The sequence below is a fragment of the Anomaloglossus baeobatrachus genome, chromosome 2 (genome assembly GCF_048569485.1).
Source record: "Anomaloglossus baeobatrachus isolate aAnoBae1 chromosome 2, aAnoBae1.hap1, whole genome shotgun sequence".
NCBI classification, from domain to species: domain Eukaryota; kingdom Metazoa; phylum Chordata; class Amphibia; order Anura; family Aromobatidae; genus Anomaloglossus; species Anomaloglossus baeobatrachus.
Genome location: NC_134354.1, coordinates 457009161 through 458096306, shown reverse-complemented (window position 1 = coordinate 458096306; position 1087146 = coordinate 457009161). Strand labels below are relative to the sequence as shown.

Sequence of the window (1087146 nt, the reverse complement as noted above, 5' to 3'; positions counted from 1 at the left end):
GGAGCGCTGTGTGTCTGTAGCGTTGTGTGTGTGTTGCGCGGTTTGTATGTGTGTGGTGTGTTTTGGGGGGAGGTATGTTTTGTGCAATGTGTGTGTTGTGCGGTATGTGCGTATATTTGTGTGTGCCGCGGTGTTTGTGTGTTGGGTGTTGTGTGTGTGCAGTGTTGTCTGTGTGTGTGGGTGTCTGTGTAGGGCAGTTGTTTGTGGTTCCCAGTGTGTGTGTGTGTGTGTGGTGTGTTGTGCAGTGCGCGCGCGCGTGTGTGTGTGTGTGTGTGCATCAGCCTCTCTTCTCTCAGCCTACCTCTCCCAGCCTCCCTCCTCCCAGCCTCCCTCAGCATCAGCCTCCCTCTCCCAGCCTCCCCAAGCATCAGCCTCCACCAGCATCAGCCTCTCTCCTTCCAGCCTCCCCCAGCATCAGCCTCCGCCAGCATCAGCCTCTCTCCTTCCAGCCTCCTCCAGCATCAGCCTCCCTCTCCCAGCCTTCCCCAGGATCAGCCTCTCTCCTCCAAGCATCCGTCCTCCCAGCCTTCCCCAGCATCAGCTTTCCACTCCCAGCCTCCCTCAGCATCAGCCTTCCCCAGCATCAGCCTCTCTCCTCCCAGCCTCAGCCTCTCTCCTTCCAGCCTCCCCCAGCATCAGCCTCTCTCCTTCCAGCTTCCCTCAGCATCAGCCTCCCCTTCCCAGCCTTCCCGAGGATCAGCCTCTCTCCTCCCAGCCTCCTTCCTCCCAGCCTCCCCCTCCCAGCCTCCCTCAGCATCAGCCTTCCGCTCCCAGTCTCCCCCAGCATCAGCCTCCCCAAGCATCAGCCTCCACCAGCATCAGCCTCTCTCCTTCCAGCCTCCCCCAGCATCAGCCTCCCCTTCCCAGCCTTCCCCAGGATCAGCCTCTCTCCTCCCAGCCTCCTTCCTCCCAGCCTCCTTCCTCCCAGCCTCCTTCCTCCCAGCCTCCCCCTCCCAGCCTCCCTCAGCATCAGCCTTCCGCTCCCAGTCTCCTTCAGCATCAGCCTCCCCAAGCATCAGCCTCCACCAGCATCAGCCTCTTTCCTTCCAGCCTCCCCCAGCATCAGCCTCTCTCCTTCCAGCCTCCATCAGCATCAGCCTCCCGTTGCCAGCCTTCCCCAGGATCATACTCTCTCCTCCCAGCCTCCTTCCTCCCAGCCTCCCTCAGCATCAGCCTTCCCCTCCCAGTCTCCCCCAGCATCAGCCTCCCCAAGCATCAGCCTCCACCAGCATTAGCCTCTCTCCTTCCAGCCTCCCCCAGCATCAGCCTCCCCAAGCATCAGCCTCCACCAGCATCAGCCTCCCTCGTCCCAGCCTCCCCCAGCATCAGCCTCCCCCTCCCAGCCTCCCCCAGCATCAGCCTCTCTCCTCCCAGCCTTCCCCATGATCAGCCTCTCTGCTCCCAGCCTCCTCCAGCACGCCGTGCTCCTCTGCCGACACTCACACACCCGATCGCATCCACTCACACACACCCGATCGCATCCACTCACACACACCCGATCGCATCCACTCACACACACCCGATCGCATCCACTCACACACACCCGATCGCATCCACTCACACACACAGACACTGCCGATATCGCACATACGCGCTGATACTCACAACATCCGGAGATACCACATGCCTCTGGCCATGTGATCCTCCGTCAGGTCCTGGAAGATCACAACAGCACAGTATCGAGGCCGAGAAGCAAGCGATATCGCCGGATGCTGTGAGTGTGTGGATGCGATGTGAGGTGTGTGTGAGGTGTGTGTGAGGTGTGTGTGAGGTGTGTGTGTGTGAGAGTGAGTGTGATCTGATGTGTGTGTATGTTTGTGTGTGTGCTGTTATGTGTGTGCGTGTGGATCTTCCGCTGCAGCAGGACCTTGATGCGCTTGTAACCATGCGAGCATGGTTACCAACGTATCCACACCACTCCTGTGCGAGCGGGGGCCGGGGGAGGGGTGGGGGTGGAGGGGGAGTACAGTACTCACCTCCGTGACAGCCGTGTCAATTCGGGGAATGCGCGAGGGGGGGAGGGGGGGGAGTACAGTACTCACCTCCGTGACAGCCGTGTCAGTTCGGGGAATGCGCGGGGGAGGGGGTGGGGCCAGAGCTAGCGTGCATTGCGTGAGGGGGGCGGGGCGTGGCGTGGCCGAATTGCCAATGCCTGCAGGGTGCCGGGGCGAGAGGCCAATCTGTGGGGGGGGCGGAGCCTGGGCGAGCGGCTGGCCAATCCGTGTGGGGGCGCAGCCTGGGCGAGCGGCCAATCGGTGTGGGGGGCGAGGCCATGGCGAGCCCAGCGGCCAATCAGCTTTGTGTCACCGAAAGGACACAATTTTGGAGCATGACAGACAGACAGATAGACAGACAGACAGACAGACAGACAGACAGACAGAATAAGGCAATTATATATATATATATATATATATATATATATATATATATATATATATATATATATATATATATAAAAAATGCATGTTTGTATATATTACAATATATGGTATGGTATGCATATAATGAGCTTATTAGACACAGTGTGATTTATTGCCTGAAGTCTATAAATTGATGCATGACTAATAAATTGAGCGGCAGGATGGATTCTACATCCCCTTTAAATGTTTCCAGTGTACTCGCAATGCAATCACAACGTCCTCTGAGACACTGTGTCCCAGCGGTTAGCAGATTACTCAGATGGACTGTGATATGAAGGTGCTGCTGAAGCCAGACGCTTTGTCAAGTTTAGCTTCCAGCTTGGCAGCATCTTTGACAGTTTCATCAGCTTTTTGGAGGAGAAAACCTTGGCCAAGTTTATCACACTCATTTTCTCACGTCTACATCCATCAGCAAAGTTGGCTAACAGAAGCCATGTTGACTAACTATAACAATGTATACTTTTTTTCTTTCCGTATTTTCATGAGCATAGTTGCTACCTGTCTTGTTACTATGCGTTCTGTGCAAACCACAATAATAAGCTAGTAAGTCTATTATAAGTATGTTGAAATGTGAGAAGCCACACAATAGAAATATATCTAATATTTACGCTCATATTCTTTTGTATGTTTAGCATCTCAGAAACTGAAGTGTTTTTACTTAAATGAACGATAATATTGTATTTTGAATTGTGGAAAATTGTGGGTTTTCTGTCCATATTATCTTTTGTAATATCGATGTTTATGGGACTGAAGAACAGTAAAGTGCTGCAGTAACTTACTAGATAAAATAACCAGGTCCAATTACATTACAGTCAATAAATCAGAGTTACTTAGGTAAATTGACTTTGTCCCAAGCATAATAAGATATTTAGTGCTGGACTGTTCCCAGGAGCTGGAAATTTAACATGAATGCTTGATAGATTGCGCATTTTAGGATAGGGAGTGTTAATTGAAGTCTGGCAAATTGTACTTTTGCCACAGATTCTAGACATTTTAAACACATTTTGTGTTCAAATCATTTGGGTATAGCCATTGTAAATATTACCTAAATATATTATTATTATTATCAACAATAATAATACAAATAATAATTGGACATTAGTGATGGGCGAACCTATAGATATCAGGAATGGCAAGTCAAACCGGATTTAAAAAAAAAAAAAAACTAGTACCGGACCGGAGTAAATTTTGGATATTTGGCCAGACGCCGATCCCCATATAAGTCTATGGGGACCAGAATCAGGCGCTTTAAAATGGTGATAGAAGGGATAGGGGGTATTAGAGCAGGTGTGTTATACTTACCAGTCTCCTGCACGGTGGTAACACTACTTACGGGGCTGCTCATTAACCTCATGCATACGCACTGCTTTCCGGGCCCACCAGTAGTCTTAACGTCTATATCTGGTTGCAGTCAGACCGCGACCCCACCCTGTGTGACAGCATATTTGAATTCTTGCAATCATACACATTGTCTGTATATCTATAATGGGGTAAAAATAAATAAATAAAAAAAATGAGCACAGGAACTCCTCATATTATGATACCCAGCAGAGGTAAAGCATATGGCTACAGTTTGCAGCCCCCAGCCATGTGCTTATATTGGTGCTCAGTATTGTAGTATTCAGTCACTAATAAAAACCACAATACTAATACCACAATAATATTACCATTAGTGAAATTATACACAGGAGCTTTGTATACAGTATATAGTGTAAGTGTACAGGTAATACCATTACTAACCAGTGACATCTCTAGGTGAAGTCATTCAATTTCACTTTTCCTCTTCATACTTCTAGAGTACATTCCCCACTTTTCCCCCTATTTGCACACGATATGAGATGACGAAAAAAGGCAACAATATCCTACCCTCCACAGTAATAAGAGCTCTCCCTCATTGAAAACAGTATCCTCAAAAGTAAAATAAATCACATCAGTAATAATGTCCCTTAATTGGCCCCTACAGTAATTATGTCCCTCAACTGGCACCAAAAATTATGTATGTTCCTCAATCTGGTCCCAATATGATAATTATGCCCCCCATCCTAGCCTCTTTCAGAATTATGTCACTGACACTCGGGATACAGGATAGTGGAGCTGACACTCGGGGTACAGGCTAATAACGCTAACACTTGGGGTACAGGATAATGACACTGACACTCAGGGTGGAGGATAATAACACTGACACTCGTGGTACAGGATAATGAAGCTAATACTCATGGTATAGGCTAATAACACTGACACTCGGTGTACAGGATAATAACACTAACATTCAGGGTACAGGATAATAACACTGACACTCGGGGTACAGAATAATAACACAGATACTTCGGGTACAGGATAATAACACTGACACTCAGGGTAGAGGATAATGACACTGAGACTCAGTGTACAGGATAGTGGAGCTGACACTTGGGGTACAAGATACAATATAGTGAAGATGACACTCGGGGTATATTCTAATAACACTGACACTCATGGTACTGGATAATAACACACACTCAGTGTAGAGGATAATAACACTGACACTCAGGGTACAGGATAATGACACTGACACTCGGGATATAGGACAATGACCCTGACACTTGGGGTACAGGATAATAACACTGACACTCGTGGTACAGGATAATAACACTGACACTCATGTACAGGATAATAACACTGAGACTCGGGGTACAGGATAATGACACTAACACTTATGGTACAGGATAATGACACTGACACTTATGTACAGGATAATAACACTGAGACTCGGGGTACAGGATAATGACACTAACACTTATGGTACAGGATAATGACACTGACACTCGTGGTACAGGATAATAACACTGACACTCATGTACAGGATAATAACACTGAGACTCGGGGTACAGGATAATGACACTAACACTCATGTACAGGATAATAACACTGAGACTCATGTACAGGATAATAACACTGACACTCATGTACAGGATAATAACACTGACACTCATGTACAGGATAATAACACTGAGACTCGGGGTACAGGATAATGACACTAACACTTATGGTACAGGATAATGACACTGACACTTATGTACAGGATAATAACACTGAGACTCGGGGTACAGGATAATGACACTAACACTTATGGTACAGGATAATGACACTGACACTTATGGTACAGGATAATAACACTGACACTCGTGGTACAGGATAATAACACTGACACTCATGTACAGGATAATAACACTGAGACTCGCGGTACAGGATAATGACACTAACACTCATGTACAGGATAATAACACTGAGACTTATGTACAGGATAATAACACTGAGACTCGGGGTACAGGATAATGACACTAACACTTATGGTACAGGATAATGACACTGACACTTATGTACAGGATAATAACACTGAGACTCGGGGTACAGGATAATGACACTAACACTTATGGTACAGGATAATGACACTGACACTTATGTACAGGATAATAACACTGAGACTCGGGGTACAGGATAATGACACTAACACTTATGGTACAGGATAATGACACTGACACTTATGGTACAGGATAATAACACTGACACTCGTGGTACAGGATAATAACACTGACACTCATGTACAGGATAATAACACTGAGACTCGGGGTACAGGATAATGACACTAACACTTATGGTACAGGATAATGACACTGACACTTATGGTACAGGATAATAACACTGACACTCGTGGTACAGGATAATAACACTGACACTCATGTACAGGATAATAACACTGAGACTCGGGGTACAGGATAATGACACTAACACTTATGGTACAGGATAATGACACTGACACTTATGTACAGGATAATAACACTGAGACTCGGGGTACAGGATAATGACACTAACACTTATGGTACAGGATAATGACACTGACACTTATGGTACAGGATAATAACACAGATACTTAGGGTAGAGGATAATAACACTGACACTCAGAGTAGAGGATAATAACACTTACACTTGGGGTACAGGATAATAACACTGACACTCAGGATGCAGTATAATAACGCTGATACTCGGGATACAGAATAGTGTAGCTGACACTCTGGGTTCAGAATAATGTCACTGATACTCGGAATACAAGATTGGGGAGCTGACACTCGGGGTATAGGCTATTAACACTGACACTCGGGGTAGAGGATAATAACCCTGACACTTGGGGTACAGATAATAACATTGACACTCGGGGTACAGGATAGTAACACCCAAGGTAGAGGATAATTACATTGACACTCGGGGTACAGAAAAGGGACACTGACACTCGGGATAAAGGATAGTCGAGCTGACACTCAGGGTACAGGATAGTGAAGCTAACAGTCAGGGTACAGGATAGTCTTTCTGACACTCGGGATAGCGGATAGTGACATTGGCACTCGGGATGCAGGATAATGACACTGACGCAGGGTACAGGATACTAACACTGAAACTTGGGATACAGGATAGTGGCACTGGCACTGAGGGTACAGGATAGTGTTGCTGACAGTCGGGGTAGAGGATAGTGGCACTGATAAGGTGTTTTCACCAATGATACCTTTAATGCACACTACCATAATTATGCATCTCAGTTATGGTGTGGATACAGAAGATGTTCAGGAGGCTCATGTACCTCCGTATTTTACAGTCGACGCTCCACTATAACAAGGATAACGACTAACAGGTATTTCCATATAGCTGTAGAGTGGGCCCCTAGTGTCAAGTCCCCCTGTGGGCCAAAGACACTCCAGTCCAACGCTAGTGGGACCATATTATCACTTCCAGAACTTCTTGCTCTTTTTCACATTGAAAATTGTTAATAATGACATATGCTGTGTGTTTATGATGTTGTCCTGCTATAGAGTACATTTTTGAGCCACTGAGATGCTCCCCTGATGGTATTGCATGATGGATAATTATTTTGTTAAATGGTGAGACTAAATTATAAACATTTGAATTTTTGAAGCATTCTTATTTTGCAGCATTTTCTTCAACCCTGTGTAGAATGTTTTTACACTACTGTAGTTCGATTTCAGGCACAGTGAATACTGACGTAATGTCACACGGAGTTTTGCACAGACACAGAGCAGTTGACCAGGAGGCATGAAACAACTAATCCTGTAGTGATAATATCCTGCTGATAAAACACATTTTTTAAACTTTATCACTCAGCCTTTTAAATGATTGATTGCTCTCAGTGAGAGAAACAAAAATATATATTCTTGTAATTGTGATACCTTTTAATGGCTAATTAAAATAAAATAAAATGGTGTTACAAAGCAAGCTTTCGAGACTCCTTAGGTCTCTTCTTCAGGCATGGTATGTCAAAATATCTGAAAGAAACACAAATATATACACAAACAGAGCAGAGGGATGGCAAAATAAAAGGACATTGAAATATACAAAAACTGAGCTTAGAGAGTGAATCCTTAATTAGCTTTGATTAGTGGTGTGAAAGTTTTAGTGTCTCTACCATGCCTGATGAAGAAACCTAAGGAGTCTCGAAAGCTTGTTTTGTAACACCATTTTATTTTATTTTAGTTAGCCATTAAAAGATATCATAACTACAAGAATATATATTTTTGTTTTTCACACTGAGAGCAATCAATCATTTTTCAACTGGTTAACATGGTACCAAAACTTTTTTCTTTCAGCCTTTTAAGTGACACATTTCTGTAATCAGGGTCTTAAGGATGCTTTACATGCTGCGACATCGCTAACGATATATCCTTGGGGTCACATCGTTAGTGACGCACATCCGGTGTCGTTAGCGACATCGCAGCGTGTGACACCAAGGAGCGACGATCATCAAAATCAGCAAAAACGTCAAAAATCGTTGACACGTCGCTCCTTTTCATAATATCGTTGGTGGTGCATTCCACTGGTCGTTCGTCGTTCCTGCGGCGTCACACATCGCTATGTGTGACGCCGCAGGAACGACGAACATCTCCTTACCTGCGTCCACTGGCAATGAGGAAGGAAAGAGGTGGGCAGCATGTTCCAGCCACTCATCTCCGTCCCTCCTCTGCTATTGGGCGGCTGCTTAGTGACGCCGCAGTGACGTCACTATGACGCCGAACGCACCTCCCCTTTGAAGGAGGAATTGTTCGGCGGTCACAGCGACGTTGCTGAAAAGGTATGTGCGTGTGACGCTGCCATAGCGATATTGTTCGCTATGGCAGCGATCACCAAATGTCACACGAACGACAGGGGGCGGGTGCTATCGCGCACGACATCGCTAGCGTGTAAAGCACCCTTTAGTCCCTACATCAGGGTGCTTTCAGAGTACATATTAAAATCCTGTTGACAGATTCCCCTTACTCATGTGCCCCACACTGTGATTAGTTCACTTCTTGTGAAACACATGCTGCTGCAAAGGTTATTGTCTATCCTGAGCCTTTGCTGCAGATTGGAACAGTATTTATGGCTCTCTCGCATCCTGCTTACAGTATGAGATGATTAAAATACCTATGCCTTCTAAAAACATGGACTGGTCAAGCTTCATTGAGTGATGCCTGGGCAGGCCATTATGGCATGTAGCTACCAAAGCTATTGTCTGCCGACTGTCACTATCACAATTTGTTATTCTTCGTTAATAAAGCAGATTAAAATTGCCATGTGTAAAAATAGAAAAATACTGGTGTAATGTGTGGTCAATTAGGGACTGGTAGGAATTTCTGCACATGTCTACGACAGATTGTCTTTATTCCAATATTTTAATTTTAGCTTGTTGTTTATTTTTCATTCAAAAGTTTACTGACATGTTTTATGGAAACAAAAGAAGAAAATGACAGACGTTAATTCATACATATATCACAAGATAGTTACCAACATTGCGGTGATGCAAACCCTCTTCCTGGGATATCCCTACATTTACTGTTTCTAATCTGCACAGTCCTGGTAAATCTGGGACTGTTGGCAAGTATGTGACATCTCACTCCTCAATCAGACAGCCTGGAGCAATGGAGCCCCTGTAGGAAGTCAATACCCCCTTACAATGCAAATCCCTTAAAACAAAGTTGTCCATTTGTTTTTATAATTGCTTCTGTTTTTGCATATGTCTCCATCATGGCAATTATCTAAATGAGCTTATTACCTGTAAATGACAGTTTATTTACCTATCCATTTTATTGAAATGTTGGGTAAAAACTATTAAATTGAGCACATATCAAGATGTACTGCGTAGGCCACAGCCAACTTTACTCACAACCCTGTAAATGAAATATGAGACACGAGTACAGTTTGGGAAATTGGCGACAGAGATTCCATATCTTTGTCTGCCAAAGTGTATAATTGGGTCAGATGGCTAATTCTAAAATGTCAGTCAGCCTCCAACATTTGTTTGTCAGAGCTATATACAATCCTGATGACAATACCGGTTAGCTGTTGGGTGCTTCTGAATTATGCAATATTGCACAGCTTTATATTATTCACACATCCCAAGCTTTGTTTTGCAGTGCCCTTCCATTGTCAAAGACATATAAATCTGCTCTAGGTGAGATAAATGAGGCATGCACATTATGGCTGTATGACTGCTTCATTCTTTTTTTCATTTTAGCACTTTAGTTTTAGAAGTTTTACCAAAACAGGTGCACGTTTTTGTCCATGTTAGAAGCTGAAAGCCAAAATTCCAAAAAATTCTGTACACAATGAATTATGTAAATGATAGAGCTAGTAATAATTTTTGATTATCCATGCTGCGTAACAAAACGCGTGATCAAAAAATTTGTACCCCCAGTTATATCCACTTTGTTGCTTAGTGGTATAATTTAAAGGGAACCAATCACCAGAATTTTCGTATGTAACCTAAAGCCAGTGCTATACTGGCACTATCAGACTAAGTCTATACATACCTTTAGTTGTGTCACGCTCCCGGGGTCCCGGCAACTCTTCTTACACACTGATCCAGTCTCGGTGTCGTGACACCGCTCCGTACCCACTGATCCAGTCACGGTGTCACGACACCGCTCCCTACCCAGTGATCCGGTCTCAGCGTCACAACGCCGCTCCATACCCACTGGTCCGGTCCACGTGCTCACCGATCGCGGACGCTGCTCCCGCTCATGCTCCCCTGCGTCCCTTGTGCTCCCTACTCGGTGGACCCTCCGGCCTCCTGTATTTGCCTCTGGCTCCCAGGCTTCATGCATGTGTATTAGGGCGGGGCTGCGCTCACTCACCTTGTCTTATAGGGCCAGCATTCCTTGAACAGGATATGGCTGATACAGGTGCAAGGTATATAAGACTTCCCTTTCCAGGTCGGCGGTGCCTGATCAACGTGTTTCCATAGCTAGGTGTTCAGGTCCCGCTGTACCTTATCTTCTGTTTAACACTGTCTCTTCCGCAGAGTCCGTCTGTCGCCCCAACCTGGTCCTGACTGCTGATTCCCCAGGAAGTCTCCCGGTGACTGTCTGCTGAGAATCCCGCCATCTTCCATTAGCCTGAACCCGTCACCGATCCCCGATGTCACCTGGTAACATCAGCCTGCACATCTCACTGGACCCGGACCCCGTCTGCTGTTCCTACCCGGCACCTGAATCTGGTTCCAGTCATCCATCCTGCCTACGGTGCCCGTTGGACTCAAAGACATTTCTGTACAGATCCCTGAAGGACTCTTATCCCGTACCCCCAGCTACCGTCCCTCTAGGCCCTCTGGTGGGGTGATCAAACAGTCCCTGTATAGGGGTTAGCTCCGGGTTGCCCCACTGGGGTAGTCCGGTGCACGGCCCAGTGAATCCACCTCCAGGACATTACAAGAGGTCAACTCGGATGTATAGGTTTTTAAATCCAAGAAAGTAAAGTTTAAAAAATCATCAGCTTCTTGAGTGACAGCAGCTGAGGATCAAATAATAGCAGGGGAGGGTATTTATAGTTATCCCCTCCCCCTGTTAGAATTAGCATACGTATTATACCATTGATTTAAATTTTGACTTGCAGGATATGTGACCCATGTGACCAGAATGGGCGGGGCCTTACCCCACAGAAAAATGTTGCTTCCTGGTGTCAGCTTTGTTAGCTGAGGCCCTGCCCTTTCTGCTCAAATGGCTATGACCTCAGCACAGGTCCTGCAAGTCAAAATTTAAATCGATGGTATAATACTTATGCTAATTATAACATAGGCAGGGGATAACTATGAATACACCCCCCAGATATTATCTGATCTTCAGCTGCTGTCATTCAAGAAGCTGGTGATTTTATAAACTTTACTTTTTGGATTTCAAAATCTAAACATCCAAGCTGACACCTAAAAGTATATATAGAATCAGCCTGATAGTGCCAGTATAGATACTATAGATCTTGATACTACAATGAGCATTTTGTGAGTTTATCTATAGAATAAAATACCCTACAAGCCCAAGTGTATCTAATCTCCATCAGTCAAGTGCCACATATGATCATGTCACATATGATATTATAATGTTTTTGCTGTAGTTTTAAAAAGTACAGCAAAAAGAGAGTAGTAGGAGCCAGGTAGCTTAAAGCACCACTCCAGCGGGGAAGGGAAGTTTCACTACTGGAGTGGTTCTTTAAACCTAGGGCCCCTGCTCGTAGTCTTATACTTCCCCTCCGGCGTTTTCAGAATTTTTCGGCTTTGCTCCTGTCTTGCATTGCCATCTTGTGCCTGTAACTTCTGACTGGCCAGAAGTTAGAAGTTACCTAACAAGTGCTGAACACAAGTCTGTGAGAGCCAGAACAAGAACAGGATGAGTCTCCCATAGAGTTGCACTGATTTGTGACCTCCATGATACACTGGAGTTGCTGGCAGGTCACACGTTGCCAGAGACTGACAGGAGCAATGCTGAAAACATGAATATGTCAGAGGGTGAGCTTATCGACTCGGTTCCATTTGTGTATATCTTCCAATGCGAGAGCATCGGAAGTGATACGCTAATGATCCTCTGCTACAAGTGTGAGCCAAGGGTCATGCGGCTGTGATCCAATCTTGCGATCGGATCACAACTGCAGAAAAGAGGAAGGGAGCACTTTCTCCCTCTCCTCCACGGACTGTCTCTGCGTATATCGCACTGCGGTTGGATGACATGCGAGTGCAGTGCGATATTTCACAATCACCCATAGACTTGTGTGGGGGTATGTGAGCCGAGACTCGCTGTCAAATGCAGCATGCTACGATTCATTCTGTATGCCACTATGGTATGAGAAATCAATCACAGATGGACACTGTCCCATAGTTTTGCACTGGTGCGCATGTAATCCGATGTTTTATTGGATTGCACTTGTTTGTGCAAAACATAAGTGGAACTGAGGCCTAAGACGGGGGGCAGGAGACCTAGATTTAGAGCACCATTCCAGTAAAAACATGGTAAAACATTTAAAACCACCAGGTACCATACATCACCACCCTCCACCCACAAGTCCGTTAACCCACCCAAAACCCTCTCACGTTGGCCGCGCCTTCAGCCACTTCTGGCAGGATGTAGAGGCGGCTTTCATGGGCTGGTGGTCTTCAGGGTGTACCTGGCCTGGTGAAGCCGCGCCTTCAGCCACTTCTGGCAGGATCCAGAGGCGGCCTCCACTGTTGGTGCTGACCAGGTACCCTCTTTGTGGTGGAGAGCCAGGCCCCATAAACAGGCATGCTCTCTGGTTGCAGGTAAGCCAAGGTTCTATATACGGACGTGCTCCCTGGTTGCAGACGAGCCAAGCCCCTAAACAGGCTGACTCTAGTGGTGGTGGTGCCCTCTGGTGTAACTATTTACACTGCGAGAGTTTGTGGCTATAGCCAGTTCATAGCCTTAAGGTTCATTTCTCACATTAGTTTATGTGGGCACATACTTAAACTTTAAAACGTTGCAAAACTGGTCAAAACTATAACTTGCTGTACTTTACTTGAACTTTATGCAGACTCCTCCTCACCAGGGCTTGGGCCTGTAGGGCTGCGGCACCTGCTGTTTCCTTGACCTTTTTCTTCATCTGTGGTAGTCTCGTCAGTAGGTCCTTGGTCTTTTCTTTCTTTATCGCTGTCTTTCCTCTCTTCTTCTTTAGGACATGGTGCTACATCTAGCGCATACCAGCCTCTTTCGCCTTGATGCATGGTAAACTGCACTGTGTCTCCCATTCTCAGGTTTCTTCCAGGATGTCCTCTGGGCAAGTGGGCTCTGACGTCTCTTCTATTGACGAAGATACCTTCCTTCATACCAGGTGCAACGATGAATCCGTATCCTGACTTTAGGCTAAAGTCTTCCACAATTCCTCTACAAAGGGGTCCTCTGACCTGTGCTTTGGCTCTTCTTAGGGACCGTTTTTCTTCTAAGTCTCGGGCCATGACTTCTCTCTGCTCTGGGGATGGCGGTGCAGGGAAAAACTGGGTTCTGCTACGGCGCCGTGTCTTGCGGGCTGGATTCTGCGAGGTACAGCTTACAAGCTCCCAGGTGAGGCTTTTGGGCAGATCTTCTTCAGCGGACGGTGTTAGGTCTTCCTCGTCCCAGCGGGAATACGGCAGCATTTCTGGCTCGGGGTATGGATCCACTGCTGGTGGCTCCTGAGTCAGCTCCTCAGCTTCCTGGCCTCCCCTCCCCCTTAGTGCTTCTGAGCACTCCTTTGGTGGCAGTGCTGGGGATGGACTTTCTTCAGCAGGCCCAGGCGGGGGACTCTTTGGCGTAGTTGCTGCAGGGGTTGCCGGAATCCTCTTGGGGGTGTGCGGAGGGAGCATGTACTGATCCACCATCTCCTGTGGGAACTTGGCCTCCATGTCAGCCTTCAGCTGCCAGTATGCAGGGTCCTCACCTACCAGGGACTCCCTTGCAGGGACTTCCTTGGACTGGGGAGCGGTGTCTGCTCTGGCCTTGCAGGCCGGGGTAAATGGTGATGCAATCTTATCTTGGCGGGCCGCGCCTGGTATGGCGGCGGCCTGGTCTTGGCGGTCCGCGCCTGGCATGGCGGCGGCCTGGATGGGCGTTTCTGGCGCAGCTTGGATCGGCGTCGCAGCTGCGATGGGGTCTTTGCAGGCTGGGCTGGGCGTCGCTGCAGCGATCTGGGCTTCGCGGGCCGCACCTGACGGGGCTGCGGCCTGGTTCAGCACCTCACTTGCGGCGCGGACGAGCGTTGCGGCTGCGGTAGGGTCTCTGCGGGCCGGGCCTAGCATGGCGGCGGCCTGGGTCAGCGTCACACCCGCGGCATGGATGAGGGTCGCGGTGGCAGCCGGATCTTTGCGGACCAGACTGGGCGTTGCTGCAGGGACCGGGTCTTGGTGGGCCGAGCAGGGCATCGCTGCGGCGGCCTGAGCTTGGCGGGCTGCACCTGGCGTGGCTGCGGCCGGCTTCAGCGTCGCCGCGCCGGACGCCTCTTCAGGGGCCGCGGACGTGGCAGCAGGGGCCGGGGCACTCGCGCTGGCAGGGGCATCACTGGACTCACCCATCGGTGGCAGCATCGGGGTCTGAGTCGTCACCGCCCGGTCTGGCACTCGGCGCGCGGCTCTCCCCTCATAGGCCTGAACCGCCGCGGTCATCCACAGAAACTCCGTCCGTCCCTCTCTGATCAGCCTTCCGACCCTGGCCTCCAGTTGATCGCAGAACTCGGCGAGCTCCCGACACCACCAGGCAGCGGAGCCTGGCTCTGGGTCTCTGCATTCAGACGCCATTTTCTCTAGCAACAAGCTGCTGGCTTCTTTTCCGTTCCGCCGTCTCTGGACGCTTCCGCTCTCTTCACAAGCGAGGTCAGGACTCTGCAGGGGATCTCTGGGTAGCCACACCTCTTCGTGGGCGGTAACTTCTCCCAGCGCGGGCTGCTGTTGTTTTTCAGCGCGCTTTTCATGGTGGCAATATGGCGACGCTTCCAATTTTCCAAGCGGACCGCCCAGGCACATGGTCACCTGTCTGAACAGGTCTAGTCCTTATCCTGTTCGTGACGCCAGATGTGAAGCCCCAAGAACGCTGTGTCGGTGCATTACCTTCAGGGACTCCACTCTGCTGGATCCTGTCACGGGTAGGAAATCTTCTATTTGTCGTGACGCCACTCTCAGTATTGCGGTCAGTGGGGACCGCCACTGCAGGTTGAGGGACGCCTGGGGCTGATGGTGAGTGCAGTTAGTTGGAATAGCCTCCTGAGAGTGAGGCAAGCCCCAGGGCCCTGTGTAGGTGCGTAGTACCACAAGGCGCAGAATAACTCCACACAAGCAGGATGTCTTTCAGGGGTTTTACTCACTTCAGATGGCAGGGTGAGTAACCCGGGCGTAGCTGGGATGAACCAGGCGGGAACCAGGTATCCTTCAGGCTGACTTCTGATGGTGACTACCAACTCGCCTTCCTTAGCCCTTGGTGGTTTGGGGTAACCCCGACTTTTAGTCCCTATGGGGGTCACCCAGGGAAGTTGCTGAAGCCTCTCTCCCCTTCGTTTGCCGTTTGCTTGTTGCCTGGGCCAGATCACTCCAGCTGCTTGCCTCCTGTGAACTATGGGCCCTAACTGTGGCTACGTGGCTGCGGCTTTTAGGTGTTGTGGTGTGGGCTTTGAGGGCCCCACACCGGCAGGTTTAGCAAGGAAAGGTGGATCTATCCCCGCTCCGGGATCTGCCGCCCGTTTGGGCCTGGTACTCCCTAGCAGTCTCCTTACTTCCCACTCTGTGCTCTCTCTCTAGCTGGAGATGGGTTTCGGGTAGCACTCCTAGGTGACCGTTCTCCCCCGTCGGTAGCCACTGCGCGGACGCTGTCAGACTGCAACAGCTCCAGGGGAAGGGGTCAGCTCCTCTCGGAGCTCCCTGGACTCTGCACTGAACCGGCTCACTGCTCCTCCTCTCCTGTTCTTGCCTACGCCACCTAGCAACCAGACTCTCTTACCACACCCCTTGAGAGGAGATGGAGGCTTTTGGCCCCCTCCACTATTCCAGTGAAGGTGAAGGCTTTTCCCCCTCCTGGGATCCCCAGGGGTCCTCTCATAGGTACATGTGTGAGACCTGATCACTATGCGCCTGTGTAGTCACACCTCGGTCAGCCTTCTGGATTACCTGTATTGTACTGTCCCCAGCATGGGTGCAGTACTCAGTGGTGCCTGACCAGGTCAGGGGCGCCACATATGAAATAAAAAAAAGATTATATGGTGCTTTTAAGGAGTTGTCCGCTACTTGACCAAATCCTTCTTAAATGCTATATTTCCCTTAGTAATATATAACAAACGTGCACTCATCTCTTGTTGTTGTTGATAGTGGAGAGCCTCAGCAAATGGATGCTGCAACCACAATAAGGTTATGTTCACATGACCATATTGTTGGTCCCAGCGCTGTTTGTGGAAACAACTGACAGCACTCAACCAATGTTATTCATTATGCTCTTGTTCAGATGAATTTTTCTTTAAACCAATCAAGTGTCCACGTGAAAAAAAATCACGTGGACTCACGCATTCAAGTCTATGGGTGCAGAAACTGTATTTGGTCTAACAAATTTGAATAACTACTGATGTATAAAAACAGATAACATGCAATTTCCATACAGATGACAATTCAGATAAAATTGTTTTCTGGATAAAAATCGTATGATTTTAAAACCTCATTCACACATCCATATTTAAACATTGTGATGGAGATACTCACTCAGCTTGCTTCTTAAGGTAGCAACAGGTACACTTTTCATTTAAAAGTCCAAACCGGTTTAATCATAACACATATAAACCACTCTTAAAAGCCTTCCTTTGGCCTCACAGGGCACAGACACTGTATATAGTCCAGTAGGTATGTACCAACACAGAAACTTTTCACAGGAGGATTTCTTACCTGCACACGCTGGCCATGTGTCAAACAGACACCATTTTTACAATCATGAGACACACTCATGGGCAGGGTTATGTAGATAGCAAGACCCACCCATCTCTCCAGCTATCTTTAAACCTGGCCCTTTGAATGTCTTAATAAAACTCATGGGACTACAGGTATCAGCATAGACATTCCAGGTTTACATCCCAGAGGAAAAACCACCTATGGGATACATACCCTCTGCCTTGTTACAACATGTACATGAAAAATGGTACCGTGTCGATTAGTGTCTTGCATCAGTGTGTATATTTTTAGCATCTGGATGTCATCAGTGTTTTCCACAAATAGATAAGAAAATTACAAAGCGTCCCCTATGTTTTCAATGTTAAACATGGACAGCATGAGCATAGCATATGGATGTGTGCTGTGCCTGTTTTTCATGGACCCATAGACTTGTATTGGCCCTTGTCATCCATGCTGCCAGAAAAAAAGGACGCATGTCCTTATGTTTTGCAGAGAAACATGGTCCGTGTGAAAATTTTGACATGTGAATAGAGCCTTAGATTATAATGGGAAAATGTGGTATCTTAGAAAAAAACTAATAAAACACATACGTGCCACAAGGACATTTGAATGAGGCATAACGGAGAGCAGTTAGCGAGGCATAATGCAATCCTTGTAATATCTATTTAAGTTCTCCAGCCATTTCTTCTTATATGCTCGAAAATATATACATTGTGAGATTTAGTCTCTGATTTGTTTACAAAGAAATTCACAATGGGGAAATTGCATGCAATTTTACATCAAATAATCTTGCTGTCACTTCAGAGAGCTTTCATAACACTTTTCACATTACATATTTCTTTACTTTTCAACCTTGAGCCATCATTACATTTTGTAGTCGCCAAACTTAACTACAGATACAAAGATGAACCACAAGAATAGAAGCACTAACAGGTGCGAGGCATGTAGAAACACAGTGATGTAAAAATCAGTGTCCTCAAAGGCCCACAATGGCTGTAATTCAAATGGGTAAAAATACAGAGAGCTTATATTATTGTGCAAAATTTCTTATACTGCATATGAATAGAATATGGCAGGCGGTCTGCGTCAGAGTTGAGTTTACCAGATTAGCATGGCCCATCTGAAATTTGTAGGGGGAAATTGTATTATTTTTTTTTCTGTTAAAACTGCAAAAAAAAGGTAAAAGCATTGATCACAACTGAAATTACTAAAAATTCATATACCATTTGCAAATTGTTGAAGTGCTAGTTATTTTATCGATATCATTCGAAACAGTGTTATATTATGGGCCAATGCAGATGTGCGATTTTCATCTCATGCAGAGTCGGCAATATTCTAATCACATGCACCCATACAAGTCTATAAGTGCGTGTGAAACATTGGACAGATTGGCTCATTCTTCTTCTGACCCTTGAGGAAGCCACATCCAGTTGTGATACGCGTGAGTCAACACCCCATGTATGCATTGATCCTTGTATTTTACACCTTCTAGCCCTCTTTGTCTCCCAGCAAGTTGTATTATACGATCGTAGGTAGCATGTTTATATACAGTCGTATGAAAATGTTTGGGCACCCCTATTAATGTTAACCTTTTTTCTTTATAACAAAGTGGGTTTTTGCAACAGCTATTTCAGTTTTATATATCTAATAACTGATGGACTCAGTAATATTTCTGGATTGAAATGAGGTTTATTGTACTAACAGAAAATGTGCAGTCCGCATTTAAACAAAGTTTGACCAGTGCAAAAGTATGGGCACCTCAACATAAAAGTGACATTAATATTTTGTAGATCCTCCTTTTGCAAAAATAACAGCCTCTAGTCGCTTCCTGTAGCTTTTAATGAGTTTTTGGATCCTGGATGAAGGTATATTTGACCATTCCTGTTTACAAAACAATTCCAGTTCAGTTAAGTTTGATGGTCGCTGAGCATGGACAGCCCGCTTCAAATCAAACCAGAGATTTTCAATGACATTCAGGTCTGGGGACTGGGATGGCCATTCCAAAACATTGTAATTGTTCCTCTGCATGAATGTCTGAGTAGATTTGGAGCGGTGTTTTGGATCCTTGTCTTGCTGAAATATCCATCCCCTGCGTAACTTCAACTTCGTCATTGATTCTTGCACATTATTGTCAAGAATCTGCTGATACTGAGTTGAATCCATGCGACCCTCAACTGTAACAAGATTCCCGGTGCCGGCATAGGCCACACAGCCCCAAAGCATGATGGAACCTCCACCAAATTTTACTGTGGGTAGCAAGTGCTTTTCTTGGAATGCCATGTTTTTTTTACTCCATGCATAACGCCTTTTTGTATGACCAAACAACTCAATCTTTGTTTCATCAGTGCACACTGCACAAGACCTTCTTCCAAAATGTAACTGGCTTGTCCAAATGTGCTTTTGCATACCTCAGGCGACTCTGTTTGTGGCGTGCTTGCAGAAACAGCTTTTTTCGCATCACTCTCCCATACAGCTTCTCCTTGTGCAACGTGCGCTGTATTATTGACCGATGCACATTGACACCATCTGCAGCAAGATGAAGCTGCAGGTCTTTGGAGGTGGTCTGTGGATTGTCCTTGACTGTTCTCACCATTCTTCTTCTGCTTTTCTGATATTTTTCTTGGCCTGCCACTTCTGGGCTTAACAAGAACTTTACCTATGTTCTTCCATTTCCTTACTATATTCCTCACAGTGGAAACTGACAGTTTAAATCTCTGAGACAACTTTTTGTATCCTTCCCCTGAACAACTATGTTGAATAATCTTTGTTTTCAGATCATTTGAGAGTTGTTTTGAGGAGCCCATGATGCCACTCTTCATAGGAGATTCAAAAAGGAGAACAACTTGCAAGTGGCCACCTTAAATACCTTTTCTCATGATTGGATACACCTGCCTATGAAGTTCAAAGTTCAATGAGGTTACAAAACCAATTTAGTGCTTTAGTAAGTCAGTAAAAAGTAGTTAGGAGTGCTCAAATAAAAAAATTGATAATGGTGGCCATACTTTTGCACCGGTCAAATTTTGTTTAAATGCGGATTGCACATTTTCTGTTAGTACAATAAACCTCATTTAAATCCAGAAATATTACTCAATCCATCAGTTATTAGATATATGAAACTGAAATAGCTGTTGCAAAAACCCAAATTGTTATAAAGAAAAAAGGTTAACATTAATAGGGGTGCCCAAACTTTTTCATATGACTGTACCTTTTTAGGATAGCTCTGATTTGGATGTGGTCCATATGTATTTAGTGTTGTACCTGTTTTGCTATATTTTCCCTTATTATAGGGACTTTTTTGCTATCATTTAGCTGGGCTTAGGAATTGGGGTCTAGATGGTGGTGCCAGATATGGCAATGTTATTTTATTAGCACTAGAGTTGAGCGCGGTTCGTGGTTCGTGGTTCTCCAGTTCTAGGCTCGAGTGATTTTGGGGCATGTTCTAGATCGAACTAGAACTCGAGCTTTTTGCAAAAGCTCGATAGTTCTAGAAACGTTCGAGAACGGTTCTAGCAGCCAAAAAACAGCTAAATCATAGCTTGGTTTCTGCTGTAATAGTGTAAGTCACTCTGTGAATCAAACTATTATCACATTTCAGTGTATAGTGTGCGGGAACAGCGCCTTCAGATCACTCCTGTTTGTATAATGGCGCCATTTTTTTTTTTTTTTTCTTGTCTTCCTTCCCTAAGCGCGCGCGTCTTGTGGGGCGGGCCAGCATGTCAGCCAATCACAGACACACACACAGCTAAGTGGACTTTGAGCCAGAGAAGCAACGGCATGTGTGATAGGATCTGCATGTCACATGTCCCTGCATTATAAAACCGGACATTTTCTTCACGGACGCCATTATCTGCCTTCTGCGTCTTTGGTGTCAGACATCACTGTCGCAGCTCCGTCTTGAGTCCTATCGCTGATACAGCTGTATGCGCTGCATACACAGCGTTAGACAGCATAGGGAGAGCACTTTATAGCAGTCCTTTTAAGGGCTCAAACCGGCAGGGTCAGAGTTAAGGTGACAGGTCCTGAAAACAGCGCCAGCGTCTGTGCAGCCAAGGTCAGGGATTTCCTCCCGGAATATCACCATTAGGAGGGAATAGAAAGGCAGGCTTCCATTCCTCTACCCAGAGCACCACAATCCTGCCACTGTACCCTCTTGTCCTCTGCACACTCCAACTCATAACTAAGCCATTATACTAGCAAACACTCAGTGTACCTAGTGGCATCCTATCTGTGGCTATTGGACTTTGCTATAGTCCCACTAGTGCAAAGACATTTGCAGAGCACGTCTGCCTGCATTGCACACTACAACTAATTATAAGTAAGCCATTATACTAGCAAACACTCAGTGTACCTAGTGGCATCCTATACGTGGCTATTGGACTTTGCTATAGTCCCACTAGTGCCAAGACATTTGCAGAGCGCATCTGCCTGCGTTGCACACTCCAACTAATTATAACTAAGCCATTATACTAGCAAACACTCAGTGTACCTAGTGGCATCCTATACGTGGCTATTGGACTTTGCTATAGTCCCACTAGTGCCAAGACATTTGCAGAGCGCATCTGCCTGCGTTGCACACTCCAACTAATTATAACTAAGCCATTATACTAGCAAACACTCAGTGTACCTAGTGGCATCCTATACGTGGCTATTGGACTTTGCTATAGTCCCACTAGTGCCAAGACATTTGCAGAGCGCATCTGCCTGCGTTGCACACTCCAACTAATTATAACTAAGCCATTATACTAGCAAACACTCAGTGTACCTAGTGGCATCCTATACGTGGCTATTGGACTTTGCTATAGTCCCACTAGTGCCAAGACATTTGCAGAGCGCATCTGCCTGCGTTGCACACTCCAACTAATTATAACTAAGCCATTATACTAGCAAACACTTAGTGTACCTAGTGGCATCCTATACGTGGCTATTGGACTTTGCTATAGTCCCACTAGTGCCAAGACATTTGCAGAGCGCATCTGCCTGCGTTGCACACTCCAACTAATTATAACTAAGCCATTATACTAGCACACACTCAGTGTACCTAGTGGCATCCTATACGTGGCTATTGGACTTTGCTATAGTCCCACTAGTGCCAAGACATTTGCAGAGCGCATCTGCCTGCGTTGCACACTCCAACTAATTATAACTAAGCCATTATACTAGCAAACACTTAGTGTACCTAGTGGCATCCTATACGTGGCTATTGGACTTTGCTATAGTCCCACTAGTGCCAAGACATTTGCAGAGCGCATCTGCCTGCGTTGCACACTCCAACTAATTATAACTAAGCCATTATACTAGCACACACTCAGTGTACCTAGTGGCATCCTATACGTGGCTATTGGACTTTGCTATAGTCCCACTAGTGCCAAGACATTTGCAGAGCGCATCTGCCTGCGTTGCACACTCCAACTAATTATAACTAAGCCATTATACTAGCAAACACTTAGTGTACCTAGTGGCATCCTATACGTGGCTATTGGACTTTGCTATAGTCCCACTAGTGCCAAGACATTTGCAGAGCGCATCTGCCTGCGTTGCACACTCCAACTAATTATAACTAAGCCATTATAGTAGCACACACTCAGTGTACCTAGTGGCATCCTATACGTGGCTATTGGACTTTGCTATAGTCCCACTAGTGCCAAGACATTTGCAGAGCGCATCTGCCTGCGTTGCACACTCCAACTAATTATAACTAAGCCATTATACTAGCAAACACTTAGTGTACCTAGTGGCATCCTATACGTGGCTATTGGACTTTGCTATAGTCCCACTAGTGCCAAGACATTTGCAGAGCGCATCTGCCTGCGTTGCACACTCCAACTAATTATAACTAAGCCATTATACTAGCACACACTCAGTGTACCTAGTGGCATCCTATACGTGGCTATTGGACTTTGCTATAGTCCCACTAGTGCCAAGACATTTGCAGAGCGCATCTGCCTGCGTTGCACACTCCAACTAATTATAACTAAGCCATTATACTAGCAAACACTTAGTGTACCTAGTGACATCCTATACGTGGCTATTGGACTTTGCTATAGTCCCACTAGTGCCAAGACATTTGCAGAGCGCATCTGCCTGCGTTGCACACTCCAACTAATTATAACTAAGCCATTATACTAGCAAACACTTAGTGTACCTAGTGGCATCCTATACGTGGCTATTGGACTTTGCTATAGTCCCACTAGTGCCAAGACATTTGCAGAGCGCATCTGCCTGCGTTGCACACTCCAACTAATTATAACTAAGCCATTATACTAGCACACACTCAGTGTACCTAGTGGCATCCTATACGTGGCTACTGGACTTTGCTATAGTCCCACTAGTGCCAAGACATTTGCAGAGCGCATCTGCCTGCGTTGCACACTCCAACTAATTATAACTAAGCCATTATACTAGCAAACACTTAGTGTACCTAGTGGCATCCTATACGTGGCTATTGGACTTTGCTATAGTCCCACTAGTGCCAAGACATTTGCAGAGCGCATCTGCCTGCGTTGCACACTCCAACTAATTATAACTAAGCCATTATACTAGCAAACACTTAGTGTACCTAGTGGCATCCTATACGTGGCTATTGGACTTTGCTATAGTCCCACTAGTGCCAAGACATTTGCAGAGCGCATCTGCCTGCGTTGCACACTCCAACTAATTATATCTAAGCCATTATACTAGCACACACTCAGTGTACCTAGTGGCATCCTATACGTGGCTATTGGACTTTGCTATAGTCCCACTAGTGCCAAGACATTTGCAGAGCGCATCTGCCTGCGTTGCACACTCCAACTAATTATAACTAAGCCATTATACTAGCAAACACTTAGTGTACCTAGTGGCATCCTATACGTGGCTATTGGACTTTGCTATAGTCCCACTAGTGCCAAGACATTTGCAGAGCGCATCTGCCTGCGTTGCACACTCCAACTAATTATAACTAAGCCATTATACTAGCACACACTCAGTGTACCTAGTGGCATCCTATACGTGGCTATTGGACTTTGCTATAGTCCCACTAGTGCCAAGACATTTGCAGAGCGCATCTGCCTGCGTTGCACACTCCAACTAATTATAACTAAGCCATTATACTAGCACACACTCAGTGTACCTAGTGGCATCCTATACGTGGCTATTGGACTTTGCTATAGTCCCACTAGTGCCAAGACATTTGCAGAGCGCATCTGCCTGCGTTGCACACTCCAACTAATTATAACTAAGCCATTATACTAGCACACACTCAGTGTACCTAGTGGCATCCTATACGTGGCTATTGGACTTTGCTATAGTCCCACTAGTGCCAAGACATTTGCAGAGCGCATCTGCCTGCGTTGCACACTCCAACTAATTATAACTAAGCCATTATACTAGCAAACACTTAGTGTACCTAGTGGCATCCTATACGTGGCTATTGGACTTTGCTATAGTCCCACTAGTGCCAAGACATTTGCAGAGCGCATCTGCCTGCGTTGCACACTCCAACTAATTATAACTAAGCCATTATACTAGCACACACTCAGTGTACCTAGTGGCATCCTATACGTGGCTATTGGACTTTGCTATAGTCCCACTAGTGCCAAGACATTTGCAGAGCGCATCTGCCTGCGTTGCACACTCCAACTAATTATAACTAAGCCATTATACTAGCAAACACTTAGTGTACCTAGTGGCATCCTATACGTGGCTATTGGACTTTGCTATAGTCCCACTAGTGCCAAGACATTTGCAGAGCGCATCTGCCTGCGTTGCACACTCCAACTAATTATAACTAAGCCATTATACTAGCAAACACTTAGTGTACCTAGTGGCATCCTATACGTGGCTATTGGACTTTGCTATAGTCCCACTAGTGCCAAGACATTTGCAGAGCGCATCTGCCTGCGTTGCACACTCCAACTAATCATAACTAAGCCATTATACTAGCACACACTCAGTGTACCTAGTGGCATCCTATACGTGGCTATTGGACTTTGCTATAGTCCCACTAGTGCCAAGACATTTGCAGAGCGCATCTGCCTGCGTTGCACACTCCAACTAATTATAACTAAGCCATTATACTAGCAAACACTTAGTGTACCTAGTGGCATCCTATACGTGGCTATTGGACTTTGCTATAGTCCCACTAGTGCCAAGACATTTGCAGAGCGCATCTGCCTGCGTTGCACACTCCAACTAATTATAACTAAGCCATTATACTAGCACACACTCAGTGTACCTAGTGGCATCCTATACGTGGCTATTGGACTTTGCTATAGTCCCACTAGTGCCAAGACATTTGCAGAGCGCATCTGCCTGCGTTGCACACTCCAACTAATTATAACTAAGCCATTATACTAGCACACACTCAGTGTACCTAGTGGCATCCTATACGTGGCTATTGGACTTTGCTATAGTCCCACTAGTGCCAAGACATTTGCAGAGCGCATCTGCCTGCGTTGCACACTCCAACTAATTATAACTAAGCCATTATACTAGCAAACACTCAGTGTACCTAGTGGCATCCTATACGTGGCTATTGGACTTTGCTTTAGTCCCACTAGTGCCAAGACATTTGCAGCACGTCTGCCTGCGTTGCACACTCCAACTAATTATAACTAAGTTACATTGTCAGGGATATTTATTCTTTATTATTCTGCTGTTAATAAAGCTAGACCACCACTGCAATCTTCACCACCTCTCAATTTTTACTACCACATTTTCAGTCCACAATCTTGTCGCAATCAACATGAGTGGCAAAATGACAGATGCTGGTGGAAAGGGGAAGAGGCGTGGTGGAAAAGGCAAAAAAGGTTTTGTCAGTGGGGAAGGTGGCAAAGCTCCATTATCATCTGCTGCAGATAGACCATCTACTAGCAAAAGTAAGATGTCTACTACTTATTGTGGACAATCCGATGTGCTCCCTTTTTTACGGACACGAACAAGAGGAACAAAGGTAGATGATGGGCAAAAAAGGAAAATGCTTGAATGGATCTCAAGTGGTCCAACAAGTGCCCTCTCAGCCACTTCAAGTACCGCATCCAAAAAACACCAGTCCTCTGAGTTGTCATCCCAATCACACTTGATTTCTCCCAGCTCTGAAGTCTCCATCAGCCCTGCACAGTATGGTGGAACTGAGATGGCTGAGTCTGCAGAGCTGTTCAGTCACACTTCAGCCTGGGAATCAGAGGTCTGCTCCCAAGCTACAGTGAGTACAGAACAGGAAATGGTCTGCAGTGATGCCCAGAACCTTTGTGACTCTGATTCAGGCCGTGAGGACCAAGTTTCTGAGCATAATGTTGACCCTTTGTCACAAACTGTAACACCTGTGGTTATAGACAATGAGGAACATACTGATGAAGATGAGACGCAGATACCCGATTGGGATGACAACTTAAATATTCGGTCAGGGCAAGAAGAGGCTCGGTCTGAGGGGGAGGGGAGTGCAAACACAACAATTATGATGACGTTCTAGATCCCACCTACTGTCAACCCCCAGTCAGGCACTCGAGGAGGTCAACAGAGGCGGTGGAGGAGGATGCAACCGACGACGAAGTTACCTTGCGCCTTCCTGGACAGAGTCGGAGCACTGGTAGCACGTCTACAACTGCATCCTCAGCCACCACTCTGCCTATGAGCATTATTCGGGGTGGATCAACAGGTCGCATGGCCTCTAAGCCTTGCCTAGCCTGGTCCTTTTTTCACATCGAAAAAGATCGCCCAACTCATGTGATATGTAACATTTGTCATGATTCTGTTAGTAGAGGTCAAAACCTCAGCAGTTTGACAACTTCTTCCATGAATCGTCACATGACTAAATATCATAAGTCCCGGTGGGAAGCTCACCGTGCTGCAATGCGGCCTAGCGGAGCGAACCATCCACCGCCCGCCCCTTCCAGTGCATCCGCGCGCTCTTCATCTTCTAGGACTGTGGGGACAGCTGTCACACCTGTTTTTCCACGCAAAACTTCCACCACTGTAACCGCAACAGGCAGTTTGCTTGTAAGGTCGTCAGTTGGTTTGGAAGGGGAAACAAGTGAGTGTGTACAGCTCTCTCAGACATCGATAGCACCAACGTTGGATGAAGGCAACATCATGTCTCCGCCTGCACTTTCCTCACAAACCTGCATTTTTCCAGGGACACCCTACTCAACACCGTCTACACACAGCAGCCAGATCTCTGTCCCTCAGATGTGGTCAAATAAAAGGCCACTTCCTCCGACCCATGACAAAGCTAAGAGGTTGACTCTATCCCTCTGTAAGCTGTTGGCTACCGAAATGCTGCCTTTCCGCCTAGTGGACACACAGGATTTTAGAGACCTTATGTCTGTCGCTGTGCCCCAGTACCAGATGCCTAGTCATCACTACTTCTCTAAGAAAGGTGTGCCCGCGCTACACCAGCATGTCGCACACAACATCACCGCTTCCTTGAGAAACTCTGTGTGTGAACGGGTGCATTTCACCACCGATACTTGGACCAGTAAGCATGGACAGGGACGTTACATGTCGCTGACTGGGCACTGGGTAACTATGGTGATAGATGGTGAAGGGTCTGCTGCACAAGTCTTGCCGTCCCCACGACTTGTGTGTCAATCCTCTGTCTGTCCAAGTTCCGCCACTGCTTCTGCATCCTCCACCTCATCTGGGTCCTCCACCTCCGCCCCAAGCCTGCCTGGTCAGGCCACTAGCGTTCTCACTGCGCAGAAGGAATCACGCACCCCTCATTACTATGCTGGCAGCAGAGCGCAACGGCATCAGGCGGTCTTTAGCTTGACATGTCTTGGTAATAAGAGTCACACAGCTGAGGAGTTGTGGTCAGCTCTGCGGTCCGAGTTTAATAAATGGTTGTCTCCACTCAACCTGCAGCCTGGTAAGGCCGTGTGCGACAATGCTGCAAACCTGGGTGCGGCCCTTCGCCTGGGCAAGGTGACACACGTACCTTGTATGGCTCACGTGTTGAACCTTGTCGTGCAGCAATTTTTAACACACTATCCCGGCCTAGATGGCCTTCTGAACAGGGCACGAAAACTGTCTGCTCACTTCCGCCGTTCAAGCGCCGCAGCTGAGCGACTTGCATCGCTCCAGAAGTCTTTCGGCCTGCCGGTTCATCGCCTGAAATGCGATGTGGCGACACGCTGGAATTCAACTCTCCACATGTTACAGCGACTGTGGCAGCACCGCAGAGCCCTGGTGCAATACGTCATGACGTATAGCCTGGGCCAACGAGATGCAGAGGTGGGGCAGATCACCCTGATGGAGTGTCTCAGATCAAGGACCTATGCACCCTTCTGCACAGTTTCGACATGGCGACGAATATGTTTAGCGCTGACAATGCCATTATCAGCATGACGATTCCAGTCATTTACATGCTGGAGCACCCGCTAAACACTATTCGGAGTCAGGGGGTGGGACAACATGAAGGGGAGGAACTACAGGAGGATTCATATGCGCAAGGGACAACAACATCACCAAGGTCCAGACGTTCATCATCACCAATGCAGCAGGCATGGGACCAAGGGGGACAGGGATCGACAAGGGCGCATAGTAGCAGGCGAAATGTTGAGCAAGGTGCAGGAGAACATGAAGAAATGGAGGACGAACTGTCCATGGACATGGAAGACTCAGCGGATGAGGGAGACCTTGGTCAAATTTCAGTTGAAAGAGGTTGGGGTCAGATGTCAGAGGAAGAAAGAACGGGTAGCACCTCTATGCCACAAACACAGCGTGGACTTGGTCCGCATGGCTGCGCAAGACACATGAGTGCCTTTTTGTTGCACTACCTCCAACATGACAGTCGTATTGTCAAAATTAGAAGTGATGATGACTACTGGATTGCCACACTATTAGATCCCCGGTACAAGTCCAAATTTTGTGACATAATTCCAGCCATAGAAAGGGACGCACGTATGCAGGAGTATCAGCAGAAGCTGTTACTAGATCTTAGCTCGGCTTTTCCACCAAACAACCGTGCAGGTGCAGGGAGTGAATCTCCCAGTTGTAACTTGACAAACATGGGACGGTCTCGTCATCTTCAACAGTCTACCCGTACCAGTAGGACCGTATCTGGTGCCGGTAACAGCAATTTTATGGAATCTTTTCATAATTTTTTTAGACCCTCTTTTGCAAGGCCACCAGAGACAACAAGTCTGACACATAGTCAACGGCTGGAGAGGATGATACAGGAGTATCTCCAAATGAACATCGATGCCATGACTGTGCAACTGGAGCCTTGCTCCTTTTGGGCTTCAAACCTAGAAAAATGGCCAGAGCTCGCAACTTACGCCTTGGAGATTTTGTCGTGTCCAGCTGCCAGCGTTGTCTCTGAACGTGTATTCAGTGCTGCTGGGTGTGTGCTGACAGATAAGCGCACGCGTCTGTCCAGTGACAATGTGGACAGACTGACGTTCATCAAAATGAACAAGTCATGGATCCAGAAGGAATTTACTACCCCTGTGTCATCCTGGGGAGAGTAAATGCTTGTTGATTTGGAATGTGCTTGATGCAAATCAAAACATCCTGTTTGCAACTAGGGCACAAGTGCTGCCACTGAATGGGTGGGTGTGTGGGGCCCAATTTTTGGAAAAAAAGGAGACTCCGCTTGGAGTAACCCTTGCTTACATTGTTTTTAAAAGAAGCCAAGATGAACAGAGCTGGGATCAGGAAAGACTTTGCTACCTACCCCGGTGTCATCCTGGGGACGGATAAGAATGACGTATTTTTGAATGTGCTTGATGCAAATCTAGCTGTGAAGTGTACAACTGGGGCACAACTGCTGCCACTGAATGGGTGGGTGTGTGGGGCCCAATTTTTGGAAAAAAAGGGAGACTCCGCTTGGAGTAACCCTTGCTTGATGTGTTTTTAAAAGAAGCCAAGATGAACAGAGCTGGGATCAGGAAAGACTTTGCTACCTACCCCGGTGTCATCCTGGGGACGGATAAGAATGACGTATTTTTGAATGTGCTTGATGCAAATCTAGCTGTGAAGTGTACAACTGGGGCACAACTGCTGCCACTGAATGGGTGGGTGTGTGGGGCCCAATTTTTGGAAAAAAAGGGAGACTCCGCTTGGAGTAACCCTTGCTTGATGTGTTTTTAAAAGAAGCCAAGATGAACAGAGCTGGGATCAGGAAAGACTTTGCTACCTACCCCGGTGTCATCCAGGGGACGGATAAGAATGGCGTATTTTTGAATGTGCTTGATGCAAATGTAGCTGTGAAGTGTACAACTAGGGCACAACTGCTGCCACTGAAGGGGTGGGTGTGTGTGGGGCCCAATTTTTGGAAAAAAGGGAGACTCCGCTTGGAGTAACCCTTGCTTACATTGTTTTTAAAAGAAGCCAAGATGAACAGAGCTGGGATCAGGAAAGACTTTGCTACCTACCCCGGTGTCATCCTGGGGACGGATAAGAATGGCGTATTTTTGAATGTGCTTGATGCAAATGTAGCTGTGAAGTGTACAACTAGGGCACAACTGCTGCCACTGAAGGGGTGGGTGTGTGGGGGGCCCAATTTTTGGAAAAAAGGGAGACTCCGCTTGGAGTAACCCTTGATTGCTGTGTTTTTTATAAATGATCCAAGCTGCACAGAGCTGGGATCAGGAAAGACTTAGCTACCTACCCTGGTGTCATCCTGGGGACGGTTAATTATGGCGTATTTTTGAATGTGCTTGATGCAAATCTAGCTGTGAAGTGTGCAACTGGGGCACAAGTGCTACCACTGAAGGGGTGGGTGTGTGTGTGGCCCAATTTTTGGAAAAAAGGGAGACTCCGCTTGGAGTCACCTTGCGGTGTTTTACATGATTTTAGAAGGGCGTGCCATGCCTATATCTGTGTGTCCTCCTCTTTTTCCTTGTCCAGCTGTTTTGTTTTCGCATGAGTATATGTCCTTGTCACTTTCCAATGTGTTTGAGTTGTTTGTCACCTTTAGGACACCTTTGAGGGTGTTTTCTAGGTGTTTTTCTGTGTTTGTGATTGCCTGCCATTGTTTCCTATGCAGTTCGAGTTCGGTTCGTCGAACGTTCGACGAACCGAACTCGAACGGGAGGTCCGTTCGGCGAACCAACCTCGAGCCGAACCGCGACCGGTTCGCTCATCTCTAATTAGCACTATACAGCTTCTATTTGAAGCATCCATTGAGCACGGCTTTTACATCAATAGCTGTGTGTTACAACATATTACTTTTGGTGTATTTCTTTGTATTGTGAACAAGGATCTCTGTACTAGTACCCCATCATGGGTTCAGACATGGGGTGTTTTGTGATAGTCCATTCAACTTTTTAATTGTTTTTAATCACTTTCTTGTGTGTTAATTTTGTGTATCATAAACTTTTTGTACCAATAAAATGTATTTATATTTTATTCTGTCCACTGGTTGATCCCGTTTGTACAGCAATTCTTTCGCCTCAATTTTGACAAATTTCTCTGTTGCTGGTGGAGATCCCAGTACGGGAAAGGTGGAGCTGCGTGATGTTAGTGAAATCGGGTGAAGCTCTGATGTCATTGCTGCAGACTCCTGTGTCCTGGCACTGACCTCGGAGGTTGATCTGAGTTCATAACAGCACACAGAGACAGGGCCGCGGGATGACAATGAAGTCGGGTGCAGTTCATTCGAGTTCATTCTCATTGCCTGGCTCTGTCTGTGTCTGCTGTCAGCAGGCATGTAGCAGAGCTGAATTGCCGGGGAACCGCACTGACAAAAATGCATCCAAAACGCATGTAAAATGCATGCAAAATGCATCCAAAATACATGCGTTTTGGATGCATTATTTTTGTCAACATGCAGCATCAAGTCTGCCAGAGGGTGCATGTATTTCTGCACTGGCCAGGACGCAACGTGCGCATGAGCCCTAAGTGACACTGGTCAGAAATGAAAAAAATGGCCCGGTCATGAAGGTGAAAACAAGGCTTGGGTGTAAAGGGGTTAACGTTATAACGAGACAAAAAAACAAAAAGCAAGAAATGTGTTTTTTGGTCACTACTACTAAAAAGCAATTAATAAGAAGACACCAAAAAGTCAAATATAGACAAAAGTGGTATAAATAAATCTGTCAGCTCATCATGGCAATAAGACATCCTTACTTAGTTCAAATCCCAGAAAATAAAAAATGTCATGGGTAGCGAACTATAGTGACTAGAGTTGAGCGCGGTTCGCGGTTCGAGGTTCTCCAGTTCGCGGCTCGAGTGATTTTGGGGGCTGTTCTAGATCGAACTAGAACTCGAACTTTTTGCTAAAGCTCGATAGTTCTAGATACGTTCGAGAACGGTTCTAGCAGCAAAAAGACCAGCTAATTCCTAGCTGGCTTTCCGCTGTAATAGTGTAAGTCACTCTGTGACTCACACTATTATGAAATTTCAGTGTATAGTGTGCGGGAACAGCGCATTCAGATCACTGCTGTATGGATAATGGCGATCGCCATTTTTTTTTTTCCTTGTCTTCCTTCCCTAAGCGCGCGCATGTAGTGGGGCGGGCCAGCATGTCAGCCAATCCCAGACACACACACAGCTAAGTGGACTTTTAGCCAGAGAAGCAACGGCATATGTGATAGGATGTCCATGTCACATGTCCCTGCATTATAAAACCGGACATTTTCCTCCAGCACACCATTATCTGCCTTCTGCGTCCTTGGTGTCAGTCATCACTGGCGCAGCTCCTATCACCGATACTGCTGTGTACGCTCCATACACAGCGCTGTACAGCATAGGGATAGCACTTTCTATCAGTCCTTTTAAGGGCTCATACCAGCAGGGTCAGAGCCATAGGTGACAGGTCCGTAAAAACAGAGTTTAACAGCTACACAAGATGACAGCGTCTGTGTAGCTAAGGTCAGGGATTTCCTCGCTGCATTTCCCCATTAGGAGGGATAGAAAGGCAGGCTTCCTTTCCTCTACCCAGATACCCACAACCCTGCCACTGTACCCTCCTGCCCTTTGCACACTCAAACTCATTGTTACTAAGCCATTATACTAGCAAACACTGAGTGAACTTAGTGGCATCCTAAACGTGGCTGTTGGACTTCTGTATTGTCCCAGTAGTGCAAAGATATTTGCAGCACGTCTGCCTGCACTGCACACTCAAACTCATTGTAAGTAAGCCATTATACTAGCAAACACTGAGTGAACTTAGTGGCATCATAAAAGTGGCTATTGGACTTCTGTATTGTCCCACTGGTGCAAAGATATTTGCAGCACGTCTGCCTGCATTGCACACTCAAACTCATTGTTACTAAGCTATTATAGTAGCAAACACTGAGTGAACTTAGTGGCATCCTAAACGTGGCTGTTGGACTTCTGTATTGTCCCAGTAGTGCAAAGATATTTGCAGCACGTCTGCCTGCATTGCACACTCAAACTCATTTTAACTAAGCCATTATACTAGCAAACACTGAGAGTACCTAGTGGCATCCTAAACGTGGCTGTTGGACTTCTGTATTGTCCCAGTAGTGCAAAGATATTTGCAGCACGTCTGCCTGCACTGCACACTCAAACTCATTGTAAGTAAGCCATTATACTAGCAAACACTGAGTGAACTTAGTGGCATCATAAAAGTGGCTATTGGACTTCTGTATTGTCCCACTGGTGCAAAGATATTTGCAGCACGTCTGCCTGCATTGCACACTCAAACTCATTGTTACTAAGCTATTATAGTAGCAAACACTGAGTGAACTTAGTGGCATCCTAAACGTGGCTGTTGGACTTCTGTATTGTCCCAGTAGTGCAAAGATATTTGCAGCACGTCTGCCTGCACTGCACACTCAAACTCATTGTAAGTAAGCCATTATACTAGCAAACACTGAGTGAACTTAGTGGCATCATAAAAGTGGCTATTGGACTTCTGTATTGTCCCACTAGTGCAAAGATATTTGCAGCACGTCTGCCTGCATTGCACACTCAAACTCATTGTTACTAAGCTATTATAGTAGCAAACACTGAGTGAACTTAGTGGCATCCTAAACGTGGCTGTTGGACTTCTGTATTGTCCCAGTAGTGCAAAGATATTTGCAGCACGTCTGCCTGCATTGCACACTCAAACTCATTTTAACTAAGCCATTATACTAGCAAACACTGAGTGAACTTAGTGGCATCCTAAACGTGGCTATTGGACTTCTGTATTGTCCCACTAGTGCAAAAATATTTGCAGCACGTCTGCCTGCATTGCACACTCAAACTCATTGTTACTAAGCCATTATACTAGCAAACACTGAGGAAACTTAGTGGCATCCTAAACGTGGCTATTGGACTTCTGTATAGTCCCACTAGTGCAAAGATATTTGCAGCACGTCTGCCTGCATTGCACACTCAAACTCATTGTTACTAAGCCATTATACTAGCAAACACTGAGGAAACTTAGTGGCATCCTAAACGTGGCTATTGGACTTCTGTATAGTCCCACTAGTGCAAAGATATTTGCAGCACGTCTGCCTGCATTGCACACTCAAACTCATTGTTACTAAGCCATTATACTAGCAATTTATGCTGCCAGTTTAAGGGCCATAGTTGCATTGTCAGGGATAATTATTGTTGTTTATTCTGCTGTTAATAAAGCTAGACCACCGCTGAAATCTACACCACCTCTCAATTTTTACTACCACATTTTAAGTGCACAATCTTGTCGCAATCAACATGAGTGGCAAAATGACAGATGCTGGTGGAAAGGGGAAGAGGCGTGTTGTAAAAGGAAAAAAAGGGTTTGTCCGTGGGGAAGGTGGCAAAGCTCCATTAACATCTGCTGAAGATAGACCATCTACCAGCAAAAGTAAGATGTCTACTACTTACCGTGGACAATCCGATGTGTTCCCTTTTTTACGGACACGAACAACAGGAACAAAGGTAGATGATGGCCAAAAAAGGAAAATGCTTGAATGGATCTCAAGTGGTCCAACAAGTGCCCTCTCAGCCACTTCAAGTACCGCATCCAAAAAACACCAGTCCTCGGAGTTGTCATCCCAATCAAACTTGCTTTCTCCCAGCTCTGAAGTCTCCATCAGCCCTGCACAGTATGGTGGAACTGAGATGGCTGAGTCTGCAGAGCTGTTCAGTCACACTATAGCCTGGGAATCAGAGGTCTGCTCCCAAGCTACAGTGAGTACAGACCAGGAAATGGTCTGCAGTGATGCCCAGAACCTTTGTGACTCTGAATCAGGCCGTGAGGACCAAGTTTCTGAGCATAATGTTGACCCTTTGTCACAAACTGTAACACCTGTGGTTATAGACAATGAGGAACATACTGATGACGATGAGACGCAGATACCAGATTGTGATGACAACTTAAATATTCGGTCAGGGCAAGAAGAGGCTCAGTCTGAGGGTGAGGGGAGTGCAAACACAACAATTGATGATGAAGTTCTAGATCCCACCTACTGTCAACCCACAGTCAGGAACTCGAGGAGGTCAACAGAGGAGGTGGAGGAGGATGCAACCGACGACGAAGTTACCTTGCGCCTTCCTGGACAGAGTCGGAGCACTGGTAGCACGTCTACAACTGCATCATCAGCCACCACTCTGCCTCTGAGCACTGGTCGGGGGGGCTCAGAAGGTCGCATGCCCTCTAAGCCTTGCCTAGCCTGGTCCTTTTTTGACATAGAAAAAGATCGCCCAAATTATGTGATCTGTAAAATTTGTCGTGATTCTGTTAGTAGAGGGCAAAACCTCAGCAGATTGACAACTTCTTCCATGAATCGTCACATGAATAAATATCATATGTCCCAGTGGGAAGCTCACCGTGCTGCAATGCGGCCTAGCGGAGCGAACCATCCACCGCCTGCCCCTTCCAGAGCATCCGCGCGCTCTTCATCTTCTAGGACTGTGGGGACAGCTGTCACACCTGGTTTTCCACGCACAACTTCCACCACTGTAATCGCAACAGGCAGTTTGCTTGGTAGGTCGTCAGTTGGTTTGGAAGGGGAAACAAGTGCGTGTGTACAGTTCTCTCAGACATCGATAGCACCAACGTTGGATGAAGGCAACATCATGTCTCCGCCTGCACTTTCCTCACAAACCTGGATTTTTCCAGGGACACCCTATTCAACACCGTCTACACACAGCAGCCAGATCTCTGTCCCTCAGATGTGGACAAATAAAAGGCCATTTCCTGCGACCCATGACAAAGCTAAGAGGTTGACTTTAACCCTCTGTAAGCTCTTGGCTACCGAAATGCTGCCTTTCCGCCTGGTGGACACACAGGATTTTAGAGACCTTATGTCTGTCGCTGTGCCCCAGTACCAGATGCCCAGTCGCCACTACTTCTCTAAGAAAGGTGTGCCCGCGCTACACCAGCATGTCACACACAACATCACCGCTTCCTTGAGAAACTCTGTGTGTCAACGGGTGCATTTCACCACCGATACTTGGACCAGTAAGCATGGACAGGGACGTTACATGTCGCTGACTGGGCACTGGGTAACTATGGTGATAGATTGTGAAGGGTCTGCTGCACAAGTCTTGCCGTCCCCACAACTTGTGTGTCAATCCTCTGTCTGTCCAAGTTCCGCCACTGCTTCTGCCTCCTCCACCTCATCTGGGTCCTCCACCTCCACCCCAAGCCTGCCTGGTCAGGCCACCAGCGTTCTCACTGCGCAGAAGGAATCACGCACCCCTCATTACTATGCTGGCAGCAGAGCGCAACGGCATCAGGCGGTCTTTAGCTTGACATGTCTTGGAAATAGGAGTCACACAGCGGCTGAGTTGTGGGCAGCTCTGGAGACTGAGTTTAATAAATGGTTGTCTCCACTCAACCTGCAGCCTGGTATGGCCGTGTGCGACAATGCTGCAAACCTGGGTGCGGCCTTTCGCCTGGGCAAGGTGACACACGTGCCTTGTATGGCTCACGTGTTGAACCTTGTTGTCCAGCAATTTTTAACACACTATCCCGGCCTAGATGGCCTTCTGACCAGGGCACGAAAACTGTCTGCTCACTTTTGCCATTCAACCGCCGCAGCTGAGCGACTTGCATCGCTCCAGAAGTCTTTCGGCCTGCCGGTTCATCGCCTGAAATGCGATGTGCCGACACGCTGGAATTCGACTCTCCACATGTTACAGCGACTGTTGCAGCACCGCCGAGCCCTGGTGCAATACGTCATGACGTATAGCCTGGGCCAACGAGATGCAGAGGTGGGGCAGATCACCCTGATGGAGTGGTCTCAGATCAAGGACCTATGCACCCTTCTGCACAGTTTCGACATGGAAACGAATATGTTTAGCGCTGACAATGCCATTATCAGCATGACAATTCCAGTAATTTACATGCTGGAGCACACGCTAAACACTATTCGGAGTCAGGGGGTGGGACAACAGGAAGGGGAGGAACTACAGGAGGATTCATATGCTCAAGACACAACAACATCACCAAGGTCCAGACGTTCATCATCACCAACACGGCAGGCATGGGACCATGGGGGACAGGGATCAACAAGGGCGCATGGTAGCAGGCGAAATGTTGAGGAAGGTGCAGGAGAACATGAAGAAATGGAGGACAAACTGTCCATGGACATGGAAGACTCAGCGGATGAGGGAGACCTTGGTCAAATTTCAGTTGAAAGAGGTTGGGGGGAGATGTCAGAGGAAGAAAGAACGGTTAGCACCTCTATGCCACAAACACAGCGTGGACTTGGTCTGCATGGCTGCGCAAGACAAATGAGTGCTTTCTTGCTGCACTACCTCCAACATGACCCTCGTATTGTCAAAATTAGAAGTGATGATGACTACTGGCTTGCCACACTATTAGATCCCCGGTACAAGTCCAAATTTTGTGACATAATTCCAGCCATAGAAAGGGACGCACGTATGCAGGAGTATCAGCAGAAGCTGTTACTCGATCTTAGCTCGGCTTTTCCACCAAACAACCGTGCAGGTGCAGGGAGGGAATCTCCCAGTTGTAACTTGACAAACATGGGACGGTCTCGTCATCTTCAACAGTCTACCCGTACCAGTAGCACCCTATCTGGTGCTACTGGTAACAGCAATTTTATGGAATCTTTTCATAATTTTTTTAGACCCTCCTTTGAAAGGCCAACAGAGACAACAAGTCTGACACATAGTCAACGGCTGGAGAGGATGATACAGGAGTATCTGCAAATGAACATCGATGCCATGACTTTGCAAATGGAGCCTTGCTCATTTTGGGCTTCAAATCTTGAAAAATGGCCAGAGCTCTCCAGTTACGCCTTGGAGATTTTGTCGTGTCCAGCTGCCAGCGTTGTCTCTGAACGTGTCTTCAGTGCTGCTGGGTGTGTGCTGACAGATGAGCGCACGCGTCTGTCCAGTGACAATGTGGACAGACTAACGTTCATCAAAATAAACAAGTCATGGATCCACAAGGAATTTACTATCCCTGTGTCATCCTGGGGAGAGTAAATGCTTGTGGATTTGGAATGTGCTTGATGCAAATCAAAACATCCTGTTTGCAACTAGGGTCCTGCCACTGATGGGGTGTCTGTGTGGCCCAATTTTTGAAAAAAAGGGATACTCCGCTTGGAGTAACCCTTGCTTACATTGTTTTTAAAAATGATCCAAGATGCACAGCGCTGGGATCAGGAAAGACTTAGCTACCTACCCCGGGGTCATCCTGGGGACGGTTAAGTATGGCGTATTTTTGAATGTGCTTGATGCAAATCTAGCTGTGAAGTGTACAACTAGGGCACAAGTGCTGCCACTGAATGGGTGGGTGTGTGTGGGGCCCAATTTTTGGAAAAAAGGGAGACTCCGCTTGGAGTCACCTTGCGGTGTTTTACATGATTTTAGAAGGGCGTGCCATGCCTATATCTGTGTCTCGTCCTCTTTTTCCTCGTTACGCTCTTTTGTTTTCGCATGAGAATTTGTTCTTGTCACTTTCCCATGTGTTTGTGTTGTGTTGTGAGTTGTTTGTCACCTTTTGGACACCTTTGAGGGTGTTTTCTAGGTGTTTTTATGTGTTTGTGAATGCCTGCCATTGTTTCCTATTCAGTTCGAGCTCGGTTCGTCGAACGTTCGACGAACCGAACTCGAACGGGACCTCCGTTCGGCCAACCGAACTCGAGCCGAACCACGACCGGTTTGCTCATCTCTAATAGTGACATGAACTAAACAAAGTTTTACAAATTTCTGAATTTTTTAATCTCCAGTGGCAGTAACATAAATACTATCGATACAAGCTTGATATTGCCGTAATAGCACTGACTTGGAGATTTTTACCATAGAATGCAGACCATTAAAACAAAATGCAAAATATTATATCAAAATTGCTTTTTTTGTCCGATTTCACCTTACTTATCATTATTGCTCTTGGACGAAGGGGAGTGGAAAAATTGTGACAAATGAAAATTGGCTGCAAAGGAAAGTTTAAAGCATTTAAAGAGTTTGCACGCCCATGATTTTTCACTTACACAAAATATAGTAATAGTCTGTTTAGTATTTTTTATCCTGGTTTAATCAGTGTTTGGTCAGTCTGTCACTTTTTATCATCAGTATTTCATTTGTGACTTTGACATATGGAAAAATAAATAAATACATTGCAACTTTCTCTTACTTTACAATGTTAATTACAGACTGCACATGCCATCCGTGTCCTGTCTGCGAATTTCAAAGACCTTTAGGCTATGTGCGCACTTTGCGTTTTTACCTGCATTTCCGCAGCGTTTTGAACTGCAGCGTTTTAATGCCAAAATGCATGCGTTTTGATTTTCCAGCAATGCCTATGAGAAATAGGGATTTTTTGTGCGCACTTTGCAGTTCAAAACGCTGCGTTTTAATTTGCATAATTTTGTGCAAAAACTTAGTGTTCAAAGAAGCAGCATGTCAATTGTTTTTGCCATTTGGGCTGCGTTTTGCTATCATTAAAGTCAATGAGAAATTTCAAAATGCAACCTTAATCACAATCCTAGCGTTTTACATGCTTTTTGATGCAGTTAACATGCGTTTTGGACTAAATAAACGCATGCGTTTATGACATCAAAATAATGGAATGATATGTTTCTTTACACACAAACATCGTCCGACATTTAAATTAATGAAAATTACTATTTTATTGTTATTTTAGACATAAATATTATCAAACCGCTATAATTATATTAAATATAACTATTTTCGTTATGATTTTAAACATTATATTTGTTTTCATTTTTTTCCTTTTTTTCATAGTATTTGTATGTTTAAACTTTATTTAGTAGTGTCTTTGTAATCAAAACACATCTGACTTTAAGCAATGAAAAAAGCAGGTAAAACACGCTAAAAACGCGGGTAAAACGCGGTAAATGCGCAAGCGTATTTATTGCGTTTTTGTGGTCAAAACCAACTTTGGCAAAAACCATTTCTACCAGAGGATGCGTTTAGAACTGCAACTACCTCGACGCAAAGTGCGCACATAGTGCCTTACACTTGCATGGGTAATTTTGATACATGATTCCCATAAAAAAACGGACATGTATCCATGATTTTTTTTCAGACATACATCCACAAAAGACATTGAATTCTGAACAGCACCACAGACATTAAGGCCATATGCACATATTGAGTATTTGGTGAGTTTTTTACCTCAGTATTTGTAGCCAAAACTAGGAGTAGGTAATAAATGCAGAAGTGGTGATCGTGTTTTTATTATACTTTTCCTCTGGATGTCCCATTCCTGGTTTTGCTTACAGAAACTGAGGTAAAAAACTTACCAAATACTGAGGTAAAAAACTCACCAAATGCTCAATGTGTGCATGTAGCCTTATATATACTGAGGTTTAAAAAAAAAACAAAAAAAAACCTCACCAATTACTCAGTGTACTCAGTGTGTGTACATGGTCTTACAAATAATGAGGTAAAAAACTAACCAATTACTCAGTGTGTGCACGTGGCCTTATATATACTGAGGTAAAAAACTCACCAATTAGTGTGTGCACGTAGCCTTACAAATACTGAAGCTAAAAAAATCACTAAATACTCAATGTGTGCATGTGGTCTCACAAATACTGAGGTAAGAAACTCTCCAAATACTCAATGTGTGCACGTGGCCTTAAAAATACTAAGGTAAAAACTCACCAAACACTCAATGTGTGCACGTGGCCTTACAGATAACTGAGGAAAAAAACTCACCAAATACTCAATGTGTGCAAATGACCTTACAAACACTGAAGTAAAAAACTCACAAAATACCTAACATGTGGACGTGGCCTTACAAATACTGAGGTAAAAACTCTCCAAATACCCAATGTGTGCACATAGCTTTAGGGCTCATGCGCATGTAACTGCTGAATATTCTGCAGCGATCTGACAGCACATGTACGCTTCAAATCGCTACAGAAACACTGCGTAATGAAAGCAGTTTGTTTGTAGAAAAAAAGCCGATTTCCTGTGCTCTGGCTGCTGCCCTCACCATAGACAGAGTGGGAGCTGCATCCATAGCGCACAGAATAATTGACTTGCTCATTTTTTGAACGCATGGATTTGGGTCAATATTTTAGCACCCAAATCGCTGCGTTCATAAAAGCATCATGCGCACGTGTCATGCAGAATCTTCATAGATTGTGCTGGGGACGCAGGACGCATGCATTTACGCTGCAGTGCAATACGCCGCGTAAATGCATGCAATTACGCAACGTGCGCATGAGCCCTTATACTTTTAATCTGAACACTCCTGGTTTTAGCTTACATGTAATGAGGTTAAATATTGACCAAATACTCAACGTGTTCACGTGGCCAAATGGTTAGGGCTCACTCACACATCCTTCTTTTTGCCGGTTTCGCGGATCCGGCGCGCTCCCGTACAGTGAATACAGTACAATGACAGCGCTGTAACTTCCGGGTCACATGCGCCGGTCACATGACAGCACGTGACCGGCGCTTGTTGCGCTGTCATTGTACTGTATTCACTGTACCGGAGCGCACCGGATCCGCGAAACTGGCAAAAAGAAGGATGTGTGAAGCTGGCCTTACATGTTTTGTTGGTAAAAAACACTGATAGAACATGTACATGAATAATGAACATCTGAATGAGGCCTAAGTTAGTAGCACAGAATTTGCCTAATGAAAGGAAATGTTATGTTTGAAGAAGTTAACAGGATAAATGTCGTGCATACTATTCTACAGAAAAGTATTCTTTGGGATCATATTAATAAATATGCAGGCAACCTAGTTAAATGCTGCAGTTCTTTTTATACATCCGAATACTGTATTCATTAAAGTAAATGGATGCAAATAGAAGCTCCAGCAACATGTAACACAACCATTACAAATAATTTTTCAAATAATGTTTGGAATGAACATTTTTGCTTCTATCCTCATTTCTGAATTTGCTTAGCATTCAGTTTTCATTAGCTGTAAATATTATTTTGCGCTAAACATGCAAAAATGCAAAATGCGCCACAGGAGAAATATTTTGTTAATACAGAAATGGTGATTGTTGCTGTTAGCAACGCCTATGACTCAATATAATGAGGTTTAATACACCACAGAAAACAACAATCAGTATATGACTGCGAATGTATGGTTGTCTAATAGCCTCTGCAAGGCCAAGGTTCCTTTATAATAGTGATAATACTAACGCTTTAATGAGGTGTTGATCACAGCGCGGGCTATCTTACATGTCCACTAAACATATATTATGTGCTTCGCCTGTAAGTCCTAAGAAGATGTTTAGAATATGCTGAGATAAACAAGAAATGTTTAATCCCAGTATCATTCAATCATAGAAAATTGCTCATTATTTTCTGGAAATGAAAGCAAGTCTTTATAGAAAAAAAACTACGTTGTTTTATAATGTTATTTAATCTCTATTACAAGTGTACAGTGTGTATGTGACAATATTATACTGACTCTGTGAATCTTCATGATCACTTATAGCTTTATATAGCGAGACATGGTTGTGTATGTAATTTTGTAATATACTTTAATGAAATTCATTGTCCTTTGTCATTAGCTATGTTTAGTTCACAAATGCTTAAGGCAATGGTCCTCATGTACGGAGATGAGGACAATCTATTCCAAAGACAAATGACTTGATCGGTATTCTTGAGCCACAAGAAATGCTAAAAAAACAGTGATAATTGAAGAGGTTTATAGGAAAACATATATTTTAAGATTATTTTCCTCATTATGATTCAAACAACACATTGAACAGTAAATTGAGAGAGTCTAGCCTGTGACATAATTTGAAGATGTGACGCTGTACTATAGGATCTGTTTCCAGGTCCAAAAACCTGCCATAAGCTATTTATGTTATTGATATCTTCTAAATTGCCAGTGGGGACATTTGGGACCCCCAAAAACCACACTCGGGTTGGTGTTAAAGCTACCCCTGCCATACAATGACTATGGCACTTTTTCTGATTTGTTTTTACCACCCAAAAATAGCAGTTATGCATAGCCCTTATGTCTACTATACTCATGTTGATAGAAACCTCAGCACCGAAATAATGATAAAGATGCGGCTGCCCACGACCTGCAGAGACCGCACACCCGTCTCTCCTTCACAATATAGTCCCTGACAGCAGGTCTGTCGCTCATTCATATCCTGTAAATAAAAGCTTATAACCTGACTTTAAATTCATCCATTGGTTTCATAAACTACTCCTTTGAAAGCTGAAACCCTCCCAAATTTGGTTTAGGTTATGAAAATAAAGTTGCTGCAAAGCTGTCAAAGCAAAGTTCTGTCCCTGACAGAACGTCTGTCAGAGACTGTAAATGTCCTTGATCAAGGCCATTGTTCATTAAAACATTGAATCTTTTCTTGCCTGATCAAAATAAAAAAAAATCACTTATTGCATCAAGACACTTTCTTTATCATCATTCTGGTGCTGTGGGTTCTATCTACATTAACCCCTTCATACCCAGGCAATTTTTCATTTCTCATTTTTGTTTTTTCTTCCCCTTCTTCCAAGAGCCATAACTTTTTTATTTTTCTATGTATAGTAAACATGTTTGGTTTTATGTTTACCTAAGTGGTGAAAAAAAATTGAGAAGTTTGTCCCCCAAAAAATTGCGCTTTTGTCACCATTTTCCGAGACCTGTAAAGTCATTTTTCGGGATCTGGGGCTCAGAGATGGCTTATTTTTTGCTTCTTGTGCTGACATCTTTAATTATATAATTTTTGTGTAGACAAGCTGTTTTGATTGCCTGTTATTATAGCATTTTATTGCAATGTTGTGGCGACCAAAAAACATAATTTTAGTGTTTGAAATTTTTTTCTCACCACATCGTGTACCAATAAGATTAACTGATTTTATATTTTGATAGCTCAGGCATTTCTGAATGTGGCAATATCAAATACGTGTATTTTTTTATTTAATTGTTTTATTTTTAATAGGGCAAAAGGGTGGGGTTTTGAACTTTTAGGGTTTTTTTAATTTTTTTATTGATTTTACTACTGCAACATCCGATTGCTTCTGCTGATTGGAGTGATGCTGCAATATCGCTCTGATCAGGAGAAATGATCATCTCCTGTGAGTGGTGGTGCTCTGTCAGCTCTCACAGGAAGTGAGTCACGGTAGTAGCAGGGGTCATTAGCTGACACTGTGCTACCATGACAACACATTGGTGCCCCGTGATCGGGAGTTAAGTCCCTTCTTTAAGAACATACAATTTAAGAGCAGTAGTGCTGATTTTCCCTTTGGTACTGTACTAATGTTTTCATAAGCAGGATTTTTCTTGCCTCTCCTCAGATTTGTGACATCAAAGGTTTCCATTTCACAGGTCCTATAATATTGAGCCAGCCAATAAACTCTAATTTACTGTATTGATTTAATAAAATATGTGAAATGCGTTGTGTTGGCTTTTGATATTCACAACGTAATTTCAGGATATATCATCAGTATTGGATAGATGAGGTTCTGACATTCGACACCCCTGCTGAATGGAACCGGTAGGGTGTAGTTCCTTTCGGTGGGTAGGGGCCATTCCTTAGAAATTTATTCAATAGGAGCATAGCTGTTCTAATCAATAACCATGATCTCATTCTCTCACATTTCCTTCAGTCCATCTGCCCAACTGTCACTGCCTACCTAGCTAAAATATTTATTCTCTCTCCTTCCAGAATCTAGCCCTCCTAAGGAAAAAAAAACATCATAATCCCTTATTTTTTTTTTTTTTTTAAAAATCCCTCTATCAGTGTTGTGCTCCTAACTACAGACCTGTCTCCAATCTCCACTTCATCTTTAAACCTTTGTAACACCTGGTTCACTGTTGTCTACTCCGCTATCTCTCCAATAACTCTCTTCTTGACCCTTTACAATCTGATTTCTGTTCTTTACACTTTAATAAAATTGCCCTTATTAAAATCTCCAACGATTTACTAACATCTACAGTGATAAGCTCCTCCAGCTTTGCACAACCTTGACTCTTAAAGTTGTCTTCATTCTTTCTTACAGAATAACTTTACCTCAGTGGGATTGGAAGGAGATCTTCTGTGAACAGTAATTTTTGAGTCTTGTCACTGATTCTCAATGGAGGTACCATATAAACTTACAGTTTCACTCTTACCACAAAGCTCTCCACAGTTATGCACAACCATACATCTCCTCTCTCATCTCTGTCTATTACCCTAGCTAGGCTCACTGTTCTACAACTGATCTAAAACTTAAATCCTCCATAATCTGAACCTCCAATTTCTATCTCCAAGATTTCTCCTGTACTGTGCCAATTTTATGGACTGCACTACCCCAGGTAATCAGACTAATACTTAGCCTCCAAATTTTTAATTGTGCTCTAAAAATACATCTCTTTAGGCCTGTCATCTTACTTCACTATTCTAACTCTTACATGTTCCTCCTTTCTAAATTTTCCTCAGAATTTAGTCCCCGCTCTGAATCTGTCTCCACATCCTCCTTATACCCAATAATATTTGGTAAAGATATACGCAGACAGATTCTGTCTTGATGACAGGTTCATGTAGGTTTATTTGAAAACCCCTATTAATTATAAAGATGACTTACACAACAAGCACTTAGATAACATATACAACAACCACTTTGTACCTATATTGCCACTATTTCCTTATAGATTGTAAGCTTGAAAAACAGGACCCTCACTCCTCCTGTAACTGTTGATTTTTGTGTTACTCTGTAATGTCTTCATTGTCTGTACCTTTCCCTGCCTAATTAGAGTGAGGAATATATTAGCGCTAGATAAATAAAATTATTATAACACCCACTATGCTGTAGATGGAGCTGTGTTCCAGTTCCATTCACTCTTCACATCAGCCAGTAGTTGAGATGAAATTAACTGATCGGTGAGGGTTTCAGGCATTGAATCCCAACTGATCATGTTTATGACTTAAGCTTCAATCAGATGTCCGATTTTTTGGTTCCAAGTAATATCTGTGGTTTTCACAGATATCACTCGTACTTGTGATAGTCGATGGGGCAATTCATATGTCTGTGATTTCTAGCGGACCTTTCGATCCATGGATAGTTGCAAAGACATGTCTCATTTTCATCTGTGGGTTGGATCAAAAATGGCAATGCAAGTCTTTGGACCCGTGAAAAAAATTGGACGTCACTCGGATGTCATTCTAGAGCGGTCCAATTTTCACAGGTAGAATGGAGAAAGTAGAGCAATTTTTTTTCCCTTCATGTATGAAAAAAACTACTGAAACTCTGCTCAAAGTGTGATTTGAAAAATCTGGCAGTTTTTCTCCTGTGTAGAAAAATCAGATGTCTGATAGAGGCCTTTTCCTAAGGGTACCTTCACACTTAGGGGTGCTTCACACACAGCGAGCTCACTGCCGAGATCGCTGCTGAGTCACGCTTTTTGTGACGCAGCAGTGACCTCATTAGCGATCTCGCTGTGTGTGACACTGAGCAGCGATCTGGCCCCTGCTGCGAGATCGCTGCTCGTTACACACAGCCCTGGTTCGTTTTCTTCAAAGCCGTTCTCCCGCTGTGACACACAGATCGCTGTGTGTGACAGCAAGAGAGCGACAAATGAAGCGAGCAGGGGAGCAGGAGCCGGCGTCTGACAGCTGAGGTAAGCTGTATCCAAGATAAACATCGGGTAACCAAGGTGGTTACCCGATATTTACCTTAGTTACCAGCCTCTGCAGCTCTCACGCTGCCTGTGCTGCCGGCTCCGGCTCTCTGCACATGTAGCTGCTGTACCCATCGGGTTAATTAACCCGATGTGTACAGCAGCTAGGAGAGCAAGGAGCCAGTGCTAAGCAGTGTGCGCGGCTCCCTGCTCTCTGCACATGTAGCTGCATTACACATCGGGTTAATTAACCCGATGTGTACTGTAGCTAGGAGAGCAAGGAGCCAGCGCTCAGTGTGCGCGGCTCCCTGCTCCCTGCTCACACTGGTAACTAATGTAAACATCGGGTAACCATACCCGATGTTTACCTTAGTTACCAGTCTCCGCAGCTTCCAGACGGCGGCTCCGTGCAAGCGCAGCGTCGCTTGCACGTCGCTGCTGGCTGGGGGCTGTTCACTGGTCGCTGGTGAGATCTGCCTGTTTGACAGCTCACCAGCGACCATGTAGCGATGCAGCAGCGATCCTGACCAGGTCAGATCGCTGGTCGGATCGCTGCTGCATCGAAAAGCTGCTGATCTGCAGTTCACCACATTGATCATTACATAGTGCATACAGATCTGCTAATCAGCTCAGTTCAGTGCTTTTGACTGATCATCTCTGGTGCTGAAAACAGCTGATCAAAGGCTAAGATGGGTGTAGAATCCCCACTGATTTGATATTGATTATCTATCCTAAGGATAACACCTCACCATAATAAGCCAGGACAATCCCTTTAATCAAGTAACATTTACACCATCGGGGCTCCACTAATACCATGCCTAGCAAACTGTGTGCAATTTTATGCCATTGACTCCTTCAGGTTAAGTTTAAACAAAAAAAACTATTTATATTTATATACAGTTGAAACTAAAAGTTTACATGCACTATTTAAAAAGACATGTGCATGTTTTTCCTCACTATTTAACATGAATGACATGAAATCAGAATAAACCTTTCCTGTTTTAGGTCAATTATTTGCCAAATGCCAGATTAATGAGAGAGAGATGTTTTAAGGTATTTTTATTACTTTATGCAAATTCAAAAGTTTACATACACTAAAGGCTGCTTTACACGGTACGACCGATTGTGCAATTTCACAATCAATCGTACCCGCCCCCGTCCTTTTTGCGTCACGGGCAAATCGCTGCCCATGGCGCACAAAGTCGGTACCCCCCCGTCACACGTACTTACCTCCTGTCCGACCTCGCTGTGGGCGGCGAACGTCCACTTCCTGGAGTGGGAGGGACGTTTGGCGTCACAGCGTCGTCACACAGCCACCGGCCAATAGAAGCGGAGGGGCGGAGATGAGCGGGATGTAAACATCCCACCCACCTCCTTCCTTCCACATAGCTGGCGAGAGCCGCGGGTTGCAGGTAAGCGATGTTCATTGTTCCCGGGGTGTCACACGGAGCGGCGTGTGCTACCCTGGGAACGATGAACAATTAAATTAAACGATATTATGAAACCTAGCGAGCAGTACACGACTCACGATTTGTGAGCGATACTGCATCGCTAGGAGGTGTCACACAGGCCGGCATCGCTTGCGATGCCGGATGTGTGTCACAAAATCTGTGACCCCGACGATCTATCGCACGATAGATCTTCTGGTGTAAAGCAGCTTTAAGAGTACTATGCCTTTAAACAATATGCGACAGCCCATATGATGATGTCATATCTTTGAAAGCTTCTGATAGGTTTATTGGCAGCATCTGAATTAGTTAGAAACATACCTGTTGATGTTTTCAATGCACACCTTAAATACACTGCTTTGTGTAGCATCATGGGAAAGTCAAAAGATATCAGCCATGATCTCAGGAAGAGAATTGTGGACTTGCACAAGTCTGGTTCATCCTTGTGTACAATTTCCAGACACCTGAAGATGCCTCGTTCATCTGTACAAACAATTATATGCAAGTACAAACAAGAGGGGAATGTCCACCCATCATACCGCTCAGGAAAGAGACAGGTTCTGTATATCAGAGATGAACATGCTTTGGTCAGACATATGCATATCAACCCAAGAACAAAAGCAAAAGACGTTGTGAAGATACTGGTGGAAGCTGGTAAGATTCTGTCATTATCCACAGTGAAACGAGTACTGTATCAACATGGGCTGAAAGGCCAGTCTGCCAGGAAGAAACCATTACTTCAAAATAAACATAAAAAAGCCAGATTAATGTTTGCAAATGCAGACAGGAACAACGCCTTAATTTTTGGAGACCTGTCCTGTGGTCTGTCAAAACTAAAATTGAACATTTTGGCTATAATGACTATCATTACGTTTAAAGGGAAAAGGGAGAAACTTTGAAGTGAAAGAACTTAAAGCTCAGGCAGAAATGGGTCTTCCAAATGGACAATGATCAGAAACATACTTCAAAAATGGTTACAAAGTGGCATAAGAATAACAAAGTCAATGTTATGGAGTGGCCATCACAAAGCCATCACAAAGCCCTCCTATTGAAAATCTATGGGCAAAGCTAAAAAGGCAGGTACGAGCAAGGTGACCTGCAAACATGGCTCAGTTACACCAGTTCTGTCAGGAGGAAAGGGCCCAAATTCCTCCAACTATTGTGAGACGCTTGTGGAAGGATATCAAAAATGTTTGACCCAAGTCATACAGTTTAAGGGCAATGGTACCAAATACTAATGATTAATAACCTCCATTGACTCATCCTCTGTGCCTAGTTATCACCATATATCACTTCTCCTGTACACCTCTAAACTACTGGAACAGCATGTCCATCTTGAACTTTCTCCACCTCATTCCCTCTTTGACCAGTTACCATCTTGCTTCCGACCGAATCATTCAACTGAATCAGCTCTAACTAAAGTACCAATGACCTACAAAGTGCCAAAACCACACAACACTACTCTGTACTCTTCCTCCTGGGCCTTCGTCACAGTGGAACATTCCCTCCTACTACAGATACTCTCATCTCTTGGTATCACAGACTTCCTTAACCAAGATTCTGCAAAATCACTAGGGCATGCCCTCATCATCTCACGTCTTGACTATTGCAATCTTATGTTTTGTGACCTCCCTTCTAATACTCTTGCACACCTCCAATCTATCCTAAACTCTGCTGCGCAACTAATCCATCTGTCTCCCTGCTATTCCTCAGCCTCTTCTCTCTGCCAATCTTTTCACTGGCTTCCCATTGCCCAAAGATTTCAGTTCAAAAACCTATCCATGACATTCAAAGCCATGTCCCAGTCCTAGCCTCTTCCTGTTATGTTGTCCCCATCCTATATTAATGTAGGCCTCTTTTTGGTATTATGTCACCCATCCTGGACTGCTTCATGGTAAAATTTCCCATAATCTGGGCCGTTTACTTTAATAATGTACCCCATTTCGGGCCCCTTCAAGTAATAATGTCCACCATTCTGGGCCCCTTCCAGTAATAATATCTCCTCTCCTGGGCTTCTTCTAGTAGTAATGTTCCCAATTCTGACACTTTTCTCCAATACATTAGAAAAAAAAAAGATTCTTCTTACCTTCCTCTGCTCTCAACACACATAGTGTTCTCTTCCTTAGCCTGTGCACAAGTCAACAGCTGACTTTGGCCTGAACACCATGGGCAGTGCCTGACATTACTGCCTTGTGTCGCCTGTTTGAGGCATGCCAACATCAGTTGACAACCTTTCATTAGCCAGCGGCATGTAGTGCTCTGCAGGGAGCCAGTTCTCTGTACATTTCAGCTGAATGTGCATCCTCATGCAGATCCAGTAATGGTTGCATCCTTTGCAATTGTTAGGATATATGCGCCCACTGCATCTTTGTGGTGACCACAAAAATTCAGGTCTTTGGCCCCCAAAAAATGCACCTGTGGCAAAAACGCATCCAAAAAAATGCATGCATTTTGCTACGTTTCTGCCGCGTGTATGTTATTACATTTTTTAAAGGAGAAACACAATATGATAGAATAAATGACAGCTAAAATCAATAGATAGAAAAAAATAGAAAGAATAGATAGATATATAGATTGAAAGAACATATAGAACAGATAGAAACAAGAACGTATGGAAAAGATAGAAATAAATAACAGAATAGCTCCATAAATACAGTGATAGCTAGCTTGGTCAGCTCTGTTTTAAATTTTTTTTTGGTAAAAAAATGATGTGGTTTCACCTCATTTTTCATATGTGTAACGCCCTGGACTAGTCAGGTTGTCCCAGGTAGTCCCATGCACACACACCCCCTCCCCTTAGAAAGGTGACAGCAGCCAAACTACAAACCTTTGTCACCACCCTCCGGGTTTAATGTTCACACCAGGGGGGCAGAGCCAGGCGGTTGGCTCCGGCCACCAAGGAGTTCACAGGCCCGGAGGCGGGAAAACAGTCTAGATTAGTCTTGACAGAGGAGTGAGGAGAGTCAAGTTCAAGGGCAGACCTGTGCGCAGGCCTGCCAAAGTCTACACTAGGTGTCAGGGTTGGAACCCAGTCACCTCTGGCAAAGAGGCAGACGGTGGTGGCCACCTGCAGGAGCTGGGATTACAGCCGGTGGAACTGTAGGGACCGGGGATGGGCGGTGGCCCGCCAGTATCGAACCGGGGAACCGATTGGAAACTGGAGCACCAGGAGGGGTACTCAGACCCAGTACGAGGCCCAGAAACAACTAGGCTAAGTCGAAGTAACTGATTGAAGACTGGACTTTAGGACCTTTCCCACACAAGACCTGACTGAAGACAACAGCCCAACCATTAGGGTAAAGCCACCGCCAAGGCATAGAGACCCAAGGGGCCAGCGTCTGAAAAAAGGCGGAAACCACCAACCTGTTAAGGGGAAGCTGCAGCCGGCTGCAGGCACCGTTTATCATCTTGTTTGGTTTACCAGAGACTCCAGTGTGTTTTACCATATCACCAGTGCCTTCGGGATGTGCACCGCACCGCACCACACCAGCACACCAGCACACATCCATCCCCTCGCCTCAGCACCTCCCTCGGGCCCCCGGGACCCTCATTCCCCCTACCCACGGAGGGGGTCAACATTAAGCTGCTAAACACCGTCCCCGGGAGCCTAGTCAACAGCAGCGGTGGTGTCCATCCATTCACCACAACCTTTGGGTGGCGTCACAAACTTAAACCCCCTAAAAAACCACCGCGGCTCCGGCCGTGGACCTCCCCACCGAAGTCCCTACATGTAGCGCCAACCCCCTTTCAGAGCGACGTGACCCCCAGGTCCGTGGAAGAGCTCGAGCCACCCACCTACGAGCATGGATCCGAGCGGCTCGGCAGCCGGCCGAGCCCCGGGGCGGTACACATCGACTTTTCTGGCATCACAAACAGGATTGAACCCATCCACTTACATGTGGAAGTGCGCCTTGACGTTATCGTCAGCGGAGACCCCGTTGAAAAATTGCAGAATCCGCCATTTTGTCACCTTCCTGTGTCGCGAAGTTTCCCGCCCAAGCCGTCTTCTCCAGGCAGAAAAGGCGCAACAGTGAAGCCCCGCCCCCTGAGAGCAGAGCCGTGCAGAAAGCAAGTGAAGTGCCCCGAAAAGACCAAGGGAGGCAGGTGAAGATCTTGCCTCATGTGACCGAATGAATAAAGGGCAGGGACTCCAGAACTCTGCCACCCGTCTGGTTCCTGAAAGTGCAAGCCGCAACATGTCCGCCCCGTCCGGAGACCCAGAATGCCCGGAGCCCGCGCCTGGAACAGCGGCGTGGCTGAAGACTCAGATGACACTGCTGTGCTGCCGCAATCGAGCCCAAGTGCGTCTCTTGCTGGAGCAATGGACAGCTGAAATGGAGGAGCTGGCCGCGGTCGCACGGGCGCATGGAGTGGAGACCATTTTAGAGGAGCTGGTAGGTGACCCACGCCCCTATGTCCCTGAGGGACCAGCCGCTGCGGCTGAGGGACCCGGCCTTCCTCCGGCCCCTATATGGCCTTACCCGTTGCCTGTGTCGGCTGCCGCTGCTTTCCCGTTCAGTCCGCTGCCACCGGTATAGGTAGCGGAGTCCGCAGTGCTGCCCTGCGAGGGCCCAGATGCTACAGAGACTGTCGGCCAGCAGGAAGTTGCAATCCCCGCATGGGTTGAAGGAGCGACAGACTTGGATGTACCGGTAGCGACCCCCTGTGTGACAGCTGGCGGCGACCCGCCTGACACCGAGAGGGCGTTGGCCCCGGCTAAGATGGAGATGGGGCCCGGTCTACGAGACCCCGCTACCGGCCGCCTTGAGTCAGATGATAGCGGCTCAGGGGCCGACACGGAGCCGGTATCAGAAGATGAGGCCACTGTTACTGTAGACATGGAGGCTACTTACATCCCGCGGTATGGTTGGAACGGGTACCAGATGGCCCTCTCCCAACTTAATTTAAAATTACAATTTGTCTCGCAAAAAACAAGCCCTGATATGGCAAGATTGATGGAAAAGTGAAAAAGGTACAGCTCTCGGGAGAAGGGGAGCAAACCACCCTCCCCCCCGAAAAGTGGAAAATCGCCCGGGGGTAAAGTTGATATGCTTAGCACATACCTGATTGGTTAGAGTCGGTTTATATGCTCCATGGGTAAATTTATCCATCAGGCTTGATAAAGAACATGGTTTACGTTCAAAACTCCCTGGTTTACCTATCATGATGCTTTCATGCACATTTTTGGGATTTTAATTCAATAAAGTTTTTCCCTTTGAATGCATTACGGAAACTGTATTCTTTTCCTTTTCTTAAAATTTGACTGATATGGATTGCCCAAATAAATCTGTATTGTGACACACATGCAGTTTGTGAGACAATCACAAAAAAAAAATCATCTACATTTCTTCTTGAATGATTTAACATAATTTCCTTCTTCTCAAAAAAGGATTTGTAGATACACACCTAAAAACAGCAGTGGCAAGAGGCTATAGTATTGCTGTGGCATATACAAACCTGAAATCTGACAAAGACAGAGTCACCGGATCATGCTGCACTTTTCATGAATCTGCGACTCTGAACAGTGGTAACGTTACTGATGTCACCGCTCTTCAGAGGCGCCAAGTCTCACACAGCATAGTGTGACATGGGAAGGCCTGTTACCAACGTCTATGATGTGCCAGAATGATGCTCCGTGACTTTGATAGATGGAAGCTCTCTCACTATCCTTATGGCTAAACTGTAAGCGGTAATGTCCTTTCTCTATCCAGAGTCAACACAAAATGGCAGCTGCATTCCCTGTTTCAACTTGTATACAGGCTTTGATGGTCCCTCCTCATTGTCTGTTTGATATTATGTGATGTGATAGCAGCGTGGCAGAATGGAGAAGTTCCACAAGCTGCGCCAGATGCCACAAGATGCAACTTTAGGCTAAAATGGGTACAACCATTATTGAGCATTTCGCTTAACGTGAATAGCAAATGTTTTCAATCCACATCAAATCAATTTGCTCATTTCTAGAAATCTGTAACAATCAGTTATTTGTGACATGCACACAATTTGTGAACCAGTCAAAGATATTTTATCTTTAGCAAAAAAATTGAGTAACTGAAATGCACACGCAGCAGTATTATAACCAGTTACAGCCATTTTTTATCACTCTTTTCCTATCAGTTGAAACTTTGCATTAGCCTCTTTTGTTCACACTTTAATCTTCTTCAATGCAATGCGGTCACACACACTATATATGCAATCTGTTCAGTGTTTATGGCTTTCTTTTCTATATCTATGGCCAAGAAGGGAGCTGTTATTATTATTATTATTATTATTTATTTATAGAGCACCATTGATTCCATGGTGCTGTACATGAGAAGGGGGTTACATACAGAACACATATACAGGTTACAGTAGACAGACTAGTACAGAGGGAAGAGGGCCCTGCCCTTGTGGGCTTACATTCTACAGGATGATGGGGAGGAGACAGTAGGTGAGGCAATGGTGAGGGGGCAGCTCGGTGGTGGTGAGACAGTGGCGTCATTGGAGACTATAGACATTTCTGAAAAGATAAGTTTCAAGTTCCGTTTAAAACTTGGAAGTGTTGCAGATAATCAGCTGTGTTGAAGCAGCGAATTCCTGAGGACAAGTGATACTCAGGAGAAGTCTTGGAGGCAGGTTGGATGAGGAGCGAGTGAGTGAATATGTTATGTCCTCTCCCTATCCAGATTCACCACAAAACAGCTGCTGCATTCTCTGCTTCTGCATTTATATTTTCTATGATAGCCCCCTCTGATATGTTATGCAATGAGATATAATAACTGCAAAACATTATGAGGAAGCCTACCCAAGCACATTCAAGATCATATGAACCTTCTTTGGCTGATGGAAACTTCTTCAATGTGTAAAGTCACATCAATTCCTAACAAGTCAACACAAATTTGCTTTGAATGAAGACAATTTGCTCATCTCTAATGGACAGCTGTTCCTCAATAACGTTTCCTCCAGACCGGTTAAAATGCACAAGAGATAAGATGGTAAAGCAGTCACCCTGAAATCAGTCAGTCGACGATAAGTAAATGCGTAGTGGTGCCCAGTGCCCACTTTTAGTTTCTATTAACTAAAAACCTTTTCTATCTTTGTATAATAGATAAAAGACTAATATAATCGGCTGATATGTAATATAACCATATATTTCTGCATGGATTTCACTCAGACAGTGTTATATGGAGAAAAAGTTATGTAAACAGTCATTTTAAATATAGAGATTTCCACATATACAGTAGCTGAAGTTGGTCTTTAACTGTAGACTGCAATGTTATGGCTTTGTAACTGCTTATTTGTACTGACTAGTAAAGCAGTTTTCCCCTCAGGGTCAAATGTAATTATAAGCTAGTGCATATCTAGCATTGCATTAAAATGAGAAGTGATGAGATTACTGCTAAAAGCGGGGATTGAGTCTTAAATAATAGCTCATTGCTCCTCTTGACAATGCACTCAGCCATCTGCCAAAAGCTTGCATGTATGTCTTAAGTCTTATTGATTCTGACACCTCCGTCTGATACTAATAGAAAGTTATTTTGAGGATCACCAAACTTCCAGAAATTTTAAATTCCCTTTCAAGGTTTTAATATTGTAAAAATCTGGGTAGACTTCATATGAAGTAAAAAAAGCTAACAATGAGCACTGATTCACTTTCCAGTTATTTTTTTTTAATTGTACTACAGTTCATACAGTTTGTATGCTTCTAGTAATTATACACATGACATGTTGTGAGGTCACAACATGAGTTGTCGCTAGGTGCAGAGTAATGATCCCTGAAGTAGTGATCTCCCGGCAGCTGTAAGGTCCAGAAACCTTAAAGGTGCCTTTAAGAGAGCCTTTAACGTTCCTTGAGTTCCAAGCTGCTGGGTCATCTGGAGAGAGACATTTCTGCACCAAATCTGCATCTCTTGGCAGAAAATGTGATGCAATATTGATGTGTTTTTTGCCAGAAAATGCTGATTTGGTGCAAGAATCTGGTGTATAAATTTCTGGAGGAAATATGTATCTCTTGACCTAAAGAACGAGTTTTTCTGCCAGGAGATGACCCGCATTTCGACAGACCGGCAGCGGCTTCAAAGTCAAAGTGCTGCCAGAGAGTGGGTTGCACTTTGGCAGTGCCTTTCACTTTCAGTGTATGTGCACCCATTCAAGACATGATGATGCAGCATGTCTTTTCCTGTGGGTCTGCAAGTGTCCTCCGCAGGAGACCGCAGCTGCCTTTGCCCATGATCAGAGTTTGGGGCACTGAAGTCTTTCGTTCTATTCTCCCTGTGGAGAACACTCGCGTCTGGGCACCATAAATTGACATGCTGCAGCTCTGAGAGCCGCACTGTACCGCATGTTAGTTTATGCTAAGGTGAAAAGAAGCACAGCCTGCATGGGTTTTCTGTAAATCCCATCCACTGTGATTCTACTGTACAATGCAGCGTTTTGGAAACACGTTACATCCAAAACACTGCTATTAATTATTGTGGGCACATACCTCAAATTTGGGTAGAGTTCGGGGTACGACCGTGCCCTATACTGCAGCAGTCACTTTCAAAGTGTGGGAGGAGTGTGGTCCACGGTCATGCCACGCACTTCGCCTATACTTTGAAAATGACAGTGACTGCCGGAGTCTACTGTAGCCAGGGCCGTCATATGCGAGCGAGGGATACAGTCCTGTGCCAGTCCCTGCACACTACAGACAGGCAGGTCAGAGTGTATAGTGGAGTGGGAGTAGAGGTTATACTTGGATGCAGCAGGACGTCCTGGCCGTTAGGGGGCCATTCTGGATCTTGTTCACACCGTGTGATGTTATATTCAACATTATTACAGATGAGTCTACAATGGCTCCAAACTTTAAATGCTTTATTGAACACACTTTTTAAACATTGTTGCATTTTGCTGATAGCAAACCTTATCATTACTACACATATAAATATACAGTATACACTTAATACAAACATGGAGGTCTTCAGGGATTTGCAGGTAAAGGGTACTTTACACGCTGCGATCTTGCTAGTGTGACGCCCTGGACTAGCCAGGTAGTCACAGATATAACACCTTACACACCCCTTCCCCTGGATAGTCACACCAGTCAAACAAAAACCCTTGTTGCCTCCCTCCAGGGTCTGATGTCCACACCAGGTGGGGTGGAGCCAGGCGGTTGGCCCCACCCACCGAGGAGTTCACAGGTCTGGAGGCGGGAAAAGAGACAGATTTGTGTAGACAGTGAAAATGAGGGGGCAGAAACTGTCGGTGTCTGGGTAGGGACCCAGACACAAACAGCAGGGTTGGCAGACGGTGGTGGCCATCTGCAGGAGTTAGTGAATCTCTGCAGAACCGTAGGACCGGGGTCGGGCGGTGGCCCTCCGGTACTGAACCGGGGAGTGGAGTGAAGCTAAGCACACAGGCAGGGCCAACGGACCCCGACTAGGCTTGGAGCCAACAACGGTCAAATCCGAGTGTGACCTGAACCCCAGGGGTTTCCCAACAATCAAGACCCGACAGAAGGCAAAAGTCCACACCGTGAGGATATACAGCCACCTCCATAGGCTAGAGATCCAAGGGCCAGTGCCTGCGGGCAAAACAGGCTCCTTTGGTACCTATACGCCGGGGAGCGGACTACCGGTGGGCAACCACAGGAGTAAGAACATTCTAACAAGGTGCAGGGAAAGACATCCACCATCACACTGTCCGGGGAGAGCACAAACACTGCAGCCGGCTGCGGGACCAGTCCATCTAGCCGTTTGGTTTACCAGAGACTCTGTCATTGACTGCCTGAGTGAGTACACCAGTGCCATCCGGCACCGCACTGCGCTTCCCCTGCAACCCTGCATCCCAGCTATCCAGCCTCCCCATTACACCACCGGGCCCCGGGATCACCAACCCCTACCCATGGAGGGGACAACATCCTAGCTGCTCCCTACCATCGCTCCCGGGATCCCCGTCACCAGCAGCGGTGGTGCCCTTTATCACCACGACCCGTAGGTGGCGTCACGAACTATCTCCCAAAACAAACCACCCCCTTTTCACTCGTGTACGAGGAGCCCTGCTCGAGTCCCCGGGTCCGGCCCAACGCTCGAGCCACCGAGCAGCAGCAGAAGCCCCGGACCCGAGCGTGGCGAGCGTGTCCCCTCCGCCCGTGACACTAGCGAGATCGCTAGCGAGCGTACCTGCCCTCGTCGGTTGTGCGTCATGGGCACATCGTTGCCTGTGGCACACAACATCGCTAGGAACAGTCACACATACTTACCTGCCTAGCGACGTCGCTGTGACCGGCGAACCGCCTCCTTTCTAAGGGGGCGGTTCGTTCGGCGTCATAGTGACGTCACTCAGCGGCTGCCCAATAGAAGCTGAGGGGCGGAGATGAGCGGAATGTAACATCCCGCCCACCTCCTTCCTTCTTCATTGCCGGCGGCCGCAGGTAAGGAGATGTTCCTCATTCCTGCGGTGTCACACATAGCAATGTGTGCTGCCACAGGAATGAGGAACAACCTCGTTACTGAACATACAACGATATTTGGTGTTTCAACGACCTCTCCAAAACCAATGATTTTTACTTTTGCGATCGTTGAAGGTCGCTCGTACGTGTCACATGCAGCGATGCCGCTAACGACGCCGGATGTGCGTCAAAAACACCGTGACCAGGACGATAAATCGTTAGCGATGTTGCAGCGTTTAAAAGTACCCTTGACAGTCCACTTTCCTATATACCTCCCCTCTTTAGTCGTGGTCGCCTTTGGCCAAGCAAAAATCTGCAACACAATAAAATCAGGCAAAAAACATAACATAAAATCTGTATCAACTCTTTTCTTCTCTGCGGTCTCATCGTTTTCTTTCTTCAGGCTGCATCGGAGTAAATCTCCAGAGCAAACAAAGTCTGTGCTCTAAAAAGCAGGCCCATGGGCCAACAGTTACCCTTCCAATTCGAGGTCACAGTCCTTCACCAGATGCCGTAATGAAGACCACCATGTAGTTTTATCCATGTTTCTCACCTGTCACACTGGTGGTGGTACAGTCCTTAAAACTATTCATCCTTAAAGAATAAAACATGTCTTGACCCGGCCGGTACATTAGGTTATCCGTCCACCCTCCCTCCACTCACAATTCACGGAACTGGACACAGTGTCTCAGGGGTTAGGAAAAAATCTATATGGGCAGGGTGTAAATTTGCAAAGTCTAAGGGGGAAAACTTCAAACGGCAGTTTGGAGCACAGTTCTTGGGAGCTGCAATAGGAAAGTGCTTGTTTTAGGTGGTATCCTCCTACAACCCAGCAGAGGTGGAAAACTTGGAGGGGGGAAACAGCACACCAAAAAAGAAAAGCAGGCTTATACATCCACAAGGGCAAAATCTATTGCTCTTTAAAATTTTTACCTCAGGGCCTTTTCCAGCCAACTATTTTGAATCCTCACCAGCACTTGTGTTTTCATTATATGTGTTATTGGTGTTTTTATGACTTGTTCATTTATAAAATTATATATTGATTTTCACTGAGGTAGTTTTTGGACTCTCCCTTCCAACTATAGGTTTATATACCTCATCCAGCCAACGAGGCATTTTGGCCAACCAAGCATCCTTATGGCAGCCCAACTGGCCCAGGTTCCTTCCTTTACAAAGGGCTCTAGAACTAGCCCCTTTTTCAACTTGGCCATCGGTCAACAGGGGTTATCAGTTCAGTTCAGACCATTTTCTTTTTCCAGGCCTTCCATGACCTAGAGGACGGGCGCCTTGGCTATTTCCATGGCTGGTACGAGTATTCATTCTGGCCACAGTCTTCTTGGAGAATGATTGTCCCGGTATAAAATAGTTAATATAATAATAATATGTATTCACTTATATAGCGCTGTTAATTCAACAGCACTTACATACAATGGCAACACTGTCCCCATTGGTGCTCACAATCTAGGTTCCCTATGAGTATGTTTTTTGGACTGTGGGAGGAAACCGGAGTCCCCAGAGGAAACCCATGCAAATACAGAGAAAACATACAAACTCCTTGGAGATGGTGTAATTGGTGGGATTTTAACCCAGGACCCCAGCACTGCAAGGCTGAACTGCTAACAACTGAGCCACCATGCTGTCTAGTTCCCGGTAACAGTTATAGGGTGGCAGGATGCTGGGACACCTAGGATCAGGGGCCACAGGCTCTCCTTGGAGATTGGGCTACAGGGTCCTCTTGGTGATGGGTCTCCCTCCGGCTGACAAACAGGATCCTCCCAAGTTGCCGGCTTTGCTATTCTTCCTCAGTCTTCTCCTCCCACTTCTCGACCTCTTTTCAGTGGTGGAGTGGGTTAACCCCATTGCATACCACCCCTTGAGGCACCACAGGCACATGAATAACACTCTTTTCCCCAAATAAAGGGTACATAGGTGAGCAGAGAGATAATACTGTTTGACCATTGCCTGATTCACATATATATGGTACCCGGTCTTATCTTCAGGTATAAACCCAAAGTCTGATAAAAGTCGATAACCTTGCCTTGGTACAGCCATTTTCAAAGTCGGATCTCTTCAGCTTGGTGTCACGAACCGGGGTACGGGGCTTCCGTGGTAAGGTACAGGTGGTTAACCGGCTAAACCCTATGACAAACCGATAGAGGGACAATACCCTACACGCTCACCTCTACCTATAACCAGAGCGTATGCTACCGGAACACGGGTAGTGTTCCACATTTACCTCCCTATCCATACTGTGTATGCTGTATATATCTACTTCTGGAAAGATACAGGAGAGTACAGAGCCTTTGCTGGTCCTGTGAATAAACCGGTCCAGTCCTTAGTATATTTAGTCCCTTATCTGGTCCTGTCTCTAAACAGGGATCAGTCCTTGATTCATTATTACCCGTATTGAGCTCTGTGAAGCAACAGGATCCTATTACACTTTACTGTAGCTTCTGTGTGAATTAGAACACAGATATTGTATTCACAGGTTCATATCCTGAAGTTGAGTGTTTTCAAACCTGCGCTTGCACTTGTGTGACTTGTAACGCAGGTGACTATTAACTTCCGGGGTTTTGCTGAAAGTCAGTACATCCTTAGGCTATCAGCTGCAGTTTACCACCACAGCACAGTGGACCCTGACCTCTGATATTGGTGTACTCTCACCTCTTACCATATCAGTAGGCCCAACCGTAACACCCGGCCGACTACTCCCAGACAAAAATATCTGCCCTCTACCTCTCCTCCACCACATCTAATGTCTTGGCAGTTTTCAGGGAAAAAGTGCAGATAGAGGGGCAGGGGACTACAACTTAATTGGCTCTAATGGACTGCAGGGTGGGGTAGGAGTTTGGACAGCTGACTCACATGGGCAGGTGGGAGGGCTTCCCTCTCTGATTCCTCTTTCTCCTCCTCCAGCTATCTCCATCAGACTGCCTCACTCAAAGGAGGGAGTTTCAGGGTGGTCCTCAGGATCTTTATCCCTGCCGGCATTCTTGGTAGGGGAATCGGTCCCTGCAGATACCGTCTCTGCTCCTCTCTCATCTGGTCCCAGCGCTGGATCCAGACCTCGCTGCAAAGACGGCCCAGCAATGGTTGGTGCACTGTCCCCCACGTAACATATTTGGGGGATGCGTTTTCCATGTCCGCTGCTCCAGGAGCCCGATGGTTACCTGTGACTCTAGCGGTCATCAGCCTGATTATGTCCTCCAGCTCTACCTCACTTCCAGAGTAACTCATTTTCTCATCTGCACTCAGGTGATCAGGGAAACAAGCTGGTAATTCTTCTGCGTCTGACACCAAAATGGCGTTGGCCCTTATGTGACACTATCTTCCAGCAGGAGTGCTCTGCGCTCTGTTCGCAATGATGGAACAACCAAACACAGACTGCTATACACAGAGGGTGGGTGGGGAAAGCATTGAAAATTCATGAAATTTAATAAGTCGGTCCAGAAGAGAGTCTGACTGCAATGATTGCCATGGCCAATCACAGCAGAAGAGAAAGACAACTGTGCCCCCAATCACGCACAAAATGCTTCCAAAATTTGGAAACAAACTAGGTTCCCCGATCTGAGACCACATCAGAAGGAACCCTGTTAAGCTTCACGATTTCATTGATGAACACCTGAGCCAGGGTCTTGGCATTAGGAAGTTCCGGTAACGCAATAAAATGTGCCATCTTACAGAACCTTCCCATAACTACTAAAACCACAGTCTTTCATGAAGACAAAGTTAGGTCAGTAATGATATCCATGGATAAATTCATCCATGGTCTACTAGGAATAACCAATGGCAGGAGAGTCCCAGACGGACAAGTAGGCGTTACCTTTGAATGTGAGCAAATACTGCAAGCAGACACATAGCCAACCACATCCTGATGCAACCTTAGCAACCAAAAATTATGAGAAAGGAGGTCGGAGGTTGCTTTACTAACTGGATGACCCGTAAGTACAGCATTTTGATGTTTCCCAATTATTTTTCAGCTCAAATTAGGTGGAACGAATCACCTTCCTGAAGGGCAAGAGGCCAGGATGTCCCCTGTGCTTACAACAATTTCCCCTCCAGGTCTGGGCACAAGACTGAGAAGACCACCTCCTTCTGCAAAATGGATACTGGGTTAACATGATCACTACCACGAGGGAAGCTCCGGGATAATGTATCTGCTTTGAAGTTTTTAATCCCTGGATGGTAAGTGACAGTAAATTTAATCCTGGTAAAAAACAAAGACCATCTAGCCTGCTTAAGATTGAGATGTTTGGCAGACTAGAGATATGACAGGTTTTCATTGTCTGTGATAATAGGATGCGCAGTTCCCTCCAGCAAATGATGCTATTCCTTGAAAGCTAACTAAGGGACTCTTTACATGCTACGACATCACTAGCAATTGCTAGCGATGTTGAGCGCAAAAGCACCCGCCCCCGTCGTTGTAACGATATGTGGTGATCGCTGCCGTAGCGAACATTATCACTACGGCAGCGTCACACACACATACCTGCTCTGCAACGTCGCTGTGACCGCTGAACAACCCCTCCCTTAAGGGGGAGGTGCGTTCGGCATCACCACAACGTCACAACGACGTCACGAAGCGGCCGCCCAATCAAAGCGGAGATGAGCGGGACGAACATCCCGCCCACCTCCTTCCTTCCTCATTGCTGGCGGGACGCAGGTAAGGGGAGGTTCCTCGTTCCTGCAGTGTCACACGTACTAATGTGTGCTGCCGCAGAAACGAGGAACAACATCGTTACTGCAGCAGCAACAATAAATGGGAATAGGGGAGCATGTCACCGATTAGCCATTTTGAACATTTTTGCAACTATTCAAAATCGCTAATAGGTGTCACACGCAACGACATCGCTAACGCGGCCGGATGTGTGTCACAAAATCCGTGACCCCAACGAGAACGCTTTAGCGATGTCGTAGCGTGTAAAGTCACCTTTAATCACCAAAAGTTCTCTATTACCAACAGCATAGTTTCCCTCGGCTGAAGACAATTTTTTGGAAAAGAAAGCACATTGATGTCATTTACCAGGAGACGGACCTTGGGAAAACACAGCATGAACCCCCACCTCCTATGCATCAACCTCTATGATAAAAGGCTGTGGAACATTAGTTGAATGAGTATTGGTGGTGTGAAAAAACATCTCTTTAAAGTGAAAAAAGCCTGCTGGGCAGAGTCTGACTATTTAGCGAAATCTGACCCCTTTTTGCCATGTCAGTGAAAGGCTTTACATTTACCGAATAATTCTGAATAACTTTCCGGTAGAAATTGTTAAACGATAGAAAGCACTTTAATGCCTTCAGGTTCTCTGGATGATCCCAGTCAATTACTGTACGGACCATTGCTGCATCCATCCAAAAACCCGAAGAAGAAACAGGCACCCCCAAAAACACATCACAAACCTGCCCACCAAATGGTGAAAAATATCATTCACAAAATGCCAGAAAACGGCGATGGCATTAGTGAAGCCAAATGGCATGACTAGACTCTAGTGCCCCTTAGGGGTATTGAAAGCCTTTTTCCATTCATCTCCTCTGTTTCTAACATGACTATAAGCCTCCTTAAGTCCAACTTGGAGAACCATTTAGCTCTCACAATCTGGTAAATAAATTAGGAATCAGAGGAAGAGAATATGGGTCTCGGACAGTAATGTGATTCAGTTCCCAAAAATCCAAACAAAGGCAGAGACCCCATCTTTTTTCTTAATGAAGAAAAATCCTGCCACCACGAGTGAAGAGGAGGGTCTGATATGTCCCTTCTCCAGACTCTCAGCAGTGTAATCTTTCATGGCTTGTCTCTTTGGGCCAGAAAGTTTATACAGTCTGCATTTAAAGGGAACCAATCATCAGGATTTTCGTGTATAAGCTGCAGCCAGTGCAGTACTGGCACTATCATGCACAGTGTGTACATACCATCAGGGGGCAGCTCGGGTGTTTAGGCAGTGAAATTCATCTTTATAAAGTTTGAAATTTCGTGCACTTTTTGATTGACGTGTGCACCTCTCTGTTAATGTCCAGGAGTGTTATGCAGGAGTTCCCCGCCCCCCCACCAGCCTGTTCCTCCCTCTCTCCTGATGTCCGGGCGGGTTATGCACGTGTTCCCCGCCCCCCCCGCGCCGCCTGTTCCTTCCTCCCTCCCTCCCTCTGGCTGTATGTAAATATCTAATCTTCAGAAACATGGCGCCGGAGTGGGCCTCTGCGCATAGCGCTTATCTCCGGCGCCATGTTTCTGAAACCCTATCACACAGCTTGGTGTTAGAGGGCGGCGCATGCGCCCTCGCTCCTTCAGATCCCGTTGTGACCGCAGGAGCGAGCGCGATCACAACAGGACTGCAGAACAGGTGATCGGAGGACGCGATTACCTGCTGCTCCTGTATCGTGCCGCCCCAGGACACCGGGCCAACACACCAGCCGGTGGGACATCGCTGTGGCGCCGCCCTCTCAGACACCAAGTTGTGTAATGCGGGGGCTTCAGAAACATGGCGCCGGAGATAAGCGCTATGCGCAGAGGCCCACTCCGGCGCCATGTTTCTGAAGATTAGATATTTACATACAGCCAGAGGGAGGGAGGGAGGAACAGGCGGCGCGGGGGGGCGGGGAACACGTGCATAACCCGCCCGGACATCAGGAGAGAGGGAGGAACAGGCTGGTGGGGGGCGGGGAACTCCTGCATAACCCGCCCGGACATTATCTGCAGAGGTGCACACGTCAATCAAAAAGTGCACGAAATTTCAAACTTTATAAAGATGAATTTCACTGCCTAAACACCCGAGCTGCCCCCTGATGGTATGTACACACTGTGCATGATAGTGCCAGTACTGCACTGGCTGCAGCTTATACACGAAAATCCTGATGATTGGTTCACTTTAAGTAGTTTCAATAGTTTTGCTATAGGAAGCAGATTAATGGGACAGTCATATACTTGATGGGGAGGCAAATCCTGACTTTCCCTCTCTGAAAATACATATTCAAAACCAGATAAAAATGCAGGTAAGGACTTCGTAGAGACCGCAGAGACAGAAGTGTTCAGGCAACTATCGAGACAGTATTTTCCCCACTCCACAGTTTCCCTGGATTGACAATCCTCTACAAGATTATGTTTCACCAACAAAGGTAGACGCAGTACAATAGGAGTGGGAAAGTCATCCAGGACATAACAAGAAATTATTTAAAAATGCAACGGTTCTACCCTTAAGACCCTGTTACACTCAACGACATCGCTAACGAGATATCGCTGGAGTCACAGTATTCTTAACGCACATCCGGCCTCATTAGCGATGTCGTTGCATGTGACACATACGAGAGACTGCTAACGATCCAAAATACTCACCAAAACGTTGATTGTTGACACGTCTTTCATTTTCAAAATATCATTGCTCATTGTGTACGCAGGTTGTTCTTCGTTCCTGAGGCAGAACATATCGCTACGTGTGACACCCCAGGAACGACGAACAACAGCGTTCCTGCGTCCTCCGGCAACGAGGCGGGAGTGGCGATCATGTGGCTGCTCTCCGCCCCTCCGCTTCTATTGGTTGCCTGCTGTGTGAAGTCGCTGTGATGCCGCACGAACCGCCCCCTTAAAAAAGAGGTTGTTCGCCGGCCACAGCGACGTCGTTAGGCAGGTAAGTTCGTGTGACACGCACTACTGATTATGTCCCCCATGGACAATGATTTGCCCGTGACGCACAAACGTCTGGGGCAGATGCAATCGCTAGCGACATTGCTAGCGATGTAGCAGCGTGTAAAACGCCCTTTAGTCTTATATCATGTACAATCTGTATAAGGCATCCCTGAGCAAGCGGCGCTGAGTTGATTACATAGATGAAGATGAGATTAATTAACATACTACAGGTAAGCGTATGAATCCTTACAAATTAAGCATCTATCATACTGACTCCAGCTCCATGGTCCACAAGCACATACATTTTCTAAGTCGTGCTCTCCAGCACCACCTCTGCTGTCAAGACAAACTGAAAATTATATGTAGAAGACAAACACATGCCTTGATAGACCACCCCCAGAGGCTCAGCCGAGTCCCAGATGTTCCTTTTTGCTTTGCAACCAATGGGCAGACTGCAATAAAATGACCTTTTCCCCACAAAAAAAACCCAATCCTCTTTTTTTTTTTTTGAAGATCTTAGCGGAAACATGCAAAGTACTGGCTCCCCCTAGCTGCATGGGCTCCTCTAAATCTATGGTTACCTATCAGGTACATGCAGGCATCGGACATGTTTATCTTTACTTTATGAGTAAGCACTAAATACTTTGTAATATTGCTGCTATTACTGCTTGGACCCGCAGGTAATTTTGGGCATAGCACTTTTATCTATCTTCTCTTTACTATTGCTGCATGAGTTCCATAAATAAATATTTAATTATTATGGTATATATATTTATTTAATTTAGGATTTGTGGAATATTCTGCATTGTTTACAACTTTGAGATTATAGTACTACTAATGTGCTATAGGGTTTTTGTCTGTTACTTTATGGTAATATTATCTTTGTATATTTCTGCCCATTCTATTTCATAATTATGTTGTCTCCTGCCATATGTGCTGACCTATTTTTCTGGACTCTTAAGGCTGCTTTACACGAGTCAATCCATTGTGCGATTTATTTGGCAAAGTCTTTTTTTTTTTTTTTGTTTGTATCGCTGATAGGTAGTTGTCCATGTGTCACACGTTGAGTGTTGTCAAACGACCACAAAGCGCTCATCGATATATTGATTGGCCATGGCGGACGTCCAAAAGGCTTCACACATGTTTTCCTTTGGTCAATCTGTCTTTTGTATGGGCGTAATTAGGCAAACTATACAGCCCTCCGTGACATTGTCTGGATTGTTGCACGCCCTGAATTCTTCTGACCTGCTCAATCCAGTTCTGCTAATGTGGTTGATTGGTTACATCCCATATATATAGTTTCTCTTCTGTGTCGGTCTTTGTTGCCTCGTGTGTCCTTAGCATCAATCTTGTTTGTTGTTTGTGGTCTGGTTTATGATGAATTCAGAGTATCTATCTTCCAAAGGTGGGTTAAATTTGTTTTTGTATGGTTTATTTATTGTGTCATTTAGCCGTTCACAATGTATTTTTTTTTTTATTTTTTATTTTTATTTGTGTAGGTTTTATCGTGTATTATGTTTTTTGAAACATAATAATGTTTTTGTTGTTTTTTTTTTTTTTTTTTTTGCTTTTTTGTTCTTTTAAAAAGAAAAACGATTACATGTTTACTATAACAGTGTCAAATAAAATGTTCTCATATATTCATTCTCAGATGACGGCTCATCAAAACGAATTATTTTTGCGTGATTTCATTGAAAAATATCGCACATTAACCTGTGTGAGGCAAATCCTGGGATATGAAGAGGAATTATGACTAGAAGTCATAATTGCTCTCATCACTCCCTGGCAGTGCCCCCCCCCCTTCTTGTTCTCAAATGTCCAGCATCTGTGAAGGTGTCACATCCCACTTACACCTCCAACAGCCATCTCCTCTGATATGGAGATGAGATGATGTGAGGACAATGGACCCAGGATGACTCCCTGCCGTCACCCTGTAACAAGAGTTGTATCTCATTAGCAAGGCTTGGAAGTAGCCAGACAGAACGACTCCAGTAAAAAATGGTTCATATCTCGCAAGCCATATCTCCGATAAATATGGCAACCATAAAAATGGTGTTTGCGCAGGCGGACGATGCTGGCACACCTTTTTTATGGAAGGGGGAGCTTGGGAAATACCCCAGGCGTGATATCAGCCATATGGGAACTCGTAGACAGGTCATGAGTCCCCTCGTTCTGTAGCTAAATTCATAACTGTCACAATGAGAGCATTGGCGTCTGCCTACGACGCTCCCAGGCAAAGTTATGGCCAATATCCCCTTTGCTGGATAATTCTGATCCATGCAGGGGGAGTGGCAGTGCTTCCCTGTGAGGTCACTAAGGTAGGAGGGGACCTGGATCTGCCCAGGTTGATAACCCTACTTCGGCCATTTTCCAGTGTTCTTCTGCTCGGGGGCCTGGTTGGGAAAGACCTGTGAGGGAGTTCCTGGAAACCTGGTCTACAGCGCCCCCCTGTGGCCAGACGCAACAAGGTAACTGCTGGAACTGTGTATGCCTGTTTGTAACCCATGCTTTGATTGTAACTGTACTCTGACATAACTGTATATTCTGTAGATTCCCTATTGTATATATTGTAGTTCTAGTGTGCTTAGGCTGATTAAATTATATAATTAATCTTGGGCTGTTCTGTTATCTCGATCTTGAATCCCACGTCTGTGTGTTCGGCTAATAGTTACCGTAAATCGGTTGGTGGCAGCGAATTGTGCCAAGGATTATTGTGGGGAGGCCAGTGAGATTCGGGGAGATTTTATATATTCCGCCCGCGGAGGTCGGGGGAATATATACCTTACTCTCACCGGGGACCCTCCAATAATCGGCATAAGTAGTATAGCGGCCTCCTTGCTTATGGTCGGGCAATTCCATAATTGGCCTGACTATAAGAGGGGCGCTAGAGAGCGCGTCACGTGCTCTGTCTGTCGGTCGGGAGGTATAAAGGAGGGGTGACACCCACTTGTTACCCCCCGATTGTGACGTACTGGTAGCCAGCGCGGGGGATTTCTGAGTGACCCCCCCGGTGGTTTGTGACATATTGGTGGCAAGCGGTGGGATCGAGATAATAGTGTGTGTGAGTGTGAGACCCATACTCCCAGACACTAAAGACTGCCTGCAGCAGCTGTGGCTGCTGGGGTCTTCAGACTAGCTCAACACTAGAGTGTCAGAGTGCAGATACTGTAAGGTGTGTGGAGGCATCAGGTGTCAGTTCTGTGTCAGTGACCAAAAGTCTGCAAGAATGGCTGATGGCACCAGGAGCAGAGCTATGCAACTGGCCAATGCTAAGGCAGGAGCCGAAGAGAGGGAGGACGGTGCTGTGGACAGCAATGAGGAGGTTGCCCACGAGTCCTCCAGGAGCTCGACGCCAGAAAACAGCTCCGCAGAGGACATTGCACAACCGGGCACTGCTGGACAAGAGGAGGAGCAGCTCACCCAAGGGTCCTCAACGAGCCAGATGCCAGCCCTCCGCTCTGCAATGGACAGTGAATCACCAGGCCCCGCAGCGGGCCGCAGATCACCACGTGCCATTCCACCGAGCCTGGGAGGCTCGGATAGCCTTCTTCAAATGGCTATGGCCCTTCTCCAGGCTGGAGACCAGGAGGGCTACAAGGGACTCCTGGCAGAGCACAGGGCAGAGCGGCAGGCAGCGCGTGATGCTGAGGCTGCGGAGCGGCAAGCAGTGCGTGAGGCTGCGGAGCGGCAAGCAGCGCGTGAAGAGCGAGAGCGAGAGCGACAGGCAGAGCGTGACTACCAGCTGCAGCTAGCTCAGCTCCGGCCCTCATCAGCCACACGTGACCTTCAAGACACCAAACTTCCAAAGGTCCGTGTTGAGGACTTCCCAGTGCTGGAGAAGGATGGAGACTTGGACTCTTTCTTGACTGCTTTTGAACGGACTTGCTTGCAGCACCATCTGGACAAGGACCAGTGGGCCAAATACCTGACCCCCCGTTTAAGGGGTAAGGCCCTGGATGTCCTTGGGGACTTGCCTGCTGAGGCAGATCAGGGCTACGACACCATCAAGCGGGCCCTGATCCAACAGTACAACCTCACTCCAGAGTCCTACCGCAAGAAGTTCCGGAGCCTACAGAAGGGACCAAAGGACTCCTGGGCTGACCACAGGCGGGCACTTGCCCGAGCTGCCGACCACTGGACCCAAGGCCTGCAGCTTTCCACCGGACCGGAGATCCTGGACTTGTTCATCACGGAGCAACTCTTGTGGAACTGCCCTGAGGATCTCCGCCAGTTCATCCGAGACCAGAAGCCAAAGGGGTCCACGGCTACAGCTGCCCTTGCCGATGACTACACCAACAACCGGGCCCCTGAGGCCAGGAGAGCGGCCACCAGCAGCACCTGGAGAGGGGGTAAGATGAATTCTGCGACTGCCCCACCTGCCCCTAGACTGCAGGGGGTGTCCCCCTCAACTCCCCTCTCCAGGCCCGTGGCGGAACCAAGATGGTGCCACCAGTGCAACCTACCTGGACACTTCAAGGCCATGTGCCCTCAGCGTCCCAAGGCCCCGGCTCCGTCCCCGTCCCAAGGGCCGCCCAAGGTGTATTGTGTGGGTGGGGGTGGTGGTAGGTCCCTGGACAGCTTCCAACCTGTCACCGTCGGCCGGTCTGTGACCATAGGACTGCGAGACAGCGCCTCGGAGGTGACTCTGGTGCGGCCTGAGATGGTGTCCCCCCAAGACTTGATCCCTGGAAAAACCCTCGCTGTCTCCGGGATTGGAGGCATTGACCCGGCGCTGCCTGTTGCTGACATTTATGTGGACTGGGGCGCAGGGCGAGGGGTGAGGGAGGTGGGGGTAACTGATCGGATCCCTGCAAACGTGCTACTTGGGACAGATTTGGGGCAAATAACCTCCCAGTTTGGCCCCGCCCCAAAGGCTGAACCTTCAGCCAGTGCTGACGTGCCTCCGGACAATGTTAATGTGTTATCTATGAATGATGTAAGGGAGGAGGGAGTGAACTCTGATATTTCTGCTTGCATAGACACCATAGACACACACTCAGCTGCAGCTGTGACAGGGGAGGGGGTCAGAGAAAGGTGTGACCATGCCTCTACAAGTAACCAGCCTGTGAGCTGGGATCTGTTGCCCTCTGCAGGGATAAGCAGAGAGCAGGGTGCTGCAGGGGGAGGACCAGTGTGTGGGGTGGGGGCTACCACAGCAAATGTGGGGTCCCCAGAGATTTCACAGCAGGGTTCTGTTGCTGCAGAGGGGGAACAGGCAGGTGAGATTGGGGCCGGTCCAGGAGCGGAAGTGCTCCCAGGTAAGATCTCGGTGCAGGGTTCCCCCACAACCGGGGTGTCAGGAAGCCAGGTAGGTCTGCCTGAACCGGCGACTTGGTCAGGAACGGAGGAGGAGCAGGCACGACCCACGGTCGCAGCGGCTGTGGCCGCTGTCACCCGCAGTGGGAGTGCTGGAAGCCAAGGGGCCTCCCGGAGGTCCGATAGCTCTTCCCCTTCTGACCAAGTGGCAGCCGAGTCAGGTGGAGGCCAGGACACAGGTCCCGGGGTACTGACCGAAGATGTGACAGTCTCGTCGATTCTGGCCACATCTGGTCAGGGGTTTCAGGCAGCGTTAGAAGCTGACGACAGCCTGAAAGCTCTAAAGGAGCAGGCGGCACAGCCTCCCTCGGACTCGGACCCGGAGCGAGTGGTCTGGGACCAAGGACGGCTGTACCGGGCCACGGTCCAGCAGGGTTCACCGGAGGCGTGGCCCAGGGACCGACAGTTGGTGGTACCCTATCCGTTCCGGACGGAGTTGTTGCGGATCGCACATGAGATTCCGATGGCCGGACACCTAGGGATCGCTAAGACCAAGGCCAGGTTAAACCAGCATTTCTACTGGCCAAAAATGGGGGCCGATGTGGCTGCCTACTGCCGTTCGTGTGAAACCTGTCAGAGAGTGGGGAAGGCGGGGCCACGCCCCAAAGCCCCACTGGTATCTCTGCCAATCATCGATGAGCCTTTCAGGAGGGTGGCTGTGGATCTGGTCGGCCCGCTGGCCATCCCCAGCAGCTCCGGGAAACGCTTCATACTGACGGTAGTGGACTATGCCACCCGGTACCCAGAAGCAGTGGCCTTGTCGTCCATTCGGGCTGACAAGGTGGCCACCGCATTGCTGGAGATTTTCTCCCGAGTGGGTTTTCCCCAGGAAATGCTCACTGACCGGGGGACCCAATTCATGTCCCAGCTGATGGAGACCCTCTGTAAGCAAGTCCAAGTGCGACATCTGGTGGCCAGCCCGTACCATCCACAGACTAATGGCCTGTGCGAGCGGTTCAATGGCACCTTAAAGCAGATGCTTAAGATGTTGGTCGACTCCCATGGGCGTGACTGGGAGCGGTATCTCCCACACCTGTTATTTGCTTACCGGGAGGTTCCACAGGCCTCAACAGGATTCTCACCGTTTGAGCTCCTGTACGGGCGACGTGTGCGGGGCCCCCTGGCTCTGGTGAAAGAGGCTTGGGAAGGGGATTTGGCCACCCCTGGAGTGTCGGTCATCGAGTATGTCATGCGCTTCCGGGACACAATGCAGGCCTTGACGCAACTGGTACACGACAATATGGCTCAAGCCCAGGCCGATCAGAAGCGTTGGTACGACCAGAACGCTTGTGAGAGGACCTACCAAGTGGGTCAAAAGGTGTGGGTACTGGTCCCCGTACCACAGGACAAGCTTCAGGCAGCCTGGGAAGGCCCATACCTCGTGTACCAGCAGCTCAACCCTGTAACGTACCTGGTCACCCTGGACCCCGCCCGTGGAAGGCGAAAGCCCTTCCATGTGAACATGATGAAGGCACATCATGAGCGGGAGGCATGTGCGCTCCCCGTGTGCAACCTGCCCGAGGAGGGAGAAGCGGAAACCCTCTTGGATATGCTAGCCCAGGTTAGGGCAGGCGGATCCATTGAGGATGTGGAGGTTGGCCACCAGCTCTTGGAGGACCAACGGTCCCAGCTGTGGGCCACCCTCCTCCCCTTCCGGGGGTTGTTTACCAACCAGCCCGGAAGGACTGACTTGGCTGTCCATCACGTGGACACTGGGGATCATCCCCCGATCCGGCGTTCAGCATATCGGGTCTCCCTGGAGGTGCAGCAACACATGCGCCAGGAGATTGACGAGATGCTGGAGCTGGGGGTGATCCAGGCATCCAACAGCGCTTGGGCCTCGCCTGTAGTCCTCGTCCCTAAGAAGGACCGAACCACTCGGTTCTGCGTGGACTACAGGGGGCTCAATGCTGTCACGGTCGCCGATGCGTACCCAATGCCACGCATCGATGACCTGCTCGATCAGTTGGCCGGGGCTCAGTACCTGACCATCATGGACCTGAGCCGGGGATATTGGCAGATCCCCCTGACTCGCAAGGCCAGGGAACGCTCTGCCTTTATTACCCCATTTGGACTGTACGAGTCCACGGTGATGCCATTCGGGATGAGGAATGCCCCTGCCACTTTCCAGCGGATGGTCAACACCCTGCTCAAGGGACTTGAAGGGTACGCGGCCGCGTACCTGGATGACATTGCCGTCTTCAGTCCCACCTGGGAGGACCACCTAGAGCATCTAGCACAGGTGCTCAGGCGGATCCACGGGCAGGTTTGACCATCAAGCCGGGAAAGTGTCAGCTGGCCATGAGCGAGGTCCAGTACCTCGGTCACCGGGTAGGTGGGGGAACGCTGAAGCCCGAGCCTGAGAAAGTGGAGGCCATCGCATCCTGGCCCACCCCCAGGACCAAGAAGCAGGTGATGTCCTTCTTGGGGACCGCTGGGTACTATAGGAGGTTTGTTCCATGCTATAGTAGCCTGGCAAAGCCCTTGACGGACCTCACCAAGAAGAAGCTGCCCTCTGCAGTCGATTGGACAGTGGACTGCGAGACAGCCTTCCGGGCCCTAAAGGACGCCCTGTCCAGCCCGCCCGTGCTACAGGCAGCCGACTTCACGCGGCCGTTTGTAGTACAGACCGACGCCAGTGACTTCGGCCTCGGTGCGGTGCTCAGCCAGGTGGACTCTGCGAGTCAAGAGCACCCAGTCTTGTACCTGAGCAGGAAGCTGTTACCAAGGGAAGTGGCCTATTCTACAATGGAGAAGGAGTGCCTGGCCATAGTGTGGGCCCTGCAGCGTCTGCAACCCTATCTATACGGGCGCCACTTCATCGTGGAGACGGACCACAATCCCCTCAGCTGGTTGCACACCGTCTCTGGGACGAATGGGCGATTGTTGCGATGGAGCCTTGCGCTCCAGCAATACAACTTCACCATTCGCCACAAAAGGGGCCGTGACCACGGTAACGCAGACGGGCTGTCCCGACAAGGAGAGGTCGCGGACGGGCGCACGGGGGAACACCGGAGTGTGCTGCCCCCTAGCGCCCTCAAAAGGGGGGAGGTGTGAGGCAAATCCTGGGATATGAAGAGGAATTATGACTAGAAGTCATAATTGCTCTCATCACTCCCTGGCAGTGCCCCCCCCCCCTTCTTGTTCTCAAATGTCCAGCATCTGTGAAGGTGTCACATCCCACTTACACCTCCAACAGCCATCTCCTCTGATATGGAGATGAGATGATGTGAGGACAATGGACCCAGGATGACTCCCTGCCGTCACCCTGTAACAAGAGTTGTATCTCATTAGCAAGGCTTGGAAGTAGCCAGACAGAACGACTCCAGTAAAAAATGGTTCATATCTCGCAAGCCATATCTCCGATAAATATGGCAACCATAAAAATGGTGTTTGCGCAGGCGGACGATGCTGGCACACCTTTTTTATGGAAGGGGGAGCTTGGGAAATACCCCAGGCGTGATATCAGCCATATGGGAACTCGTAGACAGGTCATGAGTCCCCTCGTTCTGTAGCTAAATTCATAACTGTCACAATGAGAGCATTGGCGTCTGCCTACGACGCTCCCAGGCAAAGTTATGGCCAATATCCCCTTTGCTGGATAATTCTGATCCATGCAGGGGGAGTGGCAGTGCTTCCCTGTGAGGTCACTAAGGTAGGAGGGGACCTGGATCTGCCCAGGTTGATAACCCTACTTCGGCCATTTTCCAGTGTTCTTCTGCTCGGGGGCCTGGTTGGGAAAGACCTGTGAGGGAGTTCCTGGAAACCTGGTCTACAGCGCCCCCCTGTGGCCAGACGCAACAAGGTAACTGCTGGAACTGTGTATGCCTGTTTGTAACCCATGCTTTGATTGTAACTGTACTCTGACATAACTGTATATTCTGTAGATTCCCTATTGTATATATTGTAGTTCTAGTGTGCTTAGGCTGATTAAATTATATAATTAATCTTGGGCTGTTCTGTTATCTCGATCTTGAATCCCACGTCTGTGTGTTCGGCTAATAGTTACCGTAAATCGGTTGGTGGCAGCGAATTGTGCCAAGGATTATTGTGGGGAGGCCAGTGAGATTCGGGGAGATTTTATATATTCCGCCCGCGGAGGTCGGGGGAATATATACCTTACTCTCACCGGGGACCCTTCAATAATCGGCATAAGTAGTATAGCGGCCTCCTTGCTTATGGTCGGGCAATTCCATAATTGGCCTGACTATAAGAGGGGCGCTAGAGAGCGCGTCACGTGCTCTGTCTGTCGGTCGGGAGGTATAAAGGAGGGGTGACACCCACTTGTTACCCCCCGATTGTGACGTACTGGTAGCCAGCGCGGGGGAGTTCTGAGTGACCCCCCCGGTGGTTTGTGACAACCTGTCTTTGGAAAATTAAATCGCCTGAATATAGTAACAAATGCATCAAACAAGCAGCTTATGCGGATCTGATTACTATCTATAAAAAACATTTTCCTAATGAGCCTGTGGATGTAAATCTTATCAAGAAAAAAATACAAGGAATGCGCACTGTATATAAAAAGGAACTCAATAAAGTCGAGGAGTCACGACGTTCAGGGGCTGCGACTGCCGATCTTTATGTCCCACGGCTGTGGTATTTTGATCTACTTGACTTCACAAGAGATCAAGAGATTCCAAGGTCATCAACAAGTATGCTTTCCATTCAGGAGTCACAAAATGGGGCGATTGGCAGCGAACAAACAAACGTAAGAAAAATTAGGACTAATGCACTATAAAACACTGTGCATGACGCCAAGGCTGAATGTTCACACATCATGACTACAGCTCCGTATTTTATAACAGTAATAACCAATCAAAACGCATCTGCTACAACCAATCCGATTAGATTAGGCGTGATTATTTAAAACCACAAATACGCCCTGAACGTTTACTGACGTCACAAACAACTACGAGGATGGCCGATTACACGGTGTCACACTTTGCAATGTGTCGTTCATTAAGACTAAACTGACCGATTTTATGGAATTAAACGATGAGTACACGATGGCCGAATTTCAAACGATTAGGCATCGGTTGGACTCGCAAGGAGCTGTCACATGAGGAGATGTCGTTACGAATGACGGAAGTGCGTCACAAAATCCGTGACCCCAACGATGCATCGCAGAATAGATCGACTCGTGTAAAGCAGCCTTTACTTTCTAGTCACTGTTATACCTTATTATTGAATGTTTGTACTCACATTTTAATTATTTTTAAATAAAATACATTTTTAATATATTATATTCTTTATTTTTCTCCTAATGCTTGACATTAATGTAGTGAGGAGAACCCATATATTTTATAAGTGCCTCATTTCAGAAGCATGAGCTGTACTCAATCTATTGGGTACCAAAGTGTATTGGGCACTACAATGGTGTATTTGCAATTTCCACTGTGCAATTTCCACTGTGTGTTTTTTTTTTTTCTGGATAATGTGCATAGCGTAAAAAATGTCACTACACCTATGAATGAATTCCCAGAGGGGTTTAAATTCTAATAAGGGGTCACTTGTGGGGAATTTTTTACTGTTTACGATCATGAGGGGCTTTTCAAATGGAGTCTGCAAACTATTCTAGAAAAATGTGAGCTCAAAAATCAAATAGTTCTCCTTCCCCCTCAAACCCTGCTGTGTGGCCAATCAGTACCGTCAAGCCCTATGTGGGCTATTGCCACATTCAGCAGAAATTGTCTAACAAATTATGTGGCCTTTGTAGCCATTTCTCCTTGTGAGAATAACAATTCTAGGGCTAAAACCATATTTTAGTGATAAAAATGCAATTATTAGCTCTTCATAAAAGGATGGTATAAAGCTCTTTGACACACCTGTGGTGTCAATATCCTTACTATATCACTAGATCTATTCACTCAGAGGTGCAATTTGTAAAATGTGGTCACTTATAGACGGTTCTGATGGTCTGGCACCTCAGGGCTTTTTTTCCAATGTGACATGACCGTTCCACCAAAAGCTGCATTTCAACACTGTGCTCCTTCCATTCTGAGTTTTGCATTGTGCCTGAAAAGTAGTTTATAACCAGGAGAATTTGTGCAACAAATTATGTTGTCCATAAATCTTTGAGCTAAAAAATTTAGTGGAAAAATGTTAACATTTCTGTAGCCCAATATTACACAAGTCTGTCAATAATCTGTGTGCTTTAAAATGCCCATTACACCCTTAGAAACATTCTTCAAGAGGTGAACTTTCCAAAAGCAGGTCACATGTGGGTAGTTTCTGCTGTTTTTGACACCACACCAACTCCTTAAATGCAATATGGTGCCTGCAGTAATCTATTCCTGCTATATCTGAGCTTGACTGGTGATCCTTTCCTTCCAAGCTCTGCAGTGCACTCAAACAGTAGTTTTCCACCACATGTAGAGTATCAGCATACTGGGAAGAAATTGCACAAGAAATGTATGGTATATTTTCTTTTGTTACACTTGTGAGAATACACAAAATGTGACTAAAGCAATATTTTTGGGGGAAAATATGTTTTTTTTATTTTCATTGTTCAAGCTAGAGGACCAACCCACAGATCAGAAGAGACCATGGATTCATCCATTGAAGTCAGACCTGCCCATCAACAGCAACACCGATCTCCCCATTGGCTAGCACATGAACTGTCCCACTAAATGGGCATATCCGAACTTGTGTATGCCCCTAGCCTATATCAGAGACCGCATGTTCTTCCCTGTTCTGTTCGGTGCCATCTTTACTGTAGTCAAGAAGAGATTTCACATCCGACTGTGTCTGGTGAGATTTCTTTACGCAAGCACTTGATCCACACCAATTAGGCCAGGCAGTAGGCAACTAGTGATCTCTGATTAAGAGTTCACCCTAACAATCACATAAACTGACACAGGTCAGAATTATAAAAATTGGCCTGGTCATGAAGGTGAAAACAGGATGAGTGATGAAGGGGTTAATAATCATCTCAAAGAGCTTGAAAGACAGGAGAAAGAGTACAATTTTACAATTAGAGAAGAAACATGCAGAAACAAAAGGCTTCATGGAGATCCATATTCAAATTGTTTCTCCAGTAAAGGAGACAAACTCTAGCGCAGCGCCACCTATTGGAAGTAGTGATCCTAAAAGTCACAAATGGATTTTTAACAATCCTTTGCAATATGACTCAGGATATATGCCAGATCAGAATCCCAATTTGTAGACACGGTGTTTCGGGGTGCTTGCCCCTCGTCAGTGCAAAGTATGGGGTGTCTGATCTGGCTCATGAGAAAGCTATGTGGGGACCACGGGGAAACACTATTCTCCTTAAGGAGACTTTGCAAGCCAGTCTGGCTGCCAGTAAGGGGACTTATAGCTGCCACGCCCCTCTGGGAAATATTCAAATTGTCTCTCCAGTAAAGGAGACAAACTAGCGCAGCGCCAGAGGAGATCCATATGAAATTTAAATGAGAGACTGAGTCTTCTTTTTGCAGGATAAAGTGAAAGGGAAAGCCCTAGCATCATATGTCTCCTAAAAATGTAACTACCTCTAACAGAGACTGCAACATTCTATATATGTGCAATATGAGCCTAGTAACATCCAGCAATACTGTGTAGGTATTTCCACTCCATTCTGTTGTGTCATTTTTTCCAAGAATGTCTTCTTTTTGCTCATAAAAGTGAATAGGGATGGTTAGGTTTTCTGAGTTTAGGGGTCTTAAGGGAACCTGTAAGGTCCAATATGCACCCAGAACCACAAGCAGTTTTGAATGCATATTGCTAATAACTGTCCTGCCTTACTGTCCCTGTATACACTAGCATAGATAAAGAGATCTTTAGAAAACGTATTTCTAAACATCTTATATTGTATGATAATGAGCGAGGGCACTAGCCCCCTGGGTGTTAGATCCCCTGGCTAGTCAGCTCCATTAGCATGTTAGTACACCCCTGTGGGCGTGCTTGCTATCATGCTAATGAATGTGCAGCGTCAGAGGATGATCTCACTCACCTCTCCGCTGCCATCGCCGCCTGACGCTGGATTTCGGCTCAGTGCACATGACCCCGGAGTTTGGGTCATGCGCACTACTTCAGTTTGAATCCAGGACGCGTACACCCAGCTTTATAATGCGCATGACTGAAACTGACGCTGCACATTCATTAGCATGTTAGCATACTCACAGGGGCATACTAACATGTGAAGGGGCCGATTAGCCAGGGGAACTAACGCCCAGGGGACTGTCCCCGTGCTCATTAGCATACGATAAAAGATTTTTAGAAATACTTTTTCTATAGATCCCTTTATCTATGCTTGTGTATACAGGGACTGTTAGGCAGAGATTAGCAATATGAACCCAGAACTGCTCATGATTCTGGGTGCATATTGGACCTGACAGGTTCCCTTTAAGCCTATTAATCGCTTCTAGCCCAATATTTGTGTCACAGGGATTTTCCAGTATTTTATTACTCCATCTCAGACTTGCTCCTGAGGGATAGTTTAAGGAATGCCCCTTAGTTTCAGGTTCTTTTAGTGACCTCAATTCTCTACATCAAGATATTAAGATCATTTAACTGTCTGTTCCTGCTGTACAGGCAGAGTGTCTAAGGCTACTTTCACACATCCGGTTTGAGCAGTGCGGCTCAATCCGGCGGTGAAACCTATGCAACGGATGCGGCGAAAACACCGCATCCTTTGCATAAGTTTTTACATGCGGCCCGTCTGTTTTTTTCCGGTTGCGGCATGCTACTGAGCGTGCGCAGTGGAAGAAACCACATGCGGCGGCCGGATGCGTTTTTTTCCGCATCGCGCCATTCGGTGTCCATAGGCATGCATTGAAAAATGTGCCGCAGCGGCCGGATGCGGCGCAATGCGTTTTTTTTTTGCCGGAGCAAAAAACGTGCCCAGGAACGTTCCATCCGGTCGCGGCATCAACTAAATCTGCCGCATGCGGCAAAAAATGGACCGAACGCAAGCCCATGTGGCACAATACGGCACTAATGTAAGTCTATGCAAAAAAAACGCAACCGGCGGCAAAAAAAACGGTTGCGGTTTTTCTGCAGAGCGCCGTATTTTGCCACAGAGCAAAAACCAGATGTGTGAAAGTAGCCTTAGAGTTCTGTCATTTTTTCTGAGATGGAAATATTACAATGTTCTTTGTGGTCAGACTTCCCATCCAGGCACTGAACAATATGATGCACCTCATGTATTGCTCTAGAGTGTTTCTCTTCTGTGCTGTCTCAAGGCTCAATCTGGTTAGTAATGCACAAACCATTTCCCACAAGTCAGAAGAAGTCCAAACCACAAAAAGCGGCAAGAAGACAGGAGAGTTAGGGGAGCAATCACAGAGTTCAGAGTATGTTTGTAGAAAATCCATGAAAAGAGCTGGAACATTCTGATTGAGAGAAGTAAACACTAGGGATGCACCCAACATCTGCCGCTGTGAGAGACCCCGAACTGTAAAGATCGGGGATCGCACCGATCACATAGTGATCGTGTACACGAGCCCGATCATGAGTTTTCCTGGGAAGCTCGTGATACAGATCGGGTCCAGGGAATGTAAAGAAAAAAGAACATTATCAAAAAATATTATGATCACACTTAAAGGTCCCGCGACACGTCCTACAGACTCTGTCTCCCGGGGCTTCTGCTTCCGAGTCGATCATCACTGTGCCCTCCCGGTAACCAGAATGACTAAAGGACATCACCAAAGGTCCTGGACGGTAACTGACCTTTGTCACTGTGCAAATGTCGCATCACATCGTATCATGGCGCACAATCTCCCCACAGGAGCGGGTCAGCTGCATCTATTTCCATGCAGCTGAGGTGCTCCTTTCCTGAGAGCATCAGGTGCGGGGTGATGCAATGTGAGACGCAAGTGCAATCATCCCCTTACTGTTATCCTGCTTCTTGCTGTGTACAAAGCGATGTAGCAGAGCAGACATGGCTTTTTGCTTCTCACTATGTATAGACTGTGTCTGTGCACAGTGATGAAGCAGGTTTGACATTGCTGCCCTTGTGGATTACGTCAGACTAAGGATTGTATTTATAATAAAGATGGAGTCTCTAAATGTTTGTTGTTTTATTTCTAATAAAAAAAAAATTCTGTGTTGTGTTTTTTTTTTACTGTTTCCTAGAAATTCATGGTGGCCATGTCTAATTTGGCGTGACACCATGGATTTCGGGCTTAGTACCATCTGAGAATACAAAGCTGGTATTAACCACATCCAGGGCCGCTGGACGAGCCAGGTAAAGCGTCTGGAAATGGCGCTAAGAAACAATGCGCCATTTCCAGGGGCCGCTGCAGGCTGCCGAGAATCCTAGCGCACATAAAGCAGATGGATAAGGTCTGCCACCCACATCTGCCTAGCTTTGCCTTGGCTGGCAATCAAAATACAGAGAATCACATTTTTGTTCTTAAATGTTCTTTATTGTAACAAACTGTATATGGCTACAACCATGCAAAGCCTTTCATGTTTCATTGCTTTCTTGGTTTTTTTTTGGTTTTGTCTCTATTTGGGGGTTTGCCTTGGTCTGCAGCCCTGCTTATTGTATCCGACCTTAATTTTTTAATAAAAAAGAGATTAAACATATTATTATTATTAATAATGATAATAATAATTTATCTATGTATTATCAATAATAATAAATAATAAATAATAAAATGAGACAATTTTTTAGTTATTTCAAATTAATAAAAAAAAAAAAAGTGGGCTCCTGCTGCATTTTCTATTGCTTGCTAAGGCCTAAAACACACTTCCGCAAAAAAAACGTACATGTCTCACGGTCCGTTTTTCGGGTCCGTGTTCCGTTTTTTAGGGGCGTTTCTCCGGTATGTATGGCATCCGTGTGATGGCGTATGCGAGCCGTGTGTGCGTGTAGAATGTCCGTATTGACATAAAATACGTACGTGTGCTGTCCATTTTTAAAGGCCCGCATTCTTACCCAATTAACGTTGTTAATCATTCATCATGAGATCCTGTTGTTGTTGTTTGCTATCAATTGACCTGATAGATTGGTAACAAGTGTTTCAGATTTTGTGATGAAAAACGGACACGGACGATACGTGCTGAACACGTGCTGAATACGTGCTCCACTTCCGCTAGTTACACATCCTGGCCCGCCCCCACAGTCTTTTCTCAGCACTCTGTCGCTGACCGTGGCCTTTTGGGAACTTCCGGTTCCGGCCTGGCAAGGAAGACAAGGGGCGGGGCTTAGACTTTGCGCGCTTTCTCTATGAAAACATCGTTTTGGTGCGAAAAGATGGCTGACAATGACGGAATTGGCAGGAAACTGAAGCTTGACTCACGGTTTTCGGCTTTCAAGGCGCACGTCACCAAGGTAAGTGGGTCCTGCTCGTATCCTGTTCGTGACGTCAGGTTTTTGCGAGGTGTACCGCCCCCGTGCCGGCGGCCAAGCCGCTCGGATCCGGAGCCGCGGTGGCTTGAGGGGTTTCCGGATCAGGGGGGTCCGCGTGGACACTCGAATTAAAAGAAGGGGGGAAGTATGTACAAAGGGATTAGAAAGTTTGTGACGCCACCCACGGTGCGTGGTAATGTGAGGAGCTACCACTGCCGTTGGGGAGCCCGGTGACGATGGTGTAGCAGCAGGATGTTTAACCACTCCGTGGGTAGGGGGTTTGTGTCCAGGAGCCCGTTGGAGAGTTGGTGGTTGGGGTGCCGTTGGGGATAGGGGAAGGGTCTTTCAGTGTACTCACTCAGTCCAGGAATAACAACACCGACAGCTTGTAAACCAGAGTTCTGAGCACCACTGCAGCTTGTAGAGAGCACACTTGGGTCCGTGCCTTGGTGTTGCTGTTAGAATGTGGCCCTTTCCTTGGCACCTTTGTCTCTATTTGGACCCTCAAGTGTGAAACTCTTCAGGTCCCGCTCACCCATATGGCTAACGGAGTGAGCTTGATCTCAGGGTTCACGCGTAGGATTTCTTTGGACTGTATTGGGAAAGTCCTATCCCTTCGGTGCGCTGGGGATGAATCTTGAAGTCTTCACCTCATCGGGTAAATTACCGCAATACGTAAAGCTACTTGCCGGCCTAGGGTCCACGTACCCCGTCGTGCCCTAGCCTCTGCTCGGTGATAGCTCAAGACCGCCGGCTGCCCTCCTTGGTAGTCCATGCCCCTTGACACAATCCCCTGCGACCGGGATTCCAGCTCCTACCAGGCCCAGACCAACGTCTGCCACCTAGTAACTACAGGAACCTTGCTTCAGGCCGGTGACCTCTCCCTCACAGAGAGTCACCTCAGCCTCCTTCTCCTTCCTCTCCTTTTGCTCAACACTGCTCAACTGCCACTTTTCCATTTTCCCCTTACCAACCCCCCAAGTGGGCGGCCCTATTCCCCTCAGGCCTCCCAATGGTGGGTCTGGTGGGCAAAGTATAAAGTGTCCCTAGGATTTTGATTGGCTAAGCTGTTAGCAACACCAAAGAACCAGGCCCCGTAACCAAGGAGGGTGGATACTGTGCAGAAGGGCAGATTGCACAATACCCTGCGACGACCTGATAGGCCAGGGCGTCACATTTACTTTTGTTTAAAAAAAGCAAATCCCTGACATGGCACAAAACTAAAGTAATTTCAAATGGCAACTTTCTGGCTTTAAGAAACACTAAAAAAATCATGAAAACATAATGTGCTAGCCAGTAACGGTTACTTTTCAAAACCAAACAGGGGAAAAAAATATGGAATCACTCAATTATGAGGAAAAAATTATGGAATCATGAAAAACAAACAAACAAAAGAACACTCTAATTCATCACTAGTATTTTGTTGTACCACCTCTGGCTTTTGTAACAGCTTGGAGTCTCTGAGGCATGGACTAAGGGGCACTTTGCACACTACGACATCGCAGGTGCGATGTCGGTGGGGTCAAATTGAAAGTGACGCACATTCGGCGTTGCAGGCGATATCGTAGTGTGTAAATCCTTTATGATACGATTAACGAGCGCAAAAGCATCGTAATCGTATCATTGGTGTAGCCTCGGTCATTTCCATGAATTGGGAAATACCGATGTTACGATGTTGTTCCTCGTTCCTGCGGCAGCACACATCGCTGTGTATGAAGCCGCAGGAGCGAGGAACATCTACCTGCGTCCTGCGGCTCACGCCGGCTATGCGGAAGGACGGAGGTGGGCAGGATGTTTACGTCCCGCTCATCTCCGCCCCTCCGCTTCTATTGGCCGCCTGCCGTGTGACATCGCTATGACGCCGCATGACCCGCCCCCTTAATAAGGAGGTGGTTCGCCGGCCAGAGCGACGTCGCAGGGCAGGTGACTGCATGTGAAGCTGCCATAGCTATAATGTTCGCTACGGCAGCTATCACCATGATATCGCAGCTGCGACGGGGGCGGGGACTATCGCGCACAGCATCGCAGCATCGGCTTGCAATGTCGTAGTGTGCAAAGTGCCCCTTAATGAGTGACAAACAGTACTCTTCATTAATCTGGCTCCAACTTTCTCTGATTGCTGTTGCCAGATCAACTTTGCAGATTGGAGCCTTGTCATGGACCATTTTCTTCAACTTCCACCAAAAATTTTCAATTGCCATTTAAAATGACTTTAGTTTTGTGCCATGTCTGTTATCTGCTTTTTTTTGTATACAAAAGCAAACAACTGAATAAACATCCTCAGAGCCAGGTGATTCCATAATTTTTATTTTGTATAAATACTGATCACTAACTTCTCATAATAAGACGTTAGCTCTTTTACACATTTTTACAAAATTACAATTATAAGATTTTTTCTTTTTTCTTATTGGAAATGGAATCAGGAAATGTCTCATCAGTCAGAGTTGTTGGTTATATAGCCTTGAATACAGCTGTCTTTATCTAACTCCCACACAAAATACCTCTACTTTACTGAGACACAGGAAAACATCAGTGACATTGATCTGCCCCTGACTCTTAAACAATATCAACTAATATTCTTTTTCTTGTACTCATTATTTTCTCTAGATGAGATTCCATTTCGTGACTCTCAGATACAGATTTATGTACAAACCAGGCTTTGACTGGCCATAGGGAAAATGCCAGAAGGGCCGATCCTTGTAGTGGGCCGATGCCTGTAGTGGGCATCAATCTGTAGTCACCGCCGCAGTGTGCAGGCCGGGCAGCATTATTTGCCTTGCGCACACTAGATGAAAGCAGCAGGACCAGGACGCAGCGCGCTGCGCTGTGCCGGCCCTACTGTATGAGCGTGTGCCTGGCATGCACACACTGCTGAGGAGCGCGGCAGTGCGGGGCCGGTGACCGCAGCTCCCTCCTTCCTAATCAAATGTATTTGTGTGGCTCAGACGAAATACATTTGAACAGTGTAACGCTGGGACTGGGCCCTGCCCCCGACGTGCAGCAACGTAATGAGAACAGCACCTTGCTGACGTCATCCCACTGCTGTTGGCGCCACAGAGGTAAGCGCTCCATGGAGGAGCCGAAGATGAAAGGTTTAATTAATGGGAATGAGCGGTGAGGGGCTGAGGGCACATAACTGGGGAACATTTTTGAAGGAACACAGCTTTGCCACAGGCAGAGGGGGAGTACTGTATTCTGAGGGCAAAGTGGGTGTGTGTGGTAATGGGGGGAGCATTGTATTGTGTGTGTGTGTGTGTGTGTGTGTGTGGTGATGGGGGGTGCATTGTATTGTGTGAGTGGGAGGGAGTGATGGGGGGTGCATTGTATTGTGTGTCAGTGTGTGAGTGTGTTTAGGGGGTGATGGGAGGTGCATTGTGCATTGTATTGTGTATGGAGTGGAGGGGTAATGGGGGATGCATTATATTGTGTGTGTGTGTGTAGGGGGTGATGGAGGGTGCATTGAAGTGTGTGTAGACGGTGATGGGGGTGCATTGAATTGTGTGTGTGTGTGTGTGTGTGTTTGTGTGCACGCGCAGGGGCTGATAGGGGGTGCATTGTATTGTGTGTGTGTAGGAAAGGGTGATGGATGTGCATTGTATTATGTATGGGGAGGGTGTAATGGGGGGTGCATTGTATTGTGTGTGTGGAGGGGGTAATGGGGTTGCATTGCATTGTGTGTGAGTGTGTGTGTGTGTGTGTGTGTGTGTGAGTGTGTGTGTGTGTGTGTATACATTGGTCATCAATATTAGTTCAGGGGGATCTGATTTTGTATCCCTGCCCATCAGCTATATAACGAGGCCGCAGCATTATATGGAGTGCAGCATCCTCTTCATTATCTGCGAGACCCAGCTCTGTAGGGAAAATAGTGGCTTTGCCAGGTCCTGCAAATAAGAGCAATAAATAGGACTGAGCTGTAATACTGGATGCAGACGTGACTATGTAGCGCACCATGGGGCAGGTGTTTTAACCTACTCGTTGCCGGGCCAGAGGTGCAGATCCTTTTGCGTCATCACGGGGTGGCCTGGCCCGGTTCTGTTGCCCCGAGGCGTACAGGAAAGAGGATAGGAGGGAGGCAGAGCGGATAGAGGTAGTAGTCGGGGATTAGGAAAGTCTATTAGTATCATGACATCACCTGTGGTACGCGGCCAAGGATGAGGGCCGCTGCTGCAGGGTCTCTCACAGGGGCAGATTTGGGTGCAGCTGGGATGGTGTCGCTCCCCACAGGATTACCCCGGGATGATGGCACAGGGCTACGGCACCGGTAAAAAGAGAGGCAGAGGCAGTGGCTGCGGTTCCAGGTTTTTTACTCACAGGTAGTTCAGGTGCTGCCCCAGAGTACCGATCTCTGCTACGATGGGCTCCAGCCGATCCCAGATCCGTCAGCAGTCACCGCCGGGGCTCGTGAAAGTCTGTTAGTGAAGTGTCCCTCGGTTGCTGTCTGGAACCCGGGCTGAGCCTCCTGCTCCAAGCCACTGGCCCACGAAGAGAGAGGAACGCTAACTCCTGTTGTCAGTGCTAGGTGATATCGCAAGCTGTGCCCAGGAAGGTTCTGTCTAAAGTGTGATGGTTGCGCCTACTTCTACCTCATGTGGTGCTCGCCCCCAGTGGTTATCGATGGCTGGCTTCCCTGTTTGCCCTAGTCCAACCCTCTGTGACTAAGCATCTACTGGTGTTTGTGTGTGTTTTGTGAAGGTACAGGCAGGTTAACCCCCTCCTGACCCGGATTAGATATTACCCCTGAAAAGTGGTGTAATACCCTGTGGTGCCTGAAGCCCAGGGAAGCCACAACTACATGTTATATTGTCATGTTACACAACCTAAAGTGCACAAAGATATCACACATTCACCTCGCAAAAAGTGGGCCTGTGCACCTCCAAATGCCAGGGCTCAATTTTAGTCCCAGTCTGGTATTGGTACAAACACAAGATTGTACCAATCAGGAATGGATGGCTGTGATGGTGGGATATAGTGTACTGTGTATCATGTTTTGTAGGGTCATAGTTTAGGCTTGGTTCACTGTCCATTATTTGTATTGCTTGTGTGTACATTGTATTGTCTGTAGGTAATCACCCCCTGTAGTATTTGTCCCTGGGTGTGGGGTGAGGGGGGCTTTGAATCCACCTAATCTCTTTGCTTACCTGGAGGGATGAGGCAGTCTGTTTGAGAACTTGAAAAGAGAAAAACGAAGATTGATCCTCTGGGCTGAAGGTGAGGCTCCTCAGAGAGACCTGGACATTTATCCCTTACTGGACTATATTCATATTTCTGGATTATTTTTTAACCTCTGTATGGTGGATTATGTTATGGACCATTCGATTTGCTTGGAATAGATGTTCTTTGGATTGTTCCATCATCTCTCGCTCTGTTGATTGTGTGATATGGGAAGAAGGACCACTTCACAACGGCAATCAGCATAAATTAGTGTGATAATTAACAGAATGTCATAACAGAACTTAGTACTCCCCTCCCACACCAAATTTAACCCCTTCACGACCGCGGGCAGTAAAATTACGTCCTATTTTAACGTGACTTAACGACCAGGGACGTAATTTTACGGCCTAAAGTTCATTTGATTGCCGTGGCCATAGCAACGGCTTTCAAATGATGTCCCCTGCTGTTTCTTACAGCAGGGGACCTTTGCTTGACCCCAGGGGGGGCGGCATCGCCACCCCCTATCGACGATCGATGTGATTGGCTGTTCAAATCTGAACCGCCAACCACATCGTTCGCACTAATTTCGGCAAAAATAATGCCCGAATTAGTGCGATACTGTGAGATACAGCTATGAGATGCCGCAGCTGCTGCAGCATATCATAGGTGGACCTCAAACATGCCGCCCCCAGCCCCTGCAGCACTGATTGGAGCGATCGTGCTATGACGCGCAATCGCTCCAATCAGTGTGCAGTGGGACAGTCTGATCTGCAGGTGGCCGCCCTCCCCAGGCCTGTGCTGGCCTGCGAGCCCTCCCCCAACATGTCTGCAGCGTGCAGTGGCTGGTACTTGTGGTACCACGCCACCGCTGCCGCCGCCGCCGTAGCTGAGGTCACTGCTCCTGCTGCACGTGAGTACTGTGCTCACCTTGCAGCCCGTGCGCGCTCCCGTGGTGCCCCTGCGCACTCTCGTGTTAGCCCCTGCCCATGCCCCCCTGCGATCTGCCCCCCCACGACATCCCGATCTGCTCCCCCCCCGACATCTGCTCCCCCCGCGATCTGACTGCCTCCCCCATTATCTCTATTCTGCTTCTGCAGCTCCCTCTCCGGTCTCCCCCTCTGCTCTCCCCCCCTCCTCTGCTCTCACCCCCCCCCCTCTCCCCCGACGTCTTCTTACCTGTCTTCACCGGCCCGATCACATCTGCCTCCATCGCTGGGTCCTTCCTGGGCATTCTGCTGATCTGCCTGCTGCTCCTGTAAAGCTGTCCATCTCTCTGCCATCTGTTCCTCTGCAGCTCTTCTGGTCAGTGATCCTCTGGGTACTGTGAGTATAACTTTTTCTTTTTTTTTCTGTATCCCCTGTCCATTTTTACACCTCATCCTTCCGTGCGTCCCGCTGAGCGCTGATCAGGGATGCAGATAACGTATCTCCATCCCTGCTCAATTTTTGGCGTGACTTTTTTTTTTCCGTATCCCCGACGCTTTTTGTATGGCATCCGTCCGTGCGTCCCGCCAAGCGCTGATCAGGGATGCAGATAACGTATCTGCATCCCTGCTCAATATTTGGCGGGACTTTTTTTTCCATATCCCCGACGCTTTTTGTATCGCATCCGTCCGTGCGTCCCGCCAAGCGCTGATCAGGGATGCAGATAATGTATCTGCATCCCTGCTCAGTTTTTGGCGGGACTTTTTTTTCCGTATCCCCAACGCTTTTTGTATCGCATCCGTCCGTGCGTCCCGCCAAGCGCTGATCAGGGATGCAGATAACGTATCTGCATCCCTGCTCAATTTTTGGCGGGACTTTTTTTCCGTATCCCCGACGCTTTTTGTATCGCATCCGTCCGTACGTCCCGCCAAGCGCTGATCAGGGATGCAGATAGCGTATCTGCATCCCTGCTCAATTTTTGGCGTGACTTTTTTCCGTATCCGCAACGCTTTTTGTATCCCATCCGTCCGTGCGTCCCGCCAAGCGCTAATCAGGGATGCACATAACGAATCGGCATCCCTGCTCAATTTTTGGTGTGACTTTTTTCCGTATCTGCAACGCTTTTTGTATCGCATCCGTCCGTGCGTCCCGCCAAGCGCTGATCAGGGATGCACATAACGTATCTGCATCCCTGCTCAATTTTTGGCGTGACTTTTTTCCTTATCTGCAACGCTTTTTGTATCGCATCCGTCCGTGCGTCCTGCTGAGCGCTGATCAGGGATGCACATAACGGATCTGCATCCATGGTCAATTTTTGGCGTGACTTTTTTTTTTACGTATCCCCGACGCTTTTTGTATCGCATCCGACCGTGCGTCCTGCAGCGGCCGATCAGTGCACTGCGTCTGTGCATTTGAAAAGTCAAATGGCGCTCCTTCTCTTCTGAGCCCCACCATGCGCCCAAACAATTACTTTCCACCACATATGAGGTATCTGCGTACTCAGGAGAAAATGCACAATACATTTTATGGTGCATTTTTTCCTGATAGCCTTGTGAAAAAAAAGCTACCTAGTTTAAGCAACCGTTTTGTGGTAAAAAAAACATTTTTTTCTTTTCATGGCTCAACGCTATAAACTTCTGTGAAGCCCCCAGGTGATCAAAGTGCTCACCAAACATCTAGAAAAATTATTTGAGGGCTCTAGTGTCCAAAATGGGGTCACTTGTGGGGGAACTCCACTGTTTAGGCACCATAGGGGGTCTCCAAACGTGACATGGCGTCCGCTAATGATTCCAACCAATTTTGCTGTCAAATGGTGCTCCTTCTCTTCTGAGCCCCGCCATGCGCCCAAACTATTACTTTCCATCAGATATGAGGTATCTGCGTACTCAGGAGAAAATGCACAATACATTTTATGGTGCATTTTTTCCTGATAGCCTTGTGAAAAAAAAGCTACCTAGTTGAAGCAACTGTTTTGTGGTAAAAAACATTTTTTTCTTTTCACGGCTCAACGCTATAAACTTCTGTGAAGCCCCCAGGTGTTCAAAGTGCTCACCAAACATCTAGAAAAATTATTTGAGGGCTCTAGTGTCCAAAATGGGGTCACTTGTGGGGGAGCTCTATTGTTTAGGCACCTCAGGGGGTCTTCAAAGCCGACATGGCGTCCGCTAACAGGTGCAGCTAATTTTGCACTCAAAAATTCAAATGGCTCTCCTTGCCTTCCGAGCACTGCCGTGTGTCCAAACATTTGATTTCCACCACATATGAGGTATCTGCGTACTCAGGAGAAAATGCACAATACATTTTATTGTGCATTTTTTCCTGTTACCCTTGTGAAAATGAAAATTTTATGGCTGTCGTGGCAGTAACATCACAGGTTCATCGGAGTTCACAATGAACTTTCATGAACCCATGAAGTCACTGTCCCTACACCCGCAGTAGCATGGGTGTCACGGGGGTGTTGTCAGGATGTCTTCTGAGTTCCTTGGATACTCCAATGACGTACTGATGTCACTGCACACACTGCTGAATATTCACCTGTCCCCGACACTGATGTCTCCTGCAATGCTGCTGCTTCCTGGTCCTCGGTGCATTGCATATGCAATGAGCATAATGAGCGGGGATTGGAAACAAGTGACAGCAGTGCCGAAGATAGCAGGGTTGGAGGCAGGTGAGTATAGAAATTAATTTTATTTCAAAGACATGTGATTTCTTTGATATGTGTCACACTGATGTCTCATGGATCACATCAGTGTGCGATCCGTGTGAAACCCATGTTGCTGTAGAAAAAATGGACATGTCTCCATGTGTGTGTTTGGGGACACATGGTCCGTGTGAAAAAGCGGAAGTTTGAGTAACACCACAGAATAACATGGGTATATGTGGCATCCGTGTTAAAAATAGATGCCACACATACCTGAAACATGGACGTCTGAAAAGGGCCTAAAAAGTAATCATGTCCCTCAGAGGGACAAAGTGAAAAAGGAAAAAAATAAATAAATAAAAAATGTTTAACAAGGTCAAATACACACAAAAAGGAGCACATAAAACACAAATACTCGTTTCCCCACTAAAAATGCACGATTTGTGTTAACACTAAAATAAACTGCCCCATTATTTATCCCATGTCATGAAACTGTAAAAAAAATACAAAAACAGACCATAAATGTAGCTTTTTCATCATATCGAGACACAAAAAATGTCATAAAAAGTAATCAAATAGTCATATGTAAAAAAATGGTGTAAATGAAAACCCAAAATCGTCACACAAAACGTAAGCTCTAAAATGGCCAGCATAAACATAAAAAGGTACAGCTCTCAGAATATAGAGATGCCAAAATAAATAATTTTTGTAAATGTTGTTTTTAGTGTGTAAAATTAGCAAAACATAAAAAAAAGCTGTTTCATTACTAAGGTGCCACACAAGAAACATCTCCTGAGGGGTAAAACCAGTGAGCTGTCTCAAGATCTTTGCAACATTATTGTTGCAAAACATACTTATGGTTACAGAAGAGTTTCTAAACTACTGAAGTTTCCAGTAAGCACTGTTGAGGACATAATCTAAAAGTGGAAAGAACATAATTTCACCATGCCGAGTGCGCCCTGCAAGATTTTATACACAGGAGGTGAAAAGAATTTTTGGTAAGAGATGTCTAAGAGTCAAGGGCCACCTGTGGAGAGCTACAGAACTACCTGGAATCACAAGGGACAATTGTTTCAAAGAAAACAAGTAATGCACTCAATCTCCATGCCCTGTATGCACGTTCACCAGCAAGACTCCATTGCTGAGCAAAAAGCATGTTCAAGCATATTGAAAGTTGCTCTACAACATTCAGAAAAGCTTGTAAAATACTGGGAGAATAAAGTCTGGTCAGATAAAAACAAAATTGAACACTTTGGATGTCATAATACACACCATATTTGGAAGCTAAAAGGTACTGCATATCGCCCCAAAAACACTATATCAACAGCAATGTCGGACTGGGGTGTCTGGGGCCCACCAGGGGAATTGACTCCAGGGGCCCACCCTACAGCGATATGCAAATACCTGTTAGCCGTTATCCCCTTATAGTGGAGCGCTGACTGTAAAGCACAGGCGGCTCCTGCACATCTCCTGTGCACACACAATTACTGATGTACAATTACAGTAGTTTGCAATAAGGGGGATGTTTGGTGAAAACATGTTATCACCGATCCACAGGTTAGGTAGGTGATCACTTATTGAATGAATGGATCAGGGGACGAGTCGGACATCAGCTCCACTTTCAAGGGGATAAAAGTTGCACAATCAGTGCAGGTCCCAGCAATCGGTCCCCACAGATGAATAAGCGATCACTTATCCTTAGGCCACATTCACACATTCAGTTTTTGGTTAGTTTGTTACATCAGTATTTTTAAGACAAAACTAGGAGTGGGTTAAAAATGCAGAGGTGTTTCTATTAGACTTTTTCCCTGATTTTACCACTCCAAGTTTTTGCTACAAATACTGATGTAAAATACTTACCAAATACCCAACATGGGCACTTGGCCTTAGAATAGGTGATTACTTAGCATATTTGCTGCAGTGTAATAGTCACAAGACAGGGGGGGGTTAAATATTCAAGTATTTAATCTCTACTGGAAATAATGTTCCCTTTATTGATAGAGAGAAAAAAATGTCCTCCAGACACAACACCATCCACTCTACCAAGACCAATAATACGTATAGATCTGAAAATAAGGAGCGCTGATAGTGTAACACCAAAATGATCAGTGGGGTATACCTGGAAAATATACACTCACCTGGATCAGTTGTGACAGTCACAACCACTAGTGCGCATGAGATAATGGCGTCTGCTGCAGCCCCACGTGGATGAGCATACAAGATAGGGCAGAGAAGGGGTTAATGCTGCGCATCAGCCAAATGAAGACGTATAATGTTGATGAAGATGAGTATTCTTTTATTTCATAGGTCTACGCGTTTCAAGGTGAAATCTCTTCCTCAGGACCAGTGCATCAACAACAACAGGTTGTTGATGCACTGGTCCTGAGGAAGAGGTTTCACCTCGAAACGCGTAGACCTATGAAATAAAAGAATACTCATCTTCATCAACATTATACGTCTTCATTTGGCTGATGCGCAGCATTAACCCCTTCTCTGCCCTATCTTGTAAGACCAATAATACCACATACAAGGGAAAAATACCGCCACACCATGACCAATAACATATTACTACCATATAGTAACTGAATACAACCACATACAAGAGAGAAATACCGCCACACCATAATCAGAGTACATAGTGACCGAATATTACCACATACAAGGGAGAAATACCTCAACACTATGACCAGACCACATAAATGACCAAAGAATGCCACATACAACAGAGAAATACCACCACACTGTAGCCAGACCACATATTACCACCACACAGTGCCCAAATAATGCTAAAATAATGATCATGAATAAAAACCACAATACTAATAACACTCATATTACAATCAGTGCCATTATACACAAGAGCTCTATATATAGTGTCAGTGTACAGGTAATACAGTGATCACCAGTGACATTATACACAGGAGCTCTGTATATAGTTTACAGTGTGTGTGTACATGTAATACACTGACTTACCCATGACGTCTCTAGCTGACGTTATTCATCTTCTCTTTTCCTCTTCATCCGGCACTGACTGCCCTCACTTCTTCCTGTTATGACGCGACAGGAAATAACACAGTCACCTATAGCTGATCACTGCCAGAGCACATTCCTCACTTTTCCCCCAATTTTTTCACCATGGCTGACACAGCACTGCATTGGTGGCACACAGTACTAGGGGCGTACACAGTGGCAGGAGGCTCCCAGCAGAGGGAGGCAGAAGGCTCACAGCAGCAGGAGGTAGGAGGCTCACAGCAGCGGGAGGCAGGAGGCTCACTGAAGGGGTAGGCAAGAGGATCACTGCAGGGGGACGCAGGAGGCTCACAGCAGGGGGAGGCAGGAGGCTCACAGCAGGGGGAGGCAGGAGGCTCACTGAAGGGGTAGACAGGAGGATCACTGCAGGGGGACGTAGGAGGCTCACAGCAGGGGGAGGCAGGAGGCTCACTGCAGGGGAGGCTCACTGCAAAGGGAGGCTCACAACAGAGGGAGGCAGGAGGCTCACTGCAGGGGGAGGCAGGATGCTCACTGCAGGGGGGAGGCAGAAGGCTCACTGCAGTTGGAACTCACTGCAGGGGTAGGGTCACAGCAGGGGGTGGCTCACAGCAGGGAAGGCAGGAGGCTCAAAGCAAAGGGAGGCTCACAGCAAGGGGAGGCTCACTGCAGGGGAGACTCACTGCAAAAGGAGGCAGGAGGCTCACGTCAGGGGGAGGCTCACAGCAGGTGGAGGCTCACAGCTGTGGAGGCTCTCTGCAGGGTGCAGCTCACAGCAGGAGGAGGCTCACAGCAAGGGGAGGCTACCAGAAAGGGGAGGCTCACTGTAGGGGGAGGCTCACAGCATGGGAAGGCAGGATGCTCACAGCAAGATGAGACTCACTGCACGGGGAGGCTCACTGCAGGGGGAGGCTCACTGCAGGGGGAGGCTCACAACAGGGGGAGGCTCACTGCAGGGGGAGGCTCACTGCGGGTGGAGGCCCACAGCAGTGGAGGCTCTCTGCAGGGTGCAGCTCACAGCAGGGGGAGGCTCACTGCAGGTGGAGACTCACAGAATGGGGAGGCTCACTGCAGGGGAGGCTCACAGCAAGAGGGAAGCTCACAGCAAGGGGGAGGCTCACAGTAGGAGGAAGCTCACATCAGGGAAAGGCAGGAGGCTCACAGCAAAGGGAGGCTCACAGCAAGGGAAGGCTCACAGCAAGGGGTGGCTCACAGCAAGGCGAATCTCACTGCAGGGTGAGGCTGGTAGCAAGGGGGAGGCTCAGTGCAGGGGGAGGCAGGAGGCTCACATCAGGGGGAGGCTCACATCAGTGGAAGGCTCACAGCAGTGGAGGCTCTCTGCAGGGGGAAGCTCACTGCATGGGGGCTCACTGCAGGTGGAGGCAGGAGGCTCACATCAGGGGGAGGCTAACATAAGGGGGAGGCTCACAGCAGTGGAGGCTCTCTGCAGGGTGCGGCTCACAGCAGGGGAGGCTCACAGCAAGGGGATGCTCACAGAAAGGGGAGGCTCACTGCAGGGGGAGGCTCACAGCATGGGGAGGCAGAATGCTCACAGTAAGGGGAATCTCACTGCAGGGGGAGGCTCACAGCAGGGGGAGGTTCACAGCAGGGGGTGGCTCACAGCAGGGGGATGCAGGAGGCTCACAGCAAAGGGAGGCTCACAGCAAGGGGAGGCTCACTGCAGAGGAGGCTCACTGCCAAACGAGGCAGGAGGCTCACATCAGGGGGAGGCTCACAGCAGTGGAGGCTCTCTGCAGGGTGCGGCTCACAGCAGGGGAGGCTCACAGCAAGGGGATGCTCACAGAAAGGGGAATCTCACTGCAGGGGGAGGCTCACAGCATGGGGAGGCAGAATGTTCACAGTAAGGGGAATCTCACTGCAGGGGGAGGCTCACAGAAGGGGGAGGCTCACAGCAGGGAGAGGTTCACAGCAGGGGGTGGCTCACAGCAGGGGGAGGCAGGAGGCTCAAAGCAAAGGGAGGCTCACAGCAAAGGGAGGCTCACTGCAGGGGAGGCTCACTGCAAAAGGAGGCATGAGGCTCACATCAGGGGGAGGCTCACAGCATGTGGAGGCTCACAGGTGTGGAGGCTCTCTGCAGGGTGCCGCTCACAGCAGGGGGAGGTTCACAGCAAGGGGAGGCTACCAGAAAGGGGAGGCTCACTGTAGGGGGAGGCTCACAGCATGAGGAGGCAGGATGCTCACAGCAAGATGAGACTCACTGCAGGGGGAGGCTCACTGCAGGGGGAGGCTCACTGCACGGGGAGGCTCACTGCAGGGGGAGGCTCACAGCGGGTGGAGGCTCACAGCAGTGGAGGCTCTCTGCAGGGTGTAGCTCACAGCAGGGGGAGGATCACTGCAGGTGGAGACTCACAGCATGGGGAGGAGGGATGGTCACAGCAAGGGGAATCTCACTGCAGGGGGAGGCTCACAGCAGGGGGAGGCTCACTGCAGGGGAGGCTCACAGCAAGGGGGAAGCTCACAGCAAGAGGGGAGGCTCACTGCAGGGGGAGGCTCACAGTAGGGGGAAGCTCACATCAGGGAAAGGCAGGAGGCTCACAGCAAGGGAAGGCTCACAGCAAGGGGTGGCTCACAGCAAGGGGAATCTCACTGCAGGGCGAGGCTCGTAGCAAGGGAGAGGCTCAGTGCAGGGGGAGGCTCACAGCAGTGGAGGCTCTCTGCAGGGGGAAGCTCACTGTATGGGGGGCTCACTGCAGGTGGAGGCAGGAGGCTCACATCAGGGGGAGGCTCACATCAGGGGGAGACTCACAGCAGTGGAGGCTCTCTGCAGGGTGCGGCTCACAGCAGGGGAAGCTCACAGCAAGGGGATGCTCACAGAAAGGGGAGGCTCACTGCAGGGGGAGGCTCACAGCATGGGGAAGCAGAATGCTCACAGTAAGGGGAATCTCACTGCAGGGGGAGGCTCACTGCAGGGGGAGGCTCACAGCAGGGGGAGGCTCACTACAGGGGGAGGCTCACAGCGGGTGGAGGCTCACAGCAGTTGAGGCTCTGCAGGGTGCAGCTCACAGCAGGGGGAGGCTCACAGCAAGGGGAGGCTCACAGCAAGGAAAGGCTGACTGCAGGTGGAGGCTCACAGCATGGGGAGGAAGGGTGCTCACAGCAAGGGGAATCTCACTGCAGGGGGAGGCTCACAGCAGGGGGAGGATCACTGCAGGGGGAGGCTCACAGCAGTAGAGGCTGTCTTCAGGGTGCGGCTCATAGCAGAGGGAGGCTCACAGCAAGGGGATGCTCACAGAAAGGGGAGGCTCACTGCAGGGGGAGGCTCACAGCATGGGGAGGCAGGATGCTCACAGCAAGGGGAATCTCACTGCAGGGGGAGGCTCACTGTAGGGGGAAGCTCACTGCAGGGGGAGGCTCTCAGAGGGTGGAGGCTCACAGCAGTGGAGGCTCTCTGCAGGGTGAAGCTCACAGCAGGGGGAGGCTCACAGCAAGGGGGCTCACAGCAAGGGGAGGCTCACAGCAAAGGGAGGCTGATTGCAGGTGGAGGCTCATAGCATGGGGAGGAAGGATGCTCACAGCAAGGTGAATCTCACTGCAGGGGGAGGCTCACAGCAGAGGAAGGCTCACTGCAGGGGGAGGCTCACTGCAGGAGGAGGATCACAGCAAGGGGGAGGCTCACAGCAAGGTGGAGGCTCACTGCAGCGGGAGGCTCATAGTAGGGGGAGCTCACAGCAGGGAAAGGCAGGAGGCTCACAGCACGGGGAGACTCACAGCAAAGGAAGGCTCACAGCAAGGGGTGGGTCACAGCAAAGGGAACCTCACTGCAGTGCGAGGCTCGTAGCAAGGGGGAGGCTCAGTGCAGGTGGAGGCAGGAGGCTCACATCAGGGGGAGGCTCACATCAGGGGGAGGCTCACAGCAGTGGAGGCTCTCTGCAGGGTGCAGCTCACAGCAGGGGGAGGCTCACAGCAAGGGGATGCTCACAGAAAGAGGAGGCTCACTGCAGGGGGAGGCTCACAGCATGGGGAGGCAGGATGCTCACTGCAAAGGGAATCTTACTGCAGGGGGAGGCTCACTGCAGGGGGAGGCTCACAGAAGGGGGAGGCTCACTGCAGGGGGAAGCTCACTGTGGGAGGAGGCTCACAGCAGTGGAGGCTTTCTGCAGGGTGCAGCTCACAGCAGGGGGAGGCTCACAGCATGGGGAGGCAGGATGCTCACAGCAAGGGGAATCTCACTGCAGGGGGAGGCTCACTGCAGGGGGAGGCTCACAGCAAGGGGATGCTCACTGCAGGGGGAAGCTCACTGTGGGAGGAGGCTCACAGCAGTGGAGGCTCTCTGCAGGGTGCAGCTCACAGCAAGGGGAGGCTCACAGCAAGGGGAGGCTCACTGCAGGGAGAGGCTCACAGCATGGGGAGGAATGATGCTCACAGCAAGGGGAATCTCACTGCAGGGGGAGGCTCACTGCAGGGGGAGACTCACTGCAGGGGGAGGCTTACAGCAAGGGGGAGGCTCACAGCAAGGGGAGTCTCACAGCAAGGGGAGGCTCACAGCAATGGGAGGCTCACAGCAAGCGGAATCTCACTACAGGGCAAGGCTCGCAGCAAGGGGGGGCTCATTGCAGGGGGAGGCAGGAGGCTCACAGCAGGGGGAGGCTCAAAGCAGGGGGAGGCTCACAGCAGGGGGAGGCTCACAGTAGGGGGAAGCTCACAGCAGGGAAAGGAAGGCAAGCTGGGGGAGGATCACTGCATGGGGGGCTCACAGCAGGGGGAGGCTCACAGCAGGGGGAGGCTCACAGCAGGGGGAGGCTCACAGCAAGGGTATGCTCACTGCAGAGGGAAGCTCACTGTGGGAGGAGGCTCCCAGCAGTGGAGGCTCTCTGCAGGGTGCAGCTCACAGCAAGGGGAGGCTCACAGCAAGGGGAGGCTCACTGCAGGGAGAGGCTCACAGCATGGGGAGGAATGATGCTCACAGCAAGGGGAACCTCACTGCAGGGGGAGGCTCACTGCAGGGGGAGGCTTACAGCAAGGGGGAGGCTCACAGCAAGGGGAGGCTCACAGCAAGGGGAGGCTCACAGCAAGGGGAGGCTCACAGCAATGGGAGGCTCACAGCAAGGGGAATCTCACTACAGGGCAAGGCTCGCAGCAAGGGGGAGGCTCATTGCAGGGGGAGGCAGGAGGCTCACAGCAGGGGGAGGCTCACAGCAGGGGGAGGCTCACAGTAGGGGGAAGCTCACAGCAGGGAAAGGAAGGCAAGCTGGGGGAGGCTCACTGCATGGGGGGCTCACAGCAGGTGGAGGCTCACAGCAGGGGGAGGCTCACAGCAGGGGGAGAATCACAGCAGGGGGAGGATCACTGCAAGGGGAAGCTCACTGCAGGGGGAGGCTCACAGCAAGGGGATGCTCACTGCAGGGGGAAGCTCACTGTGGGAGGAGGCTCACAGTAGTGGAGGCTCTCTGCAGGGTGCAACTCACAGCAAGGGGAGGCTCACAGCAAGGGGAGGCTCTCAGCAGGGAGAGGCTCACAGCATGGGGAGGAATGATGCTCATAGCAAGGGGAATCTCACTGCAGGGGGAGGCTCACTGCAGGGGGAGGATCACTGCAGGGGGAGGCTCACAGCAGTAGAGGCTGTCTGCAGGGTGCGGCTCACAGCAGAGGGAGGCTCACAGCAAGGGGATGCTCACAGAAAGGGGAGGCTCACTGCAGGGGGAGGCTCACAGCATGGGGAGGCAGGATGCTCACAGCAAGGGGAATCTCACTGCAGGGGGAGGCTCACTGTAGGGGGAAGCTCACTGCAGGGGGAGGCTCACAGAGGGTGGAGGCTCACAGCAGTGGAGGCTCTCTGCAGGGTGAAGCTCACAGCAGGGGGAGGCTCACAGCAAGGGGAGGCTCACAGCAAGGGGAGGCTCACAGCAAGGGGAGGCTGATTGCAGGTGGAGGCTCATAGCATGGGGAGGAAGGATGCTCACAGCAAGGTGAATCTCACTGCAGGGGGAGGCTCACAGCAGAGTAAGGCTCACTGCAGGGGGAGGCTCACTGCAGGAGGAGGATCACAGCAAGGGGGAGGCTCACAGCAAGGTGGAGGCTCACTGCAGCGGGAGGCTCATAGTAGGGGGAGCTCACAGCAGGGAAAGGCAGGAGGCTCACAGCACGGGGAGACTCACAGCAAAGAAAGGCTCACAGCAAGGGGTGGGTCACAGCAAAGGGAACCTCACTGCAGTGCGAGGCTCGTAGCAAGGGGAGGCTCAGTGCAGGTGGAGGCAGGAGGCTCACATCAGGGGGAGGCTCACATCAGGGGGAGGCTCACAGCAGTGGAGGCTCTCTGCAGGGTGCAGCTCACAGCAGGGGGAGGCTCACAGCAAGGGGATGCTCACAGAAAGAGGAGGCTCACTGCAGGGGGAGGCTCACAGCATGGGGAGGCAGGATGCTCACTGCAAGGGGAATCTTACTGCAGGGGGAGGCTCACTGCAGGGGGAGGCTCACAGAAGGGGGAGGCTCACTGCAGGGGGAAGCTCACTGTGGGAGGAGGCTCACAACAGTGGAGGCTTTCTGCAGGGTGCAGCTCACAGCAGGGGGAGGCTCACAGCATGGGGAGGCAGGATGCTCACAGCAAGGGGAATCTCACTGCAGGGGGAGGCTCAATGCAGGGGGAGGCTCACAGCAAGGGGATGCTCACTGCAGGGGGAAGGTCACTGTGGGAGGAGGCTCACAGCAGTGGAGGCTCTCTGCAGGGTGCAGCTCACAGCAAGGGGAAGCTCACAGCAAGGGGAGGCTCACTGCAGGGAGAGGCTCACAGCATGGGGAGGAATGATGCTCACAGCAAGGGGAATCTCACTGCAGGGGGAGGCTCACTGCAGGGGGAGACTCACTGCAGGGGGAGGCTTACAGCAAGGGGGAGGCTCACAGCAAGGGGAGGCTCACAGCAAGGGGAGGCTCACAGCAATGGGAGGCTCACAGCAAGGGAAATCTCACTACAGGGCAAGGCTCGCAGCAAGGGGGGGCTCATTGCAGGGGGAGGCAGGAGGCTCACAGCAGGGGGAGGCTCAAAGCAGGGGGAGGCTCACAGCAGGGGGAGGCTCACAGTAGGGGGAAGCTCACAGCAGGGAAAGGAAGGCAAGCTGGGGGAGGCTCACTGCATGGGGGGCTCACAGCAGGTGGAGGCTCACAGCAGGGGGAGCCTCACAGCAGGGGGAGGCTCACAGCAAGGGTATGCTCACTGCAGGGGGAAGCTCACTGTGGGAGGAGGCTCACAGCAGTGGAGGCTCTCTGCAGGATGCAGCTCACAGCAAGGGGAGGCTCACACCAAGGGGAGGCTCACTGCAGGGAGAGGCTCACAGCATGGGGAGGAATGATGCTCACAGCAAGGGGAACCTCACTGCAGGGGGAGGCTCACTGCAGGGGGAGGCTTACAGCAAGGGGGAGGCTCACAGCAAGGGGAGGCTCACAGCAATGGGAGGCTCACAGCAAGGGGAATCTCACTACAGGGCAAGGCTCGCAGCAAGGGGGAGGCTCATTGCAGGGGGAGGCAGGAGGCTCACAGCAGGGGGAGGCTCACAGCAAGGGGAGGCTCACAGTAGGGGGAAGCTCACAGCAGGGAAAGGAAGGCAAGCTGGGGGAGGCTCACTGCATGGGGGGCTCACAGCAGGGGGAGGCTCACAGCAGGGGGAGGCTCACAGCAGGGGGAGAATCACAGCAGGGGGAGAATCACTGCAAGGGGAAGCTCACTGCAGGGGGAGGCTCACAGCAAGGGGATGCTCACTGCAGGGGGAAGCTCACTGTGGGAGGAGGCTCACAGCAGTGGAGGCTCTCTGCAGGGTGCAACTCAGAGCAAGGGGAGGCTCACAGCAGGGAGAGGCTGGAGGCTCACAGCAGGGGGAGGCTCAAAGCAGGGGGAGGCTCACAGCAGGGGGAGGCTCACAGTAGGGGGAAGCTCACAGCAGGGAAAGGAAGGCAAGCTGGGGGAGGCTCACTGCATGGGGGGCTCACAGCAGGGGGAGGCTCACAGCAGGGGGAGGCTCACAGCAGGGGGAGGCTCACAGCAAGGGTATGCTCACTGCAGAGGGAAGCTCACTGTGGGAGGAGGCTCACAGCAGTGGAGGCTCTCTGCAGGGTGCAGCTCACAGCAAGGGGAGGCTCACAGCAAGGGGAGGCTCACTGCAGGGAGAGGCTCACAGCATGGGGAGGAATGATGCTCACAGCAAGGGGAACCTCACTGCAGGGGGAGGCTCACTGCAGGGGGAGGCTTACAGCAAGGGGGAGGCTCACAGCAAGGGGAGGCTCACAGCAAGGGGAGGCTCACAGCAATGGGAGGCTCACAGCAAGGGGAATCTCACTACAGGGCAAGGCTCGCAGCAAGGGGGAGGCTCATTGCAGGGGGAGGCAGGAGGCTCACAGCAGGGGGAGGCTCACAGCAGGGGGAGGCTCACAGTAGGGGGAAGCTCACAGCAGGGAAAGGAAGGCAAGCTGGGGGAGGCTCACTGCATGGGGGGCTCACAGCAGGTGGAGGCTCACAGCAGGGGGAGGCTCACAGCAGGGGGAGGCTCACAGCAGGGGGAGAATCACAGCAGGGGGAGGATCACTGCAAGGGGAAGCTCACTGCAGGGGGAGGCTCACAGCAAGGGGATGCTCACTGCAGGGGGAAGCTCACTGTGGAAGGAGGCTCACAGTAGTGGAGGCTCTCTGCAGGGTGCAACTCACAGCAAGGGGAGGCTCACAGCAAGGGGAGGCTCTCTGCAGGGAGAGGCTCACAGCATGGGGAGGAATGATGCTCATAGGAAGGGGAATCTCACTGCAGGGGGAGGCTCACTGCAGGGGGAGGATCACTGCAGGGGGAGGCTCACAGCAGTAGAGGCTGTCTGCAGGGTGCGGCTCACAGCAGAGGGAGGCTCACAGCAAGGGGATGCTCACAGAAAGGGGAGGCTCACTGCAGGGGGAGGCTCACAGCATGGGGAGGCAGGATGCTCACAGCAAGGGGAATCTCACTGCAGGGGGAGGCTCACTGTAGGGGGAAGCTCACTGCAGGGGGAGGCTCACAGAGGGTGGAGGCTCACAGCAGTGGAGGCTCTCTGCAGGGTGAAGCTCACAGCAGGGGGAGGCTCACAGCAAGGGGAGGCTCACAGCAAGGGGAGGCTCACAGCAAGGGGAGGCTGATTGCAGGTGGAGGCTCATAGCATGGGGAGGAAGGATGCTCACAGCAAGGTGAATCTCACTGCAGGGGGAGGCTCACAGCAGAGTAAGGCTCACTCACTGCAGGGGGAGGCTCACTGCAGGAGGAGGATCACAGCAAGGGGGAGGCTCACAGCAAGGTGGAGGCTCACTGCAGCGGGAGGCTCATAGTAGGGGGAGCTCACAGCAGGGAAAGGCAGGAGGCTCACAGCACGGGGAGACTCACATCAAAGGAAGGCTCACAGCAAGGGGTGGGTCACAGCAAAGGGAACCTCACTGCAGTGCGAGGCTCGTAGCAAGGGGAGGCTCAGTGCAGGTGGAGGCAGGAGGCTCACATCAGGGGGAGGCTCACATCAGGGGGAGGCTCACAGCAGTGGAGGCTCTCTGCAGGGTGCAGCTCACAGCAGGGGGAGGCTCACAGCAAGGGGATGCTCACAGAAAGAGGAGGCTCACTGCAGGGGGAGGCTCACAGCATGGGGAGGCAGGATGCTCACTGCAAGGGGAATCTTACTGCAGGGGGAGGCTCACTGCAGGGGGAGGCTCACTGCAGGGGGAGGCTCACTGCAGGGGGAGGCTCACAGAAGGGGGAGGCTCACTGCAGGGGGAAGCTCACTGTGGGAGGAGGCTCACAGCAGTGGAGGCTTTCTGCAGGGTGCAGCTCACAGCAGGGGGAGGCTCACAGCATGGGGAGGCAGGATGCTCACAGCAAGGGGAATCTCACTGCAGGGGGAGGCTCACTGCAGGGGGAGGCTCACAGCAAGGGGATGCTCACTGCAGGGGGAAGGTCACTGTGGGAGGAGGCTCACAGCAGTGGAGGCTCTCTGCAGGGTGCAGCTCACAGCAAGGGGAGGCTCACAGCAAGGGGAGGCTCACTGCAGGGAGAGGCTCACAGCATGGGGAGGAATGATGCTCACAGCAAGGGGAATCTCACTGCAGGGGGAGGCTCACTGCAGGGGGAGACTCACTGCAGGGGGAGGCTTACAGCAAGGGGGAGGCTCACAGCAAGGGGAGGCTCACAGCAAGGGGAGGCTCACAGCAATGGGAGGCTCACAGCAAGGGAAATCTCACTACAGGGCAAGGCTCGCAGCAAGGGGGGGCTCATTGCAGGGGGAGGCAGGAGGCTCACAGCAGGGGGAGGCTCAAAGCAGGGGGAGGCTCACAGCAGGGGGAGGCTCACAGTAGGGGGAAGCTCACAGCAGGGAAAGGAAGGCAAGCTGGGGGAGGCTCACTGCATGGGGGGCTCACAGCAGGTGGAGGCTCACAGCAGGGGGAGCCTCACAGCAGGGGGAGGCTCACAGCAAGGGTATGCTCACTGCAGGGGGAAGCTCACTGTGGGAGGAGGCTCACAGCAGTGGAGGCTCTCTGCAGGGTGCAGCTCACAGCAAGGGGAGGCTCACAGCAAGGGGAGGCTCACTGCAGGGAGAGGCTCACAGCATGGGGAGGAATGATGCTCACAGCAAGGGGAACCTCACTGCAGGGGGAGGCTCACTGCAGGGGGAGGCTTACAGCAAGGGGGAGGCTCACAGCAAGGGGAGGCTCACAGCAAGGGGAGGCTCACAGCAATGGGAGGCTCACAGCAAGGGGAATCTCACTACAGGGCAAGGCTCGCAGCAAGGGGGAGGCTCATTGCAGGGGGAGGCAGGAGGCTCACAGCAGGGGGAGGCTCACAGCAGGGGGAGGCTCACAGTAGGGGGAAGCTCACAGCAGGGAAAGGAAGGCAAGCTGGGGGAGGCTCACTGCATGGGGGGCTCACAGCAGGGGGAGGCTCACAGCAGGGGGAGGCTCACAGCAGGGGGAGAATCACAGCAGGGGGAGGATCACTGCAAGGGGAAGCTCACTGCAGGGGGAGGCTCACAGCAAGGGGATGCTCACTGCAGGGGGAAGCTCACTGTGGGAGGAGGCTCACAGTAGTGGAGGCTCTCTGCAGGGTGCAACTCACAGCAAGGGGAGGCTCACAGCAAGGGGAGGCTCTCTGCAGGGTGAGGCTCACAGCATGGGGAGGAATGATGCTCATAGCAAGGGGAATCTCACTGCAGGGGGAGGCTCACTGCAGGGGGAGCATCACTGCAGGGGGAGGCTCACAGCAGTAGAGGCTGTCTGCAGGGTGCGGCTCACAGCAGAGGGAGGCTCACAGAAGGGGGAGGCTCACTGCAGGGGGAAGCTCACTGTGGGAGGAGGCTCACAGCAGTGGAGGCTTTCTGCAGGGTGCAGCTCACAGCAGGGGGAGGCTCACAGCATGGGGAGGCAGGATGCTCACAGCAAGGGGAATCTCACTGCAGGGGGAGGCTCACTGCAGGGGGAGGCTCACAGCAAGGGGATGCTCACTGCAGGGGGAAGGTCACTGTGGGAGGAGGCTCACAGCAGTGGAGGCTCTCTGCAGGGTGCAGCTCACAGCAAGGGGAGGCTCACTGCAGGGAGAGGCTCACAGCATGGGGAGGAATGATGCTCACAGCAAGGGGAATCTCACTGCAGGGGGAGGCTCACTGCAGGGGGAGACTCACTGCAGGGGGAGGCTTACAGCAAGGGGGAGGCTCACAGCAAGGGGAGGCTCACAGCAAGGGGAGGCTCACAGCAATGGGAGGCTCACAGCAAGGGAAATCTCACTACAGGGCAAGGCTCGCAGCAAGGGGGGGCTCATTGCAGGGGGAGGCAGGAGGCTCACAGCAGGGGGAGGCTCAAAGCAGGGGGAGGCTCACAGCAGGGGGAGGCTCACAGTAGGGGGAAGCTCACAGCAGGGAAAGGAAGGCAAGCTGGGGGAGGCTCACTGCATGGGGGGCTCACAGCAGGTGGAGGCTCACAGCAGGGGGAGCCTCACAGCAGGGGGAGGCTCACAGCAAGGGTATGCTCACTGCAGGGGGAAGCTCACTGTGGGAGGAGGCTCACAGCAGTGGAGGCTCTCTGCAGGGTGCAGCTCACAGCAAGGGGAGGCTCACAGCAAGGGGAGGCTCACTGCAGGGAGAGGCTCACAGCATGGGGAGGAATGATGCTCACAGCAAGGGGAACCTCACTGCAGGGGGAGGCTCACTGCAGGGGGAGGCTTACAGCAAGGGGGAGGCTCACAGCAAGGGGAGGCTCACAGCAAGGGGAGGCTCACAGCAATGGGAGGCTCACAGCAATGGGAATCTCACTACAGGGCAAGGCTCACAGCAAGGGGGAGGCTCATTGCAGGGGGAGGCAGGAGGCTCACAGCAGGGGGAGGCTCACAGCAGGGGGAGGCTCACAGCAGGGGGAGGCTCACAGTAGGGGGAAGCTCACAGCAGGGAAAGGAAGGCAAGCTGGGGGAGGCTCACTGCATGGGGGGCTCACAGCAGGTGGAGGCTCACAGCAGGGGGAGGCTCACAGCAGGGGGAGAATCACAGCAGGGGGAGAATCACTGCAAGGGGAAGCTCACTGCAGGGGGAGGCTCACAGCAAGGGGATGCTCACTGCAGGGGGAAGCTCACTGTGGGAGGAGGCTCACAGCAGTGGAGGCTCTCTGCAGGGTGCAACTCAGAGCAAGGGGAGGCTCACAGCAAGGGGAGGCTCTCTGCAGGGAGAGGCTGACAGCATGGGGAGGAATGATGCTCATAGCAAGGGGAATCTCACTGCAGGGGGAGGCTCACTGCAGGGGAGGCTTACAGCAAGGGGGAGGCTCACAGCAATGGGAGGCTCACAGCAAGGGGAATCTCACTACAGGGCAAGGCTCGCAGCAAGGGGGAGGCTCATTGCAGGGGGAGGCAGGAGGCTCACAGCACGGGGAGGCTCACTGCAGGGGGAGGCTCACAGCAAGGGGATGCTCACTGCAGGGGGAAGCTCACTGTGGGAGGAGGCTCACAGCAGTGGAGGCTCTCTGCAGGGTGCAGCTCACAGCAAGGGGAGGCTCACAGCAAGGGGAGGCTCACTGCAGGGGGAGAGGCTCACAGCATGGGGAGGAATGATGCTCACAGCAAGGGGAATCTCACTGCAGGGGGAGGCTCACTGCAGGGGGAGGCTTACAGCAAGGGGGAGGCTCACAGCAAGGAGAGGCTCACAGCAAGGGGAGGCTCACAGCAATGGGAGGCTCACAGCAAGGGGAATCTCACTACAGGGCAAGGCTCGCAGCAAGGGGGAGGCTCATTGCAGGGGGAGGCTCACAGCAGGGGGAGGTTCACAGTAGGGGGAAGCTCACAGCAGGGAAAGGAAGGCAAGCTTGGGGAGGCTCACTGCATGGGGGGCTCACAGCAGGGGGAGGCTCACAGCAGGGGGAGGCTCACAGCAGGGGGAGAATCACAGCAGGGGGAGGATCACTGCAAGGGGAAGCTCACTGCAGGGGGAGGCTCACAGCAAGGGGAGACTCACAGCAAGGGGGAGGTTTACAGCAAGAGTAGGTTCACAGTAAGGGGAGGCTCACTGCAAAGGGAGGCTCATAGCAGGGGGAGACTTACTGCAGGGGGAGGCTCACAGCAAGGGGGAGGCTCACAGCAAGAGGGAGGCTGCAGCAAGTGGGAGGCTCACTGCAAGGTGAGGCTCATAGCAAGGGGAGGCTTACAGCAGGGGGAGGCAGGAGGCTCACAGCAGGGGGAGGCTCACAGCAGGGGAGGCTCACAATAGGGGGAAGTTCACTGCAGGGGGAGGCAGAAGCGCTTACCTGGTGCCTGCACGTCCACTGCTTCCGTGCGGCCCCAGTGATGACGGATGTCGGTGCGGTGCTGAGGTGCTCCTCTGGCTCAGTCCTGGCACCACACCGTTTAAATGTATGTGCGCCTAAAGACGTGCGTACATTTGAATATGAGAGGCGCAGTCTGCAGTTCCTGCGCACACCTCATGTTGTGCAGGCCTGAGGACTCCCACACTGCAAGGACCTGTGGTGAGTCACATGACTGTGATGTCACCACAGGTCCTGCTACAACCACGGAAACTGCAGAGATTGCACAGATTATTCTTGTGCGATCACTACAGTTTATAATGAAAAGGCTGAGGGCCCATCAAAGCATGGGGGCCCAGTCTGCCCGCTAAACACCCCTGCCCAGCCCGTGGTAACAAGCCTGTGGTACCTCGCACCATATAAAGCATGGGTGCCCAAGGGAGAGGCTCACTGCAGGGGGAGGCTCACAGCAAGCGGAATCTCACTGCAGGGGAGGCTCACTGCAGGGGGAGACTCACAGCAGGGGGAGGCTCACTTCTGTCCGGAGAAGGCTCACAGCAAGGGGGAAGCACACAGCAATTGGGAGACTCACTGTAGGGGGAGACTCACAGTAGGGGGAAGCTCACAGCAGGGAAAGGCAGGAGGCTCAGAGCAAGGGGAGGCTCGCAGCAAGGGAAGGCTCACAGGAAGGGGAGGCTCACAGCAAGGGAAATCTCACTGCAAGGGGGAAGCACACTACAGATTAAGGCAGGACGCTCACTGCAGGGGGGAGGCAGGAGGCTCACTGCAGGGGGAGGCTCACAGCAGGGGGAGGCTTACAGCAGGGGGACGTTTACAGCAGGGGGAGGCTCACAGCAGGGGGAGGCAGGAGGCTCACAGCAAGGGGAGGCTCACAGCAAGGGGAGGCTCACAGGAAGGGTAGGCTCACAGCAAGGGGAGGCTCACAGCAAGGGGAGGCTCACAGCAAGGGGAGGCTCACTGCAGGGGAAGGCTCACTGCAGAGGGTGGCAAGAGTTGGATTATCATCAGAACTTCATGATCATTATTTTTTTTATTTAATAAATTGGTGGGTGAATGAGGGCATGTGGAGGAGTCTTGATTGAAATAAAGTATTTTTTCCGTCATGTCTTTTTTATCCATTTACTTTGCAGGTTAGTAAGGGGGTATCTGATAGACCCCTATACATAACTAACATCTAGGCTTGATATCAGCTGTCAATTCACAGCTGAAAATCAACGCCATCTACTATTACCTCAATTGCCACTGCACCAGGACAATCGGGAGGGGCCAGGTAAAGCTCCAGAACATTAGCCTCTAATGGACATGCCATTTCTGGATAGTTGCAGGCTGCTTTTTTAGGCTGGAAAGGGCCAAGTAACCATGACCCTTCCTAACCTGATAATACCAGCCCCCAGTGGTCTGCTTTATCTTGGCTGGTAGTCAAAAATAAAGTGAAGCCAAATCCATTTTTTTAATTAGTTATTTAAATAGTGTTAAAAAACGGCTTGGAGTCCTCTCTAATTTTTGATAACCAGCCAAGGTACAGCAGACTGCTTGGGGTTGAAGCCTACAGCTGTCTGTTTTACCTTTTGCTTTCTTCTAAACAATAGTGTAGTAACTCACATCATTTTTTTAATTACTCATGTATTTCTTTCAAGGTGGTGTGCCAGCCAATCACTGCCATGCCAATACTTGAAATGCCCACAGCCTAAAAGCTTGGTGATTGGTTGCTCTACCTTTCAACAAGCTTTATTCAAGTGACAAACCTGAACAGGAACTGGACGTACAGTTAAAAGTTTGTATTAGGGTCCAAGACCTGGACACCCGGTGTTTGGTACAAACCCTGAACTTTACAGATCAGGTTCGTCCATCCCTACATGCAGTGTCTAAAGTCAGTTGGAGACAGTAATGTATTAAAATAAGAATAAACTAGTGGGACATAGACATAATAATAACACTTTACAAAGAATTAGTGTACCTTATCTGGAGTATGCAGTTTTGATCTAGACAATAGTTCATAGAAAGGATTCCCTGGAGTTAAACAAGGTTCAAAGAAGAGTTACAAAACTAATAAGGGTCATGGAGGATTTTGTTTAAGAGGAAAGATTAAAAGAATTACATTTATTTAGATTTGAGAAGAGATATCTAAGGAGGGACATGATTAACTTGTGCGTAAACTGCTGATACAAAAAAGTTGAAAGTTCTTTCATGTAAAACGCACTCAAAGACAAGAGGACATTTCTTCCTTCTGGAGAAAGAAAAAGTTCAGTCTCTAGAGGAGAGAGACTTTCTTTACCATAGGTAATAGACTTCTTCAGTTCAACTTCCTTTATAACTATATAACCTTGTCATTTATATAGCTTGTTACTTACCTATGCCTTGGATTTGAACAGAGTTGAAATATCTTCACAAGTCTTGTACATCCCCATTCTGGAAAAAAGTAAAACTCCAAGGACTTCAATAAATGTGAGAGTTTTTTGTGGTTTATGTAATTTAATGTCCATTTGGGCTCATATATGTTTGAGAGACAACCTGAAGTGTAAGGACAAATCTACCATTCGCTATTATTATTTATCATTTAAATGCAATTACTAGACAGGGAGGAAACCATATTGCGAATCTTAAAAAATGACAATCCTTCTTAATGGGCTTCAATCATGAATTTTACGTTTTGAGGAACATTATGATAACTAAGGCCCTGTGCACACACAGCATTTTCTTGCCACAGTTTTTACTGCAGAAAAGGTGCGGTTTTTGTTCATAATGTTCATGCAGTCCTTCCCCAGCAAATTTTATGGGAAATCCAAAATGCTGTGCACACACTGCATTTTTTTCCCCTTCAGGTTTTGCTGCAGAATTTCTGCAGCAAAAAGAAGTAGCATGTCACTTCTTTTCCGCAGGTACCTGCGGTTTTGCCATTGATAAACCGAAAAGACAAAATCACAGAAAATCCACACCAAAACCGCGGTAAAACCGCATGTGGATTTTGGATGCGTTTTTGCCGCGGGTAAGGAATTCTGCCAGAGGGTGCAGATTTTGCTTAAGAAACACATTTTCCCAGTGTGCACAGATCTATATCTTTGTCCGGAGTCATTTGAACAATTATTGATAATATTTATATATTCACAAATATGGTCCCAATATTTCCTGACTTCACTTCGTTTCCCCAAAGTTTCACCTATATGTCCACGATACATTTTATTTCTAGGTCCCTAGAGTCTAGTAAAAAAATGTATATAAACTGTATGTTTTTTTTTCCAATGGAGTCCTCTGACTGATGGATGTCATCATCACTAAATGCTTACATACTGGCGTATCCGTTTATTAGAGAGAAAAGACGCACAATCTATCCAGATGATTTTTTTTCTTTTTTTACCATGGGATTTTAAGATGACATTTGCCACAGTTCCGTCAATCCGGCAGTGTTCACTTTGCATTATCACAATAATTGATTTAGTTATTTTCCTAAAGAACAGAGATATTTGTCATGATTCCTTTGTAATTTCTTAAAAATAAATGCAGTAAGTATGATCTTTGCAAAATCACAGCGATATGCTATCAGCAATATATGTTGGGAGTTGTAGTTTTGCAATGCTTGGAGTGCTGTAGGTTATTGATCCCTTCAGCATACAGATGCTATTAGACATGGCAATTTCTCTGTATGAGAATAAAATATAAAAACACACAAAGTTAGAAATCAGCGTTAAACAATCTTCCAATAGAATATTTTCATTTCAACAATAATACTGATACATGAAGAATAAAACAAGGCTCATTTCTGTTACGTCTTTGCATGCCCAGTACACAGAAGCTTCTACTCCAGTATATTTAGCAGTGCACAGATAAGCTGCTATATACGGTAGCTGAGCCAGCCTATCAGCAAAGCTCTCGGAGTATATAAGCAAGCTGTAGGTTCAGTCAGTCAGCAGCACATCACACTCAGCTCATCACGCTGTCTGCAACTTTGGTAAGGAATATCCTATTCTTACGGTGTATTCTTCTATGAATACAAAGGGTGACGCGTGTTATTGATGACCTACATGATGACTCCAGTACTATATCGTAGCCCTATTTTCCACCAATTACTCATTTATCCTCTATACTTTTACCTAGAATGGATTTAACCATGTGTTCAAATGAGTGCATACCCATCACACACATTGTCTTCATTAATGATTTGCATTTAACCCTTGTTGTTCTGCCTTTTCTGCAATAACAGTTATTATTATTATTAAGACTTGCTTTACCTTGAGCTGTAATACTGTATCATAAAGTACATTGATAACACGTTCTCCATATATTTATCATATGGGACTAGAATCCTCATGTTTTTATTATTATTATTATTATTATTATTATTTATTTATTTATTTTGTGTCATTCTCTTTTTAACTACTTGATGTATTATATATTCATTGTAACAAACTATCATTTTCTCTTCTTCCTAAGGCCATTACCAAGGATTGGGATTGGACTGAAGTCTTGGATGTTGCAATTATACATTGTTTCAGCAGCTTTTAAAATAATCAAATCAGTAACAGCGTATATGGAGTGCTGTGATTTCCTTAAATAATCTACATGTGACTCCAATCCTATGTCACTCGGCTCATGACATCAGCAGGTGTGAAGTAGGATGACACCCAAAGCCTGAGGGATATTACTGGAGTCAGTGGCCGCAGGTTATTACCGGATCACTCACAAAAACGTGGCCACTTCTGGACCAGAAAGCGGAAATCTATTATGTGGATGATGGGAGTCTTGCCTGGATGTGGTCACTGGGATTATAGTTCTTTCTTTTGATCATTACTTTTTTCTTGGCCACCAGTGGAAATAAAGTTTGTTGGATCCATCTTTGAAAGTTCCAGATCGAGTCTTTTAAAGGAATACATTCATTCTTCTTGTATAAATTTCATAACCCTTCATTACCCACAGTCAAATCTTTCATAAACTATTTTATCAGTGGCTTAATGTGGTTTCGGGAAGGTGACTTCTTTCTGGTTACTCTGGATGATATACCTAACTGACTAACCTCACTAGCGCCTCCTTGTGTATTTGTGCAGGAATAACCAGGCACACCTTTGTCCTGCCCCTGAGGAGCATGTAGGGGAGGTGGTGTGAGTGCATAAAGTGCGCTATGCAAAGCTCAAGGTTATTGATAAGGTAGGATCCTTCTTGTTTTTATGAAAGAAAAGGCCACGACGTATGCTGTGCACTAAATTGCAGTCAATGCCATGTAAAGCTGGTGGCTGCTGATGTCTCTTAATGAACAATGAGCGGATAAAATTATCAAATATAAAAAGAAGCAAGCAGCTAGTTACAACAAGAGAGCTTGCCAGTGGAGCTGGACACTGCTTTTGTGGCTCCCTAGACCAAGGTGCCAGATCCTCACTATGACTGCCAGGAGAAGATGCCCAGGGCTGTTGTGGAGCTTCACTCACTACCAGAGCCACTATAACAACTGTTTCATCTACTGCTGCCTTCTGATTCTCATCACTGCCAAGGGTGAGTGACATCTAGCAGTAACAGTATTCACAAGCATATGCATGGCATGGAACTGTAACCAAAGGGTAGGGAAAGCAGTTGTTTCTAAATGATGGAATATTATAGACATCTTCAATGTCAATGCAGGAAGTTCTTCAGTTATTACTGCACATGTTGCCTGTGCTTGCCTTGCTCCCCTGGATATATACAAGTGTAATGATCATATGGTAAAATGTATTACATGGTACATTGCAAATATGAACCATGTTTTGTGAGCATCCCCTGGCAGTGAGTATCTGCTGTCACCCTGATCTGTCTTGTTGCTGCTTTTTTCTATGTTTTATAGAAGCTGATGGTCTTCAGTGTTGTGTGCTAGTACATAATCTGCTAAAACAAAACATAAGCAACTACCACATGTTCTCTTAATCTTGTGATTCTGGTAAAGGAGGGTGGGGGGTTACATATTACGGCAAAGGAACTGAAGTGGGTTATGAGATGCCACCTACATGCCATTGCTCTTGTATTTGCTTTGCCCGATAAACTCTTGCATTAAAGATTACCTAAAGCATTGCACCATCATGGGGCATCATGTGAAAGATGTAAATGCTCAGTACAAATTCAATAGCTGGGTTTCGATGTAGAGATTGGTGCACTATTGAGCTTTGTCTGTTGCCATCCCCACTGCCTGCTAATGTTGTTTAAGGGAGCGGGGCATGTGTAGCATTGCATACTAATGGAATAGTAAAGAGTTAATGTGATTACAAGGTCCATTTGTTGCATGATTGAAATGCAAAATGCCATACAGCTGGAAGGGTAGGTCAAACACTTGGAGGGATACAAAATATAAAATGTATCCATTTTTATAGATAAAGAACCATTTGTAGTTAAGTCCCTAAAGCAATTATAACGTTGTTCAAAATTTGGCTAGAGAAAGGCAAGTGGGCATGGCATTGTCTGCAAGCAATAACTAGCCCTATGGAAGACTATGGGTAGGATGATCTAAGTGCCAGGATCTGACCAAATACACTCTCAATATTGCTTGTACGCCATACATCTTGTATATTTCTAGCCTTGTTTATTATTACATGTGGATGAATGTCATTCTGTTGCAAGGAGATGTTTCCAGTGTCTAGACAGACCAAGAACTGATTTATGTATGTATATCATCTTGCTGCGTAGAAAATGTCATTGATTTGTGAAAATGGTAATGTTAGTCCTTGCTCGACACAAAAATCAGAGACTTGCATGTTGAGGGGGAATTGACTCCCTAGGGAAAGGCGTCTCTACTGTATGTAATGAGAGGCATTGACATGATCACTTGTCATTTTTGCTGATAAAACAAAAAGTGCAATGAAAGGCCAACAAGTCGACAAGATTTGGGCTTTGGGTTTTAGAATAAGTCTGCTTTTACCATTGCTGGGGAGAGCAGCTGCATTCCCACAGTTTGCTTCAATTGTTCATGTGTTATGCAGGGATCAGCATCCCAGTGCTGTATTCCCATCAATACTGCATTTCTTTACACACTCTTCATTCCATGTTGAATCAATGGTTGTACATGGAGAAAATATTTGTTTAGTATCCTCCATATTACAAGACCATTACTGGCAGATTTAATATTGAAAGGTATTAGTGTTGTGTAGTATTACATCTCCATCCGAGTGATACTTGACTTGTCATTGACGGTTGTATATGATCTCCGTTGTCTATAAGTGACATATGTCACACTGTGGAACATGACTAATTGTCCGACGGTAGTTTCAAACTATTTTATTGGGTTTGTACAAGCAACAGAATTACTATATGGTCCTAAATACTTTAAATTTATTGAATATATCCAGTATATTGTATGAAGTAACCAATCATTGACTTTATACAAAAGAGCAAATCTAGCATGATGACTGAAACACCATTGACGTCATACACGTGAGTGCAAAATATTGCTGGTGTCTATGTATATGCTACTGATAACACAAAGCTGGGCGGGTCATTTACCTGCTCCTTATAGGACACTGAGATGAACAAACCTAGTAGTAGACCTGCATTGGAGCGTTCCTGGATATACATGTGGTCAGCTTATAGACAATTAACGCTAGAATTTCCATTATTACTGTATGTTGAAGGAGATAACGGTCATCTAACACTATCCTAACTGTGTTCTTTGTTAACGCTTGTTGGTGAAATGTAAGGAAAGAGTTCTGAACTCGTTAGACCCCATTCACTGAAGATCAGCCTTTCCTCCTCTGCAATAATATCCTTTGTCAATAGGGAGCATGCAGGAACTATTTCCCTGCTCAGGTCTTATGCTTACATACAAAATATTACATTGTATGTTTCTATGTATATTTTCTTGTCTGTCTATCTATCTATCTATCTATAAGCAATAACAATAAAATTAGAGTTGGCACATATGTAAATAGTTTCCCTAGCTACTTGGTCATAAAAAGTAGAAACATAAAACAGCAGATATTAGCATAGACAATGAGGGGAGCAGAGGTCGAGCATGTGTACCTCTGATCTGTCCAAGACAGGGATCTGTAGAGCCTGGGATCTGTTGTGAAAATCCAGTGGCAAGTTAGGCTATGTGCGCACGCTGAGTATTTGGTGCAGAAATGTTCTGCGCCAAATCTGCATCTTGTTGCAGAAAAATGCACAAAAAACGAGAAGGGCAAAAATGCACAAAGAATTGACATGCTGCAGATTATTTTCTGCACGAAATTTGCGATAAAAAATAAGCAACACGCACACAGCACTTCAGAATTCTCATTGACTTGCTGGCAGAAGGATAGGCATGCAGATTTGTCACAAAACCACCTAAAAACACATAACACCATGTGCACACAGTGCATTTTTTTAAGGTTGCTTTACACACTGCGACATCGCTAGCGATAGCACCCGCCCACGTCGCTCATGCAACATGTGGTGATCGCTGCTGTAGCGAACATTGTCGCTACGGCAGCGTCACACGCACATACCTGCTTAGCGACGTCGCTGGAGACACCGAACAAGCTCTCCTTTGAGGGGGAGGTGCGTTCGGCGTCACAGCGACGTCACACGGCAGCCGTCCAATAGCAGAGGAAGGGCGGAGATGAGCGGCCGGAATATGCCGCCCACCTCCTTCCTTCCTCATTGCCGGTGGACGCAGGTAAGGAGATGTTCGTCGTTCCTGCGGTGTCACACACAGCGATGTGTGATGCCGCAGGAATGAGGAACAACCAGCGGCATGCAACAGCACAAGATTTGGAAAAGGAGTCAACGATCACCGATTTTTGCCGTTTCTTCGATCGTTGAATGTCGCTTCTAGCTGTCACATGCTATGATGTCGCTAACTGTGCCGGATGTGCGTCACAACCACCGTGACCCCGACGATATATCTTTAGCGATGTCGCAGCGTGTAAAGCACCCTTTACTTTCTGTTCAACAGATAGGGGACAACTTAACATGTTGGAAATAACTTTTTAAGTAGCTTTGAAAAGTCTAAAATAGTTTACTGTCTATGGTGGCAATATAGGTCACAACTGAGTCAAGATTTTACAACCTAGTAATTATGGTTGACACGTTTCTTCAACATAATAAGAACTCATGCACACAAGAGAGCCATACGCTGGAGTATAGTTCCATATAACTGAGCAGTATAAATGTGTTATATATTGTGTTTCCATATGGCACTCTATTATAGTCATGTGCCTCTTTATTAAAATTAGAGTCATGCAGAGGTAAAATTTGGCCCTATAAAAGTCTGACTCCCATATTGCTCACTACAGCTAAATATTTAGATGAAACATTAATATATGTGACAGCTGTGCTGACCTGCTTCGTCCACTAGACAGCACCACGCTGTTGTTACAAGTGATGCCTAGTAGCATCAATCCTATTTTATTCCTAAGATTTGTGATTCTGTCCAGTCTGGAAGCTACAGGGTTAACCTGTTGTCTTGATTTCTGTCTGCTGTAAGCACTGGGTGGGACTGTTGAATTTAAACCGCAAAAAGCCAGCTTCCACTGCCAGTCAATAGAGATTCTATCCTGGTTTTGGTCTCTGTCTTGTGTTTTGACATGTTAATTACCGTTCATTGACCTCAGCTTGACATTTGACTACCCAATTGTTTGTTTGTTCTGACATGCTCTCCTGGAACTGACTTGGCTTCCTGACTATCCTTCTTGCCAGCCTGGGCCACTGAACAGCAGCTGACTCTGTGACTCTTAAGCTGGGTTCACACATAGCGACAGCGACAACGATGTCGCTGTTACGTCACCATTTTCTGTGACGTAAGAGCGACCTTGTAAGTCGCTGTTATGATCGCTGCTTAGCTGTCAAACACAGCAGACGCAGCAGCTATCATAATGACACGCGTCGCTATGCTATCAGAGATCAGGGAGCCGCGCACACTGCTTAGCGCTGGCTCCCTGCACTCCTAGCTACAGTACACATCGGGTTAATTACCCGATGTGTACTGCAGCTACATGTGCAGAGAGCAGGGAGCCAGCACTGGCAGCGTGAGAGCGGCAGATGATGGTAACGAAGGTAAATATCGGGTAACCAGGGAAAGGTCTTCCCTTGGTTACCCAATGTTTACCCTGGTTACAGCTTACCGCAGGCTGCCAGACGCCTGCTCCCTGCATTTCGTCGCTCTCTCGCTGTCACACACAGCGATGTGTGCGTCACAGCGGGTGAGCAACAACCAAAAAATGAAGCTGGACATTCAGCAACGACCGGCGACCTCACAGCAGGGGCCAGCTCGTTGCTGGATGTCACGCACAGCGACAGGACGTCGCTGCAACGTCACAGAAAATGGTGACGTAGCAGCGACGTCGTTGTCGCTGTGTGTGACACAACCCTTACCCAGGGACCTCTGTTTAAGATTAGATATCTGTACAGGGGATAAAGGGTGAAGGCCAGGGAAATCACTTGGTTTTGGGAAATGGAGTGGCTTGTGCCAAGTGGGGTCTTAGTAGTCACCTGGCAGCTCAATTATGGCTACTAACAGTGCGTGCTTGACAAAATGGCCATGTTCAGGAGATTTAGATTTATATGCATGTATAGTTTTATTTCATGATCTTACCCAATAATGAACTTTAATGTTTGTCCTGCCAAAAAACATACGGGTAGCAGGAAGGTGTAGAACATAATAAATTTGGTCTACTCTGTAAGAAGCCCTTTACAGGGTAATAATTGAATAGATAGTTGTGTCAAAAAATGGAAGAGGCCTTTTTAGTGTACATATGTATATGTGTACACACAGATACATGTGTACACTGTACACACTTACACATTTACACACTTTTTGCAACAGGTGCACACAAATATACTTATACACACATAGCTGAGAATGACTATTTATTCGACGACCATGATAAACAACTGCAGCGGTACACCAATAAAGCCCCATAGTATAAGGCGATATAGGTAGCTTAAGGGGGAAGAGGTAGAATGATGTGATAGCTGATGTGAACATCGATCAGTCATCTGTCATAAGTAAAAGAGCTTCTGGATTCAATGATTGCTCGGAGGCTCTTCTGAGCAGCTATCAGAGGTAGTGAATAGAAAGGAAGCAGAATTATCTGAGAAAAAGAGATATATTTAGTATTACTTACATACACAGTACTCTCAATCGACCTGAATGCTTTAAAAGCCCAAACCCTGAGATCAGAATGAACAATACGTGTATAAGAATCCAATACTTTGCAACAATTAATGTAAAATAGAGGTCTCATCGCTCTGAAGTCAGCTTCTGTTTGTTAAGCACATGCCAGTGTTTTTCACGCATGCGCAAAATTTTAAAATAATCTTGTGTGGTGCTTTCTGTGGGATGCTACTGACACATCCGGTTTCTACAAGCTGCTCGTATAACTACAGACTGTTGGCAACCCGTTAAGGTATGAAAAACCCACATCAGGGCAGCAGAGGCTCTACAATCATGGGTGAAAGTGTTGGTGCCCTTGAAATTGTTCCAGAAAAGGAATTATTAAAATTATTGCAATTACATGTTTTGTTATAGACATGTTTATTTCCTTTATGTGTATTGGAACAACACAAAAATAAATAAAAAAAAAAAATGGCCAGTCAAAATTGTTGGTACCCTCAACCTAACATTTGGTTATACACCCTTTGGAATAAATAACTGCAATCAATCGATTTCTATAACCATTAACAAGCTTCTTACAGCTCTCAGCTGGAATTTCTGGCCATTCTTCTGTTGCAAACTGCTCCAGATCTCTCAAATTTAAAGATGCCTTTTCCTAACAACAATTTAAAGATTTAGATTTGAGTTAGCTTTGTATCCATTCATTTCTGGGTGCTCCTTGAACTATGTTTGGGGTCATTGTCCTGGTGGAAAACCCATGACCTAGGATGCAAACTCAGTTTAATGACACTAGGCACTACATTGCATTTCAAAATCCTTTGGTAATTCAGATTTCATGATGCCTTGCAAACTGTCACGGCATCCCATGCCAGAGGCAGCAAAACAACCCCAAAACATCTTTGAGCCTCCATCATATTTGACTGTAGGTACTGTGTTCTTTTCTTTGTAGGCCTCATTCCACTTTTGGTAAACAGTACAGTGATGTGCTTTACAATAAAGCTATATCTTGGTCTCATCTGTCCACAAGACTCTTTCCTAAAAGGATTTTGGCTGACACTGATACACCATGAGCCTTTATTTATTTAGAACTTAATTGGGGCTGCTTATACACCATCCAGATATTTTGGGTTATAACCTTTCATCAATGTTTCTGTGTCTTCCATATCCAGGAAGATTAGCCAAAGTGCCATTTATTATAAACGTTTTGATTTATATTGTGCAGCATGGACAAACCAACATCAAGATTTCAGGAGATGAACTTCTAACCTTTAGGCCCCCTTCACACATCAGTGAAAAACACTGACGTTCTTCACTGACATGTAAAACACGCACATGTCCCTCCGTGTTCCGTGATTCACGGCACACGTGGGTTGTCCTTGTGCAATCCGTGATCCGTGATTGCAAATGGACATTACTCACCTGCCTTCGCTCCTGCTGTCCATGGTGCTGAACTCCTTGGCTCTGCAGCGTCTAACCACCGCTCTGTGCAGCTACTTCCGGGTCGGCTGTTCCTGCATTCATGAATATTCATGAGCCGGGCAGGAGCTGCAGAGAGCGGAGGCTGCACAGCGAATCGCTGGAAAGGTAAGTTGAAAATGTTTATTTTATATGTCAGTGTTTTTCTGGTACGTGTTTCACGGATTACACACAGATCACACCATAGTGTGGTCCGTGGGTCATTAGTGATTCCAGAAAAAAAACTGATTTGTCTCCGTCCAGAATCACGGACACGTGTGTATGCTGCACGGAGACACGTTCAGTGAAAAATCACTGATGTGTGAGCAGACGCATTGATTATAATGGGTCTGCGTATGTCAGTGATTCTGGTACGTATAAAAAAAAAGCACATAAGTACCAGAATCACTGACTTGTGAAGGGGGCCTTAGATTGTTGATATTTTTCAACAGTTTTGGTTCTCAAGTCCTTAGGTCCTTTCTCCTCTTTCTGTTCTCCATGCATAGTGTTGCACACAGACACACAATGGAAAGATTGAGTCAACTTCTCCCCTTTTTATCGGATTTCAGGTGTGGTTTTCATATTGCCCACACCTGTTACTTGCCACAACTGAATTTGAATGAATATCACATGATTGAAATAAAGTTGTTTATCCACAATTTTGGAAAATGGGACAACAATTTTGTCCAGACCATTTTGGGAGTTTTGTGTGAAAGTATGTCCAATTTACCTTACTTTTTTTGTGGTGTTCCATTAAACAAAAAGCAAATAACGTGTGTATAGCAAAACTAGTGTAACAACAATAATTTTCAGGGAGAAATTTTTCTTTAGCTGAAACAATTTCAAGGGTAACAACATTTTTGGCCATGACAGTATGTAAGATGAAAGGTTAAATGCATTTGTAAATGTTATAAAACTCCAAGATAACATTTTTTTTCTTTCTTTTATAATTTAATTTATAGTAGATGACTTTACTGTTGTAGAAGCTGTTGTTTCTTGCCACCATTTATTAATGCAAATGTGAGACACCCTAACCCCTCTTCTAAATGTCTGTAGCACCTGTATTTTTGTTTCAAGAGGTGTCAATCATGGTTTTAAGTATCATACATAGAAAAACCTCTAAAAGGAAGACTAATATTCAGACAGTGGGTGGCACCATGGTAAAAGGTCTATAGAAGCAATTTGTGACTGCTTCTGCATGGGACGAAAAGCACCTATATTTCATCACCTACCTCTGTGTAATTGTCAGGTTATTATAACATCAAAATAAAGTGTTTTATACTAATAATTATTAGGGATGATCGAAAACTGCAAATATTCGGCTACGCCCATATTCGCCGAATAGCTTGCCACTATTCGACGATATGTGAATATTCAATGCGAAATGTAAGTCTATGGGAAACCTGAATAGTTGCCGAATAGCAACTATTCGGACTTCCCATAGACTTCCATTGCGCATCAAATATGCACATAGTGGCAAACTATTCGTCAGATATTCGCGAAGCCGAATATTGCAGAATATTTGTGATATTCGATCCTCCCTAATAATTATTACAGACTTGATATTGAAAATATGAACCACATTGCCCGATCGAGGTTGAGTTTTCATACCTTTAGTAATAGCCCCATATACATCTATGCTTACATTCCTGGTCAGGAGACCAGCAATCGGTCTAGGAATTACAGTCCACATGTGCACTGTGAAAAATGGACGTTGAAATTTAGCCGTGTAATTAACTAACATTTTATTGTGTTTCTTTTTTTTTCTTCATCATACACCCCCCCTATAAGTTCCTAGTATTGTGTAGTCTTTCATTAAAATGAGAGAATATTTACAAGACTTGGCACAGCATTGACGTCGCATAACCAGTTGGAGAGCAATATTTTCATCAGTGGTTCATTTCTGTTCCCATTTATCATATTATTTCATTAGAATGCGCAGTTATTCATTTGCTGATAAATGCGTGCACTGCATTAAGGGACATCATTCATTCACTGAATAATATTATATCCCTTACCGTACATATCTAATGTTGTTTTTAGTTACACACTCATTGTTGAGATTTGTTAAAGGGACCTCATGTTAACAAAGTGTAATAATTTTACTAGCAAACATTACACAAGTATCTAAAACCCATATGGGCCATTCATGCAAAGGCTGCCTACTAACATAAACTTAGCCTAGGCAATGAAGACGTGCCAATCCCATCACAGTGGTTCTCATAGGGTGATACTGTAGATCTGACTCCTCATACGAGCAATTAGACTTTTTCAATTTGGTGGTAATTTGCCATTTTTTAAGCAAATAGATATCCATCTGCCTAACCACACTCCCATTAATAGACCCTTTATCGAAGTGTCTAGTGTGGTCCAAAAGACAACTAAATTCTTAAATATATTTGGTGCATGGCATGTCTGGTAGTATACTGTGTATAATTTTCACTAGGAAACATGCCCCATTATTGTGTATAAATTCTTTATATGTATATTCGGCTAATCTTCTACTCAACTGAGTAATTAAAAAAACGTATTTTGTTGTGTTTAATAATGGAAATTAACAACTACAGGATAATATGCGGGATATAGATTAGGAAACATACAAGGTGTACAATGAAAAAAAAGAACCGCGTTTAATTCTGTGGTTTGTACAGGATAACAAAAGAATATGTTAGCCAATGCAGGAGATGCTGATCATCCAAATCAGTCATGAAATGTGCAAATGGGTACTGACATTCAGTAGGAAACTGATACCCCATACTTTTTTTTACTAAGTAAGGTTTTGGGTAAGGTATGTAGTCCTTTAGTCATCCTCCCGCTGGAAAAATATTGTCTCGGCTTCTTTGGGCTTTTCATAATTCTCTCCATCCACTATCACAGGTTCTTTAAAGAAACCCTCCCAGGAAGATTTTTTTTTTTTTTTTTTTACTAAATTTGTGTATGTAATCTAGCATGTATGTGTTAATATGTTCACCAACTGCCACCTTCTCCGGTGATCAGCGCCATTCCGTTTGTCTTCTCAGTGACGTTACTGTTGTTCACGCTATCTAGCTCATTCTATGTGAGCTTGAAATCTCTTTAACAAAATTAGTCTATGAAGCCTCATTCTCACACGTCATAGACTTAATGGTACTTTACACGCTGCGATAACGGTACCGATATCGCTTGTTAGCGTACCCGCTCCCGTCGTTTGTGCGTCACAGGCAAATCACTGCCCGTGGAGCACAACATCGCTTACACCCGTTACACAGACTTACCTTTCCTGTGACTTCGCTCTGGCCGGCGATCTGCCTCCTTTCTAAGGGGGCGGTTCGTGCGGCGTCACAGCGACGTCACATGGCAGCCGTCCAATAGCAGAGGACGGGCGGAGATGAGCGGCCGGAACATGCGGCCCACCTTTTTCCTTCCTCATTGCCGGTGGACGCAGGTAAGGAGATGTTCGTCGATCCTGCGGTGTCACACATAGCGATGTGTGCTACCGCAGGAACGACGAACAACATTGTACCTGCAGCAGCAACGATATTTGGGAAAGGAGTGACGTGTCAACAAGCAATGATTTTTCACGTTTGTGCGCTCGTTGATCATCGCTCCTAGGTGTCACACGCTGTGATGTCGCTAACGGCACCGGATGTGCGTCACAAATGATGTGACCCCGACGATATATCGTTAGAGATGTTGCAGCGTGTAAAGCACCCTTTACTGTCACGCTGTACAAAGGCTAGTAAGACGCAATACAGCGTAATCCCCGCTAGGTGGCAGCAGAGTAGTGAAGGAGAGACAAAGAAACACTGTAACGGAAAGGCAGCTGAAGTATAGCAGAGTAATTTCAGCAATGTTAACAGGCGAATCACCAGGGGGCAAAACAGTAGTCACAGTCAGAGTCTAGCCAGGAAAGTCGAGTCACTGCAAAGGGAGGATCAATATCAAAGTCAGAAAACAGAACCGAGTCAAAGTCAGGAGATCAGGTATGCAGAGGGAAACACAAACAACAGACAGGAGAGGGAAATCAGGGACCAGAACAGGCAGACAAACGGGGGGAGGGTACAAGTCAGGACACAGTAGTAGGGAGGCAGGACAGATCAGGAACACTCACCAGAGCCAGTACACATGCTGCAAGACAGAAATATCACTGGCACTGAGCCATAGGTAGAGAGGCAATATATAGCGTCCTGGGATCCAGGACGAGGCAAGGAAAGTTAACCCCTTACTTGACAAGGCCAGAGCTGGGTGTAACCAGCAGCAGGGAAAAGCCGGCCTGGATCATGACACTTACATTGTGCACACGTTCAGTATTTGGTAAGTATATTACATCAGTATTTGTAAGCCAAATACAGTAGTGGGTAATAAATACAGATGTGGTGCACATGTTTCTATTGTACTTTTTCTCTGATTGTTCCGCTCCTGATTTTTAGCTTACAGATATTGATGTAAAATACTGACCAAATACTGAACGTGTGATTGTGGCCTAAAAGTCACTTTCAGGTCCTGTAGAGCACAGCGTGACCCAGAGAGTCTGCAGAGTGGTGACGTCATTGAGAAGAGGAGCAGTACGGCGCTAGATACTGGAAAAGGTGGAGTTTGGTGAATATATAAATGCACTCGCGCTATAGTACATACACAGATTTGGTAAAAAATATTATTTATAGGAGGACTTCTTTAATTCTATGTTGGACACATTAAGGCACAACACTAGTGCCCCTTGTTTTGAGTATCACTGGACTAGCAGTAAAGGATATTATGGATCACATTTTATTTCTTAAATTTACTTTGGTAAAATGAAACCTGAGTTCTGCTAGTTATGGACAACAAAGACTGTTTAGCGTAAGACACTTTTGGTAAATGATGTACACTACAGAACACAAAAGGAACCTGGGACTTTTTTTTTTACCCACTCTGTGATAGATACAGAATTAGATCTGGTGTCTGCAATAAGTAGATTTGGTTATTAATCTGCTTTTACACTAATATGTTTGTTTTGACATGTAGATACAACATGTTAATTTTCCAACCATTGAAGTGTTAACTGTTTCTTAACAACAACAAAAAAATCCCTCCATATCTCTTAGCAACGTAGACGGTCTACCAGAGGTTACAGCAAACCGGTGCGGTTAGCCTCTGAGATTGTATAAGAATTATTTAGAGTTTGCCAAAGTCTACAGAAAACCAATGTTCTTATTTTTTTGTCTCATTTGTAACCTCGCCTTGCATAGCGTATCTCATTGGAAAATGAGATTATGCTGTGTAAGGCTCTGCCTCATTTATAAACAATTTTTCAATGTCAAAGCTCAATTTCATGCCCCAAGCCCCTTTTTTTTTTTTTTTTTTGTTGCTGTCCATAAACAGAAAATGTATAGTACGGAAGAAATATGTACTCGCGTTAAAATATTAACTGCTGTAGTCTTAATGAAAAAACCCAAACAAAAAAGTAATTGATAAGTCTTTGTCACTATAACTAAAATTGTTATGGGCAAGCTTGTAAGACTTTCAGTGTTTATTTCTTTAACTAGCAAAAAGCAGGTCAGTTGAAATCAGGGTTATAAAGGGGATACATTTCACTGACCTGGCGACCCTTATTCATCGCCCAAGAGTTATATGTACAAAGCTGTATTCACAGTGATTTGTGCCTGAAATAAATATATAAATATATATATATATATATATATATATATATATATATATATATATATATATATATATATATATATACACATTACAGACCAATAGTTTGGACACAACACACATTCTCATTCAAAGAGTTCTTTATTTTCATGACACTAAAAATTGTAGATTCACATTCAAGGCATCAAAATGGAATGAAATATTTAAAAAAGTGTGAAACAACTGAAAATATGTCTTATATTCTAGGTTCTTCAAAGTAGCCGACTTTTGCTTTGATTACTGCTTTGCACTTGTTGGCCCTTTTGCCTTAACTCTGCTGTCCAGCTCACCCCAAGTCATCTCGATTGGGTTCAGGTCTGGTGACTGTGGAGACCAGGTCATCTGGCATAGCACCCCATCACTCTCCTCCTTAGTCAAATAGCCCTTACACAGCCTGGAGGTGTGTTTGGGGTCTTTGTCCTGTTGAAAAATAAATGATAGTCCAACTAAACGCAAACCGGATGGAATAGCACACTGCTGCAAGATGCTGTGGTAGCCATGCTGGTTCTGTATGTCTTCAATTTTGAATAAATCCCCAACAGTGTCACCAGCAAAGCACCTCCACACCATCACACCTCCTCCTCCATGCTTCACGGTGGGAAACAGGCATGTAGAGTTCATCCATTCACCTTTTCTACAAAGACACGGTGGTTGGATCCAAATGTGGACTCATCAGACCAAAGCACAGATTTCCACTGGTCTAATGTCCATTCCTTGTGTTCTTTAGCCCAAACAAGTCTCTTCTGCTTGTTGCCTGTCCTTAGCAGTGGTTTCCTAGCAGCTATTTTACCATGAAGGCCTGCTATACAAAGTTTCCTCTTCATAGTTGTTCTAGAGATGAGAAGGTGTGTCCAAACGTTTGGTCTGTACTATATATATATATATATATATGTATGTGTGTGACAAGGCAACCGGTTATATTGGGAATGACAGGTATGTATCACGGAAGTGGTGCGATCCTGGGATTTCTTTCTGGTACTTGTAGTGCCACAGACATTTTCTATAGTTTTAAATGGGCCAGGATTACGGATGGCTAAGAGATGGGTGGGACTGGCCATCCACATACCCCTGACTATGGGTGTGTCTGACAGGTCTTAATTAGCTTGTTTGGCACATGGAGTCAGAGTGTGTTTTGGAGCAGTGTATGAGAAGCACTGCATGAGGAGCAGCCTCAGGCAGGAAAAGAGGCTGCTATTCTCAGAGAGGTTGGAGCCTCTGGAAGGAACCTGCCTAAGGAAGCGTGGGTTGCATTCAACCATCTAGAACTGAGTGTGTGGAGGCTGAGGGAGCTCCACTCTGACACTCGTAGTGTCCAAACCTGAGCGGGCGGTCCGCTACAAAGACTGACCAGAAATCCATGTCTCCTGGGGAGACAGCCATACCTTCACTATGGACATTTACATGGATTTGAAGCCCACGGTATGTCAAGATGTTTAGTTTACCTTTTCCTTTAAGCCAGGAGAGGCTTCATTGTGTTTTGGAAGTGCAGTTTATGTTGGTTACCAATAAACTGCTGCATTTTGAGAGACTGTGTTGCCTGTGTATGCCTAAGCTACCCTGCACCGCTGCAAGCGAGTAAAACCCCCCCAGGTTGCGAGGTGCAACGTCACAATATACATATATATAGATATATATATATATAGATATATATATATATATATATATATATATATATATATATATATATATATATATATATATGTATGTGCCTTTACTATATTTTTTCACATTTCTGACCACTTTTCTTAAACATCTATGCATTACTTACAGCAGGTAATATAAGTATTGAATGCCTGTCCAATTTCCTTTATAAATACATTTCTAAAGGTGCTATTCACATGAATTTCTCACCAGATGTCGGTAACAACACATCCAAACCACAAAGGCAAAGTAATAAAACCATAGATGACCATACATTTAGTGATGTGTAATAATGAGAAATGATACAGAGAAAAAGTATTGAACAAGCTAAGGCCCGTTTCACACGTCAGTGAAAAACACAGACGTTCTTCACTGACGTGTAAAACATGCACATGTCCCTCCGTGTGCCGTGATTCACGGCACACGTGGGTTGTCTAAGTGCAATCCGGTCTCCGTTCTCCGTGGTCCGTGATTGCACATAGAGATTAACTCACCTGTGCCCGCTCCCGCTCTCCATGGTGCTGAACGCTCCCGCGGTGCAGCATCCGGCCGGCGCTGACCCCCGCATCAGATGCTTCCGGGTCAGCTGTGTCGTGCATTCATGAATATGTATTACAGTAATGAGTCGGCTCAGAAGCAGCAGACAGAACAGGCTGCAGAGAGCGCCGCTGAAGCCGGGTGAGTAAAAATGATTTTTATTTTATATGCACGTTTTTTTCTGGCACGTGTTTCACGGACTGCGTGATCCGTGGGACATCAGTGATGCCAGAAAAAAATGGAAATGTCTCCGTGCGGCAATCACGGACACACGAGTACGCCGCACGGAGACACGTTCAGTGAAAAATCACTGATGTGTGAGCAGACCCATTGATTATAATGGGTCTGTGTATGTCAGTGATTCTGGTACGTAGAAAAAAAAGCACAAAAGTACCAGAATCACTGACGTGTGAAACAGGCCTTACTGAAATGTATTTACCGTATTTTTCGTTTTATAACACGCACTGGATTAAAAAATGCACCCCAAATTTGTAGGGTAAAAAAAAAATATGGGGTCCGTTTATAATCTGGTGTTGTCTTACCAGGGAGGGGGGCCTGCAGAGGAGCGAGGGTCACAGGAGGCAGGGGCGGTACTGGAGTACTGCAAGTAGTATAGAGGGGGGCTCAGATACTCACTGCGGGTGCTGCTCTGTGCAGGGCCGGCGACTCTGCTCTGTGCTGGGCCGGTGTCACTCTGCTCCGTGTGGGGCCGCTGTCACTCTGCTCTGTGCGGGGCCGGCGACTCCGCTCTGCTCTGTGTAGGGCTGCTTTCACTCTGCTCTGTGCAGGGCCGGCGACGCCGCTCTGCTCTGTGCGGGGTCGGTGTCGCTCTGCTCTGTGTGGGGCCGGCAAAGCCGCTCTGCTCTGTGTGGGGCTGGTGATGGAGCTGCCAAGCAGAACGGAGTAGCCGAGCAGGATGGAGCAGTCGTGCACCGAGCAGCCGAGCAGGACACAGCAGCCGTGCACAGAGCAGCCGAGCAGGACGGAGCAGCCGAGCACAGAGCAGTCGAGCAGGACGGAGCTGCCATGCACAGAAAATCCGAGCAAGACGGAGCAGCCGTGCACAGAGCAGAACGGAGCTGCTCCAAACAGAACAGAGCGACGCTGCCCAATGCACAGAACAGCATCGCACAGACTAGCAGCGCTGGCAGCACAGTGCATTGCACGGAGCATCTCCCTGCCTCCATTGACCCCTCTGCACAACCCCCCAGTAAGCTACATTCGGGTTTTAAGACGCACCCCTAATTTTCCTCCCAAAGTTTTGGGAGGAAAAGTGCGTTCTGTCATCCAAAAAATATGGTAATACTTTGTACAGAAGCCTTTGTTGGTGATTATAGCTTCAAGACACCTTCTATATGGAGAAACTAGTCACATGCATTACTCAAGTGTGATTTTGTCCCATTCACCTACACAAACATTCTTCAAATCTTGAAGGTTTTGTAGGCTCCTTCTATGAACTCTGAGCTTTAGTTCCTTCTATAAATATTCTGTAGATTCATTTCAGGTGATTGGCTGATATTCTTGCAGCTTTATTTTTTTCCTCTGAAACCAATTGAGAGTTTCCTTTGCTGTGTGTTTGGGATCATTGTCTTGCTGAAATGTCCACCGTCGTTTCATCTTCATCATCCTTGTGGATGGCAGCAATTTTTTATTAAGAAAGTCCCTGTACATTTGTCCATGCTTCCTTCTATTAATGGAAGTTTGCCAGTGACATATGCTGACAAACAGCCCCACACCATGACTGTTCTCACCTCCAAACTTCACTGTTTTTATGGTGTTTTGGGTGATATGCAGTGCCTTTTGGCCTCCAAACATGGTGTGTTTTATGGAATCCAGAGTTAAATTATAGTCTCATCTGACCAGACTATTTACTCCCAGTATTTCACAGGATTGTCTAAATGATGTTGAGCAAACTTTAAACATGCTTGAACATACTTTTTGTTCAGCAATGGAATTATGCATGGTGAGCGTGCACACAGACTGTGGCAATTGAGTGCATTGCTTATTGTTTTCTTTGAAAGAATTGTACCTGCTGATTCCAGGTCTTTCTGTAGCTCTTCAAAGATGATCCTTGATTCTTGGACAATTCTTCTGATCATTCTTTTCACTCCTGTGTCTGAAATCTTGTTGGCTGCACCTTGTTGTGGCCACCTTATAGTAAAATTTATGTTCTCTCCACTTTTGGATTATGTCCCCAACAGTGCTCACTGGAGCTTTCAGTAGCTTAGATATTATTCTGTATTCAATGCCATTACTATGTTTTGCAACAATAAGGTTGTGAAGGTCTTGAGACAGCTCACTAGTTTTACCCATCATGAGATGTTTCTTGTATGGCACTTTTTGTATTGACACACCCTTTTTATAGGCCATCAGTTGAAGCAGCTGATATTACTTTTCAATAAATGGCATAGTTGCTTTCCTATTATTATTGAATGATTTCAACTGGTGTCATAACTTTCCATGGCTTTTTGTACCTCAATGTGTTCAAGACTTTTTTTCCTGTGTCTTCTAAACTTAATTTATAGACATCCAAGGTATGATTTTTTTTTTCTTTGCCTGTTTGGATTTTGTAGTTTGTTACAGACATTTTGGCGATAAATTAATGTCATTAGCACCTTTTAGAAATATATTTACTTAAAAAAATTTGTGGTGCATTCAATACTTATTTCACCAACAGTATATCAAGAGCTGTTACTTAAAATGAATAGACACCATAGCGTGAATTTGAGAAAGTGTTTTTGATGTGTTTCAAACATTAATTACTTGAACAATCTAAGCCCCATTTCTGCTCTCATCCAGGGTTCTTTTTACTCAACTTCCACATTGGACTCACTCCTGTGTCTAGACCTTTTGACCAGTACTATGTATTAAAAGGGCTCGCTGGATGGGTTAGCTAATAAAAAAAAAAGCCAGTCTCCTTCTGTTTTTGCCATGCCAATTGTACATACATTATATACAATTCAATCTTCGCCAGTTTTGTAACTAGCCCCCTTTTTTGTTTCTGAATCAGCTTTTATGGGTGAATATTATTTTATAGCCTATTCCCATTTTCATTCCCCCATTTGTCCCTCTAAGTACTTAGTTTGTAACATTAGTTATTTTCTAGGTTTTTTTTTTTCAAATGTATTGCCTTTCGTTGAGTTTTTTATTTTTTGAATGTTTTCTTATGATATTCCCTAACATTAAGTATGCCTATCTCTTGTGAGCAAACAGAAGTTACTGTAGCCACATAGCTCCATGTACTTACATTGTGGTTACTCAGAAAGTAAAATCAAAGTCGTTAAAGGAATTTTTGTGCTTGCAGTTCCTGTATTGGATTTGAGCTCAGTAAAACTAGCTTAATAGCCTTGGTTACATCCCAAAATATGCAACTTCCTGAAAAGGAAATGATTGGGAGTTTTATCTTGTTCAATTTCCGTGACAATTGTGGAAATAAGACCGGGATCACACGAGTCTATAAATCGGACCAGTGCAATGAAAAAAAAAAATCTCACATTGCACTCTGACCAATGTTATAACATGGGGCAGTGCCGATCAGCATTTTTTCTTGCTGTATACTGCAATTGGCAGTGTGTCTCAGATCATGCACATCCATACAAGTCAATGGATGTGTGTTAAACTTTGGACTGCACTGATGTCATCCGAGTATAGTCCGATAAATGCAGAGACAAGCAATGGAGAAGATGGAGAAATTAATCACTTCTATGCACCTTCAGAAAGCCATGGACCCCATAGGGGGGAGGGGCGACATGACCAGAGGGAAGGAAGGGAGTGAGGGGGTTAATAAAGTTGAAATAGGGCATTATGGGAGGATATAAGGGGATTGGTGGAAAAGGGTCCCTATAGGGGAGGGGGGGGAGGTATATAAGTAATGGGGAGGGGTCTTACCTCCCCTTTTGACTCCGGACGGCGACAGATTCCCAGGACCAGGACGTCGGCAGCGTGGACGTGGCGGACCCTCAGAAGTGGGATCAGATGATACGAGCGGCGATGGCGGTGCACGGGGCCCAGGCAGTGCAGTCCCACGTCAGGGCTGCCTGGGTTTCCCCGTCGGCACCTGCCCCTCGCTCCCCCTCTAGCCGCGGGCGGCGTTCCAGGCCCCCGTTCAGGTATTCTCCGGGCGCAGGGGGGGGGGCGAGGAGGCCCAGCGAGAGCCCCCCTCGGGACCCTCCGCGGCGGGGCGGGCGGCAGCAGCTTCCAGCGTCTGCCCCGGCCGCCGGGAGAAATCTCCGGCGAGGCCGCGGCGGCCGAGAAAGGGGCGGGGCCAGCCCGGGGCCTTCTTCCGATGTCAGGCCTCGGGCTGGAGTGCAGAGCCCAGCGGCGTCTCCCGGCCGGGAGCGAGCCCGGCGATGGACTGAGGCCAGCGGTGGCCTGGATGGAGGCGGGCCCGGCCTGGGGCCTACTTCCGGTCCCAGGCCTCGGGCTAGATTTGGCAGGCCAGCGGCAGCCCGGGATCCGGGCCGTGCCCAGCGTGGATCGGAGGCACGGAGAGGGGGCGTGTCCGGCCTGGGGCCTGCTGTGGATTCCGGGCACGTCCCGGCGGCTGCTCCTATATAGGTGCGGGCTCAGCGGATGATGGAGGCCAGCTGTACCCCCCCGAGGACAGTGGGGGGGGGCCGGGCGCAGGCAGCCAGCGGGGGGACCGGGTGGGCAGGCGCCACCAGGATACCTGAGAGGCTGCGGAGAGAAGGAGGGACGGCGGGAGCCCTGCTGCGACTGCCAGGTCACTCAGGTCAGCAGCACTGCGTCCGGCGGCCGCGGTCTCCCTCGGGCGGGGGAGGACCCAGCGGGAGGTCCGGTCGGAGGCCCCGGAGGGCAGGAAACGACGGTGGGGAGCCCCCCAAGCCCAGGGAGAGGCTCCTCCAGGAAGAGGATGCGGTTGGCGGCGGCCCAGGGGACAGGACGGTCTTGTGGGCTGTCGCCACACAGTGCCCACGCGGCGGCCCAGGAGGGCGGCTGTGGTGGAGGGGGCGCATCGGCTGCATCCTCTGGGGCTGGGACGGTGGAGGACGACTACAGCAAGGAAGAAGAACGAGCCCTCAGGTCGGGGGGACGAACCAGAGGAGCAGATGGCAGAGGACGTCGCAGTTTCGATTTCTATCTCTGCGTCACGGTCGGGTGAGCTAGCCGTGGATTCGGCATTGCTTGCGGCGCGGGGTGCTGGTGTTGGGGAGGTGGCTGCGGGTACGGCAGCACCAGAGGGGTCAGCTTTACTCAGTCAGTTGCTGGGGGTTTTTGCAGGGTTTAGCGTGAGCGCTGGTGGCGGCGGCCTGGACGGGGTCAGCGGCGGATGGCGCAGCAGCGGCCAACGGCGAGAAGGCGCCGGTGGGGGCGAGTGCAGTTAGCGGAGTAGTGGAGTCCGTGGGCGACAAAACAGGTGAAGGAAAAGGAGGATGAGGTGGTGCGGCTGGATGATAGGGCAAAGAGCGAGGTGTAGGTGTGCTTTGAGGGACCGCTAGGGGCGCACCTCAAAAAAAAAAAAAAAAATTTGGAAAGGAGAGTAGGTGGAGATATTTTCCCTACTACCCCTGGAGAAATTTAACCTAGACAAGGTGAAGCCAAGCGATTCCAAGAAGGAAAAGGAGGAGGAAGAAAAACGCCGTTATAGGCTCATTCCTCGTTCCTTTTCCAATTGGTTGCAGGCGTTCGTAATTTTGGCCAGCGTGATAGGGGAAAAGGAGCCGGAGCATTGCTCGGCTCTGTTTGGCTATACGGATGCAATCGGGGAGGCGTATCGCACGTATGGGGGCTTGGCATGGCTGCGGTATGCTGAGCAGTTTAGGCAGCGGAAGGCGTTGCGGCCCGGCTTGCGGTGGGACCATAAGGACATTTCCTTATGGATGCGTTTAATGGCGGCCCCGAGCCAGCCCTTTCGTGGGGGCGCCGGGGGAACGGGAGCCGGGCCCTCGGGTATCCAGAAAAAGGGATTGTGCTGGCAATTTAACGAAGGCCAGTAGAAATTTGGTGCAGCGGGTAGGTTACATCATGAGTGCTCCGGCTGCGGGGGGGGGGACATAGTTTGTCCAAATGTTTTTAAGAAAGGGAGAGGCAAGGCCAGGGACGGGTCTGGTAAAAGGGAGGACGCCGGTGAAAATAGGGGTGATGGCGCCGTTTTAAGTAGGTATCCGGACGGGGCAGCGGCGTCGCTTTTGTGGTTTGGTTTTGTATGGTTTTCAGATTCCGTCGGCGGTTGAGGCATTGCCTCTGGTTTGTCGTAACTTACGGTCGGCACGGGCCACCCTATGGTTGTGGGTGAGACGTTGGGTAAATAGGCTGAGCTGGGCAGGATGGGGGGCCCATTTGACAGCCCGCCGTGCAGTAATCTGGTGGTGTCCCCGCTGGGGGTGGTGCCAAAGTAGGAGCCGAACAAATTTCGGCTCATTCATCATCTTTCATTTCCGGAGGGGTCGTCGGTGAATGATGGCATCGCGCCGGAGTTGTCGGCGGTGTACTACGCCTCATTTGACGAAGCGCTGGATTTGGTACGGGCGGCGGGACGCGGTGCATTGATTGCAAAGGTGGATGTAGAAGCGGCGTTTCGTTTATTGCCGGTGCATCCGGAGAGTCAGCACCTTCTGGGTTGTGCTGGTGGGGTGGAAAGTTTTATGTTGATCGTTGTTTGCCTATGGGCTGTTCAATTTCTTGTTCGTATTTGGAGGTGTTTAGCTCCTTTGTTGAGTGGGTGGTGCAGGACGTGTCCGGCTTGTCCTCCATTATCCACTATTTGGATGATTTTCTGTGCGTTGGTCCGGCGGGTTCCATGGTGTGCGCTGGTTTGTTGTTTGCCTTGCAGAGAACGGCGGATCGTTTTGGGATCCCTTTGGCGCAAGAAAAACGGAGGGGCCGGCGCCGGTTATGCGGTTCCTGGGGATTGCAATTGACTCTCTGGCTATGGAATGTAGGTTGCCGGAGGACAAGATTGTGGATTTGCGGAGCGCAGTTGCGGCGATGCTGGCAGCAAAAAAAAAAAAAAAAAGTGCGGCTTAAGGTGGTACAGTCTTGGCTCGGGAAGCTGCATTTTGCATGCAGGATTATGCCAATAGGACGTGTTTTCGCCAGGAGGTTGGCGACGGCTACGGCAGGAGTGCGGTCCTAGGGGCATTTTGTGCGGGTCACGCGGGAGATCAAGGAAGATTTCTTCGTTTGGGATGTCTTCTTGAGGCGTTTTACCGGTCGAGCTTTGTGGTTGGAGAAGGCGGTGCCTAAGGGTGCGCTGGAGCTGTATACGGATGCGGCCGGGTCGGCGGGTTTCGGCGCTATTTTTCAGGGACATTGGTGCGTTGGGAGGTGGCCTGAGGAATGGCGGCAGAGTGGCCTGGTAAAAAATCTGGCCCTGCGGGAGTTGTTTCCAATCGTGGGGGCGGTGGTGTTGTGGGGGTCGCAATTTTCGGGACGTAAAGTGTGCTTTCATTGCGATAATCAGGCGGTTGTGCATGCAATAAACAGCTTGTCAGCGAAGTTTGGACTGGTAGTGGCATATCTGCGGCATTTGGTGCTCAAGTGTTTACTGTGGAATATTCATGTGGTTGCAAAACATGTGCCGGGGGTGGATAACGGGGTGGCTGAGGCTTTATCTCGTTTTCAGTTCCACAGGTTTCGGGACTTAAGGCCGGGGGCGGACGAGATCGGAGCGGTGTGTCCAGAGGACTTGGGGAGCCTGGTGAGGCAGTGATTGTGGGCTTGATTAGAAATTTTGTAACCGAGGTGACTTGGTGCCGTTCTGCAAAAGTGTGGGTTGAGTGGCAGGCAGTGCTGGGAGTGATGTTTGGCAACGGGTGAGTGGATTATTTATTGGCGCTCTTGGCATTAGTGAGTGAGGATTTTAAGGCTGGGAGGTCAGCATCGGCTGTGGCGCAGTGGCCTTCTGGTTAAAGGTTAGGGGTGAGCAAGACGTTTCGCGGGATTTCCGCGTGCGGCAGGCCTTGAAGGGTTTTTCAGAAAGGGGTAAAGGTGCGGGACACTAGGCGTCCCATTTCGTTGGACTTGTTACGGCGATTGGTGGATGGTTTGCGGGTTCTTGGTGTCTCAGCATATGAGACGGTGCTGTTTGAAACCGCTTTTGTGTTAGCTTTTCCGGGGTTTTTTGGATTGGGGAGTTGGTGAGCCCGTCTAGGGTTAATGGGGGCGGTTATTGCTATCCGAGGGTGTGTCGGTAGTGGGACAGAGAGTGGAGTGTTGGCTCCGGCGGTCCAAAATGGAACAGATGGGTCGAGGCATGTTGGTAGTGTTGTATGCGGTGCGAGGGGATGAGTTGTGCCCGGTGCAGGTGGTGAGTATGTTTTGTGGATTGCGGGGCGGTCTTCCGGGCCCGCTGTTGTGTCACGAAGACTGGGCTTGGTTGTCTCGTTACCAGTTTGTAGCAGTGCTGAGGAGTTGTCTGCGCTGGGCGGGGGAGCGCCCAGAGGATTACGGGTCTCATTCCTTTAGGATCAGGGCAGCGACGGAGGCTTCTCGTTGGGGCCTTGGAGATTACGTGGTGAGATGGATTGGTCGGTGGGAGTCCTATCGTTTTCGGGGTTATGTGCGCCCACAGTTGTTATCTCATTGAGGTTTCGGTTGGAGTTTTTTGTTTGTGTTGTTGTTGGGGTTGTTGTTCCTTGGGCAATTTGGAATGGTGCTGTTGTTTGTTAAAGTTGTTTCTTTTATCATGGGAGTGTGTCTGATCTGGATTTTGGGGCACTCTGTCGTTTTTCTGGGGGGGCCCGTTGGGCTGACGCTCGTCCAAAATGGTCGGCAGTTGGGTGTGGACGGATCGCTGGCGTCGGTCAAGTGGATTGGAGTGCGTGGCATGGAATGGAGCAGGGTCGTGCCGGAGTTCGAATATTATTGCAGGATGGTCAGACCTCCGAACGTGTTAGTTTTGCACGTGGGGGGGAATGACCTGGGTTCGCGGGCATCCCGCGATCTGATCGGGGACATTAAGATGGACCTCTTGCGTTTATGGACACGGTATCCGGGCTTGATAGTGGTGTGGTCGGATATTGTGGCCAGATTATGGTGGAGGGGGGCCCGGTCGGTGAAAAAAGCTTAACCGTGCCCGGGCTCAAGTGAACAGGGTGGTTGCGCGTTTTGTGCGGAAAAATGGCGGTGTTGTGGTGAGGCACGTGGACCTGGAGTCGCCGAAGTGGCAGTTTAGGAGGAGTGATGGGGTTCACCTTAATGATATTGGTTCCGATTTATGGGCCCTGGGTTTGCATGATGGTGTAGAGCAAGCCTTGGGTGTGTGGCGGGTCCAGGCCACGTAAGGTGTCACGTGTCCTGTCCTGTGGCGGGGGTAGGTCTGGTCCAGAAGCGGTTGTAAGGGATTGGTAGCTGGACGGAGAGGCACTGTCTGGGTATGGTGTCTCCGGGTTCCGGTAAATTGCAGGCACGGGGTTCTGCAAAGTTTGGGGGGTATTAATCCGTGGGGTGATTAATACCTCATCTCTGGGTCGGAGTGTTGCGGCCAGGGATATTGGCGTAGGAATTGGTTTCTGGATCGGGCCTACATAAGGTTTTCATGTTTTGTTTATTATGTGTTACCTATTATTGTGTGTTTGGGGTCGCCCGTTGGACGGCGCCCCCTTATGTTAGTGTGGAGCCCTACAGGTGCGGTGCAGCAGTGTATTACCCTTAGGGACTCCACGGGATGGGACGGTCTGGTCACAGGTAGGGAACCTTCGTTTTGGGATACGTCGTGACGCCACTCTCAGAATTGCGGTCGGTGCGGACCGCCACTGCAGGTTAAGGGATGCCTGGGGCTGATGGTGGGTGCAGTAGGTTGTAGTAGCCTCCTGAGAGTAAGGCAAGCCCCAGGTCCCTGTGTATGTGGGTGGGACCACAGGTCGCAGAATGACTCAAACACAGTCCAAGAAGTCTTTTAACGTGTTTACTCACTGTTTAGAGGTCACGGTGAGATGCCCGGGCGACACTGTGATAACCAGGTGGAACCAGGAATTCCAGGAGGCCGTTCTGAGGGTAGCTGTCCGCTCGCCCTCCTTGCACTCTTTTTGTTTGGGAGGATCCCTTGCTTGAAGCGTGGTAGGACTCCTCCAGGGAAGCTGTTACTACCCTGCTCCCCTCTCTCTGGCCCGTCTGCCGGCAGCGTGGCCTTGGTGGGATGGCTTCTGGCCCTGTCCCCTTATGGGCCTGGTGATTGCTGCTTGGCTCGAGCTCTGTGTAGTAGTGGTGAGGGCATAAAGTACCCCCCACCTGTAGGTTAAGCAGCTCTGGATGATTTGCTGCCTGTACTGGGGATCTGTTTCCCCTTGCGTGCTCGGATACCAGGATCTCCGTACTCGGCCACCCCTCTCTCTGGATGTCTTTCAGGCCGACCCACGGTACCCTTTCTCCCCCGCTTTCAGCTACTGCACTCCTCAGGACCCGTCTGACACGAGAGACCCTCTGCTCCCTTCCACACACTTTCACCTCCAGCTCCAGACCACCCTCACTTCCTCTCTGCCCTGCTTCCTAGCAACCAGCCTCTGAGCACACCCCTTGCTGGGAATTGAAAGTTAACCCCTACTGGCTACCCAAGGGTCCCCTCTAGTGATGTGGGAGACCTGGTCACTATGTGTTTGTGTGTGCACCTCATCCTGGCCTTTGGAAATTACCTGGAAGCATTGTCCCCGCATGGGTGCAATACTCTGTGGTGCCTGACCAGGTCAGGGGCGCCACATTAGTATGTTAATAATAGGTAATAAAGGCTGCTGTGGCCAATTTGTTTAACCAAGTCACATGCAGTCGGTGTGTTATTTTAGGTTAAGTTGGGTATTCTAACCATCACGACCGGAGAATCCTTCCTCAGTGGTCATGATCTCGCATGCAAGAGAATGGGAGCCCAGTGAATGACACTTGGATCACGCTCGCAGTAGACTTTGAGCCGAGTCATTAGTATATTGCATCAGATTCTCTTGCATCTGATGGTATACGCTCATCTAATTCCGGCCATAGATAGAGGCATTGTATAACCTTAACTTGAACTGAGCCTGAGGCTCTATACAAGGTTTACATAGCAAAGCAATATGGCTTCCATACAAGTCAATGGACCTCAGATGACATACAGAGCATTAATTTTTGTAAGATTCATACAGAATCCAACAAATAATGACATTTTGGCATGTAGCCTCAGATGCTGTGCCATGGCGGTATGCCTTTATACAGGAGATATCGCTGTAATATAGTGCCACATAGAGGTGGCATATGGTGTGCTTACAGCTCTGCAGACTGCATACGTAAGGATCCACTTATGCCACTGTAAAAGAGAGAGTAGATGGCTGACAGACCCTCAATATGTTCCTAATGAAATTTAATTGATGAAAAATACTGTAGTAAAGTATTTCTGTAGGTGATATTTGATGAAGCGGTTTAACGCAATGTTATTGCTTGCTATTGTAATGTCATCGGGGTGGGGAAAAGTAAATCTAACATTGCAGGCACAGGATAAAAAAACGAGTTATGCTATGTCTGCATGATGCAGAAAATTTATTAACAACAAAACTGTTCCTTCTGGCAGAAAACCGCACCTTGTGCCAGAAAACGCAGCAAAGAGATGCATGATTTTTCACCACTTTTTTCTCCCTTGCATTTTTTTTAGTGAAATCAATGTCTTGAAGGGCTAAAAAATGCATGGGAGCAAAACGCACAAAGAATTGACATGCTACAGTTTATTTATGTCAACCGAAAACTGCAGGGAAAAAAAAAGTAACCTGAGCTCAGCATTTCTGAATTCTCATAGAATTTGCAAGGAGAAGGAAAGACATGCAGTTTTGGGCAACAAACTGCAGCAAACAAATACAGCAAAAAATGCAGCGTGCGCACACAGCCTTAATATCCTGCCCTGCACTGGAGATTAGTTTTTGTAGGTAAATTACTGCACAGTTAGAGGAAGGCAGACCTAGATTATAAAGGGAAGAAGCAGAACAGAGATAGCAAGATTCCCTAACTGGATCCAGTGGCAGAATAATACGGCGGGAGCATCCTGAACCCTGTGTGGTGAGTGCATTAGAGACAACATACGGCCAGGACCCATAGAGCTGTGGGTTAGTGGGTAACCCTGAGACAAATAAGCAAAGTGCCAATTGGAGAAGAATGGGTTAATTCTGAGCTTCCTGTGATTGTAATATAAAGGGTTCCTGAACCAACCCAGGGTCTGCAGTCTGAATGTAGAACATCTGATTGCTCTAACATCCACACGGAACCCTGGTGGCTGGGGTCACAGTGCTATTCCTTGACCCGTGTGACCCTTTAAACCTCTATGCATACCTCACCACTATGCATACCTTTAGTATTGATGGACTAACCCCCCAAAAAGGTATATTATTTGTGTTGGGCAAATGTAATATAAAATAACTTACCCATTTAATATTTTTTCAAAACTTTACAGATCACAGATTTCACTCACTATCAACTGGACATGAAATTCAGAACATTTCACGGCACTGCAGGACCTTAGTTGTCCATGGTTATAACCACAAGCAACTAACTAAGGCCTTGGTTCCACTTGTCTTTTACATGGACGAGTACAATCTAATAAAACATCAGATTACACCAGTGCAAAACTATGGGGCAGTGTCCATCTGCGACTAATTTCTCATGTTATATCGTCATGTGGAATGAATTGCAGCATGCTGCGTTTGGCAATGAGTCTCAGCTCACACGCACTTATACAAGTCTATGGGAGTGCGTGAAACATCGCACTGCACTCACATGTCATCCGAGTGCAGGGCAATATACGCAGAGACAGGCCACAGAGGAGATGGGGAGAAAGTGCTCCCTCCCTCTTCTCCGCAGTTGAAATGTGATTGCAAGATCACATCACAGTGGCATGACACCCGCAGCAGAGGGTCATTAGCATATCACTTCAGATACTCTCACACCGGAAGCTATGCACAAGTGGAGCTGAAGCCTAACTGTGACTATATGTGGGTTCACAACCATGGATACTTAGGCTATGTGCCCACGGTGCGTTTTTTCATGCTTTTCTGCAGCGTTTTCAACTGCACCTTTTTAGTGCCCAAATGGCTGCGTTTTGATTTCCCAGCAAAGTCTATGGGAAATAGGGTTTTCCTGTGCCCACCATGCAGTTCAAAATGCTGCGTTTAATTTGCATATTTTGTGGCAAAAACCATGCATTTAAAAAAGCAGCATGTCAATTGTTTTTGCCATTTGAGGTGCGTTTAGATAACATAGAAGTCAATGAGAAACAGGGAGTAATCAAGAAACATCAAAATTCCAGCGTTTTACCTGCTTTTTGGGTGCAGAAAACATGCGTTTTGGACTACTAAAACGCATGCTTTTTGCACATCAAAATAATGATTTCATATGTCCCTTTACACACACATAGTCCGACAATTTATTTAAAGAAAATTATCATTGTATTGCTATATTTCCGTGTTTTATTAAATAACAGCTATAATTCTATTAAATCTTGCTATTTTCTTTTTTTTCATACAAATATTTATGTGCCCATTTTTTTTCTCTTTTTTTCATTTGGTTTGACTGTTGTAACTTTATTTATCAGTGTCTTGATGTTCAAAACGCATGTGTCAAAAAGCATTTGAAAAAGCATCTAAAAAGCGCTAAAAACGCATCAAATACGCAACAAATACACATGCGTTTTCAGCGCTAAAGTTCAGCAAAAGGCAACTTTGGCTAATTCAATTAAGGACAAAACGTGCATTTAGAACTGCAAGTAGGGAAAAGCAACGTGGACACATAGCCTTAAGGCCCTGCAATGCCCTGAACATGAGGTAAGCAACATAGTGAATCAGAAGAACTATACTAAATTTTCAATTGGTGGTATTTCATTATTACACCTACTACATATTAGCATAGGATCTTGGAGATGGGAATACACCTTTATCCACTTCCTAAGCTTTTGTGCTGGTGATGTATATGAAGGGTTCGGCTGCCTTGCTAAGTGTATTAGCTAAATTAACTCACTTCTCGGTCAGAACGATTTGTGGTATTAAAAATTAGTGTGTTTTTAGTTTTACATTTTTTTTGGGTGTGGACCAGCTCCGTAGAGAATTGAAAACACAGTGCCACTAATGTCCACATATTGTGTGGTACGGCATCTAATCTCTATTCACTACCAATAAATTCTATATGCAATAACATGGAGCGAATGGTGAATGGGTAGGTATGAAACTATTTCTAAAAGATAATTGCCGTGTTTTTCTGAACCAGTGCGATCACAGCTGGGCGACTTTCTCAGTCAATGGACTCATGGATTACATTACTGTTACTAAATATTCTGCCATATAACGACAATTTGCTTCTACAAAATCCTTTGCGTGGAGACGGGCTTGTAAGAAGCTGGAAAAAAAAGGAAAATGTGGGACTTTTTTTGCTTAATTAAAGAGTACCATGCTAGATTTGTGCAGAGTTCATAGCCGCTGCTTCTAATGATTAGATGCAAGAAGCTGATTATGGTACACGCTGCGTATAGGAAGTAGTAGATTTTTCGTCTGATTCTCTTAAGTTATTCAGTTAATGCAGTTCCTGGCAGGGAACGACCAGGCTCCATGCATAGCAGTGCTGCCTTCAGTCACCAAACGCTTTTCACTTGTGCCGTGTTTTCCTATCACCTTTGACAGTTTATTGCTTGCTTAGAAAATATAAGTAAAATATAGTCAAATGTGTCTGTGAGCCGGGTATAATCTTATTTGTCTTTTTTTTCCCTTTTATATTGCTCCACTCTATTTGGTTTAAAGTTGATCTTTTTATTTGATATCGCCACAGGGTTTAGATGTCACACACAACCATGACACGAGCATATTGGGAACGTTATTTATTAGCATTTTAGAATTTATTTAGCTACAACGCTGACATTGTTCACAAGGCTGTTTTGAATTTAAATAGTAAAGGCAATAAATTGCTGGGATGGATGAATAACTCCAGTCAGGTGGGCATACTAGATGAATAAGAGAGCTTGCAGTGAAGAAATAGTTTACAGCCTATGTAAATGGAACACACTTGATGCCATTGTGGGCAAATGCATCCCCAGTGATAGAAAAGAACAACATCTTAGTGTAGCAGAAACATTATTTACTGCGGTCGAGCCATGGACAGCTCGGTTAATGAAATGTCATGTGTATTGTTGTTGCTGTTTTTTTTCCATTCCCCAGTTTCCATTGGCACTGTTGTGTAAATTCATTTCTGCAATAAAATCCATATGAGAGAATCTAGTAGCATCCAAGGAATGCCTTATGTTGCAAATGGCTGCTCAATTTCCTGCCTCTGCTTTTATATAGGTAGTGATAGTAACTCCTGATTGGTTGAGCTATACTATATGATGCAATTCCAGTAAAGCGTTAAGGGGCTTCTCTGGCTTGTGAAAAAAAAATGTTATTTGGTCATTTTTACAAATCAAATCACAATTTTTTCAAAATTACTGCATCTGGTGAATTTCCTAAAATGCATTTTTACCTTGTTTTCCCAAGAAAAATGTTAGAGCCTCTGCCTTACAAATTAAAGCAGTTAATTGATTTACATGTCTAAGCAAGTGTTTTGTGCTATGTTGATGCATTGTCCTCTAAATGTTTTAGTAGAGTAACAAAGAAGCATATGCTTTTTTTTTTTCACATGAAGAGAGATGCAAAAAGTCATGGAAAGTTATTACAGCAGGTGAAATCTATCAATTAGAAAGCAGCTATGCCATTTATTGAAAAGTATATCAGCTGCTTCAACTGATGGCCTATAAAATAAAGGTGTCTCGTTACCAAGGTGCCACACAAGAAACATCTCATGATGGGTAAAATCAGTGCGCTGTCCCAAGATCTTCGCAAGCTTATTGTTGCAAAACATACTGATGGCATTGGTTACAGAAGAATTTTCTAAGCTACTGAAGGTTCCAGTGATCACTGTTGGGGAGCCATAATCTGACAGTGACTGGAAAGGTAGATCAAACTACTTGCATTTTCATATTGTTTGCTTTTTAGTATTTTTTGTTTTGTTTTTTGAAAAGAAATTCTTATGTTGTGATGTGAATATATTTTACTTTATGTTAGAGAGAGTCTGTCAAAAGGATTTCACCCCATTGTATGTGAAAGTAGGTCTTTAAAAAATAAGTCTTGCAATCCCTTTATATGTCCAGGCTCTCCCTCCACTCCTAAGAAGTCATCATTTGAATTGATATGCAAATTACGTCATAGATCTGAAGTTTCCATCACTCCAGCTCTATTACCCGTCAAGCGCTGCCTCCCCCTGCTTGACTGGTGGGTACATTTTATAATGTCGCACAACATAGAGGCTGAAGAGCCATCAAACTAGACAAGACAGTTCTGGTCTGGAAATAGAGCTGAAGTGCAACAGATCTACAGCCTCATTTATATATCAGCAACCTCTACTCAAAATATTATGTTTTGCAAAGTGTGCACAGTACCAACATTCCAACCTGTACTTTGAAAAATGAGATTTTTGGCAAAAAATTGCAATTTTTTGAGCTACCTCACCACGTCACGGCAAATCTCTTGAGGCAGTCCTACACTAAATTATTTTTATTTAAAGTGTGCCAAACGGCCTCACATATGCACAAATAGGACTGCACAGCACGTACCTGGTGCTTTTCAGTCTCGTCTCCATGACTAATTCATGGTTGTGGGCGGGACAGGCCCAGGCACATGCTGCTTGGAATATATAGCCTGTGGACATGGCTAGATGGCAATGTGTGAACAGCCACCAATAGCCAAAAATCAAGACAGATGGAAAAATAACAATGAAGTGCACTGCAATATGGGGACCAACCAAAAACCTATATAGCATTTAAAAACAGCATAACAGCAACCTCTACTCAAAATATTATGTTTTGCAAAGTGTGCACAGTACCAACATTCCAACCTGTACTTTGAAAAATGAGATTTTTGGCAAAAAATTGCAATTACTACTGTGCACACTTTGCAAAACATAATATTTTGAGTAGAGGTTGCTGTTATGCTGTTTTTAAATGCAATATAGGATTTTGGTTGGTCCCCATATTGCAGTGCACTTCATTGTTATTTTTCCATCTGTCTTGATTTTTGGCTATTGGTGGCTGTTCACACATTGCCATCTAGCCATGTCCACAGGCTATATATTCCAAGCAGCATGTGCCTGGGCCTGTCCCGCCCACAACCATGAATTAGTCATGGAGACGAGACTGAAAAGCACCAGGTACGTGCTGTGCAGTCCTATTTGTGCATATGTGAGACCGTTTGGCACACTTTAAATAAAAATAATTTAGTGTAGGACTGCCTCAAGAGATTTGCCGTGACGTGGTGAGGTAGCTCAAAAAATTGCAATTTTTTGCCAAAAATCTCATTTTTCAAAGTACAGGTTGGAATGTTGGTACTGTGCACACTTTGCAAAACATAATATTTTGAGTAGAGGTTGCTGTTATGCTGTTTTTAAATGCTATATAGGTTTTTCATTTATATATCAATTAATATGATGGTTTTTCTGTAACAGATGAATGTACTGGCCATGTAAAGGTATTGCTGGACTTATCTTTGGAAGAGCTACATGCACATATAATAGTTTGGGGGTAAAATTCTGCTGACATATTCACTTTAAATCAGATGTCCCCAACCTTTCTAACCTTGAGAACCACATTCAGTTCTGAAAGAGGGTCACGAGCCACATCCAGCTCTCACTTCCCTTACAGTAGTAACTCCAAGAGCCTCCAGTGCTGGTATAATGACAGCAAAAGCTTTTCCACAGAAATCACACAGAGGCATTATACAAACATCCAGGGGTTCATACCTTACCTCATTAAGACCTGCTCTTCCATGTGGGGCTACTAGTAAAAGTCGTCATTTAGAGACCTGCTCTTCATAGCTGTTTGTTAGACCTGGTGCTTATGCACAAGGCTGGAAAACAGCCGAGAGCCACACATCATGGGCCCGAGAGCCACATGTAGCTCCCAAGCTACAGGTTGGGGATCCTTTCTTTACATGAATGTTCAATGCATGATTTACCTTTCAGAAGACTATTTTGCTCGTAAGAATCATAGCATTGGAGACCTGCTTATTTTTTTTGCTTCCAACATACAGTACTGACCAAACGTTTTGACACACCTTCTCATCTCTAGAACAACTATTAAGAGGAGACTTTGTGCAGCAGACCTTCATGGTAAAATAGCTGCTAGGAAACCACTGCTAAGGCCAGACAACAAGCAGAAGAGACTTGTTGGGCTAAAGAACACAAGTAATGGACATTAGACCAGTGGAAATCTGTGCTTTAGTCCGATGAGTCCAAATTTGAGATCTTTGGATCCAACCACCGTGTTTTTGTAGAAAAGGTGAACGGATGAACTCTACATGCCTGGATCCCACCGTGAAGCATGGAGGAGGAGGTGTGATGGTGTGGGGGTGCTTTCCTGGTCACATTGTTGGGGACTTATTCAAAATTGAAGGCATACTAAACCAGCATGGGTACCACAGCATCTTGCAGCGGCATGCTAGTCCATCCGGTTTACGTTTAGTTGGACCATCTTTTATTTTTCAACAGGACAATGACCCCAAACACACCTTCAGGCTGTGTAAGGGCTATTTGACTAAGAAGGAGAGTGATGAGGTGCTACGCCAGATGACCTGGCCTCCACAGTCACCAGACCTGAACCCAATCGAGATGGTTTGGGGAGAGCTGGACCACAGAGTGAAGGCAAAAGGGCCAACAAGTGCTAAGCATCTCTGGGAACTCCTTCAAGACTGTTGGAAAACCATTTCCGGTGACTACCTCTTGAAGCTCATGAAGAGAATGGCAAGAGTGTGCAAAGCAGTAATCAAAGCAAAAGGTAGCTACTTTGAAGAACCTAGAATATAAGACATATTTTCAGTTGTTTCACACTTTAAGTATTTCATTCCACATGTGTTAATTCATAGTTTTGATGTCTTCAACGTGAATCTACAAATTGTAGAATCATGAAAATAAAGAAAACTTTTTGAATGAGAAGGTGTGTCCAAACTTTTGGTCTGTACTATATATATATATATATATATATATATATATATCGCCGTTATATGTCACTGTATAGGAAAACAATGGTGAAGATCGCACATTGACACCTATTTGTAACAAAATAAATGTGTATATATATATATATATGTATATATAAATGTTACTGTATGCATATAGATAAAGCACAGCAACCTACACTTATAGTGGACACTTTTTGGCATGTGATGGTTGCATGGGGCCTTATAGATGTGTTTGGCTTTACAGGACCTTTTTGCTAGATTAAGAAAAAATCTGGAGAAATATTTCCATGTTTTTTCCTCTTGTGTGTGGTTGTTAGACATTTCTGTTTTATCTTACTCATCTGCGCACCTAACAGATGCTGTTTGACAACAATTAATAACCTCCATTACAGTGCCTGTAGGGGTTATAACCCAGCTATCCACATAGATGAGCAATTTAACCCTTCAAAACAATAGCTCTTGCCTACAGTATGTTCTAGTCTTTTATCGAATCAGCAACGTCAGAATAAATAATGATCTAATTCCTACACTAAAAAGCAGAGTATTTGTCTGGAATGGAATTGCATAAGTTCAAGGAAACTCAGAATTTTAATGGTTGGGTGATCTTGTGTTAAAGTCTTATCATGACAAGTTTGACAACCCCTTTGTTTGAGGGGTCGGGAGCTGATCTTCGAGGGTGTAGCTACCAAAGCCCCCAATAACCGCTACAATGACTGCTGTAAAGAAACTGTAGTGTTGTAATGATGGCCGTCAATGGAATACAGGGACAGACTACATACAGCACAGCGGAGATGCTGATATAATTAGTGTCACTGCTGTCCCTTACATCGCAAAGCAAAGGAACCCATCTATGATGTATAATGGATAATTCATTGTATAATGGTATAATCTGGAAGTCCACCATAATAATGCCTGGGGTACATGAAAGGAAAAGTAGTATATACTCTGATTAATAGAAAGTGTATGAATTTCTATGTTATATTTGTTTAATTTTTATCACAAATGTAACAATTAAATGTCTACATTTTTAATAATGAATGTACAGTAATCGCATTAATATGAACCCACCCCTGCATCCAGCCATAATTAGCAGCTCCAAGTAACAATGTCAAGGAATATAATGTGAAATACATGCAGAAATATATCTTATTCTGTGGATTACAATAGTGTCACAGTGAGCCCAGCGCTCCTTTCTTCTCCAATACTTTACCTTTATAATCTTAGGATTTTTCCTAATAACGCTGACTATTTCTATTCGAGGCTCAGGAAAAGGATATTTGAAATATTCAGTTCTGAATACATTTTCAGCATGTTATCTACAGCCAAAACACTCAATTATACATTTCCTGTTATCTATCATATTTGGATATCTCTAGTAGAGATTTATTTTTAAATTCAGTCTAATTGAATGAATTTCAATGAACTTTCTTAGTTACGGTGCTTGCTGGCATATTTAATGAGCTGTGTCTTATGGAAATATGTGTCTGGAATCTCAACGAGATATGTGCAAATAGTACTTGCAAATGATTGTATTTACATTAAGAATATATTACTCGATCTCCTTTTGGCTAGACTTTTTACAATGCCATCTCAATGTTCTCATGGATACTTAGAGGGGTGCAGTGTAAAGGGTTTGTATGGCCTTGCAGTCACTGCAGATTTGTGAATCATTACAGTGTGCGCACTTCATGCTGGGATGATTCTAAGGTGCTGGGAGTAGAAGATGTGAGGCCACAGGTATACAATTTGCATGCTTGTGGTAATGTGCCAAAGAGATAGGTGCGGCCTCACTCAATGCAAGTCTATTGAGCGAGTTAGGGTATAGTCTAGTTGGAATGTGGCTGGTATTATGCAAATCACCTACTTGTAGTTACATGACCGCTCAGCGCCAGCACAGGAGAATCCTTAAAGCACGCTGTGCACAAGCTTTGAGGATTCACAAGTCTACAGTCATATAGAATAACTGCAGACTTGACGCCTAAGGCCAGACAACCCTTTTAAAGGGATTGACCACTACTAGGACAACTCCTTCTGATTCCACACGTTTCCCCAGGTAAATAATAAAAGCTACACCCACCTCCCACACTGGCACCCTTCCTGCAGCTCCTATTGCTGGGGCTCATGTGACATTGTGATATCATAGAACCCAAGTCTAATCAGTATCGGCTTGTGTCTCTCCGACTTCAGACACAGGAGCAATTAAGAGGAAGTGAGCACGATCGCAGTGCTCACTTCCTGTTGATTAACTAATTTGGTCCAAAAGTAGGGAGACAGAATCTGACACTGATTGGATGTGGGGCTCGCATGAAGTCTCAACCCTACGGGAGCCCCTGCACCACGAGCCTCACCATTGCTGGAAAGATGCCGTTACGGGAGGTAAGTATAGGTGTTATTATTATACTATCAGGAAACGTGGAATCAGAAGGGGTTGTCCTAGTAGTGGACAGTCCCTTTAAAGATCTTGTAGCAATGTCCCACTTGAATGTCATATGTTATTTAGAGTGCTGCTGTTCACTTATGTGGCTGAATAACCTTTTGAGCTTCTCTCAATGCCAGGACATATGGGTGCTGCTGAAAACTCCCCATTCTCTAAAACTACACTACTGAGTACATGAGTGATGGGAAAAAGAAATGTTTTGGCCCTGGATTCTCAAAGATTACTGGTTGCTGGATTCCTTTCCATAAGCTTATTTTAAAAATGTATACACAAGTGAGAACCAAAAAAAAAGATTTGTAGTCCTTTTGCTACATTCAATGGTTACTACTTTTTATATTGTTGTCTAAGATTTTAACAAAGACCAATGCTTGCTTTTTACTTACAGCATCCCTTGAACTTTTTTTTTTTTTTTTGACTGGGTTTTGACACCTTTATATACATTTCTTTAATCTATAATTTATGAGATGGCTTATAAAATAATGAATAGGAGCAGTGGATAGTGATGGGTTAGCAGAAGATGATGTAAGCCACTATATATATTAATTATTTACAATGCACTGAAAATATTTAAGATCGAACTTTTATTTAGGTAGTATTAAAACACAATGAAATTATATAGGTGCCACTACAGCTTTTTTTACAAAAAAGATCCATAACTGCACACTTGTCAACCCTTGAAGCTCTTCTGGGTAGACACTGCACAAAAAATATTTTTCACAAGGTCATGACCTCTTTTCAGAATATATGAATATATATATATATATATGCATACACACACACACACACACACACACACTTATACATACACTTATATACTCCATAATACCCCCTTTCACGTAAGACATGAACAGAGTGCTGTTTTCTGAAAGGTTTCGGTGGATTCAGGTTGCCTCTTTTGTAAGTCTTCCAAATGCCCTGGGAGAATTGGACTGCAGTGATAATACAGGGGGGTGTATAAGGTCTTATGGGATATATGGAACTTTTAGATCAATTCACCAGGGTTCTGTAAAACAGACAAGACCCAATCACAAGATAATTGATCTTGTAAAGGTTGTTGTCACGGCATGTGACAGTATAAGGAAAGATGGCAAGATTGGGGGGGAACCTTTGCTTACCCTCAAGCTAATGGGGTGCCCTAGGCTTTCGCTCTACCCAGAATTATGCTTGATGGTAGCAATGTCTGATCCACCAGCCTCTCCGTGTCTCCTGTTCTGGCCCTGGTGACTGTCCCCACCACACGCACCACCCAGGGGACAGACCGGAATGGAGATCCCCAAACCCACAGCAACACAAAATAGACAGGGGTATAAACAGAAACACATGCACACTAGAGAGCTACACAAGGGAACTACTAAAGGTACAAAGGGAGGGGAAAGGAGAAAGGAACTATGCAGGGTTCAATCACAATAAACAGCAGCAACAGACAACCAAAGTAGCAACAATCACCTCTCCAGGCCAAGCTCCAGTAAGAACTGAATAACCGGCAGCCCCTTGCAGGAAGCAGAAGGTATTTATCAAGGCCAGAATCAGCAGGCGAGGAAAAACTGACATTAACCCTGATGCTGCCAAAGGAAAAAAAGCATACTTTTAATGTGTAAGGCCTTAGATAATACAAGCGTCCCTGATTCTGTCACTAACCTCACCCATAGGTGACCATGACAGTTATTTTCTTAGCCCTCTTTCTTAGAAACTTGTTTATTTAATGTCCCAGGGGCCAAATGGGATTATTTCTTTTCATTGTACCCTACTGGTATGCAACTGGTCTGTTGTGAGCTTTTACAAACAGCTCTGTCTGTTATGCGGGGCAGGAGCTAGTGATCTGAAAAGCTCAGCCAAGTGTACTTTTTATAGACCTTCTGGTGTTACTAATTAATGGCTAAAGAAACGATAGTGAAGACTAAAGAATTCAGACAAGCAATTAATCTACCCTGAAAATTTCTTCGGAAATTCTGGTCTTCATTTTCATGCAGAATCTTATTTCCTTTAAACATCAGCGGCCGGCTGTTTTATTGACTCTGTGCACTGCTCTGGGATAATGCCATCATTTTTTTTCTGTCACTGCCTTGCAATTATAACCTTGATTCTTACTTTGAAATATTGTTTGATACTTTAATGCTTTTCTTCTGCCTGTTACAGTTTATTGCGGGTATTTACCGTTTTATTGAAATTTACAAATAATATGCTAATGCAATTATTTGATTTTATGGAGGAGCTGTTTGAGTAAACTCTTTGTGTAATGAACATGCAAAATTACAGATGTCTGTCACCGAGTATTTAGCAGTACCATTTTAGTGCAGCATAATGTAGTGACTGAGACCTGGATTCTAGGGCTGTGTTACTAGGCCCCATGATGTAATTTTTATAACATCACTGTTTTCTTTGGTTTAACTCTAATAGTTCTCTTAAAGGGAACCTGTCACCAACTCACCTACGGGTCAGTCCGTAGGTGCCGATCTTGATCCAGTGCCTCCTATCTTCTTGTGTTTGCCATTCTCTTTCCCTTCTTTTTGTGGATGACACTTCCTACGTCATCCACACAGTGTCTTCCATTGTACTCTTGAGCACCTGCATTTCTCTGCCGTTATTAGGGCAGATCAAAGTAATGTAGTGCGTGGACGTTCTTTGACCTTTTTCAGCTATTACAGTAGTTTTCTCTGCTCACGGTAGGGCAGAGAGACGTATGTGTGTGCAAGGGAACAATACAGGACAATCTCTGGATGATGTAGGATGCGTCATCCACAAGAAGCAAGAATAAGAACAGCGATTGCATGTAGAGAGGAAGCTTTGGGTCAAGATCAGCAACGCCCATTGGGCCAGACTGACCCACAGATGAGTAGGTGGCGGGTTCCCTTTAATGATCAGCTCTGTATGATCACACATTCACTAAGTTTAAGAGCACAACTGCTCGAAATGCATCTGTGTCCCTGACTTTTCCTCCCTTTTCTACATTTTTTATACAATTTGGGTGGTTTTTTTAAAGTCTGTACTAAATAAGTGTTTTTACTTACGCAAGTCTGTCAAAAGCTTCATTCCTCTCCTCCATTTTACAAGACAATGTGGCAGCAGTGAAATCTCGTCCTTCCTGACATCAATCTCCAGTATGTCTTTTGCGGGGTGAGCTGGATTTTTTCTTTTTTCTTCTGCATGATCATGCTTGCACGAAAAAAAAAAATAATTACCCTGACCATATTTTATTGTATTTCCCTTAGAAAATTTCACAAATTAAATAAGAAAGTCTATGGGAAGCCTAAAAAGACATACAGTATGGTAGAGCCTGGCATCTTCTGTAGCATTTAAAAATTGTTGCAAAAAACTCCTGTGTTTTCTAATGCAGGTTCCACTTACAAAAAAATTGTCGGGTTTGCCTGAATTTACAAGATGTCGTATGCATACCCAAAAAGACTTTTGAAAATATACAAATTCAAAGAATTTGGTGCAAATAAAGAAAACAAAACTAAATAAACAAGACAATATAAAAAAACAATTAAATGAATTGAGCAATCATTTTTAAAGGTAAGATTTGTTATGAGAATATGCTGCCATTTATTATCACATCTTAGTTATGAGATATATCTACCTTCATATTATCCAAAATAACAGTAGGAATACTATGCCATTTGGCTAATATGAAGCAATAAAATAATGCACTGTAGCTAAGCAATGTACCTCCCCAGAAGAGGAAGCCATGAATTCAGTGGGGGATGCAGTGATGAGCACAGGAGTGGTGAGTATGAGCAAATTTTTTGTTTTCACCACCCTGATGCTCAGGCTGGAATCAGACTAGCATATGGTATCCAATGCGACAGCAACAGATGCGATATGCTAATGACTCCCAGCTCAGGCTGTGCTGCGAGCGTGAGCCGAGTGTCATGCGACTGTGACCCGATCCTGCAATCAGGTCACAGCTTTGAAGCTGAGGACGGGTGCTGCGGAGGAGAGGGAGGGGTTAATCCCCCCCATGTCCTCCATTGTCAGCCTGTGCGTATATCGCACTGCACTGGGATAACATCCGAGTGCAGTCCAATGTATCTCTTGCACTCATTCACTTGAATCTGGATTCGAGAAAACCTGACTAACTGCTCTCCCTCATTGACTAACATAGGTCCAAGTGCAATGCGAGATTTTCTCGCATTGCACTCATCCGATTTTCATGCTCATGTGAGCGTACCCTATTAATGTTTGACATATTGTAAAACCCGTTTAACCTCTGTTTGAGTCTACCTGATCAGCTAGCTGATTTGCTACTTTACCAAGGTCTGCACATGCTCAGATTGCCTTAGGATTGAACTGTGTAATTTTAAACTCCTGAAAAGTTCGGCTTCAATTAAAAGTCTGGTTGATGGGACTAGACATAAAATAGTGAATCTTACAAGTTGGTTTATTAAATTAGGTTACAAATGGTACTTTAAAGCCTAATGGTGAAGACGAATGAATAATGAATCGTTTTCTCGAATATGCTAATTTTTCTGTCTCCTCATATATTTACCTCTTGGCCTGAATTGTAAAGTATCTGTTTCATCAGTTTACTGATTTATACTTAATGGTCAGCTTTAAAACACTGACTTCTTAACGCTTTTGCTCTTTCAACTAATGCTAAACGCAATTAGTTCTAATAACATAGTCGAGTGCAATTACTGGAGTCTTGTGTTAATGGTTATTTTTTTGTTGCAGCTTTTCATGTGGAAATCTATGTAAATTCTTAAATACTTTTATTATTTATGATACTTTATTACCCAATTAAAACTGTAGTTATGATGCCTTCTGCCGCACTCCAAGTCACAGAAGACTGCGCATCAACACCGGCCTATGGAGCCAAATAAAATATACATTGGAATTGGTATTTCTGAATCATTTGTAAATTAATAATTATGTTTTGTGACATGCTTTGTGAATTCACTTATATCTCAGTGATAACTTTATAACAGTACCGCAGGCTGGGATGTATAATATGGTAAGTTCTCAATTCTATGTGCCGTGGAGAACTACATATAAAAAGAAATATATTTAAACACTGAATACTAACATATATTTGAACTTAATCTTATATAATTCTGAAACTATGTTTTTGTTTATTGTACAAGTTAATAAATAACTGAGTATCAAACTGTCATTATAGGTCAAGACCGGGGTTTATTTAAAAAAAAAAATCAAATTGTGCTTACTTCATTGATTAACATACAATATTACTGCAGAGATAAATAAATCAATTTTAAGGAATTTTGAATGTCTATTTTACAGTTAGTAAACAAAATACAACTGCTGTGTTCTTATTTTTTTTCCTACAGAAAAGTGAATTCCTAGGAGAAAATAGTCAGTACGGCTTCCAAGTTACTCGTTACTTAGCGAGTACATCCCATTCACTTACATTGCGCCCGCTACTCGTAACGAATATGCGAGTAGTGGACAATACTCATTAACAGCATAGCAAGTATGGATAGTTAACTACTCGCTCAACACTAGTCCCAAGACATGCTATCAATATATATAATCTGCAGTTATCCTTCTGTATAAGTAGAGTACTAACCAACTAGAGGCACAGATTCAGTGGTGGAGGAGTGATGGCGAGAAAAAGTACTATGCAAAACTTGTGTAGGACCTTAAGGCACCACTGTGTAGCACCTGTAGTATTATGTTTTGGCAGGATGACAATGAGTCCATGTGGATGCAGTTATAGTGGAGTGTAAAAACTTTGGCCCTCATTTTTAAGTCACTCCTCTTGTTCTGTATTTTAACTTTTTTTTCCTACCAAATTGTTCAAAATGTTATAGTTAAAAATAGAGATGAGTGAACCTGAAAAGTAAAATTCGGTGTTTGTACCAAACACTGACTTTATTAAAAAAAATGTTAGTGTTTGGTGTTCGGGTGCTCTACGTATGAAAAAATCTCGAGCGATCATCGTTCTGCTCAAGTGCACTCGTAGCTTGGCCAAGTACAAGCTGATTGCAGTCTCTGAATGGCTCTATCGGGGAGTAATAAGAGCATTATCAGACGTAGCGTGCTCACAAAAAAAAGGAAAAAATCTCGCCCACCCTACGCCGTAAGTGCTCTGCTTATGACTGGCTATATGTGGGCGGAGATCCAAACTGCCCAATTAGTGACTTTAATTGGGATTCAGGTCAAGTCCAAGTCAAAAACCAAACTTTTTCTAAAGTTCAGCTGAATCCTCTGAACCGAATTTCAACGGGTTTGCTCATCTTTTGTCAAAAATCATCTTTTTTTTATCTTTACCCTTTTGCTCATGACTTTTTTTGAGCAAAGGTTAGCACATTTCCCAAAAACAGTGCAAAAACTTTGTGGTGTACATGAAAGGACAAGCAAACATGGAAGAAACTACACAAAACTCAATTAAAAAAAGGTGTAAAATCAATGATAAATTGGCCCCAAAGTACCAATTTCTAGGTAATATGTAGAAACACAAATTGTCTACTTCAGTTATTTCTATTAGGAGGCATCAGCATACCAGCTAGTTGAATTTTTACTTAAAAGGGTAACATTAATGTAAATACAAAATAAATCAGTAACTCTTGCACCAGATTAATATAAAAGTAATCTAATTATGACAGACATGTTCTATGAAGGTAGCAGATTCAGAGCATATGAATAAATCATTCTATATTTGTTTCAAATTTGTATCTTTCCCTCTGTATTACTATGAATCGTTTTTCAATTACTGAATTTTCAATTAGTCATTTTATCCATCTTCTCCAAAAAATATTTATGAAGTAAATGTCTCAAAATTGTATTTTGATATCACTTGCATTCTTCTCATGTCTGGCTTCTAAATCTTTTTTCAATTAATGCTAAATTAACAAATTATAGACTTAGCTCGTTCTTATATCCAACATGAATACAGAAACACTGGAGGGCAGTGGAAGGGGAGTATGTTTAGATATTTTATTTCAAGATTGTAATTTTTGGTAGTCAATTACTAAATTAGAAAGTTTGTATAAAGTGTCGGAAAAGGTCAAATAGAAGGTAAGAAACTTTATATGATTTTCTTTTTTCTTCTTATTTTGTGAAATCCCCTTTTATTTTCTAAAAGTGAACATAACAGTTCATAACAATATGCACACAGAACCACGAGTAGTTCTGGGTGTGCATTGCTAATCCCTGCCTAGCAGTCCCTGTATCTAGTAGCATAGATAAAGAGATCTTTAGAAAAATTATTTCTAAAGATCTTTTATCATATGCTAATGAGGCTGGGGACTAGTCGCAAGGGCATTCCTTCCCTTGGCTAGTCGGCCATCTTAGCATGTATGCATGCCCCTGTGGGTGGGCTAACATGCTTATCAATGTGCAGTGTCAGCGGCATGGTCGCTCTCACCTGTGCTGCCACCGCTAGTTTTTGGCTTAGTGCACATGATCAGAAATCCCAGACTCCAGTCATGCATACTATGAAGACGGGTGTATGCATCCCGGCTTCTAACTGGTGTAGTGTGCATGACCGGAAGTCCGGGGAAATTCTGATCTTACGCATTGAGCTGAAAACCAGCGGTGTTAGCAGAAGTGAGAGCGACTATTCCTCTGACGCTGCACATTCATTAGCATGTTAGCACACCCACAGGGGCATACTAACATTCTAAGGGGGCCGACTAGCCAAAGGAACTAACACCCTTGCGACTAGTCCCTGGCCTCATCAGCATATGATAAAAGATCTTTAGAAATACTTTTTGTAAAGATCTTTTTATCTATGCCAGTGTATCCTGGGACAGTTAGGCAGGGGTTAGCAATATGCACCCAGAACTGCTAGTGGTTCTGGGTGCATATTGCACCTGACAGGTTCACTTTAAGGTATTATTTATTAAAATAGTCCATCAATAAGTCCCTAAAAACCCAAAGTAACAAAAATATTGTAAAACTTTTAAAGGGTAGTCTTCCTACCTTAAAAAGTTCTGCATATCACTAGGACATGCCATAACACTGACCAATATGGCTCCAGTGTTTGGAACTAATATTAGAACAGTTCTAATGAACACAAGTCTCAAAACTTCAATTGTTTGATGCCTTGAATTACTGCTTTGAATGTATTCCTTGTGTTTTACTTTTTTAGATATGAGACTTGTCATTTTCAAATAGAACTTTCTTTTGTAAGCAATTTATTTTACAAGGTGTGAAAATTAAGTTTCAGGTTTTTGTAACATAAATTATGTATGATAAAGGTCTATAAACACAACCTCGTGTATCCATTTGTGAGATACAATGGAGAAAAAGGCCTATACTAGATACTTCAGTGAGCACAGAAAAAAAATAAAAGGCTTGCTGACTGTCAAAGTACAATTCTGTTAATATTCTCTGGAAAAGCAGCAGTTATAAAGGTGACATTCGTAAAACTAATGGGCAATGTAGCAATAACTTTGGTCCTCTTGTTGTCAGTCCCCATTTGCATGATAAGTCCTAAATATATCCCAAACATGAGGAATGACAAAGATCTATTTTAGTAAGAGCAAAAAGGTATTCTCATAGTATAGACCAAATATGTGTGCCTGCATTGCATAGAAAATAGTATTAAAAACACGTTGAACACAAACAGTGGTAATTTCCTTAGTGTAATATCATTTTCAAAAGAAATTACTCTAAAAGGAAAAATATAGTGAAAATTAAAGCAGAAGAAGCTTCAATACTTCATTGAAACATTTTTTTTTTACTGAAAATAGCTTGAAAGAGAAAATGTCACTAATTATAAGAATCATGGCCTCTTCAATAAACACAATATTGGCAATTAAACTAATTGCAGTGAATGACCCTACCAGTTCCTCATTGAGAAATGGGGCCTTCAGGATATGGATGTATCAGAATTCATCTTAACAGAATAAAATTAATCAGAGAATATTAACAAGGAGAGGAAATAATGCAGTAATAAAGAGTAGTAAGTATTAATCTCGCTATATTTGTCACTAGACGATTGTTTTGTTTTGATGAATTCTTAAGGCATTGTAAATTAAGTAGATTTTTCAGTCACTAATGTACCGGAAATATTTGTATAGTATTTGTATTAGGCAGTTTACTGTATCCAACAGAGATGAGCAAAGCTTTTGAAACTTAAATTAGCTAGTTGTATCAAATATTTACCCAAAAATGTAATTCATGGGGAAACTATTTGCTGTAAATTATAATACTGTAAGCCTAGTGATAGGTGGATACCCAGGATCGATGGGCTCAATCATCTTTTAAAGAAAAAAACCTGGTTCGGGCCCAGTGGTTGAGTGTTTTGTTTGGTGGATGGAGACAAGCCACTGGTAGATAATTCTGGTAGCAGCTCTATCATGGAGAGCAAGGGAACACTTGTCGAGAATTTCTGTGTATCAGGGAGAGAGCTGACAGACACACAAACGTTCAGTCGAGAGCAATTAAATGTGTATGGTCAGCTTTAGGTTGTGTTTCAAACCAGTGCTATATTATATTATTCTTTAGAAGACCATTTACGTTGGTTGACTTCCGAAATAGTTGCATCTTGTAACTAGTTCAGTGAAGCGTACCAAACTCAACACGCTAATTAACCTCAAGTATAGCACTTTCGGTCTGTCTCATTGGAAAAGGCAAAATCTGCTCATGCTTTGTGACCAGGCTTCTTTTCCTGTTAATTTGAAGCTTCAAAGAGATGTTGCAGTTATTTGCTGACCCCTATAATTTAGCCTTAAAATTGATCAGTGTGCCAAGACGTAGCAATGGTTGAAATGTATTCAGTGTTATTACCACTCAGTGATAACAGATTTATAAAATCCAGGTCTAGACATGTGAAAGAAGTCAGTCATATAATGTAATGAAGAAAAAAAATCAATTGAATAGAATATACCGCTAATGGTATTATTAAATTGTGTGGGATCCTTGACTTTATGGTCTGTTTTCACCTAGTATTTGGCACAAAACACTTTGATTTAATGAATAGGTTTTAGTTGTAAGTATTTTTCTTTTTAAATTGGTATGGGCTCATTGTTTTTGGAACAAACTGTTCCCGCCACATGCTGTTGAACAAGACTGGATTGGAAAAGGTTATCACACATACCCTAAATGGAGAAACAAACTTTAAAAATGGCAGAGCAGATATTACATGGCTCAGTGCTTTTACTTTATTGTTTCTGTAAATAGGATTGATGCTTTTAAAGGTCGCAGTGTGATTGCACGCTTGTGCTTCTCATCACTGCAGCTTTCCCAACTTTCTGTTTCTTCTTGCTGACAAATTTACAGTGAGTCTGAAATGAATGCTTTTGGATAATTTTTCTTAATAAAACACATTGACTTTGATCAAAGAATTCTTCTTGACAACTTGTTAACGGAAAATGTAAAAAATATGTGATTGCCTTTACATCATATGGATGGAAAACCTGTAAAACCTGGCTTTTATTGTGTGTTCACCTAAGAGACCCAATTATTCACAACCCTACACTGACTGTGGAACCGCTTCCATTTGTACATTATTACCTAAGAGACCTAACTCACTTTCTACATGGTGACACTGAACTGACCCGAAGTACAGCCTGCCTTTAAAAAACGGGAAAACCTAATGGTGTTCTATACAATACTGCCTCCTTACAAGACTATTGTTTAATTGTACATAGTATCAAAACATTAACATTTTGCTCCTTTATTTGTTAAAAATAAATATAATCCTATTAGTACTGTGTAAGTTTCTGTGTTGCATAAGTAGATCTGCTATAAAAAGGGAACTAAACTTCAGTCCTGGAGAGGAAGAACGAGTTTAATGCCTCGCTGCTGCCGAATGAATAAACTGTTGATTATTAAAATATTATTCTTTTATTTCATAGGTCTAGATGTTTCAGGGATCAAGTCCCCTTTTTGAGGACAAAGGAAGAAAATCAACAGTATACCATATTTTTAGGCTTCTAAGACACTTTTCTTCCTAAAAATTTGGAAGAAAATTAGGGGTGCGTTTTAAAATCCGAATATTGCTTTCCGGGGGCGGGGGTCTGTCTGTGTGGCAATCAGGTGCGTTCGGGAGGCCGGGTGCCTGTGCCTGCATGCGGGCGGCCGGGTGCCTGTGGCTGCGTGCGGGCAGCCGGGTGCCTGTCGGTGCCGGCTGTCTCTCTGACCTGGAGGCCAGCTGCCACTCTGTGCGTGCGGGCGGGTGGCTGTGTGGACTACGGTGGCTGTGCAGCAGGTGACCCAGTGTGTCCGTGGTCCCAGTTTCAAACGATGGTGCCGGGAGTCAGCACGTGAGCAGATGGAGCTCTTGAATGAGAGCTCTATCTGCGAACACGTCACTCTGGGAGTCGGCATGTGCACAGATGGAGCCCTTGGATGAGAGCTCCATCTGCGCATGTGCCACTCCAGCCGCCATCATTTGAACCGGGACCACAGACAGACAGAGACACTCACCACACCGGAGTGCTCCACCACTGACCCACCGCCGCTGAAGCCACAAGTGACCCGCCGCCGCTGCCGCCACTGATTCGCCACCGCTGCTGCCACTACTGACCCGCCACTGCTTACACCACTGTGACCTGCCGCCACTGCAGCCACTGACCCACCGCCGCTGCCACCACGGACCCGCCGCAGCTGCCAGCACAACCTCTGCCTCTTGTGACCCCGCTTCACCACCACTGCTGCCTCCCTCCGGTAAGACAATACCGGAGTATAAGACGGACCCCATTTTTATTTTTTTTTTACATTTTTTATCTCTAAATTTGGGGTGCGTCTTATAATCCCATGCATCTTATAAAACAAAAATACGGTATATTATAATAATATAGCTGATTTTCTTCCTTTGTCCTGAAGAAGGGAATTTGATCCTTTAAACGCGTCAACCTATGAACTAAATGAAGAATATTTTAATAAACAGTTTATTCATTTGGCAGCAGCGCGGCATTAAGCCCGTTCTTCCTCTGCAGCACTGAAGTATAACCCACGTGAGGCTGCAGCAGCCACCATTACCTCGCGCCTTCATAGGGGTTATGACTTGCACAACCCCAATAGGTGAGTGTTATGTTGTGCACACTTCACTTTAATACCTGATAAAACCCTATTTTGTGCTCTTTGTATGTAGCTTTATAAAAGGGACTTGGATACTATCTGTGGAAAGATATAGGGACAATGACTGCCAGAATTAAAAGGGTTGTCTGCTATTTGGACAAACCTTTCTCAATCCCTATATTTCCCCCATGTAAAATAATAGCCAATACTGCCTTTTGGTGTGGGTTATGTTCTAGTGACGTCTGTGCCTTATCTCCTGGGACGTTATGTCCTTTGGACGTAACTGACACCCAGGAGAAGTGAGAGCTGTTTCTTCTCTCTGATTCCCACCGGATGTCAGTAAAGTCTGAAAGATATGAGAGTGAAGTGGCCACTGATTGTTTGAAAGCTCACGTGACATAATAATGTCACACGAGACCCATGAAAGCAGGTGCTGACATTGCTGGAATGAAGCCCTCACAGGACATGAGTATAGGCTGTTATTATTTTACATAAGGGAAATATAATTATTGCGAAGAGGTTGCCTAAGTAATGGTTAATCTCCTTTAAGGTCTTTTTGTATATCTTTTTTCTTGTTCCTCATAGATTGCTAGCTAACATGTTGTTTTCAACAGCATGATTGCTTCAAGTGCAAGCAACTGTGAGCTAATATTAGATATACAACTTCCTATTTACTCTTTTGTTTAGCTAGTTTGTGATGATGTCATGTGTCAATTAGCTGCTTTTCTGTGATGCTAGTCACTACTCACAGGCTAGCCATGAAGCTGGGAAGTCAAGAGGTCCGGGGTTAGATTTCAGGAGGGCGACAAAAGCATAGTAAGTTCATGGTTTGAGGTCAAAATTCCAGGCTCAAGATAAAGGGGCTAGTCAAACAGATTGTCAGAAGTGAAGTCAGAGGTTGGGGACCGACAGATGAGACTGAGCACAGGAACAAGGAATGCAGACACCACCAATCTTAAAACAACAACGAGAAGTGATCTGACTACTGCCAGAAAGCTAGATAGCCAGGTAATCACCTGGAGGAAGCCAAGCAGCCCTAGTTCATGATAAAGCTGCAAAACAATCCTCAATTTACATGGGAATGGCTCAGCAAACTCCAATCTCAGATTGGGTAGCATTGCGGTCATTCAGACTCTTGACGGCCCAACCAACTATTGAGCGGTAAGCTGTCACAGCATCCCTATGACACAGTGAGTGGCTGATTTGTGACATTTTCTTTCTTCTATCAATGAACTATAGTTTGCTCCAGATTTTTTTACTTCTCTCAATGAACATTCAGTGAAAAAGGAAGGGAAGTTAGTCTGCATCTCATTACAAGTATGGAAATTGCATAATAGTGATCAAATGATAATCACTAAAACCAGTAAACAAAGCTGAATCCTAATAATATGTACATATACATCATTAGGGTATTAGCTGTTGTAGTGCATATCAAAAAGTTCAAATGAAATGTAGTTACAAAGCCATCTTATATCTGAGTTAAAGACTGTGATACAGCTTTGAGTTGTATTCACAATTTTACAGATTGCTAATGGAATAAGTTAACAAGCTTGTTGACCAACTAACCAACCCTTTAAAGGGTTCATCTGACTTTAGGCTACAAGTCACTCTATGTGAATCCTCATGTAACATGCAGTTGTATTGAGTGAGGCTGCACCCACTAGTCGGCGTGTCCTTGAAGGATTGTCAAGTCTGCAGTTAAACTGTGTAACTGCAGACTTTTCATTCTAGACTAGACAACCCCTTTAATACACAGTAGGGAAAATAAGTATTTGATACACTGATGATTTTGCAAGTTTTCTCCACCTACAAAGAATGGAGTGGTCTGTAATTTTTTTTTATCATAGGTATGCTTCAACTGTGACAGACAGAATCCCCCAAAAAATCCAGAAAATCACATTGTATGATTTTAAAATAAATAATTTGCATAAAATAAATATTTTATTCAATAGAAAAACAGAGCTTAATATTTGGTACAGAAACCTTTTGTTTCCAATTACAGAGGTCAGATGTTTCCTGTAGCTTTTGACCAAGTTTGCACACACTGCAGCAGGGACTTTGACCTAGTCCTCCATATAGATCTTTTCCAGATCATTCAGGTTTCGGAGCTGTAACTGAGCAACATTGAGCTCCAAAGATTTTATATTTTCAGGTCTGAAGACTGGCTAGGCCACTTCAGGACCTTAAAATGCTTCTTACACAGCCACTCCTTATTTGCCCTGGCTGTGTGTTTGGGTAATTGTCATGCTAGAAGACCCAGCCACAACCCATCTTCAATGCTCTTACTGAGGGAAGGAGGTTGTTGGCCAAAATCTCACAATACATGACTCTATCCATCCTCCCTTCAATAGGATGCACTCGTCCTTCCCTTTGCAGAAAAGCACCCCAAAAGTATGATGTTTCCAACCCCATGCTTCACGGTTGGGACGGTGTTCTTGAGGTTGTACTCATCCTCCAGACATGGCAAGGAGAGAGAGCTAACAGACACAAACGTTCAGTCAAGTGCTATTTAATGTGTAAGGCCAGCTTTAGGTTATGTTTTTCAAACCAGTGCTATATTATATTATTCTTTAGAAGATCATTTATGTTGGTTCACTTCCGAAATAGTTGCATTTTGTAACTAGTTCAGTGAAGTGTGCCAAACTCAACACGCTAATTAACCTGAAGTATAGCACTTTTGATCTGTCTCATTGTGGAGAAGTCAAAATCCGCTCATGCTTTGTGACCAAGCTTCTTTTCCTGTTAATTTAAAGCTTCAAAGAGATGTAGCAGTTACTTGCTGACCCCTATAAGTTAGCCTTAAAATTGATCAGTGTGCCAAGACATAGCATCCTCCCTTCAATACAGTGCACTGCTCCCTTTGCAGAAAAGCACCCCAAAAGAATGATGTTTCCAATCCCATGCTTCACAGTTGGGACTGTCTTCTTGGGGTTGTACTCTTCCTTCTTCTTCCTCCAGACACAGCAAGTTGATTTGATACCAAAAAGTTCTATTTTAGTCTCATCTGACCACATGACTTTCTCCCATACCTCCGCTGGATCATCAAGATGGTCGTTGGCGAACTTCAAACGAACCTGGAATCTAAATCTGGCATTATTCCAGTCTCGGTGGGTGCCCGCCAAAAGCGGTGTGCTGCTGGATTGGAGTAAGTAGCTGCCTATTACATTTGTGTGTTTTGCTGGTTATGTGCTATGTGCCATTAATTGTTTGGGGATCCAATAAAGTCTTAATATTGTGATTCCCTCACCCTGTGTTGTCTGAGTAGTGTTCCGCCCACGGTTAAGGAGGTCAGGAATTCAGTTGGGATGAGCCCTGGGCCATGCTGTCTTTCTAAAGGCAGCTGGGCCAGCAGACGAGAGCACTCACTGACCCCCGTGTCTCCACACAGAGTAGGAGGGCTTCTTAAAGAAAAAATAACGGGTCTGTTGGAGCCAGAATTCTTGCTGGTTTGTAGGTGATGAAATACTTATATCATGCAATAAAATTAAATTAATTCTTGCAAATTAACTATTTATATTTCATAAAATGTAATTTTCTGGATTTTTTTGGGATTCTGACTGTCACAGTTGAAGTGTACCTACGATAAAAATTACAGACCTCAGTAGGTGGGAAAACTTCAAAAATCGGTAGTGTATGAAATAATTATTTTCCACACTTTAGGTTGTATATATACCTAAGATAAGGCCAATATCAGATGTCTCCTGGGATGTTTTTCAAGCTTTTTATTGTCAGATTTTAAATTAGAACAACTCAATAGTTTCAGATATTTCAGATGCATCAAAACTAAAGTTTATTGATCTAAATATCATTTCCCAGTTTTTCCCATATTTCTCCCTTGCCTGTTGCCAGTGAATCATGCGTTATCTCTGGTATTCACTTATCTCTATGTAATTAGTATAAAAGCACAATCAAAACATTATACGTTGACTTTTTATGGATACAAGACAAATATCCTGAGGGACACTTAAAACATTGGCTGAAGATTTCCCAGAAAAATGCTTGGGTTCCCCATTGGCTTGCATTAGGTTCATTGTTCATGACGAATACCGAAATAGTACTTAAGGATTTGTTACGAGTAATCCGAACTGAATAGTTCGTTTTCGTTCATCACTACTGATAAGCCATAATAAATATAGTATAAAATGACAAATACTACTCCTTTTTAAACATTCAGGAAAAGTACTGTTCATCACTAATACATTGCTTTGTTAAGCTTTTTGAGTTTCTGCAAGGCTTATACTATGAGGGAAGGTCATAATGAAAGAGTTCTCAATGATTAGAGGTGCTCTTTTCAAGTATTGTGCTAACTAAAAAGCTAACACTGTTTTCAGATATTAGTTGCTCTTTTAAATTTTAGAAATTATTTTTGCGTTGGTTTATGCTTTTAGAGTTTTGTTGAGGTTTACACTTGAAGAAAAGGTTTTATGGAATGTAAAAAAGAGATTGTTTTGGCTGTATTCATTCCATATATTTGAATTTTTCATTTCTTTTCTAAGTAAATATTGAAATTAATTTGTCTGAACATTATGCAGTGCCAGCAGTAGCCATGATATGGAAAGCTGCATCATTGTATATTATCATACCTCAGTTTCAGGAATTGATCCAGCCACCTCTTGCTCCATGGTTGGTTTCCCTTTCTGCTGAGCCACAGCCTGTTTTAGTCTTTTTCCATCTGCTGATGGTTCCTTTGTCTTTTCTTTCCTTTCTTAAGTATGCTTGTATTTCAGGTGTCTCCACTTCCCTATTTAATCTATCCTGTCACATCTTGGGAGGGTCTATTTATCTATTTATATTCACTTTGCACTGGCCTTTTTTACTGGCTATATTTCCAGTTGGATATGTGTGTGGAGTTCTAGCTCTTTAGCTAGGGATTTATCCTGCATGTTGAATCCCAGCTATTTTCCCTACAGAGAATATGTGAGTGATTCTTTTCCCAACACCACTTGGGTTTGGGTGACTGGGAGATTTCTTGTATTCCATTGGTTTCTGTTTTTTTTATTTTCTTCTGTCTGTCCTAGGTTACTATGTGAACACGTTCCTAGTACATCCTCTAGTTATTTGTATTATGCTTTACTGTTCCCGTTTTTGACTAGAAGAAGGGTGCGGTTAAATATACTCGGAGACAGCCAACATTGAGTGGTGGTGCCAGTGTGTATTGTTAGAACGCTAGCCTCGATGGTTAGGCAGGGACAAATGAGGGTCAGATTAGGAATTATCCTAGTCTGAATAGGGACCTGTTGGGTACAGGTGTTGTGTTTCTCCTGTTTTGTTTGTAGCTCGTATGCGTATGTGGGCACAGTCGTAACACATATTGCTACTTAAAAGCCAAATTTATGCATGTGCTTCATTGAATGGATCTAAAGGTGTATATTGCACATACACAATATCTTTCTTTTTATTGGTATCTGTGAGACAAGTATTTTTCTCATCAATTTCCCCAGCTGCAACCTTGTATTACATTCTTACTTCCATGCTGTAATTGTGTGTTGACCTCTATTACCTGCTGTGAGGCAAATCCCGGGATATGAAGATGAATTATGACTCCAGTCATAATCCCTCATCACTCCCTGGCAGTGCCCCCTCCCTTCTTGTTCTCAGTGTTCCACTTACACCTCCATGGCCATGTCCTGTGATATGGAAATTAGGTGGTGTGGGAACAATGGACACAGGATGACTCCCTGCCGTCACCCTGTAGTAGGAGCTGCTAGCTAGTTAGCAAGGCTATGGAAATAGCCAGACAGAACGACTCCAGTAAAAAATGGTTCATATCTCGCAAGCCATATTTCCGATAAATATGGCAACCATAAAAATGGTGTCTCTGCATGCGGACGATGCCGGCACACCCTTTTTATGGGAGCAGGACATTGGGAAATGCCCCAGGCGTGATATCAGCCAATGGGGAACTGGCAGACAGGTCATGAGTCCCCTCGTTCTGTAGCTAAATTCATAGCTGTCACAATGAGAGCGTTGGCGTCCGCCTACGACGCTCCCAGGCAAAGTTATGGCCCATATTCCATGTTGGGATATTGTCCATAACTCAAGCCAGGGGTGGAGCAGTGCTCCCTGTGAGGTCACGAAGGTAGGAGGGGACCTGGATTTGTCCAGGTTGATAACCCTACTTCGGCCTTTTTCCAGTGTTCTTTCGCTGGGGGCACGTGTAGGAAACATCTGTGGGAAGGATCCTAGAAACCTGGGTACAGCGCCCCCCTGTGGCCAGACGCAACAAGGTAACTGCTGGAACTGTGTATACCTGTTTGTAAACCATGCTTTGATTGTAACTGTACTCTGACATATGTATATTCTGTAGATTCCCTATTGTATATATTGTAGTTTCTAGTGTGCTTTAGGCTGATTAAATTATATAATTAATCTTGGGCTGTTCTGTTATCTCGATCTTGAATCCCACGTCTGTGTGTTCGGCTAATAGTTACCGTAAATCGGTTGGTGGCAGCGAATTGTGCCAAGGATTATTGTGGGGAGGCCAGTGAGATTCGGGGAGATTTTATATATTCCGCCCGCGGAGGTCGGGGGAATATATACCTTACTCTCACCGGGGACCCTTCAATAATCGGCATAAGTAGTATAGCGGCCTCCTTGCTTATTGTCGGGCAATTCCATAATTGGCCTGACTATACGAGGGGCGCTAGAGAGCGCGTCACGTGCTCTGTCTGTCGGTCGGGAGGTATAAAGGAGGGGTGACCCCCACTTGTTACCCCCCGATTGTGACGTACTGGTAGCCAGCGCGGGGGATTTCTGAGTGACCCCCCCGGTGGTTTGTGACATATTGGTGGCAAGCGGTGGGATCGAGATAATAGTGTGTGTGAGTGTGAGACCCATACTCCCAGACACTAAAGACTGCCTGCAGCAGCTGTGGCTGCTGGGGTCTTCAGACTAGCTCAACACTAGAGTGTCAGAGTGCAGATACTGTAAGGTGTGTGGAGGCATCAGGTGTCAGTTCTGTGTCAGTGACCAAAAGTCTGCAAGAATGGCTGATGGCACCAGGAGCAGAGCTATGCAACTGGCCAATGCTAAGGCAGGAGCCGAAGAGAGGGAGGACGGTGCTGTGGACAGCAATGAGGAGGTTGCCCACGAGTCCTCCAGGAGCTCGACGCCAGAAAACCGTTCTGCCGAGGACATTGCACAACCTGGCACTGCTGGACAAGATGAGGAGGAGCTCACCCAAGGTTCCTCAACGAGCCAGATGCCAGCCCTCCGCTCTGAAAGGGACAGTGAATCGCCTAGCTCTGCAGCGTGCCGCAGATCACCACGTGCCATTCCACCGAGCCTGGGAGGCTCGGATAGCCTTCTTCAAATGGCTATGGCCCTTCTCCAGGCTGGAGACCAGAAGGGCTACAAGGAACTCCTGGCAGAGCGCAGGGCAGAGCGGCAGGCAGCGCGTGACGCTGAGGCTGCGGAGCGGCACGCAGAGCGTGAGGCTGCGGAGCGAGAGCGGCAGGCAGCGCGTGAAGAGCGAGAGCGAGAGCGACAGGCAGACCGTGACTACCAGCTGCAGCTAGCTCAGCTCCGGCCCTCATCAGCCACACGTGACCTTCGAGACACCAAACTTCCAAAGGTCTGTGTTGAGGACTTCCCAGTGCTGGAGAAGGATGGAGACTTGGACTCTTTCTTGACTGCTTTTGAACGGACTTGCTTGCAGCACCATCTGGACAAGGACCAGTGGGCCAAATACCTGACCCCCCGTTTAAGGGGTAAGGCCCTGGATGTCCTTGGGGACTTGCCTGCTGAGGCAGATCAGGGCTACGACACCATCAAGCGGGCCCTGATCCAACAGTACAACCTCACTCCAGAGTCCTACCGCAAGAAGTTCCGGAGCCTACAGAAGGGACCAAAGGACTCCTGGGCTGACCACCGGCGGGCACTTGCCCGAGCTGCCGACCACTGGACCCAAGGCCTGCAGCTTTCCACCGGACCGGAGATCCTGGACTTGTTCATCACGGAGCAACTCTTGTGGAACTGCCCTGAGGATCTCCGCCAGTTCATCCGAGACCAGAAGCCAAAGGGGTCCACGGCTACAGCTGCCCTGGCCGATGACTACACCAACAATCGGGCTCCGGAAGCCAGGAGAGCAGCCACCAGCAGCACCTGGAGAGGGGGTAAGATGAATTCTGCGACTGCCCCACCTGCCCCTAGACTGCAGGGGGTGTCCCCCTCAACTCCCCTCTCCAGGCCCGTGGCAGAACCAAGACGGTGCCACCAGTGCAACCTACCTGGACACTTCAAGGCCATGTGCCCTCAGCGTCCCAAGGCCCCGGCTCCGTCCCCGTCCCAAGGGCCGCCCAAGGTGTATTGTGTGGGTGGGGGTGGTGGTAGGTCCCTGGACAGCTTCCAACCTGTCACCGTCGGCCGGTCTGTGACCATAGGACTGCGAGACAGCGCCTCGGAGGTGACTCTGGTGCGGCCTGAGATGGTGTCCCCCCAAGACTTGATCCCTGGAAAAACCCTCGCTGACACCGGGATTGGAGGCACTGACCCGGCGCTGCCTGTTGCTGACATTTATGTGGACTGGGGCGCAGGGCGGGGGGTGAGGGAGGTGGGGGTAACTGATCGGATCCCTGCAAACGTGCTACTTGGGACAGATTTGGGGCAGATAACCTCCCAGTTTGGGCCCCAACCAAGGGCTGAACCTTCAGCCAGTACTGACATGCCTCCGGACAATGTTAATGTGTTATCTATGAATGATGTAAGGGAGGAGGGAGTGAACTCTGATATTTCTGCTTGCACAGACACCATAGACACACACACAGCTGCAGCTGTGACAGGGGAGGGGGTCAGAGAAAGGTGTGACAATGCCTCTACAAGTAATCAGCCTGTGAGCTGGGATCTGTTGCCCTCTGCAGGGATAAGCAGAGAGCAGGGTGCTGCAGGGGGAGGACCAGTGTGTGGGGTGGGGGCTACCACAGCAAATGTGGGGTCCCCAGAGATTTCACAGCGGGGTTCTGTTGCTGCAGGAGGGGAACAGGCAGGTGAGATTGGGGCCGGTCCAGGAGCGGAAGTGCTCCCAGGTAAGATCTCGGTGCATGGTTCCCCCACAACCGGGGTGTCAGGAAGCCAGGTCGGTCTGCCTGAACCGGCGACTTGGTCAGGAACGGAGGAGGAGCAGGCACGGCCCACGGTCGCAGCGGCTGTGGCCGCTGTCACCCGCAGTGGGAGTGCTGGAAGCCAAGGGGCCTCCCGGAGGTCCGATAGCTCTTCCCCTTCTGACCAAGTGGCAGCCGAGTCAGGTGGAGGCCAGGACACAGGTCCCGGGGTGCTGACTGAAGATGTGACAGTCTCGTCGATTCTGGCCACATCTAGTCAGGGGTTTCAGGCAGCGTTAGAAGCTGACGACAGCCTGAAAGCTCTTAAGGAGCAGGCGGCACAGCCTCCCTCGGACTCGGACCCGGAGCGAGTGGTCTGGGACCAAGGACGGCTGTACCGGGCCACGGTCCAGCAGGGTTCACCGGAGGCGTGGCCCAGGGACCGACAGTTGGTGGTACCCTATCCGTTCCGGACGGAGTTGTTGCGGATCGCACATGAGATTCCGATGGCCGGACACCTAGGGATCGCTAAGACCAAGGCCAGGTTAAACCAGCATTTCTACTGGCCAAAAATGGGGGCCGATGTGGCTGCCTACTGCCGTTCGTGTGAAACCTGTCAGAGAGTGGGGAAGGCGGGGCCACGCCCCAAAGCCCCACTGGTATCTCTGCCAATCATCGATGAGCCTTTCAGGAGGGTGGCTGTGGATCTGGTCGGCCCGCTGGCCATCCCCAGCAGCTCCGGGAAACGCTTCATACTGACGGTAGTGGACTATGCCACCCGGTACCCAGAAGCAGTGGCCTTGTCGTCCATTCGGGCTGACAAGGTGGCCACCGCATTGCTGGAGATTTTCTCCCGAGTGGGTTTTCCCCAGGAAATGCTCACTGACCGGGGGACCCAATTCATGTCCCAGCTGATGGAGGCCCTCTGTAAGCAAGTCCAGGTGCGACATCTGGTGGCCAGCCCGTACCATCCACAGACTAATGGCCTGTGCGAGCGGTTCAATGGCACCTTAAAGCAGATGCTTAAGATGTTGGTCGACTCCCATGGGCGTGACTGGGAGCGGTATCTCCCACACCTGTTATTTGCTTACCGGGAGGTTCCACAGGCCTCAACAGGATTCTCACCGTTTGAGCTCCTGTACGGGCGACGTGTGCGGGGCCCCCTGGCTCTGGTGAAAGAGGCTTGGGAAGGGGATTTGGCCACCCCTGGAGTGTCGGTTATCGAGTATGTCATGCGCTTCCGGGACAAAATGCAGGCCTTGACGCAACTGGTACACGACAATATGGCTCAAGCCCAGGCCGATCAGAAGCGTTGGTACGACCAGAACGCTTGTGAGAGGACCTACCAAGTGGGTCAAAAGGTGTGGGTACTGGTCCCCGTACCACAGGACAAGCTTCAGGCAGCCTGGGAAGGCCCATACCTCGTGTACCAGCAGCTCAACCCTGTAACGTACCTGGTCACCCTGGACCCTGCCCGTGGAAGGCGGAAGCCCTTCCATGTGAACATGATGAAGGCACATCATGAGCGGGAGGCATGTGCGCTCCCCGTGTGCAACCTGCCCGAGGAGGGAGAAGCGGAAACCCTCTTGGATATGCTAGCCCAGGTTAGGGCAGGCGGATCCATTGAGGATGTGGAGGTTGGCCACCAGCTCTTGGAAGACCAACGGTCCCAGCTGTGGGCCACCCTCCTCCCCTTCCGGGGGTTGTTTACCAACCAGCCCGGAAGGACTGACTTGGCTGTCCATCACGTGGACACTGGGGATCATCCCCCGATCCGGCGTTCAGCATATCGGGTCTCCCTGGAGGTGCAGCAACACATGCGCCAGGAGATTGACGAGATGCTGAAGCTGGGGGTGATCCAGGCATCCAACAGCGCTTGGGCCTCGCCTGTAGTCCTCGTCCCTAAGAAGGACCGAACCACTCGGTTCTGCGTGGACTACAGGGGGCTCAATGCGGTCACGGTCGCCGATGCGTACCTAATGCCACGCATCGATGACCTGCTCGATCAGTTGGCCGGGGCTCAGTACCTGACCATCATGGATCTGAGCCGGGGATATTGGCAGATCCCCCTGACTCGCAAGGCCAGGGAACGCTCTGCCTTTATTACCCCATTTGGACTGTACGAGTCCACGGTGATGCCATTCGGGATGAGGAATGCCCCTGCCACTTTCCAGCGGATGGTCAACACCCTGCTCAAGGGACTTGAAGGGTACGCGGCCGCGTACCTGGATGACATTGCCGTCTTCAGTCCCACCTGGGAGGACCACCTAGAGCATCTAGCACAGGTGCTCAGGCGGATCCACCGGGCAGGTTTGACCATCAAGCCGGGGAAGTGTCAGCTGGCCATGAGCGAGGTCCAGTACCTCGGTCACCGGGTAGGTGGGAGAACACTGAAGCCCGAGCCTGAGAAAGTGGAAGCCATCGCATCCTGGCCCACCCCCAGGACCAAGAAGCAGGTGATGTCCTTCTTGGGGACCGCTGGGTACTATAGGAGGTTTGTTCCATGCTATAGTAGCCTGGCAAAGCCCTTGACGGACCTCACCAAGAAGAAGCTGCCCTCTGCAGTCGATTGGACAATGGACTGCGAGACAGCCTTCCGGGCCCTAAAGGACGCCCTGTCCAGCCCGCCCGTGCTACAGGCAGCCGACTTCACGCGGCCGTTTGTAGTACAGACCGACGCCAGTGACTTCGGCCTCGGTGCGGTGCTCAGCCAGGTGGACTCTGCGAGCCAAGAGCACCCAGTCTTGTACCTGAGCAGGAAGCTGTTACCAAGGGAAGTTGCCTATTCCACGATGGAGAAGGAGTGCCTGGCCATAGTGTGGGCCCTGCAGCGTCTGCAACCCTATCTATACGGGCGCCACTTCATCGTGGAGACGGACCACAATCCCCTCAGCTGGTTGCACACCGTCTCTGGGACGAATGGGCGATTGTTGCGATGGAGCCTTGCGCTCCAGCAATACAACTTCACCATTCGCCACAAAAGGGGCCGTGACCACGGTAACGCAGACGGGCTGTCCCGACAAGGAGAGGTCGCGGACGGGCGCACGGGGGGAACACCGGAGTGTGCTGCCCCCTAGCGCCCTCAAAAGGGGGGAGGTGTGAGGCAAATCCCGGGATATGAAGATGAATTATGACTCCAGTCATAAAACCTCATCACTCCCTGGCAGTGCCCCCTCCCTTCTTGTTCTCAGTGTTCCACTTACACCTCCATGGCCATGTCCTGTGATATGGAAATTAGGTGGTGTGGGAACAATGGACACAGGATGACTCCCTGCCGTCACCCTGTAGTAGGAGCTGCTAGCTAGTTAGCAAGGCTATGGAAATAGCCAGACAGAACGACTCCAGTAAAAAATGGTTCATATCTCGCAAGCCATATTTCCGATAAATATGGCAACCATAAAAATGGTGTCTCTGCATGCGGACGATGCCGGCACACCCTTTTTATGGGAGCAGGACATTGGGAAATGCCCCAGGCGTGATATCAGCCAATGGGGAACTGGCAGACAGGTCATGAGTCCCCTCGTTCTGTAGCTAAATTCATAGCTGTCACAATGAGAGCGTTGGCGTCCGCCTACGACGCTCCCAGGCAAAGTTATGGCCCATATTCCATGTTGGGATATTGTCCATAACTCAAGCCAGGGGTGGAGCAGTGCTCCCTGTGAGGTCACGAAGGTAGGAGGGGACCTGGATTTGTCCAGGTTGATAACCCTACTTCGGCCTTTTTCCAGTGTTCTTTCGCTGGGGGCACGTGTAGGAAACATCTGTGGGAAGGATCCTAGAAACCTGGGTACAGCGTCCCCCTGTGGCCAGACGCAACAAGGTAACTGCTGGAACTGTGTATACCTGTTTGTAAACCATGCTTTGATTGTAACTGTACTCTGACATATGTATATTCTGTAGATTCCCTATTGTATATATTGTAGTTTCTAGTGTGCTTTAGGCTGATTAAATTATATAATTAATCTTGGGCTGTTCTGTTATCTCGATCTTGAATCCCACGTCTGTGTGTTCGGCTAATAGTTACCGTAAATCGGTTGGTGGCAGCGAATTGTGCCAAGGATTATTGTGGGGAGGCCAGTGAGATTCGGGGAGATTTTATATATTCCGCCCGCGGAGGTCGGGGGAATATATACCTTACTCTCACCGGGGACCCTTCAATAATCGGCATAAGTAGTATAGCGGCCTCCTTGCTTATTGTCGGGCAATTCCATAATTGGCCTGACTATAAGAGGGGCGCTAGAGAGCGCGTCACGTGCTCTGTCTGTCGGTCGGGAGGTATAAAGGAGGGGTGACCCCCACTTGTTACCCCCCGATTGTGACGTACTGGTAGCCAGCGCGGGGGATTTCTGAGTGACCCCCCCGGTGGTTTGTGACACCTGCACTTTATCTCTATTAGATAGAAGGTTTCAACTTTTTCAAAATGCGAGTTCCTTTTATCTCTGTTATTTTGGAATCTTGTTTTCCTTGCCACCTACTTAGAAAATATTGTGCAGGTCTTTGTGTTGATATTTTTTCCCCTGCATATCTAAATGTGTTTTAAAAGCGAGAATGGACCATATCACAATCTAATAACCATAGCTCTGCTACATAACATTTAAGTTTTCATGTATCCGTTGTTTCCACCAAGCTGCTCTTCATTCCTTTTAAATACTCAAAAAAAAAACGTAGTATGAGGATAAAAGCTTCTTCAGCTAAATGTTCCATTCAATGTCATAGAATAGGAAGAGCCAGAAGCAAGAGCTTTAAGGGAAGATTGTACTACTCTTAGACCTGGCAAGGAAGAACTGGCTGCTCTCCATAAACCATCCATTACTTTTAGCAATGCAGGAACATAACACAAAGGTGACTCCACAGGAAACGCTCTGCAAGACAGTCCAGGGGGTATATGTAATCCACAAAATTGAAATAACATTTCTGAGCTTGTATTAAATATGTTTCAATTCTTTGTGTTATTTTAAATGCTACTTTTTTTCTTAATTTCCAAGAAATGACTAAACACATACGGTAAGTGGTAGATAATTATGAAATACACATGTGATGATTGTAACACAATTGCCCCACATTCACTCACCATTTACATATAGCTTTACATTGATGGGAATGTTTTCAACTATTATATGAATGAATTGGTGGGCAGTACCGGAAGGGATGTATTACAATCCTATAACTTTAGTGAAATTGTGGCTTTTAAAGTAAAAGCATTTGGTGGATATTATGATTATTGTCAGTCAGCTGAGAAGAACAGAGAATTAAAGGGGGGAGGGGGGATAATTCCTACAGTATAATCAGCATCTTATAGTACATGCATGGAGATGGGAAGATATGCAAAGAGACTTAAGGCCGCTTTACACGCAACAACATTGCTAACGAGATATCGTTGGGGTCATGGAATTTGTGATGCACATCTGGCCTCGTTAGCGACCTCGTTGCGTGTGACACTTACAATCGACCGCTAACGATCCCAAATACCAAATCGTTGATTGTTGACACGTCGTTCATTTTCAAAATATCGTTGCTCTTCTGGCCGCAGGTTGTTTGTTGTTCCTGAGGCAGCACACATCGCTACGTGTGACACCCTGGGAACGACGAACAACAGCGTTCCTGCGTCCTCCGGTAATGAGGTGGGAGTGTCGTTCTTGTGGCTGCTCTCCTTCCCTCCGATTCTATTGGTGGCCTGCTGTGTAACGTCGCTGTGACGCCGCACGAATCGCCACCTTAAAAAAGAGGTTGTTCGCCGGCCACAGCGACGTCGTTAGGAAGGTAAGTTCATGTGACGCTTACCTGCGATATTGTTCGCCACAGGCAGCGATTTGCCCGTGACGCACAAACGATGGGGGCGGGTGCTATTGCTAGCGACATCACTAGCGATGTCGCTGTGTGTAAAGCGGCCTTTAGTCTAAATGATTGTGTAGTGTAATGGTCTATACCCATATCAATAGGTAAAGCAGATTGTACACAAAGATTAAAAACCCCAACTCTACCAGCCTGCTATTGCGGATGGAAGATGATTGATAAAGATTCTCTTGCAGATTCAATGTAATTTAGAACAATTAAATTTGAATATTGTATTGAGATGGCAGTAAGAAGTCATGAGGGTGGAGCCTTTCTCCTAATAGTCACGCTGGTTGGTCGCTTTTCTGTCTTGATGGACATCCTCCAACGGTATATGCTACATGCTCAGTGATAGACGCTGTATGCTTCATCTGTACGTTGCACATGTCCCAAATGCTGCAGAAGGGGATTTATGGTTACTAAAACAAACAATCAAGCCAGGAGAAGGAACCATCAGCCTCACGTATCAGGATGGTGGCTTCATTCCTATTACTTCTTACTGCAATTTGAATGCAGCATTTTTTCCTGTTGTTCTGAATCTACTGGAACATAGACCACTTCTGTCAACTAGACTTCTATTTGCTGGTGGTTTTCATGCAGAAAATACATGAAAACTCTATGGAATAAACTTAAACAGTCAATTAGAGTTTGAAACAAAAAGGAAGAATCCAGCAAAATTAAAAATTAAAACATGACTTTTAATGGAAAAATCTTAAAAACAATATAAAAAAAATCCATGTTGCAGTTTAAGTAGACCAGGTGTACGTCTTCGCATTTCAGGCAAATCTCTTGCCTTAATCATGACCAACCAATCTACACCTGGTTACTGGTCCAGGATTTTCGGGTACCGCAATCTCTCATTACGTCTGGTGAGCTGTTCATTTGTTTCTTTGGTTGTCAATTAGAGTGATGGAGCCTCCAGCAACCTAATAATTACAATCTTTCCTTAGGATAGTTGAAATTTGTGGGCTACACGGTGGCTCAGTGATTACCGTATTTTTCGGACCATAAGACGCACTTTTTTTCCCCCAAATGTTGGGGGAAAGTTGGGGGTGCGTCTTATGGTCTGACTATAGGGCTGCGGCTGGGAATGAGGGTGCTGCGGGTCATCGGGGGCACGAGCAGGCAGCAGCAGCGCCTGCTCGTGACCACGTGTGCCCGCTCATTACATATGCACGCCCATCCTCCCGCCCATCTCTCAGCGCTGAAGCCGGCGCTGACAGGTGGGCGGGAGGACGAGCGGGGACGCGCGGATAGTAAAGAGCCGGCCGCATGGTCACCCCTGGCAACTACAGCCTGGAGTGATCATGTGCGGCTGTATTCACTGCCCCCCGCGCGTCATTACCAGCACGGGGTGCAGTGAATCAGTGCACTCACCCGTCCCCGTGTGTGGAGCCGCCCCCCTGCTTCACGCGATGACTTCCTGTCTGTGCCGGTCAGCTGATCTGTGCTGAGCCGGTCAGCTGATCTGTGCTGAGCCGGTCAGCTGATCGGCACAGACAGGAAGACATCGCATGCTGCAGGGGAACGGCTCCACACACGCAGGTCAGCGTGCCAGAGAGGAAGATATGATCGGTGCTGCAGGGAGTGAGGAAAAGGTGAGTATAAACGTTTATTTTTTTCTCTGTGCTATAGGATACAGGCCATATACCAGGATGGTATATGAGCACGATGGGGGCATATAGCAGGATGGGAGTACCGTATATGAGCAGGAGGGATGGGGGGGGGGTATGTGAACAGGAGGGATGGGGGGGGGGGGGGTATGTGAACAGGCTGGATGGGGGGGGGTATGTGAACAGGCTGGATGGGGGGTATGTGAACAGGCTGGATGGGGGGGGTATGTGAACAGGCTGGATGGGGGGGTATGTGAACAGGCTGGATGGGGGGGTATGTGAACAGGCTGGATGGGGGGGTATGTGAACAGGCTGGATGGGGGGGGTATGTGAACAGGCTGGATGGGGGGGGGTATGTGAACAGGCTTGATGGGGGGGTATGTGAACAGGCTTGATGGGGGGGTATGTGAACAGGCTTGATGGGGGGGTATGTGAACAGGCTGGATGGGGGGGGTATGTGAACAGGCTGGATGGGGGGGGTATGTGAACAGGCTGGATGGGGGGGTATGTGAACAGGCTGGATGGGGGGGTATGTGAACAGGCTGGATGGGGGGGTATGTGAACAGGCTGGATGGGGGGGTATGTGAACAGGCTGGATGGGGGGGGTATGTGAACAGGCTGGATGGGGGGGGTATGTGAACAGGCTGGATGGGGGGGATATGTGAACAGGCTGGATTGGGGGGGGTATGTGAACAGGCTGGATGGGGGTTTATAGCAGGATCATATACAAGGCAGGAGGATCATTACCAGGATGGGGTACCTTAGTAGAGAATTTGGGGACATTACCCCCATAACAGTGTCAGCAGCAGATCCTCGCCCCATAACAGTGTCATGACCACATTTTTTGCTTAAAGTTTTATTTTCCCATTTTCCTCCTCTAAAACCAGGGTGCGTCTTATAGTCCGGTGCGTCTTATAGTCCGAAAAATACGGTAGCACTGTTGCTTTGCAGCACCAAGGGCAACAAGGACAATCCCACCAAGGACAACATCTTCAAGGAGTTTCTATGTTCTCCTCGTGTTTGGATGGGTTTCCTCAGGGTTTTCTGATTTCTTCCCACACTCCAAAGAACATACTGATAGGGAATTTAGATTCTGAGCCACAATGGGGACAGAGATGATGATGTCTGTAGAGCACTGTGGAAATGAATTGTGCTTTATAAGTAATAAGTAAGCTAATTAAATGATTAAAAAAATGTTCTTTGTAGGAGAACTGTTATTCAGATTCAAATTAAAGAATATACTTATTATTAATAATAATAATAATACTATTATTATTATTATTATTATTCCTTTATAAAGTTATGAATCTTTGTAATATACTTCAATCCCTTATTTTGTTTACTTGTATCTTTAACACCAGGCTGAAAGTTCTGGTTCATCTGCCTAGTTCACGCTGTGTTAGCAGTTGATTGTAACTGTAGGTCTAGTAAAGATCTGTATTCCTGTGTGAGCTTTTCTTCTCCCCTTTCCATACTCATACACCATTTAGAAACATTGTGCTAGTCTGAGCATGGGGCGGAGAACAGAGAAGCTCACAGGGGAGTACAGATCTGTGCTTTGCAGTTTAAATCAGCTACTACGATAGTATGAGCTAGGCAGATAACCCAATATGTGTAGAATATGGTGTTAAAGATAGAAGAAAGCAAAATATGATAATCGAGCATGTTACAAAGATTCATTACTTTGCTAAGGCTGCTCAATAATTTTAAAAAAAAGTTTAGTTTTTTTTTTTGTTTTTCATGATGCTACCATTTGATACACTAATGGTAAAACCATTTTCATTAAATAGATGCTTAAATGGAAGAAAAATAGTAAATGTAAACACGTTACACTTTTAAGGAAGGTATAAAATAGGAAGATCATGAATTTTCTTATAGCAATAGAGATGAGTGAATGTATTTGACTGAAATTCAATTGTTCTTGAATTTTCCAAAAATTGTTATTCTCCGTAATATACATGAAGAAAAAAAAAAAAAATATATATATATATATATATATATATATATACAGTACATGACATTTCAGTTCATGACTAAAAATTGTACATTCACAGTGGAGGCATCAAAACTATGAATTAACACATTTGGAATGAAATACTTAACAAAAAAGTGTGAAACAACTGAAAATATGTCTTATATTCTAGGTTCTTCAAAGTAGCCACCTTTTGCTTTGATTACTGCTTTGCACACTCTTGGCATTCTCTTGATGAGCTTCAAGAGGTAGTCACCGGAAATGGTCTTCCAACAGTCTTGAAGGAGTTCCCAGAGATGCTTAGTACTTGTTGGCCCTTTTGTCTTCCCTCTACGGTCCAGCTCACCCCAAACCATCTCGATTATATTAATTTTAGATTTTTTACATCCTATATTTATACTTTGGGACCTGGAGAAACTCTGACCCTAATAAGGAACATTCAAATCACAGAGAATAACTTAGCTGCAAATGCAATTTACTGATAAAATTTGAATTATTTTATGAATATGATTCTCGGCTGATACCCTCATCATTACTAAAAACATTGCGTGATGTTTCTTTCTTTATGGAAGATATATTTTCCACCGATAAGGATATATTGACACTACACAATTTTAAAGGGCTGTTTCTGGAATTTAAAATTCCCCCTACCCATAGGATAGGGAATAATTTAAAGATTGCTGACAGTCCAACCATTGGAAGCTTGAGAGCAAAGCAATCCTAAGAACATGGCTCTGGATGCTGACGACAGAGCCGTGTATGAAGCAAAGGTGTACATTTTCATCTTCTTCGCAATTCATTTTCTATAGGGCTGATATAAAAAATGAAGTCTAATTGAGCACAGGTTGAGCATGCACACCTTTACTTCATTTGTACTTATTTGAAGATGGGGCCTTGAGCAGCCTTCTTCTCAGAAATTAGATCTCAGTTCCTGTTTACTCCTGGCAGTCCCATAGGTCACTCAAACAGTGATAATTAAGGTATCTCTTATTTATGGAGGATAACGTTAAATTCTAGAAATAACTGTTTAGTGTGATTGTCACAGAAAAATAATTGGCTCTTGATTCTCCTAGTCACCCAGACAACAGCCTTTACTACTTGCTCCCGTAATAGCAGATGTTTTCATGAAACAGAACATACTAAGTAAGATGAAATGCAAAATGTAACTGGTCTACAGTTGTCAGGTCAGTCACAATAAGTTACACATTGCATTGTGTGGCTAGCCATAAATGAGAACTGCCATGGATATGAAACTGCCTGTACACCTAAATTCCTCCTTGAGTTGTTTTTTTTTCATTCCAAGCATCCTTTGTTTTTGCTTTCAAGTATGTGACTTAATAAATTGACAACTGGGCAGTCTACAGAGGGACTTGATCCCTTGCTATATAATGTGAGCAATGTCAGTAGCAGGGGGATCCCACAAGATCACACTACCTCCTGATAGAGGTTTTGGTCCAAATTTTACTTTACACATTTTTCCTTCTACTTGTAAAATTGTCATTGCCTAGTGTCATTTTCACCCAAAGATGAGCACCTCAAACACACAACCTTGAGTTTTGGCATAGCTGAAGCCAGTCCTCTGTTCCAAGAAAAAGGCTGCCAAGGAAAACAGGGTAACGGTGGAGAAACCAGGGCACTTTAAGAATTAAAAAAAACTGATCTAGAAAAAATGGGTCAGGAAGGAATTTGGGTATGTTGGCACTTTTTTACATATTTGGGAATGTGACAGGTCTTCAATCGGTTTAACCAAATGCATGTATTATACATCAGTCTGTATATTTTGCATTCTGAGAAGGGATTGCTCACTTTGAAAACAAATATGTTTTTATTCGTAAATTGACAAGTAGGCAATAGGCCATGCATTTAGTATTTTACATTTTCCATTCCTTGGAAGGTATTTGTAACTATCGGTGAATCTAATCACAAAGAATTTAAAAGTTATTCATCATCTAAAAAGTTGACTTCATTCGAAGCAAATTGAAGTGACCTTTGATTTGAAAAATAAAAGCTTTCAAAAGAAACATTTCTTTTCCCTGACTTTTCTTCTAGTAACGCAATGCAGCTTGCTGGAGTATATGCAAAGGGTGAGAAAAGCATTATTTCATTCAGTGAAGGCTTGCAGTGGAGTGCAGAGAGAGACAGAAGAGCTCAAGAGGAGAAAACATGATGCCGCCCGATTTGTCAAGCAGTAAGGCAGAGAATCATCAATATCGTGAATGTTCTGTGATGAAATTCTTCCTCTGCCTTAGGATACAATGCATCCACCATTACTTATATTTTCAGCTACATGGTTTAACCTTTCTCAATCTCCTTCATGAATTAACCCCATCTTACAGTGGAAACGCACAAGCTCTATATACAGTGAATTGGCTAAACAGGTTCATTCATTTTCAAGATAAGCTAGAATGTATGTGCCATGTTTTAAAAGGTGTAGACTTAATGGGCTAGTTCATAGGTCAGCGTAGGGGTAATCAAATTTACAATTCGCCAACGGCAACTAAACCCCTATCATAAAGACTATTAAATAAAACTTAACTTTTAATTCAGATATTAAATAATAAAGCACTAATAGTATTAAAAACGCATAGTATGGGACTATTATTGCTAATAACACAACTTCATTCGTTATCTAATTAATCCTTATGGATGAGACACCTGCCGTGTGTCTATAACATTCACCATCGAGTTCAGTAGCTGTAGTCCCTATACTGGCTGTTTAAAACCTAAGGCTGCTTTCACACTACATTTTTTTAGCATGCGTCCTGAACATTTTTGTAAGGCTACTTTCACACTTGCGTTGAACGGTATCCGTTGCATTGCGTTGTGTAACGGATGCAACGGATGTGTTGCATATAGTGACACAACGGATGCAACGGATGCTGCAAAACAACGCAATTCGTTTTGATTTTTTTTTTTTTTTTTTTCCCGGTTTTACCAGCGGCAGACTATAGTGAACGATCAGCTGATCGTTCCCTGCAGCCGGCCGCTGGGTGATCAGCTGATTGCTCCCAGTAGCCGGCCGCCGGGTGATCAGCTGATCGCTCCCGCCCGCCGGGTGATCAGCTGATCGCTCCCGGCTGCCGGGTGATCAGCTGATCGCTCCCTGCAGCCGGCTGCCGGGTGATCAGCTGATCGCTCCCGGCCGCCGGGTGATCAGCTGATCGCTCCCTGCAGCCGGCCGCCGGGTGATCAGCTGATCGCTGTCACTTGCCGGCGCCCGGGCATGCCGGCGGGCGGGCGCTCAGCTGAGCGCTGTGACTTGCCGGCGGCCGGGCATGCTGGTGGCCGGTCATTCAGCTGAGCGCTGTCGCTTGCCGACGGCCGGGCGCTCAGCTGAACGTTCGGCCACCGCGAGCCAAAATAAAGTTTGATTTAAAAAAAAAAAAAAAAAAAAAAAAAAAAAAGAGCATGCGCAGTGAAATCCAGAGGATTCCGCTGCTCAAAATAACGTTACATGCTGCGTTCCTCCCGCTGGGCGGAAGCAACGGAGCGTCGCCCAGCGGAAGCAACGCAGCTCCTTTTGGTACAATCCGTCAACCATACAAGTCTATGGGAAACAGCGGAATCCGTTAACGGATTCCGCTGTTTCCCAAAAGGGCGGATTGTAACGGAAGGAAAATAACGCAAGTGTGAAAGTACCCTAACACAAAAACAGATCCAGTGCAAATGCGTTTTCATTTCAATGCATTTGCAATGGACTTGCGTCAACATGCGTTCACATGCATTTGCGTGCGTTATAGTGAGGATCCAGCAAGTTGCAGTTTTTTAACTTTTTTCAAAAACGCTACTTGTAGCGTTTTTGAGCTGTGTCCAAATACTGCAAATTGCTGGATCCTGACAAAACTGCTCGCAAACGCATGTGAACGGTGGTATGCTGATAAACAGGATCCTGTTTGGCCAGAAACCAACCTGGCATGATCACAGTCTCTCTCTCTCTCTCTCTCTCTCTCTCTCTCTTTCCTCTCTTCTCTCTCTCCTCTCTTCTCTCTCCTCTTTCCTCTCTCCTTTCCTCTATCCTTTCCTCTCCTCTCTTTGCCTGTCTCCTCTCTTCTCCTCTCTCCTCCTCTCTCATCTCTCCTCTCTCTTCTCTCTCTCCTCTCTTCTCTCTCTCTCTCACCTCTCTGTCTCTCCTCTCTTCTCTCTCCTCTCTTCTCTGCTCTCTCTTCCTTTCTCCACTCTCCTCCTCTCTCCTCTCTCTCTCCTCTCTCTCCTCTCTTTTCCTCTCTCCTCCCTGCCCTCTCTCCTCTCTTCTCTGCTCTCTCCTCCTCTCTCCTCTTCTCTCCTCTCTTCTCTCTCCTCTCTTCTCTCTTCTCCTCTCTCCTCTCTGCTCTCTTCTCTCTCCTCTCCTCTCCTCTCTGCTCTCTCCTCCATTCTCCTCTCTGCTCTCTCCTCTCTTCTCCTCTCTTCTCTCTCCTCTCTTCACCTCTCTGCTCTTTTCTCTCCTCTCTTCTCTGTCCTCCTCTCTCCTCCTTCTCTCTCTCCTCTCTTCTCTCTTCTCTCCTCTCTGCTCTCTTCTCTCTCCTCTCCTCTCTTCTCCTGTCTTCTCCTCTCCTCTGTCCTCCCTCTCCTCTCTTCTCTCTCCTGTCTTCTCTCTTCTCCTCTTTTCTCTCTCCTCTCTTCTCTCTCCTCTCTTTTCCTCTCTTCTCTCTTTCTCTCCTCTACCCTTTCTTCTCCTCTCTTCTCTCCTCTCTTCTCCTCTCTCTCATCTCCTCTGTCCTCCCTCTCCTCTCTCTCCTCTCTTTTCTCTCCTCTCCTCTTTTCCTCTCTTCTCTCTTTTCCACTCTTCTCTCTTCTCTCTCCTCTCTCTTTTGTCCCCAGCGGCATCTGAATTTCCAGTCTGTCACGTTCAGTTCCCCTCACTCCCGATAACATGACTCCAATGCCCGCCCATAAACTTCAAGTGACAGGATCCTGTAAAATAACACTTGCTTTTGCATGCATTTCTCTTTGCAAAAACAGGATCCGCTTTTGCAGCAAAAAAAATTCATGAGGCATGTTAAAAAAACGTAGTGTGAAAGCAGCCTAAGACTCAAGCCTCCCCAACATGTTTCACCTCTACAGGCATCATCAGAGGGAATGAGGCTCAAATGATTCCACCTGTGTGTCCGTGTGAACTACACAAAGACATGTCCATTTGTTTTCCCGAAGAACAGAAGACAAGGGCCAAAACAAGTCTTTGGGTCCATGAAAAACAATAACAGCATGCTGTGAGGGCCTCCGCACATCGGATCATGTACACACAAGTCTAGGGGTGCATGTGAAACATATAACTGCAGTGATGACTTCCTAGTGCAGTCCAATATACACAGAGACAGGCCATGGAGAAGATGGAGAACTTAATCTCTCCATCTTCTCCACACCTGTGATTCTATTCTTGCATACAAGAGATTCAGAGCCCAGTATATTGACACTTCGATCATGCTCAAAGCAGAGTTTGAGCTGAGTGTCATTATCATATCATATCTCGTGCTATACATTAATGTAACCCCGGCCATAGAGTCAGTGTTCTGCACAAAATCGTTGGTCTGATCACAAATAACTAAATAGGATATGATTTTTTTTTTTTTAATTAAGAAAACAAAAAAAAACAAAACAAAACATGAAAATTCTTTTGGCACACAGGGTTTAATTTAATTTCTATTGAGAAGTAACTTTGATATTCCTAATGTTCTTTTGTGAACATTGGAAACAGTTCTTGGAGACCTCAGAGTGTTACATGCATTTTTTCGGACAAATGGTGTACCAACGATTTGAAAATAATAATAAAATAGCTGAATTTAATGAATTCATATTTCAAAAACTTTGATCAACTTTAATAGAAATAAATGCAAGCTTTTGGTACTGTATTTTTATCAGATAGTGCTGGAGCTCTGCACACTCCAGCACACCCTCTATGATGCTCCCCACCTGTAGTCCTATCTACAACAGGAGACCTCTAACGCCAATCTCTAGCGTAAATGGTCTTGTGCCTCAGGCCTCAAAATTATTTCCGAGCTCAGTGATGTAGGAAGACCATGACACTCCTTAGCTGACGTTAAAAAAGTTCTAGTGGTTTAACCAGAATATACGTTGACAGATCAATATATCAAAATGTCTTCACTGCACTTTGGTCTTGTTCTTTCCTATAGTATTGTGAGGAAATCCATTCTACCAGTCAGTATATCCAGCCTACCCAGGTTGCCAACCATAACCTTTCTAATGATCCCAGTGAGTGGCTGCATGTGCTGTAGACCGGACATTACCATTGTAATGTCCACAACGACTTGCAGGGAGCATCGGTGAGGATTGCAGACGTGCCAATAGTTTCACTAGGTAACACATAACAAATCCCAATTTGTATGAAAATGGTTAACTCGTTAATTCAAACTATTGGATTTTTTTTCTTTCATTTTTTTTTTTTAAATGATCAGTTTTTTTTATAACTAAACCGTAACTAGGATAAAAAAAATAATATAAAATGCTAAATTGTAACCTTTTGATATTTGCCAATATTATTTATTCTATACTACACTATAAACAGATTAAAAAAAATATTAAAAACAGCAACAGAGTGTTTGATAGTATAATACCGACTCCCTAAATTTTTAATAAGCTGGAAATATAGCCAATGTACGTCAAATGTCAAGTTCCTCAATAAGATGGATGAAACATTTTTAAGAAATGCATTATAGTAAATCAGTCTGTGGAAAGTTTGCAATTATTCCAAGCAGAAGACAAATCAGCCTCAATTTTTTATTTTTTACAAAAACATTTCACCTCTATGGTTAACAGGCAGCCATTAAACCTCTCAGCTACATCACAGTTCATTCAACCAAACATAGTTTGATGAATTCAATCCCATAACAAAGCAATGGCTCTTTCTACTGGTGTGAAGTCTTTATTGATGCTCAATATTACAGTATAGATTTTGCGTCAGTAGAAAATTAACTTTTAAATTACAAAGAAATAAGTGTATTACCCTTTTCCCTCTTATGCCAATAAAGCCGTTTTCATGGTTTTAGTTAATCATTTTTACTTCTAATCCCATGAATGATAATAGTAATACTGTCAGTTGACACTTATATACTGTATGTTAAATGTTGTCAATGTGACCAATTTTTTATTCACTTGTCCTGTATATGTAATAGGAATATCTGGAAATGGGAATTTTTTTCAGTTGTTTAGTTTAGCAAGATCTAGGAAAGTACCGTATTTTTCAGTTTATACTGTAAGACACATAAGACACACCCCAAATTTAGAGCATAAAAGGGTGAAAAAGAAATGGGGTCCATCTTATAATCTGGTGGTGTCTTACCAGAGGGGGCAGCAGCGGTGGTGGAGCGGGTTCACAGGAGGCGGGGGCGGTGGGTGTCCCAGATGCTGTCCCAGAAACTGGCAGCTGTGCTGGTGCTGGGACAGCTGTGCTGGTGCTGGGGCACTGGGGCTGTGGTAGCGGCTAGGGCTGTGTTGGTGCTGTGGCAGCCGTGCTGGTGTTGGGACAGCTATGCTGCAGCTCGGGCTACGGGCAATGAGTTCTTCAATGAAATGGCGCCCAAAATCAATGCATGCGCAGATTGAGCTTTTGGCTCAGTGGTAAGCCAAGATCTCATCTGCGCAAGTGCCTCCTCCAGGCGCCATATTCTTTAAGTCCACTGCTGGGAGATCAGGGCCAGAGGCAGCACATGTGCAGATGAGATATTGAGCCAAAAGCTCCATCTGCGCACACATTGACTCAAGGGCGCCTTATTTTGAAATCATCACTGCATCTGACGCCGCAGACCATGCACAGCCACCGCAGACCCCGCACAGCCACCGCAACAGCAGCCCAGCCACCACAGCATTCCCCCGGCCTCTTGTGACCCCTCTCCACCACCCCCAGTAAACTACATTTAGATTATAACACACATCCCTCCCTTTCCTCCCAAATTTTTAGAAGGAAGAGTGCGTCTTATAATCGGAAAAATACGGTAAATGATGATTTAACTCAGATCTGACACCAAATTGCTCTATACAAACTGCATGTAATGTTTTCACTTTGAAAAGAATGATTATTATGACTCGTGGAGATGACCATATTTTGGTCCAAATATTATGCGGCAAATATTTGGATCACATTAGGACCAATATTATTCAAGTATGCTGTGCACATGTCCGTTTTTTTTTTTTTTCAGAGGACTGAGTGGGCCGAGGAATGAAATTACAGGATGCACCATTTGCCTCCAAGAATTGGATGGCACTTGGCCATTAAAGTCAGTTAGAAAAATCTGAGCACAATTGGATAACCTCCGATTTTCATGGACTGACAGGATGGAGATGGCGGAGAATTTTTTTCCTCTCTCTACCTCCAAGAAAAACAGAATCCACTCTGAAAAGACTCTGCTCAAACTCTGCTAAAAGACTGATTAGCATAACGCGACCATTTTTTGCTCAGATGGAGAAAATATTGTTGTGTGAACCCCGCCTCATCCTGATAGTAAAAATGACATCTGTCCAAGGGCCTAATTCATCATTATCGTGTACGTCTGTCTTTTGTCTAGTTTTGTGTGTTTTACGTTTTTTTTTGTTTGCACTAAAGTCATTGATCCATTTGCACTATTTATAAAGTCTATTTTATATAGGCTCACCTGTTTTTCTTTTGTTGGCAGAGTCTGATTCAAGATGTTTTTTGCAGGATTCATCAATTGGATTATTGGGTGCAACGGCCCTCAAGTGCCAACCCCTCCCTTTGCTGTATTTTTTAGTATGCCAATATTTTGGCTCTTTTTTTTGCACCATTTTGCGCAACATGCAACATTTGGCGCCAAAACGTTGTAGAAGAGATCAAGAAAAAAATTGCCAGGCTTTGATTTTGCACCAAATTCATGAATCATGTGCACCATTTTGAAGAATATGACACCATAAATGGCAACTAATACCCCACAAATCATGAATCAGGTCCTATGTGAATAGGGAACACATACAAGCTACGTGAAAAAGTTTTTTAGTGGGATTTCAACACAGGACCCCAACGCTGCAACAGAGCAAATGCTAACCACTGAGCCACCGAGCACAGTACTCCTTAAAGATCAAGTGCCCTTTCAGGCAAAAGATGGTCATAGACATAGCATAGCTGTGAATTGAGTAACCATTATTTCTCTCTAATAACACTAAACATATCTGCTTGGCTCTGCTGAAAAAAGCTATGATGTCAGAAGCTTGTTGACACTGACAGCAACATTCAGTAGCAGTTCTGTAGACACTATTTTGTTACCAGACCCTACTTAAAAGGCCACATATGCCAGCAAAAATGTAATACCTATTGTGGATTAACCAGTATGCTCTTAAAGGGAATCTGTCAGCAGGTTTTTTCTATGTAATCTGAAGACAGTATGCTGCCATGGTTATCATAGAGATTTCAGCGATGTGTTTCTTATCACAAAGTATGTTTTTGTTTACTTTCAATGTTAGTTTATGCTTCAGTAACCTCATTATTAGGACTGAGTGAGGAGCGAGTGAGCTCAAGTCCAACTCTGCATCCCTCTGATTATCAGTTTCTGCCTTTAGAAATGTACCTAGAAAATCTGGTGTGGGCGGGGCAGCTTATTAAGTTCTTCGGCGTTGCTAAATCTAAATTTGTGTCAGAACAGCTGCATTCAGTAATCTAAGTGACACATCATTGGATTCAGGATGCCTACATTATGCTGCTCTCAGATGAGGTAACAAAAACCTGCTGACAGATTCCCTTTAATCTAACAGTGAGATCTGTTATTTAACATGACATTTTTGTAAATGGGAATAATGGTGTTTTTGTGTTTCTTCATATTTATATTGGAACTTACTTAAAATGCAAGTCTAAACTGCTAAACTTTGGATACAAAAAATGCAAAAACGTTGATTGCCGTATGATACAATGATCAGAGAAATAAATGTATGAAGAAATAACGAGTCTTTCTGCCAATTGAGAGGTCATGAAATGCTCAGTAGAGATGATGATGTGGCTTCACCAAGACGGAAATGATTGCATTGTTATTAGCACTTTTATAGAAGGCTCCATTTGTTATACAGACTATCTATTATACCGGCTCCTAGGCTGCATTGAATGCCTGATGTATTAATATGGCTGTTTGCAAATTTCTTCCTTACGTGATGAATCAATGCATTATGCATATAAATGCTTAACAAGGTTGGAGGGGTCAAGGTTACCTTACCAACACATGCTCTGTATGATTAAACACAGAAAATCTTACAGAATGCATTATTAATAAATACGTTCATAAGACTGAATTCTATTGTGGCATATAAAATGTGTAAAATATATATAAATTCCAAGTAGAGAGCATGAAAAGAGTAACCAAGGGAAAATTACTTTAGATGTATGAAACAAATGGCCTTGCAATCATGTATTTTTATGAAGTCCTAACATATCTCAACTAGATCTACCAATCAAAGGGTTATCTCCCCCCCCCAAAAAAAAGTCAACCCATCTCTTTTTATATGTATGCAATGAATTCTAATAAGGTTAACACTAGAAGTCCCAGAGAGGGGGTCATTTAACATTTCTACCTTTGGAACCCAGAGACGGGTTGAATAACCTGAAGGATTTTAGCTAACATCCTATAATCACCATCTTTTGTTCTGTAATTAAGGCCATTACAGTCGCACCACAGGAGGTTGTTGTTTTCCATTGAGTTTAGCCATTTAGTTTCTAGTTAGTTCTATTCAGTTTATTGTATGTCATTTGACCCTCTTTCGGGACTTCAGGGGGGAGCTCGAAATTTCTGGGACTTCTAGTGTTAAATGTAAAGTAGATATTACTGATGTTCCTACACTGGTTACTTTTCGTTTGGATCAGGCTTTGTACATGATGGTTGGAACATGAAGAATCTTAGACATTCTACAAAACTGTCCATTCACCAGTGTTCCTAAAGAGCTTTCCTAAAAGTCTATCAGAGAGTATGGGTGGGGTATTACTTACTGACTATGAATGTCCACATCTTTTTTGTCACATATGAAAAACACAAAACACGGTTCCACTTTCTCCAGTACTTGTTTTCAGAGTTGAGCAGAGTGTCATTAGAGTTGGGTCTGAGTTTCATCAGTGCTTCTCGGAAGGAAGAAAAAATGTTCCTCCTTTGGAAAAAAAATGGAGAGCACATGAAAGCCATTTGAGTGCTGTCGGATTTATTTTTCGCTGACCAATAGACTTGAATTGCCGATTTTGATCTGACACTCTGATCAATATCAGACAAGTCTCCCTATTTTTGTACTCATCATTTGGTTGGATGAAAAAATAGACATATGAGTTATCATAGGCACAAGTGCTTTCTGTAAAAAACATGGCTTGAATGTTTGTGAAAAACCAATGTTTGAATTAGCTTTTATTTTTTATATATATTAGAAAAAAAATCAATAAAAAGTAAACTATATTTTCCAATTTACTACTTTACTTTTAAGTGTCTTTTGAAAATCCCCTATACTGCAATACTTTTCCAGTTTGTGATCTTTCCTCATCTGCTTTCTTCCCTGCTATAATGCTACAACTTTCAATGAAACATTGCTGAGCATGTGTGGCCAATTTATAATGATTACTTAATGGAACTGTGGTTGTACATGCTCAGTAATGCTTTATTCACATAGGGGAACTCCAGATCTCATGATCAGTAGGATTAGTGGTAGGGATCACTGACATGAGTGTATACATTGGATGAGTGCTATCTGATGTTTTATTGCATATGACTCTCTCCAATGTTATTGTCTCGGGGTATGAAATGACAGAACCGAGCTCCTAGGCTGTCCTTCAGACTCAAGATCCTGTGCTGTCCCTTATCTCAGAGGCAGGCTTTATGGTAGCCAGGTCTGAGCAACCAGTGTGACCCTGACTCCTGTCTGAGCCCTGATCTTAATCCCCCCTCTCCTCTAACCTTGGGGAGGGCTGGAAACACAGTAAAAAAAAACATAGAAATGACACGGACAAGGGAGAATGAAAACTCGTACACCCTGCACTCAAAGGAACGTGTACAGGGGAATAAGGAAGGAAGTAAACACAGAACAGGGGAACTTACACACCACTCAAAATAGCAACTACAGATCACCATGAACTGTATGACCACTAAAATCGAAATCGCTCGAGCTACACTGAAGCTATTATTGACGCATACCGGAAGAAACCAGTACCTTAAATAGGAAGGAGAAAGCTGCATGTGGCAATTAGCAATCTCCTAGTTCCTGCTCACCAGTCTGCAGAAATTAACTCCTGCAGGGCTGAAAACCAGTCAATCTGAATCAGCCAGTGCCCAACTTTGGATGAACAACTCATGTCAGACTCTGTAGTGTGAACAGAGTCCGAAGCCACCATGCCACCAAATGTGTGCACAGCCAGACGTCACATAACAATTATATTATGGAGTAGTGCAGACCAACGCTTTTTCTGTCAAGTCAATTTAGCATGAGAAAAATATTGCAGCATGCTGTGATTGGCAACGTCTGTTGCATGGCGAGACCCAATTCTAGTCTATGAATGTGTTCCGAAGATCGGACTTCACTTGGCTATCATCTGAGTGCAGACCGATTTACGCTGACACAGACAATAGAGAAGATGGAGAAATTAAGTTCTCCATCTTCTCCTCACCTCTCACCTGTGCTCCCATTTTCCCATTTGAGAGAAACGTATCACAATAAATGACACTCGACTCATGCTCACAGCAGAGTTTGAGCCAAGTGTCACTAGCATATCGAATCTGATGCTCTCGAAAGACAACTTGTAATTGCTTCAGTGATTGTACATTTATAACTGATCCTGTCAATAGGTCAGTTTTGTTGTTTATGGGACAAGTACTAATGACTAAAGACAGCAGTATGGCAACCTTTATGACAACTGTCTTCAATGCCTAGTACAAAAATTGAATTTGGAAATAGCTGTATTAATGATGACAGGAAGGTACCAAAATGAGAAAGTTGTATTTCTTTTTTATTTTTAGGGCAATTTTCTTTAAATCAATGTACAATAGGGCAATTATCGCTTATCTAGCAGAGTGTTACATTTTTGTCTTGCTTCGGTAAAATATCAGTGTGCGTACATGCATCATAGGCTCCGATCTTGGCAATATTCAGAAAGAAAATGAATTGTTAAGCCTAACAGATGGAGATATGCTATAAAATAGCTTTTTATATATATTGTACTATTATCAGTCTCGGCAGGTAATCTTTAGCAGCTGAAAGCTTAATGCCAGTCACAGTAGAGATGGGAACACTTACTATGTGCCCGCTGGTTTGATGATCCAGAGTACTCAAGAAATATCATTGATTCTTGTCCTTTGTAGTTTTAGTCTAGAAATGTAAGTTGCTGTAAAAACCTGGTGCATTCCAATTATCATGGATGGAACAGGGCAATGCTTATTTTTTTAGCTTTTTTAATATTTTTAGTAGAATAAGGGCCAAAATACTACAGACATAATTCACATTTTATCATTATTTTTATGATTATTTCAGTTTTATGCTGATTTATATTGGATGAATAAGCAGACATAGCAGCTGTAGGTATCTTTCTGTTTCAATAAAACCACCTTTTAATAATCTTGACTGCTGATTTGAGAAATCCCGGTCTCATATTTTATATTTTGGACTACACAGCAACACTGATGAAGTGGTGTCTCCTTGTGGGCTACAACTTACTGTGACTGTGACAAACAGTTGCACATGTCTCTAAATGCGTCCGATCTCTTGGCGCTATTCACATCTTTCATGTGACTTACTTGCCAAAGACTTCAATGCAAGGTGTATGTGTGTGTGAAACTTGCATTTGACTTGTCTACAATTTCTCTGTTAGGGCCCTAAAATAGTCCCGCAAGTTGCGCCAATGTTTTTGGTCACATGACGTGTCTAAGTATTGCCGTGTAGCCCCAGTTTTAATGCCATGTTTGACAATGTAATCTAAATGCATTACATAATGTCACTATGAGCAAATATTGTATGTTGTATAGATTATCACATGCACTTAATGGTTAAACTCAACTTTAGAACCCCTTTTTTTACCATGGGTCCATCTACTGAATTCCATATGATCAAATATTCTAAAGAAATTTCATATGGATTATGGTGGACTTTATATATCAATGCCCCTTGTTTTCTAATGCTGGAGTGCACTGTGATTTTGGCTGTGACTCTGTGTAATGCAGGTAAATGGGGTCATGCTGTAACCCCCAAGGTGCTGCTACTGCAACAAGCAAATTGCAAAAAATCTAGCAGTTCTGACTTTTTGTGACTTTCTTAGTACGCTACTTTGCAGGTTATATTATGCTGCAATATAGCAGCTATAGAGTGATTTTAGCTACACAACCTATGCCGGGTTACTTTGCAGGGTGATGTGAAACAGCTTCCATTGTAACCCGCAAGGTAGAGCAACAAACAGTTTAATTGTTTACTATTTTCTTGCGGCAAAGTATTGTGAGGGTTACATGGTGATCCTATTCAACTGCCTTACATTTTGTTGCAGCCAAAATTACCGAAAAGAATCAGTCTCTTAGGCCACAGGCACATGTTGAGTATTTGTTGAAGTTTTTACCTCAGTATATGTAAGGCCATGTGCACACATTGAGTATTTGGTGAGTTTTTTACCTCAGTATTTGCAAGCCAAAACCAGGAGTGGGTAAAAAATGCAGAAGTCGTGTACATTTTCCTATTATACTTTTCCTCCCGCGGTTTTGGTTTATAAATACTGAGGTAAAAAAACTTACCAAATACTCAATGTGTGCACCTGGCCTTACAAATACTGAGGTAAAAAACTCACCAAACACGCAACGTGTGCACGTGGCCTTACAGATACTGAGGTACAAAACTCACTAAATACTCAACGTGTGCACATGGCTTTACAAATGCTGAGGTAAAAACTTACCAAATATGCAACATCTGCACGTGGCCTTAGTCTTAGTATATAAAGTGTTTCCAAAGTATTTTATGGCTCTTCACTGCCTATAGCTGTCACTGTGTATTTAATAATTAGATATTAAGGAATTTGCGTTCCTACTCCACTATTACCCTTCTTCCCTGTGAATGTTGATTCTATAATACAGACTACCTCCTTATTGCACATATGTGAAAATTCCAGGGATTTTTTATCCGAGGCAGAAGCATTACATGATTTAAACTAGTGGTTGCATTTATCTTGTGCATTGATTTCCTTCTAAGCAATAAGGCTTCTAGGCATTCACAAACCTGTAGGTATTGCTATCCCAAGCATCCATATGGTGCTTTGACGAAAATTACCTCATTTTGCCAGAAACAGCTGTCGTTGTGTAGTAGAACTTGAGTTGGCTCATGTAATAAGGAAATTGTGGAATGAAAGCACACATTGCTTGTTTTTTTCCTTTTTATCTTGTTGCTGGTGACTTGGATTAGAGGAGCAGTAGCATGCTGAATTGAACAAAGGGATATTCAATTCCATAATATAATTTTTTTTTCCCCGTTGCTTCCAACCCTCTGTATTACTGATATTGGATCATTATCTAATTGCTTCTTACATAAAATAAAGACAATGGATGTTAATGAAGTTTATTGAAGTGGAGGAACATGTAGCTATCTAGCAGCCACTGTAAGGTTTCTCTTCTATTGTTATGATTGATAACCATTGTTCTTTTTTCTAACCTCCTACATTGTGCTAGCTATACCTATGCACAGTCATATTTTTATTCTACTGAGCATGAGCTCTTCTAATCGGGGTTTAATTGACAAGTGCTTTATGTTTAAATGCTATTTGTTTTATTTTTGCACTGAGAAAGGCACCGATTTGGCCTTGAAATGCGTTGGAACAATAAAGAACCATTTTGGAACACAAAAGGCTTCTTCTTTATCGCAGCGCAGCCCATTCATTGTGATATTATTTTCCTCTTCTAATGCTGAGATAGGCACATTCTGTGTCCCATTGTTGTGTGCCTTGTAAAATTATATACACTTTTTATACTTTTATCTTATTTGTAGTTTCAATAAAAATTGTAATTTTTTAAGGGACATTTTTGTTTGATTCTTTATTCCTTGGGCCCCAGTTACGATTCCAGTCATGGTTCATAATGTATTAGTTTATTTCATATTTTAATTTTTAATTACCGGTATGTATTTTCACAATGTAGCACAAATGGGCTGCTATAATTTTGATAGTTTTTAAATATCAAATAAAAATTGTAAGGTGTTCTGTTAACTTAAAAGGAAGCTCTCATCAGAAAATGATCTATTGTATAAATCAGGTTTCTGTGTTTATTGAACTTTTTTTGCAATTTTTCATTTGTGCATATTACAATCTGAATTAAAAATACAAACTATGCAGCTTTTTCATAGTATAATTTCCAGTTGTTCTATTAAACAACACACAGCCAGAAAGATCAGACTCGAACCCTAACTTTTGTATTGAAACATCTAATGACCCTGTTAAAAGTTAGTGTGAATGGAGGCAGAGCATTGTCAGCCATGACATAACCTATTGTGATTGATGAATCCTGTGTTGCCATTGCTATTCCTCAAATGATAGAAAGTATGAAGTATGAGTCTAAAAAAATTTTAACGGCCAGTGTAAAAAATTTTTTAGAAAATTTATGATGTATCAAATAGTTCAAATACACCCCAAGAGTCTTTATAAAATATCGATGGGGGTCTCAGGACCCAGACTGTCACCCAACTACTTACAATTAAAAGCACAACAACTTACTCGTAGAAAATAGCAAACATTAATGCCCCAATACATCAAAGCTTGTATGCCAAAAAAGGGCTAGAAAAGCTTTGAAAGATCCCAAAACTTTGACGTAACTTGACATTGCTCCAAACTTTTGCAGATTTTCGTGCCAGTTTCTCCCAGCCATGATTAAATGGGTGGAGGAGAGGTAGAACCGGGGGTTGCCACAGCTTGTCTAATTCATGACTTATGTTCCTTACTTCAGAAATATCAATCCAATCCCTGACTAAAAAAAATAGATTCTGGTATATCCCCTTATAAGGTTCATAAGTTATCGTGACAGATGAGTTTTTTTGAGGACTTGTTAGTTTTTTCACCCAACTTGTCATAAATGAAGAAAGCAAACAAATAAAAAGAAACAATACTGTCAAAATGTATTTTTGGCTAGGATGTTCCAACATGAAAAAGTGTCAACGGAAGATTTGTCTAGGGTAGGGTCATGTAACATAGCTGCATACTCCTTTTACTATAGGCCACTGTGAAATTGCCGCCATTGAAGAATTGAGACCAGACCTCTCAAATGAAAATTGGACTTCAAAATTACAAATTCAGTTTTCCAGAATATTTTGATTAATAAAAGTTTAAAAGCATTTGACTCACGCATTTCAGATATTCTACCCACAGCCACACAATGGGTCATAGCAGAACATCAAATGACGGTCTCTAAGTACATGCAGGTATTGTTAGCATTGAAATGATCCGAAAATGAGATATATTATAAAAGTTATTATGCAAGGTAGAAAGCGTGAAAATTGTTCTGGCGATGATTGCAGATGGATGAGGAATATCATGATTGTTAAGAGTTGTCTATATGCATTTCAGAAAGCCGTTTCAGCAGCACGGTGCTTATGGTCTCTTGAGCCGTTCTTCATGTTCCTCTCAGCAGTTTCCCAGCCATAGAGAAAAACGTATGATGTCACAATGAATTGAATTTTCCTTTTCATATTCAATCACTCTGAGATTGTGCTTGTCCTCATGTCTTGATGATGAATTGGAACTGTATTGCAGCATGATGTGATTGCCAATCAGAATATGATTATCCTTTTATTTTTGACTCCTCTCTTATCCAGCACTTAAAGCCACATGTGGCACATTCAGAATCCCTTGTTGACTTGGGAAATATTGTTTTTGTTTATCCAGTTTGTAATGAATTTTGTAGTAAAACACAATTTTCGAAATGTAAATAGTGGGTAAATGTTTTCTTGTATGCTGTTTATGGTACGACATAATATTAATTAATAAAAGGGGTTTCCTGACTACTCATGTTTTCTGCAGTCGGTTGTTAGACTGACTGCAAAACAAAATATCCAGCCTGGGAAAAAGTCAGTTTGATCTTTACTCAATTGTAGTCAATTCCATCTTAACCAGCCTATGAGTACATAAATGCAAGACGAAAAGCCTATGAGTTATTTTCCAGATGTCTTCGAGGGGTTAAGGAGAAAAATCCATTTCAACCTCATAAATGACAACAATATTTGTGCATTCGATTTAAAATCATAAACTGCAGATAATTTATAATCCTTTGTACTTCATGGTACCCTAACAAACTTAAAGGAGTTCTTCGGGCATATTGATGAACTACCCATAGAATAAGACATCAATATAAGATCATGGCAGTCCAAATCCCATTGTTCACACTAGTGAATAGCTCTGTCAACTAAATAAAGGTGCTTATGTCCCTCCATGTGCCGTGATTTTGGCACACGTGTAACCTCTGTGTGCTATCTTTGATAATACAAAGAGCTCGGCACTTATACTCACCTGTCCATGCCGCTGCTTTCTGTGGTGCTGATATCTCCCGCAATGCTGTGTCCGGCCACCACTGTCTCCCCTCTGCTGTTGCTTCCAGGTCGGCTGTGCAGTGAATATGTATAAGCATAATTAGCCAGCCTGGAAACAGCAGAGAGCAGTAGCTGGAGACAGCGTCGCTGGAGATTGGGTGAGTTTAAAAAGCTTTTTTTAAAATTTACGTGATTTTTCTGATACGTTTTTTCATGGATCACACCATAGTGGGGTCCGTGGAACATCAGTGATGCCAGAAAAAAACAGACTTGTCTCCATGCGGAGCACACAGAAACGCATGTGCACTGCACGGAGACATGGTCAGTGAGAAATCACTCATGTGTGCGCAGACCCATTGATTTTAATGCATCTGCATATGTCCATGATTCTGATATGTATAAAGACTGCAACATATGTACCAGAATCACTGATGTGTGAAGGGGGCCTTAAGCAGAGCTACTCTGCTCAGCTTCATTCAGTATTTACCAACTGCAGCTGAAAACTGCCCAAAAAGTCCTATTCTAAACAGTAGGAGCTGATCAGCATTAGCCACTACAAATTGATGGGAGCACCATAGCTCTATTCACTGTTTTCATCCGACCACCATTTGAGTTAATAATTGATTGGTGGAGGTACCAGGTGTGGACCTCCACTGATATGATATTGATACCTTCTTTTTGCAGACCAACAAATGAAAAGTTCTCTGTAGTACTAAAAGTAGAGTATTTTAAAATTGAGAATAAATATTTTTTGTCTCTAGGGATCTACTACATCACACAAGGCTGTTGGTAAAATGCACATCAGATTTTGATCTTTGGTAAATTGATATTACATTTGGGATTATCTATATCAGGTTCAGTTCAAATACCTTTGTGAATTTGAATATGTAGATCATTGACAGTATCTGGGAATTTGTGCTTTTATGCACATAAGGGATATTTTCTCTAAGGGTATGTGCCCACGATCAGGACTCACTGCGTCCTGGACACAGCGGGTCCTGACCTGCGGGACCGCGAGTCTCCTCCACAGGAGAACGCAGGAGACCGCAGCTGTCAGTAGCCACGATCAGGGTTCAGAGCGCTGCAGTCTCTCCATTATGTTCTCTCTACAGAGGACGCATGTAATTCAGCAGCAAACAATTCACATGCTGTGGTCTGGAAACACGCACCCCAGGTCAGTGTTTGCTGTGGAAAATACAAGCACAGTAGGCACGGGATTTCTAGAAATCCCATCCACTATGCTTGTACTGTACACCGCAGCAATTTGGATGGAGCTGAAGCAGGCTGCGTCTAAAATGCTGCAAACACTAATTTTGAGCACCCTAATACTCACGTCCCATTTTCCATCTGTGAGTTCTCCGTCTATATTGCTGTTTATGTGGACATTTTTCTTCAAAATTGCACATTTAAGTGAAGCGATACATGGAAAAATGACAGCACATGGATGGCTTCTGAGTTGTCCTTTTTTATGTAATAATTGGTAGGTGAAGATATGATTTTTTTCTTTGTATATGAGAAAAAATAAATGATAAAACTGACACTCTGGCCAAAATCTAATAAAAATTTGATCCTGCAGACTAATAAAAAAATGGGCTATTTTTTCTCATGTGCAAAAAAATTAACATCTAAATCAAGCTTTGCTCTTCTTGCACACCAACTGTATCATCTTTGTACTGGCTCATAGTCTTTTAATATGTGCAAAGGTAAAATGCAAAATGTGTATAAAATGCAGAGTTCTCCTATGAACATAATTCAACTCCTCTCAATCCCTTTAATGCAAAAACAACTTTAGGCCCCATTTACACACGAAAAACACAGATGTGGCATGAAAAAAAAAACAACTTTGAGTTCCAACCTCTTTTGATAACCAGCAAAGGCATCAGGAAGAGTTGAGGTGAAGCGCCAGAATTGGAGCATCTTTACTGCTTGATCCAGTTCTGTACATGTGCAGCACCCTGGGATATGCTACCCCAGTGATCTGCCTGGGGTGTGGCAGCACTCTACACATGCAAACTTCACATGTACAGAACTGGATCCTAACCTTTATTTGATCTTTGAATTGTTTAAGCCAGGGTGAGGCTGGATCCAGAAAGAGGATGATACTGTGGGGAGCTGAACATATTTTACAGTTTCAGTAGACCCTTCCAGCACCCAGTCCTAGATGTGCACGGTAGTCTGACAAGGAGGGAACAGGTTGTTTTTAAGATGGTAAAGGAGTACCTAGCCAACCGTATCAGCATCCTCCGTGATTCCTCTGTGCCATACATCTATTGGGTATCCAAGCTTGACATGTGGCATAAACTGCCCCTTTACACCTTGGAAGCACTGGCCTGCCCTGCCACTAGTGTTTTGTCAGAGCAGGTTTATAGTGCTGATGGATAATTATTAACAGCTAGGCGCATTCATTTGTCAACTGAAAATGCTGACAGACTGACTCATCAAAATGAACAAGGCCTGGATTGGTCCAGACTTCTCAATCCCAACGGATGACAGCAGTTGTACATAAAGTAAATTCAAATGTTCCTTTTACTTCTGGTGTATTCCCATGCACCTATTCCCACCGAAAAATTGGTATGTGGTTCATGATTTCTTCTTTTTTTTTTTTTTTTGTCCTCCTCCTCCTCATCCATATCAACAGGGTCATAATTTGGTCCACGCTCAAATTTTTTAGATGGTTATCCGGTGGCCCTTGCTCATAAACTTTAGAGAGTCATCAGGTGGTTCTTGCTCCAAATTTTTAGAGGGTCATTAGGTGACCCTCGCTCAAACTTTTTACAGGATCATCAGGCGGCACATGTTCCAAATTTTTAGAGAATCATCAGGCGACCCTCGCTCCAAATCTTTAAAGGGTCATCAAGCAACCCTCAGTCAAAAATCTTTAGAGGGTCATCAGGCAGCCCTCACTCATAATCTTTTGAGGGTTATCAGGCTGCCCTCGTTCCAAATTTTCAGAGGGTCATCTTGCGGCCCTTTCTCCATATTTTAATAGGGTAAAAAGGTGGCCCTTGCTCAAAATTTATAGAGGGTCACCAGGCAGCCCTTGTTCCAAAATTTTAGAGGATCATTAGGCGGCCCTCGCTCCAAATTTTAAGGGGGTCATCAGACAGCCTTGGGTCAAACTTTTTATAGGGTCATCAGGTGGCCCTAGCCCAAAAAGTTTAGCGGGTCATAAGGTGGCCTTCGGAGAAAATATTCAAGGGGGTCTTAAGGCGACGCTCACTCCAAATCTTTAGATGGTTTTGTATATTTTATTGTCAGTCTCTAAAAATGGTGTAATACTCTGACAATATTGTTCCCAGCAGCGACCCAGGAGTCAGAGATGCATGCAGGCATCGTTCCCATGCTGTTCCCATTCCATTTAAGTGCTATTTTCATCAATTTCAGTGATTTTACTGCCCTCCCGTTAGGCTCTAGCTTCTCGAGCCTGTCTGAGCATCCGATATGCTTGAATCGAGTACTGAGCATTTTAGTGCTCTTTCATCAGTACTTGCTATACATGCCTATGTTGTTGGTTTTTTTTTTTTTTTTTTTTACTCCATACAGTTATAGATCAGATTTTCAGTGTTGCTGCAAGATAAACTAACTGCTGCACAAAAATGGTAGTATGATTTGATTCTTCATCTTATGGAGAAAATCTCATCAATATAAGAGTTCAGATTACTTTAGATTATTTAAATCTCTCAGACACACAGTTTTGCAAACCCAATACAATATAATAGTCATGCATATATCATATTAAATTTTCCATTGCTTTGTGCTGGGCAAAACTCATTTCACCTTGCTAAATACACTGTTTGTCTTTACTTAGCACTAAAACCCTAGTGAGAGGAAGATAGAATAATAAGAAAGGTGAAAATTACATGGTTCTTTTCTTTACAAGGTAAAGTACTATTCTTGCGAAATTGTGCTCTGTGAGAACCTCCATTAATCTTAGCTCAGTTAGTTTTGTATGCTGCATTGACTTTCATCATTGATTTGTTTTTAATCATAACTATATTTTTTAAATGTTTAAAATTGCATATAAAATAAAGTGCCTTGAAAAACATTCATGCACCATGCACTTTTCCACATTTTTTCATGTTACATGCACAAACATTCCTGTATTTTATTGGGCTTTAAATGTGATATACCAACACAAAGTAGGAAGTATTTCTGAATTGTAAAGGAATTGATACATGGTATTCTAAATATTTAAAAAATATAAGTCAGTAAATTGTGACGTGTATTTATATACCCCTGAATTAAATCCTGAGTGCGCAATTGCCTCCAGATCTCTCCTATTTAGTAAATTGACTCCACCTGTGTATAATTTATTCTCAGTATAACTACAGCTTTTCTGTGAAGGCCTCAGAGGTTTGTTTGAGAACATTAGGCATCAAATAGCATCATGAAAACCAAGGAACACACCAAACAGGTCAGGGATAAAGTTATGGAAAAGAGAAAAGCAGGGTTAGGGTTTAAAAAAAAAATAGCTCGAGCTCTGAACATCTCATAGAGCAATGTTCACCCATCATCCAAAAATGAAAAGAATATGCTACAACTGCAAATCTCAAAAATGCAGAGTAATGGAAAGCGAAAAACCATTTTTCTTCAATATCTTTTTATAACCTTTTTCCACTAACAACATACTGAGAAATGCAGAAACATAGAACATTATATTCACCACGATCAGGCAACAATTGCTGAACAACTACTATAGAAAATCCTCATGCGTTCCATAACTTTTTTATATTGGTGAATGGTGGCGGTAACAGGAAAAGCTTTAAAGAGAACCAACCACCAGGATTGTGTGACATGAACTAAAGACAGTGCCATACAGGCCCTAAGATGCTGAATCCAGGCATACCTTTTGTAGGAAGTTCCGATGCTTGGGTCCAGAAATATCTTTCATCAAAGTAGCAGAAATGCAGTGCACTTCGATTGGTGCATCGGGGGCAGGCCTTTGTGGGTCAGATCCTCACTGTTAAGTCCTCCTCTGGAATCCTCTTAGCTTGCCCCTTTTCTTTATTTGAATATTGCGCCACGTCGCCATTGCACGTGCACATTGGCACAGTAATTCGATCTTCATTAACATGGCGCTGAAATCTGCGCATGCCCGTATGGTTTTCTCTGGTGCCATTTTATTGAATACACTGTGGTGAAGACTATTAAAGGCATCTGCGCGTGTGCATATTTTTTTATTTTTTTACATCTGCGCATGCTCCAGAATTACTGTGGCAATGCGCATGTGTCACCAACAACAACAATGGTGGCTCGGCGTGATATTCAGATAAAGAAAATGGGGCAAGCCAAGAGGTCACCGAAGGTGGATTAAACACTGAGGACCTGACCCACAAAGGCCCACCTCGTTCCACTCATCAATCAAGGTACAGTGCATTTCTGCAACTTTGATTAAAGCTATTTCTATAACCAAGCATCTTCCTACAACAGGTATGCCTGAATTCAGCATCTTAGTGCTATTTTTGCACTGCCTTTAGTTTATATCACAAAATCCTGGTGGTTGGTCCTCTTTAACACGTAACACAACACGGCATGTTAACGCAACATTTGAGGGACACGTCTTTCTCTCAGGCATCCCAAGAAGTGGGCGTGTTTCTGCACTTCCAATTGTGCTTTTTTATTGGCAGATGTTTTTTTAAAAAGATATTAAAGGAAATAAAAATGTTGTTTTGTGTTTTTCAGCTGTTTTTTAATGTTGTAACTGAAGATTTGGAGATATCTTTGCTTATACACAGTTGTTGCCCCGAGAGTGCAGAGAAAGTCTTCACATAAACCTAAATACAAACCTATCAATACAATTCCAACTAAACTTCGATCCCAAGAAAGGAGATCAATAATTAGGGAAGAAGCCAAGAGGCCCATGGTCACAATGGAAGAGATGCAGAAATCTACAGCTCATGTGGGAGAATCAGTCCATAGGACAAATATTATATGATTGTATATTCTTCTGTACTCCTCAAATCTGGCCTTCATGAAAGAGTGGAAAGAAGATAGATATTTTTGAAAACAACCCATAAGGAGTTTAATTTGCAAAAAGCCACATATGGGGCACAGCTAGCATGTGGAAGAAGATGCTCTGGTCAAATTAGACTAAAGTAAAATTTTTAAGTTAAATGCAAAATGCTCTGTGTGGCATGAAACTAACACTGCACATCACCCTGAATACATCATCCCCACCATCAAACATGGTGGTGTCAGCATCATGCTATGGAGATGCTTTTCTTCAACAAGGATGGGGAAGCTGGTCAGAGTTGGTGGGAAGATGGATAGAGCTAAATACTGGTCAACAATGGAGGAAGACCTACTAGAGGCTACGAAAGACTTGAGACTGTTGTTAATATTCACCTTCTAGCAGGTCCACAACTTTAAACATACTGTGGCAAAACTTGAAAATTGCTGTTCACAAATTCTCTCTATCTAATCTCATGGAGCTAGAGCTAATTTACAAAGAAGAATGTGCAAACATTTCAACCTCTAGATGTGCAAAGTTGGTAAAGACAACCCCAAAAGAGTTGCAGCAGTGATTACAGCAAAATGTGGTGCAACAATGTTTTGACTAAGGGGCTGATTACAATGCACGTCATAATTTTCAGATTTATACTTTCAAAATTTCCTTTACATTTCACAAATAATTGCTACTTAGTATTGGTATATCACATAAATTCCTCCCAAAATACATTTACATTTCTGGGTATGATGCACAGGTTCACAGGTACTGAATATTTTTTCAAGTAACTGTATTTTCTATGCAACTTGATAAATTTGAAAAATAAGGTTATGATTAAAAACAAATTAATGCAGAAAATAATGGATGTACATTCTAAAATATTATGTGACTACTGAACAGATGGAATTTGTATTATAAGATCCTGACTGTACCTCCAAGTGGCCTCGATTTTTGTATTGTGGCAGACAAAAGGTTTTATTTTCCAGAATTGTAGTATGTCAATTTAACAATTTGTATTTACCAAGAATGGGTAAATGTCGTGTTTTGTGCAGAGACAATATAACACATTATTAGAATTACCATGTTTAAGAGGCCTTATGTAAAGGTAAAAAAGTCAACATCCAAGTCTCTGTCAATGCTTATGTGCCATGCATTCTCTGATAAAATAATAAAAATGATGACGTGACTGATGGCAACATTGTCAAACATAACATTATTCCTTCCATCTGTCATCCCAGTAGTTTTGATAAATGTGCAGGAAAGATGGTATCATCAATTACATCTATCGACTTCAGGCTGTCGACAAGAATAAGATTACATATCGGAAGAAACAGAGAAAAGCTAGAGAATGTTCACTAATAAGGTAATACTTCAATAAGCAGCATGGTTATTTCAGGTTTAGGTGGATAAGAAAGGGTTCACCTTCTTGGTGCTGTGCAAAGATAAGCACAATGCTCCTGTAAAGTACATCGGGAACACTTATGTCACCAGAATCCAATGAACATCATTGAGAGATGAAGTAAATAATCTTTATTCAAACAGTAACAAAATTCAACATAATTAACATGGAGGGCACTCTGTGCTCTAGGTAGAAAAATGATACTTGCATTGGGTTATTGTGCGATGTGATAGACATCAGTTTTGCACAAAAGTGGAATCTGGTTTTGAATGTCTTATGGTTAAAAAAAATACATAATGGAAATAAATAGGAAGAATAAAGGCAATGAAAACCTAAATTCAAAATACAGTTAAATAAGCATATAGTCACTATCCGTCACTATCTTGTCAATAAGCTTCAAATTGCTTGTTCTCACCCACAAAGCTCTCCACCGTGCGGCACCCCCCTACATCTCCACCCTCAACTCTGTCTATCACCATACCCGTTCTCTACACTCTACAAACCACTTTCAACTAACATCCACACTAATCCAAGCGTTCCACTCCCGGCTTCAAGACTACTTCCATGCTGCACCAATCTTCTGGAATGCTCTACCCCAAGAAACTATGCCGAACCGCAACTTAACCAGCTTCAGAAGTTCCCTAAAAATACATTTTTAGCGTGGCCTATCAAACTCCCTAATCGAATTTGATTCACACAGTTCTTCCACGACTTCTCAGACCATAACTCTACGACAAATCCACAGCACCCAAAAGCATCTCAAAGGTTGGCTGACTACTGGCTCAGGCAGCCTTTATCTATCCCCCATTTCCTTGAAATGGCTGCACTGTCATTGAAAATAAGCACCTGCACCTTGTCCCCTCCACCACCTCATTGTAGATTGTAAGCTCTCATGAGCAGGATTGTCTTTTTTGCTCTAATTATTGTATTTTCTATAACTGTTACTTGTTTGTATATCAACCTCTGAATTGTAAAGCGCTGTGGAATATGTTGGCGCTATAGAAATAAAGATTATTATTATCATTATTATTATCCATAAGAACTATCGTATAGACTAAGGGGTACTTTGCACGCTGTGACATCGCAGGCCGATGCTGCGATGCCGAGCGCAATAGTACCCGCCCCCGTCGCAGCAGCGATTTCCTTGTGATAGCTGCCGTAGCGAACATTATCGCTAAGGCAGCTTCACATGGACTCACCTGTCCTGCGACCGTCGCTCTGGCCGGCAACCCGCCTCCTTATTAAGGGGGCGGGTCGTGCAGCGTCATAGCGACGTCACACGCCAGGCAGCCAATCGGAGCGGAGGGGCGGAGATAAGTGGGATGTAAACATCCCGCCCATCTCCTTCCTTCCGCATATCCTACGGAAGCCGCAGTGACGTCGGTAGGAGATGTTTCTCGCTCCTGCGGCTTCACACAAAGCGATGTGTGCTGCCGCAGGAGCGAGGAACGACATCGGACTGTCGCGTCAGCATAATCATGGATTACGCCGACGCTGCACCGATGATACGATTACGATGCTTTTGCGCTCATTAATCGTATCATCGAGCCTTTACACACTACGATGTCGCATGCGATGCCGGAAGTGCGTCATTTTCAATTTGACCCCACCGACATCGCACCTGCGATGTCGTAGTGTGCAAAGCCCGCCTTATACTTTTTTGACATTTGAAAATTTGGCTTTGCCTGTCAGTAGCTCATATAGGAATATTGGCTACTGGCTATGTCTTATATGCCTGTACTACCTTTTTATGGTAAATATACCCTAAAAGATTTGAGCTATACAACAAAAATTGAGCAAAGGCATTGATGTTAGCTTGTAAATAGTTTCTATCTAAAGATTATGATTTGTGTATTCAGAAGCAGTGGATGAAGGGAATGTAATAAGTGTTCATGTGGATTCAGTAGTATATATTTTTTCTTCTAATAGTAGTAGTTTAAAAATATTGCTATATATCCGAGCAGCTCCCTTTCTGCAGCTTACAGCACTTTGCTAATAATGAGTACAGGTAAAAACATGATCTCATTCAATGTCATACAAGTCAAGATTACAGCCTCATGCAAAATGAGTTTGGCAACTTGACAGCTCCAGTTAAGCAATTTTATCATATTACACCATTCTCTGTCAATTTGTTTTTTTCCCCCTTCTGTTTGTTGCTGGAAAACGGCTGCTTGGTGCCTTGTACCTGTATTAAAACCCAGTGTGTCTGTATTGAAGTATTGATCTGTGTCAAGATTGCGCAACATCAAAATAAGCTGCTCATGTGCTATGTCTTCTTAATTTATAAAATGAAGTATTTATAAAATGAAAAAAAAAATAACATGCATGCCCATTAAACAAAAACTTAGGAAACATTCTGGGCACATTGTGTTAGGTCTTGTGCAGGACCGGCATATACAGTCCCCCTAATGTCTTGCATCTATAACCCAATACAATATATTAAAGGGAACCTGTCACATGTAAAAACGCTATTAACCTGTGCATGTGCAGTTAATCTGCAGGCTAATAGCATTTTAAACCTGCCTGGTGCCTGCACATTTAACCCCGCTGCCGGGAGGAAAAGAATTTTAATCCTTTAAGCATTCGGGTTTCAGTCACTGGGGATGGATAAGTCACCACTCTGTGTATGGAGAGCAGCGGCTGTATTCGGGCCCCCCGCCCTGACTGACAGAGGCTCAGCAATACAGAATGCTGTCACTCAGTGCGGGTGGTGCACTTATAGCCATCGCTTTCCATACACAGAGCAGTGACTGAACTTGCGTTGGCACCACCTTTTATGACTGAAACGCGAATGCTGCCTGGAAGATTAAAATTAATTTCCTCCTGGTAGCTGGGTTCTATGTGCAGTCACCAATCAGGTGTCAAAAACTATTAACCTGAAGATTAACCCCATATCTGCAGGTTTATAGCATTTTTACTCTTTACAGGTTACTTTTAGTTTAACCTCCAAGTGTCCTTTTAAATTGCATTGTTAAGCCTGCTTTACACCTTACAATTAAGCATACAATATCGTATGTGATGTAACACGCACCCATCGTATGTGCAGCACGTTCAATTTGTTGACCGTGTCGCACAAACGATTAATTGCTGTCACACGTACTTACCTACCATACGACCTCGATGAGGGCGGCAAACATCCACTTCCTGGAGTGGGAGGGACGTTCGGCGTCACAGCGACGTCACACGGCAGCTGGCCAATAGAAGCAGAGGGGCGGAGATGAGCGGGACATAAACATCCCGCCCACTTCCTTCCTTCCGCATAGCTGGCGGGAGCCGCGGGGTGTAGGTAAGCTGCAGTTCATCGTTCCCGGGGTGTCACACACTGCAATGTGTGCTGCCTAGGGATTATTGAACAACCCGACGTTCAATTTTTAGGTTTTGAACGACGTGTATGCGATCAACGTTTATTCGTTCATTCGCAATCGCACGTAGGTTTCACACACTACAATATCACTAACGATGCCGGATGTGCGTCACTTACGACATGACCCCGCCGACACATCATTAGATATATTGTAGCGTGTAAAGCCCGCTTTAGTCTCTGAACAATTTCTGAAAAAAACATTAACAATGCTTTAAAATAATAAATTGCTTACTGATTCCTTCCTACTCCTCTTTCACTGCTCAGGTCTGCCCTACTCTCACTCCCCCAATCTCTGCACTTCATGTTTTGTCTGGAGAGGCATCTGGCCTATGGAGGAATTAATTAGCAGGGGTCACATTTCTATCTTTATAGAACAGAATGTACAGAGACCAATCACTGTTCACAATTGACAAAAACCATGTCTCAGATTTGTCAAGACTTGCATCTAGCACCACAGTCCTGATGACAAATGCTTTGGAGGGAAATGTTCCAACTTCTTTTTTTACTATAACTATTGGAAAAATGTTATATTTCAATCCATTTGGCTGGGAAGGGCTAAATAACCATGGGCTTTCTCAGCCTGATAATACCAGCCCCCAGCTGTCTGCTTTACCTTGGCTAGTTATAAAAAATAGAGGGGACCCCATGCCGCATTTGTAAATTATTTAAAGAAGAAAATTATAAAAAAACAGCAATGGATCTCCTCTATTTTTGATAACCAGCCAAGGTAATGCACACAGCTGAGGGTTAAATAGACAGGAGCCCAAGTGATGCTGCTTGATGTTTTGATTGGGAGAGGGGAAGAAATGTCTTTATAAATAGAGAAAATTCAGGTATATTTCAAAGATTCATAAATTTGCTTATATTATTGAATTATGCAAAGTATTTTGAAACAACGCAATAGAAAAGAGATTGGCCCGATAAGCAATTTTGAAGGTAAAAAAATATTCAAGATTTATTCATAATAAAGCGAAAAACCACAAAATGTGGATAAATGTGTCTTAAGTGTTTCGAGTGTGCACTGCGCAGTGGGCGCGCAAAATGTGTCAGATGGACTTATCAGCGATTTGTAGTTTTTAACTTTGTTATGAATAAATCTTGAATATTATTTTTCTTCAAAATTGCACATTTTGCCAATCTTTTATATATTTCAATATGTCCTCTGGCTCGACAGGTGAAAGGCACAAATTGCACTTTGGCAGAGTTTGTATATAGCAGTAGGGTGAGCGATTTTATTTCCTACTTTATTGAAACAATAGTGAAAATATAAATATTTCCTTTTGAATAAATTTAAGCTGCCTGGATCTATCTCATATGAAGACTGTGGGACTTCTACAACTAACCTTTGATGGCCTAACCGAACCATCAGGCAACCAATATTAACATTCTGAAAAGCCCTTTGACTTGAATTAGTATAGTCAACCAATTAAACACACTATAAACTATCAAGAAATTCACGTACCGTATTTATATATTTGAATTTGAAATAATGGTTCTTACGTAGATATTCATTTTTGCTGAACATTGTAGACTTCAATAGAAATATCATTATTGCTAAATTCAAGCTTTGTAAAATTTGGGCATCAAAAATCACCGCTATAATAGTATACTTTTAGCCATGACTTTGTAGACTTCAAAAGAAATGCTTTTCTCACATGCAGAAATAGAAAGTTGATTGTTTCCCTTTTCAGAATGTATATGGCTTTTCAATAGTATGTTTTCCTGATCTGAAATTATTTCAATTATACATTCTTTTGTCAAGAAATCACTGTTTGACATGCACTTAGAGATTTGATGTGCTCTTTATACACCTCTTGTAGAGCACTATGTGGGCTCCATTTATAGCTATTAATACCAGAATGATACAATGTATGGCACGCACGTTGTTATTATGATGTGTCTAGTCCTGCTCTCCAGAATAGTCATCAAAATGAAAGTAGTAAACTCTTGGAGGATTTATGGCACCTCTTGCCATGGCTTTAGGTAACATCATTCAGAATTTTAAGCCCACCTTACACAATAAATCAATCGACAGCTAACAGCTATTTCACTCAAGTCCTCTATACGCAGGAATGCTCTGCTCAGCCGAGCGCACTCGTGTTCTCTATGTGAGAGCTGCTGCCAGACTGCTCTGGCGGTGACTTATCTTCCAGAGAACAAAGGGATCAGGTCTTGGAAATTCAAAGAGCTGGATCCTTTTTTAACTCATGTACATGAAAATAATAATTTCCTGTGCAGGCTATTAGATAGACTGTGAAGAAAAATGCCCTTGATCTGAACAACTTGATGCCAGAAAACATCACGTAACATTACAGGTGACAACAACCACAAAGAAGAGATTTTGAGTCTGGGGTCCAGTCAATGACTTAACCAAGGCTAATAACTTTTGTGCCGAAAGAGTCACTTTCAAGGTCAGTCACTTTCTTTTGTTAATGCGGCTTTAATTCCAAACTGTATTTCACTTCTGCTGGTAAAGTAGTATGTGACCAGATCAGTCCATCCCCCTTCTCCTATAGAAAAGCAGTGTCCCATGAGAGATGTTATACAATAAGGGTGCGAACCCACAATCAGTTTTCACTGCGTTTTGGATGCAGCATTCTCCAGCTGCTTTCAAAACGCTGTTATGTACAGTACAAGCATAGTGAATGGGATTTACAGAAATCTCGTGCCCACTGTGCTTGATTTTCTGAAGGAAACACTGAACTGTGGGAGAACAGAAGGAAGAGACCGCAAGTTTGCCAAGACCAAATCGTGAGCACGAGCAGCTGTGGTCCCCTGCATTGTCCTGCGGAGGAGACTCGCAGCCCCGCAGGTCAGGACCCGCCATGTCCAGGGTGCAGGGGGTCCTGATCGTGGGCATGTATCCTAAAAGGAGGCTCGTCTGGTCACATGCTCTTCAAGCAGCAGCCATTTTATATATAGAAGTGCTGCAGAATTGGTAAGAAAAGCTTCACTAACAAGAGTAAATAATCCCTTTCAGATCTATTTACATAATTTGAAGCACAACCTAAAGCTGGTGTCACACATAACGACGACGACAACGACGTCGCTGCTACGTCACCATTTTCTGTGACGTTGCAGCGACGTCCCGTCGCTGTCGCTGTGTGTGACATCCAGCAACGACCTGGCCCCTGCTGTGAGGTCGCCGGTCGTTGCTGAATGTCCAGCTTCATTTTTTGGTCGTCACTCTCCCGCTGTGACACACACATCGCTGTGTGTGACAGCGAGAGAGCGACGAAATGAAGCGATCAGGAGCCGGCACTGGCAGCTGCGGTAAGCTGTAACCAGCGTAAACATCGGGTAACCAAGGGAAGACCTTTCCCTGGTTACCCGATGTTTACGCTGGTTACCAGCCTCCGCTCTTGCTGCCAGTGCCGGCTCCTGCACTGTGACATGTGGCTGCAGTATGCATCGGGTAATTAACCCGATGCATACTGTAGCAAGGAGAGCAAGGAGCCAGCGCTAAGCAGTGTGCGCGGCTCCCTGCTCTCTGAACTGTGACATGTAGCTGCAGCACACATCGGGTTAATTAACCCGATGTGTGCTGCAGGAGAGCAAGGAGCCAGCGCTAAGCGCGGCTCCCTGCTCTCTGAACTGTGACATGTAGCTGCAGCACACATCGGGTTAATTAACCCGATGTGTGCTGCAGGAGAGCAAGGAGCCAGCGCTAAGCGCGGCTCCCTGCTCTCTGAACATGTAGCACAGCGACCTTATGATCGCTGCTTCTGCTGTGTTTGACAGCTAAGCAGCGATCATAACAGCGACTTACAAGGTCGCTGTTACGTCACCGAAAATGGTGACGTAACAGCGACGTCGTTGTCGCTGTCGTTTAGTGTGACACCAGCTTAATAGTTGCATTACTTGCATAATCACCTTTACTGACTAACCGGTAAGGAAAGTCATAATTTCAATATCAATGTCTATAAAATAGCAGTTAAAGAAGACCTGTCACCAGCACATGTGGCTAGGTTTTGCTCTTAATTTCTTTTGCTCCCTTGAGTATTCAATTTTTTATCCGCTATACATTTCTAGAAATATAAACCGTTTTAGTAAGTGCAAATTTTATAGCTTTTACCAAGAAGGCGTTACTTAAAGAATAATTATGCCAATCTGCCTAAAGAACCTGCCTAAAGAATCTTGCAAGTCACACCCCTTTGTAAAGAACAGAAAATTAGCACTAATCAAAATGACCTATATCTCTGGAACAGTATGGTGGATTTAAAAGAGACAAATTCCCCCCCAGAACATTCAGAGGAGCAGCTAGAGAAAATGAGAGTAATAACTGGCCACTTTTGACTTGGTGATAGGTCAACTTTGACAGAGCAAGGGCCCATCAGGTCTCAGTTTTGGGTTTCAGCATTGATATTTCCATTGTTTTTTTCTAGAAGAATGGCTATGCTAAATACCTTATATGCTGGGTAAGGCCTCCTTCACACGTCCGTGAAAAACCACGCACGTTGTTCACGGACGTGTCAAAGGTGCGTAATGGCCTCTGTGAGCCGTGTTTATGGCACACATGTATTCTCCGTGTGTTATCCGTGATAACACACGGAGAACGGGAACTTTCTACTGACCTGTCCCTGGCTTCGCTGTCCGTGGTGCTGATCTTCGATCTCCGGTCCTGCCGACCGCTGCTGCTGCTTCCGGCTAGCAGTGGAGTGAATTTACAATGATCATAATGAGCGGCGGTTGGCAGCAAGTGACAGCAGCGGCAGAGACAGGAGGGCAGGAGAAGGTGAGTAAAATTTTTTTATTATTTTCTCAGACACGTGTTTTTTCTCCGGCGCGTGTCACACGGAACACCTCCGTGTGGTCCGTTTGCATTCCATGTGACACCCGTGATGCCGTAGAAAAACGAACATGTCTACGTGTGGAGCACACAGACACACGTATGCTCCACACGTACACACGGTCCATGGCAGAACACGCACGTGAGCGCAGACCCATTGTTTTTATCGGGTCTACGTGTGCCTATGTCTCCAGTACGTGAGGAAACAGACCAAACACGTACCGGAGACACGGACGTGTGAAAGAGGCCTAAGAGTGGCAACAATGGAATTAATTGACTATAATAGTGGCCAGTTGGTTTCCGCATGGTCACGCACGCATTTTACTAGACAAAATGGCATATCATGCTGGTCTATTTTGCCTAGAATTTATGATTTGATTATTATGTTACTATGGCACAGATAATATTAAACACAACATTTACCTCTGATGATTACTTGAGTGACATTTTGGGCCACGTTTTTCCTACATGATTCACCATCCTTCATTCTTTCAGACTTTTGCTTAGTTCTGTTCCTTCATTTCAATCATTGCAGTAGCCATCTCAAGTGAGCTAAGTGAAACCATAACCATTTAAATCATTCTTTCTCTAGCAATGTGTTACAAGGATCAATATGCCGGTACTTCTCTGCTCAAAAACCGTGATTATATTCTTCTCACACTTGTGTGTTTCATTGCTTCATTGTGCTTTACCTCTTCTAGGGTGGTGAGACCTCTAACTGCTAATTTATGGCCATTTTCCAACCTTGTAGTCACATTTATATAATGATAATAATAAATGTGTCAGTAACATATATAAAAATAGCTAGATCATGTGTATTTGTCAGCAGAAATAAGGGAGTGGTATATACATGAAAGAATTTTTACAGCCTTGCTGCATCTATACAATTGCATTTAAAAAAAAGAAACACCATGTTTTGGAAATGGCATTTTCTTCTGTGTTATATCACAATCAGCCTATAGTGCAACACAATGCATTCTACAGTTGGGTCTGCTCTCCTTTTTTTTCTTTTCTATCACTTGCATCAGAGAGACTATATGCAGCACCCTTTACTAATGGACAGAAACAGATGAGGGTCCCTGTGCAAGAACAATAAGTGGGCCCTTTGCAGTCTAATAACTCATCATAATGCACAACTCCACCTGCTTTGGAGGCAGAAATGGGTCCCTTAAACTCTTGAACCCTTTTGTAGCTGCACCACAGATATGTCAGCCCTTCGCTTATTTTATACTTTTGTTGTTTTTATAGGCCATGCTGTTTTGATGAGTATTTTAAGCTAATGTGTGGTACTGAAACTAATTATCAAGTTTGTCACAATGTGACTTTAAAATAGTGAGGGACAGGGGCTCCTATACTGTCCCTCATGCCATGGGACCCTAGTGTGGCGCCCCTGAGGCTTCTGTCGCCACAGAGATATTGCACCTCAGCCAGAGGTGTGATGTCCCATCCTGCGTAAGAATGAGGTCATATGCCGGTCCACAGACTAAACTTGCACACATCAATTGGCAGGCATACACTGGGTCAGGGATAGTGGCAGCAACCCCCATAGATGTATTCATGGGGCCATAAGTCCCATTTCTGGTCCCAATAGTGTGGGTGGGGCCTAGTCAGTGGGTGTGTGGCAGGGGTCAGCAAGTGTGAGTAGACAAGGCAACCAGGAAGTTCTAGTCAGAGAGTCTGTGAGGGGGAGGAGGAGAGGGAGGTAGTTACCTCAGGAGAGTGAAGGAGTAAAGTCTGAGGAGAAAGTGACAGAAAGAAGTTCCTGGTGGAGATCCTGGGGTCTAGTTAGGCCCAGGTGACACCTAGAGAAAGAAAGGATTCCAGGGCCACGGAAGGGCATATTGGCTCGTGGCCTGTTCCACTGGAAGATCGGGTGGAGGGATCTGGCTGCATTCGGGGACGGTCCCCAGACAGAGGGAAGAAAGACAATTCCTCAAAAGTAACACCGAAGGCCAGGGGTGGTTGCAAGCGCCCAGGGCCACAACCCACCACAGATTCCCAGTGAAGGGGACAACTGCGGTTAGCCCCCTTTGTACAGGCCCTGTGGTGGAGGCCAAGACCAGCTCAGCTAAAACAGTCAAGGCTAAGAAGTCAACCAGGAAAGAGACACAAGAGGGGTGCACCGGTATTGACCTCTGAACTACCCGGGATCGGCGGCGGCCCCTGACAGCGGATCCTGGTACGCTGTGGGCAACCGGTCCGCGGCCGAATTGAACTGAACAGTGAGTAAAACATCTGAACTGCAAGCCTGTGTCTGTTCCTTTCTACTGCCCTGTCGGCCCTGCACCTCGTCCACAAACACCATAGACTTTACCAAGCACCAAAAGTTGCCCCGGGGTACCTGCTCTACCTGTGGAGAGCAAGAAACACCTTAGCTGCCATAACATCAGCCCCGGAGGTCCTTTCCAGCAGCTGCGGCTCCATAGCTGCAAATTACCACAGGTGGCGTCACGAATTTTATATAAACTTTAATACTATCATCGCCCCCAATACCGCCACATTAACTGACTCTACCAGGGTCACGGAATTGGGCCCCGCCACCGCTGACTACCCCGGACTAGTCCGATCCGACACCGAGTCACCTAAGGCCCTGGGGTGGGCGAGTCACTAGGCTATCCCCTAATGGTGGGGATGCTTGAGTTTCATGCCTGGCTATACTCCTGACCACCTGATCAGAGCTAATCTGTTCCTTGTCCACTAGGGAAGGAAGGGGCATGAGTGTAATGGAACACAGATTTAGACAGATGGAAAAATGGAAACTCAATCACACTGGAAACTCACAGGAATGAACCGTAAGAAACAAAGAAGAAAAGCAAGAGAAGTAAGGCAGCAACAAAGGGACAACAAGTGTTCACACCACAACTGCTCACAACAATAATGCACAAAGCCACCAGAAAGTTTGTATTAAACCACCTCTCTGGACCAATATAGGCAAGCTAAAGCTGGAATTAATGGAATTGTTCAGCCAGTGTATATAGGAGGGGAGTGAGTATGACTGGCTCTCCCATAGTAGGTGATTAACAAGCAGACCAACAGAGATTAACTCTTGCTAGCCTGCTTATGAACTAATAAGTCTGTGAGTCGACGCCCTATTCTCCCTGTGCTGATCACAGATGTCAGGGTAGTTTGCAGGCAGAGTGCAAGAATCTGGAGCTTACTGATGCCGCTATGACAGTCGAAGATGCTTGCAAAAACCTCTTTGTGACAAAGCTCAAGTAGGATCTATGTAATGTACCCTTTCATTCTTGCATAGCAGAAACGTCAGAATGGCATCTTCAATGGCAGTAGGATACAACAGTCTTTTGTAGAGCGCCTGCAATATCATAGCGCTCCAATGTAACTTCTCCATTAAACAGCATCACAATTTGGAATGTCAGTTTTATTAGATGCTGTAAAAAAAATAAATAAAATCCGACCAAAACATATTTTAAAAGTCGTTGAGAAAGAAAAAAATAATTTACGACAACTTGTTTTTCACATTTACCACCACTCTGTCAGTTTAAATCTCTAGAACCTTCAGTGCAAATCGCCAAAGATTTTATTTTTGACATTCATTTTGAAGTCCTAGCAATAAAGTATTTTATTTTCCTTTATTCTCCATTTATGTAATTTGCTTGCTGGTTTTGCTGGGGATAAGAGCACTTACCTTGTCTCTGTCACTGAATCAGCTGCATAGTGCATATTACAGTCATACACTGGCCACTCCCTGCTGCCAGCAAATGAAGTAGATTAATAGAACAATCTCTGCAAGGGCAGGCAGTTCCCGCAGAGATGCTTCGATTACTTTGTTTTGTTGGCAGCACAGTACAGATAGGCTAGGATCTTCAGTGCAATGTTAATAAGCAGCACAATTGTTTTCCTGAGTAAGATGGACAAAGTCAACAGGGCATCGAACACTAGCCAAGTGCCAGTCTCCGCGGCTCTAGGCATACCTGACGTGTGCCCAAGATTTCATTTTTTTTAAGTCAGTTTCTTCTTCGCATTTTAGTAGATGACAGAAACTGAAGGAATTTTAGGTAGATTTTAAAAGGGATAGATGTGGATTGTAAGATTACATATACGCAGAGGAGAATTTAAGAAGTGTTTTTGATATGTCTTTGAGTTTGGATGAGAGGTGCCAATTTCTGTCCCACTGAGATCTCGCAATCTATGGAACAGTGACATAGGGTGGAGGCTAAAATGCTGACTGTGAGACTGTAATGTGTTTGTGCCAGCAGAGCGCGTGGAGGTGAATGAGAAATGACGGTGTCTCTATCTAAGGATCAGACTTGCTGCTTGCCCCCTCTAGCTCCGAAACAAGAACACATAGCAGAAGACAAACAGCCGTACACTGCTGAGAATCGAGCAACAAGGACTGGGCAATGAGTGTCTCATATCTTGCATCTAGATGGACTGATATGAGAGAATGTGCTGTGACAATGAGCTATAATAGACCCTCTAACCGCAGTGGGTTAGCTACTGGCAGGGCAGTGTGCATGCCAGGCAGATTGATAAGGGAGAGGTGAGACAACTAAATGCATAGCTTAAAATTACATTGCCAGTGCGGTACAAGAGCTTTCATGCATTTAGGCTGAAATCTACCACTACATCTAAATGCACTTTACTATGTCAGCATGTCATGCTGTATTTAAAAAAAAGCATTTTATAGACCCTTTCGGCGAATGAAAACATTTTGTTCATAATGGTTTACTGAGTGTTATCCGCCTACAAAATATTCCTGCCTAGTTTAAATAAAATATAAAAGCCTTGACCTGTCATGAAAACACCATGATGCTTACAAGTGGGTATTCAGCGGTTTTTAAACCATATTCCGACCCTGTTTCCTTATTATTGAGCGACATAGCTAACATACCAAAGTTTAGTAGTCTACTAAAAGGCTTCAATTTAGAAACAAGTCAATCAGTAATACCAGTGTCAAATTGAGAGAGTTAACACCTTGTTAACAAAGGGAAAGGTAATGCCTATTTGTTAATTTATACATAGTGTTCCAGGAGGAAGAAAAAAATGAAGATTTCAGAATTTTAGGAAAAGATTCTCCAGGATTGATATTGTATGGGGACTATAAAGCCTGCTTTACATGGGACGACCGATCGTGCAATTTCACGATCGATCGTACCCGCCCCCGTCGTTTGTGCGTCACGGGCAATTGATTGCCCGTGGCGCACAAAGTCGTGAAACCCCTGTCACACGTGCTTGCCTCCTGTGCGACCTCACTGTGGGCGGCGAACATCCACTTCCTGAAGGGGGTGGGACGTTCGGCGTCACAGCGACGTCACACGGCGGATGGCCAATAGAGGCAGAGGGGTGGAGATGAGCAGGATGTAAACATCCCGCCCACCTCCTTCCTTCTGCATAGCCGGCGGGTGCCGCGGGACGGAGGTAAGCTGCTGTTCATCGTTCCCGGGGTGTCACACGGAGCGGCGTGTGCTACCCGGGAACGATGAGCAACCGGCGCCATTTTAAATAAACGAGATTATTAAACCGAGCGACGAGTACACGACTCACGATTTGTGAGCGATACTGTGTTGCTCGGAAGTGTCACACAGCCCGACGTCGTAAGCGATGCCGGATGTGCGTCAAAAAAAACGTGACCCCGACGATCTATTGCACGATAGATTGTCTCGTGTAAAGCACCCTTAAGAGTTAAGTCCAAAAATAGGTGAGGAAAGATCACAGATGCTCTCTGAAATAAATACCCTTATTTATATTTTTAACACAAATTGAGGTACAGTATATGGATGTCAGAATCAGGACAGACTTGGACATAATCATAAAGATCAAATACAATCCCAGCAGGTTAAAAGGAACCTGTCACCAGATTTGGTGACTATAAGCTGTGGTCACCACCACTGAGCCCTTATATATAGTATTCTAGAATATTGTATATAAGAGCCCAGGCCACTGTGTATATTGTAAAAAATACTTTTATTATACCCACCTAAGGGGCGAATCGGTCCAATGGGTGTCGCTGCTCTCCGGTCCTGCGCCTCCTCCATCTTCTGCCACCTCCATCCTCCTGACCAGCCCCATGCATGATGCATTCACAGTGAGGCCTCCAGTTTGCTCCTGTGCAGACGCACTTTGATCTGAACTGCAACATTTGGTTGGTATGATGAGCTGCCTCATCATTTTCACTCTCTTAGTCTCATCCACTGCCTGTGCCAACTCTGTCCCCCTGCACATCTACCCACTGCTGCTCATCCTCCTCCTCTTTCTTTAAATCCTACATCATGGAATAAAGCCCTTGAGGATATAAAAGAGGCACAGGGAGGTGATGAACATGTTCTGGTTGCTGTTCTTCCTTTCTCCCTTCTTGCACTCTGGTGAGAGTTTATTCCAAGATAAATATGAGAGGTATGACATTGCTGATTCTACACCGATCCTTTCTGACAAATTTGGTCAACTCTTCGAATAACGTTAATAGGTGACACTCATTCGTCACTACTTTATACTGCTCATAGATGCTCCAACAAATACAGCATTGAATTCCATTAGTTTGCAATGTTACAAAGCAGGCAGACCTTGCTGTGTTGGTAAAGCCAGAAAAGTGTGATTAAAACTAGCTGACTTACCTAGCAACAGCTCCAACCTCATCAAACAGTTATATTCCAGAAAGAAGCACTGAACAATTACATTTCCAAAATGGTCCATGGATTGTAAGTTAATTTTCAGACCATAAGGCTGCCAAATGTTTGGGGCATTGTTGCTTAAGACAATTCCCAGGTATAGTTGATTGGGAGCCTGCCAGTGTCAGAGCTGCCGCTTGATGCACAGCAACAACTTGTCTACTGAATGGTTTTTGTTGCCATGGCTTTTTCATCTGTAAAACCATTCGACCGCACATTACGTAGCATGAGCAAAATAAGTGAGGCCTGGCTGTTAGGGATGAGTTTATGCATGTTGGGTAGGATCCATACTGGTGGAGGAGGAGAAATATGACTGCCACCTGTCAAAGTAAACAGACCCAGCTCCTATTAGGGGAGGCTTCACCACCTGACATTGTTGTGGTGCATCGCTGCTACTACAAATATTCATTGACTCATATAATTCATGTATTTTCCGTACTCATATCTGCTGTTCCAGATCTCTACAGTGCAATGCACTTTCGAGGTCAAAGACAAGTCAAGAAAATGGACTATGTTATTTTGTACGTAAGAGCAAAGAGCAGGTACCCTTTTCTACTAGAAATGATAGTAACTGGATATTTTCCAGTGGGGCTGGAAGCACACAGTCACTTTTTGAAAGGCATTTGACTTCACTAGGTTGTACAGCAGTGACTGCACCATCAGTAATTTCACAAGGAGAGAGGTTATTTGACATGCGTGTGAATGACTGGGAGAGTACATCAGTTTCCTCGGCTCACAATCACAGATGGATTTTTTGCAGTGTGGTAAGAAGAAAGAATACAACAAGTAGTAGTGGTGGTTGACAATGATGATAGTACTGATGACACTCACCAGGCAATACATTAGGGTGCAGCCTGGATGACAAAAAAATTACCATTATGAAAAGGGGAGGGAGACAAGTTGTGGCTTTTTTTATCCAGCCTCCTTGCTTTTCCCAAATGAGCATGGGATGTTTTTTCATGTGCTAATGAAGAGTCATAATTCCTAATTTATGTGAGCCAGGATGTACACAGCTTGGCTTCATTTGGCAGAGCCTGCCAAAGCATTGTCTAGTGATAATGTGCAAAAAAACCTTCCAAATACGATATGCCCTCACCTACAACTCTACATCACTGCCAACAGTCCTTTTAGGTGCTATTTAAATTCATCCACCAACAGCATGAGTGGCATAATTTGCTACAGAGCTGACCATAGAGAAAGAAGATTTTTCCTTATTTTAGTCACAAGTCACCACCGCCGAAATTAATGCAGTGAACCCATGTCTGGTTCTTACGTCTTGTCCACCACAGAATCATCATCCCGAATTCAACTGTCAGTTGACTTTGTGTTGGATGTGACATAAGTTTCCACCCCCACCTGATTCCCACCTTGAGAGTGCTAATAGCACTGGCAATGTGCTTAGTATCATAGCTCGCAGAACCAATAACACAGCTTGGCATTAGAATTGCGTCCTCCATCTCCTCCTGCCCCATTTCTTCTCAATACAATGACTGACTATTCAAGTCTTCGAATAAATCAACTGGAAAAAGTTGTTCCTGTACAGTTTCTTCCTTTGTCCCTGGGGTGCTGTGTCTTAAGGAAGTAAGGAGCAGAATAAAAACCAGTGTCACTAATGGAATAGAAATTATACTCTGTACAACATTCAGTGTTACAGTGGCAGAGGAGATGGACTGTGTAGAACACTAACTCAAGCTGATGGTGTTACTGTTACAGGTGTCTTCCTGCTTTGACTGAGATGAGCAATAGGAGATTTATTCCATCCGTTTTTTTTTTACTACTACTGCTGTCACAGTTGCTGTCAGAAGTGCAAGGTGTTCTGGTGCTTGTGGTTCCCATATTTATTACCATGGAATAGATGTTTGTTTTCTCTCATTGAACCATATCCATTGCCAGTACCATGTTTTGAGTTACCTTACAGTTTGGACACAAGTACAATGTAAAAGTTCTTTACCAAAACTTGTTATCACATGTAAACAACCCTGGAAAACCACAGAATCAACCACAATTGCAAAGAAGGTTCAACGATGGCCTAAAAAGCTAATACATCATCTGCCTTCTCTTAATATAGGTCTCTCTAATTTGACAATTTAAATGTGTACCAAAAACAGAGCTTCACTGTTAATTGTCACAATTTATTTTAATAATTTGTATTCAAATATTTCCTTAAAGCCATGTAATTCCATTAGCCCAAAATGGAACATGTAACCATAGATGCCAGGAAGTAGGAACACATCCTCAAAATCCAACAATGGCCCAGAGTATAGTGGTGGGGTGTAACGATTGTCAAATTGGAATCAAGTAGATATGTATTGGTCACTGCTATTTTTTATGAAATGTCGGAAATGCATTTTTGTACATTTTGAATTGTTTGGTTTTTACTTTCAATGAAATAAACAATTGAGATGAAAAAAATATACATGTTTCAATTAGTTGCATAATAATTGCACACTAATAGATGCCCAATTTCCTAAGAAAGACAAAACCTCACATTTATGTTCTGAAATATTCATGTTTCACATTTATTAATCTATTGAATTAACTGAAAGCATTGTAGTAGTTCAATAATAAAGTTAATCATCAAAATTTCAAACTGACTAATAATTGTTCACACAGGTAAATAGTTTTTTGGTACTTTCCTACAAGTAAATCGTTTTGGTACTTCCTACAGGTAAATTGTTTTGGTACTTTCCTACAGGTAAATAGTTATGGTACTTTCCTACAGGGAAATCATTTTGGAACTTTACTATAAGTAAATCGTTTTGGTACTTTCCTACAGGTAAATCGCTTTGGTACTTTTCTACAAGTAAATCATTTTGGGACTTTCCTATTTTTCTTGTGAATTGATAGTCTCCTCATGGCAAACCTAACAGTGCCTTGAGGGGTATAGTGCCGCATGTACAGTGTTTACGCAGGCATTTAAGAGCCAATGTGTATGAAGTATAGGTATTACTAGTGTGCAGGGTGTCCTTTCCTAAAAGAAAATGTAATTTGAAGGTCATAAAGCTTTATAATGAGCTTTTATACAATGAGCACACTACTCTGTGTCGAGCTGGTTTTATAGCAAGTACTTCATATTTTGTTTTGTTTTTCGAGTTTAGTTCCCTGCACAGATGTTTGTTAATGTATCTTCCTGAAGATCCTCATTTCCGTTGAGTTGGTCTCAGCTCTTTCCAGACGTCTTTGTTGATATTTTAGTATTAAGATGCATCCATTCTCCAATCTGTATCTTTTTGGATGAGTCATCCTTTTCTCTTATATCTCATCTGCTTACATTTCCAAACAATATCCTTTTTGATACTATGCACCTAATAAAATTGTAAAACATGTTAATGGAGCTTAATAACAGCCACCTGGAATTAGTTTTACTTATTTATATTCAGCTTTTGTTTATTGCTCCACCTTAAAATGTAAATGATCTTTTATTTTTATTTTCTGTGAAGGCATGATGTACACTTACTTTCCATCTGCTGAGCAAAGTCAGGGAATAGAGTTGTCGCAATGAACATGTTCTCAAGGGTTTAAGGTAATGTGGCCATTAACATGCCATTTTAGACAAGCCAATGGTTGTAAAAGATATGAACAGTTAAATGCACTATTATTGTGTAGCCTAAAAGTTAGAATGACCCAACGATATGGTCAAATGCTCTAACTCATTGTTTGGGAAATTTCTAGCAGGCAACAAAAATAATCGTTGTTTGTTAGTATAGCAAATTAGTAATTCAACCAGAGCCATGTAGGCACAAAGTCATTTCAACAATGTGACTTCTGATTGGTTGATTGGGAGTGGTGCCTATAGCATTCAAATGAAAACTACAGGGATGCTGAAAGGGTGTCATGTAGTACCAAGATATTCGCATGTTTGCATACTTTTCCATACCCACACTACCAATCATCTCCTGTTACTTACATTACCTATGTGAACACAATCAAAGCCATGCCATTAATCAATTATGTAATTGCCTGTTAATTAATTTTTATACAATGGTTGTTACACGTATGTGCTTGTCTGCCAACGTAGTGAGGGCCCTTATGATGATTGTATTCTTGTATATATACCTAAGTATAAGAGACGCAGTTGTTAGGTGTATATGACAAAAATCACTAAGTTCAACTAATTAGTTTCATGACTTGTACATAATATAGGTCTATTTCTAAATTTGTATGTGAAGCTAAAGATTTTGCCTGCAAATTCCTATGCCGCAATGCTAGCTCATTTTTATGACAATGACAAGTGTGGTGTAAATATTTTGTCACGTTTAGACTTTCATTACAATAGTTATCATACGAAGAATTAATTACACTGGTTAGCTTGGGGACATGTTAGTTTTCTAGGGTATGTGTGTCTAAAATTTTCACACCATCTGTAGCTTCTCCAAACTTTAATGCTTTTGTTAATACATTGGTCTTGCCACTTAAAAAATGATGGGGCTTATTAGAAGAGGAGTTGCCCTTTATGGCTCAACAGATTCACTGTAATTTTATTCCAGAAATTGGCAACATTTTTGCAGAAATATACTCTAACTCAAGCTAGATTGGGTTTTGGTTTTGAGCACTTGAATCTGTACACGTAATATAACCCCCAAACCATGACAATACATCTAATAAACAACGCCACCTTACCGTGACTGGAAACCACTATACCATAACTGGATAACACTACCAAATATATGATTCATCTCACAGAATACCCTGCAGCACTTCTTTAGGCCCATGCTCTCTTGGGGGCAGCTCTCCACTATATTACAAAGTATCCCAAATTAAATATCTACATGGCATCGAAAGTCTTCCTCAGTAGAAGTTTTTATTAGTTATGACACATAAAAAAATCTGCAATGTTTTGGCCTCAGACAACTTTTATCAAGCCATATCATATTGATCTCACTTGATAAAGGTCAATTGTGGCTAAAATGATGCAGATTTTTTTATGTTGTAACTAATAAATAAGCAAATTGAGAGACACTCGATGCCTTGGATATCTTTACCACCATATCTATGAGTTATCGCCATACTTAACTGGATATTACCACTGTACCATGACTGGATAATACCTCCATGCCATGGCTAAACAACATGCCAAACTCTTACTGAATAAAAGAAAACTGCAGAAATACCAACATTACCATGAAACTGTAATGGAATGATGCCAACATACTTAGACTGAACTAAGTAGTCTTTGTAATAGTGGTCAGATGCCAAACAGGTGGTCTGCAGAATATCATGCCAGAATAAATTCAGATTAAGTGCAGAATAAATAAATAAATCCTGTCATTTATAAGTAACATCTTCTCTGATTGGAGTCAAAACATTTTTCCTTTTTTCTCCATCTGGTAGAGACTGCCATGATGACTTCTCAGCTACAACTTATCTTTAGCGTCACACCATTACAGGACATCCTCATCCCTTTGAAAGCCCTTTACCTAGTGCCATTTTTTCCAATGCCATCCTGAATTAACCCTCAGTGCCACCACCTAGTGTACTGCAATAAAACAAGGCATGTAGGCACTTATACCACCATTCAAAAGATGCTGATTTTAACATTAACCAGTCTAGTGTTTTTTTCTAAGAAAACCTATCGTATTTTCACTTCAAGCAGACTCCATTCTACCCCCAACAATGCATAGGGACTGTCAAGTGCTAATTATGCCATTGCCATTTATCAAATTATAATGGTAGGTGCCCACGAGCTGTGTTTGCATGCAGCGTGTTTTCACTGTGTCCAAAACGCTGCATTGTACAGTACAAGCACAATGAATGGGATTTCTAGAAATCTGCCCACTGTGCATGTATGGCCCGCAGTGAAAACTGACCTGCGGTGCGACTTTCCGAGACACAAGCATATCTATTCTTTGCTGCTGAGTTGCAAGCGTTCTCCGTAGGGAGAACACAAGCGAAAGACCGCAGCGCACTGAACCCTGATTGTGGCTACGATCAGCTGCGGTCTCCTGCGCTCTCCTGCGGTGGAGACTCGTGGCCCTGCAGGTCAGGACCCGCCATGTCCAGTACAGAGTAGGTCCTGATTGTGGGCACGTACCATAAGAATTTCTTCATACAACCAATTACCGATTACATGTGTTATTTTAGTTCCACTTTATTTCTGTTCTTTTTTTTTCTCAGCTACAGTACTGAATAAATAAAATGTGTAGGGGAAGACCCACTTCCCTGCCTTTGCCGATTTATCAGCCCTGTCCACTTGGATTATTCAGAAAAATCTTTTTCAATAGCAGAAACCACTGACTGAAGCAAGAAATTGCTGATATTTGTTTTAAAAGAGAAGATTTAAGAAAAGAGGAAAATATATTTGTGCTTAGATCTGATACAAGGAAAAGTTCTGGTGTGTTTCTAAAAAGTTTCATAAAGAAGTACCAAGAGTATAATAGAAAAGATATATTACTATCCTGGTCATCAGAGGGTTAATTGATGAATAAACTTATCTGGAAAGGTCATCTACCAACATTTTTGATTACTCTCAGTGTATTTGTAAAGGTGAGAGAAGAACAAACCAACACAATGGACACATGCTGAGAAGCAATTTGATAGCAGTGTTGGAAGAAAATCAATGGCTCCAAATGACAGCAACAGTGAAATAATAAACTATGGCAGAAATGACTTATCATTATTGCTGCATCATCAGTTTTATGCACAGCAGGAATTTACAGTTTGTTTAACTAGCTCTGTCAAATTATGCAACTTGTGAGAGCCATTCACAGAAACCGTTTTCTACCCCTCACTGGAAATGTGCGGGCTCCAGTCAATATGACAAAGCGCTATAGTGAAATAATAGAAAGATTTACAGGTCACTGGTCTGGCTTTTATTTTGGTTCTCTCCGACAGTCGGACTAAGCAAGTGTGAACCTCCTCAGCCTGCACTCAAATGCCAGCATCCTAACAAATGGCAGTCCGGGTGTCTCATGTTCTTACTAAGTACCCGTCAATTAATGACCAGAGATGAGCGGATCCATTACAGTTCAGTTCGGCGGGTTCAGTTGGATTTTAGATACATTTTTGTTTGGGAGCTGAACTTGACCTGATTCCCAATGGAAGTCAGTAATTGGGCAGTTTGGGTCTCCATCCACATACAGACAGCCATAAACAGATCACTTTTGGAGGAGGAAGGGAGGGGATTTTCTTTTTTTTTGTTTGGTGCACACTACATCCAATAACGCTGTTGTTACCCCCAATGCGAGTCCTTCAGTGACTGCAAGTGGCTGAGCAATGAGCGTACCCAAGCACACCGATGCTGACTCAAGTGATTAGCATACATAAAGCACCTGAAAGCTGAACTGGGACACTGAGTTTTCTTTAAAGTCCATGTTCAGTACGAACAACGAACTTTACTGTTTTGGTTTGCTCATCTATATTAATGACGTCACATGAAGCTCAGCTATTGGGCCTCAAGCAACGTAATGATGTGCATCACATTGCATTGTCATGGCATCAGTGCCTAGCAATCACAAGGGGCACCAAGGATGTTGGCATTCCAGTGCCAGCTGAGGAACTGCACACTGCAGTGGTTCAGATCTGATGGATTACCAATGGGAAAGATGAGCAAGGGTCCTGTGAATCTTTTAGATCAACTCTACTGTTGTAACTGTTTTGATTGTTGTTCTAGACATATGGCAATAGTCCTAATTTTGTATGTTTCCCCTCTTGTTGGATCTAAAATACTTGACATTAAACCACTGTCAGACACAGACAGCAGTAAGCTCCGGTGTAAGAACAATATATGGGCCATTTACAGTGCAATAGCTCATCATAATGCACAATTTCACCTGTTTTTGTAGGTGGAAATGGGCTCCCTTACCTCTTGGGCCCCTGGCTGCACCAATGATATGTCTGCCCCTCAATTAAATGGGTTCAAATATCCTATGTACAGTTTGACATGTCATACATAGCATTTGGCAATGCCTACAGCAGTGCATTGGTGGGTGAGGGTAGGATGGCCTCTGCTAGGAAGATGTAGATGGATGTGCCATCTCAATATTTGCTACTTTTATTTTGGGATCTGATTCCCAGCGGAGCTGGAGGATTGCACCTGCATTAGTAGATTGGTACCGCTTGATTTTCTATTATATATATATATTTTGTTATATGCATATATATATATATATATATATATATATATATATATATATATATATATATAAATAAAAACTGTTACACTGCTAAGATCTCTACAGTCACATAGCTAGGATTGCAGCAAGCCATGCAACTGATGTTGGTTCAGGGCTGTACCATGTATCCTTAAAAACACCAAATCCAGGTGCTAAACCTGCAGCTGCATGAAGGACTAAACTTGATAGAGAGTAAATATTGATGGAATACACGTAAGACCAAAGTTTCCTGATAGCGATTGCAGTACCTTGAAGGAGGCAACCTTTTATTCTAGGGCTATGATCGCACAATGTACACCAAAGAGTACACCTAAGGCATATCTACTGCCTCCGTGTCAGCGGCCAAGCCACTCGGATCCGGAACCGCGGTGCCTCGAGGGGTCTGCGGACCCGGGGGGTCATGCGGACACTCGAATTTAAAAGGGGGAATATGTACAGGAGGGTTAGAAATGTGTGACGCCACCCACGGTGCATGTAAGATGGAGTACCACCTCTGCTGTTGGAGTGCCTGGTGGCGGTGGTATGGCAGTGAGGTGTTAACCCCTCCGTGCGTAGGGGGTTTTGCCCTGGGGCCTGGTGGTGGCGGTAGAGGGGTGCCGTTGGGGAGGAAAAGGGTTTCTGCATACTCACTAGTTCAAGAATACTGACACCGACAACTTGTAAACCAGAATTCTGAGCACCGCTGCAGCAGGGAGGGAACACGCGTGGATCCGTGCCCCTTGGTGTTGCTTGTTAGCCTGTGACCTTTTCTGTGGCACTTTCTTCACTATTTGGACCCTGTAGTGTAGAACTAGTCGGGTCCCGCTCACCTGTATGACTAACTGAGTGAGCTTGCTCTCAGGGTTCACGCTTGTGATTTTCTGGACTATGTATTGGGAAAGTCCTATCCCCCTCGTTGCGCTAGTACCCCAATTTTGGAGCGGGTGGAGGATGAATCTTGAAGACTTCACCCTCATCGGGTAAATTACCAGGATGCGTCATGCCCTGGCCCCTCCCCGGAGATGGCTCAAGGGTGCCGGCTGCCCTTTTCGGCAGATCCGTGTCCCTTGACATGATCCCCTGTGACCGGGGTTCCAGCTCCTACCAGGCCCAGACCAACGTCTTCCACCTAGTATTCTACAGGGAGCCCTGCTCCTCACCTCCTCTCTCCTCTACTGCTCCTAACACCTCTGACTCTCCACTACCAACCCCCCAAGTGGGCGGCCCTATTCCCTTCAGGCCCCCAACTGGTGTGTCGGGTGGGTGTGGTACAGAGTGTTCCTAGGGTTTTGACTGCCTCTGCTCTTAGCAACACCGAAGGCCAGGGATCCGTAACCAAGGAGGATGCGGATACTGTGCAAAAGGGCAGATTGCACAATACCCTGTGACGACCTGATAGTCCAGGGCGTCACACATACAGTATAGATGTATAGATTTTATGTAGTGGAAAATTCATAATGGAATTTGAACAAAAAATAAAAGATGATCCTTACGAGTCGCAATTATCCTTTAATATGCATGATAAACTGCATTGCAAATTTGTAGCTAAATTCCTTTCCATGCTGGCTTTAGCCTCTTCATTCATTGATTCAGTGAAGAGTGGGTGCCTGCATTGATTCAGTGAGACCCAATCAGTGAGACATGACAGGCTTTCTTAGCGGAGAAGTCTTCTTCCCTTACACAAGAGATAACCGCAGCGCCGGTAAATGGCTGTGAGTGCAATCACACATGAAATAACGTGCCAATAATGGAGTGAATGTCTGGGGGTAGCAGCTAGAGAAATAGCCTATCTCTTTAATAAGTGTCTTCAAGTATATAAATTCTTGCTGGGGTACATAAATTCAGACATCTCTCATACGAAGATATAAATAGAGATATATCTTTCTAGAACTCAGTGCATCTTATTTTTTGAAGCCACTGGATTTTTATCCGACCTAAATCACCAACAAGAACATATTTCCATGAAGCACACAGGCTCCTCCATAATATATGAGGGGACATACTGCAGTATTACGAAGGCTTGGCTGGGATTCAGACTTTACCGAGGAGGTTACGTGGTCATAGGACTCATGAAAAATGTAAATTCAGACAGTCGTCACATCAAACTGACTGTTTTCATGCTAATTGCAACTTAGCATTTATTTCCGAATTTCACATATGGGAATGAAGTAGCTATTAAGTAGCGGTATACTGTTCCCTGACAGCGTTCCGGCTGCTTGGTAATTTATCAGTGACAGGGGAAAGTGTATACAAATATGAATATAATATTTTTGTAGGAGAAACAATAATCATACATCTGTTATATTTGCTCGTTGTTCCAGTAAAAATGTGCTTCCAGAAATTTCTTTGCATTTCTCTACATCCCCTGGCTTTCGACCAAGTGCTGTATATTTCTTTGTTCTGTAAGTCCTAGCAGAAAGCAAGTGTAGAGCCGGGCTGCTCAAATGATATATGTACAATGGCAAAAGGTGGTTTGAATTCTAATTGCAGCTCCAGGATTTGAGAAGAGTTTTCATGAAAATGCATTTTAGGACAGCGGCATGTGACAATACGTATTGTTAACATTGCTGGTGGAGAAAAATTGCATTAATACCCAGACAACAAATAAGTAATCTTTTTTTTTTTATTATCTGTTAAGTAGTAAGCTCTAAACGAAAAAGGTATTGTCAGTGAAACAAAGTGAGTTTTATAAAAAATGGGGATGGGGCCCAGAGCAACCAGCATGCCAATCTGTGTAGTTTTTAGTATTTGCAGCATGCAGAATACTTTAGGTTTGCCATATTATGCCAATACAAAATTGCTTTATACTGTAGTACGCAAACAATATTTAGTATCACTATAAAACTTCCTTAAAGGGATTTTGTTATCAGTTTTTTACTATGAAATCTAAGGGCAGCATGAGGCAGGAGCTGAGACAGGGATTTCAGGGATGTGTCACTTATTAGGCACTGTGTTGTTTCAATACAATGAGTGTTTTACCAGCAGGAGATTAAGGCTGTGTGCGCACGTCTCTGCGTGTTGCATGCTTTTACACTGCGTTTAGAACTGCAGCGAAAATGCATGCGTCCTGAGTCCCCTGCACAATCTATGAAGATTGGGCATGAGACGTGTGCACGATGCTTTTTTGAACGCAGCGATTTGGGTGCGAAAATTTTGACCCAAATCCATGCGTTCATAAAAGCAGCATGTCAATTATTTGTGCGTTCTGGATGCAGCTCCCACTCTGTCTATGGTGGGGGCAGCAGCCATAGCGCATGAAATCGGCATTTATTCTACTGAAACACTGCCTCCATTATGCAGTGTTTCTGCAGCGATTTGGAAGCGCACATGTGCTGTCAAATCCCTGCAGAAAATTCAGCAGGTACGTGTGAACAAACCCTAACACTGCCGTATTAGCTGTCTGGGGGTATCCTGGTCTAACCCTGGCCCAGCACTGATTAGCAGCTTACTACCGATATACCACAAAAAGAAGAATTAATTTTCCCAAAAAAATTCAGAAAAATTCACATCAAGAAAGGGCAACAATGTTAACCTGCCAAGGCCATAGAATTAAATGCACTCACAAGATACACCAAATCACTTATTAAAGATGTTGGCAACACAGGTGCAAAACACTGATGGAGCAACTACTCACACACTGACACTCCCAAGTAGGGGGTGATTGCTTAGTACTAACCCCTTCACCGCCGGACAATTGTTCAGTTTCATTTCCAAGAGCCGTAACTTTTATATTTTTCCGTCAATCTTGCCATATGAGGGTATCTTTTTTGAGGGACAAGTGGTTAGTTTAAATGAAACCATAAGTTTTACCATATAGTGTACTGGAAAACAGCAAAAAAATTCCAAGTGCAGAAAAATTGCAAATAAAGTACGATTGCATGCTTGTTTTTGAGATATGTTATTCATTGTGTTCCCTATATGGTAAAACTAATGTGTCAGTGTGATGCCTCAGGTCGGTACCAGTTCATAGACACAAAATATGAATAGGTTTACTTTTATCTAAGGGGTTAAAAAAATCAGAAGTTTGCCCAGAAAAAGTGGCATACGATTTGCACCATTTTCCGCAACCCATAGTGTTCTCATTTTTCGGGATCTATGGCTCAGTGACATGTTATTTTTTGCGTCTCAAGCTGACGTTTTTAACTATACCATTTTTGCACAGACGCTACGTTTTGATCACCTGTTACTGCATTTTACACAAATTTTGTGGCGACAAAAAAAACGTAATTTTGGTGTTTGGAATTTTTTTGCCGCTATGCCATTTACCGATCAGATTAATTGATTTTGTATTTTGATGGATTGGGCATTTCTGAACACGGCGATGCCGAATGTGTGTATATTTTTTTTATTTTTTTTAACCCTTTCATTTTCAATGGGGCAAATGGAGGGTGATTTGAACTTTTAATTTTTTTTGTTTTTTTTTAATTTTTTAAAACTTTTTTTTTTTAATTTACTAGTCCCCCTAGGGAACTATAAGGATCAGCAGTCTGATTGCTCATTGTTTTTTTCCTGATCAGAGCAGCACCGCTCAGATCGGGAGAAATGCTCATCTCCTGTAACCTGCAGTACTCGGCTGCTTGTTATAGGACCTAAGTCATGTCAGCTATATGAGTCATCCCATGAGCCTGTGCTAACAAGACAACCATCAGATCCACGTGATCAGGTCATGTGACTTCCTGTGGAGGCCGGTGAGTATGTAATTACCGCGATTGCCATTAAAATGGTGCTGTCACATTTTGACAGTGCCAATTAAGGGGTTAACAAGTATGGATTGATAGTGATTCATAGGCACACATGTCAGCTGTACAAATCAGCTGACATGTGCGCGGATCACCCCCCCGGCTGCCTGCGGCAGCTGGTGGGGATGAGCACTATGACCGCAGGGATGTAATATTACTGCCCGCGGACGATAAGGGGTTAAAATTGACCACATATGGCTCTTATAGGGCGCTGTTCACACATGTAGGTGCACAGTTTCTGGCTTACAGCCTATTGATCACGCCCATACTATTAGACTAGGCGGGCTGCCCAGCATTATATACTGTAAGTGCACCCCACAGAAACAGAGACCCAAGTTTATAAGTCCTACATTAATGGGCCTGGCTGCATCCTGTATATAGATATGATAAGTGCAAGATAATATATATGATATGATATATACAGTATATGAGGTATTAGTTGACCAAAATACAGATGCTCACAACCCAACGTCAAGGGTCCTCATGCTTGCGAGTCCCTACACTAAGCTAAACCACAAAAAGAAATACAATGTACACAGAAAGCTGCTAATCAAGGGTGTGAGCAGGGCTAGCTTTCTGAGCTCATCTACATTCTATATCTAAAAGCTCAGATTATATCACAACTGCTGCACCCAGTAAACTAAGTCATACATCATTGGAATCAGAGTCTCTTCTACTACATTAAGCTGCTCTCAGATGAGGTAGCAAAAACTTACTGACAAAATATATACTTTTCATATGCTATCACAAACACATTTTTTTGTTTTATAAGATGCACTAGACCATAAGATGCAGGAATAATTAAAACTACTAAAAGTTTAAAAACATTTTTACTGTCGGCATCCAATTTGGTACAAAGTAATATATTAAGTTAAATAACATGTTACATTGCCAGCCCCACCAAATTACCGACCACAATGACCACACTATGCAATCACGATACTAGCCAGAGACTCGTCACATTACCAATCACATTGATTCTGATTATATCTGCCAAAAAGTCTTTGTAGGATATAATCTTTCCAGATAGACCCTAAAAAATCTCAATAACCATTTTGCTCTGAGCAAGAACATGTCAATTTAATCAAAGTAACTAATTTAGTGATTGTATATGAAAAAAATCCGAGTCCAGTCACTGATGCACAATGAGCTCACTTTCCTCTTAGCTGATTAGTTATTGGTTTATAGTAACTTTTCCCTTCTCTAATTAAGGTGGGTTTTCACAGGTCTTTCCAATCACAGATTAACAATACCTGACTCAAATACAAAATCGTTTGTGCAAGTAGGCCATCTCAATGGAAGAAATCAGGCGACAAACACATGGAACAATTAGTCACTTTTTATTATTGATGAGCATTACTTTGGTGGTAGATTAGATTTTTAAAACATAATTATGGGACTTGGTAATTATCCTTACAACAACTTTTTGTGCTAAAATGTCATTGCACTATGCAACAATTGGGTCATGTATCCATAGTGTTAGTACAATAGTCATTACCATAATACTGTTATTTATATTGATAATCTGTTCTAAAAACAATGTTGTTAATACATGAACCAGTTTTTTATATTGTTATACCCATGATTCCATTACATACTAATAGCCTAAAGCAAATCCAGCTACACACTGAACTGCTATACTAGGTAAATATTAAATATAGGAAATTTGTAACTGCATTACTGCTATAGAGACTAGGTCCTCCATATATTGTAATGCACTTCATTTTCCTCTATACATTATAATGCACCCCCATAGTCCTCAATATATTAAATTGCACCCCTGTAGTCCTCCATATATTATAATGCACCCCCATAGTCTTCCATATATTAAATTGCATCCCCATAGTCCTCCATATATTATAATGCACCTCCACAGTCTTCCACATGTTATTGCCCCATAATCCTTCATATATTATAATGCACCCCCATTGTCCTATATACGGTATGTTATAATGCACACCCCATAGTCCTCCCAATGTTATAAGTTATAAAGCACCCCCATAGTCATCCATCTAGTATAATGCACCCCCATTGTCCTCCATATATTATATTACATCACCATAGTCTTCCATATATTATAATGCACTCTCCAAAGTACTTCATATATTATAATGTACCCCCATAGTCCTCAATATGTTATATTTCACCCCTATAGCCCTCCATATATTATAATGCACCTCCATGGTCGTCCAAATTGTATAATGCACCCATAATCATTCATATATTATATTGCACCCCCATAGTCTCCATATATTATAATGCACAACAGTGGTACTACTACATATAGTATAATTCACCCCCATAGTCTGCATATATTCTAAGGCACCCTCATAGTCCTCCAAAAAGTATAATTAATCCTCTGCATTCCTCCTTATAATATAAATCACACCCTATAAACCTCCACCAGTGTACTCACTGATTTAAAAAAAAATCCTCACCTCTCTTCTTTTCCCCGCTGCTCCATCGATCTCTTTAGCGTGTGTTCTGCAGCTGTGAACATCTAGGCACAGTGGGCATGCTGTATTGATGCTATCGTGCTGCTGTACTGAGATGTGAGAGCATAGACACAGAGCGAGAAAGATGGAGGAAGGAGAGGAGCACTGCCTCTTTTATCATTGCTTTTAACTGTACCAGTATCACATGCTGATACAGTTGAAAGTGTGATGCTTGGCAGGGAGGGCCCAGTATTGGTTCTGACAGCGGGCCCCCCAAATCACAGGACTCATTGACGGTACACCTCTGCCCTACCTCATATGTAGACACCAGTCTTGTATATGGTGTATGGTGGATGGATTACCTTCTTACAGTAGCCCCCGGAACCTGAAGTTGCATGCTTGGTTTGGGAATTTACTTCAGTATGGGTAAATGATTTTTGTAGTTGAATAGTAAAAATTTGCATATTAGGTCCAACGAGTAGTAACACTTTGAAAGTCACTTCTCCATAGATATTCAAGCCTAACAAAGGCTCTGTTCACATTGGGTTAAAGCTGTCCATCTTATTTGCATGTTGGGGTGTTGGAGGTATTTCCCAACATATCCCGCTTTAGGCATATGTCACCTATAGGTCCTGTTGTAAAAATACAATACTGTATACTGTATACCTTTTTACTGTATACCTCTGCATGGAGAACAGGAGTTCATAATGCTATTACAAGCATTATGTTGGTAAGGCAAAATGCCAACTTTTTCACTTTTTTCAATGTGTTGGTCTAGTTTGGACCTTTTGACTATGTTCGAGCATGTGTGTAAGCAGCTTTCCCAGGACATATCCAAAAGTGTTCATTGTAATAAAACACTCTATGGGTCATGTTTTTCCTATGTTCCATGTCACCCTAATTTTTACTATTTCTGTGACTACCGTGTTTTTAGTGGATTCATGAGCTCCATACGGTTACAGGCTGTTCAGCTAGTCTGTAGCCTTTAACAATACTTGGCATGAGATTAATTCTTCCAATCCACTTATTAACAGGCATGTTGGCTCAGTTAAATGTGCATATTTATTCCTATGGAGGCTGGCTTGGCAAACATTGAGTGAAAAAAAATCATTAAGGGAAATCAAAATAATTCATTTTTGAGGGAAGACAACTTAGTGCCATTTAATATGTGTGGAATGAAATACTTTTGCCTTGTTGTTAAATTGTTGTTAAAGTTTTGCATGCTAAGGGGTACTTTGCACACTACGACATCGCAGGCCGATGCTGCGATGCTGAGCGCGATAGTCCCCGCCCCGTCGCAGCTGCGATATCCTTGTGATAGCTGCCGTAGTGAACATTATCGCTACGGCAGCTTCACATGGACTCACCTGTCCTGGGACGTCGCTCTGGCCTCCTTATTAAGGGATTACGCCGACGCTGCACCGATGATACGATTACGATGCTTTTGCGCTCGTCAATCGTATCATCGAACCTTTACACACTACGATGTCGCATGCGATTCCGGAAGTACGTCATTTTCAATTTGACCCCACCGACATCAGGTGCGATGTCGTAGTGTGCAAAGCCCGCCTTAGTGTTATACTAGTGGTAGTTGCTGGGGAACTTTTTGGGTTCTTGTCCAAATAGCCTTTGTACAGGATCATGTAAGTATACAACATGCATTTGTGTAATGGCGCATAGCTGTCTCTCAAATATTTAGAAATTTAGGAAATGTTAAATTTCCCTACTGTACCCTCACTACTCTAACGACTATACTTTTTTACTTCTTCCTCATTGATGACGCTTCATTTGAGAATCCCAATGCATGGTATCATAGTCAAACGAATCATAATGGGGCAGACTGACGTCACATCCTGGGCGGTGTTGCTCTCCACTTTTTCTGCATGTCGGCTATTCTTCTTATGACGCACCCTCTTTTCTGACAGTGCGCCCTCTTTCCTGCTCATCATTTCTGGTCAGAGCCGGTGAGCGTGTGGACTATCACTGTCCGTAATGCACAGTGGCAAGAATCTACTACGTATACGTTGGAATTGGCAACTGACGCCTGCTCAGTGGAGCATGGGTGACGCAGTGCAAAATGGAAAGAAGGCAGCAGAATCAGGGGACCTTAAAGAATTTTAAAAAGTTTTTAATTTTTTAGAGCAAGTCACAGGTCCTCTTTAAGTACATTGATTTTCATCGTTTTCGATCTATTAGTCATTCTGTATACCTGTTTAAAGTATATTAAAGTCATTATCCATTATTTGGATATATGTTATGAAAATATCCTCTCCACAAAGAAAGAACAGCATCTCTGGTGATTTAAAGGGAACCTGTCAGAACCACGAGCAGTTCTGGGTGCATATTGCTAATCCCTGCCTTACTGTCCCTGTATACACTAGCATAGATAAAGGGATCTTTAGAAAAAATATTTCTAAAGATCTTTTATGATATGCTAATGAGTGCAGGGACTAGTCGCAAGGGCGTTAGTTCCTGCGCTCATTCCGTCCTCTTAGCATGTTAACACACCCACAGGGGCGTGCTAACATGGTATTTGTTGCCCAGTGTCATCAGTGGTGATGTGCGTACTTGTGTCCGCTGTCACCTCTTCAGAACGTGAGGTTTAGAGTCAGTGCACATGATTAGAAGTCCAGGCACTTCCAGTTATGTGCACTATGAGGCCGGGTTTAGGCGTCCCAGCTTCAGAGCGGTCTAGTGAAAATGACCTGAGGTGCCAAAACGTCTGATGATGTGCACTGAACCTAAAGCCAGCGTCTGAAGTGGTGACAACAGTCACAGGTACACGTTCCACTACTGAGGACGTTAGGCAATGGAAATTTAATTGCATGTTAGCAGGATAAGCACAGGAATGAACGTCTTTGCGACTAGTCCTTGCACTCATTAGCATATCATACTTTTTCTAAAGATCTCTTTATCTATGCTACTAGATGCAGGGATTGTTAGGAAGGGATTACTAATATGCAACCAGAACTGCTCCTAGTTCTGGGTGTACATTGCACCTGACAGGTTCCCTTTAAAGGAGCACTCTCTTAAGTCAATATCAGCACTTTTTGACACATAACTTTCTTTATAATTCCATACTAGAATCTCTAATTGAGCAAAGATGTTTTAGAGTTTTTGTCGATCATCACTGCAATGTAGGTGGTCTTTGTCAATTGGTCTAAAAGGAAAGTGCCAAGCCATCATAGGAACACATATTCCATGCAATGCTTCACTGGAAATTAAATATAAAAATAGCCCCTCCAGAGAAGAAAAGAACATGGTCTCTAGTGCCATCTCTTAAGCCTGCTTTACACGTTGCAATTTCGCATACGATATAGTATGCGATTTGCAACGCCCCCATCATATGTGCGGCACGTTCAATTTGTTGAACGTGCCGCACATACGATTAACCCCCGTCACACATACTTACCTTCCATACGACCTCGATGTGGGCAGCGAACGTCCACTTCCTGGAGTGGGAGGGACATTCGGCGTCACATCGACGTCACGCGGCAGCCGGCCAATAGAAGCGGAGGGACAAAGCTGAGCGGGACGTAAACATCCCGCCCACCTCCTTCCTTTCGCATTACCGGCCGGAAACCGCAGGACGTAGGTAAGATCTGTTCATCGTTTCCGGGGTGTCACACACTGCGATATGTGCTACCCCGGGTACGATGAACAATCGGACGTACAATTCATGAGGAATTTACGACGTGTATGCTATGAACGTTTTACCGTTCAATGGCAATCGCACATAGCAGCTACACACTGCAATGTAACTTACAATGCCGGATGTGCGTCACTTACAACGTGACCCCGCCGACACATTGTAAGATATATTGCAACATGTAAAGTGGGCTTTAGACTTAGCAATCCTAGAAGTCAATATTAGAGATGAGCTGATCTATTCAATAACAATCGATAATTTATGAGTTCAATGCCATTAAATATTCAGGTATTTGTTCAATTTGTGATCTGATTAGTGTGAATCATCCAAAACTGAATGGTGAATCATCCACCATTTATATATTGGCACAGATTACATCAGCCAAAGAGGACTTATATGACCTCAGATGTGGCCATGCTGGCTTCCCCATAATGCCCTGTAGCTATCACATCCCATGCCATAGTACAAACAACTATGAGAGCCACTATAAAAGCTGAGGCAGAGAAAACAATAGCCATTTTAGGGTTTACTAGCTCAGCATTAGAAATGGGGAGAGAAAGGGCTAAAACTTTGGACAACTGCTGAAGACAGTGTGGTGTACTACAGCAGGGATGAAGATAGATAATGGGATACTGTAAATAATGGATATATTCAATTGATAGAGGAAGAGAGAAAAGAGAGGTGCCAGCAGCTGCTGTGAATTGATTAATCTATGATATACTCAAAAAGGGCATCTTTCCCTGCTGTCTGTGAATTAGATTTTTTTTCAATTCCTCAAGCACTGCAAAGTAGGAAGATAGTTCAATACCTCCAATCCTATTTTACTACTGGAAAAAAAATATCTAGATATAATGTAGCTGCTAACTTGTGAAACTGACAAGTAATAAGCGACATGCTTTTTCCATTTCTTGAGCATTTCTTTTTGCAAAGTTTTTTTTTTTAAACAAATGCCAAAAATATTCCCAATTGCAACTGTCTACCACTTAAAGTATGCATGCTAAAAAAAAATGTTAATACTAGGGGCTGCTGATAAGTCTTTGGCTTTGTATTCTTTTTTTTGTTTCTATGGTAACGAATGTTACATCACAAGAAAGCCTTTTGTATCTAATATATTTTTTCAAAATGTTGTGTTTGTTGCTTATAGCAACAGTTTTCTACGCATGTGGGAAAACAAAATGGTGGAGTCTAATGTGATATTCACAGCAACTAAGAGCAGAGGAGTGATAAAATTCTTGATTCTGCAAGGAAAGTCCACGAAGGATATTCATGGTGATATATCGCAGACATTGGGGGATCAATGCCCTTCATATTCCACAGTTAAGAACTGGGTTGCCAAATTTAAAATGAGTCACTTCAGCACCAATGATGAAGAACGTACTGGACGACCAAGAGTGGTTGTTGTTCTGGAGATCGTCGATGCTGTGTACAACATCATACTGGAGAATTAACGAATTTCAGCTAAAGCAATAGCAGACATCATGGGGATTTCCTGTGAACGTATTTGTGTCATTATCCATGAACATTTGGACATGAGGAAGCTATCTGCAAAGTGGGTCCACAAATATTTGACATCAGAGAAGCAAGCGAGTAAAAATTTCCCGATCCATTTTTCAGCGTTTTCCAGACTGATAAGAACTTCCTGGATTGACTGATCACTATGGATGAGACCTGGGTTTATTTGTATGACCCTGAAAACCAGGAGCAGTCAAGAGTGGAGGCACAATTGTTCTCCTTGTTCAAAGAGGTTCAGGGTGCAAAAAACAGCCACCAAGGTGATGTTGTCTGTGTTCTAGGATAAGGAGGGTGTGCTGTTAGTGCTCTACCTTCAAACGTGTTCCACCATCAATGCAAAGTATTACATTGAACTTTTAGACCAATTGAAGGCAGCTCTGAAAGCCAAAAGGTGCGGTAAGGTGTCCAAAGTGACCATGGCAAAACTCGTAGAACTGGGCTTCCAGCTAGTTGACTACCCACCTTATTCACCAAATGTAGCTCCCTACAACTATCATCTGTTTGCAAACCTGAAGAAACACCTCAAGGGTACCAAATTCCCTACCATTTCTGATGCCACGGCTGCTACAGATGCCTGGTTTGAGTCACAACCAAAATCTTTCTTTTTCCTAGGCTTACAGAAATTGTAATACCGATCTAAGAAGTGTGTTGACATCAGTGGAGAGTATGTGGAATAAATGTAAAATTTTCATCATCTTATCTTGTTTCTTTCTGGGTTAAGCCAATGACATCAGCAGCCCTTCGTACTAATCCAGTTTTACACCCATACATGTGAACACCGATTCAGTGTCCTATTGTACATGCTGTTTTTGGGGACATTTTCAGTTATGTTTTTTTGGGAAAAGGGGGGGGGGTCAAATTTAGTCAAAGCATAAATAAAAAAATCTCTAAAAAAAAATATGCATTTAATTTTTTGCATAACTGTTTTCATGTTTAATTTGACAACTGTGCCATAAGAAAACTGTGAGCTGTTGCAGGATTTTGCATTTTGGCCATTTGTGTTATGTCCTTTTTAAAAAAATGAATTTAATTTTAACAAAAAAATAGAATACCGAATACCTTATGTTGGCAATAGTGCCTGTAAGAGGCGCTATTGCAGACTGCTGTTCCCCATGCCTGACCCCGGGCACCGTGACCTCGGGGATCTGGTGACGTCATGTCAAGTTCCTGCTCACGTCTCATCATTGCGGCTGGCCGCAGTCTTCCTGAGTCACTGGTCTGTGTTCGGTGTTTCACCACTCGTCACACCCAAGCATGTCTACTGCTTGCAGCGCTGTGCTGTGAGGGAGAAGGGAGGAGGGAGCTGATGGGCTGTGATGAGCAGTGAAACATCGCCCACAGCACATCACTAACAGACACTGCGGCCGGCCGCGGTGTCAGGAACTTGACGTGACGTCACCGGATCCCCGAGGTCACGGAGCCCAGCGGTCAGGCATGGGGAACAGCGTTCTGCAATAGCGCTTCTCACAGGCAGTATTGCCAACATAAGGTATTTGAGAGATATATTGTTTCTCAATATAATATCAATCTTGAAAATAAAAAATATGGGTGAACCACCCTTTTAATACTGTGCTCTTTAGTTACATTAGACTTTTTGGGTTTCACATGTAAATACCTATGTAAATGCATGGTAAAATAAAAAGTTGCAATGAAAATGGACTGGTAGTATTAAAGAAAAAAAGCATTAAAAAAGTATTAAAAAAAATGTAACAGCTAAGAAAGTAGATGCTGCTAGCAGCAGTTCACTACCAACCCAGACTCCAGCTGTCCGTGCAGTAGTAGTGCCCAACGTAGGTCACTATTGCCTTCTTTTACCTCCAACAAGCATAGTTATGAGGGATGAAGAGGAGGATGTAATTGAATATATGGCACTTCACTTATCTCAGTCACAACTGCATGTGAGTAGCCTGATGCAACCCCCTACTGGCTCCTCCGAGTGCCATTCCTTTTACTTTACAGGTCTCTTCCCATGTACACACATGAGAGACACTCATAAAGATCATTGAGCAGGGATGGGAAAACCAGCCAGGGGCCAAGCCTGACTAATTTAATTCTCTACCTATGGTCCCCAGTTAAGCTTTCAAAGTATGTTTTTCTCTGAAACTTTTCAAGACATATCTGAATATATATCTGGCTGTAACATTCTATTTCTGAATGACCAATAAAATGCAGTGCTTTGGCTTTGCAATAGGAAAATAAGCATTAATGTCCTGGTACAAATCTACTAGGAAGTACGGCTTTTCTTGAGTACGCGAAGTGGCATCACCTGCTTTTGCGAAAAAAAGGAAACTGACCAGCTGTGTGAGAAAGACTACTTCTCTTGATTGTCTTTCTGATACCCAGGATGCTTCCTCAAGCAGTACATAGTCATTGTTATCCTCATCATTAGGGATGATCGAATACCTCAAATATTTGGTTTTGCGAATATCCGACGAATAGGTCGCCGCTATGCGAATATTCGATGCTCAATGTAATTCTAAGGGAAGTCCGAATAGTTTCGAATAGTTGTTATTCGGGTTTCCCATAGACTTACATTGCGCATCGAACATTCTTGAATAGTCGAATAGCAGCGACCTATTCGGTAAATATTCGCAAAGCCGAATATTTGAGGTATTCGATCATCCCTACTCATAATCATCATCATCTACTTCTTTTCATCCTCTTCTTTCAGAACTATTATTATCATCCATTGGAAGATGTCAACTCGTTATTTCTTTACAAAAGCAGTCTCAGTCTATGATTATTTTTTTCGTGAGTTACGATTTTGAACATCAACTAGGGTGAATTCCTACAATACAAACCTGTGCAGGATTGGGGCCTTGCCCATAACTGGAAAAATAAAGGACTCCGTTGTCTTTCTTCACGCATCTTAGCAGGTGACCCCTGCTCAAAAATTTCTGGCTCAACAAAATTTACATTACTAAAGATTTATTATTCTGATGATGGCACATCTATTCCATGTTCTTCAGCTATAACATCACACTTTTCCATCATAGTTTCTTCATTCAGTAGAGCCATTTCTTGTCCCTAACTCACAATGTTGGAGAAGGTGGGAAATCAAACCCTGAGTCTCTATTTCTTGAAATGGCTTCAGTGCAGTCCTCAATGACCTCATAATATTGCAAATCCTTTCCTGGAAATTAAAGCCTTAGTACAATTTGCAGTTCATGGTGAACTAATTCATTGAAAATTAATTTTTGGGGGGGAGATTTTGACAAAACTGGGGAATTTAAATTTTGAAAAATTTGATCATCTCTAGTCAACATCAATCCTTTAAAAAGCCATAATATGGCATTGAATAAAAATTCAAGCTAAAATCTCCACTTGAATACAGCTGTCTTGGGGTTTTGTCCCTCATCAGTGCAAGACAGGAAGCCTGGATAGCTTGGTGAGAGACCTTTGACATAAACATATTTGCTATAATTAAACATTTTTTTAATAGCTTATATCCATTGACATGTTTAATTTAAAATTATAACATATTGTTGAAATATAACCTGGGGCACAGACAGCTCTGGGGGCATAGAAAGGCCTGGTGGAGGCTGGAGGCACAGAGAGCTCGGTGGAGTTTGGGGGCACAAAAAGCCCTGGTAGAGGCTGGGGGCACAGAGAGCCCTGGGGGCACAATCAGCACTGGGGGCACAGAGAACCCTGGTGGAGGCTGGGGGCACAGAGAGCCCTGAGCATACAGACAGCACTAAAGGCACAGACAGCGCTAGGGGCACAGAAAGACCTGATGGAGGCTGGGGGCACAGAGAGCCATTGTGGAGGCTGAGGGCACAGAGAGTTCTAGTGGAGGCTTGGGGTACTCAGAGCACTAGGGGCACAGACAGTGCTGGGGGGCACAGAGAGCCCTGGTAGAGACTGGGGGCACAGAGAGCCCTGGGAGTACAAACAGCACTGGGGGCACAGAGAAGCCTGGTGGAGGCTGGGGGCATAGAGAGCCATTGTGGAGGCTGAGGAGACAAAAAGTCCTAGTGGAGGCTGGGGGTACAAAGAGCACTAGGGGCACAGACAGAGCTGGGGGGCACAAAGAACCCTGGTAGAGACTGGGGGCACAGAGAGCCTTGGGGGCACAGACAGCACTGGGGGCACAGAGAGCTATGCGGTAAAAGACAGACCTCGGGGGAGCAGGAGCAGAAACCAGGAGACGCTGCAGCAGCCATTCCTCTTCTGTTGGATGTGAGTCCATCATATGCCTACCCCGCCCACTAAGTATGTCTACACACTGGAACTGGCCTGCATGAGGACATAATCCTCCAGTGCAAGCAACGCAGTGTTCAACACTGAACACTGCTTGCAGGGTTTAAAGTGTCTGCAGCCAGCAAGATGTGGCTGCTGCCCGTGCACTGTGGTGCCTGGGAATCTGACCGAGGGGGTGTAGAAAAGGTCATCGGGGGTTACAAACGCCCGTGGGCCAGAGGTTCCCCATCTCTTTACTAAGAGCTTACCTTGCCATCAGTTATTTAAAACCATCATTGTCTACTTTCAGGGGTTAAAAATATGTCCTGGTCATGTAATGATCCTACATGTGCACGGCTTCTTATAGTACAGTTACCTGAATCCTAGTCGAGTAGATAAGTGTTCATTATCTTCATTTATTGCCAATAAACCATGAGTGAGTGCAAGCAGAGATTTTGCAAGTACAAAATGCAGAAGTCTTTGGAAAAATGGTACATTTTCTCATTAAGCAATTAATAGCTGTTCACTTATATTACCCCTGTAACGATATTCTTCATCTCTGCTCCTCTCTAAGCTTGTAGTAACTATTAAAAGCTATCCAACAAAAGTTGATATAGTATCTCATAACCATTAATTAGGTCCAAATTTGGAACTACTTTGTGGTGACTGTGTTGTAGTCATCTGTTACGATCCACTAATGGTCTATACAGTGTTATGAAGTATATCTTGTGAGCCAGCTATGTTATTCCTCTAGTTCTTTTACTTGTACATAGACATGCACATGCTACTCCTATGATTTGTGTTTCATTGTTTCAGAGTAATGCTGCTTCCAGGAGGTAGAATGGTTTGCCGTGTCACTTCTAATCATGCAACAATTCGGCTATGATTCTCCCAAAGGTTTTACTCTGACAGAAGATCTGGCCTAATACAAGAGCAATTTATTTTCAGCTAGCAGGGAAATAGACTGCACCAACCTGTCAGCTACCATGTCTTTAAAAGATGGCCTAGGTAATATATGCGGTAGGAGAGGAGGGTAGGAAAGAGATATCTTATACATAGACATGTATTATATGATTAGGAGCACTAGTTGAGCCGCACACGTGTTGCTTTTCTGTTCTGGCCAACCAAGCAGAACTAGTATCATTTGTCTCAGTTTGTGAAGTGCCTGTAGTGTTAGTTACCAACATGTTCAGCAGTGATGTCAAGAATTAGTAGTGTTAAAATCGATCAGTTTAATAGCCATCATTGCTCCAGTAATATAAATACAATAATCCCACTATGGTGTAATTCCTTAAATTTTGGATTACAATAATGGTGATATTATGTTATTTGTTCAGTGAATTTGTCTTAATACTTGAAATTGAACTGTTTAATTATGTAGTACTCAGCACCCACTATAGAATTTATCACGCCACTTAGCTGGCAGATAAGAAACAGTTAAGAAGGGGGAGTCTACTTTATATAATGATGTAACGCTAATTGCTAGTTGAGACTAGTTGTGATGTGGCAGCGACAGCAGGATGTGAGAATAGGTGTCCTTTTTTCCCGTAGGCTGATGAGGCACAACTATGTGGAGAAAATATAATACAGTTATGCCTGTTTACTCCTAAAATGGAAGGGATGTCCTGATCCCCAGCTACTCCCAGCTGTGCAGAATTCGGAGAAGCCCAGGTGGGAAGACCCAGGAAGGAAATGAAGCAGATGATGGCCAACCTACATGTAATGAAAAATACTAGCTATTAAGAATTGGAGGCCCACTAGGGTGTAGCAACCCTCTATGGGATGGCTGATATTTGGGAAAATCGAAATTTAGTTTAGTCTTCTAGATAAAAAAAAGTCCTACAGATAGTCCTTGAACATGCTGTATTGCATTATTTGTCTTTCTCCAGTTATGCCTGTTTCTGCTGCTAACTGCTGTTATTGGAACCTGCCTTAAAGTGTAACCTTAGTTTTTATTTTTTATGAGGAGGGAGGAGCTAGAGGCAGAGCTCCTCCTCTCTCTTCTATCTACATAGACTTTCATCAGTAAGGGCGGCGTTACACGCAACGATTTATCGTGCGATCGCATGAGCGATCGCACCCGCCCCCATCCTTTGTGCGTCATGGGCAATTCATTGCCTGTGTCGCACAAAGTCGTTAAACCTCCATCCCACGTACTTACCTCCCTAACGACGTCGCTGTGGGTGGCGAACATCCTCTTCCTGAAGTGGGAGGGATGTTTGCCGTCACAGCGACGTCACACAGCGGCCGCCCAACAGAAGCGGAGGGGCGGAGATGAGTGGGACGTAACATCCCGCCCACCTCCTTCCTTCCTCATTGCCAGCGGGATGCAGGTAAGTTGTGGTTCGTTGTTCCCGGGGTGTCACACATAGGGATGTGTGCTGCCACGGGAATGCCGAACAACCGGCATGCAGAAGGAGGAATGACATTATGGAAATGAACGACGTGTCAACGAGCAACGATAAGGTGAGTATTTTAGCTCGTTAACAGTCGTTCGGAGGTGTCACACGGTACGATATCTCTAACGATGCCGGATGTGCATCACGAATTCCGTGACCCCGATGACATATCGCACGATATATCGTACCGTGTAACACCGCCCCAACAACTGCCATCAAAACAACCTTTACGCTTTAACAAATGTGCCTTTGTGATAATCATATGTGTAATTATCAAGATTTTGTTCCACCATCTGCTGTGATGAAGCTGCTGCTGTAAGTAAAGTTTACTTCTGTCTTACAACACCATTGCTGCCTCTCCTTTTTACGCTCTAAATCACCATCATGGTGTGTGCCACTGACTGTCGAGTTATGAGATAACAGTAAATTCTGGCATCACCCCAAACACATTCATTGCCATGTGACCCCAGCTATATCAGTGTGCCAGGCACCATCCACTACCACTATGGATGATATTAGGGATCCAACCTATGCCAGATATGCTGGGCTGCTGTGCACTGCAAAGGTAGATTTAATATTATGAGTGTCCCTCATCTTGTTACGAAGTGTCTTATATAGTTTTATACCTATTTATTATGTGTTTAAAACAGCGTTTGTTCCTCAAAGGAAAAGAGGTATGGCTTTGTGAAATTATAGTGTAGAATGATGTCCCTACGTGTCTCAAAATCTTTGGCACAAAAAACGGGTGTAAAAGTAAGCCAACCAAGAAGTGGTGTAAAGATGGACAAAATTGTCTAAACACGTGAAAAGTTATCATCCATCATGTGCTATCATCAAACATCCACTATGATAAATTAGGTACACTGTCAGACAACTGTAATATTGTATTATCAACGGCCATGCTGAACTCATTGTCCCTGCCATTGTAAGATTGCAGATGTTACTGTACGTTTATGCAGTCTATATACAGTACTGAATCAGTAAATCTGCCATTGTTCTGTGTGATGTAAAGTTCTATGCAATGTCACATAGTACTTGGCAGTTTTACCTTATAAAAACAAGTTTGTATTTTAAATTTTGACAGTCCTCTGCTTTATTTTCTAAGAAAATTCATTGAGAGAAAAAAGAAAAAAAAAATCAATACCTCAAATTCCTATCTGAAGTGCAGAAAAGTAGAAAAGTAGTAGTAAAGAAAACAATTAATATCATAGAACGTCTGACCACTAACCATTCATATAAGTTTATTAAAGATCAAAAACCTTTCTGTCAGCTTTAACTCTTTTCTGGATTGGCTGATTTTTCTTTTCTGCACTTTAGTTTTTTCCTCCCTTTCTTTTAAGAGCCAAAACTTTTATTTTTCCTTCAATATAGCCGTATAAGAGCCTGATTATTTGGCAGTACAAGCTGTAGTAGTGATTGACATTATTCATTTTAGAATATCATTCACTCAAAAAATAGAAGAAAGTTCCAAGTGGGGTGAAATTCTGAAAAAAAATCAATTTGCGCCTTGGTTTTTCAATGTTTATGCGCTCATTGTGCAGCAACATTCACCTGCCTAAGTAATTCTCCAGGTCAGAACATTTACAGTGAAACCAAATGTGTTCATCTTATTTTATATTTTATTAGAGAAAAAGAATTTGAAAACTTGTAAAAGAAAAAAATTGTTGCTTATGTCACCATTTTCTGAAGACTGTAAGCTTTTTTTTATTTTTCCATCACTGGCGCTGCATGAGGGTTTGTTCTTTGTATGCCAAGCTTTAGTTGTCATTTACCGTATTTTTCGCTTTATAAGACGCACCGATTATAAGACACACGCCAAATTGAAAAAAAAAAAACATTTCTAATCCAGTGGTGTCTTACCTGGGGGGGTGGCAGCGGTGGTGGTGTAGGAGTCACTGCAGGCAGGGGCGGTCGTGGAGCAGGGCGATGCTGTGGGCGGGTGTTCCAGATTCTCGCTGCAGCCACTGTGAGGCAGAGAAAACATCCTGGTACTGTCAGTGGTGCAGGCGTCAAAGAAATGGCGCCCGGAAGCAATGCATGCATAGATTGAATTATCGGCTTAATGACAAGCCAAGATCTCATCTATGCACTTGCCACCTCCAGGCTCCATTTTCCTTCAATCCACTGCTGGGACATCAATGGGCCAGAGGCGGCTCATGCACAGATGAGATCTTGACCCGAGAGATCAATTTGCGCACGCGCCGACTCCAGGCGCCATTGTTTGAAGCCTGCACCGCAGATGTCTTCAGGATGGCTCCTGCCTCACTGCCTGCAGCACAGAGCAGCACTGCCTACTGTACAGAGTAGCACCACCCGCCACAAAGATCAGCGCCTTCCGCACAGCCTGCAGCACACAGCCTGCAGCATCGCCCCTACCTCCTGTCACCATTCTCGAGGACCCGCCGGTAAGCTACTTTCAGATTATAAGATGCATCCCTCATTTTCCTCCCAAAACTTTTGGGAGAAAAAATGCGTCTTATAATCAAAAAAATACGGTACATCATTTTTGGGGTGCATATTTTTAAACTGGGAAAAAGGGGATGATTTTTAATATTTTTGGGTGTTTTTAAAACATTTTTTTCTTTATATTATTAATTTTTCAGTTCCCTTAAAGGAGTTGCCCATTACTTGGAAAACCCCTTCTCATTGCCTATGTGAGCCCCCATAAAAACAACAAAGCCTATACTCACCTCCTATGTCAGAACTCTTGTTCCTGAGGCCGACGTGACATTATTATGACACTCTAGCCCCACAGCCAATCAGTGACATCTTCCTTCTTCCCGCCTTCATATGGTTAAGTATTTAATGGGAAACGAGCGCTGCAGCTGACAGTTCCTGTTAATTACTTAACTGTATGAAGGTGGGAAGAAGCCGCTGATTGGTTGTGGGGCTCGCGTGTTGCAGCAATGTCACTTGGTCCCCGGGAATGTGAGTTCAGATATTTCTGGAACCGCGCTGGAGAAGGGGTTGTCCAATTAGTGGACAACCGCTTTAAGGGACTTTAACCTGCAGTTTCTTGATCACACACTATATAGTACAATAAAACAGTATTACATTTGATAGTATAAATTATGGTCTTCTTTGAAGCTCAACCTATAGCTAATTTTCAGAGGACTAACTAAATGGCAGCGACATGGACCTTCAGACCTTTAGCTGCCATGATAACCCATTCTATGATTACCCATTTACCTTTAAAAAGCTGAACAGCAGCGATTGTAGGTAGCGCCATTTCACTGCTGTAATGGGCAGATGCCAGCCATATATTATATATGAGCCATCGGTTTTGTGCCATTTTAACAGGTTGTAATGGCATGGTAGCCATTGTTTCTAAACAGCATCTCTTATTCTCATCTGTTTTACAAATCGATCTCATGAATTAAAGTATATAGGGATCCATGTTAAAACAAATGACGCACTGAAGACATATTTTATACTTTAGTGTTCCATCCAAGATTCATCCATTTTTAACATTGCTGCATTGCTAAGAATCAATGGATGAAAAAACTGATGAGAAAAAAAATCGGAAGCAACTAGGATGATACTTGAGAAAAAATACCAGGCTGTTTCTGTTGACTGTACACTCATATGGATGTGTGAATGCATCGTTAAGTTAACAACCCTGTAAAACTGATAGGGGAGGCTTTTTCTAAATACTTGTGTTGCCATTTCAGCCTCTGAGTGGTGCTATCGTGGTCCGCTCTTTCCCATTGCATGCCCCCTGGGTTCCGTGATCTCTGGGGTCCAGTGATATCAGATCAACTTCCAGTTGACCTAACATCACCGCGGCTGGCCCCCATCTTCCTGAGTGACTGGGCTGTGGGTGGCATTTCACCGCTCATCACAGTCCAGCATCAAAGTTTATCATCTCGCATGCGCTCTCCTTCACTGCAGAGCACTGCAACCAGGAGCAATGCTAGCCTGTCACTCTGGGCTGTGGTGAGCGGCGAAACACCGCCCACAGCCCAGTCACTCAGGAAGAATGGGGCCATCCAGGGTGATGTCAGGTCAACTGGAATCTGACCTGACATCACCGAATCTCAGAGGTCACAGAGCCCGGGGGGGGGGAGTTACGCGAATATTGGCAACACAAGGTATTTAGAAGAACCCTCCTCTATCAGTTTTATAGAGACATGGTCACTACTGCAGAGTAGTGAACCACGTCTTTAATGCTCGAGCAAATATGAATTGCAATATCTTGCAAACCATGCTAATCTGAAGATCCATGTCTACTTTTTCTAAGTTTAACAAGCATGGTGTAAACAATATTTTTGTTCAATTTTGATGCATGTAACAGTTGTGGCACTTTTTGTAAAATGTATTACATAAAAATGGCTCAAATAGATAGATAAATCCTTCCACAGTTTACTTGCTATAAAGATCCTTGTCAGGACCCTAGGTGAAATGTAAACACCTTCCATCACATTTCCCATGGCTTTGTCGCTATATGTATAAATATATATTTTAGTACCGCAGGGAACTGTTTCTGTAGTTATTTTTTAGTTATTTGTCTGAGCCCGTGTCTGAAAATATACATTGCTTTGGATGGAATTGTACAGGTATTTCGCTTTGATTTGACCATGATTACAGATTACTAAGCTCCAAATATCACCTGTCCACACTTTATAAGTAGCAGGGCTATTTCAGGCATGCATTCATTGTGGTACTTATCTCCTCAGTCTGATAGGCGCTGCTTCTAAGGAGAACATTATCCTTCTCCACTGCAATCCATCATTTAACGTATACAGACAGGTCTAATGCATGGCATTTTAGGCACCAGAGACACTAAATTAAATACAGTGGATATTTTATTTTGCCTTTTTTAGTGGTTTGGATTTATCTTTCACGGTTTGTTAAGAGTTTTTTTTCCTCTCTCTTTCTTTTCTCACTTTGAAATTCTTTAAGAAGAAAAGGAAAACATAGGTATTTCATGTTCAAATCTGTGCGTAAAATCTAGCTGTCACCGCCACCAAACACACATTGAAACCGGCCAAGGGAATAAAGAATTACTTTAAAAAGTTAATGGCTGGGCTCATGTTCTACCTCTGCTACAAGCTCAACGCTTGTTCAGCCTGTTATCTGGTCTGTTGATATTGCAAGAAACTCCCCCAGGAAGAACGAGAAGGTTACTAAATAGATCTTCCACTGGGGGTTAAATAAGTACAGCGGAAAAAAGAATCTTTAGAGTCCTGGAGGGAGAAACGCGAGTGTTCTTTAGCGCTGGTGTTTGTGCTAAAGTAAATAAAAAGATGTTATTTTTGATTGCTGCTTCTGACCGCTCCATCTTATGTTCCTATCTCTAAGTTTCTTCGTTCAGTATCCACTCTAAAGCAATTGTTTAAAATGACTGAGGCCTTATTACAGAGAGATGAAAGATCTTCTGTGGTATCTGAGCAATTCCTTGCTATATAATACATAAAAAAAATCTCCGAGAACAGAAGAAACTCCCCAAGTCTTTTTCTATTAAAGGTTCCTTGTGCTCAAGATTGGATGGTCTTAGTCTTAGTATTTGGGGATGTCAATGAAAGGAGCCACGCATTACTTACTAAGCTATGGAATAAGCAAAACTTCATTAGGTCATGCTCAACAACCAACTTAGCACACATGTACGGCTACTGAAAACTCTGGTAATCAGCCCTGCAATGGCAAATGAGTGGCTTACCAATCATGCAATACAAGATGAATGAGTTAGAATTGATGGAATGAGCACAGCTCTTCCCTTCAACTTATACAAGTGATATTCATTTTTACAATGCCTTAAAGGGAGTCTGTCAGCACAGAATGAATGTTCAAACCAAGCACAGGCGCTCAGTTCAACCTTGGAGAGGCTACACATTTAAGTTCACCTTCCCCCCCACTTGCTTTCCAACTATCTCCACCATTCTATGGCTTTATAAAGTCAGAGCTGTCAATGAAAGAATATTGACTGGTTTGAGATAGGAGGAACATAAATAGGTAGGAAGGTGCTCCTAAATTCATGGCCACGCCATGGTGCCATGAGCACCTAAATTTGTTAGAACAGCCATTCTGTGGTGACAGTCCTTTTTAAACCTTGATAGACCGTAATAGGCAGGGGTTTCCATAATGGGTCAGACTTTATAGATGTTTCCAAACTGAATTTTTTTTAATTTTGTTAGTATCTTATAATGTTGACGTAACAGATTTTAGACTTATTTTAAGGTACCCATACAGTTAAGATAACTTTAGCAAGCATAGTTTCCCCTGACGTTATCAGTGACTGCATTTGTCTGATATTAATCAGATACAGTGCCTTGCGAAAGTATTTGGCTTCCGTGAATTTTTCAATTTTTTTCCCACATTTCAACTCCAAACATAAAGATAAAAAAATTTAAATTTTATGATCAAGAATCAACAACAAGTGGGACACAATTGTGAACGTGAACAATATTTATTGCTTATTTTAAATTTTTGTAAAAAATAAAAAATTGAAAATTTGGGCGTGCAATATTATTCGGCCCCTTTACTTTCAGTGCAGCAAACTCACTCCAGAAGTTCATTGAGGATCTCTGAATGATTCAATGTTGTCCTAAATGACTGATGATGATAAATATGAGCCACCTGTGTGTAATCAAGTCTACGTATAAATGCACTTGTTCTGTGATAGTCTCAGTGTTCTATTTAAAGCACAAAGAGCATCATGAAGACCAAGGAACACAACAAGCAGGTCCATGATACTGTTGTGGAGAAGTTTAAAGCCAGATTTGGTTGCAAAAAGATTTCCAAAATTTTAAACATCCTAAGAACACTGCAAGTGATCATATTAAAATTGAAGAAGTATCATACTACTGCAAATCTACCAAGACCCAGCCATCCCTCAAAGATTTCATGTCAAACAAGGAGAAGACTGATCAGAGATGCTGGCAAGAGTCCCATGATCCCTCTGGATGAACTGAAGAGATCTACAGCTGAGGTGCGAGATTCTGTCCATAGGACAACAATCAGTTGTACACTGCACAAATCTGGCCTTTATGGAAGAGTGGCAAGAAGAAAGCCATTTCTCAAAAATATCTATAAAAAGTGTTTTTTTTAAGTTTGCCACAAGCCACCTGGGAGACACACCAAACATCTGGAAGAAGGTGCTCTGGTCAGATGAAACCAAAATCGAACTTTTTGTGCACAATGCCAAATGATATGTTTGGCATAAAAGCAACACAGCTCATCACCCTGAACACACAATCCCCACTGTCAAATATGGTGGTGGCAGCATCATGTTTTGGCCTGCTTTTCTTCAGCAGGGACAGGGAAGATGGTTAAAATTGATGGGAAGATGGATGGAGCCAAATACAAGACCATTCTTGAAGAAAACCTGTTGGAGTCTGCAAAAGATCTGAGACTGGGATGGAGATTTGTCTTACAACAAGACAATGATCCAAAGCATAAAGCAAAATCTACAATGGACTGGTTCACAAATAAACGTATCCAGGTGTTAGAATGGCCAAGTCAAAGTCCAGACCTGAATCCAATCGAGAATCTGTGGAAAGAGCTGAAAACTGCTGTTCACAAATGCTCTCTATTTAACCTCACTCAGCTCGAGCTGTTTGCAAAGGAAGAATGGGCAAGAATTTCAGTCTCTCGATGTGCAAAACTGATAGACATACCTCAAGCGACTTGCAACTGTAATCACAGCAAAAGGTGGCACTACAAAGTATTAACTTAAAGGGGCTGAATAATATTGCACGCCCCAATATTCAGTTTTTTACTTTTAACAAAAATTTAAAATAAGCAATAAATTTCGTTCACCTTCACAATTGTGTCCCACTTGTTGTTGATGCTATACCATAATATTAAAATTTTTATCTTCATGATTCAGGCCTGAAATGTGGGAAAAGGTTGAAAAATTCAAGAGGGTCGAATACGTTCCCAAGGTACTGTAGGTATGGTGCCTTTGGTTATAGTGTCATTATACAACTACCTGAGTTGGATGATTCAGGTAACAATTGACAATAGTTTTCACATTTAGGACAGCATCTAATGGCTTTGTTATACTAGGACATCTTGGTTGATTAAAGATATTTATTTAGGAAAAGTCTTTTTACACCAGACAAATCCTACTCATTTGATTTAAGAAATCTCACTGGACTATGGTAGTGTAGACAAGACATGCAGAACCATCAGAAGTTGCTATCATATAGCCTCTGGTTTCCATTGTGAATTTTTGACCTGGAAGTGTCTTCTACTTCTGGATGACCAGGGCTGAAGGTTGCACTAGAAATACTTAATCTTGTCAAGCAGACGAAAATGCCTCAACTATCTCATCATAAAGACAATTTCATTAACGGAGGAAACTGCCTGTAAAATGTTAGACTCACATTCTGCATTGTTTGGGATCTGTGTTTCCTTAAACAAATACAGAATTTTAATAAGAGATTAATGATCCCAGTGGAAAATTTAATTTACTCTCGGCAAATTTATTTATTTATATGAGAGTATTTTTTCTCTTCTGACTCTGAAAGCAAAGGAGAAAAACATCAACACAGCTTGTGTCTAAGTGATTGGAGAGAATACTCCCCGCGTGTGGAATCATTGAAACATCCACAACTGAAATGTGATTCCCTGGACTGGAAAGACACATTAAGAATGGAGGTATGGAGGATGATAGCATTGAGTGGGCCATTACATTAACCTGTTCTCAGCTGGGTGTGATGAGCTCTCGGTAGATTACATATCTTATCCTACTGAGAGATGAAGAAAGAAACATTGCCTAATCTGATAATAGTTTTGATCGTTTACTTGTGTTTGTTCTATACTTTGCATGCTAATGAGCTTATATTCCCTTAGAAGTGCTAATGATTTTTTCGCATTTTATGAAATTTATATCCTCTTTTTAGTACATAAGAGAATTGTATTAACAGTTCTCTAAAATTTCTAATTTCAATTGATCAAAATATGACATTTTAAAAATGTGAAACATATGGTTATATAATTTTTTTATTATGGTTTCTGATACACATCTTCTTATCCAATAACTTAAGAACTGAAAACATAAGAATTGTGGGGTAAATTAGACTCGAACCCTTATGCACATTCTAAAGTCAGGCAAAGCCACCAATATCAGTGGTATTGGCCACCCTTCAATGCATACAGGAGCTTTCTGAGTTTCCCCCAAGAAATGATGAGGTGGATGCTTCAAGCCCAAAGTACAGGTGGGCACCCAGGCTAGGAGCATCAGTCCAGCAGGTAGATGAGGCATGTGGGTCTCAGAAGCACTGGAGGCATCAGGCAGGAGACCAGGAAGCAGGTAGCAGAAGCATTGGAGGCCGCAGGCAGAGTGGAGACCAGGAAGCAGATAGGAGACGCACTGGAGGCTGCAGGCAGACAGTATTGAGGAAAACTGGTGTGTTTCTTAGTGTCACTTACATGGGCTTAAGCAGAGGATCATATGAGAGCAAACCGGGCCACTTAAGCTCAGCGGACCGAAGTGAGAAAAGAAAAGCCTGGATCAGGGACAGGTGTGGATTGGGCATGTATAATTTAAATGCTTGATCTTTTCATTCTCCTTAGTTATAAGCCATCACCAGAGAGGTTTTGCAGTCACTTATGCTCTTTTGTTCTTCAGATAGAGTACATGTAACGTTGGTATGCTGAGCATGCATGTGTATGGGAAGGTGGAGAGAATAGCTGTAGGTGCAACAAATATTCAATATTTACACAATACCTACTAAAATCACTAGGCTGTCCATGTAATGCATAGATGAACAAGGTCTCCCAAAGAAAGTACACCTCATTTCCAACATATTTATATTTTAATAGAATTTATGTAAAAGCTTTATTTAAAGTGATCTTTTTTAAAAGATGATGAATGCACATGAATTTAAAATATTGGAGCATCATATTATTGTATTTTATGCTAAGATCATGGAAGGATCCTAGACGTAAAAAAGGACCCATGCAATATATAGACACTTTAATTATTTTGTTTTTTTTTTATTTTTAATAAAACATTTAATACGTGGATACACACAAATCCATAATCTTAATGGTCGACTACCATTCTCCATGGATTATAAACCATTACTCTCACTTTATTCTATGTATTGTGTACTGTTCTCTAGTAAATCTGTGTTTTTTTCATTTGATATTTATTAAAGGAAAGGAAAGTTATCTTAGAGCCCATAGCCTGGCAACTGCAAGTACTTCACTTTTATATAATTAGTCTACAGACCTAATCGCTGTCATCACTTCTTGGAAATATTTGTGGGAATATATATTATAAGAGAGAATCTATTAAGACATTGCTAGCTTCCAAAGCTCCATGCCGTGCAATAATTAAAAGTTACCAACTACTTTGTGTAAGTAGGTTATTGTAATAATGTTTGCCAATTTTTTCAGTTGATGCACAAAAATGCCCCCACAACATGTCATGCAGAGATCATAATTAAGATATTCATAGTAAACGCAGTATCTCTATTCTTCTACCAAAGAACATCCTAAACATATAATATAATTCTTACCTTAGAGAAGGAAATTAACCTAGATAAAGAGGTCACTAAGTAATCAACTGATGGACAATTGTTATCGTTTAAAATTAAGTTGGTCTTCTTTAAATTTTTTAAGTCAAAAGTCAAATTAAAGACCTTTTATTGAAACTATATTCCCATAATGATTGTACATTTCTCCCCAGTATCATTGATGGCTAGTTTGAATGACTAAATGCCAACAAGGACTATTGTGTGTAATTGCTTCACATTAACAATGATCACATGATCATTCATTCAATCAATCATTGTTCACCCATCAAGCTAATTTGAACTAGTGCATATGAGCTACCATGAGAAAAGGATATATTGTTAAAAATACAAAAAAATAAATAGCCAGCTTAGCGGTATTAGTAGATAGAGTGGAATAAGGTTCTGTGTCGATCTGTCCACACGGAGAAGGGTGGGAGCCAACCACTCAATCCAACAAAAAGAAGAGCAAAAAAGCAGAATCCAGTAGATGATAACTACCGTATTTTTCGCTTTATAAGACGCACTTTTGTTCCCCCAAATTTTGGGGGAAAGTAGGGGGTGCGTCTTATAAGCCGAATATACGGGGGTGTGTATATATAATATATATATACACTGCAGGGTCTAGGGGAGGTGGGGGCGCTGCTGGGGGCAGGTGAAGGCTGCGGCAGCAGCGTTTGATCTCCTGCTCCCGCTCATATAATATGCACAGCCGCTGTCCATCTCCGGTGGTTCTGAAATCGCACCGGAGTGATGGGCTGGGGGAGCGGTGCATATTATATGTCTCTGCGCCCCCCTGTGATCGCACATGCCCCCCCTGTGTTAGATATGGCCCCCGTGCTGCTACTCATTCTAAAATAAAAAAGCTTTACTTGCCCCCTCCAGCGTTTCTTCCCGGTGTCCCTGCTTCCACTGTGATCAGGCACGCAGAGATCTCAGTCTGCTGTGCCGATCACATGACCGGCACCGAGAACCAGGAAGTGGAAGAACAGAAGCACGGAGGGAGACAGGAGGGAGATCAGCGCTGGAGGAGGTAAGGAAAGAGTGTTTTATTTTACTATGGGCAGCAGCCTGGGGGCAATATCTAACACAGGGGGACTTGTGTGATCTATATAGGGGCCAAGGGCAGCACTATGGGGGCGATATCTAACACAGGGGGACTTGTGTGATCTATATAGGGGCCATGGTCAGCACCATGGGGGCGATATCTAACACAGGGGGACTTGTGCGATCTATATAGGGGCCATGGGCAGCACTATGGGGGCGATATCTAACACAGGGGGACTTGTGCGATCTATATAGGGGCCATGGGCAGCACTATGGGGGTGATATCTAACACAGGGGGACTTTTGCGATCTATAGGGGCCATGGGCAGCACAGGGGAAAGTGTGCCATCACAAGGGGGCTATATTCAATATAAGGGGGCCATATCCAGATTAAGGGGGGCTAATTTTAGGATGGGGGGCTATGACATATACCCTATATGATTTGTTAGAGGGACACTGGCATTATAAGATGGACCCCATTTAACATTTAAAAAAAAATAATTCTCTTTTCCTTCACCAAATTTGGGGGTGCGTCTTAAAATCAGGTGTGTCTTATAAAGCGAAAAATACGGTATATATTCAGAAAATACCTTCTTCAATAAAAAATAGATACTTTATCACTATTTAAAATCCATAATTCTACTGTGGAGGGCAAGTTTAACAGAGGATAATCACACTGGACTACGCGTTTCAGTGTTTCCTCATGGTCCAATGGAATTATGGTATTTTCTGAATATATACTTATCATCCACTGGATTGTGCTTTTTTGCTCTTTTTTATTGTTAAGATTAGATTTTCATACTTAAAAAGAAATGTGTTTTTCCCTATATCCCAATTTTTACTAAAAGTAAAACAGAAAGTCTGTAATTTTCAGTCTGGCCACTGGGGCTTTTTTACTGTAATGTCCTATTGTAGCATGAAGTCCAAATGCATATATTCCTCAATGAACAGACTCATTATCTTTTATTGTTAAGATTAGATTTTCATACTTAAAAAGAAATGTGTTTTTCCCTATATCCCAATTTTTACTAAAAGTAAAACAGAAAGTCTGTAATTTTCAGTCTGGCCACTGGGGTTTTTTTACTGTAATGTCCTATTGTAGCATGAAGTCCAAATGCATATATTCCTCAATGAACAGACTCATTATCTTTTATTGTTAAGATTAGATTTTCATACTTAAAAAGAAATGTGTTTTTCCCTATATCCCAATTTTTACTAAAAGTAAAACAGAAAGTCTGTAATTTTCAGTCTGGCCACTGGGGCTTTTTTACTGTAATGTCCTATTGTAGCATGAAGTCCAAATGCATATATTCCTCAATGAACAGACTCTGACACCACCTTTTGTAGTGAAGTATGTATTGAGAGCATGCAGAGGTCATTATCAAGGGAGGAAGAGCAAGGTCAGCTGTAACAGCGCCTATTGTGAATGATGGATCATGTGTTATCAGCTGTGTATGGAGGTGTAACCTATCATTGTAACATGGCCTTTGCTGATAATTAATATCCTGTTAACTCTTCTTGAAAGGACAGAAAGTTAGAGTCTTAAATAGCCCCCTTTGCAAGTGTGAAATTTGAAAAAATTACTAATTTTGCTTTTTAATAAAGATCACAATATGAAAAAGAAATCAATCACCTTTTTTAAAAAAAACTTAAATATGTAACTCAAAATCCGGATTTAAATGTTATGCGCACTGAAGTGGACAAATGGAGTATAATAGAAAATAAGGTCTAACTTAAAAGTACTATACCTGACCCTCCCAGTTCTCATACAGAATAGAGGTCCCAGCTGTGCAGTTTTTAAAGGCCTCTCTGCAGACTGAAACAACTGTAACTGCAAGACTCAGATAACCACTTGGCCCTTTGCATCATAATTGCCAATCAAGGATTTCACACAGCGTCGGACTGGCTACCGGAGGAATATCCAGTAATGCCAGGCCTGGATTCAGGTACCTGCATTGCACTCCGGAGCTCTCACCTGAGCTCCGACATGCAGCCGAGACTGTACCGCGAGCGCCCAGTGACTGATTCCCTGGTGCTTGCGGTTCAGTTCATGACAGCTGCAGACAGGCTGGAATGATCTCCGGTGCTCTCACCTGAACTCCGGAGATCAGCCCGGCCTGTCTGCAGCTGACATGAACTGAATCGCAAGCGCCAGGGAATCAATCACTTGGCGCTCGCGGTACAGTCTAGGCTGCACTCTGGAGCTCAGGTGAGAGCTCTGGAGTGCAATGCAGATACCTGAATCCAGGCCTGGCATTACTGGAGATTCCTCCGATAGCCAGTCCGATGCTGGTTTCACATATTTCCTTATGAATCCGGGGGAAGGTGAAGAGTGAAAATAAGGTACAGCAAAAGTAACAATCAGCAGGAGAAACAATTGGTAAAAGGCTGTAATTCTAAGCAGTTTTCACTTCAGAAATATCACCAGGTAACTAGGGGACGCTTTAAATAGTTATACCTGCTGCTTGATAGGGCAGACTGAATAACAGCATTGGAAACACTTTTTGGCAGAAAGACAATGAACACACATACAAAGGGTTCAGAACCAGGACAGCAACCAAACCTAACTGTGGCTCAGTGGAGAGGGAAACGGACCACAGCACAAGCGGCTGCCAGGTCAAAACTGAGGCATGACATTAAACATTCCATCATTTTTTGATGACAGTGTCTTTATATGCAGTTCACTTTTGAGGAACAAACTTTTTGAGGCCAAAATGTGATTCAATTGCCAACAATAAGCTGACCAGGTGGTTTCTAGGTAAAACAGCACATTTTTCATCTTGTTTTATAAAAACAAAGGCACATACTGCTAAAACAACCACATATGCATGTATTGGACTGTTCTTAAGCTGAAAAAGTTTCTGAAACAAATCTGTCACATTAACATATATTGTACTTGAGTCACATGTAAGCACAGACACAGGACATAACACAGCATTATTTATAATAATGAAGTTAGTGGTTTCCCCAGCTGCTCACCACTAAATGAAATCTGCATATTTTACATTTTCCTAGGGATTTGTTATTTTGATTGCTTCTCTTGACAGCCTGCATTATAACACAAAATGGAATCTATGCAAATAAGTGCACTTGTGGTGATTTTTAGACACTAATGCATGTGCAGTTATAAATCACTTATTAAAACTCAGTCATTCTTTATTAAATGTAGTATGCCTTTTACTTTCTCAGTCATTTTAAATTTTTGTCATGCATGTGGTATGTAAAAAGTAAATAGGCTTTAAAATTATTTTTGGAATTTTTATCATTATATTTTATAATTTTTTTAGCTAATATTTATAGATACATTTTGGAATAAAAATGTAAAGACAATGATAAGTAGATTTCCAGTCTTGAGAGATCTCTGCACTCACTCTGATTACAGGTTACCAAACTGTGACAGTGTGCAAAGTACACACTGTCATGATTCCTCTATTTTACCGGCATTAAGGGGTGGTCATGTAATGGGACAGTTATAGAACATTGAAAGAAGCAGATGAGCATCTAGTCAGCAATTGGCTATGGGGTTATGTGACGGCCCCTTTATGATGGTAATAGAGGGGAATTCGCAACACTGTGCCACTTACAGGCTTCATTTTTTTTAATTATTGAGGGCCAGGAAAGAGAGAGACCCTAGAGCATAAGGAAGAGTATTCAATTTTCCTCAAATTACTTTGATAAAAATTAAATTTTCTTGCCAAGTTTGACTGCACTGCCAAACTTGAATCTATGCAGATTCGCTCCTCACTGTTTGTCACTATATTAGAATTGCACTTACACCTCCAAACAAAAATGTATGTAAATGTATACAGTGACATATATATAGTCGTTCTTTGTGACGCGATATACTAAAAGCATCATTTGTTAACAGAATGCGAAGAAGAAAAGACACCAGCAATGATTTTAGAAAAGCAATTGTTGCTATTTGAAGTCCATAATTTTACAGTGAGAAAACCTTTTTACAAGCGAAAAACATTCAAGACAGATGACAATTTTCCCAGGAGTGGACATCTCAGTAGATGTATCCCAAGACTAGACTGTAATGCTCAGTAAAGTTGCAAAAAACAAGAGCAACAGCTCAGACTCTAAAGGCCTCTGTTGACATGTTAAATTTTCAAGTTTATGGCAGTACATGTAGAAAAAGACTGAACAGGTATGGCTTGTTTGGAGGATTGCTGAGAGAAAGCCACTTCTTTCTAAAAAAAAAAGGGGCATTGCTCCACAACTATAGTTTTACTTGTGAATAAACCCCAGGATTTCTGAAAAGGGACAGATGAGAACGTGGTGGAGATTAGAGATGAGCGAACCGGTCGCGGTTCGGCTCGAGGTTGGTTCGCCGAACGGACCTCCCGTTCGAGTTCGGTTCGACGAACCGAACTCGAACTGCATAGGAAACAATGGCAGGCAATCACAAACACAGAAAAACACCTAGAAAACACCCTCAAAGGTGTCCAAAAGGTCACAAACAACTCACAACACATGGGAAAGTGACAAGGACATATACTCATGCGAAAACAAAAGAGCTGGACAAGGAAAAAGAGGAGGACACACAGATATATGAGAATATGCAAGGAAACATGCCATTATTGTGCAACTTGAGCCCTGCTCATTCTTGGCTTCCAATCTTGATAAATTGCCTGAGCTCGCCACGTACGTCTTGGGGATCTTGTCGTGTCCTGCAGCCAGCGTTCTCTCGGAACCTGTCTTCAGTGCTGCTGTGGGTCTGCTGGCAGATAAGCACACGTGTCTGTCCACTGACAATGTGGACATGGCTCTCAGAGGACTTTTCTTCCCCGGGGTCAGCCAGGGGACGGGAAAGGCACGCGTATTTTTGAGAGTGCTTCATGCAAAGCATCTTTTTCTTTTTCAAAAGGGGGCTCAACCGATGCCAGTCAAGTGGGGTGTGTGTGGCCCAGTGAGTGGCAACGAGGGAGACTGTGGTTGGAGTCCCCTCGCTGTGTTTCTAAAAGAACCAAGATGAACAAGTCATGGCTCTCAGAGGACTTTTCTTCCCCGGGGTCAGCCAGGGGACGGGAAAGGCACGCGTATTTTTGAGAGTGCTTCATGCAAAGCATCTTTTTCTTTTTCAAAAGGGGGCTCAACCGATGCCAGTCAAGTGGGGTGTGTGTGGCCCAGTGAGTGGCAACGAGGGAGACTGTGGTTGGAGTCCCCTCGCTGTGTTTCTAAAAGAACCAAGATGAACAAGTCATGGCTCTCAGAGGACTTTTCTTCCCCGGGGTCAGCCAGGGGACGGGAAAGGCACGCGTATTTTTGAGAGTGCTTCATGCAAAGCATCTTTTTCTTTTTCAAAAGGGGGCTCAACCGATGCCAGTCAAGTGGGGTGTGTGTGGCCCAGTGAGTGGCAACGAGGGAGACTGTGGTTGGAGTCCCCTCGCTGTGTTTCTAAAAGAACCAAGATGAACAAGTCATGGCTCTCAGAGGACTTTTCTTCCCCGGGGTCAGCCAGGGGACGGGAAAGGCACGCGTATTTTTGAGAGTGCTTCATGCAAAGCATCTTTTTCTTTTTCAAAAGGGGGCTCAACCGATGCCAGTCAAGTGGGGTGTGTGTGGCCCAGTGAGTGGCAACGAGGGAGACTGTGGTTGGAGTCCCCTCGCTGTGTTTCTAAAAGAACCAAGATGAACAAGTCATGGCTCTCAGAGGACTTTTCTTCCCCGGGGTCAGCCAGGGGACGGGAAAGGCACGCGTATTTTTGAGAGTGCTTCATGCAAAGCATCTTTTTCTTTTTCAAAAGGGGGCTCAACCGATGCCAGTCAAGTGGGGTGTGTGTGGCCCAGTGAGTGGCAACGAGGGAGACTGTGGTTGGAGTCCCCTCGCTGTGTTTCTAAAAGAACCAAGATGAACAAGTCATGGCTCTCAGAGGACTTTTCTTCCCCGGGGTCAGCCAGGGGACGGGAAAGGCACGCGTATTTTTGAGAGTGCTTCATGCAAAGCATCTTTTTCTTTTTCAAAAGGGGGCTCAACCGATGCCAGTCAAGTGGGGTGTGTGTGGCCCAGTGAGTGGCAACGAGGGAGACTGTGGTTGGAGTCCCCTCGCTGTGTTTCTAAAAGAACCAAGATGAACAAGTCATGGCTCTCAGAGGACTTTTCTTCCCCGGGGTCAGCCAGGGGACGGGAAAGGCACGCGTATTTTTGAGAGTGCTTCATGCAAAGCATCTTTTTCTTTTTCAAAAGGGGGCTCAACCGATGCCAGTCAAGTGGGGTGTGTGTGGCCCAGTGAGTGGCAACGAGGGAGACTGTGGTTGGAGTCCCCTCGCTGTGTTTCTAAAAGAACCAAGATGAACAAGTCATGGCTCTCAGAGGACTTTTCTTCCCCGGGGTCAGCCAGGGGACGGGAAAGGCACGCGTATTTTTGAGAGTGCTTCATGCAAAGCATCTTTTTCTTTTTCAAAAGGGGGCTCAACCGATGCCAGTCAAGTGGGGTGTGTGTGGCCCAGTGAGTGGCAACGAGGGAGACTGTGGTTGGAGTCCCCTCGCTGTGTTTCTAAAAGAACCAAGATGAACAAGTCATGGCTCTCAGAGGACTTTTCTTCCCCGGGGTCAGCCAGGGGACGGGAAAGGCACGCGTATTTTTGAGAGTGCTTCATGCAAAGCATCTTTTTCTTTTTCAAAAGGGGGCTCAACCGATGCCAGTCAAGTGGGGTGTGTGTGGCCCAGTGAGTGGCAACGAGGGAGACTGTGGTTGGAGTCCCCTCGCTGTGTTATACATGCTTTTAGAAGGGCATGACATGGCTTGGAGGTTGACTTTCATAAAATGCAAACTGTTGGCTACCAAAATGCTGCCTTTCCAACAACTGTGGTTATAGGCAATGAGGAACATACTGATGAAGATGAGACGCAGATACCCGATTGGGATGACAACTTAAATATTCGGTCAGGGCAAGAAGAAACTCGGTCTGAGGGGGAGGGGAGTGCAAACACAACAATTGATGATGAAGTTCTAGATCCCACCTACTGTCAACCCACAGTCAGACACTCGAGGAGGTCAATAGAGGCGGTGGAGGAGGATGCAACCGACGTCGAAGTAACCTGGCGCCTTCCTGGACACAGTCGGAGCACTGGTAGCACGTCTACAACTGCATCCTCAGCCACCACTCTGCCTCTGAGCATTATTCGGGGTGGATCAACAGGTCGCATGGCCTCTAAGCCTTGCCTAGCCTGGTCCTTTTTTGACATAAAAAAAGATCGGCCAAATTATGTGATCTGTAACATTTGTCATGGTTATCTTAGTAGAGGTCAAAACCTCAGCAGTTTGACAACTTCTTCCATGAATCGTCACATGAATAAATATCATATGGCCTGGTGGGAAGCTCACCGTGCTGCAATGCGGCCTAGTGGAGCCAACCATCCACCGCCTGCCCCTTCCAGGGCATCCGCGCGCTCGTCATCTTCTAGGACTGTGGGGACAGCTGTCACACCTGTTTTTCCACCCACAACTTCCACCACTGTAACCGCAACAGGCAGTTTGCTTGGTAGGTCGTCAGTTGGTTTGGAAGGGGAAACAAGTGAGTGTGTACAGCTCTCTCAGACATCGATAGCACCAACTTTGGATGAAGGCAACATCATGTCTCCGCCTGCACTTTCCTCCCAAAGCTGCATTTTTCCAGGGACACCCTACTCAACACCGTCTACACACAGCAGCCAGATCTCTGTCCCTCAGATGTGGTCAAATAAAAGGCCACTTCCTTCGACCCATGACAAAGCGAAGAGGTTGACTCTATCCCTCTGTAAGCTGTTGGCTACAGAAATGCTGCCTTTCCGCCTAGTGGACACACAGGATTTTAGAGACCTTATATCTGTCGCTGTGCCCCAGTACCAGATGCCTAGTCGCCACTACTTCTCTAAGAAAGGTGTGCCCGCGCTACACCAGCATGTCGCACACAATATCACCGCTTCCTTGAGAAACTCTGTGTGTGAACGGGTGAATTTCAGCACCGATACTTGGACCAGTAAGCATGGACAGGGACGTTACATGTCGCTGACTGGGCACTGGGTAACTATGGTGATAGATGGTGAAGGGTCTGCTGCACAAGTCTTGCCGTCCCCACGACTTGTGTGTCAATCCTCTGTCTGTCCAAGTTCCGCCACTGCTTCTGCATCCTCCACCTCATCTGGGTCCTCCACCTCCGCCCCAAGCCTGCCTGGTCAGGCCACCAGCGTTCTCACTGCGCAGAAGGAATCACGCACCCCTCATTACTATGCTGGCAGCAGAGCGCAACGGCATCAGGCGGTCTTTAGCTTGACATGTCTTGGGAATAAGAGTCACACAGCTGAGGAGTTGTGGTCAGCTCTGCGGTCCGAGTTTAATAAATGGTTGTCTCCACTCAACCTGCAGCCTGGTAAGGCCGTGTGCGACAATGCTGCAAACCTGGGTGCGGCCCTTCGCCTGGGCAAGGTGACACACGTGCCTTGTATGGCTCACATGTTGAACCTTGTTGTCCAGCAATTTTTAACACACTATCCCGGCCTAGATGGCCTTCTGACCAGGGCACGGAAACTGTCTGCAGTGCTCACTTCCGCCGTTCAAGCGCCGCAGCTGAGCGACTTGCATCGCTCCAGAAGTCTTTCGGCCTGCCGGTTCATCGCCTGAAATGCGATGTGGCGACACGCTGGAATTCAACTCTCCACATGTTACAGCGACTGTGGCAGCACCGCAGAGCCCTGGTGCAATACGTCATGACGTATAGCCTGGGCCAACGAGATGCAGAGGTGGGGCAGATCACCCTGATGGAGTGATCTCAGATCACGGACCTATGCACCCTTCTGCACAGTTTCGACATGGCGACGAATATGTTTAGCGCTGACAATGCCATTATCAGCATGACGATTACAGTCATTTACATGCTGGAGCACACGCTAAACACTATTCGGAGTCAGGGGGTGGGACAACAGGAAGGGGAGGAACTACAGGAGGATTCATATGCGCAAGACACAACAACATCACCAAGGTCCAGACGTTCATCATCACCAACGCGGCAGGCATGGGACCATGGGGGACAGGGATCAACAAGGGCGCATGGTAGCAGGCGAGATGTTGAGGAAGGTGCAGGAGGACATGAAGATATGGAGGACGAACTGTCCATGGACATGGAAGACTCAGCTGATGAGGGGGACCTTGGTCAAATTTAAGTTGAAAGAGGTTGGGGGGAGATGACAGAGGAAGAAAGAACGGTTAGCACCTCTATGCCACAAACACAGCGTGGACTTGGTCCGCATGGCTGCGCAAGACACATGAGTGCCTTCTTGTTGCACTACCTCCAACATGACCCTCGTATTGTCAAAATTAGAAGTGATGATGACTACTGGCTTGCCACACTATTAGATCCCCGGGACAAGTCCAAATTTTGTGACATAATTCCACCCATAGAAAGGGACGCACGTATGCAGGAGTATCAGCAGAAGCTGTTACTCGATCTTAGCTCGGCTTTTCCACCAAACAACCGTGCAGGTGAAGGGAGTGATTCTCCCAGTTGTAACTTGACAAACATGGGACGGCCTCGTCATCTTCAACAGTCTACCCGTACCAGTAGGACCGTATCTGGTGCTGGTAACAGCAATTTTATGGAATCTTTTCATAATTTTTTTAGACCCTCCTTTGCAAGGCCACCAGAGACATCAAGTGTGTCACATAGTCAACGGATGGAGAGGATGATACAGGAGTATCTCCAAATGAACATCGATGCAATGACTTTGCAAATGGAGCCTTGCTCCTTTTGTGCTTCAAATCTAGAAAAATGTCAAGAGCTCTCCAGTTACGCCTTGAAGATTTTGTCGTGTCCAGCTGCCAGCGTTGTCTCTGAACGTGTCTTCAGTGCTGCTGGGTGTGTGCTGACAGATAAGCGCACGCGTCTGTCCAGTGACAATGTGGACAGACTGACGTTCATCAAAATGAACAAGTCATGGATCCAGAAGGAATTTACTACCCTGTGTCATCCTGGGGAGAGTAAATGCTTGTGGATTTGGAATGTGCTTGATGCAAATCAAAACATCCTGTTTGCAACTAGGGCACAAGTCCTGCCACTGATGGGGTGTCTGTGTGCCCAATTTGGGGAAAAAAGGTAGACTCCGCTTGGAGTAACCCTTGCTTGCTGTGTTTTTTAAAAATGATACAAGATGAACAGATCTGAAGGCAAGATGAAGGCAACATCATGTCTCCGCCTGCACTTTTCTCACAAACCTGCATTTTTCCAGGGACACCCTACTCAACACCGTCTACAGACAGCAGCCAGATCTCTGTCCCTCAGATGTGGTCAAATAAAAGGCCACTTACTGCGACCCATGACAAAGCTAAGTGGTTGACTCTATCCCTCTGTAAGCTGTTGGCTACCGAAATGCTGCCTTTACGCGTAGTGGACACACAGGATTTTACAGACCTTATGTCTGTCGCTGTGCCCCAGTACCAGATGCCCAATCACCACTGCTTCTCCAAGAAAAGCATGCCCGCGCTACACCAGCATGTCGCACACAACATCACCACTTCCTTGAGAAAATCTGTGTGCGACAGGGTGCATTTCAACACAGATACTTGGACCAGTAAGCATAGACAGGGTCATTACATGTCACTGACTGGGCACTGGCAAACTATGGTGAGAGATGGAGAAGGGTCTGCTGTACAAGTCTTGCCGTCCCCACGAGTTGTTTCAATCCTTGTTCTGTATGTAGAAGTTAATACACTGCTTCTGCCTCTTCAACCTCGTGTGGGTCCTCTACCTTGGCGCAAACCCTGTGTGGTCAGGCCACCCTTCCTTGCAACTGCGCACAAGGACTACCACACACCTCCTTACTATGCTGGCAGCAGAGCTCAATGCCATCAGGCGGTCAAAGTTTTACTTTGAAATGTATGGGAAATGTGAGTCACACCGCTATTACAGAGAATAGTAGTCAGGCAGGGTCAAAACATTAATTGAGGAACAGGAACAGAATGGGACGGCCAGGAAAGAATCAGAAAACAAGCAGAGGTGAAATGCGTATCGGCCAACAAGGTACATAAACAGCAAGCAGGAAAAGTAGTCAGGTAACAAGCACACAAAATCATAAAACTGATCTGGGGGTAAAATTAACCAGAGGTTCATAGCTATGTCTGGCAGTGGTCTGCAGACAGGATGGGCATAAAAAAGGGTGTGGTGTCTTCCCATTGGTTGTAGCTGAATGATGGTATTTCATCTGTGAGATACCCACCAGCTACATTCAGCCAGAGATTCTGCATCTGTCAAGGTAATGCAGCCCAGTGGGTGAGCATAACCTGCGTCCACCTGCGCCGCTGGCATCGACTACTCTCCCATCATCAGCACTATTCATGAAAGGAACACGTTGTCACCTGGCGACCGGAGTACAAATTGACGGAGCGGACTCCGTTGGTGACTTAACAGCCGTGTGCGGCAATGATGCAAACCTGGCTGCGGGCCATCCTCAGGGCAATGTGACACACGTGCCTTTTAGGGCTCACGTGTTGAACCGAATTCGCCAGCAATTTTTAAAACACCATCACGGCCTACATGGCCTTGTGCAGTGGGCACGCTCGCTATGTGCTCACTTCCATCGTGCGCACACAGCAGCTCAACAACTTTCATCACTCCGGAAGTCTTAGGGTCTGGCAGTTAAACGCCGTAAATGCGATGTTTCGACACGCAGGAATTGGAATCTGCACATGTTGCAGCGTGTGTGGCAGCACCGCAGAGCCCTGCTGAAATACGGTAAGACATATAGCCTGGGATAACTTGATCCAGAGGTGGTGCAGATCACGCTGCTGGAGTGGTGTCAGATCAAGGACCTATGCACCCTGCTACACAGTTTTGAAATGTCGACGAAGATGTTTAGCACTGGCAATGTCATTCTCAGCGTGACAATTCTGGTCATCTACATGATGGAGCACACTGTAATTATTATTCGGAGTCAGGTGTTGGGACAAGAGGAAGGGGAGGAAGTACAGGAGGAGTCATATGCGGAAGGGATAACAAGATCTACGAGGTCCAGATGGTCAGCGGCACCTATGCGGCAGTCATGGTGAGGGAGAGGGATTAACAAGGGCGCATAGTATCAGCAAAAAGTGTTGATGAAAGTGCAGGAGCCCATGAAGAAATGGAGGACGAACTGGCGATGGGCATGGAAGACTCAGCAGATGAGTGAGAGCTTGCTCACATTTCGGTTGTGCGAGGTTGGGGGGAGAGGGCAGAGGAAGGATGCACGATTCTCACCTCTCTGCCACCAACACACCAAGGACTTGGTCCTCCTGGATGCACAAGACACATGAGCGCCTTCTTGCTGCACTACCTACATGACCCTCGGATTGTATGAATTTGAACTAATCCTGAATACTGGGTTGCCACACTGTTAGATCCCCGGTACAAGACAAAATTTGGCGAACTAATTCCTGCCATAGAAATAGACGCACGTATACAGGAGTATCTGCAGAATGTGGTACGCAATCTTAGATCTACTTGTCCACTAAACACCAGTGCTGCACAGAGTGAATCTCAACGCTTTGTCATGGATAGGAGGAAATGGTCTTTTACTTGTCCACATCGGAGGGACCGAGGGATGGCTGCTGTGCTGAGATGGCGTTGAGTACGGTGTCCCTGCACAGTTGCACTTTTGGTCATATCCCAAAATGAGTTGAAAAAGGACAGATGCTGTTGGAAAGGGGAACAGGTGTGTTGGAAAGGGGAAAAAAGTTTTGGTCCGTGGATTTGGTGGTTAAGCAACTGTAACATTTGCTGAAGAAACAACATCTGTTACAGTGGGACTGGCAGATTTGGATAAAGTGGTATATAATCTGTGACCGCTATATAACGAAAATTAATAAGAAAAGAAAGAGAAAGGTATATATCCCCATCAGCAGTCAGTGTCCACCGTGCTCCCAGTTGGAAAAGGAGAGGTTGGCAACTTGAAGGTTTGGTGGAGGATACAGAGCTGTGTGGCTATGAAACTAATAGTAGCCTGAACCGAGTTAGACGCCATTCGGATCTGGAGACTGTGAGCCCTGTTAGCGTCACAGGGTCCACATGCCCACCCAGCCCAGGAACTCCCTGTTAACAACACAGGGGCCATTGAGTACGCTGACCGTGTGCGTAGGGGCCACACCTGTGGACAGCAGGCGCATCAGCAGCAGCAGGCCTGTTAATGCCACTGGGCTGCACAAGCAGGACTGTTAGGACAGGAGCTGGTCTTAACCGTTCTGCGTTACCAACTGTGGTGGTGGCCTGCATCCACCACCCGATCCCTGCCTACCTCTGGCCTAAAGCCGCAATGGGTTCAACACATGGAGGTGTGCTCTTTCGGAGCATAATAGAAGACTGCGCAACTCCTTGTTGGCTCCAGCCCCTTTTATAACCTGGGTCCGCCCCAAACCAGGGTGAACCACAATGCACCTCCTGGAGACAAAAGTAGAGTGACACGTCATGAGTGGCATAACTAGCGTCCTATTTGGAAACGCAACTTCAATGATGACCTCATGGCTGCCATGACCCAAACACCTCACCAGTCATCGTCTGAGCATCAATAATGCGGTGACAAGTCATAGGTGTGGGCCTCTGCAAGCCATTTGGGAGGACACCTGATGCCCTGTGGTCTATATGGGACCCCCACATCAGGGCCAGGGCCAAAGAGTTCATTACCGGACCTAGTCTCTGATGCAGGAAGTGCCTGAGCATGCTCAGTAGCATGAAATACAGTCTCTGAAAAAAGACTATCAGCTTTAGCATGGTGTCTATGCCCAAAACAGGACTTATACCCGGCACGGAATGCAAGCACCTGTGCAAAGAGGCTTTTCACACTTAGTGTGGGAGCATGCGCTGTATCCCGAAATGAAAACTTAGCGTCAGGAATGGCACAGTCAGGCTGAGCATACTCACTAGGCGAAACACTGTAATTATGCTGCAGCTGGGGTACATCGGCACACGCATGCGCACTAGCTGCCTCTCCACACTTAGACGTGGAGGGGAAATTTGTCTTGGAGATGCTGTCTATGAACAGAAGGAAAAGCTAAAGGAAGCCTCACTTTCTATCCCTCCGAATTATGAAATGCAGCAATGAATTCCATGAGTTTGCTATAACATTAGCGTAGCAAAATGTGCATGAGGGTGTGATGTAGAGGTGCTAGAAATAGCTTGTCACCAGTGGGGCACTAATGGAATACAACAGCCAGTTCTATGATGCCACAAAATGGCAGTATTTTGTGCTATCATTATAGCTTATTAAAAACAGAGCACGAGGTTGTCATGCAGAGGTGCTGCACATAGATTTGCAGTAGTGGGAATTGACAAAAGTACAATAGCCACGTTTAGGATACAACTAGGTACAGTGAGTGTTTGCTAGTATAATGGCTGAGTTTAAAAAAGTTTGAGTGTGCAATGCAGGCAGACGTCCTGCAAATAACGTTCCAATACTGTGAATTGACAAAAGTACAATAGCCACGTTTAGGATACAACTAGGTACAGTGAGTGTTTGCTAGTATAATGGCTGAGTTTAAAAAAGTTTGAGTGTGCAATGCAGGCAGACGTCCTGCAAATAACGTTCCAATACTGTGAATTGACAAAAGTACAATAGCCACGTTTAGGATACAACTAGGTACAGTGAGTGTTTGCTAGTATAATGGCTGAGTTTAAAAAAGTTTGAGTGTGCAATGCAGGCAGACGTGCTGCAAATAACGTTCCAATACTGTGAATTGACAAAAGTACAATAGCCACGTTTAGGATACAACTAGGTACAGTGAGTGTTTGCTAGTATAATGGCTGAGTTTAAAAAAGTTTGAGTGTGCAAGGCAGGCAGATGTCCTGCAAATAACGTTCCAATACTGTGAATTGACAAAAGTACAATAGCCACGTTTAGGATACAACTAGGTACAGTGAGTGTTTGCTAGTATAATGGCTGAGTTTAAAAAAGTTTGAGTGTGCAATGCAGGCAGACGTCCTGCAAATAACGTTCCAATACTGTGAATTGACAAAAGTACAATAGCCACGTTTAGGATACAACTAGGTACAGTGAGTGTTTGCTAGTATAATGGCTGAGTTTAAAAAAGTTTGAGTGTGCAATGCAGGCAGACGTCCTGCAAATAACGTTCCAATACTGTGAATTGACAAAAGTACAATAGCCACGTTTAGGATACAACTAGGTACAGTGAGTGTTTGCTAGTATAATGGCTGAGTTTAAAAAAGTTTGAGTGTGCAATGCAGGCAGACGTCCTGCAAATAACGTTCCAATACTGTGAATTGACAAAAGTACAATAGCCACGTTTAGGATACAACTAGGTACAGTGAGTGTTTGCTAGTATAATGGCTGAGTTTAAAAAAGTTTGAGTGTGCAAGGCAGGCAGATGTCCTGCAAATAACGTTCCAATACTGTGAATTGACAAAAGTACAATAGCCACGTTTAGGATACAACTAGGTACAGTGAGTGTTTGCTAGTATAATGGCTGAGTTTAAAAAAGTTTGAGTGTGCAATGCAGGCAGACGTGCTGCAAATAACGTTCCAATACTGTGAATTGACAAAAGTACAATAGCCACGTTTAGGATACAACTAGGTACAGTGAGTGTTTGCTAGTATAATGGCTGAGTTTAAAAAAGTTTGAGTGTGCAATGCAGGCAGACGTCCTGCAAATAACGTTCCAATACTGTGAATTGACAAAAGTACAATAGCCACGTTTAGGATACAACTAGGTACAGTGAGTGTTTGCTAGTATAATGGCTGAGTTTAAAAAAGTTTGAGTGTGCAAGGCAGGCAGATGTCCTGCAAATAACGTTCCAATACTGTGAATTGACAAAAGTACAATAGCCACGTTTAGGATACAACTAGGTACAGTGAGTGTTTGCTAGTATAATGGCTGAGTTTAAAAAAGTTTGAGTGTGCAATGCAGGCAGACGTGCTGCAAATAACGTTCCAATACTGTGAATTGACAAAAGTACAATAGCCACGTTTAGGATACAACTAGGTACAGTGAGTGTTTGCTAGTATAATGGCTGAGTTTAAAAAAGTTTGAGTGTGCAATGCAGGCAGACGTCCTGCAAATAACGTTCCAATACTGTGAATTGACAAAAGTACAATAGCCACGTTTAGGATACAACTAGGTACAGTGAGTGTTTGCTAGTATAATGGCTGAGTTTAAAAAAGTTTGAGTGTGCAAGGCAGGCAGATGTCCTGCAAATAACGTTCCAATACTGTGAATTGACAAAAGTACAATAGCCACGTTTAGGATACAACTAGGTACAATGAGTGTTTGCTAGTATAATGGCTGAGTTTAAAAAAGTTTGAGTGTGCAATGCAGGCAGACGTGCTGCAAATAACGTTCCAATACTGTGAATTGACAAAAGTACAATAGCCACGTTTAGGATACAACTAGGTACAGTGAGTGTTTGCTAGTATAATGGCTGAGTTTAAAAAAGTTTGAGTGTGCAATGCAGGCAGACGTCCTGCAAATAACGTTCCAATACTGTGAATTGACAAAAGTACAATAGCCACGTTTAGGATACAACTAGGTACAGTGAGTGTTTGCTAGTATAATGGCTGAGTTTAAAAAAGTTTGAGTGTGCAATGCAGGCAGACGTGCTGCAAATAACGTTCCAATACTGTGAATTGACAAAAGTACAATAGCCACGTTTAGGATACAACTAGGTACAGTGAGTGTTTGCTAGTATAATGGCTGAGTTTAAAAAAGTTTGAGTGTGCAAGGCAGGCAGATGTCCTGCAAATAACGTTCCAATACTGTGAATTGACAAAAGTACAATAGCCACGTTTAGGATACAACTAGGTACAGTGAGTGTTTGCTAGTATAATGGCTGAGTTTAAAAAAGTTTGAGTGTGCAATGCAGGCAGATGTCCTGCAAATAACGTTCCAATACTGTGAATTGACAAAAGTACAATAGCCACGTTTAGGATACAACTAGGTACAGTGAGTGTTTGCTAGTATAATGGCTGAGTTTAAAAAAGTTTGAGTGTGCAATGCAGGCAGACGTCCTGCAAATAACGTTCCAATACTGTGAATTGACAAAAGTCCAATAGCCACGTATAGGATGCCACTAGGTACACTGAGTGTTTGCTAGTATAATGGCTTCGTTATAATTAGTTGGAGTGTGCAACGAAGGCAGATGCGCTCTGCAAATGTCTTGGCACTAGTGGGACTATAGCAAAGTCCAATAGCCACGTATAGGATGCCACTAGGTACACTGAGTGTTTGCTAGTAAAATTGCTTAGTTTAAAAAAGTTGTAGTGTGCAATGCAGGCAGACGTGCTCTGCAAATGTCTTTGCACTAGTGGGACTATAGCAAAGTCCAATAGCCACGTATAGGATGCCACTAGGTACACTGAGTGTTTGCTAGTAAAATTGCTTAGTTTAAAAAAGTTGTAGTGTGCAATGCAGGCAGACGTGCTCTGCAAATGTCTTTGCACTAGTGGGACTATAGCAAAGTCCAATAGCCACGTATAGGATGCCACTAGGTACACTGAGTGTTTGCTAGTAAAATTGCTTAGTTTAAAAAAGTTGTAGTGTGCAATGCAGGCAGACGTGCTCTGCAAATGTCTTTGCACTAGTGGGACTATAGCAAAGTCCAATAGCCACGTATAGGATGCCACTAGGTACACTGAGTGTTTGCTAGTAAAATTGCTTAGTTTAAAAAAGTTGTAGTGTGCAATGCAGGCAGACGTGCTCTGCAAATGTCTTTGCACTAGTGGGACTATAGCAAAGTCCAATAGCCACGTATAGGATGCCACTAGGTACACTGAGTGTTTGCTAGTAAAATTGCTTAGTTTAAAAAAGTTGTAGTGTGCAATGCAGGCAGATGTGCTCTGCTAATGTCTTTGCACTAGTGGGACTATAGCAAAGTCCAATAGCCACGTTTAGGATGCCACTAGGTACACTGAGTGTTTGCTAGTAAAATTGATTAGTTTAAAAAAGTTGTAGTGTGCAATGCAGGCAGACGTGCTCTGCAAATGTCTTTGCACTAGTGGGACTATAGCAAAGTCCAATAGCCACGTATAGGATGCCACTAGGTACACTGAGTGTTTGCTAGTAAAATTGCTTAGTTTAAAAAAGTTGTAGTGTGCAATGCAGGCAGACGTGCTGCAAATAACGTTCCAATACTGTGAATTGACAAAAGTACAATAGCCACGTTTAGGATACAACTAGGTACAGTGAGTGTTTGCTAGTATAATGGCTGAGTTTAAAAAAGTTTGAGTGTGCAATGCAGGCAGACGTCCTGCAAATAACGTTCCAATACTGTGAATTGACAAAAGTACAATAGCCACGTTTAGGATACAACTAGGTACAGTGAGTGTTTGCTAGTATAATGGCTGAGTTTAAAAAAGTTTGAGTGTGCAATGCAGGCAGACGTGCTGCAAATAACGTTCCAATACTGTGAATTGACAAAAGTACAATAGCCACGTTTAGGATACAACTAGGTACAGTGAGTGTTTGCTAGTATAATGGCTGAGTTTAAAAAAGTTTGAGTGTGCAAGGCAGGCAGATGTCCTGCAAATAACGTTCCAATACTGTGAATTGACAAAAGTACAATAGCCACGTTTAGGATACAACTAGGTACAGTGAGTGTTTGCTAGTATAATGGCTGAGTTTAAAAAAGTTTGAGTGTGCAATGCAGGCAGATGTCCTGCAAATAACGTTCCAATACTGTGAATTGACAAAAGTACAATAGCCACGTTTAGGATACAACTAGGTACAGTGAGTGTTTGCTAGTATAATGGCTGAGTTTAAAAAAGTTTGAGTGTGCAATGCAGGCAGACGTCCTGCAAATAACGTTCCAATACTGTGAATTGACAAAAGTCCAATAGCCACGTATAGGATGCCACTAGGTACACTGAGTGTTTGCTAGTATAATGGCTTCGTTATAATTAGTTGGAGTGTGCAACGAAGGCAGATGCGCTCTGCAAATGTCTTGGCACTAGTGGGACTATAGCAAAGTCCAATAGCCACGTATAGGATGCCACTAGGTACACTGAGTGTTTGCTAGTAAAATTGCTTAGTTTAAAAAAGTTGTAGTGTGCAATGCAGGCAGACGTGCTCTGCAAATGTCTTTGCACTAGTGGGACTATAGCAAAGTCCAATAGCCACGTATAGGATGCCACTAGGTACACTGAGTGTTTGCTAGTAAAATTGCTTAGTTTAAAAAAGTTGTAGTGTGCAATGCAGGCAGACGTGCTCTGCAAATGTCTTTGCACTAGTGGGACTATAGCAAAGTCCAATAGCCACGTATAGGATGCCACTAGGTACACTGAGTGTTTGCTAGTAAAATTGCTTAGTTTAAAAAAGTTGTAGTGTGCAATGCAGGCAGACGTGCTCTGCAAATGTCTTTGCACTAGTGGGACTATAGCAAAGTCCAATAGCCACGTATAGGATGCCACTAGGTACACTGAGTGTTTGCTAGTAAAATTGCTTAGTTTAAAAAAGTTGTAGTGTGCAATGCAGGCAGACGTGCTCTGCAAATGTCTTTGCACTAGTGGGACTATAGCAAAGTCCAATAGCCACGTATAGGATGCCACTAGGTACACTGAGTGTTTGCTAGTAAAATTGCTTAGTTTAAAAAAGTTGTAGTGTGCAATGCAGGCAGATGTGCTCTGCTAATGTCTTTGCACTAGTGGGACTATAGCAAAGTCCAATAGCCACGTTTAGGATGCCACTAGGTACACTGAGTGTTTGCTAGTAAAATTGATTAGTTTAAAAAAGTTGTAGTGTGCAATGCAGGCAGACGTGCTCTGCAAATGTCTTTGCACTAGTGGGACTATAGCAAAGTCCAATAGCCACGTATAGGATGCCACTAGGTACACTGAGTGTTTGCTAGTAAAATTGCTTAGTTTAAAAAAGTTGTAGTGTGCAATGCAGGCAGACGTGCTCTGCAAATGTCTTTGCACTAGTGGGACTATAGCAAAGTCCAATAGCCACGTATAGGATGCCACTAGGTACACTGAGTGTTTGCTAGTATAATGGCTTCGTTATAATTAGTTGGAGTGTGCAACGCAGGCAGATGCGCTCTGCAAATGTCTTGGCACTAGTGGGACTATAGCAAAGTCCAATAGCCACGTATAGGATGCCACTAGGTACACTGAGTGTTTGCTAGTAAAATTGCTTAGTTTAAAAAAGTTGTAGTGTGCAATGCAGGCAGACGTGCTCTGCAAATGTCTTTGCACTAGTGGGACTATAGCAAAGTCCAATAGCCACGTATAGGATGCCACTAGGTACACTGAGTGTTTGCTAGTATAATGGCTTCGTTATAATTAGTTGGAGTGTGCAACGCAGGCAGATGCGCTCTGCAAATGTCTTTGCACTAGTGGGACTATAGCAAAGTCCAATAGCCACGTTTAGGATGCCACTAGGTACACTGAGTGTTTGCTAGTATAATGGCTTACTTAGAATGAGTTGGAGTGTGCAGAGGACAAGAGGGTACAGTGGCAGGATTGTGGTGCTCTGGGTAGAGGAATGGAAGCCTGCCTTTCTATTCCCTCCTAATGGTGAAATGCAGGGAGGAAATCCCTGACCTGGGCTACACAGACGCTGTTGCTGTTTGCAGGACCTGTCACTTATGGCTCTCTGACCCTGCCGCTTTGAGCCCTTAAAAGGACTGCTAGAATGTGCTCTCCCTAAGCTGTCTAATGCTGTGTATGCAGTGCATACAGCTGTATCGGCTATAGGACTCAGGAGGACGGAGCTGCGACACTGATGTCTGACACCAAAGACGCAGAAGGCAGATAATGGCGTTCGTGAAGAAAATGTCCGGTTTTATAATGCAGGGACATGTGACATGCAGATCCTATCACACATGCCGTTGCTTCTCTGGCTCAAAGTCCACTTAGGTGTGTGTGTGTCTGTGATTGGCTGACATGCTGGCCCGCCCCACAAGACGCGCGCGCTTAGGGAAGGAAGACAAGAAAAAAAAAAAAAAAAATGGCGATCGCCATTATAGAAACAGCAGTGATCTGAAGGCGCTGTTCACGCACACTATACACTGAAATGTGATAATAGTTTGATTCACAGAGTGACTTACACTATTACAGCAGAAACCAAGCTAGGATTTAGCTGTTTTTTGGCTGCTAGAACCGTTCTCGAACGTTTCTAGAACTATCGAGCTTTTGCAAAAAGCTCGAGTTCTAGTTCGATCTAGAACATGCCCCAAAATCACTCGAGCCGCGAACTGGAGAACCACGAACCACGAACCGCGCTCAACTCTAGTGGAGATGCCTGTGCTAATATGCTGTTTAGGACTTTCTCCAAACTTGGTACTGTGGCATTATGGTTAAATACTTTATAGTAACTGTCAAGCACTGTTGTGAATGGCTTCATGATTTGGCTTTGCAGTCACTGGTTGTAGACACCGTGCAGTCATTGTGTCAATTATGAACTCCTCTGTATACCAAAGAATTCTAGAGTCAAATAATAAGCCACCTATCAAGCAGCTGAAGTTTGACCAAGATGGAGTCATGCAACAGGACAATCATCCCAAGCACACCAGCAAGTTAATCAGAATGCCTGAAAAAGAATGAATTAAGGTGTTGCAATGCCCTAATCAAAGACTATAAGTCAAGCAAAATAAAATTCAAAAATTAGTTGATTGGTTATTGCCATATTCTGGTTTAGAACAGTTGTGGCCTAGTGCTCATCACTGTATGGATCTTTGTACCAAGACTGACTGAGCAAAACACAACTTACTGTTGCAAACACATATTGAAGGCTGGTGGTTTCATAAATGAACTGTTGACAATGCATTCATTGTAAGCTATTCCAGGTGACTACCTAGTGAATATGCAATGAGCATAATGAGCGGGGGTCGGATAAAAGTGACAGTAGTGCTGGAGATATCAGTGGTGGAGACAGGGAAGTATAGAAAATCATTTTATTTCACAGACCCGTGTTTTCTCCGGTACGTGTCACACTGATTTCACACGGAGCATATCAACTTGCGAGCCTTGTGACATTTGTGCTAATGAAGAAAAACGGACATGTCTGCGTTTGGAGCACACGGACACATGTATGGCCCTACACGGACATATGGTTTGCGTGAAAACAGGCACGTGTGCGCAAACCCATTGGTTTTAATGGGTCTACATGTGTCCGTGTCTCCAGTACATGAGAAATCGGGCATCATACGTACCGGAAACATGGACGTGTGAAGGAGGCCTAAGATGGTGTGTAAAGTTACCATCAGAGTAAAAAAGGGGTACCTTAAAGAATCTAAGGTTTGCCAGATTTTCACTGTATATAATGTTTACATATACTGTATAAATATATATATATATATATATATATATATATATATATATATATGCACGCTGTATGTATGTATAGGTATGTATGTATGTAGGTATATATATATATATATATATATATATATCTATAAATACTAGCTGTAGCTCCCAGCGTTGCCCAAGATAGTAACTGTCTCTCTGTTCCTCTCCCAGTCCCTGTCTGTCTCCCTCTGTCTGTCTGTCTCTGTCTCTCTATCTCTTTGTCTCTCTATCTCTTTCTCTGTCTCTCTATCTCTTTCCCTATCTGTCTCTCTATCTCTTTCCTTATCTATCTCTCTATTGCTTTCCCTGTCTGTCTCTCTGTCTCTTTCCCTGCCTGTCTCTTTGTCTGTGTCTGTCTGTGTCTGTCTGTTCTTTGTCTGTCTGTTTCTTTGTCTGTCTGTCTCTTTGTCTGTCTGTCTCTATCTGTCTCCCTCTGTCTCTTTTTGTCTCTGTCTCTTTCCCTGGCTGAATTGTGACATGCCAACATTCCATTTAAGGGGCATGGGTGTGCATTTTTCTGAAGTTCTGGCTGCATTGTGGTTCCCAGCTCCTTTGATTTTAATGGAGGCAGATTTTTTGGAGAGTAACTGTATAGCACAGGGTTAAAATTTCCTCTCAAAACATAGCCTATGACGCTCCCTGAGTCAAATGCCTGTGCAAAATTTTGTGATTGTACATGCGATGGTGCAAATTCTTTTAGCAGACATACACATACATACATACATACATACATACCTACATACATACACTCACCTTTATATTATATATATATATATATATATATATATATATATATATAAAAAAAAGTATGTGTGTTTTCTACATTTTCTACATATGAGCAGGATGTATGGTAATTATAGGTTTCTTCTTATTCTTTTCTGTATGTGCCTTCATTTTATAAAATACAGAAGAAATGTAATACATATGGACAGTTGTGAATACTGAAGATATATGTTAACTACAAGCTAAAACAAAAGAAGAGAAAACCTATACCTCTTCTACCTCCAATAAGTCATCTAATTTGTCACATAAATCACAATTTGACCTTTGGAAAGCCAATCTGTTGTATGCATATTGCTGCATCATGCTTGCCTTGGACAAAGTGATCTTTTCCATTATTCTAATTGGCTTTACATCATAAACTTTTAGCAGAAAAAAAGCACTAGAAAAGAAAGCTTGTTTAGCATTAAACCATTGATTATTGTTATGTACATAAAATTGACATATAGTGTATGTTACATGTGTACATAATACGCTAAATAATTGCAGATGGGTAGTCAGGTAATAAGCCCATCAGTTTTAACTGTTCAACAATGGGAAAGTTTTGTAGCCCACTCTGAAATTCAGTAGTATAGTCGACAGGCAGTATCATAGCAGCAAAGCGGAAATTAGCTGGCAACAACGATTAGAAATGCTGAAATCTTGGAAATGGAATAATAAAAAGAAATATATATCCTACAAGAAACACCACACTTAGGTAGAGAGTTAAAATAAATTATTAAATAGTTTAAAAGTGCGTATTTCATATGGCATATTTTAATACACCATGTTCCAAATTATTATGCAAATGATATTTTTCTCTGATTTTCCTAAATGGTCGGTGCAAATGACAGTCAGTCTAATAAAAGTCATCACCCGTTAGAGTATACATCGAATTTTATTGAAGAAACCTCCCAATGATAACAGTATATTCTTCAAAATTCAAAAAAAACCTCAAAATGCACTGTTCCAAAATATTAGGCACAGTAGAGATTCTAAACATTTTATGTTTTAAAGAACTGAAAATGCTCATTTGTGGAATTTGAGGTCACATTCACTGAAATAAAAAGCTTTTTAAATCCAAAACATCCTAACAGGCCAAGTTACACGTTAACATAGGAGCCCTTCTTTGATATCACTTTCACAATTCTTGCATCCATAGAACTTGTGAGTTTTTGGAGAGTTTCTGTTTAAATTTCTTTGCATGATGTCAGACTAGCCTCCCAGAGCAGCTGTTTTGATGTGACTGCCTCCCACCCTCATAAATCGTTTACTTGATGATACTCAAAAGGTTCTCTATAGGATTGAGGTCAGGGGAAGATGGTGGTCACACCATGAGTTTATCTCTTTTTATGCCCATAGCAGCCAATGACACAGAAGTATTCTTTGCAGCATGAGATGGTGCATTGTCATGCATGAAGATGATTTTTCTTCTGAAGACATGTTTCTGCTTTTTGTACCATTGAATAAAGTTGTCAGTCAGAAACTCTATATACTTTGCAGGGGTAATTTTCACACCTTCAGGAACGCTAAAGGGGCTTACCAGATGTCTCCCCATGATTCCGGCCCAAAACATGATTCATCCACCTCCTTGCTGATGTCGCAGCCTTGTTGGGACATGGTGGCCATCTTCCAACCATCCACTACTCCATCCATCTGGACCATCCATGGTTGCTCGACACTCATCAGTAAACAAGACTTTTTGAAAATTAGTCTTCATGTATGTCTGGGCCCACTGCAACCATTTCTGCTTGTGAGCACTGGTTAGGGGCGGCCGAATAGTAGGTTTATGCACCACAGCAAGCCTTTGAAGTATCCTACACCTTGAGGTTCGAGGGCCTCTAGAGGCACTAGCAGCTTCAAATACCTGTTTGCTGGTTTGTAATGGCTTTTTAACAGCTGCTCTCTTAATCCGATGGACTTGCCAGGCAGAAACCTTCCTCATTGCGCCTTTATCAGCACAAACATGTATGTGCTCTGAATCAGCCACAAATCTTTTCACAGTATGATGATTATGCTTAAGTTTTTGTGAAATATCTAATGTTTTCATTCCTTGTCCAAGGCATTGCATTATTTCATGCTTTTCGGCAGCAGAGAGATCTTTTTTCTTTCCCATATTACTTGAAAACTGTGGCCTCCTTAATATTGTGGAACATCCAGTTTTCCTTTTATTGGGGTCACCCGGCAAACTAATTATCACAGGTATCTGAGATTGATTTCAGTGATCCAAAGAAGCCTTTGACACAATACCACAAATGAAGTTCCAGTTTCATTGAAAAAAAAAGTAATCGCTATGACACTTAAATCCAATCTGCATAATAATTTGGAACATGGTGTATATTCTGTATATACTGTATATATACACACACCAATTTCAGCAAAGTAGTGAGCACAATAATTGGGTTTGAGGAGATACAGTAGGTATTTATAATTAATACTGACATTAACAATCAAATATTCAATATAAGAAAATAAATAGAAAAATAAATGCAAAATTAGATGTCATGCAGATAAATATTAAATGGCCTTAAACAGGTAGGAGAAATTCATATCGATAAAAGTGTAAGAACTTAAATCTCCCAATCTACCCTTGCTGAATAGTGTGAAGGAAAAATTCTAAGAATATGATCCACAATGCATCAAATAGTATTGTCAAAAAAGGATCTTATCATGTTAGGTATATTATACTGTCAAACTGGTGAATAAATAGTTATCAGAGTCAATCACTGAATACCCATGGTCTCCTTCATAAGCATGAGAAAGACACAGATAACGGGTGACAAAAACTGTGGAGGAGTAAATAGAAGTATTACTACAACGACACATGGACACAAATTTATAGTGAATTCTGCATTTTGATTGGCCAAACAGATGACGCCATTTATACATATACAAATCAGAGATGATATGAAATTATATTTTTATTTACTAAATATAAAGTGTTTTCTCAAAGTACTAATTTATATTGTGGTAATAGGACATCCTATAGAGCAGTGTTCTCCAACTCCAGTCCTCAAGGCCCACCAACAGTGCAGGTTTTTGGGATTTCCTTATGCCTGCTTTACACGCTTCAATGAATCTTTCAATCCATCGTCGGGGTCAAGTTGTAAGTGACGCACATCCTGCATCGTTCGTGACGTATTTACGTGTGACACCTACGTGCAATCAAGATTGAACGAAAATACGGTGATCGCATACACGTCGTTTATTCCTCATACATTGGACGTTTTGTTGTATGAACCTAGTGAATTGTAACGTGTGACATCCCTCATTCGATTTTGATGTCTGATGCTATGTGCGCAGGTGTGCGCTCTGCACCGCAGCTTAAAAAAGGTCCGCTTCAGAGCGCAGCTGAAAAGCTGCGTTCTGAAGCGCCTCACAATGTCTGTCATGCACTAATCTCTGTCAGTCGGTCAATATCTCTGTCCCTCACTCTCTGTCCATGTCAGTCTATCCCCCTCTCTCATATACTCACCGATCCCCGATCCCCAGCTCTGCACGGCATTCACACTGCTCCGGCGGCTTTTACTGTTTTGAAAAAGCCGGCCGCCCATTAAACAATCTCGTATTCCCTGCTTTACCCGCCCACCGGCGCCTATGATTGGTTACAGTGAGACACGCCCCCACGCTGAGTGACAGGTGTCACACTGCACCCAATCACAGCAGCCGGTGGGCGTGTCTATACTGTGCAGTGAAATAAATAATTAAATAATTAAAAAAAACGGCGTGCGGTCCCCCCCAATTTTAAAACCAGCCAGATAAAGCCATACGGCTGAAGGCTGGTATTCTCAGGATGGGGAGCTCCACGTTATGGGGAGCCCCCCAGCCTAACAATATCAGCCAACAGCCGCCCAGAATTGCCGCATACATTAGATGCGGCAGTTCTGGGACTGTACCCGGCTCTTCCCGATTTGCCCTGGTGCGTTGGCAAATCGGGGTAATAAGGAGTTATTGGCAGCCCATAGCTGCCAATAAGTCCTAGATTAATCATGTCAGGCGTCTATGAGACACCCTCCATGATTAATCTGTAAATTACAGTAAATAAACACACACACCCGAAAAATCCTTTATTAGAAATAAAAAACACAAACATATACCCTGGTTCACCACTTTAATCAGCCCCAAAAAGCCCTCCTTGTCCGGCGTAATCCAGGATGGTCCAGCGTCGCATCCAGTGCTGCTGCATGGAGGTGACCGGAGCTGCAGCAGACACAGCCGCTCCGGTCACCTCCACACAGCTAATGAAGACAGCCGCGCGATCAGCTGAGCTGTCACTGAGGTTACCCGCTGTCACTGGATCCAGCGGTGGATGCAGCGGTGGCCGCGGGTAACCTCAGTGACAGCTCAGCTGATCGCGCTACTCACCTCAGTTGCTGCGTGGAGGTGAGAGGAGCAGCGGTGAGTAGCGCGATCAGCTGAGCGGTCACTGAGCTTACCCGCGGCCACCGCTGCATCCACCTCTGGATCCAGTGACAGCGGGTAACCTCAGTGACAGCTCAGCTGATCGCGCGGCTGTCTTCATTTGCTGTGTGGAGCTGATAGGAGCGGCGGTGTATTCTGCAGCTCCTGTCACCTTCATGCAGCACAGCTGGACGCGACGCTGGACCATCCTGGAGTACGCCGGACAAGGAGGGCTTTTTGGGGCTGATTAAAGTGGTGAACCAGGGTATATGTTTGTGTTTTTTATTTCTAATAAAGGATTTTTCGGGTGTGTGTGTTTATTTACTGTAATTTACAGATTAATCATGGAGGGTGTCTCATAGACGCCTGACATGATTAATCTAGGACTTATTGGCAGCTATGGGCTGCCAATAACTCCTTATTACCCCGATTTGCCAACCCACCAGGGCAAATCGGAAAGAGCCGGGTACAGTCCCAGAACTGTCGCATATAATGTATGCGGCAATTCTGGGCGGCTGTTGGCTGATATTGTTAGGCTGGGGGGCTCCCCATAACGTGGAGCTCCCCATCCTGAGAATACCAGCCTTCAGCTGTATGGCTTTATCTGGCTGGTTTTAAAATTGGGGGGGACCGCACGCCGTTTTTTTTAATTATTTAATTATTTATTTCACTACACAGTATAGACACGCCCACCGGCTGCTGTGATTGGGTGCAGTGTGACACCTGTCACTCAGCGTGGGGGCGTGTCTCACTGTAACCAATCATAGGCGTCGGTGGGCGGGTAAAGCAGGGAATACGAGATTGTTTAATGGGCGGCCGGCTTTTTCAAAACAGTAAAAGCCGCCGGAGCAGTGTGAATGCCGTGCAGCGCCGGGGATCGGGGATCGGTGAGTATGAGAGAGGGCTGCTCAATTCACTTACTCAGGAGTTTAGCGGTCACCGGTGAGCCCTTCACTGGTGACCGCTAATCAGGACGCGACACAGACAGAGCCGCAGCATGACAATGAAGTCGGGTGAGGTTCACCCGAGTTCATTCTGACAGTGCGGCTCTGTCTGTGTCTGCTGTCATCTGCCATTCAGCTCTGCTACATGGCTGTCTGTGTCTGCTGTCAGTGGCCATGTAGCAGAGCTGAATGGCAGATGACATAGTAAAAACGCATCCCTACACATTACACACGCTTGGCAAGTCAATAAATAAAAAAAAAAAGGGTGTCCAATGCATACGTCACAGAACACATGATCTAAAGGATCGCACACAAAATTGATCAATTTAACATAGACTACTAACGCACGTGTGACAGCAAATGAACGACCTATGTGCAATCTCATTCAATCGCATATGCGACCTGGGCGTGTCACATCGCATACGAGATCGCATACCTAATTGTAAGGTGTAAAGCTGGCTTTAGTATTGCACAGGTGATAATGTAATTACCTGCCCAGGTGCTGGTTCAAACAGCAGTGCAATGTTAAGGAAATCCTGAAAACATGCACTGTTGGTGTGCCTTGAGGACTGGAGTTGGGGAACCCTGCTATAGAGCACTGATTGTTTGTTGAAGGCAATATTATAATAACTTCCATCCATTTTTTTCAACCAATTCTTATGCGGGCGTCACACGGTACAATCTATCATGCGATCGCACGAGCGATCGTACCCGCCCCCGTCGTTTGTGCGTCACAGGCAATTAGTTGCCCGTGGCGCACAAAGTCGTTAAACCGCCGTCACACATACTTACCTGCTGAGCGACCTCGCTGTGGGCGGCGAATATCCACTTCCTGAAGGGGGAGGGACGTTCGGCATCACAGCGACGTCACACAGCGGACGGCCAATAGAAGCGGAGAGGCGGATGTAAAAATCCCGCCCACCTCCTTCCTTCTGCATTGCCGGTGGGAGCCGCGGGACACAGGTATGCTGTGTTCATCGTTCCCGGGGTGTCACACGGAGCGATGTGTGCTGCCCCGGGTACTATGATCATTAAAAATAAACAATTTTTGAAAAATAAGCGACGAGTACTCACGATTTGTGAGCGATTCTGCGTCGCTCGGAGGTGTCACACGAAACGACGTCGCAACCGATGCCGGATGTGCGTCACGAAAACCGTGACCCCGACTATGCATCGCGCGATAGCTCGTCTCGTGTGACGCCCGCATTAGTATTTTATGACATTCTAATGTGAGAATATCCCTTACATATTTGATTTCATTTGGTAGATATGGCTGTCTTCCAATTTGTAGCAACATCTTTTTTAATTTTTCCACTGGAATGTATAGTCCTTCCATTTTAGCTAATAGTGTCGTAAATCATACCACAGTTTAGTTGTTGCCCTGCTTTCTAACTTGTTCTGCACTTCTGTACTAACATTATCACACATATTTTTGAAACAAATTATAAATACCAGCAGAAACCTGTCCAGATAACGGGAGAACATGTAGACCACACATGTTGGCCTTAGGGTGATATAAACTTAGAACCCCAAAACTGCAAGCCAACAGTGCTAACCACTGAGCAACCATCTACTAAACATATTCAAATAACACAAAAAAATCATAGAATTATTGAGAGTTAATGTATGAATTTCTATTTCAAACTCTATGTGCTTGATCCATCGTTATAACCCAAATGTTTGCAATATAAAAATATAATATACATAAGACATATATACCGTGTTTTTCCAAAAATAAGACCTCCCCAAAAATAAGATCTAGAAGGGTTCTCCAGCATTTTTGGATCAAGGCTTTAATCTAAGCCCTACCCCGAAAATAAGCTCTAGTCACAGTTCAATAATGAAGTGTCCGTGCAGCTAAAAAAAGTTAAAGAATACTGCAGGACACTTCAATGTAGACAGCAGACACCCCGGAATCATTCTCACCAGACGCCGAGCACAAGGACCTGCAGTGATCGCACACCTGCACACATCAGATCTCACACCCACACACATCAGATCACACAAAAAATCACCCATCAAATCACAGACACACACTCCCCACATCCAGCGATACCAATTTCATCTAGCCGGCAGAATCCTGAGACGCAGTGCGGTGGAGCCCAAGGACCTGCGGATGGAATGCTTACAGGACCTGTAATGCATTCCACCTTCAAGTCCTCCATGCGTTCCACTGTACTGTGTCCCATCTATCCATATGGCCAGAGGCATTCTGTACCACCGGATGTGGGGAGTGACTAGTGAATGTGTGTGTGCGATCTGATCGGTGATCGTGTGTGTGATCTGATGTGTGTATGTGTGTGTGATCTGATGTGTGTATGTGTGTGTGATCTGATGTGTGTATGAGTGTGTGATCTGATGTGTGTATGAGTGTGTAAGCCAGAAGCAGGGGAGGACAGTGTGCAGCATACTTGCTGGGAGCATCCACTGGAGATCACAGGGAGAACCTAGTAGCCATGCAGATGTCCGGGGTTTCGTAAGTATGAGTCTCCTGGGAAAAGGGGGGTCTACTTTTTTGGGGGGTAAACGTACCCCAACCATGTTTCTCCAAGAATAAGACCTACCCTGAAAGTAATCCCTAGCGCTTTTTTTGAGGCAAAAAAAAGTATAAGACAGTGCCTTATTTTTGGAAAAACACTGTAGCTCTTTTTTGATTCATTATGTCATTTTGATACACATTCAACCAGCTGACTTAAAGATCCAAATTAGTGAAGAGCAAGCACTATCATGCTCGAGTGATTGGTACTTGTGACAAGCAATTGGATGGTCAGATGGGTGCAACTGGTATATTGTGTATAATGGAAGTCAATGGGGAACTTCTGAGAAATCTTTTCGAAATATGCTTGAGTCCTCCATTGACTTTGATTATACTTGGGTACATGACTCGTGCATCCAACTTCTTTTAACGACTACATTGCACCTAAAGCTGGTAGTGCTTACTCATCATCCAAGTCTTCATGACACTAACATCATAATGATGAACTTGTTTTGTGCAATATTAAACTGTTCTCTTTGGGGGTAAAGTTCATTTTTTCAGATATCACAGGCTGAAAATACACACGATTCTTTCTCTCGCTCACTGCAGACATAAACTATTAATTGTAGAAGCTGTGATAAAATAATTATTTCAACAATTAGATAATAGATCAAACACATTTTCACATTTTCCATGCCTAGGGCTTTGCTAAAAATAAGAACCTTGGATTGGTTATCTTTTCTTAAAAAAACTCCTAGATCTTTTACATAGGTGAATACTTGATTTACCTTTACAAATCTTTGATTTAAAGATGCTAGCAGTCTTCATGACACATGGAGGCATCCAAGTTTTATCTCTAAGGCTCCACTGAGAATTACACAGCAGTATAACAGAAAAGCTACAGCTAGAAACAAGTTAATAATGGGTGTTGGATGCATTCTAGATGTCTGGTTTGTTCCTTGAACTATTTCTACAGAAGGCCATATTACAGTTATAGGGATTGAAAACATTTCCAGTAGTGTGTGAAAACTTTGCCAACCTTACAAGATTAGTGTCCTAGTGCTCTTGAATTTCAACAAGTAATAACTTTGAAGTATTTTTGTACAAAACAGAATCATTTGCTATACAGTCTTCTCTGGTCTCTTACATCAAAGTAATTTTCTTATCGAAGATTGTTATAAAAGACCTGATAAGTTTTTGATTACAAGGGCAGAATGATGATACCTGTCTCTTCTTCCTCCCTCCCTCAATGCCACTTTAGAGCCAATAAACTCTGTAAGGTCTTTTTGACACGTCAGTGAAAAACACAGACTTTTCACTGACGTATAAAAAACGCATATGTCCCTCCGTGTGCCATGATTAACAACACACGTGGGTTATCCATCTGCTATCCGTGATCCGAGTCCGTCATCCATGATAGCACATGGATGTATACTCACCTGTCCCCACTCTTGCTGTCCATGGTGCTGAACTCTTCAGCTCTGCTGTGTTTCTAGCCACCGCTGCAGCTACTTTTACTTCCGGGTTGCGGTGTCCTGCATAACTGAACATGCATGCCAGTAATTGGCCGGGCAGGGAGCAGCAGCCAGCAGAGGCCAGAGACAGCGTTGCTGGAGAAGGTGAGTAGAAAATGCTTTTCATTTTCAATGTTTGTGTTTTTCTGGTACGTGTTTCACGAACCACACATTAATGTGGCCCATGGGATATCAGTGATGCCAGAAAAAAATAAGGACATGTCTCCGTGCGGACCACATGGACATGCGTGTACGCCTCACGGAGACACGGTTAGTGAAAAATCACTGATGTGTGGGCAGACCCATTAATGGGTCTCTGTACATCCGTGATTATGGTATGTATAAAAACTAGTACATACGTACCAGAATCACTGACGTGTAAAAGAGGCCTAGCTGACTATGAGTCCTGGGAAATGGGAAAAGTCAATTTTCTCCTATGTGAATTGGACATGCAATATTTGTGCATGTGTGATTCCAGTCTTAAGGGGGCTTTACACATTGCGATATTGCTAAGGAAATATCGTCGGGTTCACGGCGGTTGTGACACACATTCGGCCTCGTTAGCGAGATCGCAGCGTGTGACTCCTCTGAGCGACTGTAAACGATCGCAAAAGAGGGAAACATCAGTGGTCATGGAGAGGTCATTCCAAATGAAATATCGTTTTCTGCCCAGTAGCGATGTGGTTTGCTGTGTGTGACACCGCAGGAGCGACAACCATCACCTTACCTCCGTCCACCGGAAAAGGAGGAAGAAAGGAGGTGGGCGGCATGTTCCGGCCGCTCATCTCCTCCCCTCCTTTTCTATTGGGCGGCGGATCAATGATGCTTCTGTGACGTCGCTGTGACACTGAACGAACCGCCCCCTTAGAAAAAAGGCGGGTCACCGGTCACAGCGACGTCGCAGAGCAGGTATGTGCGTGTGACGCTGCCGTAGCGATAATGTTCGCTACGGCAGCGATCACCACATATCGGCCATACGACGGGGGCAGGTGTATCACGCTGGACATCGCTAGCAATTGCTAGCGATGTCGCAGCGTGTAAAGACAGCTTTAATCTTTTCAAACACTTTAAATAGCTGTTGACCACAGATAGACTCGCACATTTGGTTTGGCCAGGTGTGCATTTGTTTTTAATAGTGAGAGAGGAAATACCACTAGCAATAGCTTATCTTTTGAGAAAAAATATCAAACAATTGAGCATCAATCTAACTTTTTTATCCTTTTTACCTAAAATCAGTGATTGGTAAAAAAATCAAGAAAGCTCCAAAATCATTACCTGTGGTCACCTATTGTGTATGGCCACCTTTATGCTGCCTTGAGAAATTAAAGGGCTTTAAGCAGCTTTACTTCAGTATGGATCTTTTTTATTTAGCTGATTCCCCAATAATTACCTAATCAAAGTGTATCTCTGTATCATGGATTCAAGGGGTAATGTCTCTGCTTGTGCAGTTGAAGGATGGTATGGATGCTGGACTGTGTAGGCTCCATACTCCTCCGCCAGAGGGTGTCAGTGTGTGTGTAGGCCTTTGGGTGGGCTGTGCAACATTTACACTATTTTCTTTTGGGTTGGTGTCCATCACACTGCAGCCAATCCCCAAAATTGACGCAGTAGACAAACACATGACACTGAAGTACTTGGCAAACCAAAACTTGAACAGTTTATTCTTCCCACACTATGACAGACATGGCCTCAATCCTGACAGTACTGCAGTTACTGTTTCTTTGGGGTCCTGCCAGTTGACCTATCCCCTTTATCTTGTAACTAGTCTGCAAGATGCTGAGTACCTGTGTCTCTGTTCTCTCATGCTTTTTCTCACATCTGTCCACTTCTGGGCCCCGATGGCTGTTTAGTCGTGCAACTTCCCTGAGCCTGCCAGGGTGAGACGTATGCTTTGGACCTTTAAGAGGTTACCTCAGGGTTCCCTGACTGGCTCCTGATATGATGGCACATTTTTACTCCTCAAACCCTTCTGCAGAACTTCCTCTCATCAGGCCCACCTCTCTAATCAACCCCCATGGCCATCTGTCACTCTTCACCTATCTTATCCAACATTTAACTCAGCGCTGGTCTTGCCTGACCACTAGGTGGCACTGGCCACTACACGGTCCTGGCTGTGCTACATTGGGGACCCACACTTCAGTAGTCATTTTATCAAATACACTAACATCATACTTGGTACCTAAAACATATTACTTTTACAACATAGACAATCACCATACAATAGTAGGGGGGAGTGCAACTACCTCCTATACAGTGAATCTCTTGGAAATTAAATATGCAAATTGCCTATTAAGAGGTGAAAAGGACTTTAACTCTAGTGCCATCTATTGAAAGCAGCAAACCTAAAAGTTAATATCCACCCTTTATTTAGCTTTGCTACATGACTAAGGATAAGAGACAAACCAGACACTATATTTGCAGACACGTGTCCAGTGAAAAGCAGGTCTAATTTGGATGGATCAGAGGCCTCTGATGGAGTTCTTAGGGGTAATGTCTCTCTTTGTGAAGAGGGACATGCCATAGTGGGGAGTTTTAGATGGTATTCAATGCTCCTCTGGAAACTTAAATACGCAATTTCCTTTTTGTAGACCCAATTGTGCTGGTTAGTAGATAGATGTCCTAAGTGATTGCAGTCCCTCTCAGAAAAAAAAGATTTAATGCAAAAAATGCATCAAATAAAATTAGCATATTTATTATATACACTACAGTTCAAAAGTTTAGGGTCACTTAGATATTTCCTTATTTTTGAAAGAAAAGCACATTTTTTTTCAATGAAGCTAACATAAAATTAAACAGAAATACACTCTATATATTGCTAATGTGGTAAATGACTATTCTAGCTGAAAACATCTGGTTTTTAAAGCAATATCTACACAGCTTTATAGAGGCCCATTTCCAATAACCACCACTCCAGTGTTCTAATGGTACATAGTGTTTGCTAACTGTGTTAGAAGGCTAATGGATGTTTAGAAATCCCTTGTCCAAGTATGTTAGCACAGCTGAATACAGTTTTGCTGATTAGAGAAGCTATAAAACTGACTTTTCTTTGAGCTAGTTGAGAATCTGGACCATTATATTTGTTGGTTCCATTAAACTCTCAAAATGGCCAGAAAAAGAGAACTTTCATGTGAAACTCAGCAGTCTATTCTTGTTTTTAGAAATGAAGGCTATACCATGTGAGAAATTGCCAAGAAACTGAAGATTTCCTACAACAGTGTGTACTACTGCTTTCAGAGGAGAGCACAAACAGGCTCTAACCAGAGTAGAAAGAGAAGTGGGAGGCCCTGCTCCACAACTGAGCAACAAGAGACAAGTACATTAGAGTCTCTAGTTTGAGAAATCGACGCCTCACAGGTCCTCAACTGGCAGCTTCATTAAACAGTACTCACAAAACGCCAGTGTCAATGTCTACAGTGAAGAGGCGACACCAGGATACTTGCCTTCAGGGCACAGTGGCAAAGATAAAGCCATATCTGAGACTGGCTAATAAAAGGAAAATATTAATATGGGTAAAAGAACACAGACATTAGACAGAGGAAGATTGGAAAAAGTGTTATGAACAGAGGAATCGAAGTTTGAGGTGTTTGGATCACAAAGAAGAACATTTGTGAGACGCAGAACAACTAAAAAGATGTTGGAAGAATGCCTTTCGCAATCTGTCAAGCATGGTGGAGGTAATGGGATGGTCTGGGGTTGCTTTGGTGCTGGTAAAGTGGGAGATTTGTACAAGGTAAAAAGGATTTTGAATAAGGAAGGCTATCACTCCATTTTGCAACGCCATGCAATACGCTGTGGACAGCACTTGATTGGAGCCAATTTCATCCTACAACAGGACAATGACCCAAAGCACACCTCCAAATTATGCATGAACTATTTCGGGAAGAAGCAGGCAGCTGGCAATTCTATCTGTAATGGAGTGGCCAGCCCATTCACCAGATCTCAACCCTATTGAGCTGTTGTGGGAGCAGCTTGACAAAAAGTGTCCATCAAGCCAATCCAACTTGTGAAAGGGGCTTCTGGAGGCATGGGTGAAATATCTCCAGATTACCGCAGCAAATTAACAGCTAGAATGCCAAAGGTCTGCAAAGCTGGAATTGCTGCAAAGGGAGCATTCTTTGACGAAAGTAAAGTTTGAAGGAGAAAATTATTATTTCAAGTAAAAATCATTATTTCTAACCTCGTCAATGTCTGGACTATATCTTCTATTCATTATGCAACTCATTTGATAAATAAAAGTATGATTTTTTTTCATGGAAAAAAAATGTCTGGGTGACTCCAAACTTTTGAACGGTAGTGTGTATATATATATATATATATATATATATATATATATATATATATATATATATATGTATGTATGTATGTATGTATATATATATATATATATATATATATATATATATATATATATATATATATATACATATATATATAGATATATATATATATCAATCCTGATGTGTTAAGTAATGTATATATATCTATATATCTATAGATGTATGTATACATTACTTAACACATCGGGATTGATCGGAACAAATCCATACAATATTATTCATTGTTTAAAAAAACAGACAATACAACAAAAACTTGTAAATCAGCAGAATTTCCTGGGTGCTGTTGGAGTGTGTTGATTAAAGGGAACCTGTCACGTGAAAAAATGTTATTAACCTACAGGTATGGGGTTAATCTGCAGGTTAATAGCATACTAAACCTGCCCAGTGCCTGCACCCAGGAAATTCCACTGATTTACAATGGTGTTCACCAAGTTTGTGTTGTATTGTCTGTTTTATTTGACACAAAGAATAGTGTTGTAAGCATTTGTTCCCATCAATCCTGATGAGTTAAATAATGCATATATATACAATAAATCCACTAATTTTGATTGATGTACCTTCTGCATTAAATCTTTTTTTTTTCTGAAAGGGACTGCTATTATTTAGGACATAGTGTTAGGTTCCATTTATATGGTCCGACAGGATGCACTAAATGACCTCCAAATGGTGAATATTTACTGATTTCATTTAGAAGCCTGTTTATGCTGACTGCAGTAAATGTTCCACACTGAACGATCTGTAATACATTGTTCAGTGTGCATATGTTGCTATTGTTTACGACAGCACTAGTTCTTTTAACTAGAGATGAGTGAACCTTCATTCTTGAGGCTCAGGGTTCGAGATCAGAAAATGACGTGAAAAATCTCGTGGTGAATATGATGTTGTGCTCTTGTCTGAGTGATGTGCAGCATTGTCTGCACTGCGGAAAGTGTGGGATCGGCTCAAATTTGACTTACATTCTGCATTCTAAGATGTCTTGTTCATGGAGAATTTTAAAAAACAAAAAAAAAACAAAACTCCCCCCACCTCCAGAAATGTTTTGCTGTGGACTAAAAGCAAAACACTTCTGGAAGTCGGTGGGCGGTGCCTTTTTTTTACATTTATTTGTGAACAAAACATCATAGAACGCAGATTGTAAGTCAAATTTGAACCGATCATACACTTCCCGCAGCACGCACAATGCTGCGCATCACTCAGACATGAGCACAATGCGATACTCACTATGGGGATTTTCACGTCATTTTCTGAGCCCGAACCCGGAGAATCAAGAATGAAGATTTTCTCATCTCTATTGTTAACACAGGACACTGTGCTGCTGAGAATGATCAGTTAGAAATTAGCTTTATAATTTTTTCAGCAGATGTACCAGCATATTTCTTGTTCATCGGGTGATCGGTGGTCTATTTACACTACAAGATTATTGTAAAATTCCTAACAATGCGCGTTCAGTATAGTCTTTCAGGGTAAGCTTATGCTCAGATCTTATATACGTGTACATTCTGAACAGTAATCTAAAGATACATGTGCGCTCTAAATGACAGAATTCGATTTTACATTGTAGATAGTTCACTGCACAGGCTATAAATCCGAAAGCATTTTCAGAACAAACATGTTTAACAGGTGTATTAAATCTGTTGCTCAGTATATAATCTCCTCTTTCAAATAACTAGCATACTGCAGAATGTGGTTTGGCAAGCCGATTTGTTGGCAGTACTAATTCTTTCAGACTTTGGATAAATAGAACAGTAGGGCAATGTTTTTTTACTTTGTTTTCTATGAATAATGTGAAACTTCAAGTTAGCCAATGCTAAAAAAGATCTTACAAGTGTTTCATGCTTTAGCCCTTTTGTTATTATTGTTGTAGCATAATAAATAGGGGGAGTACCCATAGCGCTTACAGATTCTAAGCTAAACTGTACAGGTGGTAGGACAGATGTTTTATTGGATTCTGTTACATCATCTGCAATAAATGATATGTCTGTAAGCCCTTTCTGTCTCCTTCAGCTACGATTTCCTATTAGAATTATTGTAATATAGTAACATATAGGGATGTCTAGCAGTTTCCAGCAAAATATCCTTCTCATTTGCAGAATGATGTAATATAAAATTAGATGTATGGCCTAATATTAGCTTAAAAATTTAATCTTGCCTATTAATTTCTAAATTTTGGCCTCTCCGCTAGAAAAACAGAAGATGATGGATATTACACATAGTGGCAATAGGTTTCATAGCAATTAGAAATAATAATTCTCTAAAAGGCCTTTCATTTGAAACCTTGTGAGACTTGGGGATAAATATACAGATGTTTGAGAATTAGAGTTTATGTATGTGTATGCATGTTGTAGGAAATAAAAGAATAAAGGCATTATTGATATATTCAGTAATGATGAAAATCACATATGATGAAGGACACAAGAATAATTGTCACCAGAAAACCAATACCTTTAGGTAACTTAAAAAAGTGAAGACTTAGATGTTAACTTTTCTGGTTGACCTGGACATTTTTGTGAGATGGTTACAGTTGCATCTTTAATACATTTTTGTATCATATATACTACAGTATTATAACTCATAAGTAAAGCATTGCTGATCTTCTTGTAACATTCATCTTTCTTGTGCAAAGAAAGAACTATATTTCTCAGGCCTTGGGACATTTCTCTGCCATGTGGTGCCATTGACTGTCAAAATAGAAAATAGCGCAATATGAGGAGCACCCGAGATTATTTAGATTTAAGTAGTAATGGAGGCTGCTCACCTGGTTTTGTTGTGCGCCCTCGCACAACCTCGGTGATGAGTGTGTAATTCCTTTAAAAGTGAGGGGCTGTGTTAGCTGCTGCTATCCGATCCTTTGGCTGGATGAAGCTGGAGGATTTACCGCTGATAGCTCCTGGTTCACCGACTCCTTTGATCCTGGAGCTTCAGATCGGCTTTACGTCCTCCCGCTGAGTTAATCAGGGTGTTCTGATAGATTCTATAATCCACAGCAGCTCTTTGCCGGATTCCCTTACGGGAGTGGACAATGTGTATAATGATGATGATAACCGGTCTGGGAGCGCTATAAATGGATCTGAATCTATAGGTTCTTTTGAATGTAAGGCTTTATTGTTAAAATAAAGCTCTTGTTATCACTTCACAACGCGTTTCAGCAAGATCCCCTTGCTTTCCTCCTAGGAGGAAAGCAAGGGGATCTTGCTGAAACGCGTTGTGAAGTGATAACAAGAGCTTTATTCTAACAATAAAGCCTTACATTCAAAAGAACCTATAGATTCAGATCCATTTATAGCGCTCCCAGACCGGTTATCATCATCATTATACACAATGTGGTGCCATTGGTGACATCAAGAAATGGGAAGGGGTTTTCTTTATTAAGTAACATCTGTTTGTAGTCAATTGTCTGATGAACTCCTGTTTAATGAATAGTTATACTTACCTGTGGTTAAATTTCTGGTAATTAGGATAATAATAATAATTGTAGTCTAAACTTCAGCTTTGCTCCTAAGACATTCATTGGGGGGTACTCATTTTTGCAACATAGGAAAATTTTATTTTTGGCTGTGAAAAATATTTTTTTTTATTCAATGGCCCACAATTTTGGAGCATTTTGTGGTATGGTATCTTATAGTGAATGTTGATTCTCAAATGAAACTATAGGTTTTCTGACAAATCTATTAGACTGTAATAATTTATGATGAGCACTGTATATATGGCCGCCAGCTGGCTGCCATTTTACTTTACCATAGAGGATGGTCAAATGTAAAAATAAAATAAAAAAATAATACCAACTAATATCTCATGGCTCACTTCCCAGCCACTTCCACTGTATGCTCTCCCCACCACAGTCCTTGCTGTCTCTTCTAATCGCCACCCCCCCACTGAAAACCCTGGTATCTTTACTGTAGGACGTGTGCCACGGCCTTGAGATGTGACCTTTAGACCAGGTCTTCCAGTTGTGACCATGCCTGGAATGTTCCTATAACTATGAAGAGACATTCCAGGATTAGTCGCAGATGACTATCTAGGTCAGGGTTCCCCAACTCCAGTCCTCGAGGGCCACCAACAGTGTATGTTTTCAGGATTTCCTTAGCATTGCATGGGTGTTGGAATCATCAACTGTGCAGGTGATTATATTATCACATGTGCAATACTAAGGAAATCCTGAAAACATGCACTGTTGGCGGCCCTTGAGGACTGGAATTGGGGACCCATGATCTAGGTTTCATCGCATTTCAGTGGTAAGAACAGACACTGAGGATTGTATGAGGGATTTTGGGTAGTGGAGATGAGTAGTAAAGTGAGTATTATTTGCTTTGTTTCTTTCTACATCACTTGTTTATTATGCTGTGGGCTCTGTCCTGACCCTGGAGCATAAATAGGGGCAATCAAAGCATCGAAAATTCATTCACTGAGAATCTAATTTCCTGTTAAAATCAGGCAAATTTGGCAAATTTGAATCTTGTCAGATTTGCTCCTCTCTAATTATCATGACCATCGTTCCTGTGATTTTAATAGTTCTATGACTTTTCCTTCTTGATATTGCAATTTCCATGTGGAGGAGTGAACATGTGCAAAAGTTTCAGGCAGGTGTGTAAATATACTTCAAAGTAAAAATGCTTTCAACGAATAGTCTATTTTAATCAAAAAAACAAATATTTGGTGTGATCACCGTTTTCTTTCAAAGCATCAATTCTTCTTTCTACACTTGCACACAATTTTTGAAGGAGATTGTTTCAAACATCTTGGATAACTCAGCATTGATCTTCTGTGGATGACCCTTGCATTAAACCTTCTGTGTGTTCATGTGATCCCACGCAGATTCGATGATGATGTGATCAGGGCTCTGTGAGGCCACATAATCACTTCTAGGACTATATTCTTCTGTCACATTACAGATCATAGCAAGACTGAGCTCAGCAACAAGACACAAGGTAGTTATACTATATCAACAAAGCAAGCAATGGGACCCAATTGCACTGATCTACTGTTAGAAGAAGTCTGGCCAGAAGTGGTCTTCATGGAAGATAATGTGACTAAAATGCTCTACGTTTAACGAGAAAACAATGCCAAGTGACTCAACTATGCATGAAAACAGAGAACTGAAGAAAAATTGCAGGTGGTGATCATATATATTTATATTTGACTGTAATAGAAGGTAGTTTATCCACCAAAGGGCTGGAGAGTGGTACAATAATAAGTGTCTACATGCAAGATTAACCATATTGGAGATACTTTGCAAGTTTGAGGCTAAATTTCAGAAAATCTGTTGAGAATTCGGTCAGGATTAAAGCTGTCCTCAGTGCTGACAAATAAAGGGAGATGCTTATTTGTCATCAGGGAGGCGTCTGATTGGCTCCAAATTTATTCTGCAGCAAAACAACGATCCCAAACATACAACCAATGTCACTAAGAGCTACCTTCAGCGTAAAGAAGAACAAGAAGATCTGGAAGTGATGAGCCCTGATCTCAACATCATTGAGTCTGTCTGGGATTATGTAACGCCCCTGAGGCTCTGGTCGCTACAGGGTACTGCGACTGAGTTAAGGAAGTAGTATCTATCTGTCTGGGGTAAGTGACAGGTGGTTTGCCGGTGCTCACACCAGACACATTTCACATGCACTTAGGTGCCTTCTTACATGAAGAGACAGAAGGATTTGGGCAAACGTGTCCACAGAAGATATTTGGTTAGTTCTCTAAGATACTGTATTTGTAACAACCTTCCTTCTGATTTCCTTCAAAAACTGTGTGTAAGTGTACCTAGAAGAAGGGATGTGTTGTATTAAAGGAAAAGGTTTCAAAGGCTGGTCCTACCTAAATATTGAATTGACTAAGTTTTCACTTTTTTTCATTCACTTTACATTTTGTACATTGATAGAAATAAACTAACACTTATGTTTTTTAAATCATTCGAACGTTGCAGCATTTTTCCACATCTGCCTACATTTTTTTCACAGTACTGTCCATATGTAAAAAGGTTCATTATAGGTCTGAATTACAGATTTTTTGTGCAAACATGTGGTGGCACTGTAAGATACCAGACTCTACTAAAATCACTGTTTGTTGGCAGAATGCTGTCATAATACAGCATGCGATCAACCATGCCATGATTTTTTCAAAGATTGATACAATGCAGAGCTATGTCTGAATAGGCTGAACGGAGCCAGGGCAGAGCCATGGGCGTAGTGACCCATGACTCACCTTTGCAGGGCAGCAAGGGGTTAATGTTTTTCTGTAGAAAGAGCGGGCTTTTGCGGGGTCAAGAGTTTAGGGGGGGTGGATCTATAGGGCCAGGGGAGGGGACAGGGTGGGGGCTGTATATATGTCCAGGGAGAAAGGGGGGGGGGCACTACTTCGGCGCGAGGTACCATTAGAGAAGGTCCCCGTGTCACCTCACCTTGTCTCCCCCTGATCTGATGGCATCGGCTGCAGGACTCCTGGAGCAGCTTCGGGCTGCTGCCGGCGGCGCAGATGGAGCAGCGATCAGGACAGCGTTGAGGGAGATCCTGGGAGGTCCGGATGCGGTGTCTGAAGCTGACCCCCCACCGCTCCGGAGTGGGCGCAGGACGAGGGCACCGGAGAGGTTCTCGCCTGATGCTGCTCCTGGTCCTCAGCGGCGCCGTAGGAGCCCCTCCGGGGACCCTCCTCACCACAAGAATCCACCTGCAGCAGCTGGCAGGAGCAGGCGAGGGAGGAATCCTGCTCGGCGTTCAGGACCTGCGGCGGTGGGCGGTCCCTCCAGGGGTCATGTGACCGGCTCAGCTGCCTCTACTGCTTTGAGCTACACCAAAATGGCGGCGGTCCTCCCTGGCGATGCTCCTGTCGGGGGGACTGCTAGACAGCATGGAGATGGAGTTTCTGCGGGGCCTCCGGGGCCGGGAGTGTGGAATACGACTCTGCAAGGAACATCACCGGCCGAACCCAGGATGGATGCAGCTTCCAGGATGACAGCGCGCGCTGGGTTCGAGGATCCTGCCAGGAGTGGGGCATCGCAGCTGCGGAGATCATCGCCAGAGAGGAGGTCGCGGTCCAGGTTCCGCTCCCCTTCGACGCGGAGGAGCGGATCGCCATCAGGGAGGTCAGCGACGGGGAGAAATTCGCCCGCACGGCAGGGGCCTGTGCCATCCCGGTCGAGGTCGCGATCCAGGAGGAGGTCGCCTTCACGGTCGGCATCTGAGGGGAGTCATCCTGCATCTCATTATCCGGTTCGCTCCCGGGTCATCCGACCAAGGTCGAGCGCGGCGGGTTCCCAGGTCCCCCCTGGTCGAGCTGCCGAAGACGTTTCCGTGCTGGTCCATTCTGGAGGAGAGCGTCGTCTGGAGTCAGGATTTTCGGCTGGTGGGTCTCATGTACCGACGCAGCTTGGTGAGTACTCCTCTATGTTGTGTGCGTCCTCACCTAGTTTAGTTTCCCCGGGAGTGAGCAGGGGCCAGGCGCAGGGCGTCATAGGGGGTCTGGGGGTCGCGGGGCCGAGCGCGGCGGGGTTTGATGTCGGTAGTCTGACCAATGTTTTGAAGGGTGTGCGTGATTTGTTGGCGCAGTTGGATAGGACGAGTCAGGGGGCGTCCGGGTCTCCTGTCCCAGCGTGGGTGCCGGATTCTGGGGCGGCAGCATCGGCCGTGGTTGTGGTACCGACGGGAAGCGAAGTGGTTGCTGGGGATAGTGTGGCGGATCCCGGGCAAAAGGAGAAGGATAAGGAGGGAGATAGGATTATTTTGGATGATAGGGCCAGAGGGGAGGTGTACGTTTGTTTTGAGGGCCCCCTGGGGGCGCATTTAAAGAAGGAAGTGAAGGAAAAGATTTGGAAGGATGAATACGTGGAAATTTTTTCCCTCCTTCCTTTGGAGAAGTTTAATTTGGATAAGAAAAAGAAGGATGATAGCAAGAAGGAGGAGGAAGAAAAGCGGAGGTGGCGGCTGATCCCTCAAACGTTTGTTAACTGGTTGCAGGCTTTTGCGATCCTAGCTAGCGTCATTGGCGAAAAGGCGCCGGATAATTGTTCTGGGCTATTCTGCTACATGGATGCTATAGCGGAAGCTCATAGGATTTATGGTGGGCAGACATGGTTGCGGTACGATGAACAATTTAGGCAGCGGAAAGCCGTGCGACCCAGTATCCGTTGGGATCAGAAGGATATTGGTTTATGGTTAAAAGTCATGGCTCCGGCTCGTTATGGTCAGCCCTTTCACGGGGGGGCCGGGTCGGCCGGCCACACTACTGCTGGGGGTGCGGGGACCCAGGCAGGGGGTGTTGGAGCAAAGGCAGGTGTGTGCTGGCAGTTTAACGACAGCCAGTGCAAGTTTGGAACCTCCTGCAAGTTTAAGCATCAGTGCTCAGGTTGTGGAGGGTCCTCCCATGGAGCAGCTCGTTGCTTTAAGAAGGGTAGGCCCAAGGCAGGGGGAGATTTGGGAAAAGGGGGTGAGCCCGGTGAGGCTTCACGAGATGGCCCCTTATCTAGATAGATACCCCAAGCGGGATAAGGCGGTATTGTTGGAGGATGGTTTTCGTGTTGGTTTCAGGATCCCCCCCCTCCTCATGTTGTTCCGTTTCAGTTAAAGAATTTGTTGTCGGCGCGGCGACACCCAGAGGTTGTGGCTAAAAAGCTTTTTGGGGAGGTTGCTTGTGGGCGGATGGCGGGTCCGTTTGCATCCCCCCCCATCCCCAATTTGGTAGTATCTCCGTTAGGGGTCGTCCCAAAGAAGGAGCCGAACAAATTTCGGCTCATTCAGCATTTGTCGTTCCCCAAGGGTTTGTCGGTGAATGATGGTATTGACCCAGACCTCTGTGCGGTGGTTTATACCTCGTTTGACGCAGCCGTCAGCTGGGTTCGGAAATGTGGTCGGGGAGCATTGTTAGCGAAGACGGACATCGAGTCGGCATTCCGCTTGCTGCCGGTGCATCCTGAGAGTATGCGACTGTTGGGTTGTTTTTGGGACGGTTCCTATTTTGTTGATCGTTGCTTACCAATGGGGTGTTCCATTTCTTGCGCTTATTTTGAAGCGTTTAGTTCCTTTTTAGAATGGGCAGTGTGTGATGTGGCGCAGCTCTCGTCGGCGATCCATTATCTTGACGATTTTTTGTTTATCGGCCCCGCTGGGTCGGCAGTGTGTCAGACGTTGTTGGGGACTATGGAGTGGTTGTCTGGCCGGTTCGGGGTCCCCTTGGCTCAGGATAAGACGGAAGGCCCGTGTACTTGTCTGAATTTTTTGGGTATCACTATTGATACTGTGTTGATGGAGTGCAGGCTGCCTGAAGAAAAGATCTCAGCTTTGCGGGCAGAGGTGGGATCGGCTGCGCGTCTTAGAAAAATCCAGTTGAGGGACCTCCAGTCTTTGTTGGGTAAGCTTAATTTTGATTGCCGCATCATGCCCATGGGCCGCGTTTTCTCAAGAAGGTTGGCGTCGGCGACCGCTGGAGTGCGCTCCCCAAGGCATTACATAAGGTTGACTCGGGACCTTAGGGAGGATTTGGCGGTATGGGGCAGTTTTTTAGAGAAGTACAATGGCCGGTCGCTAATGATTGCGGAAGTCTTAGATGATTTTGATTGTGAGCTCTTCACCGATGCCGCGGGGGGTAAGGGCTTTGGAGCTTACTTCGGCGGCAGATGGTGCGTGGGAGAGTGGCCCGCGGCTTGGCATGAAGCAGGGTTTACACGGAATTTGACTTTGTTGGAATTTTTTCCAATTGTGGTGGCGGTGTCCGTTTGGGGAGAGCATTTCAGCAACAGAAAAATTCGTTTTCACTGTGACAATATGTCAGTAGTCATGGCAATTAATAACCTGTCGGGCGCGTCTCCTCCGGTGGTCCGCTTGTTGCGGTACTTTGTGTTGCGGTGCCTTTGTCTTAATGCGTGGGTTGTGGCAGTGCATGTACCGGGGGTTGAGAACGCCATTGCTGATTCCCTTTCTCGCTTGCAGTGGGATCGTTTTTGGAGCCTGGCACCGGAAGCGGAGTCCGCTGGCAGCATCTGGCCGGCGGAGCTCTTGGAATTGGTGTTCGAGAGGCGAGTTCGTTGATCAGAGCATCATTGGCCCCTGGCACGTGGGCTGCGTATGAAGCAGCTTGGATGGAATGGACAAATTGGAGGCAGGAATTTGGGGCGGGGGAGTCTGCCGAGGATTCTGTAGGCGCTTTGCTTTGTTGGATGTGCCGGATGGCTTCCGGTAAGTGGTCTTTTTCCAGGGTTAATCGGTTTATGGCAGGGGTTGCGTTTGGTTGTAAATTGCGGGGGATGGTTGACATAACAAAGAATTTTTTGGTTCGACAAGCTGTGAGGGGCTTGAGGAAGGGGCTTCATAGACTGGACAGTCGGAGGCCGGTGTCATTCCAGCTGCTGGAAGAGCTGGGTGCGCAGCTGGAGCGAGTGTGTGTTTCCTATTTTGAATTGGTTTTGTTTCGGTTGGCGTTTTCCTGGGCTTTCTTCGGAGCTACGAGGATAGGCGAATTGGTGTCCCCAGCGTCATCCCGTGGGGGGGGTGTTTTGGGAGAAGACACAGTTGATTTGGGAGACTCTGTGGAATTTTGGATCCGGCGGTCTAAGACGGATCAACTTGGTCGGGGAAGAAGGGTCACTTTATGGGCATTGGCGGGGGCCTTGATGTGCCCTGTCTCTTGTTTTAAACAGTACTTAGAATTGGGGCCTGGCCGTACGGGCCCGTTGTTGAAGCATCAGGACGGATCGTTTTTGTCCAGGTACCAGTTTGTGGCAGTCTTTCGGAAATGCCTGGAGAGGTTGGGGTTGGAGGCGGACAAGTTTTCAGCCCACTCTTTTCGCATTGGGGCGGCGACGGAGGCAGATAGGTGGGGGCTTCCAGCGGAGACAGTGAAGAGGATAGGCAGGTGGGAGTCGAGGAGGTTCAGGCTGTACGTCCGCCCCCATTTGTTGTAAAAGTCGTGGCTAAGCTGGTGTAGTGGTGTATTTATAAAAAAAAAAAAAAAAATTTGTAATGTTGTTCTCAAGTTAATGGCAGTTCCTGGAGTGTGTCTGACTTGTGGTTGTTGTATCCTCCCCCCCCCCTCTTTTCTGGTTTTGTTTCCTTTTATAGGTGGTGCGCCCCTGGTCTGGATTTTCGGCCATTCATTTGTTTATTGGGGGGCACTGAGAGCTGATGTGCGGCGCAATGGTCGACAGTTGGGTTGGTCCAGAGACGAGGTAATCGTACGTTGGATCGGGGTGAGGGGCATGCGCTGGCGGCAGGTGTTGGTTGATTTTCACCGGTTCGCTCGATTGGATCGCACCCCGGATGTGCTGGTGTTGCACATTGGGGGAAACGATTTAGGGGCCCGCCCCTGTCGGGAGTTGATTCGGGATATACGGTATGACCTGCTCCGCCTTTGGTCAGTTTGTCCTAAGCTGAGGGTGGTTTGGTCGGACATTGTTCCCAGAAAGGTTTGGCGGGGGGCTCGGTCCCTGGAGGGGATCGACAAGACCAGAATAAAGGTCAACAGGGTGGTTGGGAATTTTGTGGCCAGGAATGGAGGAGTTGTGGTTCGGCACAGGGACTTGGAGTCGGGGGAGGGGAATTTTTGGCGATCAGATGGTGTGCACCTGACTGCCGTGGGTATTGATTTGTGGGCCTTGGGCATTCAGGAAGGTGTGGAGCGGGCACTCATTTTGGTGGGGTGACTCGCATTATGAGGTGTCAGGTAATGCTCGTGGTGGCGGTGGCAAGGGGGGTTCTTGGAGTCGGTGGAAATTCGGGGTGGGGGGTGGTACATCGGATAGATGGGGGACCACCCCCCTTTGTTTATTCTGGTATGGTAATTGCCTGGCGGACTTGGGGGGGCTCTCCAGGGGTGGGGTCCCCTGAGAGTCGGTTAGGGACACTGTTTTCCGGCAAAGGTGGTGCCCCCGAGCTTGTAGGCGCGGCTGGGGGCAAAATATGCCGGATGGTCTGGTAACAATATTTGGTGTCCGCCAGGTTTTGGGGCTCCAAGAACCGCCCTTGCATTGGCAAAATGGTTATTTATTATCTGTTATAATGTTTGTTAATAAACCGGGCCGATTTGGCCAATTTATCCAAAGAAGGGTGTTGTGTTTTTATTAGCGGTTGGGAAAAAGGGGGGTTTGGGGTGGGGGATTCTGCTGACAATATGAAGAAAGCCTCTGCAGTAGGGCAGTCAAGGCTGAACGGAGCCAGGGCAGAGCCATGGGCGTAGTGACCCATGACTCACCTTTGCAGGGCAGCAAGGGGTTAATGTTTTTCTGTAGAAAGAGCGGGCTTTTGCGGGGTCAAGAGTTTAGGGGGGGTGGATCTATAGGGCCAGGGGAGGGGACAGGGTGGGGGCTGTATATATGTCCAGGGAGAAAGGGGGGGGGGCACTACTTCGGCGCGAGGTACCATTAGAGAAGGTCCCGCCCTCCCGCCCTATACATATATGTTTAATCTTTGTCGGAGAAGACGGTGGAGTCGAGGTTCATTTAATTTTATATTGGGGTTCGAGTCATTTCGGCGAGCGGTGGCGAGGGGGGTTCTTGGAGTCGGTGGAAATTCGGGGTGGGGGGTGGTACATCGGATAGATGGGGGACCACCCCCCTTTGTTTATTCTGGTATGGTAATTGCCTGGCGGACTTGGGGGGGCTCTCCAGGGGTGGGGTCCCCTGAGAGTCGGTTAGGGACACTGTTTTCCGGCAAAGGTGGTGCCCCCGAGCTTGTAGGCGCGGCTGGGGGCAAAATATGCCGGATGGTCTGGTAACAATATTTGGTGTCCGCCAGGTTTTGGGGCTCCAAGAACCGCCCTTGCATTGGCAAAATGGTTATTTATTATCTGTTATAATGTTTGTTAATAAACCGGGCCGATTTGGCCAATTTATCCAAAGAAGGGTGTTGTGTTTTTATTAGCGGTTGGGAAAAAGGGGGGTTTGGGGTGGGGGATTCTGCTGACAATATGAAGAAAGCCTCTGCAGTAGGGCAGTCATGCCTTTCAAACACTTGAAGATAAACACACTGAATCCATTGACAGCTGTTTACCTTTATCCAGAATAATAGGATCATTCACGTAATTTTGGATATGAACAGGCATTAGTGCTGCTTTTTTAACCAGATCAGTGGCAATAACACTGTATGTGCATCTATCTTTGGTCTGTGAGTGACAAATTATACACTGAGCGCTATGTACTGGAGTAGGAATTATGGCTATTACACTGGTCAGCTGTAAATTCCATGTTACTGTTCTAATGGATGCAATCTTCATATGGCATAAGACTTCTTGAAGGACATAACTTTGTTTTCCTGAGAATAAAGTAGCTTACAGAAAAGGACATAAAAAAATCACAGAAAAAGAAACAGCCATTATCAACACATGGTCAGATTTGTGCAAGGACTTGCAAGTAGGGGGACCCTTGATACTGGTAGTGGGCTTGCGTATTTTGGCCAATATATGGACCAATACTTCATATATTTTCTGCATATATTTTCTGCGTAATGTACAACTTTTTATTGCACTTTCTCCATTTTCATGCATGATGCAACAAGGACCTTTAGTGTTGGTTGGAAGGACTGGGGTGTCTGTCCTGTTGGGGGCACTTACATAGTGTTTGGTAGCACACCTGATCTAATACTATCGGCATTATCAATAGGCTGTAAGCCAGACACTATGCATTACATGTACCCCATGCAAGCCCCATCTGTGTGCGTGCCTAATTCTAGCAGCCATCTCCTCTATGAATTTTTAGGTTGTGAGTGGTTGTTTCATATTGTACCTGTGCTGCCACCACTTTTATCATGGGGGTCTTCTGCATCCTTCTAGTGCAGTGTTTCTCAACTCCAGTCCTCAAGACCCACCAACAGATCATGTTTTCAGGTTTTCCTCAATGTTAGACAGGGAATAATTTCATCACCTGTGCAACATTAAGGAAAACCTGATTGAGGAAAACCTGAAAACATGATCTGTTGGTGGGTCTTGAGGACTGGAGTTGAGAAACACTGTTCTAGTGAAATCTGACCTTGTGTTGGTAATGACTGAGAATTAATTAGTTTTTTGCTAATGTTTTAGTGACAGAATGTTAACTACTCCAAAAAAATGTACATTTTTGGAATTTGGGGCATTGTGGCTGTACATTTTTATGGTTCATATTCTAGAAGCAAGTTGTTACTGGAAATCAACGCAATCTAGGATTCAAATGGTATACGTTTATGTATGACTTAGGCAATATAATTGTAGATAATGGACAATGCACCAAAAAGAAGACATGGTGATTTAGTGAGTGTACAACTGTTAGCAATAGAAAGTCACATGTCTTAGGGCAGGGGTGGGGAACCTTTTTACTGCCGGGGGCCATTTGGAATGTCCTACTAACCTTTGGGGGCTGCCCAAAATTATCAACTTGAAAACTACCCTGTTATATTTGGTCAAACGATTAATTAACTCACCCCTACTGTGGTGGCTGGAGCTGCTTCTCTTTGGTGTGGCTGTGATGTTCGGTGATATTGATCATCTTGGTTCTCAAAGCTGCTTTTCCAGGTTTGTCTCGGTATGGAAATGCTGGGGGCATATACATCACAGGAGATGCTGGGGCGCATAAATTACAGCAGACACTGGGAGTACACATCACAGGAAGGGCTGGGGCATATACATCACTAGGGGGGCATGGACAGCCCTGGCAGTGGCACAGACATGACTGGGGACAAGTACAACACTAGGTGGCAGCACAGACAGAGCACTAGGTGGCATAACAGACAGAGCACTGAGTGGCAGCACAGACAGAGCACTGGGTGGCAGCACAGACAGAGCACTAAGTGGCAGCACAGACAGAGCACTGGGTGGCAGCACAGACAGAGCACTAGGTGGCAGCACAGACAGAGCACTGGGTGGCAGCACAGACAGAGCACTGGGTGGCAGCACAGACAGAGCACTGGGTGGCAGTGTCGCGGGCGGTGGGGCACTGCGCTCATCATGCTCGGGTCCGGCGCTGCTGCTGCTTGGTGGCTCAAGCATTGGGCCGGATCCGGGGACTCGAGCGGCGCTCCTAGCCCGTGAGTGAAAGGGGTGGTTGGTTGGTGTTTGGGATGTCGGTTTGTGACGCCACCCACGGTGTGTGGTGAGGTTGGGGCACCACCGCTGCTCTGTACGGGGATCCCGGGAGCTATGGCAGGGAGCAGCTGAGATGTTTCTCTCCCCTCCGTGGGTAGGGGGGGTTTTGGCAGTCCCGGGGCCCGGAGTTGTTGTCTGTAAGGTGGGTTGCGGGGCTTGGCCAGGTGCAGGGTCGTGGGGCAGCGCAGTGCCAGATGGCATGGTGGTACTTACTCAGCCAGTAACGCACACGGAGTCTCTGGTAAAACAAACGGCTGGATGGACGAGTCCCACAGACGGCTGCGACGGTCACTCCCGGTAGGTTGGCGGTAACTGTCTCTCCCTGCACCGGTATTATGTTCTTGGCCCCAATGGCTTCCCACTGATAGCCCGCTCCCCAGCGGTATGTTGGCTAAGGGAGCCCTTCCTTTGCCCGCAGGCTCTGGCCCTGGAAGCTCTAGCTCTGGCGGTAGCTTTCTCTCCCTCACGGTTTGGACGGTTGCCTTCAGTCGGGTTTTTACTGCTGGGAAACCCTGGAGGTTCCCGTCGCTGACGGATTTGACCGGTTTAACGGCGACTCCAAGCCTGGTTGGGGTCCGTAGGCCCTGCCGGATGGTGCTGGCTTCTCTTCGCTCCCCGATCCGGTACCGGCGGGCCACCGCCCGTCCCCGGTCCTTACGGTTGTGCGTCAATCGGCCTCTCCTGCAGACGGTCACCACCATCTGCCAACCTTGCTGTCAGGTGCCCGGGCCACGTACCAGGACACGGCCAGTCAGTTCCTCCACTACCACTTCCCTGACTCTCACTCTCTACACTCCAAACTGATCTCCTTTCCTTTTTCCGCCTCCAGGACTGTGAACTCCTCGGTGGGAGGAGCCAACCACCTGGTCCCACCCCACCTGGTGTGAACATCAGCCCCTGAAGGGAGGCAACAAGGATTTGTGTGTGCGGCTGATGTGCCTAACCGGGGTGTGGGGTGTGTTGTTGCAGTACCTGTGACGTCCTGGCTTGTCCAGGGCACCACAGCAGAACAGGCAGAGCACTGGATGGCAGCACAGGCAGAGCAGTGGGTGGCAGCACGGACAGAGCACTGGGTGGCAGCACGGACAGAGCACTGGGTGGCAGCATGGACAGAGCAGTGGGTGGCAGCACACTGCACAAGGGGGTACACAGCACTGAGCGGGGGGGCAGCGATGGGTTGAGCACTCACAGTACTGGAGTGGGGGAGGAGTCACACACACAGCACAGCACAGGCCCAGCAGGCCGGTAATCTGCTGCAGTTATTCTGTGACATTATCGCAGCATGCTGCTTACCCCGCCCACCAGAGCACACTAGCACAGGCAGTGGGATTTAAAGGGCCAGCAGCCGGGAAATGTGCGGCTGCCGCCAGAGCACAGCGGTCCCCGGGAATGTGCCCGGGGGCCGCATAAAAAGTCGCCACGAGACGCATACAGCCTGTGGGCCGGAGGTTCCCCACCCCTGTCTTAGGGGTACTTTACACGCTGCGACATTGCTAGCATTTGCTAGCGATGTCGCGAGCGATAGCACCCGCCCCCGTCGTAAATGCGACATTTGGTGATCGCTGCCGTAGTGAACATTATCACTACGGCAGCGTCACACGCACATACCTGTGCAGCGATGTCGCTGTGACGGCCAAACAATCCCTCCCTCAAGGGGGAGGTGCGTTCGGCATCACAGCGACGTCACCACGACGTCACTAAGCGGCCGGCCAATAGAAGCAGAGCGGCGGAGATGAGCGGGACGTAACATCTCGTCCACCTTCTTCCTTCCGCATTGCCGGTGAAGGCAGGTAAGGAGATGTTCGTCGCTCCTGCGGTGTCACACATAGCGATGTGTGCTGCCACAGGAATGACGAACAACATCATAGCGGCAGCAGCAACGATATTAAGGAAATGAGCGACGTGTCAACAAGCAACGATTTTTCACGTTTTTGCGCTCATTGATCGTCGCTCATTTGTGTTACACGCTGCGATGTCGGTAACGGCGCTGGATGTGCGTCACTAACGACGTGACCCCGACGAAATATCGTTACCAATATCGCAGTGTGAAAAGCACCCTTTATGTAATTAAAAAAACATGGCTTTGCTAAGCTTGGAAAAGGTCACCTTACAGATCATTCAAACCATATTGATCAATATATACAAGATCAATCTGAAGATTTGGCAACGGAACTTTCTATTTGTAAAAAGTACAATGGAGCACCTGTACTTGGAGAGTAAAGGCAATTTTATCATTACCACAGAAGATGAATTTATACAGGAGCCATGTGCTTGTGAACTAACTCTCAAGAGGTAGTAGAAAGATCAATGAGAGTATTGAACAACTATTGTGCTTATTAGCCTGAACTCCTTGTACGAAGAAGACTATTTTTTCTGTCCCCTGTGTAAGTATAAGACTTTTTTATCTAACTCCATGTATGCTCTTGATGTAGTGTCTAAGGCTATGTGCGCACGTGTGCGTAATTCATGCAGTTACGCTGCGCTTTGTAGCGCAGCGTAACTTCATGCGTCCCCTGCACAGTCTATGGAGATTGTGCAGGGGCCGTGCGCATGTGGCGTTTTAGAGCGCAGCGCTTCGGCTGCTACCGAAGCGCTGCGTTCTAAGAAGTGACATGTCACTTCTTCCGTGCGCTTTGCCGGCAGCCCCTGCTCTGTCTATGGCAGGAGCTGCAGGCAGAGCGCATGGAATCAGCTTTTTTTTTTTTTCACTACGGACATTTTTGCAGCGATTTAAAGCGCACATGTGCTCTTCAGATCGCTGCAGAAATTTCTGCAGTGACTGTACGCAACGTGCGCACATAGCCTTAAAAGTAGATAAACAATTCAATATGAAATAATCAACCAAAAATAATTTTATATATATATATATATATATATATATATATATATACAAAATAATGCATTTCTATTGCATTTGTAGTGCATGTCTAATGAATGCACCAGTAAAACGTTAAACTTATATGCCAACTGTACCCATTGGGTCATATTCACCAACTAGAGATTATCTAATTCTGCTATATAGAATATGCAAAGCCAACTATGCTAAGCTATATATACAGTTGATGAAATAGGTATTGAACACATCACCAATTTTCTAAGTATACTTCTAAAGGTGCTATTGACATAAATTCCTCACCAGAAACAACCCATCCTATCCACACAGTCAAAAAAATCAAACCATAAATGTCCATAGATTTAGTGATTTGTAGTAATGACAAATGACAAAGGGAAAAAGTATTAGACACATAAAGAAAGAGATGTGCAAAAAGTATGATGTATCCTTTTTCACATCATAGGATCCTATAGGCATTATATCACACTTTATGTTTATATAGTGACATATCTGAAGCATTTATCCAAGTTGTACAGATGAATATCCTCATGAGATACACCTCCATTGTACATGTAACAGTGTGAATGCACCTACACACTTTAGCTTGCAACTCCTGGGCCCCAATGTAAAATCTGTAACAGGGCTGATACTTACCATGTCTGATACAATGCTGTAGCTCCTGGTTTTCTTGTGAGTGCCATCTGTGTACCACATCTAGCTATGTCCCTGAGGATTATAGCCCATCTAAAGTGAATTTGTATAAATATAACCCCCTTTGTTTAAAGTGTTTGTTCACTACAAGGACAACCCCTTCTGACTCTTCATGTTTCCTCAAAGTAAAATAAAAACACCAGTACTTACTGCCTGTATTGGCGCCTTTTCAGCAGTGCCATAGTTTGCTTTCCCAGGGCTCATGTGACATTGTGGCATCATGCAAGCTCCACATTCAATCAGCGCCAGCTTTTGTCTCCCTGGCTTCGGACCAAACGAGTTAATCAACAGGAAGTTAGGCTGTGACTGCTCTCACTTCCTGTTCATTGCCTGTTTGGTCCAAAGGCAGGGAGACAGAAGTCGGCACTGATTGGATGCAAGGCTCGTGTGTCATCACAACATAACATGGACCCTGGGAACATGAACCGCGACACTGCTGAAATGGCACCGATACAGGAGGTGAGAATAGGCTTTTTTTTACTTTAGCTGAGGGAACATGAGGAATCAGAAGGGGTAGCCCTAGTAGTGGACAACCCCGTTAAATTGATGAAATTGGCAGTTTTCTGGAATTATGTTTGCACTCAGATGAACAGTGCATCTATAAGTGAAATGCTTTATGGAGACAGATTCGAACACTGTTCTGGTAGAATCCTGGACTAATTACTGGAAATTTATTTTATCAAGAGATTATCATATATTTCACCACATGAAGTAGAAACTATGTAGCTATTGAACTGCAGTATTCCTCAGTATTTTAGCAGAGTTCTCAGCAATCTAAGAGCTTTTCATTTCTTTTTTTCCCTTTTTCTCTGTAAATTCATTTACTCGCCACATTTAAAAATTGGCACAATAGTGGGTATGAAATGTGAGAGCATTAAAATCCTGCACCCATTGAGAGATGATGGCTAATTAAACAAAGAAGGCAATTAAGTCATGCTTCATTTTAGATATAGCACGGTTATTCAGCAATACAGTATATAAAAGGCAAGGTGCAGAGTGACTTGCTGACTGCCTATGGTATTTCTCTGTATTACTTGTATAATTACTTCATTCGTTATTTTCTAGAAATGATCAAATCTTTTGAAATTCAAATCCACCAGGTTCAACTAATTTTTTTTATTTGACATGTAGTGAATTGATTCACCTCAGATTGCATTACTGCCCTGAAAAGAAAAGTAATATTGTCAGGTTTACTGGGACTGTAACCAACTCCGTTCAAGCTCTGTTCACACAGCTTTAGTAATAACAAAGTGACCTCAGCATACAAACTGATGGTAAGTAGGGATGATCGAATACCTCAAATATTCGGCTTTGCGAATATTTTCCGAATAGGTCGCCACTATTCGACTATTTGCGAATATTTGATGCGCAATGTAAGTCTATGGGAAACCCGAATAACAACTATTCGGAACTATTCGGGCTTCCCATAGACTTAAATTGCGCATCGAATATTCGCATAGCGGCGCCCTACTCGTCGGATATTCGCGAAGCCGAATATTTGAGATATTCGATTATCCCTAATGGTAACCAGTAGCAACCAACAGGCCATTTAACAACACAACACTCACAGACTTTCATGTTTTTTTTTAATTAAAAACTTGTCCAAAAATTATCCCTTCAAGTAATTTGGTAATAGACTGACCACTCTGTGGGGAATTCTGTCTCAAACTAACAGTGTTATGACTAAGATTATTGATTTGCCATATATTCCACAATACTCTTCACTTTTTCTCCACTGAAACATTTGCTGGAAGCAAAAGAGGTCAATTGTGGCCTATGCTTGGTAGTGCTACTGCCCGGTCAGCTGGTGCCAGTGGTAGTGGTAGTGCTTCTTCTTCTGTTATCAGCTTCCACTTTCTTAGCCCTTGTACACGGCTACATCCATTGCCATTGTCACTTTTTCTATTACCATACATGTGGAACAAAACTATGTAATTAACTATAATCTTTTCACCACAAATGGTCAACCCCAGAAGGCCACTCAGAATAAAGGGGGGTTATTTACAGGGGATTGTAAGGACAGTTCGTGGTGCGTGGTAAGATGGAGTACCACAGCTGCCAAGGGGAGTACCCGGTGGCAATGGTGCAGGCAGCAAGATGTTTAACCCCTCCACGGGTAGAGGGAATGCCCCAGGACTCGATGAAGCTGACGGGGAGGTGCCGTTGGGATGGTAAGGGGTCGTTTGCATACTCACTCAGTCCAATAACACTGACAACCGTGGTAAACCAAAGTTCTGGACACCGCTGCCGCTTGGAGGGAGCACGCCTGGATCCCGTGCCCGTTGGTGTTGCCTGTTAGTCTGTGGCCTTTACCTTGGTACCTAGTTTCTCTGTTTGGTCTCTTGAGTATAAAACTGGTCAGGTCCCGGTCACCAGTGTGACTAACTGGGTGAGCTTGCTCTCAGGGTTCACGCTTGGGATTTTCTTGACCGTGTGAGTGGAAAGTCCTATCTCTCGTTGCGCTACTACCCCGATTTTGGAGCAGGTGGAGAATGGATCTTGAAGGCTCCATCCTCGTCTGGTAAATTGTCAGGATGCTTGAAGCTACTCCCTGATCTAGGGTCCACGTACCCCGTCATGCCCTGGCCCCTGCCCGGTGATAGCACAAGGCCGCCGGCTGTCCTCCTCAACATTCCGTGCACCTTGTCACAATCCCCTGCGACCGGGGTTCCAGCTCCTACCAGGCCCAGACCAACGTCTGCCACCTAGTAATCTCCAGGAGCCCAGCTCCTAACCTGTGACCTCTCCTCTTGAGAGTCACTAACCATCTCACTGTTTCCTGACACTCCTGACACTCCCTTAACCAACGCCCCAAGTGGGCGACCCTATTCCACTCAGGCCGTCCACTGGTGTGTCTGGTGGGTGTGGTGCAGAGTGTTCCTAGGATTTTAATTAGCTGTTCTTGGCAACACTAATTGTTAGGGACCCATAACCAAGAAATTGTACAGAAGGGCAGATTGCACAATACCCTGTGACGTCCTGATAGGCCAAGGCATCACACATAGTATAGGCTGTATATTTTTGTCAAACGGAGCAGTAAAACAGATATCTAACAATGGACATGAACAGTTTATTGTGTGCATTTATTTTATATTTTAACGACATTCCCAAAAGTGGCAGAATAAGAAATACTAGATAGGTACACATCGAAAAAGCCAGCGCCAGAAAAAGGGCACTGTAAGGCTATGTGCGCACGTGTGTGTAATTCATGCGTCCCCTTCATAATCTATGGAGATTGTGCAGGGGCCGTGCGCACGTGGCGTTTTAGAGCGCAGCGCTTCGGCTACTGCCGAAGCGTTGCGTTCTAAGAAGGGACATGTCACTTCTTCCGTGCGCTTTGCCGGCAGCTCCTGCTCTGTCTATCGGAGGAGCTGCAGGCAGAGCGCATGGAATCGACTTTTTTTTTTTTTACTACGGACATTTCTGCAGCGATTTAAAGCGCACATGTGCTCTTCAGATCGCTGCAGAAATTTCTGCAGTGACTGTACGCAACGTGCGCACATAGCCTAATTGCGTGGTGTGTGCAGATGTAATATTTGACTAAACAGATATGCAAAAAAATTTTTGGGGAGACACACACATTTATGACATATAAAGTTGCAGTAAAGCGTCTGGATTTTATTTTTAAAAGACACATTCTCTACTTTAAAAAAGCATTGCACAAGAAACGCAAAAACTCAGTACAATCTCTTGTGACAATCAAATTGTGGTTTGTTGGAATTTTCTCTTCCAATTTTATAAAAAAGTACTCAATCCACTCAAATCCACTAAAATGTCTCTCTTTTTTACTTAAAAAGTTAGTGACGTGTTCAATACTTATTTCATCTGCAGTATCTATGTATGTATAGATGTATATTCAGAATATGTAAATATATATATATATATATATATATATATATATATATATATATATATATACACACTGTATATATCTATATGTGTGTGTGTATATAAATATAATATATATATAAATATTTGTGACAGCCACATATTGCCACTACTTACATGTATCATTAGTCAAATTTTGAGTGTATTGGTTCCACCTTTAATGAATATGAATGTAAAAATCAGAGTAAATCTATCATGTTCAGGAGGTATAATTTGCAAGTGCCATGAGCCCTAGATGTCAACTCAGCAGGAACTCTCGCCATCATTGCAGAAAGGCAAATTAAAGTCCTAGCAATCAATTTATCCTAGCTGAATAGCAAAAATATGCTATGCTTTTCAACCAGATTTTGGGAAGGATTTTCCCGTTGCTTTATTATGTCCATATGCCCACTAACTTTTCACATGGTTACATTTGCAATGCAAATTTTGCATTCATCAAGCATCAGCAACCTACGCATATATTTATAAATCTGTGATTATTCTTTAAAGTGGTATCTAGAGAAAATGCTTATAATCATGTGATATTCCAGGCATGTTTTCTCTTTTTCTAGTGACAAAAGCACTGGAGGATGAGAAATAACACCTGTAAGCAATATAAAATTCTTCATTAATTAGGATTCTCAACAACGTGGTGCCTGCTTTGTCTGCTGATTCATTAAACAATACTGTATACCTTTATAACAGTGTAAATTCCTTTTCCTGTTGTAAAGCATTACATCGATTGTATGCTGTAGTCAATGCCAGCTGCCAGTATCCACCACTACAGGGAACTGAGGACTTCTAATATTGGCCAAAACTCACCGATATCTATGGATTTGGCCAACAGTAATTGGTATGATAATTCCAGAAAATGTATTGTCGAGAGAGCTACCTAATCGACATGTCTGATTCTTGATTTGTTCTTTCGGAGATAAGCTGCGGCTATAGACAACACAGGAGTGCTCAGGTGAACGAGCGCTCCTGTGCATGGGTGAGCCAGTTTAGATGGCTGCTGGTTGGAGTATCATTTTGCCAAGAATCATCTCATGAGGAATCTGAGTGGCACTGAAGAGTAATTTATGACAAACTAATCCACCGAAAAGAAAATGTTTTGGTATCAGGTGGACTGCTGATCTTAGATGAATTTTACTTAGGAGCTAGAATAATTTTGTTCTACCAGCATTAATGGGTAGAACAGTATTATCATCCCAGACTGTGGCGTGAATCAGATAACTAATTCGTGTTTGAGGTTTCCTTTTGATAACTTAAGGGAAGTTGTCCAGGGCTTTAGGAAATTGCCATATACATCATCTATATGATCGTCACAGCAAATGTTTGGTGGCAGTGGTAATGTGCACTACATGTAATTTTATCATGGTGAGGCCAGTGATTGACTGCAGTGATTGTGAATGATCTTCGGGATGTCATTGCTACAGGACCTTGTGGGGATTATCGGATCTAACGTGCTGAAGAGACAATAAGAAGGTAATAAGTGCCCATTTTTTATATTCTCACATTACCAGCTCTTATGGTATGCGCAGAGTACTCTAGTGCAAATACTGGAGTGTTGGAAGGAAAAACAAGCTGTAAAATACACACATTTTTGCCAAGTTTTTGCCACATTTTTTGTGGGTTTTATTTAATTCAATTCAATGGGTAAAGATAAAGACTGCAAAAAAAATAACAGAATTGACAAGCTACACATTTTTACCTCCTTTGCTGATACAAGGAAACAATGTGGGGTTTTTTTCGAGGTAAAAAACATCCAGGGAAAAACGTTTTAAAAGGGCAACATGTGTACATAGCCTTAAGCCATGTGTATACGTCGAGTATTTGGCAAGTTTCTTAGCTCCGTATTTGTAAGGCCACGTGCACACATTGAGTATTTGGTGATAATTGTTACCTCAGTATTTGTAAGTAGGGATGATCGAATACCTCAAATATTCAGCTTTGCGAATATTTGCCGAATAGGTTGAAGCTATTCGACTATTCGTGAATATTCGATGCGCAATGTAAGTCTATGGGAAACCTGAATAACAACTATTCAGAACTATTCAAGCTTCCCATAGACTTACATTGCGCAACGATTATTCGCATAGTGGCGACCTATTCGTCGGCTGTTTGCGAAGCCGAATATTTGAGGTATTCGACCATCCCTATTTGTAAGCCAAAACCAGGAATGAGACAATCAAAGGAAAAGTATAATAAAAACATGATCACCACTCGTGTATTTATCACCCACTGCTGATTTTGGCTTGCAAATACTGAGGTAAAAAAATTTTGCCAAATACTCAGCGTGTGTATGTGGCCTTACAAATACTGAGGTAAAAAGCCCATCAAATACTCAATGTGTGCACATGGCCTGACAAATACTGAAGTAAAAAGCTATCATATACTCAACGTGTGTACATTGCCTGACAAATACTGAGGTAAAAAAATCCCCACATGCTCAACGTGTGTACATGGCCTTACAAATACTGAGGCAAAAAGCCCACCAAATACTCAATGTGTGAGCATGGCCTTACAAATACTGAGGTAAAAAACTTACCAACTACTGAACGTGTGCACGTGGCCTTACAAATACTGAGGTAACAAACTCACCAAATACTCACCATGTGCATGTGGCTTAAAAAACTGAGGTAAGGCTGCGCACGTGCTTTTTTTGCCGCACTTTTTGGTGCAAAACTGCATGTCTTTCCTTCGCCCAGCAAAGTATATGAGAACTTAGAAATGCTGTGCACATGCTGCTTTTTTTTGCCTGCAGTTTTGGGTTGACAAAAAAACTGCAGCATGTTAATTATTTGTGCGTTTTTGTCCTACAATTTTTAGCCCTTCCAGCCATTGATTTCACAAAAAAACACATTCAGAAAAAAAATGTCGTAAAAAATTCATGTGTTCTTTTGTTGCGTTTTCTGGCACAAAGCGCATTTTTCTGTCGCAAGGTGCTCAAAGAGAAGAAGAATGGTCTTCCTAAATGTATGCAAGAAACTTTAACTAAAGAACTTTTATTACTTTCTAAAATTCTGTGCTTTTATCTACATTAGTTTCTCTACAGCCGCACTGTCTGTCATCCAGCGTGGAATACAGGATTTAAAAAGTTACAAAGAACAATGGCTTTCCTGCACTTGATTTAGAGATAATAATGAAGAGGTCTTAACCTGTTCTACTTAGTATATAATTTCTGGATACGGCTTCTTTTTGTGTTACCTCTGCCGCTCGCTGTCATGGTAGAAGTTGTAAATGATATGAACATGCCGCAGGCTCTTTGTTGATGATGTCACAGGGGACAGGGATAATGATCTGGGCTGCTTTTAGATTTTTAGTAATTAATTTTGTTTACTGAAAAGATTTACAGTTATCAAACTGCTGTGGATTGGAACAAAAGCTCACACAAAGGGTATTTCTGGGGCAAACTGATAAATCCAAGAATCTAGTCATGTTTCATTATCAAACTTAACTTTACTAAAAATGTTATCCAATGATGATCAACTCAGTAATGAACATTTCTCTCACTTACCAAAACTTTTCTCAGCTGTGTTTAGATGTGAGTTATGCTCCCTGGAGGAGGTACCATGTAAAATTATCTGTGCTGAATTCATCTACATCTTTTCATGTAAAAGCTCAGGTCTACAAGTGCTGCCTTTAAATATGGTGGACATTGGGCTGATTCCGAACGACTAGGTGTCACGAGTGTGTTGCCCCCTGCTGAGACCTTCAAGGGGAGGGGATTCTGGGATCAGAGGGTCATAGTATTTAGTTGATTGTAGATCCTTTTTAAAACCCACTCCTCATTTATCCTGTGTAGGAGTGTATTTAATTCTATTCGGTGCTAAAGGGGATAAGGTTTATTTTCAATCCTGCTCAGAATTACTTGTAGCTGTTAGTCTCAGCTGCACCACCCCTTCTGCTATATAAACCCACTCTTTACTCACCCGTATGCCGGCTATAGTTCATTCTAAGCTGACCTGAGAAGGAGCTGTCTTTGGATAAAGCAGTGGTGATCATTCCAGCATGTACAGTGGAGTTTCTCTCTGGAGAAGAATTGTAGTTCTATGTCCCATCTGTTTCCCTTGTCTGCTCCTCTTCCTTGTGTTGCTTTTATAATAGTAGTAAGACTGGTGTGGTGTCTTGCTTGCCTGCTCACTAGACAGGGCTAGTCCAGGGTCAGCCAGGGTCTAAATATGTGGACTCAGATGGGGGGAAGGACCCATCTAGGGACTTAAGGAAGCTCATGGTTCAGCCACAAGTGAGTTCAGATGGTAACCCCTCTTCCCTCTCGCCTCTCCCTAAAGTCAGGGCCTTCCTTTACATCTTCCCTGGTTTACCCCTCTCCTTGTGCCATATGCCAAACAGTCCTCACTCCGGTATGATGCTAAGTTAACACAGTCGTTTAAAAAATCATGTGATTTTCATCCAGAAAAATGCACAATTTTTCATCTGTATTGTTTCCTTTACAACTCCTATGTCACCCATATGGCGTCCATTATTATACATCAGCAACTTAACCTAACTTTTTCAAGACCAAATACAGTTTGCTATAAATAATGTCAATGTATCCATAGAAATTGGATGATATACAGTTGATCTGTATGGAATACTATTTTTTTGCGCACAAATACACTTGAATAGGTGAGTCTCATCTGAAATACGGAGGTAGCAATAATAAAAGTCAAAAGTGACCTTTTAACGAGCCTTATCATATGACTAAGAATTTATGCCAGATCAGAACCTCAATTTGCAGACACAGTGTTACGGTAGGTGTTTCGGGAGGTGTTTCGGGATGGTTGTCCCTTATCAGTGCAAAGTATGAGATCTGATCTGGCTATATGAGAAGCTATAGTGGGGTCTAAAGGGGAAGCTGTTCTCCTTGTGGAGATTGACACACTATTCAAGCATGCCAGCCTTATTGAATAACATTACTCCAAGGGTTGTGAGGTTTTTTTTCATGGACAGCACTCGTGAATGTAGCCAAAGAGAAATTATCATTTGTTGTATGTAGGATAAGAATAAAACCACAGTTTTATGAGAAAGCTCCAAGATCAGATCTTATAAGGGGTGTCAACTTCTAGTCTTTTCTTTCTTTAACTTCTACATGATCCTAAAATCAAAGTTCACAGAACATTAAAGATTATATAAAAATTGATATTGTCAAAAAACAAAAAATATGTACTGCGCATTACCAAATACTCTGTCAATGTCTATCGCTCTTTGTTTATGTGGTGTCATGTAATTTCTCATATCCTACTTGATAAAAGTGACCATAAAAAGTCCAAAAGACAGAAGCAAAAGTGAACAGGTCCAAACTGCTGTTACAGTAGTAAATAAAAGTAAAAATGTGTAGCAGAAGCCTGTGTGCACTAAGATATATACAGTGAATATATGAAATATGAATAGCATTACTATCATATTATAGACTATACTTATGAAATTGGCCAATTCGTGTTCTCCACAGCCACCACAGGTCATACCTCTCTTTGATTGGAAGCTCACCTTTTCTGTCATACATACTTCTCCAAGGTCAAAAGTCCACAAATGTACTGTATAGTCCAAGTTGTAACCAATACTAATAAGTACCTCAATGTTCTATCCATAGTGTTTCGTATATCTCAGTGCACACGGTGTTCTGCTGCATATGTTGATTTACTGCAGTCACAACAGCTTCTACCTGTTCACACTTGCTTAATTCTATTAGGCCCTGTGCACATGCTGCAGATTTACCGCAGATTTTGACGCGGATTTGCCGCTGATTTGCTGCAGAAAATGTGTCTAACATTGCTGCAGTCATTCCCCAGCAAATCCTATGGGTTTGAAAAAATGCTGTGCGCACACTGCATTTTTTCATACCCGCGGATTTACCCATGGATTTTCCGCTGCGGATTTAATGAGCATGTCACTTCTTTTCCGCAGGTACCTGCGATTTTTGCCATAGATAATGGTAAAAACCACGGGGACCAATTTGCGGAAAATCCGTGGTAAATGCGTGGTAAATCCGTGGCAAACCGCGGCAAAACCGCGGCAAATTGCGGCAAAAACGCAGGTGCGATTTTACCACGTTTTTTACCATGGGTGTGGGATTCTTGCAGAGGGTCCAGTTTTTTCTTAAGAAAATGGCACTTTCTAGTGCGCACATAGCCTTAGAAAGTATTGGGCAGATTTGTTTCTTTGTAGTGCCCAAATAGAGGTCCGCACTGCCTTCATACTTTTCCCATCAGTTTAGGGCCTCATTCAGATATCCATGTGGCATCTATACTGTATATTGTACCCATTTTTTTCACGGATATCACACGCACCCATTATAATCTTTGGGGCTGTTCCTGTTCACATGTCCTCATTGTCACATGAACTGTGTGTCTGTGCAAACCATAAAGAGACGTGTCCATTCTTTACGATTAGCATGGATGACAAGGACCAATACATGTCTATTGATCATTGAAAAACACAAACGGCACCTGTGCCATCTGTGCGCTGTGCGTATTTAACATTGCAAAGATTAAGAGCTTTGTAATTTAATTCTTAGCCATACGTTAAAAACACTGATGACACACTGATGGTAAAAACGGATGCTCACTGTCCATGATCAGAAGTTACCAGCATTTCTGGTCATGAACACTATACAGAAGCCGGGTGTATGTGTCCCGGCTTCAGAGAGTGGTAGTGCACATGACCAGAAGTGCGGATAGCTTCTGATCATGGGCAGTGAGCATCTTGATGCTTGATGCATACAACCAGCATCAAAGGAGCTCAATGCTAACAGGTACAAAGCTGTAAGCTTATGCCCATAGGGCGTGATAACATGCTAAGTGGGCTGACTATGTGGCAACAAACACCCCAGTGACTACTCATAACCCTGATTAGCATGTCATAAATGGCCCTTGGAAATACTTTTTCTAAAGATCTGTCTATGTATGCTACTACATGAAGGGACTGATAAGCAGGGATTATAGATATGCACCCAGAACTTCTCGTGGTTCTGGGTACACTGGGGACCTGACAGGTTTCCCTTAAGCCCTAAACACATTGCGTTTTTACTCTAATATTATTAAGTGACATAGTATGAATACAATTGCTAAGCTGCAAAATGTTTTGGGTGTTTTGTCTGTTTGTTTTTTAATAGAAGCCTCGGGAAATATTCAACGTCACCGATGTTCTTCCTTTTGTGTGTAGTCACATATGGCATATACACTCTATTCCTTTACTTTATTGAAGAGGTGATAAAGTGCACTCAAGCTTTAGTGTCAGACTGAGGCTATATGACCAGGGATAAGCTGTTAGAAAATGAAATACTGAATCAGCCCCACCAACAGCTCATAGACTACATTGTTCCTTTGATCTCTAGTCTTCTTCACGCCATGCTTAAAAGTCCCATTTACTTTGTTACTTTTTATGTCGCCTCGTTACAGATAACATGGCCATTTTGGCTAAATGTAATGTATTTTCTAATGTTCCGATTCTAGTAAAAGTCATAAAATGTGACAAGAAAGGTACATTATCCCAACTGTCATTCACTTATGATCCTTATCTAGTGTATTGCTTTGGTCGTTATGTTTGCTCATACGTGTCCTTTTTTCTGTCATTTTGGATCACTTTGTGCAATGTGCAGCAGAAGTCACACAATGGTAATTATTTTGTTTTATAGTTCATTTTTACCCAGCTTGTAGTGGGTGTGTTTAACTATTTGGCAAGCCGTATAGCTACCGGTGAATTGACTAATTATTGTAAATACAGAATGTGCTTATGAAGAAACAATAGACAGCTTAGACGGCTATTCAAAAGATGTAGAATATTTTATTAATCTCTTTAACTGCAGGATATTGAACTAACTTTGTTAGCAAAAAAAATCTAAACGGTATTCTTCTTAGTTGGAATAGATTTATAGAGAAATCTGAAAATTACATGAAAGTTGTTACGAACAAGTACCTGGATTCCCAATTGTCATGCTAATTAATACACTACATAGTATCTGTTTATGGCTACGTTCACACAATTAATATTTAGTGAGTTTTTGATGTTGCCGATTTTCTGCATCATTTCTTCACCTATTGGCTAATTTAGGTTACTTGCGATTTCTTCTATTGTACTTTTGAGTGCAATTTTTTTTACATTCATTTTTGACTCTACATTTTGGGGGGGGGGGGGTATGTCATGTTTTAAATAAAGCTGCTTTGATTTGATTGTTCCTGGTTTTTAGCTTGGACAAAAATTACTGATACACTCAATATGCACATTAGATGCAATTTTTACCTGCAGATTTTCCACATCTAATGCAATTCTAATTGATATTTTGCAGATTTCAAAAACACAATGCAGGTCAGTTTAAGCTATGTAAAAAAAAAAGACCAGTGGGCATGAGATACCTATAGAATCCAATTGACTTGGCTGCAAGTGTAAGACATTGCGGTTTTTGTACATCAAAAATACTCTGCATCAAAACTAATCTTGGTGACTTAAAGGACATTTGCTATTTCATCTGAGAGCAGCATAATGTAAGAAAAGAGACCTTGATTCCAACAATATATCACTTAGTTTACTGGGTGCAGCAGTTGTAATGCAGCGAGAGTTTTTAGATGTATCATGTAGCAGAGCTCAGAAAACTAACCCCTCCTACACCACTGCTTTCTGTGCACATGTATAATGACAGTGAGATGCTTATCAGAAGAGGGAATGTAGTTGGACCAGGGCTCACATACCCTGTAGTCCAGGCAATGATAATCACCTAGTGATAAAACACTAATTGAATGGAAATAACAGCAAACAGCCTAATAAGTGACACATCCCTGAAATCTGTATCTGCCACTATCTCCTACTGTCTTCAGATTACATAGAAAAACTTTCAAGCAGATTTCCTTTACCTTTAGAGTCTGAGAGGTAGATGGCATTAAGCTGGGGTCACACTAAACGACAGCGACAACGACGTCGCTGTTACGTCACCATTTTCTGTGATGTAGCAGCGACCTTGTAAGTCGCTGTTATGATCGCTGCTTAGCTGTCAAACACAGCGACGCAGCAGCGATCATAACGTCGCTACATGTGCAGAAAGCAGGGAGCCGCGCACACTGCTTAGCGCTGGCTCTTTGCTCTCCTAGCTACAGTACACATCGGGTTAATTAACCTGATGTGTACTGCAGCTACATGTCACAGTGCAGAGAGCAGGGAGCCGCGCACACTGCTTAGCGCTGGCTCCTTGCTCTCCTAGCTACAGTACACATCGGGTTAATTACACGATGTGTACTGCAGCTACATGTCACAGTGCAGAGAGCAGGGAGCCGCGCACACTGCTTAGCGCTGGCTCCTTGCTCTCCTAGCTACAGTACACATCGGGTTAATTACACGATGTGTACTGCAGCTACATGTGCAGAGAGCAGGAGCCGGCGCTGGCAGCGTGAGAGCGGCGGAGGCTTGTAACGAAGGTAAATATCGGGTAACCACCTTGGTTACCTGATCTTTACCTTGGTTACAGCTTACCGCAGCTGCCAGATGCCGGCTCCTGCTCCCTGCTCGCTTCATTTTGTCGCTCTCTCGCTGTCACACACAGCGATGTGTGCGTCACAGCGGGGAGAGCGACGACCAAAAAATGAAGCTGGACATTCAGCAACGAGCGGCGACCTCACAGCAGGGGCCAGCTCGTTGCTGGATGTCACACACAGCGACAGCGACGGGACGTCGCTGCAACGTCACAGAAAATGGTGACGTAGCAGCGACGTCGTTGTCGTTGTCGCTGTGTGTGACACCACCTTTACACAAAGGTTCCTTAAAGGGACACTGTCAGCACAGAATGACAGTAAAACCAAGCATAGGCGCAAAGTGCTTTATGGCGTGGCTAATGACTTAAACTCACCTTTCCAACTACGTGTTTTCCCTCTATCTCCACCCTCCCCTCTTCTTTGATTGGCAGCTTTGGCTTCATGGAGCTGGAGAAGGGTGGACATAAAGAAAAAACAAATAGGTTGGAGGGAGGTGTATTAAAATGTTTGGCCACACCATGATGCACGAGCACCTGTACTGGGTTTGAACAGTCATTCTGTGCTGATAGAGTCCCTTTAAGGCACCCCCATGGCCCTTGATCATGACATAGCCATAGTGGATCAGCTGTACCGTCACTGTTTCTTTATATTCTTATTACAGATTATACATGTTTCTGTGAAATCACAATGCAATACATTATTATGAAAGCTTTTTAAAACTTTTTGACCGAAAATTATATTTCCAGCTTATTCTTCTGTTTGCATTAATGTGACATATTACTTTGGTGGAAATATTTTGATTAAGTTTTGCTCACTGTGAAAAAAACAAACCTGAATGTCAATGCAAAAGATGTATTCTGTCAATTTGTATTGGTGTGAAAAGTCCATTTCAGCAAGAATTACTCAGAGAAATGATGTCTCCTTAGACAGATGTAAACCATTACTTGCAGGGCAGCTATTATGGATCTTGCTTGTGCAGTACTTTATGGCAGAAAAAAAGATGTGTGCCAATGAGTGCCATATACTCCTGGTAACACATGAGCTGATTTATAACAGGGATTTACTCCAATAAGTAAGAGAATGACAAGTATCATGTTAACAGCAGTTTTGGTGCAATATCAAATTGTTTTTCCTAATTCAGACTAGAAATTTGTACAAAAGAGAGCTGCAAAGTGCTAACATCTCCTTATACTTTTGTTTCAGATCTATTCCCGTTTTTTCCTAGAATAAAAAATTAACATAGAACCACTATCAGTTTTTACATAAAGCTGTAACAAGAATATATAATATAAGATATTACAATATATCTTTAACTTAATATAGTATCATTTATCGCTTTCCTCTCCTCATTTCGCTGCACTTTCCTGATAATTCATGCTCATAAATACAAAGCTTCCCATTCGCAACATGTTCTATTTACGTCCTATGTCACGTCCCTGCCTTTGATGTGGGTTTGCATGCTGAGCCCGCATCTTTCCTTGCACATGACAGCTGATTTAATTCAACTGTGGCTATTAACCAGTTAAACCCTCATTTTAATCTATGATTTAACACTTGCTGGCTGGGAGCGTGTCATTCCTTACTCCCATTGGTGCACCTGTCACATGATCGTGGGGCATTGATATGTTGTCAATACAGCCGGAGGGCAGCTGAGAGTTTGACAACTAGAGTCCCACACGCTCTCAAGGGAACTATTGGATTACAGCTCTGTATATTGTGCAGTGGCCATTCTTGGCTACTGAAGCTCAGCTCTTTTTGAAGGCAATGGGATCATATATGGATCATATATGGATCATATATGATTTATTTTCATGAGGAAGGAGACGGAGATGTCTCTGAAATGCGTAGAATTATGAAATAAAGGAAATCTTTTTCATTTACAGCATCAGTGGTTTTTAGCGCGGCATTTAAACCGGTTTCCTCTTTACCTGACCTATATATTATATACTGCTTTCCGGGGCCGCTGCTAAGCCACAAAAAGGCACTCACATGCGATCATAAGGAGTTGCGACTTGCACAACCCTCCCAGGTGAGTGTACCTCTTTCTGTCTCTCTACCCTCATACCGGGTAAGACCCTATTGCGCTTTTTCCCCCTACAGCTCTACAATTTTATAGAGTCTTCTCTGGTTCGGTATACTCCAAAATGTTCAAAGATGGAATAAAAGTATTGATTTATGCTGAGAATTACATGTGGCACCACAAGGAGGTGCATAGTGTAGCACTGGCAGAAACAGATAGAATAAGGCCTCTGTGCAAGAACAGTATATGGTTCCTTTTCAGTCCAATAACTCATAAAAATTCACAATTCACACATTTTTGGAAGTAGAATGGGCCCATGGCTGCACAGGTTGCACCAATGATATGTCCGCCCATGTAGTGTAGATTATGAGCTCATACCACAGAGCCTTATTGCAGTTTATATGCTTCCACGTCTTGTGTGTATGTGTTAGTACATATATAGCACTTTATTTTTCCTAGTGAATTCTCAAATTCTATCAGGCATTAGCATATAAACAATAGGGCCACTAATCACATGTATTGCTATTTACAGAAGTTTATACTAATGCTTCATCAGTATAATTGCCATACTACACGGCAATAAATAAGTATTCTTTTCGTTATACAGTGAAAAGTGGTCTCCTAATACCAGGTATACAAATTTCATGAACGGCAAGCAAAGAAGTAATTTGGATCTAATTGCTCATTTGCATTCTTATTGGCGGCACCAATTTAAGTTACCACTGGCATCCAGCTAAAGGTAAAAAAAGCATCTGCTTTATCACTGGCAAAAGATCAATAACGAAATCGGCATTAAGCACTGATAACTTCGTTTTTTTAATTTAGAGAATCAATAAAGCTTGCTCTGTTCAGAGCACAACAGCAGTAATATTCTTAATAGAAACCGCAATGAGTATTGTGCTTTTTTCTGCTTTAATCTTCTATTATAAATTAATTTGTGATTTAGAATTATTTTGCTGTATGCTGCCAAACACCAGAACAAACACTAAAAGTAGAAACTGTGTTTTTGAATACAATTAAGAGAATCCAAATTACTATTCCAAAAGGAGCTATTTAATTTAATGCCAGCCGCATTTCCAGGCATTTCCCTCTTCCAAATGCTTTCTACTTAGAGGCTAAACTTGGGAGCTGCCAAGCCAGAAAATACTGTTTTCCTTTGATTAGAGCTCATAAGTGCTAAAAAGCATGTATGAAGCTGCCTGGATTGGTTCAAGAATGATTAGGATTCATGTATGCATTTTAATCCTTAGGCGCTTATGCATGGACATCAATGCAACAAATGGAAGTGCCTATAAGTAACTATCTATATTTTGAAAAAACATTATCAAACATAAAATTCAACATAATCAAACATAATTGTAGCTTTTATATCTTTATAAAAATCACAAGTCCAAACCTTTTCCCCTCCCCTCCCCCCACCAAGGCATGTTGCATATTGTCAGCAACACAAAACAATGTTTCAACTATTGCCATATCTAGTTCTTCAAGAAATATTCAGAGGTACTGTAGACAGTTCCAATGAGTGTATACACTGAAGATCAAAATTAGAGAACAATGTATGATCACTTCCTTTTTTATGAAATAACATAATCTAAATTGATCAACATTTGAATGTTTTTTGTAAGGAGTACATCATGCCACAAGAACAATATTTTACGCAAGATCCAAAGTTTATCAACCTAAAACCTTTATTTTGCCCAAAATGTGATTATCATAATTAGAGAACAGCAATGACTGTAGCACAGTGAAAGATTAAAACTAAATTTTCGGAAATTAACAAGTCACCAATCAGTAGTAAATGACATCAGCACCTGTCACATGATCCCCACATGCTGTTCCTTGCCCCTGATGAACAAAGGCATCGCTTAAAATGAAGCTTGCAAGCCTCCCAGAAAGTAAGGAATGTATCCCTTCCCCAGAAAACCTATCTGGGAGGGATATCTTGGGCTCCGGCTGAGCATGTGCTGCGACCAGCAGACCCAAGATATGTTGCAGCTGTTGCACAACCTGAGCTCACAGACCCATGACATCCTGCAAGAGGGTCTACATCAGTTGGGCAAAAACAGCTGCCTGAGCCATGAGAACTCAGAAAAATATAGGGGGCAGTTGATAATGTCAGGAAAGGGGAGGAGGTAATGGGAAATATGACAGGAAGGAATTGAAGTAACGGGGTTAAGGGCTCCTGGACTGACCCTCAGGCTAGGGAGGCTCTAGCTATCCCTGATGCCAGGATTACCTCTGAAGGTTAGGACGACTGGGCCGCCACCCTGGCCCTGCTCCTAACCAACCCTGAACTAGTACCCCCTCCCACCACCCATGGAGGGAACCGGGATCAGAGTGGTAACCTCAGCAAATAGACAAACTGGAGGAAAAACCAAAACTCAGACACACTGCTCCCAAACAGACAAATAGGAGAACAAATGTTAAGGGAAACCCAAAGCAGAAAAGAAAATACAAGACAAAGGGTAACTCCACAACAATAGCAAGCAAATAGCAGAACATGCACTAGCAGTTGTAAGCGACTTCCTCTCGCCTCGGCAGAGCTTGGTAGAAGAATCTATCAACTGGAAGGAAGAGGTGGCTGATGAGGCTTTTAAGGAGGAGGGGAGTGGCCACAGCTGAGCTCCAATTAAGCAACTTTCAGTAAGGGAGAAACTGGCATTAACCCTTGCTGTGCCAACCGAAAGCAAAGTACATTTAATATTGGGCTCCAGAGTAGGAGTAAAAAGGCTCAAAAAGTAGTACCGTCACAAATCTCTCACTGCCGAGAGATAATTGTGACACTATGGAACCTTGTTCTAAGAACTACGCTTAATAGGTCACTCCCGGTCAAGCTATACTCTGTGATAACCAGAGACTATGACAAGTTGTAATGACACCAGTAATGTTACCACTCTTCACTGCTCTCACCAGATCACACACAGGGCAGTGCAAGACAAGGAATGTCTGATGAGCGGTGATCTTACTAAGTTACGTTGCCGCTTTTGAGACATTACGAGGGACAGTATCTTATCTTTCTTTTTCTCTTTTTATGTCTTTCAGGTTTTCATTTGTCCATTTGTGACTATGTTGGATTTAGTGGACTACTTCAGATCTGCATGTTTGTTTTTTTAATTAATTGGTGAACTATGGCTAGAGTCAGAGTGTGTTTTTTAATAAAATAAAGTATTTGTGTGTGGGGTTTTTTCTAACTTTCCGGATTAGTAATAGAGGTATCTGATAAATGCCTCTCTATTTCCAACACCAGGGCTTGATGCCAGCTGACATCAACCTCATAAACCATTATCCTGATTGCCACCGCACAAGGGCAACCATAGAAGAGCCAAGGCGAAGCACCAGAATTGGCATATCTAATGTGATGCGCCACTTCTGGGGCAGCTACGGGCTGATGGGTTTAGGATAGGAAGGGTCCAATTACCATGGACCTTTCCAGCCTGACAATAACAGCTTACAGCTGTCTGCCTTACCTTTACTGGTTATCAAATTTAGGGTAGACCCCACGTCAATTTTTTCATTTATTGAATTATTTAAACATAAAAAGCTGTCTAATAGGCTCCAAAGGGTGCAATTTTATTATATGTTGGGGAGTTGTGCAATTATATGTCTGTCTGTCTATTTATCTGTATCTATCTGTATGTATCTAAACCGCTGCAAAACACTTTTTTTTCCACTGTGTTTTTACTGCGAAGAGATGCAGAAATGGTGCAGAAATTTCCTCATCCAAATACTCAACGTGTGCAAATACCCTAATGATCTGAAAATATTGTTCCAAGCAGCAACTTGTGAGTCAGAGAGGCATCCAGGCATCTTCCCCATGCTGTTCCCATTACAGTGATTTTCCTGCTCTCCCAGCCCTCTTGGTAAGGTCTCCAGGAAAAATGCTCGAGTTTCCCATTGACTTTCATTATACTTGTTATTTGACTTGATCCCTTCTGAGCATCTGACCTGCTCAATACGAGTACCGAGCACTCAAGCATTTCAGTACTCGCTTATCACTAGTCCTAATCTTAAATATTACAGCTTGTATAATGTAGAGCACACATAGGGTGGTAGAAAACTATATATGCCGTTGCCGCACTATGGAGAGCTGTGTGGCTGAGAGTGATAATTTATTGGTTTATTACTTATTTAAGTAATATTGAAAGCAGAGATATTACGCAACAACTGTAGATAGCAACACATCTACCTTTCTTTGACCCCAGCATCTCCTCACCTTATGGATACTGTCATCAAGGGTAGCGGACTTGTCTCGTTACATAAAACACTAACATCAGAGATGGAATGCATTGGACATTGCATTCTGAGTGGTGGAATAGAGATTTTTGACATATCTGATGCCTTTCTTCCATTCATCAAAATGTATTCCCGAACAAACAGTGCAGGCACCTAGAGACTTCCATGGAATGTATGTCAGTTGTGTCAAACTAACAGAGTTATATTGTAACTAAAAATGAACAGAAAATATCCATTTATCAGGCTCACCACTTAAATGAAAAATCATACTGTACTCATTTATTTTCAATTTTCTGCCCTACCATGAATATAAATAAGGTAAAATAATCAGTATATCTTCTTATTAGAATTTATTACCATGAGCTTACATACAGTTCATTTTCTATCCTAATCAGTCTGTGTAGATAGAGATATAAACATAAAACTGCAATCTGTTATTAGAGGAAGAAGAGATTGGTGAACATGTCTGTGTCATATTAGCTTTATAGAATAAATCATCTGATTTCTAAGTGTCCTTCTTGACGCATTTGCTAATCATCTAGGCTAGGTGAGATTCCTTGTCTATTCACTTCTATGTAGGGGGATAGAGGAGAAAAGTAGGCAATCCTATAGGCCTTATTTTGTGGTTACCACTTTTACAGCCCTTGAGCAATTACTTGTGGTGCTGTTAAGGGGTTAACCAGTGCTTTAACATTGATTGCTTATCCTGCAGATAGATCTTCAATGTTTGACTAGAGGGGTCACTACCTCTGGGACTTTTGACAAAGACAATAAAGGGCCTTTAATATTTCCATAGACAGTTTCTTGTCCATACTGTGCTTGGTTATATAGCTATTTGTTTTGAGTAAGAATGACTGGAATGAAGTTGTAGCCTTTAAGGGCAAGATTCTGTGCCTTTGTGAACATTATGCTGATCACTAAGGCCAGATCCACACCAAACATAAATGACGTAGCCTAAAAATGGACCATAAACAATCATGTTCTGGAAAACCCATTTAAACAGAATCTGTTATATTAAAAAAAACCTTATTAACTTGCAGACATGAGGTTAATCTGCAGGTTAATAGCATTCTGACTCAGTGCAGCCACCACACTGAAAGCCTCACTGCTGTGTGGAAATTAACTTTATTCCTCCAAACAGACTTGGGCTTTCAGTCAAAGGGGTGCAGCCGAGGAGGTTTCAGTCACAGCCCTGTGCATAGCGAGCAGCATCTGTAACCATGCCCCTGGCATTGACTGACAGCCGACTCAACATATCCTTAGTATAGAGCTGGCTGTTAGTCAGTTTCAGGGGCAAGGTTACACTCACTATGTACTAAGCAGTGATTGAAGCTGCGCTGGCCGCACCCCTGTCATGATCCAGGACCGGTATTCTCTGCTCCAGAGTTTCACAGACCCGGCCTGGTCATGTCAGGGGTTAACTCCCATCAGCCTCATTCTGGTTTCAGGAGACACTATATATGGTCTCTGAACCTGCATTCCTGTGCTGGTTATAGTTTTGCTCTGCAGCCTGTGACTTGCTCTGGTGAGAATTCCTATTTGATCTGACTCCTTGTTACCGTGCCCTGACCTGTACCCTCCCCCTTACGTCTCTGTTGTTTGTATTTCCCTCTGCATACCTGATCTCCCGGTCTCCGATTCGGTTCTGTTTTCTGGTTTGATTTTTATCCTCCCTTTACTGTGACTTGACTCTCCTGGCTAGACCCTGACTGTTTGACTACTCTATTGTCTCCTGGTGGTTTGCCTGTTAACTGCCTGCTGAAATTACTCTACAACAAAAGAAGTTAAATATATGCTGGAAATAACATGTGCAAAAGATTAAATTTTATTGTGACAAAGTCATGTGTGTACAGGGTTAAAAACATTTAAAATCATTCCATGACAATGGATTATACACAACTGCATCTTCTCACAAAAGTTCATATTACATCAAGGATAATTTCCCAATATGCAATGAATGATGTGTTAATATAGACCCAACCTATACAGATAGGAAGCAATAGGAAAGCTGGGTTCCTGAACAATAAATGCCAACAATATAGGGAGAAGATGCAGGCAATCCCAGATTGAATTAACAATACTGCATCATCTCATTATAATAAACATGGCAACAGAAAAAGTTCTCAACACATAATTGCTGATATATGTATGTATATATATATATATATATATATATATATATATATGCTGTTCTTCAGCTGCCCTTTCTGTTACAGAGTTACTTTGACTCTCCTTCACAACTCTGCTGCCACCTAGTGGGGAATGCGCTGTGCTACGTCTCACTTGCCCTTTGTACAGCGTGACACCTCTGTAACTCAAAGACAGAGGCTGTGAAACAAAAAAAAGAAAAAAAATGGGCTATAATAAGGTATCCCCTCAAATAATTAATATATTTATTCAACAACTATAAAAACACATAAGTGGATAAAAACAATTAAAAACCTGATGGGAAACAATCCATAAGTTAAAACTGACCAGACCTACCTAAGATAAAGCTAAGACCCTCCTAAAAATAAAAGAAAATGATAAATACCGAGTCTATAAATCAAAACCATATAAAAAAAATACAAATGCATATATAAGTTAACACAAGAAACATATAAGCAATAGGGAAGTGCATTCAGACAATCTCATAGAATGTAAGATAGGTAGATAATAAAGAGGGATACAAGTAAATCCTGAATTATGCAAACCTGCATGTTAGAAAATCAAAGTTACCATGGGGAAAATAAATGTGGAGGCTAACCGGAGGCTGCTGCAAGGAATAAAGTTAATTTCCTCCCGGCAGCGGGGCTCTCAGTACGGCAGCCACAGAGCATCAGAACGGTGTTAACCTGCAGTATTTTTTACATGACAGGCTCAGTTTAAGAAAATTAAGATTTATTTTTAGAGATAAGAGGGTTGATCCATGAAGGATTAAGTTCTAGTTTAATTTCCTAAAATTTGAGGTTCCACATGAATTCAAACACTTTGACCTTTGATTCACGATCCACAAGGGCTAATTTCATTTTGCATTGCTGCCTTGGATTCCTCATAATGCCCTGCAGTGACAGAACTTGTAAATTGATGTACCTGGTACCAGATTATCGTACTTTGTACGTTAGTTGATGGTACCTCGGTGATCAGATATTAGTAGTACCCAGTGGAGCATTATCAGGAACAAGACTGGCTGTTTATTCAGGAGAGTTCGTCTCCATCTCCATTCTGCGGGGTAAGTGGAGCATACATATCATATTGAATTCTCTGTCTTTGGCCACAAATAGAATTTTTGGGCAAAAATGTATCAAATTCAAATTTCAAAAGATGCGGTGAACTCTAATTAATATGTTACAATTCATATGTAGTTCCAATGGTACACAGAACATCTACATTTCTAATACTCTTAGATGGTTTTCTTATATAATTAAGACTTAAATGGATATTCCATTTTCCACTAAATAAGTGCTAATTGTTTAATTAGTGTGGGCAAGAATTTGTCATCAATGCAGAAACAATTCAATTGAGCATAAACCATTAACAGAGTTTCTATAATCTCTTACTGCCAGTGGAGTGTCTTATTTTTATCCAGATACTGACACTGATTGACCCTCTAGTGGTGTAAACAGATGGCCATCATTTTTACAGTGGAATATGGAAACGGTGAATACAAAAATATATAGCACACATGGGTATCATTTATGCTGTGTTGATATTCCATTGATATTAGGGTAGGAAGTGTATTTTTACATGTCTATTTCAGTAATACTATGTTGATGCACCACAGCTAGAACGTTTTGAAAATGTTTATCTATTTTATCAAGCTTTAATTTACCTGTGAAAGGCTATTAACACCTCCTGATTAAATCCACGATTTTGCAAATGTTCTATAAGCTTTGCCACATACTTTTGTGATTCCAGATCACAGCAGAGACAGATCTTCCATCTCTAATTTAGAAAATAGCGGCATTGTATGTATTCTAATTGCAGACACAGTAAAATATTTAGTAAAGATGCAGTCATGTCATCGATGTATCCTGTCTATTGTGATCCTGTTTTGTCTGATGCTCATTTTCATCCTTCTACTTTCCGCATATGGTTTCATCTCGCAATCCTCTCTCGCACGTTCATCCGTTTGTCTCTACAATGTTTTATTGATGTGTTTCTAAGACGCCATAAGCTCCAAAAGCAACTGTATAATAATAAAAAAAGCCTTTCCTACTGAAAGATCAAAATAGCTGTTTATAATAAGACAGAAAGAAGCATACAGCTACTCCATCTTTTGCCAAGAGTCTGGGAGCAAGCTCATTTGTCCGGAATGAAAAAAAAATAAATCAACAGAATCCCATTTCAAACACAGGGGAGCGCAAACAATAAGCGGTAGGAAATTGGCAGTTTGGCAGCCATGAAAACAAGTAGAGAAAGCAGATATTAATTGCTGGCCCTCTGAGAAGTATCACTGCGAGACTCTGCTGCAGTTGCCGTTTACCGTTTTCAAACTGGAACATCAGTAAAGATGATTCACTTGTGCGCAGCGGATGAGGAATTTGTAGAGATAAATATTCTTAGACATTACTAAAATAATTTCACAATCTACTTTCCTAATTTTACTGTTTTTGTAAAAAAAAAATCTTTCTATGTATACATATTCAATAGTACGTGAAGGTATAGGCCTGAGCAACTGATATAAGTGACTGATTTTGCAGTTTCACTATACTGTCTGTGTGTACTTACACGTCAATGGCTTAATCTTTCAGACAAGCATATGCTACTGGCAGGATCAACCAGGTAGCCCGCAGCATGACAAGAACATGTGTTAGTAGTAGCCCATTGATCAGATAAGAAAATATATTAAAAAAATACATTTTAATAAGTCTTCATTGTATATAATTTTACATTGATAGCTGCATTCCACAAATAGTAGCTTAAATGGAAGTCATTTTGAAGCACAGATGTTTTAGTGTATTCATTCATTTTTGCTGCTATTATAAATTTTGTTCATACTGTACATGAGATCTATGACCTTAAAGACAGCTGAGTTTACGTTCCATATACTCTACTTAGTCTATCAAGTTTATACTTAAAGTTTACAAGGACAACTGACCATTTTGGCCCCAAACATTTGGCATCATCAGTGTTTGACAGAACTTTGGTATAAAACCGTTTGAACAACTACCAACTGTGAAAACATTTTGCAACACTTGACATTTTTATGCCTAGTCCCAGTCAACAAATCCAAAAGCTTGCCGAACTTATTCAGGATGGGGCCAAATTTATTATAATTCATGAAACAAATGTAGCTTAAATTATGCCGTTATCATATAAGAAAAACGTTCCAGGCTGCACTCAAACATAGATGGTGCTCAAGTCTATGGAAGGAATCCACATTCCAAACAAAGGAAAAGACTAACACTCCTTGTATACTACCATGCTACGGTTCTTGTAACGAGTAGTTGGATGCTCGGATGGGCATGACTCAAGTACCCAAGTATAATGGAAGTCAATGGGAAACTCAAGCATTTTTGTGGAAAAACTGACTTCTATTATACTCGGGTACTCGATTTGCGCGCATCCAAGCATCCAACTGCCCGTTACAAGTACCGTTCACCTGAGCATGCCAGTGCTCACTCATCACTAATGACTATTTGACTCCAGGCAGATAATTATTCACAGTGGCTGAAAGCAGCCTGTCTGATCTTTTAGTATATATTTTCTTTGACCATTATTTTCTAAAACTAAACGTGTATGACATGATCAGAGCCGATCACTTCACAATTTTAAAAACAAGTCAATACGGTTGGCTCAACTACCTAGCTAATCTACCAATTTAGTCTGATATGTTGATTGTCAAATGATTTATTCAAACCATCCAGGATATGAATGATCATCTGTGTTCCAGCTGATACTCCTGTTATATATATGATCAGCAGTAATCCACACAAAGTTCAACATGCTATCTTTAGCAATATCTCTATCTATAGCAGTAGCTGACCTAATTTGGTGCTGTACAAATGACTATCTTGAACCCCATGAACTCAATAACTTTCATCACGCAATGAGAGGTCCCTTAATCCAACACAAATTCAAAGCTCAATTTGAGGAGTGTGAGCAATAGTCATGGCATATCTTGCAGCGTTAACCACTTGAGGTCTCCATCTAAAGCTTAGCTTTCACTACCCAGCAATCTAACTTGAAGGGCAAAATTGCAAAAACAGATGGTAAAGTGCCATATTGTTACTTCATTGTTATTTTGTAGACTTGAAGGGTGTGAAATGTAATTAGAATTGTTCTTTGGGAACAATGTTATTGAAAGGGTGATTCAACTACAATCAATATTTTTCAACCTTCTACAATTTATTTTAAATTATGGTTATTCAGTATGCCATTGGCAAGCATTAACCTGTTCATGCGGCATCAGTTTTCCCAGGCAAAGCCATTTCAGGAAGATGCCAGCTTACGTTTTCATGTGGCAACTTCACCAGCAGCTTTACCGATGTCCTTGCTGTGGCTCTACCTGCAGTAACTGTAGCTCTATACCATGAGTGAGCAGTTTCCGCTCGATAGTTATGTGCACAATGTGTCTTTTTCAGATGAATTTCGCCATGGGAACCTCCTGAAAAACCTATAAAAAAAATTGTTCAAAAGAATGAACAAAAGCAATACGATGTAAAAAAACCTGTGGTGCAAATATTCAGAATTTCAAAGTCTTTTAACCACTTGGGGTACATGCCCACAATCAGGATAAGTAGGCGTTATGGATACATCATATTTTTATTGCATCTGCTGCGTTCTGCCATGCAATAGACTGTAGCGCCTCTGCAGGAGAAATTGACATGCTACAAATAGGACACCCAGCACCGTAGTTTGTGTAGCATTAAAAAGCAGCACAGTGGGTATGGGATTTCTATCAATCCCATCCTCTGTGTTTGTACTGTACAACGCAGCATTTTGGACTCAACGAAAACAGGCTGCACCGAAAACGCTACTAATCCTGATCGAGGGCACGTACCCTTACGGTTTCTAAAAACCCAAAGCAGTTAAAAGAAGTGACATGTCCCTTCCTCTATGGTTTTCTCCTCTGTCTACAATGTGTTTTTAGTGAGTTTTGGAGCTGTGTTTCAGCAATATGGATGGGATTTATAAAAATTTCATGCCCACTGTGCTTTTATTTACGCAGAGGAAACTTACCTGTAGCGCATGTTTCAAATCTACATGTCAAGTTCTATTGCGGGTCCAGTGAGTTGTATGTGCAGATTTTCCCCATTCCCACACTGAATGTTAAAAATCCATAAATAAAAAAGACTAAGGGCTCATGCGCATGTAACTGCATAATCTTCTGCAGCGATTTGACAGCACATGTGCGCGTTAAATCGCTGCAGAAAGATTGCATAATGGATGCAGTTATTTTGTTAAAAAAGCCGATTTCATGTGCTAATGCTGCTGCCCCCACCATAGACAGAGTGGGAGCGGCATCCAGAACGCACAAATAATTGACATGCTGCTTTTAGGAACGCACGGATTTGGGTCTAAATTTTAGCACCCAAATCGCTGAGTTCTTAAAAGCATTGTACGCACGTCTCATACACAATCTTCATAGCTTGTGCAGGGGACGTAGGACGCATGCATTTACACTGCAGTACAATACGCAGCATAAATGCATGCAATTACGCGACGTGCGCATAAAATGCATTTTTTAGGGCTTATCTGCACATGGTTATATCCTTAACGTTTTCTGAAAGCTTTACTTAAAGCATGACATGCCATGTAGAGAGAAAAAAAGCAGCTACAAAAATGTGATAAAAATGTATGTAAAAACCACAATCAAAACTGCAATGAAAAAAATGCTCATTTACATACTAGGTGCAGAAAATCTGCAACATCGAAAACTCAATAAATATTCATAAAGGGAATATAGTCTTAGGCTGTGTCCGCACTTTGTGTCGTTGTAGTTGCAGTTCTAAACGCATCCTCTTGCAGAAATTGCTTTTGCCAAAGTTGCTTTTGACAACAGAAACGCGATAAATACGAGTGCGTTTTTACCGCGTTTTAGCCGCGTTTTTAGCGCTTTTTACCTGCGTTTCCATTGCTTAACCCTTTCACGACCGGCCGATTTTTCGCTTTCCCGTTTTTTTTTTTCGCCATTCTTTTTCTGAGAGACGTAACTTTTTTATTTTTCAGTCAATATGGTCATGTGAGGGCTCATTTTTTGCGGAACGAGCTGTACTTTTAAATGAAACCATCAGTTTTACCATATTGTGTACTAGAAAATGGCAAAAAAATTCCAAATGCTGAAAAATTGCAAAAAAAGTGCGATAGCACTATGGTTTTTGAGATATTTTATTCACTGTGTTCACTATATGGTAAAACTGATGTGTGGGTGTGATGCCTCAGGTCAGTGCGAGTTCGTAGACACCAAACATGTATAGGTTTACTTTTATATAAGGGGTTAAAAAAAAATCGGAAGTTTGTCCGAAAAAAGTGGCGCACGTTTTACGCCATATTCCGTGACCCGTAGCGTTCTCATTTTTCGGGATCTTAGGCTCAATGACGGCTTATTTTTTGCGTCTCGAGCTGACGTTTTTAACGGTACCATTTTTGCGCAGATGCTACGTTTTGATCGCCTCTTATTGCATTTTGCGCAAAAGTTGTGGCGACAAAAAAACGTCGTTTTGGCGTTTGGAATTTTTTTGCCGCTACGCCGTTTACTGATCAGATTAATTGATTTTATATTTTGATAGATCGGGCGTTTCTGAACGCGGCGATACCAAATGTGTGTATATTTTTTATTTTTTTAACCCTTTAATTTTCAATGGGGCGAATGGGGGGTGATTTGAACTTTTAGGTTTTTTTGTTTTTTTTTAATTTTTTAAAACTTATTTTTTTACTTTTTTTTTTTTATTTTACTAGTCCCCCTAGGGGGCTATTGCGATCAGCATTCCGATCGCTCTGCAGTATCTGCTGATCACAGCTGGAAGGCTGTAAACAGCAGATACGCTGTCTTTCTCTTTTGCTGTGCCCCGGGCACAGCGAAAGTGAAACCAATTCATGTGTAGTACAGGAGTCATCACATGACCCTGTACTACCATGACAACTATCGGGAGTCACGTGATCGCGTCACGTGACTTCCGGTTTCGGCGGTAAGTAAAAACTTTACCGCGATTGCGCTTATAATGGCGCTGTCATGTATTGACAGCGCCATATAAGGGGTTAATCGGCACGAGCAGATAACGATTCTGCTCGTGCCTAGCAGGCACACATCTCAGCTGTGAAAATCAGCTGAGATGTGTGCCGATCGCGGCATGCTGCCGCCGGAGGACCGCGGGCAGTAAGATTATGTCATTTAGGACGTAATTTTACGGCCCGCGGTCGTTAAGGGGTTAAAGTCAGATGCGTTTTGATTACAAAGACACTACTAAATAAAGTTTTGACATTCAAACACTATGAAAAAAGGGGAAAAAAAGGAAATAAATATAATTATTTAAATCATAACAAAAATAGTTATATTTAATATAATTATAGCGGTTTTATACTATTTATCGCTAAAATTCCAAGAAAATATTATTTTTCATTAATTTAATTGTCGGACTATGTGTGTGTGTAAAGGGACATATCATGCCATTATTTTGATGTCAGAAACGCATGCATTTATGTAGTCCAAAACGCATTCTTTCTGCAGCCAAAAAGCAGGTAAAACGCTGGAATTTTGATGATTCTTGCTTTTTACAACTTCTCATTCACTTCAATGTTATCAAAACGCAGCCCAAATGGCAAAAACAATTGACATGCTGCTTCTTTGAACGCTGAGTTTTTGCCCAAAATTATGCAAATTAAACGCAGTGTTTTGAACTGCAAAGTGCGCACAAGAAATCCACTTTTCCCATAGACTTTGCTGGAAAATCCAAACACATGCATTTTGGCATTAAAACGCTGCAGTTCAAAACGCTGCAGAAAAGCAGGTGAAACGCAGGTGAAAACGCAAAGTGCGGACACAGCCTAAGGCTATGGCTATGTGCGCACGTGTGTGCTCTGCACCGCACCGAAAATGTGCGCTTCAGAGCGCAGCTGAAAAGCTGCGTTCTGAAGCGCATGGTGCCGGCAGATTCGTGCGCTCTGCATGCTGCCTCTCCCTATAGACAGCATGCAGAACGCACGAAAGAAGTGACATGTCACTTCTTAGAACGCAGCGATTCGGCAAGCAGCCGAATCGCTGCGTTCTAACATGCCACGTGCGCACGGCTCCTGCACAATCTCCATAGATTGTGCAGGGGACGCAGGACGCATGTAGTTACGCTGCGCTGCAGAACGCAGCATAACTGCATGTAATACGCACACGTGCGCACATACCCTATGTGTCCACGTTGCTTTTTACCTGATTTTTACCTGCTTTTTTGCTGCTTTTTCAACTGCAGTGTTTAATGCCAAAATGGATGTGTTCTGCTTTTCAAGCAAAGTCTATGGGAATTTGGTTTTCTTGTCCGCACTATGCAGTTCAAACTGCAGCCTTTTTCTGGCAGAAATTTGGGCATAAACTCTGCTTTGCAGTTCAAAACGCAAATGGCAAAAACAATTGACATGTCAATTGTTTTTGCCATTTGGGTTTTGCACTGCAAAGCTGAGTTTTTGTCCAAAGTTCTGTCACAAAAAGGCTGCAGTTTGAACTGCATAGTGCGGACAAGAAACCCAAATTCCCATAGACTTTGCTTGAAAAGCAGAACACATCCATTTTGGCATTAAACACTGCAGTTGAAAAAGCAGCAAAAAAGCAGGTAAAAAGCAACGTGGACACATAGCCTTAAGCCACATGCACACATGGAGTATTTGGTGATTATTTTACCTTAATATTTGTGAGGCCACGTGCACACACTGAGTATTTGGTGAGTATTTTACCTCAGTATTTGTGAGGCCACGTGCACACACTGAGTATTTGGTGAGTATTTTACCTCAGTATTTGTGAGGCCACGTGCACACACTGAGTATTTGGTGAGTTTTTTACCTCAATCTTTGTAAGACCATGTGCACACATTGAGTATTTGGTGAGTTTTTACCCCAGTAATTTTTAGGCCAAAACCAGGATTGGAACAGTCTGAGGAAAATTATAATAGAAACACATCACCCCTTCTGTATTTATATTTATTACCAACTCCTGGTTTTGACTTACAAACATTAAGGTAAAAAATTCCTTTACTTCTTAAAGTGTGCACATGGCTTTACAGTAATTGAGTTTTTCTGACGTTGAAAAAAATGGGATTTCTAGTGGAAGTCACTTCAGGCAACTCTCCTTTCTTGGACTGTGTGCACAGTGAATTTTTGAAGGAGTTTTTCATTTTTTGAAGTGGCTTGAAAGGTTTTTGAAGCGCTGTGGAAGAGATTTTACCTGAAGCGATTTTAGCAGCCTTTTGATTGGTCAGTATTTGGTTTGCAACATATTCCATCATGAGCTTCCTCAAATTCAAAGAACTAACATGCACTGTGTATTGCTCCACCAGACATTTGTCAACACCTGAAGCAGAAATACATAGGAGACAATATATGAGCAGGAAAGTGTTTTTTAGTGATTTTTCAGGCATTTCTCCAAGTGAACCAGCTCTAAAATAAACTTGTCATAAAAACATCATGTGAACGTAGCCTTAAACAGGCAGATTTCTACACATATTGAGCAGGGATCAACACTATAAAAAAATCGATTGTCACTGAATTATTTCTTATTGCTGATCGCTGCTTGTCTGCACGGGTCATTGAGTGGTCTACTCGCTTTGCTGGGTTTCAGTCCAAGTGAAAGGGCCTTAAGCGGGCTTTACACGTTGCGACATCGGTAACGATATATCGTCGGGGTCACGTTGTTAGTGAAGCACATCCAACGACGTTACCGACATTGCAGCATGTAAATCCTAGGAGCGACGATTACCGATCGCAAAAACGTCAAAAATCGTTAATCGGTGACACGTCGCTCCTTTTCATAATATCGTTACTGCTGCTCGTATGATGTTGTTTGTTGTTCCTGCGGCACCACACATCGCTATGTGTGACACCGCAGGAACGACAAACATCTCCTTACCTGCCTCCACCGGCAATGCAGAAGGAAGGAGGTGGGCGGGAAGTTATGTCCCGCTCATCTCCGCCCCTCCGCTTCTATGGGCCGGCCGCTTAGTGACGTCGTGGTGAGGTCGCTGTGATGCTGAACGCACCTCCCCCTTGAAGGAGATATTGTTCGGCGGTCACAGCGACGTCGCCGACCAGGTATGTGCGTGTGAAGCTGCCGTAGTGATAATGTTCGCTATGACAGCAATCACCACATATCGCATTTGCGACGGGGGCGGGTGCTATCGCGCTCGACATCGCTAGCAATTGCTAGCGATGTCGCAACGTGTAAAGCCCACCCTAGGGTTTGCTCACATCTGCGTATAAATACATCTACTGCAATTGGATAAAAAATCAGATTGCACTCACACCAATGTTAAACTATAAGACCCCCTTCACACATCCGTGTCTCCGTTACGTGTGACACGGACATACGTAGACCCATTAAATTCAATGGGTCTGCACACATTTGCATGTTTTCACACAGACTATGTGTCCGTGTGGAGCATACGTGTGTCCATATGCTCCACACGTAGACATGTCTGTTTTTCTCTGGCAGCATGGGTGTCCCATGGACCACACAGTGATGTGATCCGTGTGACATCAGTGTGACACGTATCGGAGAAAACCATGTTTCTGTGAAATAAAATGAATTTCTACACTCATCTTCTCCAGCGCTGCTGTCTCTGCCACTGCATTCACTTGCTTCTGACCCTCGCTCATTATGCTCATTGCATATGCACTGCCCCGAGGACCGGAAGCAGCAGCAGTGCCAGAGACAGCAGCACCATGGACAGATCAGTATAAAAAGTCATGCTGTCCATGTGCTATGCCGATAACACACGGCGAGCACACTGACAAAACACACTGAACACACACATGGACACATGCACACACATACACACCTACACTACGGACCGCGCAAAATGTATGTGTTTTGCATGGACGTTGTGAAAGAGGCCTAGAAGAGTGCTGATCTGTATTTTTTTCCTCAGCTGTAATGAAAAAATCACAACATGCTGCATATGGACACATAAAACAGCCAAGACTCACCAATGCAAGTCTAAGGGTCGAGAAAACAAACGCACAGCACACAGACAATCCATATGCATCCGTTTTTTATGGATACATAGAACACTGGAAATGGCTCTATAAATGATTGTGTAATAAATACAATATCTCTATTATATATTGTATATTTCTAAAACTGATAACTCCGAAGGACTTTTAGCTGTTAGGAGATCATTATCCAAATAAGTGAAAAAAGCAAGGGATTTCTGTTAAATTTGCTCATATAGGCCACCTAAAGACATAGAAGGGTTGGTAGTGTGAACATTGATAACCTAACTGTGAGTGACAACCGCCATTCACTGGCTTTTAAAAAATGTTGATACCTGTAATTGTAGTTTTGGGATAGATTGTTGATGCATGTTTAAGGTGTCAGGAGTGTCAGGATGTCAGTATTATATTTTTTGATTCAGCGTTGTTAAATCACAGGATGAGATCCATGGGAGTCGATAATTGACAACAATTAGGGCAGTTTTTCCAAGTGGGTAGGTTATGACAATATCGGTAAACATTACGAAGGCATATGTTTAAACGGATTATTATGCAAAAATGTACAAACAGGTGCTCCATTTCCTACGTTACTCGCCAGCTATAAATAGTCCTGTCACTATGGAATTATTTCAACATTTCGCCTGTTCAGCTCTAGTTAACTGATTTGAAAAACTAGGCAATTTTTGAATTCCTAAATGTTTCCATGAACACTAATCATTTTTCATTACCATGCTTTTATTATAGTTGGATGGTTAATTAGGATGGATACTGATTACACAGTTTGATTTCCTTGTCATATCTGTATTGTATTCATACATTATTCAGGACCAGATTGTCACATATAAGTAACATGGTGATTCTTAATTATATAACTCTTATTGATGGGCATCTTATGCTATGTACTTGCCATGTTTTGTTTCATTACTATTTTGTTGGTCAAATCTTTGAAAAATACTTAACAGGGAATGATCATGATGAAGAAGAAAAAAAAACACATCAGTAGGGCAGGATTCAGCTTATATTTTTGGCATTACCGGTGAAAAAAGCTAACAATCAGATGTTAATGAAATAACAAGACTTTGTGCAATTTTCTGACCTAGGATTATTGGCTATTTTGACCATGTTCACACATTAAAGAAGTAGTTCACCCATATTTTATTATTTTCTAGATCAATATTATGTTGAAAAACTATGTTTCTCTCAAATACCTTATTTTGGAAATACTGCCTGTGAGTGGCGCTATTGCAGTCCACACTTCCCATCGCTTGACCCTCGGGGGCCGTGACCTCGGAAATCCGGGGATGTCACGTCAAGTTCCGGATCTTGTGACATCACCACGACAGGCCCCAGTCTTCCTGAGTCACTGGGCTGTGGGCGGTGTTTCATCGCTCATCACAGCCCAGCGTGTCTCCTGCTTGCGGCGCTTTGCTGTGAGGGAGAAGGGAGCAGGGAGCTGATGGGCTGTGACGAGTGGTGAAACTCTGCCCACAGCCCATCACTCACAGAGACTGCGGTTGGCCGCGATGATGTCACGTGATCAGGAACTTGATGTGACATTACCGGATCCCCAAGGTTACGGAGCCCGGGGGTCAGGCAATGGGGAACAGCGGTCCGCAATAGCACCTCTCACAGGCACTATTGCCAACATAAGGTATTTGAGAGAAACATGGTTTCTCAACATAATATCGATCTAGCAATTAATAAATATGGGTGAACCACCCCTTTAAGTATTTGGTAAGTATTTTTCCTGAGTATTTGTAAGCCAAAAACAGGAGTGTTCAGAGGAAAAGTATAAGATCATTTTCACATGTTGAGTATTTGGGGAGTTTTTTACCTCAGAATTTCTAAGCCAAAACCAGGAGTGAGGAAAAAATACAGAAGTGGATAACTTTCATTGTCATTTTGCTTGTGACAATAATGATATGACTCTTAGGCCCTGTGCGCCCGCTGCGGATTTACCATGGATTTTGCCATGGATTTGGCGTGGAATTGCTGCAGAAAATGTGTCTAACATTTCTGCAGTCATTCCCCAGCAAATCCTATGGGTTTTAAAAAAAATGCTGTGCGCACACTGCGTTTTTTTTATACCGGATTTGCCCACAGATTTTCCACTGCGGAATTAATGAGCATGTCCCTTCTTTTCCGCAGGTACCTGCGGTTTTTGCCATAGATAATGCTAAAAACCGCAGGGACCAACTTGCGGAAAATCCGCGGTAAACCCGCAGTAAATCCGCGGCAAACCGCGGCAAAAAACGCGGTTGTGGTTTTACCGCGGTTTTTACCACGGGTGCGGGATTCTTTCAGAGGGTACGTTTTTTTCTTAAGAAAAGGGCACTTTCTAGTGCGCACATAACCTTAAAAGGGATCTCTGGGTAAGTGTGCGCCTATTATGAAGCGGTGTGACCACAGTGAATACTGCAAGATTTCTGGATTACTTCAAGGGGTAAAAAAATATAATAATTTTTAGGAGATTAGACTCGAACTTGATCCTCTGTGTATCGATTTGCTCATTTCTAATAATAATCCTTCATTTTCTTAAAATGAACGTCATGTAAAAAATGCTGTTATCCTGTAGTTATGGGATTAATCTGCAGGGTAATAGCGTTCTGATGCTGTGCAGCTGCCGTACTTAAAGCCCCGCTGCTAGGAGGAACTGATCTTTACTTCTCCTGACATCATTGGGATTTCAGTCATAGGGTCACAACTGGCGCAGCTTCAGTCACCAGTCTACATACAGTGAGCAGCAGCTGTAACTGCGCTCCCATCACTGACTGTCAGCCGGCTTATCATTGCATCAACTCAAGCCGGCTGTCAGTCATGGCAGGTGGCACAGTTACAGCCGCCGCTCACTATGAGCAGTGACTGAAACTGCACCAGTCACGCCTCTATGACTGAAAGTCTTAGGCCAGAGTCACACTTGTGAGTGCCTCGCGTGTAACTCACGCGAGTCTCTCATTGAATCACCTGACATGGACTCACACTCTGCGGACAGCAGCATCTCAGCTGCATAGACATACATGCAACCGACCCACTCCTGGCAGGAGAGTTCGAGTCTGTGCCGGGTGATTCAATGAGAGACTCGCGCGAGTTACACACGAGACACTCACAAGTGCGACTCTGGCCTTAGACTGCCAGGAAGAATAAAGATTGTTTCTTCCCGGAAGCAAGTCCTTTAGTGCAGCAGCCATTAACCTGCAAATTAACCCCATAACTGCAAGTTGATATTTTTTTTTGCCCTTGTTTGTTCCCTTAAAACAATAAGTGACTTTTTGGTGACATTTTTAATTTTAATAATTTATATATTATTTACTTTTCAAATGTCAAAGGGTTTGCTTCATCTTCTTCCTTCAGTAGTGCACTTCTCCCCTGCCTCCTGGATTCTTGTTTGTCTGGGGGCAATGTGCTCATCCCAATAGACAGCTCAGACCTGCAGTCACACAACTGATCCAAACTGAGTAATCTCTGTCTGCTTGGCTGAGAGGAAATTTTGTTTCTAAAGCATGGGAGATGTGCAAGGTCACGGTACGTCAAGACTTAGAGACTGCAGGTTCTAAAACAGTGTTCTTCAATTCCATTCCTCATAGCCCACCAACAGATCATGTTTTCAGGAATTCCTTGGAATTGCACAGTCGATATTTTGTATTCTAAAAAAATACTGAAAACTGATCTATTGTTCGGCCTTGAGGACTGGAGTTGAGGAACAATGGGGTACTCTCACACGAGCGTGAAAATCGGACGAGTGCAATGCGAGAAAATCTCGCATTGCACTCGGGCCTATATTAGTCAATGAAGGAGAGCAGTTAGTCAGCTTTTCTCGCATCCAGATTCTGGATGCGAGAAAAGCGGCATCATGCTGCGATTTTCTGCTAGAGCCATATCCCTCGCTTCCATTCAAGGGAATGAGTGCGAGAGATACATCGGACTGCACTCGGATGTTATCCCAGTTCAGTGTGATATACGCACAGGCTGACAATGGAGGAGATGGGGGGATTAACCTCTCCCTTTCCTCTGTAGCGCCCACTCTCAGCTTCACAGCTGTGACCTGATTGCAGGATCGGGTCACAGTCGCATGACACTCGGCTCACACTCGCAACAGAGCCTGAGCCGGGGGTCATTAGCATATCGCATCCGATGCTGTCGCATCAGAAGCCATACACTTGTCTAAGTCCAGCCTAAAGCAAAGAGCCTGGAGGAAATGCTTCTTTTTTGACTAGGTAACAATACCTCTGAGAATGCAGGGTGGCCGGTAACCTAGACAATGAGCTGACCACAATACAATTAAAAACTCCACCATCAATAGCTAAATTGAAAAGATGGTTATGATGTTTGTATGCGATTAGATTTTATTATGGGAAAGGGGCAGAATATTTCATGTCGCTTGTGAAGTAAGTTCAGCATTTAACTAACCCTTGGGCCCACCAGTGGAAATAATTCTCAGTTTCCATCTATATAGAACATGTGCACATCTACTTTTAATTATATCCTAAACTACTGTATATTTGAATCATTGAACAAATAGAAAATAGGAAATTAGCATAATACATTTGAATGGGCCATATTTTAGTCTGTTCTGTAAAAACTGTTCTTGCAGCTATTATTTGCATATCGACTTCAAGGGAGGTTGGCGTCTCCTAAGTTGTAGATTATTTATCCTCCGGTATACAGAACAACTAGTTCAGCCTTGAATAACTTCAATACTTAAAAAAACAAACAAACTGCAAATTATATGTATGAAGAAAAACATTGTAATCCTGAAAAACCTCATAAAGTTGTATTTTTTATGACATGCACTTGATTTATTTTTGCATCAAAGGCAAAAGCTAAATGTTTCTATTAAAAAATATCTATCAGTAAAATTTGACATACCATTATTTTTTCATTTCAAATCAATGCACAAAATGATTTGTTTCTAGATGTTAATGGTAAATATTAGACACGTAAAATCTATTGCTTGCATCTAATTGATAGGGGATAGCTGAAGCCACACTGACTCACCTTCTGGATGACATGTAAGGTTCATTCAGCAGATTACTTGTGTTTAGTGCAGTATTGATTTGTGTGCAATTAGCTGTGATCACAGGTGTAATGGCTTTTGATGTGTGAAAGCCAATGCTAGAGCTTGTTCTGTGGTTATAATACTCTGAAAGTCACCAAAACACTTACTGATAACTGCAAAATATTTTTCTTCTATACATTGGAACAAAAAGATCATTAACTGAACGACACTAAGAAAGTCTGTCAATTAGATCAGCAAACCCCAAACCATATGTATGGGAATGTAGGTCTGTGAATGTAATCATCAACAACTTTATATCTTCGATCTCTTTTTGCATTCCTGGGTAATTGTTATATTCATAAATATGTAAATCAAGGCATTAGGTGGTCAGTTGAGATAGAAAACTTACATAGGTACTGCCTCCGCACCGTGCAATGGCTTTCAATAGTATGATTAATAGCTCACTGCCTGATTTCCTTGCTTGGTGCCTGACTTTAAAAAGATGACGAGTTATCTATCAATAAGGAGGCTTGTGCTTAGTGAAGAAACAACCTGAAGAGGCAGTGGCTCCTTAAAGAGCCACTACTTTTACAATGATGACCGATCCTTAGGCTAGGCCATCAATGACTCTATCGGCAGGCATCCAACACCTGCCGATCTGTTGTTCTCTGTTAAATCGACAGCTCAGTTTTGTCTTCTGCTGCTGCCAGGTACTGCACGTCCATCTGTTATTGATTTGAATGGGAGATGGATGGGCATTACCCGGCTGTGGCTGTTATCTGAAGACAGAGCAGCTCCAGAGCTAAGCATTTCCATCCGTTGCTGCCACTGCCGATGGTACCGAGATCAGATGATCTGAGGGGCTGGCCGATGTCAGCCCCAGGCCCATCAGACATTGATGACTTATCCTAAGGATAGGCCATTAATGTAAAAGTAATGAACAACCTCTTTAAGTGCTCTTAACAGCACTTATAATCTTATTTAGTGGCGTTGATGGATTTACATTGCGAATAACTGCTTATACATACTGTACTGTATTCATTTAAAATTATTACAGTACACTGATACAAAATACTGTACAGTACAAGCATATAAAACAGATTAAACTGCACTTTAGCTTACAATAGAACTGTTGGTGTGCAAGTGGTACACTATAGAGACAAAAAATTTTGTATAAATATGCTAAGCTTTATTCTAGTACAATACACAAAACAACATCCCCCCAATCTATTCTCACCAAACTAAGGGCAGAACTAAGTCAAATGTGGGGTAGGCATACTGCCCGGGCAATTAGATTATGTGCCGCCCCTGCAGTGGTCGAACTGCTCGGATCCGGGGTCTGCTGTGACTTGAGGGTCTCTGGACCCAGGGGGGTCACGGCCACTTCAAATTCAAAGGGGGCGAGTGTACCCGCCCCCGTCGGTTGTGCGTCACGGGCAAATCGCTGCCCGTGGCACACAACATCGCTAACACCCGCCACACGGACTTACCTTCCCTGTGACGTCGCTCTGGCCAGGGAACCGCCTCCTTTCTAAGGGGGCGGTTCATGCGACGTCACAGCGACGTCATACGGCAGCTGTCCAATAGCAGAGGAGGGGCGGAGATGAGTGGCCGGAACATGCCGCCCACCTACTTCCTTCCTCATTGCCGGTGGACGCAGGTAAGGAGATGTTCGTTGTTCCTGCGGTGTCACACATAGCGATGTGTGCTGCCACAGGAACGACAAACAACATCGTACCTGCAGCAGCAACGATATTTTGAAAAGGAGTGACATGTCAACGAGCAACGATTTTTCACGTTTTTGCGCTCGTTGATCATCGCTCCTTTTTGTCACACGCTGTAATGTCGCTAACGGTGCCGGATGTGCATCACTAACGACGTGACCCCGACGATATATCGTTAGCAATGTCGCAGCGTGTAAAGCACCCTTAAGAGTTCGTGACACCACCCGTGGTTCGCGGTATGGGGAGTACCGCCGCTGCCGATGGGAGCACCCAGGGGAGATGAAGTGGGGCAGCCAGATGACGTTCCCTCCACGGGTAGGGGAGGACCTGGGACTCTGGATCAATGGAGGTGTAGGGGAGATTGGAAGCAGGGGAGGACAGCGTACTCACTCAGGCAGTGTTGGTAGTGATGCGACCACAAGGCAGACTCTGACACAAAGGTAAACCAAGTCTCTGGGTGCCACTGCCACTTCAGGGATGCTCGTCCAGGAGTCCGCTCCCTTTAGTATTGCTGATGTTCTGTACCTTTCCTCCATTCACTTTATTTTAGATGTTCTGAGTGACCCCTCTGCTTGAAGCTGTCGGGGTCCCACTCCCCACCGTTAAGTAGGGAAGCTGTGCTCTGGATGGCTGACACTTGGGATTTCAGTGGGCCGCATAAGCTGGAAAGCCCTATTCCCTTTTTGTATTGATGCCTTCGATCTCTGAGATCTTGGGGAAAGTTCATAAAGAGACTATCCTCTGTTGGTTAATTATCAGGTTGCGTGAAGCTACTCCCTGATCTAGGGTCCAGTACCCCACCGTGCCCGGTACACTTAGAACCGTAAGTGTGCATGGTGAGTATTTGCTCTTATTGCAAAGCATTGCTCTTAAACCAAGTTACAAATTTTTAAAAAGCTTTGCTTGTCTTGCATAACGCTCTCAAACCAAGTTACTTTTAATCCAAGGTTCCACTTTATATGCAATTTTGAGTGGTGTGACCTGATCTTACTAACAGATTTTCTCTAAAGCACTCCTCTAGTATTTTGTTTATTTTAAAATCTCTGGAGTGGTGTTTCTCATCTACGTTCCCTGCACTAAGTCTTATACTCAAGCTCCATCATCTTAATCGTCTATCACCACCGCTCCCATCGGTCTCCGCCAGTTTTGACTTGCTAGATCACTACAGTGTTTCATGGCTCTCATTGAGATGCATTGAGAGCTTGTGATGTAACTTCTGACTTCTAGCCAGTCAGAAGTTGCGTGCGATCACAAGATGGCACCACAGGGCTGGAGCCACACCAATAAATTATGAAAACTCCAGAGGGTGAATATAAGACTGAAGCAGGGACCTTAGATTAAAAGCATCACTGCAGCAGTGAAAAGAAGTGCTGGTGTGGTGCTTTAAATGTTTAAAAAAGAAATGAATTAACCGCCAGTCATCTGGAAAAATGTAATAATGCAGCATCGATAGTTTGTTGACATTGCTGTCATAGTGCATTTAAGTCCTATTAGAGGGCTTTACTGGCCAGCCACCGAGGATACTACAGTCAGGACTCAGAGTGTTGGTTTAGACTATACTGTACGTCAATGTCTGACCCAGAGACACGTACAAAATCAATGGCGGTCCATTTTAAAACGTTAACAAGAAAAGTTTGCATGATTGAAAATGAAGATATTGCCAAGTAAAGGAGCGCAGGTCAAACAATCCGATATAAATCTGAGGATTATTGCTCACTCTGGCAAAGAAGCGCAATATTTGCTTAAGACTCAGGTTAAAGATACAGGATCAGATGTCAGCAAATAAAGATTGTTCATACTGGAAGTCAATATTGCTTTAGTGTGTGCACACACTATTAGGTTATAGAATTGTTTTCTTACAGCTTGTATGTCCCAAATGAATGTATGAACTGCTGACACTGGTGTTGGAGAAGATGTTATTAAAGAAAGGGTCAAACTAATGCTTCAAGATCCAGACACATTGTACATGTATGGAAAGTGAGAATATAGGATGACCATAAGTCCTCTTGTCTTCACTCTTTAGTGATTTCACGAGTTTCAGACATTGTTTACAGCATAGGAAAAATAAGCACAAATGTGTGCCTATAAAATAATGCAACTATGACCATCCAAATGCTGCTTAATACAGCAGCATCAAGATTGTCTAAGGGCTGTTATTCAGCTTTATTCACCAAGGGGTATAAATTGTACCCTGTGTGGAAGCACCATACACACCATGTGTCTAGGTCTGTAATTAGAGTTGAGCGCGGTTCGTGGTTCGTGGTTCTCCAGTTCGCGGCTCGAGTGATTTTGGGGCATGTTCTAGATCGAACTAGAACTCGAGCTTTTTGCAAAAGCTCGATAGTTCTAGAAACGTTCGAGAACGGTTCTAGCAGCCAAAAAACAGCTAAATCCTAGCTTGGTTTCTGCTGTAATAGTGTAAGTCACTCTGTGAATCAAACTATTATCACATTTCAGTGTATAGTGTGCGTGAACAGCGCCTTCAGATCACTGCTGTTTCTATAATGGCGATCGCCATTTTTTTTTTTTTTTTCTTGTCTTCCTTCCCTAAGCGCGCGCGTCTTGTGGGGCGGGCCAGCATGTCAGCCAATCACAGACACACACACACCTAAGTGGACTTTGAGCCAGAGAAGCAACGGCATGTGTGATAGGATCTGCATGTCACATGTCCCTGCATTATAAAACCGGACATTTTCTTCACGAACGCCATTATCTGCCTTCTGCGTCTTTGGTGTCAGACATCAGTGTCGCAGCTCCGTCCTCCTGAGTCCTATAGCCGATACAGCTGTATGCGCTGCATACACAGCGTTAGACAGCTTAGGGAGAGCACATTCTAGCAGTCCTTTTAAGGGCTCAAAGCGGCAGGGTCAGAGAGCCATAAGTGACAGGTCCTGCAAACAGCAACAGCGTCTGTGTAGCCCAGGTCAGGGATTTCCTCCCTGCATTTCACCATTAGGAGGGAATAGAAAGGCAGGCTTCCATTCCTCTACCCAGAGCACCACAATCCTGCCACTGTACCCTCTTGTCCTCTGCACACTCCAACTCATTCTAAGTAAGCCATTATACTAGCAAACATTCAGTGTACCTAGTGGCATCCTATACGTGGCTATTGGACTTTGCTATAGTCCCACTAGTGCAAAGACATTTGCAGAGCACGTCTGCCTGCATTGCACACTACAACTTTTTTAAACTAAGCAATTTTACTAGCAAACACTCAGTGTACCTAGTGGCATCCTATACGTGGCTATTGGACTTTGCTATAGTCCCACTAGTGCCAAGACATTTGCAGAGCGCATCTGCCTGCGTTGCACACTCCAACGAATTATAACTAAGCCATTATACTAGCACACACTCAGTGTACCTAGTGGCATCCTATACGTGGCTATTGGACTTTGCTATAGTCCCCCTAGTGCAAAGACATTAGCAGAGCACATCTGCCTGCATTGCACACTCCAAGTTTTTTAAACTAAGCAATTTTACTAGCAAACACTCAGTGTACCTAGTGGCATCCTATACGTGGCTATTGGACTTTGCTATAGTCCCACTAGTGCAAAGACATTTGCAGAGCACGTCTGCCTGCATTGCACACTACAACTTTTTTAAACTAAGCAATTTTACTAGCAAACACTCAGTGTACCTAGTGGCATCCTATACGTGGCTATTGGACTTTGCTATAGTCCCACTAGTGCCAAGACATTTGCAGAGCGCATCTGCCTGCGTTGCACACTCCAACTAATTATAACTAAGCCATTATACTTGCACACACTAAGTGTTTTTTAGTGGCATCCTATACGTGGCTATTGGACTTTGCTATAGTCCTACTAGTGCCAAGACATTTGCAGAGCGCATCTGCCTGCGTTGCACACTCCAACTAATTATAACTAAGCCATTATACTAGCACACACTCAGTGTACCTAGTGGCATCCTATACGTGGCTATTGGACTTTGCTATAGTCCCACTAGTGCCAAGACATTTGCAGCACGTCTGCCTGCGTTGCACACTCCAACTAATTATAACTAAGCCATTATACTAGCACACACTCAGTGTACCTAGTGGCATCCTATACGTGGATATTGGACTTTGCTATAGTCCCACTAGTGCCAAGACATTTGCAGCACGTCTGCCTGCGTTGCACACTCCAACTAATTATAACTAAGCCATTATACTAGCACACACTCAGTGTACCTAGTGGCATCCTATACGTGGCTATTGGACTTTGCTATAGTCCCACTAGTGCCAAGACATTTGCAGCACGTCTGCCTGCGTTGCACACTCCAACTAATTATAACTAAGCCATTATACTAGCACACACTCAGTGTACCTAGTGGCATCCTATACGTGGCTATTGGACTTTGCTATAGTCCCACTAGTGCCAAGACATTTGCAGCACGTCTGCCTGCGTTGCACACTCCAACTAATTATAACTAAGCCATTATACTAGCACACACTCAGTGTACCTAGTGGCATCCTATACGTGGCTATTGGACTTTGCTATAGTCCCACTAGTGCCAAGACATTTGCAGCACGTCTGCCTGCGTTGCACACTCCAACTAATTATAACTAAGCCATTATACTAGCACACACTCAGTGTACCTAGTGGCATCCTATACGTGGCTATTGGACTTTGCTATAGTCCCACTAGTGCCAAGACATTTGCAGCACGTCTGCCTGCGTTGCACACTCCAACTAATTATAACTAAGCCATTATACTAGCACACACTCAGTGTACCTAGTGGCATCCTATACGTGGCTATTGGACTTTGCTATAGTCCCACTAGTGCCAAGACATTTGCAGCACGTCTGCCTGCGTTGCACACTCCAACTAATTATAACTAAGCCATTATACTAGCACACACTCAGTGTACCTAGTGGCATCCTATACGTGGCTATTGGACTTTGCTATAGTCCCACTAGTGCCAAGACATTTGCAGCACGTCTGCCTGCGTTGCACACTCCAACTAATTATAACTAAGCCATTATACTAGCACACACTCAGTGTACCTAGTGGCATCCTATACGTGGCTATTGGACTTTGCTATAGTCCCACTAGTGCCAAGACATTTGCAGCACGTCTGCCTGCGTTGCACACTCCAACTAATTATAACTAAGCCATTATACTAGCACACACTCGGTGTACCTAGTGGCATCCTATACGTGGCTATTGGACTTTGCTATAGTCCCACTAGTGCCAAGACATTTGCAGCACGTCTGCCTGCGTTGCACACTCCAACTAATTATAACTAAGCCATTATACTAGCACACACTCAGTGTACCTAGTGGCATCCTATACGTGGCTATTGGACTTTGCTATAGTCCCACTAGTGCCAAGACATTTGCAGCACGTCTGCCTGCGTTGCACACTCCAACTAATTATAACTAAGCCATTATACTAGCACACACTCAGTGTACCTAGTGGCATCCTATACGTGGCTATTGGACTTTGCTATAGTCCCACTAGTGCCAAGACATTTGCAGCACGTCTGCATGCGTTGCACACTCCAACTAATTATAACTAAGCCATTATACTAGCACACACTCAGTGTACCTAGTGGCATCCTATACGTGGCTATTGGACTTTGCTATAGTCCCACTAGTGCCAAGACATTTGCAGCACGTCTGCCTGCGTTGCACACTCCAACTAATTATAACTAAGCCATTATACTAGCACACACTCAGTGTACCTAGTGGCATCCTATACGTGGCTATTGGACTTTGCTATAGTCCCACTAGTGCCAAGACATTTGCAGCACGTCTGCCTGCGTTGCACACTCCAACTAATTATAACTAAGCCATTATACTAGCACACACTCAGTGTACCTAGTGGCATCCTATACGTGGCTATTGGACTTTGCTATAGTCCCACTAGTGCCAAGACATTTGCAGCACGTCTGCCTGCGTTGCACACTCCAACTAATTATAACTAAGCCATTATACTAGCACACACTCAGTGTACCTAGTGGCATCCTATACGTGGCTATTGGACTATGCTATAGTCCCACTAGTGCCAAGACATTTGCAGCACGTCTGCCTGCGTTGCACACTCCAACTAATTATAACTAAGCCATTATACTAGCACACACTCAGTGTACCTAGTGGCATCCTATACGTGGCTATTGGACTTTGCTATAGTCCCACTAGTGCCAAGACATTTGCAGCACGTCTGCCTGCGTTGCACACTCCAACTAATTATAACTAAGCCATTATACTAGCACACACTCAGTGTACCTAGTGGCATCCTATACGTGGCTATTGGACTTTGCTATAGTCCCACTAATGCCAAGACATTTGCAGCACGTCTGCCTGCGTTGCACACTCCAACTAATTATAACTAAGCCATTATACTAGCACACACTCAGTGTACCTAGTGGCATCCTATACGTGGCTATTGGACTTTGCTATAGTCCCACTAGTGCCAAGACATTTGCAGCACGTCTGCCTGCGTTGCACACTCCAACTAATTATAACTAAGCCATTATACTAGCACACACTCAGTGTACCTAGTGGCATCCTATACGTGGCTATTGGACTTTGCTATAGTCCCACTAGTGCCAAGACATTTGCAGCACGTCTGCCTGCGTTGCACACTCCAACTAATTATAACTAAGCCATTATACTAGCACACACTCAGTGTACCTAGTGGCATCCTATACGTGGCTATTGGACTTTGCTATAGTCCCACTAGTGCCAAGACATTTGCAGCACGTCTGCCTGCGTTGCACACTCCAACTAATTATAACTAAGCCATTATACTAGCACACACTCAGTGTACCTAGTGGCATCCTATACGTGGCTATTGGACTTTGCTATAGTCCCACTAGTGCCAAGACATTTGCAGCACGTCTGCCTGCGTTGCACACTCCAACTAATTATAACTAAGCCATTATACTAGCACACACTCAGTGTACCTAGTGGCATCCTATACGTGGCTATTGGACTTTGCTATAGTCCCACTAGTGCCAAGACATTTGCAGCACGTCTGCCTGCGTTGCACACTCCAACTAATTATAACTAAGCCATTATACTAGCACACACTCAGTGTACCTAGTGGCATCCTATACGTGGCTATTGGACTTTGCTATAGTCCCACTAGTGCCAAGACATTTGCAGCACGTCTGCCTGCGTTGCACACTCCAACTAATTATAACTAAGCCATTATACTAGCACACACTCAGTGTACCTAGTGGCATCCTATACGTGGCTATTGGACTTTGCTATAGTCCCACTAGTGCCAAGACATTTGCAGCACGTCTGCCTGCGTTGCACACTCCAACTAATTATAACTAAGCCATTATACTAGCACACACTCAGTGTACCTAGTGGCATCCTATACGTGGCTATTGGACTTTGCTATAGTCCCACTAGTGCCAAGACATTTGCAGCACGTCTGCCTGCGTTGCACACTCCAACTAATTATAACTAAGCCATTATACTAGCACACACTCAGTGTACCTAGTGGCATCCTATACGTGGCTATTGGACTTTGCTATAGTCCCACTAGTGCCAAGACATTTGCAGCACGTCTGCCTGCGTTGCACACTCCAACTAATTATAACTAAGCCATTATACTAGCACACACTCAGTGTACCTAGTGGCATCCTATACGTGGCTATTGGACTTTGCTATAGTCCCACTAGTGCCAAGACATTTGCAGCACGTCTGCCTGCGTTGCACACTCCAACTAATTATAACTAAGCCATTATACTAGCACACACTCAGTGTACCTAGTGGCATCCTATACGTGGCTATTGGACTTTGCTATAGTCCCACTAGTGCCAAGACATTTGCAGCACGTCTGCCTGCGTTGCACACTCCAACTAATTATAACTAAGCCATTATACTAGCACACACTCAGTGTACCTAGTGGCATCCTATACGTGGCTATTGGACTTTGCTATAGTCCCACTAGTGCCAAGACATTTGCAGCACGTCTGCCTGCGTTGCACACTCCAACTAATTATAACTAAGCCATTATACTAGCACACACTCAGTGTACCTAGTGGCATCCTATACGTGGCTATTGGACTTTGCTATAGTCCCACTAGTGCCAAGACATTTGCAGCACGTCTGCCTGCGTTGCACACTCCAACTAATTATAACTAAGCCATTATACTAGCACACACTCAGTGTACCTAGTGGCATCCTATACGTGGCTATTGGACTTTGCTATAGTCCCACTAGTGCCAAGACATTTGCAGCACGTCTGCCTGCGTTGCACACTCCAACTAATTATAACTAAGCCATTATACTAGCACACACTCAGTGTACCTAGTGGCATCCTATACGTGGCTATTGGACTTTGCTATAGTCCTACTAGTGCCAAGACATTTGCAGCACGTCTGCCTGCGTTGCACACTCCAACTAATTATAACTAAGCCATTATACTAGCACACACTCAGTGAACCTAGTGGCATCCTATACGTGGCTATTGGACTTTGCTATAGTCCCACTAGTGCCAAGACATTTGCAGCACGTCTGCCTGCGTTGCACACTCCAACGAATTATAACTAAGTTACATTGTCAGGGATATTTATTCTTTATTATTCTGCTGTTAATAAAGCTAGACCACCACTGCAATCTTCACCACCTCTCAATTTTTACTACCACATTTTGAGTCCACAATCTTGTCGCAATCAACATGAGTGGCAAAATGACAGATGCTGGTGGAAAGGGGAAGAGGCGTGGTGGAAAAGGCAAAAAAGGTTTTGTCAGTGGGGAAGGTGCCAAAGCTCCATTATCATCTGCTGAAGATAGACCATCTACTAGCAAAAGTAAGATGTCTACTACTTATTGTGGACAATCCGATGTGCTCCCTTTTTACGGACACGAACAAGAGGAACAAAGGTAGATGATGGGCAAAAAAGGAAAATGCTTGAATGGATCTCAAGTGGTCCAACAAGTGCCCTCTCAGCCACTTCAAGTACCGCATCCAAAAAACACCATTCCTCTGAGTTGTCATCCCAATCACACTTGATTTCTCCCAGCTCTGAAGTCTCCATCAGCCCTGCACAGTATGGTGGAACTGAGATGGCTGAGTCTGCAGAGCTGTTCAGTCACACTATAGCCTGGGAATCAGAGGTCTGCTCCCAAGCTACAGTGAGTACAGAACAGGAAATGGTCTGCAGTGATGCCCAGAACCTTTGTGACTCAGATTCAGGCCGTGAGGACCAAGTTTCTGAGCATAATGTTGACCCTTTGTCACAAACTGTAACACCTGTGGTTATAGACAATGAGGAACATACTGATGAAGATGAGACGCAGATACCCGATTGGGATGACAACTTAAATATTCGGTCAGGGCAAGAAGAGGCTCGGTCTGAGGGGGAGGGGAGTGCGAACACAACAATTGATGATGACGTTCTAGATCCCACCTACTGTCAACCCCCAGTCAGGCACTCGAGGAGGTCAACAGAGGCGGTGGAGGAGGATGCAACCGACGACGAAGTTACCTTGCGCCTTCCTGGACAGAGTCGGAGCACTGGTAGCACGTCTACAACTGCATCCTCAGCCACCACTCTGCCTATGAGCATTATTCGGGGTGGATCAACAGGTCGCATGGCCTCTAAGCCTTGCCTAGCCTGGGCCTTTTTTCACATCGAAAAAGATCGCCCAACTCATGTGATATGTAACATTTGTCATGATTCTGTTAGTAGAGGTCAAAACCTCAGCAGTTTGACAACTTCTTCCATGAATCGTCACATGAATAAATATCATAAGTCCCGGTGGGAAGCTCACCGTGCTGCAATGCCGGCTAGCGGAGCGAACCATCCACCGCCCGCCCCTTCCAGTGCATCCGCGCGCTCTTCATCTTCTAGGACTGTGGGGACAGCTGTCACACCTGTTTTTCCACGCAAAACTTCCACCACTGTAACCGCAACAGGCAGTTTGCTTGTAAGGTCGTCAGTTGGTTTGGAAGGGGAAACAAGTGAGTGTGTACAGCTCTCTCAGACATCGATAGCACCAACGTTGGATGAAGGCAACATCATGTCTCCGCCTGCACTTTCCTCACAAACCTGCATTTTTCCAGGGACACCCTACTCAACACCGTCTACACACAGCAGCCAGATCTCTGTCCCTCAGATGTGGTCAAATAAAAGGCCACTTCCTCCGACCCATGACAAAGCTAAGAGGTTGACTCTATCCCTCTGTAAGCTGTTGGCTACCGAAATGCTGCCTTTCCGCCTAGTGGACACACAGGATTTTAGAGACCTTATGTCTGTCGCTGTGCCCCAGTACCAGATGCCTAGTCGCCACTACTTCTCTAAGAAAGGTGTGCCCGCGCTACACCAGCATGTCGCACACAACATCACCGCTTCCTTGAGAAACTCTGTGTGTGAACGGGTGCATTTCACCACCGATACTTGGACCAGTAAGCATGGACAGGGACGTTACATGTCGCTGACTGGGCACTGGGTAACTATGGTGATAGATGGTGAAGGGTCTGCTGCACAAGTCTTGCCGTCCCCACGACTTGTGTGTCAATCCTCTGTCTGTCCAAGTTCCGCCACAGCTTCTGCATCCTCCACCTCATCTGGGTCCTCCACCTCCGCCCCAAGCCTGCCTGGTCAGGCCACCAGCGTTCTCACTGCGCAGAAGGAATCACGCACGCCTCATTACTATGCTGGCAGCCGAGCGCAACGGCATCAGGCGGTCTTTAGCTTGACATGTCTTGGTAATAAGAGTCACACAGCTGAGGAGTTGTGGTCAGCTCTGCGGTCCGAGTTTAATAAATGGTTGTCTCCACTCAACCTGCAGCCTGGTAAGGCCGTGTGCGACAATGCTGCAAACCTGGGTGCGGCCCTTCGCCTGGGCAAGGTGACACACGTACCTTGTATGGCTCACGTGTTGAACCTTGTCGTGCAGCAATTTTTAACACACTATCCCGGCCTAGATGGCCTTCTGAACAGGGCACGAAAACTGTCTGCTCACTTCCGGCGTTCAAGCGCCGCAGCTGAGCGACTTGCATCGCTACAGAAGTCTTTCGGCCTGCCGGTTCATCGCCTGAAATGCGATGTGGCGACACGCTGGAATTCAACTCTCCACATGTTACAGCGACTGTGGCAGCACCGCAGAGCCCTGGTGCAATACGTCATGACGTATAGCCTGGGCCAACGAGATGCAGAGGTGGGGCAGATCACCCTGATGGAGTGGTCTCAGATCAAGGACCTATGCACCCTTCTGCACAGTTTCGACATGGCGACGAATATGTTTAGCTCTGACAATGCCATTATCAGCATGACGATTCCAGTCATTTACATGCTGGAGCACACGCTAAACACTATTCGGAGTCAGGGGGTGGGACAACATGAAGGGGAGGAACTACAGGAGGATTCATATGTGCAAGGGACAACAACATCACCAAGGTCCAGACGTTCATCATCACCAACGCAGCAGGCATGGGACCATGGGGAACAGGGATCGACAAGGGCGCATAGTAGCAGGCGAAATGTTGAGCAAGGTGCAGGAGAACATGAAGAAATGGAGGACGAACTGTCCATGGACATGGAAGACTCAGCGGATGAGGGAGACCTTGGTCAAATTTCAGTTGAAAGAGGTTGGGGGGAGATGTCAGAGGAAGAAAGAACGGGTAGCACCTCTATGCCACAAACACAGCGTGGACTTGGTCCGCATGGCTGCGCAAGACACATGAGTGCCTTTTTGTTGCACTACCTCCAACATGACAGTCGTATTGTCAAAATTAGAAGTGATGATGACTACTGGATTGCCACACTATTAGATCCCCGGTACAAGTCCAAATTTTGTGACATAATTCCAGCCATAGAAAGGGACGCACGTATGCAGGAGTATCAGCAGAAGCTGTTACTCGATCTTAGCTCGGCTTTTCCACCAAACAACCGTGCAGGTGCAGGGAGGGAATCTCCCAGTTGTAACTTGACAAACATGGGACGGTCTCGTCATCTTCACCAGTCTACCCGTACCAGTAGGACCGTATCTGGTGCCGGTAACAGCAATTTTATGGAATCTTTTCATAATTTTTTTAGACCCTCTTTTGCAAGGCCACCAGAGACAACAAGTCTGACACATACTCAACGGCTGGAGAGGATGATACAGGAGTATCTCCAAATGAACATCGATGCCATGACTGTGCAACTGGAGCCTTGCTCCTTTTGGGCTTCAAACATAGAAAAATGGCCAGAGCTCTCCAGTTACGCCTTGGAGATTTTGTCGTGTCCAGCTGCCAGCGTTGTCTCTGAACGTGTATTCAGTGCTGCTGGGTGTGTGCTGACAGATAAGCGCACGCGTCTGTCCAGTGACAATGTGGACAGACTGACGTTCATCAAAATGAACAAGTCATGGATCCAGAAGGAATTTACTACCCCTGTGTCATCCTGGGGAGAGTAAATGCTTGTGGATTTGGAATGTGCTTGATGCAAATCAAAACATCCTGTTTGCAACTAGGGCCCAAGTGCTGCCACTGATGGGGTGGGTGTCTGTGTGGCCCAATTTTTGGAAAAAAGGGAGACTCCGCTTGGAGTAACCCTTGCTTACATTGTTTTTAAAAGAAGCCAAGATGAACAAGTCATGGGTCAGCAAAGACTTTGCTACCTACCCCGGTGTCATCCTGGGGACGGTTAATTATGGGGTATTTTTGAATGTGATTGATGCAAATGTAGCTGTGAAGTGTACAACTAGGGCCCAAGTGCTGCCACTGATGGGGTGGGTGTCTGTGTGGCCCAATTTTTGGAAAAAAAGGGAGACTCCGCTTGGAGTAACCCTTGCTTGATGTGTTTTTAAAAGAAGCCAAGATGAACAGAGCTGGGATCAGGAAAGACTTTGCTACCTACCCCGGTGTCATCCTGGGGACGGATAAGAATGGCGTATTTTTGAATGTGCTTGATGCAAATCAAAACATCCTGTTTGCAACTAGGGCCCAAGTGCTGCCACTGATGGGGTGGGTGTCTGTGTGGCCCAATTTTTGGAAAAAAAGGGAGACTCCGCTTGGAGTAACCCTTGCTTGATGTGTTTTTAAAAGAAGCCAAGATGAACAGAGCTGGGATCAGGAAAGACTTTGCTACCTACCCCGGTGTCATCCTGGGGACGGATAAGAATGGCGTATTTTTGAATGTGCTTGATGCAAATCAAAACATCCTGTTTGCAACTAGGGCCCAAGTGCTGCCACTGATGGGGTGGGTGTCTGTGTGGCCCAATTTTTGGAAAAAAAGGGAGACTCCGCTTGGAGTAACCCTTGCTTGATGTGTTTTTAAAAGAAGCCAAGATGAACAGAGCTGGGATCAGCAAAGACTTTGCTACCTACCCCGGTGTCATCCTGGGGACGGATAAGAATGGCGTATTTTTGAATGTGCTTGATGCAAATCAAAACATCCTGTTTGCAACTAGGGCCCAAGTGCTGCCACTGATGGGGTGGGTGTCTGTGTGGCCCAATTTTTGGAAAAAAAGGGAGACTCCGCTTGGAGTAACCCTTGCTTGATGTGTTTTTAAAAGAAGCCAAGATGAACAGAGCTGGGATCAGCAAAGACTTTGCTACCTACCCCGGTGTCATCCTGGGGACGGATAAGAATGGCGTATTTTTGAATGTGCTTGATGCAAATCTAAACATCCTGTTTGCAACTAGGGCCCAAGTGCTGCCACTGATGGGGTGGGTGTCTGTGTGGCCCAATTTTTGGAAAAAAAGGGAGACTCCGCTTGGAGTAACCCTTGCTTGATGTGTTTTTAAAAGAAGCCAAGATGAACAGAGCTGGGATCAGCAAAGACTTTGCTACCTACCCCGGTGTCATCCTGGGGACGGATAAGAATGGCGTATTTTTGAATGTGCTTGATGCAAATCAAAACATCCTGTTTGCAACTAGGGCCCAAGTGCTGCCACTGATGGGGTGGGTGTCTGTGTGGCCCAATTTTTGGAAAAAAAGGGAGACTCCGCTTGGAGTAACCCTTGCTTGATGTGTTTTTAAAAGAAGCCAAGATGAACAGAGCTGGGATCAGCAAAGACTTTGCTACCTACCCCGGTGTCATCCTGGGGACGGATAAGAATGGCGTATTTTTGAATGTGCTTGATGCAAATCAAAACATCCTGTTTGCAACTAGGGCCCAAGTGCTGCCACTGATGGGGTGGGTGTCTGTGTGGCCCAATTTTTGGAAAAAAAGGGAGACTCCGCTTGGAGTAACCCTTGCTTGATGTGTTTTTAAAAGAAGCCAAGATGAACAGAGCTGGGATCAGCAAAGACTTTGCTACCTACCCCGGTGTCATCCTGGGGACGGATAAGAATGGCGTATTTTTGAATGTGCTTGATGCAAATCAAAACATCCTGTTTGCAACTAGGGCCCAAGTGCTGCCACTGATGGGGTGGGTGTCTGTGTGGCCCAATTTTTGGAAAAAAGGGAGACTCCGCTTGGAGTAACCCTTGCTTGATGTGTTTTTAAAAGAAGCCAAGATGAACAGAGCTGGGATCAGGAAATACTTTGCTACCTACCCCGGTGTCATCCTGGGGACGGATAAGAATGGCGTATTTTTGAATGTGCTTGATGCAAATCAAAACATCCTTTTTGCAACTAGGGCCCAAGTGCTGCCACTGATGGGGTGGGTGTCTGTGTGGCCCAATTTTTGGAAAAAAAGGGAGACTCCGCTTGGAGTAACCCTTGCTTGATGTGTTTTTAAAAGAAGCCAAGATGAACAGAGCTGGGATCAGCAAAGACTTTGCTACCTACCCCGGTGTCATCCTGGGGACGGATAAGAATGGCGTATTTTTGAATGTGCTTGATGCAAATCAAAACATCCTGTTTGCAACTAGGGCCCAAGTGCTGCCACTGATGGGGTGGGTGTCTGTGTGGCCCAATTTTTGGAAAAAAAGGGAGACTCCGCTTGGAGTAACCCTTGCTTGATGTGTTTTTAAAAGAAGCCAAGATGAACAGAGCTGGGATCAGCAAAGACTTTGCTACCTACCCCGGTGTCATCCTGGGGACGGATAAGAATGGCGTATTTTTGAATGTGCTTGATGCAAATCTAAACATCCTGTTTGCAACTAGGGCCCAAGTGCTGCCACTGATGGGGTGGGTGTCTGTGTGGCCCAATTTTTGGAAAAAAAGGGAGACTCCGCTTGGAGTAACCCTTGCTTGATGTGTTTTTAAAAGAAGCCAAGATGAACAGAGCTGGGATCAGCAATGACTTTGCTACCTACCCCGGTGTCATCCTGGGGACGGATAAGAATGGCGTATTTTTGAATGTGCTTGATGCAAATCAAAACATCCTGTTTGCAACTAGGGCCCAAGTGCTGCCACTGATGGGGTGGGTGTCTGTGTGGCCCAATTTTTGGAAAAAAAGGGAGACTCCGCTTGGAGTAACCCTTGCTTGATGTGTTTTTAAAAGAAGCCAAGATGAACAGAGCTGGGATCAGCAAAGACTTTGCTACCTACCCCGGTGTCATCCTGGGGACGGATAAGAATGGCGTATTTTTGAATGTGCTTGATGCAAATCAAAACATCCTGTTTGCAACTAGGGCCCAAGTGCTGCCACTGATGGGGTGGGTGTCTGTGTGGCCCAATTTTTGGAAAAAAAGGGAGACTCCGCTTGGAGTAACCCTTGCTTGATGTGTTTTTAAAAGAAGCCAAGATGAACAGAGCTGGGATCAGCAAAGACTTTGCTACCTACCCCGGTGTCATCCTGGGGACGGATAAGAATGGCGTATTTTTGAATGTGCTTGATGCAAATCAAAACATCCTGTTTGCAACTAGGGCCCAAGTGCTGCCACTGATGGGGTGGGTGTCTGTGTGGCCCAATTTTTGGAAAAAAGGGAGACTCCGCTTGGAGTAACCCTTGCTTGATGTGTTTTTAAAAGAAGCCAAGATGAACAGAGCTGGGATCAGGAAATACTTTGCTACCTACCCCGGTGTCATCCTGGGGACGGATAAGAATGGCGTATTTTTGAATGTGCTTGATGCAAATCAAAACATCCTTTTTGCAACTAGGGCCCAAGTGCTGCCACTGATGGGGTGGGTGTCTGTGTGGCCCAATTTTTGGAAAAAAAGGGAGACTCCGCTTGGAGTAACCCTTGCTTGATGTGTTTTTAAAAGAAGCCAAGATGAACAGAGCTGGGATCAGCAAAGACTTTGCTACCTACCCCGGTGTCATCCTGGGGACGGATAAGAATGGCGTATTTTTGAATGTGCTTGATGCAAATCAAAACATCCTGTTTGCAACTAGGGCCCAAGTGCTGCCACTGATGGGGTGGGTGTCTGTGTGGCCCAATTTTTGGAAAAAAAGGGAGACTCCGCTTGGAGTAACCCTTGCTTGATGTGTTTTTAAAAGAAGCCAAGATGAACAGAGCTGGGATCAGCAAAGACTTTGCTACCTACCCCGGTGTCATCCTGGGGACGGATAAGAATGGCGTATTTTTGAATGTGCTTGATGCAAATCAAAACATCCTGTTTGCAACTAGGGCCCAAGTGCTGCCACTGATGGGGTGGGTGTCTGTGTGGCCCAATTTTTGGAAAAAAGGGAGACTCCGCTTGGAGTAACCCTTGCTTGATGTGTTTTTAAAAGAAGCCAAGATGAACAGAGCTGGGATCAGGAAATACTTTGCTACCTACCCCGGTGTCATCCTGGGGACGGATAAGAATGGCGTATTTTTGAATGTGCTTGATGCAAATCAAAACATCCTGTTTGCAACTAGGGCCCAAGTGCTGCCACTGATGGGGTGGGTGTCTGTGTGGCCCAATTTTTGGAAAAAAAGGGAGACTCCGCTTGGAGTAACCCTTGCTTGATGTGTTTTTAAAAGAAGCCAAGATGAACAGAGCTGGGATCAGCAAAGACTTTGCTACCTACCCCGGTGTCATCCTGGGGACGGATAAGAATGGCGTATTTTTGAATGTGCTTGATGCAAATCAAAACATCCTGTTTGCAACTAGGGCCCAAGTGCTGCCACAGATGGGGTGGGTGTCTGTGTGGCCCAATTTTTGGAAAAAAAGGGAGACTCCGCTTGGAGTAACCCTTGCTTGATGTGTTTTTAAAAGAAGCCAAGATGAACAGAGCTGGGATCAGCAAAGACTTTGCTACCTACCCCGGTGTCATCCTGGGGACGGATAAGAATGGCGTATTTTTGAATGTGCTTGATGCAAATCAAAACATCCTGTTTGCAACTAGGGCCCAAGTGCTGCCACTGATGGGGTGGGTGTCTGTGTGGCCCAATTTTTGGAAAAAAGGGAGACTCCGCTTGGAGTAACCCTTGCTTGATGTGTTTTTAAAAGAAGCCAAGATGAACAGAGCTGGGATCAGCAAAGACTTTGCTACCTACCCCGGTGTCATCCTGGGGACGGATAAGAATGGCGTATTTTTGAATGTGCTTGATGCAAATCAAAACATCCTGTTTGCAACTAGGGCCCAAGTGCTGCCACTGATGGGGTGGGTGTCTGTGTGGCCCAATTTTTGGAAAAAAAGGGAGACTCCGCTTGGAGTAACCCTTGCTTGATGTGTTTTTAAAAGAAGCCAAGATGAACAGAGCTGGGATCAGCAAAGACTTTGCTACCTACCCCGGTGTCATCCTGGGGACGGATAAGAATGGCGTATTTTTGAATGTGCTTGATGCAAATCAAAACATCCTGTTTGCAACTAGGGCCCAAGTGCTGCCACTGATGGGGTGGGTGTCTGTGTGGCCCAATTTTTGGAAAAAAGGGAGACTCCGCTTGGAGTAACCCTTGCTTGATGTGTTTTTAAAAGAAGCCAAGATGAACAGAGCTGGGATCAGGAAATACTTTGCTACCTACCCCGGTGTCATCCTGGGGACGGATAAGAATGGCGTATTTTTGAATGTGCGTGATGCAAATCAAAACATCCTGTTTGCAACTAGGGCCCAAGTGCTGCCACTGATGGGGTGGGTGTCTGTGTGGCCCAATTTTTGGAAAAAAAGGGAGACTCCGCTTGGAGTAACCCTTGCTTGATGTGTTTTTAAAAGAAGCCAAGATGAACAGAGCTGGGATCAGCAAAGACTTTGCTACCTACCCCGGTGTCATCCTGGGGACGGATAAGAATGGCGTATTTTTGAATGTGCTTGATGCAAATCAAAACATCCTGTTTGCAACTAGGGCCCAAGTGCTGCCACTGATGGGGTGGGTGTCTGTGTGGCCCAATTTTTGGAAAAAAAGGGAGACTCCGCTTGGAGTAACCCTTGCTTGATGTGTTTTTAAAAGAAGCCAAGATGAGCAGAGCTGGGATCAGCAAAGACTTTGCTACCTACCCCGGTGTCATCCTGGGGACGGATAAGAATGGCGTATTTTTGAATGTGCTTGATGCAAATCAAAACATCCTGTTTGCAACTAGGGCCCAAGTGCTGCCACTGATGGGGTGGGTGTCTGTGTGGCCCAATTTTTGGAAAAAAAGGGAGACTCCGCTTGGAGTAACCCTTGCTTGATGTGTTTTTAAAAGAAGCCAAGATGAACAGAGCTGGGATCAGCAAAGACTTTGCTACCTACCCCGGTGTCATCCTGGGGACGGATAAGAATGGCGTATTTTTGAATGTGCTTGATGCAAATCAAAACATCCTGTTTGCAACTAGGGCCCAAGTGCTGCCACTGATGGGGTGGGTGTCTGTGTGGCCCAATTTTTGGAAAAAAGGGAGACTCCGCTTGGAGTAACCCTTGCTTGATGTGTTTTTAAAAGAAGCCAAGATGAACAGAGCTGGGATCAGGAAATACTTTGCTACCTACCCCGGTGTCATCCTGGGGACGGATAAGAATGGCGTATTTTTGAATGTGCTTGATGCAAATCAAAACATCCTGTTTGCAACTAGGGCCCAAGTGCTGCCACTGATGGGGTGGGTGTCTGTGTGGCCCAATTTTTGGAAAAAAAGGGAGACTCCGCTTGGAGTAACCCTTGCTTGATGTGTTTTTAAAAGAAGCCAAGATGAACAGAGCTGGGATCAGGAAAGACTTTGCTACCTACCCCGGTGTCATCCTGGGGACGGATAAGAATGGCGTATTTTTGAATGTGCTTGATGCAAATCAAAACATCCTGTTTGCAACTAGGGCCCAAGTGCTGCCACTGATGGGGTGGGTGTCTGTGTGGCCCAATTTTTGGAAAAAAAGGGAGACTCCGCTTGGAGTAACCCTTGCTTGATGTGTTTTTAAAAGAAGCCAAGATGAACAGAGCTGGGATCAGGAAATACTTTGCTACCTACCCCGGTGTCATCCTGGGGACGGATAAGAATGGCGTATTTTTGAATGTGCTTGATGCAAATCAAAACATCCTGTTTGCAACTAGGGCCCAAGTGCTGCCACTGATGGGGTGGGTGTCTGTGTGGCCCAATTTTTGGAAAAAAAGGGAGACTCCGCTTGGAGTAACCCTTGCTTGATGTGTTTTTAAAAGAAGCCAAGATGAACAGAGCTGGGATCAGCAAAGACTTTGCTACCTACCCCGGTGTCATCCTGGGGACGGATAAGAATGGCGTATTTTTGAATGTGCTTGATGCAAATCAAAACATCCTGTTTGCAACTAGGGCCCAAGTGCTGCCACTGATGGGGTGGGTGTCTGTGTGGCCCAATTTTTGGAAAAAAAGGGAGACTCCGCTTGGAGTAACCCTTGCTTGATGTGTTTTTAAAAGAAGCCAAGATGAACAGAGCTGGGATCAGCAAAGACTTTGCTACCTACCCCGGTGTCATCCTGGGGACGGATAAGAATGGCGTATTTTTGAATGTGCTTGATGCAAATCAAAACATCCTGTTTGCAACTAGGGCCCAAGTGCTGCCACTGATGGGGTGGGTGTCTGTGTGGCCCAATTTTTGGAAAAAAGGGAGACTCCGCTTGGAGTAACCCTTGCTTGATGTGTTTTTAAAAGAAGCCAAGATGAACAGAGCTGGGATCAGGAAATACTTTGCTACCTACCCCGGTGTCATCCTGGGGACGGATAAGAATGGCGTATTTTTGAATGTGCTTGATGCAAATCAAAACATCCTGTTTGCAACTAGGGCCCAAGTGCTGCCACTGATGGGGTGGGTGTCTTTGTGGCCCAATTTTTGTAAAAAAAGGGAGACTCCGCTTGGAGTAACCCTTGCTTGATGTGTTTTTAAAAGAAGCCAAGATGAACAGAGCTGGGATCAGGAAAGACTTTGCTACCTACCCCGGTGTCATCCTGGGGACGGATAAGAATGGCGTATTTTTGAATGTGCTTGATGCAAATCAAAACATCCTGTTTGCAACTAGGGCCCAAGTGCTGCCACTGATGGGGTGGGTGTCTGTGTGGCCCAATTTTTGGAAAAAAAGGGAGACTCCGCTTGGAGTAACCCTTGCTTGATGTGTTTTTAAAAGAAGCCAAGATGAACAGAGCTGGGATCAGCAAAGACTTTGCTACCTACCCCGGTGTCATCCTGGGGACGGATAAGAATGGCGTATTTTTGAATGTGCTTGATGCAAATCAAAACATCCTGTTTGCAACTAGGGCCCAAGTGCTGCCACTGATGGGGTGGGTGTCTGTGTGGCCCAATTTTTGGAAAAAAAGGGAGACTCCGCTTGGAGTAACCCTTGCTTGATGTGTTTTTAAAAGAAGCCAAGATGAACAGAGCTGGGATCAGCAAAGACTTTGCTACCTACCCCGGTGTCATCCTGGGGACGGATAAGAATGGCGTATTTTTGAATGTGCTTGATGCAAATCAAAACATCCTGTTTGCAACTAGGGCCCAAGTGCTGCCACTGATGGGGTGGGTGTCTGTGTGGCCCAATTTTTGGAAAAAAGGGAGACTCCGCTTGGAGTAACCCTTGCTTGATGTGTTTTTAAAAGAAGCCAAGATGAACAGAGCTGGGATCAGGAAATACTTTGCTACCTACCCCGGTGTCATCCTGGGGACGGATAAGAATGGCGTATTTTTTAATGTGCTTGATGCAAATCAAAACATCCTGTTTGCAACTAGGGCCCAAGTGCTGCCACTGATGGGGTGGGTGTCTGTGTGGCCCAATTTTTGGAAAAAAAGGGAGACTCCGCTTGGAGTAACCCTTGCTTGATGTGTTTTTAAAAGAAGCCAAGATGAACAGAGCTGGGATCAGCAAAGACTTTGCTACCTACCCCGGTGTCATCCTGGGGACGGATAAGAATGGCGTATTTTTGAATGTGCTTGATGCAAATCAAAACATCCTGTTTGCAACTAGGGCCCAAGTGCTGCCACTGATGGGGTGGGTGTCTGTGTGGCCCAATTTTTGGAAAAAAAGGGAGACTCCGCTTGGAGTAACCCTTGCTTGATGTGTTTTTAAAAGAAGCCAAGATGAACAGAGCTGGGATCAGCAAAGACTTTGCTACCTACCCCGGTGTCATCCTGGGGACGGATAAGAATGGCGTATTTTTGAATGTGCTTGATGCAAATCAAAACATCCTGTTTGCAACTAGGGCCCAAGTGCTGCCACTGATGGGGTGGGTGTCTGTGTGGCCCAATTTTTGGAAAAAAGGGAGACTCCGCTTGGAGTAACCCTTGCTTGATGTGTTTTTAAAAGAAGCCAAGATGAACAGAGCTGGGATCAGGAAATACTTTGCTACCTACCCCGGTGTCATCCTGGGGACGGATAAGAATGGCGTATTTTTGAATGTGCTTGATGCAAATCAAAACATCCTGTTTGCAACTAGGGCCCAAGTGCTGCCACTGATGGGGTGGGTGTCTGTGTGGCCCAATTTTTGGAAAAAAAGGGAGACTCCGCTTGGAGTAACCCTTGCTTGATGTGTTTTTAAAAGAAGCCAAGATGAACAGAGCTGGGATCAGCAAAGACTTTGCTACCTACCCCGGTGTCATCCTGGGGACGGATAAGAATGGCGTATTTTTGAATGTGCTTGATGCAAATCAAAACATCCTGTTTGCAACTAGGGCCCAAGTGCTGCCACTGATGGGGTGGGTGTCTGTGTGGCCCAATTTTTGGAAAAAAAGGGAGACTCCGCTTGGAGTAACCCTTGCTTGATGTGTTTTTAAAAGAAGCCAAGATGAACAGAGCTGGGATCAGCAAAGACTTTGCTACCTACCCCGGTGTCATCCTGGGGACGGATAAGAATGGCGTATTTTTGAATGTGCTTGATGCAAATCAAAACATCCTGTTTGCAACTAGGGCCCAAGTGCTGCCACTGATGGGGTGGGTGTCTGTGTGGCCCAATTTTTGGAAAAAAAGGGAGACTCCGCTTGGAGTAACCCTTGCTTGATGTGTTTTTAAAAGAAGCCAAGATGAACAGAGCTGGGATCAGCAAAAACTTTGCTACCTACCCCGGTGTCATCCTGGGGACGGATAAGAATGGCGTATTTTTGAATGTGCTTGATGCAAATCAAAACATCCTGTTTGCAACTAGGGCCCAAGTGCTGCCACTGATGGGGTGGGTGTCTGTGTGGCCCAATTTTTGGAAAAAAGGGAGACTCCGCTTGGAGTAACCTTTGCTTGATGTGTTTTTAAAAGAAGCCAAGATGAACAGAGCTGGGATCAGGAAATACTTTGCTACCTACCCCGGTGTCATCCTGGGGACGGATAAGAATGGCGTATTTTTGAATGTGCTTGATGCAAATCAAAACATCCTGTTTGCAACTAGGGCCCAAGTGCTGCCACTGATGGGGTGGGTGTCTGTGTGGCCCAATTTTTGTAAAAAAAGGGAGACTCCGCTTGGAGTAACCCTTGCTTGATGTGTTTTTAAAAGAAGCCAAGATGAACAGAGCTGGGATCAGGAAAGACTTTGCTACCTACCCCGGTGTCATCCTGGGGACGGATAAGAATGGCGTATTTTTGAATGTGCTTGATGCAAATCAAAACATCCTGTTTGCAACTAGGGCCCAAGTGCTGCCACTGATGGGGTGGGTGTCTGTGTGGCCCAATTTTTGGAAAAAAAGGGAGACTCCGCTTGGAGTAACCCTTGCTTGATGTGTTTTTAAAAGAAGCCAAGATGAACAGAGCTGGGATCAGCAAAGACTTTGCTACCTACCCCGGTGTCATCCTGGGGACGGATAAGAATGGCGTATTTTTGAATGTGCTTGATGCAAATCAAAACATCCTGTTTGCAACTAGGGCCCAAGTGCTGCCACTGATGGGGTGGGTGTCTGTGTGGCCCAATTTTTGGAAAAAAAGGGAGACTCCGCTTGGAGTAACCCTTGCTTGATGTGTTTTTAAAAGAAGCCAAGATGAACAGAGCTGGGATCAGCAAAGACTTTGCTACCTACCCCGGTGTCATCCTGGGGACGGATAAGAATGGCGTATTTTTGAATGTGCTTGATGCAAATCAAAACATCCTGTTTGCAACTAGGGCCCAAGTGCTGCCACTGATGGGGTGGGTGTCTGTGTGGCCCAATTTTTGGAAAAAAGGGAGACTCCGCTTGGAGTAACCCTTGCTTGATGTGTTTTTAAAAGAAGCCAAGATGAACAGAGCTGGGATCAGGAAATACTTTGCTACCTACCCCGGTGTCATCCTGGGGACGGATAAGAATGGCGTATTTTTGAATGTGCTTGATGCAAATCAAAACATCCTGTTTGCAACTAGGGCCCAAGTGCTGCCACTGATGGGGTGGGTGTCTGTGTGGCCCAATTTTTGGAAAAAAAGGGAGACTCCGCTTGGAGTAACCCTTGCTTGATGTGTTTTTAAAACAAGCCAAGATGAACAGAGCTGGGATCAGCAAAGACTTTGCTACCTACCCCGGTGTCATCCTGGGGACGGATAAGAATGGCGTATTTTTGAATGTGCTTGATGCAAATCAAAACATCCTGTTTGCAACTAGGGCCCAAGTGCTGCCACTGATGGGGTGGGTGTCTGTGTGGCCCAATTTTTGGAAAAAAAGGGAGACTCCGCTTGGAGTAACCCTTGCTTGATGTGTTTTTAAAAGAAGCCAAGATGAACAGAGCTGGGATCAGCAAAGACTTTGCTACCTACCCCGGTGTCATCCTGGGGACGGATAAGAATGGCGTATTTTTGAATGTGCTTGATGCAAATCAAAACATCCTGTTTGCAACTAGGGCCCAAGTGCTGCCACTGATGGGGTGGGTGTCTGTGTGGCCCAATTTTTGGAAAAAAAGGGAGACTCCGCTTGGAGTAACCCTTGCTTGATGTGTTTTTAAAAGAAGCCAAGATGAACAGAGCTGGGATCAGCAAAGACTTTGCTACCTACCCCGGTGTCATCCTGGGGACGGATAAGAATGGCGTATTTTTGAATGTGCTTGATGCAAATCAAAACATCCTGTTTGCAACTAGGGCCCAAGTGCTGCCACTGATGGGGTGGGTGTCTGTGTGGCCCAATTTTTGGAAAAAAGGGAGACTCCGCTTGGAGTAACCCTTGCTTGATGTGTTTTTAAAAGAAGCCAAGATGAACAGAGCTGGGATCAGGAAATACTTTGCTACCTACCCCGGTGTCATCCTGGGGACGGATAAGAATGGCGTATTTTTGAATGTGCTTGATGCAAATCAAAACATCCTGTTTGCAACTAGGGCCCAAGTGCTGCCACTGATGGGGTGGGTGTCTGTGTGGCCCAATTTTTGGAAAAAAAGGGAGACTCCGCTTGGAGTAACCCTTGCTTGATGTGTTTTTAAAAGAAGCCAAGATGAACAGAGCTGGGATCAGCAAAGACTTTGCTACCTACCCCGGTGTCATCCTGGGGACGGATAAGAATGGCGTATTTTTGAATGTGCTTGATGCAAATCAAAACATCCTGTTTGCAACTAGGGCCCAAGTGCTGCCACTGATGGGGTGGGTGTCTGTGTGGCCCAATTTTTGGAAAAAAAGGGAGACTCCGCTTGGAGTAACCCTTGCTTGATGTGTTTTTAAAAGAAGCCAAGATGAACAGAGCTGGGATCAGGAAAGACTTTGCTACCTACCCCGGTGTCATCCTGGGGACGGATAAGAATGGCGTATTTTTGAATGTGCTTGATGCAAATGTAGCTGTGAAGTGTACAACTGGGGCACAACTGCTGCCACTGAAGGGGTGGGTGTGTGTGTGGCCCAATTTTTGGAAAAAATGGAGACTCCGCTTGGAGTCACCTTGCGGTGTTTTACATGATTTTAGAAGGGCGTGCCATGCCTATATCTGTGTGTCCTCCTCTTTTTCCTTGTCCAGCTGTTTTGTTTTCGCATGAGTATATGTCCTTGTCACTTTCCAATGTGTTTGAGTTGTTTGTCACCTTTAGGACACCTTTGAGGGTGTTTTCTAGGTGTTTTTCTGTGTTTGTGATTGCCTGCCATTGTTTCCTATGCAGTTCGAGTTCGGTTCGTCGAACGTTCGACGAACCGAACTCGAACGGGAGGTCCGTTCGGCGAACCAACCTCGAGCCGAACCGCGACTGGTTCGCTCATCTCTATCTGTAATATGAGCTTGTTCTATTTGCTTTTCTTGATAAGCTATGCTCAAAAATCCTGACAAGATTGAAGATGGGAAAAGCTTGGCCAAAGTAAGATCACTAGAGATGAGCGAAGCCGAAGTTCGGTGTTCGTACCAAACACATACTTAAAAAAACCTCCAGAGTTTGTGTTCGGCGTTCAGGTTCCTTACATATGCAAAGCACTCATGTGAGCATTGCTGTACGAGCCGCTTGCAGTGTTCAAACAGCTCCCACTGGAGGTAACAATAGCGTGATCGGATGTAGTGTGCACCAAACAAAAATGGAAAAACCTCACCCACTCTCCCCTAAAAGTGTTCTTTTTATGGCTGGCTGCATGTGAATGGAGGCCCAAACTGCCCAGTTAGTGACTTGAAGTGGGGTTCAGGTCAGGTCCAGGTCCAGAACCAAACTTTATCAAAAGTCTAGCTGAACCCACCAAACCAAACTTCAAACTTCAATATGTTCTTTCGTCTCTACAGATCACTGAAAAGAAAGGAGGGTGGCTTGTTGGAGGATGTTAACAAGTAGGTGTGAATTTTAAGACCCATAAACGCACATGGAGTCATCCCAAAGTAAAATGTAAAAAGCACATACTCAATCCAGTTTTCAGGTTATTAAAATACTTCAGTGTCTGTTTATAGCATAACGTGCATGAAAGTGCCTAAAATTATTCCAAGAGGCCGATTCAACCCAAAACTAAAGCAATTCTTTAACGTAGTTGTCTTTTCTTGGTTTTGAACCCTAAAGGGTGCTTTACACGCTGCGATATAGCTAGCGATCTCGTTAGCGATGTGACACGCCAGATCGCAGATGCGATCTGCCGAGATCGCACATAGGTAGTTTTATAGCGCCGGTCACATGTCGCATCATGTAAAGCACCCTTTACATTACATATTCACAGACCAAGAGTGCCTTTAAGCTGTTTCTATTTGTTTGCACTTACATTCTTGAATTCTGAATAAATGGATGCGTATTATAAATTTTCAGTTTTGAATATCACCAAGAATGGAGGCGTAGAGGGGTAAAAATAGCTCCTGTGCAGCCTATCTCCACCTCCCTGTTAATAACTCAGCGGGAAGAGTTTGTTATCAAGGTGAAATGTTCAAGACATAATACATTGTTAAGCAAGAGTTGGCGTTGTTCTGGGCCCGGACTGCCAGTTACTACTGTATGGAAGCTTTGAAGAACTTTTTAAGGTCTTAAGCATCAAAGGGTTTATGTTCAGACCCTTCATGTTTAGGCTGTCAGAGTTGAAGCAGTTAAGCACTTAATGATGTTAGACATGTCCAGGGAATCTTTGGACAGATACTACATGCAACTGAAAGCCCTTACTGAAATGCAAATGCTTTTTCAGTACGAGGAAGAAATCAAAAGCACTAGTAGATAAAAGCCATTGCTTGTTAGCTGTGTCCTTGTATTTGTCCTGGAAGTGGGCTCACAACCTTTCTCGTGTCTTGTTGGGAAGCGGTAGGATGTGACTTTCATAATATTCTGCATTTTTACCAAGTGGAAATGAGAATGAGAATCAGATACATAATTTAAGCCAAACACACGAAAAACAATAGATGTTTAATTACGGCTTGTATTTATCTGCAGCGGCTATTAGACACCGAGCTGCCGTCTTTACTGCATTAGTAAAGGGTTTGAAATAACAATGCTTTCACTTTGCATTACACAAAAAGACAATTTAGCAATATAAGCAAACATTCATCAACAAAATGAGACCAACAGTATCCAACACTTACAGCCACTTACACAGAAAACTTAAATGTCGCCATAATAAGCTGCAGAGAAATATGCACTACTCAGAAGTAGTTATGTTACGAATAGTGGCTCAAATGTTAATTTGTGAAACATGTAAAGCATTAGAAAAGGTCATAACAGATGTTGGAGGTAAGAGTGTGTGGGCATTTTGTAGCGCGATCATCAAGGGGTACGAAATTAGTTTAAAAATGGGACACACTCATCTACTACCTGCTTTAATTGGCCATGGTAGATGAATGAAGAAGTCAAAGAATGCCTAATAGGGATGATCGAATATCACAAATATTCTGCAATATTCGGCTTCGCGAATATCTGACGCATAGGTCGCCGCTATGCGAATATTCGATGTGCAATGTAAGTCTAGCGGAAACCCTTGCTATTTGGCAACTATTCAGGTTTTCCATAGGCTTACATTGCGCATCGAATATTCGCATATAGTCGATTTTTAATTCTATAGTGTAATATTCATTGCCTAGGTTACCGGACACCTCAGAGTTTTATTTTACAGCTTACTAGTGTCATTCTGAAGCTGTCTGGATCACTGGATTCCGCCAGTTTTAGGTCTTATTCAGATGTTGGAAAAATTAAGTTTAAGCAGTGATGTTCATCGGAGTGTCATCAAATTTTATCAGAGTTTGGTCAGAGTGTCATCAATTTTTTTCAATAATGAGTAAAAAAAAAGTTCGGCATTTCTTACTATCAGTCAGTGAAAAATGGACAGTATATAGATGGTTCCAAGTGCTGTCCATTTTTTTCACAGACCCATAGACTTTTATTCGCAAGTTTGATCCGACACTAGGATCAATATTTCACATATCTCTGAGGTTTTGCCACAAAGTCCGAAAAAAATCATTTGCATTCGAATAACCTCATAGACTGTCATAGGTACGAGTGCTATATGGTAAAAAAAAACAGATATCCCTAGTACGTGAAAAACTGAGGTGTAAGTGAGCTCTTGGTACCAGCACTCCAGAGGTTAGAATGCCTTTGCTAACAGCATGGTAGGAGCACTCTGACCACACCACTGCTCTAAACTGTCAATGGTTAGGAGGGCACTGTCCCACAGAAAACATGAAAGCGGCAGGCAAAAGAGCAGTGCATTCATGAAGACAGAAGATGAACATACCCTTTAACTCTAAAGCGGGCTTTAGATGCTACGACATCGCTCAAGCGATCTCGTTGGGGTCACGGAATTTGTGACACACATCCGGCCGCTTTAGCGATGTCGTTGCGTGTGACACCTATGAGCGATTTTGAATCATCGCAAAAACGTTCAAAATTGCTCATCGGTGACATGCCCCCCCTATTCTCGAGTATCGCTGCTGCTCGGTGTACGAAGTAGTTCGTCGCTCCTGCGGCAGCACACATCGCTTTGTGTGACACCGCAGGAATGAGGAACCTCACCTTACCTGCAGCCGACCGCAATGAGGAAGGAAGGAGGTGGGCGGGATGCTACATCCTGCTCATCTCTGCCCCTCCGCTTCTATTGGGTGGCGGTTCAGTGATGCTGCTGTGACGTCGCTGTGACGATGAATGAACCGCCTCCTTTCTAAGGTCACAGCGATGTCGCTAGGCAGGTAAGTAGTGTGACGGGTCCGTGTGATGTTGTGCGCCACGGGCAGCGATTTGCCCATGTCGCACAACTGATGGGGGCGGGTACGCACGCTAGCGATATCAATCACGATATTGCAGCGTGTAAAGCGGCCTTTAGGGGTCCACATATTTTAAATGGCAGCTCTTATTACTTAACATAATTATTTGGGCTTTGAATTATACCCATCTTAAAATTATACTTGAAACTACTAATGAAATGTTTATTAGTTCTATTAGTTTTGAAGTTGTCCTAAAAACAACAGCCTTTGTTTATCAAAGGTCGGGTTCATATGAGTGGATGGATGAAAAACTGTACTATTTTTATCCAGAATAAATGGACAATTTGTATTCATATTGTCATCCATATGTTATCTGTGTGTCCATTTTTTACATCCCTACAGTATTTAATAACATTTACAATACCAAATAAAAAGGTGGTCTGAAACTAAGGGAATTTCACACTATATGACTATTTAAAATGTAATCACTTTTCTAAAATTTTCAGTTACATTTTTTAACACTACTTCCAATGTCAATTTGGTTGAGTCTCGCAGCATATACCTGGTATTTTCAAGTGCATCATCTTTGGGGTGCTGGGGCTGCTGTCACTCTGCCTCTTCCTCTTCCACTCTTAAACAAAGAGTGTTCAGAGGGTGACGCTGCAGTAAATGACTACAGTTTCATTCACCTTTATCCCACAATGATATACTGATTCAGTAGTGGTAAAAAAGAAGTCACCCCAGGCTCTGTCCCCGCTGCCCGGTATATTCAGTCCAGGTGCTTCTGTCAACACCACGTTCTTTATAGAAATGAAACATCAACAGGGGTTCCATGATAGAAGCAGGGAAAGTGACAGGAACACCTCCTCATAGTGTCTAACACCAACCTGAAACAAATAGTCATCAGGGGTCTGTGATAGAAGCAGGGTGAGTGATACCAGCAGGCGGTGCTTGTGTCACTTACTGTCACTGGATGGCCTCGCTCAATACACTTGCATTGAGCGAGGTTGCACCTATCTCATCAGAAGTCATCATATCACATATCATGAAGCGACCACTTGATCTCCATTCTTGGCTCTGTCACTGGCGAATCCTCACAGCGTACAGTGGATGCAATGTAAAGATTCACAAGTCTGCATTCACATAGAGTGACTTCAAACTTGTGGCTTTAGACCAGTCAACCCCCATAAACAAAACTCAAATTTAATAAATCAAGTATGCTAGTTGGAGATGGGAGGATTGATTTGTAAGACACGGGTCCATTGGCCAGGAGACCTGGAAATCTCTACTTTCCAGCATATCTGAGTCTTCTTTTAATAAGTTGGGCTCGTGCAGGGTCATCATGTGGTGTGATACACAGACAACATGGCATCAGTCTGGTGAACCAAAAGAAGTGTCGGAATGCTGGAAGGTAAAGAGATTTGCAGGTCTCCCACCCATCAGAGTTTCCAGATTGACCACTGTGTGTGAAGACAACCTTAAAGTATGCCAAACAAACCAATTTCATCAAAACTGACCTAATAATTTCTGGGAATGGGGGTCTGTGGATAATAAGGGTAAGTTAGATCAGGCTTCCCTTCTTCCTGTTGAAATATGGTGGAATATGGTGAAATAGCTGTCAGCCAAGCAAACGTTCGGCTATAGCATGTGTATAGGCAGAATGAGAATTAAGTAGGCACATCTGTACCCTATGGAAAAAAAGATTACAGGATACACTACGTCCCACCACTACATCTATATTCTCTTTTTGTCACCTGCAGCTGCCGTAATACATTATATTGAAACCTAAGTACCGCAAACTATAATATTCATATCTAAATAATGGATATTAGAAAATTAGCATATGTCCTTACAATTATTCTCATTTGATATTCAGCTCTTTCACAGTAATAGGTATAGACAATGTGATAATATACACTTTGGAACAACTTCTACAAAAGGGATTTCTACAGATTAATAGTCTTTTTTTACTGTTTATCATCAGTTCTACTAGGTTGCTCGCAGCCTCCTGTAGTGTCCTTGACTAGGACGAACAGCGGGAAGTCTTTCATGCTAAGAAAAGCCACAATCATAATTATAGCCCTATTTAAAATATTGTTAGTTTCCATAAACTTCATCATATTTGAATAGGCAATTTGCTCCTTAGATTAAAAGTCTACAATTGGTTATGATTATTTTTTCCAGATTTTTTATTTTTTTTTAAATCCTGCCATATTTGGGAGATTAAAGTTCTTGTTGCAGTTTCTAATCTTCTCAGTAAATAATTTGTGTAGTCCGTCCCTAATAATTGGTTCATATTTTTACATGGTTGTAGTTTATTTAATCAGCAGCTCTTGTCCTGACCTGCGTGTGACTGGTTAATACAAAATACACAACAGCATGTTCCGTCTGATCCCCGAGGTGATGTAAATACGCGGTCTGCTGTAGTCAGCCAGGGCAAGAGAGAAGGAGGAGTGAATGAATGTTGTTACCTTCAGCTCGCTGACTTATGTCTTTTGTTCAGTCTGCATGGTGGGGGTTATGTGATGGAAGCAATCAAAGCTGCAACCTCTGGCCAGCAGAGTGAATGAAATGAGGCTGGATGAGGGCCAGAAATCCAAGTTGCTTTATAATTACCTGGAGTGAGCAGGCAGTCCAACAAAATCTCTCTAGACTTCAATTGGATTCTAGTGCTCAGTAGCCTGGTCACACAGTATCGTCAAGCTCGACACTCAGGTTCACAAAGTTAAGAGTAGACTTTCTCAACTTCTGCTAGTTTCCGATATTAGTAGATATATAGTGCAAAATGAGTTTAAATGTGTTATATGAAAATGAACGGTTAAACGATGCATCATTATAAATAATGAGGATGCTAAAGTGTCTCTTTCCATATGCTTTCCACTTCTCAGTCTGCAAAATAAGAATCGTTGCAATGCTTGCCAAAGGGAAAAAAGTCAGCCCCTCACGGCATCTCCTAAAGATCATCTATCAAATTCTGAACATGCATTTAAAGCGAGTTTAGGCATACACTTCTAATTCGTTAAGTTTCAGAGCTTGAACACTTAAAGGGAATATGTCACCACATTTTTGCTACCTAATCTGAGAACAGCATAACGTAGGAGCAGAGACTCTGATTCCAGTGATATGCCATTTCTTGGGCTGCTTGCTTTATTTTTTCTAAAATCACAAAATTACTGTTTAATCACCAGGAGATTATCTCTAAAGGACTAGTAAATTTGCTGCCATGTAGTCCTCCATATTCATGTGTAGTAAGAGTGGTGGACAAAAGTGGTTGTGTTCCTGCCCAGTTAAAGGCTAAAGGGCCACAAGTAGTTAAGTGTTGCGATGTGTCAGCTGACGGGGAAAGAAGTTCATTCTAGAAAGAGTCAGTTAAGAACTAGTGAGCAAAGGAGAGCATAGGAGACAGAAGGCAAGATGGTAAGAATTTTGAGAAAGACCAGAGACACGGGGTGTAAACAGCATTGTAGCTTTAGACCGATCCTTAGACAGGGAAGTTCCAGGATATAGGAGCCAAAGGGTGGAATCCTTATATCCAGGCCCACCAACTGTACTGGGTTAACCTCTACCGCCAATAAGCCTAGCGGTGTCCCGCTAGATGTCTGGATGTGCAAAGCTTTACTCCGGTCATTATGAGACTGCTGGATTGGGTTGCACTCGGACTCACCAGCCCAGCTAGATCGGACGCAACCCAGTAGAAATTTGAACTGTGTCTGTTAATGCAAAGTGAAAATGTATTGTTCTGGAAAATGCGTCCAATATATCTGGAGTGCGAGATTGTGAACGACAATGAACCATCCAGTAAAGAGTTGTGGTTTCAAGTGAACAGTTATTTTTTTTGCAAATTGTTGTCCGGTCCTGGCAAGCTGACACCAGCAGCAGTATACGGCCTTCATAGTTTCCTAGGCCACATGGCCGAAGTCTACACACCCAGCTAAGACCAGATATTATGTAGCATGCCTGGGCATCCGGAGTCAATCCTTCGCCCTCAACTACTGTCCGTCGCCACTCTACACTTGAGCTCTATATAACCCTATGGCATCAATAATTGACAGATTTCTGTCTATGCACAGTGTATATAAAAAGCTGGCAATTCCTGGTGGTGGAGGGTTTATATTAAAGCTCAACACTCAGAGAAATGGTAGATCTACAATAGACAAAACAGTAATTTTATCATAACTGCAGCAATGAGCCCACAAAGTGATACATCACTAGAATCTGGATCTCTACTTCTAAATCATGTTGCTGTCAGATGGGGGTAACATCATGTTGCTCACAGCAAAATCCTTGTTACAGATTCCCTTTAATGGCGGTCGAGGGCTTGACCTGATGCCATATTATAACTGGAGAGCATAAAGAACACTGTTCAAATACAGTACATCTCCTAGTGTAGATTGTGGTCAGAAGGCTGCCAAGTTTTGCATGCACACAGTGAGATATGTTACCATAGGCACCCATTGTGAAGAATAAATGTACAGAACACCACACTTTTTTCTATTTTCTACCTTTGTGTTGAATACCATGGTCTGTTTCTTGATTCTCTACCAGCCCCTTATAGTAAACCAGTGTATATCACCCATACAGAAGCTAAAAGGATTCATCATGGGAAGCTCTATGCCCAATCTATGCTTCTGGAGCCGCGTCTGGCTCTTGAGCCCATGATGTGTGGCTCGAGGCTGTCTATCAGCTTAGTACATTAGCACAAGGTCTAGTAAAAAAGCTGTGAAGAGCAGATGTCCAGATTGTGACTTTTGTGAGTAGCGCCACACAAGTGGGCAGACCTGGATGTGCATTTCTGGCCTTGTTACAGGATGATACTGTCAGTCAAAGGAGGGGGAAAAAGATAGATGCCATAGTGTGGTGGGAGTGTTTGATAAGAGAATAACTGAAGGGAAGTAATGTGGAAACATCTCAATCTACATACAGTTTACTGCTTCGATGTGATTTCTATGGGGAAGCTTTGGCTGCCATCATACAAGTAATGGGGCTTTTGGTTGTCACTGATGTGAGGGGGCAGGAGCTGGATGTCACTTCTCGATAGGAAGCTCTGTGTGTGGCTTGTGACCCTCTATCAGAGGTGAATGTGACTCTCAAGGTAAGAAATGTTGGAGACCACTGACCTATAGATACAATTGACAAATGTATTGAGAGTTTCCCCATGTGCCTTCATAAAACATAGGATTATATAAGATACTACCTAGCATATTGAATGCTTTTACTTTGAACGTATATATTTTTCTATGATGTTTTTATTTGCTGTGCATTATTATTGTCCTTAAAAACTTTTTTCTTTAACTTCAGAGGCTATAGTATTCTTAGTACAGGTAATAAGGTGATAACTATAACAAATTCAAAATTAGTGTATGATTTCTGACATCTCTACATATATATCACTGAAGATGCTCAGAAGTAAATATTTAAACCATTTTAGAGTGCTTTTGACAGTGCTTTGCAAAAGTATTCACAAACACCTCTCCGCTTCCCCTTGGCATTTTTTGTGTTTTGCTCCTCACAACCTGGAATTTCACTGTGTTTTTGAGTGTTTGCATCAGTTCATGGAAAGAACATGTTTACAGCTGTGAATATTTGGTTTTCATTTTATTGTAAAGCAAACAACATATAGGACAAAATAACTGAAAACTTCAATGTGTATAACTTTTCACCCCCTCTAAAGTCAGTACGTTGTAGAGCCTCCTTTTGATGAAATTACAGCTACAAGTCGCTTTGGATACATTTCTTTGAGCTTTCCACATCTTGCCACTGGAATTTTTGCACAACTGCTCCAGCTCCTTCAAGTTAGATGCCTTCCTCTGTTGATCTTCAAGTCTGACCACATATTTTCAATTGGATTAAGGTTTTGGGATTTTATTGAGCCACTCCAATACATTTACATGTTTCCCCTTAAACCACTTGAGTGTTGCTTTATCAATATGTTATAGATGTTTGTCTTGTTGGAAGGTAAACCTCCACCCCAGTCTGAAACCAATGATAGACTGAAACAGGTTTTGCTCAAAATATCCCTGTATTTCGCACCATCCATCTTCCTCTTGACTTTGACCATTTTCCCTGTCCCTGCTGACGAAAAACATTCCCACAGCATGATGCTGCCACCCCGTTGTTTCACTGGGGGATGGTGTTCTTTGGTTGATGAGCTGTGTTGGTTTGTGCCAGACATAGCGTTAACCTTGGTGGCCCAAAAGTTCAATTTTGATCTCATCTGACCACAGCACCTTCCTCCATACATTTAGGGAGTCTCCCACGTGTCTTTTGGCAAAATCAAAATGAGCCTTCCAATTTTTGGCTGTCAGTAAAAGCTTTTTCTGGCCACTTTTCCATAAATGTCATCTCTATGTATGGCTTATTGTAGTTGTATGTACAGATTCTCTAGTCCCTGCTTGGGAACTCTGCAGCTCCTTCAGGGTTACCTTTCATCTTGGTGCTGCCTCTCTGATTAATGTCCTTCTTGCCTGGGCTGAGAGTTTTGGTGGGCACTCCTCTCTTGGCAGGTTTGTTTTGGTACCATGTTCTTTCTATTTGATGGTAATGGATTTGATGGTGCTCTGTGGGATCTTCAGAGATCGGGATATTGTTTTAGAACCCAACCCTGACTCGTTCTTCTCAACAATTTTGTCTCTGACTTGTTTGGAGATCTCCTTGGTCTTCATAGTATTGTTTGGTTAGTGGTGCCTCTTGCTTAATGGCATGGCAGCCTCTGTGGCTTTTCAGAAAAGGTGTGTGTATATACGACAGATCATGGGACACTTAGATTGCACACAGGTAGACTCCCTTTCACTGAGCATGTGACTTATGAAGTTAAATGGTTGCATTAGACATTTTTAGGGCTTCATAAGAAAAGGGGTGAATACATATGCACATGGCAATTTTTATAAATTTTATCCCATGACTTTAATTTTTGCCTATATCTTTCTCACTTCACTTCCCGAACTTAAGCTACTTAGTGCTAATACATCACACAGAAATCTGATTACAAAAATATTTAAACACAGGTTGTAATGTAAGAAACAGGTAAAAAACCAAGGAAGGTGAATACTTTCTCACGGCATTGTATATACTGTATATGTTGTGTCATATACAGTAGATTTAGACTAGTGTCTGCCAGCTCCACCAGCTTTTTGAAAAGTGGCCAAAGCTTCACGGGAAGGTGCCGTGCCGGAGCGAGTAGGACAAATTAATCATATTTACTCCACAAAAACATCAAATCTAGAATAAAGTCATCCTGTTCAGTATCTTGATTGGATGAGCTATAGATGTCATCAGAAATGTACTCCGGTTCTTGACTGCTGTACATTTCTCGTGGTGGCACACAGCAATCTTGTGTGTGGGCTTAAAAATATTAATCCCATTCACATGCATAGCATCACACTGCAATATGGCACTGTTCAAGAGTGTCTGGTTGAAATAATATGTGTTTTCCAGACTGATACATTAGTTTTAAAACTGCATGTTATATGCATTTTAATGCAGTAGCATTGGCATATCATTGGGCTGTAGGGTTGTAACCTTTTTAGAAATGGTCGTGGGACAATTTGCTTTTTTTTCTAAAGACGTGGTCCACAAGCAGCATTAGGACTGCTTAATACAGAATGTACATGTTAGTCTTCTTTATGAGCCACTCTTTATGCAAATAGGATTAATCCCCAGTCTCCCAAGAACAGACTGGCATGAATTGCCATGGAAAAAAGACTCATTGTCACACCCTTTGCTTGTAGTAAAATAACATCTCCATGTAAAAATATTGTAATTCTGGGCAATTTACAGCATTTTCTTGTGACAACAAATAAACAAGCTGTTTATTATTTCTGTATTTAGATGAAAAAAAATTCTAAGCATGCACAGGAGAAGAATTGTACAATGCAACCAGTGAAAGGTTTCATTTCATCAGGTTTGCATTGCTGTTTGTCAGAATAGTCAGCTGTGCTATTCTATTTGATCATTTCACTTTTATGCAATTTAGTACATTTTGAGGTTTTTGGTGTATTTTTTTAAATTAATTGTGTATGTACTGTATTTCTGTATTGCTGCGTTTGGCAGCAAGTCTCGCATCTCACACACCTATACAAGTCTTTGGGTGCGTGTGAAATATTGCACTGCACTCGCATATCATCCGACCACAGTGCGATATACACAGATACAGGCCACGGAGGAGATGGGGAGAAAGTGCTCCCTCCCTCTTCTCCGCAGCTGTGATCCAATCGCAAGATCACTTCACAGTCACGTCACCCTTGGCTGACACTCGCAGCAAAGGGTCATTAGCATATCGCTTTCGATGCTCTCATATTGGAAGCTATGTGCAAGTGGAACCCAGGCATAAGACTCACATTTTCTTTACTTTCTCCATCTGGGTTCTTATATTTTTCTTGAGAGAAATTTCAAAGTATGTAGAATTCAAGAAGGAAGCACCCATTACCTGACGCTATATAAATTCAATACAGCAAGAAAAATTTAAAAATTTCCTATGCGGCATTTATCAGTTGGTTACACATCAGTGATGATAAACTATCTGCTTTGTTTGCTTAGCTGCAAGACTATAAAATAACCTGTTTTACCCCCAAAAAAACAGAATTATTGACCTAGTAGAGAATCAATAAACTCATGTTACCTGTGGTCCTTATAATGGCTACAAGAGAAAAGACTGAATATAATTATTTAGCTGGCAAAATGTCAAATTGTCTCTGTGATAAAAAAAAATAAATCAACAATATTTGATATATTAGTGAGACATCTACAGAAAGGAGCAGCGTGGTGCCAAGGCAATTGCACTTTTATAAAATCCAATGCAGTGCTCTTTTTGTGGATATACAAGTGATAACATACACTAGCACATTAACAACATTTATGGGCTTATAGAAATGAGTTTACACATTCTTAATTGGAAAGGAATTGGTCCGATCAATTCGTTTTTGTAAGGATGTGTGAAAGGCTGGGGAATAGACTGACACCAGGATATAAGAAAGTTATAATTAAAGCTTTTACTTAAAGACAAATATAACTCAACCGTAATCCATTTGTTTATTAAAGCGGTGACATGGAAAAGAAGGTTAACTATGAGTATTACGGATACTGCATCATGGTAATTATAGCTTGTTGTAAAGGAGAGGGACAATCTCCACTATGCCTTCCGCCTATATATACTGCATACTGGAGAACAACTAGCTCACTGGAGAATTATAATTTTTTTTTCCCATGAATTACAATAAAGTCCAATTAGAAATGTAATCACAATTATAATACTAGGAGAGATTAAACCCTCATTGTATATCACTTTTTCCGTTAATATAGACACGTCTACTTTACTAGATAGTGCCAATCATGCGCCTCTCTCTCCTAGCCATAAATTATTGGCAGGCAGCCTAAAGGCCGCTTTACACGCAACATCACTAACGAGATGTCGTTGGGGTCACGGAATTCGTGACGCACATCCGGCCTCGTTAGTGACGTCGTTGCGTGTGAAACGCACGAACGACCGTTAACGATCAAAATTACTTACCTAATCGTTGATTGTTGATGCGTCGTTCCTTTCCCGATTATCGTTGCTGTTGCAGGATGCAGGTTGTTGGTCGTTACTGCGGCAGCACACATCGCTATGTGTGACACCGCAGGAACGAGGAACATCACCTTACCTGCGGCCGCCCGCAATGTGGAGGGAAGGAGGTGGGCGGGATGTTCGTCCTACTCATCTCCGCCCTTCCGCTTCTACTGGGTGGCCGCTTAGTGACGCTGCTGAGATGCCGCACGAACCGCCCCCTTAGAAAGGAGGCGGTTTGCCGGCCACAACGACGTTGCTAGGCAGGTAAGTATGTGTGACGAGTGTAAGCGATGTTGTGCGCCACGGGCAGCGATTTGCCCGTGACGCACAACCGATGCGGGCGGGTACGCTCGCTAGCGACATCGATAGCGATATCGTTGCATGTAAAGTGCCCTTTAGGCCTTCATTAGACGCCTAATTTTTCCACTCATAAGAAAAGCGGTCCAATTTTTCTGGATCATAGTTTGATCAGAGATTGATCAGCGTTTGGTCTGAGCATCATTAGTTTTCCTAAAACAACTTTTTCCACTTCCTCCATTCTAAAAGTTCATAAAAATCAGAGATATCTACAGTATTTTTTGGGGACCGCATGGTCTGCGAAAATCAGAAACATGTGAATGGTCCCATTAACCCTCATAACTGTGATAGCCATCTGTGAAAACTATGGATAGCACTCCTACGTAAAAATCGTGCAACTGAATGAGGATGTAGGCTGTGTTTTTTGCGGATAGCGCTCGTACCTATACTAGCAAATGAGGTCATTCCCATGACCGGAATGTTTTGTGGATCAAGCAGTCATTGCAAAATGCAGAAACATATCCGATTTGATCCAAATGTTAGATCAAAATCAGCACTGCAAGTCTATTAGTCTGTGAAAAAGTAAGGCAGCAGCACTCAGATGCCATCCATGTGTGGTTTGATTCTCTCAAACTCTTAGGTGGGAGAAAGTGGAAGAATTTATTTTTCAGCTCACATGCAAGAATAACTGATGAAACTCTGAACTCGAATCATCTTATAATAAACCTCGAATGAAACATGGCAAGCTATCATTTTTTGGGGGGAGATATGTTACAAACATAATTATTACAATTTTTTTAAGTAGATACGGTAACCAAAAAACGTAATCTGGCACTTACATTTTTTCACTCATAATGCTGCCTATTGTTCAGGTTCGATAATTTAATGTTTTGATAGATATGAAAAATACTTATTATCAATAGAAGAAAATGGGCTAATTTATATTTTTATCTTAATTTTTTTTCATGTTTTAAAAAGCTTTTTTAACATCTCTTTACTTTTTATTCCCGTTAGGGTACTTGAACCTGCAATTGTCTGCTTATATAATATGCTGCAATTCAACTGTAATGCAGTCTACAGCTAAGGCCGGAGTCACACTTGCGAGAGACTCGCATGAGTGTTGCATCACCCGGAAAAGCCTGCCACCCTCTGGATAGGAGCATCTCAGCTGCATAGAAATACATACAGTCGACCCACTCCTGTCAGGAGTGTATGCAGCCGTGCAGGGTGATGTGATGCGAGACTCGTGCAAGTGTGACTCCGGCCTAAAAGAATATTCTCCTATGAAGGCCAGCCACAGGCTTGGCCTCCCACGAAAGCAAAGATGACTGCCATGGAAGCCATCAGCAGGCTCCCGGCTGACATGACAACCCACGGGCCACCCATGTGTTAACCGGTAGTCACATTATTTAAGTGCTGCTATCAATGATTAATATAATAGCATATATATTTTTAAACCGCAGTAATAAGAGCGCTGTTACGGGGGCTGTCGGATAATAAGGGAATGGAAGGCTATCCGACAGTCAGGGTCCACCATGCAGAGCTCTGCTGCAGAGTATGGCAGAGGATAGGGGAAACCTGTACCACCAAAGCGGTACTGACACTGTTGTGTCACAGTGTCACCAAGACCAATAGCGGCGTATACTGTTTAAGTCACAGCGACTACCTCTTAGCATAACATAGGAGTGGAAATGCAAAAGAGTGAGGAATACAACATAAAAGTGCATAGACGTCTCACAGTCAGTGAGCGTGAAAGCACCTGTCTCAGTTAACAGTCACAGAGACTAGGTGTAGAGTGTTCAATATGGCACCTACCTATGTCGGCTCCACTTGTGGTGCAAGGATACGGACAGCAGCAAGGCTGATAGCTTGAAACTCCTGCCTATGACCGCTCCCCTAGTGTGCGAGGATACGGACTGCTGCAGGAGGCAGGGTAGTGGAGCGTTACCCTAGAAGGCAATGACCACCTAACCTACCTATGTCCGCTCCACTTAGGTGCGAGGACACGGACAACAGTACGGCTGAAAGGTACAGGAGCGCTACCCTACCGATAGCGCTCACCTCAGAGTAGAACCACAAGGCCTAGTCAGACCATGTGCAGCAAGCACCTGCCTATGTCCGCTCCACTAAGGTGCGAGGATACGGACCACAGCATAAGCTGCAAGGTACAAGAGCGTTACAATACCAATAACGCTAACCTAGATAGAATAGGTGCCGCAAGGGACATGCACAGAGCGTCTACTCCTATGCAGGAACCAAGAGGACTGAGCGCCGGGCGGCACGCGTCAGGGTCTTATATAGACTCTGTGCCTCATCCAAGATGGAGGACACCAGAGCCAATCCGCTGCCAGAATGACAGCAATGACGTCACGCTGGCCTATCACCGAGCAAAGCGTCACAAGCACATGACCTGTGACCAATCGGCATAGAAGGTGTCAGAGACATGTGACCATGTGTCACAAGCACATGACCAGCAGCCAATCAGCTTAGAAGGTGTCAGAGACATGTGACCTCGTGTCAGCGATGATGTCACCCGCACATGTGCAATGGCTCCAAGATAGGACTTAGTCTCCAGCGCTTGCACATGTGCAGTAGCAAGAAATCCGAACATAGTCTCCAGTGCTCGCACATGTGCAATAGCAAGAAATCCGAACATAGTCTCCAGTGCCACAGCAATCGTAACAAGTGCACTCTAGTGGTTGTATTTACAGGCAGATGCTGGCTGTATAACCCAGCCACCATCTGACTTGTATAGTGTGGTTTCAGCTCCTGAGCCCGCTCTATACTTCCTAAGTAAACAAATGTTGTAAAATTATGTATTGTGTCTGCGAAGTGGTTAATATTGAACATTATGGTGTTTCTGAAATAATTTACTAAATAATTGAAATATTTTAACTACATGGCTTTTCCGTTCATTGCTTATTGCCTTCCAATATATTTACGCATTTAACTGGGTCCATGCACAAACCATCTCTTTCAGTGATGTGAAGCAATTGATGCATCATTTCTTACATCTTTCTTTTGTAACCTAGGATACAAAGCTGTGAATTGCTATTCATTTAACAAACATTTGAAGCTCAGAAACAGATTGCGGTGGACAGAAAGGTGATTGTCTATCCTGCATGGTTTAAGGATAAAGAATAACAATTATCGTAGGTAGATGTGTGGATTTCTTTTTTTTAAATTTCAGTCTACTCCAAATAAACAGAAATGGCAATAAATTCAACACAACAATCCATTTGCATCATGTTACCTCCACCTTTAACATATCTGTGGGGGTTGAATTATTACAGCATTCTTTAATAGTAAATTGTTTATATCCGTAAATAGGAAAACATTAATTGCTTTTTTGAAATTGTAGATTTTATGAATTTCACAGAGACTAATTAAGTTGTGTAAAAGATGTGACTTCTAGAGATTAGGGTCTCGATCTTCACAGCACTGAGTTTGAGTTAACATTCCTGAAACTTGAGGTTACATGCAAACTCACACTGACATTTAATTCATGATTGGCAACAAAAAAACAAAAAAAAATGCCTGGCACTGTTTCTCACACTGGTGAAGCTTAAAATAATAGGCTAATGATTTTGTAAGGGTGAATAGACTTTACCATAATGCCCAATGATTATGACATTGCATCCCATTTTATCAAGTGGATTATCATACCCTGTAGAGTGGTGGTCAGGTCATAGCTGGGTCATATTATTTATTAATTTAGTTATTTATTTATAAAAAAATATAAAAATTGGTCTATAGTCCCCTTTGTTTTTGATAACCAGCCATGGTACAGCAGAATGGTTGCTTTACCTTGGTTGGTTATCAATTAATGGGGGCGACCCCACCTTTTTGTTTTAATTATTTAATTTTTAACTTTTCAGGAGGACTTGGGAGTCAGAGATCCATCCAGGAATCTTCCCATGCATCTTTCCGGCATCACCTGCCCTCTAGCGGAGTCTGCCTTAAAGATGCTCAAGTTCCCCCAAGACTTATGCTCGTTACTCGAATCAAGCAGATCCGAGCGTCAGACCCTTTCAGTTCGAGTGACAATCACTCAACTACTTTAGTACTCACTCATCACTAACCATAAATCTTTGTATTCTGTTGTAGTTACTAAATGTCCTTCAGACAGGTTCCAGCTTCTTGCAAATGTAGTGACCTGTAGAAAAGTAACTTCAAGTGTCAGCACATTAAGAGATTAGTGTAAATCGGACCCTTCACCAGTTTTAACTTGTTAAACTTACCACATCTTGGAATAGTGGCTGCAAAGTTGAATAAAACTTTTTTTCTTTATTTCTTTTCTCTGTTATTATTACCTAGTTAAGTTTAGATTCTTTAACAAAAAACAAGGGGGCATTAGTAGAATTTCATCTCAGAGGCATTTACCTATTATGTTGCTTGCTGTTATGCAGAGGTAAAACAACATGTAACCAGAGATTGTCAGAACCGGCTTTCTCTATGTGAGGCCTAAGACACAGAGACGTACCACCGGTACGTGTTTGGCAGTTTTTTCACGTACCGGCAGCACGGAGACACGTGGACCTATGTTTTCATTATTGTTTGGACACACATAAGTATTTTGTAACGTGTGTCCGTTCTGTACTTACGTGCGTCCGTGATTTTCTCACGCTGATATGTCCACGTATTCTCCGGCAGCACGGGTGTCACACGGCCTGTACCCGTACCACAAGGATGTAGTGCGGATGCGGTTTCATGTGACTCGCGCCGGAGAACACGTGTCATTAATTTAAAAATAAAAAAACACATACCTCCACCAGCCCCGCAGATTCTTCCGCTGCAAAATGTTCCTGCCGGCCGCCGCTCGTTATGAGAGTGTAAAGGAGGTGGACGTACTATCACGGGCGCTAGTCTCCGCCCCTCCACTCGGCTGGAAGCAGCGTCAGCGGGGAGTGGGCGGGGCTGGAGCCGAAGATCAGAACCCTGGACAGCAGCGCAGACCACGTGAGTATGCAAATTACCGGTTCTATGTGTGCTATCGTGGATAGCACACGGAGAACATACGTGGACCGCATGCCCCCGAGACACGTACTTATCACACGCAACACACAGGGAAAATACGTGTCTCACGGCACGTGCGTGTTTTTTAACGGATGTGTGTTGGAGGCCTGAAACATATTGAGTCAGAGTTCTGCTCTCCTCACAGATCTTGCTGCCAGTATATTGTATATTGTGATTACAAGTGGGGTATAGAAGAGCTGTGTGCCATCAAAAACACCTGGTCATCTGCAGGACTCATCTCATAAAACTGTTAGCTCTGATCTACCTTGTTTGCCTCACCTCTCAATCAGTCTGCCATGAGATGAAATCTGCAAATGTATAAGTGTGCCAAGCTTCCACTTGGGGGTGCAGGGGCTTAAAGAAGATCAAACTTCTAAGTGCAGTAAGACAAAAAGCCCACAAGGAGTCACTAGCACAAGCGTCAGAATAGTCAAACAAGCTAACGTCAAAACCGGGATGTCATGTCTAACCAAGGGGATGAGCAAGCCATAGTCAAGTGGAAGCAAGGGGGTTGGAAGCAAAGGAGTCATGTCAGGAGTCGAAGGGGAGCAGAGCTGTAGTCAGGGGATGTAAATGAGGTTGGAGGCCGTGAGATCAGGTAAGTACAGAGGAGTGGTTGGAGGGTGAGACAGAATGGGACTGGGGTCAGTTAGACAGGATGGGAGGACAGGACTTGGGTCACGGAGGTCAGGGAAAGGTAGACTGGGTAGCGGGAAAGATAAGAGAAAACTCACAGGAACCAGGGCGGACGCTGCAGAGGAAAACTATTGCTGGCGACATTCTGTAGGATCCCACACAATAATAAAGAGTACTGGAACGAGGCATGACTGCAAAGACCCCTCCCACCTGGCTTAACCCTATCAGAGCCAAGCTACAGTCATGACAAAGTGTTTGTAATCACACACAGCTCTACTTTACTCCCCTCTCCCACTTTTAATCACAGTAGATGCTGCCAGTGAAATCAATGAGGAAAACAGGGCTGTGTGCCATATCTCTCACCCAGTGAAAGTGGGGTTGGATATTCTCAGTGGGTGTTCTTTTATTGTACTGAATGACATTGCTTGTTTATGATTGGTCAATATCATGCAGGAAAAACATAACCCCACCACCTGAAGATTCTCTGTAAACACTCCCTTGGTCTTAGCAGAAATAGGAATCTAAACTTTAATATTTTACAGCTCCGAAAACAAAAATCATAAATAAAATAAAAACTATGCTTTATTCAGCTCTGTAAACATTATTTCATGGTGTAGCTGGATTAGCAGGCAAAACTGTTACAATATCCTCTTGAACGAAAAGTCATTTTATGATTTATAAATCCCCGTTAATCAATATCTTCTTCATATAATAATAAAATGAAACCTATTTTAATCCTCATTAATGTTTAATACTTCTACAATGAGTGTATTGTACATTTTAGTTGTCATCAAATATTGCTTATTGCTTATTTTCTTGTTGTTTTTTTGCTGCTGACATGGTCCTCATTCCACCAGAAGTCTTCTCCGCAATCTCTTTCTGGACTTCTGTTGCTGTCACATGCTGTGACCTTTAGAACATGTGCATGTTGGCACGCACTCTAGCCTATCTGTCCTAACCAATGCCTAACTGACCTAGGATACATAAGGGATCACTTACAAAACCTGAGGTATTCTACTAATTTGGCACAATAAATCTTTGATAACTTCTTTCCGCCTTGCATATTTGTATACTACAGTTCCAGCAGAGTGTATGGGATTTTTATACATTTTTTGGCCACTGAGCTTTTTTCAAGCTGTGCAAACTGATCTGCGATGGGATTTTAAAATCCACAACATTTCAATTTCTCTTGTGGTAAATACTTTTATTTGTTGATTTTTTTTCCATAAAAGTGAATGTGATTTGAAAAGTCTGTAGATAAAAAATTGCCATTTCACTATGGAAACACAATAAAAAAGGATGTAATCCACACCTTACTTTATCTATAAAGTTTTATTCAAGCCACATTACTGAGGAAACAGGAAGATTTAAAAACAAAATAGTTTTAAGTAAAACATGAAATACCACAAAGATTTGTCTCTGTACCTGTAGCAGAAAAACCCCCCACAAAATTCATGTAAAAAAACCCTTTGCTATGCATGCTCAAGTGTACATGGGGTAAATAATGAAAAAAAATAAGGTTTTACCTAAGACTACTAAACCTGGTTCTTTTACAGACTAGAATTCCCAGCTGTGCAGTCCCTAATGGGTCCTGCACAGACTGAAACCATCCTAGCCAGATAACTCAGATGACCACTCAGACCAATTGCTCTTTAAGCGGCCATCAAGGGTTATATGTACCTCTTTAAGAAACCGGGGGAAGGTGCAGAGTAAAACAAGGTAAACCAAAAGTAATATTAAACAAGTAAAAACATACATCTAACAGGCTGTAGTTCCAAGCAAAGTTCACTTTAGATATATCAACAGCGGGGAATGGAAGCTTGTGGAGAGTTTATATACTTTCACTTGATAGTTGAAAAAGCAGACCAAACAACATCATAGCCGACACCTGTTGGCAGAAAGGCAATGAATACAACAGTGTGTAAACACAAAGACAAGTTGTTCAGAACCTGGACAGCGACTGAACCTGACTGTGTCCAGTTGAGAAGGAAAGGGACCACAACACAGGAGGCAGCTGGATTAAATCTGAGGCATGACAAATGCCATAAAAATGCAAGTAACCTGAATTAGCTAAGGCTACGTTCACACATCAGTTTTTTGGCATCAGGCACAATCTGGCGTGTGCCTGATGCAACGGATCCGGCGCAGAATATGCAAAAATGGATGCGCCTGATCCTTTTTTTGTATGGATCCGGTATACCTGATCCGTCAAAAACCGGATCTGGCGCATTTTTGCATCCGTTTTGTGCGTTTTTTTGCTGGATCCGTTTTTTTTTTAATAAATTGGAGCATGCTCAGTTTAAAAAAATGGATCCGCCGGCCGCATCCGTTTTTTTGCTGCATCACGCCGGATCTGGCGTTCATAGGCTTCCATTGTAAATCACGGCGCAATACGTTTTTTTTCCAGAGACAAAAAACGTTCAGTGAGTCGTTTCATCCGGCCGCCGCATTGAGTAATTACGCCAGATCCGTCAAATGCCGGATGCAATGCAAGACCATCAGGCACAAATCAATAGGGATAAAACGGATCCGGTGCCGAATCCGTTTTATCCATTTTTTTCCGGATTGTGCCTGATGGAAAAACACTGATGTGTGAATGTAGCCTAACTGGTGACGCTTGAAATACTCATTATGGGAACTTAGCCTCAGGTTCTATCATTGAAAAAAAATTCTCTATGTTGACTGTCAGGGACAGACTCAGCTTGAACACTGACCTTTACTCTTCTCTGCCTTCTGCCTCAAACTTCCACTAATCTGACATCTGGAGGCAACTCAGCCAGCTTTTATTTTTTGTTTTACTACTGTGTTATTATAACTCCAACTGCCTAATTTTGACTTGTCTTATGACACTTCACAAATCTAGTCTGAGTCTCTAATCTCAGATTCCTATTTGACAGCTTTGTCATGGGAAACTCTACAGTAACAAATCACTGTACAGGTGCTATAAGGTGAATATCAGAGTTATTCTAGGGTTACCCACTCTTCAATATAACCAAAGCCAAGACAATAAGGCTCTAGGTAGTCCATTACGCCCAGGTATGCTTTATGTACAGTGGCATAACTTGAAGCTCATGGGCCCCAATGTAAAAGCTCCCCAGTTATTGCAAATCTTTCATAGCATTAGTCTTTTTCTATAGAAAAATGGGGCTTTTGGGGCCCCTAGGCTCTAGGGCCCAGGTGTGTTTGCAACCCCCTACACTTATGGTAGTTATGCCTCTGCTTATGTCAAATAATTGAGGAACATTGCTTGTTGATTAATTGATTCTGTAGTTGACTATTAGTTTTGATTAATTTAGGAAACGTGTGCTACACAGAAAGGATATAAGAATTTTAATACAATAGCTGATACAATACATAATTAATATGCAGTTTACACTACATATAGCTGAATTGTTGGTATTGTGTTAAGGCAAGGATAAATAGCATCATATCATGTATTCTCTAAATCAAGTAGATTATAAGCATATGCAGACATCCCTGATAATACATCATACGTTTTTTACACAACTGTTCCAACTGTAATTAAACAAATACTAACTACTCCAAAACCGCAATTCTGCTTGCCTTAAATATTATCATCTTTTTTTATGCTACCTCTTTCAGTATGTAAAATGTTTTCCTATAGGTGTCCAAGGAGATCATAGCTTTCCCCCACATCTCAGATTAATCCTATTTTAGAACTGTTTCATACATCCGTGGAAATAACACACGTTTTCACGAACCATGTTGAAGGTGCATATTGCCCTCCATGTGCCGTGATTTTGGCACACGTGTGTGCTCCGTGTGCTATATGTGATAGCACGCACACGGAGATCAGGATCTTTTTACTCGCTGCTGTTATTTGTTTACATTCTCTGTTCTCTGTGGTTTACAGTAATAGCTAATATACCAGTAGCACAAGCTTTCACTTAGCTCTGGAATTTTGATAGAAAAAGGTTTGCTATGCCACTTTTATCCATGTTTGAAGGCTGGGTGCTTCTGATGTTTCAACATTGTGCACATTAGAGGATAAAGGCTAACCTTATACATTACCTTTCTATGGTAAAAGGAGCACTACCATAAAATAAAGCAAACTGTATACTTGGCATTGGTATTTACTTATCTTTTAATGGGTTCTCATAGACAACAATAATAATTGATCCTTTACATAGCCCATTGGTATTGGTCTAGCTACCAGGACCCTCACAAGTTAGGAAAAAGTGGCTTGACCATATCAATGGCTGGTCCTGTTATGATAGCGCTCATTATGTTGACCTGCAGGAGTCCTGAGGTCTGACCTCCATTGATTAAACATGAGGATAGGCTATCAATAAAATATTTCAGGAGATCCACTCTAAATTCAAAAAAATGGCTTTATTGTCTATATCTCCTTGGAAATGGAATAGAAGGAATATATGAACAAGTGTGAGTGACAGCGTTCTGTGATCAGTACTGTAGTATATATGTTGGTGCTATATCACGAACGGCCAATAATGTGAAATAAATAAGTTAGAAAAAAAAGTTCTTTCTCTATGTACAAGATGTGGAAAGAGCTGGTAGACAGTGAGATGTCCCTCAAGTGCTTGTTAGTGTATAAATGGGGCAAGCAGCTGCACGCTGACAACTAAAGAAATCTGTTGATAATTTTAAGATGTACTTATTGCAGAGGAGATGAATAATTGCATAAAGATGAGCATTAGGTAATATGTAGAAATGTGTACCATGAATGCAGCGTTAATGGAGTTTGAAGCAGAAAGACGCATATGAATTAAAGGCTTTATATATGATTCATCATTTTACATTACTGCAAACTCCACTCTTTATTGTTCAGCTTAGTTAGTTTTCTTAGCCTTCCAACGCAAACATCTGCAGACATCACCACAGAGTTGGCAGCATCTAAAGTGATGATGACGGGATAACATGCTTCATCATAGTATGTTACTCCTGTGTTTGGAACATTACTTGTTTTTCTAGTTCATGTTTATTATTTTTTTCTTGTTTGATTTTGCATTACTTGTATCATCCAAGATTTTGAAAAAGATGCAAACCTTTAGGCTAATTCTATGTGGTGACTTTGGCCGCGATACTAGTGGCACAAGCAAATTTCACTAGGTGACACTGTTACATCATAGCACTATACAAGTACAAGGGGTCACATTGTGAACCTGAGGGTACTACTTAGTCATGAACTGATGTTTTAAAAATGGAATTTGATGATTTGCGCTAATCTCAATACTATAAAGTCAGAGAACCTCACTGATGATAGGAGCTTTCAATCTACAGGAGAGAGAGCACCCTGCTGACCATAAGAACTAACATTCTACAGGAGAGAGAGAGAGGAACCTGCTGACCATAAGAGCTAACATTCTACCGGAGAGAGGACCCCGTTCACCATAGGAGTTTACACTCTACAGTAGAGAGAGGACCCTGCTGATCATAAAAGATTACATTCGACAGGAGAAAGAGAAGACCCCGCTGACCATAAGAGCTTAGATTTTACAGGAAAGAGAGGACCCTGCTCATCATAAGATCTTACACTCTACAGGAGAGAGAGAACCCCACTGATCATAAGAGCTTACACTCTACAGGAGAGAGTGGAGCCTGCTGACGTTTAGAACTTACACTCTACAGGAGACAGTGGACCCTGAAGATCATAGGAGCTCATATTCTACACCAGAAAGAGAAAATCCCGCTGATCATAAAGCTTACATTTTACAAGAGACATTGGACACCAATGATGATAAGAGATTATATTCTAAAGGTGAGAGAGGACCCAACTCATCATAGAAGCTTGTATTCTACAGAATACACTTAATATGGTGGTTATGGTGGTCTCCTAAAAAGAGCCACTCCTTGGTCAGGTCCTTCCTGGAGGGATATCTGGCTAGTTTCCATATTCTACAGAAGAAAGAGAAGGTCCTGTTGATCATAAGAGCTTACACTCTACAGGAAAGAGAGGACCCTGCTGACAATAACAGGTGATATTCTACAAGAGAGAGAGGACCCCACTGGCCATAAGAGCTTACACTCTACAGGAGGGAGAGGACCCCACTGATCATAATAGCTTATACTTATATATTATAGCTTATATTCTACGTGAGAGAGAATACCACACTGACCAAAGGAGCTTACACTCTAAAGAAGAGGCAGAGGACCCTGCTAACCAGAAGCGCTAACATTCTGCAGGAGAGAGAGGACCCCATTGACCATAGAAATGTGGCGCCCTGGACCAGCCAGGGGCCACGGAGCACAACACCCACACACCCCACACTCCCGGTCAGGCACACCAAAGTCAGACACAAAACCCTTGTTGCCTTCCTCCAGGGGCTGATGTCCACACCAGGGGGTGGGCCAGGCGGTTGGTGCCGCCCACCGAGGAGTTCACAGTCCTGGAGGTGGAAAAAGTTGAGATCAGCTAGGGAAGTGAAAGTGGAAGGAATGAAAGTCGCAGCTGAGCAGACTGAAGTTGGTCCGGGTGTGTGGCCCGGACGGAACAGCAAGGTTGGCAGATGGTGGTGACCGTCTGCAGGAGTTGCCTATCGGAGTCTACCGTAAGGACCATGGACGGGCGGTGGCCCGGCGGTACCGGACCGGTAGGCAAGGAGAAGCCAGCACCACCTGGCAGGGGCTTACGGACCCTGGCAAGGCTAGGAGTCGCCGTGAATTTGCCGAATTCGTTAGTGAAGGGAACCTCCTGGGTTTCCCAACAGCCAAGTCCCAACAGAAGGCAACAGTCCAACCAAGAAAGGGAGACACCGCCACCGCGGTGTCAATCTATGTGAACATTCCAGTGACCCTCCAGCAATGTTCATGTACATACAGTGCCTACAAGTAGTATTCAACCCCCTGTAGATTTAGCAGGTTTGATAAGATGCAAATAAGTTAGAGCCTGCAAACTTCAAACAAGAGCAGGATTTATTAACAGATGCATAAATCTTACAAACCAACAAGTTATGTTGCTCAGTTAAATTTTAATAAATTTTCAACATAAAAGTGTGGGTCAATTATTATTCAACCCCTAGGTTTAATATTTTGTGGAATAACCCTTGTTTGCAATTACAGCTAATAATCGTCTTTTATAAGACCTGATCAGGCCGGCACAGGTCTCTGGAGTTATCTTGGCCCACTCCTCCATGCAGAGCTTCTCCAAGTTATCTAGGTTCTTTGGGTGTCTCATGTGGACTTTATTCTTGAGCTCCTTCCACAAGTTTTCAATTGGGTTAAGGTCAGGAGACTGACTAGGCCACTGCAACACCTTGATTTTTTCCCTCTTGAACCAGGCCTTGGTTTTCTTGGCTGTGTGCTTTGGGTCGTTGTCTTGTTGGAAGATGAAATGACGACCCATCTTAAGATCCTTGATGGAGGAGCGGAGGTTCTTGGCCAAAATCTCCAGGTAGGCCGTGCTATCCATCTTCCCATGGATGCGGACCAGATGGCCAGGCCCCTTGGCTGAGAAACAGCCCCACAGCATGATGCTGCCACCACCATGCTTGACTGTAGGGATGGTATTCTTGGGGTCGTATGCAGTGCCATCCAGTCTCCAAACGTCACGTGTGTGGTTGGCACCAAAGATCTCGATCTTGGTCTCATCAGACCAGAGAACCTTGAACCAGTCTGTCTCAGAGTCCTCCAAGTGATCATGAGAAAACTGTAGACGAGCCTTGACATGACGCTTTGAAAGTAAAGGTACCTTACGGGCTCGTCTGGAACGTAGACCATTGCGGTGGAGTATGTTACTTATGGTATTGACTGAAACCAATGTCCCCACTGCCATGAGATCTTCCCGGAGCTCCTTCCTTGTTGTCCTTGGGTTAGCCTTGACTCTTCGGACAAGCCTGGCCTCGGCACGGAAGGAAACTTTCAAAGGCTGTCCAGGCCGTGGAAGGCTAACAGTAGTTCCATAAGCCTTCCACTTCCGGATGATGCTCCCAACAGTGGAGACAGGTAGGCCCAACTCCTTGGAAAGGGTTGTGTACCCCTTGCCAGCCTTGTGACCCTCCACGATCTTGTCTCTGATGGCCTTGGAATGCTCCTTTGTCGTTCCCATGTTGACCATGTATGAGTGCTGTTCACAAGTTTGGGGAGGGTCTTAATTAGTCAGAAAAGGCTGGAAAAAGAGATAATTAATCCAAACATGTGAAGCTCATTGTTATTTGTGCCTGAAATACTTCTTAATACTTTGGGGGAACAAAACAGAATTCTGGTGGTTTAAGGGGTTGAATAATAAATGACCCTCTGAATAAACTTTTCTCAATTTAAAAAAAAAAAAAAAAAAAAAAAAAAAGAAATAACATTCTTTTTTGCTGCAGTGCATTTCATACTTCCAGGCTGATCTACAGTCCAAATGTCACAATGCCAAGTTAATTCCGAATGTGTAAACCTGCTAAATCTGCAGGGGGTTGAATACTACTTGTAGGCACTGTATAAGCTATTTGCTATTTTTTTATAGGCGTTAAAATCTTCGATTGTCTCTCAAGAAAACAGGGAATGTGGTGCTGTATGTACATTCATGATTATTGCAGCATATAAAACAAGCGCTGAGAACAACTTCCTATGTAAAAGATTGTTTGGGCAGGTTATCTGCCCTTTCAACAAAACCTATGACAGCTCTAGTGTACTGCTAGAAACGTACTTATGGCAGGTCAGCACCAAAGCTAGCCTTTGCTTTAGATTAATATCACTGTACATTTATTCAGCTATAGCTGTTTTTCCTGTCCCCCATACACATATATGCTCAGCTCATCCGAACATACAAGCATTCATCTGATTTTCATCTGCTTTAATACATAAACTTCCAGCTGTATTCTCTACACAGGAGATAAATGAAAGGCAAGATTAGTAGCAATAAATTGTAATTTATTGAGGAACCCACAGGCAAATGTTCAGTCTTCCTGCAATGACCCAGCAAGAGAAATCAACCATCACATATTGGCTCTTGCATTTAAAGGGCTATCTGTGTAAGGCTTAGTTTACACGAACGTGAAATATGGACCATGCTCGGATCACAATACTGGCCCAACCAAGAGGATTCCTGGCACATATGATGCATAAATAAGGAATTTAGCTCTGATTGGGATTCTCGGTAATCATAGCTAGTAGAGATGAGGAGATCGAGTCATCATGGGACTCATGGTGCACTTAGATAGGGGCCCAAGAATTTCTTATTTTCTGGCATACCCGGTGTGGCATTTAATTTGTCAGGGCTGCCGTGACTTCATCTGGGTGTCGTGTCTCACAGATAATTTTGCACTTTCTCTGAGTAATCTAAAGCCAGGCCAGGGATGCCAGAAGGTAAAAGCGATTTGCCGGCCTCCAATCTAGCCACCAAGTATCACTGAAATGGATGCTGGATGAGTCTCACAGGTCAATCCTTTCATCTCTAGTCCCAAGTGTTATGATTAGAGTATGTTTCGTATAAATCTTGCCATATACACAGGCATGCCATGTTCTCAAGAGTAAAAGACATTTTTTGCAGCTCCCCTACAGATACCTTTAATTAAAATAGGTACAACCCCATATTAATACTAAATTTTACTTTAGAGTATACGAATATAGGATTTCTAAGCTAAAAAACTGTTGTAAAGCACTACTCCAGTATTTTTTTTTTTATTTTCACCGCTGCTTTAAATCTAAGTCCCCTGTTGCACTGCCTGATTTTCACCATCTGGTGGCTTCACCTTCTATGACCACGGCTCTTGTTGTCAGGCTTCGGCGATTTGTGACCTGCTGGCAGCTCCAGTGTTTCATGAAGTGCACTGGAGGTCACAAATCTATGTAAGTCTATGAGAGCCTCATTGTTGCCTCATTCTTGCTTTCATAAAGATGCATTAGGTGCACGCGACATAAATTTTCCCTTCCTGCCAGTCAGAAGTTACAGCCCCAAGATGGCTCGCAGGACTGGAGCAACACTGGTAAAGGGTAAGGCTACCTGGAGGTGAGTATATGACACAGGGCAGGGTGCTAAGATTTAAAGTGCCACTTCAGCTGTGAAAAAAAAATGGTGGAGTCGTGCTTTAACATTTAGTATAACCAAAATTTCACAGTCAACATTTACAGAAAATGTTAAGTATTTCTGTAAAACTAGTCCTGATTTTAAGGTTACATGCTTTTCACTGATGTCTAAAAGTAATCTCTGATGAGTGTTACACAGAGCCAAGCTAAGGTCAAATTGCTGTTTATGTCCAACTCTAAATGATTCAAAGGCAGTAACAAAGTATTTCGAGAAGATTTTGATAAATAGAGTAACTCGGAGAAAAAACATTTACTCCAATTGATTGCATTATATTACAGGCCGCTCTTTCCATGAGACCTATTAGATATATAAAGTACATTACAAATTGGAAATCACAAACTCCCCTTCTTTCCATTTGATGGTACTGCTAAATTCATACACTTTTTAATGTTTTAACTCATAGTGGCACTGGAACACTGTTAATAATCCTTACTGGGTTAGTAGTATTACACAATGGAATGCTATCCTTTTGCCATTTTTTAGTATGCACTACTACAACAAAAATTCTAAAAAGATTTATACATCCAGTAACTTTCTGTAGCACCTCAACAGGTCTTGTTTTACTTTTGTCATATTTTTCAGACAATAAGGCTATGTACACACGTGTGCGCTCTGCACCGCACCTAAAAGGTGCGCTTCAGAGCGCAGCTGAAAAGCTCAGTTCTGAAGCGCATGGTGCCAGCAGAGAACGTGCGCTCTGCCTGCAGCTCCTGCCATAGACAGAGCAGGGGCTGCCGGCAAAGTGCACGGAAGAAGTGACATGTCACTTCTTAGAACGCGCGCTTCAGGCAGCAGCCGAAGCGCTGCGCTCTAAGACGCCACGTGCGCACGGCCCCTGCACAATCTCCATAGATTATGCAGGGGACGCAGGACGCATGCAGTTATGCTGTGCTACAAAGCGCAGCGTAACTGCATGTAATACGCACACGTGCGCACATAGCCTAAGACACGTCAGATTTAGGTAACCAACAAAAATGTAAAAAAATATACTTATTAAACTTTCCCTCGTAGTCATAGACATTGAAGGGTTTTATGCTATGGATGACTGTTTGAGGCATACACACCATTACAGAGGACATTTCTCTATTTTTTTTATATTAAACTGGATAAAGTGTGTAATAGTCGAAGAGCAGAATAAAACAGGTTTTTTTTTTAATTTTGCCAAAAATATTAGCAAACAAAGTTTTAGGCATTAGTTTGTTCTTGTGGAGGGGCAGTAAAGCTTGGCTGGCAGAACTATTAGAAGAGAGTTTATAAACGGGTTTGTAATGTGATCCAGTTAAACTCACCTGTACCTTCCCATCCCCTCATGGACTGCCAGGACATGACACTCAGGTGTGCTGTGCTCACAGGGAGTGGTAATAGATCTGCAGAGAGATAGGCTGTCATTATATGCCTCCCACAAAAGAATACCTGTTCTAAGCTATGGGAAGAAGTTGTGTTCTGCTTTCTCCTGAATGTTATTGCCTTCTTATGATTGGTCAACTTCATACAGGGAGAAAATGTACATGCCTCAATGAAAATTCAATGATAATGCTCACTTGGACTAAACCAAAAGTTACTTTTCAGATACCAAATACATTGATTGCTAATATCTACACATCAAAGAGATGAAAAAACACCCCCTCTAAAAACACTGGTATTGTGCTATGAAGTTAGTATTACATTATGTGTCTAGTTCAACATGTGTCTAGTTCAACATGAGACGTTAGTGAAAGGTTCTCCTTAATCATCCCTACATACTCAGACATTCGTGATATTTCTTGTTGATAATTCATCCAGGGTGGTTTCAGATGTCAGTAATTCCAGGAGGTGGTCTTGTTCAGCAGATAGGCCGCAAACATAACTTCTGGGGGGCAACTACCGGAAGCCAGCTATTTTCAGGATAGTGGTAAAATGAGCGTTTTGTTGGATAAGAAGTATTTTTAAACTTGGATAGGGTCAATCTTGATCCTGGTGGTAGACACAAATCTGTGTTTACTGGGCTCCAAAGCAGCACAGCTCAGTTCAGCCCACCAATTGGCACAGATCTCACAGATGATACTGTAGATAGAATATAGGTGGCAAGATGTTCTTCTGGTACTAATGGCAACAGAGATCACACAATGTGCTGACATTAGTTAGATATTGAGGCTTGACACCAGGGTAACACAAGCTAATGCTCCAAATAGGATCACATAATTTATAAAACAGTAAGATCCAAATCAGGAAAAGAGTTTTATATGCTATAGGCCAGAACATTTATTGAGATTTATTTTCTTGCTAAAAGTTGTGTCTTAAGCGGGGTTTACACGCTGCGACATCGCTAGCATCGGCTAGCAACGCCGAGCGCGATAGCACCTGCCCCCGTCGTACGTGCGATATTGTGTGATTGCTGCCGTAGCGAACATTATCACTATGGCAGTGTCACACGCACATACCTGCTTTCTAAGGGGGCGGTTCATTTGGCATCACTGCGACGTCACACAGCAGGCGTCCAATAGAAGCGGAGGGGTGGAGATGAGCGGGACGTAACATCCTGCCTACCTCCTTCCTTCCGCATTGCCGGTGGAGGCAGGTAAGGAGATGTTCCTCGCTTCTGCGGTGTCACACATAGCGATGTGTGGTGCCACAGAAACGAGGAACAACATCGCTAATAAAAAGAAAACGATTTTTTGTTTCAGGACGATCTCTCTGCGGCAAACATTTTTGACCGCTTTTGCGATCGTTTAAGGTCGCTCATAAGCGTGACACACTGCGATATCGTTAATGACGCCGGATGTGCATCACAAACTATGTGACCCTGGCGATAATTTATTAATGATATCGTAGAGTGTAAACCCTGCTTTAGAGTTCAAAAAACACTCATTTCTTTATTCAATTCTGTTGATAATCTGAAAACTTGACATTGTTCACTTTTATTATTTATATTGTTACAAGAATGACAATGTTAAAATTGAGGCGATGCCTGGATAAACAAGTCCAAGTCAATACACTTGTATTATTCGTATGCATTATTTACTGATACTCTTCATGTAGTAGTTGTATTATATGTTATTCATGAGCTGTAATTATATACTCTGCTTTCTTAATAAAATCTTAATGATAAATAAATATAAGTCCTCATTCAGAAGTCCGAGTTTGCACCATGCATGATCTAGCCAATGGTCTCTTGACCTGATCTTGATAGCCTGATGGGCAAATATCAAGCTGACAAGTTCAGGTCAGGATACCCACAGTCAGTAATTGAACCATAATTCTACAACAACTGAATTTGGCTTAAAGGAAAATTAAAAAAAAAATAACATGTAATGTTCTAATAAATATAAATGAGGTCATGTTAATCTGTAGATCTGGAGAGTGGCAATCTGTGACGCTGTACTCTAAGATGTACAATAGCAGTACAGCGCAGTAATGTGGGACTGAGAGGATTCCTGAAACTATCTGAGAAGGTAGTTAGCTGGTAAACCACTAGGGGGCGTAAAAGTGGAGGAAACGTATGAGCAGGGAATTCCCTAGCAGAGGTAATACTAGTCAAGCCCACCAGATGGCAGTAGACTCGTCAGAAAGCAGTGTCACAACATGAGGTCTTGTAAGTACACAAGGGCAAAGTCTAAACGTAGTCAGAGGGAAGCAAATAGTCAGTAGCCGGGAAATCAGAGCCTAGAAGCGAGGGGGAGTGGGAAGACAAGACAGAATTAAGGTAAACAGATAAGGAACGAACAGGGTGACAGCGGGAGAGACACTGATGGAAACAGACAACAGAGGAGGTTAACAGGTCAGGTGAACACGGAGGTCAGGAGGGGGCAGGGCAGACAGCAGGTCACTCAAGAGCAGAACACAGCAGAGCCAGAAGTATCAGAGGCGAAGTCCAAGAGAAACAGTGCCCTAATAAAGCAGCCTGACCTCCAGAACGAGGCAGAAAGGATTAACCCCTAACATGACTTGCATCAGAAGTGAAACTAAAAAAAGGCTCAGCTCCAGCTGAGCCAGGAGTCAATCATGACACAATCTCAACATATAAACCCTCAGCAACAATAGTTGATTCTTGTTTGAATTGTGAAATGGTTTTTCTTTTTTTCTAGAAATCAACTCCATTGTGTTCTTTTGAGTCAATTGATGCAGTATATTTGTTTAGCAGTTTCTTTATAATAGTGTTCTCAGACTGGTGATCTAGTTTTTCGTAAGAAGCACTCATAGTGGGGAAAAAGACCATCAGAACTCACTTATAAAGCAGGGCCAGAAGCAGCATTTAAGCAACTAAGCCCATGATGCCATAAAATGGGGCAGTAAGCACATTTGTGACTATGCTTTGGACAGATCATAACTGAAGAGACTGGTCAATATGACTACAGCAAAAAATACATCAAATGGTTAAAAAACTAATTAGCCTGTAGATGATAAATGTGTCACATAATAGTGATCTTTTTAGCTATTTATCACTAGTTATGGTGAGCACTCTCATGCTCGGATGCTCGGTACGCGTAACGAGCAGTTAATGCTCAAATGGGCGCGACTCAGGAACCCAAATATAATGGAAGTCATTACATATATACAATACAAGTATTTTTTTGGAAGATTTCCTGGAAAACGCTCTAGTTCCCCATTGCCTTCCATTACACTTGGATACCTGCGTTGCGCCCTTCCGAGCATTAACTGCTTGTTACAAGTACCGAGCACCTGGGCAGTAATATATAAACGATCTTTAGAAAATTTAGCAAATAAAGTTCCATAGAGATCCTGCATTTTATTAGTACTATTGGGCTATGAAGAATTGAAAGGTTTTATATGTTACTTTGGTTATTATATATTCTGTAATAGAATGTCAGATTGACTGAACTATTCATTCATTCCCAGTCTCCTAGTTGTGAGCACTTTGAGTTTGCTCATAACTTGAAGAACATTTTCATTTTTCATATATTTTTATTATTTTACACAATAAAGACATTACAGTTATGTTTGCTGCCACTATGTCAAGGCTCTTTAACAAGTTCTCTCCTAACCGATTATACCTAGCTTTATGGACTCATTAAATTATACTGTTTGTAAACACATAAACACAGAGAGTACTTTCTTGGGATAGGATAATGTCGACATGTGGTTAGAAAAACACGCAATAGAAAAATCTTATCTGAAAGATATCTTTAAGATCAAGGCAATAGAAGGGATACAATTACATTTCCATGCATTCTTTACAGATGATGTTTTACAGTATATGATGCATTGTTGTCTTATGTTTATTATTCTAATTATATATCTTATGTGACAAGCATCAAATAATGAATTTCACCTGCCAAGTGTCAGAAAACCTTCCTCCACTACTCCATATCTCAGTGCAAAGTCAATGTATTTCCTTCTTTCCTTGATGTAGTAACCATGACCAAGACAATTACATAGAGTTATTGAGTGATGTATATTTGTTGATTAAATCTGAAATTAAAGCTTTGCTTTCTTCCAAGGCTGTGAGCACTAAAGCTGTCTTTGGCCAGGATAGTAGTGACAAATGAAGGCACGTTCCTTGCTGTTTGGCCAAAACTAGAATTTGTCACATGTTGAAACTAGAGTTACAACCTGGGGCTCATATATTTGTTATATGCGGCTGTCTGTAAAGACAACTGCTGCTAAGAGGAAGAATAAAACAGCTTTGTAAGACAAGATCTAAGCTTGAAACAAATGCAACTTTGCTACCGTTCACTAAATAATTTATCACTCTGTAATTATTTTTTTTTAGAAGGTGTTGGATATGCTGCTGCCTCCTGAAGGGATGTGATATGGTGTAAAAGGGATAATATAACTTTTACATAAAGTGTATACACTGATCAAAAAAGTTAAAAGAAACACAGTAAATCACCCCAAAAATCAAAGATACTGAAAATCCCAGTCAGTTCCAATTTGCAGTAGAGAGTATAGCTCCCATGTGCCTATATGCTCTACTGACAATATCTGGGCTGGCTTGGATATCCTCACAAACATGGATTAAGGCATCAGTGGGCTCCTGGACAGTCTGTGGTGTTGCTTGGCCTAGTTGGATACACTGTGTTACGTCACCACCAGAGTCCACTCCAGCGACTTCTGCTCCGATTGCCAGGCGACGCCGTGTTCCTGCCGTAGATGGTGCTGGTGATGGGAGAGGAGTCGATGCCAGCGGCACCGGTGGGCGCAGGCTCTGATCATCCACTGGGTAGGGTTATCTTGGGATCTGCAGTACCACTGGCTGACTGTGGGTGGCGTGTGTCTTCCAGCTGAAATTGCCAGCGTTCAGCTACAGCCATTGGGAAGACACCACACCCTTCTTAGTTCACCTCCTGTCTGCTGACCTCTGCCAGAGATAGTTCTGATTTCCTGGCTCCTGATCCGCCCTATTCTGTTTTGTGATTCCTGTGTGCTGACTTCTGCATGTTTTCTGACTACCCTTCTGCCTGCTGTTTTTGTACCTCACTGCCCAATCCGGATTTGACCTCTGCTACGTTTTCTAATTACGTCCTTGCCTGCCGATTCTGTCCCTGTTCTGCTATTCCTGGTTTGACCCTGTCTGACGACTACTCTCATCGGACTACAGCCTTCCACAGGTAGTGATCTCCAGGGCCCTGTGTAATTCCAAATCCCTGTTTAGGAGTTAAAGGGTTTCAGGGTTCTGGGGGTCCTGCTTGGTGAGTGGCTTCCCTCTAGCCTGTCCATTACATCCCATCTGAGTCTGTTGATCTACGCAGGCGTTACACACTGATATAAAATGTCTGAACTATTTAATTGGATTCAGGTCTGGCTAACATGAAGGTGTGTGAATGGTATTAATGCATTTGCTAACCAGGAACTCCCTTCACCCTCTGGCTACATGAAGCAGGGATTATACTGCATCAAGAGGAGCTCTGCATTCACTGCAGTAATGTAAGATTTGATAGTGACTCTGAGGATTGTATCCTAGTTCTTTAGAGTAGTCAGTGTAGCATTGTGGAGGTTTTTGTGACCCTACAATAATATGCTACCTCAGACCTCCTTCCAGTCCGCTCATGATGAATGATGATACAGGCAGCGAAACGTTTACCATGGCACCTCCAGACTCTTTCATGTTTATTAAATGTTGTAAGTATGAACCTGCTTTCATCTGTAAAAGGAATGAGATGATTATAATAGATCTATGCAAATTGTCTCTTCAGCAAGGAAGTAGACACACTCTAGTGCCATCTTTTGGAAGTAGCAATAATAAAAGTCAAAAGTGGCTCTTTAATGAGTCTTGTCATATCCTAAGTCATATGACAAGGTTTGTTAAAGTGTCACTTTTGACTTTTAGGATTGCTACTTCCAATAGGTGGCACTAGAGTTTGTCTCCTTCCTCCCTGAAGAGACAATTTGCATATTTCCCAGATGAGCATTGCTGCTATAAATCTCCTCACTGGCAGCCAGATTGGTGTGTCAGTTTCCGCAGGGAGAAAGGTTTTCCTCTTAGACCCTATAATAGATCTACAAATTCTGGTGTTCTCTGACGAATGCCAATCAAGCTTTATCCTGTTGGGCTTTGACATAGGTCATACCAAATGATGTCCTGCCTTCATTCCACCCTTATGTTTCTGGCAACTAAGGCTACTTTCACACTTGCGTTGAACGGTATCCGTTGCATTGCGTTGTGTAACGGATGCAACGGATGTGTTGCATATAGTGACACAACGGATGCAACGGATGCTGCAAAACAACGCAATTCGTTTTGATTTTTTTTTTTTTTTTTTCCCGGTTTTACCAGCGGCAGACTATAGTGAACGATCAGCTGATCGTTCCCTGCAGCCGGCCGCTGGGTGATCAGCTGATTGCTCCCAGTAGCCGGCCGCCGGGTGATCAGCTGATCGCTCCCGGCTGCCGGGTGATCAGCTGATCGCTCCCTGCAGCCGGCTGCCGGGTGATCAGCTGATCGCTCCCGGCCGCCGGGTGATCAGCTGATCGCTCCCGGCCGCCGGGTGATCAGCTGATCGCTCCCTGCAGCCGGCCGCCGGGTGATCAGCTGATCGCTGTCACTTGCCGGCGCCCGGGCATGCCGGCGGGCGGGCGCTCAGCTGAGCGCTGTGACTTGCCGGCGGCCGGGCATGCTGGTGGCCGGTCATTCAGCTGAGCGCTGTCGCTTGCCGGCAGCCGGGCGCTCAGCTGAGCGTTCGGCCACCGCGAGCCAAAATAAAGTTTGATTTAAAAAAAAAAAAAAAAAAAAAAAAAAAAAAAAGAGCATGCGCAGTGAAATCCAGAGGATTCCGCTGCTCAAAATAACGTTACATGCTGCGTTGCTCCCGCTGGGCGGAAGCAACGGAGCGTCGCCCAGCGGAAGCAACGCAGCTCCTTTTGGTACAATCCGTCACCCATACAAGTCTATGGGAAACAGCGGAATCCGTTAACGGATTCCGCTGTTTCCCAAAAGGGCGGATTGTAACGGAAGGAAAATAACGCAAGTGTGAAAGTACCCTTAGTCAGACACATGCATACCAAAAGCCCACTGGAGGTAATATTGTTGGGTCTGGCAATGCCCCTCCTGTTGCTCCTTGCACAAAGGAGCAGATACTGCTTCTGCTACTGGTTTGATAACCTTTCATGGCCCTGTCTAGCTCTCTTTGTGTAATGGTCCATGCCTACTATCTGCTACTTGCCTTTGATGTTTTGCTTGGAGACCCAGCAAACCTTCTTGTGATTGCATGAATTGATGTGTCATCTAGGACTACCTGTACACAATGAATCGGCTGCAGGTACCACTTCCAGAGCGTTTGAGCCTTGCATGCCGGTTGCTGCCACAGATAAGCTGGATAACTTTCACTATCACCACCTCCTGCTGCCAGTCTTGACAAGGACAACAGACAAACACAAAAAAAACAGTCAGGGAAAATAAGGAAAGAGTATGTCCCTGTGCACACGCTGCGTTTTTGTGCGTCTTTTGGGTGCAGTTTTGGTCCCAAAACTGCATGCATTTCCTTCCCCAGCAAAGTCTATGAGATTTCATTTTTGCTGTCCTCACGTTGCAGCTTTCTTTTGGCTGCGTCTTTGTGGTGACCACAAGGATGCAGCATGTCAATTCTTTCTGCATTTTTGCCAGCGTTTTTGAGTTCTTCTGGTCAATAGATGTGACTTAAAAAACGCACTGGGCAAAAACGCTGTACAAAACGCAGTAAAACGCGGCAAGACATGCATGCCAAGGGAGCTTTTTTTTTGGGACCAAAAATGTGCATCTTTGTGGTCACCACAAAGATGCAACGTGTGCACGTAGCCTAATTGTCTGTGGTGACCAATTGCAAAACCATTCTTTGCAATACCATTTAGGGTTGTCTTTCTGTTGCCTCTCTAGTGTTGTTGCCATTTTCATTTGCATTCTAATTGGGCAGATTGATAATTTTGAAGTTTAGTTACCACACATATGCTTTTTTGGTAGTTGCTCATTATTGGCAGCTTGTGTCGTAGATTATTAGTTGTTAACCAATTTACTTTGTGGCCTCATGCTACAAAGGTTTCACATAAAGCCCATAACATGTTGCATGATAGAGGAATCATACATTCGCAGTCACTTTATATTATGCACTATATGAGATACAGATAAAAATGAGTGAAGGGTGATCACACATTAATATAAAATGCAAATATATATTAAAAACTTAAATGTGCATTTTGGCAGACCCCCAGTAATAATACATAAACAATATTTTCAGTGGGCTGAAGATAATAAAATTCATTAATACATTTCTGTCCCATTCTGCTTCCATACTTCATCCTCAGCTATCCTGGGTCTCTACGCTGCTCCGTATCACACAGAGCAGTTTATGCAGCAAAGAACTTACTTGTGTGAAGGGTAGCAAAGCATACCGCAGGCAAGCAAGGCAGCTGTGAACAAGCATAAAGCTGTGCATTGTAGACAATACATAATACACCGATAGTGGAAGGAAGCCATGAGTCAATGGTCGTGTCACTGCACCACCAGTTGGCTGGTACTGCTGTAGATGTTACAAAACTGTGGACATTGCTCGTCGCATAGTATGGTATACATGGGATGTAAAAAGTATTTCTATTAGACTGTAGCAGACAGAATGTCCAGTCCTAACACAGTGAATGCCTAGAACTCTCGTGCTGTAGATGTTGGATAAAACCTGAATGTATAAAGCAAGAAACAGTTAGTACTCCACTTATGAAAATACTCAATAGGGAACTATCACTTCTCTCTTATTAGGGATACATAATATATGCTAATAAATATCTTGCACACCAAGACAAACACAATTTCCTAAATTTCCATTATAAGCTATAAACTGCCCTATATCATCTACTTACTGTCAAGTAAGGTTAACCTGCTTCTAAATACTTATGGTCTCTGTTCGGATATAGTTGGTGTCATAAACTAAAAATATTTTGATGGGATTTCTAAAGATATAGCTGTTTTTGAAAAATATTTTTCCATCTTTTCGTTTATACAATCAGAACAGAAATAGCATTTAGTGGAAATATGTAATATACAGTTAGGCAAAGCAATCAAGATTTCTAGAACCCATTGGATAGCCTGCTAAAGACTTCTGATCACATATTTAGATGGAATATATTTAATTGCTATAAATGACACAATAATAATTCAGCTAAATTGAAATTGTCATTTGTGAATATCTGCATTTACATGTAATTCAATATCTGCATCTCTAGTTAGGAATCGGATGGCATCTAATATGCAACAGAAACTTGACAAATAAATTGAAAAGTAATTTTGATCAACTAAAGTTGATCCTGGGTCAATAAACATAAATTTCACATTTGACCTTGTCACTATTCTATTAAATAGGGTCAACACACAGTAGCATTAGATTATTACCATGACAAAGGACTTTGTTTTAGAGCTGTATCCATTTAAATTGTTTTGCATGGTTAAATAAATCAACACTATGCTTATTTCAAGTGGCCATAATACAAATGTTATGTAGCAATACTCGAATATACTGCAATATTTTGATATTAATTAAAAACCAAAGTGCCTTTTTTGAAACTTGTGATTTAATGTATTTACTTTTTCACTTTATATTGTATGTAGAGATTATCTAGAACACTTTCATGTTAACCTCGTAATTTTTGGTCAAAGTATCAATGAATGCTGATAAATTGTCTTTTTATCTTCTGTCCCATAATGCAAAATTGGACTGATATGGTTTTATGGCTAGTCCAACAGCTGTGCCCCTCAAAGATGATATTGCAAACTTATATGGTTCAATAAAATTAAAGTAATCTTGTCTTTATTTATAGAGTGGTGGGTTTGACAATTATAATAGTGGGTGCTAACTAGAAATGAGCGGACCTGTGGAGGTTTAGGTTCTCCAGTTTCAGCCGAACTTTAGACAAAGTTCAGTTTGGTACCCGGACTTGACCTGACTTTGATCACCATTGGAAAAGCATTTCGAATGGAGGGGTTTTTCTTTTGTACACACTACATCCAAAAACATTGTTTTGACCGCCAGTGAGAGCAATTCAGGGACTGAAACTGGATCTCACTCAGTCAAACATTGAGTGTGCCCAAGCACATAGATGCTCAATCGAGTGGTTAGCATAGCAAGAAAACCTGAACTCAGGCACTGATTTTTTGTAAATCTGTTTTCGGTACGAACCCCGAAATCTACAGTTCAGGTTTGCTCAACTGTAGTGCTAAGCGCCTATATAAATAACCAAAACTGCTCTATGGGGTAGGGTCAGAATGGAAAAAGGGAAAATTTTAGTTAAAATCTAAATGGGAAACTAGTATTTTTTTCGTGATGCACCCTCATCAAAAGACAGGGAATTTTGACAATTCTTGCAAGACATCCTCTACTACCTTCCCTTTCTTTCGGGAAAAAATGGAGGTATAACATTTATGTCTACTTTTGAACCTCTTCATTCCTCTTTCATATTGTGCCTAATTTAGGAGATTGTCACAATAACAATAAGAGATGTTGATGGAAACATTCTCTGCTGGGATTCCTCATTTACAAGACATAAATAAACATAGCAAGCTTCAAATACTATATAATTTCCTTATACTTTTATACTACTCAATGAAAAGTGAAGTTTATTCTCTGTAGTAGATGTAGATAATATCTCAATATAGATCTACCCACAATGCACCTGAACTATTCAACCAAGTATTCATGTGTCCTGAGTGGTGGCTTAGCTCCTCTAAGAAATAAAGGATTCAACAGAAAGAGGGGGTGACCGACATACATAAGGTTGGCCAGTGTAGCTTATGTTGGATGGCTAAGCAAACATTGATTGATCTAATGTATGGCCAGCTTTAATTATGAAGACCTTTCCTATTTATGAAGACATTTACTTGTGAACAGATTACAAATGGTCCACCTGAAAGTAAATTGTTCTGCAATAATGATATTCTCCAGAAAGGTATAATGTGTAGCCATTATTGCCTTTATTACATCTCTGTATAAATAATTGAATCTCTTCTCCTTATCAAATCCTTAATAATTTTACAACAAAAAGTATGTCTTTATGCCAGATAATTAGAGTCTCATCATTCCACATGATATATAGGAGTCATTGAATGAAGTCATTCCTATAAATGTATTCTAACACTGTTTCAGAATGACTTTGCTTGAATCTTCTTTTGGCAGCACTCTTGGGTCCATCCTCATCTAGTATATGAAGATCCAGCTTTACAATATCAGTCAGGCAGCAACGAGTCTATATTGTGCTCCTCTGTGTGCTAGATACTCTGAGCCAAATTATCCTCTTTTGTAAGCATGCTTCCTGGACGTATGCTGAACAATTTGCCTCTCTGCAAGGCATCCCGCCAGTCTAGTGTCTACTCCCAAGTCTCCTCTGTTGAGCTGTGATAAAGAGCTTGCCTGCTGCAGATTATCTGTAATTATCTCAGTGTGCTTAATGTGTTTATCAAACAAGTGCCTATGTGAAATCGTCCTCCAGTGAATCGCCATTGTGCGCAAATACAAAAATGACCTGCAACACCTCCAACAAACTTTCAAGTTTTCAACCGGCCATTTGTGCTAATTTTCTACCTCATTTGCACTAGAGGTTGAGAGGACTTGGCCCTGTGACATCACTAGAGATGGGAATCTGGACGATGCGCATTATATAATGACATAAGCTTCATTTAGTGCCATCGCTGCAAATAAAGGATTTAGCTTTAGTAATCTGTGTTATCATTATCATTGTCATTTTCATTGCCAAACATTAAAAATTCAAGCACGACTGAAGTTTAAAGAAAACTGTAATGTCAATAAAACATTAGGGGAGGCTAATTAAAATCTGACTATGCCATTTTATCTATTTTAATTGAATTAATTTTGCTGTCTTTGATCACTTTCTATTACATGCAAGATTCTACTTTTCAGAGGCCATTTTATGACCAATTAAAGCTTGTCAGTGTGCTACTTTACAACAAAAGTGGAATGGTTCGAAAGGCAGAAAATTGGAACAGGTGTCTATTTGAAAAGGACTGCCACCTATGATATGCTGTGTTCAATTTTTAATTCGCCATTCAGAGAGAGTAAAGAATGAGTATTATGCACGCATACCTCGTGCTGTGGAGGTTTAACTCCACCATAGTATATTTCCATTTTCAATAAAGAACTCTTCTCCCATACAAGAGGTATGGACACCTGTGGCTCTTCCTTCTAGCTTTTTTCTAAACAGGGGTCTCTAGCCTAGGGTTTGGGAGCAACATGTGGCTCGCAGGCCTGTCATGATTAGCTCGCGGCTGTCTGCCAGTATGGTGCATTAGCACCAGATTTAGCAAAACAGGTAGGAAAAACAAATGTTCGGATGGTCACTCTTGGAAGTAGTTCCACATAAGAGTAGATTGGAGTACTTGTATTTCGGCACAGGGAATAAATATGGCAATCTGGAGATAGGATGATACTGGCAGGTAGTGAGGTGATTGACATTGGGTCCAATAATGTTGTGAATGTGCTTGATGCAAAAATACCTAATGGTTAAATTGAGAACCATTGGATGTAAGCCTGACTGTCTGTCAGGGATGGAGATATTAGGTCTTTATGAGATATCTGTGGGTATGCTTGGTCTGACATTACATTAATAATGGGGACTTGTATAGCACCATAGGAAATGCCTTCCCTCCAGAATCTCCTAGAGGCAACTGGTTGATAAAGATCCATCTTCTGTTGTAATCAAGGAGCACCTCTCACTCTCTTTCTCTCTCTCTCTTTCTCTCTCTCTCTGTATATATATATATATATATATATATATATATATATGCCCGGATCAGGATTGGGAGTCCATCCATGTTAATGTGAACGTTAACAGTTAATTTGCTGTCCTGAATCGCTTGGACCATTGTATTTTTATGGATTCATGAATAAAGTGAAGACATTTTTAACAGCATGCTGGATTGCTCACGTCATTGCTGGATATTGCCTTACCATTGTTCATATATATATATATATATATATATATATATATATATATATATATATATATAAAATCAGTGATAGAAAATAATTATTTGATTCCTTGCTGATTTTGTAAGTTTGCCCACTGACAAAGACATGAACAGTCTATAATTTTAAGGGTAGGTTAATTTTAACAGTCGGAGATAGAATATCCAACGTAAAATCCAGAAAAACCACATTGTATAGATTATAAAAAATTATTTGCATTTTGCAGAGAGAGATAAGTATTTGCTCCCTCTGGAAAACAAGACTTAATTACTTGGTGGCAAAACCCTTGATGGCAAGCATAGCAGTCAGAAATTTTTTCTAGTTGATGATGAGGTTTGCACACATGTCAGGAGGAATTTTAGTCCTCTCGTGTTTGTAGATCATCTCTAAATGGTTAAGATTTTGAGGCTGGCGCTTGGTAACTCGGAGCTTCACCTCCCTCCATAACTTTTTCCATGTGACGAAACCAGCTAGGCCATTCAATGACATTAATGGTTTTCTTGGTGAAAGTGGACCCAGCTGCCTTGAGATCATTAATAAGTTCCCCCTGTGTAGTCTTAGGCAAATCTCTCACCTTCCTCATGATCCTGGATACCCCACGAGGTAAGATTTTGCATGGAGCCTTAGTTCGATGTCGATTGACACTCATTTTGTATTTCTTCCATTTTCTTACTATGGCACGAACAGTTGTCTCCTTCTCACCCAGCATCTTACTTAAGGTTTTGTAGCCCATTTAAGCCTTGTGCACATCTGGGATCTTGTCCCTGACATCCTTAAGGCCACGTCACACTAAGCAACATCGCTAGCAACATCGCTGCTAAGGAACAACTTTTGTGACGTAGCAGCGATGTTGCTAGCGATGTTGCTGTGTGTGACATCCAGCAACAACCTGGCCCCTGCTATGAGGTCGTTGGTTGTTGCTGAATGTCCTGGGCCATTTTTTAGTTGTTGCTCTCCCGCTGTGAAGCACACATCGCTGTGTGTGACAGCGACAGAGCAATAACTAAATGTGCAGGCAGCAGGAGCCGGCTTCTGCGGACGCTGGTAACCACGGTAAACATTGGGTAACCAAGAAGCCCTTACCTTGGTTACCCGATGTTTACCTTCGTTACCAGCGTCCGCCGCTCTCAGCTGTCACTGCTGGCTCCCTGCTCTCTGCACACGTAGCCACAGTACACATCGGTAATTAACCCGATGTGTACTGTGGCTAGGTAGGATCGCTGGAGCGTCGCTTAGTGTGTCATCTCACCATCGACCTCCTAGCAACTTACCAGTGATCCCTATCAGGTTGTACCGTTGTTGGGATCGCTGGTAAGTTGTTTAGTGTGACTGGGCCTTTAGAAAACCTTTTGGCTTGCCCATGTTGTAGAGGTTAGAGTCTGACTGATTGAGTCTGTGGACAGGAGTCTTTTATACAGGTGACAATATAAGACAGTTGTCTTTAATGCAGGTAACGAGTTGATTAGGAACATCTAACTGGTCTGTAGGAGACAGCACTCTTAATGGTTGTAGGGGATCAAATACTTATTTCTGTCTGCAAAATGCAAATAAATGTATATAATTTATACAATGTGATTTTCTGGATTTTACTTTGGATATTCTATCTCTCACTGTTAAAATCATCCTACCTTTAACCCCTTCACGACCGGCCGATATTTCGCTTTCGGTTTTTTTTTTTGTGTTTTTGCCATTCTTTTTCTGAGAGACGTAACTTTTTATTTTTCAGTCAATATGGTCATGTGAGGGCTCATTTTTTGCAGAATGAGCTGTACGTTTAAATGAAACCATATTTTTTACCATATAGTATACTGGAAAATGGTAAAAATTCCAAATGCAGAAAAATTGCAAAAAATGTGCGATAGCACTATTGTTTTTGAGATATTTTATTCACTGTGTTCATTATATGGCAAAACTGATGTGTGGGTGTGATGCCTCAGGTCAGTGCGAGTTCGTAGACACCAAACATGTATAGGTTTACTTTTATATGAGGGGTTAAAAAAAATCGGAAGTTTGTCCGAAAAACGTGGCGCACCTTTTACGTCATATTCCGTGACCCATAGCGTTCTCATTTTTCGGGATCTATGGCTCAGTGATGGCTTAGTTTTTGCGTCTCGAGCAGATATTTTTATCAGTACCATTTTTGCGTAAATGCTACGTTTTGATGTTATTGTATTTTGCGCAAAAGTTGTGGCGACAAAAAAAGTCATTTTGGCATTTGGAATTTTTTTGCCGCTACGCTGTTAACTGATCTGATTAATTGATTTTATATTTTGATAGTTCGGGCGTTTCTGAAAGCGGCGATACCAAATGTGTGTATATTTTTTTAACCTTTTAATTTTCAATGGGGCGAAAGGGGGGTGATTTGAACTTTTAGGTTTTTTTGTTTTTTTTTTTAAATTTTTTAAAACTTTTTTTTTTTTATTTTACTAGTCCCCCTAGGGAGCTATTGCGATCAACAATCCGATCGCTCTGCCTTATCTGCTGATCACAGCTACACAGCTGTAAGCAGCAGATGCGCTCACTTTCTGCTTCACTTGGCTCCGGGCTGAGTGAAACTGAAAGCAATTCATGGCAGGTACAGGAGTCATCACATGACCCTGTGCTACCATGACAAATACCGGAAGTCACGTGATCGGGCGGTAAGTAAATGTTTACTGCGATTGCGAATATAATTGCGCTGTCACATATTGACAGCACCATTTAAGGGGTTAAAATAGCAGGCACACATCTCAGCTGTGAAAATCAGCTGAGATGTGTGCCGATCGCGGCATGCTGCCGGCAACAGACCGCGGGCAGTAACATTATGACCGCTAGGATGTAATATTACTGCCCATGGTCGTTAAGGGGTTAAAATTATAGACTATTCATGTCTTTGTCAGTGGGCAAACTTACAAAATCAGCAAGAGATCAAATACTTATTTCCCCCACAGTATATATCACCTTGCAAGATGATGTGTGCAGTGAATACCCCTACCAATACTTGGGGAACTCAATCCCATTCCACTAGCACCTCAAAGGAAACTGTGTGTGCCCTCTGAGTTTTCTATACAACCAAGACATCTGCATATAGTTTGAATAGTCTCGTGCTGGTAAAGATCTGTCTACTTTAATTTCCTCTGCCACTTGAAAAACATACTGATAGGGCAATAGGCATCTTAGGGGTGCTTCACACACAGCGAGCTCGCTGCCGAGATCGCTGCTGAGTCACGCTTTTTGTGACGCAGCAGTGACCTCATTAGCGATCTCGCTGTGTGTGACAATGAGCAGCGATCTGGCCCCTGCTGCGAGATCGCTGCTCGTTACACACAGCCCTGGTTCGTTTTCTTCAAAGCCGCTCTCCTGCTGTGACACACAGATCGCTGTGTGTGACAGCAAGAGAGCGACAAATGAAGCGAGCAGGGAGCAGGAGCCGGCGTCTGACAGCTGAGGTAAGCTGTATCCAAGATAAACATCGGGTAACCAAGGTGGTTACCCGATATTTACCTTAGTTACCAGCCTCCGCAGCTCTCACGCTGCCTGTGCTGCCGGCTCCGGCTCTCTGCACATGTAGCTGCTGTACACATCGGGTTAATTAACCCGATGTGTACAGCAGCTAGGAGAGCAAGGAGCCAGCGCTCAGTGTGCGCGGCTCCCTGCTCTCTGCACATGTAGCTGCATTACACTTCGGGTTAATTAACCCGATGTGTAATGCAGCTAGGAGAGCAAGGAGCCAGCGCTCAGTGTGCGCGGCTCCCTGCTCCCTGCTCACACTGGTAACTAATGTAAACATCGGGTAACCATACCCGATGTTTACCTTAGTTACCAGTCTCCGCAGCTTCCAGACGGCGGCTCCGTGCAAGCGCAGCGTCGCTTGCACGTCGCTGCTGGCTGGGGGCTGTTCACTGGTCGCTGGTGAGATCTGCCTGTTTGACAGCTCACCAGCGACCATGTAGCGATGCAGCAGCGATCCTGACCAGGTCAGATCGCTGGTCGGATCGCTGCTGCATCGCTAAAGTGTGAAGGTACCCTTATAGTGTTTGCTTTAGTGTGTATCTCAGAAAAGTAAATTACATTGTGAGTCCTGCTGGGCATATGAACTGTTGTGAGTGATTGTAATCTTTGTAGCACTTCAAAATGTAATGGTAAAAAGAGTGTCCCACTGCTTAGTCATTATTAGAAGCTTCCACGCTGCTATCTTCTGCCGTCTGTGTAGATGACCGTGCAGGTAGACTTTATGCGAGTGTCCATGTGCCTCATTGTGTGAGTTTTATATTTTTAGGGAAAGTATATATATATATATATACTTTACATGCTTCCACTTGGAAACATGTAACTCCCGTTTGACCACAGTGATGGCACACACATCACCGTATAGCATTTTACTAGATGACCATGTAGAACCTATATATTCCCAACAGGATAAGGTCCCATCAAGTGGAGGTAAAAAAAGCTTAAGCTTATATATATATGTATATATATATATATATACTAGAAGGTGGCCCGATTCTACGCATCGGGTATTCTAGAATTTACGTATTGTGTAGTTCATGTATGATTTTTGTTATATATATATATATATATATATATATATAGATGTTGTTTTGTGTAGTTACCAAGTGTTTGTGTAGGGCGCTGTACATGTTCTGAGTGTCGCGGGGGGTGAGAGCGGTGTTGTATGTGTGTTGCGTGTGTTGCGTTGTTTGTGGAGCGCTGTGTGTCTGTAGCGTTGTGTGTGTGTGTGTGTTGTGCGGTTTGTGTGTGTGTGGTGTGTTTTGGGGGGAGGTATGTTTTGAGCAATGTGTGTGTTGTGCAGCATGTGCGTATATTTGTGTGTGCAGCGTTGTCTGTGTGTGTGGGTGTCTGTGTAGGGCGTTGTTTGTGATTCCTAGTGTGTGTGTGTTGTGCAGTGCGCGTGTGTGTGTGTGTTGGGGGGAGGTGTGCACCTCCCATCGTGCTCCATCCCCCATGCTGCGCACCCCCCATCGTGCTGCATCCCCCATGCTGCGCACTCCCAAACGTGCTCCATCCGCCATGCTGCGCACTCCCAAACGTGGTCCATCCGCCATGCTGCGCACTCCCAAACGTGCTCCATCCGCCATGCTGCGCACTCCCAAACGTGCTCCATCCGCCATGCTGCGCACTCCCAAACGTGCTCCATCCGCCATGCTGCGCACTCCCAAACGTGCTCCATCCGCCATGCTGCGCACTCCCAAACGTGGTCCATCCGCCATGCTGCGCACTCCCAAACGTGCTCCATCCGCCATGCTGCGCACTCCCAAACGTGCTCCATCCGCCATACTGCGCACTCCCCATCGTGCACCATCCGGCATGCTGCGCACTCCCAAACGTGCTCCATCCGTCATGCTGCGCACTCCCAAACGTGCTCCATCCGTCATGCTGCGCACTCCCAAACGTGCTCCATCCGCCATGCTGCGCACTCCCAAACGTGCTCCATCCGCCATGCTGCGCACCCCCCATCATGCTCCATCCGCTTGGGAGTGCGCAGCATGCCGGATGGTGCACGATGGGGAGTGCGCAGTATGGCGGATGGAGCACGTTTGGGAGTGCGCAGTATGGCGGATGGAGCACGTTTGGGAGTGCGCAGCATGGCGGATGGACCACGTTTGGGAGTGCGCAGCATGGCGGATGGACCAGGTTTGGGAGTGCGCAGCATGGCGGATGGACCAGGTTTGGGAGTGCGCAGCATGGCGGATGGAGCACGTTTGGGAGTGCGCAGCATGGCGGATGGAGCACGTTTGGGAGTGCGCAGCATGGCGGATGGAGCATGATGGGGGTGCGCAGCATGGCGGATGGAGCACGTTTGGGAGTGCGCAGCATGGCGGATGGAGCACTTTTGGGAGTGTGCAGCATGGCGGATAGAGCACGATGGGGAGTGCGCAGCATGGCGGATGGAGCACGTTTGGGAGTGCGCAGCATGGGGGATGGAGCACGTTTGGGAGTGTGCAGCATGGCGGATAGAGCACGATGGGGAGTGCGCAGTATGGCGGATGGAGCACGTTTGGGAGTGCGCAGCATGGCGAATGGAGCACGTTTGGGAGTGTGCAGCATGGCGGATAGAGCATGATGGGGAGTGCGCAGCATGGCGGATGGAGCACGTTTGGGAGTGCGCAGCATGGGGGATGCAGCACGATGGGGAGTGCGCAGTATGGCGGATGGAGCACGTTTGCTCAGCCTCTCTCCTTCCAGCCTCCCTCAGCATCAGCCTCCCCCTCCCAGCCTTCCCCAAGATCAGCCTCTCTGCTCCCAGCCTCCTCCAGCACGCCGTGCTCCTCTGCCGACACTCACCCACACCCGATCGCATCCACTCACCCACACAACCGATCGCATCCACTCACCCACACAACCGATCGCATCCACTCACACACACAACCGATCGCATCCACTCACACACACAACCGATCGCATCCACTCACACACACAACCGATCGCATCCACTCACACACACAACCGATCGCATCCACTCACACACACCCGATCGCATACACTCACACACACAGACACTGACGATATTGCACATACGCGCTGATACTCACAACATCCGGGGATATCACATGCTTCTGGCCATGTGATCCTCCGTCAGGTCCTGGAAGCTCACAGCACAATATCGCCGCCGAGAAGCAAGCGATATCCCAGGATGTTGTGAGTATTTGGATGCGATGTGATGTGTGAGGTATGTGTGAGTGTGATCTGATTTGTGTGTGTGCTGTTATGTTATGTATGTTCCGCAGCTGCAGGACCTTGATGTGTGGATGCGATGTGATGTGTGTGTGAGGTGTGTATGAGAGTGAGTGTGAGCCGGTGTACACTGGTAACTATGATACACATCGGGTAACTAAGGGACCTTAGTTACCCAATGTGTATAATGGTTACCAGCTTTCACGGCCTCCGTTAAGATCCCAGCATCGCAAGGTTATGTCTGGCGCTGCCGGGATCCTGACAGAGCCGGTGTAGAAGCAAGAGATATCCCAGCATGTTGTGATGTGTGAGGTGTGTGTGGATGTGATGTGTGGATGTGAGGTGTGTGTGAGAGTGAGTGTGATCTGATGTGTGTGTGTGTACTCACCTGGGAATCGGAGCCCCGTGTCAGTTAGGCCAGAGCGAGCGTGCATTGCGTGAGGGGGGCGGGGCCTGGAGAGAGCCGGGGCGAGAGGCCAATCCGTGGGGGGGGGGCGGGGCCATGGCGAGCCCAGCGGCCAATCAGCTTTGTGTCACCGTAAGGACACAATTTCGGAGCATGACAGACAGACAGACAGACAGACAGACAGAATAAGGCAATTATATATATAGATATATATATATATATATATATATGTATATTTAAAAAAAAGGAAATATATAAAAATAAATATATATAATAATATATATAAAAATAAAAAGGAATATATATATATATATATATATATATATATATATATATATACATTTTATCCTTTTTCCGTAGGCATAGCTAAATTTTTTGATACTAGTTAACTAGAAGGCTCTGTTTTTTATACAATGCAACATCTTTTTAGCTCACTTGATTGGTCGTCCTATTTAGAGCGAGAGCTGGCGTGGTAAATTCAGTTCCTGTAGCAATTATTCACTTACTTGAATTTCAATTATATAGAAGCACATTTGAAAGGCTGTGTACATCCATGGGACATGCGTCTTCCTCGCTTCTGTATTCTTTTTTCTCATTTTTCTCTGTAGGAGAATGTTGCTCAACATTACACACATGCTGGGTTACAAAATGCCTCTTCTAATGGATAAAGCAGGTGCAGAACACAGGACTGCAACATTAACTTCTACACTCCACTGTCTGTATTTTTGTAATGTTATGGCAATGCAATGAAAGTGCACCAGAACATTTGGCTGATGGGAAAGAAAATATGTTTTTTTGCTATGTTTTTAAGACAGTGATTAAATCCATGAAATTATACATAGGATATTACGTAAGAGCATCTTATAAATAAAATGCACCGTGCTCCATAGCCCTCATTATTTCTGTTTGGATTCGGTACATTACATTTTCAAGAGAGATTCTGAGCAGTTCAGAGAGAAGGTAATGGAAATGTTCTTGGTCTTACCATTGAACGGGCAGTTTATTAAAGATGTTACTCAAACTAAAGTACAAATTTAAAGAGGACATGTGGCTCAGAAATATGAGATGTTACTGTATTACATTCTCACTGTGAAATAACAGAGGAATAAAACAGAAAACCCACTATATAATTACAATATGGGTCAACTGTTTCCATAAAACAACGTACAATGGTTGTGGAAACACGTCCTCTGTCATCTCCGTCTTCTGGATCTTCCAGTTGAAAACCCATTTAATCTAGAGGTTAAATTATAAGCAATATTATTGTATTTTTACTGATATTTTTATTGCATATATTTTCTTCATATTCATCATTTATAGCTTTCAGTACCCATTTGTCATATGTACATACTGCATGTTACTTTTCTACCATATGTTACAATGTGTAGAAGCAACGTAAATGTGTCTGCATAACACACAGGATGTATAACACACAGGATGTATTCCTTTTATGTGTCAAGTTATATTAGGGAGATATACCAGTAGCTCCCATAGTAGCTACACCAGTATTCATATTCCCAATTTGGGAGTGAATAATACACTAAAATGTACTTAGTCTACATCTGTGCATTATATGGTATATTTTTTGAACAATCTTATTATAAATACTCCTTAGATAATATTTTGATTTGTACATTTTCTGAACTCCTTCACGACCTATGAAATATATTTACATCATAGGTCGTGTCTAGGGATGAGCGAATCCAGACTGTAAAAGTCTGGATCTGCGCCATTTCAAAGGTGCCCAGGTGCCGGACCTGGGTCCAGGATTCTTGATGTTTGATCCAGATTCGGGGCTCCCAATTAACCATGGGTCTCCTCAGCCTGAGAATACCAGCCCCCAGCTGTCGGGCTTTATCATGGCTTTGAATCAAAATTATGGGGACCGAATGCTGTTTTTTAAATGATTTATTTATTTTTTTAAAAAAGCCACATGCGGTTCCTCTTAGTTTCATACACAGCTAAGATAAGTGCATGGCTGGGGGCTGCAGACTGTAGCTGTGGGTTTTATCTGTGCTGGGTATCATAATATGGGAGGACCATATGCCAATTTTTTATTTATTTTTATTGTACAATATAGACCCACAGACAGGGTCTGTGATTGGAAGCATCAGACACATTGTCATTCAGCGCGGGGGTGTGTCTGACTGCAACCAATCACAAATAATGACTTCAATGAATTTGCATGAGCCTAAGGACTAGCCCTGGAAAAAGAATGTGTTTTTAAAGCACACTTAAAAATATGGAGGCTAGGTATTAGTTTGATCTTTTGGCATAGTGCATTTCAGAACACTGGCGCAGCACGAGAGAAGTCGTGGAAAAGGAGATTCTGATTATGGAAGATGTGAGTCTTAGACCATTTACACAACGGAGGGCATGTGTAGGATGAAAGAAAGAAATGAAAGATAAGCTATCGGGTGGTGCAAAATTGTGGAGAGCTTTGTGAGTGAGAGAGATAAGTCTGTATTGTATTCTCTAGTGGATGGAAAACCAGTATAATGACTGGCACAAGGTGGAGGCATCGGTGAAGTGGCTGGACAGAAATATGACCCTGGCTGCTGCATTAAGGATAGATTGGTCTCTCTCTAACCAAGCTTTCTCCTCTCCAATCAGTAGAGAGTTGCAGTACTCTAGAGAAGAATAAATAAGATCCAGTAAGTGTTTTTGCATTTTCAAAGGTGAGAAATGGTCGGATTATGGAGATGTTTTTAAGTTGAAGGTAACATGAGCTAGTGAAGGGTTGAATATAAGGAATAAAGGAAAGGTTTGTGTAAAAGTAACCCAAAGACAGTGAGCATGCCACTTTGGAGTTATGGTTGAACCATCAAAAGTAATTTAAATATCGGGCATAGCTCAGTTAGTAGGGGAAGGAAGCACAAGATGTTCAGTTTTGGGAAGTTTCAGTTTCAGATAGAAGGAAGACATGTTGCTATATTTGCCATCATTACGGCATCTTTTCTGCCGTATGCACACTGCTACCTACAATGGTATTATATCTACTGAAGCTAGGTCTTTTGTACCAATCAACCATAACCCTAAAGGCCGCTTTACATGCAGCGACATCGCTAAAGTGATGTTGTTGGGATCACGGAATTCGTGTCGCACATCCGGCTGCTTTAGCGATGTCGTTGCGTGTGACACCTACGTGTGATCGAAAATGGTCACAAAATCGTGCAAAATCGTTAATCGTTGACATGCTCCCCTATTCCCAAAAATCGTTGTTACTGCAGGTACAATGTTGTACGTCGTTCCTGCGGCAGCACTCATCTCTATGTGTGACACTGCAGGAACGACGAACATCTCCTTACCTGCAGCCGCCGGCAATGCGGAAGGAAGGAGGTGGGCAGGATGTTACGTCCCGCTCATCTCCGCCCCTCCGCTTCTATTGGGCGGCCGCTTAGTGACGTCACTGCGACGCCGAACGAACCGCCCCCTTAGAAAGGAGGCGGTTCGCGAGTCACAGCGATGTCGCTAGGCAGGTAAGTAGTGTGATGGGTCCGAGCGATTTTGTTTGCCACGGGCAGCGATTTGCCCGTGACGCACAAATGATGGAGGCGGGTACGCACGCTAGCGGTCTCGCTAGCGAGATCGCAGCGTGTAAAGCGGCCTTTAAGGACCACATACACATTAGAAGGTTGACAGTCAAAAAATATTACTGCCAATTATTCAGCCAACAGCCATCTTGGCTTGCTCTCTTATACACAGATGTGCTGGTTTAGACGGGCACTCCAGTCTTCTTTATGAAATAGATGGTGACAGAAACGGTTGATGGCAGCTTATCCCTGGGAGAACAAAGTGATTGGCAGTACAAAGTCAGACAAGACAATCAGTAGCCCTATACACATTAGAATATCGACAGAACCTGTTGCTATTGGCAGGTGCAGCCAATATTAATCTAAAGTATATGGCGGCTGAAGTGATGGAAGGTGGTGTAACTCGTGATTTGTCATTATTTGAATGAAATGTAGTTTTGTTTTAATTATGTGATTAGGAGTTTCTATTACTATGAGGAAGAGACCATGTGACACCAAAAAGTCTATTTTTTCTGTTTTTAATGAATTTGTAATAAAGAAATTTTAGAGTTTTAGTTTATCGGTGTTGTATCTTAGAGAAACAGACTTTGAGAAATACGTGTACACAGAGTGTCTTGTCGCTGTGACTCACATTGATTTATAAATTGTGGTGGAAACCTGCAGCAAATATTCAATTACCCTGCAGTTCTATCACAGGGGATATGAAATATTACACCATGTCAACTGAAATGAATATTAGTGTATTGTACTGATGTGTGTGTCAGATCCTTCATATTCTCTTCTTTCTCCAAACCCCTCTCTTTTAGCTCTGATGCACAAAATCTCTTTAAAGTACACATGATCTACCCACCCTTCATTTCTCCAACTAAGCAGAATCTACTGTTAAAGTGGATCTGAAGAACTTTTTTCCAAGAATACTCTCCATAGGTTACAGTTGTTGACTGTAAATAGAAAGAAATAATGACGAACAGTAAAAAAGGGATTTCAAAATGTGCCCACCACCCCCCATACCTGACGTCTAGCCTTGTAGCTAGCAAATGGGCAATCATTCATTCAACTGACTAAAAAGAGTAACAATTTTTAGAACTTTAGACATACAGCATTGTCAGCTACTTGGACATAACAATTTTTTTGCATAACCTATTCAGTGATAATAAAAAACATATATTTTTTTAATCCATAAATTGGAATAAATTTACTCCTACTACTATACTGGATTCTCCTTGTCCCACCCATATAAGCAGAGTTATTTTATCGCAAACTTTCCTTTACTTCTATCCACGTTGAGAGCCATCTGTTGTACAGCAATTATACATATCTACATTATTCTTGACTGCAGAAGCTATTTCTTTATATATCTATAACTTCATATGTTTTATCAGAATCAGAATTTGAGATGTGGATATTGTATTCAGAGAGAAATTCTTATCACACTTTGGCTGGTACAAGATGATTGCAGATAGATTGAAGAATAATGATGAAATTGAGGAGAATCTGGAATAAACAGGTAGCAGGTAAATGGCACCATTAGTACCTGACATTAGTGACAGGGCTACATTTTCAGTGATATTAGACTTTCTTGTCATATTCAACTGTCTGCAGTATGTGACAAGGGCCACTTTTAGGCAGTCCAAACTTTTTTTGTCATTTAAAACATAATGTCCCAGTTCTAATAGGTGAGTGTGCATCAATATGACAAATGAGGTAATTCTGATGTCATTATAAGTCGTGGTGGCCTTATTGTAATATGAATAATACATTTTAAAGCTTACCATACACACTAGACGGATGATGGCCAAATGATGTTTCGTATAATTGTTTGGCTGACAGACATCTCACCCGACTCCTGCTTATCTCTGGGAGAACAATGTGACTAACAGTCCAAAATCAGACATGCATGATCAACATCTCTCTCAACCATCAGTTGAACGGCTCCCCTATATCTGTAGCACCCACGGGGCAAGAGGTTAACTACTCGTCACCGGTCTCAGTGATGTCGGGTCTGGGGATGTCACGGGTGGCCCTTTTTGCCCGGTTTTACGGCCCCGAGGTGTACAATAAAAGGAGTTTGGGGGGGTGATGATGATGGAGAATTGTTTTGTGATGACATTTGCGGTACGCGGCCAGGGAATTAGGCACCGCTGTTGTCGCTGTCCTCCGCGGCTGATCGCAGTAGCAGATAAGGTGTTTCTGCTCCCCACAGGTAGAGCGGGCCTGGGGAGGATGATGAGAGGAGTAGTAATGGCGGGCGCCAAAGCATGGGGCGGTGACACCGGGAATGACAGGCGGACACAGTCTCTGCGGTTTCCAGGTGTTTTACTCACAGTTATGCCGCTCGCCCATGTAGTACTGGCCACTCGCTGTGGTGGGCCCCGTCAAACCCAAATCCTATAGAGGTCAGAGCCGGTACAGTAAACGGTGGGTCCTTCTTCCTTGCGCTTGGTCTTGGATCTCCGTGGTCTAAAGATCTTGGGGACCCCGGTTCTTGAAAAGTGTTCTACTCCTGTCCCGTATGCAGGTGTCGTGGTTCCGTTGTGGGGCCTGCCTTGGAACACAACCTCAGATCCTATATAGCAATGTGCTTGGGGAACTCTGAGGGCCGGAGGGACCTGCAATCACCCTTGGCTACAGATTTTGGTGGACGTCCTGAAATATAATCCACCCTAGGATTCTGCACCCTGTACAGCGCCGGTCCCTAGAGAGCAATTAATCTCTCCCCTTGGCGACCGTATTCACTCCTGCGTCCCACCAGAGCCACTGGTAAAACCCGACTGCCCTCTTCCTTTTCTGCTAGAGAACTCCCTAACTGTTCTGTGGCTCCTAACTCCCCCTGGTGGCTGCTCCCCCATCCAAGCTTTCCGCCACTAGTGGATTGGGGATCCCCATGTTGGCTACCCCTTTTGACGCAAACCTAGCCCAATCTACGGTAAAGGAGGGCAACCTACTATGTGTGTGAATTTGTGTGTTGTGGAACCGGTATCGACCTCCTCTGGATCTGGGTTAAGCACTGCACCTTAAGTCAGGTGCAGTACCCTGTGGCGACTGGAGTCTCAGGGGTGCCACATATACATTAGACCATCAGCTGAGCCCCCCCAATATCTGCTGGTCCAATAAATTATAATCAGAGGCTTACAGTGATGGTAAATAAGATCATTTCTGATTTATATGACATACAACAGATATTTTTTCTTACTATGCTTCCTCTTAGGTCAATATCGTATGTTGCCTGTCTTCTATACTAAGATTTTCAAAATTATTAGTTGAAACAGGACAAAAAACAGGTTACCCCTTGGATAATTGTAGCTAATGGACACATAGTTATGCAGTATTTAGGAGTGAAATATTCTTGTTCACCTCCCCATCTCCGCCTACCCCTCTTAGGCCATGTTCACACGTTTAGAATTTGGCTATTTTATATCAGTATGTACAAGCCAAAATCAGGAGTGGAAGAATCAGAGGAAAAGTATAATAGAAACATGGGCACCATTTTTCACCAAATACTCATAGTATCATAGTATCATAGTTTTTAAGGTTGAAGGGAGACTCTAAGATCATCTAGTTCAACCCGTAACCTAACATGTTGATCCAGAGGAAGGCAAAAAAAACCCAATGTGGCAAACAAGCTCCAATAGGGAAAAAAATTCCTTCCTGACTCCACATACGGCAATCAGACTAGTTCCATGGATCAACACCCTGTCATAAAATCTAATATACATAACTGGTAATATTAAATTTTTCAAGAAAGGTGTCCAGGCTCTGCTTAAATGTTAGTAGGGAATCACTCATTACAACATCATGCGGCAGAGAGTTCCATAGTCTCACTGCTCGTACAGTAAAGAATCCTCGTCTGTGATTATGATTAAACTTTCTTTCCTCAAGACGTAGCGGATGCCCCCGTGTTCCAGTCGCAGGCCTAGGTGTAAAAAGATCTTTGGAAAGGTCTCTGTACTGTCCCCTCATATATTTATACATTGTGATTAGATCCCCCCTAAGCCTTCGTTTTTCCAAACTAAATAACCCCAAGTTTAATAACCTGTCTTGGTATTGCAGCCCACCCATTCCTCTAATAATCTTGGTCGCTCTTCTCTGCACCCTCTCCAGTTCAGCTATGTCCTTCTTATATATCGGTGACCAGAATTGTACACAGTATTCTAAGTGCGGTCGCACTAGTGACTTGTACAGAGGTAGAACTATATTTTTTTCATGAACACTTATACCTCTTTTAATACATTCCATTATTTTATTAGCCCTGGCAGCAGTTGCCTGACACTGTCCACTAAAGTGAAGTTTACCATCCACCCATACACCCAAGTCTTTTTCTGTGTCTGTTTTACCCAGTGTTCTACAATTAAGTACATAATTATAAATTTTATTTCCTCTACCCAAGTGCATGACCTTACATTTATCTACATTAAACTTCAATTGCCACTTCTCAGCCCAACCCTCCAATTTACATAAATCTCCCTGTAATATAAAATTATCCTCCTCTGTATTGATTACCCTGCAGAGTTTAGTATCATCTGCAAATATTGAAATTCTACTCCGCATGCCCCCAACAAGGTCATAAATAAATATGTTTAAAAGAAGCGGGCCCAATACTGACCCCTGTGGTACCCCACTATGAACTGAGACCCAGTCCGAGTACGTACCATTAATAACCACCCTTTGTTTCCTATCACTGAGCCAGTTTTTAACCCAGTTACACATATTTTCCCCTATCCCCATTATTCTCATTTTATGTACCAACCTTTTGTGTGGCACCGTATCAAAAGCTTTTGAAAAGTCCATTTACACAACATCCACTGCATTTCCCTGGTCCAGGCTTGAACTTACCTCTTCATAGAAGCTGATCAAATTAGTTTGACAGGATCGATCCCTCATAAACCCATGTTGATACTCTGTCATAAGGTTATTTTTCTTGAGATACTCCAGTATAGCATCTCTCAAGAAACCCTCAAGGATTTTACCAACCGTAGAGGTTAAACTTACCGGCCTATAATTTCCCGGCTCAGTTTTTGTCCCCTTTTTGAATATTGGCACCACATTTGCTATGCGCCAGTCCTGCGGTACCGACCCTGTTATTAAGGAATCTGTGAAGATTAAAAATAATGGTCTATCTATCACAGAACTCAATTCCTGTAGTACTCTGGGGTGTATGGCATCCAGGCCCGGAGATTTGTCAACCTTAGTGATTTCGAGGCGGCGGCGTACTTCCTGCTGGGTTAAGCAGGTAATACTCAAGGGTGAATTTATGGTATCACTATATGTCATCTGCCATGGCATTTTCTTTTATAAAAACCGTAGAAAAAAAGTCATTCAGCAGGTTGGCTTTACCCTCATCCCCCTCCACCATTTCACCAAGACTATTTTTAAGGGGGCCAACACCATTGCTTTTCAGTTTTTTACTGTTTGTGTAGTTAAAGAATATTTTAGGATTATTTTTACTTTCTCTTGCAATGAGTCTCTCTGTCTCAAACTTAGCTAACTTAATTTGCTTTTTACATATTTTATTTAATTTTCTATAATTATATAATTCCTCATCTCTACCTACCCTCTTTAATTCTTTTAAGGCTTTCTGTTTTTCTTTTATTTCTTCCCTTACAGCTCTATTTAGCCATAGGGGTTTCCTCCTATTTCTAGCATGTTTGTTCCCATAAGGTATATTTTCTGCACAAGCCCTATTCAGGATGATCATAAAAGTCTCCCATTTGCTTTGTGTACTTTCATTACTTAGTACATCATCCCAGTAAATCATACTGATTTAAAATACTGAACAAATTCTGAATGTGTGAACATGGGCTTACTGGTGACTGATGACTTACTTGTATTTGAAGAAAACAAAAAGGAGAATCCAGCTTCCATAGTAAAATCTTCAATCTCCCTGACTCCATTCAATATGACTTTTCGCTTTGATAAAATGTGTGATTTTATGGAATAAAGATTTAAGATTTTACTACGGAAGCTGGATCCTCCCTTTGTTTCTACAATTCCCTGCACCTTTCAGAGTGTTTGATCCGTGCATGCTGGGTTGTGCTACAGTTGAGCTGGGGACCCTTTTCCTTACTTGTATTTGCATGTATGTAGACAGCCATCAATCATTATGAACTGCTTTTAGCAATGGAGCATAATATTGATAGTGATGTTTAGGCTAACAGTAGGATGGACCTGTCTCTGCATTATGCAGCCCTTAAAGCTGATCTACCAAAGATGACATATCCCCAGGATGTACAATAAAGCTATGCTCGCCTGAAGGATTTTACAAGGAATCTGTCCCTTGCAAAAACACTATTTACTTCCAGATATAGTAGTATTCTACAGGTATACAGTATTTAAATATTAGACTTGTTTAATGGAGCAGCAGATACAAGGAGAAAATGAAGTTTTATTCTCTCTGCAGCCGCTCAATTTCAGACATTGGGGTGGTGCAGGGAATTATTAAAGTCAGAGCTCACTAAACATTGAGTGTTCTGTTATCCCTTCCCTTGCACCTTCAGTGACCGCCAGCTTTATACTCTCACTCCTACACACATAGGCAGGCTGCTAGTCAAGGTGCAGCCCCTTATATTGCCCCAATGACTGGAAGCGACCAGCTGCAGGGAGAACATAACTTCATTTTCTCTTTGTAGCTGCTGCACTAATAATCCATCCAGGCATGATTTAAACACTACCTGCAGGTTACCTCTACATTTGCCAGTGAATAGCATTTTTGTAGATAAGTTCTCTTAAAATTCAATGTGCCAGAAATCAAAAACTGGCTCTTAAATTTTGGGAACCAATGTATTGCAGATTTGTAGTTTGCAGTGCTACAGACCCATACCAGGGCTTCCCAACATACTCTAGTATGCACTTCCTAGCCAGATTAAGGGCTTTGTCCAAAATGTTACTGAATTCTTATACAACTTTACATGATAGTCTGATGTTCTGAATAAATGGTCCTAACTGTAAACAAGCTTGTGGTTTGCTTATTTGTTTCCTGGGTTTATACTTTATACTTTTGCCTTGGCAAAACTTATCCTTAAGGAACGTACGACCACTGGCTACCAATCCGCACAAGGATTAGACCAATAGTAATGATCCTCTTGTTTCCTGTAAGATCATTTTCAAGGCACGTGAACTAGGTGGCCACATTCACAATTATACAGATTTAACATGAAAAACATGGAAAAATGCAAAACATCATGTGAACAAACCCTGATTATTATATTTTCTCCTGTGTTTGCCTACTTTCTGCACATCAAAAAGTAAAATTACATTATCTCCAATTTTAATTTATAATGAAGCCTGACTATATGTGCCCCCAAAAAGAAGAAATAATGGGGTACATAAAGGAACAGAAATGTTAGAATGAATGTCAATATTATTTATTATACAGTGTGTCCACCCGTATCCTGTCCACTGCTATTAACTTGAGAACGGCGGCAGCTATAGGCATAGAAGTGGTGTCTAGGTATAGTAAAGTAGCCATGCGCTACGCAATGAAACCACCTACAGCGCCACCTGGGGGAAAAAATGGAGTTAGCATTTTTATCTCGAAAATGGAACGAGATAGAGAAAAAAAGTAAATTACAAAGGGCATCATCAATTCAATACAAATCGACATCTGTTTGATGTGACCTCACAGAAAGAAGTCCAATGGGGTCAGGTCAGGTGAGCGTGGAGGCCACTCCACGCAGCCACCATACCCACTGACTTGTAGGAAGGTCTCCATGGGGTATCGCTTCACGTCCGCAGCCTTGTGAGTTTTACACGTTCTAATCATAGCATTTCTGTAGGCAAGGTGTCAACTGGTATTGAATTGATGATGCCCTACAACTTTGTAATTCACTTTTTTCTCTATCTCGTTCCTTTTTTTAGATAAAAATGGTGACTTTGATGTTTTTCACCAGGTGGCGCTATAGGTGGTTACGTTGCGTAGCGCATGGCTACTTTACTATACCTAGACACCACTTCTATGCCTATAGCTGCCGCCATTCTCAAGTTAATGGCGGTGGACAGGATATGGGTGGATAATGTATAAAGGCTGAAATATCCCTAGTAATTAAATGGTTATGACTTTAAAGGGGTAAAACCTATGGCTTATATATATCCTAGTATTATTGCTAGACCAAGATTAACCTATACACATTTATCTTGAAAACATTTTTAGAAAAGCTCTAGTTAATGAAAATAGAATTCAAGGTTAGTTTGCAATGACCTGCTTGTACTGTAAGTGTTCGGCTCTGCTATTTTTTTGTGTCTCATCAGCCATAGACTATATTGCAATTCTGATATTATCATGGAAATATAATGCACAATAAAATGTAACATATTATATATTGTTCTTACCATTATTTACAGTACGTACATATCAGTGCCTACAAGAAAAGGAGACAATTATGTGAATCAGTTTATACATTTCCCATTGTATTGGGAATTAGTAAAAAAAGTCATCTTTCTATGGTTTGCGTAGTTCTTTGGGAAGCTTAGGCTATGGTCATAAAATGTTTTTATTCCATTATCCTTAGGCCCCTATTTTACCCAAGTGGCTAAAAAAAGAGTTGTATTGGCCTCTGTCAAGCTGGTATACATTGACATCTCTTTTTTTTTAACTGTATAATATATTAACTGTATCATTTATATAAGATGTATAATAGGCTGTGCTTTCCTATACATTGGACCACTCTTAACATTGGGGCCTTTGGGCAACATAAGTCTTTCTTCAGATGTATTCTGAAGGGATTACTCCTATAGTATATCTCAAATAAGGTTCAGGCGAGAAGTGAACAGATCCCCAAAGGTCTTTTCTACTACAATAATATTGATGACCTCAGGATAGATAATCAATATCGTATTGTGTGAATCTGTCAAATGAGTGGCAGCTTATTTGGAGCACCCCGGAGCTGCCACTAAACAGTATAGTGGTGGAATTCTGTTCCATAGACTGTTTACATCCAGCCACTAGCAGAATTGATAACATCTGATTGGTGAGTGTGCTGAGTGTTGGAGCCCTATTGATCTAATATTAATTAGTTATCTTAACAATACTGTAGATCAGAAGTTAGCATGTCCAATGGCAGCTGAAGCAAACAGTAGAAATGAGTAGTGATGTCTGAATTCACCTGTTCGTGATTTTTTTTTCTCCAAGAAATTTGATTGCGGATATATTTTTCTCCATGAATTCATTGTCCATTTTTTAGCCTGTCTCTGAACCCCAAAACATAATGAACATAATTTATAAAAAAAAAATGTAAAAAATCGTTTTACTCACTTTACCGCTCACCTCATAGGTACCTCTGCTCCTCACCATCACTTGTCTAGTTCTCGCTCAGTCTTCAGATCACTGCCACTTATATTGATATCCCCAGGCCTCTCACGCTGGTTCAACTTCCAGCACCGACAGAGCCCTGGGGTCTTCTGTGCATGTGCGGAAGGCCACAGCACAGGCTATGAGGTCATGATGATAGGACCTTTCACTCACTTGCAGGACCCTCACGGGCGGTGATTAAAGCTAGAAGCCCCAGCCTAGCAAGTGGAGGGGATCTGAAGATGTGGTTACCATTTTGCTAAATCCACAGGGAAGCAAATTTAAAAAAAATCTGTATTTTGGCAAATGCATTTTTTTTGTCAAATTCTAGTAGCATTTAATTCCACTCTAATTTATTCACTGATCTATAGTAGACAGTGTATGGATTTGGAACATCATGGCTCCCCATAGTGAGTAGTAGTAGGTCTCAAACATTGCAATCCGGCTCCCATTCACTTCAGTAACTGTCACTACACATTGTACAGAGCTACCATGTTATGAGTTATGGCTCCAAACACTCTCTACTTCTGGCCACTAGAAATTGCTAAAATGTTAAAATCTGATTGTGGGTATGTCAGACCCCTCATCAGTATCAAAGTCCTTAACAACCACCTTAAAGAAGTCCTTCATTATTGCTATCTCCTGTTATATGACTTAAATGGGTTGTACCTTTTCATTAAAAGTTAATCCCCCTAAGGTCCAATATACAAGGTGGCCCAAAAGTATAGATACACCCTGGGTGGGTCTTAAGCATGGATGCAACCTGATAAAAAAAGAGTAAAGTTGAATTCAAAATGGCGGCTTTGCACATGGCCGCCATGGGCGTCACCTGGCCTCAAACGTTTTGCCCCTCCCATGCATTTTATCAGGGTGTATCCAATATGTTATTGGACCTTAACAAAGGTTTGCCACAACTAGCACTTCTAGATGTGCTTGTTAAGTAAGAATTGAACCTCCATTGTCTGGATCTAAACATGCTTAGTGAGTGGTTATGGGTTATGTGGGAATGCTCATATTCAGCAGAAAGCTATTGGTTTACATAAAGGGCTTGTTCTCTGTCATTAAAAGTTAATATCCGACTGCAGACAATCATAAAGAAAAAATCTGCTCTCTACTCACCCTCCCGGGGCCCCTTGAGGACTCATGCCGCCACTCTCAGTTTCTGGTTTTGGCTGCAGAGTTGACATCGCATACAATTATAGCTGCAAGGCACAATAATGTATTCCTTTACTATTTATGGTACATTTCACTCACCTTTTACCTAATGGTTAAAATTAAATTAAAATGTCTCCTGCTTTCATCTGATCCTTCTCATGGCCACATAGTACTAAGCCCGATATGAGCAGAAGTTTCATCTACAGCAAAGTGTTGTCATTGATATGATGACTACCGCCGAGTCTTCTATGAGAGGTGACCACAACAGGGGCCTCTTTTATCTTCTGGTTGGAAATTACATTTTCTTTTCACACCATAGTCGAATGTCTGTGGACAAGTGACTGTTGGAGTATTTGGCTTTTATTTTTTGCTTTTACCTCAGAGAGATTACATTTTTTCGTATTTGCAAGGTATTCGTTTTTAGATTAGAAACTTGTCAGCATTTGTGTAACCTTTAATTGTAGAAAAGACACAATTTCAGAGGTTAGAATTTACATCTAAAATACATCTCACGAGCCTTCTGTGTGACAAGGTAGAACGATCCGTCTCATCCGGGCCTCAGTACTTGACTTTCATGGCTGGGAAGCTGAGTGAGACTTGATACTGACAGTACTCCTTAATGCAGTGATATGAACATGTGATACTTAAATTACTCAATTACTAGTATTGAGGAGCAAACGTGACAGCTCAGAATATACGGATAATCGCTACTGCACCTACTAAAAGAACAAACACTTTTTTCCAGGAATCACCGTCCACCTATTACACATAATAAAGATCATGCACCATATAACAGCTTATAATAGACATACGGATGCGTTGTTCCTTACCTTTGCTCTTGGTTCTATGTATCTGTGACGAGAGATTCCCATCTTTAAAAAAAACATTATTTTGCGGTACTCACCGGATGCTATGTTATATTTGTTATATCTGTCCATGTATGTCTGAATATGCAGCCCTCTGTATACAGTGTATCTGGGTAAGGTTGGGTGACTGTTGTGGCAATTCAACCAGGCCTCATCTACCAATCCTATTAATAAAAAAATAATATGAATACACACTGTATGTCTACATAGGCACCCCCTATCTATATATACAGTATATATATATATATATAGTATATCACAAAAAAATATGTACACCCCTCACATTTGTATAAATATTTTATTAAGTCTTTTCATGGGACAACACTGATGGTATGACACTTTGATGCAATGTAAAGTAATCTGTGTAGAGCTTGTATATATTTTGTGTGCCCTCTAAATAACTCAACACAAAGCCAATAATGTCTAAACTACTGGCAATTAAAGTGAGTACACCCCTATGTGACAATTGCTAAATTGTGCCTAAATTATCAATATTTTGCTTGGTCTCCATTTTTTTTCAAGCACTGCCATAACTCTCTTGAGCATGGAGTTCACTAGAACCTCCCAGAAGCCCCTCTTCCCTCCTCCATAACGACATAATGGAGCTGGTGGATGTCAGAGACCTTGCGTTTCTCCACTGTCCATTTGAGGATGCCCCACGGATACTCAATAGAGTTTAGGTTTGGAGACATGCTTGGCCAGTGCAGAAACTTTATTCTCAGTTTCTTTAACATGGCAGTGGTCATCTTGGAGGATTGGGGTCATTATCATGCTGGAATACAGCCCTGCAGACCAGTTTCCGAAGGAGGGGTCATGTTCTTCTTTAGAATGTCACAGTACATGTTGGCATTCATGGTTCCCACAATGAACTGTAGCTCCCCACAATCAACAGCACTCAAGCAGCCCCAAATCTTGACATTATCCCCACTATGCTTGACGGTAGGCAAGACACATTTGTCTTTGTACTCCTCACCTGGTTGCTGCCACACACACTTGACACCATCTGAACAACATTAGTTATCTCGGTCTCATCAGACCACAGGACATAGTTCCAGTAATCCATGTCCTTAGTTTGCTTGTCTTTAGCAAACTTTTTGTGGGATTTCTTGTGCATTATCTTCATGAAGAGACTTCCTTCTGGTACGACAATAGCCATGCAGACAAATGTGATGCAGTTTGTGGCGTATGGCCTGAACACTTACAGCCTGACCCCCCACCTGTCATCTCTCTGCAGCAATGCTGGCAGCTCTCATGCATCTATTTTGAAATTAAAACCTCTGACTATGACACTGAGCACGTATACTCAATTTCTTTGTTTGACCATGGCGAAGCCTGTTCTGCTAAACTGCTGTATGGTCTTGGCCATCGAGAGCTCAGTGTTAGGGTGTTGCAAGCCTTCTTATAGCCTAGATCATCTTTATTTAGAGCAACAATTCTTTTTTTCAGATCCTCAGAGAATACTTTGCCATGAGGTTCCATGTTGAACATCCAGTGACCAGTATGAAAGAGTGTGTGTGTGATAACACCAAACTTACCATACCTACACCCCATTCATATTTGAGACCTTGTAACATTAGTGAGTCACATGACACCGGGGAGGGAAGATGGCTATGCCATTCCTTTTGTGTTTGTCCTGATGAAGAAGACGGAGATGTCTTTGAAACGCGTTGACCTGTGAAAATAAAGAAAAAGGAATTCACTATATGTCCTGGATTTGTGGTTTTTAGCGCAGCATTTAACACGTTTCTCTAAACCATTTTTATATTTTAACGCTTGCATCGGGGCTGCTGCTTGCCACTATTCTATTTACATTTTGCTTTCCAGGAGTTGTGCCTGTCACAACTGCAGCAGGTGAGTACCTGTCCCATTCCCTGCATTTACCTTATATCGGATAAAACCCTATGTGTGCTTCCTTTCCACAGTTTTTCAGCTAATATTATTATTGTTACATCTACTGCATATTTGGATAAGATCCTGGAGACTGAAATACCCGTTTAAGGCTATTTGGTAGAATCAAAAGGAGAAAATATGTATTGCCTCCCCCACTGTGTTCAACAGAAGTTAGTACCTATGAAATATTGGTTTATGATGTACAAAAGCTACATAAGAAAGCAACAAACACAGAATAGAGGCATTCTGGGATTCTAATAAATCTTAAGGAATATATTATTGTGCTTTAGGCTGAACATCTTTTTTAAGTGACTTATACAGAGGCCTAGATATAGGGTGTACAAATTTTGGACTTGCTTTAGTATTTGGGAAAGCCTAAAAGCCAGTCCACCATATAGAACAACACTAGTATAATAAATGATGGTTTGTAGGCAGGGCTGTACCTATAGTGGGTGTAGGGCTGTTGTCGAACCCTGACCCTTGAGCATTGGGGACCCTAAAGGTTCCTTTGGCCTATATGTGAAATCTAATTTTATTAAAGTTGATGGTTAGGGGCCTTGTTGGAGACTTTGCATTGGGGCCCATGAGCTTCAAGTTATGCCACTGTTGGTAGGTGAAGGGCTCTGTTACAGAATTCACATTGGCGCCCAAAAGCTTGGAATTACAGAGTTGTGCTTTGATATACAGTACATTATGTGTCTGATAGGTGCCATTGAGACAGGCTCCAGCAGCTATGGGAGTGAACTAACACTGATATATATACCAAAGCTCATTTTGTGTACAATACATTGTGTGTAATGCTACTTCCTTCTTGGAAGACTTTACTACGGCTTCTCCTTTTATTGCAGAAGACAAGTTATGTAGATTTTTTTTAATGTTGTTCCTGCAGTAACTAAGCCTCCCGCTAAGAGCAATCATATCTGCATTGTGAAGCGCAGCGACCCCTGTAACGCTCACATTGCTAGAGTTAAGCAAACTTGATTAAAAGTAAAATGTCTGAGGTGTAATCAGAGTTTCATTCTAGTTATATCCAAAAAATGCTGCTAAGACACCCAAACATCTTAAAAGATGACAAATCAGCATACCAGAAAGAAAATTAGCATGTAAATGATATTAAACAGTATAATATTGTATGGGCATGATAGAAAAAGATAGCCGCTTTGTGCAAAAACATTATCATTTATTTATGTCATTATCAGTGTTATTCTCTACAGGTTAGAATGTTCCAACATAGAAAATGCCCTATAAAGACTAGACAAAATATATCACAAATCAGCTCTTATGTTGTCAAGTGGGAGGAGCAAAGTGGATAGTGTCAAAAAACTATTACCTTTAAGCTTTTAAGGACCAAGGCTATTTTGATGTCAAGCACATCAGGAATTTTGGGGGATTTTGGTTTGCTCTATTTAGATTTTTTTCCCCTGCTGTTGTACGTGTATCGGCACGCTCCTATGAGCGTAAATATCCGACGAGTGCAATCTGATAAAAAAAACATTACACTCGGACCCATGGTATTTAATGAGGCAGTGCAGATCTGCTTTTAATTGCGGCTAGCTGTGTTTTGACTCAGAGATCTATACTGTATGAGAAAAAAATGGAAGTAATACAGACCATCAGTGTGGTATCCGATTTTTACAATGAGAGATACCAACGAAAATAGTGAATATCAGGGCGCTACAGACCATGGGTATAAGGATTCACTGGGGTCAGTGAAAACCCTTGTGGTCTGCTGCTGCAGCTCCCCTACCCGGCCAACCATTTGACCGCATCCGGTAGACCAGCTCCCCTGCCTTGCCAACCATCTGACCGCATCCAGTACACCTGCTCCCCTGTCCGGCCAACCATCTAACCGCATCCGGTAGACCAGCTCCCCTGCCTGACCAACCATCTGACCGCATCCAGTAGACCAGCTCCCCTGTCTGTCCACGCATCTGACTGCATCCGGTAGACCAGCTCCCCTGCCTGGTCAACTATCTAACCGCATCCGTAGACCAGCTTCCCTGCCCAGCCAACTATCTGACCGCATCTGGTAGACCAGCTCTCCTGCCCGACCAACCATCTAACAGCATCCAGTATTACAGCGCGACTGTAGCAACTTGAGAAGGAAATAACGACTCACGCCTTCAGTACACATGGAGTCATCGCACTCCACCAGCAGCCGCAGATCCTTCTCAGTGCCTGTGACCTGACCCAGGTGATCACTTTAGTTGTGCAGGGGTGCATAACCACCGGGGTGCATAGTACATAATACTCCATTTACACTCATCACCTTCATGCAGGAGCGCACCCTGTTTTCTGTATTTCCACACATATCCATTTTTTACAGATACATTATAATTCTGTAAGATGGAAAACTGTAAATGATCCTTTAAAAGCTGCTGAATAAAAAATGGATTGTATACAGACAGCACACAGAAAAAATCATCTCGCCACTCGCAACATGCAGCAATTTTTTTCCTCATGCTGAATTTACATGAGAAAAAAAGCAATGGTCGGCACTGCCCCTTTTGATCGAGTGCTATCCATCCAAAAAATCAGATAGCACTGATCCTATGTATAAGCTTGTGCGAGCAAGCCATAAGGGTTCCGTTTGGAGTATAATTATAGTATTGATTAATTTTTTACACATTTTCTGGAGTAAATGGAAAACAAACACAAATGCCACCATCACATTTCTGTATTGTGTACCATGTGCGCTAAAAAGCATATTACCTTTTAAACAGGACCTGTCATCGCTTCTAAAGTGGCCAGTTTATTCTCACTTCTTTCCCGCTGCTCCCCTAAGTAGTTTGCGTTTTTTTTGTTTGTTTGTTTTTTCATTCGACCATATGGTGACAAAAAAATGGGTCTTTTTATTTAGTGCTAATTTTTATGATCTTTAGGGTTCACTCACATCTGCATATAGAAAATTTGGCAAGTGTCATGCATTTTTTTCCTTGCCTTGCATCCATATTACATACATATGCCATCCGTGTGATATGCGTTTTTAACATCGTCTTTTACTTCATAGAATTATTATAGTAAAAGATTATGTTAAAAACGTATTGAATACGGATGGCATATAGAGAGTCAGTCCGTGTGACATGTTTTATTTTTCACGCCCGTTGACTTGCATTGTCGAGTCTCATCCGTTTTATGTAGCCAAGCATCATGCTGTGATTTTTTTCCTTCCAGCTGATGAAACTTGCAGATGTGCTGCCTTATTGCTTAACATTGTTGCGAGTGCAACACAATTTTTTCGATTTGGTTAAACAAAGAATGAAATTACAAAGCTTCTCCAATATTTTGCAATGTTAAACACGTACATCACACAGACAGCACACGGATGTTACACGGATGTCATCCTTGTGCTCTATATGTGTCCATGCCACTAGTTAAAGCAGTCATGTCTCCGTGTGGTTCACATGGACACATGGTGCGTAAACACAGAGATGTGGAAATCACTATAGATGTTAATGACAATCCATGTGAACGTGTCTTCAGTATGTGTATGAATGGACACCACATGTACCCGAAACACGGACGTGTGATCGGGGCCTAACAGCTCCTATTTTCTTGAGTCAGTGAGTATGTCGGATGTCGGCCCTCTACTCATCTGAAAATGATTACCTATGCTAAGGATAAGGATATTTTATAATATTTTATGCATAGAGAAACCCTTTAATGGTATACTCATGTCCAACATGAATTTCTTTTATTAAAGGGAAACTGTCACCAGATTTAGCAACTATAACCTGTGGCCACCACCAGTAAGCTCTTATATACAGCATTCCAAAATACTGTATATAACAGCCCAAGCTGCTTTTTAGAACATAAAAAACACTTTTATAATACACACCTAAGGGGTGTTCTGTTCCAATGGGTGTTGCTGATCTCCGATCCGACGCCTCCTCTCTGTGGTGATCACCGTCCTCCTTCCTTTGAGGCCCCTTTGCATGGCTTGTCCTATGTCATCCACACAGGCTGATATTGAGGTCCTGCGCAGGCGCTCTTTGATCTTCCCTGCTATGGGCAGATCAAATTATTGTAGTGCGCAGCCATGGGCAGTCTTTAACCTTTCCTTGAGCCAGTGCATTACAGTACTTTAATCTGCACCTGCGCAGGACCGCAATGTCGACTTGTGTGGATGACGTAGACGAGTCATCACCACTGCGCTGGGAAGAATGAGGACCGAGAGCGCAGCAGAGAGGAGGCACCGGACCAGAGAGAAACAACACTCATCAGATCCGACTGCCCCCTAGGTGAGTATTACAAAAGTGTTTTTTACGTTCTACTGGAATGCTGTATAAGAGCTCGGTGGTGGTATAGTCACTAAATCTGGTGACAGGTTGCCTTTAACTTTTATGTTTTGTTTTTTATAAAAAGCTGAAGATATTGAGTACAATAATCTGCAACCAGATACATCTAAACACAAACAGCAGGAGGGGTTGAGTGTGTATATGTTGTAGGCATATAGTGACTTATTCCATGTGGTCAAGGAATGATTATGATCAATTCACTGCTGTTACGTGAATAGGGGAATAGAAGCAAGGAAGATTCAAATATTAAACACCCTGCAGGACTGAATAGCTACATGTATGTACAATGCAAGATTTCCAGTGGATCTGTGAAATTTGGCCTACTTGTGATTGTTTGGTACCAGACCCTACATTCTCATATCAGAGTAAGCCACCGTGTAATTGCATGTATACAAGAGAAATATATTTTATTCAGTAGCCAAGCTGCTGCTGGAAATGTTAATATGGCTTCTTGTACTGCACACTTTCCTTTTCCAGTAAAGACAGAAAAGAAGGTTGAAGGAAATTTGAATATGAAGAAGAAAAATATGTACTGCTAAAAAAAAGGTGTAATTTAAACTCCGCTACCCATGCTTGTGTGAAAACCTCTAGGATATTATCTGAAAGCGATACCAAAATGACTCCATTATTATGCAGAACTGGCTGCAGTTTATCCTATATAATGTTAAGTAACTTTAACCACTCTGCTAATAGCTCCGAGCGTCTTCTCTGCTTCCCAGCACCTTTGAATTTTAATTGAGAAATTATAGAGCTATGGTAGTTTTAACACGTGCTTTATTTCCCATTTGCTATCTGTGGAGAATCTCACTTCTTTCAATATCCCTCCTTTTTTTGCTTTTAATGCCTTTTTTCTGGCTATCTGTTTTTCCCTTGCATGCATTTCTTCTCCTCTAGTATAACTGCTTTCTTGTATCCATCTGCTTCTCCCTAATCTTACACAGTCCATTTCTTGAATTTAATGAATCCCACTGAAAATCCTCTTTCTGCCTCTTCAAAGAGAGCAATTAAAAATTACAAGCGCATGTTCAAATTGGTTAGAAATCCAGAGGTAGAACTGCTGGGCGTTCACTTGTTTGTTTGTCGGAGAGAACATTTCAGGAGCTTAAATGTTTAATGAATGTTTTACCATTTCTTGCTAAAACCATACATTTTTTTAATCCATTTGACCCATTGCATCTATGTTTTTGGTTTCCAATACACAACTTAAGATGAAAGTATTTCCTACTGACCTTAACTGAACTCAACAGTTCAGGTTGAAATACAAGTAGGGTCCTGGGACTCGCCAGAGCCGGAAATCCCGGTGTAACAGGCCAGAGTATACCCGAAATCTAGACTATACGATATGATACGATACGATACACTTTATTGATCCCGTGGGAAATTATGGTATCACAGCAGCCTAACTTAAATCATAACATGAATTACATAATTGACAAGACACTAGAGTTGACAGAAGAACATTATACATTAGATTAGGACATACACAGCGGGGGAACTGAACGTAGAAAAAATAAAGTAGACATTCACCTTGATGATTTAACACTAATGTTATTGTTGTACATTCCCATAGCAGTTGGCACAAATTGTTTCCTATACCTACACCTGGGATTAAAGTGGCCTAGGCTAGATTATACGCCGAAGTATAAATTGGCTTAAGCCAAAATATACCCTTCAGGCCATATTTTATTCCCTTCAGTAGCATTGAGTGATATATGCAAGAATTACTTAATTTTGGTAAAAAATCCCTCCATCTGCTCGATAGGGCTTAATTGTGTCTGAACTGGGACTTGGCATTTACACGTTTCTCTGGAGGTAGATCGTAAATCCCCTGGGGGTACTTTTGTCGTGTTGCAGTGTAGAATCTCAAAAGCTGGTCCTACAGTTGGTCTTTTATGGTTGTCGAAATTGGAAAAAATTTAGTATGTTGAAAAATTAAAAGAAGTTTGGTGTAATAGAGAGCAACATACATAACAAGTTACTTTACATACCTTTAACTATGCACTGATGGGACAGCTTCATCTGCTGTTAGTTCAATGTATGTACTGTACTATTCTACACCCCCAGGTACATATTTTATCCTCCTGGGTATACTGTGGCCTGGGCCAGACTATACCTGGGTTCCATTTTGGATGGTTATATTTTGGTCTGAATGGGTATAGTTTGCCTAGGCTATTTTACACCCAGGGGTATTGTTTGGCCTAGAACAGCTAATCCTTGGGGTAAACTCTGGCCTGGGCCAAACTATACCTGCACTTACTCTGGGATGGGGTAATTTTTTCTGCTACATCTGGCTAGTATTAAGAAGCCTGGTATTTAAGCACTCACAGCAGCAGTAAAGGATGAGACGAAGTCCAAAAGAGGGACAGTTAAGAATGAAGAGACTCAAAAGATGTATGGTAAAGTGAGGATAATTATTTTTTATGTCTAACCTTTTGATAACCCTTTATGGTTCAGCAAAATGGTGGCAAGCTCGCTGTCATTCTGCTGAATTTGCAAGGAATCGAATTTACAAAAATCTTCTTTGGCGAAAATACAGATTTTTTGTAAGTTTGAGTTGAATTTTATTCCACTCAAATTTTTGTGTCTATAATCATGACCATTGGCAATTAAGTCTCCAGGCTCCCTTTCTTATGTTTGCTTTATAGTGTTCACACTTACTGACCACTACTTTAACCCTAGAACGCGCAAGCAATTCAATCTACCATAGAAAACAAATGACCTAGCAGGCCTGCGAGGCCCCAGGTATGCGTTCTAGGGTTAATCTACCATAGACCATCTGATAGGCGCATTTAGCTATTATCCAGCACATTTTTACATATCTGATGTGATTTCTGTTGTGCTAGAGTATTTCAGCAATGAGGAATACTAAATTTGATACATTATACCATGATCAACATTTTAATGATATTTTCGTGTGTGCACTCTGTTGCTACCATTAGCTGAAATGTTTTTTTCCTGAGTACAGTAGGGGTTGGCCAATCATCATCAAGCGCTCTTGTTTATTTTTATGAGCCAGATGCTTTATTACTGGCACTTGTGTAATATTTTCAATGGGTTTCATTATCTATCTGTCTACTGATTAATCATACTAGGAAATGAAATGACTCATGACATTTGGGAAACTGACTATATCTGTTTGCATTTCATCTTGTTTTATTTTATTCCCCAGTAAATTTATATGTTGAGATAGGATGATTTGTTTTCTCTTGCCTAAATAGTGATGAGCGAGCATACTCGGCACTGCTTATTACTTCGGGGTGCCCTGCTCACTTGATAATCAGCCAAGTATCGGGAGTGCTCGAGTGCTATGCTTGAGTACCTGCCCCGCATCTTTCACAACAGTTTTTTAGCTACTAAACATGTGAGAATTGCCTAGCAATCATGGTAATGCTATACACATATTGGCTACTAACCCTGACCTACAAAGCTATCCATAATCTGTCTCCTCCATATATCTCTGAACTAATCTCTCGCTACACTCCAAAACGTAACCTCCGGTCCTCCCAAGATCTCCTTCTCTCCTCCTCTCTCATTCGCTCCTCATGCAACCGACTCCAAGACTTCTCCCGAGCATCCCCAGTCTCCTGGAACTCACTGCCTCAACACATCAGACTATCTACTACACTTGCAAACTTCAAACGGACCCTGAAAACTCATCTGTTCAGAAATGCCTATAATCTACAATGACGCCACTGCCCCACCATCGTGCGGAGCTGCCGCCCCACCACCGTGCGGAGCTGCCGCCCCACCACCGTGCGGAGCTGCCGCCCCACCACCGTGCGGAGCTGCCGCCCCACCACCGTGCGGAGCTGCCGCCCAACCTACACCCCACCTACTGTCTCCTCCCCAAAATCCTTTAGGATGTAAGCCCGCAAGGGCAGGGCCCTCTTCCCTCTGTGCTAGTCTGTCTATTGTAACTTGTATATGTATTCTGTATGTAACCCCCTCATGTACAGCACCATGGAATCAATGGTGCTCTATAAATAAACAATAATAATAATAATACTAGAACTAATATGATTTGCCAGCTACATCACATCATCGGGCTTTATATGAGACCCAGGGGTGCGATGCTTCGCACACTGCAGCTCAGGGAGAGTTGATGTAGAAGGGACATCTTAGATTAGAGCAAGCATATAAGCATGGCTGTACACTTGTGTGACACCCTGGCCAGGCCAGGTAGTCACAAATAGGGCCCCGCATTACACCTTCCCTCACAGGTAACACACAGCCAAACATTTAAACCCTAGTCACCCCCCTCAGGGCTTGATGGACACACCAGGGGGCAGAACCAAGCAGTTGGAAGACGCCCACTGAGGAGTTCAGACAGCCTGGGGCGGGAAAGTAGCCAGATAAGGTTGAGAGTTGAAGTTGGAGAGGAGTGTGGGCTGGAGCTGTGTGCAGCTCCAGCAGAGGTGAAAACCCAAATTGAACAGGTACCAGGGTAGGAGCCCTGGCGCCTTTGGCTAGGAGGCAGACGGCTGTCTCCATCTACAGGAGCCGGGAAGACGGCTCGGTGGAACCGAGGTGGACCAGGACAGGGTAATGGCCCGCCGGTACCGACCCGGGGAACCGACTCGGAAACCAGAGCACAAAAGGGGTACTCAGACCCTGAAACTAGGTCCAGAAGCAACTGGGGGCTAGCTAATTAACTGATTGTGGCCAGGACTAGAAGTCCTGTCCCACCCAAAGTCCTGGTTGAAGGCAACAGCCCACTGAGGGGGATAGAAGGCCACCACCACGGCTCAGAGATCCCACGGGCCAGCGTCTGCGGGCAAAGGGCTCCTTAGGCGACCACAAGCCGGGAGCGGACTCCTGAAGTTGCAAGCACAGGCAGTCCACCATCTTACACAGGTTCAGGAGAAAAACAGAGACCACCAGCCGGGTGGGGGAACACGAACGCAGTCGACTGCGGGCACCGGCCACCATCACCTTGGTTTACCAGAGACTCATGTGTTTACTAATAGTGAGTACAACAGCACCCTCCGGTCGCCCATCTCCCTGCACCGCCAAACCCCCAACGGGTCCCGGGGTCACCATCCCTGCCCATGGAGGGGTTAACAACTTGCTGCACAACATCTCCCCCGGGTGCCTCGTAACTGAAGCGGTGGTGTCCAATATCACCACACACCGTCACGAACGCCGTATGGCCCAGCTTGTACATATTCGTCCTACACCCACCATCCCATCACAACCCCTTCGCATTTGAAGTGACCGTGAGGACCCCGGGTCCGGAGACCCTCGAGCCACCCACAGAAGGGCCGGATCCGAGTGGCTGGGCTGCCGAGCACGGGGCGGTATGCTTGCATTCTATTGCCTTTGATGTTACATTATAGGTTATTTTTAATTATGAAGATGTACACTAGCGCTCCCACAAGGAATGGGAAGGGGCTATAATTAACTCTGGGGGTATGGAGGTGATGTCAGGGAGGGGACACAGAACTGATAATATCTGTGAAATATCAAAAAGGGGGGGGGAGGGAATGAAAGCTGCAGGCAGTTGGCAGGGTTCTCGTAAACCTGTCTAAAAAAAGAAATAATTGAAAAACTACCATGCTAACTGAATAAGTGGAAAAAGGGAATGAATGGGTAGACCTAAATTTAGGTATACAAATATGGAGACACGGCATGGAATTAGTAAAATGTATACTGATATATAGTATAATAATTTAAGATAAAACACAATTTTTAAAATTATAGATAAAAACAAAAGAAGACCCTCTCTACAGTACCTCCACGCAGAGGTTTTTCGTTTTGTTTTTATCTACAATTTTAAATCTTGTGTTTTATCTTAAATTATTATACAATAAAAGAGTATACATTATACTAATTCCCTGCTGTGTCTCCATATTTGTATACCTAAATTTAGGTCTACCCAATCACTCCCTTTTCCAACTCATCCAGTTGGTGAGGTAGTTTTTAAATTATATGTTGTTTTTAGGCTGATTAATTTAATAAATAAATAAAATTAAAAATATGATATGGGGTACCCGCATTTTTGATAATCAGCTGAGGTAAAGCAGACAGCTGGGAGCTGGTATTATTAGGCTGGGAAAGTTCCTGGTTATTTGGACCCCTTCCAAGTCTTAAAATAGCAACCCACAGCTGCCCCGTATTGGCACATCCATTAGTTGCGCTAATTCTTGCATTTCTCCCCAGCTCTTACCGATTGTCCTGGTGTGGTGGCAATCAGCATAATATTTTGGGGGGTTGATGTCAGCTGTAAATTTTCAGATAGCTTCAAGCCCAGGGTTTAGTAATGATAGGCATCTATCAGACACCCCTATTACAGACCCAGTAAGTGTAAAGTTAAAAAGTACACACAGGAAAAATTGATATTTGACTAAAGACTCTTCCACACTTTGCCTCATTCACTAATTTATTTAAAAAAAAAAATATGCAGGTCCAACCTAATCCATTGTGTAGTGGTCTAACGACTTCCCCTGAATCCATACTCTATCCTATGGAGCTTTGTTCAGAAAGCGAGTTCCATAGGACACTCCCGGTCAGCACCTGACCCCTAACTTCTCATGTTTGGTGACTTCACTGAGTTACTGACGTCAGAGTGAGTGAGAAACTCCGGGTCTGGTTTGTAACTTCTTACGCAAACTTCTGACCCAGATGTTCTGGATCAGACACTGACCAGGAGTGACTCCAAAGGTAGAATCTTATCTGTAACAACTGCCATTTCCTATCTCAGTAATGGGAAAGTCTTCACTGAATACAGATTTTACCTCAGAATTGAGAATTTTGATAATGGCTGATCATTTCTGGTAGAGTAAAGCCCCCATCCCATTTAACGACTTACCAGCGATCCCGAAAACAATGCAACCTGATAAGGATCGTTGGTAAGTCGCTGGGAGGTCACTGGTGAGATGTCACACAGTCAGATCTTACCAATGACGCAGTAACGATCAGCGACCTGGGGAATATCACTTTGGTGGCCATTGCCCGGTCCCGTGCCCTGGGTGATTTTTAAAAGGGGGGATATTTACAGGGGATTGTTGACTAAAGTTCACACGTGGTGCCACTTGCGGTTTTGCGGCTATGGGGATGGAGCCCCCGCTGCACAGTTTTCACTACTGGGGCTGGTATTAGTGGCAGACTGGGTGTTAGGCCCTCCGCAAGCAGGCCAGCCCCCAGAGGATGGGTGATGCAGGTGGGTGTTGAAAGGTGGTAGGCCACAACAGGAGTTTCAATGTAACTGGTTCTTTTTACTCACTGCAAGCTGGTCACTGGTCACCCGAGGCTGGCTGGTCTTAACTGCAGGTCCCCTTAGTCCCAGTGCCGGTTTAGTGACCTTGTGGCTTCTTCCCCTGCACCGTCTTTTGGTTGGTGGGTCCCTGTGGCGTAGAGCGGCTGGGGGTCCCCTCCTGGTTGACTTCTTCAGCAGTCCATATGACGGTAGCGTGAACCCTGTGGGGTTGGAGTCTCTGGACCTGTTCCCAGTTCTCCCTTTGCTACTGAGTCCCGAACTTCAAGGTCAGTGAGGTCCTTGATGGTCCCCTCACTGTGCAGATTTTATCAGGTCTGCCTGGAGCTTTTGCCTGACCTAGGATTCTGTACAACGTTGGTGCATAGTTCCGGGAGTACTCAACCGTACTCCACCAGCAACTAACTGCCTGGGGCCCTCTGGTCTCTATTCACTCCTGTCTGTCCATCTGCTCACTTGCTCTAACTCCTCTGTCTCTCTCTGATTGTCTGTCCACTGTCTGCCCTTCCCACCTGGTTGTCTAGTGGACTGGATCGGCTCCACCTCTAGGCGGCCATCCATTGGTCCGACCCTAGCCTGTACCATTGTATGGGGGATGTTGGGGAAAATAACAAAAATATTTTTTTCCCCATAACAAATATTTATTAAATATTAAACAAAGCGTTCAAAATCAACTAAGGATCCTGTCCAGAGGATGAGGATGCCATCAATGCACCGGACCCAAAGTCCGATACATTGATGAGATTCCCCATCGTCTCCCCCAAAAACCACCATTTCCTTCCACCAATCTGGATACGTGACATCTGTAATATATGATCTTCGGACGAACAGTGGACTGTATATTTATTATACCTATTTATGCAGCTCTATACTCTGTATAAATTGTACTGCATTGGATTCATCTTACAGTCAGCAACTTAAGTCCTGCTCTGGGATATATAATTGTCCTTTTCCTTGTATACGTTACAGTGCCTCTATTTTGAATTGTATCAATTTGTTATATTTTGTGCTATCTTACCTTGTCCCTGACATTCAGGGCCAAGAAATTGATATCCTAACCCATTTACTGGGACAAATTGGAATTCAATATTTGCATTTGTCTTACCATACTGAGATCACCACTTGTTGGTTTTATGTTTAATAAATATTTGTTATGGAGAAAAAAATATTTTTGTTATTTTGAACCATATAAATTTCCCTAGACCTTGAGTCATTTCTGATAGTGGATGTAGGGGAAAACAAGGATTATCTGGAGGGTTTGTGTGTTACCGACACTAGTCTTCTGGGTCCCTAGGGGGTAGGCCCTGCATCCTGGTGAGGATGCAGTACATTGTAGCTCCCTGATGGCTTCAGGGGCACTACAAATCCCCTCACCTTTAAGGGTTGTTATGTAAACAACATATATTATCTATCAACAAAACAAAATGATAACTGCATGAACATTGGTGATCTGGATGTGGAGACCCCCGATGGATCCCAATGATGGGGGTCTCAAAGTCCCCTGTGTGCATTTAGTGGTCACAAGCATGGGTAACCACTGTTCAATACTCTAAAGGACTGCCACATGTATATGTACACAGACACTCAAGGGGTCTTTGAGGTCTTTAACAATGTCATAAACTTTGTACTCACAAAAAATTGTGCCAAATATTATATATAATTGACAGATTGTCAATATCGTATGAGTGGGGGTCCACTTATTGGCCAACAATTTTGTGGTTCTTGAAAGTATAATGGCATTGTGATATTGTGAGCAATGCTGAAATATCTTCAAAATCACTTAGAAAAGTACAGCCCGCAGCCAATGTAAACATTAATGATGCCTGACACTTGCTCTTGAAACATAAAATCATCTGGGGTGCCAACAAACATTACAAATTAAATTTTGATTAATTAGCTTTAGGATTAGCCGTTCCTTATTAAAGGCTCTCCATAACAGAGTGCTCCAAATAAAAAGCATTTCCCAGAACTCAGTCTGTAAATGTAGCCATAAAGAAGGGCCCCTATAAAGAGTCCTACGGTTAGGTCACATAGACAATGCTTCTGAAAGATCCCCACAGTAAAAACAGTGATAGTTATTACTGTCCTCAAAGTATGCCGCAGTAAATGGTAATACAAACGTCCCATCACAGTGCCTCATAAGTGATACATTTAGTGCCCCAAAAAAATTATAAATATTACAAATATATAAATCAGTAAATGGAACAATAAGTAAATTTTCTGAGAAATAGTATAAATACCAAATAACAAATACTATAGTATTCCTGAACAAACCCAATATACCAAGACCAATATTACCAGTAACATCAATACACAATGGCAAAATTAAAACACCACACTAGAGCCATATGTTACCACCACCACTTAGGGACTGGTTCATTAAGATGTTTACCCCAGAATTCTTTTGAAAAACACCTCAATAAGTCACAATATTTTTGTGCATATCAGAAGTGGGGCAAAAATATTGTGACTTTTGGTGTTTTCACGCTAGTCTAAAGGCCGCTTTACACGCTACGATATCACTAAAGTGATGTCGTTGGGGTCACGAAATTTGTGACGCACATCCGGCAGCATTAGCGATGTCGTTATGTGTGACACCTATTAGCGATTTTGAATCGTTGCAAAAACGTTCAAAATCGCTAATCGGTGACATCCCCACCCTTATCTCAATTATTGTTGCTGCTGCAGTAACGATGTTGTTCGTCGTTCCTGCAGCAGCACACATCGCTATGTGTGACACCGCAGGAACGAGGAAACTCACCTTACCTGCATTCACCGGCAATGAGTGACGTCGCTGTGACGCCAAATGAACCGTAAGTAGTGTGATGGGTCCGCGCGATGTTGTGCGCCATGGGCAGCAATTTGCCCATGACACACAAATGATGGGGGCGGGTACGCACGCTAGCGATCTCTGTAACGATATCGCACCGTGTAAAGCGGCCTTTAGTCAGCAATACCAGTAGGGATGAAGCATGGGTGGGAAAACGCTTGCTACATGTTTCATCCAAATTCATAAAAATTGATGTACCCCAATAACTGACTAGGGAACATTTCAGACAGGGGCGCATGCTAGTTAAGAGTTGCACCTAATTTTTTACGTGACATGCTCCATCAGCAAGCCCATTCATTAAAAGTTTTGTCCACTACTTTTGGCTTATCCTATTCCATAGGCTAGGTCATCAATGTCTGATCGGCTGGATAATTAGGATTCTACCTGTGTACAATGCTCCCTCGACATGATACAGTTATCAACGCACTTGTACTGCATAGCATGCAGAAGCATCTCAGATGGTCAGGTATTGTTTCTTGATATAAATGAGCTACAAACTAGGCATTGTCTCCTGTACAGATGAGCAGCAATGTCTACTGCCCCTTCGATATAGTGATCAACTGGGGACCCAGAGGTCTGAAATATCCTAATCAAGAATGACGGAGTGCAACTTATTTTCCTTGAGTGCTCAAAGAACTGCTCTGATGCACAAACTGCAGCCGTGAGATTTAGTTCTTACATTTTGGGTTGTATTTCAGCCTTACAGTTAAAGAGGTTATCCACTACTTTTACATTGATGGCCTCTCCTTAAGATAGGTCATCAATGTCTGATCTTCTGGGGTGCGACACCTCGCACCCCTGCAGATCAGCTATTTTCCAGGCTGGTGGCAGCAGCAGGCAGCCAGAAATGCCCAGTTGTGGAGCTGCCCTGTATTCTGATTGCAACGGTGGCTGGCTACTGCACAGTCGTTGTCTATTGAATTGGAGGCTGATGTGCAGTATTCGCTACAGCCGTTATCAGAAGACAGGGCAGCTCTAGCCACCTCCTGCTGCCACTGGCACTGAGAACAGCTTATCGTGGGGGTGCCAGGTATCGGACCCAGGACGATCTCGACGCCTGCTCCCACAGCCAGTACCGACAACAGCTAAACGGCAGGGTGCCGAGTGTTGGACCCCGGACGATCGGACATTGATGACTTATCATAAAGATAAGCCATCAATGTAAAAGAAGTGGTCAACCCCTTTAACACTAGAACTACTGGACTCGTGACACCTATATAGAAATACATGGTGCAAAGTTGTCAAAATGACTACCTCAGTAGTTCTAGTGTTAATGTCTAAAAATATGCTAAACATACGAATAACATGCCTGTTAGCCAAATGTTTGGAAAAAGAGAAATCATTATACAGCTCATATATACACTGAACTGTATACTTATTTTAAATAGGATTAAGCAGCAAATGTTTCCAACAGATCAGAAGAATTCAGTAATATAATTAAATGAAAAAGGATTTACGCTCCCTGTTTTATAGCAGAGATTATGGTTAACAATGGAGTCTAATATATTTTGGACATTGTAACAGTGGTGGTGTTTTATTCTGTCATATCCCAATCCTGTCACATTTGTCCTTTTTGCAAATGAATTTAACTTTTATCATTGAAGGGAAAAATGAAAATCAATAGCAATGTGTAACCACGATGAGCTCATTTAGGGAGACTTCTCCGCCAATATGGGCAGTGTCCTGTTTGTCGTTACTTGAGCTTTGTGTAATAGCCCCGTCACACTAAGCAACATCGCTAGCAACATCGCTGCTAACGAACAACTTTTGTGACGTTGCTAGCGATGTTGCTGTGTGTGACATCCAGCAACAACCTGGCCCCTGCTGTGAGGTCGCTGGTTGTTGCTGAATGTCCTGGGCCATTTTTTAGTTGTTGCTCTCCCGCTGTGAAGCACAGATCGCTGTGTGTGACAGCGAGACAGCAACAACTAAATGTGCAGGCAGCAGGAGCCGGCTTCTGCGGAGGCTGGGAACCACAGTAAACATCGGGTAACCAAGAAGCCCTGTCCTTGGTTACCCGATATTTACCTTTGTTACCAGCCTCCGCCGCTCTCACTGTCAGTGCCGGCTCCTGCTCTGTGCACATGTACCTGCAGCACACATCGGGTAATTAACCCAATGTGTGCTGTAACTAGGAGAGCAAGGAGCCAGCGCTAAGCATTGTGCGCTGCTCCCTGCTCTGTGCACATGTAGCTGCAGCACACATCGGGTAATTAACCCGATGTGTGCTGTAACTAGGAGAGCAAGGAGCCAGCGCTAAGCATTGTGCGCTGCTCCCTGCTCTGTGCACATGTAGCTGCAGCACACATCGGGTTAATTAACCCGATGTGTGCTGTAACTAGGAGAGCAAGGAGCCAGCGCTAAGCATTGTGCGCTGCTCCCTGCTCTGTGCACATTTAGCTGCAGCACACATCGGGTTAATTAACCCGATGTGTGCTGTAACTAGGAGAGCAGGGAGCCAGCGCTCAGTGTGCGCTGCTCCCTGCTCTCTGCACGTGTAGCTCCGTGCGGTGGTAACCAAGGTAAATATCGGGTTGGTTACCCGATATTTACCTTAGTTACCAAGCGCAGCATCTTCCACGCTGCGCTGGGGGCTGGTCATTGGTTGCTGGTGAGCTCACCAGCAACTTGTGTAGCGACGCTCCAGCGATCCCTGCCAGGTCAAGTTGCTGGTGGGATCGCTGGAGCGTCGCAGTGTGACATCTCACCAGCAACCTCCTAGCAACTTACCAGCGATCCCTATCGTTGTTGGGATCGCTGGTAAGTTGCTTAGTGTGACTGGACCTTAAGAGAGAGTCACTTAGGTCAGTCCCATGGGCTTTCAAATCATATCCCCTTTGACTGCTTAATAGCTTTACAGATGATGCACTGAAGAATAGGACAGATGCTAAGATGGGGTAAACGGCCATGACAGCTGGTGGGGTGAGTGTCAGATAGCACTTCTGCAGCATAATTCATTTATGTAGGCATCTGTGGTCATCTTTCTCTTACTAATGCACTGTTTCTCTACTTTATACAGCTAAACATTGCAATCTGACTGTAAGCTATAAAGGTGGAGGGCATATGTTAGTATTTAATTTTAGTAAGGTCGTTTCTGCTTTTATTACTCAAATTAGAGATGCCAGTAAAATCTATTATCTACAATACCACTCTTCCATCTATACAGTTTAAGATTGTATTGGATTCTGACCTTTCCAGACTTGATACCACAGATGCTTAATTCCAGTGCAGTATGGCTATATCATCATTTACTTCAGCCTTCGAAGAAGACAACAGCCTGCTGCTCTTTAGTCCCCCAGGACAAATGGTGAAATCGGAATATGTTGTTCTAACAACTGGTTCTTTTACGAAGTGTTAACCACAGATTGTGGTTTCTACAGGTTTCTTATGCTTGCTGGACTTTGTTGTGAAGGCTATGCCTTTATTTATGTACTGAAGAATTGGATTAAATATCAACTAAAGGCCTCGTCACACACAGAGATAAATCTTTGGCAGATCTGTGGTTGCAGTGAAATCATGGACATATTGTTCCATTTGTACACAGACACAAACCTGGCACTGATTGTCCACAATTTCCCTGCAACCACAGATCTGCCGCAGATTTATCTGTGTGTGTGACAGGGCCTTTAGACATATCTCTGTATATGTTGCATAATTCCTTGACTTGAATCTGCGGTAGAATGGACACAGTATTGTCGGAATTAGTGTTTCTCCATCACACGCCCATAGAAAGGCAGGGGAGGCACGGATCAGACTTTACACAGCGTTCCCCATGCCTCTGCAACAGCCATTTTGAAAAAGAGGAGATTGGGATGCGGATGCAGTGATAAAAGGACGCCAGACATAGTGACAATACATGGGAAATATGTGGTCATATTTTGGTTCACAAGGGGAGGGTTGAATTAATAGATACTAGCAAAGCTTGTAAAGAATGTAGGTAGATATTCAGTATTGGGCAGTTAGGCAAAGTTACAAGTCAGAAACAATATACACAGTCCAGAAATAATCAAATATATAGTAATTAAAACCTCTCTAAAAGTCCACTGGAACTGTAAGGCCACATGCACACATTGAGTATTTGGTGAGTTTTTACCTCAGTATTTGTAAGGCCATGTACACACGGTGAGTATTTGGTGAGTTTTTTACCTTAGTATTTGTAAGGCCACACGCAAATATTGAGTATTTGATTAGTTTTTTACCTCAGTTTTTGTAAGGCTATGTGCATGTGTTAAGTATTTGGTGAGTTTTTACCTCAGCATTTGTAAGGCTCAAGTATTTGGTAAGATTTTTTAATCTCAGTTTGTGTAAGCCAAAACCAGGAGTGCTTCTATACGGCCGGGGCCACATGGGGGACTAATGCGATCCTTGCATGACACTCGGCTCACGTTGGCAGCACAGCGGGAGCCGAGTGTCATGTGAGTGTCACTGCGACTGAGGGCAATCAGACCACAGCTGCGGGGGGCGGGCCAGCACTGAGGAGGGGAGGGCCGGTGCTGAGGAGGGGCAGGCTGGCGCTGCAGAGGGGAGGGAGGGATTTATCTCCCTCTCTCTTCTGTTGCCGGCTATTGCCATTCTCGGCCTGCACTCGCAGTATACCGGTGTACTGCGAGTGCAGTGCGATTTTTCTCTCGCCCCATAGACTTGAAGGGGTGTGAGAGAAACCAGGAACTAATTACAGTCGTAGCATGCTGCGATTGTTTTCTAGGTGCGATTAGGGCTGAGAAAATAATTGCTCATGGGTGCTGGCACATAGGCTAATATTGGTCCGAGTGGAATGCAATGTTTTATCTCATTCCACTTGCTACGATTTTCGTGCCGTGTGTCTTAGGCCTTATACTTTTCCTATGACTGTCCACTCCTGGTTTTGGCTTACACATACTGACTTAAGAAACTTACCAAATACTAGGCGTGCACACATGACCTTACAAATACTGAGGTAAAAAACTCACCAAAAACTCAACATGTGCACATGGCCTAACACAACGGCAATGTTCTCTAAAGGTCCGTCGATATGGGTCTACCATCAGCATGATACAAACCGGAAAACTTAAACCAAACAGCAGATGTTTAAATTCTGGTCTACACAGGTAGACCAAAGGAAATCATGCAGACTGAGCAATCTACACTAGGCCGCTCAGTGCATGCAGGCTCCCATAGTTCTCAACAGTGCGAGTCCTGCTTAGACAATGATTTTTGGTACTGTACAATAGATCATGTTGCTCTATGAATTAAGTATTTTGCTTGATTGGCAGCCTGTTTACACGACAAGATAATCGTGAAACAAGCATTTTTAATGACGCTCATTCTCAATTAATCTTGCTCTGTAAATGCAGCGTAAGTCGGCCATATAAATGTCGACAGCCTAAATGCACTCTAAATGGCGCTGAAGGTAGAAACATTAGGTTTCTTTTTAGATACCGATGTGGTAATATTGAACAGGATTAAGTGCCTCCATGTCAATGCCTCTTCCTCTTCATCCTCTCTCCTAACTGCCACCTCATGAGCTGTTTATCTGGTAAAATGTATTAGCAGCAAGCTATATATCATTAGGATTTTCAGACACCGCTATACAGACAAGTCCTTGAACATGTCAGTCTGATGCATAATAAATTGAAGACCCGAATGCCAGACATTTCAATAACTGTCAGTCCAAAGTGCCTGGCTCGTATAGATAGTCCATATGAAATTAGACGAGAGTAAAGGATGTCTGGCTTGTTGTGACACTAATAGAGTCCAGGCGATTTTAAAGAGAAACCACAAGTCATTTAGGTCTTAATGGAAAATTATCATTTTCTGAAACTTTATTTAAATTGTTTTTTTTACCTAATGGAAGCAGTGTAACAATAGAAAAAACAAAAACGTTGGCCGCTGTCTAAATAACGAAAGAACTAGTAACTTTTTCACATGAGTGGTGCAGTTGTTAGAATTTTATGTCCTAAATAAATGCATTTATAAGACAAAAATGTGTTCGTGCTCATGCACATTGGCACAAAGGGATATAGCCTTAAGGCCACTTTACACGCTACGACATCGCTAAAGCGATGTCGTTGGGGTCACGGAATTTGTGATGCACATCCGGCCGCTTTAGCGATGTCGTTGCGTGTGACACCTATGAGCGATTTTGAATTGTCGCAAAAACTTTCAAAATCGCTAATCGGTGACATGCCCCCCTATTCCCAATTATCGTTGCTGCTGCAGGTACGATTTTGTTCGTCGTTCCTGCGGCAGTACACATCGCTATGTGTGACACCGCAGGAACGAGAAACCTCACCTTACCTGCGACCGCTGGCAATGAGGAAGGAAGGAGGTGGGCGGGATGTTACGTCTCGCTCATCTCCGCCCCTCTGCTTCTATTGGCCGGCCGCTTAGTGACGTCGCTGTGACACCGAACGAACCGCCCTCTTAGAAAGGAGGTGGTTCGCCGGTTACAGCGACGTCGCTAGGCAGGTAAGTAGTGTGACGGGTCCTTGCGATTTTTTGCGCCACAAGCAGCGATTTGCCCGTGACGCACAAACGATGGGGGGTGGGTACGCATGCTAGCAATCTCACCTTAAGTCAAAATCATTGCATTTTTTTCTATATAATCGTAAGCCCTTAAATGGTTTAAGCTGCCTAATATGTTCTTTGACCAAAAACATTAAATGGGGGACAGTGAGAAGGGGTAAATACTGTTTTTTCCAGTTTGTAAGAAGCAGTTTTTCCCCCAAAACTGGGGGGAAAATGGGGGTGCATCTAAGAAACCGCATATGGCTTACCAGGATGGCAGGAGTGGCGCAAGGTCAGCAATACAGAGGGGTTGGAGGGGGTGTCACTGCTGTGGAGCAGCTTAGGAGGGTCAGTGTGCGACAGCGGAGAGTCGGAGATACTGCGGGCTTATGGGGTGTCATGGCAGCAGGCGCCATTGATCTGCCGGCAGGCTCGGAGGAAGAGGTCTTGCGGCTCAAGAGGGTCATTGTGCAGCAGTGGAGGGTCGGCAATACTGCAGACTTGTGGGGTGTCGTTGCGGCGGGCACCATTCATCTGCGGGCTGCTTTGAATTGCCGGTGGTTGACGCGACTTAAAAAAATGGCCTCAGAAGCCAATCTGCACACACGCCACCTCCATGGCCATTTTCTTGAAGTCTATCACGTCAACGGCTGGCGATTCGTTCCTGGACAAGAAAGGCAGTTAGTTACAACTGCCTGCCTGTTAGTTCTTAGGGACATTCTAAAAATAAAATATAGTCCTGATATCCCCTTAAAAAGTGAATCTGTTTTTTCCACCTAATCTGAAAGCAACATAATATAGAGACAGAGACTCTGATTCCAGTGATGTATCACTGTGCTGCTTGCTGTAAGTTCAATATAATTACAGTTTTACCAACAAGAGGTTACCACTTGAGGGCTAGTAATCTTGCTGCCATGTAGCCCATCCTATTAATGAGCTTTGAATAGCCCCACCCTCATCACTTGTAAACAGCTTTCTGCCTATGCACTGTGTACATAGAAAATTGTCAATTAGTGACACGGGAAAGGGTATACAGAACTCAGCATTCAAAGAAGTGGTAGATCTGCATCAGATAAAAGAGATCTTATTAGAACTGCAGCAAGTAGCCCAGTAAGTGATATACATGGTGAGAATCAAGGTGTCTGCCCCTACATTGTGCTGTTCTCAGATGGGGTAGTAAAAACCCAGTGATTCCCTCTAAAATAGAAATTAATAATAAAACAGCATTACTACAGGATTTTTTTCCTAAATACTTCTTTTCTTGATATCATAAAGTCACAAAGTATTAGATTGAAGAAAACTTCAAAGCTCGGCAGGCTTTGCCTAAGTAACTCACACATCCACCTTTCTTTTTTCCTTACTTTATTTTTCTCCACATGTTCCATTAGAGTACCACTAATTGTTGACATTTTTCTCTTCTTTGAAAATATCCATTTAGCACATTTTGACACAGTCTTATACATTCTGCTAGATGAGAAATATTCAAAGGAGCATATAAGTGTTATTACAATCAGTTCTCTAGTAATTGAAGAGAGAACTCATAAATACAAAGTAATAGCTTCATGGCAGTGTTACAATGATTGTATGGATAGAGGCAATACACAAAGCATACATTCTGCATTTATTTTCTCCAATAGTTTGAAAAATAAAAACAAATTTGGACTCTTTATTTTTGATGGTGCCGAATTTTCAATAATATTCCTTAGTATATCAGTGCTTGTATTTATAAAGCACCGACATAGTTACCTATGGTGGTGTCTAAGAGAACACCTGATATCCCTAAAGGATACTTTGCACGCTGCGACATCGCTAGCCGATACTAGTGATGCCGAGCGTGATAGTACCCGCCCCCGTCGCACATGCGATATCTTGTGATAGCTACCGTAGCGAACATTATTGCTACGGCAGCTTCACACACACTTACCTGCCCTGCGACGTCGCTCTGGCCGGCGACCCGCCTCCTTCCTAAGGGGGCGGGTCGTGCGGCGTCACAGCAACGTCACTCGGCAGGCGGCAAATAGAAGCGGAGGGGCGGAGATGAGCGGGACGTAAACATCCCGCCCACCTCCTTCCTTCCTCATTGCAGGCGGGACGCAGGTAAGGAGATGTTCCTCGCTCCTGCCGCTTCACACACAGCGATGTGTGCTGCCGCAGGAATGAGGAACAGCATCGTATCTCCTGATGTAGCGACATTATGAAAATGACCGACGCTACACAGATCGCCGATTTACGACGGTTTTGCGATTGTTTATCGGCGCATCTAGGCTTTACACGTTGCGACATAGTTACCGGCGCCGGATGTGTGTCACTTTCGATTTGACCCCGACGATATCGCAGTAGCGATGTCGCAACGTGCAAAGTACCCCTAAGAATTAATTTCACAACCAACGCTTCACGAAGGTCATGAATTTTTCAGCATGAAGCCTTTTAGAAGGGCCACTAAAGCTAAGATATGCAATTTTACAAAGGTAGAGCTTATTAAAAGATTTCTTAATGTCTTGCACATTTAAAAACAAAATGTTCTTCAAACTCATACCGTAATCAGAGATATTAATGCTAAAGAAGGCTTTGGGAAACACGCTATTTTTTTTGACTTGTAATGAAAAAGTTTCAGAGCTACTCATATGCAAATACCCCTTTCAGAAAGGTAAAGTACAAGAACTCTAGTGCCACCTGTTGGTGTCAGCAATCATAAAAGTCAGTATCGACCCTTTAAAGAGCCTTAATACGTGAAATTAGGATAAAAGCGAAACCGAAAACTCTATTTGCCAAAATATTTTTGAGGGTGTTTTCCCCTTAGTCCATAGCAGGAGGACTAGTTGGGCTGTATGAGAAGACACTGATATGGATTCTAAGGCGGGCTTTGCACATTGCGACATCGCAAGCCGATGCTGCGATGTCGCACGCGATAGTCCCCGCCCCCGTCGCAGGTACAATATCTTGTCAAAGCTGGCGTAGCGAAAATTATCGCTACGCCGGCTTCACATGCACTCACCTGCCATGCGACCGTCGCTCTGGCCAGCGACCCGCCTCCTTATTAAGGGGGCGGGTCGTGCGGTGTCACTGCGACGTCACACGGCAGGCGGCCAATCGGCCAGGCGGCCAATCGGAGCGGAGGGGCGGAGATGAGTGGGATGTAAACATCCCACCCACCTCCTTCCTTCCGCATATTCTACGGAAGCTGCGGTGACGCCGGTAGGAGATGTTCCTCGCTCCTGCGACTTCACACACAGCGATGTGTGCTGCCCAGGAACGAGGAACAACATCGGACCGTCGCGTCAGCGTAATTATGGATTACGCCGACGCTGCACCGATGATACGATTACGGCGCTTTTGCGCTCGTTAATCATATCATCCAGGCTTTACACCTTTATGCCGGATGTGCGTCACTTTCAATTTGACCCCACCGACATCGCACCTGCGATGTCGTAGTGTGCAAAGCCCGCCTTCGGGGTAAAGTTTCTCCTTATGGAGAATGTGAAGTTAGAGTAAAGAGACTTATAGGCCATGCAATGCTCCTCTGTAAATTTACAATATGAAAATAGCCTTTTTAGAGAGGAAGAAACCTATAACCATAGTGCAACCTGCTGTGCTGGAGGTAGTAAACCAAATGTCAATATTGACCCTTTAAAGGATCTTGCCACATAATAATAATAATAATAATATTTATTCATTTATATAGCGCTGTTAATTCCACAGCACTTTACATACAATGGCAACACTCTCCCCATTGGGGCTCACAATCTAGGTTCCCTATGAGTATGTTTTTGGAGTGTGGGAGGAAACCAGAGAACCCCGAGGAAACGTAATCATGGAGAGAACATACAAGCTCCTTGCAGATGGTGTCTTTGGTGGGATTTGAACCCAGGACCCAAGTGCTGCAAGACTTCAGTGCTAACCACTGAGCCACCGTGCCGCCCATGACATTCGATGACAAGACAAACCAGAAAATCCATTTGCAGATACATGTCAGGGTATTTGTCCCTCATCATCAGGGCAAAACAGGAGTTACTTGCATGAATAATTAACCAACCTGATGCATTCATTAATCCACTAATATAAATAGCAATAAAAAAATGAAAGCTACATTATGATTTAGTATAGGTACAGTAATATGAAAACTTTGCTATTTAACTTAGGAGCCTTTAGAGATGTGTAAGGCTACATATCAGATAGTTGCTTTTGCGACAATTATTTATCATGTATAAAATTGGATGTGTCTTTCATCTTATGGATGTCGTATTGTGGATATGTACAACACAATCTGTCATGTAAACTGTGCATGAGCAATAGGGGCACAGAGCCAGCGGCTGTTTGACTCTCTGGTACAGAGCTATTGGACAGATGCCATCAGATGCCATACACATAGAAACATTCTGTGCTTCTAGGGGAGAATGTTTCTGTTCATGTAGAGTCTGAATGTTGAGTTAACAGAGAAGAAATCAATGCCTATGTATGATATACAGTAACATATAAACACACATTAGGAGCCTATACATTAGTATGGGTGCCACATTACATCTCTGTGCACAAGCCCAGAGAATGCTATATGCATCACAACATGTCTACATTATGCCTATTATGGGGAATAACAGTGGAGAATCTTGGCTTTCTTGGCTTATCGATGAGTTGTCTTGACATAAACTGTTCTTGGTTCATGAAATCAGCTGCACAGTTTGTAGAGCTATTGGCCAATGTAACCCATATTGATTGACATCTTTCTGGTGCATTGTTGTGTTTTGTTTTTTTTGGTTTTTAAAAATCCAGCATGCGTTAGGTAAGGATTTTCTCTATAGGCTTCTCTTTGCTACTTCAAAAACATAATTATATACCTTGAGGGACATATAGCTAGCTAAATGAATCAGAATTTTGGTGCAATTACATCCCAAAAGTTTTTTTTTCATCACATGCTCCATGTTTATTATGTATGTTAGATACTTTCAGTGTTGTGCACATGTAGATGGTGTGGCCTAACATGTGACATCATGTACTGAAAAATGTGGCAGAAATTTTGGCGCACATTTCTCCCAAAAATTAAGCCAGGTAATAGAGGTTGTAAACATAGATTAGACAGTTAATAAGAGGATGTCCACTTTTAGAAAAGTGGGCGCCAAATGGTGTAAAATCCCTAAAATAACATCCGCTTCAGGTATTCTCATCGAAAACACTCAGCACCTCTATAGTCAGTCACTGAGCTCAGCAGCTTGTGCTGTCTACCTTGATTAACCCTCCGTCACATACAATATCGGTTCTAATGAGTTCACATACAATGTGACTGTCAGGCGCAGGCTAGAAAAATACCTATAATATCTAATGTTTGCAATTTCAGTGCTCTAAAAGTGATCAGTGACCTTCATAGGGATGTAATAAAGAGACTACACATAATCAGGTGTAAAAAATCCCATTTACTTAACATAAAACTAATAACTCTGAAATACAAACATTTCAAAACTGCCGCCAAATAGTCCCCAGTTCGACTCTGTCAAAAAACTCTACAAAGAAAATTTATGGAAACAAAGTTAACGTTAAGGTACCTTAAGTACTATTAAACACATATTCAATCAGAATTAGATCCTGAAGTTTCCCCAGAAAAATTACACTTGCAGAGCATGTGATGAATAAAAACATAAAATACCAACCTTATTGAGTGTGACGTGTTCACATACAATGAGCCTGAGAGATTAGCGCAGTTATATCTGTCCTCCTGAAGCTCTGCAATCCAACTGTGGTATGAGGTTTCACAGAGCTGCTAGAGACAGGAGACTACCTGGAGGGAGGGAATTTCCTTACAATCTGGTGAGGAAGGAGAAATGAAAGTAAAAGAGATGTGCCTGTCAGGCCTATTGTATGTGAAGGAGGGTTAAGCCATGGAACTCAGTGATTAGCAACAGCCGTGATACTCAGTCAAGGTAACATCACTCCTTTTTAAATGAGCGGATCTCTTTAAATTTGTGAACTTCATTGGATTTTTTTTTTAAATTAGATTTACTGCAAATAAAATTGCACAAAGCTCAATATTAGAAAGCTTGTATTTGTTCAGAAAATACATGTAGGGGAGAGAAATAGAAACCCTTCTGACCATGTGAACTTACACTCTCCTTGTGTGAGAGAGAAGACCCTGCAGACTATAAGAGTTTAGACTCTACAGAAGAGAGAGAGAGAGGACCTTGCTGACCATAAGATCTTACACTCTCCAGAAGACAAAGAGAGGACCCTGCTCACAATAAGAGTTTACACTCTGCAGTAGAAAAAGAGAGGACCCTGCTCACAATAAGAGTTTACACTCTGCAGTAGAAAAAGAGAGGACCCTGCTGACTATAAGAGTTTACACTCTACAGAAGAGAAAGGATGACACTGACCATAAGATCTTACACTCTCCAGACAATAGAGAGAGGACCCCGCTGACCATAATAGCTTACACTCCACAGGACAGAGAGGACCCCGCTGGTCATAAGAGCTTACACTCCACAGGAGAGAAAGGACCCCACTGACCATAAGTTCTTACAATCTCTAGAGGAGAGAGAGTGGACCCTGCTGACCATAAGCTGTTACAATCTCTGGAAGAGAGAGAGGAACCTGCTGACTACAAGAGCTTACACTTTACAAAAGAGAGAGAGGGGATCCCACTGACCATTAGATCTTACACTCCCCAGACGAGAGAGAGAGAGAGAGTACCCTGCTGACTATAAGAGCTTACACTCTGCAGGAGAAAAAGAGAGGACCCTGTTGACTATAAGAGCTTACACACTACAGAAGTGAGAGAGAGGACCCTGCTGACTATAAGAGCTTTACACTCTCCAGACAAGAGAGAGAGGGCCCTGCTGACTATAAGAGCTTACACTCTACAGGAGAAAGAGAGAGGACCCCACTGACCATTAGATCTTACAGTCTACAGGAGAGAGAGAGAGAGAGAGAGGACCCTGCTGACTATAAGAGCTTACACTCTACAGAAGAGAGAGAGGAGACCCTGTTGACTATAACAGCTTACACTCTACAGAAGAGAAAGAGCGGACCCTGCTGACTATAAGAGCTTACACTCTATAGAGGAGAGAGAGGGGACCCTGCTGACTATAAGAGCCTATACTCTACAGAAGAGAGAGGACACCGCTGACTATAAGAGCTTACACTCTACAGAAGAGAGAGAGTGGACCCTGCTGTCTATAAAGCGGGTTTTACAGGCAGCGATATCGCAAGTGATATTGCTAGCGAGCGTACCCACCCCCGTCGGTTGTGCGTCACAGGCAAATCGCTGCCCGTGGCGCACAACACTGCTAACACCCGTCACACTATACTTACCTGCCTAGTGATGTCGCTGTGGCCGGCGAACTGCCTCCTTTTTAAGGGGGCGGTTCGCGCGGTGTCACAATGGTGTCACTAAGCAGCCGCCCAATAGAAGCAGAGGGGCGGAAATGAGCGGTACACACATCCCGCCCACCTCCTTCCTTCCTCATTGCATACGGCCGCAGGTACAATGTTGTTCCTCGTTCCTGCGGTGTCACACGTTTCGATGTGTGCTACTGCAGGAACGACCAACAACCTGCGTTCTGCAACAGCAACGATAATCGGGATAGGAACGACTGGACAACGATGAACGATATGGTGAGTATTTTTGATCGTTACCGGTTATTCCTGCGGTGTCACACGCAACGGCGTTGCTAACGAGGCCGGATGTGCGTCACGAATTTTATGACCCCAACGACATCTCGTTAGCGATGTTGTTGCATGTAAACCCCGCTTAAGAGCTTACATTCTACAGAAGAGAGAGAGCGGACACTGCTGACTATAAGAGCTTTACACTATACAGAATAGAAAGGGAGAGAGAGAGAACTCCTTTGACCATAGGAGCTTAGATTCTGCAGGAAAGAGAACCCTGCTAACCATAAGTTATTTGTTTCTTTTTTGCAAACTGTGAATCAAATCTCCAAATAAACAAATTGGCATGAAACCACAAATTTCAGGAACTTCTACTCAAACTTGATCTTCCATGTATTTATCCGGTTATGATTGTCTAGCCACCACTGCAGTCAAACCACTGACACTGGAGCAGTAGCAGGGAGAAGCAGCTGGACCCAGGAAGGGTAAGTACATGCTGTGTTTGGATCCAAACCACTTTAATAAATTTAAGGCTGTTTAGACTGTTTGAACTGCCTAGAAATTAGAAGTGTTAATAAATATGTCCCAGTGTGCATTATGCAGTTTAATTATGACAGGTTATTGTCCCTGCTTTCCAGGAATATAAAATTAATTTAGATGAAAAATAATTCTAAGTACTTAAAAACATAATAATCTAATAATAATAATAATATTATTAAGACGAAGAAGAAGAAGAAGATGAAGAACATACTGTAAATGTGGCTATTTATTAATAAATACTAAAAATACTAAAATAAAAAAATAAAATACTAAAATAAAAGGTATCAACCACTGAGGACTTCAGTTCTTTTAAACCATTATTTTTAAATAAATTCTGTGACTGTCTTCCTAGAAGTATGAAAGATTCTATCTAATCTCATTAATACTATTGCCTTTATCTGCTCTTTAATCCTGTTAGGCAAATGACAAGACGTGGCAGAATGGGCATTGTAAGTAATGTACTTATGAGCCCAGCACAGCTGGCCTTTATTGCCAGTCATCAGGTGGTCACCTTTGGCCCTTGCCTTTTGCCCTGGTTGCTAAAAGCATGTATTCTATGTGGCCACGGCACTAATGGATGCAGCAATCAGTGTCTAATTTCAAGTGGGCAGGTGTCCGCTCCACAAGTCTGATCTGGTCCCTTTATATCACATGGTCCGTGCCCCTAAAGACCTTGAGTCTCTTATGGGAAATTAGATCAGTGCGCTGTCTCATCTACAATGTACATTATGTCAGTATTTAGCTACACACTCTAGTATATAGGAAAGGGCAAATGATACAATTTGAATGCAGTAATGAAACACTACTGTATAATTACCCTCTACCAAGTCTTCTTCTGAAATCACATAATTGGTATTTACTTTTTCTACATGATTTAATAGTATTTGTCCTTCACCACATGCAGCAAATTCTGGAGCTATTGTTTGCTCATTTAATTGCCCATTATAAGCTTTCCTATTACATTATTCTTAAAATCTATTCATTCGTTCATTCATTTCTACATTTATACATTCATTAATTTATAATTCATTTATATAATAATTTCACATAGTGATATAAATTAGATTGCAGCTTTTAAATATTTATATGGTGCTGACATATAATTGCAATGGATGATTGCAATACTTATCCTTAATTTTAATAAAAATCTACCTTTAAAATTATCAAAGCACCACTCCAGCATTTTTTATTTTCAGTGCTAAAGTGGAGCATTAATTGTAAGCCCCCTGTTCCCTGTATTATACGTATCCTACAGTATTTTTTTGCTTTTTCGCTCTTTTTCGGCGTCACTCCGGTCCCACAGCAGCATCCTGTGACTGTAAAGTTATGTCACAAGCATCCAATGTACCTCTACGAGAGCCAGAATGAGGCTTTCATAGACATGTATTGAGTTGGGACCTCTGGCTCCATGAAACACTGCAGCTGGCAGCAGGTCAAAATTATTCGTAGGGATAGAAGATGAAGCCGCAGGAACGTGAGTATAAGATAGAGTGCAGGGGACTTAGATTTAAAGCACCACTCCAGTGGTGCAATAAAAAAAATGCTGGAGTGGTGCTTTAATTATGTACAGTAAAATCCTCTCTCTTTCCTGCAGAGTCTAAAGGCTACTTTACACGCTGCGATATCGGTCCCGATATCGCTAGCGTGGGTACCCGCCCCCATCTGTTGTGCGACACGGGCAAATCGCTGACCGTGCCGCACAACATCGCGCAGACCCGTCACACATACTTACCTGCCCGGCGACGTCGCTGTGACCGGCGAACCGCCTCCTTTCTAAGGGGGCGGTCCGTGCAGCGTCACAGCGACGTCACTGAACGGCCGCCCAACAATAGAAGTGGAGGGGCGGAGATGAGTGGCCGGAACATCCCGCCCACCTCCTTCCTTCCGCATAGCGGCCGGGACGCAGGTAAGGAGAGGTTCCTCGTTCCTGCGGCATCACACATAGCGATGTGTGCTGCCGCAGGAACGACGAACTACATCGTTACTGCTGCAGTAACGATAATCGAGAATGGACCCCCATGTCACCGATGAGCGATTTTGCACGTTTTTGCAACAATGCAAAATCGCTCATCGGTGTCACACGCAGCAACATCGCTAATGCGGCCGGATGTGTGTCACAAATTCCGTGACCCCAACGACTCCGCATTAGCGATGTCGCAGCGTGTAAAGCCCCCTTTAGTTGTCTTTCTCTTCTATAAAGTGTCAGCTCCTATGGTCAGCAGAGTCCTCTTTCTTTCCTGTAGAGTCTAAGTTCTCTTTCTCTTCTATACAGTGTAAGCCATTATGGTTAATAGGGTCCTTTCTCTTCTACAGAGCATAAGATGTTATGGTGAGCAAAGTCCTCTCTCCCTCTTGTAGAGTGTAAGATCTTATGGTCAGCGGGGTCCTCTCTCTCCTGTAGAGTGTAAGCTCTTATGGTTAGCGGGGTCCTCTCTCTCTCTTCTGTAGAGTGTAAGCTCTTATGGTCAGCGGAATCCTCTCTCTCTCTTCTGTAGAGTGTAAGCTCTTATGGTTAGCTGGGTCCTCTCTCTCTCTTCTGTAGAGTGTAAGCTCTTATGGTCAGCGGGATCCTCTCTCTTTCTTCTGTAGAGTGTAAGATCTTATGGTCAGTGGGGTCCTCTCTCTTTCTTCTGTAGAGTGTAAACTCTTATGATCAGTGGGGTCCTCTCTCTTTGTCTCCTGTAGAGTGTAAGCTCTTATGGTTAGCGGTGTCCTCTCTCTCTTCTATAGAGTGTAAGCTCTTATGGTTAGCGGTGTCATCTCTCTCTTCTATAGAGTGCAATCTCTTACTGTCAGAGGAGTCCTCTCTCTTCAATAGAGTGTAAGATATTATGGTCAGTGGGGTCCTCTCTCTCCTTTGAATTTTAAAAGATACGCTCATATTTTGTGTCAAGGTATGCTTCCAAACACTTGTATATGGTGAGAGTGGTTTCATACTACATGCACTTTCATTATAGCAAATGAAGTTCTTTATGTCAAATATAGCTATGTCACAACACTTCAATAAACATGGAGCACCCCAACAGCCTGGAACTAAACCCAAAGACTAAAATGAACTAAGTTAAAAAATCAATGAAATCAATACATTTTAATTGAGTATAATGAGCATAAAAGAAAAGAAATTAAAAAAATGCCTCATTTGAGGGACACATACTTTATGTAGCTAAAAAAAAGTATGTACTAGTACACTAACAAATGTGAGCAATTCAATGAGGAAAAGTTGAACATATATACTGAATGGTAAATGATATGTCTCCACCCTGAGAAATATCCTACTGTGTGTTAGGCCTAAAGTATATGCCAAAAGTCACAACCGTACATAAAGTGAAATAGGAAATACTTCACACCCCTAGAAGAAGCTGGGTGAAACACACGTTGGGGTGAAGGGACACATTGCCAAATATTGTATTTATTAAGATCTACAGAAAAAGTATTTTTGTAGAGGTAAGCGGTAAAGGGTCCAAAGCAGGAGGTAGTCAGCATGATGACAAGCTATTGGACTGCAAAGGGCTCACATAACTCATAGTTCTTGCACAGTGGCACTCTTCTGTCTTTATCCAATCCTGTATAGGAGCTCTGCTTTCAAGTAGGTTGTTATTACTGAGCCATAGGCACTTTGTGTGGTGCCGTATAAAATTTCCATACCTCAACATACTATGAAAAGTGTTCTTTCCTGGAAATAATGCTTCTACTTAAGAGAACAACTTTGCATTACACTGACAAATGGAAAGGTTTTGGTACCGTGTTAGCCAGTTGAAAAATTATTAAATGTTGCCAGTGAGGGAACAAAATTATAATCCTGTGATACCTTTTAATGGCTAACTAAAATAAAATAAAGTGATGTTACAAAGCAAGCTTTCGAGACATCTCAGGTCTCTTCCTCAGGCATGGTATGACAAAATATCTGAAGAAACACAAATATATACACAAACAGAGCAGAGGGATGGCAAAAAAAAGACATTGAAATAAACAAACACTGAGCTTAGAATGTGAATCCTTAATTAGCTTTGATTAGTGGTGTGAGAGTTTTAATACAGAATGTTAGACGTGTTTTTGGATCTTTATAAACTGCTTTTCTTGTATATTTAAGAATTGTTAAGACATTAAGTATAAGGAGAGTATATAAACTTGACAAGGAAAACGCCTAGAACCTTGAACAGAAAACAGTTTCTTAATCATGTTTCACAAATGGAAAATGCAGAGATTGTCCACATTTCCTTCCTCTTGTGATAGTTACATGCTCATCTGAAAAGCATTCTCACATTTTATGGTAAAACACAATGCTCTATGTGGTTATTTGCTATTAAAATGTAGAGTGACAGCTGAACAGTTAACTGTCTTTTTTTCTTTTTTTTTTCCTGTACCATTTGTGATTTTCTGCACTACCAGTAATGTACATGTTATTCCTTATGTTATTAAAACACTTCCATGTCCATATCTTCACTACCCAGCCTGATTTCACCGCAATGACCTGTCCAAATTTTACAACTCTGACCAGTGTCACGTTATGTAGTAAAAACGAAAAACCCTGGAACATGATTCTGAGAAAGTTTTTCATATCATATTGTATGCCATGTTAAGCGGGCTTTACACGCTGCGACATCGATAGTGATGTTGCAAGTGATAGCCCCCGCCCACGTCGGTGGCGCGTCATGGGGTGATCGCTGCCGTAGCGAGCAATATCGCTACGGCAGCGTAACACACAATTACCTCTTCACCGACGTTGCTGTGGCCGCCAAACAATCTCTCCTTTAAGGGGGAGGTTCGTTTGGCGTCACAGCGGCGTCACTAAGCAGCTGCCCAATAGAAGCAGAGGGGCGGAGATGAGCGAGCAGAACATCCCACCCACCTCCTTCTATCCTCATTGCGGGCGGCCGCAGGTACGATGTTGTTCCTCGTTCCTGCGGTGTCACACACAGCGATGTGTGCTGTCGCAGGAACGACGAACAACCTGCGTCCTTCAACAGCAACGATAATTGGGATTAGAACGACGTGTCAACAATCAACGATTAGGTGAGTAATTTTGATCATTAACGGTCGTTCGTTCACACGCAACGACATCGTTAAAGAGGTCAGATGTGCGTCACGAATTCCATGACCCCAACGACATCTCGTTAGCGATGTCGTTGCGTGTAAAGCCCCCTTTAGTGGTACATTTTGATCCATCTCATTTGTGCTTATTTCTGAAAATATCAAAGCATTTAAAAATGTTTGAAAATTTTGCTAATTTTCCTAATTTCAAACTGAATTTTTATGCCTTTAATACAGATAATTATACCAAACAAAACCATTAATAAATAACATATCCCACATGCCTACTTACATCAGCACCATTTTTGAAAAAATGTTATTTTAGCCCTAATATTTTTATTTTCATAAGGATAACAGGAGAAAATGGAACATACAGTTTGTTGTGCAATTTTTCTTTAGTACAAAAATACCTCGCATGTGGTGGTAAACTACTGTTTGGGTGCACGGCAGGGCTCGGAAGGGAAGGAGAACAATTTGACTTTTGGAGCGCAAACTTGGCTGGAATAGAGAGCAATTTCCATGTCACTTTTGCAGAGCCCCTGATGTGCCTAAATAGTGGAAACCCCCACAAGTGACCCCAAATTGGGAAACTACACCACTCAATAAATGTATCTTGATTTGTGGTCAGCACCCTGAACGCACAGTTGCTTCACAAAATGTTTGAATGTTGAGCTGTTCAAAATTAAATAATACATTTTTACAACAAAAATGTTGCTTTATCCATTTTTATCCACAATTTTGTTTTCATTCTCACAATGATAACATTAGAATGCACCATACAATTTGTTGTGCAATTTCTCCTGAGTAAACTGATACTCCATATTTAGAACTTTTATGGTAACACAAGTGGGGTACTATATTCATATATTTAAAAAAATTACATACATCGTTTTTGATACATTTCTGACATACAGTAAAATAAATATATCAAGGAGAGGTAAAGCAATGAGAGAACTTAAAGAATCTCACAAAGCACTGGAGATACAACAAATCAGCACAAGAATCTCTCACCATGTATACAATAATTACAGTGTAGCTGACACAAATATAGAAATCTTATGCTGTGCTATTAATATCAAAATATGTAGGAGTCAAAAATACTTTAAAATCAATACCATTACTAGATGAAAGACTTAAAAAAACCATTCAGGGAAAGGCTTGAATAATAAAGTGCAAGTGTGACTCTAATAGGAAAATTCCAACCATATCAGTATATAAAGGGGACCCAGTCTCAGTCACTTGTATTAATAAAAAATCTTACCTGTGTTGAATAAAGTGCTGATGCCAAGGCCAGGGAACAACCCCAATGCGCATTTCGCGTGTGCTTTATCATGGGGAGTCAAAAGTGGCTGGAATGGATAGCGAAAGCCATGTCGTACTTCCAGAGGTGTGGTGTTGGATGTTTTCAGTGGTTTCGCCTAACCAAAAATGCTACTCTAGTCAGTGACTGGAGTAAGATTTCTAGCATAAAAGACATCACAATTTTTGCAGAATTTGACAGGCAAGTGTTGCCACGTCTTGTCCCTTCCCATTGTGGTGGAGCTGCTTCAAACTGACATGAAAACACCAAATGTTGCAACATTTTTCTGCAACTCCATTGTTCAAACAAAGTTGTTACTTTTTGTCTCTCCAGGACTGGAGACAAACTCTAGCGCAGCGCCACCTATTGGAAGTAGCGATCCTAAAAGTTAAATGTGGATTTTTAACAACCCTTTACATATAACTTAGGATATATATGCCAGATCAGAATCCCAATTTGCAGACACTGTGTTTTGGGGTGCTTGCCCCTCGTCAGTGCAAAGTATGGGGTGTCTGATCTGGCTCATGAGAAGAAATTTACACCAGATCTCTGGTGTGAAAGCTTTATGAATTGCCCCTTATTTGTTGTTGGATGCTGCAATCTAACACCCACCATCCCTTTTCCATTTTTGATAGATTACAAGTAGTAGGTAATAGATGCAAGCGAGTAATTTGTGACCGAAGAATCTGACTGCAGAGTTTGTACATAGTCAGGGCCGGTTTTAGATTAGTTGGGGCCCAGGGAAAGTGGGGCCCTAAGGCTATGTGTCCACGGGAGAATGTAGCTGCGGATTTTTCTGCATCAAAATCCGCAGCTTTCCCGCAAAATCGGCACCTTTTCAAAGGTGCGGATTTGCTGCGGATTTACCGCGGAATTGCCGCGGATTTGATGCGGATTTTGGTGCGGATTTTTTTTTCCCAATTTTAAAGCCAAAATCCAGATGAAAATCCGCAACAATAATTGACATGTTGCAGATTTTTCCGGATCAAAATCCGCACGAAATTTCCAAAATTCCATAGAAATGGCTGGGAAGTGCCTGAGCTGCAGATTTTCGGGAAATCCGCGGCTTTTCCGCGAGAAATCCGCGGTCAAATCCGCGCATTTTCCGCAGCGTGGGAACATAGCCTAAATGTTTACACATTACACCAGCAGACTCAAAGATTTAGGTTGCATCAACATGAGCGGAGTTCAGACTGGTAAATTAGAGCAATCGTTAATATTCAAGTCCTTCCGTGCTTGTTTTCCTGGCCTCTTTATAAAGGATTAGGAAGAAAAATGGGGACAAAATAAACATTAATAGATCAATCTGTCCCCATCTAGTATCATGTTATCAGCAGAACAATGAGTTTTGTTCCGCCATAAACAATCTAATCACCCAGTGAATGAGCAGCATTCTGTTCGTTGAGCGATTCCCGACCTATTTACACCTTTGCACTCTCGTCTGTGCTGCCGGGATTTATAAATGTGAATACTGCATACACACAGTATGTGACACAATCATTGTATGTTATACACACATATGTATACACACACATAGCACACACACATGTATACACCGAGCACATGTAAAAATACAGACATATGTATACACACATAGCACACACATGTATACACCGAGTACATACACAAACACATACAAAACACGTACATATGTGTATACACACATGTATACACCAAGCACATGTACAAATACAGACATATGTATACACACATAGCACACACACACACACATGTATACTCAGAACATACACACATATGTATACACATAGCACACACACATGTATACACTGAGCACATGCACAAATACACACATATGTATACACACATAGCGCGCACACACATGTATAATCCGAGAACATACACAAATACACACATGTACATACATAGCACACATGCATGTGTACACTGAGCACATACACACACATAAAACATACACATATGTATACACACACATAGCACACATGCACGTATACACTGAGCACATACACTACGCATGCACAAACACATACATATGTATACACACACATAGCACACACGCATGTATACACCAAGCACATACACATGCACAAACACACACATATGTATACACACTTATAGCACACACATGTGCATGCCAAGCACATGCACACAAATACACATATGTATACACACATAGCACACATGCATGTGTACACCGAGCACATACACACAGACATAGGTATATATACACATAACAAACACGCATGTATGCAGAGCACATGCAAACACTGGGCTGTCTGTGTCATACAGGACGGGTCCTCCAGGGAGAAATGCTCTTTGTATTTGCTTATAATCTGGCCAAGAAATGGGGATTCTGAACACAGGAATCCTTATCTTAATTAAGAATTACCTAAAAATGTTTAATAAAATAGGTGTTACAAGCTGGAGAGTCAGAAGGAAGAACGTTTTCATAGGATCATCTGCTTAAATGTAATCTTTAACAAAGAGCTCCAATATACTTCATAGTAAAGTCTATTTTTGCACACAAAAAGTCACATTTGAATTATTAAGCACCATCATGGGGTTCCAAAATTCCTATGACAACACTTCCTGTATTGTGTTGTTATGGGATCACTAGGGTGGTCACTAGTGGAAATTCCTTAATTCCTTCCTTGTTAGTTCTGCCTGCCTGATAAATATCTACACATTTTGGAATTAAGGCGGTACCCTAACCCTAATTACATTTTATAGATAGGATTTTTTTTTAGTTTGTTAGTAAACTCATCATAAACATCTAAAGAATGAAGCCTGCAGGGAGCTCTCCTGTAGCTACTATATGGCGAGTACAACGATTTTAGCACTTTCACCTCCGGGTGATTTTCTGTTTTGTTTTTTTTTTGTTTTTTTTTCTACCATTCTTCCAAGAGCCATAACGTTTTTATTTCTCTTTTTACATTGCCGTATAAGGGCTTGTTTTTTGCAGGACGAGTTGTACTTTTGAATGAAACCATTAAATCTATAACATAGTATACTGGAAAATGAAAAAGCATTTCGAGTGCGCTAAAATTGCAAAAAAAGTGCAATTCCACAATGATTTTAACGTTTTTCTATCTACCTTGTTATCTGTATGGTAAAACTGACCTCACAAGATGATTGTCAAGGTCAATGTGAGTACATAGATACCAAATATAGTTTTTTTTTATTATTATTAGTTCATTGGAGGAAAAAATTCTAAAAATTATAACAAAAAAAATTGCTTTTGTTGAGATTTTCCGAGATCTGTAATGATTTCATTTTTCAGTATATGGGGCTGTATGAGGGCTTATTTTTTGGGCCCAGAGCTGGCATTTTTACTGATACCATTTTGGGGTGGATACGATGATTTGATCGCCTCTTATTCCATTTTATTTCATTGTTGCGGTGGCCCAAAAATGTTACTATGGCGTTTTAATTTTTTTTATTGTTACTCTGTTTACCGATCAGATTAGTTTACTTTATATTTTGATAGATGGGACTTTTACAAACGCACATACCAAAGCCGGCTCTGTACATAGTCTGTAGTCATAGAAACAAATACTGTAAATGTTAGATTTATTTAGGATTTATTGAAACAAGACTATTTGAAAGGTTATTTCGTTTGTATTATTTTGCATATAATATAAGAAACAATAATAAAACAAATATATACAAGTATGCAAAAAAATTATATGGGTTGGCCACTCTCTAAATATATAACTTTGTGTTTAAATATTAAAAGTTACGTGCCTTACTTATGGGATATCTGAATCAATAGTGTTTCCCCCGACCAATCTACAGTGGGGAAAATAAGTATTTGATACACTGCCGATTATGCACGTTTTCCCATCTAGATTGAATGGAGAGATCTGTAATTTTTATCATAGGTATACTTCAACTGTGACAAACAGAATCCCCCCAAAAATCCAGAAAATCACATTTTATAATTATTAAATAATGAATTAGCATTTTATTGCATGAAATAAGTATTTGATCACCCACCAATCAGCAAGAATTCTGGCTTTCACAGCCCTGTTATTTTGTCTTAATGAAACCCTCTTACTCCGCACTCATTACCTGTAATAATTGCACCTGCTTGAACTTTTTACCTGTATAAAAGACACCTGTCCACACACTCAATCAATGAAACTCCAACCGTCCATCATGGCCAAGAACAAAGAGCTGTCTAAGGACACCAGGGACAAAATTGTAGACCTGCACAAGGCTGGGATGGCTTACAGAACAATAGGCAAGTAGTTGGGGAGAAGGGAACAACTGTTGGTGCAATTATTAGAAAATGGTATGATGGTATGACAGTATGACTGTCAATCTTACTTGGTCTATGGCTCCATGCAAGATTTTGCCTCATGGGGTAAGGATGATTCTGAGAAAGGTTAGGAATCAGCTCATAACTACATGGGCGGATCTGATCAATGACCTGAAAAGAGCTGTAAACACAGTCTCAAAGAGTAACTTTAGTAACACACTATGCAGTCATGGATTAAAATCCTGCAGAACACATAAGGTTCTCCTGGACATGCCAGCACATATCCAGGCCTGTTTGAAGATCGCCAAGGACCATCAGAATGATTCAGAGGAGGTATGGGAGAAGGTTATGTGATTAGATTAGACCAAAATAGAACTTTCTGATATCAACTCCACTCGCCATGTTTGGAGGGAGAAGAAGAATGAGTGCAACCCTAAGAACACCGTCTTAACCATGAAGCATGGGGTGAAAACATACTTTTGGGGTGCTTTTTTGCAAAAGGGACTGGACGACTGCACCGTTATGACGAGAGGATGTATGGAGAGATTGTATGGCGAGGAAGTATGGCAATATTTTGGCCAACAACCTTCTCCCCTCTGTAAGAGCATTGAAGATGGGTTGTGGCTGGGTATTCCAGCATGACAATGAGCTGAAACACAGAGCTAGTGGCTCTGTAAGAAGCATTTCAAGATCCTGAGTGGCCTAGCCAGTCTCCAATTTGTTCTAATTTTCTGTTTTTGTTTTTTTATTATGTCTGTGATCGTTGAAATGTACCTACAATTAAATTACAGACCTCTTCATTCTTTGTAGGTGGAAAAACTTTCAAAATCAAAAGTATATCAAATACTTATTTTCCCCACTGTATATATTCAGTTTGGGGAGTGAAAATTTACTGCGTGAATTCTCTTTAATCTTGTCACATCACTAAAACCTGCTCCTGCCATGTCTGCCTTTGTTGTCAAGCGTCACCTTATTCACTCTGTGGGTAGTGCTGTTGATAGAGGAGATGTCAGAGCCAGGAGCTCTGGACAGCTCAGGCCCTGTCCATCCACTAAGGTTAGAGTGGTTGGGACGTGTAATACTTCCCAGTCTCACATAATAGGTGTGTGTGCTGTCCAGTTGAAGTCATCTGCATCTGGCTTCAGCCTATTAGAAGGCACCACTCCATAATAAAGCTTCTAGTTTACTGCTGGAAAATGCCAGATATACATTGTGCTTCCCTGGATGAGTCTGGTTTTGTTCTCTGCTTAGTATTGGTGTTTTCCTTTTTGACCTCGGCTTGTTATTTGACTTTTCTCCTGCCTGACAATTTTGTACCTTGCTGCACCCTTGGTCTTTTACCCGGCTCCCCAACTTCACTTACCTGCCTCTGGTTCGAACCTCCAGATGATAACCCTGCCATAAGTAGCAATCCATTGGTCCCTGTTGTAAATCCAGATCCTTGTAGAGGGGTTAAAGGGTGTTTAGTCTTCTCTGGATTCTGCCAAATGGAGTGGCTTGTGCGGTTTTAAGCTTGCATCCTCAAACAGACATAGTAAATCTTCACAATGTCAGTAAGGCATTGTTTACACCTGCATTGAAGGTTCTGTATCATATGTAATCAAATTTGGGGGAAGAAATAGTTTTTCACTGAAAACAATGGATACTATGACTGAACTTGCCAGACCCTTTAAAAGTCAGTGGGGTTTATCCAAGATAAATGCATTGATAGTTGAAAGAATTTTTAAACTTTTAAAAACAATTTTATAACTTTTATTGTCTACAACAGAGCCCATTGCAATATCTGTTGATCTGCATAAAAATACATGAAAACAGTTAATTTGATGGCTGTGTGCGTGAGATGAGCCGTAAATCAAAAATGAATTCAACAATCGTTAAGATTAGATATTTGCTGGTACTTTGTCTAAATTTGTCTTATAGGTTTTCATCCAGATAACATATTGTAATTCCAAGAGAACAGAAGAAAAGATAATTTTGTGTCACTATCTCCTTACTAGGCATTTGCATTTTCTGATCTTCTAATTTCCATTAGAATTAATGACAGTCTAAAATTCAGTGCAAAGTGAATTAATATCATGATACTTATCAAAACTGTTACAAACATCTGCCAATTTCAGTTTGGCATGAGTTGTCATTTGGCAGAGATGTTATGAGGAATGTATCAGTAAAATCATATATTTGTGCGGAAGAGATATTTAATGTTAAACACAGACTGTGTGGGTTATAGGGCATCTCTGAATGTATAAGTAAAGTAAAAAGCAGAGTATCTGTATAAAAATACATGTAACATAAGCATTACTACTTATCAAAATCTATGTAAATTTAGCTGTCAAAAGATACTTATGATCTACTCTGGATATTAAAGATTTATGGCTGTAAAGTAGACTAAAGGTCCAGTCACACTAAACAACTTACCAGCGATCCCAACAACGATAGGGATCGCTGGTAAGTTGCTAGGAGGTTGCTGGTGAGATGTCACACTGCAACGCTCCAGCGATCCCACCAGCAACCTGACCTGGCAGGGATCGCTGGAGCGTCGCTACACGAGTTGCTGGTGAGCTCACCAGCAACCAGTGACCAGCCCCCAGCGCCGCGTGGAAGATGCTGCGCTTGGTAACTAAGGTAAATATCGGGTAACCAACCCGATATTTACCTTGGTTACCAGCGCACGGAGCTACACATGCAGAGAGCAGGGAGCAGCGCACACCGCTTAGCGCTGGCTCCCTGCTCTCCTAGCTACAGCACACATGGGGTTAATTACCCGATGTGTGCTGCAGCTAAATGTGCACAGAGCAGGGAGCAGCGCACACTGCTTAGCACTGGCTCCCTGCTCTCCTAGCTACAGCACACATCGGGTTAATTAACCCGATGTGTCCTGCAGCTACATGTGCACAGAGCAGGAGCCGGCACTGACAGTGAGAGCGGCGGAGGCTGGTAACAAAGGTAAATATCGGGTAACCAAGGACAGGGCTTCTTGGTTACCCGATGTTTACATTGGTTACCAGCCTCCGCAGAAGCCGGCTTCTGCTGCCTGCACATTTAGTTGTTGATATCTCGCTGTCACACACAGCGATCTGTGCTTCACAGCGGGACAGCAACAACTAAAAAATGGCCCAGGACATTCAGCAACAACCAACGACCTCACAGCAGGGGCCAGGTTGTTGCTGGATGTCACACACAGCAACATCGCTAGCAACATCACAAAAGTTGTTCGTTAGCAGCGATGTTGCTAGCGATGTAGCTTAGTGTGACGGGGCCTTAAATAAGAAAATACTATGACCAGGCTGGATTATAAGATCTATGGCTATGATTAAGCCAAATAGACAACTTTTATGGCTTCAACAGGCTGTCTAGTTTAGAGAACCCATTTTCAATTATCTCATTAGGGCATTAATAAAGTGACTCTCAATCACTGATTTATGACCTCAATCCATTAGAATGGAGAGTGGCTTTACAAGACATCCCAACACATCCAAAGATTGTCTGGTAAGATCATGGGAACCACGGTAGCCTCCATGTTACGGGGGGCTGTCTGATAATAACCGAAAGGAGTATCAGACAGTCAGGGTCCACCGTGCAAAGACTTTGCTGCAGACTATGGCAGAGTGCAATACCTCTGTTAACTCACAGAAGGATATAATAAGTAAGTAAAGCAATTCCTCCCTTACTTGGAGGGTGTGTGGAATGATCTCTGTTAATAATCACAGAGACAAAGGCAATGTGTGCGAAATGGCACCTACCTAGGTCCGCTCTTCTAGTGGTGCAAAAGAGACGAACATCAGCGTAAGCCGCACAAAGCTCCTACCTGCGTTCGCTCCACTAGTGTGCGAGGACACGAACCACTAGATATGGCACCTGCCTAGGTCCGCTCTTCTAGTGGTGCAAAAGAGATGAACAGCAGCGTAAGCCGCACAAAGCTCCTACCTCTGTTCGCTCCCCTAGTGTGCGAGGATACGAACAACTGCCAGACGCAGTATAAGGAACGTTACCCTAGCGGCAACGTCCACCTACGAGTAGAATCACAAGGCCCAGCCAGACCATGTGCCTCAGGCACCTGCCTATGTCCGCTCCCCTAAGAGGTAAGGATACGGACAGCAGCCGAAGCTGTAAGGTATAAGAACGCTACCCTGCCGGTAGCGCTCACCTAGCATAGACAGAGGAATGCCTAGAGGAACGCGCACAGAGCGTCTACTCATATGCATGAACCAAGAGGACTGAGCACCATGCGGCGTGTGTCAGAGTCTTATATAGACTCTGTGCCTCATCCAAAATGGAGGACACCAGAGCCAATCCGCTGCCAGAACGACAGGAGTGACGTCATGCTGGCCTATCACCGAGCAAGACGTCACAAGCACATGACCAGCGACCAATCGGCATAGAAGGTGTCAGAGACATGTGACATCGTGTCAGCGATGATGTCACCCGCACATGTGCAATGGCTCCAAGATTGGACTTAGTCTCCGGCGCTCGCACATGTGCAGTAGCAAGAAATCTGGACTTAGTCTCCAGCGCTCGCACATGTGCAGTAGCAAGAAATCTGGACTTAGTCTCCAGCGCTCGCACATGTGCAGTAGCAAGAAATCTGGACATAGTCTCCAGTGCTCGCAGCAACCGTAACACTCCATTTCTCTGGTTGTGGCACTGAGGATAGAATGAACACTTGTTGCCAGATTCCACCACAAATTATAGCTGATCTCTAGGGGTTCCAGTCTTACAGCAACTTATTTATGTGGGAGGCTTAAAAATAAGTCATAGTTACATAGTTACTTAGGTTGAAAAAAGACCTAGGTCCATCTAGTTCAACCTTCCTCCACCAGTTCTACATTTAGTCACTAAGTCATTTATAATCAACAATGTTTTGTGTACTGAGGAAATCATCCAGCCCTTATTTAAAAGCTGTTATAGTATCTGCCATTACTACCTCTTGTGGTAGTGTATTCCACAGTCTGACCGCTCTAACTGTAAAGAACCCTTTCCTATTTAGCTGTCGGAATCGCTTTTCTTCCACTCGCAGTGAGTGCCCCCTGGTCCTTAGTACTGTCTTTGGAAGAAATAAGTCATGTGCCAGTCCTTTATATTGACCACACATGTATTTATACATATAAATGAGATCTCCTCTGAGACGTCTTTTTTCTAAGCTAAACATATCTAACTTTTCCAACCTGTCATCATATGGGAGGCCTTCCATTCCTTGTAATAGTCTAGTTGCCCGCCTTTGAACTGACTCTAACTTCTGAATGTCCTTTTTAAAATGTGGAGCCCAAAACTGGATCCCGTATTCCAGATGTGGCCTTACAAGTGATTTATAGAGGGGTAACAATACGTTGGGATCACGGGATCTAATCTCTCTTTTTATACACCCTAAAATCTTGTTTGCTTTAGCAGCTGCTGCTTGACATTGAGTGCTGCTGCTCAGCTTATTTGTAATGAGAATACCCAAGTCCTTCTCCTGTTCTGTAGTCCCGAGTTTACTTCCATTTAATGTATACGCAGCTATAGGATTACTCCGTCCTAGGTGCATTACTTTACATTTATCAACATTAAATCTCATTTGCCAAGTATCTGCCCATTCTGACATCTTATCCAGATCTTTTTGTAATATTGTACTATCCAGGTCAGTTTTTAATATCCTACATAGTTTGGTGTCATCGGCAAAGACTGACACTGTACTATCAATCCCATCCACAAGGTCATTAATAAAGAGAGTAAAAAGAATCGGTCCAAGCACAGATCCCTGCGGCACCCCACTGCTGACTATAGCCCATTTAGAGAATGTACCATTTATGACTACTCTTTGTTTCCTATCTTTTAGCCAATTCCTTACCCAGTTGCATATTGTGTCCCCTAGTCCTTGCTTCTGGAGCTTTAGTATAAGGCTATTATGTGGTACAGTATCAAATGCCTTTGCAAAGTCCAAATAAATCACATCAGCTGCATTACCAATATCCAGGTTTGAACTTACCCCCTCATAGAACCCCAACAGGTTGGTTAGACACGACTTATCTTTCATGAATCCATGCTGTTTGTCAGTTATCATATTATTTTCTGCAATATATTTTTGCATGTCATCCCTTAAAATGCCCTCAAAAACTTTGCATACTACTGATGTCAGGCTTACTGGACAGTAGTTGCCTGGATCTACCCTCTTACCTTTCTTAAATATCGGTACCACATCAGCAATCCTCCAATCCTGAGGCACCAACCCTGTTACAAGTGAGTCTAAAAAGATGAGATACAGCGGTCTGTCGATTACGGAGCTCAATTCCCTCAATATTCGTGGATGAATGCCATCTGGCCCTGGGTATTTGTCAATGTTTAATTTACTCAGACGTAGGCGTACTTCATCTTGTGTTAAATTAATTATATCGGGTGGTGGACTTTGATTTTTCACTTGTTGAATGATCCCTGGTACAGTCAGTTCCTTGGTGAATACAGATGAGAAATGCCTATTTAATATCTCAGACTTTTGTTTGTCCTCTATAACTAACTTGTTATTATATTTTAAGGGGCCGATACTATCCTTTGTTTTCCTTTTGGCATTAATGTATTTTTAAAAGATTTTGGGATTTATTTTAATGTCATTGGCGATTTTTGTTTCAGTAGCTAATTTTGCTTGTTTGATTTCTTTTTTACATTTCCTATTGATATCTTTACCCTCCTGCAATGCTATTTCTGTATTCTCAGCCTTTAAGATTTTAAATGCCCTTTGTTTTTGTTTTATTATACTTTGTACAGTCTTATTTATCCATAGTGGTTTCTTTTTATTCCTGGACATTTTATTACCAGAGGGTATACGTTTTTTACAGGACTCTAGTAGTATATCCTTAAACTTACCCCATTTATGTTCGGTATCCCCAGTTACCATGACTTTGTCCCAATCTACACATTTAAGCTCTTCCCTTAATTTGTTGAAATCAGCTTTCCTAAAATTCCAGGTTTTAGCATTCCCCCTTTGAAATGTTCTATTGAATATTATGTTGAAGCTTACCATATTATGATCGCTGGTGCCGAAGTGCTCCCGCACCTGTAGATCTGAAATTGTATCCGGTCTATTTGACAGGACCAGATCTAGCAAATTATCTCCCCTGGTCGGTTCACCTACCATCTGAGAGAGGAAATGGTCTTGAATGGTAGATAAGAATTTACAGCTTTTAGCAGAACCAGAAGATTCTATGTCCCACTGAATGTCTGGATAGTTGAAATCCCCCATAATAAGAACCCGATTATTATTATTAGCTGCCTTTTCAATTTGTTCCAGCATTTCACCCTCTATTTGTTCAGGTATGTTAGGAGGCTTAAGGCCCCGTCACACTAAGCAACATTGCTAGCAACATCGCTGCTAACAAACAACTTTTGTGACGTTGCTAGCGATGTTGCTGTGTGTGACATCCAGCAACAACCTGGCCCCTGCTGTGAGGTCGTTGGTTGTTGTTGAATGTCCTGGGCCATTTTTTAGTTGTTTCTGTCCCGCTGTGAAGCGCAGATCGCTGTGTGTGACAGCGAGACAGCAACAACTAAATGTGCAGGCAGCAGGAGCCGGCTTCTGCGGAGGCTGGTAACCAATGTAAACATCGGGTAACCAAGAAGCCCTGTCCTTGGTTACCCGATATTTACCTTTGTTACCAGCCTCCGCCGCTCTCACTGTCAGTGCCGGCTCCTGCTCTGTGCACATGTAGCTGCAGGACACATCGGGTTAATTAACCTGATGTGTGCTGTAGCTAGGAGAGCAGGGAGCCAGCGCTAAGCAGTGTGCGCTGCTCCCTGCTCTGTGCACATTTAGCTGCAGCACACATCGGGTAATTAACCCGATGTGTGCTGTACTAGGAGAGCAGGGAGCAAGCGCTAAGCAGTGTGCGCTGCTCCCTGCTCTGTGCACATTTAGCTGCAGCACACATCGGGTAATTAACCCGATGTGTGCTGTAACTAGGAGAGCAAGGAGCCAGCGCTAAGCGGTGTGCGCTGCTCCCTGCTCTCTGCACGTGTAGCTCCGTGCGCTGGTAACCAAGGTAAATATCGGGTTGGTTACCCGATATTTACCTTAGTTACCAAGCGCAGTATCTTCCACGCGGCGCTGGGGGCTTGTCACTGGTTGCTGGTGAGCTCACCAGCAACTCGTGTAGCCACGCTCCAGCGATCCCTGCCAGGTCAGGTTGCTGGTGGGATCGCTGGAGCGTCGCAGTGTGACATCTCACCAGCAACCTCCTAGCAACTTACCAGCGATCCCTATCGTTGTTGGGATCGCTGGTAAGTTGCTTAGTGTGACTGGACCTTTATAGCAAACTCCAATTAGCATTTTTCCATTATTCCCCTCCCCATGTACATTAACCCATACTGACTCTACATTGTTGCTGTTCCCCTCAATGTCATCATACAACACAGGTTTTAGGTTAGATTTAATAAATATACACACCCCACCACCTTTTTGGCCTTTCCTGTCCTTCCTAAATGTACTATAACCCTGTATGTTTGTCACCCAGTCATGGCTTTCATCCAGCCAGGTTTCCGTAATGCCCACCACATCATAATCCATGGTTGACATAAGAGTCTCCAATTCATTCATTTTGTTTGCAAGACTTCTTGCATTTGCCAGTAGACATTTAATCCTATTAACACCTTTATTACTCCTAGCCTCCCTAAGTTCCTTGTATGTCCCATCCCCCCCTAATCCTTCATTGACCCCTGCCGTCTCCCTGTCTCTATCTGCTCTATCTATCCCCTTATTTGCTCCACTACCCTCCCTCCCCCCCGATCCTAGTTTAAAAGCTCCTCCATCTGTCTGACCATTTTCTCCCCCAGCACAGCTGCACCTTCCCCATTGAGGTGCAGCCCGTCCCTACCATAGAGCCTGTAGCCGACTGAGAAGTCGGCCCAGTTCTCCATGAACCCGAACCCTTCCTTCCTGCACCAATTTCTAAGCCACATATTTATCTCCCTAAGCTCCCGCTGTCTTTTTAGTGACGCTCGTGGCACCGGTAGTATTTCTGAAAACACCACCTTGGAGGTCCTGGACTTCAGCTTCTCTCCTAGTTCCCTGTAATCATTTTTAAGGACCTTCCACCTGCCTCTAACTTTGTCATTAGTACCAATGTGCACCATGACCGCTAGGTTTTCCCCAGCCCCACCCAGCAATCTGTCTATCCGATCCACAATATGCCGAACCCGAGCACCCGGCAGACAACACACTGATCGGCATTCACGGTCTCGGCGACAGATGACCCTGTCTGTCCGCCTAATTATAGAGTCCCCTACCACCAACATCTGTCTGGGCTTTGCTGCACTCCTATTTCCCTCCTTCCTACAGCAGTTGTTTTCCTGGTTGCTAGGAGCAACGTCCTGCTGTAGTGACCCTAGTCCAGGCCCTTCATTCCTAATATCAGCCAAACAGGCATATTTACTAGCTTGTGCCAGGTCAGGACTAGGCTCCCTGACACTTTTCCCCCTACCTCTTCTTCTAACTGTTAGCCAGCTACCTACCTCTGGGTCCTGATCTTCCCCACTTCCACCCTCCTCCATATCACTGGCCCCAGCCAGAGAAAGCTCAGTGAGCTCTAAACTCCTCTCCAGGTTTGCAATGCCCCTTAGTGTTGCAAGCTGCTTATTTAGATCAGTTACCTTGGCTTCCAAATACGCAACATGCTTGCATCGAGTGCAGACATAGTCACCCTCGAACGGCTGCTCAAGGCATGCATACATCTGACAAGATACACACCTGGTAGCATTGTCCATGGAGCACCTATCAAATGGGGATAAACAGTAAAGTCAAACTCTAATGTCTCGTGTGACCTTGACTATATAACCTGTTATGCTAGGAAAACTACCACTAGGTCTCATGCAGTGCCCCACGGGGTAGGTGGTTAACCTACTCGTCGCCGGGCTGTTTTGGGTCGGGTCAGGCGATGTCACGGGTGGCCTTGCCTGATTCCGTTGCCCCGTGATATGCAGTAAATGAAGGGGAAACAGGGATATTGGAAGAAAGTTTGTTGTGACGCCACCTGTGGTATGTGGCCAGGGAATAGCCGCCGCTGCAGAATTCCTCACCAGGGCAGGTGTTATAGCAGCCGGGATGGTGCCGCTCTCCACAGGCGGAGCGGGCCCCGGGTGGATAACGGTGGAATGGCAGTTCCCCGGAAGCACCAAAGCGTGGGGCGATGGCATCACTAATCTGAGTCTGAGTCGGCAACTGCGGTTCCAGGTTCTTTTGTTCACTGATTTAAAGCTGCACCCAGGTGCTGTTCTCTGCTGTCGTGGGCTCCGGTGAATCCCAAGCAAGTAAGGGGGCTACCACCGGTGTTTGAGGAGAGAAAGAGAGAGAATGTCCTTTTCCTAGGATGTCCCCCTCAGCAGTTAGGTACCCTGGCTGAGCTTCCGCTCCATGCCCCAGGCTTAGTAATGTCCAAGAGTTACAGACATGTCTTGTCAGAACGATGTTCCCGACTTGTCTGACCATGATGTGAGTGTGTTGCGCCTATTTCTACCCCCAGTGGAACACGCCCCCCAGGTGGGCTGCTTCTGTGACCGGGGAAGTCCTTTGCATCGTGATGGCCAACCCCTGCCTACCCTGAGCCATCCCACCCTGTGTGAAGGCTCCTAAGCTGTATGTAGAGTGTGAATGTAGAACACCGGTGAATAACCCCCCCTACCTGAGATGGATACCGCACCTTAACTGAGGCGCAGTACGCTGTGGCTACCAGAGCCTCAGGGGAGCTACACTAATAGATAAAGTAAAAGTTGCATTAGTATTATTCCTAAGAATCAGTGAAATCACGTATTTAAATATGTACCCTAAAAAATGGTCATCTTCAAAGACACCCCCCACACATAATCTAATGACAGCCCCACACATAGTATAATGACCCCACAGACCATCACAAGTACTGACTGATAAAAATACTATATACTCTTCTACTGTCAGATTCTGGATAGTCCGGCTGCACTGTCAGCATTCCAGTATAGGCAGAGCGAGCAGATGATGTCATCAGCTATCTGTGCCAGGGGTCTGAATCCCTGTGCATGTTTTGTAGTACCCAGTCCTAAATCGACCTATGGACTTTAGAATTTAATGTGGTGAGGCAGTGAGAGCATGGCTCTCTGCTCTACAAACAGAGCAGGGGCTGACATATCATTGGTGCAACCTGTGCAGCCACACAAGGGTCCAAGAGGTGAGGAGCCCTATTCCTATCTCTAAAGTAGGTATAATAGTGCATTATGATGAGCTTTTGGACTGCAAAGTGCCCAATTACTGTTCTTGCACAGGGCCCCTCTTTCATCAATGTCTGCCAGTGCCACAGAGTTTAACTGTATTAGAATGCTTTGTACACCAATACAGTTAACAGTGGTGGCCACACTGGGTGGGCCCCATTATGTGATTACCCCCTCTACCAGCCTGGTAGTTACGCTACTTAGATGTAGTATATAATATTCATGCTATATTGATATTCAGTTTTAAGTTTTGTGTCTACCCTTACTTCTCTGGAAATTGTGTGAGAGACAAATTTTCAGATGACAAATTTGAAATATTATCTTAACATTTCTCCAAAATCTTAAACAGGCTGAAGATCACTTAGGAGCAACTGGGTGGTCACATAAAGACACACACAACCATATTATCTTCCAACAGCGTATTTTCGAAGTTTTTTATTTTTCATCATTTAGCTGATTGTTTGGCCAGCAGCTATCTCAGCCATACATAGGAGGGCTAAGTTGGCCAAGTGCTCCCGTGACATGCTGGATACCTAAAGGTACCGTCACACATAACGAGATCGCTAGCGAGATCGCAGCTGAGTCATAGTTTCTGTGACGCAGTAACGATCCCGTTAGTGATCTTGTTATGTGTGACACCTATCAGCGATCAGGCCCCTGCTGTGAGATCTCTAGTCATTGCAGAAAGGTCCAGGCCATTTTCTTCAAAGGCAATGTCCTGCTGGGCAGGACACATCGCTGTGTTTGACACTGTGTGACAGGGTCACAGTGACTGCTGAGATCGTTACACAGGTCGCTACTGCGACCTGTATCGTTCCTGCATCGCTGGTAAGATCTGACTGTGTGACATCTCACCTGCGACCTCCAGCGACTTACCTGCGATCCCTATCAGGTCGCATCGTTTTCGGGATCGCTGGTAAGTCGTTGTGTGTGACTGGGCCTTAACTTTTCTGAAAATCAATTGTCTGGAGCTTCAAACACCTTAGACCTTTGGCCAAACTCTGTTAGTGGTGAATTCTTAGTCTAATATGTATGAGGGGTTTTACCTATGAACAATCCCTTTAATGTGTGTGATGGTCGTAGTACACTGCCTTCTGCCTGCCCATGATCAAAGCATCAAGGAGAGCAGTCTAAAACAAAAGCGTGTGTGAGCCATACTGAAAATGAACAATGAGTAAGAACTATCAACCTATCTATATACCAAGATACCCCCAAATCCAACAAATGATACTTTCTTGTAAGATAACTACTATGTAATAGCATTTAACTAAGTTGTATTAGTTCTACAGCAGACATTAGCCTACCCACCCATTAATGTCACATAAATAGCATTTATTTTCCTAGCACTGCAGCAGTAACAGCAGTGCCCTGGGATTGCCTGTCCATACAGCGATGGATGGACGGCTTGCCCCCTCATGCAGAATCCTTAATTAGGTCTAATTATAAAAGCTGCACTTATTAATCTTTACAGTATGTTCTCCCCTCTGGAAGTTAATTAATGCCGCAGTTCTATTTACATCACCTTGCTCATTTCCATGAGAATAATAAGGCAGTGAGGGACATTTTTTCTGACAGGTCTGCCTGCTTAAATCGGAATAAGAGCCTAAAATGTATTACCCTCACACTCAAAGTCCCCCAAGCAGCAGCAGATTTAATGTTTCTAAATAACAGGCCGGCACATAAGCAGATATCTTAGCAGTTAAACACGCAGACACACACAGAGTCCTATTATCAGCAATGGAGGCAGCAATCGCAGTTTCCTCCCACGTCCCCATGCCATAGCGTAGCTCTGTGACACATTCTGGAGAACCAGTAATTTTAAAATAACATTCTGTGCTTGCCAGTCACAATACATTCTGCAGCCTAGCCTTTTAATTATACTAATTGACCTTTACAATGTATTCACTATTAATACTTGAAGGTTTTGTTTTATCCAGGCAGTATACTGTTGTAAACATTACACTTTCTTACGTATTGTTTATTTTTTTTTGTCAATTTACCCCTTTTGCTGAATACAAGAGCTATCTACCTATCCCTCTATCTGTCCCTCTATCATGTATTTATCTATCTATCTATCTATCTTGTATCATCTATCTATCCATCTATCTATCTATCTATCTATCTATCCATCATGTATCATCTATCTATCTATCTATCTATCTATCTATCTATCTATCCATCCATCTATCCATCCATCTATCCATCTATCTATCTATCTATCCATCATGTATCATCTATCTATCTATCTATCTATCTATCTATCTATCCATCCATCCATCTATCCATCCATCTATCCATCTATCTATCTATCTATCTATCCATCATGTATCATCTATCTATCTATCTATCTATCTATCTACCCGATAGTAAGACACCCCCGATAGTAAGACGTAGTGGGGGTTTTAGGGGGGTCGGCTAATGTAAGACGTACCCCGAAAGTCAGACATAGTAAACTGTACGTTGGAAAAATAAAAGTCATAGTACCGGTACCTTTTGCTGCATTAACAGCGCGATGTGGCCGGTTAGAGCGGGATGCGGACGGCTAGAGTGGGATGCGGATGGATCTGGAGCAGAATGAGCGGAGGGATGTGGAGGCCGTGGGAGACGCAGTAATGTTGTCCGTGGTCCATCAGGACCATGGACAGCATAAAAAAACATGCAGCCTCAGTGCCCTCATGAGCAGCCGCTGGTGGCCCCTCTGATTGGCCCAGCGGCTCCTGCATGAGGAAGAAGAAGCCACACCTCTACCCAGCACCACAGAGGAATTGATCCTATCGCCATTACGGTACCAAGTAAGCAATTCACAAAATGCACCATGTAAAGTTTCCTTAACTTGCGGTACACTTACGGCGCAATCGCGGCAAGTCCCCATTGCATGTAGACTTGCTGCGATTGCTGTGGCATACTGTATGGGGCTGTTACCCTATGGGAGGCTGTGTGGGATACTGTATGGGGCTGCAACCCTATGGAAGGCTGTGTGGGATACTGTATGGGGATGCAACCCTATGGAAGGCTGTGTGGGATACTGTATGGGGCTGTAACCCTATGGGAGACTGTGTGGGATACTGTATGGGGCTGCAACCCTATGGAAGGCTGTGTGGGATACTGTATGGGGCTGTAACCCTATGGGAGACTGTGATACGGAACCATAAGCAATGCTTATACCGTACGCTATATTTTTGCCCCTAGACATGAGCGTTTCCGGTTCCAGTGGTAAAAGGAAGAGCTACACCGTGGAGTATAAAAAAGCGATTGTCGAAGAATCTTGGGGCAAAAATGTAGTGGAGTTCTGGAGTTCCAATATAAGACATACCCCGAAAGTAAGACATAGTGGGACTTTTGGGGGTAAAAAGAATGTATGACACTGTCTTACTTTCGGGGAAACATGGTATCTATCATCTATCTATCTATACATCGATCTATCTATCGATCCATTATCTATATATCTATCCATTATCTATCTATCTATCTATCTATCTATCCCTCTATCTATCCATCTAGCTATCTTGTATCATCTGTCTATCTATTTGTTGATCTATCCATTATCTATCTATCCATTATCTATCTATCTATCTATCTATCTATATCTATCTATATCTGTCTATCTAATATCATCTGCCTATCTATCTATCTATCTATCCATTATCTACCTATCTACCTATCTGCCTGTCTATCTATCTAGTATCATCTATCTATCTATCTATTTATCTGTCTACCTATCTGCCTATCTATCTATCTAGTATCATCTATCTATCTATCTATTTATCTGTCTATCTTGTATCATCTACCTATCTATCCATTATCTATCTATTTGTCTATCTATGCATCTATCTATCTAGCTATCCATCTATCTGTCTACCTACGCATCTATCTATCTATCTATCTATCTATCTATCTATCTATCCCTCTTTCTACAGTTAGGTCCAGAAATATTTGGACAGTGACACAAGTTTTGTTATTTTAGCTGTTTACAAAAACATGTTCAGAAATACAATTATATATATAATATGGGCTGAAAGTACACACTCCCAGCTGCAATATGAGAGTTTTCACATCCAAATCGGAGAAAGGGTTTAGGAATCATAGCTCTGTAATGCATAGCCTCCTCTTTTTCAAGGGACCAAAAGTAATTGGACAAGGAACTCTAAGGGCTGCAATTAACTCTGAAGGCGTCTCCCTCGTTAACCTGTAATCAATTAAGTAGTTAAAAGGTCTGGGGTTGATTACAGGTGTGTGGTTTTGCATTTGGAAGCTGTTGCTGTGACCAGACAACATGCGGTCTAAGGAACTCTCAATTGAGGTGAAGCAGAACATCCTGAGGCTGAAAAAAAAGAAAAAATCCATCAGAGAGATAGCAGACATGCTTGAAGTAGCAAAATCAACAGTCGGGTACATTCTGAGAAAAAAGGAATTGACTGGTGAGCTTGGGAACTCAAAAAGGCCTGGGCGTCCACGGATGACAACAGTGGTGGATGATCGCCGCATACTTTCTTTGGTGAAGAAGAACCCGTTCACAACATCAACTGAAGTCCAGAACACTCTCAGTGAAGTAGGTGTATCTGTCTCTAAGTCAACAGTAAAGAGAAGACTCCATGAAAGTAAATACAAAGGGTTCACATCTAGATGCAAACCATTCATCAATTCCAAAAATATACAGGCCAGAGTTAAATTTGCTGAAAAACTCCTCATGAAGCCAGCTCAGTTCTGGAAAAGTATTCTATGGACAGATGAGACAAAGATCAACCTGTATTTATTATTTATTTATTATTATTATTATTTATTATTATAGCGCCATTTATTCCATGGCGCTTTACAAGTGAAAGAGGGTATACGTACAACAATCATTAACGGTACAAGACAGACTGGTATAGGAGGAGAGAGGACCCTGCGCGCGAGGGCTCACAGTCTACAGGGAATGGGTGATGGTACAATAGGTGAGAATGATGGGAAGAAAAAAGTTTGGAGAAGAAAGGGATCGGCACATGATCAGAGGCACACCACATCCTCTGTAAAACATGGTGGAGGCAACGTGATGGCATGGGCATGCATAGCTTTCAATGGCACTGGGTCACTTGTGTTTATTGATGACATAACAGCAGACAAGAGTAGCCGGATGAATTCTGAAGTGTACCGGGATATACTTTCAGCCCAGATTCAGCCAAATGCCGCAAAGTTGATCGGACGGCGCTTCATAGTACAGATGGACAATGACCCCAAGCATACAGCCAAAGCTACCCAGGAGTTCATGAGTGCAAAAAAGTGGAACATTCTGCAATGGCCAAGTCAGTCACCAGATCTTAACCCAATTGAGCATGCATTTCACTTTCTCAAATCCAGACTTAAGACGGAAAGACCCACAAACAAGCAAGACCTGAAGGCTGCGGCTGTAAAGGCCTGGCAAAGCATTAAGAAGGAGGAAACCCAGCGTTTGGTGATGTCCATGGGTTCCAGACTTAAGGCAGTGATTGCCTCCAAAGGATTCGCAACAAAATATTGAAAATAAAATTATTTTGTTTGGGTTTGGTTTATTTGTCCAATTACTTTTGACCTCCTAAAATGTGGAGTGTTTGTAAAGAAATGTGTACAATTCCTACAATTTCTATCAGATATTTTTGTTCAAACCTTCAAATTAAACGTTACAATCTGCACTTGAATTCTGTTGTAGAGATTTCATTTCAAATCCAATGTGGTGGCATGCAGAGCCCAACTCGCGAAAATTGTGTCACTGTCCAAATATTTCTGGACCTAACTGTATGTATCTATCTATTATCTATCTATCTATCTATCTATGTATCTATGTATGTATCTATCTATCTATCCCTCTATCTATCTATCTATCTATCTATCTATCTATCTATCTATCTATGTATCTGTCTGTCTGTCTGTCTGTCTGTCTATCTATCTATCTATCTATCTATTTGAAGCAAAAAAAAAAAAGTAAGCACCTCTCCATAACAAATTTCTTACAAACCTTTTGTATTTATTGGCCCATGTGAACAAGTAGCAATGTTTCCACTCAAGCTCAAGTGAGCACATTTCTGAAATGTTGACACTTGTTCACATAGGCCAAAAAATACACCATTTTTAAATAGAATTTGCTTTCGACTAAATATAAAATATAATTAATATCAATCAAAGCAACTGATATGATTTGTCTTAAGCCAGCTTTACACCTTACAATTAGGTGTGCGACCTCGTATGCGATGTGACACGCCCAGGTCGCATATGCGATTTAATGAGATCGCGAGTAGGTCGTTTATTTGCTGTCACACGTGTGTTAGTAGTCTTTTTGTAATTGATCACTATTGTGTGCGATCTTTTAGATCATGTGTTTTCTGACGTATGCATTGTGCCCCTTTTTTTTTTAAATTAAATTACAACCATCAATTGACGCAATTACGTTATTTTTTTGTTTTATAAAATACACCAGAACTATGTGCGTTGCATTCAAGACTATTAAAGGCTTGCAATGCATGTTTAATCTGGCAACTTACTATAAAAATATCGCACGTGCGTTAAAATTGCAAATTGTTTGTTTTGTTGTTTTTTTTCCCTTTAATTGTCATTCTTGTTTTGTAACTTGCTAGGTAATGGCTTGATTTTAATAATGTTTATGAATCATGGCAGTGTTTCAAGGCATTGCAGGATGCCATTTAAAGAGAGATTAAGCCGTAACGCAAGTGCGATTATTTAAATGTATGGGGATGGGCGTAAAAACTTGACGTTCAACAACACACCATCACAGCTTCTGACATATAAAAGTTGGATTTGCAAAACCGTATGATGGTTGTCACACGTTTCAATTGACTATGTTCGTACAACAAAACGTCCAATGTATGAGGAATAAACGACGTGTATGCAATCACCGTATTTGCGTTCAATCTTGATCGCACGTAGGTGTCACACGCAAATACGTTACGAACGATGCCGGATGTGCGTCACTTACAACTTGACCCCGACGACGGATTGAAGGATCTATTGAAGCGTGTAAAGCAGGCTTTAAAGCAATGGCAGTCAATCTGTAAACGACTAGGTGTTGTGATGCAATCACTCTCAGAATTCAGAGAACCTGAAAGTTGTCCAGTCACTTTTGGATCACGGCGCCTCTGTGAACAACACAACCCTTACTAATTCTACTCTATTAAGAGCAGCCTGCTTCAATGAGCATCTGGAGATTGTGAAGAAACCTGAACTTTCAGCACAATGAGTATAGTATTGACAAATGTTCCATGGGACCTGTTACTGCGATGTCAGCTCCTGTCACCACGCATCACCGTATTTATTCTGCAAGCAATGCTGGTGATTTGGGAGACATTGGGACCAGAGACTCTTGGTGGGTCAGGCTTTGTCCAGGCATGGACTAGGGCAGCAGGGAACTGTATTGCTGTCCAGTCTGGCAGTTTGGGTGTCTGTGTGTGTTATCCAGCTGAAAGAATCAACTTCTTGCTTTGTCAAGTCAGATAGCATTACACCTGACTAAAGGTGGTGTCACACACAGCGACAACGACGTCACCATTTTCTGTGACGTTGCAGCGACGTCCCGTCGCTGTCACTGTGTGTGACATCCAGCAACGAGCTGGCCCCTGCTGTGAGGTCGCCGCTCGTTGCTGAATGTCCAGCTTCATTTTTTGGTTGTTGCTCTCCCGCTGTGACGCACACATCGCTGTGTGTGACAGCGAGAGAGCGACGAAATGAAGCGAGCAGGGAGCAGGAGCCGGCATCTGGCAGCTGCGGTAAGCTGTAACCAAGGTAAACATCGGGTAACCAAGGTGGTTACCCGATATTTACCTTCGTTACCAGCCTCTGCCGCTCTCACGCTGCCAGCGCCGGCTCCTGCTCTCTGCACATGTAGCTGCAGTACACATCGTGTAATTAACCCGATGTGTACTGTAGCTAGGAGAGCAGGGAGCCAGCGCTCAGTGTGTGTGGCTCCCTGCTCTCTGCACATGTTGCAGCACAGTGACGCGTGTCGTTATGATCCCTGCTTCGGCTGCTGTGTTTGACAGCTAAGCAGCGATCATAACAGTGACTTACAAGGTCGCTGCTACGTCACAGAAAATGGTGACGTAACAGCGACGTCGTTGTCGCTGTCGTTTAGTGTGACCCCAGCTTAATACTCCAAATACCAGAATAAATCACTGGATCAGTAATCTAACTACAGTAATGAAGTATTTATACCTTAATAAACACCATAACAATACTTGTGTATTCAATGGGAAACATGGCAGTATGTCCATCTTCTTATAATTACACCCAAGAAAGGCTTCCCTTTTGAACACTTGCATAGATACTCTTACTGCACCTGTACTGCCCCACGCTCGGCTGCAGCCGAGCCGCTCGGATTCGGGCTCGCTGGTAGGTGGCTCGAGCGTTTCCGGAACCGGGGACCCTGTGGTCACTTCGATCTGAAAGGGGCATGGCGGTTTAGGGGACGTAGGTGTACGGCCGAAGCTGTGGTTAAGTTCGTGACGCCACCCACGGGATGTGGTGAAGGTAGACACCACCGCTGCAGTTACGGGGCACCCGGGGGAGATGTTGATGCAGCAAGAATCGTAACCACTCCGTGGGCAGGGATGATGGCCCCGGGACCCATTGGGTGTTGTGTGGTTGGGCAGCGCAGGGAGGTGTACAGCCGGAGGGCACGGTTGTACTCACGATTAGTAACACACACAAGTCCCCCACCCGGTTGGTGGTCTCTGCCTTTTTCCTGCACCGTGTTGTGTATCTGTGGACTGCCTGCGCTTCAGCAATGGCAGTCCGCTCCCCGTCTTTATGGATGTCGAGAGAGCCCTTTTGCCCGCAGACGCTGGCTCGTGGGATCGCCTGTGCGGTGGCTTTCTATCCCCCTCGTTGGGCTGTTGTCTTCAGTCGGGACTTTGGGTGGGAAAGGACCTATAGTCCAGACCGCAATCAGTTAATTAATTTGGTCCAGGGGCTTCTGGACCTCGTTTCAGGGTCTGAGTACCCCACTTTGTGCTCTGGTTTGAGTCGGTTCCCCGGGTCGGTACCGGCGGGCCACTACCCTGTCCCGGTCCACCACGGTTCCACTGAGCCATCTTCCTGGCTCCTGCAGGATGAGGCCACCACTTGCCTCCTAGCCAAAGGTGCCCAGGCTCCAACCCTGGCACCTGTCAGTCTGTCACAGGCCTGTCACACAGGCATATCCTCCCCTCTCACTGTTTACAACCACTACTCCAACTAACAACTGAACTCTCTTTTCCTGCCTCAGGCCCTCTGAACTCATCGGTGGGCATGGCCAACCACCTGGCTCTGCCCCCTGGTGTGTCCATCAAGCACTGAAAGAGGTGACTAGGTTTTAATGGTTAGCTGATGACACCTTTTTAGGGGACAGGTGTTGTGCGGGGCGCTATCTGTGACTACCTGGCTAGTCCAGGGCGTCACACACCTACACTAAATACGGCTAAGTGCAGACTGCCTGTATCTCCACTTTAGTGTGTTTGTGCTCAGGAGGTATATAGCTAACAGTAGCCAAAGTCTAGATAGATGCCTAAACCTCTGTCTGTTAGAGAGAGCTAATGCAAAAAAATTGTATAGGTATATGATTTTTGTGAAGACTTTTGGTATAGCAAAATACAGTTTGCATTGTCATGCTAGCTAGGTAAAATAAATATTATGAAGTCTAGTATAGATCACTCAGTGCGCACTGTTTACTTACGGTTTCCTGTATGTTCTCCCCGTGTTTGCGTGGGTTTCCTCCGGGTACTCCGGTTTCCTCCCACACTCCAAAAACATACTCATAGGGAACCTAGATTGTGAGCCCCAATGGGGACAGTGTTGCCAATGTATGTAAAGCGCTATGGAATTAACAGCGCTGTATAAATGAATAAATATTAATATTATATTATATTATACGAACTTCACTTGGTAGAAGTTTACCAATAGGTGGTCGTATCATGCTGTTGGTCGGTTCTTGTAAACAGACCTTTATACTCTAGAATAAGTACTCTAGATGTAATAGATGCCTGCTTGTTATAGTTGCAGTGGTGTATAAAAATCGTAAGATAGTCTTATGATTATTTGGATGTACTACCAAATGCAATGCTAATTTTCCTATGTTAGGCTCACAAAATGATTTTTACCAATAGCGTTTACTTATGTGATGTATCACTAACTATTTTCTGAAAAACTACTGATCTTTTAAGATCACGTAATTGTTCCTTCATTCAGGCAACTAGGCGTCTTATTTTATTAGAAACAAATTTTCAAGTTCCTTACGTTTCTGTTGTAGAGAAATGGTCATGACCCTCTAACCAAATATATTTCCATAAGGTTATAGAGAAATGGTCATCATGACCCTCTTACCAAATATATTTCCATAAGGTTAGGCCAAATTGCCCTTGCTTCAACCCCATAGTAATTGTATATTTGCCTTGTTCAGCCATGTTGACATTATTGTTATTCTTTTGTTGACTATATCAACTAAGTTTTATATGATAAATTGTTTTAAACTTATATTGTACTAACATAATGGGTAAGAGCTAGAGTTCTAGTGTTGTGGGCCGATGTTAGTGATGTAATTTTTACCACTTTATTGTTTAGTTGAGCAGAACATATACTTAGTGCACTAGTTTATTTTTCAATATCTGCATTTTGTGTGTCTTTGAATATTGCTGAGACATGACAAGACAAAGTTGCTCTGTGAGTTAGGGATGTAGGGGCCTTTCATTAATTCTGGAGCAAAACACCTTAATAAGTCACAATATATTTGCGTAACTTGAAAGTTATGCAAATATACTGCTACTTTTGACAATTTCATGCCACCTACACACTAATATGCGTGTGACAAGACATGGAAAATTCATGAAAAGTTTAAAGTACTGCAGTACATTTCTGACTGAAGTGCACGGCACATGCATTTCATTAATTAAGTGGTATTTACTTAATTATGTGGAATTAAGGCACAGTTTACTTCCAGGCCCTGTTCATTAAGGCTGTTATGCACAATCATGGTCTTAATTAATTTGGGGCCTAAGTGTCTTAATCAGTGATGTGGGCCTGGGTCGAGTAGAACATAGGTTATAAAAGGACTGGTTCCTAACCACCTTGGAACAAGGAGATTGTCTATATAACTGTTCCTGATGGATGAAACAGGGCTCGCCTGTAAGGACAGGAGGAGCAGCTGAGGAAAAAAGGAAGATGTAGACAGTAGACACCAGAAGAAAGTGGTTTTTCATACTGCCTATGTGGTTGTAACACACATAGTCCATCAGAGAAGAGTTATAGAGAGAGTGAATGATGATTGTCTGCCCACTTAAGTAACAGAGACCCAAAGGCAGGTAGGTAAAATTATAGCCTAGGAGAGGACTGTACTGTGAGTGAGGAGAAAACACTTGATGGATGAGGATATGAGGTATAGATTAGAAATGCGGAGTTCTGCTAGGTGAGGGCAGAATGAGAGATTCAGAGTGAGCCCTACTGAGAAGCTGAAAGGTGGGATCAGAGGGACAGTGAGAAAGGTCTAGAGCACTGTACCGCCACAAGAGAAGCTGAGCACTCTATCCATTGGAGCAATCTAAGAGGCCTGTGGGGGTTCTGAATGCTCAGGCGAACCGTGGGAAAAATATGAAGATGTGTCCACAACAAAAAGGCAAGAGACTATAAGGAGCACTAGCTAACATTTCCAAGCCAAGTTCCTCCTGATGGACTGACTGATGGCACTGCCGAATGTTTGCTCTTCTCTTGTTGGGGGGCCAAAGCAATACTCACAATTCAGTTTTTTAGCAGAGGGTGTTGTACTTCTGGGTTGAGTTTTTACTAGATCATCAGTGCTATACAAAGTAAAATAGGGTAACACTTATTCCTACATATTTATAAGGATAGAGATTACATACAGCAATAACTGTACTGACGCAAAGAAAACTGCAAGTCTCAATAAAATGCTTCACACACAAGTAATGGTTCTACAATAATATTGTGTCCTGGTTAGTAAATTCTTTTTTTCCCCTGTAATCCAATATCTCAGCCTTTCTTAATCAATTTATAGAGGATTTTTATCATTATTATCACCAGTGATAGCTTTACAGGGATTACAACAGCTCATACAGTGCAGCCTCAGATTTATTAACAGGAGGTTCTGAAAGATTCAATAATAATACAAGTCAAGATGATCTGAGATATATGCGAAAAGCATTGTTATATTTAGATATATAGGTACATGACAAAACGTCAGGCCCATGATGGGTACTGTCTGTTCCGTAATTTCACCTAAGTTGTTACCCCTAGGAGTAACTTTAATAGAAATGTTATCATTCGGCTGGTCATGGTTTTACAGAACTGAACGGCAGTATTGTTCCAAGTCTCCTATCAGTGCCATGTTGATATCACAGTTGCAAGGCTGAATACAAGCCAATAGTGTTTGACAGAGCCGAAAAAAAGAGAATAATTATAGTGCCAGTTGCACCGCACCTCTGCCAATGATTACTGATACTCACTGATACCACTGCTTCTTGGACACAGACGGACAGTAATCAGCGCCGAGGTGAAATATGTACACTTCATCTCAGTACGGGTTTCAGTATATTATTTCTGATGTCTTATACCTATATTACCGTATATGCAAACTTGATTTAAAGGGAATATGTCATCAGGATTTTATAACTTAAACTAATGCCATGTATATAACCTTGCTTTTATGCTGATTAAATCCTTACATTTTTTGTACAAATCAGTTTTGACATTTTAGAAATATCCATCATTGAAATTGTATACTAATTAGAGATGAGCGAACCTGAGGTTCGATGTTCGTAGTTAGGGCTCGGAAACCGACTTCCAAAAAGCCAAATTTCAGGTTCAAAGTTCGAGTGAGTACGAGTGCAAAATACTCAAGCGAGAAGCGCTGTGCTTGGGTATGAGTGATGCTCAGCCCTGTGCGAGCCACGTGTACTGTTTGAGTGGCTCACACTTGGGTGCATAAAATCAGTGTTCAGTTGTAGTGTGCACAAACGAACAACAAAAGAATTGAAGCCCTCCTCCAAACTGTTCTGCCTATGGCTGGCAGCATGAGAGGGGAGCCACAAAATGCCCAATTACTGACTTACATTGAGGTTCAGATCAAGTCAGGGTCACCACTCAAACTTTTTTAAGGCTTGAATGTACCTGGCGAACCAAACTTCCAAACATTCGCTCATCTCTAATGGTAATGATCTGCAAGTGCAGCGGGGTACATTGTTCTTGCAACTCTGCTGCTATTCTCCCCTACCTGTCTCTTGCCTACTTGCCTATGACTGACAGATTTCAGACAAGCATGGCAGGTCACTGGAACAGGAAACACAGGAGTTGGGTGGTGAATGACGATGGAGGCAGGGGAGTTGCAGGGGCAATGTCCAAACACATTGCACTTGCAACTCAAGAGCCTACAATTTCAAGGATAGATTCCTGCAAACAAGGTAAGGATTTACTAAACAATAAAGCACATTTACATACATGCCTTTAGGGGTGCTTCACACACAGCGAGCTCACAAAAAGCGTGACTCAGCAGCGACCTCATTAGCGATCTCGCTGTGTGTGACACTGAGCAGCGATCTGGCCCCTGCTGCGAGATCGCTGCTCGTTACACACAGCCCTGGTTCGTTTTCTTCAAAGGCGCTCTCCCACTGTGACACACAGATCGCTGTGTGTGACAGCGAGAGAGCGACAAATGAAGCGAGCAGAGAGCAGGAGCCGGCGTCTGACAGCTGCGGTAAGCTGTAACCAAGATAAACATCGGGTAACCAAGGTGGTTACCCGATATTTACCTTAGTTACCAGCCTCTGCAGCTCTCACGCTGCCTGTGCTGCCGGCTCCCTGCACATGTAGCTGCTGTACACATCGGGTTAATTAACCCGATGTGTACAGCAGCTAGGAGAGCAAGGAGCCAGCGCTAAGCAGTGTGCGCGGCTCCCTGCTCTCTGCACATGTAGCTGCATTACACATCGGGTTAATTAACCCGATGTGTACTGTAGCTAGGAGAGCAAGGAGCCAGCGCTCAGTGTGCGCGGCTCCCTGCTCCCTGCACACACAGCTATGCGGTGTGCGCTGGTAACTAATGTAAACATCAGGTAACCATACCCGATGTTTACCTTAGTTACCAGTCTCCGCAGCTTCCAGACGGCGGCTCCGTGCAAGCGCAGCGTCGCTTGCACGTCGCTGCTGGCTGGGGGCTGTTCACTGGTCGCTGGTGAGATCTGCCTGTTTGACAGCTCACCAGCGACCATGTAGCGATGCAGCAGCGATCCTGACCAGGTCAGATCGCTGGTCGGATCGCTGCTGCATCGCTAAGTGTGAAGGTACCCTTAGTTTGGAGTCTAAAACCCTGATAAAGATTCCCTTTAAATAGCATTGCATGATAGCAAAGCATGCATATAGTATAAAATGGCTGGTGCCATGCTTTTTCATATAGGTGAATTGAGGAAAAAGTTCAGGAAGAGAACAGAGTTTAGGCTAAAGATTTATTATTTATAATTTTCTTTAAAACATAAATAAAAAGTTAAAATTGACATATTTTACTTAGAAACCACTCAGGTACCGAAGTTGCTTTGATTCAGAACAGATTTGTGTTGATGTTTTTTATTTTTTTTCTATGTAATATTTATATGACAGTGCAAATCCTTAATTATCAAACCATACTTACTACTTAGGAATTTAGACTCTGGACCCCCATACTGATGATGAGTGAGTGTTCCAACAGTGGTGCTCTGAACAATATAATATTTATCCATAAATATTTATTAATTCAAAGCCTCATTAAAGGGGTTGTTAAATACCAGAAGAAATTTCTGTCCATGTACACCTGGCTATGAAAGTAGCGCTTCTCCTGTAAGGTTTGACCAGCTCAGAGTGGTCACTGATGGCTCCTGTCGGTAATTCAGCTGATCTACGTGAACAGAACTGCTCTAATTTTTGTAGGCTGCTCTGTCGACATAACATGATAGTTGCCATCATGCTGATTGACAGACAGATTCTCACAGTTAGGCAACTGGGGGGCGGCTATCAATCAGCATGACGTCAGCAGACATGCCATGTCAACGTCACATCAGTGGAAGCCAATATGTCTCCGAAAGAAAAAGTCTGTGACTCCTCTGTGCCATCAGAGATCGGCGCTGAGCACAACAGACAGGTAGTTAGTAAATAACTGCCTGTTAGTTCTTAGATACATTTAAAGGGAACCTGTGAGGTTCAATATGCACCCAGAACCACGAGCAGCTCTGGGTGCAAATAATTGAATCCTGCCTAATAGTCCCTGTATACACTAGCATAAATGAACATATCTTTAGAAAAACAGGGAGGAGGAGATAATCCAGCATCCAGTTCCAGAAATTTAAAACATAAGATTTTATTCAAAATTTCATTAAAATTCCATGTTCCATGGTTGCATTAAAAACGCATCATAGCAGGTGTAAAAAGGGAGGACGCGTTTCGGACGTATATGTCCTTAGTCTAGATAACACTATGCAAAATGACATGTTACTATAAAGGTTTAGAACAGGAAGTAGGAAAATAATCAAGTCGAGTGAAATACACATGTTTCACAGGTTTCACACAGAGAGGCAAGGGGAGAGTGAAAAAAAAAAAATTAAAGTTAGAGGACATTGGCAATCTCATTTTTCACATTCATGCCATGCGGCATTCTTGTTTTTAGTAAATACATCCATTTAGCCTCTCTACGCAATAAAGTTTCCCCCATATCGCCACCTCTCTTTGGTAAAACAATCTTTTCAGCTGCAACAACTTTTAAAGAATCCAGGTTGCCCGCATGTTGGCTCTGAAAATGTCTGGATACCGCAGACAAAGTGCGAGTGGTAGTGTGACTGACATCATAAACATGCTCACATATGCGTCTTCTTAGTGCACGTGATGTAGAGCCCACATACTGGATATGGCACTGTGTACAAGTCACAACATATATCACACCACTTGTGCCGCAATTTATCATTGTGCGGATTTTAAATTCTTGTTCAGACACACTTGAAACTACTTTAGTAGTGCCTGTCATGAACTTGCAAAGTCCACAATTTTTGTGTCCACACTTATAGGAGCCAACAGTGGGCAACCAACTTTCCTGAGTATTTTTATTTTTATTTTTAACATTTTTATTTTGGTGGTCGCTAGGGGCAACCATGTTTGCTATAGTTTTATTACATTTGGAAACGAATTTTACACCATTTTTAAGGATGGTTCTTAGAGTGTCATCCACATACAGAATTGGTAAGTATTTCTTTATGACACTAACAATGCTATGGAAATCGCTGCTATAATCAGTAGAAAAAACTATAGGTGAACAGTCCTTTGAATTAAAGGGAGATGTTTTTTTTCGTTTGCAAATGCTGTTCCCTAGTTTTTTTCATCTGATTTTTCCCTGGCTGCACTGATAATTTTAGATGAATAACCTCTTCTCTTAAAACGTCCCTCTATGATTTTGCATTGATTTTCATATGCATTGGATGATGTGCACGTGCGTCTGGCCCTTATGAATTCTCCCGTTGGGATATTATTGGTGACGTGTCGGGGATGGCAACTGGTAGCATAGAGGAGAGCATTCCCTGCTGTAGGTTTTCTATAAATATCACATGCCACTGTTTCATTCTCTAAGTCTGCACTGAGACTTACATCCAAAAACGGAATAGTTATTTTATTGAATTAAAAAGTGAATTTTATGTTGCAGGGATTGTTGTTTAGATACTCCACGAAATTTTTTATGCTACCAGTTGTTCCATCCCAGATCACCATCACATCATCTATATATCTCAAAAAAAGAAAAACATTAGAAATAAAGGGATTTTTTTCAGAAAAAATATACTCCTCCTCCCACCAAGACATGAAGATATTGGCGAGAGAAGGAGAAAATTTAGAGCCCATAGAGCAGCCTTGCGTCTGCAGGAAAAAATCATCAAGAACAGAAAAATAGTTGTTTTTTAGCAGAAAAAATGTCACATCCAAAATATAGGTTTGCAATTCCATAGAATAACTGCTATACTTTTGAAGGTAAATTTTAAGTGCTAAAATGGCCAGATCATGCGGTATAGAAGTATACAAATTTTGGACATCACACGTGAGCCAACAAAATGAGTTTTGCCACTTTACACCCTGCATTATATTTAATACATGCTTAGTGTCATGCAGGTAACTGGGTGAGACCTTCGCTAAAGGATTAAGTCTGCTATCAAGCCAATCTGACAGGTTTTCTGTAATGGACCCGATGCCCGATATAATGGGTCTAAAGGGTGGGGGGAACTGTTGTTTGTGGATTTTTGGTAAAGCATGGAGTAGAGGAATTCTTGGAAAAGATGGATTAAAAAAATCACTTTGTTTTTGATTAATTATTCCTTCCTCTAAACCATGCTGTAACAATCCCTCTAATTCTACTCTAATATTACTGGTAGGGTCCTGATTGATCTTTTTATAAACACTACTGTTTTGTAGCATGTTTTTCAATTCTTTTTCATAGAGACCTGTGTCTAGAATAGTAACCAACCCCCCTTTATCAGAGTTTTTAATTACAATGCGGTCATTTTCGGCTAATGTCCGCAGTGCTTCTTTTTCAAGGGGCGTGATATTAGTATGTTTTTTTCTTATGTTGTTATCCCTTATTTTCATTAAATCTTCCTCCACTAAATACTGGAAATCGTCCATTATTTGTAACCTGGATTGTTCAGGATAAAACTTGGGGTTCGGAATTCTAGTGGGAAAATTCTTGTCAGTCAAATGGGGGATTTTAGACGCAGTTTCAGACAAGTCTCTCAAAAATTTCAATGAAACCTGCTCCTGAAAAGTCGCAGGAATAAATTCTTCCGGATTCAAGGAATGGGGCACAGGTTCATTAGTGCGGTCATAATCAGCTCTGTCCTCCTGAAAAAAATGTCGTCTCAGTGCTATTCTTCTGACAAAATTATTAACATCCAGAATAGTATTGAATGTGTCCATTTTGACTGAGGGTACAAAATTCAACCCCTTTTGTAGTACTTGAATTTGTGCTGGGGTCAGTATGGTCGCAGACAGGTTGATGACTGTAAACTCATCATAAGAGGCTAATAATTTTTGTTCCTGGTCGATCTCCTGTACTCCCTTACAAGGATGGTGTTTTCTGCCGGATCTTCTCGTGCATTTTTTCCGGTACCGTTTTTTGACCGATTTTTCTGGCTGTTTAAAAATTCTCCTGATTGGGTTCTATTGGTGCTGGTTGTGGGCATAGACTCCGCATCAGAAATATCTGTGCTGGCATCGGTGGATTCTATGTCCGTAGAGGAGAAGCTGACTTTATTGTCACGTCTTTTCAAAATAGATGGATTGGGAAAATTTCTCCTCCTTCGGAATTCATGCCAATTGTAGATGCGATTTGTGTCATAGTCTATGGTATCCCTCTTGAATTTCTTCTCTTTAAGAGATGTAATCGTATCCTCCATTTTATTTAATGCAATGTTGATTTTTTCTTTGGAGGTTTTGAACGCATTTGTGTCCTTATATTTACTCAAGTCCATCTCTATTTTTTTAATAGACTCTTCCAGTTTGTGCATTTTTTCAGATTCTTTTTCAGTAATGAGGGTGATTAATTTTAGGGAGCACTCATTTAATATATCATCCCAACTTTTAATAAATTCGGGGTCATATTCCATTGTGGGTCGCTTCTTAATTCTTAAGCCCCTTGGAATCATTTTATTGTTCAAATAAGTTGTCAAAGTTTTGTGGTCCCACCACACCCTTAATCTGGAAGCCATTTGTTTTTCTAATTCCCACATGAGTGTTTTTAAATCGTTTCCACTATCTGTTTGACTTACATGAGCATTTGAAAAAATATTGGCAGCTTTAGTCAAACGACTTTGATTATTTACATTAAAAAATTCATCAGAAACAAAATCTTCTGTAATCTCCATGGTAGATATTGATTTATGCAGTCACTTCATTCAATATAAGAATTTTCTAATTGATAATTATATTTCAGGGAGCAAGGAATGTAGGTCATATAAACAATGAACAAAGAGAAGAAAAAAACCAGCTCACCCTTTCAGGAGATTAGAGTATCAGCCAAGAACGGTGCACGGACTTTTGGTAGTTAGACCTTACTACCACGAATTGCAGGGAGGAGGAGATAATCCAGCATCCAGTTCCAGAAATTTAAAACATCAGATTTTATCAATCAGCATGACGTCAGCAGACATGCCATGTCAACGTGACATCAGTGGAAGCCAATATGTCTCCGAAAGAAAAAGTCTGTGACTCCTCTGTGCCATCAGAGATCGGCGCTGAGCACAACAGACAGGTAGTTAGTAAATAACTGCCTGTTAGTTCTTAGATACATTTAAAGGGAACCTGTGAGGTGCAATATGCACCCAGAACCACGAGCAGCTCTAGGTGCAAATAATTGATTCCTGCCTAATAGTCCCTGTATACACTAGCATAAATGAACATATCTTTAGAAAAAGTACTTTTAAAGATAGTTTCTTATATGCCAATGAGGCTAGTGACTAGTCTCAAGGGTATTACTTCCCTTGGCTGGTAAGCCCACATAGCATGCTAGCACGCCCCTGTGGGCGTACTAAGATGCTAATGAATGAGCAGCGACGCACACATACCTCACTCTTGATGGCGGCCGGAGGCGGGTAGCTGCACATTGGGCATGATCTGGAGTCCCCGGGACTTCCAATCGTGTGCACTAAACTGATGCCGGGTGTAACTTCCCAGCTTCAGTGGGGTATTGTGCGCATGACCGGAAGTGCTGAGGACTCCGGATCATGCTCAATGCGCATCTACTGTATCTGCCTCCGGCCGCCATTAAGAGTGAGGTCTGTGTGCATTGCTGAGCATTCATAAGCATGTTAGTACACCCACAGGGGCATGCTAGAATGCTATGTGGGCTGACCAGCCAAGGAAAGTAAAGCCCTTGCGGCTAGTCCCTGGCCTAATTAGCATATAAAAAACAATCTTTAGAAATATTTTTTGTAAAGATCCCTTTATCTATTCTAGTGTATACAGGGGTTGTTAAGCAGGAATCACTAATATGCACCCAGAACTGCTTGTGGTTCTGGATGCATATTGCACCTGACAGGGTTGCTTTAAAGGAAAAAAATAGTACCGGATACCCCCTTAATTCACAAAGTGAAAATCTTTCTAATATTTAGATTGTCAACCTCTGCCTCTGTATCTTACTTTACTCTATGTATCCAATTATTGATATAAGCTATGACTAGCTGAGTAAGGTCGCAGAGCCATGCTAATTTACGGCTTTCAGTTCTATTTAATATGAGCAGCTAATTATTGCTACGTTGCTCCCATTGCACTGGTATTTTGCTGAGTGCAATCTTCTTAGTTTAATCAGTTGCCCATGAACTCCCACCTCTTAGAGCAACATTAATTAAGCAGAGATGGAGGACTGACCAGGGCTTTGCTCCGTGGATTATAATGTTGGTATGTCCCTAGTGCAATGTGCAGAACTCAGCATAAAGTACAACCTCACGACTCGCATGGCATATTTCCCAGGAGCATGCCCTTACCCGCCTGTGACTGTCTAAGTCCATTCTAACAGGAAAGCTTTGACGCTTGTCCTCCTTGCCATCTCATGTGTTCTGCCATGCAATGCAGACTTGCTCAGGAAGCGTGTATAACAAGATTAGTCTAGTCATGCCTCTTGCACTTATATCAGCACTCTTACTTCTGAGTGATTTTTGCAGTTTTGATGGGGAAATGATGTTTGCAATTATACCCCATTCCTCGCAGCCTCTCCTGCACCTTCCTATGCACACTACATTCTTCCTAGTGTTGAATCATTTATGCCCTGCTGCTTCAGTTACATCTGCCATAGCACAGCATGGACGTGACAGCGCAGAAATCCCCATGGCGGTCCCTTGGCACTATAAAGCAGTATCTGTGATATTTATGAAACTGGTCTGAGAGAGAAGAAAAAGGGCTCACGCTACAAATGAAGCTCCAGCGGAGGGATCGTGTCTTAGGGTAAAATACGATCGCTCAGTTGGTGAGGTGTGTGCAACGCCTCACACCCACGGGAGGCAGTATTGAAGAAGACGTAAAATGTAATTAGTGGCTACCACAACCGCCTGTTGAGAACTGTGTGGCTTTGATTTGTCACACGCAGCAGGCAGATCACTGATTTACAGCTCAATCTTCTGTAGTTTTGCCTAAGCAACCATGTTTTCTCCAACCATTTACCTGATAATAGACATGACAGCTAATTATTTCCTGCTCAATGCTCAGATTTAAAAGAACTTTTTTTTATTTAATAAATATGCTTTGATCCGTTTACATGCCTAAGTAGCGCCCCACAGGGTAGGCTTGTCACAGGGCTCGAAAAACAGAATCCTTCTACATAAGCTTTAGTTTTGGTGAATTGTTTGTGTTGACATTTACCGATTGGCAGAGAAGAGATCGTGAAGAGCTTCAGGTTCAATTTCACTTGTTGCAAAAACATAATATGATGCCAAGGTGTTTTGTTAACTGTTTTACTTAGGATAAAGTATTAGGTAAACGTACAGTCCTAAAGGTACCGTCACACATAACGAGATCGCAGCTGAGTCCCGGTTTCTGTGACGCAGTAGCGATCCCGTTAGTGATCTCGTTATGTGTGACACCTACCAAAGATCAGGCCCCTGCTGTGAGATCTCTAGTCGTTGCAGAATGGTCCAGGCCATTTTCTTCAAAGGCGATGTCCTGCTGGGCAGGACACATCGCTGTGTTTGACACTGTGTGACAGGGTCACAGTGACTGCTGAGATCGTTATACAGGTTGCTACTGCGACCTGTATTGTTCCTGCATCACTGGTAAGATCTGACTGTGTGACATCTCACCTGCGACCTCCCAGCGACTTACCTGCGATCCCTATCAGGTCACATCGTTTTCGGGATCGCTGGTAAGTCGTTGTGCGTGACTGGGCCTTAACACTGGGAGGTATCAAGATGTAGAAACAGCAAAGCCCTTAAAAGACGTCCATACAGTTAAAGGTGTTCTCCATTTCTTGGACAAATAAATACAATAAGTGTCTTAAATAAATTCCTAAATACCCAATTAGCAAATGGCACTAGTGAAGTTTCCATTTGTGACCAGCAGATAACCTCAACCACATATTGTAAAGCTATTTTCAAGTCAAGGTATCCAAACAACATTCAGAACAAGGTGGACAGCAGTGTACATGATAAAAGGCAGACCTCCATGATAAAGCAGCACAGTTCCAAAACACTCATGAAGCAACCACTCACAAACCTACTATTCATTCTGTAGTGCTTTTGTATTGTGACATTGTATTGGTAAGGAAGGCTACTTTTTTCTGAGATGATTTTTGTCTTTTTCGGTGAATGAACAGCAATGTTAACAGTTTCTTCTTACCTCAACACTCTTGGTCTATGCAGCCTCTTCTTTTCTTCAGGGCTCCAAGTATCTCCATTATTAGATCACAAAGATTGGGAAGACAGCAATGTAAGAAGACTCTTTTTGCTGCACCATCCCTATTATCTCCAGTATTAGCTCAAAAATATAGAGAGGGCAGCAGTGTGAGCAGCCTCTTCTTACCTCAGCACCCATAGTATATCCAGTATGAGATCAGAAATATAGGGGTTTACATTAGTGTGGGCAGAATGTTTTTATTTCAGCAATTCTGTCATTTTGAGAAATGGACAGTAGTGTGTGTGTGGCCTCATTTTCCGAGAGCTGCATAGAGAATGAATAATGCCACAGTTGGGAATCTCACTTGTCATATCTTTTTTGCAATGGGGATAACATATCCCATACCAGGGATAAAAATGACCCAATCTGCCTAACGAAGCAAGTCCCACCAGTAAGACACATATAGAATAGCAAGATTTCACCTTCACTGTAGTTCAGGAGTTTCCCTTTAAGTGTTTGAGATATTTAGCGCAAATCTCGTTGGATCTAGTTGTCCTAGACGAGCTGATATTTCTTTATTTACTGTAGGAATATGATTGTTTTTTTCATATTATATCTCACACTGCTGCATGTAACGTCTCGTATATCAGTGACACAGTAATACATTGCAGACGTTTATGTAATTCCGTTTACTTCATGCTTTTTCGAGTTCTCATTTTATGTCTTATGCCAGAATCTTGAGAACAATCGCTTGTTCCAATCACATTGTCTTGATTTTCGTGACAGATGACAAAGCCCTTGTTTTACTTTTTGGAGTTGTCTCTTATTTCATATATCCGGTATTGTAACCAAATCAGCCGATGCTGGGATCCAGTAATGGCCCCATGCTAGTCTTAGCAGACAGTCATGAGAGGCATACGGCAGGAGGCACGCTGCAACAAGAAGCTTGCTGGATGCCTCACTCCTTCTCTGAGCCCTTTAATATCGCAAATCAGCCAAACACTTGTCCTGACAGAAAATGTTTTTGAAGCACAATGCACACACCATTGACTTCACCAAAATTACAATATACGGTAATTACAGAGCAACAGTAGGAGATCTGACAAAACCATCCAACTAAAAAATTGACCTTGTTACTGCAGTTTCCTCTTTTGGAAAAGCCTAGGAAAAATAAAAGCTATGCTGCAATTGGCTGATATTATACTGCCAACAAATCAAACAGGTGGTACACTAGTTAGTTTTCATAGACACATCAATATTATGTTGAGAAACAAGGTTTCCCTCAAATACCGTGTGTTGCCAATAGTGCCTGTGAGTGGCGCTATTGTGCTCCGCTCATCCCCTTCGTGTGGCCCCAGGGCTTCATGACCTCTGATGCCCGGTGATGCCACATCAACTTCCTATTGACTTGATATCACCGCGGCCGGCCCCAATCTTCCTCAGTCACTGGGGCTGTGGGCGGAGTTTCACTGCTTGCCACAGCCCAGCTTTCCTCCTGCTTGCAGTGCTCTGCAGTGAAGGAGGGAGGAAGATGATGGTCAGACGGATGGAGGAGCTTTTAAACTAGGATCGGGGGGGAGGGAGGGTAGTGGAGCAAATAAGGGGATAGATAGAGCAGATAGAGACAGGGAGACGGTAGGGGTCAATGAAGGATTAGGGGGGGATGGAACATACAAGGAACGTAGGGAGGCTAGGAGTAATAAAGGTGTTAATAGGATTAAATGTCTACTGGCAAATGCAAGAAGTCTTGCAAACAAAATGAATGAATTGGAGACTCTTATGTCAACCATGGATTATGATGTGGTGGGCATTACGGAAACCTGGCTGGATGAAAGCCATGACTGGGTGACAAACATACAGGGTTATAGTACATTTAGGAAGGACAGGAAAGGCCAAAAAGGTGGTGGGGTGTGTATATTTATCAAATCTAACCTAAAACCTGTGTTGTATGATGACATTGAGGGGAACAGCAACAATGTAGAGTCAGTATGGGTAAATGTACATGGGGAGGGGAATAATGGAAAAATGCTAATTGGAGTTTGCTATAAGCCTCCTAACATACCTGAACAAATAGAGGGTGAAATGCTGGAACAAATTGAAAAGGCAGCTAATAATAATAATCGGGTTCTTATTATGGGGGATTTCAACTATCCAGACATACAGTGGGACATAGAATCTTCTGGTTCGGCTAAAAGCTGTAAGTTCTTATCTACCATTCAGGACCATTTCCTCTCTCAGATGGTAGATGAACCGACCAGGGGAGATAATTTGCTAGATCTGGTCCTGTCAAATAGACCGGATACAATTTCAAATCTACAGGTCCGGGAGCACTTGGGCACCAGCGATCATAATATGGTAAGCTTCGACATAATATTCAATAGAACATTTCAAAGGGGGAATGCTAAAACCTGGAATTTTAGGAAAGCTGATTTCAACAAATTAAGGGAAGAGCTTAAATGTGTAGATTGGGACAGAGTCATGGTAACTGGGGATACCGAACATAAATGGGGTAAGTTTAAGGATATACTGCTAGAGTCCTGTAAAAAACTTATACCCTCTGGTAATAAAATGTCCAGGAATAAAAAGAAACCACTATGGATAAATAAGACTGTACAAAGTATAATAAAACAAAAACAAAGGGCGTTTAACATCTTAAAGGCTGAGAATACAGAAATAGCATTGCAGGAGTATAAAGATATCAATAGGCAATGCAAAAAAGAAATCAAACAAGCAAAACTAGCTACTGAAACAAAAATCGCCAATGACATTAAAATAAATCCCAAAATCTTTTATAAATACATTAATGCCAAAAGGAAAACAAAGGATAGTATCGGACCCTTAAAATATAATAACAAGTTAGTTATAGAGGACAAACAAAAAACTGAGATATTAAATAGGCATTTCTCATCTGTATTCACCAAGGAACTGACTGTACCAGGGATCATTCAACAAGTGAAAAATCAAAGTCCACCACCCGATATAATTAATTTAACACAAGATGAAGTACGCCTACGTCTGAGTAAATTAAACATTGACAAATCCCCAGGGCCAGATGGCATTCATCCACGAATATTGAGGGAATTGAGCTCCGTAATCGACAGACCGCTGTATCTCATCTTTTTAGACTCAATTGTAACAGGGTTGGTGCCTCAGGATTGGAGGATTGCTGATGTGGTACCGATATTTAAGAAAGGTAAGAGGGTAGATCCAGGCAACTACCGTCCAGTAAGCCTGACATCAGTAGTATGCAAAGTTTTTGAGGGCATTTTAAGGGATGACATGCAAAAATATATTGCAGAAAATAATATGATAACTGACAAACAGCATGGATTCATGAAAGATAAGTCGTGTCTAACCAACCTGTTGGGGTTCTATGAGGGGGTAAGTGCAAACCTGGATATTGGTAATGCAGCTGATGTGATTTATTTGGACTTTGCAAAGGCATTTGATACTGTACCACATAATAGCCTTATACTAAAGCTCCAGAAGCAAGGACTAGGGGACACAATATGCAACTGGGTAAAGAATTGGCTAAAAGATAGGAAACAAAGAGTAGTCATAAATGCTACATTCTCTAAATGGGCTATAGTCAGCAGTGGGGTGCCGCAGGTATCTGTGCTAGGACCAATTCTTTTTACTCTCTATATTAATGACCTTGTGGATGGGATTGATAGTACAGTGTCAGTCTTTGCCGATGACACCAAACTATGTAGGATATTAAAAACTGACCTGGATAGTACAATATTACAAAAAGATCTGGATAAGATGTCAGAATGGGCAGATACTTGGCAAATGAGATTTAATGTTGATAAATGTAAAGTAATGCACCTAGGACGGAGTAATCCTATAGCTGCGTATACATTAAATGGAAGTAAACTCGGGACTACAGAACAGGAGAAGGACTTGGGTATTCTCATTACAAATAAGCTGAGCAGCAGCACTCAATGTCAGGCAGCAGCTGCTAAAGCAAACAAGATTCTAGGGTGTATAAAAAGAGAGATTAGATCCCGTGATCCCAACGTATTGTTACCCATCTATAAATCACTTGTAAGGCCACATCTGGAATACGGGATCCAGTTTTGGGCTCCACATTTTAAAAAGGACATTCAGAAGTTAGAGTCAGTTCAAAGGCGGGCAACTAGACTATTACAAGGAATGGAAGGCCTCCCATATGATGGCAGATTGAAAAAGTTAGATATGTTTAGCTTAGAAAAAAGACGTCTCAGAGGAGATCTCATTTATATGTATAAATACATGTGTGGTCAATATAAAGGACTGGCACATAACTTATTTCTTCCGAAAACAATACTAAGGACCAGGGGGCACTCACTGCGAGTGGAAGAAAAGCGATTCCGACACCTAAATAGGAAAGGGTTCTTTACAGTTAGAGCGGTCAGACTGTGGAATGCCCTACCACAAGAGGTAGTAATGGCAGATACTATAACAGCTTTTAAAAAAGGGCTGGATGATTTCCTCAGTACACAAAACATTGTTGGTTATAAATGACTTAGTGACTAAATGTACAACTGGTGGAGGAAGGTTGAACTAGATGGACCTAGGTCTTTTTTCAACCTAAGTAACTATGTAACTATGATGCTGGGCTGTGACACTGGGCTGTGACGAGCGGTGAAACTCAGCATACAGCTCAGTCAGTCAGGAAGATTGGGGCTGACTGTGGTGATGTCAGGTCAACAGAAAGTTGACATGACATGACTGGACATCAGAGGTCATGGTCTGAGCATCCGACTGCTCGTTACAAGTACCAAGCACCTATGCATAGTAGTTCTCGGTCATCACTAAAAGTAAACAAAAAAGTACATGTTGAGAATCACTGCATCCTGAATAACTCAATATATAGAACTGTACCATAATCAATACGATAAACACTATAAAAAAACCAAAAACTTGCAAAAATTGAGTTTTTTCATTATACTGATGTACAAAAAAATGAAATAAAAATAATCAAAAAGTTGCATAGAAAAAAAAGGTATCACTGAAAATGTCATCTCATGACGCAGGGAACTTCCCATTTTTTCCATGTGCCCATTTACACAGCACAGTTTGAGAGCGCTGATTTGGACTTTACTTGTGACAAGGGGCAGACTGGCACAGGAGGAGAGAGGACCCTGCCTGCGAGGGCTCACAGTCTACAGCAGTAGTCCCCTACCTATTTTACTGTGAGAGCCATATTCAGCTCTGAGAGACCTAACACTCCTCCGTAGGGACATCCATATAATGGTGTAAAAACAGACAATTTCCTACAAAATGTACAGAGACCTTGTGTCCTCTCCTTTATGGGCAGGATACGTATAACTAAGACGCCCATTTGACCCACATCCACCGCAGCGACCGGTTTAGGGGAGTATTATAAAGTGTTTTTTATGTTCTACACAGCGGTCTGGGCTGTTATATACAGCATGTTAGAATGCTGTATATAAGAACCCAGTGGTGGTGGCCACAGCTTATAAACCAAAAAACTGGTGACAGGTTCCCTTTAATTATGCTGCATCTGCCAATTCTTTTTGTGTTATGGAGAACCCCATGTCATGGCAGGTTGGAGTTCCTGATACAATTCTCTCTTGAAATGTGTTGTCATCTCATACTAGTCACATAGTGTCATTGACTTGAACATCCTTACAATCTCTTTCAGAGGATGTCATTTTCTCCCTATGAGCGAGATCAATGCTAGTGCAGGATGAAGGCATTTCAGTAAGGAGCTCACATATATAGCTAATTTTCTGTAGGACCAATTCCATTAATGATGACCTATGAAAGCGAGCAGCAATTCAGTGGAGATGAAATAAAGCCCTGCGTGAGACGTTAAATAGCCTATAGAAAGATTATTGACCGGTGCCAGGTAAAAATAGTAAATGCCTTCAATAGCTTTTTTTGTTGTTTTTCTTCTAAAGACAAGAAAGCTAATTAAAAGCTGCATCCTGGCAATGAGAGACTGTTGTGAGCGGAGCTTAGTGAGCCCGAGGCGCTGCAAGGCAGTAACTGACAGGTGGAAGGAAGTCTGCTATCGAACATCTTAAGGAGCCAAGAATAGGAACTAATTGTAAAGTATTTTAGGTGAAGTCTTCATTTATTATCTCTGGGTTTGTTTATTCCTGCATCAGAAAGATTTGTCGCACGATTTATTGATATATTGTCCAAATTTCTATTGAGAAGAAGAATAACAATGGCGCAGGGTGGAAATGAGATGTTTACGGTGATTCTCGGATAATGTCGTCTCTATTCTGGAGTAATCTGATCCACTATGTTGACAATCAAATCAAGTGAATTTAGTTCCAGTATCACAAGTGGTGGTACAATTGAGATGATATAATTGTTTCCTATTATGTTGTTTATTGCTCAGTGCTTCTGTTTCTTATCTCTATGGTATCTGATTTCAGCTATTGTGTGATTTTGGCTACAGATCAGGTTCCTTTCATTGTTATTCCCAAACTGTTGAATCCACTGAAATCTGAAAACCCCCAGCTGTGCAAACCCAAGGGTGGTAGAAGGAAACCTCTCCTCCTTCAGTGACCTATTCATTTCGCGCTTCATGACTAAGCTAACGTGTTGAGGGAATCCTTTCTACATAGAACAGTGGCGAATCCTTCATTTCTGCAACACAACGACCTAGCAATAAGGGGACAACTAAGTGCTGATCCTCGATTCCCCTGTGCTTCTTATGCTACATAAGATGTCTGAACAGAAATTAATTTCTTGGCCAATATGGGCGTCTTTTTTGAACCCAAATAAAAGCCAGAAGAGAATTAATAGGAATTAGACTTGCTTGAAAATTAAACATACTGCAGCGCTTTCTTCTGGGTTCTGCTTAACACTATAATCCCTTATTGCCTGGAGGCTAGCAATAGTTTGCAATACATTTATTAATATGGCTTACAATTGTTCATTATCCCGGACAGGCAAATTGTAAACATTAATATTAGTAGCTTAGAGATATAGTGAAATGGTCTCTCATTTTATATCCATTAATGCTGGAGGTAAATGTCACATATCAAGACTTTACAGGTTTTGGTGAATAAAGGCTGGGATAATTTTATGTTAAAGCAATACTGCAGGTAAAATATATAATGGATATGTCTACTATAGCCCAAAGTAGAGGGATAAAAGTATTGTTTGCAAGTATTAAATAAAAAAAGAAAAGTAGCCTAGAATTATTATTATTATTATTATTTATTATTATAGCGCCATTTATTCCATGGCACTTTACATGCGAAAGGGGTGTACATAATAGGGACAAGTACAATAATCATAAACAATACAAGACACAGACAGGTACAGGAGGAGAGAGGTCCCTGCCCGTGAAGGCTCACAGTCTACAAGGGATAGGTGAGGATACAGTAGGTTAGGGTAATGCTGGTTGTGCGGCGCTGTATCAGACTGAGGGTTACGGCAGGTTGTAGGCTTATCGGAAGAGGTGGGTCTTCAGGTTCCTTTTGAAGCTTGTCAAGGTAGGCAAGAGTCTGATGTGTTGAGGCAGAGCATTCCAGAGTATGGGGGAGGCATGGGAGAAATCTTGGATGCGATGGTGGGAAGAGGAGATGAGAGGGGAGTAGAGAAGGAGATCTTGTGAGGATCGAAGGTTACGTGCAGGTAAGTACCAGGAGGCTAGGTCACAGATGTACGGAGGAGACAGGTTGTGGATGGCTTTGTAGGTCATGGATAGGATTTTGAACTGGAATCGTTGGACAATGGGAAACCAGTGAAGGGATTTGTGTTAAATTGTGAATCTTTACGATACACCTCTGTGAAGTGTCGTTGCAGCTTTCAGCTTTCAGCAGAATCGTCAGCATTATTGTAGGAGAACTAAAAAATATAATAACTATGTTAGGGTACCATCACACTTTAGCGACGCTCCAGCGATCCCACCAGCGACCTGACCTGGTCAGGATCACTGGTGCATCGCTACATGGTCGCTGGTGAGCTGTCAATCAGGCAGATCTCACCAGCGACCAGTGACCAGCCCCCAGCCCCCAGCTACGCGTGGAAGTGATGCTGCGCTTGGTAACTAAGGTAAATATCAACCAAGCGCTTGTGTGCTATGTGTGCTATGTGTGCAGGGAACAGGGAGCTGGCACTGGCAGCCTGAGAGCGGCAGCCGCTAGTAACCAAGGTAAATATCGGGTAACCAAGCACTTTGCTTGGTTACCCGATATTTACCTTGGTTACAGCTTACCGCAGGCTGCCAGAAGCCAGCTCCCTGCTCCCTGCACATTCACATCGTTGTTCTCTCGCTGTCAAACACAGCAATGTGTGCTTCACAGCAGGAGAGCAACGTCCAAAAAATGAACCAGCACTGTGTGTAACGAGGAGCGATTTCACAGCAGGGGCCAGATCATTGCTCAGTGTCACACACAGCGAGATTGCTAATGAGGTCACTGGTGTGTCACAAAAACCGTGACTCAGCAGCGATCACGCTAGCGATCTCGCTATGTGAGAAGTACCCCTTACTGCGCGTAAGATCAATAATAATATTTATTGTCTAAAAAACACTTCAGGAAGCATCGCCTTCCTCAGATAAGTAGATTTGGTACTTTTGTTCTTTATCTGTCTGAAGGGGATACTTACTGACATGCATTTTTTTAACTATATTATTATTATTGTTATTATTATTATTACTGACCTTCAGCACAGTAAGATTTTTTTTTCTCTTTTGATTATCCTCATAACCACACTTTTTATAATGATTGGATGAAATTGTCAGGACTGTTGCCCCTAAGGTGATTTTAGATTTAGACATCTGTCCCTCCATATACTTTATATAGCTACACCTGTTATGGTGACACAACAACTCAAGGTGAAAACCTCCTTATCATTGAAATACCCCTTTAAAATTGTGATTACTACTCTACGTGGCATTCTGCATTTTATTTTAGTTATACTGTACGCCCATTGTGGCTGAACTGTTTTACTTGGAACATACAAGTATTTATCACCACAATATAAAGCTATACATGAAGAAAGCAAATGCAAAGAAACCAAAGTAGACAAAAAGACTGACTGCACTCCCAAAATGCAGTCTGAACAGGTGCAAAACTGAACATGACATATAATAATGCAAGTATAGTATTCAAACATTCAATGTTTGAGTGCTTTAGTATTTCAGAGTGCAACTGTCTTTTTTTAACAAACAAAAGTAGTCACACATTACATCTAATATATAAAGCTGAATGTGTGTGTGTGTGTGTGTGTGTGTGTGTGTATGTCCGGGATTGGCATCCGCACCGTCGCAGCTACAGCCACAAAAGTTTGCACACTCACACTTCTGGACCCCGAGAGCGTCACAGGCTATGTTTTGAGAAGAAATTTTAACCCCCGCACTTTACAGTTATTCGACAAAAAACCTGCCTCCATTAAAGCGAATAGAGCTGGGAGCCACAGTGCAGCCAGAACTTCAGAAGAATGCGCAGCCACGCCCTTATATGGAATGTTGGCATGTCACAATGCAGCCAGGGAAAGAGACAGACACAGACAGGGAAAGAGGCAGACACAGACAGGATAAGAAACAGACATAGACAGGGTAAGAAACAGACACAAAGAGACAGACAAAGAGACAGACTGACAGGGAAAGAGACAGACACAGACAAAGAGACAGAGACAGACACAGGGAAACAGACAAACAGGGAAAGAAAGGGAAAGAGACAGACAGGGTAAGAGACAGACAAAGACAGGAAAAGAGACAGACAAAGAGACAGACAGGGAAAGAGACAGACAGGGAAAGTGACAGAGATAGAGAGACAGACAGGGAAAGAGATAGATAGACAGACAGGGAAAGAGATTGAGACAGACGGAGAAAGAGACAGAGACAGTCAGAGACCTGGTCAGGATCGCTGGTGCGTCGCTACATGGTCGCTGGTGAGCTGTCAATCAGGCAGATCTCACCAGCGACCAGTGACCAGCCCCCAGCCCCCAGCTACGCGTGGAAGTGATGCTGCGCTTGGTAACTAAGGTAAATATCAGGTAACCAAGCGCTTGGTTACCCGATATTTATCTTGGTTACCAGTGCACACCGCTTTGCGTTGGCTCCCTGCACTCGTAGCCAGAGTACACTTCGGGTTAATAAGCAAACCGTTTTGCTTATTTACCCGATGTGTACTCCGGCTATGTGTGCAGGGAGCAGGGAGCTGGCACTGGCAGCCTGAGAGCGTCGGACGCTAGTAACCAAGGTAAATATTGGATAACCAAGCAAAGCACTTTGCTTGGTTACCCGATATTTACCTTGGTTACAGCTTACCGCAGGCTGCCAGAAGCCGGCTCCCTGCTCCTTGCACATTCACATCGTTGTTCTCTCGCTGTCAAACACAGCAATGTGTGCTTCACAGCAGGAGAGCAACGTCCAAAAAATGAACCAGCACTGTGTGTAACGATCAGCGATTTCACAGCAGGGGCCAGATCACTGCTCAGTGTCACACACAGCGAGATCGCTAATGAGGTCACTGGTGTGTCACAAAAACCGTGACTCAGCAGCGATCACGCTAGCGATCTCGCTATGTGAGAAGTACCCCTTACTGCGCGTAAGATCAATGATAATATTTATTGTCTAAAAAACACTTCAGGAAGCATCGCCTTCCTCAGATAAGTAGACTTGGTACTTTTGTTCTTTATCTGTCTGAAGGGGATACTTACTGACATGCATTTTTTTAACTATATTATTATTGTTATTATTATTATTACTGACCTTCAGCACAGTAAGATATTTTTTTTTCTCTTTTGGTTATCCTCATAACCACACTTTTTATAATGATTGGATGAAATTGTCAGGACTGTTGCCCCTAAGGTGATTTTAGATTTAGACATCTGTCCCTCCATATACTTTATATAGCTACACCTGTTATGGTGACACAACAACTCAAGGTGAAAACCTCCTTATCATTGAAATACCCCTTTAAAATTGTGATTACTACTCTAAGTGGCATTCTGCATTTTATTTTAGTTATACTGTACGCCCATTGTGGCTGAACTGTTTTACTTGGAACATACAAGTATTTATCACCACAATATAAAGCTATACATGAAGAAAGCAAATGCAAAGAAACCAAAGTAGACAAAAAAACTGACTGCACTCCCAAAATGCAGTCTGAACAGGTGCAAAACTGAACATGACATATAATAATGCAAGTACAGTATTCAAACATTCAATGTTTGAGTGCTTTAGTATTTCAGAGTGCAATTGTCTTTTTTTTAACAAACAAAAGTAGTCACACATTACATCTAATATATAAAGCTGAATGTGTGTGTGTGTGTGTGTGTGTGCGTGTGTGTATATATGTATGTGTGTATGTCCGGGATTGGCATCCGCACCGTCGCAGCTACAGCCACAAAAGTTTGCACACTCACACTTCTGGACCCCGAGAGCGTCACAGGCTATGTTCTGAGGGGAAATTTGAACCCCCGCACTTTACAGTTATTCGACAAAAAACCTGCCTCCATTAAAGCGTATGGAGCTGGGAGCCACAGTGCAGCCAGAACTTCAGAAGAATGCGCAGCCACGCCCTTATATGGAATGTTGGCATGTCACAATGCAGCCAGGGAAAGAGACAGACACAGACAGGGAAAGAGGCAGACACAGACAGGATAAGAAACAGACATAGACAGGGTAAGAAACAGACACAAAGAGACAGACAAAGAGACAGACTGACAGGGAAAGAGACAGACACAGACAAAGAGACAGAGATAGACACAGGGAAACAGACAGACAGGGAAAGAAAGGGAAAGAGACAGACAGGGTAAGAGACAGACAAAGACAGGTAAAGAGACAGACAAAGAGACAGACAGGGAAAGAGACAGACAGGGAAAGTGACAGAGATAGAGAGACAGACAGGGAAAGAGACAGACAGGGAAAGAGATAGATAGACAGAGAGAGAAAGAGATTGAGACAGACGGAGAAAGAGACAGAGAGTCAGAGACAGACAGGGAAAGAGACAGACAGACAAAGAGATAGAGAGAGACAGAGATATATACAGAGGGGGAGACAGACAGAGAATGGGAGAAAAACAGAGATACAGTTACTATCCCGGGCGTTAATACATTCTATTTATACATTCTATCCCGGGAATGTTAATACATTCTATTTTGTTAACAACAGTTATTAACCCGGGCGAAGCCGTGTAGTACAGCTAGTCATTAATAAAGTAACAACACAATGCTATCTGCTCAACACAGCCTCCTTCTAGCAGAAGGCTATGTTCACACAGTGCATCTTTTATAACCTCAAAGATGCAGCATTTTTGGCCCCAAAAAATGCAGAAAAACGCACCCGCGGCAAAAAAAACGTGTTTTTACCACATTTTGCCCATTAAGTTTTTAAGTCAAATGTATTGATTGGAAGGGCTCAAAAATGCTGGAAAAACGCAAACAAATTTGACATGCTGCAGCTTCAAAAACACAGCCAAGATGCATACAAAAAAAATGCACAGTGTGGACAGAAAAATAGAAATCTCATAGACTTTGCTGGGGGAAAGAAATGCATGCATTTAGGAGCATCTTTGTGACCTCAAAAATGCACCAAAAACGCAATTCTTTCTTTCTTTTTCTCTTTTATACTGTCCTGGGTATAACACTTGTTACGTTTGTAACTTAAAGGGAGCCTGTCACATTGATAATGAATCCAATCTTCATGCAGAATGCTATAGAGCAGATTGAAATACGGCTTTGTGGGTAAATATTCAGTAAAACCTTGGTTTTGTTCTTAAATCTTTGCTTATTCTAATCTTTTTAGTGAAATAAATGGTATGATTGACAACCTTCCTTGAATAAGTGTGTGTACGGGGATAATTGCAAGCTTGGATAGCATTTCTAAGGTGACAGATTTGCTCTATTATGATGTAATAGAGTTTAAAAGTTGCAAAATGTATGCACCAAGAAACGGGGAAGTTGTACACCAATTAGCATGGAAAGTGGAGAAAGCTCATACAGTCTCTAGGAGGGCAGGGAAAACAAGCAAAAAAAAAAGGAGGAATCAATGAAATAAGCAGTAGCCTGGACACACATAGACCTCACATCCAAATAATATTACTGGAAAGATACTCTCACAAATGAAAAATCTGAGACTTGGATTATTCTGCAAACTGCATATTAAAGGTCTGAAAATGAATGAATGAAGATTGCAGACTAAAATTAGGTTTTGTTTTTCTTTTTTACTAGCTTGAGTCTATATTCTTTAATTAAGAGTTTTGAAAAAAATGGATCTCCTCTTAAAAAAAAGATAGCTCACCTAATACCTAAGGCAGCGGAGCATCGATTAAAAATACTTGGTTACCCGATATTTACCTTGGTTACTAGCGTCCACTGCTCTCAGACTGCCAGTGCCGGCTCCCTGCTCTCTGCACCCGTAGCCAGAGTACACATCGGGTAAATAAGCAAAACGGTTTGCTTATTAACCCAATGTGTACTCTGGCTACGAGTGCAGGGAGCCAGCGTTAAGCGGTGTGCGCTGGTAACCAAGGTAAATATCGGGTAACCAAGCGCTTGGTTTCCCGATATTTACCTTAGTTACCAAGCGCAGCATCGCTTCCACGCGTCGCTGGGGGCTGGTCACTGGTGAGATCTACCTGATTAACAGCTCACCAGCGACCATGTAGCGACGCACCAGCGATCCTGACCAGGTTAGATCGCTGGTGGGATCGCTGGAGCGTCGCTAAAGTGTGACGGTACCCTAACTAGAAACTAAATGGCTAACTCAATGGAAAACAACAACCTCCTGTGGTGCGACAGTAATGGCCTTAATTACAGAACAAAAGACGGTGATTATAGGAACTTAGCTAAAATCCTTCAGGTCATTCGACCCGTCTCTTGTTTCCAAAGGTAGAAATGTTAAATGACCCCTCTCTGGGACTTCTAGTGTTAAGTTATATTCATAGACACTGTTCACACTGGCCATATGGTCTTTATGCTTTATGAACCCATAGCAGTTTACATCCTATCCAAAAACTTCTTAGACTGCCAGGAGCACAGAACAACGAGAAATGTGGCCCTCAGACCGGAGACACATGATGTGGTTCTGCATACCTCACATACTCCAGCACTTACCACTAGTTTCCTTGGTAAGTTGGGAGAGAGGTCCCTATGGAATTATTATTCATTGCTTACATAGCGCCATCATATTCTGCAGTGTTGTACACGCATCATTATCATTGTTCTCATTGGGGCTCCGAATCTAAATTCCCTATAAGGATAGCTTTGGAGTGTGAGAGGAAATCGGAGCATCCGGAGAAAACCCACGCAAACACGGGGAGAACATACAAACTTCTTTAGATGTTCTCCTTGGTGATATTTGAGCCCAGAATCCCATTGCTAACCACTGAACCACCATGCTGACCAGTGCTATAACTGTTTCTATACAGACAATAATGTTACTGCAACGTCTCGACATATATGTCATTGTGCCATAATTTTTGTCAAGGATTAGCCGCATACCTCACCCTACATTGAAAAAGGAGCCAGCACGATCTGAAATTGGCATGCATCATATAAAAAGGGCAATTTTACAGATTTATTCCAACTGTACTATAATAAAAAAAATGAGATTTTTAGCAAATAATTGATCAATTCTTTGAGCCACCCCTGCCAATATCACGGCAAATCTCAATACGGGGGTCCTACTTTATATTATGTATTTCATGTGCCATGTGGCCTCCTAGATAAAGATTAACAGTAGAACCATAATGGAGCACACATACCTGTAACCTGTATATAGCTGCTTCCATGTTGCGAAAGAGGCAATTGTGGATAGAGGCCAGCCCAGGTCCCAGCATGTGGAGCAAGCTCTACACATACCAGGACTATATCAGAACTGACCCTCCCAGTGCCAGACAGCAACCATTGATAAAGGCGGACCAGATCCAAGTATGGTGCTTAATTAGTAATGCCTGTGGAAAGGGGTGAGGCAACTGAATGTGAACAGCTACCAACAGGAGGAATACATTGCAAACCAAGATCAGGTGTGCATAGCATGGTGTTGGTCAGCCACCAGAAAAATGTAGCATAACTACAGCCATAACAGTAAAAGAAGCCAGCACGATCTGAAAATTGCATGCATCATATAAAAAGTGCAAATTCACAGATTTATTCCAACTGTGTTATAATAAAAAAATGAGATTATTAGCAAATAATTGATCAATTCTTTGAGCCACCCCTGCCAACGTCATGGCATTGTAGAGGTGAAATTTGCATTAAATTCTGAAAAAAAAAAAATATGCTGCCGATTTGAAAATCCACACCGTTTGTCCTATTACATTTGGATTATATCCTTCCTGAACATGTAGATAAAATTTATAAAATCTCATCTACACTGTTGGCATTGCATTGTATTACAAGCTTGCCACTGGATAATCTACTTCCATGGCAATTCTGTAGCAAATTTGTAATATTTTTATGGAGGCTCAAAGTTTTCCACAAGTAAAAAATGTAAACTGAATCATATACTCCATATCATTACTTGGATTGTGTATATTGCCTGTTATAGTCTAGCGTCAAAAAAATATTATTGTGTCCTATAAACCACAATGTTATTTTAATGTAAAAAAAATTAAATGTTCTAAGAAAATAATTTAACAAATATATTTTCTATTTTTGGGGGCTTTTTGGATCTACAGAAGATACACAATAACAGTGGATCTAACTTATCAGCATAGGTTTGATTCTTCAACCTTCCACAATTTCTCATTGATGTCTCCATTAATCAATCTCTAAACCAAAAATTAACGATAAAATAAAAAAATGAAATAATTTTATATATATATATATATATATATATATATATATATATATAATTTTCAGTAATGATCAATATTTTATTAATGTAGCATGGACTTATTACACTGTCTTAAGTACAGTATATAACTCAATCAATTCAAGCTTCTGCTGTTCTTGAAAACATGGTGTATTTTATTGGTCCCATGGCTTTCTATTCCATGCAATTCCCATGACTGATTTTCCAATGAAATCCCATGTCTTTTCTACTTGCTTAACTCCTTTGAAATCTTTCCGTCTTCTCCCTTGTCATCTCTCTGTTCTTTCCTCCTCTATACCCCGTTCCTGTGTGACACCTCATATTTTGATCTTATTATTCCACCTTCTTCTCAAAAATGCTTTTTCATCTTTCATATTGTGCTACTTATTCTACTTCTGTCATCTCCTCCCTTTTGTAGCTAGATAACTTATCTGAATCCTCGCACTCCAGCGCTTGTTCTGAAGGCCTCTGTTCCTGATTGCTTAACATTAATTTCCATGATTGATTATGCAGTTCATGCAAATATACCATTATAGAAGATTTAAAACTAACAATCCCTTTAATATGGTATAACTAGTTTAATACCCCAAAGACTTGCTCGCCTTAAAATTAACAAAATCATCATTACTTAACCCCTGATGCTCTCTCCTGCTCACAGTGACTAACTGCAAAGTCACAGGGTATAGACGTGGCATTACCACTACAGCCATGTCAACCAAGTCCTGTGGTGAGCAGCCAGGTCCAGATATCCCATAAGGCTAACTCAGGCCATGGCGTAGGGCGTAGTAGTCAGGGAGCTCTATATAGTGAAGAAATAACCAAAGGTTTACAAATATTTCAGTATTGTTTGGAAAAGGCCATATAAAATTCTGGTATGTCTAAATTTACATCCATATACATTAAATAAATTGAGTAGTCATTTACATTGCCCATCTCTAGAGCTTGTGCTGTCTAGCTCAGCACTGCTGTTACTTACTAGATTTTTACATTGCTGCCTCCTCTAAGGCCTAAAACACACTTCCGCAAAAAAAACGTACGTGTCTTACGGTCTGTTTTTCGAGTCCATGTTCCTTTTTTTTGGGGCGTTTCTCCGGTACGTATGGCATCCGTGTGATGGCGTATGCGAGCCGTGTGTACGTGTAAAATGTCCGTGTGTGTGTGTAAAAAGCCCGTGTATGTGTACGTGGAATGTCCGTGTGGAATGTCCGTTTGTGTGTTGCACAATGTCGTTGATACATGTCGGCTGACAGCAGACAGAGTTGCGTGATGAAAATGAACTCGGGTGAACTTCACCCGACTTCATTGTCATGCCGCGGCTCTGTCTGTGTGCCGCGTACTGATTAGCGATCACCTGTGAAGGATTCACCAGTGACCGCTAATCCCCCGAGTGACTGAAGTGAGCAGCCCTCTCTCATACTTACCGCTCCCCGATCACCAGCGCGGTGAGGAACAGCTGTGCAGAGAATACGCGGCAACAATTACTTTGAAAATGCCGGCCGCGCATTAATCAATCTCGTATTCCCTGCATTCCCCACCCACTGACGCCTATGATTGGTTGGTCAGTCAGACACGCCCCCCATGCTGAGTGACAGCTGTCTCACTGCACCCAATCACAGCAGCCGGTGGGCGTGTCTATACTGTGCAGTAAAATAAATAAATAATTAAAAAAAACGGCGTGCGGTCCCCCCCCATTTTAATACCAGCCAGATAAAGCCATACGGCTGAAGGCTGGTATTCTCAGGATGGGGAGCCCCACGTTATGGGGAGCCCCCCAGCCTAACAATATCAGTCAGCAGCCGCCCAGAATTGCCGCATACATTATATGCGACAGTTCTGGGACTGTACCCGGCTCTTCCCGATTTGCCCTGGTGCATTGGCAAATCGGGGTAATAAGGAGTTTTTGGCAGCCCATAGCTGCCAATAAGTCCTAGATTAATCATGTCAGGTGTCTCCCTGAGATACCTTCCTTAATTAATCTGTAAGTGACAATAAATAAACACACACACCCAAAAAAAATCCTTTATTAGAAATAAAAAACACAAACATATACCCTGGTTTACCACTTTAATAAGCTCGAAAAAGCCCTCCATGTCCGGCGTAATCCAGGATGGTCCAGCGTCGCTTCCAGCTCTGCTGCATGGAGGTGACTGGAGCTGCAGAAGACACTGCCGCTCCTGTCAGCTCCACGCAACTAATGAAGGCAATAGCGCGATCAGCTAAGCTGTCACTGAGGTTACTCGCGTCCAACGCTAAATACAGCTGATCGCGCTATTGCCTTCATTAGCTGCATGAAGCTGACAGGAGCGGCGGTGTCTTCTGCAGCTCCGGTCACCTCCATGCAGCAGAGCTGGAAGCGTCGCTGGACCATCCTGGAGTACGCCGGACATGGAGGGCTTTTTCGGACTTATCAAAGTGGTGAACCAGGGTATATGTTTGTGTTTTTTATTTCTAATAAAGGATTTTTTCGGGTGTGTGTGTGTTTATTTACTGTCACTTACAGATTAATCATGGAAGGTATCTCGGGGAGATGCCTGACATGATTAATCTAGGACTTATTGGCAGCTATGGGCTGCCAAAAACTCCTTATTACCCCGATTTGCCAACGCACCAGGGCAAATCGGGAAGAGCCGGGTACAGTCCCAGAACTGTCGCATCTAATGTATGTGGCAATTCTGGGCGGCTGCTGGCTGATATTGTTAGGCTGGGGGGCTCCCCATAACGTGGGGCTCCCCATCCTGAGAATACCAGCCTTCAGCTATATGGCTTTATCTGGCTGGTATTAAAATGGGGGGGACCGCACGCCGTTTTTTTAAATTATTTATTTATTTATTTTACTGCACAGTATAGACACGCCCACCGGCTGCTGTGATTGGGTGCAGTGAGACATCTGTCACTCAGCGTGGGGGGCGTGTCTGACTGCAACCAATCACAGGCACTGGTGGGTGGGGAAAGCAGGGAATACGAGATTGATTAATGAGCGGCCGGCATTTTCAAAGTAATTGTTGCCGCGTATTCTCTGCACAGCTGTTCCTCGCCGCGCTGGTGATCGGGGAGTGGTATGAGCCGGGGGAAGAAAAAAACCGAGCGCCAATGTAAGTATGACTGAGAACAGCAGAAAAAAAGGTAAGTATACTGAATTTAATTTAAAAAAAAAAATAAGATCGCTAGTGTAAAAACACACACGCACGAAACGTGCTGAACACGGACATACTCCGTGTGCGATCCATGCAGGCACGGACTCATAGACTTTAGCGGGTCCGTGCCTGCGTGATGCCGGCCAAAAACTGACATGTTGTCCGTGTAGAAAAGCGCACACACGTACTTATCACACGGACACACGTTCCGTCTGATTTTACGTGTGTGTGCCATCTACCATAGAACAACATGGGTCTCCGTGTGTACATGTCTCTGGTATGTGCAAGTACGTACCGCACACGTACAAATTAAACAGATGTGTGTTGCGGGTCTAAGGATGTGCTGGATCCTGGATGATAGATTCTGTGAAAGAAGTAAGTGCAGCGCCAGCTATCTGCTTCTATCTCCGCTTCTGTTGTAGCTTCTAACTGTAACAGAAGATGTTTTATGTGTTCTGTGTTAGTAGCAGTGAGTGAGAACAGCACTATGGGGTGGGAGCACAGAATTATGTGCTTTGGCCTAGGGCACAGAAATGTGTGCTTCTGTCTCTGTGAGCAGCAGAGAGGCAGTGCTGGCTGGAGCATTCAGGGGTCAGTAGTTATGCTTTTAGTACTATTGAAAGCAAAAAGGCCAAGGGTATTAAAATAAATAAAATGCATGAAACTGTTCATGATAGACAGACAGACAGACAGACAGACAGATGGATAGATAATAGATACATACATACATACATACATACATACATACATACATATATGATAGATAGATAGATAGATAGATAGAGGGATAGATAGATATAGATAGATATAGATAGATGGATGGATAGAGAGATAGAGGGATAGATAGAGAGATAGATAGATAGTTGTTTAGTATTTGCATATTCCACAACACTGCAATTTACTGTATATTAGAAATGTGCAGGCATAATAAGACATTACAGATCAGGAAGCTAAAGGATTTTCAGTAAGTTTTAAGTTATCATCTACACTATAAATAGGATAGGGAATAACTTACTACTGGAGGTGGAACTGCTGTGATCCCCAGAAATCCCGAGAATGCGGTTCTATAGAGTAAATTTCTGAATGGCGCCGAAATTGAACAGGTGTGCCACAGCTCAATTTGTTCTCTATGGGAATGCCAAGGACAGCAAGGTACTGCCCGCGGCTACTCCGGCAGAAGTACGCATTCTCAGCCTGTGTTACTTACCAGCTATTATCTGTTGATGCACACACATGAGATGTTTTATGGGGCAAGGGGTGTGGTGCTCAGTGTTTAAGGAAGGGATCAGGTTTAGGGTGGAAACACATCTATGCGAGTAAAATCGGTCCGACTGGGCTGAAAAAAACTCGGCTGATTTTAGTTCACGTTAGGTGCGAGTGCAACGCAAGTGCGATGCTATTTCTGAGATTTTACTAGCGTGTGTAATGCGTGTGTAATGCGTGTGTAATGCGTGTGTAATGCGTATTTTTTACTATGTCATCTGCCATTCAGCGCTGCTACATGGCCGCTGACAGCAGACACAGACAGCCATGTAGCAGAGCTGAATGGCAGATGACAGCAGACACAGACAGAGCCGCACTGTCAGAATGAACTCGGGTGAACTTCACCCGACTTCATTGTCATGCTGCGACTCTGTCTGTGTCGCGCCCTGATTAGCGGTCACCAGTGAAGACTCACCGGTGACCGCTAATCTCCTGAGTAACTGAAGTTAGCAGCCCTCTCTCATATACTCACCAATCCCCGATCCCCGGCGCTGCATGGCATTCTCACTGCTCCGGCGGCTTTTACTGTTTTGAAAAAGCCGGCCGCCCATTAAACAATTTCGTATTCCCTGCTTTCCCCGCCCACCAGCGCCTATGATTGGTTACAGTGAGACACGCCCCCACTCTGAGTGACAGGTGTCACACTGCACCCAATCACAGCAGCCGGTGGGCGGGTCTATACTGTGCAGTGAAATAAATAAATAAATAATTAAAAAAAATGGCGTGCGGTCCCCCCAATTTTAATACCAGCCAGATAAAGCCATACGGCTGAAGGCTGGTATTCTCAGGATGGGGAGCTCCACGTTATGGGGAGCCCCCCAGCCTAACAATATCAGCCAACAGCCGCCCAGAATTGCCGCATACATTATATGCGACAGTTCTGGGACTGTACCCGGCTCTTCCCGATTTACCCTGGTGCGTTGGCAAATCGGGGTAATAAGGAGTTATTGGCAGCCCATAGCTGCCAATAAGTCCTAGATTAATCATGTCAGGCGTCTATGAGACACCCTCCATGATTATTCTGTAAGTTACAGTAAATAAACACACACACATGAAAAAATCCTTTATTAGAAATAAAAAACACAAACACATTCCCTCATTACCAATTTAATAAGCCCCAAAAAGCCCTCCATATCCGGCGTACTCCATGGACCTCCAGCGTCGCTTCCAGCATGAAGGTGACAGGAGCTGCAGAAGACACCGCCGCTCCGGTCACCTCCAAGCAGCAACTGAGGTGAGTAGCGCGATCAGCTGAGGTGTCACTGAGGTTACCCGCTGTCACTGGATCCAATCACAGCAGCCGGTGGGCGGGTCTATACTGTGCAGTGAAATAAATAAATAAATAATTAAAAAAAATGGCGTGCGGTCCCCCCCCAATTTTAATACCAGCCAGATAAAGCCATACGGCTGAAGGCTGGTATTCTCAGGATGGGGAGCTCCACGTTATGGGGAGCCCCCCAGCCTAACAATATCAGCCAACAGCCGCCCAGAATTGCCGCATACATTATATGCGACAGTTCTGGGACTAGTGACTAGAGTTGAGCGCGGTTCGTGGTTCGTGGTTCTCCAGTTCGCGGCTCGAGTGATTTTGGGGCATGTTCTAGATCGAACTAGAACTCGAGCTTTTTGCAAAAGCTCGGTAGTTCTAGAAACGTTCGAGAACGGTTCTAGCAGCCAAAAAACAGCTAAATCATAGCTTGGTTTCTGCTGTAATAGTGTAAGTCACTCTGTGAATCAAACTATTATCACATTTCAGTGTATAGTGTGCGTGAACAGCGCCTTCAGATCACTGCTGTTTCTATAATGGCGATCGCCATTTTTTTTTTTTTTTTTTCTTGTCTTCCTTCCCTAAGCGCGCGCGTCTTGTGGGGCGGGCCAGCATGTCAGCCAATCCCAGACACACACACAGCTAAGTGGACTTTGAGCCAGAGAAGCAACGGCATGTGTGATAGGATCTGCATGTCACATGTCCCTGCATTATAAAACCGGACATTTTCTTCACGGACGCCATTATCTGCCTTCTGCGTCTTTGGTGTCAGACATCACTGTCGCAGCTCCGTCTTCCTGAGTCCTATAGCCGATACAGCTGTATGCGCTGCATACACAGCGTTAGACAGCTTAGGGAGAGCACTTTATAGCAGTCCTTTTAAGGGCTCCAACCGGCAGGGTCAGAGAGCCATAGGTGACAGGTCCTGCAAACAGCAACAGCGTCTGTGTAGCCCAGGTCAGGGATTTCCTACCTGCATTTCACCATTAGGAGGGAATAGAAAGGCAGTCTTCCATTCCTCTACCCAGAGCACCACAATCCTGCCACTGTACCCTCTTGTCCTCTGCACACTCCAACTGATAACTAAGCCATTATACTAGCAAACACTCAGTGTACCTAGTGGCATCCTATACGTGGCTATTGGACTTTGCTATAGTCCCACTAGTGCAAAGACATTTGCAGAGCGCGTCTGCCTGCATTGCACACTACAACTCATTCTAACCAAGCCATTATACTAGCAAACACTCAGTGTACCTAGTGGCATCCTATACGTGGCTATTGGACTTTGCTATAGTCCCACTAGTGCAAAGACATTTGCAGAGCGCGTCTGCCTGCGTTGCACACTACAACTCATTCTAACCAAGCCATTATACTAGCAAACACTCAGTGTACCTAGTGGCATCCTATACGTGGCTATTGGACTTTGCTATAGTCCCACTAGTGCAAAGACATTTGCAGAGCGCGTCTGCCTGCGTTGCACACTACAACTCATTCTAACCAAGCCATTATACTAGCAAACACTCAGTGTACCTAGTGGCATCCTATACGTGGCTATTGGACTTTGCTATAGTCCCACTAGTGCAAAGACATTTGCAGAGCGCGTCTGCCTGCGTTGCACACTACAACTCATTCTAACCAAGCCATTATACTAGCAAACACTCAGTGTACCTAGTGGCATCCTATACGTGGCTATTGGACTTTGCTATAGTCCCACTAGTGCAAAGACATTTGCAGAGCGCGTCTGCCTGCGTTGCACACTACAACTCATTCTAACCAAGCCATTATACTAGCAAACACTCAGTGTACCTAGTGGCATCCTATACGTGGCTATTGGACTTTGCTATAGTCCCACTAGTGCAAAGACATTTGCAGAGCGCGTCTGCCTGCGTTGCACACTACAACTCATTCTAACCAAGCCATTATACTAGCAAACACTCAGTGTACCTAGTGGCATCCTATACGTGGCTATTGGACTTTGCTATAGTCCCACTAGTGCAAAGACATTTGCAGAGCGCGTCTGCCTGCGTTGCACACTACAACTCATTCTAACCAAGCCATTATACTAGCAAACACTCAGTGTACCTAGTGGCATCCTATACGTGGCTATTGGACTTTGCTATAGTCCCACTAGTGCAAAGACATTTGCAGAGCGCGTCTGCCTGCGTTGCACACTACAACTCATTCTAACCAAGCCATTATACTAGCAAACACTCAGTGTACCTAGTGGCATCCTATACGTGGCTATTGGACTTTGCTATAGTCCCACTAGTGCAAAGACATTTGCAGAGCGCGTCTGCCTGCGTTGCACACTACAACTCATTCTAACCAAGCCATTATACTAGCAAACACTCAGTGTACCTAGTGGCATCCTATACGTGGCTATTGGACTTTGCTATAGTCCCACTAGTGCAAAGACATTTGCAGAGCGCGTCTGCCTGCGTTGCACACTACAACTCATTCTAACCAAGCCATTATACTAGCAAACACTCAGTGTACCTAGTGGCATCCTATACGTGGCTATTGGACTTTGCTATAGTCCCACTAGTGCAAAGACATTTGCAGAGCGCGTCTGCCTGCGTTGCACACTACAACTCATTCTAACCAAGCCATTATACTAGCAAACACTCAGTGTACCTAGTGGCATCCTATACGTGGCTATTGGACTTTGCTATAGTCCCACTAGTGCAAAGACATTTGCAGAGCGCGTCTGCCTGCGTTGCACACTACAACTCATTCTAACCAAGCCATTATACTAGCAAACACTCAGTGTACCTAGTGGCATCCTATACGTGGCTATTGGACTTTGCTATAGTCCCACTAGTGCAAAGACATTTGCAGAGCGCGTCTGCCTGCGTTGCACACTACAACTCATTCTAACCAAGCCATTATACTAGCAAACACTCAGTGTACCTAGTGGCATCCTATACGTGGCTATTGGACTTTGCTATAGTCCCACTAGTGCAAAGACATTTGCAGAGCGCGTCTGCCTGCGTTGCACACTACAACTCATTCTAACCAAGCCATTATACTAGCAAACACTCAGTGTACCTAGTGGCATCCTATACGTGGCTATTGGACTTTGCTATAGTCCCACTAGTGCAAAGACATTTGCAGAGCGCGTCTGCCTGCGTTGCACACTACAACTCATTCTAACCAAGCCATTATACTAGCAAACACTCAGTGTACCTAGTGGCATCCTATACGTGGCTATTGGACTTTGCTATAGTCCCACTAGTGCAAAGACATTTGCAGAGCGCGTCTGCCTGCGTTGCACACTACAACTCATTCTAACCAAGCCATTATACTAGCAAACACTCAGTGTACCTAGTGGCATCCTATACGTGGCTATTGGACTTTGCTATAGTCCCACTAGTGCAAAGACATTTGCAGAGCGCGTCTGCCTGCGTTGCACACTACAACTCATTCTAACCAAGCCATTATACTAGCAAACACTCAGTGTACCTAGTGGCATCCTATACGTGGCTATTGGACTTTGCTATAGTCCCACTAGTGCAAAGACATTTGCAGAGCGCGTCTGCCTGCGTTGCACACTACAACTCATTCTAACCAAGCCATTATACTAGCAAACACTCAGTGTACCTAGTGGCATCCTATACGTGGCTATTGGACTTTGCTATAGTCCCACTAGTGCAAAGACATTTGCAGAGCGCGTCTGCCTGCGTTGCACACTACAACTCATTCTAACCAAGCCATTATACTAGCAAACACTCAGTGTACCTAGTGGCATCCTATACGTGGCTATTGGACTTTGCTATAGTCCCACTAGTGCAAAGACATTTGCAGAGCGCGTCTGCCTGCGTTGCACACTACAACTCATTCTAACCAAGCCATTATACTAGCAAACACTCAGTGTACCTAGTGGCATCCTATACGTGGCTATTGGACTTTGCTATAGTCCCACTAGTGCAAAGACATTTGCAGAGCGCGTCTGCCTGCGTTGCACACTACAACTCATTCTAACCAAGCCATTATACTAGCAAACACTCAGTGTACCTAGTGGCATCCTATACGTGGCTATTGGACTTTGCTATAGTCCCACTAGTGCAAAGACATTTGCAGAGTGCGTCTGCCTGCGTTGCACACTACAACTCATTCTAACCAAGCCATTATACTAGCAAACACTCAGTGTACCTAGTGGCATCCTATACGTGGCTATTGGACTTTGCTATAGTCCCACTAGTGCAAAGACATTTGCAGAGCGCGTCTGCCTGCGTTGCACACTACAACTCATTCTAACCAAGCCATTATACTAGCAAACACTCAGTGTACCTAGTGGCATCCTATACGTGGCTATTGGACTTTGCTATAGTCCCACTAGTGCAAAGACATTTGCAGAGCGCGTCTGCCTGCGTTGCACACTACAACTCATTCTAACCAAGCCATTATACTAGCAAACACTCAGTGTACCTAGTGGCATCCTATACGTGGCTATTGGACTTTGCTATAGTCCCACTAGTGCAAAGACATTTGCAGAGCGCGTCTGCCTGCGTTGCACACTACAACTCATTCTAACCAAGCCATTATACTAGCAAACACTCAGTGTACCTAGTGGCATCCTATACGTGGCTATTGGACTTTGCTATAGTCCCACTAGTGCAAAGACATTTGCAGAGCGCGTCTGCCTGCGTTGCACACTACAACTCATTCTAACCAAGCCATTATACTAGCAAACACTCAGTGTACCTAGTGGCATCCTATACGTGGCTATTGGACTTTGCTATAGTCCCACTAGTGCAAAGACATTTGCAGAGCGCGTCTGCCTGCGTTGCACACTACAACTCATTCTAACCAAGCCATTATACTAGCAAACACTCAGTGTACCTAGTGGCATCCTATACGTGGCTATTGGACTTTGCTATAGTCCCACTAGTGCAAAGACATTTGCAGAGCGCGTCTGCCTGCGTTGCACACTACAACTCATTCTAACCAAGCCATTATACTAGCAAACACTCAGTGTACCTAGTGGCATCCTATACGTGGCTATTGGACTTTGCTATAGTCCCACTAGTGCAAAGACATTTGCAGAGCGCGTCTGCCTGCGTTGCACACTACAACTCATTCTAACCAAGCCATTATACTAGCAAACACTCAGTGTACCTAGTGGCATCCTATACGTGGCTATTGGACTTTGCTATAGTCCCACTAGTGCAAAGACATTTGCAGAGCGCGTCTGCCTGCGTTGCACACTACAACTCATTCTAACCAAGCCATTATACTAGCAAACACTCAGTGTACCTAGTGGCATCCTATACGTGGCTATTGGACTTTGCTATAGTCCCACTAGTGCAAAGACATTTGCAGAGCGCGTCTGCCTGCGTTGCACACTACAACTCATTCTAACCAAGCCATTATACTAGCAAACACTCAGTGTACCTAGTGGCATCCTATACGTGGCTATTGGACTTTGCTATAGTCCCACTAGTGCAAAGACATTTGCAGAGCGCGTCTGCCTGCGTTGCACACTACAACTCATTCTAACCAAGCCATTATACTAGCAAATACTCAGTGTACCTAGTGGCATCCTATACGTGGCTATTGGACTTTGCTATAGTCCCACTAGTGCAAAGACATTTGCAGAGCGCGTCTGCCTGCGTTGCACACTACAACTCATTCTAACCAAGCCATTATACTAGCAAACACTCAGTGTACCTAGTGGCATCCTATACGTGGCTATTGGACTTTGCTATAGTCCCACTAGTGCAAAGACATTTGCAGAGCGCGTCTGCCTGCGTTGCACACTACAACTCATTCTAACCAAGCCATTATACTAGCAAACACTCAGTGTACCTAGTGGCATCCTATACGTGGCTATTGGACTTTGCTATAGTCCCACTAGTGCAAAGACATTTGCAGAGCGCGTCTGCCTGCGTTGCACACTACAACTCATTCTAACCAAGCCATTATACTAGCAAACACTCAGTGTACCTAGTGGCATCCTATACGTGGCTATTGGACTTTGCTATAGTCCCACTAGTGCAAAGACATTTGCAGAGCGCGTCTGCCTGCGTTGCACACTACAACTCATTCTAACCAAGCCATTATACTAGCAAACACTCAGTGTACCTAGTGGCATCCTATACGTGGCTATTGGACTTTGCTATAGTCCCACTAGTGCAAAGACATTTGCAGAGCGCGTCTGCCTGCGTTGCACACTACAACTCATTCTAACCAAGCCATTATACTAGCAAACACTCAGTGTACCTAGTGGCATCCTATACGTGGCTATTGGACTTTGCTATAGTCCCACTAGTGCAAAGACATTTGCAGAGCGCGTCTGCCTGCGTTGCACACTACAACTCATTCTAACCAAGCCATTATACTAGCAAACACTCAGTGTACCTAGTGGCATCCTATACGTGGCTATTGGACTTTGCTATAGTCCCACTAGTGCAAAGACATTTGCAGAGCGCGTCTGCCTGCGTTGCACACTACAACTCATTCTAACCAAGCCATTATACTAGCAAACACTCAGTGTACCTAGTGGCATCCTATACGTGGCTATTGGACTTTGCTATAGTCCCACTAGTGCAAAGACATTTGCAGAGCGCGTCTGCCTGCGTTGCACACTACAACTCATTCTAACCAAGCCATTATACTAGCAAACACTCAGTGTACCTAGTGGCATCCTATACGTGGCTATTGGACTTTGCTATAGTCCCACTAGTGCAAAGACATTTGCAGAGCGCGTCTGCCTGCGTTGCACACTACAACTCATTCTAACCAAGCCATTATACTAGCAAACACTCAGTGTACCTAGTGGCATCCTATACGTGGCTATTGGACTTTGCTATAGTCCCACTAGTGCAAAGACATTTGCAGAGCGCGTCTGCCTGCGTTGCACACTACAACTCATTCTAACCAAGCCATTATACTAGCAAACACTCAGTGTACCTAGTGGCATCCTATACGTGGCTATTGGACTTTGCTATAGTCCCACTAGTGCAAAGACATTTGCAGAGCGCGTCTGCCTGCGTTGCACACTACAACTCATTCTAACCAAGCCATTATACTAGCAAACACTCAGTGTACCTAGTGGCATCCTATACGTGGCTATTGGACTTTGCTATAGTCCCACTAGTGCAAAGACATTTGCAGAGCGCGTCTGCCTGCGTTGCACACTACAACTCATTCTAACCAAGCCATTATACTAGCAAACACTCAGTGTACCTAGTGGCATCCTATACGTGGCTATTGGACTTTGCTATAGTCCCACTAGTGCAAAGACATTTGCAGAGCGCGTCTGCCTGCGTTGCACACTACAACTCATTCTAACCAAGCCATTATACTAGCAAACACTCAGTGTACCTAGTGGCATCCTATACGTGGCTATTGGACTTTGCTATAGTCTTACTAGTGCAAAGACATTTGCAGAGCGCGTCTGCCTGCGTTGCACACTACAACTCATTCTAACCAAGCCATTATACTAGCAAACACTCAGTGTACCTAGTGGCATCCTATACGTGGCTATTGGACTTTGCTATAGTCCCACTAGTGCAAAGACATTTGCAGAGCGCGTCTGCCTGCGTTGCACACTACAACTCATTCTAACCAAGCCATTATACTAGCAAACACTCAGTGTACCTAGTGGCATCCTATACGTGGCTATTGGACTTTGCTATAGTCCCACTAGTGCAAAGACATTTGCAGCACGTCTGCCTGCGTTGCACACTCCAACTAATTATAACTAAGTTGCATTGTCAGGGATATTTATTCTTTATTATTCTGCTGTTAATAAAGCTAGACCACCACTGCAATCTTCACCACCTCTCAATTTTTACTACCACATTTTCAGTCCACAATCTTGTCGCAATCAACATGAGTGGCAAAATGACAGATGCTGGTGGAAAGGGGAAGAGGCGTGGTGGAAAAGGCAAAAAAGGTTTTGTCCGTGGGGAAGGTGGCAAAGCTCCATTATCATCTGCTGAAGATAGACCATCTACCAGCAAAAGTAAGATGTCTACTACTTACCGTGGACAATCCGATGTGCTCCCTTTTTTACGGACACGAACAACAGGAAGAAAGGTAGATGATGGGCAAAAAAGGAAAATGCTTGAATGGATCTCAAGTGGTCCAACAAGTGCCCTCTCAGCCACTTCAAGTACCGCATCCAAAAAACACCAGTCCTCTGAGTTGTCATCCCAATCACACTTGATTTCTCCCAGCTCTGAAGTCTCCATCAGCCCTGCACAGTATGGTGGAACTGAGATGGCTGAGTCTGCAGAGCTGTTCAGTCACACTATAGCCTGGGAATCAGAGGTCTGCTCCCAAGCTACAGTGAGTACAGAACAGGAAATGGTCTGCAGTGATGCCCAGAACCTTTGTGACTCAGATTCAGGCCGTGAGGACCAAGTTTCTGAGCATAATGTTGACCCTTTGTCACAAACTGTAACACCTGTGGTTATAGACAATGAGGAACATACTGATGAAGATGAGACGCAGATACCCGATTGGGATGACAACTTAAATATTCCGTCAGGGCAAGAAGAGGCTCGGTCTGAGGGGGAGGGGAGTGCAAACACAACAATTGATGATGACGTTCTAGATCCCACCTACTGTCAACCCCCAGTCAGGCACTCGAGGAGGTCAACAGAGGCGGTGGAGGAGGATGCAACCGACGACGAAGTTACCTTGCGCCTTCCTGGACAGAGTCGGAGCACTGGTAGCACGTCTACAACTGCATCCTCAGCCACCACTCTGCCTATGAGCATTATTCGGGGTGGATCAACAGGTCGCATGGCCTCTAAGCCTTGCCTAGCCTGGTCCTTTTTTCACATCGAAAAAGATCGCCCAACTCATGTGATATGTAACATTTGTCATGATTCTCTTAGTAGAGGTCAAAAGCTCAGCAGTTTGACAACTTCTTCCATGAATCGTCACATGAATAAATATCATAAGTCCCGGTGGGAAGCTCACCGTGCTGCAATGCGGCCTAGCGGAGCGAACCATCCACCGCCCGCCCCTTCCACTGCATCCGCGCGCTCTTCATCTTCTAGGACTGTGGGGACAGCTGCCACACCTGTTTTTCCACGCAAAACTTCCACCACTGTAACCGCAACAGGCAGTTTGCTTGTAAGGTCGTCAGTTGGTTTGGAAGGGGAAACAAGTGAGTGTGTACAGCTCTCTCAGACATCGATAGCACCAACGTTGGATGAAGGCAACATCATGTCTCCGCCTGCACTTTCCTCACAAACCTGCATTTTTCCAGGGACACCCTACTCAACACCGTCTACACACAGCAGCCAGATCTCTGTCCCTCAGATGTGGTCAAATAAAAGGCCACTTCCTCCGACCCATGACAAAGCTAAGAGGTTGACTCTATCCCTCTGTAAGCTGTTGGCTACCGAAATGCTGCCTTTCCGCCTAGTGGACACACAGGATTTTAGAGACCTTATGTCTGTCGCTGTGCCCCAGTACCAGATGCCTAGTCGCCACTACTTCTCTAAGAAAGGTGTGCCCGCGCTACACCAGCATGTCGCACACAACATCACCGCTTCCTTGAGAAACTCTGTGTGTGAACGGGTGCATTTCACCACCGATACTTGGACCAGTAAGCATGGACAGGGACGTTACATGTCGCTGACTGGGCACTGGGTAACTATGGTGATAGATGGTGAAGGGTCTGCTGCACAAGTCTTGCCGTCCCCACGACTTGTGTGTCAATCCTCTGTCTGTCCAAGTTCCGCCACTGCTTCTGCATCCTCCACCTCATCTGGGTCCTCCACCTCCGCCCCAAGCCTGCCTGGTCAGGCCACCAGCGTTCTCACTGCGCAGAAGGAATCACGCACCCCTCATTACTATGCTGGCAGCAGAGCGCAACGGCATCAGGCGGTCTTTAGCTTGACATGTCTTGGTAATAAGAGTCACACAGCTGAGGAGTTGTGGTCAGCTTTGCGGTCCGAGTTTAATAAATGGTTGTCTCCACTCAAACTGCAGCCTGGTAAGGCCGTGTGCGACAATGCTGCAAACCTGGGTGCGGCACTTCGCCTGGGCAAGGTGACACACGTACCTTGTATGGCTCACGTGTTGAACCTTGTCGTGCAGCAATTTTTAACACACTATCCCGGCCTAGATGGCCTTCTGAACAGGGCACGAAAACTGTCAGCTCACTTCCGCCGTTCAAGCGCCGCAGCAGAGCGACTTGCATCGCTCCAGAAGTCTTTCGGCCTGCCGGTTCATCGCCTGAAATGCGATGTGGCGACACGCTGGAATTCAACTCTCCACATGTTACAGCGACTGTGGCAGCACCGCAGAGCCCTGGTGCAATACGTCATGACGTATAGCCTGGGCCAACGAGATGCAGAGGTGGGGCAGATCACCCTGATGGAGTGGTCTCAGATCAAGGACCTATGCACCCTTCTGCACAGTTTCGACATGGCGACGAATATGTTTAGCGCTGACAATGCCATTATCAGCATGACGATTCCAGTCATTTACATGCTGGAGCACACGCTAAACACTATTCGGAGTCAGGGGGTGGGACAACATGAAGGGGAGGAACTACAGGAGGATTCATATGCGCAAGGGACAACAACATCACCAAGGTCCAGACGTTCATCATCACCAACGCAGCAGGCATGGGACCATGGGGGACAGGGATCGACAAGGGCGCATAGTAGCAGGCGAAATGTTGAGCAAGGTGCAGGAGAACATGAAGAAATGGAGGACGAACTGTCCATGGACATGGAAGACTCAGCGGATGAGGGAGACCTTGGTCAAATTTCAGTTGAAAGAGGTTGGGGTCAGATGTCAGAGGAAGAAAGAACGGGTAGCACCTCTATGCCACAAACACAGCATGGACTTGGTCCGCATGGCTGCGCAAGACACATGAGTGCCTTTTTGTTGCACTACCTCCAACATGACAGTCGTATTGTCAAAATTAGAAGTGATGATGACTACTGGATTGCCACACTATTAGATCCCGGGTACAAGTCCAAATTTTGTGACATAATTCCAGCCATAGAAAGGGACGCACGTATGCAGGAGTATCAGCAGAAGCTGTTACTAGATCTTAGCTCGGCTTTTCCACCAAACAACCGTGCAGGTGCAGGGAGTGAATCTCCCAGTTGTAACTTGACAAACATGGGACGGTCTCGTCATCTTCAACAGTCTACCCGTACCAGTAGGACCTTTTCTGGTGCCGGTAACAGCAATTTTATGGAATCTTTTCATAATTTTTTTAGACCCTCTTTTGCAAGGCCACCAGAGACAACAAGTCTGACACATAGTCAACGGCTGGAGAGGATGATACAGGAGTATCTCCAAATGAACATCGATGCCATGACTGTGCAACTGGAGCCTTGCTCCTTTTGGGCTTCAAACCTACAAAAATGGCCAGAGCTCGCAACTTACGCCTTGGAGATTTTGTCGTGTCCAGCTGCCAGCGTTGTCTCTGAACGTGTATTCAGTGCTGCTGGGTGTGTGCTGACAGATAAGCGCACGCGTCTGTCCAGTGACAATGTGGACAGACTGACGTTCATCAAAATGAACAAGTCATGGATCCAGAAGGAATTTACTACCCCTGTGTCATCCTGGGGAGAGTAAATGCTTGTGGATTTGGAATGTGCTTGATGCAAATCAAAACATCCTGTTTGCAACTAGGGCCCAAGTGCTGCCACTGATGGGGTGGGTGTCTGTGTGGCCCAATTTTTGGAAAAAAGGGAGACTCCGCTTGGAGTAACCCTTGCTTGCTGTGTTTTTAAAAGAAGCCAAGATGAACAGAGCTGGGATCAGGAAAGACTTTGCTACCTACCCCGGTGTCATCCTGTGGACGGCTAAGAATAGCGTATTTTTGAATGTGCTTGATGCAAATCAAAACATCCTGTTTGCAACTAGGGCCCAAGTGCTGCCACTGATGGGGTGGGTGTCTGTGTGGCCCAATTTTTGGAAAAAAGGGAGACTCCGCTTGGAGTAACCCTTGCTTACATTGTTTTTAAAAGAAGCCAAGATGAACAAGTCATGGGTCAGCAAAGACTTTGCTACCTACCCCGGTGTCATCCTGGGGACGGCTAAGAATAGCGTATTTTTGAATGTGCTTGATGCAAATCAAAACATCCTGTTTGCAACTAGGGCCCAAGTGCTGCCACTGATGGGGTGGGTGTCTGTGTGGCCCAATTTTTGGAAAAAAGGGAGACTCCGCTTGGAGTAACCCTTGCTTACATTGTTTTTAAAAGAAGCCAAGATGAACAAGTCATGGGTCAGCAAAGACTTTGCTACCTACCCCAGTGTCATCCTGGGGACGGCTAAGAATAGCGTATTTTTGAATGTGCTTGATGCAAATCAAAACATCCTGTTTGCAACTAGGGCCCAAGTGCTGCCACTGATGGGGTGGGTGTCTGTGTGGCCCAATTTTTGGAAAAAAGGGAGACTCCGCTTGGAGTAACCCTTGCTTGCTGTGTTTTTAAAAGAAGCCAAGATGAACAGAGCTGGGATCAGGAAAGACTTTGCTACCTACCCCGGTGTCATCCTGGGGACGGCTAAGAATAGCGTATTTTTGAATGTGCTTGATGCAAATCAAAACATCCTGTTTGCAACTAGGGCCCAAGTGCTGCCACTGATGGGGTGGGTGTCTGTGTGGCCCAATTTTTGGAAAAAAGGGAGACTCCGCTTGGAGTAACCCTTGCTTGCTGTGTTTTTAAAAGAAGCCAAGATGAACAGAGCTGGGATCAGGAAAGACTTTGCTACCTACCCCGGTGTCATCCTGTGGACGGCTAAGAATAGCGTATTTTTGAATGTGCTTGATGCAAATCAAAACATCCTGTTTGCAACTAGGGCCCAAGTGCTGCCACTGATGGGGTGGGTGTCTGTGTGGCCCAATTTTTGGAAAAAAGGGAGACTCCGCTTGGAGTAACCCTTGCTTACATTGTTTTTAAAAGAAGCCAAGATGAACAAGTCATGGGTCAGCAAAGACTTTGCTACCTACCCCGGTGTCATCCTGGGGACGGCTAAGAATAGCGTATTTTTGAATGTGCTTGATGCAAATCAAAACATCCTGTTTGCAACTAGGGCCCAAGTGCTGCCACTGATGGGGTGGGTGTCTGTGTGGCCCAATTTTTGGAAAAAAGGGAGACTCCGCTTGGAGTAACCCTTGCTTACATTGTTTTTAAAAGAAGCCAAGATGAACAAGTCATGGGTCAGCAAAGACTTTGCTACCTACCCCGGTGTCATCCTGGGGACGGCTAAGAATAGCGTATTTTTGAATGTGCTTGATGCAAATCAAAACATCCTGTTTGCAACTAGGGCCCAAGTGCTGCCACTGATGGGGTGGGTGTCTGTGTGGCCCAATTTTTGGAAAAAAGGGAGACTCCGCTTGGAGTAACCCTTGCTTGCTGTGTTTTTAAAAGAAGCCAAGATGAACAGAGCTGGGATCAGGAAAGACTTTGCTACCTACCCCGGTGTCATCCTGTGGACGGCTAAGAATAGCGTATTTTTGAATGTGCTTGATGCAAATCAAAACATCCTGTTTGCAACTAGGGCCCAAGTGCTGCCACTGATGGGGTGGGTGTCTGTGTGGCCCAATTTTTGGAAAAAAGGGAGACTCCGCTTGGAGTAACCCTTGCTTGCTGTGTTTTTAAAAGAAGCCAAGATGAACAGAGCTGGGATCAGGAAAGACTTTGCTACCTACCCCGGTGTCATCCTGGGGACGGTTAAGAATAGCGTATTTTTGAATGTGCTTGATGCAAATCTAGCTGTGAAGTGTACAACTGGGGCCCAAGTGCTGCCACTGAAGGGGTGGGTGTGTGTGGGGCCCAATTTTTGGAAAAAAGGGAGACTCCGCTTGGAGTAACCCTTGCTTGCTGTGTTTTTAAAAGAAGCCAAGATGAACAGAGCTGGGATCAGGAAAGACTTTGCTACCTACCCCGGTGTCATCCTGGGGACGGATAAGAATGGCGTATTTTTGAATGTGCTTGATGCAAATCTAGCTGTGAAGTGTACAACTGGGGCACAACTGCTGCCACTGAAGGGGTGGGTGTGTGGGGCCCAATTTTTGGAAAAAAGGGAGACTCCGCTTGGAGTCACCTTGCGGTGTTTTACATGACTTTAGAAGGGCGTGCCATGCCTATATCTGTGTGTCCTCCTCTTTTTCCTTGTCCAGCTGTTTTGTTTTCGCATGAGTACATGTCCTTGTCACTTTCCCATGTGTTTGTGTTGTGTTGTGAGTTGTTTGTCACCTTTTGGACACCTTTGAGGGTGTTTTCTAGGTGTTTTACTGTGTTTGTGATTGCCTGCCATTGTTTCCTATGGGCTCGAGTTCGGTTCGTCGAACGTTCGACGAGCCGAACTCGAGCCAGACCCCCCGTTCGGCGAACCGCCTCGAGCCGAACCGGGACCGGTTCGCTCATCTCTACTAGTGACAGCGGGTAACCTCAGTGACACCTCAGCTGATCGCGCTACTCACCTCAGTTGCTGCTTGGAGGTGACCGGAGCGGCGGTGTCTTCTGCAGCTCCTGTCACCTTCATGCTGGAAGCGACGCTGGAGGTCCATGGAGTACGCCGGATATGGAGGGCTTTTTGGGGCTTATTAAATTGGTAATGAGGGAATGTCTTTGTGTTTTTTATTTCTAATAAAGGATTTTTTCATGTGTGTGTGTTTATTTACTGTAACTTACAGATTAATCATGGAGGGTGTCTCATAGACGCCTGACATGATTAATCTAGGACTTATTGGCAGCTATGGGCTGCCAATAACTCCTTATTACCCCGATTTGCCAACGCACCAGGGTAAATCGGGAAGAGCCGGGTACAGTCCCAGAACTGTCGCATATAATGTATGCGGCAATTCTGGGCGGCTGTTGGCTGATATTGTTAGGCTGGGGGGCTCCCCATAACGTGGAGCTCCCCATCCTGAGAATACCAGCCTTCAGCCGTATGGCTTTATCTGGCTGGTATTAAAATTGGGGTGGACCGCACGCCATTTATTTTAATTATTTATTTATTTATTTCAATGCACAGTATAGACACGCCCACCGGCTGCTGTGATTAGGTGCAGTGTGACACCTGTCACTCAGCGTGGGGGCGTGTCTCACTGCAACCAATCATAGGCGCCTGTGGGCGGGGAAAGCAGGGAATACGAGATTGTTTAATAAGCGGCCGGCTTTTTCAAAATAGTAAAAGCCGCCAGAACAGTGAGAAAGCCGTGCAGCGCCGGGGATCGGGGAACGGTGAGTATGAGAGAGGGGGGGAAACTGACCGACAGACTGTGAGAGAGGGACAGAGATAGTGACGGACCGACAGAGAGAGAATAGAGACCGAGAGGGAGAGACCGACTGACAGGGAATAGTGATTGACAGACATTGGGAGACATCGCTCGTTTCCAGTGTTTTAAGAAACATGCGAGAAATGTATTTAGAAAATCGGATGTCACTAAGATGGTGTGAATGCCGTCCCGTGACATCTGATTATTTACACGCTCCCATAGACTTGCATTGGAGAAACTCGCAGTAGAAACTCGCAAAAAAGCAGCATGCTGCGATTTTTTTCTCGGTCCGATTTGGACTGAGAAAAAAATCGCAGATGAGAGCTGAATCATTCACTAACATGTGTCCGATTCCAATGCGAGTTTTTCTCGCATTGCTCTACTGCGAGAAACTCGCAAGTGAGAAGCAGCCCTAAGAGGAATAATGTCGATAAAAGGCAGTAACAATAAAAAAGATAAAGTGGATAATTTGGGAGCCTAAAAATGTGTTTTTAGGGCATAGTAGAAAAATGCTGATGCTGCAAATAAATGTCACAGAAGTCTTGGAGATAAGGAGTTCAGATAATGCAAGACTTTTGTGTAAGGCCTTCTTCAAACGTCAGTGATTCTGGTATGTATGGTGCTGATTTTATAAGTACCAGAATCATGGACATATGCAGACCCATTAAAATCAATGGGTCTGCGCACACATCAGTGATTTCTCACTGACCGTATCTCAGTTCAGTGCACACGTGTGTCCATGTGTTCCTCACGGAGACAAGTCTGTTTGGTTCCACATGGACCACAAAAAGAAAACGTATCTTTGAAATAAAATTATTTTTATACTCCCCTTCTCCAGCGATGCTGTCTCTGGCCACTGCTGTCTCCTACTTCCAGGCCAGCTAATTATGCTCATGAATATTCACTGTACCATGACCCGGAAGTAACAGCAGAGGGGAGACAGCAGCGGATGGAGACAGCAGTGTGGGAGACATCAGCACCACAAACAGCAACGGAGTGGACACATGAGTATAGAAGTGCCTGATCTCCATGTGCCACACGGAGAACACACGTGTGCCAAGATCACGGCACGCGGAGGACCATCTTTAACATGTCAGGGAAAAACGTGTGTGTTTTCGGCTAACGTGTGAAAGAGGACTAAACCCGAAAAATTTCTTGTTAAATTAACTACCGCAGAACTATTATCAAACTCACAGTCTGCATTTCTTGCAAAAACGAAAATTGGGCCCTCCTGATATATCTCCCGATTCCAGTTTTCTTGTTCCTTTCTCCGTACACTTGGTCAGTTTTGAGTTTTGTTACAAACGTTCTGATCAAAAGAAGATATATTAATGGATAGGAAAACAATTAGACTAGACCAATCAAAATACATTTACATAGAACAAAGCAAATAATACTAATAATAATAATAATCTTTATTTCTATAGCGCCAACATATTCCGCAGCGCTTTACAATTCAGGAGGATCATATACAAACAAGTAACAGTTCTAGAAATACAATATTTAGAGGAAAAAAATGAAAAAAACACAACCCTGCTTGTGAGAGCTTACAATCTACAATGAGATGGGGGGGAGAGGCAAGGTTCAAGTGTATATTTACAATGACAATCCAGCCATCTCACGGAAATGGGTGAATAGATAATGGTTTCCTGGACCAGTGGGCCAGAGCCTTGAGATGCCTTTGGGTGCCATGGAGTTTGATGTAGAGTTATGTTGTGAGAAGTTGTAGAGGGACTATGTGAATCGAATCTGATTAGGGAGTGTGATAGGCCGCCCTAAAAAGATGCGTCTTTAGGGTGCGTCTGAAGCTGAGTAAGTTGGGATTTGTCCTAACTTCTTGGGGAAAAGCGTTCCAGAGGGTTGGTGCAGCTCGGTAGAAGTCTTGGATCCGGGAGTGGGAGGTTCGAATTAGTGTGGATGTTAGTCGAAAGTCGCTTGCAGAGCGTAGAGAACGGGTGGGGTGATAGACAGAGAGGAGAGTGGAGATGTAGGGGGGTGCCGCACTGTGGAGAGCTTTGTGGGTGAGAACAAGCAGTTTGAATTTGATCCTGTGATATATGGGCAGCCAGTGCAATGACTGGCACAGAGCAGAGGCATCCGAGTAGCGGTTATCCAGATAGGTGACCCTGGCTGCTGCATTAAGGATGGACTGTAGAGGAGAGAGTCTAGTTAGGGGGAGACCAATTAATAGAGAGTTACAGTAGTCAAGGCGAGAGTGGATCAGGGCCATGGTGTTACGGGGGGCTGTCTGATAATAACCGAAAGGAGTATCAGACAGTCAGGGTCCACCGTGCAAAGACTTTGCTGCAGACTATGGCAGAGTGCAATACCTCTGTTAACTCACAGAAGGATATAATAAGTAAGTAAAGCAATTCCTCCCTTACTTGGAGGGTGTGTGGAATGATCTCTGTTAATAATCACAGAGACAAAGGCAATGTGTGCGAAATGGCACCTACCTAGGTCCGCTCTTCTAGTGGTGCAAAAGAGACGAACAGCAGCGTAAGCCGCACAAAGCTCCTACCTGCGTTCGCTCCACTAGTGTGCGAGGACACGAACCACTAGATATGGCACCTGCCTAGGTCCGCTCTTCTAGTGGTGCAAAAGAGACGAACAGCAGCGTAAGCCGCACAAAGCTCCTACCTCTGTTCGCTCCCCTAGTGTGCGAGGATACGAACAACTGCCAGACGCAGTATAAGGAACGTTACCCTAGCGGCAACGTCCACCTACGAGTAGAATCACAAGGCCCAGCCAGACCATGTGCCTCAGGCACCTGCCTATGTCCGCTCCCCTAAGAGGTAAGGATACGGACAGCAGCCGAAGCTGTAAGGTATAAGAACGCTACCCTGCCGGTAGCGCTCACCTAGCATAGACAGAGGAATGCCTAGAGGAACGCGCACAGAGCGTCTACTCATATGCATGAACCAAGAGGACTGAGCACCATGCGGCGTGTGTCAGGGTCTTATATAGACTCTGTGCCTCATCCAAGATGGAGGACACCAGAGCCAATCCGCTGCCAGAACGACAGGAGTGACGTCATGCTGGCCTATCACCGAGCAAGACGTCACAAGCACATGACCAGCGACCAATCGGCATAGAAGGTGTCAGAGACATGTGACCTCGTGTCAGCGATGATGTCACCCGCACATGTGCAATGGCTCCAAGATTGGACTTAGTCTCCGGCGCTCGCACATGTGCAGTAGCAAGAAATCTGGACTTAGTCTCCAGCGCTCGCACATGTGCAGTAGCAAGAAATCTGGACTTAGTCTCCAGCGCTCGCACATGTGCAGTAGCAAGAAATCTGGACATAGTCTCCAGTGCTCGCAGCAACCGTAACAGTACCTCCCCCTCAAGGGCCCCCCTCCCGGCGACGCAGGTAATCGGCAACTAAGTCGGGAGCATGGACAGCCTCCTCAGGCTCCCAAGAGCGATGTTCCGGGCCATAGCCCTCCCAATCTATCAAGAAGAACCTGCGCCCTCTAACCATCTTAGAACCAACTATGGCTCGTACCTCATAGCTAGAGCGAGAGGAATCAGAGGCAGGAGAGTGCACTTCACGAGCGTGAGGTAAAATAGCCGGCTTTAGCAGTGAGACATGGAATTTGTCATGAATCCTAAGATGGACAGGTAACTTCAATTGATAGACTACAGGATTTACCTGTCGAAGAACCTCATAAGGACCCAGGAAGCGAGGAGCAAATTTGACAGAGCTCACTCTAAGTCTCACGTGTTTTGCAGAGAGCCACACAAAGTCCCCTGGAGAAAAGACAGGAGCCGGGCGACGAAACCGATCGGACACCGTCTTCATACGGTCCTTAGCTGCTTGGATCGACTCTTGAGTCCGATCCCAAACCTCTCTGGCATTAGTTGCCCAGTCGGCCACAAGAGGAGGAGGTGCAGCAGCGGGAAACGGTACCGGTACCCTAGGGTGTTGCCCATTATTGAGTACGAACGGTGTCTGCCCAGTGGCCTCAGCCAGCGAATTGTTAAGGGCAAATTCTGCCCAGGGTAGGAGGGAGGACCAGTTATCGTGGTTCTCAGCAACAAAGTGTCGAAGGTATATAATCATAGATTGATTGGTACGTTCAACCAAACCATTAGTCTCCGGATGGTATGCCGAAGAGAGATTCAACTCAATTTGCAGAAGGCTACAAAGATCTCGCCAGAAACGGGAAGTAAATTGCGGGCCTCTATCACAAATGATACGATCTGGCATCCCGTGAAGCCTAAAGACATGCTTGAGGAATAGTTTGGCTAGTACCCTGGAAGATGGGATTCTCGATAACGGTACGAGATGAACCATCCGGGAGAAATGGTCCGTAATGACCCACACAAATCTATGTCCCTGTGAACATGGAAGATCACCCACAAAGTCCATGCCTACCACCTCCCATGGTCTATCTGGCACTGGTAAAGGATGCAAGAGCCCAGCCGGTCTCTGCCGTAATGGACGGTTGCGAGCACACGAGTAGCAGGAACCGACATATCTCTTGACGTGGCTGGCTAAGTGTGGCCACCAATACCACCTCTCCAGTAACTCTCGTGTCCGCCTAATACCAAAATGCCCACCCACCTTTGAGGTGTGGGCCCATGACAGTATATCATTCTGTCGATCAGGCGGAACAAAGGTCTTGCCCGGTGGGATTTGGTCTAACGTCACAGGGGAGAGCGTATGAAAAACCCTGGAGGGAAGGATAAGACGAGGTTCGTCAATCTCTTCCTGGGTAGAAAGCATAGAGCGAGACAGGGCGTCTGCCTTGTTATTCTTACTCCCAGACAGATAGTTGATGGAGAAGTGAAAGCGGGAGAAAAACAAGGACCAGCGGGCTTGGCGAGGATTCAGACGCTGAGCAGTTTGTAAGTACATCAGATTCTTATGGTCTGTATAGACCTGGAAAGGATGTTTCGCTCCTTCCAGCAAGTGACGCCACTCCTCCAAGGCTAATCTCAAGGCGAAGAGTTCCCTATCCCCAATGGTATAGTTTCTCTCTGCCGGTGAAAAGGTTTTAGCAAAGAAGAAACACGGCCTTTTTCTACCTGCACCGTTCTTTTGATACAAGACCGCACCAGCACCCACTGAAGAGGCATCAACCTCTAAGAGGAAGGGCTTATTCTCATCGGGTCTTTGAAGAACGGGAGCAGTTGAAAAGTGTCTTTTTACTGCCTCAAAAGCCTGAGATGTCTCAGTAGACCAGGCTTTGGGATTAGCACCTTTCTTAGTCAAGGCCACCAAAGGGGCCACCAAAGTAGAAAAATGGGGTATGAACTGTCTGTAATAATTTATGAATCCTAAGAAGCGTTGCACCGCCTTCAAGGAATGAGGTTCGGACCATTGCAGGACAGCAGAGAGCTTCGCAGGATCCATAGCCAGACCCTCTTGTGAGATAATGTAACCCAAAAAAGGCAATGAGGACTGCTCGAATACACATTTCTCGAGTTTAGCAAACAATGAGTGCTCCCTTAAACGGGAAAGGACACGAACGACATCCTGACGATGAGTCTCCAGATCAGGAGAAAAAATCAGGATGTCGTCCAGATACACCACTACTGAGGATAACAGTAAATCCCTGAACACATCGTTTACGAAGTCCTGAAATACTGCGGGTGCATTACATAACCCAAAAGGCATGACGAGGTATTCATAGTGACCGTCTCGGGTGTTAAAAGCGGTCTTCCATTCGTCACCCTTTCGAATTCGTACCAAGTTATACGCACCCCGCAGATCCAACTTCGTAAAAACTTGAGCTCCTCTCAGTCTGTCAAAGAGCTCCGAAATTAAAGGTAATGGGTATTTGTTCTTTATTGTGATTGCATTGAGACCCCTGTAATCTATGCAGGGACGCAAATCACCCTCTTTCTTCCGAACAAAGAAAAACCCAGCTCCCGCGGGAGAGACAGACTTACGAATGAACCCCTTCTCTAAACTCTCTCTTATATAGGTCGACATGGCCTCCGACTCAGGTATCGACAGGGGGTAAACCCTGCCTTTAGGTGGAACCGAACCTGGGATAAGGTCTATGGCACAGTCATACGGCCTATGGGGTGGAAGAACCTCAGCACCCTGTTTGGAGAACACGTCAGCGAAATCCAAATAGGGTGTAGGTATGGGAGAGAGATCAGTTGATGCAACCGCAACAACCTTAGGTGGTAAGGGAAGACATCGGGACTGACATTTCGAACCCCAACTAATAATGCTGTCAGACTCCCAGTCAATGTGAGGAGCATGAGTCCGAAGCCATGGAAGACCCAGAAGGACGTCGTCTATACCCTCAGGCAAAACAAGAAAAGAAATCTCCTCTATGTGACCCTGAGACAGGGAAAGGCGCAAGGGAACTGTCCTCAATGTAATGGAGTCAGACAACATAGTTCCATTAACAACACGGACAGGAATAGGCGCCTCTAACATGATAGAGGGAATATTGTGTCCCTTTACAAATCCTGAGGACACAAAAATCCCGTCAGCTCCGGAATCCACAAAAGCCATAATAGGCCATGTATTCTCAGATAACGAGAGCTGACCTGGGATACAACACTTAGAGGGTGCAGAAGACGTCTCTAGTAACCCCCCTCTAATGGTTACTAGGCCAGGGAGTTTCCCTGACGACTAGGACACTTGTTGGCATAGTGCCCAGCCTGATGACATACGTAACATATAGGAGGACCAGACTTGCGTAGTCTGGAGAACGTATGACCTAACTCCATAGGAGTGGGAGATGTTTCAGATGCTGAGGAAGATGGTAGTGGACCCTCAACAACTGGAATAGCCCGATGCTTAGGGCGTGAGGAAGAGACCTCGAGTCTACGTTCCTTATGGCGTACATCGATCCTCGTTGCTACTGTGATCAAGTCCTCCAGAGAAGCAGGGACCTCACGAGTAGCAAGGGCATCCTTGACATAGCCTGCCAACCCTCTCCAGAAGATAGGAATGAACACCTTCTCTGGCCAATCTAGTTCTGCCACCAGAGTTCTAAAAGCAATGGCATAAGAACTAGTGGATAACGAACCCTGAGATAGATCTAACAGTCTCAGGGCCGCATCATGGGTAACCTGCGGACCCATGAATACCGCCTTAAGAGCATCAAGAAAGACTTGATGTCTCAGAGTAACCACATCAGAGCGCTCCCATAGGGGAGTCGCCCATTCTAAGGCTTTGTCCTGAAGTAAGGAGATGATAAAGCCTACTCTGGACCTCTCCGTAGAGAAGCGAGAAGAGTTGACCTCTAGGTGTATCTGACACTGACTAATGAAACCACGACATGATCTGGCATCGCCAGAATATCTGTTTGGCAGAGCAAGTCGAGGATCATGTGCAGATGTCACCATGGTCTGAGGTTTATCCTCTATACTCTTGAGCCGTGACTCAAGTACTTGTATGTAACGGTGTAACTGCTGATATTCTGCCATAACTGCCAGACCCTTGGCTCAGTCCTACTGTTACGGGGGGCTGTCTGATAATAACCGAAAGGAGTATCAGACAGTCAGGGTCCACCGTGCAAAGACTTTGCTGCAGACTATGGCAGAGTGCAATACCTCTGTTAACTCACAGAAGGATATAATAAGTAAGTAAAGCAATTCCTCCCTTACTTGGAGGGTGTGTGGAATGATCTCTGTTAATAATCACAGAGACAAAGGCAATGTGTGCGAAATGGCACCTACCTAGGTCCGCTCTTCTAGTGGTGCAAAAGAGACGAACAGCAGCGTAAGCCGCACAAAGCTCCTACCTGCGTTCGCTCCACTAGTGTGCGAGGACACGAACCACTAGATATGGCACCTGCCTAGGTCCGCTCTTCTAGTGGTGCAAAAGAGACGAACAGCAGCGTAAGCCGCACAAAGCTCCTACCTCTGTTCGCTCCCCTAGTGTGCGAGGATACGAACAACTGCCAGACGCAGTATAAGGAACGTTACCCTAGCGGCAACGTCCACCTACGAGTAGAATCACAAGGCCCAGCCAGACCATGTGCCTCAGGCACCTGCCTATGTCCGCTCCCCTAAGAGGTAAGGATACGGACAGCAGCCGAAGCTGTAAGGTATAAGAACGCTACCCTGCCGGTAGCGCTCACCTAGCATAGACAGAGGAATGCCTAGAGGAACGCGCACAGAGCGTCTACTCATATGCATGAACCAAGAGGACTGAGCACCATGCGGCGTGTGTCAGGGTCTTATATAGACTCTGTGCCTCATCCAAGATGGAGGACACCAGAGCCAATCCGCTGCCAGAACGACAGGAGTGACGTCATGCTGGCCTATCACCGAGCAAGACGTCACAAGCACATGACCAGCGACCAATCGGCATAGAAGGTGTCAGAGACATGTGACCTCGTGTCAGCGATGATGTCACCCGCACATGTGCAATGGCTCCAAGATTGGACTTAGTCTCCGGCGCTCGCACATGTGCAGTAGCAAGAAATCTGGACTTAGTCTCCAGCGCTCGCACATGTGCAGTAGCAAGAAATCTGGACTTAGTCTCCAGCGCTCGCACATGTGCAGTAGCAAGAAATCTGGACATAGTCTCCAGTGCCCGCAGCAACCGTAACACATGGTGAGGGTTTTTGTCATTTCCATAGTGAGAAAGGGACGGATTCTAGAGATGTTCTTGTGGTGCAAGCGGCAGGAGCGGGCAAGAGATTGTATGTGGGAGGTGAAGGAGAGATCGGTGTCAAGTATAACAAGTATAACCCCCAGACAGCGGGCCTGCTGCCTAGGACTTATCATTGTGCCACACACAGAGAGGGAGATGTCAGGTTTAGGAAGGTTGGAGGATGGAGGAAAAAGAAGAAGTTCAGTTTTGGAAAGGTTAAGTTTCAGATAGAGAGCAGACATGATGTTGCAAACTCCAGTCAGGCAGTCACTTGTGTTCTGTAGTACAGCGAGGGTGAACTCAGGGGATGAGGTGTATAGCTGTGTGTCATCAGCATAAAGATGGTACTGAAAGCCAAATCTGCTGATGGTCTGTCCAATTGGGGCAGTGTAGAGGGAGAAAAGAAGAGGGCCAAGGACTGAACCTTGAGGGACCCCAACAGTGAGAGGGAGAGGAGAAGATGTGGAGCCAGCAAATGATACACTGAATGAACGGCCAGAAAGATAGGAAGAGAACCAGGAGAGCACAGTGTCCTTTAGGCCGATAGAATGGAGCATAGAGAGAAGGAGACTGTGGTCAACAGTGTCGAAGGCGGTAGAAAGGTCAAGAAGAACAAGCAGAGAGTGGTCACCGTTACGTTTTGCTGTCAATAGGTCATTGGTCACTTTGACAAGGGCAGTTTCTGTTGAGTTTAAAGGGCGGAAGCCAGACTGTAAAGGATCTAGAAGAGAGTGAGTGGAAAGGTAGCAGGTGAGACGAGAGTAGACCAGGCGCTCCAAGAGTTTGGAGATGAAGGGGAGATTGGAGACTGGTCTGTAGTTGCTTGTGCAGGACGGATCGAGAGAAGGTTTTTTTAATAAAGGAGTAATGATAGAGTGTTTGAGGGAGCCGGGGAAGATACCCAAAGAGAGAGAGAGATTGAAGATTTTAGTTAGGTGAGTGGTGACAACCGGAAAGAGGGACTGGAGTAGAGGTGTGGGGAAGGGATCAGTAGGGCAAGTGGTAGGACGAGAGGAGGATAGGAGCCTGGAGACTTGCCTCCTCTGTGACTGGGTCAAATGTGGAAAGTGAGCTGGATGGGATATGGGGAGGGATGGGATTCACAGCGCTTGGTGGCTGGGAGCTGATCTCTTGGCGGATGTTTTCTATTTTCTCTGTAAAATACGAGGCCAGGTCATCAGCATAAAGGTCTGTGATAGGGGTCTGTACTTTGGGACTGAGGAGGGAGTGAAAGGTGTCAAAGAGCTTTTTTGGATTGTTGGCAAGTGAGGAAATAAGGGTGGTGCGGTAGGTCTGTTTGGCGAGGTGAAGGGAATAGTTGTAGGTCAGCAAAGCAAAGAAGAATTAGGGGTACTTTGCACACTACGACATCGCTAGCCGATTGTAGCGATGCTGAGCGCGATAGTCCCCGCCCCCGTTGCAACTGCGATATCCTGTGATAGCTGCCGTAGCGAAGAACATTATCGCTACGGCAGCTTCACATGCACTTACCTGCCCTGCGACGTCGCTCTGGCCGGCAAACTGCCTCCTTCCTAAGGGGGCGGGTCGTGCGGCGTCACAGCAACGTCACACGGCAGGTGGCCAATAGAAGCAAAGGGGCGGAGATGAGTGGGACGTAAACATCCCGCCCACCTCCTTCCTTTCTCATTGCAGCCAGGACGCAGGTAAGGTGATGTTCCTCGCTCCTGCGGCTTCACACACAGCGATGTGTGCTGCCGCAGGAACTACTGCTCTGAGCCCCATAATAACATTTAAATGGTCAATATTTTGCTTCATGGCATTTAGCTATATTAACATATTAACATCAGAGCTAAATTGCAATGATGTAAATGTGGGGACATTAATTGACACTTACTGAAATGACTTCACAGCATTCTTGCTGATATTTTGACGTTTTTTTCATGTATGATTTTATAAAACTTACCATCTGATTTCGCCTTTGTCTAACTATTTTAGGAGATCCTGTTTTGACAGTATTTGCCTTCTTCTGCTGCATTCAGTGATTAACTATGGTATTGCTGTTTCCTGTATCTTTTCTATAACATGAATGGAACAAGAATAGCTGTGTGGTGTCGCAAGCAAAAGGATATTTACTTAGCAACTAGATGTTAGGCAAAGTTTAATAGCTAAAAATGCATATTCTCTATTTCATATAGAACATTTGGTTACTTTATATTAGATTATACATTAATGCTTTTTTTATTGAGCTCATGCAATATCTATAAATGGCAAAAAGGCTCTGTTCACAAGTCTGTTTATCTTTTCCATTTGCCTGGTTTGTTAAGAACACACAAATGGAACGGAATTAGCATCCTATGCATTTCTGCTTAAAACAGAAGCATAGGGGCCCCACTGATTTATATGCGGTCTGTATTGGATTCTGTTAGTTGTTAATATTTCCAATGAAAGAAAAAGTTTAGCAAGCGCATGAAGAGATATTCTAAAATGTGAACCGAGCCTAGAAGAAAAGTGGGAATATTTTTTTTAACTATTTCTGAACTGCCATAGACTTTAAACATCCAGACAGTTCACCCTTAGCCTTGCACTGACATTCCAAAACATTGGTTCAATTGGCTCATGTCACTAGATTGTGAGCTGTGGGGATGGGGAGCTAGCTATCACTCACATAGAGACAGACCAGAGAGAATATAAAGATGGTTTATTACTATGTTTTCTTTTGGGATCTCTGTATATACAGTGCTCAACTACTGCTTGTGTATATAAATTAGGAATCACTGACTGTGCTTCCTTCTCTGTACCCAGTATGTGATCACTGGGTGTATGGAGGGAACAGTAGCTACTATGTCCTAGATAACCCCGTCAGCATAGCCATGCTGCCAGGAGGCTGATATTTCTCAGTAGCTGAGGCTAATATACCAACCTCTGAAACAAGCGATATCCGCTGACTTATTACTTATACCACAAGGTGAATGGCATAAAAAAAAGAAAATAAATAAAGCCAATTCTTGAACTTTTGTTGATTTGTTTATTCTGCCTCCCAATATTCTGCCTCCCAAATGTTACAGTACTGCACGGCTCACATTTATCCTGCGCTCTATGCTGAGCACTTACATTGGCGACTATGTATAAATATCTGAAATTGTGACAGAATGTATATAATATGTGATAATGTCTTTAAACACTGTATGAGGTGCACAGGGTATAAAATAAATGAAAAATAAAGATAGCAAAAATGAAAAGAAATAAAAGGATAAATAAAAAAAGAGGAAAACTAAAAAAAAATAGAGAAATTGCTAAGCTAAATTGATGCTTGTAGCCCCTCCCCACCTCAAAAATTGCATCCAATATATATAAAAAAAATTATGGAAAGGGAAATTTATTTTTTAAATAGTTTAAGTGGTCCTTAAAAATATAAAATAATCAAAAATGGCAAAATAGACAAGTATTTCCTATTTTCCTATTTTATATATATATATCATACTGTAACAAAGCGGTGGCGGCTTCTCCTATAGTGCCACTGCTGGTGAAAAGAAGTATTACATCACATCATCGTTGGCAGTTCTGTCCTCCTGCCACTAGACCACATAGTTTTGGTCTGTACCAGTTTGTTTCTCACACCTGCCATACTTTATATATTGCTTGCATGGCTTGGTATAGTTTGTGTGAAGGACGATTATTCCAAGTAATCCCAGAATTGTCCTCTTTCTGTACATATGACTGTTTAAACTAAACACTTGCATTTGCTGTATATGTGCCGCCCTGGCAAACCAGGGTGTCACAGAGGTATGCATCCATCTTTTTGGTGCAGATCTCACTCTCCCTTGGAGAGTTTCCCACACAGATACACACCAGCCAATCAGGCCCTACTCACCCCCTCCCCAGGAAAAAGGGAGGGGGCGAGAGGAGCTTAGAAAGGGCAGAGCAGAGTTTGAGCTGTAGTCAGTCTGCAGGAGGAGAGAAGTCTGGAAGCAGCTCCTGTGTGTAGCTAGGAAGAGTGACAGCAAGGGCCTTAGGAATAGACCAGTCGCTTGTGGGGCCCGAAGTGGACCGGGAGAGGGTAGTGGCCCCCTGGTGCCGACTGTCGGGACCTAGTCCGGACCTGTGTATGAAGCAGACACAGAACTCAGGCAGGGGAAGAGCACATGAATTACACACACGGGTGTGGGACCCGTCCTCACATCATCCGTGGGCACCAGTTACCAGCAACTTGGTTAATTCCTGGACTCGTGTCAGTTATTGCTTTATACTGTGAGTACTCCTGCACCACCCGGTCCAAGCTGTGGACTGCACCCATCACTCCCCAATCCATTTCACCGGGGTCCAGGGACATCAACACCCTACCCGTGGAGGGAAAATCACCACCTTGCTGCTCATCACCATCCCCTGGATCCTCTGACCGGCAGCTGTGGTGTTCCATTACCTCACCGCACACCACGGGTGGCGTCACGGATCATAGACTTACAAATTTCCCTTACATAATCCCCTTTTTGTTGTGGAGCTTGGGATCACAGACCGGGTCATGCCACCATGATACCTACAGAAGTGACCCCTTGGCCCGGATCTGAGTACCCCTTATCCCTGGGCGACACATTGCAGACGTTTATGTAGACTTTTTTTGTCTCTTTGAGCCTTTCAAAATTCCTAGCAGATATAGTATGATGAAAACTTAACAATTAATAATAAGACTATCACAAAACTCCAAGGTTGGCTGCATGGCTGACATTTCAATGTGTAGACAAGCTATTCTGCCAAATTAGTCTTCTGCTGATGTGTATTTTTTACAACGCGGGAGAGGCGCAGAAACCCATTTCAATTTGTAAGACAACAAGGGAGGATTATAACTATCTCATATAATAGCCATTTTCATTCAGTTGTGGAATGTGGCATATCACAGTGTGAGTCTGAAGCCAGAAGCTTTGAATTCATATTCTATTACTCATTTTTAAGAGAAGCAGAGGATATATAAAAGCTTAAACCGTTGTCTAACAGACACATAAAAATCTCCTCTATTGTACACCCAGAATTCATGCTGCACTGCACTTTGGGTCTTTGTATTTCTGTCTTTCAAGGTCATTTGGCACACAATAATATAATCACATGTCTGATTAATAAATAGTTTGAGACATACTGTATACGTAAACCAAGGAGCAAAGCCATAAGAAAATCAGTGGTTATCATCACTGGTTCCAGGGCTCCTGACTTTGACTGTCACCATGGATATCATCAGCATGGCGTTTGTACATTGTCCCTATGTATTGATAGGTTTCCTCTTGGTCTTATGGTTTCCTTCCACACTCCAAAACATACTAATGTAGGTGAACTGTTTTCTTTTGAAAAATGTCTTATTGTTGTGTTTAAGATACAGGCCAATAGAATTCGGTTATGGGTCCCTAGTAGTGATATGCAAGCAATACCATGCTCTGGTGCTTGGTACTTGTAATGAGTAGTGAGTACTACCATGTTCAAGTGCTTGGTCCCCGTAATGAGTAGATCAGATGGGTGCGACTCATGTACTGAGTATAATGGAAGTCAACGGGGAACTTGAGCATTTTTCTGAAATACCTTCTGGAAAAATGCTTGAGTATCCCATTGACTTCCTTTATACTCAGTACAAGAGTCGAGTCTTTCTGAGCGTCCGACTGCTCCTTGCAAGTATCAAGCACCCAAGCATAGTAGTGATCACTCCACTAGTCCTTAACATGCATTTCTTTAATACAGTGAATATTCAGCATAAACAAGAGTATTATTTTTAACAAATTGCCCCAAAAATATATCATTTATTTTTATTGGAAATTTGTGTTATGTTTTATTAGTAAATCCTTCTCCAAATATACTTTTATAATTGTTTTTGGACTTTTATTGCCCCATCCTTGTCTTCTACCGTAATGTGCCCCATCCTTGTCTCTTGTACTATTGTGCCCCATCCTGTACTAATCTGCCGATTCTTGTTTCCCATCCTGTAGTAATGTGCCCATCCTCGTGCCCCATCCTATAGTAATGTGCCCATCCTGTAGACACGTGCCCATCCTTGTTGCCCATCCTGTAGTAATGTGCCCCATCTTTGTTACCTCTTGTAGTAATGTGCCCATCCTTGTTCCCCATCCTATAGTAATGTACCCCTTCCTTGTGCCCTGTAGTAATGTGCCCATCGTTTAGTAATGTCCTCATTCAGGTCCCCTTCTTGTCGCCTATTATGCCATAGTTCACATACACACAAACAAAGTATTCTCACCTGTCCTCCGTTCCTGCGGTGTCTTCTTACCTGCTTCTTGCAGACCACACATAGACCCTACCATGATCGTGTCCAGTGCATGGGGCCGTCGCTGCTGTCGCTTTGCTTCAGTTAAACACTTTGCAGTGGCACCGCAAAGCATTAAACTGCAGTAAAGTGATGATGGTAGCGGCAGCCCTGGCCCCGACTGCGATCATCAAGGGGGTGCTTCTTACGGACCGCAGGCACATAGACCTCTCCATAATTGGCTGCCGCTGCTATCTGCTGTCATCGCTTTACTGCAGATGAATGCTTTGCGGAGCTGCCGCAAAGTAAAGCAACAGCAGTGGGGGCCCCATGCACTGGACGCATGGAGGCATCTATGTGGTGGTCTGCAAGAAGCAGGTAAGAGGACACCGCAGGAATGGAGCACAGGTGAGAATAATGTTTTTTGGCAATCTCACTCAAGTATAAGCCTAGGGGGGGCGTTTTCAGCATAAAAAAATGGGCTGAAAAATTCGGCTTATACTCGAGTATATACGGTATATGTTTTCTTGCAAGTGAGTATTTGTGTTATTAGCCAGAGTTCTCAGTGGTGAGGATCTGCAGGTACAGGTGTCTTCCCTATCCCAAATATTATTTCATTTGGAAATATGACACGCAAACCCAAGTATGCAGGAAAATGTTTACAGCATGTGTTTTATATCATATATGGTATTACAGGATACTTGCTGCCATTCTTAGAAAAAAAAGGGACCTGCACAGAGATAAAAAATGCACAGGATTTCTTCCTTGGTCCTGACACTATCTGTCATTTTAATGGTAAGCAGATATCCTAGCTCTGGAATCCATGAAATGAATAAGTGGCTATTTATAACAATGATTTAAAGCTGTTGCATGGGTTTGTAGGCAATCATGTTTTAAGACTCATATGTATTGACTGACTGCTCTCAGCACAGTTTATTATAATTACGCACATTTCCTGAGTCACCATCCTTCTGTAAGTACCTCTTTCAGAGATGTATATAGCTTTACGTTCAACATGTTTTGTTCTTTTATTTGCTTTTCTTTTTACATTCTGTTGGTACTATCAAATGCAACATTCATTTATTCTACATATATTTGCCCCAATATTTCCAGCTTTTGCCCTTTTGCTCCAGCCTAATAAATGTACGCATGGTCATGGCAAATTTACTATCATTGAAACTGACCTAAATTACATTAGAAATCTACATGTGCTAATAGCTGCTGTAGATTTTCCTTTCTGGTGCAGGGACAGGCACTCCCCTCCTGATAAATTGAGCAGACGTCAGATTTTCTTTTCAACATGAAAATTTAAATTCAAGTTTCGATACATTTTCCCATTGAGTCCCCAAATGGGTAGCCAATTTAATAGCAAAATATACTGTGACATAAAAGCAAACGCTAATCAGCAATAAAATGTTTTATTATTCTGGAGTAATAATATCAGATGGGCACAATTTGCATTGCATTAAAAAGTGGGTACATACGGTAATTAAAAATAAAACGTGTGTTTTCCATAAACAGCACCCTTTTGTCCATGGGCTATGAGTGGTATTTAAGCTTGGCCTAAATAACTTAGTTGGGATCAGCCGTAATACCAGAAAATATAGAGAAGTGGACCCGTGGATGTTCAGATGTTCGCCAACTTTAGTTAAGGCTATGTGCGCACGCTGCGGATTTACTGCGGATTTTACCGCGGATTTGCTGCAGAAAATAATTCTAACATTTCAGTAGTCATTCCCCAGCAAAACCTATGGGTATAAAAAAAATGCTGTGTGCACACTGCGTTTTTTTTTATACCCGCGGTTTTACCCGCGGAATTTCCGCTGCAGAATTAATGAGCATGTCAATTCTTTTCCGCAAATACCTGTGGTTTTTGCCATAGATAATGGTAAAAATCCACAGGGACCAACCTGTGGAAAAACCGAAGCAAATCCACACCAATACCACACCAAACCACGGCAAAACTGCATGCGGATTTCGTTGCGATTTTGGTGCGGTTTTTTATCACGGGTGCGGGATTCTGTCAGAGGCTCCAGATTTTCCGTGAGGAAAACTCAATTTCTAGTGCGCATATGGCCTAAACGTTTGTTTCAGGACCCAGACTTCACTTGTACTTGTTCTCTAACCCAAAATGTCATATAAGTCAATGGGGACCCAAACTAACAGGCTCGACTCGAGTAACAGGTTTATTGGAAGTCAATGACTGTGCAGTTTGGCTCTCTGCCCAAATGCAGCCAGCCATAAACACAGCATTTTTGGGGGAGTGTGGGGTTTTTCTTTTTTCCACACTACATCCAAAAGTGTTGCTTTTACCCCCAGTGAGAGCCATTCAGAGTCTGCAAGCGGCTCTCACTGACCCAAGCACTGAGTGAACTTGAGCACACCGATGCTTGCTCGAGTGGTTAGCATACAAAATCCGCCCGAACTTGGACATAGACTTTTATTAAAAGACAGTGTTGAGATTCGAGCCCCAGACACCCAATGTTTGGTACCAACCCTGACCTTTTCAGTTTGGGTTCGCTGATCTCTACCAGACAATGCTCATTAACCAAAAATGTCCTGGTTTTTTTATTTTATTTTAGATAACCTTTTTAATGAAGAACTTCTTACAACTGATCTCATCTTTGAATTAGGTGTACATTTAGAAACACTAAAACTATTTAATCTTAGCTATATCACTTTCTAACATACTGATAACTGAACTATTATTTTGCTATGAGTGGAATCTTTTATAAAATATGTGTGTTCAGTAGAGATGGGGGAACCCGCAGATGTTCGAGTTGAGCGGGTCTGGCCAGACTTTAAAAAAAAATTCAGTTCTGGGCTGGACTTAAACTCCAACAACTGCCCAGATTCCCTACCTCATATAAGTCTATGGAGACACAAACACTGTGCTGTAAAATGGAGGTAGAAAGGACTAGAGGGGGTGCAAAGCAGGACAGTTATACTTACCGAGTCCCCCGCGTGGCTGTCACACTGCTTTGGGTCCACTCATTAACTCTTATACATATTCACTGCTTCCCCTGCCCACTATCATTCCTGACGTCTGTGATTGATTGCAGTCATACCCTATCTACACCTTGTGTGCCTGCGTCTGAGATTGGTTAGAATCACATATGCTGTTTACATGCCTATCGTGGTGTCAAAATAAATAAATAAAAAAATTGGCATAGGGTTCCCCCATATCGTGACACCCAGTGCAGATAAAGCCAGCCCAAAGCCGTGTGCTTATTTTGGCTGTGTATCAAAATAAGAAAAGCCATATGTGTTTTTTTTTATTTAATTATTTAAATAAATAATTTTAAAACCTGGCATGTGACCCCCGAATTTTGATACCCAGCCAAGCTATAGCTGACAGCTAGAGGCTGGTATTCTCAGGGTGGGGTGGCCCATGGTTATTGGGTCCCCCAGCCTAAAAATAGCAGCCTGCAGCCATCCAGAATTGTTGCATCAATTATATGCAATAATCCCTGCACTTTACTCTGCTCCTCCCTATTTCCCTGATGATGAGGTGGGAATTGGGGTAATATAAGGGGTTAATGACAGCTCATAGTTGCTACTAAGCCCTAAATTAGTAATGGATAAGGTCTATGAGATAATAATCCTGTAGGTGAAAAGAAATTAAAAAAAACATCAAAACAATCTTTATTTGAAATAAAATACAAAAAACACCCTCTTTTTCCACTTTATTAACTCACCAAACACCCAGATCCAACGTAATCCACACGAGGTCCCATTATGATCCTGCTTCTACTACATCCTGAAGTCTCAGCAACCCCCTACATCTCCACCCTTCTCTCTGTCTATCATCCCACCCGTTCTCTACGCTCTGCAAATGACTTTCGACTAACATCCACACTAATTCGAACCTCCCACTCCCGAATCCAAGACTTCTTCCGAGCTGCACCAAACCTCTGGAACGCTCTACCCCAAGAAGATAGGACAAACCACAACTTACTCAGCTTTAGACGCTCCCTAAAAATGCATCTTTTTAGGGCGGCCTATCACACTCCCTAGCCAAACTAATTTCACCTAATCCCTGTACAACCTCTCAGAACATAACCCCACGTCAAACTCCATGGCACCCAAATGCATCTCAAGGCTCTGGCCAACTGGTCCAGGAAGCTATTATCTATCCCCCATGAGATGGCTGGATTGTCATTGTAAATAAGCACTTGTACCTTGCCCCTCCCCCCCTCTCATTGTAGATTGTAAGCTCTCACAAGCAGGGTTGCCATTTTTCCCTTTAAATATTGTATCTTCTATAATTGTTACTTGTTTGTATATGTTTATGTATATGATATGTATATGTATATGAGCCTCCTGAATTGTAAAGCGCTGCGGAATATGTTGGCGCTATAGAAATAAAGATTATTATTATTATTCAGCACACGGGCATATTACAGCACATGACTGCCCGCTGCGGCTTCGTGCAGACACTGACTGAGCCACAGTTGTGAGCAGTGATGTCCCTGAGTTTATCTGCAGTCACAGCTGGAGGTTCCCACCTGTGACCGCAGGTAAACCGCACCTCAAGTGAACTAATTGAAGTCAGCGACCTCATCTCAGGTGAACTGAGTTTAATCAGACCTGCTTCTCCTGGCAGAAAACCATATTTTTTTCAAGAGATGCAGGTTTGGTGCTGAAATTTATACACCAAATCTGCATAGTTTGGTAAAAAAAACGATGCGATTTTTTTGCCAGGAAATGCAGGTTTGGTGCAGGAATTTGGCATAAACATTCCAGCACCAAATTTACATTTCCTGGAAGAAAACCGCACAAAAATAGTTTTGACACCGTTTCGGTACAGTTTTCTTCCAGGATATTCAAATTTGGTGCTGAAATGTCTGCACCTGATTTCTGCACTAAATCTCCTGAAAGAAAACTGCACCAAGACAGCATCAAATCTGTTATTGTGCAATTTTCCAAGGTATCCATTACGAACCCCGAACATTACAGTTCGAGTTTGCCCATCACTAATATTTGCCCCTCACAGTCCATTTTAGATAATTCATTGTGCTGGTGGACATACAATTTTTTTATAAACACAAAGAGAAGCAACCATTCACAATAATCTGTACAGGTATATATGAGGGCAGAGACTTTTGCAAAGAGGTAATATGGTTGTTGGATTATTTCATTATTTGCACCAATAAATCAAAAAGTGTTTAGTCATATTCCTGTTATTTCGTTATTGTATTTTCTGAAGAATGATACTATGTTTTTATAATATCCTGATCCAAATCTATTTTACAGTGTATATAAAAATACAATAATAACTAATCCAAACCTTACATTATAATATGTATTCATAGTCAGCCTATATGAGCTGATTTTGGGGATGACCAAAAAGGACTAAGGGATTAGTCATTTAATTTTGTTGCATGTATACAGGCTTGTCATGGGCACGGTACATCCGTCCAGAATACTTTACTTATTCTGTTTATTGAGCGCTTTTGTGAACATAACAGGAGAAAATAATCAGTTGTCAATTTGTGTCCCCAAGGTCAATACATTAGAAAGTTTGAGTACTTTATGAGTTACTTGTATATTGGTATTTAGAAGCCATTTGGAAACGTTCTAAAGCTATAATGGCATGATAATTGATAGAGAGAATTTCTCTGCGTGAGTTCTGTGTATTAGCAAGAATCAGTCATGTTTCTTATTTCTGGAAGAGCACTGGTGGTGTTCACTAAAGAAAAACATTGCCCATTAATTGAATTCTGTCTTTCTTTTAATATCTGACAAAGTGATGGTATATTGATAGGTCATGCCAACACTTTCTGATGGCTGGTGAGGGTCCAACCTTTAGCACATGACATATTTTATACGTGTGCAAACCCAGTGAGTTTTTGAGGAGTTAGACGCATCAGGACATGCCGGTGACGTTTGTTCGAAAGCGTCTTTTTTTGCACCTTTTCGGATGTTTTCTGTGACGTCTTTGGCCCATGGCTTTTTTTTCAAACTTCCACAGACATCTGAATGAGGCCTCAGTCAAATTTGTATGGACACTTTTAAGATTGGCAGAGGTCCCAGAGATCAACCCTTACCAACCCCAAGATGCTAGCATACCTTAGTAATATGACATCACTTTATGGCCTAAGCCACCCGGTGAGAAAAACGGTGCGAGTGGAGTGCACATGAGCGATTATTTTCTCAGCCCTAATCGGACCGAGAAAACAATCGCAGCATACTGCGACTGTAATGCGAGACTCTTTCTCTCGCACCCATTCAAGTGTATGGGGCGAGACAAAAATCACACAGCACTCGCAGTACACTGGTGTAACGCGAGTGCAGTGTGAGAATCGCAATAGCCGGCAATGGAGGAGAGAGGGAGAGAAATCCCTCCCTCCCCTCCTCCATGCCGGCCCTCCCCTCCTCAGTGCCATCCTGTTCCCCGCAGCTGAAGTCTGCTCACACAGTCGGACCTCAGTCGCAGGGATACTCGCATGACACTCGGCTTTGCTATACTGCCAGTGTGAGCCGAGTGTCATGCGAGGATCGCACTAGTGCCCCGTGTGGCCCCGGCCTATAGGAATATAAATTTTCACAGTTGCTTCCCTACAGATAGCATTTAATATGTAAAGATAGCCATCTACCATTCCATTTTGTCTACATACACAATTCATGGGCAGTGGCGTTAATGGTCAAGCATGTAATAATAGTAAGGTCTAAATTTGCAATAGGACAATCTATATTCTTTCTTACGGTCTTTCTGATCTTGTTTCCAAATGACTTCCCAAGCAGGGTGTATAAATTGAGGTTATCTTGAAAAAAACCCCTTTCAACACAAGATCAAACAAAAGTACGGTATGTGTTCCCAAGTAGCTGGTTATGAAAGGCCCACAGTCAGAGAGACAATCACAAAAATATGCTTGTTTTCAAAACATCGTGTATCAATGGTTTTTTTATCGTTTTTTTGTGATATTTGTAAATTACAAAATAATATTTGTAGTCCAGCTATTTTTTAAAGGGTATATCTGACCGTATGATACTGATGACTTATCTTTAGGAAAAGTCATCAAGATGAGATTGATGGGTTCAAACACCTGACAACCCCATCAATCAACTGCTTTAAGCTCTGGAACAAGATGGATGTAAACACTGATCAAAGCTGGAACTGCATAGCTGTGTCCACTGTGTAGCGGCCATTGCCAAAATCTGCAGATCAGCTGCCATTTGGAGATGAGTGAACCTGAACTGTAAATTTCAGGGATTGCACCAAATAAGGACTTTACAGAAAATCAGTGTCTGAGTTTGGAGTTTGGGTACTGTACACATATTACCCACTTAATCAAGCGTCGCTATGCTCGGGGACATGCCATAATTGGCCCAGTACAAGCCGCATGCAGTCTCTGTATGGCTCGCACTGTGGGTAAAAAGAGCATTTTTGGATGTAGTGTGCACAACAAAAGTGTGCTCTACCTTCTCCGGAAGTGCTCTGTTTATTGCTGGCTGTATGTGGGTAGAGAGTTGAACTGCCCAATCATTGACTTCCCACGGGGATCGGGCTTCGGGATCAAGTTCAGGTCAAGTCTGGGTCACAAAATGATCTTTATCTAAATTCTAGGTGAACCTGGTGAAACTGAACTTCAACGGTTCCATTCATCTTGGCCAGTGCTTTTTCGGCTTCACTCGCATCAAGCTAGTGTCAGAGATGAAAACAATTGATAGATGGAGGTACCAGATGTTAGATCCCAACAATCTGATATTGATGACCTCTCCTGAGGATAGGTTATCAATATCATTATTTCTCACAACCCCATTAATAAACCTTACATGTCAATACATCAAGAACAATGTTTCAATGGCTTTCTATGCTTACCTTTGGAGGCACATATTTAACCTTTGTCCGGCTGAATAGGTACAATTGTAACTATTCCGTTTTAAAATTGCAATAACTTTTTTTTTAGAAAAGCCGTAGAGGGCTGAAATTTCGTGACATCTCTGCAGTTTTGGTCCAGAATATATTGGCCAAATTTCAATAAAATATCTCCACCCCCTTCCGAGATAAGGGGTCGAGATATATTTGTGTCGCGGGTGGGAAGGAGGGTGTCAGCACACCGCGCTCACCCCTTCTGCTCGGGTCCGGCAGCTGCTCAGTGGTGGCTCGAGCCGTGGGCCGGATCCCGGGGTTCCTCGAGCGACACTCCTCGCCCGTGAGTGAAAGGGGGGGTTTGTGGTTGGGTGTGGGGATTGTTATAGTTCGTGACGCCACCCACGGTTGTGGTGATTTCACCACCGCTGCTCTGTACGGGGCTCCCGGGGATGGTGATGCGGAGCAGCCAGGTGTTGTGTTGCCCCTCCGTGGGTAGGGGTGGTGATCCCGGGGCCCGGTGATGGAGAAGTAGGTGCGGGGCCCGATGGGCGCAGGGACGCGGGGGCAGCGCTGTGCCTTGCGGCACTGTGGTACTCACTCAGCCTGAGACACGGACACAGTTTGTACGGTAAACCAAATGGCTGGTAGGACGGTCCCACAGACGGCTGCACCTGCACTCCCGGTAGGTGACGGTGATGTCCCTCTTCCTTGCACCTATGGTTGACTTGTGGTAGCGGTGGATTCCCTCCGGTTACCCGCTCCCCGACTGCAATCTGGGCCGGAGGAGCTCTACACTTTGCCCGCAGGCGCTGGCCCTGAGAAACTGGTGCCGTGGCGGTGGCGGTGTCTCTCCAATACGGGTTGGGCTGTTGCCTTCAATCGGGACTTGGTTGTTGGGGGATCTGCGTCCCCGTCACTGACGGATTCGGCAAATTTGGCGACTCCTAGCCTTGCCGGGGTCCGAGAGGCCCCTGCCCTGGTGCTGACTGTCCTTCGGAACACTGCTCCAGACCTCCGGGCACACAGCCAACGGGGTCCTTCCAGGAACTTCCAAACGGTCCCCCCTCCAGACAGTCACCGCCGTTGCTGACCTTGCTGTTCTGGCCCTCCACAAAGCTGGACCCTTCAGGCTGTCTTTCTCTTCTGTCACTTCACTTGCTTTCCTCCTTTACTACTTTCACTTTCACTTTCTTAACTCCTCTCCTCCCTGAGCTGAACTCTGTTGTTTACTCAAGCTCGTCCCTGAGCTATCTCCTGGTTACTTCCTGCCTCCAGAGTTGTGAGCTCCTCGGTGGGCGGAGCCAACCGCCTGGCCCACCCCCTGGTGTGCATCATCAGACTCCTGGAGGAAGGCAACAAGGATTTGTAGGTTAGCTGTGATGTGCCTACCTGGAGTGTGGGGTGTGGTGGTGTTGTGACCCGTGTCCCCTGGCTTGCCCAGGGCGACACATTTGCATCCATTATGCAGCCTGACGAAGGTTAATAAAAAAATTAAAGGTGAACATGAATAAGTTGAGTAAGGCTGGAGCCACACGGGGACTACTGCGATCCACTTGCATGACACTCGGCTCGTGCTGGCAGTACAGCAGAGCCGAGTGTCATGCGTGTGTCCTTGCAACTGAGGTCCGTTCGTGCGAGGAGACCTCAGCTGCGGGGGGCGGGCTGGCACTCAGGAGGGGAGGGAGGGATTTCTCTCCCTCTCTCCTGCATAGCCGGCTATTGCCATTCTCGCACTGCACTAGCGGTACACCGGTATACCGCGAGTGCAGTGCGATTTTTCTCTCGCCCCATTCACTTGAATGGGTGCGAGAGAAAGAGTCTCGGATTACAATCGCAGCATGCTGTGATTGTTTTCTCAGTCCGATTAGGGCTGAGAAAATAATCGCTCATGTGCGCTGACACACAGGCTAGAATTGGTCCGAGGGGAATGTGATGTTTTATCGCACTCCACTCGCACTGTTTTTCTCGCCGTGTGGCTTAGGCCTTAGTAATAATAATAATAGTACATTATTATTTAGGCCAACTCAATTCATTATTTATTATCATTGTTATTATTATGTTTACAGCTTGTAAAAGAATACAAATCTCAACAAAACTGCTATTTATAGCTAGGTGGTAATTGTGAGGTTTTCTGACCTGTATCCTGCAGATTTTGACTTCTGCTGTGCAGCAAAAGAGTTCATGTTTTTTTACTCACACTAGTTCATTAACAGACCCATGAGATCGTAAATGAGAGTAATTTGTGTTGATATTACTGTGCCACGATAGACAGTAGGCTTGATTCCCGGGTTTAAATTCATGTGGGAGTCTATTCTGAAATGACTTCTCTACAGTGAAGAATTAGTATGTAGGAGACCTTGTAAGAGCCATTGCTTTCTGCGTTACCAGCTATATTTATATGTTTAGTCTTGTTAATGTCAGACTTAATTTACAGCTCTGCAGGTGATTATGTTGTAATTGAGTGAACTGGAGAACTAACAGTAGAATGTGTGAAAACTTAAAATTTCATAAAAATTCATAACGTCAAATTAGCATTTTACTCATTTATTATTCTAAGCAAAAATAGAATTAATTGTCAACTTAAAGGGTTATTCCAAAATTATAATGTGGTTTTATAATTTATGTAGAGATATAGTTATTCATTTTTGTCGCCATAACTGAATTTTCTTCATATCACCCCACAGATGATGCCACTCTTTACTCTAATTATCCTACAGTTGACACGTGAACTGTCCTCCTCTTGTTCCAGTGCTCCTGGTCTATCATGCACAGGGCAGTCTCCTGCCAGCATTGGTCTGCTATGTGCTGTTTCCTTAAAAGATCTGCTTCTGTTGAGAATGAGTAATGGGTATAGAGAAAGAGCAGACCATGCTTCATTACAGTGAAGGGGGGATACAAGGAAGCAGTGGTGTTCCTGTGTGCTGGTAACTAAGAACAATGTAATGCAGGATGGGGCTGTATATAGAGGGATTGAGAAGAGTGATCTACTGCAGGATGTGATTGTGTATAAAGAGACTGTGAAAAGTGTTCTACTTCAAGATGGGGATGTATATAGAGGGTCTGAAAACAGTGATATACTGCAGGATGGGGGTGTATATAGAGGGCCTGAAAACAGTGTTTATACTGCAGGATGGGGCTAGAATAAGTGTTATATTGCAGTATGGGAATATATTTAGAGAGTTGAGAGGAGTGATATACTGTAGGATATGGCTATATATAGAGGCTCTTAATGGAGCAATATACTGCAGGATGGAGCTGTATATATCAGCTTAGAGGAATGATATATTGCAGGATGGGGCTGTATATAGGGAGCTAAGAGAAGCAATGTTCTGCAGGATGGGGCTGAGAGGAGTGATATACAGTCAGATAGGGCTGTTTGCAGAAGAGCTTAGCTGTTTTTGCAAGCAGTGGGGGATCAAAAGATGCAGGGAGGAACAGATGGATGATAGCTAGTAGTGGAGGGGCTGGAGAAGTCAGTAGTTAGGCAAATATAAGGATTTTTAAAAAATATTTTACATATTACAAGCTCTGTGCTTTGGAGAGACCTCAGAACATAAAAAGGAGCACTAAATTCCCATTGAAGGACACTGTGAATCATATTTACTGGGAAAAAGATGCCCGAACAGTCAAATTCCAATGTTGCCAGATCCACTCACCTCTACAGTACATCATAATATTAAATCTTGTAGCCTGTTTGTTTTTTTTTACATTTTAGCTTACTATTGACCTTTTCTGAATCTGCAAGACATGCATACGGCATCAGTGTAATTGCCTATTACTTTGAAGATGCTTCCGTCTGCACTGATATTTGCTTGGACATGCTTTCCAATATTTTATACTACATGGTTACTCTGAGAAAATCAAGGGTAATTCTTTGTTTTATGATGCAATATATTGCAGTGACACAATGGCCAGTGGCACAAATCAGTTCTACATATTCATGGGTCATTTAAGGTACTCATAAATTAGATTGTGCTCTAGTATTACATCAGTATTTATATTGCATTTGCATTCAGACATTTTCGAATATATTAGACTCATAAAAATGCTATGGTCATTAATGCTGCTTTCATTTGCCAAAGTTGCATATGTTTTGCATTTATTAGGACTATAGAGCAGTTAAATAACTGTCATAGTAAAATATGAACTGTATAGTCTGTTTGCATATTATAAAGGATAGCTAAATATAGTATTCAGTTAGAGGATTTACACCACAAAAATAAATTTGGCCTTATGTGAGAATATCAGAAAATACAGTTGCATTGGTTGCACTTTTTTCTATTACATAGGCCTAACATTTAAATCCCTCTTTGTAGGACATCTTAGACCTTGCACTCTATTCTTAAGTTTGGCTTACAAAAGCTCCTAGACATGCCCAGGTCCACCCTATACTGCTTAATTGTATAACATTAGGTCTTTTGAAACAATTTTGTAAAAACAGCATTACAATAACAAAATAAGTTTATTTAGGCCATGTGCCCACGGGAGCTTATTGCTGCGGAGTTTGCCGCGGAAAACCTGCGGATTTATCTCCATTTTCCAGATAAATCCGCAGGTTCTAGCATGTACAGGCACTCCCCATGTTACCCTATGGGACATGGGGAGTGTCTGTGTCCACGCTGCGGAAAGTGCGGCTGCGGAATCTCCTGCGGAGATCCCTCAGCCGCACCTAACTGCATGTCAATTATTCATGCGGATTTACTTGTGGAGATCCCGGCCCTCCGCTATGGAGATAGAGGCCGGGACGTCCGCAGGTAAATCGCGTGAAACTCCGCATGTTTCCCGCAGCTATTCCGCTGGAAACTCGCAGCTAAAAATAGCTGCGGATGCCGGCGGGCAGCTGCGGGAAACATGCGGCTGTACCTGCGGATACATCCGCAGGTACGAGCGTCCCATGGGCACATGGCCTTAAAGCAGAGGTAGCAAAAATCCAGCCACTGGCAGATTCCTCGAGATTGCAGTGCTTGAATCAAAAGCCCTGGTTTGCCAGCCACTGGCCCTTTAATTCCTTATAGACTGTGAATACAAGAACATAGCGAAGCCAGCGTCAGCGTCTCTTTACATTCTGTGTACTCTGCCCTCCCATCATGATGATGAGGGCAACAGTTGTAGTATTTCCTATGTAATGTTTGTAGCAGCATGTGTATCCTTTGTGTTGTATATACACCAGTCCCAGTTTCTTTTGTGTGATTTATGTACTCTGCTTCCAGCAACTCCTTTGTGATGTAAATACACCAGTAACTGTGTCTCCTTTGTGATTTATATACACTAGTCCCAGTGTCTGCTACCTGATACATGTACACCAGCTTCTGTGTCTCTTATGTCATATCTATACACCACTCCCAGTGTCTCATACATGATGTCTATACACCAGTCCCAGTGTATCCTATATGATATCTGTACACCAGTCCCAGTGTCTCCTATGTATGTATATATGCCAGTCCCAGTGTATCCTATATGATATCTGTATACCAGTCCCAGTGTCTCCTATGTATGTATATATGCCAGTCCCAGTGTCTGCTCTGTGATACATGTACACCAGCTTCAGTGTCTCTTCGTGTCTCCTATTTAATGTCTTTACACCAGTCCCAATGTCTCCTATATTATATCTATACACCAGTCCCAGTGTCTCCTATGTTTAACAACCATAACATCTGTATAAGCTAGAATAGCAGTTGCAAGAACATGAATCAGTCTAATCAATAGTTAATTGTAAACCATTATTATCTTTCTGAGAAGCAGGATATATGAAAAAAGTATGATTATCCTGAGTCTTGTAATGCTCTTTACAGAATGCTAGTTTCAATAATATTGGATACATGTTTATTAGAAGATGTCAAGTAGTACAAATCACAGTCAGGTCAGTGTTAATTAAAATTATATCCTAATCTTTTGGGCTTATACATACAACTCTAGTACGGTTCCATTTTGGAAATAAGGCCTCCAAAGCAACTCTGTATGCTTCTTTTCAAAATAAGCCATAAAAAACAATAGAACCAAAATAATTATGGTATGTGCAGTTCAGTTTCTTAGGTAGAATATAGCTCCGATATGCAGACAGTAGTATATTGTGGGTTGCTTGTGCCTAGAGTGAGGCTAGTATGGTACACCCTGTGCTAATAATAATGTCCACTGCGTTTCCCTTTTCGAAAGTATTAATGCCCCCTTTGCAAGTAGTAATGCCACCTATGTGCCATCCACTACAACAGAAAATTGGCCAAGAAACTGACATCTTGTAGACATTAAGCAGTCTACAGAATTAAATGTTGTGGGCCAGGAAGTCTATGGCTATGTGTCCACGGTAGAATGTACCTGCGGATTTTTCTGCATGAAAATCCGCGACTTTCGCGGCAAATCCGCACCCGCGGATTTGCCGCGAATTTACCGCGGATTTACCGCGGATTTGCCGCGGATTTTGATGCGGATTTTTTTTTTTTCCCCATTCTATACCCAAATCCGCACCAAAATCCGCAACAAATAATTGACATGCTGCAGATTTTTCCGCATCAAAATCCTCGGCAAATCCGCAGCGGAAAAATCCGCAGCATGGACACAGCATTTCCAAAATGCCATTGAAATGGCTTGGAAGTGCCGCTGCTGCAGATTTTCGGGAAATCCGCGGCAAATCCGCGGCAAAATCCGCGGTAAATCCGCAGCGTGGGCACATAGCCTATGGCTGTCTCCTTTACATCAGAATCCAACTACATCGGTATAATTTTGAGGCTGATATACTTCGTTGAGACCTAAGTATTGCTCCAGATTTTTGGTGTTAGCAAAGCCATCGCTAAACTTTTATTTTTTAAACTTTTGGGCTCCTAAGAATTTTACACCCAGGACAAATACCTCTGGGCACATCTTCATCACGTTATCCCAATGCTGCATGTAAAGTGGAAACTATGTAAAGAACTTTGTAACATAACGGATAATTATATTGGGGATGATCGAATACCTCAAATATTCAGCTTCGCGAATATCCGACGAATAGGTCGCCGCTATGCGAATATTCGATGCGCAATGTAAGTCTATGGGAAGCTTGAATAGTTCTGAATAGTTGTTATTCGGGTTTCCCATAGACTTACATTGCGCATTGAATATTCGCGAATAGTCGAATAGTGGCGACCTATTCGGCAAATATTCGCAAAGCCGAATATTTGAGGTATTCGATCATCCCTAATAATTATCAAAACTGGTACAAAAGAAAAAAGGAGCACTTCCTCCCTGTGTCTATCTTCATTTTTCAGAGGACCTCTGTTTTAAGCAACTGTTCTCCTTTTCTTCGCTTGGTAATTATTCCTAAATGTGTTTATCATTATTATAACTTTTGACATTTTTACTCACTCCACTATCATATAAGGAAGATTTCTCATATACTGGTTTTACACTTTCATCCGACACTTTAAGTATTTTTATCCAGGTACAGATAACAAACATTCAGCGAACTAATGAAAAAGAATGAGTCTGGTGCCATGATTAAGGGCAACTGTTATAACTACAGGCAGGTTGTTGCCCTTGGGAGGAACTTGGTTAGGTGCTATGATTTACGTGACCTCATCTTTAAATGATGATCTATCATCTTCACAGAAATTCACACCAGAGCCCTGTGTAAAGCCAGCACTGCTTTCCACCTATTATTACTCTAAGCTGTATTCGCAAAACAGTACTTCATTCTCATTACGTGTTCAGCTTTGGAGAACTTCAACTACACATATATTTATTACATACATTTTCCAAATAATTAGAAAATTCCGATAATATAGAAATGCATTAGCTGGTGAACATATAATGCATGTACTGTATATATTATATAGGGCACAGTACAGTGATATATTGTATAATAGAATATGCCAAAGTTGACATCCGACAGCATAGGGCTTCCCACAACATAATAAACATGCCAACCGGCATCTAATAACGGGTAACATAGAGACAATGGAGCCTCATGGATGCTGAGTGGTTACCATGCTGTGAAGCCATATCTGTGCATGGAGCAACTGCCTGCATGTTATAGCTATGTTTATTTTTATTGTTATTTTACCTACCCTAATTTCTTTCCATGCTCAGTAAGAATGCATAGTTGTAGCCGAGATTTGTAGCATTTAACTGTTCAATTTCCCCACAATGATTAAAGGGACCCTGTCACTGGATGTTTATAATACTCACCTAACGGTCGGTGTAGAGCAGACTGGTCAGATGGGCGTCTCCATTTTCCGGGTCCACGTCTCCTCTTTCGGCCATCTTTGTCCTCCTTCTGAAGCTAGTGTGGATGACTTGTTCTACGTCATCTACACTAGTCGACATTGAGGTCCCGCGCAGGTACACTACAATATTTTGATCTTCCCTACTCAGGGCAGATCCAAGTGCACCTGCGCAGGACCTCAATGTCGCTTGTGTGTATGACATAGAATGCGTCATCCACACTAGCTTCAGAAGGAGGACAAAGATGGCCGAAAAAGGAGGCGTGGACCCGGAGAAGGAAGACACCCATCTGATCAGTCTGCTCCGCACAGACTGTTAGGTGGGTATTATAAAGATCCGGTGACAGGTTCCCTTTAATTATGAATTTCAGTTAATAGATTTACCTGAACTCCTTTTGTAAAGGCATTGATAGCACATCAACAGTGATAAATAGCAATCTCAGCAAACCAGGGCCACTATTTCACAAATCTGGACACCAGACTTATAAATGGTCAGGATGGCCTCTCATATCTACCATTTTACAATTACCTACATTAGTTGAGCATGTGGGGAAGGATGATTTAAAAAGGATCTATCAGTAGCTCAAAAAATGTAACTTAAACACCTTATACAAATCCCTGAGCTCCCGGGATACTGTGGCTTTGTTTCCATTTTGCACTGCCTTTCTTCATTGTGGAGATAGCTGAATGTATGGCTTTTTGAGTGCAATATGTGAAATCTCTGCTCTTAGTGCAAATACAGTCTTCTCTAAGGCCTCCGACACACTTACGTGAAAATCACGCACGTGCCGCGAAACACGTATTTACCCTGCGGGTAGGTAAATACGTGTCTCTGGTACGTGCGGGCCACGTGTGTTCTCCGTGTGCTATCTGCGATAACACACGGAGAACCGGTAATTTGCATACTCACGTGGTCCTTCCTGCTGTCCGTGGTGCTGATCTTCGGCTCCAGCCCTGCCGTCTCCCTGCTGCTGCTACTGCTGGCCGCAGTGAAGTGAATATTAAATGAGTATAACGAGTGGCGGTCGGTAGCAAGTTACAGCAGCGGCAGAGACAGGAGTGCTGGAGAAGGTGAGTAACGTTTTTAGTTTTTTTACTCTGACATGTGTGTTTTCTCCGGCGCGTGTCACACGGGACCGCATCCACACTACATCCGTGTGGTACGGGTGCGGGCCGTGTGACACCCGTACTGCCGGAGCAACATGGACATGTCAGCGTTTTTAACACACGGAGACACGTAAGTACGGAACGGACACACGTTCCGTTCCAAAATACTTACGTGTCTCCTAACCATAGGGATTACCTAGATCCCCATGTGCACGTGTCTCCGGTCCGTGTAAAAAATGGCACACATGGACCCTCGGCACATGAGTGTGTCGGAGGTCTAAGGGTGTGCGCTTTCACTCCTCCTTCCCAAAGGCTTCCAATCACAGCTTGGCAGCATATGAGATTGGACTGCTAGATAGATGCCAACCTGTGATGCCAGTGTATAGGAGGGTAGAGTGGGTGAAAGTGCACATGCTTAAAGTAGACGCTGAAGAAATGCCCAGTTGCGCGGAAAGCGGAAATTTCACATATTGAGCTACAAAAAACAAAAACAAAATGGAAAGTAGCAGCCGAACTAAGGGAGAGCATGTATCTTTACATGGTATTTAACTCAATTTTTTAAACAAGTGGCAGGTCTTCTTTAAGAAATGGGATCATTTGGTCATTGTCACACATCACAAGTGCACTGTGGTAAAATCTGTGGGCCCTTTAAAAAGGTATGGAAGATAACATATTGTCTACCTTTAAAAGGTTTTTGGGGCTAAACATTTTTCTGCAGGGCCTTTTTCTCATTTCAGATTGTTGAATTTTTGTTTGCCAGTTTGAACCAACATGACGTGACCAATCATATGTGATTTTCATATTAGCAATGTGCCATCTAGGACATTCTTCTGCTTTTCTTTATATTCTATTGAAAGAAGTGAATGAGAAGCTAGTCTGCCACATTAGGGTTCTTGCAGGCAACCATATTTTTTGTCCGAGTGCTATCCATCAAAAAATCAGGTCAGTCTCAGGGTGCTTTACACGCTGCGACATCAATAGGGATCTCGTTAGCGATGTGACACTCCAGATTGCAGATGCGATCTTCCGAGATCGCACATGTCACCGGCGCTATAAAACGACCTATGTGAGATCTCGGCAGATCGCATCTGCGATCTGGTGTGTCACATCACTAACAAGATCGCTAGCGATGTCGCAGTGTGTAAAGCACCCTTAACTGTTCAAGGAAAAGTGGTCCCAGGAAAAAATGTATCACACACAATTTGCCTCAGAAAATTAAATAGCACTCTGCCATTCAAGACTATGGGTCCGTGATAAAATCAGAACACACCCTGATGACATATGAGTGTAGCCTGATTTTCAATGACTGACGTAATGGGGAAGGTGGAGAAACTTTTCTTAATTATTTTCCACCTCCGAGAAAAATGGATCCCACTTTGATCAGACTCTGATCAAACTCTGATCAGAGTCTGATTAGCATAATTGGACCTTTTTTCGCTATTCTGGAAAACATGGTCATTTTAACCCAGCCTTACAGCAGTCTTGGGATGACCACTTAAACTGGCAAATAGAATGGAATCCTGACAGTAAGCATGATGCACACTTTCAGGATTCAGTGAGATAGAGACATTACAGAAATGTATGTTTAACTTAGAAAACCCCTTTTACCCCTTCAGGACCAAGCAACTTTTTATGTGCTTTCATTTTTTTCCTCTTCTCCCTCTTTACAATGGACTGCACTTACAAATGCAGCAAAGCCACATATGTTTTTTTTTATGTAATTTTTAATGGGGAGGTGATTATATTTTTCTGCTCTTTACCCTATTTTTAGTCCCCTTTGAAGACTTGAACCTGAGACTGAGCATTTATGCTTTATATGGCGACACAATAGTATTGCAGTATATACAGTAGTATAAATCTCTTTTTTTGCTTTGAAGCTCAGCTTAAAACCAATTTTTTTGGAGTACCAAGATGGCAGCAATGGGGGCCTTCAGCAGGCCATGATAACCCATCACTGACATCAGCAAATACATCATTTAATTACTGCTGTCAGTGATTGGCAGCTGCATCTAAATAGTTAACAGCCATGGCCGGAGCGGAGGCTGTTAGTCACAAATGCCAATCATGTATTATGTGGAGCATGTGGAGGGAGCTCAACTCCTGAGCTTCTTCTACAAATGAGCACCCCAGCGCTGAACAGCTACACCCAGATGTGCAAAGGGGTTATCCCAAAAATCATTTTTTTATTTCAAACTTGGTATTGTCAAATGATGTCTCTAAAGTAACCAAACTATGTCTTCAGATTCTCCCTATCAAATTTATTCCATCTTTTTCTCCCAAGTAAGAAGAGGATGCCTTTATAGAAAAAATAGCAGGGATATACTGAGCATGTGCTTACAGGACATGTGCTGACGTCATTACAGGACGTGTCCATGAGCAATGAGGAGACAAAAGTCTATGATATCTTCAGGGGAGGATATTTGGAACAGCGAGTATTTTTGGAAATTTATAGGCTTTGGCAACTTTATTTATTTTAGGAATTGAAGTCAATAAGTTGTGACCAGTATTGCAGTTGTAACCGTTTCTGATCACAATATCTATCTAGCTAGGGCATATGAAATTAAAATACTGTGACACTTGTCTGTATGTTGTTACCTGCCTAGTGGGTATTAGAAAAAAATCCTTATTTTCCATTTATTTTTCTGATTATCATATCAGTTTCCAATTTCTACCAACTTTTTAAAGATGTCAGATTATTGACTATCTACAAATGTCTTGATTACCTTTAAAGTTAAGAAATCAAAGCAATTTTGCAAGAATTTTGGAATAAACTGCTTTGTAAAGTTATAAAAATTCTGAGTCTTGGCGTTTTTATGTCAGATTGTCGATTTTATAATGAGCTGTGGTGTTCTTGATGCAATAAATACTACTCCGATCAGATGCTGGAGTAATATTTCTGGTGTGATGTACGGGACTCCATGCCCCTTGTCAGTTGATACTGCTTTATTATGGGGTGTGCGCCTCTTAATAAATCAGGCGTGTCTGAGTTCTACATGCTCCCCATCAAGATCGGCAAGAAAATCACCGGTCTTGATGGCCCTATGTCTTCTCGATAACTCATGTTTTGACTTTGTCATCATGTTTTGAACTAGGACTTTTTCAGACCTCATGAGCAAGCTAAACCTGTGATTGTGCACTGTATCGGGTTTTGTTTCATGGTTTGCAGGGTGTACTTTTAATTTCCCAAATAAAGGTCTTTAATTAATCAACTCTTTCGAATCATCTTCAAATAAACCAGAAGGTTATTAACTCCATTTACTGATTTTTGAAGCTTGCTCTTATTTCTGACCTGACCAAAGTATTCTTAGAAGCAGGGTTTGAGTATCCATGTCTCCATGACGATAAAGCTTTACTGCTCCTTTGCTTATGTTGTGTTGTCCACTGGGACACAAAAATTTTGTTGCTCTCTTTTCTGCAGGAGCGTTGCTTTGGAGATGGTCTTCAACTTGAAGGGCTTTCTGTATTTCCAGTTCTGCATGAATCGAACTCTTTCACCTTTCAGACAGTTTGCTGTATTATACCCTGAGTCAAGTACTTAGAAGAGTGATTGTACTAACTTCCAGGCGCAGTAATATAATAATGATAATATTAGACAGAAAGACCACAATAGTTATGCCGGAACATAAAAGAGTTCAAAATAAGAGGTTTGAAAAGATATGTCCGATAACTTGGGACAGTTGGGTCAAATATAAATTGGCTTCACAAATCATGTATTGTAATATTTTTTAAATGAATCACAAGGACTAATGCTTTTATTGACTAGTTACAAATTACTAACTGTAAAAAAAACAAAAAGTGAGCCGGAGTATGAGTCGGTGTACATGTAACTTGTAAGCTCATGTTCACACTGGTCATAAGACATAATAAAAACAAAGAATAACTCTCTGCCCTTATTCAGATTGATGTCTGTTGACACATGGTGAGGTTTTAATGTTAGAGAGTGTAGGTCAGGGGTCTCAAACATGCGGCCAACGGGCCGCATGCGGCCCGTCAGGCTGCTTCGTGCGGCCCCCAGGCCCGTTTCCCTGGTCACTATCGCGGCCGGTGCAGGGGCCGCAGCCACTATCTGCACTTTGTTAGATGAGTGTTTTGCCGGCGCTGTGCTCTCAGAGGCAAGGACTGTGCGCGCGCAGCGCCGGCAAAACATTCATCTGACAAAAATCGCTGCCAGTGGCAGTCACCGGGGCACGGCCTGCAGACAGCGAGAAGCAGAGGTGAGGAGCCGAGGGAACGCGGGACAGGTGAGAAGAATGGTGGTTTTTTATTTTTTGTGTATGTGAAGGATGGCACATTAACCCCTTAGTGACCTATGACGTACTGGGTACGTTATGGCTCCCTGGTACTTAAGGACCCATGACATACCCAGTATGTCATGGTGAAATCGCAGCCCCGGTGGCTGCGATCGCTGTTCGCATTGCAAATAGCAAATATGCCTTAGATTCGGGGAGGAGGGAGCCTCACGAGGGATGGTGTCTCCTCCCCGGACCTACGGAGGCTGTGATTGGCTGTGCGGCGTTCGTCAGCCAATCACAGCCACTGTAATGTTTCAGCCATTGAAAATGGCTGAAACATTGAAATCCAGCCCTGATCAGTGCAGCTGTAGCCCTGATCATTGGCTGGAGCTGGGTGACCTCAGTTTCACCCGCCCCCAGCTCTGATTGAAGAGATCGGTCACAAGGCCGGTCTTTCCAATCACTGTGGATCTGGGGCCAGAGACCAACCCCTCAGCTTCACTCCAGCGTCCGTGGGTGGAAGCCGAGAGTGATCGGTAAATTATAGCGCCCCCTTTCACAGGCCGCCGCCACTGCCCCCACCACCCATTACTACAGGATGGGGACATTACTATAGAATAGGGACAAGGTGGGCACATGACTATAGAATAGGGACAAGGTGGGCACATGTCTATAGGATGGGGACAAGGTGGGCACATGTCTATAGGATGGGGACAAGGTGGGCACATGTCTATAGGATGGGGACAAGGTGGGCACATGTCTATAGGATGGGGACAAGGTGGGCACATGTCTATAGGATGGGGACAAGGTGGGCACAAGTCTATAGGATGGGGAAAAGGTGGGCACATTACTATAGGATAGGGACAAGGTGGGCACATTATTATAGGATGGGGACAAGGTGGGCACATGTCTATAGGATTGGGACAAGGTGGGCACCTTACTATAGAATAGGGTCAAGGTGGGCACATGTCTATAGGATGGGGACAAGGTGGGCACATGTCTATAGGATGGGGACAAGGTGGGCACATTACTATAGAATAGGGACAAGGTGGGCACATTACTATAGGATAGGGACAAGGTGGGCACATTATTATAGGATGGGGACAAGGTGGGCACCTTACTATAGAATAGGGACAAGGTGGGCACATGTCTATAGGATGGGGACAAGGTGGGCACATGTCTATAGGATGGGGACAAGGTGGGCACATGTCTATAGGATGGGTACAAGGTGGGCACATGTCTATAGGATGGGGACAAGGTGGGCACATTACTAAAGAATAGGGACAAGGTGGGCACATGTCTATAGGATGGCGACAAGGTGAGCACATATCTATAGGATGGGGACAAGGTGGGCACATTATTATAGGATGGGGACAAGGTGGGTACATGTCTATAGGATGGGGACAAGGTGGGCACCTTACTATAGAATAGGGACAAGGTGGGCACATGTCTATAGGATGGGGACAAGGTGGGCACATTACTATAGAATAGGGACAAGGTGGGCACATGTCTATAGGATGGGGACAAGGTGGGCACATTACTATAGAATAGGGACAAGGTGGCCACATGTTTATAGGATGGGGACAAGGTGGGCACATTACTATAGAATAGGGACAAGGTGGGCACATGTCTATAGGATGGGGACAAGGTGGGCACATTACTATAGAATAGGGACAAGGTGGGCACATGACTATAGGATGGGGACAAGGCTTGGGACATTACTAAAAGATGGGGACATTACAAGGATGGGCATAATACTATTGGATGTGGACATTACTATAGAATAGGGACAAGGCTGGGGTCATTACTATAGGATGGGGAACATTACTAAAAGATGTTGGCCAAAATTTCTATATAGTGATAATTGTAAGACTATTAGTTACAAGAAAGGGATAAAATGTAAAAAAAACAAAATAAAACATGACTTTTTTTTTACCATCAAATTTTTTTTTTAACCAAAGAATGTGCACATTTGTTATAATAAACAAGTGAAAAATGTTGAAAATCAGTGATCGAAAGGTGTGTAAAAAATATATATGGTACCAATTAAAATGTCACTTTGTCCCGCAAAGAATGCGGCCCCCCAAATTATTTTTCTCCTCTTTGCGGCCCATACACCTAGCCGAGTTTGAGACCCCTGGTGTAGGTACTGTCCTGATTGGCGACACCTTGTGCAGTGGGATGGCTTTAAAAAATAGTGTTTACTAAGTACCCTGTGTTCGTTTATATACATTATGCTTTTATTTAGTTACAGCAGGGTATATGTTCATATTACTTTCTTCTTTGTTTTTTTTAATTACTGAGTAGAGACCACAACTTTTAAAAGAAGTTAGGCCACGTACACACGTTGAGTGTTTGGTGAGATTTTTCTCCAGTATTCGTAAGGCCATTTGCACACGTAGAGTATTTGGGGAGATTTTTACCTCAGTAAATGTAAGGCCATGTGCACATGTAGAGTATTTGGGAAGTTTTTTACCTCAGTATTTGTAATCCAAAACCAGGAGTGGGTGAAAAATGCAGAGGTGGTGCTCGTGTTTCTATTATACTTTTTCATTGATTGTTCAACTCTTGTTTTTGGTTTACAATTACTGTGGTAAAAAACTCACCAAATACTCACCGTGTGCACTTGACCTTGCAGATACTAAGGTAAAAAACTCGCCAAATACTCATCGTGTGCACGTGGTCCTACAAATACTGAGGTAAAAACTCACCAAATATTCAACGTGTGCACGTGGCCTTAGGCATCCGTCACACTCACGTGCCTCCGGTACGTGTGTGCCTTTTTTTTCACGTACCGGAGACACGGGCCCACGTGTTCCTATGTTTTGTTATTGTTTTGGACACACGTAAGTATTCAGGAACGGAACGTGTGTCCGTTCCGTACTGACATGTGTCCGTTTTTTAAAACCGCTGACATGTCCGTGTTGCTCCGGCAGCACGGGTGTCACACAGCCCGCACCCATACCACACGGATGTAGTGTGGATGCGGGCCCGTGTGACACGTTCTGGACACATGTCAGTGTAAAAATAATAAAAACACATACTCACCTCCACCATACCTGCAGTCTCTGCCGCAGCTGTCCCCTGCATCCGTCCCCCAGTGATTTTGAACAATGCTTCTCCTTCACTGGGGGCCGGACGCAGCATCAGCGGGGCGTGGCATTGGCTGGACGCTGTCATTCAGCACCACAGACAGCGCCGGATGATGCAGATAAGGTGGGGCTTTCCGTTCTCTGTGTGTTATAACGTATAACACACGGAGAACACGTACGTGCCACAAAAACGGCACACGGGGACAAAACCACCCCTTTAACACGTACGTGACAAAAAGTAACGTTTTGTCACTTAAGTGTGGCAGAGGCCTTACAGATAGTAAGGTAAAAAACTCACTAAATACTCACCGTGTGCACTTGACCTTACAGATATTAAGTTAAAAAACTCCCCAAATACTCATCGTGTGCACGTGGCCCTACAAATACTGAGGTAAAAACTCACCAAATACTCACCATGTGCACTTGACCTTACAGATACTAAGGTAATAAACTCACTAAATACTCAACGTGTGAACTTGGCCTTACAGATACTGAGGTAAAAAAAACTCCCTAAATATTCAATGTGTGCACGTGGCCTTACAGATACTGAGGTAAAAAACTCACAAAATACTCACCGTGTGCACATGGCTTTACACAAAAAAAGCTTGCACATATAGTAGATAATGCACACAGTACATGCCAGCTCTGTTAGGCTGGAGTCACACTTGCGATTAACTCGCACGAGTGCAATGCGAGAAAATCTCGCATTGCACTCGGACCAATGTTAATCAATGAGGCAGCTCCGATCTGTTGGGTTTTTTTCAGTCTAAATCGGACTGAGAAAAAAATCGTAGCATGCTGCGTTTTGGTGAGTTTCTCGCGCGAGTCTCTTCAATGCAAGTCTATGGGTGTGTGAAGAAAAAACGGATGTCACACGGACGGCACACACACCATCCTAGTGACATCCGTTTTTCTCAATACATTTCTATCATGTAGCAGAGAACACTGTAAAAGCTCCTGTACATAACAGTACATGAGTAGCAGCTGCTGAGGGTAAAAACTGATTGCACACTGACAGCACACTGATGAAATGTGAGAAGAAATTGTCCTACTTTCTGGCATGAGAATCGGTCCGATTTAACACTCGCAAGTGTGATTCCAGGCTAAGGCCCCTTTCACACGTCAGTGATTCTGGTACGTTTGTGCTTTTTTTTAACCGTACCAGAACCTCTGACATACGCAGACCCATTATAATGAATGGGTCTGCTCACACGTCAGTGATTTTTCACTGCACGTGTCTCCGTGCAGCGTACCCGCGTGTGCGTGATTGCCGCACGGAGACATGTCCATTTTTTTCTGGCATCACTGATGTCCCACGGACCACGCAGTGGTGTGGTCCGTGAAACACGTGCCAGAAAAAACGTGCATTTAAAATAATAAACATTTTAACTCACCCGGCGTCCAGTGATGTCCTCTGCAGCCCGTTCTGCCTGCTGCTTCTAATCTTAATGATGCACGACACAGCCGACCCGGAAGCAGCTGCTGCAGGGGTCACCGCCGGCCGGATGCTGCACCGCGGGAGGATTCAGCACCACGGAGAGCGGGAGCGGGCACAGGTGAGTTGATTGCCAAGTGCAATCACGGGCCACGGAGAACGGAGCCCGGATTGCACTTAGACAACCCACGTGTGCCGTGAATCACGGCACACGCAGGGACATGTGCGTGTTTTACACGCCAGTGAAAAACGTCACTGTTTTTCACTGACGTGTGAAACGGGCCTAATGCTGTCTTCTGAGGAGTGACAGACTTAGTTATTTCAGTATGCTGTTACTTATGTGAGCATAAACATCAAAGAGTCAAATCTATTCATGAAATAAAGGCTCCCTGTCTGCTGATTAACAGGTTTCATTCTGTGCACAGTAATAGTCAGCTAGCTGCCAACCAGAGACTGGAAGGCAGGGGATCCTGCCTATAATAAGTACGTAAGGCTCCGTGCTGACAGCGCTAACCATGTACTGTGGAAACTAAATCACTTGGGACTTGGAGTTCAGTTGAGAAGTCAAAATTTACAAATAAAAAATAGTTGTGGATTAGAGTGTTTCTTCTTTTCATTTTTAAGTTTAAAATAAAAAAAGAATGAAAACCCTTTCCTCAGCATCTCAGACATTCTAAAGATAATGTAAGGGCTCATGCGCACGTTGTGTAATTGCATGCATTTTTGCTGCGTATTGCACTGCAGTGTTAATGCATGCATCCTGCATCCCTTGCACAGTCTATGAAGATTGTGCATGACACATGCGCACGATGCTTTTATGAACGCAGCGATTTGGTTGCTAAAATTTTGACCCAAATCCGTGCGTTCAGAAAAGCAGTTTGTCAATTATTTGTGCGTTCTGGATGCAGCTCCCACTCTGTCTATGGTGGGGGCAGCAGCCAGAGCACAGGAAATCGGCATTTTTAAACAAAAAAACTGCATTCATTATGCGGTGTTTCTGCAGCGATTTGACTCGCACATGTGCTGTCAAATTGCTGCAGAATATTCAGCAGTTACGTGTGCAAGAGCCCTTAGGGTATGTGCGCACGTTGCTTTTTACCTGCTTTTTACCTGCTTTTTTGCTGCTTTTTCTTCTGCGCTGTTTAATGCCAAAATGGATGTGTTCTTCTATTCAAGCAAAGTCTATGGGAATTTGGGTTTCTTGTTCACACTATGTTGTTCAAAATGCTGCCTTTTTGTGGCAGAACTTTGGTCAAAAACTCAGCTTTTCAAAGAAGCAACATGTCAATTGTTTTTGCCATTTGGGTTTTGCACTGCAAAGCTGAGTTTTTGACCAAAGTTCTGCCACAAAAAGGCAGCATTTTGAACAACATAGTGTGAACAAGAAACCCAAATTCCCATAGACTTTGCTTGAATAGAAGAACACATCCATTTTGGCATTAAACAGCGCAGAAGAAAAAGCAGCGAAAAAGCAGGTAAAAAGCAGGTAAAAAGCAACGTGCGCACATACCCTTAGGGTATAGGAGGCAAATATAGACTTTTACCTGGGTGAAAGGTGGAATCAGAAGGGATTGTCCTAGTAGTGGACAACCAATTTAAAGAGAATCTATCAGTAGGGTCAGGAATAAGACATCAGAATCGCAGATACCAAGGTAACATTTTATTCAGCTTCCTATGACCTGAATACTCATATAGACAACTTAGGAGGGTTTATCCTAATGACAGATGCCCTTTAAAAGTAACAGACATGTAACATAAGTGTGAAGCCCCGCAGGTGTTGTATCAGTGCATACCTTCAGGGACTCCACGTAGCTGGTGCTGGTCACAGGTAGGGAATCTTCAGTTTTTGATCGTGACGCCACTCTCAGTATTTGCGGTCAGAGGGGACCGCCACTGCAGGTTAGAGGACGCCTGGGGCTGATGGTGGGTGCAGTCGGGTGTAGTAGCCTCCTGAGAGTGAGGCAAGCCCCAGGGCCCTTTGTAAAGCTGTAGTACCACAAGTCGCAGAATGACCACACACAGGCAGAGTGTCTTTCAGGGTTTTTACTCACTTCAGGTGGCAGGGTGAGTAACCCGGGCGTAGCTGGGATGAACCAGGTGGGAACCAGGTATCCTTCCGGCTGACTGTATGAGGGTGACTACAAACTCGCCTTCCTTAGCCCTTGGTGGTTTGGGGTGACCCCGACTTTGAGTCCCTATGGGGGTCACCCAGGGAAGATGCTCCAAGCCTCTCTCCCCTTCTTGTTTTGCCGTGTGCTTGTTCCCCGGGCCAGGCCACTCCAGCCTCTTGCCTCCTGTGACCTATGGGCCCTACTTGCGGTTACGTGGCTGCGGCTTTTGGTTGTTGTGGTGTGGGCTGTAAGAGCCCCACACCGGCAGGTTTAGCAGGGAAAGGTGAATCTATCCTCGCTTCGGGATCTGCCGCCCGGTTGGGCCTGGTGCTCTCTAGAAGTCTCCTTACTTCCCACTCCGTGCACTCTCTAGCTGAAGCTGGCTTTCAGGCAGCACTCCTAGTTGACCGTTCTCCCCCGTCTGTAGTCACTGCGCGGGCGCTGTTAGACAGCATCAGCCCCACAGGTCTGCTCCTCACTGAGCCCTCTGGAGTTCAGCTCTAACTGACTCACTGCTCCTCCTCTCCTGTTCTTGCCTACGCCACCTAGCAACCAGACTCTCCACCACACCCCTTGAGAGGAGATGGAGGCTTTTAACCCCCTGCCACTATTCCAGTGGAGGTATAGGCTTTGCCCCCTCCTGGGATCCCCAGGGGTCCTCTCATGGGTACATGTGTGAGACCTGGTCACTATGCGCCTGTGTTCCACACCCCTGTCAGCCTTCTGGATTACCTGTATTGTACTGTCCCCAGCATGGGTGCAGTACTCAGTGGCGCCTGACCAGGTCAGGGGCGCCACATTCCCCCTTAGTTATCACCAGCACGTCCTCGGGCTGCAAGACAACATTTTAAAATGCATAAAACATTAAAACATGTAAAACATTTTTAAAACCACCAGGTATCAGACATCACCACCCTCCACCCACAAGTCCGTTAACCCACCCAAAACCCTCTCAGGAGGCAGGTCACCGGTCCTGTTGGTAACCAGGTCTGGGCCATCCGTTTCCCCAGACCTTTCCTCCAATCTTCCTCTCCCGTTGGCCGCGACTTCAGCCACTTCTGGCAGGATGTAGAGGCGGCTTTCATGGGCTGGTGGTTTCAGGGTATACCTGGCCTAGTGGATCCGCGCCGTCAGCCTCTTCTGGCAGGATGCAGAGGCGGCCTCCACAGTTGGTGCTGACCAGGTACCCTCTTTGTGGTGGTGAGCCAAGGCCCCATAAACAGGCGTGCTCTCTGGTCGCAGGTGAGCCAAGGCCCTTTTCTACGGACGGGCCCCCCTGGTTGCAGACGAGCCAAGCCCCTAAACAGGCTGGCCCTGGTGGTGGTGCCACTGGTGTAACTATTTACACTGCGAGAGTTTGTGGCTATAGCAAGTTCATAGCCTTAAGTTTGTTTCTCACAATAGTTTTTGTGGGCGCATTTCTTAAACGTTGCAAACAAAACTTTCAAAACTTTAACTTCTGTACTTCTTTTCTGTACTTTACTTTACTCCTCTTTTTCACTAGGGCGAGGGCACGTTAGGCACTGGCACCTGTGACTTTCCTGCTCTTTGTCTCTTTCTTCATCTGTGGTTGCCTCATCTGTAGGTTCTGTGTCTTTCCTTTCTTGGTCTGCATCTGATTCCTTTTCTGTATCTGTTTCTTTATCTCTGTCTTGTCTTTCTTGTCTTTCTTGTCTTTCTTGTCTTTCTTGTCTTTCTTGTCTTTCTTGTCTTTCTTGTCTTTCTTGTCTTTCTTGTTGCAGGGGATGGCTGTAAGGTTTGTTGGGACATAGCGTTACGTCCAGAGCATACAATCCTCTTTCGCCTTGATGCAGGGTGAACTGAACGGAATCTCCCATCTTTAGATTTCTGCAAGGGTGTCCTCTTGGCAGATGAGCGTTCACATCTCTGCGGTTTACGAATATCCCTTCTTTTATTCCTGGTGCTACAATGAATCCATAGCCGCTTTTCAGATTAAAGTCTTCCACTACGCCATAACACAGGGGTCCTCTAGCCTGGGCTTTGGACTCTCTCAACAAACGCTTCTCCTTTAGGTCTCTGGCGGTGACTGCTCTCTGTTCAGGAGACTGTGGTGCTGGAGCATACTGTGTTCTTCTGCGCCGTGTCTTGCGGGCTGGATCCATGCTTGTGGGCTCCCAGGTGAAGCTCTTAGGCAGCTCTTCTTCTGCAGAGGGGGTCAGGTCCTCCTCGTCCCAGCGGGAGTATGGCAGCATTTCCGGCTCTGAATACACATCTGCTGCGGGTGGCACTGGAGTCGGAGTCAACCCTTCTGCTTCCTGGCCTCCTCTCCCCCTTAGTTCTTCCTGGCACTCCAGCTGTGGCAGTGCCGGGGATGGATGCTCTTCAGCCGGCCCAGGTGAGGGACTCTTTGGCGTGGCTGCTGCAGGAGTTAGCAGGAGACTCTTTGGGGTATGCGGAGGGGGTATGTATTGGCTCACCAACCATTGTGGAAATTTGGCCTCCAGGTCAGCCTTCATCTGCCAATATGCAGGGTCTTCACCCACCGTGGGCTGCCTATCAGGAACCTCTGTGGACCGGGGAGCGGTGTCTGCTCTGGCCTTACAGGCCGGGGTAAATGCTGAGGTAGCCTTTCCTTGGCGGGCCGCGCCTGGCATGGCGGCGGCCTGGTCTTGGCGGGCCGCGCCTGGCATGGCGGCGGCCTGGTCTTGGCGGGCCGCGCCTGGCATGGCGGCGGCCTGGTCTTGGCGGGCCGCGCCTGGCATGGCGGCGGCCTGGTCTTGGCGGGCCGCGCCTGGCATGGCGGCGGCCTGGATCAGTGTCGCTGTTGCAGGGGGCTCTGTGCAGGCTGGGCTGGACGTCGCTGCAGCAGTCTGGGCTTGGCGGGCCGCGCCCTGTATGGCGGCGGCCTGGTCTTGGCGGGCCGCGCCCAGGATGGCGGCGGCCTGGTCCTGGCGGGCCGGGCAGGGCATCGCTGCAGGGACTGGGTCTTGGTGGGCCGAGCAGGGCATCGCTGCAGCCGCTGGGGCTTGGAGGGCCGCACCTGGCGTGGCTGCGGCCTGCTTCAGCGTCGCCGCACCGGACGCCTCTTCAGGGACCGCGGACGTGGCAGCAGGGGTCGGGGCACTTGCGCGGGCCGGGGCATCATTCGACTCACCCGTTGTTGGTAGCACTGGGGTCTGCGTCGTCGCCGTCCCGCCTGACACCCGGCGCGCAGCTCTCCCTTCATAGGCCCGAACCGCCGCGGTCATCTCCTGCAGTTCCATCCGTTCCTCCCGAATCTGCTCCACGACCCGGGTCTCCAGCCGGTTGCAAAACTGGGCCAGCTCTCGGTACCACCAGGCAGCGGAGCCTGGTTCTGGGTTCCTGCGGTCAGACGCCATTTCTTCTGCGCCGTCTTCTGCACGGTCTCCCAGCAGTGGACTCTTCGCTGCCTCCTGTAACAAGCTGTCCAGTTTCTGCTCTGCCTCTTTCAGCAGCTCCTCTCCCAGCAGCAGGCTTGTGGCTTCCTTTCCTTCCCGCCGTCTCTCGACGCTTCCACTCTCATAGCTGGCAAGGTCAGAACTCTGCAGGGGATCTCTGGGTAGCCACACCTCTTCGTGGGCGGTAACTTCTTCCAGCGCGGGCTGCTGTTGTTTTTCAGCGCGCTTTTCATGGTGGCAATATGGCGGCGCTTCCAATTTTTCAAGCGGACCGCCCAGGCACATGGTCACCTGTCTGAACAGGTCTAGTCCTTATCCTGTTCGTGACGCCAGATGTAAAGCCCCGCAGGTGTTGTATCAGTGCATACCTTCAGGGACTCCACGTAGCTGGTGCTGGTCACAGGTAGGGAATCTTCAGTTTTTGATCGTGACGCCACTCTCAGTATTTGCGGTCAGAGGGGACCGCCACTGCAGGTTAGAGGACGCCTGGGGCTGATGGTGGGTGCAGTCGGGTGTAGTAGCCTCCTGAGAGTGAGGCAAGCCCCAGGGCCCTTTGTAAAGCTGTAGTACCACAAGTCGCAGAATGACCACACACAGGCAGAGTGTCTTTCAGGGTTTTTACTCACTTCAGGTGGCAGGGTGAGTAACCCGGGCGTAGCTGGGATGAACCAGGTGGGAACCAGGTATCCTTCCGGCTGACTGTATGAGGGTGACTACAAACTCGCCTTCCTTAGCCCTTGGTGGTTTGGGGTGACCCCGCCTTTGAGTCCCTATGGGGGTCACCCAGGGAAGATGCTCCAAGCCTCTCTCCCCTTCTTGTTTTGCCGTGTGCTTGTTCCCCGGGCCAGGCCACTCCAGCCTCTTGCCTCCTGTGACCTATGGGCCCTACTTGCGGTTACGTGGCTGCGGCTTTTGGTTGTTGTGGTGTGGGCTGTAAGAGCCCCACACCGGCAGGTTTAGCAGGGAAAGGTGAATCTATCCTCGCTTCGGGATCTGCCGCCCGGTTGGGCCTGGTGCTCTCTAGAAGTCTCCTTACTTCCCACTCCGTGCACTCTCTAGCTGAAGCTGGCTTTCAGGCAGCACTCCTAGTTGACCGTTCTCCCCCGTCTGTAGTCACTGCGCGGGCGCTGTTAGACAGCATCAGCCCCACAGGTCTGCTCCTCACTGAGCCCTCTGGAGTTCAGCTCTAACTGACTCACTGCTCCTCCTCTCCTGTTCTTGCCTACGCCACCTAGCAACCAGACTCTCCACCACACCCCTTGAGAGGAGATGGAGGCTTTTAACCCCCTGCCACTATTCCAGTGGAGGTATAGGCTTTGCCCCCTCCTGGGATCCCCAGGGGTCCTCTCATGGGTACATGTGTGAGACCTGGTCACTATGCGCCTGTGTTCCACACCCCTGTCAGCCTTCTGGATTACCTGTATTGTACTGTCCCCAGCATGGGTGCAGTACTCAGTGGCGCCTGACCAGGTCAGGGGCGCCACATAAGCATGTCTGTAGTACTTTATGCTGTAGGACAGTAATAGCTGGCAGGGTGCCTTTAATTCTTTTTACAATGAGATAATACACACAGCAGTGTGACAGTGTACACAACCATCAAAGCACAGAAAGTACACAGTGCCAGGGAAAGTTTAATTAAAGATGTCACAGCACACAAATAAGAGAAATATATGTCACTGCAACAAATAACTTATCCAAGGAAAAGGCCATGAAATTCACTTTCCCTGCAGTGACATTACTAATGCCAAACTGGATGTACTTTGTAATGTTTGATTTGTTCTGCGCATATGATATATCTTCAGATACATATATTTGTACCCTTTAGGCTGGTGCTATAAATTTACATAGGTTATGTGTAAAGATCGGCAAATAATAACTATTCGTGTTAGGATAATGCTTACCGAATACCGAGTACTATTGCAGTATTCATCACAATTAGGCCCCCTTCACACGTCAGTGAAAAACACACACGTTTTTCACTGACGTGATTAAAATGCGTATGTCCCTCCATGTTCCGTTATATAGGCACACGTGGGATCTCCGTGTGCTACCCATGATAATACACATAGCTCAGGCACTTATACTCACCTGTCCACACCGCTGCTATGTGTGGTGCTGAATTCTCCCCTGATGCTGTGTCCGGCCGCTGCTGTCTCCCCTCTGCAGCTACTTCTGGGTCGGCGGTGCAGTGCATATGTATGAGCATAATTAGCCGGCCTGGAAGCAGGAGACAGCAGCGGCTGAAGACAGCAGCGCTGGAGACGGGTAAGTTTAAAAAGCTTTTCATTTTCAATGTACGTGTTTTTCTTGTACATGTTTCACGGATCACACCATTGTGTGGTCCATGGGACATCAGTGATGCCAGAAAAAAAAGGACTTGTCTCTGTGCAGAACACACGGACACGCGTGTGCAACGCACTTAAACACGTCAATGAGAAATCACTGATGTGTGCGCAGTCCCATTGATTTTAATGGGTGTGTGTATATCCGTGATTCTGGTACATATAAAAACTGCAACATATGTACCAGAATCACTGATGTGTGAAGGTGGCCTTGCCTTGCATTAGGTTTGTAATTAGTGATGAATACTGGAATAGTACTCTGGGACTCGTTAAGAAAAATCCAAACATGAATACTTACTATTCACCCATCACTAAAATATTACTTAATACACCACTGCTACATTACAACATAATGCAGGTGAATGGGGTGGCATTGAAACTTGTAAAGTACTGCTACAAAAAAGTACAAAAGATCCAACTGGTTCCACATTTTTGTGACAGCTTGTAACTTGTGGGTCGCAATCACCTGCTGCAGGAAAGAAAGGTTTTTGGCTGCAGCATCCGTGTTGTGGCCAAAGCCGCCTTGTAGCCCCATCCTAACAGAGGAGCACAAGGCGGCCATCCATTATTAATAAAACACCTCTGCTTTGCTATCATTAGCTCAAACAAGTGCCTTCATTTTGGGTTGAGCTCTATAGCTAAATAGCCGAGCCGAGGGAACATTTATTAGAAGTTAGCTCTGTTCTCTGCGTTCAGTAAATGATGGTTCTGGTCTTTTTCGCTCATCAGGGCGTCTTTGTAATGAACACCTGTGCTGTAATGAATCGCATACTGATCTAATTCGGATATGCTGGAATTAATTTAATTGACCACAGTAAGAAGAACATTAATATATTCTTACCTTTATAGAAATGATTATATGGACACATATTTAGCTGCCTTTGAGAAGATCCTTGAAGTGATCTACGTAATCTTACAATGACCACCGTGGGGATTTTCTTCCCCCACAATTCCTGCTTTTGTATCGCATTGCGCGTATATTGACTTATTCAGGTTTTCCCCCATTCTCAAACTTAAACTCGGATGTATTTTTATTCAGTGCTTCAGATAAATGAGCAGCTTCATATTTGCTAGAGGGAATGAGAAGAAATCCTTTCATTACCGTTATTTTCTCCTACCCATGTACCCCCATGCTGGCTCTGACTTTTTATTCCTTGTTAGAAAAAGCTAATTAGCGCAGAACAGCTCAGACATGCGCAGCTAGAGGGCGAGAGGTTAGCGAGGCCAAGGAGCTCATTTTGAGAAGTTTGTGCAGGATAAACCTTTCATCCCTTCTGTGATATGCTTAACACATGGGACTGCATTCAGATTTTGTAAGCTTCTAAGAAGTAATATGTAGGACTGCTAGTGTAAAGTGGAAACTAAGATGAATGAATGTTCCTGCCAGGCAAGACATTCCGGGGAAGAGATGTCCTCTTCTCTTTAATAAATTAAAAAGTTTGTCTTCCGAACCTCTACAATAATTTCCTATTCTTGCTAAAGGAATTGCAAAATCAACAATAATTCTGAAAGCTGCAGAGTTAAAGCGACATACCACCTTATCTGCGAATTTAAAGATTATGTTAGATAATGCATAAGTATATAATGGCATTATCATGAAAGCCCATCTTAACCAGGCGAGTGTTCTGATAATAACCTTGGATTACAATGCTCAAATGTCCGGAAGCTAAGAAGATCTAATAATAAGTTTGGGAATTGCTGCTTATGCCTAAAGGCCCCTTTACACACTGAAACTTTCTAGCGATCCCACCAGCGATCCCAACCTGGCCGGGATCGCTACAAAGTCTCTGGTGAGCTGTCAAACAGGAAAACCTGGCCAACCACGCAACAGCGATCCGGACCTGCAGAACGACCTAGCTAGTCATTGGGGACGTTGTAAAGCAACTTTTTCAAAGGGAAGTCGCTAACGAAGTCGCTGTAAAGTCCCCTTTACACACTGAGACTTTGCTGCACAGTGGGAAACAAAGGACCAAAGAATGGTCCTGAACGATTTGTAGCAATCACAACTTCACAGCAGGGGCCAGGTCGCTGATGTTTCACACACTGCAATGTCGCTGGGGAGGTCGCTATGACGTCACAAAACTGGTGACGTTACAGCGATGTTGTTTGCGATGTTGCAGTGTGTAAAGCCACCTTAAGTTTAAAGGGAGTCTGCCACTAGGTTTATGATATGTCATCTGAGAACAGCAAAATGTAGGGCTGAGAACCTGATTCCTGCAATCTGTTACTTGCTAGTCTGCTTGCTGTAATTGTAATACAATCAATGTTTTCTCTACTGCAGATCTAGTAGTGCTGAGAAAGCTAGCCTCACCCACACTATTAACAGCTTTCTGTGTACACTGTGCATTGACAGATAGCTGCTAATCAGTGGTGACACAGAGCAGTTAACTAGGAGGAACAAGACACCTAAGGTCCCTTTACACACTGAGACTTTTTAGCAATCCCACCAGCAATCCCAACCTGGCTGGGATCGCTGGAAAGTCTCTAAACAGTCTCTAGTGAGCTGTCAAACAGACAGATCTGGCCAACGACGCAGCAGCGATACAGACCTGCAGAACGACCTCGCTGGTCTTTGGGGACGTGTCACAGCAGCGATTTGAAAGGGAACGCTGGGTTCTAAGTCACTAATGATGTCGTTGTAACGGTGTCAAACACACCGATGCATGCTGCACAGCGGGAAACAAAGGACCAAAAAATGTTCCTGAAAGATTTGTAGCGATCAGCAACCTCACAGCGGGGGCCAGGTCACTGATGTGTGTCACACACTGCAATGTTGCTGGGGAGGTCGCTATTACGTCACAAAACCTATGTAAAAAAATTACATCACAAAACACTGCTGAAAAATTCCATTTAAAACATGGAAGATGTGTGTATTTATATATATATATATATATATATATATACATATATATATATATATATATATATATATATACACACACACAGTGTGTCCACCCATATCCTGTCCACCGCCATTAAATTGAGAATGGCAACAGCTATAGGCATAGAACTGGTGTATAGGTATAGTAAAGCAGCCATGCCCTATGCAATGAAACCACCTATAGCGCCACCTGGTGGAAAACAACGGAGTTAGCATTTTTATCTCGAAAACGGTGTGAGGTAGAGAAAAAAAGTGAATTACAAAGCTGTAGGGCATCAACAATTCAATACGAATCGACACCTTGTATACAGAAATGCTATGATTAGAATGTGTAAAACTCACAAGGCTGCGGACGTGAAGCGTCCTCATGGAGACCTTCCTACAAGTCATTGGGTATGGTGGCTGTGTGGAGTGGCCATATATATATATTTTATTCATATAGCGTCAACATATTCCACAGCACTTTACAATTCAGAAGGGACATATTCAGACAATATGAGACAATACAAATAACAAAATTCAGATGCCAAGAGCAGTGAGGGTCCTGCTCGTAAGCTTACAGTCTGTGAGGAAATAGGGGAGGCACAAAAGGTGAAGTATATATAATGTTGTATCTATTTTTACTAGTAGAACGGTTTGGATATTGTAGTGACAGTGACACAATTAGTGGGTGTCCCGAGCTACAGCTTCTTTCTGCTTTATCTAAGTGAAAGGGACACCCATCCAATAATTTCAAAATGAATTAATAAGGTAAATCGGAATCAGTTCTACACATTGGGATAAGTTCAGAAAAGCTTTTGGTGGTGGTAGAATCCTTCAAGTTGTTAAAGAGTAGTCCACTTCAGGAAATGCTCCATCTTTGTTTTTGGGGATGTTTTTTTCCCACAGTGTGTTTTATTTCCCTTTATATTGACAGTGTTAATTATGGAGCAAATTCCAAACCTTTTCAGAAAAAAAAAATCTGCAAAGAACAAGCTTAATGAAGAGCAGATTGAATGGGAAAAGTATTCAGAGTATCTAAAGGGAATTTTAGGAGTATTTTGGAGCCGATCCACTTCCAAGTCCTTCTAAAAATAAGTCCTAGTGAACGTATTCTAAAATAACCCTAATTTTACCATTTATTCTATCAGTGTTTTTCAACCAGGAATTGCTACTTAGCTACCAGATCTGTCCCAGATTTTACAACCTCACAGTTTTTTTGAGGTGTATTTTGACTTGACAATGTCATTCTTAGATCAGATTCCAAACCTCATCAGGAGAAAAAACTCTCAAAAAACTGCCTGTGTGAAGGACAGATGGAATTTTCCAATCGCATGAATGGGATAAATATTGAAAAAATATTGAAAATGATTTTTGAGAATTTTTGAGCCATCTATTTTAATATTCTTGTTAAGAAAATGTATGTGAACTTAATCTAAGATAACCTCAAATTTATTTGTTCTATAAGAGTAATTTTTAACCAAGAATTTGATACTAAGACTGGCTTTGCACACTACGACTTCGCAGGTGCGATGTCGGTGGGGTCAAATCGAAAGTGACGCACATCCGGCGTCACTTGCGATGTCGTAGTGTGTAAAACCTTTTTGATACGATGAACGAGCGCAAAGCGTCATTATCGTATCATCGGTGTAGTCTCCGACATTTCCATAATGCCGGTGCAGCGACAGGTACGATATTGTTCCTCGTTCCTGCGGCAGCACACAGCGCTGTGTGTGAAGCCGCAGGAGCGAGGAACATCTCCTACCTGTGTCCCGGCTGTTATGAGAAGGAAGGAGGTGGGCAGGATGTTTACATCCTGCTCATCTCCACCCCTCCGTTGCTATTGGCCACCTGCCGTGTGACATCACTGTGACGCCGCACGGCCCGCTCCCTTAGGAAGGAGGCGGGTCGCCGGCCAGAGTGACGTCGCAGGACAGGTGAGTGCATGTGAAGCTGCCGCAGCGATAATGTTCACTACGGCAGCTATCACAAGATATCGCACATATGACGGGGGCAGGGACTATCACACTCGACATCGCAGCATCGGCATGCGATGTCGTAATGTGCAAAGTACTCCTTAGATACTATGTAGCAGATCTATACCTTGTTCAATGTCTAAGTTAATAAGAAATCACTGGCCATGTTATTTAGGTCGTTCGTCATAGAGTATCACACGATGGAGACATTTGCTCCTTGGCATTGTGCTTATTTTAATTTTTAATAATATATCTATGACTGAGCAAAATCACTTACTTCATGGTTACTTGCTCCATCTCAGGGGCTGCTTTCACACATCCGGTTTGAGCCGTGCGGCTCAATCCGGCTGTGAAACCTATGCAACGGATGCGGTGAAAACACTGCATCCTTTGCATAAGTTTTTTACATGCGGCCCGTCCGGTTTTTGCCGCTTGGGGCATGCTACTGAGCATGCGCAGTGGACAAAACTGCATGAGGCGGCCGGATGCGTTTTTTGCCGCATCGCGCCGCGTCCGGCATCCATAGGGATGCATTGAAAAATGCGCCGCATAAGCTGGATGCGGCGCAATGCGGTTTTTTTGCCGGAGCAAAAAATGTGCCAGGGAACGTTCCATCCGGCCGCCACATCGGCTAAATCTGCCGCATGCGGCAAAAACCGGACGGAACGCAAGCCCATGTGGCACAATGTGGCACCAATGCAAGTCAATGCTGGAAAAAACAAAACCGGCGGCAAAAAAAAAAACGGTTTTTTTTTCAGCAGAGCGCCGGATTGTGCCGCACTGCTACAGCCGGATGTGTGAAAGCAGCCTAATTCATCCATGCTGCTGAGATAGAAAAGCAAGACAGGGGCATACTAAAAGCTGTTGTCAGATTAGGAAATTACAAGTTGTTGTCTTACCATAGTAAGCAAATACTTTTATCAAGTTATCTTGCTTAATGGTGCACACAGGGAAATCCCTAGTTCCATTAGAAATGTAGGATTCAGCTGGTGTAATTTGGCAGAACTCCTTTCTCACTAGGGCTCTTTAAAAAGTCTTTTGGGAGACATCTGTGTGATTCACTGGACACCAGCCATAGCAAACATTGTTCATCATAAGTAATTTCAAGCTCATCCACCATTAACCCTTGTCTAAAAAAAATCCCTAGTTGTACCAATCTGCATGGGGTCAAAATGACCCCATTGTACCAGACAAGGGTTAAGAATATAGGGAAGTGTCTTGTGTAAAGATTAGTGATGAGCAAATAGAGAAATATTCGGGGTCGGAGTATTTGTACCTAATACCTAATACAATTCCAGCATCCAATCCAGAAAATTTTATAAAAAATTCAAAAATGTATTTAAGAAGTTAAAAACATAATCTTTATAGCAATTGCGAAGGATGCGTTTCAGACTTTATGTCCTTACTCTAAAGGGATTTAGAGAAAGGACATAGTAAAGTCCAAAATGCGTCCTCCGCAATTGTTATAAGGATTATGTTTTTAACATGGAGTGTTTTTTAATACCTTAGATAAATTTTTGGATTTTTTTAATAAAATTTTTGGATTGGATGCTGTATTCTTTACTACTGAGCTCTGAGAATTATATGGCCGAATCTCTTTGTTTCCCTGCACCGTCTGAACGTACAAGCCTCTGCGTTGGATTGGGTGAGTGGAATCTCTATTTCTTTTCTAGTACTATTCCAGTCTTCATCACGAATAACAAACCTAATGCAAGTCAAGAAGGAACCCTGGTGTTTTTCTTGAAGATTTCCCAGAAAAATGCTCAGGTTCCCTATTGACTTGCATTAGGTTTGTTATTCGTTGCAAATATTGGAATAGTATCTAGGTAGTTGGTACGAATAACCTAAACCTGAGAATTTTACTACTGTATTTGCCCATCATTAGCAAAGATCATTCCTCCGATGAAGTCTGAAGACACCTTCCCTACCTGTCTTACTTTTTCAAATGCACTTTACATGGACTTTATGGTCTCTCCAAATACCCACCAGCACAGAACAAAAGCCGTAGTAACTTTGTTCTCATCAATCTGCAATAAAAAATAATGTTTCTCTTTTTTTTCTCACAAACTTTGAAAGTGGAAATTAATTTACTTCAGTGAAACAAGTTGTTAATTTGTTCACTCCAAGTTAAGATCTGCTCCATTAATTTATTGCATTTGCTTTCTTTGCATAATCTTTTATTGCACAATTAAAAATAAAGCACAGAACGCACATTTTATTGTATATAGTTGACATCAACAGACAATAAATGATTACTGACAATTACCTGAGTGTGTGTCGTGATGGCATCACCTCCAGAGATATTAACGCTCTGCCATAAATTCAAAGTCAGCTAATTTTATTGAACAGAGAATAAAGTTTTATTTGTGGTATAGCATATAGCATATAGTAAGCGTATGGCTTCATGCTGATACAATCTTCAGAGAATAATTAGGTTCTAAATTGTAATACAGCTACTTAACATCAGGCGAGTCCTTGTTCTTACTATGCATGATCACACATTTTAGATGGACGTCCATTTTAGATGTCTTTCTGACCAACAATTCTCCGACGGTCGTACACTAAAGATTTTGAAATGACTGAACTAGGTCATTGTCTTCTCCCACAGACATTTTTTCTTAATATGTGTTTGATTTTTGTTTTTATTTTCTCTAGTGATGTATAACAGATATTCATACCATCATTTGAAGTCCAGACGAGTCAACAGATCTTCAGTTACCCCAATCATTTTGTCATTATACCTTATAGCACTGCAAGCTAAAACAGCAATGTTCATAGGCCAATTACTACCAACAAATCTTTAGGAAATAGTTGTCCGATATCCTTGAGTGGATAGCTTTTGCTAACTGGGCTCCTTCAGTTTGATCAGCTGCTATCCTTGAAGCCTATGAGATTCACCAACACCCCATTCAAGTCAGAGTCACACTTACGAGTGACTTGTGCGAGTCTCACATCGCATCACCCGGCACGGCCTGACGCCCTCCAGACAAGAGCATCTCAGCCGCATAGAAATACATGCCGCTAACCCGCTCCTGTCAGGAGAGTGCGGCCGTGCCGAGGTGATGTGATATGAGACACTCGCAAGTCACTCGCAAGTGTGACTCCGGCCTCAAAGTGTGATCTGCCCTCTCTGAAGACCTGCTCACTTTCCTTGCTTTCTGCAGACTGATCAGCATGTATAACCCTCTCCTATTATTTGATGATATATCTAAGGGCTTATTTAGAGATCAGTTTTCCGCATACCAGTGCTATCCATGTTTTTCAAAGATAGCACTCGTATCTAGTTCAGTATTTTTGGATGTTCACATGTCTGTGATATTGTGTGGACTAATCAGTTCATACAAAAACTGTGGAGACATCTCTGATATTGATCCAAGTGTTAGCAGTGCAGGTCTATGGGTCCATGAGAAATCAGACATCACTTGAAGCTTCATGCGAGTGCTGTCTATTTTTCGTTAACTATTAGATAAGGGAATACGGGGAAACCTCTTTTTATTTTTTACATATAAAAGTTAAACTGATGAAAATCATACTATACTCTGATGAAATTAGGATGATAATTAGATAAAAAATATGATCATTTATGAAATTTGGTCCATTTTTCTGGACGTGAAAAAAACTGACATTTAGATGAGGCCCAACACTTAGTAAAAGGAGGAGTGGATACTAAAGGGGGAAAACAATGATGGAAGAATATGTAGTAAAGTAACAAAATGTACATCATTCTAATAAATTGCCTACCGTCTTCTCCTGTTCACTGTTACATGCCGGTAGAATTGATGTACTGTTGTGGCATATGACTAATTGCTATTCTTTACTTTTGGACAGTCATTTTTCTAATTTGATAGACTCTTTACTAGAGATGAGCGAACCGGTCCCGGTTCGGCTCGAGGCGGTTCGCCGAACGGGGGGTCTGGCTCGAGTTCGGCTCGTCGAACGTTCGACGAACCGAACTCGAGCCCATAGGAAACAATGGCAGGCAATCACAAACACAGTAAAACACCTAGAAAACACCCTCAAAGGTGTCCAAAAGGTGACAAACAACTCACAACACAACACAAACACATGGGAAAGTGACAAGGACATGTACTCATGCGAAAACAAAACAGCTGGACAAGGAAAAAGAGGAGGACACACAGATATAGGCATGGCACGCCCTTCTAAAGTCATGTAAAACACCGCAAGGTGACTCCAAGCGGAGTCTCCCTTTTTTCCAAAAATTGGGCCCCACACACCCACCCCTTCAGTGGCAGCAGTTGTGCCCCAGTTGTACACTTCACAGCTAGATTTGCATCAAGCACATTCAAAAATACGCCATTCTTATCCGTCCCCAGGATGACACCGGGGTAGGTAGCAAAGTCTTTCCTGATCCCAGCTCTGTTCATCTTGGCTTCTTTTAAAAACACAGCAAGCAAGGGTTACTCCAAGCGGAGTCTCCCTTTTTTCCAAAAATTGGGCCACACAGACACCCACCCCATCAGTGGCAGCACTTCGGCCCTAGTTGCAAACAGGATGTTTTGATTTGCATCAAGCACATTCAAAAATACGCTATTCTTAGCCGTCCCCAGGATGACACTGGGGTAGGTAGCAAAGTCTTTGCTGACCCATGACTTGTTCATCTTGGCTTCTTTTAAAAACAATGTAAGCAAGGGTTACTCCAAGCGGAGTCTCCCCTTTTTTCCAAAAATTGGGCCCCACACACACCCACCCATTCAGTGGCAGCAGTTGTGCCCCAGTTGTACACTTCACAGCTAGATTTGCATCAAGCACATTCAAAAATACGCCATTCTTATCCGTCCCCAGGATGACACCGGGGTAGGTAGCAAAGTCTTTCCTGATCCCAGCTCTGTTCATCTTGGCTTCTTTTAAAAACACAGCAAGCAAGGGTTACTCCAAGCGGAGTCTCCCTTTTTTTCCAAAAATTGGGCCCCACACACCCACCCATTCAGTGGCAGCACTTGTGCCCTAGTTGTACACTTCACAGCTAGATTTCTATCAAGCACATTCCAAAATACGCCATAATTAACCGTCCCCAGCATGACACCGGGGTAGGTAGCAAAGTCTTTCCTGATCCCAGCTCTGTTCATCTTGGCTTCTTTTAAAAACACAGCAAGCAAGGGTTACTCCAAGCGGAGTCTCCCTTTTTTCCAAAAATTGGGCCACACAGACACCCACCCCATCAGTGGCAGCACTTGGGCCCTAGTTGCAAACAGGATGTTTTGATTTGCATCAAGCACATTCAAAAATACGCTATTCTTAGCCGTCCCCAGGATGACACTGGGGTAGGTAGCAAAGTCTTTGCTGACCCATGACTTGTTCATCTTGGCTTCTTTTAAAAACAATGTAAGCAAGGGTTACTCCAAGCGGAGTCTCCCCTTTTTTCCAAAAATTGGGCCCCACACACACCCACCCATTCAGTGGCAGCACTTGGGCCCTAGTTGCAAACAGGATGTTTTGATTTGCATCAAGCACATTCAAAAATACGCTATTCTTATCCGTCCCCAGGATGACACCGGGGTAGGTAGCAAAGTCTTTCCTGATCCCAGCTCTGTTCATCTTGGCTTCTTTTAAAAACACAGCAAGCAAGGGTTACTCCAAGCGGAGTCTCCCTTTTTTCCAAAAATTGGGCCACACAGACACCCACCCCATCAGTGGCAGCACTTGGGCCCTAGTTGCAAACAGGATGTTTTGATTTGCATCAAGCACATTCAAAAATACGCTATTCTTAGCCGTCCCCAGGATGACACTGGGGTAGGTAGCAAAGTCTTTGCTGACCCATGACTTGTTCATCTTGGCTTCTTTTAAAAACAATGTAAGCAAGGGTTACTCCAAGCGGAGTCTCCCCTTTTTTCCAAAAATTGGGCCCCACACACACCCACCCATTCAGTGGCAGCAGTTGTGCCCCAGTTGTACACTTCACAGCTAGATTTGCATCAAGCACATTCAAAAATACGCCATTCTTATCCGTCCCCAGGATGACACCGGGGTAGGTAGCAAAGTCTTTCCTGATCCCAGCTCTGTTCATCTTGGCTTCTTTTAAAAACACAGCAAGCAAGGGTTACTCCAAGCGGAGTCTCCCTTTTTTCCAAAAATTGGGCCACACAGACACCCACCCCATCAGTGGCAGCACTTGGGCCCTAGTTGCAAACAGGATGTTTTGATTTGCATCAAGCACATTCAAAAATACGCTATTCTTAGCCGTCCCCAGGATGACACTGGGGTAGGTAGCAAAGTCTTTGCTGACCCATGACTTGTTCATCTTGGCTTCTTTTAAAAACAATGTAAGCAAGGGTTACTCCAAGCGGAGTCTCCCCTTTTTTCCAAAAATTGGGCCCCACACACACCCACCCATTCAGTGGCAGCAGTTGTGCCCCAGTTGTACACTTCACAGCTAGATTTGCATCAAGCACATTCAAAAATACGCCATTCTTATCCGTCCCCAGGATGACACCGGGGTAGGTAGCAAAGTCTTTCCTGATCCCAGCTCTGTTCATCTTGGCTTCTTTTAAAAACACAGCAAGCAAGGGTTACTCCAAGCGGAGTCTCCCTTTTTTCCAAAAATTGGGCCACACAGACACCCACCCCATCAGTGGCAGCACTTGGGCCCTAGTTGCAAACAGGATGTTTTGATTTGCATCAAGCACATTCAAAAATACGCTATTCTTAGCCGTCCCCAGGATGACACCGGGGTAGGTAGCAAAGTCTTTCCTGATCCCAGCTCTGTTCATCTTGGCTTCTTTTAAAAACACAGCAAGCAAGGGTTACTCCAAGCGGAGTCTCCCTTTTTTCCAAAAATTGGGCCACACAGACACCCACCACATCAGTGGCAGCACTTGGGCCCTAGTTGCAAACAGGATGTTTTGATTTGCATCAAGCACATTCAAAAATACGCTATTCTTATCCGTCCCCAGGATGACACCGGGGTAGGTAGCAAAGTCTTTCCTGATCCCAGCTCTGTTCATCTTGGCTTCTTTTAAAAACACAGCAAGCAAGGGTTACTCCAAGCGGAGTCTCCCTTTTTTCCAAAAATTGGGCCACACAGACACCCACCACATCAGTGGCAGCACTTGGGCCCTAGTTGCAAACAGGATGTTTTGATTTGCATCAAGCACATTCAAAAATACGCTATTCTTAGCCGTCCCCAGGATGACACCGGGGTAGGTAGCAAAGTCTTTCCTGATCCCAGCTCTGTTCATCTTGGCTTCTTTTAAAAACACAGCAAGCAAGGGTTACTCCAAGCGGAGTCTCCCTTTTTTCCAAAAATTGGGCCACACAGACACCCACCACATCAGTGGCAGCACTTGGGCCCTAGTTGCAAACAGGATGTTTTGATTTGCATCAAGCACATTCAAAAATACGCTATTCTTAGCCGTCCCCAGGATGACACCGGGGTAGGTAGCAAAGTCTTTCCTGATCCCAGCTCTGTTCATCTTGGCTTCTTTTAAAAACACAGCAAGCAAGGGTTACTCCAAGCGGAGTCTCCCTTTTTTCCAAAAATTGGGCCACACAGACACCCACCACATCAGTGGCAGCACTTGGGCCCTAGTTGCAAACAGGATGTTTTGATTTGCATCAAGCACATTCAAAAATACGCTATTCTTAGCCGTCCCCAGGATGACACCGGGGTAGGTAGCAAAGTCTTTCCTGATCCCAGCTCTGTTCATCTTGGCTTCTTTTAAAAACACAGCAAGCAAGGGTTACTCCAAGCGGAGTCTCCCTTTTTTCCAAAAATTGGGCCACACAGACACCCACCACATCAGTGGCAGCACTTGGGCCCTAGTTGCAAACAGGATGTTTTGATTTGCATCAAGCACATTCCAAATCCACAAGCATTTACTCTCCCCAGGATGACACAGGGGTAGTAAATTCCTTCTGGATCCATGACTTGTTCATTTTGATGAACGTCAGTCTGTCCACATTGTCACTGGACAGACGCGTGCGCTTATCTGTCAGCACACACCCAGCAGCACTGAATACACGTTCAGAGACAACGCTGGCAGCTGGACACGACAAAATCTCCAAGGCGTAACTGGAGAGCTCTGGCCATTTTTCTATGTTTGAAGCCCAAAAGGAGCAAGGCTCCAGTTGCACAGTCATGGCATCGATGTTCATTTGGAGATACTCCTGTATCATCCTCTCCAGCCGTTGAGTATGTGTCAGACTTGTTGTCTCTGGTGGCCTTGCAAAAGAGGGTCTAAAAAAATTATGAAAAGATTCCATAAAATTGCTGTTACCGGCACCAGAAAAGGTCCTACTGGTACGGGTAGACTGTTGAAGATGACGAGACCGTCCCATGTTTGTCAAGTTACAACTGGGAGATTCACTCCCTGCACCTGCACGGTTGTTTGGTGGAAAAGCCGAGCTAAGATCTAGTAACAGCTTCTGCTGATACTCCTGCATACGTGCGTCCCTTTCTATGGCTGGAATTATGTCACAAAATTTGGACTTGTACCGGGGATCTAATAGTGTGGCAATCCAGTAGTCATCATCACTTCTAATTTTGACAATACGACTGTCATGTTGGAGGTAGTGCAACAAAAAGGCACTCATGTGTCTTGCGCAGCCATGCGGACCAAGTCCATGCTGTGTTTGTGGCATAGAGGTGCTACCCGTTCTTTCTTCCTCTGACATCTGACCCCAACCTCTTTCAACTGAAATTTGACCAAGGTCTCCCTCATCCGCTGAGTCTTCCATGTCCATGGACAGTTCGTCCTCCATTTCTTCATGTTCTCCTGCACCTTGCTCAACATTTCGCCTGCTACTATGCGCCCTTGTCGATCCCTGTCCCCCATGGTCCCATGCCTGCTGCGTTGGTGATGATGAACGTCTGGACCTTCGTGATGTTGTTGTCCCTTGCGCATATGAATCCTCCTGTAGTTCCTCCCCTTCATGTTGTCCCACCCCCTGACTCCGAATAGTGTTTAGCGTGTGCTCCAGCATGTAAATGACTGGAATCGTCATGCTGATAATGGCATTGTCAGAGCTAAACATATTCGTCGCCATGTCGAAACTGTGCAGAAGGGTGCATAGGTCCTTGATCTGAGACCACTCCATCAGGGTGATCTGCCCCACCTCTGCATCTCGTTGGCCCAGGCTATACGTCATGACGTATTGCACCAGGGCTCTGCGGTGCTGCCACAGTCGCTGTAACATGTGGAGAGTTGAATTCCAGCGTGTCGCCACATCGCATTTCAGGCGATGAACCGGCAGGCCGAAAGACTTCTGGAGCGATGCAAGTCGCTCTGCTGCGGCGCTTGAACGGCGGAAGTGAGCTGACAGTTTTCGTGCCCTGTTCAGAAGGCCATCTAGGCCGGGATAGTGTGTTAAAAATTGCTGCACGACAAGGTTCAACACGTGAGCCATACAAGGTACGTGTGTCACCTTGCCCAGGCGAAGTGCCGCACCCAGGTTTGCAGCATTGTCGCACACGGCCTTACCAGGCTGCAGTTTGAGTGGAGACAACCATTTATTAAACTCGGACCGCAAAGCTGACCACAACTCCTCAGCTGTGTGACTCTTATTACCAAGACATGTCAAGCTAAAGACCGCCTGATGCCGTTGCGCTCTGCTGCCAGCATAGTAATGAGGGGTGCGTGATTCCTTCTGCGCAGTGAGAACGCTGGTGGCCTGACCAGGCAGGCTTGGGGCGGAGGTGGAGGACCCAGATGAGGTGGAGGATGCAGAAGCAGTGGCGGAACTTGGACAGACAGAGGATTGACACACAAGTCGTGGGGACGGCAAGACTTGTGCAGCAGACCCTTCACCATCTATCACCATAGTTACCCAGTGCCCAGTCAGCGACATGTAACGTCCCTGTCCATGCTTACTGGTCCAAGTATCGGTGGTGAAATGCACCCGTTCACACACAGAGTTTCTCAAGGAAGCGGTGATGTTGTGTGCGACATGCTGGTGTAGCGCGGGCACACCTTTCTTAGAGAAGTAGTGGCGACTAGGCATCTGGTACTGGGGCACAGCGACAGACATAAGGTCTCTAAAATCCTGTGTGTCCACTAGGCGGAAAGGCAGCATTTCGGTAGCCAACAGCTTACAGAGGGATAGAGTCAACCTCTTAGCTTTGTCATGGGTCGGAGGAAGTGGCCTTTTATTTGACCACATCTGAGGGACAGAGATCTGGCTGCTGTGTGTAGACGGTGTTGAGTAGGGTGTCCCTGGAAAAATGCAGGTTTGTGAGGAAAGTGCAGGCGGAGACATGATGTTGCCTTCATCCAACGTTGGTGCTATCGATGTCTGAGAGAGCTGTACACACTCACTTGTTTCCCCTTCCAAACCAACTGACGACCTTACAAGCAAACTGCCTGTTGCGGTTACAGTGGTGGAAGTTTTGCGTGGAAAAACAGGTGTGGCAGCTGTCCCCACAGTCCTAGAAGATGAAGAGCGCGCGGATGCAGTGGAAGGGGCGGGCGGTGGATGGTTCGCTCCACTAGGCCGCATTGCAGCACGGTGAGCTTCCCACCGGGACTTATGATATTTAGTCATGTGACGATTCATGGAAGAAGTTGTCAAACTGCTGAGGTTTTGACCTCTACTAACAGAATCATGACAAATGTTACATATCACATGAGTTGGGCGATCTTTTTCGATGTGAAAAAAGGACCAGGCTAGGCAAGGCTTAGAGGCCATGCGACCTGTTGATCCACCACGAATAATGCTCATAGGCAGAGTGGTGGCTGAGGATGCAGTTGTAGACGTGCTACCAGTGCTCCGACTCTGTCCAGGAAGGCGCAAGGTAACTTCGTCGTCGGTTGCATCCTCCTCCACCGCCTCTGTTGACCTCCTCGAGTGCCTGACTGGGGGTTGACAGTAGGTGGGATCTAGAACGTCATCATCAATTGTTGTGTTTGCACTCCCCTCCCCCTCAGACCGAGCCTCTTCTTGCCCTGAACGAATATTTAAGTTGTCATCCCAATCGGGTATCTGCGTCTCATCTTCATCAGTATGTTCCTCATTGTCTATAACCACAGGTGTTACAGTTTGTGACAAAGGGTCAACATTATGCTCAGAAACTTGGTCCTCACGGCCTGAATCTGAGTCACAAAGGTTCTGGGCATCACTGCAGACCATTTCCTGTTCTGTACTCACTGTAGCTTGGGAGCAGACCTCTGATTCCCAGGCTATAGTGTGACTGAACAGCTCTGCAGACTCAGCCATCTCAGTTCCACCATACTGTGCAGGGCTGATGGAGACTTCAGAGCTGGGAGAAAGCAAGTTTGATTGGGATGACAACTCAGAGGACTGGTGTTTTTTGGATGCGGTACTTGAAGTGGCAGAGAGGGCACTTGTTGGACCACTTGAGATCCATTCAAGCATTTTCCTTTTTTGCCCATCATCTACCTTTGTTCCTGTTGTTCGTGTCCGTAACAAAGGGAGCACATCGGATTGTCCACGGTAAGTAGTAGACATCTTACTTTTGCTGGTAGATGGTCTATCTTCAGCAGATGATAATGGAGCTTTGCCACCTTCCCCACGGACAAAACCTTTTTTGCCTTTTACACCACGCCTCTTCCCCTTTCCACCAGCATCTGTCATTTTGCCACTCATGTTGATTGCGACAAGATTGTGGACTGAAAATGTGGTAGTAAAAATTGAGAGGTGGTGAAGATTGCAGTGGTGGTCTAGCTTTATTAACAGCAGAATAATAAAGAATAAATATCCCTGACAATGCAACTTAGTTATAATTAGTTGGAGTGTGCAACGCAGGCAGACGTGCTGCAAATGTCTTTGCACTAGTGGGACTATAGCAAAGTCCAATAGCCACGTATAGGATGCCACTAGGTACACTGAGTGTTTGCTAGTATAATGGCTTGGTTAGAATGAGTTGTAGTGTGCAACGCAGGCAGACGCGCTCTGCAAATGTCTTTGCACTAGTGGGACTATAGCAAAGTCCAATAGCCACGTATAGGATGCCACTAGGTACACTGAGTGTTTGCTAGTATAATGGCTTGGTTAGAATGAGTTGTAGTGTGCAACGCAGGCAGACGCGCTCTGCAAATGTCTTTGCACTAGTGGGACTATAGCAAAGTCCAATAGCCACGTATAGGATGCCACTAGGTACACTGAGTGTTTGCTAGTATAATGGCTTGGTTAGAATGAGTTGTAGTGTGCAACGCAGGCAGACGCGCTCTGCAAATGTCTTTGCACTAGTGGGACTATAGCAAAGTCCAATAGCCACGTATAGGATGCCACTAGGTACACTGAGTGTTTGCTAGTATAATGGCTTGGTTAGAATGAGTTGTAGTGTGCAACGCAGGCAGACGCGCTCTGCAAATGTCTTTGCACTAGTGGGACTATAGCAAAGTCCAATAGCCACGTATAGGATGCCACTAGGTACACTGAGTGTTTGCTAGTATAATGGCTTGGTTAGAATGAGTTGTAGTGTGCAATGCAGGCAGATGTGCTCTGCTAATGTCTTTGCACTAGTGGGACTATAGCAAAGTCCAATAGCCACGTATAGGATGCCACTAGGTACACTGAGTGTTTGCTAGTATAATGGCTTAGTTAAAATGAGTTTGAGTGTGCAATGCAGGCAGACGCGCTATGCAAATGTCTTTGCACTAGTGGGACTATAGCAAAGTCCAATAGCCACGTATAGGATGCCACTAGGTACACTGAGTGTTTGCTAGTATAATGGCTTGGTTAGAATGAGTTGTAGTGTGCAATGCAGGCAGATGTGCTCTGCTAATGTCTTTGCACTAGTGGGACTATAGCAAAGTCCAATAGCCACGTATAGGATGCCACTAGGTACACTGAGTGTTTGCTAGTATAATGGCTTAGTTAAAATGAGTTTGAGTGTGCAATGCCGGCAGACGCGCTATGCAAATGTCTTTGCACTAGTGGGACTATAGCAAAGTCCAATAGCCACGTATAGGATGCCACTAGGTACACTGAGTGTTTGCTAGTATAATGGCTTGGTTTTAATGAGTTGGAGTGTGCAATGCAGGCAGACGCGCTCTGCAAATGTCTTTGCACTAGTGGGACTATAGCAAAGTCCAATAGCCACGTATAGGATGCCACTAGGTACACTGAGTGTTTGCTAGTATAATGGCTTGGTTAGAATGAGTTGTAGTGTGCAACGCAGGCAGACGCGCTCTGCAAATGTCTTTGCACTAGTGGGACTATAGCAAAGTCCAATAGCCACGTATAGGATGCCACTAGGTACACTGAGTGTTTGCTAGTATAATGGCTTGGTTAGAATGAGTTGTAGTGTGCAACGCAGGCAGACGCGCTCTGCAAATGTCTTTGCACTAGTGGGACTATAGCAAAGTCCAATAGCCACGTATAGGATGCCACTAGGTACACTGAGTGTTTGCTAGTATAATGGCTTGGTTAGAATGAGTTGTAGTGTGCAACGCAGGCAGACGCGCTCTGCAAATGTCTTTGCACTAGTGGGACTATAGCAAAGTCCAATAGCCACGTATAGGATGCCACTAGGTACACTGAGTGTTTGCTAGTATAATGGCTTGGTTAGAATGAGTTGTAGTGTGCAACGCAGGCAGACGCGCTCTGCAAATGTCTTTGCACTAGTGGGACTATAGCAAAGTCCAATAGCCACGTATAGGATGCCACTAGGTACACTGAGTGTTTGCTAGTATAATGGCTTGGTTAGAATGAGTTGTAGTGTGCAACGCAGGCAGACGCGCTCTGCAAATGTCTTTGCACTAGTGGGACTATAGCAAAGTCCAATAGCCACGTATAGGATGCCACTAGGTACACTGAGTGTTTGCTAGTATAATGGCTTGGTTAGAATGAGTTGTAGTGTGCAACGCAGGCAGACGCGCTCTGCAAATGTCTTTGCACTAGTGGGACTATAGCAAAGTCCAATAGCCACGTATAGGATGCCACTAGGTACACTGAGTGTTTGCTAGTATAATGGCTTGGTTAGAATGAGTTGTAGTGTGCAACGCAGGCAGACGCGCTCTGCAAATGTCTTTGCACTAGTGGGACTATAGCAAAGTCCAATAGCCACGTATAGGATGCCACTAGGTACACTGAGTGTTTGCTAGTATAATGGCTTGGTTAGAATGAGTTGTAGTGTGCAACGCAGGCAGACGCGCTCTGCAAATGTCTTTGCACTAGTGGCACTATAGCAAAGTCCAATAGCCACGTATAGGATGCCACTAGGTACACTGAGTGTTTGCTAGTATAATGGCTTGGTTAGAATGAGTTGTAGTGTGCAACGCAGGCAGACGCGCTCTGCAAATGTCTTTGCACTAGTGGGACTATAGCAAAGTCCAATAGCCACGTATAGGATGCCACTAGGTACACTGAGTGTTTGCTAGTATAATGGCTTGGTTAGAATGAGTTGTAGTGTGCAACGCAGGCAGACGCGCTCTGCAAATGTCTTTGCACTAGTGGGACTATAGCAAAGTCCAATAGCCACGTATAGGATGCCACTAGGTACACTGAGTGTTTGCTAGTATAATGGCTTGGTTAGAATGAGTTGTAGTGTGCAACGCAGGCAGACGCGCTCTGCAAATGTCTTTGCACTAGTGGGACTATAGCAAAGTCCAATAGCCACGTATAGGATGCCACTAGGTACACTGAGTGTTTGCTAGTATAATGGCTTGGTTAGAATGAGTTGTAGTGTGCAACGCAGGCAGACGCGCTCTGCAAATGTCTTTGCACTAGTGGGACTATAGCAAAGTCCAATAGCCACGTATAGGATGCCACTAGGTACACTGAGTGTTTGCTAGTATAATGGCTTGGTTAGAATGAGTTGTAGTGTGCAATGCAGGCAGATGTGCTCTGCTAATGTCTTTGCACTAGTGGGACTATAGCAAAGTCCAATAGCCACGTATAGGATGCCACTAGGTACACTGAGTGTTTGCTAGTATAATGGCTTAGTTAAAATGAGTTTGAGTGTGCAATGCAGGCAGACGCGCTATGCAAATGTCTTTGCACTAGTGGGACTATAGCAAAGTCCAATAGCCACGTATAGGATGCCACTAGGTACACTGAGTGTTTGCTAGTATAATGGCTTGGTTAGAATGAGTTGTAGTGTGCAATGCAGGCAGATGTGCTCTGCTAATGTCTTTGCACTAGTGGGACTATAGCAAAGTCCAATAGCCACGTATAGGATGCCACTAGGTACACTGAGTGTTTGCTAGTATAATGGCTTAGTTAAAATGAGTTTGAGTGTGCAATGCCGGCAGACGCGCTATGCAAATGTCTTTGCACTAGTGGGACTATAGCAAAGTCCAATAGCCACGTATAGGATGCCACTAGGTACACTGAGTGTTTGCTAGTATAATGGCTTGGTTTTAATGAGTTGGAGTGTGCAATGCAGGCAGACGCGCTCTGCAAATGTCTTTGCACTAGTGGGACTATAGCAAAGTCCAATAGCCACGTATAGGATGCCACTAGGTACACTGAGTGTTTGCTAGTATAATGGCTTGTTTAGAATGAGTTGTAGTGTGCAATGCAGGCAGACGCGCTCTGCAAATGTCTTTGCACTAGTGGGACTATAGCAAAGTCCAATAGCCACGTATAGGATGCCACTAGGTACACTGAGTGTTTGCTAGTATAATGGCTTAGTTATCAGTTGGAGTGTGCAGAGGACAAGAGGGTACAGTGGCAGGATTGTGGTGCTCTGGGTAGAGGAATGGAAGCCTGCCTTTCTATTCCCTCCTAGTGGTGAAATGCAGGTAGGAAATCCCTGACCTGGGCTACACAGACGCTGTTGCTGTTTGCAGGACCTGTCACCTATGGCTCTCTGACCCTGCCGGTTGGAGCCCTTAAAAGGACTGCTATAAAGTGCTCTCCCTAAGCTGTCTAACGCTGTGTATGCAGCGCATACAGCTGTATCGGCTATAGGACTCAGGAAGACGGAGCTGCGACAGTGATGTCTGACACCAAAGACGCAGAAGGCAGATAATGGCGTCCGTGAAGAAAATGTCCGGTTTTATAATGCAGGGACATGTGACATGCAGATCCTATCACACATGCCGTTGCTTCTCTGGCTCAAAGTCCACTTAGCTGTGTGTGTGTCTGGGATTGGCTGACATGCTGGCCCGCCCCACAAGACGCGCGCACTTAGGGAAGGAAGACAAGAAAAAAAAAAAAAAAAAATGGCGATCGCCATTATAGAAACAGCAGTGATCTGAAGGCGCTGTTCACGCACACTATACACTGAAATGTGATAATAGTTTGATTCACAGAGTGACTTACACTATTACAGCAGAAACCAAGCTATGATTTAGCTGTTTTTTGGCTGCTAGAACCGTTCTCGAACGTTTCTAGAACTATCGAGCTTTTGCAAAAAGCTCGAGTTCTAGTTCGATCTAGAACATGCCCCAAAATCACTCGAGCCGCGAACTGGAGAACCACGAACCACGAACCGCGCTCAACTCTACTCTTTACATGTATCAGATGAGGGACTCAATCCCCTCCACCAGTAAAAGAATACAATGCATGCATATGTGGTATCTCCCCTTCCCGCATGGAGAATCAGCAGCCAAAGCATAAAAGAACAAGTAGTAATGGCATTAATAGTGACAGTCCATCACAGGACGACATCTGAGATGAGCACAGACAAATACTAGTGAAGGCAATGGAGGCTCCTTCCTGGAGTCTTCGTCCTAAAGCTTTAAAAAGGAGAAAAAATGTGCCCAGTTGTGAGATCGTTATCTGGAGGCCCATTTATGCCTCACTGCAAAGAGGTAATTGAAAAGGATATCATTAGAACATGTTACCAATTATAAAACATAGATGCCATAAATGGAGTATTTAGAGGAATTTTTACAATCTATTCACTTCTTACATAGAGGTTGCAAACGGTCTTAAGAAATCTATTATATTGTTACATCAATTCAATTGTTTTACTACCCGAATTGTTACTAAACTAGATGCAATAAGTTTGTATTAGAAAATGGTTTAATACAGATTTTACTGAACGATTAAAGAAGATTCAGTGGAAATTAAAGGGTATTGTCATCTCCAAGATCCTATTTGAATATCTAGTAGGTGTAAATGTAGTATGTCTCTCCTGATATAGCCATGTCTCTTACTTCTTGTGCAGGGCTTTAGGTATCCATGGTTACAACCATGAGCAACTAACTAACTGTCACTATATAAGTGGTCCTAACCGTGAATACCTAAGCTGCAATGCCCTGCACATGAAGTAAGACACATGGCTATATCAGGAGAAATATAGTACATTTCTAATTGGAAGTATTTGGTAATATTATTATTATTACACCTACTACATGTTGGGATAGAAGCTTGGAGATAGGAACACCCTTTAAATTTATCTAAACTCATTTAAAATTTAGCTAATTTACCCAAAATTGAGTGTTGATAGAAGAAAATAGAAAAACTAATGATAGTAAATAGGGATGCTCGAAAATCACAAATAGTCGGCAATATTCGGCTTTGCGAATATCTGACGAATAGGTCGCCGCTATATAAATATTTGATGCGCAATGTAAGTCTATGGGAAGCCCGAATAGTTGCTATTCGGCCACTATTCGGGTTTCCCATAGACTTACATTGCGCATCGAATATTCGCAAATAGTCGCATAGCGGCGACCTATTCGTCAAATATGGTCGTTGCCGAATATTTGAGGTATTCGATCATCCCTAATAGAAAACGCTAACAATAAATCTTTTAAATATAAACACTCAGAGCAGATTTTATTAACTTTCATGTCAATTTCCTATTAATTACTGGTGCATATCAGTTGTGAGATGTGTTTAGTTTTTGCAATATTACTGATATCAAATAAAGGAATCATAAAAGCTGTATATAACAATATAGATTGCTCCTGTGATTACTCAAAAAAGTATCAAAATCAGCCCAGTGTAGATTTGTGTCTTTTATATACGCCTCGGGGAGAAAGTAGTATTATCTGTCAGTGAAAGCATTTTAAATCTCTTAAATCCATGAATTGTTTCCTACCTAATTTACAAGTCTGGTGTGCGACTAGGAGATATGCCCACAGGCAATTCTGCATTAGTATTGAAAACACTGAGAATCCCGATGCTGCTGTACAACCCTCCACATTAGCTGTGTCACTGCCGAGCACCGGGAGCAGAACAGCCTGCGATGGAAAGATCTCCTAGTTTAAGAGTATCTTTTCTTTAGGCCAAATCCTGGTTAGACAAGATAGAAGGAAAGATAAAACATTTAGGAATTCACTGCTCCTAAACTGAGCAGGTGAAACCACCGGCGTTGTTTTATTTTACAGGCATTATACGAAGGCTGAACTATATTATCTTAATGTGCTCCTGTTTTACTATGACAAATTGTAGGGATTATTAAATAACCAGTACAGAAAATTAAGGTGCATTTACATAGACTGTTAGCGATTGTTCAAACGAGTACCCGTTCTCGATGATCTGTTCATGTAAACATGATTCTGGTCAGTCAACGAGCAATCAAATTGACATACAAATTATTGGTATTCGTAGCCATTTGTAAGTAGGGGGCATGTTGCTGTATACGGGACAGAACAATTGTGAGAATGAGCCATTAAAGAGAACCAACAAGCAGGTTTTTGCCTTATAAACTAGAGGCAGTGCCAAAATAGCGCTAGGAGGCTGATTAAAATGATACCTTTAGTATAAAAAAAAATTGTTTAAAAGAACAGAGAGTCCTCAGTGGTTGATACCTTTTAATGGCTAACTGAAAAGATGGTAATAATTGCAAGCTTTCGAGACTACTCAGGTCTCTTCATCAGGCATGGTATAACACAAAATCTGAAGAGTCACATATTTATACACAACAGGACTTGGAATAGTGCAGTAAAAAAAAAAAAAAAAAAAAAAAATTTTTTTTTTTTTTTTTTTTTTACTGCTTTATTCTAAGTCCTGTTGTGTATAAATATGTGACTTTTTTTTTTTTTTTTTTACTGCACTATTCCAAGTCCTGTTGTGTATAAATATGTGACTTTTTTTTTTTTTTTTTTTTTACTGCACTATTCCAAGTCCTGTTGTGTATAAATATGTGACTCTTCAGATTTTGTGTTATACCATGCCTGATGAAGAGACCTGAGTAGTCTCGAAAGCTTGCAATTATTACCATCTTTTCAGTTAGCCATTAAAAGGTATCAACCACTGAGGACTCTCTGTTCTTTTAAACAATTTTTTTTATCTCTACTGGCTAACACGGTACAAAGATATATTTTACCTTTAGTATAGATATCTAAGGTGTCACGCTATATTGTGAGAGACTATGAAGCTACCAGCAGTGTAGCTTCAGTGTGCAGTAAGCAGGTAAACCACAAGAGGGCAATAGAGTAGTCAGTAGATCAGGTCAGCAGCAGGAGGTATCGTTAGTAATAGAGGAATAATCAAATCGTGGTCAGGTGATAGCTAAGGGTCAGAAGACGGGAAGTCACATATAAAACAGAAGGGAGAGACAGAGCCAAAGCCAGGAAAGAGGATACAGGTCAGATGCTGGAAAATCCAAGAAACATACAAGGGTGGAGGACAAACAGGTTGGGACCAGGATCAGACAGACACGGCTGGGAGTATAGGCAGACAGTAGTGGGTAGTCAGGGAATGGAACGGACGGACAGAGGAGGGAATGGGCAGGGCAAGGAAGAAGGGAGGCAGAACAGATCAGGTAACTCACGGGAGCCAGCAACACATGCTGCAGAGCATAAACCAGCATTAGCACTGCATTAGAGGCGAAGCGCCAGGAAACAGCGTCCTGACATCCGGAACGAGGCAGGATGGGATTAACCCCTCACATGACCTGTAACCCTGAGTTGGAAAACAAGCCATGGCTTTGTTCAAGAGCAATCTTTGTCCAAACTTTCCAAAATGACGTAATTTGTGCACAGGATTGAGCATCAGGGCGGGACTTTGTGGGTTGAGTCCTCTTTTATCATTCCTCCTCCTGCTTTGCCTCCTTTTCTTTATTTAAATTTTGCGCCGCTGCCGCTATTTCTGTGCCATAATAGTGCCATAATCAGCGCATGTGCGTACTGCAATCTCTGGCTCAATTTTCTTGAAGACACTTTGCCAATGAATATAAGCAATGGTGTATGCGCAGATTGAATTTTTTTCATCAGCACATACACCGCAGCTCATTGTTATCGCAGCAGTGTGCTCAGTAATATGGTGACGGAGATCACTATACATGATTGCTCTAATTCCATCTTATTGAATACGCCACAATAGCAAAAAGCACACGCCACCAACAGCGATAATAATGGCGGCACAAAATTTAAATAAAGAAAAGGAGGGAAGGTAGGAGGAAGAATAATAAGTAGACCCGACCCACAAAGTCCCGCCCCAATGCTCAAGCCTGTACACATATTACGTCATTTTGGAAAGTTTGGACAAAGATTGCTTCACAATAAAGCCTCAGATTTCTCAACTAAAGGCATTATTTTAATCAGCATCCTAGTGCCATTATGGCACTGCCTCTAGTTTATAGGGCAAAATCCTGCTGGGTGGTTCCATTTAAATGAGCATAGATCATCTTATATAAATCAATTGAACCATGTTCATGGGCTAAAAATGGCCAGAGAAAATGGACCTTCACTCAACACATTTTAAGAAGCATAGCTATAGAAGGTGATGTAGCAGTTGTACCCTTATGCCTAGGACACACAGCAAGAAAAACTGTGTGAGTAGAATGCAATAAAAAATCGCATTCTACTCGGACCAATATTACTCTATGGGGCAGCTCCCATGAGCGATTATTTTCTCAGCAATAATCGGACCGAGAAAACAGTTGCAGCATGCTGCAAGTGGAATGCGATCCTGTTCCACTCGCATCCATGCAAGTCTATGGGGCGAGAGAAACATCACACTGCTCTAGTGTTACACCGGTGTAATGTGAGAGCTGTGCGAGTCTCACATCAGCTGGCAACGGAAGAGATGGGGAGATAAATTCCTCCCTCTCCTCTGCAGCATCGCCCCTCCCCTCTACATCGCCGCCCCCCCCTTATCAGCTGTGGTCTAATCGCACGATTGGACCAAAGTTGCATGACACTCTGTTCCTGCTGTGCTGCGAGCATAAGCCGAGTGTCATCCGAGGACTCGCACATAACCCCGTGTGGCCTCAGCCTTAGGTGTCTGAAATGTCACATAGTAGGTGGTAAACCCTGATACAGATTTGCATTGACACGCAGGTGCCTAAAATTAAGAGGTATTTGTACTTCTGATATGTCAAAGTAGTGGAAGAATGTGGTGGTATTAATTCAGGAGTCCAGGAAGGCAATATGATAAAATGATTTATTCTATACATGTTTTGGAGCTTAACCAGCTTCTTCATCAGGAGAACGACATTAATAGTATTCTATTAATGTGGTGCTTCTGATGACAAAACTGGTTAAGCTTCGAAACACGTAGCGTATAAGCCATTTTAACATATTGCCTTCCTGGACTCCAGAAATAACAGAAGTGCAGATGACTACTGCCATTCCTCCATTATGTTGTCTTCACGGCGAGTGATCCCAGCCAGAGAGTACTGCAGCAGCTGTTCCATCTGTTATCCTCAAGTGTGGATTTAAATAACCCAAATAGGTGAGCAATTCCTATCCATCACCTTGTTATCCACCAGATAAAATGCTATTGTGCTGTGCCTTCTCTTTTTATGTATCGTACTTCAGATATTTATGGCATACCACCTCTAAAGGCCCGGTCACACACAACGACTTACCAACGATCCTGAAAACGATGCGACCTGATAGGGATCGCTGGTAAGTCGCTGGGAGGTCGCAGGTGAGATGTCACACAGTCAGACCTTACCAACGATGCAGAACAATACAGGTCGCAGTAGCGACCTGTATAATGATCTCAGCAGTCACTGTGACCCTGTCACACAGTGTCAAACACAGCGATGCGTGCTGCCAAGCAGGACATCACCTTTGAAGAAAATGGCCTGGACCATTCCGCAACGACCAGAGATCTCACAGCAGGGGCCTGATCGCTGGTAGGTGTTACACATAACAAGATTGCTAACGGGATCGCTACTGCGTCATGGAAACCGTGAGTCAGCTACGATCTCGCTATCGATCTTGTTATGTGTGACAGTACCTTAAGACTTGCACCTCTGTTAAAAATGGGCACTGTCCTGTCCTTTGAATGTAGCCAAGTTGGCATACTTTACTTTTTTCCATAAAGTGAATCAAGAGGGCAGGACCTGAACTCCCAAGTCTCCATTTACCCCAGTGAAAATGGGGCCATTATGATGAGAAGTTATGGGTCACTCAAAGGGCCAATGTGGCTTGAATGGCATCAAGCTTGAATTGATCTGACAGAACTGAGTTATGTATCATTATAAAGACTTCCAGATGTCATCTTGTGGCAGTCAGTATAGGGGGAAGGTGACAGCTGACAGCACTGTGACATAAGATCTAGAAGAGTTTGTAATGATACATAACTCAACTCTGTTGTATGTCTACACATTCCAGATGTAGCCAAATTTAACTATACCAATAATGTGCCAACTTGATAAATTTGCTAATAAAGGTATCTAATATAAGTAGATCAAGATGAGTTGACATAGCAAAAGTCAATGACTGATCTTAAGTTAGTTGTCAGATTACACTTTTCTGCCAGATGATATCCCAGTGCTGTGTTATTTGTGTTCTTTTAACCATGGTTACATGTTTCGCTCCAAAGATTACTGAGGAGTGCATTCTCTGTTTTCCCCTCTGTGTTGCTGTCTGTCATGATTGGTCAACCTCCTGCAGAGGAAGAAAGACATGCCACAGGGACCACTCTCTGATAATGCTCAGTTGGACTATAGCATACATTATAATGTAAACTATGGAATTGAAAATATTTCTGCAATGGAAAGGAGAAAATAAATATTAAAATCTATATTTACTAAGCTCTGCAACCACTATGCCATTATGTAGCCAGTATAACATGCTCAATCTGGTGAAAGGTCTTCTTTAAAGAAGTTCTATAGTAATGGGATAAAATAGAATCCCTTATATAATTCAAATTGTGGCCTGTCCTAGCCACATGTCAGTATGGGGTGCAGAGTGAAGACATACAGCTCCCAAGACCTGTGTGTCAACTGATAAGAACTGTATCACACATACTTAAGATGTCAGCTGGACGTAGAGGTTTGATGTCTGAAGAAGTGTTTTAACCAATGTTTTGCTGGATGAGGAGCTCTCCAGCTTCATCCTCCTCTGTCATTCTAACAGTGTTATACCAGACTATGGAGAATGACTACACCCAAATGGAATACAACTAATCATTGAGAATGAACCTGAAGATAACACCTTTTGTGCTCATAAAGAAAGATATTTTCCTTCACACGTACTGAGATATGTGTAATACAGCTCTTTTTAGTTGACACTCAGGTCTCCAGCTGTATGTCTTCAGCCTGCAGGCCGTACTGATACAGGACTAGGATGGAATGAATTATACTGTGAATGCAATTTTATTTAAATCTTAGAGAACTATGATAAGCATCGCCCACCATTTTTATTAGTCATATATGTATGAGTATATATGGATAGGCTAGAAAAGGCCCGTCGTAGCAGATACTTCTTATTTCACCCTGAATTCCTTGACTGGCACACCAGCTTATGGATTTAACCTTTCTCCCATAACTAGGTCTGTGTACATGTCAGGAGGTAGTGTCCAGTAAAATTTGAAAACTTTTGCTAAAGGCATAGTTTTGCAAACTTTCCTCCTTGTATCATGAATCACATTGCAAGAACTCACATATGTATAATGGTAGAGTTAGTTAGAAACAGTATATGTGACTTATATGGTGTTGTAGAAAAGGGAGATCCATGACTTCTTTGTTTTGGCTATGCCTTTTCGGTTATATTATTGTCAACAGCAGCATGTAAAAAAAAAAGGAATTATTACAGAACCTTTTACTGGACTTGTCTTCCGTTGTATGGCATCCAGATACATTTGATTTGTGTTGAATGACTTACCCATATAGCCACTTACCCACATAGTAATGGAGCTGTATTTGAAATTCTTCTGTGGGTATCTAGTCTTAGGGGTACTTTGCACGCTGCGACATCGCTAGCCGATGCTTGCGATGCCGAGCGTGATAGTACCCACCCCCGTCGCACATGCGATATCTTGTGACAGCTGCCGTAGCGAACATTATCGCTACGGCAGCTTCACACGCACTTACCTGCCCTGCGACGTCGCTCTGGCCGGCGACCTGCCTCCTTCCTAAGGGGGCGGGACGTGCAGCGTCACAGCGACGTCACACGGCAGGCAGCCAATAGAAGCGGAGGGGCGGAGATGAGTGGGACGTAAACATCCCGCCCACATCCTTCCTTCCGCATATTCGGTGCAGGCAGGTAAGGTGATGGTCCTCGCTCCTGCGGCTTCATACACAGCGATGTGTTCTGCCACAGGAACGAGGAACAACATCGTACCTGTCGCTGCAGCGAAATTAGGAAAATGACCGACACTACACAGATCACCGATTAACGACGCTTTTGCGATCATTTATCGGTGCATCTAGGCTTTACACGTTGCGACGTCGTTACTGGCGCCAGATGTGAGTCACTTTCGATTTGACCCCGACGACATCGCAGTAGCGATGTTGCAACGTACAAAGTACCCCTTAGTTTATATGATACCCTGGAAAAAATTGTGCTTTATTTTTGTACAATAAAGCATTTAAATTGCCGTAGTACTGTATAGGCAATATGAATCTTAAAGGATGTTGTAATTGATGTGTTTGCAATCTAATTATTGAAAAAACTCTCATATTGGATGTCTATATAAGATTCAGAATATTTTATTGACCAGAAAATGATATAGACTGCAATGGGACATATGGGTTGAGGTTTGCATCACCTAGTTGAGTAGTGGAAACATCTACAATATATGAAGATATGGTGTAATAATGCCAGATTTCCAATGCGACTCTAGTAGACAAGTCTGGCTATCTGCTCCTATCACTGTCACTGCATGGTATATATTTTCTTTGGTTCCATTGCTATTGGCATGTCAGTTGATAAAGAGTCACAGCGAGCAGCGCGTTGAAAGGTTACATGCCTAATAAATTTGACGGAGAGCTGCATGCACCGCTGGAAGGACAAGTGCAGTGCTTAGAGAGCAATGGGATACTGATAGCTAACTCTTTCATTGCTGTTTTAAGCAGAATGGAATGATTCCGGTAACACTTTGCTTTACAGTCAGTTTTGATCTACTGCATTGTTTCAGGAACTTGTTTACGGCCATTTTGACAATTACCAAGAGAAAAAAGTGGATTTGTGCTGTTTTTATCAGTTTACATTGTTGTAAGTCTGAATGTGGACAATTTACAATAATTGTTATTATTAGTAATAAAAATAATAGTTTTATGTTGGGACTGCTTAAGCTTTTATGCAAAAAAGCTAGTGTAGTTTTTAGCTAAAAACTATGCACAAAGGTAAATCAACACAGCAAAAGCTATAAATTCATGCGGCTGGCCCAATTCCATATGGAAAGAAATCGCAACATATAGATGAATTGGATTTCTTTTTAGATCTTATCCACTTTTCTAAATTTAGATGTACAGTTGAATATATTTTAAGATATTTGAAAATATTGAGATTTGCAGTCTTCTTAATACGGGTGTATTTTGTGACCTATATAAAAAGACGTCTCAGAGGAGATCTCATTTATTTGTATAAATACATGTGTGGTCAATATAAAGGACTGGCACATGACTTATTCCTTCCAAAGACAATACTAAGGACCAGGGGGCACTCACTGCGAGTGGAATAGGAAAGGGTTCTTTACAGTTAGAGCAGTCAGACTGTGGAATGCCCTACCACAAGAGGTAGTAATGGCAGACACTATAACAGCTTTTAAAAAAGGGCTGGATGATTTCCTCAGTACACAAAACATTGTTGGTTATAAATGACTTAGTGACCAAATGTAGAACTGGTGGAGGAAGGTTGAACTAGATGGACCTAGGTCTTTTTTCAACCTAAGTAACTATGTAACTATGTAACTATATAGCAATAATTTCTAATGAAAATGATTACATAGTGCAGATGACTGTAAAATCACCTAAATGACCCTCCAATCCAGGGCCAATATTTAACATTTAGATCACATATATGGTATTAGTATTACCTGGTGCCCTCCTTGTGTCCCTTGATGCCATGGTACTGACATTTTAGAGGAGTGGTTCACCCATTTTCGTTACTGACCACATCGATATATTGAGAAACAAGGTTTCTCTCAAATACATTGTGTTGCTAATAGTGCCTGTCAGTGGCGCAATTGTGGTCTGCTCACACCTTTGCAGTGACGAGCGGTGAAACTCCACCCACAGTCCAGTGACTCACGGAGGCTGGGGCCGGTCACGGTGATGTTGGGTCAACAGGAAGTTGAGATGACATCACCGGACATCAGAGGTTATGGATCCCTGGGGGGGTCACTGCATGTGGAAGATCGGACTGCGATAGCGCCGCTCACAGGCACTCTTGGCAACACAAGGTATTTGAGAGAAATCTTGTTTCTCAATATAATATCGATGTGGCCAATAATGAAAAAGGGTGAACCACCTCTTTAAGGTTTGCTCTGTGCTATGACAAAATGGCTATATCGCTTCTTAGGCCAGACCTACACACTTGGCATCAGTAATCTGAGACACTCACCTGCTCTTAGATCTTAGAAAGGCCAGTTCTGCTCATGGAGAAGTATCTCCCAAGAACAGTAACTAGAAGCTAAATGTAGTCAGAGAAGCAGATTCCAGGCCATTTTAAGACCACAAATAAGACCCTACAAGTCCAAATCCATGCAAAGGTGGCATCCACACAATTTTACTCCATATGCCCCCTTAACATATCAAATTGTGTCCATGGAGCAAATGGTCACTTAAATATATTATCTAAACCTCTTTTTTATTGCCTCAAAATACAATAAAAATAGAAATGCTTAAAAAAAGCTAATTTCCTACTAGTATGTGATAAAGATCAAATGTTTGGAAGAACTAAGTGTATACCCAAGGCCTGGTGAATATAGAGCAGCTATATAATAAGGCAGAATTAATTCACTGTCTTTTCATCTCTTCTTCGTAGAATGTAGCTGGTTTCTCCTATGAACAAAACACACTCCTCTCCCACACCCGTAGTACCTTTTCGAGTGCTAATGGCAAATGTACTGTATATTCAGATAAATTGTGTTCACTAATGATGACCTAGACTAGAGTCACGAAATCTCAGCCTGTTTCTACTGGATGACCTTATTTTCTATTAAAATGATAATGAAGGCAAAAAAATGTATTGTTCACAGAATCTGCTTTTTAGCCATAATTCTATAATAAACATATTGAACTGACGCAGCTTGGGGTGTGAGGTTACTCTCTGCTCCATGTGTCCAATATTTTGTATTCATATATCTTTGCCATACTTAAATGTGAGGCAACTTGGAAATGTTCCTAGAATCGTTTCATGGGAAACATGCATTGCGATACTAGATGTGAAAACAGAATATGTTGTTGTTACAGGCAGATTACCCTGGGTGCACTTTTCTCCGGTAATTATTTGATGCATCTACATCACTGTCTGTACGCATGCAGACAAGGGCAGCCCTGTTTTTATTAAACATGAAAGCAAATCATCCCAGAAACTTACAAAAATAAGGGTGCTGTGTTTACTTATGGTAAATTGTCATTTGTCAGCTGTCTAGTTCTAGGCCTATTCCCAGTACACTTCAGTATTCCTCAATGCAAGGTATATTTCTTCTGCCATTTTCCCACACATTAAACTTTGTATAATATTGCATTTCTTTAAAAGTCATGTTTAAACATACAAGACAAAACAATCACTGATCTCAGGGAGACCAGCCAGAGAAAATACTGCAGCCAACAAAGGCGCTCAACACAGTGAAATCCTAGGTGTATTGCCCCCTGGGAAGTATGCAAATCAAAAAGGTCCGTGGAGCCTCTGTTAGGAGTCTCGACACGGAAAAATAGTCAGATATCCCTCCGGGAAGGACCTAGCCAAGGAGTAGCTCTTTTTCGGAGACCACCAAAACCACCATATTAGGTGGCCCTTTTAGTCAATATCCAGCTCTTGATGAGTTTAAAGATATGACAAGGGAAATACCAAGGCCAGGTATCCATCCACAGATAGCTGTTTTGGGGTATTGCCCCTCATTAGTGTGGAGTAGGATTCTGGCCAGGTGGGAGCAATGCTTAGTAGACCAACAAGACAAAACAATCACTGATCTCGGGGAGACCAGCCAGAGAAAACACTGTCGGCAGCCAGTGAAGGTGCTCAACACAGTGAAATCTTAGGTGCATTTCCCCCTGGGAAGTATGCAAATCAAAAAGGTCCGTGGAGCCTCTGTTAGGAGTCTCGACACGGATTTAATTGCACGGATTTGATTTGCATTTTTAAACTTAAGAAGACAGGGGAAAACATCAAATGCTATTTTTTTTACTTTTTAACCCCTTCACGACTGAACGTACGGGTAAATGCAATTAGTGTCCCTCCCTTTGATGCGGGCTCGTGTGCTGAGCCTGCATCTTTTCTACTCACATGTTGACTGATCTGATCAGCCAACATGTGCCTCTAACAGGTGCAGGTGGATCTGAAATCCAAATCCACCCGCACCTGTTAACTAGTAAAATCAATCTCTGACAGCGGGATTTAACACGTGCCGGCAGGGAGCACATCATTCCTCCCTCCCATCGGCAACCCCGTGATGTGATCATGAGGAGCCAATGTTTTTTATGACAGCCAGGAGTTAGCTAATTACCCCTGTCACTGCCATGACATATTTCCTGTGAAAATGAAAGGTTTTTAAAAATATGAAAAAAATAAAAAAACACAAACCTTCAAAACACCCACCTTTTTGCTCCATTGAAAATATAATAATAAGAAAAAAATACAAATATTTGGTATCGCCACATTCACAAATTCCTTATCTATCAAAATATGTAAAGGGCGTAACGAGATAGAGAAAAAAACAAATGGCAAAATTATGTTTTTTTTGGTCACCCAATACTGCAATAAAATGTAATCAGAAGCAATCAAAACATTGTATCTGCATCAAAATGTTAAAATTAAAAACGTCACACACAGAACCTAAAAAATAGAATGTCTCAGAAAATGTCAAAAATGTAATTATTTTTTGACAAATTTCAAAACATCCCATCTACCCAGAGATTGTATAATTAATAATGCCAGCTCAGGACGCAAGAAATAAGCCATCACTGAAACCCAAATCCTAAAAAATGAGAACGCTACGGGTCTAGGAAAATGGCGATGAAAAAAACATGTTTTTTGTCAAATTTCTAAAAAAATATGTCACCATTTAGATAAAAGTAAAAGTATACATGTTTGGTATCTACGAACTCGTGCTGTCCTGAGGAATCATATTGCCAGGACAGTTTTACCATATGGTGAATATGGTATATAAAAAACCCCAAAAACAATTGTGTAATAACACTTTTTTACAATTTCACCGCAATTGGAATTTTTTCCCATTTTCCATTACAATATAGGGCAGAGTGAATGGTGTTATTCAGAAGTGCAACTCGCATTTGTGAATAGCACGACATACTGCGTTAACAAACAAATCAGTTCTGTAAGTACTTTGGAACCCATGCAGTAATTGCACACCCAAATAATGCCGTTATTAATGCACTACCACCTAAGGGCTCATAGATCAGTGTTTGACATTTTATTGTAAAAAATAGTATAGGTTGTTGCGCTTTTTCCCTCTGGTGACGGAGACTCTAGTCGGAGGATCCAACACAGACAGTGCTATCATTATTGTTTTGCAATTTTGGCAAGCAATTTATGATCCTGTCAGAATAAAACACCTAAGGATACGATCACACTTGCGTATGACTCGCATGAGTGCAATGCGACAAAATCTTGCATTGCACTCGGCCCCATGTTAGACAATGCTGCAGCTCAGATCTGAGAGTTTTTCCTCAGCCCTAAACAGACTGAGGAAAAAAATCTCAGCATGCTGTGATTGTCTGCATTAGCCATATCACTCGCACCCATACATACTACATACACATAGGTGCGAGAGAAACATCGGACTGCACTCGGATGTTATCTCAGTGCAGTGCGATATACACACAGGCTGACAATGGAGGAGATGGGGGGATTAATCCCTCCTTCTCCTTTGCAGCTGTGTTGTGATTGCAGGATCCGATCACAGTGGCATGACACTCGGCTTACACTCGCAGCACAGCGGGAGCCGAGAGTCATTAGGATATCGCATCCGATGCACTCGCATTGGGTGCTATACGCTAATGTGAATATAGCCTTAAGGGTGCTTTACACACTGCGATATCAGTAACGATATATCGTCGGGGTCACGTCGGTAGTGACGCACATCCGGCGCCGTTACCAACATTGCAGCATGTAACACCAATGAGCGCCGATCAACGAGCACAAAAATGTGAAAAATCGTTGCTCGTTGACACGTCGCTCATTTCCTTAATATCGCTGCTGCAGAAGGTACGATGTTGTTCGTCGTTCCTGCGGCAGCACACATCGCCGTGTGTGACACCGCAGGAGAGACGGAAATCTCCTTACCTGCGTCCACCGGCAATGCGGAAGGAAGGAGGTGGGCGGTATGTTATATCCCGCTTATCTCCACCCCTCCACTTATATTGGACGCCTGCCGTGTTACATCGCTGTGACGTTGCGCGAACCGCCCCCTTAGAAAGGAGGTGGTTCGCCGGCCAGAGCGACGTCGCAGGACAGGTAAGTCCGTGTGACAGGGACTAACGAGGTTGTGCGCCACGGGAAGCGATTTTCCCGTGTCGCACAACCGATGGGGGCGGGTACGATCGCTTGCGATTTCGCTAGCGAGTTTGCAGCGTGTAAAGTACCCTTTAGAAGAATGTTCTTTTTTTCTTAATGATATAATGAGAAGCTGCAAATGTTACAATCAAAAATGAAGACAATTGCAGCCATGTTTCCTGGATTCACACCAGACTGCATCACTCCTGCACATAATGCAAAAAATAAGTTTTATTATCATTATTATTATTAATTATTATTCTATACCATAACCAAAATACTTATAATGCAAAAAATAAGTTTTATTATCATTATTATTATTATTAATTATTATTCTATACCATAACCAAAATACTTATAGTTCAAAAAGTTATACATATTATATCCATACTCTAAGATTAAAAGGCGTAGCAATAGCAAAACAGGGTAGGCTAATAGGCTGTACAGATATTATATTGTATGCGCGTAAATAATTCAAATATGTATGTTTACTTGATATTTTATATTCCTTTGTGTAATGTACTTTTGTATATGAATTAAAAAAAATAATGAGTTATTACCCTTCATCTTGTATTCTTAGCAGCACCCTGAAGTATATAACAAGGACTCCTATTAGCCCTAATATCACCTCATTGCTTCGTTCTAAATTCATGGCTAAAGGTTTGTTACTCTCATTGGCCCCTGTGACTTCCCTTCTCTCTAACAGTGAGCGGGATAATAGGGCAGCCCTTGCCAAGATATCTGTATTGATCTTCCTCATATTAGCCTTGTGCAGCAAACAGAGACATGGATAGAGGTTAATTAGGCGGATAAAAGGGAAATGGCCTCGATAAGAAGATACAGGACGCCTGATTTTTGCCAGTACTATGCAGCTTTGCTGCTGTATTCGGCTTCAGTGGCGCACCGTCTGGGGATTTTAGTCAATCTTAAATCATTTTCGCTGTACTTGTTCAACTCAATTCATCATACGTTGTTGCATTATTAACCAAAAGCATAACAATGTGTATAGATCACTGCAGGAGTCATCTGTGCCTGTAATCTTTTCTTTCCGTGAGTTCCATAGATGATTACTTATAATGGGCTTAGAATACTGACCTACTGGAAAATCACTGATCAGGGGATAATGAAGGCATTTAGTGTGCAGATCAGGCCATACTATGTAAATGTGTAAAATCTAAATACCCGTGTGAGTAGCCACTCGCGGACATGATAGCAAATTTATATGGTAAGGGAAAGCAGACCATTATACACAGCCAGAGCCATTGAGTTATAGGCATATTGCAGATGCTGAACAGATGTAAGGACTAATCAGACACACCATGGCTGGCAATATATGAAGTAATATTCCCATTTATATTACTAAGGCAGCTACAGCTATGGTAACTTGTGGTGCTTGCTGATAAGTAGCAGTCATGATGGTTTTTTTAGTCTATGAATAAAATAAGCCCTTAAAATGGAATCTGTCAGTCAGATTTTGTTTTGTAATCTGAGCACAACATTATGTAAGGGCTGAGTGCCATGGTGCTAATCCGTGGTGTTCTGCTCTCCAGCAGAGCCGGTGTTCTGTTTTGTATTTTATGCCGGTGGATGTGTGGTTTCCCATCCTCGGTTCCTGCGCTGGTGTTGGAAGGGGCCTCTCTCCAGGTGCCTTGTTCCGGGTAATTGCTCTGCTTCATTAGGAAGCAACCTCACCCAAACGTTGCCAGTCCTAGTTCCTGCCTGCAGTAAGTGCTCTGGTTCCCGTTTGTGCTTTGATCTTGTTCTCCTACCTTGGACCTGTTGTAACCTCTCTCGTCCCGTGTCCCTGATGGTTTTCCCCGGCTCCTGACCTCCGGCTTGTACACTAACCTCGGCTTCGCTTTTCCCCAGTGTACCTTACGTGACTTTTTAGCTTCTGACCGCCAGCTTGTACTCTGACCTTGGCTTTGCTTCATCCCTGTGTTCCATGCGTCACCTCCTGGCTTCTGACCTCTGTATTATTTGACTTCCTCATCACTATTTGCATCTGGTGACACCTAGTGGTAGTTTGTCACGCTGAGATCCTCCTTTCAGCTATGCTGTTTTTTTTTCAGCAGAAGATGATCACTGCAAGACTAGGTGTCTCAAGCACCCTAGTCAACTGCTCTGTATAGCCCCAGCTTCATCAATGATTAGCAGCTTTTTGACAATGTACACTGTCGAAGATCAAATATGAGGAGAAAAAAGGTTACCCTATGCTGTGGTGAAAGGAATACATTGTAAAAATCCTGGATAGGGATTTGTTGAGTCAAAGCGTTTCACAGATATACATCTCCTTCATTAGGACAAAATCACACCAATAATGTAATAATTAATAATTTTAATGTGATTATGTCCTGATGAAGGCAATTCCTATCTCTGAAATGTGTTGACACAATAAATCACCATCCAGGATTTATACACAGCTCAGCATTCTTAGTACTGCTGGATCTGCAGGAGAAAGACAATGGTTGTATCAATATGACAGCATACAGACCAGCAAGTAACACATCACTGAAATAAGGGTCGTCACCCCTATATTGTGCTGCTCTCAGATTACATAGCAAAAACCTGGTGACAGATTCCCTTTAAAGCTATATTGCCATACAGCAAAATATTAGCTACTCTGGTAATTTTCTTCAAATGCCAGACATTATAGTGATGAAAGTGACCACTCTTTTTGGCATTGCCGTAAAAAAATGCACAATTTCTGGGACATAATGGGGTTTGTTCTAGTGCAGTATGCCATTTTAAAGGCATTTTTTTCAGTTTTTATCAAGGTAAATTCACATACCAGATTGTACAACAATTGTCAAGGTCAGATCTGTTGTTTATTTGCTATGTTAATTTAAGCAGTAGGACACTTATCATTGCTGGACTATAAAGTCATGCGCACGGCAGTCTGACACGCCCCATGCTGTGATTGACACCTCACTGTCAATGTACAATCTCTATAGAGAGCCTGGTGTGCGTAGGACAACTCCCTGGGCTCAGCAATATAGCTAAATCTAAAAATTCTGATTGTGTCAGATCGGTTGCACCTAGTAATCTAAGTGATACATCGTTAGATTCAGGATCTCTTTGCCTACATTATGCTGCTCTCAGATGAGGTAGAAAAATCCTGCTGACAGATTCCCTTTAAGGGTCTGGGGTGGGCCATATGTAAAAGAAATAATTCTGCCTAGAGATTGTGATTCTTTGCGGAGATTGCACTCTGTGTATATCAGTTATTCCACAGCAGCATAATAGGTAGGGAGGAAGGAATAGATGATGATTGACCTAATAAACGTTGCACAGGATTTTTTTTTCCTTATGGTTGCTGTATTAGCCTATGAGCCTAATTTTGCTCCTATAGCTTCCAAGCTTTGCATAAAACACATACCATGCTGCAGATCATATGGATTTGATTGATCATTATCCCTATCTCATAGTATAGTTTTATTATAAAGGTTAACCAAGATTTATGATCCTTGAGCAGCGATATTTTTACTATGATATTTGTCACGGCCAGGTGGACGGGCAGACCCAGGAGGTGGATCCACTGGGCCGAACTCCTAGATGGTAGTAAAGAGTCCGGTAGCTGGAGCACTATAAACAGCAGAACAGTCCGTGCACACGAGAATAGCGGAGAAGTCCCTGGGACCACGGAGTCACGGGTGGTAGTCCGGGTGACGCAGCTCTGGTTCGGAAGCCGAGATGATGTCAGGCGGGGTCCGGAACCTTTGGAGCGAGGTGATGAGTCACCGCAGGGATCCGGGATGGTGCGGACTGTCAGGATGGCAGATGGACAGTGTTCGGGGTTCGGGATACGGCAGGACTGGATGGCGAGGCAGGCACGGCTCTACGAGAGAGAAAGGTAAGTACATGCACAGAAACACCAGGAGACCTGACTCCTAGCTTAGGAAACACGAAGATCAGGCCCCGCCCCCTTGGACAATAACCCCCTTTATACCCTGTACCTGTTTAGCCTCATTTCCTGTTAATGGACGCTGGCCCTTTAAGAAAGGGTCAGTGACCGCGCGCGCGCCCTAATGCGCATGCGTGCCGCCCGGGTGCCAGAAGCCAGGGAAGGAGGCTGCGAGGAGGACGCAGGGGAGCCGGCCAGGGCCTGGGAAGCCGTCGGGCGCCGGGATCGGAGACCAGGGGGCCTGGGAAGGACGGGCACCGGAGGCTGGAGAGCGGGGAGCGTGGCAGGTGAGCCGGGGAGCGGGGGTGAGGACCCGGGGAGCGGAACCGAGGACCCGGGGAGCGTGACAGTACCCCCCCCCACGCCCCCCTCCCCGCAACCGGGACATGAAGGCACGGATCAGAGGAGTGCCCACGTTCTCCCTGGGCTCCCAGGACCTATCCTCAGGACCATACCCTTCCCAGTCCACCAGGAAGAACTGTCGACCTCGTACGGTCTTCATGGCCACGATATCCCTTACCGCATAGATGTCGTCATCGGCAATAGGAGGAGGAGCCGAACTGGCAGCAGCGGAGAAGGGACCAAGGACAACCGGCTTGAGCAGGGAGACGTGGAATGAGTTGGGTATCCTCATCGTGGCCGGGAGCTGTAGCTTGTAGGAGACCTCATTGATCTTGTTGAGGACTTTAAACGGCCCAATGTAGCGAGGACCCAGCTTGTATGATGGTATCTTCAGGCGGACGTACTGGGAAGCAAGCCAGACGAGATCTCCAGGAGAGAAACACTGAGGGTCCAGACGTTTCTTGTCAGCGTGTCTTTTCATCCGCAGGGAAGCACGCCCAAGGGACGCTTTGACAGAGTCCCAAATGGTTGCAAAGTCACGGGCTACTGTATCTGCAGCAGGGACATCCGAAGAAGGAGATACAGGCAATGGGATGGAAGGCTGAAGTCCGTAAACGACATGGAAGGGAGAGCTGGAGGAGGACTCACTGACGTGGTGGTTGTGGGAGAATTCAGCCCAGGGAAGAAGAGCGGACCAGTCGTCGTGATGGGCGTTAACATAGTGACGTAAGAAAGAGGTCAAGATTTGATTGACCCTCTCTACCTGGCCATTAGACTGAGGATGGTATGCAGATGAAAAGTCCAGAGTCACTCCCAGATGTTTACAGAGAGCCCTCCAGAAGCGGGAGGTGAACTGAGTTCCTCTGTCGGATACGATGTGTAATGGAAAGCCATGCAAGCGGAAGATGTGTTGTATAAAGGCGTCCGCGAGTTCCTGAGCAGAGGGCAGTCCAGCCATAGGGACGAAATGGGCCATTTTAGAGAACCGGTCCACCACGACCCATATGACTGTGTGTCCGGAGGACAATGGCAAGTCCGTAATAAAGTCCATTGCTATGTGTTGCCACGGAACTGACGGTATCGGCAGAGGCAGAAGACGGCCATATGGGAGGTGTTTGGGCGTCTTGTTCCTGGCACAAGAGGAACAGGCGGATACAAAAGCAGCGACGTCCGTGCGAAGGGATGGCCACCAGTAATGACGTACAATCGCACCCCATGTCTTTTTCTGACCAGCATGACCGGCTGTTTTCGAGGCATGTCCCCAGTGTAACACTTTTTCCCTGTCTACCTCGGAGACATAGGTCTTCCCAGGCGGTATCTGGGCCAGGGTGACAGGGGCCACCGGAATGATTTTACTAGGACAAATGATGGGTTGGGTAGTCTCTTCCTCCTGCTCCATGGGCATGAAAGACCTGGACAAGGCATCAGCACGTACATTCTTGTCCGCGGGTCGGAAGTGAAGCTGGAAATCAAACCTGGCAAAGAATAGGGACTACCTGGCTTGCCGTGGGTTCAGTCGCTGAGCGGACCGCAGGTATTCCAAGTTCTTGTGGTCCGTGTAAATAATCACGGGGTACACTGCCCCTTCCAGGAGGTAGCGCCATTCCTCCAAAGCCAGTTTGACTGCCAAGAGCTCTCGGTCACCGATGGTGTAGTTGCGTTCAGGCGCTGAGAAGCCCTTGGAGAAGAATCCGCAAGTCACCATCTTCCCGGAGGAGGACTTTTGCATGAGCACTGCTCCGGCTCCTGAGGAGGAGGCATCCACCTCCAAGGTGAACTGGCGGTTTAACTCCGGACGGTGAAGTACAGGAGAGGAGGCAAATGCCCGCTTCAGAGAGCCAAACGCGGCGTCAGCCGCAGGTGACCAGTCCTTTGGATTAGCCTCCTTCTTAGTCAGGGCGGAGAGAGGAGCAGTCAAGGCAGAGAAGTGAGGGATAAACTGGCGGTAGTAGTTGGCGAATCCCAGGAAGCGTTGGATTGCCTTCAGTCCAGAAGGAGGAGGCCAGTTGAGAATGGCGGAGACCTTCTTGGGATCCATCTGCAGTCCGGTATCAGAGATGATGTACCCCAGGAAGGGGAGAGAAGACTGCTCAAAGACACACTTCTCATACTTTGCGTACAGACGATTCTCTCTCAGTCTTTGTAGAACCAGCTGTACGTTTTCTCTGTGGGTTTGGAGGTCCGGAGAGAAGACAAGGATGTCATCTAGATACACTACCACACAGATGTAGAGAAGGTCCCGGAACACGTCGTTCACCAGTTCTTGAAAAACGGCAGGAGCGTTACACAGGCCGAAGGGCATCACGCAGTATTCATAATGTCCATCGCGCGTATTGAACGCGGTTTTCCATTCGTCACCAGAGCGGATGCGGACCAGATTGTAAGCACCCCGAAGATCCAGCTTGGTGAACACACGAGCTCCTCTAAGCCGGTCAAACAATTCGGGAATGAGCGGCAGTGGGTACTTGTTTTTTACGGTGATTTGATTCAAACCCCGGTAGTCTATGCATGGGCGCAAGTCGCCCTCTTTCTTCTTGACAAAGAAGAAACCTGCTCCAGCAGGAGAGGAGGATCTCCGAATGAACCCCCTTGCCAGGCTCTCTGAGATGTAAGCAGACATGGCCCTTGTTTCGGCTGGAGATAAAGGATATATCCGTCCTCGTGGTGGTGTTGTTCCTGGGAGCAGGTCGATGGCACAATCGTATGGACGATGTGGCGGCAGTACCTCGGATTCCTTTTTATCAAAAACATCTGCAAAGGACCAATAGGCCGAGGGCAGCCCCGGTAGGTTCTCTGGAACCGGAGGTCGTCGGATGGGTTGTATGGACTTTAGGCACCTCTCATGACACGAAGAGCCCCATCGGGTGATTTCGCCAGTGCCCCAACTGACTGATGGTTCGTGTGTCCGCAACCATGGAAGTCCCAGCAGGATCTGGTGGGACATGTGTGGGAGGACGTAGAAAGCGATGTTCTCGGTGTGAAGGGCACCGATACGCAGTTCGACCGGCCTGGTGATCCAGGAGATGGTGTCAGAGAGGGGTCTCCCATCCACCGAGGCAATCACTAGGGGCTTGTCGAGTGGAATAACAGGCACCCGGTACTTGTCCACCGTGGTCTGCTGGATGAAATTGCCTGCTGCCCCGGAATCGAGGTAGGCATCAGCCGTGAACCGCGTCTCTCCCGTTGTCACTTGCACTGTCCATGTAACCGGGTCAGAGAGAGTCCCAGCACCTAGGGTGGCCTCTCCTACCAACCCTAGGCTTTGGAGTTTCCCGGCCTCTCTGGACAGGAGCGTAGCAGGTGTGTGCCCTCTCCGCAGTAAAAGCAGAGAACCTTGGCGAGCCGCTCTGCTCGACGTTGTTCAGACTGACGCACTCGGTCGATCTGCATGGGCTCGTGGACGGGAGCCCCAGCTGTCGATGACTGAAGTACGGAGGGTTTCTGCGGAGGAGGGGAATGCCGTACCGGACGTCTCTCACGGGACGCTTCCTTGGATCGCTCCTGAAAGCGAATGTCCACTCGAGTCGCTAGGGCAATCAGGGCATCAAGGGTGGTCGGTACGTCACGACCCGCCAGCTCGTCTTTAATTCGCCCTGAGAGTCCTTCCCAGAAGGCGGCGGTTAGGGCCTCGTTGTTCCACCCTAGTTCTGAGGCCAGGGTGCGAAACCGGATCGCGTATTGACCCACCGTCAGAGTCCCCTGACGTAAGCGGAGAAGAGACGAAGCAGACGAAGCAGACGCGGAGGCGCGTCCAGGCTCATCGAAGGTACCACGGAATGCCTGCAGGAAGTCCTGGATGTTCGTGGTCACAGGATCCCCCTTCTCCCACAAGGGGTTCATCCACGCCAGTGCCTCACCCTCTAGATGGGACATGATGAAGGCGACCTTGGCTTGGTCGGAGGCAAACAAATGCGGCAGCTGCTTGAAATGGAGGGAGCATTGGTTTAAGAATCCCCTGCAGGTCTTGGGGTCTCCGGCGTACCGGGGTGGTGAAGCCAACCGAAGTCTGGTGGTATCTGAAGAAGTCGCCACAGGAGCTGGAGCCGTGGCTTGACTAGTGGAAGCCCGGGATGTTGAAGTCGTAACTGCCGCTTGTAGCGTGTTCAGGCGGGCGTCCACAGAAGACATGAATTGCAGCATGCGGGTCTGAGTCTCACGCTGGCGTTGGAGTTCCTCCTGTACGGCTGCTAGTGCTGCAGCGGGATCCATGGCCTGATCTTACTGTCACACAACAAGAAGTAACAAGGCACTCCCAAAGTGTGATGAAAAAGTGTATTTATTGTGCTTGAAGAACGTTTTCGGTCCAAATTGGACCTTCCTCAGTAGCACTAAGCATAAAAATAAAATACAAAAAATAAATAACATAGATACAAACGGTGTATATAACACTGAGGGCAAACAAAATAGTTACATGTACAGTGTATATTGCAATATTCAAATTCATATTCTTTGATAGAAAAAATCTCATACATATATTCATCTTACTGTCACGGCCAGGTGGACGGGCAGACCCAGGAGGTGGATCCACTGGGCCGAACTCCTAGATGGTAGTAAAGAGTCCGGTAGCTGGAGCACTATAAACAGCAGAACAGTCCGTGCACACGAGAATAGCGGAGAAGTCCCTGGGACCACGGAGTCACGGATGGTAGTCCGGGTGACGCAGCTCTGGTTCGGAAGCCGAGATGATGTCAGGCGGGGTCCGGAACCTTTGGAGCGAGGTGATGAGTCACCGCAGGGATCCGGGATGGTGCGGACTGTCAGGATGGCAGATGGACAGCGTTCGGGGTTCGGGATACGGCAGGACTGGATGGCGAGGCAGGCACGGCTCTACGAGAGAGAAAGGTAAGTACATGCACAGAAACACCAGGAGACCTGACTCCTAGCTTAGGAAACACGAAGATCAGGCCCCGCCCCCTTGGACAATAACCCCCTTTATACCCTGTACCTGTTTAGCCTCATTTCCTGTTAATGGACGCTGGCCCTTTAAGAAAGGGTCAGTGACCGCGCGCGCGCCCTAATGCGCATGCGCGCCGCCCGGGTGCCAGAAGCCAGGGAAGGAGGCTGCGAGGAGGACGCAGGGGAGCCGGCCAGGGCCTGGGAAGCCGTCGGGCGCCGGGATCGGAGACCAGGGGGCCTGGGAAGGACGGGCACCGGAGGCTGGAGAGCGGGGAGCGTGGCAGGTGAGCCGGGGAGCGGGGGTGAGGACCCGGGGAGCGGAACCGAGGACCCGGGGAGCGTGACAATATTCAGATGTAACATTTCTTAATATGACACACATACCAAGATGCAGCAAGATATATTGATGCAGAAAAGAGTAAATCCTCCATATATAGCTTGACATCTTCAGTGGCTTAGACTGTCTTATGAATATCATTTTTCTGCATATAGATGTAGTTTTCTATACTATTCTAGTTGTGTGTTAGGTTATGAAATACTATATCTGTGCACACAGGTCTTTCTGCTCAGCCAGTGGTTGCTGGACAAAGAACATTCCAGCATATGTAATATCGGTGTGTTATTCAGATGGATGATTAGCAGAATATATTTGCTTTCTGAAGATATTGAGTACAAATATTTGCAAAGTAAAATGTTCTAGGCTATGCTAATTTAGCAACGTGTTCCAGTTTACTGACTCGCATCCAAAGATTTTGTCTCATTTCCCCAGTCAGAAATCCTTTGACTACCTGTAGGTTGAATTTCATTTATGATTTGCTCGTAATGATTGTGTTTGTACTTTTGCAAGAAGAACATTTACAATACACGATTTGTACCTTGCGCGACAAGTTTTTGTCTCTTAATCAGGATTCCTCTACATCAAATAGTGCTGTTAATTAGGAGCTAAGTAAATAAGCATAAACAAGGACATAATTACTGTTAGGGCTTGCTCACATCTGCATATAAAAAATGTATCTGATTTTCATCCAGAAAAGTGTGACAAGTGAAATCCTTTTGGTATTCCATATGTCATGTGAGTGCTATACGAGGGCTCCATTTTATTTTCTCACCTACCATCAATATGCCATCCGTAAACCATCGGTGTGAGCGAGCTCTTAGGAGCACTACAGTAGAAGTCGATGGAGTACCAATGCTTTAGCTTATAAGAGCAAGTAAATTAAAATCATACACCAGTAAGTGTACATTACTTCATGGGTGGAGCAAAAGCTGTCAGAAAATCTTACTTTATCTCTATTTATAATAATAATCTTTATTTCTATAGCTCCAACATTTTTCACAGCGCTTTACAATTCAGAGGTTTGTATACAAACAATCATAAGTAACAGTTCTAGAAGATACAATAATGAACGCAAAAATAAAGACAACCCTGTTTGTAAGAGCTTACAATCTACATTGGGGTGAGGTGGGGGTGACAAGGTTTTCTCTATTTCTCTCTCTCGCTCTCACTATCCCACTCCCTTTACATCAACCTCTCCCTCTCCATCTCTATCTCAGACATCCTCCCCCTCATCCCCTCCATCTCAGACATCAGCTGCCTACCACCCTCAATCTCAACATGGTCTGCCTCTCCACTTTCATCTCAGATGTCCTCTTCTTCAAAGACATACTCTCCCCTTCCAACTCAGACATTCTCTTCCCCTCCAACTCGATGTCCTCTCTCTCTCCCCATCCATCTCAGATATCTCCTCCCTCTCCCCCTACAAGTCAGACGTCATCTCCCTTTCACCCCACATCTCCAGGTTTTCGCTCTTTCCTCCTCCATGTCAGACATCACCTCCCTCTCCCCCTCCATCTCAGATGTCCTATCCCGTACATTTCGAGGTCCTATTTCTCCCTTCATCTCAAACATCTTCTCCCTCTTCACCTCCATCACAGAAGTCCTCTCCTTATCCCCCTCCATCTCAGATGTCCTTTCCCTCTCCCCTTGCATCTCTATGTCTTTTCTCCTTCTATCTCAACAACCTCTCTCCTCCCTTCACTTCAGACATCCTCTCACCCTCAATCTCAACATTTTCTCTCGCTCCCCCTCCATTTCAACGTCCTCTACCACTCAGTCTCCCTCACTCTTTTCCTCTCCCTGTACCTATCTCTCTCCCTCACCTTTGATAAATTTAGTTTTTATAATGGGTAATTGGGACACCTATTTTACATCTTTAATAAAATATTACGGACACTTTAACTAGAATAGTTATTTCATTATGTCATAATATATTTTTAGGTTATTTTCTTGGAGCATTATTAGGATTGTTCTGCAGCTTGATGGTTGCAGAGAGCAATACTTGAGGAAAGGTCTTCTATTGTGCATTTTACACATTTTTCTGTTCTATGTTAGCTTGGGGTTTTATAAATGGTTCATTTTTTCACATCATAGTTTACTAACGAAAGAACAACATTCAGTTTCAGTTATATACAGTTTGTCAATGAAATCCATTTTTACTGATATGTGAAATCAGGGAGGCAGATAAAGACCTTTACATTTTTCAAGATTAATTTAAGAGTAAAAACATAAGTAACCTAAAAAATTTTTGCAAAAAGGAATTGAATGAGATCCAAAAAATATTACTTTCAGAAGCCCTGCAGATGCCTTTTCTATCCTGAAGCTACCAGAGTGCTCTTTAAAAGAGTTAGGCAACAGGAAAATGATTATCCCTTGTACTGCCAAGAAGAGCTTTTTCAGCTTTGCTTCATTAATCTTTTAACCCATTGAGACATAAAAAGATCAGAAACATGATACAAAGATGTACCATATTCAACTGGCAAAAGAGTATGCAACGTACAGGGTGGTTGAAGGGTGAGGCCAGTAAGCGTCTTGGCTACTAAGAGCAGTAAAACGTTATCAACTGCTGGCACTACGCCAGTGTCAGAGAAGCCAGATGCATCAGCACATCGTACTTTCTCACAATCCCAGACTGTGCCTAAGGCTTTCATAATTTCAAGTTCAAAACTGTGATGCTTGTCTCACATGTTACATGTTAACACGCTGTAAGTGACTAACAAGTTTTTGCTGCTGATACATAATGTTTAGAGGGCTTTTACAATTTAAGTGGAAACTGTCAGCAGGTTTTTGCTACCTCATATGACAGCAGCATTATGTAGGGACAGAAACCCTGAATCCAACGATGATTTACTTAGATCACAGGGTGCATCAGTTGTGACACAGAGTTTTTAGATTTACCAAGATGCAGGCTCAGAAAGCTGCCCCCAGCCCTCCTAGGCTCTGTCTACAATGTCTATAGATCGTGAGCTGCTATTCATAACAAGGGTGACTAGTTGACATCTAGGTCAAGCAATGATAATCTCCTGAAACTAAAACAAACATTTCAGGTAAACAACTGCATACAGTGTGATAAGAGACACATAGCTGAAATCTGTATTAGCCCCTACAGCATCCAGTATTCAGATTATATAGCAAAAACCTTCTGACAAATTCCCTTTAAGTATATTTGCTGTATATAATATGTGATCACACATGCATGGCACCTTTCAGTTTAGTTATCAGTGTAGTGTTCAGTAAGACCTCGCAGTCTTAGTAATGAAGGGAAATATTGGAAGACTTACTGAGCAGGAGCAGGTAAGTAACAATATTTCCTCACACCAAACATGGCACGTTGGCTTCTGTCTGCCAAGCTGACTGATCAAGTCAAAGAACTCCACAATGACATATATAGCCATCAAGATGGGTTTGATCAGCCATTTTCAGCAGAAAACTAAGAGACTTTAGTCTCTTTAAGTCATATTACTAGGGCATTTCAGCAAGCAGAAAAGTATTGCTTAACATAATTCTGAGGTGTCAACCCCACAGTAGATTTGTCAATTGTCAAGGCTTCACTCCCCCTTGCAATTAACACAGACGAGGGCAATCCGATAAAACAAGGGATTGCACTCACACCATTAAACAATGGGGCAGTGTCCATCTGCTATTTTGTTCTCATTCCATATTGGCATGAGAAAAAAAATCTCAGCATACTGTGTTTGGCAGCATGTCTCACATCACACGCACCCATACAACATACAAATCTATGGGTACGTGTGAAACATCGGACTTTACTCAAATGTCATCTAAGTCCAGTGTGATATATGAACAGTCAGTGAGGAAGATGGAGAGATCACCCTATCCCTCTTCATCGCAACTGTGATCCAATTGTAAGATTGGATCACGTTTGCATGACACTTGGCTCACACTCGCAGCAGAGTCTGAGCCGAGGGTCATTAGCATATTGCATCTGATGCTCTCACATCGGATGCCATAAGTTATTAAGACCTTGGTCTGAAGAGGTTTTCTAGTCCCATTAAATGAATGCCTATCCACTAGATAGGTGATAATTGTTAGATTTTGATTGAACCCATCAGTGTGGGGACCCTCGAGCCCTGTGCCCAATCACGTTGGTTTCACTCTCCCCACCTTCAGGCATATTAAACATCAATAGAAAGTGAGTGGCCTGCCACAGCTCTCACTTCCTCTTGATGTTCAATTCATCCGATAGTGGGGAGAGTGAACCAGTGTTATTGGGTGCAGGGCTTGAGTGATGTAATAACGTCACATGAGCCTGGGAAAGCAACTGCTAACACTCCTGGAATGGCACTGGCATTGAAGGTGAGTATAAGTGTTGTTATTTTAACAGGGGCAAGCATGGTGATTGAGAACCCCTTTAATGTTAAATTATTTGCATTAGAGGTATGAAGATAGTGGAGCCCACCATTGCACTTGACCTGTCTTAAGGGGGCTTTACACGGTAGCAATATCACTAGCAATTTCTAGCGATATCGAGCGTGTAAGTACCCGCCCCCGTCGCGCATGCGATTGTTTGTGATCGCTGCCGTATCAAACATTATCGCTACGGCAGCATCACACGTACTTACCTGGTTGGCGGCGGCGCTGTGACTGCTAAACAATCCCTCCTTCAAGGGGGAGGGATGTTCGGCATCACAGCGACGTCACCGCAACGTCACTAAGCAGCCAGCCAATCAATGTGGAGGGGCGGAGATGAGCAGGACGTAACATCCCGCCCACCTCCTTCCTTCCGAATTGGGGCCGGCAGCAGCTAAGGAGACGGTCCTCGCTCCTGCGATGTCACACATAGCGATGTGTGCTGCCATATGAGTGATGAACAACCTGGATAAACAACCCTTACCGATTTTTGAGTTTGGGATGACCTCTCCATGGTGAACGATTTTCACCATTTTTGAGGTCGCTTAAGGTCGCTGGTCAGTGACACACGCTGCGATATCGTTAATGACGCCGGATGTGCGTCACTAACAACGTGACCCCAACGATAAAACATTAACGATATCGTAGCGTGTAAAGCCCCCTTAAGTGTCATAGGGTGGATTGTTGATGGAGGTCCCAGCTGGGGCACACATCAATCTAACATTTATCACAGATCCATTAGAGAAGTGATAATTTATAGAGATTGGAACACCCCTGAAATACAGACTTTGGCAGAAAAATTTGGTTATGCTTTAATGACTATTTTGGGGCTATAAAGTATATTTCTATATTTTGTATCAAATATGGATAAAAATATGTACATAAAAATGTTACCCTTTTGTTAGCTAAGATCTGTGAATCTTCACTATGATGAGGACACAACTTCCGGATTCATACCCTTAGCGCTGTCTTATTCCAGGCACATACGGTATCTGCCAGCAGTGTGAGGTCATTACAGTGAGTTCTAGAAGAAATCTTCCGAACATACTGCTTCATTCAGTGCTCGTCCAGACAACTATTTTGAGATTTTGAGTTTAAATTGAATCTCTCTCCTTGTACAGGTGAGGTTTTGCATTTTAATGCTCTTTTGCTGCTTTTTCCCCCGGTCAGATCATGCGTGCATACATCCCTCTGCGGATGGCTTTCTTTTTTCTTTCTATTTTATAGCTTTAAAAAAACCATAACAAGTGAATGATTACTGGATTTTCCAGATAACGTGGCTAGCCTCACTAAGCACGTATCACTTTATTGCTTTTAATGGGACACTTGATTCAAGAATTGTAGAAAGCAAATAGATTATTGATCTTCAGGGCACTCACACAGACCTGGTAAGAAAACCCGCTCCTTTTTATATTCTCAGCTAGGCTACATAAAAGGTGAATATAGCTGCACGGCTCTTCCTAATAAATGACCCAATATTGCTTGGCCTAATCTTACTCATAAAAAATTCAGTGTGTTCTGTTGAGGGTAATAATTCCACCATTAGATTTTCGTAGTTCAGTATATCCTTAGTTTTCAAGTATATTTAATATTTTTTATCTGGATACTGTATGTCAGCATACAGAAATAGTTCTTTATTGACTGAATGTGGAGACAGAATTTAGTATTAGGATATAAAATTGTATTTAACCATAGATAGTTCGTGCAAAAAACTGACAAAATGAGGGAAAAAAATAAGAAAAATGAAGGTTCTGTAATTCACTTAACTTTCTAATTATTCTTTTCATTATGCAATTTTATAATTTTCAAGATCTGCTTGCTTCAGAAAATGTGGAATTGTTTTTCAACATCCAGACCTAATATTTCTCACAACTATTACATAATTATTAATGATGGATGAAATTGATACTATCAACTAAAACATAATGGCATTAAACCTCTCTTTGTTGCCAGAGACCAAGAAGAGTAAGCTCCAGTCATTTACTTGTCGCAGGTAGGGGTATGTTGGGTGCCAAGCGCACTGACTGCAGTTGTGGGACACGGTTAGGAACATGTACAGGTGACATTCATAATTCTTTTCCACCATGGCTGGATAGTTTGATTGTGTACCCCATGATGAAAAATAAAGAGGAAAGAATTAGTGCAGTTGTAGAAACAGGAACTTATCTTTACTGAATTGGTACACAAGATTAATGGTTTCACATCGGTGGTACAGAGGAAGATGTTCCAAACCTCAATTGATCACAGCAGACATTCTGGATTAATGGCATTCAGTTCAATGTTTCTTCTCAGGGCAGTTTTTCAGTGCACAAAAAAAAATGTATTAGACTGTCCTTGTAATGAGTCCCAAAACTCGTCTTTGTGATTTGTTATTGTTTATATCTTGAACTTCCTGACAGATCACCCTCTGTGCCTGTAGACTACAGTTCTCAAGAAGCACAACTGTATTTGACTCACAGCTGACACACTTCCACCTTCGGTGCCTGCCTACTTCAGCAAAAAAGCACCATCTAGGGCAAGGGTTCCCAACCTGGGGCTTGGGACCCACGTGGCTCATGGACCGATGATGTGTGGCTTGCGACTGTCTTCCAGCTTGTTGTATAAACACCCATGAAACAGCAAATAGCTATGAAAAGGAGGTCTCAAGATGGTGACTTTTGTGAGTAGCCCCCAACAGAAGAGCAGATTTGAATGGGGGTAAAGTAATCCTAGTTCTTGATATACTGCCTCAGTGTGATTTCTGTGGGAAACGCTTTGCAGTCATTATACAGGTAATGGGAGCTCTGGGTGTTGTTGCTGTGAGAGGGCAGGAGCTGGATGTGGCTCACAAACCTTGCTCAGAGCTGAATTTGGCTTGTGAACCTTGCTCAGAGCTGGATGTGGCTCGCGAACCTCACTAAGAGCTGGATGTGGTTTATGAACCTTGTTCAAAGCTGGATGTGGCTTGCGAAAATTGCCCAGAGCTGGATGTGATTCACAAACTCTACTCAGAGATGGATGTTGCTTGTGAACCTTGTTCAGAGCTGGATGTGGCTTGTGAACCATACTCAGAGCTGTATGTGGCTCTCAAGGTCAGAAAGTTTAGGGGCCTCTGATTTAGAAACTCCTATACTGTCTCAAGATGGATAAAATGTTGCACGCTTAGTATCCCCTTGTTCAGGATATGTGCTATCCTGACACCTATGCTGATGAGCTTACTTGTTCTGTGTGGACCCTGCAATGTGCTCTTTTTGCTTTCCCTGCTTGTACACATCGCCAGGCAATGTAAACTTGCCGAAAATCCCAGGCCATGTTCCTCCGTGACATCACTGTTAAGACAATTAGGCCTAAGCCACATGGCATGAAAATCAGAGCGAGTGGAATGCGATAAAACATCGCATTCCATTCGGACCAATATTAACCTATGTGCCAGCACCCAGGAGCGATTATTTTCTCAGTCCTAATCAAACCGAGAAAATAGTCGCAGCATGCTGCAGGTACAATGCGATCCTTGTTTCTCTCGCACCCTTTCAAGTCTATGGGGCGAGAGAAAAATCGCACTGCACTCGCATTACACCGGTGTAACGCGAGTAGTGCAGAGCGAGAATGGTAATAGCCGGCAACGGAGGAGAGAGGGAGATAAATCCCACCCTCTGCTCCTCAGCGCCGTCCCTCCCCTCCTTAGCGCCATCCCCTTCCCTCCTCAGTGCTAACCTTCCCCTCCTTAGTGCTGGCCCGCCCCCCCCTGCAGCTGTGGTCCAATCGCAGGATCGGACCTCAGTTGCAATGACACTCGGCGCCTGCTGTGCTGCTAGCGTGAGCCAAGTATCATGTGAGGATCGCAGTAGTCCCCGTGTGGCCCCGGCCTTATGCAAAGTTGCTTGCGGAGCCCTTTCAAAGCAAAGACAGGATCCTGTGTGCTCTGTGCTTTGACCACACTATAGCAGAAGGTAAGGAACTTACATCACCAAATGTGACTGCTCAGGAAAAGAGCCAAATTTTAACAGCATGGAAAATGTGAAGATACTTCAATTGTCATGGACTTTATAATGCTTTAATAATCTGTGTGCCCTGAAAAGCCCTATAAGCTCTGTCAATATCTTAAACTCCATATTAAGCAATTCCTCTACAGTGGGTCTCTTGCTCCACTACATGTTTTGAAGATTTACCAGTTAACTGGAACATTAACTCACATTATTTGCCTCATAATCTTCATGGACATTTCCATAAGTCTTCTTTTGAATCTACACATCTGGGTTCAACTATAATACTCTACTCTGCTCTGAGATACTATAAGCTACTCAAATAATATACATTTATAATATATATATATATATATATATATATATATATATATATATATATATATATGTGTGTGTAATATTATATATTATAAATTTAATTATGTATATTATTTATAAATAATATAAAATTAGCTGCACACTGTCACTGCAACTTTAAATTACCTTTATTTCACCCACCCTTACAGATTTTAGGCACAGGTAATCTGTAGGGTTAATCATCTACAAGCTGTAGTGTGTATATCCAGTTTGCTGCTGATTTTCCATATAAAATACCAGACCAAATTCTGCATCAAACTACAATTTCACACAAGTGAATGGGGATTTTCAACATTCATTCAAACTAGAGAAATAAGAACATGGATTTTCAGGCACTTTTCAAAATTATTAGTCACAAATATCACCCTATTTGCCCCCAAAGGTGAAATCTGTGACTCAATCCAAATCATAAAAATAATTGTGGTTTGTATGAATGAGGTGAAATTTTGAAGAGCTCCTGTTGCTGTTCTGGAGTGCAGACCTTCATGTACTGACTGAGTTATCTGTAATACCCTTCTTTATCTGTCATCTCTGCAGAAAACTTTGCCATACGCTTCAGCAACAAGATTGACCAAATCAGGCAAGTCTTTACTACTCAACCACCACAACCCCTATGCAAATGAGACCACTGACTTCCGCATTAACCTTCTTCCTCACCGTCACTGAAGGAGAGCTTACTCATCTCCTCTCCAAATTGCACCTCACCACTTGTGCATCTATCCCTATCCCATCTCACCTTCTCCTCAACCTCACCACCACACTTATCAGAGCTCTAACCCGTCTCTTCAACTTATTAATTTCTACTAACTTTCCTTCTACTTTTAAACATACCATAACTACACCTATCCTAGAGAAACCAACCCTTGAAACAACCTTTACATGTAGCTATTGATTCATAAGACTGCTCCTGTTCACCCCCATACTTCTCAAAAAGCACATTCGCACTGTACTTCACACCCTCCTCTCATCTAACCTACTTTTTGACAACCTGCAATCTGGCTTCCTCCCCCACCACTCTACTGAAACTGCCCTCATCAAAATTACTAATGACTTACCCCCAAAGCTAACAAATATGTCTCCTTCTAGGCCTGTCCTCTGCCTTCTAATCAGTCAGCCACTCCCTCCTACTGCAGATCCTTTCTATCCTCATTATCAAATACCTTACTCTCTCCTGAATATCATTATACCTTTCTAACTGCCCATTTAGCATGTCCAACTCCCACACTATCTCCTCATTCCATCCTCTCTCTGTCAGAGTCACTCAAGGCTCTGTCTTGGGACCTGGACACTTCTCCATCTTTATCTTTAGCTTAGGACAACTCATAAATTCCTAAGGCTTCCACTAGCATGTATAGTGATGACACTCTGATCTACCTCTCTGGCCCATATGTCACCTCCCTGCTGTCCAGAATCACAGAGTGTCTATCAACCATAACCTCCTTCTTCTCCTCTCGCATCCTACAGCTCAATGTAGACAAAAATGAACTCATCAGCTTTCCTTATCCATCTCACTTATCTTTTCTACTTGATCTATCTATCACAATAAATAACATCACAGCTAACCAGTACTCAAAGTCTGCTACCTTGAAGTAAACCTCAACTTTGCCTTGTCCATCAAGCCACACTTCCAAATTCTCGTCACATCCTGCCACCTCAAACTCAAAAATTTTTCCATAATCCATCCTTTGCTCAACCCTCAATCTACTAAAATGCTACTACATGCCCTCCTCTCTCTCCTGGACTACTGCAATATTCTCCTCTGTAGCCTTCCTAACACTCTCATACCTTTCCAGTCCATCCTTAACTCTGCTGCCTGACTAATCAATTTCTCCTCACTGTTCCTCCACTTTTCCCCTCTGCAAATCCCTTTATTGGCTCCCAATTCCCCAATGTATCCAGCTCAATCTACAAAAATTGATCTACAAAGCTGTCCATAATCTATCTCCCCCATATATCTTTAAAATAATCTCCCTATATCTTCCAACACACAATGTCATGTCCTTCCAAAACCTTCTTCTCTCGTCTACACTTGCACATTCCTCACCCAATAGACTTCTTCCGAGTATTCCCCATCCTCTGGAATTCGGTACCTCAACACGACCAATTATCCATCACATTTAGAACTTTAAGGTACAACTTGAATACTCATTTCATTAGAAAAGCTTACAGCTTGTAACTCCCAACCTAAAGTCTCCTTCCCCATTATTCTGTAGACGATAAGTCCGCAAGATCAGGGCTTTCTCCCCTCTATACCAGTCTGTCATTATCAGTTTGTTCATTGTAATTTACTGTATATTTGTATTTTGTATGTAACCCTTCCTCACATGCAGTTCCATGGAATTAATGGTGCTCTAAAAATAAATAATAATAATATTAATAAATGAAGCCCGTCCAGTAACTAATAAACTCTAAACTTAACTGAGGTAAATGAAACTAAATAATATGAGCCTGTGTGATGTTAATGTAAAAATGATACATTGTTACTTCTAATAGAAAAACATTATTTGTTGGCATGTAGACTTCAAACAACATGACTCCATCTAAATGGAGTAATCATTATTGGAAGTAGGATGCTTAAAGCTTGTTATCATGATAAATGCTGTTTTTTGTGTTTCCAAGAGATGGACTATGTGAGTCTGAAGAACAATTTACATAATACTCATTCTGTTTCAGCAGAGAAGGAGGTAATTGACATATTCACTACACTGACATCAAAGAAGTCAACACATACTGCTGTAGGTCAACAATTTCTGTTATCTATGTGATTATCTACATCCCACTTGTTTATATGTCGCCAACATATTCTACAGTGCAGTATGTAGATTGCCATATGTTGAGGGGTCCAAACAGGAAGAACAAATATATGCTTTTCTAAATTGCTTTTTAAAGTGCAGTTACAGCACGGTGATCTGCTGCTCCGTTACTGCTGCATGTGAATGTAGCCTTAGATATCTGCCATGGATCACATCCTATCTGTCAAGGCAAGACTCATTTATTGACGTATTATGTTATAATCCATCCATTTGTAGATATGATGCATTAAGATTAAAAAAAATTGTAACTTTTTGCCTGTTAGGTAGCTAAAACCTTTCCACCCGCAGTATATCTTCTAGACACAATGACATTTCCATTGAACTGTTCACACAAAATCAGGGCTCCATCTCAGGTGTTCTGAGACAAGCACTTCAAAAGTCCTTGGAAGAAACCTTAACAATTCTTAGTATTTTTCAACTTCAAAGGTGCTTCAAAACCACTTCAAATGCTTTTGAAGTGACTTTCTTAAAATGGCAGAGATTTGTATGGGTCCCCCCACGTAGCAACAGATGAACCTGGAATGGCACTAGATCGGCTACATTCAGACAGTGTGTTATAGTGATGAACCCTGTCCTGTCATCGGTAACTTTCCTCACCTTAAAGGGAATCTGTCACCAGGTTTTGCTCCCCCATCTGAGAGCAGCATAATGTAGAGACAGAGACCCTGATTCCAGCGATGTGTCACTTACTGATCTGTTTTCTGTCATTTTGATAAAATCAATGTTTTCTCTGCTGCAGATCTAGCAGTTAGGCCGGGGCCACGCGGGGCACTAGTGCGATCCTCGCATGACACTCGGCTCATGCTGGCAGCAAAGCAGAGCCGAGTGTCATGCGATTATCCCTGCGACTTAGGTCTGACTGTGCGAGCAGACCTCAGCTGTGGGGGGTGGGCCAATACTCAGGAGGGACGGGCCAGCATTGTGGAGGGGAGGGAATTATCTCCCTCTCTCTTCCGTAGCCGGCTATTGCCATTCTTGCACTGCACTCGCGGTACACTGGTGTACCGCGAGTGCAGTGCGATTTTTCTCTCGCCCCATACACTTGAATGGATGCGAGAGAAAGAGTCTCGCATTACACTCGCCGCATGCTGTGATTGTTTTCTTGGTTCGATTAGGGCTGAGAAAATAATCGCTCATGTGCGCCGACACACAGGCTAATATTGGTCCGAGTGGAATGTGATGTTTTATTGCACTCCACTCACACCGTTTTTCTCGCCGTGTGGCTTAGGCCTTATACAGAGCTCATGAGTATGCTGGACTACCTGGCAGCACACCAAGTAGTCCTCTAATAATAATCTACTGCTGATTAAACAGTGATTTTATCAAAACTACACTAAGCAGCCCAGTAAGTGACACATCAGGATCTCTGCTCTTATGTTATGCTGCTCTCAGATTAGGTGGCAAAAACCTGGTGACAGATTCCCTTTAAATGAGCAGAAATACTTTGTCTATCTGAAGTCCTTGTCATTAGCAACCAGTTTTGTAGAATATTTTTAGTTTTAGGTCTTATGTACTTAGGTGAATTGTTTTATGGTATCATAGGCCCCGATTCATTGTTGGCTTTGCACTTTTTTTGCCTAGTTTTTTGTATTTGCAACTTTTTTTTTGCTTGCAAACCATTCACTATTCCAGTTGTGCCTTTTATGATTAATGTTATTGTTTTATTTGTTTTCTGCTCTTTTGGCGGAGTTTAGTGATTCCAGATGTTTTCACTTGATTCATCAATTGTGACTTTTTAAAAAGTCGCTACATTTTGTGCAACTGCTCCAGTGCCCCAGTGTATTTTTGAATGTCCAAGTGTCTTGGTGCAATTTTGCTCCACCTTGAAAATGTGTAATTTTTGGTGTCAAGAAGTTGTAAAAACAGTTCCATGCAGAAAAAAGGGCAACTGTGACTTTGTGCAAAATTCACAAATCATATCAACCATTTTAAAGAATTTGGTGTCAACAGCAGCAACGAATACCATGAGACATTAAAGGAAAGTGACTTAAAAATATGGAAATTATGAATTGGGGACACAGTGTACATTTTTATGTCTCAGATTTCATACGGAACAAAATGAGGTTCTCTCAGGGAGAATAATGCTATAATATAATATCTGATGGAGCATGCTCTAATTTTTGACTGTCAGATTTGTACTGAATCCAATCATGTATGAGTCTAATGTTGTGATCTTCTAATGCAATTTTTAAGTTATGTAACATTGTTGTGCATTCTGATATTCAGAAAACTTGCTAAAAAAATTGAACTAGAAAAACTAAATAAGAAACCAAGGGTGTGCAAGCGTTTTTTGTACAAGAACAGTTTATGGGCTCCTTGTTTCCTAATAGCTCTTCACAGAGCACAGCCCCTCAAGTCCCCATAGCCTATAAGAGGTGTGTCAGATAGTTTACTGTGCCCCTTTAAATAGTATTGATGCCATGTTCCTCATTGATTAGAGTGGTTTTTCCACTCAGGGAATGGCAAGATTATGATGGATACTATCAGTAAACAAAATTGATTTTACTGATGGGGAGGAAACAAAATTGATGGCTACAAAGTCTCTTTAAGAAGTAAAAGTCTTGAACAGAGGTAGATGGTTTGTATCCAGCAATATTAGGCTATATGCGCACGTTGCGTAATTACATGCATTTACGCTGCGCTTTGTAGCGCAGCGTAACTGCATGCGTCCTGCGTCCCCTGCACAGTCTATGGAGATTATGCAGGGGCCGTGCGCACGTGGCGTCTTAGAGCGCAGCGCTTCGGCTGCTGCCTGGAGCGCGCGTTCTAAGAAGTGACATGTCACTTCTTCCGTGCGCTTTGCCGGCAGCATCTGCTCTGTCTATGGCAGGAGCTGCAGGCAGAGCGCATGGAATCGGCTTTTTTTTTTTCAATACGGACATTTTCTGCAGCGATTTGAAGCGCACGTGTGCTCTTCAGATCGCTGCAGAAATTTCTGCAGTGACTGTACGCAACGTGCGCACATAGCCTACTAGTGAAAATGCAAATATTAGTTACACATTGCACATGCTTGTGACAGTCTGCTGGCAAACACCTCAGCAGAACTTTCTTCAGATACATACAATGATTCTGTCTCCTTTACATTGCAGCTGCCCCTTGGAACACTTTTTTTTGGCAGCAGCTCTTGTCTGTCAACTTTCTCACTCTTCCTCATACACAGGTACTACTTTATGGCTAACTCTGATATAGTACCCAGGTTTCATGCCAGTCATAAAGGTTTTCTCAAGGCTTAAGATATTGATGACCTTGCCTTGGCAGCTAAAATTTGTGAAAACCCCTTTAATAAATCTACTCCCATAGTGTCTGTGACTGCATAGTACAGAGCTGCAGGAACAATTTGCACTTTTACTGTCCAATTTTGAAGGCATTAGTTGATATGTTACCTAACACCTATAGGCTACGTTCCCACAATGAATATTTGGTGACTTTTTGATGTGCAGATTTTCTGCAATATTTCTGCACCTATAAAGTAAATTAGATTATTAGTATTTTTGAGTGCGTTTTTTATACTATTTTCATTTTTTTTAAGTTTTGTTTCTTTTTGCTTATCATGTTTTAAATTAAGATGCTTTTTTATATTTTGTAGCATTTGGCTTGGACAAAACTGTAATGATTCGGTCATGTATGTATTACATCCGTTTGTACTGCGTTTCTGTCGTATGTGTATATTTAACCTGCTGATTTTTTGCATCTTGCTCAATTCTATGAAGAAAATCAGTACATTAAACTCAGAAAGATAAAATCACATATTGCAGATTCCAAAAACGCACTGCAGGTCAGTTTGCACAGAATAAAAAAAAAACACAGTGGACATTTCTATACATCCTATCCACTTTGTTACAACTGTAAGATTCTGCGTTTTTTTGCATTAGAACGCACCAAAGACTCATTGTGGGAACTTAATCTTAGATGTCTCTGTGTGATCCTGATTTACAGACTGACATTGTCATATGGAACCTGAAATATGAAATAAAAATCGGCATCTTGAAGTCTTAAAACTGCCTAAAAATCCAAGTTCTAAATTTTTAAGGCCCTGTGTGCACATTGTGTTTTTTGCCATGGATTTGACGCGGTTTTACTGCATGAATTGCTGCAGAATTTGTTCATAACCTTTCTGCAGTCATTCCCCAGCAAAACCTATGGTAAAAAAAAAAATGCTGTGCACACACTGTGTTTTTTTCCCCCTACAGGTTTTGCTGCAGAATTTCTGCAGCAAAAAGAATAAGCATGTCACTTCTTTTCTGCAGGTACCTGTGGTATTTGCCATAGATAATGGTAAAACACTGCAGGGACCAACCCGCGGAAAAACCACAGCAAACCGTGGCACAAATGCGGGTGCGGTTTTACCGTGTTTTTTGCCACGGGTGCGGTATTCTGCCAGAGGGTGCTGATTTTTCTTAAGAAAAGTCTATTTTCTAGTGCGCACATAGCCTTATAGTGGCATGTGCTTTTGAACAACATATAGTGATCTGCTAGAAACAGTATAAGGCCATGTGCGCACTAGAAAATGACTTTTTCTTAAGAAAAAAATGGACCCTGTGAAAGAATCCCGCACCCATAGCAAAAAACCGCACCAAAACCGCAATGAAATCCGCATGCGGTTTTGTCGCGTTTTGGTGCGGTTTTGGTGCGGAATTTCTGCGGTTTTGCCACAGATTGGTCCCTGCGTTTTTTTACCAATAATTAATGGCAAAACCGCAGGGACCTGCAGAAAAGAAGTGACATGCACATTAATTCCGCAGCGGAAATTCCGCGGGTAATTCCGCAAAGACAAAAAACGCAGTGTGCGCACAGCTTTTTTTAATCCCCATAGATTTTGTTGGAGAAGGACTGTAGAAATGTTATAAATAGGGATGATCGAATACCTCAATTATTTGGCTTCAAGAGTATTTTCCGAATAGGTCGCCGATATGCAAATACTCGATGCGCAATGTAGGTCTATGGGAAGCCCGAATTTTTCCCAATAGTTGTTATTCGGGTTTCTCATAGACTTACATTGCGCATCGAATATTTGCGAATAGTCAAATAGCGGCCACCTATTCGGACAATATTCTCGAAGCCGAATATTTGAGGTATTCGATCATCCCTAGTTATAAACATTTTCTGCAGCATTTCCGCAGCGAAATCCGCAGCACTTCCACGGGTAAATCCGCAGCGTGTGCACATGGCCTAAAGGTTCTACTTAGGATAAATGTATGGATCAATATATTCATCATCTATAAGGAAAGAATCATATCACTTAATTATTAACATAAACATGCAATAGAGATATAGCATTTCAAAAATGACCTGAATTACTAAAAGTTAATGCATAGCCCAAAGACAATGGATATGCTATAAATAATGCTGCGTATTTTCAAAGCATTAACCTTTGATGCATTAGCAGCCATTAATTCAAGTTTCGCTTCAATGATAGGTAATGAATGATACTTTATATCCTCGTAATGTTAGAGCAATACCAATAAAACTTAATTGTTGAAACATTTTTTCCCATGTGAGCAAATGTAAAAATTAGGATTGAGTTCTAAGCATCTGCCCTTATAAAATTGGTATATTATACATACTGTATATAAATGTATTTGTCCAGCTGTTTTTTTTACTTCATTTTTTAGGTTATCTCTTTTAAGAAATTCTTAATTTGAATCCATTTTCACAAATTAGATTAAGAATGCAGGGCAACATAAGAATGGATTGACTGCTGCCACGGAACATTTTCCGATAACACATTGCTAATCTACCCAGCTGAATCATGTCAGATAGGCTTTTTCCCTAGGGTATGCTGTCAAGCAGCTATGGTGTTCCATAAAATTGTTAGGCAACTCAACCGCACTTGTGTTGAACCACAATTCTGAACTGCCACTAAGTTTAGGGTATAACATGTCCAACTCAACTACATGTAAGGGTCTACACTAATATTTTCCAGTGTATATGTACATTTAGAAAACATGGGTTAGGTTTACATCCACTCCCGTTAACTTGAAGGCCCACATACTTACTTCCAAGGTGTTCTACCATGTAATGCCATTGATAATATTTACTCATTTGGATTCATGTAGGTTTGTAACAGACACAGGATATTATAATAGAAATTTACCTTGTTGCATAGGTTACTGTAACCTTTGATGAGGAATAAATTTGTAAGTACTCTTTAGTATATAGTACTTATTAGTATGCTGCCTCTAATTCCTATCTCTAAAGTTCCAGGAACCTTTTATACAGAATTACCAGTCTATTATGCATGTATGTTGACATAAGGATCAATGTTTCTGATACCATCTTATTTGCGTAGGAGCTCTGATGTGGTCAGTAACATGGAATTAATTAAAAAGACAAGTTTCAAAGTACGTGAAGGTTCCCAAGACACCTAAATTTCCATAATGCTATGCATATTTATTTAATACACTGCGTGCACAAGCTTCTTACTTATGAAGGTGGAACAAACACAAAGTTATTTTTTGGTGATTCTAGAAATATGTCATACTTTACACAGAGGAAGAAGAAACCCATAGAGGAAAGGGTAAAGTTTCATTATGGGCTATTGGGACACCACTGCATTGCCGGGATTAATCAGATATGTGTAGTTTGAATACCTCCTTCACATCTGTTTCATATGTTACACAACAATCATCTTGTAGTCCTCTGTACCTGTTATGCAGTTGGAATCAGGATTACAGGGGATGCACTCATGGCTTTTTGTTTGGGGGAAAAGGGAAAAGGAAAAAGGTGGGTGAATTCTCCAGCCAAAATTGTTAGCCAAATGATTAGTCATTTCTTTATATACCACTCCTTGCTTTGGTTAAAGACAAAACTACATGACTCCAGAATGTCTATGTAACCGGTCTTACCATGCCCATCCGACCACCACCCACACCCCATTTCATGAGTCCTTACCTAAAATAAACACAAAGACTATGTGACAACTGGATATAAAAGTCCACAGCGCCTCGTTTATTAAATAATATAAACAATAACATTAAACTATAAATAACAATTCAATAACACTTTAATACCCATAATCGGGAAAAGAAACCTGAAAGGAGGAGCTTGATCGCAACGTCAGTTCTATCACCTGCCCTCAGCAGCACCACACCGGCTCGAGGACACCTAGCTGAATGTTGCCCAACCAATGTCCCGCTGAGACCTCAACTCAACAAGGACCCATGTTAACCAAACAATTGCACCACCAGGGGTAACCCGCTCATGCACTAGGTTCCCCCCCTTGCACTGTTGTGAAAACCCTACCATCAAATACCCCCCTCCTTTCCGCCCACTGCTGCAAAACAGATTGCTCTTCTCCTTCCATCCTCATCAGCTGACCAAACCTGTAACAGGGCGGGTGGGCGTGGATGATTCTGGCCTTTTTCCTGGTAGGAATGACCCCCCGCCCTAGGGCACTGACCTATATTCTTCCCTACAAACATCACCCCCTAACCAAACCTAATTTCCACCTGGCTCTATAGCTTCACCATATACATTTGCTGCACAAAAGTTGCAACTGAAATTAACCCCTTAAACTGATCCTGAGGCTTAGCATCCCTCCTCATCCTCAGGCATGCTACCTTCTCTTGAGCCTCTTCAGGGCAGCAGTCCGGGCTGTCCCTTTACAATTAAATAGCCAAAATTGACCTTTAATCGGTTGTCTGCTTTCAGAATATCTTGAATTAAGAATTTCTTTTATGTTATAAATTATCTCAGTGGTATAACCCACATTTGTAGAGTGAAAGCAAAACCAAAGCCATGCAAAACTAACAACCAAAAAAATAGATCGTTTACTTACATACAGTAGTAAGAAAATATTTTTTAAGTCATGTTTCATGGATGGATTAAGATGACTTAAAGGTAAAAAAACGCTATTAACCTACAGACATAAGGTTAATCTGCAGGGTAATAGCATTTTGAACCTGCTTGATGCCAGCACTTAGAGCCTGCTGCCGGGAGGTTAATGAACTTTATTCCTCCTGGCAGCGTTCAGGTTTCATTAATAGGGGCAGCACCAGTGCGGGTGCAGTAACCGCTCTGTGTATTGAGCTGCGGTGGTAACCATGCTCCCAGCACTGACTTGCTCATGATTAGAACTTGTGTCAGTCAGAGCGATGACTGAGCCTCCTCCAGCGACACCACTTTAACTGAAAGCCGAATGCTGCCTGGAGGAATAAAGTTCTTTTCCTCCAGGTAGTGGGGCTCTAAGTGCAGGCATCAGACAGGTTCAGAACGCTATTATCCGTAGATTAAAGCGGGCTTTACACGCTACGAGATCACTACAGCGATCTCGTTGGGGTCACGGATTTTGTGACGCACATCCGGCCGCTGTAGCGATCTCGTTGTGTGTGACTCCTAGGAGTTATTTTGGATCATTAACATGGGGGTCCTCTCCCAATTATCACTGCTGTCGCTTGGGCGAAGTTGATCCTCGTCCCTGCGGCAGCACACATCGCTACGTGTGACGCTGCAGGAACGAGGAACCTCTCCTTACCTGCCACACGCCAGCAATGAGGAAGGAAGAAGGTGGGCGGGATGTTCGTCCCGCTCATCTCCGCCCCTCCGCTTTGATTGGGTGGCTGCTTAGTGACGTCGCTGTGATGCCGAGCAAACCGCCCCCTTAGAAAGGAGGCGGTTTGCCGGTCACAGCGACGTCGCCGAGCAGGTAAGTACGTGTGACGCTGCCGTAGCGATAATGTTCGCTACGGCAGCGATCTTCACATATCGGCATAACGGTAGGGGCGGGTGCTATCATGCTCGCCATCGCTAGCACCGGCTAGCGATGTCGTAGCGTGTAAAGCCACCCTTAGGCTATGTGCCCATGGGAGATTAAACCTGCGGATTTATCTGTGGAAAATCCGTGGATTTTCTGGATTTTCCAGATAAATCCGCAGGTTTCAGCATGCACAGACACTCCCTATTTTATCCTATGGGACATGGGGAGTGCTGTGTCCATGCTGAGGATACGTGCGGCTGCGGAACATGCTGCGGCTGTCTCGCAGCCGCACGTAATTGCATGTCAATTCTTTCTGCGGAATTACCTGCAGAAGCCACAGCCCTCCACTATGGAGATAGGGCCGGGACTTCCACGGGTAATCCGCAGGAATGTCCACAGGTTTACCGCAGATATTTCGCTGTTCGCTGGATTCCAGGGAGTAGCTGCGGGAACCCTATATCCGCAGGTGTGAGCTCCCGTGGGCACATAGTCTAACTAACTCTACATCTGCAGGTTAATAGCTTTTTTCACGTGATAGATTCCCTTAAACACTGATTAGTAGTAAGCATTATTCCCTATTGCCAGGTTTATTAAGGCTCCTTCTTACAGTGGTAGCGGTTAAATTATGGGGAGGTAGAGGACTTATTACAACTCCTGATCCATGATATTATGCGACCTGGTACTATTATATTATCAGGCCTATGTTTTTGGAAATTGTATTAAATTTAAAGCACGAGCCATAAGAGTTTACAAATTCGACATACTGTAGTCTGTGATATTGTATTTGTACCTATTGTGTAATGCTGAGTTTGGTAATTACTGCTGAGAATTAAAGCTGAATATAAACCATGTTCAGTGTCCATTTCACTCTCCAGCGTGAGCAGCTGCCAACAGCGTCTTTATTGAACGCCATTACATACTTTATTTTTTCATTAAAAATTCATGCTTTGTGAGCTCCATTGTATTTATTTCAACAATATAAGATTGCACTAAGTCAGTATTTAATATTCTCGCTAGTTTCATTCAAACCTATCTCAAAATAGCAATAAGTTTGAATAGGACTGATAAATGAAGTATGTTCCTTTTGGATTTGTATAGCCTTTATTACTATTCACTGAAGTATGCATGCATTTGGTGTTTACTGCTATATTAAAGCCCCAGAGACACAGATTTCATATATTTTTTTTCTTAATAATTACATTTTAAATTCTAAGCACATTAGGAATTTGCTAAACTAAAGATGGATAGATTTATAACAGGGTTCTGGTCTGGTAAAGTGTCAAAGTATGAAGAAAAATAAATTATAATTAGTAATAAAATCATTTAAGCCAATGTGCAGTCTGCATTACAGATCTAAAAAAATTACACCCATACAGATATGTCAAATTTTCCCTCCATTGGGCTTATATTGTCCCTCCATTTGCTGTATGATATAATGGAAAATATATTAAAAAATGTTGGCAATTAACAAGTCCAGATAAGAGGAGACAAGCAGTACAAATTTATTAGGACTCTCTGGGTCCACATGTGATGTGCATATGAAAGAGTGCAGAGGCAAGAAACATTTAGGGCCAATTGAAGCCTGATCTTACATACACCAGTCCTAAACAGCAGTTTGCTGGGGAGAAATACCCTAAATTTAATGTGAGGCTCGTGGCCCTTAATCAATTTGGTTTGTCTTTACCTGTTCATTACCTGTTCATGTCCCAATAAATAAAATCTACGCCAACTATTAGATGGTAAAGATTTGGGCTATAACTTAGACTACTCACAAAAATGTGAGGCTTATTTGGCTTTCGAGTGAAATTTCAGGATGATACTAAAATGCCCTCGCACCTAAATTTCATGGTTGAATTAAAATTGGCATTTAAACAGTGCTCTTCATCATGCTGTTAACATTTTGACATCATGAGACCAAGGCGACGCCTTAGGCCGACGTCACACCGGACGATCTATCATGTGAACGCATGAGCGATCGTACCCGCCCCCATCGTTTGTGCATCAGGGGCAATTAGTTGCCCATGGCGCACAAAGTCATTAACCCCCAGTCACACGCACTTACCTCCCGGACGACGTCGCTGTGGGCGGCGAACATTCTCTTCCTGAAAGGAGAGGGACGTTCGGCGTCACAGCGACGTCACACAGTGGCCAGCTAATAGAAGCGGAGGGGCGTAGATGAGCGGGACGTAAGATCCCGCCCACCTCCTTCCTTCCGCATTGCCGGCGGGACGCAGGTAAGCTGTGCTCGTCGTTCCCGGAGTGTCACACGGAGCGATGTATGCTGCCTCAGGAACAACGAACAACCGGATCACAGAAGGAGGACCGACATTTTGAAAATAAACGACGTGTCAATGAGCAACGATAAGGTGAGTATTTTTGCTCGTTCACAGTCGCTCTTAGCTGTCACATGCTATGATATGTCTAACGATGCCGGATGTGCGTCACGGAATCCGTGACCCCGACGACATATCGTCCAATTGATCAACATTACCTCACCATTGCGAGGCTTTAATCTGGATGTTCTCAAATTAACTGGCCACTGAGCTTAATGTGTCATAGAGTGTCATCAGCAGGTTCAAACAGAGCTACAGAGAGAGTGGAAGAGACACAGTAAGGCATAGAAGTGAAAGTCCTTTGACCACATTCCACACTGATGACCGCTTCATTGTGAATAATGTTCTTTGGAACCAGATGATGAATGCCACACAACTAGAGGCACATTTAAGGGAGGTGAGAAGAACCCAAGTGTCATGTCAGACCATTTAAAACAACATCAGCCTAGTCTGCGTGCAAGATGACCTGCAAGATTACCTGACCACACCACCAGGCACAGGCAGCATCATCCTGCTGAACGAGTAACCAGTGGGCCTCAATACTGTTAACTGATGAAAGTTGATTCACGCTGAGCATCAATAATGTCCAGAAACAATGTTGAAGACATCAAGGAGAGCACTATGCATCAGCCACTGTTGTCACCAGATGAGCCTTTGGTGGTGGTGGTGTTACAGTGTGGGCAGGTGTATCCAGTCAATATAGAACTGCCCTACACTGTGTGAAGGGTACAAGGACAAGACCCTACTACTTGAATAACATCATTAATAGAGTCATTGTGCTTCTGCATGAACAACACAGCTGAGTCGCCATGTAGAGGCTCATAACTCTACACCCCATAACCTCATTGACCTTCAAGAAGAGTGGCATGCCATGCCTCAGCAACCTATAACTTGACTTCTGAACAGCGTGGGATGTCATTGTCAAGCTGTAATTGATGCTCAAAGCCACATGAAAAGTTGACAATTTTACTTTTTTGGGGGGATAGACCCACCACTGTTGGCTTTTGTTTCAATACATTTTTAAGATGAAAAAATCCCCATTGCATGCATAATCTTAAATGGCCTATTTTCATGATAAAATATCACTGGAGCATGAACATTCTATGTTTTACATACAGTAAATTTCAAACTGAAAGCCAAAAATCCCTACATTGTTTTGAGTAGTGTATAGCAATTACTGATACTACAAACTCCAAATTTTCATCCATAAGCATGGAGACTTTCTGAAATAAAAAACATGAAAACCATATTGGCCATAATTTCTAGTGTAAATTACTTTGAAATGTTGCAACATTTTTATGCAAGTTGAAGTTGAAATCGTTTTCATTTCAGTTTCTCCGAGAATGGGCAGTGCTGGGACAGGACAGGGGCATATTGAGGGTGTGATATGGTAGCTCGACTAATTCATAATGAGCAGTAGCATTCCTTACACCAGAATTCTTACTCCAGTCAGGGACTGGAATGTGATCTCTGGTGAGGTGCATGGTGGGAAACGTCACTCATAAGATGCTCGATTAGGGGCACACCTCTTAGTAAATCAAGAGTGTCTGACTCCAACACACCATCTCATCAACACTGGTGAGAAGATCACTGTTGCTCATGACTTCAAGGTGCCAGAGAAAGATTACATTTCATATTTTATCATGTTCATCAGATTAAAAGACAAAAATAGTAGAATAAGAACAGCCATATTTGCCAAGTAAGACAAGAAAATAAAGTAATAGTTGGTTGGAAGCTATGTTTGCATAGGGTTGTCTTCATAGTCCATGGGACATTTCTCGATATACATAGGAATGAAACTATAGCATGTTGCACTGAACTATATAAGTATGAAGATATCTCTTCTAGGAAAAATATAATCACAGTGGTGTACAAAGGTTTTGTACTAAAGAGGTCATACAAGCACCTGCCGTACGTTCTTCATGCCGGAGTCCTATATATGTTTCTCTATTTCAAATCCACAGTATCCAAACAGTACTGGATTTTATATGTAAACTATCACTACTTCAGTCATTTATCCTGTCAAATCTTAATCATAAGAATTGAAGAGAAAAGTACCAGTCTTTAAAAATGTATGAATATGGAAAGAAATGAATTGCAAACACATTTCGCTTAAGTCAAAATTTCATTTTGTTCATTTAGTTTTCCTTTGTTTTGCCTTTGTGAAAATTGGATAAGAAGCTTTAAGCGAAAAGAAAAGTAGCATCTTCCTTCCTAGCTGGAAATGTGGCCGGGATAGTGAAGAGCTATTTTTATAGTCTATAAAGTTTTCATGTGACATGACTATTAAGCTCACAAGTGCAGTGACTTCAGATAAGCATTACTTCAAAACAATAAAAGTAAATGTTAAAATTTAATTGCCATGTCCTTCCACATAAAGGTACTGTAACATTCATTCTTCATGAAATTACCAGGAGTTTCTTTATATGTTACAATGGGTGATAAATTGGTGCAGTCAGTGCCTGAAGAAGAGATCACACTCTGATTCACTTGGAATGCAGCTACTAGGGTTGAGCATGTAATTAACTATTCGTACTCGCTATCCTGTTAGCGAGTACTGTCTGCTACTCACATATTCATTACGAGTAGTGGGCGCAATGTAAGGTAATGGGAAATACTCGCTAAGTAACGAGTAACCCGAAAGCCATACTTTTCATGTGAGTAGCGAATAGTATGGCTTTTGGGTTACTCGCTACTTAGCAAGTATTTCCCATTGACTTACATTGTGCCCGCTACTCGTAACGAATATGTGAGTAGCAGACAGTACTCGCTAAAAGCATAGTGAGTACGAATAGTTAACTACTTGTTCAACACTAGTAGCTACACTTATCAAAACATCATGCTTCCAATTTTGGGAACATGACACCTTGAGAACAATGATTAAATATTATCCACTACAGAAATTTTAGGTGCAGCATGGTGCTCTATAGTTTGTATTGTTGCTTTGCAATGCTGTGGTCTTCGGTTCAATTCCTACCTAGCGCAACATCTTCAAGGAGTTTGCATCGGTTTACTCACACCCCAAAAACATACTGGTAGGGTATTTAGATTGTGAAGTTGCTAGAAGATGGCTAAGTGATGTTTTGCTAGTAATTAAAAATTTTGGCTTCTATTAAAAAATATATCATTCGCCATTATTTGTTAATGACTAGCAATGGTTCTCTGTTGAACTTCCAAAATATTGATTGTAGCTCTAGTGGGTTTACCCCTGTTATGGATGGCATGGTGGCTCAGGGGTTAGCACTGCAATCTTGCAGCATTAGGGACCTGGGGTCAAATCCCACCAAGAACAACATCTGCAAGGAGTTTATATGTTTTCCACGTGTTTGCGTGGGTTTCCTCCCATACTCTAAAGACATACTAATAGGGACTTTAGATTGTGAGCCCCAATGGGAACAGCATTGCCAATGTATGCAAAGCACTGTGAAATTAATGGCGCTATACAAGTGAATAAATACTGCATTATTATAAGTTACTGAGTACCATAAGAGAAAAAGAATGATATACTGTATTCTCCAGACTATTAGGCTTTGTGTGCACGCTGAATATTTGGTTGCAGAAATTTCTGCTCCAAATCTGCATTTCTTAGCAGAAAAAACGTGAGTTTTTGCAGCGTTTTTGATGTGTTTTTTTTCCATGCATTTTCTATACATTCTGGGGTGGGAAAAACACTGCAAAAATGCTGAAAGAATTGACATGCTGCAAATTTATTTATGCACCAAATCTGCCAGGACAAAAGCAGCATATGAAAAATTTGGGATTCTCATTGAATTTGCTGGCATAAGTATTTGCATGCAGTTTTGTAACAAAACTATACTAAAAACACATGAAAAAACACTATAAAAATGCACTATGTGCACATCCCTAAGGGGTTCTTTAACACTGGGGTATAAAAAAATGTTCTTATTCTCATCCAGAATAATGGGACAAGTGAGATCTCTTTGGCATTTCATATTTCATGCGAGTGCTATAGTGTGCGATTTTTTTTTTCTTGCCATGAAGTCATATGACAGCCGTATAGCATGCACTTTTTTCTCAGCAGCTATTATTCTACAGTCATTTACAGGACAATTTATGGTGTTTAATGCTACAGAATGGTAATGAATCTGTAAAAAATAGACGTCACATAGACACCACACTGCCATGCGTGTGGCGTATGAGTTTTTCTTGCACCTATTGACTTTCATTGACGAGCGTGATCTATAGACGAGTGCAATCGCAGCATGCTGAAATTTTTTTCCTCAGTCCGATTTGAGCTGAGGAAAAACTCACAGATCTGCTCTGCCTCATTGACAAACATTGGTCCAAGGGAAATGCATTTTTTCACATTGCCTTCATCTGTTTTATACACTAGTGTGAGAGAACCCTAAGATGCACTTTTCCCCCACAATTTAGGAGGAAAGTGGGGGGTGCGTCTTATAGTCCGGATGTGCCTGGTCACTGTGGGGGAAGGCAGTGGTGTAGAAAGGTCAAAAGAAGAGGAAGCAGGGGAGTCCCCGCAGCAGGAAGCCAATGGCTAAGGTGAACATGTGTGCCGCTATTAAAGAGAATAAATATTCACTGTTGTCCATGCCAATAATCCCACCTACTTCTTCACAATGAAGCCAGTGCTGAGAAGTGTGCAGGATTATGGCCATAGGGAGCAGTGAATATTAATTTTCTTCAATAGCAGACACAATGATCGCCACAGCCGCTGGCTTACTGCAGTGACTGATGCAATTACAGGTGTCTGCTATTATAGAAAATTAATATTCATTGTGGCCCAATCTCATAATCTTGGGTGTGGGGAGTGGTGAATATTAATTAAAGGATTAGTCGGCAGCTGACTTCAGCATGTACCTGGGGACGCATGCCAATGATATCATGTGCTGCCAGTCACTTACACGCCAAAGTCAGTTTCCAGTATCAGAAGAGTATGCCATGCATCACAAGTGTGGATAGAAGATGAGTAAAATCATTTAATTTTTTTTTTATGTGTGTAGCATATATACCAGGATGGGCTCTTGATGAGGGACACATATACATGGATGGGGATCATATATACCAGAGTTAGTGACACATATATTAGGATGGTAAACATATATACCAGGATGGTCCCCTGATGTGGGACATATATACCATGATGTGAGACATGTATACCAGGATTAAGGACATATACACCAAGATGTGAGAGATATATACCAGGATTAGGGACATATATATCAGGATTAGGGACGTACATACTAGGATGGGTTCATGATGGGGATCATAGATACCATAATTAAAGACATATGTACCAGGAAGGGACTAAAATGGGGATCATATATACTGTACTAGGATGGGTAACATATATACCTGGAAGGAGCCCAGGATAGAGGATTAATACAGAATTGGTGGACATTACCCCATAACAGTGTAAGCAGCAGACCTCCCCATAACAGTTCATTATGACCACATTTTTGGTTAAATCTTTCCTCCCCCATTTTCCATCTCTAAAACCTAGGTGCATCTTATGGTCTAATGCGTCTTACAGTCCAAAAAATACAGTAATTGTGAATTGTAAAGATATCTGATTATACAAATAAACATACCTTTTGAGGTTTATAGAGATTATGAGATTGAATTGAGATACCTGTGTAACATATAACGCGGCCCGTATACGGACGGTGATGCATAGGCTGGTCACTGCTCTACTGACTAGAACTGGTCCGCTTGATCAGCCTGTAAGGTGCTTTATAGGAGGCAGAGCACAATAAATGTCAAATGTCAAAAAAAATACTTATAACTCCCTCACCACTCACTTCTCTAGCCACTCCGCTCTCACTGTGAACTGTCCGTACCTCATCCCATCTTCTAATCCCCACTGCTCACTCCTGGGACTTTCAAACTGAGAAGGGACTTTCTATTATGCTAAATACACACAGAAGTAATTTTCTAAAAACCTGCATTTTGTTGAATGTTGATTTTTTCAAAATTTGAGTTGAATTCAATTCCACTCACATCTAAAGTTCACACTACATGGAGTGCGCTGTAATACTTGGTGTAATGTGAAAAATAATGTTTTGGAAAATACTTATATACCCTTCTTCAGGAATAGGGAGATCACTGGGAAATACCACCTTGGACCTTCCAGCTCTGTATACAATACATGACAAAAGGTATATAAACTGAAACAATGCTATTTTCACCATATATCACATAATTACAGTGCTCTCTGTATGGCGTGAAAACAAAAACCAATAACATTAGAGAATCATGTTTTGAGCCTACTGAAGTGCGGTGTCTCCATGTATTTAGATAATACAGTTGTTTAAGGGACTAGAGGGGTGGGCTGCACTGGAACAAGCACTCCATGTCTTATCCATGACTGAGGCTTGTGCAATCCACAATGTGAGTAATCTAGGGCTAACAGCTTGTTATTTCATCAACTAAGGGGTGCTTCACACATAGCGAGATCGCTACCGAAATCGCTGCTACAGCACGGTTTTGGTGACGCAACAGTGACCTTATTAGGGATCTCGCTGTGTGTGACACTGAGCAGCGATCTGGCCCCTGCTGCGAGATCGCTGCTCGTTACACACAGCCCTGGTTCGTTTTCTTCAAAGGCGCTCTCCCGCTGTGACACACAGATCACTGTGTGTGACAGTGAGAGAGCGACGAAATGATGCGAGCAGGGAGCAGGAGCCGGCATCTGGCAGCTGCGGTAAGCTGTAACCAGGGTAAACATCGGGTAACCAAGGTGGTTACCCGATATTTACCTTAGTTACCAGCCTCCGCAGCTCTCACGCTGCCTGTGCTGCCGGCTCCGGCTCTCTGCATATGTAGCTGCAGTACACATCGGGTTAATTAACCCGATGTGTACTGTAGCTAGGAGAGCAAGGAGCCAGCGCTAAGCAGTGTGCGCGGCTCCCTGCTCTCTGCACATGTAGCTGCAGTACACATCGGGTTAATTAACCCGATGTGTACTGTACCTAGGAGAGCAAGGAGCCAGCGCTAAGCAGTGTGCGCGGCTCCCTGCTCTCGCGGTTATGATCGCTGCTTCGGCTGCTGTGTTTGACAGCTAAGCAGCAATCATAACAGCGACTTACAAGGTCGCTGTTACGTCACAGAATATGGTGACGTAACAGCGACCTTGTTGTCGCTGTCGCTTAGTGTGAACCAGCCCTAACATTGGTTAGAAGAAGACATGTCTGTGTGATTTGGCCTTCGGACCATAGGTGATCTAAAATGTTTGGTATCAAAGGCCATTTTAGATATATTTGTACTTTGGTGTACGAATCATACAAATCTGCTTTGTGTAAATATCCTCTAATAATTTTATATGTTCTTCTAGGATTTTTCCTCTTACTTTCAGGCAGTTAAACAAGTGACAGTATTATTTCCACATTTTATCTTTACTAGCAGCTTTGCACCACTCATAAATTCATGGTCTTAATTTCATCCCATACCTCGAAATTATGATTTTTTTCGCCTTCCTTTGATCAGGTTTCTTCCTCCTTTGCTTGCATTCTGTCATTATTAATGACTCCAGTCTTTCATATTCTTGTCTACAAGTCCAAAACATCCAAGTCTCTGGCCAACATGATAGTTGTAGTGACCTTTAGGCTATGTGCGCACTTTGCGTACTAGCCCTGCAGAAATTTCTGCAGCGATCTGAAGAGCACATGTGCGCTTTAGATCGCTGCAGAAATGTCCGTAGTGAGCGCCGATTCCATGCGCTCTGCCTGCAGCTCCTGCCATAGACAGAGCAGGAGCTGCCGGCAAAGCGCAGGAAAGAAGTGACATGTCACTTCTTTTTACGCAGCGCTTCGGCAGTAGCCGAAGCGCTGCGCTCTTAAACGCCACGTGCGCACGGCCCCTGCACAATCTCCATAGACTGTGCAGGGGACGCAGGACGCATGCAGTTACGCTGCGCTACAAAGCGCAGCGTAACTGCATGTATTTACGCAACGTCACTGTTAAGCTTTTTTCAGTTGTTCCAGCAATTAGAATGTATTTGCCATGTAATGAAATTGGAAATCATCATAGTGGACATAGCAGAAAGTAGATGTTGTTGCTGCCACAGTGATAAACATCCCGCTAGCTCCTGTCGACAAACCAACTTGCCTCTGGCACCCTTCAAGGTTCTTCACCCTGTCACTACACAGCCACTCAGGAACAAACGCTTCCCTTTCACAGGTCATTACCACCTTGCTGCCAGCTTTCTGCTGGATGTCACTGCTTTACTAGTGGTGATATTTCAAGCTACTAGGGGTAAACACATTACTAGTTGAGAGGCGAGCATTCATATTGTTCCACAGAGATTATTTTGCTCCAGGATATGTAAAAGGAAAACAGATTGGAGATCTGTCACTTCACCAAGATGAGTGACTTTATTTTCCTGTAATTACCCAGATATTTCTAAACTTTCCTAAAATTTCATTAAATTTATTCAGAAGGAAGAATAGTTAGAATCAGGACCAGTATTTAATTTACAGCATGTAACCACTGGAGTTCAAAATTTAATTATGGGCGAGAGATATTCTATATATAAGTACACAATATTACATAGTAATATATAATAAAACATCATGAAATGGAAATCATATAATAATAAATTCTAGCAGAACAATCCTACAAATGCACTGTCTTAGTATAAAATTTGCCATCACTAAAAAAATGATAAATATTACACTTTTTGTATGTTATTATTATTGCAACTTGGCTGTGAGTTAAGGGACATGTGGAATTTTAGCATTAACAAATGTATTATTTTGGTGAATAAACAGCCTCCAAAGGTGTGCTGTCTGCCCTCTATTTGCTCACTCGGCTGAACATATATTTAATTATATATATATATATATATATATATATATATATATATATATATACTTACTATATATATATATGTATATATATATATATATATATATATATATATATATATACACACAGTACAGACCAAAAGTTTGGACACACCTTCTCATTCGAAGAGTTTTCTTTATTTTCATGATTCTAAAAATTGTAGGTTCACATTGAAGACATCAAAACTATGAATGAAAACATATGGAATGAAATACTTAAAAAAATGTGAAACAACTGAAAATATGTGTTATATTCTAGGTTCTTCAAAGTAGCCATCTTTTGCTTTGATTACTGCTTTGCACACTCTTGGCAACCTCTTGATGAGCTTCAAGAGGTAGTCACCGGAAATAGTTTTCCAAAAGTCTTGAAGTTTCCAGAGATGCTTAGCACTTGTTGGCTCTTTTGCCTTCACTCTGCGGTCCAGATCACCCCAAACCATCTCGATTGGGTTCAGGTCTGGTGACTGTGGAGACCAGGTCATCTGGCGTAGCACCCCATCACTCTCCTTCTTAGTCAAATAGCCCTTACACAGCCTGGAGGTGTGTTTGGGGTCATTGTCCTGCTGAAAAATAAATGATGGTCCAACTAAACGCAAACCAGATGGAATAGCATGCCGCTGCAAGATGCTGTGGTAGCCATGCTGGTTTAGTATGCCTTCAATTTTGAATAAATCCCCAACTGTGTCACCAGCAAAGTACCCCCACACAATCACACCTTCTCCTCCATGCTTCACGGTGGGAACCAGGCATGTAGAGTCATCCATTCATCTTTTCTACAAATACACAGTGTTTTTTTCCAAAGATCTCAAATTTGGACTCATCAGACCAAAGCACAGATTTCCACTGGTCTAATGTCCATTTCTTGTGTTCTTTAGCCAAAACAAGTCTCTTCTGCTTGTTGCCTGTCCTTACCAGTGGTTTCCTAGCAGCTATTTTACCATGAAGGCCTGTTGCACAAAGTCTCCTCTTAATAGTTGTTCTAGAGATGAGAAGGTGTGTCCAAACTTTTGGTCTGTACTGTATATGTGTGTAATATATATATTAATGTGCAAAAGTGTTACGTGGGTGTAAGGCGAACTCCAAAGTAAAAATCCTTTCACAAATAAAAGTGTTAATAGTTTATTTTCAGCAATTTACAAAATGTAAAGTGAGTGAACTAAATAGACATCTAATCAAATCAACATTTGGTGTGACTAACCTTTGCCTTCAAATTAGCATCAATTCTTCTAGGTACACACTTGTATGAGGTTTTTGAAGGAACTTGGCAAGGACGTTGATCCAAACATATTGGTAATCTAAGCACAGATCTTCTGTGGATATAGTCTTGCACAGATCTTATCTGTGTGGGAGCTCATGTTGTATATAGGAGGCTACCATAAAAATTCAAAGGTCCAGCAGCACATCCATAAAAAATGATGAATTTATTTATTCCATATATAAAATGTATAAAAGGACAAAAAGACGGGTTTCGGGAACAACCCTTGGATTGTTCCTGAAACGTGTCTTTTTGTCCTTTTAAACATTATATATATGGAATAACTAAATTCATCATTTTTTATGGATGTGCTGCTGGACCTTTGAATCTTTATGGTTACCTCTCTTGGCTCAAGAATCTCCATGCACCATCATAAGGACTTCCACGGGCAGGCGGTGAGCTGGATTTGGGAGTTTTTTCTCCTCTGGTTGTTTTTTATGTATATAGGAAGCTGTGTGGGGCCTCATGCTGTATATAGGAGGCTATGTGAGGGATCATGTTGTATAAGAGGTTATGTGGGGCTCATACTATATATAGGAGGATGTGTGGGGGCTCATACTGTATATAGGAGGCTGTGTGGGGGCTCATACTGTATATAGGAGGCTCTATGGGGGCTCATGCTGTATAAGAGGATATGTGAAGCTCATACTGTATATAGGAGGATGTGTGAGGGCTTATACTGTATATAGGAGGCTATGTAGGGCCTCGTGCTGTATATAAGGGGTCATGTAGGGACTCATGCTGTATAAGAGCTTATGTGGGGCTCATATTGTATATAGGAGCATGTGTGAAGGCTCATACTGTATATGAGGCTATGTGGGGGCTCATGCTGTATATAAGGGGGTTGTGTGGGGGTTCATACTGTATATTAGGGGTGTGTCCACATACTTAATTCTTCTTAACATTAAAACGTAACCGGCATTTAGATTTTTATTTCAACAATCAATAGTACACATAAAAGTAAGCAACTTTGTAATATATCTTATCTGACAGATTTGCTTCTTTCTCTGTCAGAACTGATCAGTCATTAATAATGTTCTCAATTTTGAGGTAAAATCTGTATTCAGGGAGGCCTTTTGCATTACTGAGATAGGAGATGGCGGTTGTTACTGATGAGATTCTATGACGATGGTAGGAGGGAGGAGCTAGAAGAGGGAGGGGCTACATGTATCGCTCCGCCCCTCATTCCTCTATCTACATAGATTTTTATCAGTAACAACTGCCATCTCCAATCTCAGTAATGCGGTAGTCTTCACAGAATACAGATTTTACCTCAGAATTCTGAATTTTGATCATGGCTGATCAATTCTGGCAGAGAAAGAAGCAGATTTGTCTGATGAAAAATATTACAAAGTTACTTATTTTCATGTGCACTATTGATTTATGAAATAACCGTTATGCTTTACGTGATTCAGTTAATAATAATATAAAATAGTAATTACAATATGTTAATATTAATATTGCGCAGAATTACTTTCAGCAATTTGTTTCAGCCCCTTATGAAAATTAATTTCCCACCCCTGCTGTATTATGTGTAGCACTATGTTATGTATAGCGCTGCACATAAAGGACAAACGTTTGTGCTGTGAGCTATGCTGTCTTTCTCAGTATGTGTCTGTAGATGCGCACCTGTGCATTAATGATGTGGTCTATCACATGATCTATCCAGGGGATCTTGTGACATGTCACATAATACATTGGGGCTGGTGGGTCACGTCTTTGATATTGCCTAGGGCCCTGGCTAGTCTTAAGCCTGCTTTACACGTTGCAATTTCCCATACGATAGCGTATGCGATTTGCAACGCCCCCATCGTATGTGCAGCATGTTCAATTTGTTGAACGTGCGCACATACGAGTAACCCCCGTCACACGTACTTACCCGTCCATATGACCTCGATGTGGACGGCGAACGTCCACTTCCTGGAGTGGGAGGGACGTTCGGCATCACAACGACGTCATGCGGCAGCCGGCCAATAGACGTGGAGTGGCGGAGCTAAGCGAGACGTAAACATCCCGCCCACCTCCTTCCTTCCGCATTGTGGGCCGGGAGCCGCAGGACGCAGGTAAAATCTGTTCATCGTTCCCGGGGTGTCACACGCTGTGAGGTGTGCTACCCCGGGTACAATGAACAATCTGACGTGCAATTCCAGAGACAGGTACGATGTGTATGCGATGAACGTTTTACCGTTCAATCGCAATCGCACGTACCTGTCACACACTGCAATGTAACTTACAATGCCTGATGTGCATCACTTACGACGTGACACATTGTAAGATACATTGCAGCGTGTAAAGCAGGCTTTAATCTGCCCATCTTTGCAAACTACCTGCAAGTTCGTAAAATAACTGTGAACAAATTCACCTGGATATATTTCTTGTTTTGAAGACAAAGGGCGATCAATATTGAGTTGATTGCAATTTCTTTCTTTTGTTTATTCACTTTGTATTTTTGTTAACTGATAAAAAAAATCAATGTTTCTATATTTAAAAATATTTTTAATTTTCAGCATTTTTTCCACACCTGCATAAAGCTTTTGCATAGTACTGGGCAAATATATAAAGTGGGTTAATAGTAATTAAAGGTGTATTTCCATCTCCAAGATTCTACCCCAATAGGTATAATAATAAGAATATTAGCAAACACCTCAAATTAAAATTGCTGATTCACTATGTCGCTTACCTAACGTGCAGGGCATTGCAGGAGCTTAGGTAGCTATGGTTACGACCACCAGCAATTCACTAACTCACTATATGCATGGTCGTAACCATGGATACCGAAGGTCCTGCAATGCCTTGCACATGAGGTAAGCAACATAGTGAATCAGCAGAACTATACTACATTTCTAATTGGTGGTATTTACTAATATTATTATTATGACACCTACTACATATTGGAATAGGATGTTGGTGATGGGAATAACCCTTTAAGTAAATATATTTCTAAAGATGCTATAGACATGGATTTCTCACCAGATGTCGGTAATAATCAATCCAATTCAGACAAGGTATGAATCCAAACCATAGATATCCATAAGTTATGTAAAATAATGAGAAATGACACATTGCAAAGTATTGAGCACATTTAATGAAATGTATTTAAAACTTTGTACAAAAGCCTTTGTTGGTGATGACAGCTTCGAGATGCCACCTGTATGGGGAAATTAGTCGCATGCATTGCTCAGGTGTGATTTTGGCCCTTTCTTCCACACAAACACTCTTCAAATCCTGAAGGTTCCATGGGCTCCTTCTATGAACTCTGAGCTTTAGTTCCTTCCGTAAATCATCTATTAGATTCAGGTCAGGTGATTGACTGGGTCATTCTAGCAACTTTATTTTCTTTCTCTGAAATCCATTAAGAGATTTCTTGGCTGTGTGTTTGAGATCATTGTCTTGCTGAAATCTTCACATTCATTTAATCTTCATCATCTTGGTAGATGAATCAAGAGAAAAAAGGGGAAGCTCACCACGCTGTATGTAGCAGTTGCAGTCGATGAAATGGGAATTAGGTGCCAGATCCTCTGGTAAGGTGTTGACCAGAAAGGTAGAAATTAAGGAGTGCAGGAACGGCATCTTCCAAGGAGTGATGAGTAAAATATTTACGCAAAACATTTTAAAAACACTAAAAAAACTTTTTTTAGTGTTTTTAAAATGCTTTGAATAAAGATTTGTTGAAAATGATATTTTCAACAATTCTGGTTCTCAAACCCTTGACAATTCTTTTCTTCTCTTTCTTTCCTCCATGCTTTGTGTGACATACAGAGACACACAATGCAAAAATTGAGTCAATGTCTCCCCTTTGTATCTGGTTTCAGGTGTTACGGTCATATTGCCCACACCTGTCACTTGCCACAAGTGAGTTTGAACGAGCATCACTTGCTTGTAACAAAGTTGTTTATTCACAATTTTGGAAAGTGGAAAAAATGTCTTCTTGTCCAGTTTTGTGTGAAATTATGTACAATTCACGATATATATATATATATATATATATATATATATATATATAAATATATATATATATATATATATATATATATATACATATATACAGTGCCTACAAGTAGTATTCAACCCCCTGCAGATTTAGCAGGTTTGATAAGATGCAAATAAGTTAGAGCCTGCAAACTTCAAACAAGAGCAGGATTTATTAACAGATGCATACATCTTACAAACCAACAAGTTATGTTATGTTGCTCAGTTAAATTTTAATAAATTTTCAACATAAAAGTGTGGGTCAATTATTATTCAACCCCTAGGTTTAATATTTTGTGGAATAACCCTTGTTTGCAATTACAGCTAATAATCGTCTTTTATAAGACCTGATCAGGCCGGCACAGGTCTCTGGAGTTATCTTGGCCCACTCCTCCATGCAGATCTTCTCCAAGTTATCTAGGTTCTTTGGGTGTCTCATGTGGACTTTAATCTTGAGCTCCTTCCACAAGTTTTCAATTAGGTTAAGGTCAGGAGACTGACTAGGCCACTGCAACACCTTGATTTTTTCCCTCTTGAACCAGGCCTTGGTTTTCTTGGCCATGTGCTTTGGGTCGTTGTCTTGTTGGAAGATGAAATGATGACCCATCTTAAGATCCTTGATGGAGGAGCGGAGGTTCTTGGCCAAAATCTCCAGGTAGGCCGTGCTATCCATCTTCCCATGGATGCGGACCAGATGGCCAGGCCCCTTGGCTGAGAAACAGCCCCACAGCATGATGCTGCCACCACCATGCTTGACTGTAGGGATGGTATTCTTGGGGTCGTATGCAGTGCCATCCAGTCTCCTAACGTCACGTGTGTGGTTGGCACCAAAGATGTCGATCTTGGTCTCATCAGACCAGATAACCTTGAACCAGTCTGTCTCAGAGTCCTCCAAGTGATCATGAGAAAACTGTAGACGAGCCTTGACATGACGCTTTGAAAGTAAAGGTACCTTACGGGCTCGTCTGGAACTGAGACCATTGCGGTGGAGTACGTTACTTATGGTATTGACTGAAACCAATGTCCCCACTGCCATGAAATCTTCCCGGAGCTCCTTCCTTGTTGTTTTTGGGTTAGCCTTGACTCTTCGGACAAGCCTGGCCTCGGCACGGGTGGAAACTTTCAAAGGCTGTCCAGGCCGTGGAAGGCTAACAGTAGTTCCATAAGCCTTCCGGATGATGCTCCCAACAGTGGAGACAGGTAGGCCCAACTCATTGGAAAGGGTTTTGTACCCCTTGCCAGCCTTGTGACCGTCCACGATCTTGTCTCTGATGGCCTTAGAATGCTCCTTTGTCTTTCCCATGTTGACCAAGTATGAGTGCTGTTCACAAGTTTGGGGAGGGTCTTAATTAGTCAGAAAAGGCTGGAAAAAGAGATAATTAATCCAAACATGTGAAGCTCATTGTTCTTTGTGCCTGAAATCCTTCTTAATACTTTAGGGGAACCAAACAGAATTCTGGTGGTTTGAGGGGTTGAATAATAAATGACCCTCTGAATAAACTTTTCACATTTTAAAAAAAAAAAATAAAAAAAGAAATAACATTCTTTTTTGCTGCAGTGCATTTCACACTTCCAGGCTGATCTACAGTCCAAATGTCACAATGCCAAGTTAATTCCGAATGTGTAAACCTGCTAAATCTGCAGGGGGTTGAATACTACTTGTAGGCACTGTATATATACACTGAACAAAAGTATAAATGCAACAATTTTCTGTTTGCTCCCACTTTTCACGAGTTGAACTCTAAGATCTAAGACTTTCTCTTAGACATTTATTTTGGCCAGCCTAAGGCACACCTGTGCAATAATCATGCTGTCTAATCAGCATCTTGATATGCCACACCTGTGAGGTGGATGGATTATCTCAGCAGGAGAAGTGCTCACTAATACAGATTTAGACAAACTTGTGAACAATATTTAAGAGAAGGCCTTTTGTGTAGATAGAAAAAGTCTTAGATCTTTGTGTTCAGCTCAGGAGAAATGGGAGCAAACACAAGAGTGTTGGGTTGATATTTTTGTTCAGAGTATATATAATATATGTACATATACACGTATGTACTCTTCAACATTGAGATTGCAACAAGAAAGAAAAGTTATGGAATTATGGACATTGAATTCACTTGGGCATGTAAATCATGATGATCCACTGTTGGCAGCTCCCTTTGCAATTGCCAACCAATGACATCTTAGATCAGTGTTTCTCAACTCCAGTCCTCAAGACCCACCAACAGATCATGTTTTCAGGTTTTCCTCAATCAGGTTTTCAGGATTTCCTTAATGTTATACAGGTGATGGAATTATCCCCTGTCTAATATTAAGGAAAACCTGAAAACATAATCTGTTGGTGGGTCTTGAGGATTGGAGTTGAGAAACACTGTCTTACATGTTCCCAATGGGAGTCTGGAGATGCTGAAGAACATGGTAGCATATATAGGCGTCTGTAAAATACAGCCTTGTGCTTTGTTGAAAAATGGCTTCTAGGACACTTTCTAGAAATGGCCATACCACTGGTGTATATTTGTGTATGTTGAATGAATTTTAGCCAAGTGGTCTCCAGAGCAATCTACAGCTATCATTCCATCCAAGACATAAGCAGGACTCATCACTAAAGAAAATAATTCTACATTCCACCCTCTATTGCTTCATTCCTGCCACTAGTCTCCATCTGGAGACCACATGAACAATGCCATGAAAAGTCTTTACAACGGAATGTCACACTGGTCCTATTCTATGAAATATGGAGAGGGTGGCATATTGTGCTGTAGCTGGACTCTCAAGTCTTCCTTCCAGGTATACTAACAGCTGTTAGTGTACATTGATTTGGTAGGGGAACCAGTGGTTCTACAAAAGCTGTTTTCTAACAGTGACAATAGTTCAAAGGCCCAGCTTTCTAGCAGCAAGGTAGATTAATTTCAACACACCAATATCATGTTGCAGTAATATTAAAAGTAAAAAACATTATTTTTAAAAGTTAAATATTATGTACAAGTCCATATGAAATAAATATTAAAGTTGGTGCCTTTGATGGTGGCCTGTGTTGTATCTGTGGCGTCCATAAAAATTCTCATAAATTGTGCTATGCTAGTAGTGGAAAATCTAGTGTACAATATACCGTAGGTATCTACAATTGCATTGCAGTCTGTCAGCAAATCCATGTATATAGAAGAATATGCACATATATGTAACAGTGCTTGACCCCACTCAAATTGATCAGTTCTCCATTTTAGGGTATATGTACTTTTAGTGGCCAGCACACCTGCATCGGTGTGTTTCCTGAACCGTTATCTTTGACTTCTCTTGTTCACCTATCCTGGCTTTTTTTTTAATTATTTTTAATTTTATTACTACAAATATAAGATAGTGAAAGCTGCCTGAAGAATGATTAGGCCAATTGTTTAAGCCACTTCATAGCTTTTGAAGTTATAAGTGGTTATTAGTGAAATAATATGGACTATACGTGTACACAGGAATTCGGTTTGACATTGCAGTGTATATATTGATTATTTTTGGCTTCTTTTAGTGCTTTTCAGGTGGGTTCTAGACAAGATTTTGTGCACACACCCTACTTCTGTGCATTTTATTCCCAGATCTAAGTAGGCAATAACGGGAGGGGCGGGGGCATTGCAGAGCCACTATTTTGTGTCCATAATCTTTTTGTTTTGTGAATCCTGTCAATTTTTTATATCTCATGTTCCTATGAATTTGACATGGTGGGGAAGAGAACACAGATTTACTGCAGTTGTTTGGATATTTAGTCACATTAGGCAATCTGCGTTGTTCTACATTTAACGGTGACGTAACTGGTGATGACAGAAGCAGCTGTTTCTGATATGTTGTTATGTAAACTGAATCAGGGTGAACAAGCTTTGGTTTTAATCCCATAGTATAAAAACATCTGTGTAGAAATTTCATTAATGATAAAACATGTAGATATGAGTTTGGGCTGCTTGTTTCCTAAGTGGGTTAAGAAATCAACTCTGTCCTCCATACGTCTGGCAATCACCCATCTCCCTGATGAGCTCCGGCCAAGTTCTGGATGCGTAGTGAGACTGCATTCAGCAAAGAATCTGGGTGTGAATACTAAGTAGCAAAATATTCCTCTCTAACCCCTATTAGTGCGCAGGCACAGTGCTCCCCCCTGGCCACTCTGCATGCTGTAGACATCTCCCCATGCTAGATTTCAGGACCTAAATGTTAAAGAAATTATCAGTGCACCGAGCACTGAGTGATCGCCTCTCTGAACATTTCTAGCTGTTTGAAAAGATGCTTCAGTGATTTTCTCAGCTTGCCTTATTTTTTAGTTTTTCTTCATCTTTGCAATTCAGTGCAATGACAAAATAAGCAGTGTCCTTCTGTACTTAATACTACATATACCTACACTATCTGTCGCTATTTGTGCCTAGACTACCGTATCTCTGTCTATCTGTATGTCTCTTAAAGAATTTAAAAGGGTTGTCTGGTTGAAATAAGTTATACCTATCAAAAGGGTTGGAGGATAGGCGATATCACTGCTTGGTCCCGCATCGATCAGAAAAATGGGTACTTTTGGTCAACTTTAAATGCTTGTCAGCTGTTCCATTCACTCCCGATGGAGCTGCCAAGGGCTACAATAATTTTCTTTCCAGCAGCTCCATAGAGAATGAATGTAGCGGTGATTGGGCTTCCAACCTGTTGCGCCATCTTGTAACAGCAATCAGTGGAGGTCCCAGCAGTTGAATGCCGACAGATCAACACGTTATCACCTCTCTTGAGGATAAGTGATAACTTGTTTAATCGGACAATTCCTTTAAAGCAAGCTAGTAACAATACATACAGTATATATGTCTCTATATCAAAACTCTAACCTCAACTTTCTACATGGCTACAATGTATAGAGGCAAATATCACATTAGAATCTGGTTTACTGTTATCTTATGCTTAGTGCAAAATGAATTGAAAATCCAAAGTAATGTTATTCCTTAGATTATATTTCCAGAATACAGATCCATGCCATGTAATTACTTTTTTCAATATCTTCATGCCGTTTCCTAATTGTTAACTTTTCTTTTTCAGCATCCTGTAAAGTGCTCCCTACAATCCATCCTACAGCCCTTCCGCCTCCTCCATCTGCCATACTACCAGTGATTTATCGCCTGTCCAATACCCGCCTTGCCTTCTTTTTACGAGAAGAAGGGCCACTTCCCACATGGAATTCAAGTATGCCTCTGGTGCAACGATCGGAGCCCTTTGTCGTTTTTCAAACAAAGGAATTACCAGTATTGAATGTCACATTGGGACCTTTTGCCTCTGGACAAGTTTTGCCAAAGGAATTGCTTCAGCCTTCAAGTATACTAGAAGTTCCGGATCGATTGACTGTAAACTGGAAAATAAGAGCTTACATTATTCGTACAAAAATTCCTGCTACCCAGCCATTTGTACAGGTACTCTTTTATGTAGCTGGACGAGATTGGGATGATTTTGGAGTGACAGAACGTCTTCCCTGTGTTCGTCTTCATGTGTTTCAGGAGATGCGCGAGCGCAAGACTTCCTGTCGACTACGGGGAAGTCTAGCCACATGTCTTGCTCAAGCTGAACTGCCTCAGAGCTGGATTGAGTGGACAGCAGCTCCTATGGGGAGACGGAAATCATCCCCTGATGGAGCAGACCTCAATGGAGAAAGCCAACAAATAGAACTTTTCTACACTTTACATACACCAGACTCTACTGGAAGCTGCCAAAATGATATAAATACACGCAGAGGAGCTGAAGGCCCAACTCAACATCCACTTTTAAGGATTGGTAGTGTAAGCTTATACCAACCAGTGCAGGTGGAGCAAATGCAAGAACAGCATTTGGATACAAATATTTTTATTAGACTTCCAGATCGGCCACTACGTCCTGGAGAGATACTTAGTATCTTGCTTTACCTGCAACCAAATTCAACAGTAGAACACTTCACAGTAAGGTAATATGACAGCAAGTTAAATCTTGACAAATAGTTAATTTTAATTTTTATAATTTGGGATGGATGGTGATTATTTGAATAGAAACTGATCTGCAGTACCAGGCAGTAGTCAAAAAATAATGTGATTAATGTTTTTCTCTGTACACTGTTTACATTTGATCACAGCTATAGGTGACAAGAGCTGATCAGTGTTGTTGTAAGATGTCGGACCCTCACCGATCTGATAATGATCACCTAACCTGGGAAGATAGGTTATCAAAATCAATGTGGTGGGAAAAAAGTTACTAGTACTTAGGGGGTATATCTGGGACTTAAAAAAAAAAGTACCTAAACACTAACAGGGACGTAGTTGCTACCTACCTGCCTATGTACCCGGTGGCATTCTTCACCGGTACAGAGCAGTCACAGACCAATTCTGCTGGCAAATTAGCCGCTCCCGTTGACGTCATGACAGCAAAGCGGGGGCTTCTCATGTGCTCTGCTTCGTAGACGGGGCGGAACTGCCAATATCATGCTGATTGACAGCTGGTTCCTTCAGTTAAACAGCAAGCAGTCTGTCTGAGTAGAGTGGAAAAGAAGCCCCCGCTCTGTTGATGGAGCCATTGTATCGCTGGCAGGAGTGGTCTGTGACAGCTCTCTGCTGGTGAAGAACAGTGCCGGGCACAAAACGCAGATAGGTAGCCTTTTAATGTTCTCGATATACCACTTGATATTTTCAAAGGTCTTTCCCTTTAAATTCAATTTTTAAAAAGAAATATGTAGGTACCTTAGTTACTGAACTCCAACTGAGGGAGGAAAAAAGCTGTACCTGTCTATAGTCACTGAGCTGTAACTGTGGGAAATGCTGTACCTGTCTATAGTTACTGAGCTGTAACTGTGGGAAATGCTGTACCTGTCTATAGTTACTGAGCTGTAACTGAGGGAAATGCTGTACCTGTCTATAGTTACTGAGCTGTAACTGTGGGAAATGCTGTACCTGTCTATAGTTACTGAGCTGTAATTGAGGGAAATGCTGTACCTGTCTATAGTTACTGAGCTGTAACTGAGGGAAATGCTGTACCTGTCTATAGTTACTGAGCTGTAACTGAGGGAAATGCTGTACCTGTCTATAGTTAGTGAGCTGTAACTGAGGGAAATGCTGTACCTGTCTATAGTTACTGAGCTGTAACTGAGGGAAATGCTGTACCTGTCTATAGTTACTGAGCTGTAACTGTGGGAAATGCTGTACCTGTCTATAGTTACTGAGCTGTAATTGAGGGAAATGCTGTACCTGTCTATAGTTACTGAGCTGTAACTGAGGGATATGCTGTACCTGTCTATAGTGACTGAGCTGTAACTGAGGGAAATGCTGTACCTGTCTATAGTTACTGAGCTGTAACTGAGGGAAATGCTGTACCTGTCTATAGTTACTGAGCTGTAACTGAGGGATATGCTGTACCTGTCTATAGTTACTGAGCTGTAACTGAGGGAAATGCTGTACCTGTCTATAGTTAATGAGCTGTAACTGAGGGATATGCTGTACCTGTCTATAGTTACTGAGCTGCAACTGAGGGAAATGCTGTACCTGTCTATAGTTACTGAGCTGTAACTGAGGGAAATGCTGTACCTGTCTATAGTTAATGAGCTGTAACTGAGGGATATGCTGTACCTGTCTATAGTTACTGAGCTGCAACTGAGGGAAATGCTGTACCTGTCTATAGTTACTGAGCTGTAACTGAGGGAAATGCTGTACCTGCCTATAGTTACTGAGCTGTAACTGAGGGAAATGCTGTACCTGTCTATAGTCACTGAGCTGTAACTGAGGGAAATGCTGTACCTGTCTATAGTCACTGAGCTGTAACTGAGGGAAATGCTGTACCTGTCTATAGTTACTGAGCTGTAACTGAGGGAAATGCTGTATTTGTCTATAGTTACTGAGCTGTATCTGAGGCAGGAAACTGCTGTACCTGTCTATAGTTACTGAGCTGTAACTGAGGGAAATATTGTACCTGTCTATAGTCAATGAGCTGTAACTGAGGGAAATATTGTACCTGTCTATAGTCAATGAGCTGCAACTGACGGAAAAGCTGTAGCTGTTTATAGTTACTGAGCTGTAATTGAGGAAAATACTGTATTTGCCTATAGTTACTGAGCTGTAAATGAGGTAAATGCTGTACCTGTCTATAGTTACTGAGCTGTAACTGAGGTAAATGTGCAGCGCCCCACGGGGTAGGTGGTTAAACTACTCATTGCCGAGCCATTGAGGGTCGGGTCAGGCAATGTCATGGGTAGCTTTGCCCTTTTCAGTTGCCCCGAGACTTGCAGCAAATGAAGGGAAGTGGGGTGATTGGGAAAGTTTGTCGTGACGCCACCTGTGGTATGCAACCAGGGATTAGCCACCGCTGCAGAATTCCTCACCGGGGCGGGTGTCATGGCAGCCGGGATGGTATCGCTCCCCACAGGCGGAGCGGGCTCCAGGTTGGCAGTCCCTTGGAAGCACCAGAGCGTGGGACGATGGCATCACTAAACAGAATCTGAGTCAGCAACTGCAGTTCCAGGTTCTTTAACTCACTGATTTAAAGCTGCACCCAGGTGCTGGTCTCTGCCATCGTGGGCTCCAGTCAATTCCAAGCAAGTAATGGGCCACCACCGGTGTTTGAAGAGCGAGGGAGAGAGAGTGTCCTTTTCCTAGGATGTCCCCCTCACCAGTTAAGAACCCAGGCTGAGCACCCATTTCAAGCCCTGGGCATAGTGAAAATTAAGAGTTCCAGAATGTCTTGTCAGAACTATGGTCCCGACTTATCTGTCTGTATAAGTGTGTTGCGCCTACCTCTACCCCCAATGGTGCCCGTGACGCACCCCAGGGCTTTAGGGTGCCCGGTCCCGGGCTGTAATTTACAGGTACAGATAGTTCACTGGGTGGCCTTTGCCCGATTCCGTATCCCTGGGGGTTGCTTAAAAGGGGGATTTATACAAGGGAAAATAAACATAAAGAGTTTTTTGTGACGCCACTTGCGGTATGCAGCTATATGGGAAAAGCTGCCACTGCAAAGTCTTTCACTGCTGGGGCTGGTGGTATTGGGCAGCTTAGGTGTGATGACTCTCCGCAAGTAGAGCTAGGCCCCAGGGGAGGATGATGGTGGTTGTAGTCTATGGGTTCAGAGGTGTAGGAAGAATTCAGACAACACAGTGGCTGCAGTATAACATGTGTTTTACTCACTAGTTTGGAGTTACTGCAACCCAGTTTCTGCTGGTCTTTACCAATCCGGTATTCCCTTTATTCCAGTGCCGGTGTAGTGAACTGGTGAGCTTTACTGCCATGCACCTTGTAGTAGTTGGTGGGTCCCCATGGTTTGGAGTGTTTTTGGGGTCCCCCTTCTGTTGTCTCCGTCCTGGCCCATACGGCAAGCAGCTTGAACCTCTCTTGGGTGGGACCTCTGTCCCCATTCCCAGGTTCCCTCTCTGCTGCTGTGCCCTGGACACTAATGTCGGTAAGGTCCTTGATGGTCCCCTCACCGGGCAGATTTTTATCAGGTGAGCCTAAAGCGTCTTCCTGAACTAGGGCTCTATACCCCGTCTGTGCTCGGTCCAGTGAGTACTCTCCCTGTACTCTCCCTGGCAACCATACTCCTTTTTACTCAGTAGTCACTTCACACTTTTTTGTCAGCACATCAACTTCTTACTGACTTAGTGTCTGGTTACTATTTAACTGGCAAGATGTCCATTGTCCGTTTACTCCATTGACTAGCCCCTCCTCCTCCCAGGTCTCTGACTAGTGGATTGGATGCATTCCAAGCAATAGGTGACCACCCGTCAGGTCCATTTCTAGCCTGTCACCCAGTCTGGGGGAAAGGGCGTGGATTTGTGTGTGTGTTGTGTTAGTTACCAGCACTGGTCATTCCAGGAATTTGGGGTTGTATGTAGTACCCTGTGGCACCTGACAGTCAGGGGCGCCACACCCGCCCCCTGGCGGTTGCCCTAGTGACTAGAAAGTCCCATGACTCTATATGGCCAACCCCCGTCTGCGCCAAGACAGCTCCCCAGTGGGAAGCACCTGACTGTATGTGAGATGAAATGTTGTGACACCGATGGTTAACCCCTCCCCCCCTTACCTAAGATGGGTACCACACATTAAGTGAGGTGCAGTACCCTGTGGCGACTAGCCCCTCAGGGGCGCCACAAATGTTGTACCTGTGTATATTTATTGAGCTGTAACTGATGAAAATACAATATTTGCCTAGAGTTACTAAGCTATAACTGAGGGAAATGCTGTACCTGTCTATAGTTACTGAGCTGTAACTGAGGGAAATGCTGTAGCTGTCTATAGTTACTGAGCTGTAACTCAGGGAAATGCTGTAGCTGTCTATAGTTACTGAGCTGTAACTGAGGGAAATACTGAACTTGTCTATAGTTACTGAGCTGTAACTGAGGAAAATGCTGTACCTGTCTATAGTTACTGAGCTGTAACTGAGGGAAATGCTGTACCTGTCTATAGTTACTGAGCTGTAACTGAGGGAAATGCTGTAGCTGTCTACAGTTACTGAGCTGTAACAGGAAAATGCTGTACCTGTCTATAGTTACTGAGGGAAATGCTGTACCTGTCTATATTTACTGAGCTGTAACTGAGGAAAATAAAGTACCTGTCTATAGTTACTGAGCTGTAACTGAGGTAAATGCTGTACCTGTGCCGCCCCCGTGCCAGCAGATGGCGCTGCTCGAATCCGGACCCGCTGCGTGGCTCGAGAGATCCTCCAGACCCGGGGGTCACGCGGACATGCCGAATGAAAAGGGGGAGGTAGTTGTACGGCCTTTACCGTATTGGTTCGTGACGCCACCCACTGTGTGTGGTGAAGTGGGACATCACTGCTGCAGTTGTTGGATACCGGGGGGAGATGTAATAGCAACCGGATTTTAACCCCTTTGTGGGTAGAGATAGTTGCCCCGGGGACCAGTGTCTCTGTACAGGGTATGGCGGTGGCAGGGGCATGTGCGCCCGGACGGACCAGGGGATGTTTGGTTACTCACAAGTAAATGAATCACATGAGTCTTTTGGTGAACCAAAGTGCTGGTGGCCGGCCGCCGTGGCCGGTTGTACTCTGGTCCCCCACCCGGGCTGATGGTCGCCGTCTCTTCCTCTGCACTAGTTGTAGTTGTGTTTTTGGACTTCCCAGTGTGGAACACGGGAGTCCGCTCCTGGCTTGCTGTATGCCTGAGGACCCGTGGCCGCTGACACTGACCCGTCAGATCTATGGGCCCTGGCTGTTGCCCTATCTGTAGGTAGTTGTCTGCTTTTGGGACATTGGTTGGGATAGGACCTGTAATCCTGCCCTCAATCGGTTGATTAGCTAGGCCGTTGGTTGCGGTCCTGGCTTTAGGGTCCTGGTACCCCCTCTGTGCACGGTTTCCGGTCGGGTCTCCGGTGTCGGTACCGGTGGGCTCCAACCCTGCTCCGGTCCTCCTCGGATCTGCCAAGCCGTCTTCCCCTTTCCTGCTGACGGAGACTACCGTCTGCCACCTAGCCAAGGTATGAGGGCTCCGACCCTGGCACCATTCAACTTGAACTTCTCCTCTGCTGGAGCTACACCTAGCTCCAGCCCACACTCCTCTCAACTTAAACTATAACTTAATCTGCTTTAGACTGACTGTTTTCCCGCCCTGGGCTGTCTAGACCCCTAGGTGGGCGTTTCTTAACTGCCTGGTCCCGCCCACTGGTTTGCCTGTCTTGCCCTGAGGGGGGTGACCAGAGTTTCAGGTCGGCTGTATGTGACCTAGGTGAGGGATGGTGTTGTGCGGGGGCCTATTGTGTGACTACCTGGTTTTGCCAGGGCTTAACATACCTGTCTATAGTTACTGAGCTGTAAGTGAGAGAAATGCTGTACCTGTCTATAGTTACTGAGCTGTGAGAGAAATGCTGTACCTGTCTATAGTCACTGAGCTGTAACTAAGGGAAACGCTGTACATGTCTATAGTTACTGAGCTGTAACTAATGGAAATGTGTCGCGGGCGGGGAGGATGCCGCCGCTGCTGGTCGCTCGCTAACGCTTGGGTCCGGCGCTGCTGCGGCTGCTCGGTGGCTCGAGCGGTGGGCCGGATCAGGGACTCGAGCAGCGCTCCTCGCCCGTGAGTGAAAGGGGTGGTTGGTTTGAGGGAATTTAGTCCGTGATGCCACCCACGGGTTGTGGTGAAGATGGGCACCACCGCTGCTGGTGACGGAGATCCTGGGAGCGATGGTAGGGAGCAGCTGGGATGTTGTTTTCCCCCTCCGTGGGTAGGGGTCGGTGGTCCCGGGGCCGGTGAGGTGACGGGGAGGCAGGATGGCTGGGATGCAGGGTTGAAGGGGCAGCGCGGCGCGGTGCCGGATGGCACTGGTGTACTCACTCAGGCAGTCAATGACAGAGTCTCTGGTAAACCAAACGGCTGAATGGACAGGTCCCGCAGCCGACTGCAGTGTCTCTCCCCGGGCAGGTGATGGCAGCTGTCTTTCCCTGCACCTTGATGTTCTCAGTTGACTACTATGGATCCCCAACGGTAGTCCGCTCCCCGGTGGATGGATGCCGGAGGAGCCCGTTTGCCCGCAGGCGCTGGCCCTTGGGTCTCTAGCCTTAGGCAGTAGCTGTATACCCTCACGGTGTGGGCGGTTGCCTTCTATCGGGACTTTGGCTGTTAGGAAACCCCTGGGGTTCCGGTCACACTCGGATTTAACTATTGTCGGTGGCTCCAAGCCTGGTCGGGGTCCGAAGGCCCTGCCTGTGTGTGCTGGCTTCACTTCGCTCCCCGGTCGGTACCGGCGGGCCAACGCCCGACCCCGGTCCTACGGTTCCGCGTTGCTTCACCACCCCTGCAGATGGCCACCACCGTCTGCCAACCTTGCTGTCAGTGCCTGGGCCACAAACCCAGACACCCAAGTGCTTGCTCCTCTCACTTCAAACTTCAACACTGAACTGTCACTTTTCCCACCTCCAGGCCTGTGAACTCTTCGGTGGGTGGGGCCAACCGCTTGGCTCCGCCCCACCTGGTGTGGACATCAGACACTGGAGGGAGGCAACAAGGGTTTTTGTTTGGCTGGTGTCCCTGTCTGATGGGGGTGGGGGTGTTTGTGTGACGACCTGGCTAGTCCAGGGCACCAAAAATGCTGTACCTGTCTATAGTTACTGAGCTGTAACTGAGGGAAATGCTGTACCTGTCTGTAGTTACTGAGCTGTAACTGAGGGAAATGCTGTACCTCTCTATAGTTACTAAGCTGTAACTGAGGGAAATGCTGTATCTGTCTATAGTCACTGAGCTGTAACTGAGGAAAATGCCGTTCTTGTCTATAGTTAATAATAAGCTGTAACTGGATACATTTTTATAGAATTTTAATTAAACATTAATTTTTAATCATTCCTACCTACATCATTGTACCTTTTTTCCTTTCATACACACCTAGAGTGCCAGTGTTCAACAAATCTAAATTTTTATATCTGTCTGAAGTTATTGTGCTGTGACTGGAGGAAATGTTGTAACGGTCTATAGTTATTGAGCTGTCATTTGGGATAATGCTATTGTGATGCCCTGGACTAGCCAGGTAGTCACATACATAACAACATGCACACACTTCCCACCCTAGAAGTAACAACAGTCAATCAAAAACCCTTGTTGCCTCCCTCCAGGGTCTGATGTCCACACCAGGTGGGGCGGAGCCAGGCGGTTGGCCCCACCCACCGAGGAGTTCACAGGCCTGGAGGCGGGAAAAGTGACAGTTTAGTCTTGGAGGTGAAAGTAGGAGGTCAGAGAAACTGCGTATGCCTGGGTAGGAGCCCAGGCACTGACAGCAAGGTTGGCAGATGGTGGTGGCTGTCTGCAGGAGTTAGCGGAACTCTGCAGAGCCGTAGGACCGGGGTTGGGCGTTGGCCCGCCGGTACCGAACCGGGGAGCGGAGTGAAGCTAAGCACACACAGGCAGGGCCATCGGACCCCGACCAGGCTTGAAGCCGCCGTCAATAGTCAAATCCGAGTGTGACAGGAACTCCAGGGGTTTCCCAACAACCAAGTCCCGACAGAAGGCAACCGCTCACACCGTGAGGATATACAGCCACCGCCACAGGCTAGAGATCCAAGGGCCAGCGCCTGCGGGCAAAATGGGCTCCTACGGCACCTATACGCCGGGGAGCGGACTACCGGTGGGCAACCACAGGAGTCAGAACATTCTAAAAAGTGCAGGGAAAGACAGCCACTATCAGCCGTCCGGGGAGAGTACAACAACAACACTGCAGCCGACTGCGGGACCCGTCCATCCGGCCGTTTTGGTTTACCAGAGACTCTGTCAGTGATTGTCTGAGTGAGTGCACCAGTGCCATCCGGCAATGCGTCGCACAGTCCCTGTGCCCCAGCTATCCAGCCTCCCCGTTACATCACCGGGCCCCGGTAACACCAACCCCCCTACCCACGGAGGGGACAACATCTCAGCTGCACCTTACCATCTCTCCCGGGAACCCCGTTACCAGCAGCGGTGGTGCCATCATCACCACGTCTGGTGGGTGGCGTCGCGAACAATCTCCCTAAACATACCACCCCTTTTCACTCACGGGCGAGGAGCGCTGCTCGAGTCCCCAGGTCCGGCCCACCGCTCGAGCCACCGAGCAGCAGCAGCAGCAGAAGCCCCGGACCCGAGCGTGGCGAGCGCGTCCCCTCCGCCCGCGACACTATACGCATCTATCGTTAAAAAGCTGGAACAGGGGAAATGTTTTACCTGTCTATAGTTATTGACCTGTCACTGGGGGAAATGCTGTACCTGTCAATAATAACTGAGCTCTGATGAAGGGGAGATGATGTACCTGTGTAGATAATGTAGATAATGAGCTTTGAATGAAGGAATTACTGACTGTCTACAGTTATTGAGCTGTAACTGGTGGAAATGCTGTACTTGTCTACTGAAATTAACCCCTTCACGACCATGGACGGATCTTTCCGTCATGGATCGTGTCCCGGTAAGCCCCGCCCCTTGCCGCGGGCAGGCGCCGTGGATCGGCACACATATCAGCTGTTTTCAACAGCTGACATGTGTGCCTACATGTTCCGAGTGGAATCGCATTCCACCCGGAACATTAACCCCTTAGATCTCGCTGCCAAAGTCTGGCAGCGAGATCTATATGCGCGCGGCCATGTTTTTTACTTACCGCCGCCCCCTCCGGACGTCACTTGAGTGATCACGTGACGTTCGGTGGTTGCCATCGTAGCACAGGGTCATGTGATGACGCCTGCTGCTATGAAGTTTCACTTTCACTCTTCCTCGGCACGGAGCAGAGGAAGAAAGAAAGTGACTATTTCTGCTGTTTACAGCGGTATAGCTGTGATCAGCAGATAGCGATCAGCAATCGGATTGCTGATCGCTATAGCCCCCTAGGGGGACTAGTAAAATAAAATAAAAAAAGTAAAAAAAAAACAAAAAACCTAAAAGTTCAAATCACCCCCCTTTCCCCCCATTGAAAATTAAAGGGTTAAAAAATAAATAAATATACACATATTTGGTATCGGCGCATTCAGAAATGCCCGATCTATCAAAATATTAAATCAATTAATCTGATTGGTAAACGGCGTAGTGGCAAAAAAATTCCAAACGCCAAAATTACGTTTTTTGGTCGCCGCAAGTTTTACGCAAAATGCAATAACAGGCGATCGAAACGTAGCATCTGCGCAAAAATGCAACCATTAGAAACATCAGATCGAGACGCAAAAAATAAGCCATCACTGAGCCATAGATCCCAAAAAATAAGAACGCTACGTGTTTCGGAAATGGCGCAAAACGTGCGCCACTTTTATTGGACAAACTTGTGAATTTTTTTTAACCCCTTAGATACAAGTAAATCTATACATGTTTGGTGTCTACAAACTTGCACCGACCTTAGGCATCATACCTGCATATCAGTTTTACCATATAGTGAACACCGTGAATAAAACATCCCAAAAACTATTGTGCCATCACACTTTTTTTGCAATTTTTCCACACTTGGAATTTTTTTGCTGCTTTCCAGTACACCATATGGTAAAACTTATGGTTTCATTTAAAATTACAACTTGTCCCTCAAAAAATAAGCCCTCATATGGCAAGATTGACGGAAAAATATAAAAGTTACGGCTCTTGGAAGAAAGAGGAGCAAAAAACAAAAACGCAAAAACGGAAAGTGCCCTGGGGCTGAAGGGGTTAACCTCTGGTGGAGAGGAAATGCTGTGCCCATCTGTAGTTATTGAGCTCTGATTGGAGGAAATGCTGTACCTGTCTATAGTTACTGAGCTGTAACTGAGGGAAATGCTGTACCTGTCTATAGTTAGTGAGCTGTAACTGAGGGAAATGCTGTACCTGTCTATAGTTACTGAGCTGTGACATGAGTAAATGCTTTACATGTCTATAGTTACTGAGCTGTAACTGAGGGAAATGCTGTACCTGTCTATAGTTACTGAGCTGTAACTGAGGGAAATGCTGTACCTGTCTATAGTCACTGAGCTGTAACTGAGGGAAATGCTGTACTTGTCTATAGTCACTGAGCTGTAACTGAGGGAAATGCTGTACCTGTCTATAGTTACTGAGCTGTAACTGAGGGAAATGCTGTACCTGTCTATAGTTACTGAGCTGTAACTGAGGGAAATGCTGTACCTGTCTATAGTTACTGAGCTGTAACTGAGGGATATGCTGTACCTGTCTATAGTTACTGAGCTGTAACTGAGGGAAATGCTGTACCTGTCTATAGTCACTGAGCTGTAACTGAGGGAAATGCTGTACCTGTCTATAGTTAGTGAGCTGTAACTGAGGGAAATGCTGTACCTGTCTATAGTTAGTGAGCTGTAACTGAGGGAAATGCTGTACCTGTCTATAGTTAGTGAGCTGTAACTGAGGGAAATGCTGTACCTGTCTATAGTTACTGAGCTGTGACATGAGTAAATGCTTTACATGTCTATAGTTACTGAGCTGTAACTGAGGGAAATGCTGTACCTGTCTATAGTTACTGAGCTGTAACTGAGGGAAATGCTGTACCTGTCTATAGTTAGTGAGCTGTAACTGAGGGAAATGCTGTACCTGTCTATAGTTAGTGAGCTGTAACTGAGGGAAATGCTGTACCTGTCTATAGTTAGTGAGCTGTAACTGAGGGAAATGCTGTACCTGTCTATAGTTACTGAGCTGTGACATGAGTAAATGCTTTACATGTCTATAGTTACTGAGCTGTAACTGAGGGAAATGCTGTACCTGTCTATAGTTACTGAGCTGTAACTGAGGGAAATGCTGTACCTGTCTATAGTCACTGAGCTGTAACTGAGGGAAATGCTGTACCTGTCTATAGTTACTGAGCTGTAACTGAGGGAAATGCTGTACCTGTCTATAGTTACTGAGCTGTAACTGAGGGAAATGCTGTACCTGTCTATAGTTACTGAGCTGTAACTGAGGGAAATGCTGTACCTGTCTATAGTTACTGAGCTGTAACTGAGGGAAATGCTGTACCTGTCTATAGTTACTGAGCTGTAACTGAGGGATATGCTGTACTTGTCTATAGTTACTGAGCTGTAACTGCGGGAAATGCTGTACCTGTCTATAGTTACTGAGCTATAACTGAGGGAAATGCTGTACCTGTCTATAGTTACTGAGCTGTAACTGAGGGAAATGCTGTACCTGTCTATAGTTAATGAGCTGTAACTGAGGGAAATGCTGTACCTGTCTATAGTTACTGAGCTGCAACTGAGGGAAATGCTGTACCTGTCTATAGTTACTGAGCTGTAACTGAGGGAAATGCTGTACCTGTCTATAGTCACTGAGCTGTAACTGAGAGAAATGCTGTACCTGTGTATAGTTACTGAGCTGTAACTGAGGGAAATGCTGTACCTGTCTATAGTTACTGAGCTGTAACTGAGGGAAATGCTGTACCTGTCTATAGTTACTGAGCTGTAACTGAGGGAAATGCTGTACCTGTCTATAGTCACTGAGCTGTAACTGAGGGAAATGCTGTACCTGTCTATAGTTACTGATCTGCAACTGAGGGAAATGCTGTACCTGTCTATAGTTACTGAGCTGTAACTGAGGGATATGCTGTACCTGTCTATAGTTACTGAGCTGTAACTGAGGGAAATGTTGTACCTGTCTATAGTTAGACGGCTACTGTTGCTTTTCCCCGGTAGTTGACGGTGACTGTCACTTTTCCTGCACCTAAGTTCACTGTTGGTAGCGATGCGTTCCCACCGGTAACCCGCTCCCCGGCTTGGATATGGGCCGAAGGAGCCCCTCTTTGCCCGCAGGCGCTGGCCCTGAGAGACTGGTGCCCTGGCGGTGGCGGTGTCTCTCTCCTACGGTTGGACTGTTGCCTTCAATCGGGACTTAGTTGTTGGGAGACCCAGGAGGTCCCCTTCACTGACAGATTTGGCAAATTCACGGCGACTCCTAGCCTTGCCGGGATCCGAAAGGCCCCTGCCAATGGTGCTGGCTTCTCTTCGTATACCGCTCCGGTACCGCCGGGCCACCACCCGTCCACGGTCCTTTCGGCAACCTCCGATCAGCCTCTCCTGCAGACGGTCACCGCCGTCTGCTGACCTTGCTGTCTCAGTCCGGGGCACACACCCGGACCAACTTCAGGCTTCCTCAACTGTCACTTTCTCTTCCACTTTTACTTCTCTCACTTGCTCCTCTACCACTTCCTTCTCCAACTCCACTCAACTCTTTACTCGACTGAACTCTCTACTCGACTGCCTGGTTTTCCCGCCTCCAGGACTGTGAACTCCTCAGTGGGCGGAGCCAACCGCCTGGCCCACCCCCTGGTGTGAACATCAGCCCCTGGAGGAAGGCAACAAGGATTTTTGGTGTAGCTTTGGTGTACCTATCCGGGGTGTAGGATGTGGTGGTGTTATGACCTGTGACCCCTGGCTTGCCCAGGGCGTCACATTCCCCCTTAGCAAAATGCAGACCGTCCGCGGGCTGCCCGTCCAACACCGGTTTTATTTTTCTGAAAAAAGATAAAAACATAAAAAGTATAATAACTTCATCCCACAGCAGGAGGTACTGTACTTAAACGTTACGGTAACATTTCAAACGGTTGCTGCTGCCGCTCTCTCCCACCCAAGTAACCTGGCCCTGATGCTGCCTCTAAGAAACAGGCAGCACCCCTTGACCCCAGTCCTAAACCAAATCATCCGAGCGGGATCTGTCCTTCCCCTCCAGAGGGTAGCCACCGGTTCTGGTGGTGGCTGGGCCCCAGCCTGCTCCACTGCGGGCCCTCCCTCCAACCTGCCTCTCCGGAGGCGGTAACGGTAGCTGCAACAAACATATTTATTTACATGCCACTTAACGTTTGTGGGTGCCCTGCAAGTTCACGGGCCTGTTCATAGGAGTTCCTATGCAAGACACTGTGGATGGTCCCCACGGGGACAACAATGCCGGCAACGGCCGGTTCCAATCACGGTTCAAATCAGGTGACTTTTCACGGTTTCATTTCTTTTCATTCTTTAAACTTTTCAAACTTTTAAACACACATACACTTGTGGTCCCAACGGGAACAACTTTTAGGCGGAGGACCGCCGGCTTAGCAGTCCATCCTCAATCGCGGGGCTCTAGTGCCACCTTCACATGGTGCACCGCTGTGGACCCCGATGGTAGCTCGCTGCGGGTGATCTTCCTCCACATTCATGCGGGCATGCACATCCGCTCTACACCCCTCTCGGGCATCGATCTCCCTGCGCAGCTGCCGTTGCCGCCGCTCCCAGCCGGGAGCATTTTCTGTTTGCTCCGGTTCAGTGTGTGCGGGGGACGGACCCAGCCAGAGTCCCTCCGTGTCGGCTACGACCGGCACCTTCAGTAATGAGGGACCCCGCTGTGACATGGCCTGCTCTGCCTCCTGGCAGCTGCATCCCCGCCGTGCCTCCGGTGCATCTTTGCTGACGGCCTCAGCCTTCGGCTTCTTCCATTGAAGCGGATCAAGGCGGTCACGAGCTTCTGCTGCAGGTCGGTCCGCCGGGGCGGATTGGCAGGGTACTGCTACCGGTGGTGGTGGTAGCGGGCCTAGTGGCGGGGCAGCAGCAGCCAACACGGGTAGCGGGGGAGGTAGCAGGGCGAGCGGGTATGGACCGGGTCCCTCAGCCGCGATGACCGACCCACTAGGGGTACAGGGGCGTGGGTCACTTACCCTCCCTTCCAAGACTCCCTCCATCTCGCGTCTCCGTATGGCCGCCACCACTTCCGCCATGTCGGCCTCCCACTCCTCCAGGAGGAGCTGCATGCGGACCTGCAGACGGCTGCTTAGCTGGACGGTCCGGACTTCCACCCACGCTGCGGGGCCAGGCGCGGGGACCACGGTGTTGTCGGTCGGACTCAGCATCTTTAGCAGCGGCCTCTTCCAGGAACCAGTCAATGGCCGCAGGGTCCTGGCGTCCCTGCTTCTATAGCCGCAGCTAGATGCGACCAGTCGCCATTTAGTCCCCCTTAGCCTCTTTCCGGCCCCTCCTCTATCTGGGCGGGCTTTTGGCCTTCGCGCCTCCACTACTCGAGAAGACACTCGAGCGGGAACTTTTCGCGCCAAAGATGGCGGCTTCTGAAATTTTCTGGCCAGACACCTCCGGCGGTAACAAGGCGCACCTCTACCCAACGGCAGAGCGGTAAGATCCTGTTCGTGACGTCAAGTTGTCGCGGGCGGAGGAGGGGACGCTGCCCTCTCCCTCTGCTCTGGTCCGGCTGCCGCTGCTGCTGCGGCCTCTGCTGCTCGGTGGCTCGAGCGGTGTGCCGGATCCCGGGAACTCGAGCGGCGCTCCTCGCCCGTGAGTGAAAAGGGGATTGGTTTGGGGGGTATATTGTCCGTGACGCCACCCACGGTTGTGGTGATTGTGTGGACACCACCGCTGCTCTATATGGGGATCCCGGGAGCGGTGATAGGGAGCAGCAAAGTTGTTAGTTCTCCCCTCCGTGGGTGGGGGGGTGGCTGTCCCAGGGCCCAGTGATGAGGTGGGGGGGATGAGGGATGGCAGGGCCGGTGCAGGGCCTGGTGAGGTGCAGGGTCGCGGGGGTAGCGCTGTGTCACACGGCACGGTGGTACTCACTCAGCCTGAGACGGTGACACAGTTCTCGGTCAAACACACGGCTGGAAAGACGGTTCCCACGGACGGCTGCTGTTGCATTTCCCCGGTAGTTGACGGTGACTGTCACTTTTCCTGCACCTAAGTTCACTGTTGGTAGCGATGGGTTCCCACCAGTAACCCGCTCCCCGGCTTGGATATGGGCCGGAGGAGCCCCTCTTTGCCCGCAGGCGCTGGCCCTGAGAGACTGGTGCCCTGGCGGTGGCGGTGTCTCTCTCCTACGGTTGGACTGTTGCCTTCAATCGGGACTTAGTTGTTGGGAGACCCAGGAGGTCCCCTTCACTGACGGATTTGGCAAATTCACGGCGACTCCTAGCCTTGCCGGGATCCGAAAGGCCCCAGCCAATGGTGCTGGCTTCTCTTCGTATACCGCTCCGGTACCGCGGGGCCACCACCCATCCACGGTCCTTTCGGCAACCTCCGATCAGCCTCTCCTGCAGACGGTCACCACCGTATGCTGTACCTGTCTATAGTTACTGAGCTGTAACTGAGGGAAATGCTGTACCTGTCTATAGTTAATAAGCTGTAACTGAGGGATATGCTGTACCTGTCTATAGTTAATGAGCTGTAACTGAGGGAAATGCTGTACCTGTCTATAGTTACTGAGCTGTAACTGAGGGAAATGCTGTACCTGTCTATAGTTACTGAGCTGTGACATGAGTAAATGCTTTACATGTCTATTAATTTTGAGATCTGACAAAGGGAGAATGCTGCACCCACCTACAGTTACCAAGCTCATCAAGGGGAGAGGATGCTCCTGTATATGGATACTGAGCTCTGACTGGAGGAAATGCCGTAACTGTGTATAGTTATTTATTCGTAGTAGAGGGGAAGTGGTGTACCTGATTAGTTACTGAGCTGTCACCGAAGCAAATGTTGTGCCTGTACTTACTAAGCTGTGACTGGGGGAACTGTTGTAACTGTCTAAACTTACTGACATCTCACAAGGGTAAAAGGCTGTACCCATCTACAGTTACTGAGTTCTGATGAAGGGAAGATAATGCACCGGAAGATAATCTACAGTTACTGCTCACTGATTGGGGAAAATACTGCACCTTTCTATAATGTAAGATGACAGCTGGATATGTCATGGAAGGGAGATATACGTTACCATACCTCCCAACTTTTAAAGAAGGAAAAGAGGGACAAAGTTTAGGCCACGCCCCCTAACCACACCCATTTCACAGTCACGCCCATATCCACTCCCCATCCACACCCATTCAGCATGGACACGCAGGCAGCCGGCGGGCCTCCACCATGGACACGCAGGCAGCCGGCGGGCCTCCAGCATGGACACGCAGGCAGCCGGCGGGCCTCCAGCACGGAGACGCAGGCAGCCGGCGTCCTCCAGCACGGAGACGCAGGCAGCCACAGTGAGGCGGCCGGTCGCCCGCACAGACAGGCGGCGGGCCGCCGCACATAGAGGCGCGGGCCGACCGCACAAAGAGGCGGCCCGACCAGAGAGGCAGCCGGTCGCCTTCACAGACAGGCGGCCGGCCGGTCGCCTTCACAGACAGGCGGCCGGCCGCCCGCCTTCACAGACAGGCGGCCGGCCGCCCGCCTTCACAGACAGGCGGCCGGCCGCCCGCCTTCACAGACAGGCGGCCGGCCGCCCGCCTTCACAGACAGGCGGCCGGCCGCCCGCCTTCACAGACAGGCGGCCGGCCGCCCGCCTTCACAGACAGGCGGCCGGCCGCCCGCCTTCACAGACAGGCGGCCGGCCGCCCGCCTTCACAGATAGGCGGCCGGCCGCCTGCCTTCACAGACAGGCGGCGGGGGGCGCCCGCACAGACAGGCGGCGGGGGGGGCGCCCGCACAGACAGGCGGCGGGGGGGGCGCCCGCACAGACAGGCGGCGGGGGGGGCGCCCGCACAGACAGGCGGCGGGGGGCGCCCGCACAGACAGGCGGCCGTCCGCACGCACAGAGAGGCGGCCGTCCGCCCGCAGAGACAGGCGGCCGTCCGCCCTCACAGAGAGGCGGCCATCCGCCCGCAGAGACAGGCGGCTGGCCGCCCGCAGAGACAGGCGGCCGGCCGCCCGCAGAGACAGGCGGCCGGCCGCCCGCAGAGACAGGCGGCCATCCGCCCGCACAGAGAGGCGGCCGTCCGCCCGCAGAGACAGGCGGCCGTCCGCCCGCACAGAGAGGCGGCCGGCCGCCCGCACAGAGAGGCGGCCGGCCGCCCGCACAGAGAGGCGGCCGTCCTCTCGAACAGAGAGGCGGCCGGCCGCACAGAGAAGCGGCTGGCCGCACGCACAGAGAGGCGGCTGGCCGCACGCACAGAGAGGCGGCCGGCCGCACGCACAGAGACGCGGCCGTCCGCCCGCAGAGACAGGCGGCCGTCCGCCCGCACAGGGAGGCGGCGGGCCGCCCGCACAGGGAGGCGGCCGGCCGCCCGCACAGGGAGGCGGCCGCCCGCTCGCAGAGACAGGCGGCCGTCCGCAGAGACAGGCGGCCGTCCGCCCGCAGAGACAGGCGGCCGTCCGCCCGCACAGAGAGGCGGCCGGCCGGGGGTCGGGGGGGGAGGGAGGGGAATCAGCGCTGGGGAGATTCAGTTTACGTACCTTAGCAGCAGACAGAGACTAGTTTCGTGCAGCGCGCTTGTGAAGCCCCACAAGTGCAGTGTCGGTGCATTACCTTCAGGGACTCCACTCGGCTGGATCTTGTCACAGGTAGGAAATCTTCTATTTGTCGTGACGCCACTCTCAGAATTGCGGTCAGTGGGGACCGCCACTGCAGATTAAGGGATGCCTGGGGCTGATGGTGGGTGCAGTCGGTTGTAATAGCCTCCTGAGAGTGAGGCAAGCCCCAGGGCCCTGTGTAGGTGTGTAGAACCACAAGGCGCAGAATAACTCCACACAAGCAGAATGTCTTTCAGGGGTTTTACTCATGGAAGATAGCAGAGTGAGTAACCCGGGCGTAGCTGGGATGAACCAGGCTGGAACCAGGTGTCCTTCAGGCTGACTGGTGAGGGTGACTACCGACTCGCCTTCCTTAGCCCTTTGCGTTTTGGGGTAACCCCGACTTTTAGTCCCTATGGGGGTCACCCAGGGAAGTTGCTGAAGCCTCTCTCCCCTTCGTTTTGTCCGTTTGCTTGTAGCCTGGACCAGGACACTCCGGCTGCTTGCCTCCTGTGAACTATGGGCCCTAACTGTGGCGACGTGGCTGCGGACTTTGTAGTGTGATCTTGGGGGTGTGAAGTGCCCCCTCAAGCAGGTTTGTCAAGGAAAGGTGGATCTATCCCTGCACTGGGACCTACTACCCGTTTGGGCCTGGTAACTCCCTAGCAGTCTCCTTACTTCCCACTCCGTTGCTCTCTCTTTAGCTGAAGATGGATTTCGGGTAGCACTACTAGGTGACCGTTCTCCCCCGTCGGTAGCCACTGCGCGGACGCTGTCAGACTGCAACAGCCCCAGGGGTCTGCTCCTGACGTCTGCTCCCCCTGAACTGCACACTGAACCGGCTCACTGCTCCTCCTCTCCTGTTCTTGCCTACGCCACCTAGCAACCAGGCTCTCCACCACACCCCTTGAGTGGAGATGGAGGCTTTTACCCCCTCCACTATTCCAGTGGAGGTGAAGGCTTTGCCCCCTCCTGGGATCCCCAGGGGTCCTCTCAAAGGTACATGTGTGAGACCTGATCACTATGCGCCTGTGTAGTCACACCTCGGTCAGCCTTCTGGATTACCTGTATTGTACTGTCCCCAGCATGGGTGCAGTACTCAGTGGTGCCTGACCAGGTCAGGGGCGCCACATTCCCCCTTAGTTATCACCAGCACGTCCTCGGGCTGCAAGACAACATTTTAAAATGCATAAAACAGTAAAACATGGTAAAACATTTTAAAACCACCAGGTACCATACATCACCACCCTCCACCCACAAGTCCGTTAACCCACCCTAAACCCTTTCAGGAGGCAGGTCACCGGTTTCTTTTGGTAACCAGGTCTGGGCCATCTACTTCCCCAGACCTTTCCTCCAATCTTCCTCTCCCGTTGGCCGCGCCTTCAGCCACTTCTGGCAGGATGTAGAGGCGGCTTCCAGGGTCTGGTGGTTTTCAGGGTATACCTGGCCTGGTGGATCCGCGCCTTCAGCCTCTTCTGGCAGGATGTAGAGGCGGCCTCCACAGTTGGTGCTGACCAGGTACCCTCTTTGTGGTGGAGAGCCAGGCCCCATAAACAGGCATGCTCTCTGGTTGCAGGTAAGCCAAGGCCCCATAATGGACGTGCTCCCTGGTTGCAGGCGAGCCAGGCCCCTAAACAGGCTGGCTCTGGTGGTGGTACCCTCTGGTGTAACTATTTACACTGCGAGAGTTTGTGGCTATAGCCAGTTCATAGCCTTAAGGTTCATTTCTCACATTAGTTTATGTGGGCACATTGCTTAAACTTGTAAACGTTGCAAAAACTTCAAACTGGTCAAAACAGTAACTTGTTGTACTTCTTACTTTACTTTCCTCTACTCCTCCATACCAGGGCTTGGGCCTGTAGGGCTGCGGCACCTGTTGGTTTCTCGATCTCTATCATCGTCCGTGGTGGTCTCATCAGTGGGTTCTTTATCTTTCCTGTCTCTATCTCCGTCTTCTTCTGTGTCTGTTTCTTTTGCAGGACTGCTGTAAGGCTTTCTGGAACATGGTGTAACATCCAATGCATACCAGCCTCTTTCTCCCTGGTGCATGGTAAATTCCACTGAGTCTCCTGTTCGCAGATTTCTACCTGGATGTCCTCTGGGCAAATGAGCTCTGACGTCTCTTCTGTTGACAAAAATGCCTTCTTTCATACCAGGAGCTACGATAAACCCATATCCACTCTTCAAACTGAAGTCTTCAACTACACCACGACAAAGTGGACCTCTAACCTGGGATTTGGCTCTCCTCAGAAACCGCTTTTCCTCCAGGTCTCTGGCCGTGACGTCATCTTTATTCTCTGGAGACTGCGGTGCAGGGGGAAACTTGGTTCTACTGCGGCGCCGTGTTTTGCGGGCTTGATTCTGCTGGGTGGCTGCTTCACTGCTGGCAGGCTCCCAGGTGAGGTTGCTGGACAAATCCTCCTCTTCATCCCAGCGAGAATATGGCAACATCTCTGGCTCTGGGCATGGATCCACTGCTGATGGCTCCGGGGTCAGCTCCTCAGCTTCCTGGCCTCCTCTCCCCCTTAGTTCTTCTGAGCACTCCTTTGGTGGCAGCGCTGGGGATGAGTGTTCATCAGCTGGCCCGGGCGGTGGACTTTTTGGCGTGGACATCTCTAGAGTCTTCTGAGGGGTATGTGGAGGGAGCAGATACCGGTCCACCATCTCCTTTGGGAACTGGGCCTCTAGGTCAGCCTTCAGCTTCTGGTATTCGGGGTCCTCCCCCAGCGTAGACTTCCTAGCAGGGACCTCCTTGGACTGGGGAGCGGTGTCTGCTCTGGCCTGGCAGGCCGGGGTAAATGGTGATACAACCTTGTCTTGGCGGGCCGCGCCTGACATGGCGGCGGCCTGGTCTTGGCGGGCCGCGCCTGGCATGGCGGCGGCCTGGATCAGCGTCGCTGTTGCAGCTGGCGTCTTAGCGGGCATCGCTACTATGACCGGTTCTTGGCGGGCCGGGCAGGGCATCGCTGCGGCGGCCTGGATTGGCGTCGCAGCTGCGATGGGATCTGTGCAGGCTGGGCTGGGCGTCGCTGCAGCGATCTGGGCTTGGCGGGCCGCACCAGACGTGGCTGCGGCCTGGTTCAGCACCTCGCCTGCGGCGTGGATGAGCGTCGCTGCTGCGGTGGGGTCTTGGCGGGCCGGGCCTAGCAAGGCGGCGGCCTGGGTCAGCGTCACGCCTGCGGCATGGATGAGGGTCGCGGTTGCAGCCGGGTCTTTGCGGGCCGGGCAGGGCATTGCTGCGGCGGCCTGGGCTGGGCGGGCCGCACCTGGCGTGGCTGCGGCCTGGTTCAGCGTCGCCGCGGCGGGCGCCTCTTCGGGGACTACGGGCGTGGCAGCAGGAGTCGGGGCACTCGTGCTGGCAGGGGCAACACTGGACTCACCCATCGGTAGCAGCATCGGGGTCTGAGTCGTCGCCGCTCGGTCTGGCACTCGTCGCGTGGCCCTCTCCTCGTAGGCCTGTACCGCCGTAGCCATCCCCAGGAGCTCCTTGCGTCCCTCGCTGAGCTGCCGTAGAACCCTGGTTTCTAGTTGGTTGCAGCACTGAGCAAGCTCTCGGGCCCACCAGGCAGCGGAGCCTGGCTCGGGATCTCTGCATCCAGACGCCATTTCCTCTAACAGCAGGCTTCTGGCTCCCTTTCTGTCCCGACGTCCCTGAACGCCTCAGCTCTCTTCACTTGCGAGGTCAGGACTCTGCAGGGGATCTCTGGGTAGCCACACCTCTTCGTGGGCGGTAACTTCTCCCAGCACGGGCTGCTGTTGTTTTTCAGCGTGCTTTTCATGGTGGCAATATGGCGGCGCTTCCAATTTTTCAAGCGGACCGCCCAGGCACATGGTCACCTGTCTGAACAGGTCTAGTCCTTATCCTGTTCGTGACGCCAGATGTGAAGCCCCACAAGTGCAGTGTCGGTGCATTACCTTCAGGGACTCCACTCGGCTGGATCTTGTCACAGGTAGGAAATCTTCTATTTGTCGTGACGCCACTCTCAGAATTGCGGTCAGTGGGGACCGCCACTGCAGATTAAGGGATGCCTGGGGCTGATGGTGGGTGCAGTCGGTTGTAATAGCCTCCTGAGAGTGAGGCAAGCCCCAGGGCCCTGTGTAGGTGTGTAGAACCACAAGGCGCAGAATAACTCCACACAAGCAGAATGTCTTTCAGGGGTTTTACTCACGGAAGATGGCAGAGTGAGTAACCCGGGCGTAGCTGGGATGAACCAGGCTGGAACCAGGTGTCCTTCAGGCTGACTGGTGAGGGTGACTACCGACTCGCCTTCCTTAGCCCTTTGCGTTTTGGGGTAACCCCGACTTTTAGTCCCTATGGGGGTCACCCAGGGAAGTTGCTGAAGCCTCTCTCCCCTTCGTTTTGTCCGTTTGCTTGTAGCCTGGACCAGGACACTCCGGCTGCTTGCCTCCTGTGAACTATGGGCCCTAACTGTGGCGACGTGGCTGCGGACTTTGTAGTGTGATCTTGGGGGTGTGAAGTGCCCCCTCAAGCAGGTTTGTCAAGGAAAGGTGGATCTATCCCTGCACTGGGACCTACTACCCGTTTGGGCCTGGTAACTCCCTAGCAGTCTCCTTACTTCCCACTCCGTTGCTCTCTCTTTAGCTGAAGATGGATTTCGGGTAGCACTACTAGGTGACCGTTCTCCCCCGTCGGTAGCCACTGCGCGGACGCTGTCAGACTGCAACAGCCCCAGGGGTCTGCTCCTGACGTCTGCTCCCCCTGAACTGCACACTGAACCGGCTCACTGCTCCTCCTCTCCTGTTCTTGCCTACGCCACCTAGCAACCAGGCTCTCCACCACACCCCTTGAGTGGAGATGGAGGCTTTTACCCCCTCCACTATTCCAGTGGAGGTGAAGGCTTTGCCCCCTCCTGGGATCCCCAGGGGTCCTCTCAAAGGTACATGTGTGAGACCTGATCACTATGCGCCTGTGTAGTCACACCTCGGTCAGCCTTCTGGATTACCTGTATTGTACTGTCCCCAGCATGGGTGCAGTACTCAGTGGTGCCTGACCAGGTCAGGGGCGCCACACGCTCCTCTCTGTTATGCCACGTCACGTGTTAGGATGGTAGGAGGGAAACGCAGGGAGGCGGGGAGAGAGTGGGTGGGCGGAGCCCGGGAGACGGCCGTCCCGCCCGTGGCAACGGGACAAACAATGCAAAGCGTGATAGTCCCGCTGTATCCGGGATGGTTGGGAGGTATGTATGTTACAGAGGTGGTTATCCTCTGTGATGTAAGCCTGAAAGCTAGCTCTAGTATGTATAATACTGAAAGGGTTTATAAGGCTGACGAGGGACATGACTACATTTAGTCTGAGAGATTGGTGGGACTGGCTACTCACATATACCCACCCCAGGGCACGGGATGGTGGACATAAGAAAGTCTAGGTGGATTCATTAGTTGTCTGTTTGTGGAGGTAAGAAGTCCTCCTGTTTGACATCTCCATGCTTAGACTTGTGTGCTGGACTAACATTGTTGTGCTTTTGCTAGGACAGTGTATCCTGTTTCCCTGCAAAGAAAGGCTGTTTATTCTCCTTGTTTGCAGCATGCATTATGGAGGTTTTTACTGAGGAAGAGGCCAGATCGCCTTGAAATGCGTAGATAAATAAACCTGTTAAATTTTATCTGACTCATCGTTTGGTTACACAGGCAGCACAGAAGAAGCACTTTCTACTTTATTATATTTCGGCTCCTTGTTTCTACACCCGTGGATCTGCAGCAGCCTTTATGCCTACATAGTGGCTGTATCTCACATAACGGGTGAGGATTCGATCCATCCCACTCACCTCTGTTTCATCAGGTATCACTCTATTTCGCTTTTATATTTTCACCTTTGTTCACTTCTACTATTCTAATTAGTCAGCCCACTTGTGTTGCACAGGCAGAGGCCATGTCCTGGCCCAATGCTACCAAATAAACTGTGGAAGCTCTGCTCACTTATTTAAGAGATACCTTTGATACCTGAACTATAGCAGAAATTAAAATGAGGTTTTTCAGCTGCAAACAAAGATCTCATGATAGTATAAGGGACTATGCGCTAAATCTGCAGGACTGCAGGAGGTCGTCTGGGTCATCCAACCGACTGATCCTGAAAGCATCCGCAAGGCTGATAAAATGATAAAAGATTATTGCATAACAGGCCTCCTGTCTGAATCAGCTAACGTGCAGCTGTGAATGCTGTCTTTCCAAAATCTGATATGGATTTTGCACAATTCATGAACTGGTCTATCCGTATCCTTTATGAACCTGCCAATACGGTCAATTTGGCAGAGGGTATCTCATTGCTCCTATTCAACACGAGACCGCTGGTTATCACCAAGCAGTTGATTACAGTTCAGTGAACGAGAAGTCCACAATTTCATCTGCACCAGCTCCGGTGGACAGTATTACCTCAACATTACAAAAGCAAGTTAATGACTTAACAAAAAGTGTTGCCATGCTGTGTCAAGCAGTACAGACTCTACAGCTTAATTCAGCCCAGAAGATATGCTATGGTATCGACGAAAGAGCCTGCCACCATCCCAAAGAAAGAACGCTCGTAGGGACCAAAGGGCCATCGACAAGTTTGATCCAGCCGGCCAACCTGTCTACAGACGGTGTGTCCTTTAATTGCGTATGTCCATGGGCAGCGGACCAACCACCAGGAGTAATGCTAGGTGATCCACAAGACTGACAGTGCAAGTATGTCTGCAGCCGTCCGATGGTTCCAGTCCTGATAGACAGCATTCCTTTGATGTTCCAGGTGGACACTGGGTTTCAGGTAACAACTATGCCTTTACCCTTGTATGTAAGATACTGGGCCACCAAGGATTTCACCCATGATCCTGAAGATAAGATCCACTTATTGGCAAGTAATGGCTTACCAGTGATTCAGGTATGAAATAAGTACGTTAACATTCTAGTGGGTTGATTTAAACTGCCTTCCAAGGGATTAGTGATCATAGAAGTTGAGAAGGGTGATGGTTCCCCTGCAGTGACCTTGGGCACCAATGGGATAAAATTATATTGTTGCATACAGTCCCATATGGGGAGAGAGAAGCTTTGCAGCGGGTCCTCAAGGTCCTAGTAAAGCATAAGAAGATAGAACAATCGGGTGGAGTGATAGGAGGTGTGAGACTTAAGACCCAAACCCTGTTTTTCTACCCCTAGGAGTCAGCCAATCCTTTTGTTCAGGACTGCTGTAACTTTAGGAGGTAGAGATTATGACTTCCTATTTGAGCCAGTGTATTCGAATATGGTAGTATGCCCAAAATCCTTGCAGCATACCAAATAGTAAACATATGCAAGGGAAGAGTCCTGGTACAGATGTTGAACTATGGGAAGGATGAGATATGCCTGCTCCCTAGTACTCCTACTTAGTGATGAGCGAGTACTAAAAAGCTCGGGTGCTCGAAGCTCAGGCCGAGCCTCCCAAGATACTCGTGTACTCGGCCCGAGCACCGAGCCCAATGTTATCCTATGGGAGACCCGAGTATTTTTGTGAAATGACCCCCCGGCAGCATGTAGAAACCCTAAAAATGTCACAAAAGTCTCAGAAGAGTGCTCAAATGACATGGCAACAGCATGGGGAAGACCCCTTGAAGCATTTATCACTCAAAAGTCACAGATGTGAACAATTTTGTCCGAGTTTTACGCCATTTTTACGGACTCACCAGAAAACCTTCCAAAATGACACCAAAATGAATTTTCATGGCGGAAATGTTAAGGGCACATACCCAATAGTGAGATAGAGCTGGTGTATGTTACTTTTTGAGATTAATACATGAAAGATTTTACATGAAAACCTTGTGTGGCACTCCGATGTCCAAAACGCACGTTTTGTGCTTTTTACTAGCGATGTCGGTCATTTTTTTTTTTTATTCTATCTCCCTCAGTCCGTCGGTCTGTCTCTCTCTGTCTTGTCTGTCCCCCTCTCACAGTCTGTCGGTCAGTTCCCCCCCCTCTCTCTTACTTACCGTTCCCCGATCACTGCCGCGGCGCTGCACAGCTGTTCAAACTCCGGTGGCTTTTCCTCTTTTGAAAAAGCCGGCCGCTCATTAAACAATCTCCTATTCCCTGCTTTCCTGCTTTTCGGCGCCTATGATTGGTTGCAGTGAGACACGCTCCCACACTGAGTGACAGCTGTCTCACTGCAACCAATCACAGCAGCCGGTGTGTGTATACTGTGCAGTGAAATAAATAATTAAATAATTAAAAAAAAACGGCGTGCGGTCTCCCCAATTTTAATACCAGCCAGATAAAGCCATACGGCTGAAGGCTGGTATTCTCAGGATGGGGAGCTCCACGTTATGGGGAGCCCCCCACCCTAACAATATCAGTCAGCAGCCGCCCAGAATTGCCGCATACATTATATGCGACAGTTCTGGGGCTGTACCCGGCTCTTCCCGATTTGCCCTGGTGCTTTGGCAAATCGGGGTAATAAGGAGTTAATGGCAGCCCATAGCTGCCACTAAATCCTAGATTAATCATGTCAGGCGTCTATGAGACACCCTCCATGATTAATCTGTAAATTACAGTAAATAAACACACACACCCGAAAAATCCTTTATTAGAAATAAAAAACACACACATATACCCTGGTTCACCACTTTAATCAGCCCCAAAAAGCCCTCCATGTCCGCCGGAATCCAGGATGCTCCAGCGTCGCATCCTGCGCTGCTGCATAGAGGTGACCGGAGCTGCAGAAGACACCGCCGCTCCGGTCACTTCCACGCAGCAAATGAGGTGAGTAGCGCGATCAGCTGAGCTGTCACTGAGGTTACCCGCCGTCACTGGATCCAGTGACAGCGGGTAACCTCAGTGACAGCTCAGCTGATCGCACGGCTGTCTTCATTAGCTGCGTGGAGGTGACCGGAGCGGCGGTGTCTTCTGCAGCTCCTGTCACTTCCATGCAGCAGAGCTGGACGCGACGCCGGAGTCCGTGGAGTACGCCGGACATGGAGGGTTTGTCGGGGTTAATAAATTGGTAATGAGGGACTTTGTTAGTGTTTTTTATTTCTAATAAAGGATTTTTCGTGTGTGTGTGTTTTTTAACTGTAATTTACAGATTAATCATGGAAGGAATCTCGGGGAGACGCCTGACATGATTAATCTAGGATTTAGTGGCAGCTATGGGCTGCCATTAACTCCTTATTACCCCGATTTGCCAACGCACTAGGGTAAATCGGGAAGAGCCGGGTACAGCCCCAGAACTGTCGCATATAATGTATGCGGCAATTCTGGGCAGCTGCTGACTGATATTGTTAGGGTGGGGGGCTCCCCATAACGTGGAGCTCCCCATCCTGAGAATACCAGCCTTCAGCTGTATGGCTTTATCTGGCTGGTATTAAAATTGGGGGGACCGCACGCCGTTTTTTTTAATTATTTATTTATTTATTTTACTGCACAGTATAGACCCGCCCACCGGCTGCTGTGATTGGGTGCAGTGTGACACCTTTCACTCAGCGTGGGGGCGTGTCTCACTGCAACCAATCATAGGCGTCTGTGGGCGTGGAAAGCAGGGAATATGAGATGGCTGTGTACAGAGCACAGCGCGCCGGCCGGTATAAAGGCTCGGTCACGCTGTGCAGGCCGGCCAATCACTGCAATTCCACAACTAACAGGGCTGTGGCATTGCAGTGGTCTGCCAGCCAATCCCTGCATGAGGGCTGGCTCTCAAAAGAGCGCCAACATCCAGGGATGAAGACCACGAGTAAAGCACGAGTATTGCAAAATTACTCGGTACCCGCCGAGTAGCCCGAGTACAGTGATACTCGTGCGAGTACCGAGTAGTAACAAGCATACTCGCTCATCACTACTCCTACTTAGTCAGGTTATATAGGATGGGCACCAATGCAGTAAGTGCCACCAAACTACTAACTCTCGATTGTATCAATGACGACCCAGTGCCCTTAAAAAAATGTTGTCAAGAATTGCACATTAATACCGAGATTACAAGCCAGCATGATTAAGATGGTGTTCTAAGGGAAGTACAAGGGTATGTGTTACGAGGGGGACCCGGGGAAGCGTGCCAAGATGGGAAATGGACAGCTTCCGCCGGTCAAGGTCCACTGTGCGGTGTAATGGACCGCTGCTATGGTGGGTGAAGAGTGAGCGGGTTGCTGCTAGCGATCGTCTGGAATGTCACAGACGATCTATGTACACCGGTCTGCCCTAACCCGTGAGGATTGTATGGCACGGATCTCACGGCTCGGTGTACCTGTTGCACGGGGAAGCACAGAGGTGCCCACGCACGTGTGCCAGTGGAAGTCACGAGAATATGGCACGAGGATAGCACAGAGGTGCCCACGCACGTGTGCTTTCAATAACCAGGGGAGTCCGGTGGAGACTTGAGGAGCTCACCTGGGACAGGAACACGGCCTGTTGAAGGGGATACTGCCGGAGCAGCAAGGCAGGGACACGGCCTGCAAACCAGGTGCTGCCTAAGCAGCAAGGGCCAAGCCCACAAAAGACAGTAATGCCTGAGCAGTGGCGTGGCAGCACGCTGCCAGACATCCAAGCATAGAAGGACGGTCGCGCGCCGCCATGATGGCAGGGGGAGCTTTTAAGGAGGTGTAGCTCCACCCAAGGGCGGGCGCGAGACGGACGTGACGCAATCAGGATTCGTGACGTCCTGGCCCGGCCAATCAGGATTCAGCACATCACCAGCCTCGTCATCGGGCCGTGTGATATCAGTGAGCGAATCAGAAGACGTCACGTGGGGCATATGCTCATCTTCCTGCCTCTGGGTCATAAAGGCGGGATCCTCGGTTTCACAATGTGCAGAGATAAGGGAAGTCCTGCTGCTTCCCTGAGCATCCATCCTTTGCACACTGTGCAACCTCTCAGACCCTCTGTGATGCTGAGCAGGAGGGCACGTGGCAGGCAAGGGATGGGAGACCGCTTCATTCCTTGCAAAGGGAGAACCACTAGGTGTCACCCTTCTGCTGTGTCTGTGAACAGGCATCTCCTGCAGACCGCGCAGTCTCCTAGACCTTCGGCTCTGCTGAACAGAAGGGCTCGTAGCAGACAAGAAATGGGAGACTACCTCATTCCTTGAAACCAGAGAGCCACGAGGTGTAACAGGATGGTAATGTATTCAGCAAACACTCAATTGACTTTGGTAGAGTAAGCTCCATCTAAACCACATACCCATAGGGACCAACCTGCTGACAAAATAAAAATATAGACCAATTCCCCCTGCAAATTATCAACAGGTAAAAGATATGTTATGGGAGATGAAACAGGCAGAAATGATTAGGGAAAGCTATATTCCCTGGGCTGTCCCTTTTGGTTTTGGTTAAAAAGAATGATGATGGGAGCATCCATATGTGTGTGGACTACTGTAAAAGTAACAATGTTATCCATAAAGATGTATACATTACCCCATATTGAGGAGTCTCTGGCTGCTCTTAGCTAAGGTAGGTATTTCTCAACCCAGGACTTGACCAGTGGGTACTGGCAGGTTCTAGCTGCTAAAGCTAAGGCCTCTTTCACACATACGTGAAAATCACGCACGTTTTCACGGATGTGTCAAAGGTGCATATTGCCCTCCATGAGCCGTGTTTATGGCACACGTGTGTTCTCCGTGTGTTATCCGTGGTAACACATGGAGAACAGGAACTTTCTACTCACCTGTTCCTGGCTTCGCTGTCCGTGGTGCTGATCTTCGGTCTCCATTCCTGCCAACTCCCCGCTGCTGCTGATTCCGGCTGCAGTGAAGTGAATATGCAATGAGCATAATGAGCGGCGGTCAGAAGCAAGTGACAGCAGCGGCAGAGACAGCAGAGCTGGAGAAGGTGAGTAAAGTTTTTTGTTTTTTTTCTCGCAGATACATGTGTTTTCTCCGGTGCGTGTCACACGGAACACATCCGTGTGGTCCATTTGTGTTCCGTGTGACCCATTTGCGTTCCGTGTGACACCCGTGATGCCGGAGAAAAACGGACATGTCTATTTGTGGAGCACATGGGCACACGTATGTTCTACACGTACACACGGTCCATGGCAGAATACGCACGTGAGCGCAGACCCATTGATTTTAATGGGTCTACGTGTGCCCGTGTTTCCGGTCCGTGAGTAAATGAACCAAACACGTGCCGGAGACACGGACGTGTGAAGGAGGCCTAAGGCCTAAGAAAATTGGAATAGGAAGGCAGAGGTAGACAAAGCAGGAACCTTTTACTTTGGCTCAATCACACTGCTTGGGCGAACACCACTGTCACTACTACTTCGTCCACGGTCCTTACCTCCTCTTTTTTCCATTTTTTTGGTTTGATTACTTGATTAATAATAATCAAGTATTAATAAAGTAGTAATAAAAATAAATAAAGTATTACTAAAAATTGGGGAACACTCAGATTGTGTGTTAGTTGCTGCAGGCCACTATCTAAGTTGTGTAAGATATGAAGCCACCACCAGGATGCTATATATTATGGTATTTGGCTTCAGGCAGAACTACAGGCTGTGACAGCAATTTTTTTTTTTTTTTTAAACTTACACTATTTTTTTTAGCTGTGGGGTACTATGGAGTTTATGTATGCTATGAAGCCAATGTCGGGGGCGGGGGACAGCTTCCCCGTCGCGGGGGCTGCTCGGGGAGATCGCGCTGGGATCCGCTGCCTTCTCCTCAGTGGCTCGAGTGGGCCGGACCCGGGGCTGGAGCAGCGCTCCTTGCCCACGAGTGAAAAGGGGAATTGGATTTTTTTGGGAAATATAGAGTTCGTGACGCCACCCACGGGTTGTGGTGATGGTGGGCACCACCGCTGCTGGTGACGGAGTTCCCGGGAGCGATGGTGGGGAGCAGCTAGGTGTTGACCCCTCCGTGGGTAGGGGCTGTTGGTCCCGGGGCCTGGTAGGAGGGAGGGTTCTGTAGGATGGGTTTGCAGGGTGCAGTGTTGCGGTGCAGCACAGCGTGGTGCCAGATGGCACAGGTGTAGTCACTCAGACACAGATGGACAGAGTCTCTGGTAAACCAAACGGCTGGATGGATGGGGCCCGCAGCCGACTGCAGTGTTCTCCCTGGATTGGTTGATGGTGGCTGTCATTTCCCTGCACCTCTGTTTTGTATCTTGACTCCAATGCCTGGGCACTGGTAGTCTGCTCCCCAGCGTATACGTGTTGGAGGAGCCCGTTTGCCCTAAGACGCTGGACCTATGGATCTCTGGCCCTTGGCGGTGGCGCTTATCTGGAACGGTTGGGCTGTTGCCTTCAATCGGGACTTTGGTGGGAATGAACCCCTGAGGTCCAGACCGCAATCAGTAAATTTGACTAAAGGACGGCTTCAAGCCTAGTCAGGGTCTGAGTACCCTGCCTGGTGCTTGGCTCCAATCGGCTCCCCGGTTCGGTACCGGCAGGCCACCGCCCGACCCCGGTCCTATGGTTCCACTGACCGTCACCAACTCCTGCAGACGGCCACCACCGTCTGCCTATCTTGCTGGAAGTGCCTGGGCTCCAACCCAGACACCAACAGTTTCACTCCTCACTCTCTACAGACTACAACTTGACTGACTACTTTGTTTTTTTCCTCCTCCAGGCCTGTGAACTCCTTGGTAGGCGGGGTCAACTGCCTGGCTCCGCCCTACCTGGTGTGGACATCAACCCTTGAGGGTGGCAACAAGGATTTAATGTGTGACTGGTGTGCCCTGTCCAGGGAAGGGGGGTTGTATGGTGTTGTGTCTGTGACTACCTGGCTAGGCCAGGGCATTACACCAATACAAAGACGCAACTGAGCTGGTATGAATTGAGATGATCAGGCACTACACTACACCTAAACCATTTGTTTTGACAATTTTGGTACCTTTTTTTTGCAAGTTGTAATATCTATTCCTAGTATAACTATAAATATTATTAAGGCAAGGGATGTAGCAGTGCTGAAATTGCTGGTTTAGTAGCAGATGTCAGGACAACTTTGAATCTCTCCCTGCCTGTGAGTAACCTAGCCCTATATCACACACTGCAGTAACAGACTGTATGCACCACTAATAAGAGGATTTTTTTTTTTTTGGGCGGTTTGAAACAGGAATGGCTCTCAACTAATAAGCAATGCACTAACACTGTCCCATAGCTGTTTCTGCGATTTACACAGCTGATACTAGCTAATGCACTCTTCAGTCCTTACAAGGACTATTTATGATTTTCTAGCAGGAACGCTATCTCATAGAACGCAGTGCACTGTCCCTCCCTAAACCTTGTTCTATGATTGTCACAGCTGATAAGAGCTAATGCACACTGTCTTCAGTGCTTACAAGGACTATTAGTTGGCTGTATAAACGCTCTCCCTCACACACCACAGTGTATGTTCACCGCCAGCTCAGGAATGATTGCGTGGTCACGAAATGGCGGCTGCCTTATATAGCCCCTATGACGCTGCGCGGCCGAGCCAATCACAGTAACACCACAACAAAGATGGCAGCAGAGTTACTGTGAGGGCAAGCAACGTCAGATGTGTTCATTGGCTGGAAAAAGGCGCCAGGACGTGAGAAATGAAAATGAAAGTATCGGAGAGGATTTTAAATTAGCTGTCGGCTATCGGATGTCTCGAATACCCCATTAGCCGTCGGATATAGAATAGTGTCAGATACATCCGCTGATCCCTAGTTATTTCATATACGCTGATGTGACTGCAACTTTACAGTGAGTATATTACACGCCGTTGGGATTAGACATGCTGCAATGCTTAATTTTATAATTAAAGGGCATGTCCAGGTTTGTGATGAAATTTTGAAGGCACTCTAGGTGACTGTGGACATCTGAATTCTCACAGCACGCGCACTGCACACATTTCAGATTCTCCCATGCTGGCAGCAAGAGTGAATGGTCATGTGAGCGTAAGAATGCAATTTGCATACTTCAGCCATATTCCAACTAGACGTGTCTGACCTCACTCAATTCACTTGTATTGAGCGAGGCCACGCATGTCTAGTTGACATGTAATCGCATTTATGTAAGTCACTTAGGTGTGGTTTTGTGCCAAACAGATAATCCTGACAGCGTGCAGTGCATATGCTGGGAAAATTCAGAAAATTCAGAAGTCTGCAGTCACTCATCAGACATTCATCAAACCCTTAGACAACCCCTTTAATGCAAATAAAAAAATGTACATCAAATCAAAATACACATCAAGATTGGAAATACCAGGTGAACACGAGACAATAAATAGTAATAAAACATAATTTTTATTAAAAAAATATATAAAATTTAATAAGATTAAAATACAGAAAGGTGCCTCACAAAGGAGGGACCTGGACAGCAACAAGATATATAAGTAAATTAATTAAGTTGCCAGGCATAGCATTATATATCCAGATGAATAAGTATCCACCTCACACTAGAGACTATCAGCCCATAGTAAACTAGTCTGTGTTTATACTGTAAATAGTTAAATTGCAAGTGCTATACAATAGAAGTTAATTAGCATGTGTTCTACTATAAATAGTCTATTAGCATGTACTATCCTATGAATAGATGCCAAAGTGCAAGCTGAGAGTAGAGGCGTAGATAAATAGTAATTACCTTTAGTTGTATTGATATCCAGTATCCCTCCCCCCTGATGCGCGTTTCCTATATCTTCCTCAGGGGGCACGTCAGGGTGGGGGGAGCACATCTTAAAAGTTCTGATACTGTTCCCTCATACAAGCCCCTCCTCACTCTTCAAACTGTGTCTGAATTTACCCCTCCATTGCTCTTCATCCTGTGTCCTCAAATTTCTCCCCCCCTCACTCCCTATACTTTGTCCACACCCAGCTCATCCCCCTTGCTCCCCATACTGTGTACGCATACATTTTTTTCTCTCATACCATTTCCTCATACATCCCCTCTCACGCTCCATACTTTGTCTGCATCCATCCCTCCATTATTCACACATCATCCTTTGTTCTCAAATTTCTGCCTTCCCCCTTGCTCCTCATACTGTGTTAACACCCAACTGATCTGCCTCGCTCTCCATACTGTGTATGCATACATCCCCTTCTCATACGGTTGTATCATACATCCCCCATTGCTCCCCATACTATGTCCTAAAATTTCTCCCTCCTCACTTACCATACTGTGTCCACACCCATCCCCCCTAACTCACCATATTTTGTCTTCATACATCCCCTCTCGCTCCCAATACTGTCTGTATCCATCCCTCCATTTCTTTTCCCTATTCTGTATCAGCGCTCATCTTCCCATCACACCACATTCTGTGTCAGCACCTATCCCCCCCTTACTGCCCAAACTATGTCCTCAAATAACCCCCCATTACAATACATTTTTGCTACCTTTAGCTCCACTGAAGCACTTACTACCAACGCCCTGTGCACCTCTGCTGCGCTGGCATGTAACATCAGCAGCATGATGAGATGACCTGATTACTCTGCTGATTGTATTTACGCCTGAAAAACGCAAGTACACTCAGAGAGCAGCTGACATTCTCTATGGAGGACGGCAAAATGCAGCCCCTGGAGAGACACCTTGGCCCGCCACATCAGGCGGCTCAACAGTGCCACCCTGCTGACTTTATTTAGAGTACATTCGCTGCCTGCCTCCCTTGGATAAACCTCTGGTTGATTTGTTCAATCTTTCTCCCAAAGAGTAAAGGCCCTGTGGGCGATATGTTGTCGGGGTCACGGATTCCGTGACGCACATCTGGCATCATTTGAAATATCGTAGCGTATGACAGCTACGAGCGACTGTTAACAAGCAAAAATACTCACCTTATCATTGCTCGTTGACACGTCGTTCATTTTCAAAATATCGGTCACATTCCTGGATGCAGGTTGTTCGGCGTTCCTGAGACAGCACACATCGCTCCGTGTGACACCTCGGGAACGACGAACACAGCTTACCTGCGTCCCGCCGGCAATGCGGAAGGAAGGAGGCGGGCGGGATGTTATGTCCCACTCATCTCCGCCCCTCCGCTTCTATTGGGCGGCCGCTGTGTGACGTCGCTGTGACGCCGAACGTCCCTCCCTCTTCAGGAAGAGGATGTTTGCCGCCCACAGCGAGGTCGTTCGGGAGGTAAGTACATGTGACTGAGGTGACCGACTTTGTGTGACACAGGCAACAAATTGCCCGTGACACACAAACGATGGGGGCGGGTGCGATCGCACATGCGATCGCACAATAAATCGACGCGTGTAACGGAGCCTTAAGGCTCAGCTCACATTTATCCTGTTCTCTATACTGAGCATTTACATGAAGGTTTCCATGTAAATCTCTGGAAAACATGATTCAGTTGTCCCATCATTTCACATGTCTTTTTAGGCATGCACAAAATGACAATCAACAAGAGTTTTGTGCACATTTGAAAAGGACACCAATGAACAGCAGCCAAACAAAGTCCTGAGTAACTCTTCTGCCTCATTATTGAATGGATCCATTGGGAGTTTCACCAGAATCATGTATTTTATAGATGTACAGTATATGGAAACCCTAATATGCTCAGCATAGAGAGCAGGATAAATTTGAACTGATCTAATATGTTCTGTAACCCAAATTGCCACCAATAGCATTCAACTCAGCCCTCAAAAAATAAGTCCCAAACCACATCCGTCATCTGTTGACGGTAATATAGGGGGCTTCCACGCTACTAATAGCACAAAGGCTCTGGAAAATGCTATAGATCCCCAAAAAAGAAATCCAGTAAAATCTGCACTCCCAAATCCAAATGTTGTGTTGTGCTCCCTTCTGCTTTCAAATCCAAATGATTGTTGTGCTCCCTTCTGAGCACAACAATCTGCCTAAACCATACTTAACATCCACATGTTTAGCATTGTTGTAGTGAGGAGAGCCTTCTTAATTTACAGGGTGTGTTTCTCCAGATGCATGAGATGGACACAATATATGGGTACTACAATGTACCAGGCACTACAAGGGCTTATTTGCAATTTTTAATTCAGCAACATTCATTGAGTTTCACTCTGTGGGTGTTTTCTAGAGACAAAATTGTCTGAATGGATGAACACCCAGAGTTGTGTAATTTCCAAAATGGGTTCACTTAAGGGGGTTTCTGCTGTTCTGGCACTTAGGGACTCTGCAAATGGAGTCCTCAAACTATTGTAGGAAAATCTGTGCTGCAATAGTTGAATGGCTATGCTTTCCTTCCCAAGCCCTGCCTTGTGGCCAAGTGGTACTGTAAAGTCACATACTATGCTCAGGGGAAATTGTGTAACAGTTTATGGGGCCTTATTTTTACTTATTCCCCTTTGTGAGGTTTAGAATATATTTTAAAGATTAGCCATTTTGTGCATAGCCCAACCATTTCTCTCTCCTCTTTGATTCCCTAAAGTAGTAAATGTGATCAAGTAAAGCACCTGCACACAGTAATAAGACACATAAATCAAACAGTTCAGACTGTGTTCACGTTTTTTTTTTTCTTTTTTTCTAGAAAAGATTGCACTATGCAAAGACAACGAGCTTTTATTTGCGACATCGATACTGTATGCAATGTATAGATGTATAGTTACCAATGATAGACTTGAAACTAGAGTTTATATTGTATTTGCAATAGGTTTAATATTTGGCTTGGTGTTATTTTTGAGTCTTTTTTAATATAGAAATGGTCATTGAAGAATACAGAATGTGATGGAATATTTAATAAATTGTAATAGTCCATCATGTAGAGTAGTGGAATTTATACTATACAAGTATTATACTATATGGCAGGGGTCGTGGACCTTTTTAGCTGTGAGATCCATGAACGCCACATATTTTAAAATGTAGTTCCATGAGAGCCATACTCACCAGGGTAGAGCAGCTCAGAAGGTCCCAGGAGGCAGGTAGGCGATGCTGCGGGCACGGAAGAAGGGGTGTTTTGGCTCAAGAGAGCAAGTATGCGAAGGGTCGGAGATACTGCTGTGGGCGCCGTTGATCTGACGTCATGCTGCTTTGAATCTCCCGCAGTTGACTAGATCGACTTCAAGAAAATGGCCATGGTGCATGCGCAGATCGACGCGATGGACTTCAAGAAAATGGTTGCAGAGTTCTATCTGCGCATGTGCCGCCTCAGCAACCATTTTCTTGAAGTCGATCTTGTCAACTGCTGGAGATTCAAAGCAGCCCGCAGTCCACCGGCAGATCAATAGTGCTCGCCATTGCGACACCCCCACCAACCCACAGTATCGCCAACCCTGTACCACCATTGCCCCTCAGTTTGTAAGACCCATCCCAATTTTTCCGACAGTTTTGGGGCAAAAAAGTGCATCTTACAAACCAGAAAATACAGTATTTTTTTATTAAAGACTTGTCTGCGAGCCAGACACAGCCATCAAAAGAGCCACATCTGGCTCACGACCCATAGGTTCCCGACCCCTGGTATATGGGATGTAATTATAACTAACAACGTACCCATTTACTGAAGCTCCAAATCCATATTTCTATCTTTAAATATTAAAACTGTTTGCAATTTTGATCAAGCTATTAAAAATTAGATATGCCTTTTATGCTATGTTCCCACAATGAGTATTTGGTGAGTTTAGGTGAGCTGTTCTCCATCAGATAGCTGAATTAGGCTAATTGCAGTTTTCATTGAGTGCGATTTTGCATGCTTTATCACTTTTCTGTCATCATTTTTATTGCTTTTTTTGACATGTAATGTTTTAAATAAAACTGCTTTTGTTTTTTAAACTTTCTTTTACTCATTGATAAAATCCTATTGGCATAATCATGTGTGCATTTCAAGTGATTTTAGTGCATTTCCTCTGCGGAAATACATTAAAAACTCATTTGCATTTTTAACTGCAGATTTTCTTCATTTTGTTCAAGTTTTTGACATATCTATGTATATGTGTATGTCTAGACAATAAAATTAACATGTCGAGGATTTTAAAAACGCATGGTAGGTCAGTTTGCATTGCTTAATAAAAGCTCAGTAGGTATGAAATTTCTATTTTTCCCATTAACTTTTCTGAAACTGCGGTCTACAAGCTCTTCCTATGAGTAGAACCATAATAAAGATCTAGATCCTTGTAATTATTTCCAATATTTTCTGCAATAGAAGCAGCAGGAGATATGGTCTAGGGTTTAGGGCTGGTCCGTTGAAGAAAGGCTAATGTTTGAGTGACGTTATGCTCAGATCAGTATACATGTGTCTGTTTTACTGTGATTAGGAAAGAAATGGATCATTTTTCAAACCACAGATTATTGATTATGAATATAACTTGCCTTATTTTAGGCAGCCAGGTGACACTGTATGATCTAGCAGTGTAGATCACTTTTCTTTTTAACATATAGTGTTGAGATGAGACTACAATGGGTCTCTTAAGGTCTGACTGCTGTGTTCAGATTATATTGATATGTGTGTACTTCGAGAAATAAATACCGGACTATGAGTCAGTTATAAACCTTCTCCATGACAGACGCCAGAGATTCCGTCTCAGTTTATTTTTCAGAAAACTTTATAGTTCTAGATAAGAAAAAGTTGTAGACAAAATATATAATCCAATCAAATATCGCAGGTCGGGCTCAGGGTGTGTAGCAACTTGCATAGTCTCTACTGGATTGGTTGTCCCAAACTTTGGGTGTTTTCAATCTCCTTATCATCTTAGGCGTTGTCCACGATGCAGGTGCCATCTTTTAATTACATGTGCTAGTGTTTTGTATTAAGGAAAATCCCTGAATATACAATATATATATACTAGAAGGTGGCCCGATTCTACGCATCGGGTATTCTAGAATTTACGTATTGTGTAGTTCATGTATGATTTTTGTTATATATATATATATATATATATATATATATATATATATAGAGATGTTGTTGTTTGTAGTTACCAAGTGTTTGTGTAGGCGCTTTACATGTTCTGGGTGTTGTCTGGGTGTGGCGGGGGGTGAGAGCGGTGTTATATGTGTGTTGCGTGTGTTGCGTTGTTTGTGGAGCGCTGTGTGTCTGTAGCGTTGTGTGTGTGTGTTGCGCGGTTTGTGTGTGTGTGGTGTGTTTTGGGGGGAGGTATGTTTTGTGCAATGTGTGTGTTGTGCGGTATGTGCGTATATTTGTGTGTGCCGCGGTGTTTGTGTGTTGGGTGTTGTGTGTGTGCAGCGTTGTCTGTGTGTGTGGGTGTCTGTGTAGGGCAGTTGTTTGTGGTTCCCAGTGTGTGTGTGTGTGTGTGTGTGTGGTGTGTTGTGCAGTGCGCGCGTGTGTGTGTGTGTGTGTGTGTGTGTGTGCATCAGCCTCTCTTCTCTCAGCCTACCTCTCCCAGCCTCCCTCCTCCCAGCCTCCCTCAGCATCAGCCTCCCTCTCCCAGCCTCCCCAAGCATCAGCCTCCACCAGCATCAGCCTCTCTCCTTCCAGCCTCCCCCAGCATCAGCCTCCGCCAGCATCAGCCTCTCTCCTTCCAGCCTCCTCCAGCATCAGCCTCCCTCTCCCAGCCTTCCCCAGGATCAGCCTCTCTCCTCCCAGCCTCCGTCCTCCCAGCCTTCCCCAGCATCAGCTTTCCCCTCCCAGCCTCCCTCAGCATCAGCCTTCCCCAGCATCAGCCTCTCTCCTCCCAGCCTCAGCCTCTCTCCTTCCAGCCTCCCCCAGCATCAGCCTCTCTCCTTCCAGCTTCCCTCAGCATCAGCCTCCCCTTCCCAGCCTTCCCCAGGATCAGCCTCTCTCCTCCCAGCCTCCTTCCTCCCAGCCTCCCCCTCCCAGCCTCCCTCAGCATCAGCCTTCCGCTCCCAGTCTCCCCCAGCATCAGCCTCCCCATGCATCAGCCTCCACCAGCATCAGCCTCTCTCCTTCCAGCCTCCCCCAGCATCAGCCTCCCCTTCCCAGCCTTCCCCAGGATCAGCCTCTCTCCTCCCAGCCTCCTTCCTCCCAGCCTCCCCCTCCCAGCCTCCCTCAGCATCAGCCTTCCACTCCCAGTCTCCCCCAGCATCAGCCTCCCCAAGCATCAGCCTCCCTCAGCATCAGCCTCCCGTTCCCAGCCTTCCCCAGGATCAGCCTCTCTCCTCCCAGCCTCCTTCCTCCCAGCCTCCCTCAGCATTAGCCTTCCCCTCCCAGTCTCCCCCAGCATCAGCCTCCCCAAGCATCAGCCTCCACCAGCATTAGCCTCCACCAGCATTAGCCTCTCTCCTTCCAGCCTCCCCCAGCATCAGCCTCCCCAAGCATCAGCCTCCACCAGCATCAGCCTCCCTCGTCCCAGCCTCCCCCTCCCAGCCTCCCCCAGCATCAGCCTCTCTCCTCCCAGCCTTCCCCATGATCAGCCTCTCTGCTCCCAGCCTCCTCCAGCACGCCGTGCTCCTCTGCCGACACTCACACACCCGATCGCATCCACTCACACACACCCGATCGCATCCACTCACACACACCCGATCGCATCCACTCACACACACCCGATCGCATCCACTCACACACACCCGATCGCATCCACTCACACACACCCGATCGCATCCACTCACACACACAGACACTGACGATATCGCACATACGCGCTTATACTCACAACATCCGGAGGTATCACATGCTTCTGGCCATGTGATCCTCCCGCAGGTCCTGGAAGCTAACAGCACAGTACCGCCGCCGAGAAGCAAGCGATATCCCAGGATGCTGTGAGTATGTGGATGCGATGTGATGTGTGAGGTGTGTGTGAGTGTGATCTGATTTGTGTGTGTGTGTATGTGTGTGTGTGTGTGCTGTTATGTGTGTGTATGTTCCGCAGCTGCAGGACCTTGATGTGTGGATGCGATGTGATGTGTGTGTGAGGTGTGTGTGAGAGTGAGTGTGAGCCGGTGTACACTGGTAACTATGATACACATCGGGTAACTAAGGGACCTTAGTTACCCGATGTGTATAATGGTTACCAGCTTTCACGGCCTCCGTCAAGATCCCAGCATCGCAAGGTTATGTCTGGCGCTGCCGGGATCCTGACGCAGCCGGTGTAGAAGCAAGCGATATCCCAGCATGTTGTGATGTGTGAGGTGTGTGTGAGAGTGAGTGTGAGAGTGAGTGTGATCTGATGTGTGTGTGTACTCACCTGGGAGTCGCGGCTCTGTGTCAGTTGGGCCAGAGCGAGCGTGCATTGCGTGAGGGGGGCGGGGCCTGCAGAGAGCCGGGGCGAGAGGCCAATCTGTGTGGGGGGGCGGGGCCATGGCGAGCCCAGCGGCCAATCAGCTTTGTGTCACCGTAAGGACACAATTTCGGAGCATGACAGACAGACAGACAGACAGATAGACAGACAGACAGACAGAATAAGGCAATTATATATATATATATATATATATATATATATATATACAGTACAGACTAAAAGTTTGGACACACCTCCTCATTCAAAGAGGTTTCTTTATTTTCATGGCTCTAAAAATTGTTGATTCACATTGAAGGCATCAAAACTATGAATTAAAACATGTGGAATGAAATACTTAAAAGATTCTGAAACAACTGAAACAACTGAAGATATGTCTTATATTCTAGGTTCTTCAAAGTAGCCACCTTTTGCTTTCATTACTACTTTGCACACGCTTGGCATTCTCTTGATGAGCTTCAAGAGGTAGTCACCAGAAAGGGTTTTCCAACAGTCTTGAAGGAGTTCCCAGAGATGCTTAGCACTTGTTGGCTCTTTTGCCTTCACTCTGCAGTCCAGTTCACCCCAAACCATCTCGATTGGGTTCAGATCTGGTGACTGTGGAGACCAGGTCATCTGGCGTCGCACCCCATCACTCTCCTTCTTAGTCAAATAGCCCTTTCACACCCTGGAGGTGTGTTTGGGGTCAATGTCCTGTTGAAAAATAAATGATGGTCCAACTAAACGCAAACCGGATGGAATAGCATGCCGCTGCAATATGCTGTGGGAAACATGCTGGTTCTGTATGCCTTCAACTTTGAATAAATCCCCAACAGTGTAAGCAGCAAAGCACCCCCACACCATCACACCTCCTCCTCCATGCTTCACGGTGGGAACCAGGCATGTAGAGTCCATCCGTTCACCTTTTCTACAAAAACACGGTGGTTGGATCCACAGATGTCAAATTTGGACTCATCAGACCAAAGCACAGATTTCCACTGGACTAATGTCCATTCCTTGTGTTCTTCAGCCCAAACAAGTCTCTTCTGCTTGTTGCCTGTCCTTAGCAGTGGTTTCCTAGCAACTATTTTACCATGAAGGCCTGCTGCACAAAGTCTCCTCTTAATAGTTGTTCTAGAGATGAGAAGGTGTGTCCAAACTTTTGGTCTGTACTGTATATGTGTGTGTTAGTAAAAAAACAGAAGCATTCATAAATATGTGTTAGGCTACATCAACTAAACTATATATTTGAGTCTATGAAATGGCTGAATTAAGTATTTCTGTTTACTCAATTCTTACCTTCAACAATGGTATATAAAGAAACTATTATTTTATATTTTATATTTCAATGGAAAAAAAATTCATTCATTTTAAAAATAAAAAAATTGATACTTGCTTCCAAAGAGTCATTCTTTTAATTTCAGGAAATGGATAGGTGATAGAGTCAGGACTTACTTTGCTTTTAACATTGCCAGCAAAACAATTATAGTGGAAGACATGGGGGAAGTGATGACCAATTAAGCCCATCGTTATCGTGTCTATTCTGGGAGTCACTTAAGCAATAAGCTAAGATATGTGTGCCATTAAGCTGTCTGTCCTGCAGCTCAGACCTTACAGGAAGGAGAATCATACAGGCTAACAAGGACACCAGCAGAGACTCTGCCTCTGAGGAGCCTTCTCCTAACACCATCTGCTGAGACGTTAAGCCCTATAAGTGCCATTATATCTGTAATAGTGTGCTGGATACTCCTTGAATGAAGCAAGTGCATTCACATTGTAACATTTATATACTTCTTGATAGCCCATGATCCCTACCAATAATCCTGTCAGCAGCCTACAGGCACACAATTTATGACGCACTACCTTATTTGTATGTATTATTTTCTGAGGCGGTTTCTATGCCTTGTCAGTGTGATATTGGTCCTTCTGACAATTGTAATAACTATATGTTCTTAGAAAAATAAACTCTCTGTGAAGAAAGATGGACAACATGTTGTCCAAACTTTCTAAATTTTCAATCACCGATTTCCAATTTTTAGCCCCTTCTTAGGGCTGCTTCTCACTTGCGAGTTTCTCGCAGTAGAGCAATGCGAGAAAATCTCGCATTGGAATCGGACACATGTTAGTGAATGATTCAGCTCTCATCTGCGATTTTTTTTCTCAGTCCAAATCGGACTGAGAAAAAAATCGCAGCATGCTGCTTTTTTGCGAGTTTTTACTGCGAGTCTCTCCAATGCAAGTCTATGGGAGCGTGTAAATAATCGGATGTCATGGGACGGCTCTCACACCATCCTAGTGACATGCGATTTTCTAAATACATTTCTCGCATGTTTCCTAAAACACTGTAAACGAGTGATGTCTCACAATGTCTGTCAATCACTATTCTCTGTCGGTCGGTCTCTCCCTCTCAGTCTCTATTCTCTCTCTGTCGGTCGGTCACTATCTCTGTCCCTCTCTCACAGTCTGTTGGTCATTTTCCCCTCCTCTCTCATACTCACCGATCCCCGATCACCAGCGCGGCGCTGCACTGCGTTCACACTGCTCCGGCGGCTTTTACTATTTTGAAAAAGCCGGCCGCTCATTAAACAATCTCGTATTCCCTGCTTTCCCCGCCCACAGGCGCCTATGATTGGTTGCAGTGAGACACGCCCCCACGCTGAGTGACAGGTGTCTTACTGCACCCAATCACAGCAGCCTGTGGGTGTGTCTATACTGTGCAGTGAAATAAATAATTAAATAATTAAAAAAAACGGCGTGTGGTCCCCCCAATTTTAATGCCAGCCAGATAAAGCCATACTGCTGAAGGCTGGTATTCTCAGGATGGGGAGCTCCATATTATGGGGAGTCCCCCAGCCTAACAATATCAGCCAGCAGCCGCCCAGAATTGCCGCATACATTAGATGCGACAGTTCTGGAACTGTACTCGGTTCTTCCCGATTTGCCCTGGTGCGTTGGCAAATCAGGGTAATAAGGAGTTAATTGCAGCCCATACCTGCCACTAAATCCTAGATTAATCATGTCAGGCGTCTCCCCGAGATACCTTCCATGATTAATCTGTAAGTTACAGTAAATAAACACGCACACACCTGAAAAAATCCTTTATTAGAAATAAAAAACACTAACAAATTCCCTGGTTCACCAATTTATTAAGCCCCAAATAGCCCTCCATGTCCAACGTAATCCAGGATGGTCCAGCGTCTCTTCCAGCTCTGCTGCATGAAGGTGACCGGAGCTGCAGAAGACATCGCCGCTCCTGTCAGCTCCACGCAGCAAATTAAGAGAGCCGCGCGATCAGCTGAGCTGTCACTTAGGTTACCCGCGGCCACCGCTGGATCCTGGTAACCTCAGTGACAGCTGAGCTGATCGCGCTACTCACCTCAGTTGCCGCGTGGACCAGACAGGAGCAGCGGTGTCTTCTGCAGCTCCGGTCACCTTCATGCAGCAGAGCTGGAAGCGACGCTGGACCATCCTGTATTACGCCGGACATGGAGGGCTATTTGGGGCTTATTAAATTGGTGAACCAGGGAATTTGTTAGTGCTTTTTATTTCTAATAAAGGATTTTTTCAGGTGTGTGTGTGTTTATTTACTGTAACTTACAGATTAATCATGGAAGGTGGAGACGCCTGACATGATTAATCTAGGATTTAGTGGCAGCTATGGGCTGCCATTAACTCCTTATTACCCCGATTTGCCAACGCACCAGGGCAAATCGGGAAGAGCCGGGTACAGTTCCAGAACTGTCGCATCTAATGTATGCGGCAATTCTGGGCGGCTACTGACTGATATTGTTAGGCTGGGGGGCTCCCCATAACGTGAAGCTCCCCATCCTGAGAATACCAGCCTTCAGCCGTATGGCTTTATCTGGCTGGTATTAACATTGGGGGGGGTGACCGCACGCCAGTTTTTTAATTACTTAATTATTTATTTCACTGCACAGTATAGACACGCCCACCGGCTGCTGTGATTGGGTGCAGTAAGACACCTGTCACTCAGCGTGGGGGCGTGTCTCACTGCAACCAATCATAGGCACCTGTGGGCGGGGAAAGTAGGGAATTCGAGATTGTTTAATGAGCGGCCAGCTTTTTCAAAATAGTAAAAGTCGCCGGAGCAGTGTGAACGCCGTGCAGCGCCGCGCCGGGGATCGGTGAGTATGAGAGAGGGCTGCTAACTTCAGTCACTCAGGGGATTAGCGGTCACCGGTGAGTCCTTCACAGGTGACCGCTAATCAGGACGCGGAACAGACAGAGCCGCAGCATGACAATGAAGTTGGGTGAAGTTCACCCGAGTTCATTCTGACAGTGCGTCTCTGTCTGTGTCTGTTGTCATCTGCCATTCAGCTCTGCTACATGGCTGTCTGTGTCTGCTGTCAGCGGCCATGTAGCAGAGCTGAATGGCAGATGACATAGTAAAAAATACGCATTACACACGCATTACACACACTAGTAAAATCATTATTTTGTTCAGAAATAGCATCGCACTTGCGTTGCAATCGGACCTAACATGAATTAAAATCAGCCGATTTTTTTTCAGCCCAGTTGGACCGATTTTACTCGCATAAATGTGTTTCCAGCCTTACTTCTTGATTGAACATACATATTTGACGATCTGAGCATACATGCTTATAAAGTGAATTATCGTGCAAGATCTTTTGTGGATGACAAAATATTTCAAGTGTGCAACTGAAGGATGACTCATGTTGTGCTGCCCAATCTCAAATAATGATTATTTCAAGTCTAAAGCCAACTATAATCTATGTACTCTGTGTACAGAACTGATAAAGGTGGTGTCCCCAAACTTGTTTAGCTGAAAAGCAGCATTAACAGATCATACTTAGAAATTTTTAAACAAGTAATAGAAAATCATATAAAGCTTTTATATTAAAGAACCACTCAAACATTTTATTTATTGCACTGCTGCAGTGGTGCTTTAAATGTAAGTCCCCTGCGCCCTGTCTAAAGCGGGCTTTACACGTAACGACATTGCTAATGAGATGTCATTGGGGTCACGGAATTCGTGACACACATCCGGCCTCGTTATCGACATCGTTGCATGTGAAACGCACGAACGACCGTTAACGATCAAAATTACTCACCTAATCCTTGTTCGTTGACACGTCGTTCTAATCCCAAATATCGTTGCTGTTGCAGGACGCAGGTTGTTTGTCATTCCTGCGGCAGCACAAATCGCTACGTGTGACACCACAGGAACGAGGAACAACATCGTACCTGCGGCCGCCGGCAATGAGGAAGGAAGAAGGTGGCCGCTCATCTCCGCCCCTCCGCTTCTATTGAGCGGCCTCTTAGTGACGCCGCTGTGATGCCGAACGAAGCTCACCCTTAGAAAGTAGGCGGTTTGCCTGCCACAGCGGCGTCGCTAGGAAGGTAAGTATGTCTGACGGGGACTAACGATGTTCTGCGCCACGGGCAGCGATTTGCCCGTGATGCACAACCGAAGGGGGCGGGTGCTTTCACCAGCGACATCACTAGAGATGTCGCAGTGTGTAAAGCCCGCTTTATACTTAGCCTCTGGAGTCTTCATTTTCTATCACTGCCACTCTGCTCAGTCTCCAGTGATTTAGAATCTGCCAACAGCCCCAGTGTTTCAAGTAGGGCGCTGGAAGTCAAAACTCAATGTATGCAACTTCTCTTAATGTCTTAAATGCACTGATATCATCAGTAACTGAAGACAAAGTTTATGGTAATCTAGCAGGTGTAGGATATTCAGATGCATTAACAGAACCTAACTGCCTTATTGCCACCATCAGACACATAGGGTTTGTTAGTCTCTCTGTGTTAATGCCGCTATACCATGTGATACAATAACAGAAAGGCATTATGGGGAAACCTGTATAATCTGAAATTCAAGCAACTTCAGCAATGTTTAAAATGGCAATTTGTATAAATCAAATCCCACGTTGTTTGAATTTGCAGGGACCAGACGATTTTAGGGAGTTTGAATTTAATTTGATTTGTATAGAATAATTTTGATCATCTCTAGTGCCTAGTACAAATTGCAAATTATGTTAACGATGAGCAGATAAGGCTTATTTCTAGCTTACAATGTGTGCACAATTATTAGTCAAGTGGGTATTTCGACCATATTCTAATTTTTATACATATTTTCCAACTCCAGCTGTAGAAACCAAAGGCGATAATTGAAAATACTCCTCTCAAAAAATATATGTAAAGAATAAATTCTATATTAAATACACATAAATACACATACAACAATAAAGCTATAAAAAGGAATCATGCAAAATAGTCACACTGATAACATAAAAATGTATAATTTTTATGTTACCAACAGTGTGACTATTTTCTGCTCCTACATAGTGATGAGTAAGCACTAAACTGCTAGAGTGCTTGGTGTTCAAATCGATCAGGTCCGACATTCGGACAGGCTCGATTCGAGTAATGAGTATAATGGAAATCAGTGGGAAACTCATGCATTTTTCCAGCAGATTCCCCTAAGAGGGCTGGAAAAATCACTGGAATGGAGAGAAACAGTGCACAAATGGAATGGGAACAACATGGGGAACATGCCTGGGTGCATCTCTGACTCCCAAGTTGCTTCTGTGAAATAAATAAATGAATAATTTAAAAAAATGTCTTGGGGTCTCCCTACCAGGACTGGCTGTTTACACAGAGCCACCTTCAATTCTGGAAATGTCACCTCCACCTCCAAGGGTCCACTTGGCCATAGCCAAGCTTTTCCCATTAAGAAGGTCAGTCAGGGGTGCTGCCACTATGACAAAGTTATGGATCACCCTTCTATAGTACCCCACGTTTCCTAGAAAGGTCCTAGCCTGCTTCTTTGAGAGTGGTCTCAGCCAATTCTGGATTGCATTCACTTTGTTAATTTGGGGTTTAATTTTACCTCTACTTAGTACATAGCCGAGGTATTTAGCCTCCTCTATCCCCATGGCATTTTTTTTTTTTTTGATTTATAGAAAATCTCGCATTCCTTAGAGCAGCAAACACCACTTGGATCTTTGCTAAATGACTTTCTCAATCCAATATCGTCCAGGTATGCCACGGTGTATGGGATGCCAGAATGCAGTCCATAGCCCTCGAAAATGTCGTTTGAGCTTCGGAGCTCCCTGGAGTCTGAACGGCATCTTGGTGTATTGGAAGCATCCCTCAGGCATAGAGAAGGCCATCTTCTTTTTAGGTTCTTCTGACATATGAATTTGCCAATATCGCTTCTTTGGATCCAAGGTGGTTACCTACCGTTCTGCTCCCAGCCTCTCGATCAGTTCATCGACACAAGGCATCGAATATGCATGGAACTTAGAGACCTCATTCAGCTTCCAATAATCTTTACAGAACCTCTATTCTCCATCCGGCTTCGGCACAAGGACAATCGTGCTGGACCAGCCACTCTTGGATTCCTCAATGACTCCTAGATTTAGCATTCACTTCAACTCTTTGGAAATCAACTCTTAGGGATACTTTGCGCGTTGCTACTGTGATATCGTCGGGGTCAAATCGAAAATGACACACATCCGGTGCCGGTAATGACGTCGCAATGTGTAAAGCCTAGATGCGCCGATAAACGATCACAAAAGCATCGTAAATAGGTGATCTGTGTAGCGTCGATCATTTTCATAATGTCGCACCAATAGGAGATACAATGTTGTTCCTCGTTCCTGCGGCAGCACACATCGCTGTGTGTGAAGCCGCAGGAACGAGGAACATCTTCTTACCTGCCTCCACCGGCTATGCGGAAGAAAGGAGGTGGGCGGGATATTTACATCCCGCTCATCTCCGCCCCTCCGCTTCTATTGGCCGCCTGCCGTGTGACGTCGCTGTGATGCCGCACAACCCGCCCCCTTAGGAAGGAGGTGGGTCGCTGGCCAGAGCAACGTCGCAGGGCAGGTAAGTGCGTGTGAAGATGCCATAGTGATAATGTTCGGTACAGCAGCTATCACAAGATATCGCATGTGCGACGGGGGCGGGTACTATCGCGCTCGGCATCGCTATCATTGGCTAGCAATGTCACAGCGTGCAAAGTACCCATTAGAATCAATCATAGAAACATGAAATGATAGAGTTGGAAGGGACCTCAAGGGCCATCGGGTCCAACCTCCTGCAAGTGCAGGCTTTCCTAAATCATCCCAGCTATATGTTTATCCAGTTTCCGCTTGAAGATTTCCATTGAAGAAGAGCTCACCACCACCCGTGGTAGCCTGTTCCACTCCCTGACTGCACTCACTGTCAGAAAGTTTTACCTAATATCTAATCTGAATATCCTTCCTTTAAGTTTCATCCCATTGCTTCTTGTACTTCCTTGTGCTAATGAAAATAGGGTAGTTTCCTCTGCACTGTGACTACCTTTCAGATATTTGTAGACCCAATTTTTGCCAGGAATCAAGTGCCACTTTCTCCTGTTCACCTCCCTCTTATGAAGCTTGAGGCGAGACGCGTAGGGCACACGAGTTGTGATTTACCGGCGCAGTCTGACATATGGGTAAGCCTGATTTGGTTTAATATGCATTGCTCTGAAATGCTCCATTTGATTCTCTCTGAAATTTTGATTTAGTCATTAATATATGATATGATATATGGAGATCTCAGTTACTTAGATTTGGAGTGTTATTACCTTCTACCTCCACTATCCCAACCAGTCTGACTTGCCCTGCTATCCCCATGGTATATTACTTTCATGTGTGATCTATTATAAGTTCCATGGGTGAGCCCATTACTAGCCTGTTATACCTTACATGCTTGGGTTAATGTGCTACTTTATTCTGTCCTCATTTTCCCTGCGATCTTAAACATTTTGTACTGAAGTATATTTATATATTATGGAAATCCAACCTGCTTTTTATATACCTCATAATAAAAATGAATTTTATATGCTTTATTCGAGGTTGTGATTCTGATTTAATATGATGACTCTGATCTTTTGCACGTTAAGTCCTTTATTCCTCTGTCTATTATTCTGTATGTTAAGGACGTGCTTGAGCGGTCATGTGATAACCGCATATGTGAATCCACAACTGCAGATTTTTTTGTTTGTAGTATAAACACCGCCTACATGACATTTCCAGCAAATTATATCTCCAGTTGAGGCCTTCAACACTACCTCAGCCGCCCCTTTGGACCTTTGACTCACCGCACCCTTTTGAGTATCCACCTCCTGTCAGGAACCCCAGGATAGAGAGGGTAAGTTCTGTTGCATTCCCAAAGAACTCTCTACCATCTAGTACCATTCAACCAATCTGACCATGTCTGTATCTGCCTTGGAAGGGAGGGCACAAACCGGTTCATTACAACCTGCTTTACCATCTGCTCTGGAGTAAAGGTCTCCGGCTGCAGCAATTTTTGGACCAGATATTACAAATCAAATATCTGGGAGTGGGATGGTTTCTCATAGTGATACGCTCAGCGGTTGGACCTCTTGCACCCTGACAGTCATTGTCACCCCCAGGTGCACCTATATTTCAGTTTTTAATTTCTCAAATTCTTAGGCATCCTGTCGGCTAAGTCATAGTAGGCCTTCTTTGGCTCCCCCGTTAAGTATGGTACCAGCACCAATGCCCACTGTTCTGGAGTTAGTCTTTCACGTTTAGCAACCCTTTCGAACATGGTTAGAAAGGCCTCTATGTCATCACCTGAGGTCTTTTTGTGCATGGCTTTCCTTACCGCCTACCGGACATATGAGTCTTCAAATGGCATCGGAGTCTTATATGACCCCCTGGCGCCGCTAGGAGGTCACAGAGAAGCAGTACACCCCACACAACACTATCCCACATCAGGTACCATCTGCCACAAAACCCTAGCCACCCCCCTCAGGGTAAGAAAGACACACCAGTGGGCGAGACCAGGCGTATTGGGAGCGCCCACCTAGGGATCTTGAGGATCCGGGGGAGAGAGTTTTTTGAAGTGAGTTTTGAAGTGAAGTTTAAGTGGCAGTCGAGTTGGAGGTGGAGGTGGAGTTGAAGTCAAGTCTGAGCCTAGTGAAGGGTAGCCAGGTAGTGGCCCTGGTCTACTGGCTAGGTGGAAAGCAGTGGACCGTGTCCAAAGGCGACGGGAGTCCGGTCACGGGAAATCCAAAGTGGGCCGGGGCAGGGTTGCAGCCCGCTGGTACCGACAGCGGAGATCCGGTCCAGAAACCATGCACAGGTGGGGTACCTGGACCCTAGTTAGAAGATGGTTGCAAGCCCCTTCTCTAATTAACCAGGCCGGGGACAAGGTTCCAGATGTTGTTCCAGTGTTTTAGCCTAGATAGAGCGAAACAGCAGCCCACCGCGGGGAATAGGGTATCCGCAACAACCCACTGAGATCCCACGGGTCAGTTTTCGTGGGCACATCTCCCAACCAAAACAGAACCGGGAGAGGACTTCCCCGTTCCAAACGAGGTTGTCCAAAGGAGAAAAAAAGTACATAGTGCCGGAGAAAGGGACATTGGTACACCAGCCGGGAGTGGGAACCATATACACCCGGAAGCGGCAGCCGACCACTGACACCTTGGTTTACCAGCGGACTTGTGTGCAATCATTTAATCGTGAGTACACCAACACCCTCCAGTCCAGCCTGGTGCACCACCACTGTCAGCCATCACCTCCCGTGTTCAGGACACTGAGCCCCGGGGCATCCACCCCTACCCACGGAGGGGTAAAACACCTAGCTGCCACTCCATCGCCCCTGGGTGCTCCCCAACAGCAGCGATGGTACTCCATCTTACACACACAAGCCTGGTGGCTTCACGAAGAATCTACGACCTGTACATATTACATCCCCTTTTATTTGAGTGTCCGCACGACCCCAGAGACCCCTCGAGCCACTGAAGATCCAGATCCGAGCAGCCCGGCTGCTGGCGTGGGGGCGGCACACTTATCTGTCGTCATGCTACATATAGCCTCTGCAAGAAGATCTATCTGCCGCTGCAGACACTCCAACTTTGGCTTCTGCTGCATCTGCTGTTGGACCTGCACCAGGTGTTTAATCACTTCCTCCATCTTGTCTGATTGCGCTTTGCCACTTATAGCCACCAGGACATGCAGCACTCCTGATGTCGTCACACATGTTCCCTGGGAACGCTGCCCACACTCTAGCACCAAATGTGACAATGCTACTCACTCAGCTGCTATCTAAACAGTCGGGCAGTTTTATTAAAAGATATCATAAACGATTCCAGAAGAAAAACATAAAGCAAGCCTTCCTGGCATGAAGATACAAAATAGAAAAAATAAGAAATCCGTTTCACTGTGAGCTCGCCCACCCAGGATAAGAAGCCCTCCTGTTGCTCAGTTTCTCTCTGTATGTGTATCAACCTTCACACATAGACACCATATGAGACTATTGATCTCCAGTTTATATTATGTACCATACCCAAGAGTGGAGGTATGTGAACAGCTAGAAACGCCTGTCTCCCGTCTGCTTGTAAAACCCATCCCTTATATGCCTTAATAAATTATTTTAGTAGTACATGTGCTAGAGCTTGCTCTTAGGCATAAATCACAGAAGACAACCAACTCTGCGACACATACCTGCCATCGACTACATGACCGGTAGCCATCTTCCAAAATATACATACACTATGCATCAGCGGACTGCAGTTAATGAATATATTAACTCAAATATTACTATACACGTTAAAAATGTAAGGTACTTAGTTAAAATTTTTCAATAAAAAAATGCAAACGCCAACTAAGCATAACAAGGAGTACCTTATATTCAGTAGTCTCAGTGTTCTTACGCATGGTGTAGGTATAGGATTGTATATTGGCCACATTGCGTATTGGCGCACAGATAAGTTTTATATTAAAGCTGTCTCTAATTTTTGCTTTTTTGTAAGATTGGGTGGAGGGGGACTCCAGGGCTCAGCATCTACCCATCTATCCCAGCAAGATTTTATTTTCAATCGATGCCCGGTTTCCTTTCACTTCCTCAGTTCAGCTGAGCCCAGGCTTGGAAGGACGAGAAGAAAGACATTAGTGATAGGAACCATCCATATTTGGGTACATATTGACGTGTTTGGATGACTTTTGCATTTTTTCATAAACATTTTTTAACTGACTTTATATATCTATTAGTTGCATTCTGACGCATACAGTAGTGTATGTACATGAAACGTTACTGAGTTATTCCCAGTAATGTTACTATGAATATAGAAGTCATATAGTAGTAGAGAGGTCAAACAGTCAATATGACTCCTTATGGGAATAAACACATAGCAGGGACTAAAAGTAAAGCATAGATTTTCTATGACAATTACTCTTCTCTATACCCACTCCCATTTAATTTACCTAAGACTGACACAGGGAGAAATGAATTATTAGATTATCTGACTTAATGTGTTCTGCTTAAGTAGTCTCAATAGGCTTTGGACTGTCTGAACTTGGCTATCACTATAGATGAGCTCAGAATGATCAATAAATAACTACCACCAGGTCTAGACGGACTGTGTTATTAATATTCTAAAATATATATGGCTATGCTTTTTGCAATATATGGTTCAATTGTTTAATTTATGAATATCAAATGCATTTCAGATACATTGCTGCACTCACTTATTACAGAAATACAGTAATATCTGAGTACATGAGCTATTACCCTAGAAGTATCCTGAACTGACATTAAAGGGGTGGTTCACCCCTTTCCATTATTGGCCACATCGATATTATGTTGAGAAACAATGTTTTTCTCAAATATCTTGAGTTGCCAATAGCGCCTGTGAGCAGCGCTATTGCGGATCACTCTTCCCGATCGCATGACGCCCGGGGCTCCGTGGCCTCGGGGATCCAGTGATGTCACATCAACTTCCTGTTCACCTGACATCACCGTGGTCAGCCCCAGTCTCCAAGAGAGATTGGCTGTGAGCGGCATTTCCCGACTCAGCACACCCAGTGTGACAGCCCAGCATCTCCCTGCTCCCTCCTCCCTCACTGAAGAGCGCTGAAAGCAGGAGGGATGCTGGGCTGTGATGAGTGGTGAAGCTCCGCCCACAGACAAGTGACTAACGGAGACTGGGGTCGGCCGCGGTGATATCAGGTGAGCAGGAAGTTGATGTGACATTACCAGATGCCCGAAGTCATGGATCCCAGGGGTCATGCGTTTGGAAAGAGCGTTACGCAATAGCACCTCTCACAGGCACTATTGCCAACACAAGGTATTTGAGAAAAACATTGTTTCTCAAGGTTATTTCGATCTAGTAAATAATGAAAATCGGTGAACTACTTCTTTAAGATTCTTACTAAATTATTAGATTTTCTAAATAGTTGGCTTCCCAAGCTTATCCACATGACCAATTTGGATTTATCTCATTTTGTTAGGCAAGAGACAATACCAGACGACTAGATGACCTGACAAATGTGGCCATCAGGCATGTCGAGGCTGTCCTTTTGGGTCTAGGTGCAGAAAAGGCATTTGATCTTCATGATTAACCCTTTATGTTTTGCATATTATATCATATAGGTTTCTCAGGACCTTCATTACAGCCATCTATTCATCTACCTCATGCTCATTCTTTAAGTCTTTCTCTCCATAATGGCACTTGTCAGGAATCAGGAGTGTCCTTTTTCCCACCTTCCTTATATACTTTGCCTTATCAGATTAGGGCTAATACTGAAATAAAGACAATCTAGGGCCGAGATAAAACTGCACATGATATAATCAATGAGGAATCCCTTTATCACTTTCTCTAACTTTTACATCTAACTCTTAGATCAATATAGTAGATAGAAAAACAAAGGCATTGCTTAATAATATCACAGAATCTAAACTTTGATGAACTCTTATGGATGTCTTAAAACTATACGTGGCGTGAAAAATTGTTGAAATATGGAGACGTTAACATACCATCTGATAATACTTCACACTTTCAAGCACATTTCCCATCACTGATACATGAAGTTAATATACTTTTGGATCATTGGTCGCCCATTCACATCTCAATCTTGGGAAGGATAACAGCTGTTAAGATGTCTGTGCTTCCCAAATTTCTCTATTTATTCAAAACCTTGCCAATTAAAATATCCTTGAAAACCATTAAAAGAATCCAAGTCTCTTTTACCAAGGTTATTTGATATTCAGGAAGGCATCATTTCCTAACTGAGTTTTGTATGCAGCTAAGTCATGAAGGTGATTGGCCCTTCCTATTACCTATTAGACGCTAATATGCTACACCATCTGCGTCAGCTACATTTTTCATTGACAATATGCATTTACGGTAATAAAAAGATAGTTAGAAAAATGATGGGTAGCTCCAACTCATCTCAGTAATATCAATTGGAGAAAACCAATAGATATTGCTGCCCACACTTTGCTAGGCCCAATGGCTTTTTCTAAAGAGGTTTTTCTAAAGTGACGCAAAAAAAGGTTTCAACTGGACACCCATGTTTAAATTTTGACTCCCTTCTTGCTTATTCTTAACCTCCCAGGGAGCCTTACAGCACTTATGATTCAAGTATTGGATGATAGCTGAACTTTTAGAGATGTAGAGGACCCTCACACAAAAAAGTTTCCCCTATTCAAAATAAAGAAATTAAAGAAATTTAAAAATAGACATATTTTCTATTGACATTTCCACATAGGCCCAATTGATGAAAATATAGATTTATTGACACCATAAGTAAAACACCAAGAAGAATATATATAAAAATGTGAGCTATGTTCAAAAACAAGAACAAGTCTCACCTAGCCTCACCAATGTAAAAATAAAAAAAAATACATGTCTGAGGCTAGTTTCTCCCTTGCGTTGAACTGCATCCGTTGCAATCCGCTGCCTTGAGGAATTACGGTAACAGTTGCAGGAATCCATTTATTCCTCATAGGCTTCTATTAAGGGCGGATTGCAACGGATGGTCTTGCGTTGCATTCGCCCGGCAGCACATCAGTTGTTTTGTTGGCGACCGTCAGTGACTGTCGGGCGGAGGGAACGCAGCATGTAGCGTATTTTAAGAGGCGGAATTCTTTATTTTTCACTGCGCATGCTCATCTTTTTTTTTTAATCACAGAAACTTTGATTTGTCTCTCGGTGGCCGAACGATCAGCTGATCGCCCAGCGGCCGGCTTTTGAGAGCGCTCAGCTGATCGCCCGGCAGCCGGCTTTTGAAAGCGCTCAGCTGATCACCCTGCAGCCAGCTTTTAAGAGTGATCGGCTGATCGCCCGGCGGCCGGCTTTTGAGAGCGATCAGCTGATCGCCCTGCAGCCGGCTTTTGAGAGTGCTCAGCTGATCTCCCGGCTTTTGAGAGCGATCAGCTGATCGCCCGGCGGCCAGCTTTTGAGATTGATCAGCTGATCACCCGGCAGCCGGGTGATCAGCTGATCGTTCACAATAGTCTGCCGCTAGTAAAACTGTAAAAAACAAAACAAAAACAGATTCCGTTGTTTTGTACGATCCGTTGTATCCGTTGTGCCACTATATGCAACGCATCCATTGCATCTGTCACAAAACGCAATGTAACGGACGCCGTTCAACGCAAGTGTGAAACTAGCCAAAGAGAACAGCATCACAAATATTTTTTGGTTTTAGGAAATTTAACTTTTTTTTTCATGGAACATGGAATTTTTTTCCCATTTTTAGTATACTCCATAGTAAAATGTCATTCAAAACTACAATTGTCTCACAAAAAATAAGCCCTTAAGTGGCTTTGTTAATGTAACAAAAATGTCATGGCTTTTGGACCAAGGGAGGAAAAAAAATCAAAGTGCAAAAACAAATCCCTTGTGTCATTAAGGGGTTAAATAATTGATCAACTGCATTAACACAGTGTACTGTGCCAAATACTACTTATGTTGGGCAGTGAGGCCTACCGGGGAGTTCTCCTGTCCTCCTGTGGACCAGTCCAAGCCTGTTATGCAGCACACTCAACAGTTGTTAACTAAGTAGCCCGTGTAAAATTCAAGATATTGATATTGAATCAATGTTGTTGTGTCAGTAACATACAGTAAATACACACTTATCTAAAATTATACTCATTTTTCGCTTTTTCATTTAATCGCTTTTTATATTTGGCTACATAACTTATATGTGTACCATGTAATTAAAAGATTGTCACTACTATTAGTGATCTGTCCTGTTGTACAGTACACAGTAACCAGAACGGTGGAAGCACATGTAAGACATGACCAAGTTTCCTTTCTCAGTCCTCATTTTATGTACAAACAAATGCGGGATCAGAAACTGCATAATTACACAGGCTGTCTAAGCAAAATCACTGATGCTTTCCAAGCAAGGAAAATTCTCCTGGCAGACGGGTGCAAAGGAAGAGAAGAGTGAGAGGGACAAAACTATTAGACAGCGAGAGAGAGAAATGAGTCCCCAAGGAGAAACATTTACAATTGTACCATTTGTTCTGCAGTAATTGCTCAGGTTATTAGCATAACCGAGACTAACCATATGCTGCGCTGTGTATCCTTTTATTAGGCTCAACGTGCTCACTGCCCCCAATCAGAGTAGCGCCTGCGCCTGCGTACCCACCATCCTTGGGGACAAGTGACTGAAGGCATGGAGCTTTTGTGGAAAGCCACATAGCTCAGAGGTAGACTTCTCATAGCTACTCTCATCACTGGTACCAGCTTGGATGTTTGTATCTTTTTAAAAGATGTCTGTTTGTGTAATGAGCCATTGTGTGCCTGGAAAGATCAGGCTAAGATGTGACTTGTAAGATGTCGGATGCTGCATGAATCATCATCATGCTCATTAGGTAGAAGACATTTGAATCTAAATATACAACACTCTGAAATAGGTTTAATGGAAATGACCTGCCATCCTTCCTGTGAGCAGTGTCATTGCAAGAACAATTCATTCACATTTTATTGAAGGCTGTGTACTGCCTTGAATAGGAAATCCACACTACTTTTTGTCCAAATTGTGGCATTTCTTACTATAGTTAGCACTAGAAGATCACAGATGAGCATAACACACATTTCACATATACATTATTCAGATAGTAAGTCATCTGGGTAATAAAATACAAAACAGGATTTAGCTAAAATGTAGATAATGCAGCCTTATGCATCAAAGTGCACCATAGAGGTGCTGGGCATGTAGCACCCAGAGGGCAGGGGTTGTCAGGCACGGGGTGTTTTGTACCGGTACTCATCACTGGGCTGGTGTGATTATCTGGAATGAAGCTGTGGCCTGCCCGGCTTCATGCTTCTAGGTGTACACCAATAAGGAGGGAAGATGATGGGGATAGTAGTAGGATGGATGTCGTGACGCCACCTGTGGCTAGGGATTCAGCCGCTGCTGCTGTAGTAGTAGCAGCCAGAGATGGTATCGCTCCCCACAGGTGGAGCGGGCCCTGGGGAGGATGATGAGGGGAGTAGTGATGGCGTTTGAGTGCCGAGGCGCGGGGCAGCGGTGCCGGTAATAAAGAGTCAGAGTCAGTGGCTGCGGTTCTAGGTGTCTTTAGTCTGTGCTGTGCCGCTCACCCAGATAGTACTGGTCACCCGCTGTGATGGGTTCGGTCAACCCCGAATAAGTTAGAAGTCACCGGTGTTGGAAAGAAGAAGAAAGTCCTTTTTCAGAGTTGCCCTTCCCGCTTTGAGGCACCTGGGCTGAGCGTTCCATTTCCAGCTCCAGGCCCTGTGAAGAGAAGAGAGGAAGGAGATGATGGTGTCGTGTCCCAGAGCTGGTGTCCCTGTAGACTGACTAGTGATTGTGTGAGTGTGCTCCTACTTCTACGCCAAGTGGAACCCGCCCCCCAGGTAGCTGGCTTCAGTGACCGGGGAAGTCCCATGACTTATGATGGCCATCCCCCTGCCTACCCTGAGCCATCCCCCCCTGGGAGAAGGCTCCTAAGCTTTATGGAAAGTGTGAATATGGAACACCGGTGATTAACCCCCTCCTTAGCCGAGGGGAATATCGCACCTAAAATAAGGTGCAATACTCTGGTGACTGAAGCCTCAGGGGCGCCAAAGACATGCCAACTTCAAATGTATAGGGAGGTAACACAACTTGGGCAGATTGAATTTATAGGGTTTATATAATCTTGTACATTCATGGCTAGAGATGGGCGATCCCCCCGATGATTGGGATCGGGGAGACTCGCTCGATCATTTTGTAAAGATCGGGATCGGGATAGAGATAACACGATCTTGTGTCCCGATCACTGATCTTTGACTTTACAGTTATAGAATGGGGTGGGGGAGCTGTAAAATAAAGAATACAGTTAATAATAAACATTGTCATTATACTTACAGGTCCCACGACGCGTCCTGCAGACTCTGTCTCCCTCCACTTTTCCTCCCGAGTCCGATCATCACTGTGCCGCCCGGTAACAAAAGAACCTTCCGTGACGTCATAGCATGTGACCAGTCACGTGTTAATGTTCTATCATCTCATTAGCTACAGACTGGTCACATGGCTATTATGTCATGCTAGATCCCACCGGTACGCGGTGCTCGCCCAAGCATCTCAGTACTCTCAGTATACTCGGCAAGCGCCGTGTATCGGCGAGATGCTTGGGCACATACTCAGCTCCCCGTCCTTGCATGTCGGCGCTCTTCACAAAGTAAGCCCACTTGCAGGGATTAGCTGCCACAGTCGGTGAATAGCGGCGACGGGAATCAGGTGATCAAAGATCACTGTTGCTATAGTAACCCGCCCGTCAGGTTACTATGGCAATGGTGGCAGCGGTGACGTCACCTCTTACCAACCCGCAGCCTCTGCTCACTCATTGTGTGATTAGATACATGGGGAGCAGCAGTGCTTTGAGATATAGCAGAGCTGCATGTGTTGAAGAAGACTGAAGACCAGGATCATGGAGGGGTGAGAGGGAGTAATAAACACGGAGTCCCTAAGTGTGTCTGTGTATTTTTTCTAATAAAGTATTTTTTCTCTGTGGGGTGTTTTTTTTTTATTTTTTAACCCTTTGTTGGAGATTCTTAATGGCTGGGTCAAACTTGTCCTGATATTAAGAATCTCGGGCTTTATATCAGCTAGTAAAACAAAGCAGGTATTAACCATTATTACCCAGTATGCCACCTGGCACCATGGCCGCTGGAAGAGTTGGATACAGCGCCTGAAGATGGCACTTGCATGAAAGCTATGTATAGAAAAGGTCTGCACACCAGTAGCAGTGCAAGGGGAATAAATGTAAAGAAGAAAATGCAGTATGAATACTGTCATTCTAAGTCTGGTACTGGTGCAAAAACTCTAAAAAAAACTTCACTATATAGAGAGTTTCTGCTTTACATTTATTTCCCTTGCACTGTCACAGGTATGCAGCCCTTCTCTCTATATAGTGAAGTTGTTTAGGGTTTTTGCACCCAGTTGAGACTTAGAATGGTGTTCCAGACGTTTTTTCTTAATTGGTTTGTTGTCTTTCATTTGTGAACCTGACCCCACCCACACCTATCGCCAGTCCTCATTATACATATATAGCCTGGGTCTCAACTTCACACACACGGTAAGTTTTTTAACTGCAAGAGAGGACACACATTAGCTAGGGACCCCAATGTAAGAGAATACAGTTATGCGGTATTGGGGCTCTGTTGTATTGATCAATTTAATAGCTAAATATCTCTTTATTCTTAAGCTCATGGCAGTTATGCAGATTTCATTGTCATATTTTCATTTTCACATATAGCTATTGTATTTTTCATGCCAGTATTCATACAGCAGTTTCTGCTTTACATTTATTCCCCTTGCACAGTCACTGGTGTGCAGCCCTTCTCTCTATATAGTGAAGTTTTTTAGGGTTTTTGCACCCAGTTCAGACTTAGAATGGTGTTCCAGATGTTATTTCTTAATTGCTACCATGAAAGCGCTATTTTCTGGGGCGGCTGTGGACTGCAATTCACAGCGGGGCGGTCCGAAAGCTTGGGCCATCCTGCACTGCAGATTCCAATCCCCAGATGCCTAGTTGTACCTGGCTGCACCCAGTTCAGACTTAGAATGCTGTTCCAGGCGTTATTTCTTAATTGCTTCAATGTAAGCACCATTTTCTGGGGCGGCTACGGACTGCAATTCACAGCGAGGGGGGCAAAAAGCTTGGGCCATCCTGTGCTGAAGATTCCAATCCCCAGATGCCTAGTTGTACCTGGCTTCCTTGTATTTTGATTGACAGCCAAGGTAAAGTCAGGCAGAGGGGGGTGGCAGCCTGTAGCCATCCACTGTATGTGCGCTAAGAATCAAAAATATTGCGGAGCGCTACGTCATTTTTTAAAATTTATTTTTATACAACTATATATTGAGTACATTATATATATATATATATATATATAGTGCCTTGCAAAGTATTCGACCTCTTTGAATTTTTCAACCTTTTCCCATATTTCAGCCTTCAAACCTAAAGGTAAAAATCTAAATTTTGTGGTGAAGAATCAACAACAAGTGGGACACAATTGTGAAGTTGAACGAAATTTATTGGTTATTTTAAACTTTTATAAAAAATAATAAACTGAAAATTGGGGCGTGCAATATTATTCGGCCCCTTTAAGTTAATACTTTGTAGCACCACCTTTTGCTGCAATTACAACACAAGTCGCTTGGGGTAAGTGTCTATCAGTTTTACACATCGAGAGACTGAAATTCTTGCCCATTCTTCCTTTGCAAATAGCTCGAGCTGAGTGAGGTTGGATGGAGAGTGTTTGTGAACAGCAGTTGTCAGCTCTTTCCACAGATTCTCGATTGGATTCAGGTCTGGACTTTGACTTGGCCATTCTAACACCTGGATACGTTTATTTGTGAACCATTCCATTGTAGATTTTACTTTATGTTTGCGATCATTGTCTTGTTGAAAGACAAATCTCCGTCCCAGTCTCAGGTCCTTTGCAGACTCCAACAGGTTTGCTTCAAGAATGGTCCTGTATTTGGCTCCATCCATCTCCCCATCAATTTTAACTATCCTCCCTGTCCCTGCTGAAGAAAAGCAGGCCCAAACCATGATGCTGCCACCACCATGTTTGACAGTGGGGATGGTGTGTTCAGGGTGATGAGCTGTGTTGCTTTTACGCCAAACATATTGTTTGGCATTGTGCCCAAAAAGTTTGATTTTTTGGTTTCATTTGACCAGAGCACCTTCTTCCACATGTTTGGCGTGTCTCCCAGGTAGCTTCTGGCAAACTTTAAACAGCACTTTTTATGGATATCTTTGAGAAATGGCTTTCTTCTTGCCACTCTTCCATAAAAGCCAGATTTGTGCAGTGTACGACTGATTGTTGTCCTATGGACAGACTCTCCCACCTCAGCTGTAGATCTCTGCAGTTCATCCAGAGGGATCATGGACTTCTTGGCTGCATCTCTGATCAGTCTTCTCCTTGTTTGAGATGAAATTTTTGAGGGACAGCCGGGGCTTGGTAGATTTGCAGTGGTATGATACTCCTTCTAATTCAACATGATCGCTTGCACGGTGCTTCTTGGGATGTTAATAGTTGAGGAAATCTTTTTTTAACCAAATCCAGCTTTCAACTTCTTCACAACAGTATTACGGACTTGCCTGTTGGGTTACTTGATGTGATGCTCTCTGTGCTTTAAACAGAACGCTGAAACTATCACAGAGCAGGTGCATTTAAACAGGAATGTCACCAACCGCCGAACCGCCCCAACAGAGATTTGCCGTGAAGTGGCGGGGTGGCTCTAGAAATTGCAATTTTTTGCCAAATATCTCATATTTATAATAAGTACAGTTGGAATTTTTTAGTGCTGTAGTGCACATTTAGTGCTAGCTTTTTTGTTTTTTCTTCATTGAATTGGTCGGTGGCTAACCCCCACCTTGCTATGCACCCAAATTTGGGATGTATTCCACCTGTCTAGATTTTGGCGATTGGTGACTGTTCACATTCAGTCATCAGGCCCTGTCCACAGGCTATTTACTTCATGCAGCATTTGCTTGGACCTGTCCCGCCCACAGCCAAGATTCAGTCATGGGTACGGGATTGAAATAGACCAGGTGAGTGCTGCTAAGAGCAGTTCTATTATTTCATATGTGAGGCCGTTTGGCACATTTTATAAAAATATTTTAGTGTTAGGACTGCCAAAACAGAGATTTGCCGTGAAGTGGTGGGGTGGCTCAAAAAATTGCAATTTTTTGCCAAAAATCTCATATTTATAATAAGTACAGTTGGAATTTTTTAGTGCTGTAGTGCACATTTAGTGCTAGCTTTTTTGTTTTTTCTTCATTAATAATAATAGTTGAACAATAGCAGAATAATAATGAGCTGCTAGTATTGTCTTAATTCTGAGCATAGTTAAATTGTTGTAATCACATTGCATAATAATTTACTGTAATTTTCCTGTTTGCTTTACACTCTGATACTGTGCCTTAGGCATCACATCTAACTGTATTGGTCAAATAAATATCTGTTGTTTAAGTTACCACTGAGTTATGGTTTGCTGCCCCATTATATTTACATACCTGATAACAAATACATCAGTTAAACAAAAATATATGGTCTACTATTCTCTATAAAAACTTAAGTATTCTCCCCTAGAAGTATTACAGTACTTCTACATAGACGTCCAAAGGAGCTTGGACAAAAGGGCATATAGCCAAGGGAAGCAGTCAGTTATGTCTGAAGTATTTGAAATATAAACCAGTTTCAAAATGGTTCTTTTCTGATCTTGGTCAAGATTTCTTCTCTTGTGACCATTGCAGAATGGAATATCCTTGATTCCCAATGACACCAATATTTTGCTTCACCACATTTCTAAGGAAAATGCTTTTGACTGAAATAGATATTGGTACCATGGCTTTCACTATGTCCTAGGTTTTCCTCCCAGGCCACAGATTTGCTCACTCACATGAGCTTAAGCGGGCTTTACACACAGCGACATCTCTAGCGATGTCGCTGGTGAAAGCACCCACCCGCGTCGGTTGTGCGTCACGGGCAAATCGCTGCCCGTGGCGCACAATATCGCTAGGAACAGTCCCACATACTTACCTGCCTAGCCACGTTGCTGTGGCCAGCGAACCGCCTCCTTTCTAAGGGGGAGGTTTGTTCGGCATCACAGCGACGTCACCAAGCGGCCACCTAATAGAAGCGGAGAGGCGAAGATGAGCGGGCTGAACATCCCGCCCACCTCCTTCTTTCCTCATTGCGGGCGGCTGTAGGTATCGTGATGTTCCTTGTTCCTGCGGTGTCACACACAGCAATGTGTGCTGCTGCAGGAACGACGAACAACCTGCGTCCTGCAGCATCAACGATAATCGGGATAGGAACGACTGGACAACGATCAATGATTTGGTAAGTAATTTTGATCGTTAACAGGTCGTTCCTGCGTTTCACATGCAACGACATCTCTAACAAGGCCCGATGTGCGTCACGAATTCCATGACCCCCAGCGACATCTCGTTAGCGATGTCGTTGCGTGTAAAGCCCGCTTTATACCTCGGATGAGTGCTATCCAATGTTTTATCATATAGCACTCAGACCAATGTTAGTCTATTGGGCAGTGTTGTTCAGCGCATTTTTTTCTCATGCTGATTCGTTGTGAGAAAAAAATCAGAACTTGCTGAGGTTGGCAGCTTAAATCGAATGGTGTGCACCCATTAAAGTCTATGGCTGTGTGAAAATAATCGGACTGTACTCGGATGACATCTGAGTGCAGTCTGACTTCCGTGGATTCACAGCATGGAGAAGATGGAGCAATTTTGTTTTCCATCTTCTCCACACTTGTGCTATGATTCCCTCCTCCAAGAGAGTCTGATCACATGAAGCTGATGCTCTGATCAAACTCTGGTCAGAGTTTGATCCAGTGTCATTCACATAATTGGTCCAATACTCTCGGAAGAGAGAATCTACACTTGTGTGATCGCTCTTAGCTTAAGAGAAGCGGTAGAATAAAGAGAATATGCCTGTTATCAGTAGCCCTGCAAATTTTAGCAAACCCTTTTATTAAGTGATTATCATTTTAATGTGCCTGGTCCAAATATAATTAATTAATTGAGGTATAATTTATTTTATTCTACTTTACTGAATAACACAAATCAGCACTTGCCATTGCAAATCACTTAAAATTAAGAAAAAGTCACTTAACCGAAAATTCCATGGGAACGGTCATTTGGTCAACACAGATTTGTTTTTAGACTAAAAAGTTAATTGTAAAACTGCTGAGTCAAGTCAGCACTAAACATATGCTTAAAACACAATAAACAAAGCATTTTAGTGCAGATACCTGTGGAAAAAAATGGAGCAAAAAACAAACACCATTTCAACACAAGGGTACATTGTCAAAATGTCGTTGTTTTTCAATTAACCCTTTATCAACGACTTTACATACTATAAATTATTTTTCTTAGCTCTAGAGATAAGTTAAAGGGAAGCAATCACCAGGATTTTTGTATATAAGTTAAAGCCAGTGCTACACTGGCACTATCATGCTTCTTATCTACATACCTGCAGTGGTCAGCTCCGATGTTTAGGTTTTCAAATCCAAGAAAGTGAAGTTTATAAAATCCGCAGCTACTTGATTGGCATTTGCAATAGAGCGGATAATATCTGAGTGGCTATTCATATGGATTTCCACCCCCCCCCCCTGCCTGTTGTTCCTCCCTCTCTCTGTTTTCTATGCTAATTTTTCTATTCTATTCTATATATATAATTTCTCCCTCCTGGTATATATATGTCCCTTTCTTTGTATATATGTCCCCATTTAGGTACATATCTCCCATCCTGGGCCCCTCCTGCTATATACATCCTCCTACTGGGCACATTCTGGTATATATGTCCTCCTCCTAGTAATATGACCCCTTCCTGGGCCACTCCTGGTATATATGTCCCCATCCTTGTTTATTTGTCCCTTTCCTGGTATATATGTCCTTCTGGTATATATGACCCCTTCTTGGGCCACTCATGGTGTATCTGTCTTCCTCCTGGTATATGAGTCACATTCTGGGGGCCTCCTGATGTGTGTCTGTATATACACAGTTCAGACCAAAAGTTTGGACACACCTTCTTATCTCTAGAATACCTATTAAGAGGAGACTTTGTGCAGCAGACCTTCATGATAAAATTGCTGCTAGGAAACCACTGCTAAGGCAACAAGCAGAAGAGACTTGTTTGGGCTAAAGAACACAAGGAATGGACATTAGACCAGTGGAAATCTGTGCTTTGATCTGATGAGTCCAAATTTGAGATCTTTGGATCCAACCACCGTGTCTTTGTAGAAAAGGTGAACGGATGGACTCTACATGCCAGATTCCCACCGTGAAGCATGGAGGATGAGGTGTGATGGTGTGGGGATGCTTTGCTGGTGACACTGTTTGGGACTTATTCAAAATTGAAGGCATACTAAACCAGCATTGCTACCACAGCATCTTGCAGCGGCATTCTATTCCATCCGGTTTGCGTTTAGTTGGACCATCATTTATTTTTTCAACAGGACAATAACACCAAAGACACCTCCAGGCTGTGTAAGGGCTATTTGACTAAGAAGGAGAGTAATGGGGTGCTACGCCAGCTGACCTGGCCTCCACAGTCACCAGACCTGAACCCAATCGAGATGGTTTGGGGTGAGCTGGACCACAGAGTGAAGGCAAAAAGGCGAACAAGTGCTAAGCATCTCTGGGAACTCCTTCAAGACTGTTGGAAGACCATTTTCGATGACTACTTCTTGAAGCTCATCAAGAGAATGCCAAGGGTGTGCAATGCAGTAATCAAAGCAAAAGGTGGCTACTTTGAAGAACCTAGAATATAAGACATATTTTCAGTTGTTTTACACTTTTTTAAGTATTTTATTCCACATGTTTTAATTCATAGTTTTGATGTCCTCAATGTGAATCTACAATTTTTAGAATCATGAAAATAGAGAAAACTCTTTGAATGAGAAGGTGTGTCCAAACTTTTGGTCTGTACTGTATGTATATATATATATACATACAGTACAGACCAAAAGTTTGGACACACCTTCTCATCTCTACAACAACTGTTAAGAGGAGACTTTGTGCAGCAGGCCTTCATGGTAAAATAGCTGCTAGGAAACCACTGCTAAGGACAGGCAACAAGCAGAAGAGACTTGTTTGGGCTAAAGAACACAAGGAATAGACATTAGACCAGTGGAAATCTGTGCTTTGATCTGATGAGCCCAAATTTGAGATCTTTGGATCCAACCACCTTGTCTTTGTAGAAAAGCTGAATGGATGGACTCTACATGCCTGGTTCCCACCGTGAAGCATGGAGGATGAGGTGTGATGGTGTGGAGATGCTTTGCTCGTGACACTGTTGGGGATTTATTCAAAAGTGAAGGCATACAGAACCAGCATGCCTACCACAGCATCTTGCAGCGGCATGCTATTCGATCCGGTTTGCGTTTAGCTGGACCATAATTTATTTTTCAACAGGACAATGACCCCAAACACACCTCCAGGCTGTGTAAGGGCTATTTGACTAAGAAGGAGAGTGATTGGGTGCTGCGCCAGATGACCTGGTCTCTACAGTCACCAGACCTGAACCCAATCGAGATGGTTTGAGGTGAGCTGGACCGCAGAGGGAAGGCAAAAGGGTCAACAAGTGCTAAGCATCTCTGGGAACTCCTTCAAGACTGTTGGTAAACCATATCCGGTGACTACCCCTTGAAGCTCATCAAGAGAATGCCAAGAGTGTGCAAAGTAGTAATGAAAGCAAAAGGTGGCTACTTTGAAGAACCTAGAATATAAGACATATTTTCAGTTGTTTCACACTTTTCTAAGTATTTCATTGCACATGTATTAATTCATAGTTTTGATGCCTTCAATGTGAATCTAAAATTTTTAGAGTCATGAAAATAAATAAAACCCTTTGAATGAGGAGGTGTGTCCAAACTTTTGGTCTGTATTTTATATATATATATATATATATATATATATATATATATATATATATATATATATGGCTTTTATTAATACAAGTATATGAGGCTGACAAAAACAACCCTCTGTTGACTTACTGCCACATTACCTTTAAGAAGAGGCTCTACAGTCAGGTATTGTTTATATACTTATTGTGCATTCTATTATCAGTACCCTGATACTTCATTGGGGATAAGTACATGATTATTATGTACATCCCCCTATTTCTGCCATTCTTTTTCTCTTGATAATTGTGTTTTAACCTTTTGTTTTTGTCAACCTTATATGTTTTACATCAATAAAAGCCATGCTTATATATAATATCTGGTTGTGCACATTTTTATTTGCAGCTTTTTTTCCTCATGTTATAATTCATTATTTATTTTGCATAGTTTTTGTTTTTTGTTAGCACCCCTGCCTTTATTTATATTTATTTTGTTGTGGTGCCCACTACTTCTATCTTAACAAAGTGTTGCAAGTAGCAGTGTGTGTGAGGTGGAGGGGTGGTATTAAACAAAGGGCCAGTGTGTGTGGAAATATTATACATAGAGGCAGTGTGGATGAGACATTATATGGAGAGGGTCGGTGTAAGGGGTGTATTATTAATCTTCTGAGGGAAATATCTCATCTTCTGGAGCAACCTCAAGGGTGCTAACACTTTTTACCATGACTGTATATATATATATATATATATATATGCACACATATACATACACACACACACTTGTTTTTTCAAGAGTGGCAGTGAAACTGTAGGAGGTTAGAGGGGTGGAGGCGGAGCTGAGGTGGAGCCTGGGCGGAGTCCCAAGGGGGCCCAAAAATTTTGCCAGCATGGGGCCCTGAAATTCTTAGTGGCGGTTCTTAGTGGCGGCCCTTAATGTGCTAGAGATTCATATCCTCCAAATCAAAGTGAACAAAGGTGACATTTCAGTATTACCGATTTTCATCAGACGTATACAGAGTGAAGAAACAGAGCAGGAGGCAAAGAAAATGAGTGACATAACGAAGCATAATGTATAGCAGGATTTTTGTTGGAAAGCTGACTATATATTCATATCTGCTGGGGAGCTGACCATATGGGCGCAACTGCTTGGGAGCTCACTTTATATGCACATCTGCTGGGAATCTGACTGTATATGTGTGACACCCTGGACTAGCCAGGTAGTCACAAACACAACATCTCACACACCCCCTCCCCTGGTTAGGCAACAACAGTCAAACAAAATCCTTGTTCCCGTCCTCCAAGCTTGATGTCCACACCAGGTGGGGCGGAGCCAGACAGTTGGCCCCGCCCACCGAGGAGTTCACAGGCCTGGAGGCGGGAAAAGTAGGTTAGTTGAAGTTTGGAGTTGAAAGTGACAGGAGGGAAACTGTTGGTGTCTGGGTAGGAGCCCAAGCACGTACAGCAAGGTCGGTAGACCGTGGTGGCCGTCTGCAGGGGTGGTGCAGGTCAGCGGAACCGTAGGACTGGGGACAGGCGGTGGCCCGCCGGTACCGAGCCGGGGAGCAGATCTGTACCAAGCACAAAGGCAGGGCCATCAGACCCCGACCAGGTTCGGAGCCTCCGAAAAAGGTCAAAACCGATAGTGACCGGGACCCCAGGGGTTCACTCACACCCAAGACCCGACAGAAGGCAACCGTCCACACAGTGAGGATAAAAAGCCACCGCCAAGGGCCAGCGCCTGCGGGCAAAACAGGCTCCCTCGGTACATACACGCCGGGGAGCAGTGGGAAACCATCGGAGTCAACACATTCACAGCGGTGCAGGGAAAGACAGCCACTATCAACCTGTCCGGGGAGAGCAAGGACACTGCAGCCGGCTGCGGGACCCATCCATCCAGCCGTTTGGTTTACCAGAGACTATGTGAATCTGTGCCTGAGTGAGTACAACAGTGCCATCCGGCACCGCGCCGCGCTGCCCCGCAACCCTGCACCCCGGCCTTCCTGCCTCCCCGTCCACTACCGGGCCCCGGGATCACCGACCCCTACCCACGGAGGGGTTAACACCTAGCTGCTCCCCGCCATCACTCCCAGGAGACCCGTCACCAGCAGCGGTGGTGCCCACCATCACCACGACCCGTGGGTGGCGTCACGAACTATCTCCCCAAAAACCACCCAACACCCCTTTTCACTCGGGGGCAAGGAGCGCTGCTCGAGTCCCCGGGTCCGGCCCACCGCTCGAGCCACCAAGCCGCAGCAGCCCCGGACCCGAGCGTAGCGAGCGCGGCCCCTCCGCCCGCGACATATGCACATCCGCTGGGGAGCTGACTTTATATGCACATCTGCTGGGGAGCTGACTGTATATGCACATCTCCTGGGGAGCTGACTGTATATGCACATCCAATGGGGAGCTGACTGTATATGCTCATCCGCTGGGAGCTAACTGTATATGCTCATCCGCTGGGGAGCTGACTGTATAGGCACATCCACTGGGGAGCTGACTGTAAAGGCATATCTGCTGGGGAGGTGAAGGTATATGCTCATTTGCTTAGAAGCTGACTGTATATGAACATCCACTGGGGAGCTCACTGTATAGGCACAGCCGCTGGGAAGCTGACTGTATACGTACATCTGCTGGAGAGGTGACTGTGTATGTACATCTGTTGGAGAGGTGACTGTGTATGTTCATCCACTGGGGAGCTGACTGTATATGCACATCCCCTGGGGAGCTGACTGTATATGCACATCCACGGGAGGTCAGAACCGGTCCAGTAGTCTGTGGGCCCTTCCTCACTGCACTTTTTAGTGCGGATCCCTTTGGCTTAAAGCACTTAGGGTCCCTTCTGTACTAGGTAGATGTCAGGTTTCCAGGTTTTCCAGTTCTCTTTTGAATGAGCTTGCCCTCAGTTAACATGGAGTTTAAGGTTCTGTTGCCCTACTTCCTGTCCAGCTGCTTAAAAGGCCGCCTCTCAGCCCAGTCCAGTGCCTGAGTATACTGCTTGCTGTGTGCTCCTGCTTTGCTGTTTCTACTTCCTGATTGCCTTGGATTCTCCTGAAACTCTACCGACCGACTCTGGACCATACCCGGTTTTCTTCAAGCTGTGCCCGGACTCCGTCTGCCGTCTTTGATCAGCACTCTGCCCGGTTCGTAACCACTCTGGACAATCATCCCGTACGGACACTCCTGGACTATACCACTTGCCCCTTGTGTACCGGCTGCCGCACATTTAGGCCTTCCGGGGTTGATTGCCGGACAGTCCCTGTACAGGGGTTCGCTCTGGTGGTCTCCCTGGGGGAGTCCGGTGCGTGGCCCCGGGAATCCCCTTCGCTCCGTTTTGTGTGTTGTTTTACTGTGTTTATTCCCGTTGTGTATCTACCGTGGTGACATATTATATAACATCTTGTACCAAGAACTCGTCTCTGTTGTCATTGCCCTAACGCAATCGAAATCCTCAGAACATACAGTAGTATTACATTATACTCAGGCCACAAGAGGATTTCGCTGGGGCAATGACTGAGACACGAGTAGATCAGCTCTTTTCCATGATCAACTCCTTGCAGCAGGAGATGGAGGCGGTGCAAACTAAACTCAGAGATGTGGAGGCACAGCTGGGCCATGATCACCAGGTACTGGGTCCGGCTATTCAGGATTTGCAAGTCAGAGTGGAGGCTCAGGAAGCCGTCCCCACTACGTCCGTATCAGCTGCCGGTATGCCTAGGTTACCCCCATTCCGTTTCAATGGTGATCGTAGTCAGTTTCGTGGATTTGTGAACCAATGTATACTGTTTTTTGATGTACATGCTGATTATTACCGTTCTGACCGGTCCAAAGTGTTATGTATAATCATGTTATTAACCTCACGAGCACTGGCTTGGGCTAATCCTATGATAGAGAATCGGGACATCCGTTTAAATCACCTGGATGACTTTCTGAACGCAATGGCGCAAATGTTTGATGATCCGAATCGCCGTGCTACCGCTGAATCGGCTCTCCTTTCCTTACGTCAGGGAAAGCGTTCTGTCGTTGAATACGCCACTGAGTTCAAGAGGTTAGTGGTAGACACCGACTGGGGAAACAATGCATTATTGTCTGTATTCAGAAAAGGTTTGTCCGGTACCATCAAGGACGAGTTAGCTCGTTTCGAATCTCCAGGGGATTTTGAACTGTTTCTCCAGCACTGTGTGCGTATTGATACCCGCTTGACGGAGCGTAGACAGGAAAAATGGGCAGCTGTAAACCGTGTAAACAACTTTGCGTTTCCTTCTAGAGAACCCGCTCTCAGGACACCACGGGAGGCCGAGGACGTTCCTATGCAAGTGGACTCTCTGCAAAAGCGAGAGACCAACGAACGTCGCGAACACCGGCTCCGTGAGCGTTTGTGTTTCTATTGCGGTCAATCGGATCATTTCTTGATCGACTGCCCGAAACGTCCGAATCGCCCAAATAAGGTATTGGCAGCCATGGCAGAGTGTGACAACACGGACGCAGAGTCCGATATCTCTGAGGCAAGTGGGCACTTGGATGCGGTATTTCCCTTGACTGTAATGTCAACCTCACCGAAGGACTCAGAGGGGAAATATACCCATTGCTCGCTCCCCATTCAGATCCGGTGGGAGGGGCATCTAATACCTACCTCTGCAATGATAGATTCTGGGGCAGGGGGAAATTTCATGGACTCCTCTTTTGCCAGGAAACACGGTATCCGGACTCAGCAAAGATCCTCACCGGTTACCATGGAGACGGTAGACGGATCTCCGTTAAGCTCTGGACCAGTGGATCGGGAAACAGTACCGCTAGAATGCGTGATGAAGCCAGGTCAGCAGGAGACCCTTGTTTTCATGATAATTTCTTCTCCTCATTTTCCGATTATTTTAGGTATTCCGTGGCTACGGTCTACGAATCCGGTCATCGATTGGGAAACTAAGGAAATAACCTTCCCACCGCAGAGTGGTCCGACCATTAGTCCAACTGTTCCGGTTCCAGTAACACCGAATGCGGAGGGCACTGTACAGGTACCTGTTCTACCCCCGGTTTATGATGACTTTGCTGACATATGCGACAAAAGAAAAGCCGATCGGCTTCCCCCGCATAGACCGTATGATTGCCCCATAGACTTACTTCCAGGGGCGGAGATTCCGTTTGGCCATGTCTACCCGTTGGCGGCACCTGAGCACTAAAAGAATACATTGATGAGAGCCTAGCCAAGGGATTTATTCGCCCGTCTACCTCACCAGCAGGGGCACCCATCTTTTTCGTGAAAAAGAAAGAGGGGACTCTGAGACCCTGTATTGACTACCGGGAACTGAATAAAATAACCATCCGGAACCGGTATCCGTTACCGTTGATTCCTGAGCTATTGGAGAGGGTCCAACAGGCAAAAATATTCACCAAATTGGATCTCCGTGGGGCATATAATCTACTTCGCATACGTCCCGGAGACGAGTGGAAGACCGCGTTCCGATGTCGGTATGGACATTTTGAGTACCTAGTGATGCCTTTTGGACTTTGTAACACTCCTGCGGCTTTCCAACATCTAGTTAACGATATTTTTAGGGATATCATGGACCAATTCATGGTGATTTATCTGGACGATATCCTAATCTTTTCTGATTCCTTACAGGAACACCAGGAGCACGTCAAGACCGTACTTACCCGGCTGAGGGAAAATCACCTGTACATTAAACTGGAGAAATGCGAATTCCATTGCTCACAGATACAATTCTTAGGGTATGTCATATCTCCTCAGGGACTGAACATGGAGTCTGGCAAGATACAAGCAATTCTGGACTGGCCGGAACCGGGTAACGTCAAAGAGGTACAACGCTTTGTCGGTTTTGCCAACTTTTACCGACGTTTTATCCGTAATTTTTCAGAGATCGTTCGTCCCATCACTCTGTTAACCAAGAAAGGACAGAAGTTTGTGTGGTCCGCCCAGGCCCAGGAAGCCTTCCATCGTCTCAAGGTTTGTTTTACCTCAGCGCCTATATTGGTACATCCGAATCCCGCACTTCCCTTTATCGTGGAAGTCGACGCTTCCGACTACGCATTAGGGGCCATCCTTTCTCAAAGGACTGGGGACAAGAGTCTCTTACATCCGTGTGCTTTCTTTTCCCGCCGGTTGTCCCCTGCAGAAAGGAACTATGACATTGCGGACAAGGAATTGTTAGCGATTATTTCCGCTTTCAAGGAATGGAGACACCACTTACAGGGAGCCGCGCAGCAAGTGATAGTACTCACAGATCATCGTAATCTGGAATTTCTTAAGTCTGCCAGGTGCCTGTCTCCACGGCAAGCCCGTTGGAGCCTATTTCTTAACCAATTCAATTTTGTCGTTACATACCGTCCAGGTTCACGTAATGGGAAAGCCGATGCCTTGTCCCGAATCCACGCCGTGGACTCCGTGCCTGGAACCCCGTCTCAGACCGTGTTATCGGATGCCAATTTCGTTGGAGTAATCCAGGACCAGGACTTGTGGAAGGACATCAAGCTGGCCTATGATGGTGACGTATTTCTTGCTGCCCCCCCCGAATGATGTAACTCTTGTTCTTCGGAATGGTGTGTGGTTGAGAGAGCGACGCATTTATGTCCCGGAGGCCGTAAGACTTCGGGTTCTCAAGTTGGTCCATGACTCCGTGTTGGCTGGTCATAGGGGGGTACAGAAGACGCAGGAATTTCTGAGCCGTTTTTTCTGGTGGCCTACCTGTCTAAAGGATGTAAAGGACTATGTCCACTCATGCGTGGTTTGTGCCCGGTGCAAGGTCCCTCGTGTGGCTCCTACGGGACTCCTCCAACCGTTACCCGTGCCATCTCGCCCTTGGGGGTCTATCTCCATGGATTTTATTGTGGAGTTGCCAGTCTCAGGCGGGCACAATACCATCTTAGTGGTGGTGGATCGATTGACTAAAGCTGCTCACTTCATTCCGTGTACCGGTCTTCCCTCAGCCGCAGAGACAGTGGATTTGGTTATCCAGAACGTATTCCGATTGCATGGGGTACCAGACGAGATCATCTCTGACCGGGGCGTGCAGTTCACGTCTAGGTTCTGGAAGGGCTTTTGTACGGCACTCCAGATTGATGTCTGTTTGTCTTCTGCATACCATCCTCAGACAAATGGGCAAACCGAACGGACGAATCAAACCCTGGAACAATACCTTCAATGTTATGTCAGCCATCTCCAAGACGATTGGTTGAAGATGCTTCCGTTGGCGGAGTTCTCCTATAACAACACTCAGAGCAGCTCCACTAAGGTAACGCCCTTTTTTGCTAACTTGGGTTATCATCCGAATGTTTTGCCTAGGTCACCGGTTGCGGTTTCGGTGCCGGCGGTGGAGGACAGATTGACAGAGCTTCAACAGAATCTGGAGGTTCTAAAGGACACTGTGGCTACGGCCCAGGAGCGTTACAAGAGGTCGGCAGACACTCACCGGAAACCGGCACCCATGTACAAGGTAGGGGACTCTGTATGGTTATCCACCAAAAACCTGAGATTGGGTGTTCCTTCGCAGAAGCTGGGACAAAAATTCATCGGTCCGTTTAAGATCACCGGGATCGTGAGCCCTGTGGCCTGTCGGCTACGGTTGCCGCACCATCTAAAGGTACACCCGGTCTTTCATGTGTCTCTCCTCAAACCTGTCTCCCCTAATACGTTTCGTGGTCGTGTTGTGCCTCCTCCTCCGCCTGTGATGGTCGACGGCGAGGAGCAGTTCGTGGTTGAGGACATTATTGACTCCCGGCTCCATCGTCGTCGGCTTCAATATCTGGTACGTTGGCAGGGGTACGCCCCCGAGGACGATTCCTGGGAACCGGTGGGTAACATTCGGGCACCCCGGAAGATCGCTCAGTTTCATCGACGGTTCCCGGACAAGCCGGGCCCTGATCCGTCCTGAGGCCGTCTCTGGGGGGGGAGTAATGTCAGGTTTCCAGGTTTTCCAGTTCTCTTTTGAATGAGCTTGCCCTCAGTTAACATGGAGTTTAAGGTTCTGTTGCCCTACTTCCTGTCCAGCTGCTTAAAAGGCCGCCTCTCAGCCCAGTCCAGTGCCTGAGTATACTGCTTGCTGTGTGCTCCTGCTTTGCTGTTTCTACTTCCTGATTGCCTTGGATTCTCCTGAAACTCTACCGACCGACTCTGGACCATACCCGGTTTTCTTCAAGCTGTGCCCGGACTCCGTCTGCCGTCTTTGATCAGCACTCTGCCCGGTTCGTAACCACTCTGGACAATCATCCCGTACGGACACTCCTGGACTATACCACTTGCCCCTTGTGTACCGGCTGCCGCACATTTAGGCCTTCCGGGGTTGATTGCCGGACAGTCCCTGTACAGGGGTTCGCTCTGGTGGTCTCCCTGGGGGAGTCCGGTGCGTGGCCCCGGGAATCCCCTTCGCTCCGTTTTGTGTGTTGTTTTACTGTGTTTATTCCCGTTGTGTATCTACCGTGGTGACATATTATATAACATCTTGTACCAAGAACTCGTCTCTGTTGTCATTGCCCTAACGCAATCGAAATCCTCAGAACATACAGTAGTATTACAGTAGACTACTGTTCCCTATGTCAGTTGCGGGATCCCCTTGAGTCTGACCGTGATCTAGGCCCCGGGAGTCCTATATGCCACCTGGCTCTGGAAACTTGTGCGGTCGGAGAAGCATGGAACCTCTCCATCCGGCAGAATCTGGGGATGAAATGTGGAATTACACCACCCTAGGGTGCAGGACCCTGAACAGCTCTGGCCCCGGGGGAACTGACTCGGTATCCTCCTCAGCGACCGTTAAACTCCTATGTTCCACAGGAGCTACTGGGAAAGACATCTGCTCACTGTCACTCCTGCTGGAGAACCCCTGAAATTTGTAAACAGCATGTGTGACTCCTAACTCCCACTGGTGGCCGCTCCTCCCTCTACCCAGATCCTGAGCTAGTGGATTTGAGCCCCTGTTGTGATGGCCTCCTGTAGATGCCACACGTTTGGAAACCTCTTTTATACCCGACCCTAGCCCTGTCCCTAGTGGGGAAGGGGCAACCCATGTGTGTATGTGGTTGTGGATGATGAAACTGGTACCGACCTCCTTTTGGATCCATGATCAGCACCACACCCTAAATGGGGTGCAGTACCCTGTGGCGACCTGAGCCTCAGGGGCACCACACACACACCTGCTGATGAGGTAACTGCGTATGCTCAGCCACTGGGGAACTGACTGTATATGCACATCCCCTGAGGAGCTGACTGTATATGCACATCTGCTGAGCAGCTGACTGTATTTGCACATGCGCTGGGAAGCTAACTGTAGGTGCTTATGTGCAAATAAAATTTTGCAATTGTCACAAGGGACTATGGAAATAGCTAGAAACTTGGGGCCCTTAAGCTGAACATCAGACTAGGGGCCTTATGCTATTCCTATTCTCAGAGATACCCCTAATGGTGGGGATGTCTTATCTCCTTCCTGGCCCTGCTCCTGGCCGGCCCTGATCTTATACACCTTCTCTCTCCAAGGGTGGACCAGGACAAGAGTGTGATTTAACCTACAGAAATAGACAAACGGGAAACCGAATCTCTGTCACACAGCACGCACACACGGAGATATAAGACAATAAGATATTAGCAGGAAAACAACAGCAGGGTGGAAACAACAAGACAATGGCTAACTCCACAATAACTCCAAGCACAAAGCAACTCTTTCCCTAGCCTGGGACACCACAACTCACAGGTCAGCACAGCATAACCTACAGTTGGAATAGGTAGAAGATTTTCTCCAGCCTAAAAATGGGAGGAGCAGAAGTGACTTACAACATATGATCAAAAAAAACCTTCACATCCACAATGGAGCTATCATTTTCTGCCTTCAGAAAATATTTATTACCATAAATTAAAAATGCATTGGCCTCAAATTCTGAGAAATCATTCATACTTTGGAAAAATCCATTTGCAGAACCAAGTTCAAGGGTCACGTCAGAAATGTGCTGGGGATGAGAGCCCTGCGAACTACCTCCTACCTGTAGGCATCTGTCTCTTCTTTTGATTAGTTGGCCTGACGTTACATTATCATGACACATGCTGAACTAGGCTGATTAATCAAAAGAAAAGCCAAGGATGCTAGTTAGTAGGTGGCCATTAGCATGGATCTCATCTAACTGCCACAGATTACTGATGTGTCCTCTAGAACACAACCTGTTAATTGATCTGCACCATCACTGATACCTTGTTTTTAAAAATATCTTTGTAAAGTCCCCATAGAGTCCATATTGTATTTGCATTTTTGCTGGTAAAGTTACATTGTAGATCTATACGTAGACAAGGGCCATAGTGTTTTCGCTAAAGCTGGAGCGGCATAGACATACTGTAGGCTACACCTATGCACCACTAGACAATTTATTGTCTTTGACTTTTTTCGGTCTGCAGAGGATTGAGCGTTTGTGAATGATAACAGAGCCCTCTGCAGGGCGATGTGTACCCTGCCTACACGTGTTATGGAGGCTGCAGTGATTAGCGGCACAGGTAGCTGCTGTCAGCTGCTCCCCCGACTGTCACTATCTTTAGATCCTAATTGTGTAATCAGGGCGCACGGCAGAGGGAGGGGCTGCACTCTAATCTGTTATTCCAGCTTCTCAATATTCATACTCCCCATTATGCAGCGCTGCCTCCCATCTTGTCAGCCTCTCTGATTGGGGGGTTGGGAGGAAAGCGCTTTACGTTGTACCTTTCAATTAGCCCCTTCATTTGGAAAGAGCTGAATGATTAGTCAACCATGCCGGATGAGTATGTGTTGTATTAATTTCTCTGTAAAGAAGCCGCAGTGTCTCATGTTAGCAAGCCAGAACATCTATTATTTGATCTCTGCCTTATTAATAGGCTTAGGAAGCATAAGTTATTGTATGTATCTGCGGTGACACTCACAGGGCAGCTTCTTATATTCAGAACTACTATAAATAAAAGCTTTTTTCCCATTTTACTTGTATTCTTCACAGCTATGCCCAGCATCCGTGTCTTTGTGTTATGTCATTTGTGTTTGTCTCCATCATTTTCACTTGTCTAGCAAGCACCCCTCCTAAAACTTTGTACTTCAGTAGCATACAGATAATAGGGTACAGTTTCCGAGACTCATTCATGATGAAATGCTGCATGGCACAAAGCCAATTCACCCGCTTCTTCTGCCTTTTATCTCTACTCCTCCCCGCCCTTATTTTGTCTGCATTGATGTCTACAACATAGTCACATTAACACTGGGGGAAAAAAAGCCTAGAATGCACACTATCACATCAAACGTAGCCCACTCCACTCAGCATTTTATACTTTCAGCGCAACTACTTCCCTGAGGCACAAGGAACGTTTTATAGGATTTTTTAGGTACAGCTGTTCCAGCCTTAGGGGGAGAGATTTATTAAGGGGGCCAACTGTGCACCTTCTTTGAACAAAGTAGAATAGTATCTTTCCAGTATTTCAGGATTCAAAAACATCTCGGTCTTTTAGGTCCCCTGCGCAGAACATCTGTGGAGTAGAACCAATTTTCTTAGGCACTGTGAATATAAAAATGATATCATGAGCTAACAGACCAAAGAATGGAAGTGGCAAAGAATCAATAGACTGACAGTCGGAACAATACCTTGCTTCATAAATGCTCTTTTTCATTTCCTCAACAGGGTGAAAGCTAAGAAAGGGATAAATTTGCAGAGTACCAGATCTCGGGATCTTCAATGGGTTGTCAACTCCGAGCTTCTAACGGGTGGCAAACATTCTACTGCAACGGTGGATGTGACAAAGATTCAGGGGCTCCCTCCCAGGTATAGTTCCTTTTATATATGCACTAGCACTTTCTGGAAATTCCTCCAGACTCTGTAACAATAGATTTATTAAGTAATATTGCAGCAATGATCTCATAGAGGGCTTAGGTAAGAGCTGGGCGTTGTATACTATGTATAATGATAAAGACTAGATTATGCTATGTAAATATAATTGAAATGGGCATAAAACCACATTGCAATTAAAATGATGTTTCAACAGGTGTTTGCCATTTAATCTGATTACAGCATAATATAGGGGCAGATACCCTAATTTCTTGGATGTGTCCCTTACTAATCTGAGTAGTGTAGTTTCAATAACATCAATGTTTTATCAGCAGGAGACTATCAGTAGAGGACTAGGTCTAATGTGCGTTCAGTCAGGCTAATCTGTATAACCATGCCCCCCTGGACCCTGATTGGAACAGGAAGCTGCCAGTCAGGGTTGTTGGTGGGGTTATACACAGTTCAGCATTCTGACCACTGCAACATCTACAACAGAGAATTTAATCGTATGAACGTATATCTTACCATCATATAAAAATAAACACCAGACAATAGACAGTGATTTACAACAGAGAAAATATGGATTCTATCCAAGCTACTCTAAGAAGTCCAGTAAGTGACACATCTCTGCAATCAGGCTCTCTGCCCCTACATTGTACAGCTCTCAGATAACATAGCAAAAATCAGTTGCTAGATTCCCTTTAAAGAAATTCTAACAGGTATTTTGATGAAACTGGAATTATTGCCACTTAGGTGTCGTGGAAAAAAAATGATTTCCATGTTATCAATCATGCAGCTGGCATAAATGAGAAGATTACATTTTAGAGGGATGTTTTTAACTACATCTGATCGGGAGTAGTGGGAATCACCAAAGGTAAGTATCATTACTTTTTTCTTTAAAGCAGTCTGTAAATCATTTTATTTAATTTAACCCTTTTATGAGTCACATTCTAATGAGTAGTCAAACGTCTGGTGTGCATTCATTAAATGGAACTTGCCAACTTCCCTATACCTCCCAAAGTACTATATGTGCTATAGTGAGGTATTAAATAAGGCCTTTATGTCTCGGATGCATACCGCTCAGCAGTGGTCGAACCGCTCGGATCCGGGTATCACTACTCGTGCCTCGAGGGTCTCTGGATCCAGGGACTCGGGGTCACGCCGAAACGTGATGGGTGGTTATTTACAGGGGAATTAGGTAGTTTGTGATGCCACCCGTGGTGTACAATAATTGGGAGTACCGCCGCTGCCGTTGGGAGTATCCGGGTGATGGAGTGGGGCAGCAAGATGACGTGACCCTCCATGGGTAGGGAAAGGCCTCGGGACTCTGGATGGAGGAATGGGGTGCAGGGGGAGCGCAGGCTCGCTGGTTGCAGGGATTACTCACTCAGCAATAAAGCAGACACTGACAACAAGGTAAACCAAGTCTCTGGGTGCCGCTGCCCTCTTGGGGGAGCTCGTCCGGGTCCCGTCCCCTGCAGCACTGCCTGGTGGTCCGTGACCTGCCTCCTGGCACAGTATTTTTAGAGTGTCCTTTGTGGCCCGTCAGCTTGGAGCTTTCCGGTCTCTGCTCCCCACTGTGGCTAAATAGAAGAGCTTGCTCTCAGGAGCTCACGCTTGGGATTTCAGTGGGCCGCTGGCTTAGAAAGCCCTATCCCCCTCATTGCGCTAGTGCCCCGATCTCTAAGCTTCGTGAGAACAGTCCATAGAGGTCCTGTCCTCCGCAGGTTAATTGTCGGGTTGCTTGAAGCTTCTCCCCGACCTAGGGTCTGTGTACCCTGTTGTGCCTTTGGTCCCAGACCGGTGATTAGGCCCAGGCTGCTGACCGTGCTCCAAGACAGGTCCCAGCACCTAGCCTAAATCCCCTGCGACCGGGGCTCCGACTCCTCTAGGTCCAGACCACTGTCTGTGACCTAGTCTCCTTTCCCCTCTGGGAGCTACAACTCCCAGCTTCCTCTGAGCTCCTCACAGTTTGAGGGCTACTACTGAACTGACTTGACACCTCCCACCTCCCTGCCTGACCCTCAGGTGGGCGGCCCTATTCCAGCTTAAGCAGCCCACTGGTGTGCCTGACAAGGTGTGGTGCAAGGTATATCTAGGATTTGTGAATGCTGGTGGAGGCCGTACTGCAGATTGGGTTCCCAAAATCATGGGGGGTTGAGCCCTGCATGGGGAGACAAAGATTGTGCAGAACCTTGTGACGACCTGACTAGTCCAGGGCATCATATTTATGTGCTATAGAAATGTCTACCTTTTCAAAATTATTTTTGCTTGTCATATGCAAATAAAATAGGACTCATCCAAAATGACAATGATTCCCCCTGACCTCAGGTCCTGCATTCATGACTAGAGGGGCATAGTTGGCATCCACCACACACGGACTTCAGTCAAGCCACTGCAAATCTCACGCATGTGTGCCTGTCTGGGCATGCACATAAAAGCTGGGTGTACAGCTTCAACAATTCAATGTACATTCTCAGACTGACATATATACAATATTACGCACATAATATTGGCAACAAGGTCAATGTGTGGAGGATGTCAGTCACTCTCCCCTAGGCATGAATACGTGATCCGAAGCTGAACTTGTCTTGGGAGAATCAACGTCCCTCTGGACTCTTTCAAACTCATTTGTGTATGACAAGCAAGATTTTAAAAAAGCTAAAAATGTTTCAATGGCGCATAAAGGACTTTGCTGTAATGCAGCACCAGGCTTATTTTAATGTCAATTCAACTAACCTTACATAAATCTATAGTGGAATAGAATGTACAAAACTTTGTACAATATCTTCACAGGTAAATGTACTTCTTTCTACATTTTTGAATCACTTTTCCCCTCTCCCAAATCTCTTGACTAGAGATGGGAGAATTGGTTTGCAGTATTTTTTTCAGGGCTAGGTCAAGTTATTTTGGAGCCCAAAGCCGATGGTGAAACCTCCCTCTCCCACCCATCAGCTCCCAAGGAAAAGGATGGGTCAGAGGCTAAGGTAACAGGATCCCTAATGCACAACACTCTCTAATGAGTGAGGTAACAAGGTCTGATGACCAGTTCCCCTAGAACTTTTTTCACCCAAAAAAAGTACCTTGGAGGTATGGTCCAACAGGGAAAGCAATTGAAAAGTTAGATATAGAATCGTTCATTGTTTGCAGACCATTTACACAATAAGACGAACAAATTACAATATTTATCTCTGACATCCTATAGTTTATATGTCTGACCCACGGATAGTCATGGACTCTAATCTAGCTCAACTATAATGGGGGCTGTTTGGTTTCAATTAAGGTGTCCAGTATTTGGCAACTACCCTAATGGGAACTAAACAGACCCCATTATAGGTAAAAGAATACATATGGTGTTTTTTGTGTCCGTCATGTGACAAATACAGTTGCAATAAAATTTATGGTGGTTCTGGTGCTGTATATGTTGCACCCCTGAGGCTTCAGTAGCCACAGAGGTACTGCACCTCAGCCATAGGTGTGGTGCTCCACCTCAGGCTAATCTGTATAACCATGTCCCCCTGGACCCTGATTGGAACAGGAAGCTGCCAATCAGGATTGTCGGTGGGGTTATACACAGTTCAGCATTCTGACCACTGCAACATCCACTCCACGACAGAGAAAATATTGATTCTATCCAAGATACTCTAAGAAGTCCAGTAAGTGACACATCCCTGCAATAAGGAAGAGGTCATCCACCGGTATGCACACAACACTCTAAATTTCCAGCTCTCCACCGGGTCAGGGTTAGGGCTTGGTGCCATTAATGCTATGTATAGCCACCACTGGTGATGGCATCTCCCTCCCCCTAATCCGACAGGGCCTGGGGGTGGAATCTAGTTAGTTAGGGGACACTGTAGTGACAGAGAGAGGAGTCGAGTAGAAGCAGTGGAGGAGTGAAGACCTGTGGTCTGGAGCTGGTGCAGCTCAACCCAGGGACAAGACAGAAGGGGTCCTAGAGACCATGGGGAGTGTGCCATACTCCCGTGGCCTCATTCCACATACGACGTATTGGAGTGGAGGGACTTGGCCACCGAACGGGGACTGGTCCCTAGACTAGAGGAGAAGAACCAACGTGCTCCGCTAGTAAAACCAGAGGCTAAGGACACATCTAGTACTTAAGCCGCTGGAAGGTGACCACATAGGGCCAAGGGATAGAGCTTCAAGCCACCTGACAGGGTTCGACAACACCGGCTCAGGGCACTGTGTGCATAGGCACGGGACAGGCGGGTGAGAAGTCAGTGCAGGAAGACAACCAGTAAAGGAACACTCAAAGGGTGCACCGATCTCGATCTCTGAACTACCTGGGATTGACTGGAGCCCATCACAGTGGAACCCAGCACTCCAAAGGCGGTCACTGACAAGTCGTGTTACCTTGGAACCTGCTACAGTGAGTAAAAACCTTCAGACTGTATCCCTGTGTCGCTCCGTTATGCTCCTGCGCCTCCAGCCCTGCACCCCCACCATCACCTACTACTACTCCAATCTGCCCTAGGGTCCAGCTCTACCTGTGGAGAGCTATACCAACCAAGCTGCGTCACCATCTGCCCCAGAGGCCCCATCCCGCAGAGGCGGCACCTATCTTGCCGCATACTGCAGGAGGCGTCACAAACTATTATATTATCCTCATCGCCCCTTTTAACTGACACCGCTGGGGTCACGGAACCGGGCCTTCCCGCCACCGCAGCATCCCTAGAAACGGAACCGTGGTCCGGTAACGAGTGCCCCACAGCCCCGGCGCGGGACGTGTCATATGTCTGTACAGATAGATGTTCCAGTGACTTATTTATAAACAGTTGGTGGTTCGGGAGACATATTCCTTTTCTGATAGTGGTCCTGATGATATATTCATTCAAAGTGATAGTTGTTCTCACACTGTATTCTGGTACTACTGATGGCTCTGGTGATTCATGTAGTGATGATAGCTCTGGTGATGTATTCAATACATGAATTCTTCACCAGAAACATTATCAATACATTAATGCATCACCAGAACCAACATCAGTGTGTGAATGCATCAGCAGAACCACCATCAGTACATAACTACATCCCCAGAATTACCATCAGTATATGAATATGTCACCAGAACTATAATCAGTACATACATATATCACGTAAACCATCATCATTAAAAAAACAACACCACAACCACAATCAGTACATGTCATGTATATGTCACAAGAATCACTATCCGTACATGACTACATCACCAGAACCACCATCTGTACAGAAATTCATCACAAGAACCATCATAAGTACATGAATACAAGAATATATCAATAAAATAAACAGGGTTAGTAAAGCGATCCATTGTAATTTCAAGTGATCCCCATATACATTTGTGTTACACCTCGTGGCTCTCCTGTGGCAAGGAATGAGACAGTCTCCTTGCCTGCCACGAGCGCTCCTGCTCCGCAGCGCCGAAGGTCTGCCAGACTGCGCAGAGTGCAGGAGAAACCTCCTCAGAGAGGCAGCACAAGGGTGACACCTAGTGGTACTCCTGTTGCAAGAAATGAGGCGGTCTCCCATTCCTTGCCTGCCACAGCTCCTCCTGCTCAGCAGCCTCGAAGGTCTGTGAGGTTGCGCAATGTGCAGAGATTTGCTGCTCAGGGAAGCAGTGAGACTCCCGTTATCTCTACACATTGTGAGACCGAGGATCCCGCCTCTATTTCCCAGAGGCAGGAGGGTGAGCATGTGCTATGCTTGGTGGATCCTGATTCGCCCACTGACGTCACACGGCTTGATGACAAGGCTGGTGACGTGGTGAATCCTGACTGGCCAGGCTGGGATGTCGTGGATCCTGATTGGGTCAAGTCCGTCATCTCCGCCTCGCGCCGCCCTTGGCTGGAGCTACACCTCCTTAAAAGCTCCTCCTGCCATCATGGCGGCGCGCGACTGTCCTTCTATGTTTGGATGTCTGGCAGCGTGCTGCCACGCCACTGCTCAGGCATTACTGTCTTTTGTGGGCTTTGCCCTTGCTGCTTAGGCAGCACCTGGTTTGCAGGCCGTGTCCCTGCCTTGCTGCTCCGGCAGTAGCTCCTTCTACAGGCCGTGTTCCTGTCCCAGGTGAGCTCCTCGAGTCTCCACTGGACTCACCTGGTTATTGAAAGCACACGTGCGTGGGCACCCCTGTGCTACCCTCGTGCCATATTCTCGTGACTTCCACTGGCACACGTGCGTGGGCACCTCTGTGCTTCCCCGTGCAACAGGTACACCGAGCCGTGTGATCCCTGCCATACAACCCACACGGGTTAGGGCAGACTGGTGTACATAGATCGTCTGTGACATTCCAGACGATCGCTAGCAGCAACCCGCTCACTCTTCACCCACCATAGCAGCGGTCCCTTACACCGCACAGTGGACCTTGACCGGCGGAAGCTGTCCATTCCCCATCTTGGCACGCCTCCCCGGGTCCCCCTCGTAACATTACGGTCGCGCCAAAGGTCTGGCTATGGCTGAAGAGCAGCAGCAGTTGCTGCGTTATGTGCAGCAGTTGGAATCACGTTTGGCAGCAGTGGAGCAGTCTTCCTCCGACAAGACTGCTCTGACGACAGTCGCCACCCAGGCGGCTACCCAGGCTGTGCTATTGGGCGGAAGGTCTCCTCGCCTTGCGCTTCCAGAGCGCTTTAGCGGGGACAGCTCCGAGTGCCGTGGGTTTATAAACCAAGTTACCACCTACTTAGAGCTGTCCGCGACTCTTTACGCTACCGAGAAGGCGAAGGTAGCCTTCATCCAGTCCCTGCTCACAGGGAGAGCGCTGAAGTGGTCCACGCCGTTGTGGGAGCGCGGAGATCGGGTGGTGAATAACTTAGCATCTTATCTTGGGGCCATGAGAATGGTGTTCCTCGGGCCTCAAGTCACCCACGACTCCGCGCTGCGCCTCCTACGACTTCGGCAAGGGTCCGCTTCAGTCGGGGACTTTGCCGTACACTTTAGGACACTTGCCGCAGAGCTGGACTGGCCCGATAAGGTCCTTGTCCCTGTGTTCTGGGAGGGCCTGGCAGGGTTCGTCAAAGACGCACTGGCCACGCGTGAGGTGCCTGCTACTTTAGAGTCCTTGATTGTGGTTGCCTCTCGCATAGACATCCGCCAGGCGGAGCGAAGGCTCGAGGTCTCTTCAGCACCCACGTCCTCACAGCCTAAAAAGCGTCTGGCTCCCGTATTCCACCAGACAGGTCTCCCAGCCAGCTCTGTAGGCGACTCCGTGGAGTCAATGGAGGTGTCCAAAGCGGTCTCCTCTACCCCAGGTTCTCGGTCTGGTGTCATCTGCTTTTCCTGTGGGCAGAGGGGACACATAGCTACCCGATGTCCCAAACCGTCGGGAAAAGACAGCGTCTAGTTTCCGTCAGAGGGGGGTTACTAGACGCTGCTTCTCCCTCTAGGTTGACTATCAGCGCCCAGTTGCAGTTTGGCACTACTCTCTTCTCTGCTCTGGCCTGCCTGGACTCAGGCGCTGATGGCAATTTCATTTCGACCTCCCTGGCAACCCGATACTCAGTTCCCCTTGTTCTCTTACCCAAGCCACTCAGGGTTCGGGTAGTCAACGGGTCCCTACTAGTCGATCCCATCACCCAGATCACCATCCCTCTCAGGATGGAAGTACCACCAGGACACCATGAGCAGGTGTCCTTCCTGGTGCTTCCAGGGGGGACGGATGAGATCCTACTGGGCCTCCCCTGGTTGAGACAGCATGCTCCTATACTCAACTGGGCAACAGGGGAGATCTCATCATGGGCAGGATCCTGTAGGGAGCACCTCGTGACTACCGAACCACCCGCTACCATTAGGTCGGTTGGGTCCTCAGGGAATACAGGGGAGCCAGGTTTACCGACACCTTATGAGGCCTACAGGGACGTCTTCTCCAAGAGGGCCGCAGATACCCTTCCTCCCCACCGGCCATACGATTGCCGAATAGACCTGAAGCCAGGCTCCGAGCCCCCTAGGGGCAGAGTGTATCCCCTCTCTGCTCCAGAGACGGAGGCTATGTCCAAATATATTCAGGGCAGCCTGGCAAAAGGGTTCATTCGCAAGTCTATTTCACCGGCCGGTGCGGGGTTCTTCTTCGTGCAAAAGAAGGAAGGGGATCTACGCCCCTGTATCGATTACAGGGGATTAAATGCAATCACGATCAAAAACAAATACCCTTTGCCCCTCATTACGGAGTTATTTGATCGATTCCGCGGGGCAAAGATCTTCACGAAGCTGGATCTACGCGGGGCGTATAATCTAGTGCGAGTCCGAGAGGGCGATGAGTGGAAGACCGCCTTCAACACCAGGGATGGTCACTACGAGTATCTCGTAATGCCCTTCGGACTCTGCAATGCCCCCGCCGTATTTCAAGACTTTGTGAATGATGTTTTCCGGGATTTGTATCTTTCCGTGGTTGCATACCTGGATGATATCCTTATCTTCTCCCCCGATCTTGCCACCCATTGGAGGGATGTCATCCGAGTACTTAAGAGGCTCCGCACTCATTCGTTATATGCTAAGCTAGAAAAGTGCGTTTTTGAACGTGAATCCTTGCCGTTCCTGGGGTATATCGTGTCCAGTCAGGGGTTAGCAATGGATCCGGGGAAGTTGGAGACAGTGATGAAATGGCCTGAGCCCCGCTCGCTGAAAGCGATCCAGCGATTCTTGGGGTTTATCAATTATTATCGCCAGTTCATTCCCAACTTCTCGACGGTGGCAGCACCCATCATTGCCCTTACCCGCAAGGGCGCTAATCCCAAAGCATGGACACGGGAAACGGTAGAGGCATTTCACACTCTCAAAACTTACTTCTCCAGAGCTCCCATCCTTCATCGTCCAGACATCTCCAAACCCTTTCTACTAGAGGTAGACGCCTCTTTGGTCGGTGCTGGTGCAGTCCTGTACCAGAAAGACGAACGAGGAAGGAAGCATCCTTGTTTCTTTTTCTCCAAGACCTTTTCTCCGGCCGAGAGGAACTACTCCATAGGGGATAGGGAGTTACTGGCGATGAAACTAGCATTCCAGGAATGGCGGCATCTCCTGGAGGGTGCGAAGCATCCATTTGAAGTATTTTCCGACCATAAAAATCTCACATACCTCCAGACAGCACAACGCCTGAACCCAAGGCAGGCCCGTTGGTCCTTGTTCTTCTCCCGGTTCCGCTTTATTATCCGCCACCTGGCCGGTGAGAAGAACGTACGGGCCGATGCCTTGTCACGTTGTATGGTTGTGTTGGAGGAGGACGAGGAGGAGCCTCGTCTTATACTACCCCCGGACAGCTTGAGGATGGTCACTCCCACTTCTTTGGACCAGGTGCCACCTGGCAAGACCCTCGTTCCCCCTGAACTACGGAATGAGGTGCTATCGTGGGCCCATGCCTCCAAGGTCGGGGGTCACTTTGGGGTCAAAAGGACCAGAGACCTTGTGACTAGGCACTATTGGTGGCCGAGACTACCCCAGGACATACAGGAGTATGTGGGAGCCTTTATGTCGTGTGCACGGAATAAGCCGTCCCGGCAGAGACCGGCAGGTCTTCTTCACCCACTGCCAGTGCCGGATCGTCCCTGGGAAGTGGTGGGAATGGACTTCCTGGGAGATCTGCCCAAGTCAGCAGGTCACAAGGTCGTATAGGTCATCACGGATCACTTCTCTAAAATGGTCCACTTGGTGCCTCTCCCACGACTCCCGACGTCACGTGCTCTCGCCAGCTTATTCATTAGGCATGTATTTAGGCTGCATGGCATGCCTGACAAGGTGGTGAGCGACCGAGGTCCCCAGTTCGCGTCTCGCTTCTGGAGAGAGCTCTGTAAGCTCCTGCAGATAGAGCTGAACATCTCCTCCGCATACCATCCCAAAACCAATGGACTGGTAGAGAGGACCAATCAGACCTTGGTAACTTACCTCCGCAATTTTATCTCCGCGCACCACGACAACTGGGCTAACCTCCTTCCTTGGGCCGAATTTGCCATTAATAATTCGGTCCATGAATCCTCTGGTCAGACTCCGTTCCTGCTCAATAACGGACAACATCCCAGAATCCCGGTTCCGATGCCCATTACGTCACCCGATCCTAGAGTGGAGGATTGGGCGACCGAGGCCCTGGAGATCTGGGATAACACCCAAGAGGCCCTTAAGAGGGCTAAAGACCGGATGGTGACAACGGCTGATGAGCGCCGCCGCCCTGCACCATCCTTCGCCCCTGGTGACCTAGTGTGGCTGTCCTCTAAGAATGTTAACCTACGGGTACAGGCAGCCAAGTTCGCCCCTAGGTACCTGGGTCCGTTTAAAGTGCTAGAGCAGGTGAACCCGGTGGCATACCGACTCCAGCTCCCTCCACGCTGGGCTATAGCCAACACCTTTCACGTGTCCCTCCTGAAACCCGTACGACTTAATAAGTTCTCGGGGTCCCTGACGCCTCAAACTGACTCCCCGCCCGACGACTCTGAGGTGGCGAAGCTTGTGGAGACAAAAGTTATACGGGGCAGGAGGTACTACCTCGTGGAGTGGGTCGGCCGTGGTCCGGAGCATAGATCCTGGGAATTGGAGGATCATATCCACGCCCCGGGTTTGATAGCGGCCTTCGAGCACGGGCGGGGGGGGGCCTAGACGGGTGGGGTAATGTTACACCTCGTGGCTCTCCTGTGGCAAGGAATGAGACAGTCTCCTTGCCTGCCACAAGCGCTCCTGCTCCGCAGCGCCGAAGGTCTGCCAGACTGCGCAGAGTGCAGGAGAAACCTCCTCAGAGAGGCAGCACAAGGGTGACACCTAGTGGTACTCCTGTTGCAAGAAATGAGGCGGTCTCCCATTCCTTGCCTGCCACAGCTCCTCCTGCTCAGCAGCCTCGAAGGTCTGTGAGGTTGCGCAATGTGCAGAGATTTGCTGCTCAGGGAAGCAGTGAGACTCCCGTTATCTCTACACATTGTGAGACCGAGGATCCCGCCTCTATTTCCCAGAGGCAGGAGGGTGAGCATGTGCTATGCTTGGTGGATCCTGATTCGCCCACTGACGTCACACGGCTTGATGACAAGGCTGGTGACGTGGTGAATCCTGACTGGCCAGGCTGGGATGTCGTGGATCCTGATTGGGTCAAGTCCGTCATCTCCGCCTCGCGCCCGCCCTTGGCTGGAGCTACACCTCCTTAAAAGCTCCTCCTGCCATCATGGCGGCGCGCGACCGTCCTTCTATGTTTGGATGTCTGGCAGCGTGCTGCCACGCCACTGCTCAGGCATTACTGTCTTTTGTGGGCTTTGCCCTTGCTGCTTAGGCAGCACCTGGTTTGCAGGCCGTGTCCCTGCCTTGCTGCTCCGGCAGTAGCTCCTTCTACAGGCCGTGTTCCTGTCCCAGGTGAGCTCCTCGAGTCTCCACTGGACTCACCTGGTTATTGAAAGCACACGTGCGTGGGCACCTCTGTGCTACCCTCGTGCCATATTCTCGTGACTTCCACTGGCACACGTGCGTGGGCACCTCTGTGCTTCCCCGTGCAACAGGTACACCGAGCCGTGTGATCCGTGCCATACAACCCACACGGGTTAGGGCAGACCGGTGTACATAGATCGTCTGTGACATTCCAGACGATCGCTAGAAGCAACCCGCTCACTCTTCACCCACCATAGCAGCGGTCCCTTACACTGCACAGTGGACCTTGACCGGCGGAAGCTGTCCATTCCCCATCTTGGCACGCTTCCCCGGGTCTCCCTCGTAACACATTTGTATTGCATGAACCTACATCTCCCAGTACGTCCTTAACAATGGTCTGAGTTTTTGTTACCAGCCATCATCAGACTCCAGACCATACAGTAAACATTTACATCCAGTTGCCTTACAGTCACCATGATCAGTTGTCATAGCCACAGGTCGTATCTGCAGACTTTCATATTCTTGAGTCTTCTTGGGCACATTCCCACACATTGCCTTTAAAAAGAAGAATGTAATTAAATTTTCCTCTGCATAAAAATATCTGTCCATATTATGCCCTAAATAAGCCTCCTATGGTATATGACCTCCACACTCTCCACCTCAATGAGCTTATTGTCTGCCCATATGAACCACGGCTTATACCATGGCTGTCCCCTTTCAACTTTTTCCGTACTCTTTAGATATCTCCACACTGTCCCCTTGCCATGCTAACATCTTTCCATACTTTGATGCTGCCCTCTCTTCATAGCCGTTTTGTTCCTACTCTTCACAATACACTCTCATACTTTCCAACATGCAATCCTCTCCAAAGTGTATCCCCTCCTTACAGCGTCCCCCTACATAGCATGATGCTCACAACAGCTGCCCAAAAAGTATATTATCCCCAGCATCCCACCAATATTCACTAGGATGTTCACCATAGCCTTCCCATGCAGTATGATGTCCACCAGAGTGTCCTATACAGTATGATGGCCCCACAACATATTAGTCTTCCTTGCCGTGCACCGCGCTGCGCCTGGTCCATCTGTCGTGCACCCCTTCGTGGCAGTGGCCAAGAGAGTGGCGAGACCGGAGGCTGCGGCAGCTGGCGGCGACCCGCCTGGCGCAGGGACGGATGATAGCGACTCCGGACCGGACACAGAGCCTGTTTCCGAGGAAGATGAAGGGGTCGTTGCCCTGTGTGACATGGAGGCCACTTACATCCCCCGGAGCGGAAATAATGGGTACCGTGCGGCCCTTCCCCGTCGTGCCTGTTATGCACTGGAGGGGCTGATTCCCGTGTTCCTCCACCCGGGGCCGGCTGAGGATGAAGAAAGCGAGCAGTGATGGCAACGGAGCCCCGTTGCAAGTTGTCCCCGTTGGGACAACCAAAGTACCATTGTGAAAGTTTTGAAAATGATAAGTGAATGATTACCGAAGAAGTTACCTGATTTTCAACCCTGATTTGCACCGGTCGTTGCCAGCAACTGTTGTCCCTGTGGGGACTGTTTGCAATCAATGCGTAGAAACTGCTACGGACAAGCCCAAGAACTGGCAGGGCAACCACAAACTAAGTGGCATGTAAATAAAAATGTTGGCTAAACCGTTACCGCCTCCGGAGAGGCTGATTTGGAGGATGGGCCTGGAGGGAAGTGATGGCCCAGGCCCGCCACTACCGCAACTGGTGGCGATCCTCCGGGGATTTCAGGGGTTCCCCATGGATGTGGGTCCCCTGAAAAGGACAGAACCCGCTCGGTTAACTTGTGCTGGACTGGGGTCAATGGGTGCTGCCCGTTTGCTTAGGGGCAGCATCAGGGCCAGGTTACTTGGGTGGGAGAGAGCGGAAGCCGTTACCATTAGCAATGTTTAAGTATGTGCCTCCCGATGTGGGAAGATTGAAAAAATGTTTTTATATGTTTTACCGTTTATCTTTTTCAGTTGTGAAAATAAAACCGGTGATGGACGGGCAGCCCACGGACAGTCTGCATTTTACTAAGGGGGAATGTGGCGCCCTGGGCAAGCCAGGACGTCACAAGCACTACACCAACACACCCCACACTCCCGGTCAGGCACACCAAAGTCAGAGAAAAACCCTTGTTGCCTCCCTCCAGGGGCTGATGCTTACACCAGGGGGTAGGCCAGGCGGTTGGTCCCGCCCACCGAGGAGTGCACAGTCCTGGAGGCGGGAAAAGAGAGCAGATAGTTTGCAGTGGAGAAGAGTGGTGGGAGTGAAGTGGCAGTGGAGGAGTCTGAAGTTGGTCCGGGTGTGTGGCCCGGACGGAACAGCAAGGTTGGCAGATGGTGGTGACCGTCTGCAGGAGAGGCATATTGGAGCTAGCCGTAAGGACTGTGGACGGGCGGTGGCCCGGCGGTACCGGACCGGTATGCAAAGAGAAGCCAGCACCATCCGGCAGGGGCTTACGGACCCCGACAAGGCTAGGAGTCGCCGTACAATTTGTCAAATCCGTTAGCGAAGGGAACCTCCTGGGTTTCCCAGCAGCCAAGTCCCGATAGAAGGCAACAGTCCAACCGTTAGAGGGAAACACAGTCACCGCCAAGGCTAAAGTTCCCAGGGCCAGAGCCTGCGGGCAAAAGGGGCTCCCTCAGCACATATCCAAGCTGGGGAGCGGGTTACCGGTGGGAACCCATTGGAACCGTACACACTACACAGGTGCAGGGAAAGGCAGTCACCATCAACCTGCCGGTAGGAGAAACACCGCAGCCATCTATGGGACCCGTCCATCCAGCCGCTTGTTTTACCGGAGACTCTGTGTACATCATTGGCTTAGTGAGTACCACCGTGCCATGTGGCACAGCCCTGCCCCCACGACCCTGCACCTCGCCAGGCCCCGTAACCCACCTGCCATCCATCCCTACCCCATCACCGGGCCCCGGGACAACCAATCCCCTACCCACGGAGGGGAGAACTAACATCCAGGCTGCTCCCTGCCATCGCTCCCGGGATCCCCGTCCAGAGCAGCGGTGGTGTCACCAACCTCACCACAACCTGGGTGGCGTCATGGACAATATCAAATCCCCACAATCAAACCCCCTTTTCACTCACGGGCGAGGAACGCCGCTCGAGTCCCCGGGATCCGGCCACCGCTCAAGCCACCACCGAGCAGCAGCAGCAGCCGGACCCGAGCAGTGGGAGAGCGCAGCGTCCCCTCCTCCGCCCGCAACATAAGCTTTATCACTATGTCAGAACAATATAGGTCCTCAAAGTCCTATTGTACTCTAATCTTACTCACTACTTTGCCATGCAGGTTACCACCCTAAAATGAACTGCAAATGGCCTGCCTCTGCTCAATATCAGCTGCCCTTTCATAGACAGTGTTAACATCTCCGCATTTATATTGCTGACCACTCAGTCATCACAGATCTAAAATATGACTAGCCTGTATAGCCGTAACCAGTTACCATGCTGTGTTAGGAAATTCCAAATCACAAAATACAAACATACAGATTAGCACTCTCCTCTTAGTTCAGCTATTGAGATGATTAAAGTTATGAATTGAAATGTAAAATAAAGTACCCCAAATCATGGTGTACACATATTCAGATGTACCTACAATGGGAAACCGTTGAACAAGTCTGGCACTGTTAATCTTCATGGAAAGGAAAAACGAGTACAATGAGTTCTAAGTGGCCACCTGGAATGAGTGGTGCTCAACCTTCAATATACTATGCTGAGTATAGAAAACAATAGGTGGCACTCACCAATCCATAAAAGTCCTTTATTTCATTTATTTAGAAACCAGGAGGATGAAGGCATATCTGTGCACGACAGCCGTCATCCACAGCGCTGTCTACATCCTCCTGCATGCACGGGTTGCAAAAAAAATAAAAAAAAAATGAAATAAAATACTTTTATGGATAGGTGAGTGCCCCCTATTCTTTCTACACCAACATATTAAGATTTATATACTCATCTCAATGTGTTTCCCCTGCATTGGTAGAAGGCTCTTCAGGAGAATCAATGGTGTCAACAAGTAGTCCAAGAAGCACTACAATCGGCTGCTTCCAACAGGTTCACGCATGGTCCAGCAGATTGAGAGGGGTCCATATGGATTTCCAAATCATTGCATTCTTGCTTTCTTTACACATTAAGCAGCAACTCAACTTTTTTGGGAATTGGGATTGTACCATTTCAGTACCAAATTATCTGAACATCCCCTAAAAATGGTCACAAGTAGTGATGAGCGAGTACTAAAAAGCTCGGGTGCTCGAAGCTCGGGCCGAGCCTCCCAAGATACTCGTGTACTCGGCCCGAGCAACGAGCCCAATGTTATCCTATGGGAGACCCGAGTATTTTTGTGAAATGACCTCCCGGCAGCATGGAGAAACCCTAAAAATGTCACAAAAGTCTCAGAAGAGTGCTCAAATGACATGGCAACAGCATGGGGAAGACCCCTTGAAGCATTTATCACTCAAAAGTCACAGCTGTGAACAATTTTGTCCGCGTTTTACGCCATTTTTACGGACTCACCAGAAAACCTTCCAAAATGACCCCAAAATGATTTTTCATGGCGGAAATGTTAAGGGCACATACCCAATAGTGAGATAGAGCTGGTGTATGTTACTTTTTGAGATCAATACATGAAAGATTTTACGTGAAAACATTGTGTGGCACTCCGATGTCCCTGAGAAGAGACGTACATGAAGGCCTCTTGAGTCTAATGTGCCCATTTTGAGGAAGTGAGTCTTTGTAGTATTTTCCTTTGCCAGGGCAGTCCTAAATTGTGAGGTTCACCAATGCCCCTGCATACAGACGTGCATGAGGGCCTCAAAACATTAAGTGTCCATTGTCAGGAAGTGGGTGTATTATAGTATAGCCCTTAGGCAGGGCAGCCAAAAATTGGGAGGCTCCACATTGTCCCTGGGTAGAGACGTGCATGATGGCCTTTAAACCTGAAGTGCCCATTGTAAGGAAGTGGGTCTATTTCAGTATAGCCCTTTGCCAGGGCAGCCAAAAATTGGGAGGCTCCACATTGTCCCTGGGTAGAGACGTGCATGAGGGCCTCAAAACATTAAGTGTCCATTTTAAGGAAGTGGGTGTATTTCAGTATAGCCCTTAGGCAGGGCAGCCAAAAATTGGGAGGCTCCACATTGTCCCTGGATAGAGACGTGCATGATGGCCTTTAAACCTGAAGTGCCCATTGTAAGGAAGTGGGTCTATTTCAGTATAGCCCTTTGCCAGGGCAGCCAAAAATTGGGAGGCTCCACATTGTCCCTGGGTAGAGACGTGCATGAGGGCCTCAAAACATTAAGTGTCCATTTTAAGGAAGTGGGTGTATTATAGTATAGCCCTTAGGCAGGGCAGCCAAAAATTGGGAGGCTCCACATTGTCCCTGGGTAGAGACGTGCATGAGGGCCTCAAAACATTAAGTGTCCATTTTAAGGAAGTGGGTGTATTTCAGTATAGCCCTTAGGCAGGGCAGCCAAAAATTGGGAGGCTCCACATTGTCCCTGGATAGAGACGTGCATGATGGCCTTTAAACCTGAAGTGCCCATTGTAAGGAAGTGGGTCTATTTCAGTATAGCCCTTTGCCAGGGCAGCCAAAAATTGGGAGGCTCCACATTGTCCCTGGGTAGAGACGTGCATGAGGGCCTCAAAACATTAAGTGTCCATTTTAAGGAAGTGGGTGTATTTCAGTATAGCCCTTAGGCAGGGCAGCCAAAAATTGGGAGGCTACACGTTGTCCCTGGGTAGAGACGTGCATGAGGGCCTCAAAACATTAAGTGTCCATTTTAAGGAAGTGGGTGTATTTCAGTATAGCCCTTAGGCAGGGCAGCCAAAAATTGGGAGGCTACACGTTGTCCCTGGGTAGAGACGTGCATGAGGGCCTCAAAACATTGTTCCCATTGCAAAGGAGCGGGTCTCCTGTCGTTGTAATGTCCATTCTGCAAAGAATGGGCGAAAAAATTTACCACTGGGGGTATACCTGAAACAAAGACCTAACTATTGTAACGGTCATCATGATGGCGCATGAGGAGAAGGAGGAGCAGTCCAGCGATTATCCAAAGTCGAGAAGTGTACCCATGGGTGAGTGGAGGTACATGGCAAACTTTAAATTCCGCTCTCATTTGCTGGTGGTGTGGTGAAGTCTGGCCCAATCCAACCCTTGTTCATCTTTATCAGAGTCAGCCTGTCAGCATTTTCAGTTGACAGGCGGGTGCGTTTATCTGTAATGATTCCACCTGCGGCACTAAAAACACGCTCTGACAAAACGCTAGCAGCAGGGCAGGCCAGGACTTCCAAGGCGTAGAGAGCCAATTCATGCCACGTGTCCAGCTTGGATACCCAATAATTGTAAGGCACAGCGGAATGTCGGAGTACAGTTGTTCGATCTGCAAGGTACTCCTTCAGCATCTGGGCAAACTTAGGATTTCTTGTGGCACTACCCCGCACCTCAGGGGCTGTGGTACGTGAGGGGCTGAGAAAACTGTCCCACATCTTAAAGACTGTTCCCCTACCTCTGGCGGATTGGACTTGTGCCTCTCTCGGCTGTACGCCTCGGTTGTCCACTGATTCCTGACCTATGCCGCTAGCGTTTTGTGAGGGGAATGCTTTGCCTACTTCCGTGAGTATGGCCTTCCGAAACTGCTGCATTTTGGTTGACCTCTCATCCACGGGAATAAGAGACAAAAAGTTCTCCTTGTAGCGTGGGTCTAACAGTGTTACCAACCAGTAATGATTGTCGGCCAAGATGTTCTTAACGCGAGGGTCACGAGACAGGCAGCTTACCATAAAGTCAGCCATGTGCGCCAGACTCTTAACAGCCAGGACTTCAGTAGCCTGACCAACAAGATGACTGAACATGCTGTCCTCCTCCTCCTCCTCCTCCTCCTCCTCCTCCTCCTCATCTACCCTGTCCTCTGGCCAGCCACGCTGAATCGAGGATATGACTGGTGTGCATGTCATATCCTCAATTTGGCCGGAGAGTTGCTCCATGTCTTCATCCTCCTCCTCGTCATAGTCCTCCACTGCACGTTGTGATGAGACGAGGCTGGGCTGTGTGTTATCACCCACACCCACTACTGTTTCTTGCTGCAACTCATCGCGCTCCGCCTGCAATGCATCATGTTTGTTTTTCAGCAGGGACCGTTTTAGAAGGCAGAGTAGCGGTATGGTGACGCTAATAATGGCGTCATCACCACTCACCATCTTGGTGGAGTCCTCAAAGTTTTGGAGGATGGTACATAGGTCTGACATCCATCTCCACTCCTCAGGTGTTATGTGTGGAGTTTGACCCATTTCCCGACGGCTTAGGTGATGCAGGTACTCAACAACTGCCCTCTTCTGCTCACATATCCTGACCAACATGTGCAGAGTTGAATTCCAACGCGTGGGGACATCACACACCAGTCTGTGAGCCGGAAGATGCAAACGGCGCTGAAAGCCGGCAAGGCCGGCTGAAGCAGTAGGTGACTTTCGAAAATGTGCAGACAGGCGGCGAACTTTTACCAGCAGATCAGACAGCTCTGGGTATGACTTTATAAACCGCTGAACCACGAGGTTGAGCACATGGGCCACGCATGGAACATGTGTCAGCTGGCCTCGCCTCAAAGCCGCCACCAGGTTCCGGCCATTGTCACAAACGACCTTTCCTGGCTTTAGGTTCAGAGGTGTGAGCCAGTGATCTGCCTGCTGTTTCAGAGCTGTCCACAGCTCTTCTGCATTGTGGGGTTTGTCACCTATGCAGATTAGCTTCAGCACAGCCTGTTGCCGCTTCGCCGAGGCAGTGCTGCAGTGCTTCCAGCTTGTGACTGGTGTGGAGGGCACAGTGGATGAGGATGCGCAGGAGGAGGAGGAGGCTGAAGAGCATGACATTCCGGAGCTGTAGAGTGTGGGTGAAACACTGACTGAGGTAGGGCCTGCAAACCTTGGTGTGGGAAGGACGTGTTCCGTCCCTCGCTCAGACTGGGTCCCAGCTTCCACAATATTAACCCAGTGTGCCGTCAACGAGATGTAGCGGCCTTGCCCACAAGCACTTGTCCACGTGTCTGTGGTTAGGTGGACTTTGGGTGAAACAGCGTTGTTCAGGGCACGTGTGATGTTTTGTGACACGTGGTTATGCAACGCGGGGACGGCACACCGGGAGAAATAGTGGCGGCTGGGGACCGAGTAACGTGGGACAGCTGCCGCCATCAGGTCACGGAATGCTTCTGTCTCCACCAGCCTAAAAGGCAACATTTCCAGCGCAAGCAGTCGCGAAATGTTAGCATTTAGAACTGTGGCATGTGGGGTGTTGGCAGTGTATTTGCGCCTGCGTTCAAAGGTTTGCTCAATGGATAACTGAACGCTGCGCTGGGACAAGGACGTGCTTGATGATGGTGTTCTTTCTGCGTAGGCAACTGCAGGTGCAGGAGTGGAGGAGGCTTGTTCGCAGGCAGCATGGACAGAGGATTGGCTCGCATGCACAACCAGCGAAGACGTAGCAGTGACATCAGCAAGCACTGCTCCTCGACTCTGTTGTACTTCCCACAAAGTCGGGTGCTTGGCTGACATGTGCCTGATCATGCTGGTGGTGGTCAGGCTGCTAGTTTTGGTACCCCTGCTGATGCTGGCACGGCAGGTGTTGCAAATGGCCTTTTTTGAATCATCTGGATCCAACTTAAAAAACTGCCAGACTCGTGAAGACCTAACATTTGTACAGGCACCTGGTGTCGTCGTGTTGTTACGGGGAACGGTTGCCTGACTTCTGCCTGGGGCCACCACCCTGCTTCTTACTGCCTGTTGTGATGCTACGCCTCCCTCCCCCTGTGCACTGCTGTCCTCGCTCTGCATATCCTCCTGCCAGGTTGGGTCAGTTACTGGATCATCCACCACGTCGTCTTCCTCTTCCGCACCCTGCTCCTCCTCCTGACTTGCTGACAATTGTGTCTCATCATCGTCCACCACTTGTTGAGACACGTTGCCAACTTCGTGAGAACGTGGCTGCTCAAATATTTGGCTATCTGTACAGACGATCTCCTCATGACCCACTTCAATATGAGCTGGCGAGAGGCCAGAATGTGTGAATGGAAACGTGAACAGCTCTTCCGAGTGTCCAAGTGTGGGATCATTAATGTCCGAGGAGGACGTGTACTCAGCCTGGTGGTAGGAAGGAGGATCAGGTTCAGAAATGTGCGGTGCAGTATCACGGCTACTGACACTTGACCGTGTGGAAGACAGAGTGTTTGTGGTGGTGCCAATCTGACTGGAAGCATTATCCGCTATCCAACTAACAACCTGTTGACACTGGTCTTGGTTCAAGAGCGGTGTACTGCTGCGGTCCCCAAGAATTTGGGACAGGACGTGCGAGCGACTAGATGTGGCCCTTTGTTGTGGCGAAATTAGAGCTTGCCCACGACCTCGGCCTCTGCCTGCACCACCATCACGTCCACTTCCTTGTTCCTTGCCAATGCCCTTGCGCATTTTGCAATGCTGTGCACTGCTGACGTGTATATTCACTACTTGTGCGTTATATCAAAGTTTCTGGAAATTGCACACCAGTGCACCTGTACGCTGCCACCAACAGGCACACACGTGCGGTTTTAAAAACCAAGCACGGACGCAATAATAACCTAACACAGGTTTTAGGAGCAAAAATTAAGAACTCTGACACTATCAGCCACTGCTGACTGACGTGTATTATACACTACACTTGTGCGTTATATAATAGTTTGGTAAACGCACACCAGTGCACCTGTACGCTGCCACCAACAGGCACACACGTGCGGTTTTAAAAACCAAGCACGGACGCAATAATAACCTAACACAGGTTTTAGGAGCAAAAATTAAGAACTCTGACACTATCAGCCACTGCTGACTGACGTGTATTATACACTACACTTGTGCGTTATATAATAGTTTGGTAAACGCACACCAGTGCACCTGTACGCTGCCACCAACAGGCACACACGTGCGGTTTTAAAAACCAAGCACGGACGCAATAATAACCTAACACAGGTTTTAGGAGCAAAAATTAAGAACTCTGACACTATCAGCCACTGCTGACTGACGTGTATTATACACTACACTTGTGCGTTATATAATAGTTTGGTAAACGCACACCAGTGCACCTGTACGCTGCCACCAACAGGCACACACGTGCGGTTTTAAAAACCAAGCACGGACGCAATAATAACCTAACACAGGTTTTAGGAGCAAAAATTAAGAACTCTGACACTATCAGCCACTGCTGACTGACGTGTATTATACACTACACTTGTGCGTTATATAATAGTTTGGTAAACGCACACCAGTGCACCTGTACGCTGCCACCAACAGGCACACACGTGCGGTTTTAAAAACCAAGCACGGACGCAATAATAACCTAACACAGGTTTTAGGAGCAAAAATTAAGAACTCTGACACTATCAGCCACTGCTGACTGACGTGTATTATACACTACACTTGTGCGTTATATAATAGTTTGGTAAACGCACACCAGTGCACCTGTACGCTGCCACCAACAGGCACACACGTGCGGTTTTAAAAACCAAGCACGGACGCAATAATAACCTAACACAGGTTTTAGGAGCAAAAATTAAGAACTCTGACACTATCAGCCACTGCTGACTGACGTGTATTATACACTACACTTGTGCGTTATATAATAGTTTGGTAAACGCACACCAGTGCACCTGTACGCTGCCACCAACAGGCACACACGTGCGGTTTTAAAAACCAAGCACGGACGCAATAATAACCTAACACAGGTTTTAGGAGCAAAAATTAAGAACTCTGACACTATCAGCCACTGCTGACTGACGTGTATTATACACTACACTTGTGCGTTATATAATAGTTTGGTAAACGCACACCAGTGCACCTGTACGCTGCCACCAACAGGCACACACGTGCGGTTTTAAAAACCAAGCACGGACGCAATAATAACCTAACACAGGTTTTAGGAGCAAAAATTAAGAACTCTGACACTATCAGCCACTGCTGACTGACGTGTATTATACACTACACTTGTGCGTTATATAATAGTTTGGTAAACGCACACCAGTGCACCTGTACGCTGCCACCAACAGGCACACACGTGCGGTTTTAAAAACCAAGCACGGACGCAATAATAACCTACTAACAGGTTTTTTTGGGGAGCGACAATTACAGTACAGACAAGTCAGACACTATCTGGACTGTTTTACACTGTGTACACCAGCCCCAGATATGAAGGCTGGTATACGGTCACCACTACCCTGCCTGCCTGCCTGCCTGTATACTGCTACAATAGTCCTGACAAGGACTCTTTTGGTCACTAGCCTGTATTCAGACCTGGCTATACCCTGCCTGTATATAGCAACAATAGTCCTGAGAAGGACTCTGCTACTGTACGCCGACCTGGCTATACCCTGCCTGCCTGTATACAACTAGAATAGTCCTGAGAAGGACTTTTGGTCACACTGTTTGCAGCCCTGCAACTGAAAAAGCTATAAAGGGCCGCAAAGCTTTCCCTGAATCAGCGACACTCTCCCTACACTCACTGTCAGAATAGCTGTGAGCAGAGCACAGCGCGCCGGCCGATATAAAGGCTCGGTGACGCTGTGCAGGCCGGCCAATCACTGCAATTCCACAACTAACAGGGCTGTGGCATTGCAGTGGTCTGCCAGCCAATACCTGTATGAGGGCTGGCTCTCAAAAGAGCGCCAACATGCAGAAATGAAGACCACGAGTAAAGCACGAGTATCGCGAGATTACTCGGTCCCCGCCGAGCAGCCCGAGTACAGTGATACTCGTGCGAGTACCGAGTAGTGACAAGCATGCTCGCTCATCACTAGTCACAAGCTATTCAATGGAGCAACATCTGACCACTACCAAGGAGGAGGAAAAGAACAGTGCAATAATGTTCTGCTTACTAGGCTCCATGTAAGAAGTATGCAGAGTCCTGTGTTTTTATATTTTTCTTTGTGAAGTGACATTTATGCCTTATTCCCTTCCTGACCTTACAGCCATCTCCGTCTTCCTCTAGCTCTTACCTCCACATGTCTCTTCCCCTCTCCATAGATTCTTATGAGCAGCAACTGTCATCTCCTGTTGGTAATGCAAATAACTGTTTTAGCTGAATTGCAAACAGATCAGTTGAGGAAGAGAAAAAAGACAATGTCTCTGATAACATATATCAGAAAATATTTTATTTTCATATTCTTGAAGGAACAACTTACCGTACTGCAACAGTATCGAATGATTGTACATTTCAGTCACCTAGTATATTTCTTTTTGTGCCCACACAGAAGCAGACAGCATTTTCTATACCGACTATATGAGTGTTGTCTTTTTAAAGAAATCTAAAAGCATATTTTAAATACAGGTCTGAGGCAGAAGAAAAGCATAATTACATTGAAGTGTAAACCCCCCGCAGGGAAGTGGTCTAAAGCAGCTCTCTTCTACCATTCCATTAATATTTCATCAGGTTGTTTTCCTAAAAGGTGATTGTGATCACTTTAAATTCATCGTCTGTCTCTAACCTTTTGAAGGCCGATTTCAATCTGCATTGGAAATGGAACTCAAGAGCTTCGGTTTTTATCCGGCTGAGCTTCTTTTCAGAAGATGGCAATATAATATATACAGTATGTATGTGTATATATATATATATATATATATATATATATATATATACTGTATATCATAGCTATGAAACGCTGCAATGTCATTCTAAAAAGAAATAGAAGAAATTACTTTTATTGTGCCAAAGGTTTACTGCTATGAATAACATACCTGCTTAAGGGGACAGAGAACGTAGTGTAGAAATAATTACTGCCATAATGAAAGGTCAACTCTCTTCCTTGAAGACAATATACCTAATACTTCTGTAACATATACTGCAGTTTTATGACCTTCTTAGAAAAGTGAGTTAAAATTTAGCAACTTCCTAAACAGGACAGAGGACTGAAGGACTCGGGTCCTGGAGTCACCAATAGGAGTGATAATAATATCTGTACAGAGCGGTGGAATAGGTTGGGGCTATCTTAGCAAAAGAAAAAAAGAGCACTAATAGGGTCTTACCAAATATTATAGGGAAGTGTACATAAAGAGACACTCACCTTAAGAGCTTGTGTAAGGTTGCTTTCACACATCCGGTTTTTGCTGAGCGGCACAATACGGCGCTTTGCAGAAAAAAACGCAACCTTTTTTTTTTGCCGCCGGTTGCGTTTTTTCCGCGTAGACTTGCATTAGTGCCGTATTGTGCTGCATGGCCTTGCGTTGCGTCCGTTTTTTGCCGGATGCGGCATATTTAGCCCATGCGGCAGCAGGATGGAACGTTGCCTGGCCCGTTTTTTTGTGCAGCGAAAAACTGCATCGCGCTGATGCGCGATATTTACAATACAAGCCTATGGACGCCGGATGCGGTGTCCTGCGGCAAAAAACGCATCTGGCCGCCGGATGCGTTTTTTTGCACTTTGCATGTTCAGTATCAAGTCGCATCCGTCAAAAAACGGATGGGCCGCATGGAAAAACTTATGCAACGGATCCGGGTTTTTTTTCGCCGCATCCGTTGCATAGGTTTTTGAGCCGGATTGAGCCGCACTGCAAAAACCGGATGTGTGAAAGCAGCCTAAGTCACAACTCCTATGCTAGCCCACGTGGGCTAAACGTCAATGCTGGAGAGGAGAAACAGGTTATTGCCGCGCTGCTGCCGAAGTAATAGACTGTTAATTTAATCAATTCTTCTTTATTTTACAGGTCTACGCGTTTCAGAGGTCAGAGCGTCCTTCATCAGGACAAAGAAAAATCAACAATTTGATTTTTCCTGCGTCCTGATGAAGGACGCTCTGACCTCTGAAACGCGTAGACCTGTAAGATAAGAGAATTGAATAAATGAACAGTCTATTACTTCAACAGCAGCGCGGCATTATCTCCGTTTCTCCTCTTAAGCAAAAAAAAAGAAATTAGTTAATAAGGTGCTGCTGTAAGTAATTGTGCATATTGCTGTACTCATGATTCACAGTGAGAAGTATGAAACCACCTCAGAAGACAAGGAATACATTGAAAATTGTTTTATTATTTGATAATGATTAACTTGAGTTCTAAGAAAATTTGCAATAGGTTTCAAGCTGCCATCTTCATTCCTGTATTCATTTTTCAGATACGATGGGAAGCAATAGTTTCTGACTTTTCTCAAATAACTATTTCCTTTCCAGGAATACATGATCTATTCATTCTGGGGGAAGATACCTTCACTACAGTAGCTAATTTATTAGCACAGCATTGTTCCTGTACGATTTCTTTTACAATGCTTAAAGGGGATGTCCACTTCTCAGACAACCAATTCTCAATCTCTATGTTTTCCCCATGTAAAATAATAAAACTTATATTCTTTTCCAGTGCAGGCATCATTCTAGTGGTGTGGGTACTGTCTCTCCCAGGATCTTATAACTCTGAGACATAACGCGATCCCGGTTGAAAATGCGCGGCTTCTTGACTCCCCCGACCTTCAGACAAATCCCTTACATCGGGAGGAAGAGAGCACTGCTGCTCTTTCTCTTCCTCCAGATTTATGTGATACGTTCAAAGTCAGGGAGAGTGAAGATACCGCTGATTGGCTAATGAGATCATGTGATGTCACAGAGTTATAAGGTCCTGGGAGAGAACGTGCCCACATCACAAGAACAATGAGAATGTTTTATTATTTTACATGGGGAAAACGTCCTAATTTAGAAGGGGTTGATTGAGTAGTGGGCAACTCCTTTAAAGGATTGACAGACAATGCTGCTGTTGAATGTCAGATTTCCCCTTTCTAGTGGATTTGGTGCCCTCCTTTTTTCCATATACTGTATATACAGTACATGGTCATTATGATTTTTCCCTTTTCCTTTTCTAACTGACTTTTGTGTGCATTCCTTTCTGTTTACATAGTACTACCATAGAGCCTGTATAAGTTGCCCCCCATAAAGACCTGAATTCTTCCTTTCCCTATCCACACCCTGATTTTAACATCCTTCCATAGATTTTGCTATCTTTGCTTCTCACTTGCGATTTTCTCGCAGTAGTGCAATGCGAAAATTTCTCGCATTGCACTCGGACACATGTTAATCAATGAGGCAGCTCCCATCTGCTATTTTTTTCTCAGTCCATGCTGCGTTTTGGAGAGTTTCTCTCGGAGTCGCGAGTCTCTCCAATGCAACTCTATGGGAGCAGGTAAATAAACGGATGTCACACGGACCGGCACTCACACCATCCTAGCGACATTCGTTTTTCTAAATACATTTATCGCATGTTTCACAAAACACTGGAAATGAGTGAGGTCTCACAATGTCGGTCAATCTCTACCTCTGTCAGTCGGTCTCTCCCTCTCGGTCTCTATTCTCTCTCTGTCCATGTCGGTCTATTCCTCCCCCCTTCTCTCATACTCACTGATCCCTGGTTCACACTGCTCCGGCGGCTTTTCCTCTTTTGAAAAAGCCGGCCTCTCATTATTCAATCTAGTATTCCCTGCTTTACCCGCCCACCGGCGCCTATGATTGGTTACAGTCATACACGCCTGTGACGACATTGACTCTCATGGGTTAAAGTTTCTTAAAATTCAGCCAGACAGGATGATAGATTGTTTATAGACGGGGGATAAGTCCCTCATTGTTTCTACAAGACTCTTGTTGACTCATATAAATGTGTTGGCCACTGAAAGCCAGACATATTGTTTCTCCAGACTCTTTCAGTAACCATTGTAATGTAGTTGTGTATTGCTAATGTGATTACCTTAGTAGCCATTGTCGAGTCTGTGACTTGTAGACTTCATGTAGATATCCTCAGTTTTTCTGTAGACATCATTTGGATGAACATTGTCCATGCAGCTTGAGATTCATCCAATGGGAGAGGCGATCTTGTCCAACCAATCGATGAGGACGCAGTGTATCTAAGTGGAAGGCTGTGGCTATAAAAGGGATTTCTTTAAGCCACCAAGGTGGTTGATGGATGCTGATGGATCCAGTCTAAGCTCTTTGGAGCTGACTAGAGGATCAGGATATCTTATGGCTTCAATCTAGGGACTCCGGTTCTGGTTGGAGACCATATCCACAGCCTAGGGATTTCGACTCCGGCTGCCAGGATTGTATCATCATACCAGGACTACCTAAGGAGGACACTCAGGTTGAGACAGTTCAGTCACCTGTTACAGACTTTGCAGACCTCAGCCAGCTTCCTAAATCTGGTGTTATTCCAGTCACGGTGGGTGCCCGCCGAAAGCGGGCTGCTGCTGGATTGGAGTAATTAGCCCTGGAACCTCTGAGGCATGGACATTCTGAATCCCTGGTGAGCCAGCGGAGGGTGAGACTCTGTTGCCTGTTACATTTGTGTTTTGCTGGTTATGTGTTATGTGCCGTTAATTGTTTGGGGATCCAATAAAGTCTAATTATTGTGGTTCCCTCACCCTGTGTTGTCTGAGTAGTGTTACACCCACAGTTAAGGAGGCCGGCGTTCAGTTGGGATGAGCCCTGAGCCACGCTGTTTTTCTAAAGGCAGTGGGTTTTAGTGGACGAGAGCACCCACTGAGCCTCGTGTCTCCACAATTGGTGGCCCCACGATAATAAGTGACAGCTGTCTCACTGCAACCAATCACATCTGCCGGTGGGCGGGTCTATATCACGCAGTAAAATAAATAATAAATAATTTTAAAAAAACGGCTTGCGGTTCCCCCCAATTTTAATACCAGCCAGGGTAAAGCCACACGGCTGAAGGCTAGTATTGTCATGATGGGGAGCCCCACGATATCGGGAGCCAACCACACTAACAATATCAGCCAGCAGCCGACCAGAATAGCCGCATCCATTAGATGCGACAGTCCCGGGACTGTATCCGGCCATCCCGAATTGCCCTGGTGCGGTGGCAATCGAGGTAATAAGGAGTTAATGACAGCAGCCCATAGCTGCCACTAGTCCTAGATTAATCATGGCAGGTGTCTCCCCGAGATACCTTCTATGATTAACCTGTAAGATTAAGTAAATGAAGACATACACCAAAAAATCCTTTATTTGAAATAAATAACAAAAAAACCCCAACCCTCTTTCACCACTTTATTCAAGTCCACAAATACCCTTCCATGTCCGATGTAGTCCACAGAGGTCCCTCAACGCTGTCAGCTCTGCTACATCGGAAGCTGACAGAGAGCAGTCACAGACCACGACCGCTCTCTGTGAGCTCCCCGCAGCGACTGAAGTGAGTCGCGCTATCAGCGATGACGTCACTCAGGTTACCCGCGACCACAGATCTCAGGTGGAGGACTTCAGCTGTGGCCACGGGTAACCTCAGTGACGGCACCACGGGATGACAATGAAGTCGGGTAAAGTTCATCCGACTTCATTCTGATTGTGCGGCTCTGTCTGTGTCTGCTGTCAGCGGCCATGTAGCAGAGCTGAATGGCAGATGACATAGTAAAAACGGATCCCATACGCATCAAACAAGCATTGCACACACACTGCAATCATGAGAAAAATCCCAGGATCGCAGTGCAGTTGCATTGCATACTGATCATAAAGTGAACTGAAATCGTCCGACTTTTTTTCATGCAACTCCGACCAATTTTACACGCATAAGTGTGATTCCAGCCTAAGGCCCCTTCTCCACTAGCGTTTTTTAAATCACAGCGATACTCGGCTCAAAATGTGAGTCGAGTATCCTGCGTGTGATCTGCGTGTGATATGCGTACAATGTGTGTTTTTTTCCTCACATAGCATCCGTATGACATGTGAGCGTCATGCGGGTGCTATGTGAGTTTTTAGGTAAACAGTGTAGGGCTGGCTACGGGAGAAATCTCCTGTAAAACCAGTCCTGGCCGGGGTTACCTGCACTCAGCTCCAGAGCTGTAATCTGAGCTCCAGCGTCTGCCTGATCTGTTTGCAGCTGTGCTGACCTGAACAGCAGTCGCCGGGGAATCTATCACTCGGCGCTCGCTGTTCAGGCTGCACTCTGGTGCTCAGGTGACAGCTCCAGGGTTCAGTGCATGTAACCGCAGCCAGGACTGGTTTTACTGGTAATTTCTCCGGTAGCCAATCTGACGCGGTATGCAAGTGTCAGGATCCGTGTGACATGCGCATGCCACCCGGATTCTGACTTTTTTCTCACCCCCATATAATTGCATGGGGGTGAGAGAGCTGAGAATCGCATCAAATCGCAGCATGCTGCGATTTGAAGGTGGAACCGTGTATAGACATAAAAAAACGGGTAAAAGGAGACAGCCTCATAGGAAATCATTACACAGATTGCAATCCGTTTGTTCAAGTGATTGAATTTGGAGAAAAAAAACGCCAGTGGAGAAGAGCCCTAACACTGAGTTAAGAGGGAGAACAGGCATTGCCATGAGCAGTGTGCTGTTAAATGGGGTCTTCCACTAATTTTCTGTTCTTTTTAGGTTTGCAGCAATTAAAAAATAACAAATTACTCTAGGTCATCATCTGCTGTTCCAGTGATGTCACTCTGAAATTGTCCACGATCTCTATGGACAGGCTGCAGTGGTGATATCATGATTAAAGCACACATCCCTACTTTGGCTCAGTGCTGTTGTGCTGCATTTTTCTGCAAAACCACTGAGTCCAGTGATTGTCTGCAGTAGAACGTACGGTGTAGTGCTGATGTCATGACTATGACCCTTTGATAAAATTGTGGAAGTGGATGTGAGCCATCAGTGGAGGGTGAGTTACGCTAATTTTATTCCGTCTAACTTTTGCAAAGCAATAGAGTACAGAAACTGAATAACGAAAAATCCCTTTGAATATCTTAAGCAACAGGACAGCCAGCTATGTGAAGGAATAGAAAGAATGTGCAAAGGCGTCAATACAAGCCTTTAATTTATTACATAGAGTTCTGGAGAAGGCTGTAAAGAGCCTAAAATAGAACTCCTGTCCAGGAGACTTTAGAGTCACTTTAATCACTTTAATGTGCATATGGCTATGTGCGCACTTTGCGTTTTTTCATGCGTTTCCGCAGCGTTTTCAACTGCAGCTTTTTAATGCTAAAAGGCATGCGTTTTGATTTTCAAGCAAAGTCTATGGGAAATAGGGATTTCTTGTGCGCACAATGCAGCTACCACTAGAAGTCCCAGAAATTTCGAGCTCCCCCTGAAGTCCTGAAAGAGGGTCAAATGACCCTTAGTCCAAACTGAATAGAACTAACTAGAAACTAAATGACTAAACTCAATGGAAAACAACAACCTCCTGTGGTGCGACAGTAATGGCCTTAATTACAGAACAGAAGACGGTGATTATAGGATGTTAGCTAAAATCCTTCAGGTCATTCGACCCGTCTCTGGGTTCCAGAGGTAGAAATGTTAAATGACCCCTCTCTGGGACTTTTAGTGTAACGCAGCGTTTTAGTTGCAGAAAATTTGGCAAAAACTCAGCATTTATAGGAGCAACATGTCAATTGCTTTTGCCATTTTGGCTGCGTTTTGCTATCATTGGAGTCAATGAGAAGTTGCAAAACGCAATCTACTTAAAAATTCTAGCGTTTTACATACTTTTTTGATGCAGAAAACAACATGCTTTTTCAACCAATTAGATGCATGCGTTTTTGACAAAATATTAATGGCATGATGTGTCCCTTTACACACACATAGTCCGACAAATACATTTATGAAAATCTATAAATAAATGTAATTTTATGCATAAATATTAGCATACAGTTATCATTTTAATAAAATAAGCCATTTTATGTATGATTTTAATCTTAATATTTGCTATAATTTTTTCCTTTTTTTTAAAGTGTTTGTATGTTTAAACTTTATTTAGCATTGTATTTATAGTCAAAACGCATCTGATTTTAAGCAGTGAAAAAGCATGTAAAACGCGGTAAAAACGTGGCTAAAACGCGCTAAAAACACAAGCATATTTATAGCGTTTTTGTGGTCAAAGCAAAATGTAACAAAGACAATTTCTGCCAGAGGATGCGTTTAGAGCTGCAACTACCTCGACGCAAAGTGCGCCCATAGCCTAAGTCTACATTTATTTCTAACTTTCACCAAGCTTTTTAAAACCACATTATGTAAAAAGATAAAGGTCTGTATGGTAATAACTTATGCTAGGTGGTAAAAGGTTATGTCATACAATAGTGTTTATATATTGCATCTGTTATAATTTAATTACAATTTTTTAACTACCGTAATTCTGAGATTTATTGACTTTAGCTCAATGTTTTATGCCAGACAAGTTCTGACTACCGGTTCATAGTTATGAGCAAGTTTTAGGATTTAAAAATTTGAGAAACATACTATACATTCAATGTCATTATGTAAAATATTAAATTATTCCAAATTCTTCAGTCTAAATTGAATGGAGTGGAGCACGCAAAATCATTACAGTAGTGAGGCCTGAAGCAATCCAATTCACAGCGGTGCAAGGACATTAGACCTATACTTTACACCGTTATAACTCATTAAAATAAATTCTACTTTACCGCTTAAAGAGTGTCAGAACAATAAAAGTATAACACTATTCCCCCTCACATGCCAAAGTAGATATTTCTATAGAAGCAACCAATGAAGTGACTATACTGCTTTTAGAACTGTTACATAAACACTGTATTTAAAGTGGTTGCTCCTTTTAAAAATGCTATTGTACAATAGGGTTACAATTAGGTCTGAACTGGCAATCTTCCATGGCGGGCAAATGTCCGCTGGTCCAGCAGCATTGAACTGCATAGTGAGCTGCTGGCCATTTAAAACTGTGGTTTAGAGCCCTGTGCATGCATGCGGCCACTCTGACAATGGCCATCACTGCACACACACACAGACAAGGGCTGTCAAGGTGGACACAAGGCTCTTTCTGTCTGACGCTAGCCAATACCAGAGTTGGAACATATTTTTGTTGGTGGAGTTTGCACTCTGAACACATACATGCACATAGACTGACCCTATAAAACTTAAATACTTTATTAAATCACTTAAAACCACACCGTGATTACTAAAAGTGCATAGGATAGATTGCTAGCCCTCAATAGCTGCACCTATCTGTGCACTGCCTTACGGCGGGGTTTGGCACCCTTAAAATGCGATGTGGCGCCCCCACTCCGCGACGACTTTCCCTGCTGCCCCTGAAGTCCCTGCCGGAAAAAAGGTGCAGTGCCTAAGATAAGTGCAACAAATAAATTGGTGTGGCAGGTGGACAGTAGGGAGGAAAATTCAAAAACTTATCTCATTGATATGAATAAAATAGTAATTTCAAGCCTCAACGCGTTTCTCCCAGAAGTGGGTTCCTCAGGAGGCCAATAGTAAACTACAATGGTGGTTCAGGAAAACCCTCTGTAGCCTGATGGCTGATTCAAAGAGGGGATCCTGATGATAAATAGCATACTGCAGACCCAATTAGTGCTGGTGTCCAAGGGAAAAACTCCCTATTCAATGAGATCACCAGTTTGCACTCTGATCACCAGTCTCGGGAATTCTGCTGCTCTGCCCACCTCATGCCCACTGCCTGTCCTCCTGTGCTGGGCTTGATGCAGCTCTCCAGCACCTTGTGATTGAATCATTTCCTTTGCCAATCTCAACGTATGCTTGGGTCATACTCGAACACTAAAGACCCTGTCACACACAAAGATAAATCTGCGGCAGATCTGTGGTTGCAGTGAAATTGTGGACAATCAGTGCCAGGTTTGTGGCTGTGTACAAATGGGACAATATGTCCATGATTTCACTGCAACCACAGATCTGCCAAAGATTTATCTCTGTGTGTGACAGGGCCTTATGTCTTCCATTTCGTTCTCATAGTACTCGAGTGTGCAAAGTAACTTGTTTTGTTGTATACTCACATATAGCTCAGCATTGAGACCACCATCGATCCTTGTCAAGTATGCAATGCTTTCGGCTATGAAACAACCGCATATCATCAGGCTTCCTCCACCAAACTTGGCAGTTCCTTCAATCTCTCGATCAATCAGCCCCTTTTTTCTCTTGTTTCTTCTAGACCTATTTGCACCTATCAGTGCATAGTCTACTGGCTTTTGTCTTATTGCTCCAATTCACCCATTTTAATTCTTCTACTGTCCACTTTTCGTACTTCTTTGCAAACTCGAGGCAACACTTATGATGAAATTGAAGTCGAGGGTTCCTCACCTTTTTTCAGAGCACCGATGCAAGCTTGTGTAACATGCATCGCATTGTGCTTGCATGGATATCTGTGATCTCACTATTGTTAAGCATACCAGCCACCTCAATTTCTATGTTTGGCACACCAGAACTGATAGACCTTGTGATGAGCCAAATTGTTGATTCTGATATTTTGCCTGGACATCCATCTCTTGGCTTTTGAATGAATGGACAGACTCCTTTTTGTATTCTTTCAACAGTCATGACCTTTATCTCATGCTGTTTGGCAATTTTCTTAGCCCAGAGACTGCTATTAATGAGCTGGGCGATGCTATTTCTCTTTCCTTGGAAACTCTTCTTTATGGCTGCTCCTCAATTCAAACCAGTGACCTTTTCGAACCAGTGACCATGGGAATTAACTTAGTAAAACACTGAGCTATTAGGGAATGTGAGAATAGGTTGTAATTTGTAGCATACAGGAAGAAATATGTTTTTCTAACACCAGGAGCAAAACAGTAACAATGCAGTAACATGACAAGAATCTGTATAAGTAATCATATGCTAAATAATTGCAAGTAAATTTTATGTATAAGATGGCCAAGATGATTGTCTATAAAATGAAGGTAGTCTCAATCTCAAAAATTAAGTGGTTGGTGAGATATGGGGCCTGAAAGTCCAAAATTCTAAACATTGTTACCCTTTAGGTTTTCACTGTATATTCAGCAGATTGTGTGTCTCATATATGGGATGTACTTTACATATAGTGTTGAATCCACACTACGTACACTAGCACAACTCTACACTATATAGTATATATACAGCTCCACTCTTTATTTCTTAACTGAGTTTATAGTTTGGAGCTTTATATATAATCATTCGTAGCATACAGTATATTGCGCATCTGTGTATGTTATGTACAGTTAGGTCCAGAAATATTTGGACAGTGACACAATTTTCGCGAGTTGGGCTCTGCATGCCACCACATTGGATTTGAAATGAAACCTCTACAACAGAATTCAAGTGCAGATTGTAACGTTTAATTTGAAGGTTTGAACAAAAATATCTGATAGAAATTGTAGGAATTGTACACATTTCTTTACAAACACTCCACATTTTAGGAGGTCAAAAGTAATTGGACAAATAAACCAAACCCAAACAAAATATTTTTATTTTCAATATTTTGTTGCGAATCCTTTGTAGGCAATCACTGCCTTAAGTCTGGAACCCATGGACATCACCAAACGCTGGGTTTCCTTCTTCCTAATGCTTTTCCAGGCCTTTACAGCCGCAGCCTTCAGGCCTTGCTTGTTTGTGGGTCTTTCCGTCTTAAGTCTGGATTTGAGCAAGTGAAATGCATGCTCAATTGGGTTAAGATCTGGTGATTGACTTGGCCATTGCAGAATGTTCCACTTTTTTGCACTCATGAACTCCTGGGTAGCTTTGGCTGTATGCTTGGGGTCATTGTCCATCTGTACTATGAAGCGCCGTCCGATCAACTTTGCGGCATTTGGCTGAATCTGGGCTGAAAGTATATCCCGGTACACTTCAGAATTCATCCGGCTACTCTTGTCTGCTGTTATGTCATCAATAAACACAAGTGACCCAGTTGCATTGAAAGCCATGCATGCCCATGCCATCACGTTGCCTCCACCATGTTTTACAGAGGATGTGGTGTGCCTTGGATTATGTGCCGTTCCCTTTCTTCTCCAAACTTTTTTCTTCCCATCATTCTGGTACAGGTTGATCTTTGTCTCATCTGTCCATAGAATACTTTTCCAGAACTGAGCTGGCTTCATGAGGTGTTTTTCAGCAAATTTAACTCTGGCCTGTCTATTTTTGGAATTGATGAATGGTTTGCATCTAGATGTGAACCCTTTGTATTTACTTTCATGGAGTCTTCTCTTTACAGTTGACTTAGAGACAGATACACCTACTTCACTGAGAGTGTTCTGGACTTCAGTTGATGTTGTGAACGGGTTCTTCTTCACCAAAGAAAGTATGCGGCGATCATCCACCACTGTTGTCATCCGTGGACGCCCAGGCCTTTTTGAGTTCCCAAGCTCACCAGTCAATTCCTTTTTTCTCAGAATGTACCCGACTGTTGATTTTGCTACTCCAAGCATGTCTGCTATCTCTCTGATGGATTTTTTCTTTTTTTTCAGCCTCAGGATGTTCTGCTTCACCTCAATTGAGAGTTCCTTAGACCGCATGTTGTCTGGTCACAGCAACAGCTTCCAAATGCAAAACCACACACCTTTAATCAACCCCAGACCTTTTAACTACTTCATTGATTACAGGTTAACGAGGGAGACGCCTTCAGAGTTAATTGCAGCCCTTAGAGTCCCTTGTCCAATTACTTTTGGTCCCTTGAAAAAGAGGAGGCTATGCATTACAGAGCTATGATTCCTAAACCCTTTCTCCGATTTGGATGTGAAAACTCTCATATTGCAGCTGGGAGTGTGCACTTTCAGCCCATATTATATATATAATTGTATTTCTGAACATGTTTTTGTAAACAGCTAAAATAACAAAACTTGTCTCACTGTCCAAATATTTCTGGACCTAACTGTATACTTCTGCAGAACTCTAATTAAGGCTGTGTGCAAACAGAGCATTTTTATGAAGATTTGGTACAGATTGTGGCCCACATGTGCATGTATTTCTTTATGACAGCATGCTTATTTCTTCTTTGCAGATTTGGTGCACAAAATAATCTGCAGCATGACAATTGTTGGTGCACTTTTCCCTGCACTTTTTTAGCCCTTCCACCAATTGACTTAATTAAGAAATAAATGCATGGCACAAAACTGCGCCAAAAACACATGTGCTTTTTGGTGCTTTTTTCTGCTAGAAGGTGCATATTTGATGCAGAAAATTTCTGTGCCAAATCTGCAATGTGTGCACAAAGCCTAATTGTTAAAAAGTGGACTCTATATGAGCCCATGTGGTTCGGTTCCATAACAGAACATCTCTGTTATGGAACCAAAATGTTGCCCCATGGGCTAATAATTCTCCTCTTTCACATTTAATCGCAGTACAGCTTGTTTTCTTTTTATAAATATAGTAGACCTATGGGTTTGTGTCCGTACAGCTTTGCGTCCACTACTTAAGATTTGGTGCTGCTTAATTAGAATATTAAGCAAAAAAAACCCCAAAAACATATATATATATATATATATATATAGATATATATATATATATATACAGTACAGACCAAACGTTTGGACACACCTTCTCATTTCCAGAACAACTATTAAGAGGTATTAAGAGGAGACTTTTTGCAGCAGGCATTCATGGTAAAATAGCTGCTAGGAAACCACTGCTAAGGACAGGCAGCAAGCAGAAGAGACTTGTTTGGGCTAAAGAACACATGGAATGGACATTAGACCAGTGGAAATCTGTGCTTTGGTCTGATGAGTCCAAATTTGAGATCTTTGGATCCAACCACCGTGTCTTTGCAGAAAAGGTGAACGGATAGACTGTACATGGCTGGTTCCCACCGTGAAGCATGGAGGAGGAGGTGTGATGGTGTGGGGATGCTTTGCTGGTGACACTGTTGGGGATTTTTTCAAAATTGAAGGCATACAGAACCAGCATGGCTACCACAGCACCTTGCAGCGGCATGCTATTCCATCCGGTTTGCGTTTAGTTGGACCATCATTTATTTTTCAACAGAACAATGACCCCAAACACACCCCCAGGCTGTGTAAGGGCTATTTAACTAAAAAGGAGAGTGATGGGGTGCTACGCCAGATGACCTGGCCTCCACAGTCACTAGACCTGAACCCAATCGAGATGGTTTGGGGTGAGCTGGACCGCAGAGTGAAGGCAAAAGGGACAACAAGTGCTAAGCATCTCTGGGAACTCCTTCAAAACTGTTGGAAAACCATTTACGGTGACTACCTCTTGAAGCTAATCAAGAGGATGCCAAGAGTGTGCAAAGTAGTAATGAAAGCAAAAGGTGGCTACTTTGAAGAACCTAGAATATAAGACATATTTTCAGTTGTTTCACACTTTTTTAAGCATTTCATTCCACATGTTTTAATTCATAGTTTTGATGCCTTCAATGTGAATCTACAATTTTCAGAGTCATGAAAATAAAGAAAACTCATTGAATGACAAGGTGTGTCCAAACCTTTGGTCTGTACTGTATATACTGTGGTTTTTGTGTGCAAAATAAATTTTTGTTAATACATTCTACTTTGTTAACAACAGTTATTAACCCGGGCGTAGCCGGGTAGTACAGCTAATATATATATATATATATATATATATATATATATATATATATATATATATATATATATATATATATATATTAGCTGTACTACCCGGCTTAGCCCGGGTTAATAACTGTTGTTAACAAAGTAGAATGTATTAACAAAAATTTATTCTGCACACAAGAACCACAGAATAAATAGATAGAAATGTAATTATTAAAAGCCAAAAACTAAGCTAATAGAAGCATTTCACAACATATATTTCAACACCACAGATATTCCACACAGATTTAACTAAATTGGCCAAATAATGTGCTCTGTCTGTCTCTTTCCAGGTCTGTCTCTTTCCAGGTCTTTCTCTTTCCCCGTCTGTCTCTTTCCCCGTCTGTCTCTTTCCCCATCTGTCTCTTTCCCTGTCTGCCTGTCTCTGTCTGTCTCTTTTTTTGTCTTTCTCCATCTCTCTGTTTCTTTCCCCATCTGTCTCTTTCTAGGTCTGTCTCTTTCCCAGGTCTGTCTCTTTCCCCGTCTGTCTCCTCGTTTCTTTGTGTCTTTTCCTGTCTGTCTCTTTCCCTGTCTGCCTGTCTCTGTCTGTCTCTTTCCTTGTCTGTCTCTATTTCTCTGTTTCTTTCCCATCTGTCTCTATCAAGGTGTGTCTTTCCCCATCTATCTTTGTCTGTCTCTCTGGCTGTCTCCTCCTTCCCTGTCTGCCTGTCTCTGTATCTGTCTGCATGTCTTTCTGTCTCTTTCCCCATCTGTCTCTTTCCCCATCTGTCTCTTTTTCCTCTGTCTCTTTCCCCTCTGTCTCTTTCCAGGTCAGTCTCTTTCCAGGTCAATCTCTTTCCAGGTCAGTCTCTTTCCAGGTCTGTCTCTGTCTGTCTCTTTCCAGGTCTGTCTCTTTCCAGGTCAGTCTCCGTCTATCTCTTTCCCCATCTTTCTCTGTCTGTCTCTTTCACCATCTGTCTCTGTCTGTCTCTTTCACCGTCTGTCTCTATCTCTCTGTCTCTTTCCCTGTCTGTCTCTCTGTCTGTCTCTGTCTGTCTCTCTGTCTGTCTGTCTCTCTGTCTCTCTCTATCCATCTCCCCACAGACATCTTATTACCTCACATATAAGCTTCTTATACTATGAATGTATTTTGTTCCTATAGAAACCAATCACAGCTCCTACTAATAACCTGTAGTTACAGGCTTCATTTACATTAATGGAGCCATGTTTTTTGGAGAGTAACTGTAAAGCGCGGGGTTAAATTTTCCTGTCAAAACATAGTCTACGACGTTCCCTGGGTCACATGAGGTGTCTGTGCAAAATGTCGTGATTATAAATGCGACGGTGCGGATACACTTTTCGTTTCACTTTTTCCCCATTATGTAGATTAGGGGCAAAATTGATTGGTAAATTGGAATGCGCGGGGTTAAAATTTCGCCTCCCTACATAGCCTATGACGCTCTCGGGGTCCAGACGTGTAAGTGTGCAAAATTTTGTGGTTGTAGCTGCGTCGGTGCAGATGCCAATCCTGGACATACACGCACACACACACACACACATACATACACACATTCAGCTTTATATATTAGATATACGTATGTATATATATGTGTATATATATATATATATATATATATATGTATATATATATATGTATATATATATATATATATATATATATATATATATATATATATTCTATTGGGTGTAAAGTTAAATATCGGCATACTTCTGTCCTAAATGCTGGGTGTAATTATCAGTATCTGTATTAGGCTAGGTTCTTGGAATAGTAGAAAAAAATCTGTCAAATTTTCATCCAGAAAAATGTAATGATTTTTTTTCTCACTTGTCATCTATATATATAATCCGCTTTTTTTTCTCAGAATTATTAATCACTTACAGGACCATTTCCAGTTTCCTATGTTACAGAATGGTACAGAATGGTAATGTATCCGTAAAAATCAGATGCTATTCTGTGGCATCCGATTTTTTTCTCGAACTTATAGACTTAAATGGGGGAGTTTCATTCGACTTCAGAATCAAATTTGCAATTTTTTTCCTCACACCAAATTGATATGAGAAAAAAACGTTAATCTGCACTACCTCATTGAATAACATGGGTCAGTGTTCTATCCCAGAAAAAATCGGATAGCACGCGCATGATTTATAAGCTTGTGTGTACGAGCCTTTACTCTGCTCATATATATACTGCACATTACTACATCTCCTGTCCTGTATACTGGATGTAATTCTCAGTATCTGTATTATTCTGTATATACTGTATATACACTGCACAGCACCACTTCTCCTGTCCTGTATACTGGGTGTAATTCTCACTATCTGTATTATTCTGCATATATACACTGCACAATACCACTTCTCCTGTCCTGTATGCTGGGTATATATATATATATATATATATATATATATATATGTGTGTGTGTGTGCCACCCTCGTGCCAGCAGGCGAGCTGCTTGGATACGGATCCGCGGTGGCTCGAGGGTCTCCGGACCCGGGGGTCGTGCGGCCACTCAAATGAAGGGGGGTTATTTACAGGGGATGTATTAGAGTTTGTGACGCCACCCATGTAATGTGGTAATTTGAAGTACCACCGCTGCAATAGGGAGTACCCGGGGTTGATGGAATGGGGCAGCCAGGTGTTGTAACTCTCCACGGGTAGGGGGGAGAATACCCCGGGACTCGGTGATGGTGAGGGGCAGTGACGTTGGGTGCAAAGGGGGTCACTTGCGTACTCACTCAGTCCATTAAGCTGACACCGACAACTGGATAACCCAAAGTTCTGGATACCGCTGCCGCTTAGTTCGGGTCCCGTCCCCAATGGTGCTGCCTAGTGATCCGTGACCTGCCTCTTGGCACTAAGTTTACTTCTCTGTTGGTCCCGGTAGTACGGAACTTGCCAGGTCCCGCTCCCCACTATGGCTAAGTGTGGGAGCTTGCTCTCAGGGTTCACGCTTGGGATTTTCTGGACCGTTTTCAGTGGAAGTCCTATCCCCCTCGTTGAGCTAGTACCCCGATTTTGGAGCGAGTTGGAAGGCTCCATTCTCCTCGGGTAAATTGTCAGGTTGCCTGAAGCTACTCCCTGACCTAGGATCCACGTACCCCATCGTGCCCTGGTCCCAGCCCGGTGATGGTGCAAGGCCACTGGCTGTCCTCCTCGACAGATCCGTGCCCCTTGCCATGATCCCCTGCGACCGGGGGTTCAGCTCCTCTATGCCCAGACCACCGTCTGCCACCTAGATTACTTCCCAGGAGCCCTGCTCCTGACCTCTTCTCACTTTCACTTCTCAAGCTCAACTCTCTCCTTCTGACACTCCTGACCTCTCCTCTCCAACCCCACAGGTGGGCGACTCTATTCCACTTAAGCTGTCCACTAGTGTGTTTGGTGGGTGTAGTGCAGAGTGTACCTAGGTTTTGATTAGCTGATGTAGGCAAAACCATATAGTTAGGGACCCTAAACCAAGAAGGAGGTGGATACTGCATGGGACGGAAGATTGTGCAATACCCTGTGACGACCTGATAGTCCAGAGGCGTCACATATATGTATGTATGTATGTATGTATGTATGTGTATATGTATGTATGTATGTGTATATATGTATATGTATGTGTATATGTATATATGTATATGTATATATGTATATGTATATGTATATATGTATATGTATATGTATATATGTATATGTATATATGTATATGTATATATATGTATATGTATATATACATATATGTATGTATGTATATATATGTAACACCCTGGGGTCGAGGGTGAAGATCCTCCGTCGTCATGGGCTGGGCTGGCCCAGTTTCGTGACCTCAAGGCGTACAGGAGGGAAGGAAGGCGGTGGATGGGAGGAAGGATGGAGCATGGGGGAGGATGATTGAGGACGGACGGGGGTGGTGGTAGTCCCCGTTGATGCCGCAGCGCTGGGCGATGACGCCGGTTAAGGACAGGCAAAGACAGGGACCGCGGTTCCAGGTCTTTTACTCACAGGTAGTTCAGGTGCTGCCCCAGAGTATCGATCTCTGCCATGATGGGCTCCAGCCGATCCCGGATAGTTGGAGGTCACCGCCGGTGACCGTGAACGTTTTTCTAGTGAAGTGTCCCTCAGTTGCTATCCGGAACCTGGGCCGAGCCTCCAGCTCTAAGCCACGGGCCCATGAAGAGAGGAAAATACTAACTCCAGTTGTCTGTGCGAGGTGTTATCCCAAGGTGTACCCGGGAAAGGTCTGCTCTAGTATCATGGTTGCGCCTACTTCTACCCCAAGTGGTACCCGCCCCCAGTAGTTGTCCTAGTGACTGGGGAAGTCCCATACTTCGTGATGGCTAACTACCCTATCTACCCTAGTCCAACCCATTGTGGGAAAGCACCTTGCTGTTGTAGGTGTGTGTTTTGTGAAGGCACCAGCAGTTAACTGCTTCCTAACCCAGGATAGATATTACCCCATAAAAGTGGTGTAATACCCTGTGGCGCCTGAAGCCCAGGGGCACCACACATACACTGCACAGTACCACTTCTCCTGTCCTGTATACTGGGTGTAATTCTTAGTATCTGTATTATTCTGTATATATACACTGCACAGTACCACTTCTCCTGTCCTGTTGTCAGATAGGCTGCATTACATTTCGGAAGGGTCATTATTAATTTATTATTTTCTACATTCCTAAGGTCTAATAAAAATAACTCTTGAAGAAACAGTTTAAATGCATTATCCCAAGTTTGGAAGTTATCACCTATCTTCTGGATAGAGATAACATTCTGTCCACTGTGGATCTGACCACTGGGACCCTCATAATCTCAAGAACCTCAGTTCTGATCATCATGTAACTGGAGCTGTGGTCAGTCATATGCACTGCTGCACCATTTGCATGTGGCTCTTCAAATAACACCTTTAAGTGAGTGGTGAGGGGCATGTCAACGTAAAAGCAAAATTCACTGATCGGGGCTGATGGGTGTTATAAAATGTGGGCTGGTGGGGTTTGTGTGCCTGGGCTGCTTTTTGGTCCCCTGGTTACAGATATTTAGAATGGCAATACACGGAGCTGTTGGTCACCCTCACTGGGTCCTGCATTGCCTCTCCTTCATTGCTCCAGTCTTTGTTGATTGGCTGCTGAAGTGATGTCAGGTCTACAGCATTTGTAACATTTGCAGTTCTGCTGATGTAGACGACACGAGATGCAAACACAATGTCAGATCATCATGGGGGTCTAGTTAACAAAAGAGACACCAGAATGTCAGATTTGAGTGCCAGGTAAGGAAGTTCACAGAACTGCAACAGAGTACTGTCCAACTGCAGCAGAGTACTGTCCAACTGCAACAGAGTACTGTCCAACTGCAGCAGAGTACTGTCCAACTGCAGCAGCGTACTGTCCAACTGCAGCGGCGTACTGTCCAACTGCAACAGAGTACTGTCCAACTGCAACAGAGTACTGTCCAACTGCAGCAGAGTACTTTCCAACTGCAGCAGAGTACTGTCCAACTGCAGCAGCGTACTGTCCAACTGCAACAGAGTACTGTCCAACTGCAACAGAGTACTGTCCAACTGCAGCAGAGTACTTTCCAACTGCAGCAGAGTACTGTCCAACTGCAGCAGCGTACTGTACAACTGCAGCAGAGTACTTTCCAACTGCAGCAGAGTACTGTCCAACTGCAGCAGAGTACTGTCCAACCACAACAGAGTACCAACATAGGGTCCTGTTATTGTTTTTGCTCACAATTAAAAAAAAACAAACAATACTGTGCATCTGGTTCTTTTCAGTATTCATCGAGTTACCCAATTAAGTAGATATTCTATTTGTTTTTGTAAACTTTAGTTTCGCAGTGATACAATAGTAAAAATGCTGCATGTTTTTTGCTCTTGTTGATAAATTCTACTCTAATCACTGCTATGGCTGCCTCCTTATCTCCCCACCACTCATTTGCTAAAGAGGTTCCTTTTTCTGTGTTATACTGTATTTAGAGCAATAACATTTTGGAGCTCCAAATGATAGCTGTAAAGTTATAGTTAATATAAAGGGATTTTGACTTGGTGTGAGACCCAAACTGATAGTGTAAGTTGATTGGATATACTGTGCTGGGATCACGACTCGCTAATCTTCTACCACTGTCATGCTGTAATATTGTTCAGTAGACACAATGTCATGTAATTCCTCCTCAGCGGGGCATCCAGCTTGAAACTCTCACCTGTTAGGTAGAATAAATTGAAGAAATGTTTTATTGACTCTGAGTTCTTCACTTCTGGTTATAAAAATTTCAGGAAATTTCATATTAAGTCACAAAAGGTCAAGAAAATGTTCATTATTGTAAAAACCAAAGGTCTTCTAGACGCTGCGTTGCCATGGGCAAGAAACGTGTACAGCAGCGATGTAGAGTTCTGACATTTTTTGTATGCGTGAGAAAAAAGCTTCCACATAGTTGCATTAAAAGGGGTTTTCCTTTTTCAGGACTCTCGCGGATTCTCCGCCGGTAGTCTGGTGATTATGGTAATGATGGCATCATGTGAACAGCGCTGCAATCACTGAGTTTTATGGCTTTTTCAAAATCACCTTCTGAAAAAATCACTTTAATATGTTTTTGTATATTTTAATTTGCTTGTTAGGTTTCCTATCAAGTCTAATAAAATGAAACCTAAAGAGATAGATATGTATCAGGCCTGTTTCACACGTCAGTGAAGAACACAGACATTTTTCACTGGTGTGTTAAAACCGCATATGTGCCTCCGTGTGCTGTGATTCACAGCACACTTGTGTTATCCATGTGCTATCTGTGATCCGTGATTGCACATGGAGATACAGTAAACTCACCTGTCCCCGCTCCTGCTGTCCATGGTGCTGAAGTTCCCGGATGCTGGGTCTGGCCGCTGTGTCCCTCACCGCTGCAGCTACTTCCACGTCAGCTGTGCAGTATATATGTGCATATTCATGAGAATAATTAGCCGTCCTGGAAGCAGCAGCCAGCAGAGGCTGGAGACAGCGTTGCTGGAGACCGGTGAATTTATAAAGCTTTTTATATTCAATGTACATGTTTTTCTGGTACGTGTTTCACATATCATACCATAGTGTGGTTCGTGGAACATCAGTGATACCAGAAAAATACGGACATGTCTCCATGCAGAAACATGGACACCCGTGTAAGCCACATGGAGACACAGTCAGTGAAAAATCACTGATGTATGTATTGATTTTAATGGGGCTGCGTATGTCCATGATTCTGGTACGTATACAAGCTGTCACGTGTACCAGAATCACTGATGTGTAAAAGAGGCCTTAGAGACATTTTTTAAGCATTTGCTTTAAAAAACAAATTGTAACATTTATCAGATACAGATTTCAGGGATATGCTACTTATTAGGCTGTGTGCTGTTATTTCCATACAATGAGTGCTTTATTACCAGCAGATTATCACTGCCAGTGCTAAGGGGTTTATGAGCCCTGGTACAAACATATTCCTTCCTCTGATAAGCAGCTCACTGTCAATAGACAATGTACACAGAAAGCTGTAATGTGGTTGGGCTTTGCTTTCTGAGCTACGAACTCCAATTTTGTCACAACTGCTTCACCCAGTAAACTAAGTGATACTTCGTTGGAATCAGAGTCTCTTTTCCTACATTATGTTGCTATCAGATGAGGTAGCACAAGGCTGGTGACAAATTACGTTTAATATTTATTTTTACTGATGATCTTGTGAGTAGTTAGATGTATTAAACAACAAATCAATAGAATTATACAGTTTAATGATTTTTTTTGTAATGTGTTTTGTTTACATTTAGGACTGAAGAACGTATTAACCCAATAATGCAGCTGAACTTCGAGATGGAGAATTTCACAAGTCAGTCTGTTAAAAGGCGTATAATGTGGCATCTAGAATATCAAGGTCAAAAACCCCCATCTGACATGGAGAAAGCTGTGACAGAACTGACAGTAATCCAGAAGGATATTCGAGCTATAGTTCCTCTGGCTATGGTAAGACATCTTCTTTCATCCTTTGCTTTTTAGTAATAAAACTTTTCTTAAATATTATTTCTTTTCATTTTGAAGCTGTAATAGTGATGCTTGTCTATGGAGCTATTTCTGTTTTTCAGGGTCTGTTTTTGCACATAAATTTTGCTAATGTAATATTTCATTTTCAGGACACTGAGATAATTAACACGGCTATCCTAACAGGCCGGACCGTGGCTATCCCAGTGAAAGTTCTGGCTATTGAAGTGTCCGGAGTCATCACCGATATTACTTCTTTTACAGAATGTAAATCCAGCAATGAAGACATCATTAAGGTAATGGAGGCAACCGCATAAGGGGAAGATTGGTGGTGGTGATCACTACTGGTGGGGAGTTCAGAGTTGAGACCTGTCTTGGTCATTTAACACTAGAAGTCCCAGAAATTTCGCGCTCCCCACTGAAGTTCCGAAAGAGGGTCAAATGACCCTTAGTCCAAACTGCAATTAAGGCCATTACTGTCGCACCACAGGAGGTTGGAAAACAACAACCTCCTGTGGTGCGACAGTAATGGCCTTAATTACAGAACAAAAGACGGTGATTATAGGATATTAGCTAAAATCCTTCAGGTCATTCGACCCGTCTCTGGGTTCCAAAGGTAGAAATGTTAAAGGACCCCTCTCTGGGACTTCTAGTGTTATTGGGAGCCAGTCAAGGGTGTGACAAGTAATCATGTTAAGAATGGAATGGGGTTATACTTAGCTACACTGATAAAAACCCAATGTCTCAGGAACTTGTAATTATTATTAGGCTATGACTCAAACTATAAATAATAGTGACTTTTATTTTTTGCTATCTTATACCATTTCTCTTCTTGAGTATGGTGAGTGCTCTTTACATTATTGTACTTGAACCTTGTTCTTATCATGTATATTCAGTATATGTGTCATCTCCAAGCAATATTTCACTGTTCTGTAACACAAGAGATAGACTTCGCTACTTACTTTGCTTCATAGCAGATGATAAGGAAGCTTTCCTAGCAGTTTATCAGCTGGAGTAAAACAGTTTTGCTTTTCCCGGTAATCAACAATGCAGGATAATAGGTTATCTGTTACGGCATGTGCCTTTTTTCAACCTCACTTGCTATGCCACTATGTACCGACACTGGAATACAATTGACATCTTGGAATATTATTGAAATTTTGTGAGTAAACTGGAGTAACCATGTAAAAGAAAACCATTAAAGAGGTTCTCTGGCCTTGGAGTACAAGTCTGCATTTACTCTATATAGCGGAAGACTTGTGAACCCTCACAGTACGCCGTGCACTCACTGTCAGGATTCTCCAGTGCTGGCACCAGGAACAGGCAGTCATGTGACCGAGAGTATGCAATTTGCATATTTCCGGACGCATTCTGACAAAAAATATCCAGCCTCGCACAATTCACTGTATTGAGCGAGGCTGCGCATGAGTAATTGGCAAGTGATCACATTTATACAAATCACCCACAAGCTCCTGGTGTCAGCACTGGAAAATCCTGACAGCGCATGCACTGCACTTTGTGATGATTCACAAGTCTGCAGTCACATAGCCAAACAACCCCTTTAAGTTTGGGCAGAACAAGCACACTCTATAGATTCAGCTTGTCATCAGATCAACAACACCAACCATTATTGATACCTGCATGAATCCATCCTTCCTACTTTTTCCACCTAGAAGGAATCTTTGAGTTGGTATACAATGTATGGAAACCACAATCCTTGCCCTTTAGTAACAAAAATTACATGTTATTCATTTAAATTGTAATCTTGTTAATAAAAACATGGAACACATCTTCCCACATCATTAAATATTTGCACAGGGAGGTCAATTTACAAGACTGATGAAAATAATTATAGCTGTTTTTTGTATTATTGCAGTTATGTTACCCATGAACACCAATTGTTTAATTGTTTTGCCACCATTTTCTAATATCTCCAAATTTAGCATGCGTATCATGTTTCCCCGAATATAAGTGTGTATTTTGCATTGGTGTCAGTGATTGAGTGGCTCCTTAATGAAAAATTAATATTCACCCTTCCCCCACCCATAATGCCGCCAACCCCTCTGCCAGCATCAGTGATTGGAACTTGTGTTAATGAAATAATGAATATTCACCCCTTCCTCCACCCACCCTTCTGTGGCGGCGTCAGTGATTGGAACTTGTGTTAATTAAATAATGAATATTCACCCCCTTCCCCACCCACCCCTTTTCCGCCATCATTGATAGGAACTTGTGTTAATAAAATAATGAATATTTAACCCTTTCCTCCAGCCATTCCTGTGTGCGGTGTCTGTGATTGAACTGACCAAGGATCACAGCGCTATGTACGCACTGGCCGGGGGCTGCCCTGACCTTAGCGTGTCAGCGTTTATATCTTTGCAGCTGTCATACTTAGGTTAGGTGAGCCGCTGGCCAGTGCGAACATTGGAATGCAATCCTCGGGCAGTAATACGAGTCTGAGTGAATCACTGACATTCGGCACAGAAGGGTGGGTGGGGGAAGGGGGTGAATATTCATTATTTAATTAACACAAGTTCCATTCACTGACGCCGGCCGAGGGGTAAGTGGGGAAGGGGGTGAATATTCCTTATTTCATTAACACAAATTCCAGTCACTGATGCCGGCAGAATGGTGGACGGAATTATGGGTTGGAAGAGGGATGAATATTCATTCCATTAACTAACCGGCATATGACTATAAACTTCCAAGGCTTACAGCAATGTACACCGAAAGTTACATATCCTGAAAGGGCTGCTCATGCCCTATTTCAGGATACTATTAGTATGAGGATCCGCAACTAGGGCTTATTTTTGGAGTAGGGCTTATATTTTCCAAAAGGTCCAAAAAAAATCCGGCTAGGACTTATTTTCGGGGGTAGGTCTTATTTTCTTTAAAGCACGTTATTACAAACAGGAAGTGGTGCATTCATGACTTACTTTAAAACACTTGTTTGTAAAGTTTCTAACCACTTTTCTGAACAGAAATACAGATTGGATACTTTAGTAGCACAGGGTATACAACATATTGGGAAATATGGCATGTTTTACACTTGATCAGCATGTGACCATACTAATGCAAACTCCAAAGCTGGGAGTGGATTGTAAGACTAGGAAGGGTAAGAAAAAATTGTATTACTCACTTCTATTTTTAAAAAATAAAAATAAAAAAAAAAAGATTGTCTGGAAAAGATATATTAAAACTGCACTGTCTGAGTCCGCTCTTAATTAATAAGCCACATTGCTATAGTTTAGAATTTCCAGATGTCTTTGCCTGATTAATCAATCACGACTTTTCAAAGATGTCATACATTGTTTTGCAAATTTACTCCAGTTTTCCCTCGGAATGACTCTCTGTAATTCGGCAATTTTTGCATCATTTTGCAAAATGTGCAACTTTTTTTACATTAAAGAGGCACAAAAACAGATAGAGACAGAAAAAAGACCTTTTTTTTTACTTTGTGACAAATGCATGAACCACATGTGCCATGTTGATGAATTTTTTATGTGCCATATTAATAGAATCATAGAATGGTAAGGGTTGGAAGGGACCTCAAGAGCCATCGGGTCCAACCCCCTGTGAGTGCAGGTTTTCCTTAACCCCTTCAGCCCCCAGCCTGTTTTCACCTTAAAGACCCGGCCATTTTTTGCAATTTTGACCAGTGTCACTTTGACGGGTTATAACTCTGGAACACTTCAACGGATCCTGGTGATTCTGAGATTGTTTTTTCGTGACATATTGTACTTCATGTCAGTGGTAAATTTAGGCCGATATGTTTTGCGTTAATTTGTGAAAATTTCGGAAATTTGGCGAAAATTTAGAAAATTTCGCAATTTTCAAAATTTGAAAATTTATGCCCATAAATCTGAGAGATATGTCACACAAAATAGTTACTAAATAACATTTCCCACTTGTCTGCTTTACACCAGCGCAATTTTTGAAAAAAAAAAAAAATTCCGTTAGGAAGTTAGAAGGGTTCAAAGTTCATCAGCAATTTCTCATTTTTCCAACAAAATTTACATAAAAAAAAGTTTTAGGTACCACATCACATTTGGAGTGATTTGAGAAACCTAGGCGACAGAAAATACCCAAAAGTGACCCCATTCTAAAATCTGCACCCCTCACTCTGCTCAAAACCACATCCAAGAAGTTTATTAACCCTTTAGGAGCTTCACAGTAACCAAAGCAATGTAGACGAAAAAATGAAAATTTTACTTTTTTAACACAAAAATGTTACTTTAGCCATAAAAATTAGTATTTTCACAAGGGTATCAGGAAAAATGCATCATAAAATGTATTGTGCATTTTCTCCTGAGTACGCAGATACCTCATATGTGATGGAAATCAAATGTTTGGGCACACGGCAGGACTCGGAAGGCAAGGAGCGCCATTTGAATTTTTGAGTGCAAAATTAGCTGCACTCATTAGCGGACGCCATGTCGGGTTTGAAGACTCCCTGAGGTGCTTAAACAATGGAGCTCCCCCACAAGTGACCCCATTTTGGAAACTAGACCCCTCAAATATTTTTTCTAGATGTTTGATGTGCACTTTGAACCCCTGGGGGCTTCACAGAAGTTTATAACGTTGAGCCGTGAAAAGAATTTTTTTTTTTTTTACCACAAAACTGTTGCTTCAACCAGGTAGCTTTTTTTATCACAACGGTATCAGGAAAAAATGCACCATAAAATGTATTGTGCATTTTCTCCTGAGTACGCAGATACCCCATATGTGGTGGAAATCAAATGTTTGGGCACACGGCAGGACTCGGAAGGCAAGGAGCGCCATTTGAATTTTTGAGTGCAAAATTAGCTGCACTCATTAGCGGACGCCATGTCGGGTTTTAAGACTTCCTGAGGTGCCTAAACAATGGAGCTTCCCCCACATGTGATCCCATTTTGGAAACTAGACCCCTCATGGAATTTATCTAGCTATTTAGTGAGCACTTTGAACCCCTGGAGGCTTCACAAACGTTTGTAATGTTCAGCCGTGAAAATATTTTTCTCCTGAGTACACAGGTACCTCATATGTGGTGGAAATCAATTGTTTGGGCGTACGGCGGGGCTCAGAAGAGAAGGAGCGCCGTTTCACAGTAAAATTGATTGGAATTATTAGCAGACGCCATGTTGCAAAAAAAATAAAATATACAGACATCAGTAAAAAAAAAAAATGAATAAAAAAAATATGAGCGCCTGCCACTAAGACCAGTGCCAAACGTGAAAGCGATGCACGAGTCTCGCATCGCATCATCCACTGCAGTCTGGAAGTGAGCAACTGCGCTGGATAATGCGATGCGAGAGGGCGAGGCGGCAGATGAGAAAGGGCGCAGCGGATGGAAGATGGAAAATGGCGCAGCGGATGGAGGAGCGGCAGAGGATGGGAAAGGGCGCAGCGGATGGATGATGGGAAATGGCGCAGCGGATGGAGGAGCGGCAGAGGATGGGAAAGGGCGCAGCGGATGGATGATGGGAAATGGCGCAGCGGGTGGAGGAGCGGCAGAGGATGGGGGGGAGGGAGGTGAGATGGGGATACCTACCTTACAGGATGGATCTAGGCAGCAGGATCACAGCAGACAGAAGAGGCAGCAGATGAAGGAGGCAACAGATTGAGGAGTGTGAGAGGGGGCAGTAGATGAAGAGGATGGGAGAGAGCAGGCAGCAGATCGGGGAGGGGGGCAGAGTCTGATGGGAGAGAGAGATGGCACATGGAGGAGGGTGGCCCCCAGAACATGGAGGGGGGAGGGTGGCTTGCAGCACATGTGGGGGGGAGGGTGGCTTGCAGCACATGTGGGGGGAGGGTGGCTTGCAGCACTGCAAGCCACCCTCCCCCCACATGTGCTGCAAGCCACCCTCCCCCCACATGTGGAGCACTGCAAGCCACCCTCCCCCCACATGTGCTGCAAGCCACCCTCCCCCCACATGTGGAGCACTGCAAGCCATCCTCCCCCCACATGTGCTGCAAGCCACCCTCCCCCCACATGTGGAGCACTGCAAGCCACCCTCCCCCCACATGTGGAGCACTGCAAGCCACCCTCCCCCCACATGTGGAGCACTGCAAGCCACCCTCCCCCCACATGTGCTGCAAGCCACCCTCCCCCCACATGTGGGGGGAGGGTGGCTTGCAGCACATGGAGGGATAGGAGGTGTAGTGGCGATGAAGGAGGCGGCGGCCGATTCGGGGGCAGCAGTGGCTGAAAAAGGTGGGTGCGACGGCGGCGGGGACAGTGGCGAGCGTGGCAGCGGTGGATCGGGAGCGGCGGCGAGCGTGGCGGCGGGGACAGCGGTGGATCGGGAGCGGCGGCGAGCGTGGCGGCGGGGACAGTGGCGAGCGTGGCGGCGGGGACAGCGGTGGATCGAGCGTGGCGGTGGGGACAGCGGTGGATCGAGCGTGGCGGTGGGGACAGCGGTGAGTGTGGCGGCGGGGACAGCGGTGGATCGAGCGCGGCGGCGGGGACAGCGGCGAGCGTGGCGGCGGGGACAGCGGTGGATCGAGCGTGGCAGCGTGGCGGCGGGGACAGCGGTGGATCGGGAGCAGCGGCGGGGACAGCGGTGGATCGAGCGTGGCGGCGGGGACAGCGGTGAATCGGGAGCAGCGGCGGGGACAGCGGCAAGCGTGGCGGCGGGGACAGCGGTGGATCGAGCGTGGCGGTGGGGACAGCGGTGGATCGGGAGCGGCGGCGGGGACAGCGGTGGATCGAGCGTGGCGGCGGGGACAGCGGTGAATCGGGAGCAGCGGCGGGGACAGCGGCAAGCGTGGCGGCGGGGACAGCGGTGGATCGAGCGTGGCGGTGGGGACAGCGGTGGATCGGGAGCGGCGGCGGGGACAGCGGTGGATCGAGCGTGGCGGCGGGGACAGCGGTGGATCGGGAGCGGCGGCGGGGACAGTGGCGAGCGTGGCGGCGGGGACAGCGGTGGATCGAGCGTGGCAGCGTGGACAGCGGTGGATCGGGAGCGGCGGCGGGGACAGTGGCGAGCGTGGCGGCGGGGACAGCGGTAAATCGAGCGTGGCGGCGGGGACAGCGGTGGATCGGGAGCAGCGGCGGGGCTGGCGGGGCGATCGGAGACAGCGGCGGGGCTGGCGGTGGCGGGCGGGGCGATCGGAGACAGCGGTGGTGGCGGGCAGGGCGATCGGGGACAGGGGCAAGCGGCGGGGCTGGCAGGGTGATCGGGGACAGGGGCGAGCGGCAGGGACAGGGGCGGGCGATCGGGGACAGGGGCGAGCAGCGGGGGCAGCAACTTACCGATGGGCACCCGCATCTTCAATGGCTGGAACATTACAGTGACTGTAATTGGCTGAGCGGTGTTTGTCAGCCAATCACAGCCTCTGTAGGTTCGGGGAGGAGGCACCACCCCTCCTGAGGTCAGGCAGAGGTCCCCTCCTTCCCGAATCTACCGCTTAATTAAAGAAATTGGACTCCCCGGGGCTCCGGGACCGCGATTTCGCCATGACGTACTGGGTACGTCATGGGTCGTTTAGCACCATGTCACCATGACGTACCCAGTACGTCAAAGGTAGTTAAGGGGTTAATCATCCCATCTATATGTTTATTCAGCTTCCCATTGAAGATTTCCATTGATGGAGAGCTCACCACCTCCTGTGGTAGCCTGTTTCACTCCTTAACTGCCCTCATTGTCAGAAAGTTTTTCCAAATGTCTAATCTGAATTTCCTTCTTTTTGGTTTCATCCCATTGCTTCTTGTACTTGTGCTTATCAGAAAGGGGTAGTTCCTTCTCCCCTGTGACTAACTTTCAGATATTTGTAGACCGTTATTAAGTCTCCTCTCAGCCTTCTCTTTTGCAAACTAAACATCCCTAGTTCTTTTAGCCGGTCTTCAAATGACATGGTTGCAGATCTTCTACCAACTTGGATGTTCTTCTCTGGACTTACTCCAATATATCGATGTCTTTCTTGAATTTGGGTGCTGAGAACTGTACACAGTATTCCAGGTGTGGTCTGACCAGGGCAGAGTATAGGGAAATAATTACCTCTCTTGATCTAGATTCAATGCTTGTCTTGTTACATCCCAGAATTCTGTTGGCCTTTTTAGCTGCAGTACCGCATTGTTGGCTCATGTTGAATCTTGAATCTACCAATATGACCAAGTCCTTTTCCTCAGTGCTATCACCTAGTCCTATTCCTCCCATACTATATATGCTTTTTACATTTCTTTTACCCAGATGTAGGACTTTGCATCTGTCCTTTATTAAACACCATTCTGTTCTCCTCAGCCCATTGTTCGAGTATGTCTAGATCCTTTTGAATACTCTCTCTTTCCTCTCTAGTGTTTGCTGCTCCTCCTATCTTAGTATCATCTGCAAATTTTATGAGTTCCCCAGTAATTCTGTTGTCCAGATCATTTATAAAGAAGTTGATGAATTTAGAGCAATAAAAATGTTAGCGAATAAAACAATATAACAAAAGAAAAGGGACTTAAATACCCCTGCACATAATGAATTGGGCCCTAATTGTTAAACATTTAGAATTTGCGTCATATGTTTCGTAGCTGGGAATCAGCATACTTTATTCACAGGTAGTCCACAATAGTTTACCACTACAAAAATATTTATTTTTTGGTTTTTTTTGCATATATTTTGTGTGAAGGATATTAAAAAATATTCTAAAAATAGTTCAGCGCAGTACAGTGTCCATGAACATGTTTATTTAGCTTATTAAGCTTTAAACTTTTGAAGTTTCACTTTCTATCAACACATTTTATGCTTTTTGGCTTGGGGCGGTCTGTGTATTCTTTTGGTGGGTTTTTTTTGCTATAAAGGCAACACGCAGTAAATGCTCAGCTTTCCTTCCAATTATGCTCTCAAGACTGTTAGCACATCACTGCTGGGCTAAGGGCACACTATAATTTCAGATCCTCAACATTTTCTTTTCTGCAGTCCTAATCACACTGTCAAGTCTTTCTAATCTCTAGGTTGCTGACCTACATAGATTTCTTCTGGTAGGTTAGCTAGATAAGAGTCACCATGACTGTCATTGATCATTGCTCTTAAACTATGTCAAATACCCACCAATTTCTATCCATAACTCTCAATGGATAATAGAATAGCATTAATATGATTATGTGGACTATGTAGAAAACATATCACTTACTAACAGTCATTCTGAAAACTCCAGGGGTGATATAATACATAAAAAAAACAGTGTAAATATTCCAGAGCCTGCTACCTCTGCCTGCGAATGAATATGATCAGGGTCATCTGGCTTGTTAACTGTTCTTGCTGCTACAGGAATATTTATTGCTTAAGATAGCTGTATTTCACCGGCAGCAGCGCGATTAATAATAATGATTTGTAAGTTATTTCATTTTGGAAGTATAATTTAAAAAAAAGGGTGGCAATATCAATTCAAGTGCGCATGATTCATTAATAACAATAAACTCTTGTGTGAATGAACTGGTAACTGAGCGCAGCCATTGATTGCTCCGAAAACACGCAATACACCTCGCTTCCTAAGTAGGCTCAATTATGTTGCTTGCTTTCCGTTGTTAAAAATCAGGTACATACTTCTTAATAACCACAACCTTTAGGAAAAAACGTTTGCTCAACCTTTTTACATGATTACATAAACGAGTCGTATAATTGTGACGAAGATAACATCGCAGTGGTGGTGCATAATGAATGATTAAACATGAATAAATTGAAAAAGCAATTAATTCCAAATAATTACATTCATACAGATGGAGCAGAGATGAGTTTGCCATTTGGGAATTTAATAATATGGGGTCTCGATGGTGTTATATAAAGCTACAAATAAATCTGAGTGGTATTGTATGCAATTAGATAGGTTAGAAGGGTCTGGTTTTTATCTCAAGTAACAGGACCACATTCCTTTAGAAATTGTATCTGTATTGCAACTCATCCCCAGTACTATAACTGGCATTGGGACAAAGTCAAAGTAGGTACTGTTTTCAAAAAATAATCAGACACTTCTTTCTAATCTCATACAACCTTCATGGACAACCAAAGCGCCACTCTGTGAGTTCCTGGGAACTGAAAATGGGTCTGCAATCAGGGGTGGCATTTAGCTAGTTCCTACCGTTTCTCCCGAACCAATTGTTAAAATCATAGCAGGTTCTCATAACTGGCAAGAAGAGGTTCTCCGATCTGGTACTGACTCTCAAGGGGTGGCATGTTCCTCCTGCAGTGGGAGTTCTGACTGCTGCCCTCTGAGTGATAGGAATGAGCTCTGCACAGCAGGCTGTCAGGAGCCATCCAGACACAGGGAGAAATACTAAGGGGCACTTTGCACACTACGACATCGCAAGCCGATGCTGCGATGCCGAGCGCGATAGTCCCCGCCCCCGTCGCAGCTGCGATATCATGGAGATAGCTGCCGTAGCGAACATTATCGCTACGGCAGCTTCACATGCACTCACCTGCCTTGCGACGTCGCTCTGGCCGGCAAACTGCCTCCTTCCTAAGGGGGCGGGTCGTGCGGCGTCATAGCGACGTCACACGGCAGGCGGCCAATAGAAGCGGAGGGGCGGAGATGAGCGGGACGTAAACATCCCGCCCACCTCCTTCCTTCGGCATAGCCGGCCGCTCCTGCGGCTTCACACACAGCAATGTGTGCAGCTGCAAGAACGAGGAACAACATCGTAACATCGGTCTTTCCCAATTTATGGAAATGACCGACACTACACCGATGATACGATTACGACGTTTTGTGCTCGTTAATCGTATCAAAAATGCTTTACACACTACGATGTTGAGAGCGACGCCGGAAGTGCGTCACTTTCGATTTGACCCCACCGACATCGCACCTGCGATGACGTAGTGTGCAAAGTGCCCCTAACTCTCCCTCAGTCTACAGACAACCCGGCCAGTGGAACCCTCCCCTACACAGTGTCACAGCAGGCAGAGTGGAGCGACATGGGAGAGGTGGAGTTAAATGGAAAGATCAGAGCCAGAGACAACGAGAGATGGAGACGAAAGAAAAGAGAGGGGGAAAGAAAAGATGGAAGAAGAGACAAGAGAGAGTGAGGCACAGATAAGATACAGGCAGGAGACAAAAGAGAGAGACAGGAAACCAGAGAAGGATAAGAGACAGTCAGGAAACACAAGAGAGACTGAAGCAGGAGACAGGTAAGAGGGCTGTATATAATACAATGGCTGTCTCCTACTTGCCTTCAAGGGGTTGTCCGGTCTACAATAAAAAGTCTGCAGTCACTCTATATGACTGCAGACTTGTGAATCCTCACATCTCACACATTGTGCGCTGTGAGGATTCTCTGGTGTAAAAGTCGGGAATAGAGGTCACGTGGCCAAGAGTATGTGATATGCAGACTCCTTGCCAGAATCAACGACTGTTTCTGGCCTCACACATTACACTTGCATTCAGTGAGGCCGAGGCTCTCTAGTCTGATTCTGACTAGAAATATCTGTAGCGCCCCATGGGGCAGGTGGTTAACCTACCTTATTACCGGGCTGTTGCGAGTCGGGTCAGGTGGTGTCACGGGTGGCCTTGCCCCAAAGCGTACTGCAAATGAAGGGAAGGTGGGGTGGTTGGGGAAAGTTTGTCATGACGCCACCTGTGGTATAGGGCCAGGGAGTAGCCGCCGCTGCAGACTTCTTCACCGGGACAGGTGTTATGGCAGCCGGGATGGTGTCACTCCCCACAGGCGGCGCGGGCCCCCCGGGTGGATGATGAGAGCAGTAGTCCACAGAAGAGCCGTGGGGCCTAGCTGCAATCCCGACCCCAGATCCTATGTGTCACTGTGCTCTGGGAAAATGGGTGGTGGCCAATGGGACTTGAAAGCGCCATCCCCTGCAGATTTTGGCGGACAACATAGAGTATAATCTGCCCTAGGGCTTCTGCACTCTGTCAGCACTGGCACTGTGGGAACGGTTAGGCTCGACCTCCAGCTACCATGTTCTCCTCTGTCTCACCATCTCAACTGGTTGCCTTTCACCCTCTTCCAGTCTGCCCGGTTCTAGCTACAGAAGCTCTTAAGCACTCTCTATAGCAGCCGTGGAATTACAAGTCCCATGATGTTCTGGCACTTTCTCCTTTCCCGAGATAGCTCTGAAGCACGCATCCCAGGCGGTCTCCCTGAGGAGAGCTGGGTCACACACCCCCTAGGACCTGTTCTTACTTCTCTGACCCATACTGATCTGACTAGAAACTGTTTGTGTTTGCTCACTTCCTCAGGCAGCCCCCACCTTTGGGAGGACTCCTTGTGGTTGTTGCCCTGGTAACCGGTAATTCCCCAGGCTGTTTGGCTTCCTATGTTGTATAACTAGCTGACTCATGAGTTGGGGATTGTGTAAGTGTAACAAACACCAGTGATTAAACTCCTCCTACCCGGAATGCATCCTACATCTTAAAAGAGATGCAGTACCCTGTGGATACTGTCCCTCAGGGGCGCCACATATCCATATCACATACTAGTGACCACCTGACCACTGTTACCAGCTCTGACACCAGACAATCCTTACAGTGCAAATAAGCTTTGACTAAGAGATGGGGCATTTGTTTCTTCACACCAGTTGTCTCACTTAGCATGTTATCACACCCCTGTGGGCATTATCACCAGCTCTCCGCCTGCACATATCGCGCATTTACACAAATTTCTTGCCTACACGTCAGTGTGCCAATAAAGCTGGTGTATGCTCATCAGCTTTAGAGGCGACTGCGCATGTCTGGAAGAGAAGATGCTTGATCTTTGGCTCTCCTGTGGATGCCAGGCTTCATTTTTGCTTCCAAACATGTTAATGCGTCAACCAGCATGAAGGGTTTGCTGGGCAAAGTATTTCTAAATGAACATATAGATAATAGTACATGAATTGGAGGGCACGGAGGACCTGCCATTTTTCTTTTAAATAAAAAAAAACTCTCTCTCTCTATTTTTATATATACATATATATATATATATATATATATATATATATATATATATATATATATATATAGAATGAAAGCAGAGAAAACAAAACCCAAAAAAACAATTGATGAATTTTGTTTTTTTTTTCACAATGTTACTTTATTTGGATTTTTTTTTCCATCTTCCAGTCAACTATGTGATAAAATTCAAAAGTACAACTAGTACTACAAAAAGACAACAATTGGGCTCTTCCTCCAATACACGCATTTAGTAATATGTTGCAGCCCAACAGTTGGTTTTCATTAAAACAATTGAACTGATTACTTTACATTTACCCTCTGTAGGGCTTTCTGATCCACCACATGCCGACCCACGCAAACCCTGTAGCAGTGCCCCTAGAGTGAGGAGGCAACGCAAAGGGTCAGTGAGTGCCAGCATGAAGTGGATCAGAAGCCAAGAATAATTGTCAGTGAGCGCTGGCATGCAGTGGCTCAGAAGGCAAGAAAAAGGGTCAGTGAGAGTGAGCATGTAGTTGCTCAGAAAGCAGAAAAGGGGGTCACTGGGGGCCAGCATGCAGTGGGTCAGAGGGCAAGAAAAAGGGTCAGAATTCTTGACTGATCAATTGCCAGTTCTCACTGACCCATTTTTGTGCTTTTTCCACCATCACTCTGAATGCCTCATAGGCCCTTAGTGATGCCTTGTCACTGTTTGCCTCTATGGTGGTGCTACTTCACACATTAAATGTTTTTGTGGTCCTAGTGTTGCCTCTCTAAGGTGGCGCTCACATCAGCGGTATTTTGCCGCAAAACCAGATCCATCATAAATGCGTTTCATTTCAATTATTTCCAATAGAATCGTGGCAAGATGTGTTCACATGCGGTTGTGTGCGTCAGATGTGAAGCCCCACAGGTGGTGTGTCGGTGCATTACCTTCAGGGACTCCACGTAGCTGGATCTGGTCACAGGTAGGAGATCTTCTTCTTGTCGTGACGCCACTCTCAGTATTGCGGCCAGTAGGGACCGCCACTGCAGGTTGAGGGTCGCCTGGGGCTGATGGTATGTGCAGTTAGTTGGAATAGCCTCCTGAGAGTGAGGCAAGCCCCAGGGCCCGATGTAGGTGCGTAGTACCACAAGGCGCAGAATAACTCCACACAGGCAGAATGTCTTTCAGGGTTTTTACTCACTTCAGGTGGCAGGGTGAGTAACCCGGGCGTAGCTGGGATGAACCAGGCGGGAACCAGGTGTCCTTCAGGCTGACTTGTGAGGGTGACTACTAACTCGCCTTCCTTAGCCCTTGGTGGTTTGGGGTGACCCCGACTTTGAGTCCCTATGGGGGTCACCCAGGGAAGTTGCTGAAGCCTCACTCCCCTTCGTTTGCCGTGTGCTTGTTGCCTGGGCCAGATCACTCCAGCTTCTTGCCTCCTGTGAGCTATGGGCCCTAACTGTGGCTACGTGGCTGCGGCTTTTGTGGTGTTGTGGCGTGGGCTTTGAGAGCCCCACACCGGCAGGTTTAGCAAAAGAAAGCTGGATCTATCTCCGCTTCGGGATCTGCCGCCCGTTTGGGCCTGGTACTCTCTAGCAGTCTCCTTACTTCCCACTCCGTGCTCTCTCTTTAGCTGAAGATGGATTTCGGGTAGCACTCCTAGTTGACCGTTCTCCCCCGTCAGTAGCCACTGCGCGGGCGCTGTTAGACAGCAACAGCCCCACAGGTCTGCTCCTCACTGAGCCCTATGGAGTTCTGCTCTAACTGACTCACTGCCCCTCCTCTCCTGTTCTTGCCTACGCCACCTAGCAACCAGATTCTCTTACCACACCCCTTGAGAGGAGATGGAGGCTTTTGGCCCCCTCCACTATTCCAGTGAAGGTCAAGGCTTTTCCCCCTCCTGGGATCCCCAGGGGTCCTCTCATGGGTACATGTGTGAGAGCTGATTACTATGCGCCTGTGTACCACACCCCTGTCAGCCTTCTGGATTACCTGTATTGTACTGTCCCCAGCATGGGTGCAGTACTCAGTGGTGCCTGACTAGGTCAGGGGCGCCACATTCCCCCTTAGTTATCACCAGCACGTCCTCGGGCTGCAAGACAACATTTTAAAATGCATAAAACATTAAAACATGTAAAACATTTTTAAAAGCACCAGGTACCATACATCACCACCCTCCACCCACAAGTCCGTTAACCCACCCAAAACCCTTTCACGTTGGCCGCGGCTTCAGCCACTTCTGGCAGGATGTAGAGGCGGCTTTCATGGGCTGGTGGTTTCAGGGTATACCTGGCTTGGTGGATCCGCGCCTTCAGCCTCTTCTGGCAGGATGCAGAGGCGGCCTCCACAGTTGGTGCTGACCAGGTACCCTCTTTGTGGTGGAGAGCCAGGCCCCATAAACAGGTATGCTCTCTGGTTGCAGGTGAGCCAAGGCCCTATATACGGACGGGCTCCTCCTGGTTGCAGACGAGCCAAGCCCCTAAACAGGCTGACTCTGGTAGTGGTGGTGCCCTCTGGTGTAACTATTTACACTGCGAGAGTTTGTGGCTATAGCCAGTTCATAGCCTTAAGGTTTATGGTTTTTCTCACAATAGTTTTTGTGGGCACATTACTTGAACTTGAGAACGTTGCAAAACAAACTTTTTCAAAACTTTAACTGATAACTTCTTTCTTTACTTTACTCCTCCATACCAGGGCTTTGGCCTGTTGGGCTGCGGCACCTGTTGCTTTCTTGACCTTTTTCCTCATCTGTAGTGGTCTCATCTGCAGGTTCCTTGTCTCTGCTTTCTCTATCTTCATCTGTTTCCTTTCCTGTATCTGTTTCTCTTTCCTGTAGCATGGGGTGGCTGTAAGGTTTGCTGGTACATAGTGCTACGTCAAGCGCGTACAGTCCTCTTTCGCCTTGATGCATGGTAAACTGTACTGAATCCCCCATCTTTAGGTTTCTGCCAGGGTGTCCTCTAGGCAGATGAGCGCTCACATCTCTTCGGTTGACAAATATCCCTTCCTTCACACCAGGTGCTACAATGAATCCATATCCACTTCTCAAATTGAAATCCTCCACTACTCCTCTGCAAAGGGGTCCTCTGACCTGGGCTTTGGCTCTTCTCAGGAACCTTTTCTCCTGTAGGTCTCTGGCTGTGACTTCTCTCTGCTCTGGAGACTGTGGTGCAGGGGACAGCGTTGTTCTGTTGCGACGCCTTGTCTTGCGGCCTGAACTCTGCTGGGCTGTTACCTCAATGCCTGCAGGGCCCCAGGTGAGGTTTCTGGGCTGGTCTTCATCAGCAGACGGTGTCAAGTCCTCCTCATCCCAACGGGAATAGGGTAACATCTCCGGCTCTGAGTATTGCTCCACTGCCGGTGGCTCCGGAGTCAGCTCCTCAGCTTCCTGGCCTCCTCTCCCCCTTAGTTCTTCTTGGCACTCCTTTGGTGGCAGTGCTGGGGATGGGCTTTCTTCAGCAGGCTCAGGCAGGGGACTCTTTGGCGTGGTTGCTGCAGGGATTGCTGGAATCCTCTTGGGGGTGTGCGGAGGGAGCATGTACCGGTCCACCAACCATTGTGGAAACTTGGCCTCCATGTCAGCCTTCAGCCGCCAGTATTCGGGGTCCTCCCCCAGCGTGGGCTTTCCAGCAGGGACCTCTTTGGACTGGGGAGCGGTGTCTGCTCTGGCCTTGCAGGCCGGGGTAAATGGTGATGCAATCTCTTTGCGGGCCGCGCCCTGTATGGCGGCGGCCTGGTCTTGGCGGGCCGCGCCCGGCATGGCGGCGGCCTGGTCTTGGCGGGCCGCGCCCGGCATGGCGGCGGCCTGGTCTTGGCGGGCCGCGCCCTGTTTGGCGGCGGCCTGGTCTTGGCGGGCCGCGCCCTGTTTGGCGGCGGCTTGGATCGGCGTCGCTGTCGCGATGGAATCGGTGCAGGCTGGGCTGGGCGTCGCTGCAGGGACCGGGTCTTGGTGGGCCGAGCAGGGCATCGCTGCGGCGGCCGGGGCTTGGCGGGCCGAGCAGGGCATCGATGCGGCGGCCGGGGCTTGGCGGGCCGAGCAGGGCATCGCTGCGGCGGCCGGGGCTTGGCGGGCCGAGCAGGGCATCGCTGCGGCGGCCGGGTCTTGGCGGGCCGCACCTGGCGTGGCTGCGGCCTGGCTCAGCATCGCCGCGCCGGGCGCCTCTTCAGGGACCGCGGGCGTGGCAGCAGGGGTCGGGGCATCCGGGCCGGCAGGAGTAATACTGGACTCACCCATCGGTGGCAGCATCGGGGTCTGAGTCGTCGCCGTCCGGTCTGGCACTCGTCGTGCGGTTCCCCTCTCATAGGCCTGAACCGCAGCAGCCATCTCCAGAAGTTCCATACGTTCTTCTCGGATCTGCTCCACGACCCGGGTCTCCAGTCGGTCGCAGAACTGGGCCAGCTCCCGATACCACCAGGCAGCGGAGCCCGGTTCTGGATTTCTGCGGTCAGACGCCATTTCTTCTGCGCCCTCTTCTGCACGACTCTCCAGCTGTGGACTCGCCGTTGCCTCTAATAGCAAGCTGTTCAGTTTCCGCTCTGCCTCTTTCAGCAGCTCCTCTCCCAGCAGCAGGCTTCTGGCTCCCTTTCTGTCCCGACGTCTCTGGACGCTTCCACTCTCATAGCTGGCAAGGTCAGAACTCTGCAGAGGATCTCTGGGTAGCCACACCTCTTCGTGGGCGGTAACTTCTCCCAGCGCGGGCTGCTGTTGTTTTTCAGCGCGCTTTTCATGGTGGCAATATGGCGGCGCTTCCAATTTTTCAAGCGGGCCGCCTAGGCACATGGTCACCTGTCTGAACAGGTCTAGTCCTTATCCTGTTCGTGACGCCAGATGTGAAGCCCCACAGGTGGTGTGTCGGTGCATTACCTTCAGGGACTCCACGTAGCTGGATCTGGTCACAGGTAGGAGATCTTCTTCTTGTCGTGACGCCACTCTCAGTATTGCGGCCAGTAGGGACCGCCACTGCAGGTTGAGGGTCGCCTGGGGCTGATGGTATGTGCAGTTAGTTGGAATAGCCTCCTGAGAGTGAGGCAAGCCCCAGGGCCCGATGTAGGTGCGTAGTACCACAAGGCGCAGAATAACTCCACACAGGCAGAATGTCTTTCAGGGTTTTTACTCACTTCAGGTGGCAGGGTGAGTAACCCGGGCGTAGCTGGGATGAACCAGGCGGGAACCAGGTGTCCTTCAGGCTGACTTGTGAGGGTGACTACTAACTCGCCTTCCTTAGCCCTTGGTGGTTTGGGGTGACCCCGACTTTGAGTCCCTATGGGGGTCACCCAGGGAAGTTGCTGAAGCCTCACTCCCCTTCGTTTGCCGTGTGCTTGTTGCCTGGGCCAGATCACTCCAGCTTCTTGCCTCCTGTGAGCTATGGGCCCTAACTGTGGCTACGTGGCTGCGGCTTTTGTGGTGTTGTGGCGTGGGCTTTGAGAGCCCCACACCGGCAGGTTTAGCAAAAGAAAGCTGGATCTATCTCCGCTTCGGGATCTGCCGCCCGTTTGGGCCTGGTACTCTCTAGCAGTCTCCTTACTTCCCACTCCGTGCTCTCTCTTTAGCTGAAGATGGATTTCGGGTAGCACTCCTAGTTGACCGTTCTCCCCCGTCAGTAGCCACTGCGCGGGCGCTGTTAGACAGCAACAGCCCCACAGGTCTGCTCCTCACTGAGCCCTATGGAGTTCTGCTCTAACTGACTCACTGCCCCTCCTCTCCTGTTCTTGCCTACGCCACCTAGCAACCAGATTCTCTTACCACACCCCTTGAGAGGAGATGGAGGCTTTTGGCCCCCTCCACTATTCCAGTGAAGGTCAAGGCTTTTCCCCCTCCTGGGATCCCCAGGGGTCCTCTCATGGGTACATGTGTGAGAGCTGATTACTATGCGCCTGTGTACCACACCCCTGTCAGCCTTCTGGATTACCTGTATTGTACTGTCCCCAGCATGGGTGCAGTACTCAGTGGTGCCTGACTAGGTCAGGGGCGCCACACATACACAACCGCATGTGACCGCGTCTTGACACAATTTCTTTGGAAATTAATTGGAATGAAACGCATTTGTGACGGATCCGGTTTTGCAGCAAAATGCCGCTGATGTGAGCGCCGCTTAAGAGGGCTATTATTTATTGTACAACGTTCACTGTTTTTTGCTTTTTTGAAGATTTTAAACAGCTTTGGACATTTGCATCAAAGGGAATGATTGTCCTATAATAGAAAAATAAGAGTTGCCCATTGTGCTACCTGCATCTACTGCTCTGGTGTTTTGCGCTGCTGTAAATTAAAAGGGTTGTACACTTTAACCCCTGTTTGAATATTCCTAATGTGTCCAGTAAAAAAAAAAAGTATAAATAACATCCATTGATAGACTGCAGCCCTTGGAGCATTGTCTGTCTGGGAGGTAAGTATGCTTTTTTTTTTTTTAAACAAGACACAATAGGGGCATTGCAGGGTATTATCCAGTAGTTGAGAACCTTTTTAACTTTTAGCGATGATACCGACTGTTTCAGTCATCCCTTGGCCTACGTGGTTACTTGAACATAATGTGCCTGTGGCTAGTGAGATCATAGAATGGGTGCACCAAAGGTGAGGTGACAGATGGATGGGAGGTCATCCTTTTCATTTGACCAGGGTTCCTTTAATACTAGTTTTCAAAAATTGTAGAATAACATTTTAAGGCCTCCTTCACACATCACTGTCTCCGATACATGTGGTGTAAGTTTTGACAAATACCGAAGACATGTTCACATGCATACTAAGTAAAATCAAAGGTAATCTTCACACTTTTTCCTGATTGCCCTGGTGCTGTGGCAGTCAGGGTAATGGTTCATAGGGTTGATGCCAGCTGTGAATTGACAGCTGGCATCAAGCCCTGGTGTTTGAAATGGAGTGGCGTCTATCAGACACCCCAATTATTAACCCAGTAGATGTAAATAGAAAAAAGCACACAAATATTGTATTTAAAAAATACAACCCCGACTCTAGCTCTCATTCATATATTTATTAAAAAAAAAAAGCCTTCCTATGTACTCCAACTAATCTTAAGTAGTCCACAAAAGCGAACCTGAAAGACAAAAAGAGAGAATTAAAGAAATAAAGACACAGTCATTCATTCAACAATTTATTCCCCAAAAAACCCCAAACAGCTTCGACATATCCACATGGAGGCACCAAGATGTTCCCCTAAGCAGTAGCCCAACCTATGAAGAACGTTCAGAGAATAAATCCCATAGGCTGGAATAACAATTACGGCTGGGCTTCAAGGTGCGGTCTGTGAGAATCACTGGCAACAGTGATGTCATGAGGTTACCGTAGTACACTGCTGTTATCTCTCACGCTACTTTCTGTGTGACCCGGCTGCTATGAACTGTGGTGAGTTCATGACATCACTGCTTGTGCTTAGCTAGATTTGTTCCAGCAGTGAAGTGTTTAAGCCTAAGGACAATTTGACACCACCATATTTTATGTTGGGGTGCGGTCCGTGAAAAAAACAGGCAGCACATCGACAGCACTAACGCCAATGTTATTCAATCAGGCAATTCAAATGACTGATTTTTTTCACTCACTGAATGTGCAGGTCAAAAAAATGTAAATATATGTATCAGCTCACCGTGTGTATGCACACTCCTGACTTCTCCCTGGAGCATGGATAGGCACTGCCAGAGCCCAATATCACAGAAAAAAGGGAGGAATCCAGCTCTTCAGGTGAAGGAAGCCATATGATGATGATGGGTGATTGTTTTCACCTGAAACGCGTAGCGCTGGTCGTGCCATTCATTGTATCTGCATGTTAGAATAAACATTGTGGCTTTCTTCACCTAAAGAGCTGGATTCCTCCCTTTTTTCAAAAAAATTTGCAGCATGCACCAATTTCTAATGTGTTGGATGAGACTCAACCATTTGAACCTTTGGATGCTATTCGGAGCCAGAGTGTAACATCCCTTTTTTAACAGATACATTGCAAATATTTAACAAAAGAAAATGACATTTTTTTTACAAATTAGTATTAGCTGCTACTGTAATAAAAAAGCTGCTTAAACATGGTTGAGAAGTGAAAAAAAATTGTCTGAGTTTTCTGAATGAAACGTCTATGACGATTTTTTTATACACTCATGTAAATTTAGACTAAAGGGTGCTTTACACGCTGCGACATCGTTACCGATATATCGTCGGGGTCACGTCGTTAGTGACGCTCATCCGGCGCTGGTAGCGAAATCGCAGCACGTGACACCAAGGAGCAACCATCAACGATCGCAAAATCGTTCAAAAACGGTGATCATTGACACGTCGCTCCTTTCCTTAATATCGTTGCTGCCACAGGTACCATGTTGTTCGTTGTTCCTGCGGCACCACACATCGCTGTGTTTGACACCGCAGGAGCGGCGAACATGTCCTTACCTGCGTCCACCGGCAATGCGGAAGGAAGGAGGTGGGCGGGATGTTACGTCCCGCTCATCTCCGCCCCTCCGCTTCTATTGGCCGGCCCCTTAACCCCTTAACGACCGCGGGCCGTAAAATTACGTCCTAAATGACATAATCTTACTGCCCGCGGTCCTCCGGCGGCAGCATGCCGCGATCGGCACACATCTCAGCTGATTTTCACAGCTGAGATGTGTGCCTGCTAGGCACGAGCAGAATCGTTATCTGCTCGTGCCGATTAACCCCTTATAATGGCGCTGTCAATACATGACAGCGCCATTATAAGCGCAATCGCGGTAAAGTTTTACTTACCGCCGAAACCGGAAGTCACGTGACGCGATCACGTGACTCCCGATAGTTGTCATGGTAGTACAGGGTCATGTGATGACTCCTGTACTACACATGAATTGGTTTCACTTTCGCTGTGCCCGGGGCACAGCAAAAGAGAAAGACAGCGTATCTGCTGTTTACAGCCTTTCAGCTGTGATCAGCAGATACTGCAGAGCGATCGGAATGCTGATCGCAATAGCCCCCTAGGGGGACTAGTAAAATAAAAAAAAAAAGTAAAAAAATAAGTTTTAAAAAATTAAAAAAAAACAAAAAAACCTAAAAGTTCAAATCACCCCCCATTCGCCCCATTGAAAATTAAAGGGTTAAAAAAATAAAAAATATACACACATTTGGTATCGCCGCGTTCAGAAACGCCCGATCTATCAAAATATAAAATCAATTAATCTGATCAGTAAACGGCGTAGCGGCAAAAAAATTCCAAACGCCAAAACGACGTTTTTTTGTCGCCACAACTTTTGCGCAAAATGCAATAAGAGGCGATCAAAACGTAGCATCTGCGCAAAAATGGTACCGGTAAAAACGTCAGCTCGAGACGCAAAAAATAAGCCGTCATTGAGCCTAAGATCCCGAAAAATGAGAACGCTACGGGTCACGGAATATGGCGTAAAACGTGCGCCACTTTTTTCGGACAAACTTCCGATTTTTTTTTAACCCCTTATATAAAAGTAAACCTATACATGTTTGGTGTCTACGAACTCGCACTGACCTGAGGCATCACACCCACACATCAGTTTTACCATATAGTGAACACAGTGAATAAAATATCTCAAAAACTATAGTGCTATCGCACTTTTTTTGCAATTTTTCAGCATTTGGAATTTTTTTGCCATTTTCTAGTACACAATATGGTAAAACTGATGGTTTCATTTAAAAGTACAGCTCGTTCCGCAAAAAATGAGCCCTCACATGACCATATTGACTGAAAAATAAAAAAGTTACGTCTCTCAGAAAAAGAATGGCGAAAAAAAAAAACGGAAAGCGAAAAATCGGCCGGTCGTGAAAGGGTTAATGACGCCGCAGTGACCTCGCTATGACGCCGAATGCACCTCCCCCTTGAGGGAGGGATTGTTCGGCGGTCACAGCGACGTCGCTGACAAGGTATGTGCGTGTGATGCTGCCGTAGCGATAATGTTCGCTACAGCAGCGATCACCAAATGTCGCACGTACGACGGGGGCGGGTGCTATCGCACTCGATATTGCTAGCAATCGCTAGCGATGTCGCAGAGTGGAAAGTACCTTTAAGGCTTCATTCAGACGTCTGTGTTGCACATACGTGTTGTATCCATTTTTTCCACAGATTTAACAAGTACCCATTTTAATCTATGGTGCTATTCACATGTCCATTTTTCCCCCCCCCAGTATCACAAGGGCCAATACAAGTGTATGGGTGTGTGAAAAGCACATGAAGCACACGGATCATATCCTTGTGAAGTCTGTATGTAATATTGGAAAAGCTTTGTCATTTATTCATTTACTTATCTATCCTTATTAATGACTAATGACATACTGATAGTAAAAACGGACAGATTGATGTCACGTGGATGGTAAAAACGGACACAGGTGTCCCACTGATAAGACCGGTACTATTTTTTCATAGGCGTATTTAAACATGGACGTCTGAATGAGACCTAGGTGGGAGTTTACCCTATCTAATTGACGATCATTCAATAGCTTGTTTGGACAGGCAGACTGCATTTTCCATGCACACAGACAGGAAATTTTCACTGTGCTCTCCCACTGTTTGAATAGACTGTCATTTATCTCCTCAGTATATCTCTTTGGGCCATGTGCACACGTTGCATTCTATTCCGCAGCGTGTAAGTCACTGCTTTTGTGTCTCAGAATGCAGTCGAAAAAGCTGCGTTCTTAGACACATTCGGCAGAACGCAACGTGCGCACATTCCTGGAGGATTCATGCGTTCTGGATGCTTGCTCTACCATAGACAGAGTGGGAAAAAGCATCCAGAACGCACATTTTTGACAGTGCGGTCCCACTCGGCTCTGCAGCATCCCCATAAACTTACAGCAGAGCCGAGTGGGACCGCACTGTCAAAAAGAGCATGGCTGGCTGCAAGACAGAGCCGCACGATCAGAATGAACTCGGATGAACTTCACCTGACTTCATTGTGATCACGCGGCTCTGTGCGTGTGTTGCGGCTTTATTTGTGGTCACACGTGAAGGATTCACCTATGATCGCAAATCCCCTGAGTGACTGCAGTGAGCCGGGCGATCAGCTGTGCTTTCACTCAGGTTACTCGCGGCCACAGCTGCAGTCCTCCACCTGAGAGCGGTGGCCGCGAGTAACCTCAGTGACAGCACAGCTGATCGTGCCACTCACTTCAGTTGCTGCATTGAGCTCACAGGAGCGGCGGTGTTCTACTGCCACTCCTGTCAGCTTCCGATGTAGCAGAGCTGAAAGCGTCGTGGGACCTTGCATGGATTACGTCGGACCTAGAGGTGTTTTTGAGGGGTTAATAAAGTGGTGAAAGAGGGTGTTTTTTTTGTCTTTCATTACAAATAAAGGATTTTTTGGATGTGTGTGTTTATTTTCTTTAACTTACAGGTTAATCATGGAAGGTATCTCGGGGAGATGCCTGCCATGGTTAACCTAGGACTTAGTGGCAGCTATGGGCTGCTGCCATTAACTCCTTATTACCCCGTTTGCCACTGCACCAGGGCAATTCGGGATGAGCCGGGTAAAGTCCCGGGACTGTCGCATCTAATGGATGTGGCAATTCCGGGCGGCTGCTGGCTGATATTGTTAGGCTAGGGGGCTCCCCATAATGTGGAGCTCCCCATCCTGAGAATACTGGGAATACTAGCCTTCAGCCGTGTGGCTTTACCCTGGCTGGTATCCAAATTGGGGGAACTGCACGTCGTTTTATTTATAATTATTTTTTTTTTTTTACGGCTCGATATAGACACGCCCACCGGCGGCTGTGATTGGTTGCAGTGAGACAGCTGTCACTCATCATGGGGGCGTGTCTGACTGCAACCAATCATCGGCGCTGGTGGGGGGGGGAAGCAGGGAATATGAGATGGATTAATGAGCGGCCGGCATTTTCAAAAGAGGAAAAGCCGCCACAGTGTGAACGCCGTGCAGCGCCGCGCCAGTGATTGTGGATCGGTGCGTATGAGAGATGGGGTGGGAGGGAGAGACTGACATGGACAGAGAGAGAGATAGAGAAATAGAGAGAGAGAGAGAGAGACCGACCGACAGACCGACCGACAGAGAGATAGAGGCCGAAAGAACTGCCTTTGTTATGTAAAAAAGACATGCGGATCGCAACAATAATGCAGTGCAAATGCACTGTTTAACATATTGGCAGTGTTTTTCTACAACTCATTGATTTCAATGGGTGTAGTACGCTGCCAAAACGGACAAAAGAATTGAATTGTTGCTTTTCTAAATGCAGAGATTTTGTCAAATTTTTGACAATCAAAACGCTGCGTTTCAAAAAGCATTGTGCACCCATATTTTGCATGATTCTGATAGACTTTGCTGGGGAAGCACAACGCATGCATTTTGTCAATGGCACAGTGCAGTTGTAAACGCAGCCAAAATGCAGAAAAAAACACATTGTGCGCAAATGGCCTCAGTATATCTCCTGTGTACATAAGCCAATGTGCTGAAAAGATAGATGATTTTTCAACAAGATTAAGGCCACATTCATACATTGGTGAGGGTTTTTTTTCAATGTTTGTAAGGCAAAACCAGGGGTGGAATAATCAGAGGAAAACTATAATAGAAACCACTTCAGTATTTTTTACCCACTCCTGGTTTTGGCTTACAATGGATTTATCAAAACTTCACTTATAACTAGAAACATTAAAGCCAGGGAAGTTTAAAATGATGATGAATAGAAAATGGGAAATGGAGAGACAACGGGTCTTTGCATTGCAAGTAAACAGTTGTTAATCCTGACCAGCTGTGCACTCAAAATGCGTAGACCAGTGTCTCTCTATTATGCGCATTATAGTGCACACGTAAATAAAGTAAACTAAGGTCTAACTCAAAACTACTGCTCCTGGCCCACCCGATTCTTGTACAGACTAAAGGTCCCAGCTGCCTAAAGGCCCCAGCTGCCTAAAGGCCCCTGCGCAGACTTGAACAACCCTTATTAGATGCCTAAGATGACCACTCGGACCTTTGCTTCCTAAGTGACCATCGAGGGTATCACATACCTCATTAATTATCCAGGGGAAGGTACAGAGTAAAAATTAAGGTAAACCCTAAAGTAATAGTCTACTATGAAAGCATTTGACAGACATGCAGTAATTTCAAGCAAGTTCCACTTCAGAAATATCACCATCGGAAAATGCAAGCATGGGGAAACTTTAAATAGTTAAACACACCGTGTTATAGGGTAGACTGAATTACAGCATTGGAAACACTTGTTAGCAGAAAAGCAATGAACACACAAAATGTCCCCACAGAGACACAGTGTTCAGAACCATGACAAAGACCGAACTTAACTGCTTTTCAGTGTAGAGGGAAATGGATCATACCACAGGAGACTTCTTGAGCAACGCTAAAGCACGACAATCTCCATTTCCTTTTTTTTATTTATCATAATTTTAAACTTTCCTGGTTTTAATGTTTCCATTAAAAGTAGTCTTTTAATTGTGGTCTCTGGAACCATACCATTATTTAAATGTCTTATTATCCAGAAACCAGACTGGAGAATCCTTGCACCGCACCTAACATGGCATATTTCTCATACGAGTGAGCTGATGTCAAAAACTACATCTTTCCTTGGTCATTTGTATGGCAAAACCAGGGGTGGGTATAAAATGCAGGAGCAGTGCACGTGTTTCTGTCATACAGTTCCTCTGATTGTCCCACTCGTGGTTTTCGCTTACAAATGTTGAGGTAAAAAAAACTCACCAAATATTCAACATGTGCAAGTGACCTTACAAATACTGAGGTAAAAAACACTCACTAAATAGTGCACGTGTGCACATTGCCTTACTCATTGTAAACTGACCTGCTATTCATGTTTCAAATCCACAACATGTCAATTTGCAGGTATGCGGAGCTTTATGAAAAAGGATAAAGTGGCGAGTACCATAATTAAAATCTTCATCTTTATTCAGCAAATTTTTAAAACATCATGATGGTTGAATTATAGTCTCAACACGTTTCAGGCAAGCATGCCTTTAAGGCTGCTTTACACGCAGCGACATAGCTAGCGATGTCGCTCGTGAAAGCACCCGCCCCCGATGTTTGTGCGTCGTGGGCAAATCGCTGCCCGTGGCGCACAATATCGCTAGCACCCGTCACACGAACTTACCTGCCTAATGACGTCGCTGTGGCCGGCGAACTGCCTCTTTTCTAAGAGGGCGGTTCGTGCAGCGTCACAGCGACGTCACACGGCAGGCGGCCAATAGAAGCGGACGGGCGGAGAGCAGCTGAATGAAAATCACGCCCACCTCGTTGCCGGAGAACGCAGGTACGGTGTTGTTCGTCATTCCTGGGGTGTCACACATAACGATGTGTGCTGCCTCAGGAACGACGAACAACCTGCATCCTGCACATCAACGATATTTGGGAATGGACGACATGTCAACGATCAATGATTAGGTGAGTAATTTTGATCGTTAGTAGTCGCTCGTACATGTCAGACCCAACGTCGTCGCTAACTAGGTCGGATGTGCGTCACGAATTCCATGACTCCAACGACATCTCGTTAGCGATGTCGTTGCGTGTAAAGACCCCTTTAGTCACTGAGATGTTGAGACTATCATGATGTTTTAAAAATTTGCTGAATAAAGATGAAGATTTTAATTATGGGATTCGCCACTTTATCCTTTTTCATTAGAAGCTTCGGAGTCTAAGCTGTGGCTGGAGACCTAGACAAACAAAAGTGGACTACATCATTCAAATAAGACACGATGAGGCACGGTTATATATATAATTATATATATATATATATATATATATAATTTATGCTGAGCTTTATGTGCAGATTTATGTGTCTTTTTATCTGTAGATTTTCTCGTAGACACAAAAACGCATGTAAGCTAATTTGCATAATTGGTGCAGAAATGCTGCAGAAAATCTGCAACATCAAAAGCTCATGGTGGGCACATAGCCTTATTAATGGAGGGTCGTACCTTATTAATGCATCATCCTATTAGCACTGTAGTCTGCAGACTTCATTACAATGCGTGATAATGATGGATTCATGAGACCAGCCATCGTCTCTTGGGTATATCGTTTATAAAAGATATGAGGTCACACGGCAGATTAGCTGCTGTGATCTGTAATTGGCACAATATCAGCTAAGTGTCTCCTCTTTGAGCAGCCGTTTGTACCTGCCTGCTTCTGCGCCGGAATTGCTTCCATTTGGCCACTATTAGAACATGTCCTTAATGATAATAGGTATCCATGGATACCTGCAACTTTCCTAATGCGGAGCTGTGATTGCTCCATACGCAGGGTTAACTCACACGAGGTTGAACTTAAAATACTTTGCTTCCACTTGTTTAACTAAGCTGTCAATTCATCACTGAGATTAGCAAGGTCTCCTTTAAGGTCAAGCTAATGCATCAGGCTTAGCTCACTGTGCGCATTTTAAACAGAAAGAACAGAGTACAAATGGCTGCTGGATAAAAGAATGTATTTAAGGCTGCACATTTCTTGGTATACTTTTCACCTCTTGTTATGGTTCAGATTTTTTGACACATAGTACATTTCTACAATTTCTCACCATGTCACTTTAGAAGTTTCTGCTGTTTTGGTTGAGACACTTTTATAGTTTCTTTTTTTTTGTATTCTAGAAAAATATAACCCAGTAATATTGTCCTTATACATACCTTTTCACACTAGAAATTAATTTCAGGATATATGCTTAATTAATTAAACACTCGTATATCGTTAATGAGATTTAGGGTGCATGCCCATTATCAAGCTTCCTCGCGTTCTGGTCGCAGCGTCACTCATTTCTCTTATGGAGACACTAGTGTCCTTTGCGAGAGAACAAGGCGTCTGTGCACACAATCAGGATTCTGGGGGTAGCGTATTTTCACTGTCTTCTCCTGCTCAGAAAACTTGCGTTGCTGCATAAATACATTGACATGCTGCGGCTCAGATACCAGAACCGCAGGTCAATTTACGGAGCGTTGAAAAGAAGCACACTGGGTATGGGATTTCTATAAATCGCATCTACTATGCTTCTACTGTATAATGCAGTGTTTTGGACACAGGGAAAATGCGCTGCTTCCAAAACACTGCTAACACTGACCATGGGCACCAACCCTAAGGGCTCGTGCGCACAGGGCCGGATTATAGGCGGGGCAAGCGGGGCTCCAGCCCAGGGGCCCCCACCAAAAGAGCTTCTAAGGGGGCCCCCACCACCAGGGCCATACTTGTCAGCATTTTTTTTTTCTTCACACCCTCTCCCCCTCCGTAAAGACAGTCTAATAAATCAGCTGTGTTTTCGGAGGAGGGGGGGTGGGGCGGTGCACCGGCATTTATTTGTATCTGCGTCTTTAAGACGCAAAAACAAACTGCGGGCACAGGACGCTGAATGACCCCGGAAGTACCAGCGATTGCACTTCCGGGGTCAGAGGTGTGCCAATGAGCTCCCTGCTATGTACTGCGGCCGTCATGGGCGTACCCAGCGAGGGGCGGGGGGGCACCTGCCCCCCCCTTCCTAGAAGCAGGGGCACGGTGTAATGGGCCGCTGTATGTGCAGCCATGCTCCTCCGCAGTGTGCATGCAGGCCCGACACACTAGCTGCAGCAGGAGCAGGAGGCAGCGCTGTGCTGTGCCGGTTCTGCTGTGTGACAGTGTGCCTGGCATGCACACAATGCAGAGGAGCGCAGCGGAGCCGGAGCCGGTGCTCGCAGCTTCCTCCTTCTTCCTATTCAAATGTATTTGCATCTTTCAGACGTAAATACATTTGAACAGCGCGCCGGGACTGGGCCCCGCCCCCGACATGCAGCAACGTGATGAGATCAGCACCTTGCTGACGTCATCACAGTGCTGCGGGCGCCGGCACACAGGGGACATCAGATGGTAAGCGCTCCATGAAGGAGCCGAAGAGAAAGGTTTAATTAATGATGATGAGTGGGGAGGGGCTGAGGACACATAACGGGGAACATCTGTGAAGGAAGTGGAACACAGCTTTGTGACAGGCAGAGGGGGAGTACTTTATTCCGAGGGAGGGGGGAGGCAGGAGTGTGTAGGGATGGGGCAGTGTGATTTGTGTGTGTAGGGGGTGATGAGGGTTGTATTGTACTGTGTGTGGGGGGAGGGGTAATGGGGGGGTGCATTGTGTGTGTGTGTGTGTCAGAGCTGTGTGTGTGTCAGAGCTGTGTGTGTGTGTGTGTCAGAGCTGTGTGTGTGTCAGAGCTGTGTGTGTGTGTGTCAGAGCAGTGTGTGTGTCAGAGCTGTGTGTGTGTGTCAGAGCTGTGTGTGTGTGTCAGAGCTGTGTGTATCAGCTGTGTGTGTGTGTGTCAGCTGTGTGTGTGTGTGTCAGAGCTGTGTGTGTGTGTCAGAGCTGTGTGTGTGTGTCAGAGCTGTGTGTGTGTGTCAGAGCTGTGTGTGTGTGTGTCAGAGCTGTGTGTGTGTGTGTCAGCTGTGTGTGTGTCAGAGCTGTGTGTGTGTGTGTCAGAGCTGTGTGTGTGTCAGAGCTGTGTGTGTGCGTCAGAGCTGTGTGTGTGTGTCAGAGCTGTGTGTGTGTGTGTCAGAGCTGTGTGTGTGTGTCAGAGCTGTGTGTGTGTGTGTGTCAGAGCTGTGTGTGTGTGTGTCAGAGCTGTGTGTGTGTGTGTGTCAGAGCTCTGTGTGTGTGTCAGAGCTGTGTGTGTGTGTGTCAGAGCTGTGTGTGTGTGTCAGAGCTGTGTGTGTGTCAGAGCTGTGTGTGTGTGTCAGAGCTGTGTGTGTGTGTCAGAGCTGTGTGTGTGTGTCAGAGCTGTGTGTGTGTGTGTCAGAGCTGTGTGTGTGTGTGTGTCAGAGCTCTGTGTGTGTGTCAGAGCTGTGTGTGTGTCAGAGCTGTGTGTTTGTGTGTCAGAGCTCTGTGTGTGTGTCAGAGCTGTGTGTGTGTGTCAGAGCTGTGTGTGTGTCAGAGCTGTGTGTGTGTGTCAGAGCTGTGTGTGTGTCAGAGCTGTGTGTGTGTGTGTGTCAGAGCTCTGTGTGTGTGTCAGAGCTGTGTGTGTGTCAGAGCTGTGTGTGTGTGTCAGAGCTGTGTGTGTGTCAGAGCTGTGTGTTTGTGTGTCAGAGCTGTGTGTGTGTGTCAGAGCTGTGTGTGTGTGTCAGAGCTGTGTGTGTGTGTCAGAGCTGTGTGTGTGTGTGTCAGAGCTCTGTGTGTGTGTCAGAGCTGTGTGTGTGTGTGTGTCAGAGCTGTGTGTGTGTGTCAGAGCTGTGTGTGTGTCAGAGCTGTGTGTTTGTGTGTCAGAGCTGTGTGTGTATCAGAGCTGTGTGTGTGTGTGTCAGAGCTGTGTGTGTGTGTCTGTCAGAGCTGTGTGTGTCAGAGCTGTGTGTGTATGTCAGAGCTGTGTGTGTGTGTCAGAGCTGTGTGTGTCAAAGCTGTGTGTGTGTGTCAGCTGTGTGTGTGTGTGTGTGTGTGTCAGAGCTGTGTGTGTGTGTCAGAGCTGTGTTTGTGTGTGTCAGAGCTGTGTGTGTGCGTCAGAGCTGTGTGTGTGCGTCAGAGCTGTGTGTGTGTGTCAGAGCTGTGTGTGTGTGTCAGAGCTGTGTGTGTCAGAGCTGTGTGTGTGTGTCAGAGCTGTGTGTGTGTCAGAGCTGTGTGTGTGTGTGTGTCAGAGCTCTGTGTGTGTGTCAGAGCTGTGTGTGTGTCAGAGCTGTGTGTGTGTGTCAGAGCTGTGTGTGTGTCAGAGCTGTGTGTTTGTGTGTCAGAGCTGTGTGTGTGTGTCAGAGCTGTGTGTGTGTGTCAGAGCTGTGTGTGTGTGTGTCAGAGCTGTGTGTGTGTGTGTCAGAGCTCTGTGTGTGTGTCAGAGCTGTGTGTGTGTGTGTGTCAGAGCTGTGTGTGTGTGTGTCAGAGCTGTGTGTGTGTCAGAGCTGTGTGTTTGTGTGTCAGAGCTGTGTGTGTATCAGAGCTGTGTGTGTGTGTGTCAGAGCTGTGTGTGTGTGTCTGTCAGAGCTGTGTGTGTCAGAGCTGTGTGTGTATGTCAGAGCTGTGTGTGTGTGTCAGAGCTGTGTGTGTCAAAGCTGTGTGTGTGTGTCAGCTGTGTGTGTGTGTGTGTGTGTGTGTCAGAGCTGTGTGTGTGTGTCAGAGCTGTGTTTGTGTGTGTCAGAGCTGTGTGTGTGCGTCAGAGCTGTGTGTGTGCGTCAGAGCTGTGTGTGTGTGTCAGAGCTGTGTGTGTGTGTGTGTGTTAGAGCTGTGTGTGTGTCAGAGCTGTGTGTGTGTCAGAGCTGTGTGTGTGTGTGTGTCAGAGCTGTGTGTGTAAGAAGCAGTCTGTGCAGCCCCCCAGAACTATATGGGTCCCCCAGAGCGCTATGTCACCCATCCCAGTAATGAGTACACCACCAGAGCTGTTTGCCACTCCAGTAACGTCTATGCCCCCTGCCCCTCCTGTAATGTATATATTGTAGCCCCCAGCCCCTCCTGTGATGTATATACAGCAGTGCTGTCAGTGTGCAGCCATGTCTGTTAGTGACAGCCATCGTGAAACACAGCCACATGTCCTAAAGGAGCTGAACGGAAACAAGCGGGAGAGGTGAGTGAGGCTGATTGTGATTTCCCCATATTAATACCTGTAAGGGCTCATGCGCACGTAACTACTGAATATTCTGCAGCGATTTGACAGCACATGTGCGCGTCAAATCACTGCAGAAACACTGCATAATGGATGCAGTTTTCCTTTACAAAAAATGCCGATTTCATGCGCTCTGGCTGCTGCCCCCACCATAGACAGAGCGGGGGCTGCATCCATAGCGCGCGGAATAATTGACATGCTCATTTTATGAACTCACAGATTTGGGTCAACATTTTAGCACCCAAATCACTGCGTTCATAAAAGCAACGTGCACACGTATCATGCACAATCTACATAGCTTGTATAGGGGACGCAGGACGCATGCATTTACACTGCAGTGCTATACGCAGCATAAATGCATGTAATTACACAACGTGCGCACAAGCCCTAATGCGTCTGTGTCTGCATGTATGTCAGTGTATATGAATGTGCATATATTTGTCTGTTTATATGTATTTTTCTGTATTTGTCTTCAAATATGTATATATACGTATGCCTGTATGTGTCTGTGTGTGGATGGGGTCCACTGAGACTCTTTCACCCGGAGGCCACAAAAACCTGGAGCCGGCCCTGGCTGCCTTAACATTGGGATCAATAAAAAATATGTGAGTAAGGTTCTGTACGCACGTTGCGTATTTGCATGCAGTTACGCTGCGATCTGCACCGCAGCATAACTGCATGCGTCCTGCGTCCCCAGCACAATCTATGAAGATTATGCAGGAGCCGTGCGCACGTGGCGTATTAGAGTGTAGCGATTCGGCTGCTGCCTGAAGTGCTGCGTTCTAAGAAGTGACGTGTCACTTCTTTCATGTGCTTTGGATGTAGCCCCTGCTCTGTCTATGGGAGGGGCTGCACTCAGAGCGCATGAAATTGGCTTTTCATTACGGACTCTTTCTGTAGCGATTTGAAGCGCACGTGTGCTGTTCAAATTGCTGCAGAAATTTCTGCAGAGACAAACGCAACGTGCGCACATAGCCTAACTCTACTTTCTGTGTAGAAGTGACTGCTGTGAGTTATCCTGGACTGTGTCTGTATTGTAGTGCTGTAAATCTGAATGTGGCAGAACAGGATAAGATAAATGTTCATTGGATTTATATCTAAATGCTACGGTTCGCGCTCTACTGTTATAGCTAAAAATGTTAATGTTATGGGGCCCCCACCAGATTTTCTGCCCAGGGGCCCCCACCAACCTTAATCCGGCCCTGCGTGCGCATGTTGCGTACTTACATGTATTTACGCTGCGTCTAGCACTGCAGCATAAATCCATGCATTCTGCATCTCCAGCACAATCTATGTAGATTGTGCATGACACAAGCGCACGTTGCTTTTTTGAACGCAGTGATTTGGATGCTAAAATTTTGACCCAAATCCGTGCGTTCATAAAATGAGCAAGTCAATTATTCCGTGCGCTTTGGATGCAGCTCCCACTCTGTCTATGGGGGCAGCATCCAGAGCGCATGAAATTGGCTTTTTTAACAAAAATACTGAATTCATTATGTAATGTTTCTGCCGCGATTTGAAGCGCACATGTGCTGTCAAATCGCTGCAGAAGAATCATCAGTTACGTGCGCATGAGCCCTAAGTCTTCAAATAGATATTTAACAAAATTGCAAACATTCATACCACAAATGTTTTCCAATAATAATGTCTTCATGGCACTTTTGTCCATCGTTTGGTTGCAGAAGCAGAATTTAACTTCTCCATTAAAACACACCAGTTGGTGCTTAGTGTGACGCCCTGGCAAAACCAGGTAGTCACAAATAGACCCCTGCATAACATCGTTCCCTCATTAGGAAACACACAGCCAACCATTAAACCCTAGTCACCCCCTTAGGGACAGATAGACACACCAGTGGGCGTGGGCAGGCGGTTGGTGCACGCCCACCCAGGGGTTTAGACAGCCCAGAGCGGGAAAAACGTCAGATCAGTTCAGAGGAGTGGAGAGTGAGTTCAGGCCTGTGTGTCAGGCCTGAAGTAAACTGACAGGTGCCAGGGTAGGAGCACTGGTGCCACTGGCTAGGAGGCAGACGGTGGTCTCCGTCAGCAGGAGATGGGAATACGGCTCGGTGGAACCGAGGTGGACCGGGACAGGGTTGTAGCCCGCCGGTAACAACACAGGGAACCGACCCGGAAACCGTAGCACAAAGGGGGGTACTCGGACCCTGAAGCCAGAAGCCAGAATCGACTGGAGCTGATTAAGTAACTGATTGAGGCCAGGACTAGAGGTTCTGTCCCACCCAAAGTCTCTCTTATAATAGACAACAGCCCACCGATTAGGGATAAAAGGTCACCGCCAAGGCCCATAGATCCCATGGGCCAGCGTCTGCGGGCACGGCTCCTTTGGCCACATCCAGCCGGGAGCGGACTCCTACATTTCACACTAGGAAGTAATTTCTACTTAAAGCAGTGCAGGAAAAGGATAGAGACTACCAGCAGGGTGGGGGACCAGAACGCAACCGGCCGCGGCACTTGCCACCGCCACCTTGGTTTACCAGAGACTTGTGTGTGTTTCTAACTGTGAGTACATCAGCACCCCCTGAGGTCGCCATCCCCTGCATGCACAAACCGGGTCCCAGGGCCAGCATCCCTGCCCACGGAGGGGTTAACAACTAACTGCACAACATCTCCGCCGGGTGCCCCGTCACAGCAGTTAGCAGCGGTGGTGTCCTACCTCACCACACACCGTGGGTGGCGTCACAAACTCAATACGGCCCAGTCCGTACATATAAGACCCCCCATTTATTCGGAGTGTCCGCGAGACCTTCGGGTCCGGAGACCCTCAAGCCACTTCCCCTGAAGGCTCGGACCCGAGCAACGCCGGCTGCTGGCACAGGGGCGGCACACTTAGCAGACAAAAGGGAAGGCTGACCGAGCAAGTAGGCGTGGTTTTAATAAATAGAAAATCTGAAAAACCTTAAAAAAAAGGAACATATCAGTAAGTGTCTTATATGTATGCCTGCCATTCTATATAAGGAGACTGGGCAAAGTAAACATGAGTTCTTTGGAAATTTGGAGGATTAAATCACAGCACACTTAACCAGCATCTTCTCTATATGAGGTGATGTGACAGTTTCCAGCAAGTACACTGCTATATAACACTGTTCCAGAGAGTAGTAGATGGAAGGCTTTAATAATCTTTACACAGGGCTTCCATAATAACATACATGACATTCTGTTCACAGAATATCTTCTCTCCTTAGTCCTTACACAAAGTCATTCTCCTTACAATGTGGATGTACACAGAGCAGAACACTGTACCTTATCATGCAGTAAGGTGAGGAGGAGGGGTGAGTCCTGTATTCTGTTACTTCTCTCCACTATACTTCTACTCAAAGTGTTTGCGCTTGAACTGTCCTGGCAATTCTCCATTCCTGACAGTCTCTTTTCTGTACTGGCCTGCCCCTATAGCTTGACTCTTCTCAGGATACATACACTAAACTTTCTGAGCACTACTCCTTGTTTGCAAAAAAAAAACACATTTCCTTTTGCAGAGAGGCAAATACACACTCACTGCTTCCCAGCATCCTCTGGATCACTGCTGGATACTTCCTGTCTCCATTTGTATCCAGTTGCTGGATGATTTTAGATCATCTGTGTAGTTCCTACTTGTCACATCTATACAGTGTATATACATTTATAAATCTTGTTAATCACTGATATGTTTTAAGCCAACCTATACTCAATATTTTTGACAACCAAAAATGGCTAATTAAGTCACTTTTTGGCCTATTTGTGCCTTTTCATAACATGGGTGCGATTGATAGATAGCAATCAAAGAGACATACCTGTGAAAAATTGTATCTGCCAACCAGGCTACATATCAAAGCAGATACTGATAATTAATTGTCCATCATAACTTTGTATCTGTAAAGGCAGTGTCATTGTCAAAAGACAAAATTTTTTAAATCGCTAATATATGGTCAGTTCTTACAAAAGGGTCACTTGGGAGTTTCAGATTTAACTGCTTCAGGACCGCCGACGGCATATAAATGTCCGCTTCTGCTGGGCTTTGTGCAGAGCGGAAGTTTATCAACGGTCTGCGGTCAGGAGGGGATCGCGACCCCCTGCATGCTACCATCACCGGGTTTCCGGTGCAGATTGATAGTTCTGCCCAGAGACATCACCAGGATTCGATTGGATCAGGTCTTGGTGATATTAACCCTTTGTGATTGCCTATGTGCAGCGATCAATAGAGATCACCGGCACATAGAAGTTTCAGAGGTACAGAGAGCCGCTTCTTTTACCTCTCCCGGGTCTCCTGTGTCACAATCACAGAGGACCTGAGGATTGTCATGGCAACAGGAGGGCACATGATGACCTCCTGGTCTGCTATGTACGGTGGCTTGTAAGACTCAGTCTGCAGCAGGGTCTGATAGGCGATCTGAAGCCTGACACTGCTAGTATAATGCATTATTATGCTGCTGCATGGCAATGCATTATACCAGCGATCAGACTAAGAAAAGTGAAAGTCCAATATAGGGACTAGTTATAAAAGGTAACTAAAGTAAAAAATAAAACTTGCAAAATGCAAAAAAAAAAAAGACAAAAAATGATAAACAAAAATATTTATTGAAATATAAACAACAAAAAGGACACATATTTGGTGTCACCGCGTCCGGCCCAACCTGATCTATAAAACTGTCACACTATGTAACCCCTTCAGTGAACAGTTTTAAAAAAAAAATCCATCAAAAAATGATTTTTCATCATACTGCAGAAAAATAAAGTGGAATAAAATGCAATCAAAAAGTTGAACATAAATAAAAATGGCATTACTGAAAACTAAATCTTGTCTTGCATGGCTCCATTAGCGGAAAAATAAAAAAGTTATAGCTCTGAGAATACAGCAATGGAAAAAAAATAAATTCTAAAAAATTGTTTTTATTGTGTAAAAGCGGCAAAACATAAAAAAATGACAAATTTGTGGTATCGCTGTAACCTGTGTATATACTTTTACCAAACAGTGAGCAGCATAAAAAAAAAAATCGCAAAAAACAATTCTTGAATTATTGTTTCATGTTAATTCTACCTACCAAAAATGAGAATAAAAAACGTTCCAAAAATGTTATGTGGCCAAAAATGGTACCAATATAAATGTCAACTCGTTTGGCAAGAAACAAGCCCTCACATGGATGGCTTTCCAAATGCAACATGATGTCCACTATCTATTCTAGACAATTGTGCGCTCTAAAATTCAAGTGGCGCTCCTTCCCTCCCGAGCCCTGCCGTGCGCCCAAACAATTGATTTCCACCTTATATAAGGTATCAGCATACTGAAAAGAAATTGCAGAATAAATTTATGGTGCAATTTTTCCTGATACCCTTGTGGAAAAAAAAGCTACCTGGTTACCTAAGTGCTCAAGGCAATAACGGCTCAGCCTTGAAGTGGCTGATCACACCAACTCATAGTATACCACTAACTATTACTAATGTTACAAATGTGTTAAGCATTAGAAGGACCCCACAAGCCTGAGAGCAATGTGTGGAATCACCAGGCTGGTCCTCATCATGAGACAACTGTAAATATCTCATTTAAGCCCCCTTCACACATCAGTGATTCTGGAACATATGTTGCAGTTTTTTACGTGCCAGAATCCGGGACATGCGCAGACCCATTAAAATCGATGAGTCTGCGCACACATCAGTGATTTTTCACTGACCATGTTTCCGTGCAGAACACATGGACATGTATGTGCTCCGCATGGAAACCCGGTCAGTGAAAAATCATTGACGTGTGCGCAGACCCATTGAGACATGTCCGTTTTCCTCTGGCATCACTGATGTCACACGGACCACACAGTGATGTGATCTGTGTAACACATATCAGAGAAAACATGTACATTTAAAATAAAAGGCTTTTTAAACTCGCACATCTCCAGCGATGCTGTCTTAAGCTGCTGCTATCTCCTGCTTTCAGGCCGGCTAATTATGCTCATACATATTCACTGCACTGCTGACCCGGAAGTAACATCAGCGGGGAGACAACAGCAGCCAGACACAGCATTGCAGGAAACTTCAGCACCACGGACAGCAGTGCCGGGAACAGGTGAGTATAAGAGCCTGATCTCCATCTACTATCACGGATAGCACACAGAGATTATGGCACACGGAGGGCCACATGCACCTTTAACTCTTCAGTGAAAAACGTGTGTGTTTTTCCACTGATGTGTGAAAGAAGCCTTAAAGGGATGGCGGTAGCATGCTGTTATACCCATTTTCATTTTAGAGATACACCATTTCTTTCCCAAGTATCCAAAACTTTAGCACTACATTCACCAAACCTGTCACCCACATTTCCTAAAAAACACCTCCAGTCAGAGGTGTTGACATTCTTTTAGACTACTCTGTATGGGATGTCATTGAAACATAAATTATGTTTTTGATGTATTTGTATCCTGCTTACCGTCTAGGGATGGATGCTGTTGGAAGCAAGCATAATTTCCCCTTTAATGCTCTCTTCAGCTGTCAAATCGAGTCACTTCAGGACTCTCTAGAATCTAATAAATGTCTATCCAGCCAACCAGTCAAGCCCGCCTTTCCTCTGTCCGGCTGCACAACCTCTACTACATAATACAGTATAGTGCACAGACAAAGACGTTCTTTGATATCAATAATCTCTGTGGACAATGCTATGTGCAGACTTCACACACACTGGTCTTATCAAAGTACATGCTGCAGAGGGACAAAGGACGGCACATCCCTCAGTCCGTGCTGTGCGCTCTGGTTTGATCATATAAGTCGGTGCACTTTTCATGTCTTTTCATAGACATCTGTGATTTGTTAGAAAAAGTTTGTTCTAAAACGGAAAGATAGGTGGATTAAATGACATTATCCTGGACAATTTGAACTACCTCTGTTAACTGCATTACATTAACAAGATTGATATTTCAATAACAGAACTTTAATGGCAAAGATGCTTCATACCTTAGTGCTACATACACTTACAGCAGCATGGTGGCTGCAGCTCTGGGGTCCAGTCTTAGACGGGCTTTGCACGTTGCGACATCGCAAGCCGATGCTGCGATGTCGCACGTGATAGTCCCCGCCCCCGTCGCAGGTACAATATGTTGTGATAGCTGGCGTAGCGAACATTATCGCTACGCCAGCTTCACATGCACTCACCTGCCGTGCGACTGTCGCTCTGGCCGGCGATCCATCTCCTTCCTAAGGGGGCGGGTCGTGCGGCATCATAGCGACGTCACACGGCAGGCGGCCAATAGCGGCGGAGGGGCGGAGATGAGCAGGATGTAAACATCCCGCCCACCTCCTTCCTTCTCATTGCAGCCGGGAGGCAGGTAGGAGATGTTCCTCGCTCCTGGGGCTTTACACACAGCGATGTGTGCTGCCGCAGGAACGAGAAACTACATCGTACCTGTCGCTGCACCGGCATTATAGAAATGTCGGAGAATACACCGATGATACGATAACGGCGCTTTTGCGCTCGTTAATCGTATCATCTAGGATTTACACACTACGACATCGCAAGTGACGCCGGATGTGCGTCACTTTCTATTTGACCCCACCGACATCGCACCTGCGATGTCGTAGTGTGCAAAGCCGCCCTTAGGTTCAAATCCCACCATGGACAACAGCTGCAAGGAATTTTATATTCTCTCTATACTTGCTTGGGTTTCCTTGAATTTAGATTGTGAGCCGAAATGGGGACAGTAATGATAATGTCTGTAAAGGGCTGTGAACAATGATGATGTTATAAAAGTTAAAAAAATTAAGCCTTAATTTACTTTTATATTTTATTTTGAAGTCTATCATTTAATTAAAATATACTATTGAAGCTATTGTTTTCTCAACACTGAATTCAGATGATATTATATGTATTTGTATCTATTGACATGTCTATAAGTAATGTTTTAATGTAATATTTTAAGAACATAAGGCATTTTACATGATCTACACTAAGAGTTGAGCAAAAATATTCACAGGTCCCTGGCCATCGGCCATGTCACTAACTACTAACATCCTGTAGCGCTTGCGTCCCTGGAGGGATGTCCAACTTACTACCCCGATGGGGTCACATCCTTCCCTGCACTCCTCCGGTTTTCCATGTGTGCTGCTGTCCTCTCTGCTCTCCGGGCCTGTGCACGTGGCATAAGCTCCCCAGAAACACACCTAGTATGTGTGTACCGGCCATACACTTAAAGGTCCGGTGCAGTATTTCCTTTCCAGGAAAAACCTCTCAGACTATGACTGAGAGGCACTATGTATTTATGGCACATTCCCATTAGGGGAGGTGCCTGTACAATGACCTTAGTTAGTCAGTATACTAGTCTGCTGCTAGCTAGTGTCAGGTTCCCGTGCTTCTGTACAGTTATCACAGTGTTGTACAGTTATCACAGTGTTATTAATCTGTACCTGCCTTCCCATACCTATCTGGCCCTGCTGTGCCCACCATATCTGTCTATACCCACCTGCCTGTCTGCTTTAGCCAACCTGTCTGTACCTGTTGGCACCTGTGCCTATAGTCCGTCTCCTGTCCTGAGGGTCAGCTGCCACAGTCCCGTTCACTGCTATGGGAGTGGTACCTGGCGTCCGCCTCGCAGTAGGTGCTTAATTAAGCCCCTTCCACTAAAGAGTAAGCTCGGGTCCCCCCTGTGGTCCAGTTGGTTCTCTAAACCTGCTCGCTGCCCCTACACCGACCATGAGAATTACACATCACCAGCACTTCTTCTGATTAGTTGGTGTGATACATGAATGACATTGCACTGGGCCCAAAAATCAGAAGATGTACCGGGGATGCTGGCAGATAGTGAGAGGTTTACAGGACTCAGGTCCAGCAGCCACTGAGTACCAATGTGGCCAATGGACCAGGGTATTTGTCCTGCTGGAACACTATGATGTCTTTTTAATACCCATAGTACTCGAGTAAACGAAGAAACTTGTTTTGTAGGATACTCACATATAGCTCAGAATTGAGACCACCATTGATCCTGGTCAAGTATCCCACACCTTTTGCTGTGAAACAACCCCATATCATCAGGCTTCATCAAACTGGACAGTTCCTTCAATTTCTCAATCTGTTAGCCTCTTTTTCCCTTATTTCTTCCAGACGCATTTGCCCTCATTAGAGCCTTGTCTATTGACTTTCATATCATCACTCCAACTCACCTGTTTCCAATCTTCCACTGTCCATTTTTTGTATTTTTTTTACAAATTTGGGCCATCTCTTCTTATGACGATATTGAAGTAGAGGCTTCTTCACCTTTTTTTCAGGCCACCATTCCAGACTTCTGTTACATACGTCGCATGGTGCTTGCATGGATATCTGTGACCTCAGTATTATGAAGCTTATGAGCCACTTCCACTGTCTTCTTTGTCAGAACTGATAGACCTTGTGATGTACCAACTTGTTGACTCCGATATTTTGCCTGAATGTCCACCTCTTGTGTTGTGCCCTGGACAAGCCAGGACGTCACAAGCACAACACCAACACACCCCACACTCCCGGTCAGGCACACCGAAGTCAGACAAAAACCCTTGTTGCCTTCCTCCAGGGGCTGATGTCCACACCAGGGGGGTGGGCCAGGCGGTTGGCCCCGCCCACCGAGGAGTTCACAGTCCTGGAGGTGGGAAAAGTAAGGAGTTGAGTGTTGGAAGTGAAAGTGGAAGGAGGGAAGTAGCAGTTGAGCAGACAGAAGTTGGTCCGGGTGTGTAGCCCGGACGGATCAGCAAGGTTGGCTGACGGTGGTGACCGTCTGCAGGAGTGGCCTATTGGAGCTAACTGTAAGGACCGCGGAGAGGCGGTGGCCCGGCGGAACTGGACCGGTACGCAAAGAGAAGCCAGCACCATCCGGCAGGGACGTACGGACCTCGGCAAGGCTAGGAGTCGCCGTGAATTTGCCAAATCCGTTAGCGAAGGGAACCTCCTGGGTTTCCCAGCAGCCAAGTCCCATCAGAAGGCAACAGTCCAACCGAGAGAGGGAAACACAGTCACCGCCAAGGCTAAAGTTCCCAGGGCCAGAGCCTGCGGGCAAAAGGGGCTCCTTCAGCACCCATCCAAGCTGGGGAGCAGGTTACCGGTGGGAACCCATTGGAACCGTACACGTTACACAGGTGCAGGGAAAGGCAGTCACCATCAACCTGCCGGGAGGAGAAACACCTCAGCCGTCTGTGGGACCCGTCCATCCAGCCATGTGTTTTACCGAGAACTGTGTCCTCATCATTGGCTGAGTGAGTACCACCGTGCCATGCGGCACAGCGCTGCCCCCGCGACCCTGCACCTCGCCAGGCCCCGTAACCCGCCTGCCATCCATCCCTACCCCATCACCGGGACAACCAACCCCCTACCCACAGAGGGCAGAACTAACATCCAGGCTGCTTCCAGTCATCGCTCCCGGGATCCCCGTCCAGAGCAGCGGTGGGGTCACCAATATCACCACAACCGTGGGTGGCGTCATGGACAATAACCCAAAGCCCCACAATCCAATCCCCACCCTTTTCACTCATGGGCGAGGAGCGCCTCTTGAGTCCCCGGGATCCGGCCCACCGCTCGAGCCACCACCGAGCAGCAGCCGCAGCAGCAGCGGCCGGACCTGAGCAGTGGGAGAGCGCAGCGTCCCCTCCTCCACCCACGACACTTGCTTGGAAGGATGGACTTACCTGTCATGGCACTCACATGAAGCAATTTGCCATTTTTTTTTAGCCGTGAGACGGATATCGATGAACTGGATGATGCTGTTTCTCTTTTCTTGGAAAATCTTGTTTATGGCTGCTCCTCAATTCAAACCAGTGACCTTTTGGTTGGGAATAAGCCCAATAATAAACTGAAGTATTTGGAAATATGAGAACAGGTTGTAATTTGTAGTATTCAGTAAGAAAAATATTTTTGAAATACCAGAAGCAAAACAGTAACAATGCAGTGACATGACATGAATTTGCATAACTGATCATATGCTAAATAGTTGCAAGTCAAATTTATGTATACGATAGCCGAGATGGTTGTCTATAAAATTAAGGTAGTCTATTGCTCACAGATGTAGTGGATGGTGAGATATGGAGCCTGAAAGTCAAAAGTTCAAAATATTGTTAAACTTTTGCTCATCTTGTTGGCTATAGCCCTCAGATAAGGGTGATGAAGAGTAGCCTCTTGCATTAGGATTTCATCCCTATTGGAAGGTATCTGATTGCACTCCTAGGTTGGGGTATCTCCACAGTGTTCTCAACATATTTTACCATAAGACCACTGGCTTTTCTCCCGTAGATCTCTGTAACATTGCTGCAGGTGCCTATAGTGTTAGGGTAAGCAATTCTGTTAACGTTAAAAAAATCAAAGAGTTCTGACTTTGCAAATGATTGGTTGCTTTGATCTTTCAGAATAACATACACCCTTACAGTTTTCTCTGGTTGATGCTTGGGATATACGTTCACCAGGCATACCGTATATTTGCACCTGACTTGTCCCACAGGAATTCTTTGCAGACTACTTTGCATGAAGAAGATATTGTAGTAAGACTTGCTGTTAGATTTGTATCCTCCCCACCATTACCTGTGGTGGGAGAGAGCATAAGCAGAGTTGAGTTAGATTGGGATGGATGGAGCACTTGTAACTGGTCCTTGATTTCAGACTCCAAACAATTGATTGCAGTATTACAGTTTTTAACAAAGTGTTCAATAGAAGCACAAGGCCTGCAACATACTCAAAACTCCTGTAGTTGCTCCTTGCATTCATGGAGCTTTTTTTTCAAGCCAATGCACTTCTTTATGGAAAATGGCTTCTTATTAATGGGACACAGACGATTAGGGTGTTCAAATGTTTCACTGTCGCTCTTGTCTGGAACTGATGCAGACAATATCAGTCATTTTCACTGACACTGGACCTCAGCGGTCTATGTTGCTTGAATGTGAACTCACATATTTAGATATTTAGGGGGAGACAAAGCATGGCTGCTGGGTTTTCCATAGGAAAAACTTGGGTCAATCTTATACTCTGCCATATTTTTTATAAACTCACAGAAGTAGGAGAACAGAGGAAAGGAGACTTAATGTTTCCTTTTATATCTTGAGCCGAGTGTGGTCCACCCTTCTTGGATATTATGTGGTACCTTAGAAACTATTGCTGAATCCAGGTAGGCGCATGTCTGCCTTGGCCAGCTGGAGCTCTAACAGTAGATGACTAAGCTCTTGCGATTTTCCACTGTCCTTACTGGATATTTTTAGAAAATCCTGTAGTCGCTTGACAAATGTCTTTTCTATGGCTTTGGAACTGCCAAAGCTTTGTTCTAGTCTCTCCCATGCAGCCATGAGGCCAGCTGTTAGATTCCTGATGTGGACGTATCTGAATCTCTCGACCCGCTCTCTGGATTGTGGTCCTAGCCACCTACTGGTCCAGCTTTTCAGCAACAGTGATGTCAAGGTCATTAATTACAGTTACAAAGGCATACTTGAAACCTCTGTAGCTCTCAGGTTGATTGTCCAACCTTGTGAGAACCGTCTTAGTAAGTTCATGGTAAATCATGTACCTTGCAAAGTCAGACACACGAGTTTTTTGGGTTTTTAGAATAACAATTGTTGGCTGAAAAGTGCTATTCTTATGGTCTCTAGCATCTTTACAAAGAAATATGGGAAAGTATGGTATGGCATAGGCATTTTAGTCCAGTAACTTTTTTGATCTTCAACATGTGAAGCTGGAACTATGTGGTTGTTAGGGGTATAGTGACTCACCAGCTTATTTGGTTACATGTACAGTAGGCGTCAATGCATTGAGTTTGCTGAGATACAGGGGCCTGGTACTTTCTGGTGCATGAAGGAATTTCAGGATGAGGCATTGATAGCACATTGTACTGCCCTTGAATGCAGAGTGTTAAAGAAAGATCTTCATTCTGTTGTTTTTGAGAAATGTCTTTGCTGTCAGGATTGAGGTCAGGGGTGTGTTATTTTGGCTTAGCACATAGTCTCTTGAGCGATTAAGAGGGTCGTCTGCATCCATTTTGCATAAACTGATGCTGGCATTTGAGTCCTGCTGCTAGCTTGTTCCAGGATCTTTAACCTTGCCATGGCTGTGGCATGCTCACATTCCTTTTCTAGTGCCTCTATTTTTGCCCTCTTGTGGGCTGCTTCCACAACCATTTCCGGCTTCTTGCATTCTGCTTCCACTTCCAAAGTATCCATTTCTGCCTTCTTGCATACTTTTTCCGCTCTGAAAGCATCTTTTTTCTGCCTTCTTGTTTCCTGTTTCCATCTCTTTCACTTCCATTTATGTTTTCTTTTGTGTAAAGGCGGATTGTATCTTAGTAGTCTCAATGTCTGCATATGCTCTTATAAGCTGCTCACTAAAAGTTGAATATTTTAAATAGTATTATCAAGATGGTCACTTTGAGTGCTTGATATATCTAGAAATGTGAACTGTCTCTGGTATTTGTATGATTCTTCCCTCTTTCATAGTTAATATCACGTACTGTAAGATCTCTCAAAGAATTAATCAATACAAGATTCATTAAGCACATAAACAGTTTAACAATGTCGAGGGTCTCCTCAAAATGAGAAGAACCCCTCCATTTTTTCTGGTATGAACCACTCAGAGGAATGATCAACAACAAAATATGGGCTAGAGCAAAAATCAGATAAATAGTCCAAACATATTAATGAAAATATCAACAATGTTTATTAAGACATAAAAATGACATGAATGACAAAACAATTATATAAATTAGAGGTCACGGAGGAGTAAAAAGTAAAAAAAACTCCTGAGGCTACCCTATTTAGGTAATTATATGTAAATTACCGGCCACAAATAAAACAATGGATGAATAGCAATTAGCCTATCTGTATAAATGATTTCCACCCCATCAACAGCATATAGATGGGAGAGTATAGCATACAATTTTAGTGCCCATGCAAAACTTCAGTGTCAGAGGTTGAAGCTTACCCATATAAGAGACCCCCGCACGCAATTTGACGCGCGTTTCGCCACCAGTGCTTTCTCAAGGAAGGAGGTTTTGCATGGGTACTATAATTATATACTATACTCTCCCATCTATATGCTGTTGATGGGGTGGAAATCATTTATACAGATAGGCTAATTGCTATTCATCCATTGTTTTATTTGTGGCCGGTAATTTACATATAATTACCTAGTGTTTATCCTACTCCCACGAGTTTTTTACTTTTTACTCCTCCTTGACCTCTAATTTATGTAATTCTTTTGTCATTTATGTCATTTTTATGTCTTAATAAGCATTTTTTATATTTTCATTAATATGTTTGGACTATTTATCTGGTTTTTGCTCTAGCCCATATTTTGTTGTTGATCTCTCAAAGAATTAAGTTGCTTGAAACTTTGCAGTTCATCTAGAGAATCTTGTATAATACATTTTCCAAGAGAAGTAATGTATTTTTTCACTTGTCTCTGTATGTAGGTCATGAACTGCACACTGCTGTTCTGGGGCTCCCTCTAGTGGTAGCTTGTGAGAAGCAGGCTGAGAGATGGTGATGTGACTCATCACTTTTTACCATAAGTGGATTGAGATCTAAACGTTGTTCATCTGATTGTAGGTCTTGCAAAGACCATAGAGGTTTTCCTTCAGCCATAGTAACTTACAAGCAAAAAGGATCTATGTAGTGCTGTGGGCTGCTTGATTCCTAGCAGGGTTTATGCTGAAGGAGACTCTGCTATGATTTAATTTGCCTAATGCTGTGTCACTATGGAAGCTGTAGTCTGGCTTTACAGATATATCTGGCAGATTTTACAGACAGATATATCTGGCAGATTTTACAGTTCTGACTCTATAACTAAGCTGCATGGATAGGGTGCTTGAGCCACCAATTCTGTGATTGTCTCTTATACCATTATTCACATGTAGTACTCCAAAAGAAGGGGTTTATTTTCAAGCTGAGTTCTTGTATTTACGGTATGTACAATTACATTAGTTTAAAAGGACTATTGTGAACCAGGGATGAAATGACATGAGCTTCTAACATGGCTGACGTGCGCAGAATAAAGAAGGGATGGGTTACTGACATCAGAGCAGCTACAGGTAGAGAGGGAGGACAAATTTCTAAAAGCAAACCTTATTATATAGTAACATAACAGAAACAATACAATGATTATACAATACCTTATGATTTCCAAGTCATGGGACGGGACATGACAAGAAGACACTTTCTTCAAGCAGTGGTACAGGAAAAAGTATGCATTTTTCAAGTAAACCATGCTGTGTAGGTAGGACAATACTCCATTTCATACATTGACATACTCCACTGCTTGGCTAGCCAGTAAAAGCCTTAAGCTTGAAAGCATAATGATGTGGCCCTTTCCTCACCTGACCTAATCCTCATTGAGAACTTGTAGATTCTTCTTGAACAGTAGATTTATTAGGAAGGAAAACAGTACACCTTTCTGAACTTTGAAGTGTGTATGGGAGGCTTTGATTGGTGCTGCCCAATAAGTTAATCATCACCAGATTAAGAATATGACAGGACTCCTTGATTGGATGACTTATTGCTGTAATTGAAAAGAAGGGAAGCTATATTGGTCACAGATATTTTTATTGAAATGTCAGAAATGTATTTCTGTACATTTTCATTGCTTGATTATTATCCTCACTTTAACAGATGATAATAAACAATTGAGATGGGAAAATTGACATTGTTATTTAATTGCATATTAATTTTGCAAACTAATATTTACTGAATAATTATGCCCATATAGATATTCTCCTAAAAAGAATGAACTCACTGTTAGGGTTTGTTCACATTTGCTTTTAACTCTGACAAGTGCTATCCAATGACCCATATGATTAATAAAGTGACATTAATCTGAACATCTGCTGGAGTGATCTCTTTGGCGCAGCAAGTGAACACCTTCCTCTTTTACTCTCTGTGATCTGCTGTCTGCTGGTGGCTGCTGCCTGGGATCCACAATACATGCGGTTATAGTAGTTGTGACTTTCACAACTACACTTGGTGAGTATTCTTACTCCCCCCTCCCCACCCCGTACATATTGGGGTAAAACCCTATTTGCGCTTGGTTTTTCCACAGTCCTCTCCACGTGATCCAATGTTTTATCAGATAGCAATCACTCCAATGTTATACTATGGAGCAGTTCCAACTAGAGCAGTAACTGATTATACCATTCAGCAGGCAAACTGAAATATTGAAATGTGGATTACATTGCTATCTGCCATTAGCAGCTGTTGAAGAATGCTTGTCATCTGCTAAAGTCTATTAAAGAGGCTACTAAATTTGTCAATAGGGACAAATGAGGCATCAACAATGTTGTTCCCCTTATATTTATATTTGAAAAAGCATTCATAAGGAAGCAACAGTAAGAAAAACCACTGCTCCATGTTTATTGCCACTCTGAGCAGTTGGGGACCCTCAAGGACAATGTTACATGCAGGAGGAGGTGAAGGAGGGAGAGAAAGAAAAGAAGGAGGAGGCGAAGGAGAAACAGCAGGTACATGTGAAAAAGGACAATGAGTTACTTCAGACAGAGGCAGGGGCAAGGCTAAGGGGCACTTTGCACACTACGACATCGCAAGCCGATGCTTGCGATGCCGAGCGTGATTGCCCCCGCCCCCGTCGCAGGTGCGATATCATGGTGATAGCTGGCGTAGCGAACATTATTGCTACGGCAGCTTCACATGCACTCACCTGCCCTGCGACGTCGCTCTGGCCGGCGAACCGCCTCCTTATTAAGGGGGCGGGTCGTGCGGCGTCATAGCGACGTCACGCGGCAGCCGGCCAATAGAAGTGGAGGGGCGGAGATGAGCGGGACGTAAACATCCCGCCCACCTCCTTCCTTCCGCATAGCTGGCGTGAGCCGCAGGACGCAGGTAGGAGATGTTCCTCTCTCTTGCGGCTTCACACACAGCGATGTGTGCTGCCGCAGGAACGAGGAACAACATCGTAACATCGGCAATTCCAAATTATGGAAATGACCGACGCTACACCGATGATACGATTACGACGATTTTGCGCTCATTAATCGTATCAAAAAGGCTTTACACACTACGATATCGCCTGCGACGCCGGATGTCCGTCACTTTCAATTTGACCCCACCGATATTGCACCTGCGATGTCGTAGTGTGCAAAGTGCCCCTTACAGTCAGTGTAAAATTGAAAAATAATGTCACAGTGGGATGTCGAAAGTGTATCAACATGGTCCTCAGTCATGTTGGTAAGTTGGCAAGCTCCATGGTTAATTGCTTGTGAGCTAACCAATATATACTTAGCTAATGCTTCTCCATCTTTGACAGCAGTACAGCTACAGAAAGTAGTCCAGTAGAAGCAGCTGCAATTATATGATTCAATGAACCAGATGTTTTATCTGCCACTGCACGAACCTGACTCACATCAACAATCAGAGATTCACCGGCTGAACAAGTCACGTTAACTCGTACCTGGACTGTGTCCAATCCATTCTCGAGATTATACTGTAAGCACATGGACGTTTGACTCAGCAGATCAAACCAATCGTGGAATAGGTTCAGGTTGCCATGGGCAAAGTGTGGTGTACATGCTCCATGTTAAACAGTGTATTCAGTTAGATGGGTGGCTTTGTCATCCCCAAGCAGAACAAATAGTCGTTCACAGGAGTGGAAAACTTATATTTGTTAAAATAAATCAAGCATGGATCATTGTGGATTTTCATTCACCTACAGCTGATGCCCATGATTAGTTTAGCAATGGGATCTGCCTGGCAGTTATGTTCTGTAATGTTCTGCTGTTCGCACAGAGCCTAACACATCCCACCATGCATCATGTTATACGGTATCCACAATGCACTTCTACTGCTGAACTGCCAATGTTGACCCTACACAGCTCGATATCTCCTTGCCTGTCCTTTTATACTCTATAATTTGTAGTTACTGTCACTGCCAATTCCAGTAAACATCCATACATGTCCTGAATGTCCATTGTGATTTATGGCTATCCTTTACTGCTACCCCTGCCAGGGCTGAAAATGCTGGCCGTACGCAACTGTACATCTTACTGTCAGTCAAATGATCCTTTATACTGCAGGCTTGCTGCCACACTGCCATTGCTGATTGACAGCCACACACCTTGTTATCCATTGTGTTCTATAGCTATAGTGTACCTCTAGTGTAGAGAGTAAATAACTTAAAACTGCTTCCAAAAATTGGATCATTTTTGTACATCTTCACCAAAAGCCATTTTCCAAACAGGAAACCTGTATTATTTATTATTTCTCTGTTATAATATGCAGTCTACCTACATTTGCTATACTTTTTCATTTATTTTTCTCATCACACCCCTTCCCCCTTATCTTCACCAAAAATACTACATCTATAACCTTAAAGTTTTCCCCTGCTATACAATCTCTGTTACATGGGCCCGTGCGTAATTCCATTCAGCTATTGGCCCCTTTGAGAAAAAAACGGTCCAATTCTGACAGATAGGAAAATTGACATGGAAGTGTGAATGTAGCCAGGGTCGGCTCCAGGTTTTTGTGGGCCCCGGGCGGAAGAGTCCCAGTGGGCCCCATAAACACGCAGACACACACACATACACAGATACGTACATATACATATTTAAAGACAAACTCACAAAATACATATAAACAGACAAATCTATACAGTCATATATACTGACATACATAGATACACATCATACATGCCTGCAGACAGACACACACAGCTCTGCTGCATACAGACACACACACTGCTCTGCTGCATACATACAGAGACACACACACTGTTCTGCTGCTTACATACGGACAGACACACACACTGCTGCTGTATATATACATACAGACACACACATACTGCTGTGTTGCATACATACATACAGACACAGCTCTGCTGCATATATAGACACACACACAGCTCTGCTGCATACATACACACACACACAGCTCTGCTGCATACATACAGACACCATCACACTGCTCCGGCGGTTCTTCCTCTATTGAAAAATCCGGCCGTCCATTATTCAATCTTGTATTCATTGCTTCCCCCGCCCACCGGCACCTATGATTGGTTGCAGTCAGACCCGCCCCCATGCTGAGTTACAGCTGTCTCACTCCAACCAATCACAGCCGCCGGTGGGCGGTTCTATATCATGCAGTACAATAAATAAATAAATAATTAAAAAAAAACGGTGTGTGGTCCCCCCCCAATTTTGATACCAGCCAAGGTAAAGCCAAACGGCTGAAGGCTGGTATTCTCACATTATGGGGAGCCCCCCAGCCTAAAAATATCAGCCAGCAGCCGCCCGGAATTGCCGCATCCATTAGATGCGACAGTCCCGGGATTCAACCCGGCTCATCCCGAATTGCCCTGGTGCGGTGGCAATCGAGGTAATAAGGAGTTAATGGCAGCAGCCCATAGCTGACACTAAGTCCTAGGTTAATCATGGCAGGCGTCTCCCCGAGATACCTTCCATGATTAACCTGTAAGTGAAAGTAAATAAACACATACACCCGAAAAAATCCTTTATTTGGAATAAAAGACAAAAAAATACACCCTCTTTCACCACTTTATTAAAATCCCCAAATACCCCTCCAGGTCCGGCGTAATCCACACGAGGTCCCGCATCCAGCTCTGTTACATGAAGGTGACAGGAGCGGCAGTAGAACACCGTCGCTCCTGTGAGCTCCACGCAGCAACTGAAGTGAATCGCGCTGTCAGCGGGGACGTCACTGAGGTAATGCCGGTGTGTGTGTGTGGTGATGATGGGTGCGGTAGTGTCGGTGTGTGTGCAGTGAAGATGTGGGCAGTAATGTCAGGATGTGTGCGGTGAAGATGTGGGTGGTAATGTCGGGATGTGTGCTGTGAAGATGTGGGCGGTAATGTCGGGATGTGTGCGGTAATGTCGGGATGTGTGCGGTAATGTCGGGATGTGTGCGGTAATGTTGGGATGTGTACGGTGATGTCGGGATGTGTGCGGTAATGTCGGGAAGTGTGCGGTAATGTCGGGACGTGTGCGGTGATGTCGGGATGTGTGCGGTGATGTCGGGATGTGTGCGGTAATGTCGGGATGTGTGCGGTAATGTCGGGATTTGTGCGGTAATGTCGGTATGTGTGCGGTAATGTCGGGATGTGTGCGGTGATGTCGGGATGTGTGCGGTAATGTTGGGATGTGTGCGGTAATGTCGGGATGTGTGCGGTAATGTCGGGATGTGTGCGGTGATGTTGGGATGTGTGCGGTGATGTCGAGATGTGTGCGGTGATGATGAGGGCTCTCTCTCGACTATAGAAAACTTAACGCAACGCTTTATTTCACTGGAATCCGTGGCCTTTATTATTACACTTTTTGCAACGCAAGTGTGAAACTAGCAGCCATAGTTTCCTGCCGAGGACTGAGATCCTCAGAACTTGGCCCGGGGGCAGCAGAACTGAAGGAGAGTGGGTAGCTGAAGTGACGAGGCCGAGTGGGCCCCCCCAGCTCTCCAGGGCCCCGGCATTTGCCCGGGTATGCCGGGTGCTGACGCCGGCCCTGAATGTAGCCTAAGGCTAAGTTTACATTAAAGAGCTTTGAAGGCGTTCAATACAGTCCTAATATACCTTACAGTGTTATACATGTCTTTTCAGAACAATTATGGGCATTTCAGTACTTCAAATTGATTCACTGCAAATCATATTTTTAGGAAGAATTTGGCGAAGCTTCAAATTCTAAAAAAAAAAACCTCTACTATTCTTTAAACCTTTTTATGATCCCGAAATTTTAAGAGTAAAGGAAGGGGGAAATATTAACTCCATCATCTTCTCTTCCGTACAGCACTGATACTATTTATTCAGTTGGCGTTCACCTTTATAACACATCTCAATAGTTGTAGGAATCCATTTTCATAAAAGTTACATCCTGCATGGTACGGTACTCTCTGTTTCCTAAACCTGTGAATTTTATGTTTATAGAGCTATAACCTAGACACTCCAACTTTTTAGAAACCTCATTTTCTAAAGACACTCAAATATTCCATCAAAGAGAGCCCATATTTTAAGTGTTCTTCTAGTACATTTAATAACATTTCATGGTATGTAAGAACTTGATAAAATGAAATATCATAAAAGCTTTTTTCATAATTCTCTATCACATTTTGTTATGTCAGGGATATTGGTAAGTGCGTTTTTTTAACAGAAAACTAAGTGCGATGGGCATGTACCATGACAGTCTTAATGTCTTTCATTTCCAAAAAACACATTTATTACCCCAATTTTTTTTTTTTTTTATTCATGCTTCCAAGATTTATGATTCAAAGCAAGTTTGATCAACAATACTCTCACAATGTTACTGAATCCTTTTGGATGAAAACATGCTAGGTGGGCTTTGCTGCTGCAGTATATGGACTCTTCAACGATGATAATAAGCTTTTATTCACAACGAGTTTCAACCCTGTACCGCCACCTTTATAAAGTGAGAAAAACAAATGCCAATGACATTTTTTTTCCCACTTCATAAAGGCGCCAATTCGGCTTTGATTTAAAGTAACACTCCAGTGCTGAAAAAAAAAATAATTCTGGAGTGGTGCTTTAAAAGGCTTGTCCGGGACTATATAATTTTTTTTCTTATGGGCCTAATAACTTACATGTAGGGAGTTGTTAACTACCTGCCTCTTATGCCCAAAGTTGATCTCAGCAGGCACAGACCTCTTCTTATGGCAATTTTGTGGCTTCTGTTGACATCAAATCAACATAGAAAGGAAAAGCAGCTTAGCTCACCATAGAGGAACAAGACATATTAAAGGGTGCGGCTCATGGAAAGATTCAGGCTGGCTCCTGAGCAGTATAATGCAAGCTAGGAAAAAAGTCAACATCATCCAATGATTTTCATAAAACCTGCAGATTTTCTGTATGTAATGCAATTCTAGGAGAAAAATCCACACATAAAACTGAACATACCCACAATAGAAATTAATTCTGCGAATTTTAATCATTTCAATCATGCCCTGTCAACAAAGCAAAGCAAAAGAAAAGCTGCTGGTCTGTCGCATTGATCCAATTTAGACAAAAGCCAGCATCTGCCAATGATCTTCAAAAACCTTCTCTTTATTAAGTCCATAAATTTAAAACATAGACTTTGTCCGGTCTATGCATTTCGAGAAGAAGTGTTCTTAATCATGGTGTCATGATTAAGCGGACTTCTGCTCGAAACGCGTAGATCGGAAAAAGACTATGTTTTAAATTTATGGACTTAATAAAGAGAAGGTTTTTGAAGATCATTGGCAGATGCTGGCTTTTGTCTAAATTGGATCAATGCGACAGACCAGCAGCTTTTCTTTTGCTTTGCTTTGTTGACAGGGCATGATTGAAATGATTAAAATTCGCAGAATTAATTTCTATTGTGGGTATGTTCAGTTTTATGTGTGGATTTTTCTCCTAGAATTGCATTACATACAGAAAATCTGCATATAAAGTACACATAAGAGTTTTTAGTGGGTTTCCGCAGAGGAAATACACAGAAAATGCAAGTAAACTACAAATGACTGTATCAGAAAAGTTTTGTCAAAGTGAAATGCAAGGAAGTATAGAAAACAAAAATGACATACTAAAAAGAGACAAAACCTTTAAGAAATAAAAACTAATAAAAAAAAATCACTAGTTAAGCCAATAGATGCAGAAAACTCCAAATACTGATAGTGCGGCGAACATACCATAAGGCTATGTGCGCACAGTGCGTTTTTCGCGGCGTTTTTGCACGTTTTTTGGGTGCGTTTTTGGCCTCAAAACTGCAGGACTTTGCTTCCCCAGCAAAGTCTATGAGTTTTCATTTTTGCTGTCCGCACACATCTGTTTTTTTTACCTGCGTTTTTGAGTTTAAAAAAAAAATGGACATTTCAGTTCTTTCCTGCGTTTTTCTGCGTTTTCCCCCCATGCAATGCATTGGAAAAACGCAGCAAAACGCAGAGATCAAAAATGCAGCAAAACGCAGCCAAAAACGCACCAAATCGTGGCAAAAACGCATGCGTTTTTTGATGCGATTTTTCGACGCAGGTGCGTTTTTGTGCGTTTTTAGCGGCCAAAAACGCAGCGTCAAAAAGACGCAGTGTGCGAACCTAGCCTAACACAGCCAGGACCCTTCATGTACCAACATGTCAACAAACAATGAGCAAGACAAAACAATCACTGATCTCGGGGAGACCAGCTAGAGAAAACACTACCGGCAGCCAGCAAAGGCGCTCAACACAGTGAAATCCTAGGTGCATTGCCCCCTGGGAAGTATGCAAATCAAAAAAGGTCCGTGGAGCCTCTGTTAGGAGTCGCAACACAAAAAATAGCCAGATATCCCTCCGGGAAGAACCTAGCCAAAGAGTGGCTCTTTTTAAGGAGACCACCATAACCACCATATTAAGTGGCCCTTTCAGTCAATATCCAACTCTTTGACGAGTTTAAAGATATGACAAGGGAAATACCAAGGCCAGGTATCCATCCACAGACAGCTGTTTCAGGGTATTGCCCCTCATCAGTGTGGAGTAGGATTCTGGCCAGGTGGGATCAATGCCTAGTAGACCAACAAGACAAAACAATCACTGATCTCAAGGAGACCAGCCAGAAAACACTGCCGGCAGCCAGCAAACACAGTGAATCCTAGGTGCATCCGAGGCTCCACAGACTTTTTTTTGATTAAGAAACAATGAGGGCATCAAAGTGAAGAGGTTGAGTATAAATGAATGTGCTATTTTTACATTGGAAAATCATATTAAACATTCCAAAATGAATAATGGAAAAGCCTTTTGACATAAACATTGCTAATTGTCAATGAAAACAAGTTCAGGCAAAAAGAAAGCAGATGCCAGAGGAGAGAATAACGGTCCGTGTTTTACAGACAAATAAAACAAAAAACTGATGTGTGAATGTGGCCATATACTAAATAAGAAAAGGCAAATTCCCATCAATTCCAGAGTAAAGAGTTTACTAAAATGCCGATCCCTATCCGATGCGTTGAATAACTCGTCCCCTCTCTCTGTTACAGGTGTCCAGTAGCTGTGATTATGTGTTTGTGAGTGGAAAGGAGACGAGGGGCTCAATGAATGCACAAGCCGTTTTTACCTACGAACATCTCAGTGCGCCATTAGAAATGACTGTATGGGTGCCCAAACTCCCTTTATCCATTGAACTCTCTGACTCAAAACTAAGCCAAATAAAAGGCTGGAGAATCCCGATACTACCAGACCGCAGGTAAGCACGTACATTATATATGAGCAATGTACAACTAAGTAGCTAGTACTAGCCAGGCAGTGAGAGAAAATAACTTTATTCCTAAATGACTTTTTATTGAATTGCATTTGTAGAGCTCAATCGATGTACAGGGACTTTAACAACGGCGAAATTACAAAATATGAAATATCGATAGCAGACAGAAAGCAAAAGCTCCTAAAAATACGATAGCATCCAATGTCAGGGTAATAGATGCTTTAATTAAAAAAAAAACACGGAGACATTGGATTTGTCTTACCTGACCTCATCCCAACCAATGAACGATATAGCTAGTTATAAACCTCAATACTTTACCCTATAGAATACACTGCAAGCCTATGTGTGAAGCAGGTATAATTCATCTCTTTGCCGAATATCCAAAAAGTGTGTCTTTTACTATGGAGGCATGGCATGTCTGTAAGGGAACTGTGCAATGTCTAATTTTCTATCTTATAACACAGTAGAGGAACTAAACCTTTGCTACCAGGTCATCCAGTAGTTTTCAGATGACTGGAGGGCTCAGAGCAGCCAAATATCCTTTAATAGGAACCTATCATGTTAAAAATAATATCTGATGCTCAGGCAGAATGTATAGAGTAGGAAAAACTGATCAGAATGATATACATTTTTGGGAGAAATCACGGTTCTTTGTATGCTTATGAGTCCAGTGGGCAGTCCTATTCAGTGATGGAGTCTTCCCTCTATGACTGTGTCTGCCAATGTTCCCCAACTCCAGTCCTCAAGACAAGAGCCAACAACAGATCATGTTTTCAGGGTGTCCTTGGTATTGCATAGGTAGTGGAAGTTTCACTTGGGAAATCCTGAAAATATGATATGTTGGTGGCTTTTTAGGACTGATGTTGGGGTACACTGGAGACAGCTGTCAATCACTAGGAGAACCACCCACTAGACTCGTATGTTTTCAGACCCCAAGGATTTTAATGAATAAAGTTATACTCAATCTTGTTTACGAAACCTATATCATTCTGCTCAACTTCTCCTTGTTTATACCATAATCTCTACAGATTTGATTGCATGTACAACATGACAAATTTCCATTCAGCAATTTATGATCAGAAAATATAACCACAGCAAACAAAGGGAACCTGTCAGGTTCAATATGCAACCAGAACTCCAAGCATTTCTGGGTGGATATTGCTAATCCCTGCTTATCTGTCCCTGTATCTAGTAGCATAGGTAAAGGGATCTTTAGGATAAAGTACTGTATTTCTAAAGATCCTTTATGATATACTAATTAGCACAGGGACTAGTCATAAGGGCGTTAGTTCCTGCACTCATTCCACCCTCTTACCATGTTAGCATGCCCACAGGGGCATGCTAACAAGCTATTCAATGCCCATTGCCTAACATCATCAGCGGTAACCTGCATACTTGTGTCCATTGTCAGACGCCGGGCAGTGCGTATGATCAGAATGCCCTACACTTCTGGTCATGCAGACTATGAAGCTAGGTGTACGGGTCCCGCTTTCAGAGAGGTCTAGGGCTCATGCCTGGAAGTGCCGGTACTTCTGATCATGCGCACTGCCCGGCGTCTGACAACATACACAAGTACGTGCGTCACTGCTGATGACGCTAGGTAATGAGCATTGAATAGCATGTTACCACACACCTGTGGGTTTGCTAACATGCTAAGAGGGCGGAATGAGCGCAGGAAGTAACACCCTTGTGACTAGTCCCTGCGCTCATTTGCATATCATAAAGGATCTTTAGAAAAACTTTTTTGAAAGAGTTCTTTATACTGTAGTTTGACCCGCCTTATTAAAAGCCTATCTCTTCAACATTCTGTTGGGACATGTTTATACTGTATGTGTTTATGCTGTATGTGTCCAACAAGTGGTTAGAATGTAATATGTGTTTGGACCACTGGCATACACAGACACAAGAAGGCTCCTGTGCAAGAATGATATATGGGCCCTTTGTAGATCAAGAGTTTTTAATAATGCCCAATTCTACCTGCTTTAAAGGTAGAAGTTGCCCCCCTTACTCCTTGGTCTCCTGTTTGGCCACAAAGGGTGCATCAATAATGTCTATAGTCTATCTATAATATGTCTATCCCTTATTTGCACTCCTAAAATGGTTTTCCTTGATCAAAAAGTTAATAAAAAATAATTTAGAAGTTGTGATAGCTACATTCCTAACAGTAATGAGCGAGCACTACCATGCTTGGATGAGCGGTACTCGAAATGAGCAGGTTAGATGCTTGGACGGGCTCAACTCAAGTACCAAGTATAATGGAAGTCAATGGGGAACTTTAGCATTTTTCCATAATAGCTTCTTCCAGAAAAATGCTTGTGTCTCCTGTTGACTTCCATTATACTTGGTACTCAAGTCAAACCTGTATATATATATATATTTTTAATCAAATTCATTTTGACTAGGGAGGCAATCACTATAGTACAATGGCTGTGGTTTTATTACACTGAAAAACCTATAATTTTAATAGGACCGGTATCTGTGAGAGTGCGCAGAGGGAATCTTCCCCTTCATGTGTTCAAAGATGTATTCCAAGTGCATATCCTGATTTAATCTGTCAGCAGATTTTTGCTTCCTTATCTGAGTGCAGCATAATGTAGGAAAAGACACCCTGCTTCCAATTATGTCACTTTACTGGGTGAAACAGTTATGAGACAACCAGAGTTCTAAATTATAGCATGTCACAGAGCTCAAAAAGTTTTCTGTGTACATTTTATATTTAGAGTGAGCTGCTTATCAGAGGAGAGAGCATGATCAGGTCAGTGCTTAGAGCCCTGTATTGTCTGGGCAATGATAATCTCCTACTGATAAAACCTTCATTGTATGGAAACAACAATCACAGCCTAATATGTGACATATCCCTGAATTCAGTATTTTAACCCCTACATCATGTCCTCAGATTACATAGCAAAAACCTGCTGACAAATTCCCTTTAATACTGGGCATAAAAGGGTGCTGCAGATTCTAAAAATGACTGCACTGTCTTTCTGAATGTTGTATGCTGCTGCGACCTGGAGATAACCTATACAATGAAACAATGTACAGTCATGCCATTATCAGGACACAGCAGCGGAGCTACCTAATGCTCAACATAAACTGAGCCTAATGTATACTTTACTGTGCCTGCATTGCTATGGTGTACAGCTGCCAATCAGTGACTACCTTGTGGATTGTAATCTGGGAGGGATTATTAATGCTCTTAAGAACTGAACAAAGAGTAGTCCCTAACCTACTGGTGACCAAGATGACAGAGGCCACACAACATACAGGTTGCGCACTACTACCTTACATTCTGCCCCTTGCCTTTAATTAGCGTCATACTGATTGCTGCCGTTAGATTCCACTTTTAAGGCTAGGGCCCCACTTTGCGTTTCCACCTGCGTTTTTGGTGCTTTTTAGGTCCGTTTTGAGAAGCACCTTTTTCATGCCAAAAGACCTGCGTTCTGATTTCACAGCAAAGTCTATGGAAAAAGGGGATTTCTAGACCCCACTTTGCGTTTTAAAACGCTGCGTTTAATTTGCATATTTTGTGGCAAAAACCATGCGTTCAAAGAAGCAGCATGTCAGTTGTTTTTGCCATTTTTATGTGCGTTTTGCTAACATTGAAGTCTATGAGAAATGTCAAAAAACAAGATTCCTACAAATTCCTGCGTTTTACCTGCTTTTCCAGTGCAGAAAACATGCGTTTTGGTCTTCAAAAACGCATGCTTTTTGGACATCAAAATAATGATTTCATATGTCCCTTTACACACACACATAGTCCGACAATTAAAAATAAGAATTTTAATAAATTATTGCTATTTTTCCATTAAATATCATATTACCGCTATAATTTCATTAAATTAATCTATTTTCATTATTTTTCACAAAAATATAGATTTGTTTCTTTTTTTCCAAGTTTTTCATTGAGTTTGACTATTTAAACTTTATTTAGCAGTGTCATGATGCTCAAAACGCATCTATCAAAACGCAGGTTGAAAAGCATGTGTCGCGGGCGGAAAAGGGGACGCTGCGCTCTCCCACTGCTCGGGTCCGGCTGCTGCTGCTGCTGCTCGGTGGTGGCGTGAGCGGTGGGCCGGATCCCGGGGACTCGAGCGGCGTTCCTCGCCCGTGAGTGAAAAGGGGTTTGGTTTTGGGGATTTATTGTCCGTGACGCCACCCACGGTTGTGGTGAGATTGGTGACACCACCGCTGCTCTGGACGGGGATCCCGAGAGTGATGGCAGCTTGGATTTTGGTTCTCCCCTCCATGGGTAGGGGGTTGGTTGTCCCGGGGCCCGGTGATGGGGTAGGGATGGATGGCAGGCGGGTTATGGGGCCTGGCAAGGTGCAGGGTCGCGGGGGCAGCGCTGTGCCACACGGCACGGTGGTACTCACTCAGCCAATGATGTACACAAAGTCTCCGGTAAAACAAACGGCTGGATGGACGGGTCCCACAGACGGCTGCGGTGTTGTTTCTCTCGGCAGGTTGATGGTGACTGCCTTTCCCTGCACCTGTGTAGTGTAAACTGTTCCAATGGGTTCCCACCGGTAACCCACTCCCCAGCTTGAAGGTTGCTGAAGGAGCCCCTTTTGCCCGCAGGCTCTGGCCCTGGGAACTTTAGCCTTGGCGGTGACTGTGTTTCCCTCTAACGGTTGGACTGTTGCCTTCTGTCGGGACTTGGCTGCTGGGAAACCCAGGAGGTTCCCTTCGCTAACGGATTTAACAAATTGCACGGCGACTCCTAGCCTTGCCGGGGTCCGTAAGCCCCTGCCGGATGGTGCTGGCTTCTCTTTGCGTACCGGTCCAGTACCGCCGGGCCACCGCCCGTCCACGGTCCTTACGGCTAGCTCCAATAGGCCTCTCCTGCAGACGGTCACCACCGTCTGCCAACCTTACTGTTCCGTCCGGGCCACACACCCGGACCACTTTCTGTCTGCTCCTCTACCACTTTCCCTTCCTCTCACTTTCACTTCCCAACTGAACTGAACTCTTTTTCCCACCTCCAGGACTGTGAACTCCTCAGTGGGCGGGACCAACCGCCTGGCCCACCCCCTGGTGTGGACATCAGCCCCTGGAGGGAGGCAACAAGGGTTTTTGTCTGACTTAGGTGTGCCTGACCGGGAGTGTGGGGTGTGTTGGTGTAGTGCTTGTGATGTCCTGGCTTGCCCAGGGCGCCACACATGTAAAAAGCGCTGAAAACGCATCTAAAATGCGGTAAATATGCATGCGTTTTCAGCGCTAAATTTCTGAAAAAGGCAACTTTGGTCAAATCAATTAAGCCCAAAACGTGCATTTAGAACTGCAAGTAGATGAACGCAAAGTGGGGCCCTAGCCTTAAAGCATGTCTACATTTTCAATAAATATATTTTTAGAATAAAAAAACAAAAAAAATCCCTGCAAACCAAGAAGTAGACAGTTTCGTTAAGGAACAATATTTTAAATATTTCCAATTTCACTTATGCAACTTATCTGTCACATTAAGTCATCAGCTTCATGGCATTTCCATTTTACATTTCATCACAAAATCAATGTAATATGCATGCATTGATCTTTTCAGTTGGTCCTTTTGTCCCACGGTTCTCCTATTGTTTCCCACTGACAAATCATAAAAATGACAAATAATTTATTATTTACTTTATTTAATATAGAGCTATTGATACATAAAGGATAATTGCAATACGCGGACATTGCCATAGGCTTTGTTTAGTAGAAATGTGTCCTTCAGGGTTCTGTTAACAAATGTATATGTATCCCTGCCATTCTAAATGACTGCAGGCTATATAATAGGCTATTCAGATATATTATTGGCATAACTTACCCAGGACCCAAACCAACATAGCATTATCTTGATAAACAACTCCACTGCTGCGCTGCAAGCTTCTTTCTTCTTTATTCTTAGCAATATTTTATGTTACATATTATACTGATATTGTACAAAGGAAAATAATAGACTATCTTTTAATTTTGTTGCTTGTTTTAAATGCGTTTTTTTATGAAATGCAATGGATAAAATAGTTAAGTTATTGAAGATTAACAGATAAAATATTAGTGTTCACATATCTCAGGTACTGAAAATGGAATAATTATGTCCAATTTAAAAGAAATCTATAAGCAGGTTTTTGCTATGTAAAATGAGAGCATCATGATGTAGGGAATGAGAACTTGATTCCAGTGATGTATCATTTATTAGGTGGTGTGTTGCTGTTTGAACAAAATCAGTGTTTTAACAGTAGAAGATTATCAGAACAGGACTAGGTGTCTCATGCCTGCTAGTTAATTGCTGTGTATAACCCCACTACAGTTTAGCAGCTTCACATTAATGTAAAAAAAAGCTGCCAATCCGGGATTATACCGAGTTTAATACTCTGAGGACTTTGAGAAAACAGTGATTGTATCAAAATGACAGCAACCAAACCCACAAGTGACATTGCGGTCTCAGCCATACATCATGCTGCTCTCAGCATGCACAGCAAAAACTAGGTGATAGATTCACTTTATCCAAATAGTAGAGCATTTCTCTTGATTTTCGCAATTTCCTAATATTCCTCTGTTAGTTAAAGCAAAGTGCATTATATGTTTTGAAAGGGGTTCTCCAATCTAAATCCACAATCTATGTGATTGCACACACTGTGCGTTGTAAGGATTCTCCGGTGTCAGCACCGGTAACCACGTGACCGCGAATATGAGATGGGCATACTACCGGACAGAATCCGCCCAGACTGTTTCCTGCATGCTCAATGGAAGCGTATTTGGTAAGGTTGTAAACAATCTAGCTCCCGATACCGGAGAAACCTCACAGTGCACACGTTGTGACGGGTCATATGTCTGCAGTCATGTAGAGTGACTGTAGACTTGTGGACTTAGACCCGAGAATCTCTTTAACCCCTTCACGACCGGCCGATTTTTCGCTTTCTGGTTTGTTTTTTTTTTGCCATTCTTTTTCCGAGACACATAACTTTTTTATTTTTCAGTCAATATGGTCATGTGAGGGCTCATTTTTTGTGAAATGAGCTGTACTATTTAAATTCAACCATAAGTTTTACCATATAGTGTACTGTAAAACGGCAAAAAAATCCAAATGACGAAAAATTGCAAAAAAAGTGCGATAGACACTGTTGTTTTTGAGATATTTATTCACTGTGTTCACTATATGGTAAAACTGATGTGTGGGTGTGATGCCTCAGGTCAGTGCGAGTTCGTAGACACCAAACATGTATAGGTTTACTTTTATATAAGGGGTTAAAGAAAATGGAAGTTTGTTCGAAAAAAGTGGCGCACATTTTACACCATATTCCGTGACCCGTAGCGTTCTCATTTTACGGGATCTATGGCTCAGTGATGGCTTATTTTTTGCGTCTCAGGCTGTCATTTTTAACTGTACAATTTTTACGCAGATGCTACATTTTGATCGCCTGTTATTCCATTTTGGGCAAAATCCGTGCGACCAAAAAACGTAATTTTGGCTTTTGAAATTTTTTTGCACATATTGACAGCGCCATTTAAGGGGTTAAATGGCACGGGCAGATAATTATTCTGCTCGTGCCTGGTAGGCACACATCTCAGCTGTGAAAATCAGCTGAGATGTGTGCCGATCGCAGCAAGCTGCCGGCAGCAGACCATGGGCAGTATCACTATGACCGTGAGGACGTAATATTACTGCCCGCGGTCGTTAAGGGGTTAAGGTCAATAACTTTAAAGAATAAAAACCATGACTTTCTAGTAAAAGGTTTCCATAAGTCCTATTATGACACACGACAACAAACAGTAGAAAATGAGACACCATTAGCCAGGCCAATCTATACAATAAAACATTTTTTAGAATATTGCTGGACATCTATTGTATCTATTGTGCATCTTCAAGTATATTTAAAGGGTTTGTGTCTGGAAAATTAAAGTTTTACCATTGGCTGGGTAAGTGAAAAATATCAAAGGAAGTTATACTCACCTATCATCATTTACCTTTATCCAGCGCAGGCCGCTCCAGGATCTTTGTTTTCACCGGAAGGAAGTCATCACCATTCAAAGTGGCCGCAGGACCATTGTGACATAATTGTATACCGTGGTCAAGTGTCTTCAGGTGTATGTTATCGGTGACATCAGTAATGATGCACTGCTGAAGACACCTAAACACTCCAGCCAATCACAGGTCCCAACAGCCTTGCTGTGTCTTTGGATGGTGAAGACTTTCTGCTGATGAAAATGTAGACCAGGAAGGAACATGCACTAGATCAAGGTAAATGCTAATAGATGAGTATAACTTCCTTTTATTTTTTTCATTTACCAAGCCCATGGTAAAACTTTAATTTTGTGCATACAACCCCTTAAATACAATATGCTACCAGGTTTTTGCTATAACAACTGAGGACCACATAAGGTAAGGGCTGAGACACTGATTGCAGGGATATGTCACTTATTAGGCTGTGTGATGTGATTTCAATACAATGAGCACTTTAACAGCAGGAGATTATCACTGCCTGGACTAGGTGTTTGACCTGGTCTAACAATGTCCCCAGCACTGATTAGCAGTATGTTGTCAATAAATAATGTACACAGAAAGCTGTGTTAGCTTTCTAAAGACCCTTTTACACACTGAGACTTTCTAGCAATCCCACCAGCGATCCCAACCTGGCTGGGATCGCTACAAAGTCTCTGGTGAGTCGCTGGTGAGCTGTCAAACAAGCAGACCTGGCCAATGACGCAGCAGCGATGCGGACCTGCAGAAAGACCTAGCTAGTCATTGGGGACGTGTTAAAGCAGCTATTTGAAAGGGAAGTCACTAATGAAGTCGTTGTAACGGTGTCAAACACAACGATGCATGCTGCTCAGCGGGAAACAAAGGACCAAGAAATGGTCCTGAACGATTTGTAGCGATCAGCAACCTCACAGCAGGGTCAGGTCGCTGATGCATGTCACACACTGTAATGTCGCTGGGGAGGTCGCTATAACGTCACAAAACCGGTGACGTTACAGCGATGTCGTTAGCGATGTTGCAGTGTGTAAAGGGGCCTTAAAATCTCTGATTGTGTCACAATTGCTGCTCCCAGTAAACTAAGTGATAAGTCATTGGAATCGGGGTCTATTTTCCTACATTATGCTGCTCACAGATGAGATATGAAAAACATGGTGACAGATTCCCTTTAAAGTCAATAAGTCAAAAAATTACTGGACATAAAGTAAGGATTCATTTTCTAAGCTACCAGTATATTTTTTAGTTGTTCCTAATGGTTGTCCAAAGCTCCAGATAGCACTAGTTAGATATTCTAATAACATTTTATCTCTGATTTATGCCAATACCTTCCCGTAAACCAAGATGAGTGTGGCGAGCAGAAGAAAAACACTAACAATTCATCCAGTAACTCATCCATAAATTCCAGATTTGATTAGTTTTATTTAAAGATACTCTGTCAGCAGATTTCACAATATAAATTATACACCTTATTCCATACAGTATATCTCTAGGAACTGATTAAGCTAGTAGTGTACTTACTTTGACAATCTGTCAGATTAGCTCTACAATCCTTTGTGAAAGTTGAATTCAATCTCCATCCAGCTAGCATGATTCACGGCTCCTCAGTGTTCTTCCTCCCTGCTGCTGAATCTCTGCTCACCTGTACCAATTGCCAGCTTCTCAGCGTCCCTCCTTCTGCTGACATCTCAAACTGCTTAGTACATACTGCATTTGTCAGTCAGGTTGGGTGGGCGGAGATTGAATATACGTGGACTCATGAGCTCTCTCGCTCTAAAGGGGGCATTACACGCAACAACATCGCTAACAAGATGTCGTTGGGGGTCACGGAATTTGTGATGCATATTCGGCCTCGTTAGCGACGTAGTTGCATGTAAAACGCACGAACGACCGTTAACGGTCAAAATTACTTACCATATTGTTGATCATTGAAACGCCGTTCTAATCTAAAATATCGTTGCTGTTGCAGGCTGCAGGTTGTCGCTATGTGTGACACCGCAGGAACAAGGAACTACATCGTACCTGTGGCCGCCGGCAATGAGGAAGGAAGGAGGTAGGCGGGATGTTCCGGCCGCTCATCTTCGCCCCTCCGCTTCTATTGGGCGGCCGCTTTGTGACGCCGAACGAACCTCCTCCTTAGAAAGGAGGCAGTTCGTCGGCCACAGCGACCTCGCTAGGCAGGTAAGTATGTGTGACGGGGACTAACGATGTTGTGCGCCACGGGCAGCGATTTGCCAGTGACGTACAACCAACGGGTGCGGGGGCTTTCACCAGCGACATCGCTAGCGATGTCGCTGTGTGTAAAGTGGCCTTAAGGCCTTCTGTATAAAACAAGTACATGAAAAACCGGTACCGAGTTTGATCAGAGTTTGATCACAATAGGATTTGTTTTTCTCAGATGTGGAGAAGAATAAAAGGACTTGAATAACCAGGTACCATCAGGTTCACGGAAGCAAATTGTGCATGCTGCGATTTTTTTTTCTCTCATCTTTCAATCCAAGGAAAAAATCAAACCTCTGCATTGCCTCAATGTATAACACTGGTCTCAGCACAAGCCAATGTTTTGATGGATCGCACTTTAACAAAAAATATGGTCATCTGCACAAGACTTTAGCTGGACATCTATTTTAGTATCATGGTTATACAGCCATTTTGATATGGATTTTCATAATAAAAACAACAGCCTCATCAGATCTAAGACATCTATTTAATAATGTAAACATTTTGAATTATGAAAAACTTGCTTTGGATCAATTTTGTATACCGTCTTACCTCAGTGCTCTGAAAAGGTATTCATAATCCATGAACATTTCCTAATTTTTTAACATTACTCCCACAAAGTTAAATGTACTTTATTGGAATTTTATGTGATATACCAACACTAAGCAGCAAGTATTTGTGAGGTGTAAGGGAAATTATATATGATTGCCTAAATAGTTAAAAAATCTAAATCTGAAAATTGTGACGTAAATTTGTATTCAGTCCCCCTGTAGTCTGATGCCCCTAAATAAAATCTAGTGAGCAATTGCTTCCAGATGTAACCTAATTAGTAAATTGACTACACCTGGGTGTAATTTATTCTCAGTATAACTGCAGCTGTTCTGCAAAGGTCTCAGAGAATGATTTAAGGTCAATTGGGACCAACTAAAACCATTATGAAAACCAAGGAACACACCATACAGGTCAGGGATAAAGTTGTGGTGAAAAGTAAAGCAGGGTTAGGTTATATAAAATATAGCCCAAACTCTGAACATCTCATGGTGCACGGTTCAAACCATTTAAAAAAGGAAAAGAATATAGCTCAGCTGCAAACCTACCAAGACATAGCTTTCCACCTAAACTGACATCCTGAGCATAGAGAACACTAGAGAAACAACCGAGAGGCCCATTGTCACTCTGGATGAACTGCAGAGAGCCACAGCTCAGGTGGGAGAATCTGTCCACAAGACAACTATTCGTTCTATACTCCACAAATCTGACCATTATGGAAAAATGTCAGGGGAAAAAAAATCATTTTTGAAAGCAAGTCATAAGAAGTCTCATTTGTAGTTTGCAAAAAGTCATGTAAGTGTCATAGCATATGGAAGAAGGTGCTCTGGTCAGATGAGACTACAGTTGAACTTTTTGGGCTAAATTCAAAACACTCTGTCTGAAAACTAACAATGTACATCACCCTGAAAACACCATCCACACCGTCACACATGATGATGGCAACATAATGCTGTAGGGATGCTTTTCTTTGCCAGGGTAGGGAGCTGGTCTGAGTTGATGGGAAAATAGAAGGAGCGAAATACAGGGCAATCCTGGAAGAAAATCTGTTAGAGGTAAAAGACTTTAGACTGGGGTGTAGATTCACCTTCCATCATGACAATGACCTTAAACTTTCTGCCAGAGCTACAATGGAGTGGCTTAGATCAAAGCATATTCATGTGAGTGACTGGCCCAAAGTCCTGACCTAAATCCAATTGAGAATCTGTGGAAGACTTGAAAATTGATGTTGACAGTCACTCTCCATCCAATCTCTCTGAGTTAAGGCTGCTTTACATGCAGCGACATCGCTAGCGATGTCGCTCGTGAAAGCACCCGACCCCGTCGTTTGTGTGTCACGGGCAAATCGCTGCCCATGGCGAACAATATCGCTTGTAAGCGTCAGATGCACTTACCTTCCTAGCGACGTCACTGTGGCCGGCGAACAACCTCTTTTTTAAGGGGGAGGTTCATGTGGCATCACAGCGACGTCACACAGTGGCCCGCCAATAGATGCGGAGGGGCGGAGAGCAGCCGCAGTAACGTCACTCCTGCCTCATTGCCGGAGGACCCAGTAAGGCTGTTGTTCGTTGTTCCTGGGGTGTCACACGTAGCGATGTGTGCTGCCTCAGGAACGACGAACAACCTGCATCCAGCATGAGCAACAATATTTGGAAAATGAACGGCGTGTGAACGATCCACGATTTGGTAATTATTTTTGATCGTTAGCGGTCTCTCATAGGTGTCACACACAATGACGTCGCTAACGATGCCGGATGTGCGTCACGAATTCCATGACTCAGACGACATATCGTTAGATACGTTGTTGCGTATAAAGTGGCCTTTAGAGTGATTTTGCCAAGAAGAATGTGCAAAAATTTCAGCTTTTAGATGTGCAAAGCTTTTAGAGACAGACCCCAAAAGACAATTCTCATATTTGTATATTTTTTGACAAATTTAGAAAACCCTGTATCATTTCCTTTACACATCACAAATACTTTCTACTTAGTGTTGGTATACGAGCACATAAAAGTATTTTCAAGGCACCGTACATCGGTGAATGTAAATGGTCCAGCTTGAGATATATGTACCTTGTCATTGCAAAGCCTGCAAAATAGGATGAATTGGTTTGGCTGTGACATCCTTTTTCTGCTAAGCAGACAATACTATAAAATGGTAGATAGTTTCCTTGGTGGTAAGGGTGAAGATAAAGCCATTTCATGCACAATTCTTCTATAACAGACGAAAAGATGAGTGTCCCACACATAATTAGGCTGGTAAGAGTTTCCCCTCAGTGATTATAAAATGCCAGCTCCGTGCTCTCATTATGCACCATGGTCCCAGGTACACACAGCCATAGGAACGCACACTCTAGTGTTCCCCTTCCTTCCGCGAAGCTACGCACTGGAACTTTAAACATAAGAAAATTCCAATTTCTCCTCTTCAATTTTCTGCACCGCTGCGTTCTAGTGATTTCAGCCAAGGGGAAGATCAGTAACTTTGTTTTTTGAAAAAGAAAATAGAAACAGCTTAATTTTTTTCTTTTAACACTTTCCTTACCGCAGAGTGCTTTGACCATTACAATGTATCAAATCACTACATCCATCACTTTGTAAAGTAGAAGTTAATCCTTTGCATTTCATTTGTTGACTCGGCTACAATCTGTATCTAGCGACTTTTTTTTCTTTAACCATCCAAATTGACACATTTGGGAACATATCTTGTAGTGAGCACACAAGCTTGAACACAACCTCAAAGGAGCTCATGCTGTGCGAATGCAAAAGCCATCTGAAGCCTCAGTCTGCTGCCTACAGTTCTTGCTCCAAAGAGAGGTTTTTGTACCTGTAAATAAATTATACTAAAAGAAAGGAGAATGCAAAGCATCAAGAAGGCAAGCTCTCTGCTCTTGATGGAATGCTTTCTCAAGACATTGAATAAAAGCCTAGGCAAGAAACAGCAATGTAAAGACAGTAAGGCCTGGGCCACACGGGGACTATTGCGATCCTCGCATGAAATTCGGCTCTCGCTGGCAGCACAGGAGGAGCCAAGTGTCATGCGAGTGTCATTGCGACTGAGGTCCGATCATGCGATCGGACCTCAACTGCGGGGGATAGGCCGGCACTGAGGAGGGGCAGGCCAGTGCTGAGGAGGGGCGGGGCGGTGCTGAGGAGGACAGTGAGAGATTTTTCTCCCTCTCTCCTCCGTTGCCAGCTATTGCCATTCTCACCCTGCACTCGCGGTACACGGTGTATTCCGAGTGCAGTGCGATCTTTCTCTCGCCCCATAGACTTGAATGGATGTAAGAGAAAGAGTCTCACATTACAATTGTAGCATGCTGTGATTGTTTTCTCAGTCCGATTGGGGCAGAGAAAATAATCGCTCATGGGTGCTGCTGACACATAGGTTAATATTGGTCCGAGTGGAATGCGATGTTTTACCGCATTCCACTCGCTCCGATTTTCATGCCATATGTCTTAGGCCTAAGGGTGGTTTGTGCAAGATGAAATTTGGCACTTATCACCTTCCCGACAGGGCAAATTTCCCTATTTGATTTTTTCTCTCTTTATTTCAAGAGACATATTTTTTTTTTATTTTTCTGTTGACCTAGCCGTTTGAGGTCTTGGTTTTTACGAGACAACTTGTACTTTTGAATGACACCATCTATTTTATCAAGTGATGTACCCGAAAGTGGGTACAAAATTTAACATATGTCAAAAAAAAGCCCAATTCCAATTTTTTTTTTTTTTTAATTTACAGCTTTCTTATTACAGTAAAAATAACCTGGTAAATAATTCTCCAGGTCAGCATGATTACGCAGACACCAAGCATGCCTAGTTTTTTTTTTTTTTTTTTAATCATGTACTGAAAAAAAATTACGAAATTTGTAAAAAGAAGAAAATTTCACTTGTGTCGCCAATATCCGAGAATAGTAACAATTTCAATTTAAAATCTAGCCGTGTGAACTGTTTTTTTTGCACCCTAAGCCGATGTTTTTATTGATACCTTTTTTAGGGTAGATACGCTTTTTATTACATTATTAGCTATAGTACCCGGGCATTGCCCGGGATAGTAACTGTCTCTCTGTCTCTCTCCCAGTCTCTGTCTGTCTCTTTCTGTCTGTCTCTGTGTGTCTGTCTCTGTGTGTCTGTCTCTTTCTGTCTGTCTGCCTCTTTCTGTCTGTCTGTTTCTGTCTGTCTCTTTCCAGGTCTGTCTCTTTCCAGGTCTGTCTCTTTCCAGGTCTGTCTCTTTCCAGGTCTGTCTCTTTCCCCGTCTGTCTCTTTCCAGGTCTGTCTCTTTACCCGTCTGTCTCTTTACCCGTCTGTCTCTTTCTCCGTTTGTCTCTTTCCCCGTCTGTCTGTCTCTTTCCCTGTCTGTCTCTGTCTGTCTCTTTCCCTGTCTGTCTCTTTCCCTGTCTGTCTCTGTCTGTCTCTTTCCCTGTCTGTCTCTTTCCCTGTCTATCTCTGTCTATTTCCCTGTCTGTGTCTGTCTGACTTTGTCTCTTTCCGTTTGTCTCTGTCTATCTCTTTCCCTTTCTGTGCCTGTCTGTCTGTGTCTGTCTGCCTCTGTCTGTCTCCTTCATTGTCTGTCTCTCTCTCTCTGTCTCTTTCCCTTTCTACCTCTTACTCTGTCTGTGCCTATGTCTGTCTGTCTCTTTCTGTCTCTTTATCCGTCTCCCCACCGACATCTTATTACCTCACACATAAGCTTCTTATATCGGAGGAATGTATTTTAAACTTTTTTTATTTTTTGAATAAATGTGAAGTTTTATTTATACATCTGACAATTTTTTGGACGTTTTGTGCTGGGATCCACCTTCAGTTGATTGTCTTCAGCCTCTCTTGTCCAGCGAGCACCGTCCGGATTCTCCTCTAAGAATTTCCCGTGTTGTGGTGAGCTGATAAACACTTTCTAATAAGCTTCTTATACTATGAATATCCTTTGTTCCTATAGCAACCAATCATAGCTACTATTAATAACCTTTACCTCGCAGCTCCATTGACTTTAATAGAGGCAGGTTTTTTGAGGAGTAACTGTAAAGCGCAGTGTTAAACTTTTCCCTCAAAACATAGTCTATGACGTTGTCTGAGTCACAGGGGGTGTCTGTGCAAAATTTCGTGATTGTAAATGCGACGGTGCGGATTCCTTTAGTGGACATACACACACACACATACACACAGATACACCCAGCTTTATATAATAGATTTTGTACTGTTTTGTGGCAGTTGAAAAAGAAACAATTGCAGCATTTTGATTTTTTTTTATCCTTGTTACATCATTTACCGAGCAAATTAATTTATTTTAAATTTTATTGATTGCACTTTTATGAAATGCATGTACGTAGCAATACCAAATATGTGTATTTTTTTTATTATTTCTTAATTTTTAATGGAAGAAAAGTGGGTGACTTTAGTTTTAAAAAAAACATATAACCCTTAAAAATTACAAATTTTATTGATACTTATTAAAATCCACAACCTTTGTGCAAATATTGAAGAAAATAAAGAGGGAAGAAGGTAGATGCTTACCCTTTATGATGGCCCTCCATCCTGTCCACTACCTACCGCGGGGGTCGGCACCCTGATAGCTACGAAAATGGCGCCCCCACTCGGCGGTGGCTGACCCTGTAATATCCCTCAAATAGCCCTCAAAAAGGTGGTGAAAAACAGATGAAGTCAAGGGTCATAAACAGGGTACACTCATACTTCAGTGGACAGAAAGATTGGGACAACCACACATGAACACCAGGTTCATACCACCTCCAATGTCATTGGTGATCCTGGGGTAATAGTACAGACTACCGATATTAAATACACTAAGTGCATAGTCCTGTACGACCCCACAAAGCGATATACATAGCAGGTGCATACATTAGATGCCCAAAATTACCCCTTGGTATGCACACTCAGGAGCTTAATGGTGTTTAGTGTAATACAATACACATATTTATAAACACACCTTGGCCTCCAATGCTGACTGATGTAGACGGCCGGTTTGCTCATATACAAAATAAATCAGCGCATACCTGGTGCAGTTGACCAAGAACAACCAACTATGATCATTGAGGTTAGTCAAATAAATACATCAAACACTTATCATGTGAAGAGGGTTCATGTGTGGGTCCCAGAATTGCCCCAGTTCTGCCTCAACGCGTTTCTCCGGACACGGATCATCAGGAGGCTTGATGCAAGGCTTGCCAACCGGTTTCAGGACAGCATAATGTCAGGATAAGGGGGAGAGAACCGATGCACTTAGTTCTCCTTTTGAACCCTGCTGGTAGTGAACCGCCCCCATCCCCAGCCAATCAGCCCGACCCCTCTCCCCACGCCCAGGCCCGCCCCCCAACACGGCAATCTATGCCATCATACTGTGATGTTACAATAGAGTCCCTAATCAGATGTTGTGATTCCTTCACCAATGTATACAATGCGGGCGTTCGCAAGGGCACATGATCACCACATCGATAAACCACATGTTCTGCCCCATTCAAAAAACTCCCCCTAAGTATGGAATCATATACAATAGCTGGACATCTCCGGGAACGCCCCCCCCGATGCGTTCCATAGTATGACGCCGCTTGCGTTCCACCGTCAGATCGCCAAGCGGAACCGGAAGTGACGTCAGAGAACGGTAACCGGAAGTGACGCTAAAGACCGATAACCGGAAGTAGCGTCACACCGGTACATGCGGCCGGCTGCATAGGCGGGGAACAACATCAACAAACCCGCCTCATGAAAGATGACACCCTCAACCACTCCCACTATGGGACGCTAGCTATAACTTATCAGTGGGGAGGCAGGGGAGAAATATTACCCCCAGAGTCTAACGGGCATCTATTTACTCTCAAGATATAGATTCATTTATGATCCTGTGTACACATTTAGGTTATGCATATGACATCCCAAGTATTACATTGGTGAACATATGACACGATATCACCCCTGCAAAAATCCATCGAGAGCGCACCATTGGATGGGAAGGGATATCTAAAGATGAGGGACAGGCAGAATTGGGGCGCACACCAGGATCGGGAGAAGGGGAGGGAGCAGACAAGCAGAGGGGCGGGGCATCCACTCCAGCACCAATCTAAATCTAATACACATATGAACATGTGCAACATAACAATGTTACCTCCCTATTACGAGATTCGGGCCAACCAACCCCAGGGATCCCCAGAATCAACTCCATGAGTCAGAGAAAACAGGCATATGAAATCTGCTCATTTAGACCTCCAGGCTGCACAGACTCCATTCTGAAGATCCATTCACACTCCTTTCTCAACAGAGTCTTATCGTGATCGCCACCTCTGGGATTATTCTTCACCACCTCTAGTACCTGAAATTTTACTTCATGAATATTGCCCCCATGTTGAGAGTTCATATGCCTCCTCAGGGGGGTGTCTCGTTTGTTCCGTATGTCACCGAGGTGTTCTCCAACCCTCCTTCGCAACTCCCTCTTTGTCTTACCCACATAGTCCATGGGACAAGTGCATGTGGCCACATATATCAATCCCATCGTTTTGCAGTTAGCAAAGGACCTTAAGAAGAATTCTCTCCCATTTTTTGAGCTTCTAGCGGACTTCGCCGGTCTCATGGAGTTGCAATATGAACAGTCTCCACACCTGTAAAAACCACATATGCCTCTATCTAGCCACGTACCGGGGGGTTTTGGTCTGGTATAACAACTATGGACTAATCTGTCCCTAAGGGACCTCCCTTTCCTGTACGTGATACTTGGTCTCTGTGAGATCATGTGCTTAATATCGGGATCCAGAGTAAGAATGTCCCAATGCTTAAAAAGCACTCTGCGAACCCGCTCGCTCTGGCAGTCAAATGTACCTATCAGTCTAGTGATGTCTTCCTCCTCCCTCCTTTTTCTGCCACAACCATGTAAAAGCACCATTCTATCCTGCCTTTCAGCATGGTCCCTAGCCTGATGTAATACTTTAGGGGGGTAGCCTCTATCTACAAAACGTTTGGTCATATCCCTTGCCTGAGACTGATACGTCTCCATAGTTGAGCAGTTCCGTCTTAGCCGAAGGTATTGACCTTTGGGAATGCCATTCCTTAAAGGGAAGGGGTGATGACTGTCCCACCTCAAGAGATTATTAGTTGAGGTGGGTTTGCGATAAGTGCTGGTGGAGAGGACTCCGTCTGGCTCCTTCTTGATAATCACATCCAAAAAGGGCAGTTCTTTTGTATCAGCCTCAAAGGTGAAATGAAGATTTAATTCATTCGTATTGAGCAACTCTACAAACCTCACAAATGAAGCACTGGACCCTGACCATAAGACAAATACGTCGTCTATATATCTTGACCACAACAAAATGTGTGGCTGCCACCAATGATCCCCATCCATAAAGACGACGGTTTCTTCCCACCAGCCCAGGAAGAGGTTAGCATACGAGGGAGCACAAGGGCTCCCCATAGCTGTCCCCTTGAGCTGGTGGAAGTACTTACCGTCGAATTTAAAGAGGTTATGATGTAATAAGAAATCCAGTAGCTCCAAAAGGAATCGATTGTGATCTCGGTGTTCCCTAGTTCTTGTATTTAGATAGTATTCGATTGCTTTCAATCCTAAAGTGTGAGGTATGTTGCTATATAAAGCTTCCACGTCAATTGAAGCCAGAAGGACGTCCTCTCCAACCATAATACCATCCAGCTTCCCTAATAGGTCGGCTGTGTCACGTGTATATGATGGAAGTGAAGTGACAAAGGGACGTAAAACCTCATCAATGTAAATGCCACTGTTTTGCGTGAATGAATCCACACCCGACACGATGGGACGGCCCTTCAGCAACTCCAGCCCCTTATGAACCTTGGGCAAGGTATAGAAGGTTGGCATGACTGGGCAAACAGGTTTCAAAAAATCAAATTCATTGTTGCTCAACAGGCCACTATTCCTTGCTTCTTCAAGTATCGTGAGTAGGGAATTTCTATAACCATCCAGAGGATTGGAGGAAAGTACTTCATAAGTACGTCTATCTTTCAATACACGATGACACATCTCTAGATACCTATCATGGCTCAGAATCACGAGATTCCCACCCTTGTCAGAGGGTTTTATTATTATATTCTCATTCTTTTCAAGTTCTTGCAGTGCCAAAAACTCATCATCAGCAAGGTTACGATCAACACCATCATTTCTACGGGGGATCTTTTTGAGGTCCCTCTCTACAAGGTTCAAAAACAAATCAATATTGGTGGTATCACCCTGCGGGGGCATCCTGACACTTTTGGCTTTTAGCTTAGTGAAGGGACCACGTCCATTGCTGTTATCAATGTCCTGTTCTTGAAGGAGTCCCATGAGAGACCGAAATCCCTCTATGTCGTCATCAGACAGTCCCAACCTCTTACAACTCTCTCTATCATTTTTGAGGAAAAATTTTCTCCATTTTAATTTTCTCCCGAAGAGCTGTATGTCTTTTACCCAATGAAAACAATTATAATCATTCGTAGGTACGAATGAGACCCTTTCTTAAGATGTTATACTGTTTTTCATTGGGTATAAAGTTGGATAAATTAATAATTTGACTCCTATTTAGCCCTCCACTTTGTGTTAGCTCAGCCATTAGTTCACCCGGTTCCTTAGATGGTGAACCCGGGAAACCCCCTGCTCTAAAAAAGATGGTGTCTTTGTTCCACCTGATACTACAGAGGTAGATGCATATGAACATCCAGATTCTTGTCCAAAAGACCTCGTATTTATGGGATCTCTTGTGGGATAGATATTCTTTCCTCCCCGCCTCCATCTTCTGTTCTGCCGTCTACCCCTATTGCTGAATCGGGCCTCCCCTCCAACCCTTTCGGTATCCGATACCTCCTGATCCGAGGAGAATATATCAGTATCTCTCTGGGCTGGATTCACAAAGTTATAAGCCTGGTTCGTGGAAAACTCTCTAAGATCTCTCTGAAACTGCAAATGCTTCCTTTCTTTGATGTAACCTTGGTATTTCTCTACAGAAACCTGTAGGGCACCCTCCCTCTTATTGAAATCTGGATCTGATTTAAATTTGAGAATATTCTCTATGTCCAAGTTTAATTTGGTGGTGGCTTGTTCTAGAAGTATCCTCTCCTCTTGTATCAGTAGTGTCATAAATCTGAGGGAGGATTCTATAGATTCCTTCTGCCACGCCTCCAAAAGTTAAGAACTTGAAGTGCGGGGAGATGGGTGAAGGTTGATTCTCAGGCCTTTGGGAACAATTTTGTTCTTGAGGTAGTTTTCAAGAGCCTTAATCTCCCACCAAGATTTCGTGTACTCTTTATAGGATGAGTACAGATCACCAAATTTGGTTTTTAAAGAGGTGACGCCAATCCCACCTTCAGGAGTTTCCCTAGTGCAGAACGCCTGGTTCGCGTCCTCAACCCAGGAGTTAATATCAATGGGACCTGTCAGAAAGCTGGCCATACTCATTAAACTAATATAGAAACGAGGGTGGGTATTGTGTAAAAAAACATATAACCCTTAAAAATTACAAATTTTATTGATACTTATTAAAATCCACAACCTTTGTGCAAATATTGAAGAAAATAAAGAGGGAAGAAGGTAGATGCTTACCCTTTATGATGGCCCTCCCTCCTGTCCACTACCTACCGCGGGGGTCGGCACCCTGATAGCTACGAAAATGGCGCCCCCACTCGGCGGTGGCTGACCCTGTAATATCCCTCAAATAGCCCTCAAAAAGGTGGGGAAAAACAGATGAAGTCAAGGGTCATAAACAGGGTACACTCATACTTCAGTGGACAGAAAGATTGGGACAACCATACATGAACACCAGGTTCATACCACCTCCAATGTCATTGGTGATCCTGGGGTAATAGTACAGACTACCGATATTAAATACACTAAGTGCATAGTCCTGTACGACCCCACAAAGCGATATACATAGCAGGTGCATACATTAGATGCCCAAAATTACCCCTTGGTATGCACACTCAGGAGCTTAATGGTGTTTAGTGCAATACAATACACATATTTATAAACACACCTTGGCCTCCAATGCTGACTGATGTAGACAGCCGTTTTGCTCATATACAAAATAAATCAACGCATACCTGGTGCAGTTGACCAAGAACAACCAACTATGATCATTGAGGTTAGTCAAATAAATACATCAAACACTTATCATGTGAAGAGGGTTCATGTGTGGGTCCCAGAATTGCCCCAGTTCTGCCTCAACGCGTTTCTCCGGACACGGATCATCAGGAGGCTTGATGCAAGGCTTGCCAACCGGTTTCAGGACAGCATAATGTCAGGATAAGGGGGAGAGAACCGATGCACTTAGTTCTCCTTTTGAACCCTGCTGGTAGTGAACCGCCCCCATCCCCAGCCAATCAGCCCGACCCCTCCCCCCACGCCCAGGCCCGCCCCCCAACACGGCAATCTATGCCATCATACTGTGATGTTACAATAGAGTCCCTAATCAGATGTTGTGATTCCTTCACCAATGTATACAATGCGGGCGTTCGCAAGGACACATGATCACCACATCGATAAACCACATGTTCTGCCCCATTCAAAAAACTCCCCCTAAGTATGGAATCATATACAATAGCTGGACATCTCCGGGAACGCCCCCCCCGATGCGTTCCATAGTATGACGCCGCTTGCGTTCCACCGTCAGATCGCCAAGCGGAACCGGAAGTGACGTCAGAGAACGGTAACCGGAAGTGACGCTAAAGACCGATAACCGGAAGTAGCGTCACACCGGTACATGCGGCCGGATGCATAGGCGGGGAACAACATCAACAAACCCGCCCCATGAAAGATGACACCCTCAACCACTCCCACTATGGGACGCTAGCTATAACTTATCAGTGGGGAGGCAGGGGAGAAATATTACCCCCAGAGTCTAACGGGCATCTATTTACTCTCAAGATATAGATTCATTTATGATCCTGTGTACACATTTAGGTTATGCATATGACATCCCAAGTATTACATTGGTGAACATATGACACGATATCACCCCTGCAAAAATCCATCGAGAGAGCACCATTGGATGGGAAGGGATATCTAAAGATGAGGGACAGGCAGAATTGGGGCGCACACCAGGATCGGGAGAAGGGGAGGGAGCAGACAAGCAGAGGGGCGGGGCATCCACTCCAGCACCAATCTAAATCTAATACACATATGAACATGTGCAACATAACAATGTTACCTCCCTATTACGGGATTCGGGCCAACCAACCCCAGGGATCCCCAGAATCAACTCCATGAGTCAGAGAAAACAGGCATATGAAATCTGCTCATTTAGACCTCCAGGCTGCACAGACTCCATTCTGAAGATCCATTCACACTCCTTTCTCAACAGAGTCTTATCGTGATCGCCACCTCTGGGATTATTCTTCACCACCTCTAGTACCTGAAATTTTACTTCATGAATATTGCCCCCATGTTGAGAGTTCATATGCCTCCCCAGGGGGGTGTCTCGTTTGTTCAGTATGTCACCGAGGTGTTCTCCAACCCTCCTTCACAACTCCCTCTTTGTCTTACCCACATAGTCCATGGGACAAGTGCATGTGGCCACATATATCAATCCCATCGTTTTGCAGTTAGCAAAGGACCTGAAGAAGAATTCTCTCCCATTTTTTGAGCTTCTAGCGGACTTCGCCGGTCTCATGGAGTTGCAATATGAACAGTCTCCACACCTGTAAAAACCACATATGCCTCTATCTAGCCACGTACCGGGGGGTTTTGGTCTGGTATAACAACTATGGACTAATCTGTCCCTAAGGGACCTCCCTTTCCTGTACGTGATACTTGGTCTCTGTGATGCCAATCTATGATGGCATAGATTGCCGTGTTGGGGGGCGGGCCTGGGCGTGGGGAGAGGAGTCGGGCTGATTGGCTGGGGATGGGGGCGGTTCACTACCAGCAGGGTTCAAAGGAGAACTAAGTGCATCGGTTCTCTCCCCTTATCCTGACATTATGCTGTCCTGAAACCGGTTGGCAAGCCTTGCATCAAGCCTCCTGATGATCCGTGTCCGGAGAAACGAGTTGAGGCAGAACTGGGGCATGAACCCTCTTCACATGATAAGTGTTTGATGTATTTATTTGACTAACCTCAATGATCATAGTTGGTTGTTCTTGGTCAACTGCACCAGGTATGCGCTGATTATTTTGTATATGAGCAAACCGGCCGTCTACATCAGTCAGCATTGGAGGCCAAGGTGTGTTTATAAATATGTGTATTGTATTGCACTAAACACCATTAAGCTCCTGAGTGTGCATACCAAGGGGTAATTTTGGGCATCTAATGTATGCACCTGCTATGTATATCGCTTTGTGGGGTCGTACAGGACTATGCACTTAGTGTATTTAATATCGGTAGTCTGTACTATTACCCCAGGATCACCAATGACATTGGAGGTGGTATGAACCTGGTGTTCATGTGTGGTTGTCCCAATCTTTCTGTCCACTGAAGTATGAGTGTACCCTGTTTATGACCTTGACTTCATCTGTTTTTCACCACCTTTTGAGGGCTATTGAGGGATATTACAGGGTCAGCCACCGCCGAGTGGGGGGCGCCATTTTCGTAGCTATCAGGGTGCCGACCCCCGCGGTAGGTAGTGGACAGGAGGGAGGGCCATCATAAAGGGTAAGCATCTACCTTCTTCCCTCTTTATTTTCTTCAATATTTGCACAAAGGTTGTGGATTTTAATAAGTATCAATAAAATTTGTAATTTTTAAGGGTTATATGTTTTTTTACACAATACCCACCCTCGTTTCTATATTAGTTTAATGAGTATGGCCAGCTTTCTGACAGGTCCCATTGATATTAACTCCTGGGTTGAGGACGCGAACCAGGCGTTCTGCACTAGGGAAACTCCTGAAGGTGGGATTGGCGTCACCTCTTAAAAAACAAATTTGGTGATCTGTACTCATCCTATAAAGAGTACACGAAATCTTGGTGGGAGATTAAGGCTCTTGAAAACTACCTCAAGAACAAAATTGTTCCCAAAGGCCTGAGAATCAACCTTCACCCATCTCCCCGCACTTCAAGTTCTTAACTTTTGGAGGCGTGGCAGAAGGAATCTATAGAATCCTCCCTCAGATTTATGACACTACTGATACAAGAGGAGAGGATACTTCTAGAACAAGCCACCACCAAATTAAACTTGGACATAGAGAATATTCTCAAATTTAAATCAGATCCAGATTTCAATAAGAGGGAGGGTGCCCTACAGGTTTCTGTAGAGAAATACCAAGGTTACATCAAAGAAAGGAAGCATTTGCAGTTTCAGAGAGATCTTAGAGAGTTTTCCACGAACCAGGCTTATAACTTTGTGAATCCAGCCCAGAGAGATACTGATATATCCTCCTCGGATCAGGAGGTATCGGATACCGAAAGGGTTGGAGGGGAGGCCCGATTCAGCAATAGGGGTAGACGGCAGAACAGAAGATGGAGGCGGGGAGGAAAGAATATCTATCCCACAAGAGATCCCATAAATACGAGGTCTTTTGGACAAGAATCTGGATGTTCATATGCATCTACCTCTGTAGTATCAGGTGGAACAAAGATACCATCTTTTTTAGAGCAGGGGGTTTCTCGGGTTCACCATCTAAGGAACCGGGTGAACTAATGGCTGAGCTAACACAAAGTGGAGGGCTAAATAGGAGTCAAATTATTAATTTATCCAACTTTATACCCAATGAAAAACAGTATAACATCTTAAGAAAGGGTCTCTCATTCGTACCTACGAATGATTATAATTGTTTTCATTGGGTAAAAGACATACAGCTCTTCGGGAGAAAATTAAAATGGAGAAAATTTTTCCTCAAAAATGATAGAGAGAGTTGTAAGAGGTTGGGACTGTCTGATGACGACATAGAGGGATTTCGGTCTCTCATGGGACTCCTTCAAGAACAGGACATTGATAACAGCAATGGACGTGGTCCCTTCACTAAGCTAAAAGCCAAAAGTGTCAGGATGCCCCCGCAGGGTGATACCACCAATATTGATTTGTTTTTGAACCTTGTAGAGAGGGACCTCAAAAAGATCCCCCGTAGAAATGATGGTGTTGATCGTAACCTTGCTGATGATGAGTTTTTGGCACTGCAAGAACTTGAAAAGAATGAGAATATAATAATAAAACCCTCTGACAAGGGTGGGAATCTCGTGATTCTGAGCCATGATAGGTATCTAGAGATGTGTCATCGTGTATTGAAAGATAGACGTACTTATGAAGTACTTTCCTCCAATCCTCTGGATGGTTATAGAAATTCCCTACTCACGATACTTGAAGAAGCAAGGAATAGTGGCCTGTTGAGCAACAATGAATTTGATTTTTTGAAACCTGTTTGCCCAGTCATGCCAACCTTCTATACCTTGCCAAAGGTTCATAAGGGGCTGGAGTTGCTGAAGGGCCGTCCCATCGTGTCGGGTGTGGATTCATTCACGCAAAACAGTGGCATTTACATTGATGAGGTTTTACGTCCCTTTGTCACTTCACTTCCATCATATACACATGACACAGCCGACCTATTAGGGAAGCTGGATGGTATTATGGTTGGAGAGGACGTCCTTCTGGCTTCAATTGACGTGGAAGCTTTATATAGCAACATACCTCACACTTTAGGATAGAAAGCAATCGAATACTATCTAAATACAAGAACTAGGGAACACCGAGATCACAATCGATTCCTGTTGGAGCTACTGGATTTCTTATTACATCATAAACTCTTTAAATTCGACGGTAAGTACTTCCACCAGCTCAGGGGGACAGCTATGGGAAGCCCTTGTGCTCCCTCGTATGCTAACCTCTTCCTGGGCTGGTGGGAAGAAACCGTCGTCTTTATGGATGGGGACCATTGGTGGCAGCCACACATTTTGTTGTGGTCAAGATATATAGACGACGTATTTGTCTTATGGTCAGGGTCCAGTGCTTCATTTGTGAGGTTTGTAGAGTTGCTCAATACGAATGAATTAAATCTTCATTTCACCTTTGAGGCTGATACAAAAGAACTGCCCTTTTTGGATGTGATTATCAAGAAGGAGCCAGACGGAGTCCTCTCCAGCAGCACTTATCGCAAACCCACCTCAACTAATAATCTCTTGAGGTGGGACAGTCATCACCCCTTCCCTTTAAGGAATGGCATTCCCAAAGGTCAATACCTTCGGCAAAGACGGAACTGCTCAACTATGGAGACGTATCAGTCTCAGGCAAGGGATATGACCAAACGTTTTGTAGATAGAGGCTACTCCCCTAAAGTATTACATCAGGCTAGGGACCATGCTGAAAGGCAGGATAGAACGGTGCTTTTACATGGTTGTGGCAGAAAAAGGAGGGAGGAGGAAGACATCACTAGACTGATAGGTACATTTGACTGCCAGAGCGAGCGGGTTCGCAGAGTGCTTTTTAAGCATTGGCACATTCTTACTCTGGATCCCGATATTAAGCACATGATCTCACAGAGACCAAGTATCACGTACAGGAAAGGGAGGTCCCTTAGGGACAGATTAGTCCATAGTTGTTATACCAGACCAAAACCCCCCGGTACGTGGCTAGATAGAGGCATATGTGGTTTTTACAGGTGTGGAGACTGTTCATATTGCAACTCCATGAGACCGACGAAGTCCGCTAGAAGCTCAAAAAATGGGAGAGAATTCTTCTTAAGGTCCTTTGCTAACTGCAAAACGATGGGATTGATATATGTGGCCACATGCACTTGTCCCATGGACTATGTGGGTAAGACAAAGAGGGAGTTGCGAAGGAGGGTTGGAGAACACCTCGGTGACATACGGAACAAACAAGACACCCCCCCTGGGGAGGCATATGAACTCTCAACATGGGGGCAATATTCATGAAGTAAAATTTCAGGTACTAGAGGTGGTGAAGAATAATCCCAGAGGTGGCGATCACGATAAGACTCTGTTGAGAAAGGAGTGTGAATGGATCTTCAGAATGGAGTCTGTGCAGCCTGGAGGTCTAAATGAGCAGATTTCATATGCCTGTTTTCTCTGACTCATGGAGTTGATTCTGGGGATCCCTGGGGTTGGTTGGCCTGAATCCCGTAATAGGGAGGTAACATTGTTATGTTGCACATGTTCATATGTGTATTAGATTTAGATTGGTGCTGGAGTGGATGCCCCGCCCCTCTGCTTGTCTGCTCCCTCCCCTTCTCCCGATCCCGGTGTGCGCCCCAATTCTGCCTGTCCCTCATCTTTAGATATCCCTTCCCATCCAATGGTGCTCTCTCGATGGATTTTTGCAGGGGTGATATCGTGTCATATGTTCACCAATGTAATACTTGGGATGTCATATGCATAACCTAAATGTGTACACAGGATCATAAATGAATCTATATCTTGAGAGTAAATAGATGCCCGTTAGACTCTGGGGGTAATATTTCTCCCCTGCCTCCCCACTGATAAGTTATAGCTAGCGTCCCATAGTGGGAGTGGTTGAGGGTGTCATCTTTCATGGGGCGGGTTTGTTGATGTTGTTCCCCGCCTATGCATCCGGCCGCATGTACCGGTGTGACGCTACTTCCGGTTATCGGTCTTTAGCGTCACTTCCGGTTACCGTTCTCTGACGTCACTTCCGGTTCCGCTTGGCGATCTGACGGTGGAACGCAAGCGGCGTCATACTATGGAACGCATCGGGGGGGGCGTTCCCGGAGATGTCCAGCTATTGTATATGATTCCATACTTAGGGGGAGTTTTTTTGAATGGGGCAGAACATGTGGTTTATCGATGTGGTGATCATGTGCCCTTGCGAACGCCCGCATTGTATACATTGGTGAAGGAATCACAACATCTGATTAGGGACTCTATTGTAACATCACAGTATGATGGCATAGATTGCCGTGTTGGGCGGCGGGCCTGGGCGTGGGGAGAGGGGTCGGGCTGATTGGCTGGGGATGGGGGCGGTTCACTACCAGCAGGGTTCAAAAGGAGAACTAAGTGCATCGGTTCTCTCCCCCTTATCCTGACATTATGCTGTCCTGAAACCGGTTGGCAAGCCTTGCATCAAGCCTCCTGATGATCCGTGTCCGGAGAAACGCGTTGAGGCAGAACTGGGGCAATTCTGGGACCCACACATGAACCCTCTTCACATGATAAGTGTTTGATGTATTTATTTGACTAACCTCAATGATCATAGTTGGTTGTTCTTGGTCAACTGCACCAGGTATGCGCTGATTTATTTTGTATATGAGCAAACCGGCCGTCTACATCAGTCAGCATTGGAGGCCAAGGTGTGTTTATAAATATGTGTATTGTATTGCACTAAACACCATTAAGCTCCTGAGTGTGCATACCAAGGGGTAATTTTGGGCATCTAATGTATGCACCTGCTATGTATATCGCTTTGTGGGGTCGTACAGGACTATGCACTTAGTGTATTTAATATCGGTAGTCTGTACTATTACCCCAGGATCACCAATGACATTGGAGGTGGTATGAACCTGGTGTTCATGTGTGGTTGTCCCAATCTTTCTGTCCACTGAAGTATGAGTGTACCCTGTTTATGACCCTTGACTTCATCTGTTTTTCACCACCTTTTTGAGGGCTATTTGAGGGATATTACAGGGTCAGCCACCGCCGAGTGGGGGCGCCATTTTCGTAGCTATCAGGGTGCCGACCCCCGCGGTAGGTAGTGGACAGGAGGGAGGGCCATCATAAAGGGTAAGCATCTACCTTCTTCCCTCTTTATTTTCTTCAATATTTGCACAAAGGTTGTGGATTTTAATAAGTATCAATAAAATTTGTAATTTTTAAGGGTTATATGTTTTTTTACACAATACCCACCCTCGTTTCTATATTAGTTTGACTTTAGTTTTAACAAATTTTTTCTAATTTTTTTTTAATTTCTTTATCACCAGGGGATTTTCCATTTTTAGTTTTCTTTTTTTCCTCTCTTAAGCCTTTTTCACCCATCTGTGTCTCCAGTACGTGTGATGTCCTGTCCAAGCGTACCGGAGACACTGACACATGTAGACCCCTTAAAATCACTGGGCTTGTGCACACACTCAGGTTTTGACATGGACCATGTGTCTGTGTGCTCCACAGGGCGACATGTCTATTTTCTGCTGGCAGCCCGGGTATCACACAGAGCACACAATTATGTGCGCTCTGTGTGACATGTACCAGAGAAAACACAAGTAAGAATTTTTATTCTTTCCTATCTTTGCCGCTGTCCGACGCTGCTGTCTTTACCTCTGCTGTTACTTCCCGCTCATTATGCTCATTGCATTTTCACTGCACTCACCGTGGACCCAGAAGTGACAGCAGCACAAGAGACAGCAGCATCGAGACAGGTAAGTATACACATTTATGCTGTCCGTGTGCTATCCGAATGTCACATGGACAGCACATGTAGAACAGACACACACACACACACGCATATGCACCTTCACCGCTGACTATACAAAACATTTTCACACATCCGTGCAAAAGGTTTTTGCATGGATGTGTGAAGGAGGCCTTAAAAGAGCCATAACCTTTTTATTTTTCCTTCAATATAGCCACATGAGGGCTTGTTTCTTGCTAGACAAGTTATAATTTTTAATGATGTCATTCATTCTGCCACATGTTGTAATAAAAAAAGGGAAAGAAAACTCCAAGTGCGGCAAACATGCAAAAGAAATGCTACACGATTGTTTGGAGGAGGGGGTGTTGTTTACCGTGTTCACTATTTCACTATATAGAAAAACTGACATGGCAGTATTATTCCTCAGGTCAGTGTGACTTCTAGATAGCAAACATGTATAGTTAGAGGAGTTTTTATTTAAATGGTAAAAAAAATGTAGAAAGTTATCAAAAAAAAAGAATTTAGTTTTTGTCGCCATTTCTGAGACCTATAGCGCTAGAATTTTTTGGGATCTGGGGTTGAGTGATGCTTATTTTTTTGACGTTTTAGACCATTTTTGGGTAGATGCGACCTTTGGATCACATCTTATTGCATTTTATTGCAATGTGGTGGCAAACAAAATATGGTAATCTTTCATTTTGATTTTCTTTTCATTACGCCCCTTACCAATCAGGTTAATTTATTTTATATTTTGATAGATCGGGCTTTTTTTTATTTTATTTTCATTGTTTTGTTTTCAATTGGGCAAAATGGTTGTGACTGATATTTTTTTAATCTTTTTTTAATTGTTTTTTACTAGTCCCCTTAGGGAACTTGAAGCTGATACATTTCGATCTCTTCTGCTATACGGAGCGAGCGGTGCTGAAATGCTGATCTCCTGTGAATGCCAGCTGAACAAGGTTATGACAGTGACAGGGGTCATCAGTTCATCTACGGCTGTCATGACAACTCATCGGCATACCATGATCAAGGCACCGGGCCACCGATGGAGACTGGGAGTGGCGCACTCCTCTCTGGTGCACCTTTAATCGCGCTGTCAAAAATTGACAGTGGGATTTAACTGGTTAACACGAACAGGTGACTCCACCCCGTGTCTGTTAATCCTGCTTTACATGTTACGATTCTGCATACGATATCGTATGCGATCATAACCACCCCCATCGTATGTGCGGCTTGTTCAATTTGTTGAATGTGCCGCACAAACGAGTAACCCCCCGTCACATGTACTTACCCGTCCATACGACCTCGCTGTGGGCGGTGAACGTCCACTTCCTGGAATGGCAGGGACATTCCCGCCCACCTCCTTCCTTCCGCATTACCAGCCGGGAGCCGCGGGACGCAGGTAAGATCTGTTCATCGTTCCCGGGGTGTCACAGACTGCGATCTGTGCTACCCCCGGTACGATGAACAATCTGACGTTCAATTCATGAGGAATGAACGACGTGCGTGCGATGAATGCTTTACCATTCAATCGCAATCACACGTACCTGTTACACACTGCAATGTACGTTACGATGCCGGATGTGCGTCACTTACGACGTGACCCCGCCGACACATTGTAAGATACATTGCAGTGTGTAAAGCGGGCTTTAAAGTTGCACATGTCAGCTGAATATTTGAAACTAGAAGGTGGCCCGATTCTACGCATCGGGTATTCTAGAATTTACGTATTGTGTAGTTCATGTATGATTTTTGTTATATATATATATAGATGTTGTTGTGTGTAGTTACCAAGTGTTTGTGTAGGGCGCTGTACATGTTCTGGGTGTTGTCTGGGTGTGATGGGGGGTGAGAGCGGTGTTGTTTGTGTGTTGCGTTGTTTGTGGAGCGCTGTGTGTCTGTAGCGTTGTGTGCGTGTTGCACGGTTTGTGTGTGTGTGGTGTGTTATGGGGGGAGGTATGTTTTGTGCAATGTGTGTGTTGTGCGGTATGTGCGTATATTTGTGTGTGCAGCGTTGTCTGTGTGTGGGTGTCTGTGTAGGGCAGTTGTTTGTGGTTCCCAGTGTGTGTGTGTGGTGTGTTGTGCAGTGCGCGCGCGTGTGTGTGTTGGGGGGAGGTGTGCACTTCCCATCGTGCTCCATCCCCCATGCAGCGCACTCCCCATCGTGCTCCATCCCCTATGCTGCGCACCCCCATCGTGCTCCATCTCCCATCCTGCGCACTCCCAAACGTGCTCCATCCGCCATGCAGCGCACTCCCCATCGTGCTCCATCTCCCTTCCTGCGCACTCCCAAACGTGCTCCATCCTCCATGCAGCGCACTCCCCATCGTGCTCCATCCCCCATGCTGCGAAACCCAAACGTGCTCCATCCGCCATGCTGCGCACTCCCCATCGTGCTCCATCCCCCATGCTGCGCACTCCCAAACGTGCTCCATCCCCCATGCTGCGCACTCCCAAACGTGCTCCATCCGCCATGCTGCGCACTCCCCATTGTGCTCCATCTCCCATGCTGCGCACTCCCAAATGTGCTCCATCCGCCATGCTGCGCACTCCCAAACGTGCTCCATCCGCCATGCTGCGCACTCCCAAACGTGCTCCATCCGCCATACTCCGCACTCCCCATCGTGCTCCATCCCCCATGCAGCGCACTCCCGATCGTGCGCCATCCCCTATGCTGCGCACCCCCCATCGTGCTCCATCTCCCATGCTGCGCACTCCCAAACGTGCTCCATCCGCCATGCTGCGCCAGCATCAGCCTCTCTACCCGCAGCATCAGCCTCTCTGCCCGCAGCATCAGCCTCTCTGCCCGCAGCATCAGCCCCTCTGTCCCCAGCATCAGCCTCTCTGTCCCCAGCATCAGCCTCTCTGTCCCCAGCATCAGCCTCTCTGTCCCAAGCATCAGCCTCTCTGTCCCCAGCATCAGCCTCTCTGTCCCCAGCATCAGCCTCTCTGTCCCCAGCATCAGCCACTCTGTCCCAAGCATCAGCCTCTCTGTCCCCAGCATCAGCCTCTGTCCCCAGCATCAGCCTCTCTGTCCCCAGCATCAGCCTCTCTGTCCCCAGCATCAGCCTCTCCATCCCAGCCTTCCCCAGGATCAGCCTCTCTCATCCCAGCATCAGCCTCTCTGTCCCCAGCATCAGCCTCTCTGTCCCCAGCATCAGCCTCTCTGTCCCCAGCATATGCCTCTCTGTCCCCAGCATCAGCCTCTCTGTCCCCAGCATCAGCCTCTCTGTCCCCAGCATCAGCCTCTCTGTCCCCAGAATCAGCCTCTCTCATCCCAGCATCAGCCTCTCTCATCCCAGCATCAGCCTCTCTGTCCCCAGCATCAGCCTCCCCATCCCAGCCTTCCCCAGGATCAGCCTCTCTCCTCCCAGCCTCCTCCAGCACGCCATGCTCCTCTGCCGACACTCACAGATCCGATCGCATACACTCACACACACCCGATCGCATACACTCACGTACACACACATTGACGATATTGCACATACGCGCTCATACTCACAACATCCGGAGATACCACATGCTTCTGGCCATGTGATCCTCCGGCAGGTCCTGGAAGGTCACAACAGCACAGTATCGAGGCCGAGAAGCAAGCGATATCGCCGGATGCTGTGAGTGTGTGGATGCGATGTGTGTGTGAGGTGTGTGTGAGGTGTTTGTGAGAGTGAGTGTGATCTGATGTGTGTGTATGTGTGTGTGTGTGCTATTATGTGTGTGCGTGTGGATCTTCCGCCGCTGCAGGACCTTGATGTGCTGGTAACTATGCTAGCATGGTTACCAGCTGGTAACTATGCTAGCATGGTTACCAACGTATCCCGTCCCCCGCTCGCACGGGAGCCCACACCAGCATAGGGCGGCAAGGCCAGCAATGCGAGGGTAAGTGTCGGCTGGGTTGGCGGCGTACGCTGATGTGGGCTCCCGTTGGGGGGTGGGGGGGAGTACAGTACTCACCTGGGAGTCGTGGCCGTGACCGTGTCAGTTCGGGGAATGCGCGGGGGGGGCGGGGCCAGAGCTAGCGTGCATTGCGTGAGGGGGCGGGGCGTGGCATGGCCGAGTTGCCAATGCCTGCAGGGTGCCGGGGCGAGACGCCAATCTGTGGGGGGGGGCGGAGCCTGGGCGAGCGGCTGGCCAATCCGTGTGGAGGCGCAGCCTGGGCGAGCGGCCAATCCGTGTGGGGGGGCGGGGCCACGGCGACCAATCAGCTTTGTGTCACCGTAAGGACACAATGTCACCGTAAGGACACAATTTTGGAGCATGACAGACAGACAGACAGACAGAATAAGGCAATTATATATATAGATTCGCATTAAAGGGACAGAAACAACCTTGGATGTACCTGTATGTCCAAGGTCAAGAAGCGGTTAATGTATTTGTTTGTCCCCTAAAGGCTGCTTTACACGCAAAGACATCGCTAACGAGATATCATTGGGGTCACAGAATTCGTGACGCACATTTGGCCTCGTTAGCGACGTTGTTGCGTTTGACACGTACGAGTGACTGCTAATGATCAAAAATACTCACCTAATCATAGATTGTTGACACGTCGTTCAAATCCCAAATATCATTGATGGTGTGGCACGCAGGTTGTTCGTCGTTCCTGAGGCAGCACACATCGCTACGCGTGACACCCCGGGAACAACGAACAACACCGTACCTGCGTCCTCCGGCAACGAGGTGGGCGTGACTTTCATGCAGCTGCTCTCTGCCCCTCCGCTTCTATTGGACGCCTACCTGTGACGTCGCTGTGACGCTGGACAAACCACCCCCTTAGAAAAGAGGCTGTTCGCCGGCCACAGGGACGTCGTTAGGAAGGTATGTGTGACGGGTACTAGCGATTTTATCCGCCACGGGCAGCGATTTGCCCGTGACGCACAAACGATGGGGGCGGGTGCGAATGCTAGCGACATCGCTAGCGATGTCGCAGCGTGTAAGGCCCCCTTTAGAGGACTTCAACCTGCAATCATCCAATTGGTTGCATTATATACAGCAATACCATAGTAGTGCTTCCCAATGCATTGTGGGACAGCTGAAAGGTGGTTAGAAAGGCATGCCCCCTATAGATGTGCTATAAATGCCACTATCACCGATTGGCAGCAGCATTTAACAGTTTAATAACTGCAGACGGAGCTCTGCTTCATGCACGGCTGTTATTGGTGGAATAATACCGCCATCATCTACCAGCAGAGATATGGGCTCAGTTTCTGAGCTTGCATTAAAGTTACAGAGCCAGTATTTGATGTTCTAATAAGTTTTTTCTTGCTACGGGAGTTAAAGTACTTAGGCTAGTTAAATATTGATGTGAAAAAACAAAAGGTTAATATTATTTAAGATGATATTTCATACACCATTCTGAACGAAATAACCCTAAAGTGAAATATGCTTCATTTTTTAAAAGTCCCCTTCTTAAATTAAGCACAACTCAATGTGTGCTCTAATTTGATTGCAGTCGGGTTCTCTGGCCCTCGGAAGCCTTTCTTCTCAATTCTGGCAATTTTTTTGAGAAGTGATGTGACTGGCAAAGAAAGGAAAACAGACATTGTTTGCACAGTTGTGTGCAAATAATGAGAATGTGATTATTTGCACCACTTTTTTACACCAGGAAATTGGAAGTGCTGGTAAAAGAAGTTGTGAAATGACATTTGTACATTTTTAATTAGTGGAGCTATCAGCATTTTATGTGAAGCATTAGATCTGCATTTTCAGTTTTAACTAATTTAAACAATTAGATTTGCATTTGAGGAATTATCTTGAGACATAATCAATTGAACACCTGGTATTCCCCATCAGAGAGAAGAACTCCATTAAGTTGGGGAGAATTATATCATTCAATTGTAGATAAAGAATGGAAAACATATGGGTGAATAGAAATAAATGCAGATGATGGAAGAGTAAGAATACTGTACTTATAAGAACGAAAAATGGAGCGCAATGTTAACTTCTGCATTTCCCTTACGGCCCACATCCTCTTCTCATCCATGTTTCCATTGCTTTACACGTTTACATGAATCTTCCACTTGATCTTCTAAGAATTCCACTATTTTCCACGGAATGCGTCATATGTCCACTGCAGTTCATACTCTCCAAAATTGTTCACCATATTGGTGACTTAAGGCTACTTTACACGCTGCGATATCGGTCCCGATATCGCTAGCGTGGGTACCCACCCCATCTGTTGTGCGACACGGGCAAATCACTGCCCGTGCCGCACAACATCGCGCAGACCCATCACACATACCTGCCCGGCGACGTCGCTGTGACCGGCGAACCGCCTCCTTTCTAAGGGGGCGGTCCGTGCGGCGTCACAGCGACGTCACTGAGCGGCCGCCCAATAGAAGCGGAGGGGCGGAGATGAGTGGCCGGAACATCCCGCCTACCTCTTTCCTTCCTCATAGCGGCCGGGAGGCAGGTAAGGAGAGGTTCCTCGTTCCTGCGGCATCACACATAGCGATGTGTGCTGCCGCAGGAGCGACGAACTATATCGTTACTGCTGCAGTAACGATAATCGAGAATGGACCCCCATGTCACCGATTAGCAATTTTGCACGTTTTTGCAACGATGCAAAATCGCTCATCGGTGCCACACGCAGCAACATCGCTAATGCGGCCGGATGTGCGTCACAAATTCCGTGACCCCAACAACTCCGCATTAGCGATGTCGCAGCGTGTAAAGCCCCCTTTAGGCCGATTTCACATATCCGGCTTTTCGCCGGTTTGACGGATGCGGCGCATGTCAGTACAGTGTATACAGTACACTGGCAGCGCAACAAGCGCCGGTCATGTGCTGTCATGTGACCGGAGCATGTGACCCGGAAGTTGCGGCGTTGCCATTGTACTGTATCATATTGTACTGGCGTGTGCCACATCCGTCAAACCGGCGAAAAGCCGGATATGTGAAACAGGCCTTAGAGGGTCTGACCAAGTTAAAATAAGCACTCCTGCTATAAAGGGGAGTGGTCTCAAATGGGAAAATATTTGCCAAAATTTTAGTGTCATATGAAACCAATTCATTTGTGGTACAAAGCTAGACAAAACTTTCAAAAAATGCTCCAATTTATCATCCAGCATTATCGTAGTATGTTCTTGCCATATTGTCAGAATGCTGTATAGTCTAAGGGTATGTGCCCATGATCAGGACTCGCTGCGTTCAGAACGCAGCGAGTCCTGACCTGCGGGGCCGCACGTCTCCTCTGCAGGAGAACGCAGGAGACCACAGCGGTCAGTACCCACAATCAGGGTTCAGTGCGCTGCGGTCTCTCGCTTATGTTCTTCCTACGGAGGACGCAGGCAATTCTACAGCAAACAATTGCCATTTTGCGGTCTGGAAAGACACTCTACAGGTCAGTGTTTGCTGTGGAAAAAATAAGCACAGTGGGCATAGGATTTCTATGAATCCCCTCCACTATTCTTGTACTGTATATCGCAGCGGTTAAGACGCAGCTGACGTATGCTGCATTCAAACTGCTGCAACTACTGATCATGGGCATGCACCCTAAGTGTACACTGTCTTGAAATCTGCTCCAATATGTCACATGAGTTGCTCTATTAATGCACATTTTTACAATGAAGATACATATGGTTGGGAAAGGTCAGAGGAGAGATTCATGATTCCTAAGTGATGAGATTCATTATCACAATTCAACACAGAAAAACTCAAAAACTCACCACGCTCATGTCTCCACTACCGCTATTAAGGTTGGATGTAACATTCTGTAGGCCCATCGGTCACAGCTGGGCAGCAATCAACAAGAGAAAAAGGAAAGTCTGATTGTGCAGTAAAAATAAGGTATTTTTATTTGTATTCCATTAAAGGTTGATCAACAGGATGGGATGGAAGATCATGTTGACATTCTTAGACTGTTGGTCTTAGTCGTAGGACTATAGCGGGCTTTACACGCTACGATATCGTTAATGAATTATCGTCGGGGTCATGTTGTTTGTGATGCACATCCAGCATCATTAACGATATCGCAGCGTGTGACACTTATGTGCGACCTAAAACTATCGCAAAAGCGGCAAAAATCGTTTGCTGGGGAGAGGTCGTCCTAAAACAAAAAATCGTTTTCTTCTAATTAGCGATGTTGTTCCTCGTTCCTGCGGCAGCACACATCGCTGTGTGTGACACCGCAGGAGCGAGGAACATCTCCTTACCTGTCTCTACCGGCTATGTAGAAGGAAGGGGGTGGGCGGGATGTTTACGTCCCGCTCATCTCCACCCCTCCGCTTTTATTGGACGGCTTTCGTGTGATGTCACTGTGGTGCCGCACGACCCACTCCCTTAGAAAGGAGGCGGATCGCCGTCCAGAGCGACGTCGCAGGACAGGTAATTCCGTGTGACGGGGGTAAGCGAGGTTGTGCTCGATTTACCCGTGTCGCACAACTGACGGGGGCGGGTACGATCGCTTGCGATCTCGCTAGCGAGATTGCAGCGTGTAAAGCCCGCTTAAGACCTACCAGTCGAAACGCATCAGCATCATCTTCCATCCCATATTGATGATCAACTAAATGGAATTCAAACAAAAACACTTTATTTTTATGGAACTATCGGACTTTCCTGTTTCTCTTGTTAATGAGATTCATAATGTTAATGTGTAAAGCCAGTAGGTCATCTTTGAAGATCCAAAGACATGTTAGAATCTGAACTGACTTTCTGTTGATTGTTCATTTGGTATGAACGCGGTGAGACAGAAGCCGATGCTGATTGGACGTGGGGCTCGTGTGATGTCACAACCCCAGCATCGGGAGCCGCAGCAGTGCTAGAAGTGTGCCGGTATGAGATATCAGTATAGCCTTTATTATTTTACATGGGGTAAACATGTGGAATCAAAAAGAGTTATCCTATTAGTAAACAACCCCTTTAATACTGATCTGATACTGAATACGCTCTCTAAGGACCCCTTCACACGTCCGTGAAAATCAAACACGTTTTTCACGGACATGTCAAAGGTGCGTATTGTCCTCCGTGTGCCGTTTTTATGGCACAACGTGTGTTCTCCGTGTGTTATCCATGATAACACAGGGAGAATCGGAACTTTCTGATCACCTGTCCCTGGTATTGCTGTCCGTGGTGCTGATCTTCGATCTCTGGTCCTGCTAACTCCCCGCTGCTGCTGCTTCCGGCCCGCAGTGGAGTGAATATTCAATGAGCATAATGAGCGTGGATCGGAAGTAAGTGACAGCAGAGGCAGAGACAGCAGTGCTGGAGAAGGTGAGTATAGAATTTTTTTTTTTACAAACACGTGTGTTTTCTCCGGTGCGTGTCACACGGATCACATCCGTGCGGTCCGTGTGCAGGCCGTGTAACACCCGTGATGCCGGAGAAAAACTGACATGTCTACGTGTGGAGCACATGGGCACATGTATGCTCCACACGTACACACGGTCCATAGCAAGACATGCACGTGTGCGCAGACCCATTGATTTTAATGGGTCTACATGTTCCCGTGTATCCATCACGTGAGGAAATGGACCAAACATGTACTGCAGACACGGACATGTGAAGGAGGCCTAAGGATCGGCCATCAATATAAAGTATCAGCTAACCCTTTTAAGCTGTGCTGTCATCTTAGCACAGCCATACATTTTTCATTTTTTTTCTTTTTTCATTTTTTTATGTGCACAAAAACATAGATATAAGTTTGATCATCTCCATTATAAAAATGTGACAAACAAAACGTGTTAATATTGCAGCAGTTTTCTTTACTACAGCCCATATTGCTGTTCAAATATCTTTTATGAGCTCCACTAACCATAATAATGTCACAAATACGTGACTTTCCGAAGAGGCAAAATAATCTGATCTTTCTTTGTTTTTCCTGAAGTACCACTAAGAAACCATCGCAGACCACTGGAAGCTGCTGAAGAACACTATTCTGCAAAGCATTTGGCTAATTTGTTTCAAGGGAAATCGAATCAGTTTAATGTGATTTCCCCTAATTGGTCCAGCAACACTAATGCACTAACAGTTGATTGTAAATAAAAGTAGAAAATATAGAGTAGCTGCGAATGGCTTTGTTTGGCGAGCAGATGTGAATTACCTTGCTTACTTGGACTATTTTATCTTTTTCCCTCTTGTATACACAGGCACAGGACTTTCTATGACTTTGTTGCTTCCATTATGTTTATCTGCATTCCTAGACTTTATTGTATGCCTCTTGTTATTTCTATCCTGTTAGTCTACTAAAACCCATTTTGGCATTGCAGCAACATATGCTAAAGCACTGGCTTTTGTTCAGAATCTTACAACATCTTTTTCATTTCTTTGTTTACTACACCAATTATAGGCCATTTTTACAGACATTTTGAAATGAAGAAAATGCAAAATGGCAAATAAAGGAGCAGAGAAAAGCTTCGGGAACCTCATGTATTATTAATTTTAAGAAAAACACATAGATCTTCTCAGGGACATTGTCTGGCAATACTGTATCTGTTCTATTTGTTGGCAACATCACTATAAAGTTTTACAAAAAGAAATAACTGTCTTTTATAGATGCGCATTAGACAGAATTGCCGCATCAGGTTTTCCTACAAAGAGTGACAAAAAAGTTCCTCAAACTATAAGCAGTAATAGTAATACCAGAAAAGAAGAACACTGAAGGCCAAAGGTCCATCTACATGGGCCGACTGGTGGCACAATACGTCCGCCAGTAAACTTTAACTGATGGATGGTGGTTTAAATGACAGACCTAAGGGGTACTTTGCACACTACGACATCGCAAGCCGATGCTTGCGATGCCGAGCGCGATAGTCCCCGCCCCCGTCGCAACAGCGATATCTTGTGATAGCTTCCGTAGCGAACATTATCGCTACGGCAGTGTCACACACACTCACCTGCCCTGCGACGTCGCTCCGGCCAGTGACCCGCCTCCTTCCTAAGGGGGCGGGCTGTGAGGCGTCACAGCAACATCACATGGCAGGCGGCCAATAGAAACGGAGGGGCGGAGATAAGCGTGACGTAAACATCCCGCCCACCTCCGTCCTTCCGCATAGTCGGCGTGAGCCGCGGTGACGCAGGTAAGCTGATGTTCCTCGCTCCTGTGGCTTATCATACAGTGATGTGTGCTGCCGCAGGTGAACGAGGAACATCATCGTACCGTCGCTGCAGCGAAATTATGAAAATGTCGGACACTACACCGATGATACGATTACGACGCTTTTGCGCTCGTTAATCGTATCAAAAAGGATTTACACACTACGATATCGACAGTGACGCCGGATGTGCGTCACTTTTGATTTGACCCCACCGACATCGCAGCTGCGATGTCGTAGTGTGCAAAGTACCCCTAAGTAATTGACGCGCATGATCTATAATAGAGTAGGCTGACATAGTTCTCAGCAATGCGAGTGCTTTTTACACAGGAAGATCCATAGCAAAGGATGATAATTAGGGATGATCGAATACCTCAAATATTCGGCTTCGCGAATATTTTCCGAATAGGTCGCCGCTATTTGACTATTCGCGAGTATTCGATGCGCAATGTAAGTCTACGAAAAACCCGAATAACAACTATTCAGAACTATTCAGGCTTCCCATAGACTTACATTGAGCATCGAATATTCGCATAGCGGCGACCTATTCGGAAAATATTCGCGAAGCCGAATATTTGAGGTATTCGATCATCCCTAATGATAATCTTTTGTGCTGAGCAAAGGATTGTTTCACTCATTTTGCTCATTCATAAGGTGATCTGCAACCTGTTTACATGCAAGATAAACATGAAAGGAGCATTTTTAACAATAATAATTTATTATTCTCTTTCACTGTAATACCCCTTAAATCAAGTATTCTGTTCCAATCACAATATTTTTTCACAGTGATCTCCACACTATAGTCTATTATGGTGAACTCTAGTGTAGAAAACCAATGTATAGTCCAGTGCAGCAATCTCTAATCTATAGTTTACTGCAGTACTCTTTAATGCTAATGTATCGTCTAGTAGATGGATCTTCATTTTGTAGTCTAGTGCATCCATCTCTAGTTTATTGTTCAGTGCAGTGATCTAGAATCTGTAACCTTGAGGAGGTCTAAATTGGGATAGAAACGCACAATACGGCAATTCTGTGAAAAGAAAAATAAAGGGGTGATAATGATGATAGTGCTCGACTGGGGGAAGTGTGTGAGGACACAATACCTATAAGAGGCTTAAGATCCACTTCTAAGGCAGGCGTCACACGAGACGAGCTATTGTGCGATGCATCATCGGGGTCACAGTTTTCGTGACGCACATCCGGCATCGTTTGCGACGTCATTTCATGTGACACCTCCGAGCGACGCTGAATTTGTCACAAATCGTGAGTCGTGTACATGTCGCTTATTTTTAAAGATTCATTTATTTTTCATGCCGCCGATTGTTCATCGTACCCGGGGCAGCACACATCGCTCAGTGTGACACCCCGGGAACGATGAACACAGCTTACCTGCATCCCGCGGCACCAGCCTGCTATGCGGAAGGAAGGAGGTGGGCAGGATGTTTACGTCCCGCTCATCTCAGCCCCTCCGCTTCTATTGGCCGGCGGCTGTGTGACTTCGCTGTGACGCCGAACGTCCTTCCCCCTTCAGGAAGAGGATGTTCGCCGCCCACAGCGAGGTCGCTCAGCAGGTAAGTACGTGTGACGGCGGTTTAACGACTTTGTGCTACACGGGCAGTGATTTGCCCGTGACGCACAAATGACGGGGTGGGTACGATCGCTCGTGCGATCGCGCGATAGATCGTACCGTGTGACGCCCGCATAAAACTTAACATGCACTTCTCTGCTATGGCTGTAAAAGAAATAATCCCAGATAGTAATTCACAATAATAGAAATATCACAATATATGGGCTGAGCTTGGGGGACTGCAGAAACCTCATTAGTAGAATTAAGGTTTTCAATAATGCCAATGCATTTTGGTTCTGAAACAACATGTTTCTCAAGGTACAAAAACATTTTTTTGTGCCTTAAGAAAAGTGCAGCTATGGCACATCCCATCTACTGGGATAGTTCCACTATTGTGAATTACAATTTGTAGTCATTAATCTTCAATGTATTGTCTAGTACAACAATATTCAATGTAAAGTCTAGCACTGTAATCTTGAATGCATTGTTTAATAAAGTGATAATAATAATAAAAATAATAATAATAATAATCTCGAGCCTATAGTCTAGCACTGTAATCTTCAATATATAGTCTAGAATAGTCCAGTGTAGCAGTCTCCAATTTACAGTCTAGTACTGTGATCTTCGATCATTAGTCTCCAATATGTATAGTCTACAGTAGTGAACTTCAATGTATAGTCTAGCAGTGATCTCTAATCTACAGTTTAGCACTATAATCTTGAGTATATAGTCTAGTACTAGGTATACTAGTACACTATATATCTAGTATATAATGATGTCCAATGTATAGTCTCATACTACATTGTAGTGATCTTCAAACATTAGTCTACCTCAGTTATATTCAATCTGTAATCTAGTGCAGTGATTTTATTCTTTTTATTTTTTGTATTTGAAAGCCCAAAGTTGTACTCGATACCCAAGTACACTTAAAAAAAAATAAAATGCCACAAAAAGAGTGCACAAGAATGCTGATCTACTTGAAACTCTATCCTACAGGATAAGTGTCACCAAAACCATTTCCCATCTCTCCAAGCCAGAAGACCACAGCGAGGGTCATGGACTACAAGCCTCCCCTAGATGAAGCTAAGGAAATGCCCAATCTTGCTCCCAGCATCTGCCCTGGCTGCCACCAAGGCGAGGACTGGGAGGCATTTACTGTCAGCTCCTCTCCTGAACGAGCGGAGTCAGGGTTTATGGGGGAGCGGAACCTATAGGCTACACACCCCTAGACCTGCCAATAGAGGAACCTATGAGGGAACCGCATCCAGACAAAATCATAGTGACAGGGTGGACATACGTGTAAAGGGTGACACACAGAGAAAACGATTATAAAAATAAAAAGTAAAGGTTTTAGGTCTCGGCTCCACTTGTAATTAATACAGACGAGCGCAATTTGGTAAACATTGGATTGCACTCGCACCAATGTTAATCAATCAGGCAGTGTCCATCTGCATGAGAAAAGAATTGCAGAATGCTGCGTTTAGCAGTGAGTCTTGGCTTACACGCACCCATACAGGTGTATGGGTGCATGTGAAACATCACATTGCACTCTGAAGTCATCAGAGTGCAGGGCGATATACGCAGAGACAGGCTGGGGAGAAGAGGGAGAAAATGCTCCCTCCCTCTTCTCCGCAGATGAGATCTGATCACAAGATTCGATCACAGTTGCATGACACTTGGCTGATTTTCGCAACCGAACCTGTGCCGAGGGTCATTAGCATATTACATCAGATGCTCTTGCATCGGAAGCAAAGCACAAGTGGAACCGAGCCCTTACAATGTTATACTGACAAATCTTCTACATAGAATTTAAAAATTCCCCATCCTTGCCAAAACGCCCCAAAAAAGGTGTGTGCATAAAAAAAGATATCTAATGTATAGTTTAGTACAGTAATGTTTAATGTATAGTATAACACAATAATCTCTAATGTATAGAGTATCACAGGGATCTAAGGGGTAAGGTTTTTCCTTGTGGAGAGTGACATGCCAGGTGTGGCATGCCAGTATGAGGAGACTTAAACACCTGCAATGATCCTCTGGGAAATTAAATATGCAATTTGTCTCTCCAGAGACAAAGAGGACTTGAACTCTAGCGCCACCTATTGGACGTAGCAATCCTGAAATTCAATATCGACCCTTTAAAAAGCCTTGCCATATGACTTAGGATAAAAAGTTAAACCAGTTTTTGGGTATTGTTCCTCATCATTGACCCTAATAGAAATATCCTGAGACACCGAATCTAGAAATTGAGATTCTAGTTTGGCTTTTTATTCTAAGTCATATGGCAAGGCTCATTAAAGGATCAATATTTCTAATAGGCTTGCTAGAGTTTAAAGGTACCGTCACACTAAGCAACATCGCTAGCAACATCACTGCTGAGCCACAACTTGCTAGCGATGTTGCTGTGTGTGACATCCAGCAACAACCCGGCCCCTGCTGTGAGGTCGTTGGTTGTTGCTGAATGTCCGGGACCATTTTTTAGTTGTTGCTCTCCCGCTGTGAAGCACACATCGCTGTGTGTGACAGCGACAGAGCAACAACTGAATATGCAGTGAGCAGGAAGCCGGCTTCTGCGGACGCTGGTAACCAATGTAAATATCGGGTAACCAAGAAGACCTTTCCTTGGTTACCCGATATTTACCTTCGTTACCAGCGTCTGCCGCTCTCACGCGGCGAGTGCCGGCTCCCTGCTCCCTGCACACATAGCCAGACTACACATTGGGTAATTAACCCGATGTGTACTCTGGCTAGGATTGCAGGGAGCCAGCGCTAAGCGGTGTGCGTTGGTAACCAAGGTAAATATCGGGTTGGTTACCCGATATTTACCTTAGTTACCAAGCACAGCATCGCTTCTACGCGTCGCTGCTGGCTGGGGGCTGGTCACTGGTTCCTTGTGAGATCTGCCTGTGTGACAGCTCACCAGCAACCCGTGTATCGACGCTCCAGCGATCACTGCCAGGTCAGATTGCTGGTGGGATCGCTTGAGCATTGCTTAGTGTGACATTTCACCAGCGACCTCCTAGCAACTTACCAGCAATCCCTATCAGGTTGTATCGTTGTTGGGATCGCTGGTAAGTTGTTTAGTGTGACTGGGCCTTAAGTCTTCTTCCTCTCTGAAGAGACAATTTGCATAGCGTAGCACAGTAATCTTCAATGTCTATAGTCTATAGCCATGATCTTCAATGTATAGTCTAGCATAGTGATGTCTAAGGGGTGCTTCACACACAGCGAGATCGCTACTGAGATCGCTGCTGAGTCACGTTTTTTGTGACCTCATTAGCGATCTCACTGTGTGTGACACTGAGCAGAGATCTGGCCCCTGCTGTAAGATCGCTGCTCGTTACACACAGCCCTGGTTCGTTTTTTAATTGCTGCTCTCCCGCTGATAAGCACACATCGCTGTGTGTGACAGCGAGAGAGCAACAATCCTGAATGTGAAGGGAGCAGGAGCCGGCGTCTGACAGCCTGCGGTAAGCTGTAACCAAGGTAAACATCGGGTAACCAAGGTGGTTACCCGATATTTACCTTCGTTACCAGCCTCCGCAGCTCTCACGCTGCCAGTGCCGGCTCCTGCTCCCTGAACACAAGCTAAGCGGTGTGGGCTGGTAACTAATGTAAACATCGGGTAACCATACCCGATGTTTACCTTAGTTACCAGTGTCCGCAGCTTCCAGACGCCGGCTCCGTGCAAGCGCAGCGTCGCTTGCACGTCGCTGCTGGCTGGGGGCTGGTCACTGGTCGCTGGTGAGATCTGCCTGTTTGACAGCTCACCAGCGACCATGTAGCGATGCAGCAGCGATCCTGACCAGGTCAGATCGCTGGTCGGATCGCTGCTGCATCGCTAAAGTGTGAAGGTACCCTTAGACACAGTCTAGCAGTGATCTTCAATTTATAGTTTAGTACTGTAATCTCAAATCTATATAGTCCAGCACATAATCTCCATTGTATAGTCTACAAGAGATCTCCAGTCTATAGTCTAGCCTAGGGATCTGCAATGTGTATAGTTTAAATTAATGATCTTGAATATGTTTCTCTTGCTTTTGCAAAACTAAAACTTTTCACAAGAAGTTGTAGTTTTAAAACATCTGGAGAGAGGCTGTCAATGTAAAATGAACAAATCTGCCGAAATTCAATTAACCAGATATGCTCAAATTCAGCTAGGAAATTTGATTTGTGTCAAGTTTCATAGCTGCAAATCAAATTGCTGGTAAACGCCAATTATTATGTCATGAGGTCTCTCCAGACCCCAGAGTATAGTAAATAGAAGGGTTAAAAAACCAAGCAAAATAGAAAATCTACTCTCAAAACCTCACCTTAAATTGATTTGCTCATTTCTACTAATCACAGCACTCTGCAGTTCCCCTGCAGAGAAAATTATGTTGGTGAGTATAGTTTCAACATACACTCAATTTGAGCAAGTTGGACAATTCCCCTAAGGTGGCCCACTTTCTGGTGCTTCCGGTAATGTAATGCTATAGAAATTGAGCTGGTGTTTAATAATAATAATAATAATAATAATAATAATAATAATAATACAGCTGAAAATTCCATAGACAGCTTTTGAGATATATAATATATATAGAAATATACAATACTGTATAGTAGAAAGGATGAGAAGTTCTGCATACGCCCTATTTAATGGATATTATCAATTCGAGCATTTTTAAAGTCAAGGGTTAAATGTTTGTGTCTGAAACTTCTATAATGCTTTTATTATTGACGCTATGTTCTTATACTTGTATTTTATGGCAGGTCGGTACGTGACAGTGATGACGATGATGATGAAGAAGATAAAAGGTTAAACCGGGGTTGCACTCTTCAGTATCAGCATGCCACTCTACAAGTCTTTACCCAATTCCATACAACTTCTTCAGAAGGCACTGACCAAGTTATCACAATGTTGGGCCCAAATTGGCTCGTGGAAGTTACAGATCTGGTAAATGATTTCATGCAGGTAGAAGACCCAAAGATTGCAGAAATGGTTGATAGTAATACATTGGCTGGAAAGGAGCCCGGAACAACAATTTTCAAAGTGAGTGTTTATAAGTGAGGTTTGCCTCGCTATGTTCCATTATATATGAATTTTATACCCTGCTATTTTTATGTTACAGCTTGTAAGAATGGTTTAGTAATAGAATATATTTTTTATTATCTTTTCCCCTTCCTCCGTGGAAATAATGTGTATTGGGATACGACCTGTATCTGACATTGCAATCTAAAATCTTTTATATTCTTTGTCATATTATATGACTTCACATTTTCCTTTCATTCTTCTATGTTGTTCAGATTCAAGCATTTGAAAGCTAGAAAACAATTGAAGGGTATTTGTACTCAATGTCTTTTAGATGCTGGCATACTGGCAGAGGTTTTTCTGGTAAAAGACAGTGCCCATGTTTTTCCTGAAACATATATTTTTATGTCTTAATAAACGTCTTTTTCTTCAGGCCACCGAGATTTTTTGTTTTTTCAAAATTGTGTACACTAGTAGTGAGCCACCAAAGGAATAGACTGGTTACATCTTTTAATCGCATTTAGGCTTTGAAAATATGAAGGGAATAAAAAAAGAAATTTTAAATATTTTTGTATATGTCCTTTATTTCTGGCACTTTAGAGCACTTTTTAGGTGGGCACCAAGCAGAATTTGTCTGAAAAAGGCATTGTGTGCCACTAGAATAAGGTTTTGAACAGTATTACAAAAACCGTTGATGCTTTGAACCTAACAGTGCCATATCTGTCCACATTTCTGTTGAAATTAATGGAATAAAGGAATAAAGTTGTAATATTAGACAACCCATATGTAGCTTTGCCTCTATAAGTCTGACATACACTTTAGATATCAACTGAACAATGAATTAGCCAATCGTTAGGCCTGCAGTTATCACGCTCTACTCCCCCATACATAGGAGTGTTAGCTGGTTGATCATTTCTGCATTCTCTATAACAGAGCTGCTGCCAGACTCTTCCTCTAGCAGCTTTTTTCTTAGGCTGGAGTAATACTGTGTGTGACTCGCATAAGGATCGTATCGCACTACTCACACCAGCCGCCGGCTCTCACAACAGGAGCGGGTCAGCTGCATAGAAATACATACATCTGACTTGCTCCTGTCAGGAGATCTAACAGCCCGATCCAGGCAATGTGATGCGATCCACGCGTGAGTCCCACGCAAGTGTGATTCCAGCCTTAGAGAGCAAAAAGATCAACAGTACAAAACCTACCATGCAGGATCCTTAACTCCCCTGTTAATCTTCTGATGGTGGCCACCATACACATTAAACTGTTGATATCGAGTCTAATATTTAAGGGGAGCCTATCAAATTCAGCCATATTTTTCTAATATTTTACAACCATTTTTCACATATAAATAAAATTAGCGCTAATTTCATATCAATAACTTTTATTTGTAGATAAAATACATATTCCTCTAGTTGCAACAAGTGCCACTACTTTATCAAACCTTTCCATCTGAAAATAAAAAAGCTTTTAAATCATGCCAACTCCATAACCTTCAGAACAGAAGGCAGTGGCATACCAGAATTAATCATATGATCCCCTTGTATTCATTGCATATTCAACAATGGCAACAATCCAATAAATAAATTAATCTTTATTCACCTTTGCTTTACACAAGCAATGTTCAGATGTACACAGTGTGCGGGGTCTTAACCCCAACAAACCCGGTCAAATGCCGGGGCCCTGGGCTGCCGGGGTTGCCCACTGGCAGTGGCAGGACAAGTCACCGCTACTCAGGGAGGCCCGGTGCCCTCACCATCGCTGGCCTCCCCCCGCTGAGGATCGCACTTTCAATTGTATTGGCATCGCAGTTGCCGATACAAGTGAAAGCAATAAATGATGAGATGGAGTGGCACGCTGCCTCTCATCATTCTCCCTCTGTGTCTGTAGGCTCTTTGACAGCTCAGCAGCAGAGCGCGGTGACGTCAACACTGCGCGCCTGTAGTGAGGTCAGAGCGAGCGACAGTAATGGACACGCTGAGGAGACCGATCAGTGGGGGAATGAGGAGAAGTATGTATTAAATTACTGTGGCCAGACAACTATGGGGGCTGTATACTACATGAAGGTGCCTAATACTATCTGGGTCTGCATTGTGCGATATACAGGCTGTATACTACGTGAGGGTGCCTAATGCTATCTGGGTCTGCACTGTGCTATATACAGGCTGTATACTACATGAAGGTGCCTAATGCTATCTGGGTCTGCACTGTGCTATATACGGGCTGTATACTACATGAAGGTGCCTAATGCTATCTGTGTCTGCATTGTGCGATATACAGGCTGTATACTACATGAAGGTGCCTAATGCTATCTAGGTCTGCACTGTGCTATATACGGGCTGTATACTACATGAAGGTGCCGAATGCTATCTGAGTCTACATTGTGCTATATGGGGGCTGTATACTACATGAGGGTGCCTAATACGATATGGGTCTGCAATGTGCTATATGTGGGCTGCTTAATGTTATATGGGGGCTGCTTAATGTTACATAGGGGTTGCATAGTGCCATATGGGGGTTGCATAGTGCCATATGGGGATTGCATAGTGCCATATGGGGGCTGCATAGTGCAATATGGGGGCTGCATAGTGCAATATGGGGGCTGCATAGTGCAATATGGGGGCTGCATAATGCAATATGGGGGCTTCATAACACTATATGGAGGAATATGTGGGCTGCGTACTACTATACCCCCAGAGTTGTATGTCCCCTCCACCCCAGTGCTGTATACCCCCTAAAAGCTGTGTGTCCCCCCACCCCAGTGCTGTATACCCCCCAGAGTTGTATGTCACCCCCCACCCCAGAGCTGTATACCCCAGAGCTGCATGTCACCCTCCACCTCAGAGCTGTTTGTCCCTCTACCTCAGAGGCACTGCCCCCCTCCAGAGCTGTATGACCCACTCTGGATCTGTATGCCCCCCCATTGCTGTATACCCCTTTTCTCAGTAATATGTATGCCCCCCAGTAATGTGTATGTCCCCAGCCTCTCTTGTGATGTATATACAGCAGTGTCAGTGTGCTCTATGTGTGGCCATGTCTGTTAGTGACGGCCATCAATCAGCGTGGCTCAAACACATGCCCAGGAGGAGCTGGATGGAGACAAGTGGGGGATGTGAATGGGGCTGTTGCTGGCTTCCCAATATTAGAAATATCTCTAATGTGTCTGTGTGTGCATGTATGATGTGTATCTATGTATGTCAGTGTACATGACTGTGTCTAGATTTATGTCTATTTATATGTGTTTTTGTGAACTTCTCTTTAAATATATATGTGTACATATGCCTGTATGTGTATGTGACAGTCACAACACCTATAGCAGCATGTAACACCAAGTCCCGGCAGCGGTCCCCATGAGGCAGATAACAGAGAGTAGTAGAGAATGGGTTTCACAGCCGCGCCAAAAGACTACTGGATTCTTCTCAGATTAATGTTTCTTTTATTTCATAACAGGTCAAGTCTACGCGTTTCAGGAGAACACAGCTCCCTTCTTCAGGACAAACCAGCAAATGATTTGATGATTCTTTGCTGGTTTGTCCTGAAGAAGGGAGCTGTGTTCTCCTGAAACACGTAGACTTGACCTGTTATGAAATAAAAGAAACATTAATCTGAGAAGAATCCAGTAGTCTTTTGGCGCGGCTGTGAAACCCATTCTCTACTACTCTCTGTATGTGTATGTATCTGTGCATGTCTACGTGTGGATGGGGCCCACTGAGACTCTTTCACCCAGGGCCCACAAAAACCTGGAGCCACCCCTGGGTGTAGCAATATTTTGTTTTGGCAGTTTTGCTTTTTCCTCCTTTTCTTCCAAGAGCCATAACATTTTTTTTTTAGAATTCTGTTGAAATAGCTGTATGAGGGCTTGTTTTTTGGTAACATGAGATATATCATTTGATTGATTGTATTATATAATGTACTGAAAAAGAATAAAAAAGTATTTCAATTAAGGTACAATAGAGAAATGTTGAAAAAAACCCCCACTATTCTGCCATTGTTACTTTTTAGGTTTCATTTTTTTTACTATTCATTTTGCATTAAAATTAACACGGCAACATGATTTTTCAGGTCAGTATGATTACAAAAAAAATTGAATAGATTTTTATTATGTTATTTGTAAAACCCCTTCACCCCCAGTCTGTTTTCACATTTCTGACAAGGCCAATATTTTTCAATTCTGACCAGTGTCACTTTATGAGGTAATAACTCTGGATTTCATCAACTATAAATGACTTAATAAAAACATATTTAATTGGTGGAGGAAGGTTGAGCTAGATGGACCTAGATCTTTTTTCAACCTATGTAACTGATCCCAGTGATTCTGACACTGTCTGTTCGGGACATTTTGTACTTCATGTTAGTGGTAAACTTAGAATAATGCTTTTTGTAAAAAATATTGGAAATTTGGAAAAATTTTAAAAATTTGGCAACTTTCAAAAGTTTAATTTTTGTGTCCTTAAACGATGGAGTTATGTCATACAAAATAGTTAATAAATAACATTTACCACATGCCTACTTCACATCAGTACTATTTTTTAAAGATTTTTTTTCTGTTAGGAAGTTAGAAGGGTTAATTTTAAGTTTATCAGCAATTTCTCATTTTCCAACAAAATTTACAAACTATTTTTTGGGGGACCACATCACATTTGAAGTGACTTTGCGAAGTCTAGGTGGCAGAAAATACTCAAAAGTGACACTATTCTAAAAACTGAACTGCTCAAACGACTCAAAACCACATTCAAGAAGTTTAATAACGCTTCAGATGTTTCACATGCGTTAAAGCAATGTGAAAAGAGAAATGAAAATTGTACTTTTTTTCCACAATTTTAATTTTTGCGCCAAATTTTTGGGGAACAAGGGAGACATAGAAAATGCACCATAGAGTTTTCTATGCAATTTCTCCTAAATATGCTTATATCCCATATATGGTGGAAAACTACTGTTTGGGCACACAGCAGGACTTGAAAGAGAAAAGCACAATTGGTTGAAATCATGTCATGTCCTATCTGCAGAGACCCTTATGTGCCTAAGCACAGTTACAAAAACACAAGTGACCCCATTTTTGAAACTACATTCTTCAAGGATTTTATCTAGATGTGTGTGAGCACCTTAAGCCCCCAGGTGCTTCACAGAATTTTAAAATGTTGAGCCATGAAATTAAAAAAATAATTTTTCCCACAAAAATGTTGCTTCAGCCCCAAATTTTTATTTCAAAACGGTAACAGGAGAAAAATCACAATACAATTTGATATGTACTTTCTCCTGAATATGCCGATCCCCCATATGTGGTGTCAAATTACTGTTTGGGCACATGGCAGGGCTTGGAAGGAAAAGAGCACCATTTGACTTTTTGAATGCAAAATTGCCTGGAAACTGTTCCAGACGCCATGTCATGCTTGCATAACTCCTGATGTGCTTATACAGTAGAAACTTCCCAAAAGTGACCCCAAGTTGGAAACTACACCCCTCAACGAATTTATCTACATGTGAGTTGAGCTCCTTGAACCCTCAGGTGCTTCACAGAATTTTATAATGTTGAGCCATGAACATAAAAAAACCTAATTTTTCGCACAAAAATGTTGCTTTAGCCTCAATTTTTTATTTTAACAAAGGTAACAGGGAAAATGCACTGTACAATTTGTGGTGCAATTTCTCGTGAATATGCCGATATCCCATATGTGGAACACTATTATTTGAGTTGCATGGCAGGTCTCGGAAGGGAAGAAGCATCATTGGACATTTAGAATGCAAAATTGGCTGTAATTGATAGTGGATGCAATGTCATGTTTACAGAGTCCCTGATGTACCTAAATGTTAGAAAATCCACACAAGGGACCACATTTTGTAAACTAGGTCTAACAAGGAATTTAACTCTGTGTGGTGAGAACCTTTAACCCACAGCTGCTTCAGAGAGTTTTACAACATTGAGCTATGAAAATAAAAAAATCCAGTTTTTCCCACAAAAATGTTGCTTCAATCCCAAATTTCTTAGTTTCACAATAGTAACCAGAGAAAATGCATGTTACAATGTGCAATTTGTCCTGAGTACATTGATACCCCATATGTGGTGGAAAACTATTGTTTGGGTGCACAGCTGGGCTTGGAAGGGAAGTAGCACCATTTGACATTAGGAAAGCAAATTTGGCTGGAATTGATAGTGGATGCAATGTCTTGTATGTAGAGTTGCTGATATGCCTAAACAGTGGAAACCCCAGATAAGTGACCCCATTTTGGAAACTACAGTCCCTGTCACTTATCCATGTTATGTAAATAAAAGCTTATAACCTGACTTTAAATTCATCCATTGGTTTTATAAATTACTCTTTTGAAAGCTGAAACCCTCCCAAATTTGGTTTAGGTTATGAAAATAGAGTTGCTGCAAAGCTGAAATATTGATCATTTAATGAACACAGAAAGGTCAGATTTTGGCAAGACAATAGTTTTGTCGCCCACAGAAAGTAATGTGAGATTCAAACAAATAATTAACTTCTAGTACAAAGATATGTTGCATAAAATTGGTGAATGAAGTTGTGGTGCTATTCGAGCCATATTTAATATTTTGTGTGACTTCCATGAGCTTGAAGGACTGCATCCATGTGGTTCAACAATGATTCATACAATTTATTGATAAAGTCATCAGGAATAGCAAAGAATGCAGTCTTACATGCCTCCCAGAGTTCATCTAGATTCTTTGGTTTTGTCTTCCAAGCTTCCTCTTTCATCCTACCCCAAACATTCTCAATGATGTTCATGTCTGGTGACTGGGCTGGCCAGTCCTTGAGCACATTGATCTTCTTTGCCAGGAGGAACATTGTTGTAGAGATGGATGTATGAGATGGAGCACCATCCTGCTGCAGAATTTGACCCCTTTTATGATTGGGAATGTAAGAGGTAGCTAATACGTCTTGATATTTTAGGCTATTGATATTGCCTTCCCCCTTGCAAATGTTTTGCACACCCCCATACTGAATGTAACCCCAGATCATGATCTTTCCACCACCAAACTTAACTGTTTTCTGGATCCATACTGGTTCCAGTAGGTCTCCTGCAGTATTTGCGGCAGCTGTGGTGTAATTCAACTGAAGATTCATCAGAGAAATCCACCTTCTGCTAATTTTCCAGCGTCCATCTGTCTAGCAGGCTGTGGGACTTGGCGAATGCCACACGTTTTTTTAATTGCCTTTTGTTTAGTGCTGGCTTCTGGGCACTGATTCGTCCATGGAGGCCATTTTGAGACAGAATCTTACAAACTGTTCAAGTTGACACAGGGACTTGAGGTGACCAGGTCTTTTGGAGCTCTGCTGCAGTGGAAGAGGGGCTGGCTTTGGATTTTCTAACCAACAAACGTTCCTCCTGAGCAGTTGTCTTGCGCGGTCTGCCGGACCTGGCCTTGTCAAAAACATCTCCAGTCTCTTCAAATCTTTTTTTAATTCTTTGTACTTGACGCTGGAGGTGCCAGCCACCTCTGCAGTGGATCTGTTCTTCAGCGTCTTGATAATCAAGGCTATCGTCTCAGTGTGGATTTATGGCATATTCTCAGAGGTCAAGTTGCAGTTCAAATGAAGGTCTGGGGTGCTGGGTTTCTTTTTATACACATCCACTAATTAACCGATCATTTAGTGAGCACAGGTGAGGATGTAAACTAGGATGGGGTGCATTATATGACAAGGCGACAAAACTTTTGTCTTGCGACAATCTGACCTTTCTGTGTTCATTAAATGATCAATATTTCAGTTTTTCAGCAACTTTATTTTCATAACCTAAACCAAATTTGGGAGGGTTTCAGCTTTCAAAAGAGTAATTTATGAAACCAATGGATGAATTTAAAGTCAGGTTATAAGCTTTTATTTACATAACATGGATAAGCGACAGAACATATTTATAACATTGAGCCATGAAAATAACATTACACTTTCCCACAAAAATGTTGCTTTACACCAAAATTGTATTTTCACAAGGGTAAAGGACCTGTCACACACAGAGATAAATCTTTGGCAGATCTGTGGTTGCAGTGAAATCATGGACATATTGTTCCATTTGTACACAGCCACAAACCTGGCACTGATTGTCCACAATTTCACTGCAACCACAGATCTGCCGCAGATTTATCTATGTGTATGACAGGGCCGTAAGAGGAGAAATTGTACCATAAAATTTGTTCTGCAATTTCTCCTCAGTATGCCAATACCCCATATATGGTGAAAAACTATTGTTTGAGTGCACAGCTCAGAAGCAAAGGAGTGTCATTTTGGCTGGAATAGGGTCACAAGGCGTTTGGCTCAATACTCGTCTCAGGGCAGCATCAGACACTGTTCACACTACAGACTTTGACTCTCCACACTGTGGTATATCTGGTGCCTCTGAGTTGCACAGTTAGGCTCGGACATCGACCAACTGTGTGCTCACTAATGGTCAGGCTACTAAGAGTTAATCCCTGCTAACCTGCTGGTTACCTCTAGTATCACATTTTCTGGGAAACCTTTCATAGTTTTTCCCCACCTTCTTAAGATGGTGGAATCTATCTTCCCATGCCGACTATAGTTCTGCTAAACTGTTCCATATGCTGTGTCTCCCTTTTTGCTGGTGTTTATTGTCTCATTTCCTCCCTGCTCTATCACTTGTTGCTTAATACATCTGTGTGAGTGTGCTGTGTGATGAAGTTTTTGTTTCCACTGTTTGTCAATTTTCATGGGTTTAACCACTCCTGTCTCTTTCCTTAGGAGGAGTATAGGGGGTATTAGATCAGGGCTGGCCAGTAGCAGGGCCAGGAAGGCAGTGCAGACGTCCTCAACTTAAGAGGTATCCCTGAGAACAGGAATAGCCGGGGCCCTGGTCCCTTGTTACCTCTATACCACTTATGACAAATGTCATGTCACATTTGAAGATCCCCTGACATGCCAAAATTGCAGAAACGCCTACAAGTGACCCCATTTTGGAAAATACACACCTCAAGGAATTCATCTAGGAGATTGTTGAGCATTTTTAATCCTTAGGTGGTTCCTAGAATTGTATGATATTCGGCTGAGTAAATGAAAATTCATTTTTTTTCCACTAAAATGTTGTTCTTTTTCTAGTTTTTAATTTTCAAAAAGAGTAATGGGAGAATATGAATGATAGAGTTTGTTACACAATTTCTCCTGAGTGCAACAATAACCCATATATGGTCAAAAACGTGTTTTGAGACAAAGCTCAGAAAAGGAGGCAAAGCTCAGAAGGGAAGGAGCGCCATAGTATACTGTTGATTTTATTGGAATAGTTTGAGGGTTCCATGTCACATTGGCTGAGCCCCTGGGGTATAAGATCTGCAGAACCCTCCACAATCGACCCCCATTTTAAAAAATACACCTCTCAATGAATTAATCTAGGGGTGCAGTGATCATATTGACACCACAAGTGTGCCATACAGAATTTTTATCACATTGGGCGGTGAATAAAGAATTATTCAATTTTTACCACAAAAATATTGTTTTTGTCCAAGATTTCACATTTTCGCAAAGAGAAATAGTTAAAAATCGCCTCAAAATCTGTCGCACAATTTGTGCTGAACATGGCAATACACCACATGTGGCTGTACAGTAATGCTTAGCTACACAGCAAAACTACAGAAGGAAGAGTACAAATTTTCATACAATAGTTTGCAGACTCCATGTATAGAGACCTTAAGTGCCGGAAGAGCAGCATCCCCCCTCAAGTGACTCTATTTTGGAAATTACACCACTCTATAATTTAATCTAATCTGAAGATTTTGACTCCAAGGGTATTTTCCATAAACAAGGAACAATGAATGCTTCTGAATGAAAATTGCAAATCTGCCACTGTAGTGACCAATACATTGTAGTGCCCAGTACATTGTAGTGTCCAGTACATTGTGCCCAGCTCGTGCTTCTGGAGACATGTAACCTGTAAATTGTGCAGGTCCCTCACTACCGAAATCCCAAACATATGGACTTTAAGTATGTTTCAGACATGCCGTGGGGCTCAGAAAGGAAAGGAGAATTTGAATCTGCCAGCATAGATTTTGCTTGGTTTATTTTTTGTGGAGGAAGACATAACTCTTTTCCAGAGCCTATGTGCTAGCAGTAATGTGGATGCCTCTGTAGCGCCCCACAGGGCAGGCAGTTACCCTACTCGTCGCCGGGCCATCGACTGTCATTGTCATGTGCAGCCTAGCCTGGCTCCATTGCCCTGAGGCATACAGAAGATAGCTGGGGAAGGATGATGGGAGTAGTTGTGAGGTGAATGTCGTGACGCCACCTGTGGTATGCGGCCAGGTAATTGTCCGCCGCTGCTGTCGCTGTCCTCCGGGGCAGATGGTGGTAGCAGCTATTGATGGTATCACTCCCCACAGGTGTAGCGGGCCCCGGGGAGGATGATGAGGAGAGTAGCAATGACGGGCGCCGAGGCTCCGAACGGCAGTGCTGGTAATCAAGAAACAGAGTCTATGGCTGCAGTTCCAGGTTGTTTACTCACTTTTGTATGATGCCGCTCACCTGAGTAATACCAGTCACTTGCCGAGATGAGCTCCGTCGATCCCGAATCCTTTTAGAGATCAGTCCGGTATGGTGTTCGGTGGGTTCCTCCCTTGAAGCTAAATGGGGACCCGGGTTTTCACGAGTAGTACTCTTGTTCCTATATGCAGGTGCCATGGTTCCTATATGGGGTCAGATGTTATGCAAAACCCCGGATCCTCTCTGGCACTGTACTTTAGGGCACTGTGTGGCCAGGAAAGCTTGAAGCTTTTTAGGCAGATTCTGGAAAACAAACGTGAAGTATGATCTTCCCTAGGGTCCTGCTGCCCTATATGGCGCCGGTTCTGAGGGCACCAGATGCACTCTAACCCACGGCAATCATGTGAACTTTTCCTCCTTCCCACCGGAGCACCTGTGAGACACGTCTGCTCCTTTCCTCTCCTGTTGGAGAACTATCTAAAGGCCCCTTTACACACTGAGACTTTCAGCGATCCCACCAGCGATTCCAACCTGGCCGGGATCGCTACAAAGTCTCTGGTGAGTCTCTGGTGAGCTGTCAAACAGGCAAACCTGGCCAACGATGCAACAGCGATCCGGACCTGCAGAACGACCTAGCTAGTCAAACACTGGAAACGAGTGATGTATCACAATATCTGTCAATCACTATTCTCTGTCAGTCGGTCTCTCCCTCTCGGTCTCTATTCTCTCTCTGTCGGTCCGTCACTATCTCTGTCCCTCTCTCACAGTCTGTCGGTCATTTTCCCCTCCTCTCTCATACTCACCGATCCCCGATCACCGGCACGGCGCTGCACGGCATTCACACTGCTGCGGCGGCTTTTACTATTTTGAAAAAGCCGGCCGCTCATTAAACAATTTCGTATTCCCTACTTTCCCCGCCCACAGGCGCCTATGATTGGTTGCAGTGAGACACGCCCCCACGCTGAGTGACAGGTGTCTCACTGCACCCAATCACAGCAGCCGGTGGGCGTGTCTATACTGTGCAGTGAAATAAATAATTAAATAATTTAAAAAAACCGCATGCGGTCCCCCCCAATTTTAATACCAGCCAGATAAAGCCATACGGCTGAAGGCTGGTATTCTCAGGATGGGGAGCTCCACGTTATGGGGAGCCCCCCAGCCTAACAATATCAGTCAGCAGCTGCCCAGAATTACCGCATACATTATATGCGACAGTTCTGGGACTGTACCCGGCTCTTCCCGATTTGCCCTGGTGCGTTGGCAAATTGGGGTAATAAGGAGTTATTGGCAGCCCATAGCTGCCAATAAGTCCTAGATTAATCATGTCAAGCGTCTCCCCGAGATTCCTTCCATGATTAATCTGTAAATTACAGTAAATAAACACACACACCCGAAAAAATCCTTTATTAGAAATAAAAAACACAAACACATTCCCTCATCACCAATTTAATCAGCCCCAAAAAGCCCTCCTTGTCCGGCGTAATCCACAGACCTCCAGCGTCGCATCCAGCTCAGCTGCATGCAGGTGACAGGAGCAGCAGAATACACCGCCGCTCCTGTCACCTCCACGCAGCTAATGAAGGCAATAGCGTGATCAGCTGAGCTGTCACTGAGGTTACCTGGATCCAGCAGTGGATGCAGCGGTGGCTGCGGGTAACCTCAGTGACAGCTCAGCTGATCGCGCTACTCACCTCAGTTGCTGCGTGGAGCTGACCGGAGCGGCGGTGAGTAGTGCGATCAGCTGAGCTGTCACTGAGGTTACCCGCGGCCACCGCTGCATCCACCGCTGGATCCAGTGACAGCGGGTAACCTCAGTGACAGCTCAGCCGATCGCGCGGCTGTCTTCATTAGCTGCGTGGAGGTGACAGGAGCGGCGGTGTATTCTGCTGCTCCGGTCACCTCCATGCAGCAAAGCTGGAAGCGACGCTGGAGGTCCGTGGATTACGCCGGACAAGGAGGGCTTTTTGGGGCTTATTAAATTGGTGGTGAGGGAATGTGTTTGTGTTTTTTTTTTTCTAATAAAGGATTTTTTCGGGTGTGTGTGTGTTTATTTACTGTAATTTACAGATTAATCATGGAAGGAATCTCGGGGAGACGCCTGACATGATTAATCTAGGACTTATTGGCAGCTATGGGCTGCCAATAACTCCTTATTACCCCGATTTGCCAACGCACCAGGGCAAATCGGGAAGAGCTGGGTACTGTCCCAGAACTGTCGCATATAATGTATGCGGCAATTCTGGGCAGCTGCTGACTGATATTGTTAGGCTGGGGGGCTCCCCATAATGTGGAGCTCCCCATCCTGAGAATACCAGCCTTCAGCCGTATGGCTTTATCTGGCTGGTATTAAAATTGGGGGGGACCGCACGCCGGTTTTTTTAATTATTTAATTATTTATTTCACTGCACAGTATAGACACGCCCACCGGCTGCTGTGATTGGGTACAGTGAGACACCTGTCACTCAGCGTGGGGGCGTGTCTCACTGCAACCAATCATAGGCGCCTGTGGGCGGGGAAAGTAGGGAATACGAAATTGTTTAATGAGCGGCCGGCTTTTTCAAAATAGTAAAAGCCGCCGCAGCAGTGTGAATGCCGTGCAGTGCCGCGCCGGGGATCGGGGAACGGTGAGTATGAGAGAGGAGGGGAAAATGACCGACAGACTGTGAGAGAGGGACAGACAGACAGAGAGAGAATAGAGACCGACTGACAGAGAATAGTGATTGACAGATATGTGACGCCCTGGGCAAGCCAGGGGTCACAGGTAATGACATCACCACACCCTACACCCTGGTTAGGTACATCAAAGCTAGACTAGAAATCCTTGTTGCCTTCCCCAGGGGCTGATGTCCACACCAGTGGGTGGAGCCAGGCTGTTGGTCTCCGCCCACCAAGGAGTTCACAGTCGTGGAGGAAGGAAAACACAGGCAGATTAGTGTTGGAGGAGGAAGTGAGAGGAGTTGAGTGGTAGAGGAGCAAGTGGAAGGAGAAAAAGTGACAGTTTGAGAGCCTGAAGCTAGTCCGGGTGTGTGCCCCGGACAGAGACAGCAAGGTTAGCAGACGGCGGTGACCGTCTGCAGTGGAGGCTGATCGGAGTTGCCGTGAGGACCGCGGAAGGGTGGTGGCCCGGCGGTACCGGACCGGTACACAAGAAGAAGCCAGCACCATTGGCAGGGGCCTTTCGGATCTCGGCAAGGCTAGGAGTCGCCGTGAATTTGCCAAATCCGTCAGTGAAGGGGACCCCCGGGTCTCCAAACAACTAAGTCTCGATTGAAGGCAACAGTCCAACCGTATGAGAGAGACACCGCCACCGCCAAGGCACCAGTTTCTCAGGGACAGCGCCTGCGGGCAAAGAGGGGCTCCTCAGGCCCATATCCAAGTCGGGGAGCGGATTACCGGTGGGAACCCATCACAACCAACAGAAGTACTAGGTGCAGGGAAAGAGACAGTCACCGTTAACTACCGGGGAAAAGCAACAGCAGCCGTCCGTGGGAACCATCTTTCCAGCCGTGTGTTTTACCGAGAACTGTGTCAACGTCTCAGGCTGAGTGAGTACCACCATGCCGTACGGCACAGCGCTGCCCCTGCGACCCTGCACCTCACCAGGCCCCACACCCGGCCTGCCATCCATCCCTACCCCATCACCGGGCCCCGGGACAATCAACCCCCTACCCATGGAGGGGAGAAATAACAACAAAGCTGCTCCCTGTCACCGCTCCCGGGATCCCCATACAGAGCAGCGGTGGTGTCCACACAATCACCACAACCGTGGGTGGCGTCACGGACAATAAATCCACAAAACCAATCCCCCTTTTCACTCACGGGCGAGGAGCGCCGCTCGAGTCCCCGGGATCCGGCCCATCGCTCGAGCCACCGAGCAGCAGAGGCCGCAGCAGCAGCGACAGCTGGACCCGAGCAGTGGGAGAGCGCAGCGTCCCCTCCTCCGCCCGCGGCAGATATTGTGACACATCACTCGTTTCCAGTGTTTTAAGTCCCCTTTACACACTGAGACTTTGCTGCACAGCGGGAAACAAAGGACCAAAGAATGGTCCTGAACAATTTGTAGCGATCAGCAACTTCACAGCAGGGGCCAGGTTGCTGATGTGTTTCACACACTGCAATGTCGCTGGGGAGGTCGCTATTACGTCACAAAACCGGTGACGTTACAGCGATGTCGTTTGAGATGTTGCAGTGTGTAAAGCCACCTTAACTGTTGTGTTGGCTCCTGACTCCCCCAGCTGCCTGCTCCTCCTCTCTCCCAGGTCCTAAGCTAGTGGGACTGGGGCCCCTGTTTGAGGGCATCCTGTAAATGCCAGTCTGTCGGCGACCCCTTTATTACCCGATGCTAGTCCAGTTCCTAGTGGGAACAGGGACAACCTGGTGTGTATTTGAGTGTGTAAGTGGTGAAACCAGCACTGACCTCCTTAGGATCCGGGTTTAGCATTACAACCAAATTTGGATGCAATACTCTGTGGTGACTGAAGCCTCAGGGGCGCCACACCTCCTATATCTCCAGTTACAGATGACAAACCTGAGTGCGGACTTGCTTTTTTGTAGATTGATTTGAAGCTTTTATTGGGCAGTTTTTACATAAAAGTTTGGATCACATTTATCCTGTGTTGTACGCTAAGCACTTCCACTGCGGTTTATATCTGAATCTCCAAATGACCTGATTCAGATGAGACGCCCAAGGGACCTATTCACTATAATTTGGCAGCAAAGTTACTCTGGACTCTGTTCGTCGGTGTCCTTTTCAGAAGTACTCAAAACTGTGGTTGTCCATACTTTTATGCACTCTTGAAAAGATGGAAACCTCTCGATCATAGGACAAGGTGACTTCCTCTGCCTCATTATAGGGAATCTTCCATTGGTGGTTCTGTTTAAATCACGTATTTCATAGAGTTACACGTAAACACTAATGTAAGTGTCGCGCTCCTGAGGCTTCAGTCACCACAGGGTACTGCACCTCAGCTGACGTGCGGTATTCATCTTGGGTAGAGAGGAGGAGGTCATTGCCGGTAACCACCAAAATCCACACAACGCACTGTCAGTTTACCTCCCACTGGGACTGGGTTAGGGTAGGGTACTGGGGATGGCCATCACAAGGTAGTGGACCTCCTGCCCACTAGTTCAGTAACCCGGGGATGGAACATCTTAAAGGGGGAGCAAAACCACACACACACACAGGGAATCAGAGAGAGAGCGGAGAGAAGACGGTTGCTGAGGAGAGAGCTGCACCATAACTCCCTCAGGACCGAGCGCAAACAGCAGGGTGCAGAGTCCTAGGCTGGTGGGTACTGCAAGTCCCACAAACAGAATCCGCAGGGCTGGAGATTGCAAGTCTCCTGGCCCACACTAAGTGCCCGAGGTACAGCAGCATACTAGAGCCAGGAGCCGTGACAACAGAGCGGCATCAGTAAAGGACTCTCGCTGCCTGCCATACGGGTGGAAACCGGAGCCATTACAAGGCAGAGGGTCTCAGCGTAGCTTCAAGCCACAGGGACCCGCACAACACAGCGCAAGAAAGAAGGACTCACAGAGAGAAGCACCGGCTCTGACCTCTGAACTATCCGAGATCGGCTGGAGCCCATGACAGTGAAATCCGGCACTCTAGAGACGGTGATACTTCAGTGAGTAAAGAACTTTGACTGCTATCCCTGTGTCGTCCAGTCCATCCCACACTCCTACCCTTGCGTTAGCTGCACAGCAGAAGGAGACAACTTCTCCCAACATCCCAGGGGCCTGAGCTCTTCCTGTGGAGAGCTACACCAACCAAGCTGCGCTACCATCTGCCCAAGAGGACACCTCACGCAGCGGCAGCCCCTATATTGGCTGCAAACCACAGGTGGCATCACGAATACAAACTCTACTCCCCAGTAAATAACTCCTCCATCTTTATTGACAAAGCCGGGGTCACGGAACCGGGCCTGGCCACTGTGACATTCCATTCCCTACACCGGCCCGGTGACGAGTAACTCCCCCAGACCCTGTGGGCGCGTCATAAGCGTTTAGCATAAAGTGCAGGATAAATGTGAATGGTGCCTTAAGGCCGCTTTACACGCTACAACATATCTAACGATGTGTCGGCGGGGTCACGTCGTAAGTGACGCACATCCGGCATTGTTAGTGGTGTTGTAGCGTGTGACAGCTACGTGCGATTGCGATTGAACGTAAAACCGTTCATAGCATATACATCGTTCATTTCCTTAAAAATTGCACGTCGGGTTGTTCAATGTTCCCGAGGCAGCACACATCGCAGTGTGTGACACCCCGGGAACGATGAACAGATCTTACCTGCGTCCTGCCGGCAATGCGGAAGGAAGCAGGTGGGCGAGATGTTTACGCCCCGCTCATCTCCGCCCCACCGCTTCTATTGGCCGGCTGCCGTGTGATGTCAGTGTGACACTGAACGTCCCTCCCACTCCAGGAATTGGATGTTCGCCGCCCACAGCGAGGTCTTATGGAAGGGTAAATACGTGTGACAGCTTTTAATCGATTGTGCAACACCGTCAACAAATTGAACGTGCCGCACATACGATGGGGGCGTGTCACATCACATACGATATCGTATGCTTAATTGAAAGGTGTAAAGCAGGCTTTACTGCAAACTTTGGGAGAAAGAATGAATTAATAAATCAGCAGCATGGGTTGGGACAATTACAGCGATATCAGATTTATATACTTTTTTGAGATTTTGTTACTATCACAAACTAAAAAATGCTTTCTTTTTAACAAAGAAAAGATTTTGCATTGCCATATTTTGAGATGTATAATTTTTCTGCATTTCAAAGTAATGTGAGGGCTAGTTATATTGATGTTTCTTTTGGTACCATTTTTGGCACAAAATTTTTTGCTAGCTTTCTATTTTGTTTTTTTATTCTTCGGTCTGTACAATTACAGAGATACCACATTTGTTTAATTTTTAAATGTTTAATGCTTTTACACAATGAAATGTTTGGCATCGCATAGTTACATAGGTTGAAAAAGGACCTTGGTCCATCAAGTTCAACCTTTTTCCACCAATTATATATTTTTTGTCGCTTAATTATCTATAACCCACAATGTTGTATGTACTGAGGAAATCATCCATCCCTTTTTAAAAGTTGTTATAGTATCTGCTATTACTACTTCTTGTTGTAGGGTATTCCACAATCTGACTGCTCTAACTGTAAAGAACCCTTTCCTATTAAGCTGCCTGAATCGCCTCTCTTTTGCCCGTAATGAGTGCCTGCTGGTTCTTAGTATTGTCTTTGGAGGGAATAAGTCATGTGCCAGTCCTTTTTGTTGACCACACATGTATTTATATATATATAAATGAGATATGCTCTGAGATGCCTTTTTTTTGCTAAGCTAAACAAGCCCGACTTTTCCAACCTCTCATCATATGGGAGGCCTTCCATCCCTTGTAATAATATAGTTTCTCACCTTTGAACTGATTTTAACTTCTGAATATCCTTTTTAAAATGTGGAGCCCAAAATTGGATCCTATATTCCAGATGTGGCCTTTCAAATAGCCAAAAAGTACCTGCAGCTATTTAACAGACGCTCCTCTACCCCCAAAGGGACGAAACATCCTGGCAGTTTTACTACCAAACACAGGTCATAATTGCCTTTCCTTGCTTTCGCTAAGCATATTGGTAGGGAGAAAGTGGAGGTTATTATGGAATTTATGTCCCATAGCTTGTCTAAATGACAGTAAGATACTGTTACCTCTGACAGCAACACCATCTGTTTGAGTCAATATTCTGCACAGAAAAGTCTTCCTGATCAGGAAAAACAGGGAGAATGTTTTAACCAGTTTTCAATTTTATAAAATATGAAACGCTTGTTAATTTGACTGGAGTTACCAGCCTTTTCTATAGGTAATTGTCGCTAAGGTTGTGTTTGTGTTAAAGAGCTTGAGATTCAGTTCTAAGAGACATCAGAGTTTTAAAAACCTCTTTTTAGCGCAGTTGGAGGCAGTATTTGCAGCATTACAATATGCAATTAATTGATATGCTAAGAATCTAATTTTTGGGAAAAATTTGTCGAAACTGACAAATTTAAATTTCAAAAGATTCAATTATTTCAAGGTGCCGCCTTTGGGGTATGTGCACACATTCAAGATTTGCAGCAGAACAATGTTGTTTTTTATGCTTTTTTTTTACAAATGTTTTTGCTGCCGATTTTTTTTTTTTTGCTCAGTATGTGGGTGAAATCTGCAGCAAAAGTACTGAAATAATTGTCATTCTGCAAATTTAAGGGTATATTCCCATGTTGCAGATTTGTTTGCAGATTTTCTGCACCTAAAACTGCATCTCTTGGTGGGAAAAACACTATGGAAAAAAACATGTTTTTTGACGTGGTTTTGTGTTTTTTGATGAGTTTTGCAATGCGATGTTTCATTTTTTTAATGCGTTTTTTAATGCTTTGTAATAGGAAAAACTCTGGAAAAAACGCATGTCAATTGTTTTGTGCAGTTTTTCTCTGCACCAAAATCTACAGAGAAATAAAAATTGCCATCAGACTTTGCTAGGATGCATTTTCCCTTGCAGATTAATTAAAATCTGCAACACCCCCCCCCCCCATCAAAAAACGAGAAGAATACGCAGCCTAAAAATCTGCTGCAAATCTGCAAGGAAAAAAATGAGCAATGTGTGTATGAGACTTTAGGATTCTCATGAACTGTACTGGCATCTGGCAATCCTTCAGGTTTTGTCACAAAACTGCTCTTAAGAAGTGCGACAAAAATACAGTGTGTGTACAGACCCTTAAATCAAACTAAAAAGGAGAGAGCGCAATAGGCTTTTACCAGATTAAAGATAGTAGTGTGTGAAGGATAACACTCACCTGGCAGGGTTGTGGATAGTCACAACCCCTATGAAGGTATAAGTAATAATGGCGGCTGCCGCAGCCCCATGTGGATTGATGTTCAGTGCAGGACAGAAGAATCGGGTTTAATGCCACGCTACCGCCAATAAGAAAAATTGTTGACTAATGATAATATCTTTATTCCATAGGTCGACTCGTTTCTGGGCTCTAGTCCCCTTTTTCAGGGCCGAGAGAATCAACAATATCAGATATTGTTGATTCTATTGGTCCTGAAGAAGGGGACTGGATCCCAGAAACGCGTCGACCTATGGAATAAAGATATTATCATTAGTCAACAATTTTTCTTATTGGCTGTAGCTCGACAGTAAACCCGATTCTTCTCTCCTGCACCGAACAGACCCTTAAAGTCACAATATGATTAAGTACTAATTATTCTGGAATGTTACAATATTATGGAAAAGCTATCTGATTGAGCATTTTCTTGTTGTTTTCTTATTTTGGATAGGTGAAGTCTCCACTTATGGAAGCAGTGCTGGGTGAGATGACGATTACAGTGACAGAGGAGAAGGTCAGCCTCGTGGCACTCCAGGCACAGGTGATATCGGGACTTACGCTCTCCTTACATGCCAGCCCAGGAAATAGCCACACTATAATTGCAAAGACAACAGCCCAACATCTGTTAAATTATCCGAAACAAGTAAGTAACCCCATTCACAAGGAAAGTGAACTCTTTCTATAGTATGTTCCACAATATTGTACTTTCAATCAACAGTGTGAAAATAATCTGTTATTTCCAAGACCAATTTTAATTTAGCTGCAGGAGTGTTGTATAAATATGTGTTCTTGTCAAGATGTTATCACAACACACACTTACGATGTTCGAATGTGTTTTAGGCAGATAAATATAATCCTGAAAGTAATATATCAACATTAAAGCATTTGTGTAACCAGTTCTGGTCTTCGCTCTCTGAAGTGCAGCATTACTCTATGAAAAAGGGAAAACATTTCCAAAGTCTATTTTCATCTTCATTTCAATTCAATATGGTGTAAGTGATATAAGTTGCATGGCATGACTCTCCTTCTCATAAATGTTAAATTATTGCGACTGTTTATGGCTTTTAGAAAGAAATATCTATTCTTCTGTGTAATGCTTTTATTTTTGATACAAGAGTCTTCATAAATTTGTTTCGCTATGATAGCATTTGCTATGAATTTTGTCAGCTAGGTACTAAATTCATTTCTCAGTCATTGTTATGTAGGTTTTCAGGGTTTTTTGTATTTCCAAAGTCCACTTTTGTGCCTTTATTTACATATTGAAAAGCATTAATATATGTGGCAGCACATTAGGCACTTCTGTCCTCGCATTTTAAAGACATCATTTTTCATTTATTTCCATCCTAAAAATACTCAGCATTGGGTTACTCTGTTTTGTAGTACTAACATTATAATGCAATTTAAACTGGGTATAGATCTGTCACCTGATGGAAACAAAAGCTTCAATAGACTCCATTGGCTTTGATCGGGTTCAATGGGTTTCCATCATGGTGTCTTGTTATTTTATATGAAAAAATAATGCAGCATTCTGCACCATTCTGTCCTTTATGGCAGGATCTGCATCAGAGGCTCTTAACAGAAGTTCAAATGCCTATGTAGAGAGGCTCTGCGTCAGGGGTCACAAATAGGCATGATCGAATATCACAAATATTCGGCAATATTCAGCTTCGCGAATATCTGACGAATAGGTCGCCGCTATGCGAATATTTGATGCGCAATGTAAATCTATGGGAAGCCCGAATAGTTGCTATTCGGCAACTATTTGGGTTTCCCATAGACTTACATTGCGCATCGAATATTCGCAAATAGTCAAATAGCGGCAACCTATTCGGCGAATATGGACGTTGCCGAATATTTGAGGTATTCGATCATCCCTAGTTACAAACCAAAATGGTTTCCAGTGCCATTTAGAAAAAGCCTGTTAGAACATGGGCCGCATTGTTGGACTTTGTATACAACATAAATATCAAGATCCATACTCAAATAACGAAAACCAAGTCCCTCAAGCTAAATATTATCCTACATGTACATGACTTGAATTGAAACATCATAATCAATCAAATGTCTAAATAGACAGTTATAATCAAAAATATAAATTTTTATTATGGACACAAAAAACACATAGGAAAAGATGCCTTTAAAAACACTCATGGACAAAACAGGGCAGTGTGCTCTAGAATGAATAAATCACAGAGCCATGGAAGAATAAATGGCTACAATATAGCGGGAAATGCAACTATAATATCAAGATATAAAAAAGTCATAGTAATCCCCACACAGTAATAGTTACTATTGCACATATGTCCCAGCATCAATGAATAAGGCAATAATCAAATATAAAGAAATGTATATAACACTAGCTGTACTACCCGGCTTCACCCGGGTAAATAACTGTTGTTAACAAAATAGAATGTAGTAACAAAAATTTATTCTGCACAAAAAAACACAAAACAAATAGATAGAAATGTAATTATTAAAAGGCAAAAACTAAGCTAACAGAAGTGACTCGCCCACCCCAGGGCTATGGGACACCCGGTGCCGGGCCGGACTAGTCCGGTGGTAGTCAGTGGTGGCTGGGCCCGGCTCCGTGGCCCTGGTGGGTGTCAGTAGAATATGTGGCTTGATGAGTAAAGTTTGTGTTCGTGACGCCACCTGTGGTATGCGGCTATTAAGCCGCCGCTGCTGTGTGAGGCCTCCGGGGTGATGATATAGCAGCAATGGTGGTACTGCTCCCCACAGGTGGAGCAATGCCCGGGGCACAGTTGGTGCTTGGGAATGTCTATGCAGCTGAAATAACAGAGACCACTCCAAGGGTGCAGTTCAAGTTCTTTACTCACACTTCTTGTCACAGTACTGTAGGGACCCTTGGACTGCTGGGACCACTGTCAGGGACCTCCGCCGTTTCTGGGTGATTCTGAGAGTAAAAGCCGGTACCCTTCTCTTAGTGTCTCTTTCTTCTGCTGTCTTCCTTAGCCTTGCCTTTGATAGGATAAACCTGGCTTGGCCTCCACTACAGCCTCCAGGCTGGGGGGTCACCTGTCGGCTGATTACCCCTTTTCTGGAAGTTCTGCTATGGGTTCTGGCCCGGGGAGTCTACAACGTTCCCTGGGCCTCGGTTTTTACTGTTTGGAGATGATCTTTGCACTCCTCCAGTCTCTAGGGACCGTCCCCTGTCGCAGCTTGATCCCTCCACCGATGTTATTGTGGACCAGGCCACCGTAGCTCTAAACTGCCCTGGACAGCTATACAGACTACCCGTGGCCCTGCGACTCCTTCTGTTCTCTACGTGGTGTCACCTGGACCCTCCGAGTCCCAGGATCTTCACCAGGAAGCGTCTCTTTCTGTTTCTCTGCTCCTGTCTGACTTGGAGCTTTCTTTCTTTCTCTTCTCCTCCTTGCCTGCCTCCGGCAGGCCTCCTCCTTGCCTGCCTCCGGCAGGCCTCCTCCTCCTCCTTCACCACTCTCTCTCCAACTTCGACTGACTAAACTTGACCTTCCTCTCTGTGTCTGCTCTCAGATGGCTCCTCCCACCTCCCCAATTGCTCTGTTCTACCCTATAGGAGCAGGGATGGGTCTTACGACCCCTCCCAGCATGCAGCATGGGAGGGTTGTCTGCCACTTTCCCTGGTCCCAGTGTGTTCCTAGCAATGGGTGTAGTGTGGATTTACCAGGGGACCGGCGTTCACTCTCTTCCTCTCCCAGAATGGGGCATCACACCGCTGGATGGGGTGCAATGACCTGTGGCGACGGAAGCCTTAGGGGCGCCACACTCCCCCACAGCAAATCCCAGCACGTCCTCGGGCTGAAAAACAACAAAAACATGTGGAAGAACTGCAAAACATTTTTGTTATGAACAACAGTAAAACAGTAAACATCTCTTCCCTTTATGGGAGGCACAATGATTCGAACGTTACGAACTTCTTATAAAGAAAACTATGTGTGCACTTCCAGTTCATTGCACGGTTCGGGCACATCCCCCATAATTCTGGTAGGGGGCACAACGGGTGCAACTATATACATTTCTTGGCTACAACAAGTCCAATAGCCTGGCAGTTCGTTCAGCTTCATTTTAAACGTAAGACACATAAACAACATACCAGCCGCTAAGTCCAGTGGCCTGGTAAGACATGACACAAAAACATTCACCGGGGACCACATTCCAGATCCGTGGCCCGGTACATATAAACATGGGGGTGACATCTTCGAAAAGCATGAGGGGCAGTACAGCAGGAAAGGGTGTCATCTTCGAAAAGAACATTAGGGCAGAACACTAGGGACATCTTCAAAAAGAATGAGGGGCAGACAGGGGCTATTTACAGTTCAGCTTCTTTTCTTCACTTTCACTTTTACTTCTTTACATGTAGGGATTCTTCTCCGGCTCCCCACCTGGCAGCAGGTAGACAGCGGTCAGCACAGTCTGCGTCTGCTGGTTTTGGCGGGCCGCGCCTGGCATGGCGGCGGCCTGTATTGGAGTCGCTGCTGTGACCGATTCTTGACGGGCCGCACCTGGCGTGGCTGCGGCCTGGGCTTGGCGGGCCGCATCTGCGGCGTGGATTAACGTCGCCGCTGCGGCGGAATCTTGCTTGTCCGAGCAGGGGCCTGAGCTGCTGGGGCCTGAGCTGGACGGGCCGGGCTTGGCGTCGCTGCTGCGGTGTGGATGGGCGTCGCTCCGGCGGCGAAATCTTGGCGGGCCGCACCTGGCGTGGCTGCGGCCCGGATCGGCGTCGCCATGCCGGGCATCTCTCCAGGGACCGCGGGCATGGTAGCGGGGGTTGGGGCACTCGCGCCGGCAGGGGCATTAAATGACTCACCCCTCAGTAGCATCTCCGGTGTTCTGGCGGTCGCTGCTCCGCGCGTCGCTTGCCGGATCTGCTGCATCACCTCCGCCTGCAGCCTTTCACACCACTGGTCCATCTCCCAGCCCCACCAGTCAGCGGAGTCTAGCTCTGGATCGCTGCGTGTGGACGCCATTCTCTCTGCGTCTCCTTCTGCACGATCTCCCAGCAGCAGGCTCGTCACTTCTTCTAGTAGCAGACTTTTGATGTTGCTTAGCAGCAGGCTGGTAACTTCCCGCTCCTTCATCCTGTCAGCCATCCTGCCGACCTCAGCCTTCAGCTCAGCGGCGGTCACAGGCCTGATCCAGGTGAGCTCTTCCTGGCCTCCGCTTACAGGAGGCATTTTCTCTCTCTGCTGGTCTGGCATTTTGACTTGTTCTGCCAGCCGGCCAGCTTTTCTAGGCGCCATTTCTTCTTCTTCCGCCTTCCATGGCGGGCACCGCTTCGCGCTCTTTTCTTGGACAAGGGGGCAGGGCTTCTCTTCGCGCCCTTTCTTCTTTCACGCCCCCCTTCTTCCCGCGCTCAGTGGCTTCAATGGCGGCAGTTTCTCACAGTAAACACAGGCTATTTCACGATTCTTCAGGCGCACAGTACCCGGTGTGACCGGGCACGAAGTCCTGTTCGTGACGCCAAAGTTGACTCGCCCACCCCAGGGCTATGGGACACCCGGTGCTGGGCCGGACTAGTCCGGTGGTAGTCAGTGGTGGCTGGGCCCGGCTCCGTGGCCCTGGTGGGTGTCAGTAGAATATGTGGCTTGATGAGTAAAGTTTGTGTTCGTGACGCCACCTGTGGTATGCGGCTATTAAGCCGCCGCTGCTGTGTGAGGCCTCCGGGGTGATGATATAGCAGCAATGGTGGTACTGCTCCCCACAGGTGGAGCAATGCCCGGGGCACAGTTGGTGCTTGGGAATGTCTATGCAGCTGAAATAACAGAGACCACTCCAAGGGTGCAGTTCAAGTTCTTTACTCACACTTCTTGTCACAGTACTGTAGGGACCCTTGGACTACTGGGACCACTGTCAGGGACCTCCGCCGTTTCTGGGTGATTCTGAGAGTAAAAGCCGGTACCCTTCTCTTAGTGTCTCTTTCTTCTGCTGTCTTCCTTAGCCTTGCCTTTGATAGGATAAACCTGGCTTGGCCTCCACTACAGCCTCCAGGCTGGGGGGTCACCTGTCGGCTGATTACCCCTTTTCTGGAAGTTTTGCTATGGGTTCTGGCCCGGGGAGTCTACAACGTTCCCTGGGCCTCGGTTTTTACTGTTTGGAGATGATCTTTGCACTCCTCCAGTCTCTAGGGACCGTCCCCTGTCGCAGCTTGATCCCTCCACCGATGTTATTGTGGACCAGGCCACCGTAGCTCTAAACTGCCCTGGACAGCTATACAGACTACCCGTGGCCCTGCGACTCCTTCTGTTCTCTACGTGGTGTCACCTGGACCCTCCGAGTCCCAGGATCTTCACCAGGAAGCGTCTCTTTCTGTTTCTCTGCTCCTGTCTGACTTGGAGCTTTCTTTCTTTCTCTTCTCCTCCTTGCCTGCCTCCGGCAGGCCTCCTCCTCCTCCTTCACCACTCTCTCTCCAACTTTGACTGACTAAACTTGACCTTCCTCTCTGTGTCTGCTCTCAGATGGCTCCTCCCACCTCCCCAATTGCCCTGTTCTACCCTATAGGAGCAGGGATGGGTCTTACGACCCCTCCCAGCATGCAGCATGGGAGGGTTGTCTGCCACTTTCCCTGGTCCCAGTGTGTTCCTAGCAATGGGTGTAGTGTGGATTTACCAGGGGACCGGCGTTCACTCTCTTCCTCTCCCAGAATGGGGCATCACACCGCTGGATGGGGTGCAATGACCTGTGGCGATGGAAGCCTCAGGGGCGCCACAGAAGCATTTCACAACATATATTTCAACACCACAGATATTCCACACAGATTTAACTAAATTGACCAATTAATGTGCTCCGTCTGTCTCTTTCCAGGTCTGTTTCTTTCCCCGGTTGTCTCTTTGCCCGGCTGTCTTTTCGCCCAGCTGTCTCTTTCCCGGTCTGTCTCTTTCCCCGTCTGTCTCTTTCCCCATCTGCCTATCTGTCTCTTTTTTTGTCTGTCTCTATCTCTCCATTTCTTTCCCCATCTGTCTCTTTCTAGGTCTGTCTCTTTCCCAGGTCTGTCTCTTTCCCAGTCTGTCTTCCTGTCTAATTGTATGTGTCTCTTCCTGTCTGTCTCTTTCCCTGTCTGCCTGTCTCTGTCTGTCTCTTTCCTTGTCTGTCTCTATTTCTCTGTCTCTTTCCCCATCTGTCTCTATCAAGGTCTGTGTCTTTCCCCATCTATCTTTGTCTGTCTCTCTGGCTGTCTCCTCCTTCCCTGTCTGCCAGTCTCTGTCCCTGTCTGCATGTCTGTCTGTCTCTTTCCCCATCTGTCTCTTTTCCCATCTGTCTCTTTCCCCTCTGTCTCTTTCCAGGTCTGTCTCTTTCCAGGTCTGTCTCTTTCCAGGTCTGTCTCTGTCTGTCTCTTTCACCATCTGTCTCTGTCTGTCTCTTTCACCGTCTGTCTCTGTCTGTCTCTTTCACCGTTTGTCTCTGTCTGTCTCTTTCCCTGTCTGTCTCTATCTCTCTATCTCTTTCCCTGTCTGTCTCTCTGTCTGTCTCTCTGTCTGTCTCTCTCTCTATCCGTCTCCCCACCGACATCTTATTATCTCACATATAAGCTTTTTATACTATGAATGTATTTTGTTCCTATAGCAATCAATCACAGCTCCTAGTAATAACCTGTAGTTCCAGGCTCCATTTACGTTAATGGAGGTATGTTTTTTGGAGAGTAACTGTAAAGCGCGGGGTTAAATTTTCCTGTCAAAACATAGTCTACGACGTTCCCTGGGTCACATGAGGTGTCTGTTCAAAATTTCGTGATTGTAAATGCGACGGTGCGGATACACTTTTTGTTTCACTTTTTCCCCATTATGTAAATAGGGGCAAAATTGATTGGTAAATTGGAACGCGCTGCCTTAAAATTTCACCTCACAGCATAGCCTATGACGCTCTCGGGGTCCAGACATGTGAGTGTGCAAACTTTTGTGGCTGTAGCTGCGATGGTGCAGATGCCAATCCCGGTCATACATACATACACACACACACACACACACACACATTCAGCTTTATATATTAGATACAGTATAATAGGGAAATATCCCAAAACAAATGAACAAATGTGCTTAAATAAGATGAAACACTGAAAATATCCTAAATTCCTCATATAGAGCATGCACTGTGAGGAGAATGAGGTATACGATAAGTCATTAGTGGCAGTGGGAGATTGGAGCGCATTGCCCCATTTATTATTCACCAGTGGCAGCCATGCACAATGAATGGATCACACTGCCCTGCACCGCAATGCGCGTTTCTCCTCAGCTTCAGCTGGGACTACAGGGAGAATTTGGTCGGGTCAGAGTTTATGCTACCAAAGTCTATTCTATGTAACTGTTACATTGTGGTGTAATACAAGTAAATATAATCACAGTGTAATGCCTTTTTTTACTGTAACAAAGTCTCAAAAACACCAACTGCCAAATTTGTAGCTTGCTCACATTGTCCCATTGGCTGTGCAGAGAAATATAAAGGCAAAGCAATATATTCTGTCCTTCTTAAAGTGAATGTGTCAGCAGGTTTTTTCTACCTGCCCCTACCAGGCTTTCTATAGATATTGTACATTGACTGTGAGGTGTTAATCAGAGGAAGGGGGGTGCTGGACAACATGGAAGTGGCCAGCTAGCCAAAGCAATGATAAGGGTCCAGCTGCTAAAACAAAGCAAATAAGAAAAAAATCAGCCTGTTACAGCACAGGCATGCCTGAACGTTCCGTGTTAATCCTTACAGCATGCTGACTTGAGCGTATATAGCAAAAACCTGCTGACAAATTATCTTTAAAAAATGCCCAAAGTGACCAGTTACCTAGTCTTAGGAGAACAGGTAAACTTCATAATAATACACATATGGCCATATTCTGGCACTAAGAAGTAGTGCTAAAATGTAACGTTCTGATAACGAACAATGCTTTTATTACTGGCAGGATGATGTGTGGAACAGTGTATAAAACTAAAGTATATCTTTTTTGTTTCTCTCAGGAAGCTCTACTGAATCTTTGGCTCACATTCAGTGATGGAACCTCCGCTCCATTGTCACTTTATGATCCCAAGGATTACACATTAGCAGTCACGAGCTTGGATGAAAAGGTGGTATCTGTAAGCCCAGAACGTGCTTTTCCTATTGTAATTGCTGGAGAAGAGCAAGGAACAGGATCATTGCTTAGAGCTGAAATGATAATTAATGAAAGCTGCCAAAAAACTAAACGAAAAAGTGTACTCTTCACAGCAACAGCTCTTGCCCATGTTGTTTTTGGCTCTCTTGAACCAGGAGGAGAAGGTGAACATGGAAAGTTATTAACGGAGGTTCCACCACATTCACCTGTGCAAGAAATCAGAGAAACATCCGGAACAACATCTATGATAAGTCTATCTACACAAGTGGAAGAGCACAGTTCACATCTTCCTGGGGATTTTTCTTTACCAATTCCTACAGTTTATCCTCAATTACCACGAGGATTAACAGACCTAGAAATTGGAATGTATGCTCTCCTTGGAGTCTTCTGCCTTGCCATACTGGTCTTCCTTATAAACTGTATTGTGTTTGTTCTAAAATACAGACACAAAAGGGTTCCACCAGAGGGCCAGGCTAATCCTGATCATTCTCACCATTGGGTTTTTCTTGGAAATGGTCAGCCTCTTAGAGCACGAGGAGAGTTATCTCCACAACCTGAAAGTCCTGGAAATCCCTTGGAAGCAGGAACTCTGCCACCTCATCATTCTTCGTGCTGTAGAGGTGAAGCAAGAGGAAGTAGCAGTAACAGCAGTTCTCAGGCTAGTGTTCAAAGCCAATCTCATGGACGTGGAGATGGTTCTTCTGGTGGTGGTGGATCCAGTAGGGAAGCAAGTGAGGACCCATTAAGTTCTTCTCCAACATCCAAACGCAAGAGAGTGAAGTTTACCACCTTTACTAGTTTACCTAGCGAAGGAAGTGTTTATGATGCAGTACCAGGAGCAGAAGAATGTGATCTTGAGTGGGTTTGCCGAGATATGGGACTAAGAGACCAACATGAACTCAGAGACTATATCAGGAGGGTCAGAGATATGGCATAACCTTAGGATTTTGAGGGCCTGTTGTAATGGATGAGATGGGCAAACATGTACCCATTAGGTCTGCTGTTTTCTGCAAAACACAGGAATGGGATAATGTGCCCTCTTATGTCTCTATAGTAATGTATCCAAACCCACACACTGCCACTCACCTCTTTTCCTTGCTTCATACCAATAGTCACTTAAGACATTGAATTGTCTGTCTTTCTCTTCTTCGCTTTTATTCAGAACACATGCACATCTAGGTAAGAGAAGGGAGCATGTTGTCTACCTATGTCTCTTTTTTCTTATAGATGGAGATGTGAGCATTTCTTTGCTTCCTGCATACCAAACTGCTTCATATATTACACAAGTAAACTATATGGGGTTCTTAATTTCCAGATTAATTCTTAAAGAGACATAGAACTGGTTCTTTGCTTGTGAGAATGAAACAAAAAATATTGCGTATTGTTTTTGCTAAACAAAAACATGCCGAAAACGAACACAAATGATACATGACCATTAAACTGATGAACATGAACGCAACATTTAGAGACGCGAGGCACAATACAGTTTTGCCTATCCAAACACAATTCACAAAGCAAAACCGAAATTGGAAATGACAAATACATGAATAATGTTAACATAGTTATGTTCCTAACATTTATACAGTATTTTAAAGTACATGATTGTGTTCAACCGATTCAAAAAGCACCTCAAACGTGACAAGATTTTTTCTCAGGGGATTTAAGCAGTAAATATGGTTCATAAATTGCTAATATGGGTGATGTTGTGGCAAATCATATTGTGGGAGAGTAGCCATCTATGAACGGGTTGGTACGAAGAGGCACAGACCTGCGGAAAAGGCATAAAATTGATCAACTCCTAATTTTGGGCAATACAAGAGTTAATAGTGCAGCTAATATGTAACATGCTTGCTAACGCAGAATGTTAAGGGTTTATTTGGTCATTTCGAGACACAGCCTTTTGTTTGTCATGTCACCACACAAATTGATTCTATTTAATTGTTGCGAAAGAAAACCTTTTTCTTATTCTTTAGGATATTTGGAGTCAGCTAATCCATTAAAAAAAATGAATCCTTGATTCTATGAGTCAGTGTTGCAACGAGTGACGTTCCGTCTGAAGAGTTCTTGTAGTAGGATTTCTTCAAACAAACCCTAAACCTTGTATATGTATCATTATTTTATTATATGCAAACATGCATTTATTTCCTAATTTCAGTTACCAGGATGTGATTTATATATTTTCAAAGTAAGACATTAATAATCTGATGAATCCTTAATGCTATCGGACTACTGCCTTTTTTTTTTCATTTATTTTTGCTTTTGTTTGGACAAATGCATTGAGTATAATGGCAGAAGACCACTCACCTGTGTTAAGGGATGCTACAGATGCCACCAGGTTTGGAGGACAGTGCACATCTGCAAAATCAGGGGACACATTGGTTGGGATGTACTGTTCCCAAGCAGGATGAATGGGTGCATTGAAGGTTCTCCTTATATAAGACATGTACTGTATGTCTTGAATTTAACCACCATTTATGTCAAATGTTTCCCTCAACAAATATATGGGAAAATAAAGTTTGGCAGTGCACCAAAGTTACATGTGTGTTTTTGTTGTTTTCTTCATACATCGAAGACATCTTCAGGTATGATATATTCATTTCTAATCTACAAGGTGTGTAATTCTGCGGAGTGGCATATCATAAAAGCACTATGTGTGAGATTTATAAATGTTGGTGCTGCTCCCCACCAGTGCAGTCTTAAGAGTGCTTTACACGGTGCGATATTGATAACGATATATCGTCAAGGTCACATCGTTAGTAACGCACATCGGGCGCCATTAGAGACATCTTAGCGTGTGACACCAAGAAGCAACGATCAACGATCGCAAAAACATCAAAAATCGTTGATCATTGATACGTCGCTCCTTTTCATAATATTGTTGGTGGTGCATGCCGCTCGTTGTTCGTCGTTCCTGCGGCATCACACATCGCTATGTGTGACACCGCAGGAACAACGAACATCTCCTTACCTGCGTCCACCGGCAATGAGGAAGGAAGTAGGTGGGGGAATGTTCCGGACGCTCAACTCCACTCCTCCTCTGCTATTGGGCGGCCGCTTAGTGACGCTGCTTAGTGACGTCGCTATGACGCCGAACGCACCTCCCCCTTGAAGGAGGGATTGTTCTGCGGTCACAGCGACGTCTCTGAAAAGGTATGTGCGTGTGACGCTGCCATAGCGATAATGTTCGCTACGGCAGCGATCACCAAATGTCGCACAAACGACGGGGGAGGGTGCTATCGCACACGACATCGCTAGGTATAGCTAGCGATGTCGCAGCGTGTAAAGCACCCTTTAGAGTAAATGATTCCTCTGAACCTAATCTTATTCTCAGACATTTATTGTAGATTTCTTTGTAAAGTAGAAAAGTGTCAAAGTTGGGTGCTGTGAGATTCTGAAGACCTGCAGTGATGCAGGAACTTCAGAAAATGGCATCCTATTTTGTTATTTTTTATGGTAGGGAGTAAATGTCATCTGAGCTCCAGTAATGTATTGTTCTCAAGTAACAAGAATGAAGCAGAATTCTGAAATTTCTTTTCTAGCTGAACAGCTAACATGAGTTACAAGTGGTGCCAGCTTAATAAACTGCTAAGAACTTACAAAGTTACTCAACTCGCTATTGCATGCTGTAACGTTATCATTTGTGGAGGTACCACCAAACCTATAAAAGACAAAGGCCATTTGTTCTGAACAGGATACATATCTATCTAGTATCCCCATTTTTTTGAACTTATGTATTTCAGATCACTAGTGGGTCTATAAGGTCAGAACCCCTGGTCCAGATGTTATACATTCTAGCTTTAAGATGTTAGTGATTAGATGATAATGCCCATTTAAATATAGAACATAAAATAAATAAGTAGTAAGTCAAACCTACTTGTTTAAAGAGAGTCTGTCAGCAAGTTTTTGCAAACTCATCTGAAAGCAGCATAATGTAGCAAAGAGACCCTGAATCCAACAATGTATCACTTAGATTACTGGCTGCAGCAGTTTTGACATGATCAGAATTTTTAGATCTAGCCATGCAGTATAGCTGAGAGAGCTGTCCCGTCCAAACAAGGCTCTCTGTAGACATTGTACATTGACAGTGAGGTGCCAATCATAGGAGGGGACCTTTCGGACTGCCGTGAGCGTGATATTGTAGTCCGAGCAATGTTAAGTCCCACTTCTTAAACAAACATAGCAAATAAACAACAGACCAGACCTTGGCAAGGCAGTCAGCCCTGAATTCTATGTTTTAACCCTTGCAGCATGCTATCTTCAGATTACATAGCAAAAACCTGCTGACGGATTCCCTTTAAGCCTGGAACAGAGAGACAGTATTTAGTCTGTATGGTGCTTCAGAATATGGTGTTTCTATATAATGAACAGACATCTCAGCTCACCATGTTTTACAGGGAGTAACTACAGTATAATTCAACCGCCCTCATTCAACCCCCCTGTGAAATATGGGTATTACCCTGTTTTCCCAGAATACCTCGCATGAAATAAGCTGCACATTTTGTCATGTTTAGCTCCACCAGTATTGCATTCTAATAAAGGAGAGCAGTAGTCACATAGCTTCTGTCTGAGTCTGATCACTATTTTGGCCGGTAAGTCATGGATACCCATGGGTACAGTGGATGAAGAGAGAACTGGGAGCATGGAGAGTAAGTACTAGGGTCTGAATTATTAAGTTGATACACACGGCACTTTTGGGGGGGTGCTCAAGTAGGGTCCAAAGCTGTCTCAAGTAGATGTAGAAACTTGGTACTCAAGATAAATGTGAATAGTGGTCTTTTATTGAGAGGAACTTGTAAGATCAGCACAAGCACAGACATTTAGGTCAAAGACCTTCATTGGTGTGTGTGCAGAGGGACCTTAGAAGATGTAGAAACTGGCATAGTCAAGTATGATGTGGTGTCCACCGCTGTCTATGTGGCAATGCCACAATAAAAGACCACTATTCATATTTATCTTGAGTGCCAAGTTTCTACATCTAGGGTCTGAATTATGGCTGTGATCCTTTATATAAGTCCCTTCCTTCAAATAATCTGCCTCCATTTTTGCGGTGACCTGCTGCTCACGTATCCCTGGTGAAGAGCTCTCCAAGGCTGACAGCTCTGAAATAATGGGATAAATAAAGTAAATAAAATAGGTACTAAAAGAGTTACCTTCCATTATTATTTCTAGTTATTGGATCATTTTCAGTATCTCTTATGATTAGTTTTTGTTGTCTTGCGATAGAAACAGTTTCTTTGTTTTCTTTTCCTTCTTTTAATTAGCATTTGTTAAATAACATGCATTCTGTACAGACTCAAGGAAACTCGCAGCTACTAAAACCATCTTTGCTTGAAAGGTTAAGTTTATCAGAGATGAGCTATTTTGCATATCACTATGTTTTTCACAGAAGATAAGGTTTTAGCTCAGGTTCCTTTCATGCTTACGTTATTAGGCTTTTTTATTGCAAGAGAGATTTCTTCCTTTACTGGTGAGGGGTCATTCTTATTTTCTTTAGATAGAAGATATGAAATATGATTTTTACCCAAGGCGTTTTATTTTAATCAATCTTTTTTAGTCTAAGCTGTTTTCATTGTCTTCTCCATTACTAGTTTTTATTTTATGTGGCGAATCCATTCTCTGATATATAGTAATATACCGTATTTTTCAGATTATAAGACGCACTTTTCCTCCCAAAAATATGGGAGGAAAATGAGGGGTGCGTCTTAAAATCCAAATATAGCTTATTGGGAGGTGGTGGAGAGGGCTCACAGGAGGCGGGAGAATGCTGTGCTGAGGGGACTGCTCTCTGCAGCACTGCTCTGTATGGCTCTGTGCAGCTGGTAGCAAGGCTCTGTGCGGTGGGCAGCGAGGCACGGGCCATTCTGAAGATGTCGGCAGTAAGGGTTTCAAATAATGGCACCCAGATTCAGTGCATGTGCAGAGAGAGAGCTTTCGGCTCAAGCTCTCATCTGTGCACGTGCCGACTCCGGACGCCATTTCTTTCAAGCCAGCATCGCCATACTTCAGAACTGCTCCTGCCTTCTGTGACCCCCGCTCCACTGACGCTGCCGCCCCACCTCTCCAGTAAGACACCACCGGATTGTAAAACAAACACCATACATTTTTTTTTACCTTCTTTTATCTGTAAATTTGGGGTGCATCTTATAAAATGAAAAATACGGTATATGTATTCAATAAAAAAAAAAAAGGCTTTGTATGCACATTAGCTGGTTAGTATTAATTACAATAAAGAATTTAAGGAGACCTCTTCTATGACATGAAATCAGGAAACCGAACCTTGTTCTCATCATTGGTAGTCGAAGTCTCGCAGAGACATTATCCGAAATACGTGCATTGCTGATCATTCAGACACTCATGTCCAGGCCTGATTTTGTTGTCCGGTACCCACAGATCTCTAGCGAGCACCACCATCACCATGGCACTGATGCAGTGTAATTCCATGGTTCACCATGGAGCCACAAGCTCTCTGCCTGATCACTCTCTTGTAGGCTGCTGTAGGCTTGCAGCTTACAAGATGTCAGTGTCATGGCATAGGTGGCACAACGACATCCCTGCATTGCACCACTGGCACCGGCCCGATGTTTACACAAGTCAATGGAGGACGTGAAGACTCTGTGAATGGTGAAACATGATTAAGGCTGCTTTCACACATCCGGTTTTAGCAGTGCGGCTAAATCCAGCTCTAAAACCTATGCAACAAATACGGTGAAAAAAAAGCATCCTTTGCATAAGTTTTTACATGCGGCCCGTCCGGCTTTTGCCGGTTGCGGCACGCTACTGAGCATGCACAGTGCAAAAAACGCATGCGGCGGCCGGATGCGGTTTTTACCGCATCTCGCCACATCCGGCATCCAAAGGCATGCATTGGAAAAAGCGTTGCATCAGCCGGATGCGGCGCAATGCGTTTTTTTTTGCCAGACAAAAAAATGTGCAAGGCAACGTTCCATCTGGCCGCCGCATGGGCTAAATATGCCGCATCCGGCAAAAACCGGACCGAACGCAATGCCATGCGGCACAATCAGGCACTAATGAAAGTCTATGCGGAAAAAAACGCAACCGGCGGCAAAAAAAAACTGTTGCGTTTTTTCTGCAAAGAGCCGGATTGTGCCGCACAGCAAAAACCGGATGTGTGAAAGCAGCCTTAATGAGTATACATTTATTTTTGTAAAGTATGCCTAAAGGCACTCAGGAGTATTATTAGCTCTGAAGGGGGGACTCCTTTTGAGTATAGTAGTCAAGAGGTGTTATTATTAGCTTTTAAATTGGCACTCGGTGCATTACTAGTAACCTTTAAAGATGCAAATAGGGCATTATTACTATACATGGGCAAAAAGGGGCCCTTATTATTTTCTAGGTAGCACTGTGGGGCATTAATACTTTTTATGTGAAACTACAGTATTATTTTTAGGGGCACTATCTCTATATATTTTATAAATGCTGCAGACACAAGTCATGGCAGGAAGAAGTCGTCATGTCAGTCTGGGCCAGCTGTAAGAATATAACTGTACTTTAAGTACTTATATGATTGGCAGGGCTGGTATCTACCACTAGGGAACCAATCACCAGGAGTTTGCTGTATAAAGTAAAGGCAGTGTTAGACTGACACTAGGATGCTGAATCCAGGCATACCTTTTGTTGAAAGATCATACGTTTGATTGCTGAAATATCTTTAATCAAAGTTGCAGAAATGCACTGCAGCTGTGATTGATGTGGCAACTGGGGAGGACCTTTGTGGGTCGGGTCCTCGGTGTACATTTCTCCTTCTTGCTTTGAATATTTCCCAGGGGGCATTGCTCTAGAATCACTGCGTTGAGAAACACGTGATGGTGTCTCCGCAGTGGTGGATGTTGATCTCCCTAAGGTCAACCATCCTTGCTCACATAGTCTTTTACTAGGCAATGCTCCCACTAGCCAGATTCCTACTCCACACTGGTGAGGGGCAAATACCCCGAAACGGCTGTCTGTGGATGGATACCATGTTTGGCATAGGTGGTCTCCTTGACTGGAGACTGCCCTTCCCGTGGTTGTTCCTTCCCGGTGAAAGACCTGGCTAGTTTCCTGCCAGCATTGAGAAACATGTGATGGTGTCTCCGCAGGCCTTCTTGCTTTGAATATTTCCCAGGGGGCATTGCTCTAGAATCACTGCGTTGAGAAACACGTGATGGTGTCTCCGCAGTGGTGGATGTTGATCTCCCTAAGGTCAACCATCCTTGCTCACATAGTCTTTTACTAGGCAATGCTCCCACTAGCCAGATTCCTACTCCACACTGGTGAGGGGCAAATACCCCGAAACGGCTGTCTGTGGATGGATACCATGTTTGGCATAGGTGGTCTCCTTGACTGGAGACTGCCCTTCCCGTGGTTGTTCCTTCCCGGTGAAAGACCTGGCTAGTTTCCTGCCAGCGTTGAGAAACATGTGATGGTGTCTCCGCAGGCCTTCTTGCTTTGAATATTTCCCAGGGGGCATTGCTCTAGAATCACTACGTTGAGAAACACGTGATGGTGTCTCCGCAGTGGTGGATGTTGATCTCCCTAAGGTCAACCATCCTTGCTCACATAGTCTTTTACTAGGCAATACTCCCACTAGCCAGATTCCTACTCCACACTGATGAGGGGCAAATACCCTGAAACGGCTGTCTGTGGATGGATACCATGTTTGGCATAGGTGGTCTCCTTGACTGGAGACTGCCCTTCCCGTGGTTGTTCCTTCCCGGTGAAAGACCTGGCTAGTTTCCTGCCAGCGTTGAGAAACATGTGATGGTGTCTCCGCAGGCCTTCTTGCTTTGTACATTTCTCCTTCTGCGCTCGCTATGGCATGTTCCCTTTTCTTTATTTAAACATCATCTCATGTCGCCATTGCCGTTGTTGGTGGCATGTGCGTATTGCCACAGTAATGATGTCTTCATTAATTGGTGCTGGAGTCCAAGCATGCGCATACCGCGATCTCGTGCTCCTTTTTATTGAAGACACTGAGAAGTAGATTATGAATGGCATAGGCACATGCACAGATGGAAAAAGAAAAAAATCTGCATATGCGCCAATGCCACTCTCAGTCTCTTCCACTGTGTCTTCAACAAAATGACGCTTGACATCACGGTATGCGAACTGCAGCGCCATTTTAATAAGGACATCATTACTGTTTTATGATATGTTTTCATGGGACAATGATGATATGACACTTTGACACATACAATGTAATCCGTGTACAGCTTGTGTGACGGTATAAATTTGATGTGCCCTCCAAGTAACTCAACACACAGCCATTAATGTCAAACCGCTGGCAACAAAAGGGAGTACACCCCTAAGGGAAAATTAACAATGTTAATTTGTGCCCTAAGGGTCAATATTTTATGTGGCCATCATTATTTTAAAGTACCGCCTTAACTCTCTTAGGTATGGAGTTCACTAGGTCTTCACAGGAGCCAATGGAATCCTCTTCCACTGCTCCATGGTGATATCACAGACCTGGAGAATGTTAAAGACCTTGCGCTTTTCCATCTTTTATGTGAGGATGCCCCACAGATGCTCCATAGGATTCAGTCCTGAGACTTTTCTTTGCCAGTCCAGCACCTTTAGCCTCAGTTTATTTAACAAGGCAGTGGAGTGGAGTGTCTTGGAGGTGTGTTTGGGGTCATTATCATGTTGGAATACTGCACTGAAGCCCAGTTTTCAAAAAGATAGGATCATGCTAAGCTTCAGTTTGTTACAGAACATGTTGGCATTCATGGTTCCCTCAATGAACTTTTGCTCCCCACAGCTGGCAGCACTAATGCAGCCCCAAACCATAAGGCTATGTGCCCACGCTGCGGAAAATGCATGGATTTTGCCGCGGATTTCTCGCAGAAAAGCCGCGGATTTCCCGAAAATCTGCAGCTCAGGCACTTCCCAGCCATTTCTATGGCATTTTGGAAATGCTGTGCCCACGCTGCGGATTTTTCCGTAGCGAATTTCGTGCGGATTTGGATCCGGAAAAATCTGCAACATGTCAATTATTGTTGCGGATTTTCATCTGGATTTTGGCTTTAAAATTGGGAAAAAAAAAAATCCGCACCAAAATCCGCATCAAATCCGCGGTAAATCCGCGGCAAATCCGCACCTTTGAAAAGGTGCGGATTTTGATGCAGAAATATCCGCAGCTACATTCTCCCGTGGACACATAGCCTAACACTCCCACCACCATGCTTGAAGGTTGACAAGACATCCTTGTCTATGTATTCCTCACCTGGCTGCTGCTATACATGCTTGATACCATGTGAAGCAAATAAGTTTATCTTGGTCTCATCAGACCACAGGCATGGTTCCAGTAATCCATGTTCTTAGTCTAATTGTTTTCAGAAAACTGCAGACTTTCTTGTGCATCATCTTTAGAAGAGGCTTCTTTCTGGTACACAGTGTGTGGCGTATGGGCAGAGCACTGACAGGCTGGCCCCTCACCTCTCTAACCTCTGCAGAAATGCTGTCAGCACTCATACGTCTATTTTGAAAAGACAACCTCTGGATATGATGCTGAGCACATGTGTGCCGCCCCTGCAGCGGTCGAACCGCTCAGATCCGAAGAGTGATTGCTCATGGCTCGAGGGTCTCCGGACCCGGGGGCTAGGGGCCACACTCAAATGAAGAAAGGGGGTATTTACAGGGGAGATAAATAGTTTGTGACGACACCCGTGGTGTGTGGTAATAGGGAGTACCGCCGCTGCCGTTGGGAGTACTCGGGTTGATGGAGTGGGGCAGCTAGATGACGTTACCCTCCACGGGCAGGGAAAGGCCCTGGGATCCGGATGGTGGTGTGGGGTGAAGGGGGAGTGCAGGCTGGCTGGTTGCAGGGGTTAATAAGGTACTCACTCAGCAAGAAAGCAGACACTGACAATGTAGTAAACCAAGTCTCTGGGTGCTGCTGCCCTCTTGGGGAGCTCGTCCAGGTCCCGTCCCCTGCAGTACTGCCTGGTGGTCTGTGGCCTGCCTCCTGGCACCGTATTTTAGAGTGTTCAGTTGGCCCTTCAGCTTTGAGCTTTTCGGGCCCCGCTCCCTGCTAAGAGTAGCAGAGGAGCTTGCTCTCGAGAGCTCACGCTTGGGATTTTAGTGGGCTGACTTTCTTGGAAAGCCCTACCCCCCTCATTGCCCTATTGCCCCCGATCTCTGAGCTTTGTGGGAACAGTCCATATAGGCCCTGTCCTCCGCAGGTTAATTGCTGGGTTGCTTCAAGCTTCTCCCCGACCTAGGGTCCATGTAGCCCGACATGCCTTCGGTCCCAGCCGGGCTATTGAACTGCGGCTGCTGGCTATCCTCCAAGACTAGCCAAGCACCCAGTCCCAATCTCCCGTGACCGGGTCTCCAACTCCTCCTGGTCCAGACCACCGTCTGCAACCTAGTCTGCTTTTCCCCTGGGAGCTCCAACTCCCAGCTTCCTCAAGTTCCTCACTGCTCGAGGGCTATCACTGTTCTGACTTGTCACATCCCACCTCCCTGCCTGACCCCTAGGTGGGCGGCCTTATTCCAGCTTAAGCAGCCCACTGGTGTGCCTGACAGGTTGGGTATGAGGTGTAACTAGGATTTGTGAATGCTGGGGGAGGCAGAATAGCAAGATGGGGACCCAGAACCATGGGGAGTTGAGCCCTGCACGGGGAGAGAAAGATTGTGTAGAACCCTGTGACGACCATCAGAGAGATAGCAGACATGCTTGGAGTAGCAAAATCAACAGTCTGGTACATTCTGAGAAAAAAGGAATTGACTGGTGAGCTTGGGAACTCAAAAATGCCTGGGCGTCCACGGATGACTACAGTGGTGGATGATCGCCGCATACTTTCTTTGGTGAAGAAGAACCCGTTCACAACATCAACTGAAGTCATGAACACTCTCAGTGAAGTAGGTGTATCTGTCTCTTAGTCAACAGTAAAGAGAAGACTCCATGAAAGTAAATACAAAGGGTTCACATCTAGATGCAAACCATTCATCAATTCCAAAAATAGACAGGCCAGAGTTAAATTTGCTGAAAAACACCTCATGAAGCCAGCTCAGTTCTGGAAAAGTATTCTATGGACAGATGAGACAAAGATCAACCTGTACCAGAATGTTGGGAAGAAAAAAGTTTGGAGAAGAAAGGGAACGGCACATGATCCAAGGCACACCACATCCTCTGTAAAACATGGTGGAGGCAACGTGATGGTATGGGCATGCATGGCTTTCAATGGCACTGGGTCACTTGTGTTTATTGATGACATAACAGCAGACAAGAGTAGCCGGATGAATTCTGAAGTGTACCGGGATATACTTTCAGCCCAGATTCAGCCAAATGCTGCAAAGTTGATCGGACGGCGCTTCATAGTACAGATGGACAATGACCCCAAGCACACAGCCAAAGCTACCCAAGAGTTCATGAGTGCAAAAAAGTGGAACATTCTGCAATGGCCAAGTCAATCACCAGATCTTAACCCAATTGAGCATGCATTTCACTTGCTCAAATCCAGACTTAAGACGGAAAGACCCACGAACAAGCAAGACCTGAAGGCTGCGGCTGTAAAGGCCTGGCAAAGCATTAAGAAGGAGGAAACCCAGCGTTTGGTGATGTCCATGGGTTCCAGACTTAAGGCAGTGATTGCCTCCAAAGGATTCGCAACAAAATATTGAAAATAAAAATATTTTGTTTGGGTTTGGTTTATTTGTCCAATTACTTTTGACCTCCTAAAATGTGGAGTGTTTGTAAAGAAATGTGTACAATTCCTACAATTTCTATCAGATATTTTTGTTCAAACCTTCAAATTAAACGTTACAATCTGCACTTGAATTCTGTTGTAGAGATTTCATTTCAAATCCAATGTGGTGGCATGCAGAGCCCAACTCGCGAAAATTGTGTCACTGTCCAAATATTTCTGGACCTAACTGTAGTTGCTCCTCGTGCGCCTACTAGAGTCGTCTTTTACACCTCCAGGACTTCAACACTGTCACCAGGGACTGCCAAGGTGCCTGAAAAAGGGGTGTCCTCCAGGATTAGAATTGGCATCACAGACTCGGGTTGTTTGGGTGGCGGGTTGAAGGGAGTGGGACAATGGGAATGGACTGTCGCAGGAAGGGGCTGTAGCAGAGCAGGCTGAGCCACCGACTACCGGTAGCATTCACAATTGTTGTTTTTAGTAACTGAACTCTGGGAGTTTAAAGTAACATTTAAGTATACTGCCTCCCCTGTGAGGGATAAATAAGCATGCATAATTTGTTAATCTTTCTTCCAGTTAAAAAAAAATAAATCCTCTGGGTGTCCTGTAGCTCGGGGACGAGCTACGTTTAACCAAGGGGGAATGTGATGCCCCTGAACTCAACCCCCCATGGTTCTGGGATCCTAACCTTTGGTATTGCTCAATCAGCATTCAAATCCTAACCACACCTCACGCCACACCCTGTCAGGCACACCAGTGGGTGGTCTAGCTGGAAAAGGGCCACCCGCCTAGGGGTCAGATAGGCTGGTGGGAGGGACATAGTCAGTAGAGTAGTAGCCCTCAGAGAGTGAGGAGCTGAGAGAGTTGGGGCTCCCTGGGAGACTTTGGCTAGGTCGCAGACGGTGGTCTAGGACCAGATGAGTCGGATACCTGGTCGCAGGGTATTGGAAAAGGGTGCCCAGACTTAGTTTTGGAGAATGGTCGCCACCAGAAATTCTAGTAACTGGGCCGGTACCGAACACGGCAGGGTACTGGACCCTAGATCAGGGAGTAGCTTCATGCAACCTGATAATTAACCTGTGGAGGATAGTCTCTTTATGAACTTTCCCCAAGAGCTCAGAGATCGAAGGCACCAACACAACGAGGGGGATAGAGCTTTCCAGCTTATGCGCCCCACTGAGATCCCAAGTGTCAACCATCGAGAGCAGAGCTCCTCTAACTAATTGTAGGGAGCAGGATCCCGAAAGCTTTAGGCTGAGGGGTCACACAGAAACATCTAAATATAGTGCATAGAGGCAGGTCCAGAACCATCAGCAATACCAATGGGGACAGATTCCCAGACAACCTCCCCTGAGTGGCAGTGGCACCCAGAGACTTGGTTTACTCCTGTGTGAGAGTCTGCTTAATGGCCGCACTAACACCCGCATGACCTGAGTGAGTACGCTGATTCCCCTGAATCTCCCCGCCTGGCCTGCACCACGCTCCCCTACATCTCCACCATCCAGTGTCCCGGGGCTTACCCTACCCGTGGAGGGAATGTCATCTGGCTTCCCCGCTCCATCTCCCCCAGGTACTCCCATCGGCAGCAGCGGTACTCCCCATACCGTGAACCACGGGTGGCGTCACAAACACTAAGCCCCTTGTAAATAGCTCCTGCTATTTTTGAGTGTCCGCAAGCCCCCGGGTCCGGAGACCCTCGAGCCACAGTAATCCCGGATCCAAGCAGTTCAACTGCTGCAGGGGTGGTACATATGGCCTTGGCTACCATGCTGCAGCTCAGTTTCAGGTTGGTGGCAAACTTCTTATAGCCTAGGACATCTTTATGTAGAGCAACAGTAATATTTTTCAGATCCTCAGAGAATTCTTTGCCATGAGATGCCATATTGAACTTCAAGTGACCAGTATGAGAGAGTGTGTGAACGAAATACCAAATTTAACACACCTAAGGCCTTGTAACACTAATTAGTCACATAACAGCAGGGAAGGAAAATGGATAATTGTGCACAATTTGGCCATTTTTACTTAGGGGTGTACTCACTTTTGTTGCTACTGATTTTGATAATAATGGCTTGTAAATCCTCCAACACCTTTATAGCTTCTATTTGTTGTAGCATTGTGGAGAAATTAGTTTTTCACTTTGTATGTAAATGTGGCATTACATGCTACAAGCAAGAGAAAACACTTAATGAGCCTTTGCCTCCTGCAGTTGTTTAGTTGCCCAGCACAAGCCTCTTAAGTTTGATTGATAGTGTACCACATGATTTCCATGCCTGTGGCTTGATACACAATCAGTAAGCTATTAATCAAGTCAAAAAGCCTTGTGTTGGGGAGAAAACAACCTCCTGAAGCAGAGGCTAAGGAAGTGCTCTGTCACTCAGCACCTCATTTACATATTATTTAAAACACAAATTACTTGACAATGCAGCAACAAATAGAAGATATAAAGGTGTTGTTGAACTTATTTTAAAGATCTGCAGGCCCATGTATGTGGTTTTGGGAATTTGATCATGCTGACAGATTCTCTTTAAAACCTCTTGCATGTCATCAAGCTATCATGTGTTAACTACTATATAATGCTGTTTTACCACCAGGGTATTGAGGACTCACAGCTTGCACAAACATCTGACTGAATCATTGGATTTTCAATACAAAACTTGGAAAAATCTAGCAATGCAGAGTTAATCCTATAAGGGGCCCTTTGCACACTACGACATCGCAGGTGCGATGTTGGTGGGGTCAAATCGAAAGTGACGCACGTCCGGCGTCGCTCTCGACATCGTAGTGCGTAAATCGTTTTAACTACAATTACCGAGCGCAAAAGCGTCGGTATTGTATAATCTGTGTAGTGTCAGTCATTTTCATTATTTTGGCTGCTGCGACAGTACGATGTTGTTCCTCGTTCCTGCGGCAGCACACATCGCTGTGTATGAAGTCGCAGGAGCGAGGAACATCTCCTACCTGCGTCCCGTCTGCAATGCGGAAGGATGTTTACATCTCCACCCCTCCACCTCTATTGGGCGCCTGCCGTGTGACGTTGCTGTGACGCCACACAACCCGCCCCCTTAGGAAGGAGGCGGGTCACCGGCCAGAGCGATGTTGCAGGGCAGGTGAGTGCATGTGAAGCTGCCGTAGCGATAATGTTCGCTACGCAGCTATCACCATGATATCGCAGCTGCGACGGGGGCGGGGACTATCGCGCTCGGCATCGCAGCATCGGCTTGCGATGTCGTAGTGTGCAAAGGGCCCCTAAGACTTACCTTATTTTAACCATGATTATAAAAAAATACAGGAGTCTATGAGGTGGCCTATATGGTTCAGCAGACTTTTTCTAACTTTAAATATATGGATGAAGGAAGTCCAGGACAATAGACTACCATATTTTTCAGACTATAAAGTGCATTTTTTAACAAGAATAATGTTTGCTAAAAGGTATAGCCCGGAGGCAGCTTCCTGTAATGAGGGAGACCTCTGACACTCCCCGATCACAGAGAGATCTGCTCTCTCCTCCTGCTCTGCACTGATCTATATGATTGGTTCAGAGAGAGCAGGAGAGAAAAGTTACTGGGACCTGAATGGACACTGCAGGAGCTGAGCAGCTGAAGGACCTTTCACACAAGAAATTCAAGGACTTTTCAAGTCATGTTACTGATCACATGATTTGAAAGATCCTTTAGTTAACTAAGTAGAAAGTACTTCAGCTGCTCAACTCGTGCTGCCTCTGTTTAGTTCCTAATCAGGGACTGTAAGATATGGTAAGTAATGTATAGTGTCAGTGTATGTGTGTATAAGTGTAAATGTAAATATGCAGGTAGCAGAGCTGTGTGTGTGTGTGTGTGTGTGTGTGTGTGTGTGTGTGTGTGTGAATATGCATGCAGCAGAGCTCTGTAAGTGTAAATGTGCATGTAGTAGAGCTGTGTGTGTGTGTACAAATGTGCATGTAAGAGTAAATGTACATGTTGCAGAGCTGTGTGTGTATATAATATCTCTGCAGAGAAGCCTAACAATATACGTATTACTTCCTTATTCTTTCCCAGTACATTAAAATTTGTACTAATGACCCTTCCACTTTACACCACCAGGGATGTTTTAATTAATAGGAAAAATATTTTTAATATTTTCTGCTGTCTAATTCCAGGATGCATCTTATAGTCCAGAAAATACAGTTTTTGTAGCATTAAAACTTCATATTTATTGTAAACGATTAAAAAACACCATGAGTTCACATTGTTAGTGTAACTGCCCCGTTACACGCAGCGATATCATTAACAATATCGCTAGCGAGCGTACCCGCCCCCGTCGTTTGTGCGTCAAATCGTTTAGAGCCGTCACACAGACTTACCTGCTTAGCGACGTCGCTGTTGCCGGCGAACCGCCTTCTTTCTAAGGGGCGGTTTGTGCAGCGTCACAGCGGCATCACTAAGCGGCCGTCCAATAGAAGCGGAGGGACAGAGATGAGGGGCCGTAACAGCCCGCCCACCTCTTTCCTTCCTCATTGCCGGTGGCTGCAGGTAAGCTGCAGGTCGTCGTTACACATAGCGATGTGTGCTGCCTCGGGAACGACGAACCACCTGCGACAATCAACGATATTTTGAAAGTGAGCGACGTGTCAATGATCAACGATAAGGTGAGTATTTTTGATCGTTAACAGCCGTTCGTTGGTGTCACACGCAACGACGTCGCTAACGATGCCAGATGTGCATCACGGAATCCGTGACTCCGGCGATATATCCTTAGATACTTCGTTGCGTGCGATGGGTACTTAAGGAAGGAGATAATGTTGTCAGGCTTCCCAAATCTCATAAGGTGTCATAATTCTCAGAATAACACACTTGTTGAGGGGTATGAATATTAAGTTGAAGTGTCTCCACTTATTATGCATCTACAGTTTGTCCTCCAGTATTTGCTATCAGGTAAAAAAATCCTGAATTTATGCATGATACACCTACATTCATAAAGGGTATAAATAAGTAGATGCTTCATCTTTTCTTTGGGAATCACATACCCGTGTATTTTTTATCCTCACTAGTGCTTTTACATTTTTAAGTTGAAGTTAGAACTTCTCTGCTTAGATTTTGAAAGTGATAGAATACTCTTGAAGACCTCATGCACATGACCGGGTAACATAAATATAAATAGGCATATGCCAGTGGAAGGTACTGATAGGCTACCATGGTAGCCTATCAATACACTGCAGTTATGATGCTCAGTACTGTGGCCAAACACCTAAAATATATCTGAGAATGTAAACCGATGGCCTTAAAGTTGTCATCAACCGCAGCGGCTGCAGCAGAGACCAAGCTGTGTAATAGATCAGTGATTGTGTGCCGCCTTAGCAGCGGATCGAACTGCCCGGATCTGTGGGCAATGTCCGTTCGTGGCTCGAGGGTCTCCGGACCCGGGGGCTTGGGGCCACACTCTAAAGTAAAAGGGGATATTTACAGGAAGATGATAGTTTGTGACGTCAACCGTGGTGTGCGGTAATTGGGAGTACCGCCGCTGCCATTGTTGGGAGTACCCAGGGTGATGGAATGGGGCAGCAAGGTGTCGCTACCCTCCATGGGAAGGGGTATGCCCCGGGGCTCTGGAAGATGATACTGGGTGCCATGACAGGCAGATCACTCGTGTACTCACTCAGCCAATAAGCAAACAGTGACGACCGGGTAAACCAAGTCTCTAGGTGCCGCTGCCTCTCAAGGGGAGCTCATCCGGGTCCCGTCCCCTGCAGTGCTGCCTGGTGATCCATGACCTGCCTCCTGGCACAAAGTTTAGATTCACTGTAGTGGTCCGGTAGTCTGGAACTTGCCGGACCCCCGCTCCCCACTGTGGCTACGTGTGGGAGCCTGCTCTCAGAGCTCACGCTTGGGATTTTAGTGGGCTGCGTATATGGAAGGCCCTATCCCCCTCGTTGTGCTAGTGCCCCGATTCTGGAGCTAGTGGGAACAGTCCATAAAGGCTCCGTTCTCCGCAGGTTAATTGCCGGGTTGCCTGAAGCTTCTCCCTGACCTAGAGTCCGTGTACCCCACTGTGCCTTTGGTCCCGGACTGGTGATAGGACCAGGCTGCCGACTGTTCCCACAACAGGTCCAGGCACCTTGCCTCAATCCCCTGCGACCAGGGGTCTGACTCCTCTAGGTCCAGACCACTGTCTGCAACCTAGACAGCTACTCTGGGGAGCCACCGCTCCCTGCTTCCTCCACTTCACTCTCCTTCCCTTCACTTCACTTCACTGACACTCTCCTGACCCTTCCTTCCTGACCCCTAGGTGGGCGACCCTATTCCGCTTAAGCCGCCCACTGTTGTGTCTGGTGAGTGTGGTGCAGGGTGTTCCTAGAATTTGATTTGCTGTTGGAGGCAGCACTGTAAGATGAGGACCCAGAACCATCAGGGATTTGAATACTGCACTAAGGGAAAAGAGCGTGCAGTACCCTGTGACGACCTGATAGTCCAAGGGCATCACAATTGTACCAATGTGATCAAAGAACCGTAAAGGAAGACTCCTGGTTGTGTCATGCTATTACTGTAACGAGAAGAGATCCAACACCACAGAACTAAAAATCTTCTTTATTGATACATAATAAAAATTCCAAATAACATCCATATCGGATTGGAGTGATAAAAATAATGATGTGTTTCTAGAACCTCAAGGTGGTCATGTTATTAGAAACCCATTGGTGTTTTTATCACTCCAAGCCAATATGGATGTTGATTAAGAGAAGTGGAAAAAGCCAGCAACCATCTTGGAAAAACTTTGAAGCTTTATTATGAAAAATCCATAAAAAACATACAGTGGATAAAAAGCTCAGTGTGTAGACAAGGGTCTACGCGTTTCAGGTCTAACATTGAACTGTCCCTTAATCATGATTAAGGGCCAGTTCCATATTAGGCCTGAAATGCGTAGACCCTTTTCTACATGCTGAGTTTTTTAGCCACTGTATGTATTTTACGGATTTTTCACAATAAAGCTTCAAAGTTTTTCCAAGAAGGTTTCTGGCTTTTTCCACTTCTCTTGATCATCGCTGTTACACCAGGATCCGGCCTGATGTGCCTGGCACCGCCCACCATTTGGGATACATATAGGTCTAGGTGAGCTGTGATAACATTCTTTTTGTCAATATGCATAAATAAAGAAGATTTTCATGTTCGTGGAGCTGGATGTCTTCTCCTTGCTTTTGTTCTCAAGTGTTTTAACAAATACACTATCCTTGTTCCGGACAGGACTGGAATCAGGCATTACTGGTGAGATGGGCTTTGCTTCTTTATACTATTACAGTGCAGGTTGTCAAGAGGTTAATAATGTGACAACCCATTTGCACAAGATCTCTCAATTTTCTGTATTCAAATGTGGATTCACACTGAAGCTCATCTATGGAAATCTTGCTTACTCATTTTAATGCTGCATTCAGGGTCGCGTCTCTAATTATCAGACAGGGAAACTCCAATCATGAAAAGGCAGGGGTCTCTAATAAAGGGGCAATTAAATGTAATCCACACATACTGTAGAAAGAACGTAGCCTTTAATCCACATTTGATTATTAGTCACATCATTTTGCTACTCAAGTAGGTCACAGGTAAGATAATTAAAACTGCTAAATTAAAAAGGACTTTGATCAAAGCTTACAGCATAACTATTTAATACTATTAAAGTTTCACACCACAGCTACATTGTGTGCATTACATATACTGTACGTTCGCTATACACTAGCTAAAAAATGTAGTCTCTGTTCAGACCACCATAACAGCTATGCCAGTTGTGTTTTCCGAAGGCTGTGGAATTATAATGGTTTCCAGTGATTTCCAGTGGGTTAAGACATTCTTTACAGCAAGAATAGTAAGCAATAAACAAGTACCGATGTATCCAGATGCAAAAAAAGTTTAATTGCGTATCTGTATGGACACCTTTAATACAGTGGCACACCGCTGGTGGCAGCAGACCAACACAGACACTATAGGACTCATGAGTTGAGGGTATCTGGTGCCAGCACCAACACCAGGCCCCCTCCATAAGGCATCAAGGCATTATACTTTCAACTTTACGGGAAAGATTGAAAGATGGACCATTCCGCTGATACTCCCTACTTCATCATTCTCCCGCTGCACCTGAAATCTCACAGCTCGATAACATCACTTCATTGACGGACACAGTGCAACAGAAGCCAAAAGTAGTCCAGAACAACTCTGCTGCCTCATTTTAGTGAAAGGATCCGTTGGGGGTTTCACCTGAATTGCATATTTCAGAGATGTAGATGGAAATTATAATGTAAGTGCTCAGCATAGAGGATAAATGTGAACTGATACAAAATGTTCTGTAGCCCAAATTGCCACCAAGAGCATTAAACTCAACCCACACAAATTTTCAGCTATTTCCAACCCACAAAAACACAATTTCCCCCTCAAGTCCATCATCTGTTATTGGAAATAAAGGGGGATTCCATGTTACTGGTAGTGCAAAGGCTCTGGAAAAGCGCTATGGCTCCCCCTTTCAAAATGAAATCCAGTAAAATCTGCTCTCTCAAATCCAAATGCCCCCATCCTTCTGAGCCCCAATGTGCCAAAACCATATTGAAGGTCCACATGTTTGGCATTTTTGTAGTGAGGAAGCCTGCTTAATTTACTAGGTGCAGGGTTCCAAAAGCATGAGCTCCGAAATTGCTGATAAACCTTTAACCCTTTTAACTTCCTAAAAAAATGATGTTTCAAAAACTGTGCTGATGTAAAGTAGACATGTGGTAAATGTTATCTACTAAAGGGAGCCTGTCAGGATCTTTATGCACCAAGAACCACGAGCAGTTCTGGGTGCATATTGCTAATCCCTGCTTAACTGTCCCTGTATCTATTAGCATACATAAAGAGATCTTTATAAAAAGTATTTCTAAACATCCTTTATAATATGATAATGAAGCCAGCAACTAGTTGCAATGGTGTTAGTTCTCTGGCTATTCGTCCCCCTTAGCATGTTAACACACCCCTATGGGTGTGCTAACATGCCTATGAATGTGCAGTGTCAGAGATATGGTCACTCTCATCGCTCTCTGCTGCCACCATGCCCGACGCTGGATTTCAGCTCAGTGCGCACCATCAGAAGTCCTAGACTTCTGGTCATGTGTACTATTAAGCCGGGTGTGCACGTCCTGGCTTGAAACTATTGTAGTGCGCATGACCGAAGTCTGGGGACATTCTGATCATGCACGCTGAGCCAAAAACCAGTGGTGGTAGCACAGGTGAGAGCGACCATGCCTCTGACGCTGCGCATTCATTAGCATGTTACCACACCCACAAGAGCGTGATAACATGTTAAGCAAACCAATTAGCCAACGGAATAAATGCCCTTGTGACTAGTCCCTGGCCTCATTAGCATATTGTAAAGGATCTTTAGAAATACTTTTTCTAAAGATCTCTTTTTTTCTATGCTAGTACAGGCAGGGACTGCTAAGCAGGGATTAGCAATATGCACCCAGAACTGTTCGTGGTTCTGAGTGCATATTGCACCTGACAGGTTCCCTTTAACTATTTAGTATGACATAACTCTCTGGTTTAGGGACCAGAAATTCAAAGTTTGAAAATTGCTACATTTTTACTAAACATCTGATATTTTCAGAAATAAATGCAAAATATATCGTCCTAAATAAAAATAAACAATCTCGCAATCACCGGGATCCATTGAAGTGTTCCAGAGTTAGGGCTCATGTGCGCGTAACTGCTGAATATTCTGCAGCGATTTGACAGCACATGTACGCATCAAATCACTGCAGAAACACTGCATAATGAGTGCAGTTTTTTTGTTAAATATAGCCGATATCATGCGCTCTGGCTGCTGCCCCCACCATAGACAGAGTGGGAGCTGCATCCATAGCGCACAGAATAATTGACATGCTCATTTTATGAACACACGGATTTGGATCAAAATTTTAGTACCCAAATCGCTGCATTCAAAAAAGCATCGTGCACACGTATCATGTACAATCTTCATAAATTGTGCAGGGGACGCAAGACGCATGCATTTACGCTGCAGTGCAATACGCAGCATAAATGCATGATATTACGCAACGTGCGCACAAGCCCTTATAGCCTCATAAATTGATATTGTTCAGAACTGAGAAAACTAACCCGGTCATGGAGGTGAAAACCGGGCTCGGGGGTTAATAGGTTAAAGGGTTATTACCCACATTACAGTATTGTACACATATATTTGTGTCAAAAAACCTCAGTTTTAAATTTTCCCTGTTTTACAGATATCAGTCTCTAAAGGATGCCACTGCAAGCTCTGTTTATCTTCTAGCTGTCAATGAGTCGATACTGCTGTATTCTTCTGCTGACTTCTGCATAGCTCTGCTCTGCCTCCACTTCAGACATGGAATGTATTCTACACTTAAGGGGGCTTTACACGCTACGATATCGTTAATGTTTTATCGTCGGGGTCACGCCGTTAATGACGCACATCCGGCGTCATTAACGATATCGCAGCGTGACACTTTTGTGCGACCTAAAACGATCGCAAAAGCGGCCAAAATTGTTAGCCGCGGAGAGGTCGTCCTAAAACCAAAAATCGTTTACCTCTCATTAGCGATGTTGTTCCTCGTTCCTGCGGTAGCACAAATCACTATGTGTGACACCGCAGGAGCGAGGAACATCTCTTTATCTGCCTCCACCGTCTATGCGGAAGGAAGGAGGTGGGCGGGATGTTACGTCCCGCTCATCTCTGCCCCTCCGCTTCTATTGGATGCCTGCCGTGTGATGTCGCTGTGACGCCGCACGTCCAGCCCCCTTAAAAAGGAGGCGGATCGCCGGCCAGAGCGACGTCGCAGGGCAGGTAAGTCCGTGTGACAGGGGTGCGCGATTTTGTGCGCGACGGGCAGCGATATGCTCGTGTCGCACAAACAATGGGGGCGGGTACGCACGCTAGCGATATCGTCACTGATATCATAGCGTGTAAAGCCCCCTTTAGAATACCCTCTATGCTGTTGTGTCCTCTCTGCTTCTGTATACAACTTTGCCTGATGAATTTTATCTTCTGCAATCTTCATCACTATAGCTGCCTATGTGGTTTTGTCATAGTTACCTTGTTTCTAGCAGAGCTCAACACTCCTGCAGTATTCTACAACAGATCTCGTAATTACTACGCAGAGCACAGCAGTGCTCTTTTTGCTGCCTGCGATTGACAGATCAGATATTCAGAAGTGCAATTATATTAGCAGAAGAAGATAATTCTTGGCTGTAAACACCAACAAAGCAGAATTTTCAGTTCCATATTGTTGCTCTGTCATGAGCAGACAACAAGCTGAACTATCTAGTTATTGAATGTTGTGGACAGTTGAGATCTGAGAGAAACCAGCTGGCAAAATTAAAAATAACACACATGTAGATATACTGATGTAGAAGTCACAAGGTAGAATCAGTCAAGCAAGGTACTGTATATGAGCAGAAAGTGCACATAAGTATACAGTATATCACAAACGAGAGTGCACCACTCACATTTTGCAAATATTTTATTATATCTTTTCATAGGACAACATAGAAGATATGACAGCTTGGTACAATGTACAGCAGTCAGGGTACAGCTTGTATAATAGTATAAATTTGGTGTCCTAAATAACTGAACACACAAACATAAATGTCATAACCACTGCCAACAAAAGTTAGTACACGCCAAAGTGAAAATGGCCAAATTGTGTCCATTTAACCATCTAACCTCCTCGGTGTCATGTGACTCATTATCGTTACAAGGTCTCAGGTGTGAATGGGGAGCAGGTGTGTTATATTTGGTGATATCGCTCACACACTCTCTCATACTGGTTACTGAAAGTTCAAAAATAATTCTTGCTCACATAAAGATGGCCTAGACTATAAGAAGATTGCTAACACCCTGAAAAAGAGCTGCAGCACGATGACCAGAACATACACCATTTTACTTCAGAACAGTCGTTGTTATGGTTAAAGAAGTTGAATGCACATGCTTACTGTCATATCCCATGATTGTTTTCTCAAAATAGACATTTGAGTACTGCCAGCTTTACTGTAGAGGTTAGAGGGGGCTCAGCCTGTCACCGCTCAAGCCACACATTGCAACACATTGTTCTGCATGGTTGTCATTCCAAAAGGGAGTCTGTTCTAAAGATGATGCATAAGAAAGCCTGCAAACAGTTTGTTGAAGACAAGCAAACTAAGGACTTGAGTTACTGGGACCATGTCCTGTGGTCTGATGACACCAAGAGAAACTTATTTGGTTCACATTCTATCAAGCCTGTGCATGGGCAACCAAGTGAGGAGTAAAAAGACAAGTGTGTCTTGCCTACAGTCAAACATGGTGGTGGAAGTGTCATGGTTTGTGGCTGGATGAGTGCTGTCAGCTGTCAGTTCACTGAGGAAACTAAGAATGCCAATATGTACTGTGACATACTGAAGCAGAGCATGATCTCATCCCTTCAGAAACTGTGCTTCAGGGCAGAATTCCAACTTGTTAATGACCCAAAACACGCCTCCAAGACGATCACTGCGTTGCTAAAGAAGCTGAGGGTAAAGGTGCTGCATTAGCCAAGCATGTCTCCAGACCTAAACCCTATTGGGCATCTGTGGGGTATCCTCAAATGGAAGGTGGAGAAGCACAAGATCTCTGACAGCCATGATCTCCATGATGTCATCATTGAGGAGTCGAAGAGGATTGCAGTGGCTTCTGTGAAGCTCTAGTGAACTTCATGCCCAAGAGAGTTAAGGTAGTGCTTGTGGCCACACAAAATATTGACATTTTGGGAACAATTTGTTAATTTTCATTTAGGGGTGTACTCACTTTTGCTGCCAAAAGTTTAGACATTAATGGCTTTGTGTTGAGTTAATTAGAGAGCACATCAAATTTACACATAGCTAATAAAAGACATCTAATTAGGAGAACTATACTACATTTCTAATTGGAGTTATTTGCTAAAATTACTATTACGCCTACTACATATTGGGATAAGACTTTGGAGATGGGAATAACCCTTTAAGTCTAAAACCTACACTTTGGAATAGGCGCTTTACTATATTCTAAATATATTAGCTAGGTGCTATTTTTTATTGCTAACCATTTTATTACAAGTCTGGGCAATAACAAGCAAACTTGCATTTCTTCCATTTGTTATGACTATTACTTTTTCTATTACAGCACAGGCTTGCTGACATTATCTCACATTATTATCTTTTGAGTTCCAGAGGTCTTTGCAGGTAGAATTATTTGACATTTTATAAGGCCCATTTATTACAAGGGTTATCTGGAAAGAAAAATGAGAATAAATACAGACACTTGGTATTACAACAGAATACATCATATTGTGTGTAAAGTGTACAAGTCGGCTATTTATAAATTTTAATGTGAATGATTACCTTCCACTAGTCTCTTTGTAAACTAAAATACAGCTACTACCTAAAAAATTAGAAATGTGAAATGTTATTTTTTTTGTGCCCTAATGAATTGATCAGCTTAATGCCAGCCAACATTATATTATTTTCAAACATTGAAGATAGAGACCGTTAGCTCTTTGTTCTCCAGAGGAATATTAATGCACTGTTGATTCAGCTCCTGTCACCTTCAGGTAGCAGAGCTGGAAGCGACGCGGGACCTCCGTGGATTACGCCGGACATGGATGGGTTTTTGGGGCTTAATAAATTGGTGAACGAGGGTATTTGATATTGGTTTTTATTGCAAATAAAGGATTTTTCGTTGTGTGTGTTTATTAACTTTAAATTACAGGTTAATCATTGGGGGTGTCTCATAGACATCTGCAATGATTAATCTAGAACTTGGTGGCAGTTATGGGTTGCTGCCATTAACTCCTTATTACCCCGATTGCCAATGCACCAGGGCAAATCGGGAAGAGCCAGGTAGAGTTCCAGAACTATCGCATCTAATGGATGCGGCAATTCTGGGCGGCTGCTGGCTGATATTTTTAGGCTGCGGGGCTCCCCATAATGTGGAGCTCCCCATCCTGAGAATACCAGCCTTCAGCCGTATGGCTTTACCCTGGCTGGTATCAAAATTGTGGGGGACCACACGTCGTTTTTTTTTAATTAATTAATTAATTCATTTTACTGCACAGTATAGACCCGCCCACTGGCGGCTGTGATTGGTTGCAGTGAGACAGCTGTCACTCAGCGTGTGGGCGTGTCTAACTGCAACCAATCATAGGTGCCTGTGGGCGGGGGAAGCAGGTAATACGAGATTGATTCATGAGCGGCCGGCATTTTCAAATTAATTGAAGCCGCGTATTTTTGGCACAGCTGTTCTTTGCCGCGCTGATGATCGGGGATCGGTGAGTATGCGACAGGGGAAGATACAGACCGAGCGCAAAAGGGATGATGATTGAGAACAGCAGAAAAAAAAGGTAAGTAGACTGACATTTAACAAAAAAAAACAAAACGTCATCGTTCGTTTAAAAACGCACACGGACGGTACGTGCTGAACACGGACATGCTATGTGTGCCGTCCGTGCAGGCACGGACCCATTGACTTTAGCGGGTCCGTGCCAGCGTGCTGACCGCCAAAAACGGACATGTCGGCCATGTGGGAAAACGCACACACGTACTAACCACACGGACACACGTTCCATGTGATTTTACGTGAGTGTGCCATCTACCATAGGGTAACATTGGTCAACGTGTCTCTGTGTCTCCGGTACGTGCAAAAACGTACCAAACACGTACCGTAGGCACGCATGTGTGTTGCCGGCCTCAAGTATAGTTTTTCTCTTTACGTTCCACTTCTAGTTTTGACATAAAAACACTGATGCAAAATACTGACCAAATACTGATGTGTGAACGAAGCCTAAGACTGTTTTTTCGTGGCACATTGTACTTCATGTTAGTAGTATATTTTTGTCAATATGATTTGCGTTTAGCTAAGCAAATATGGAACATTTGACAAAAAATGTGACATTTTTGAAATTTTAATTTTTATGCCCTTAAACTAGACATTTCCCACACGTCTACTTTACATCAGCACCATTTTTGAAACATTATTTTTTTCTGTTAGGAAGTTAGAAGAGTTAAAAAATTATTAGCAATTTCTCGTTTTCCAACAAAATTAACACCAAAATTAACAAAACAATTTTTTTTAAGTCTATCATATTTAAAATTACTTTGAGGGTTTTATGTGACAGAATGTGCCAAAAAGGGACACCAATTGAAATTACACCCAAATCACCTACGAGTGTAGTGATTATTTTTTTTCTGGAAAACACCCATGAAGTCTTACAATTTTGGATTAGTTCACATTTATCTTTTGCTCTATGCTGAGCAATTATATTAGGGTTTCCATTTAGATCTGTGAAATACGTGCTTCAGGCAAAATCCAGATGGATCCACTCACTAATGAGGCAGCAGAGTTTACGGATACCATTTGGCCTCTGGTCAGCGGTGTCCATCTTTTTAAAGGTTCACAAAACTGTTGTTGACTGCAGGTTTGTGCACATCTAAAAAGACACTTAAAGGGAACCTGTCACCACTTTTTTGGATTTTAAGCTGCGGCCACCACCACCGGGCTCTTACATATAGCATTCTAACATTATCTGCCCTGAGCAGGGCAGATCAAAGTGCGCCTACACAGGACCGGAAAGCCGGCAAGTGTGGATGACGTCGGCCCCGTCATGCACCGCGGCTAGAGAAGAAGGAGAACAAAGATGGCCGAAAGAGGCGCTGGACAACGGCAACGCCCATTAGGCCCTATTCCACCACAGAGCAACCGTTAGGTAAGTATTATAAAGCATTTTTTTATGTTGTCACAGCGGCCTGGGCTCTTATATACAGCATGTTAGAATGCTGTATATAAGAGCCCGGTGGTGGTGGCCGCAGTTTATAGTCCAAAAAAGTGGTGACAGGTTCCCTTTAAAAAATTGGATATTGCCAAACCACAGGCCAGGTGGGTGTTCAAAGTGACTCCCTCTGTTTCTTAATAATAAATTTTCAGTTGGGATTTATTTCTGAATTGCATTTTTCAGAGATTTACACATAAGGGGTTAATTAATATATATTGTGTATATATATATCATATATATATATATATATATATATATATATATATATATATATATGTATATATGTATGTATACATGTGTACATATATATATATATATATTGTGACGTATCAACCGGCTGTATTACAAAGGGCCGGTATGTTTTGCAGAAGCATAGGTGCTCTGCAATGTGAAGTTGGCTGGGACCTGTGGTTCCACAGGATTGCATTACATGCAGAGCCATGGAAGGGTGTGTGATGCTGATTACACACTCCTTACCACCTGTGGGTGTGGCTCCAGGGGTTAAAGCAATCCTGTCTCTGAACCTAGGTGGAGTGTGTCTAGGGCAGTCTAGATAGAGACTAGCTCCAGACGTCCAGTGTGTGGACTGGAAACAAGTGAGAGCAGAGCCGGGAGCTCTGGGTGTATCAGCCGGTGTGGAGGCTGAACACAAGGCTCTGATATTGAGTCTGAGGTGAGTGCAGCCAAGCCAGGCCAGGGCTGTAGGGCCAAATCTCTCCAGGAGGAGAGACAGACAGGGGTCTGCAGAGGGCCCTGGGTGCTGGCTAAAGTTGTACGCTGGCAGGAGCCAGAGAGTGGGGAAGTTGCTAAAACTTTCATTATGGACTTATTGTTTATGTTTGAGGGCAGTTTATGCTGAGTGTTTGTAAATAAACTGCCGGAATTTCTATGAAGAGACTGTGTATGTGTGTTGCTGAAGCTACCTCACACCGCTGCAAGCGAGTGGAACCTCCACGTTGCAGGGCGCAACGTTACTAATATATATATATATATACAGTGCTGGCCAAAAGTATTGGCACCCCTGCAATTCTGTCAGATACTACTCAGTTCCTTCCTGAAAATAATTACAATCACAAATTCTTTGGTATTATTATCTTCATTTATTTTGCTTGCAAAGAAAAAACACAAAAGAGAATGGAACAGAAATCAAATCATTGATCATTTCACACAAAACTCCAAAACTGGGCCAGACAAAAGTATTGGCACCCTTAGCCTAATACTTGGTTGCACAACCTTTAGCCAAAATAACTGCGAACAGCCGCTTCCGGTAACCATCAATGAGTTTCTTACAATGCTCTGCTGGAATTTTAGACGATTCTTCTTTGGCAAACTGCTCCAGGTCCCTGAGATTTGAAGGGTGCCTTCTCCAAACTGCCATTTTGAGATCTCTTCACAGGTGTTCTATGGGATTCAGGTCTGGACTCATTGCTGGCCACTTTAGTAGTCTCCAGTGCTTTCTATCAAACCATTTTCTAGTGCTTTTTGAAGTGTGTTTTGGGTCATTGTCCTGCTGGAAGACCCATGACCTCTGAGGAAGACCCAGCTTTCTCACACTGGGCCCTACATTATGCTGAAAAATTTGTTGGTAGTCTTCAGACTTCATAATGCCATGCACACGGTCAAGCAGTCCAGTGCCAGAGGCAGCAAAGCAACCCCAAAACATCAGGGAACCACTGCCATATTTGACCGTAGGGACCGTGTTCTTTTCTTTGAATGCCTCTTTTTTTTCCTGTAAACTCTATGTTGATGGCTTTTCCCCAAAAAGCTCTACTTTTGTCTCATCTGACCAGAGAACATTCTTCCAAAACGTTTTAGGCTTTCTCAGGTAAGTTTTAGCAATCTCCAGCCTGGCTTTTTTATATCTCGGGGTAAGAAGTGGGGTTTTCCTGGGTATCCTACTATACAGTCCCTTTTCACTCAGACGCCGACGGATAGTACGGGTTGTACCCTCGGACTGCAGGGCAGCTTGAACTTCTTTGGATGTTAGTCGAGGTTCTTTATCCACCATCCGCACAATCTTGCGTTGAAATCTCTCGTCAATTTTTCTTTTCCTTCCACATCTAGGGAGGTTTGCCACAGTGCCATGGGCTTTAAACTTCTTGATAACACTGAGCACCGTAGACACAGGAACTTTCAGGTCTTTGGAGATGGACTTGTAGCATTGAGATTGCTCATGCTTCCTCACAATTTGGATTCTCAAGTCCTCAGACAGTTCTTTGGTCTTCTTTCATTTCTCCATGCTCAATATGGTACACACAAGGACACATGTTGTGTCCTTGAGGTTGAGTCAACTTTAATCCATGTCAACTGGCTGCAAGTGCGATTTAGTTATTGCCAACACCTGTTAGGTGCCACAGGTAAGTTACAGGTGCTGTTAATTACACAAATTAGAGAAGCATCACATGATTTTTCAAACAGTGCCAATACTTTTGTCCACCCCCTTATATATTTTTGGTGTGGAATTATATCCAATTTGGCTTTATGACAATTTTTTTTTTTTTTCATTGAAATAATAATAATACCAAAGAATTTGTGATTGCAATCATTTTAAAGGAGAAACTGAGCATTATCTGACAGAATTGCAGGGGTGTCAATACTTTTGGCCAGCCCTGTATATATGTACAGTGCCTACAAGTAGTATTCAACCCCCTGCAGATTTAGCAGGTTTACACATTCGGAATTAACTTGGCATTGTGACATTTGGACTGTAGATCAGCCTGGAAGTGTGAAATGCACTGCAGCAAAAAAGAATGTTATTTCTTTTTTTATTTTTTTTTTTTAAATTGTGAAAAGTTTATTCAGAGGGTCATTTATTATTCAACCCCTCAAACCACCAGAATTCTGTTTGGTTCCCCTAAAGTATTAAGAAGTATTTCAGGCAAAAAGAACAATGAGCTTCACATGTTTGGATTAATTATCTCTTTTTCCAGCCTTTTCTGACTAATTAAGACCCTCCCCAAACTTGTGAACAGCACTCATACTTGGTCAATATGGGAAAGACAAAGGAGCATTCCAAGGCCATCAGAGACAAGATCGTGGAGGGTCACAAGGCTGGCAAGGGGTACAAAACCCTTTCCAAGGAGTTGGACCTACCTGTCTCCACTGTTGGAAGCATCATCCGGAAGTGGAAGGCTTATAGAACTACTGTTAGCCTTCCACGGCCTGGACAGCCTTTGAAAGTTTCCACCCGTGCCGAGGCCAGGCTTGTCCGAAGAGTCAAGGCTAACCCAAGGACAACAAGGAAGGAGCTCCGGGAAGATCTCATGGCAGTGGGGACATTGGTTTCAGTCAATACCATAAGTAACGTACTCCACCGCAATGGTCTCCGTTCCAGACGAGCCCGTAAGGTACCTTTACTTTCAAAACGTCATGTCAAGGCTCGTCTACAGTTTGCTCATGATCACTTGGAGGACTCTGAGACAGGCTGGTTCAAGGTTCTCTGGTCTGATGAGACCAAGATCGAGATCTTTGGTGCCAACCACACACGTGACGTTTGGAGACAGGATGGCACTGCATACGACCCCAAGAATACCATCCCTACAGTCAAGCATGGTGGTGGAAGCATCATGCTGTGGGGCTGTTTCTCAGCCAAGGGGCCTGGCCATCTGGTCCGCATCCATGGGAAGATGGATAGCACGGCCTACCTGGAGATTTTGGCCAAGAACCTCCGCTCCTCCATCAAGGATCTTAAGATGGGTCGTCATTTCATCTTCCAACAAGACAACGACCCAAAGCACACAGCCAAGAAAACCAAGACCTGGTTCAAGAGGGAAAAAATCAAGGTGTTGCAGTGGCCTAGTCAGTCTCCTGACCTTAACCCAATTGAAAACTTGTGGAAGGAGCTCAAGATTAAAGTCCACATGAGACACCCAAAGAATCTAGATAACTTGGAGAAGATCTGCATGGAGGAGTGGGCCAAGATAACTCCAGAGACCTGTCCCGGCCTGATCATGTCTTATAAAAGACGATTATTAGCTGTAATTGCAAACAAGGGTTATTCCACAAAATATTAAACCTAGGGGTTGAATAATAATTGACCCACACTTTTATGTTGAAAATTTATTAAAATTTAACTGAGCAACATAACTTGTTGGTTTGTAAGATTTGTGTACAGTCAGGGCCAGAAATATTTGGACAGTGACACAAGTTTTGTTATTTTAGCTGTTTACAAAAACATGTTCAGAAATACAATATATATATAATATGGGCTGAAAGTGCACACTCCCAGCTGCAATATGAGAGTTTTCACATCCAAATCGGAGAAAGGGTTTAGGAATCATAGCTCTGTAATGCATAGCTCCCTTTTTCAAGGGACCAAAAGTAATTGGACAAGGGACTCTAAGGGCTGCAATTAACTCTGAAGGCGTCTCCCTCGTTAACCTGTAATCAGTGAAGTAGTTAAAAGGTCTGGGGTTGATTACAGGTGTGTGGTTTTGCATTTGGAAGCTGTTGCTGTGACCAGACAACATGCGCTCTAAGGAACTCTCAATTGAGGTTAAGCAGAACATCCTGAGGCTGAAAAAAAAGAAAAAATCCATCAGAGAGATAGCAGACATGCTTGGAGTAGCAAAATCAACAGTCGGGTACATTCTGAGAAAAAAGGAATTGACTGGTGAGCTTGGGAACTCAAAAAGGCCTGGGCGTCCACGGATGACAACAGTGGTGGATGATCGTCGCATACTTTCTTTGGTGAAGAAGAACCCGTTCACAACATCAACTGAAGTCCAGAACACTCTCAGTGAAGTAGGTGTATCTGTCTCTAAGTCAACAGTAAAGAGAAGACTCCATGAAAGTAAATACAAAGGGTTCACATCTAGATGCAAACCATTCATCAATTCCAAAAATAGACAGGCCAGAGTTAAATTTCCTGAAAAACACCTCATGAAGCCAGCTCAGTTCTGGAAAAGTATTCTATGGACAGATGAGACAAAGATCAACCTGTACCAGAATGATGGGAAGAAAAAAGTTTGGAGAAGAAAGGGAATGGCACATGATCCAAGGCACACCACATCCTCTGTAAAACATGGTGGAGGCAACGTGATGGCATGGGCATGCATGGCTTTCAATGGCACTGGGTCACTTGTGTTTATTGATGACATAACAGCAGACAAGAGTAGCCGGATGAATTCTGAAGTGTACAGGGATATACTTTCAGCCCAGATTCAGCCAAATGCCGCAAAGGTGATCGGATGGCGCTTCATAGTACAGATGGACAATGACCCCAAGCATAGAGCCAAAGCTACCCAGGAGTTCATGAGTGCAAAAAAGTGGAACATTCTGCAATGGCCAAGTCAATCACCAGATCTTAACCCTATTGAGCATGCATTTCACTTGCTCAAATCCAGACTTAAGACGGAAAGACCCACAAACAAGCAAGACCTGAAGGCTGCGGCTGTAAAGGCCTGGCAAAGCATTAAGAAGGAGGAAACCCAGCGTTTGGTGATGTCCATGGGTTCCAGACTTAAGGCAGTGATTGCCTCCAAAGGATTCGCAACAAAATATTGAAAATAAAAATATTTTGTTTGGGTTTGGTTTATTTGTCCAATTACTTTTGACCTCCTAAAATGTGGAGTGTTTGTAAAGAAATGTGTACAATTCCTACAATTTCTATCAGATATTTTTGTTCAAACCTTCAAATTAAACGTTACAATCTGCACTTGAATTCTGTTATAGAGGTTTCATTTCAAATCCAATGTGGTGGCATGCAGAGCCCAACTCGCGAAAATTGTGTCACTGTCCAAATATTTTTGGACCTAACTGTATATATGTTTTATTATTAGTTTTATAGCTTGGCTTGTTCCTAAGTGAAAATGGCCAAATTTTGCCCAAAGTGTCAATATTTTCAATGGCCCCCATTCTTTTCAAGAACTACCTTTACTCTCTTGGGTATGGAGTTCAGTAGGGCTTCACATGTTGCTATTGGAATCATCTTTCACTTCTCCATGATGACAGCTGGTGGATGTCAGTGCTCCTCCACCTTCCATTTGAGGATGCCCCACAGATGCTCAATAGAGTTTAGGTCAGGAGACATGCTTAGCCAGTCCAGCACCTTTACCCTCAGTTTTTTTTTAGCAAGGCAGTGGTTTTCTTAGTGGTGTGTTTGGGGTCGGTATTATGTTTTAAAACTGCCCTGAGGCCAAGTTTCCAAAAGAAGGGAACAGTGCTGTGCTAGAGTATGTCATAGTACGTTGGCTTCCATGGTTCCATCAATAAACTGTAGCTCCCCAGAACCGACAGCACTCATGCAGCCTCAAACCATGACACTCCCACCACCATGTTTGACTGTAGGCAAGACCCACTTGTCTGTTTACTCCTCATCTCATTGGCAACACACGCTTGACACCATGTGAACCAAATAAATTTATCTTGGTCTCATCAGACCACAGCACATAGTTCCCATAGTCTATGTCATTAATCTGCTTGTCTTCAGCAAACTGTTTGCAGGCTTTCTTATGCATCATCTTTAGGATTCTTTCTGGAATGACAGCCATGATGGCCAATTTGATGTAGTGTGCATCGTATGGTCTGAGCACTGACTGGCTGACCCCTCACCCCTTTAACCTCTGATGTTGGCAATGTTGGCAGCACTTATACATCTGTTTTGAAAAGACAACCTCTGGATATGACACTGAGCATCTGCACTCAACTTCTTTGGTGACCATGGCATAACCTGTTCTGAGTGTAGCCTGTACTGTTAAACCACTGTATAGTCTTAGCCATTGTGCTGCAGCTCAGTTTTAGGGTGTTCACAATCTTCTTATAGCCTAAGCTATCTTTATGTAGTGAAAAATTATTTTTTTTCAGAGAATACTTTGCCATGAGGTGCCATCCAATGACCAGTGTGTGATAGAGTGTGATAGGAATAACACCAAATTTAGCACTTGAGACCTTGTAACACTAATGAGTGACATGTCTCCAAGGAGGGAAAATGGCTCAATGGGCACAATTTGGCCATTATCACTCACGGGTGTTCTTACTTTTGTTGCCAGTGGTTTTAACATTAATGGCTGTGTGTTGAGTTATTTAGAGTACACACCAAATTGTGATTTTTATTTACCCAAAAGAACATGTTCCCACTTCTCCAAAGTCCAGTGGTGGTGTGCTTTGCACCATTTTATCTGATGCCTGTTATTTGTGCTTGATATAAGATTTGTATGCAGCTTCTCGGCCATGGAAGGCCATATCATGGACCTCCTGATGTAGAGTTTTTGTGCTGCTCTTAATGTCAGGGTAGGCTTGGAACTATGTAGTTATGATTCCACAGTGGGTTGATTATTTTTATTCACTATGCGTCTCAGCGTTCTTCAACTGAGCTGTAACATTTTGTGCTCTAAAATTTGAGTTCCTAAGTGCTTTCACATTTCAATAATAACTGTCAGTTGATTGTGGAATATTTACAAGTGAAGAAATTTCAGGAACTGACTTGATTTAACAGTAGCATCCTATTACGATCCAGTACCATGTTTGAATTCAGTAAGCTCCATAGAAAAATATATTCTTTCACAAATGTGGGTAAAATCTTGGTTGGGGTGGATTTTTTTTACTATGGTAATGTGAAGGAATGAAATATGATTACGATGTCTGCCAGTCAGCTGTATATATTCCATCTAGGAGACTGCAACAGCTGTCTGTCAAAGCAGAGGGCAATGGTTTGACAGCAGTCAGTGCACAGAGCCCTGGACATATCACAGTAAGGACCACCCATGGTCCACCTGTTATCACGACTAGGAAAGAGCGAACCTGAACTGCAAAGTTCAGAGAGGAGATCCCAAGGCGTTTTTAATTTATTTTTAATTAAAAAAAATCCTAGACATTCCAGCATGCTCCAGTTGGTGAATACACACTCACCCACACTCCCTTGTTCAACAATTTATTAATTAAAAATAAATCCTGATAGTTCTAACGAAATCCAATGTAGTAATGTCCCACGAGGCACCATAGACCATTGCCAGTAAGTGGCAGCCTGTAATTTTTCACGAGCAGTGACGTCAGTAACTCAGCGACATCACCGCTCATGAGAAATTCCAGGCTGCAGCTGACCGGCAGTGACCTATGGAGCTTCATTTCGAGAATGTTCTCAGAATGAGGCTCCATAGGAATCAATGCACATCATGGGACATTACTCTATATGTTTATGTCGGAACTTCCCGGATTTCTTTTTAATTAATTGGTGAAAGAGGGAGTGTGGGGAAGTGTTTATTCACCAACTGGATTATGTCAGAACTTTGAGGATTTTTTTTATTTAATAAATTGGTGAACAAGGGCATGTGGGTGAGTGTTTATTCAAATAAACTTTTTTTTTCCTGTGTGTTTTTTTTTATCTACTTTTACCGGATTAGTAATGGGGGTGTCTGAAAGATGCCTATCTATTCCCAATCCTGGGCTTGATGCCAGCTGTCAATTAACAGCTGACATCAATCACTAAAGTGTTACACCGGGGTTGCTATCACACCAGGGCAATTAAGAAGAACTGTGCAAAACTCCAGTATTGGCGCATTTAATGAATGCACCACTTCTTGGACAGCTGTCATAGGCTATTTTTAGGCTAGGAGGGGCCAAATAACCATGGACCATCTTGCCTGATAATACCAGCCCCCAGCTGTCTGCTTTTCATTGTCTGGATATCAAAAATAGGGCAAAGCCCATGCATTTTTTTTAATTATTTACTTAAATAATTAAAAATGGTATGGGATTCCCTCCATTTTTGATAACCAGCCAAGGTAAAACTGACAACTGAGGGTTGCAGCCCACAGTTGCCTGCTTTACCTGCGCTGTTTATCAAAAATAGGTGGAAGCTCACATAATGTTTTGAAATTTATTCCAAATCCACATGTGCAGGGCAATTGCTGCAATTGTGTTTCCTTTTACAGACCCCTAACCCTTACTACGACCATTTTACAGCCATTTAACAGCACAGAAGTTCAGGTCTCCATTAACTTACACAGGGGTCCGGGGTTTTTAAGTCAGACTTTTAAGTCTGGTCGAACCAGCCGAACTCAAATCACGACTAGAGATAAGTTGAGATGAGAGAATCCGAGGTTTGGTGTTCAGTGTTCATACTGAACAAAGACTTTAAAAAAAAAAACAAAAACAGAGTTTGAGTTTGGAGTTTGGGTTCTTTCCATATGCAAACCACTAGCATGAACATTGCTGTGCTCTGTTACGCTCGGTGCTCAGACCAGTGTAAGACGCTTGAAGTATTTGAAAGGCTTTCACTGGGAGTAACAACAGTGTGATCGGCTGTAGCGTACATTAAATAACAAAAAAATGGAAAAACCTCATTCACCCTCCCCTGGAAGTGATCTGTTTAAGGCTGGCTCTAGAGATCAGCAAACCCATGGAAGTTCAGTTCGGTAGGTTCAGTCGGACATTAGATAAACTTCCTGTTGGGACCTGGACTTGACCTGAACCCCAATGGAAGTCACTAATTGGGCAGTTTGGGTCTGTGCCCACTTGCAGCCAACCATAAACAGAACACTTCCTGGGGCAGGTGGGCAGGGTTTTTTCATTTTTTTTGTACGCACTACATCCGATCACGCTGTTGTTACCACTAATGCGGGCCGTTCAAATACTGCAAGTGGCTTGCACTGGGCTGAGCACCGAGTGTACCTCAGCACAGCGATGTTCGTCCGAGTGGTTTCCATACGTAAAAAACTCGAACTAGTTTTTTTTGTATCATCTGTGCTTGGTACGAACATTGAACACTGAACATTCGCTCATCTCTAATCACGATTATTCCTTTCTTCAGTCATGCTATTAGCATGGCTAAACTTCCCTCACGTATCATGAGCTTTTCGCGGTTTGGAGGGGATCAGACCTGCTGACAAGCTCCCTTGAATTCTAATAAATGTTTATATGAAGAGCTGGCATACAAAATATTTATTATCTTTAGCTGTAGACCTATACTTCAATGCAGATAGTGCACTTAGAACAGCATTCCAGATTCCAAATGAGAACACGGCATGTTGTCTAAGTATTGTATATTTGCAATTTCCAGCTACCTATTGCCATGAAGCTACTATAAGAGTGAACTGAATGCAAAACCAGCATCTCTCTCTCTGTAATAGATCCACATGTCTTGTTTACAGCTTCGATGTCTAGTTGCTCTCCAGCTGTTGTGGAATCATGTAATGCTGTATATCTGCTGTTTCTGTTTTACTATTTCTAAAAGGTCTGTTGCATTCTTTCTTACCATGGATCTGCACACTTTGTGCATCACTCTGTGTGAAGCAGGGTTTTGTATGTTTAGTTTTTTATTTATTTGTATAGTGTTCATGATTGATTGTGGTTTTGAATTATTCAAAGGGATTATCGTGTTTTGGCAGACCCCCACATATTATACTTTTATTATAATTATTTATAATTATATTATTTTGTAATAATTATTGATTATTTTATTATAATTTAGATATAATTATCTCTCTAATGGACAAAAAATAAATGTTAAGTAAGGGTTAAAAGAAAGGACACAAATATCTATTAGAATCAACTATAATTTAGGATTTACACATAATACCAACAAATCATACCAACCAATATAATCATTCTGTGCTGCACTCCGATAAACTGACTGTAATGACTATCTCAGGTAACACAGGGGGCCATGCAGACAGGATTGTCTTTCCAGGCACAGCAGATTATACTTATGTGACTGGTATCACCGCTCATTCACATTCACGTACTGCACCTGCTTCATTCTGATGATCAGTGGGGTTCTGAACCAATCCAACATTGATGGTTTATTCCGATGTCAGGCCATAATAATTTACTCCAAAACATTTAAAAGGAGCCTGTCACATTGGCTAATGATTTCAGCCTTCAGTTATTGGGTTAGTCTGCATGTTAACAGCGTTATGACGGTGCCTGGCTGCTGCGCTAAACGTTCGGCACTTGGAACAAAATTAACTTTATTTCTCCCAGGAGTGGACATCTTTCACTCAAACAGGCATGTCGGTGTGGGTACAGTCTCCGTTCTCAGATCTGTGAATGGCGGCTGTAAGCATGTCCTGGCGTTTTGTCTGATGGACTGCAGTGTGAGCGGTAAATAAAACTGCCAGGGAATACTTACAGCCGGCGCTTACAGTGCTACTAGTGGAGACTGCAGTCGCACCGGCACAGATGTATGATTAGTAGCTGTCAGCACCTGTATGACTGAAAGCCGTCAACTCATGGGAGAAATAAAGTTAATTTCTCGGGTGTTGCATTTTCAGTACTTTATAATGTTATAAACCCATTAGCCAAGGTGACAGGTTCCCTTTAACGTACATATGACAACTAGAGATGGGCGAATAGTAACTATTCGTGTTTGGATAATGCTTACCGAATACCGAGCACTATTCCAGTATTCATCACAACAAGAAAAATGCTTGAGTTCCCCATTGCCTTGCATTAAGTGTGTTCCTCGTGAACATGAATAGTTACTATTTGCCCATCACTAATTACTACATTTCTCCTTTCTGCGCCTGACTTTATCCTGCCCTCTCTCTATGTTCTTGACAAATCCCATCAGATAGGGCTTTCATAGGGTTGGACCCCCCCCTGCTTTGTGCCCTTAATCTTTCCCATTTCACAATGATGCAGACACTAAGGCTGGGTTCACGCATAGCGACAGCGATAATGACGTCGCTGTTACGTCACAATTTTCTGTGACGTAACAGCGACCTAGTAAGTCGCTGTTATGATCGCTGTTTAGCTGTCAAACACAGCGACGCAGCAGCGATCATAACGTCGCTACATGTGCAGAGAGCAGGGATCCGTGCACACTGCTTAGCGCTGGCTCCCTGCTCTCCTAGCTACAGTACACATCGGGTTAATTAACCCGATGTGTACTGCAGCTACATGTGCAGAGAGCAGGGAGCCGGCACTGGCAGCGTGAGAGCGGCGAAGGCTGGTAACGAAGGTAAATATCGGGTAACCACCTTGGTTACCCGATGTTTACCCTGGTTACAGCTTACTGCAGCTGCCAGATGCCGGCTCCTGCTCTCTGCTCGCTTCATTTCATCGCTCTCTCGCTGTCACACACAGCGATCTGTGCGTCACAGCGGGAGAGCGACAATAAAAAAATGAACCAGGGCTGTGTGTAACGAGCAGCGATCTCACAGGAGGGGCCAGATCGCTGCTCAGTGTCACACATAGCGAGATCGCTAATGAAGTCACTGTTGAGTCACCACAGCCGTAATGTAGCAGCAATTTCGGTAGTGATCTCGCTATGTGTGAAGCACCCCTTAAGCAGATTTCCAGAAGATGAGATCCCTTGCAATGTCCTCAATGGGAAGGTTCTGGTTGAAGTAACATCCCTACTAGTTGGCATTACTTGTAAGGTCCGTGATGGAGATTTACTATGACCGTACACCTATTACCAGTAATGCCATAAGAGCTTTTCTGTGCAGTGAGATGTTCTATTAGTTATTTTTCCTTCAGCATGCTGCTTATTTCAATGTGATCTCTGACTTTATCTGCGGCAAATTCTAATTTTACCATTGTTACCTAGGGGATAGAAGTTCAGAGCTTTTCCAGATTTTCTTTTTTCTTATGAAGATCTTATTCGCTGTCAGCTGAGCCCTGAGGCCTTCTTGTTTGCCTATCCCAGGAGCTTCTGACAGCTGTCACCTTCTGTGTAGGAAGAAGAGAATTTACAGATTTATTCAGATCACAGGGGCAAACAGAAGCCTGATGAGTTTCCAAAAAGGAATAGTCAGGGAATAAATAGTGATAGGGTGATAAAAGGGAAAATGCCTGCAAGAGATTAGAGGGGAGTTGATATAAGTCTGGGTGACACAGAAAAAAAGGAGAAGAGATTGTATATACAATGTCAAATAAGTAACAAAATGTGACTTCAAGCGCATAACATAACAAGTGAAAACCAAGCTAGGTGTTATATTTAAATATTAATGGCCAAGAAACCTTCTTTTTCTATATACAGACTATGATATAGTTTACGCAGGTTCCTACAACACAACATGATCTGATAGACTCTCCGAAATGACAGGTACTAATCAGTGATGAAGAAAAGATCCTTTATCTCATAGTATTAAATTGCATCATATACTGTATATAGTTATTTAGTATTCTTAGTATTTATTGAAAATATTCTGCAGAAAATCTCGGATTTGCATTACTGTATTTCCATACTTTAATAAAATACTGACGGGCTTCTGAGCATCCTGGTGGGTTCTACTATATCAGTGTATAATAAAATGGATTAAAATTTTAAATGGATTTTAAAAATGAAAAATATATTTAAGGATCACAGACATTGTAGGTAATTGCTTTATAATCTCCACTCAAATTTTTCCACATGTGATTACTTAGCATATCAAACAACAGTTTACTTATAGAGCAGGTTTAGTTGTAGACACATTTGATCAGGACCTGTTGAAGCGTGGCTCTAGATGTGCGAAACGGCAGTCGTCTGGACATTCCTTGCTCTCCTTTCCCACACTGTCACAGTTTTATGGATTGAAAAATAAAGAGTAGTTGGATAGTAGTGGTTGGCCTGTGAGTGCCGCATATTTCATATCTTCTCTTTTAAGAAAAGAACCTACTCAGCACAGCGATCAGATTAATTATGATGATTGGTTAATGGCCTAAAATATGTTGTGATTGTTTTTTTGTTATTAAATCTATTAAAAATGTAAAATAAAAATATAATGCTGAGGCTGTATTCACAAGTATTGTAAATGCTGAGAATTTTTCTACTACTTTTTTCTGCACTTTTTCTACAGGTGTCTGCACCATATGATGAAATAATAATCTTCTCTAATTATCATGTGTTTGCTGCACTTTTTCATACGTTTCCCCCCTTATTTATACATTTTTGGTGCAGATGAAGTTGGGCGTGATGTTCCACAATCTCCATGCTGTGAGTATCAGTCTCCTGATGCTTCCACAGTTTGAGAAGAGAAGGTGTGGCTATTCCTCCTGTATTCTGCTGTTATGGACACGATTATCTGAAGATACCCAAAATAACAGAACTCAAAATCGCGCTTGCACTGTGTACTGCACCCATGTCTGCATTCAGAAATCATAGGTCTCAATCATAAGACATTGCTTATTTGAGAATAATGAAATATATACAGTACAGACCAAATGTTTAGACACACCTTCTCATTCAAAGAGTTTTCTTTATTTTCAGGACTCTGAAAATTGTATATTCACATTGAAGGCATCAAAACTATGAATTAACACATGTGAAATGAAATACTTAAAAAAGTGTGAAACAAATGAAAATATGTCTTATATTCTAGGTTCTTCAAAGTAGCCACCTTTTGCTTTCATTACTACTTTGCACACTCTTGCCATTCTCTTGATGAGCTTCAAGAGGTAGTCACCGGAAATGGTCTTACAACAGTCTTGAAGGAGTTCCCAGAGATGCTTAGCACTAGTTGGCCCTTTTGCCTTTACTCTGCGGTCCAGCTCACCCCAAACCATCTCGATTGAGTTCAGGTCTGGTGACTGTGGAGACCAGGTCATCTGGCGTAGCATCCCATCACTCTCCTTCTTAGTCAAATAGCCCTTACACAGCCTGAAGGTGTGTTTGAGGTCATTGTCCTGTTGAAAAATAAATGATGGTCCAGCTAAACCCAAACCGGATGGAATAGCATGCCGCTGCAAGATGCTGTGGTAGGCATGCTGGTTCTGTATGCTTTCAATTTTGAATAAATCCCCAACAGTGTCACCAGCAAAGCACCCCCACACCATCACACCTCTTCCTCCATGCTTCACGGTGGGAACCAGCCATGTAGAGTCCATCCGTTCACCTTTTCTACAAAGACATGATGGTTGGATCCTAAGATCTCAAATTTGGACTCATCAGACCAAAGCACAGATTTTCACTGGTCTAATGTCCATTCCTTGTGTTCTTTAGCCCAAACAAGTCTCTTCTGCTTGTTGCCTGTCCTTAGCAGTGGTTTCCTAGCAGCTATTTTGCCATGAAGGCCTGCTTCACAAAGTCTCCTCTTAACAGTTGTTCTAGACATGAGCAGGCGTGTCCAAACTTTTGGTCTGTACTGCATATGTATGTCTTTTTCCTGCAGCTTGACCAAAATTAAAGAATATGCACCATTGGCCTGCATCCAAGAGACTCGCTTTAAGTATTTGAAGTTACTCAATAAAGTCAGTCTTGATCGAAGCCTTTTGGTATCTGGTCTCTGTGGATATTTTGCATGCATGCAGATATTTGACTCATAATTCAGACTACAGACAATTAAGATTGTTTGTGCAGATTTGAATTGCATTCCCCAAATCACTCCATAGAAGCAGATATCAGGAGACATACTCACAGCATGGAGCTTCTGGACTTCATGTCCCTTGTTCTTGAAATGCGGAAGCAGTTATTATAGGAGGCTGACTGACACAGCACAGAGTATCTGGTACGTCACACCCCCTGTTCGTTAACTGCAGAAGCAGATATTATACTAGGCTGGCAGATACAGCATGGAGATGCACAATGATGTGTGACATGACATCCCATAGGGGAGGAGTGAGGAGCAGCTACTGTATAACTGAATTACAAGTGTTCTAAAGATAATAGAAGTTGACTAGTCATCTCAGGGCAGGGACAGTACAAAAATTGTTTTATCTCTCCAGAGTACCTCTTTAGTATAGATAGTTTCCTCTTCCTCCTTAAAATGCTGAATAATAGTAAAATCCAGAGCAGGAGCCATCTCTATGTTTCTCCTGCAGCCTCACACCTCAAACCACAGGACCAATAATGTTTACTACAGTTTGTTACAGTTCCAGAGAATAAAAGGGTTGGTTACGTTATCTTTATTTTAACAAATGTTTTTGGAACATGATTCATATTCCAGGTTCTCCTCCTGCTCTTCTTAGTGCATTATTTTATATTGTCAATAAAGTTTGGTTATTGACAGTTGTGTTTATATTCTGCTTTGGGGGTCCTGTTTCCCCTTTGGGTGCTTTTGTTGTATTAAATCTAAGCTTTGTCACATTTAACATTATCTGACCCAATTTAGGCTAGCATACTAGATACCATTATACATAGTAAACTTCACTCATTACTTCTGAGTATTATGTATTTTAGATTTTCTGTCTTTTAAGCTTCATTTACAAGAACCCCTTCAAATTTCTATTTGCTATAAAAAAAAAGTAAAGATCAAAAATAGAGTTAGTCTTTTGCACAAAGTCAATGTAAATAATCTACAGACACATATTCTAATAATCTATTGTAACTAGTTCCCAGTCTGATTTAACCCTGATTAGTTTGGAAGTAGCCAACATTGCCCTTTACCTTGATGTGATTTGACATATTTGCTTTGACTTGATTGAATGTGGCAGCCTTATGCTATGACTCAATGACTTTATCCTCCATTTTCTTAGCATACTTTATTTATGGTGTGCTTCACATCCCAGATGACTACATTAGTCTACGAGACACCTTTCTTCCTCTATTTTATTACTACATTTTGTTACATAAATGGCTAATTTGTTGCAGAGCCTGCTAAAGCTATTGCTTTAATCAATAACTAAGTTCCTTCTCAGAAACCTTTGTTTCTGAAAGATAATTATTACTTGGGCACATCTTATGTAACTAATACATTTTGTCTTTTAAGTTAGGCTTTATTAGCTTTGAACACGTAACCTTTTCAGTAAATTTTTCGTTTTTTTCCTCTTTCTTATGTCTATTAGAAATGTTGTTAAGTTACATAATGAAACAGCTTTCATTTTTTATATGAGCATGAGCATTTTCCAGAATAAATTTGAAGTATTGATATAAACATATCAGGGCCCTTTCACACTGCGTTATTACCTACGTTCACTGGTCGCGACAGAGCTTCCATCCCAATCTCCCGCAAAACAGGCTTTGGACGCATGCGCCGATGAGGCCATTGACTATACACATCGTGCAGAATTATTAGGCAAATGAGTATTTGGATCACATGATAATTTTTATACATGTCCTACTCCAAGCTGTATAGGCTTGAGAGCCAACTACCAATGTAAGTAAATAAGGTGAGGTGCATCTCTGTAATGAGGAGGGGTGTGGTGTAATGACATCAACAGCCTATATAAGGGGTGCATACTTATTAGACAACTTCCTTTCCTTTGGCAAAATGGGTTAGAAGAGAGATTTGACGGGCTCTGAAAAGTCCAAAATTGTGACATGTCTTGCAGAGGGATGCAGCAGTCTTGAAATTGCCAAACATTTGTAGTGTGATCATCGAACAATCAAGCGTTTTATGGCAAATAGCCAACAGGGTCACAAAAAGCGTGTTGGGCAAAAAAGGCGCAAGATAACTGCCCATGAATTGAGGAAAATCAAGCGTGAAGCTGCCAAGATGCCATTAAAGTAGCTCCGGCACACCGTTAATTTCCCAATTGCAAATCACACATAAAAACGTAAATGTCTCTTTGAATTTTTATTGAAAAAAAGGGGATGATACAGTTGCAGAAAGTCCGCCTATGACACAGTTGCAGAAAGTCCGCCTATGACAACGTTTCGGCCATCGTCTCGGCCTTCATCTGGTCGGACAGACTGACTAGTTGAGTAATGATTCCCAATTGTACAAGGAGACGGTACTGGTAGGGACAGTAAGCTGTATTAACACGTTAGTTGTCTAGTGGTGAATAGACTGATTAACTCCTGAGGCAAAGTCGGGGTCCTATCGATATTTCTGGATTTGTTTATAGGGATTCTCTGCGGTATCTGGGTAATGATTAGCTCTGTAAGAGCGTGAGGCCAATCCGTATATGAGTGGCAGAATGCCAAGCAATCCTTGGGCCGGGGTGCTATGGGTCAGGTTGTTTTCCGGAATAGGTGTCAGAAAATGGTGCTTGACTTAGCTCAAATGCACATGACAGAGGAATTGAAATGTATGGATAGTGTCCACAAGATAAATGGGATCCAGGGCTCTATACCTCAAAAATATCCGATATGAACGGCTATGTAAAGGGCTTTTGGGTATAGCGGTTTGCTGGGTAAGGAAAACCTATGTATAGGCAGGCATGATGTGAAGAGACCACTTGTGTGCCCTGTGCGTCTGGTGAGCACCTCATTACCCACATACGGCAGAGAATCCCTATAAACAAAAAAAAATTCAAAGAGACATTTACGTTTTTATGTGTGATTTGCAATTGGGAAATTAATGGTGTGCCGGAGCTACTTTACCTCTGCTAGATTTTTTCTCCTGAGCACCTGTGATAGGTGACGCAAGGTCCATTTTGCTCTCGTGTCCATATTGCAAAGCTGCAACATTACTGGAGTATCAAAAAGCACAAGGTGTGCCATATTCAGGGACAACGCCAATGTAAGGAAGGCTGAAAAACGACCACATTTGAACAAGAAACATAAGATCAAACGTCAAGACTGGGCCAAGAAATATCTTAAGACTGGTTTTTCAAAGGTTTTATGGACTGATGAAATGAGAGTGACTCTTGATGGTCCAGATGGATGGGCCAGAGGCTGGATCAGGAAAGGGCATAGAGCTCCACTCCGACTCAGACGCCAGCAAGGTGGAGCTGGGGTACTGGTATAGGCTGGTATCATCAAAGATGAACTTGTGGGACCTTGTCGGGCTGAGGATGGAGTGAAGCTCAACTCTCAGACCTACTGCCAGTTTCTGGAAGACAACTTCTTCAAGCAGTGGTACAGGAAGAAGTCGGTATCGTTCAAGAAAAACATGATTTTCATGCAGGACAATGCTCCATCACATGCATCCAAATACTCCACAGCATAGCTGGCCAGTAAAGGCCTGAAAGATGAAAAAATATTGACATGGCCCCCTTGGTCACCTGATCTGAACCCCATAGAGAACCTGTGGTCCCTCATAAAATATAAGATCTACAGGGAGGGTAAACAGTACAACTCTCGGAATAGTGTTTGGGAAGCTGTGGTGGCTGCTGCACGCAATGTTGATCATAAACAGATCAAGCAACTGGTTGGTAGGCTGTTGAGTATCATCATTTAGAAAGGTGGCTATATTGGTCCCTAATTTTTTGGGGTTTTGATTTTGCATGTCAGAAATGTTTATTTCTAAATTTTGTGCAGTTCTATTGGTTTACCTTGTGAAAATAAACAAGTGAGATGGGAATATATTTGTTTTTTATTAAGTTGCTTAATAATTCTGCACAGTAATAGTTACCTGCACAAACAGATCTCCTCCTAAGATAGCCAAATCTAAAAAAAAAACACTCCAACTTCCAAGAATATTAAGCTTTGATATTTATGAGTCTTTTGGATTTATTGAGAACATAGTTGTTGATCAATAATAAAAAAAAATGCGCTAAAATACAACTTGCCTAATAATTCTGCACACGGTGTAATGGTGCAGACAGAGTCACCACGTGCTCTGTCTTGCACTATTTTCGGGTGTAAATGCTTTCTGCAGGCGGACACCCAGACACATTCTACTACTTCTTGGTGTCCGCCTGCATAAAGCATATATGTCCGAAAATGATGCAAGACAGAGCAAACGCTGACTCCATCTGCACCATTATAATCAATGACCCAATCAGCGCATGTGTCCAAAACCAATTTTCCAGGAGGTTCGGATGGAAGCCCTAATGGGACCAGTGAACGCACAGAACAACAGAATGTGAAAGCAGCCTAATGGATCAGTCACTAACTGTGGCACAATTTGTAAGTGTTCCTCATAGTTGTAGCTAAGATATCCTTCACCCTTCATTCCCAGTAATGGGCGATTGGCACCATCACCTCAACCACTGCTATGTTACTGGTTAGTGTACCTAGTGAGTGTTATCACCACAGGGTTCATTGGCGATGAAATTAGGGCTATTTATGATTAGAGATGGGATTAACGCTTATTCCTTTTACTGTCCTTTGGCTACTAAGTCACCTGGAATAAGTCCGTTATACAGAATATGGGACTGAACTGTTATTGAATTTTACATTTTTTTAAATTAGGATATTGTGCCACATTTTTAGTAATATTTCTATGAGCTATGTCAAAGGGTTTGTCTGCTGTCAGAAGTAACACAAGGGAAGATGCCCAGTATATGGATAATTTCCACAGAATTCAACATGTCTGCATTAAAGGGATACTACCATATTGTAAACCAGTGGCACCATCACAAAATAATGGCATATCCTGAGGTTAAGATTGGCATTCATAACATATTGTGCCAGGAATGTGCCATATATAATTAAGACTTAAGAGCAGCAATATACCTCAGATAAACAATAGCACCTCAGTGCCCCCAATTAGCAGCAGAATTTTTACAGCAGTTGTGCCTTACAGCAGTATCATTCTGAAAATCAATGTTAGAGATCACCTGGATGTGCTTATCTCACATGTATTTGTGTCGCCCGGGGACCAGGGGGTACTCAGATCCGGGCCACGAGGTCACTTCTGTGGGTATCACGGTGGCGTGACCCGGTCTGTGATCCCAGGCTCCACAGTATAAAGGGATTTGGTAAGGGAGATTTATATTGTCTGTGACGCCACCCACGGTTGTGGTGATTGGGACACCACCGCTGCTCTGGACGGGGATCCCGGGAGTGATGGTATGGAGCAGCTAGATGTTAGTTCTCCCCTCCGTGGGTAGGGGGTTGGTTGTCCCGGGGCCCGGTGATGGGGTAAGCAGGGAGCAGGGCGCAGTGCTGGAGTGCGGTGCCCGAGGGCACGGATGTACTCACAAGTAGGTCACACAGAGTCACTGGTAAACTAGGAATTGCCGGTGTCCGCAGCCTTCGGTACGGGGGTGTTAGTGTCCCACACACGGTGCAGCAGCTCTTGTTGTTCTTTCCCTGCAGCCAGGTGCCTTTCTCTCCACTCTCTTCCTCTTTCTCCTCAGCCGGGAACGGGGAGTCCATTCCCCTGTAATGATCCGGGTCACCCAGGTACCGAGGGGCCACCGCCCTGCTCCGGCTACCTCTGGCCCCTTCCTCACTACAGCCTGTCCCGGCCCTCTCGGAGCACGCTTTGCTTTCAACCTGGGAGCTACAGCTCCAGGCTCCACTTCTGTCTCCTCTCCAAACACTCTGCCCCAGCCCCTCCCCTCTGCTCTGCTTTTCTCCTACCCTGGGGGATGTGGTTTGTCTTGCTGCATCGGTGTGGGATCAGATTACCAAGGAGGATTAACTCTTTCTGTGACAACCTGGCTGTGCCAGGGCGTCACACACCCCCTTGGTAAAACACGGCACGTCCTCGGGCCGTCTGGCCACCAACATTTATTAAACTGGGAAAAGAATAAAACATTTTAAACATTTTCACACATGCATTTTCAATTTTCCCACAGCGGGATGCACATTGCTTCAACGTTGCGACAACACTTAACATTTTTAATAATGGCAACGTAACGGGTCCTTTAGTCACCCACCCAAACAACCTAGCCTTGGTGCTGTCCATAGGAAGTGGGCAGCACCCCTTGACCCCAGTCCAGAAACGGTTCCAGATTGGTCAACGGGACCGGTACTTCGCTGCCGTTGCGGCCGGGCGGACTGCCGGAGCCATCGTCATCTCCGTCACGGCCGGGCGGACTGCCGGGGCTGGTGGCAGGGCGGTGACAAAGGTGAGGCCTGGGGACCCCAGGTCTGGGTCCTCCCCCACAGGCGCTGCGGGCTCCGTTACCGGTAACAGGGGTAACAGGTCGGTGCATCGCTGCGGCGACCTCTTCCAGGAACCAAATGCTGGCAGAGTCCTGGCGTCCCTGCCTTTACAGTCCTGGTCACATAAACTGCGGTTCCTTCCTCCTGCTCCCCCTTGGTACTCAGGAACAGTCCTTCTAGCAACTTTTAAAGTTTCCCTTTTGCTTCCGGTCCTCCAGAGCTTTACTTCCGCCCGTATTCTCAGGGGGCGGAGCCTTTTTTTTCGCGCCCGCCGCTCAGAGAAGAAGGCGCCAAGCTGTTGTTTTTGGCGCCTAAAATGGCGGCTAAAAATGCCGGACTTCGGGATTTTTCTTCAGCGGGACGCCGCTGACGGACGGGGCAAGGCGCACTTCCTCCAGGTAACTGGATGGGTTCGATCCTGTTCGTGACACCAAATGTGTCGCCCGGGGACCAGCAGGTACTCAGATCCGGGCCACGAGGTCACTTCTGTGGGTATCACGGTGGCGTGACCCGGTCTGTGATCCCAGGCTCCACAGTATAAAGGGATTTGGTAAGGGAGATTTATATTGCCCGTGACGCCACCCACGGTTGTGGTGATTGGGACACCACTGCTGCTCTGGACGGGGATCCCGGGAGTGATGGTATGGAGTAGCTAGATGTTAGTTCTCCCCTCCGTGGGTAGGGGGTTGGTTGTCCCGGGGCCCGGTGATGGGGTAAGCAGGGAGCAGGGCGCAGTGCTGCAGTGCGGTGCCCGAGGGCACGGGTGTACTCACAAGTAGGTCACACGGAGTCACTGGTAAACTAGGAATTGCCGGTGTCCGCAGCCTTCGGTACGGGGGTGTTAGTGTCCCACACACGGTGCAGCAGCCCTTGTTGTTCTTTCCCTGCAGCCAGGTGCCTTTCTCTCCACTCTCTTCCTCTTTCTCCTCAGCCGGGAACGGGGAGTCCACTCCCCTGTAGTGATCCGGGTCACCCAGGTACCGAGGGGCCACCGCCCTGCTCCGGCTACCTCTGGCCCCTTCCTCACTACAGCCTGTCCCGGCCCTGTCGGAGCACGCTTTGCTTTCAACCTGGGAGCTACAGCTCCAGGCTCCACTTCTGTCTCCTCTCCAAACACTCTGCCCCAGCCCCTCCCCTCTGCTCTGCTTTTCTCCTACCCTGGGGGATGTGGTTTGTCTTGCTGCATCGGTGTGGGATCAGATTACCAAGGAGGATTAACTCTTTCTGTGACAACCTGGCTGTGCCAGGGCGTCACATATTCACTGTATATCAAAAGAAAATGTTGATTGGGTTTATGTTTTAATAGGAAAATGATAAAAAATAGATATACTGAAGAATGATATGAACATATGATTTTCACTTGGACCTATTGAGTACTGCTTCTATTTTTGCTCGTAATATATATGTCATGTTATATGAAAATATATATATATATAAGTACAGGTATATACAAGCAAAAATAGAGGCAGCGTTTAAGAATCCACGTGAAAAAAATTTGGAGTTTTATTCACCCTCTCAGGTAATATACAGTATAAACTGAGATATGGATAGATAGATGGATAGATAGATACATGACAGATAGATAGATACATGGATAGATAGATAGATAGATACATGGATAGATAGATAGATGGATAGATGGATAGATAGATAGATAGATAGATAGATAGATACATGGATAGATAGATAGAATAGATAGATAGATAGATTGAACTAGAACAGCATGTAAAAATGAGAGATGTGTGCAAGGCCCCAAAATACCTGTCATGAAATTAAAGAAAACTCTTTGAATGAGAATGTGTGTCCAAACTTTTGGTCTGTACTGTATATCCAAAGGAAAATAATATAATAGAAAAAAATATCAGGCAGCACCCAGAAAAAAATTAGGAAAAAGTTGACTTTAATAGCCAATGGATATTAAACTCCACTTTTTCTTAATTTTTTTCTGCAGTGCTGCCTGATATTTTTTGTATTACATAGATAGATAATAGATAGCTAGTATGGTAGAAATATAGATAGATAGAGAGATCAATAGATAAATGATAAAAAGAATGGTAGCACTATAGATAGATACATGATAGATAGAAGGGTAGATAAAGGGATAGATAGAAGATAGATCGATAGCTACAGTAGATAGATAAATTATAAAAGAATGGTAGACCTATAGATAAATATGATAGCTATGGCATAGCTAGATATTAGATAAAGACACAGATAGATTGTTAGATAGATATGCGTTAGATATGACATAGATAGATAGAGGGATAGATAGATAATAGATAAATAGATAGAATAGTAGACTGATATATAGATAGATATGGCATAGACAGATAGATGACAGAGATAGATTTAATCAAGAAATAACGTCTGGAACACCATTCTGAGTCTGAACTGGGTGCAAAACCCTAAAGGACACACACTAGCTAGGGACCCCAACGTAGAGAAATACTTTGGCGTAGTGTTGGGGCTCTATTGCATTGATCAATTTAGTAGCTAAATTTCTCTTGATTCATATGTTCATGGCAGTAATGCAGATTCCATTTTTCACATTTCATTCTTACATATAGCGATTGGATTTTTCATGTCAGTATTCACACAGCAGTTTCTGCTATTCCATGTATTCCCCTTACATAGTTACTGGTGTGCATACCTTATCTCCATATAGTGTAGATTTAATGACCATAAAAGTGAATGAAATGACAAAGGCTGGTTAATTGCTGTTCATTTAGGACATGTGTTATTGGACTTTTATTCTTGGAAACTCATTCAACGCAGCAGTCAATTGAGTAATTTACTGACCCATGTAACTTGATTGTATTTTGTAAAATGTAGACTCCAACATAGCCCTGAGTGAATTCATGTGTGCATTTGATGAACAATAATGATATTTATTTACTAAAAATTGAACAACTCTTTTATGAGAATACATTTTTAACAGAACAGATCAAGGCCAGCCTATGGAATAATAGGATACTATTATCGGCAGTGTTTCTTTTTAAAGTACCACTAACTCAAGGGCGTTATACATTTGTAAAGGGTTACACATATGTAACATTATATCTAATATATAAAGCTGAATGTGTGTGTGTGTTTGTCTGTGTGTGTGTGTGTGTTTGTGTGTGTGTGTGTGTATGTCCGGGATTGACATCTGCACCGTCATAGCTACAGCCACAAAATGTTGCACACTCACACGTCTGGACCCCGACAGCGTCATAGGCTATGTTGCAAGGCAAAATTTTAACCCCGCGCGTTCCAATTTACCAATCCTGGGTAACTGCTGTTAACAAAATAGAATGTATTAACAAAAATGTATTCTGCACACAAAAACCACAAAGCAAATAGATAGAAATGTAATTATTAAAAGGCAAAAACTAAGCTAATAGAAGCATTTCACAACATATATTTCAACACCACAGTTATTCCACACAGATTTAACTAAATTGGCCAAGTAATGTGCTCCGTCTGTCTCTTTCCAGATATGTCTCTTTTCCCGTCTGTCTCTGTTTGCCTCTTTCCTCGTCTGCCTCTTTCCTCCTCTGCCTCTTTCCTCATCTGCCTCTCTCCTCGTCTGCCTCTCTCCTCGTCTGCCTCTCTCCTTGTCTGCCTCTTTCCCCGTCTGCCTCTTTTCCCATCTGCCTCTTTCCCCATCTGTCTCTTTCTCCTTCTGTCTCTTTCCCCGTCTGCCTGTCTCTGTCTGTCTCTTTCTTTGTCTGTCTCTATTTCTTTGTTTCTTTCCCCATCTGTCTCTTTCCAGGTCTGTCTCTTTCCAGGTCTGTCTCTTTCCCAGGTCTGTCCCTTTCTCAGTCTGTCTCCCCGTCTCTATGTCTGTGTCTTTTCTTGTCTGTCTCTTTCCTCGTCTGCCTCTTTCCTCATCTGCCACTTTCCCCATCTGCCTCTTTCCCTGTCTGCCTCTTTCCCCGTCTTCTTCTTTCCCCGTCTTCCTCTTTCCCCGTCTGCCTCTTTCCCCGTCTGCCTCTTTCCCCGTCTGCCTCTTTCCCCGTCTGCCTCTTTCCCCGTCTGTCTCTTTCCCCGTCTGTCTCTTTCCCCGTCTGCCTCTTTCCCCATCTGTCTGTCTCTGTCTGTCTCTTTCTTTGTCTGTCTCTGTCTCTCAAAAATGTATTCTGCACACAAAAACCACAAAGCAAATAGATAGAAATGTAATTATTAAAAGGCAAAAACTAAGCTAATAGAAGCATTTCACAACATATATTTCAACACCACAGCTATTCCACACAGATTTAACTAAATTGGCCAAGTAATGTGCTCCGTCTATCTCTTTCCAGATCTGTCTCTTTTCCCGTCTGTCTCTGTTTGCCTCTTTCCTCGTCTGCCTCTTTCCTCCTCTGCCTCTTTCCTCATCTGCCTCTCTCCTCGTCTGCCTCTCTCCTCATCTGCCTCTCTCCTTGTCTGCCTCTTTCCCCGTCTGCCTCTTTTCCCATCTGCCTCTTTCCCCATCTGTCTCTTTCTCCTTCTGTCTCTTTCCCCGTCTGTCTGTCTCTGTCTGTCTCTTTCTTTGACTGTCTCTATTTCTTTGTTTCTTTCCCCATCTGTCTCTTTCCAGGTCTGTCTCTTTCCAGGTCTGTCTCTTTCCAGGTCTGTCTCTTTCCCAGGTCTCTCCCTTTCTCAGTCTGTCTCCCCGTCTCTTTGTGTCTTTTCTTGTCTGTCTCTTTCCCCGTCTGTCTCTTTCCTCATCTGCCTCTTTCCCCATCTGCCTCTTTCCCTGTCTGCCTCTTTCCCCGTCTTCCTCTTTCCCCGTCTGCCTCTTTCCCCGTCTGCCTCTTTCCCCGTCTGTCTCTTTCCCCGTCTGTCTCTTTTCCCGTCTGCCTCTTTCCCCATCTGTCTGTCTCTGTCTGTCTCTTTCTTTGTCTGTCTCTATCTCTCTGTTTCTTTCCCCATCTGTCTCTTTCCAGGTCTGTCTCTTTCCAGGTCTGTCTCTTTCCCAGGTCTGTCTCTTTCCCAGGTCTGTCTCCCCGTCTCTTTGTCTGTCTTTTTTCCTGTCTGTTTCTTTCCCTGTCTGCCTGTCTTTGTCTGTCTATATTTCTCTGTCTCTTTCCCCGTCTGTCTCTATCAAGGTCTGTGTCTTTCCTCATCTCATCTATCTTTGTCTTTTTCTCTGGCTGACTTCTCCGTCCCTGTCTCTGTCCCTGTCTGCATGTCTGTCTGTCTCTTTCCCCATCTGTCTCTTTCCAGGTCTGTCTCTTTCCAGGTCTGTCTCTGTCTGTCTCTTTCACGTTTTTTGTCTGTGTCTGTCTCTTTCCCTGTTTGTATCTATCTCTCTGTCTCTTTCCCTGTCTGTCTCTTTCCCTGTCTTTCTCTGTCTGTCTCTCTGTCTGTCTCTCTCTATCCGTCTCCCCACCGACACCTTATTACCTCACATATAAGCTTTTTATACTATGAATGTCTTTTGTTCCTATAGCAACCACTCACAGCTCCTACTAATAACCTGTAGTTCCAAGCTCCATTTACTTTAATGGAGGCATGTTTTTTGGAGAGTAACTGTAAAGTGCGGGGTTACATTTTCCTGTCAAAACATAGTCTACGATGTTCCCTGGGTCACATGAGGTGTCTGTGCAAAATTTTGTGATTGTAAATGCGACGGTGCGGATACACTTTTCGTTTTACTTTTTTCTCGTTATGTAGATAGGGCAAAATTGATTGGTAAATTGGAACACGCGGGGTTAAAATTTTGCCTTACAACATAGCCTATGATGCTCTCGGGGTCCAGACATGTGAGTGTGCAAAATTTTGTGGCTGTAGCTGCAACGGTGCAGATGCCAACCCCGGACATACACATACACATACACATACACACACACACACACACACACATACATACATACACACATTCAGCTTTATATATATATATATATATATATATATATATATATATATATATATATATATAGTGGCGACAAAAAGTTTTGCTTTTTTTTTTTTAAAAAAAAAAACAACAAAACAATTCCTATTTATTGCTATGGGTACGGCTCCAACTCTTCGCCCTAACTCATCCCACAGGTGCTGTATAAGGTGTAAATCAGGTGAGTGGCTTGGCCATTGCAACAGGCAAACGTGCTTACTATCATTCTCTTGCTGGAATTTTCAGCCCCGGTTTACTTTGCTTTTATGATGTGACAGCATTGCATTCTCCAGTATATCCTCGTACATGGTTCATATTTCCATCAATTCTATGCAGAAGGACAATAGTAGATACAGGAAAGCAGCCCCAAACCATGACATTGCCACCATCATGTTTCACTGTGGGTTTTTGGTTTTTGCCGTGTTTTATCCAAAAGCACACACACACACACACACACACACACACACAAATAAAAATAAGGCAAAATTAAACTACCTATGACCAAAATGCAAAATATTTGGCGCAGCAAATGGGTAAAACTAACCCATAAAGAGATAAATCAAGGCAAAACACAATTTTGATCCTTAGATCTGACAACCCTTTGCTTCCAGTTTACTAAAATCACCAGGAAAATGGCATCACAACCACCAGACAGAAGTAATCAAAATAAAAAAAAAAATGCAAAAGTTTTGGACTCCACTGATCATAACATCTTACACTCTACAGAAGAAAAAGAGAACAACGGTGATCATAAGAGATTACACTCTACAGCAGAGAGAGAGGACACCACTGATCATAGGAGTCTACACTCTACAGAAGAGAGAGAGGACACCGCTGATCATAAGATCTTAGACTTTAAATAAAAGAGACAAGACACCGCTGACCATAAGATATTACACTCTACAGAAGAGAGAGAGGACACCGCTGATCATAAGAGCCTACACTCTACAGAAAAGAGAGGACATTGCTGATCATAAGAGCTTACACTCTATAGAAGAGAGAGGACATTGCTGATCATAAGAGCTTACACTGTACAGAAGAGAAAGAGAATAACGGTGATCATAAGAGATTACACACTACAGCAGAGAGAGAGGATACCAGTGATCATAGGAGTCTACACTCTACAGCAGAGAGAGAAGACACCACTGATCATAGTAGTCTACACTCTACAGAAGAGAGAGAGGGCACCGCTAATCATAAGAGCATACACTCTACAGAAGAGAGAGGACATTGCTGATCATAAGAGCTTACACTCTATAGAAGAGAGAGGACATTGCTGATCATAAGATCTTATACTTTAAAGAAGAGAGAGAGGACACCACTGACTATAAGAGCTTACACTCTACAGAAGAGAAAGAGAACAACGGTGATCATAAGAGATTACACTCTACAGCAGAGAGAGAGGACACCACTGATCATAGGAGTCTACACTCTACAGAAGAGAGAGAGGGCACCGCTAATCATAAGAGCATACACTCTACAGAAGAGAGAGGACATTGCTGATCATAAGAGCTTACACTCTATAGAAGAGAGAGGACATTGCTGATCATAAGAGCTTACACTGTACAGAAGAGAGAGAGGACACTGCTGATCATAAGATCTTATACTTTAAAGAAGAGAAAGAGGACACCGCTGACTATAAGAGCTTACACTCTACAGAAGAGAAAGGGACAGGACACCACTGACTATAAGAGCTAACACTCTACAGAAGATAGACTCCCAGTGATTGGAGATGGATAGCACACTGCTGAACAAACTTTTCTCCACTGGTAACCGCTGATCTGGGATGGCCCAGGTACTAATAATTGCTATACTAAGCATGATAATCTGTATCATTTTGGGGATTCCTTGCGGAGATACAAAATAATATAAGCCCGCTCTGATGCTTTAGCAGTATAGGAAAGGATACCAGGCGATTTTTTTTTCTTCGAACCGCAAATCGACACAAATTGAATCTTAAAATACTTGCATTCATGTGAAACCTAAAATTTCCGGAAACTCGGCTTTAAATTGATCCTCCGCAAATGGATCCTCCCAGCGCCAAATTTAGCAATCGCTATGTAATCACAAATTGGAACAACCACCTGCTAAAATGTAGACTTTACAGATTGCAAATAAGAGGGGCTGCATTTGTTTTATTGGTAAACACTGGAAACTTGCAGGAAAAAAAGCTTTTAACTAACTAAATAATGTATTACCTTTTATTTTTCTGTTTAATTTATGCAATTATTTAAATGAAACTGTATCAGTTTGCAGGTAAACATGCTAAGCTTTTATGAATAATTCATGCCAGTCTAAATAATGAACATTTCTTGGAGCAGCTGGTTAGAGGCTTCAAAATGCTCCCATTCTACAAGGATTTCTGTAAAGTAGAAAACCAGTAAGTGATTTTGTAAAGGAGCTTAGAGAATGATTGCACCTTTAGCAATATTTTCAACATCTGTCACCATTTTTCTACTGGGCAACAGTCACAGCTAAAAGCTCTGTCCGAGGAGCTGAAGCAAGCTATTAACCCCAGGCTGTTTGCATAGTTAATCAATAATGCACACCTCACAGTGATTATCAAGGCTGCACCACATCAGACAGCACATTACCTCCCGAATACACCACAGTGGGCAGCGGAGCCATTAGTCTACAAATGTTGTTTTTACCAGAAAATCCTACTTGCAATACTTGTTTTAAAACATATCATATAATAAAGCAAAATTTAAAAAAAAAACAAAAAACGCAAATGTGATTTCAAAAAGTATTAAGAATTAAAATTAGTTCTGCATCTAGAAAAAGCAAAAAGCTCTACAATTTGATGGAACCCAAGAAAACTATTTTTTAATTGTGTTTTTTTTTCTGGTTAACACATAAACTGACTTACATAATTTGCATATGAATAAAATAACACATTATGTTTGTCTAAAAGAAAATATTTTTACCATGACTTTGATTCTTAATGTACCTATAACCCTTCAAATGAAAGATTAATCGTCCTTTTATTTATTTATTCTTCATAATCAATAGTATGCGTGGAGATAAGACACTTTGTAATATTTCTTATCAGAGAAAGCTGCTTTTTCCTCCTGGACTGTTAATTTATCTCAATAATCTCAACTCACAGGTTTAGGGAAAATAGACTTTCTTATACAGTTCTAGGGAGAGGTGAGCAAGTGTCAGATAGAAACATGCTGCTGCAAGTTCTCCTACTTAGGAGAGGTGAGCCAGTGTCAGATATATACCTGTTGCTGCAAGTTCTCCTACTTAGAAGAGATGAGCAAGTGTAAGATATATACATGCTGTTGCAAATTCTCCTATTTAGGAGAAGTGAGCTAGCATCAGATATAAACATGCTGCTGCAAGTTCTCCTACTTAAGAGAGGTGAAGAATTGTCAGATATAAACATGCTGCTGCAAGTTCTCTTACTTAGAAGAGGTGAGCCAGTGTCAGATATATACCTGTTGCTGCAAGTTCTCCTACTTAGGAGAGGTGAGCTGGAGTCTGATATATACATGCTGCTGCAAGTTCTCCTACTTAGGAGAGGTGAGCAAGTGTAAGATATATACATACTGTTGCAAATTCTCTTTTTTAGGAGAAGTGAGCTAGCATCAGATATATACATGCTGCTGCAAGTTCTCCTACTTAAGAGAGGTGAAGAATTCTCAGCTATAAACATGCTGCTGCAAGTTCTCTTACTTAGGAGAGGTGAGCCAGTGTCAGATATACCTGTTGCTGCAAGTTCTACTTAGGAGAGGTGAGCAAGTATAAGATATATACATACTGCTGCAAGTTCTCCTACTTAGGAGAAGTGAGCTAGCATCAGATATATACATGCTCAAGTTCCATTTAGGAGAAGTGAGTGCGTATCAGATATAGTGATATAGAGCAAGTGTAAGATATATACATTTTGCTGGAAGTTCTCCTACTTAGAAGAGATGGATTAGTGTCATAGATATACATGCTGCTGCAAGTTCTCCTACTGAGGAGAGGTGAGCTAGTGTCAGATATATACATGGTGCTTCAAGTTCTCCTACTGAGGAGAAGTGAGCTAACATCAGATACATAAATGTTGCTGCAAGTTCTCCTATTTAGGAGAAATGAGCTTGAGTCAGATATATAAATTGGTGCTGGAAGTTCTTTTACTTAGAAGAGGTGAGCAAGTGTCAGAGATATACATGCTGTTTCAAGTTCTCCTACTTAGGAGAGGTGAGCTAGTGTCAGATATATATACTGTATGTATACATGCGGCTGCAAGTTTGCCTACTTACACTTTAAAGGGACCCTGTCATGTGAAAAAAATGCTATTAACCTGCAGATATGCTGTTAATCTGCAGGTTATTATTGATCTGAACCTGCCCGACACATGCATAGAGAGCCCCACTGCCAGGAGAAAATTAAAAATTAACTTGTGGTTTTCAGTCACTGTTCAGTGCATAGTGAGTGGTGGCTGAAACCACAATCCCCGGCACTGACTGACAGCCGGCTCTAATGCAGCGTTGTACTCAACATTATTGCAAATATTTGTGTAGTTTCCTAGGTTCCCTTTTTCTTTGGTCTGCTTACATCCTTATTATGATCTGAGATGTCAGTAATGTGACGTCTTTCTTGACCACCGGGCAGCTCCATAAGTCACTATTCAAAGCAGAGTTCAGTATCTTTTGAAGGGAGTGAATTCAGATCGACATCATGCTAAGGATAAAGATGATTTACTCAATGCTTAGCTACTGAAACCTACATTTTCGCACTAGCGCGTGCATCTTCATCAGTATGCAGAAATAAGTATTTCTACTAAGTTGAAGAGGCCATAGAAAAAAAAACAAGAACTCACGTTAGAAGGAATGGGGCCACTACCAAAATACATACTAATTCACTATAGAGGATGTGCTAATGCATGAACTAATAATAATATTAAGAAAGAAGATTAAGAAGAACAATAAATAAAACAAAATGGAGTTCTTCATTTAACGATAAAAACAATAAAGCAGCAAAGTATCGTTAATTGTGGACTTAGCTGAAGGTTTACATACAGGTATATACTTAAAGAAAAAGGTTATGCATATTAACACTAGAAGTCCCAGAGAGGGATCATTTAACATTTCTACCTTTGGAACCCAGAGACGGTCGAATGACCTGAAGGATTTTAGCTAACATCCTATAATCACCGTCTTTTGTTCTGTAAATAAGGCCATTACTGTCGCACCACAGGAGGTTGTTGTTTTCCATTGAGTTTAGCCATTTAGTTTCTAGTTAGTTCTATTCAGTTTATTGTATTTGATAATATAATTGACTAAGGGTCATTTGATCCTCTTTCGGGACTTCAGGGGAGCTCGAAATTTCTGGGACTTCTAGTGTTAAACTAAAAGTATGGCCATAATGGCACTGTTATATTAATGAAATACATATATTCTTTAAAGAATTCCAGAGCCTGCGTTTTTAAATTCAACCTTAGAAGTTTTGGTCTCTGTGCATCGGGGTGGGGCTGTAGGGTGGCATTGTGGGTAAGCTCTTTGGCTCTGCCCCATCCCCTCCAATGCCTCTGGTGTCTTTATCCTCTCCCATATTTAAATTATGTGCTGGCACCATCCTAGCCATGAATGGCTCTTGTGAAGATGGACCTCCCTGTGGGGTCTTCAGGAAATTGGCACTTGTGCCTGTGCATGGACAAAATTAGGTCTCATGTCATTGAGGAGCCGAGATCTCAATCTGTGCATGCTCCACCACCAGCGCCATATTACTGAAGCCCACTATGAGATCAATCTGCGCAAGTGCTGCTCATCAGTAGTGACACATGCACAGAATGTGCTCTTGGTGGTCTTCAGTAAAACTGTCTATTTAACTATATAAACAAGTGAAACAGAGAGTGCTTAGTGTATCCGGAGCCCAATACATAGTGGTATACTACCCAATGGTGAAGAGGTACATCAAAAGCCATAAATTGAAACCTCCTCACAAAATGATATAATCTATATCTATAAGAGCCATTGTCATTACTTGTGGTTACTCGCTAATCCCGCCCCCACACATTACCACACACGACTCCACCCACACCAGCCATTACCACATGCAGCTCCGCCCCCCATCCATTACCACACGCAGCTCCGCCCCCACCCTCGGGATTAGAGAGTAATCCCAACGCCTCATATATATATATTGTGAGGTAGCGTGGTCGGCTGCGCAGCAGAAGACACGGGATCCAGGCACCAAGGTTCACAGCACACGGTTTATTATCCAAACAAAAGTCCACACAGTACACATGTGCCTCTCCGGCAGAGAACTCAGGGAGTTGTGATCACTCCCTCACACCCGGCACACCTGCCCTCGTTCCTGTTTCCTTTTAACCCTTCCTTAAGCCTGTAGGGAAACAGCATTAACCCTGGAGTGGAGTTACTTTCTATCATGGAGTGAGCACAACCGGGGCGAGACATACCGGCCGTCATAGATAACCCCGGTCACAGTCTCATATACCCCCCCTTAGTTCAAGCGAGCGGGGTTGAACTCCTGCCATCAAACACGGGCCGCGGGACAAGGCATCGGCGTTGCCCTGCAACCTACCGGCCCGGTGTTCAACCGTAAACCGGAAGTTCTGCAGAGAAAGGAACCACCGGGTAACCCGGGCATTCCGTTCCTTGGCGGACCTCATCCAGACCAGTGGAGAGTGATCCGTCACCAAGCGAAACTGACGTCCCAGCAGGTAATAGCGTAGGGACTCCAAGGCCCACTTAACCGCCAGGCACTCCTTCTCCACTACGCTATAATTCCGCTCGGGAGGGGTGAGCTTCCTACTTAAGAAGGTGACGGGGTGTTCCTCCCCCTGAACCACCTGAGACAGCACTGCCCCCAGGCCGACCTCCGAGGCGTCAGTCTGTACTATGAACTCCTTCCGGAAATCAGGGTTGACAAGAACGGGCTGTCCGCACAGGACCCCCTTCAGGGCCCGGAAGGAGTCCTCGGCCTGCGGAGTCCAGCGCACCATGACGGACTTCTTGCCTTTGAGAAGGTCCGTCAAGGGGGCTGATAGTCCCGCAAAATCTTTTACAAACCTCCTGTAGTACCCCACGATACCCAGGAAGGCCCTAACCTGCTTCGTGGTCAGGGGTCTAGGCCACTTCTGGATCGCCTCAACCTTGTTAATTTGGGGCTTAATCACTCCTTGGCCTATTACGTAGCCCAAGTAGCGGGCTTCCGTGAGTCCCAACGCACATTTCTTGGGATTGGCTGTCAATCCGGCTGTTCGAAGCGCGTCTACCACCGCTTGTACCTGTTCCAAGTGGGTCTGCCACTCGGAGCTGTAAATAATGATGTCGTCAAGGTACGCTGATGCATACGCCTGGTGAGGTTCTAGCACCAAGTCCATCAACCTCTGGAACGTGGCTGGAGCGCCATGTAACCCAAAAGGCAAGACAACATAGTGGAAGAGACCCTCCGGCGTAACAAAAGTGGTTTTCTCCTTGGCGGACTCCGTCAGGGGCACCTGCCAGTACCCCTTGGTCAGGTCGAGCGTGGTGAAATATCGCGCCTGTCCCAGCCTATCAATCAGCTCATCCACCCGGGGCATGGGGTAGAGATCGAACTTGGATATTTCGTTCAATCTCCTAAAGTCATTGCAGAACCTTAAGGAGCCATCGGGTTTTGGTATTAGGACAATGGGACTAGCCCATTCACTCCGGGATTTTTCGATGACCCCCAGGCGTAGCATTGTCTTCACTTCCTCTGATATGGCTTGTCTTCGAGCCTCCGGCACCCGGTATGACTTCAGGCGTACCTTCAGGTGAGGCTCAGTGACAATGTCATGTCGTATCAGACTGGTCCTACCAGGCAGCTCGGAGAAGACATCGGGGTTCTGCTGAACCAGCCGTCTGGCCTCTCGCCTCTGTTGCTTGGTGAGGGCTTCTCCAATCCTTACTTCCGGTTCGTCCTCTCCGGAAGTCGCTGGAGCCGGAGGTGAACGACCCGAAGAGGAGTGAGATGGGGAAAAAACAGCCATCAGGCTTTCCCGTTCCTGCCAAGGTTTTAATAGGTTGACATGGTATATTTGTTCAGGTTTCCGCCTACCGGGCTGCAATACTTTATAGTTAACCACCCCGACTCTTTCCTTTATCTCGTAGGGGCCTTGCCACTGAGCCAGGAATTTACTCTCCGCCGTGGGGATTAATACCAACACCCGATCCCCGGGTTTAAAGGTCCGCACGGTGGCTTGTCTATTGTAGCGGCCGCTTTGCGCGGCCTGAGCCTCCTGTAAATGCTCCTTCACAATTGGCATGACCGCACTTATGCGGTTCTGCATTCCTAAAATGTGTTCAATCACACTTTTATGGGGGGTGGGCTCTTGCTCCCAGGTTTCCTTTGCCAGGTCCAACAATCCCCGGGGATGTCGCCCGTATAACAATTCAAAAGGCGAAAACCCCGTGGATGCCTGTGGCACCTCTCGTATGGCAAACATCAAATAGGGAAGCATCATATCCCAGTCTTTCCCGTCTTTGGAGATCACCCTTTTGAGCATGGTTTTCAGGGTTTTATTGAATCGTTCTACTAACCCATCCGTCTGAGGATGATACACAGACGTACGCAACTGCTTGATCTGGAGTAGCCGGCATAGCTCTTTGGTTACTTTAGACATGAACGGGGTCCCCTCATCCGTAAGGATCTCCTTGGGCAACTCCACCCGGCAGAACACAGCAAACAACTCCCGAGCTATAAGCTTCGCCGCAGTATGTCTGAGAGGTATCGCCTCTGGATATCGGGTGGCATAGTCAACGATCACTAGGATGTGTTGGTGCCCTCGAGCGGACTTTACGAGGGGCCCCACCAGATCCATCCCTATCCGTTCAAAAGGGACTTCTATAATGGGTAACGGTACCAACGGACTGCGAAAGTGGGTCAGGGGTGCGGTAAGCTGACACTCCGGGCAGGTTTCGCAGAACCGTTTTGCCTCCCCAAAGACCCCGGGCCAATAGAACCTTTGTAATATTCGCTCCTGCGTTTTCTTGACCCCTAGGTGGCCACTCATCAGGTGTTTATGAGCCAAGTCGAGGACCCGCCGGCGATACGGCTGGGGCACCACCAACTGCTCTACCCCCACGCCCCGTATTTCATCTACCCGGTAGAGTAAATCCTGCTTAAGAGCGAAATGGGGGTACCTTACCTGGGCACCTGGCAGCTGTGCCACCCCGTCAACTACTGTCACCCGACTCCGGGCATGTATTAATGAAGGGTCCTGGAGTTGGGCTGTCCCAAACGTATCCGGGGACGCCTCCAACTCCGGGATGGGCTCGACCGTCTCAGCCTCTCCTGCCAATACCTCTAGGGGCGACCTATCGGGTTCACATTCTGTCCCTATCATGGGGACCCCTACGGCAGGCGTCCCGGATTCAGGATTGTAGGGCTCAGGTCCCGGACTGACCAATATCTGAGGGGACTTAGGAGGTCCCTTCCATAAAGTCCAAAAATAGGGCAGATCCCTTCCTAGGATCACGTCATAGGGAAGAGCGTTAATAAGTGCCACCTCATGTTGCACCTGACCGCACGGTGCTGTGATGGTGACAATCCCCGTGGGATAGTCTAGGCGGTCCCCATGTATGCAAACCACCCCCACGGTACGTCCTGTGGCCTTTACTTTAGCCCTCAAGGTTGATCGCACAAGGGTCACTAAGCTTCCGGAATCCAACAAGCCTGTAACCGGACATCCATTCACCTGTATTTGGCACAAGTGGGGCTCAGTCTCTGGGGAGACCAGGTCAGCGGTACACACCACCTGAGCATACATTGAACCCCGCCAGGTAACCCCACAATCCATGGGCTCCGTGGTGAGTGGACACTGGGCTTCCATATGTCCCACCCGCTGGCACCGCCTACATCTAAGAGGGAAGGAAACCCCCTTGACGAGTTGTCGTTTAGGGGATATAGCCTTCCGGACCTCAGGGACGGAGGGCGAGGCCTCAGACGGGACGGTAGCGGACTCCTGCCCCGGTGTCAGCGGTGGGTCCTTGGCCCTAGGCTTGGAGGGGCCGGACCGACGAGCGGTACGCAAAGTCTCAGTGTCCCGTATCAAGTCCTGCGTAGCCACATGCCGCTCTACCAGGCCCACTAATTAGTCCAGGGTACTTGGGTCGCCCTGTCCTACCCACCGTTGAATGGTGACGGGTAAAGTGCGCACAAAACGATCAACTACTACCCTTCCCACCATTTGCGCCGGGCTCAGAGTGTCAGGCTGCAACCACTTCTTTACGAGATGCAACAAGTCATAGGCCTGGGAGCGTACGGGTTTAGCTTCCTCATAGAACCACTGATTTACCCGCTGAGCCCGTACATAGGTATTCACCCCCATCCGAGCAAGTATTTCGGCTTTCAGGGTCGCATATTCTAAGGTGTCCTCGGTACAGAGGTCCAGGTACGCTTTTTGGGGCTCCCCCGTCAGATAGGGCGACAATACCTCAGCCCACTGGGGGGTCGGCAGCTTTTCCCGCTCGGCCACCCGCTCAAACACCGCCAGGAACGCTTCCACATCATCCCCCGGGGTCATCTTTTGCAACGCTTGTCTCACCGCTTTCCGGACGCTGCCGTCGTCACCCGGTCCCGGGGTTGTTGCTGCCGGTCCGGCACGGATCGACTTGGCCAGGAGAACCATCTGTTCTTGGTGCCTTTTTTCCTGCAATTGCAAGGATTGCTGCTGACGTTCCAACGACCGGAGCAGGTGTTCATTAGCCTGTTGTTGCTGTGCATTAGCCTGCTGTTGCTGTGCATTAGCCTGCTGTTGCTGTGCATTAGCCTGAGCCAGCTGCTTTAGTATGTCCTCCATGGCGTCACCGGGTTTGGGCTGTAGTATAGCCGCTCGAATCCAGGACATGTGCTACCGGATCACCAGAAATGGAAGCTACACCTGACCGGGCTGGCATGCCCGCCGATTCTCCACCATATGTGAGGTAGCGTGGTCGGCTGCGCAGCAGAAGACACGGGATCCAGGCACCAAGGTTCACAGCACACGGTTTATTATCCAAACAAATGTCCACACAGTACACATGTGCCTCTCCGGCAGAGAACTCAGGGAGTTGTGATCACTCCCTCACACCCGGCACACCTGCCCTCGTTCCTGTTTCCTTTTAACCCTTCCTTAAGCCTGTAGGGAAACAGCATTAACCTTGGAGTGGAGTTACTTTCTATCATGGAGTGAGCACAACCGGGGCGAGACATACCGGCCGTCATAGATAACCCCGGTCACAGTCTCACAATATATATATAGATATATATATATATACTAGAAGGTGGCTCGATTCATGTGTATGTAGGTTAGTAGATTGAATAATAATATAATCAGTAAGTTTTGAATAATGATGGTTCATTTTTTGCTCATTGGTCTCCTGCTGTGCAGCACGCATTGGCGTGTTTGACAGTGGGAGACCAACAATCTGAATGGGCAGGGAGCCGGGGTAAGCTACTAACCATGGTACACATTGGGTAACTATGCAAAGCGGTTTCCATAGTTACCCGATGTGTACGCTGGTTAACAGCGTACGCCGGCTCCGGCACACGTGTGCCAGGAGCTGGGGTAAGCTAGTAACCATGTTACACATTGGGTAACTAAGCAAAGCGGTTTCTATAGTTACCCGATGTGTACTATGGTTACCAGCCTACGCCGGCTCCGGCACATGTGTGCCAGGGAGCCGGGGTAAGCTAGTGGTTTCACACATCCGGCTTTTCTCCACTTTGTGTTGCCGGTGTGGGCTTCTGGGGGTGCAGCAGTCACCTGGGAGTTGGGGCTCCGTGTGGGTTCTGGGAATGCATGCGGGGGGAGGGGCCTGGCCGAGCGGTCAATGTGTGCAGGGGGCCGGGGCGAGCGGCCAATCTGTGCAGGGGGCGGAGCCAAGGCGAAGCGAGCGGCCAATGCGACGGTTGTCACTGTAACGACATAATTTTGGAGCAAGACAGACAGACAGACAGAATAAGGCAATTATATATAGATAAGGCAGAGCTATGTTAAAGCAATCCATTAAAGTGACGAAAATATCCTGCATAAGACAAATTGTTTATTTTTTAACTCCAGATATTGGTGCACCAAGAAAAAATATTTTTCCTTGTTTAGAAACAGAATAAATATCTTGCAGTATATGAAATCTCAGATTCTATTTATGCATCTAATTTGTGCATTGTATAGGTATGCTTACTTCAAGCTGTAGCTAATGACATTGGACATTTTTTCAAATAAAAGAAAAAAACATATTCAGCCACACTTAGTGTGACGACATGGACTCTCATGGGTTAAAGTTTCTTAACATTCAGCCAGACTATTTTTCTTATGTGTGCTAAGTCATGTTTGCTTAGCTATTGCTCTCCAGACTTTTCCAGTAATCATTGTATTGTAGTTGTGTATTGCTAATGTGATTACCTTAGTAGCCATTGTCTAGTCGGTGACTCCCAGACTACATGTATACCCTCAGTCTTTTTGTAGACATCATTTGGATGAACATTGTCCATGCAGCTTGAGATTCATCCAATGGGAGAGGCGCTCTTGTCCAACCAATCGATGAGGACGCAGTGTATCTAAGTGGAAGGCTGTGGCTATAAAAGGGACTTCTTTAAGCCACCAGGTTGTTGATGGATGCTGATGGATCCAGTCTAAGCTCTTCGGAGCTGACTAGAGGATCAGGATATCTTATGGCTTCAATCTAGGGACTCCGGTTCCGGTTGGAGACCATATCCACAGCCTAGGGATTTCGACTCCGGCTGCCAGGATTGCAACATCATTCCAGGACTACCTAAGGAGGACACTCAGGTTGGGACAGTTCAGTCACCTGGTACAGACTTTGCAGACCTCAGACAGCTTCCTAAATCTGGCGTTATTGTAGTCACGGTGGGTGCCCGCCGAAAGCGGGGTGCTGCTGGATTGGAGTAAGTAGCCCTGGATTCTGTGAGGCATGGACATTCTAAATCCCTGGTGAGCCAGCGGAAGGGTGAGACTCTGTTGCCTGTTACATTTGTGTGTTTTGCTGGTTATGTGTTATGTGCCGTTAATTGTTTGGGGATCCAATAAAGTCTAATTATTGTGGTTCCCTCACCCTGTGTTGTCTGAGTAGTGTTACGCCCATGGTTAGGGAGGCCAGCGTTCAGTTGGGATGAGCCCTGAGCCACGCTGTCTTTCTAAAGGCGGCGGGTCTTAGTGGATGAGAGCACCCACTGAGCCCCGTGTCTCCTCACTTAGTATGACATAATTTATTTATTTTTTTTTTTTACAGTTTATGTTGAATTCTCCCTTATATCATAAAATTACAAAACTAATATCCCACATAATACATTTTAGATGATTTTGGAATAATAATAAGTTCTACAATTGAATGCATTAAAATCAATGTTCCTGTGCTGAGATAATCTTATATATGTGTTCCTGCTATGTACTGTGTAATGGCCGTGTCTGACCGTACAGTGACATGGTCTGATCACACCACATCTGTTGGGCAGGGGAGAACACAAAAGAGCATAATAACATTACAGCACGGGAACACAGCTCCTGAATTCTATGAGGTAAAACATTCCCTGCCTGTTTAAAAATATTTTACCTCGCAGAATAAAATGTTTTACCACACAGAAATAAATAGCTGTGATCCTATGCTGTCATGTCTTTATACTCTTTTGCCCCCTCCCTCACCCCGCTCACCCAGGAGCTGTGGTATGATCAGACCATGTCCCTGTACAGTGAGACACATCCATAACACTGTACATAGCAGGGTATGGCCAGACACGGCCATTACACAGTACATAGCAGAGACACATATATCAGATTATCTCAGCACAGGAAAATTTTTTAAACACATCCAATTGTGGAACTTATTTTGATTCTAAGATCTTTTGATTAAATGTACAACCCCTTTAAGTACTGTACTTCTCGCAACCCCTATCCTGCTTCTTTTTCTAGATCCTAGCCAATCACCCTTTGCTCACCACCATGGAACTCTCATTTGATTCCAAGTTTTTGCTTGATTTGCAGAATTTCAGATTTTTCTGTATGTTTTCCTCCTATGGCTGCACTGAAGATAATGTTCAGTTGTATATCCCCACCAGCTGAGACACATAGGAAGCTGAAAGCACCAGATTTTGTTACAGGATAATCAGATGCCACTTCACAGTTTTTCTTTCCTCTAAATAAGTGTACAGAACTCATCATTGTGCTTTTTACATCCTATTTTTTGTAGCATCTGATCCGTAGACATTGAAGGCACAGGATCAGTCCTTTGTGGTTGAAGCTCAGGTAGTGGGACTTCAGTTGTATACTCTAGAGATGCGTTTTGTGCTTTTGTTCCCGCTGAGTATCAAATGGATGAAGAAGCAGGGGGTTCCTTGCAGACGCAGGTTTAGAGCTTATCAACGCATCAGCATGCTCCATATAAACAGTCAGGGTCTCAAGAGAGAAGCGTTAACAAAGCGGCCATGTTGTAAATGACATTGTATCTAAATAGAAGTTATACAATAGTATAGAAAAGTGTAACCGTTATTAACTATTTTGTGTCTGAAAAATCCATCTCTTCATAAATAGCCAGTACTTTCCAGTTTTGAATGTTATACTGCTCAATTTAAAGTCAAACTGTTTGAATAAAATTCCAATTTGTAGCAAATTGTTTGGTTTGAACTGAAAATTAGCAACGAATTATGGCACAATTCATTCATTTGAGAATTTTAAAACCACATTCAATGGAGGGAAAAAACATGTAAAATACATACATATTCCCTTGCAGATTTACCAATGTTTGGCATATAAATCATAATAGAAGTTACATTTGATGAATTGTATTATTGAACCATTAACCATCCTTTTAATTTTTTTCAATCAATAGTACAGATGAAAATAAGTTTTTTCTTTAGAATATATCTTATCAGAGAAATCTGCTTCTTTCTCTTCCCTAACTAATCAGTTATTCTCAAAAATCTCAAATCACTGGTAAAATTTGACTTCCGAAATTAGAGTTTTTCCCATTACTGAAATAGGAGATGGCAGTTGGTGCTCATAAACATCTATGGGGAACTATACTGTCATTTTAGGAGAACTTGCAGCCGAATATCTGCAAAGGACATTCACAGGGACACACAGTTACGTGAGTGAGCAATTTGTACTATATATGTCTAGAGAGGCAGTGGAGGATGCGGGCACGCCTTGGTAGTAGTCATAGCAGTTGCGGGTAAGGGGCTTCTTTTCCCTTGGCTCAGCAGTCTCCTGTCTTTGGCCTGTGCCCTTGCCCTCTCCACAGAGTAAGGGTACCTTCACACTTAGCGATGCAGCAACGATCCGACCAGCGATCTGACCTGGTCAGGATCGCTGCTGCATCGCTACATGGTCGCTGGTGAGCTGTCAAACAGGCAGATCTCACCAGCGACCAGTGAACAGCCCCCAGCCAGCAGCGACGTGCAAGCGACGCTGCGCTTGCACGGAGCCGCCGTCTGGAAGCTGCGGAGACTGGTAACTAAGGTAAACATCGGGTATGGTTACCCGATGTTTACATTAGTTACCAGCGCACACCGCTTAGCTGTGTGTGCAGGGAGCAGGGAGCCGCGCACACTGAGCGCTGGCTCCTTGCTCTCCTAGCTACAGTACACATCGGGTTAATTAACCCGATGTGTACAGCAGCTACATGTGCAGAGAGCCGGAGCCGGCAGCACAGGCAGCGTGAGAGCTGCAGAGGCTGGTAACTAAGGTAAATATCGGGTAACCACCTTGGTTACCCGATGTTTATCTTGGTTACAAGCTTACCTCAGCTGTCAGACGCCGGCTTCTGCTCCCTGCTCGCTTCATTTGTCGCTCTCTCGCTGTCACACACAGCGATCTGTGTGTCACAGTGGGAGAGCGCCTTTGAAGAAAACGAACCAGGGCTGTGTGTAACGAGCAGCGATCTCGCAGCAGGGGCCAGATCGCTGCTCATTGTCACACACAGCGAGATCGCTAATGAGGTCACTGCTGCGTCACAAAAAGTGTGACTCAGCAGCGATCTCGGCAGTGAGCTCGCTGTGTGTGAAGCACCCCTAAGGGGAAGGGGTTGGTGGTGATGTTCCAGGTGGGGTGTGTGGACCTTGTGTGTGCAAGCCATACAAGTGCTTAGACCCTCGTGCAGGCCAGGATTCTAATGGAAACAGATTCATGTTTGTAATTCAATGGTCTTTTACTAATAGTTACCCACAGTATCTCTGTCACATCATTACTGGAGGCACAACACTTGAACATTGTAACATTGTAGGTACAGTACATTTGACTTCAAAGCACACTGTGCCATGGTTCCTGGTACTACTGCTACTGTTTAAACGCCCTCTTCCTCACTATCTGACACCACAGTTCCACTCAATAAAGTCAGGAAGGTCTGCATGGCCATGTTGCATTCCACCCATAGGCACCAGATAAAAATGCTGGTTTGGACCACCATTGGACAAGGTCATCTACTGGGTGGGTTCCGTGTCAACATGTGTTCCCAAGTTTATGCCAGACCTCTACTCTAGGACAAGTACCACTGAAGTCAGTCGTTGTCCGGAGACACTCGGGTTCAGGCCTGGTACTCAGTACAGTGGAATAAGGATGATCCTTTGTCCCATCTTGCGCTGAGAGTCTTTCCTTCGTGCTTTGGCCACAGATATCTACCTTTCTTGGCCTCAGTATCTAGATGGCTTATACACGTCTAGCTTACGCTACTTTTTCACTTGCGAAATAAACTGTGGGAAGAAAGGCGCAAATAGGGTCTTATCCGGTATAACAGATGGAAAGTGAATGTGCAATAGAAGCACTCACCTGATGGGGTTGTGTCAGTCACAACTCCTTTAGCAGCATGAAACAAACGTGGAAGGCAGCAGTCCCGCAGAAAGCAGAGTAATTTCGGATAATGGGAGAAAAGCAGGTTAAATACCGCGCCAAACCACAGGAATCAGGATGAAAAAGTAAATCTCTTTTCTTTATTTTCACAGGTCTACGCGTTTCAAGGACATATCCGTCCTCTTCCTCAGGACAAATGCAGAGAATACTACTAGTATTCTCTGCATTTGTCCTGAGGAAGAGGACGGATATGTCCTTGAAACGCGTAGACCTGTGAAAATAAAGAAAAGAGATTTACTTTTTCATCCTGATTCCTGTGGTTTGGCGCGGTATTTAACCTGCTTTTCTCCCATTATCCGAAATTACTTTTTCACTTGTACTCTTCACATACTTCTCTACACACTAAACTAAGATGGAGTCAGCTTATGTCCTGCAGCTGGCTTCTCCAACTCCTCCTGTGGAACTTGCCGTAGCACTTTATTTTTTGCTGTCTCACTGTCCCTATCGCTAGGCAACACCTGAACACTTACCAGGGAGCAGTGCCTAAAACCCGGCCACTAGATTGCCATATTGACAGATTAAAATAAACACAGTATAGCTATAAAGACAATTCACATTATTATTCTGGAACAATGAGCTGTGTTTTCAGGGCGGGTCACACGGGCCTAACACCCTCTTACATATCTGCTACTGGCTCCATATTTCCCTCTACCAAATAGGATCACTGGCTTCTGGATATATGTTATCTTATGTGTGCCATATACTAAATGATGTCCTTGTTATAATTGATGTTACATACTTGTATGCACTACTTACACCTTTTATGCCCACATGCAGAGCTATATTTGGCGTCCATGCTGCCATAGGCACTTTTACTATTCATGTGCCCTACTACTAAGTTAGACTAAAGGCCGCTTTACACACTGCGATATCGGTACCGATATCGCCATCGTGCGTACCCGCCCCCATCGGTTGTGCGACACGGGCAAATCTCTGCCCGTGTTGCACAACATCACCTGGACCCGTCACACTACTTACCTTCCCTGTGACGTCGCTGTGACCGGCGAACCACCTCCTTTCTAAGGGGGCGGTTTGTTCAGCATCACAGCAACGTCACAGCAGCGTCACTGAACCGCCGCCCAATAGAAGCGGAGGGGCGGAGATGAGTGGGACGAACATCCCACCCACCTCCTTCCTTCCGCATTGTTGCCAGGAGGCAGGTAAGGAGAGCTTCTTCATTCCTGCGGTGTCACACGGAGCGATGTGTGCTGCCGCAGGAACGAGGAACAACTTCGTTACTGCTGCAGTAACGATATTTGAGAATGGACCCCCATGTCGCCGATGAGCGATTTTGCACGGTTTTGCAACGATGCAAAATCGCTCATAGGTGTCACACGCAACGGCATCGCTACAGCGGCCGGATATGCGTCACAAAATCCGTGACCCCAACGTGATCGCTGTAGCGATCACGTAGCGTGTTAAGCCCGCTTAAGGCCTCATTCAGATGTTCGGGTTGCATGTGTAGCACCCTGGGGTCAAGGGGGTTAATCCAACTCATTGCTGGGCTGGGGATGCAGATCCTCTGCGCCATCACGGAGTGACCTGGCCCATTTTCGTGATCCCGAGGCATACACGGATGGGAAGGTGGGGTGATGGGAAGGATGTGGGGGATGGAGGATGGGGTGACGGTGAGGAAAGTCTCTTATTGTGACGCCACCTGCGGTACGCGGCCAAGTAACAGCTGCCACTGCTGTCGATGTCCTCTGGAGCAGATGTCACTGCAGCTAGGGTGGTCCTGCTTCCCGCAGGTGAAGCTAAGCCCCAGGGATATGATGATGGTAAAATGGAGTAATACGTTGGGGGTGCAGGACTTAGGGCGACGACAAGAACTGGACGACACAGGTTGGAGTCTCCTTTTACCTTTTACTGGTACTTGGTGTAGTCCAGGAGTTGGTGGCCCAGTCAGCAGGGGGATTTCTCTTTGCCTGGTAGTTGTAAGCCTCCTTTTGTGCGCAGGAGTAGGTCGCTGTAGCCTTAAACTGCACAGCGTCCCTCTTTCTATGTGTGTTTAAATCTTCCGTCTGAAGGGTAGCATGAGTTGGTACTGGGGCCCACTCTGTAGCAGTGACCCTGGGCTCTTTCTTGCCACTTCACCTTCGGATTTCAGATGGGCCAGAAGAGGTAGAATCCTCTGCTAGTGTTGAGCGAACCCGGATCCTCAAAATCCGGATCCGCATGGTTTGAGAGGCCGATCCGAGTCCGACCACTACCCGGGATTCGGGGTGCACGATCTGGATCCGTTTCCGTTTTTTTTTTTTTTCTTTTTTTCTCTCTCTCTCTCTCCTCTGCCTTTTGGCGTTACTACTGGGCCGTTAGCACCCAGTAGTCTGGGATGCCGGTATCCTGCTCTATGCGCTTGGTCCTGGAGAACTGGGTAGCAAGCTCTCAGACAGTGACCATTCTCTTTGCTGTGTACTGCTGTTCTGAGGTCTGGCTTCCTGTTACTCTCTAATCCCTCCTCCAAGTCAGTATGTCAAGAGAGGCTCCCTTCAAAACAGATTATGAGCTCCCCTTACTGGTCCAGAGGAGGAAGTGGTGTTGCATGTTAGTGTACCTGGAAGAGAGTTCCCCACTGTTTCCAAATATGGCATTGCTCCCAGTGATAAGAACAACATCCCTGTGGCTCCCAGGACCACTGGGGTGCCACACATGTACATGTTCGGTCTGTGTTTTTCATGGATACAACATATACCCATTATAGTCTATGGGGTTGTTCACATGCCCGTGTTTTTTCACGTATGTCCATGCCTCACGTGTGTCCATGCAAAACTCTGAGAGATGTCTAGTTTTTTACTGTATCATAATTGAAAAGGGCCAAAACAAGTCTATAGAGCCGTAAAAAACACGTGCAGCAAACGGATGGCATCTATGTTTGCCATCTGTGTGCTGCCCGCATCTAACACCAAAAAATATAGGAAAAGCTTTGTGATTTATTTATTTATCTATAAAAAAGACACCAATCACAGACTGATGGTAAAATTGGACACACGAACCTCAAACTGATGACACCAGTACATTTTTAAACACAGATGTGTGCATTAGGAATAAAAGTGCCCATACGAGTTAGATAGGAGTTAAGGTCCATTATAATAACTAGACCAACTTCGTCCCACCATGCAAATATCAAAGGGTTCGGATGACAGTCTAGTTGCCTCAATTTTTTTTCTCTTCTGTTTTATTCACTGTAGAGGTGCTCGCTTTCTAGCCATTACAAAAGGTCATGTTTTTAGTCACGTCTATCACTAAGCAATGGATCCGTAAGACCCAGAAGCAAAGTAGAAGCCTTCCAATTTGCCTCTCTGTCTTACGAATCCTCATTGACTTGAATTACAGATGGAGCAGATGAACTCAGAATGCAGCTGGCTGCACGGATGTGACGTGTGCAGCATTTGACGGTGACGTCACTGGACGGGGGAACAGCGGTCTGCAATAGTGCCTCTCACAGGCACTATTGCCAACACAAGGTATTTGAGAGAAACATTGTTTCTCAATATAATATTGAACTAGACATTAAAAAATATGGGTGAACCACCCCTTTAATTTAATCGGCAGATCAGATCAGAATATGACCTTCTATGGATCTCAAATACAGATATTTACCAGATGTATGAATACATCCACTCTACTCTATAGGTCGGAGTGTTGTCTGAGGAAAAAAAAGAAATGATAACATCACTCGGTCATGTCCCTTGTCACATGGATGTATGAGTGGATCCCAAGGTTACGTTCCCACAATAAGTTTTAGGGTTCGGTTCCACTTGCGTTTTGCACGGACAAGTGCAATACGATAAAACATCGGATTGCTCTCACTCTAGTGCAAAACTATGGGGCAGTGTCCACCTGCGATTGATTTCTCATGCCATAGCAGTATGTGGAATGAATCGCAGCATGTTGCGTTTGGCAGCGTTTCTCGGCTCGTGCACCCCCATACAAGTCTATGGCAGCATGTGAAACATCGCACTGCACTCGCATGTCATCCGATCGCAGTGTGAAATACGTAGAGACAGGCAGCAGAGGAGATGGGGAGAAAGTGTTCCCTCTCTCTTCTCTGCACCAGTGATGTGATCACATGACCCTCAGCTTACGCTCGCCGTAGAAGGTCATTAGCAGATCGCTTCCTATGCTCTCTCTTCAGCAGCTATGCGCAAGTGGAACTGTACCCTAATATGCATTTATCTGTGAATATTACTTATCTCTTTCAAGGCTATGGAGAAAATCCACAAATAAAACACGTTTACTGCAAGAGAAATTGACATGTAGATGTCAAATGTGCACCACAAGTCAGTTTATGCAGCGGCAAAAAAAAAAGCATGGAGGGCAAGAGATGTATATACAGTAAATCCCATCCATACTGCTGGAGCTTTCATGCACTGAGGGTTTTGCGAGCGAAAATAGAAAGCGGAAAAATAACACCAAATTCTCATCATGGAAAATGTAGCCCAATGTGTATGGGGTGCGCTGCCAGATGATTGTCAGGGGAGATAAGCATTTGACTGCCGATGTCAATAGGGGCATATACACTGCAAGATAATTGTGACTGAGTGCTGTTAAAAACGCTTATGTCACAAATATCTTGCCATGTAAACAGGCTGCTGATCAACCAATGATCGAGCAAAACACTTGTTCATTGAGCACAAAAGATCATCGTTGTTTACATCATCCTGTGGAAATAGGACTGGCTCTGAACTATGGCAGCCTGTGTACACTGAGCGATCACTCAGTGGGCATCGTTTGCTTTGGTCTGCCTGTGTAAACAAGCATTCAAGCATACGCCGATCGGTAAAAGTTTACCAATCGGCAGTTGTGTTGTGACATCGAACAGCCTCACAGAGCACAATGGAGTGGTCAGCCCAATGAATGCTCCTGTATATGGGAGAGATGGCTGAGAACACTGTCAGCTGAACAATGGCTTAGACAATAGTTTGGTGGCAGCTATCTGAAGAGTATGAGGAATTTAGCTAATCACTTGTTCGATTGATATATATATATGGCCTCTGGTTAGATGGCTGCATTTTTAGTCTTTGTGTTCTCCATGTGCACACTGACCCTAAAATTATTTATTTTCATAGTTTTAGGCTGGTGCCCACGATCAAGGTTCACAGCATTTTGGACATAGCGTGTTTTAGCTACGTCCACAACACTGCGTTGGACAGTACAAGCACAGTGTATGGGATTTATAGAAATTTCTAGCAGCAAAAACCGAGCTGTGGTATGGCTTTTCGAGCCTCAGCATGTAAAATCTTTGTTGCGGAACACAAGTGCTGTCTGCAGGGAGAACACAGCGAGAACCTGCAACTTCCCGAGCCCGGTTCATGGGTGCGAGAAGCTGCAGTCTCCTGCAGAGGAGACTCGCAGCCCCGCAGGTCAGGACTGGTCACGTCCAGGAGACGTAGCGGGTCGTGATCGTGTGCACATACCCTGATAACACATAACCCATTCACATTCTCACCTAACAAACAAATAATGACATGAAAGAATAGTGTGGACATAAATGACTGTGTTTTTTTATTAAGAGTTAATTAAAATGTATTCAAAACAATAAAAACCATAAATATAAATTCTCCATAAATTATTAAAATGCCATCTCCAATAAATATCCAAATAATTGGGCGGTTCTTCCTCACTAATAGACAATACGACATATATAATAAATATTCAAAACAGGGCAGGTGGGGGGGACAAAAACCTGTCTTGTCAACTGTGACTGGCACACAGCTGACAGCCGCATGTGTTTATATACAAACAAAAAGGCGCACAGAAAACCTAAACACCAATCCCACAACTTTAAATTAGCGCGCAGCAAGCCCATTTGCCAACATAGGCTTGCTTGTGTTACTAGATAGAACCATGTTAACCCTTTATCGCACAGCAACCACTACAACCACAAAGGGGGGCAGTGTTATCATGCAGTCACTGCGCTATGCTCTAACAGGGTCTGTTCATTACGCTTTAAGGCCTCATTTATTACAGCAATTTTAATGGCAGTTCACCCCACAACATATACACTTGTACTGCATGAACCTGCAAACCCCAGTGTGACCTTGTAAATGGTAAAGAAAGATGGAGTTGTTGCCAGGCTATGGCCATACAGGAATCACAGTACTGAGGACGTGTAGGCAGCAGCAATATTAAACATTTAAAGAGTACCTGTAACGTACTTTTTGTTAGATTTTTTTATGGGGGTTTTTTGTTTTTGTTTTTTTTAATTACGTTCAAATAATGTCTGCCATCCCCACCTCTGACGTATCAACCTCCACTGTAAAAGTGAAGCGACCGGTGGTAGGGCCGCTGGTGTGTGTGTATGCTCTATTCCAACAAAATCCCCATACTCAGATTTTACCGGTAGTAACATTTCTTTACTATGAAACATATTTATAACACAGTCAACCGAACTATCTGCACACATGTGTATGGTGGAGTCCCCGGATCTTCACTCCTTCCGGGTACGCAGCAAAGAAAAAAAGAAAAGAGAAAAAAACAAAGATATGGCGGCAACTTTCCCTAACTTTCCCTACAATCACATACCAGTCTATCCCAGAAGAAGATGCCGCTCCCACGTCGCAGGCCTGGAGTCTCACGATGATGGGTCCCGGTGCAGCGCTGAAGGGATGCAGCTCCTCGGTCTTCTCCTTTGATCTTCTCCCGCTGGTAACGGATTCTAGTCAGTCTCTTAGTCCCCCGGGGCACACCGAGCAGAAAAAGGGAGGTCGCGGTTGCACGGATGTCTCCCTTGTGTCGGTAACGGCCCCTGCACTTGCACTCAGGGTGCGAAGCTCTGCAGTCAAGTTGTCACAGCCCCTGGATATGCACTACGGGCGCGATGCTCTGCAGTCCGGTTAGATCCTCGGTGAAAACAAAGTCATGCAGACCGGGGATGGCAGAACCCACTTCCACAGGGTGATTCTTCCAAGAATCCGGTTGCAAAAGAGCCCTCTGTTCAGGGAGACCACACGTAGCTCTGTCCTGGCTGAGCTCCGGGTCTGTACTCTTTTGCCGCTCTTTTTCTTCCTGGTTAGAACACACAAGCTGTAGGGGATTTCCCACCTCTGTGTCTGTGATTGCACAGTCTGACACTGCCCCCTTGTGGGCAAGTGCTGAAGCAATGTTCAAATCCCTTTCTACATTGATGATGCTGTCTGAATTGTTGATCCCATTACATACCCCCCCACTTAAAGGTTGGCAGTCCTTGTCAACTACCGTCGGTTCCCAGGCAGTGATGACTGCAGATGTCACAGGGGTTGGTTGAGAAGTGGGCCATACATACTGGTCCCTGTAAGACCACCCGGGCGGGATCCCAGCAGTGGTGTGGTCAGTGCGTCTTAAGGGTCAGTTGTTCCCCTCCCCGTCACTGTCTTTACGCCCCACTTCAGTCAGCACTCCGGGGGAAGAACTAGGTTGTGTAGGTGGGTCACCGGTCTCGGAGTCGACGTGATCACTATGCTGGGAAACGTCCGTGACGTCAGTCGTGTCGGCAGCGTCACCCCTTCCGGGTACTGTGGTAGGGGAGTCAGGCTGGGATCGGCAGGGACACAACATATTTCGGTGCACAGTGTGGATGCTGCGACTGTCTTCACCCCGCACTCGGTATACATGCCCGTTGGGGTAGGGGCGTTCGATTGCCCGGTAGACCTCAGTCTCCCACTTGGCTCGAAGTTTCCCTTGTGGCTTCTTGATACGGAGCAGGACTAGCTGTCCCAACTTCAAGGGTTGCTCTTGCACGGGGAGTGGGTCAGCATGTATCTGGCCCCGGATTTGTTGGCTCACCAGCCGGTGTACAGTCTCCATCCTCTGTCGGTGAGCATTTAGCCAGGAGGGGTAGTTATGGCAGACATCATCTCCGGGGCGGAATAGGTTCAGGTCATGGACCCCTTTTCCGGGGCGGCCAAAGAGAAGGGTGTGTTGGGTGTAACCAGTCACGGAGTGGACCTGGTTGTTGTAGGCCCATACTAGATCGGGAAGGAATTGGGGCCATTGGTCTTTCTTATCATCGGCCAAGGTGCGGATCAGCTGGAGTAGAGTCCGGTTGAAGCGTTCACATGCACCGTTCCCTTGTGGGTGGTAAGGAGTGGTCCTCGACTTCTGGATTCCATACATCCGATGCAGCTCTTCGATGACTCGGCCTTCGAAACAAGCCCCCTGGTCGGAGTGCAACGTCTCCGGACACCCATAGACGTGGATGAACTGTCGACAGATGGCCCGTGCAGCCGATTCAGCCGTCTGGTCTTTGGTAGCAACAGCGAATTTTGTGAAGTGATCCACCATGACTAGGCAGTACTGATAGCCACTGCTCGCCGTCCCAATCAGCAGATAGTCCACCATCAACAGCTCAAGGGGCCTGGATGTTTTAATTGTCTGGACAGGTGCACGCTGTTCAGGGGACTTGTGTTGTTCACAGGTGCGACAGGTTTGGCAGACGTCTTCAACCAGCTTGCGGAGCCCCGGACAATAGATGGACTGTTGAATCCACCGAAAGGTCTTGTCTATCCCGAAGTGTCCATTCCTTTTGTGGGCTTTGGCCACCATCTCACGGGCCAATTTATCAGGCACCACAACTTGTGTGCATTCCTCCAGCATATGCGACAAGAGAACCTTCCGGTATAGCACTCCTCTCAGAATCAGCCGGTCCCACTGACTGAGCAGGGTCAAGTTCCCGGTAGACAGTCGTGCCCGTATATCGGCGGGAGGCTTCTGCTGCCGCTTCACCCATTGTTTGAGTAGAGCCCATTCAGGGTTCTGGTCCTAGAGCCTGCACCACTCCTGGGGTGGCAAGACGACCCCCACTGGAGTTCCAGCTTCGCCCACAACGAACTGGCGGTAATCCATCATCTGTTGGGCGAGCTTTGCAAAGTCAGGCGTCTCGTCCCCTTCTAATTCTTCATCCCGGTCTCGGTTGAGTAAGGGGTATGACACTCTAGACAGGCTGTCCGCATTTTGATTCTCAGCTCCAGCCCTATATTTGATCTTGTAATTGAACTTGGAGAGCCGAGCCATCCAACACTGCTCAATGACTCCGAGCTTCGCATTTTCTAAGTGGGCCAACGGGTTGTTATCGGTCAGGACTAGTACTTCGGTCCCCGTGAGGTACCCTGCAAATTTCTCCGCCATAGCCCACGTTAGGGCCAACAGCTCCAGCCGGAACGAGCTATAATTGGTGGGGTTCTTCTCGCCCTCATGTAGGGACCGACTGGCATAGGCTATGACCCATTCCTTGCCTTCTTGTACCTGTGAAAGTACTGCCCCTAGACCCTGTAGACTGGCATCGGTGTGTAGTTGGAAGGGCAGGTTGTAGTCCGCATATGCCAGGATGGGGGGAAACGTTAAGGCACCCTTTAGGGAGTGGAAGGACTCTTCCTGGCTGGGTCCCCAGCTGATGGGTCGTCCTCTGGGGCTGTTGGTGGTCCCTCGAAGCAGGTCATGCAAGGGTGCAGCAAGCCAGGCGAAGTTTTTGACGAACCGGCGGTAGTAGCCGGCCAACCCCAGGAAAGCCCTGACCTCCTTGACGTTTGTGGGCTGTGGCCAATCCCGTACGGCGGCTATCTTCTCTGAAGACGGCTGAACACCTTCGGCTGAGATCCAGTGGCCCAGGTAATTGATCTCAGTCTGCAAAAGACGGCACTTGCTGAGTTTCAACTTCAGGCCATGTTCTCTCAACCTACTGAACACATGGCCCAGCTGTTGCAGGTGTTCTTCAAATGTGGCCGAATAGACTACAACGTCGTCGAGGTAGATGAGGGTGAAGTCGAAGTTGAAATCTCCCAAGCAGCGCTCCATCAGCCGCTGGAAAGTCCCCGGCGCGTTGTTCAGACCAAAGGGCATCTGGTCGAACTCGTACAGGCCCATGGGTAGGATGAAAGCAGTCTTCTCTCTATCTTTCTCGTGCATGGGTACCTGCCAATATCCGCTGGCCAGATCCAATGAAGAGAAGTATTTGGCTTTCTTCAGGGCTATCAGGGATTCTTCGATCCTTGGCAAAGGGTATGAGTCCCGGGTGGTGCAAGCATTCAAACGGCGGTAGTCCACACAGAACCTCAGGGACCCGTCCTTCTTCTTGACTATCACCACCGGTGCAGCCCAGGGGCTCTGGCTTTCTCGTACCACTCCAGTGTGTAGCATGGAATTCAGGAGATTTTTCACTTCTTGGTATTGCTGGGGAGGTATTTGGCGGTACCTTTCACAGATAGGAGCAGTGTCACCGGTGGGGATTTCGTGCTTGATACAGGTGGTGCACCCAAAGTCGGTGTCATGCCAGGCAAAGGACGCCTGATGCTCTTGAAGTAGCTCTTCCACCTGGGATACCTCCCGTTTGGAGTATTGGGATACGTCCAACTGACACTTCTCTCGTAGTTCTCGCCCCGCGTTGGTGTCACCCGCGACAGCGGCCATGGCAGAGACCGTCACTGTCCATTCTCCCTCTGTAGACGGTACAAACTGGAGGGGGCTCATAGGGTTCACCTCTTCAGTTAGAGCGTAGACTCGGGCGAGCTGTGTCCTGGCTTCTAGGTCAACGCTCACGTTAGCCGTGTTGCCCAGCCTGACAGGAATTTTTCCCTTTCTCACTACTGCTAGAGTTCGAGCGACTAGTGGATTTAGCTTCCCTTCCTTCGGGGTGCGCGGCTCAATCAGCACCTCCACGCCTCCAAGCTGTCTCGTGGTGCTAAGGGGTAGTGAGATAACTGTCTCTTTCCCAGCCGGTAAGGTGATCCTAGTATGGCGGGGTACGGTGATCGTGGCCAGCGGCAGTTGTTCTTCGGTCATTCGCTGGAGGTTGCAGGTCCGGACCACTTGCTGAAAGGCACGGTGGGTGGCCCTATGTGCGGTCACTTCTTGCCAGTACTTGGGCCCCCTCTTGGTAAACAACACCAGATTCAAGTCTTTCAAGATGTTCATCCCAATAATCATGGGCGTTTCTGATCCAAAGCCTTCCCTGACCACGATTATCCCTCTCTTCCCGAGATCTTGGCCACAGATTTCGGTGTTCATCCAGGCAACTCCCGTCACCGGAATGGGTAGATTATTGGCTGCTTTGATCTTGATGGCGGTATCAGGGTCATAGGCAACCCGCGGCTTTAGACATTCTTCGTAGAACTGCTCGGAGATGGTGGATACCTGAGACCCAGTATCCATTAACCCTTGTACGGCGATCCCTTCCAGTAATACTTCCAGGATGGGGCTATTTGATGCAAGCTTGCTCCGTGGCTGGCTCTGTTTTCCTACACCCCTCTCTTTTGCCTCCCCTGCCGAGTGAGCCTCTTTGGCAGGGGCGTCTTGTTAAAGGCGGCCGCTGTTGTGGGACATGACTTGCTGGTTCTGGTAGATCGAACCGTGGATGAACTTGAAAGTTCTGGGGGCAACGGTTTGCTCTATGGCGGGGGTCGCCACATGTCCAGCATCTTCCCATCGGCCGGCTGGGTTGTTGTCTCGCTTGCCGGCCCGCCTGTTGGTCTAGGGTGAGCTGTAACACCTGTTTCTGCAACTCTACCACCATCTGCTTCAGTTCTTCCGTGTCGCTGTTCGGAGTCCCGATACCAGATATGGACCTGCAGGCCGCGGTATATGTCTGTGTCTCCACGACAGGTCCCCTCGAACGTTCTATAGCTTCTTGTTTGACCTCAGCGAACGTAAAGGCCGGATTTATCCGGAGTAGATCTTGCAATGAGAGGTTAAGGTACGGGTCTCTCAATCCGGTCACAAACTGATCTCTCAACACCAGGTCACGGGCACCCGTACTAGCTATCTGTTCTTCTTTTCTACAGGCTTGTTCTAGCAGCACTTGAAGGGCATTGGCATATTGAGGAATGTCCTCCGACTCGAGCTGAGTACGCCGGAAGAACATATAGCGCAATGTTCCCGCATATGTGGTCGGCCCATAGGTGTTCTCCAGCACCCGCACCAAGTCATCCAACGTACGCTGGCCCCTAACCGTCTCCAGCCTGACTGTCGTCCACGCTTCCCCCTCTAATGTTAGCATGGCCATTTCTGCTAAGGTCTTAGGATCAGTGTTATACATTTCCCCCACTATCTTAAGTTGTTCAGTCCATTCAGTTACAGGATAGTTCCGTCCGTTAAACTTTCTCACCTGATTGACAATAGACGTCGGGGGAGCTGTCCGGTTATAAGTTACTACCGGGGGATGATTTTGTTGGTCACACATCCTGCCGACTACGCCACATGAAGCGACCGGTGGTAGGGCCGCGGGTGTGTGTGTATGCTCTATTCCAACAAAATCCCTATACTCAGATTTTACCGGTAGTAACATTTCTTTACTATGAAACATATTTATAACACAGTCAACCGAACTATCTGCGCACATGTGTATGGTGGAGTCCCCGGATCTTCACTCCTTCCGGGTATGCAGCAAAGAAAAAAAGAAAAGAGAAAAAAACAAAGAAATGGCGGCAACTTTCCCTAACTTTCCCTACAATCACATACCAGTCTATCCCAGAAGAAGATGCCGCTCCCACGTCGCAGGCCTGGAGTCTCACGATGATGGGTCCCGGTGCAGCGCTGAAGGGATGCAGCTCCTCGGTCTTCTCCTTTGATCTTCTCCCGCTGGTAACGGATTCTAGTCAGTCTCTTAGTCCCCCGGGGCACACTGAGCAGAAAAAGGGAGGTCGCGGTTGCACGGATGGCTCCCTTGTGTCGGTAACGGCCCCTGCACTTGCACTCAGGGTGCGATGCTCTGCAGTCAAGTTGTCACAGCCCCTGGATATGCACTCCGGGCGCGATGCTCTGCAGTCCGGTTAGATCCTCGATGAAAACAAAGTCCTGCAGACCGGGGATGGCAAAACCCACTTCCACAGGGTGATTCTTCCAAGAATCCAGTTGCAAAAGAGCCCTCTGTTCAGGGAGACCACACGTAGCTCTGTCCTGGCTGAGCTCCGGGTCTGTACTCTTTTGCCGCTCTTTTTCTTCCTGGTTAGAACACACGAGCTGTAGGGGATTTCCCACCTCTGTGTCTGTGATTGCACAGTCTGACACTGCCCCCTTGTGGGCAAGTGCTGAAGCAATGTTCAAATCCCTTTCTACATTGATGATGCTGTCTGAATTGTTGATCCCATTACAAAAGGATGGGATACATCAGGATGTATCAATACAGGTGCTGATGAGAAGCATTTCTTAAGACACTCGAAAACATAAAAAGCACCCTGAGTCTTTATAGAGAAGACCGAACCCTTCTTAGTCATGTCAGTAAGACATCTTCTTATACCACATAAATTCTTAATAAACTTCCAGTAATAATTCGCAAACCCTAAAAAATATTGCAGAGCTTTAATTTTCTCGGATTGATCCCATTTTAAAATAGCCTGACATTTTGTGTAATCTATCCGAAAACCTGCAGCTAAAATAATGTATCCCAAAAATCGATGTTCTTGAACAGCGAACACACATTTTTCTAGCTTAGCGTACAATTTATTCACTCTGAGAATTTGTAATACTTGTCTGACATGTTCCAAATGAGACCCAAAATGCCATGAATATATGAGAATGTTATCATGGCTGAAATCTCATCACAACTCTGGGCCTAGACGGATTGATACACATCCCTTACCTGGCGCATGTGCTTAATTTGGTGGTGCAGAGCTTCCTCAAAAATTACTAACATATGTTAGAGCTTCTGCTGAAAGTGCAGGCAGTATGTGCACATTTTTGGCATTCTCACTCTAATGCTGCTAAACTGTCTGCACTGCAAAGTCACTTCGGCCGTCCTGCTCACCACCTCATATGTGACGAACCAACAAGGTGGAGCTGTAGCTTGCATATCATGTAGAGACTGTGTGAGCAGTAGCAGGCAATAGTGGAGTTACAGCTACAGCAAGTGTGACGCCCCTTAACTAGTCAGGGTGTCACAGGGTACTGCACCCTCTTTCTTCTCTTGGTGCAGGACTCAACCCCCTATGGTTCTGGGATCTTGAAAGTTGGTATTGCTCCATCAGCATCCAAATCCTAGCCACACCTCACACCACACCCTGTCAGGCACACCAGTGGGTGGTATAGCTGGAAAAGGGCCACTCGCCAAGGGGGTTAGGCAGGCTGGTGGGAGGGAGGAAGTCAGTGAGAGGAGTGGAGAGCAAAGCAGAGTCAGTGAAGTAGTAGCTCCCAAAGAGTGAGGAGCTGGGAGTTGGAACTCCCTGGGGACTTTTGGCTAGGTCGCTGATGGTGGTCTGGAACCGGAGGAGTCGGAGACTGCTGTAAGCTGCAGAGCTGGTTGCCGAAAACCAAGGGCACGTAACGGGATGTAGCAGCGGAAGTGGAGCAGGGACGCCAGGACTCTGCCCATAAAGGAACTGGTCACTGGAGCACGCTGCTCCCGGGACCGTGATCTGGACTGAATAAGAGACCGAGCAGCTCTACAGGAGGATGCGGAAGCAGTTCCTCTTCGTCCTGGACCACTGGAGGGAGGAAATGAGGAGCCTGGCTGTGGCAGTGCGGGCCCGTGAGATGGAGGCCCCGTGCGTGGAGCGGGTAAGCAGCTACCCAGTCCCGGTTGACCCGGCCTACCTGGCCGCGGGATCCGGTCTGCCCCTGGCCACCGCTGCTACCCAGCCACCGTTAACCTTGCCCTTGGCAGACGCCGAGCCGCTACCCCCGACACCGGCAGCGGAACCTTCAGCCCCAGTTGAAAGTGCACAGGCTGCGACGCTTCCGGCCTCACCAACGGCCAGACCAAACCAGGCTGCAACGCCTCCAGTCCCATCACCGTCCTGACCAGACCCGGCCGCATCACCGGGCCCATACCTTGGTATGGAGCACCCTGACTCTGCTATCCCTGCTGCAGACCAGTCGGTTTCTACTTTTACCACAGCGGAGGAGGAGCCTGTTGAAACGCCAGTTCCAACGCCGCGCGGCATCCCGGTAACTGCCGGGACCGCAGGAGTCCATTTGCAGCCAGTTTCCGTAAGGGAGGCGAGGCCTGATGCCGGCGCCCCCTACTGGGAGAGAGAGCAGCAATGACTGCACACAGAAATCATGACCAGAGAACTGCGATGGCGGGAGATTGCTGCCCGCACTAACAAAGAGAAGCAACACCTGAGGAACGCCACCTACCGTGTCAGAGGGCCGCGGTACTGTGGCCAAGTGGTGCGCTTTGACCCCGTTAAGGGCTGGGGGTTCATTGCAGAGCCAGGCCTTGCCACGGGGGTGTTCATCTCCAGGAGGAATGTGGCCGAGCACCTTCCTAGGGGACACCCCGACCGAAACTTGGAACCGGGTGACCTGGTTACTTATTGCTGACAGTGTGGGGAGCGAGGCAGGTATGCCTTGGAGGTCAAGAAGCATGCGATGGAGGGCGTAAAGGTGATGCCAGCTCCCTCCACTGCCCCCGACTACCTCGGAGAGTAATGGTAGCGGAACCCGGCTACAATGTTAAAAATGTTGTTTTCTCATGCTTTTCTAAGGTTTTATAGGCTGCTATTAATGATAAGGAAAATGTTGATTTCTATGCTCACTAATTAACCGAATACCTCATCTGATTCAGGAGTTTATAACGTTTGCACCTGGTGCATGGACCCTGTTCTATTTTCTATTTCTATTAAATATGGACCATAGCTGCAGGACTGGCAGCAGCCAGCACGAACTTGTGAACTTGAACACAGTTGTGCCTTGTGCGCCCACCAGAGTCGTCTTTTACACCTCCAGGACTTCAATACAGTCACAAGGAACTGGGGGATACCGGTTGTTTGGGTGACGGGTTGAAGGGAAAGGGACAATGGGAATGGACTGTTGCAGGAAGGGGCTGCAGCAGAGCAGGCTGAGCCACCGACTACCGCTACAACCAGTAGCGTTCCCATGGTTCTTACAAAAATGAACTCTGAAAGTTTTATGCAATGTTTAAGTGATGTGCCTCTGTGGCGCCCCTGAGGCTTCCGTCGCCACAGGAACATTGCACCCCAGCCAGAGGTGTGATGTCCCATCCTGGGTAAGGAAGGGGGTAAACGCCGGTCCACAGGTAAATTCACACTACACCCATTGTTAGGTACACACAGGGATCGGGGATAGTGGCAGCCACCCCCCATGCTGCATGCTGGGGGGGCCGTAAGACCCCTCCCTTCTCCCATAGGGTAGAGCTTAGCAACTAGGTGGGTGGGAGGAGCCAGCCGAGAGTAGAGTAGTGACAGGAAGGTCAAGTGTGGCAGATTGAGTTGAGAGGAGTTGAAGTAAGGAGGAGAGCTGAGAGGAGTGAGAAGAGAAGTGCTCTAGTCAGTCAGGAGCAAGAAGGTGAAAGTGACGCATCCTGGTGGAGACCCTGGGACCCAGCTAGGCCCAAGTGACACCACAGCAGAGAACAACAGAAAGGATTCCAGGGCCACTGAAATGCTTTCAAGCACAGGGACTGTTCCACAGAAAGATCAGGTGGAGGGATCAAGCTGCACACGGGGAACGGTCCCTAAAAACTGGAGGAAGAGAAGTCATTTCCAAACGTGAAAACCGAGGCCCAGGGTGGTTGCAAGCGCCCAGGGCCACAGCGCACTGCAGAACCTAAACGTGGCTGTTGGACTTCTGTATCGTCCCACAAGTGCAAAGATATTTGCAGCACGTCTGCCTGCATTGCACACTCAAACTCATTGTTACTAAGCCATTATACTAGAAAACACTGAGTGAACTTAGTGGCATCCTACACGTGGCTGTTGGACTTCTGTATCGTCCCACAAGTGCAAAGATATTTGCAGCACCTCTGCCTGCATTGCACACTCAAACTCATTGTTACTAAGCCATTATACTAGCAAACACTGAATGAACTTAGTGGCATACTAAACGTGGCTGTTGGACTTCTGTATCGTCCCACAAGTGCAAAGATATTTGCAGCACCTCTGCCTGCATTGCACACTCAAACTCATTGTTACTAAGCCATTATACTAGCAAACACTAAGTGAACTTAGTGGCATCCTAAACGTGGCTGTTGGACTTCTGTATCGTCCCACAAGTGTAAAGATATTTGCAGCACGTCTGCCTGCATTGCACACTCAAACTCATTGTTACTAAGCCATTATACTAGCAAACACTGAGTGAACTTAGTGGCATCCTAAACGTGGCTGTTGGACTTCTGTATCGTCCCACAAAGTGCAAAGATATTTGCAGCACGTCTGCCTGCATTGCACACTCAAACTCATTGTTACTAAGCCATTATACTAGCAAACACTGAGTGAACTTAGTGGCATCCTAAACGTGGCTGTTGGACTTCTGTATCGTCCCACAAGTGCAAAGATATTTGCAGCACATCTGCCTGCATTGCACACTCAAACTCATTGTTACTAAGCCATTATACTAGCAAACACTGAGTGAACTTAGTGGCATCCTAAACGTGGCTGTTGGACTTCTGTATCGTCCCACAAGTGCAAAGATATTTGCAGCACCTCTTCCTGCATTGCACACTCAAACTCATTGTTACTAAGCCATTATACTAGCAAACACTGAGTGAACTTAGTGGCATCCTAAACGTGGCTGTTGGACTTCTGTATCGTCCCACAAGTGCAAAGATATTTGCAGCAAGTCTGCCTGCATTGCACACTCAAACTCATTGTTACTAAGCCATTATACTAGCAAACACTGAGTGAACTTAGTGGCATCTTAAACGTGGCTGTTGGACTTCTGTATCGTCCCACAAGTGCAAAGATATTTGCAGCAAGTCTGCCTGCATTGCACACTCAAACTCATTGTTACTAAGCCATTATACTAGCAAACACTGAGTGAACTTAGTGGCATCCTAAATGTGGCTGTTGGACTTCTGTATCGTCCCACAAGTGCAAAGATATTTGCAGTATGTCTGCCTGCATTGCACACTCAAACTCATTGTTACTAAGCCATTATACTAGCAAACACTGAGTGAACTTAGTGGCATCCTTAACGTGGCTGTTGGACTTCTGTATCGTCACACAAGTGCAAAGATATTTGCAGCACCTCTGCCTGCATTGCACACTCAAACTCATTGTTACTAACCATTATACTAGCAAACACTGAGTGAACTTAGTGGCATCCTAAACGTGGCTGTTGGACTTCTGTATCGTCCCACAAGTGCAAAGATATTTGCAGCACCTCTGCCTGCATTGCACACTCAAACTCAATGTTACTAAGCCATTATACTAGCAAAAACTGCTGCCAGTTTAAGGGCCATAGTTGCATTGTCAGTGATAATTATTGTTGTTTATTCTGCTGTTATTAAAGATAGACCACCGCTGCAATCTACACCACCTCTTAATTTTTACTACCACATTTTAAGTGCACAATCTTGTCGCAACCAACATGAGTGGCAAAATGACAGATGCTGGTGGAAAGGGGAAGAGGCGTGGTGGAAAAGGAAAAAAAGTGTTTGTCAGTGGGGAAGGTGGCAAAGCTCCATTATCATCTGCTGAAGAGAGACCATCTACCAGCAAAAGTAAGATGTCTACTACTTACCGTGGACAATCCGATGTGCTCCCTTTTTTACGGACACGAACAACAGGAACAAAAGGTAGATGATGGCCAAAAAAGGAAAATGCTTGAATGGATCTCAAGTGGTCCAACAAGTGCCCTCTCAGCCACTTCAAGTACCGCATCCAAAAAACACCAGTCCTCTGAGTTGTCATCCCAATCAAACTTGCTTTATCCCAGCTCTGAAGTCTCCATCAGCCCTGCACAGTATGGTGGAACTGAGATGGCTGAGTCTGCAGAGCTGTTCAGTCACACTATAGCCTGGGAATCAGAGGTCTGCTCCCAAGCTACAGTGAGTACAGAACAGGAAATGGTCTGCAGTGATGCCCAGAACCTTTGTGACTCTGATTCAGGCCGTGAGGACCAAGTTTCTGAGCATAATGTTGACCCTTTTTCACCAACTGTAACACCTGTTGTTATAGACAATGAGGAACATACTGATGACGATGAGACGCAGATACCAGATTGGGATGACAACTTAAATATTCGGTCAGGGCAAGAAGAGGCTCGGTCTGAGGGTGAGGGGAGTGCAAACACAAAAATTGATGAGGAAGTTCTAGATCCCACCTACTGTCAACCCAAAGTCAGGCACTCGAGGAGGTCAACAGAGGTGGTGGAGGAGGATGCAACTGATGACGAAGTTACCTTGCACCTTCCTGGACAGAGTCGGAGTACTGGTAGCACGTCTACAACTGCATCCTCAGCTACCACTCTGCCTCTGAGCACTAGTCGGGGTGGATCAACAGGTCGCATGCCCTCTAAGCCTTGCCTAGCCTGGTCCTTTTTTGACATAGCAAAAGATCGCCCAAATGATGTGATCTGTAAAATTTGTCATGATTCTGTTAGTAGAGGTCAAAACCTCAGCAGTTTGACAACTTCTTCCATGAATCGTCACATGAATAAATATCATATGTCCCAGTGGGAAGCTCACCGTGCTGCAATGCGGCCTAGCGGAGCGAACCATCCACCGCCTGCCCCTTCTAGTGCACCCGCGCGCTCTTCATCTTCTAGGACTGTGGGGACAGCTGTCACATCTGGTTTTCCATGCACAACTTCCACCACTGTAACCGCAACAGGTAGTTTGCTTGGTAGGTCGTCAGTTGGTTTGGAAGGGGAAACAAGTGCGTGTGTACAGCTCTCTCAGACATCGATAGCACCAACGTTGGATGAAGGCAACATCATGTCTACGCCTGCACTTTCCTCACAAAGCTGCATTTTTCCAGGGACACCCTACTCAACACCGTCTACACACAGCAGCCAGATCTCTGTCCCTCAGATGTGGACAAATAAAAGGCCATTTCCTGCGACCCATGACAAAGCTAAGAGGTTGACTTTATCCCTCTGTAAGCTCTTGGATACCGAAATGCTGCCTTTCCGCCTGGTGGACACAAAGGATTTTAGAGACCTTATGTCTGTCGCTGTGCCCCAGTACCAGATGCCCAGTCGCAACTACTTCTCTAAGAAAGGTGTGCCCGCGCTACACCAGCATGTCGCACACAACATCACCGCTTCCTTGAGAAACTTTGTGTGTCAACGAGTTCATTTCACCACCGATACTTGGACCAGTAAGCATGGACAGGGATGTTACATTTCGCTGACTGGGCACTGGGTAACTATTATGATAGATGGTGAAGGGTCTGCTGCACAAGTCTTGCCGTCCCCACGACTTGTGTGTCAATCCTCTGTCTGTCCAAGTTCCGCCACTGCTTCTGCCTCCTCCACCTCATCTGGGTCCTCCACCTCCGCCCCAAGCCTGCCTGGTCAGGCCACCAGCGTTCTCACTGCGCAGAAGGAATCACGCACCCCTCATTACTATGCTGGCAGCAGAGCGCAACGGCATCAGGCGGTCTTTAGCTTGACATGTCTTGGGAATAAGAGTCACACAGCGGCTGAATTGTGGGCAGCTCTGGAGACTGAGTTTGGTAAATGGTTGTCTACACTCAACCTGCAGCCTGGTAAGGCCATGTGCGACAATGCTGCAAACCTGGGTGTGGCCCTTCGCCTGGGCAAGGTGACACACGTGCCTTGTATGGCTCACGTGTTGAACCTTGTTGTCCAGCAATTTTTAACACACTATCCCGGCCTAGATGGCCTTCTGACCAGGGCACGAAAACTGTCTGCTCACTTCAGCCGTTCAACCGCCGCAGCTGAGCGACTTGCATCGCTCCAGAAGTCTTTCGGCCTGCTGGTTCATCGCCTGAAATGCGATGTGGCGACACGCTGGAATTCGACTCTCCACATGTTACAGCGACTGTGGCAGCACCGCCGAGCCCTGGTGCAATACGTCATGACGTATAGCCTGGGCCAACGAGATGCAGAGGTGGGGCAGATCACCCTGATGGAGTGGTCTCAGATCAAGGACGTATGCACCCTTCTGCACAGTTTTGACATGGCGATGAATATGTTTAGCGCTGACAATGCCATTATCAGCATGACAATTCCAGTCATTTACATGCTGGAGCACACGCTAAACACTATTCGGAGTCAGGGGGTGGGACAACAGGAAGGGGAGGAACTACAGGAGGATTCATATGCGCAAGAGACAACAACATCACCAAGGTCCAGACGTTCATCATCACCAACGCGGCAGGCATGGGACCATGGGGGACAGGGATCAACAAGAGCGCATGGTAGCAGGCGAAATGTTGAGGAAGGTGCAGGAGAACATGAAGAAATGGATGACGAACTGTCCATGGACATGTAAGACTCAGCGGATGAGGGAGACCTTGGTCAAATTTCAGTTGAAAGAGGTTGGGGGGAGATGTCAGAGGAAGAAAGAACGGTTAGCACCTCTATGCCACAAACACAGCGTGGACTTGGTCCGCATGGCTGCGCAAGACACATGAGCGCCATCTTGCTGCACTACCTCCAACATGACCCTCGTATTGTCAAAATTAGAAGTGATGATGACTACTGGCTTGCCACACTATTAGATCCCCGATACAAGTCCAAATTTTGTGACATAATTCCAGCCATAGAAAGGGACGCACGTATGCAGGAGTATCAGCAGAAGCTAAGCTAAGATAGCTAAGTAAGCTAAGTTACTCGATCTTAGCTCGGCATTTCCACCAAACAACCGTGCAGGTGCAGGAAGTGAATCTCCCAGTTGTAACTTGACAAACATGGGACGGTCTCGTCATCTTCAACAGTCTACCCGTACCAGTAGCACCGTATCTGGTGCTGGTAACAGCAATTTTATTGAATCTTTTCATAATTTTTTTAGACCCTCCTTTGCAAGGCCACCAGAGACAACAAGTCTGACACATAGTCAACGGCTGGAGAGGATGATACAGGAGTATCTCCAAATGAACATCGATGCCATGACTTTGCAAATGGAACCTTGCTCATTTTGGGCTTCAAATCTTGAAAAATGGCCAGAGCTCTCCAGTTACACCTTGGAGATTTTGTCGTGTCCAGCTGCCAGCGTTGTCTCTGAACATGTCTTCAGTGCTGCTGGGTGTGTGCTGACAGATAAGCGCACGCGTCTGTCCAGTGACAATGTGTACAGACTAACGTTCATCAAAATGAACAAGTCATGGATCCACAAGGAATTTACTAGCCCTGTGTCATCCTGGGGAGAGTAAATGCTTGTGGATTTGGAATGTGCTTGATGCAAATCAAAACATCCTGTTTGCAACTAGGGCACAAGTGCTGCCACTGATGAGGTGTCTGTGTGGCCCAATTTTTGGAAAAAAGGGAGACTCCGCTTGGAGTAACCCTTTCTTACAGTGTTTTTAAAAATGAGCCAAGAAGAACAAGTCATGGTTCAGCAAAGACTTTATCTACCTACCCCGGTGTCATCCTGGGGACGGTTAAGAATGGCATATTTTTGAATGTGCTTGATGCAAATCTAGCTGTGAAGTGTACAACTGGGGCACAACTGCTGCCACTGAAGGGGTGGGTGTGTGTGGGGCCCAATTTTGAAAAAAAAGGGAGACTCCGCTTGGAGTAACCCTTGCTTACAGTGTTTTTAAAAAGGAGCCAAGATGAACAAGTCATGGTTCAGCAAAGACTTTATCTACCTACCCCGGTGTCATTCTGGGGACGGTTAAGAATGGTGTATTTTTGAATGTGCTTGATGAAAATCTAGCTGTGAAGTGTACAACTGGGGCACAACTGCTGCCACTGAAGGGGTGGGTGTGTGTGGGGCCCAATTTTTGGAAAAAAGGGAGACTCCGCTTGGAGTAACTCTTGCTTACAGTGTTTTTAAAAAGGAGCCAAGATGAACAAGTCATGGTTCAGCAAAGACTTTATCTACCTACCCCGGTGTCATCCTGGGGACGGTTAAGAATGGCGTATCTTTGAATGTGCTTGATGCAAATCTAGCTGTGAAGTGTACAACTGGGGCACAACTGCTGCAACTGAAGGGGTGGGTGTGTGTGGGGCCCAATTTTTAGAAAAAAGGGATACTCCGCTTGGAGTAACCCTTGCTTACAGTGTTTTTAAAAAAGAGCCAAGATAAACAAGTCATGGTTCAGCAAAGACTTTATCTACCTACCCCGGTGTCATCCTGGGGACGGTTAAGAATGGCGTATTTTTTAATGTGCGTGATGCAAATCTAGCTGTGAAATGTACAACTGGGGCACAACTGCTGCCACTGAAGGGGTGGGTGTGTGTGGGGCCCAATTTTTGGAAAAAAGGGAGACTCCGCTTGGAGTAACCCTTGCTTACAGTGTTTTTAAAAAGGAGCCAAGATGAACAAGTCATGTTTCAGCAAAGACTTTATCTACATAACCCGGTGTCATCCTGGGGACGGTTAAGAATGGCGTATTTTTGAATGTGCTTGCTGCAAATCTAGCTGTGAAGTGTACAACTGGGGCACAACTGCTGCCACTGAAGGGGTGGGTGTGTGTGGGGCCCAATTTTTGGAAAAAAGGGAGACTCCGCTTGGAGTAACCCTTGCTTACAGTGTTTTTAAAAAGGAGCCAAGATGAACAAGTCATGGTTCAGCAAAGACTTTATCTACCTAACCCGGTGTCATCCTGGGGACGGTTAAGAATGGCGTATTTTTGAATGTGCTTGATGCAAATCTAGCTGTGAAGTGTACAACTGGGGAACAACTGCTGCCACTGAAGGTATGGGTGTGTGTGGGGCCCAATTATTGGAAAAATGGGAGACTCCGCTTGGAGTAACCCTTGCTTACAGTGTTTTTAAAAAGGAGCCAAGATGAACAAGTCATGGTTCAGCAAAGACTTTATCTACCTAACCCGGTGTCATCCTGGGGACGGTTAAGAATGGCGTATTTTTGAATGTGCTTGATGCAAATCTAGCTATGAAGTGTACAACTGGGGCACAACTGCTGCCACTGAAGGGGTGGGTGTGTGTGGGGCCCAATTTTTGAAAAAAAGGGAGACTCCGCTTGGAGTAACCCTTGCTTACAGTGTTTTTAAAAAGGAGCCAAGATGAACAAGTCATGGTTCAGCAAAGACTTTATCTACCTACCCCGGTGTCATCCTGGGGACGGTTAAGAATGGCATATTTTTTGGAATGTGCTTGATGCAAATCTAGCTGTGAAGTGTACAACTGGGGCACAACTGCTGCCACTGAAGGGGTGGGTGTGTGTGGGGCCCAATTTTTGGAAAAAAGGGAGACTCCGCTTGGAGTAACCCTTGCTTACAGTGTTTTTAAAAAGGAGCCAAGATGAACAAGTCATGGTTCAGCAAAGACTTTATCTACCTACCCCGGTGTCATCCTGGGGACGGTTAAGAATGGCGTATTTTTGAATGTGCTTGATGCAAATCTAGCTGTGAAGTGTACAACTGGGGCACAACTGCTGCCACTGAAGGGGTGGGTGTGTGTGGGGCCCAATTTTTGGAAAAAAGGGAGACTCCGCTTGGAGTAACCCTTGCTTACAGTGTTTTTAAAAAGGAGCCAAGATGAACAAGTCATGGTTCAGCAAAGACTTTATCTACCTAACCCGGTGTCATCCTGGGGACGGTTAAGAATGGCGTATTTTTGAATGTGCTTGATGCAAATCTAGCTGTGAAGTGTACAACTGGGGCACAACTGCTGCCACTGAAGGGGTGGGTGTGTGTGGGGCCCAATTTTTGGAAAAAAGGGAGACTCCGCTTGGAGTAACCCTTGCTTACAGTGTTTTTAAAAAGGAGCCAAGATGAACAAGTCATGGTTCAGCAAAGACTTTATCTACCTACCCCGGTGTCATCCTGGGGACGGTTAAGAATGGCATATTTTTGAATGTGCTTGATGCAAATCTAGCTGTGAAGTGTACAACTGGGGCACAACTGCTGCCACTGAAGGGGTGGGTGTGTGTGGGGCCCAATTTTTGGAAAAAAGGGAGACTCCGCTTGGAGTAACCCTTGCTTACAGTGTTTTTATAAAGGAGCCAAGATGAACAAGTCATGGTTCAGCAAAGACTTTATCTACCTAACCCGGTGTCATCCTGGGGACGGTTAAGAATGGCGTATTTTTGAATGTGCTTGATGCAAATCTAGCTGTGAAGTGTACAACTGGGGCACAACTGCTGCCACTGAAGGGGTGGGTGTGTGTGGGGCCCAATTTTTGGAAAAAAGGGAGACTCCGCTTGGAGTAACCCTTGCTTACAGTGTTTTTAAAAAGGAGCCAAGATGAACAAGTCATTGTTCAGCAAAGACTTTATCTACCTACCCCGGTGTCATCCTGGGGACGGTTAAGAATGGCGTATTTTTGAATGTGCTTGATGCAAATCTAGCTGTGAAGTGTACAACTGGGGCACAACTGCTGCCACTGAAGGGGTGGGTGTGTGTGGGGCCCAATTTTTGGAAAAAAGGGAGACTCCGCTTGGAGTAACCCTTGCTTACAGTGTTTTAAAAAGGAGCCAAGATGAACAAGTCATGGTTTAGCAAAGACTTTATCTACCTACCCCGGTGTCATCCTGGGGACGGTTAAGAATGGCGTATTTTTGAATGTGCTTGATGCAAATCTAGCTGTGAAGTGTACAACTGGGGCACAACTGCTGCCACTGAAGGGGTGGGTGTGTGTGGGGCCCAGTTTTTGGAAAAAAGGGAGACTCCGCTTGGAGTAACCCTTGCTTACAGTGTTTTTAAAAAGGAGCCAAGATGAACAGAGCTGGGATCAGGAAAGACTTTGCTACCTACCCCGGTGTCATCCTGGGGACGGTTAAGGATGGCGTATTTTTGAATGTGCTTGATGCAAATGTACCTGTGAAGTGTACAACTGGGGCACAAGTGCTGCCACTGAAGGGGGTGGGTGTCTGTGTGGCCCAATTTTTGGAAAAAAGGGAGACTCTGCTTGGAGTCAACTTGCGGTGTTTTACATGATTTTAGAACGGCGTGTCATGCCTATATCTGTGTCTCCTCCTCTTTTTCCTTGTCCAGCTCTTTTGTTTTCGCATGAGTATATGTCCTTGTCACTTTCCCATGTGTTTGTGTTGTGTTGTGAGTTGTTTGTCACCTTTTGGACACCTTTGAGGGTGTTTTCTAGGTGTTTTTATGTGTTTGTGAATGCCTGCCATTGTTTCCTATGCGGTTCAAGTTCGGTTCGTCGATTGTTCAACGAACCGAACTCGAACGGGACCTCCGTTCGACGAACCGAACTCGAGCCGAACCACGACCGGTTCGCTCATCTCTACTCTTAACGGCATTGTCCTTTTTAATGGTGAGGTCAGCAACAGAGGCTTGCATCTATACACCTCCCCCTGATTACCTCCCCCAAGTTGAGCAGCCATATTGCGGACAAGCACTAAGGTGGGGTCCATGAGTTGGGCTTGCATACATTTCTTACTATCAATCGTCCCCCAGTCAATAGCCACAGTGTGGTTAGGCTTACTCACGGTTCTAGGCTCAGAAGTGGATGCTGGAGACTGGGAATGTGAATTATCCTTGGAAAAGATGTTAGAAAGATCCTCATCAGGGTCCTGCTTGGCTTGGAAGTGGGTGATGGCTGCTTCAAACTGACTGGATAGTCCTTGTCCTAGGTCATTCTCCAAAATGACTGGTGTGAGCAGGTAATCCCCAAGCCCCACTTTCACTTCCCTCGGAGTGGTATCCGAAACAGCAGGCTTGGTGGGGCCATCTATGAACCCCACTTCAACTTCCTCCTGGCTAGTCCCCGAAACAACAGGTGTGGGGAGGCTGTCCATAAACTCCATATGGACCTCTTCCTGGTCAGACCCCAAAGTAACTGGTGTGGGGACGGTGTCCATAAGCTCCACATCAGCCTTGCTCTGGTTAGTCTCCACAAGGACAGGTGTGGGGAGGCTGTTCACAAGTCTCACATCAACCTCTTCCTGATCTTTTCCCAAAATAACTGGTGTGGGGACGGTGTCCATAAGCTCCACCTCGACCTCTCCCTGGTCGGTCCTTAGGTCCAACTGCACTCATGCCAGAGGAATGTCTGAGCGCTGGCCCTCAGCCAGGGAGATGGATAATTGGGAATCTGGTACAGGGTCTTCTGGGGAAACAATAACTGGGCTTACCAGGGTAATGGAGGAACCAGTGTCTCGTAGTCCCTGGCTCTTGACCGGCTGAGCTGGTAGATGGGCTCCAAGCATGCGGTCTCGGTTTTGGAGACAATCTTTATCTATATGTCCATGGCGCCCACATGTATAACAGCACCATAGATTGGGCGAGTCACAGGCCCTGTTTGTAGTCCTTTGTTTTGGCGCAGCTTCTGCTGGGTAGCGGGACCATCCTTCTCGACCGGCTGGTGTTAGCAGTACTGCAGCTGGAATCCCATAAACATATTCCAGAACATAAGCCCTCTCTTCTCTTGAGGATCTAGGCCCCAATGCATCCAACAACGCTGTGGCTTGGGCCATTTTGGACAAAGTTGATTCCCGATTGTCACTAGATCCATGATGTGGCACATAGTTTAAATCCTCTGGGTCAATATCGGCGGGATCCTCATCGTCCTCTGCATCATTCTGGGCATCCCAATGGACTCATTTCTGGATCAAGTCTGACCGAGTCTCAGTGTTCCAGTAGATAATCTTTCGCCTCTGGCACAGATCCTGTAGCCTCCATTTACTGCAGTGGTCGTAACTCCTCTCTTGTCCTTGTCCCATGGCTGAGCTGGTGAGGTTGTACATGGCAGCGTCCAAAACCTGAATGCCTCCCCTATGGCCTGCTGGGTATGCTTATGTGTGTTACGGTTGCTGCGAGCACTGGAGACTATGTCCAGATTTCTTGCTACTGCACATGTGCGAGCGCTGGAGACTAAGTCCAGATTTCTTGCTACTGCACATGTGCGAGCGCTGGAGACTAAGTCCTATCTTGGAGCCATTGCACATGTGCGGGTGACATCATCGCTGACACGAGGTCACATGTCTCTGACACCTTCTATGACGATTGGTCGCTGGTCATGTGCTTGTGATGCCTTGCTCGGTGATAGGCCAGCATGACGTCACTCCTGTCGTTATGGCAGCGGATTGGCTCTGGTGTCCTCCATCTTGGATGAGGCACAGAGTCTATATAAGACCCTGACACACGCCGCATGGCGCTCAGTCCTCTTGGTTCATGCATAAGAGTAGACGCTCTGTGCGCGTTCCTCTAGGCATTCCTCTGTCTATGCTAGGTGAGCGCTACCGGCAGGGTAGCGTTCTTATACCTTACAGCTTCGGCTGCTGTCCGTATCCTTACCTCTTAGGGGAGCGGACATAGGCAGGTGCCTGAGGCACATGGTCTGGCTGGGCCTTGTGGTTTGACTCGTAGGTGGACGTTGCCGCTAGGGTAACGTTCCTTATACTGCGTCTGGCAGTTGTTCGTATCCTCGCACACTAGGGGAGCGAACAGAGGTAGGAGCTTTGTGCGGCTTACGCTGCTGTTCGTCTCTTTTGCACCACTAGAAGAGCGGACCTAGGCAGGTGCCATATCTAGTGGTTCGTGTCCTCGCACACTAGTGGAGCGAATGCAGGTAGGAGCTTTGTGCGGCTTACGCTGCTGTTCGTCTCTTTTGCACCACTAGAAGAGCGGACCTAGGTAGGTGCCATTTTCGCACACATTGCCTTTGTCTCTGTGATTATTAACAGAGATCATTCCACACACCCTCCAAGTAAGGGAGGAATTGCTTTACTTACTTATTATATCCTTCTGTGAGTTAACAGAGGTATTGCACTCTGCCATAGTCTGCAGCAGAGTCTTTGCACAGTGGACCCTGACTGTCTGATACTCCTTTAAGTTATTATCAGACAGCCCCCCGTAACATTAGGACTGAGCCAAGGGTCTGGCAGTTATGGCAGAATATCAGCAGTTACACCGTTACATACAAGTACTTGAGTCACGGCTCAAGAGTATAGAGGATAAACCTCAGACCATGGTGACATCTGCACATGATCCTCGACTTGCTCTGCCAAACAGATATTCTGGCGATGCCAGATCATGTCGTGGTTTCATTAGTCAGTGTCAGATACACCTAGAGGTCAACTCTTCTCGCTTCTCTACGGAGAGGTCCAGAGTAGGCTTTATCATCTCCTTACTTCAGGACAAAGCCTTAGAATGGGCGACTCCCCTATGGGAGCGCTCTGATGTGGTTACTCTGAGACATCAAGACTTTCTTGATGCTCTTAAGGCGGTATTCATGGGTCCGCAGGTTACCCATGATGCGGCCCTGAGACTGTTAGATCTATCTCAGGGTTCGTTATCCACTAGTTCTTATGCCATTTCTTTTAGAACTCTGGTGGCAGAACTAGATTGGCCAGAGAAGGTGTTGATTCCTATCTTCTGGAGAGGGTTGGCAGGCTATGTCAAGGATGCTCTTGCTACTCGTGAGGTCCCTGCTTTTCTGGAGGACTTGATCACAGTAGCAACGAGGATCGATGTACGCCATAAGGAACGTAGACTCGAGGTCTCTTCCTCACGCCCTAAGCATCGGGCTATTCCAGTTGTTGAGGGTCCACTACCATCTTCCTCAGCATCTGAAACATCTCCCACTCCTATGGAGTTAGGTCATACGTCTTCCAGACTAAGCAAGTCTGGTCCTCCTATATGTTACGTATGTCGTCAGGCTGGGCACTATGCCAACAAGTGTCCTAGTCGTCAGGGAAACTCCCTGGCCTAGTAACCATTAGAGGGGGGTTACTAGAGATGTCTTCTGCACCCTCTAAGTGTTGTATCCCAGGTCAGCTCTCGTTATCGGAGAATACATGGCCTATTATGGCTTTTGTGGATTCCGGAGCTGACGGGACTTTTGTGTCCTCAGGATTTGTAAAGGGACACAATATTCCCTCTATCATGTTAGAGGCGCCTATTCCTGTCCGTGTTGTTAATGGAACTATGTTGTCTGACTCCATTACATTGAGGACAGTTCCCTTGCGCCTTTCCCTGTCTCAGGGTCACATAGAGGAGATTTCTTTTCTTGTTTTGCCTGAGGGTATAGACGACGTCCTTCTGGGTCTCCCATGGCTTCGGACTCATGCTCCTCACATTGACTGGGAGTCTGACAGCATTATTAGTTGGGGTTCGAAATGTCAGTCCCGATGTCTTCCCTTACCACCTAAGGTCATTGCGGTTGCATCTACTGATCTCTCTCCCATACCTACACCCTATCTGGATTTCGCTGACGTGTTCTCCTGTTTAAACAGGGTGCTGAGGTTCTTCCACTCCATAGGCCGTATGACTGTGCCATAGACCTTATCCCAGGTTCGGTTCCACCTAAAGGCAGGGTTTACCCCCTGTCGATACCTGAGTCGGAGGCCATGTCGACCTATATAAGAGAGAGTTTAGAGAAGGGGTTCATTCGTAAGTCTGTCTCTCCCGCGGGAGCTGGGTTTTTCTTTGTTCGGAAGAAAGAGGGTGATTTGCGTCCCTGCATAGATTACAGGGGTCTCAACGCAATCACAATAAAGAACAAATACCCATTACCTTTAATTTCGGAGCTCTTTGACAGACTGAGAGGAGCTCAAGTTTTTACGAAGTTGGATCTGCGGGGTGCGTATAACTTGGTACGAATTCGAAAGGGTGACGAATGGAAGACCGCTTTTAACACCCGAGACGGTCACTATGAATACCTCGTCATGCCTTTTGGGTTATGTAATGCACCCGCAGTATTTCAGGACTTCGTAAACGATGTGTTCAGGGATTTACTGTTATCCTCAGTAGTGGTGTATCTGGACGACATCCTGATTTTTTCTCCTGATCTGGAGACTCATCGTCAGGATGTCGTTCGTGTCCTTTCCCGTTTAAGGGAGCACTCATCGTTTGCTAAACTCGAGAAATGTGTATTTGAGCAGTCCTCATTGCCTTTTTTGGGTTACATTATCTCACAAGAGGGCCTGGCTATGGATCCTGCGAAGCTCTCTGCTGTCCTGCAATGGTCCGAACCTCATTCCTTGAAGGCGGTGCAACGCTTCTTAGGATTCATAAATTATTACAGGCAGTTCATACCCCATTTTTCTACTTTGGTGGCCCCTTTGGTGGCCTTGACTAAGAAAGGTGCTAATCCCAAAGCCTGGTCTACTGAGACATCTCAGGCTTTTGAGGCAGTAAAAAGACACTTTTCAACTGCACCCGTTCTTCAAAGACCCGATGAGAGTAAGCCCTTCCTCTTAGAGGTTGATGCCTCTTCAGTGGGTGCTGGTGCGGTCTTGTATCAAATGAACGGTGCAGGTAGAAAAAGGCCGTGTTTCTTCTTTGCGAAAACCTTTTCACCGGCAGAGAGAAACTATACCATTGGGGATAGGGAACTGCTCGCCTTGAGATTAGCCTTGGAGGAGTGGCGTCACTTGCTGGAAGGAGCGAAACATCCTTTCCAGGTCTATACAGACCATAAGAATCTGACGTACTTACAAACCGCTCAGCGTCTGAATCCTCGCCAAGCCCGCTGGTCCTTGTTTTTCTCCCGCTTTCACTTCTCCATCAACTATCTGTCTGGGAGTAAGAATAACAAGGCAGACGCCCTGTCTCGCTCTATGCTTTCTACCCAGGAAGAGATTGACGAACCTCGTCTTATCCTTCCCTCCAGGGTTTTTCATACGCTCTCCCCTGTGACGTTAGACCAAATCCCACCGGGCAAGACCTTTGTTCCGCCTGATCGACAGAATGATATACTGTCATGGGCCCACACCTCAAAGGTGGGTGGGCATTTTGGTATTAGGCGGAAACGAGAGTTACTGGAGAGGTGGTATTGGTGGCCACACTTAGACAGCCACGTCAAGAGATATGTCGGTTCCTGCTACTCGTGTGCTCGCAACCGTCCATTACGGCAGAGACCGGCTGGGCTCTTGCATCCTTTACCAGTGCCAGATAGACCATGGGAGGTGGTAGGCATGGACTTTGTGGGTGATCTTCCATGTTCACAGGGACATAGATTTGTGTGGGTCATTACGGACCATTTCTCCCGGATGGTTCATCTCGTACCGTTATCGAGAATCCCATATTCCAGGGTACTAGCCAAACTATTCCTCAAGCATGTCTTTAGGCTTCACGGGATGCCAGATCGTATCATTTGTGATAGAGGCCCGCAATTTACTTCCCGTTTCTGGCGAGATCTTTGTAGCCTTCTGCAAATTGAGTTGAATCTCTCTTCGGCATACCATCCGGAGACCAATGGTTTGGTTGAACGTACCAATCAATCTATGATTATATACCTTCGACACTTTGTTGCTGAGAACCACGATAACTGGTCCTCCCTCCTACCCTGGGCAGAATTTGCCCTTAACAATTCGCTGGCTGAGGCCACTGGGCAGACACCGTTCGTACTCAATAATGGGCAACACCCTAGGGTACCGGTACCGTTTCCCGCTGCTGCACCTCCTCCTCTTGTGGCCGACTGGGCAACTAATGCCAGAGAGGTTTGGGATCGGACTCAAGAGTCGATCCAAGCAGCTAAGGACCGTATGAAGACGGTGTCCGATCGGTTTCGTCGCCCGGCTCCTGTCTTTTCTCCAGGGGACTTTGTGTGGCTCTCTGCAAAACACGTGAGACTTAGAGTGAGCTCTGTCAAATTTGCTCCTCACTTCCTGGGTCCTTATGAGGTTCTTCGACAGGTAAATCCTGTAGTCTACCAATTGAAGTTACCCGTCCATCTTAGGATTCATGACAAATTCCATGTCTCACTGCTAAAGCCGGCTATTTTACCTCACGCTCGTGAAGTGCACTCTCCTGCCTCTGATTCCTCTCGCTCTAGCTATGAGGTACGAGCCATAGTTGGTTCTAAGATGGTTAGAGGGCGCAGGTTCTTCTTGATAGATTGGGAGGGTTACGGCCCGGAACATCGCTCTTGGGAGCCTGAGGAGGCTGTCCATGCTCCCGACTTAGTTGCCGATTACCTGCGTCGCCGGGAGGGGGGCCCTTGAGGGGGAGGTACTGTTACGGTTGCTGCGAGCACTGGAGACTAAGTCCAGATTTCTTGCTACTGCACATGTGCGAGCGCTGGAGACTAAGTCCTATCTTGGAGCCATTGCACATGTGCGGGTGACATCATTGCTGACACGAGGTCACATGTCTCTGACACCTTCTATGCCGATTGGTCGCTGGTCATGTGCTTGTGATGCCTTGCTCGGTGATAGGCCAGCATGACGTCACTCCTGTCGTTCTGGCAGCGGATTGGCTCTGGTGTCCTCCATCTTGGATGAGGCACAGAGTCTATATAAGACCCTGACACACGCCGCATGGCGCTCAGTCCTCTTGGTTCATGCATAAGAGTAGACGCTCTGTGCGCGTTCCTCTAGGCGTTCCTCTGTCTATGCTAGGTGAGCGCTACCGGCAGGGTAGCGTTCTTATACCTTACAGCTTCGGCTGCTGTCCGTATCTCTACCTCTTAGGGGAGCGGACATAGGCAGGTGCCTGAGGCACATGGTCTGGCTGGGCCTTGTGGTTTGACTCGTAGGTGGACGTTGCCGCTAGGGTAACGTTCCTTATACTGCGTCTGGCAGTTGTTCGTATCCTCGCACACTAGGGGAGCGAACAGAGGTAGGAGCTTTGTGCGGCTTACGCTGCTGTTCGTCTCTTTTGCACCACTAGAAGAGCGGACCTAGGTAGGTGCCATTTTCGCACACATTGCCTTTGTCTCTGTGATTATTAACAGAGATCATTCCACACACCCTCCAAGTAAGGGAGGAATTGCTTTACTTACTTATTATATCCTTCTGTGAGTTAACAGAGGTATTGCACTCTGCCATAGTCTGCAGCAGAGTCTTTGCACGGTGGACCCTGACTGTCTGATACTCCTTTAAGTTATTATCAGACAGCCCCCCCGTAACATTGTGCCTCCCTGGTTGTTGAGCCCTGGACGGTGTCTGAAAACACCAGTCCGCTGCAGCTCCCCTGGGTAAACCAGGCTGAGTAGTATCCCACTGCTGCCACCAATTGTGGAGACACGGGGCTCAGTGGGTGCTCTCGTCCACTAAAACCCACCGCCTTTAGAAAGATAGCGCGGCTCAGGGCTCATCCTAACTAAACGCCGGCCTCCTTAACCGTGGGCGTAACACTACTCAGACAACACAGGGTGAGGGAATCACAATAATTAGACTTTATTGGATCCCCAAACAATTAATGGCACATAACACATAACTAGCAAAACACAAAAGTAACAGAGTCTCCCCCTTCCGCTGGCTCACCAGGGATTTAGAATGTCCATGCCTCAGAGGTTCCAGGGTCATTTACTCCAATCCAGCAGCACCCCGCTTTTGGCGGGCACCCACCGAGAAAGGAATAATGCCAGATTTAGGAAGCTGGCTGAGGTCTGCAAAGTCTGTAACAGGTGACTGAACTGTCCCAACCTGAGTGTACTCCTTAGGTAGTCCTGGTATGATGATACAATCCTGGCAGCCGGAGTCGAAATCCCTAGGCTGTGGATATGGTCTCCAACCGGAACCGGAGTCCCTAGATTGAAGCCATAAGATATCCTGATCCTCTAGTCAGCTCCAAAGAGCTTAGACTGGATCCATCAGCATCCATCAACAACCTGGTGGCCACAGCCTTCCACTTAGATACACTGCGTCCTCATCGATTGGTTGGACAAGAGCGCCTCTCCCATTGGATGAATTTCAAGCTGCATGGACAATGCTCATCCAAATGATGTCTACAGAAAGACTGAGGGTATACATGTAGTCTGGGAGTCACCGACTAGACAATGGCTACTAAGGTAATCACATTAGCAATACACAACTACAATACAATGATTACTGAAAAAGTCTGGAGAAACAATACGTCTGGCTTTCAGTGGCCAACACAATTACATGAGTCCAAAAGAGTCTTGTAAAAACAATGAGGGACTTATCCCCCGTCTATAAACAATCTATCATCCTGTCTGGCTGAATGTTAAGAAACTTTAACCCATGAGAGTCCATGTCGTCACAATCATGGCCTCATGGCCGCAATATGATAACAATTTATGTGCAGCCCTCCACACCATCCAGCAACACCATCTGCTATGGTGCATATTCCCAGGAGTTAGCATTTACCAAACAAGAGAAGAGTGTCTCCACACGTACCACAGTGCTAGCTGATGGTCCTGCACCATTTAATTTCTGGGTGTCAAAATTTAATATATGGCCTGAACTTGCACAATACGCCTTTGGGTTGGGGATGCTGGCTTCACGTGCCACAAGTGTACTGTCTGAACCTATGTTCAGCGCAGCAGGGAGGTCATCACAGACAGGTGCATCCATCTGCCCTCAGCTAACATGGACAAGCTGACTTCATTAAAATGAATAATCTGTGGATTACACCAGACTTGCCCATACAGCTTCATGAAAATTATGTAAATTATGTTTTTTATTAATCCAATTTTTATTTAAAGATTTCAAAATTACAAACATAAATGAACAGACAAAATAAAGTATTCAGGTACAGCAGCTTTACAATGAAAAACACTAGGACCATTATACATAATGGCCTTAAAAAACAAACAAAAAAAGGGACACCTTCAGCTTGACACAGTTAAAATATAGTACATTACAAAATATATCAAATTACAATTTTACAAGAGAAGGTCAAATACACTCAAGTGAAACAAAACATTTATTTTTAACCTAATAGTCGACTTCTGTAATTTCAGGATAGACATATAGCAAAAGGAGAGAATGCTCATACAGTATATTGGTAAACCACCGCTGTTTTTTTACTTAACCCCTTCACGACCTTGGACGGATCTATCCGTCATAGATCGTGTCCCGTTAAGCCCCGCCCCCTGCCGCGGGCAGGCGGCGTGGATCGGCACACATATCAGCTGTTTTCAACAGCTGACATGTGTGCCTGCTAGCCGCGGGTGGAATCGCTTCCACCCGCGGCCATTAACCCCTTAAATCTTGCTGCCAAAGTCTGGCAGCAAGATTTAAATGCGCGCGGCCATGTTTGTTACTTACCGCCGCCCCCACCGGAAGTCACGTGTGTTATCACGTGACTATCGGTGGTTGCCATCGTAGCACAGGGTCATGTGATGACGCCTGCTGCTATGATCTTTCACTTTCATTTTCCCTCGGCCGAGAGCAGAGGGAAAACCAAAGTGAGTGAATCTGCTGATTACAGCGGTATTGCTGTGATCAGCAGATAGCGATCAGCGATCGGATTGCTGATTGCTATAGCCCCCTAGGGGGACTAGTAAAATAAAAAAAAAAGTAAAAAAAAAAGTTTTAAAAAATAAAAAAAAAAACAAAAAACCTAAAAGTTCAAATCACCCCCCTTTCCCCCCATTGAAAATTAAAGGGTTAAAAAATAAATAAATATACACATATTTGGTATCGCCGCGTTCAGAAATGCCCGATCTATCAAAATATAAAATCAATTATTCTGATTGGTAAACGGCGTAGTGGCAAAAAAATTCCAAACGCCAAAATTACGTTTTTTGGTCGCCGCAAGTTTTGCGCAAAATGCAATAACAGGCGATCAAAACGTAGCATCTGCGCAAAAATGGTACCATTATAAACGTCAGCTCGAGACGCAAAAAATAAGCCATCACTGAGCCATAGATCCCAAAAAATAAGAACTCTACGTGTTTCGGAAAATGGCGCAAAACGTGCGCCACTTTTATTGGACAAACTTGTGAATTTTTTTTAACCCCTTAGATACAAGTAAACCTATACATGTTTGGTGTCTACAAACTCGCACCGACCTGAGGCATCACACCCAGACATCAGTTTTACCATATAGTGAACACCGTGAATAAAATATCCCAAAAACTATTGTACGATCCCACTTTTTTTGCAATTTTTCCGCACTTGGAATTTTTTTGCCGTTTTCCAGTACACTATATGGTAAAACTTATGATTTCATTTAAAAGTACAACTCGTCCCGCAAAAAACAAGCCCTCATATGGCAAGATTGACGGAATAATAAAAAAGTTACGGCTCTTGGAAGAAAAGGAGCAAAAAACAAAAACGCAAAAACGGAAAGTGCCCGGGGGCTGAAGGGGTTAAAGGGACCCTGTCATGTAATTTATGTGTTCTAACCTAGTAGCAGTGTGATGTATGGCCTAGTAACCCTTTCCTAACCATCCCTGTGTTGTAATAATGTGTAATGTGAATGTTTAAAGATATGTTTTATTACTTATGTGTTCTCTATGTAAATGAGCAGGGGCTCTAGCCCCATGGGCGTCGAATCGCCCTGTGGGCATTTGCATATTTTCTGTGGTATCACGCCCCTGTGGGCGCGATACAATGAATTTACTTGAGCAATGGTCCTGCGCATGCGCACTTACCATTCCCGCAGCCTGTGCTTGCTTCTTGTCTCAAGACACGCACTGCGCATGACCGGAATTGCAGGAGTCTTCTGAGCATGCGCAGTGTGCGTCTGAAGATGAGAATCAAGTGCCCAGATAACAAGGCTGTGGGAATGGTAAATGCGCACGCACGTGATCTCCAGGAGCTGACGGTGACGTCGCTCAAGTAAATCCATGGTATCACTCCCAAAGGGGCTTGATACCACGGAAAACATGCAAACGCCCTTGGGGCTAGAGCCCCAGCTCATTTACATACAGAACACATAAGTAATAAAACATATTTTCATACATTCACATTACACAATATCACAACACAGTGATGAGTCGGAAGGGGTTACTAGTCCACGCATCACACTGCTACTAGGTTAGAATACATAAATTACATGACAAGTGTCCTTTAAATCTGAGGCTAGGGCCACATCATATTGATAATGAGTATTATCACGCATAATTAAATCTTGTACAGTAGAAAAATTCTGTGATTTCCAATATAAAGCAATACAATATCAGATGTAAGAATGTGAGTAACAATCATCATCAACTCATGGGGCAGAATATCTAAACCTATATTTAGTAAGTCTACACTGAGTGCAGAATTATTGGGCAAATGATTATTTTGATCACATGATACTTTTTATACATGTTGTCCTACTCCAAGATGTACTGTATAGGCTTGAGAGCCAACTTCCAATTAAGTAAATCAGGTGATGTGCATCTCTGTAATGAGGAGGGGTGTGGTGTAATGACATCAACAACCTATATAAGGTGTGCTTAATTATTAGGTAACTTCCTTTCCTTTGGCAAAATGGGTCAAAAGAGAAATTTGACGAGCTCTGAAAAGTCCAAAATTATGAGATGTCTTGCAGAGGGATGCAGCAGTCTTCAAAATTGCCAAACTTTTGAAGCGTGATCACTGAACAATCAAGCATTTCATGGCAAATAGCCAAAAGGGTTGCAAGAAGCGTGTTGGGCAAAAAAAGGCACAAAATAACTGCCCATGAATTGAGGAAAATCAAGCGTGAAGCTGCCAAGATGCCATTTGCCACCAGGTTGGGCATATTTCAGAGCTGCAACGTTACTGGAGTATCAAAAAGCACAAAGTGTGCCATACTCAGGGATATGGCTAAGGTAAGGAAGGCTGAAAAACGACCACCTTTGAACAAGAAACATAAGATAAAACGTCAAGACTGGGCCAAGAAATATCTTAAAACTGATTTTCAAAGGTTTTATGGACTGATGAAATGATAGTGACTCTTGATGGGCCAGATGGATGGGCCAGAGGCTGGATCTGTAAAGGGCAAAGAGCTCCACTCCGACTGAGACGCCAGCAAGGTGGAGGTGGGGTACTGGTATGGGCTGGTATCATCAAAGATGAACTTGTGGGACCTTTTCGTGTTGAGGATGGAGTGAAGCTCAACTCCAAGACCTACTGCCAGTTTCTAGAAGACAACTTCTTCAAGCAGTAGAAATAGAATGTAAATCCAGCGCAATCACATGAATTTTTTAAAAAAGTTATCTTCTTTATTATTGATTTTCCATAAAATCCAAGCAGGTACATGCAGCATAAAAAATATAGATGTGCCCAGGTCAGAGCAACGCGTTTCAACAAACTGTCTTAATCATGGTCTCGTAAACAGATGAAGCAACTGACAGAACCTATGGATGGTAGGCTGTTGAGTGTCATCATAAAGAAAGGTGGCTATATTGGTCACTATTTTTTGGGGGGTTTGTTTTTCCATGTCAGAAATGTTTATTTCTAAATTTTGTGCAGTTATATTGGTTTACTTGGTGAAAATAAACAAGTGAGATGGGAATATATTTGGTTTTTATTAAGTTGCCTAATAATTCTGCACCGTAATAGTTAGCTGCACAACCAGATATCCTCCTAAGATAGCCAAATCTATAAAGAAACTCACTCCAACTTCCAACATTAAGCTTTGATATTTATGAGTCTTTTTGGGTTGATTGAGAACATAGTTGTTGATCAATAATAAAAAAAATCCTCTAAAATACAACTTGCCTAATAATTCTGCACACAGTGTAGTGGAGGGTTAAGATGAATTCGAAACCCTGTAAAGGAGATTAAGAACTTAGCCACTGAGTCCCAAAAAGATGTTATATTAAAGCATGACAACCAAATATGCCCCAGGGAACCTCTTTGAGCACAACGCCTCCAATAGAGCGGACAGTGATTCGGAACTATATGCGCCAATCTCGTAGGATACAGATACCATCCCATATGCATCTTTTTTTATTTGCTCCAAATGATTTAAATAGGAGGATGTTCTTTGAACTTATTTACCTGCTACCACCATTGAATTGGAGGTGATGTAAACTACAATTATTTTTCCCACCATTCAATATATGGGAACTTCACTGATTGTCTGTTTAGTAATTTATAGTGAAAAGAAAGACCTTTTATTTTAGGGTTATCTTTTCAAAGAAATTAATACAAGGGGAGGGAGGTAAAGTAAGAGACCATCCAGTACAAGAAGTCAAAAGATGCCTAACTTGTAAAAAGTTATAGAAACAAGACTTTGGTAAGGAGAACCTGTCTAAAAAATCTGAGAATGAACAAACCTGAGACCCAACTGTACTATCTGAGACCTTCTGGATGCCACATTGTTTCCAGATCGCCAGATTAAAAAATGGGACTAATGTTTCCAAAAAGCCAATAGCAATATCCATGTGTAAGCCCATAGTCATCTCCTTATCCCACCTATTCCACCAATATATAACTGAGGACATAGTATGGAGACAATATTTTCTCTGGGTTGGTTTAACTAGTTTGCTCTAACACCGTCCGAGTGGCACGTTTAGGCGAATAAAAAGCTTCTATTTGCAACTATCTAAGGGACTGATCATTGATCCACAACTCACAAGTCGCCTCTATGACTGCAGCTCCATGTTATAACCGAAGATTGGGTACTCCCAAACCTCTGCAGGCATATGGCTGAAACATAGAGTGCACAGCAACTCTAGGCCTTTTTCCCCCAAAATAAACCTTCCCATTAATGATTGCAGCTTCAAAATTAGCTTATTAGGGATCTAAAGAGGAAGACATCTAAATACGGTAGCTAAATTATTTTAGGGAGAAAGATCATTTTAAAGGCTTGAATTCTAGCAATCCAAGAGAGTTGAAGGAAGCTAAATCTATCTAGCTCTATTATAATATCATGCAAGAGAGCATCTATATTAAGCCACACTAAATCATTTGAATGGGAGAGGAAAATCCCCAGATAGGGAATTCCATCTGGCTTCTAAATGAAAGAAAATAAAGACTAAAGTTTCTGCTCCGTAACAGAAAAAATAAACAATGCAATGGTAAAAGAAGTGATTTTGAAACATTAGTTTTATAATACGATATCGCGGCAAAGTTATGATTGATGCCATGACAGTATGCAAGGAGTGTTCCATTTCTGTACAAGTAATAATAATGTTATCTGCATATAAACCTATAACATGCTTGCCCCTCCAATCTTAACCCCCTGTATCCCAGTTATCTCTAATGCACTGTGCCAGGGGCTCAATCGCCATCGCAAAAATAATCACAGAGAGTGGATACTCCTGATGAGTTCCAATAGAAATTAAAATTTTCCTAGATGAAAAACCTGAGACCAGAACCGACTTAGTGGGATTGGAATGTAATGACAATATAGCAGCTTTAATAGGTCCAGCAAACCCAAATTTAGGCAGAACTTCAGCAAGGTATCCCCAATGTACCTTATCAAATGCTTTTTTAGCATCTAAAGATAGGAGTACACTGGGGGTTTCCCCAGATTCAATTACCTCTATAATATTAATTAATCTCCTTGTATCGTCTTTAGCTTGTCTTCTAGAAATAAAACCTACTTTATCTGTATTAATCAATATTGGGAGTACTTTAGAAATCCTAGACGCCAAAATGTTAGCATAAATTTTTACAAAACAATTTAATAGGGATATAGGTCTGAAATTACCTGGTGCTGTCGGGGGTTTCCCCAACTTGGGGAGAATTATAATGGTAGCTTCCATATTTCCGGGGCATCTCTCTTTAGCTTGTTGCCAGTGATTGAAGACCCTAAGAAGCTATGGAATCAAAATATGGGAGCATTGCCAATAATAATTATTAAGGCTTGGCTTCACTTGCGCATAGCTTCCGATGCGAGAGCATCAGAAGTGACATGCTAATGACCCTCTGCTTCGAGCGTCAGCCTAGGGTCATGCGATTGTTATCCCATCTTGCCAACGTATCACAGCAATGGAGAAGAGGGAGGGAGCACTTTCTCCCCATCCCCTCCTTTGCCTGTCTCTGCATACATCGCACTGCAGTCAGATGACATGCGAGTACAGTATGATGTTTCACACGCTCCCAAAGACTAGTATGGGGGTGTGTGAGCTCAGACTCGCTGCCAAACGCAGCATGCTGCAATTCGTTGCTCAGGCCGATATGGCATGATAAATCAATCGCAGATGGACACTACCCCATAGTTTGGCACTGGTGTGAGTGCAGTCCAATGTTTTATTGGATTACACTTCTCTGTGCAAAATGCAAGTGAAACTGAACCCTTAGAAAAAACATCTTGGCCAGGGGCTGAAATTCTCTTAGTGGACATAATGGCTTGCTTTTTATGGGGCATTTAGAGATTCTAATTGTGACTCAGATATCTGGAGAAGATTAACTTTATCCAGGAATAACTGGATATCCCTCCTAGAAGGCTGAACAATAGTCTGATAATCTTTTAAATCATATAGTACCTTGTAATAATCTGCAAAAGAGTTAGTAATGTTTATGGGGTTTCGAATCTCGTCCCCTTCTACTGTTTTTAGAACTTCAGTTTTATGTTAAGCTTCAATTTTTTTTGCTCTTCTTGCCAACAGTGCTCCTGCCCCATCTCCCATGGCATAATAATGTAAATCAAAAAAGTCCATGGAGCCTCTGTTAGGAGTCTCGACACAGAAACTAGCCAGATATACCTCCGGGAAGGACCTAGCCAAGGAGTGGCTCTTTTTAGGAAGCTAGCAATGTCGCTCATGAAAGCACCTGCCCCTATCGTTTGGGCGTCACGGGCAAATCACTGCCCGTGGCGCACAATATCGCTAGGATGCGTAACACGTACTTACCTTCCTAGCGACGTCGCTGTGGGCAGCAAACAACCTCTTTTTTTTAAGGGGGAGGTTCGTGCGCCGTCACAGCGACGTCACACAGCGGGCCGCCAATAGAAGCGGAGGGGCGGAGACCAGCCAGATTAACGACACGCCCACCTCGTTGCCGGAGGACGCAGGAACGCTGTTGTTCGTCGTTCCGGGGGTGTCACATGTAGCGATGTGTGCTGCCTCAGGAATGACGAACAACCTGCGTCTAGAACGAGCAACGATCTTTTGAAAATGAATGACGTGTCAACGATCAACGATTAGGTGAGTATTTCTGATCGTTAACACTCGCTCATAGGTGTCACACGGAATGACGTCGCTAACTAGACCGGATGTGCGATGTCGCTAGTAATTGCAGCCTCCCCCCGTCGTTTGTGCGTCACAGGCAAATCGCTGCCCGTGGTGAACAATATTGCTAGAAAGCGTCACACGTACTTATCTTCCTAGCGACGTCGCTGTGGGTGGCGAACAACCTCTTTTTTAAGGGGGAGGTTCGTGCGCCGTCACAGCGACGTCACACAGCGGGCCGCCATATATATATATATAGAGAGAGAGAGAGAGAGAGAGATATGTAGAGTTTTTTTTTATTTTTATTTATTTATTTGTTTTAATTTGAAGCTGGTGCCAATGGGCACCAGGATCTGTCCACTTGCTTTTGCCACAAAATTCTAGTTTTTTACTACTTTTTGAAAAAATTAGCTGTCACCACTGCTCATCAGGGTCCGTGGCCTAAGTTTTTCACTAAATTCTAATTGTCACCACTAGTGTGCAGCTGGGACTGTGGCTTCAGTTTTTTAAAAAAACTCCATGAGTAATCATTGTGCACCAGGTATTGAGGGTTTAATCTGTCACAAACCTGTGACTGCGCTGCAGCAGGCACAATGTTGCGGAGCTCTGAAAAGCATCTGTATTATAGCACTGTGCAAGCGTGTTAGATCTTGGGCAATCTTGGTTATGAGGGTCAGTCAGGTAAAGAGGTTGTTTAGTGGCCTTTTAAAACATTGGGTTCTCTGTGGTGAGTCTCGAGTAATCTTGACTGTGAGGGTCAACCATGTAAAGAGGCCATTTTGGGGTCTTTTTAAAATAGGTGTTCTGGAGAGGGGGGGGGATCTGTAAATTTTAAACTGCAATACACCTCCAACTGATGACAGTTTGTTGTTGCCTCTGAGCAGTTAATGTTGTTGCCTCATGGCTACCGTGAACAAATCCCCTGACTGCTACCAGTACTGATTACTGGGTAGCCACCTTGCTGGATACCCACTACTATGTCAAGGTGCTATGATTATATCCATCACTGAAGCGTTGCCAAGTCCCCTCTTCATTACGGCCACAGTACCACCAAATCCCGAAATAGAAACAGAGTTTTATTCCATTATTCAAAGATGTTGTATTCAGATGACAGCTTTGAACAATAATTTTTTAAAAATAAATGCATCACATTCCTGGGACAGACACTGATCAGCATGGGTGAGAGGCTTCAAGTCTATATGGTTGGGACTGACAGTAGCATGTCTAACCGGTGTATCTCCATCTTGATACCAAATCCAACTACAAGCTTTTTAAAATCATCAACTAGACTATCCACCACTAGATCAGAAAATTGGCTCCTGTGTGGGAACTGTTATAACAGTTGACACATGAGGAACATGGGCATCTTTCATCAATGTCAACCCCTTGAAAATGAGCAAACCAGGGGGAACCTCAACAAGTCAGGCACCTGTCACTTCTGCTTTTCGAGCACTCTGTTTGATGGGCTTCTATGGCCCATCTCTGTTTTAATTGGGAGCTGTGTGGTGGATCTTGGGCAATGATAGCATGAGGGTCAGCCAGGTAAAAAAAGCTGTTTATTGGCCTTTTTAAACATTGGGTGCTGTGTGGTAGATCTCGAGCAATCTTGACTGTGAGAGCTAACCTGGTAAAGAGACTGTTAAGGGCATTTTTTACAATTTGGTGGTGGAACTCTATCGATCTTGGCTCTGTGGGGAACTGGGAATACAGGCTACATAGGCCAAATTATTTAAACTTCTTGCTCTGTGGTTAAACTTTGGCAAACTTGGTTGTGTGGGGCAACTGTTTAAAGTGGCTCTGTTAAGGCCTAGACTTGAAATTTACACTCTGTGGTTAAACTGGCAACCTTGACTGTGTGAAAACACAGGCTCTGTAAAGGCCTTTTTCTAAAATGTTTGGTCTGCGGAGAATCTCTGAAATCTACCTCTGTGGTGTCCCTGTTAACATTTTTAGTTTCTGGATTTACTCTGTGATGCTGTGCAGTGCTCAGTCCAGTGCAAGCTTGCACTGTTTGATTGGCTCGTACTGGGGGTAACAGAAGCATGATCTGATGTAGTGTGCACCTAAAAAAATGGAAAAACTCTGATCAACCTCCCCTGAAAGTAAAATATGGGTGGTATATGGGTGGACACCTGAACTGCTCAATTAGTGACTTCAATTGAGGTTCAGGTCAAGTCTGGGACCCAAACCGAACTTTTTCAAAAGTCCGGTTGCACCCGCCGAACTGAACTACCATGAAACCGCTCATTTCCATCCATGACTATAATTTTCTTTATCTTTATCATCATCCTTTTTTTTTTGCAAAAGTAAGTATTGTGTTTGCATTGATGTACTGAATTTCCCTAGTATGACACAAATTTGAAGTAATTTATTATTACAATTTTTTTTACAAACATTCTAATTTTTGGTAAAAATTAGGAATTTTGTAGGTGTTGACTGAGTTTAATTCACTTAGATGTTTTGCAGGATTAGACCTCTGCATAAGGCTTAGCAAGAGCACAAAAGGCTTATATGATTACAATTTTCTTTACCACTATTCTAATTATTGCATAAATTACTATCTTGTTGAAATCGACTAGGCTTACATGACAACAATTTTATTCCTATAAACTGAAAAATAAGGAGCGCTGATAGTGTAATACCAACAGATCAGTGAGGTAGATCAGGAAAAATAAACTCACCTGAAAAGGTTGTGATAGTCACAACCACTGATAGAGAATAAGATGAAGGCGTCTGCTGCAGCCCTACATAGATGTGCATACAAATCAGAGTGAAGAGGGGGTTAATGCCGCGCATCAGCCAAAATGAAGATGTAGCACGTTGATGTTATAAACGTATTCTTTTATTCCATCGGTCTACGCGTTTCGAGGATATACCTCTTCTTCAGGACCAGTGCATCAACATAGTATCTATGTTGATGCACTGGTCCTGAAGAAGAGGTATATCCTCGAAACGCGTAGACCGATGGATTAAAAGAATACGTTTATAACATCAACGTGTTACATCTTCATTTTGGCTGATGAGCGGCATTAACCCCCTCTTCACTCTGATTTGTATGAACAATTTTATTCCAACATTTTTTGTAAAAATTATAATTTTTCTTTGTTTCGACTGGTGTGAATTTCCTTGATAAGAACCTGAGCAGGATTGAGGTCAAAAGAATTTTCTTCATTTTTTTTTTGCTTGCATTTTTTTTTTTTCGTTTGACTGGAGTGACTTCCATTAGTAAGCTCCCATATGTGATAAGCCAAGTAATCTTGGGGTGATGCTGCAATTGTTAAACTAAGTAAACTTTGCGTATTGATTGAATATGGCATCATGTTCAATTAGAACTGCTAACTTTGAATAATGACTATGTGTGGCTGAGCAGGGGCTTCTAGAAACATATTTACAGCTTTCCATAACCTATTGGCCATCTAGGGTTTATAGCTATAACACTAGTGTATACCAATGACTCATATTTTTGTTGCATCTCAATGGGTTTCTGTGGTGCCCCTGAGGCTTCCGTCGCCACAGGACATTGCACCCCATCCAGCGGTGTGATGCCCCATTCTGGGTGAGGAAAGGAGTGAACACCAGTCCCCTGGTAAATCTACACAACACCCATTGTTAGGTACACACTGGGACCAGGGACAGTGGCAGTAACCCTCCCATGCTGTATGCTGGGAGGGGCCGTAAGACCCATCCCTGCTCCAATAGGGTACAGCTTAGCAACTGGGGAGGTGGGAGGAGCCATTAGAGAGCAGTCAGAGAAAGGAAGGTCTAGTTTGACAAGAAGGAGAGAGAGTGGGGAAGGAGGAGGAGGTCTGCAGGAGGCAGGCAAGGAGGAGAAGTAGAAGAAGAGCTCTAGTCAGTCAGGAGCTAAGAAGAAGAAAGAGACGCTTCCTGGTGAAGAAACTGGGACTCAGAGGGTCCAGGTGACACCAAGCAGAGAGAAGAAGGGATTCCAGGGCCACGAATAGCTGTAGAGCTCTGGGGGCCTGCCCCACAGGAACATCGGTGGAGGGATCAAGCTGCAACAGGGGACGGTCCCTAGAAACCGGAGGAGTGCAAAATCATCTCCAAACAGTAAAAACCGAGGCCCAGGGAAAGTTGTAAACTCCCCGGGCCACAGCCCACCGCAGAACCTCTAGAAAGGGGACAATCATCCGACAGGTGACCCCCCAGCCTGGAGGCTGTAGTGGAGGCCGAGCAGGTACATCCTAAAAGAGCTAGGCTTAGGAAGACAGCTGAAGACAGAGACACCTTAGAGAGAAGGGTACCGGTTTTCACTCCAGGAATCACCCAGAAACGGCGGAGGTCCCTGACAGTGGGTTCCAGTCGTCTGAGGGCACCAGTGAGCACCTACCAGGATGTGTGAGTAAAGAACTTGAAACTGCACCCTTGGAGTGGTCTCTGTTATTTTACCTGATTAGCCTTCCATTACACCATAGACTCTCACGAGCACCAACTGTGCCCCGGGGCAGTATCACCATTGCTGCCATATCATCACCCCGGAGGCCTCACACAGCAGCGGCGGCTTAATAGCCGCATACCACAGGTGGCGTCACGAAACAAATACTTTAATTGCTCCCAAGTCACCAGCCATATTTAAACTGACACCCACCAGGGCCATGGAGTCGGGCCCCGCCACCACTGACTACCCCCGGACTAGTCCGGCCCGGCACCGGGTGTCCCATAGCCCTGGGGTGGGCGAGTCATTTCCTTACAGTAATGTGCTTTCTCAGTAATGTAGATTGAGCCTATTTAGGGACCTAATTTTGGTTTTTATTTCCCTGTAAAACCATTGCCCTTACACTTGGTACTTTATTTACTTTTTTAATTAATTCAACCTAGATTAGGGTCAGTTAATGGAGAGTCTACATTGAGCAGGGGTGGCATGTTTAATTACTAGGGTGCCAGCCTCCATGGATAGGAAGAGACTCTATTTAGGGCCTGAATAGCCCAAATATTCTTCTACGCTCCTCTTTATTTAGTGATCCTTTCTCTGTATTGCTATATTTTTCAGTCTGTGTTTGTCAACTTTGTGTAATAGGCTCATTAGTTAACTAGAATTGAAAGTTGTGCCCAAAGATCTGACCAACATCTCATTGGAGTGCTTGTCCTAATTCTGCATTGGGGACCAAAGCTCTATGGTTACCCCCTGCATGCAAAGCTCTACACTGAGCGCTGCTCTGCATTTCCCATCTCACAATTCATCTGGCCCCTGTTCCTGCAGCCATCTTTGTAGACAGGCACAATTCTGTAGGTTATCATACTTTTGTGACTGCCGAACTAAAGCCCACTTTACACGTTGCAATTAGTTGTACAATCGCATTTGCGATGTGACACGCCCAGGTTGCATACGGGATCTATGAGATTTCACGTTGGTCGTTCATTTGCTGTCACACGAGCGTTAGTAGTCTATGTTAAATTGGTCAATTTTGTGTGCGATCCTTTAGATCATGTGTTCTGTGACGTATGTGTGTCGCCCTGGGCAAGCCAGGGGACACAGGTCACAACACCACCACACCCCACACTCCAGGTAGGCACACCTGCTAACCAGAAATCCTTGTTGCCTTGCTCCAGGAGTCGGTTGATGCACACCAGGGGGTGGGCCAGGCGGTTGGCTCCGCCCACCAAGGAGCTCACAACTCTGGAGGCAGGAAGTAACCAGGCAGTTAGAGTCCAGGGAGAGTCGAGTGAGGGAGGAGGAAGTGGAAGGAGTGAGGAGTAGCCCAGGCAGGGGCTAGAGTAAACAGAGAAGTGAAAGTGGTGAAAGTAAGGAAAGTAGTAAAGGAGAAGAGTAAGCAAAGTGACAGAAGGAAAGAAAGCCTGAGAGCCCCGCTTTGTGTAGGGCCAGAACAGCAAGGTCAGCGACGGCGGTGACTGTTTGGAGGGGGACAGTTTGGAAGTTCCTGGAAGGACCCCGTTGGCTGTGTGCCCGGTGGTCTGGAGCAGTGTTCCGAAGGACAGTCAGCACCAGGGCAGGGGCCTCTCGGACCCCGGCAAGGCTAGGAGTCGCCAGATTTGCCAAATCCGTCAGTGACGGGGACGCAGATCCCCCAGCAACCAAGTCCCGATTGACGGCAACAGCCCGACCATTACTGGGGAGACACCGCCACCGCCAAGGCACAAGTTTCCCCAGGGCCAGCGCCTGCGGGCAAAGTGTAGAGCTCCTCCGGCCCAGATTGCAGTCGGGGAGCGGGTAACCGGAGGGAATCCACCGCTACCATCAGACAACATAGGTGCAAGGAAGAGAAACGTCACCGTCACCTACTGGGGGAGTGCAGGTGCAGCCGTCTGTGGGACCGTCCTACCAGCCGTTGGTTTACCGTACAAACTGTGTCCGTGTGTCAGGCTGAGTGAGTACCATAGTGCCGCAAGGCACAGCGCTGCCCCCGCGCCCCTGCGCCCTCCAGGCCCTACACTTCACATCTCATCACCGGGCCCCGGGATCACCAACCCCTACCCACGGAGGGGCAACACAGCACCTGGCTGCTCCGCATCACCATCCCCGGGACCCCCACACTGAGCAGCGGTGGTGCAATCACCACAACCGTGGGTGGCGTCACGAACTATAGCAATCCCCACACCCAACAAACACCCCCTTTCACTCACGGGCGAGGAGTGTCGCTCGAGACACCCCGGGATCCGGCCCACGGCTCGAGCCACCAGGAGCAACTGCCGGACCCGAGCAGAAGGGGTGAGCGCGGTGTGCTGACACCCTCCTCCCCGCCCGCGACAACTTGGCGTCACGAACAGGATCTTACCGCTCTGCCGTCTGGTAGAGGTGCGCCTTGTTACCGCCGGAGGCATCCGGCGGAAAAATTTCAGAAGCCGCCATCTTTGGCGCGAAAAGTTCCCGCTCGAGCGTCTTCTCGAGCAGTAGAGGCGCGAAGGCCAAAACCCCGCCCCGAGAGAGGAGGGGCCGGAAAGAGCTAAGGGGGACGCGATGGCGGCTGGCCGCATGTGAGCGCGGCTGTGGAAGCAGGGACGCCAGGACCCTGCGGCCATTTACTGGTTCCTGGAAGAGGCCGCTGCTAAAGATGCTGAGTCCGACCAACAACACCGTGGTCCCCGCGCCTGGCATGGCGGCGTGGGTGGAAGTCCGGACCGTCCAGCTAAGCAGCCGTCTGCAGGTCCACAGGCAGCTCCTCCTGGAGGAGCGGGAGGCCGACATGGCGGACGTGGTGGCTGCTGTGCGGAGATGCAAGGTGGAGGAAGATTTGGAGGAACGGGTAAGAGACCCACGTCCCTGTATTCCCGAGGGATCGGCCGCTGCGGCTGAGGGGCCCGGCCTACACCCGTTCACCCTGCTGCCTCCCCCGCTACCCGCGTTAGCTGCTGCTGCCCCGCCACTAGGCCCGCTACCACCACCACCGGTAGCGGTACCCTGCCAATCCGCCCCGGCGGATCGACCTGCAGCAGAAGCCCGTAACCCCCCTGAATCGCTTCTATGGAAGAAGCCGAAGGCTGAGTCCGCCAGCAAAGATGCACCGGAGGCACGGCGGGGATGCAGCTGCCAGGAGGCAGAGCAGGCCATGTCACAGTGGGGTCCCTCATTACTGAAGGTGTCGGTCGCAGCCGACACGGAGGGACTCTGGCTGGGTTCGTCCCTCGCACACGCTAAACCGGGGCAGACAGAAAGTGCTCCCGGCTGGGAGCAGCGGCAACAGCAGCTGCGCAGGGAGATCGATGCCCGAGAGGGGTGTAGAGCGGATGTGCATGCCCGCATGTATATGGAAGAAGATCGCCTGCAGCGAGCTACCATTGGGGTCCAGAGCGGTGCACCATGTGAAGGTGGCACTAGAGCCCCACGAGTGAGAATGGACTGTTAAACCGCAAAAGGCAGCGGAGTGCCGCTGCACAGTCCCCGTTGGGACCACCAGGAGTTTGTTTGTTTGAAGGTTGCAAAAGAATGATAAGAAAAATACCGAGTTTGTCACCTGATTGTCTGCAGTGATTAGAACCGGCAGGAGCCGGCACCGTTGTCCCCGTGGGGACCGTTAAAGTTTGTTTGCATGGGAACTATCCATGGACAAGCCCGTGAACTCTGCAGGGCAACCACAAACGTTAAGTGGCTTGTAAATATGTTGGGTACCGTTACCGGTTCCGCAATGCCGCCTCCGGAGAGGCAGGTTGGAGGGAGGGCCCTGAGCAGAGCAGGCCAGGGCCCAGCCACCAAAGGAACCGGTGGCCACCCTCTGGAGGGGAAGGACAGATCCCGCTCGGGTGACTTGTGCTGGACTGTGGGTCAAGGGGTGCTGCCTGGGCTTTAGGGGCAGTATCAGGGCCAGGTTGCTTGGGTGGGAGAGAGCGGAAACCGTGACCGTACACCGTTGCAACGTTTAAGAAAATGTGCCTCCCGTTTGGGAAGAGTTTATGATTAAAAATGTTATTGATGTTTGATTAACCCTTGTTATCCCCTTTTACAGAAAAATAAAACCGGTGTAGGACGGCAGCCCGCGGACGGTCTGCATTTTGCTAAGGGGGAATGTGTCGCCCTGGGCAAGCCAGGGGACACAGGTCACAACACCACCACACCCCACACTCCAGGTAGGCACACCTGCTAACCAGAAATCCTTGTTGCCTTCCTCCAGGAGTCGGTTGATGCACACCAGGGGGTGGGCCAGGCGGTTGGCTCCGCCCACCAAGGAGCTCACAACTCTGGAGGCAGGAAGTAACCAGGTAGTTAGAGTCCAGGGAGAGTCGAGTGAGGGAGGAGGAAGTGGAAGGAGTGAGGAGTAGCCCAGGCAGGGGCTAGAGTAAACAGAGAAGTGAAAGTGGTGAAAGTAAGGAAAGTAGTAAAGGAGAAGAGTAAGCAAAGTGACAGAAGGAAAGAAAGCCTGAGAGCCCCGCTTTGTGTAGGGCCAGAACAGCAAGGTCAGCGACGGCGGTGACTGTTTGGAGGGGGACAGTTTGGAAGTTCCTGGAAGGACCCCGTTGGCTGTGTGCCCGGTGGTCTGGAGCAGTGTTCCGAAGGACAGTCAGCACCAGGGCAGGGGCCTCTCGGACCCCGGCAAGGCTAGGAGTCGCCAGATTTGCCAAATCCGTCAGTGACGGGGACGCAGATCCCCCAGCAACCAAGTCCCGATTGACGGCAACAGCCCGACCATTACCGGGGAGACACCGCCACCGCCAAGGCACAAGTTTCCCCAGGGCCAGCGCCTGCGGGCAAAGTGTAGAGCTCCTCCGGCCCAGATTGCAGTCGGGGAGCGGGTAACCGGAGGGAATCCACCGCTACCATCAGACAACATAGGTGCAAGGAAGAGAAACGTCACCGTCACCTACCGGGAGTGCAGGTGCAGCCGTCTGTGGGACCGTCCTACCAGCCGTTGGTTTACCGTACAAACTGTGTCCGTGTGTCAGGCTGAGTGAGTACCATAGTGCCGCAAGGCACAGCGCTGCCCCCGCGCCCCTGCGCCCTCCAGGCCCTACACTTCACATCTCATCACCGGGCCCCGGGATCACCAACCCCTACCCACGGAGGGGCAACACAACACCTGGCTGCTCCGCATCACCATCCCCGGGACCCCCACACTGAGCAGCGGTGGTGCAATCACCACAACCGTGGGTGGCGTCACGAACTATAGCAATCCCCACACCCAACAAACACCCCCTTTCACTCACGGGCGAGGAGTGTCGCTCGAGACACCCCGGGATCCGGCCCACGGCTCGAGCCACCAGGAGCAACTGCCGGACCCGAGCAGAAGGGGTGAGCGCGGTGTGCTGACACCCTCCTCCCCGCCCGCGACATATGCATTGAGCGCCTTTTTTTTTTTTTATTTATTGACTTGCCAAGCGTGTGTAATGTGTAGGGATGCGTTTTTACTATGTCATCTGCCATTCAGCTCTGCTACATGGCCGCTAACAGCAGACACAGACAGCCATGTAGCAGAGCTGAATGGCAGATGACAGCAGCCACAGACAGAGCCGCACTGTCAGAATGAACTCGGGTGAACTTCACCCGACTTCATTGTCATGCTGCGGCTCTGTCTGTGTCGCGCCCTGATTAGCGGTCACCAGTGAAGACTCACCGGTGACCGCTAATCTCCTGAGTAACTGAAGTTAGCAGCCCTCTCTCATACTCACCAATCCCCGATCCCCGGAGCTGCACGGCATTCACACTGCTCCGGCGGCTTTTACTGTTTTGAAAAAGCCGGCCGCCAATTAAACAATTTCGTATTCCCTGCTTTCCCCGCCCACCAGCGCCTATGATTGGTTACAGTGAGACACGCCCCCACTCTGAGTGACAGGTGTCACACTGCACCCAATCACAGCAGCCGGTGGGCGTGTCTATACTGTGTAGTGAAATAAATAATTAAATAATTAAAAAAAACGGCGTGCGGTTCCCCCCATTTTTAAAACCAGCCAGATAAAGCCATACGGCTGAAGGCTGGTATTCTCAGGATGGGGAGCTCCACGTTATGGGGAGCCCCCCACCCTAACAATATCAGCCAACAGCCGCCCAGAATTGCCGCATACATTATATGCGACAGTTCTGGGACTGTACCCGGCTCTTCCCGATTTGCCCTGGTGCGTTGGCAAATCGGGGTAATAAGGAGTTATTGGCAGCCCATAGCTGCCAATAAGTCCTAGATTAATCATGTCAGGCGTCTATGAGACACCCTCCATGATTAATCTGTAAGTTACAGTAAATAAACACACACACCAGAAAAAATCCTTTATTAGAAATAAAAACACACACATATACCCTGGTTCACCACTTTAATCAGCCCCAAAAAGCCCTCCTTGTCCGGCGGAATCCAGGATGATCCAGCGTCGCATCCAGCGCTGCTGCATGGAGGTGACCGGAGCCGCAGCAGACACAGCCGCTCCGGTCACCTCCACACAGCAAATGAACACAGCCGCGCGATCAGCTGCTGTCACTGAGGTTACCCGCGGCCACCGCTGCATCCACCGGTGGCCGCGGGTAACCTCAGTGACAGCAGCTGATCGCGCGGCTGTGTTCATTTGCTGTGTGGAGGTGACCGGAGCGGCTGTGTCTGCTGCGGCTCCGGTCACCTCCATGCAGCTGCGGTGGAAGCGACGCTGGATCATCCTGGATTCCGCCGGACAAGGAGGGCTTTTTGGGGCTGATTAAAGTGGTGAACCAGGGTATATGTGTGTGTTTTTATTTCTAATAAAGGATTTTTTCTGGTGTGTGTGTTTATTTACTGTAACTTACAGATTAATCATGGAGGGTGTCTCATAGACGCCTGACATGATTAATCTAGGACTTATTGGCAGCTATGGGCTGCCAATAACTCCTTATTACCCCGATTTGCCAACGCACCAGGGCAAATCGGGAAGAGCCGGGTACAGTCCCAGAACTGTCGCATATAATGTATGCGGCAATTCTGGGCGGCTGTTGGCTGATATTGTTAGGGTGGGGGGCTCCCCATAACGTGGAGCTCCCCATCCTGAGAATACCAGCCTTCAGCCGTATGGCTTTATCTGGCTGGTTTTAAAAATGGGGGGAACCGCACGCCGTTTTTTTTAATTATTTAATTATTTATTTCACTACACAGTATAGACACGCCCACCGGCTGCTGTGATTGGGTGCAGTGTGACACCTGTCACTCAGAGTGGGGGCGTGTCTCACTGTAACCAATCATAGGCGCTGGTGGGCGGGGAAAGCAGGGAATACGAAATTGTTTAATGGGCGGCCGGCTTTTTCAAAACAGTAAAAGCCGCCGGAGCAGTGTGAATGCCGTGCAGCGCCGGGGATCGGGGATTGGTGAGTATATGAGAGAGGGGGATAGACTGACATGGACAGAGAGTGAGGGACAGAGATAGTGACGGACTGACAGAGATTAGTGCATGACAGACATTGTGAGGCGCTTCAGAACGCAGCTTTTCAGCTGCGCTCTGAAGCAGACCTTTTTTAAGCTGCGGTGCAGAGCGCACACCTGCGCACATAGCATCAGACAACAAAATCGTATGAGGGATGTCACACGGTACAATTGACTAGGTTCGTGCAACAAAACGCTCAATTCTAGAGAATGATACGATGTGTTTGCGATCAACGGTTTTGCGTTCAATCCTGATCGCATGTAGCTGTCACACGCAGATACCTCACAAACGATGCCGGATGTGCGTCACTTACAACTTGACCCCAACGACGGATTGTGAGATATATTGAAGCGTGTGTAGCGGGCTTAAAGAGAAAATAGAATGAAGAATGCGCAAACTCTAAAATGCCTCCTAACGCCTCATTATGTTGAACGGCTCCATCACGATGTGACTGAACCTCATTTTTGGGGATGTAGACACTGACCCTGATGAAGCGCTCACTGTAGAACATTGTGTAAATGTGAACCTTGCCTCTGCTTTATATTTTTTCTGCAATAATATCAATTGAGTTTATAGAACTCAGCAGTCCTATGTAAAATCACACATTTCACATTCTACTATATATAAATGAGCTGTACAATGTAGCAAACTAAGCTCTGTAACATTTGTATCTGATTATACACAATATGAAAGATCCTCAGAAACCATTTTTCTTTGTTTCCTTTTGTACTTTTTAGAAACCAATGTTTGGTTAAACTAATCTAAAGTTGTCAATCTCTCAATGAATCTATGGGGTTTCTCTTGTTGAGAAGGTCAAAAGATAGCCAATCAGCTGTCAGCACATGGTGGAAGATACCATATTTTACATTATGTGGGGAGAGACACAACTTATGAACATGTGATAATGATTCACTTTAATAAAGAAACACAGGTAAAAGTCATTAGAATCCTCCTCATGTGGTGCAACATATATTATATTGTATTTGTATCCAATAACATTGTACTTATTAAAGGCGCTCTATAAATTAGCGGTGATTACGGCCCTGCAGTGAGTAGTTCAGTCCAGTGCGCGATGGCACAAACTGATGTATTATGTAACAGTCCAAACATTCTATCTCTATGGCAACAGAACCTTCCGCCAGTAACTGACATAGAGACGATAGAAAAACACTACATTTCATATTTACTATTTGTAAAGTGAGAACCTAATCAGCGCCTGCCATTATGTCAGACGTACGAAGATCTACCAGAAAAAATAAAGGAGTGAGAAGAGGTAAGAGCAGCCTTAGATAGAACTCACCCTGAAAGTCCACAGTAAAGTGTAACCCACATCTGCTCCTATCACTTTCTAATAAAATACATTTCCCATTCTCCATTTTGTCTGCCATTAGTATATACTCCTCCTCCTGAGCCACCAAAAAATAAAAGGAAGAGAACATGCAAAAAGAGGAACATGATGGATATAAAGCAGCGGACATTAGAGTATTACCGTGAGCGAGCCGCCATACTCCCTGAGATCGGAGATCCTCCTACACTGATAGAGAGCCACATCTACACTAAGCAAATCCCCGCTTGTGTAGTATTATTACAGCTGTTACATAGGATATATTTACTTTTATCTGTATATATTGGGGATAAAAGTGGTCAGGTCTCTTTATATATCTAGTGAATATTGTCATTGCTCTTAATGCTTCTCCCCATTTACTGTCTCCTCTAAACAGTGAGGAGCTTGAAGCAATGTTAGTGTTTACTCCAACTAAAAGAAAATTTGTGGATGAGGATGAGTTCACATACCACAAGTGAGTAATTCTCAGTGATGGCACCGGCTTCACACTATAATCGGATTACAAAACCTCATTGCTTGTATATTATACCTGCAGAACATAAGGATATTTTTTATTTTTCAGGATCGAGAATCCAAAGGAGGAGAAGAACTCGGGGAGCTCAGCCATAGACATCAGCAAGCTGCCCTTTAAGAAAAGGTTCAAATACTACAAGTGAGTTATTCTCAGTGATGGCACCGGCTTTACACTATAATCGGATTACAAAACCTCATTGCTTGTTAGTTATACCTGCAGAACATAAGGATATTTTTTATTTTTCAGGATCGAGAATCAAAAGGAGGAGAATAACTCAGGGAGCGCAGCCATAGACATCAGCAAGCTTCCCTTTAAGAAAAGGTTCAAATACCTCAGCAATAGTGTTGAGGTAATACAGAGCACTTTTATGTCTACATTTCTGTGTCTGGGGAAGAAAGATGAGGACCCTGTGAATTAAGGTTTTACTAATTTTTTTAATGTATGTTTTTACAGATGGTGACAACCCCAAACAATTGGGGGTAAATGTCAAGTCACCACCAGTCACTCACCCCACCCTTTAGGATAAGAAGATAGGATAAGAAGATAGGATGATAAGAAGAAAAAAAAAACAAAAAAAAAAAAACAAAAATCAACAGCTACAAAAACACCATGAAGCCATCACCAGGAACAATGAATTATAAAAAACGCCGCAATCACCATCTACCACCAGCTGCCAACAACTAAGCACCATCAACACTTTAGCCGCCACCAAAGACTGACGCCAAGTACCATCTGAGACCCCACTTTTCTTTCCAACCAGCAACAACAAATTATAAAAAAGCCGAAATCACCATCTACCTCCAGCTGCCAACCACCGTCAACACTTTAGCCGCCACCAACGACTGCCGCCAAGTACCACCTGCAACTGCACTTTTCTTTCCAACCAGCAAAAACTATTTATAAAAAAATGCCAAAATCACCATCTACCACCAGCTACCAACTGCCATCAACACTTTAGCCGCCACCAACGACTGCCGCCAAGTACCACCTGCAACTGCACTTTTCTTTCCATCCAGCAACAACAAATTATAAAAAAGCCAAAATCACCATCTACCTCCAGCTGCCAAACACCATCAACACTTTAGCCGCCACCAACGATTGTCACCAAGCACCAACTGCAACTGCACTTTTCTTTCCAACCAGCAAAAACTATTTATAAAAAAATGCCAAAATCACCATCTACCACCAGCTGCCAACCGCCATCAACACTTTAGCCGCCACCAACGATTGCTGCCAAGTACCACCTGCAACTGCACTTTTCTTTCCAACCAGCAAAAACTATTTATAAAAAAATGCCAAAATCACCATCTACCACCAGCTGTCAACAACTAAGCACCATCAACAGTTTAGCCGCCACCAAAGACTGACGCCAAGTACCATCTGAGACCACACTTTTCTTTCCAACCAGCAACAACAAATTATAAAAAAGCCGAAATCACCATCTACCTCCAGCTGCCAACCACCGTCAACACTTTAGCCGCCACCAACGACTGCCGCCAAGTACCACCTGCAACTGCATTTTTCTTTCCAACCAGCAAAAACTATTTATAAAAAAATGCCAAAATCACCATCTACCACCAGCTGCCAACCGCCATCAACACTTTAGCCGCCACCAACGACTGCTGCCAAGTACCACCTGCAACTGCACTTTTCTTTCCAACCAGCAAAAACTATTTATAAAAAAATGCCAAAATCACCATCTACCACCAGCTGCCAACAACTAAGCACCATCAACAGTTTAGCCGCCACCAAAGACTGACGCCAAGTACCATCTGAGACCACACTTTTCTTTCCAACCAGCAACAACAAATTATAAAAAAGCCGAAATCACCATCTACCTCCAGCTGCCAAACACCATCAACACTTTAGCCGCCACCAACGATTGTCACCAAGCACCAACTGCAACTGCACTTTTCTTTCCAACCAGCAAAAACTATTTATAAAAAAATGCCAAGATCACCATCTACCACCAGCTGCCAACCGCCATCAACACTTTAGCCGCCACCAACGACAGCCGCCAAGCACCACCTGCAACTGCACTTTTCTTTTCCAGCAGCAAAAACTATTTATAAAAAAACGCCAAAATCTCCATCTACCACCAGCTGCCAACCCCCAACCACAATCAACACTTTAGCCGACACCATCGACTGCCGCCAAGCACCACCTGTAATCACACTTTTGTTTATTCTTTTATTTATAGATTTACCATATTTTAGATTTTTTACATTTCTATTAGGTTTTTGATATATAGTTAGTTTTTTTTAATCACTTAAACATATTTTATTTTTGTATTTTTTTTTACAAATTATTTTACTTTTATTTTTTTATATATTATATATGGTGTACATACTGTAAATATTGTAAATAAAATATATATTTTTAGTTTTTTTTATCACTTAAACATATTTTATTTATTGAATTTTTTTTTACAAATTATTTTACTTTTATTTTTTTATATATTATATATAGTGTACATACTGTAAATATTGTAAATATTGTAAACAAAATATATATTTTTAGTTTTTTTATCACTTAAACATATTTTATTTTTGTATTTTTTTTTACAAATTATTTTACTTTTATTTTTTATATATTATATATGGTTTACATACTGTAAATATTGTAAATAAAATATATATTTTTAGTTTTTTTTATCCCTTAAACATATTTTATTTTTGTATTTTTTTTACAAATTATTTTACTTTTATTTTTTATATATTATATATAGTGTACATACTGTAAATATTGTAAATATTGTAAATAAAATATATATTTTTATACCAAAGCATTGGAGTAGATTGCGTTTTTTTTCTGGTATTTAACTTACCTGTCTTAAAGGGAAGGTGTTGCGGTTTTTTATTTTTGTATTAATAATATTGATTACTAAATCAAGAAATTTTAATACAAAATTAAATTCACTGTTTATTTAGTTTTTATTTAATTCTAGTTTACTGAAGCACTGGTGGCTGCCATCTTGGATTTGGTGTTTGTAACGACAGTTACCTCCTTTATGGCATCCCCCTGGGCACAGAGGACAGTGGTCGGAATCTGACCCCATTTAGTTACATACAGAAGGCGTCTGCTGTGAAATGGAAGCGCCCCCTGGGCTGTCCAGACCACAGCAGAGGGAGGAGGTCACCACCATCTTTGTGGTGCACATAGTGTATGCATTTTTCCCCTGTCACCCGCCGGAATGGATGGGTTGAGTACCGACGCCAGGCAGCAGTGATTGCACCGATACTGATCCTGGCTCCCCACTCTGCCGTCCCCCCCCCCCCCCGCACACTGCCGCGACCACCCTTCCCGCACTATGCCGCGGACCCCCTCCCTCTCCCCGCATGTGCTCACCTCGGGCCTCTGCTGCTCGTACTGTGATGTCTGAGAGGAGAGGCTGCCGGGGCGCAGGTCTGAGGTGAGTGCATGTGGCCTTGGGATACAGTCAGTGAGCTGAGCGACGCATTGGGAAACAGTCAGTAGGCAGTGTGGTGCATTGGGAAACAGTCAATAGGCAGTGTGGGGGCATTGGGAAATAGTCAGTAGGCAGTGTGAGGCATTGGGAAACAGTCAATAGGCAGTGTGAGGCAATGGGAAACAGTAAGCAGGCAGTGTGAGGCATTGGGAAACAGTCAGTAGGCAGTGTGAGGCATTGGGAAAAAGTCAGTAGGCAGTGTGGGGGCATTATGAAACAGTCAGTTGGCAGTATGGGGCATAGCATTGGGAAAAAAACAGTAGGCAGTGTGATGTATTGGGAAACAGTCAGTAGGCAGTGTGGGGCATTGGGAAACAGTCAGTAGGCAGTGTGCGGCATTGGGAAAAAGGCAGTGGGCAGTGTGAGGCATTGGGAAACAGTCAGTAGGCAGTGTGAGGCATTGGGAAACAGTCAGTAGGCAATGTGGGGCTTTGGGAAACATTAGGCAGTGTGGGGGCATTATGAAACAGTCAGTAGGCAGTTTTGGGCATTGGGAACCAGTCAGTAGGCAGTGTGGGGGCTTTGGGAAACAGTCAGTAGGCAGTGTGGGGGCATGGGAAACAGTCAGTAGGCAGTGTGGAGGCTTTGGGCAACAGACAGTAGGCAGTGTGGGGGCATTGGGAAACCATCAGTAGGCAGTGTGGGGGCATTGGGAAACCGTCAGTAGGCAGTATGGGGATATTGGGAAACAGTCAGTAAGCAGTGTGGGGGCATTAAGAAATAGTCAGTAGGCAGTTTTGGGCATTGGGAACCAGTCAGTAGGCAGTGTGGGGGCTTTCGGAAACAGTCAGTAGGCAGTGTGGGTCATGGGAAACAGTCAGTAGGCAGTGTGGTGCATTAGGCAATAGGCGGGCTTTGCACGTTGCAACATCGCAAGAAGATACTGCGATGTCGCACGCGATAGTCCCCGCCCCCGTTGCAGGTACAATATCTTGTGATAGCTGGCGTAGCGAAAATTATCGCTTTGCCAGCTTCACATGCACTCACCTGCCCTGCGACCGTCGCTCTGGCCGGCGATCCGCCTCCTTCCTAAGGGGGCGGGTCGTGTGACGTCATAGCGACGTCACACGGCAGGCGGCCAATAGCGGCGGAGGGGCGGAGATGAGCAGGATGTAAACATCCCGCCCACCTCCTTCCTTCCGTATAGCCGCCGGCGGCAGGTAAGCTGATGTTCCTCGCTCCTGTGGCTTCATACACAGTGATGTGTGCTGCCGCAGGAACGAGGAAAATCGTACCTGTCGCGGCACCGGCATTATGGAAATGTCGGAGAATGAACCGATGATACGATAATGACGCTTTTGCGCTAGTTCATCGTATCATCTAGCATTATTTACACACTACGATGTCGAAAGTGACGCCGGATGTGTGTCACTTTCGATTTGACCCCACCGACATCGCACGTGCGATGTCGCAACGTGCAAAGCCGCCCTTAGTCATTAGGCATTTTGGGCCATTGGGAAACAGTCAATAGGCAGTGTGGGGGCATTGGGAAATAGTCAGTAGGCAGTGTGGGCCATTGGGAAACAGTCAATAGCCAATGGGAGGCATTGAGAAACAGTCAGTAGGCAGTGTGAGGCAATGGGAAACAGTCAGCAGGCAGTTTGAGGCATTGGGAAACAGTCAGTAGGCAGTGTGGGGCATTGGGAAACAGTCAGTAGGCAAAGTGGGGCATTGGGAAACAGTCATTAGCGAATGTGGGGCATTGGGAAACAGTCAGTAGGTAGTGTGAGGCATTGAGAAACAGTCAGTAGGCAGTGTGCGGTATTGGGAAACAGGCAGTGGGCAGTGTGAGGCATTGGGAAACAGTCAGTAGGCAGTGTGAGGGCATTATGAAATAGTCAGTTGGCAGTATGGGGCATAGCATTGAGAAAAAGTCAGTAGGCAGTGTGGAGCATTGGGAAACAGTCAGTAGGTAGTGTGAGGCATGGAGAAACAGTCAGTAGGCAGTGTGCGGCATTGGGGAACAGGCAGTGGGCAGTGTGAGGCATTGGGAAACAGTCAGTAGGCAGTGTGAGGTATTGGGAAACAGTCAGTAGGCAGTGTGAGGCATTTGGAAACATTGGGCACTGTGGGGGCATTATGAAACAGTCAGTAGGCAGTGTGGGGCATTGGGAAACAGTCAGTAGGCAGTGTGGAGGCATGGGAAACAGTCAGTAGGCAGTTTTGGGCATTGGGAAACAGTCATCAGGCAGTGTGGGGGCACTGGAAACAATCAGTAGGCAGTGTGATGGCATTGGGAAACCATCAGTAGGCAGTATGGGGGCATGGGAAACAGTCAGTAGGTAGTGTGAAGTATTGGGTAACAGGCAATAAGCAGTGTGAGGCTTTGGGAAAGAGTCAGTAGGCAGTGTGGGGCATTGGGAAACAATCAATAGATAGTGTGGGGGCATTGGGAAATAGTCAGTAGGCAGTGTGGGCATTGGGAAACAGTCAGTAGGCAGTGTGGGGCATTGGGAAACCATCAGAAGGAAGTGTGGGGGTATTAGGAAACAGTCAGTAGGCAGTGTGGGGGCATGGGAAACAGTCAGTAGGCAATGTGGTGCATTGGGAAATAGTCATTAGGCATTGTGGGCCATTGGGAAACAGTCAATAGGCAGTGTGAGGCAATCGGAAACAGTCAGTAGGCAGTGTGAGGCATTGGAAAACAGTCAGTAGGCAGTGTGGACCATTGGGAAACAGTCAGTAGGTAGTGTGAGGCATTGAGAAGCAGTCAGTAGGCAGTGTGGGGCATAGGGAAACAGTCAATAGGCAGTGTGCGGCATTGGGAAACAAGCAGTGGGCAGTGTGAGGCATTGGGAAACAGTCAGTAGGCAGTGTGAGGTATTGGAAAACCGCCAGTAGGAAATGTGCGGATATTAGGAAACAGTCAGTAGGAAGTGTGGGGGCATGGGAAACAGTCAGTAGGCAGTTTTGGGCATTGGGAACCAGTCAGTAGGCAGTGAGGGGGCTTTGGGAAACAGTCAATAGGCAGTGTGGGGGTATGGGAAACAATCAATAGACAGTGTGGGGGCATTGGGAAACCGTCAGTAGGAATTGTGGGGGTATTGGGAAACAGTCAGTAGGCAGTGTGGGGGCATGGGAAACAGTCAGTAAACATTGTGGGCCATTGGGAAACAGTCAGCAGACAGTGTTGGGGCATTGGGAAATAGTCAGTAGGAAGTGTGGTGGTATAAGGAAACAGTCAGTAGGCAGTGTGGGGGCATGGGAAACAGTCAGTAGACAGTATGAGGGCATTGGGAAACCGTCAGTGGGCAGTGCGGGGGCATTGGGAAACAGTCAGTAGGCAGTGAGGGGGCATTGGGAAACAGTTAGTAGACAGTGTGGGGGCATTGGGAAACAGTCAGTAGGCAGTGTGGGGCATTGGGAAACCGTCAGTAGCCAGTGTGTAGGCATTGGGAAACTGTCAGTAGGCAGTGTGGGGGCATTGGAAAACCGTCAGTAGGCAGTGTGGGGGTATGGGAAACCATCAGTAGGCAGTGTGGGGCATTGGGAAACAGTCAGTAGACAGTGTGAGGGCATTGGGAAACACTCAGTAGGCAGAGTTGGGGCATTGGTAAACCATCAGTAGGCAGTGTGGAGGCATTGAGAAACTGTCAGTAGGCAGTGTGGGGCATTGGGTAACCATCAGTAGGCAGTGTGGAGGCATTGGGAAACCGACAGTAGGCAGTGGGGGGCATTGGGAAACCGTCAGTAGTCAGTGTGGGGGCATTGGGAAACCATCAGAAGGCAGTGTGGGGGCATTGAGAAACCATCAGAAGGCAGTGTGGGGCATTGGGAAACAGTCAGTAGGCAGTGTGGGGGCATTGGGAACCATCAGTAGGCAGTGTGGAGGCATTGGGAAACCGTCAGTAGGCAGTGTGTGGCATTGTGAAACAGTCAGTAGGCAGTGTGGGTGCATTGGGAAACAGTCAGTAGGCAGTGTGTGGCATTGGGATACAGTCAGTAGGCAGTGTGGGGGCATTGGGATACAGTCAATAGGTAGTGTGAGGCATAGAGAGACACAGTCAGTAGGCAGTGTGGGGGCATTGGGAAACAGTCAGTAGGCAGTGTGGGGCATTGGGAAACAGTCAGTAGGCAGTGTGCGGCATTGGGAAAAAGTCAGTTGGCAGTGTGAGGTATTGGGTAACAGTCAATAGGCAGTGTAAGGCATTGGGAAACAGTCAGTAGGCGATGTGGGGAAGTGGGAAACCTTAGGCAGTGTGGGCGCATTATGAAACAGTCAGTAGGCAGTGTGGGGGCATTGGGAAACAGTCAGTAGGCAGTGTGGGGCATTGGGAAACCGTCAGTAGGCAGTGTGGGGCATTGGGAAACAGTCAGTAGGCAGTGTGGGGCATTGGGAAACCATCAGTAGGAAGTGTGGTTTTATTAGGAAACAGTCAGTATGCAGTGTGGGGGCATGGGAAACTGTCAGTAGGCAGTGTGGTGCATTGGGAAATAGTCATTAGGCATTGTGGGCCATTGGGAAACAGTCAATAGGCAGTGTTGGGGCAATGGGATACAGTCAGTAGGTAGTGTGAGGCATTGAGAAACAGTCAGTAGGCAGTGTGTGGGTATTTGGAAACAGTCAGTAGACAGTGTGGGCCATTGAGAAAGTCAGTATCCAGTGTGAGGCATTGGGAAACAATCAGTAGGCAGTGTGAGGCTTTGGGAAACAGTCAGCAGGCAGTGTGAGGCATTGGGAAACAGTCAGTAGGAAGTGTGGGGGTATAAGGAAACAGTCAGTAGGCAGTGTGGGGACATGGGATACAGTCAGTAGACAGTGTGAGGGCATTGGGAAACCGTCATTAGGCAGTGTGGGGGCATTGGGAAACCGTCAGTAGGCAGTGTGGGGGTATTGGGAAACAAACAGTAGGCAGTGTTCGAACCGCCCCCTTAGAAAAGAGGCTAGGAAGAGCGACGTCGCTAGGAAGGTAAGTATATGTGACATGGCCTAGCGATATTGTGCACCACGGGCAGCGATTTGCCCGTGATGCACAAACGATGGGGGCGGTTCTTTCAAGAGCGACACCACTAGTATGAAACATTAATACTTTTATTCAAACATAATGTTAGTTGGACATAATGATCATTACAATTGGATGACATGTAATATAACCAGGAGGCAGCCAAGGAGAGTTGTCAAACGTCTGAAGCGGGCTTTACACGCTACGAGATCATTAATAAATTATCGTCGGGGTCACAGTGTTTGTGACGCACATCCGGCTTCATTAACGAGATCGCAGCATGTAACACTTAAGAGCAATCTTAAACAATCGCAAAAGAGGGCAAAATCGTTTGCCGTGTAGAGGTCGTCCTGAAACAAAAAATCGTTTTCAGGATGTTAGCGATGTTGTTCCTCGTCCCTGCGGCACCACACATTGCTGTGTGTGACACTGCAGGAGCGACGAACATCTCCTTACCTGCCTCCACCGGCAATGCGGAAGGAAGGAGGTGGGCGGGATGTTTACATCCCACTCTTCTCCGCCCCTCCGCTTCTATTGGCCGCCTGCCGTGTGATGTCGCTGTGACGCCGCACAAACCGCTCCCTTAGGAAGGAGGCGGTTCGCCTGCCAGAGCGACGTCGCAGGGAAAGTAAGTGTGTGTGACGAGGGTAAGCGAGGTTGTGCGACACGGGCAGCGATATGCCCGTGTCGCACAACCGACGGGGGTGGGTACGATCGCTTGCGATCTCGCTAGCGAGATCGCAGCGTGTAAAGCCCCCTTGACTCTGA

At 44.8% G+C, this 1087146-nt stretch overlaps 1 protein-coding gene across 1 annotated transcript; it reads left to right on the top strand.

The window, feature by feature from the left end:
- The first annotated feature begins 112409 nt into the window (after positions 1-112409).
- Positions 112410-951800, top strand: TMEM132E (transmembrane protein 132E). Its single transcript, XM_075336321.1, has 10 exons — positions 112410-112468; positions 112951-114003; positions 691435-692326; positions 771235-771375; positions 816733-816925; positions 817093-817236; positions 873115-873320; positions 920626-920905; positions 940640-940831; positions 949131-951800. Exons 2-10 carry the CDS (start codon positions 113892-113894, stop codon positions 950199-950201), a joined length of 3231 nt encoding a protein of 1076 aa, XP_075192436.1. The 5' UTR covers positions 112410-112468; positions 112951-113891; the 3' UTR covers positions 950202-951800.
- The last annotated feature ends 135346 nt before the right edge of the window (positions 951801-1087146 follow it).

Coding starts and splice junctions, on each gene's coding strand:
- TMEM132E (XM_075336321.1), top strand. CDS start 113,892: ATGACTGCCAGGAGAAGATGCCCAGGGCTGTTGTGGAGCTTCACTCAC. Junction 114,004..691,434: donor GATTCTCATCACTGCCAAGG/GTGAGTGACATC, acceptor TTTCTTTTTCAG/CATCCTGTAAAGTGCTCCCT. Junction 816,926..817,092: donor CTATAGTTCCTCTGGCTATG/GTAAGACATCTT, acceptor TTTCATTTTCAG/GACACTGAGATAATTAACAC.